The sequence below is a fragment of the Armigeres subalbatus genome, chromosome 1 (assembly GCF_024139115.2).
Source record: "Armigeres subalbatus isolate Guangzhou_Male chromosome 1, GZ_Asu_2, whole genome shotgun sequence".
In the NCBI taxonomy this organism is placed as follows: Eukaryota; Metazoa; Arthropoda; class Insecta; order Diptera; family Culicidae; genus Armigeres; species Armigeres subalbatus.
In genome coordinates, this window is record NC_085139.1 from 317,678,695 (window position 1) to 318,640,189 (window position 961,495).

Consider the following 961,495-nt stretch of genomic DNA (forward strand, 5'->3'; position numbering starts at 1 on the left):
AATTATAACACTCATTTGGGTGCTATCATGAAAAACCAACACCAGAACAGTCGTTACGTGCGCCCCATAATAAATTAAATAGTTTGGTGTTCATGACATACAAAATTTCCAAAGGCAAGTACATCTATCGCTTCACGGCTCATTGAACTTTGCAATGTGGCACGGTAACAAGGAATCTGATTCTTCTCCGCAACAACAACGTACAACTCGTGCTGAAAAAATCATCTTTTTGCAACTTGTTGCACAAACTACTATTTGCTTTGAAATATAAAAATACACAGGATTTTCTTTTTACACGATTTTTTTTCGCTCGTATTTTTGATCGTGTGACTTCAACTTACCACCAAAATCTTTGCAACATGTTTAAAAAAAACCCAGATTGATCCACCTAGCAGTGATTGTGCCTTTCTCGTCCATATTTAACAACTCAATTAACCCTTATCCTCCCTTGATACTTTTTAGGCACTAAAAAATGACTTAAAAAAATCATAACTCCGTTGATTCTCAACCGATTTTGACGATTCACCTACCAAACGAACCGGTTAGGTCTCTAGTTTTCAAACCTGAGAAGAGAATCGGCATTGGCCACCTGGTTCCGGAATAATTCCGGGGTCGAGTGGGGTACCTTTTTTTTTCCAAATCAAATGACCATGCTAAAAGTCTTAAATCTAATTTTTTGATGTGTCCCACTTCATGAAATCACGAGACATGTTCAATAGTGCTTGTTCCAAGGTTCCCTGGTGGGTTTGGACAGGTTCTGCGGCATTCCGGGGACCTGGTTCCCCCGGGACGTGGCCACTTTTCGATTTGATTCGAAACCCTCTTGCGATGTCTCAAACTTCATGATTTTGCGCAACAAGCTCAATAGAGTCTAATTTGAGGTACCTAAGTGGTTCTGGTCAGGTTCCGTGGCATTCCGGGGACCTGGTTCCCCCGGGGAAGTGGCCACTTTTTGATTTGATCCGAAACCCTGCTTGCGACGTCTCAAACTTCATGATTTCGCGAAACGAGCTCGATAGAATCTAATTTGAGGTAGCTGAGTGGTTCGGGTCAGGTTCCGTGGCATTCCGGGGACCTGGTTCCCCCGGGGAAGTGGCCACTTTTCGATTTGATGCGAAACCCTTCTTGCGACTTCTCAATCTTCATGATTTCGCGAAACGAGCTCAATAGAGTCTAATTTGAGGTACCTGAGTGGTTCTGGTCAGGTTCCGTGGCATTCCGGGGACCTGGTTCCCCCTGGGAAGTGGCCACTTTTTGATTTGATCTGAAACCCATCTTGTGACGTCTCAAACTTCATAATTTCGCGAAACGAGCCGATAGAATCTAATTTGAGGTAGCTGAGTGGTTCTGGGCAGATTCCGTGGCATTCCGGGAACCTGCTTCCTCCGGGCAAGTGGCCACTATTCGATTTGATTCGAAATCCATTTTGCGACGCTTCAAACTTCATGATTTCGCGAAACAGGCTCAATAGAGTCTAATTTGAGGTATCTGAGTGGTTCTGGTCAGGTTCCGTGGCATTCCGGGGACCTGGTTCCCCCGGGGAAGTGGCCACTTTTTGATTTGATCCGAAACCCTGCTTGCGACATCTCAAACTTCATGATTTCGCGAAACAGGCTCAATAGAGTCTAATTTGAGGTACCTGAGTGGTTCTGGTCAGGTTCCGTGGCATTCCGGGGTCCTGGTTCCCTGGGAAATGGCCACTTTTCGATTTGATCCGACATCCATCTTGCGATGTCTCAAACTTCATGATTTCGCTAAACGAGCTCAATAGAGTCTAATTTGAGGTACCTGAATGGTGCTGGTCATGTTCAGTGGCATTCTGGGGACCTGGTTTCCCGGGAAATGGCCACTTTTGATTTGATCCGAAACCCATTGTGCGACGCCTCAAACCTCATGATTTCATGAAACGAGCTCGATAGAGTGTAATTTGAGGTACCTGTGTGGTGCCGGTCGGGTTCCGTGGCATTCTGGGAACCTGGTTCCCCTGGGAAATGGCCACTTTTGATTTGATCCGAAACCCATTGTGCGACGCCTCAAACTTCATGATTTCGCGAAACGAGCTCAATAGAGTCTAATTTGAGGTACCTGAGTGGTTCTGGTCAGGTTCCGTGGCATTCCGGGGTCCTGGTTACTCCGGGGAAATGGCCACTTTTTGATTTGATCCGAAACCCTTCTTGCGACCTCTCAAACTTCATGAGTTTGTGTAACGAGCTCAATAAAGTCTAATTTGAGGTACTGGAGTGGTGCTGATAAGATTCAGTGGCATTCTGGAAACCTGGTTCCCTTGGGGAAGCGGCTACTTTTCGATTTGATTCAAAACCCATCTTGCGATGCCTCAAACTTCATGTTTTCGCGAAACGCAGTCAATAGAGTCTAATTTGAGGTATCTGAGTAGTGCTGGTCAGGTTATGTTACATCCTTGGAATCTGGTTCTACCAGGTCCCTTTTTGATGTGATCTGAAACCCATTTTCCGTCGTCTCAAATTTCAAGATTTCACGAAACGAACTCAATAGATTCTATTTCGAGGTATCTGAATGGTGTTCATCAGGTTTCGTGACATTCCGAGAACCTGGTTCTCTTGGAGATGTGGGCTTTTTTGTAGTGATCGGAAACCCATCTCTAGACAAACTTCATGGTTTCACAAGACATTTTCAATAGAGATTTTTTCAAGGTACTCGAGTGGTGCATGTTATGTTCCGTGGCGTTCAGGGAATGTGGTTTACCAGGCAGGTTCTTGATGCATTTTTAAACCCTTCCTGAATCGTATCACTTGTGTCAGGTGGAAACTATCCAGAAGTACAAAATTTCTCAGAATACTCGAGAGCATGTACAACATTTTAGAATTTCATGTTTCGTTGTTCATGTTACAGATTACATGATTCAGGATTCAGAATACATAGAGCAATTTGATCATCCCCGAGGACACCAGGTTACTGACATAATGAGAAACGTCTTCTTGTTTCGCGAGATCATGAAGTTTGAGACGTCAAAATATTGTTCAGTCCAGTTCACATTCAAAAAAGACCAAATCCCCCGGAGAACCAGGTATCGAGAAGTCATGAAGTTTGAGACGTCGCAAGAAGTCGTAACCGCAAAAAGTTGCCGTTTCTCGGGGGAACTAGAATCCCGGGATGCAACGGAACCTGACTAGCACCACTCAAGTACCTTTAAATTGAGCTCGTTCCGTGAAATCATGAAGTTTGAGTCGTCGCAAAATGGATTTTAGATCACATCAAAAAGGACCACTTCCTTGATGGACCCACGATGCCACGTTACCTAACCTGCACCACTCAGGTACCTCAAATTAGACTGTTGAGCTCGTTTCGCAAAATCATGAAGTTTGAAACGTCGCAAGATGGGTTTCGGATCAAATCCAAAAATCAGCGACTTCCCCGAGGGAACCAGGTCCCCGAAATACCACGGAACCTGACCAGAACCACTCAGGTACCTCAAATTAGACACTATTGAGATCGTTTCGCGAAATTATGAAGTTTGAGACGTCGCAAGATGGGTTTCGAATCAGAACGAAAAGTGGTCACTTCCCCGGGAGAACCAGGCCCCCGGAATGCCACGGAATCTGACTAGAACCACTCAGTTACCTCAAATTAGACTCTTTAGAGCTTGTTTCGCGAAATCATGAAGTTTGAGACGTCGCAAGAAGGGTTTCAGATCTAATCAAAAAGTGGCCACTTCCCCGGGGGAAGCAGGTCCCCAGAATGCCACGGAACCTGACCAGTACCACTCAGCTACCTCAAATTAGACTCTATTGAGCTCGTTTCGCAAAATCATGAAGTTTGAGACGTCGCAAGTAGGGTTTTGGATCAAATCAAAAAGTGGCCACTTGCCCGGGGGAACCAGGTCCCCGGAATGCCACGGAACCTGACCAGAACCACTTAGGTACCTCAAATTAGACTCTATTGAGCATGTTTTGCAAAATCATGAAGTTTGAGACATCGCAAGATGGGTTTCGGATCAAATCGAAAAGTGGCCATGTCCCGGGGGAACCAGGTCCCCGGAATGCCGCAGAACCTGTCCAAACCCACCAGGGAACCTTGGAACAGGCACTAATGAACATGTCTCGTGATTTCATGAAGTGGGACACATCAAAAAATTAGTTTTCAGAGTTTTAGCATGGTCATTTGATTTGAGAAAAAAAAGGTACCCCACTCGACCCCGGAATTATTCCGGAACCATGAGGCCAATGCCGATTCTCTTCTCAGGTTTGAAAACTAGAGACCTAACCGGTTCGTTTGGTAGGTGAATCATCAAAATCGGTTGAGAATCAACAAAGTTATGATTTTTGAAGTCATTTTTTAGTGCCAAAATAGTATCAAGGAGGATAAGGGTTAAACAATCAAATGCATTATCGGGAAATTCGTTGAAATTTAGCATTTTTTGTCTAGCTTGCATGGGTTGATACTTCAAGGCATTTTATGGCATGCTATAACTTATTACTATGTTTCATAACTATTTTAATATTTAGAATTTTTTGGAATGCGCAATCGTCATGAAATTCAATAGTGATCAACTACACTTTATTCTCTGTCGAATGTAATCTCTGTCGAGAGAATCGATTTAGAATTACTATGTAAAAAAATGGCTAATGTTTTTTTATGGCACATGTGCACGTACACACACATACACACGGACAGACAGACATTTACTCAGTTCGTCGAGCTGAATCGTTTGGTATATAACACTATGGGGCTCTGAGCCTTCTATAAAAAGTTCGATATTGGAGTGAAATGATAGCCTTCCGGTACAACTTTAATGCACGAGAAAGGCAAAAATCCTGAATAAATCAAAGAAGAATCACTTGATAATTTATATGCGTTAAACATTCAGGATAAGTGCAAAATTGAGAAAATGTAAATGGTGTAAAAACAGAATCCAGTGTATTCCAATTCCTCAACTTTTATATGAAACTAATTCTAATAAGATTAGAAATTGAATTTCAATATGAAAAATGTACGAGAAATCTTCAGAGGTGTAGAGTAGAGTGGGGCAAGAGTACGCACTTAGTTTTCAATCGATCATGTGGCCCTTATGAAGCAAGCTTCTGCATATCAAATCAGTGTCGATGATTCATATACTCTTCCTTTATGTTACCGAGTGGAAAAAATATTGAAATTATTGAGATTCGTTTAAGTAGAACCCTTATTGCAAGACAAGTGAAAAACGCACTCTTACCCCACCGGTGGGGTAAAAGTGCGCATCGGGTGGGGTAAGAGTACGCATTTATCCAATCATGTGCTTTAAGTATATATTAACACAAATAAGAGTTAATAACATTTAATTGATGTTTAATGAGCATATATTAGGGAATGTTTAAAGATTACGTAACTCATAAAGGCGGAGGGGGTGCACTTTCATTCGAAAAACCATTGTTTTTAATATATACAAAAAACTACAGAGGTAAAAATATATATCAGGTTTCACGTGGCGTATACAAAGGCATTTTCCTAAAAGAAAGTCCACCAATCACGTAACGTAAAATTTGGCTATTTCATCACCCCTCCCCCCCTATCTTACACTAGTTGTATGAATCCTCTAAAAATTATATGGATCGTCACACATCTCACAACCCCTCCCAGCTAAACGTTGCGTAATTTATGAATGTTTCTTTTGATTAAATGAAATTATCATTTAGATGAAATTGTGTTTTCGTACTATGTTTAGATGTACAACAAGTCCTAATACAATTTCATTATTTCGCTTCAGTGCTTTGTTCGCTAAGTCCTTTCTAACACCGAATTACTTCAACATATCCTAAAAACTTGTGATAATTTCTAGTCCTGTCCCTTTTTTCTTAGTTGTGGATCTTTACGCTTTGGAAGAAGTCTTATTTCGGCCGGAGATACGGGTTTGACATCATAACTTGAAGATTCATATGCGTACTCTTGCCCCACCGGTTCCTGCGTACTTTTACCCCACAGTCCCAAAAATTATTCAAGTAATGGATTTGACTTCTTGGAAAACTAACCGGATTGGTGTTCTGTACCATAAAGTACTCTATACAATAGGTTATCGAAATGGTATAATGTTCACCTGATTGAACGTATATATGGTAATGAAATACTAGTTGCGGAAATCCAATTATTTTTAGTAAAATGACCAAAAAGTTATCTAACTCCATATCTCCCTTGTTGTTTATTCAAATCGTTTACAATTACACATGATAATAGTTGGCCAGAATACCTGTCAAACTGATGCAGTGCTGCTAATTTATCTTTTTTTATTACTTCAAAAAATCGAAAACGTACTCTTACCCCACGCGCACTCTTGCCCCACTCTACTCTAGTATGATAAGACAGAATGTATTGACACAAAACATGTCTCCAGTCCTGGCCAAGTTCCTGAGCGATTCTCAATATTTTTAGGATCGATTGGTTCTGTCTTTCGACCTCTCCGTTCTGCTGAGGACAATATGGAATAGTATTGACTAACCTTATTCCGAACTCATCGCAAAAATGTTTGAACTGCTCGCACCCTGCGTTGAACTGTGGACCGTTGTCAGCTCGGATGGTAACTGGTACGCCATAGCGACAGAAGATCGTTCTAGTTCATCAATTGTATGTCTTGTAGTGGTTTTTGTGCATCTCGCAGACATCGACATATCGACTGTAGTAATCTACAGCAACAAATAGAGTTTCTACGTTTGGAAGCGGCCGAAGAAAATCTATCGCGATGTCCTCCCAAGGACCAAGTGGCAGCTCCTTTTGGATCACTGGCTGTGGAGGATCTGAGGTTGAAACTAGGAGACATCCTCGACACATCCTTACGAATGCCTCTACGGCGGCATCCATTTTTGGCTACCACACAGCACCCCGCAGATGAGATTTCATTGTACGCATCCCCAAATGACCTTCATGGGCAATCTTGATTACTCTATCACGCAGCGAAGTGGGTCTAACTATTCTATCAGCTCGTAGCAGATCATCTTCATATCGACACAATTCACTGACCATTACTCGAAAACATAGTAGTAATTTTTCTGTTACTCCTTTCTCAATCGCTTCTAGCACTTCCTGAATCTCTGAATCCTTCAGCGATCCCTTAACGATTTCATCCCAACGAAGAGCAACGGAGGTTGCGGATTATAAAGCAACTTGTTTCACAAACATTTCTTCTCTCGGGTCGAATGGACCTGGAGTAAGCATACTCAATCGAGAAAAAACATCTGTCAAATTTCTCTCACCCGACATATGGCTCACTAAATAATCAAACGCTTGTAGCCGAAGAACCCATCGTTCCATTCTTGTACATGGCCGCGATCGTTCAGTGAACAGGTAAACCAATGTCTTACAGTCTGTTAAGATATCGAATTGGCGACCATACAAATATATTTGAAATCTTTCAACGCTCCAAGCAATTATTGCTAGGGCCTCTTTCTCTGTATGGCAATAGCGCAATCAATAGCGTTTCTCGGTATCGGTGAGTGATTTTGACGCACAAGTAACAACTCTACTGTTACCTGCTGGGTCAGTCTGTATCAGTATTGCTCCTAATCCTGTAGGACTTGCATCGGCCATAACTGTAGTTTGATGCTGTTTATTGAAAAACCCCAATCGCAAAACCTCAGTGATCACAGCCTTAATACTTTCAAAAGACATTTGGTGTCGCGTAGACCATTCGAACACTGACTCTTTCTTTGACAGCATACGAAAGGTTCATCAAGAGTTGCCAAATTTTGTAAGAATTTGTTTAGGTAATTTGCAAGGCTCAAAAAACTGCGTACTTCAGCCTAATTTTCCGGTTGTCGGAACGATTGGATAGCAACTACCTTATCATCCGCAGGAGCAATTCCCTCTGGTGATATTTTGGGTTCCAAAAACTTAATATTTGTTACCCCGAATACGCATTTATCCCAGTTCAGTTCGACTCTACGTTCTTCAAAACGTTCCAACACCTGAAAACATAACATAATAAACAAGAAATTTGATTATCATGAAAACCGATATTATAACATACATTTTCACTGAAATCATGAAACAAATCGTTAATATGAGTAACGTACCTCTTTCAGCCGCTCATCGTGCTCCTGTAGTGTGGCACCTTCGATCATCACATCATCTAGATACCATGAAGTTCCTTCACATTCCGCTAATATTTTGGTTCATTACATTGGAACATCTCGGGTGCAGTAACGAGACCAAAAGGAAGTCTTTGAACCTGAACAGTCCCTTGTTCGTGATGAATATGGTAACGTCCCGTGACTCCGGCGCCAGTTCAACTTGCAGGAAAGCATCTTTGATGCCCAGCTTACTCCAGTATCTCCCCTTGCCCAGCCTGGCTAAGTATTCATCCACAACAGACAATGGATGCCTCTCACGTAGGACCGCCACATTGACACGATGAAGATCCAAGCAGATTCTTGGCTCGCCGTTGCTCTTCCCAACGACGACCAGCGGAGAAACCCAAGAAGCAGGTCCTTCCTTTATCTCGATGATATCCTTGAGCAGTAAATGCTCCAATTTGCAATTCACCATCTACGACATAGAACTCTGCAGAAACCGATCTATTTCCAACCTTAACGTCCGTAATAAACGTACCAACGATGGGCAATGGTGAATCACTTGCGTAGCCTTTTAGGATTCGGGAGCTACCCTTGTTGCATTGACGAACGACGACTTTAGCCCGCTTCAAGCTATCCCAAACTATGACCAGAATCAGGTTGGCATCGGATTCCGAATCAACCAGTAGTTCTAAACTTACTCCCCCCACTTCGCATTAGAGCACATTGGTATCATTACCAGAATAGAACGCATATGCAATCTGCTGAACATACGGCTCAGAAGTTTTCTCCTCTTCTACTGCTCGTATGTGACCCTGATCATTCGAAGGCTCCGCAGATGGCAACAAATGTCGAAATGTCCGTTTACTTTGCATCCATGACACACGACGTTATGTACCGGGCACCTTCTGTCAGCAGAGATATGATCACGATGACCGCAATTATAGTACCGATAGATTTTCGGCCTGAACGAACTGACTTGCTGCTATTTGGGCCTCTTAAAATCGCGACGAGTAGCCGGCTGCATACGATGATGGATGTAGTGATCAGATGTGGTGATTTTGGGTGTCAGGCCATTAGGCCGAAGGCCGTTAGGCCGAAGGCCATTTGGCCGAAGGTCATTAGGCCGAACGGTCATTAGGCCGAACGGTCATTAGGCCGAATGGTCATTAGGCCGAATTAGCAAAAAGAAGCAAAAATTTAAAAATGAGAAGTGCTTTCTTCACCTTACCCCTTCTTTCTTCTTGCTTCTTCCTTCTTTTATCTCTCTTCTTCTTCCTTTTTTTTCTTTTTCACTCTTCCTTCTTTCTCCTTACTATTTCCTTCTTCTGTACTATTTTTGTCTTCTCCCTTCTTTCTTCTTATTTCTGCATTCCTCTTCCTTCTTTCTTCCTTCATTCTTCTTCTTCCTTCTTTTTTCTTCTTTTCCCCACCCTTCTTCTTTCTACTTTCTTCTTCTTGGTTCCTTCTTCTTTCTCCTTTCTTCCATCTTCTTTCTTTCTTCCCTCCTTCTTTTTTTATTCTCCTTTCTTTTTCTTTTTTCCTGTTTGCTTCTTTTTTTCTTCTTCCTTCTTCCTTCTCAATTATTCCTGCTTTCTTCTTCATTTTTCCTTCTTCGTTTTTTTCTCCCTTCCTTCTTCCGTCTTCCTTCTTCCTTCTTCCTTCTTCCTTCTTCGTTCTTCGTTCTTCGTTCTTCCTTCTTCCTTCTTTTTTCTTCCTTCTTCCTTCTCCCTTCCTCTTTCTTTCTCCTTCCTTCTTCATTCTTTCTTCTTCCTTCTTCCATTTTTCTTCCTTCTTTTTTCTTCCTTCTTCCTCCTTCCTTCTTTCTTCTTCATTCTTCCTTCTTCCTTCTTCATTCTTTCTTCTTCCTTCTTCCATTTTTCTTCTTCCTTCTTCCTTCTTTCTTCCTTCTTTTTTCTTCCTTCTTCCTCCTTCCTCCTTCTTCCTTCTTCATTCTTCCTTCTTCCTTCTTCCTTCTTCCTTCTTCTTCCTTCGTTCTTCCTTCTTTCTTCTTCCTTCTTTCTTCTTCCTTCTTCCTTCTTCCTTCTTCCTTCCTCCTTCTTCCTTCTTCCCTTCTCCCTTCTTCCTTCTTCCTTCTTCCTTTTTTTCTTTTTTCTTCCTTCCTCCTTCTTTCTTCCTTCTTTCTTCTTTCTTCCATTTTTTTCTTTCTTTCTCCCGTCTGCTCTCTTTCTTATTCTTCTTTCTTCTTCCATCTTCCTTCTTCCTTCTTCCTTTTTCCTTCTTCCTTCTTCCTTCTTCTTTCTTTCTTTATTTTCTCTTCTTCCTTCTTCCTTCTTTATTCTTCCTTCTTCCTTCTTTATTCTTCCTTCTTCCTTCTTTATTCTTCCTTCTTTCTTTTTTCTTCTTCCCTCTTCTTTCCACCTTCTTTCACCTCTCTTCTTCTTTCTTCTTCCTTAATCTTCCTTCTTCTTTCTTCTTTCTTTCGTTTTCTTCCACCTTTCTCCCGTTTTCTTGCTTTTCTATTCTTTTTTCTTCCTTCTTCCACCTTCCTATCTTCTTGCTTCTCCCTTCTTCCTTCTTGCTTCTTTATTCTTCCTTCTTCCTTCTTTCTTTTTTCTTCTTCCCTCTTCTTTCCACCTTCTTTCACCTCTCTTCTTCTTTCTTCTTCCTTCTTCTTCCTTCTTCTTTCTTCTTTCTTCCGTTTTCTTCCTTCTTTCCCTGTCTTCTTTCTTTCTTATTATTTTTTTCTTCCTTCTTCCTTCTTTATTCTTCCTTCTTCTTTCTTCCTTCTTCCTTCTTCCTCACTTCGCACAACTCATTTCTCACTCCCAAGTTCTCATTCGGCCTAATGACCGTTCGGCCTATTGACCATTCGGCCTAATGGCCTTCGGCCTAATGACCTTCGGCCTAACGGCCTTCGGCCTAATGACCCAGCATCGTGATTTTGAAAGCCTGTTGACTACTGGAAAACTCCTTCGGCTTCACGTTTTTCACTTGACTTTCGATACTCCCCAAAGCTACCCCTAGAGACTCAATTTCAGTAAGAGAACGATCCTGTTGCAAAATCCGACGTTGTAACTTCATTGGTGCACAACCTTCGCTTACTGCATCCGTCAAAAAGATTTCCGTTAGAACATCCTTGATCTCTTTCGAGTATTTGTCAAATTCACAATCTGATGCCTGCTGGCGCAAGCGAAGCATAAAATCGACAAATCGCTCTCTATCTTTTTGCTTTATCTGCTTGAGCTTATGTCGTTCAAAGCAATCATACCGACATGGTTGGAAAAAAACATCTAATGGCCACATCACACCATTGTCGTTCCAGAGATACAAACGGGAAATTTTCACGGTCCGGAACATTCGCTGATGTTGTGGGCCATCCAAATGCAACAGGTTTGCACGCTTCTTTCGTTGCTCCACAATATCGTACGCTTCAAAATAGCATTCGAGTGCTCCTTTTCAAAGCCTCCACTCGTTATACAAACGGTGTTTTTCGATTTCATCACATCCTAGATCACATCGAAACTGTGGGACGACTTTCATCCATCTGTAATAAATTCATTTGAACAAGAGCTTCAATAATCCCCATAACAATAGAGTTGTTGTTTTATTTCTAAAAATCAAAACAATGTGTCATAATAAAACAACAGATTCAATAATTGGGTTTCAAATTTCAATTTATTTTGCTCCGTCCCCATACCCTTATTTCTGTGAAAATTACTAATCACCTTATTATATGCTGTATGTACTGACATATTGTTTGCCCGTGGTCACTTCATTTAACCACCACCTACAGAAACTACTATAGGTACAATCACCAACCTGTGATCATATTTGATTACCTCCTATAACAACTGCTATAGGCACACATCTTAAGCTCATTTGGTCATCTCTCATAGCAACTGCTATAGGCATATCTTACCCATGATCATGTTTTGATCACCTCTTTTAGCAACTACTAAAAGTACGCATATAATTTGTTAACGTGAGCATTTCTTCTATTATTATTTATTTATTCAGACTAAGGCCGAGGTGGCCTGTGCGGTATATAAGAGTCTTCTCCATTCGGCTCGGTCCATGGCTATACGTCGCCAACCACGCAGTCTACGGAGGGCCCGCAAGTCATCTTCCACCTGATCGATCCGCAGCTGCGCACCTCGCCTTCTTGTGCCCGTCGGATCGATGTCGAGAACCATTTTCACCGGGTTACTGTCCGTTACTGTAGATTGTCTGTTTCGTACGGCGGCGTACTCTATTCGATCGGAGCGTCTTGCGGAGTCCAAAATACGTACGATTTCCAGCCACTATGTGTCTCCGAATTTCTCTGCTGGTATCATTTTCGGCAGTCACCAGTGAGCTCAAGTACACAAATTCTTCTACCACCTCGATTTCGTCACCACCGATGCAAACTCGCGGTGGGTGGCTTACATTGTCTTCTCTTGAACCTCTTCCTATCATGTACTTTGTCTTCGACGTGTTGATGACCAGTCCGATCCGCTTGGCTTCCCTCTTCAGTCTGATGTAGGCTTCCTCCATCTTCTCTAAGTTACGTGCCACAATATCTATGTCGTCGGCGAACCCAAATAGCTGGACGGACTTATTGAAAACTATACCATTCGTGTTAATCCCTGCTCTTCGTATTACCCCTTCCAAAGCGATGTTGAATAGCAGACACGAAAGACCATCACCTTGCAGTAACCCTCTGCGCGTTTTGAAGGGACTCGAGAATGCCCCTGAAACTCGATCTACGCACATCACCCGATCCATCGTCGCTTTGATCAACCGTGTCAGTTTATCCGGAAATCCGTGTTCATGCATTAGCTGCCATAGCTGGTCCCGATCGATTGTATCATATGCGGCTTTGAAGTCGATGAATAGATGATGTGTGGGCACGTTGTATTCGCAGCATTTCTGCAGTACTTGGCGAATGGCGAACACCTGGTCCGTGGTGGAGCGTTCGCCCATAAAACCCGCCTGGTACTGCCCGACAAACTCCCTTGCAATTGGTGCTAGTCGACAGCATAAAATTTGTAGGCGGCGCTCAGCAATGTGATTGCGCGGTAGTTGCTACAATCCAGCTTATCACCCTTTTTGTAGATGGGACACACGACACCTTCCATCCACTCCTGCGGCAGAGCCTCATCCTCCCAAACCTTGGTAATCACCCAGTGCAGCGCTCTAGCCAGTGCCTCACCACCGTGTTTAAATAGCTCTCCTGGTAGTTGGTCAACCCCAGGGCCTTTGTTGTTCTTCAGCCGGCCAATCTCCTCTTGGAGGTCCGGAGCCGGTAAAATTATGTCCTGCGCGCGTTCTCCCAGGTCCATCACCATACCGCCATCTTCGTCTGCCACATCGCCATTCAGGTGCTCTTCGTAATGCTGCCGCCACCTTTGGATCACCTCACGCTCGATTGTAAGAAGGTTCCCGTTTATGTCCTTACACATATCAGGCTGTGGCACGTGGCTCTCACGTGAACGGTTCAACTTCTTATAGAACTTTCGTGTGTTATTAGCGTGGTACAGTTGCTCCGTCTCTTCACGGTCTCGATCTTTCTGCTGGCGCTTTTTCGTCCGGAAAATCGAGTTTTGTCTGTTCCGCGCCCGTTTATATCGTGCCTCGTTCGCCCTCGTGCGGTGTTGCAGCAATCTTGCCCATGCTGCATTCCACTCTTCGCCGTCATACCAGTCGTTTCTCTGATCCGGGGGCACCTTGCCTAGAGCAGCGGTTGCGGTGCTACAATGACGGATCGAATATCTCTCCAGCCATCTTCAAGAGACGCCTAGCTGCTCTTCCGTTGGGAGTGCCACTTCCAGCTGCTGTGCGTATTCTTGGGCGTATGCTTGGGCGCCCGACTTCGACGCGTGTTGTACACCGTCGAGAGTTTTGAGCGCAGGCATACTGCAACGAAGTAGTGGTCCGATTCAGTTTTTGCACTGCGGTAAGTGCAGACGTTCGTGATGTCGGAGAAGAATTTACCGTCGATTAGAACGTGGTCGATTTGGTTTTCCGTTACTTGATTAGGTGATTTCCATGTGGCCTTGTGGATATTTTTGCGGGGAAAGAAGGTGCTTCGGACTACCATTCCGCGGGAGGCTGCGAAGTTTATGCATCGTTGGCCGTTGTCATTCGATACGGTGTGCAGACATCCGGTCCGATAACCGGTCTATACATTCTCTTCCTACCTGTGCGTTCATGTCGCCGATGGCGATTTTGACGTTTCGCAGTGGGCATCCATCGTATGACTACTCCAGCTGTGCGTAGAACGCTTCCTTTTCGTCTTCGGGTCTCCCTTCGTGTGGGCAGTGCACGTTGATGATGCTATAGTTGAAGAAACGGCCTTTAATCCTCAGCTTGCACATCCTTGCGTTGATACCCAGCACTATGAAGCCGGTTTCCAGTTCGTTGGTGGTGCAGCTTTGGTAGAAGGTAGCCGCTCGATGCGACTAGCGACTTGCAGTTCCATATTCCAAGCTTCCAATCGTGATCCTTTATTCGTCACCTAGGTCTTTGCCGATTATATCGAGTCGTATTATCTCTTATATTGCTCGTAATTATTGGTTTTCCAGGCGGCTTATTGGACCTGCGCAAACCTCCTGTCTCGTCGGAGGGCCGTCGTGTCAGGTCTGTTTTGTGTTCCACCTGACACCAGGACTTGGGCTTGTGCGCTTTGAGCGGCACACTTGCGGATACATGCAACTTTCTATTGACTTCTGTAAAGCCAGAATCACCAACACTAATGTCACTGTGTAGGGTGTGTAAAATAAAAGTGGGTGGTAATCCAGTTGCAGCAAAACTATCACAAACACTTTGAGAGGAATACTGCGGAATCACGCACACTTCTATTCATTTGGAAAAGTCAATAGGAAATTAACAGGGCTAACTGTCAAACCCCACCACATCCTAGGCAAGCCCCACAACTCGCAGATGGCCTGGGGAGAGATCGTCAAGCCCTTGAACTGCTGCCCGAGCATTACTTCAGTTCACCTCCAGTAGCAACAACCCCTACTGACTGGCATCGCCTCTAACATGTTTACACAATATAAACACAGGACCTCGTGATCACATTGCTTAGCATAAATACATAGTTTTCCAACTTTCATGTATATATTAACCAAAGCTCAAATAAAACAAATATGATTTTCGAACAGCATAGCACTACATATTACCACTGTTTAGAAAAGGATTTTGTTATAGAACACCACCCTTGCTTAAATACTGTCATCATATTTCTTATTAGAATTCCGTTATACACTACTCCTCCGTGTATCATTTACTCTCCTTTTCGTTCATTTTCATTTCCTTTTTTTTGTTGGTTGCTCAATTTACAACTACCGATATACAAAATAACACACTTATTATTATTATTACTGTCTTCACTCTACCCTAGACTGTTTCATCTCTAAATAGCACACTACGCATTCGTATCAGATAGCCCCACTTGATTTTCGCCATTTTGAAAAAAAAATCGTTCCGCAACGCTACAATTTCATGACTATTTCTTTTCTCCTCTTGCTACTCACCATGGTTCGATTACCTTGTGGCTAAATTTTTTTTTAACCTTTATTAAAGTGTTTTTTTAATCTACAGATTAAGTTCAACACCGTTGTCGCCAAATTGTGAGGGGCACTTCGGTTGAAATGAAATCGAGAACACACTTTGGTCGGTTTCATAATATATTAAACAGAACGCTTTTTATTTGTCATATCCACGACCGGTACACTCCTGATCTTGCAACCCATACACACTAACTAACTCACCTTCTTTTTCCGTCCCTATTACCTTCTCCCTTCGTCTCTATCTCCATCTCTTTCTCCCACTGTCAAAGACATGTGTCACGTATTACCAGGGGATAAAGGGTCATGGCACTAAACCCTACAATGGCGTAGCTAGATTGAGGCCCAATATATAACCGGAAGATAGAGAACCGTAACACCTTTTCTTCGTCCCTTTACGTTTATAGATATTGACTACTTTGGATCATACCTAGTCAAACGATGGGTAAGCATCTTCACGTGTCTAACGGTTTGGGCAGGCAATACACATAGAGGTGGTGAACTCTTCAACAATCGACGATTCATCGCTCACAGAAGAGCGCCCCAAGAAGTCTACACTGACAATGGTACAAATTTCATAGGCGCTAGCGGGGAGCTTGTAAACGAACAGCGAGACATCAACCTTACCTTGAGTAGCACTATCACGGACGCTCAGACAACATTGCGGTTCAATCCACCGCCAGCTCAAGATATGGGTAGACGTTGGGAGCGGATAGTCCGCTCCGTCAAGACAGATCTCGGCACATTGCCTGAGTCACGCAAGATGGACGATGAATCATTTCTGATAATTCTAGCCGAGGCACTGTGGTGGAAAGCCGGACAAAACCTCAAAATTTTTTTCGTGATTTTCGTGAAGCCCATATTTTTAATTTAACATAAGTATATATTGAATGAGCTAGTTCCAAATGTGTTTGATTGTAGCATGTAAGTTAAATGTCTGGTGTCTTGTTGAAGTTATACAAATATGTATGGGAAAATGAAATTTGGCTAAAATTTTGGGAAAGATTCGAAAAGATCTGGTATTATGTATTAAAATCTATATTTTTTTGTCTACTTTCCGATGGTTAGCGGGAAATTGACTGGTGCAATGTTAGAATAAGGACGCTGTCTTTGTTCTAGATCCTAGGGCCTGGGCTTGCGGAAGCCCTTGGATAACATAAAGTATGTCGGATAACCATTTTAACCTCAAAATGAATTCAACGTTTCAAAATTACTCCGTGGTGAAGTTTTGAACGCAATCTCAGGTTTTGTCCGGGATTTATATGAGGGCCCGCCACTGTTCGAGATAGAGCATATGCAACCTTTTTGCTACTGGACAACGAAGGCCGCGATTTTTTTAACAGACAGAATCACCGTCTTCGACCAAAGGTCGCACAGACTGAACATTTAATATCTAGCATGAGACAACGGACAGGACATTTACACAACACCCAGTGGACCAGTGGAGAACTTTTCGCTTTACGAACTTCGCTCATGATAATACTAAATTACAGGCTAAATTCTAAATCTAAAATCTATAAACTGAATTTGTTATTCTAAAATAATAATTTTCTGAGTAGGAGACCGATTATGAGTAGATTTTCCCTTATATTATCCACCAATAATATCCAACTAATAAATTATAGCTTTGAGCTAATCACATCGGGAACAAAGGTGTAGATTTGCTTCAACGAAAAGTTCAGCCACGTAACACTCATTATGCCATCACATATTGTCATTTATCATACCTCATATTCAGATATAAAATAAAATCGAGGGATTTCAAGTATGAGGTGTGAAGTGATACAAAAATGGTCCAAATAATACAACGCATAATGGCATAATGCAACGGATCTATTCTCCTCAAGCCCATATTGCCGGAAACGGATGCTTCATTATCTACTTCAATGGAATGACAATAGTTGCTGGAAGATCGATTGATGCCATCGCGGCTGCTCAGGTGATATCAGTGGCAAGCCGATCGAGTGGAGTGTGACAAATTCAACGACAGGCATGTAATTACGGCAGTATCGGTTTCATTAACCATGCCATGAACTGCTGCATACCTGGGCAAAGAAAGCAAATAAGAAAAAGGGTAAACACAGAATAAAAAGACACAAACCCATTCATTATACACTAAAATGTGTGCACAATATGCTACATTGTTGGCTGTGAGTGAATGAAAAGGTACTGAGATAGCATTGCCTCATGCACTCTCTGATGTGAGCAATGCAATGCGGTTTGAAAAAGGTCGAAGCTATTAAAAACGATGATGGCTGTCGTGCGAGGTGATATAAATAATGCATGGGAAATATGCTTACTTTTATGATTAGTTGTTATTGTTTTTGCTTTCTGCCTTGTCCGCTATCGGTTGATATTTTGTTGGGGACACAGCTTTGACTTGTCCGATTGACAACTGGAATACGCCCATCTGTGATATATGCTTTGTGGTTTCTGTGATATTGTCACTCATCGTCGGACGGTTATCAAACGGGTACAATTGCTGAATTACTTTTATGTGATTGGAAAAATGCTCTATTGGACCCTTTTTTTATGGAAAATTTCTTCGTGGAACAGTGTTGAATCATTCCTAAGATTTTTATCATTTGACGGCGTTATTTCGTATCCAAAGATTAAATCATCCGTCACGTACAGTGTGCCAGTGCCATGTCAAATGCGCCAAAAGTAGAACTATAAAATTCTAATTTTATTCCAAGTAACGGCGGCAGACCACATTTACAAACGCCGAAAAGGGTTTTAAAAGTCCCATAAGCTGATGCAACTTTTACGACCACTGCATCGTCAACGCAGCGTATGATGTTTGTTTTAACGACCTGGATAACCTAACAAGACGCATCATCGTCCTCTTTGAAACCTGAATAAATACGTTCTCAGTTCGGTTCAGGGTTATTCTAATGCTAATTTCAATAAAATTACTGTTGAGGTGCTTACCCGAAATACCAATAAGTTTGAAATGCAACAACTTGACGAACGAAGGCAAACAAAAATTTAAATTTTTACTGAAAATATCCAAGTCGGCGGGATCAAAGGCAAAACAAGCGAACGCAATAAACAAACGGATTGCAACACGCCAACTAGATATAATGGGGTTCTGGGAGCTGGTGAGCACTTTCCTATCAAATCAAACTGAATTAAAAACCTTTGAAATTCTGATCTGTTGCGTATCGAAAGTGTGAGAAAGGGGACCTCCTTCATTGCATTCATGAATGAAGTGCGCAATGTGATATCTAATGAGTGCTTCCGCTCGTTCCCGATGCTGCGACAAACATGTTTGCTTCCCATTCATACAAAGCGACAAGAAAAAACACGTTAGCTCATGCAAAATTGTGTCTGGTGGAATTCCTCGGCATTCTCCCTTCGGTTCGGTTCTTTGTTCGCTCATTGATCGAAAAGGATCCGTTCCGTCCCATTTACCGCTTGGTTCTCGGAAGAAAGAGCTCTGAATGTTGGCATTGTGCGACGACGGTTATTTCCAGAAACTGAGGAAGGTATCAGAGAACATGGCGCAAAAAATAAACAAAACAAACTAAAAGCATTCCCTGAAGACACCGTGAAGGAAGGCAAAACAATCGCACCAACACATGCGAAAGTGGAAAGTCCATTACGCAGAAAAGGGTCCTTAAATTGCGATGCATGTTGCTGGGTGGTGTTCTGTTGGATGCATTTAGTTGGCTCAGGTGCTACGAGGTGCATCGTCTGTGGTTCAATAACCAGTTACTTTATTATAATGTTCATAGTATAGATATTTTCGATATTTTCAGTCATTTGATTCTTTCTCTATTTACAATTCAATACCAAAATTTTCAAAACTACTTATCTGCTTTTGTCAACAATGATTCAAACGTCGATTTGACGAATCTGATAGCACTTTGCGTTTGCGTGGGAACCAACACCATCAATACGCAGGTGAAGCCTTCTGCTACCTGTTGAAGGTGTTGGAATAGGGTACCCGTTGATCCAAAACCATTCCCATTCGTTGACGCATTATTCCAGGATTAGGTCTGCTAAGCCTGGTCGGAACAAATCTTTCCAGACGAATGGCGGATCAGCCACGTCATCCCAATACCGAAAGATTACCTCTTCTCTCGGGATCCCTCAAAATACCGCAAAATTTCGCTAACTTCCTGCGTCTCTAAGGTTGTCGAGAGGCTAGGTATCCGTCGTCTACGCGAGAACCTCAAGGCCGATGGAAGATTCGCCTTCCGTCCTATATACGAGCCTACTTCACCGGCCTAGCTAATGCCCTTCACATTACCTTCGAGGAGAGTAAACACGCTGATTTGGTATCCCTTGACATCTCGAAGGTATTCAATCGGACCTGGACACTACTAGTTTTTTCAGCAACTCAGCGAATGGTGATTCTCGGGCAACACACTGGCATTTTTTCTCGGTATTTCCTCAAAGGGCGATCATTTCAAGTCGACATCGGAAATCTCCTAACTCCACAGTCTCCTAAAGTCTCCTAAACTCACTCCACATCTGCCTGCGCCGAGGCAGGCATCTTGCCACTCCGTCCTGGCTCAAAATTGCTTACTTGGGCGCTTCTACTGCTGGGAATCACAGGATCCCTCTTTTTATTGAAAGGGACCAGATCCTGCGCGTGGTGGCCGACGTTCGTCTCCCTCCTGTGGCTAGGATCCACTGAAATGGAGCGAAGAGCTGGCACTCCTCAACAGCCTATCTATCTATCTATCTATCTATCTATCTATCTATCTATCTATCTATCTGTCTATCTATCTATCTATCTATCTATCTATCTATCTATCTATCTATCTATCTATCTATCTATCTATCTATCGATCGATCTGTGCTCATGCACTTCTTCTAAAATTCCGGCCCCTAGCTTAGGCTAGTTCGCCGACTGGCTTGCTGAGATCCACTGCTACGTTGTCTCGATCCCTCGGCGGTCGTACCGCAAACTTCCTCACTCGAATCCTCCTGACTTCCCCCGGCGTCGAGGGTGGTCCACCAGTTCCGGTGAAGGAAACTTCCGCACTGATGGTGCCCCGACTACCGGCGGCTATCGCAGGGGACGCTTTCGCGCATTGCGCCGTCTTCGTCTTCGGGTTGCAGAGGTGGTCCGACAGTTCCGGTGGTGGATAACGTCCGCACTGGCGGTGCCCTACATACCCGAAGCACTTCCTTCTTCTTTCTTCTTTCTTCAGCAGGTTGGCAATTCAAGTGCCGTGGTCGGTCCAACGATTCCGGTTGGCACTGTGCTGGATTTTCCTCCAAACCGACGCTTATGTGCTGGTCCCTTCTTCATCGACGCTGCAGCTCTGACAGTATTTGCGTCACGACTCTGTTTACCGCATTTCACGTACCTGCATCGCGACACATTCGCTCTGCGATTTAGGGCAGGCATTCCTCTACGTACTTCCTCAAACCTTGGGCAATCGAATACCACGTGTTCTGGAGTCTCCTCTATGTTGATACACGCCGGGCAGAATGCCGATGACGCATGGCCACACCGATGCAAATAGTGGCGGAAACAGCCATGTCCGGACAGGAACTGTGTGAGGTAAAAGTTCACCTCTCCATGCTCCCTATACACCCACGTCGACACATTGGGGATGAGCCGGTGGGTCCACCTTCCATTATCCGCATTGTCCCACTCCTGCTGCCACTTCACCATAGAGTCCAGTCTCACCGTCTTCCTCACATTTCTGGTATCTCTCCGTTGGTAACACTCGATATCCTCTGCTAGGGTTATGCAGATTGGAATCATCCCTGCGATAACGCAAACTGCCTCCGAGGAAATGGTTCGGTACGCACTCGCGACTCGAACGGCCATTAAGCGAAACATGCTGTTCAACTTTCCGTGGTTACGTTTCGTCTTGAGCGCAGCTCCCCAAACTGGAACTCCGTACCTCAGTATCGAGGATGATACTGCTGCCAGAAGAAGTCAACTGCTGCTTTTAGGACCACCCACGTTCGGTATGATCCTTGCAAACGCACTGACGATTTTAGCCGCTTTTTCGCAGGAATAGTCCACATGGGTGTTGAAATTCAACCGGTCGTCGATCATCACTCCTAGATGCCTCAAAGCCCGCACGGACGGTATGTTGTGCCCTCCTATGGTAAGCTGTATCCGCTGGATCTCGCGGCAGTTGCTAACCAGCATCACTTCTGTTTTGTGGTGAGCAAGCTGCAGTTTGACTCCATTCATCCAGTTTTCAACTGCGTCGGTCGTCTCCGCCACCAGCATTTCTACCTCTTCCAGCGACTCTCCGGTTATCGTTAGAACGACATCATCCGCGAATCCGAAAATCTTCACGCCTTTGGGCAACTTCAGTTTTAGAACTCCGTTATACATAATGTTCCACAGCGTCGGGCCTAGAATGGAACCTTGCGGAACACCTGCGGTAACCCTAATCGACTTCTGCCCCGAATTCGTTTCGTAAACCAGGATCCGGTTCTGGAAGTAACTTTCAATGATTCTACACAAGTAGTCAGGAACCCGCATACCGTGCAGCACTGCGGCGATAGCCTCCCAGCTGGCACTGTTAAGAGCGTTTTTGGCGTCAATCGTTACTACAGCGCAGAATCGATTGCCGCGCCTCTTCTTCTTGGCATCTCTCTATGAAACTTCAATGACCGTCCTGATTGCATCCACCGTCGATCTGCCTTTTCGGAATCCGACCTACTTTTCCGATAAGCCGGTCTCGACCTCCGTGAACTGCGTCAGCCGATCAGAAGCATCCCAGTGTATCCAGCAGGCATATGGCCCTATACGATTATGGATTCCCTGGCGGTTTCCCTGGTTTCGGTAGTAGCACTAGTTTCTGGATCTTGCACCTATCCTGAAAGTTACCATCTGCTAGGTATTTCTGCAGAACCATACTGAACAAATCTGGAAACGCCAGTATCGCAGTTTTCAGAGCCACGTTTGAAATTCCATCCGGACCCTCTTCATTTTCAGACCTTTCGCCACTGATGACAGCTCATCGTTGGAGGCTTGCATACCTGCAATGAATACTCCGTCTTCAGCTACGTACGGTGTAGGTGGCCACATCGTAGAATCATGCTGCGGGAAGAGACCGTCAACGATGATCTTCAGCTTGTCCGGACACATTTCCGCTGGCCCTGATCCTCGCTGTTACGACCCGATAAGCGTTGCCCCAAGGATCAGCGTCAGCTTCTCGGCACAACTCCTTGAAGCAGTTGGATTGGCTGACTTTAATCTCCCGTTTGAAGGCCGACCTAGCTTCACGGAAGATTATCTTACGCTCCTCTCTGACTGTTTCAGACCTTGCTCTCTGAAAGTGTCTTCTGGCTCTGAGACACGCAGCACGAAGGCTAGCAAGAGTATCGTTCCACCAGTAATTTAGCCGCCGGCTTTTCCTTGGCTCCAGTCTCCTTGGCATCGTCGCATCGCATGCCCTCGCAAGAGTTTCTGTCAGCTCGTCTGCATCGAGATTTGTAGCGCCGCTGTCCGCTCGGAGTGCTTCGATAAAAAGATCTTTGTCGAAGTCCTTCGCCTTCCATTTCGCCCGCTATTCCTAATCTCTCGCCGTACCGTCGGCATTCGTGTTCCAACACAATACCGGATCGCCTGATGATCACTATGTGTATAGTCCTCACTAACTCTCCAGTTCATGTTTCTCACCAGCGACGGACTGCAGAACGTGACGTCGATGATGGACTATCTGCCGCCTCTGCGTAATGTACTAACGGTACCTTCGTTGCACAATCTTACTTCCAGCTTTGCCAGCGCCTCCAGCAAACTATAACCTCTGGCGTTAGTCAGTCTGCTTCCCCAATCCACTGCCCAAGCATTGAAATCGCCTCCGATGATCACTGGTTTTCGGCCGATCAGCTTCTCCGTGAGTGAGTCCAGCATCCGGTTATACTGCTCCAAAGTCCACCTTGGGGGTGCGTAACAGCTATACACAAAGATCTCGTTAATTTTGGCGACAACAAAACCTTCGTTAGAGCTGTCTACCACCTCTTGGATAGGGTATCTGCCCATCACTTGGATAGCCGCAATCCCCGTAGCATCCGCCACCCAGTTGCCGTTGTCAGAAGGAATCCGGTACGGCTCAGCAATAATTGCCACGTCGCACATTGCTTCTGTTGACGACTGCCACAACAGTTGCTGTGCGGTGTCGCAATGATTGAGATTCAACTGGATGATCTCCATTAATCCCGGCCCGCCATAACCTTCTTGTAGACAGGGCATTGGAAGCCACCCGTCGTACGGTCGTTTCCGTCCTCCGGTTTACAGAGCAGGCATCTTAGTGTCTTCGTGCAGTTCATAGCAACGTGTCCTTCTTCATCACATTTCCTACATAGACCGGATCTATCCGGGCCTTTGCAGTTTCGCGCATGGTGGCCAAGCGCCATGCATTTAAAGCATCGCTCCGATCTGCTTGGTGACTCGTGGAGCGAATCTCAACGGGCACACCGACCATCCTACTTTCACATTGCCCGCCTCCACCATTTTGTTGGCAGGCTCTGCTGGTAGTCGTATCGCTGTTACTTGTGTACCATCGTACGCTCTCCTTAGTCGAATCGTCATCTGCACTTTCCCATCTTGCATTGTGAGGCCAGCGCATCCCTCAGTTTGTCTTTCGTCGTGATCTCGTGCAGGTCTTTGCAGTCGACCACTTCTTCCTGCGTTAGAGCTCTTACGTTACCGTCACTGCCCAATGAGTTCGCAACGAGCTCCCGGAAGGCCAAAGCTCTTGATCGTGGGATTCTTCTTCAGCTCGAACAGAAACTCCCCCTTCTGGGTACGCCTAGTTCTCACCACTTTCTCACTCAAGTCTTTTAGCTCCGGGTCCTCTCTCACCTTCTTCAGGATCGGTGCGTACGACGTTTTATCGCTCGCTTCCACGATCAGAACATCACCTTTAACTCTGTCCCGAGGAGAACGACGTTTTTCTTTTTTTCTTCTGTTCCTTCCTCTTTTCTATATTCTCCTTCTGCTTCTTCCTCTTCTCCCGCTGACTTTCCACGGTCTGCCACTCACCACCTTTGACGCGTTCCTTCAGCACGCTGGTAAAGTCCTGCACATTCCGTTGCTTTTTCGTGACTTCCTGCTCTCCAGGCGAATCCCTTCCTCGCTTTTCCGTGCGAGTGATTCGGGGACTTTTAGGTGCCTGCTGTGTCTCAACTGCTGTATGCTCCGCCGCTTCTTTCAGCACCTTTTCAGCTGCTTCGGCTCTCTTTTTTAGCGCGATCTGTTCGTGTTCGGCTGCTTTTACGGCGGACTTGATGCTCGTCACTAGAAGCTTGATCTTCGTGTGAACATTGTGCTTGTCCTTCACGAAGTCATAAAGCTCGTTGACTCGCTTCCGCACCTCCATCAGGTTGGTCCTCCCAAGTTGTAGTTCCTCATGAATAACACTACTTGCCGATTTTGGTGTGGACACCCTATTCTCGGATCTTAGCTCCTGTTGGCCTGCCTGAAGTCTTGGGCAAACTGCGGGTGCGTGCTACTGCTGCCTTCGCCATCACTGGAGATCATAAACATTCGCTCCGCCTGCTCCTTCTTTGTTTTTTGTATTCGTTTCCATGTTAAAAGGGTCCCTCCTCGGGCCGTCATCTCTACCTGCTGTAGATAGTCGTCTTTTGCGATACCATGGGTGCCTTTGTAAACAGTGAGGTCCATGCAAGGGTTGACTCCGGTGCCTTATAGCACCGTGTTCAGAGCCGGATCGACGTAGATCAGGAATGTTACATCTGAACCTACTACCCACCAGTGTAGGTGACAGGTGTTGAGCGTTACCGGAGGCCTGCCAGGTTATTTACCGGGACGGAGGCAGTCGAACCATTAGCCTGCCTGCCGTTTCAAAAAAATGTCACTCTTTTTTACTCAGGAAACAGAATAGCTCGACTGTCAGCCCATATACGCCTAATCCTATCCAAAACCGAGAATCGTCCGATGTCGTTTGCCGTGACCAGTATACCATAATCAGGATCTTACTGGTATGAATCCTGATGTGCCGGTTGGCACTCCTGTTGGGCTATCTATCTATCTATCTATCTATCTATCTATCTATCTATCTTTTTTTTTTTACAAGGGTTAAAGCCATCAAAAATCTGCGCGACAGACACCTCGAGCATCCACACTATGCTCGAAGGCGAACAGGGATGGGCTCCTGACCTGCTAAAATGTGCCTCCCGGATAAACCGGGTCCCTTATACTCCTTGCCTCGATCCCCGGGACCACTGGATGCTGCGACTACTTCGGGGGCTGTGCTCATGCACTTCTTCTAAAATTCCGGCCCCTAAGCTTAGGCTAGTTCGCCGACTGGCTTGCTGACATCCACTGCTACGTTGTCTCAATCCTCGGCGGTCGTGCCGCAAACTTCCTCACTCGAATCCTCCTGACTTCCCCCGGCGTCGAGGGTGGTCCACCAGTTCCGGTGAAGGAAACTTCCGCACTGATGGTGCCCCGACTACCGGCGGCTATCGCAGGGGACGCTTTCGCGCATTGCGCCGACTTCGTCTTCGGGTTGCAGAGGTGGTCCGACAGTTCCGGTGGTGGATAACGTCCGCACTGGCGGTGCCCTACATACCCGAAGCACTTCCTTATTCTTTCTCCTTTCTTCAGCAGGTTGACTGATCGAGTGCCGAAGTCGGTCCGCCGATTCCGGTTGGCAGAAAACTGTCCCGACGACCCGAGGCCAAACACTGCTCACTATGCTGGATTTTCCTCCGAGCCGACGCTTGTTTGCTGGTCCCTTCTCCATCTACGCTGCAGCTCTGACAATATTTGCCTCACGACTCTGCTTACCGCATTCCACGTATCTTCATCGTGACACATTCGCTCAGCGATGTTGTCCACGCTTAGGGCAGGCATTCCTCTACGTGCTTCCGCAAACCTCGGACAATCGAATGACACGTGCTCTGGAGTCTCCTCTACGTTGATACACGCCGGGCAGCATGGCGATGACGCATGGCCACATCGGTGCAGATATTGGCGGAATCAACCGTGTCCGGATAAGAACTGAGTGAGGTGAAAGTTCACCTCTCCATGCTCCCTGTTCACCCACGTCGACACATTGGGGATGAGCCGGTGGGTCCACCTTCCACTGTCTGCATTGTCCCACTCCTGCTGCCACTTCACCATTGAGTCCAGTCTCATCGTCTCCCTCACATTTCTGGTACCTCTCCGTTGGTAGCACTCGATATCCTCTGCTAAGGTTATGCAGATTGGAATCATCCCTGCGATAACGCAAGCTGCATCTGACGAAATGGTTCGGTACGCACTCGCCACTCGAATGGCCATTAGACGAAACACGCTATTCAACTTCCTGCGATTACGTTTCGTCTTGAGCGCAGCTCCCCAGGCTGGAACGCCGTACCTAAGTATTGAGGATGATACGGTCGCCAGAAGACGCCTATAGCTGCCTCTCGGTCCGCCAACGTTCGGCATGATCCTAGCAAGCGCACTGACCATCTTTGCCGCCTTCTCGCAGGAATAGTCGACATGGGTGTTGAAATTCAAACGGTCGTCGATCATCACTCCTAGATGTCTCAAAGCCCGCACGGACGGTTTGTCGTGCTCTCCGACGATAATCTGCATTCGCTATATGATTCGGCAGTTGCTGACCAGCATCACTTCTGTTTTGTGGTGAGCAAGCTGCAGCTTGACCCCATTCATCCAGTTTTCAACTGCGTCGGTCGTCTCCGCCACCAGCATATCTACCTCTTCCAGCGACTCTCCGGTTATCGTTAGAACGACATCATCCGCGAATCCGAAGATCTGCACGCCTTTGGGCAACTTCAGCTTTAGCACTCCGTTGTACATAACGTTCCACAGCATTGGGCCAAGTATGGAGCCTTGCGGAACACCCGCCGTAACCCTAATCGACTTCTGCCCCGAGTTCGTATCGTAGACCAGAATCCGGTTTTCGAAGTAGCTCTTAAGGATTCTACACAAATAGCCAGGAACCCGCATTCCATGCAGCGCTACGGCGATGGCCTCCCAGCTGGCACTGTTGAACGCGTTTTGACGTCAATTGCTACTACGGCGCAGAACCGATTGCCGCACCTCTTTTTCTTGGATGCTTTCTCTGCAACTTCAACGACCGCCTTAATTGCATCCACCGTTGATCTGCCTTTTCGGAATCCAAACTGCTTCTCCGACATCGATCTCGCCCTCCGTGAACTGCGTCAGCTTATTAAGGATAATCCTTTCCAGAACCCGGTGTATCCAGCAGGCATATGGGCCTATACGACTCCCCAGCGGTTTTCATGGCTTCAGCAGTAACACCAGTTTCTGAATCTTCCACTTATTCGGAAAGTAGCCATCTGCTAGGCATTTCTACAACACCATCCTGAACAAATTTGAAAACGCCAGTATCGCAGTTTTAGAGCCTCGTTCCTAATTCCATCCGGACCCGGAGCTTTCTTCATCTTCAGACCTTTCGCCACTGATGACAGATCATGGTTGGAGACTTGCATACCTGCAATGGTGACTCCGTCTTCATCTTCGTACGGTGCAGGCGGCCACATCGTAGAATCATGCTGCGGGAAAAGACCGTCCACGATGATCTTCAGCTTGTCCAGACACATCTCCGCTGGCGTCGCTGGACCCTTGATTTTCGTTATTGCCACCCGATAAGCATTGCCCCAAGGATCAGCGTCAGCTTCTTGGCACAACTGCTTGAAGCAGTTGGACTTGCTGACTTTGATCTCCCGTTTGAAAGCCGCTCTAGCTTCCCGGAAAACTATCTTACGTTCTTCTCTTACCGTTTCAGACCTTGCCCTCTGAAAACGTCTCCTGGCCCTGAGACAGGCAGCACGAAGATTGGCAAGAGATTCGTTCCACCAGTAATTTGGGCGTCGGCTGTCCAATGGCTCCAATTTCCTTGGCATCGACGCATCGCAAGCCCTCGCTAACGTTTCCGTCAGTTCATCTGCTTCCAGATTTGTTGCGCCGCTGTCAACTCGAAGTGCTTCGATGAAAAGCTGCTTGTCAAAGTCCTTCGTTTTCCATCTTCGCCCGGTAGTCCTTATCCCTCTCCGCGTCGTCGGTAGCCGTGTTCCAACACTATACCGGATAGCTTGGTGATCACTATGAGTGTAGTCCTCACAAACTCTCCAGTTCATGTTTCTCACCAGCGACGGGCTGCAAAACGTCACGTCAATGATGGACTCCCTGCCATCTCTGCGGAATGTACTAACGGTACCTTCGTTGCACAATCTTACTTCCAGCTTAGCCAGCGCCTCCAGCAAACTGTAACCTCTGGCGTTAGTCAGCCTGCTCCCCCAATCCACTGCCCAAGCATTGAAGTCGCCTCCGATGATTGCGGGTTTAAGGCCGATCAGCTTCTCCGTGAGTGCATCCAGCATCCGGTTATACTGCTCTAAAGTCCACCGTGGGGGTGCGTAGCAGCTACACACGAAGATCCCGTTGATTTTGGCGACAACAAAACCTTCGTTAGAGCTGTCTACCACCTCTTGGATAGGAAATCTGCTTGGATAGCCGCAATCCCCGTAGCATCCGCCACCCAGTTGCCGTTGTCAGAAGGAATCCGGTACGGCTCAGCAATAATTGCCACGTCGCACATTGCTTCTGTTGTCGACTGCCACAACAGTTGCTGTGCGGTGTCGCAACGATTGAGATTCAACTGGATGATCTCCATTAATCCCGGCCCGCCATCGCCTTCTTGTATGCAGGGCATTGAAAGCCATCCGTCGTATGCTCGTTTCCGTCCTCCGGTTTACAGAGCAGGCATCTTGGTTGCTTCGTGCAGTCCCTAGCAACGTGTCCTTCTTCACCACATTTCCTACATAGACCGGATCTATCCGGGCCTTTGCAGTTTCGCGCCTGGTGGCCAACCGCCATGCATTTAAAGCATCGCTCCATCTGCTTGGTGACTCGTGGAGCGAATCTCAACGGGCACACCGACCATCCTACTTTCACCTTGCCCGCCTCCACCATTTTGTTGGCTGCCTCTGCTGGTAGTCTTATCGCTGCTACTTGTGTGCCACCGTACGCTCTCCTCAGCCGAATCGTCATTTGCACTTCCCCCCGCTTGCATTGTGAGACCAGTGCATCCCTCAGTCCGTCTTCCGTCGTGACCTCGTCCATGTCTCTGCACTCGACCACTGCTTCCTGCGTTAGAGCTCTTACGTTACCGTCACTGCCCAATGAGTTGGCAATGAGCTCCCGGAAGGCCGAGCTCTTGATCGTGGGATCCTTCTTCAGCTCGAACAGCATCTCCCCCTTCTGGGTACGCCTAGTTCTCACCACTTTCTCACCCAAGTCTTTTAGCTCCGGGTCCTCTCTCACCTTCTTCAGGATCGCTGCGTACGACGTTTTATCGCTCGCTTCCACGATCAGAGCATCACCTTTAACTCTCTCCCGAGGAGAACGACGTTTTTCTTTTTTCTTCTGTTCCTTCCTCTTTTCCATATTCTCCTTCTGCTTCTTCCTCTTCTCCCGCTGACTTTCCACGGTCTGCCACTCACCACCTTTGACGCGTTCCTTCAGCACGCTGGCAAAGTCCTGCACATTCCGTTGCTTTTTCGTGACTTCCTGCTCTCCAGGCGAATCCCTTCCTCGCTTTTCCGTGCGAGTGATTCGGGGACTTTTAGGTGCCTGCTGTGTCTCAACTGCTGTATGCTCCGCCGCTTCTTTCAGCACCTTTTCAGCTGCTTCGGCTCTCTTTCAGCGCGCTCTGTTCGTGCTCGGCTGCTTTAACGGCGGATTTGATATTCGTAACTAGAAGCTTGATCTTAATGTGGACATTGTGCTTGTCCTTCACGAAGTCATAAAGCTCGTTGACTCGCTTCCGCACCTCCATCAGGTTGGACCTCCCAAGTTGTAGTTCCTCCTGAATAACACTACTTGCCGATTTTGGTGTGGACACCCTATTCTCGGATCCTAGCTCCTGTTGGCCTGCCTGGTTCTCAGAAGTCTTGGCCAAACTGCTGGTACTTGCTACTGCTGCCTGCGCCATCACTGGAGATCGCTGCAGCTTCCCACTTTTTGCGAAAACAATCGCTCCGCCTGCTCCTTCGTTGATTTTTGTATTCGTTTCCATGTTAAAAGGGTCCCCCCTCCGGGCCGTTATCTCTACCTGTTGTAGATAGTCGCCTTTTGTGATCTCATGGGTGCCTTTGTAAACAGTGAGGTCCATGCAAGGGTTGACTCCGGTGCCTTATAGCACCGTGTTCAGAGCCGGATCGACGTAGATCAGGAATGTTACATCTGAACCTACTACCCACCAGTGTAGGTGACAGGTGTTGAGCGTTACCGGAGGCCTGCCAGGTTGTTTACCGGGACGGAGGCAGTCGAACTATTAGCCTGCCTGCCGTTTCAAAAAAATGTCACTCTTTTTTACTCAGGAAACAGAATAGCTCGACTGTCAGCCCATATACGCCTAATCCTATCCAAAAACCGAGAATCGTCCGATGTCGTTTGCCGTGACCAGTATACCATAATCAGGATCTTACTGGTATGAATCCTGATGTGCCGGTTGGCACTCCTGTTGGGCCATTCTATCTATCTATCTATCTATCTATCTATCTATCTATCTATCTATCTATCTATCTATCTAGCTAGCTAGTTAGCTCTCTAGCTCTCTAGCTCTCTAGCTCTCTAACTCTCTAGATCTCTAACTCTCAAGCTCCCTAACTCTTAAGCTCTCTAGCTCTCTAGCTTTCTAGCTCTCTAGCTCTCTAGCTCTCTAGCTTTCTAGCTCTCTAGCTCTCTAGCTCTCTAGCCCCCAGCTCTCAGCCTCTCTCCCCAGCTCTCTAGCTCTGTAGCCTCAGCCTCTCTCTCTCTGGCTCTGTAGCTCTTTGGCTCTCTCCAGCTCTCCAGCTCTCTGGCTCTCAGCTCCCCAGCCTCTGGCTCTCCAGCTCTCTGGCCTCCAGCTCTCAGCTCTCAGCTCTCAGCTCTCAGCTCCTCTAGCTCTCTAGCCCCCAGCCTCTCTAGCCTCTAGCTCTCTGGCTCTCTAGCTCTCTAGCTCTCAGCTCTCTCAGCTCTCTAGCTCTCTAGCTCTGTAGCTCTCTAGCCTCAGCCTCCCTAGCTCTCTAGCCTCTCTCTCCAGCTCTCTAGCTCTGCAGCCTCTTTAGCCTCTCTCTGGTTCTGTAGCTCTCTCTCTCTAGCTCTCTAGCTCTCTAGCTCTCTAGCTCTCTAGCTCTCTAGCTCTCTAGCTCTCTAGCTCTCTAGCTCTCTAGCTCTCTAGCTCTCTAGCTCTCTAGCTCTCTAGCTCTCTAGCTCTCTAGCTCTCTAGCTCTCTAGCTCTCTAACTCTTAAGCTCTCTAACTCTTAAGCTCTCTAACTCTTAAGCTCTCTAACTCTTAAGCTCTCTAACTCTTAAGCTCTCTAACTATTAAGCTCTCTAACTATTAAGCTCTCTAACTATTAAGCTCTCTAACTATTAAGCTCTCTAACTATTAAGCTCTCTAACTATTAAGCTCTCTAACTATTAAGCTCTCTAACTATTAAGCTCTCTAGCTCTTCCTGGGGAACAGGGGGAATAGTCGTTTAGCTGAAACCCGTTCGGCCGAATGCCACTAGGCCGAAAGTCATTTGGCCGAAAGAGTCATTTGGACGAAAGGGTCATTTGGCCGAAAGGATCGTTTTTCCGAAAGGGTCATTTGGCCGAAAGGGTCGTTTGGCCGAAAGGGTCTTTTGGTCGAATAGGACATTTGGCCCCGAATAGGTTATTTGAAAAGTGAGAAATTGTGAATGAGAAGAGAGACGCCTCACTTCTCACTGTAAAAACAGAGGATCGTGAAGTGAGTAGTGAGACGTCTCACTACTCACTTTGTGCGTCTCACTTTTTACAGCGAGAAGCGATAAATGAAGAGTGAAACGTCTCAGTTCTCACTGTAAAATTGAGAAGCGCAAAGTAAGTAGTGAGACGTATCAAATGAGCTATTCGTCCAAATGACCTATTTGGCAAAATGCCTTATTCGGCCAAATGTCCTATTCGGGCAAATGACCCTTTCGGCCAAATAACCATTTCGGCCAAACGACCCTTTCGGTCAAACGACCCTTTCAGTCAAACGACCCTTTCGGCCTACTGGCCCTTTCGGCCAAATGACCCTTTCAGCCAAACGACCCTTTCGGCCTAATGGCACTTTTGTCCTAATGACCCTTTCGGCAAAATTACCATTTCGGCCATACGACCCTTTCGACCAAATTAGCCTTTTCGCCAAACGACCCTTTTCGGCTTAATGGTCCTTTCGGCCTAATGACCCTTTCGGCCAAACGACCCTTTCGGCCAAACGATCCTTTCGGCAAATATAGTATATTAACAATATAGTTCACTTCGTGAATCCCCATATATTAGGCAAGAGACAGACCAATCATACCACCTTTCGTCACAAAAGGTAACTAGCGCCTAAAACCGATAACCAAGCGGTGCGATGATTGCACAAATTACACTGATTTTGCAATTTTTGAAAATTTGAATAACATTTTTTTTTAATTTTATTTTAGTCTGAATAAATAAATAATAATAAATTTTATTTTTTTTGGTCTTCATTAAAGTGATTTTTTATATGACAATAAGTTCATCACTAAATAATAATAAATTTTATTTTTAACCTCAGATATCAAAATTTCTAGAATATTTTTTCGACATTTTATATTGCATATTGAATCATATGTTTAAGCACCCCTCGGAATTTTTCTTTACAACATTGCTTGCCGTTTGTGACACCGCGGCGCTACTGCGTTGTCTCTTCAAATTAGCCAGAGTAGACTATATTGGTAATAGAGTATATTTTCTTTCGGCCAAACGACCCTTTCGCCAAATGACCCTTTCGGCCTAAGGTTGTAGGACAAAAGGTCGAAGGTCAAATGGTCGAAAGACAAAAGGTCGAAGGTCGAAAGGACAAAAGGTCGTCTTTCCACCTTCTTTCCACCTTTTTTCTTTCTTATTTCTTCCCTCTTTTTTTTCATTTTTTCTTCCTATTTGATTTCTTTTTTTCTTTTTTTTCTTTTTTCCTCCTTACTTCTTCTTTCTTTCTCCCCCTTTTTGCCTTTCTCGTACAACAAAGTTGTACCGAAAGGCTATCATTTCACTTCAAAATCAAACCTTATACAGAAATCTCGGAGACCCATGATGTTATATACCAATCGACTCAGCTCGTCGACCTGAACAAATGTCTGTCTGTCCGTGTGTGTGTGTGTGTGTGTGTGTGTGTGTGTGTGTGTGTGTGTGTGTGTGTGTGTGTGTGTGTGTGTGTGTGCACGAAAACCGAAAAACATTAGCCACTTTTTCATATAGTAATTCTTAACCGATTTTCTCGCAACAAGCTGCATTCGACAGCCTTGTTGATCACTATTGAATAGCCTTGTTGATCATTACTGAATTTGATAACGATCTACCATTGCGACTGAAAGTTATTAAGAAAATGGAATCGAACTATATAAGCGCCATATAAGGTTGGTGTCTTGGCTAAATGCGAGAAAGGCAGTATCACCACTCGGTGAATTAGATTGGGTTTTTTTTCCTTTTCGTTTCCTGTTTTTCTTTTCTTTTAACTCTCTTCCTTTTTTCCTTCTTTACTGTTTTTTTTGCTTCTCTCTTCCTTTTTTCTTCTTTCTTCTTTCTCTCATCTTTCTTTTTTCCTTCCTTCCGTTTTTCTTCTTTCTTCCTCCTTTTTTTTCCATCTTTCTTCCTAATTTCTTTCTTCTTTTTTCCTCCTTTCTTCCTTCTTTCTTCTCTATTCCTTCTTTTCTTCCTTCTTCCCCCCTCCTTTTTTCTTCTTTCTTCTTGTTTCCTGTTTTTCTTCCTACTTTCTTTTTTCTTTCTTCTCTTCTTTCTTCCTTCTTTCATCCTTCCTTTTTCCTTCTTTCTTCCTTTCTTCCTTCTTTCATCTTTCTTCCTTCTTTCTTCATTATTTATCTCTTCTTTGTTCCTTATTTCTTCTTTATTTCTTCTTTCTTCCTTCTTTCTCTCTTCTTTGTTCCTCATTTTTTCCTTTTTTCTTCTCTTCTTCTGATACTTGCTTCCTCCTTCTTTTGTTTGTGTTGCTTCATTGTTTCTTCTCTCCTTCTTCTTCCTTCCTTCTTTCTTCCTTCTTCTATTTTCCTTTTTCTCCTTCTTTCTTTCTTTTCTTTGTTCTTTTTTCCTCTTCTATTCCTTTTCTTATTTACTATATATGTTTCCTCCTTTCTTCTTTCTTCGTTTTCACTTCTTATTTACATTTCACTTCTTACTTCTCACTTTTCACTTCTCATTTATCTATGCTCACTACTTCCATCTTGGATCTCACTTGTCATTACTCACAACTCCCATCTCATTTCTTATCTTTTTGTTCTTTCGACCTTTTGTTCTTCGACCTTTTGACCTTCAACGTTATTACACATATTCGACCTTTTGACCCTTCGACCTTTGGTCCATTCGACCTTTTGACCCTTCGACCTTTTGTCCTTTCGACCTTTTGTCCTTCGACCTTTTGACCTTCAACCTTTTGACACAGATTCCGGCCTAATGACCCTTTCGGCCAAACGACCCTTTCTGCCAAACGACTCTTTCGGCCAAACGACGCTTTCGGCTAAATGACCCATTTGGCCAAATGACCCATTCGGCCTAATGGTATATTCGGCCAAACATCTTTCGGCCTAGTGACATTCGGCCAAATGAGTTTCGGCCAAACGACCCTTCCCCTCACATATGTTGTTGATAAAGTATCCATGGATGTAGGTCTTTTGAATTTGTGATCAAAGAGACGAAGAATTTGGAATACTGCTCTGCGGTCTGGAGTCCGAACTACAACAGCGGTGATGATCGCATCGAATCCGTTCAACGTTCATTTATTCGGTACGCAATCCGCAACCTTCCCTGGAGGGACTCGCTACGACCTCCTAACTACGAGAGCCGCTGTCAGCTTTGAAACTCTGCGTATCCGAAGGGATGTATGCAACAGCAGCAACTGTCGCCAATACTTTACAAGGTAGAATCGATTATGACACTCTTCTGCGACAAATCAACGTCAACGCACAACCCCGACAACTACGGCATAACTTAATGCTAAGACTACCTTTTCGTCCCACAAACTATTGTTTACGTAGTCAATAGAGTGGCTTTGACATCTTTTTTCACTGCCCAGAACAATTGACGCACCTGATTATAGTTATGTATACTTGTAATTGTATTGTATTTAAAACTTTTGACAATGTTTTTATTGTAGGTAGTGATGAAATATTGTATTTATGTCTTTATTTATATTTTTTTATCATCATTAGGACTGTGTCTAGTCTGTTGGTGTAATTTAGTAAAAAAAAATCGCATAAAAATAGAAACAAATCAGAAAAAAAATTAGAAACCAATTCATTCCTGTGAATCGTGCGCCAAATGGGAAGCGACAGCAAAGCATCAACATCAATATTCTCCACATAGGCCGATGAGGTACTGCTATTGGCTTCTGGAATATCATGCCATTTGTGTGGCTCCAAATGGCTGGAGCGAAATGCGATGACAGCAGCTCTCCGTCGGTGCGTGTGCACGCCACGGAGATCTAACAAGAAGAGGACAAGTCATGGCTTGCTGCTTACCGCTGAGGCGGTAATATATAATCACACGCTGATGGTAACTTACTCAAACCCCACATTCCCCTTCTTCTCTCACAAAAAAAGGAACAAATACTCCCAGGACTTATCCTGGAAATTTCTAGATTAGCAACACTTTTTTTTCGGCAGTCTCCCAGCCGCGCTTTATGATTTACCAAATCATAAACTATTTTACAGCGGTTTTTAAGACGCATCTTGTGGATTTCCAAACCACAACCAATTTACCATCGGTCTTCCAGAAACGCTTTGTGATTCTCCAAACCATTATCCATTTTCCAGCGGACTTCGAGACGCGCTTTGTGATTTTTCAAAACAACAAACCGTTTTTCAGCGGACGTTTCGACGCGCTTTGTGATTTTCCAAACCACGATCCGTTTTCCAACGGTCTTCCAGACGCGCTTTGTGATTTTCCAAACCACAATCTATTTCCAGCGGTCATCCTGACGCGCTTTATGATTTTCCAAACCACAATTCATTTTCCAGCGGTCGTTTCGACGCGCTTCGTGATTTTCCAAACCACAATCCATTTTCCCGCGGTCATCCAGACGCGCTTTGTGATTTTCCAAACTACAATTCATTTTCCAGCAGTCGTCCCGACGCGCTTTGTGATATTCCAAACCACAATCCATTTTCCAGCGATCATCTTGACGCGCTTTGTGATTTTCCAAACCACAATCCATTTTCCAGCGGTCGTTCCAACTCGCTTTGTGATTTTCCAAACCACAATCCATTTTCCAGCGGTCATCCTGACGCGCTTTGTGGTTTTCCAAACCACAATCCATTTCCAGCGGTCGTCCCGACGCGCTTTATTGCGATACGAACCACTTTGGTTATAATTTCTTTCAAATCATTAAATACTGTATTTTTTGAATATTAAACACTTGAATTCAACTCACCTTTTGAAATCAGCGTCAGGATACGAAAACAACCTGGCAGGATCGCCAAAATGTGTGGCTCCGAATGGCTGGAGCGAAATGCGATGACAGCAGCTCTCCGTCGGTGCGTGTGCACGCCACGGAGATCTAACAAGAAGAGGACAAGTCATGGCTTGCTGCTTACCGCTGAGGCGGCAATATATAATCACACGCTGATGGTAACTTGCTCAAACCCCACACCATTATAGTGAGTCTTCTTCGATCATTTGCTTCGAAAGTGAGAATGCGTTTATTATTTATGATTAGAATACCGTCACAGTGTTAAGCCTGAAATAAATCATTGTTTAATTGAAATGTATTCTAACCAAGTTGAATGTGAAAAACTATACTCGATTAGATTTCCATGTTACTTTACAAACTTTAAGTTGTCGTTGAAGACGAGAAACATCAATGTATGCTTTGATGAAAATTGCAGTTCACTGTTTGGAAGCAGTTAATATCAATTTTTATAGCGTCCGCCATTATGGCTAGCATGGAAAGCTGAATACTTCGTTCTATTCTCTATAGTTCTTCTTTGAAAACACGAAACGCACCGTTGAGTACTTGCGAGTCCTACACGATGGACCTTGTCGAAAAGTCGCAAGAAGGAGATGATGGAGGACTATCAACTCGAAAAATAAAACGGATCTACGTTCAAGATTCCCCTAAAAAGATTATTCGACTGGAGGCGACCTGCTATTATGTACTCTTTTTAAAAATTGTGAATCATTCATGTGGTTTCTAAATTTAATGTTTTTTATAAACAAAATATTTTCATTGAAACTTTAAGTAATGACTAATTAGGAGTAATTTCGGACTAATTGTTTTATGGCTCATTCGGGGTAGTTTGCTTCGGGTGATAGAATTATGAGTAGTGGAATTTTGGGTATAGTGTCGAAGAGACGTTGAAACTAACATCACTTTCAAAATCATTAGTATATGCAGAAATCGGATTGCTAATATCACACAACTCTAAGGAATGGTATTTACAGCACAATAAATATGTTCTGATAGAGATAACATCAATCCCGCCGGAGCTGACTGATTGTAAAAGTAATATGATTAAAAGCTCATAAATTGAAATAGTAGACGCTAAATCGGATAAGGCCTACTTGCTCAAGTACCTACGTGGATCAAGCCCGAGCCTCGGAACTTTTAACGATTCAACATTCATTCCACAATCCCTCCCCGACATGTTATTGAACGGGCGTTGAGAAGCATTTCAAACTGCCAGTCAACGGCGCAACATCACACCGGCCCGAGCAAGCTCGTCGAATTCCAAGTAGTTGAAGAATTGTTTTATGGCGACAACTTTTTCCTTCCACATCCAGAGTGCTTAATCCTGCTCCTGCTGCTCGAAAGCACTCCGAAGCGTCTCGGGTGTAGCCGAAGCCGACGATGGTTGAATGACGCCATCAAAGTGGAGCAAATTCTTTACGACCGCAGCTACGTGGTACCAAGAACTTGGGCCGATTTGAATTTCTTCCGTCTCGCTTACTCGCCCAAAATATATCACTTTGGGCGGTTTCTGCGTGAGCTGGCGGCTAAAAGTTTTGTGTTCATAAAAATATGTTTTCGTGCTATATTTAAGCTGAAAAGTAATAATAAATCATGAGGTGGTGGATTTTATTGCTATTGCGTATTGAGGAGAAAGCTCACATTTTATAATACATTTTCTGATGTTTTCTGAAAAATTGCTTTACTTCTGACCGACCGATCTGCCATAGTTACGCGGAGTCCCATTAAACGAAGCGAAGTAGCTGGTAGCAGGGGGCTCATTAAAAACACCGGCAAACCAGAGAATCAAAACGGCCAAACTTTTCCTTATTCCCGGACTTTAATACAACCCGAACGACGACGCCAATGAATGGCGCGGGGACGGGATCAGCAGCACCGAGCAGTCCGTGAGCGAGCAGAATGCAGAAAGAGAGTTTGGCCGTGGTCGCGGTCGGTCGGTGGGTGGTGCCGCGCTTACCTGCCGGGCGTGCGGCGATAGTGCGCTGCTAAAGGTTCCACCGGTCCGGGGGGGTTTGAAATCGCACTCGAGTAAGAAACTGCAGATACGAAGAGGTGTACGAACTGTTTCAAGGTTATGTGTGCCGAAAATTTTTCGCATTGTTTTGCCCTGGTTGTTCGTAAGTACGAACTTGAGGGAGGTTGGGTGAATCAGTTGATGGAAACTGATTCGATTTTTTCGAATTAGGTCTATATTGATGAACATCTTGCGACAATAGTTGGGTTCCATTTATGATTAAACTCATTTATTTGTTATGCTCAGAATATAATATGAGTTTACCCTACGAAAATTTTTTATCCAATCAGAATTGTTAAGGCACCAAAATTTGGATATTTAACTCTAACATTGAATCTGCTTAATGCCAGCCAGACGTAGGTGTTTCAGCGGAAATCACACAAAAGTTAGGTTTTATCAAACGACTATCCGTATGTACCCGGCCTTGCTCGGAGTTGCCAGTTTGATTCGCAGGTTTTTTTTTTTACAATAGAAAAATGATAAAACCAATTGATCAACAGGCACTTTGGTATTGATACTTCATCATTTGACTTAACAGACATACTTCACTTTTGAAATCATTGACTGGTTTTTACAAAAGGGATCATATCCATCATCGCCTTTTTCCGGGCAAACGCCTATGTTTAAAACCCACTGTTTAATACTTACTTGTTATATTGTTTGTAAATGAAATTTGATAAACTATAAATATTTGTAAATAGGTACACTACAAGTACTACACAAAACACATTACATAGAAAACAAATAGTACTTGCCATTTTACACTGTGTGCAGATTTGTATGATAAACATGAATGTTGCATAATGTAAGTAAAGATTTTGTATGTTTTTGTAGGTGTTAGTATGTAAAACTGTAAGTAAAGTTAGTTCCGTTAGTCCGAAACAGTTCCTGATTAATTACACACGCGGGAGTGATGTTTCCGTGAGGAAACCAGATATTGTCAGTTTCGCTGGTAACAAATCGCGCCGATCACTTTTAAGCACCTTAAAAATCGTCGCCAATATCTTTAATTTAAATCTGTGTTAATTCAAAGCCAAATCATGAAAATATGCATGAAAAATAGTACTAAATTTCTGGAAATAATGTGATTATTGAAATCAAACAATTTTGTTCACAGTTGATCTGACAGATCTTATGGCCATTTTTGCTGGCGACGATTTCGGCGACGATTTGCTTTGCGACGATTTCAAATCGTCGCGGCCGATAAGGTGGGAAATTGATAATATCAAGTATAAAAGTGACAAAATAGCCTAATTAATGTCACTGGGTAAAGTAAGGAAAAGTGGCCGTGCAAATACGGCAAGTGCGTGTACACCCGCCATTGCCTTATTCCGGGAAAACGGCTTTGTTTAGAAAGGGGGCAATCCCACCATCGCTTTAATCCAAGCAATGGCTTTATTCCAATGGCCCGATCCCCCTTTTCCAAGAAAATGTCATATTCGGCGAAATTTCATTTTCATTAGAAAGCCATCAACCACTTATCCCTTATCCTCTGGCGTTACCGATCAACAATTGGAGGCCCAGTGTTCCTGCTTTGTTTATGTGGATTGGTGAAGCATTTCACTGTGCCAGGTAAACATACACATTATAGGTCTGCCGAAGCTTTTTTAACACGTGTATCATTACACTATTCGTCTGTCTTTCCGTTACCTGTGCGAGTAACTCAAATCATCATTAGGTTCTGCAGCATGACGTCACGAATGAATTCGGTCCTCGTCAAATGAACTTTTTTGACAGTTCAGTAGTACTATCCACTGACTCCGACAAGGTACGACTTCCTGATTGGTTGGCTGCCCCCGAGTCCAACGTGAAGTACTACTAATCTGTCATCAGATTGAGGTTACGTACAGACACTGCAGAACCTAATGGCGCCCCGTAAGCTGTCATCGTTGAAGGCTTTGGTAGTGAAGCTGGCGGAAATTCAAGCCGACCTAGACGATATTTGGAAGTTCTTTCAACGCTACGATGAAGCAACCACCGCGACTGATGTCAACATGCGCTTAAAGAGGATTGACGAACTTTGGGAGAAGTACGGTGACACATTGGTGGAAATCAAATGCCACGATGACTACGACGAGGACGACGGGACCTTCAACAGGGATCGTCTTATCTACAGCGATCAATACTGTGTGGCGTTGGACAGGCCTATAAACACGAACAAGTCTAATATACTGTTCTTCAGTCACATGACAGATCGTAGCAGCCATCGCATGCAAGAGACATATTCGCGGTCAGTCAATTCTTCCTTCATCACGAGGTCAGTCGCGAGTGCAAGCAATGTAAACATGATGGGTGATTCGTATGTGCGATGTTGAATTGCACATTTGGCGATCCTGCCAGGAGTGTGTGCTGGCGTTGCTTATGGAATCACCCATCATGTTGTGTAAAGATGTGTGCTAAGCAGTTTCGAACGAACTTCACGGGAAGCCGAAAAGAGGTTGGAGCGGCAAAGCACTTTTGCATCGGTAAGAAGTAATGGTTTCGTAATATTTGTGTGGATGCCGCTCTCGGGCTGGGAGCCGCGGACTCGAGAGATTATAATTTTCAAAATGTTTTGCTACAGACCCGCAAGTCTCCTCTCAGTGCACACATTGCGATTTTTTTCACGTGGGATTGTCATTGTGTTGTTTTTTTTAATTAGTTACAACTATTTCTTCGATTTGCCGCATTGCATAAGTGATTGCGCCGAATGTAAAATAATTCATACCGTTCACTTATTGAGTTTTGTTGGTAGTTAGCTATAAGATATTTTATGAGACGTATAGCGGCAGCCCGATTAGTTACATTTAAGGTTTTGTTTTGATATGATTCTGCTTGAACATTCTGGTAGATCCGAACACAAAATGATGTTTAAAACGTTTTACTTTTTATTAATGTTTTCTTCAGCATTTTATACCTAGAATGTAATGACAAGAATAATCTAGCAGCAAACAGGCAAGACTGACATTTCTAACAGAAAACAAAGAAATGCTTTGTAAACAATGATAATGATAAAAACCTCAATAGTATGAGTTTATTTTCACGTATACTGTCTCAACTGCGCTCAGAATGCGATTTAGATGTGTATCTATGCGAAGAACACTTTTTTACAGCTTATAACGGAGATTTTCTGACAATGATTTTTGATGTTTTGATTTTATCCATCGACCCAGCCGTTGGGTGCTGTTCTTGGACATTTGAAAAACATCGGATGTTTGGGACGTTTATGTGCTGGCATTTTATGGTTTTATGGTATGTAAAACAGAGTAACTTTCGTAAGGCTTTCTTTAGATTAGTTAAATAGAGTAGTAGAAGAGTAGAGTAGGATTTGTTTGTTGATGGATTATTCCAAGTGTGCGATGGGTGAAAGATGATTAACTTCGGAGCAAGGCGATATGAACCGGTTTTAGTAAGGCTTTTAAATTAAAGTATGATTATCAATACACAGACAATAAAATTATTGATAAAAATGAAAGTACCGTTGAAAAGTATAGGAGTGATTTTCAGTAAGACGAATGAAAATTTGAAATTTACTTTTGAGAAAGAGTTGTTCCATAAATTACTAATTTACAAGTTCCATTTTCAAAACTATGTGTTATGTTCAATGTTGTTGTTTTCAGAATTTTCTTCTTGATTGCAATATTTGAATTTATCGAAAATATGCAATCGCAATGGTCCTTGTATCTGAGTGTAGTGAAATCGAATGATAAAGTGACATAAAATATCCGCAATGTTGAGTGGATAGGATGTATTGTGCTTAGAAAGCAATATTTCCATTAGGTGATTTTTTTTGGTGGCATGTGGTGCCAAAAAATCGTTAAATTACTTTTTGAATGTTGTTGATCTTTCTGTTGAAAAATTTAAGCATGTTAGTTCAGCAAGGAGTTCAATAAAGAGAGTTTTACTGTTTTAGTTAAGCGTGGAAAGACGTCCGCATTCAGTAGATTCTTCCTCTGCGTTGGTGGGACGCCCACAAGAAGAATGGTGTTATTGTGGATCGGAATGATCGCAATTCAGCGTGGTGGGACGCCCGCATTCAGTAGATTCTTCCTCTGCGTTGGTGGGACGCCCGCAAGAAGAATGGTGTTATTGTGGATTGGAATGATCACAATTCAGCGTGGTGGGACGCCCGCATTCAGCAGATTATTCCTCTGCGTTGGTGGGACGCCCACAAGAAGAATGGTGTTATTGTGAATCGGAATGATCACAATTCAGCGTGGTGAGACGCACGCATTCAGCAGATTCTTCCTCTGCGTTGGTGGGACGCCCGCAAGAAGAATGGTGTTATTGTGGATCGGAATGATCACAATTCAACGTGATGGGACGCCCGCCTTCAGTAGATTCTTCCTCTGCGTTGGTGGGACGCCCGCAAGAAGAATGGTGTTATTGTGGATCGGAATGATCACAATTCAGCGTTGTGGGACGCCCGCATTCAGTAGATTCTTCCTCTGCGTTGGTGGGACGCCCGCAAGAAGAATAGTATTACTACAGACCGAAATGGTGAGAGCTCTGTAGTAGAACGTCCGCATGCAAGATTTTAATTTCTCCACAATGGTAGAACGCCCATAAGAATTAAGATTTTATCGTGGATTCGTAAGGTGCTCTTGGAGATTGATTGCATTGGGAAAAGATATCCTCCTATAGTTAAGAACAGTTTATCGATACTATTCCGGATCGGTTTCTTGTTTTTGTTGCTGGTTGTTTGACATATTATACATATTGAAATAGACGTGTGCTCAAAGAAAGTAAAGGTGGTATTAGTACTGATGATTTTTACTAGAAGCAAAAAAGGGTTATTAAAAATTGTGTTTCCATTGCGAGTTACCACTGCACGGGAAAGTCTTGAGAATTATTTTCCATATTTAGTTGGGCAACTATAATGATGGTTTATCCATAGTGTTTTTCGATTACGAAATTAGACGCTCGCTGTACAATAATGCGCCGGAAGTGACAGTTTGGTTCAAGATGCCTTTTTATCATTGTGAAAGACTATTCCTATCATTAATAATATGTTGGTAAAGTTTTTTTCTTTAAACATAGATGCCAGTCGTTATTTTTTTAGAGAAGAGGGGAGATGTGTGGCGTTGGACAGGCCTATAAACACGAACAAGTCTAATATACTGTTCTTCAGTCACATGACAGATCGTAGCAGCCATCGCATGCAAGAGACATATTCGCGGTCAGTCAATTCTTCCTTCATCACGAGGTCAGTCGCGAGTGCAAGCAATGTAAACATGATGGGTGATTCGTATGTGCGATGTTGAATTGCACAAATACTACCGATCGAAGTCATCCCTCACGGACAAGGCAAAGAAGCTACAGGGTCTACCGGAGCAGGATCAGTCAACGCGTGCTCGATGGTGCATGGTGTACTCGATTATGTGCGACTACCGCAGATCAAACTGCAGTCATTCATCGGCGACATCGACGAGTGGATTAGTCTCGGTGACTTGTTCCCTAATTCACTGGCGGACTGATCTTTTTCTTCTTCTTATTGGCGTTACATCCCCACACTGGGACAGAGCCGCCTCGCAGCTTAGTGTTCATTAAGCACTTCCACAGTTATTAACTGCGAGGTTTCTAAGCCAGGTTACCATTTTTGCATTTGTATATCATGAGGCTAACACGACGATACTTTTATGCCCAGGGAAGTCGAGACAATTTCCAATCCGAAAATTGCCTAGATCGGCACCGGGAATCGAACCCAGCCACCCTCAGCATGATCTTGCTTTGTAGCCGCGCGTCTTACCGCACGGCTAAGGAGGGCCCCCGGCGGACTGATCTACCGGAGGTGGACAAATTTCATTATTTAAAGGGGTGTCTTCAGGGGGAACCAAAGGCTCTAATCGATCCACTAAAAATAACGCAGGCTAACTATAAGGTCGCGTGGGATGCGCTTACTAAGCGCTATAACAATAGAAAGCAGCTTAACCCGTTAACGCCCAGTGATCTATTTATAGATCAGTTACATTTTTTAAATCTGTTGGGAAGTTTTGGCTCTGAAGTTATACATGTCTTCGTCAATATAGTTCTATGAACTAATATCTTTCATATGGTGAACAATTTAAATCGGAACTAGGTGGCGTAAGCGTCCATAGAAAACTGAACTTTTTCATACAAAAATCAAGTAATGAGTAGTGAACGTCCAAACAGCATCACTCTATACCTCAAGAACCTGACTAGTTAGCTACATGAAGTCTTCAGCAAAGTTGTTCAGAGTATCTTGGCGGTTCAACAACTGATCCAAATAATTCTGAACTTTTGCATGAGGTGGAGCTAGTGAGCATCCAAACTTCTTCTGCATAAAACATCAATCTGCATCTCAAGAACCTGATTAGTTAGCTATATGGAGTCTTCAGCAAAGTTGTTCAGAGTATCTTGGCGGCTCAACAACTGATCGAAATAATTCTGAATTTTTGCATGAGGTGGCGCTAGTGAGCATCCAAATTTCTTTTGCATAGAACATCAATCTGTATCACCGGCCGGATGAAGAAAAATAATCAAATTATACTCCACTGCACAGTTCTAAAGATCCTTCCACAAACAAACTCGTTGTGAAACACCGGAAGTGGCGAAAGACACATAAAAACCAGTTCGCTAATACGCGTACCAATTCGTATTGACCGATTTCGTAAACATGCTTAAGGAGGGATACACGAAATCATTTTGTTGACGTTATGGAGGTACCGATTGAATTCCATATGTTGTTCCTAGTTTGCAGTCATATGTTATATTGGTTTCAAAGCAGCCATATTGAGTAAGTCATGAACGCCATTGCCGTTATAAAACCAAACAGTGCAGTATGGATCGTTATGTGTAGAAGAAATCTTTTTCAAAGCGTCAAAACAGTGAGAGAGATAGTGAGAGAGTGAAAGAGAAAGAGTTAGAGAGTGAAAGAGAAGGAGTGAGAGAGTGAGAGAGAAAGAGTGAGAGAAGAGCGAGAGAGAGTGGAAGAGAAAGAGTGAGAGAGAAGAGCGAGAGAGAATGAGAGAGAGTGAGAGAGAAAGAGTGAGAGAGAGTGAGAGAGAAAGAGTGAGAGAGAGAGTGAGAGAGAGTGAGAGAGAGTGAGAGAGAGTGAGAGAGAGTGAGAGAGAAAGAGTGAGGGAGAGAGAAAGCGTGAGGGAGAGAGAAAGAGTGAGAGAGTGAAAGAGTGAGAGAGAAAGAGTGAGAGAGTGAGATAGAAAGAATGAGAGAGTGGGAGAGAAAGAGTGAGAGAGAAAGAGCTAGAGAGTGGGAGAGAAATAGTGAAAAAGTGAGAGAGAAGAGCGAGATAGAGTGGAAGCGAAAGAGTGAGAGAGAAGAGCGAAAGAGAGAGTGAGAGAGAAAGAGCGAGAGAGAGTGAGAGAGAGTGAGAGAGAAAGAGCGAGAGAGAGAGTGAGAGAGAAAGAGTGAGAGGGAGAAAGAGAAAGAGTGATAGAGAGAGAAAGAGTGAGAAAGAGAGAAGGAGTGAGAGAGAAAGAGAAAGAGTGAGATAGAGAGAAAGAGTGAGATGGAGAGGGGAAGAGTGAAAGGGAGAGAGAGAAAGAGTGAAAGGGAGAGAGAGAAAGAGTGAAAGGGAGAGAGAGAAAGAATGAAAGGGAGAGAGAGAAAGAATGAAAGGGAGAGAGAGAAAGAATGAAAGGGAGAGAGACAAAGGGTGAGAAGGAGAGAGAGAAAGAGTGCGAGGGAGAGAGAGAAAGAGTCAGAGGGATAGTAAGAAAGAGTGAGAGGGAGAGAGAGAAATAATTAGAGGGAGAGAGAGAAAGAGTGAGAGGGAGAGAGAGAAAGAATGAGAGGGAGAGAGAAAGAGTGAGAGGGAGAGAGAAAGAGTGTGAGAACTTATGAATTCTATACACCTCCGGTGGTGCAAAGGGCCGACTTGAAAGATCCCCATCCTAAGCGGTGCCCGGCTATCGCTTTAACCTGTTGCCAGGTTAGATTTCGGTCGACTTCTTTTTTTTCTTTCTTAAGACCGGTAGTTCTCTACGGACACGAGACCTGGACGATGCTCGTGGAGGACCAACGCGTTGCGTACCATCTATGGTGGGGTGCAGATGGCGGACGGTACGTGGAGGAGGCGAATGAACCACGAGTTGCATCAGCTGTTGGGAGAACCATCCATCGTTCACACCGCGAAAATCGGAAGACTGCGGTGGGCCGGGCATCGTAGCCAGAATGTCGGACAGTAATCCGGTGAAAATGGTTCTCGACAACGATCCGACGGGAACAAGAAGGCGAGGTGCACAGCGGGCAAGGTGGATCGATCAGGTGGAGGACGACTTGCGGACCCTCCGCAGACTGCGTGGTTGGCGAAGTGCAGCCATGGACCGAGCTGAATGGAGAAGTCTTTTATGTGCAGCACAGGCCACTCCGGCCTTAGTCTGATGATAAATAAATAATGGTGGAGAACTTCATAAAGCTGCTCGGTACCATTTTTGAGATCTTGAGCCGGGAGCTGGTCTTTCCCCGCAGCCTTATTGTTTTTCAGCTCTTTAACAGCTTTTCCTGGCAGCCACTTCAGTTTTATCTGTCAGTAAATTCTCTTGTTGGTCGTTGCACATGACGGGAGATGGCGCCGTCTTTCTCCGCACGCCATTTACAGACTCATAAAACCTCGCATATCATTCTGCTCCATTTTTTCCTGCGCCTCACTAATAACTTGTTCTTCGTACTCTTTTTCTTCCTGCGGTGGGTTCGTTTTTCGGCTGCTCTTGCTTCCTTGTACCGATCTCTATTCGATCGGGTACCTGACACCAACATCCGGCTTCTGGCAACGTTCTTCTCGTCTGTCACTCTCTGACACTCCACATCGAACCAACCCGTCCTGGGTCGCCTCTGTGCAGTGCCTACCACTTCTCGTGCTGTTGTGCTCACCGCTCCATGGATCGACTCCCATAGATCGTTGATGTTGTCGCTAACGTTGATTGCACTTATCCGTTCGTCGAGCTTCTGGCGGTACTCAGCCGATACTCCTTCCGCCGACAATCGCTGGATATTGTAACGCATCGTTCGCTGTGATCTTTCGTTCGATACAATTGACAACCGTGATTGAATTTTACTGACAACGAGGTAGTGAACAGAGTCAATGTTCGGACCTCTGAATGTTCGCACATCGATAACATCCGAGAAAGGGTGCCCATCCACCAGAACATGGTCTATCTGGTTGAAAGATTCACCATTTGGGTGTCTCCAAGTGTGCTTTCGGATGTTCTTTCGTGCAAAGTAGGTGCTACTGATGGCCATCCTTTGGCAGCAGCAAAATTTAAAGGCCGTAGGCCGTTGTCATTAATAGCGGAGTGAAGGCTCTCCCTACCGATTATGGGACGGAAAAAGTCCTCTCTACTGATCTGAGCGTTAGCGTCTCCGATACCAATTTTCACGTCATGCCCGTCATGTCCTTCACGTCGTCGGATTTATCGTTTGTCGGTGCGTAAACGTTGATTGGGCTGTAATTGAAGAATTTGCCCCGTATCCTCAACACACAGATTCGTTCGCTAATGGGTTTCCACCGCATCACTCGCTTCATCTGCTTGCCCATCACTACGAAACCAACTCCATGCTCTGCTTTTCCGCCGCCGCTGTGATAGATGTTATACTTGAACGCAGTGTTGGTCGTGGGCTCCACGGCTCGGGAATTCACGTTCTCCGGATCTAGGCCATCGGACTTTTTGAATAGCGGCCACGTTCACTCCAACCTTCTGCAGTTCACTAGCCAGAAGGTTCACTCGTCCAGGTTCATTTAGGGTCCTGACATTCCAGGTACCGATTTTCCAATCATAGTCCTTATTTTGTTGCCGGGACAATTGCCAAAAATAACGTTCTCTTTTTCTTCTATCTCCGTTTTTCGTGGTATTTGAGAGGCTTCAGTAAGCTACCTAACCGGGTCGCGTTACCTACATCGCGCCTGGTGGGGCTGCCACCTGAGTTATAGCTGACGCGATACAGCATTTCGTTGATCAGCCGCTGGGTACCAGGCAGACGATGTTTGAGCCGCACCTCCTGGTGAACAGACGCTCGAGGCGTACCTTCTCACTCTAGCTGATGTCAGAAGGACAACAGTGCCCAGCCTGCACTACCAGCTAAGAACACAACCCTTAGCTGGCGGTCTTTTTTAATCATCGCACGACCCGTGGAAGCGTGAGATAGGGACTTGATGTCAACCCACCATTTTGCAGCCCGGCTGTGATACATCGGAAATAAGAGAAGGGATCAAGTCTCCCCAGTCTCCCTATCCAGTTATAGAACATCAGTAAGTGAGAATACACTCACAGAAATATCTGAAACTTTTCAGTGATTGACCAGACCGGCCTTCCTCTCCCACAAAAATAAACCAAAAAATAAATGCAGCAATGAGGGTGTTGAATTATTTTAAGTAAACACGTTATCTACTGAAAACGAAGGGAACCTTCGTTTGACAGAAAAAAAAGAAGCCCTAACCATTCAGGCACTGAGTAACTGAAGTAGAAATTTCGTGTGATTTTTTCATACTTTAGCTATGAAAAATCAAATAAAAGAAAATAACTGGAACTTGCCAATGTCATTTCATTTGTTGTCCATGCTAGCATTCAGCAATACCTTAGAATGCCACATTTCCGACCACCATTAGCAGCTTGGAGAAACCACAATAAGTCGTCATCAGCCTCATCCACAGGGAAATGCTCCTCGATACTATTTCATGTGTACACGGTTCCCTCACACGTTTTCCTCCGGTATATCGCTTTTAGTCACTCATCACTCCGTTCGGCGTGTACAGTTCACTGGATACTTTTTTTTATACTTTCACAGCCAATAGCCAGCCGAAATAATGAATAGAATAATTCATCGCTACAAAATGGTCTCGCAAACCTAATGTCCTCAAATATCCGCTCAACTCTAAATGGCGCATATTTGCGCTTTTACAAAAACGCTGCAATCAAATTGAAAGCTGCTTTGCGGTCCTCGTACCCGCTCCCCGTGAAGTCTGGATTGAGCTGCGGATTTGAACCCAGCCCGAAGTTGCATGATTCTTATATCTGTGCTTGCGATGCACATACGGGATTAGTTGGTTTACCGATTTTTAACAGTGCTTGGTAAAATTTAATTTGCCAATAGTTAAGTGCCTTTATTCCATTGTTTTTAATAGTTGAGCAAAATCCTAGAGAGTTTATCGATCGATTGGTACCAAAATTTCCTAAATCGGTTTGGAAGACGGTTCAGTTATTGGCCCCTACTTCCTGATCACTTTTCGTGAAGAATGACCACCCAATCTCAAAATATTGCGGTAAAAGATTTTTTTTTTATATTTTGAGTTCCATAAGTTTTAGAACTACAGAGTTGACCGTTTTGTATGAAAAACGGCAGCGGGCACTTTATTATGGCAGCCAGCGTAATTCTGCGATTTTCGCTGAGACGCTTGATCAGTTTTCATTAATATTGAATTATTCATTAGCAAAGTATTTTGCGAATTTAAACTTAACTGTTTAGCATCATTGTTATATAAGTACATAAGTCACGAAATGGAATATTTCAATGCTTAAAAGTTCACAAGACAATAACTACTAGTGAACAACTCTCAATAAAACTACCATTAAATGAACACTTCGAAACTTATGAATGATCGTGCGTGTGTTCTCAACTAATATAAATAACAAAAGCATAGATGCCCTATGCCAATCCATAAAAATTAACATCTGAAGGAAAAAAGACACCCATTGAAGCTGTCATCACCCCGAGCAGCAACCCTAACACTTGTCCAAATGCATCTTGATGTGGTTTGCTGCCGCCGCCGCCGGTGAACCTTAGTCAATGAATGGAACATCACATAAAAATGTAAAACCAACCGAACCGTCTTTAGATCAATCTACTGATCAGATGGTAACAATAATATGACTCTGCAGCCGCATCGATTATGTTTTCCGGAAGACAACCACGCTCCAATCTAACGGGGGCATATGCTTTCCAAAATGCGACATAATCCCGATTCTTAACAGCACTGTTACAGCATTGTGCGATGACTTACATGTTTATGGTAGGGACAATCGCCCTGTTGTTACGGAAGGGTGATAAATTCGGTTGACTTCCCAAGAATTCAAAAGATACATATGCTTCCCCAAACAGCATGATAGGACGATTTACCCTACATCAAACAAACATCGGAGAAAAGAGCGATTCAGTTAGCAGCGAGCGAGCGAACGTTCCAAGCGTGCGTTCTTGATGTTTACTCAGAGGTTTATGATCCATCCATTCAAATCTAGTTTTTTTTCCTTCGCATTCGGAAGAGTGGTTTGTTTATTTATTATCATAATGACTCTTATTTGTTGGGATAATAGAAGATAGGGCCCTTCAAATGCCAGAAAGGGCTTCAGTTCAGTTCTTTGGCTGATGATTGATGGTTGTCCATAACTGAGATGTTGTGATATGATATACCATAGCATATTTATGGATAGTAATATCCGGTTAACAATTTTATAGCTCAACTACACAAACTAGAATTGACTGAAATAATCAGTAGGGGAATAATTCGCCAACGATTTTTGGAGATAAAAATCGACCGTACTTGGAAACATAACGAAATGCGCGTACATATAGCGGCAGAAACTACGATGCTTATCAAGAAGGTAATAAAAAAGGATTTATTCTGGCGAGAAACCAACGAATTGGATACGGATTGTAACAAGCAAGCATAAGATGGATTACACACTTCTTCGAACCCATCCATCGTCGTAGCAACCGTCACATGGCATATGTGATAATATGATTATTCGATACGACTCCTTCCTTTGGTAGATTTTTTTAGTCTATTTGTGGTAAGGGCACAAAAGATTTGTCTTGAAGACATTTTCATTTTCATTTGGTCGCTTTATATTTTGCTCTTCACTTTGACAATATTTTTAAAAAATATTTGGGCAAAGAATAAAGAGTAAAAACAGAAAAACTTATCATCCAAGTCAGCGAAGAACCGCATTATGCACTCACTCTCCACTTTTCAACGCTTGCTAAGATTTATTAGTGCAAAGTTGTCGAGAAGCGCAAACAGGCTGCCAACCAGCTCACGTTGCAGTTGATGATGTGTCGCCGAAAAAATTGACTTGCCACCGTCCACTGTGGCAACCGATGAATACCGGGAACGTGAAACATCCCAGTGACCAACATCCAGGGTTCGCGGAATCGTAACGAGAAAAGAGCAAAAATCTCATTAACGAAGCCGGTGGGCCAAACTCTTGGAATTCCTAACAACTTTGGAACAAGCGAAAAAGGAAAAAATGCAGCTTCTCGAATGAAACAGGAGAAGTAGGATTTTCGTCGTTTTTTTATGCGCTGGACCTAACGATCCACCAATTTTCGGGTCTTTTAATAAAACATAAATAATGTCCCAAGTAACCCCTTCCGCAACACTACTGCTCCTGCTGCTGATGCAGCAGCAAGGATAATAGCAGCGTCCGATAAAGTTGGGTCGAAACGGTGGTAGCGAGATGGATCGCTGTGTAGAAATCAACCCGCGCCAGTTTGACCGCCTACTTCGTCTGACTGCTCTGCGTTGGACATCTTTGGTTCTCGTTTGACCATTCAGAACGATCGGCATCTCGTTGACTGCCAAAAAGTTGCATAGCAACCGGACCAAATTTATGGCGCGAACAATGCCGACTCCGTTTCGCACGGCCTACTCATCTCTACCCGACGCGGAACACACGTATAGAAGACCTGTAACACGAACTAACTGCCGTGAGCAGATTTTGGGCGAAATTTGAGCAGTGCAACAGGTTTCCTCGGCATTGAAAATGGAACACAACTTTTCCTTTTAAAAGCCGAGAGATTTATGGGGCTGTGATAATGTTTTTCGCATTGCACTTGCAGCGAATCTTTGCGTTCGATAGCCGAAACATTGTGATCACCGAACCGAACCGGTTCAACTGTCTCCCGCCGAGGACGACTCTGCACACAGATCTAAGACGGGGTGGAATTTTAATTGATTTTGACTGGACTTTATGGAGCTGGGGACGAAGAAGCGATGCGACGCATCGCGTCGTCGTCAACGAGTTGAAAAAGTCCAAAAATGGGAAATAATTTAGCGGAGCATCCTCTGCGGTGGACCCGGGTACTGTTGAGTACGGAAACGTTGTTGTTGTTGCCAAGTGGAGACGATCGTGCTCGATAGTGATCAGCTTCGTAGCATGTCTGGCCGGCTTGCGGGTGATTCCCTGCCTGGTGAGTTGGCGTGCATAATTAAAACAGCTGTATTGACCAATTAAGAAAAAATATGGTTCATATCAATTAGACACGATAGACATCTTTTCAGAGTGTGGGGGGGAGAATGGAGCTAGCGTGTGAAAAGTGAAGCTCAAGAGAGGTTATGAATATTTTGTTTGACTGGTTTCTTCAATAAGCTGAGTTGGCTTGGTTGTTGAGGATTGCAAATTTTGGGCGTGAATTCGATCATGCAACTCTCTTCACAGTATGCAAATTTAGTTTATGACCGTGAGTATAAAATTAGCAAGATACCAAAAATTGTTCGTGAAAATATTTGCTTCAGATTTTCAGTGGAATGACTTCATTTGAGGAGCATACTTAACACCATCACTTGACTGTATCTTCCTACGAACGAGCGTGAGGTGATCCAAAGGTGGCGGCAGCACTACGAAGAGCAACTGAATGGCGATGTGGCATGGTGGCAAACTTGGGAGCACGTGCGCAGGACATACGTTTTCTGGCTCCGAATCTCCAAGAAATCCAGAAGGAGATTGTCCGGCTGAAAAACAACAACCAGGAGAGCTATTTAGTGAGGCACTGGCTAGAGCGCTGCACTGGGTAGATACCAAGGTTTGGGAGGATGAGGTCCTGCCGCAGGAGTGGATGGAAGGTGTCGTGTGTCCCATCTACAAAAAGGGCGAAAAGCAACTACCGCGCAATCACATTGCTGAACGCCACATACGACGTACTCTCCCAGATATGGCAGCTTATGTACGAAAACGGATTTCCAAAAACGGTTGTTCAAGACGACGATGGTTCGGGTGTTGTGCGTAGTTCGTGATTCAGGGGCATTCTCGAATAACTTCGAAATGCGCATCGTTTCTGATATTCAACATAGCTATGGAAGGGATGATGCGAAAGTCAAAGATCGGCACGACTGGAACGATTGTCACTGAATCCGTCCAGTTATTTGGAAAGGAGGCTTCCGAGCCTCTTGAAAGGAGACTTCCAAGCCTCTTAAAAACAGGATTCCGAGCCTCTTGGAAACGTGCTTCCGAGCCATTTGAAAACAGTCTCCGAACCTCTTGAAAACAGGATTCCGAGCCTCTTGAAAGGAAGCTTCCGGGCCTCTTGAAAGGAGGCTTCCGGGCCTCTTGAAAGGAGGCTTCCGAGCCTCTTGAAAGGAGGCTTCCGAGCCTCTTGAAAGGAGGCTTCCGAGCCTCTTGAAAGGAGGCTTCCAAGCCTCTTGAAGGAGGCTTCCAGGCCTCTTGAAGGTGGCTTCAGGCCTCTTGAAAGGAGGCTTCCAGGCCTCTTGAAGGAGGCTTCCAGGCCTCTTGAAGGGAGGCTGAGCCTCTTGAAAGGAGGCTTCCAGGCCTCTTGAAGGAGGCTTCCAGGCCTCTTGAAGGAGGCTTCCAGGCCTCTTGAAGGAGGCTGGGCCTCTTGAAGGAGGCTTGAGCCTCTTGAAGGAGGCTGGGCCTCTTGAAGGAGGCTTCAGGCCTCTTGAAGGGAGGGGCCTCTTGAAGGAGGCTTGAGGCCTCTTGAAAGGGCTCCAGGGCCTCTTTAAAGAATGCTTCCCGGCCTCTTGGAAAGAGGCTTCCGGGCTTCTTGAAAGAAGGCTTCCAGGCCTCTTTAAGGAGGCTTCCGGGCCTCTTGAAGGAGCTTTCCCTTCCTTCAGGCCCTCTTGAAAGGAGGCTTCCAGGCCTCTTGAAAGGAAGCTTCCAGGCCTCTTGAAAGGGAGGGCTTCCGGGCCCCTCTTGAAAAGAGGCTCCCGGGCCTCTTGAATGGAGGCTTCCGAGCCTCGTGAAAGAAGGCTTCCGGGCCTCGTGAAAGCAGGCTTCCGGCCCTCTTGAAAGGAGGCTTCCGGGTCTCTTGAAAGGAGGCTTCCGGCCCACTTGAAAGGAGGCTTCCGAGTCTCTTGAAAGGAGGCTTCCAGGCCTCTTGAGAAGAAGTTTCCGAGATTTTTGAAAGAAGGCTTCCGGGCCTCTTGAAAGGAGGCTTCCGGGCCTCTTGAAAGGAGGCTTCCAGGCCTCTTGAAAGGAGGCTTCCAGGCCTCTTGAAAGGAGGCTTCCAGGCCTCTTGAAAGGAGGCTTCCAGGCCTCTTGGAAGGAGGCTTCCGGGCCTCTTGAAAGGAGGCTTCCAGGCCTCTTGAAAGGAGGCTTCCGGGCCTCTTGAAAGGAGGCTTCCGGGCCTCTTGAAAGGAGGCTTCAGGCCTCTTGAAAGGAGGGCTTCGGGCCTCTTGAAAGGGCTTCCAGGGCCTCTTGAAAGGAGGCTTCCAGGCCTCTTGAAAGGAGGGCTTCAGGCCTCTTGAAGGAGGCTTCCAGGCCTCTTGAAGGAGGCTTCCAGGCCTCTTGAGGAGGCTGGCAGGCCTCTTGAAGGAGGCTTCCAGGCCTCTTGAAGGAGGCTGGGCCTCTTGAAGGAGGCTTCCAGGCCTCTTGAAGGAGGCTTCCAGGCCTCTTGAAGGGGCTTCCAGGCCTCTTGAAGGAGGCTTCCAGGCCTCTTGAAGGAGGCTGGGCCTCTTGAAGGGAGGCTTCCAGGCCTCTTGAAGGAGGCTTCCAGGCCTCTTGAAGGAGGCTGAGGCCTCTTGAAGGGCTTCCAGGCCTCTTGAAGGAGGCTGGGCCTCTTGAAGGAGGCTTCCAGGCCTCTTGAAGGAGGCTGGGCCTCTTGAAGGAGGCTTCCAGGCCTCTTGAAGGGGCTTCCAGGCCTCTTGAAGGAGGCTTGGGCCTCTTGAAGGAGGCTTCCAGGCCTCTTGAAGGAGGCTTCCAGGCCTCTTGAAAGGGCTTCCAGGCCTCTTGAAGAGCCGGGCCTCTTGAAGGAGGCTTCCAGGCCTCTTGAAGGAGGCTTCCAGGCCTCTTGAAGGAGGCTTCCAGGCCTCTTGAAGGAGGCTTCCGGGCCTCTTGAAAGGAGGCTTCCAGGCCTCTTGAAAGGCTGGGCCTCTTGAAGGAGGCTTCCGGGCCTCTTGAAAGGAGGCTGAGCCTCTTGAAGGAGGCTTCCAGGCCTCTTGAAGGAGGCTTGGGCCTCTTGAAGGAGGCTTCCAGGCCTCTTGAAGGAGGCTTCCGGGCCTCTTGAAGGAGGCTGGGCCTCTTGAAGGAGGCTTCCAGGCCTCTTGAAGGAGGCTGAGGCCTCTTGAAGGAGGCTTCCGGGCCTCTTGAAAGGAGGCTTCCAGGCCTCTTGAAAGGAGGCTTCCAGGCCTCTTGAAGGAGGCTTCCGGGCCTCTTGAAAGGAGGCTTCGGGCCTCTTGAAAGGAGGCTTCCGGGCCTCTTGAAAGGAGGCTTCAGGGCCTCTTGAAAGGAGGCTTCCAGGCCCTCTTGAAAGAGGCTTCCAGGCCTCTTGAAAGGAGGCTTCCGGGCCTCTTGAAGGAGGCTTCCGGGCCTCTTGAAAGGAGGCTTCCGGGCCTCTTGAAAGGAGGCTTCTGGGCCTCTTGAAAGGAGGGCTTCCGGGCCTCTTGAAAGGAGGCTTCCAGGGCCTCTTGAAAGGAGGCTTCGGGCCCTCTTGAAAGGAGGCTTCCAGGGCCTCTTGAAAGGAGGCTTCCAGGCCTCTTGAAGGAGGGCTTCCGGGCCTCTTGAAGGAGGCTTCCGGGCCTCTTGAAAGAGGAGGGCTTCGGGCCCTCTTGAAAGGAGGCTTCGGGCCTCTTGAAAGGCTTCCGGGCCTCTTGAAGGAGGCTTCCAGGGCCTCTTGAAAGGAGGCTTCCGGGCCTCTTGAAGGAGGCTTCCAGGCCTCTTGAAGGAGGCTTCCGGGCCTCTTGAAAGGAGGCTTCCGGGCCTCTTGAAAGGAGGCTTCCGGGCCTCTTGAAAGGAGGCTTCGGGAGCCTCTTGAAAGGAGGCTTCCGGGCCTCTTGAAAGGAGGGCTTCCAGGCCTCTTGAAAGGAGGCTTCCAGGCCTCTTGAAAGGAGGCTTCCAGGCCTCTTGAAAGGAGGCTTCCGGGCCTCTTGAAAGGAGGCTTGTCTTGAAAGGGCTGGGCCTCTTGAAGGAGGCTTCCGGAGTCTCGTGAAAGGGGCTTCTTGAAAGGAGGCTTCCGGGCCTCTTGAAGGATGTTTCAGGCCTCTTGAAGGGGCCTCTTCCTGGGAGTCTCGTGAGGCGTCTTGAAAGGAGGCTTCGGGCCTCTTGAAAGGAGGCTTCAGGTCTCTTGAAGGGGCCTCAGGGCCTCTTGAAGGAGGCTGGGCCTCTTGAAGGAGGCTTCCGGGCCTCTTGAAAGGAGGGCTTCCAGGCCTCTTGAAGGAGGCTTCCAGGCCTCTTGAAAGGAGGCTTCCAGGCCTTTTGAAAATACGGCAGCTGGCCTCTTGAAAGGAGGCTTCCAGGCCTCTTGAAAGGAGGCTTCCAGGCCTCTTGAAAGGAGGCTTCCGGGCCTCTTGAAGGAGGGCTTCAGGCCTCTTGAAGGAGGCTTCCAGGCCTCTTGAGAGGAGGCTTCCAGGCCTCTTGAAGGAGGCTTCCAGGCCTCTTGAAGGAGGCTGGGCCTCTTGAAGGAGGCTTCCGGGCCTCTTGAAGGAGGCTTCCAGGCCTCTTGAAGGAGGCTGGGCCTCTTGAAGGAGGCTTGAGCCTCTTGAAGGGGCTGGGGCCTCTTGAAGGAGGCTTCCAGGCCTCTTGAAAGGAGGCTGCCAGGCCTCTTGAAGGAGGCTGCCGGGCCTCTTGAAAGGGCTGGGGCCTCTTGAAGGGGCTGCCGGGCCTCTTGAAGGGGCTGGGCCTCTTGAAAGGAGGCTTCCAGGCCTCTTGAAAGGAGGCTTCCGGGCCTCTTGAAGGAGGCTTCCAGGCCTCTTGAAGGAGGCTGCCGGGCCTCTTGAAAGGAGGCTTCCAGGCCTCTTGAAAGGAGGCTTCCAGGCCTCTTGAAGGGCTGAGGCCTCTTGAAGGAGGCTGGGCCTCTTGAAGGAGGCTTCCGGGCCTCTTGAAAGGGAGGCTGGGCCTCTTGAAAGGAGGCCTCTTGAAGGGCTGCCAGGCCTCTTGAAGGAGGCTGGGGCCTCTTGAAGGCTGGGCCTCTTGAAGGAGGCTGGGCCTCTTGAAGGAGGCTTCCGGGCCTCTTGAAGGAGGCTGAGGCCTCTTGAAGGAGGCTTCCAGGCCTCTTGAAGGAGGCTGGGCCTCTTGAAAGGAGGCTGGGCCTCTTGAAAGGAGGCTTCCAGGCCTCTTGAAGGCTTCCAGGCCTCTTGAAAGGAGGCTTCCAGGCCTCTTGAAGGAGGCTGGCCTCTTGAAGGAGGCTTCCGGGCCTCTTGAAGGAGGCTTCCAGGCCTCTTGAAAGGGAGGCTTCCGGGCCTCTTGAAGGAGGCTTCCAGGCCTCTTGAAAGGAGCTGGGCTTGAAGGAGGCTGGGGCCTCTTGAAGGGGCCGGGCCTCTTGAAAGGAGGCTGGAGCCTCTTGAAAGGAGGCTGAGCCTCTTGAAGGAGGGCTTGAGCCTCTTGAAGGAGGCTTCAGGAGCCTCTTGAAGGAGGCTTCCAGGCCTCTTGAAAGGAGGCTCAGGCCTCTTGAAAGGGCTGAGCCTCTTGAAAGGAGGCTTGGGCCTCTTGAAGGAGGCTGAGCCTCTTGAAGGAGGCTTCGGGCCTCTTGAAGGAGGCTGGGCCTCTTGAAGGAGGCTTGAGCCTCTTGAAAGGGAGGCTGGGCCTCTTGAAGGAGGCTTCCGGGCCTCTTGAAGGGCTGGGCCTCTTGAAGGAGGCTTCGGGCCTCTGCTTGAAGGAGGCTTCCGAGCCTCTTGAAAGGAGGCTTCCGAGCGTCTTGGTAAGAGAGTTTTCAGCCACTTCAAAGGAGGCTTCTGAGCTTCTTGAAAGGAGGCTTCCAGGCCTCTTGAAAGGAGGCTTCGAGCCTCTTGAAAGGAGGCTTCCTGAGCCTCTTGAAAGGAGGCTTCCAGAGCCTCTTGAAGGCTGGAGGCCTCTTGAAGGAGGCTTGAGCCTTGAGGAGGCTTCCGAGCCTTGAAAGGAGGCTGGGCTCTTGAAGGAGGCTGGGCCTCTGAAGGAGGCTTCAGGCCTCTTGAAAGGAGGCTTCAGGCCTCTTGAGGAGGCTTCCAGGCCTCTTGAAGGAAGGCTTCAGGCCTCTTGAAGGAGGCTCGGCCTCTTGAAGGAGGCTTCCAGGCCTCTTGAAGGAGGCCTCGGGCCTCTTGAAAGAGAGCCTAGGCCTCTTTAAAGGAGGCTTCCAGGCCTCTTGAAAGAAGGCTTCAGGCCTCTTGAAAGGCTTCCGGGCCTCTTGAAAGGAGGCTTCCAGGCCTCTTGAAAGGAGGCTGGGCCTCTTGAAAGGAGGGCTTCTGGGCCTCTTGAAAGGAGGCTTCCGGGCCTCTTGAAGGAGGCTCAGGGCCTCTTGAAAGGAGGCCTGGGCTCTTGAAAGGAGGCCCAGGGGCCTCTTGAAAGGAGGCTTCCGGGCCTCTTGAAGGGAGGCTTGGGCCTCTTGAAAGGAGGCCTGAGGCCTCTTGAAAGGAGGCTCAGAGCCTCTGAAAGGAGGCTTCCAGGCCTCTTGAAGGAGGCTTCTGAGCCTCTTGAAAGGAGGCTCGGAGCCTCTTGAAGGAGGCTGAGCCTCTTGAAAGGAGGCTTGAGCCTCTTGAAGGAGGCTCTGAGCCTCTTGAAGGAGGCTTCCAGGCCTCTTGAAAGGAGGCTTCCAGGCCTCTTGAAGGAGGCTTCCAGGCCTCTTGAAAGGAGGGCTTGAGGCCTCTTGAAGGAGGCTTCCAGGCCTCTTGAAAGGAGGCTTTGAGCCTCTTGAAGGAGGCTTCCAGGCCTCTTGAAGGGGCTGAAGGAGGCTGGGCCTCTTGAAGGAGGCTTGAGCCTCTTGAAAGGAGGCTGGAGCCTCTTGAAAGGAGGCTTCCAGGCCTCTTGAAAGGAGGCTGAGGCCTCTTGAAGGAGGCCAGGCCTCTTGAAGGAGGCTTCCAGGCCTTGAAGGAGGCCCGGGCCTCTTGAAGGCCAGGCCTCTTGAAGGAGGCTGGGCCTCTTGAAAGGAGGCTGAGGCCTCTTGAAAGGAGGCCTGAGCCTCTTGAAGGAGGCTGAGCCTCTTGAAGGAGCTGAGGCTCTTGAAGGGCTGAGCCTCTTGAAAGGAGGCTGAGCCTCTTGAAGGAGGCTGAGCCTCTGAAGGAGGCCTGGGCCTCTTGAAGAGGCTTCCGGGCCTCTTGAAGGAGGCTGAGCCTCTTGAAGGGGCCAGGCCTCTTGAAGGAGGCTCAGGCCTCTTGAAGGCCGGGCCTCTTGAAGGAGGCTCGGGCCTCTTGAAAGGAGGCTTCCAGGCCTCTTGAAGGAGGCTTCGGGCCTCTTGAAAGGAGGCTTCCAGGCCTCTTGAAAGGAGGCCTGGGCCTCTTGAAGGAGGCTTCCGGGCCTCTTGAAAGGAGGCCTGAGCCTCTTGAAAGGAGGCCTGGGCCTCTTGAAAGGAGGCTTCAGGCCTCTTGAAATAAAGGCTTCTGGGCCTCTTGAAGGAGGCTTCCGGGCCTCTTGAAAGGAGGCCTGGGCCTCTTGAAGGAGGCTTCCAGGGCCTCTTGAAGGAGGCTTCCAGGCCTCTTGAAAGGAGGCTTCTGGCCTCTTGAAAGGAGGCTTCGGGCCTCTTGAAAGGAGGCTTCCGGGCCTCTTGAAGGAGGCTTCTGGGCCTCTTGAAAGGAAGGCTTCCAGGCCTCTTGAAGGAAGGCTTCCGGGCCTCTTGAAAGAAGGCTTCCGGGCCTCTTGAAAGGAGGCTTCAGGGCGTCTTGAAAGGAGGCTTCCAGGGCGTTCTGAAAGGAGGCCTGGCCTCTTGAAAGGGGCTCTGGCCTCTTGAAAGGAGGCCTGGGCCTTGAAAGGAGGCTCTGAGCCTTGAAAGGAGGCTTCCAGGCCTCTTGAAGGAGGCCTGAGCCCTCTTGAAAGGAGGCTCTGAGCCTCTTGAAAGGAGGCTGAGCCTCTTGAAAGGAGGCTTCCAGGCCTCTTGAAGGAGGCTCTGAGCCTCTTGAAGGAGGCAGGCTCTCTTGAAAGGAGGCTTGGGGCCTGAAAGGAGGCTTGAGCCTCTTGAAAGGAGGCCTCTTGAAGGAGGCTTCCAGGCCTCTTGAAAGGAGGCTCTGAGTCTTGAAAGGAGGCTGAGCCTCTTGAAAGGAGGCTTCCGAGCCTCTTGAAGGAGGCTGGGGCCTCTTGAAAGGGGGCCTCCGAACCGCTTGAAAGGAGGCTTCCGGGCCTCTTGAAAGGAGGCTTCCGGGCCTCTTGAAAGGAGGCTTCCGAGCCTCTTGAAAGAAGGCTTCCAAGCCTTTAGAAAGGAGGCTTCCGAGCCTCTTGAAAGGATCCTTCCGAGTCTCGTGAAAGGAGGCTTCTTAACCCCTTGAAAGTAGGCTCTCGAGCGTATTTAAATGAACCTACCGAGTCCTATTTTTGTCCCAAAAGGTCCTTCTACCTATTTGGAATTGACGGAGTTTATGTTTGTTTAAATCCCCCGTCCCATTATGCAAATTATACTTTGTGTTACCTATGAATAGAACTTTTTATGATCATCAAAATAGTTTCGTTGTCAAACGCAGTTTTTCTTCCGTAAAATAATTTAGGTGATTTTTCCAAACACTGAATCAATCTTAATGCACTCAAAGATGTAAATTTTATTAAAAATCTAGTACGAACAACGCAAACTGAACGACCTGGTGCTTCTCGTTCGACTCTAAATGTGTGAATAAATCAACCACAGTTCGCTTCATTATGGCTATAACCTTCTCCGACCAGACATCTAAATTGGAAAATTATTTAAACTATTTTGGCACATTCGCCACCGCCGCCGCCATGCGATTTAGATATCGCAAAGCCAAGTGAACCAAAGCAAGGGTACGTCGTTCGCCTGCAAATGGCAATAAGGTATGGAGCAGGTACCGATCTAAAAAGGAGCCATACTTTACGGAAAAGTGGAAGCCAGCCAGCTTCCAGACAACGACCACGTTGATGACGGCGATTTAGATTAAAAAGTCGTAAAGGTAATAGCGTGGAAATAAAATTAAAAATGTGTAATAGCCATATGTCTTTTTGTGCAATGTTCCAACCTCAATATTCCTTTCCGTTGCATTGTGCAAATGAGGCATTTAGTGGAGTGTGCACTTTCTCCTCCGAGGAGCAGCAAAATTCCTGAAAGCGTGCGCCATACTTCAGTACACATTAATATGTAATTCAAACAATCAGTCATCGCGATTTCCTCGCGCAGTTTTTCTTGACACCTTCCAGTATGACGGGAAAATGTCACTACCTCCTGTTGCAAATTTATGCACACCACATTAAAGGGTTTATCAATCTCGCGTTGCCCAGTTACATGACAGGTTGCCCTTAGACTCCGCAAAGTAGCCGCAGCCGGGACGATCAATGCAGCATTTAATGCAATTCAGTCCGGTTTCAGTGGAAGAGCCTGCGCTACGCTCTCGCGCGGTTACATGATTCGAAAACATGCATTTTAAAAAGCCTCGGCAAATCGCGATTCCACTCGCGGACGCGTGCACCCCCGGCTTGCAGGCAACATTGATCATAGGTTAGGTCTTACATGATATACACCTTAACCTAACAAGAAAAGTGGGAAAAAATGAGCCGACGAATGGGAAAACCTGGGGAAGCGTGATTGCATTCGCGGAAAAACATAGCACGCGACGAAGAAATTCGCGTTTCCTGCGCGAGCCGCACGTGGCCTACTGTGCACCGAAGCACTGTCCCGTGTCATGCTGCTGCTGCTGGTGTGATGCAAAGGAAATAAAAACGCTTGTTGCGATATCCCACCGTCGAGCATCAAGCCGACCGACCATCCGCCGAAGTGGACCGGGAGATCTGAAGAGGAAAAATAAACGAACGCAGGTGCAATTAATTTGCACTCGAATGTTGATCGTTTTATTAGTGCACCCGCGTGCATCGCTCGCGCGTACCTACCAGTGGGGCAGTGCGTATTGCGGTTTCAAAAGTGCCTAAGTCAAAAAACGATGAAGTTGACATTTTTTTATAATTTTATACCAATCATATGGTTTCCAAAGAATAAAAGTGGCGAGAATAATCTTCGATTTTTTTTCAGAAAACAGTCAAAAAGTCATTGATAACGTTTTTGACTTCGGTCCTTCTGAAATGACAGTTTCGAAGTTTCCATAGAATCGAATTCGAGGCAGCGGATGCAGGGCTGAGACGAAAGAGTCGCGCGGCGATTGAGTAATTCTACGCGTAGTTTCGCATCGCTTTTCATACATTTTTATGAGCTTGTTTTTTGTCCGTACACGCTTGATTGTTGCTTGAGACAGTGACACGATTTCTTGTGGTCAATAAAAAAAACTGACCAACTGACCGAGGAAGAATCAATGATTAGGTAGAGTGGATTTATCAGATGTAGGGTAGTGGACTGTTCTACTACTAGAATTAGACTGGTTTCCCTTGGGCTTCAAACCTTTTTGGCGACTCTGAGGAATTCCACTTTAGGGTGGAATTGCATTCTGTCTCATTTGGAGAATTAAACTTAAAAGTGACAGTTCGAAAATGAGCAAATCACCCGGTCATAAGAATGGTTTGTGCTACCCAGCAACTCCAATAAGACATCGATGCAAAATGATTCGATGTATGTCAAAAATAATCTTTCTCTGTGAGCAGGGTTATTCGATAATTATTGAAATGTCACTTTTAAGATTAATTTCAGTTTAATTCTCGCTTAACTTTTCAAAAGGACAAGTAACATTTTTTCATGAATTATTTTAAGTACTGCAATCAAAAGCTTTCATGTTTTTCTGTTGATTGCGCTATTCAAATTAATTCATGAAAAAATGTTACTTAGGTCCTTTTTAAAAGTTAAGCGAGAATTCTCCAAATGAGACAGACCTTAATGACCTTTACATTACGGACAGGTCATATCAATTCCAAACTTCAGATGTCGAGAATTTAACGTGAAACTATCTCAAGATCTGCAAAAGTCAGACCCCTGACGAAGTTTCTAGACACTGGTCTAGTCACGGGACTCATCTGGGGTGGACAATGCTAGAACCTCTTTTGGGTGACGTGATGGTTAGATCACATTACCGGGTCGTTCATTAATGTCGATGGACTTTCATTCCACTTACTTTTGATTGCTGATTCCCTCCCTCCCCCTCAAGCGTTACGTAATTTGTGCAATTACAGTCGAGTCAAGTCGAATCAAGTCGAGTCATCGAGTCAAATCAAGTCAAGTCAAGAGTCCAGTCGAGTCAAGTCAAGTCGAGTCAAGTCAAGTCGAGGCAAGTCGAGGTCAAGTCAAAGATCAAAGTCAGAGTCGAGGCAAGTCGAATCAAGTCGTGTCAAATCGATTCAAGTCGAGTCAAGTAGAGTCAAGCCGAGTCAAGTCGAGTCAAGTCGAGTCAAGCCGAGTCATGTCGAGTCAGGTCGAGTCAAGCCGAGTCATCGAGTCAAATCAAGTCAAGTCAAGAGTCCAGTCGAGTCAAGTCGAGTCAAGTCAAGTCGAGGCAAGTCGAGTCAAGTCGAATCAAGTCGTCAAGTCGAGGGCAAGTCGAGGTCAAGTCGTGCCAAATCGATTCAAGTTGAGTCAAGTCGAGGTCAAGTGAAGTCAAATCGAATCAAGTCGCGTCAAGTCGAGTCAAGTCAAAAGCAAGTCGAGTCAAAGTCGAGTCAAGTCGAGTCAAGTCGAGGTCAAGTTGAGTCAAGTCGAGTCAAGCCGAGTCAAGTCGAGTCAAGTCAAGTCGAGTCCAGTCGAGTCAAGTCGAGTCAAGTCTAGTCAAGTCGAGTCAAGTCGAGTCAAGTCGAGTCAAGTCGAGCCAAGTCGAGCCAGAAGTCGAGTCAAGTCAAGTCAAGTCGAGTCAAGTTGAGTCAAGGTCAAGTCAAGTCGAGTCAAGTCGAGTCAAGTCCGAGTCAAGTCGAGCTCAAGTCGAGTCAAATCGAGTCAAGTCAAGTCGAGTCAAGTCAAGTCAAGTCAAGTCGAGTCAAGTCGTGTCAAGTCGAGTCAAGTCGAGTCAAGTCGAGTCAAAGTCGAGCTCAAGTCGAGCTGCCGAGTCAAGTCGAGTCAAGTCGAGTCAAGTCGAGTCGAGTGAAGTCAAATCGAGTCAAGTCAGGTCAAGTCGAGTTAAGTCGAGTCAAGTCGAGAGTCAAGTCGAGTCAAGTCAGGTCAGAATCAAGTCGAGTCGAGTCAAGTCGAGAGTCAAGGTCAAGTCAAGTCGAGTCAAGTCGAGTCAAGTCGAGTCAAGTCGAGTCAAGTCGAGTCAGAAGTCGAGTCAGAAGTCGAGGTCAAGGATTGAGTCAGAATCGAGTCAAGTCGAGTCAAGTCGAGTCGAGTCAAGTCGAGTCAAGTCGAGTCAAGTCCAGTCAAGTCGAGTCAAGTCGAGTCAAAGTCAGGTCAAGTCAAGGTCAAGTCGAGTCAAGTCGAGTCAAGTCGGAGGTCAAGTGAATCAAAGTCTCGTCAAGTCAAGTCGAGTCAGAAGTCGAGTCAATCCGAGTCAAGTGGAGTCATGGAGTCGAGTCAAGTCAATTCGAGTCGAGTCAAGTCGAGTCAAGTCGAGTCTCGTATGAGGTGAGGCGTTTCGAATGAAGCGACAATTATCGATACCTCCCATTTAAATTACACGGTCGTCTCACGTGAGACGTGTCGAATTTGACTACTCTCGAGTCATTCGAGACGCAGAATAAACACAAATAACGAAGTAGATGTGCTTGTTCTGCGATTCGAGTGATCCGCGAATGGTCGATTTCGATATGTCTCACGTGGAACGACTCTGTATAATGTATTTTAGATGAGAGGTAACGACAATTGTCACTTCTTTCGAAACACTTTACCTCATACGAGACACAGAATAAGCACAATTGCGGAACACGTTTTTCAAAAACAAAAACAAACCATTTTTATCTCGTTAATTACTTAAGTAATTCTCTAGGAAATGCCTCGCAGAATTTCATCGCAAGCTTATTCAAAAATTGCTCCAGCCATTAAATTAAAAATACCTTCAGGGATTCTTCCGGAGAATCCTCCGGAAATAAATTCACAAATTCCTTCGGAGAGAGAATTCGAGTAATTGCTTCCTAATTTCCCTCAGGAATTCCTTTGGATCTTTCTCCAAGATTTCAATCAGAAATGTCTTTAGGGACTCCTTCGATAATTTCTTAGAAAATTTCCCCGGAAATACCTTTGGACATTTCTTTAGATATTCTATTCTTTTGAAATTTCTTCGAAAATCCCTTAAGATTTTTTTTTAATCTCGAACGTTTCTTCTTCTTTCTTTAAAGGAATTATTACGGAAATTTGTTTGGGAATTTCTTCGGGAATACTCGGTGAAGAGGTTCGTAACATACCCATGAAGTCCGTATAGTGAGAGCTCTACACAATGAGGCAACCTTCCAATGTAAACAGGATGAGGACAAAACAGTGAAAGTCCTCATCTCGATCACCAAGGAGCAGAGTAGAGTGGTAGTAGCACAGGCGTCCAACAGCCTGCAAAGCGCAAAAGTAAGCATGGTCGTTGCTGGATCCGTACTGTAAGGATGCAGGATAAGGAGAACTGGGTAGCGGAAATACTCAGATCAGCGAAAATGGTAAACTGCTAGTGAGTTGATAATTCATGATCAATCGGCTAACATCAGACCTGGTTGTTCGTAAGCCAGTAGTCATTGCAGGAGACTTCAATGCGTGGGTGACAGAGTGGAGTATCATCTTTACTAACCGAAGTTGACAAACGCTTCTATGGAGACCCTTATTAAGCTGGATATCGTGTTGATCAGCGACGTCTCCCAATGTATCTTCCAGCAATACGGGAGGAATCAATAATCGACGTAATGTTCTGTAGTCTAAGTCGGTGACCTGTAGTGAAAAGTGGACGATGGTTACACCCACAACGGCTGCAAACAGGGAAAGCCGGGGAACTACCTCTACAACCCTATTTCAATAGTGGAACCTTCAGTGAGGCTCTTAGATTGGTTCTGTCACGACTCACGAACGTCCGACGCTACCATGCCGAGGAAAACGGGGCGTGGAATTGCGTGGACGCCATCAAAGGAAGCAAGAAAGCCCGCTTCTCATATCTGGCGGCAAATCAAGTGGAACACCGGCACCGGACAACTGACGGTATAACCCGACCCGAATTAAAGGCCGCCAAAATGACAAATCCGTTCATGTTTAGGTCAGCCTTGCAGAGGTGCCTGTACATTCCTGGATATATGAAAGAGACAGCGTTTGACCTGGCATGACCAGGAGACCCTTCGGCGAACAAACCAATCAGTCTGATAGTGCGGGATAATTGTTTAGCAAGCAATTTGGCTTCGAAGAAGGTCTAAATTGTGCGCCATGCAATCTGTGGGTTGCACTACCGAGATCGACCTTGACGTGTGCCACGCCTTCAAAAGTGCCTGCTGGGCGGAGATAGGAACTCGTTACATTGGCTGGGAGTACCGGTAGGACTGTACACGATTCTGGCAAGCTATTCCGATGTGCGATGGCTTGCTGAAGTTGTAGCTTCCTGCAAGACTCAAGCTAGTAGGATTCGCCGATGACGTGAAGATGATCGTGCACGAAGAAGTCATCGAGAAGATCAAATTGCCTGCAGCCTATTAGATTAGTCTCATCGAGATATGGTTGCGTAGCAAGAAGCTACAACTGACGCATCATAAAACGAAGATGATAGTCGACAACAAACGGAGATCGGTGCAGGAGGCGTCAATTAAAGTCGGCTTCTGCGACATAATCTCCAATAGAACATCTAAACAGTTCGGGGTGATGCTCAACGACAAGCTGAGATTCAGCCATCGTTTTGACTACGCCCGCTAGTGCACGTCTACAGCGATAGTAGCAAAATCGAGGATGATGGCAAACTGCTCTAAGGTGTGTTTCAGCAAGCGCGGACTGGTGGCATGCGTGACTGTTTCAATACTGCAGTACGGATGTCCAGTCTATGTGCCGGAGGTGAGCGCAAACGGCAACGTCCGAAAGAGAGTCATCAGCGCGCATACCGCACCGTATCTCGCGTGGCAGCATGCGTACTCGTGTGCATGATGCCCATGAAACTGTTGGTCAAGGAAAACGAGAATTTTCTACGCCCTCAGGGGCATCAGTAATGTCCGAAATAATATCAAGAGAGCATTGGTGTCCAAATGGCAGATGGAGTCGGAACACCTCGACCAAGGGCGTGTAGACTCATCACCTAGTCGCAAGTGTATCGGCCTAGATTAACAGACGTCATGGGGAGCTGAACTTTCGCTTGACCAAGTTCTTAAAATGCCAGATGAGCTGATTCTGTTCTCATGTTCCCGGTAAGCCGAGAGGAGACATAAATACTACCACCACCGATAACATCGTCGAAAGAATGAATGTACCAGAACACATACCAGTGGAGTGTTGTCGCAAGAGTGACGACCAGGATAGCCGACATCCTACACTGATGTTGGAGTAGGCAGCAGACTGCCATAGAGGAAGACGGAACATGAGCGTCTGTGTGAAACGAAGGTAAGATAGATGCTGATAATGAACGACAGCGCAAACGCTGCTGTCGGGGACTATTCAAGTCATTAACGATCGCAGTCTCGGGTACTTAAAGAACCATTGAATCCGTTGAGGCAGGTCATCGGATACGGGGGAGCTTCCAGCGCCGGTAGGCTCATCGTCGGGGTAGTATAGATATGCCCCGGGGACTATACGAGTAGTCTACGATCAAGGCAGGAGATAGCGGCCAAATTGAGAGCATGGGAAACTGGTTACTTGGAGTAGGCTAGATCCCCCATCGAGGAGTCCTCAAGTAGCTTATGGTGTGCGAACGTACCGGCTTCGGGCATCATTGAACCGGCAGCTATCTCCACCCGAACTTATTAGATCGACCTCAGCCATCGTTTGATCATCCGGGTCGTCGATTGCTAGGGGAACTACTCGTCGGATTAGGATTGATCAACTTAGGAGTAGGATTCGCCAACTTAGGAAAGATGCTGAATGCACGAAGATTGAAGAGCCTCTTTGGAAGTAGTGCCGAAAGGTAGTTCCGGAAGGACCTAGGCTGAAGTCCAAGGTGTTCACTGAGCTTCCTGCCAGAACAAATCCCACACTCAGCGTCCAAATTGATGGGAGGAGGGGCAACCTCATAAACACGGGTGCTGATCATTCCTTCTTGTGAAAAAAAGCTGCAAAAGCAGCAGCACTTTAAGAAGTATCTGGAGAAACAGGCGGTATATGGCCATTTGGCCGAATACCGTTTGGCCAAGCCAAAACTGTGTGGTAAGTTGCAAAAAGTCAAAAAATGGGAAAATAATAATACGGAGTGAGGTGTGATTGGTGAGAAGTCCGAAGGACGAACTGAGTATTTAGAAAAACAGAAGCAAGTGGTGAGAAGTGTGACATAGTTATTGGGAATTTAAAACAAGATGTTGAGAAATGAGAAGTGAGTGGGAAGATATAAGACAGATGGAAAAAAGAAAGAAGGAAAAAAGTAGAATGAACAAGAAAGAGTAAAGACGGAAGGAGGAAAAAGGTAGAAGGAAAAAGGAAGAATGAAAAAAGAAGAAGAATGAAGGATTTAAGAAGAAGGAAAATGACAGAAGGACGAAGCAAAAAGAAAGAATAAACAAGGAAAAATTGAGAATAAACAAGGAAGAAGGAAAAACAAACTAGGACGAAGAATGAAGAAGGCAAGAAAAAATGTAGATCTTATTTCTCATTTGGAGGAGGAGGCTTCCGAGCCTCTTGAAAGGAAGCTTCCGAGCCTCTTGAAAGGAGGCTTCCGGAGCCTCTTGAAAGGAGGCTTCTGAGTCTCTTGAAAGGAGGCTTTGAGCTCTTGAAAGGAGGCTTCTGAGCCTCTTGAAAGGAGGCTTCGAGTTTTCTTGAAAGGAGGCTTTGAGCCTCTTGAAAGGAGGCTTGAGCCTCTTGAAAGGAGGCTTCTGAGCCTCTTGAAAAGAGGCTTCGAGCCTCTTGAAAGGAGGCTCTGAGCCTCTTGAAAGGAGGCTTCTGAGCCTCTTGAAAGGAGGCTTCTGAGCTCTTGAAAGGAGGCTTCTGAGCCTCTTGAAAGGAGGCTTCTGAGTTTCTTGAAAGGAGGCCTGAGCCTCTTGAAAGGAGGCTTCTGAGCCTCTTGAAAGGAGGCTTCTGAGCCTCTTGAAAGGAGGCCTGAGCCTCTTGAAAGGAGGCTTCTGAGCCTCTTGAAAGGAGGCTTCCGAGCGCCTTGAAAGGAGGCTTCCGAGCCTCTTGAAAGGAGGCTTCCGAGCCTCTTGAAAGGAGGCTTCCGAGCCTCTTGAAAGGAGGCTTCCGAGCCTCTTGAAAGGAGGCTTCCGAGCCTCTTGAAAGGAGGCTTCCGAGCCTCTTGAAAGGAGGCTTCCGAGCCTTATAAAAGGTTTTTAGATCAGGAGGCTGTCGAGTGTCTTGCGGGTACTTTTAAATTTGGATGCCGCGAGAATTGCCCTTAAGCCCCTTGAATGGGTGCCTCCGAACCTTCAGATTCTAGATTTTAGTTCAGAAGCTTATTTTTAACATATCATTCAACTTTTTTTTTGTCTCAATCAGATCGCCATTACGCATTTTTGTCCGAGGTACCCCATGGGGCCAGCGAAGGTACCCCCAGGAGTATGTACCCCAGGTTGAGAACCGCTGCAGCGCGCTGTGTTATAGGATGGCCCCTTTCCATTAGGTGGAGCCCCGCTGACTCTCGACTGTCCCGGCGAGTGAAGAACTAGTCAAAAATATCAAAATCCAAAATAGAATAAATGAAAAAATCAACTTGCCGAATGAGATAATGTATTATTTTGCTTCCTTCTGGATTTTTTCTTTGACAAACATACATTTTTGCGGTTATGTGAAAACAAATTCAATTTTCCACAATGATTGATGCACAAAAAAATCAAATATCTATTGCAAAACCATCAGAAGAATGCATCGACGAGAGTTGACGTATTTCACCAGAAAATATGTATTCGCCTATTGTAACTTTGTGTGCGGAAGTAACGAAATAATGGAAATTGGCAAACCATTGCCCTTCACGGACCTAAATTGCGACTATAGCAGTTTGCATCGCACATTTTGCATGCGATCCTTATGACCGGTAGAAAAGGTTTTGCCAATCTTCCGGATGGTGTTAAGCAGGATGCACTGACCGATTGTATTCCTCTTTTTCCCATCAATGAGTTGAGGACCGTCACGATGAGACGGGCGGCGGTAACAGAACAGTGGGAAGTCCATTGGACATTAGTTTTAAACTTTTATTAGCACAAATGTAGCTCACATCCGTTAGGTGCGAGCGAAAGAGACTTACAATGCAAGAGAAAAAAAACAAATCGCCTCAAAAAAGGAAACCATAAATTGGGAACGATCTGTCCCGTTTTTCTTTTGAAGCAACTAGTGGTTCCAGTTCACACGCCGATGTGACGCGATGTAAATGCTTGGCAGAGTGGTGGCAGGGTTCAGAACGAATATGATACTCTACGAAATGAAACTTTCTTCGGTTTTATCACTTTTTCCTCGTCCTTGTAATTTGATATCTTGCAGTGCGAGAACTGGAAAACAAATGCAACCCACTTGACACGTTTCGATCGTGTGTTTTGTGCATAGGAACCTACTTTGAGGGTGTTAGGCATTGATGAGCGAGAAAATGAGTGTGATTTACTGTCTGCAGCGATTTTGGGTCGGAATGTGACATAAACAAACATAAGTTGCACCACTTTGTCGGGTTGGATGGAACTGGTTTGTAATTGGAAGACGATGATAATTTCCCAGCGCCCCTTAATCTTGGTAATTCTTAGATAAATTTCCCACAAAAGCGATATACATAATATGAAAAACGCTGAAAAAAGATTTACAGAACGGTGCCGTCCTACCAGATTTCTCCTCATTCACTAACTTCAGATGCCTAGAATCTAGTTAGTTAATCATATTTTGACAAAATATCAAAAAAGAGACTACAAACGGTGAATATATTTGTGATAAATTTTGAAATGGCTATAACAATAGAATGGTCAGCCGCTTATCAATTTACTGAAATTGACAACAATTTCTGAAAAGTTGATAAACTTTCTTCTGATTTGATTCTAAACTTGAACTAATGAAAAAGTAGTCTACGAAAACGAAGTAGATTAACATCGCATTCAATTTGTTCGCATTTGATTCTTGTATTCTCAATTATTCTTAAACTGATCTCACAAATGAGCCAAAAGTAATTAAAATTCTCAAAAGACGAACATCGCATTACTTTCAAGAGAGTAAACGCGAAAAATCGTTAACTAAAATCAGTTTTCTGCGGTCCTCTTGTGTTGCGCTCTGGTGGGGCAGAATCGACACTTCTTGTCCAATTAGTAGACCGGTGTGTTTGTGTGGCCGTTGCCATGGTAACGACGACGCCAGCATGCAGCCCTGAAAACGCAACGCTACGGGATGGCGAGGAAATGATTGAAAGGAATCTTGATAAAGTCCGAGAAAAAAAACCTTTGAGTGATGAGGCGGTGCGGAGATCGGCCACTTCATCGCAGTCTAACAAGGTTTTCTCATTTCTCATTTCTTCATCAGACTAACCAGGCTAGTCGAGCTAGTCAGTCAGTCATTATTGACTGAGATTGTTCTTCCGAGTAGGACGATAACTGCCGACGATGATGGGATGGGAATTATGATAGGGTTGTGTGTCGGCGACTTTTCAACACGCTTTTGAATGCATTTTGGGTATTGGTCAGGCACGTGAAAAAAAGCCGTTGATCGTCTGCGTCGTTATCCTTCCATCATATTTGCTAAATGGGTTGCGTGCAGCGGAATAAATTTCCAATCGTTTTGGAATGTCCTCAGGGTAGACTGGCACTTGAAAATGAGAAAATTGGGGCGCTTTTGAGCGAAGAATAAACGGTGGCTAACCTGTCTGTGAAACTAGTGCCGAAGTTCATTCTTCTGTGACGATGCGGAGCAGGCGTCTAGTAGGCGAAATAACGCACATCATGACTACACAAGCGGAAGCAGAAGGCCAGAAAAGCATGACCGGAATCAGTTATTGACCTATAGTGCCATTCTTCCTCTACTCCATCCTAATATGCTTTTTCATCATTATCATTTTCAACGGTTATTTGTCCGTTTCGGTTCAAACATTCTTCAGCTTTCCAAAAGCGATACCTACGTGCAAAATTATCTAAAATTCAATTCAATTGAATTTTATGATCCGTCAAAGTTGCCACCCGCCCGGGTTGATATCCTACGAGTGGATAAAACAAAATCAGACCATCCAACATTAGGTCGAGCCGAAACTGAGCTCCTAGGATCACGGAAAAGAGAAGCCCAAAAAAGTGGACAGTCTTATCATATCTTTCAGTAACAACCGTCGCCGGGAGCTGGCGCAGTAGGCCGCGGAGCAATTCAACCAGTGTGTATGAAGTTTCGTGTTTCAAAACTGTCTGTCAATAAGACGACAACAAAACGGTCCGCAGCGGAGTTACGGTAGACTTTGCTTTGGCTGCAGCAAGCTGGCCAAAGGAGGTGACGATGATGGGAACGGTTTGGAGCGAGTTCAATGTTCTTATTGGATTTTGGCTTTACGTTTCCTGCATGGAATGGTATAAAATTTGATATCTTTGCAAAAGTTTTCAATAATAAATAAGTATACCTAGGAATAGATGAACCGTAATCGGGGGACTAAAAAAATTAAGCAAGTCTCGCTCATAGCAAATACTAAATGCCTCTGATGAGTTTTTATTTTATTCCTTATGGCTACCATAATACCAGCATAAAACCAAAATGTTACTGGGGAATGTATTAAAAATTTCAAAGACAAAAAAATAGTTTCTCATAGTTCTTTTAATTCATTTCAGTCATTTTTGTCATCCTATTATCAATACGGGTATAACAAGTTCGAAAATGTCTATGCCAAGTTACCCTAGGCCGGAATAAGGAAAAGATCGATGTGGCTCGCCGGCGGCAGTGAGCTGGATTCGGCCTCATCGAACGAGCCACAGTACGAGACCTTCTCGTGTAAAGTGCTGCACGATGGGATCTTGTCCGACCTTATCCTCCAGGTCGTAGCTGGTGTAGGGCAAGAATGTATTCTATCACAGCTTCCGAGGGGCTTCCGAGCCCCTTGAAAGAGGGGCATCCGAGCCCCTTGAAAGAGGGGCATCCGAGCCCCTTGAAAGAGGGGCTTCCGAGCCCCTTGAAAGAGGGGCTTCCGAGCCCCTTGAAAGAGGGGCTTCCGAGCCCCTTTGTAAGGGGGGCTTCTAAGCCTTTGTAAGGGGCTCTGAGCCTTTGTAAGGGGGGTTTGAGCCTTTGTAAGGGGGCTTCTGAGCTCCCTTTGTAAGGGGGCTTCTGAGCCCTTTGTGGGGCCTTTGAGCCTTTGTAAGGGGGGCCTGAGCCCCTTTGTAAGGGGGCTTCTGAGCCTTTTGTAAGGGGCCTGAGCCCTGTAAGGGGCCTGAGCCCTTGTAAGGGGGGGCCTGAGCCTTTGTAAGGGGGCTTCTGAGCCTCTTTGTAGGGGCCTGAGCCTTTTGTGCGGGGCTTCTGAGCCTTTTGTAAGGGGGGGCTTGAGCCTTTGTAAGGGGGGGCTTCTGAGCCCTTTGTAAGGGGGGCCTGAGCCTTTGTAAGGGGCCTGAGCCCTTTGTAAGGGGGCTTCCGAGCCCCTTTGTAAGGGGCCTGAGCCTTTGTAAGGGGCTTCTGAGCCCTTTGTAAGGGGGGCCTGAGCCCTTTGTAAGGGGGGCTTCTGAGCCCTTTGTAAGGGGCCTGAGCCCCTTTGTAAGGGGGCCTGAGCCCCTTTTGTAAGGGGCTTCTGAGCCCTTTGTAAGGGGGGCTTCTGAGCCCTTTGTAAGGGGGGCTTCTGAGCCCTTTGTAAGGGGCTTGAGCCCCTTTGTAAGGGGGCTTCCGAGCCCCTTTGTAAGGGGGCTTCCGAGCCCCTTTGTAAGGGGGCTTCCGAGCCCCTTTGTAAGGGGGCTTCCAGGCCACTTTGTAAAGGAGCTCCCGGGCCCCTTTGTAATGGGGCTCCCGAGCCCCATTGTAAGGGCTCTGAGCCCCTTGTAAGGGGGCTCTGAGCTCTTTGTAAGGGGGGCCTGAGCCCCTTTGTAAGGGGGCTTCCGAGCCCCTTTGTAAGGGGGCTTCCGAGCCCCTTTGTAAGGGGGCTTCCGAGCCCCTTTGTAAGGGGCTCTGAGCCTTTGTAAGGGGCTCTGAGCCCTTGTAAGGGGCCTGACCCTTTGTAAGGGGGCTTCCGAGCCCCTTTGTAAGGGGGCTTCCGAGCCCCTTTGTAAGGGGGCTTCCGAGCCCCTTTGTAAGGGGGCTTCCGAGCCCCTTTGTAAGGGGGCTTCCGAGCCCCTTTGTAAGGGGGCTTCCGAGCCCCTTTGTAAGGGGGCTTCCGAGCCCCTTTGTAAGGGGGCCTGAGCCCTTGAAGGGGCTCTGAGCCCTTGGAAGGGGGCCTGAGCCCTTGGAAGGGGGCTCTGAGCCCCTTGAAGGGGCCTGAGCCCCTTGAAGGGGGCTCTGAGCCCTTGGAAGGGGGGCTCTGAGCCCTTGAAGGGGCTCTGAGCCCCTTGGAAGGGGCCTGAGCCCTTGGAAGGGGCCTGAGCCCCTGGAAGGGGCCTGAGCCCCTGAAGGGGGGCCTGAGCCCTTGGAAGGGGGGCCTGAGCCCCTGGAAGGGGGGCCTGAGCCCCCTTTGAAGGGGCCTGAGCCCTTGAAGGGGCTCTGAGCCCCTTGGAAGGGGCCTGAGCCCTGGAAGGCTTCTGAGCCTTGAAGGGGCCTGGAGCCCCTTGGAAGGGGCCTGAGCCCCTTGAAGGGGCCTGAGCCCTTGGAAGGGGGCCTGAGCCCCTTGGAAGGGGCCTGAGCCCTTGAAGGGGGCTTCCTGAGCCCTTGAAGGGGGCCTGAGCCCCTTGGAAGGGGCTCTGAGCCCTCTTGGAAGGGGCTCTGAGCCCTTGGAAGGGGCCTGAGCCCTTGAAGGGGGCTCTGAGCCCTTGGAAGGGGCCTGAGCCCCTTGAAGGGGCCTGAGCCCCTTGGAAGGGGCTTCCGAGCCCTTGGAAGGGGGGCCTGAGCCCCTTGGAAGGGGCCTGAGCCCTTGAAGGGGGCTCTGAGCTCCCTGGAAGGGGCCTTCCCTTGGAAGGGGCCTGAGCCCCTGGAAGGGGGCCTGAGCCCCTTGAAGGGGCCTGAGCCCCTTGGAAGGGGCCTGAGCCCTTGAAGGGGCTTCCTGAGCCCCTTGGAAGGGGCTCTGAGCCCCTTGAAGGGCCTGAGCCCCTTGGAAGGGGCTCTGAGCCCTTGGAAGGGGCCTGAGCCCCTTGGAAGGGGCCTGAGCCCTTGAAGGCCTGAGCCCCTTGGAAGGGGCCTGAGCCCCTTGGAAGGGGGCCTGAGCCCCTTGGAAGGGGGGCCTGAGCCCCTTGGAAGGGGCCTGAGCCTCTGGAAGGGGGCTCTGAGCCCTTGGAAGGGGGGCCTGAGCCCCTTGGAAGGGGGCCTGAGCCCTTTTGAAGGGGGCTTCCTGAGCCCTTGAAGGGGCCTGAGCCCTTGGAAGGGGCCTGAGCCCTTGAAGGGGCTCTGAGCCCCTGGAAGGGGCTCTGAGCCCCTTGAAGGGGCCTGAGCCCCTTGAAGGGGGCCTGAGCCCTTGAAGGGGCCTGAGCCCTTGAAGGGGCCCTGAGCCCTTGGAAGGGGGGCTTCCACTGAGCTCCCTTGGAAGGGGGGCCTGAGCCCTTGAAGGGGCTTCTGAGCCCCTTGGAAGGGGGCCTGAGCCCCTTGGAAGGGGCTTCCTGAGCCCCTTGAAGGGGGCCTGAGCCCTTGGAAGGGGCCTGAGCCCCTTGAAGGGGCTTCCTGAGCCCCCTTGGAAGGGGCTTCTGAGCCCCTTGAAGGGGGCCTGAGCCCTTGGAAGGGGCCTGAGCCCTTGAAGGGGCCTGAGCCCCTTGAAGGGGGGCTCTGAGCCCTTGAAGGGGCTCTGAGCCCCTTGAAAGAGGAGCTTCCGAGCCCCTTGGAAGGGGAAGAGGTATTTGTAATAAACTTTGGTGTTAAGATGGAGCGCAAACTTCGTCTATGATACGAAGTTCGACATTTCATATTTCTCCGGTCTTTGCAAGTACACTGTACAGTATCCCCCCGCTTATCCGGACCTCACTAATCCGGCGACTCGTTAGTTCGGATCTCGTAATTCGGAATTTTCTGGATTAAAAAGTATCAACACCCATTTAAACACATTATGCTGTAAGTTTTCAAATTTGTGCAGTTATTTTGTTTTGGTTCATTTGCATGGATTTGACAGTCGGATTGACGAGATAAACCTCGATAGTCCGGCCATACAATTCTCGCTTAACTTTTCAAAAGGTCCTAAGTAACATTTTTTTCATGAATTAATTTGAGTACTGCAATCATAAGCTTTCATGTTGTTTTATTGATTGCGCTATTCAAATTAATTCATGAAAAATCTGAAGGGTTATGTACAAGACACGACCGCCCAACGTAAACTAAGTAGAACAATGATATGGAAATGCTAATATCATCTTCCAAACTTGGACGTACATGTTCATGATAGAATTAGAGGCGAAAGTATAGAATTGATAGTTCCGTTAGGATACGGCAGGCATGAAGAATGTTTTTATAGAAGTCGATTTGAAAGCGAGCGGAGGGCAATATTTGTGATGGCACATATCACACGACCTTCCTTCTGCCAAGCTCCTGTATGAAGGGAGAGGAAGAATATCAGTGTGAAGCTGATATATCTTCACTGTTAAAAGGAAGTTAGTTTGACTTGCTCATATGCCATCGCGTGCAGAAGGATTTTCTATCGACGAGTACTGTCTCCGAATTTCTAATATGACATCAGCATTTAGTCGAATAGGATTTTTATTGCACAGTTCTGTTTTCTCATTTTTTATACTTTCGCCGTACCGTTTATACTTTCGCCTCTAATTCTATCATGAACATGTACGTCCAAGTTTGGAAGATGATATTAGCATTCCCATATCATTGTAAATCGTTTAACTTCACGTAGAAGTAACACACACGAAATCATTAATTTACGTAGAACAGTTTGGTGCATTGAGGAATGTAGTCATATGGTGGCATCGGACAGACTCGGTGCAATGTGTACAAACCATACACGACCATCGATGATTCTCCAAATGATGAACATCGATCGCTAGAACTAATTAAGTATTAGCCGAATAAATAAATATGCGTATCGTTGCTCCGTTTTTGCCAGTCCGGTAATGCTACGTACACACCAGTCAAGCAGTTCGACGAACATTGACTCCACCCCAAGAAAACGCTTCGGTTGCTGCTTTGTTGAACGTGTGAAGTTGTTCGAACAACCATTTGACAGTTGGCGGCTGGTTGGAAAAATTAAAACGGTTTGATTTTGGTTTGAGTTGTCGGGGTGGAGTCAAGGTTCGCCGAACATGTTTGAGCATTTGTAGTGAAGTTGCACAAACCCCATATATTTTTGATGGTTGGTGCTCGAGTTGGTGCTTCGGTCGTTCGTGTGTGATATTGTTGGTCGAATAAATTGATTGTTCGTTCTGCTGTTGGTAAAACTTGATGGATGTTTGAATAAACGAGAGGTGGAGTCAATGTTGGTCAAACTGCTTGACCGTGTGTACGTTCCATAAGCCATTTTACGAGACAGATTCGATCAGCTGAAGGAAATTTTGAGTGGACGACTCGGTCTTTGTTTTGGTAAATTTGCATGCAAACCATTCCAATTCGTCATCATCATCATCATCATCATTTCATTCCATTTTTGCAAATGTTCCTTGTAACATTAGTGTTAGGTCTCCTGTCATTTGATCTGAGCATGATGAGCATGATGAGCATGATGACCGCATTTCAGTTGTTACTCCGTGATCGACCAGAACAATCGCAATTGCACAGGGAACCAAAGGATGGAAGTGATGGGATTTGCTCTCCAACCTCAATGTGCACAGTCCGAGAGATCTAGTATTTAGAATAGTCGATAACGGCGCTGGCCACGTCCTCACGGTCATCAGGGGATGGGAAGGAATTGATGATGCAGTCACTGCCCACTGCAAGCCGAGAACACCTCTGGACTCGCCACGAGTTCCTGCGGAATTTTTATTGGAATCTTGGGGAAGGTTTTATGGCAGAGGTTCGTCTTGGTTAACGGCTGTTGCCACAATGGATAGTTATGAAAGGGTGGTGGTGTAGTATTCTAATTGGATGCCGAAACGAACCTTTTCGCTCATTTCGAATTCTAACAGTAACCTGCTAGAACTAATCAAGTTGTAGGTATAAGGATAGAAGATGGAAACGGTATGAAAGCTCATTTCCAGTTCTAGCGATTGCTAGAACATGTGAAATATATGAAAAGATACAAAGTAGGAGAAATGGAACGGGCATGATGTTGAACCCACGACCTCCTGCGTATTAGGCAGAAGTGGTAGCCATATGACCACCAAGCCTGCTTTTAGTGTTAGGTCTCCTGTCATTTGAGCTTTCTATAAAATGGCTTATTGAAACGGAACAAAAGATATTTTAGTTACAAGATAAACATTGTCGGTTCGGTTCCCTTTGTTCTGCTGTCCGAAACATGTGTGGTACCAAACTGTCAAATCGTATGTATTTTTCTTTCATTGACATTTAGCAACTATCCTATCGCCAGCAGAAGATGTTCCGGACAGCGACGACAGCGACAACCTTTATCTAGTAACTAAAATATCTTTAAACGGAAAGGATGGAAATGGTGGATGAATGTTTTGTTTGTCAAAACATTGTGAGCGATGGCACTCTCATTGAATGCTGTCAGTTTGGATGAATAGGGTGGGAAAAAATAGGAAATCTTGCGGTGGAGACGCAAGTCATTCATATGAAACCGAACGGTTACAAATTGCAACAAAAATGTCTTTCGTATTTCAGTAAGAATTTATTTCATAACTTTATTTGAAATTTGTTTGCAAATTCAAAAATGTTTTTCTCTGAAAATTCTTTATGAACTTCTTATTTTAGAATTTCTCCTAGATTTGTTTCAGATACTCTTCTAGGAGTCCCTCTGCGAATTTCTCCAGGAAATCCATCGAAAAATCAATCAAGAATTCATTCAAAAAATACTCCTGGAACTCAAACCAGGAACTCCATCGTGATTTTATTCAGGAATTAAGTACTTAAGGAAATTCTCTATGAAATCCTTTGGGAACTCTTTCGGATACTTCCAAATTTTTTTCTGAAAAATGAACTTCCCGGAGTAAATCTTGGATAAATTTTAAGCAGAATATCTTGAGAGATTATTGTGAGATTTTCGAAACCAATTCCCTGAAAATTTTGAAGAAATTTTCGGGGAACTTTTAAAGAAATTTCTGTAGAGTTTTGAATAATTCCTGGGACGCTTCTAGAAGAATGTCCAGGGTTATTGTTTTAAGATATTTCTACAAAAAATCCTAAAGGGCTATTTAGATGATTTTTTGTAGAAATTTTAGACGAAGTACCCGCAGAAAGCTTAAGAATTCCGGCTGGATTTTCCGGGAGAATTCCTTCAAAAATTTCCATAGGAATTTCAAGGGGATTTTTTGGAGGTAACTTCGAAAGAGTTTTGACGAGATTTTAGGAAGAATATCTGGATAAATAGGCAGATGAACTTGCAGACGAATTTCTCAAGAAATCTCCCGGAGAATTCCCGAAGAAAAATCTCTGAACAATTTTCCGGGAGAGTTCTTGAAGGAGTTTTTGGAAGAGTTCCCGGAGCGTGAGTAGGAAGTGGCTATCGAGGGCTTCCACGTTAGCTACTGGAGAAGTTCAAAGGGAACTTCTGGAAAGACCACAAAGTAAATAATGAAGTAAGCTTGATGTTATTTCTGGAGTAACTCCAGAGAGAATATCATAGGAATTTCTGAATGATTTTGTGCTGAAGGTTCTGGGAAAGAAGACGTAGATATTTCTAAGGAAATTCCTAAGTGAATTACTGAAGAAATCGCCAAGTATCACTGGAGGATTTTTTAAAGAACTCACCGATAAAAAATCTGGAAAATTTTGGCGCACTCTTATGAGTCCTTGTAAAAATTCAATTATGCCCCAATTCCAACTTTATCACCACAGCAACATAATTTTATGAGAACTAATCTTCGATTGATGATCAGATAGTGTAATATTGAACGAACTTTTTGAGATTCTATTGTTTGATGGGTATAAAGCAAATTAAAAATTTCAGTTGCTTCTTTGTACTTTTAGTACAGACAAGTACGATGGCCAGCCCATCACAAACACGAGGATAATGCGAAATGCACGAGTTGTACTTTGACATGTGACGAGATGTGACAATAAACAGAATTCTAAATGGCATATCCTGTCCCATGCACGGAAGAAAAAAAGTACCCAAAATTGAGTACTTTAAACTTACTTTGAGTTATTTTTCTCTGCTTTTATCCACTCTTCTTTTGTTGTCAAAACAAAAGAGCCAAACAATCCAACGACGCCAGTTCAATACGGGAAGACAATGTTGAGTTTTATTACCTGAGGTCGAAATTGAGTGTATTAAACTTACATTTGGGTTAATTAATTTTCCGTTGGTACTTTTTCAACATGGGAGTAAAGGAAAACTACTTCGACCCTACTTACTCAATTTTAGCTTCCCGTACGGATGTTTGAGGTTGGGTGAATTAAACTCACTATTGGGTAGTTTATTTCTTCCGTGTGGAATTTTGACTTGAAAACAAACATAAACCATTTCAGTGATGCAAGACACAGTGAAAGTTACATATTTGTACTCCACACAATCCACTTCACACATAATCAAGACCAATTGTGTTTTCTTTAAACACAGTGACCATTCTCAGTATAGACCCCATTCGATTTTGGCAACATTCGGTTTTGGCAAACAATTTTTTTAATTTTTATAGGTAACGTAAATATCGTCGTAATCCTCGTAAAACAAATTGTTAAACAATCGCGTAAATATGTTTTCAAGATAAACGCCTAAATATCGAAATTTTCGAAATAGAAATTGGTTAGACCCGGAAGCCGACGAAGAAACCGACGTTTAAAAAAACCGATTTTGGCAACATAAATGTTCCGAACGTGTTGCCAAAACCGAGTGGAGTCTGTACCAATGAAATGAATGAATATGTGAAGAAGAAAACTGAGTAAGTCATTCTATCTCTATGTTTTGAATAGTCATGCGATGTTTGTCAATATTCGACCAGAAGTTGCTTCGTGAAGGTGAGTAGGGTTACTGCTCCTGGACTTCATCTCATAGCTCCGATATTGGTCCTACGAAAAACATGATAGCGTCAACGTATTAGACAGTTTTCCTATTAACAATGAAGGATCATTTTCATACTCCTGGCCTTTTGGCAGCACGGTGCGGCAAGAAGTTCTTGGGCCGAGGTGATTTTTTGTTCGGTTTGAGGATACATTTTAAAATGTATTCGAATGTGTTTAAATAAGTTCTAGTGAAACGAAAAATTAGGAAGAATTGAAGCGCGAATGTTTAGAATTATGGTGTGGTGATTAACAGCTTCAAGCAATGGTTGTATCGAGCCCTGTGACGATTTTCAGGTAGGTGTTTATTTGATGATACCGTTTTGTAAAAGTGGAAAGAAACACTGGCTCAGTGGTGTGGCAACGGAGAGCGAAATTTTGGAATCTACATTTTTATTTTCTACAATTGGATCAATTAGGAGTAAAACAAGTGGTTGAAAAATATTGATTATTGTGAAAGATAAATGGGAGACTTTTGAAAAATTATCAATCATGAACCTACGGCTTTCAAACAGTATAAACCATTAGTTTTCTGTGCAGTGAGCCGGGAACCGGGTCCATATTCCCAAGTAGTGATTTACCCTATTGCCCTCCGCTCGCTTTCAAATCGACTTCTATAAAAAACATTCTTCATGCATGCCGTATCCTAACGGAACTATCAATTCTATACTTTCGCCTCTTATTCTATCATGAACATGCACGTCTAAAGTTTGGAAGATGATATTAGCATTTTCATATCAAAGCAATGAAAATTTTTTGTTTATTATTTTTGTGATTTTTGACGTAGTATTACGTCTTTCCGGAACATAGGGCTGTCATTCTGCAGTTTCAAATCTGAGACCGTCACGAAAAGTGGTCAGGAAGTATGGGCTAATAACTCAGCCGTCTTTCAACCGATATTAAAGATTTTGGTGTTAATCGATCGACGAACTATCGAAAAAATGCATTCAAGGTGCTAAACTATTGAAAAATTGAATTTTACTAGGCACTGAAAAATAGGTAAACCAACCAATCGCGTATGTGCATCGCAAGCACAGACATCAAAACCGTACAACTTACGGGCTCGACTCCAATCCTCAGTTCAATTAAATTTTCTTGGAGAGCGGGCACAACGGTGACGCCCGTAGCAGTAGTCTCAGCAGAAAGCGGAACATCGAGAGGCCATCGCCAAAAGCAACAATCTTCGGACTATCGTTTAGTTACTGTTAGTGGCGCATTGTGGAAAGAAAATCGGTTCTTCTCAGGGCCAAAATTGTATGAGAAGAAAGAGTTGATTGCAAAAATGGCATCGATTACGGTCCCCGGATACCAGTGGCTCAGCTGAAAATGTTTTCTTAATAGTGGCTATTTTTTTGCTATGAATGATTAGAAAGGCGCATTGTGGATCAAAATCGATTCTGGTCAAATCTACCATTGTACGCAAGAGAAGGTAGAGCCGAAATATTTTCTTCAAAGTGCACATCATAACCGCTTGGCGACGGTAAAAAGTTGGAAGTAAACAATGATGACGTTTCACATCATTGAGTTGCGTTAGCAGTCAAATGAGATTTTCCCAAGATTCTGATTTCAGTATACTTGCTGTTCATTATTGGAAAGGCACGTCATTGGAAACAAAACCATTTTTTTACACGAGAGAAGGTTAACCCGAGACAAAAATCTGCAAAAAATGCAAATCATAATCACTTGGTGACGGGCAAAATTCTTTGTCGGTAGCAGCCCATGCGCTCCTTGCATGGAGACGTTACAAAACAATGTATTAGAATGGATGACGTCTATCGTGTTCCAGCGGCAAATCATAAATTGGCTTACAGTGGCATCAGTAGTGGAAATTCATTTCAAAATTTTGATTTCCGGCGTGCACGGTACGAAAATTCCTCTCCTCTTTGAGTGGGACTGTGGCCCTGAAAAGGGCCGTTTTAAGTGAAGCTACTTCCTCGTTCATTCCCTAGGAGCTGACTTACGACTGACTCCGAAATGGCAGGATTGGCCAGCTCGACACGCACGAAGATGTCGTTTACGAGGTTGTTTATAATGCTCGACGCCTTCGATGAGACGCCCTTGAAGATGTTTCTCTGAGCCTTGCTGCCCGCCGCTCGTAGCAATTATGATTGCTGCCACCGCCCGTATCAACCATCATTGCTGTTTCCTTCTCCGCAGCCTTTCCACCGCCGGTGATGTCTGGTTGGCGCTGCGATGCAATTGTCCTGCCGATTTTCCGAGAAAACCAGACTTTGGCTGGTCAGAATGGAGTTAGCATGGAGTCCGAGGCCCCGCCCCTTTGGGAGCCGTATCATTGGCATTGGCTTGCTTGCTCCGCCTTTCTTTCATTCGATGCCAGTGCTTTCGTACATAACCAGGGCATCTTCTTCTCGTTCTTCTTCTTTTACTTCTTCAAAGTGCAAATTATTATCGCTTGGCGTCGGCAGCAGCGCAAGCGCACTTCGGAGGGGGATGCTGCGAAAATTGATTCGCATGGATGGTGTCTATCGCGTTTTAGCGGTAACTTATCGAGCGGCTGACATTGGGGTCAGTAGCAATGAAATGAAATTTTCTCTGGATTCTGCTTCAGTTTTGTCGCTCGTTTTGTCGAAGTTTGAGCGATAGTGTGTTTTGTATAAATATACCCTATACACATGCTACTTGAATTTTATACTATTATGCTATTGTTGTTTATAGTACACTTGGCCATAATTTTTCATTTAATCTTTTATGTTTTTACATGTCTTATTGTAGTTGGTACAGTTCTTTTTTTAATGCGAATGCATCTGTCAATTATGTATGTCTGTCTGTCAGTAAGGAATAATGTTCCCGTGTTACAATTTCTTCGAGTAGAATTCAACTTAATCCGTGCTGATACAGTTGTTAACTCTAATCATGAAGATTCCGACGCCGGTGAAAATGTTGTGATGCAGTCCACAAGAGCAGATGTCGATGATGAGCGTGGTGACGTTGAAGAAAACGTGTCTGCTGTCGCTGATGATGACGAACATATCTCGCTTAACTTTTCAAAAGGACCTAAGTAACATTTTTTCATTATTTAATTTTAATATTGCAACCAACAGACTAATATAAAAGCTTTTGATTGCAGTACTCAAATTAAATCACGATAAAAATGTTACTTAGGTCCTTTTGAAAAGTTCAGCGAGATATTTTCTTCGCTTTTAGCACAAGACAAATCCAATTTCGATCAGGCTGATCGGCAGTTCCAGAAACGATTCGTGGAAAACGATTTCGGTTGCGCATGTGATGTGTGTGCTAGAATCTGGTTCAGAAATGGTTTGACACCAATCTCCAACTCAAATGCTGCCGTGTTACTGGCGACAAATTATTTCGAAACGGTGGAAGGATTTTCGGCGTGTGGTACGTGTCGAACAAGCCTGAACCGCGGATCAATTCCCTCATTGTCGCATTGTTGTTTAACGCATTTTTGGGCGAATCCAGCGTACGCCGTAGCGTGGGTTTCCGGCGCCCTTGGCGAAGTCTGTGTTAGACGCCCACTCTTACACTAAGAAAAAATGCGCAATATTTTACATTTTAGTGAATTGAAGTGGATTGAAGATGCTTCAAATACCAAGAAGAATTCGGCGATATGACCCTGAAAAGTTTTGAAATTTAGTGAAATTTTTACTGGGGAAAATCTGGGTGAGATGCCACACCATTTTAAAAATCGTAATTTCTCCAAAATAAAACGTTTGATTGGAACTCTTCTTATTGTTTTTCATAATTTGGGGATCCTACTACATTGTGTAGAAAGCATTTGCAAAACAAATAAAATCGGACTGTACTATTTACATTTGAATAAAAAAGTCAAATCCGGGTGAGACGCCCCACGTAGAAAATGTCGTAGAAATGAGATTATAATTTGTCTTAGACGTTGAACGTACTTTTTCAGAAAAGCATTATCATTAATATTGGTATTTCAACTCAAAAACAAACAAGTTTCTTCGCGTAAACAATTTCTTATGCCTACTTAATTACAATACACAGTCGAGGATATTATTTATTAATAGACTTTTACTTTGTTTTTCTTCTTCCACAATCAATTGCATAAGTCGTCAAAAAATGCACATATAGCGTTCTTCCATATTCACGATTCTTTCTTGAATTGTCTGACATTCTAAGCTGGCCTAATATTCTTCATTGCAATGCTCTTTCATGCCCGCTTTTCCGCTTCCATGCCCGATAACAATAAATGGCACTGATTGAGTTGTGCAAAATTCATTAATTTCGGAGCATGTTTGATTTGTTTGGGCAGGATTCTCTTCCTAATCGCTTGCAATATCTTGGTCTTCGTATTTTACATGATTTTTCCACTTAATATAAATATTTCATTGAAGTTTTGATAGTAGGTAGATACGGAGATTTTTTTTTGCGGTATCTATACCGATTCAAGGGATAGATGCCACATCACAATAATATTTACTCAAAACATATATTGCTTCCAAACATGACCTACAAGGTTTTAAGAGGATTCAATTAATGAAATAAACATATGGATTCGTAAGAATTTTCCCAAAACCGTACAAAAAGTCTTTATTAAAAATAGCGTTAGAAATTTTACGGTCTCCGCTCTCCGTCAGTAAAAGTGTCCGTCATATTACTTTTTTAGCTGATACTATAGATAGTAGAATCTATAGATGAGCGAAAGCATGGCTGAGTCGATTTTTTTGACCGTGCACACGCGCATATGACGTCACAGCCCTAAACATTTCCATTGAAATCGTGACGTCATGCTCGTTTGGAGACACGTTTGATAGTTCGTTTGGAGACAGAGGATTTATCTTCGCTCATCTATATATTTCACTATCTATAGCTGATACTACTTACGTTTTTGTTTTCGATACAAAAGACACCCTCGCACATACATTTGCGCCAATAAATCAAGTCTGTTCTACCAGATCTCTGAAGTGCGGCATCTATATTGACGCGGCATTTCACCGGGATTTACCCTATTTGCAAAATATGCAACGACCTTGCAGAGTCGTGGGCATTTCTGGACCATAAGTAAAACCATCTAGAACTGGCTGAAATATCATTAAAATTGCTGAAATTTCTTTACTCATGGTTCCGAAATCGGTATCGGATGCTTTAGAATGAGTCTGTCAGTACAGTGGTTTGGAGGCACTGCTGTACTTCGTTGGGTCAATAAAACACAGATAGAAAAAGTTGTTGAAATTTACATGAAAGTAATGCACATAAAGGGAATGCCAAAAAGAGCGTAAATTTAAACGATATTATCTCTGAATGTATGCAATTTTCATTGCATTATGTCACTTTATATGATGTATGCTATAGAAACTGACATAATGCTATAGAAATTGCATACATTTAGGGTGTACTTGTTGAAAATATCCACACACTTAAAATAATCGCCGAATTCGGTAAATTTTGCAGAAATCTCAACAGAACTGTTCGGTAAATAATTTTACTGATTTTCGGTGATTTTGACAGTTGAGCAATGGAAAAATTACAAAAATCTGTAAAATAATTACCGAACAGTTCTGTTGTTGAGATTTCGGTAAAATTTACCGAATACTGTGAAATGAGTTAAGTGTGCATGTACGCTCAAAATAGTGTAATTTTCCATGTCTTTATTTTTACGCGCTTTTAATTTTCACTTTTTTTCTGTGAATCCAACTTTGAAGTGGTGGGAATCGCCATCAAAAGCAAGAGGGCCACGTGGTGAATCGAGGCAGTGAGTGCTTCGATAGTGGATTTTGTAGATACATTTTGCTAATCTACGAAAGCCTTGATGACCAAAGTAGTCATTTTATTTAACATCGTAACCTAGGATAGGATATGCCAAGTAGTCAGTAAAAATCGTATTTGCTGTCACAATCGTACCGGTTGCTGATTGGTTGAAAATGACAATCGATTACTTCGATTGGTGGCGGCGCGTTTTTCGTAGAGCAGCATGTTGTTAGTTCGGCCGTGTTGCAGGTTTGTAAAGTTGACATTAAGCAAAATACGTAAATGTTTGAGTTCCCGTTTTTCGATTAAAAATAAATTTATATTGAACTGCAAACACCATATAAATTATTCTCATGGGGTGGAAAGGTTTGAAACTGTTGATTTTAAGTATTTTGATTCACCTTTCTGTCATTTTTGATTAGTCATATTTTTTTAGCTAAAACTTCTCTCTGTTAGTCTTTCGCTTCTCTTACATAAATAATGGATGGAACGGAAAGAAAAAGTAAAGTAAAGTAAAATTTTGTAACAAATTACTTTGGCTGCACTGGCGACCACCTCGTCAGAGCAACCGACTAAAAACAACAAGGCAGTCTCAATTGAGTTGTCATATCCTATCCTAGGTCGTAACCAGCAATGCCACGTTGCACGTTCTATTCTCATCAGTGGTAACTTCAATCAAAGTGACATTAAGTGTCCAAGAATGAAAATAATTCGATCCACTTCGGCTCTGATTAAAAGCGGTCGGGAGAAAGTTTTCTGTCGACTTTTTTTTAAAAACTCCCTTCATCTTCAATTTAAATTCAACTTCAAAAAATAAATAGAAATCTATTTTTATCATAAAGTTGTGGTTTTAGCAATTGTGTGTTGTGATTAAGATCTCAAGCCATTATATGACGAGAACACTATCCGTTCTGAACAAGTTGGTGAAGAATGGAATGATCTTCAAATAATGTTGGTTGAAATCAGCGTTCAGAATAAGGATCAATATTTATCGAGATGATATCGGAATATAATTTAGAGCACTTTTAAAGTTACCTAAATCCGAGTTTCCTAAGTTTCCGAGAAAATGATTCTGATGTCCCGAGGGCAAAGAAAAAGAAGGCATTCTAACAGAATCACTTCCTGCCAATATTCAACGGAAGTATTTTCAAAACTCTAAAATGCATTCAGTCTTTCGGACGATAAGCAGAATTCTGGTGACGATGCAGACATTTATCAATATATGCATATGTGAAAGAGTGGGATTATCAACTTCCTATCGTTAATATTTTGTGGATAGAGGGCGGACTCTTCTCCCTATCTATTGGGTCAATCTGGAAAATGAGGGCTTCTCTATTTATCTCGTGGATTTCGCATAAATGTCACTGCTTATGGAACCACCCCTTCCATTTTGGCCCTTTATACAGAAGTTTGATGAAATACAAACAATAATATGAATATCGTCAAATCGTTTGTCAGACATGATCAGTGCTACAGGTATGTGACTTATTACAATAAATGGTCGTATCGTCATTATCATCATGAGATCTTTAGACTTATTCCTGGCCCTTTGTAACCGGTTCTGGAAGCCTCAAAGAAATAGAAATAGCGGTCCAAACTAAAATCAAACTATTCGACAACTCAAATAGTTGAAAGGAATAGTTTTTGTTTGCTCTACATTTCTTAAAATATCTTCATCATATTTGAACTCTGTAGTTGGTTTGATATTAAATTGCCCTGTAGCTAATAATTCAGTAACAAAACAAACAACACATTTAGTAACTAACTAAAACTAACTAACTTATCATACCGTAATTCTTGCTTTTGGCGCCCTTGGCGGGGGCCAACCGCACGCTACGGCGCTGTGCGCACTACTTCCGAAGTTGGGAAAGTTGCCTGTATCTGGAGAAAAATCCAACTTTGGTATAAAAAGCGTTCTTTGTTCCAGATAGACAATATATATCTTGGACATCTGAGATGCTTCAACCGTGAAGTCCATGTGACAGCGTTCATGATGGCTACTAACGAGGGTGTGGGATCGACGGGGCGCGAGACCGGAGCATATTTTGTATATGCCCATTCAAATCATGCGGCTGCGGGTATCGGAAGGATTAAACAATACCTTTAAATGCATGGGCACTGTCAACATAACAAAGGCGCAGTCCGCAATACCCCAATATCAACGCCAGGAAACATATTCAGAATTTCAAAATAAAATCTTTTACACTTCACGTAATCCTACGTCCAATTGGCGGTCGTGTCGCGGATATAACCTTCTACTTTTTTCAGCAGTGAGCATGCATGTTAGCAAAAAGAAGCGACGAAATTGGTGCCGTATTTTTTTGTTTCGCGATTAGATGAATATAATATATTATGTACAGTGAGATTGAAAACGGAACAGTTCCCCTATTTCATGCTCTGCAAGCAACAATTATTTTATTTTCATCTATCGTTTTCTCGATTTGCTGTTCTGTCATATGGAACATATATGCGACAAAATCAATATTATCAAACACATTGAAATTCTATAGTTTTTCATCTACAGTAAAGTTGACCCTTTCCAGAAGATAGTTGAATTGATCTGATTTTATTTTGTGTTATTTGTACACCCTCTCTGGTCCCTTCCGTACTGCTGCTGGGCGCGCCCAGGAGGTGCCTATCACACCACATAAGTACGCATAGTAGGCCATTTTTTATGTTTACCCTCTCGTCGTCGTCGTCGTCGTCGTCGGGGGCCAAATTTTTGGGGCGGCACACGGGTGACACAATCCGGGATTAACGGACTTGTGTGGTGTCCGTTCGAAGCACGGAGAAGAGATTCGTCAAGTCACGCATTCGGTTCCCAAAAGCGAAATATTAAAAGCCAAGCAACAGCCCGCCACTGGCACTGCAAGGCAAGCCTCGGTCCGCGGGATGCCGCGGCTCGACGCGTTCTCGGCAGGACACTAAAACCGATGGCAACAAACCTCAAACCTTAAAGTTCCCTAACATCTTAAAAAGTCCAATATATTATAAAGTTTTCTAATGGGTGTTTTTTTATCTACCAACATGCTAAAGTAAAGCTAAAGGAGTTTGACCTGCGTCGACCAAAATCGACACACATACCCTAGTTTGTAATATTTGCTAGTGGAAAATGACTCGCGTGAGGACAGAGCAATCGTTTGACACTCGTAAGCAACATCATTGCATCGATGTATTGGCAGCGTGGAAGTGCCAAGAAGAGAGGGCGGCAGCACCGAAAAAAGAATGTACTTAATTTGAATATCAAATCAAACTGATATCGAGCAAATTCCCCAAAGTAGCTCATAAAACCGTCTTTATGTATTTCTGAGGGTTCGAAGTTGGAGCGATTTAACGCAAAGCGCGTTGCTGTCCCGATATTCAGAGCAATGACTTACATGCCGTAGGGCACAATGCGGATTTAGAAGAGTGTTTTTGAAGCATGATTAAAATTGAACTGTTTTTCTCCATATGGTTGAAGTTCGTGCTTTTCGGGAATGGAGTTCAATAATAATTCATTAAGAACATTATGTTCGGAACTTAGGCATGATGTAAATATCCATTTAGATTTAAGTGTTGATCTTTTTGGATTTATTATAACAGAATTAAATACCTGATGCAATAAAGATTTCAACAAAATCTAAACAGTAAAAATATCATTTGAAAAACATTCAACAAATAATTTTAAACATGTCGGCGATCAGAATTAATCAATCATGAATACCGAATGTTGCAAAATGTTCTTTAAAAGTATGAAGATGTTATCGAACACTTTTAGAAGTTTAAGAAGGAACACTCAAAAATTCACTGTTTTTGTAGTAATAATTTATATAGCATCACCATTACAACACCTTGAGACCACCTCCTTGGCAACGATCCCTGATGCGTCGTTGAAGGTCGTCCCTATTGTGGATCTGGAGAGCATGCTCGTAAAACCGAATTTTTCCATCGCATTTAAAGAGATGTTTCGGAGCATAAAACAATCAAAGCAGGCCTCACTTTGCAGATGTTGCTTTATTGGTAGTAACGGTGTAAAGTAGGCCATAAAGTAGAGCAGCACTTAAAAAAACACAGCCACCTTAGGACAGAAGTGAGGGAATCTTTAAATCTTTTTCCCTGTTCTCGGTCGGTAAAGTTCTGACAGGAAGCACGAAGCGCCTCGCTGGATGCATTGATCTGCAGGCCCGGCCATAAAACTACCCGAAAACAGTTGTTTTATTGTCTATTATTGCCATTTGCCTGCTTTGAGCAGTTTCGAAGGAATGGCTTTCAGTGGTGAACACTATTTTCGAACGACATGATGTGAGTGGTGTGCAGTTATATTGTATCCGAAAGGAATCACCCCAAATAGTGTGCGGTCAACCTACCTAAGCTGCAGTCCGTTTACGAGTGAGCCAGAGCAATCATGCTGTGCTCTAACGTCTGCTCAAGGCCGGGATGCCAACATTCAATGTCGACTTCACAGATTCCTTCACAGTATATTCTTCATGTGGTCACAATGCCATCTGTATCTCACATCTTCCCTCTTCTCACACAAAAAATACCCTTAAAAAAATAATGACAGGATTTTATCATTTTCATTTAGTCTTTAATTTCAGTGTTTATTTTTTTCAATTTCGTGTATGCCATAAATGACTTTTGGGTAAGAGCACTTCACCGTGTATATATAAAAAGAGATTTTCGTACTTGTCGCTAGGAGGCGTCTGATGGAACTTTAACTTTGACACTTTATTGTGTTGTTTTCTTTTCCGTATGAGCTGTATGAGCGAGTAGGGTTACTGCTCCTGGACTTCATCTCATAGCTCCGATATTGGTCCTACGAAAAACAAAGCAATGGAAAGGAACTTGATTTGTTTCTTATTTTTGTGATTTTTTCAGCAGTGAGCATGCATGTTTACAAAAAACAAGCAACGAAATTGGTGCCGTATTTTTTTTTGTTTCACGATCACGATTAGATAAATATATGTTCAGTGAGATTGAAAACGGAACAGTTCCCTATATAGTTTTCTGTGGAAGTTCGTGGGCTGGTTTTCAAAAGCAGATAAATACTAGTAAGAATCCGCAGATACCGTCCTCATCACTACGGAATGCTACATAGCAGCTGATGTTTTGGATTGGCGTCATCACTTGATTTTATTGGGCCCAGCGTGCATCGTATATTGCAGGAAGTGCGCCGGAGTTTCACCGTGAATAGTGTTCCTGCCGTGCAAAACATAAACAATTTCAATGTTGCAATACGGCTATTGTTTGAAGAGGAAACATCAACGACATGGATCCGTCTAACTCGGTCAACCAAAGGAGGAAAAACAACGGAGTGGCTAACTGTTTATGTATTCAGCCAAAATGTAAGTTAGTGGAAGTTTTGCATAATTACACCTTTGTATAAAATAAATGAAAATGTCATCTTTTGAGTAACTTTATTTGGCGTTCAAAACTGCAAGTAAGACAAATCAAAAGGTAGCATTACTGTTCTACCATACGAACATAGTCACCGAGATACGACGGCTTCTTCGTCTCTCTCTTTGGTCTCTCACTTGAACTTGATGTCATTGCGTAGTCAGTATTACCTCCTTCCAGCGATCTCTTTCGATTTTTGGTCCACTCGTGTACTTTTTGGTTTGCGTCACGTGGCGTTTTAACGTACTTCCGTCTTCGTCAACCAGCAATAAACTACCATTTGTTTCCTCGATTACTGTATAGCGTTTCGAATCGAATCTTGAGTCCCCTTTGCGCGCATTTGACGTTCAACAATTACAACATCGCCTGGCCCACCCGACATTTGTTTTCAGGCTGATCGTCGACTGTCTTCTGTTTTCTTACCTCTAAGCTTGGCTTCCCGGTCGCGTTTGTTCAGCAATTCTTCGTCGTGGTGAACATTGACTCGTTTTAAAAGTGGCAGTCCTTCTGACTTTTCTTCCTAGCATCACCTCCTCCGGTGGAACCTTCGTTACCGAATTTGCGGCGCGTTATGAGCTCTAACAGCTGCTTGCAGTTCTTCATTATAGTTGTTTCCAGTACTCACTGCTGTAGCCATCGCTTTATTTATAAGTTTCATCTATGGCCGTTTCGGCTAAGCCGTTTTGTTGAGGAACAAGGGTGTGGAATACTTGTTCACAATTCCCCGTTTGGAGCAGTATACCCTATATTCCTCCCCGTTGAAGGGCGGCCCGTTGTCGCTCTTAATTGTCTGCGGAAACCCTTCCCTGTCAAAAACTTCGTCAAAAATCAACTTCGTGTATTCGAAACTTGTCGATTTCACTGGGCGAGCAATAATATACCTCGACCTGTAATCCACTAGAACAAAAATATAGATGCCACCGAATTTGGAATATGGACCGTTGAAGTCTACCGCGATAGCCTCCCAGACCGTCTTAGGAGCTAGAGTGCGTTGCATAGAGTAGGCTTCTCCGGTTTTCCGTTTGTGGCGCAGACGCTGCATGCTTTGACCCAATTTTCTGCATCGCTTGGCATGCCAGGCCACCACACGCGTTCTCTCAGGATGCTTTTAAATTTTGCAGACAAAGGGTGTCCGCTGTGAGCCACTTCCAGTGTTTTTTCCGTAGTCCTTTTGGAATGACGATGCAACCGTTTTTAACGATCAACCCGTTGGAGACGTAGAGGTCCGAAGCTACCAGCCGATACCTATTTAATTGATTAGACCACTCTCCTGAATTTACTGCCGTCATCACTTGGGAGAGTATGTCGTCTTGAGCAGTGGCTTCGCGAATTTCGTCCTCAGTCAGGAACCCTACCGGATTTGCTTCTAACCTAGCGATCTCCCACGGGCTGCAATCTTCGTCGAATGGCCCATCACTTCCGGTATATAGGCGAGACGGCGGATCCGCAATGTTATCACTACCCTTCACATGCTCGACCTCGTAATTGTAGGGCTTAATCGTAACGCCCAACCGTCAGCTCTGGTGAGCACTCTTTTGAGTCTTCCGTGAGCGACTGAGTATAAACGATATGCCCTTTGAATCGACACGCAACGTAAAGTGCCTCCCCAACAAGAAGTAGGCAAAGTGCTCAACACCCCATACCGCGCCTAGCGCCTCCCGCTGGTTCTGAGCATATCGTCTCTCTCTGTGGGGTTAAGGCCTTCGAGGCAGAAACTGATGATGCGATGAGTACCCTTACTATCGACCTACAAAAGCACAAGAGTAATATAAAAAGGTCGAATTGATTATAATTTGACCCATCACCTGTACCAGAACCGCACCAAGTGCGATCGGTGACGCGTCCGTGTAGAGAATAGTTCTGTCCATTTCACAGAAGTATCCTAGAGTTACAGTGCATTTCGCGATTGCTTCCTTCACTGCTTCGAAAGCTGTTGTTTGAGGTGCGCCCCATTCCCAACTATTTTTAGCTGCAACCGTCCACAAAGGTCTTGTCAGGTCAGCAAAATTCCTGATATGAGGGCTTAAGAACGAGGCCAAGCCTAAGAAACTGCGTAATTCCTATGCCGTTGCTGGTCGTCGGAATTCGAGTATGAGCTTTGTCTTCGCCTCGTCGATATGAAATCCTGCTCATCAAGTTTATGTCCAAGCGAATGTTACCGAGCTTTGGTCGAATTCACACTTTTCTGGATTTATCGTCAAATTGTTCGCTCTTAAAACTTGCATCACATCCGCTACGGTTTTCCTAAGTTCAGGCAGAGTTTCAGCGAAAATCAAGATATCATCTATGTAGATGATGACGTTTGGGAAATCCTTGAGGATTCTGGTCATCTCGCGCTGAAAAATCTCCGGTGCGCAGTTGACACCGAACATTAGTCTTTTAAAGCGGTACATACCGTACTCCGACAAAAAGGTCGTTAGATCTCTGGATCCTTTTTCTAACTCCAGGTGGTAGTACGCGTTCGACAGGTCGAGCTTAGAAAAATACCTAGCACCGTGCAGCTTAGTTTTCATTTCGTTGATCGGAGGAGCCGGAAATACTCTCGTTTAATAGCTTTATTAGCAGCCCGCATATTGACTACTAATCGAAAATCTCCTTTACCCTTCGCCACGGCGGACATCCCGCTGATCCATTCAGGGGCGGTTGACACTTTTTCGATAATGTCCTTCGCTTCCATGTCCTGTAACCGTTTCCTTGCAGCTTCTCTGAACGCTGCTGGAACGTTGTAATAAGCGTTCCTTACAGGGGGAATCGTCTTATCGATACAAAATCGAACCTTCACTCCCGGCATCTTCGGAAATGGTGACTGTGGTTCTGATTCTTCACATGCGTTTACGCTTGTTCCAATTTTCAATAATTTCATTTCGCCTGCAGTTCTCCGGCCTAGCAACGATCGACGTCCTTCGGGTACTACTACAAAATTGGCCCACACGGAAGGTTTAGAGAATCCCACCGTTTCAATCTTCGCACTGAAGCGCTGCTGAATTACCATTGGCTCGGCAGTAGCATAAGCATGAACTGTAAAAGCAGGGCAATTGTCTAAGGGTGTGATGTATTCATGGGCTTTTTTCATGTCGCTCTTCAGTTGTTCCCAATCGCGGCCACCAATAACATTGACGTCGGATCCCGAGTCAATCGAGAACTCTATCGTCGCGGTACCTATGCGACAGTTTACCAAAGCATCCTTATGGAAATAACGTTATAGGGCTGCAAGGGTGAAAAAATGATTGTATCAGTTTAAAAGGACGCTTTATTCCACTTTACATTTTATGCTTAAATGCTTAAAATTACTGAATTATACCTCTGTTTTCTGATCGCTGGGTTCGACCGATGTAGCTTCCTGTGATGCTTGATGGACTTCGTCGATGTAGTTAATGCGCGTTTTGGGGCACATAACTACAAAATGGCCTCGCCTTTTGCAGACGTTACACGAACGACTTGTGGCGGGACACATGGCTAGTTCCTTATGAACCGGGCGCCCGCATTGCTTACACAACTCTTGTGTGTTCGGCCTGAAACGTTTCCTGGCGAAACCATCTCGGCTGAATGTCGGTTTCCTTTCTTTTTTGAATGCAGCGCTTGAGTTGCTTGAACGTCCGATTTTTGTATGTTCTCTCCATAGCCATGGCAGCCGGCGGTGCAGATGACGGGCCCGGCAGCAATCCAGCCTCATATGCCTCATTACGGGTGGCGGCTTGCACTACTTGAAGTGTGTCGTGTCCGTACATTCTGGCATATTTGGCCAGTTCCTGGTTGCGCATGCCCTTGAGAAGCTGGAGCTGTACAAAACGCATTTGATCCCCAGAGCTATACTCGCACAGTCTAACTTTCTCTACCAATCGTGTATGGAACCGGACGATAGACTCGCCCTCCAACTGCCGCATATTGAGAAATGTTTCGTGCTCGACGGCTGGGTCTGACATCGATTTGAAATATCTGTCAATCCTTTGTATAAACTTGACGTAGCAATCGGCTTCATCAAGAGGCGGACGAAGTTCTGCAGCTCTGACGATTGCCTGCATTTCCTCACCCAATGCCAGATACAACAATCTGCATTTGTCCGCCGGTGTATTAGCGTTACTAAACTCTGCTCCAATCTCGAAGGTTTCCAAATATCGACTCCAAGTTTCCCATAATTTCGACGACGGCACGTCCTGTGGAAACAGTTTAAGATGCTCCCAGCGAATGTTCACAACATCGCTCCGGAGTTCAGAATTGCCTCTAGCCCATTGATCTGTTGAAGATTTGGAGGCTTCCTCCTTTCCACTCTGTTGAGAAGCTTCTGCCATTTTCAGCACGATTTGCTCTAGCCTTGAAAACCTCTCCATAAATTCTCCTGATTCTCTACACTTTCGTATCAGGAAAACTCGGTCAGTTCGCTCGTAATCTCTACCTCAGCTCCCACATCTGGAGCCTGCCCTTGCTCCTCCCGAGGCGCACGCACATATTTGCCGATTTCCATTTTCTATAATCAAAATTGGAAAATGGATGGTCCGTTATTTTTTTTAACTTTGTTGTCAAGTAGTTATTGATACAAATAGATCTATTTTAGTCTAGCTACTTGATCTGGACCTTCAAACCGATTGAAAACTACGAAATCGATTAACTTTGTCAGCAGATATTGCTAGGGATTCACCTTTTGGCAAACAACATACTGTGAGCTTTATAGTTGCATGGCATATCAACTAAACCGAGAACAGTCCTTTCTCATGGATGGCTGAAAAATGTATTCTGAGTGCTTGATTTGACATTTGCGGCAAAACAACAGAATCGATTAGCTGTATCATCAGCAGACATTGCCAATTTATTGGCAAACGACACGCTGTAAGCTTTCGATACGACATTTGCATAGCAAAACAACGAAATCGTGAGCATCATTCCGGAAAAAAGTTGCTAGCCTTTGATTTGACATTTACAGCAAAACAACAGAATCGTTAGCTTTTCATCAGCAGACATTGCCTAATGGCAAACAACACGCTGTAAGCTTTTGATCTGATATTTGCATTGTAAAACAACAAAATCGAAACCTCGCCATGCGATTACTTGATTTTTTCTGACAAAACAACAGGACCGATAAGCTTCTCCATCAGCGGACATTGCCAGAACTCGGCAAACAACACACTGTCAGCTTCAGGTCCGACATTTGCCCGACAAAATCAAATTTAGATTTTTTGTTTCCAGTTGCACCAATTATACAATTCTATGTACAAGAGTCAGAATTGCCGCCATTTTTTCTTGACGAGCATTGCCTTCTTGGTAAACAACACGTCATTTATTTCTCTTTCGCAAATAGTTTAAAGAAGAATTTTATGGGGTGATTCCTTCCATTAAACAAGGAGGTTGATATTTCACTTCGCAAATTAGCGAAGGCCTGACACATTCGCCAAATGTGCAGTTATATTGTATCCGAAAGGAATCACCCCAAATAGTGTGCGGTCAACCTACCTAAGCTGCAGTCCGTTTACGAGTGAGCCAGAGCAATCATGCTGTGCTCTAACGTCTGCTCAAGGCCGGGATGCCAACATTCAATGTCGACTTCACAGATTCCTTCACAGTATATTCTTCATGTGGTCACAATGCCATCTGTATCTCACAAGTGGAACCTTTTCAATTAGGAATGCATTTGCTTTTCAATCAAAATGTTATGGCAAAGTACGTTCAATTCCATTTGAAAGGAAAAACTATGAAATAAGCAGAAGCACGGCACAGTTTCTAGTCTCAGGTTTCTAGTAAGCTGCATATGCATTCACATTCTCGATAAATTTTGAATTTCAGTTCAAACAACTGTTTTTCTTTGGACAGTTCTAAGCAAATCGCCAAGACTGTTCTTCAATCTTTATGTAAGCTAATTAAAACATTTGTCGGATCAATAAAAAATGGAAGTGTTATCTTTAGACAACCTCAAAGCCAAAGCAAACGACGAAACCGCTCAATCCAATGCAGCCACACACACACACCACATAGTGAAACCACTAAATCTTCCGTAATGAATCGATTTCGCGTCGTTTTCTTCGGGCTGTAAAAGTTCACTAGCTCAAAAAATTAGTTCAACGAACGGATTTTCACTTCGATTTTTCGGCAATCGAACGAGAGTAGTTTTTTTTTATTATGTTGCATTTTATACAGCATTCAGACTGAGTAGCAAAAATTAATTTCGCGTAAAAATTTCATTGGTTTAAAATCAAGGGCAATTCGTTCGTTCATGGTAGCTAGTTGCTGGCTGCGGATGTTGTATTTGAACAAAACCAGTAGCGGAACAAATCTGTCTTATCTAAATGGGGTAGAAGTCAACCATTGTAACTAACTAGGAAATGGTTCTACCTTTCTTGTTACAAGATAATCTAAGTTATAAGTTATAAGATAATCTAAGATAGACTATATATTAAAGATCTTTCCAAAAGTAGTTTTGTTTTAGCTTTAGTTTTATGTTCGGAAAGAACAAGAGCTTGCATAGATTTAAAACTGCGTATTAGTCCTTCCGCTCTTATCCTCATTCTGACTACTTTCCAACACTATGCAATCTCTGTGCGTCTGCTTAATGCTAAAGTGAATTTTAATAGCCCCAAACCAGGTGCTTTGACGCAGGATATTTTTTTTATTTATTTCCTCAGATAGTTCTGTTCCCAAGGAGCAACGCAACCCATACTTGCCTTATTATTTATGCAGACGTTCTAGACCCGAAAATGTCGAATAAAAGAACTCGAAAGATGCGGAACTAAGGCCTCGGTATCTTTTTTGCATAAGAGAGAAGGAAAAAATAACAACCACGACCACCTATTCAAATTCAAATTTCATGTTTTGTTTTGTCCTTGATACTCGCGTGTATGATTTTTTTTTGTGATGTTAGCTCTCCCAGGTTGGACTGGAATCATTCATCATGGAAAGTGTTCCTGTGAAGAAGAATCGAGTTGTTTCGTCCCCTTCTTCAGGATTTAAAAAGGATTAGTGTCAGTGTTATAATATATGTGGTCCATTTTCTGCACAACTCACGTCTTTCTGGCGATAGTAACGTGGTGAAGTGCGAGATTCTAATCCAATTTTCCTCGAAAACACGGTTGTCGTGATCGTGGGAGGTTTAAATTGTTTATACACCTAGTTCTTTTTTTACACGGGTGGGTTTTAGTCGATTATGACCATTAGCGTCAATGAAACTATGAGTTGACCCCATGAAAAAAATCACAAAAAATCAAAAAAAAAATCAGGTGGTATTTCAAAAGCTGTGAAAAATCAGGTTAACCGGGATATTAAAGAATACCAACCGTGTAAAAAAAATATTGGGTGTATTGCATTTCAAACATAATAAACTCCTTCTTTCTTTGTTGTCATTACTTCTCCCATAGGAACATTACCACCTCGTAGCTTTAGCGTCCACTGTGACTCAATTATTAACTGCGAGGTGACCAGACGTCCCCGATTATGCGGGACAGATCCGGATTCAGCCTACTATTCCCGAATTGCCATGTGTCCCGGAAAAGGTATCGCCTTCCATTATGAATCTATAAAGTCGGAAGAATCTATGGAGTCCATAGGAAATGGGATGCCTAGAAAATCTGCAACAGATTCGTATGATCAGAAATAAAGAAATTTGGGCAGTAGTATGATTAAAGTATGAGTATCTGAGCTGAGACACATTTTGACAGATGTTGCAGATTGTGGAATATTCACGTAACAATTGGGTTGATCTTTATCTTCCTTCAGAAATTCCTTTTCTTTGGTGAAATTTGTTTCCATTGTTGCAGGGGGAAAGACGGCTTTGGCAGGTTTTGTTCTATTATTGGCAGGGGTTTTTTTTATGACTGATTATGCTCAAATTTGGCATAAACATTCTTTGCATATCAAAGAACATTGTGGCCAAATTTCATAAAATTCGGTCGACAAAACCCCCCCTGCCAATAATAGAACAAAACCTCAGCTCAAATCTTCTCTACTGCAAATCCATTCCGTACTGAAAAGCCTTACCTTGAGTGGAAGGCACTTCCTCGATATCGCATTAGGATAACTGCTCCGACGTTGTTGCACAATAATACAATAACTACCGTAACACTGAAACCAGAAAGCTCCACGTGAAATGACTTTCGCCGACAGCAATAATGAATATCGCAAACGAAACTGAAAGTGATTTTCGCGATCAGATCAGACGCGTTTTCTTCTTGCGGAATGGCTGGTCGTAAACAGGAAAAGGGGAAGAAGCTAGCATCAATTGTAGAGAACAGCAAGCGGAAGCGGAAGCGTTGACGGAGGAAATCAAAGTACATTTACCTAGACGGATTTTCTTACATGCCAACAGCATCCAAGTTACATTAAGCTTGGTGTCGCTGAGGAAATGAAGCGGATAGAACTGATCTGTTAATCACTGGAAGAGAGATTTGATTTTTATTAATTGTTCGAATTGATAGAAAAAAAAACCTATTCAAGTAAAAAGAATTATTGTCGATCATCATCACTCGAATCACAATCAGTTCTTTAGGTCTGTTTGGAAGTTGGCTTTCTCAGTATTAAGTATCAAAACGATGGTTTGATTATTTGCCCGACGTTTCGGCCGATGGGTTGTGGCCTTTTTCAAGGGTCGTATAGTCTATCGTCTATCGTAAATTATTGTAAACCACGTTCAATCAGTAACGTGTAATTTGATTTTTTATTCCAAAACTTTGGATTGTACATGATATGTATGGCGATTAGCAAACGAAAACCTTTTAGGGAGGATCCTCCTGCGCGGACATCTTTCAATGCCAATACCCATTCATCAATGATCATGTTATGTGTAAATGGTATACAAGTAAACATATTCCTGCCACTACCACCAGAATTTAAGATGCCTTTTGTAGGTATTGATTGTTGGTTTTTAATCTGAGAGGCATGACGACTTTTTTCAAAAAGCTAAATAGCTTCGTTGCAAGCAGTGTTGGTAAACTCATTTACAAATTTCAATTATCGAGCCCTTCCGTACGAGCAAACTCTTTTTTCACGACTTAGTTTTTTAAGCAAGTACGCATCGTTTCACTAATTTGCCAAAAAAAAACAGTTCGCTGCATACACGCTAACTTTCACCTACTCAGTGACTGAGTACAATTGTATTGCCTTTTCTTTTCTTCCCACGAAAATTTTACTCAATTTCCGTCAGAAGCTGGACTACTCAAAACTATGAGTTGTCCTTCTTTTGAAGGAAATTGAGTAAAATTTCCGTGGAAGAAAAGAGACGGAAATACAATTTTACTCAGTCATTGAGTAGATGAAAGTTAGAGTGTAAAGCATTTAAAATCAATTTGAGGCAATTTTCTGTTTACACACGCAAGAGTATCCATTTTTTTTTGCGAAAAAATGAAAATCCACTGTTAAAAAAAAAAAAACATAAGTGCGTTTCAACTCACGGTTAATTTGAATCGTTCATGAGTTTTTAGATTTTAAGTTTTTACCAACACTGATTGCAAGAGATTTGGAAGCCTCCTTCTAAGCAGCCCGTGAGCTTTTTTCGAGAGATTCCGAAGCTTCCTTTCAAGAGGCTCAGAAGCCATTTTAAAGAGACTCGGAAGTCTCCTGTCAAGTGGATCAGAAGCCAAATGTTAAACGAGAGTCGCAAGCCTCTTTTCAAGAAACGCGGAAGCTTCCTTTCAAGAGGCTCGGAAACCTCCTTTCAAGAAATTCGAAGACCCCCTTTCAAAAACCTTGGATGTCTCCTTACAAGATGCTCGGAAGCCCCCTTTCAAGAGGCTCGGAAGCATCCTTCCAAGAGGCTCGGAAGCATCCTTCCAAGAGGCTCGGAAGCATCCTTCCAAGAGGCTCGGAAGACTCTTGTCAAGAAAATTGGAAGCCTCCTTTCAAGAGACTTGAAGCCTCCTTTCAAGAGACTTGGAAGCCTCCTTCCAAGAGGCTCAGAAGCCTCCTTCCAAGAGGCTCAGAGCCTCCTTCAAGAGGCTCAGAGCCTACTTCCAAGAGGCTCAGAAGCCTCCTTCCAAGAGGCTCAGGAAGCCTCCTTCCAAGAGGCTCAGGAAGCCTCCTTCCAAGAGGCTCAGAAGCCTCTTTCCAAGAGGCTCAGAGCCTCCTTCCAAGAGGCTCAGAGCCTTCTTCCAAGAGGCTCAGAAGCCTTCTTTCAAGCAGCTCAGAAGCCTCCTGTCATGAAGATTAGAATCCTTCTTTAAAGAGGCTTGAAACCACCTTTCAAGAGACTTGGAAACCTCCTTTCAAGAGATTCAGATAACTCCGTTCAAAAGACTTGGAAGCCTCCTTTCAAGAAGCTCAAAGCCTCTTTTCAAGAACCGCGGAAGCTTCCTTTCAAGAGGCTCGGAAACCTCATTTAAAGAAACTCGAAGACCTCCTTTCAAAAACCTTGGATGTCTCCTTCTAAGAGGCTCGGAAGCCTCCTTCCAAAAGGTTCGGAAGCCTCCTTCCAAGAGGCTCGGAAGCATCCTTCCAAGAGGCTCGAAAGCATCCTTCCAAGAGGCTAGGAAGCATCCTTCCAAGAAGCTCGGAAATATCCTTCCAAGAGGCTCGGAAGCATCCTTCCAAGAAGCTCGGAAGCCTTCTTCTCAAGAAGATTGGAAGCCTCCTTTCAAGAGACTCGGAAGCCTCCTTAAAAGAGGCTCGGAAGCCTCCTTAAAAAAAGCTCAGAGCCTCCTTCCAAGAGGCTCAGAAGCATCCTTCAAGAGGCTCAGAAGCCTCCTTCCAGGAGGCTCAGACTCCTCCTTCCAAGAGGCTCAGACGCCTCCTTCCAAGAGGCTCAGAGCCTCCTTCCAAGAAGGCTCAGAAGCCTCCTTCCAAATAGTTAAGCCTCCTTCCAAGAGGCTCAGAGCCTTCTTCCAAGAGACTCGGAAACCTTCTTCCAAGAGGCTCGGAAGCCTCCTTCCAAGAGGCTCGGAAGCCTCCTTCCAAGAGGCTCGCAAGCCTTCTTTCAAGCGGCTCGGAAGCCTCCTGTCATGAAGATAAGAATCCTTCTTCAGAGAGGCTTGGAAGCCACCTTTCAAGAGACTTGGAAACCTCCTTTCAAGAGATTCGGAAGGCTCCGTTCAAAAGACTTGGAAGCCTCCTTTCAAGAAGCTCGGAAGCCTCTTTTCAAGAAACGCGGAAGCTTCCTTTCAAGAGGCTCGGAAACCTCATTTAAAGAAACTCGAAGACCTCCTTTCAAAAACCTTGGATGTCTCCTTCTAAGAGGCTCGGAAGCATCCTTCCAAGAGGCTCAAAAGCATCCTTCCAAGAGGCTAGGAAGCATCCTTCCAAGAAGCTCGGAAGTATCCTTCCTAGAGGCTCGGAAGCATCCTTCCAAGAAGCTCGGAAGCCTACTCTCAAGAAGATTGGAAATCTTCTTTAAAGTGGCTTGGAAGCCTCCTTTCAAGAGACTCGGAAGCCTCCTTCCAAGAGGCTCGGAAGCCTCCTTCCAAGAGGCTCGGAAGCCTCCTTCCAAGAGGCTCGGAAGCCTCCTTCCAAGAGGCTAGGAAGCCTCCTTCCAAGATGCTCGGAAGCATCCTTCCAAGAGGCTAGGAAGCATCCTTCCAAATAGCTCGGAAGTATCCTTCCAAGAGGCTCGCAAGCCTTCTTTCAAGCGGCTCGAAAGCATCCTTCCAGGAGGCTACCCAAGCAGCACATTTCAGACTAAATGGTTGCAGCAACTTTAATGTGACTAAACCTGGTCACATAAGAGTTGCAGTAACCTATGTGAAACTTATGTGCTGCTAGGGTAGGAAGCATCCTTCCAAGAAGCTCGGAAGTATCCTTCCAAGAGGCTCGGAAGCATCCTTCCAAGAAGCTCGGAAGCCTCCTCTCAAGAAGATTGGAAGCCTCCTTTCAAGAGACTCGGAAGCCTCCTTAAAAGGGGCTCGGAAGCCTCCTTAAAAGAGGCTCGGAGCATCCTTCCAAGAGGCTCAGAGTCTCCTTCCAAGAGGCTCGGAAGCCTCCTTCCAAGAGGCTAGGAAGCCTTCTTCCAAGAGGATAGGAAGCCTCCTTCCAAGAGGTTAGAAAGCCTCCTTCCAAGAGGCTCGCAAGCCTTCTTTCAAGCAGCTCCAGAAGCCTCCTGTCATGAAGATTAGAATCCTTCTTTAGAGGCTTGGAAGCCACCTTTCAAGAGACTTGGAAACCTCCTTTCAAGAGATTTGGAAGGCTCCGTTCAAAAAGACTTTGAAGCCTCCTTTCAAGAAACGCAGAAGCCTCCTTCCAAGAGGCTCGGAAGCATCCTTCCAAGATGCTCAAAAGCCTCCTTCCAAGAGGCTCGGAAGCATCCTTCCAAGAAGCTCGGAAGTATCCTTCCAAGAGGCACGGAAGCATCCTTTCAAGAAGCTCGGAAGCCCCCTCTCAAGAAGATTGGAAGCCTCTTTTCAAGAGACTCGGAAGCCTCCTTCCAAGAGAATCGGAAGCCTCCTTCCAAGAGGCTCGGAAGCATCCTTCCAAGAGGCTCGGAAGACTCCTTCCAAGAGGCTCGGAAGCCTCCTTCCAAGAGGATAGGAAGCCTCCTTCCAAGAGGTTAGAAAGCCTCCTTCCAAGAGGTTAGAAAGCCTCCTTCCAAGAGGTTAGAAAGCTTCCTTCCAAGAAGCTCAGGCCTCCTTCCAAGAGGCTCAGAAGCCTTCTTCCAAGAGGCTCAAAACCTCCTTCCAAGAGGCTCGGAAGCCTCCTTCCAAGAGGCTCGGGCCTCCTTCCAAGAGGATAGGAAGCCTCCTTCCAAGAGGTTAGAAAGCCTCCTTCTAAGAGGCTCGGAAGCCTTATTCCAAGAAACTCGGAAGCCTCCTTCCAAGAGGCTCGCACCTCCTTCCAAGAGGCTCGGAAGCCTCCTGTCATGAAGATTAGAATCCTTCTTCAAAGAGGCTTTGAAGCCACCTTTCAAGAGACTTGAAAACCTCCTTTCAAGAGATTCGGAAGGCTCCGTTCAAGAGACTTGGAAGCCTCCTTTCAAGAAGCTCGGAAGTCTCTTTTCATTAGGTTCGGAAGTCTGCTTTCATGAGGTTCGGAAGTATCTTTTCAAGAGACTTGGAGGCCTCCTTTCAAGAGTCTCAAGTCAAGAGTCACAAAGAAGCTTCCTTTCAAGAGGCTTGGAAACCTCATTTCAGTAAACTCGAAGACCTCCTTTCAAAAACCCTGGATGTCTCCTTCTAAGAGGCTCGGAAGCCTCCTTCCAAACGGTTCGGACGCCTCCTTCCAAGAGGCTTGGAAGCATCCTTCCAAGAGGCTTAGAAGATTCCTTCCAAGAGGCTTAGAGCCTTCTTTCAAGGGGCTCAGGCCTCCTTCCAAGAGGCTCAGAAGCCTCCTTCCAAGAGGCTCAGAAGCCTCCTTCCAAGAGGCTCAGAGCCTCCTTCCAAGAGGATCGGAAGCCTCCTTCCAAGAGGCTCGGAAGCCTCCTTCCAAGAGGCTCGGAAGCCTCCTTCCAAGAGGATAGGAAGCCTCCTTCCAAGAGGTTAGAAAGCCTCCTTCCAAGAGGTTAGAAAGCCTCCTTCCAAGAGGTTAGAAAGCCTCCTTCCAAGATGCTCGAAAGCCTCCTTCCAAGAGGCTCGGAAACCTTCTTCCAAGAGGCTCGGAAACCTCCTTCCAAGAGGCTCGGAAGCCTTCTCGGAAGCCTCCTATAATGAAGATTAGAATCCTTCTTTAAAGAGGCTTGGAAGCCACCTTTCAAGAGGATTGGAAACCTCCTTTCAAGAGATTCAGAAGGCTTCGTTCAAGAGACTTGGAAGCCTCCTTTCAAGAAGCTCGGAAGTATCTTTTTATTAGGTTCGGAAGTCTCCTTTCAAGAGTCTCAAGGCAAGAGTCACAAATCTCCTTTCCAGGGACAAGCGTCAGGACTCTTTTTTCAAGAAACTCAAACTTTTAAGAAGCCTCCTTCCAAGTGGCTCCGAACCTTCTTTTGAAAGGCTCGCAAGCCTTCTTTCAATTGGCTTGAAAGCCTTCTTTTAAGAGCCTGAGAAGCGTTCTTGCAAAATAGTCAGAAGCCTCCTTCTAAATGCCGCTGGAACCTTCTTTTAAAAGACTCAGAAGCCTCCCTTTAAGAGAAGCATTATTTCAAAAGCCTCCGAAGCCTACTTTCAAAAGACTCGGAGGCCTACTTTTAAGCGCCTCGGAAGCTTCCAAAAGTCCTCAAAGTATGTATAAACCTAATTTGAATAGGAAAGCTGCATGGAACAGCAAAAATTTCAGACAACTGTTTGGAGTGCAATATATCCCGTAGGATGGGGGGGGTACCTCAATGAATGTAAAAGCTCGAAGGGGTACCTCTCCAGAAAAAGGTTGAGAACCGCTGCATTAGACAATAATGGCTCTAAGGATCGCTTGATAACTCCTGCAGAGAAGGGCGCCGAAATAGATCGTCACTTTGGTAGCTCACACAATCTTGGACAGAACATGGTCAGTCCTTCCATCTTCTTCCCAACGAATTCTTGGAGGAGTTGTCCTCAGACGAAGCAAGTCTTCATTAAAACATCCACCATGGCCTTACTGCCGCTAACCGCAAGTCGAGCGCATTTGTATATGGAGGCCCATATACAGATGTGCTCGACTTGCGGTTAGCGACAGCTTACTCGATGTCAAGATGGCATGATGGCTTGGTGTACAAACTACGACGCTACTATCTTCCTATCAATTACCTGTTGGCAAGGACATTCCGAATCTCAATCAGCGGAGCGAGCTCCAATCCTCACAACATCGTGGCAGGCGTAGTAGTATCCTCTTACTTACTTATGGATCCTGTACACCTGCGGTGGTGCAAAGGGCCGACTTGAAAGATCTCCATCCTGAGCGTTGCCCGGCTATCGCTTTAACCTGTTGCCAGGTTAGATTTCGGTCGACTTCTTTTATTTCTTTATTGAGGCTTCGCCGCCATAAGCCTCTGGGTCTGCCTCTGCTGCGATGTCCCGCTGGGTTCCAGTCCAGTAGTATCCTCGGGCCCTTGCCAGAACATCCAGAAGGCGGCATTCTGTCTCTGTTTGCAGATGACACCTCCATCGTCTACCACGGTAGAGTGATCAGAGCGCTAGTGGCAACACTCCAACGAGTCTTGGATGCCCTGACAGAGTACCTCACCAGCTGGAAGATTTGTATCAACGCGGCGAAGACCCAGATCATTATTTTCCCGCACTCTGTAAAATCAGGGCAGGGCTGTAAAATCATCCTTAATGGCACGACTGTGGAATGGGCCAATACCTTGATTTGACTCTCGACAGCAAGCTTATTTTTCGGCAAAAGGTTGACAAGACGGTGATAAAGTGTATCGTTTTGTTGAAACTACTGTACCCTTTGATCAACCGCCGGTCGTTATTGTCCCTGAAGAATAAACTTGCTGTCTAGAAGCAAACCATCCTCCCTGGGATCGATTACGGCAGCCGATCTGGGAGAGTTATGCAAAAACTCTCAAACTACAATGGGTACAAAATAAATTCCTGCGGATGCTCATGAACACCCCACTCATGACAAGAACATCTGAGATACAGCGTCTGGCCGGGATCAAAACACTGCACGAGCACTTTGGTTAATGTAAAGAGAAGTTTAGGGTCAGTTGCCTGCACTCGGACCAGGAAGCGAATAGAGCGCTTGTTCCTATCTAGGTTATCAAATTTTCAATGTAAATATAAGTGTACATAGTAATTAGGTTATTAGGACAAAAGGTTAAATATCTGCAGAAGTTTCAAAATAAAATATTTCGAGTGTATCGTTCGTCGTTTGTTTTGATGTATGAAGGGCTCCTTTTTACCGGACTTAATAAATTAAAATGAACTTATCTAGGCGTCTTTTGACCATATTTGGTATGAAGAAATCTGAAATCCGTATAATCAGTTCAGTAGTTTAAAGAACCGTTATATGAATTATAATCCTTTGAACAAATTTTAATCATTACTGAAAAATAAGTGAATGGTACTTCAGTCGAATGACGGTTTTGTTTAATTTTGTTGTTATTTCAATATTCGATTTTTGACGTCATTTCAGTTCCACACGGTACACTTATCCTTCTGACAGTCTCACTTTGAAGTGCGCCGGTGGCAATTAGTAGGCTTTTGAAAAGTAGTTTAATGACTTTCATACTTTTACCGCTTTGCGCGTTTTCTACTCCGAGCAAGTTCCGAATCCTGGAACCGTCGTTGTCAGATGTTGGTTTTGGAAAGGTTACTCAACTCCTTTCACCCGGGGATCAGGTCCGTATGCACATAAGTGTACCTGCCTCAAGCCGTTGCGTCGATTGTCCGCGATCGATATTTGTGGCGTTCGACCCGCCTGTGCCACGGGAACAAGTGCAATTAGGTACTGGCGGTGCTCATGCGACCGAGCGGGCTCAGAATATGCGTGTTTGAGGTGGCGGCGTTGATCATCGTGGCGAAAATTGCTCCCCAAACAGGTTATTCCTACTGTTTCGCGAAAAAAAAAAATACAGAGATAATATGTTGCAAGTTGGTCCATTCATTTCGGCAAAAGGAGCGGTATGAGCACGCATGCCATGCATGCATGCTTGAAGGATCGTTAACCCGATCAGGCGGTGGCCCACCGGACTAAACTGGACCACTATCGGAGATTTTGGGCAGAAATGTGGCCCAACCTCCGATGCCGCGCATGCAAAGTTGAGCACGTTGGTAATGGAAGCCGATAGGTGTTTTACTTTTGCATTGCCTCAAATGAGTCCTAGCTTAGGCGAAAGGGCTCGTTGTCACATATTCTTGTCTTTGAAAATATTCGAAATAAAATTTAGCTCATCCAAAGTTAATTTTAGGAAGTTACTATTTTTATTTTTGTTGTAAATAAATTGAACGAACTATGTGGAACATGGCAAAAAAGGATATTGACAAGCTATTTGCATGTTCAGACTACACACTTTCTTTTTCGGCGCTACAATTGCACAGTTGGCCATGCTTTAGATCACTTTTCTGTTCGATCATGTGAGGCCCTCGAACCTGATTGACCGATTTTTTTTTCATTGCGAATGCCACCTCATCTACTCATTTTTGCCCAAGGTGAAGGGAACTCATTTTTCATCGCTGATCAAGGTACCATTCGTCGGAATCATTAAACGATCTTCCGACATCATATGGGCCTTTTGGTTGGTGGGTACATATTTGGCCTTCCCTTTTGAATCGATTTTTCAGGGCACGAAAAACGGTTGCAATTAATTTTGGAAAGGGCCAGTAATTGTGGGATTTTTATTCGTTTTCTTAGTTATTGGAATATTTATCCTGATAAATTTTGAGAGTAATAATCGAATTATACTTAAAGTTAATACCAATACAGTTACTTTTACCATATCATAGTGTTCTCTGCATTTCTCTTAGACGGGATTCCAGGCAACCAACCTCCTTTCTTTGGATTCGTATGAATGCAGCCAGAACCAATCTAGGCTACTAGAGAATAAATTGATTGCTTGAGCTTGAGCTTGAGCTTGATTGACTGCTAGTAGTTGCTACTCCATTATGACCAGATCAGCTGTTCTTGCACAGGGAACCAACAGATGTTTGCTTGGGACTAGCACACATCTTCAATGTACAAGTACTGGTGATCACATTTGTTAGAGTCATACTGGCGCCTGCCACGTCAGAATGCAAGTCAATGTAGGGAAGGGAGGAAATGATGATGCAATCACTCGCCCACTGCAAGCCGAATATACCTCTGCACTTGCCACGAGTTCATGCGGAATTTGTTGGAATTTCTGGGTTAGGTTGGAGAGGCAGGGGTCCGTCTTGGTTAACGAGCTGCCAATGTGATAGATAGGAGAAGGTAACTGATGGAATTTCTAATTGGATGAAGGAAACGAGCTCTATAGTTCATTTCCAATTCTAGCAGATTACTGTTAGAATACTCAAGTTGAAAGTATAGGAATAGTAATGGAAACGGTATGGAAGTCCATTTCCAGTTCTAGCGATTGCTAGAACATAAGAAATAAAGAGAAAGATAAAAAGTAGGAGAATGGAACGGACCTGGGATTGAAACCATGACCTCCTGCGTATGAGGCAGAAGCAGTAGCCATATGACTACCAAGCCCGCCTCGAAACAAGAGAGATCACGCACTGAACTGATTAATTTGATCGCCGGCCGCACAACGCAGAACACAATAATTCGGCCGACCGCGGGATCGTTCTGCTGTTCGAAACAAGAGAGATCACGCACTGAACTGATTAATTTTATTACCGGCCGCGCAATGCAGAACACAATAAATCGGCCGACCGCGGGATCGTTCTGCTGTCCGAAACAAGAGAGATCACGCACAGAACTGATTAATTTTATTATCGGCCGCGCAATGCAGAACACTATAACTCGGCCGATCGCGCGATCGTTCTGCTGTCCGAAACAAGAGATATCACGCACTGAACTGATTAATTTTATTACCGGCCGCGCAATGCAGAACACAATAATTCGGCCGACCGCGCGATCGTTCTGCTGTCCGAAACAAGAGAGATCACGCACTGAACTGATTAATTTTATTACCGGCCGCGCAATGCAGAACACAATAATTCGGCCGACCGCGCGATCGTTCTGCTGTCCGAAACAAGAGACGCCACGCACAGAACTGATGAATTTTATTACCGGCCGCGCAATGCAGAACACAATAATTCGGCCGACCGCGCGATCGTTCTGCTGTCCGAACAAGAGAGATCACGCACTGAACTGATTAATTTTATTACCGGCCGCGCAATGCAGAACACAATAATTCGGCCGACCGCGCGATCGTTCTGCTGTCCGAAACAAGAGAGATCACGCACAGAACTGATTAATTTTATTATCGGCCGCGCAATGCAGAACACTATAACTCGGCAGATCGCGCGATCGTTCTGCTGTCCGAAACAAGAGATATCACGCACTGAACTGATTAATTTTATTATCGGCCGCGCAATGCAGAACACAATAATTCGGCCGACCGCGGGATCGTTCTGCTGTCCGAACAAGAGAGATCACGCACTGAACTGATTAATTTTATTACCGGCCGCGCAATGCAGAACACAATAATTCGGCCGACCGCGCGATCGTTCTGCTGTCCGAAACAAGAGAGATCACGCACAGAACTGATTAATTTTATTATCGGCCGCGCGATGCAGAACACGATAACTCGGCCGAGAGCGCGATCGTTCTGCTGTCCGAAACAAGAGAGATCACGCACAGAACTGATTAATTTTATTATCGGCCGCGCAATGCAGAACACAATAATTCGGCCGACCGCGGATCGTTCTGCTGTCCGAACAAGAGAGATCACGCACAGAACTGATTAATTTTATTACCGGCCGCGCAATGCAGAACACAATAATTCGGCCGACCACGCGATCGTTCTGCTGTCCGAAACAAGAGAGATCACGCACAGAACTGATTAATTTTATTACCGGCCGCGCAATGCAGAACACAATAATTCGGCCGACCACGCGATCGTTCTGCTGTCCGAAACAAGAGATAGCACGCGCGGCACTGATTAATTTTATTACCGGCCGCGCAATGCAGAACACAATAATTCGGCCGACCGCGCGATCGTTCTGCTGTCCGAAACAAGAGAGATCATGCACTGAACTGATTAATTTTATTACCGGCCGCGCAATGCAGAACACAATAATTCGGCCGACCACGCGATCGTTCTGCTGTCCGAAACAAGAGAGATCACGCACAGAACTGATTAATTTTATTACCGGCCGCGCAATGCAGAACACAATAATTCGGCCGACCACGCGATCGTTCTGCTGTCCGAAACAAGAGAGATCACGTACTGAACTGATTAATTTTATTACCGGCCGCGCAATGCAGAACACAATAATTCGGCCGACCACGCGATCGTTCTGCTGTCCGAAACAAGAGAGATCACGCACAGAACTGATTAATTTTATTACCGGCCGCGCAATGCAGAACACAATAATTCGGCCGACCACGCGATCGTTCTGCTGTCCGAAACAAGAGAGATCACGCACTGAACTGATTAATTTTATTACCGGCCGCGCAATGCAGAACACAATAATTCGGCCGACCGCGCGATCGTTCTGCTGTCCGAAACAAGAGAGATCACGCACAGAACTCGCTACTAGAGAATAAATTTATTGCGTCCTAGAAGTGGTAGTAGAGTTAAGAGTGTCCGCCGCCGTTGCTGACCTGTCCGTGTTTCCCCTGAATTTGCTAAAGAATTCAAGAAACCTCATATAACAAGAATACAAGGTTATTCCTTCCCAGAAATTCTGAAGATTAATCCCTTCAGATATTATGGAGAATTCTTCAGTCAAGGATTTTGAGGAACTTTCGACCCCTGAAGACTGTTATTTTTTTATTCTGAACAAGTTATTTCTCAGGAATTCAAAAAAAATCCTACTCCATTAATTCTAGGAAACTGATTTTCCATTCTATCAGGGTTCTTCCATCGCCAGACATTCTGGGAAATTCCTTCCTCAGGACACCTAATATTTAGAAATAGCATCTTCTCAAAGACAACGTGAACAGGATTATTAACGAATCAAGTTTCCATCGGTTTTTGCTGTTATGGAATTTTCTGCTCGCGACTTCCTGCCATCTGCAACACTTGTACAAACCAAACGCTTCGAATAGGAAAAACACAGGTCGCCTATTTAATTCCACCATATGCACACAGACCTTCCTCCACTGTTACAAGCTGAGTACACCGATTGGTCGATTGGATATTATTCAAATGAGGCCCTGTGCTGTTACCAACCGCACTTACATGTTGCCCTTACACTTACCCATTACATCAGCGTAAAGACGACGACGACGACGACCAACGTCACCACATGGCGCTAGGGCTCCTCTCGCATTTGGAAGTATGCCGCCGTGGCGCCAACCAGCTTTTCGCGGTGCCGTTCCACTCCACTTTTCCACTTTTTCTCGCCAAATTCAGCCGCCGCGACAGCAGCGGAACAATCGTGGCCGGGGTCGAGGAAGCCCAAAAAAGGCTTCGCACAGTTCGCGGCCACAACGGCAGAAGACGGACAATCCTTCCACGGCGCGGGTGCCTACTTCGTCTCGCTTCGGACGCCGCCAGCTCCCGGCTCCGTGTGTTACAACAAATGGCAGTAGGCGGGAAAATTGGTTTATATAATAAAATAATGCTCCCTTTTTTTTATTGTTGAGCCTTTTTTGAATAGTTTTCTTAAGGAATATAATCCGGTCCTTTTGCGGCAGCCAGCAGCGGTGGCCGACAGTAAGTGGAAGGTCTTAGTTGTAACAACGCAGCGTGGAATATGCTGCAACGCTCCGTATGATTCATATTGATGGATGGCTGCCATGCTATGCAGCACACACATTTGATGGAAAGGGTTCAAAACGTATTTCCAGCAACATAATGAGGATACATTTTGCCAAAATGCTTCGCCGTAATTAGTAGTTGTTTTCCCTTGCTTCGAACACCCCTTTTTAACCCTGTTTCTATTGCTAATGTTGTTTTTGAAAGGATTTTTTATATCTGCGGCGCCAGATGTCTGCACCCAAATGAATAGAGCTTACAATGGCAGCAAATCGACTAATTCTCGATGAATGAATGAAGTGATAATGGTAACAAAATTGACGAAACTTGAACGAAGGCATTTTTTAAATAAAGGTTTGAATACATGTCATAAAATTATTTAAAATGAGGTCGGGAGGTCGGAGAGAAGTTATTTGCAAAATCAAAAATCCGATTTGACATCAGCAAAAGTATTAATATATATCTAAGTCATGGGAGTAAAAATGCTTTTGAGAAATTTAGAACAGTAACTAATTACAGAAGAAGTAGGATAAGGGAGGTATTTTGGACCACCGGTTCGACGGCTCATATTTTAGACTACTGAGTGCAAATTCCTATTGGTGTTCCAAAATGGGAGCTCCTCTAAGGGAGGTTCAAAATACATCCTTTACCCTAAAGTTGATCATGGGAAGCGTTTTCATCCAGCAAAATTCTCAAATTTCTCCGTAGGAATTCCTGGAAGATCTTCTGAAGGAATTCCTGGAGGAACTTCCGAAGAAATTTCTGGAGGAACTTCCGAAGAAATTTTTGGAGCAACTTCCGGAGGAATTCCTGGAGGAACTTCCGGAGGAATTCCTGGAGGAACTTCCGGAGGAACTTCCAAAGGAATTCCTGGAGGAACTTCTAAAGGAATTCCTGGAGGAACTTCCGGAGAAATTCCTGGAAGAACTTCTAGTGTAATTCCTGGATGAACTTCCAAAGGAATTCCTGGAAGAACTTCCAAAGGAATTCCTGAAGGAACTTCCAAAGGAATTCCTGGAGGAACTTCCGGAGGAATTCCTGGAGGATCTTCCGAAGAAATTCCTGGAGGAACTTCCAAAGGAATTACTGGAGGAACTTCCGAAGGAATTACTAGAGGAACTTATTTTATCTGACTTCTTTGTCTTATTTGTCTTATTTGTCTTATTTGTCTCATTTGTCTTATTTGTCTTATTTACACCAGCACAACTGTTATTACCCAAATCCTTTTGAAAGCTTGCGCGGAAACCTTTTACAAAAATCCTCAATTATCACGATATTTTCTAATGTTGTTCTAAGAACGGCTCATGTTTTCATTTTCCAAAACCAGCTGGAGTTTGTTTATTTTGATCTCCTCATTGCGTGATTGGTCGGCGCTGCTGCTGTTCTCTCGCCGAACCACTACATGAGTGATAAATTTCTTTCCCATTGTTGCCAACTCCTTTTGTTCACCGTTTACGGCAAATTCTAAAGCAATTGTAAACTGCATAATGATGAAATAATTTTGGCGACACTGACAGCGTCATTCTGGCGGGCTGAATTGGGCAATTTTCTCTCTCAGAGAGTGCTACCACGTGCTTTTTTAACGGAAAACCCTTCTCTCAGACCTTAATCTGTGGATTGTAAAAACGCATGAAGGAAAAAGGTGGTGAGAAATGAGAAGTGTTTAGTGAGACTTCTTATGTCTCACTGCTCACAGTGAGAAGTGAAAAATGAGACGTGAGATATCTCACTAATCGCTTCGTGCTTCTCAGTTTTTACAGCGAGAAGTGAGAAACGAGGCGTCATTACTCACTTCTTATTTCTCACTGCTCACTGTGAATAGTAATAAGTGAGTAGTGAGATGTCTCATCTCTCACTTCTCACTGTGAAAAGTGAGTAGTGCGAAGTGCGAAGTGGATCACGTTTTACAGTGAGAAGTTATAAATAAGGAGTGAAAATTGAGACATCTCACTTCTCCCTCCTCATTTCTCACTAGTCACTGTGAAAAATTAAAAGTGAAAAGTGAGTTAGTGAGACGTTTCATTTCTTCCTTTGCACTACTAACTTCTAACAGTGAGAAGTAGGAAATAAGTACTGAGAAGTGAGACATCTCACTTTTCACACCTCATGTATAACTTTTCAAATGACCTATTCGGCCAAATTTTCTATTCGTCCAAATGACCTATTCGGCTCTATGACCCTTTCGGCCAAATGACTTTCAGGCTTTCGGCCTAATGGTCTGTTCGGCCAAATGGTATATTCGGCCAAACAACTTTCGGCGTAGTGGCTTTCGGCTAAATGGCATTCGGCCAAACGGTCCTTCCCAATGGAAACAGATCGATTATGGTTGTATACTATTTCGCCGAAAAACATTTCGCGGAGTTTTTTTTTCGCGGTGCGACATTCCGCGGAATGTATCAACTCTCCGAAACACATTTCGCGGAATGCATCTTTTTTCTGGAAGACATTTCGCGGAATGCACCTTTTCACCAAAAATCATTCCGCGGAATGCCATTTGGCGGAATGCAGTTAGAATAATTATCATTCAGATATTTACCGATTTCTGCTTAATTACATGAAATCTGGGCTATTTTTATTTTGGATTTAATGCAAACCCGAACCCGACCCGTTCCCGAGAATTTTTGCATTCGTAAACCCGTACTCAACCCGAACCCGACATAATTTAATTATTTACATCTGCACAAAAGTTTTCCCTGAAAAAATCAAACTAGATATTTCCTGATTCTCTTTAAATTGAAAAACATGTAACCCCAAACAACGAACTAGCCTCAAAATTAACAAAACTGAATAAAATAATTTCCAGTATTTTATTTCTTAATCCCGTACCCGACGCGATTTTTTGTCTCACAAACCCGTACCCGACCCGAACCCGATATTGTACTTATTTTTCAAACCCGAACCCATCGGGTGCCTTCTTTAAATGGATGCATCTGCCCGGTATAAGACGAATGCAGGGGTAACGCCTTCTTTGAATGGATGCATCTCCCTGGTATAAGGCGAAAGGAGTTGATAATGCCTTCTTTAAAAGAATGCGTCTGCCCGGTATAAGGCGAAGACAGGGGTAACGCCTTATTTAAATAGATGCATCTGCTCGGTATAACGCGAAAGGAGTTGATAATGCCTTCTCGAAAAGAACGCGTCTGTCCGGTATAATGCGAAAGGAAGGGGTAACGCCTTATTTAAATGAATGCATCTGCTCGGTATAAGGCGAAAGGAGTTGATAATGCTTTCTTGAAAAGAACGCGTCTGTCTGGTATAATGCAAAAAGATGGGTAACGCGTTCTTTAAATGGATGCATCTGCCTGGTATAAGGCGAAAGGAGTTGATAATGCCTTCTCTAAAAGAACGCGTCTGCCTGGTATAAGTCTAAAGGAGGGGTAACGCCTTTTTTAAATGGATGCATCTGCCCGGTAAAAGGCGAAAGGAGTTGATAATGCCTTCTCTAAAAGAACGCGTCTGCCCGGTATAAGGCGAAAGGAGGGGTAACGTTCTTTAAATGAATGTATCTGCCCGGTTTAAGGGGCAATTACAACTACTTCTAAATATTCTGGGTGGCGTTCCTTAGCCGTGCGGGAAGATGCATGACTGCCAAGCAAGACTATGCTGAAGGAGGCTGGGTTCAACTTCTGGTCCGGTCTAGGAAATTTATCGAAACTTTTTTTGGCTTTTATAAAAGTTTCAACGTGTTAATCTCGTGTTAAACGAATGCAAAAAAAATGGTAACTTGGCTTAGAAACCTCGCAGGTAATAATTGTGGGAATGCTGAATGAACAAAGGCTAATATTATTAATATTCCGCGAAATGGTGTATTCCGCGAAATAGTACATTCCGCCAAAAGTAATTCGGCGAAATGGTACAAACCGCCAAATGACGTACCGCGAAAAGTTACAAACCGCCAAATGTCATTCCGCGAAATGTTCAACCGCGAAACTGAATTCCGCGAAACAGTTTTCGGTGAAATGTTATACAATCATCGATTATTTTTGAAAAAAAAAAACAGATTAATCCAGCCAGAGGCGATGGTGCCTTCTCGCGATAAAAGGTAATAAATGTAGTCACCTCGATGATGTACGAGAAAGGCAAAACAGTTACACCGTCTGATGTTATGATAGAAAATTTACACTAGTAGACGACAGATGGCGCTGCCAATAGATTCTCGAATTTCCTATGTTCGAATTTTGACTTTCGGACAATTCATAGTACTATGAAACTTGACGAAGAGCATACTTACGCCTAAATGCGCGCAACTCGGGCATCTTCATAGTACGATGAAACTCTTGTTAGGAGCAAGCCTCGGATAAACTTTAAAAATATTCATAGATGCAAGGCATGTTTTATAACACATTATTGTTCTATGTGACTATTGCTTATCGCTATTTTAATATTATCTATTTTTTGCAATTAGCAATTATTATGAAATTCCATAGTGATCAACAGCGTTTCAGTCTCTGTCGGATGCAAATTGTTGCAAAAAAATTAGAGCTACCATGTGAAAAAATGCCTAATGTTTTTATGGAATTTTGTGCATACACACATACGCACACACGGACAGACAGACATTTGTTCAGTTTAGTGCTATATACCAGCTTAATCGATTGGTATACAACACTATGAGTCTCTTATCAAAAGTTCGTTTTCGGAGTGAAATGATAGCCTTCCGGTACAACTTTGTCATTTTCTTACACACCATATAAAAAAAATCATTTGTATGAAAAAAATCTTACATGGGGGAGAGGGGGTCAAAAAACCTAGAAAAAATGTTTACGTAATATGTGTACGACCCCTTATGTATATTACACCAATTTGAATATGTCTCGCCGGGGCAAGAATAATAAGTAATAACAGATTACCACATCAATGAATTTCTCTCGCTGCCGTGGACGTCTGATTCAATGTTTTTTTCGAGGAGCATAATCGAGGGGTTCATCAATACGACTAAATCGATCAATGTTTCCACTATTGCGGATAGATAGTTTGTGAACCGTGATATTCCGGCACACTGTTTTTTGGACGTTTGGACGCAGATACTATCCTTTCGGGTGAGTTTGAGCAGTATATGCCTTGCCGAAGTTGGACACCGCGGAATATTATATCATTGTATTCCCTTTATTGCGCTCGGTTTTGGCATTTCATTTGAAAACCATTTTACGAGTGCCTATTGTGAAGATGCCACCGACGACATCGATCAACAGGAAGACTCCAGCGATGAAGACACTGAAGACAACACTGCGGTCACTCTTTAACATGTTCCAGGACATGTGTGCGTTTGCTGACAAGTTGAGCGGAGTGAAAAGTGCAAGTCAGGTAACGGTTCGGCTGGAGAAGCTGGATGAGATGTGGGAAAATGTAAACGATGTGATCCTGAACATCGAAACCCACGATGACTACGACGAGGAGGAGGACAACTGTTCCAAGCAGCGGTCAGAGTTCAGTAGCAAGTACTATGACTTGAAGTCTTTGCTATTGGACAAGGTCAAGGAGTTCACTTGTGGATCCTCTGACAATTACGCGGGAGAACTACCAGGTTGTGTGGGACTCTTTAATGCAACGCTATAACGATAGCAAGCAACTTAAGCGCCATCAAGCTCAGGCGCTGTTCAAGTTACCGAAGCTGGCTAAGGAGTCGGATACCGAGTTGCGGTCTCAGACGTTAGATCAGCTAGTTCAACTTGTTGAATATAAAGATCTGTTGCTATTGGACGTCCTATGCGCGCGACTGGATCCGATAACTAGGGAAGAATTATCGTCTACTAAGGAGCAGTATACAATCAAGGATCTAACTGATTCCCTCCAACGTAGAGCGAAATTCCCTGCTGCTCTACCATCTAAGTCCTCGGGTTACGAGGTAGAACCTCCTCAACAAAAAAAGGCACCGTTTCGGCACTTGAGCTACACCACTGTTCAGAGGGAACGTTGGCGCTGTGTAGCATGCCAAGAAGATCACCCACTATATCAATGCCCAAAAAAAAATAGAAACGGATCACCGACGCTCCGAGCCCCTGCAGGGACCATTCCGAAAGGTCGATTACACAAGGAGGAACACCAGCGCAGATGTCAACCAATGTATCCAGAACAAAGGTATCGTCGATACTCCTTGCAACGGCCGTCATCCTAGTGGAAGGGAATAATGGAGTCCGTGTTCCGGCCAGAGCACTTCTAGATTCCGGCTCCGAGTGCAACCTCATGACTGAGAAGCTGGCTCAAGAACTGAAGGTCCAAAGGCAACGGCAACGTGACATCCACCATATGGTCGCGAGTTACAGGATTCTCGAGAAGGTTGGAATTCCTGTTGCTGCCGAAGGTGACAGCGAATCTCCCTACTACTAACGTAGATGTGACGGGATGGGAGTTCCCTGGAGGTTTGAAGTTAGCGGATCCGACGTTTTCGAGGAGATCCGAGGCGGTTGACCTCGTGCTGGGCATCAGAAACTTTTTTGAATTCCTCCGGAAATGAAGTACCACTTGGTGAAGGTCTCCCAATTCTCACTTAGTCAGTGTTTGGATGGGTAGTGTCCGAAAGCGTGGACAGGCCGCACAATAACTACCGCATCACAAGCAATGTGGCTGTTTGCCTGAAGGAGAAGCTAATTCGTTGTCCGAAGAGTATATCGGGTCCTCTGACAAGTAATCGAAGAAAGAGGCAACCGTTAAGGAGTAATTTGTTCAATCGATCAGGATGGCAAATACATTAACATGAAGCTTGCATGGATTACAAGTATCGCCGAGCAACAGGTCCAAACCTGGAACGTGTGGTACTGAAGGAAACCAGAGAGCTTTAGCACTTATCCAAGCAAGTACGCTACCCGGCACTGGCATAGAGATCAAGCCAAAGAAACCAACCAAGATGATTTCCATCCAACCAACCCAACCTGTCCAAATGCGCCCGAGAGGTATTTTTTTTCTTCTTTCTTTTCAGAAATTTCTGAGTTTTAGGGCGGGCGGGAATGTTTCAGCATCAAATAGGCAGGTTCATCGATGCACCCCTCGGCGAAACATGCGGCTGGTGGTTGTGGGTAACCACCCATCTCCCAAGAGAAGGTTTTTTCAGTAACGGTGCCATTCCAAAATTGATTAGTCTACTACTAGCCATTGAATGGTTCGGGCAGGGTCCGAATTTCCGAGGAATTGAATTCAAAATATATGTGTAGTGTTTAAGTAAAATAAATGTAGTTTCTGTTAAATAAAGTGTTGTTTAATAAGCCAATGTAGTGTGATGTGTAATGCGCTATGGACCTTAAGCAAATAAATATGTAAATGTGTAAAAGACGTGTTGATTTTGGACCAAAAGCCCGAGGAAACCAGCCCAAAACCCACGAATAAAATCCCAATCGGCCCCCCAAGATCGCCTTTGGAAAACCATCAAATTATACAGTCCACTTCGGAGGTAGCGGACCAGGTCCCAAACAAAATTTGTTTTCCAAGGGGAGACCTCTTGAGAAAAACAATGATTTTTCAATAATTCTGAAATTCAATGTCCGAATAATCATTTGCAATTAACAGCAATTAACGCACATGATGGGATACTGAACCAATATAAATTAGCGAGAACGATCGGTATGAAACAGTAAAAAAATCATTGATCGATTACTACCCCATAAAACATCCTACCGACTTTTCCCCCGACTTAGTCGGTTTTCGTCGGTTGGATCGGCCTACTTTGTATCCGACGAATCGGTTGTTTGTTGCACAGACGCTTATGGGAGCTTTACAGGGGCGTTTAGCGATTAAACAATAGATTAAATCGGCCAACCAAATCAACAGATTTGAAGCTACTTAGTTGGCAGATTAATCGGCTAACGTAGTCTAGCGCAAAAAAGCTATTAAACCGACGAAATCGACCGATGAAAATCTAGAGAATCGCATGATTAATCAACTAATTTAAATAAATAATAAAATATAGCCGACGAAATCGGTTGATTAATCAACTGATTCAATTCAATAATAAAATATAGCCGACGAAATCGACTGATGAAAAGCAAGTTAATTGCTCGATTAGTAATTATATTCTGATGAACAATAGACGATTCCCGATGAAATCAGTTGTTTTTGATCTAATAAAATAAGTAATAAATCGGATGATTTAAACAGAAAACAAACACAATCCGATGAAATAGGGTGATTTATTTTCATTTAATAGCGAGTTCAATAGATTGACTTTAAACGACAGCGCCGGTAGTTGAGTTTTACTGGATAGTGCAGGGACTGTTTCACTTCCCAGTATGCCTGGATTCTACTCCGCGCCGTTGGCATTAGTCCCGGTCCTTGTATTGAAAGATACGATTCGTAGGATCCATCAGAGATGATAGTCATTTTCCTGACGTCGATGATTGCCTTTCGCATGGCCGACGGAAAATAAACGAAAAGTTGATTTATTAATATAAACATTAAAGACGAATACACACAACTATTTTACACAACACTATATTTGAAAAAAAATTGAACTTACAGATTGATTCTTGTCTGAAATTCGAATGGCTTCAAAAATTGTTCCATTCAGCCCCCATAATCTGGCAGAGACTTTTCTATGAGTTTATAGAATCGAAAATCATATTATAGCCATGTGGTAGTAGCGGATTGTTTACCCTACCAGGGATACCCTCTCGGGAGATCGAGCAGCAGCTGGAGATGGCTGATTCGCATGCAGCCGTCTCCTCCGGACATGACAAGCTATAGCTCCAGAGCCCATAGTCTGATGTGGCCAATTTACCGTAGGAAACAATGGGATAAGATTACTGATCGAATGCAATTTGCAGCGAGCCTTAGCATTAGCATTAGAATTTAGCAGTTCGCACAAATTCGTAGGTGGTACAATCCAAGACTATTGTATGAGAGTAGCATCACTCTCCTCCGTTCCGGCACATATTGATTTGGGACTAATCACTAACTCTTAGATGGAATCAATGTACTCTCCAATAGTCGAGATATGTCCTGGCCACGTCCTTGCGAATGCTGAGGAAGGGGAAGGATGGTTTGTTGGACACCTACTTAAGAAATATGCAGAGAACTCTACGACCTCTCATAGGTGCCACGGGAGGTTTTGGGATTGTGTGGAAGGTTATAACAAGTAGGAATCGTTTTGGTATAACGTGAAACACAGAAAGAACTAAAATAGAAATACAAAGTAGGAAAGGGACGAGCCTGGAATTGAACCCACGACCTCCTGCTTATAAGGCAGAAGCGGTAGCCACTAGACCACCGAGCTCGTCCGAATGCAATTTTCAGCGAGCAAATCAGTTAAAGATAAGTAACCAAAAATTGACGAGAATTTGAGCGCGTTTTTTGTATATGGTAATTGGTATACCTACCAAATTTCACACTAAAATAATATAACAGGATGTATTTTGGCCATGTCCCCTAAGTCCATTGTCCGCTCCGGCTAATTTTAGGAAACAAGATTTCCCGTCGAAACTTGTGAATTAAATAAGTGCCGAAAAAATGGACGATACTTTTTGCGCACACATATGTATACATACACCAACTCATACTTGCCATCGTACTGCACTAAATTTTGTAACTTACGTGAAAGATATTCACACTTTACCTATTTTTAAAATTCTACTTGGTACAATAATAACAACTGCTTCATAATTAAACTAAACACTAAGCAATTGTTATCTATCAACCAATATCCCGATTAAATCGTCTATAAAAACATTACTTGATCCATCGTTTGACACGTCGATCTAAATAATGTCTAAGAGCCACCCGACTAAATATATACCAATGATTTTGTCGACACCAGATTTAGTTGGCATTCGTGAAGGTTGATTTTCACAATACCCGATTATGTCGGTGATAAAAACAGTTGGTTTCGTCGACACCTTGGCTAACCCCCTTTTTCTTCGATGATAAAAACAGTTGTTTTCATCGACACCCGATTTCGTCGGTGATAAAATCGGTTGGTTTCGTCGGCACCCGACTTCGTCGGTGTATCAGGAAATTTCCCATCTGTCAAATGTTTTATGGGGTACTTCTTGCGGAAAAACCCGACAAGACAAGGCTCTGTTTATCGGACGTCAGAAATTTGGCAGCCAAAAATGCAGAAGTCAATGGCGATTCCTCTTCGTTTGTAGGCCGATAGGGAGGAATGCTGTGTTGCACAATGAAAACAAAAAAATCCTAAACGATTTCCCTTCTAAGGTACGTTTTGGCAAGTTTTCGGTTTCCGAAATCGATCGGCCTACAAGAATTTGGCGGAACGCGCAAAACAAAGGGCCTAAGAATGTCTGCATTCATTAGTTGGAAATGATTGAGGCTGTTCGATTTGCCGAACCAAGGGTCCCATAGCAAATAATCGGCAACATATTTGAGAAGTTGTAAACTGAAATTCAACTGGTCAAAGATTTTACATCTACCCTTGATGAAGAGTGCCTGCGGGAATTGCATTTCGGTTCCAAGAGATGGTGCAACAATGTACATAAATCGAATTATTATGGAAATTGCCTTTGATTTGATAAATTCTTCTACTTTTCTTTCATGGTAGAATGTTCATTGCAAGAGTGTTGCAGTCTTGAACAAAGCAAAATGGAATATTCTTTAATCAAAGGCTGATACCTAATAATTTATATAATAAACCACTATATCAAGACTAGATCTCAGTTATTGCAACAAGAAGACAACCTGTTAGCATTCTATAATCAAGATCATAATCACAGCCTAAAACTGAACATAATTCTCACACTTCTTTCAGTTTCAGTTACGATCACCTTCCAAGGAATTAGCCCAAATTACATAGAAATTGATAGCATGCAACTTTTTTTTTTTTAATCTGATCTTCCTAATCACATATGTGGGCAGGTTCAGGTAGGACCGGTACAAAACTGAATGACTATTGTGTAGGCACAATTCTAATTCTGCACACCACACCACCAGCTCCGCTTTGAAGCACACCGAAAGAATCGGCGTCTCTTCCTTGACGATCGTAAAAGGATCCCCCTTCCGAGAATTTGCCTCGTCTTGCCACATCCCAGGGCTATATGATGGCCCGAATCTGCCCTTGCCCTTCCCTTTTTCGCATCAGGTATCTGATCCTATCAGCGAACGAAACACACAAAGAAGGCGGTGAAAATTTCTAAAACCCAAAAGACAGCAATGCGAAGGTTGCTTAGTTCGCGGAGTGGCGAATTTTCGAATTGGCAGCGCGAGGATATTTGAATAAAAGGGAAAAAAAGCTCCTCATTGATCGACGATGTGATAAATGCGTACCTACCTTCCAAGCACGAAAGATAAAAGCATTCTTCCGCGATTTCTACACGGAAATTTGAGTTGCGAAAAACAACAACAATGGGCGCATTTTTGGTTCCTCTCATTTCGGTGGGTCGATCTTCCTTGCTGTGTGTGAAAGATGCCAAATACCTAGGAGAGAAAGACAGAATCCAGTTTCGAAGTCTTCCGCGTCGCTTTTAGCAAAGTTTTTTTTTTTTGGCCTTTGTTTCTCCGTTTCTCTGATGAATTATCTTGACTATCTTTTGCATGCATTCTTATGGAGCGGTGAGCGGTGTATTATTGTTTTTAGTTCCCAGAGCCAGTGGAGTTAGCATACGGTTGATCCCTAATTATATGGAAAGGAATATGCAAGATTTGGGCTTTGTGCCGTTGGGTAAGGAGCAAAAAAAAACTTTTCAATTTCGTTTGTTTGCCAGACTGATGCCGATCTTTCTGTAAATCTGTGGAAGTACATATATACAATGCTGATTGATGGATAGACGTTTTTGTTCACGATTTGAGATTAGAAATGTGAGATTATGTAAGCAAATGTAAGTATTGATATCAAATTCGGTCTAATCAGTCATTGGTCATTGTTGAAAAGCTTGCACACCTTACTTTTAAGTCTTAAGTTACATAGATCTTGAAAACATCTCAACACACAAAAGAGACAAAAACGCCAATAAATCATAACAAAAAGCTCGTTGCATTGCAGTTTTTTTTGTGGAACATTCAGGTGGGGGAGATGCGGTCAATATGCGCCCCTAAGCTAATCATTTAATTTAATTGTGATTTCCTCCGAAAACATGTATTTTCGAAGTGTTTATCAATAATCCAACATATCAGTCATCATATGGTCCAAAAATTTCCATGTAAAGCCAGCAATATTGCAACAAAACTATTTTACGAGACGAGCCAGCCTTGGGCTGAAAGTCTCGATAATAAAGACATAAAAAAAACTATTTTACTCCAAAATTGAGAATTTCAATCCAAATAAACGATGCTGGGCAATATGCGCCACCCAAAAATGATAATCAAAATATTCCAATATTTTTCATCAAAATTTTCAAACTCTTTTGCACAAGAATTGTGTCAACTCTATACTTTCAGTTAGTTAATGTCCCAGACTGATAGTAATAAGGAGAAAATATTTTTTGTGTCTAAAGAAAAAGCATTGAGGACGTAAACGTCTAAATAACGTTGGAAGAAAAGAAATATTTTATTTTTAAAATTTGTAATACAGAGTTTTTGACTGAGTTTTATCGTTTGACGGCTTACAAATGTTTTTTGGCTTCAGCTGATTACGATTTTGAGACAAAATTTGGATTATAGACCAAGAAAAGGTGGTAGCGCATTTTACCCAACCGGCGCATTTTATGCATATCTCCCTCTCAAAGAAATTGATGGCCTTCTTCAAACAAAGTAGGCGGTCATAACTAACTCGGAGACCCATCACAGCAGGCATGATAGGTCATTTTTATTTTTCCTTCGAATGTCGCCGTCACAGATTGATATACCATGGATAGTTTTCTAATTTGTAATGGTCATGCAAGTATGTACAGGCATACCTCGATAGAACGTACTGTTTGAGGATCCACGATCAAACAAATTAATGTTCCCCTCCCTCGGTAAGGATATGAGTTCGGTACATGGTCAGGAAAATGCATCCAATGTGCATCACTTCGTATGCAAGCCGCAGACGAAGACCGTTGCGCCGCCGCCGACAGTTTTTGGCTTTACCATGCCGTCGACATTTCACTACTGTTCGAAATCTGTCACACCAGTTTCAAATTTGTAGGAGTCTACATTCTGAAGAAATTCAGAAAATATTCCGACGAAGTTCCGAAGAATTTTCCAAAGATTTGTTTAAAAAAATCCAAAAGAAGTGAAAGAGACTTCGAAAAAAAAATCAAAGGATTTTCGAAACAAACTTCTGTACTTTACGAGGAAGTTCTAAAAGATTTCCGATAAAATTTCGAAGAAATATTTTAAAAAAATCCTAAAAATATGACAAAGAATTTCTTTAAAAGTCCAAATAATTTAACTTAAGACTGCAAGACCTGCAAAAAGAGGAATAAGAAATTTGATGATCTGTGCATCTGATAATATTCTGGTCACTGGGGAAACGAAGCGGCGCAAGTGCGCTGGCCAGGCTGAAACTGCAATCTGAGCTGATAAATAATGACAAGTAATGACAATATATCAAATTTTAGAATTTAGGATTCAGGGTTTATTTAGGATGCCCAGGGAAGTCGAGACCATTTCCAATCCGAAAATTGCCTAGACCGGCACCGGGAATCGAACCCAGCCACCCTCAGCATGGTCTTGCTTTGTAGCCGCACGTCTTACCAAACGGCTAAGGAGGGCCCCTTGGTTAGTGGTATGGAAACCACCATGCCAAGACAGGCCTGCCGTAGCCGATAAACAAATCAATCATCATAATCACGATCGTGAAATCTGTTTCAAATTAAGAATTTAGGAATTTATACATGGATTTCAGAGTTTGGAAATTCAGCAGTGTAGAGATACAGGAACTTATGAACTTGCTAATTTAGGAATTGGGAAAAACCTGAATTTAGAAATTTAAGAATTTGAAAATTTAGGAACATAGGGATCTAAGAATTTAGGAATTCAGGAATTTAAGAACTAGGGAATTTACGATTTTTGAGATTTAGAAATTAGGGAATTTAGCAATTTATGAAATCAGGGATTTAGGAATTTGGAAATTTAGGAATTTAAGAATTAATGAATTTATGAATTCACGAACATATGAATTTGGGAATTTATGGATTTAAGAATTTAGGAATTTGGGAATTTAGAAATTTATGAATTTGGGATTTCATTTTTTCTTTTTTTTTCTTTTTCGCTCGACTGTAGTATTGAGCTTGCTTGGGAAATATTTGGCTTCGCAATGCAATGGTGGAAACTAGCAAGTCCAGACACCGAATTCCGGATAGCAAAAATTGTCCCAATTGTCCGATGAAGAATTCATTCGGACCAAATTTAAACCATTTGTTTCACATGACATTGTACGTTACACAGAAACATATTTGACGAAGAAACTTTAACAAATCGACCCCTTGAAAAAGGCCCTAAATGGACCGAAACGTCGGAAAAGATTAAAAACATAGTTTTCAATTCCCTCCAAGACTGCGAAGCCAAATATTTGGGATTTCATAAATTTGGGAATTTAGAAACCCATCGTGGATTCCTCAAGGATTGCTTTCTGTAGAATCCCACAGGAAATGCTTCTGCAGTTCTTTCGTGAGTTTCTCTGGGATTTCAACAAAGAATTACTCCTGGATTTCCTCAAGAAACTATACCAAGAGTTTTTTAACAGTTTATCTAACTTCAGCCAAAAATTTCAGCAATTTGTTCCAAAATGTTTCCCCTGGAGAACAGTGGAGTACATAGCAATTCCGCCTAGAGTTCCTACACAATTCCATTCCTACATTTCTTCCACAAATGTGTTATGAAATTCTTCCAAGAATTCCTTCTCGAATTCCACCAGAAATTCCTCCTGGAGTTCCTACAGTAACTCCACCTAGATATTTTTTCGAGTTGCCTTCAGAAAATCTTCCTGGAACTCCTCCAGTGATATCTCTATGGTTCCATCAGAAATTTCTCTTCGAAACCCTTTGGGAATGTCTCTTAAAGCTCTTCTAGGAATCCATCCTGAAGTCCCACAAAAAAATTCTTTTTGATTTCCTCCTGAAGTTGCTCCAGGAATTCTTTCTGTGGTTGCTTCACAATGCTACTCCACGAATTTCTTCTGGAGTTCCCTTCGTGTATCTACAGGAATTCCACCTGGAGTTAGGGGTGTGCGCTGATGTAGAAATCGTTTGGCAGAAATTTCCGCAGAATTCTTTTTGGATTCCTGGCCAGAATAAAACAAACCGATTTGTAACAGGTCGTGTTGATGTAATTTAGTTATGTACCTTTTTCTAACAGATTCCTAACAACTTATGTTCAATTGATAGTTAAAATAACAAAATAACAGTTTCATCAACAATGTATTCAGGAATTTATCCAGGGACGGATAATATTCTTGGCGTCTCTTCGGCAGTTCTTCTTAGAGTTGCTTCGGAAATTCATCACATAGTTCATCAAGGAACTCTTCCTGACGTGCATGCAAAGCCTTCTTGGAAAAATGAACTCCTGGTGAAAGTCAGATGGAATTCGTGGTGGAATTCAGAATGAACTCGCCCTGGAATTCATCCTGAATTCCCTCTGAAATTCATTCTAAATTCACTGTGGAAATCATTCTGAATTCGCCTTGGAATTCATTCCGAATTCCCCATGGAATTAATTCTGAATTCCCCCTGGAATTCATTCTGAATTCCATCAGAAACTCATTCTGAATTCCCCCACGAATTCATTCTGAATTCCCCCACGAATTCATTCTGAATTCCCCCAGAAATTCATTCTGAATTCCCCCAGGAATTCATTCTGAATTCCTCCACAAATTCATTCTGAATTCCCCCAGGAATTCATTCTGAATTCCCCCAGGAATTCATTCTGAATTCCCCCCAGAATTCATTCAGAATTCCCCCAAGAATTCATTCTGAATTCCCTAATTCCTGGGGGAATTCAGAATGAATTCCTGGGGGAATTCAGAATGAATTCCTGGGGGAATTCAGAATGAATTCCTGGGGGAATTCAGAATGAATTCCTGGGGGAATTCAGAACGAATTCCTGGGGGAATTCAGAATGAATTCTGGGAATTCAGAAAGAATTCGTGGGGAATTCAGAAAGAATTCGTGGGGAATTCAGAATGAATTCCTATGGGAATTCAGAACGAACTCCTGGGGGAATTCAGAATGAATTACTGGGGGAATTCAGAATGAATTCATGAAGGAATTCAGAATGAATTCCTGGTGGGATTCAGAATGAATTCCTGGTGGAATTCAGATTGAATTCCTGGTGGAATTCAGAATAAATTCTGGTGGAATTCAGAATGAATTCCTGGTGGAATTCAAGATGAATTCCTGGTGGAATTCAAGATGAATTCCTGGTGGAATTCAAGATGAATTCCTGGTGGAATTCAAGATGAATTCCTGGTGGAATTCAGAATGAATTCTTGGAGGAAATTAGAATCAATTCCTGGGTAAATTCAGAATGAATTTCTGGGGGAATTCAGGATGAATTCTCGGTGGAATTCGGAATGCATTCCTGTTGGAATTCAGAATGAATTAATGGGGAATTCAGAATGAATTCTGGGGAATTCAGAATGAATTCCTGGGGAATTCAGAATGAATTCCTGGGGAATTCAGAATGAATTCTGGGAATTCAGAATGAATTCCTGGGGAATTCGGAATGAATTCTGGGGAATTCAGAATGAATTCCTGGTGGAATTCGGAATGAATTCCTGGTGGAATTCGGAATGAATTCCTGGTGGAATCCGGAATGAATTCCTGGTTGAATAAGGAATGAATTCCTGGTGGAATTCGGAATAAATTCCTGGTGGAATTCGGAATAAATTCCTGGTGGAATTCGGAATGAATTCCTGGTGGAATTCGGAATGAATTCCTGGTGGAATTCGGAATGAATTCCTGGTGGAATTCGGAATGAATTCCTGGTGGAATTCGGAATGAATTCCTGGTGGAATTCAGAATGAATTCTTGGTGGAATGCAGAATGAATTCCTGGTGGAATTCAGAATGAATTCCTGGAAGAATTCAGAATGAATTACTGGGGGAATTCAGAACGAATTCCTGGGGGAATTCAGAACGAACTCCTGGGGGAATTCAGAACGAATTCCTGAGGGAATTCAGAACGAGCTCCTGGGGGCATTTAGAACGAACTCCTGGGGGAATTCAGAACGAGCTCCTGGGGGAATTCAGAATGAATTCATGGGGCAATTCAGAATGAATTCATGGGGCAATTCAGAATGAATTCCTGGGGGAATTCAGAAGGAATTCATGCGGGAATTTAAAATGAATTCCTGAGGGAATTCAGAATGAATTCCTGGGGGAATTCAGAATGAATTTCTTGGGGAATTCAGAATGAATTCCTGAGGAAATTCAGAATGAATTCCTGAGGAAATTCAGAATGAATTCCTGGTGGAATCGGAATGAATTCCTGGTGGAATTCGAATGAATTCTGGTGGAATTCGGAATGAATTCCTGGTGGAATCCGGAATGAATTCCTGGTTGAATTAGGAATGAATTCCTTGTGTAATTCGGAATGAATTCCTGGTGGAATTCGGAATAAATTCCTGGTGGAATTCGGAATGAATTCCTGGTGGAATTCGGAATGAATTCCTGGTGGAATTCGGAATAAATTCCTGGTGGAATTCGGAATGAATTCCTGGTGGAATTCGGAATGAATTCCTGGTGGAATTCGGAATGAATTCTTGGGTGAATTCAGAATGAATTCCTGTTGGAATACAGAATGAATTCCTGGAGGAATTCAGAATGAATTCCTGGGGGAATTCATAATGAATTCCTGGGGGAATTCAGAACGAATTCCTGGGGGAATTCAGAAAGAATTCCTGGAGGAATTCAGAATGAATTCCCGGGGGAATTCAGAACGAATTCCTGGGGGAATTCAGAACGAGCTCCTGGGGGAATTCAGAACGAACTCCTGGGGGAATTCAAATCGAATTCCTGGTGGAATTAAGAATGTATTCTTGGGGGAATTCAGAACGAATTCCTGGTGGAATTAAGAACGAGTTCCTGGGGGAAATTGGAAATTGAAGGAAGTTCCAAGATAAATTTCAGGAGGGGCTTTAAGAGGAATTCCTGGAGAAGAACTTCAGAAGTAATTTCTGAAGGAGCTTCAAGATTTATTTTTGGAGAAACATCAGAAAGGATTCCTGCAGGAACTCCTAAAAGAATTCACGGATGAACCCCAGGTAGAATTATTTAATTGAATCTAAGAAGAATTACCGAAGAAACTTCAGGAAGTATTACTGATGGAGCTCTAAGAGGAATTCCATGATGGAGCATCTACACGAGAAATTCCAAAGTGAATTCCTGGAAGAACAGCAAAAAGGATTCCTGGATGAACCCCAGCAGAAATATCTGGGGAAACTCTTGGAGCAATTCCTGTAGGAAGTAAGGATATATTCTTAGTTTCCAGGAGGAACTCCTAAATAAATTCATAGAGGAACTCCAGAGGGTTCCAGATGGCGCGTTTTACCACAGCTGAAAAACCATTGTTTATTCTACATGTTATAACTTTTTCATTTTTTTGGCAAAATCACTCGCAGTTTTCGGGATCCTCTTCGAAATAACGTAAAGATCGTAAATGACTTATGAGCGAGATTGAATGACTACATTTTCCCTAACATTTTGTCAATTTACAATATACAAACTTCTGCTTGTTGAGCATCCACTCAGACTTGACGGATCTGGCTGACATTTTTACAGTAGCTTCTGGGAGCAAAAAACTTTATTTTCAGGGGGTATACGTTTCCATATACATCTCGAAGGCGCTAAATCGCATCAGGGCGCTTCCTAGAACTACATCAGCTCAACAAATGGGACTTAACGGTTAATATCTTCGCCTTCATTCGAAGTTCCACACACGATACATACTCATGCAATGACGGGCATAGAAAAACTTTCAATTAATAACTGAGGAAATGCTAGTGGAACTGTTGAAAAGCAAGCCAAATTCAAGTTGGCATGTAGAACCATTGAAACAAAAAGAACCTTTGGGAAAGACGCTGTTGAACACCAAAAAATCCTCTCAAATTTTCTACAATTGCGTGCAGTACTTTAGGCAGTTTTTCACTACAGTGTTTCAGTAGCTCTTCTAGTAGTTAATCAACCCCTTAGAATGCGTTGTTCAGCGACAAAGTTGACGAATCTCCTTCAAGGTTTCTTGGACACCGTGAGCTGAAAAACTCATGTCTTGTGCACATCCTCCCAGGATCGCAGATAGATAGGAATACAGTGCATTCTTTACTGTCTCTTTGTTTCGCCTCGGGTATGATATGGAAGGGACATTGTTCGTTATCCATTTTTCAAAATGCAAACCAATTTTAAATTTCACAATACGAAGAACATAGCATTTCTAGTAGGAATATTAACAGTCTATGCGAAATAAACGAATAACACCATAAAACACCACTAAAAAGCAAGCAGCAAGGTCACAATTCTGTCCGCGGCGTCCGTTCTTACCTTTTTTCTCGACAACCCTCTGCGCTTGAAGCCAACAAGAGGGAGTAAAACGGAAATAAGCCATCATAAAATATGAAACGTGAAGAATCGTGGTGTTATTGTTGTTATAATACGATGCTCCTGTTTTCGGCCGCCGTCATTGCGCACCCGTTCAGAGAATACGAGAAAGAGGATCCATTCCGGCGAAAAAAGTGATTCGTCACATTCCTTTCTTGTGGTGAGTAAGCACTGAACAGCAGCAGAAATACGCTTCCCAGGAAAACAAGATGAGTGACCTATCTTTTATGGGAGTTTGATCCGCGGCGGCCAGAACAAGATTGCTTCGGAATTTTACGACCCCCCGTGGCAAATGAGTCTTTTTGGGCCTCGGGTAGACCAACAGATGAAATCCAGATCTTAGGGGAGGGTTCTTGTTTGCGCGTACTCTGTAAGCAAATCATTCGCTTGACGGCTTCGAGCTATGGTTTTATTGGCGAAACGTGATTGTCGCCACATCGTTTATTCGGCGGCTTTTGAAAATCATCTATTTGACGCGTTTGCGGAAGTGCCGAGATTCTGATGGAGCATATTTACATCTGCGAACTAAGATACGATTTTGTGATGAAGCTAGGGTTTCGGAAAAATATAAAAAATATTCTTTCTGATCTAAATATATTGTAAAAAAAATATGAAACCTTGCGGAATATCATTTTTTAACGGTAATTCCAATCATAGCATGTGTTATGTGTACAGCGGCTAAGTTGCACCCATCTATGAAAATATTCGAATACGAATTTGTCCTTTTATTGTTAAGAAAAATATGTCCGAAAAATGGTGAAATCGTTTGTTTTGTTTTTTACATATTTGCTAATGTAAAATTGACAAAAACAAAACCAATTGGTACGGCAATCAAAGTATGCTATGTTTTTCATTTTCTCGATCGTAAACGAAGAAAACAAACACCAGAAACGTCGCCGCTTGCCGGCTTGGGATGAATATATGTTCCTATCTCTAACTGTTACAGCACCACGAACCGGAAGAATCGACCCTGGCCCGATTTTCCACTGACGCCAGCCCGCGTTCGCCGGCTACGTGCGTTTATTGATTCAATTGCAGACAGTAGAAAATTCAAAATCCCCGAATCGACGGTGGTTGAAAGTATGATTCAGATTGAAACAAATAGTACTACACAAATATTATCAAAATTTCAAATGAAACATAGGAGCTGTAAGAAATTCGAATGTTTTCATAAATGTTTTCAATATTGATACTAATATGGATATTTTCCTTGCCTTAGAGTGAAGGGCTGAATAGTTGGTTTTGTTCTCAACTCTATATATACCAAATAGTAAAATATAAAAAACATGCTAATGTCAAATTTGAATAAAAGTTAATGCTCCATTTTGGGATGTAAGTCAATCAAATATGAAGAAAACTGATGATAAAAAGCATTTGACAACAACATGTGATGTTAATCGCGAGACAAATCTCATAAACCAGATAAGGCATGCTCAGCTGCAGCAACAGGAGAATGTGGAACATCGTCAGAAGATATAAAGCTGAAGTGAAGAAGCAATTGCAACAATCCAGTAGTTGTGATAGCTGTTAGGCAATTTTCTATGGAGATGTATCGACAACACTAATAACAAGAAAGGGATTCTGAGATTAATCGACTACGAGAAATGAAATAACTGATTTATGACGCATCAAATATGCACAACGACTTGACTGATCACAAGAATGCGGAACACAATTCAGAGAAGCTTCGAGATACCCTCCTCGTCCGGCAAATCCAAACCTGTTGCTACCACCCGAGGGGTGCGACACATCTAGATTTTGCAAAATTTTAACGTTATCCGAACACATTTTTATATGTAAACGCACTATCTTTTTTATTTCATCAATCTTCTCCTATCTTCTGAAATCCTCTTGCATCTTTGCACACCGCTGGACATCAACATAAATCGCTAGAGTTCTTTTGTATCAGTGTCGTCACAGCTATCGAAAAAGAAAAATACTTATATAAATTGTATAGAGTACTTTTTGGTGAAGAACACCAATCCGATTGCTTTTTCAAGAAGTTTTCAAGAAGAACCATTACTTGAATACATTTTGGGGCTGTGGGGTAAAAGTACGCAGGGACGGGTGGGGCAAGAGTACGCATGTGAATCTTCAAGTTCTGATGTCAAACCCGTATCTCCGGCCGAAATAAGACTACTTCCAAAGCGTAAAGATCAACAACTGAGAAAAAGGGAAAGAAATCGAAAATTTGCATAAGTTTTAAGGATCAGTTGAAGTAATTTGGTGATAGGAAGGACTTAGCGAACAAAGCACTGAAACGAAATAATGAAATTGTATTAGGACTTGTTGTACACCCAAACATAGTACGAAAAAAAAAACAATTTCATCCAAATGATAATTTAATTAAAAGAAAAATACATAAATTACGCAACGCTTAGCTTGGAAGGGTTGCGAGATGTATGACTATGGATCGTCATGCATCGTATTTTTAGAGGATTCAACCAAAAAGTGTAAGATAGGCGGGAGGGGTGATGAAATAGCCTAATTTTACGTTACGTGATTGGTGGACTTTCTTTAAGGAAAATTCCTTTGTTTACGCCAGGCGAAACTTGTTTAAAATATATTTGAAGCTCATGGTTGGATAAATGCTCAGGTGTCCCCTTTCAAGGGGCTCGGGTGCCCCCTTTCAAGGGGCTCGGGTGCCCCCTTTCAAGGGGCTCGGGTGCCCCCTTTCAAGGGGCTCGGGTGCCCCCTTTCAAGGGGCTAGGGCGCCCCCTTTCAAGTGGCATGGGGCCCCTTTCAAGTGGCATGGTGCCCCCTTTCAAGGAGCATGGTGCACCCTTTCAAGGAGCATGGTGCACCCTTTTAAAGGGCTCGAGTGCCCCCCCTTTGAAGGGGCATGGTGCCCCCCCTTTGAAGGGGAATGGAGCCCCCCCTTTGAAGGGGCATGGTGCCCCCCCTTTGAAGGGGCATGGTGCCCCCTTTCAAGGGGCATGGTGCCCCCTTTCAAGGGGCATGGTGCCCCCTTTCAAGGGGCATGGTGCCCCTTCATGGGCATGGTGCCCCTTCAAGGGCATGGTGCCCCTCTCATAGCATGGTGCCCCTTCATGGCATGGTGCCCTTTCATGGGCATGGTGCCCCTCATAAGCATGGTGCCCCTTTCAAGCATGGTGCCCCCTTTTCAAGGGGCATGGAGCTCCCACTGAAGGGGATGGGAGCCTCTCAAGGATGGAGTCCCTCAAGGGATGAGCTCAAGTTTCACTGAAGATGCCTGTATTATAAACTATCTTTCATTTTTGTCTTTGATGAACCGCTTTCCTGAAGCATCAGAAAGACTGACACATTCTTAGCACCCAGTGAAATCTTCGCGCAAGCTTCTGAATTTGGCTATGAGCTGTTAGTGGTTCAAAATGCATATTGTTGAGAAGAGTAACAAAGAAAATTCGACCCAAGACGAACTCCACATTTTTAAAAATTTAAGAATTTAAAGATTTGCAATTTTAAAAATTTAAAAATTTGAAATTTAAAAATTTAAAAATTTAAAAATTTAAAAATTTATAATTTTAAAAATTTAAAAATTGAAAAATTTAAAGATTTAAAGATTTAAAAATTTGAAGATTTAAAAATTTAAGAATTTAAAAATTTCAAAACTTCAAAATATAAAAATTTAAAATTTTCAAAATTAAAAAATTAAAATTTTCTAAAATTTAAAGATTAATTTTAAATTTAAAAATTTAAAAATTAATTTTTTTCTGAAAATTTGAAAATTTAACCTTCTTTTGTATGAAATGGTGGAAAATATCGATCTTATTTACAATAGCTAACAGAAACAATAGAAAAGATTGTTGCCAGAAAAAGTTACTTCCCGTTGACGAATTTCTACAGCAACTACCCATCGGCGACCTTTGCTCGGACCGACAGACGCCAAGCGATTATGCTTTGTGCTATGGAGTTCGTCTTGGGTCAAATTTCTTTTGTTACTCTTCTCAACAATACGCATTTTGAATCACTAACAGCTCATAGCCAAATTCAGAAGCTTGCGCGAAGATTTCACTGGGTGCTAAGAATGTGTCAGTCTTTCTGATGCTTCGGGAAAGCGGTTCGCTCTTTGCGGAATCCCGATCAAAATGGCTTTCGCGCGCCGGAAAGCAGCTTTCTTGTTTATAAAGGAATCCCATTAGCCCCGCATCTTCGTTAACCGTTATGAATGCACATCATATTTACACCCATTACAAATCACAAAGGGGCGGGGCCACCGGGCTTACTCAATAGAATACAGGAAAGCTGCTTTCTGGCGCGTGTGAGTTATTTTGATCGGGATTGCTTCACAAATTGCGTGTATCCCAAACATTTACCTGAAATTAATTCCAATTGAAAGAAGGCATCCGATCACCTCATTCTCATTGAGCCCCTTGAAGAGGTTTCCATCTTCCTTGGCCTCCCTTGGAAGAAGGCATCCGAGCCCCTTGAAGGGGGCACCCAAGCCTCCATTCCCCTTGGAAAAGGGTTTCCATCCCCCTTGGCTTTTAGGCACCCCTTGAGAGAGGGCACCCGAACTTCTTGAAGTGGGCATCCCAGCCCAGTGCAAAGGGCACCCAAGCCCTTTGAAGAGGATCCATCCGTCTTTGAGCCCCTTTGAAATGGTTTCCATCCCCCTTGGCTTTTAACCCCCCTCCCCTTGGAAGAAGATACCCGAGCCTAAGCCCCTTGGGGCGCCCAAACCCCTTGAAAGGGGACACCCGACCCCTTGAAGGGAGCTCCCAAGGACCTTGAAGGGGTTCCATCTTTCCATCCCTTGAAGGGCTCCCATGACTCTTAGAAAGGGAGATACACGAGCCCCTTAAAATGAGGGATACCTTTAAAAGGGGGCACCTGAGCCTCTTAAGAGGGAGCTCCCATGCTCCTTGAAAGGGAGTTTTCATGTCCCTTGAAAGGGGCTACTAGCCCCTTGAGAGGGAGCTCGCATCCCCTTGAGCAGTGTTGTAAAATGTCATTTGCATTCGTTTGTATAATTTTCCCAGAACTTGTTTCAGAAGGTAGCTATCAATTCATGTTGTATGACGAACTTATAGCGGTTAAATGGGCCTACAACTTTGTCTAACGAGACTTTGCTGTAAATATGTAATCTGGGGCGTGTGAGGCAAAATGTCATTCAAATGACATTATGTCAAATGACACGTGACATTTTGGAGAGTTTTCACCTCCAGCCTTTGATGTTATACTTAGAGCAATGTACCCTTGGACAAAATATAACCCTACTCAAGCGTTATGAGTACATTCAAAATTATGGAAGAAATTTTGCTTCTAAAGAAAGTTATGAGCAAATTAGTCAAATGACATGCAGATGACATTTTACAAGCCTGCCCTTGAGAGGGAGCTCCCATCCCCTTGAGTGGGAGCTCCCATGCCCCTTGAAAGGGAATTCCCCTTGGAAAAGGGTTTCCATCCGCCTTGGCTTTTAGGCACCCCTTGAGAGGGGGCACCCGAACTTCTTGAAGTGGGCATCCCAGCCTAGTGAAAGGGGCACCGACCCCTTGAAGGGGGCTCCCAAGGACCTTGAAGGGGTTCCATCTTTCCATCCTTTAAATTTTTCTATTTTTAAATTTTTAAAATTATAAATTTTTAAATTTTTAAATTTTTAATTTTTAAATTTTGAAATTTTTAAATTTTAAATTTTTAAATTTTTAAAATTGCAAATCTTTAAATTCTTAAATTTTTAAAAATTTTAATAGGGGAACAGACGGTTTTGGCAGCTTTTGTTCTATTATTGGCAGGGGGTTTTTGTCGACCGAATTTTATGAAATTTTAATGGCAAAGGGCAACGAATGTTTAGGCCAAATTTGAGCAAAATCAGTCATAAAAAACCCCCCTGACAATAAAAGAACAAAACCTGCCAAAGCCGTCATTCCTCCTGTTTTTAAATTTTTAAATTTTTAAATTTTTAAATTGTTAAATTTTTAAATTTTTAAATTTTCAAATTCATAAATCTACAAATTTTTGAATTTTTGGATTTTTAAATCTATAAATTTTTGAATTTTTAAATTTTTAAATTTTAAAAAATTTTAATTTTCAATTTTTAAAATTTATATATCTTAAAATTTTAAATTTTTGAAATTCCAAAATTTCAAACTTTTAAATTTTTAAATTTTTAAATCTTTAAAAATTTTAAAATTTTTAAATTTTTAAATTTTTAAATTTCAAAAATTTTATAATTTTTAAATTTTAAAATTTTTAAATTTGAAATTTAAACTTTTTTTAATTTAAAAATTTTAAAATTTTTGTGTTTTTTAATTTTTAAGTTTGAAAATCTTTAAATTTTTAAATATTTAAATTTAAAATTTTAAAATTTTTAATATCTTAAATTTTTAAATTTTTAAATGTTCATTTTATTTTTAAATTCTTAAATTTTTAAATTTTGAATTTTTTAAATTTTTAAATTTTTAAATTTTTAAATTTTTAAATTTTTAAATTTTTAAATTTTTAAATTTTTAAATTTTAAAGTTTTTGAATTTTTAAATTTTTAATTTTTAATTTTAAATTTTAAATTTTTAAATTTTTGAATGTTTAAATTTTTAAAATTTCTAATATTTTAAATTTTTCAATTTTCAAACTTTTATATTTTTATTTTGTTTTTAAATTTTTAAATTTTTAAATTTTTAATTTTTGAATTTTTTAATTTTTTAATTTTTTATTTCTTTTTTAATTTTTCAAATTTTTAGATTTTTAAATCTTTAAATTTTCAAATTTTTAAATTTTTAAATTTTTAAGTTTTTAAATTTTTAAATTTTTAAATTTTTAAATTTTTAAATTTTTAAATTTTAAAATTTTAAAATTTTAAAATTTTTAAATTTTTGAATTTTTAAATTTTAAAATTTTAAAATGTTTAAATTTTTAGATTTTTAAACTTTTAATTTTTTAATCTTAAATTTTTAAATTTTTAAATTTTTAAATTTTTAAATTTTTAAATTTTTAAATTTTTAAATTTTTAAATTTTTAAATTTTTAAATTTTTAAATTTTTAAATTTTTAAATTTTTAAATTTAAAAAAAAATTATTTTTTTTTAAATTTTTTAACTTTCAAATTTTTAAATTTGAAATTTTTACTTTTTTTAATTTAAAAATTTTAAAATTTTTGTGTTTTTTAATTTTTAAATTTTTAAATCTTTACATTTTTAAATATTTAAATTTCAAATTTTTAAAATTTTTAATATCTTAAATTTTTAAATTTTTAAATGGTCCTTTTTTTTTTAAATTCTTAAATTTTTAAATTTTGAATTTTTTAAATTTTTAAATTTTTAAATCTTTAAATTTTTAAATTTTTAAATTTTTCAAGTCTTTATATTTTTAAATTTTTAAGTTTTTGGTTTTTGATTTTGCTCAATTTACTAGAATTTGTCCAATTGTGACTTGGTCATCCATCCAAAAATTATAACTTCGAACAATTCGACGAAAGTCCAAAACAAGCAGTTATCGTCAAGTGTTTGTATTTGGGTTCGGTTTCGTAAGCACGGAGATTAATATGCGATACGCAGTGCTGCAGATGTTCTACCCTCGACGAACGATTGATTGATGTCAGTAACATTGAAGCGGAAAAAACACACACACGCGATAAGAGAGGGAACCCAACAAAAAAAGATTCATACCGGAGCAGACGACAGCTCAGTCGGTGCAGTTGCAGTGCTGCACTGTGAAATGCAGACGAGCGATAAAGGGCTTGCGATCGGTCCGGTTCGGTTCGGTTAGGTGTTCCTTCAGTCAGCGACCGAAACGAGGATCGGAAATTTGAAACCGCCGATGATTATCGGTGGATCATCACCGCCGGCCGTCGTCGTCAGCCTCGTAGAGGCTGAGAATGAGGAATAGGAGAGTGAAAGCCTTATCGGCTTATCTCGGATTCTCGGTCCAAACATTTCTTTCGAATGCTTTTCTTTACTCACCATGTTTGTTCTGTTTTTTTTTTCTTTCCTTTCGCAGGGAATTTCATGGATACATTCTAGATGAGAAATAATCAGCTAATGAGGTTTTGGGTTGCTCTTCGAGCGTATCTTTACTTCAAAATATCGATCCCCTTTCAGTTACAATTTGCATACTTTAGAACTTCGACTTTCGTTTTGCTTGGTTTAAATAACAAAAACAACAGCGATGGTGTAACCTAGAATACAAAATAGAAATAGGACAAACTAAGAATGACGGATAGAGATACGAATTCTGTTTTTATAACATGCTGATTCATTTCAGTGGTTAAATCTGCCTCTCCAAACAAATAAATTGGTAGTCACGATACCCGAATTATTATATAAGCCTGTTGGTTTCCTATGAAATCTATGTGCGTTTGTTTATTCCAGTTTATTTGTTTTGTTTCTTTTTATTAGTTATGTAAATAAATTAATTGGCAGGTACGTTACCAAAGAATGGCTTTTTTCTTATGCTTATTTATGCTTATGCTTTGTTTAAGGAATATTTTCAGTTTGACGAGCAAGACATGCTTTCATTAGGACAGCATAGATAACTTGTTTCAGGATTCAAATTTGTATCTGAGGGTATTTATAGCTTACGAGGCAGACGCTAGGAAACCTATTTCGCTCTAATGTTTTAGTGCGAATTTTGATGCTCATGTATCTGGTATTATTTTTCAAACTAATAGAAACCATGACAATAACTTTACATTTTAAGCAATCCAATTTATCAAGCAAATTTGTTCTGATTTGATTCTAAACATTCGTCTTCCAAAAATTGCAGTGACCAATTATTTCTACATTTCTAAATATTCGAATTCTTAGACAACTGGGCTTACACACTATAGAAAATAAGCGAGGCTTCGCCTTCATTCACTCTTGTCGGCTAATCACGATACGTTGCTATATGTATTTCTTTACAATAAATGCTTGTTCATAAACTTTATAGTTTTTTTTCCTATCTGCTAAAGCTACTCTAACTGGAGTTTCTTAGTTTTGTCTCAAATTTTGACTGAAGAATGTTTTTTTTTTACTTTTGATTGAGGATACAAAATGATGAAAACTTAGTAAATGAATTAAATACATGTTTCTGTGAAGGTGCTATAAAGTGATGGAATCTAAATGGAATCCAGTTTCAAGATTTCGCTCAACTTCCATAAATATGAGAATATTGGGCTTTCAAATTTCTAAGTAAAATATTTCTGAATTTCTTTCAAATTTTTAGTATAAATATTCCGAATTTCCAGAAATAAATTCCGAGGGAACTTTTGCGTACTTCCGGGTTTTTTTAATTCTCAGGAAATTTCCAAGAAAAAATCTTCTTCAGAACTTTCAAAGGATTTTTTCCCAATGTTATTCATTCGATATTTCAGCAGTATTTTTTCAAACTTCCCGAGAAAAATTCTTCCAAACTGGAATTCCAGGACAAATTGTCAGAACTTCCAAAATGAATTTCTCAATATATTCGAAGGAAATTCTTCCGAATTTCCTAAGGAGATTGTTTTGCATTTCTATAGCAAAATTCTTTAGAATTTGAAACAGAAATTTTTCCGAACTTCAGTAGAAAGTATAATGAGGTATCAAATAAATTATTATTCGAAACTTAAAAATGTGTGATGTGAATGTGATTGTAGACGCTGATCGTCTAAATTTTTTTCGAATCTCAGTAATCGATTATTTGCCTTCTTGTTGCCAGTAGCAATCGTGGCAAACGAAAATCGGGAACCATCAAAACAAAGATCTAGAACAGGGCTGCCCAACGTACGGCCCGCGGGCCGGATACGGCCCTCGGCTCTGTTTTTTGTGGCCCGCGGCGTGTAAGAAAAATAAACTCAGATTCGGCCTGCCAACTTTTCTAGCTGGCTCGAGAAGCTCTTCATTATTAAATACGTAAGTTTTAAATCAAAGCTCGTATTCGAGCTATATTTCACTTAATATGATATGATTGCATTGAGGATCCCAAGACATAAAAGGTTGATGTGGAACATCGCGTTTTCAATAAAGATTGGAACGAGTAGTTCACATTAAAGTTAAAAAAAGGAAGGCCGGTTTGCTTAATTTATTCAGAACGTTTTGCTATAATGAAGGAATAAAATCTGAATCCAAGCATTCTATGAAATATGATATTTGAAAAGGCTCAGGTAGGAAACAAAAGCTAGTAGAACTTCAAAAGTAGGGTGCTCAAGTGATGCTCAATAAATTTAAATCTCCATCCATTGATTCAAATTACTGATACAGTGGATTATAGAAATAACAAACTTTCTTCACTCGAGCAAATACGAAGGAAATGCAGTACGGGCCAGTTTTGCGGTTTTGATTTTGGTAAAACGGATGAAACCTTTTAAGGACGGAGAACTTGTTGAGGAAAGCATTTCTGGTGTTATTTACATCGTGTGTCCTGAGGAAATAGCATCCTTCGGTAGCATCAGGTTGTATGGAACGCGGTGAAGAGTACAAGCTCTCGCAGAAGATTAGAAAGCTACGTTACGTGAAAAGCCGTTTGCTTAATATTCTACTCTCTCGTAAACGCAGCCCCCATCAATTATAAATGATGGTGATGGAAATGTCGAATACGGGGACTTGCTTTATTATTGCGAAGTTCATTGACTAAGCCTTGGTACCATGCCGAAGGATTTTTTTTAAAGAAAATAGCACTATTTTTACAAGATACTGCTCGAGATGGATAATCCTGAATAGATGAGTGACTTGGCTTTTCTAGCAGATAAATATCGCCAAACATCTCAATAACTTGACCATAAAGCACTTTGGCACAGTGGGTTGCTGAAATCTGGTACATTTCTTTCATCCTGCTGAAAACAGTTCATGCAAATCTGTTCAAAATGCTGGTAAAGTTACGAAATTTCCATTTTTTCAACACCGTTTACCGATGTGAATAATTTACTTGAAATGTTTAAAATAGATCCCTAATGCAACGACGATAACAAAATAAACAAAAAATGTTGTTTGAAAGTTATAAAATCGTGTTTAGTTTTTTTTAATTAAAAAAACTGATAATTTTGAAAATATTCAAAAAGTCCAAATATTTTCTGGCCCGCCAACAAGTTTAAAATCTAAAATTTGGCCCGTGGCTTTAAAAGGTTGGGCAGGCCTGATCTAGAAGTATAGGCCACAAGGGCAGAGGCCACGCAGAGTTTATTCAATAAACTGAAGTACGAACGAGAAGACCCCGAAGAAGCAACTCCAGAACCATTATTTTTTCATTTTCGTTAATTTTTGTTGCAGGGAAGTTCAACACTTACAGGACAGGCCTGGTAGCGGGTCACTTTTTTTCGGGTCAGTCACTAAAAAGTCTCTTTTTTCGACCTCAAGTTACGAAAGTCACTTTTTCTCAGAAAAAGTCACTATTTCCAACTATTTTGAAACTATTGACTAGGTTTCGTTTTTGGAGCATCGTCGCGGAATGAAAAAACAAAATGTTGAAAAATGTTAAGCTTTATCCATCGGAGGATGCTTTATTCATGACGGACATAAAATGACGGATTAAGTAAAATCTGTCCACTTAGTAATTTTTGGCCCGAAAGCTTAGTGACTTCAAATTCACTCTGAATCTTGGTATTGTTATTAGATTTTTAACAACGATTAATTGAAGGGGCTTAATGTCACAGTGATGCAATTGTGTATAAAGCGATGCAAGCAGGATGGGCACAGGGGATTGAAAATCTCAATATTTTCCCAAGGCTAATAGCAGACCCTGCTAATTTCAAAACCTCTTTTAAAACTCTACAATACCTGTTGAGTATTCAGATTCACCTTTTCAATAAAAGTTTGATATTTTCATCTCAATCCTACACAATTTTAGATACATATCCTGTTGTTTCGGGGAAAGATTGTAAAACAGTGAAACTCTTTCGAATTATGTTGATTTGTCCATGAAACACCTTTATGAGAATTAAAGTAGGCTTCGGCTAAGCAAGACGGTTTATTTTTTTTTGCCTCTGTCATTTTTTTCGTTCTTTTCGAATTTTCGAAGTTTGTGAAAATTTTAATTTTCTGCGAACTTGATATTGAGTCAACCACCTCATATGATGATGTCAACTATCTGCAGCAGAAATTTCACCTGATCCAGCTCGACTCCCACCCCAGCGGTAACCCTGGACGTCTTCATCAACGATACTAGCACTGGACACAGTACAGTGAACCAACTATAGGCATGCCGTCTGTAGCGGAGAAGAGGATACTATTTCTGCCACCATCAATTTTTCAAGCTTTAGTTAGCAACGGTGGCTCTTCTCGACCTTCTACTCCCTGAGTAGTTAGTACGAATAAGGGCGTCCTTGTGAAGTCTTGCTGTACCTGTTATGATCAACTAGTACATCCCATTTCCTACACTTCTGAAGAAACCTTCCTTGCTGCAGAAGTGATTCCTTTTGTAGTACTAGTCTTCGTAACAAAAAGGGCACCATAACGGAGCATGCGATCTGATCAAATTATTCGTAGTACTACTTGTTCAACACCCCCGGCTGGGTGAGGGATAGAGGATGAAGCACACACACACATTTGTCCATGAAACACCTTTATGATGCCTTGCCTTCGACATAAGTATCATTACCACTGATTAATAAAGTTTCAATATCTTTAAACTGTTTTTAAAAGGGTGTTTTTATGATGCCTATATGTAATTACTATATGGGGCGATATGCACACCGCTCGGGGCAAAACGAGCAAATACCAGAAATTATAGAAAAAATGTGCTGAATTTATTTAGAAAGTGTGAGACATTTCTTGCACTTCTAGGGATTATGTCCCGAGCAGCACAAGTCAAGTGAATCTGATAGCAGCATCGTAATTGTGACTGTGAATTGTCTGGTTATATATAAGTTTCTGTGATCTATTATTATGTTTTACTTAAAAATGTCGTATTCCATGTTGATTTTTGGCCTCCGGCTCTACTACAATATATGTATTTGCATAAAGCTAATTTTCATGATTAAAATCCTCACCTTTGTTTTAAGTCATCCCTGATTCAGGTAGAAACTATTTCGATGATTTAAGGTTGTCCCTAATATAGTTGACAATACCGCCCCAAGCTGACATGTCTCCAAAGTTTTGTATCCCATCGATTATTATACTAAAAATCTTCTCGGACAATATCAATTAGTGCTGAAAAACGAGAAATTTTGGCTTCAAACCTCAAATTATGAAATCACGAAATAATAAGAAAATTCAAAATTCAACTAAACAATCTTAAAATCAATATTTCAAGGACACATTGACAGGATACATTATATAGAAGAAAAGAGAATATCAAGTAACATTGAAGGCATTCCTTTTAGCACTGGTTACTCTCAAACCGTTTCAAAATGAGGGGTATCCCTATCTTAATAGTGGTGGCCAACTTGTGCTTTTCTTATGGTGAGTTGGCATGTTTCATGTGTAGGCATAAGATCAGTTCATCCGATTTAGAATGGTCAAAGACAGGAGTGCTAGTTTCATCGGATGATTATCACCACAACCTAACCTGGAAAATGCTGTTCCTATTACTCATCTGCAGGCCAATGCCAGTCTCAAGTTGCTTGACCCCCATCTCCACCTCTCTTGTGGATGGGACCATTGAGTACACTTTCACTCCAGAGCAGGGTCCTGTCGCAGGGGGAATTAGGTAAAGACAAACCTTTACATTTTGCATCCAGAACCCTATCAAAATCGAAAGAAGGATGTTCAGTACCGGAAAAAGAAATGCTGGCTATATATTGGGCACTTCAAACTTTCAGAAACTATCTCTACGGAGCAAAATTCAAGGTAATTACCGATCATCAACCCCTCACCTTTGCGTTATCACCTAAAAACACGAATGCTAAATTAAAAAAAAATGGAAATCGTATCTTGAGGAACATGATTATGAGATCATGTATAAACCAGGTAAAACCAATGTAGTTGCCGACGCTCTAAGCAGAATGGTTTGTTCCATGACGGCAACTCAACACTCTGCTGAGAATAGCGATGATTTTTACATTGAGTCTACCGAGGCTCCTATTAACGGCTTTAAACATCAAGTTATTCTGAGGGAGGGCCCAACCAACACAAAGGTATCAAATCCATTTGCTAACTACACTAGAATCGAAATTACATTACCTGATATTAACGATGATTCTATTTCACAGGTACTAAAAACACATTTTGATCTTTCGAAAGTAAATGGATTGTCAACAACCGAGACACTGATGGGCAAAATTCAGGAAATTTATAAGAAGCATTTTGGTTCTAAGAGGTTGTTAAAAATCCGTTTCAGCCAAAAGATCCTCCAAGATGTGCAAGAGGAAGATGAACAATGGAACATCATCCGACAGGAGCACTACAGAGCACACCGTGGTGCCGAGGAAAACAAACAACAAATTTTGAGGAAGTTTTATTTTCCAAAACTTGCTCAAAAATTGAAGGATTTCGTGATGAATTGCAAAATTTGTCACGAGAATAAATATAATCGTAACCCTATTGACTTCCCTCTTCAGGCCACACCTATTCCAAATGCCCCTTTCAAAATCGCTCATATAGACATCCTATTCCTTGAAAGTGACCACTTCCTTACCTATATCGACAAGTTTTCTAAATTTGCGCAAATTAAACACATTGAGTCAAGAGCAGCAGTCGATATAGTCCCTGCCGTAAAGGAACTCCTTTTAAAATACAATCCCCCAGAAATAGTAGTCATGGATGGTGAAAAATCTTTCATGACCGGAGATTTGGTAAACTTTTACAACACACATCATATTGAACCATATGTTACCGCTACAGGACGGAGCGAAATGAATGGTGTTGTAGAACGTTTCCACTCTACAATCTTAGAAATCTACAGAATTACAAAACATGAAAATCCCGGAAAACCTGTCAATGACCTACTCCTTTTGTCACTCAATAAGTATAACTCCTCCATCCATAGTGCAACAAAATACACCCTCTTGAAATAATTCTTCCGTCCCTCGAACCCCAGAAATCATAGAAAACGTTTTAAGAACTTAACAGAAAAGCAGAAAAAGGATTTGAAATTCCATAACAAATCTAAGAAAGCTACGGAACTTGAATGTAACCAGGAAGTATACGAAAATGCAAGACAAAGAATAAAACACAAGCCACGGTTCAAGAAAAACAAAATTAAGCAAGTTAACAAAAGTACTGTAACTATGGATGATGGAAGAAAAGTTCATAAGAATGACATTAAGGTTAGGAAAATTTAATTTGTGTCTTTTCTTCTCTTCTTTTTGCAGAATGTTAATATTTTTGTGTCTAATGACAGAAGCAAGAGTGGATGTTAGAAGAATAGATCATTTACCGATTGTTATCTTTCATTCAGGATTAGCAAGAATTCAAATTACGTCCCATTACTATGTTCATCATTTCAATGTTACCTCTCTGAAAGCTCATGTCGACAGTCTTAGGAATCAATTTGATCAATTGAAAATCAACCAATTCACACCACTCACTTTACAAAAATTTGATGAAATTCATCAAACACTAAAAAACTTGGCCCCTTCTAGGAGACATAAGCGCTGGGATAGTCTAGGAACAGGTTGGAAGTTCATTGCAGGAAGTCCGGACGCAAACGACTTAAAAATAATAAACTCTTCCATTAACGAACTTGTTAGCAACAATAATCAACAGATTAGAATAAATAGGGCACTTAATTTGCAAATGAAGGAACTTGTTTACAAAACCATGGATGCAATAGAACTTTCGAATGCTAAATCATTAGAGATTTATTCACTAAATATTTTCTTAACTTAAAATATCTAGCGGAAAACTTAGAACAGATTGTTGATAGTATATCTTTAGCTAAAGCCGATTTTGAACGAAAAATACTAAGCCAGGATGAAATTGAAATATTGTACCAAGATTTATCCAAGCAAAATATTACACTTCACAATGTCTTGGAAGCACTAAACCTTGCAGATACAACGATCGCCACCAACAGCAAGGAGCTGACTTTACTGATAAAAACCCCCATCTTGGATACGAGGATTTCCAACAAGATTCACGTCTTCCCTGTCACTGCTAGTCACCAGCAAATCCATTTGACTAGAAGAAACTATTTGCATCATGAAACTGGTAGCTACATCGTGAATTCGTTAGAGGCAACTATATACAAAGTCCACCAAATAGAAGCGGACAAATCCAAATGTGTACCAAACCTTCTCTCGGGACAGCAAGCAAGCTGCAACTACACCATGAACCCACCTAAGGAGGAAGTCACATTTATAAATGACGAAAACATCATTTTGAACTCAAACAAAAACATATCCTTCGCAACAAATTGTGGAATCGGTAACCGTACGTTATCTGGCACATTTTTGATATCATTTCACGATTGCGAAGTAATCATCAACAACATCAGCTATTCTAATACCATACAGAATATAGCCGGAAGTCCAGCTGCCATTGGACGGTCTTGCAATACAAAAGCAATTTACAATAGCAAACCTCAGTCTGGAACATCTACATAGTTTGCATCTAGAGATGAGAAAGGAAATGGAGTACATTCGATTGAACAACACCAGCATCCAGTGGCCTTCGTGGCCCATTTTTGGAGGAATCCTCTCCTCCCTGCATGATAATCGGTATCGCAATTCTTTTGAAAATGTTCTCCAACAGATCAGCTACCTTGAAGATACAAGCATCTAACGCCACAATCAAACAGGAACCGATAGTGGATATTCAACCCAGGATCAAACCTACAACATTGATGGATGTGATTCAGACGGAGCCTCATCTCTCAGGAAGGGACGAGTTAGCAACGAAGCTACCCCAGCGGGGGTAGAAAAGCTGACGACCCTCATCGCAACGAGTTGGCGACGGGCCGCCAGAACGAGGGCATTACAGAATGCTGACGACGGCATCAGAACGGATGGTAACATCGAGCAACCTGGCAGTTTCGGCGTGCGACGACGATGACGACGGAAAGTGCAAGTGTAAGCATTTGAGGTGTAATAAGTTTCAATATTGAATAAAGCAATCAGTTCGATTTAGACTCGCGAATGATGAAGTAACCTTTTTTTAAAAAGAGAAATCCGTTCGTATAAACTTAACTCGCACCATGTGGCAACGACGACGAAGACGACGCAGCACCGATGGAATTCAGTCCAACTGACACTTGCTAGGAGCTAGGTCAGCATTTTGTATGCTGTAGGGACTTTGATTCATTTCAATTTAGCAACAATAAATCATTCCGTTCCGATCGTTCGAGGTAGTTAGTTCTTTCGTTGAAATTCCCTTGTCTTTTTTTTTAAAAACCCTTTTTGAAAGGTAAAAGTAATAATTCAAGTACTGGTGATTGCATTTGTTGGGTCATACTGGCGCCTGCCACGTCAGAATGCAAGTCAATGAAGAATCAAGAATGCATGTCAATGGGGAAGGAAATGATGATGCAATCACTCGACCACTGCAAGCCGAATATACATCTGCACTTGCCACGAGTTCAAGCGGAATTTTTTGGTATTTTTGGGTGAGGTAGACGACGAACAGAGGTTCGTCTTGGTTAACGGGTTTGCGCAGTTAATGTGATAGGAGAGATAGCAATTGATGGAATTCTAATTGGATATAGGAAACGAGCTTTTCCGTTCATTTCCAATTCTAGCAGTTACTACTAGAATAGTCAATTTCAAGGTATAGGATAGAAATGGAAACGGTATGGAAGTCCATTTTCTGTTCTAGCGCTTGCCGGAACATGAGAAATATAGAGAAAGATACAAAGTAGGAGAAATGGGACGAGCCTAGGATTGAACCCATGACCTCCTGCGTATGAGGCAGAAGCGATAGCCAAATGACTAACAAGCTCTGTTCGAAGATATCAGAATATATGTATCCCAAAAACTCCTCCAGAAATTACTGTTTTTTTTTTCAGAAATAGCTTTTGAGAATCATCTTTTAATTTTTGAACGAATTTCTACGGGAGCAATTATTAAATTGAGGCGTCTGCATCAAATCAACGAACATTTTTACGTTTTCAATTGGTCGGGTTTCAGCCAAATTGCACCAAGCAAGCCCCATGCCAAACAATAATTTCCCATTTTTCTGCTCAAGTTTTCGTTTAGCAGATTTAATTGATTACAAATCATATCAAATACCGTTGGGGATCGAAAACCGTCCACCTCATGATATATCCAAATATTGAACGGAGTTTAAGGGAATTATTTTATAAATTATGTATCTCATTCTGTTCTTGACAGTAAGCTTTTTGGCCATTCAAATGGGTAGTAGTAGGCTTTGAAATCAAATACACAACCATAAAAAACAAATCACAAGCCAGCAAACGCGGACTTTCGAGTGCCATTAGTTCGCGTGTTGATCATAATTGTTGGTACTAAAAGTGACTGTGTTTAAATTGCAAATAGCAATAAATAAAGTAAGATCAGTGAAATATGAACCGAAGAAATTGCTTCTCAAAGTGCGTATGGAACCATTTACAGTGGCAGACTAGTCAGTTGGTCATCTTTAATCTAAATAGTTGGTCCAAAAGTAGCTATACGGACTTTGATCCTTTGGTGGTTCGATTCAGGAGGTGTTGATTTTGTTCATTTTTTTTATGTGTTTCGTGGTTTTTAAATTCGTGAAAGTGGTTGCATTTAATTCGTATTTTCAAGAGACCGCTTGGTGCGGTTTGGCAGAAACCCGACCAATGGTTGTATAAGCCCCTCAATTCGTTCTAGATTGGTGCTATGGAATCAATATAAATAAAAATATACACATCGCGGCGTCTTTTTTATTACCGAACAATGGCATCACAGGAAAACACGGATTCAAATACCAACGTACTCTGGCACGTTAAGATTGATCCGTCAAGAAAACAGATTCAAGTTTTACTACGAATGGAAGGAAGCGAACAAATTTGATGATGTCGTAATTGAAATCAGACAAAACAGAATAATAGAAATTTCAGCATGTTTAAGCACCTTAATTGTTATCTCGTTTTGCAATAAAATAATCCAACTCGAATCTCACAATACACTCAGGCACGTTTATACACTCAGACATATTCCGTACGTATTATGTATTAAGATTGATTCGTCAAGAATACAATTTTATTTTTTACTACAAATGGAACGACACGAATAAATTTGATGACGTCGTAATTGAAATCAGACAAAGCAGAATAATAGAAATGTCAGCACGTTAAAGCACCTTAATTGTTTTCTCGTTTTGCGACAAAATAATCAAACTCGTATAACGATCTACAGAACTTTTAGCAAAACCTGAAGGGTCTTCCAGTCCGCAGTTATACCGACGCAATCCCTGGGATCATCATTGGAATAGAGCATGTCCGAGTCCTGATTTCATTGCGCGTACGAGAGAGCAAAGACAACAAACCGGTTACTGCCAAAACGCGTCTTGGATGGTGGATCCTCGGAGCAGCAGTTCTGAACAGTTAAATCTACATCTCGATGGCTTAACAGTAGAGGAGTCCTGTGTTACGAAAGAAAAAGGCAACTCAGCGGACGAACTCACCCGTACAACCCGCTTTCATAACTTGGTTAGCGCGTCACCACAACAGCAGATGCAAAAGTGTTCCGTTGAGATAAAAAGATTATTTTTGTCCCTGATTGGCAATTGAAACGATTGTTTTTCAATGCTCGAGATAATAGGATCTAATTCTAAAAAAGTTAATTTCCTTGTTCAGTTTTTTTTTTCAGATACACAATGGCCATTAAAAATGCGAAAAATAAGAACATCTACAAAAGCCGAGACGTCACAGGAGGACATGGACATAAATATCAACGTTTATCAACGCATATTCCGTATCATTGAGGTTGATTCTACAAGAACGTAGCTTCAATTTTCACTAAGATTGGAAAGAAGAGAATACATTTGATGGTATCGCGATTGAAATCAACGTAGAGCTGAATTTCAATATACAGTTGAACCATACGAGTACTAAAACATCAACAATCACCCAGTCAACACAAAGTAGTATATGATGCCACATAAGATGCTAAAGTGGATGCCATATACGTACAAGTTGTATGGGGAAGTGTGTATATCGCCTCCACTTGAGCATCTTATATGACATTATATACGATCTTGTGTTGACTGGGCAATCATAACCGATTGTTTCCCAAGAATGATGAAGATTTCACATCGCGGCGTTTTTTTCTTATTACCGAACAAAGGCATCACAGGAAAACACGGATTCAAATACCAACGTAGAGAAGCACGTTAAGATTGATCCGTCAAGAACTCAGTTTCAGTTTTTTCTACGAATGGAAGGAAGCGAACAAATTCGATGACGTCGTAATTGAAATCAGACAAAGCAGAATAATAGAAATTTCAGCACGTTGCGACAAAATAATCCAACTCGAATCTCACAATCCGGAACGAGGTCTTCACAATTCTCTAGCGTATTCTCCTTTCCGATACCTGGATATGATAATCCGAGAAAGATGTGAAGATGTCAGATGTGGCAGGGTGAAAGCGGGTTCAGCACCTGATTGGAAGTGTGGACTTGTTCAAACCAACTGCATCGACAGTAGGTTCAAAGGGTTATGACAATCCTCAAGTGTTTGTGTCAACGCGCGAACACAGCCAATGAAGATACTTTGTCACTGATTGCCGATATAAAAGATTGTTTTTTGATGGTCAAGATTACAAAATCTAACCGATAAAAGTGATTTCCATTGGTCAGTTTTTTTTATTTCAGATACAGATAACTGCATTTAGTTAAAAATGCAAAAGTTAAGACCACGTACAAGAGTAAAGTCATCACAGGAGAGCACGGATTCAAATATCAACGTACTGTTGCGTATTCCGTATTATTAAGGTTGATTCGTCAAGAATGTAGTTTCAACTTTTACTACGAATAGATTGAAGCAGGTAAATTTGATGACGTTGGAATTGAAGTCAGACAAAACAGGATAATAAGTGTATCTTAAGTGTTTTCTCGTTTTGCACTTTTTGGAAAGGCTCACATTAAGCTTTCAACTATAACACATTGTATGAATTAATCCAAATTTAAAATAAAAAAAACAATCGAAACATTATTAAAATTAAAACCGCATTTTTTGTAAGAACAGGATTCCGACTTTTGATTCCAAGTTGATTCGGTGTATTATCCCGCTATCGATTTCCAAAGTCGCCATCAAAATGGCTCAGAACAACGACGCTGCTGCTCGGCTATTGGCCGCCTGCCAACTGGGACGAGATTTTTGGGTCACGTACCTGAACGCAAGAAGACAATTGTAAACTAGTATTTAAGAAAGATACAATAAAGAAACGACGTTCATTTCTTACTCAAGTCAAATCCAGACGGACATGCTGTCCGATGTGTTGTGAATCTGTTCAAGTTATCACCACCCGTGCAGGAGCACACCTAATGGCGAACCGTGACTCTAATCGGCGATCTAGCCTTTGCTGTTTGTACAAAGTGTCTAAGTAGCTCAGTGCGATCCGGACTTATAATCGGCAACCTATAGTTATCAGCGGAAAATTAGTGAAATCAAAGCCTGAAAATGTGGTTCGGTGACACGATAATCAACCATAATGAGAACACCATCGAAGTGCGAGTGATAGCGGGCACGTTTGTTATTATGCTAGGCGTACTGGTCGCTTACATGTGTATACGCGCCCACAATAAGTTCACAAGTGCGAAAATCCGACAAGCCGCCCAGGCGGAGATCCAATTAAATAACATACGCACACAGTGAGAACAAAAGTGCACACGCAGAAAAACGAACTAATGATAAAACTCGCGTGCGGCGTAAGGGGCTGTTGGCCCATAATAGTGACGACGACAACAGAGGGCAGTACGTCCACTCATTTAGTGGAAACTACCGAAAGTGAGGAATACTTACAAGTGCCAATGGAACAATTTAACATCAATGAAAACGTTATGTACTTAGCAATAATCGCCACGTTAGCGATAGCGGTGATAGTGCTTACAATCATCATTGCGCTATACAAACACAAACAACAAAAGAAGAAAAGTGAACAAGCAAAACTGATCAAAATAATCATAGCGACAGCACAAGCCAGCGCGGTGAAGGATAGTGAAATGCAATAAATCAGCCGTAGTTAGCAACATCCAATCATCACAACAAGGGGCGAACGGTCGAAGCCAGACCACCCTACGAGACGCTACAACGAGTGCGGAGACATCACACATTGTCAGGGGCGAACGGTCAAACCTGACCACCCTGAAGACTGCCGGTGCCAGCAACCGTGGTAGCAGTAATACCGTTATACGAAGTAGTGAAAAACATACAGGTATGAAAAAAAAAAGTGCTAGAATATATTTATAATTCATATGATAAGCAATGATGGACTAGTGTGATGTGGAAAACAATACTAAAATTCTTTCAACGACAATTAAAAATTTGTTATAAATGTAAAATCCTTTTATTTGAAACTAAATGAATAGACTGAGAACGATCGATGAGTACGTTAGAAGGAACATACAAATTTGTTGAAGAATATAAAACGTCCTCGGTCTCTACAGGGAATACTAGAAAAGGGCGAAATACTCAAAGATTTTTAAATGAATATAAATCGGTCTTAAACAAAAACAGGCGTTGTCTTTCGGATACACAGTGGAACGACGAAGTGAAAATTTACCAAGCGTTAAAGGCTCGATACATGGAATGTACTAAAATCTTAGAAAATACACAAATTTTGAAAATACGCAAATTTCCACTCCGTCCAAAACCTACTCTAAAGTCTGTAGCAAACTCGATAATTTTTTGTAAAAGGTTATGGAAACTTCAGAACGTGGGAAAATTCCCCCACCGTTTCCATCACGTCTAATCCAACCCCAATTAGCAAGCAGAACCCTACCACCATTTCAATCATGCCTTCCGAGACACCTAACGAAACTTTGACATCAAAACTGCTACAGCACTCGTGCAGCCGTACGACGGCTCTGCCGAGGGCTGGACGCATTTTTGGATGCCACTAGCTTGTTAGAGGAGATAACAGCAAACAATATGGTACCCAGGGCCATAAAATTCTTGAAAACACGTCTTACTGGCAAAGCCAGGCTGGGATTACCAGAAAACCTCAACACAATTGACGAACTAGCGCAAAACGTCAAACAACGATGCGCTAGCAAAATCACACCAGACAATGTGGTGGCAAAACTGAGAGCGGTTAAGCAGAAAGGATCTGTAGAAAATTTTTGCGACGAAGTAGACACGCTTACAAACAAACTGAAGGCGGTCTACATCGAGCAGGGTATTCCCGTGCAATTAGCAAACAGCATGGCAACAAAACGGGCGTTGAAACCCTAATTAATGGTACCAACTCCCAGGAGAATAAAATTATATTGAAAGCAGGGACTTTCAATGACATAAAAGATGCGACACAAAAATGTTGGAAAATTCAAACAATAACAACCAACATGCTCAGGTACTCTCGTTCAACACACGCGATGCCAATACACATAGTAATCAAGGACAACACTCTAGGAACTACCGCGGAAACTACAGAAACCAAAGTTCCAGCAATAGAGATTCAAATTACTACCCTAGAAATTATTCGAACAACCGTTTCAGAGGCGGTCGGCTGCAACAACACCGCTCACAATTTAATCAATCACAATTCAATCAACCGCCACAACGACGGTATTACGGGTATAATAATAACCGTTTCCAGCGCGGAAGATCAAATTTCAATACGAGAAACATTTTCACAGCGAGCGCGCAGGAGCAAGCAATGCAAGTGCCAATGCCATTCAATACTCCGATGGCAGTGGTAGGAAACCAACAACAAGGAATGTTGACGATGCCACTGGAGGCCCGGTTATGCAAACCAGGTGGCTCGATGCAAAATAACGCTTTTTAGGGCACCTGGTCAGTTCATGACCCCACAAAATTAGTATACACAATCAACACCAGTGCAGCCAATTTTGTGACACTGTATGTCCAATCGTCCAAATGTACATTTATAGTAGACTCAGGGGCAGAAATTTCCATCATTAAACAAAGAAAATTAAGCCCCACGCAACCATTTGATTTTTGCAAAATATTTAAAGTGACAGGCATTACAGAAGGTTTTACCAATACAGTGGGCGAGGCTCAAACCTGTATAACCTTCGCTAATGGTTTAACGTTAGAACATACACTTCAGATAGTCGGGAACGACTTTCCGATATTAACCGACGGTATATTAGGTCGGGATTTTTCGTTAAATATAGATGCACCCTAGACTACGAGAACTGGTTGCTCAACTTTAGTTTCAATAATTGTTTGGTATCAGTACCAATCGAAGATAAATTTAACAACAGCATCATCATTCCAGCGAGATGCGAAGTGGTCAGAAAATTTCCAAATCTTAATGTTACAGCTGAATCAGTAGTATTATCACAGGAAATCCTCCTGAGTGTTCTGTGCAAACACTATTGTTTCACAAAGTGCTCCATATGTAAAAATTGTAAATACCACCTTCAAACAAGTGGCTATTACACACTTTGAACCAAAAAATCGACTTGTTAGATGATTACATTAAACCTAAAAACGGGAGCAATGTTCCTCAGAAGGACCGGGACACACGATTGAGTAAAATCTTTTCAGAAATTAACATGGACCAAGTCTTACCCAGCGTAAAACCAAAACTTAAAAACTTAATTAATGAATTCTCTGATGTATTTTGCTTACCTGGAGAAAAGTTGACGACCAACAATTTTATTCACAGCATATCCCATTACAGGATACTTCACCCGTGTACATACCAAATTATAAATCCATACATTCGCAACAAGAAGAAATTCAAAGTCAGGTGAAAAACTTCTGGATGAAGACATTATTGAACCTTCAGTGTCTTCTTACAATTCCCCAATTCTCCTAGTACCGAAAAAGTCTGATGATAGTTCAAAAAATGGAGACTTGTAGTGGACTTCAGGCAATTAAACAAAAGGTATTAGCAGATAAATTTCCACTACCACGCATAGACACAATTTTGGACCAATTGGGAAGAGCAAGTACTTCAGTACTCTTGATCTTATGTCAGGATTCCATCAAATCCCACTAGACCAAGAATCCAGGAAGTACACCGCATTCTCTACTTCCTCGGGTCATTTCCAGTTTAAACGATTACCTTTTGGTTTAAATATCAGTCCCAACAGTTTTCAGAGAATGATGAACATAGCAATGGCTGGACTTACTCCAGAATGTGCGTTCATCTACATTGATGATATTGTAGTTACAGGATGTTCTGCTGATCATCACCTTGATAACTTACGAAAAACATTTGAGCGTTTAAGGCATTACAATTTAAAACTTAATGCCAGCAAATGTAAATTTTTCGGACTGAGGTTACCTATCTCGGTCATAAAATTTCCGATAAAGGAATACTTCCAGATGACTCCAAATTCGATGTATTGAAAAATTTTCCTAGACCCACGAATGCCGAAGAGGCACGCAGATTTGTAGCGTTCTGCAATTACTACAGGAAGTTTGTGCCAAACTTCGCGCACATTGCCAAACCATTAAACGAATTACAAAAGAAAGGTTCAACATTTCAATGGACCAAGGCCCATGAAGAAGGTTTCCAGAAACTCAAACAATATCTAATGTCACCCCAAATTTTACGCTACCCAGATTTTTCAAAGAAATTTATTGTCACTACAGACGCGTCAGATATAGCATGTGGTGCAGTACTCTCCCAAATGTACGAAGATGGAGATTTCCAGTTGCTTTTGCAAGCAAAAGTTTCACACCCGGTGAACGTAATAAACCAATAATCGAAAAAGAGTTAACAGCAATCCATTGGGCAGTTAACTATTTCACACCATATTTGTACGGAAGAAGGTTCTTGGTTAGAACAGACCATAGGCCTCTGGTATACCTATTCAATATGAAAATCCTACGTCAAAACTCACTAGGATGAGAGTTGATTTAGAAGATTTTAATTTCGATATCGAGTTCGTAGCGGGAAAAGCAAACGTTTGTGCGGACGCGCTCTCACGTATTGTAATTCCTACTACTTCAGAACAACTTAAAGTCTAAGTGTTCTTGTGGTTAACACAAGAGCCATGACAAAGAAGAAAGAAACATTAAAATACCCACGGATTCACAGGAAGCTAGCAGTGAGACTGATCACCTCACAGCTTGGCAAACTGAGAACCCTTCTCAGACCAATAAACTCCTTAAACTCGATGGTAGCGTGCACAACAATCGGTTAAGGATGTCCATTTTAATCATAATTATAGAAAGATGCTAGGAACAGTTAACGTAACATTCACGCGCGAAAATGGAAGTCAAGCTTTAGAGTTTGCTCTTCTAGAAATATCGAAATATATGAAGCATTACAAGAGAGATAAGCTAGCACTCTCAACGGAAAACGAAATATTTAATTTTATCTCGCTCCATACACTCAAGGAAATCGCAAACAATGCCATTTCCACGTACGAGATAATACTTTATAAACCCCAGACGTTTATAGAAAATGAAGAGGATATCAATGAAATACTAACACATTATCACATGACACCTACGGGAGGTCATATAGGCCAACATCGGCTATATTTAAAATTGAGAGAAATATATAAGTTCAAAACATGAAAAATTTAATATCAAACTTTGTCAGAAATTGTGAAAAATGTAAGGTGAATAAAGTAACCAGACATACTAAGCAGCCAGAAGTAGTCACTACGACTCCTTCTAGACCATTTGAAGTCCTTTCAGTAGACACTGCAGGTCCACTGACAAGAACTGATAAAGGGAACAGGTATATTTTGACAATACAATGTAATTTAACTAAATATGTGGTACTTGTACCAGTACCTACAAAGGAAGCTGCAATATTAGCCAGAGCACTAGTATACAATTTTATCCTGATCTATGGATCATTCTTGGAAATTAGAACTGACCAAGGATCAGAGTATAATAATGAGGTTATGGAACGAATTTGTAAACTATTGGAAATAAAACAAAATTTTTCGACAGCATACCACCCACAGTCAATTGGAGCACTGGAGAGAAATCACAGATGTTTAAACGAATATCTGAGATGTTTCACCAATGCTCATCAAACAGATTGGGATGATTGGGTAAAATTTTATGAATTCACATTCAATACTACACCACACACCGAACATGGCTACACTCCTTATGAGTTAGTATTCGGCAAGAAAGCTAGGCTACCGCAAGATTCTAAAATTTAAACTCAACAATTGAACCAATTTATAATCTTGATCAGTATGATGCCGAACTAAAATTTAGACTCCAAAACTCCAACCAAATAGCTAGAGATAGCTTGATTCAGAGTAAACAAAACCGACAAATTGCAGCAAATACAAATACAAACCCTATTTTATTAAGCGTAGGAGATAAAGTTTATATCACAAACGAAAATAGGAAGAAATTAGACCCTTTTTACATCGGCCCATACGTAATAATTAAATCAGAAGAACCAAATTGTATAATCAAACATACGGTCACAAATAAACAGTCCAAAGTTCACAAAATAGATTGATGAAAGCGTAAAAAGTTAGGAGCGTACATCACTTCATATTGAAATTATATATATTTTTTATTCTTTTCGAATGGTTACACCATTCTCCTAAAGGGGAGGTGTAGCATACTAGCATATCATGTCAGGAAAATCCAACAATCAGCAATAAGGATAAACCCATTAGCATAAATTATCGAATACCTAATTAGCTACCATTATCTTGTCATTGTCATTTGTCTACGAAAAGTACTCTTTACGGTTTTACCTAAAACAAACCCACTAACGGGTTTTGCCCAAAACATCACATTATAAACATCAACAATAAACGCCTTAACCTTAAGCACACTTCCAATGTCAGACACCACACCGTTATATTATTATTTTACCTACTCACGTGTTTGGGTCACGTACCTGAACGCAAGAAGACAATTGTAAACTAGTATTTAAGAAAGATACAATAAAGAAACGACGTTCATTTCTTACTCAAGTCAAATCCAGACGGACATGCTGTCCGATGTGTTGTGAATCTGTTCAAGTTATCACCACCCGTGCAGGAGCACACCTAACTACCACCACATTAGAAGTGCCATCAGAAGAGATCCACCATCAATCGGATCAGTCCTGGCATTTTTGGAGCTTCTATTTTCAACCATCAAGGATACCCTACGTTTCGACTGGGTCAGTCTTGGTGTCTCTATCGGAGAAGCAAACCAGGTCATCAACCCACTCAATCTCCTGACAGTGACAAGGACAACTACAGCTCCGCAGGTGGGACAACCATCAGGAAACGTAACACAGGAAGAACTGACAGATCTAGGCATGCTCATCCTTGGCGGCTTCCGGGTTCATCATGCCACGAATCCGACATATAGTTACAGTCGGGATTCCCCTGACGCATGCATCTACACACTCAGCTGACCCAGTTCCTAACGTGTGACCGGATGCAAGGTCAGCATTTCCACCCGCCCGACAACAGTGACATCAACAGCAGCGTATCGGTTGATCAGCATTTTTAGGCTATTTGCTCGATCAGCAAATATCATTATTAAATAGGACCAGACAGGGCCTCAGGCGGTCAGTTATTGATTATCGGTCGGTGAACGTAGTTAGTTCTTAATTAATGTAATTATCGAGTGTTTATCAAGTGTAATTATCGAATGTACTTAGTGAATAAATGTTTTTAATGAACTGAAGGACGAGAGTGATTATTGGCGCAGCCGTCCGGAAACGGTTGAAGTGAAGTGTAAGTGATAACAGTGGCAGATTACGAACTAAAAAACGTAATTATAAGTGGTTCCGCGAGAGCATCCACGACTGAAGGATTAGACAGATCCGTCGCACGGAGTTGAGGACACCTGGATTACCAGCAACGTTCAACCTGGACCTACGGACACGAATGCAAAACCGTAAGTAATTTTTTTTTCTCTTTATTCTCCCCTGAAAATTACTTGCGAGGAGATTATCGTACTACCAGATAGGCGCATAATCTCTCAAAAGAATTGCACTACCAGATAGACATTTTTTTTTGCCGCAACTTGGTTTACTATCAGATAGGAACCAAGCCAAGCTAATTTCCCCCCTCTACTGCGTACTATCAGATAGCGCACACACTTCACTATACAAGTCGCACTACCAGATAGACGACTCGTTGGTTCCAACTCAGTTTACTATCAGATATGAATTGAGTCAAGTCTTTCCCCCAACGGCATCTAATGCCAAAAGTAAAAACTGCTTTGAAGAAAGCACGAGGGCTCCTTCGGCCAGAGTTATATAGCAGCTCCGATTCGGAAAGTAGTGGCATTTCGGAAGAATACGCTCACGTACCGATTAACAATTTGTCCATTCCGATCGATTTAATTACGATGGCTGAGCAACAAAACCCCTTAGAGGCGATCGCCCAGCAAATGGCTCAAATGATGCAGGCCATAAATAATCTCACTGCGAAGCAAGCGCAATATGAGAATCAAATTCATAACAGGGCATCCACTAGCCAAGCTACCGACAACGGAGGTAGTAGAACAGTGACGGTCGATCCATTTAGGATACCCGACCCAATCAAACTTTTGCCAAGTTTTAATGGCAACAAAAAACAATTGAATTGGTGGCTAGAAACAGCGGAAAAAACATTAAATAATTTTGAATCGCTGGTGTCTCCGGACACTTTTCAAATCTATTTAACCGCTGTAACAAATAAAATTGAGGGACACGCCAAAGATGTGCTCTGCACTAACGGCAATCCTACCACTTTCGCGGAAGTAAAACGGATCTTGCAATCAGCTCTCGGAGACAAGCAAGATCTATCTACTTATAACTGCCAGCTATGGCATAATAAGATGGACGGCAGAGTCAGCAGACAAAATATTTGAAGAAGGATACAAAAGTTGATATAAACGATAAGGAATTCAAGGGAAGTTTTGAAAAATGTAAGAACATTCTTATTTCTGAAACTATACTGGCACATCCAGACTTTACGAAGCCATTTGTGTTAACCACAGATGCATCGAAATACGCGCTGGGAGCAGTTCTATCGCAAATCAATGATAACAAAGATCATCCAGTAGCATTTGCCTCAAGAACGCTTTATAAACATGAAATCAACTACTCAACCACCGAGAAGAAAGCATTGGCCATCATATGGGCCATAGACAAATTTAACACTTACCTCCACGGTAATAAATTTACACTGGTCACAGACCACAAACCTCTGGTTTTCATTAAAAATGCAAATAAAAATGGTAAATTGATTAGATGGAGATTAGAACTCGAGAATTACGATTACACGGTGGTATACAAAACAGGAAAGACAAATGTAGTCGCCGATGCATTAAGCAGAAAGGTAGAAGCAAATGTCAACGAAATTTCTGAGTCTTCAGATGCAGAAACGGTTCATTCCGCTTCAAGTTCTGAAGAGTTGTTTATCCATTTCACAGAAAGGCCGGTAAACAACTACAGAAATCAAAAAATCCTTCGCGTTACCAGATTCAATTCTGAAATAACGGGAAACGTATTCCCCGGATACAAGCGAACTATTATCTGTTGTAATGATTGCGCTACAGATAAAATAACCGATATCTTTAAAAGATATTGGAACGGAAGGCAAACAGCAGTTTATGCACCAGAGAACCTTCTTAACTTAATACAGGAAGCCTATAGGAATCACTTTTCACATGCCCATTTAGTGGTCACCCAAAATATGGTTGAAGACGTAACATCTGTAGAACGTCAAGACAATATCATCAGGAAAGAGCACGACAGAGCACCCAGGGGCTTCAAGAGGTGGAGCAACAAATTAAAAGATCTTTCTTCTTCCCAGAGATGGTGAAAAAAATAAGAACATTTAATAACGCATGTCAAATTTGTTGCGGACATAAATACGACAGGAAGCCTTATAATATAAAAATTTCATCAAGACCTATAGAAAATGCACCATTCCACAGAATACACATCGACATATTTGGAATCGACAAAGAAAACTATTTAACAATAATTTGTGCATTTTCAAAACATTTACAAGCAATAAAAATCGATACAAGGAACATAATAGACATCCAAAATGCCCTCAGCCAATATTTTTCAACTTTTTCCATACCACGATTAATTGTATGCGACCACGAAGCATCCTTCACTAGCATAAGGATGGCAGATTACCTTTCAAACTTGGGTACAAGAATGGAATTTGCTTCTTCATCAGAATCGAACGGGCAAATCGAAAAAACACACAGTACCCTAATCGAACTGTTCAACACTAACAGGCATAAATTTCCAGGAAGTAGTTCGAATCAAATAATGGGAACGATGGTGGCCCTGTATAACGACACCGTTCACTCAGCGACAGGACTTACCCCAAATGAATGAATCTTCAACAGAATAAACACATCGAATCCTAATGAAATAAGCAGGACTTCACATAATATATTTGAGAAAGTTTCACAAAATTTGAAAAAAGCCCAACACAAAATGAAACGATATAATGACAAAAAAGAAGATCCTCCAGTAATATAAACAGAAAAAACAGTTTACATAAAGAAAGGAACAAGGAAGAAACTAGACCCTAGATTTACTACGTCAAAGTGCGTAGCAGAAAACGAAAGGACTATCAAAATTACTAGACATGTCAAACGAAATAAAAACAAAATCAAAACAATTAAAAACTAACCTATCTCATCTTTCATTTCAGGAACGCAAACCAAATAGAATCCATTCACCCCAGATGAACACCTTTGCAGCCAAAACCAAACCCCACATTTCAACGTTACACCAAAACAAAAATCTACTTCTCTTTTTAGGAAACACAAAAAGACGGAAACAAACAAAAAATTGATAATCTCACCCCAACAAACAGTTTAAATTAACTGAAAAGCATCAGTAATCAGAACCATGATCATAATACAATTAACACTCCTAGCATTTCTTTTTTCGCTAATTCAAAGCAACAAAATAGTCACCAGAAACACATACACAAAATACATAACATTCTACAATCTGCGGGATGCTCTGAAGAGTCAACTTACAACGCCAGTTCTTCGGGATGCCATAGAAGTCGCTATTGTAAACTTGGCCGCTGTTTATATAGATGCTGAATTCATAAAACTTCTGTGTGCCGTGGATATGTTTTTTGCCATGTTCCCGAAACACAAGCTTACTAAATTGAGGTTCGGAACGCTCATATTGTCGTACAAAGATTGTACAGGTGTTGCAGCAATCGGACATGGTTGCGAGCTAATGAGCCATAACACACGTATATTCACCCGATGGCTAATGACCCCGACCCTGCGTCAGGATTTTAATCGCATGAACATCCCGGGTCAAGAGATCACGTTGCCTTACTCTTATGGCCCTTATTTATCCGGTTTGGGATTAGTAGACAAGAGTCCATATTCGGCTGCACTCGACTGTGGGTTACACATGTTCTCACACTTAATCGGATGTGCATTATTATCTACCAGGTCCATTAACGCTATATTCTTCCAGCCCAGCGGATTGAGCTCAGTAATAGACAACGCAATCTTATTCATTTATGCGCATTCATGCACCAGCTCTCTCCAATTGCAGTTCTTCAAGAAGAGTGAGATTGATACTGTGAAAGGAATTGAGAATGAAGCAAGGCGTCAGATTGAGTCTCTACGTAAGCAGTTACGATCCCTGGAAGATGCAGAAGTTGCCTCCGCTGATGGAGAGGCTGGAGGTGTGGACCCAGAGGCAGAACCCATTCAGGATAACACTGGTCTTGGCGGGGCCGGTGATCTGGATAATGTAGAAGACGCCGGAGATTTCGACGATCTCTATCCGGAAGAACCCCGCAGTCGAGATGCACTGGATTGGTACGCGTATATTGCCAAGTATTGTCGGGGAGCCATACCGGAAAGGATGAGGGCTGTGGCTTACGACAGATGGTCACAAATCAAGGATGTGAGGCCGGGAACTGTAGGAGAGTTTGCGAAGAGGATGGGAAGAGCGCAAACGCATTAGAGGACGAGAGGAGATTGACAACTATTAAGTCAAGTACGCCATTTGTATTTTCTTAGTTTTTAAGATATTATAACCCCATAAAAAAAAAAAGAAAAGAAGACAATGTTTCGTCCTGGGTGGGACGACCCTACGTTGTGTGATTTTAATGGTGATTCTCCGGGCGACGAATAAAGAAAACTACTGCTTGATCGAGACTTCTGATTTATTGCCTCCGAGAGGCAGCGTGCCAACTCGGAGGTTACTTTCGAGACACTGTCCATAAGATGGATTGGGGAGTCGCCTTTTATAGGCGACTCTTAGTACGGAAAGACAATTATAACATATTATATAATTAATAGGAACGTGTGCACAAACATTCAAATTTAAAATCTAATTGGACTTACAGCGCGCCAACTGCTACGCATATAACGCTAGCAGTTGGCGCGAGAACAGAAAACAAAAGTGACACAATATAAAAGAATGATACACGCTGCACTGGCTTCAACAGCAGCTACGACGGTGAGCGCAGTTCGTGATCGAACAACTACTTTGTCACTAATTGGCGATTTAAAAGATTGTTTTTTGATGCACAAGATTACAAAATCTAACCGATAAAAGCGATTTCCATTGTTCATTTTATTTTTATCATTTCAAATACGGATAACTGCATTTAGTTAAAAATGCAAAAGTTAAGACCACGTACAAGAGTAAAGTCATCACAGGAGAGCACGTGTAGCGATCCTAAACGCCATGCAATAATCATCATTTTTCTTCTATATTTAAAGTATGTCATATAAACGAACGAAAAGAAAGATTGGACAGGTTGGAACCTGTCCATTTATGTTTATCAAATAGCAAACGCTGTTGAAAAAAACAACGGATATTTAAGTATAAGCAAAACTTGGCGAATAAGCTGGCCTAGGAATAGTAGCTGACTAAATTATTAAATAATTGTTTATTTAGAGAGTACGAATGCTCTCGGAGCAGAATGTCACATGAGAGTAAATGTAGGTAGCATGCAACATTATTGAAAATGAGAGAAAAATTGTAAACAATAGCCAGTAGTTTTTGTAAATAAAGAAGAGAGTCGGACTTTGGACTTGGAGTTAGCAAGTCACATCAGAATTGTTCAAGTGTTTTATTTTTCAAATTGTGATGACTGTTTTCCAGAAAACTAACCGCTCGAGCTCGCGCACACGGATTCAAACATCAACGTACTGTTGCGTATTCCGTATTATTAAGGTTAATTCGTCAAGAATGTAGTTTTTAATTGAAGTCAGACAAAACAGGATAATAAAAATTTCAGTGTGTTAAAGTATCTTATAAATATTTTCTCGTTTTGAACTTTTTGGAAAGGCTCGCAATTCGCATTATGAGGTCTGGTTCCCCCACAGTGTGAAAGAGGGTCCAGCACCTGTTGAAACCAACTGCATCGTCAGTAGGTTCAACGGTTATGACAATCCTCAAGCGTTTGTGTCGGCGCATCAACAGAGGCATCAACATCAACGGCGATGAAGATACTTTGTCTCTGATTGGCGATTTAAAAGTTTCTTTTTCGATGCACAAGATTACAAAATTCAACCGAGAAAAGTGATTACCATTGTTCATTTTATTTTTATCATTTCAGATACAGATAACTGCATTTAGTTAAAAATGCAAAAGTTAAGACCACGTACAAGAGTAAAGTCATCACAGGAGAGCACGGATTCAAATATCAACGTACTGTTGCGTATTCCGTATTATTAAGGTTAATTCGTCAAGAATGTAGTTTTATCTTTTACTACGAATAGAAGAAGCAGGTAAATTTGATGATATTATAATAACAATCAGACAAAACCTAATGCTAAGAAGAAGACCTATCTGCCTTTGGGGAGGTGGCTGGTATTGAGAAAGCTTCAAACAAAGAAGGAATCACCCGCGCGGTAAAACATTCGAAGAGCATTTGGAAAAGATTAAAACAATTTTCGAAACTTTAAGAAAAGCAATTTTTTTAGATAAACCAGACTAATAATAATGTGCGTTAGGTACCACTGCTCCCGACCGCTAAATATTCATACAGGTGCAGGAATGCTTGGTTAGCAGTTTTGTTTAATAAAAGGGCTCGCACTTCGCGAGGTTGTCCTCTTTCATCATCTACGTGTCGGGTTAAGTAGTTAAATGATTTATTGTTAGCTTTTGAGAATAAATACCAGAGTAGAAAATTTTAACTTTTTTAAAAACTCATTTCGGATCTCGAAAGTCCTTTCTCTGAAGTAGAATTCCTCGGATTTATTATTACTGAAAATGGCTTAATTAAAAAGTTATCCAGAACCAATTAACTTAAAGGCATTTAGAATGTTCTAACTACGCTTCGAATGAAAATGAAATGCTCTCTTTTGTTTGGGCATTACATACACTGGTCATGAAATTATTATTTATACTAGTTACCGCCAATCTAAAACACAGTTACCGCCAATTCAAAACAATTGCAAAACCAAAACACGTCGACCCGACATACGATCAAGTCAACGATATCACCGAGCCACACGGAGACCAAACATCAACAATCGATAATTATCATTATCGAATCAAAATAAGGAGTCAGAAGAAAACACTTTTCACCATCTATAAATAACAGCAACCATCGGAATGGGAATAGTCAGTTTGTGATTAGCTTAGGATTAAGACAGTAGGACTAATAAGTGAATAAAGTTATTTTTTAAAAATAGATTTAGGATAGTAATTCGTTTAACTTACTGACCATCAACCCTTGACATTTGCCATCTCTCCAAAACAACGAATGAAAGCTAAAAAGATGGTAAGCATCTATAGAAGAAGCCTGGTAAAGCAGATGTTGTAGCACATGCTTTATCAAAGGTTCAAATAAATTCTATGACCGCAACCCAAAACTCCGCTGAAGATGATGGCAGCTCTTTTATACCATCCACTGAAGCTCCAGTAAATGTTTTTAAGAATCAAATAATTTTCAAAATTGGTAATCATCAGTATTTCCCATTGAAAATTATAAAAGGTTAGATTTTCTCAAAAGAAGGTTCACGATATTCACGACAGAGAAAGACAGCTTGAAGAAATTAAAAATATACACAAATTCGCACTCAAATGTTTAATTTGAATGTTTTTAAAACCGCAATTCATAGATCTGAGACTAATGACCAGAGAGTTTAATAGAAAATCAGGTGGAGGAGTTCTTGTAGCTATTTCGACTATTTTTTATTCAGAAATCATTCCTTCATCTAAATCTAATAAATTTGAGCATGCTTGGGTAAAATCATACATAACAGGTGAAGTACACCTGTTTGCCTCAGTGTATCATCCACCTGACCATGCTCATAAAACCACATATGAAGGTTAAAGGTTAAAGTTCACATCTACGGCGACATAATGGCGATTTCATTCTGGACTCGAAGCATACTTTCAAGGGCCTGGAAGCCTCCTTTCAAGAGGCCTGGAAGCCTCCTTTCAAGAGGCCTGGAAGCCTCCTTTCAAGAGGCCTGGAAGCCTCCTTTCAAGAGGCCTGGAAGCCTCCTTTCAAGAGGCCTGGAAGCCACCTTTCAAGAGGCCTGGAAGCCTCCTTTCAAGAGGCCTGGAAGCCTCCTTTCAAGAGGCCTGGAAGCCTTCTTTCAAGAGGCCTGGAAGCCTTCTTTCAAGAGGCCCGGAAGCCTCCTTTCAAGAGGCCTGGAAGCCTCCTTTCAAGAGGCCTGGAAGCCTTCTTTCAAAAGGCCTTAAAGCCTCCTTTCAAGAGGCCTGGAAGCCTCCTTTCAAGAGGCCTGGAAGCCTCCTTTCAAGAGGCCTGGAAGCCTCCTTTCAAGAGGCCTGGAAGCCTCCTTTCAAGAGGCCTGGAAGCCTCCTTTCAAGAGGCCTGGAAGCCTCCTTTCAAAAGGGCTGGAAGCCTCCTTTCAAGTGGCCTGGAAGCCTCCTTTCAAGAAGCCTTGAAGTCTCCTTTCAAGAAGCCTTGAAGTCTCCTTTCAAGAGACCCGGACGCTAACTTTCAAGAAGCTCGGAAGCCTCCTTTCAAGAATCCTTGAAGTCTCCTTTCAAGAAGCCTTGAAGTCTCCTTTCAAGAGACCCGGACGCTAACTTTCAAGAAGCTCGGAAGCCTCCTTCCAAGAGGCTCGGAAGATTCCTTTCAAGAGGCCTGAAAGATTTCTTCCAAGCAGCTCGAAGGCCTCCTTACAAGAGGCTCGGAGGACTCCTTTTAAGTTGTTCAGAAGCCTTTTTTCAAAAGGTTTGGAAGCTTGGAAACCTCCATTCAAGAGGCCTGGAAGCCTCCTTTCAAGAGGCCTGGAAGCCTCCTTTCAAGAGGCCTGGAAGCCTCCTTTCAAGAGGCCTGGAAGCCTCCTTTCAAGAGGCCTGGAAGCCTCCTTTCAAGAGGCCTGGAAGCTTCCTTTCAAGAGGCCTGGAAGCCTCCTTTCAAGAAGCCTGGAAGCCTCCTTTCAAGAGGCCTGGAAGCCTCCTTTCAAGAGGCCTGGAAGCCTCCTTTCAAGAGGCCTGGAAGCCTCCTTTCAAGAGGCCTGGAAGCCTTCTTTCAAGAGGCCTGGAAGCCTCCTTTCATGAGGCCTGGAAGCCTCCTTTCATGAGACCTGGAAGCCTCCATTCAAGAGTCCTTGAAGTCTCCTTTCAAGAGGCCTGGAAGCTTCCTTGCAAGAGGCCTGGAAGCCTCCTTTCAAGAGGCCTGGAAGCCTCCTTGCAAGAGTCCTGGAAGCCTCCTTGCAAGAGGCCTGGAAGCCTCCTTGCAAGAGGCCTGGAAGCCTCCTTGCAACAGGCCTGGAAGCCTCCTTGCAAGAGGCCTGGAAGCCTCCTTGCAAGAGGCCTGAAAGCCTCCTCTCAAGAGGCCTGGAAGCCTCCTTTCAAGAGGCCTGAAAGCCTTCTTTCAAGAGGCCTGAAAGCCTCCTTTCAAGAGGCCTGGAATCCTCCTTTCAAGAGGCCTGGAAGCCTCCTCTCAAGAGGCCTGGAAGCCTCCATTCAAGAGGCCTGCTGGAAGCCTCCTTTCAAGAGGCCTGGAAGCCTCCTTTCAAGAGGTCTGGGAGCCTCCTTTCAAGAGGTCTGGGAGCCTCCTTTCAAGAGGCCTGGAAGCCTCCTTTCAAAAGGCCTGGAAGCCTCCTTTCAAGAGGCCTGAAGCTTCCTTTCAAGCGGGCTGGACGCCTCCTTTCAAGAGGCCTGGAAGCCTTCATTCAAGAGGCCTGAAAGTCTTTTTTTAAGAGCCCTGAAAGTCTTTTTTCAAGAGGCCTGGAAGCCTCCTTTCAAGAGGCCTGGAAGCCTCCTTTCAAGAGACCTGGAAGCCTCCTTTTAAGAGACCCGGACGCCAACTTTCAAGAGGCTTGGAGGCCTTCTTTTAAGAGGGTCGGAAGCCTCCTTCCAGTCTAGGAAGCCTCTCTACAAGAGGTTCAAAAGTCTTTTATCAAGACGCTCGGAAGTCTGCTTTCAAGAGGCCCAGAAGCCTCGTGTTAAGAGGTCTGAAAGCTTTGGAAGCCTTCATTCAAAAAGCTCAAAAGGCTCCTTTCAAGAGAAGGTTCTTTTCAAAAGGCTCAGAAAGCTCTTTACAAAAGGCTAGGAAGCCTCCCTTTAAGATGCCCGGAAGCCTGCTTTTGAGAGGGTTCTGAAGCCTCCATTCAAAAATTCGGATGACTCCTTTCAAGCGGCTCGATAGGTTTCTTTCAAAAGACTCGGAAAGCTCTTTTCAAGAGGATCGAAACCCACTTTTCAAAAAGCTCGGAATTCAACCTTCAAGAGGCTCGGAAGCGTACTTTAAAGAGGCTTCGATGCGTCCATTCAATATGCAAAGCCTCTCAACAAAAGGCGCGGAAGCCTGCTTTCAAGATATTCAGAAGGTCCGTACAAGAGGCTCGGAAGTCTCCCTTCAAAGGGCTCGGAATTAATCTTTGAGGCAATTCAAATATGACGTCCACTACTTTTTGGGATTTCTAGACTCCCTTCTACCCCCACTGTCACGCTTTTTTGTATACCTAGTACATGTACTGTCACAAAATCTTAGACCCCCCCCCCCCTCAGCAGGGACAGCAGGGACAGCGTGGACCATGTCCAAGGGCTTGACGACCCCTCCCCAGCTGTCTGCGAGTCAGGGAGAACTGCCTAGGGCGTGGTGGAATTTAGCAGTGGGCTCTGCTAAAATCCCTCCCAAAAAACCACAAGTGCCCGTAATCAGACTCTATCAAAGCGACTGTGTGCCGCTTCAAAAGCACAAGCCCAGGGAGTGCCAATTGGCATGGGGAGTGTCCCTACTTCGGTAGGGTAGCGCGTGAGCTGCTTCGGCAGGGAGTGAGTGATCTGGTTGTGCTGAGGCAGGAGTGTCATAGCGTGTCACCGCTATTGTCACCTCGAAGCGCAGCAGAAGTCTGAGTATGGACTGCACATGCTGAGATAGGAGTCGAGGTACCCATCGACACCTCGAGGCATTGCAGCGGAGTGTTAGAGTGAGCGCCCGCAAAAGGGTCACATGGAGCGAATGGTCTTTGGAGAAGCTGCTTCGGCGGCAGGGTAGCAGTGGGTTGCACCCACACACCTACAGTTGTGCACATGTGGTGCATGGGGAGTGTCCCTGCTTCGGCAGGGTAGCGTGTGGTCTGCTTCGGCAGTGGTGTGATTGATCTGCTCGTGCTGAGGCAGGAGTGTCGTAGCGTAATATCTGTAGGCCCAGGCAGTTACCGCTATTGACACCTCGAGGCATGGCAGCGGAGCGCCCGGGAGAGCATCCAAGTAAGACTCAAATGGAGTGAATGGTGTGCGAGCACCCAAGTCAGTCTCGCGTGGGACGAGTGCCTGTGTGAGCGATAATGAGCGAGTACGCTTAGTACTGCCATCCCCCCAGAAGTAGTACTGCGAGGTAGTTCCTGGGGGAAACGATGGTGGAGCCCAAGGGAGTTTAGTCGGTATTACCGGTATGGTCGAGTCCGACACTCCAGTACACTTCCGTGTGGTAGTTTGGCAACTACAATGCACGTGTACTGGGTTAGTGTGTAAATGCATTCTCCCTTGTAAAAAAAAAAGACCCCCCCCCCCCTAAAACCTGTGACATCATTTTTGAACGACCCCTTCAATATGCTTGGAAGCCTACTTTCAAGAGAGGGTACCTTAATTATTGTTCGAATGGGTAGTACCTCTCAAGAAAAAGGTTGAGAACCGCTGGCCTAGGACGTAAATAGTAGAGTTCTTGGTTGGTAAAGTTTTTTTTTTAAATAACTTCTAGATAGTAATTCGTTTAACTTGAGTGGGTCATAGTATGCATGTTTGGATTTTTTTTGCAATTAATTTTTCTGAGTATAGGAATTTGTGCAAATAACATTATTCGCAAAGTTTAAAGTGTATTTTAAGTAAATGCGATTTGAATAACATCAGATCGTAGTGTACACTTTTCAGTATCTCGCCAGATGACTAGTTGGTTTATTCAAATCAATATTCGCAAATAATTAGTGAATTAGAATTCAATATGACGGGAAATAGTGCCATGGACGAATTATCTATGCGCAATTATTTATTTTTTATTTGGACTTATTCTACGAATAGAGGGGGCTACCCCAAATGGCATAATTCCGTTTGGCATAAGTCCGTTTGGCATAATGCCATTTGGCATAGCGAGTTGAATAGCCAGGGGCCATTTGGCATAACGACCGTTTGGCATATTTAGAAAAATAGTCATAATGATTTTTGGGCCATTTGGCATAACGAACATTTGGCATAAAAATTAAAAGAATTATAAAAAACTTTAGGCAGAAGCTCGTTTTGCACGAGTCAACTGTATTTTTGCCTTATTCTGGGCATATGCGTGTTTAAAATGTTTTAAAGAGTGATTTACTTTTTGGAGGAATAATCTACTCATTAGAATTCTTCCAACCAAATGAATGCATGTTTTCTCGTTATAAGGACAAAGCGTGTGATTTAGAAGATAGAATCATCTGCTCATTTGTCTTATTCCGATCGTATGCGTGGAAAAGAAATATACGCTTTGACTTTTCCGGACGAATACGTTCTTTTGAAAAATAGGTCATCTACAGGGTGCGGCAAAAATAATGCGAAAATTGATTCTATTTCTTTTAAATCCCATTTGAACTGCTCCAAGCACATGTTCGAGCTCAGTTATCATTATAAGGTTTGGAAGGACAAATTTACTGAATGTGTGCTTTATTATTGCATATAATATACTCCTCAAGACGACACCGGAGCTAGAACACGCCTTTCGAACCTAGTCCCCTGACATCGACTGCCATATGCATATTATGACTGACGTAAGGATCTTCACACAAGGGTGCGGTGGTTTGCAGACTCGTGCTTCAACATACGCCCCAATCGTATAACCAAACGGATCAAGATCCGGACTGCTAGGGGGCCACACAGCTTCCGGACAAAATATCATGTTGTTCAGTCATTGTAGGGTCGATTGGGCGTGTGATATAGCGCTTCACCATGCTGTAGGACAACGTTTTGATCCTCGGAGAATTTGGCCTTCCCCTAGGAAAGCACTTGGTGCTTTAGAATACCGATAAACAATTCGGTATTGATTTTAACCTCAACATCAATGAAAACAGACCGCAGTTTTAAACCGTTGGACGCTCCCAAGTCAAACATCATGACACCAGCTGGATTGTTTTGGAATTTGAACTTCACTTTCTTCAGAACATCCGTTGGCGTCAGCATCGATGCTGAAAAGCTTTCGCATCGGAAAACAGGATTATAATGTTTTCCTTCTTCATAAAAGAAAGCGCTCCTAGCTCCGCTCCGGTACCCGGTCCGTAGTCAAGTGATGTTGAACTCAAGCTTTGGAAGGTTCATGCAAGTCTTCTTCGTTGGTTTTCGCATGGATTTCTCAGAAATTTTGACTTCCTTGGCAAATTTGGTGTTAACATTTTCACATTATTTTCTGCCGCACCCTGTAGTCTAGTCGTACTTTTGAAGAAGAGGTCATTTGCTCTTTTGCCTTTTTCCGGGAAAATGCGTACTTTTGAAGGAGTTATCTTTTCTATGGCATTATGTCATGAGATTAGTTTAAAAATGTACAATTGTGTTGTTTATATAATCATGTAGCCCTTAAAAGGCCGTCTAACTTTTTCTAATTGGTCATTTCTCTAAATCTGATATTGACAGCTTGAGAGACGAATAAGTGTCGAATGACATTAATGTCATGACATTTCGTGACATTTTTTAAATTTCGCTCTCATGGCTCACATGGTTGTAATTAGAACAATGATCTATTTGACAAAGTTCTAGAACCCTTTAGGCATTACATGTTAATAAAAAAAATCCGACGTGTAAATTACTTCTAGAAAAAGTTATAAGCAAATTAATAATAGCAATCCCATGACGTTTTTATGACATTTCCCATCGCTGATTCGGAGCACTTTCTCGTTGAAATTCGACTCCAATTCTCTCCATTAAATTGGAAACAATATCTGGTAGAAAAACAATCTCCCGTTTAAATTCGGAACAATTTGTCGTTGATCTTCGGTTCTAATTCTCCCCCGGAATTCGGAACAATATCTGGTGGAATTCAAAACAATTTTCCATGACAATTCGGAATAGTTTCCCTTTGGAAATTCGGAACCATTTCTGCTGGCAATTCTTATTATTATTATAATTCTTTTCGGTGATAATTCGGAACATTTCCTTTCGGAACTTGGGATAAGTCGTAACTTTTTTTAATAAATCAATCAAAAAATTTATTATTGTTATTTTCGATGGAAATACTTAACTACTAAATTATTTTTGTTATAAAAAAAATCATCTGTAGTAAACAAAACTTACCAAACAGAACAACAATTTCTCAACTGCAACAGAAACCGTATTATTGCTTCTTCATTTTGGACTTATGCTACGAGCAGAGAAAGGTGAGATTTCTCGAACGGGACGAACTTGCCCTCGTCTCGTTCCGCTCTACTCGTAGCCATAAGCCCAATCAGGCGACCAACAAAACCAAGAACAAAGAAGACAAACCGAGGGACTTTTGGATAACAAGACGATAACAGGCGGTCCGATTTTCGTTCTTCAATTTGTATTTTATTTTTCCAATAAAAAAAAAAACTTCAAAAAAAGTGGTGAACTACGGATTTAACAGCATCATTTATATGTACTCTATTAAGACCTATATGTACACGGTTACAACCCTTCCTTAGAGATCTATTAAAATGCATTTTTTTGCGAGTTTGGTCGTCCGACCATCCGGTGCATCTTCTTTACTTTTACTCTAAAACGAAATAAGAATCTACACTTCCTAGACGTAGTTTTTATTGTTCAATGATAAAGAGGGAAAACAAACTGACTATGTTACGAAAGGGGGGAGGGGGACCTTAACTATCGCGTAACATTAAAAAAGTAAAGTAGTTGTCACCTAAACGCTATGCTAAAACAAAGGTTAACCTGCAGAAAACATTGGTTTTTTCCTCTCTGGAAACAGATATTTAATTGTTATTTATCATTGTAGGTGTAGCTTTTCAAAATGAGAAAAAAATAAACGATACTATTGTTCGATAAATTCACTCCTACTCTAAATATATATATAATATAGTTCATAGTTTTTCTTCTTTGTTTTGTTTTTGTTATTATTTTATAATAGCGTGTTTCTATTATAGTTTTAATTTACATGCGTGCCTTTTGTCGCAATCAAATATAGTAACATTTCTTAATTATCGCTGTATTTATTATTGTAAAGCGCTTTTTAAAGTTTTATAAAATAGCAGCGCTCCGCCCCCTTTTTCCGCCCTTCTCTACTGACGGTGGGCGGCGGTAGCCCTCTTCTATATAATATGATTTTGAATTTCAGTATCTTAAAAATGACTCATTTCGTTTTTCCTCTTTGAAGAATATCGTGTAATGAATAACAAAACAAAAAATAATATAATCAAAGATAGGATATTTTTTCGACTTTGGCAAACCCAGCGCCGGTCAAATGGTGGTGTGGCTGTGTCTGTGTGTGTGTGCGCGCGCGAGCGTTTCGGATTTTTGTGGATATTAATGGGAGTGATGAAACAATAGATGGCGAAATGTACTTACGCGTGAATCGCTGTGTTGTTGGTTAGGGAAGTAAACGAAGCACTGGGAAGGAGAGGGGTTTCCGCAAGGTTAACAAACACGCGTTTCGACGTTTCGGTTGGATTTTTTCAAGGGTTCTTGATGTATCTTCTGGCGCACGCACGCACGCACACACACACATGTCCACGCTCGGGCGAATCTCACCGCACACTGCGTCGCACACTACGATTCACAAAACTTTTTTCTGTGATCATATTTAATAATTTTTGGATAGCTTTTTTTTGTCAAAAACAAATAATAATGATTTGTTAAATTTTCTCAACGCATCTAACTAGATTTACTGCAATATGTTCTCGTACGTTCACTTGCCCTCACCAAACCAGAGCACTGTCGCGCCTAACTCAGTCCGTCATTCTCTCTCTCTCTAACTAACTCTCTCGCTCTTGCTGTTCGTTCAACATATTACCTACCTCCTATTCGCATATTGGCACCATTGTCGCGCTTAGACGCGCGTTTTGAAATCACATTGGTTCCCGCCTCCGGACGCACGGCCCACCGCACGCACCTAATCCATACGCCGCTGTGAGTGCAGTGACGTCCGCAGTTGCCTGACGCGGGCGTACAGCCGCTGCTGGTGCTTCTGGAGTGCGTTGCGCTGTTCCTGTTCGCGGTTGAGCCGCGTGCAGAGGAGGGCCGCTTCGCGGAGAATGTTCACCTTCGGTGCGCGTTCCTTGTCCCGGAGGCTCGGGATCTGTCGCTTCAGCTCCTCGAAGAGATTCTTCAACCCGATCCGCCGCTGTCGCTCCATATCGTTGTGCAGGTTGCGTTTCTCGAGGGTTTCCTGCTCTTCGGAGGACTCGGGGGAGCGCGCGACCGTCTTCCCGGGAATGCGTTGCTTCTTGCTGCGGTGCTGGTGGTGCCGGTTCTTGCCGTTGCTGCGGTCGTCTTTGCTGGGCCGCTTGCGAGGATTCGATATACTGCTGCTGCCGCCGGGCGGGAGCGGAGTGTTCGCCCCGGAGATGGTGGTGGAGGACGCGGGGGTGAGATAGTTGGGCGAGAAACCATAGGACTTACTCGGGCTGAGATGGCTGGCTCCGCTGGTGCTCCCGTGATGATGCGCCGCATACTCGTCGTCGGAGTGCCGGCGCCGGTGGTGGTGGTGGTGGTGCGACGAGTTGACGGGGTGCTTGCGGATTTTTAGGGCCACCCGACTTTCGACGTGGCGCTTCTCGCGCGGGGTCGGATTCGTCGGGAGATTCTTCTCGCCTATCGAAACGACGTCGATTTCTTCCTCTTCTGTAAAAAGGGAAAAGAGAGGGGAGAAGGGGGATGGTTAAAAATCGATTCAATGAATGATGAACTATGGAGATAAGGAAAACAATTTGCGCTCACACAATCATACAGACTTCCGGACTCGTCCGATTTCGCAATTCCGCACCCGGAAACATCATCTTAGCAAACCAACAAAATTCCCACAGCAGCAGAAGCGATTTTTTTTTTGACCTTGAACTGTTGCCACTTCAGCATCATCGTAATCAGAGCAAGCGTTGAAAGCATGACGACGCTTACTCTTATCAAACGAACGGTCTCGTGGCTTGCTGAGATTGCACCAAATTTCGGTCGTTTGTTTCCAAGCAAAGGCTCAACAATGGTAACGGAGATCACGGCCTACTCGATGGATTTTTGAAGGTGAGTGGAGAATATTTTTTCTCACTTTTTACCCCGATGCATTGTGCCGCGCCAAATGACAACAGCGCTGAGTGTTGCCGATACTGGGGCTTCGGGCGGAGAGTGTGAGGTGAAAGGAAAAAGTTCGAGTCATTGACCTACATCCGTTCCTACAGCGAGTGCGAAGGAAGGAGAGTGCATTGCGATATACAGCAAGTGACTGATGGTGGACCGGTTGCGGTTTTGTGGGCATGGGCGGTGGCACCGAACCGAACCAACCGACCAGCGCGCGCGGTGCATTCACATCGAGAGCAAGCGGACTGACTTCGCGCGCTTGTGTGCTCGAGTCTCGGGGTTTGAGTTCTCAGTCGCCGACTCTGGTCCACCCGTCCCCCCTTATTATTGGCCGTGTGAAGTGAAAGGTACTGAACCGGATTCCACAGCGTCAGCCCCATGAAAGCACCCAACAAGCGCGCAAGGCATGTGTGCCCGCATTGGTCCCCGCCCCAGTGCCTGCGTCCGTTCGTTTGGGGTAAGAGTCCTCTCGAGTTCAGAATCTGCCCTAGCGCGGAGAACGTTCCATCAAAGCTGAGGCGAGATAAAATAAGAAGGAATTCCGTACTCGGCCGGAGGTAGGCTGGGGACGAAGACGTCGAGTGCGAATAAAGAAACCAAAACACAATTCGAAAAAAGTGCCAACCAAACAGGCAGGTGAAAACGAACGATCCGACCAGTATCAACGATGTGAACCGAAAAGTAGGGTGATTGCACCGATTTTCGGACCACTAACGCAAAATTAATCATTTTACATGTCCCTCGCCCTGCCTGCCTTCACACGGTTTTCAACGCCTCCTCCGCAGTTTCTATTTTGGTTCTCCCATTCCATCACACCGAACGGACAACGCAGCAGCAGTCGGTGTCGCCTACTGTGATGGATCGCAGCAAACCTAAAAAAAACTGTGCCAAAATTGTGCTCCAATTGTTTCGCGAAATCGCGAATTCGAAACAGTTTGGAAGGAATTGGCGAAAGGCAGTACCACCCATCATGATCATGATCGTGGCACCGCTGCGAAAGTTGTAACGGCGTGGGATTTACCCACCGAAGCAGCCCATCAAAAGCATCTCAACGGTTGCACTACTCGTGACAAATCACATGACTTTCCCGTTTGGTGGTTTGTTGCAGACGAAAATGAGTAATTTTCTATTTTCAAAAAGATATTCATTGAGAAACTGCACTGCGGCAAAACATGATGCAGGCTGACGAATCTATTCTACAATGATTCTGTTTCAGTTCACTGGAATCAATTTTGTTTACTCACCCTCTTAAAAGTTGGGTGAATCACGTCCTGGGGGAATTGACTCACCCTCTACCCTACACTAGGTTGAATTTGCCCTTTTTAGGAATAATTATCATTCCATTAATTAAAAGTTACCTCAGGGCAGGACAGTTCGACCCATCTTCTAATTAACGTAGGGATGTTCGAAACCTAACAAATGTGTATTGGGCTGAAATTTGCATTTAGAATAAATTTAAAACATTATCATTGTGTCTGTTAACATCGCGCCACCCCTGTCCAATCAATTCCCTTGCGAATTTCTCCTCACGGCCTTTTTTTTTCGTTGCTATAAATTGTTGGCTCTTTAAACCGTGACATCGCGAAACACGTCTGCTTAAGCAGATCCAACGGTTCGGTCCAGTCAGCAACAGCAGCAGCAGCAGCAGCCGCCGCCGGCTGCCATGAGAGGTCATGCCGGCATCTCTAATACGCACTCGGCGCTCACGCACCACTCTCGTAGCAGTCGCCGTCGTCGTCTTGCCCTCTTTTTTTTTTCGCAATTCGCAAAACCCCCCAACCCGCCATCCCATTCATATGCCGGTGGTTCGTTGCCAACGCTATTACCAAAAACTACTTGGAATCCATAAAAGGGGGACGCACCGTGGGGCGGGGGAGACCAGCGACGTAACGAAACCGGCAACGAGCGCGGCCTTTAAATATTCATTTTCCGCCTAGCAACAGCGCTGAAAAATTCTGCTTGGATTTTGTTGCCTGCACCAACACAAACAACACCAACGAATTCCCCCCTTTTTGCCCCGCGGACGGATCGGTGCGGACAGAGCCGGCACTGCGGAGGTACTGTGTGGTGAGCGAGAGAAAGAGAGTCAGCGCCACCGACCGTCGTCGTCAGTAAGTACGGCTTCAAACACTGCCAAAAAAGTCGCACGATAGAAGCGAATTTTTGGCAACCGTCCGCCCGTCCCGTCGCCAGATTACACAAGATTTGATCCCCGGCGGTTGGGTGCATGCAAACCGAGAGGGGGACGATTATTTACGCGACTTGGATATTCCTTCTACTTGGAAACGGGAGGATGCTGTGTGTGGGATTGTGAGAATGGATTTTCACTGTGCTCCCGCCGCACGCGGTGGGACACGAGAGAAAGAGAGTCCTCGGAGCAAGAGGACGCAGCCAATATCTCGAAGTGCATGATGATTAATGGGAAGCGAAAACTTGTTTCTGGCCGAGTGGTGGTTGTTGCTGTAGAGTGGCCACTCCGAACCGGTCCTCTCCCGCCATTGATTCCCACAGTTCCAGGAACCGTTCGCCACGAACGATGGCTCATTGCAGGAAAATCCCACCGTGCCGGCGCGCTCGGTAGGGTGGACTTGACAAATATGTTAAGAATGTATACCGTTGTTGGATCGCTCTCCCTCTCGTGGCGGGGTCTCTCAATCGCTGATTACGTATTGCGGCATCGCCCACAAAGTTAAGATAAAATTCGAGCCGAGCCGAGAGAATTTGTCGCGTTGCTGCTCACGTGACAGGTCGGTGACTAATTTTTCGTTTCGCTAGGCGAGACGTGAACTGCTGGTAGTTCCACGTGAGGAAACGGTTCGACTGGCAGATTTCGCAACCTTCTTTTGCGTTTGCGAACTGCTGATAGAAGACCGTCGTCGCTTCTGATTGATTGCGGCGCAATTCTTCGTAGACAGCAGAAGAAGCCGTGCGGGGTTCAGGTTTTCGTAAGTTGTTCGGTGGTCGGAGGAGGGTAGGTTAGTTAGGTTAGGCCACACACACACACCTCCGCGGGAGGTGAAATATGGGGTGCGAAGGGGGGAATATGTAAATTTTCGGTTGGTCTAGCAGCTGCTGTCACGCAATGACCGAAGTCAAGGCCGCCCCGTGGCGGCTGTTTTTTCTATTCTCTCAATTTAAAATTTTAATCGGCTTCCATTCGTAGTCGTCATCATCGCGTCGTAGCAGCCTACTACGATGAAGGGGGCCCCGGCCCGGCTGACTGACGGAGTGAATTTGCGTAGTAGGCTTGGTGCTGGTCGTTAGTAAACCGAACCAAAGAAGTGTGAGCGCCGAAGCGAGCTGATCCGCAGCTCTACTCAGACATCTCAGACGGTTCCGGTGGTTGTATGGGGTCTTAGCTTACGCAGTTTTTTATGCGTTTGAAGCGCAGCAAAGATCGGTAATTATTTTTTTCTTTCGCATTCGCTTTGACGATGCTTCTTCGGTCAGGTGAGGGCGGCGGCAAGTGGAGCTGTCTGTGTCTATTGTGCGTACGCCGGGCCTTAATTGCCCGAACGAGGGCTTTTAAATCGGTTACAAGCCTCAAGGTCTTCGAATAGATTTTCGCCCCGTCGCGTGGCATTTGGCGAGCTAATTTGCGAGAAGAAATTAAGAGTTCGAAAAGAAGTTGACTACGTCACGAGCGATCGGCAACGGAGGGCGGACGGAGGAGGGCATGGCACAGCAAGTGCGATAGTGTGGTACGACCCAGTTTCCAATCTCAAACCGCTCCAATCTGCAATGATCGAGCGAGTTCCAACGCAGGGCAAAGAGATAGGGTGTGGAAAAAAGGGCGGCGTCGGCTGCTGCCAATCGCCCCGAGATCGTTCAATAGCGATTATAAAACCACGATCACACCGCACCAAATGGTCCGGCTTTCGACAGCGCGCGCACAAAGTGAAAGCTGTCTGGAGGTTAAATTATATCGCCATGATGGACACCACATCGACATCGGAGCAGCTGCTTGGCCTGGCCGTGCAAAATGCTATAATAAAGTAGCCATAAACTGCGTTTCGGGGGCACACGGAAGGAGGGGGGAAGGGGGTTAGTAGCATTTTCACTGCTGTCCACTTCACTTTGTTGCGGCGTGTGTGTGTGAAAGACGAACGGTTGTTTGGAACGACTTCCGTCAGGTTCGAGAGCGACCTTGGGCTTCAAATATCAGTCCCAGCAACGATCAGTTGCGCTTAGTAACAAGATCGATCTTTGGGTTACTTAGTTGATCCGATTGTATCCGATCTAATCATATGGAACTTCAAATAGTTGTGAGGATTTTATTCCGAATGGTAATAAAATTTTGGTTTCTATTTTGAAAACATTTTTTGGCAGAAAATCAATTGCCCGAAAATGCAATTCGGTCAAACAGGTTTACGGCCAAATATGTCGTTTGGTCCAACAAGTCATTTGGCCGAAGATGCCGTTTGGTAAAAATGGTCATTTTGCAGAAAGAGCTTTTTGGACAAACGGGTCATATAGCCGGAAATGTCGTTAGGCCGAACAAGTTATATGGCCGAAAAAGTTGTTTAGCCGAATAGGTCATTTGGTTGAAAATGCCGTTTGGTCAAAATGGTCGTTTAGCAGAAAGGGCCCTTTGGCCGACTGGCTGAAAATGTCGTTAGACCGAACAAATAAATTGTCCGAAAAAGTCATTTGTCCGATAGGTCATTTAGCCGAAAATGCCGTTTGACAGAAAGGATTATTCGGCCCTATGGGTCTTATGGCCTAAAATGTCATTTGACCGAACAGGTCATATGGCGGAAAATGTCGTTTGGCAGAACAAGTCGTATAGGTCATTTGACCGAAAATGCCGTTTGGCCAAAATGCGACCATTTTTGGCAGAAAAAGCCACTTGGCCCAATGGATCATATGGCCAAAAATGTTTTTTCTAATACAATCCAAATTCGATTAAAATTAAATTATTGTTTTTTTTATATTTAATATTTCCGCGACTTACCCTCTCTCCCTTTCTTCTAAAAAAAAAGTCAGTAACGGCCATAAAGCACGGCAGAACAATAAAGGATATTGCTGCAAATTCTGCGAATCTTCGCAGCCTGACGCAAACCGATAACAGGTTTTCCCTAGAGAACGCGCGCAAAAACTTTATAGAAGTGCCCCTCTACAGTCGCCCGAAAACACTTTTCTGAGGAAGATCTCCCCGGCTAATAATAAATGCAACACAGGGAACTGATGACGCCGTTGCGACGACGGTCGAACCGGTCATGCAACAACCCCGACGACCGAGACTCGCGCAAACAATCCGAAACGAAACCGGAGTTAAATTATGTGCGAAATTCGTGCATTCTCACAGATTTCTTCGGCGGATTAATTACCGCAGCCGCGCCGAGGTGGAAGAACAGGAATAATGATCTAACAGACACGGCCAATCAACCCCTTTTTTTTGCTTTTTATCACAAAGAAGACGATTCCCAGACTCAGACCCAGACGCGACTGCGAATTCCCAGCGGCGAAGTGGCATCGAACTTTCCCGTTCCCGAAAATTTCGGAACCAAGTGGGAAAGACACTTCCGCTGGCAAGTGTCAAGATTCATCATCGTCCTCGGGGGTTCGTTTTTATTGCTTCTTAGTATGCAAAAACCGCTCCTAGAACGGATTCTGCAGTGACGCCGCAGCTTTAACCGAGAGTGTGGAATGAGTCAGCCAGTCGAGACGTGTTCCCCAGGCTCTCGCTGCTCTTCCCGAACCATTTACCGAATGCAGATGTATTATTATTGCGCCGTTTTGTGAAATCATCGTACTCATGTCTGTTGACATGGCAGATACTACCACTAGCAGAGAACCTGCTGCCGCACTACGGGAGTCTCCCCCCACATCGGCATCAGCTCCGGGATAGCTCACCGTTCCCTAAGCAAAACGAGGAAGTGAAAGCACTGCGTCAAAAAACTCCCGCCGAAGGTCGACCGAATCCTTGAGAGTACATAACTCCCTCATTCCGTGTTTTTCTCCCAGGGAAGTAAATAGACTCCAAGAAAACGACCACCACCCAAACGCGCCCGCCGGGGTAATGAACTTTACACCCGGCGTGTGACCTTGAGCAGCTACCCACCCTCTATCCCGGCGCATAAAATCACCAACGTGTAATGCGTGTAGTACGCATTTTTCGGTTACCGATCGATACCGTCCCATGGCCAACGCCGAAAATCACTCCGTCGGATGATTTTGTCAGAAAATCCGGCGGACTTGGGCCGCCCAAAAGCCGCGGCAATTCGGTGATTTTCCACAAACTTTTCCCGCCAACGAAAAAGGCGCCAGCTCCACGCCCGACCACCACCCATTCATCCCGTGTCTGGATTCCCACCCATCCCCTATGCTCCACATCGTTCGTTCGTTCGTTCAGGAGATGAAACCCCCCACAGCCCGCGTGATGCGTGCGCATCGGTTTTTCACTCATCCGCTCTTCCCAAACCCAAGAGCGGAGATGCTCTCCGTGCTAACATCCCATCCGAGTAGGCGACGGCGACAACGCCGGGGCCGGCATCACACAATCGGAAACGACCGACCTGTGTCAATGTGGTGGTGCCGATGGAACCGCGCCTAGTGACGTCATGCTCTCTTTTTTCCGATCCCCCCCTCGAACGAAAATTGGAATGTACGGCAGCAGGCGGAGGAAATCGCCGGCACTGACTGCAGCAGCAGAAGAAAATATTGATTTTTCCGAAACCCCCCCGTGCGCCACCGCCTCGACGCGCGTTACCTTCCCCAAATGTGGAGACCTGTGCGCGATGAAACATGTTCGGACACGTTAAAGCCTGATGGGTGGAAGCACACAGTGGGGCCAAAAGCGCTTTAATTTCCGGATCTGGGAAAATTGTTATCTTTGGGGGCACTTCTGACAAATTGGAAGAAGGGCATACTACTGAGCGACTGTCAGCAATTTAATTGAAGATTTCGATCAATTTATTAGGAATTTTGATTCAACACGGCACCACTGCCGCATAACCCCCGTCCGTTCCACACGAAAAAAGGGAGAAAGATTCGCGTCAGCAGCAACGTCTCGAATCGAAGAGGGACAACAACCCTTGGGTGAAGGCAGTCGCGAATCGACTGCGCTGCGGTGGCAAACGAACCGGAAGAAACGGCGAGCTGTAATTGGAATAAATCAGCGTACCGGGAAAGGGAGACCTTGAAGTGAAAATCCTTCCCCACCATACCATTGGGAATAAAAGAAAAATGCGCATTCATACTCATTCATAGACTGATTGACGTAGGGAAAACATGAAGATTTTACTCACCGGAATCTGATGGGGTCAGCACGCCGAGTCCGTTCAGGTGGTACACGTCTTTGGGGCGGGTGTAGCTGTGATCGCCGACGTGCGTTCCCTGGTACTCGTAAGAGGAGGAGGAGGACGACGACGAGGAAGGGCTCAGCTCTTGATGATGAACTTTTGTGTAACCTTCCGATATTCCGCCACCTTTACTACTCCGACAATCGCTCTCCGGGTTGGAATCGGTATCGGAATCGATCTCCTCGCCATAGCCCTCTGTCTAGTCAAGATCGTTCAGCAAATCGATCAATTAAACGATCTCGCCGGACGAGCTGGTCATACACGTCCGGGAGTTGCTCGACTCGGGGTCCTCCAGCTCCTCCTTGAGCATGTTGATGATCCGATGGGAGGACGGGTCGTCGTGGTGGTTCTGGTGGTTTCTGTAGTGCCGCGAATTGTTGGTCAAACTCATCCGGTTCGATCCGATGGTGCAGGTGGCCAGGTCGATGTTATGCTTGAACTCCGGCGGATCTTCGTCTAAGCTGAGTGGCGTGTCCGGTCTGTGCAGAAGTACGGATGTTTCCCGATCCCGCAGGAAATCCGACGTCGAAACCGGTGGTATCCGGCTCATCTGCTGTTGCTGCTGCTTGATCCGGGGGTTGATCAGTAGGGACCGTCCGGCGGGGATCTGGGCCGCCTGCGGTTTGACTGTGATTATTTTCGATGCTGTGTTGTTGTTGATGTTCATAGCCGATGTGTTTGCCGGGGTTAGGATCGGTTTTTGAATGGCGGCGACGTTGTTGTTTAAGCTGGCTGCTGCCACTGCTGTTACGGTGCTGAATTTGTTGATCACTTCCGTTTGTTCTTGGGTGTTGTTGTTGTCGTTTGTGGTGCCGTGATTGGTTGCGCAGCCCGTTTTGCTGGGATGTGACTGATCGAAGCACCTGCCGGACCACATGCAGTCGTGGCGGATCTGTGGCTCCGAGGAGGCTTGCTGGTCCCAGCCGTTGACGGTGGGATTCCCGCTGCCGTACGCTTGCTCGGATTCTGAATCAGCCGACGTGAAGAGCGACGGCGGAAAATCCATAAACTCGCATTCCCAGTCAATGTCAATGTTGTTAGGATCGTCCCAGCTGGACGTCCCACTCTCCTGCTTTATAGAAATCATTTTGATATCGTCTAAGTAGGACGGTTCCTGCTTTATTGAAACCATTTTGGCTACGTTCCTTTCTAACTTAACCTGATAAGCGTGTTTGAACTTCTAGTTCCTAATTTTCTTTCTTTTAGGTTTTCTTTTATCACAATCCGTTGAATGCGCTACCTCTTTGACGTAAATAGCTGCCACCAAATGTAGGTCTGTAACAGAGGAAAGAACAGAGAAGGAAAAAGATTACAATCAGGTCAACCGAAAATAGCCGCGGATATTGATTTCTTTCCGGACGTCTAGATCTTATTTAAAATTCGTAAAAGAGCCACCACAAACGGAATATGCAACAGAAGCCGTGTTCGCCGGCTTCCAACCGGCGATCGGTCTTCGCATCGCAACGAGACATAAGTGACTCCTTCCGGTGTCGTTGTTACCGACACTCGAAATTGAATCAACCCGATCCTCCCGGCCGTGGCGGCGTGATTCCCGTCTTGTCGTCCGTGCAAGGAACACGCAAGAATTTAATCTTATCACCGCCGACGACCAAACGACGATGATGATGGCAATGAGTGCCGCAATGGCTCGGTCAAAATTTTGAAACCCCGTAGTGGAAATATTGATAAAAGTGATTGTAGATGTCGAATCGACCTCATTTTTTTTGTTCGTCAACCTGGTCCAGCGCCGTTATCGCCCAATAAGACGCAACCGACCGACCGAAAATCGTTGGCAACTGGTCCGACACATGTGCTCACGCCACGGTTTCGCTTTATCTATTAATAAAAATCTTCAATTAGGAAATGGGACAGGACGAGAGGGCAGCGAGAAACAGCGGGAAGGTGGTCGCATTTATGGTTCGAACAGGCCCGAGAAGAGCGGAAAATGTTGGTAGATATGTAATTTAAAAGACTTCCCAATCGCATTCGAGGCACGAGAAAAGCAGTGGAACCATTGGCGCGCGAAGACTTGGGGGAGGAAATATGAATGTTTATACCGGCTTCTTGCTGCTTCTCTTTCTGCATTGATTTTCTACTCTAGCGAGCGCTCGAATTCAGAGCTCATCGTCGACGCTGTGCACTGCCTGACTAAGCCAGCTCTCGGCTCTGAATGGAATTAAAGCTTGTGGGCTCTGCTGCCTCAACATCCACCTATCTGGCCGCCACTATATGCGACTCGCTCCATACCATCATCATTATTTTATTGGAGCGAGTAGCAATGTGGGGACCACAATAAAAAGATTATGCCATTATCATTACGGAGCCGCAGAGGGCAGCTGTTGCGGACCATTTCTGATCAATAAGCGCTCCGGCTCGCTGGCCTAATCGCTGAGGTTGATAAGCTGCCAACTCGCATCGTACACTAAGCAGCCGGCTTTGCCAGCGGTGGAAATAGTAGCAACCATAGTAGCCCATTCATGTACAACGATTGCCACCATCGGAGCCTGCTTTGATTACCTCCGAGCAATTAGCCTAGTATGTAGGTACGAAAGTAGGCCATGTCAAACGCGGCTGGAAAGCGATTTTTCCTATCTGCAGCCAATTACATAACCATTGATAATTTTAAGTACACGGCCGTATAGTATCGGATTCACAATCCACCGGTAATCAGGCAGAAAGGGAGGAGGATGACGGCGACGACAACGACGGTCCCGGAGCGGAGAACTCTCTTTCCGTACTCTCTAGGCATGCGTTGCAATATCTCTTGGAATGAGAAAAAAGCGGTCACGGAACGCCTCCGCCCCAAACAACGGGGTGCGGCGGAGAAAACGCCAACACCGGCACATTCCGTCGCCGCATCGGGCCCGGCTTCCGAGGTACTCTGACCTAACCTCTTTTCCCGAGTGCCATATGGAACCCGAAAAGAAGTAATTTACGGTCATTCAATGCAGGAAGAGAACTAAGAACCGATATCCAAGTTGTACTTCGACAATCAATTGCGAAATGCATCAAAATCTCTTTGGTTTGTTGGAAGAATTCAATCATTATGCTACGTTTAAATTAGACAAGGCTTGTGATTCAATTGACTTGTCGAAAGTTGAACTCAAATCAAGTGACGCTCAATTCGCTTGCCCAATCTGAACGTAGAATAATAGAAACTGAATCCTTCCGAATCAATACACTTTTTTTTGAACCCAAACTTACCTTTCAAGCCAAGCTGTCTTCAGCACTGCTTATCCTTCTGCCTGCTGAATTGGACTCGCTCTGCTTTTGTTCAGAGAGAAACCGGTGGTTCCGTTTTGTCTACGGAGCAACCACGGAATAGGGCGGTTCCGCAACGGACAACTTCACCGAGCAAACGAACTTTCACACTGAGTTGCGTCCGGGTCACAAGTTCTTCGAGTTCAAAAATCACTTGATACGACTCCCACCGAAGCAACAACAGGACGCTCGTATCAAAGTACAGTTACTACCGCAGCAACAACAAAAACTGTTATTGCCGTTTCCACTGTTGGCCGATATTCGTGCTATTGTTCGAACACTGTTACTACTACTACTACTACTATGGCTACTGCTGCCACCGCAAACCGTCAACCGGCAACGTCGCAATCGTCGTAGGAGGCTACTATTGTTCTCTGTCGGTATGACGGCGGTGGAGGTTGGAAAGTTTTTACTGGCGGGGAACCGTAAACTTTTCGTCGTCGTCGTCGTCGTCGTGGTATTACTATTTTCCGACCGTTCACTGTGTGGGAGACATTTGGGCAGTTAGGATCGTGTTCCGTTCGTCGATCGTCAACAATTGATATATTGATTGCGCGAGCAATCCCGATCTGCAGGTAGGGATGTTGTAGGTAGGGTTGCCGCAGCATATTAGGAAAGTTTGACTTGTTTCAAACTGAACATCTGGCAAATTAAATTGTGTTTACTAAAAACTGCAACCTTATTCATTGGATCATATTATTTACAGTTTTACTGGGTTATTCCGGAACCATCTGAGAACACCAACAGATCTTTATATTATTGTTACAAGTTTTGAAATTCCGTTTGATAATTCTTTCGTAAAAAATGGAAAAGCAAATAAAAACAATAACAAAAAAGTTTCTGACAAAGAACAAAACAGAACAAAATAGTTTTAGGAATTTAGGTCAAGCAAAAGAACAAAACAGTTTTCAAATGGTTTAAGAATAGTTTCGAGATTGTGGGTTGAGGTGACGACAAAAGAATTTTGCGGACATTAAATGACTGATTTTCCTTTAACAGAAAAAAAATCAAACAAAAATTATTGACGGCGAAACAAAACTGTCCTACTGTCAAACTATCATAAGAGAAATTTTACTTTTGCTGTTGGATGCAAATCTTAAATAATTGCGATATTAGTAATATCAAATTTCACATCAATTAAGGAAAAAAAATAAACCGATTTACTATTGACAGGATTTTGATTTTCAGCAGATCCTTTCGATAAAATGTTAGAAAATTTAAAAAAAAAATCAAGATTAGTTTTATTTTTCTGATTTATGTTCTGAAACCTGGCAAGCCACGACTCGTCCCATCGAAGGAAATTTATCTCCAATACATTTTTTGAATTAAATCTTTCTCATACTGTACATATGAACATCAAATTTTCAAACGATGTAGATAAATGTCGATCCGCAGATCCTAACAAATTAAAAAAATACTTCGTACAATTTTGCTCGATGACTTTTATGCAGTCCGGTAACGAAAATTAAGAAAGTACTGATGTTGGACTGAAAGTCCAACAGAGACGACTTTAAAAATGGAATTTACAACAAAATAATTTAGCTTTTTCAAAGAGAACTAACATCGCCCGATTCTACCCTTTTAGGTAAAAATCAAACTTCCACTTACGATTTTTTCTGCCTTCAAGATGAGTTCACCGCAAAGGATAACTTTTGAATATTTTTCCCACTGCCCCAAAAATGTCCTGTTTTCAATACCCCACCTGCAAATCACGTAATCATGATTGCTCGCGCATTCAATTTAAAAATGTCTTAAAACTCTTTACCAAAACGATAACCCCCCTTTGGGGTGATCGATTGGTGTTCGCTTTTTTTTCCTTACCGGCACAACATTCTCGCCGAAGCCAGCTTCCAAATTAAATCTTCCTGTGTGCACCGCTGCTGCTGCTGCTGCTACTGATCCTGAAGACTACGGGTGCTGTACTCCGCGACTTAACTGTTTCCAAATCTTCTCTCAGTTCACACTTCACTGTTCACTTTATTTTCTGTTTCTGGCAAATCCGAGGTTTGGACACTTTTGTTTTATTCTCACACTCCTATTGATCGCTGATCAATAGCCTCTTTTCACTGGACAAGGTCACAGTAGGCGTTCACTGGAATCTTCCAATGTTTATTTTTTTATTAATGGAAGATCAAACACTGTCTTCACTGTATTTGTTCTGCAAAATGGAGGAAATTTTGCAAACCGTTCACCACCCGCAGTACAGAGGTTTTGGTACGCGCACTGAGCAACACTGTTCCGAAATCGTAGTCGGCCCAAAAAACGCGGGAGGTCAAATCCATGTATTTTTTTATTCACGCCGGAGGCTTCGCTGCTGACTTTTCTTCATGAAAACCGACTTTGGATCACTTGGATTTACTTCCCTCTATTTAAAGCAAGGGTAGAGTCTGGCGCGCTGAGGATCCCGGCTCTGCTCTGCAGAAACGCGTGCGGTTTTGATGCGGTCTAAAAAGCCACTGTGTATCAGCACCAGAAACTGTGCGACTGGTCGTGTCGGCCCGGAGACGGAAAACTAGCCACGCTAACAATTTTGTACACAGAGAGATGCACAAAAACCGGTCTCCTCGCGCTCACTGTGTGGAACTGTTTCGCTTGTTAACTTTTTTAGCGTGGAACTAGCGTACACAGCTTGGTTGGAATGGAATGAGCGAACCAGACAAAAATCTCACCACATTCGCCTTTTTCCCATCTTTTTCCATCAGCAAACCAAACGACGACTGTTGGACGCCACTGACTACACATTCGTATCCATAACCAACACAGTCAACGCGTTCGAATCATCTCTCCCAAGTTTTTACTTCTTCTCGCTCGATCTCAACATCAAACACACGCGCGTACTTATTTACAATCAGCAGTATATACGCGAACACACACTTTGAAACACTACCATACAGAAATCTTTATTCCACATGCAGAGGTATTTGCGCTTCAATCCACGCGTTCGTTTGTTGCCTACACCTTCAAAATATAGTCAGTCACTTTGCTGCAGTCCAGCGGATACAGTGCGACGGAGTTCCACAATAATTATTAGACACTGCTTTAATTATGTTCTAGTTTTCAAATTTAACTCAAATTAAACTGAAAAGTAAAATTTTCAAAAAATAAATAATGTCCTTCGATCGATCGATGGCGCATCCGCCAGACTATAATCAAATGACTTCACCTCAAGGCGATGATAGCATTTTACTATACGTGGCGACACATACAGAAACGACTTCGTCGCACTCCGATAGTATGACTACTAATAATGTTGCTCTTCCTCGACAGAATACTGAGCACCAGGGTTAATTGGAATTCATTGATCAAATAAATTTTATGATATAAACTGCTTTCGCGGTTCATTTTCGATAACACTCAACCATCCCCGCACCACCCGGATCGTTTCTGCGTAGGCAAAACTTAGCGTGCACCCGGTCCCAATAAGAAGAGCGAGAGATGCAAAGAGAGAAAACAATCATCATATACACATGTTTGTTTTATATACAAACAAGCCGACACACGTGCACCGTCAACGAACACTACTAACCGCGCGCACGACCGGTCCGGTCCAGGCCGGCCCGGCCCCCCCAAACCGAAGCTGTGCGAATGCGAAGAGGCCGCTGTCTACAATCGCCTACCTATGCCCTATCTAATAAATTTATGGCGCTCCACCACCCCACCCGGCCGATCGAGTCCGACGTCGTCGTAGGAGGCCTTGCTTGCGTATGCCGGCGTGCGCGCTTGCACCTTGCTTTTGCCGCTTTTGCATCCGTGTCATCAATATTCACCTTCTGTTCTGTCTCGGTGCAGTAAAGTGAAGGAAAACACCAACTCGCTATTAAATTTTATCTAATACAAGATAGGTAAATAAAGCTTGAATTCGCGGCTAGTTTCAGTTTTTGTATTATCAATGGAGGTGTTTTCTACATACCGACATAGTATAGGAAGACGATGATCTATTATTTTGAGCAACTCTTTTGGGTTCTTTCACAAATTACGTAACGCTGAAGGGGGAAGGAGGGGATCAAGCCGAGCGTTACGGTCCATACAAAAAAATAAACCTTCCATACAAAAAGTGTTACGTGGGGGAGGGTGGGGGTCCAAAATCACCAAATTTAGCGTTACGTAATTTTAGAAAGAACCCTTTGAACCCACTGTTAAAAGTATCGTGAATTTCCAAGGAAATATTCTTGAACAGTTCTTCTATAATTATAATCATAATTCATAATTTTTGGGGAAACTGGGAAAAATAGAAATTCGAATCCTTTGATAATCGGAACAGTTTCTAGTAATTTTTGTTAGCAGGGGAGCACTGTCGGAGTTAAGCAGGGGCACGTGACCCACCAAATCGAATTTTTCTCTAAAATTAAAATTTAATTATAATGCGCCATTTTTTTTGCAATATCCAACCGGTATTTTTCCGGAAATTCTATTAAAAACTTCATCGTGAACTCCTGTAACAATTCCTTGGCCAAATCTATTTTTTTTTTTCGATTTTTTTCAGGCTTTCCTCTGGGAAATCACGTGAAAATTGAAAAAAGTTGTTTTTTTTTATCGATTTTTGCAAAAGTCGTTTTTTACGCGGATTTCGGATTTTTCAAAAAAATATTCTAAGTCTTTTCCAAGCGAAAACACTTAGAATATTTTATGGAGGTACGATGCTGGGTCATTAGAGCGAAAGCCGTCAGTCCCGAAGGTCATTTGGCCAGTGAGAACCGAGAAGTAAATAATGAAAAGTGAGAGCCGACGAGTGAATAGTGAGAAGTGAGTAATGAGATAAACATGTGAGATGTGGGAAGAGAAAACTGAGAAGCGAGAAACGGTAAGTAAAAAGAGGAAAGTGAGAAGTGAGAGCCGAGAAATGAGAAGCTACAAGTGAGAAGTGAGATTTATAAGTGAGAAGTGAGACATTTGATACGAGAAGTGAGATGTAAGATGTGAGAAGTGAGAAACGAGCAGTGATAAGTGGAAGCCGAGAAGCGAATGGAGAGAAGTGACTTGTATGAAGTGAGTTATGAGAAGTGAAGAGTGAGAAATAAAAAGCAATTTGTAAGATGGAAGAAGTGAGAAGGGACAAGAGAGAAGTTAGAAGAGAGAAGTGAGGTGTGTGGTGTGTGATGTGAGAGGTGAGAAGCAAAAAGTTGAGAAGTGAGAAGTGAGAGGCGAGAAATGAAAAGTGAGAAGTGAGATGTAAAATGTGAAAAAATGAGATAAAGATGGGAGATGTGAGAAGTGAGAAGTCAGAAGTGTACCACGCGAATTTAACGTCACACGTTTCATTGCTTGGATTGCAATCGTGGCGTCATGCTCGTTTAGCTACACTAGTTGAGAGTTCGTTTGGCTACCCTCGTCTTCGCCTCAGCTCGTCTATAGAACCTACAGTGCCTATAATCTAGACTATTCCGATTTGTGTACAATATTTAGACCACTACCCGGGATGTGGGTGGTCGTCGAGTAACTCGACAATATTATTGAGTTCGCAAGTGAAAGGTAGAACATCATTAATGAACTGAAACAGAACCTGCTGGTGTTCGAGTCGTAAGACAAGAACAGGGCGCTTTTATCAGTCACCCGGGAGAAGCGATAAGGCCGACAAAGGTGCCACAACTGAGGCCTTCTCCTGCCTTGCAACATCTACTATGGCAGAAGAGGCGATTGATTTCGCCCTGACGGCCAACGAGGAAAATATTGTGCCTAACCGAAAACGGCTCAGGCAGCAAACCGGCGAAGGTGCTCAGAGCAAAGCCATGTAGTAGGCGACTGTAGGCCAAACGTTGTGTTGACGGAGCAGATCGGGATGTAGTGATGCCCGAAGGGCGTTGACCCGAGAAGGCGACTTCTCGGCCAAAAGAAGTGAAAGGCATAAACCAAACGCAAGTCGCCGGGCCGCAAGAGGGTACCTGCCGGCCAGCGCCATCGGCACAAGGGACCGAAAATCCCTGGCAGCTGGTCAGTAGCTCAAAGCGGAAGTCGAGCGCATCTCGACCCGCAAAGAAATTTACGGACAGAGTAGAGGCCCTTGCTGCTCAAAACCGATAAGCATACGACCGAAACGCTTTCGGCGCTGGAACAGGACGCACGAAGCGTCAGACGCACCAAGACTGGTGAAATGATCTTGGTGCTGAAACGTGGAGCTAGCGGGACGACTGGCCCAAGAGATTTTGGGTGACGGCGCCGAGGTGAGGTCGTTGGGGACGGAAGTGACCTTCCAGTGCAAACAACTGGACGAGGTCACGAACGCGGACGACGTCGTCTCTGCCGTCAGAGAGCAGTGCGGTACAAAGGTCGTCTATTTGGCACGCAGCTAGCCTACCCTAGTTAATGGAGCGAGGGATGTTGAAATCGGCTGATCAGTAAGCCCAATCAGCAAACTGGACTGGTACTATTGGTGCTTAGAGTCGGGACATAAGTCCTACGACTTTAAGGGCCCAGACCGTAGCAACCTGCGTCGTCATTGTGGTTGGGAAGGGCACAAGGCGCAGGAATGCGATAAGTTACCAAAGTGTCCATCTGCGCCAGCAAAAAGCAAGCATGTTATCAGGTTATGGGCGGACCTCCGTGTCTCATCGAAGAGGAAAACAAGAAGAAGCCACGCAAGCAACACAGTTGAATCTTAACCACTGTGCATCTGTTTATTAGCTGCTGTGACAGTCGGTCTCGGAGTCGAGGACCGATGTCGCTCTTCTGTCCAACCCGTACAACGTCCCTGGCTTGGGTCGTTTTTTCCGTGACTATTTTCACTTGGAATTTATTCCATATATAACACGGAGCAAGCAATTTATTTGAAACAGGTCGACTGACCTTTGTTTACGCGTGTAGATCGAAAGGCCTTGCTGCAGGAATTTCTTGGAGAGACAAGCAACCATGCTGTGTACACATAAGTGACGTAGCCACGGGGGTGGTTTTGGACATAAAACCCCCCCCAGAGACAACATTTTTAGAAGAAATTTTTTTATCGATAAAAAAAATGTTCAGAAAACCCCCCCCCCCCCCCAGACCAATTTTCTGGCTACGCCACTGGTACACATTATATTCTATCTACAATGTACCATATACGATATACGAAACAGGATTTTTTTTGATAGCCAAGAAGTCATTCTTCATACACATTCTATACTATGGACCACAAAGAGCATGCACCGTATTTGAAACAGGTCGACAGACCTTTTTTTTAATCTTTATTAAAGTGATTTTTTTATGGTTTTACAAGTTCATCACTGACGACAGACCTTTGGTTACGCGTGTAGATCAAAAGGCCCTCCTGCAGGAATTTCTTGGATGGCCAAGAAGTTATTCTTCATACACATTCTATACTGTGTGTGTGTGTGTGTATCTTCAATCCAACCCCCACTGTCCGGCAGTGGTATTATGGAAGAAAGCTGACTGTAATAAAGTCAGCTTTAGCCCGGGAGTTAGAAGGTGATAGCTCTACCGCAGATCCAGTGACCCATTTCAGACTGCCTGGTAACTCACGTCCAGTCCGAGGCCACTTTCACTTACAATAAGCCCCGCCTGTTTATGCTACCATTATCAATTGGATAATGGATCCATAAACAAACTTCCGGATTTTTAAATCCAGCGCGTATTTAGTTTTGGAATCATGTAAAATACATATTGAAACAATCTCACCAAATTGATCCAATTCCGGTTCAATGAACTGAGGAAACAATCACATCTAGTGTCCACAAACAATTCACTTCACTCTTCCAGATCTATTCTGATCAATTCGTTATTGGTCCATGTATTTCTGATATTATCACACAGCCACACATATTGCACCAAGGACATCCCCGTATACAAACTCCTCAAACAATTTCACGCACTCAATTAAGAAACACACTTCATTAAAGGTCACCAAACGCGTAAATTTTAAACTTCTGATCATATAAACTTTTTTCTTCTAGTACATGTGTAAAATATAGACATCAGCCGAATCTAATTCTTGCGGGAACGAACAAAAACGTGACAGCAAATTTAAAAGCAACCATCCGTGCGCATGGCTTGCTGCGATCCATACACATTCTATACTATGTACCACAAAAAGCACCATATTTGAAACAGGTCGACAGACCTTTGATTACGCGTGTAGATCCAAAAGGCCTTACTCCAGGAATGAATTTCTCGGATGCCCAGGAAGGTATTCTTCATTCACATTGTATTCTATGTACCGCAGACCTTTGGTTACGCGTGTAGATCAAAAGGAATCTATGACAAAAGGTCGAAAGGACAAAAGGTCGAAAGACAAAAGGTCGAAAAGACAAAAGGTCGAAAGGACAAAACGTCGAAAGGGACAGAAGGTCGAAAGGACAAAAGGTCGAAAGGACAAAAGGTCGAAAGGGACAAAAGGTCGAAAGGGACAAAAGGTCGAAAAAGACAAAAAGGTCGAAAGGGACAAAAGGTCGATCATGAACAAGTTAAGATTTTGTGTATTCCAAAGGAATTTTTGGAATGCATTTAACTTCAAGCAGAAATAACACTCATCTCATTAATCAAAGTTGAAGAATGAGCAATTTTCAAAGAAGGAGAAATGACTATGAAACAATATTATGAATATCTAGATAGTTCTGTAAAAGTTAAAAAAGACGCCTGCATTAAAAATTCACCTGCGTGTAATACACATCAAAATGTGCGGTGTGCGCCATTTTGACAAATGACATTTAGAAAACTCAAATATTCATCTATTAGTTGTACTCACTGAATGATTTTTATTCAATTGTTAAAATTGTGAAAAATAAAAGCGCAGATTTTTTTGACAACTATGTAACTCTGGTGCGAGATTGATTCTCTCCGTTTCAGTTTTTCTTTCGCCTTTTTGATCTTATTGATATTTTTTTCGTTCGACCTTTTGTCCCATTCGACCTTTTGTCTCTTTCGACGTTTTGTCCCTTTCAGGGATGGGAACGGTTGACATTTCTTTTTATCATTCATTCTGCCACGCAGTAAAATAAAAACAAAACCACGGCAGCCGCAGCAGCAGCCACGACCAAGCAGACGACAGTCAGCACATGATTTTATTATTTTCTCTCCCCACAATTAACGTTTCTGTACGCTCATTTCAAGATGTATGACCGTTTTTGGTAGTAAATGATTATTTCATTACTCCTTGCTCATTTTAGAGACTAGAACTAATTAATTAGTACCAACGGCTAGCATTCTTTCTAAGCTTTGCGCCACAGGCAATAAAACCCGATTTTGTTCTGTTTGCGCTGCGCACGAACCGAAACAAGAAATCTCATGCAAATGCTGACTGCACCGACGGCTAGACTCTCACGCAGCAGCAAACAAACAGTTTGCCTTATCGGCAAAAAAATGTCACAATGAGGCGTACATTGGAAAACTGTTTCGGTTTGTGCGGTGGGTGAAATTTGACCGGATAAAATGTAAACATTCGCATAACAGTGTTTTACTGTACATTTCCCAACACTGGTCCCTTTCGACTTTTTGTCCTTTCGACCTTTTGTCCCTTTCGACCTTTTGTCCTTTTCGACCTTTTGTCCCTTCGACCTTTTGTCTTTCGACCTTTTGTCCCTAACCCGATCAAAAGGCCTTACTCCAGGAATTTCTTGGATGCCCAAGAAGTTACTGTTCATTCACATTTTATTCTATGTAGAACTACGTCTGTCTTTACTATATTGGGGTACAATTTACGATTTTCAAATTTCTTGGACCATTCAATCAAGGAAGAGTCAACGTTTCATATCAGATGTAAGATGAAGTCTTTTTTTTCGCGGTTTTTCTTACACGTGTTGGTTTTTATGCGATTTTTTCAACTCGAATTTCGTGATTTCCGCGGTTCATTCAGACATATTTTGGGATTTACGCGTTTTTTACGTTGTCCCAGTTTACGTGACCCATGTCCTCCGCGTAAAAACCGACTCCGGTGGGTCACAATATTTACGTATGACGATATTTTCTATTTAAAGTGTTTAACAGTTTATCAAACGGTTTCGGTGAATCAGTCAATCTCGTAAGTGCATCACAAGCTGCTTCTTCCATAGCACTACATTCTTACTGGAAGTTGGCAAGCTTTTCAACTTAGTAATCTATTAGCATTTCTTTAATTATTACTGTCGCCTCTCCACATCTCGATATTGAAAGGACCATCGAGATAGAGAGAGATCGAGGAATGGAAGGAAAATTGAAATGGGTACTAGATCCAAAAAATCTCGTTGCTTAGCTTAGCTTGATTGACTGTACCCATCGTAGTTGCTAGTCAAGATTGGCCCGGAAACAACAAATAATGCACAGCTCACCAATTGAATAGTTTTTTCGGGACTAGAAAGGACTCACTGTACATGCTTCAGAGTTTCTTTAATTCAAGAACAATAACGATGCCGGCAACGTCCTCACAGTCAATTAGGATAAGGGGAGGAAAATTAATTCGACACTCATTGCTACAAGAGACTGAGGAATCCTCTGCACCTCCATGAGCGCACTGGAAAGGAATAGTATGTTCATTGGCAAGGAAATATATTGGAAATCGCCTTGGTAAGCGACTAATTATTTCATTTGAACGACGCCATATTTATGATGATACAAAAACGGAAAAGCAACGCGTGTCTTACGTATTTTCCCGAAGACTGATTCGATATCTTAACTACTTCGCGACGACTAAAACACGCACTGCACAACGCTTGCTCGATAGCTACTCCGAAAAAAACACGCACTGAACTGATTAACTTTATTACCGGCCGCACAATGCAGAACACAATATTTCGGCAGATCGCGCGATCGTTCTGCTGTCCGGAACAAGAGAAAACACACACTGAACTCTAGATCCAAAAAAGCTCGTTGCTATGAAAAACGACAACAAAACAAATGTCATTTCCTCTTGTTTTTTTTTTGTCCACAGATGGTCTAGTAGCCTAAAATTTGTAACATTTCGACATAAGGAGATAAATCCAGAACAAAACATGGTCAGATCACATCGAGATACAAAGATATCGGAATAGGGAGGTTATCGAGATTTATTATGCCCAAATATATGTAGATTGAAGGGACCGAGGAAACCATCGACATAGGGAGAGATATCGCGATGCAGAACATCGAGATGTAGAGAGTCGACTGTTATTGAAAGCTTTCTATGCCCGCCTTTTCATTAGTATGTATCTTGTGTGGCAAATCCAATGGAAACACTATGGCCAGGTCTTCGAAAATGTTTCCTAGGGGAACAATGGGTAAAAGCGTCAGCCTGGGTAAGACGGCCCACCCCCGTTTTTAGGCGAAATGCTCAAGCTTCTTGAAATATTTTTTTACAGGAGGAATTAAAAGCTAATTTTAACCATTTTAAACCACTTTGCAACACATGAATGCATGAAATGTCAAAACAATAAACAAAACAAACTAGTTGATGGTAACGACGCTGCGCGATCTAATTTTAGTGGCAACGAATTTAAGGTTTTTTCCTGCGAAAAGCACGATACTTGAGTGATTCTTTCAATCAGTGATCTTCATTTGTCCATTCTACTTCTACATTCTACTTTGGGGCTGTCCATAAACCACGTAGACTCGTGAGAGGGGGGGAGGGGTTTCGAAAAAGTCTACGTAAGTCTACGAAGGGGGACGGGGGTATACCAAAAGTCCACGTAGACTTTTTTTGATAACAATTTGTGCAACAGCTTTGTGAGAAGTTCACTAGTTTGATTTTTAAGTTTTTTTTTTGCTGAACTACGGCTTAAACTACCATTGGATGGTTCTTCACATGGAAATTCTTCTATGTTAATAAGGAAAATTCTCTGAAGTGTTCTATAAAAAATTTCCTCTTCGATTTTATTGCAGATTCTACTAGAACACCTTTGATTTTCGTCAGGAACTTCTATGGAAACGACAAGTGATTCTTAAGAATTTTCACGGGAAATAATGTACTTCAACGGAAAATTCTTTGTAATTTACAAAGGAAGCATTTTAGAATATCAAAGAAAAAGTCATTTGAATTTCCAAAAGATAAGAAAATTATTTTGAGCTTTTTAGTGGAATGTTTTCACCTGTCATAAGACGAGTTTGAACAATCCCATTGAATTCCACCACTTAATTGTATCCTGACAGATACGTATTTCGACCTCAACAGTAAGGCCGTCTTCAGTGTCTTGTACTTGACTCGACTTGTAAGTCGAGTCAAGTACAAGACACTGAAGACGGCCTTACTGTTGAGGTCGAAATACGTATCTGTCAGGATACAATTAAGTGGTGGAATTCAATGGGATTGTTCAAACTCGTCTTATGACAGGTTTCCAAAAGACATTTTTTAAAACTTGTTAGAGGAATTCTCCGAAATTTCCGCGAGAAACCCTTCAGAATTTCCATTGGAGATTTTCTAGTAATTCCCGGGATTTCCCTGAATCCCAACAGAAATGTATTCAAAATTATTATTATTATCAAAAATAAATTTTGCTCAATGTTGAAATACCTACATTACAAAAGTAAGAAATTTGCCAATTTATTTTTCAACAGGGGTAAGACAAAAAGGTTGATTCATGTTTTCCCAAAACGATGAATATATGATCTTCTGGTCAATTTGAGGCAGGTTCCGCGAAAGTAACTTTTTTCAGGGTATATGGCATACGGAACTTTTCCGTTGGCCAGGGGCCAATCTGAGGTTTTGCAAGGGGACAGTATACTAGAAGAGTTTCCACGACGGTGGTTCCGGTTTCATCAAAATCGGATCATTCTACGCAAAGTTGAATGAATGACAAAATTATTCAAGTTTGCCGTATACTTTATATCCATGTTGTAGCATAAAATGTAAGAAATTCCTATCTTTTGATACATTCTTTTAGAAGTCTGAGAAGTCAACAACCAATCTATTTTAGTCACCTCAAAATTTTATCCAATTTAGCTAAAAAAAATATGAAAAGCATATCTCATCATGCGAAAACGATTATGAGCAGACGCATAGAATCGCAAATATTTTTCGAAATCATGAATACGTCTAATAAAAATGAGAGCATAGAAATAAATAAAAAACCAAAGAATTAACCATATGGCTAAAGAAAAATACGAAACAAAGACTTGAACGACTTTCACAGCATATAATTACTAAGAATGAAAATAAGGGCTCAATTTCAGTGGATTCTTGACGATTCTGAATAAGTTTACCGTCCATATCCAAAAGCATTATCTCCTTTGCACCAGAGAATTTGGAGATTTCATCTTTTTTTGCAGATTATAGCTCTTGCTCAAGCATAAGGTATGCGGTGTCCTCACGCTAAAAATCAATAACACAGAGATATGTTTGCTTCACACAAAACGGACCTAATGCAGAACATCCCCTAGATGAGCGACAGTTACACAGCCACAGAAATAGCTCGTGTGGTTTTATTGAAGCTTGGATTTCAATATTTTCAACAGTATTTGGTTCCTCATGAAACAAGGAATCTGTACAAACGTTTACATGTTAAAAAGGGCCGTTATCACGACCGTACGAGGCATCAATAAGTGGGGAAATGAAAAGGATTTTGATTTGTTTATTGGAAGAAGACATTTCCTCCATCAATTTTTAAGACGAAGTTTTATTAAGAGTCTTCGTTCGCAAATATTAGTAAAAATATGATAGATCAGTTCCTTAGATTGAGTTAATAAAACTAATATTTGTATCAAATTTAAAACCCGTAAAAACATTTCCTGGGAAATTCGGGAAAATAATGTTCATATCCCGGGAAATCCTTCCCGAGAATGCAAGCCCTATTTTCTAGGAAGTCCCTGGGTATCTTTTCTTAATTTCGGTAATTCTTCGGAATTTTCGAGAGAAATTCTTTAGACAGATAAGCAAAACTTTTCGGAATGTCCATAAGAAATTATTAGAAAATTTACCTCAATTTATTCAAGAGTTCTATGGCAAATTCTTTGGAATTATTGTAAATATATAAATATTCGGAATTGCTATAGAAATTGTTGAAAATTTCCACGAGAAATTATTTTAATTTCCCACCAAAAACTCTATGAGTTTCCACAAATAAAATATTTGCAATTTTTGTAAGAAAGCCTTTATCATTTTCACGAAAATTTATTCGAAATTTTTACGAGAAATTCACCAAAATTTCAACAGAAAATTCTTCATAATTTCCATCGAAAATTATTCGGAAAATTCTTTGAAATGTGGAAATTGCTCCAAATTTGAAACAGAAATTTTAAAATATCGTAGGAAACCATTCTAAAATTCCACGGGAAATATTTCTAAATGTTCGTTTAAACTTAAAATTACCTCGGGAAATAAATTTAAATTTTCACTGAAAATTACTAATGACGGGAAAACTTTTGGATTCTAGAAGGAAATTCTTGGGACTCAACTCGAAATTTTTCGAAGTTCTGAAAATTGTTCGGTTTTCTACAAATTTGAAACGTTCCGATGCGTTACAGATTTGAGGCAATGGCGTGCCTATGCAAAAGTGCCGGCGGCGGAGGCGCACACCTCTGTGAGGAATCGAGTTCAACAGAAATTAAATTGGCTTTGAGATTTGGTTTCGGGAGCAATGGACAAAGGATTAAATTTTATTACGTTTTAAATTGATTTTTGTTTTGTTAGATTCTGTTCAGTTTAATTTTGTTTCTGAAATTCTAATTTTATGGTAATATTTACATACTGAAATTGATTTGAATAGCTGAATTGCTTAAAACGTGGTTGATCTCCATATTTTTTAAACCGCATATGATATTTTGTAAAATTTAGAAAAGTCTACGTAGACTTCAAAGGAGGGGGGAGGGGTTTCGGAAAAGTCTACGAAAGTCTACTAGGGGGGACGGGGGGGTTTGAAAATGTGAAATTTCGGTCTACGTAGTTTGTGGACAGCCCCTTTGTGTATCGAATAAGGTATGTAAACGGCTGTAAAATTAGAGTTAAACGTAAAAAAGTATAAATTGTGCGCTGGGGGTAAAACGAACCATTTTTGGTGGGGAAAAACGGCCCGGCATGTAGTGATTTATTCGTGATAGTTCTTTCTGGGTGAATGTTAAGTAGTGCTTGCTGTTTTTGCAGAGATGCCACGAAAATACACGAGAAAGACATCACGGATGCAGTGGACAGTGGAGCAGCTGAACAACGCAAAAGCAGCAATCCTTGGCGGTATGTCCATTAGAGCTGCTTTCACCGCATACCTGATTCCTAGGACAAGCCTCCGCCAGCATATGAAGACACGCCATGCTACACAAACGGTTAAGCTCGAATCCAAAGTTCCTGTTTTTAACCCAGCCCAAGAAGAAGAACTTGTTCAACATTTGCTTGATCTGGAGAACCAGTTCTATGGATTTACCATGCGCGATGTTCAAGAATTGGCATTTGAATTGGCAGAGAAAAATAATTTGCCTCACACATTCAATAAGGACAAGCGAATGGCTGGTAAGGACTGGCTCGTGGGGTTTTTGGAGCGCAATCCTAAAATTTCTTTTCGGAAGCCGGAAGCAACTTCCACGGCTAGAGCACGAGGCTTTAATAAGCCAGCCGTCAATAAGTACTTCGGTCTTCTGGGTTCAATCATGCAGCAGAAACTATTCGATCCGTCGAGAATTTACAACGCTGACGAAACGGCTGTGTGCACGGTAAGTAATGTTTCTTGTTACGGTCAAACTGTTTATTATAATTATTTCATTTTTTAGGTTCCACCGAAGAAAAAAAATCACCGCCCTCAAGGGGAAGAAGCAGGTCGGTGCCATACCCTCTGCTGAAAGAGGAGAAACAATCACAACGACTATGTGTATGTCAGCAACTGGGCACTACATCCCACCCTTCCTGATTTATCCACGAGTACGGATGCAAGAAGCGTTGAAGAGGGGAGCCCCCGCGGGAACTGCGTTTTCGTGTAATCCAAGCGGATACATGACAATTGATCAGTTCAATATCTTTTTCGATCATTTTTTGAAGCATGCTCGCCCGTCAGCAGACTCGCCGGTTTTACTTATTCTCGATGGGCACGCGTCTCACACGAAAAACTTGGCATTTTCTGAAAAGGCTCGGGCAAACCATGTGGATGTTCTTATTTTGCCTCCACACTGCAGTAGCCATTGGACGTATCCTTCATGGCACCGTTCAAAACCTTTTATGCCGACGTGGTTGAAAAATTCATGCGGAACAATCCAGGTCGTACGGTTGGGCAATACGACATTGCGGACCTTATGGGCCAAGCATTCACAAAGGCTGCAACTTCAGAAACAGCTAAAAGTGGATTCCGTAAAACGGGCATTGTTCCACTCGATCCAGATGTTTATGGCAACGAAGCATTTGAACCATCGGAAGTGACGGATCAAGCGGCTGCTGTAGAAGACGTGGCAGATCCTCAGACACCTCTGAATCGTAACCCAGATGGTATCTCCGAAGCAGAAGTGGTTCTACACGATCCACAACCATCGACGTCGAGCGGAATCTTGAACAATACCGACTGTGATCTGGTCAAACTCCAGCTCGATAGCTCCAGTTCATTGAACGGTTCGTTCACGGTGCCTCCCTCATGCATACTGCCACTGCCCAAAATGCAAGGCTCTCGTACAACAAAAAGAAAGCGTGCGCCGGAGAAAACAACGGTAATAATTTTTACTTATTCTCGTACAGCCCCCCCACAACTTGACGTCTCCAGTACATTGTCAGTGTACCCCGAAAAATTGGTTCAGGTGGTTCTGTCAAACTTAACTATTTTGGGAGCATTTCTCGATTATGGCGTAAAAGGTTAAAGATAAACCTAATTTTTTTATTATTTATTATAACGCAATTGCATTACTCATTAGTTATTTTGGTATAGGCTCGTATATACTCGAGCACTACGGGGCTGCGTGCTTAAAAATATAGATATCACTACAACGTGGATTGTTGCTGGATTATTCGAAACAATTATTTATAGGGGTACCGTCCCGGGAACAACTTGACATCTATATCACTGTACATACCCCGAAATTTTGGTTTAAGTTTAATTGGTTTTGTCCAACTTGTGATTTCATTTTATGAAAAAAAAACAAAAAAAGAAGGTAATGTCCAGTACTAAATACCGTGACAAAAATCATCCAAAAAATCCAAACTAGAATTAATATTAGGAAAGAGGTGGTAGCTGATGACTCTAAGATGACCGACTGAATGTTGAAGGAGCGATTGTCAAAACAAATCAAATGGCGGAAATTTTACCCATGGCTAATTTTCATCGATAGCGCTTAAGGTCACTCCTGACGGAATCCAAGATTCAAAGTGCTCGCGTTTTCGGGGGCACACCACTCGATTCAGAGGTGGCGTACAACTGTCATTTTTGTTGATTTAGCTTTGCTGCGTCGCAGCATGCGTGGAATAAGAAAAATGACAGTTGTGCGTTGCTTCCGTAACGAGTGGTGTGCCCCCGAAAACGCGAGCACTTTTAATCTTGGATTCCGTCAGGAGTGACCTTAAATGTCGCATAACTTGGAAATATATAAGAAATTCGCAGATAAAATATGTTTTGTGAAATATTAATGGGTGAACTGGGTTGGAAATACACAGGAGGAAAGTAAAGTTATTGGATAAATGGGCACAGGAGATGTCGCTTTTTAAAATAGCTTATAAAAATCTAACGCAAAATGGGTCATTCATCCTTTTTATTTTTAATTCATAGTAAACCCCCCGAAATATTTCTCTAGTTTATCCGATTGTCAAATCCATACAAAGGAACCAATATAAACCCACAGCCATTTGAAAACAGACAAGATAATATATTTGAATGAATGTTTGTATTTTTCGTTATGGACAAATCTGAATTATCCGGACTAAGAGCAAGATTACCGGTGGTGAGTTTAAGGCTCAAATTACCGTCATCCAGTCATTGACTAGAAAGACAGCCACGTGCTCGTACCAACCCCCAGTAATAAAACCACCCACCGAGGAGAAAATGCAGTCTCCAGCTGGATGGGGGAAGTATTTTTGTTTCGCTATTGGATGATGCAGTTTTGAAACAAAAATACATCCCCCATTCAGCTGGAGACTGCTTTTACTAAACGCGCTGCTATAACAGTAGCGCGACTGACAGGTGACCAAATTTGGTAGCGCGATAAGAGCGCTGTTATTTGATGAACTGTCAACTGTCAAACATCACCGGTACGGAATACAGCAACCAAATTGAGAGCCGAAAATAGTGACCGATACGGAAACGAGTGACGAAACTAAAATGAAAGCCCTGCGCGGGTGATCAAAATGTTCGCGACCGATAATGATGCTCTAACGAAAGGCTTTCTTTGAGATAAAAATAACCTTACACCTTGGAAAAACCTTTCCACCTGATTTTGGTCCCCGTGTCCCGTGTATTTTAAATTGGGCAGGGATTGTGATTATCCGTGCTCAATTTCGAATAATTAGTGTCCAACATCGCATAATATGTAAAACACGCGGGAAAAAATTGCGAACCACATTCCCGAGGTGTGATGCTACACTAAGGAAAATGGACGTATGATTTTCAATCAAAAATTTGCCACAAGGAATCGGTATGAATTTCAATATGTTGCCTTATGAATGATGATTTTCATTTAAAAAAAAGTGAAGTGCGGCAGACTGGATTCGAACCATGGACGTCGGGGTTGGGAGGCCGGTATGTAGACCACTCGCCCATCGACGCTTGAATAGTTGGGAAGGTAACTGCGTATAAGAAGCACTGCTGGTGAAATAATCGGTCGAAGATTCATAAGGCGCCAGTTATGAATTTCGATAGTCCAGTTCGCTGAGTGTACCTTAATATGAAATTTTGGGTTGGAAAGTTTCTCGACTTCCCTCACGCAAAAAGATGTTGCAGTTGAAATTATCGTACCGAGGGTTAATTCAAAATATGCATCGACAATTTACTGCAGTTAACAAACCCGTTAAACCCGTACATCATTACGCGCAGTGAAAATAAACTGTGGTGGTTATTTATTCAATTAAAATGGAACATCGATTTAAATACTCTATAAAACTATCCATCGTTACGAAAACACCACGTTTTATTCTGATCCAAATGTGAAGCATTACGTATGTTTTAAAAAGAAACTACCTAGTCATGATGATAGCATTAAATCAACCGCAAGTTCCTTTGTTCTCACATCTTATCATTTTATGATAATCTAGTTATAAAGCTGTATGATAAAGAATAATCATTTATACAGCTAATAAATTTAACTTCTCAGATTCAACTATTAAAACTGCATAGAACAGTGAAAACTCGTTGTCTACAATTAAATGGGTAATATATAAAACAAATTTCGTGTTCCAAAGCGACAAATTCCATCTTTTAAAGCATTGGAAGTTTCGTTCAGAATCTTTTTATTAATTGCAATTACCAATTCACTCTATCCATATGACGCTCCTGTCCGTTATTTGTTGACAACAAATGACGAAACAAAATAACATGGTTTCTACGGAGGAAAAGTGTGGCGGCAGTGTAGGATGACCCATTGTTTATGTTTCGAAGCGCCATCTGCGATTTGCAAGTGGGTACGCGAAACTAAGGCCAAATGTCAAGTTGTGGGGGGGTTGTTCTCGTAATAGACCAATGCAAGATCTTGACTTAACCTCACTTATTTGACAGTTCACAGAGCTTGTTTACAGGGTGTTAGAATTAAAATCGATTAGCTGAAAATAAAAATCTGTAATTTTCGTTCAAAATCATTTTGGTCCAAATATTCTAGTTATATGCTTTGATTCCTGCCAAAAATCAGTCACAGAAGACATCAATATTCTGAATTAATCACAAAACAGTTTTTCCGGAAGCAGCTCCAGAGACTAAGTCCTTGTAAACAAGCTCTGTGAACTGTCAACCTACGTCATCATGCACTGGTCAATAATAATCGGACGAATACACTGAAACACTGAAGAAAGCCAAAAGGAATAAATAATCAAAGGAATAAAAAAGGCAAGGAAACCGAGGTCCAAGAAATCGATGGCTTTGCTTACCGAGGAAGACACACTATGCGATAAGTGTGGTAATGTTTTCTCGGATTCAAATGATGGAACTGACTGGACATCTTGCTTCAACTGTGGAAAGTGGTTCCATAGTGCCTGTTTGAAATCAGCTGGAAACAAGTGTTATGAGTGTTCGTAGATAATTTCAGAGGCTTCGAATCTTTATGAGTTCATTTTAAATATTGAATTGATCATTTATGTTTTTTTGCGTTCATGCTTTTCCATCTAAATTGGATTTAACTTGGGTTTGTCAGCTCTGCTTAAAAGCAGTAAACGAGTGTTATGAATTATAAACATTATTGTTTTTATCATTATTTATTTTTATATATTATATATTTATTTGTTCTTTCTCTGGTAATGTAGTCTGAGGAAAATACAACTACAAATAAATAAAAATGCATTTGATTTTCTTTTAATTCTGTCCTTAAGTTAAAGCGAAAAAATTATATTACAAATTGTATATGAATAATTACATAATTTATGGATGGTCCTTGAAAAAAGTTATATGTCTAAACTATTTTCGTACATTATCTTGTCTATTCTTTTCGTCTATCTCATTTCGCCTTAAAGGCTCCCCCAGACCTAAGCGATTTCATCGCCGCGACGGTTTATTGATACTGAATCATTCTCATACGATAATTATTGGAATTATCATTTTGATAACTTCTCAGGTGTGAAAAGTAGGCGAGTTGTCATTAGCGATAATTTTTCAAATTTTGGAATTGATTAATAATAAACACAAAATTTTCATTTTAATGTAAACTTAACTAATACCAATTTAATGTCAACAATAAAGTTCAATCGGATGTTTGGTATTGTGTTTTGGTGTTGTGTAGGAAAATAAGTTGGAAAGTAGCATTTATCAATGCTTCAAATCGAGATACAATTATCGAACGATTCTTACTCTCTAGCGAGTTGGGAGTGTTGTTCATCCTCGATGATTTGAAAATTTTGTTTTTATCGTCCTTTTCAAATGTTGGTCTAAAAATCACCAGGGTTCGTAATGCTAGCTCAATCCCAATACATTACATACAGCTACGTATTTCAACGTCACCTTTGCGGACAACCTGATTGAGCTGCGGCTTTGCGTTTTTCTGCAGCTATAGATCTCAAATCTTGATCTCAAAGGATTGTCCAGAATATCTCATAACTATCTCACCATATCCGTTGACCTCCCGGGTGATATAATGGATATAACTGAACGGATATTGAAACTTTGAGTACCGAAAAGAGCTTCTAAGCAGCTGTAGATCTCAAGTCCCGAACTCAAGGATAGTTTGGATTGCCCAGAATATCTCAAAACTATCCTATGATATCCTTTGTCCTCCCGGGAGATGTAATGGATATAATAGAATGCATATTGAAGCTTTCAGTACTGAAAAACGATTTTCTTGCAGCTGTAGATTTCAAGTCCTAAACTCAAAGAATGTTTGGATGACCTAGGACGTCCAAGGAATTTAAAAAAATATTTTTTTTATACATCACAGTAACTCTACGAATTCGTTTGAATAAAAACCTTATTTTGAAACAATACAATCCACTGCCAATACACCTAAAAGTTTCTCTTTCGCAACTTCATGACGATCTAGGATTTTTTTTTGTCTTTATTAAGGAGACTTTCAGCCCTAGGCTGGCTCGTCTCCGGACACGATCTAGGTTGTCGTAAAGCCTTGATCGCTCATGTCTGATATTTTTCACTGATTGGGGAGTCAATTTCAAGCATTTTTGCTGAAGAGTGTTTACTTTTATCCATCGTGCGATTTTATACATTCATATTTCGGTTGGGGTCATTTATGAGCCCGTGGGCCTGAAAGGGTTAAGGGAAATTGTTATGAACGTGAACGTGAAGAAATCCAAGTATAACTTTTTTAAACTTTTAAAAATCCTAATTCCCAATATTTGAACAAATTTTTCGTGAAAGTACAGAAACTCAGATTGTTTGGAGGAACTGGAAAAAATAGAAATTCGGAATAATTCTCAGGGGATATTCTTTACAGTTTCTGTTGGAATTTTATTTTCCATGTAAAATTTTTCAAAATGTGCAAAGGGCCGGATAGGAGTACCCTATGTAGGCGATGCTGCGAAAAGGGTCACAAGGCGCATACGTGCGAGAAAGCGCCATCGTGCACGCTATGTGCAAGCAGGAACCCGATACACAACCACGTCATGGCTGGGCCTGCTTGCCCGTTGAGTGTTAGTACGAGGAAGCCGTGCAAGTAACGCAGCTCAACCTCAACCATTGTGCGGCCGTCAAGCAGTCGGTAGCAGAAGCGAGAACAGACGTAGCTATTCTGTCGGACCCGTACCGCATCCCCGCAGATAACGGGAACTGGGTAGCAGACGGATCCAGAGCAGCGGTGATTTGTACGACGGGAAGATTTTCGATCCAGGAAGTGGTAATCACAAGAGCGGAGAGTGCAGTTATAGCTAAGATAAATGGAGTGTACTACTACAGCTGCTATGCGCCGCCAAAGTGACCGAGCAATTCACCCAGATGGTCGATCGGCTGATATCAGACCAGTTTGCAAGACAGTGGTCATTGCAGGGGACTTAAATGCGTGGGCGACGGAGTGGGGTACTGCAGTGGAGGAGGGTCGACGACGGCTATACCCATAGCGACCATCTGGCTATCCAGTACAGGATAAGCAGAGAGCCAAAAAGAGGAAGTCGGATAACCGCTCCTCCTACAACCAGAGCGTGGAAGGTCGCCCACTTCGACAGTAGAACCTTCAGTGAAGCTTTGCACCTGGAGGAAAATACGGAAAGTTTGAGCAGGGATGAACTGGCTGCGGTTCTGTCACGAGCGTGCGGCGCTACCATGCCCGACCACGGAATTGTCGACCACAGGTATACTGGTAGAGCGAGCATATTGCAGCCCTTCGAGCAGCCTGCCTCCTGGCTAGAAGAAAAACGCAAAGGACACACTCGGCGGAAGTGAGGGAGGAACGCATCGAGCAATTCAAAGCAGCGAGACTGGCTCTAAACAAGGCCATCAAAGAAAGGAAGAAAGTATGCTTCGACAGATTGTGCCAGAGCGCCAATTCGAACCCATGGGTAGACGTCTTTAAGGTGGTGATGGCCAAAACAAGAGGAGCACTGGCACCTCTCGAGCGATGTCCAACGAGGCTGAAGACGATAATCGAAGCACTATTCCCGCACCACGGCGCAACCCATTGGCCGCCAGCAGCGAGGGTAGGAGCAAATGACGAAGCAGTGGCGAGGGTGACGGTAGAGGAGCTAATGACGGTGGCAAAGTCTCTCGACCCGAGTAAAGCACCTGGTCCGGACGGGATCCGGAACATGGTGTTGAAGACAGCCATAATGACTAATCCGAACATGTTCAAGTTAGCCATGCAGAGGTGTCTGTACGAGCGGACATTCCCGGATATATGGAAGAGACAGCGTTTGGTCCTGTTACCGAAACCTGGTAAGCCACCAGCGTACAGACCAATCTGTCTAATAGACACGGTAGGGAAGCTACTGGAGAAGTTGATCTTGAACAGGCTGTCGCCGTACGTGGAGGAGGTAGGAGGATTATCGAACGAGCAATTCGGCTTTCGGAGAGGAAGGTCTACTCTGGGTGCCATTAAATCGGTGGTTGACACTGCAAAGGTCGCCATCGAATGTAAGCGGCGTGGTAACCGTTACTGCGGAGTAATAACACTCGATGTGCGGAATGCATTCAACAGTGCGTGCTGGATGGAGATCGCGAACACGTCGCTCGGTAGGGCTGTACAAGATTCTGGGAAGTTACTTTCAGAATCGAGTATTGATCTACGAGACAGACGAAGGCTTGGTTAGCGCGCCCATCACGGCAGGTGTCCCACAGGGATCAATTTTGGGTCCATTGCTGTTTTTTTTTTTTTTTTTTTATAGAGGGATGAAGGCAAATCTGCATACAGACACCTGAAATTATCACTCAGGGAGTGGGGTTGGCGCGGTTGGCAGAAGGCCAGACCGCCGGACCCACTAAATCCACCCAAGCAACAGAAGGTTACTTGAGTTACCCTCTCTTCTAATGCACAATTCCCCCCGGGACTACCTTTCAGTATTACTTCTGTGGGGAAAAGCAGTACTAAAAGTACTCCTCCCAAAACAACACCTTTCACAGTGCCTCTCTTCGATGTTTTGTCGTACGTCTGAGCCCTTTGGCTCCCTTATTGGTGCCAGCAAGCACACAAAAAGCGTGGGCCCTTAAGCCCTTTACTTTTTTTCCTTGTGCCATTCAGCAACGCATCTACTTTCCTTTTTATTTTTAGAGCCATTTAGCTCTCAACGTGCTCGCAAGCTACTCAGATAGTCCCCGGCGGCGGATCTACCCTACTCCGACGGGGAGTCCCCGGCGGCGGAAGCTCCCCGATACCGACGACCCGCATTCGTGGATGGCTGTTACATTACCAACACTACACATTCACCTGGTATGCATGTTCATAGATCCGCGCAATTCCTACACACATTCGCACTTCAACGTGTGACCGGACGAGTGCCGAGGTCAGGCCAACGATCCCGGGTGGAGATAGCCTCCGGTTCAGTGGCGCCCAGACGACCCGAAGCAGGTGCATTCACGCGGCACGATCTACTCAACTGGTCCCCGGCGGTGGCCCTAGCCTACTCCGATTAACCGATTTCCCATGAACTGCGCCTTTCAGCTTCTTGCTTAACCGATGAGCCATTCAGCTCTCACCTTGGTCGCGGACTACTCGGATAGTCCCCGGCGGTGGATCAATCCTACTCCGACAGGGAGTTCCCCGACGTCGGAAGCTCCCCGTAACCGACGACCCGTCTCAACGGGTGACCGGGCGAGTGCCGAGGTCAATCCAAAGATTCCGGGTGGAGATAACTTCCAGTTCAATGGTGCCCCGACGACCCGAAGCCGGTACATTCGCACGCCACGGTCTACTCAGCTGATCCCCGGCGGTGGACCTAGCCTACTCCGATAACCGAGTTTCATTTGCCTTGAGCCATTCAGCTCTCACCTTATTCATTGAGCCATTTAGCTCCCGCCTCGGTCGCGATCGCGAACGACTCGGATAGTCCCCGACGGCGGATCTAACCTACTCCGACGAGAAGTTCCCCGAAAGCGGGAGCTCCTCCGAACCCGGCCGTTTCGCCACGTTCTGCGGCTACGCGCTTGCCGCAAGCTGAATACAGTTGCGACGCTGTCGTTCCCATCCATTATCGACATATATATTCACGACTTCCACGACTCATGGTCCGCTATCCGTAACGGCTGCCTGCTGCTGCTCTATGCGCCAACTTCGTTGCAGGATGTCGGCTATCCTGGACGTCGCTCTTGCAACCGCTCTCCACTGTTCTGGGTTCTGGCACATTTTATGACGATGTTATCGGTGTTGGTGTCCGTTCCGCATGCCCCCAACATCGCACTCCTCTCCGTTTCGAACCGAGGACATGTGAACAGGATGTGTTCAGCCGTTTCTGTCACGTCTGGGCATTGCGGACAGGTGGGAGAAGCCGCGTGACCAAACCTGTGTAGGTACCACTTGAAGCATCCATGGCCTGTTAAGAACTGGGTCAAGCCAAAGTTTAGCTCCCCATGAGGTCTGCTAATCCATACCGACACACTTGGGACAAGGCGATGGGTCCACCTTCTCTTAACCGAGTTGTCCCACTCTCTCTGCCATTTGGCTACCGTTGCTGCCTTGATATTCCTTCGAGCGTTATCGGTGCCCCTGAGGGCGCAGCACTCCTCATCTTCCTCTACCACCAGTTTGAAAGGCATCATGCCCGCGAGTACACATGCCGCTTCGCGAGATACGGTGCGATATGCGCTGATGACTCTTAGGCACATTAGCCTATGACTCTCCAGCTTTCGCACGTTGCAGTTTACGCTCAACGCTGATTCCCAGGCTGGACCTCCGTAAAGTAGTATTGAAATCGCCACGCTTGCCAGCAGCCTGCGCTTGCTGGGGGGGGGTCCATTGCTGTGGAACGTGAGGTACGATGGCGTGCTGAGGTTAAAGCTCTCACCAGGAGTCAAGTTAGTGGGATTCGCTGATGACGTAACCATGACCGTGTACGGAGAATCCATTGAGTTGGTCGAACTGACTGCAGCCTATTCGATCAGTCTAGTGGAGGAATTGTTGCGCAGCAAGAAGCTCCAGCTGGCGCATCATAAAACGGAGATGACAGTCGTTAACAACCGGAAATCGGTTCAAAAGGCGACAATTAGAGTTGGCGGCTGCGACATCACCTCCAAGAGATCTCTGAAACAATTGGGGGTGATGCTCGACGATAAGTTGAGTTTTGAAAGTCACGTCGACTACGCCTGCAAGCGCGCGTCGACGGCGATAGCGGCACTATCGAGGATGATGGCGAACAACTCTAGGGTGTGCTCCAGCAAGCGCAGGTTGCTGGCAAGCGTGGCGGTTTCAATACTACGATACGGAGTGGACCTCCGCCTGGGGATCGGCGTTGAGTGTAAACTGCAACGTGCGAAAGCTGGAGAGTACTCATAGGCTAATGTGCCTGAGAGTCATAAGCGCGTATCGCACCGTATCTCGCGAAGCGGCATGTGTACTCGCGGGCATGATGCCTATCAAACTGGTCGTGGAGGAAGACGAGGAGTGCTAACCCGAGTAGCACACATGTTGCACGTTAGTTGCCGCAACTTATATGTGACCAAATACGGTCGCATTTAAGTTGCTGCAACCAAATCTGTACAGAATGTGCTACTTGGGAAGCCCTCAGGGGCACCGATAACGCTCGAAGGAATATCAAGGCAGCAACGGTAGCCAACTGGCAGAGGGAGTGGGACAACTCGGCTAAAGGAAGGTGGACCCATCGCCTAGTCCCTAGTGTGTCGGCATGAATTAGCAGACCTCATGGAGAGCTAAACTTTGGCTTGACTCAGTTCTTAACAGGCCACGGATGCTTCAAGTGGTACCTACAAAGGTTCGGACACGCAGCCCGCCTGTCTGTTATGTACAGACGTGACAGAAACGGCTGAACACATCCTGTTTACGTATCCCCGGTTCGAAACGGCGTGCGATGTTGGAAGCATGTGGAACGGACACTACCACCGATAACATCGTCAGAAAAATGTGCCAGAACCCAGAACAATGGAGAGCGGTCACAAGAGCAATGTCCAGGATAGCCGACATTGTTGTAACAAAGTTGGCGAATAGCGAATAGAGCGGCAGCAGGCAGCCTTTACGAATAGCGGACCATGAGTACTCCGCCGCGGAAGTCGTGAATATATATGTCGATAATAAATGGGAACGCCAGCGCCAGCTACCACGCGTATCCTCTGAACGCGATGAAACGGCCGGTTCCGGAGGAGCTCCCGCTTTCGGGGAACTTCTCGTCGGAGTAGGTTAGATCCGCAGTCGGGGACTATCCGAGTCGTCCGCGATCACGACCGAGGTGGAAGCTAAATGGCTCAACGAATAAGGGGCATTAGAAAAAGAAGGCCTTCTGCCTTCTGCGCCAACCCCACTCGCTGAGTGATAATTTCATGTGTCAGTATGCAGATTTGCCTTCATCCCTCAATTAAAAAAAAACATCCGAGAGATATTCAATTTTCAAAAAAGAGCTAACCGCGGTGGAGGTTGGTACTCGGATTCTGATGGCTTTTCCGCAAACGTTACCTTTAAATAGTCTTGTTGTTGAGGGTTCGAGTCCCTCCAAGACACGTGGATTCTTTTTCGCAAATTTCATATCAATTTGCCCATTTCGAAACATGTGCTGTGCCAAGATATCTAAAAAAAAATAAAGTTACATTTTGACCATAACTCAGCCCATAGTCCGATTTTTAACAGGAAACAATGGTGCGAGATTCTCCGTCGAATGCATTCAGTTTCGTGCAATCCGATCAAAGAATGCCAAATAAGTGAGCTGGACTTATAATAATCCTTCAAAAAATAAACAGATTATTATAATTGAAAAAATTCAGTTAGACTTCGATATTTGACCATTTGTGTAAAATGGTGATGGTCACACAAGCACCAGATGGGAAGCTTAGAAAGACCAATTTTCAGCGTATTTGACCCTCAAGTCCGTTGAAGATTATGATGGAAAATTCAAAGCTCTCTTTGGAAAACCACATTAGTTAGATAATCCATTTCGAGCGGCGATGGAAGATTTAGATGAATATTATTCACCCAGGATGTCTCTACGGTACGAAACATTTCGATCCAATCTCCACGAGAAAAAGGACCATTTTGTAATTCGTCTACGATCGCAAGCTGCATAATGCAAGTTTGAAGATCAGCTGGATGAGATGATAATAGATCAAATCTTTTTTTGCCACAGAAAGTGATGATAAATAACGTGCAAAATACTGGAAGTATGATAGATCTTTGGATGATACGTTGATAATCTGATCGTCGAGTTGGAATGCCAAAGGTTTCCCAAACATCAGAGATCATGTCTTGCGTGCCGCGTATTTTCTTCCATCTTTGTTATAATAAAAGAAAAGCTGCAATGCCTCTCTATTGCTTGGAAGCTTCGATTCCCCAACTGCAGAAATTGGACGTTCGACAAGCCACACCGAATCTTTCCTTGAGTCCATTGTGTGAATTTGAATTTGTCGCTCAACTTCATTACACGCGATGGTAGCTATCCAACCCAAAACAAATCCAGAAAACAGTTACTAAGTAACAGTAATCACAACATAATTGGCCGGGGTTTAGCCAAATCGCACTGAGCGCCAACAAAAAAATACCCATTTTTCTACTAAAATTTTTTGTTAGCAGATTCAGTTGATCACAAATCGTATCGAATATCCCTCAACCTCATAAATGTGGATATCCTACAACTAATGTAGGGGGAATGACGGCTTTGGTAGGTTTTGTTCTATTATTGGCAGGGGTTTTTTTTATGACTGATTAGGCTCAAATTTGGCCTAAGCATTCATTGCATATCAAAGAATATTGTAGCCAAATTTCATAAAATTTGGTCGACAAAAACCCCCCTGCCAATAATAGAACAAAACCTGCCAAAGCCGTCTTTCCCCCTACATATAAATTGATACGGAATGATGTCCGTTTCATTTTTGCGAACAAAATACCACAAGTCAGTCAAAAAGCCGCTTGGTGCGATTTGGTTGAACCCCGACCAATTGATGCTCTATAGGCGAAACTTGCCGTTTAAAAAGTGTTCTAACAACAGCAAGGTTTTATATGTTCTATTAATTTCGTAATTAAAGCTGGTTTTTAATGCTTATATGTCTTCTAGAAAAATGGTCAGGATAGAATTTAGTTCAGGATGATCAGGATAGAATTAAGTATTAACTTCAAGCGAGACTACTAGAATTGGATCTAATCAAGCAAAATTACAGCATATCGAATGTAGATAACCGATTCTCTATCTATAATAATTTGCATGTAAAACTTAATCGTCTTCACGCCACCATTAAACATTATCCAAATGAGCTGAAACTTTGTCAGAGTACTCTATACAATAATATCTTTCGATCCAAGGTATGGGAGCTTGATTTTGAACACATTAACACACATTGTTCAATTTGAACTGTTCTAGCGTCCACCCACAGAACTGAGATTAAGAAAAAATGGCATAAAAAGACATAAAAAGTCCATTTCGAACAATTATTGTTGTTTTGACTATACTTGGCGAAATATCCAACAGCAAGCAAGTCGTCTGCTGGCATAATTTTGATTAGAGCTGCAATATGTGAAGATTTCCAACAATGAATGTAGTCACCCACAGCATAGTAGGCTAAGGTTTGAGCCATATACCCTATCGCATCGCTTGAGTCATCAACATCCAACTAGCAGCAAGTTTGGATCTACTTTTCGTTGCACACGAACACGCTACCTTCCCCCCTTAAACATTTTCAATGGGCACGACCCCACCAAAATATAGCTCCCCATTCCTCCCCACACCCTGCCGACAGGCGCGGGGGGGAATGCTCTACGGTCGTTCCTTTAACCAACACCAGCCAAAGACTATGCCGGGTAGAATATTTTCGGAATGTGCGCGGCTGTATTCGCCTCCTGCTGCTGCTGCTTTGTTGGTTGTGTGCGCCGGAGAGAGAAAAGTGTTTGGGCCAACGATATGGGGCAAAGAGCAAAACGGCAATGCATTGGCCCCGGCCGGCAGCAGAAGTAGGTACCTCCAAGATTCTTTTATGTATACAGGTTATCTGACTTGTCAATATCCCCAACTCAGCCATCTTGGATTTTTGTATAGAATTTAGGCGCGTTTGTTTACGTTTTGCACTGAAAATGTATGTTTCCCCCCCGCGCTGGTTATTCCCATCTACTGACGAAGTTGGATAACCTGTATACATAAAAGAATCTTGGGTACCTCTACGACGCACGCACATCAAGCTTTGGTTCAGAGTCAGCCAGTGGAAAGGTGGGCAGAGGAAAGATCATTTTACTATACTCTGTGGCGTTGCGTCGGACTAACAACTAACAAGCAGTGTGGAACCATAGTGAAGCGCGGCTTGCTTCGACTTGGGATGTTTGGTGATCGTTGAAAATCGTTTGATAGGGACCTGCGATCAAACTGACGGTTGGTTGATCGATGGTGCTGTGTGCAGTTGAAAAAAATATCAACTTTTGATGGAGCTCCGCGAAGGGAGGCGGCGATCTAGACATATTTCGAATTAGAACTATGCAGGTATTGTTCAATTTCAACTAGCTGCACTACAAAATTCTCGGGTGAGCAAACACGATTACGGGATTGAATTCTGCCGGGGATATCATCCGTAACCCTACTTGAATTAATTTGCTGACCTGAGCATTGAAAAATTTGAATAGAACGAAACACTGAAAAAGACATATTTAGACTTCGGCAATAATTGTAACGGTAAGGGTTTGTAAATCTGAACGTGATGCTGCCCATTTTCCAAAGGCTGAAATTGTTTAAAGAATTCAGGTTCGAAAGTTGCGACGCCATATTCAAAACAAAATCAAACTTTTTTTTTTGATCAAAAGTATTCCCAAATGCTCTTTAAAATTCATTAAGAATACTGATACTCAATTACTAAAACTTCTACGAATATTTCGAAACATAAAAAAACACGGTCTACACGGCGAACGTCAGTTGAACGCTATCACAGCACTAACAAATTGGATACTGCTATCATCCATTGTCGTGTAGTTCTGTGTTTCAACCCATATTGTGTTTTGACTACGAGAGAATTTATTTTTGTAGTAGGAGATAACAGCAAAACGTGTTTTAACTTGAATTGTGAAATTTAACTGATAGGTATCCTTAGTGATCATGGCCTTGGCTACTAAGCATACTACTAAGGTTTGATCATATTGTGGGTTGGTTAGGTTTGGTTAAATCATATTGTGGAAAAATTATTATGAATAATACCGTCTGGCATCACGTTGTCGTGGAACGTGCATATTTTTGTTTACGTCGCATTTTCTACCGTCCCGAGAGAGAATAAGAGATTAAGATGTTGAGAGATTGAGAGAAAATCGCTTATGCCGGAAATTAAATTGGAATTTGCCGGAAAAGCAATCGCTGTGACTGAAATACGTGCTACATCTCGTTAATTTAAATCAAATAAGAGCTTTTTTTCAAACGATGTTTAGCAAAAATAGCTATTTTTTAAGCAGAAGTGAAGCCCATTGCAGGATTACACGGCCCAGAAAACACGATGACGTTGGGCCATTTGGCCCAATGCCGTTTGACCGAACGGGTTATTTAGCCGAATTACGTTTGGCCGAATAGTTGAAAAACTTAGATTGTGAGTAGTTAAAAGTGAATAATTTGAAGTGAGTAGTGATAAGAGAAGTGAGAAAGGCGAAGTCAGTATTGAGAAGTGAAATGTGAAAAGTGAGAAGTGAGAAATAAGTAGTGAGAAATGAGAAGTGAAAAGTAAGAAATTAAAAGTAAGAAATAAAAAGCACCAAGTGAAAAGTGAAAAGTAAAAAGTGAGAAGTGAAAAGTGAGAAGTGAGAAATAAGAAGTGAAAAATGCGAAATGATAAGTAAGAAACGAAAAGGGAGAAATAAAAACACCAAGTGGAAAGTAAAAAGTGAAAAGTGAAAAGTGAGAAATGAAAAGTGAAACTTGAGAAGTGAGAAATGCGAAGTGAAAAGTAAGAAATGAAAAGCACCAAGTGATTAGTGAGCAGTGAAAAGTGAAAAGTTGCTTAGAAAAACACGTCTCGCTACTCAGTACTCACTTCCATCTCTCAGTACAGTCACATCTCACTTCTCACTCGACTTAGCACAGACTAAATTCAACTATTCGGCCAAATGTGCCGATGTCCAAAGTTCGACGTTCCTCGCTCCAGCTCCGGAATACCGACAAATATACAAGATAGCGGAAGTCCGGGTAGCACGCCCATAGGGGTCTAAACGCCCACCCTTAAATAAGGCTAAATATCCTCATTGTAATTATTTTCAATAGTCTATACGATGAACCAATGGAAAATATTGCAATTGGATACATACAGGGACTATGTCCAAGGGCTTAACGACCCCTCCCCATGACCTCTGCGAATTGGGGAGCCTGTCTAGGACGTGGTGAGGCTTGGCAGCGGGCTCTGTTAAACCTCTATAAAAAGCTGCATGTGTCCGCAAGCAGGCCCTATCAAAGCGACCATGTGCCGCTCAAAGCGCACAGGAGCCCAAGGAGTGCCAATTGGCACATCAGGATGAATGCCAGCGACATCCTGATTATGGCATTCTGGCCGCGTGTTAACGGACCGAGTCTTGGATATAGTAATATTATGAAAGCGAGGGCTGGTAGCTGACATTCTACTCTCTTAGTAGAGCCGGATTAGACTGACTCCAAACGGCGGGTGGGCTAATGGCTAGGCTGTCTTCCGTTCCCTAAAACCGTGGCGAGCCTTGTAGCACGCTGTCCAATCCTGCCACCAAGCTTTGCCTGCTGGGTGGTAGTAGGCTCAGATGCCCTTTCTTGACTTGCGCTGGTCTGGCTCTGAACACGAAAGTGTCAACCCTTGCATGGCCTCCCTGCATGCCGTAAGGCATGTAAAGATAACCATGGGATCATAAAAGGCGACTACTCCAGTAGGATTCGACGGCAGCCACAAGGGGGACCCAGTTACAATGAGTGAAGCAAAACCTTTTGAGCAAACTCTTTTGATGATGCGTTAAGCGTGGAGGTGGTAGACCTTGGGGATTGTCAAGGGGGTTTGGTGAGGTCTCCTCCCAGGGAGGCGGAGAGCGGAGTGACGGAGGCTGCAACTAGCAGCACCGGAGTCTCCCTAGCTGTGACAGGGTATAGCCCTATCAGCACGCTCGGCGGGCCACTACCCGGTATGCGGATGGTCGCCAAGCAACTCGATGATATCATCGAGTTTGCGAACTGAAACAGAACCTTCGGATGCTTCGCCAGGCTGTTAGAGTCGCAAGACAAGAACAGGATGCGTTTATCAGGCGGGTGGTGGGAAGAGAGAAGTCCGACAAAGGTGCTCAAACCTATGCCTTCTTCTTCCTTGGAGGAGCAACCATGGCCCAAGAGGCGATTGATTTCGCCTTGACGGCCAATGAAGAAAAGACTGCACCTAACCCGAAACGGCTCAGGCAGCAATCCGGCGAAGGCGCTCAGAGCAAATTCAAGCGACGTGCAATCATAAAGGCCAAACGTCGCCTGGGCGGAGCAGATCGGGGTGCAGAGGATCCCGAAGGGCGTGGACCCGAGAAGGTGACTTCTCGGTCCAAAAATGCGAAAGGTATCAACCAGGCGCAAGTCGCCGGGCCGCAAGAGGGTACCAGCCAGCCTGTGCTATTGGCACAAAGGACCAAAAATCCCTGGCAGCTGCTCAGTAGGGCAAAGCGGAAGTCGAAAGCATCTCGACCCGCAAAGAAAGCTAAGGACAGAGGCGAGGCCTTGTTGGTGAAAACTGATAAGGCAAAGTACGCTGCCCAAGTAGCACACGCAACGTCTTCCTAAAATCACCTTGTTTCTATTCAGTTTCACTAAAGGCATTGGAAAAACATCAAAGCACGAAAAAGTTGCATCAAGATGTCCAAAACGTTCGAACTGTGATCAATGTTTCATTAAAATTGCAATGCAGTACGTGTTTGACATTTGACGAAAGCACGAAACCACGGCATACAAAAAACAAGGCAGGCTCACCACGTATGTAAACATTCAGTTTGAATGTAAATATGTGACGTCACTGCTATCTTCGCACATGCTGGACCGAGACGATGCTCTACGGTCGCAGCATGCTTACTTTTGTACTCCAACATGTGGCGATAAAACATGCGTCACATTCGAAGTGTCATTTTTCTAACGAGCCTACCTTGTTTTCTGTATACCGTGACACGAAACAAAATCATTAAGTTGCATATTGTTTACCATGTACCTTTAATGCGTCTTTCAAAATTTAATTGTTTGTTTAAATTAAGTTGCAGATAAGTTGAATGTGTCTTCATGTTTAATTTAGCATTTTTCAACGTTTTGACAACTCACATTTTTTTCCTGCGATGGTGCAATCAAGTAACAGGAAACCCGAGTACAAAACTTCATAATCGTATGCGTTATATGGTAAGTCAGCATAGTCCCTTCGAAGTGTTGAATGGTGCTGTGGTAGAGTGAAGGACTATCAATCACAAGATCCATAAATCGAATCCAGTTTTATATTTTTATCTTATTTTTTTCCGCTGTAGTATTTTCCTACATTATTGCAATTTTACTGCAATCGAAAGATGTTTCAGTAGGCTCCACCTCTTGCGCTTTTTAGATTGCAAGAGAGTTATATTTGATGGCACATATGCAAAGATTGTTTCTTTCCAAATAGTTGCAACACAGTGAAATGTTCAGTAGTGAAACAATTTGTGCTGCTTGGGTGAAGTCCTTAAATCGATGCGGGCGGCCGAAAAGCTTTCGGCGCTGGATCAGGACGTGCGAAGCGTCAGACGCACCAAGACCTGTGAAATGATCTTGGTTATGAAACGCGGAGTGCAGGCTAGTGGGACTGACTACAGCAAGCTGGCCCAAGAGGTCTTGGGTGATGACGCCGAGGTGAGATCGTTGGGGGCGGAAGTGACCCTGCAATGCAAGCAACTGGACGAGGTCACGAACGCGGACGACGTCTTCTCTGCCGTCAGATACCAGCGCGGTACAGAGGTCGATAAGTTACCGGTTAATGCAGCGAGGGAAGTTGAAGATCGGCTGTTCAGTATGCCCAGTGAGCAAACTCCAGCCGCCTTCAGTGGATAGTGCTATCGTTGCTTACACACTTAATTTTTTATACCGGGATCTCAGCAAAATGTTGAATTTTCACGAGAATCGCACAACCGTGCCCCGGCAAACATGTTTTTGTCGAGATTTCTGTCAAAATTGCTAATAATCAGCAAATAATTTGCCGAAAATCAACTAACAAACGCTATTTTTGCCGGAATATCAGTTATTTATTTTGCTGGCGCACGGCTGTGCGGAATTTGCCGAGCTGCAGAAATAAAAACTGAGTGTGTAGAGTTGGGACACAAGTCCTACAACTGTAAGGGCCCAGACCGTATCCACCTGTGTGGTGAGGAAGGGCACAAGGCACATGAATGTGATAAGGCACCAAACTGCCTTATCTGCGCCAGCAAAAATCAATCCTGCAACCACGTTAAAGGTGGGTAACACAGCTGAATCTTAACCACTGTGAAACTGCCCAGCAGCTTTTGTGGCAGTCGGTCTCGGAGTCGAGGACTGATGTCGCCCTCCTGTCCGACCTGCACCAAGGTGGCCATTAGAACAGTTCAATCAGATGATAGATAGGCTATCGTCTGACCTAGTGGATCGTAAGCCGGTCGTCATAGCAAGATATTTTAACGCTTGGGCAGTGGAGTGTGGCAGCCGCTGCACCAATCGAAGGGGTCAAGGGTTACTAGAGGCGCTAGCGAAGCTCAACGCAGTGCTAGTCGGGGTCGAGTCATGGATTGACGTAACGTTTGTCAGTCCTGGTCTGGCACCAGACTTGGACTGGAAGGTGGACGAGGGTTACACCCATAGTGATCATCTAGCAATTCGCTTTAAGATCAACTATGGCGTGCAACATCAGAAGTCCAAGTCCGGGGATCCCTGTCAGGTCCGGGGATGGAGAACCAATCACTTCGACAGCGAAGTTTTCACCGCGGCCCTGGGACTGGAAGCCAACACTGAATGTCTAAGCGGGGATGCGTTGGCAGCTGTCCTATCACGCGCGTGTGACGCCACCATGCCGAGGAAAGCCCTGCCGAGAAATGGCAGACGGCCGGTATACTGGTGGAGTCCCTTCGACCAACCCGTCTCAAGACTAAACGAAGGATGCAACGTGCCCGCACCGAGGATGAAAGAACGGACCGCCGTGATGTGTTTCGAGCTGCGAAACTGGTCTTTAACAAGGCCATCAAGAGCAATAAGAGAGCATGTTTCGACAATCTATGCGAAGGAGCAAACGCGAATCCGTGGGGTGACGCCTACCAAAGACCTACCCCAAGACCAAAGGGAGATCTTCACCCCCCGAACGGTCTCCGGATAGGTTGGTGTGGATTATCGAGGTATTATTCCCGTCCCGAGCCACAAGTCCCTGGCCTCCTGCACCACAAGGCATTATGCGTGCGCCAGAAATGGTGGCTCCGGTGACGAACGAAGAGTTACTCGCGGTGGTCAAATCCCTGGTGAAGAACAAAGCTCCAGAGGCTGATGGAGTTCCGAACAGCGCTCTCAAGGCAGTAATTATAGCGAACCCGAACATGTTCAGGCTAGCTATGCAAAGATGCCTAGATGAGTGTATATTCCCCGAAATATGTAAAGGACAAAAACTGGTGTTGTTGCCTAAGGCCGGGAAGCCGCCGGGTGACCCATCGGCGCATAGACCAATCTAGGGTACGAACGGCCTGTCTAGCAACTAGTTCGGTTTCGGCCAGGGTAAGTCCACGTTGGACGCTATTAACTCGGTGGTAAATACCGCCGGGATAGCGATCCAACGGAAAATGCGAGGTATTCGATACTGTGCGTTATTGACACTCGATGTGAAGAACACATTCAACAGCGCGAGCTGGGATGCCATTGCGCTCTCGTTACACCGGCTTAGCCAGCCGGTGAGCCTGTACCGGATTTTGGAAAGTTATTTCCAGAACCGTGTACTATTATACGAGACCGATGCCGGTCAGAGAAGCGTACCTATTATCGCAGGAGTTCCGCAAGGTTCAATACTGGGTCCAGAACAATGGAACCTTATGTATGACGGGGTTTAGAAGCTGAAGTTCCCTCCTGGTGTTAATATCGTTGGTTTCGTAGATAACGTAACCTAGGAGGTCTACGGGGAGTCAATTTCCGAGATAGAACTGACCGCAGCAGACGAGATCAGCACGGTGGAGGATTGGATGAGCGATAGAGGCCTGCAGCTCGCTCAACATAAGACGGAGGTGGTTGCCGTATCTATTCTTAGGTATCGCGGCCCGTCCTGGGCGAGAGCTCTGGGGGTAACCAGTTACCTGCGGAAGCTGGAGAGCACGTACCGCTTAATGTGTCTCAGAGTGATATCTGCCTACCGCACGATATCACACGATGCAGCCTGCGTGATTGCGAGCATGATGACAGTCGGGCTGGTCATCCGGGAAGACGAGGAGTGTTTCGAGCTACGTGGCACCAGAGGTGCCCGCGAACGCATCATGGCGACTTCGGTTGCCAGATGGCAGCGCGATTGGGATAACTCTTCTAAAAGTAGATGGACCCACCGGCTGATACCTAACATATCGAGCTGGGTGGAGAGACCCCATGAGGAAGTTCACTTCCATCTGACGCAATTCCTTTCAGGCCATGGCTGCAGTACCTCCACAGGTTTGGGCACGCGGAGAGCCCCGTCTGCCCTGACTGCCCAGGTGTTGACGAAACTGCAGAGCACATACTGTTCGTATGTCCTCGTTTCGACGTCAAAAGAAGAGCTATGCTAGACGTTTGCGGTCGGGACACAACCCCGGATTCCCTTATCCAGAGGATGTGCCAAGCGGTGGAGAAGTGGAACGCAGTTTCTGTTCGGTGTAACGAACGTGCTTCCGGGTTGCCGAACTCCATCATCATCAAAAAATCATCATCAGTGCACCAATATGAGCCGACAATCCGCCGACCAATGAGAAGACGACTTGTATCGTCATTGCACACGAAGCCGTGTTTCCATAGAGCAGTTCATCGCAGTTCTTCTTCTTTTTTTATTTTCTTTCCTCTTTATACCATACATTTTTTCTATATAAGAAAATTGTCAACATGTACAGTTGATCAGTTCAAATAAATATTCCAAAGTGAAAGGATCAAACCGTCCCAAACATCGATGGAGATTCCACTGAGAATTTGACTCTTCCGACGCTGCAACAAGGTTCCTGTTGGCGAGATCACTTGTTCGTTGCGGTGTTCACTGGCATTCCGGCCATTCGCTTGCTTCCAAGAGTTAATTAAGAGTTAATTAAAATATCCAGGTTCTTATCAGAACCTATGACAAAGCATAGCGAATGTGTGACGGACAGTGAGACACGCAGTGATCGCTTGTGGCGACGAAGGCTTGCCATTTGCTGCACTCAATCCGCCATCTTGCTGCGTCATCGTCGGAACTATTTGCTACCAAGCCGGTGGCGTTCTGTTTGTGAAAGTTGCAAGCGTTCTACCTGGATGCTCATTCAATCTCGGTTGGGTCCTTCATCTGCTGCCACCTCGGTTGCCCTCCGCATAGAGAAGCTGATTCTCCCTCCGACCTCTCTGGTTGAGATGGTGGCTGTGGCCAGCAGTTTCGATTGCAACCACTTAGATTGCCTACAGCTTGCAGAGAATCTGGCGCGCCGAGCAGCAGTCGACAAGCATGACCAACTTGTGATTGGTTAGTTAGAGCGAAAACAGGCTGAGCGCGAGGAAGTGAATGAGAGATTTGCACATGTCGAGGTAAGAGTGTCGCAGCGGGTGGCAGCCGCAGTAGCCATCACGAGGCATGACAGAAGAGTGAGCGCATAGGTGGTGAGTGAGCGCATATGCCGAGGTAGGAAGGTCGTAGCATAGAACTGTTGTTGGTACCTATCGCTATCGACACCTCGAGACATGGCAGAGGTGAGTAGGGTGAGCATCCAAGTCAACCTCGCGTGGCATGTTAGAGGTGAGCACCCAAGTCAGACTCACATGGCATGTCAGAAGTGAGAACCTAAGTAAGTCCCATATGGTGTGTCAGAGCGTGCGTCATAAAGAGTGTCAGGGTGTGTTAAAGAGAGCACCCAAGTAAGACTCATACGGGATGAGTGCCTGTGTGAGCGTGAATGAGCGAGTACATTAAGTACTGCCTATCCCCCAGGAGTAATGGTGGGGGAACCAGGGTATGAGTAGAGAGGGTAACTCAAGTAACCTTCTGTTGCTTGGGTGGGTTTAGTGGGCCCGGCGGGCTGGCCTTCTGCCTTCCACGCCAACCCCACTCCCTGAGTGATAATTTCAGGTGTCTGTATGCAGATTTGCCATCATCCCTCTATTAAAATAAAAAGGCAATTCAAACGACAATCAGTACGATGAGCACATGCGCGTTTTAACCCATCCACTGGCGCATCTCACCCTGCATGGTTTCAAAATCATTTTTTTGCGGGTGCTGTTATAAAATCAGATTTCTGTACAATAAAATGTTCAATTAGATAACTGTGAACGGTAGTCAGTAGCAGATAAGCTGTTCTTTAGTTTGTGCTGATGAAAACAGGCTAAACTGGTGGTTTTCATTGATAAAAACGGCATTTTCCTTAACGTGTGCGTCCTACCCCCAGTTCCCTTACCTTTTGTTTCATGTAGTTCTTGTTGTTGTCGTGAGTAGTTAAAGTTATATAGTACGGACCTCACATTGTCAGCTACAGGCAAATCCTGACCCAACGAATACATTCCCCAATATCCAACTCCGTGGTACTTATGAGGGTGTCGCTGAGTCGGGGGCCTCTCGTTAAGTAAGCACTATATCAACACTTCCATCCCCTCCGTTACGGTGAAGAAAAAAGAAAAACATGAGTATCACTAGTGTCCAATCTACGAAGTACACCGTAACTATGCTATGCTATGCTATGCTGCTATGGAAAGGCAAAATGCGTAAAGAGAACCCGTAATTCCTTGTTGAAAAGACTTACAAAATTCTTGACTGGTACTCAGAAATGATTCATAATAAACCACAGGCGGTAAAAGTTATTTCATGAAAATCATTGTTGTTTGCAGTCTTAATAAAAAAATCAACAAAAAATTTTTGGGATGATAAAATCGGGTCGAAAACGTGATGAAATCTGTGGTAGACAAAACCTGGGGTAGACGACAAAATCGGGTCAATACTGTATATATTCGCATTCCATGTAGTTCTTGTTATTGTCATGGGTTCGAAGTAGTCTATGAGCTACGTGAAGTCAAGGTCTGCAGATCAACATCCGTAATGGAGGCAGTTGTTGAGGAATAGACAAGTTGTGTGACCGCTTCTTGCTATATGATTGCATTCCGAGTAGTTCTTATTGTTGTCATTGGTTCCATGTAGCCAACGAACTTCATAGAGTCAAGACCTGTCTCATCTTAATATATTTGCATTCTATGTAGTTCTTGTTGTCATGGGTTCCAGGTAGTATACAAACTACATGCATATCACTAAGCTTCTTCTTATTGGCATTACATCCCTACACTGGGACAGAGCCGCCTCGCAGCTTAGTGTTCATTAAGCACTTCCACAGTTATTAACTGCGAGGTTTCGAAGCCAAGTTACCATTTTTGCATTCGTATACCATGAGGCTAACACGATGATACTTTTATGCCCAAGGAAGTCGAGACAATTTCCAATCCGAAAATTGCCTAGACCGGCACCGGGAATCGGACCCAGCCACCCTCAGCATGGTCTTGCTTTGTAGCCGCGCGTCTTACCGCACGGCTAAGGAGGGCCCTTGTATATCACTAATACAAAACTGTTTATTCCTTGGAAATGCAAAATATAAATAAATTGGAACGAGACAACTTCACGCCGAGAACGTAAGGGAAAAAACGAGATAATATCGCAAACCTGATGTACCATAGTCCATATTTAAATCAGGTTAAAGACCTTTTAATTATTCGTGGAAGCCTAGAAGTCTTACTCCAACAATTTCCAGGATGGGCATTAGCATATGCCATGAACGCATTTTATTCTATGGACCATAAAGGACAAGTACCAAATTTAAAACAGGCTTACATATCTCTGGATAGGCATGTAGATCCGAATGCCTTACTTCATGATTTTCTTGGATGACTATGAACATTCATAATGGATGCATTCTATTCTACTTACCATTAGGGCATGTATAACTTTTCAAAGACGCCAAAAGCTTGGACTTTCCGGGCACCCCAACCCAGGTATAAGTCCCACCCATGAAGGAGTGCGACCCTCCCTGGTCTTTCCAAGGCTGTGAATTCCCAACTTTGGTAACATCGTCCTCTCATCTTGACACCAACCGACCAAGTCTTGTATAGCAGGAATACAAAAGCTGTCGCTCTCAGAGTGAGCCACGCTTTCTGCGTTTTTTTCTCTTTTGTTTTTAAATGCGATCTGAATATTGCCATCGTTTAACTGACGTTCTGATCAGTTTATTGCGAAAATCCTTCGCTCCGAATAGTTTTTGCGGAAGTCCTTCGCTCTGAAAAGTTTCCCCTTTCGGTCGGTTTTATGGATCGATGTGCGCTAAGGTTGGGTTTTCTATCTGGCTGTAGCGAAGGAACTCCGGAGAATAGCGCGCCTCAACAATTGTATTCTTGGACATCCGTACAGCCACACTTGGCCACCCGGCCAAAGTTTATTGACCCGCGGAAGACCGTGATTGATGTCCTGTTATGTCGTCCACCTTAATTTTATGAACCAACCAATTTTTTAACGTTTCATTAAGTGTGTAGTTATGATTTTCTTTGTTATTTATTATGTATTGAAATCTCTGCTTGCGGAAGGTCCCTAGGTTGAGCCCAAGAGTCATTGTTTTCAACGCCCACCCATGACAAATGAAGAACTGATGTCAATTGAAAATTCATAGAAATAAAGATAAAAAATCATCATCAAAAAATGAAAAAATGTGTCAAAACTGAAAATTGAAAAAATGCTACGTAAAATAAAAATGATTTCATCGAAAACATAAAAAAACTTCCACAAAAGTTTAAAAGAAATCGAAAAAAAAAATCTCGACTAGCATTCAATCTGTTCAAAAAATTCAACGGAATTGTAAACAAAAATCGCCAAAATTTTCCTAAAATCCGAGAATTTCCCGTGGAAATTCCAAAGAATCATAGCGTATCAAATCGCCCATATCCCACAACCTCAACCACATTACTCCCCATTAAGTTCGATATCAACAAATCCCCTGTGACCGAGTGGGCCCTATCATATCGATCTCGTCCTTATCAACTTCCACAACGTCAAAACCCGAGGCAACTGGGGCGTGCAATGAGGCATCAGGTGGCCCTCGCCGTCGCACTCGTGGCACTCGTGGATTCAATGAAACATACTTGCCGCTGTTGCCGTTTATGAAAAAATCCACCCACTATAATCCGGCATATATGATGCAAACGCTTCTACGACCACTCGATTTATGAAGTGGGAAACCCAATATGCTACCGCGCAGGAGAGCGAAACAGACGACAAGGGTTCTGGTAAAAGACCAACAAACAGAAACAGTATGCAAAAATAAGTTGAGCGATCCGTCAAGTGCCATTCATCGCCATTTAAAATTTCATGGCTTTAAATTATTCAGCCCAAAGGCTCGATATTTGATGTGCGAGTATAAACAATCATCCCGCTAAGAACGGAAGTACGGTTGGAACTATTTCGAAGTGGCTGCTCGTTTTTCGAGTTGCCAACGATCCAAGTGAGCGGTGCGCGTAAACCTCTTACAATTATTCATGGCTTGCTCTTGTTTTAAGCGCTGCTGGCTGTACGAACGCGCTCGTATTCGTTAAATTTATGACCCTTGGAGCTAATTTTGCGCAGCGGAACTAACTCCCATATATAGTGAGGGCAAAGGTAGGTATCTAAGAGAAAGAGAGAACTACATTGGAGGAAAAATATACGACAACGAAACATGGAAAAGTCATCACGGCGAACGGTCCGATGTTGTCCTGGTCCTGTATTCTGACATTTTGTGTATTTATGGAAACCGGTGGCGTGAAGGGAAAAAGGCACTTTTCGGAGCGATATAAATCATGGACTGACTATACTCGAGAGCATGCGTCTATGTTGTGAACTTTTGCTGGTGCAATCTACACGAATCGTAGCAGTGCAATCTGTGTAATACCTTCGAAAATCATATTGAATAATGCGATAAACTTACATTTTAGCACTTGACATCTTAAGAATAAACTTGCACTCCTTTAATTACATAGAGGTACTGGAAACAGATGCATTAGCCATGACGAGCCGGGACACGAGATCGTGGGAAAGATGTCAACGTTGGGAAAGGTCCAGTAAGCTATCTAAGAGAGCAATTCATCCACTATAAGCTTGAGCTTGATACAGCTTAATGTCGCCGCATCGGCGCATTAATGCATGGACATAAACCTGTAAAGGGACAATATTCGAAGAGGGGTCAACGTTCGTACGCAAATATTTTCGTAAAAAAACAGGACAATCCTCGATTTAACCGTCTGCGCCGCCTGATAAGAGTGTTTGCGTACAAAGTCAAACATTAAAAACCAAAATAATTCACCCAGTAGTGATGACGAAAAATATAATAAAGTGTGTTACCCATAAATCCGCAACAAAACAACCAAGCCCTACGGATAGTTTAAGTTCTATCGAGACACTCCGGTAGATTAAACCTGTGAGTCCCATCCCACTGATCAATCTACGGCAATGAGAAGGCGCACAGGAAGGTGAGGTTAATGATAGACGAAACTCGAACAACTTCCCTTCCGAAGCCCGTGAGGATTTCCTTCGGACGCCCCAATGAATTCCCATCGGAAGCCCGTGAAGATTCCCGTAGGAAGTACGTAAGGAATCTCCTTCGAAAACCCGCGAGGATTCCTTTTGGAAGCCCGTGAGGATTCCCTTCGGAAGCCCGTGGAAATTCCCTTCAAAAGCCCGTAAAAATTCTCTTCGAAAGCCCGTAAGAATTCCCTCCGAAAGGCCGTGAGGATTCCCTTCCAAAGCCCGTAAGGATTTCCTTTGAAAGTCTGTTAGGATTTCCTTCCGAAGCCCGTGACGATTTCCTTCGGACGCCCTAATGAATTCCCATCGGAAGCCCGTGAAGATTCCCGTAGGAAGTACGTAAGGAATCCCCTTCGAAAAACCGCGATGACTCCTTTTGGAAGCCCGTGAGGATTCCCTTCGGAAGCCCGTGAAACTTCCCTTCGAAAGCCCGTAGGAATTCCCTCCGGAAGGCCGTGAGAATTCCCTTCGAAAACCCGTGAGGATTTCCTTCGATCGCCATAATGATTTTTCCTTCGAAATCCCGCGAGGATTCCTTTCAGAAGCCCCTGAGGATTCCCGTCGGAAGCCCGTAAAATTCTCTTCGAAGGACCGTAAGAATTCCCTCCGAAAGGCCGTGAGGATTCTCTTCGAAAGCCCGTAAGGATTTCTTTCGAAAGTCCGTTAGGATTCTCTTCCAGAGCCCGTGAGGATTTCCTTCGGACACCCTAATGAATTCCCTTCGGAAGCCCGTGAAGATTCCCGTAGCAAGTACGTCAGGAATCCCTCCGGAAGCTCGTGAGGAATCCCCTTCGAAAGCTCGAGAGGATTCCCCTCAAAAGCCCGTAAGGTTTTCCTTCGAAAGTCCGTTAGGATTCCCTTTCGGAAGCCCGTGAGGATTTTCTTCGGACGCCCTGATGAGTTCCCTTCGGAAGCTCGTAAGGTTTTCCTTCGAAAGTTTTTTTTTTTTTTTGTGTCTTTATTAAGGAGACTTTCAGCCCGAGGCTGGCTCGTCTCCGACCTTCGAAAGTTCGTAAGGATTCCCTCCGAAAGCCCGTAAGGATTCCTCTCAGAAGTCCGTGAGGATGCCCTCAGAAGTCCGAAGGATTCCCTACGGAAGTCTGTGAAGATTCTCTTCTCCCCCTGACGGAACTTCCGGAGGAATTCCTGACGGAACTTCCGGAGGAATTCCTGACGGAACTTTCGGAGGAATTCCGGACGGAACTTTCGGAGGAATTCCTGACGGAGCTTCCGGAGGAATTCCTGACGGAGCTTCCGGAGGAATTCCTGACGGAGCTTCCGGAGGAATTCCTGACGGAGCTTCCGGAGGAATTCCTGACGGAACTTCCGGAGGAATTCCTGACGGAACTTCCGGAGGACTTCCTGACGGAACTTCCGGAGGAATTCCTGACGGAACTTCCGGAGGAATTCCTGACGGAACTTCCGGAGGAATTCCTGACGGAACTTCCGGAGGAATTCCTGACGGAACTTCCGGAGGAATTCCTGACGGAACTTCCGGAGGAATTCCTGACGGAACTTCCGGAGGAATTCCTGACGGAAGTTCCGGAGGAATTCCTAACGGAACTTCCGGAGGAACTCCTAACGGAACTTCCGGAGGAATTTCTGTAGGAGCTTCCGAAAGAATTTCCAAAATATTTTCGGAGAAATTCCTGAAATATCTTCCACGTGGAAAGTTTCCGGAGCAATTCTTGTGAGGAACTTCCGGAGGATTTTTTTAAGGATCTTCTGGAAAAACTGTTTTGAAGAACTTGTTACCAAAACACGGTTACAATAACTTCGTTGAGTATCAACGTACTTTCATCCAAAAATAACAACTACAAAAACTAACAAAAATTTGTGAAACTCCGCATGTAGTGCCAACAAGGGGGGAATAAACATCTATTTTATTAGCAAAAATGACTATTCCTCCTTTAATAGTGTATTTACTAACGCTACTGTGGAACTCCGAATCCGAGCGAAATTTTATCGGGTAACCCAACCCCGAGGGCGAAGTCAAAAGAAAAAGAAGGGTGAGAGGGTGAAAAGTTAGTCGGGAATAGACTATTAACGTGTTCAGAAGTGTCTCTCAAGTCGCCAACAACGCCGACAAGCAATTGTAGAAAGTCGCCATCTTTACCGCTAGGTTTGGCCGAAGTCCACGCTCCTAGAAGGTTGTGCCTAGGTTGCGACCGGCTGAAAAATACGAAGCAATCGCCCTCTGAAGATTTCCATTGAACAGAAAAAAAACGACATAGGACCAAGCGCTTGGTGTGGCCTCCGACCTCCGCGAAAAGCCGTTCGCCTTCCACCATTGTGGGGATTTGTTCTGCGTGGACACGTGGCCGATTTCCACTTTTCCAAGAAACCGTAGTGCTTCCGCCATCGTTGGCTTCTCGTCGGTACAAGCCCGTAGCCGACACCGGGTCGAGCCCGCTTCTCGTCCGACGGCCAATTCAAGAACCCTAAACCGTCTAAGACGAATTAAGTACTGTCCATTTAATTCCACCAGTTAATTTTCGTTATCTGTTATCGTGAAGATAACGAAAATTAACTGGTGGAATTAAATGGACAGTACTTAATTCGTCTTAGACGGTTTAATACATTCCACTAAACGAGCTTAATATATTTTTCTCAAGAACCCTGCTAACCTCTATCATCGCTGGCTTCGCGTCAGTACCTACCGGTGCCCGATATCAGGTCGATCCCGAACCCCACTCGGCCTCGCCACCCTGCAGGCCTCTGCTATCGCTGGCGTCCCGCCGATACCAGCCCGTAATCGACTTCAGGTTAAGCCCGAATCCCGTTCGACGACCACCTCAAGAACCTGACCGACTTCGGCCCGATACGGTGGCCAGAACCTTCCAGAACAACATCGTGGCAAGTACCAAGGCGAAACTAGGTTTCAAAGATCCTGGGTGTTGATGACTGACCTGCTGGGGAATGGTTTCGGCATACTTTAGAACTCCTTTACCAACCATTTGGCTATGTTTTGGGTAGCCCACTGATGAAAATATCTCTCGCATCTCCTTGCCGGGTTTATGGATTTTTGGTAATCCTTTAATCCTAGGTAGAACCGGGTTTACTGTCTTTACTCAGGCTTCTCCGATGATCGCCTTACACTCCTTTATTGTTTTGTCCGTGATATACATCGAACTATTCGTACCAACATAAAATGGCAGCATTTCATCACATGATCCACAGGATGCAGACGATACCCCTGAGCGAAAAAGGAAAAACGAAGGAACTACAATACATCTTGGAAACAGCGAAGATCAACGGATACCAGGAGAGGACTATACGAGCGATCATCAACAAGAAGGAAAGGACCCTACGACGAAATGGACATACAACGCTGACACCGATAGAGGAGCCGCTGAAAAGAGTTTCGGTCCCATATGATAAACACATCACCAACCAGCTACGCCCTCGACTAAGGAAATTTGACATCGATCTAGTATTCTCCAGTAGAAGCAACCAACCCAAGTCTCTATTGGGTTCAACGAAGGATAAAGTAGAAATGTTGAATAAGGCAGGCGTTTATAAGATAAGTTGTTCCCAATGTGAAAAAATCTATGTAGGCCAAACAAAAAGATCATTAGATATAAGGTTCAAGGAACATATGGCGGAAGTGAGTAAGGCGAAAAGAGAAAACGATAAGGGATTACATTACGACTTTAGATCTAAGGTAGCAGAGCATGTGTATAAGGAAAATCACCCAATTACGGCATCAAATATTAAAATATTAAGAAATGTCTCTTCCCCATGGAAACTCGATGTAGCTGAGAGTTTGGAAATCCACCGACAGGTACAAACAGCGCTGTTGAATAAGGAACAGGGAAATGGCAGCTCTTGGCTCTTCAAGTTTCTACCTAAACAATAAAGTAATTTACTGTATAGGTAAATAAAGTAGGCAAATAAGATTAGATTAGGTACCTAGCGTAGTATAAATAGTGTAAGTTGCGATTGTTTTCTTCAAGTCGAGTCAAGTACAAGACACTGAAGACGACCACACAGTTGTGGTTGAAATACGTATCTGCAAAGATAACGAAAATTAACTGGTGGAATTAAATGGACAGTACTTAATTCGTCTTAGACGGTTTAATACATTCCACTAAAAGAGCTTAATATATTTTTCTACCAATGTTTGTTGTGTTGCATCGAAGAACTTTCGGAGAAATTCTTTTGTATAACTTCCGGAGGAATCAATTTCAGGAACTTCCGGAGGAATTCGTTTGAGGAACTTATGGAGGAAATCCTTCGAGGAACTTATGGAAGAAATCCTTTGAGGAACTCCCGAAAGAATTCTTGGAATGGTTTCCGGCCGATGGTATTGAACGGATTTCTGGTCATTTTATCGAACCTGAAGTCGGTTATTTTGAATTACGGAATGGCGCCAAACAACGATTTTTGTCTTCTATTCATCGAGCTCATTCTGGCAATATCCATATTGCATGGGTTTTCGGTTGTTTTAACAAACCGGAAGTCGGCCATCTTGAATTCCAAAATGACGCCAAACATCGATTTCAGTTCAATTAAAGTAATTGCCTATTTTCCGGGTATTTGATCACCCGACTAGGACATTAATTTACAATGTTCTGAAAACTCAGATGTGAATATGTGCTACCTGTGGTAACCACTTTTTCTTCGATGGGATTCGAACCCACGACCCTCAGTACGCTAGACTGGTGCTACAACTAAGCTACAAAGGACCTCCGTCGGCATTCGCAACTTGGCAGCTACCGAATGAGCTCAAGATTCCCAAATTGGACGCGTAGTCGAATCACTAACAATCCATTTTTCAAGCCAACCCTTCCACTTAACTTAAGGAGTTGTGTGCGCAGAAGAAGCTGGAACTTTTTTGTTGCCCGACTGAGTACATGCTGGCGCACATGGTTACGAAGCCCCTGGGTGCAACGGAGTTTCAATAACTTTCCGAAATGTTGAGACTTCCGTATATGACGTTTCGAGTCAGTGGGGCAACTGTTGCGGAGGAGTAATATTAGTTGGCAACAATTGCTACACCATAATTTTACACTGGAGTCGGTTTTTACGCGGGGGATACAAACCGCGTAGAAAAAACCTTGTAAATCCCAAAAACCGCGTAAAAAACGACTTCACTAGGGTGTACGGAATCAAATTGCACCACTTTGAACTACTCGCCAAAAATTAGTCTATCAACCGATTGTCATGAAATTTTCAGGGACTGAAATACAATATAGAAGCTTTGACTATGTATCACTGTTTCACTGTAATTCTTAAATACATCCAAATGCTGAAACTTTTTTCTTAAATGAACTCATAAGATTTTGTACATGTCCCTGACTAACATTTTTCATCCTGCAATCTATCCCAACAAAAAAATTTACTAATTTTATTGTCGCAGTCGATTATTTAACTTAATTAAAGTCAACTTTCCCAAAGAAACCATATTTTTTGACGCTTATAACTATTACAAAAATCGAAAACAAAAAATCAAAAAAGTGCTGCAGTGTGAACCGGCCTGAACAATGAGATTGATGCTCTCTCAAAATCTGACAAATATCAGTCCAAAATTAGATTTCAGCGCTTTTCTTATTTTTTGATTTTGGTTGTTTACTATAGAAGCGACAAAACAGAAAGTTTTTTGAAAAGTTTACCTGTATTAGTCGGATAAACGAAAATGTTGACGTTGGAGTTAGAAACCAATACGAAATGTTGACGCGAAAGGCCAAATTAACATTTTATGTTCCGTAATAATCAATTTTGGAGGCTTCCGAAGCTCGTGTTTTCATTCCAGACCAGTATCTTTCAATCTGCCGCAATTCTGGTGATATCGGGGACAAAGGCAAAAAATTGGATTACTAACATCTTTTTATAAGATGCGGAATATGGAGGTGAATGCGCAAGATTTATTTTCACACGTCATGTTCCTTCGGCTGTATTTTCGAAACTACTGGAAGTTTCTCAATGAAATTCACGCAGTATGAATATTTAAAAAAAAAAAATCGTTGTAATCAGCCCAGTAGGTGAAATGTTATCGACTTCTGAAAGTGGTGCTATTTGATTCCGTACACCCTTTAGAAATCGTTTTTTTTATAGTTTTCACGTTTTTCCGAACCTTTTTAAAAAACCACGTAAAAAAAAACTTTTTTGCAATTCCTGATCATAAAACCTGGTTTACAGTTGTCATTTGAGTGATAAAACGGCCTACTTTTCCATACCAACAGAATAGGTGCTTTAATGACCATTATGCAACTCAAATGGGTTGCATAATATTCATTATAGCACTCATTTGGGTGCTATAATGAAAAACCTACATTGGGACAGTAGTTACTTGACTACATTTAGCTGAATTAGTTTGGGTTAGTGTTTAAATAGTGTACTCTAAGCCTCTCGTAATAAATTAAATGGTTTGCTGGACATAACATCACAATTCTCCAAAGGCAATTGCATGCATCGCTTCATAGCTTTTCAAGCTATGCAATTTGGCACGATAAGATGGAATCTTATTGTTCTCTGCCGCAACATAATTTATTGGCATGAATGATCATGTGGAGTAAATTAGATTGTACAATTTTGGTATAGATTTATCATATTAAAGCTTATTTTTCGTCATTGCAAAAAATAGCGTGTGCAACTCGTTGCAAAACTCGATTTTTTCAGCACTCGTAGTATTTATCTAACTCGGCAAGCCTCGTTGGATAAACGTACAACTCGTGCTGAAAAAATCATCTTTTTGCAACTAGTTGCACAAACTACTATTGAAAAAATCGCGTAAATCCCGTAAATTGCGTAAAAAACGCCGTTTTTCGCTATTTTCACGCGTAACCAAAGGTCTATTGACCTATTTCAAATATGGTTCATGCTCTTTGTGGTACATAGTATAGAATGTGTATGAAGAATAACTTCTTGGCTATCAAAACAAAATCCTTAAGTTAGGCTTTAAGATCTACATGCGTAACCAAAGGTCTGTCGACCTGTTTCATATATGGTACATGTTCCTTATTGTAGATAGAATATAATGTGTACACAGCATAGTTTCTTGTCTCTCCAAGAAATTCCTGCAGCAAGGCCTTTCGATCTACACGCGTAAACAAAAATCTGTCGACCTGTTTCAAATAAATTGCTTGGTCCTTTTTTCTCATTTCTCCCTTGTCACTAACGGCCTAACGGCTGTGGCCAAATGACCTTCGGGACTGACGGCCTTCGCTCTAATGACCCAGCATCGTACCTCCATTAAATATGTTTTCCCTTGAAAAGGACTTAGATTATTTTTTTGAAAACCGCGTAAAATCCGGAATCCGCGTAAAAAAAAACGCGTAGAAAGAGACCCCAGTGTAATATGGAGTATCATGGAAAAACAACCATTAAATTGGCAAAACATAAGTTACGAACGTGCTGCCAAAATATTATGGGATAAGTGTATTGAAACTAGAGGCCTTCACGCTTAAAATCAATAACACAGAGATATGTTTGCTTCACACAAAACGGACCTAATGCAGAACAACACCTAGATCATTCCAGTTCGAGACAGCAACACGTACGGACGTGTTTTTTGCTCGCGCATTTTTTCGAAGTGTTTTTTTTTTCTCGTTTGTTCGCTGTTTACGTTTTCGCTTGTCGCGTTGGCGTTATTTTCTCCCGGACCCGTTATGGGAGACTCGGTGGCCGGTTCGGTCGCTGGAAAAGTGCCTAAGCGCACTGCTCTTGGAGGCGCGGGTAACCCCTCCAAGCAGCTTTTGCAGAGCAACGTGTTCTCTCCGTTGCCACTTGATGACGCCGGCAATCCGCCGAAAAAGAGGAAGAAGCAGCAATCGCAGCTGCCGCAGGTGCAACCGGAGCGGAAGAAGAAGTGCCCGCCCGTGTTTGTCAAGGGCGATCCACCGGATTTGCGCCCAAAAATTCGCCAGTTGATCGCTAAAGGGCTGAAATGTACTTTTCGGTTCTGCAGCGAGGGCGTGAAAGTGATGCCGGCAAACAAGGACCATCATCAATCCGTCTTGGAGTTCCTCGAGGTCCACAAGTATGAGTACTACACTCATGACCACCCCGGCACGAAGCCGCTAAAGGCTTTGCTGCGAGGACTCCACGACATGAAAGAAGAGGAGTTAAAGCTGAGCTTGAAGGTTGCGGATTGAAACCGGTGGCCGTGCACAAGATCGCTCGTCACGACAAGACGAGAAGATATCGCGACCAGCTTTACCTGGTCCACCTGGAGCACGGCTCCACTACGTGGAAGGACCTGAAGCTGGTCGGCGTTATAAATTACACCGTCGTTGACTGGGAGCGATATCGGCCAGTGCACCGCGACGTCACGCAGTGCACCAACTGCTTAACTGCTTCAATTTCGGGCACGGCACCAGGAACTGCCGCATGAAGCCGCGCTGCAACAAGTGTGGCGAACCCCATCTGACTGATGAGTGCGACAAAATGGAGGTGGCCGATCCCAAGTGCGCCAACTGTGGCGACAAACATCGGGCCACCACAAAGGGCTGCCCAAAGCGAGCCGAGTTCCTGGAAATCCGGAAGAAGGCTTCCACCAGGACCATGCCGAAGAACCGTGTTCCTGTAATCAACGAGGTGAACTTTCCAGCCATCCCGGCTTCCCGTCGTGTGATTCCAATACTCCCACCGCTACAGCCGCACAAGCGACTGGCAGCGGCAGCTGCATCGGTCCAAGCTCCAGCATCGTCAGCACCATCCACCAGCGAATGGTCCCCGCTCCCTCCTCCTGGGTTCCGTCGGCAGTCGGAGAACGAACCCGTCCCACTGGAAGAATCTGCTCCGCTGTACACTCCGGAGCAACTAATGCCGATCTCGCGCAGCTCGCCACTCGGCTGCGTGGCTGCAAAACCCGCTTCGACCAGGTCTTCACTCTTGGCATGTTCATCATTGAAAATGGCTGCTAGGGTGGGCCTGGTCAACTGGAACGCTTGCTCGCTCAAGAGCAAAATAATTGAGCTGAAGGATTTCCTTGAGGAGAAGGAAATAGACGTGGCGTTCATCACCGAAACGCACCTAAAACCGGAGGTGAACGTCAACATCCCGGACTTCCGCATCGTGCGACTCGACCGGCCGACCAGGGGAGGCGGTGTGGCCATCGCTCTTCGCTACAACATCAACTGTCGTCTGCTTCCAAGCTTCCAGCTCAGTGTCATCGAGGCCATCGGTGTCGAAATCACCACTTCGGTCGGCACAATCGCGCTCATCGCGGCATACTGTCCAACGCAAGCCAAAGCCGGAGATGGATCATCGGCTGCCCTTCGGAGGGACATCGTCAAGCTGACGCGGAGGCAAGGCCAGTATATCATTGCCGGCGACTTGAATGCCAAACATCAAGCCTGGGGCAACAGTCGCGGCAATCGAAACGGCACCATCTGGAGCAACGACATGGAGGAAGGCCACTACACGATCTTGAGCCCGGATTCCCCCACTCGGCTGAGTCGGTCCGGTGTTCACGCAACCCTCGACCTCTACATAACAAACCTGAGTGACCACGTCTCGCAGCCGGTTGTCTACCAGGAGCTCAGTTCGGATCACTATCCGGTGGTGGCGGAACTGGGCTCCTCGGTCAATCGGCACCAGCAGTTACGGCGGAACTACCACCGAGTAAACTGGCAGCGGTTCCAGCAGTGCGTCGACAACTCCGTCGATTACGAGGTGCGTCCGGAGACGCCGGAAAGTATCGACCGCCAGCTGTGCGCCATCGAAGAGGCAATCTCGGTGGCCAGAGAGCAGCATGTCCCGACGGCTCGGCAGGTAAGCAACTCCTTAAACATCGATACACTCACCAAAGATTTGATTCGATTGCGGAATGTCACTCGCAGGCAGTTTCAGCGTACTGGACTGCCTGAGCTTAAGGCACGCTGCAATCGAATCTCAAAAATTATCAAGGCCAGAATGGTGGACCTCAAAAATAACGACTTCTCGAATAAGATCCGCACTCTCCCAGATTATGCTAAGCCGTTCTGGAAAATGACCAAAATTCTAAAATCCAAGCCTCGGCCCATTCCACCTTTGATCCCGCTAGACAATAATGGCTCTAAGGATCGCTTGATAACTCCTGCAGAGAAGGTCGCTGAAATAGGTCGTCACTTTGTCGGCTCACACAATCTTGGGCAGAACATCGTCAGTCCACACGAAGCAGCCGTCAACGAGCATGCCAACAACATCCATTTGATTCCCAACGACTTCTCGGAGGAGTTGGAGATCTCAGCTGACGAATTGACGGCCTATATCAAATCGTCGAAGAACATGAAGGCCCCAGGCTTCGACAGCATCCTGAATCTCGAGCTCAAACACATGAGTGCTCCGTTCTTTGAGCACCTCTCGCTGATCTTTAATCAGTGTCTCCGGCTCAGCTACTTCCCATCGTCCTGGAAGTCAGCGAAAGTCATCCCCATCCGGAAGCCTGGGAAGGATCCTTCCTCTTCCAAAAGTTATCGACCCATCAGCCTTCTCTCAGGGGTATCCACGCTACTCGACAAAGCTATTCATCATCGGTTACTTGAGTCTGCCGAAAATCTCAACATCTTGCTCGAGGAACAGTTTGGTTTCCGACGCGGTCGGTCAACTGTACACCAACTGACCCGAGTTACCAACGTCCTCAGACGGAACAAGTTTGTCTCGAAAACATCCGCCATGGCCTTACTCGATGTCGAGAAGGCATTTGACAATGTATGGCATAATGGCCTGGTGTACAAACTACAACGCTACAATCTTCCCAGCTACCTGGTGAAAATCATCAACAATTACCTGTCGGCAAGGACATTCCGGGTCTCAATCAGCGGAGCTAGTTCCAATGCGCACAACATCGTCGTAGGCGTCCCCCAGGGCAGTATCCTCGGGCCCCTGCTTTTCAATCTGTTCACCTCCGACATGCCAGAACCTCCAGAAGGCGGCATTCTGTCTCTGTTCGCAGATGACACCTCCATCGTCTACAAGGGTAGAGTGATCAGAGCGCTGGTGGCAAAACTCCAACGAGGCCTGGATGCCCTGACAGAGTACCTCACCAGCTGGAAGATCTGTATCAACGCGGCGAAGACCCAGGTCATCATTTTCCCCACCCAAATCCCCTAAACTTGTTCCGCCTGGGGACTGTAAAATCATCCTCAATGGCACGACTGTGGAATGGGCCAATGAGGCCGACTACCTTGGCTTGACCCTCAACGGCAAGCTTATTTTCAGGCAACAGGTTGACAGAACGGTGACAAAGTGTAACGTCTTGTTGAAACTACTGTACCCTTTGATCAACCGCCGGTCGTCATTGTCCCTGAAAAATAAGCTTGCTGTCTACAAGCAAATCATCCTCCCTGTGATCGAATATGGCATGCCGGTCTGGGAGAGCTGCGCTAAAACCCACCACCTCAAACTTCAACGGGTCCAAAACAAATTCCTGAGGATGATCCTCAACACCCTCCCAGGACACGAACATCTGAGGTCCATCGTATGGCCGGTATTAAAACATTGCATGAGCGCTTTGGTGAATGTAAAGAAAGTTTAGGGTCCGTTGCTTGCACTCGGACCAACAAGCGATTAGGGCGCTAGTTCCAATTTAGGTTATCAAATTTTATTGTAAATATTAGTGTACATAGTAGTTAGGTTATCAAATTTTAAAAACACACTAGCGCCTCCTGAAGGCCGTCATGATACATTATATTTTAAAAATTAAGTAAAAATATAAAAATAAAAATAATAATAACAAGAATTAAAATTGAAGTTGGAGGGCCAAGCTGGCCGATCACTGTACATGTTAAAAATAATTGTAGATCAAAAGATGTGTAAATAAAGAAGAATTTTACTACTAACAACACCTAGATGAGCGACAGTTACACAGCCACAAAAATAGCTCGTGTGGTTTTATTGAGGCTTGGATTTCAATATTTTCAACAGTATTTGGTTCCTCATGAAACAAGGAACATGTACAGACGTTTACATGTTAAAAAGGACCGTTATCACGACCGTACGAGGCATTTCTGTGACTGTGTAACTGTCGCTCATCTAGGTGTTGTTCTGCATTAGGTCCGTTTTGTGTGAAGCAAACATATCTCTGTGTTATTGATTTTAAGCGTGTTGATACGTTTTCGGAGTAATCTCAAAGCTTTTTGATGTACGAGAAATAAAAAAAGCATCTTGTATAGAATATGACTAACCAACATATCGTCGAATATTTTAAAACGCAGCCCGCTCGGCTCCATCAACTTATGTGAGTGCGCATCGTCGTAATAGGTTGCAGCAATGCAACGAATACAACTTTGCCTAAATGAATTTGTCGATCCGACGGAGTGCGCAACTCTGGGAGGGCGAGGGATGTGGACAGCGACGGCAAGAACGCACCGGGTTGTTTATATTTACACTCGTACACAGCGTGTACGCGACGAGTGCATATGCATTATTTCTTGCAATTTATTTATCGTTGTTCTACCTCTCTTTCTCTCCGCGGACGCGCAGACCGGCTTGCATCGACACCGGCCGGTGTACGATATTGAGCGTTGGTTGGAGGGCGAGGGAGTGCAGCGTGGAAATGAAAACAATTTACAGCACAATTGCACTGCAGCACAGCGCACACAGCGCGAAGAAGTCATGTTTGACAACAAAATGTCCTAACCTCAATAAGCGCACCGGGTCGTCACCGAGACAACGCGCGTCGACGGGGGTTTTATCAGCCATTAGCCTACTCCGACGACGAGTACCTACGCCGTTCGTTCCACAGAACAGTAACAGACTGGATTATAAATTATTCAAAATCGAAGCACAAGCTGTCTGCGACGCGACTCAACTTTTAACTCGCGATGACCCAATTTCCTTTCGTGCGGGCAAGGACTGCGATCATGGGCCTGATGGGGTCAGTGATGATGGTCGAAAGGCAGCGGATGCATCGCAAACGCTATGGCCATGATGACCCGTCAACTGCTCCATTGGCCAATGTGTGATTCAGTGCGTAGTGGAGAACGGATGTCACCGATTTCGCGCTATTTTGCACTCATGGTTGCCTTGCACAGTGGGATGTTTCGTCAATCAGGCTGGAATAAATTACATTTAAATGTCTGTGTTACATAATTGTCCAGCTTTAAGCCTTATATTCACCTGAAACTAACGTATTACTTGGCCTAACATTTATTAAAAATCATTATAAACTTGCTCTATATAGAATCGACTAATTTTGGCAGATTAACTCCAACGAATACCAAACGGTGCGATGCAATCTTGCAAACGCTTTCATTTTTGCATCAATCAACGCAGTTAATAAATGAGTTGCCATTCGGTTCTATTTGAGCTGCAACCCGAGTGCCGCGGCATCATATCGTCACCATGCGTTCATTGGTAATGAACAATGCATAAAAAGTTGAGTATATCAATTTTCACCTACCCCGAAAAAAAAAGTCATTCAGTCAGTCCGGGCGGTCAATCAACTCTTCAACGCTGTGCAATCCTGAACCGAACCGGTAAAACTACATTCACTTCAATTTGGAACACGCGAACCCGTATTGAAGCACGACATGGTTCAAACTTTTTTTTTTTGGGTGCTACATATACAAAATGTTCAACATCATGCCTTATTATTTATCACAGGGTTCGCGAATGACCGTGTGTTGGCTCAGATTCCTATAAATTACTTATCATTTTACCGCACGCAGGATCCTTCTTCGTCATGGAACGGCTCACCAAATTGATGCATTTTTCGATACCGTTGTCACCTACCTACTCGGAGGCCCGCAGGCCTATGGCGGACCGCTTTGTTGCAGTCATGGCTTGGCTTTTGGATCGGTTTCTTTCCACTTAGTTTTTATTTTTCGTTTTGTTTAGCAAAAGATTGACCAGGCCAGGGAACCGGACTAGGCGATCGATCGATTACTTGAAGGGAACGGCGCGCCGCGATTGCGTGGGTAAATGTCAACAGGTTTCTGCGGGAGAGTGTTTAATGAGAAAGTTGTCGCTTGTTGCTTACAGATGCAGTGTATGATAGAGTAAAAGGAGTGAGTACATTTTTACCTTCTATGGAAAGTAGTGGAATTGTGTTAACAATTCTTCCTGATGAACATTGTTGCGGTGCCGCTGCCTACAATGTTGTCGGATAGCTGCTAGGCTGAACCGAAACAATTAATGTCCAGTAAAAAAAAGTTAATCTGTTTAGCAATCATCCTTAAAGAGCAGTTCAGTTACCGTCCTCAATATGATCTGAACTATCTTTCGCCCGCATTGATCAAACAACAGGAAAATCCGCTTTCGCGTGATCAAACCAACGAGAGCCGTCTCATGTGTAAACCGTTCGGAGACTCACGCTACATATCCGGCTAGTTGACCTTTACATAAGATGAAGCAGCCAGTCCTACCTCTCGGGTATCGTATTAATGAAAACATTTGGTTCAAAGCCGCTGTTTTCAATCAAAGACCGGTTGATATAGATTCTAATTGAAGAAACAAAGTTGACGTTATTTCTCAGCTATATGTATTTTGTAGAATGTCCTTTCTTATTAAGTATCATCTTCATACACTTGTTTTGAAACCCATTGAAAAATGATGGTTATGTACGTTCAGATAATGTGTTTTAGCGCGGCTCTCTCAGACAAACATGCCGTATTCGTTCACGGGGAGTATGACTTTCCTATAGACAGCAAGCTTATTGTCACTGTATTGTCAATCTTGAAAATTTGCTTTCTGTCTGAGGGCGAAAGCCAAAACAGCAGCGTTGATACAGATCTTATTAAATTGAGTTGACTGGCAGCAAAAAATGCTTTGATTGAGGAACTTTGCGGCAATATCTTCATTTAATTTGTATGGTACAGTTGCTCCGTCTCTTCACGGTCTCAATCCTCCGAAAAATCGAGTTTTGTCTGTTCCCCGCCCTTTTGTATCGTGCCTTGTTCGCCCTCGTGCGGTGTTGCAGCAATCTCGCCCATGCTGCATTCTTCACCTCAACTAACTGCTCACATTCGCCGTCATACCAGTCGTTTCTCTGATCCGGGAGCACCGTGCCAAGTGCAGCGGTTGCGGTGCTACCAATGGCGGATCGAATATCTCTCCAGTCATCTTCAAGAGACGCTGCGCCTTGCTGCTCTTCCATTGGGAGTGCCACTTCCAGCTGCTGCGCGTAGTCTTGGGCTACTAGTCTACCATCTTGTAGCCGCCCAATGTTTGGCCGCGGCGGAGGTTGTACACCGTCGAGAGTTTTGGGCGCAGACATACTGCAACGAGGTAGTGGTCGGATTCAATATTCGTACTGCGGTAAGTGCGAACGTTCGTGATGTGGGAGAAGAATTTACCGTCGATAAGTACGTGGTAGATTTGGTTTTCCGTTTCTTGATTGGGTGATTTCCGTATGGCCTTGTGGGATATTCTTGCGGGGGAAGAAAGTGCTTCGGACCATTCCGCGGGAGGCTGCAAAGTTTATGCATCGTTGGCCGTTGTCGTTCGATGCGGTATGCAGACTATCCGGTCCGATGACCGGTCTATACATTTCCTCCCTTCCTACCTCAGCGTTCATGTCACCGAATACGATTTGACCGTCCCGCAGTGGGCATCCATCGTATGTCTGATTCAGCTGTGCATATAACGCTTCTTTCTCGTCGTCGGGTCTCGCTTCATGTGGGCAGTGCACTTTGATGATGCTGTAGTTGAAGAAACGGCCTTTTATCCTCAGCTTACACATCCTTGCGTTAATTGGCTGCCGCCCAATCACGCGTTGGCGCATCTTGCCCAAAACTATGAAGCCGGTTCCCAGCTCGTTGGTGGTGCTGGTGTGTTTGGTAGAAAATAGCCGCTAGATGCCCGCTTTTCCACACTTTCTGTCCTGTTCAGCAGATTTCCTGCAGTGCTACGACGTCGAAGTTGCGAGGATGTAATTCATCGTAGATTATCCTGTCGCAACCTGTGAAGCCTAGCGACTTGCAGTTCCATGTTCCAAGCTTCCAATCATGATCCTTTCCTAGATCGTTGCCGATTGTATCGAGTCGTATTATCTTCTATGTCGTTCGTAATGGGTGTTTTTGAAGGCGGCTTATTGGGCCTGCGCAAACTTCCTGTCTAGTCGGAGGGCCGTCGTGTCTGGTCTGTTTAGCGTCCCACCTAACACCAGAACTTGTGCGCTTTGAGCGGCACACGGTCGCTTTGGCGGAGCCTACTTGCGGATACATGCAGCTTTTTATAGAATCTTTATAGAAGTTTAACAGAGCCCACTTGTCCCGGGGTACCTTACTTAACTTAATCAATTTTATATTTTTAATTTATAGATTTTTTTTTCTATTTTTAAGTTTTTTATCAATTAAAATAAATCCTTAAAGCTATTATCAAAAAGCTTGACAAAGTTTTGGAACTTATTCCTTATTTGCCGTGTAACTAGTTAGTAAATTATCTTAGAGAATATCATAATCTGTTATTATATTAGGTTAGTTGTGGAAAAATACTGAACTAAAGATATTTTACTCTTTAAAAAATGTTATGACAAATGTTACAGACAAAACCACGTACATATCACAAAATACGCACAGAATAAACAAGTATCGAGAACTTACCTGTTTTTAATGATTTGTAGATTTTTTAAATATAATTCCAAATAACTCTTGGACATATCATCATACAGGTAATCTTCGAGATAACGTATAACGTATAAATTGTTATGATCATTCATGTAGGGATGACATTATTGTATGGAGTCTAATTTTATCAGCTGGAGGCATTAATTACTGTTTTCCCCAGTTTGCACTATCCTCAGAATTCTCTCGAAGTATTGGATAATATTGAGTTAATGAGGTTTTCGGCATATTCTCTTCTACAAATGTCTAGTTGATTTTAGTCAAAGTCAGAATTGATGACGGGTTGTTTTCAGGTCTAAGTCAGCCAATGTCGAGTAAAGTATTGGTATTGTAGATTCAGGCTTGGAATGTGTACCAGATTATTTTTAAATTAATTCTAATGGAAATTCCTGGAGGAACTCCCAGAATAGTTTCTGGCGAATTTTGTGGAGGAATTCCCGTAGGAAATTCTAAAAGAGTTTCAAAACGAATTTCCGAATCAATTCTTGAAAAAAAAATCTGATTGAATTTATGATGAATTTAAAAAAAAAACTGAAGAAGTTTTTGAAACGAATTCGTAGAGTAATTTCTGAAAGAATATTTCAAAGAATTTCTAGTGGAATCTTTTAAGGAATTCCTGAAATAGTTTTCGAATTAGCTTCTTGAATGCATTTTTAAGCAATTCCTAAAAGAATCAAGGAAGGAACTCCAAATAGAATTTGCGAAGAAATTTCAGGAACTCCTTCTGGAATTGTTCCACCTAGAATTTCTCCTGAATTTACTTCGAAAATAGCCCCAGGTAGTTGTTCTTTAGGAAAATGCACCAGTAATTTATTCTAAAATTCCTCCAAAAAATCCTTTGGAGATTACTCCAGGAATTTCTTTCGCGATTTCCGGAGGGATTTCTTCGAAACATCTTTCAGCAATGAATTTAGTAATTCCTTCGAAAAATTTTCCAGGAATGTCTTCGGAATTTCCCTTCGACATTAGTTCCATACTTCCACATCTAAATCTTTCTTTAATTTCTTTCAAGAAAATCCTAAGACCCGCGGGAATTTCTGCAAGAATTCATTCGGAAACTCAAAAAATTCTAGAATAAAATTCAGAGGTACTCCTGGGAAATTGTAGTCTGAAAATGTAGTCTAATGCGTGAATTGTTTGCGAATGGCAGGTAAAACTCGTCTTTATGTGTAGGTTCCCAGTACTTTGGCAGTAGAGTAGGGCATGATTAGCCTCCATCACCCTATAAGACCACATCTAACCACTCACCATAGCCCTCCAACCCAACACCAGAGGGCCAGAAATACCTGCGTTAAGTAGCCATTAAGGGGTTGCGTAATTGGCTCGATACTATGAGACGAGTTGACTGACTTGGAGAAGGAGGTCATGACCCTGGGATGCGGTCACTATTCCGAACGGATTTTACAAAGTTACCAAAGTTGGAGTTGAAGAGTAGAGAAGAAAGTGTGTGGAACAAGAGAAGGCGTTGAGGACAACCCTACTGTTTTTTGGTTGAAAACCCCAGCAAGAACCGCCGTCATTCCCTGGTTTTGTAATCGGCATAATCCGACATCGTTTCCGCCGATAGTCTATCGGCCTTCTTATTGGTCGAGTTGAAACGAAGCAAGGAGCGAGTAAGATCCTCAAGCCAGCCCGGCGATACCACCGGTAAGCCCGCAGCGAACAGATTTGCTCGTTGCCGGGTCGTCGGCCACAGAAGGAAAGAAGGAAGAACAGGAAGGAAAGAAATAGAGTGGTGCAGTGCTGCCAGGAAGAGGGGTTCTAAAGACAGGTTAACTAGCTTTAAGAGAGAGTGAAGATAGAAGTGAGGTAAGCGTGCCGACCCTGAGGCCATTGCTTCAGGGAGTCTCGGCATAGCGCTGGGCATTAATTACATATTCCTGAAGGATTTTTAAATTGAATTCCTAAAGGAACTTCCGACATTCTTGGATTTCTCCAAGAATTTCTTTGGGCATTGCTTCAAGATTTCCTTCAGAAACTCCCCCAGGGGTTTCTTTGAAAAATCCTCCGAAAACAACTTCGGAAATAAATCTAATTTTTGTTTTCAAATTTCTCCTGAATGTTTCTTCGAAAATGAATTTTAAGAATACTTCAGAATCTACCTCAGGAGTTCCTTCGGAATTCAAAACTTTCTCCTGGAATTCTTTCGGAAATTCTTGGAATCATTCATTTTGAAATATATTACGAATTCCTTTTAAACATTCTCCGGAAATACCTTCCAAAACTCCCCTTCAGAAATAACGACGGAAAATATTTTGATAATTCTTTCTGATATTCCTTCGAAAATTCCTTTGGAAATTCGTTCTGGAATTCCTTTGCAAATTCCTTCGGAAAATTATTAAGGTTTTGAAAATTCACGTAGGAATTTCTTTGGAAGTTGCTTTAGAATATTTTTTTAGGAATTCGTTTAAGAGTTCCTTCAGTAATTTCACCGGAAATCCCTATGGATCCCAAATACCTTAAGAAATTCTTTCAGAAATTTCTGCTAGCATGAACTTAATTTCTAAATTCGGGTTGGAAATTGTCTCGACTTCCCTGGGCATAAAAGTATCATCGTGCTAGCCTCATGATATACTAATGCAAAAATGGAAAAATGGCTTAGAAACCTCGCATTTAATAACTGTGGAAGTGCTTAATGAACACTAAGCTGCGAGGCGGCTCTGTCCCAGTGTGGGGATGTAAGAAGAAGAAGATATAGATAGAAAAAAAAAGAATTCTAGTCTTCGGGTCATTTTTCCTAGTGACGAACGAGTTTAAAGGAATTGTTCACAAGAAAAGCTGTTTCACACTGCTAGCTGAGCCTTATATAAAAAAATAATATTGGCTCATAAAGTACATGACAGTACAACATATAAGTAGTGTAAAATAAGGATGATTACTCATGCTTCGATATAACGTACAATTCGATATAACGTACAATTCGATATAACGTACAACTTTGAAATCGATATGTACGTTATACTCCATACCAAATTTTGTTCTGTTTGCTTTATTAGTACTGGAGCTATGCAGAAATTTGCGTTTTATTTGTATGGGAGCAACCCTTCTAGAGCGGGGAGAGGTCTCGAACCATCTTAAGAACCTTTCCCGGCCCCGAAAACCCCTGCATATAAATTTTTACGCCGATCGGTCCGGTAGTTTCTGAGTCTAAAAGGGTCAGACAGACAGAAATTCATTTTTATGTATATGGAAGAAGAAGAAGATGTCACTCGATATTGAAATCAAAATTGTCTAATATCCCGGTTCGGTGGCCACCCTGCATAGTGTTATATACCAATCGACTCAGCTCGACTAATTGAGGTGATGTCTGTTATGTGTACATTATTGAAAAGTTTTGGAAAAGCCGGGTTCTTCTGAACCGAGTTTTGAACATTTCTTAGAAAGGACCTCCGGTGGCCACTCAAGTACATTTAAATGGGTCACGACAATCATTTGTTACTCAGAGTAACAGCAAACAGTACTATGATGGGTTTCATTAATTGACCACTTTTACGGACGTTCCGGATCTTTCGGAAGACCTCCGGTAACAACCCAGGTTCCAAAAGTTGAGTAAGCGAAGGTTGAGTAACCAAAATATGTCTTCCACTCAGCGTTCGATAATGAAAAGCTTTGAAAAACTGAGCTCATTTTTACCACTTTTACGTACGTTCCGGATCTCCTGAAGGACTTCAGGTGACCACTCAGGTCCATCAAAATGGATCACCACAATCATTTGTTATTCACCGTTCGGATAGCTTAAAAAAACGCACTCTTCTATGATAATTTTTATGAACTGACAACTTTTACGGACGTTCCGCATCTTCCGGAGGAACATAATCTGGGAATAACCTGGAATTGTGTTGATCTATGGAAATAGACAATGGCTACATTCTATTGGAATTATTTCTACGCAAAGTTGTGAGAATTTCTAAAATTACCCTTAGAAAGCCAAGAAATCACACCAAAAATAGTAATCGTAAGAATCAATGTTCCATCAAAACCGATTCCTAAGAACCATAATGGCCAAATTACAAAAATGTGTCCATAACGACATCCGGAGTCCATACCTTCAATTTGGTTCTAAATGATTTAAATTCGGGTCGAAAATAAACTTTTGAGAGCGCTATCCAATCGCTAAATTGAGCGGAATAGAAACCATAAAGATTAGAAATTGGTGCGTGATTTGGTCTAAAAAAGCTTAGTTAACCTTTTGTCTGTGCTCTGGGGTCAATATGACCCAGGCTACTTTGGAAGGCTGTCATATTTTTATTTTTCAACCGATTTTCGTAATTTTTGGTAATTTGGTAAAACTTGCCGAGATCTTTTCGTTTGGTAAAAATTTGCTTAAAAAATATTGAAAATGAACGCTACAGTATTTTTTTTTTGAACTTACGTAGTCTGTGCTCTGGGGTCATATTGACCCCAAATTGAAATTGTTATAACTTTTTGGTTGTTTGGTCAATTCCGGATTTTTTGGGCTGTTTCGAAAGATAATTTAATCATCTTTTAGAACGTTACCTAAGATCGACCATAGGTGGGCGGGTACCTCGCGGGGAGGGGTTTTCGTAAAAAAGGGTACGAAAACAGTGATTTTTTATGCTTATTTTGCTTATATCTGAAAATCCTACCCATTTTGAACTGCACCTTTTCAAAAAGGTTATGCAGGAAGGCGTGTGCTTTGATATGAGATGAAGAAGTTTCCAAGTAGGAAACGAAATACGTATCTGCTTGTTGATACCTAAAAAAGTTAATAGTGGAAGTAAATGGAAGAATAATAGTCTTTTAACCTTGTAGCATTTCCCCTAAGACGCTCAAAAATAATTAATCAAACAGACAGAAGGTTAAGCCAAGATATAGAAATCCGAAGACAGACCATTAATTTTCGTTGTGGTTTTTTTTGGTATTCGGAAACCTTCAGGTGGCAGATTTGGAAAAATCGACACGGATATTCGTCATCTCTGTGCTCAACTCTTTCCGGTGAATTCGCGTGAGAGCCAAAGATCTCAAAGTTTCATAATGTGTTGTATGGTGGACTTCTAGTCCGAAAATTTTTCTATAACTCTGTTTGAATTCCACTAGTAACGGAGTAAGAGCTATAGCTTCAGTAGCTTACACTAAATGATAACAAAATTCCAATCATTTAGTTTAAGTTACTGCAACTAGCACTATAACTCCGTTATACAACAAATCATTAGGCAGCGTTGTAGAAAAACCTTCGCACTAGAAGTCCACCATACAACTCATTGTGAAACTCAGCTTCTGGAATGAGTTATTGACAAACTACTAAATGATTAAACGCAAATAACTAAATGATCGATAACATCCTTGGCGGGCCATTATACAAATCCCGTACAAACCCTGAGATTGCGTTCAAAACTAGTAATTTTGAAACGTTGAATTCATTTTGTGGTTAAAATGGTTATCCGACATACTTTATGTTATACACGGGCTTCCGCATGCCCAGGCCCTAGGATCTAGAACAAAGACAGCGTTCTCATTCTAGCATTGCACCAGTCAATTTCCCGCTTTGGCGCAGCTATGCGCAATTCACCACACTAACCACATAAATGGATGACGTCTTTCAGATCTTCTTAAAAATGTTCAAAGCTCCGAAATTCCGATCGCCCCTTACATACCTATTGACCCTCAGAAGTCGAACCCAGGCGGCTTTACATTAATTCAGTTGTACTGTTTCGGGAGTTCTGACTCAGGTACACATTCCGTAGATAACCGCAGCTCTTTTCGCCGGGGTTAGAATGCACGCGCCCAAAGCTAACGTAATTGAATGTTTGTCCCAAGTTACCAATCCTAAAAGCAATCACCCGAAATCCCACACCCCATTCTACTAACGCCAAGTCGACCGCGGGTGGTTCGGTCGTCTTTCTACTAACAACAATATTTTGAAAATAAACACGCACTCATCATTCAAACGGCAATTGATAGCTTGCATGCTTGGCCTACGAAGTCTCGTTAGTGGAAGGTTCCGTTATGAATTGGACGCCAGCAGCGACAAAAGAAGCCTATCAAGAACGTATCGATTATGACGATATAATAACGGGAATACAAGACGCGCGCTGATTGGTAGGCCAATCAGGAAACAGAGATGATCTAAAATTTGCTTTTTAAGAAATGTACATTCGGTTATAGAGCATTAAGTTTTGTAAACCATCAAGCGAAATACATCGTATTCAAATTATAACCCGCAGTTTTTTCATGGACAAGCCAAAATAACCAGTTGTTTTCAAGGTCTACAAGTCGTAAGAAATAATGTTGGTCGCTATCGTACAGATTCGAAGGCCTTTCTGCTGAAGAGCATAGAATACAGCCCAGATCCCTTACCAAGCCAACTGGTGGCTTAATCCAGGCATCTTTCAGTGGGAAGGTTGCCGCTAATATTCCGACAGTTCCACCGCTACCCGTCCGTGACCGGACACTACCCGACGAACAGACCGTGATGGGCTGGACACGTTGTTCTTACGTCGCCCTTTCCCGTTGAACTTCTGGGAAAAATTCTTGTGGAAATTTCGAAAATTAATTCCTATGAAAACTCCGAAGAAGTTCTGAAAATTCCAAAGAATGTCTTGTACACGGAAACAAATGCATACCCACAATCATGAATATAAAAACATGAAATCATGATTCATGGTAGTTCATGAAATCATGATTCCAGGAACACTATACATGGTGCTATGCAATCCTCATCAGTCGACAAAATGCATAACCGTTTATAACAAAAAGTAAGAACAGCTTAGAGGTAGCACGCCAGACTCTCACTCAGTGTACTGCTGAACTTTTCTTTTATTTTTTTCAATCTTATTAATCAAATCGTAAATCGCATAAATCATGAATTATATTCATGGTGTATTTTCATTAAATGAAAACGAAGCCGAAGAATTTCTGTAGTAATTGTGAAGAATTTAGTGAACTTACCTTTAAGATAAAATAATAATAAAGTATTTAAAAAAAATGAAGAATTTAGTTTGCTGTTATTAAGGGAAAATACAAAATGTTTCACGACTCTCTATTCCCATAGAGGATAGAGTAATAGATTTTTTCCGCCTTTTGGAATTGTCGCCTCTTTGGTTGAACAAAGGTCGATAACTTGTTTACATTGGCGATATATCGCGAAAAATACAACCGTCCTGACTGGTTTTGCGATGTATGATAGGATGGATTTTTCCGTTGGCTAAAAATTTCGTTACCCACATTTTTTTGCGACTCTGCTGAGGCATTCTGTGATAACAAAAAACAAGAAGAAAACTAATATAAACAGTGTGCATCGCAAAACAACAAACGTTGCGTCTATGGCCATACCATCAACTGTGTAACAATGTTGGAGTGCAGTACATATGGCGGTATTGACTGACGCCGCGTCAATGGATGCACCGACACTGAGGACAGCTCACCACCTACAAACGAAAATGCACCACAGACAGACTACCGACCGGCATCAGCATTCAGCAGTGTTGTTATTATTTCTGCAGTGTTTACGGTGTTTACCCATAGCAAGTTCTTGCGCTCATCGTAGTAGGCGCTTCCCTTCACTACATACTACATACGTAGAACGCCTACTACGTTGTAAAATAATTGTGATTTGTTGATATAATTGAATCTAGTTTTTTTCGGTTTACTCAATTGTTATTCCACCGGTAGTTTTTTTTTCCTGCCCTAGAAGTAATAGATAATGAATGAAATTATAAGGCAATGTAGGAATTTGTACCATTTTGTACAACCTAGTGCGCAGTACCCAAGCTTGAGCACATTTCACCATCGAACGAAATTGCATGGACAATATCGAACGTCATTGCACTGAGTTTGACTGACGATACCTACATCGGTATAGTTATATTAAACCAAAAGATATATTTCACGAATAACACCCAACGTTGTGAAATTGAAATTGTTGGTTTGCAGGTGGGATACACCCAACAATTTGGACGATGGTGACATCAACAAATTTAATAGTCTGACCAAAAGTTTTTTTCGTTCTTCTGTAATTTACTTATTGTGTATCCAGTGGTTAGGTAGAACGTGATGGAAATAAATTAGATTTCACTTCTAAGAATTGTGAATACCTATGGTATGAATAATATCATGATGGTATTATTGATAGTTTTATTCACTACTATTATTATCAAGTATGTAGTTGATGTTCAGTAAAAAAATTATCCTTCATACACCCCAGAATATAAGTAACAAAGTATTGATTTGCATACAAAATTATCATGATTAAGTATGACAATACGGATTGATTAGATCGAATTGATACTTTGTCTAAGTTATTGATTTCGGCGGTTGCAAAAACTAGGCTATGGATAAAGGGAACTCGAAAGTGAAGAATGATTCTGCTACATCAGCGATTTCGCTCACTAGAAACTGATGAGAGGTCATGAAGTGTGGATGTTCAGAATGCGAACTTGACGAGAAGCTTAAAACAATTTACGAACATTCTGAGATGAATGCGCTTCTGTAGAACAGTGGACCAAATTTTGTCAACAAGCCAGGAGCTGCTGAAGACCGGACTCCTGGTCAACGACGAGTACATGGCGTTCGCCTCATGACTGTAAGAAGAATTTAGTTTCAAGAAAAAAAAAACAAACTACTGATTTTCTAAAGAACTTTCCTCTAAATTTTCGACGAAAATTCGTCTAAATTCCCAAGAAAAATTGCTCAGAATTTTCGATTTTCAATCATACTGGAATTTCGGAAACCAATTAAAAGAATCATTTGCTTTTTATTAACCACTTTCCTTCGGATTGAATCCACGACCGCCAGCACGGTCAAACCCCAACGAAGTAAAATGGTTACTTCCAATACATTTTTCGAATTGAATCCTTTACATGCTGTAAATATGCACATCGGATTTTCAAACATTGTAAGTAATTGTCATTGCACTCAAATTTTGTTAGCCGATCATCGAAACTTCCAAGCGAATTCTATATGATTTGCATTGCAAGTGCATTTAAAACCCAAACAAAAATACGGTTAAAGATTTCCATTTCTTAGCGCTCTGTCCCAGTGTACACCTCCTTATTTATCGCACGTACGTGCTGGTGAGAACGGAATGCAAACAGAAATGAGAATGCAAAAATGCTGAAAAAATGCAAATGTCCATGATCAGATAATTCACCGTTTCGATGGTTGTGTGACAGAATGCGACAACTGCGGCGACGACGACGGTGAGGTCAATGAATGCATCGTCATCATCTGTAGCTTGGTTGGCTTGCTCGACCGATTATTGCCGGCCGGCACCGTGTTCGAGCGCGAGGAGGTGTCTGAGTTCGGAGAATTTTTGTTTGGGTGGAGCGCGACACCGACGACGTCGACCCACGTACCTAACACGGTTAGATGACTTTACCCATTAATGGGTACTATGTTATTGTTGATATTATTCCCACCGTGAAAAATTCACCCATTTTCTTTAAAGCGCCACTACCCATTAAAATGAGTAGTGGTACTTTTCAAGAAAATGGGTGAATTTTTCACGGTGGGAATAACATCAACAATAACAAAGTACCCATTCATGGGTAAAGTCATCTAACCGTGAATAGTATTAAAACGGTAGTAGGCGTCGTTATGATACGGCTGTGAGCGTGGGTGGCTGAATCGGAAGCAAAAATGAGGTCACTGGAATGCTCGAGATTTTCGCGCCCCATCAGGTGCATTTGAATATGTACGCGAAAGAGCGGGGGGGTTTTCTGAATGAATCATCGAGACTAGATCACAGAACGGAAATTAGTTACTATAATAAGAAAATGAATTGGGTTTCGTATATGAGCTGGCCGGCAGAATTGTTTACTATAAGGCTATACCGAAGTACTATTGTTTACGTTCTGATGCACTGTCGAACGAAAAGATTGGCGGCAATGATTGGAATTAAATGAGACAATGATTCGGGAATGTTTCATTCCTCATTCAGGATGTACAATGGACGTAACGGAATTCTCTGTCGGAATCGACAGTTGGAGCTGCAAACGATTCTTTTGAACATTATTATTATTTATTTACTCAGACTAAGCACTCGTGAAGCAGAATATCAGCAAGATGAATTCTTTTGTCTTGGACGCGTTCGCGCACGCACACGCGTCAGTATGTCATCGGCCTAAGGCCGGAGTGGCCTGTGGGGTACATAAAAAACACCCTCATTCAACTTGGTCCATGGCTGCGTCGGCAGCCACTAAGTCTGCGGAGGGTCCGCAAATCGTCTTCCACCTCATCGATCCACCTTGCTCGCTGCACAGCTTGTCTGTCGCAGCTTGAACATATTCGGTGATAATTATCTAATGAGAATCATATCTAGACCAACATTTGAAAAGGGCGTAACAAAATTATTTTTTATTCCTTCTGTAATTTTATTTTTTCCTTCTTTATTTTTCCTTCTGATTCTTTGTCCACAAAATTTATTCCTTTTGATTCTTTTTATAGATATATATGTAGACTAAGAATCAGAAGGAATAAATACCTATTACGCCCTTTTCAAATGTAGGTCTAGATACAGCATTCCGATCCATAGGTATACAAACGGATCATTTGGGCTTCAGGGATTTTTTTCTAAACCTCCGAACCTAATTCTTTTAAGCTTCTGAAAAAAAATGCATCTCGGGTTTCCGAAATAAATTTATTTGAGCTTATTTGAACTTCCAAAAGAATTCCGGAAGAAGACCAAAAATATTCCATTCAGAAGGCCAAATTATTCCGTTCGGAAAACCCAAAAGAATGAAAAGAACTTTTTTCGGCATACGAACGAAGATCTTTTGGGATTCCGAACGGAGTGCTATTTGGGCGTCTGAATGGAAATATTTTGGTGTTCGGCAAGGCATATATTTAGGCCTTTGAAAGAAATCCGTTCAGAAGCCCAAAAGAATTCCGTTTGGAAAATCAGAAGATTTCTGTTCGGAAGACCAAAAGCATTCCATTAGAATCCCAAATCGTTTCGTTCCGTTTTGGGCCTCCAAACGATTTTTTGGGGTCATCCAAATTTTGGGATTTTGTACGTACCGTTTTAGGCTACTCAGCGGAATCTTAAGGTCACTCCTGACGGAGTCCAAGTTTCAAAGTGCTCGCGTTTTCGGGGGCACACCACTCGATACGGCAGCAACGCACAACTGTCATTTTTATTTTTCCACGCATGCTGCGACGCAGCAAAACTAAATCAACAAAAATGACAGTTGTGCGTTACTTCCGTATCGAGTGGTGTGCCCCCGAAAACACGAGCACTTTGAAACTTGGATTCCGTCAGGAGTGACCTTAAAAGGATTCTGTTTGAAAGCCGCCTTCGAAGAAAGGAATCATTCTGTTCGTAAACGCAAAAAGAACGGAACGAACGATTCATAGGCGTATAAACCGAGATATTTGGGCTTCCGAACGGAGCTCTTCAAGACTTACGAACGGAATTCTATTTGGCTCTCGAACAGAATTCTCTCAGGCTTCCGAACGGAATTCTTTTTGGTTTTTGAACGGAACCCTTTTGACCCTACGAATGGTAGGTTTGGATATGGACTTTCGAAAGGAATCCGTTCAGAAGCACAAAGAATTCTTCTCCGAAACCCAAAAGCATTCCGTTCGGAAGACATGAAGGATTCTATTCGGAAGCCAGAATCACTCCGTTCGGAAACAGTACTAACGGATTTTTTTGTACTTAAAAAAGAAAAAAGTAAGGACAATAAAACGGGTTTTGAACAGAAATATTTTGGACTTCCGAATAGTATTTTGGGCTTCCGCTTGCAATCTTTTTAAGCTTCCGAATAGAATTTCAAAAGCGTTCGGTTCAAAAGCACGTGAGCATGGAATCCTTTCGAAAGCCCAAAAGAACGAAACGTACTTTTTTAGGCGTACAAACGAAGATATGTTCGGCTCTTGAACGGAATTCTTTTTGGCTTTTGAACAGTATACTTTTGGGCCTCTCAATGGAATTGTTTTGTGTTTCGAACAGAGATTTTTGTGAATTCTATTTGGCTATCGAACAAAATACTTTTAGGCTTCCGAACGGAATTCTTTGGAAAGGAAATCCGTTCATGTACACAAAAGATTCCCGTCCGGAAGACCTAAAGGAACCCATTCGAAAGTCCAAATTGTTCCGTTCGGAAACTTAAAAAAAAGAACGGACAATCTTTTGGATTTCCCAATCTATTCCGAAGCCCAGAAAAATTCCGGGCGAAAACCCAAAAGATTTCCTTTCGGGCGACTAAAAATATTCCGTTCGTTTTGGGCATCCGGTTGAAAACCCAAAAGAACGGAATGTTTTTTTTTTACGTACGATAGGGGATGTGTTGGGCTTCCGAAGGGCATTTCTTCGGACTTACGAACGGAATTATTTTTGACTTTCAAAGTGAGATCTTTTGGACTTCCGAACGGAATTCTTTTTGGTTGTTGAGCCTCTGAATGCAATTATTTTGAGCTTATGCACGGAATATGTTTCGAAATCCGAAAGGAATCCCTTCAGAAACACTAAAGAATTCCGTTCGAAAGACCAACAGGATTCAATTCCGAAGCCCAAATCGATACTTTCGGAAACTTTTCGGGTTTTCGATAGAAGATCTTTTCCTCCTCCAAACAGAATTATTTTGCGCTTATGAACGGAGATGGTTAGGGCCTCCAAACGGAATTCATATTAGCTCCCGAAAAGAAACCATTTGGGCTTCCGAGAAGAATCCCAAAATGATCCCGTTTGGAAGCCCCAAAAAGAGTTCCATTCGGAAGACCAAAGCGAATCCATTCGGAAGTCCAAATCGTTTCGTTCGGGAACACAAAAAAACGAATTGGAATCTCAAAAATAGAATCCCAAATGGTTCCCGTTCGGAAAAAAAGAATACCAAATTGTTCCCGTACGGAAACCTACAATAACTAAATTTGTTTTTTTTTTGCGTATGTTTTGGGCTTCCGAATGGAATTCTTCAGGACACAAGGACGGAGTTATTTTAGACTCTCGTACGGAATTCGTTTTGGATTTCTAACGAAATCCTCTTCGGCATCCCAATGAAATTATTTAGGGTTTCTGCACGAAATCTGATTGGGCTTCCAAAAGTAATTTCAAAAGAAAGGAAATCCGCTCAGAAGACCAAAAGGACTCCATTCGAAAGTCCAAATCGTTTCGTTCGGAAACCTAAAAGAACGGATTATTTTTTTGTTCGAGCCCACGAACGACGAACGGAATTCTATTTGTTTTTCGAATGAACTTATTTAGGGTATCTGCAAGGATTTTTTTGGGATTCCGAAAAGAATCCCAAAAAGATCCCGTTCGGAAGCCGAGAAGGAAGGAGTTCATTCAGAAGCTCAAAAAAATTCCAAAAAAAAAGAAACGTACTTTTTTGGGCGTACTTCGAAAGAAAATATGTTGTGCTTCTGCAAGAAATGCTCTTGGGCTTCCTAAGGGAGTTCCACAGAGCGGAATCCATCAAGAAGACCAAAACGATTCCGTTCAGAAGCCCAAACCACTCCATTCGGAAAATCAAAAGAACGGATCGACTTTTTGGACGTACGAACGGAGAGGTCTTTTCGGCTTCCGAGCGGAATTCTTTTACGCTTACGAACGGAACGATTTGGGCTTCTGTAAGGAATTTTTTGGGCTACCAAAAAGAATCCCAGAAGGATCCCGTTCGGAAGCCCAAAAGGATTCTAGAAGGGGTTATTTTCTTTTGGAATACCTTTCGGTAATCCAAATAGTTTCCGGGCAAAAGATCAAAATAATGTCATGCGGAAGCCCAAAAGGATTCTTAGTTAAAATTTAAAAAAAAAATTCAGACGTCCAAAATGTAAATCCTTTGGGCTTCAGAATGGAATTATTTTAGGCTTACGAATGGAGAATTCTTTCTGGCTATTAAACAGAATCCGTCGGGGATTCCGAATAAAATTTTTTTGGACTTCCGAAAAGAATCCCAACAGGATTCAGAATGGAAGGTCAGAAGGAATCCGTTCAGAAGCCCAGAAGATTTTTGTTGCAAAAAAACAACAAAGATTTCCGTTCGGAAAACGAAAAGAATTTCATTCAGAAGCCTAAATCGTTCCGTTCGGAAGCCCGAAAGGATTCGGAACCCTAGAAGTACGGAATCCGTTTAGAGTCTCAAAAGAATTTCGTTCGGATACCCAAAAGACTAAAAGCATTCCGTTCGATAACTCAAAGGAGCGGAATGTACTTTTTTTCATCGGTAAAACGGAACGATGTTTCTTAGGACTTACTCATAGAGATCTTTTAGGCTGCCGAACGGAGTTCATGTTGACTTTTGAACAGATTTTTTTTGTAAATAGAATTATTTTGGCCTTCTGCAAGGAATCTTTTTGGTTGAAAGGAATGAATCCCAAAAGAAAAGAAATCTGCTTGAAAGCCATAAGCCGTTTGGAAGACCATCTTTTTAACCGAACAATTTATTTAAGCTTTCGAAGGGACATGTTTGCTTTTGATTTCAAACAGGATTCTATTTGGCTTCCGAAAAGAATCCTTTTGGTATTGTAAAAAGAAGCCCGAAAGTATTCCGGGCGTAGGCCCGAAGAAAGCCCAATTTGTTCTTTTGGGTTTCAGAACGGAGCGTTTTGGGTTTCCGAACGGAATTCTTCTGGGCTTTGGAGTGGGTTCCTATTGGGTTTCTTGATCGTATCCTTTTGACTTACAAAAGGAATCATTTTGGGATTAATTTCGGAAGCTTAGAACTGTTTTATTCGGAAGCCCAAACGGAATCGGTTCAAAAGCCCAAAATTTATTTATTTATTTATTTATTTCGTCAACCGACGTAGACTAGTACATATACAATATACATGTTTTTCTTTATTTTCTTAATGCTATAAATACGGTATTATAGTGTATAAAACGTGTAGTATAGAACGAAAGAATTCCGTTCTCCCAAAAGATCTCCGCTCGTACGCCCGAAGAAAGTCCAATTTGTTCTTTTGGATTTCCGATCGAAGCGATTTGGGCTTCCGAACGGAATACTTTTGGGCTTTTGAACGGATTCCTTCTGGGCTTCCGAATCGAATCCTTTGGGGTTTCTGAATGGAAGGATTCCATTGGTCTTCCGAACGGAAAAAAAATATTAGTTTCCGAAGGAAATTGTTTTGGGCTTCTGAGCGGGTTATTTTCTTTTGAGATTCCTTTCGGTAATCCAAATAGTTTCCGGGCAAAAGATCAAAATAATGTCATGCGAAAGCCCAAAACGATTCCAAGTAAAGATAAAAACATAAACGCCCAAAACGGAAATCTTTCGGGCTTCAGAAAAGAATGATTTTGGGCTTATGAATGAAGATGTTTGGGCTTTCAAAACGGACTTCTTTCTGGCTATTGAACAGAATCCTTGGAGGCTTCCGAATGGAATTATTTTGGGCTTCCGAAAAGAATCCCAACAGGATTCAGTATGGAAGGTCAGAAGGAATCAGTTCAGACGCCCAAAATAATTCCGTTGGAAAACCATCAAAGATTTCCGTCCGGAAGACCAAAAGGATTTCATTCAGAAGCCTAAATCGTTCCGTTCGGAAACCCAAAAAAAAAAACGGTCGGACTTTTTTTGAGCGGAGATGCTTCGGGCTTCCGAACGGAATGAATAAAATAAGGTTGGGCTTCCGAAAAAAAAATCCAAAAGGATTCTGTTCGGAAGCCTAAAAGAATTCCATTCGGAAGCCCAAAATGATTCTATCCAGAAGCCCAAAAAAATTCAGGAACTCGGACTTACGGAACTTGGGCCTACGAACGGAGATCTTTTGGACTTCAGAACAGATTTTTTTGGGCTTACGAATGGAAATGTTTGGGGCTTCCGACAGAATCCATCAAGAAGACCAAAACGATTCCATTCAGAAGCCCAAATCACTCCGTTCGGAAAATCAAAAGAACGGATCGACTTTTTTGGGCGTACGAACGGAGCGGTCTTATGGGCTTCCGAGCGGAATTCTTTTACGCTTACGAACGGAACGATTTGGGAATCCCAGAAGGATCCCGTTCGGAAGCCCAAAAGGATTTGGAGCCCTAGAATTAAGGTTTGGGTTTCTGAATAGAACGATTCCATCGGTCTTCCGAACGGAAAAATTAACGAGTTTCCGAACAAAATTCTGTTGGGCTTCTCAGGGGGTTATTTTCTTTTAGGATACCTTTCGGTAATCCAAATAGTTTCCGGACAAAAGATCAAAATAATGACACGCGGAAGCCCAAAAGGATTCTTAGTTAAAATTTAAAAAAAAATTCAAACGTCCAAAATGGAAATCTTTCGGGCTTCAGAATTATAAATTATTAATTATTTTGAGCTTACGAATGGAGATGTTTGGGCCTTTAAAAAGGAATTCTTTCTGTCTATTAAACAGAATCCGTCGGGGATTACGTTGGACTTCCGAAAAGAATCCCAACAGGATTCAGAATGGAAGATCAGAAGTTCAGAAGCCCAAAAGAATTCCGTTGGAAAACCATAAAAGATTTCCGTTCAGAAGACCAAAAGGATTTCATTCAGAAGTTCAAATCGTTCCGTTCGGAAATCAAACAACTATTCAGCTTTGAATCCAAATCTTTCTGGGCTTCTGAAAAGAGTTCCAAAAGGATTCTGTTCGGAAGCCCAAAAGGATTCCATTCGGAATTCTATCCAAAGGGATTCTATCCAGAAGCCCTAAAAGATTCGGCTCAGAAGCTCAGAAGGAACTCGGACTTACTATGGGCCTACGAACGGAGATGCTTACGAATAGAAATGTTTGGGGCTTCCAACAGGAATTCTTTCGGCCTTTGAACAGAATCCTTTTGGCTTCCAAATGGAATTATTTTTGGCTGCACGGAATTATTTTGGGTTTCCGAGAAGATTCCATTTGCAAGGCCAGAAGGAATGCGTTCAGACATTCCGTTCGAAACCCCAAAAGATTTCCGTTAGGAAGACCAAAAGGATTCCATTCAGAAGCCCAAACCGTTCCGTTCGGAAACCCAAAAGAATGGATCAGACTTTTTTCGAGCCTACAAACGGAGATCTTTTGGGTTGTCGTACGGAAATTTTTGAGTTCGAATGGAGATGTTTTGGGCTTCCGAAAGCAATTCTATTTAGAACCGAATCCTTTTGGGCTTCCGAAAAGAATCCGGTTCAGAAGGCCAGAAGGCTACGTTCAATAGCCCAAAAAATTCCGTTCAGAAATCCCAAAGGTTTTCGGCTTGGAAGACCAAAAGAATTCCGTTCTGAAGCCCAAAAGAACGGATCAGATTTGTTGAGCTTCTAAACAGATTTTTTTGGGGTTACGAAAGGATTTGCTTTGGTTTTGGACTTTCGATCAGCATCGTTTTGAGCTCCAGAATAAAATTATTTTGAGCTTCCAAAAAGAATTCCAAAAGGAGTCCGTTCGAAAGCCCAGAATGATTTGGTTCGAAAGCCTAGAAGGAATCTATTCAAAAGCCCTAAAGGGTTGTAGGACAAAAGGTCGAAGGTCAAAAGGTCGAAAGGACAAAAGGTCGAAACAAAAAAACTGCGTCAAAAGGTCGAAAGGACGAAAGGTCTTTCTTTTTTCTTCCTTCTTTCTTATTTCTTCTTCTCTTTCCCTTCTATTCTCTTCCTTCTTCCTTTTTCCTTCTTACTTCATATGTTTCCTTCCTTCAATTCTTTTCCTCCTTTCTTCTTTCTTACTTCTTTCTTCCTTCTTCCTTCCATATTTCATCTTCTTTATTTCTAACTTCTTTCTTTTTCCTTTTTTCTTCCTTCTTTCCTTCATCTTTCTTCCTTCTTTCCACCTTTTTTCTTCCTTATTTCTTCCTTCTTTTTTCCTTCTTTCTTCCTACTTGCTTTCTTCTTTCTTTCTTCTTTTTTCCTTCTTTCTTCTTTCTTCCTTCTTTCTTCTTTCTTGTTTTTTTCTTCTTTCTTCCTTCTTTCTTCCTTATTTCTTCTCTCTTTCGTCTTTCTCTCTCTCTCTCTCCTTTTTTTCATTCTTTTTGTTTCCTGTTTTACTTCCTTCTTTCTTTTTTTGCTTTCTTCCTTTTTTGTTCCTTCTTTAATCCTTCTTTTTTACTTCTCTCTTCCTTTGTTTTTCTTCCTTCTTTCATCCTTCTTTTTTTTTTCGTTTTTCTTCTTTCTTTTTTCCTATTTTCTTTTTTTCTTCTTTCTTTTTTCTTCCTTTTTTTCTTCTTTCCACCTTCTTCCTTCTTTCCACCGCCTTCCTTCTTTCCACCTTCTTCCTTCCTTTTTCCTTCTTTCTTTCTTCTTTTTCCTCCCTTCTTCCTTCTTTCTTCTCTCTTCCTTCTTTTTTCCTTCTTTCTTCTTACTTTCTTTCTTCTTTTTTCCTCCTTTCTACCTTCTTTCTTCCTTCTCTCTTTCTCCCTTCTTTCTTTCTTCTTCCTTCTTGTTTCCTGTTTTTCTTCCTACTTTCTTTTTTCTTTCTTCCTTCTTTTCTTCTTTCTTCCTTCTTTCACCCTTCTTTCTTCCTTCTTCTTTTCTTTCTTCTTTCATCCTTCTTTCTTTTTTCCCCGTTATTTCTCTCTACTTCGTTCCTTATTTCTTCTAACCTTCTTCTTTATTTCTTCTTTCTTCCTTATTTTTCTCCTCTTTGTTCCTAATTTCTTCCATCTTTCTTCTATTTTTCTGTTACTTGCTTCCTCCTCCTTTCTTTTGTTTTGCTTCATTGTGCCTTCTCTCCTTCTTCTTCCTTCCTTCTCTCTCCCTTTTTCTATTTTCCTATTTTTTCCTTCTTCCATCTTCCTTCTTCTTTCTTTCTATATTATTCTGTTTTTTTTTTCTTTCTTCCTTTCTCTTTCTTACTATATATGTTTAATCCTTTCTTCTTTCTTCCTTTATACTTCTTATTTACATCCCACTTCTTACCTCTCCGTTCGTTACTAATCACATCACATTTCACACTTGTCTTGTCACTTCTTACTTCTTATTTCTTCCTTTCCACTTCTCGCTTTTCAATTTTCGCTTCTCATTTATCTATGCTCACTACTTCCATCTTGCATCTCACTTGTCACTATTCACAACTCCCATCTCATTTCTTGTCTTTTTGTTCTTTCGACCTTTTGTCCTTCGACCTTTTGTCCTTTCGACCTTTTGACCTTCGACCTTTTGGCACAGATTCCCCTAAAGAATTCAGTTCAGAAATCTAAAAGAAGGATTCTGTTCAGAAACATAAAGGAGCGAGTCGGACTTTCTGCGAGCCTACGAACGGAGATCTTTTGGACTGAGCTTCTGCACGAAATCTGTTTGGGCTTTGAAAAGTATCCTAAATTAAGGAAACCTTTTCAGAAGCCCTAAAGATTTTCGTTCGTAAAATCAAAAGGATTCCATTCGGATGTTCAAATCGTTCCGTTCGGGAACTTAAAAGAACGAATCGGAGTTTTTTCGGGCGTATGAACAACGACGTCTTAGGTTTCCGAACGAAATTTTCTTTGGATTCCGGACAAAAAATGTTGGGCTTCCGAAGATAATCCAAAAGGGTTTCTTTTGTATGTCCAGATGGATTCCGTTAGGAAGCCCAGAAGGAAATAATCGATCAAGAAGCCCAAAAGAATTCCGATCGAAAACCCAAAAGCTTTCCGTTTCTGTTTGTTTCTATTCTAGCAATTCTATTAGCTTTTGGAACAAAATTCTTTTGGACTTCCGAATAAAATTATTTTGAGTTACCAAAAAGAATCCCAACAAGAGTCCGTTTAGAAGCCCAAAAGGATTTGGTTCGGACACCCAGAAGGAATCCGTTCAGTAACCCAAAAGAATTTCGTTCAGAAATCCCAAAGGATTTTAGCTTCGAAGACCAAAAGGATTCCTTTCGTAAGCCCTAAAGAATTCCGTTCTGAAGCCCAAAAGAACGGATCAGATTTTTTTCAGGCATGCGAACGAAGATTTTTTGGGCTTCCAAACAGAATTTTTCTGGGATTACGAAAGGTTTTGGTTTTGGGCTTTCGAACTGCATCCTTTCAAGCTTCCTTGAGAATTATTTTGGGCTTCCGAAAAGAATCCCAAAAGGAGTCCGTTCGGAAGCCCAAAATGAGTCGGTTTGAAAATCTAAAAGAAGGATTCTATTCGGAAGCCCAAATCGTTTTTAACGGAGCCCTTTTGGGCTTACGAATAGAATTGTTATGAGCTTCTGACGCGAAATCGGTTTGGGCTTTGACAAGTATTTCAAATAAAGAAAACCTTTTCAGAAGCCCTAAAGATTTTCATTCGGAAAATCAATAGGATTCCAATGGGATATTCAAATCGTTCCGTTCAGAAACTTAAAAGAACGAATCGGTCTTTTTTTGGGCGCATAAACGGCGATGTCTTGTGTTTCCAAACGGAATTTTGTTTGGATTCCGAACAAAAAAATGGACGAAGAGAATCCCAAAAGGATGAGCTTCTGAATCTTATGAGCTTTATATTCTTTTGGACTTACAGAATTTTTGAAAACCTGCAGAAAGAATACTTGCAGAAACCCAAAGAAATTCCGTTCGAAAGCCCACAAGATTTCCATTCAGAAGCCCAAACCATTCGGTTCGGAAACCTCAGACTTCTTTCGAGCGTACAAACGGAGATATTTTGGGTTTCTGCACGAAAAAACTTGGGTTATCGAAAGTAGATGTTTTGGGCTTCCGAAAGCAATTCTACTTAGCTTTCGAACCGAATCCTTTGGACTCCGTTTGGAACCCCAAAAGGATTCGGTTCAGAAGCCCAGAAGAAACCCGTTCAGTAGCTTAAAAGAATTTCTTTCAGAAATCCCAAAAGATTTTAGCTTACAAGCCTTTTTCAGGCATGCGAACGAAGATTTTTTGTGCTTCCAAACAGATTTTTTCTGAGCTTACGAAAGGATGTGTTTTGGTTTGGGCTTTCAAAATTAACTTCCAAATAAAATTATTTTGAGCTTCCGAAAATAGTCTCAAAAGGAATCCATTCGGAAGCCCAAAATGATTCGGTTCGAAATCCCAGAAGGAACCCGTATAAAAGCCCAAAAGAATTCCGTTCGAAAACCTAAAATGGGCGGTCTTAAGCGAGCATAGAACTAGGAATCCTGACAGTTGCTTCAATAGCTTCTTTCATCTTAATTATCGCGAAATAATAATCATGTCACATAGTGTTCTGTAAGTTGGATCTTAATCCGCAACCCACCACCGCAAATGGTACGGTTACAGCCATGAAATGAGCTACATGTTCAACCCTTGACCTGCTGTTTAGGAGTCAACTGCGATAGCCAGCCGATAACCAATCTCGAAACCTTGTGCAGTCGAAGGACGTGAGCCATTGATATGGGCTTCCAAACGTGCGTCAGGAAATATGGTTCCACGTCAATTATGACAGCACTGATATGACCCCGCTCTTTCTGGCTGCGAAACACAGAGGAAAAATATACACAGAATGCATGTTTCTATTGCCATTGCATTTGGCCCCGATGATCCCGCGAGTCCGAGCGATAACACTCTTCCCATCCGTATTGACCTATTTAGAATGTCGGAATTCCGACGGTTTCTGTACATCGAAGTTCTTGTTAAAACTGTGAATTTTCATTAGAAATTTGAAGAAGTTGACTTTTTTAATGACTTTTATATTACCAAGCCAAGTATCTGGTAGATCCAGATTTAGAACCGATTCTGTTAAATGATGACAACATGTTTTCTCATTGTCATCGAACAGATAATCTCTGGCAGTTTAAGATGGGGATCTGACTAACCTCATGACAAATAGGTCTTGAAATTTCAGCAACCGATTAAGTTGCATTCAGTGTCTCATATAAACACTTGATGCCAATCCTCTCGAGTTGTACGGAAAATGACGAATCGCAAAATCACAATTGCGGTAGGCATCTGTACCCATTAGTCTTGTTTACCAGCTAGTCATCTAGGATAGTTCGATTAAGTCATCAAACCGAGCCACACTGTTTACCACTGACTGGTTGTAACTTGCATTCATGACTGTGTTGTATCGCCAGCCATGTAAGCGGAAATGCTACATTCCGGGAAGCGTAACTTGCGTCATACGTCCCGCGTTCCCCATCCGTGCCATTTGTAAATAAATGTGTAATGCAGTGGCCGTTAATCTTCTGAGATGGCGCCAAAAGTTTACATTGTTTTCCGGCTTGCAATTATTTTTCGCACTGGTTGGTTGTGCCGTTGTTCTACTCACACTCACATTTTTTTTTGCTGTTGTCTTGCTCCAGAAGTACGAAACAACTCCGACTATGTGCGTTGATAGTTACTCTATCTTATCCCATAAATCACTAATCTACGCGCGCGCGCCCCTAGTAACAGTATCTGTTGTAAGCTGAGAGTAAGGAAAGAGGGGTAAAAAATCTGCGACTGCCGCATTGCACTGGATTTGCTCGCAGTCCCATCGCATACGCATTTAATTACACATGATGATTATAACAGACAGCGCCGGGTAATTATATTTGCCAAGACTCAGGTGGCGGCATTCTGAGACTAATTGTTCCACAATTGCTTGGAATGAAGTGTGCTTGCAGCAATAATGAATACATTATTCGTACTTGATTGTTTATATCGTCTTTGGAAATCCGTTTATTACGGTGAAATTTGTTTTTAATGGGAGTCCGGCTAAATTCGATTTTTATGCTTTTTATTACGAATAATTTCCTGATTTCTTATCGAGATTGTGATGATGATTGAATACAAATGCATATCTAATTGTAGATTGAAGGTTTCGTTCGAAATAATTTGTTGATACATCTACTGTGCAATATAAAATTATTTTCAGAACTGGTTGTTGCGTATCGTAAAAAACTTTATATTGTTCATTCAATTCAAACACTTGATCGTAACATGGCAGATGTGATTTGGTACTATCCAAGAAGTCTTTGATGCTGTAAAGAACGTCTATTCGGCTTAGAGCACCTCAAACAAAGGCAAACTATCACTCAGGCGATGTTCGTTACGAAAATTTTGATCGAAGAGATCGATTGACCCGTACCTTTGAACCAACTATTTTTTGACGTAGGATTACTCCCTTTGCGAAGATAGGGGGGTTATTCTGCAGATGCCGTCACGAAAAGTGGTCAGGAAGTATGGGCCGTCTTTCAACCGATTTTGGAGATTTTGAAATCAATCGATCGACGAACTCTTAAACATATTGCCCAACTAATGAAAACATTGGGTTGAAGGCGCCAAAATATTGAAAAAAAAATGAATTTCGGCAAACACTATTGAAATTCGGTGAACCCACCAATCCCATGTGTGCATCTCAAGCACATCAGACATCAAAATCGTGCAACTGACTGGCTGGACTTTAATCCGTAGTTCAATCAAAACATCAAGGACAGCGGACACAAGGGCCGCACAGCAGCTGCCACCGAAGAGAGCGATTTATTCATCGATTGACCATCGCCAACAACAACAGCACTCATGTCGGATTGTATTTCGCCAAAAACTATTTCGCGGTTGAAAATTTCGCGGAAGAACATTTGGCGTTTTGTAACTTTTTGCGGTACGACATTTGGCGGTTTGAACCTTTCCCCGAATGACTTTTGGCGGAATGCACCATTTCGCGAAGGCATTATTAACTGCTTTCGCCTTATACCGGACAGATGCATCCAATCAAAGAAGGTGTTATTCCTCGCTTCGCCTTATACCGGGCAGATGCGTTCTTCAAAAAACGACATCATCAATTCCTGTCGCCTTATACCGTGCAGACTAGATATGGGTTCAGGTCAGGTACGAGTTTGTAAGATAAAAAAACGGGTCCGGACTTAAGAAATGAAACATTGATTGTGAGGCTAGTTCGTTGTTTGGCCTCACATTTTTTTCGATTTAAAAAAACAGAAAATATTTAGTTTGAATTTTTGGGCAAAACTTTAGTGCGGGCTTAAATAAATAAATTATGTCGGGTTTGGGTCGAGTACGGGTTTACAAATGTAAAAATTCTCGGGTACGGGTCGGGATCAAGTTTGATAAAAAAAATTATTACTAATCGGGTCGGTTTGGGTTTTCAAAATGTGAAACCCGACCATCTCTAGGGTAAACGCATCCGATTCAAAGTATGCATTATATTTTCCCTTTACCGGGCAGATGCGTTAATTCATAGAAGGGAGTAGTACCTTTTTTTTTCTTTATACCGAGCAAACGTGTCCATTTGTTTACTCACTTTGCGTAATATTGACTGGATGCAGTCATTCAAAGAAAGCATTACCTTCGTTCATTATTTAAATCGCAATCCAAAAGAATCATCCCGGATTGTATGTAATTAGGCAGAAATCGGTAAATATTTCAATGATAATTATTCTAACTGAATTCCGCCAAATGGCGGGATGATTTTCGGGGGGAAGGGTCGTTTGGCCGAAACCCATTCGGCCGAAAGCCATTTGGCCGAACGCTACTAGGCCGAACAAACCATTAGGCCGAAACCCATCTGGCCGAAAGGTTCATTTGGCAGAAAGGGTCATTTGGCAGAGAGGGTCGTTTGGCCGAAAGGGTCGTTTGACCGACAGGGTCATTTGGCCGAAAGGATCATTAGGCCAAAAGGGTCATTTGGCCGAAAGGGTCGTTTGGAAGGAAGGGTCATTTGGTCGAAAAGGTCATTTGGACGAAAGGGTCATTTGACCGAAAGGGTCATTTGGCCGAATAGTTCATTTGAAAAGTGAGAAATGAGGAATGAGAAGAGAGACGTCTCACTTCTCACTCTTCATTTTTCTCTTCTCACTGTTAAAAGTGAGAAGCGCGAAATGAGTAGTGAGACGCGAAATGAGTAGTGGGAACTTCTAAATTCCTCCGGGAACCACAAATTCCTCTGAAAACCGTTTGAAAATCCTTCTCCTGTAATTGTAATTTCTCCTTATCTAGAAACCCCCACCTAATTTTTTTTTTAGGAAATTCTTGAGGAAGTTTCTTGAAGATTTCTTTTCTTCCCTTCAAGTTTTTTTTCTAGACATTTCTTCGGCTATTCTTCCAGGAAAATCTCCGGCATTTCCTTCAGGAATGCATTCTAGAGTTCCTCCAAAAATACATACGGAATTTCCTCCCAAAATTCCACTAGAAGTTGAAAAAGAAAAAAAAAAAAAGACAGGGTCACCGTCTTCGACCAGAGGTCGCACAGACTGAACACTTAACATCTAGCATTAGACAACGGACAGGACATTCACACAACACCCAGTGGACCAGTGAAGAATTTTTCACTTAAAGAAAAGTTTCCTCCTTGCCAGGGCGGGAATCAAACCCACACTCCACAGAACATGCGTCTAGACGATTGATTCTTCTAGAAACTGCTTCGGGCATTCCTCCAGGAACTCTTCCTTAAATTCCTCCGGGATAACTTCCAGGATTTTTTTCGGGAATACCTCTATAAATTCAATAGCGAAATCCCCTAGAATTACTATCTGGAATTCTTTCCGCAATTATTTCAGAACATTCTTCACGAATTCCTCTAGAAATTTCTTTAGGAATTTCTCCAGGAATTCGTCCAAGTATTTCCCCGGAATTCTTTCCTTCTTTCAGGAATTTCTCCGGGATTTTTTCAGCGAAATTGTCCGGACTTCACTCGGAATTTACTCCAGAATTTTATTCGGAAATTAGTTTGGGAGTTCCTCCAGGATATCTTCCAAGAATTCTTCCAGGAATTTTTTCAGAACAAACAAAGAACAGTAATTCATCTGGGAATACTTTAAGGATTTCATCTGGGAATTTCTGCATTAATTCCTCCTGGTATTTTTTCGGGAATTCCTTCAGATATTTCTCCAGAAATTCCTTCATGAACTTCTCCAATAATTATTTCAGTACTACCTTGTGAGAATCCCTCTGAAAGTGCTTGTGGGAGTTCCTCCGGGAGCTCCCCAAGGAGTTTTTCCAAAAGTTCCTCTAGTAATCCCTCCAGGAGCTTCACAGGGGATTCTTTGAGGATATTTGGCAGGAATTTCAAGGTACATGGGATTTCGTAAGTACCTCTAGAAATTCAACTCCGGGTATTCCATCGGCTGTTCCTCAAATTTCTCCGGGAGCTCCAAACTTTCTTTCAGGAATTTATTTAGGCTTTCTTTGGGAATTTAGCTACAAATTCCTTTAGAAGTTTCTCGAAAAATTTCTCTGGGAGCTCCTCCGGGAGGTCATTTAAGAATTCTTCCAGGAGTTTCTCCTGGAATTCTTACGGAAGTTCATCCAGAAGTTCTTACGAGAGTTCCTCCAGGATTTCCTCCGGAAATTCTTCCTGTAGTTCTTCAATAAATTCATCTAGAAGTTCCTTCGGCAGTTCTTCCGAAAATTCCTCTGATAATTTCTCCGGGAATTCTTACAGAAATTCCTCTGGGAGTTCCTCCGGAAATTACTCCGGGAGTTCCTTCTCAAAGGAACACCCGGAGGAACTGCTGGTGAAACTCCCGAAGAAATGCTCATAAAAACTGCTTGTGGATCTCCCGAAAGACTTCACGTAGAAACTGACGGAGGAGCTCCTATAAGAACTTCCGGAAGAATTTCAGGAGAAACTCCTAGAAAAATTCCTAGAGGACCTCCCGGAGGAACTCCCAGAAAAACTATCGAAAGAACTTCGGGAGGAATTTCCAGCTAATTTTCTGAAGAAAGCCTAAATGATTTCCTGAAAAAAGCCTGAATGATCTCCTGGAAGAGCTACTGGTGGAACACCCGGAGGAATTTCTGAAGAAACTCCCGGGAGAATTTTTAAATGAACCCCCGGAGGAACTGCCAGTGAATCTACCAGAAGACTTCTCGGAAAAAAATCTTGGAGAATTCATCTTATAGACAAATCTCGTCTAGCTGAAACCTTTGTAGGGGTATGTAGCAGGACCATCATCATCATCAGAGGACCTCCCGGAGAATTCCTTGAGGAGCTTTTGGAGGAATTTCTGTATAATTCCCGGAGGAAATTCTGGAGAAATTCCCGGCAGAATTTTCAGAGAGCCCCCGTAGGAACTGCCGATAGAACTACCGGAATAATTCTCGAAGGTAATCCTGGAGGAATTCTTGGAGGATCTGCCGGTTGAACTCCTGGAAGAATTCCCGGAGGAACTCCCGGAGGAATTTTCGAAGAAACTTCTGGGGGATGTCCAGTGGAAATCTTGAAGTTTCCACCGGAATTCTTTCCGGATTTCTTTAGGAATTAATCTAGCAATTCCTCCAAAAATTCCATTGTTGATTTTATTTTCGATATAATTTCTGTATAAATTTTCGGTGGAATTCCTGGAGAGATTCTTTGAAATTTTTCGAAGAAATTATTCGAAACCTTCACGGAAAAAAAATATGGAATTTACACAGGAAGTTTGAAGATTTTTCGCGAAATTCTCAGGAATGTTTATTGGCAATTCTGCGGAATTTCCACGGAATATTTTTAGGAATTCCAAGGTACAATTTTTCAGATTTTTTTATGAGAAACAGCACGAAAGAATTATCTGAAGGATTCCCTGCAGAACTTATAAAGGAATTCGTGGAGGATTTCTTGGAGTAAAAATGGTGGAATTTTTGGTCAATTCCCGGCGAAATTGATGGTGGAATTCCTGAAGACATTGCCGAAGAAATTGCTGGAGGCATTCCTGAAGAATCCGGGCGTGAATACATCACGTTTATTAGCATTACGTTTTAGTACAGAACGCTGACTTCAACGCTGACACGCAACGCGCTCTTGTGATTCAGCCTTTACTGTTGGTTGTGGATTTGGTTTCAAAGTGTTTGGAGCTTCGAAGGAAAAAGTACCAAGCACTAATATTCATGTGTTTTTATAAAACTACTATAAAAACCCTAATCGAAATCCTGGCTACGCCCATGACTGATAGAATTTCTTAACCGATGTAAGAATACGAGTTTTTTCGTTTATTGAGCCAGAAGCAGTAGCCATATGACTACCAAGCTCGCCAAGTTCGGTTATGAGTACTCTCATTTTATTGACAAATCGTTCGATATCGCTGTAGTTGCCACATAACTTATGTTAATATCGTTTTCTATGCAGTTTTTATTTAGACATATATTGATTAAAATAATGAAGTTATGATTTTTTAATATTTCGGGCATGTCTATTCCATTAAATATACATTTTTTTAACTAAGCATTTATTGATTAGCGCGCAACAAGTTGCATTCGACGGGGAATGCGATCCTATTGTTTGCCAATCAAAATGGGACCGATCGGACATTCACTTCTGAAGTAATTGAAAAATCATCGTTCAGTTGCCTTGAGTCACTTTTCGAAAAAAAACACGCGAATTTCTTTGAATATTTTTTTTTACTGTGGTGTATATAAACGAATGCAATAAATGTAAACCAATGAAAAAATGAAACTCAACTACCTAAAGTGCCTTTTTTTACCTTTCCTATGTGATTGTTCTCATTATTTCCCTAATGTACGAGAAAGGGTTGATTTAGTGAGAATTAATAAATTATTCCTTTTCTTTAAATCTGGGTACTCCTTTTTAAGCCTGATTTTGTATTTTTTTGCGTGGAACATTTTGAATTCTCTATGGAAAATTATGCTAATTTATTTTTGTTTTGTGGAAAATTTCCAATTGGTTATGGAAATTTTATATTCATTTATTGCTCATACCCTGAATTCTTTACTGGCAAATTCCTATTTTTCAATGGAAAATTTCCCATTCTTAATGGAAATTTTATTTAGTTGCCGAATATTTTTACTTGTTTTTAATTGTACGAGTTCGTACAATTCCATTTAATTCCACCATTTGAAAGCGTCTTATTCTCTTAGAAATACTAGGATAAGTTTTTTTTCCGCAAATTTTTAAAATCAGAACAATAGAAAATAAAACCAACTATAGTATGTTGCTAATATTCCTTAGGAACTTAGGAACTACTGGAATAATTCTCGGAGGTAATCTTGGAGGAATTCTTGGAGGATCTGCCGGTTGAACTCCTGGAAGAACTCCCGGAGGAATTTTCGAAGAACCTTCTGGAGGATGTCCAGTGGAAATATTGAAGTTCCCACCGGAATTATTTAGGAATTAATCTAGCAATTCCTCCAAAAATTCCATTGTTGATTTTATTTTCGATATAATTTCTGTATAAATTTTCGGTGGAATTCCTGGAGAAATTCTTTGAAATTTTCACAAGAAATTGTTCGAAACTTTCACGGAAAAAAATATGGAATTTACACAGGAAGTTTGAAGATTTTTCGCGAAATTTTCAGGAATGTTTATTGGCAATTCTGCGGAATTTCCACGGAATATTTTTAGGAATTCCAAGGTACAATTTTTCAGATTTTTTTTATGAGAAACAGCACGAAAGAATTATCTGAAGGATTCCCTGCAGAACTTATAAAGGAATTCGTGGAGGATTTCTTGGAGTAAAAAATGGTGGAATTTTTGGTCAATTCCCGGCGAAATTGATGGTGGAATTCCTGAAGACATTGCCGAAGAAATTGCTGGAGGCATTCCTGAAGAATCCGGGCGTGAATGCATCACGTTTATTAGCATTACGTTTTAGTACAGAACGCTGACTTCAACGCTGACACGCAACGCGCTCTTGTGATTCAGCCTTTACAGTTGGTTGTGGATTTGGTTTCAAAGTGTTTGGAGCTTCGAAGGAAAAAATACCAAGCACTAATATTCGTGTATTTTTATAAAACTACTATGAAACCCCTAATCGAAATCCTGGCTACGCCCATGACTGATAGAATTTCATAACCGATGTAAGAATACGAGTTTTTTTCGTTTACTTAACTTTTGTTTACTTAACTTTTCGTTTCGTTAACTTATGTTAATAGCGTTTTCTATGCAGTTTTCATTTAGACATATATTGATTGCAATAATGAAGTTATGGTTTTTTAATATTTCGGGCATGTCTATTCCATTAAATTTACATCTTTTTAACTAAGCATTTATTGATTAGCGCGCAACAAGTTGCATTCGACGGGGAATGCGATCCTATTGTTTGCTAATCAAAATGGGACCGATCGGACATTCACTTCTGAAGTAATTGAAAAATCATCGTTCTGTTGCCTTGAGTCACTTTTCGAAAAAAAACACGCGAATTTCTTTGAATATTTTTTTTCACTGTGGTGTATATAAACGAATGCAATAAATGTAAACCAATTAAAAAATTGAAACCCAGCTACCTAAAGTGCCGTTTTTTATCTTTCCTATGTGATTGTTTTCATTATTTCCCTAATGCACGAGAAAGGATTGATTTAGTGAGAATTCATAAATTATTCCTTTTCTTTAAATCTGGGTACTCCATTTTTAGCCTGATTTTGTATTTTTTTGCGTGGAACATTTTGAATTCTCTATGGAAAATTATGCTAATTATGCTAATTTATTTTTGTTTTGTGGAAAATTTCCAATTGGTTATGGAAATTTTGCAATACTTTTGGAAATTTTATATTTATTTATTGTTCATACCCTGACTTCTTTACTGGCAATTTCCTATTTTTTAATGGAAAATTTCTCATTCTTAATGGAAATTTTATTTTGTTGCCGAATATTTTTACTTGTTTTTAATTGTACGAGTTCGTACAATTCCATTTAATTCCACCATTTGAAAGCGTCTTATTACAAGTACTAGGATAAGTTTCTTTTTTAAAATCAGAACAATAGAAAATAAAACCAACTATAGTATGTTGATAATATTCCTTCGATGCATAAAAATATTCCTTCTACATAACCTATCTTGGTTCATCTTTTGGAACTAGAATAGTGAGCTTACATTTAATAATACGCAAGCTTTAGTTTTTACTTTTCATATTTTTTTTTGACAGTTGTAATTCTTATTTATCTTTTCTTAAATATACCAACAAAAGTATAAACCTGGAACTAGAGACAAAAACATTTATTGTCTCTAATTAAAACTATTGTTGAATAATTGATAATACGCTGAATTAATTTCTAATGTACGGAACTTCCCGAATCTGAACAGTGCGAAAAAACTTTGAAGAGAGCGTTGTTCCGGGCGAAGAGTTTTTACCAAAGAGTGACTTGATGTGAATGCATTGGAAATATTGCTTAGGTGGATCAATTTGACTGCGGCAGCGACAGCAGCAGTCATGACACTAACACTCTACCGAAGCATACACAGCTACGAATCCTACACAAATTTTAACAGTCGCCAAATTCTCCGCAGTTGGGCGTTGCGATTACCGTTCCACTGGAAGCAAAGAAGGATGCAAATTTAAAAACTTCAGGAAATTGTGTGGTCTTTTTTGGATATCCATGATCCTCCCAGTTCAAAATTTGAGCTCTTTTAATAGCAGACGAACTATATTGGTGGGCACGTTTCAGTTCTTTGTCACTTCATCTTTCATAGCTTAAACAATTGACAATTTGTCGAGTAAACAACATAAGACGCGTCTTATCTCAGTCCGGCAAAATTTAATTAATACAACCCACTACCTTTCCAGGAACCGGGCCAATATTTTTCAAATAATATCTATTCGGACAGTGTCCGGTTATAAGGCTAGTAAAGGTGCAAAAAGATCCATTGAGCTCCAAGAGCTTTTCGGTTACTGAAACATTGGGAATTATAAATTTCTTTGATTGATCACACTTTTTGGTAACAAATCAGTTAGTCATCAAACTTTGTTCTTCCCAAGATTTAAATTCCATTTCTATGATAAAGTATATACCGCAGAAAGGTTCTGAGCCAATAAACTGTGTGTTTGAACCTTATTTCGCAGCTCGTCTGCCTTTTCATTACCTTCAATGTCATAATGTCCCGGAACACAGTACAGAATTAGGGAGTTTTCTTGGCACCCCTTTCGCAATGAAAGATTGCATTCACGGACAAGTTTTGATGTACATTTACTACTCAATGCTTTGAGTGCCGTTTAACTATCTGTAAGAATACAAATATTTGCATATCTATATTCACTCTCTGCACAGACATTATTAGCACATTTCATCACAGCAAAAATCTTGGCTTGGAACACCATTGAATAGTTTCCCATTGCCACTGGGATCCCTATCTCAGGACTGGAGATTCCTGCTTTTGTTCCAATTTTTGAGCCATCTGTATAGAATTTTATAGAATCGTCACGAACAGTGGGACCTCCGACTTCCCAATCCATACGTGATAGCTGACATATGTTTCAAGGAATATCATGGTTCTCCACAGGTTTCATCCAGCCTCCATTCATATTCATCACTAACCCATATTGAAAATTTTGTGAAATACTCAAGTGATTCGTTGACCTCCTGACTTGAACAACTTCAAATTGTTTGAGTTTTTGTTTTGAGTTTGAGGGACCCCCAAATCCTAGTAAGCAAAATTGCGCTTAATCAGTGAGCTTAAGAGCTACAGAAAAATTTTATATAGCAAAATGGTTTGAAATAAGCTGCGCTACAATTTTGTAAAACGTTTTATGTCAATATTCCCAAAAATAAAAAAAAACACGTTTTTATAAAATAGACCACCCTATTTTTCGATAACTCTATAACAAGAGCCCAAGTATCCAGAACAAATTTGTAGGGTAACTGTTCCTATCTCCATACCACTGAACATATATTCATTTCATCGCGGAACAAATAAATACGGCACCAACAAAACAGATACATTTCCATTCCTTTGTTTTTGATGGAATGAACATCGGAGCCATGAGCTGAAATCCAGGATAAAGACGCGATAAAGACGAAACGAATAAAAAGTTTAAAGCTATAGATTTATTTTTTTTAAATTTTTCTCGAATGTCGCCTACTGAAGAGTTTTGGGGCTTTTCAAGACGCATGTTTTGCTATAAGAACATCATCTGCATATTTTTTCGTTGACATAATAAAGAATATGAAACTGAAACGTAGAAGGTGGGTGTAATGTAGTTTGAGTTGATAAAACCACTCAACATATTTTCCATAGTTTTCAACAGAACTGATGAAAGACTAAATGGGCCTGAATGATATGATTAAGGATGCGTCTCATCTCGCTCTCCCATTTTTGATATAAAGATAGCATTTACTTGTCTCTATGAAGATGAAATATGGTTAAGTCTTAAACTTCCCTTAAAAATCTCAATTAACAGCGGAATCAGCACTGCTTCGCCGTTTTGAAGTATCACTGGAATTATTCCGTGCGTTCCTACCCTGGCTCCATTCCCTACCCTGGCTGTGGACGTTAGAAACATGTGTCCCATAATAAAACAGTATAGAATTCAAATTTCAAGAAACTAAATCTAAGTGAAAGAAATGCACCTTAAAAGGTTTCACTTGTCCAGTGCGATAAAGATGCTGATTTTTTTCATTCGGCTGAAGAAAAGTTATTTGCACTTATCCAAATGTATTTATGGCCGTTTCTTTTAGCTTTCTTCACCTTTTCTCTACCTTAAACAGGTAAAGAAACAGATTAAGAATAACCATAATAAGGGCGAACTGCCTCTTCTATTATCCTTTGCTAAATAATTCACACTAATCATAAGAACCAGTATTTGACAACAGTAGGGTGTTTCTAAAATAACGGTTCTGATATGCGAGGTAGTCAGTTGATGATTTCTGGTCATTTTTAGATGACACTGTAACTAATTAAATAGATATAAAATTTGACATGTGAATAAGCAATCAAAACATTAGAATGTATATCGTGTCAACAGAAGAAAGACCTTTTATTCCCAGGCAAAGAAACATCACAACAATGTTGACTTTTTTCTCCTACTTACAAAATAAGTGTTGACATAAATATCCAATAAATTCCGTAGCACCCTATTCTCCAAAACGCCGTGACTAAATTGCTTACCAGTAATAAACACATTTCTATAATAGGAGTTGTGAAAACGACTCTGACGAAGAAAACAGCCAACTCCGAAGAGAATGGAGAAAGTGACAACTGCAACTAATTTCCGAATACACCCCCTGAAAAGCGTCGTTGGAGGTGTTGTTTGATGCTTGCTATTATAGGAACTCGAACGAGCAAAACGAGCCGCAACTGTCATAAACGGATCATCACAGGTAGAACTATAAAACCGACGACAGGAACACCAACGCCAACGGTCTCGAGGCACAAGTGGGAAATGTTTGCGGGTTATGAAAGCAACTAAGAACGAACGGATGGTGGGATATTGCGAGATTTTGAAAAATATGAAAAGCCCGATTCTGCGATAATGGAAGATGTTTTTTTTTATTTGATGAGTTCAATGATACCTTCGTCTACAGGGTTCGCCACAATTAAAATTAAGTTCACTGAGTGACAAGTTTAACTATACTTTTACAAAGTAAATAAATGCTCTATGGTCTGAGAATTTGGTCAATACGTGACGGACACAACTATCTTATAATTTGCCAAAGATGTGGTGTCTCACCTCGGCAGTCGAATCGGAAGCCCTTCGCTGCCTTCGTCATTCTGAATCCTTTCCGGTATCGAATCATCTGTAACGAAGAGAGATAAAAAACACTATTAGGGAAATCGAAATAACTATTTAGGGTCTGTTTCATTTGGAGAATTAAACTCAAATTAAATTTAATTTTGACAGTTCAATAATTATCGAATAACTATGATCGCAGAGCAAGCATACTTTTGACAGATATCGAATATTTTTTGATCGATGTCTTATTGTCTTTTCTCCAAATGAGTTTCTCAAAATGAGTTAAGCCCTTAGAATTCAAAGAATTAGCCAAGAATTAGAAATGCGATAGAAGATTTCGCCAAACTTTTAATTACATTACTGTAATTCTTACGAATCGTCTATTCGTGGAATAATAAAAGCAATAAAAATGTACAACCGACATCTTTAACACCAGTTGTAGGTCTAACAAATCTTTACAGACAAATAAATTACTTCAAATGCTTTATTTTTTCATTAATGAGAACCGCTCCAGGTTAATGTTATTTAGGATATAACTGGGTTTTTCTTTATGCGTTTTTGTCTTATAATGTTTATGTTAAAATAGAATACTCTTCCACAATCTTAATTCATTCGATAGTCAATACTCAGCGATAGCGCGTAGTTGAAATCAAGATGAATACACTATTAGGTGCTCCAATCTGCCAAGTTTATGGAAGAGAAGAAGGCGGGGGTGAAAAATTCATTTTCAGTGCTAAACGACAACAAGCCCGCTGGCTCTCCCATACCAAAATCCAAGATGGCTAAATAGTGAATTTGACAGATTGGAACACCTAGTGATGTATTCATCTTGGTTGAAATCCTTTGATTGCTGCTCAGCTTTACGTCACGAACGGTGTTCATGGCAACGGTTGCTACGATTCGCTGGAAAGGCGATTAAAACCCCAACCTCTGGTCAATTTTCTTTTTGCCGACCTTTAAAAGCTGCATCACGTCATAGCCCTTATCGCTTGTTTATATAGTAAGGTTCGATACAACGAATGTAACAAATTCCATTAGTTTTTGCTTCGTAATACATTCAGAACTTTAAAGGCGCGATGTATCACATGAGTCAACCGTTGTTTTTACTAGATAGAGCTAAGCCAGAATGTTTATCAAAGGAAATCTGTACTTACTTACATACACGTTTGGAAAGTCGAACTTTAGGACAAACACGGCGTTGGTAACATAAAGAGGAAGGGTCATTTGTCATACATATCAATGGATCCCCATAGATAAGATTTTTATGTTCAAATATAAGAATTGACATTGCAGTTGTTGTATTTAAGCATCACTACTAAATTAGTATCCAATTGCTCAAATGCTAATCCCAAATGCGATTCAATCCTAATTAGGAATATGATTAAACGTGATTCCATTCGAATTCTACATGTATTCGACTTAAAAATATGATTTCATTCGAATCGAAATGGGAATGTATTCGAATCCCAAACGGGATTCCATTCGAATCTCAAATATGATCCCATTCGAATTCTGAAAGTGATTTCATTCGAATCCTGAATGCTGGAGACGAGCCAGCCTAGGGCTGAAAGTCTTCTTAATAAAGAAAGAATCCTGAATGTTATTTTATTCTACTTTCATTCGACTCTCAAATGGTGGGGATTCTGCCAAACCGCACCACGTGTCTTTTTAACCGACCTGTGATATTTTGTTCGTAAAAGGAAAACGGAAATTATTTCATATTAATTTTTGCGTACATGTGATCAATTATTTTTGGCTAAACAAAAATTTGGGCTGAAAAATTAATCATTTTTTGATAGTGCTTGGTGAAATTTGGCAGAACCCCGACCAAATGTGATTCTATTCGAATCCCAAATATGATTCCATTCGAATTCCAAATCCGATTCAATTCTAATCCCAAATGTGATTCCATTCCAATCCCGATTGGTCCCTGTGGTTTCTCGATAGAAAGTTGGTCTTGTTTTTCGCTGGAATCTGGAAGGTTCTTTCATTCGTTGGTCAATTTTCCCGAGAAAAGCGCATGCGGAACAGTTTAGACTCAGTGGCTTCGTTTGTGCGCGAATATGATGAACAACGCGACAAAGATGAGGTGGGAGTTCGTTTGCAGCTGTTAGAAAGTTCATTCAAAGAATTTAATCAAGTGCACGAAAAAATTGAGGTAGTTCTGGATGAAGTCGACGAGGAGTAGGACGCTGTTCTCCAGTCAGTTGAACCGAACAAAGCCACCTCCGTCGAACCGAAGATAACCGTCAGCCATCCTACGATCGCTACCGGTCGGTGTTGCTTCTGTTCATCGGTTCATCCTGTATTCTTATGAAAGCGATTCCAGAAGCTGAAGATACCAGAACGATACGATGCAGTGAGGAAGAACGGTCTGTGCATGAATTGTTTGTCTTCTGGTCACTTAGCCAGGGATTATAGCAAGCGAGTTTGCCGTCAATGTGGAAGAAAACACCATACTCTGCTTCACACGGAAGCAAACAGTGCTAAACACAAATCCTCCGATCCACAGACGACAACAAGACCCCAAGTGAACGCCAACCACAGCACAGCCGGAAACACCAACTAACCAGACAGCACACACCACAAACCCCAACAAACACTCCACTTTACTATCAGTAGTCCAAACACTTTCGCAAAACACAAACCCACAGTCAGCCACAGACACAACAAGACCTACACAAGTTCTTCTTTCTACCGCCATCGTGCGGATTTGTGATGATAACGGGCTGTCGATGCTGGCCAGAGCACTGCTAGATTCTTGCTCGCAGTATTGCTTCGTTACATCTGAGTTTTGTCGTTACATACGGCACCGTATCGGCTCCTTTTCTCGCCACTCGTTGTCTAGTTCAACTAGCAGGAGATGGAGAATCCACATATCCAGTAGCAGCACAGTTTCTGATCACGGGCGTCGACAGTCCAGAGGAAGGCAAGAAGCTAGTCACAGAAATGGTTAGCCTGACAGACTCAGCTGGATTCTCGTTACGTAAATGGAACTCAAACTGTGAAGAAGTCCTAACCGAACTGCAGTCGCATCTTCGCGACAATCGAGAAGTATTCGAGATGGATTCTCCACCGCCAACCGCTACCGCCAAAAAACTAAGCCTAGTCTGGTGTCCTTCCGCCGATGATTTCAGTTTCACTGTTCCAAAATGGAGTACGATAACAGGGGTGACGAAGAAGAATGTTGTTTCCAATGTATCCAGATTATTTGGGTTTGATTTGGGTTTGATTGGATCCGTAATCGTCGAAGCCAAGATTTTCATCCAAACGTTGTGGAAACTAAACGTCAGTTGGGACGATTTCCTTCCTGAAAACCTTCAAGCATTTTGGTTGGAGTATCGCAGGAACCTTGGTGCTTTGGAACCCATCAGCATTCCGCGATGGGTCAACTACAATAAGGCCTGTTTCTCAGTCGAGGCTTCTGCGACGCTTCAGATAACGCATACGGTGCTTGTTTGTACCTACGATGTACCACTTCTGATGGTTCTGTCCGTGTTCAGTTAATGATGTCGGAGTCCAGAGTGGCGCCACTGGAGGACTTGAAGAAGAAAAAACGCAAGCTATCAACGCCCCGTCTCGAACTTTCGTCCGCACTGCACCTCAGTCATCTTTCTCTAAGCTACCGAATTGAAAATTCCGTCGTTTTTCTGGACTGATTCCAAAATTGTTAAATTTTGGATTGCGACTCCATCGCGATGGCAAACCTTTGTCGCGAACAGGGTGTCCGAGATCCAGCACCTGACAAAAGGTGGTTTATGCAATCATGTCGCAGGAATCGAAAACCCAGATGTTCTTTAGCGTAGCATATCAGCCGCTCAATTGGAGTATCAATCACTTTGGTTTAACGGACCCGTTTGGTTGCGTCTAGAACGAAACTTCTGGATCCCGAACAAACGTAAACTTGTACGGAAGGACTTGCATGAATGCGTCACCTGCTCCCGTATCAAACCCAGATGCCATGTGCAATTAATGACTCCCGTCGGTAAGGGTGAACCCCGCTCCGCCATTCCAGAAGCTTGGTGTGGACTATTTTGGACCTTTCTTGGTGTCCTACCCGAAGCTTCGTAGTCCTCCCGTGAAATGCTTCGTTGCTGTATTTGTGTGCCTCATTGTGAAGGCAATCCACGTCGAGCTTGTCGCAGATCTCACCACGGAGGTATTCCTGGCGGCACTTAAACGTTTCTCTGCTCGTCGAGGCCGTCCGGCCTTGATAATGTGCGACAATGCTAAGAACTTCGTCGGGGCCAAGCATGAACTTCGACGACTGTTAAATCTTTTCGAGCAGGAGCAATTTCAGAACGCTGTGGCATGCAATGCCGCAGCTGAGGGTATTGAATTCAAATTCAGCCCAACAAGGTCTCCAAACCACCGAAGTCTCTGGGAAGCGCCGTGAAGAGCTTCATGACCACTTTCAAAAAGGTTATCGGAACGTAAACGTTGCAGTACGACGAGATACAGACAGTTCTCACTCAGATCGAGGCAATGTTGAACTCTAGACCGCTTACTCCAATCAGTAATGATCCTGGAGACTTCGAAGCCTTTACTCCAGAACACTTTCTGGTACAACGTCCGTTGACAGCTATCGTTGAATCTTGTTGGGAAAATATTCCAACAAACCGTCTTTCCGTCTGGCAGCGAACCCAAGCGTATAGTCAGAAAATCTGGAAGAAGTGGACCACACTGTACCTTTCCGATCTGCACAATCGGACGAAGTGGACAAGGCGACGAGACAACATAACTGTTGGAACAATGGCTTCCGCCGCTGAAATGGAACCTAGGTCGAGTAACCGAACCCCTCACTGGTTTAGCATTATCCAGCGTCAATCGGAGTTTGGCCAACTCGACGATCGTCCCTGGTTTCATCTGGATCAGCCCATTGAAGCGGTATGAGCTCACCACAACCGCCAGAATCTATCCCCGAAAACTTTGGTCAGTATGCAGCAGTTCTTCAGCCGTTGGAACATCGAACCGCCCCTGGTGGCAGCCGCGGAGGCCATGAGGCCTCAGCTTCCAGCTTTTGTGGCTGTTCGGCCTCATTGAGGGGGGTCTAATAAGAACCTAACCGCAAACGGAGCCTGTGAAGCACCAGGGCCCCCTTCACAGTATTTTAGCCCTCGCTGCGCTAACCGGAGCTATGGCGTAGTTGACTTTTTACTTCTCCGAGATAATCGGCTACTCTTATTCAACTTCATCGTGAGGTTAAATAAGAGTGGGGTTATGGATATGTGTTTTACTTAGTTTTCAACAAATTGTCACCTATATGGATTCGCATTATGCGTTTTTCACAATGTACTTAGTGTATGTTACCTATATGGATTCGCATTATGCGTTTTTCACAGTGTATTCTGTGTCTCGTCCTTGACGTTCGGCTTCGGTTACTCTTGTTCAATCTCAACGTGAGGTTAAATAAGAGTGGGGTTATGAATATGTGTTTTACTTAGTTTTCAACAAATTGTCACCTATATGGATTCGCATTCTGCGTTTTTTTTTACAATGTACTTTGTGTATGTTACCTATATGGATTCACATTATGCGTGTTCCACAGTATACTCTGTGTTTCGTTCTTGACGTTCGTCCATTGTTACATCCTCTGTGTTTTTGTTACCTCTCTTTAGTCCCTAGATGAATGCGTGTGAGTTTATATAATTGGCTTTCCTATAAATGGTTCCATTCTCCTTTCCAACTTCACTTCCTCTTCCTCTCCCCTTTTACTTCCTTTTCCGTCAGGTAAATGATGAGAAAGGCCAGTGAAGGCGATGGCACAAATCTCCCAAATTGAGGGGAACGTGCCTCCTGAGCCGACGTTCTGATACCTGATACCTGATACGCTGGACGATGAAATGGAACCTAGGTCGAGTAACCGAACCCCTCACTGGTTTAGCATTCTCCAGCGTCATTCGGAGTTTGGCCAACTCAACGATCGTCCCTGGTGTCATCTGGATCAGCCCATTGAAGCGGTATGAGGTCACTGCAACCGCCAGAATCTATCCCCGAAAACTTTGGTTAGTATTCAGCAGTTTTTCATGCGTTGGAACATCGAACCGCCCCTGGTGGTGGCCGCGGGGGCCATGGGGCTCCCGCTTACAGGGAAGTCATTTTTGTTCTCGTTAATCCAATTAAAAAAATCAGAAGGGTTATATACAAGATAATTCATTTGATTGCCTATGTCACTGGTTTGAGCATGAGCTTAGAGTAATTCAAATTTTGACTTTTTCGCTCCCCCATGCTTGAACGATAACATTTGCTAACGGGCTTGGTGGTCATATGGCTACCGCTTCTGCTCCATACGCAGGAGGTCGTGGGTTTAATCCCAAACTCGTTCCATTTCTCCTACTTTGTATCTTTCATATATTTTTCATGTTCTAGCAATCGCTAGAACTTAACATGGGTTTTCATACCGTTTCCATCTTCTATCCCTATCTACAACTTGATCAGTTATAGTTGGCAACTGTTAGAATACAAAATGAGCGAAAAAGCTCGTTTCGACATCCAATAAGAATATACCATCCTTTCATTACTATTATCAAATTGGCAACCCGTTAACCAAGACGACCCTCTGCCATAAAACCCAACCCCCAGATTCCAATAAAAATCCGCAGGAACTCGTGGCGAGTGCAGAGGTGTTCTCGGCTTGCAGTGGGCGAGTGACTGCATCATCAATTCCTTCCCATCCCCGATGACCGTGAGGACGTGGCCAGCGCCGTTATCGACCATCCAAAAATACTAGAGCTCTCGGACTGTGCACATTGAGGTTGGAGAGCAAATCCCATGCTTTCATCCATCCAGCAACTACAAAATACACGGTCATCATGTTCATGCTCAATGCCTATGTGCCTTCACGTTTCTCTCGGAGAACTATAAATGCAGACCTCTCATAAATTGCATGTAGTCCTACCTCAAAATCTTTCTTTTTTAAAACAATTATACGATACCGATCAATCCTGACTTTGTAGGCACATTTTTACACCGAGCCTATTCCTCGCTCGAAGACGAGCAAAACAAGTACTGAACGACCCATATCGGACCAGTCATTCTGGACTCCGGAAATCTCCAAATTTTACTTTCCGTTACAGATCATCACCTAAGGGGTCAATCATGAACCCGATTACAGGCTGGACTCGATTATCCGGAGTGTTGAAACATATTTCACGGCGGCGTTCGTTATAATTTTGGTCGGCGAAGGCTTGGCGATTTATTTATTACGTTCGTAACGATAAGTTTTTTTAAGGATATTTTTAAGACATTAACGGGAGAAACTTTTTATTTCGCCGGAAAAATCTAATGAAGTGTACTAGGAGATTCTTCCAAGATTTCCGAATTTTCAACAGGAAATGCTCTAAAGTTTTCACCGGAATTTCTTTGAAATTTTCACGGGAAATTGTTTAGATGTTTGCCTATGCCACTGGGCATGCACGCTTCGATTTCTATTCTCGTCGAGAATTTTCCGGAGTTTCCACTAAACAGAATTTCCTTGGGATTTGTTTTAAGTTTCACAAAAACTGTTTCCAACGGAATTTCAATTGGATTTTGTCGGAAATTCTACGAGAAAATTTTCAACAGACGTAGGGTTGTTCGGTTGTATTTGTTCGATACGGTTATTATGGGGAAAACGGTTTGACGGTACGACCAAATTAGTCATTTGGCTGAAAAAGCCATATGCTCTAATAGGTCATTTGGTCGAATAGGCCTTGTCGTCGAAAATTCCATTTGACCGAAACAGTAGTTTAGCAGAAAAGGCAATTCGACCGAAAATGTTATTCGGCTGATCGAATTATATGGCGAAAAACGTCGACCCGTTCGGCCAAACGCCATTTTTGAACAAATGAGCTGTCGGAGTAAACGTCTTTTTCGGTCAAATTATCAGTTCGGCCGAATGGTCTTCACCCGTATGTCGCTTTCAGCCAAATGACATTTTTGGCACAACCGTTTTCGACCTTATGTCACCTTGTCCGACCAAGCAGCATTTTCGGTCAAACGATTTTTTTCGGCAACTCGGGCAAACACTTTCGGCCATATGTTCATTTCGGCCAAATGGCCCTTTTATGCTAAACGACCATCTAGGCCTTTTTGGCTAAATGATCTATTCGATTAGTGACTTTTCAGCCAAATGTATGGAATTTTCAAGAAAAATTGCTTTTTTCATGAGAAATACTCTGGGATAAACCGTCGGCGGCGACGGCGCACACCTCTAACCACCGTGTGGTCTCCCGGGAAATCTGGAGGATCCTAAAAAATGAAAACTTCTAAATTTTATCGTTAAGCACCAAGATTTTTCAGATGCACTTGATGTTGTAGCTTATACATGTCGTGGCCTTCCGAAAATCCCAGAACATCCATGAAATAAAACAAAAAATAATAAATTTCATCGCATAGCACCATTTGACGTTCTAACATCGAAATTTATTTCATTTGATTTATTCAAACTAAGGCCTCTGCAATACATAAAATTCATCTACATTCAGCTCGGTCTGTAATTGCACGTCGCCAACTTTGTAGTCCACGGAGGGACCTCTAATCGATCCACCTTGCTCTCTGCGCACCTCGCCTTCTTGTCACCTGTGGATCCCTATCAGGAACCATTTTCACCGGTTTATTGCCCGACATTCTGAGCATGACATTATGTATGGATCACCTTGGCCACCGAGTGATTCTTTTGAAAATGAGAATATTCATTTCATCATTAGGTAAGATCCACTAATTACGTAATGCAAAATTGGCCATTTTCAATCCCCTCTCCTTCCTATGTCATTTTTTTTATAAGGAATCTAAAAAAATGTATGGATTATCACACTTCAGGAAACCTCCCTCCCCCTGTAAACGTTACGTAATTTACGGATGTTCCCAAAACACAAGGATTTTTCAGCGCCATTTGTTGTTACTATGAATATAGATTTGGTGTTTTAATCCATACATAGACCACCGTTGGTAAAATAATTATTTTTTTCATATAAATATTGAAGCTATTCACAAATTACGTAACGCTGGAAGGAGAGGGAGGGGGTCAGGCCGTGCGTTACGATTCATACAAACCAATTAAACATTCCATATAAAAAGCGTTACGAGGGGGAAGATAGAGGTCTAAAATCTTCAAATTTAGCGTTACGTTATTTGTGAATGAATCCATTCCGGATATTCCGAAGGACCATTTGGTGGCATGAATCACAATGTCAATGCTGTACTCAGAATGTACATACGAATGCTTAAAAAAATATCGGTGCTTTGAATTGAAATTCATAAAATGGTCAATTATAAATGTTCTTGATTTCCATTCCCTTAGGGTTCTTTCACAAAATCCGTAACGCTGAATTTGATAATGTCGATACCCCACCCTGCCTCTCGTAACTTATGGAAGGTTTATTTTTTTGTACTGATCGTAACGCTTGGTCTGACTTCCTTATTTCCCCTAAAGCGTTACGTAATTTGTGAACAGTATCTTAGGGAAGATCCATTAAATTGGCCATTTTCAACCCCCCCTCCTCCCTATGTCACACTTGTTGAATGAATCACTGCAAATTTTTGTATGGATTGTCACACTTCGGGCATCCACGCCCTCCCCCTTTTGAGCGTTACGTAATTTATGGATGCTCCCTTAGGAAAGCGAGAAAGTTACTATCATTACTAGGTGTCTTGCACATATTGGATACGTTACGGATACAAAAAGATAATATTTCTATTTTTGTAAAAATATTACTCCGGATAATCGAGCCATTTTCTCCGGTTAATCGAGCCCCGGATAATCGAGCCTCCGGTTAATCGAGCCTCCGGATAATCGAGTCCGGCCTTTTATATTTTTTTTTTCCAAGGGGAGGCCCTTGATAAAAAACAATTATTTTTCAATAATACCGAAATGCAATGTCCGATCGGGCCAATTTTCAATAGCAAACAATAGGACCGCATTCTCCGTCGAATGCAACTTGTTGCGAGAAAATCGGATGATGCTAAGTTCCAAAAAGTGTGTCTACAAAATGTGTACACACATACACACACATACATACGCACATACAGACATCACCTCGATTCGTCGAACTGAGTCGATTGGTATATAACACTATGGGCCTCCGGGCCTTCTATCAAAAGCTGTTTTTTGGAGTAGTCCTATAGCCTTTCGGTACAACTTTGTTGTACGAGAAAGGCAAAAATAATCAGCCTCTTGTAAGCTGACTTAAAGGAAATGTAAAATCATTTTCATATATAGAGACTAGTTGACTATATAGAGACTAGAGACTAGTTCGGGTTTGTATTTGTGCGTTCAAACTGGCAATAATTGGATTCATTGTAGCGCCGCGGCGATATCAGTGCAATTATGACTCTTTTCCCAATAACACACCTGACCTGACGCTGTATTTTTAGAATTATCCGACTTTTCCAGTAATATTTTCCGCTATATATAGAGTTTATAGACACTGCGGATCCCAAGGCAAATCGATTAGTGAGAAAACCGTACAAATTGGTCTACCCGTTCGGGAGTTATATTGCCTTAAAAGAACGCAAACTCATTTTTATATATAAAGATAGAAGTAGAAGATTAAGAAAAGAAGAAGATAAACAACAATATTATACGAAAGTTGTATACGAATGATCAATGGGGAATTTTGTGGTTATTTAGTTCATATTCGTAGCAAGAAACATTACGATAAAAACATTTGTTTTAGCCATTCTAATGGTCCATGACAATCAACATAAACATTATGTTCTTGTACGATGCCATTATAAACCTATTGAAGACTACTAGGTTTTATTTAAGTTATACATAAGACAAGTCACAGTTATACATAAGACAAGATATATTCGTCTTTATGATAGTTTTAAAAACTGGATTTATTGGTGTCCTCAAAATAATCATTAGACTACTAATAAGCTCATGAGGCATTTGACATATGTGGATTTATTGAGCGTTTTATTACGGTTTTGAAGATAGCTGAAAGTCTTCAAATAAAGCTTATCTTGCAGCATTGAAAAAGGTAGCGATAAAACCGTTAAACTACTTTAACAAATCCGTTAAGCCTCGAAATTGTTACTTGGGATGCACTGGGCACCCGAGAAGAGTAAGTGCATTGGAAAACTACAAATAAAAACTTCATGAAGCCAAAAGGAAGCAGAGGTATCCATATCTATCGGCACGACGGTACTATTTTTGATCCGCCGAATGTGGTATCGGTAAGTGGCTACCCGACCGATTTTCAAAGGCTTATAGCCACTAGGGCCCTAACTTTCGCGTCTTATCGAACTTGCTAGGCCCCCCTACAGCAAAAAATAATATTCCACAATCTAGTAAATCAAGTCCGGACCAGTCAAGCTTTACCGGACGAATGGCAAATCAGTCACGTCATTCGGAGCTTTAAAATCAGCATCTCCTCCCGCGGGTATCAAAGGTCACCCAGAAATTCTTTAACCGAGAGCTGCGTGTAAAATATGAGGCTTACGAAAGATTGGGATTCCACCAACATGCCTTCCGCCGGGGTATGGAACCAGTTCCTACTTTGCTGGAGACGTACTCCAAAGCGCCTTAGAACAAGATAAGTACGTCGATCTAGTTCTCTGGATATTTCCAAGGCGTTTAACCGCACTTTAACCCCAGTAGTGCAGCAGCAGGTATATTGGGGTTTAACTAGTAACATCCTAACATTTGTTCAGGACTTCCTTTGCTGTCGGTCCTGTTGCATTTTTATTGGAAATTTCACCTTCAAGACAAACCCAGAGGCGATTGGACCGAACGCGTATCACACCCCAAGCAGCGGTTAGTGCAGTTAATCGGTGGGACTCGTCGATCGGCTTCATCAAGTTGGTCGGAAGAAGTGTCCACGTGTGCAACGAGCGGAACCGTCTCTTCGGCCCTAGTCCCAACAAATAATGAGCAGCCGATCCCAAAGCAGAAACTCCTCAAGGTGCTCGGAGTCTCCATCATCTGTCGTTCATCCCTAAGCCGTCAAAATTGACTGCAGATCGAGGATAATCTTTGTCGAAACAGATAGTTAACAGGCTGGCTCGGTATCGTATCGTTGAATGACAGCAGATTGCTGTACGGACTGAAGCTGACCTGTGTAGCACGGTTTTGGATATAACCAGTCGAGGTTTTTGCAATGTAAATTTACAATTTCTGAAACAGCCAGCAGAGGTCATTGATGTTTCCCTAATGTAGTAACTTCGTTCTCCAGCTCCCATGCTGGCTAGACGGAGTTCAGACTGCCTTGGTATCCGTTTTGACGTAAGCCTTTCTCCCAGATACGAAGTCGAGTCAAGTACGAGACACTGAAGACGACCTTACTGTTGAGATCGAAATTCATATCTGTCAAATGTACAATAAAGTAGTGGAATTAAATGGAATTGTACAAACTCGTCTTATGATAAGTAAAGACATTCCAATAAAAGCTTAAATTAATTTTCGTATCAGAATGTAACCATTTGTCCCGTCTTAGTTCCCTGTACAACTTAGAATATTTTTTTAAATTATTCTTAAGTAAGACGTGGTTGGGCTCTAAGGTGGGGCCCTCTTTCTCTCAAGCACAGTTTTCACTAGTACAGCTCTAACATTTATAATTTCGTCAGATGATTGCTTTTGAAGTTGTGAACAAAAACCATTAGACGGCTGCTTGTTTTATAAGATTCTTTAAAATATTTCCCAAAGGCATTCCATTTTTCGGTTTTCATTGCCATTAATGTTTAATTTGCTTATTACTTGTAAGCTATATCGACTAGGCTTTTTGAGGTCTTAAGTTTTCCATCAGTTGTATATACATACAACCATCAACCATTTAAAATATTCTATTCCAGCAATCGTTCATCTTTTCATCTACAGATTTTAATATTCAAGTTCAACGATTTGAAATGAAACCCTTCCACTGGTCTACCGCTGCCTGCCTTTATTAAACATTTAATACTATTTGAAACCCCCTCCGGAAAGCATGACAACTTACCCGATTGTCTGTCTGCTCAAAACTCCTTCCGCGTTGTGCTGCCTTGAACGTTGCATTCCCGCATTCATTCGACGAAGGATCCTTCTAAATTCATTTTAATTAAGATGAGTACTCTCCAGCAGCCGCACAACAGCCTCATCCCGGTCTGCCTGAACTCTGCCGCCTGGGGGGAGGAAGGCGCAGTGGTCCCTGTGTTCTGTTCTTCCATCCATGAGGGTAACTTTCGGACGCATTGTCATTTCCGTTTTCGACGACGATTGGCAGTCAGTCAGTCGGCCGGAGTATGCCGTCTTTTTTTTTTAATTATTGTCCCTCGTCGGTAAACGGGAGTCAAATTGTGTTCCGTCATCATCAGAGGGCAGGATTAATGAGAAAATTCTTTCCAATCCGTTGGATTTTTTCTAATGAGGAACACATCATACTCGGATGATCCACCGCAAATATCATCACAATTGAACCCCGGGCGAGTTGACACTTGGATGCTACTTTCAAGGCTCTTGCGGCGACATTCCATTAAAGCTGCAACATCAGCATCCATTGCACACGGCGACCCGCGTTTGGATATATTTGCTCAAAGCTTTGACAACAGTTAAAACCCTTTCGCAGCATATTGAAAGGGAGTTATTATCATCATTATTTGAAGTGCCCATTCAACTCTAGATGCGGAATATGAGCAAAAAAAAAAATGCGGAATTCAACCCTTCCAGGCCATTCCTCAGGTTCATTGTCATTGTCATTGTGGCTCTCATTTTTCACATTTTTGTTTGCGCACAGAATGTGGAGGAGGGAAAAATTGCTCATTTCACCGTATTGCAGCTCGTACCACATTGTTTTCTTTTTCTGAACGTTGGCTTGAGAATATTTATTCAGCTTTTGTTCGGAAAGTTATAAATTATTCCGCTTGAAAAACGGAAGCTCAAATAGACACTAGGCTATCTTGACTTTAAATGAGCATGAATTGAAGTTGTTTGAAGCGCCCTTTGGATTTCGCACAAGAATTATCTTCATTTTAATGAACATTAAGGGTCTGTAATTTGAAATTATTTTGCGGTGTAATGGGGACTATTTATCAACGAATATCATAAACACCACAAGTATACGTTGAAATGCAATGATACTGACCACAAAATATCCAGACAGACTCATTTTCTTGTTCACTAATAGCTTTTCCAACCAACTAATTTTGTCCAGTCTTGTCAAACACAGAATGGCGAAAATACCTTCGAGGATTGCATATCTACACGTACTATAGATGACACCATATCCTGATGCCCGCTGACTGTCTGGACGATACATGAAAAAGTATGGAGTCTGTCCCACAGTTTGACAAGTGTTTTCCATTTTTCTACCCTTTGGACCTGCATTTCTTCCCCCAGACTACAACGCGCGTGATTCGATTAACAAGATAACCATCTTAGATTGAGCTGGCACAACCAGCTAAAAAGAAGGGACGAAGACACGGTCTAGAAACTTGCCAGACTACACAATCGTTACACTACTAGGTGCTATGCTACCTTCGCCCATTGTCAGTCTCGGAGAGGTAAAGCAATTTTGGACCGCATCCCAGACCGGACAGCGACAGCAGCTCCCTCAAAGGCTCCATCTCAGTTTTCAATTAAGTCTTATCAACAACTCCTCCGCCTCTCAAGTCAAAGCTGAACCAATTTGATATCTTCTTTGTTAGCTTTGTTGCTTCTTATCAGTCCTATGTCTAGCAGACCGGAAAGTAATCTTCTGAATTGCAATATTCGTCGAAAATCAATGTGGTAAAATAATGTTTACCCCGATCATAAATATTAGGATAATTCAAAGCACTGGAAAACACCTCTTCTATCGAGTTACTCCAGACGCTTTGTTTTGTGAAGTTCAACACTCAAGTTCAAGGACATCACGATTTTGTCTCCCCGACCACCGACCGCAATTCAACTCCGACCCCTTTTATGCTATCGCAATTTTTCCATCTTCCAGTGCGCACTTTACTTTCCCTCGCATCGTTTATTTTTTTTTCCTTATCCCGCGGCGGATGCGAACGTTGCGGACTGTTGTGGAGTACATCCCTTATTTCCAGGCACAGCAAGCTATGCTTCTTGAGGAGGCACCACCGACCGCCGCCATCTCTAGGTTCAGAGCAATGGTTACTGCGATGCGATATGGTTTTTGGTAACCACTCTCGCCGTACCACACAGTTGGCTGTCTGCGGTGGCGTTGCGAGACGATTCCATCGTTTGGCTTTCGTTCTTCAAATCATGAGCTGTCACAGACACCGAGCCCACCACAGCCGCTCTGACTGACGAACGGGGTCGCATTTCCTGAGACTCTGTCACCGAACCATTGCCATTCTCGTCGAGCGAGCGCTATCGGGCGTCGTAGACGCGCGCGAACATCGAATTTTATTGTTTTCACTTACGTTCGCCGCGGGTTCCGGCCACTCCCTACAGTGATCCAGAAGCTTCTTCCATGGTTTTTAGTCCTTTGCACGCAACAAATCCTGGCACCGCTTCTAGACATCTTGCATGTGTATTTACGCTGGAGAATCCTGGGGCGAAATACGACGAACGCGACTGGTGGATTTCTTTTATTATACATACTTCTGCGTGCAGATTGCCGATGGCTTTATTAAGTTTTATTGTAAATGCGAATCCATCCGGCTCGATTACGTTTGTATTTTCCATTTTAACCGATTTGAACCTATCATGGAATTCATGCACTTAAAAAATGCTTGGCATAGCTATTATCCAGTGGTTCCCAGCTTGCGTAGAATCTGGGACCGCACAACAATTTTGTTTTTAGTTAATATTGCATATTACAGAATATTGTATATTCTATTCCTGTAAATCTAGACACGAGAAGTAGTTTTTTTTCGCCATATCAGTTGACAGGAAATATTCTAAACTGTTTTCCCGATTGATCATATGTCGACCGATTCTGTAATTTCGATCTTATCACTGGCGGAGTTAAGCTGGGGCACGTGACGAAGCTGGGTCATTAGGCCGAAGGTCGTTATGCCGAAGGCCATTAGGCCGAATGAAACTGAGGAGTGAGAAGTGAGTAGTGCGAAGTGAGGAAAAAGTAGAACGGAAGAAGAAAAAGGAAAAATGAGGAAGAAGTAAGAAGGAAGAAAGAAAAAGGAAGAAGGGAAGAAAGAAAACGGAAGAAAGAAGAAGGAAGAAGGGAAGAAAGAAAACGGAAGAAAGAAGAAGGAAGAAGGAAGAAAGAAGAAGGGAGAAGGAAAAAGGAAGAAAAATAAAAAAGGAAAAAGGAAGAAAAAAGAAGGAAGAAGGAAAAAGGGAAAATAAAGAAGGAAGAAGAAAGAAGAAAGGGAGACGGGAGAGAGAAAGAAGAAAACGGAAGAAAGAAGAATGAAGAAGAAAGAAGGAAGAAGAAAAAAGGTAGAAGGAAGAGGGAAAAAGGAAGAAGGAAGAAGGAAAAAGAAGAAAGAAGGAAAAAAAAAACAAGAAAGAAGGAAGAAACAAGAGGAAGACGGAAGAAAGAAAAAGGAAGAATTAAGAAGGAAGAAGGAAGAAGAAAGAAGGAAGAAGGAAGATGGAAGAAGGAAGAGGGAAGAAGAAAGAAGGCAGAAGGAATAGGTACAGAGGAAGAAGGAAGAAAGAAGAAGCAAAAAGAAAGTAGAAAAAGAAGAAGAAAGAAGAAGGAAGAAGGTGGAATTCTTTTTTTTTTCTATTTCTACGACAGGAAACGAATGAAGGAAAAAAGACGAAGGAAAAAGGAAGAAGGAAAAAAGAAGAAGAAAAAAGGAAAAAAGAAGGAGAAAGAAGGAAGAAGGCTGATGGAAGAAGCAAGAAAGAAGAAATAAGAGAGAAGAAAGAAGAAGGAAGAAAGAAGAAAGGAGGAAGAAATAAAGGAGAAGGAAGAAGGCAGAATAAAAAAGGAAGAAGGTGGAAAAAAGAAGGCTGAGAGAAGGAGGAAGAAAGAATAAGGAAGAAGGGAGAAAGAAGAAGGACGAAATAAGAAGGAAGAAAGAAGAAGGGAGGAGAAAGAAGGGTGAAGAAATTAAAAATAAGGAAGAAGGTAGAAGGTATAAAAAAAGCAAAAAAAGAAAAATGAAGAATAATGGAAGCCTCGGAAGCCTCCTTCCAAGAGGCTCGGAAGCCTCCTTCCAAGAGGCTCGGAAGCCTCCTTCCAAGAGGCTCGGAAGCCTCCTTCCAAGAGGCTCGGAAGCCTCCTTCCAAGAGGCTCGGAAGCCTCCTTCCAAGAGGCTCGGAAGCCTCTTTCCAAGAGGCTCGGAAGCCTCTTTCCAAGAGGCTCGGAAGCCTCCTTCCAAGAAACTTGGAAGCCTCCTTCCAAGAAACTTGGAAGCCTCCTTCCAAGAGATTTGGAAGCCTCCTTCCAAGAGATTTGGAAGCCTCTTTTCGAGAGGCTCGAAAGCCTCCTATGGAGAGGCACGAAAGCCTCCTTTCGAGAGGCTCGAAAAGCTTCCTTTCGAGAGGTTCGAAAGCTTTATTTCGAGAGGCGCAAAGGCCACCTTTCGAAAGGCTCGAAAACCTTCTTTCAAGATGCCCGAGAGCTTGGCAGTCTACTTTCCTGAGGTTCGGGAGCCCTCTTTCAAGAGGTTCGGGAACCTCGCTCAGAAGCCTCCTTCTATACGGTTCAGACCTTCCAATCGGCTCAAATGCATCCCTTCAAGATGCTTGGATTGGAAGCAGTCTTGTAAAATGTCATCTTAGCATAGCATAGCATATGTGATTGTACAAATCGTGGGTGGCTATACAATGCTCAATTCAAGCTCCATCCGGAATAAGGGCGAATGTCGCAAGAGAAGATTCTCCCCGTCGACCCCCCTCCCTTAAACAAAAGTGACAAGCAGCAGATCTCTCTGTGGTTTATGACTTCAGAACGAAAGAAAACAATGCGAACTTGCATTCTGAGGTGATAAACTGCAAAGAAACTCCCTGCCTGTCACTTTCATTCAAATGAGGGGAAGTCGACGAAGAGAACCCTCTCCCGCGACAAAACAGACAGAGCTTGAATTGAGCAATCTACTGTATATTGTCGCAAATTGGTACTTGGGATTAGTACCTTTTCCTATACAGTAGCAGTTGTATACCTGGCCACGTCCTTACAATCACGGAAGGAAGGGAAGGAATGTTAGTTCAACATCTACTAGTGAAGATGCAGGAACCCATACTACCTTCATAGATGTCTCAGGAAGGAAAATTTGTGCTAGTGGGAAAGGTGAATAATAAGGAGCTCTATTCGACAATATAGAGCGTTTGTCAATAACAGTATATGCTGTAAAAGTAATAAAATATATTCATCAATTTACTTACGAACCGTCCTAAGGGAAAAACAAAACAAAACACAAAATTTCGGCAAATCGCGCGATCGTTCTGCCGTCCGAAACAAGAGCCAACACGCACTGAACTAATTAACTTTATTACCGGCCGTGCAATGCAAAACACAAAATTTCGGCAAATCGCGCGATCGTTCTGCCGTCCGAAACAAGAGCCAACACGCACTGAACTAATTAACTTTATTACCGGCCGTGCAATGCAAAACACAAAATTTCGGCAAATCCCAGTCTTGTAAAATGTCATCTTCTGTATAAATTTCGTAAGAAGTTTTATATTATTTTACTAAAATAATTTATGAAGTATTTCTGGATGAAGTTTCTAAATTTAAAAGGAATTCCTGAAGGAATTTCTAAAAGAATCTCTGGAAAAAATTCTAAAAGGGAATTTCCGAAGAAATTTTAGAAATTTTCTCCGAAGTAATTTCCAGAGGATTTTCTGGAAAAATCCATAAAGCAAATTCCGAAAAAATACTTGCAGGAATGTCCAAAGAAATTCTTGGACAAATTTTATGTTAAGAAAATTATTTTGAGCTTTTTAGTGGAATGTCTTCACTTGTCATAAGACGAGTTTATACAATCCCATTGAAGTCCACCACTTAATTGTATCTTGACAGATACGTATTTCGACCTCAACAGTAAGGCCGTCTTCAGTGTCTCCTACTTGACTCGACTCGACGAGGCTTCCAAGTCGGATTATGTTCAGGTCGAAATACATATCTGTCAAGATACAATTAAGTGGTGGAATTCAATGGGATTGTATAAACTCGTCTTATGACAAGCAAATTTTATGTCGAAAATGACTTCAGAAGTTCCATTGTCACTTCCGTTAGCAATTCTAAAACTTCGTCCTAGATTTGGGCAAAGGATTTTTGCTGGAAATTCCGGACTACTTACTGGAGAAATTTCTGAGGCTATGGGATTTCCGAAGGAATACGTGTAATAATTTTTGAATTAAAGTTTTTGGAAAAGAAAAACATTCCAATGAATTATACGATTGCATTGCATTTTATAATCGTCTATATGCAATAAAAAATTTCATAATATTCGAAATTGCCTGACCTTTTTTTTTAATTGATTTATCGCTTGACTGATAAACGCCTCCTTATAACTGACGCCAAATTATAAATGTATCAATTATACCAAAAACGCTGGTGCCCCACCATTACCAGAGCTCTGGCGCCGCCAGTGGCCCCGGTCGGGGTTCTGCCAAATCGCACCAAGCGCCAACAATTTTTCTGCCCAGACTTTCGTGTAGCAGTTTTAGTTGATCGTATCGGATATCCCTCAACTCCATTACTGAGGATATCATACAACAAGTGTACGTATGACATAATTTCCGTTTGCCTTGTACGAACAAAGTATCACAAGTCAGTCAAAAAGCCGTTTGGTGCGGTTTAGCAGAACCCCGACCAGCTATAACTTGTTGTAGCAAATAACGAAAGAAGTATCCACTCAGGATCCTGAGTAGAATTCGTTTGAGATTCTATTCAGAATCCGTCTGGAATTCTAAACAAAATCCGTTTGGGATTCTTAACGGATCTGTCTGGGATTTTAAACAGAATTCTTTTGGAATTCTAAAGAGAATCCGTTCGTGATTCTGAACAGAATCTCGGTTAGGATTCGAAGCAGAATCCTTCCGAAATTCGTTTAGATTTCTTAATAGAGTCTGTTTAGAATTCTGTACAGAATCTGTATGAGATTCTGAACATAATCCGTTTGGAACCCAATCCATAAGGGATTCTGCACAGACTCCGTTTGAAGGTTCTGGACAGAATCTATTTGCAATTCTGAAAAAGAATTCGAATGGTATTCTGAACAGAATTCATTTCGAATTCTGAGCAGAATACGTTCGCGATTATGAACAAAATCTATTCGAGATTCTAAGCAAACTGTCAAATCTAAGCATTCGTAAAGTAAGTTGACAGGCGGTAATAATCCAACAATGTTACAGTTAGATTTCGCCAAAACTCAACTTGTTTTGGAAAATAAAAGCATTCTTATTACGGAGTAGTGTATGATCTATTATTTTTAACAGTAATTCAACCTTTTGCTGCTTAAAATCTGCGATTAAATACAAATTTGCCTTTATCATAACCCTGAGTAATAACATCATGCTCATAACGATGTGAACCTGTCATATAATGCTTATCTATCAATGGGCCACATGTAGTGTATTCTCAGAAATCCTTCGCGTGCCGCAGGAAAAGGCTTAGAGGGCCGCATGCGGCCCGTGGGCCGCACTTTGGGGATCACTGCTATAATCGAGTAGAATTACCCTCTGATTTTTTACCAACATATAAATTAAAGAACGAAAATTATCCTTCCATTGCAATGGATCAGCCTTTATATATTTTTTATTAAATAACTAACGGCAGGTGGAACTTGCTATTGCGATTTCTTCCTGGGCATTACATCGTTTAATCGAAAAAAATACAATTATCCAAAATCGTTTGCAACAGTTCGAGAAGTTCAGAATGCCAGACTACATTAATGTGGTCCAATTTCGCTTGGAAGCATATCGCATCAGTTGTTGAGGGATAGAACCGGCAACCCGCTTTTTGGCGGGCTGGATCCATTCGAAACAAGAGCAACAGTTTCATATTCCGTCCGTTCTTGGTCGTCCTGTCTGATGATAATCCCAGCAGCTCTCAGCCTCGCAGTGGATGTTGTAACAAAGAAAAGCGAGACTCACACACCGAAAAAGGGAAGCCGGCGACCGAGTGCGTTCAACTCGGCATTCGGCCGACGACGACGACGCCATCACCGACCGCCACCGCCGCAGCGCAATCCAGTCCAGACCGTTTCAGTTCCCCTGGCAACAGGGATTGCGTCAAGTCAAGGGTTGCCCATTTCTCCGAATCGTTCGATCGCAGCACGCCGACGACGGCGCGCGGGGCGGTAAAAGCTATCCTTCAGAGCAGACGCGACTAAACAACTTGTCCTAATGCTTCTCTCGCCACCACTCGAGGGATCCCGGAGCAAGCCAGACGCTCGTAAGCTATCAGAAGTAAAAATGTAAACGACGCGGTCGATGATAAAATTACAAACGAGAGCGACCTTCGTTCGGCACAGGCTGGGGAAAGCTCTCAGATTCTGACAAAATAGTTTCGTTTCGTGATAGGTAGGATGGGACTATGGGAGCCGGATTTGGTTGTTTTTCATGCAGTGCCGCTCGGGGAATCGAAAGAAACACCAACTACGGGTTCGATATTGGCTGATAGCACGCAAATTTGGAACGACCCAGACTCGATAATGACTCGCCGCCGCCGGGAGGTAAATTATACCCAAAATGGCAGTAATGATAGTTTGGAGGAGTCGGTTATTAGGAATATTTTTGACATGTTATCGCCATAATGTGAAACACAAGTAGATCTTCTCATATATTAAATCCTATAAAAACTGGTATCGATTCCCATCGAATTGGATCAGTAATGAGCGATGAAACCTAATATTCAAATAGGGGGGATGACGGCGTTGGCAGGTTTTGTTCTATTATTGTCAGGGGGTTTTTTTATGACTGATTATGCTCAAATTTGCTCTAAACATTCTTTGCATATCAAAGAATATTTTGGCCAAATTTCATCAAATTCGGTCGACAAAAACCCCCCTGACAATAATAGAACAAAACCTGCCAAAGCCGTCTTTTCCCCTATGTAGAATTGAATTTACTTAACAGTTATAAAGATGAGCATAGTCAGATCGATGTGTTTAATCTGTTGTGGTAAAAAATTTTTAATCAGTCACATTATAAGATTCGTTTTATTGGGCTTCACCTGAGAAAAGTTGAAATAGCGCTTGATGGAGATCTAATTATTTCTATTGATTTGTATACATAACCGCCCATTCTGAACTATTTTTGATTTCATTATGACGGTAAGTAAATTCATAAGGTATGAATATGTTAGTAATTTGAATATATTAAACTTTTGCTCGACGCTATTCTCAGTACTATTCAAATGTTGAAGGGAGCGGATTAGGGAAGGGTTGGGAGAGACCCGTTAGCAGACGTGTGCCATACACGGTTTTCGTATGGAAGGTTCAATTTTTTGGTTTTGGTATGACCAAACTCCCTCCCTCTTCTACAGCGTTACGTAATTTGTGAAAGGCCCCAAAGAAAAACTATCGTGGAAATTCCAGATCACTGCTGGCCCAATCAATATTCGAGCAACGCCTAACAATATACCTACTCTTTGTCATCAACAGAGTTTGTTACTGACAAACGCACCTAGCGACAAACCTTTATCAGAACCCGAACACAATATGACCGAAAATACGCTGCTAATTTTGTAATCATTGTTCGATTGTCGAATATTTCCAGAAAAGCAGAAACTATGATAACATAAAACCGAAATTTTCACTAGAAATAATGCAAAATAACGGGATTGTCTTCTTTTTTGTTGCTGACAAAAATTTTCGGATCTTTGTCATTATTATCTCCGACAAAAACAAAGCTTTGTCGTCTTTGGTTTTTTTTGTTGCTTGTTTCGCAGGCGCATTCGAAAAAAAATGATTCACTGCTGCTGCTGCCCCATCTACTGTCCATTTCAACATCCCGCAGCAGCTTTTTGGTGGAGGCAACTACCAGCAGGTTAGGGATAAAAAGTCGAAAGACAAAAGGTCGAAAAGGACGAAATGCCGAAAGACAAACGGTTGAAGGACGATGGGTCGAAAATGACAAAGGGACGAAAGGTCGAAACTCCCAAACCGGAACATTTGAAAAGCCTGACCAGCTTTCGCCTGACATGCAAATCTCGAAGCCACCTCGAAGTTGCTAGCCTTCACGATCATCTTTCTAATCCTTAACTACTTCAGTGTACGCTAGCTTCTATCAACTCTCAACCTCAATCGGTCACAAGATGCGTATTTTTCAGTAAGTATATCGTCTGTATCTTTTTCCGTTGCCGAGTTGTATCAATTTATTTTAAAAAATATGACATAAACCAAATTGGTAAAACTGGTAATTTATCTACATTTTTCAGTTTTTTGACATAATAAAGAATATGAGTTGCTCTTTCAAATGCCGTGTAAACATATTTTGTTTTGGTTTGCCCCAATCGGAGAAATCAACTTTTGAATAAAAAGGAATTTTGACAGAAAAACAGTTATAACTTTCGATCGACAAAAGATATTGAGCATATTTATATATCAAAAGTTGCATTTTTTAAGCTCTAAAAATCACCCGAAGACGACTTTTCCGGAAAATTGAAAACAAATAAAGTTCATCAAAAATATTGTTTTTTGAGGGACATTCAAAAATTGATTTAAATCAGCCAATATAAGAGAGTTACAGAAAAAGTTTTTTTTAGCGAAATTTATTTTAATAATCTGCGCTACAACTTAGTAAAACATTGCATGTCAGTATTTCGCAAAGTAAAAAAATCTTTTTTATATGATGGACCACCCTATTCTTTAATAGCACCATGATAATGGCCTTACTATTCCGATCAACTTTGTAGAACAACATTTTTTTCTAAAAAATATAATTTTGGCTTGTCATAAGACGAGTTTGTACAATCCCATTTAACTCCACCACTTAATTGTATCTTGACAGATACGTATTTCGACCTCAACGGTAATGTCGTCTTCAGTGTCTCGTACTTGACTCGACTTCGACTACGATTACGAGACACTGAAGAAGACCTTACCGTTGAGATCGAAATACGTATCTGTCAAGATACAATTAAAGGTGGAATTAAATGGGATTGTACAAACCAGGCCTGGGAATTGTCGCGTTTGTCAGTGACACCTGACAAGATACATAAAAACATGGTCAGTCAAAAAAAACTTGTCAACTTCCAGTTTTCCGTCGCACGACTGGACCCCCACGACCAGATGACAACTTTTTCCAACCGCGACAATTTGCTTTTGTTGTATGTCTTGTTAGAGCACACATCTGCGACAAAAGTGTGACAACGCATACACTTTCGACTCTGTGCACGACACAACATTGGTCCCGAAAGTAAGTTATGTCGCATCTTCTGGTTGTCCATCTGCGTGGAGGAGCAATAGCAGCGGACAAATTTGAAACATATCATACCGAAAAGGGCACTTTATGATTAATTATTTCTTTTTTCTTTGACAGGTTTTCTGTTTAGAAGTAAGAAATTTTATTCAATTTTTGCGTTGTTACGTACATAATAATACATAAACAAAAAAAACAAGTGTCTCTTGCATAGAGAAAGTGTCGAAAAACTGAGCCATTTAATGCAACGCAAGTTTGCTCGCTTTTCACGCGGTTTATTGAGTTTTCGTGCTTATCAAGCGGGTTTTGGATTAATGCGATTTTGTTCACGTGGTTTTGAAAAAAAAATCGGAGCATAGGAAACAGCGATTTTTGATAAAGTCGTTTTTACGCGGTTTTTGTGATTTACGCGGTTTTGACTTACGCAGTACAATCGTCCGCGTAAATATTCACTTCAGTGGATTCTGACCGGTACACCGTTTGTAGCAATTGCCTGATAGACGTTTATTTGACTGCAATATTTTATGTATAAGAGAAATACGGAATTTTATTTAAGCGAATATCCTACATTAAGGGCAATTAAGGAACATTCGATACATTTACTGTTGTGGGGCCGTACACTTATTACGCTGCATTTTTCTGTGTTTTTTTCGAAACCCCCTCCCCATGTAATTTTTTTTTCTTACACATTATTTTTTATTTATATGGAGAGTAAGAAAATGATAGTACTCTCCCCATAAGTGCTTACGTAATAAGTGTACTGTCATGAAACGCTCATGCGGGCTTGTTCATGCTATGTACAGCGTGGTATGTTTTTTGGTTTATGTTGTTCAAAATACAACAGCTTGTGTGTTCGAGTGTTAATTCATTTCATTTCATTTCATTTATTTAGTTAACATCTAAACAGATAACACTGAATCAACAATTTGACGCCACAATGCACGGTTCGAGGCCGCATCTCTCCATCCTCGGATACGCCCCACGCTCGCCAAGTCGTTCTGCACCTGGTCTGCCCATCTCGCTCGCTGCGCTCCACGCCGTCTCGTACCTGCCGGATCGGAAGCGAACACCATCTTTGCAGGGTTGTTGTCCGGCATTCTTGCAACATGTCCTGCCCATCGTACCCTTCCGGCTTTAGCTACCTTCTGGATACTGGGTTCGCCGTAGAGTTGGGCGAGCTCATGGTTCATTCTTCGCCGCCACACACCGTCTTCTTGCACACCGCCAAAGATGGTCCTAAGCACCCGTCTCTCGAATACTCCGAGTGCTTGCAAGTCCTCCTCGAGCATTGTCCATGTTTCATGTCCGTAGAGGACTACCGGTCTTATTAACGTCTTGTACATGACACATTTGGTGCGGTGGCGAATCTTTTTCGACCGCAGTTTCTTCTGGAGCCCGTAGTAGGCCCGACTTCCACAGATGATGCGCCTTCGTATTTCACGACTAACGTTGTTGTCAGCCGTTAGCAAGGATCCGAGGTAAACGAATTCCTCGACCACCTCGAAGGTATCCCCGTCTATCGTAACACTGCTTCCCAGGCGGGCCTTGTCGCGCTCGGTTCCGCCCACAAGCATGTACTTTGTCTTTGACGCATTCACCACCAGTCCAACTTTTGTTGCTTCACGTTTCAGGCGGGTGTACAGTTCTGCCACCTTTGCAAATGTTCGGCCGACAATGTCCATGTCATCCGCGAAGCAAATAAATTGACTGGATCTGTTGAAAATCGTACCCCGGCTGTTACACCCGGCTCTCCGCATGACACCTTCTAGCGCAATGTTGAACAACAGGCACGAAAGTCCATCACCTTGTCTTAGTCCCCGGCGCGATTCGAACGAACTGGAGTGTTCGCCCGAAATCTTCACACAGTTTTGCACACCATCCACCGTTGCTTTGATCAGTCTGGTAAGCTTCGCAGGGAAGCTGTTCTCGTCCATAATTTTCCATAGCTCTACGCGGTCTATACTGTCGTATGCCGCCTTGAAATCAACGAACAGATGGTGCGTTGGGACCTGGTATTCACGGCATTTTTGAAGGATTTGCCGTACAGTAAAGATCTGGTCCGTTGTCGAGCGGCCGTCAACGAAGCCGGCTTGATAACTTCCCACGAACTCGTTCACTAATGGTGACAGACGACGGAAGATGATCTGGGATATCACTTTGTAGGCGGCATTAAGGATGGTGATCGCTCGAAAGTTCTCACACTCCAGTTTGTCACCTTTCTTGTAGATGGGGCATATAACCCCTTCCTTCCATTCCTCCGGTAGCTGTTCGTTTTCCCAGATTCTGACTATCAGTTTGTGCAGGCAAGTGGCCAGCTTTTCCGGGCCCATCTTGATGAGCTCAGCTCCGATACCATCCTTACCAGCTGCTTTATTGGTCTTTAGCTGTTGAATGGCATCCTTAACTTCCCTCAAGGTGGGGGCTGGTTGGCTTCCATCGTCCGCTGAACTGACGTAGTCATCTCCTCCGCTGCCTTGACTTTCACTGCCTGTACTCTCAGCGCCATTCAGATGTTCCTCGTAGTGCTGCTTCCACCTTTCGATCACCACACGTTCGTCCGTCAAGATGCTCCCATCCTTATCCCGGCACATTTCGGCTCGCGGCACGAAGCCTTTGCGGGATGCGTTGAGCTTCTGATAGAACTTGCGTGTATCTTGAGAACGGCACAGCTGTTCCATCTCCTCGCACTCCGCTTCTTCCAGGCGGCGTTTCTTCTCCTGAAAAAGGCGGGTCTGCTGTCTCCGCTTCCGTCTATAACGTTCCACGTTCTGCCGGGTACCTTGCTGCAGCGCGACCGCCCGCGCTGCGTCCTTCTCCTCCAGAATCTGTCTGCACTCTTCGTCGAACCAATCGTTCCGTCGACTTCGACCCATATACCCGACGTTGTTCTCCGCTGCGTCGTTAATGGCTGCTTTAACTGTACTCCAGCAGTCCTCAAGAGGGGCCCCATCGAGCTCACCCTCTTCCGGCAACGCTGCCTCGAGATGCTGCGCGTATGCAGTGGCGACATCAGGTTGCTTCAGTCGCTCTAGGTCGTACCGCGGCGGTCGTCGGTACCGAACATTGTTGATGACGGATAGTTTTGGGCGCAGTTTAACCATCACCAGATAGTGGTCCGAGTCGATGTTAGCGCCACGATATGTCCTGACGTCGATAATGTCGGAGAAGTGCGGTCCATCAATCAGAACGTGGTCGATTTGTGATTCTGTCTGCAGTGGTGATCTCCAGGTGTACCGATACGGGAGGCTGTGTTGGAAGTAGGTGCTACGAATGGCCATATTCTTGGAGGCGGCGAAATCAATTAGTCGTAGGCCGTTTTCGTTCGTCAGCCGGTGAACGCTGAACTTTCCAATAGTCGGTCTAAACTCCTCCTCTTGGCCAACCTGAGCGTTCAAATCTCCTATGATGATTTTGACGTCGTGGCTTGGGCAGCTATCGTACTCACGTTCCAGCTGCGCGTAGAATGCGTCCTTATCATCATCAGTGCTTCCGGAGTGTGGGCTATGGACGTTGATTATGCTGAAGTTGAAGAACCGGCCTTTGATCCTCAACCTGCACATTCTTTCATTGATCGGCCACCACCCGATCACGCGCCTTTGCATATCGCCCATCACTATGAAAGCTGTTCCCAGCTCGTGTGTGTTGCCGCAGCTCTGGTAGATGGTATGATTACCTCTAAACGTTCGCACCATTGATCCCTTCCAACAAACCTCCTGCAGCGCTACGATGCCGAATCCACGGTCCTTGAGCACATCGCCGAGTATGCGTGTGCTCCCGATGAAGTTGAGAGATTTGCAGTTCCACGAACCGAGTTTCCAATCGCTAGTCCCTTTTCGTCGCAGTGGTCTTCGCCGATGGTTCCGGTCCGTACACTCTTGTTGATTGTTCGTTGCTTATGATTTTTTAAAGGCTGGCTTGCAGGGCCTGACACCAAACCCCCTAAATTTCCGGTGGACCATAGTGCACAGTTTCACTTAGAGTCCCTCGCTGGCACTCGGACGATGATCAGCCGCCCCTAACATGGAGAACAGACGCTGTTGTGAGCCGATCCTGACATGGAGAACAGACGCTCAATAAGATTTGCACCTCCGAAGAGGAGCAAACCCCCCCTTCCCTGTCAGCATACGACCATAGTTCCCACCGGGGTTGGTTACCCGATCTTCCCTAAGGTTGCTCGTATCCCGGCCAGCACCGCGGGGAGGTAGGGATAGGAGTTGCTGGGTAAGAGGCTAAGGACCGCGAGATGGGGTCTATTTTATTCCTTCAGGTACGCGAAGTACCAATGGTACGCTTTACCCAGCATTTGCCGTGCCGTTCGAGTGTTAATGGCCCGCTTAAAAGATTTCCGGATATAGATATAGATATAGACAAACGGATATAGATATAGACAAACCATTCGTGATTTTTAAACATACATTTTAGATATGTAATTAAATGACGCATTTTGGTTAAACAGGAGGAGCTGGACTAAAATCACCAAAATTCGACACATTATTATTATGCCGTACATATCAGCCGGCTTCAACTGCTGTAAAACCCAGAAACCACACCATTTCAGTGGTTTCCCCACATTTTGTCATCAATTCATAATGACAACATTTTGCTGACAACGACAACAATTTTTGTCGCGACAAAATTCGAAGGTGACATGACGAACTTTTTTGTCAATAACCAGACAACTATTCTAATCCGTCTGGTTGTGCAAAACCTTAGTCGTGATGGAGAGCGTCACACGACAAATATATCGTAACAAAATATGTATGTGACAAGATTCAAAATGTCTTGTCGGAGCGAGAGACCAGTAGTACGCTGTATCGAGCTACGTTGGTTAGGTTTTGTTGTCCAGTTTGAGGTGACTGTTTTCTCTTTGGTTTTGTCGCATGGTTTTTCTGTATGAAGGTGACAAATCCCAGGCCTGGTACAAACTCGTCTTATGACAAGTGAAGACATTCCACTAAAAAGCTCAAAATAATTTTCATAACAATAATTTTGGCGTAAAATACATCTTTACTCAATCCGAGGTGAGCCAGCCTAGGGCTGAAAGCCTCGCAAATGAAGATAATAATAATAAAAATCTTTACGCTTATGTATCCTACACGGTTAGAAAAAAGTACCTAATTTTAGGTACATTTTTTTTTCTAACATCTCCCTCCCTCTTCCATTTGTTGTCATAAAATGAAGAGCAAAATCACTCAACAAAGGCAGTAAAGTATGGGAACCCAATTTTAAGTAACCTCATTTTTACAAAAGTTAAGTATAATTTACCTAATTTTTGGTTAGTTTTTATTCAAAATTAAGTATATTTGACTTCATATCAAGTCAATTTAAAAAAAAATGTTGCTTCCCACACTGAACCCCCGATTTGAGTGAAAAGTAGCTCCCGAGCAGCGCACATGTTGCACAAAAGTTTCTGCGACCCATATGCAACCAAATTTAGTCACATTTGAGTTGCTGCAACCAAATCGGTCTGGATTGTGCTGCTAGGTTAATATTGGGTACTTTCTTTCTAACCGTGTGGACCATCGTGAGACGAATCTATTGCATGTGTCTATAGTTAGTCAAGTGTCCCATATCAAGCGAACAGTTGTGGAGAAAATGAATACGATAACCGTCATTCCAAACTACTTCATCCTAGGAATCCACAATCAACAAACAACAATTGTTATCTTGTTGTTGTTGGTTCCAGGTAGTATACAAACTTCATTCATATCACTAATATGAAGTTGTCTATTCTTTGGATATGCAAAATGTAACGATACAACTTCACGCCGAGAACGTGAGGGAAAAAACGGGCTAATATCGCAAAGATCATGTACGATATTCAAATTAGATTAAGGACACTCCTCACGGAATCCAAGTTTCAAAGTGCTCGCATTTTCGGGGCACATCAATCGATACGGAGGCGGCGCACAACTGTCATTTTTTGTTAACCCTTTTGATACCGACAAATAAAAAACACCCTTACGTTACCGACAGGGTACCCGGGTACCCACGGACTTAAAATGATCATAGCATTTCAGTTTTACACCGATTTTGACGATTTTGGTTGCTACGGATGCAGGAACTTACCTGCTATTCGATACATGTTACAGAGAACCGATTGCCTGGTAAACGGAATTCCGGATTAACTGGGCCAAGTCCCAAAGTATGTGTAAATTGAAGATATATATTCAACCAAATGAAGATTTCTTGCGTCATGACTAATAAACTTCGTTGGAAATTTAAAGAATATAACTTAACCACGTTACAGGACCATCTTATGAATTAATCCCGGAACGGTTAATCCGGAAACAGGTTCCCGTCGGACCTAAAGTGGCCACAAACTTATTCTAAAGAAACCCTGGCAATGTGGGTATTAAAATTCATGAAATTGTTTCGGAAGCATGATCTGATAATTAATTGGACCATTGGATGGTTTGACAACGGACCGGTCATCCTGGAACAGGTTCCCGTGGGGCCTAAAGTGGCCACAAACTCATTTTAAAGAAACCCTGGCAATACGGGTATCAAAATTCATGAAATTGTTTCGGAAGCATGATCTGATAGTTAATTGGACCATTGGATGGTTTGACAACGGACCGGTCATCCTGGAACAGGTTCCCGTGGAGCCTAAAGTGGCCACAAACTCATTCTGAAGAAACCCTGGCAATATGGGTATCAAAATTCATGAAATTATCTCGGAAGCATGATCTTTTGGGTTATTATTTGATGGAGTTTATTTGTATTTATTACATTCAACTGATCACTGTTGATCTTATTGAACTACTTAAATCTATTTCGACAGCAATAAACAATGCACAATATTTACACGGAATTCATGATGAGAATAAAACAACCATAAACAACAATTGGCAATAAAACAAGACATTCATCATCACATCTTAATACATACAACGATAAATAAAAAAAGAATCATCACATTACACATTGACTAAGCACTTATTTCACAATTAAGGTTTCCATGTTTCATTTAAATGGCTTTTAAATTCCCGAAACTTAATCCCTTTAGGCCAAGTAGAAGCATTAAGTGCTGCTGTTTTCAGATTCGAACTCAACTGAATCGATATCTTTCCATTTCGGAAGTAGCCTAATTACGTTTCTACAAGAAGACAGCGGAGTACCTAGCGTACGTGATAACATCAATCTAACATCATTTTCCGTAGCGCTTTTATCTATATTGGACAAATATAACGAGAATTTTTCACTCTCACTTTCCGCTTGTGGTGAACTGCAAGAGGTCTCGTCAATGCATTGGATGTTGAGCGGCGAAACAGGAGTTGAATGACGATGCGTTGGTACTGGATTTCGACTCTTAACGAACTCAGCAAGTGTCTGCGCAATGTTGGCCACTGTGTGCTTTAAATCCTTCAGCTCATCTTCCATCGACGGTTCGGTGCAAGTAGCGACATCGGCAGTTGATCGTTCTCTCATTCTGCAGAATGACGCCATACACGGATCACACATCCAAATGATATTCTTCGATAAGGCAAAGGCACACAGAGCAGCCTCTGTTACATCAACACAGCCGGCGTGAAACCATTTCGCACACTTTCCTTCGAACACTGTACTGAGATCATTATCGTGGATGACTGAAGAGCATTTCTCGCAAACCTTTGACATTATTGTACAAAATGAATGGCGGACACAGCAATAAGACAGTTACAGTTTTTCACGAATTACTGTTTACAACTTTCACTGGCAGTCAGTTCCGTATATCGCAGAGATGAAACAAATATTGATGCTTGAATGAAAATCCGTGTTTATATTTTCGGTTAGTTTTACGCATAAAACTCAATGTTTTAAAACGCAGCGATAAGCAACGCGACGGCAAAGTGCAACACAAACACAAATTAGGCCATAAGATGGTTTGACAATGGACTGGTCATTCTCAAACAGGTTTCCGAGGGGACCCTCATTTAGAAGAAACACTTGCTATCTTCTTTTTCCGTTATTTCTTGTCAAAAAGACTTTAAAATTCTTGACAGGTACTCAGAAATGATTTATAATGAATCTCAGGCGCTGTAAGTATCATTGGTGTTTGCTGAATAATTTACAAAAATAAAAAGAAAGACTTAAATTTTCAAATTTTTTTGTGGTGACAAAATGGGTCAAAAACGTGACAAAAGCGGGACGTGATAAAATCGGGTCGAAAATGTGATAAAATCGGAGGTAGACAAAATCGGGGAGTGACAAAATTGGGTCAACACTGTGTAAATTTTTACTTCTCTCTTCTCTCTTCTCATTTCTCTCATTTCACTTTTTACTTTCCACTTCTCACTGCTCACCGCTCACTTTTCACTCCTCACTTCTCATTCGACCCAATAACCATTCGGCCAAACAGCCATTCAGCCTGATGACATGTTTCCGAAAATATTCCAAGAATTTTGATGCCAGGGTGTCTTCTAAATGAGTTTGTGGCCACTAAAGGCTTTTCGGGAACTTGTTCTAGGATGACTGTTTTGGTTGATATCCATCCTATGGTTTCAATTTTATGGGTAACATATTTCCGAAACAATTCTAAGAGTTTTGATACCCATATTGCCAGGGTTTATTTTAAATGAGTTTTTGGCCTCTACGAGCCCTCCGGGAACCTGTTCCAGAATGACCTTTCCTTTTCATATCCATCCTATAGTCTCAACTACATGGAAACGTGTTTCCGAAACAATTACAAGAATTTTGATACTCATATTGCCAGGGTTTATTCTAAATGAATTTATGATCACTTTAGTCCTCCGAGAAACTGTTCAAGAATGACCATTCCGGTTGATATTCATCCTATGGTCTCAACTACATGAATAACATGTTTCCGGAACAATTCCAAGAATTTTGATACCCATATTGCCAGGGATTCTTCCAAATGAATTTATGGTCACTTTAGGCCCTTCGGGAACCTGTTCCACAATGACAATTCCGGTTGATATCCATTCTATGGTCTCAACTACATGGAAAACATGTTTCTCGAACAATTCCAAGAATTTTGATACCCATATTGCCAGGAATGAATTTGCGGCCACTATAGGGCCCACGGGAACCCTATTCCGGGATGTCCGTTCCGAGTCCATATGATCACGTGGTCCTAATACGTTGGGAAGTTTAATCGAATTTTCTGCGAAACTGGTATCTCAGGATACAAGAAATCATCATTTGGATTCTATAAGATCAACTTCTCCATTTTTGAGACATGGTCTAGCAAATCCGAAACTCCGGTAACCAGGTAATCCGAATCGGTCCTATGTGACATGGATTGGATAGAGGATGAATTTCTTAATCCATAGTAAACGAAATCGTCCAAATCGGTTGAAAACTGACGAAGTTATGGTCATACCAAAACGTGGGTACCCGAGTACCCTGTCGGTACGTTACGGGGTAAAATATTCAAAAGCCCCTCCCCAAGTCACCTTATATTGGTTTTCATTACCACCCAAACCTAAATTTTGCCGAGTTTGAAGATGTCACGGAGTTTCAATTTCCTGCGATGTTTAGAACCCTAACAAAAGTTCACTTGAAAACGAAAAAGGTACCCGGGTACCCTGTCGGTAATAAAAGGGTTAATGACATGAATCATAATAAAAATCACAGTTGTGCGTTGCTTCCGTATCGAATGGTGTGCCCCCGAAAACGCGAGCACTTTGAAACTTGGATTCCGTAAGGAGTGACCTTAAAGAGCCTCTAGATATTCGTGTAAGCCTAGAAGTCTTACTCCATAAATTTTTAGGATTACCATTAGCATATGCCATGAACGCATTTTATTCATAGACCACAAAGGCATGTACCAAATTTGCCTTACTTCAGGGTTTTCTTGGATGACCATGAACATTTGGAATGGGTACGTTCTATTCTTCTTACCAGAAAGGGCATGTATAAATATTCAAATAGGCCGAAAGAACTCTGGTTACGCGTGAAGTTCTTGAAGATTCTTCAAGTGTTCTCTTGGATACCCATGAACATATGCAATGAAAGCGGTATATTCTATGTACCACAAAGGGCATATGCCACTTTTGAAACAATCCGAAAGGTATCTGGTTACGGGTGAAGATCCTGAGGCCTATTCTAGCATTTTCTTGGAAGACCATAAACATATGCAATGGACGTATTCTATTCTATGTACCACAAAGGGCATGTACCACTTTTGAAACAAGCCAAAAGATCTCTGGGTACCCATGCAGATTTAAAGGCCTACTCCAGGGATTTCTTGGATGACCATGAACATATGCAATGAAGGCGCTCTGTTCTATGTATCACAAAACGCATAGGTCCAAGCTCCAGGAGGTTCTCCAAAAAATTTAAATTCTTGAAAATGATGATGAACGTCTTACTGTGCGCCATCAAGGATCTGCACCCCTTATGACTTCTTGATTTCTCAGCGTACCAAGAACATCTTAATGCCTCAGCACTCAAAAAATTGGACGACCATAATGACGAAAACAATTGAAATTTGTAAAAGACACATCTTAAGACTAAAAGTAAGTTAAATATCAATCTTCGCTTACCTAAAAGATGGCAAACTTTTTTTACGCTCCAAATTCCAAATAGCGCTCCCTCTTTTTACGCTCAAAATTCCAAATAACGGTCCCTCTTTTTACGTCCTAAATTTGAAATAACTCTCCCTCTTTTTACGCTCTGATTCCATTTACGCTCCCCCGTTTTGGGCGCAAAAAGAGGTTTTGCAGTACATATGTTGTGACCGTATTATTTTCCAAGGACATGTACCAGCATGTACCACTTTTGAAACCAATTTACAGACCTTCGGTTACGCGTGTAGACCCTATAGCCTTTCTCCAGGGATTTCTTGTATGACTGAGGACTTATCCTAGAGATTTCTTCGATAGCGCAGAACATATGTAGTGATCACATTTGATTTCAAGAAGCACAAAGAGCATGTACCACTTTTGAGACAAGTACATAGACCCATGGTTACGAGTGTAGACCTTAAGGCCTTACTCCGGAGATTTCTTGGATGACTCGGAACATATACTGTGAACGCATCTATGCTAAGTACCACAAAGAGCATGTACCGTATTTGAATTTGCATAATAGGCCATTGGTTTCGCGAGTAGATCTTTAGGCTTTACTCCAGAGATTTCTCGGATGACTAAGACCTCATTTCAGGGATTTTTGCATTACCGGAAGCATATACTGTGAACACTTTCAATTCTATGAAGCGCAAAGAGCTTGTAGCATATTTGGAACTGGCTGAATGGCCTTTGGTTACGCGTGTAGACTCTTAAGCCTCACTTAAAAGATTTCTTGTATAACCATGGGCATAAGCTGTAAACCTTGACAATTGGCAAAAAGAATATGAGTTTCTGTTTCCAAAACTGTCAAAATTATCCAAATCGGTTGAAAATTATTGAAGTTATGAGAATATCAATTTATTAGAACACGGGTACCCTGTCGGCCATCCACGTGTTTTTTGTTGGCCGCATAAGGGTTAAGGTATTAATCTGGGTTTTCCCCTTATTCCGCCTTTCTTTTTTTTTATTTCTTTTTCATTCTCCGTTCTTTTTTCCTTCTGCTATCTCCCGTCTTCCTTACTTCCTTACTTTTTCCTTCTTTCTTTTTCCATCTTCCTTTTTCCTTATTCCATCTTCTTTCTTTCTTATTCGTGCTTCCTACTTCTTTCTTGTTTCTTCATTCTTCCTTTTTTTCCTTTTTTATTCTTTCATCTCCCTTCTTTATTCTGAGTAGCCATCGAGCAAGCGAGTACAGTGCGTGTTTTAGTCGTCGCGAAAATTATAAATTATCTATCTGGTGTTCGGTGGCTCATGCGCATGTTTTGTATCATCATGAATATGGCGTCGTTTAAAAGAAATGATAAATCGCTTACCAAGGCGATTTCCAATAGTTTTCCTTCCCAACTAACATAATATTCCTTTGCAGTGCGATCATGGAGATGCAGAGGATGAGTGTCGAACTAATTTTCCTCCCCTCTCCTGATTGACTGTGAGGACGTGACCGTTATTGGTCTTGAATTAAAGAAACTCCGAAGCCTGTACAGTGAGAATAGCTTTCTAGTCCCAAAAAAACTATTCAGTTAGTGAGCTGTGGATTATTTGTTGTTTCTCGGCCAATCACGACTAGTAACTACGATGTGTCTAGTCAAACAAGCTAAGCTAAGCTTCCATCTTTCTTCTTCCGTCTTCCTTCTTTTTTCTTTCATCCTCCATCATCCTTCATTATCTTTCCTCCCTTCTTTCCTTCTCTTTTTTCCTTTATCTTTCTTCCTTTTTGCTTGATTCTTTTTGTTGTCTTTATTTGGGAGGTTTTCAGCCCTAGGCTGGCTCACCTCTTAGATTCTTCTTCCTTATTTCTTCTTCTTTCTTCCTTCTTCTTAGTTATTCCTTATTCCTTCTTTCTTCATCCTTCTTAGTTTTTTCCCTTTTCCTTCCTCCTTCTGCCTCTTCCTTCTTCCTTCTTCACTTCCCACTCCCCACTGCTGATTCGGCCTAATGACCCAGCATCTGGTGGAATATGGATATCAGTGCTGATATTTATGGAATTAGATTTTTATCCGACCAGAAGACAGTTCCGCTCTATAGAGTAGAGTGGGGCAAGAGTACGCACTTAGTTTTCAATCGATCATGTGACCCTTATGAAGCAAGCTTCTGCATATCAAATCAGTGTCGATGATTCATATACTCTTCCTTTATGTTACCCAGTGGAAAAATATTGAAATTATTGAGATTCGTTTTAGTAGAACCCTTATTGCAAGACAAGTGAAAAACGCACTCTTACCCCACCGGTGGGGTAAAAGTGCGCATCGGGTGGGGTAAGAGTACGCATTTATCCAATCATGTGCTTTAAGTATATATTAACACAAATAAGAGTTAATAACATTTAATTGATGTTTAATGAGCATATATCAGGTAATATTTAAAGATTACGTAACTCTTAAAGGGGGAGGGGGTCCTAAAAATGTACACTTTCATACGAAAAACCATTGTTTTTTTTTATATATACAAAGGCATTTTCCTTAAGGAAAGTCCATCAATCACATAACGTAAAATTTGGCTATTTCATCACCCCTCCCCCCCTATCTTACACTATTTGTATGAATCCTCTAAAAATTATATGGATCGTCGCACATCTCGCAACCCCTCCTAGCTAAACGTTGCGTAATTTATTAATGTTTCTTTTGATTGAATGAAATTATCATTTAGATGAAATTCTGTTTTCGTACTATGTTTAGGTGTACAACAAGTCCTAATACAATTTCATTATTTCACTTCAAAGCTTTGTTCGCTAAGTCCTTTCTAACACCGAATTACTTCAACTTATCCTAAAAACTTGTGATAATTTCGAATTCTGTCCCATTTTTCTTAGTTGTGGATCTTTACGCTTTATTTCGGCCGGAGATACGGGTTTGACATCATAACTTGAAGATCCATATGCGTACTCTTGCCCCACTGGTTCCGTACTTTTACCACAGAGTTCCAAAAATTATTCAAGTAATGGTTTTGACTTCTTGGAAAACAAACCGGATTGGTGCTCTGTACCATAAAGTACTCTATACAAAAGGTTATCGAAATGGTATAATGTTCACCTGATTAAACGTATATATGGTAATGAAATACTAGTTGCGGAAATCCAATTATTTTTAGCAAAATGACCAAAAAGTTATCTAACTCCATATCTCCCTTGTTGTTTATTCAAATTGTTTACAATTACACATGATAATAGTTGGCCAGAATACCTGTCAAACTGATGCAGTGCTGCTAGTTTATCTTTTTTTATTACTTAAAAGAATCAAAAACGTACTCTTCCCCACGCGCACTCTTGCCCCACTCTACTCTAAATGGTGCAGCTTTTGGTTGCACCTACTTGCCTTTTGCTCCACAAAAGGGGCTAGCTCGTAAAAATCGGTACGCCGAAGAATCTACGAACAATTAAGCAAATAATAACCGCTTAAGATTTAATACCGTGCATTACGAAAATGAATGTGTAGCTGCAACTTCCCGACAAATTCAATAAACAAAAATTTGGATGTGGATTTCATAGGCCTTCTGTTGAAACGCATAGAAGATCTGTTCCGATTATAACACAATGTTCTACAAAGTTTTCGAGGATAGGTATGGCTTTCATTTAGTTGTTGTTGCAATGAATTTCGTTTATCCCACTCAGAGTTACGATTTTTTTAGGAGCAAAATTATGCCAAAAACACTAAATCGATTTGAAGCACACCTAAATTTCAACCAATTAAGCTGAAATTTTCGACAGCATAAGAATTGTGAATACCAGTTGACCGGTCGATTTTAAGAAAATTTTTGAAATTTGAACAGATCTAACGAACAGTTACCACGAGGAGCTGCAGAAGCGATCAAAAAAGATCACTAGGAAAATGATTTCGCAGATGATATTGTGCAGCGTACCGAGAAGAGGCTAATGCAGTGATCACCAAAGTGCGGCCCGCATGTGGCCCTCGAAGCTTCTTCCTGCGGCCCGCGAAGGATTTCTGAATCTACACTACATGTGGCCCATTGATAAGCTTTAGATGACACGAAAAGCTTCTCATCATGCTCAGTTTTTGTTATATTCAGGAATCTGTCAAGTTCACATAATTACGATGTTTTAGCACCACCAGGATTAAATCACAAGATGGATTTAAAGAAAGCGATCAATACAGTTACGCTCCTTTAATCCTAAGCGTGATAATTCATCACTTCATAAATGATACGTAGGCCAACTTCAATTGTATTGCCCCGGGCTATGAAAATAGCAACTTCGTCCATTATTTCGCAGATTCAAACGAACTAAATGTTGAACTTCTGGTCAAACTAATGTTGTCCTATACTGCTCTGAAATGAGGAAACTTTCAATACAAGTTAGGGTTTGCCAAAATTTAAATTTGCTTTATTTTTACCTCCAGAAAATAATCTGAATATCATCGTACTTTACACTACCGTAGTGCAAGGCTTCTGTTGACTCTGGGGCTACTTTGGATTTTGATTTTCAAAAAAAAAATAAACGAAAAAATATCAAATTTTAAACAGAAAGTTGACATCCAACTATCAACACGACACCCAAATGGTGATAATAGCAATTTGCTAGTAACTTACGTTATAATTTTTGTTTCAAAATGTCCAAAATAGCCCTGGTTTGTCGACGGAATCCTCGAACGATGGTGCTTAAAATATTTAACAAAGTCAAGAAATTTCCCATGCTTCAATTAGATGGTGAATAAAAAGTTTCTGTAAAATTCAATTGATCGGAAATCTGGAAACACGGCAAATAGTACGGAATTCAGATTTATTCGATTTCTATTCAAAACTACTGGCAAGTTCACCTGGCTTTGGAAATATGTTTGTTGTTATTTGACACGACAAGTTATGATCAATGGTGTCTTGAAATTTTGATTTTTATCTGTTCATTGTCATAGAATTGGGAGATTTCAATATTTTGAGTGCTCAAATAGGAAAATAAACTTATCAGTTTTTATTCCATGCATTTAGGCGCATATTTAAAGTCTTTTAACAGGTAGAAAAAGTTAAGAAATCCTTTACTGTTGTGTGTAGTGAACAATAATCCTTCAACAATTCAAAATATTAGAATCGGAAGACATATGATCATTTGGGAAAATAGAGAACATATACTGCAAACTATGCTAAAACATTTTATTGCGAAAAGATTTTTCTCGTGTCATGTCCGCTGCCACAAAAGAATTTGTTAATGTCAGTCAACAAAAAGTCAGCTACGGTGATAAAACCCGTGGAATATAATGTTTTTACAAGTCTCGCGTGATTTTTGAAAACGTCGTAAGTCCAAAAGAGGCTCTCTTTGAATACTTTCTCTTTCGATTATTACAAAGCCATACTAACATTTACATTGGATTTTCCAGCACCGATCTGAAGAAAATAGCTTTGTCTAGTGTGCTGAGGTGAAAATATTGCAACAAATTTTAAACTAGCTTAGATATTAGCAAAAGAGAGCGTAATGAAAGAGAGTCTCTCATTTGGACTCACGACGTTTTCAAAAATCACGCGAGAAGTATGTAATTTAAAAAAAATCATCACAACACATGTTACTGAAATGTGGAACACATAATAAAAATCGTTTTGATTAAGCTGTAAAATTCTACATGGAATGAAAAACAAATCATGCAAATGTACTGCGGCCCGCTCCAACAGTTCAAAATTGCTATGCGGCCCTAGATAGTAAGCATGCTGGGGACCACTGGGCTAATGTATGTTGGAATATGATATTGAACATCCCTAAAATAACATTAACAGCTCTCACTGTTATACAAGGCACCAGCTTGCTATTCAACCGTAAAGGAGGAAAGGCAGTTGAGACCAGTTTTTAACAGTGAGAGCTATCGTTCGGTTGTGTGCTATTTTTTGCTATTTTTCGAGATCAGAATATAGTTGCTAAAGTTATCTACTGTGTTTAAATAGTTGCGATATCCGAAGTTCTCGTCCACGACGCGTATCCAGTTTATATTTTTGAAGTGTGGTCAAGATTATTCTTACATGTATAGCAGTGTTTGTTGAACTGTAGAGGGAGGACATAACGGGGGGATCGTCTTCATTCATCAATGATTTTTTGGTGTTGGTAATGAACATTGATTCCCAAGGGTTGAGGTGTTTCCTGATGGATTTGATGAGTTTCGCGCTGTTCCAATCAATTTTATGATTGAGTTCGTCCATGTGTGTGCAGCCACGTTTGACTCGTTCGGTTTTTTGTGTTCTACGGCGTTTTTGTGTTTTTTAAGGCGGGTCTTCACTTTTCGGCGTGCTTGACCGATGTAAACGGCTGGGCAATCCTTACAAGGAATTTGATATATTCCTGATAGGTCATCTGGGGGTATTTTATCTTTCAGGTTACAGAGCAAGTCTCGTATAGTGTTATCACTTTTATGGACTACGTGTAACCCTACGTGGATTTTTTTAAAACTTGTTGCAAATATCTTGGTGGCAAATTCCCAAAATCAAAAATACGAGCTAATAAAAAAATCGAAAACAGAATTCTGTGTATAGGTGATTTTTTCTGATTGAATAACACGTCTCCACAAAAACCATAGGGAGGAGTATTAGATGGTACGCATTGTTGGATTAGATTTTAAAAATATGTAAAGATTCTACATAAGACAGTAAAAAAATCATAAAACTCTAGACGATTTTTTTACTAGTCAGTGTGCTTCAACAATCAACAAGCCAACGCTAAGCTTTTTTATTCGCAATAAACCACCTCAAATAAAAATCTATAAATCACAGATCTTGGGAACGATATTCCTATACTTAGATACAGCAGTTGATTCCAAATGTACAAAGGAGGCAATCGGAGAGCAAACTTTTCGCCCCAAGGCAACAAAAAAAAAACATCGCGGAACCTATCCCGTGCCGGTTAAAAATAAACCTTACACGATCAAGATTAGCGGGTGGAACACTATTTTTATCATTCGCGCGCTCTGCCGTGGCATTTAAATCGTTATCGCTTGAACGTCCTTGACGGAAAGCTGCTGCCAAAATGAGCGGAAGAAACCCACCGGTCGCCAGGAATACGATACATAATTCGACTACATTGTCGCCATTATTTTAGCGCGCAAAATTTCCCGACGATTGTTATGACTGTGCTGACTTTTTCCCCCCAGTCGACTGTCGTACGCCCACGATGTCGCTCTGGCGCCCACAACCACTGCACTACGAATCACAAGCGCGCCTACAGCTACGGTGACGACCGACCAGATGAATTAATTCGAATTTATGCTTCGGAGTGTCGGAAATTCAGGGGGAAATTTATGAACGTTAATTTCTTCTGAGGCATGGTGAATTACATTATCGCCGTGCAGCGCATACAAAAAGTTCACAGAACGCAGTTCTTTGCGGTCTGTAGCTGGTTCAAACTGATTCGACGAGCGAGCAGAAATGCAGTGCAGCGATGATGGACACTTTTGTGGCAGTGTCTAAAACATTTTCGCGAACCATGAAACATTGAAACCGTGCATAATTGGGCAAATTTGTAATGATTCAAGACGGCTTAATCTAGTGGGGAATATTCCCGACTCATTCTGGCAATCATCAGTTGCGGACAGTTAGCAGTGGTGCATTCGGAGAAAGCAATTTTCAAGGATTGTTCGGGCTGGTGACAAATTTCACGCGAAGATGACGGAAACTTTTCACATTTTTGGATATACAGCATTTCATAGAGAACGAAAAAAATCCAAATGTGCAAAACAAATATATCCAATTTTCCTTCGTGACTGCGTAGAGTGATTGATGACGGCTGAAAAGGATGCGTCAGAGACCAGTCGTATGCAAGAAGAAAAATGTCATATCATGTAAGGGTGAAACTTCTTTTGCTTGCAGATAAAAAAAATGTGTATTCACTGTTTTGGTCACAATGTTTAAATTGCCAACTCCTAAATGGTTTACCGATGGTTTCATAGACTCCTGATTAGCTCCCATTTTCATAACGTCCCCTTACTTTTTAAATTGTGTAAACGTCTATGCTGCAGATACACATTTGCAACTGATTGGATAAGTAACGAATCAATTGAAATACAAATCAAGAAAGTACTCGCCTTATGAATCGTCTGGGTCGTTGGTTATCACAAGGTTATTAGATTAAATACGAGTTCATTACTGCGTCAAGCTTTTACCCCCATAAAAGACATTTTTATTTATTCCTACACGAACAGAACAGTCTTCATGATTCAGCAGTCAGAACCATTTTTTTGGGAATATCGCTTTCATTCGTAAATTTAGCACTCAACGGCACTGACTGCATACATTCGTCTTAAATTATTCTGTCGCTTGTGCAGACGGCTATTGGCCGGAACGTTCTCGAAAATACCCATACAGACGGCATAAATGACCAAGTCATCGTCTGTCACTTAGCTCCACTGGCTCCCCGAAACTGCTCCTATTCTACCTATCATCATCGTCATCACGAGACTGGGCCCAGCTTTCAAAGATTGGTTGACAACAGTGGACCACGGCGGTCCCATGGCGTCCCATCCACCAAGAACCAGTCGCCCAAATAGCAGTCGCAACCAAATACATTCGGCGTAATTAATTACCAAAGCACAACATTGTTAAACTGCACGAGCGCGATCACTGGCAGCAACTTTCCGCCTTCTGGCGCTGCTGCAATCTGAAATCCGTTGAAATTTGAATTAGCCGTCGCTACAATGACGCACGCATAGCGCCGCACAGTGCTCCTTCGTTTGGCCATAATTGGAACAATCGATATTCAGTTAGAATCAAGAAGGCTATGGCATCTATACATGTTCCATTGACTCTAGAAAGGATGTTTCCAAGCTTCCCTTGAAAGGGGGCTTGCGAGCCTCTGATGGGCCCCAGGTTAGCTCTACGTAATCGTGTTGCAACTTCCTCAGATGCTCTTCAAATGATCGGGAAGAAATAATAATGTAGTGTAGATGATGGAATATGTGCGTTTCGAGATCTGCAAACAGGTTTGTCATCAGGCGAGATAAGGCTTCCAGGCAGATCCTGTATTGTGCGGTTTTCTTTTTAACAGAAACGAGCGGATTGCTGTCTAGCAATTTCATATGATCCACCTGTTTGTTGAATTCGTCCATGACGTATTTTGACATATGATAAACTCTTTACTTCTTCGGTTTCGCTTCACTAACGTTTGTGCGTTCTGTATACATGTTGGTTCTGTCATTTTATCATCTCCACTAATTGAACCGATACTATCACTAGATCTAACTTCTGTTGTTCGGCAGTTAGCTGCCGCATCGACTTCTCGTCTTGCGGTTCTTCTTCGGTTATCATTTCTATAGCTTCACAATTTTCGTGTATCCCAAACTTTTGCCAGAAGATCATTGCAAGGATTATACACAACTCGACATCGTTGGTACTAACAGCACTGGCAAAAGTTTTATTCCAGCCATGGTATGCAATGGGTAAGTTGGCGAATTCTGTGATGATGTGTTTTGTTCCATCTGCAGTTTGTACTCCTTCTTGAACAGAATTTTTATGCAGATGTAATTCTTCGACTATTTTTAGGTGATGGCCTCCTAGTTACGAACAAGTCCCTTGAAAGGGGTTTTCATTCCCATTGACTTTTAAGGCCTTCTTGAAGGCGCCCTCCATGCCTCTTGAAAGAAGGTGCCCGAACCCTTTGACCGTATGCTTCCAAGCCCCTTGAAAGGGGGCTTCCGAGATCTTTGAAAATTTTTAACCAGTTGTAGGACAAAAGGTCGAAGGACAAAAGGTTAAAGGTCAAAAGGCCGAAAGAACAAAAGGTCGAATGGTCAAAAGGTCGAAGGGGCAAAAGGTCGAAACAAAAAAACTGCGTCAAAAGGTCGAAGGACAAAAGGTCGGAATGAAGAAAGACCCTTCTTTTTTCTTCCTTCTTCATTATTTTGTCTCCCTTTTAACCTTTATTTTCTTTCTTCTTTCTTTTTCCTTCTTCCTTCATACTTCATATGTTTCTTTCCTTCCATTCTTCTTCCTTACTTCTTTTTTCCTTCCATATTTCATCTTCCTTATTTCTAACTTCTTTCTTCTCTCTTCTTTCCTTCTTCCTCCCTTCTTTCTTTCTTTTTTCAGTTTTTCAGGAAACAGTTTTTCTTCAATCTTTCTTTCTTCACTTGTTTTGGCTTCTTTCTTTCTTTTGTCTTTCTTTCTTCTTTCTTCACTCTTTTTGCTTTCTTTCTTTCTTCCTTTTTTTCTCCCTTCTTTTTTCCTTCTTTCTTCCTTATTTCTTTCTTCTTTTTTCCTTCTTTCTTCCTTCTTTCTTCCTTTTAACTTCCTTATTTCTCCCTTTTTTGTTTTTCATTTCCCCCAACTTTCTTTCGTTCTTGCCTGTTACTTGCTTCTTGTCTACCTTACTTTTTGTTTCCTTGTGTTTTTCTTCCTTCTTCTTTTCTTCTTCTACTTTCCTTTCAACTTCTCTCTTCATTCTAACTTCTTTCTTCATTCTAACTTCTTACTTCCTTCTTTTTTCTTCTTCCTTTCTTCCGCCTTTTTTATTTTTGTTTCTTTTTTCTTTCTTCCGTCTTTCTTCATTCTTCTTTCCTCCGTTTTTTGCTTCTTACTTCTTTTTTTCTTATTTTTTCATCTTTTCTTCCTTCTTTCTTTTTTCTTTCTTCTTTCTTTCTCTCTCTTTCTTCATTCTTCCTCTCTTCTTTCTTTCTTTCTCTCATCTTTCTTTCTTTCTTCTTGTTTCCTTTCTTTCTGCTTGTTTTTTATTTCTTCCTTCTTTTTTCCTTCTTCATTCATTTATTCTTTTTTGCTTCTCTCTTCCTTTTTTCTTCTTTCATCCTTCTTCATCCCTTCTTCTTTTCTTCCTTCTTTCTTCTTTCTTTCTTCATTCTTTCCTTCTCCTTTTTTCCTTTTTTCTTCCTTCTTTTTTACTTATTTCTTTCTTCTTTGTTCCTTATTTCTTTTCAACTTTCCATTCCCTGTTACTAACTTCTTTCATTTTTTTGCATCCTTGTGTCTTCTCTCCTTCCTCATTTTTCCTTCGTCCTTCTTTTTTCCATTCCTCTGTTCTTCTTCATTCTTCTTTTTCCTTTCTTACCGCATATTTGTCCTCTCTCCTTCTTTCTATCTTTTCACTTCTCATTTTTATCACTCCTTATATCACATTTCTCACTAGTCACTTTCTTCTTCTCATTTCTTCCGTTTTACTTTTCACTTTTCACTACGCACTTCTCATTTCTCACTCACTACTCACTGTTCACTTTTCACTTCTCACTACTCACTTCTCACTTTTCACTACTCACTATTCACTATTCACTTTTCACTTCTCACTACTTACTTCTCACTTCTCACTTATCAATTCTCACTTTTCACTTCTCATTTACCTCTTTTCACTACTCCTTCCTTGTCTTTTTGTCCTTTCGATCTTTTGACCTTCGACGTTATGATACAAATTCGATCTTTTGACCCTTCGACCTTTTGGCCTTTCGACCTTTTGACCCTTCGATCTGTTGTCCTTTCGACCTTTTGTCCTTCGACATTTTAATCTTCGGAATCTGTGTCAAATAGTCAAAAGGTCGAAGGACAAAAGGTCGAAGGACAAAAGGTCGAATATGTGCCGTAACGCCGAAGGTCAAGAGGTCGAAGGATAAAAGGTCGAAAGAATAAAAAGACATGAAATGAGATGGAAGTTTTGAGTGAGATGCAAGATGGAAGTAGTGAGAAGTGAGAAGTGGAAAGGAAAAAAAGAAGTACAAAGTAACAAGTGAAAAATGTGATGTGATAAGTGAGGAACGGAGAAGTAATAAGTGAGTGGTAAATAAGAAATGAAAAGGAAAAAAGAAGAAAGGAGGAAACATTTACATATCAGGTATCAGAATGTCGGCTCCAAGGGCACGTTCACCTAAATTTGAGAGATTTTTGCCATAACATAAAGAACAGAAGAGGAAAAAAGAACAAAGAAAGAAAGAAGTAGGAAGATGGAAGAAGGAAAAAAGAAGGAACAAGGAAGAAAGAAGAAGGAGAAAAGATACAATGAAGCAAAACAAAAGAAAAAAGGAGGAAAAAGTAACAGGAAAAGAAAAGAAAGATGGAAGAAATGGAGAAGAAAGAAAAGAGAAATAAGGAAGGAAAAAGAAAGAAAGAAGAAATAAAAAAGAAAGATGGAAGAAATAAGGAATAAACAAGAGAGAAATAAGTAAGAAAGAACAAAGAAAGAAGGAAGAAAGAAGGATGAAAAAAAGGAAGAGAGGAAGAAGGAAGAAAAAAGGAGAAAAAAAAGAAGAAAGCAAGTAGGAAGAAAGAAGGGAGAAAGGAGGAAGAAATAAGGAAGAAAACAGGTAGAAAGAAGGAAGCAAGATGAAGGAAAGAAGGAAGAAAAAAGGAAAAAAAGAAAGAAGTTAGAAATAAAGAAGGAAGAAGGAAGAAAGAAGAAAGGAAGAAAAATAATTGAAGGAAGGAAACATATGAAGTAAGGAGGCAGTTTTTATGTTTCGACCTTTTGTCCCTTCGACTCATTGACCCTTCGACCTTTTGTCCTTTCGACCTTATGACTTTCGTCCTTCGACCTTTTGACCTTCGACCTTTTGTCCTACTACCCTTGAAAGGGGGCACCCAGGAACCCAGGAAGGATGGCACTCGAGCTTCTTGAAAGGGGGCCCCACAGCCCCTTGAAAGGAAGCACTCGAGCCCCTTGAAAGGGGGCACCAGAGCCCCTTGAAAGGGGGCACCAGAGCCCCTTGAAAGGGGGCACCAGAGCCCCTTGAAAGGGGGCACCAGAGCCCCTTGAAACGGGGACACGCGATCCCCTTGAAACGGGGACGCCAGAGCCCCTTGAAACAGGGACACCAGAGCCCTTGAAACGGGGACACTAGAGCCCTTGAAACGGGGACACCAGAGCCCCTTGAAACGGGGACACCAGAGCCCCTTGAAACGGGGACACCAGAGCCCCTTGAAACGGGGACACCAGAGCCCCTTGAAACGGGGACACCAGAGCCCCTTGAAACGGGGACACCAGAGCCCCTTGAAACGGGGACACCAGAGCCCCTTGAAACGGGGGACACCAGAGCCCCTTGAAATGGGGACACCAGAGCCCTTGAAACGGGGACACCAGAGCCCCTTGAAACGGGGACACCAGAGCCCCTTGAAACGGGGACACCAGAGCCCCTTGAAACGGGGACACCAGAGCCCCTTGAAACGGGGACACCAGAGCCCCTTGAAACGGGGACACCAGAGCCCCTTGAAACGGGGACACCAGAGCCCCTTGAAACGGGGACACCAGAGCCCCTTGAAACGGGGACACCAGAGCCCCTTGAAACAGGGACACCAGAGCCCCTTGAAACGGGGACACCAGAGCCCCTTTGGAAACGGGGGACACCAGACCCCCTTCAAACGGGGACACCAGAGCCCCTTGAAACGGGGACACCAGAGCCCCTTGAAACGGGGACACCAGAGCCCCTTGAAACGGGGACACCAGAGCCCCTTGAAACGGGGACACCAGAGCCCCGTGAAACGGGAACACCAGAGCCCTTGAAACGGGGGACACCAGAGCCCCTTGAAACGGGGACACTAGAGCCCTTGAAACGGGGGACACCAGAGCCCCTTGAAACGGGGACACCAGAGCCCCTTGAAACGGGGACACCAGAGCCCTTGAAACGGGGACACTAGAGCCCCTTTGAAACGGGGACACCAGAGCCCTTGAAACGGGGGACACCAGAGCCCTTGAAACAGGGACACCAGAGCCCCTTGAAACGGGGACACTAGAGCCTTGAAACGGGGGACACCAGAGCCCCTTGAAACAGGGACACTAGAGCCCTTGAAAGGGGGCACCAGAGCCCCTTGAAAGGGGGCACCAGAGCCCCTTGAAAGGGGGCACCAGAGCCCCTTGAAAGGGGGCACCAGAGCCCCTTGAAAGGGGGCACCAGAGCCCCTTGAAAGGGGGCACCAGAGCCCCTTGAAAGGGGCACTGAGCCCCTTTGAAAGGGGGCACTGAGCCCTTGAAAGGGGCACTGAGCCCCTTGAAAGGGGGCACTGAGCCCTTGAAAGGGGCACTGAGCCCCTTGAAAGGGGGCACTGAGCCCCTTGAAAGGGCACTCTGAGCCCTTGAAAGGGGGCACTCGAGCTCTTGAAAGGGGGCACTCGAGCCCCTAGAAAGGGAGGGCACTAGAGCCCCTTGAAAGGGAGGGCACTCGAGCCCCTTGAAAGGGGGCACTGAGCCCTTGAAAGGTGGCACTCGAGCCCTTCGAAAGAGGGCACTCGAGCCCCTTGAAAGGGGGCACCAGAATCCCTTGAAAGGGGGCACTCGAGCCCCTTGAAAGGGGGCACTCGAGCCCCTTGAAAGGGGGCACTCGAGCCCCTTGAAAGGGGGCACTCGAGCCCCTTGAAAGGGGGCACTCGAGCCCCTTGAAAGGGGGCACCTGAGTCCCTTGAAAGCGGGCACCTGAGCCTGAGCCCCTGAAATGGAGTCAAGGGACACTTGAGCCATTGAAGAAGATGAAGAAGTATTTCGTCGAAGGACATTTAGTCGAATAACATTTGGTAGAAAGGACATTTGGTCAAAGGACATTTGGTCAGAAGGTGATTTTCGATGTTTCTAAAAGTTACATAATTATTGTTCCAATATTGTCCAAAGAATGATTGGTTCATAAAAAGAATGAATAATACGAAAACGGTGAATATTTTGAGATTTGACGAGCCCTTCTAACCGACTACGTTGAATCATAAATTAATGAATTATAGATGGAAGACTAATGAACTAATTGTACAAATATTGAGTGAAAGAAAGAGAATCAATAAAAATAATACGAAAACCATTTCCATTCGACCAAATGTCCCTTCGACTAAACGTCCTTTTGACGAAATGACATTTGACCAAATGTCAATCAACGAAATGTTCCAAAGCCAACTACGATGAAGTTTTGGCAGAATAACATTGATACCATTGGTTTTTGACCATGTGCCGAAAAAAAGAATAGAGGGTATATTACCATCAGTATCTAATATTTTGATATTTCTGTAGGGACTTTCCAATATAATTTTTGTCATACCGTACCATACGTCTGAAGCACTATGCACAATCGACGACGACGTCGTCGATGCCAACTTTTCTTTTCATTTGACATTCGTGGAATGCAAGCCAAAGCCAACTGCGAAATGCAAACTCATGAGACAAGATCGCTGGGATCTACCGCAGACAAAAATCGCAGTGTATGCGAGACAACCAATCAAGTAGTTTGACCAATATAATTCCGGAGTATTTTGCGATTAGGTCGTATATAATTTTGGGAGCTTGGGAGAGTGTAAACGAAAAACGTTGTTGAGATTTTTTTCCCACCCGTTAACATTTAGGATCAGAACATAAATCGAATGTCCTTGTAACGACTAATATAATGCAATGTTAAGCATTAGCAAAGTCTTTTGAGAAAGCAGATCATTTGCCATTGGGAAGCTGAAGCTAAAAGGGAAAAATGAGGAGCATCATGTAACGATAACTCTTATCGTCCATTTCATTATGACTCCAACTTATTCCAATCTGCTACTGATATTACTGACCACCGTCTATTTCGATGTGTTACACTGAGCATTCGGCAACAACGTGCAAACGCCTCCAAATCTCCGTATTCTGTCTGATATCAGTGCGAATAATTCATTGAGTCGCATTGTAACAGAATTGTGGCGTCCAGACTGATAGCGAACTGGGAGCCGTAGCTTCAGTATCATATGTAGTAAAACGCCTCTTAGTGCGTTATTTAGCAATTTCCGATGATTCAGTTGATAACCCAAGTTGGAAGCCGGTTGTGATGAGTCATTGGCCCGTCTCATTCGTCGCCAAGCGTTGATACTGTGTTACTGTGAATCATATGCAAAAAGTAGAAAAGTAAGGATTTTATCAACAAACATAAACAAATAAATTTGAAGAACTTAGTGAACAGTAAATTTGTTGAACAAACACCAGGTTACCGGCGAAACAGCAAATCAGTCAACTAATGTTACCGAACTTGTCTAGCCTCTGTGAACCAAAGATGAAATATCGTATATACGCAAATTCAAATGGATTGTGCCGCGTCAGAAAACATTAGAACCGTATTTGATGCGTTCGTTTGATATAAATGTAGGTACCGCTTCTTGTGCTGTGCGATAAAAGTCTCGTTTAGTCTTGCCGCATGGCAACAGAGAATGGCATTCGACTTGGATAGACATCCTTGACCGTACATGGGAGCTGGTTCGGAAATGGTACTTTCCTACAAACCACACTTGAACAAGTTAGAGTATCGTAAAACCAAATTCCAAATTGCCTCTCTCATACGGCACGGAGTACGCAAGTCTTGCCATAAGAAATGATGATAACGACGTTGCTGCAGACGCCAGTGAGTGTAATCACGGTTTTTCATCCTTTGGATCACGTCTCTTCATTCGAGTCGGGTGATCATCATTGTTGCGAAACGAGAGAACTCAATAAATGCACGAAGTAGAAAGGATACTTGGCTTAGAGCATCTTTGTAATTAGGGTGTCCTAATAATAAATATTGAAAGAGAGATAAATGCTGGTTTACAATCAAAATGTGTGCTTTTTTATTAGACTGAAGTAACCCTACCTTTAGTGTTTATTTTCTATTTAATTTTGTCTCGAAAACATTTATTATCATGTGTGAGTATTGATTTCAGGCAAGTTCTCGAGTCTTTGAAACTGCAGAAAATTAATCCACCCACTTGTCTGCAATTTTGCCCAATCGAGAAGTATTGGTCAATTGCCAACTCAGGACATTGCTCAAATGTAATTCAAAATATCCGCTGAAGTTGATGAATCCAATGTGCGAGTTCTCCCGATCGCAATAAAATACCTTTTGAAAAATCTTTATTTTGAAAAACAAAAATTACTGTTTTTAAGTCCTAAGAAACACATGATTTTTTTACGTGTCCGGATACTTAAGGATAGATAATTTATTCTAATTCAATTGGTAAGTAACTAATTTAAATTTAGTTACATGTAGGAATAAATTAACAACTTATAAAATCAAGAAAGAGGAACAACAAATTATTCGAAAAGGAATGATGAGCTGTGAAAAAATGAGAAGTAGGAAGATAGAAGCGAGAAGTTGGATTTGAAAAGGAAGAAGTTGGATTTGAAAACGAGAAGTTGGATTTGAAAACGAGGGAAGTAGAATAAAAACGAAAGATGAAATAGATGAGAGAAAAAATGAAAAAGAAAAAGGAATGAAGAGAGGCGAAAAACGAGGTAATGATAAAGATGAAAACATGAAGAAAAAAGCTAAAAGAAGAGAAAAGAGAATAGCAAAAAGGCGTATAAATTAAGAGAAAAAAAAGAAAAGAAAGAAAAAGTTAAGATTAGTAATGAATAAAAAAAATGCTTCAAATTATAAAAAAACTAAAAAAGATAAATTTTTAGTGGATGGTAATTTTTTTTTCTCTTATTACTTTTGATCCCAGCCAATTTTCAATACGAAACAATGGAATGGTGTGCGCCGGTCCTGAAATCGTCGTCGGCGAAGATTGTTATAATTTTGCTCGAAAACAACGGCGACTTTTCAAGGTTAATCGATAGATTAGCCTCATTTAGTCTTTTTGCGACTTCTTCTAGGAGACGGCTATCTTCCTCGAAGTTGTCACTGGTCACGATGATGTCGTCCAAATAGAAAAACACCCATGGCTCCAGCTCCCCAGTTCCAAGGATCTTATCCATCAGTCTGGATAAAGTAGTCGGGGCTTAGATTCTTCGCTCAAAGGTATCCGAAGAAAAGCATCCTTTAAATCGATAGTGCCCAGATATCTAGTCTTGCCCAATCGTCCCAATATACGGCCGATGTGCGCTAACGGATAACTGCCACGTTTAGTACGGGCGTTGAGCTTTCGCGCTTTTTGATAGGAACCGCATTCACAGCCCATTCCGAAGATGTCTCTTCAATGATTCCCTGACGAAGAAGGCCTTACTTATAGCAGGCGAAAGTGGGAACGGGGATACCCGTATTGGTGAGGAATTTTTGAATTCCTCCGTCAGTTGTATAGACCAGCGGTTCTCAAACTTTTTCTTGAGAGGTACCCCTTGGAGCTTTTGCATTAATTGAGGTATCCCCTTTTTTCTGTGAATGAAAATAAACGTAACTTATAAAGACATGAAAAATAGACCTTAAAACAAACGGGATATATGGCTCTCCATGAAGTTGGCTCAAATTTTCATTATTCCGTGAAACTTCCCAATACAAATTTAGTTTTGTACATCAAGCATTCTAAAGGATGATTCCCAACCACCTGATAAGAGGCCTCCTAAAAGGAGACTTTCGAGCTGCTTGGAAGGGAGGCTAACAGCTTCCTACAGGATTTTTATGGCTATTGATAGCTCTTGAAAGGAAGCTTCCGGGCCTCTTGAAAAGAGGCTTCCGGGCTTCTTGAAAAAAGGCTTCCAGGCCTTTTGAAAGGAGGCTTCCAGGCCTCTTGAAAGGAGGCTCCCAAGACATTTGAAAGGAGGCTTCCAGGCCTTTTGAAGGGAGGCTTTCAGGCCTCTTGAAAGGAGGCTTCAGAGCCTCTTAAAATGAGGCTTCCGAGCCTCTTGAAAGGAAGCTTCCGAGCCTTTTGAAAGGAGCTTCCGAGTCTTCTGGCCCCTTGGAAGGATGTTTGCGAGCCTCTTGAAATGAGGCTTCTGAGCTTCTTGAAAGCAGGTTTCCGAGCTTTTGAAAGGAGGCTTCCCAGCCTTTTGAAAGGAGGCTTCCAGGCCTCTTGAAAGGAGGCTTCCAGGCCTCTTGAAAGGAGGCTTCCAGGCCTCTTGAAAGGAGGCTTCCAGGCCTCTTGAAAGGAGGCTTCCAGGCCTCTTGAAAGGAGGTTTCCAGGCCTCTTGAAAGGAGGCTTCCAGGCCTCTTGAAAGGAGGCTTCCAGGCCTCTTGAAAGGAGGCTTCCAGGCCTCTTGAAAGGAGGCTTCCAGGCTCTTGAAAGGAGGCTTCCAGGCCTCTTGAAAGGAGGCTTCCAGGCCTCTTGAAAGGAGGCTTCCAGGCCTCTTGAAAGGAGGCTTCCAGGCCTCTTGAAAGGAGGCTTCCAGGCCTCTTGAAAGGAGGCTTCCAGGCCTTCTGAAAGGAGGCTTCCAGGCCTCTTGAAAGGAGGCTTCCAGGCCTCTTGAAAGGAGGCTTCCAGGCCTCTTGAAAGGAGGCTTCCAGGCCTCTTGAAAGGAGGCTTCCAGGCCTCTTGAAAGGAGGCTTCCAGGCCTCTTGAAAGGAGGCTTCCAGGCCTCTTGAAAGGAGGCTTCCAGGCCTCTTGAAAGGAGGCTTCCAGGCCTCTTGAAAGGAGGCTTCCAGGCCTCTTGAAAGGAGGCTTCCAGGCCTCTTGAAAGGAGGCTTCCAGGCCTCTTGAAAGGAGGCTTCCAGGCCTCTTGAAAGGAGGCTTCCAGGCCTCTTGAAAGGAGGCTCTTGAAAGGAGGCTTCCAGGCCTCTTGAAAGGAGGCTTCCAGGCCTCTTGAAAGGAGGCTTCCAGGCCTCTTGAAAGGAGGCTTCCAGGCCTCTTGAAAGGAGGCTTCCAGGCCTCTTGAAAGGATGCTTCCAGGCCTCTTGAAAGGAGGCTTCCAGGCCTCTTGAAAGGAGGCTTCCAGGCCTCTTGGAAGGAGGCTTCGAGGTCTCTTGGAAGGAGGCTTCCAGGCCTCTTGAAAGGAGGCTTCCAGGCCTCTTGAAAGGAGGCTTCCAGGCCTCTTGAAAGGAGGCTTCCAGGCCTCTTGAAAGGAGGCTTCCAGGCCTCTTGAAAGGAGGCTTCCAGGCCTCTTGAAAGGAGGCTTCCAGGCCTCTTGAAAGGAGGCTTCCAGGCCTCTTGAAAGGAGGCTTCCAGGCCTCTTGAAAGGAGGCTTCCAGGCCTCTTGAAAGGAGGCTTCCAGGCCTCTTGAAAGGAGGCTTCCAGGCCTCTTGAAAGGAGGCTTCCAGGCCTCTTGAAAGGAGGCTTCCAGGCCTCTTGAAAGGAGGCTTCCAGGCCTCTTGAAAGGAGGCTTCCAGGCCTCTTGAAAGGAGGCTTCCAGGCCTCTTGAAAGGAGGCTTCCAGGCCTCTTGAAAGGAGGCTTCCAGGCCTCTTGAAAGGAGGCTTCCAGGCCTCTTGAAAGGAGGCTTCCAGGCCTCTTGAAAGGAGGCTTCCAGGCCTCTTGAAAGGAGGCTTCCAGGCCTCTTGAAAGGAGGCTTCCAGGCCTCTTGAAAGGAGGCTTCCAGGCCGCTTAAAAGAAGGCTTCCCGGCCCTTGAAAGGAGGCTTCCAGGCCTCTTGAAAGGAGGCTTCCAGGCCTCTTGAAAAGAGGCTTCCAGGCCTCTTGAAAGGAGGCTTCCAGGCCTCTTGAAAGGAGGCTTCCAGGCCTCTTGAAAGGAGGCTTCAGGCCTCTTGAAAGGAGGCTTCCAGGCCTCTTGAAAGGAGGCTTCCAGGCCTCTTGAAAGGAGGCTTCCAGGCCTCTTGAAAGGAGGCTTCCAGGCCTCTTGAAAGGAGGCTTCCAGGCCTCTTGAAAGGAGGCTTCCAGGCCTCTTGAAAGGAGGCTTCCAGGCCTCTTGAAAGGAGGCTTCCAGGCCTCTTGAAAGGAGGCTTCCAGGCCTCTTGAAAGGAGGCTTCCAGGCCTCTTGAAAGGAGGCTTCCAGGCCTCTTGAAAGGAGGCTTCCAGGCCTCTTGAAAGGAGGCTTCCAGGCCTCTTGAAAGGAGGCTTCCAGGCCTCTTGAAAGGAGGCTTCCAGGCCTCTTGAAAGGAGGCTTCCAGGCCTCTTGAAAGGAGGCTTCCAGGCCTCTTGAAAGGAGGCTTCCAGGCCTCTTGAAAGGAGGCTTCCAGGCCTCTTGAAAGGAGGCTTCCAGGCCTCTTGAAAGGAGGCTTCCAGGCTCTTGAAAGGAGGCTTCCAGGCCTCTTGAAAGGAGGCTTCCAGGCCTCTTGAAAGGAGGCTTCCAGGCCTCTTGAAAGGAGGCTTCCAGGCCTCTTGAAAGGAGGCTTCCAGGCCTCTTGAAAGGAGGCTTCCAGGCCTCTTGAAAGGAGGCTTCCAGGCTCTCTTGAAAGGAGGCTTCCAGGCCTCTTGAAAGGAGGCTTCCAGGCCTCTTGAAAGGAGGCTTCCAGGCCTCTTGAAAGGAGGCTTCCAGGCCTCTTGAAAGGAGGCTTCCAGGCCTCTTGAAAGGAGGCTTCCAGGCTCTTGAAAGGAGGCTTCCAGGCCTCTTGAAAGGAGGCTTCCAGGCCTCTTGAAAGGAGGCTTCCAGGCTCTTGAAAGGAGGCTTCCAGGCCTCTTGAAAGGAGGCTTCCAGGCCTCTTGAAAGGAGGCTTCCAGGCCTCTTGAAAGGAGGCTTCCAGGCCTCTTGAAAGGAGGCTTCCAGGCTCTTGAAAGGAGGCTTCCAGGCCTCTTGAAAGGAGGCTTCCAGGCCTCTTGAAAGGAGGCTTCCAGGCCTCTTGAAAGGAGGCTTCCAGGCCTCTTGAAAGGAGGCTTCCAGGCCTCTTGAAAGGAGGCTTCCAGGCCTCTTGAAAGGAGGCTTCCAGGCCTCTTGAAAGGAGGCTTCCAGGCCTCTTGAAAGGAGGCTTCCAGGCCTCTTGAAAGGAGGCTTCCAGGCCTCTTGAAAGGAGGCTTCCAGGCCTCTTGAAAGGAGGCTTCCAGGCCTCTTGAAAGGAGGCTTCCAGGCCTCTTGAAAGGAGGCTTCCAGGCCTCTTGAAAGGAGGCTTCCAGGCCTCTTGAAAGGAGGCTTCCAGGCCTCTTGAAAGGAGGCTTCCAGGCCTCTTGAAAGGAGGCTTCCAGGCCTCTTGGAAAGGAGGCTTCCAGGCCTCTTGAAAGGAGGCTTCCAGGCCTCTTGAAAGGAGGCTTCCAGGCTCTTGAAAGGAGGCTTCCAGGCCTCTTGAAAGGAGGCTTCCAGGCCTCTTGAAAGGAGGCTTCCAGGCCTCTTGAAAGGAGGCTTCCAGGCTCTTGAAAGGAGGCTTCCAGGCCTCTTGAAAGGAGGCTTCCAGGCCTCTTGAAAGGAGGCTTCCAGGCTTTGAAAGGAGGCTTCCAGGCCTCTTGAAAGGAGGCTTCCAGGCCTCTTGAAAGGAGGCTTCCAGGCCTCTTGAAAGGAGGCTTCCAGGCCTCTTGAAAGGAGGCTTCCAGGCCTCTTGAAAGGAGGCTTCCAGGCCTCTTGAAAGGAGGCTTCCAGGCCTCTTGAAAGGAGGCTTCCAGGCCTCTTGAAAGGAGGCTTCCAGGCCTCTTGAAAGGAGGCTTCCAGGCCTCTTGAAAGGAGGCTTCCAGGCCTCTTGAAAGGAGGCTTCCAGGCCTCTTGAAAGGAGGCTTCCAGGCCTCTTGAAAGGAGGCTTCCAGGCCTCTTGAAAGGAGGCTTCCAGGCCTCTTGAAAGGAGGCTTCCAGGCCTCTTGAAAGGAGGCTTCTGAGCCTCTAGAAAGGAGGCTTCTGAGCCTCTTGAAAGCAGGCCTCTGAGCCTCTAGAAAGGAGGCTTTTGCGCTTCTTGAAAGGAGGCTTCCAAGCCTCTTGAAAGGAGGCTTCTGAGCCTCTTGAAAGGAGGCTCTGAGCCTCTTGAAAGGAAGCCTGAGCCTCTTGAAAGGAGGCTTCTGAGCCTCTTGAAAGGAGGCCTGAGCCTCTTGAAAGGAGGCTCTGAGCCTCTTGAAAGGAGGCTTCCTGAGCCTCTTGAAAGGAGGCTCTGAGCCTCTTGAAAGGAGGCTTCCTGAGCCTCTTGAGAGGAGGCTTCCAGGACTCTTGAAAGGACGCTTCTAGGCCTCTTGAAAGGAGGCTCTGAGCCTCTTGAAAGGAGGCTTCCAGCCTCTTGAAAGGAGGCTTGAGCCTCTTGAAAGGAGGCTTCCTGAGCCTCTTGGAAAGGAGGCTTCCAGGACTTTTGAAAGGAGGCTTCCAGGCCTCTTGAAAGGAGGCTCTGAGCCTCTTGCAAGGAGGCTTCCAGGCCTCTTGAAAGGAGGCTTCCAGGCCTCTTGAAAGGTGGCTTTCAGGCCTCTTAAAAGGAGGCTTCGAGCTCTCTTGAAAGGAGGCTTCCAGGCCTCTTGAAAGGAGGCTTCCAGGCCTCTTGAAAGGAGGCTTCCAGGCCTCTTGAAAGGAGGCTTCCAGGCCTCTTGAAAGGAGGCTTCCCGGCCTCTTGAAAGGAGGCTTCCAGGCCTCTTGAAAGGAGGCTTCCAGGTCTCTTGAAAGGAGGCTTCCAGGCCTCTTGAAAGGAGGCTTCCAGGCCTCTTGAAAGGAGGCTTCCAGGCCTCTTGAAAGGAGGCTTCCAGGCCTCTTGAAAGGAGGCTTCCAGGCCTCTTGAAAGGAGGCTTCCAGGCCTCTTGAAAGGAGGCTTCCAGGCCTCTTGAAAGGAGGCTTCCAGGCCTCTTGAAAGGAGGCTTCCAGGCCTCTTGAAAGGAGGCTTCAGCAGCCTCTTGAAAGGAGGCTTCAGCAGCCTCTTGAAAGGAGGCTTCAGCAGCCTCTTGAAAGGAGGCTTCTGAGCCTCTTGAAAGGAGGCTCTGAGCCTCTTGAAAGGAGGCTCTGAGCCTCTTGAAAGGAGGCTTCCAGGCCTCTTGAAAGGAGGCTTCCAAGCCTCTTGAAAGGAGGCTTCTGGAGCCTCTTGAAAGGAGGCTTCTGAGCCTCTTGAAAGGAGGCTTCCTGAGCCTCTTGAAAGGAGGCTCTGAGCCTCTTGAAAGGAGGCTTCTGAGCCTCTTGAAAGGAGGCTTCTGAGCCTCTTGAAAGGAGGCTCTGAGCCTCTTGAAAGGAGGCTCTGAGCCTCTTGAAAGGAGGCTTCCTGAGCCTCTTGAAAGGAGGCCTGAGCCTCTTGAAAGGAGGCTTCCTGAGCCTCTTGAAAGGAGGCTCTGAGCCTCTTGAAAGGAGGCTTCGAGCCTCTTGAAAGGAGGCTTCTGAGCCTCTTTGAAAGGAGGCTTCCAGGACTTTTGAAAGGAGGCTTCCAGGCCTCTTGAAAGGAGGCTCTGAGCCTCTTGAAAGGAGGCTCTGAGCCTCTTGAAAGGAGGCTTCCAGGAGCTCTTGAAAGGAGGCTTCTGAGCCTCTTGAAAGGAGGCTTCTGAGCCTCTTGAAAGGAGGCTCTGAGCTCTTGAAAGGAGGCTTCTGAGCCTCTTGAAAGGAGGCTTGAGCCTCTTGAAAGGAGGCTCTGAGCCTCTTGAAAGGAGGCTTGAGCCTCTTGAAAGGAGGCTTCTGAGCCTCTTGAAAGGAGGCTTCTGAGCCTCTTGAAAGGAGGCTTCTGAGCCTCTTGAAAGGAGGCTTCTGAGCCTCTTGAAAGGAGGCTTCTGAGCCTCTTGAAAGGAGGCTTCTGAGCCTCTTGAAAGGAGGCTCTGAGCCTCTTGAAAGGAGGCTTCTGAGCCTCTTGAAAGGAGGCTTCCTGAGCCTCTTGAAAGGAGGCTCTGAGCCTCTTGAAAGGAGGCTTCTGAGCCTCTTGAAAGGAGGCTTCTGAGCCTCTTGAAAGGAGGCCTGAGCCTCTTGAAAGGAGGCTTCTGGAGCCTCTTGAAAGGAGGCTTCCAGGACTCTTGAAAAGAGGCTTCCAGGGCTCTTGAAAAGAGGCATCCAGGCCTCTTGGGAGGAGGCTCTGAGCCTCTTGAAAGGAGGCTTCCGAGCCTCTTGAAAGGAGGCTTCCAGGCCTCTTGAAAGGAGGCTTCCAGGCCTCTTGAAAGGAGGCTTCTGAGCCTCTTGAAAGGAGGCTTCCTGAGCTCTTGAAAGGAGGCTTCTGAGCCTCTTGAAAGGAGGCTTCCAGGCCTCTTGAAAGGAGGCTTCCTGAGCCTCTTGAAAGGAGGCTTGAGCTCTTGAAGGAGGCTTCCAGGCCTCTTGAAAGGAGGCTTCTGAGCCTCTTGAAAGGAGGCTTCTGAGCCTCTTGAAAGGAGGCTTGAGCCTCTTGAAAGGAGGCCTGGAGCTCTTGAAAGGAGGCTTCTGAGCCTCTTGAAAGGAGGCTCTGAGCCTCTTGAAAGGAGGCTCTGAGCCTCTTGAAAGGAGGCTTCTGAGCCTCTTGAAAGGAGGCTTCTGAGCTCTTGAAAGGAGGCTTCCTGAGCCTCTTGAAAGGAGGCTTCCTGAGCCTCTTGAAAGGAGGCTTCTGAGCCTCTTGAAAGGAGGCTCTGAGCCTCTTGAAAGGAGGCTTGAGCTCTTGAAAGGAGGCTTCTGAGCCTCTTGAAAGGAGGCTTCCAGAGCCTCTTGAAAGGAGGCTCTGAGCCTCTTGAAAGGAGGCTTCCTGAGCCTCTTGAAAGGAGGCTCTGAGCCTCTTGAAAGGAGGCTCTGAGCCTCTTGAAAGGAGGCTTCTGAGCCTCTTGAAAGGAGGCTCTGAGCTCTTGAAAGGAGGCTTCTGAGCTCTTGAAAGGAGGCTTCTGAGCCTCTTGAAAGGAGGCTCTGAGCCTCTTGAAAGGAGGCCTGAGCCTCTTGAAAGGAGGCTTCTGAGCCTCTTGAAAGGAGGCTTCTGAGCTCTTGAAAGGAGGCTCTGAGCCTCTTGAAAGGAGGCTTCTGAGCTCTTGAAAGGAGGCTTGAGCCTCTTGAAAGGAGGCTTCTGAGCCTCTTGAAAGGAGGCTTGAGCTCTCTTGAAAGGAGGCTTCTGAGCTCTTGAAAGGAGGCTTCTGAGCCTCTTGAAAGGAGGCTTCTGAGCCTCTTGAAAGGAGGCTTCTGAGCCTCTTGAAAGGAGGCTTGAGCCTCTTGAAAGGAGGCTCTGAGCTCTTGAAAGGAGGCTTCTGAGCCTCTTGAAAGGAGGCTTCTGAGCCTCTTGAAAGGAGGCTTCTGAGCCTCTTGAAAGGAGGCTTCCTGAGCCTCTTGAAAGGAGGCTTCTGAGCCTCTTGAAAGGAGGCTTCTGAGCCTCTTGAAAGGAGGCCTGAGCCTCTTGAAAGGAGGCTCTGAGCCTCTTGAAAGGAGGCTTCTGAGCCTCTTGAAAGGAGGCTTGAGCCTCTTGAAAGGAGGCTCTGAGCTCTTGAAAGGAGGCTTCCTGAGCCTCTTGAAAGGAGGCTTCTGAGCCTCTTGAAAGGAGGCTTCCGAGCCTCTTGAAAGGAGGCTTCTGAGCCTCTTGAAAGGAGGCTTCTGAGCTTCTTGAAAGGAGGCTTCTGAGCCTCTTGAAAGGAGGCTTCCGAGCCTCTTGAAAGGAGGCTTCCGAGCCTCTTGAAAGGAGGCTTCCGAGCCTCTTGAAAGGAGACTTCCGATCAGGCATTGCAAACTATCCCATCATTCGATCTTTTGAGCAAAGATACTGATGAAATCATGGGATATGGATCTCAGTTATCTGTCCGCTCAGTAAACCAAGTCATAAGTTCGTCATGAAGGAACTTTTTTTCATAGCTTTTGTTGTAGCAACACCTTCGCAACGTGTACATACCCAGAACTGCGTTGGCTATCCGGAACATCATCAAACGCTCAAATGATAATATCTTTCCAGAGTGCTCTTTGATTAGAGTTAATATCTTTGCAGAAGCAAAAATAATATTCTTTGCTCAGATGATATTGTAATGCCTGCTTCCGATCCTCTTGAAAGGAGGCTTCCGATTCTCTTGAAAGGAGGCTTCCGAGCCTCTTGAAAGGAGGCTTCCGAGCCTCTTGAAAGGAGGATTCCGAGCCTCTTGAAAGGAGGCTTCCAAGCCTCTTGAAAGGAGGCTTCTGAGCCTCTTGAAAGGAGGTTTCCGAGCCTCTTGAAAGGAGGCTTCCGAGCCTCTTGAAAGGAGGCTTCTGAGCCTCTTGAAAGCAGGCTTCTGAGCCTCTTGAAAGGAGGCTTGAGCCTCTTGAAAGGAGGCTTCCAAGCCTCTTGAAAGGAGGCTTCCAAGCCTCTTGAAAGGAGGCTTCCAAGCCTCTTGAAAGGAGGCTTCCAAGCCTCTTGAAAGGAGGCTTCAAAGCCTCTTGAAAGGAGGCTTCTAAGCCTCTTGAAAGGAGGCTTCCAAGCCTCTTGAAAGGAGGCTTCCGAGCAGGCATTGCAAACCATCCCATCATTTGATCTTTTGAGCAAAAATACTGATGAAATGATGGGATATCGATCTTAGTTATCTATCCGCTCAGTAAACAAAGTGCAATGTTCGTCATGGAGAAACATTTTTTCACAGCTTTTGTTGTAGCAACACCTTCGCAACGCGAACAAACCCCGAACTGCGTTGGCTATCCGGATCATCATCAAACGCTCAAATGATAATATCTTTCCAGAGTGCTCTTTGATTAGAGATAATATCTTTGCAGAAGCAAAGATAATATCCTTTGCTCAGATGATATTGTAATGCCTGCTTCCGATCCTCTTGAAAGGAGACTTCCTGATTCTCTTGAAAGGAGGCTTCTGAGCCTCTTGAAAGGAGGCTTCCTGAGCCTCTTGAAAGGAGGCTTTGAGCCTCTTGAAAGGAGGCTTCTGAGCCTCTTGAAAGGAGGCTTCTGAGCCTCTTGAAAGGAGGCTTCTGAGCCTCTTGAAAGGAGGCTTCTGAGCCTCTTGAAAGGAGGCTTCTGAGCCTCTTGAAAGGAGGCTTCCTGAGCCTCTTGAAAGGAGGCTTCTGAGCCTCTTGAAAGGAGGCTTCTGAGCCTCTTGAAAGGAGGCTCTGAGCCTCTTGAAAGGAGGCTCTGAGCCTCTTGAAAGGAGGCTTCCAGGCCTCTTGAAAGGAGGCTTCCAGGCCTCTTGAAAGGAGGCTTCTGAGCCTCTTGAAAGGAGGCTTCTGAGCCTCTTGAAAGGAGGCTTCTTGAAGGAGGCTGAGCTCTTGAAAGGAGGCTTGAGCCTCTTGAAAGGAGGCTCTTGAGGCCTGAGCCTCTTGAAAGGAGGCTTGAGCCTCTTGAAAGGAGGCTTCCAGGCCTCTTGAAAGGAGGCTTGAGCCTCTTGAAAGGAGGCTTCTGAGCCTTGAAAGGAGGCTCTGAGCTCTTGAAAGGAGGCTTCTGAGCCTCTTGAAAGGAGGCTTCTGAGCCTCTTGAAAGGAGGCCTGAGCCTCTTGAAAGGAGGCTTCTGAGCCTCTTGAAAGGAGGCTTCTGAGCCTCTTGAAAGGAGGCTTCTGAGCCTCTTGAAAGGAGGCTTGAGCCTCTTGAAAGGAGGCTTGAGCCTCTTGGAAGGAGGCTTCTGAGCCTCTTGAAAGGAGGCTTCTGAGCCTCTTGAAAGGAGGCTTCTGAGCCTCTTGAAAGGAGGCCTGAGCCTCTTGAAAGGAGGCTTCCTGAGCCTCTTGAAAGGAGGCTTCCTGAGCCTCTTGAAAGGAGGCTTGAGCCTCTTGAAAGGAGGCTTCTGAGCCTCTTGAAAGGAGGCTTCCTGAGCCTCTTGGAAGGAGGCTTCTGAGCCTCTTGAAAGGAGGCTTCTGAGCCTCTTGAAAGGAGGCTTCCGAGCCTCTTGAAGGAGGCTTCTGAGCCTCTTGAAAGGAGGCTTCTGAGCCTCTTGAAAGGAGGCTTCCTGAGCCTCTTGGAAGGAGGCTTCGAGCCTCTTGAAAGGAGGCTTCCGAGCCTCTTGAAAGGAGGCTTCCGAGCCTCTTGAAAGGAGGCTTCCGAGCCTCTTGAAAGGAGGCTTCCGAGCCTCTTGGAAGGAGGCTTCTGAGCCTCTTGGAAGGAGGCTTCTGAGCCTCTTGGAAGGAGGCTTCTGAGCCTCTTGAAAGGAGGCTTCCGAGCCTCTTGAAAGGAGGCTTCCGAGCCTCTTGAAAGGAGGCTTCCGAGCCTCTGGTGATATTGTTCAGCAGCTCCTTCAACTGACAAGCGTTGGATATTGAATCGCATCGTTCTGTTATTTCGTGAATTCGCGACGCTGGAAAGCCCGAATTTTCGCAACTACAAGGTAGTGATCCGAGTCGATGTTCGCACCCTTGAAGGATCTTACATCTATAACATCCGAGAAATGTCGTCCGTCGACCAGCACGTGGTCTATCTGTGAGCAAGTGTCTTCTCTCGGATGTTGCCAGGTGTGTTTGTGGATATTCTTACGTGCGAAGTAGGTACTGCTTATTGCCATCCCTCTAGCAGCAGCAAAGGTTACAAGTCGCAAACCATTATTGTTGGTAGTCTTAAGGGATTATCATTCATTTAAAGGACTGATTTCCGTACATTATTTGCTTCCGAAATATCGCAATACCATTTTTAACGATTACCGCGCAATATCGAACACGCTATTTGTAACCAAGTTAAGAAAATGAGGCGTGACTAAGACCACAAAAAGATAGATATTTTTTACAATAAATGCTTAGAAGACCGGTCCACAAAGTAGAAAAGTTTTATAGACGAAGCTTTATCAATCCTTATACCGTCGTCGGGGGTGACAATGAGTCTGGGGGTGAGAATGGGTCAGCACCGGATACCAAAATCGTTGAAAAAGGTCTCTTATAATTCAGTTTTCTTGTCCTCGGATACATTAAATTTATTCTACAAACATTCCATTTAGTTGAAACAGTGACCCATTCTCACCCCCATTTGACCCATTGTCAATACATGAACCAGTCTACTGCTCCGAAAATCTTATCTGCCTCGACAGTTATTAGAGAGGCGAAATCAGTAATCAGCAACGTTAGGGAGCTGCCGAAACGTGGCGCCAGTCATCACACACTTCTAATATTCGTGACTCTGGCGATTTCTAGCCGGCCGATACAGTTATCACAGACGGGTGTGATGGAAAATTCCACGAATAGCTCGAAAATCCACCGATACGAATTGGCCTATCTAAAGTCGGCCCGATTATCTGCTCAAGTGTAACCACTCTCAAGGCTACTTTGTTGGCAGTTGCGGACGGTGCTTAGAAATTTAGCACAAAGCTGCCCATTATTGAAGGGTGGAGCAACTCAAGACGACAAAGTAGTCTGTCCAAATACAGAAAACCTTATTCATCACTTCCACAGCCTACTCGATATTGGGAAATACACGTGCATTTAGAAGTAAAGAAGATTCCTACGGGCAGAGAAACAAAACTTCTTTCATTGCTATACCCGCGCTAAAAGTCGCCCAGTGTTAGAAAGTGTTGCCTTGCCGCTCCAGAACGCGACGCATGTTTCTTGTCACAACTGTTCAAACAGACTGGTTTATCGAACGCATCATCTTCAAACGAAAATCCGATTCGGTGTCGCCGTTGTCGGACATGTGCGACTGTTACCAAGCAGCAGCAGCCAACGGTTGCTGCGATCACACCCGCTTGACGCAATCAATCATTCTTGTTGGCATTCCCGCCGCCGCCAGTGGGGTGCAACCTCAGGTGAGCAGACTGGACACCTTCGTCCGCGGATCGCAAATTTAACGGAAAGTTTGAAATATGTTTTCCGCGGACGCCAGCGCAAGAGGCACGCGTAATAAATCTTTGCAACTAACCCATCAGATGATGTTCCAACGGAAAAGGTCTGTTGATCTGTGACTCAACCTAAACATCCAGAGAATGTCGCTATTGCGAATACTTGCAATAAGTGACGCGTTGTTTGTAAATTTTCAAGGTTGATAATGACATAACGCAAACAGACCCGTACTTTGTTGATAACAGACGACATAATTAATTGACGCACAGAGTGAAGAAAAAAGTGAATGCTGCTTGCTAGATTTGCGCAAACCGCATAAAATACAAGCAGCAGTGGGACGTTGATAAAAATGTTGTCAAAATAATTACTTGAAGAATTCTCCAAGGAAATTCAGGATAATTTATGGGCTTTTTACTTTTTGGGTCCATTTAAATTATTTTCATGGCAATTGTTATTTGTAAGATGCATCTGGTCAGCTTCGATCGGTTGTTGTTCATCACTTCCGCGTTTTTAAAGAAATTTTTTTCAACATCTGGGCTAACACGAAGAACTCTCTTGTACTACAAGAGAAATTCGATATGTCCACAAAGAGTAAGAAACCCCTATATGAAAAATCATAATTTTAAATAACATAAACTTACCTAAAATGATAGATGTGAAAGTTCTAAAGAACATCGAATCAAGAAAAAACGCACAGCATACCGGACAAATTCGGCGGCAATCCACGGCGGGGTACAAGAGTTGACGATACAGCCGTGACGAGTGATTGAATTAGTAAAATTCGTGCTAATATTTATATTTAGCAACGCGTGTGCTCGTGACACGCCAAACTGCAACCGGGCGGCGTCATCATTCATACAAACAGTGACATAACCCTTTGCTCGCATATGAAATCCGCACTCCATGCGAACCAAATTAAGACCATTACAGAAGTTGAGAATTTTCCGGCAGCTTGCCAGTCTCGTTGCCAGACAGACGTGAGATTTACCCACGGGACCATGGTGAAGTCCCCTTACCGACAACCCGTTCCTTGTCGTCATCATCATAAGCATGCAAGTCGGTTAGCAAGCAATGCATTCTGCGCTGCTTCAAGTGATTTAAGTCACTCATAAAGTGACGTTTATGTTCAGCAAGGCAATTGCTACAATTTTTATTGCCAACCACCGCAGGGTTGAAATTGTGCCTTCAAGCTCAAACTAACATTCAATTTTCCGAGAAACGCTAGCCTGTATTTTTTCCATTTGCCCGGGAAACCTTTCCCCACCCACCCACAAGACGGAGGAACCATTGTACCTAAATATTTGTTTGGCTGTAAAACCGCACCTTTTGCGTGAGCGAAAACTTCCGTGAAAAAGGGTATCCTCCTGCACGGACTGTGGTATGCCCGAGTTTCAGGCCGGGAATTAAATTGGACGGAAATGTACATTCCCACCCTCTCGGTTAGCGTGCGCCAATGTCAGGAAGACTGTCAAAATTAATTTAAAATTGAATGTCCTAATGCTCGGGTACGGGTTCGAGCAAAGTGTCAGCACGGTCGGTCCCGCAATGCAATCCGATCGAACGCAAAGTTACGTGGAAATGGTTGTTTATCGTTGATTGAATCAATTTGTAGCGACCGCATGTCTTCTAAGTGGACAGGGGATTGGTAATTACTCTTTCAACCCCTTATTGGTATTACGGTTGGGTGAGCAACTACCACTTGGTGCAACAAAGAAGAGGGTGACGAATTGTTTATTTCGATCGCAGTGTTTGCATGTAAACTGTTCCTAAGTGCTGGCATAATAAAATAATCATCGAAAGGGACAATATTGATATCACACATCAGGTGCTATGTCCAGTAGATTGCGAATGTCCTCAAATCGTGAACCTACACATATCCTGCGGGGTTCAACTATAGGAATTGTTATTTTTTAAGCTTGCGTACCTGCAGGAACAATATTCATGCCCCATAGAACGATAAGTCTGTTGACGTGAAGGATGCTTTCTATGAGAGCCTTGAAAAGGCCTACGGAGAGTGCCCATAACACGATGTAAATATTGTCATCAAGAATGCGAACGCGCAGATAGGAAGAGACGCCCTGACCAACGATACCAACAATAAAGCTCTGTCCAGTTAGAATCCGGAATCATTTATTGTATTGCAGCGGCACGGAAAGTGACCGCTGTAAGAATTATTTTACAGCGGTATGACTACCTAGGCGCCCACTTTCTGTGGTATAAATTTCATGGTGTTTCGTGCAGCGAGTCAAAAATTATTCCAGATGGAAGCCGAGAGGAGATGAACAATTCTGCACAGCACCGTGCGTGATCATCCTCCTCGTCGACGGCGGAACCTACATCAAAATGGATTTAGGACAGCTTCCTGGCCAAAAAATCTGAATGGCAACGGCACGAGGAGTTGTTCCTGCGAGATTAAGTTTGCTTTTATGGACAAATTTGCCAAAAAAAAAACTAATGATTTGGCGAGAGATATGCAGCTGCAGAGCAAATACCTAAGTTTTCGTGACGAATACGACGAAGGACTCTAAGCTGTACAAGGAAGAATGTCTCAAAAACCGTGTACTAAGTTTCATGAAAGCCCACGAAGGTATCGTGAAGTTTTGGCCAGATTTGACGAGTTGCCACTACAGCCGGGAAGTCATCCAGTTGTACCGCGATAATAACGTAGATTCCAACAATAAAAACATAATCCACCCAACTGCCCGCAGTTCCGGCCCATCGAGACATTTTGGGCAATAATGAAGCGGAAGCTTAATAAAAGTGGATAAACAGCTCGGGACGCGACTCAGATGACAAAAATGTGGAACAAATGTGCCAAGGAAGTTGCCTCCGGAGGTGTGCAGCGTTTGATGAGAGGAATAAAGAAGTAAGTGCGAATTGTCACTAGAAAACTAGAAATGATTTGCATTTATATTTTTTCCTTAAAGTACAGCAACTCACCTTTGTTTTGATGTATTAACCTTACTTGTATGTCAATCCGTTACCTAGATACAGATGTTTTATTATTCCGGATTCTAAATGGACATAGTTTCAATGGTCTGCGACTTGTGACCTTTGCTAGAGGGATTGCAATCTGTCTACTTCGCATGCAAGAATATCCACAAACACACCTGACAACATCCGAGTGGCGACACTTGCTAGACCACGTGCTGATCGACGGACGACATTTCTCGGATGTTATAAAATGTAAGATCCTTCAGAGCCCCGAACATTGACTCAGATCACTACCTTGAAGTTGCCATGAAATCCACGAAACAACAGAACGATGCGTTTCAATATCCAACGCTTGTCAGTTGAACTAGTTTCTGAACCGTACCGCTAAAAGCTGGACGAGCGGATAGGAGATGCCAGAGGATCTGGCGACGTCAACAGATTGTGGGAAAATATCCACAAAGCAGTGACTTCAACAGCGCAGGAAGTGTTGGGCACTGTACATCAACGCCAACGAAATGGTTGGTTAGATGAGGAGTGCCAGTGAGTGACGGACGAGAAAAATGCTGCTATCAGTCGAATGCTAGTGGCTCGTACCCGTTGCAATAGAGAGCGGTACAGTAGTGTAGCAAGGACAGAAGAGAAACAAATCCACCGAAGAAAAAAAGGCAACACAAAGAGACTGTGATAGCTGAAGCGCAGGAGAACATGGATAGTAATGTGGTAAACGCGGCCGGACTAACACCCAAAAAGGATGCCAGTCCGCGGTGGCTGTGATATAAATTAAACTGAACTCGTCTATGGTTCTTCTAAGACTGCTGTTTATTATTATAAAAATGACTTAACCTAAACTCAAGAGTACGATTGCTTACCCTCAAGTAGATAGCAATCATTCTCTTTGCTTTTTCATTTCCATGTTTCTTCGCACGCAGGACCAACTGCCTGCCGTTGGCGCGACAATGCTTAAGATGTAATAAAAATGTATTACATCCTCGAGAAGAAACATGGAAATAATCTATTTAGGCAGACAGACATGTGGTGATGCTCAAACAAGTCCTTCCAGCTCACCACAATAACGATATGCGGAGATTTTACGCAACTGTTTATGACACGCGGCATAAGACTACACCAGTGCCCGCCATGTGCAATGACCGAGAGGAGAATTTGCTAACAGACAAGACTATGGTGGCAGGCATATGGAAGGAGCACTTCGAAGATTTGTTGAACTACTCGTCAACACCATTTTAGGAAAATGGCTTATACGTTACTTTTTCACATTACGGCAGTAAGGCCTAGGGGTTCATAGGGCCAACGTAAAAGATCTCCATCCAGGGCGGCTACTCGCTTTAGCCTTGACCTGGGCCCAGGTCAGATTCCTGTCGACTTCCTTTTTTTTTCCTTGTTCCTCTTTCGTAATGTGTGACCTAAAACCGATATCGACAGAAATTCGTGAGTGTAAATGGAGGTTTACACTCACGAATTCTGTCGATTTCGGTTTTTGATGGCATCGTCGGTGGAGTTCTGCATTCGAGATCCAATTTTGAGGCATCCAGGTCCGAATTATAAAACGTAGACATCGGTTGATAAATACATGCAGTTTATGCGTAATCTCTGCTGATACGCACTGGCTTATAACAACACAGATTTTACGTTTGAGTTGAATATTCAAAATTTGGTGCGTTGACTAATCTGATTGGATCTCTACACAATTCGTAAACTCGCGAAAGCAGGGGCGGCATTGCGCACCTCGACTCGAAACGAGCAAACCATGCAAACTGTCATACGAAAGAGCTGCCGAAAGGAGATGCACAATGAGGTCCCAGCAGTAGCCTTCTTAATCCATGCTCCTATGCCGATCTTGGTTCCACCGTCGGACGCTAACTGGCTGCCAAGATATTGAAAGTTTTCGACCTTCTCCACTGCTCGTCCAGCTACCGTAAAGTTGGAGGGGTTGTTTGTGTTAACAAACAACGATTTAGTCTTGTTGGCGTTGATGGTGAGACCCGCCGTTGAAGAGCGTTCGGCCAGGTCGTTCAGCTTACTTGGCATATCAGAGCGCCGTTGTGCTAGTAGAGCAATATCATCAGCCAAATCGAAGTCATTTAGGTGCTCCATAGTAATAGGCTGCCAGAGCAGCCCACGGTTTGATACACGGTCGATCGCACCCACAATGAACTCGTCGATTACGATGAGAAACAGTAGCGGAGATAGAATACATCCTTGCCTCACTCCAGCGACTACCCAGATGGGGTCAGACTAAGCTCCGTTATGCAGGATCCCAAGCAGCACAAATTGTTTCACTACTGAACATTTCACTGTGTTGCAACTATTCGGAAAGAAACAATCTTTGCGTATGTGCCATCAAATTTAACTCTCTTGCAATCTAAAAAGCGCAAGAGGTGGAGCCTACGGAAACATCCTTCGATTGCAGTAAAATTGCAATATTGTTGCAAAATACTACAGCGGAAAAAAATAAAATAAAAATATAAAACTGGATTTGATTTATGGATCTTGTGATTGATAGTCCTTCACTCTACCACAGCACCATTCAACACTTCGAAGGGACTGCATGTTGACTCACCATAAAAACCATACGGTTATGAAGTTTTGCATTCGGGTTTTCTGTTACTTGATTGCACCATCAAAGGGAAAATTGTAAGTTTTCAAAACGTTGAACGATGCTAAATTAAACATGAAGACACATTCAACTTATCTGCAACTTAATTTAAACAAACAATAAAATTTTGAAAGAAGCATTGAAGTTACATGGTAAAAAATATGCAACTTGATGATTTTGTTTCGTGTTTGCAACATGAAGTGCAGTATTCTTTGTTTGTTTGTTTCCAAATGTCAAACACGTACTGCAATGCAATTTTAATGAAACATTGATCACAATTCGAACGTTTTTGACATCTTGATGCAACTTTTTCGTGCTTTGATGTTTTTCCAATGTCTTTAATGAAACTTAATAGAAACAAGGTGCTTTTAGGAGGATGTTGCGTGTGCTACTTGGGATGCTTCGATAAGGATGAGGATTTTATCCGGGACTCTAAGGGCACATCACAGATTTTCGTGGTTTAGACTATCGAATGCTTTTTTGTAATCAATAAATACCAATTATGGGTACTCTTGGAATTCGTTGACTTGTTCCAGGATGATTCGGAGCGTGACAATATGGTCCACATATGATCTTCCTGGGTGGAATCCTGCCTGCTGCCGTCGGAGAGTCGAATCTATTTTCTCCTGTATCCGGTTTAGGATAACTTTGCACAGAACTTTCAGAACAATACACAGTAACATGATGCCTCGCCAATTGTCGCGCACAGCCAGATCCCCCTTTTTTTGGGACCTTCACTAAGACGCCCTGCATCCACTTGCCGGAAAAATTGCGGTTTCCCAGATATTGCAGAAAAGTTGATGCAACATTTGCACAGATAGCGCGGGGTCAGGTTTGAGCATATCTGCTGAAATGCGATCGACTACTAAAGCTTTGTTGGATTTTATGCTTCGGATGGCTGCTTCAATCTCCCACAATGATGGAGCTGCGGAGTTGACGTGGTAATGCGTCGCACCCTTGGCCGCTCATTCCGAGATGTTGATAGTTGGTTGGACGCGAGGAAGTTGTTCGAACCAACGTTCAGCTGATTAGTTGGGTTGGTGAGTAACTGACCTGTCGCGTCTTTCACCGGCATCCTCGGATTCATCCTTGCTCCACTCAGGCGTCATGAGATATCGTAGAGGAGGCAAATATCGCCAGTTGTTGCATCCGTAATCCACTCCTTCCGCTGAGTGCGCAGCTCACCCAGGTTCAGTTCGATCAAAGTTAATTGCCTATTTCCGGGGATTAAACCACCCGACTTGGACATTAATTCACAATGTTGTGAAAACTCATATGTGAATATGTACGTTATGTGGAAGATATTGATTTGGAAAATGTATTGGAGGTAACCACTTTCCCTTCGATGGGACTCGAACCCATGACCCTACAGTACGCTAGACTGGTGCTTTAACCAACTAAGCTACGAAGGACTCATACGCCCTGAAGCCGCCGTGTAGGAAGAAATCTGTTAAGCTATCGCAAGCCGACTAACGCGGCCATCTTTGCTGCTACCGTCGCTTTCATCTGTGCCCTGTCGCCTTCGTGTAGGAGAAGTCCGCCAAGCTACTGCCGACTGCCTAACGCGGTCAACCAATACGCTTCACCCGTCAAGCAACCGCAGTTCACCTTCCGGAGTCCTCCTTGCTGTTACGATAGAATTCGTCTAGATTTCGCTAAATGTCGACCAAGACAGCAAGTTGTTGATGCCGCTGATTCCCAAGGAGAATAGTTGTTCTGCCACCAGGAACGTTCCCAAGGTAATCGATCCAGAACGGCTCCCGCCTGTTGTTAATAATAAACCAACGTAAGTCTATTTTCCCATTGTATACAGTTTAGGATAGCCACATCCTGCGGGCAGCAGGGACCATGTCCAAGGGCTTGACGACCCCTCCCCAGCCGTCTGTGAGTCAGGGGGTTCTGCCTAGGAGGTGGTGGGGTTAACAGGGGGCGCTGCTAATTCCCTCCCAAAAACCACATATCCGCAAGCAAACCTTATCAAGCGACCGTGTGCCGCTTAAAGCATACAAGCCCCTAACCCCGAATCCCAAGGTGTCAGGCGACCCGTGCCGAGGGAATGAATGACCTGGGGGGTGAACAATTAGCTAGGTCGTTAACGGAGCCTGTGGAGGTTCCCCAGAGTGAGGGCTGCTTCGGCGGCAAGCGAGCAAGTGGTACCCACACATCCCCAAGTGGTGCACATGTGGTGCAAGCGAATGGGAGTTGGGGGAATTACTCGTAATACCCCCACAGAGTGAGGGACCGAGTCTATGGGTGAGCACACAAGTAAAACCCGCATGGTACGCATGGTCGATAGTGTTAGAATGACTGAAGTCTGCTGAGGTGAGGCCTGGCAGGAGTGGCGGCACCTCAGAAGTAGGGGACACGAAAGTCTCGCAATGACTGGCAGGAGTGTCGGGGGGTTGATGCTTCTGCTGCACCTCAGAAATTGGAGACATGTAAGATAAGTGGTGCCACCCCGTTGGGGGTGGGGAGACCACCACACTGGCTGAGGACTATCTGGGCTTCGAAATGTCAATAGGTGGGTGCTGCCTGCAAAGTACCTAACGGTAACCTGTTGGCAGTATCAAAGCCTGGGTAGGTGAGTGTTAGGCACGCCTGACGTGCCGGGTGTTCCACGCCCAAACGATGCACAGGAGGTGCACAGAGTGGATAAAAATGGGAGATGGGGGTATTACAACCCCCATCGAGTGAGTGACTGAATGTCAAAGAGAGTGGTGCACAAGTGGTGCAAGCGATTGGGACTGAATGTATGAGCGAGCACACAAGTTAGACTCGCATGGTACGTATGGTCAGAGTGGCTGCTTAGGCAGTAGTGTGATCCGGCTGTCAGGGACGGAATGAGTGAAGTCTCGCTAGGCCTGGCAGGAGTGTCGGGGGGTAGATACCTCTGCGGCACCTCAGAAGTAGGGGACACGAAAGTCTCGCTATGACTGGCAGGAGTGTCGGGGGGTTGATGCCTCTGCGGCACCTCAGAAATAGGAGACATGAAAGGGTCTGCCTCGTAGCTGAGGTAGGAGCGGCATAGGAGCCACCAACCTAGGGTCGCCTCCGGCTTGGTGGTGCCACCCTGTTGCAGGACGGGGTGAACACCACACTGAGTGAGGACTGTCTATGTTGTGAGATGGCGGCATGGGGTACCCCCTGCAGGGTACCTGTTAGTCCCTTGCAGTCATTCAAGCGGCATAGGCAGGTGAGTGTTGGGGCACATGTGGTGCCAGTATGTCTTGTGCAAATGTGTTGCATGGGGAGTGTCGAAGAGTTGAGGCGCATACGTGCACTTGTGTACGTCATGGAGGGGGCGCAATGCCCAATAGTCATCCCCCCGAAGTATTGCTTAATTGCGGGCCGGGGGAATGACTGGAGAGGAAGGAGTTGGTTTTAGTGGGTCGGGAGTGGTGATCCCATCCCCACACTACCTGGGTTCGCCTCCCCAGGTGTCTGTTTGCAGATTTCCATTACCTCCGTTAAAAAAAAAAAAAAAAAAAACATCCGAAACTCTTCCCTACTAATACGCCCTGGGACCAGGGCCTTTGGTGCCCACCCCGGAAACGGCCATTGGATCAAGACCAGCGACTTGGGATTTAGACAGGTTTTCTTCTAGTACCGAGCAATCTCTCCGAGCAATCTTGTTACAATCGTAAGATATGTTGATTAGTTTGACTTCACTATTTTTCTAACTTTTTTTTCAACAATTTTTCTTTAACAATTCATAATACTTCAACGTTTCGTATATTTATTTGTCGCATTTATATTTTCAGATATTGTTTACTAAATTAATTAATTCATTCATCATCGTCTTCTTCTTCAAGAGCTTTACATTCCCACTGGAAATTGGCCGACTTTTCAAATTGAAAAGTCAAATTTTGAATTTTAAGTGTGTATGTTTAATGTAATAATTAATTTATATATATTTATTTAATAATATTAATTTATACGGGATTTCCATTTACCCTTGCGAGCAAAGGCTTGAAATTTCCAGTCTGAAGAGGGCGTGTTCGATTCTCGGTCCGGCATAGGATGTATTTAGGTTAGAAACATTATCGGATCTTTGAGCATAGTGTGTCCATTGCACTAGCCACACACGATACAAACTCGTGCAATTACAGTGACCGGCATAATAAAAAGCCCACTCGCCGTTTTTCATACAAAATGGTCAACTTTGGATATCTAGATCTCAATTGCGTGTGAACCAATTTTGCTGAAAATTTGACCAGAGCTCAAATATAACTTGAATTTTACCACACCTGAGTTTCGACCATATTGATTCATAGGGTAAAAAATTATTGCGGTAATACCAAAATGATTTTTTCGGCAAAAATTTATTTTTTAAATATCTTGAATTTTATAGGTTGTAAACTGATGACTTATTCAGCAAAAACGCGTATTTTGGCAATACAAAAAAGTTTGCGGAATATGCTTGTACACTAAGAGTTGTAGTTTTCAAGATATTATAAAATCAATTTTTTGCCAAAAAAATCGTTTTGGTATTACCGCGATAATTTTTTACCCTGTATGGTCGAAACTCAGGTGTGGTAAAATTCAAGTTATATTTGAGCACTGGTCAAATTTTCAGCAAAATTGGTTCACACGCAATCGAGATCTAGATCTCCAAAGTTGACCATTTTGTATGAAAAAAGGCAATTGGGCTTTTTATTATGCAGGTCACTGTAGCAGGCACGAAATAAAAGCTTCCAAATAATAACTCTGGAAATGCTAATCCTAGTATTTAGACTAAGCCGAAGGAAAGGCCAATTCAGAATTTTTTTTAATCTTTATTTATGTGTTTTTAATTCTTTTTCAGTTTCAGTTTCAGAATCATTTTAGAAGAAGACATGAGTTTATATTTTTGTAGAACTATTTACTATTTTTTAAATTTATACGTTTACTTTTTTCTTGATTAACTGATTAATCCATATATTAATTTAATAATTTATTTATTTATTTTTGTATTAACTCATCAATTCATTCAATGAAAACGACCTGAGACTAGTCAATTTCGCCGCAGCCAGAGAAATTTCTATCTGTAGCACCTATTTGGCAGGCAAGACTATTGGAAAGCACACCTGGAGACACCCAAATGGCTATACGTTTTCTCAAATCGGTCTTGTTTTGGTAGACGGTCGGCATTTCTCAGATGTCATAGATGTGAGGACCTGCCGATGCCCAAGGTGGAAATGGATGAAAAATGGTGAAAGTGTGCAAAAATACAGACATCGGCAGGCTGATAAAATACGGAAGATTACAGTGGGCTGGACATATCTCTAGCAGAGAACCTGGAAGAGGACGTCCGCTCCGGACGGACGACTTATTCAAATTTGTAAATTTCCCTAATCTGTCATAAATTTAGGGCTACGAAATGATGAGACGACATCTGGAAAGGAACGTCAAACATAGCTCTGGTCATAACTCACAAGTTTCAATATTTACACTTCCACGGGTCTGCCGATGACAATAATCCGCTAGTTAAGGGCAGTGTTATCTGGTCACTATTGTCCTTCTGACATGAGCTAGAGTTCTAAAAGCGGCACATGCCAAAACGGCCATGTGCCGCTTTTAGAGCTCTAGCCCACGACCGATTAAGCGTGTGCTTACAAAGGAGTTGCAGCTCAATCAGCATCTGTACTGGCATCCAGCGGCTGAATAGAAATGCTGTTCCTCGGAAGCTATAACTAACATGACAGTTGACCTTAAAGCAACAACTACTATTCCCGTTCTCGAACTGAGAAAGATTTCAAACTGATTTAACGGCAATGACATTTGATGTGTGATTATCCTGGTACTGAGTGAAGCCCGTTGGCCAAACTTTGGCCTTGAGAGCGTTCCTCTTCGGCAGGTTTAGTCACCAACGTCAACAAAACCAAATCGTTGGATGTAAACACATTCCAGTGGAAAATGTTGAAAGCTTTTAATATCTTGGTTGCCAAAGGCGTTGACATAGGCGCACGGATCAAGAAAGCAAAGGCTGCCTTTGCGATTTTAAGAAATATCTGAAAAACAGGCAGATAAGTGAATGCACCAAAATACGAATTTTCAACTCTAACGTGAAATCTGTGCTGTTATACGCTAGCGAAACATGGTGTGTATCAGTAGAGAACAGTCAACGTCTGCAGGTGTTCATCAACAGATGTCTGCGGTCTATAATTCGGGCCTGGTGGCCTCACAACTGGATCTCAAACAACGAGCTCCATCGTCGTTATCACCAGCGGCGGATAGCAACAGAAATTGGGGATCGGAATAGAAATCTATAAGCAAGCATTAGACTGGAACCCAGCGGGACATCGCAGCAGAGGCAGACCTAGAGGCTCATGGCGGCGAAGCATCAATAAAGAAATAAAAGAAAAGAAGTCAATTGAAATCTAACCTGGCGACAGGTTAAAGCGATAGCCGCACATGCTCAGGATGGAGATCTTTCTTCAATGCAAAGATCATTCGCTTAGCGTAGTAGGGAAAGCACCGGTCTAGCGTACTATTTTCGTGAGATCATATCCCACCGAAGGAAGTGGTTGCCCTACAACACATTTTTCGAACTAAATCTTTCACATGTTGTGCAATTGCACAAACAGAGTTTCAGACATAGTAATTAATTTCCACTCCGAGTGGCTAATACCCGGGATATAGACAATTAACTTTGATTGTATGAACTAAGCTCGAACTCATGGTCATCTAAAACCGTTATTAACAGAAATTCGAGAACGCGAATAGAAGCGGGTCGGCCACACATTACGGAAAAGCGGATATTGAAACTGCAAGCGCAGGTCTGATATCTGGTGGAACATCGGTCAAGGTCGAAGTCAAGACTAAAGCGAGCAGCTATTAAGGATAAAGATGTTTTACGTTGGCTATATGTACACCTATGGGGTGCTCAGGGTCCATGATGCAAGTTTTCAGAAATTACATAAATTATTAAAAAAATAGGCATTTTGTCAAGATGAAATTTCATTTGAATAAATCGTAACAAAAATGTTACAAGATTTAGATGAAAGATTATGTCTCTCGCCCTTCGATGTTGTTTGTAAAAAATAAATGAGGCTGTTACAAATATTTAATTAAAATTCTGCGCTACTGGTCTCCGAAAGATCATGGTGGATAATGAAAAAAAAATCAAAAAATTCTTCGGATTTCTTGAAGAATATTTTAAAAATCCTCAAAATAATCCGAATTTTATTTCGTTGCCCCCTCAACATATTATTTTTGGGCAAAAAAAAATCCGACGGGTGTGACATAATTGTTTTTAAATATTTGTATCGGCCTAAGTATTATAAAAATAAATTATATTATTAAATAATATTATTATCATTATTATTATTGTCTTTATCTGAGAGGCATTCAGCCCTTGGCTGGCTCACCTCTGGGAGACAAATCATAAATTCTAAAAGCAATTCCGCGAATTTAAAAAAATAGTTATCAACGAAATCATTAGGGAATTTTGGAAGCATTTTAAACGGCATGTTATGAATTCGTGTTTCCCATTCTAAACCGTTCTGTTTTCAATTACGTCTTAGACTTTTTGCAAAAAAAAAGTGTTCGCTTCTAAAACATCATTTCACTTATTTCGTTTGCTAATACGCATTTTGCTTGGTAATCAGCTTATCGTTTTCTGAAATTCTAACAAACAACATCTGGTAATGCGCCATTTAGTGCAAGACTACCTTGAAAATTGATTTTATTGTCAGATGACCGATACCACTACCTACCCCACTTCAAATTAATTGCGCACCGAAAATTGATTTCCAACAATCAGAAACAGTCCATTTCCTAAGCCTGGGGCAATTGTTTACTGTTTTTCGACCACCTTCCCTGGCATTATGGATTCGTGTTTTTGCTCTGGTGTAAACAAGTTTTGTTTGTGTTTATTATTTTCAGAAATCGGTTCGATTACCGTCCGTGTGTCGTTTTGTTGTGGTTGGTTAATTTCAAGAGAGAGTAAATCATTCGACGCCTATTGCGCAATAAGAAAATATACGCAGCGGAAGAAAAATACGACACAATTCGAATCGATAGCTTCCTGACCTTGGATAACGCTGGTCTACGCTGACTTCGCCTAAGCTTGCGTACTGCCGGCGCCGCCAGGCCCCAGGCCTATGCCTACCAACAAAAACTGCGTTGCTATCGTTGTATATGCGTAGGTACGTATTGTGCGTATATTCGGCGACCGTTTCGTTTTTATCACGCAAATTGGTGTCCCACACACCCTCCTCTCTCGCTCAACGTGTCCCGGCGGTGCGTGGCGGCGCCCGGGTATAGGATTACTGAGTCGCAGTAAAAGTGCGGCGGATTGTTCGGGTGGGTCGTTGAGCTGTCGTCAAATTGTGTGAGTTTTGGGATGATGCACGCCTAGTAACAAACAACCCCAGCTCTGCTGGTCGCGCCAAGTTGTGTGGGTGAGCGAACGCGGCAGGAAGAGAGGTCCCCCCGGAGAGTGGAACCTGGAAGGCGCGCTGAAGTAGTGGAATGGGTGCGAAGTGGGTATAATTAGAGATAGAGAGATGGGAGAGGAGGGCGTTGAGCTTTGCTGGAATGCGAATGACGACCTTGGTTTCTGTGAGAGTTTTAGTACATTTTGATAAAGACTTATGGGTGTGGGCAATAATGGTCTTACGATGATAACAATGTGTAGAGTGGAGCTGGACATGATACGTCGAGTTCGCAAGATCTTGATGGTTTGGCAAATTGCGATGTTCGCAAAATGTTTATCTCTGAAAATTGGTTCTTTCTTATATCAGGTAATTAATCAAGCCTAGTCAGACAACCGGTAGAACTAGTCATAAATTGCTTGAAACGTAAATACCGAATATGAAAGCGGAGCAATTCAAATGGTAAAATATTTAATAATATATTCGCAGAAAGTTCTACCAAGTTAATCTGTAATTATAAAAAATACAACTATGAAAATATATTTTTTGAAATAGTGAGGCTGCCTTGAGAAAAAAATAGATAAATGTCCAATCAGGGAAATCGAAAGGTACCTTGGGACGTCACGAGTCTTAACATGTTTTAATAAAATGCATGATTCAAGAATACAAGGAATACAAACAATTTGACAGGACAAAGACAAATTGAAAAATATTCAATGCCTTAAATGGCACGTTCGCCTCCGATGGTGAAATGGACGTCAGGATTTGATTCATTTTTAACACTACGAATAATACCGTGATCAGAAAATCATGCGAACTGAATTTTCAAACACCAATTTCCATAATTCTTTCCCAGATGTCTTACCCATCTCATCTTGTGCCGGTGAGTTATGTTTCTAGGGTTGCCCATTTTTTCATAGACGAGCGTGTGTAAGGATTGTTTTTCTAATTTACATGACATACTTCAGTACTGAGCATCATTTACAGGTTCAAAAAAGTCTTATACAACTAGTTTAGTATTGACAATACTATGTGTGAACAATATGTTTCTTCTGAGCATGCCTAGCGACTCTCAGTTGGCCTCTAGGTTCTCCAAACTGTTCTGGAGTTTGGATCCAATGGTTTACCAGGTCAACTGCACTCGATACAAATCTGACACAGATCCGGCGGACCCTACTGATACTTTACGTTTCAGTTATACCCAAACCAGAAGTTCTAGATTCTCCAAATTGTTCTGGAGTTTGGATCAATTAGTCTACAAGGTCAACTGAGCTCGATATAAACCTGATAGCCACTAGTCCTGTGGATACAGCTCTCTTGGGCCTCCGCGTATATTCAGCAGCTCAGTTGTTCCCAGCTTAGATGTTCTAGGGTCTCCAAACTGATCTGGAGTTTGGATCAATTGGTCTACTAGGACAACTGAGCTCGATACAATTGTGACAGCAACTAGTCCTGTCCACCCAGCTTCCTTGGGCCTCCGCACATACTTTACATTGCAGTTAGGTTCTCCAAATTGTTCTGGAGATCAACTGAACTCGACAGTAATCAGACATGTCCATACAACTCCCTAAAGCCTTCACGTATATTTTTCAACTCAGTTTTACTCAAACCAGATGTTCTACGTTCTTCAAACTGTTCTAGAGTTCGGATCAATTGGTCTACCAGGTCAACTACGCCTGAACACAAAGCCGACAACAACCAGTCATGTCCATACAAATCCCTAGAGCCCACGCGTATGATGTTCTACTCAGTTATACCCAAACCAGACATTCTAGGTTTTCCAAACTGTTATGGAGCTCAGGTCCAATGGTTTACCAAGTCAACTGGACTCGGTACAAATTGACAAGAACCAGTCATGTCCATACATCTATTGGCCCCCCGCGTATACTTTACATTCCAGTTATAACCATAATTTTGGATTCTATAAATTGTTCTGAAGTATGGGTCAATTGGTCTACTAGGTCAATTGAGCTCGATATAAGCCTGATAGCAACTAGTTCTGTGCAAACAGTTCTCTTGGGCCTTCGCATATATTTTGCACATAAGTTATACCCGAATCAGATGTTATAGGTTCTCCAAACTGTTCTGGAGTTTGAATCAATTGGTCGGGGTTCAGCGAAATCGCACCAAGCTCCTTTTTGACTGATTTGTAATGCATTGCTCGTAGAACAAAAACGGAAATCATTTCATATCAATTCATTCGTACATATGTTGTTGGATATCTTCAGTTATAGGGAACAAATGTTTTTTTTTTGTATAAAGTTAAATCTCCAATCCTAGACATTGGAAGGGAAAACCGCATCAAAAACAACGGACTGTACCGAACGAAAATGGCACAATAGAACTTTGGATACAGCGGAAGCATCAGCGACATGAAACAATTCTGACTCGCATGGACAGTACAAACAATATCAGCGAACGGCATTCGGCAGATTTTTTGCCTTTCGCGTATACTAAGTATACGTAAAGGCTATAGGATCTCTCCGAACCGAACTTTTTATGGAATCGACTCAGCTCGACAAATTGAGGTGATGTCTGTATGTGTGTATGTATGTATGTGTGTGTACAAAAAAAATGTGAGACACACTTTTTTGTACTTAGCCTTATCCGATCCTTGCTTGCAACAGGTTGCATTCGACGCGGAATCCTTCCAATTTTTTGCTATTGAAAATTGGCCCAATCGGCCATTGCGTTCCGGAGTTATTAGAAAAACATTGTTTGTTTCCCCATTTTTCCCAAAGGGCCCCCATTGGAAAAAAAATTTCACAAACAAATAATTTTTTTTCAAAAACTGCTGCAATGCATTCAAATGAACGCAAATGAATGTGAATTGATGAAAATAACTGAATCTATCTCCCTAAAGTGCAGTTTTGACCTCTCTTATGTGCTTTTCTTGTTATATTTTATAATACACGAGAAAGGCACCATCACCGCTAGGTGGATTATTCTGGTTTATTTTCGGACAGACAATTCGCTTGCAAAAGATATTTCATTTTAAATATAGTATGGGAAAAGCGTCTTTTTTTAACTCGGAAAGTTCCAACACGTGAGAGTTTTGAGAGGATTCACAATTGATCGATATAGAAAGGAGTTGAATCAGACGCACTTACTAAACTAAAAACATCAGCGTAGCTGCGTTGACAATAAGCATCTTATTGTCAGTGCAATTTGACAGCCTGTTGATAATGATTGTTATTCTTTTACGTGAGTCGCGTCGCGTCGCATCGCTCGTCGCGTTTACTCTGGCTTGCCCCTAAGGTTTAAGCAGGTAGTTGATGCAATACATTTGTTTGAATGGATGGAATCACTCCTTGCGTTGAAATTTCACTTCGTGCTGTTATTGTCCGACGGGCATTCGATGACTTTTCGCTAAGACGCCACCATTGCACTATGGGGCGGCTCCATACAAGTAGGTGGCCGAAAATATTTTCATTTCATTTCTGCAATATTTCACACTTATATCGTAGATTATTGTCTAAAAGATGTGAAATACTTGTTTTGCAGGTCGTTATTACTTCTAAGGTCTCCAAACTCCCTGGAATACAGACCTTTGATCTCTATGGAATATATCCCTTTTATCTACGAATGTCTCATGTACACAGCAGTCTATAGATGTGTATTTTATTGCAGCGCAGACCTGTAGAGTTCAAACTAGAAAATTGTATACTGTTTTTATGTGAATTGAGTTGTACAGATGTTCTAAGTTGCACAAGGACTCCGTCAAATACAGGCAATTGCATCTACATACGTAACAGGTTGTCTTTGTAGGATTTTTCAGATTGGTTCAGGCTCTTAACCCGTAAAACAAGTAAAGGGAATACAATATAAAGCTCTATTAAAGCTAAACGAACTCCATGCAATAAAAGCTTCAAGATATATAAGTATACTGCAACAACATTTATTTATTCATTATGTACATGAACATCCTCAACAAAATCATCATTTATTTCTTCAAGATCGATTAAAATATCTGCTATGGTATATTTTTCTGTACTTGAATCTGTTGTATTACAAGAAGTTTCAGTCACTAAAAAACATTCTGGAAGCGTGATCTCGGTTTTTTAAAATATGGCCTATCACTTTCACCATACACCCAGGTTTTTTTTACACGGTTTGGTTTTGGTCGTTTAAGACCTTCAGGGTCGATGAAGCAATGAGTTAACCCCACCAAAAAATTCACAAAAAATCAAAGAAAATTCAGGTGGTATTTGAAAAGCTGTAAAAGTTCAGGTTAACCGAGAAATTAATGAATTCCAAACGCGTAAAAAAAACCTGGGTGTACTCGTATCACTTCTGTTGTAGGCAGTTCTTCTTGCTCCCAGTAGCGCTTTTTCTATGGTATCCTCTCTTGGATCCATTAGCTCGTCATTAATTCTTCTGCGCTTCGTACGCTCACTTAAATCCTCAAAATTTTTGGATGGCCTTCCACGAGATGTTGAAGCCACTGGCTCTGGCTCAGCATGATAAAATTCTTCTAATTCAAATTCTGTGTCAAGCCATTCCTCATTATATGAGTCAAAGTAAGTTTTGGACCGGGATGCGGCCTGCCATTTTTTTTCAAATTTCAAATGCAGATTTTTCAATGTTGTATGGAGTTGACTCTTTTTTTGTTTATCCACAGCGAAGTTTATCCATTCCAAAGCTTTTTCAACGCGATCTACCTGACGTCCCTCGTCAGCTCTAAATACTTCAATGAGTTGCCTATAATTCATGATTCACCAAATAATAAGTACAAACACTTCACACGATTTACCTTCGCAATCACAGCTCACTATGCACTCAGATAGACATTCATAAATGTTCTGTTTATTTATTTCACCTAGGTACATACCAATAATTATCGAAAGATGTCCTTAGGTACAGACATTTTGCTTCTTGTATTCACACATTGGATTTTAATTAATATCAAAATTTTACTTTTTATGAAATAATTTCAAATGAAGCCGAGAGTATTTTCGTAACCCTCAAGAATATATTGTTTTTTTTTCATATTTATTTGCTTGATACTTGATAGATAATGAGTTGCCTCCTCTTGGTGAGCCTACGCCAAATGGAGTATCATATAGCTGCATAAGCTATCGTGTACACGGCCTACCACGAAGCCTATGACACTTTTCGTCTTATCTACTATCTCTATTTTAACTGTTCTTGATGCTCTTTTGTCATACGCATGGGATTTGTATCCAGCCCATCACAGTCTGCCGTGTATTATGAGAATAATTGCATTTAATGTTTAAAAATTAATGACTTTTTTTCGAAAAAGTGATCGGAATCGCAGATTTGCAGCCATAAGCAGCTGGAATTTGTTTTAATGCCTTCTGGGAGGTCCAAAGAAAGTCGTAGTGGTAGTCGCTAAGCGAAACTTTGAGAATTTTTTTTTGTATGGAACTTTTTGTATGAAAAAAAAAATTTTTTCTTCGGGTCATTTTCGGATGTTTCACTACCTATTTTCCCATAACTAACCCGTTCTTCGCAAGTCCATGAAACAAGCTTTCAGAAACTTTTTAAAGAGTTGGAAAAGAGCTACTGTAGCCGAAGATATTGACAGTTGAATAATGCATTGATTTTTCAAGAACTAAAAAGTGTCTGGCTCTAATGCCTATATCTTGATAACCATATGGCTTAGAGTGCTGATATGCTGGGGTTTAATGCTCCAAAGCATAAGCATTTAGTAGGTCAACTTGAATTACGAATCAGAGAAAGTCGATTTTTTTATTTTCGGCCACCTGATTCCCCATAGTGCATTGAGAACACATTTTCAGCATCGCCACTGGTGGCGCGAGATCACTACGGACGCCACCCCCATTGCGATGTCTTCCGTTGAAACATCTATCAGAGCCTTCGTGCTCCTGAGTCCGCTCTGAGTAAAATCTCGTTCGACCGCTCTCTGCGGAATCCCGATCAAAATGGATCGCGCACACCGGAAAGCAGATTTCTCGTATTCAAAAAAGGAAGCCCGTTAGCCCCGCCCACTTTGATCTGATATGGGTGTAAATATGATGTGCACTCATAATGATTAACGAGGGGGCGGAGCTAATGGGATTGATTCATTAGATACAAGAAAGCTTCTTTCCTGCTCTCGCGAGCTATTTTGATCGGGATTCTACAACGAGCGGTCCCGAAGCATGAGAGACTGGAATTTCAAAGCATCCTGTGAAATTTTCTTGCAAGATGCTGAATTTGGTTATGAACTGTTAATTGTTGAAAAAAGTAACAAAATAAATTTGACCCAAGACGAAATTTTCTTCATAGTACACAACATAATCCTTTGGCGTCTGTCGGTCTGAGCGACGGTCGCCGGTGGGTGGATGCTGTAGAAATTTTCCTCTTAAGGGGCCGTACACATATTACGTAAGCACTTAGGGGGGCAGGGGGTGTCGGTCAATATCTTACGCTCCATATAAATAAAAAAATCATTTGTATGAAAAAAATCTTACAGTCGAAAAATACAGAAAAATTGCTTACGTAATATGTGTACGACCCTAAGTAGCGTATTTATCGATTTGGCTGTTGTCGACAAGTGAACTTTCTGGCAAGATTATTTGGTTTTGTTGTTGTTAGTATGTATTTGTTTATTTCTGTTAGTCATTGGAAATGAAAACGATTTTTTGCGGTTCGTCATTTGATACAAAAGAAGGTTGATCCAAGATTAATTTTCTTCAAAGCGCAAAACCTAATCGTTTGACAGAAAGTAGTCCTTTGGTAGCAGGATCAGAAGCGCTAGTCGAAGGCAATAAATTTGTTCGAATGGAAGGAATCACTAACAGCAACCAAGCTACCACGGCGATACCACCGAAACAGGCCATTTTTGCAATCTATTCAGAAAATGCTGGTCCTGTCTAATTTTCTATTCCAATAACTAACTGCAACCAAACTCGATGACTTTTCGGTAAGACGCCACCATTTGGAATAAATTTTCAGCATCGCCACTGCATCACGCGAAATCACAACAATCGAAATTTTGTAAGTAATAGACATCCTGTGGTTGAATGATGACCATCGACGCCACCATAAATGCGACGGTTTCCGTTATGTCCGCTCTACATGAAATCTTGTTCGAACTGAGGTAGGATTAGATCCAAACCCGCAAGTTGCTTTATATTGATGTCTATGCTTACGATGCATGCACGAGATTGGTTGTTTTACTATTTCTAAATTATTTGCCATTTTTTCAATAATAAATAGCTGAAAATCTGAATTTTTAGAACAATACAATGAAGAGTTGACACATCCTCAGGGCTGGTAGCGATGAATGCCGTTCAAAATAGTGACTTTAGTGACCAACGATGACAAAAAAGTGACCAAATAGTGACTTTCAATTGCAGAAAAAGTGACCGAATAGTGACTTTTGTATGGAGTTTTTGAACTTGTATAGAGCTACAAGTTACATTATAATTCGAAGATTGCTAACAAGTGTTTTATTTTTAAATTCCTTATCTAGAATGCTATCAGAAATCGAGAAAAGGCAAAAATAACAAAAGGCAAAAATAACAAAAGGGTTGGGATCTGACGACCAAACTGGCACAACCTCACACAACCCTACTTCATTGAGCGCCGTTGCTGATTAAGCAAGTGTGTAGGAGCCGGACAATACTAGATACTCATCCTACTTGGTTGACATGTGTACAAAAATACATTTGAGAGAGTTAGTTCTAAAAATGTATTGCGAGAGATCGGCTGGTACCTGGTGCTGGGAATTTGGTTTCATCAGTACCCGTTAAGCTGCGGTGGACGACGGAGGTCCTTCGTAGCTTAGTAGGGAAAGCACCTTCATGCGAACTGGGGTCGTGGGATCAAACCCCACCGAAGGGGCGGTTACCCTCCACTACCTTTTGCGAACTAAATCTATCACATGTTGTACATATGCATAATCAAGTTTCAGACATAGTAATTAATTTCCACACCGCGTGGCTTAATACCCGGCATATAGGCAATTAACTTTGAATGTACTGAACAAAAGCATGAAAATTACTGCTACAGGTCACGCCCATCTTAACCGTAAGGATGGAGAGGATAGAAGCAAGAGGCCAGCGACTGCGAAACTCTCATAAGTACCACGGAGTTGGGTATTGAGGATGGTATTCGTTGGATTAGCCAGAAGCTAGCCATGTGGCCATGGTATCTCATATTTGGTAACACATCACGAGAATGTATCTATCCGGCGTAACGAGAAACGGGTAGTGTGTTACAAGTTGTTACCCAAAATTATGTTGATAATTACAACATTTGTTGTTTAATATGAGCTCGAAGTTTTCTGTATGTAACAGTAAAAGGATAATGATCTAATTGGTTCGCAGGCGGGAACTATTCGGATTCACAAAGGTTATAAATATTTGGTAGGACCGTTTGTTTGAAAAATATAAAGTAATTAAAATAAGGAACAAATTTTAAAAAAATACGATTTTTCCTGTTATTTAAGTACGGTTTAATAACAAATTAAAATGAAGTTTTTGAAATTTCGAACACGACGTGGCATTCTGAGGAACATTCTAAAAATTCATTAAAACATAGTCTCTTAATAGATATCCAGAAATTCTAATAAGCTGTAATTTCTAAATGGCAGATTTTAGTATTAAAGATTTTAAGTTAATAAAAAATGGGTGGCCAAATAATCTCGAGTTGAAAAAAATCATTTAAATCTAATTATATTTTTGTTATATTTTAGATTTTAAAAAATCCGACAAATTCATTTACCTCCACAGTAGTTTTTTGGTTATCTATTCTTAAATGTTAATAACAAGAATCTTTTTATATATTTTTTTACAAATCTCACCGGAATAAAGAGCGCTAAGTAAAGTAAAATTAACACCCACGTTAGCAAAAATGAGCACAGCCTCGTGTCGTTTGTTTTTCTTTGCGAAGAAGCCATTAATCAAGCATTTTTTCCTTTACGACTTCCTGCATATGATCCGCAACTCATTTTTGCAAATCCTGTTTTTTCGCACGAGGACCGAGGTCAAAACGCCATCTAACCTGCCTTGTGCCAGAATTACTTCTGACTTAAACTTGCTCTAGAATTTCTTTCAACCTACCACCCCCCCCCCCCTATCTTATTCCGAAGGGTCGCAAGACATTGAGAAATAACAAACATCATTCCCATGTGATGAAACTGAAGCTGCTCACAATCTTTGTCACCAGAGGGTACGCCCACCAACAGACGAGGTATTGGTTCCAAAACTCCTCAATTCTGTACTCTATACACGCTAACTTTCACTTACTCAGTGACTGAGTAAAATTGTATTGCCCTCTCTTTTCTTCCCACGAAAATTTTACCAAATTTCCGTGGAAAGAAAAGAGATAGCAATATTATTTTACTCAGTCATTGAGTAGATGAAAGTTAGAGTGTACTCGAAGTCAGCCTTTCGCATTTTAACCTTAGTAAGATGTTGGGGTCAATATGACCCAAAACGAAACTTCAAAGTAGAATAACTTTTTACCTGATAATCCGATCGTTCTGAAATTTCTTGACTTTAAATATTTTGTGGAAATGAAGCATCTGACATGAAAAAAGTATTTTAAGGTGCAACAGGAACGACCCCACAAAAAAAGTTACGAATAAAATGTTAGGGTCATATTGACCCAGAAATGTAAATGCTTATAAAACAGTCAAATTATAACCGAATTACAAAGTTTATATACCGTTCTAAAGATAAACTCATCAATTTTGTGGCTTTGTGGTGATATGCTGGTTCTGGAGACAATAGCCACCGGGAAACGACTTCCACGGGGACCTTGTCGGTCATATAAGGGGAGCATAAAAATCGCTCCATATATGCCATTCGATCGTTAATTCTTCATCGTTAATTCTCTTAAAACGGTAATTAATGGTCCATGAAAGGGCTTCCTACGAAAGTGGCCACTCCTGGTACATGCAAGGTGCCCCCGGGGAACCCGCAGGAGGGGACATTTCCGTTTTAGCACCAAAGTATACCGTGCGGCGGCTCTGTCGTCATGATTTTCCACAAAATAGATGATAATGCGCTTGAAATCGATAAAAGACCACATTGGCCACTCCTGGTATATAATTATGTTGCACACCCAAGAATAACCGAACGATCAGCAGAATTCCCTTAGCAACAACCACACCGACCCACATCAGGAATAAGCACATCAGCACCTTTGCACCGGACGTCGACCATCGTGCCATGCAGAGACCATTGGCCCCCAAATTGCAGTATCATCAAGTTTTAGCTATTAAGTAGGGCCCAATCAATCGAGTTCAGTCAGTTAGTATTCAGTTCCCATTCTAGATAGTTAATCAGTGACTTAGTTCGTGAATTAATTGTATCTTAATTTAAGTAATGAGTAAATAAATTGTTTTTTTTACTCACACCCGGTCCTCCGACTGTTTTTGGCGCAGCCGTACGGCGTTAAGTAAAGTGAAGTTGTAATAACAGTGCTGGTGGTTATACTAACAAATTCCCACCAAGTGTGATCCGGAGAAGCAGCCACTACAAGATAGAGCAGCCGCATCCATCTCTTTGTGATTGTTAAAGCGAAGACGACTCGAGGTCACCGCCGCCAACTTTACCAACACTCAACGACCGAACCATCAGGTAAGTGAATCTTTTTCCTTTTTATTAAAAGTGTAAAAGTGATACTTCCATTCTGGAGAGGCACTACAAGATAGACCTCCCAGACAGTGCTTTATTTGAACAGAGTCATACTACAAGATAGGTGTTTCTTGAAGAATTTAGTGCTAAATTTGAATAGTGCATACTACAAGATAGGTGTATATTCTACCTTTTCGTGTGGAAAACTACAAGATAGAGCCCACGATCCCATATTGAATGCCTAAAGTTAATAAGAATAAGTCTGCCCTACACAGAGCTAGGCAACTTTTCATTCATTCTAATTCAAACGATTCGGAATCAGAGGATACCCAATCGGATCATTCAGAGGAATACTCACACGTACCGATATTCCATTATTGTGCTCTTTGTCGATAGACGAATCTAATATGGAAAACTTAGTTAAAGATATCGCTACCGAGCTTAGCACCCTAGCTCAAACACTGCATATCATTCAACAAACTCAGAACGAACAACAACAAACCCTGAATGCGCTAACTCAGCAGAACGGTACTTCAGGAAACATTAGTCCGACGGAGAATAGTGCAATGCAACCTGATTCCCGTCAAACGTTTAACGACTTATTTAGAATTCCCGATCCCATCAAAGCGATTCAGTCTTTCGATGGCAATAAAAACAACTCTCTAATTGGATACAAACTACAGAAAAACTCTTAACGCATTTAAACCGCTAGTATCCGACCAACAATTTGAAATGTACACCATGGCTATAATAAACAAAATTGAGGGCCGAGCAAAAGACATAGTATGTCTTGCAGGCAATCCTCAGTCTTTTCAGAAATTAAAGACATTCTCGTTGCCACCCTTGGTGACAGACAAGAATTGTCCACATACAAATGCCAACTTTGGCAAAATAAAATGATAGAAGGGTTAGTATCCAGCGATACTACCAAAAGACAAAGGAAATAGTACAAAATATTAAAATTATTGCTAAACAAAATCAAAAGTATCGAGATAATTGGGATGCAATATGCGACTTTATAGACGCTGACGCATTAGCCGCTTTTATAGCTGGATTAAAAGAACCGTATTTTGGATATGCCCAGGCAGCACGTCCAAGCGACTTGGAAGACGCTTACGCCTTCTTATGTAAATTTAGATCCCAGGAAATCACCGCTCAAAACATGACCGATAAGCATAATCCGAAATTTTATAAGAATAATAATCTACAGTTGAAACATGAAAAACCAAATTCGTTCAAGCCAGTAAATCCAACACTTCCCTCTAGCCAGAGTACTGATAGCAATACGCATAAACATACTTTCCAAAAAGTTCATCCTATGGATACACAATCTTCAAATAGTAAACTAACCCTCAATAGGAGACAGATAAATAATAATGAATTAGAGGAACCCCCAATAGATGAAGATAACGTTAGTGCTTCAGAAGATGAAACGGAGCTCTCCATAAATTTTTGGCAAACAGCTTCGAGAACCCCGATAACATGAATTTTTTACCTTATATAAGCTGCAAAAATTCAAAAACTAATGCAGAATTGAAATTACTCTTAGACACCGGAGCGAACAAAATGTTTTGAGACCAGGCATAATTCCAAAGACACAAAACACACTTAAAACTACTATAAAAAATATTTCAGGCACATACTCAATTAATCGAAAAGGGAAAATTAATTTGTTAGGACATAATCTTCCAAAACAAACATACTACGAAATGAAATTTCATAATTTTTTTGACGGAATTATTGGTTCCGAATTCCTAGCCAAAACTAAATCAACCATCGATTTTAACAATTGTACCGTCACAATAAACGGGATTAAAATTGGTTTTCAGAAATTTTATCCCACGGCTAAACTTTTTCACCACACCATCACCATCGATACAACAACTGATGGAGACTGGTTTGTCCCAACACCTCAAAAGTTAAGCAAACAAATTATAATTAAACCAGGCCTATATAATTCATGCAATAGTAAATCTACTATTCATGTTATGACTACATGTAAAGAATTCAAGGAAAATCCACCAAAAATTGGATTAAGAGTAAACAATTTCGAAACCATTACTCCTATTCCAATTAGTTCGGAGAACAATCTCGAGTTAGATGCAATCAATGAGCTTATCCGTACTCAGCATCTTTCGAAATTAGAGAAACATGAACTTTTATCAGTAATACTACAACACCAGCAAGTTTTATTGAAAAAAGATGAGAAATTGACAGCCACTATGGCTATCAAACACAAAATTATTACTAAGGATGATGAACCGGTATACACTAAATCTTATCGCTACCTCATCATTTTAAGGCAGATGTTGAAGAACAAGTTAGAGACATGTTGGAAAATGGAATTATCCGCCATTCTACTAGTCCTTACTCTTCACCAATTTGGGTTGTACCCAAGAAAACTGACGCTTCGGGAAAACGAAAAGTCAGAGTTGTGATCGATTACCGTAAATTGAATGAAAAACGGTAAATGATAAATTTCCCATTCCTCAGATCGAGGATATTTTAGATAGTCTAGGGAAATCGGAATATTTTACCACCCTTGACCTGAAATCTGGTTTCCACCAGATTCAAATGGATCCGAATCATCAAGCAAAGACAGCCTTTTCTACGGCGCAGGGTCATTTCGAATTTGTTCGGATGCCTTTTGGCCTCAAAATGCACCTGCTACATTTCAGCGTGCAATGAATTACATTTTAGCCGACTATATTGGAACGATTTGTTATGTTTATTTGGATGACATAATAATCATCGGATTCAATCTGAAGAACCATTTGGAAAATATCGCAAAAGTTTTGAAAAGACTTTCAGATTTCAATCTCAAGATTCAATTAGACAAATGTGAGTTCTTGAAGAAAGAGACTGAATTTCTAGGACATGTTATTACCCCAGAAGGAGTAAAACCAGATCCCTCGAAAATTATTAAAATTCTCGACTGGAAATTACCCGCTTCGCAGAAAGAAATTAAGCAATTTCTTGGTTTAACAGGCTATTATAGACGGTTTATAAAAGATTACGCGAAACTTGCTAAACCGCTTACCAAATATTTGAAAAGGACATCGTTGTGGATACAAACGATAAAGAATATAAAAAAGGATTTGAAAAATTGAAACTTATTTTGACTTCTGATCAGATATTATCATACCCTGATTATGATTTACCATTCATACTTACTACTGATGCTAGTAATTATGCATTAGGAGCGGTCCTTTCACAAATTCAAGATAACAAAGAAAGACCAATAGCCTTTGGAAGCAGGACACTAAATGGAGCAGAGGAAAATTACTCCACAACGGAGAAAGAAGCTCTGGCAATCATCAATATATATCTGGCAATCAAAAATATCGTTCTTATTTATATGGAAACAAATTCACTTTGATTACGGATCATAAGCCATTAACCTTCATCAAAACTTCAGTTAAAAATCAGAAAATTTTAAGATGGAGACTCGAGTTAGAAAGTTTTGATTATGATGTACAATATAAGGAGGGCAAAGCAAATGTCGTTGCAGATGCCTTGAGCCGAAAAACTGAAACTGAGACTAGTCCAATAATAAATAATTCTGAAACTTCTGAGAGCATTGATAATTTTTCCCACCAAGCCAGTCCACCTTCGGAAACGAACGATGAAAACGAAACGACAGACGCAGACACAATACACTCAGCAAACTCTTCTGATGACGATTACATTCACTGCACGGAACGACCGATAAATTACTTTAGAAATCAAATAATTTTAAAATTTCTCGTATCGAAACAGAAATTAAAGAATCACCCTTTCCCCACTACCATAGAGTAACAATTTGCATGAAACAGTTTGACGAACAGTCCATTTTAGATGTTCTAAAAAGATTCCACAATAATAGACAATCTGCTATTATGGCTCCCGAGAGCATAATGGGCCTTATACAAGAGGTATACAAGAAACATTTTAATAAATCAGGTCATTTTGTATTAACACAATTCAGAGTCGAAGACGTAGGTAACGAACATAGACAAAACGCATTAATATCAAAAGAACATGAACGTGCACATAGAGGAATCAATGAAAATGAAAATCAACTCAAACGTAGTTACTTTTTCCCCGGAATGCATGCGAAAATAAAAAGTTTAGTGAACACTTGCACTATTTGCAATACCCATAAATATGACAGGAAACCTTACAATATCAAAATTTCTCCCAGACCCACAACCGATAAACCTATGGACAGAGTCCATATGGACATATTTTCGATAGACAGACACAACTTCTTATCATTTGTGGATGTATTTTCTAAACACGCCAAACTGTTGCCAATGGATACTAAAAATCTTATAGATGTTAAAAACGCTTTAGCGCAATATTTTGCTACATTTGGTACACCCAGAGAAATAATCACCGATCATGAGACTACTTTCAGGTCCGTTCAACTAAGGAGCTATCTGGACAGCATTGGAACCTGCCTTAAATACGCATCATCGTCTGAAAGCAACGGCCAGGTTGAGAAAACCCACTCAACGATAATAGAGACGCTAAACGCAAATAAACACAAATTCCCGAATTTAAATACAGTTGCCCTTATCCACTTAACAGTTTCTTTCTATAATTCCAGTGTCCACTCTTCGACGGGATTTACTCCAAACGAGGTTTTGTTCAATCAGGAGAACGTTGTCATCCGACAAGAAATTGACGAATCGGCACGAGAACTTTTCATTAAGGTAAAATCAAATTTAGACAGGGCGGCAGATAGACAAGGCAAACAGAATAAATATAAAGAAGAGCCCCCTATTTTTAATGATCAACAAGAGGTTTTCATCAAACCTAATATCAGAAAAAAACTAGAACCTAGAGCTAGACGAACTATTGCACAAGAAGTCACTGATAGAACTTTTAAAAACAGTAGAAACATTAAACGACACAAGAATAAAATTAAAAGAATTAAATCAACTCAAGTTTAAACATGTTATTGACTCTCATATTTTTCAACCTAATTTCAACATTGATTAATTCACAACATTTAGAAATGCGAAATCTTTATTCAGACCCTGTACTTTTATTTAAACTTAGAGAATGTAAAATCCAAACAGGCGTAACAAAAATCATTCATCCAATTAATTTGACTAATATAGAGATTAACGTACTTCTTTTTAGCAAAATAGCCAAACGAACAGATAATAAACTACCAATGTCAAAATTATTATTTCAAAAAAGTAGGGCATTGATCAACAACTTTTACCAATTGAGACCTATTAGTAATAGACGACACAAACGCTGAGACAAAATTGGTCAAACATGGAAATGGATGGCAGGCAGCCCTGACGCGGACGATTTGAGGCTTATTAACAGAACTTTGAATGAGCTTATAAACGAAAACAATCATCAAATTAGGGTGAACGACGTTATTAACAACAGGATTCAAGAGATGTCATACACCATCAATAATTTAATCAAACAACAGTCAATTACCAACAAACTCATATTAGAGGAAATTGACGCTTTAACTCTAATACTGTACATTGACACCATCAACGATGTACTTGAGGAAATCCAAGATACAGTAATAAGGGCGAAAATTTCTTTAGCAAGCAGTAAGCTTCTTACACTGAAAGAGATAGTTTTCATGGATTCACTATTGCAGGATCAAGGAGTCAAACTAGAATTTCCACAAGAAGCGCTCAATTTCGCCATACCAAAGATAGTCACAAAACATGATCTATTATTATACATACTAGAAATTCCTGAGATAGAGAAAAGATCTTCTGAAATTATCGAGATTTTCCCTCTCACAGTAAACGGAAAAATAATAATCGACTTACCGAGATTCATTGTCAAGTCGAAGGATCAAATCTTCACAACTGTTAATCCAGACAAATTCGTTCAGCGATACTCAGACTTAAAGTCATTGAAAGACAATTGCACCTACCCAATAGTCATGGGTCTAGCAAGTCATTGTAATGCACAACAATCATTGGAAATGCAAATCACTCTAATTTCGGAGAATAAACTTTTAGTCCAAAATGCAGATCAAACCAAATTATCATCAAGCTGTGGACCAGACGATAGGAACCTATCGGGCAATATTCTCATCACATTCAGCAACTGCAGCATCAATGTAGCCAACAAAACCTTTATGGCTACAGAGATAATCAGCCCCACCAAGGAATTGCAAGGAGCATTTCCAAGCTTAAAAATTCACTGGAACGTCAATCTCCAACCAAATATCTCAACTTTAACAAATCATACTATCATCAACAGAAAGCACATCGAGAATATCAAACTAGAGCAGTTTTCCCATCAAACCTGGATATTCAGCCTAATAGGAGGATTGTCAACCACAACGGTAATTATTTTCGGAATAACGATCTTTGTCTGTCTCCACAGGAAGAAAATAGTAGTCAAAATTAAAGCCCACGTCTTAGACAAAATGCAACAGGACAAACTGGTATCTCCAAGAATCTTGAACACCCTACAAAGGATCAAAACAAGGACGAGGACGTCCTTTCTTTACCCCCGGAGGAATTATGTTGCACACCCAAGAATAACCGAACGATCAGCAGAATTCCTTAGCAACAACCACACCGACCCACATCAGGAATAAGCACATCAGCACCTTTGCACCGGACGTCGACCATCGTGCCATGCAGAGACCATTGGCCCCCAAATTGCAGTATCATCAAGTTTTAGCTATTAAGTAGGGCCCAATCAATCGAGTTCAGTCAGTTAGTATTCAGTTCCCATTCTAGATAGTTAATCAGTGACTTAGTTCGTGAATTAATTGTATCTTAATTTAAGTAATGAGTAAATAAATTGTTTTTTTACTCACACCCGGTCCTCCGACTGTTTTTATATGCAAGGTGCCCCCGGGGAACGCGTAGGAGGGGACATTTCCGTTTTAGCACCAAAATATGCAGTGCGGCGGCTCTTTTGTCATGATTTTCCACCAATCAGATGGTTATGCGCTTGAAATCGATAAGTGACCACATTGGCCACTCCTGGTACATGCAAGGTGCCCCCGGGGAATCCGCAGGAGAGGACATTTCCGTTGTAGCACCAAAATATGCCGTGCGGCTACTCTTTTGTCATGATTCTCCACCAAATAGATGATAATGCGCTTGAAATCGATAAAAGACCACATTGGCCACTCCTGGTACATGCAAGGTGCCCCCGGGGAGCCCGCAGGAGGGGACATTTCCGTTTTAGCACCAAAATATGCCGTGCGGCGGCTCTTTTGTCATGATTTTCCACCAAACAGATGGTTATGCGCTTGAAATCGATAAAAGACCACATTGGCCACTCCTGGTGCATGCAAGGTGCCCCCGGGGAACCCGCAGGAGGGGACATTCCCGTTTTAGCACCAAAATATACCGTGCGGCAGCTCTGTCGTCATGATTTTCCACAAAATAGATGATAATGCGCTTGAAATCGATAAAAGACCACATTGGCCACTCCTGGTACATGCAAGGTGCCCCCGGGGAATTCGCAGAAGGGGACATTTCCGTTTTAGCACCAAAATATGCCGTGCGGCGGCTCTTTTGTCATGATTTTCCACCAAACAGATGGTTTGGTTATGCGCTTGAAATCGATAAATGACCACATTGGCCACTCCTGGTACATGCAAGGCGCCCCGGGGAACCCGCAGGAGGGGACATTTCCGCTTTAGCACCAAAATATGCCGAGCGGCGGCTCTTTTGTCATGATTTTCCACCAAACAGATGGTTATGCGTTTGAAATAGATAAATGACCACATTGGCCACTCCTGGTACAAGCAAGGTGCCTCCGGGTATTCCGTATGAGAGGACATTTCCGCTTTAGCACCAAAATATGCCGTGCGGCGTCACTTTCGTCATGATTTTCCACAAAATAGATGATTATGCGCTTGAAATCGATAAGTGACCACATTGGCAACGCCTGCAACCTATGAGAAGGCCCCAGGGAACCCGTAGAAGGGGACATTTCCATTTTTACACCAATATAAGCCGTGCGGCGGCTCTTTTGGTGTTTTCCCATCGAACAGATGGACGTACGCTCGAAATCGATAAGTGACCACATTGGCTACATTTGAAACCTATGAGGCTCCCTCGGAGAACACGTAGAAGATGGCATTTCCATTTTTACACCAACATATGTCATGCGGCGGCTCTTTCGTCGTGATTTTCCTCCAAATATGTGCCCTCGAAATCGATTATTGACATATTGTCCACCCTTAGAACCTATGAGGTGCCCCCGGGAGCCCGTAGAAGAGTACATTTCCATTTTAACACCAAAATATGCCATGCGGTGGCTCTTTCTTTGTTATTTTCTACCAAACAGATGGTCATGTGCTTGGAGTTGATTAGTGATATTGTCTACTCTCGGAACCTTTGAGATGCCCTGCGAACCCGTAGGAGAGGACATTTTCATGGTTATATCAAATGTACTGTGTCGCTTGCGGCAGATCTATCTTCGTCTATCATTGTCTACCCTGGCCACAAGTCTTCAAAAAGTTGGTTATGCGCTTGAAATTGTTCTTCATTTGAAATTGAGTATACTGAGTCAAATTAAAAAATAGTTTCTGGGCTATAGTGATGATTCCTTCGAACAGCTCTCCAAGGATTTTCTATTCCGCATCTCGATATTACCATTAGTCGATGGTCCCTTCAATATCGACTCATAGAAGTTTGAGGTTTTCACCGATCGCCGTGGACAATGATATGAAAACGCAACATTTTGATATAAAAAAAATCTCTCTTTCTGTTAGACTCCTGCGTGTACCTTGTAGGTTGTAGATATTAAGTTCAGAATGAATAACCTATTTGATAGAAAAAAAACAAGATTAATCTACCTAGTGGTGATGGTGCCTTTATCGTTCGTTCAAAAGGGTTGAGAAATATATAAGAAAAGTCTAATATAACACTAATAGGTAGATAGCTCCTATTTTTCATATTTGTTTATTTGCATTCTAAAACTTTCTGCTGAACGCAACTTATTGCAAGCCAATCGGATGAGCATAAGTGCCAGAAAAGTGATTTTCCCATGTAGCTGCTGAAATTAGTATTTTGGCCATAACTTCGGAGCCCATAGTCCGATCTGGCCAATTTTCAATAGGAAACAATAGGGCAGGATTTTCGTCGAATGCTATTTACTGCGAGCAATTCGGTTAAGGAAAAGTCCCTCAAAAGTGAGTTAGATTTTGTGTGCACAGACACTTTCAATGAATTCTTCAAGGCACTCCACAATTACCGAAATTGGGCCTGGGGTTCCCCCGGGTTGATATTAGATTTCAAGAGCATTACCAACTATTTGATGGAAAATTATAGTGAAAGAGTCGCTGCACGGCATGTCTTTAAGGGCCGATGTCCACGTAAAGTTTTTTCGCACGCCGCGTTCACGCAAGGTACCCAGCATCAAATGGAGTAATGCACACGTAAACGTGTGCACGACTACATTTGATGCCGGATACCTTGCGTGGACGCGGCGTGCACGCAGCTTGAAAACACGCTACGTGGGCATCGGTCCTAAGTAAGAGTAAGAGTAAGAACGGAAATGTCCTCTCCTATGAGCTCCACGGCGACTTCATAGGTTCCAAAATGGAAAATGTGGTCACTTATTCATTTCGGTATAAAAACGGAAATGTCACCATCTACGGGTTCCCCGTGGGCATCTCATTGGTTCCAAGAGTGGCCAATGTGGTCACTTATCGATTTCAAGCGCATAATCATCTATTTTGTGGAAAATCATGACGAAAGAGCCGCCGCACGACATATTTTGGTGTTAAACGGAAATGTCATCTTCTACGTGTTCTCCGAGGGAGCCTCTTAGGTTTCAAATGTAGTCAATGTGGTTCAAGAGTGGCCAATGTGATCACTAATTGATTTCGAGCGAATAACCATCTCTTTGGTGGGAAAACACACCGAAAGAGTCGCCGCTCGGCATATTTCGGTGTTAAAACGGAAATATCCCATTCTACGGGTTCCCTGGGGGCCCCTGGTAGACTCCAAGAACGGCCAATGTGGTCAATTATCGATTTCAAGCGCATAATCATCTATTTTGTGGAAAATCATGACGAAAGAGCTGCCGCACGGCATATTTTAGTGTTGAAATGGAAATGTCCTCTTTTACGGATTCCCCGAGGGCACCTCATAGGCTCCAAGAGTGGCCAATGTGGTCACTTATCGATTTCAAGCGCATAATCATCTATTTTGTGGAAAATCATGATGAAAGAGCCGCAGCACCGCACATTTTGGTGCCAGAACGGACATGTCCTCTCCTACGGGTTCCCCGGGGCACCTTGCATATACAAGGAGTGGCCAATGTGATCATTTATCGATTTCAAGCGCATGACCATCTGTTTGGTGGAAAATCATGATAAAAGAGCCGCCACACGACATATTTTGGTGTTAAAACGGAAATGTCCCCTTTTACGGGTTTCCCGAGGGCACCTCATAGGCTCCAAGAGTGGCCAATGTGGTCAATTATCGATTTCGAGCACATAATCATCTATTTTGTGGAAAATCATGACGAAAGAGCTATCGCACGACATATTTTGGTGTTAAAACGGAAATGTCCCCTTTTACGGGTTCCACGGGGGCACCTCATAGGCTCCAAGAGTGGCCAATGTGGTCACTTAGCGATTTCAAGCGCATTATCATATATTTTGTGGAAAATCGTGACGACAGAGCCGCCGCACGGTATATTTTGGTGCTAAAACGGAAATTTCACCTCCTGCGGGTTCCCCTGGGGAACCCTGCATGTACCAGGAGTGGCCACTTTCATCGGAAGCCCTCTCATGGACCATACATTATCGTTTTAAGAGAATCTATGAAGAATTAGCGATCGAATGGCATATATGGAGCGATTTTTTTATGTTCCCCTTATATGACCGACAAGGTCCCCGAGGAAGTCGTTTCCCGGTGGCCATTGTCTCCAGAACCAGCATATGACCACATAGCCACAAAATTGATGAGTTTATCTTTCGAACGGTATATAAACTTTGCAATTTGGTTAAAATTTGACTGTTTTATAAGCATTTACATTTCTGGGTCAATATGACCCCTACATCTTATTCGTAAGTTTTTTCTAATATCCGAAGAAGGTTAATAAATTCCACTCTTGGAGAAAGAGATCGATTTGGTTTGGTTAATAATAATAGTAGGTACAAATGATTTTTATTTTGATTTTTTTACAATAGGCAATGCAAAAATAGTGACTTTAGTGGCCATTTTCCGAAAAATAGTGACTTTTGGATGCAAATAATGACTTTTTAGCCCTATGCCTTTCCGTTGACATGATATTTCATCACATGACATTTAGTCGAATCGAAAGGACATTACGTCGAATGGACATTTAGTCGAATTTTAGTTCACTAAAGACGTGCGACATCTGGTCAAATGACGTTTGGTCGAGAGGACGCTACGTCGAAAGGACATTTGGTAGAATTAATATTTAGTCGAAAGCAGATTTTAGAATGAAGAAACTTCGTACATTTGGTCGAATGGATATTAAAAAAAAAAAAGAATCGTTAGTCAATAATAATCAAAAACAAAATGATTTTCAAAAAATCACAAAATCAATGCGCTTGTATTGAATCGAATGATGGGTTCATGTATAGAATAAAAAATAGAAAGGCCGTAAATATTCCCGTCAGGATATTGCCTGTGGCGTACATCTTTGAATATATATCACCTGGTCAAAAGATATTCAGTCGAATAACAGTTCGATGAGGCACGGCAAATGCTGGGTAAAGCGTACCATTGGTACTTCGCGTACCTGAAGGAATAAAATAGACCCCATCTCGCGGTCCTTAGCCTCTTACCCAGCAACTCCTATCCCTACCTCCCCGCGGTGCTGGCCGGGATACGAGCAACCTTAGGGAAGATCGGTTAACCAACCCCGGTGGGAACTATGGTCGTATGCTGACAGGGAATGGGGGGTTTGCTCCTCTCCGGAGGTGCAAATCTTATTGAGCGTCTGTTCTCCACGTCAGGATCGGCTCTCAACAGCGTCTGTTCTCCATGTTAGGGGCGGCTGATCATCGTCCGAGTGCCAGCGAGGGACTCTAAGTGAAACTGTGCACCATGGTCCACCGGAAATAAGGAGGAATGGTCCTCCGGAAATATAGGAGGGTTTGGTGTCAGGCCCTGCAAGCCAGCCTTTAAAAAATCATAAGCAACGAACAATCAACAAGAGAGTACGGACCGGAACCATCGGCGAAGACCACTGCGACGAAAAGGGACTAGCGATTGGAAACTCGGTTCGTGGAACTGCAAATCTCTCAACTTCATCGGGAGCACACGCATACTCGCCGATGTGCTCAAGGACCGTGGATTCGGCATCGTAGCGCTGCAGGAGGTTTGTTGGAAGGAATCAATGGTGCGAATGTTTAGAGGTAATCATACCATCTACCAGAGCTGCGGCAACACACACGAGCTGGGAACAGCTTTCATAGTGATGGGCGACATGCAAAGGCGCGTGATCGGGTGGTGGCCGATCAACGAGAGAATGTGCAGGTTGAGGATCAAAGTCCGGTTCTTCAACTTCAGCATAATCAACGTCCATAGCCCACACTCCGGAAGCACTGATGATGATAAGGACGCATTCTACGTGCAGCTGGAACGTGAGTACGACAGCTGCCCAAGCCACGACGTCAAAATCATCATAGGAGATTTGAACGCTCAGGTTGGCCAAGAGGAGGAGTTTAGACCGACTATTGGAAAGTTCAGCGCTCACCGGCTGACGAACGAAAACGGCCTACGACTAATTGATTTCGCCGCCTCCAAGAATATGGCCATTCGCAGCACCTACTTCCAACACAGGCTCCCGTATCGGTACACCTGGAGATCGCCACTGCAGACAGAATCACAAATCGACCACGTTCTGATTGATGGACGGCACTTCTCCGACATTATCGACGTCAGGACATATCGTGGCGCTAACATCGACTCTGACCACTATCTGGTGATGGTTAAACTGTGCTTAAAACTATCCGTCATCAACAATGTTCGGTACCGACGACCGCCGCGGTACGACCTAGAGCGACTGAAGCAACCTGATGTCGCCACTGCATACGCGCAGCATCTCGAGGCAGCGTTGCCGGAAGAGGGTGATCTCGATGGGGCCCCTCTTGAGGACTGCTGGAATACAGTCAAAGCAGCCATTAACGACGCAGCGGAGAACAACGTCGGGTATATGGGTCGAAGTCGACGGAACGATTGGTTCGACGAAGAGTGCAGACAGATTCTGGAGGAGAAGGACGCAGCGCGAGCGGTCGCGCTGCAGCAAGGTACCCGGCAGAACGTGGAACGTTATAGACGGAAGCGGAGACAGCAGACCCGCCTTTTTCAGGAGAAGAAACGCCGCCTGGAAGAAGCGGAGTGCGAGGAGATGGAACAGCTGTGCCGTTCTCAAGATACACGCAAGTTCTATCAGAAGCTCAACGCATCCCGCAAAGGCTTCGTGTCGCGAGCCGAAATGTGCCGGGATAAGGATGGGAGCATCTTGACGGACGAACGTGTGGTGATCGAAAGGTGGAAGCAGCACTACGAGGAACATCTGAATGGCGCTGAGAGTACAGGCAATGAAAGTCAAGGCAGCGGAGGAGATGACTACGTCAGTTCAGCGGACGATGGAAGCCAACCAGCCCCCACCTTGAGGGAAGTTAAGGATGCCATTCAACAGCTAAAGACCAATAAAGCAGCTGGTAAGGATGGTATCGGAGCTGAGCTCATCAAGATGGGCCCGGAAAAGCTGGCCACTTGCCTGCACAAACTGATAGTCAGAATCTGGGAAAACGAACAGCTACCGGAGGAGTGGAAGGAAGGGGTTATATGCCCCATCTACAAGAAAGGCGACAAACTGGAGTGTGAGAACTTTCGAGCGATCACCATCCTTAATGCCGCCTACAAAGTGATATCCCAGATCATCTTCCGTCGTCTGTCACCATTAGTGAACGAGTTCGTGGGAAGTTATCAAGCCGGCTTCGTTGACGGCCGCTCGACAACGGACCAGATCTTTACTGTACGGCAAATCCTTCAAAAATGCCGTGAATACCAGGTCCCAACGCACCATCTGTTCGTTGATTTCAAGGCGGCATACGACAGTATAGACCGCTTAGAGCTATGGAAAATTATGGACGAGAACAGCTTCCCTGGAAAGCTTACCAGACTGATCAAAGCAACGGTGGATGGTGTGCAAAACTGTGTGAAGATCTCGGGCGAACACTCCAGTTCGTTCGAATCGCGCCGGGGACTAAGACAAGGTGATGGACTTTCGTGCCTGTTGTTCAACATTGCGCTAGAAGGTGTCATGCGGAGAGCCGGGTGTAACAGCCGGGGTACGATTTTCAACAGATCCAGTCAATTTATTTGCTTCGCGGATGACATGGACATTGTCGGCCGAACATTTGCAAAGGTGGCAGAACTGTACACCCGCCTGAAACGTGAAGCAACAAAAGTTGGACTGGTGGTGAATGCGTCAAAGACAAAGTACATGCTTGTGGGTGGAACCGAGCGCGACAGGGTCCGCCTGGGAAGCAGTGTTACGATAGACGGGGATACCTTCGAGGTGGTCGAGGAATTCGTCTACCTCGGATCCTTGCTAACGGCTGACAACAACGTTAGTCGTGAAATACGAAGGCGCATCATCTGTGGAAGTCGGGCCTACTACGGGCTCCAGAAGAAACTGCGGTCGAAAAAGATTCGCCTCCGCACCAAATGTGTCATGTACAAGACGTTAATAAGACCGGTAGTCCTCTACGGACATGAAACATGGACAATGCTCGAGGAGGACTTGCAAGCACTCGGAGTATTCGAGAGACGAGTGCTTAGGACCATCTTTGGCGGTGTACAAGAAGACGGTGTGTGGCGGCGAAGAATGAACCATGAGCTCGCCCAGCTCTACGGCGAACCCAATATCCAGAAGGTAGCTAAAGCCGGAAGGGTACGATGGGCAGGGCATGTTGCAAGAATGCCGGACAGCAACCCTGCAAAGATGGTGTTCGCTTCCGATCCGGCAGGTACGAGACGACGTGGAGCGCAGCGAGCGAGATGGGCAGACCAGGTGCAGAACGACTTGGCGAGCGTGGGGCGTATTCGAGGATGGAGAGATGCGGCCTCGAACCGTGCATTGTGGCGTCAAATTGTTGATTCAGTGTTATCTGTATAGATGTAGACTAAATAAATGAATGACAGTTCGATGAATGCCACTTGGCCAAAAAGACATTACGTCGAAAAGGTCGTATGTACATTTGATCGAAATTAAGTTCTCGGTCAACCATTAACGAATTATGGGTGGAAGTAAATTATATACTGAACCTATTATTGTATGAATATTAGGTGGAAGAAAGTGTAAGATTCCGGAAGAAAGAATTAAAATCCGTATTCCGTTTCTTCCGCTGCTGATTAATTCTTCACGTCCACTGAATTCCTCCAATCATTTCATCCACGTGGTTGGCGAAGTGGTTGAATGGAGAAGACTTTTATGTATTGTACAGGCCACTCCGGCCTTAGTCTGGTAATAAATAAAAACCTTTTGCTTTTGGAAATTCCTTGTGTGCAACGGTTGAAAACGTTCACCAGAAGAGTGAGCACTGAACGCTTTCAGTCATACCTTCTTCAGGACGATGATGAAAATGTCGTCGCATTCCGGGGCTGTAATGTTTGTATGGTGAACTCGATTGAGTGCACCAGTTCGTGCAGCGTGAGAGCTGGGACACTGACACTGATACTGCTTTCAGACACTGATGCTCTTCCATCGGGCTGATAATATCACGACCCAAAATATGCGAAAACACAAAGTATGAGAAAATAATATTTGCTTTTTCAATTGGAGAAATATGAAGTTCATTTGTTTCTAGTTTGGCTACACGAATGACAATCATTTTGTTGGGTTTTTATAAAAGATCGTGACCTCAGTTATCAGTATTGAAGACGGTAATCATCGGATATTTGTATTCTATTCTGCCAGAGTTATCCATCTTCAAGTTTTCCATCATTACTACTTATACACTTTTCCATTTGTTATGAGTTGTTCGTGTCGGCACTAATCATAACTACCTCAGCAAGAGATAATGAAGTAAATATAATGGGCCATATTTCATTCGTATTTGTCGTTAAAAGAAGCGCTAGTTCCATCTCAGACGAAAGTGAGCTCTCAATTAACGTGAAAATCCTAATGACACTTTCTTCACACTTGCCATCGGAACGACTTATAGTGAGGTCTACTCCTTCGGAGCGGCTTCACTTTTTTGTCCTAACTACCGTCTTATTTATTGTTATTGCAACGCATTTCCGTATGATCGCTCCTGTGTGTCACACACCGCAGTAGCAATAAATTTCGAACGAAATAAAAAAAAAATCCATCCCAATATGTTTACCAGCTTGACAACCAAATGCATACACTTTCGACCCACGGACGGATTTCGAGCCCAAGAGAAAGTCTAAGTGGTCACAGTGTCATGCCAACAAGCACCGCAGCCCACCGAACACTGGCAACGTCGTTCTATTTTCTGCTCCTAAAGTGTTGGTTTTTGCTCACGCATCTGTTCCGTTGGTCGTTTCCTTAATGTTGTCTTCAAACAACAACAAAAAAACTTCATACATACATATTACTGCCTACAGCTGTCCCCAAACTATTCGTCTGGGTGCCAACTCAACACAACAGATTCGCGCTCTCACTAACAGTATGGAAAGGAACTTATCTGGGCACGAATGCATTGCAAAACGTGCCAACCAATTATTCTCTAATTATGGCAATTTATGTGAAATTGATATCGATCCGTTCGAGCGGGCTGCATTCGTTGAAGGGATCGGATTTACGTACACAGACCGGTGCGCGGTGGTGGAGGTTCGCTTCTATCTTGGATCTCCGGGGCGGTGCCCACTCTCTGTATGTGGCCCAGCCTAATTGATTTATAGAGTTATTCTGTAGCATGTGTACATGGATATATCGGTTTCATTCACATAGGGTTACTGTTCCATTGGCTTATGTTTATGCATGCATATTAATCATAGTTGAAACTCTTGCTTCACCAATTGATTCATTTGTTTGAGAAAATACTATTCCTAAAAAAACAACAAAAATCTTTTTCAAAATTTATTCGAGGATTAATTGTTACTCCTGTGTTACTCCTTCTACATGGGCACGGTTATTGTTTCGTTACTGCCAGTTACTAATTCATAACGAACCAGCAGCTGATGTTTGCGACTGACATTATACTCAAAGTGTAAAAACTTGTGACCCAAATAAGCAATACCGGCGCCGTCCGTGTCGTAATACAGGTAAAATTAAGGGCTTCGGGACAATTCGTCATTTAGTCGAAGGGATTTTTCTCATCAAAACGAAACGTGATTCTTTTAATTGAAAAGGAGCTTTTTTTGTTTGTCTCCTAAACAAATTAAGGTGATTTTTACTAGAAAAAATAACAAATAAACAAAAAGATACACCAGATACAGTAAATACATGAAAAAGCATGCATAAAAGTAGTTGAATTTTATTTCATTTCAGTAACACGAAAAGATCATCTAAACATTCATATCTATTATATTTACATCTTACATAATGAGCAGTTGTTCTTCAAAATTTCTTCTTACAGGTAGTACTTAAGAAATGTCCCTTGTTTTGATTCGTATCGGCAAATGGTCTTTTGGTCGGTATTACAAACATCAGCCAGGCATGGAGATTCCGATATCCATTAATACACAATACAAGAAACATGGATGAAATGATTGGAGGAATTCAGCGGACGAGAGGAAGTTTAATCAGTAGCGGAAGAAACGAATACGGAATCTAATGAGAATGTTTCTCTTTCTTTCACTTAACATTCATACAATAATTAGTTCAGTAAAAAAAATACAATTAATTGCATATTATTCGGCAACTCGGCCGTACGAAAACCATTTTTTGTTAAATATCTTGGCTGTGCATATGCACAGCATATGTTTCGAAATGGACAAATTGATATGAAATTTGCGAAAAAGAATCCACGTGTCTTGGAGGGACTCGAACCCTCAACCTCCTACTCTCTAGATAGGCGTGATAACCCCTACACAACAAGACCACTTAAAGGTCACGTTTGCGGAAAAGCCATCAGAATCCGAGTACCAACCTCCACCGCGGTTAGCTCTCTTTTTTGCAAATTGAATATCTTTCGGATGCTTGATTTGCCCAATCTCCACATTTGCTTTACTGTTGTATATCCACAGCCAAGCGAGTGCACATTGTTTATTAAACGAGAGGATCGCACTCCATGCCCCCCAGCAACGGACTGGGCGGGACGGTATAGAATGTGTAGGGGTTATCACGCCTATCTAGAGAGTAGGAGGTTGAGGGTTCGAGTCCCTCCAAGACACGTGGATTCTTTTTCGCAAATTTCATATCAATTTGTCCATTTCGAAACATATGCTGTGCATATGCACAGCCAAGATATTTAACAAAAAAAATACTTACAATCATAATTCGTTAATGGTTGGCCGAGAACTTAATTTCGATCAAATGACCATTCGACCTAGTGACTTTTCGACGTATTTCTTTTTGGCCAAGCGTCATTCATCCCGAACTGTCATTCATTTTATTTATTCAGACTAAGGCCGAAGTGGCCTGTGCGGTATATAAGAGTCTTCTCCATTCTGCTCGGTCCATGGCTACACGTCTAAAACCATGCAGTCTACTATGGGTCCGCAAATCATCTTCCATCTGATCGATCCACCTTGCCCGCTGCGCACCTCGCCTTCTTGTGCCCGTCGGATCGTTGTCAAGAACCATTTTCACCGGGTTATTGTCCGACATTCTGGCTACGTGCCCGGCCCACTACAGTCTTCCGATTTTCGCGGTGTGAATCATGGATGGTTTTCCCAACAGCTGATGTAACTCGTGCTTTAATCGCCTCCAGCACGAACCGTCCGCCATCTGCAGCCCACCATAGATGGTACGCAGCACTTTCCTTTCGAAAAATCCCAGTGCGCGTTGGTCCTCCACGAGCATCGTCCAGGTCTCATGTCCGTAGAGGACTACCGGTCTAATGAGCGTTTTGTAGATTGTCAGTTTAGTCAGGAGCGTCTTGCGAATCCCAAGTACGTACGATTTCCAGCCACTATTCGTCTCCGAATTTCTCTGCTGGAATCATTTTCGGCAGTCACCAGTGAGCCACAAACTATTCTACTACCTCGATTTCGTCACCACTGATGCAAACTCGCGGTGGGTGGCGAACTGTCATTCGACTGAATGTCTTTTGACCAGGTGATATAGATTCAGAGAGGTACATCAAATAAAACTTCTTTTTTTAAATATCCATTCGACCAAACGTACAAAGATTCTTCATTCTAAAATCTGCGTTCGACTAAATATCAATTCGATCAAATGTCCATTCGACTTAGCGTCCCTTCGACCAAACGTCATTCAACTAGGTGTCGCACGTCTCTAATAAACTAAATTTTATTTTCAACTAAATGTCTATTCGACGTAATGTCCTTTCGTCCTTTCGATTCGAATTAATGTCACTTGACGAAATGTTTTTCGACAAAATGGAATGGATTCAATATTAAGAAATGGGTACAAAAATGTTGACGTGTTACTCGCTTTGATGGAAGCCGACGAGTCATCTGTACTTCCACGAGAAATCACTTGAATGTTGGTTGGGAGTAGGGTTGTGGTATCGTTAGTACCGGTACCAAATAACAATGAGAACCGGTATTTACGGTACCAGTATTGTGAATTAAATGTAAATATGAAGGTGAAAGTGACAAAATAATTCCTGAAAGACACAATTTTGAATTATGTTTTCATTTTTTACTTAGCATCAACATACATAAAAACGCTGAACTGGGTATCGCAATTTAATGGAAAATTGAGCAGTTCTATTATAATTTCCCCAAATAAGATCGCAATCAAATTTGAGCTATGAGTACAGTAGCCCTGCAGCAGTTGACCAAAAGTAAAGTTTTAGGTGAGATACGTTTATGAGATTTGATTGAGAGACGTTTCTCGTAGATGACCAAGAGTGAACTCTGATTTTTTTTACTTTTTTCTGTATTTCAGCTCATGAATAGTAATTGTGCCTCAGTATTAGAACATATCAAAATCTTATTTTGGTCAAAAATGCCACATACAGAACTTTTTGCTACTGGTTTCCTAAGATATGCCATTTACTATGAAACTATAACTTCCTTCAAAATGAATTTTAAATTTTAAATTATAATTATAATTTTAAATTTTTGATTTTATTTAAAGAAATTTAAAATCTGGGAATCTAAAAATATAAAAATCAAAAACTGATCGCGATCATCAAGGTCCCCGGAGTTTCGATTGACTTGATTAAAGTAAGTAAGGCCGATGTTTTGGCCTTTATTTTCGAGTTGGCATAACTCTATGCAAACTACTTCGCTATTTTAAATATGTCATAACAACCTTAAACATCAACGTTTTATCAAACTATTGTTAAGTAAAGATCTTCATCGATAAAAAATAAAAGAATAAAAAATTGGAGGTTAATAGCAGAAAATTGAAGAAAAAAATTAGAAATAAAATTGAAAATAAAAAATAATTTAAAACTAAAATTAAACATTTAAAATTAAAAATTTTAAATTAAAAACTAAAAATTAAGAATTAAAAACTAAAAATTTAATTTAAATTTTCAAAATTTAAAATTAAAATTGAAAACTCAAATTCAAAATTTAAAATAAAAAATAGAAATAAAACCCAGACTAATCCACCTAGCAGTGATGATGACTTTCTCATAAAAAATAGTATTTTGGGCATTACTTCTGAGCCCATTGTCCGATCGGGCCAATTTTCAATAGGAAATAATGAGACTAGATTCTGCGTCGAATGCAACCTGTTGCGAGGTCGGTTCAGGGTAAGTGCATTAAAAGTGAGCTACATTTTTTTACGCGCTTTTTTCTGATAAAAAATATATTTTGGCCATAACTACCAAGCCCATTGTCCGATCCGTTCAATTTTCAATAGGAAACAATGGGGCAGAATACTACGTCGAATGCAGCCTGTTGTGAGGAAATCCGTTTAGGGTAAGTGTATTAAAAGTAAGCTAGACTTTTTTACGCACTTTTTTATGAGAAAAAGTATTTTGGCCATAACTTCCAAGCCCATAGTCCGATCCGGCCAATTTTCAATAGAAAACAATGGGGCAGTATACTGCATCGAATGCATGCGAGTAAATTGGTTGAGGGCAAGTGCAAAAAAAGTGAGCTAAACTTTTTGCTCTTTTGGTGCACACACACACACATACACATACACACACAGACATCACCTCAATTCGTCTAGCTAAGTTGATTGGTATATAACAATATGGGTCTCCGGGCCTCCTATAAAAAGTTCATTTTTGGAGCGAACATATAGCCTTTACGTATACTTAGTATACAAGAAAGGCAAAAATAAAAAATAAAAAATGAAAATTTGAAAAATTAAAAATTAAAATTAAAATGAAAAAAGATAATTTTCAAATTTGAAAATTTAAAATTTATTATGCATTAAAAAATAAAGTTTGAAAATTGGAAAATTAAAATTTAAAATTTGGAAATTGAAATAAAAGATAATAAATAAAAATATTTTAATTTTTTCATTTATTATTTTTATTTTTTATTTATTTTTTATTTCCAAATTATAAATTTAAAATTTCCAATTTTTAAATTTGAATTTTGAATACTAAATTAAAAATTCAAAATTTAAAAACAAGAAAGAAGTAAAAATTAAAAATCAGAAATTCAACATTTAAAATTTGAAAATTGGAAAATAAAAATTTGAAATTTAAAACTTAGAATTAAAAAATGAAATTTGAAAACTGAAAATCAAAAATTAAAATAAAAAATTGAAAATGTGAAAATGTAGAAACTAAAAAACAAAAATCAAAGGTTCTAAAATTAGAAATTAAAAATTAAAAAAATAAAAATTAAAAATTAGGAATAAAAATTAAAAAATTAAAATTAAAACTTTAAAATTTTGAATCAAAAATAAAAAAAAAATCAATTTTTTAAACTTTAATTTTAAATATTCATTCAAAAACTTAAAATTTAAAAATTTAAAAATAAAATGAAAAAAAACAAAAAAAATATTTAAAAATAAAAATTGAAATTTGAAACAGAAAATTTAAAACTTAGAATTAAACATTAAAACTTGAAAACTGCAAATCAAAAATAAAATAAAAAATTTAAAATGTGAAAATTAAAAGTAAAAATAAAAATAAAAATTTAAAATTAAAAACTAAGAATTAAAAATAAAAATTAAAAATTAAAAATTAAAAATTAAAAATTTAAAATTAAACATTAAACAATTTTAAACTAAAAAATAAAAAATTAAAAATAAAAAATAAAAAATTAAAAATTAAAAATTAAAAATTAAAAATTAAAAATTAAAAATTGAAAAATAAAAATTAAAAATTAAAAATTAAAAAATTAAAATTAAAAATTAAGAAATAAAATTAAAAATTAAAAATTGAAAATAATAAAAATTAGCAAAAAATAATTTTTAAAATAAAAACACAAAATTTAAAACATAGAATCAAAAATAAAAATTTAAACTCCAAATCAAGAATAAAATAAAAAATTGAAAATGTAAAAATTAAAAATTAAGAATAAAAAATAAAAAAAAAATTAAAAATAAAAAAAAAAATTAAAAAAAAAAAAAATAAAAAATGAAAAAAAAAATTAAAAATTAAAAATTAAAAAATTCAAGAATTAAGATTAAAAATTGAAAATTAAAAATTAAAAATTAAGAATTAAAAATTAAAAGTTCAAAATTAAAACTAAAATTAAAAATTAAAAATTAAAATTTAAAATTAAAAATTAAAAATCAAAAATTAAAAATTAAAAATAAATAAAAATTAGAAAAAATAATTTAAAAATAAAAACAGAAAATTTAAAACTTAGAATAAAAAATAAAAATTTAAAAACTGCAAATCAAAAATAAAATAAAAAATTGAAAATGTGAAAATTAAAAATTAAGAATTAAAAATAAAAAAAATAAAAAATAAAAAAAAAATAAAAAAATTAAAATAAAATTAAAAAATTAAAATTAAGAATTAAGAATTAAAAATTAAAAATAAAAAATAAAAAATTAAACATTAAAAATTGAAAATTAAAAAATTAAAAATTTAAGGTTAAATATTTAAAGTGAAAATTAAAAATTAAAAATTAAAAATTAAAAACTGAAAATTGAAAATTGAAAATCAAAAATTGAAAATCAAAAATTAAAAAAAAATTGCATTTAAAATTAAAAATTAATGTTTAAAAATTAAATTTTAAAATTAAAATTTAAAAATTTAAAATTTAAATAATGTACAGTGCCCATAACAGTGTGATATATCAAGAAGCGAATCGAACTCATGAGAATGCTGCGGTCCTCGCTTATCGTCTTGTTGGTTATTTAGCGAAACAAAATTTGATGTTGGGGACAGTTTCAAATGTGTTATACAGCTCAAAAATAGTTTGGGGCATTTTAGTTGTAGATATTATAATAAAACAGCAAGGCCTTCGTTTTCCTCATAACTAGACCTGAACAGCAAATTTTGAGAAAACTGAAGAAAGCTCCACTGTGTCAGTATAGAATTCATACAAAATATAATTCGGCAATAGTTCGAGATTTCACCATGGAATTGATTAAAAAAATGTTTTCTTGGGAATTCATATACGATTTTTTTTCGCAATATTTCAGAAATTTTCAAAAATCCTTCAGGAGATCATCGAAAAAGTTTTAGGGAATTCACTCCTGAGGTTCTTTTGGAAGAGTTCATCTAGACATTCCACCAGGAGTTCTTCTACGAATTCTTTCAGGAATTCAACCTAGAGATCTTCCAGGAATTCCTCCTGAAGTTTCTGTAAGGGATTTTCTAGGAGAGATCGACTATGATGGTGATATTTGAGGTTATGGGTTTCAGTCTTGTAATGCTCAAAAACGGGTTTTAGGTTTTTTTTCCGGACGTTTTGGTTACATATATTGTACCTTTTTCAAGGAGGTAACTAAGTCCCGTACAATATGCAAAATTTCTCGGAGAAATTTCCGTATCGAATTCATAATAAATTTCTGGATAAATTTTCGAAGCATTTTCCAAGAAATTTTTGACCTGGATGAAAATAAGAAATATTTTCACACGCTCCCAAAGGAATCGATGAATAAATTCGTTTGAGAAAATCCTGAGTAAATCGTGAAATAAGTTTTTGGAGGAATTCCTAAAAGGATTTCCAAAGAAATGCCTATAGAAAGATCCGGGTTGGCACTTTTAAAGGTTCAAAGAGAAAAAAGACGTAAGTTTTTTTTTTTACATTTTCGCATCATCTGACACGAATAAACTCTGTGCCCGAGACAATAATTCACATACATTTTCTTGGGCGGGATTCTAACCTAGGCATTTTTTGCATGATTTGCCCTAAGGCCGGGCAACTGCTGAGCACCGAATGATCCAATCCAAATATTTATGAAGAACTGGATACAGAACTGTAGGACACTTTATACAATAAATAGATATCTTCGTAATTTTTAAAAATATGAAAACGTTCAGCTATTTGCCCACTCTTAGCCGTGTAGCAATTTTTATATATGTAATTAAAAACTTTCAGTTCCTCAAATAGGAAGTTTGTCTCACAGCTTTGTCTGCATAATGATGATTCAAACCCAATTCTCGTCGTTAGCAAATATTTGATTTACAATAATGCAACATGTGCCAAATTTAATTTAATTAAAATCTAATTAAGTAGAACACGATTTCGGGGTTTTTGAACTCATTCCGGGTTCTCGATTCCCAGAATAACACGTTTAGAAACTACGCATCATTGTTTATCAAATAATCAATGATATAGTGTTAATTCCTCGGATAAATGATCGAGCGAATGAATTCTATGAAGCAAACTATTAAATATGTAGATAGACATGAAGCCAGAATCTCCTACCGGCGCCTATAGCGATCCGGACTGAACCGGTTCCATTCCGTCAGTACCGATTCCCTGTACTTCGGTATCCACATATTTGCATACTGGACACAAAACTCCCAGTTCCGATCGGATGCTGCGAGAAGCCAAGAATCAAACAATTACAAACTAACAGTCTGGAATTCCCCCTCTTGCCGGTACCGGTGCTGCATTACATCACATTTGTGGAATGCACTCCGAGATAAATGAAACGAATTCTAGCCTCAAAAGGTGGGAAATACCTATTCTACGAGCAAGTGTTGTACGATAACTGGGCGAAAACGAATTGTGGACTTGCCTCTGATAAGGAACGTGTGTAGCGGAATTGTATGCCGTTTATCATCGGTGTCATATAGACGATTGCAGTTGCGGTGGGGGACTAAGATTAGGTCCATAAGAACGGGTCATGTGTCTTCTTTTTTATTAGAGGGTGACAATGTAATTAATGAACTGTTGTAAAACTTTAAACACAACGGCAAGATTCGGAGAAGATTCGTTTGGGCAGCATCTCTATTTTTTGCTGGAGTAAATAACATTTATCATGGGAAATCGAGACATGTGAAAATATCCAAGATGGGTTAAAACAAACCATCTTTTACACATTCCTCATAAATTAGAATCATAACCGATTTATCTTAAAAGGAAACCCTCAAACTAATAGAACAAATCCTATTTGAGCCACAATTACCCCGTTGCATATTGTGTCTGCCAAACGCCTGTAATTATTATTATAGAATAATGTCGTGATCTTGAACTTCTCAAGTGAAGTTCAACTGTATTGCAATCTATCTTTTAGTAATATGTGGCTCCATCGCGGATGATACGATAAATAGCCATGTATTACTCAGTATTATTTATGACATTTTTCGTGACTAGAATAGTCAATGAATAACTGGATTCAGTTGTTTTAAAAGCAAACACAATATTTAACGACGGGTATTTCTGGGGATAAATAACACAATGATACCAACAACTCATCGTCAAAAATGCATCGTAATCCTTTGCCATAATTTGACGATTTATGATACAGTAATCCAAACAGAACCTGGCAGTAAATGACCATTTTAGAAATGTATTGAAGTGCAGTTTTCAAATAAGGAATTGACATGTTGACTTTCTCCAGTAATCTTTCTTACGACTTATCCCAAGTGACAACGTTGACCAAAAAAATTTCCGAAGATCCAACTTTTGCGATTCTCCATTGGTCCAGTAGGTCAAAAGCGTGACATGCCGCTGCGCTATCTGCCGAAAAGCGAACGGAGATTAAATCGATGCCGTAAAATTAGGCAAACGCCAGCTCTAGGAGAAAATTAGGTCCCAAATTGATTCCGATGCGCAATGAGTCATTTCGCTGAATCTTGCATCACGCTGACCGAGCGAGAACGACAGCGCGGCGTGATTCCCACGCTTTCAGAAATGGCGCGCATTTCGATCCACTCGGCCCCACTCAGTGTCCAGGGCCAGAGTCAGATGATCCGCGGGCAAGTGGTGATAAGATTTGCAACTAAGCAACCTGTGTGCGCGGTAGGTATTTGACGCGATTAGCACTTTTCGAAAAGAATAAAAAAAAACGGGCGGCTCGTGTTTCGCGCATCACGTTGCCTGCCAGCGCGCAGCAACGGTTACTTCGATTGAATATTCGATCAAACGTAGAAGAACACTGTGCTGCAAATGGATGTGGATTTTTCTATAGCTAGAGGATTTTTGCGTTGGAAACGATATCACAACGCCGTATTCCTACAATTTTTACGTGAAATTCTTTTGTGTTTCCAGGACAAATTCATCAAATTTCCGAAAGAATATCGGAGCGGATTTTTTACAAGACATTCTTCGGAACTTTCAAAGTAAATTTTTTGGAATGACCAGGGGAAAGTTTTCGGAATTTCCATGGGAATGCTTATCAATACCTAAGAATAGCATCTCCTATCGCGACTAAATACCGCTTTATCTCGTTAACCTCCTGTCCCGATCAAGAATGCATAACAAAATTATAACAAGAAGTTATTTATTTCAGAACAATATTTGTTATAAATTTGGCTGGTTGGTTGTTAAAATGATAAAAATTATATCATAAATACCTCCAGCCGTAACATAATTAAAACAGATGTTGATACCTTCATATCATTATTATAACACTGGTTGATATAATATTTCCGTACAAAAATCTACTTTCAAGGTAATTGCCCACATCACGGATAGAAATCTGGTACGCTACCACGACGGATTTTCTTCCATAATGTAGTCAATTAACTTTGTCCTAGCTATGTTTTAATATCGAGCAGGTTCAAGTTATACTGAAGGTGATACCGATTTTTTTTCCAATGTCTACAACAAATGTAGACAATTATATTGTGAAAATATTCATAACTAATGTTATAATTTTGATATGAAATAAAACTGACCGAAGACAAATTTTTATCGAATTATCTTTTTGCCTTTCTCGTACAACAAAGTTGTACCAGAAAGGCTTTCATTTCACTCCCAAAACGTACTTTTTATAGAGCGCTTGTAGACCCATAGTATTATATACCATTCGATTCAGCTCGACAAACTGAGCAAATGTCTGTCTGTCCGTGTGTGTGTGTGTGCACATTGAAACATTAGCCAATTTTTCTAGTACTAAACCTGAATCGATTTTGCTACAACAAGTTGCATTCGATGGGGAATGTTTTCTTCTTGTTCACTATTGAGTTTCATAATGATGGCACTTCTCAAAAAATAGTAAATATTCAAAGAGTTATGAGACATCATTATTTCGTAACAAATAAGCTATCGATTTTCTAGGTTATGTTCTCCCAAGACACAATTTATTCGAAGCCGGCACACTGACAGCATAGAATACACAGCTTACTCGGAAGAAAAAAATTCACAAAGAAACATAGAAACCCATTAATGAGTTAAAAAGTACCTATTTTAAGATTTCATGTATACACTGAAAATTCTCGTTTGTTTTTTCAAAATGACCTAAGAAACATATTTTCATGAATGAATTTTAATATTGCGATCAACAGACCAATATGATAGCTTTTGATTGCAGTACACAAATTAATCCATGAATAAAAGGTGACATATGTTCTTTTTAAAAGTTAAGCGTCATTTCTGCCATTTCTTTCCCCTATGGGCCGATGTGAGCAGTGAGAAGTGAAAAGTGAGACGTGAGAAGTGCGAAGTGAGGAGTGAAAAGTAAGAAGTAAGAAATGAAAAATGAGAAATGAAAAATCACCAGATGATCCGAAATGAAAACAAAAATATTTTTCCAAATTTAATCTAGACTATCCTTTGAAAAGAGCTGAAATTTTTTTGCTAATATTTTCAAATAAATATAATAGAAAAACGACGCATCCCACAAAAAGTGTTGTATGGGTGACCATCGCAAAATCAGTCAAACTTTCTAGTGAAAATATCGGAAACAATCCAAATTGAGCCCTACACTGAAAAATCAGTTTAAAAATTTTAAAGTCGATTTGCGAAAAAACGCCCTTTTATTTAAATGAAATTTTGTCTCAAGATAGGTGATTATGTTCCCTACCAACCGTCCATACATCGCAAGCTGGGCACTCTTAAGGAAAAAAGTTTTTCTAACAAAACTTTTTCTTGTCGGAATTATTTTCAGTGTATTTTCATCTGAAATTAAACCAATGAAAGCCATCGTTATAGAACCCCAAGCAAATCTATTTTTATGATACATTGTCTAATTTAGCCACTAAATATAGTTTGTTTTTAAATTAAGAGTAATATTAAGTAGGGGTTTATATCTTCAAAAAAAATATTATATTCCATTATTAGCTTCTTTAGTTGCGACCAGTTACGACAAAACATTGTACTCTGCCTGACTGTACAGGAATACTTAATATGAGTATATTACCCAAGTAACCATGAAGCTATATATGCTTGTAAAAAATACAACCCTAAAAGTTGACTTAAAGTGTAAAAGGGCACTTATAAGACCGAACTCGTGGTTCATAATTTGATATGTTTTAATAAATCGTAAGTAATGCATCGCTGTTTTCGTGGTGCTAATTCAAAGTATCGTTGTCTGACAGCTGATAAATAAATGCAACTTCACATCGTTAAAACTGATTTAATGCAATTAGCATTTAGAATGCCGGTTTATGATTGATATATGTGCAATATTGTAATGCTTGGTGTTACTTGGGTATGTATACATATGTTAAATCCACCCCTTAAAGACACTGAAAAAATCAATTCCGTCAAGTAAAAGTTTTTGTTAGAAAAATTTTTTCCCTTCAACGTGCCTAGCTTGCGATGTATTGACGGTTAATAAGGAACATAGTTACCTATCTCGAGACAAAATTTCTTCCTAATCAAAAGGGATGTCTTTTTTTGCAAATCGACTTTTAATTTTTTAAATCGATTTTTTAGTGTAGGGTTCAATTTTGAGTTTTCAAAAAGTTTTATTAGAAAGTTTGACTGATTTTGCGATGGTCACCCATACAACACTTTTTTGTAGGGAGGTCGTTTTTCGATTATATCCATTTGAAAAAATCAGTAAAAACAAGTTTGACCCTTTTCAAAAGATAGTCTGAATCAAATTTGAATAAACTAAGTATGCACTTTTCTTTTAACTGCACTTCTTAAATATTGACCAATAAATTTACAAAAAGTCAACTTAAACAATCAGAACACTTGCAAGTTCCCAAAAAGATCTATTTTGGCTTTACGCATTTTATTACATTTCCCGCATAACTTTTCAAAAGGACCTAAGTAAAATTTTTTCATGAATTCTCGCTTAACTTTTCAAAAGGACGTAAGTAACATTTTTTTGAATTAATTTGAATACTGCAATCAATATTGTGATTCTCGAGATATTATAGCATTTTGCTCATTCACCTCTGCCTCGCTTAGTTGTGCGCCGCTAAGGTATTGTGTCATATTATGGTACTTTACTCAATTTAAGTGTAGAATATTACATCACAAATTAAACATAATTGCACTACTAATATCCACTTAAACAATATCCCGAACGCAACACAGGCGAAAGAAAAGCAAAAAACTACTAAACCTCGAACAATTTCACTTAAAAATATCTTTTCGTAAAGGGACGACAATATGCTACATACCTTACAAGCGAATGTGGAAAAGCTTACCGAAAGCTCACATCTATTTGACATTGGTTTATTTACTTTTTGCATGGCGCACAACTCGGCGCATGGGACCCGGGACTGGTGAGCCAGTATGCTAATTTTAGAAAAGAATCGCAATAGCTTTCATGTTGTTCTGTTGATTGCAGTACTCAAATTAATTCATGAAAAAAAATGTTACTTAGGTCCTTTTGATAAATTATGCGAGATCTATAGTACAGCAGAAAGTCCATTGCTGATAAACGTTCATTTCGAACAATACACCGCAGATTGCTGGTTAATTTTTTTTGACATATACTCTGTCTCGCTCAAACCAACAGCGAATAATCTAGCGACTACTTTAACGAACTATTTAAGGAACAGCTACTTTAACCGACCGTGTCCATTTAGCAAGTACGGTGTTGAACATAATCTGGAGATTAAAATAACACTTAATAAAGTTTAAAAAAACTTAGCAAGTAACCGCACAATATTGAGTAAAACAAATTAAGGGTGTAGCATTTCTGCATGCGGTGAATAAATTTCGCACCGTGTATATAACTGACAGCATGAATGTTTGTGTTGCTTCTTTCGTGCTTTATTGATGATGCTAACCTCTCAAGCAAAGTTTTCCAAAGCTTCAAATGTGGAACACGAAAACTAATGGACGAACACACACGCGCTAGAGACCCGAAGCCGATGACTTCATCCGCTCGCCTCAACACAGCTGTAAAAGTTTCGTCGTTGGAAATAAAAATCGCATACCTACGTACATGCTTTCTCGTGAGCTCGTTACGTTTGCTGCCATTTTGTTTCATGCTTTGGAAGGAAAGAAGAGGCGTGTCATTAAGGCTAACTGCTTTTTGGTTTGGGTGGTTTGGTTGGTTTGGGTGAAATGATGGTGTAGTTTGGGCATATGGGTGATTTGAACATAACGTTCATTTTCATACACCTCCTTATTTCCATATTATGCGGCTTTTTTTTTCATTTATATTTATGTGAATTGTTGGTTTCATTTTCACAAATGTACTTGTACAATTATTACACAAAGGGATGCAAAATCAATGTATGACATACAACTATGTAGTATGATTGAACTTTAATATTACATTGGTGAAAAAACACTACGTGGGAATCAGGAAAGTTGGAAACATATCGAATTTTAATCCATATGTATTTTTCAAAACGCGCCGTTACGCTAATCATTGTATTTACTATAGCTAATCATTGTACTACCGCACGATCGCATATTTGTAACATATGCATTTTTTCCTTTCTCGTACAACAAATTTGTACCGAAAGGCTATATGATTGCTAAAAAAGACTTGATAGAAGGCCCGGAGACCCATAGTGTTATATACCGATCGACTCAGCTCGACAAACTGAGGTGACGTCTGTTTTTTTGTGTATGTGTGTGTATGTGTACAAATTTTGTAGGCACACTTTTTAGAACTTAGAATTATCCGATTCACTCGCAACAAGTTGCATTCGACGGGAATTGTTTGCTATTGGAAATGGGCCCGATCATTGCTTTTCGGAATTATTGAAAAAACATTGTTTTTCCCCAAAGGTCCCCTTGAAAATTCAAAGAACAATTTTTTTTGAATGGTGGCAAGGCAAAATATTAAAAATAATCGAAAAATTTGATCTATTCCCCAAAGAGCTTTTTTGACCTTTCTAATGTGATTTTTTCAATATATTTTATAATGCACGAGAAAGGCATCATCACCGCTAGGTGGATTAATCTGGGGTTTTTTTTTGGTCTTTATTAAAGTGATTTTTTATATAACAATAAGTTCATCACTATCGAATTATCTAATTATAACACACGTTGTTTTAAATAATGATAGAATTGAGTTATAATTTTGTTATGCATTCCTGATCGGGCGTGCTTCCTAAATTGTCGAACGGAAGATTAGGCTTCCAACAGCATACTTTCCGTCCTGGGTACGGAACAGGGTCCTACTTCGCTGGTGTAGGAGACAGAAGCCTTCGAGGAGAGTAAACACACTAGCTTCGTATCGTTTAACATTTAGAAAAGCGTTCAATCGCAACTCAGCGTATGGGGATTTTCGGGACACATTCGACCCTTTGTCCGGAACATTCTCAGGGGACGTTCTCAAGGTACACCAACCGTCAAGCATCTACCAAACGGAAACAGTTGTATCCTAAGGGACATTCCTGATGGTTGCTTTTTTCTGGTGGCCATGGGCGCGATATTTCGATTAATATTGATCTTCAATTTCTCTACATTCCACCTGGAACTTGAACTGCTTTTCAGCTTTTGAAGCTTTTCTATGCGGTTGAAAGCTTTTCTTTGCCCGCTATTGCATGAGTATTGCCCATGGAACTGGTAAAGTTCCTTTCAGCTGATGTTAAATTATCCATAAAAATGCAAAACAAAATGAATTCTAGAATATGAGAAGTTCAATTTATAAAACTATATACTACACGAACCATCTACCAACTTTAAATAAGATAATCTCCTTAGTAAAGACGTTAGACGTAGAACTACATTCGTGATTTTTTTCCTGATGAAGGCAACAACAATTTGCCGAAACGTTGGGACAAATCTTAAACGGTTGTTCTAAAAAAAACCCACAGACTGAAAAGCCAAAACCTCAAAAATACTCAAACATTAGCAGTCGAACTCTCAATCTACTAGTTCTGCGTGACGTCACTGCGAAATGGAGTATTGTCGGCATGGTGTGCCCTAAGGAAAAAGTCTCCTTAGCAAGTAGCATTAGTTTGCCTCGGAACACGGTGAGTTAAACTTCTTACAGAAGATTTGAAAACTTCGTTACGTGGAAAAGCCGCCTACTTCGAATTCTACTCTCTCGCAATCGATGACAATACTAATATTGAAAACATGGTGCAAGTAGCTGTCTTTATAACCCGAGCAGGAGTGACGACCTCGTTAACAGATATAAAAGAGGTAAAATACCAAAACATAATACCAAAAACTTATATGCAGAATACTTGAGGTATAACATGCTTAGGTATTTCAATACCAAACGAATAATAATTGCTTGTGCATTTGGTATTGAAATTCAATTTAATAACTGACTGAGTAATAACTGAGTAATAACTGACTGAGGCACGGCAAATGCTGGGTAAAGCGTACCATTGGTACTTCGCGTACCTGAAGGAATAAAATAGACCCCATCTCGCGGTCCTTAGCCTCTTACCCAGCAACTCCTATCCCTACCTCCCCGCGGTGCTGGCCGGGATACGAGCAACCTTAGGGAAGATCGGGTAACCAACCCCGGTGGGAACTATGGTCGTATGCTGACAGGGAAGGGGGTTTGCTCCTCTCCGGAGGTGCAAATCTTATTGAGCGTCTGTTCTCCATGTCAGGATCGGCTCACAACAGCGTCTGTTCTCCATGTTAAGGGCGGCTGATCATCGTCCGAGTGCCAGCGAGGGACTCTAAGTGAAACTGTGCACCATGGTCCACCGGAAATAAGGAGGAACAGCACTCCGGAAATTTAGGGCGTCTGGTGTCAGGCCCTCCAAGCCAGCCTTTAAAAATCATAAGCCACGAACAATAAACAAGAGAGTACGGACCGGAACCTTCGGCGAAGACCACTGCGACGAAAAGGGGCTAGCGATTGGAAACTCGGTTCGTGGGATTACACGCATACTCGCCGATGTGCTCAAGGACCGTGGATTCGGCATCGTAGCGCTGCAGGAGGTTTGTTGGAAGGGATCAATGGTGCGAACGTTTAGAGGTAATCATACCATCTACCAGAGCTGCGGCAACACACACGAGCTGGGAACAGCTTTCATAGTAATGGGCGATATGCAAAGGCGCGTGATCGGGTGGTGGCCGATCAATGAAAGAATGTGCAGGTTGAGGATCAAAGGCCGGTTCTTCAACTTCAGCATAATCAACGTCCATAGCCCACACTCCGGAAGCACTGATGATGATAAGGACGCATTCTACGCGCAGCTGGAACGTGAGTACGACAGCTGCCCAAGACACGACGTCAAAATCATCATAGGAGATTTGAACGCTCAGGTTGGCCAAGAGGAGGAGTTTAGACCGACTATTGGAAAGTTCAGCGCTCACCGGCTGACGAACGAAAACGGCCTACGACTAATTGATTTCGCCGCCTCCAAGAATATGGCCATTCGCAGCACCTACTTCCAACACAGGCTCCCGTATCGGTACACCTGGAGATCGCCACTGCAGACAGAATCACAAATCGACCACGTTCTGATTGATGGACGGCACTTCTCCGACATTATCGACGTCAGGACATATCGTGGCGCTAACATCGACTCTGACCACTATCTGGTGATGGTTAAACTGCGCCCAAAACTATCCGTCATCAACAATGTTCGGTACCGACGACCGCCGCGGTACGACCTAGAGCGACTGAAGCAACCTGATGTCGCCACTGCATACGCGCAGCATCTCGAGGCAGCGTTGCCGGAAGAGGGTGAGCTCGATGGGCCCCTCTTGAGGACTGCTGGAATACAGTCAAAGTAGCCATTAACGACGCAGCGGAGAACAACGTCGGGTATATGGGTCGAAGTCGACGGAACGATTGGTTCGACGAAGAGTGCAGGCTTATTCTGGAGGAGAAGGACGCAGCGCGGGCGGTTGCGCTGCAGCAAGGTACCCGGCAGAACGTGGAACGTTATAGACGGAAGCGGAGACAGCAGACCCGCCTTTTCAGGAGAAGAAACGCCGCCTGGAAGAAGCGGAGTGCGAGGAGATGGAACAGCTGTGCCGTTCTCAAAATACACGCAAGTTCTATCAGAAGCTCAACGCATCCCGCAAAGGCTTCGTGCCGCGAGCCGAAATGTGCCGGGATAAGGATGGGAGCATCTTGACGGACGAACGTGTGGTGATCGAAAGGTGGAAGCAGCACTACGAGGAACATCTGAATGGCGCTGAGAGTACAGGCAGTGAAAGTCAAGGCAGCGGAGGAGATGACTACGTCAGTTCAGCGGACGATGGAAGCCAACCAGCCCCCACCTTGAGGGAAGTTAAGGATGCCATTCAACAGCTAAAGACCAATAAAGCAGCTGGTAAGGATGGTATCGGAGCTGAGCTCATCAAGATGGGCCCGGAAAAGCTGGCCACTTGCCTGCACAAACTGATAGTCAGAATCTGGGAAACCGAACAGCTACCGGAGGAGTGGAAGGAAGGGGTTATATGCCCCATCTACAAGAAAGGCGACAAACTGGAGTGTGAGAACTTTCGAGCGATCACCATCCTTAATGCCGCCTACAAAGTGATATCCCAGATCATCTTCCGTCGTCTGTCACCATTAGTGAACGAGTTCGTGGGAAGTTATCAAGCCGGCTTCGTTGACGGCCGCTCGACAACGGACCAGATCTTTACTGTACGGCAAATCCTTCAAAAATGCCGTGAATACCAGGTCCCAACGCACCATCTGTTCGTTGATTTCAAGGCGGCATACGACAGTATAGACCGCGTAGAGCTATGGAAAATTATGGACGAGAACAGCTTCCCTGGGAAGCTTACCAGACTGATCAAAGCAACGGTGGATGGTGTGCAAAACTGTGTGAAGATTTCGGGCGAACACTCCAGTTCGTTCGAATCGCGCCGGGGACTAAGACAAGGTGATGGACTTTCGTGCCTGTTGTTCAACATTGCGCTAGAAGGTGTCATACGGATAGCCGGGTGTAACAGCCGGGGTACGATTTTCAACAGATCCAGTCAATTTATTTGCTTCGCGGATGACATGGACATTGTCGGCCGAACATTTGCAAAGGTGGCAGAACTGTACACCCGCCTGAAACGTGAAGCAACAAAAGTTGGACTGGTGGTGAATGCGTCAAAGACAAAGTACATGCTTGTGGGCGGAACCGAGCGCGACAGGGCCCGCCTGGGAAGCAGTGTTACGATAGACGGGGATACCTTCGAGGTGGTCGAGGAATTCGTCTACCTCGGATCCTTGCTAACGGCTGACAACAACGTTAGTCGTGAAATACGAAGGCGCATCATCTGTGGAAGTCGGGCCTACTACGGGCTCCAGAAGAAACTGCGGTCGAAAAAGATTCGCCACCGCACCAAATGTGTCATGTACAAGACGTTAATAAGACCGGTAGTCCTCTACGGACATGAAACATGGACAATGCTCGAGGAGGACTTGCAAGCACTCGGAGTATTCGAGAGACGGGTGCTTAGGACCATCTTTGGCGGTGTGCAAGAAGACGGTGTGTGGCGGCGAAGAATGAACCATGAGCTCGCCCAACTCTACGGCGAACCCAGTATACAGAAGGTAGCTAAAGCCGGAAGGGTACGATGGGCAGGACATGTTGCAAGAATGCCGGACAGCAACCCTGCAAAGATGGTGTTCGCTTCCGATCCGGCAGGTACGAGACGGCGTGGAGCGCAGCGAGCGAGATGGGCAGACCAGGTGCAGAACGACTTGGCGAGCGTGGGGCGTATCCGAGGATGGAGAGATGCGGCCTCGAACCGTGCATTGTGGCGTCAAATTGTTGATTCAGTGTTATCTGTTTAGATGTTAACTAAATAAATGAAATGAACTGACTGAGTATGTTATGGCTCAAGTATTGTGCAAATTATTTTTGGTATTATTCCTTTGGTATTTACCTCTTATGCAGGGCTAGTTCATAACAGAGTATAGTATCAATAACAGAATTAGGTATCATTGAGCCAATTTCTCCTGCTCGGGAAGGGGAGTTGATGATCATCTTCAAATCACATTCTTCCACAAATAAAAAAAAAATAAAAAAAATGCATAAACAATCAAGAATTTTCCACAAAACAAAAATAAATTAACACTTTTAAAAGTAAACATTGCAATTATAAAAAAAAAATTTTCCATAAAGAAATCAAAATTTTCCACGGAAAAAATACTAAATTACCAAATAAAATACCATTGCAAAATTTTCCACAAAATAAATATTTTTTCCATAAAAGATTGAGAATTTTCCATAAAATAATCCATAAAGAGCAATAAAAAAAAGAAAACTTCCATAAAAAATACAAAAAGCAATAAAATTGATAAAATTTTTCATGAATTTTAAACGCTTTTAAAGGAAAATGGCTCAGTTTTATTTCTTTTTGTATTTCTTTATGGAAAAAATTAATATAGAGCAATAACTTTATTAACACCCAAAAGGCCAAGCTCTTCCAGAAGGCAAATTTTGAAATTGAAAAAATCATAACTCCCAACCGATCAATGTGAAATTTTTAGACAAGGTCCAGTGGTGTTCAGATTCCATATGGTTCCGGAATTATTCCAGATTCCGTTGGGGTACCCCCGATATGGCATTTGGGGTATTTCGATGAAAACCTAATCCTTTTATATGGAACTCTTCTTAAACTGTTACCAAAAACAAAGCTAAACTAAACACAGTTATATTAGGGATTTTTCAGATTTGTTTAAGTGCTTATAAGCGTCTCCAGGATGTCCCCAAATGTCCCCCGGGAAGCCATAGAAGAGGACATTTTAGTTTTTAGCTCAAAACACAGCTCTCTCTTCTCCCACAAATAATTCCCTGGCACGTGTGGAAAGTCTGTAAGACCCCATTGGCCACTTCCAGAACCTCATGAAGTGCCCTGGGGGGACCTGCAGCAATGGACACCTTCATTTGTTGTCCCAAACACGTCATGCGACTGCTCTATCTTCATAATTTCTCATGAATAATCTTCTGGTGATTTCATAAAGGACGATTGATCTCACTGGCCACTTGCAGAGACAATTTACCTCACTGGTCACTTCCGGATTATCACAGAGTGTCCCGGGGTACCTGTAGAACAGGACATTTCCAAATTTAGGCCAAACAATTTCATACGACGGCTCGTTTCTTCATTTTTTTTACAAATGAACTTCTGATCAAGGATGTTAACGATCATTCAGTAGTTTGTCAATAACACATTCCAGAAGCTGAATTTCAAATTATGTTGTATGGTGGACTTCTAGTGCGAAGGTTTTTCTACAACTTTGCCCAATGGTTCGTTATTAGAATTCAAGCTCTATCTTTTTGCTTACTTACGAATAATCATTCGATGATCTTATAAAGGAAAATCGACGTCATTGTTCACTTACGGAACATACGCAGTGCCCCTGGTATGTACCTGTAGAAGGAGGCATTTCTGTTTGTAAACAAAAACGTGTTATTCGACAGCCTCATTTCCATGGTTTGAATCGAATAATCTCTTCTGATGTGACTGATGTAAAAGACAATGGACCATTTCAGAAACATTACGGAATGTTCCAGAATATCCTGCGGAAGAGGACATTGAGCTTGAGCTTAAATTAGATTGAACGCCCATAGTCGCTACTCGAATATGATCAGATCAGCCATTCTTGTTCAGAGAACCAGCTGATGTTGTTTTGGGACTAGCGCTTATCTTCAATTTAGAAGTACTTTAGGTCACACAAACGCCTTACGAAACAGCATGCAAGTCAATGTAGTAGAGGGAAAAGGAATGATGATGCAACCACGAGCCCAAGCTTACTATTCCCGCAAATTCCATGAGTATGTATTTTGTGAAGCAAGTACAATTATACACTTTGCCCGGAAGGAGTACAATTATACACTATGCCCCACCCGAAAACATTTTAGGCCTGACCGAGAATCGAAATCGCCTTCTCCGGATTGGCAATCCTACGCCTTTGCTCAGGCCTTTGTACAGGTTTCCCGGGGCACTCCATAAACTTCCGGAAGTGGTCAATAAGGTTTGTCCGGTATAAGGTCGAAAATGGTTTGACCGAAAATGACATTTGGCCGAAAACGACAAGTAGCCGAAAGGCACATTCGGCCAAACTGTTAATTTGACCGAGAACCAAGTACGAGACACTGAGGACGACCACACAGTTGTGGTCGAAATACGTATCTGCAAAGATATCAAAAATAATTGGTGGAATTAAATGGAGAGTACTTAACTCGTCTTAGACGTTTGAATACATTCCACTAAAAGAGCTTTATATATTTTTTTGACCGAGAAGTTGTTTGCCCAACAGTTCGTTTGGGCGAAAAAGTCATTCGACCGAATAGATCATTTGACCGAAAATGCTGTTTGGCAGAAAAAGCCATTTGGCCCGAAAATGTCCTCTCTGCAAAACAACCATATCGGCCTAACGGCATTTTCTGCAAAATAACCTATTCGGCTGAAGGGATTTTTTGGCAAAATGACCAAATCAAAAGAACGACACTTTCGACAAAATTACAATCTTGTCCAAATGACCCTTTCTGTCTCTGGAGTTCTAACGTGATGTTCTAGGGATCAATTGGAAAAATCTACGGAAATTCCACGGAAAACTCTGTGGACTTCTTCAAATTTGAATCAGTTTGGAAAATTATAGACCACCGGCGTGACAAATTTTAAACGGTGGCGCGCCGATGCAAATATGTCGGAGGCGGCGGCAGCGTGCCAAAAACTGTCAGCGGCGGCGGCGCACACCTTCGCACAGGGGATCCTTCTCCCCAATGAAGGGAACCGAATTCTGCGCGTGGTGGACGGCGCCAGTCTCACCCCAGTGGCCAGGATCCACTGGTACGGAACGAGGAGCTGGCACTCCTCCATAGCTACACGCTAAAAGTCAATTACAAATCGCAAAAATAATTTTCACACATCACGGCGACGCCACGTCAGAATTAAGTTCTGCCTCGTGCGGTCGGAAGGTAAATAAATCGTTTATTTACATTCAAAGCGCGATTAATTGTATTTTGTATAAGTCGTAGAATTTCCGCGCGATTGGGTGATTAGTTCTGTTTCGTGCGGTCGGAAAGTAAATCAATAAGTGCGCAATCGAACGTGTTTCGTATCGGATGCAGATATTGTTCTGCTTTGTGCAGTTCTAAAAGTAAATCAAGTAGCTCTCGTTTTCAATTCGTTCCCATAGAACGCATTACTTACCAAAGCAAATCACAATAATGTATCTCTCAAAACTAATAAAATACCCTATCCCAAGACAATCACGGAGATGCAGAGGTGTCTGTCTCTAGTAGCAAGTCGGACCTACAATCCTTCCTTCCTTATATGACCATAAGGACATGGCCGGCGCTCTTATTGACTGAAAATACGTGAGCGTTAGGAACGTGTACATTAAGGAATGGCCAGCTAATCACAAGCCCAATTCACATGATTCTCTCTACAATTGTGCAGGCTCTAGTCAATAAGGAAGTATTAACTACGGATTATACGGTAGTATTCCTCATGCTCATGCTCATCAATGCGATGCCACGACAGAACTTCAATCTGTTATACGATCTAATCTAATTTAATCTAATCGAACACAAACGCAGCCAGTAATCTGTTAAAAGATCTGTAAATAAACTGTGTAATTGTGTAAGACTTTGGTTCGCCTCGGTGCAGATCGCCAAAATGTCGAACGCGTCCAGCATGCATCACAACAAAAACTACTTTTCCAGAAAATTTCCTCGCGTTTCAATGGCGGAACAGTAAAGATATCGCGCTTTTTTCCGTTCATCAAAACAATTAGAAAACCCGTTGAATAAGTACGGAAACATTTCCAAATTTTCGCTTTAATGTGAAAAAATATAATTGAGGTTAGGTCCAATTTCCAACAGCTCTCTCACTGTGTGAAATGAATTTATAAAAAATCGTCCACCGTCGGTTACACAAAAATGAGTAGTACTCTTGGATTTGAACCATTCTCGCCAATGTTTAAAAATCAGCGACCTTCACTTGGATCTCGGGGCACTGTAAGTTTTTTACCACTCCTTTTCGCATGGTTGACGCCAGAGTTTGGACTAAGAGAATCGACAGTCAGGATCGGGGGAACTTGGCGTGGTTTCCAACTCCACTCAGCCACGGAAGCTTAAGGGAACAACAGCAATAGTTTGCCGTCCATTCTGGATTTTGTTTGCGAAATCTGATTTGCCGATGACCGAAGCGTAACGTTTTCCGATCTATCAACGGAATCTCCTCTGATATCCGAGACGCCTTGGTAGATGATATCGCCAGCTTTCTGTGTCCACAAAGACGGAAGGCTATACCGTTCGAATAAAACCTGTAATTTCCGTTCAAGAAGATTTAACAAATTAACCACCATGTTAAATAACATAAAGTTATAGGTTGTTTTAAAATTGCACGTGCAATAATTTCTCAGAAATTCTTTGGAATTTCCACGGAAAGTTCTTAAAAATTTCCTTAAAAACAAGGAAATTCATGGGAATTTTCAAAGGAAACGCTTTGGAATAAAATAATACTGTTCAAAACTTCAAAGGGAAATTGTACAAAATTTGCAAAATTCGTCAAAGAAAAACAATATTTTTTTTTACAAATTGAAAACCCTTTGACGTGTGCGAAAGTTCAGAATACGTGCCACACGGTGCAGCAAAGCAACTAAAAACGTCAGTTTTCCATGACAATGATCATTAAATACCGGGTAGCCGTTAAACCCGAACTCCGGACTCGTGCAGGAGCAACAATGTACGGGCGGATTCAAGTGGCGTCATATTTGTGGACAAGTGTGCATGATGGTATGTAGCGTCGTTCTGTTTATTTGCAGATTAGTGCAGTTTTGTATAGTGGCAAGACGCAATCTGGTGTAATCGAGTTTCGTGAAAGGGTTTGTTTCCGGCTCGTGCAGGCCATAAAGACCGCGTAAAGGCAACAAAGAAGAAGCTACGCGGGTGGATGATTGAAAACTACGGATTACAGGGTGCTTAATCAATGAGGACAAGATGCTTAGCTGAAGCTAGGATTAAGATGAGATTAGAACATATTTATCGTGACATTATTTACTTGAGCACTAGAGACAATGATAATCAGGGTTCAAACTTACCGTTTCAATGAAATCAAACGATATTCAGAAGAGCATATTATTTAGTAACTCGATTGCCTTTTCGTCATCACAGGTTCGTGCAAAAAATTGCGGCCGTTAAATATCGAAATAATGTCCCCAAAATAATTAAATTTCAACTTTGGTTGGTGGATGGGCTAAAACATGAGTTCAAATGAGTCAAAAATGAGTAAAAATGTATTTAAACGAGCATCTTCTGTTCCTAATATTGAGCGTGAAGTTGAAACCCTGATGATAATAACAATGCATCAGTATAAGCACCGAAAAAGGAAGAACCCTGCATCAAATGATGACACTATTGAATTTGATGAGTGCCTACTTGTACGGATGATAAGATAAGAAAGGAACATGTACTACTCACGACAATGAACACAACGGAAAAGTGGAATCACCTCAAGTGGCATCTTTAATTGTATCCATGTGTGGTCAACTTTGTAGCTACAGAGGAGACATTTGAAAGTTTAAAAGCTAGAAAGTTTATGGGTTTAATTTCTCCTGAATTGCTGTAAAAACGTGTTTCTTCATCTCAATCATTGTTAAAACTTTTCTTGGTTAATTACGTGTAAGGAGCATGTTGAATAAAGGTTCCTACAAACAAACGCGACGCGATTCTGGAATGGAAGCGTAAATGGAACATTGCCTACAGCGACCCAACGAGAGCCGCCACGGCGACAATTGTTTTAGAAATTGAAAATCTTTAGCAATAGTTTGTTACAGTTTACTTCATAGACTGTATATTTCATATTTTATATGTATGTCATCTCATTCATTAGAGGATTTGTAATTAGACCGTTACAAATATTTAATTAACATTCTGTCCTACTGGTCTCCGAAAGGTCAAGGGTGGGGGATAATAAAAAATAAATATTAAAATGAAAAACAAAAATATCCGAGTTTTATTTTGTTGCGCCCCAAAAAATTATAATTTGACAAAAAAACCTGAGGGGGGGGGGAGACAAAATTGTATTTAAATATTTGTATCGGCCATATTTTATTCTAATAATAATTTGTCATTATTCTATTCTAATAATAATTACAGTAATTACATTACCGTTTTCTCATGAGGCCATGGTGCGTTAGGTGTCAAGTAAAGAAATTTATAATTTGAAACAGTGATAATAATTATATTTGATAGTTGGAGGGAGACTAAGAGCAGTCCGATATCTGTCTGAATACACCTAATTTAATTCGAAACAGAGTTACAAACCTCGAAAAAATAAATATATCAGTTCAGTAGATTACCTGCAAAGAAGAAAAAAAGATAATTAGTTATTGCATTTATGTATAAAAATGAAATATAGATGAAAAAATAATAGGCTAAAAGCAAGACTTTCGATATTTCCCCATATATGTTTTCATATATGCTTCCAATGAGTTTAGCACTGCCCAAACTGGGGGACCATATCGACTGGAGGACCATAGCACTGCCCATACTGAAGGGACCATATCGACTCATGGAGATATCGAAATGAGAAATGGCAAATCTTTGGAAAGCTGTTTGAAGGGATCATCACATTAACTCAGGAAACTATTTTTTTCAATATGGCATAATTTGCTTCCATGCGTCGATATCGAGTCATGGAACATCTACTCATGGAGGTTTGACTGTAGAACGGAATAAGCAGGTGACCCATCAGAAAATTTGAAATATTTTTTTTCCACATTAATTTAAGCCACCCTACTAAACAGCCATTCGCTCGAACAGCCGTTAGGCCCAATAATAAAAAGTGAGAAGTAGAAAGGGCGTAGTGAGAAATGAAGTGTGAGATGAGATACGAAAAGCGTGAAGTATAAGAAAGGATAAGGGCCAAGGCAGGGATAAGGAAGAAGAAGACGGTAGAATGGAAGGAGTAACAAGGATAAAGGAAGATGAAAGAAGGAAGAAAGAAAAAAAGAAGAAGCAAGAAGGAAGCAAGGGCAAAGGGTAAAGAAAGAATGAAGGAAGTAAGGAAGAAGTAGGAAAAAAGGAAAAGGAAAGCAGGTAAGAAGGAAGAGGGAAAATAAGTAAGAAAGAAGAAGGAAGAAGATGGGCGGAAGAAGAGAGAAGAAATAAGAAAGACGAAGGAAGAATGAAGATGGAAGAAGGGAAAAGGTAGAAGGATAAAAGAAAGAGGAAGAAATGAGAAAGAACAAGAAAACAGGAAGAGGGAGGGAGGAAGAAGAAAGAAGAAAGAGGGAAAAAAGAAGAAAGACGAAAAAAGAAAGAAGGAAATAAGAAAAAATAAGAAAGGAAGAAAAAAAGTGAAAAAAGAAAGAACCAAGAAAGAGTAAAGAAAAGGGATGAAGAAAAATTAAACATGAAATGGAAGAAAGAAATTGTTAAAAAGTAAATTAGTGGGTTTTGATCCCACGAAACCAGTACGCTAGATAGACCCGGAACATAGGCAGAGAGAGTTAATTCTGAAAATGTATTGCGAGAGTTCGGCTACGTGCCCGGTGCTGGGAATTTGGTTTTATCAGTACCCGCTAAGCTGCGGAGGACGACGGAGGTCCTTCTTAGCTTAGCAGGGAAAGCACCTGTCTAGCGTACTGGTTTCGTGGGATCAAACCCCACCGAAGGGAGCGGAACAAAATCTATCACATGTTGTGCAAATGCATAATCGAGTTTCAGACATAATAATACAAAAATCGTTAGAAGTTGTTAGAAGTTCTTTTATTTGACCTTTCCCGTCAAAAAATGTATCTCTTTTTATTATCTCAGTATATTCTTTGAGATATTTAACACATTTCCCGAACAACTCATATTTTTTGAAGCCTCTAACTATTTGAAAAATCGAAAGTACACGTTTCGGGAGCTCAAATATTTAAAGTCAATAACGGCGCCGGCCATGTTCTTACGATCATATAAGAAGGGAAGGATTATTATTTCGACTCTCGTTGCTACTAGAGACCGAGACCACCTCTACATCTTCACGATTGTCTCTATATGTGGTATTGTGTTAGTTGTATTTTATCTGGATATTTTATCTAGATTCACTTTGGACAGTGATGCGATCGATGGGATGGGAAATAACACTAATTCGCTATCTCGCCACGAGAAAAAGGTAAACCGGTGGCAGATGAAAACTGGGGAATCGCGTTTTGAACGACCGAACGAACGCGCAGCACTCTGTACTTATTAGCCAGACAGTTGCAGCAAACTTTGGAAGATCGCGCTTGTTTCGACTGGAGCAAAGCGCAATACATGCGCATGAGCCACCGACACCAGATAGGCTAGGTGTACCAGTTGTGGCTATAGCACCAGTTGTCGCACTAGTGCTTTATATGTCAAATGGCCAATCAAATCATCGTAAACCAAGTTCATATCGATGAAGCATATTCATATGATACGATAACACCTTTGATTTCCTCCAAAACAAGCAAAGCATAATTGTAAAAATTGATTTTGCTTAATTTTTGACGTCCTTTGCACCAGTTGTCGCACTAGTGGTCCCTATTTGGCCAGTCCCATAAGAAAACAATGGGATTTGCCAAATAAGGAACCAAAATTAAGAATAGTGCCACAACTGGTACATGCGTTCCTATTATGGATTAATCAATTTTGAGGATAATAAAAAAAATTATTGTGGTTTTCACAGCTGTTCTAAGGAGCAGGAAATAAAACCTTTTGTTTGATATATAAAGTCCACCCACATGCCTTTTACTTATTTTTAAAAAAATAGTTGTTCTTATGTATGGCGACAATTGGTACACCCACCCTATTTGATTATTTTCCCGGCGAATAAAACACGCACTGCACTTACTTCACTGCACCATCGAGCATTCAATTTTGAAATATGAAATTAAAAATATGGAAATACAAAATAATAAAAAACGTAAAAATATGAAAAATAAGTATAATGAAATATGAAAAATAAATATAATATGAATTTGTGAAAACACGAAAATTTCGTGGACTGCAAACTAGTGATACTCATGTACACTAAATAAGTAGCAATGTGTAGTGGCGAATGTCTTCTTACCGATACAGAAGAAGACAGGGAGAGATGTGACAAACGTTGTCGACAAGTTATGTGATGACTTGTGCTGCATTAAATATATGTATAAATTTTTCGAGGGCGCTGATTAAGTTAATAGATCTGTTACAAATTTATATACTTTTCAGGGACATTTAATATTTTTTTAAATTGTCCATAGGCAAATAGATGGCGCTACAACTCTTTTGGGAAAATAATATCAATAGCATTGATTGTTAAACCGGTTCCTATAATGGGATTTCCTCTGGCAAAACTATTTCGCACCCTATTAGGTGGCATCTTAAAATTGGTAATTATTATTTTAAATAATTTCAGTTATTTAATAGACTTTCCTAGATATTGAGCGTTGGTTGAATTGATGACTTATTCTTTTCTACTGGTTTCACTATTTCTTAGTTTGAAATTTCTTTCTATATGCATAAGAAAAAAAAGTCTATTTGTCTATTTCTAAAGTCTAAAGTCTTTTTGTCTTAATTTGAGTACTGAGCATTTTGATTCGGCTTGCAACTTTCGTTCAACTTCCGAAAATATGCATTATGCTCCCTCTCAGGTACTGTCGAAGGCAAGACACTGTTAATACGACCCTAGTTGTTTATGTGTGAATTGGCACTCACCAAACCATCACACCAACTATAGAGCTTGAGCTTGAGCTTGATTGACTGCTCGTAGTTACTCCATTATGACCAGATCAGCTGTTCTTGCACAGGGAACCAACAGATGTTTGCTTGGGACTAGCACACATCTTCAATGTGTACAAGTACTGGTGATCTCATTTGTTAGGTCATACTGGCGCCTGCCACGTCATTCACGGAGGAAATGATGATGCAATTACTAGCCCACTACAAGCCGAATTACCTCTGTACTTGCCACGAGTTCATGCGGAATTTGTTGGAATTGCTGGGTTAGGTTGGAGAGGCAGAGGTCCGTCTTGGTTAACGAGCTGCCAATGTGATAGATAGGAGAAGGTAACTGATGGAATTTCTAATTGGATGTAGGAAACGAGCTCTGTAGTTTATTTCCAATTCTAGCAGATTACTGTTAGAATACTCAAGTTGAAGGTATAGGAATAGTAATGGAAACGGTATGGAAGTCCATTTCCAGTTCTAGCGATTGCTAGAACATGAGAAATAAAAAGAAAGATACAAAGTAGGAGAATGGAACGGACCTGGGATTGAACCCACGACCTCCTGCGTATGAGGCAGAAGCAGTAGCCATATGACTACCAAGCCCGCTTCACCATCACACCTTTAAACTATAAAATAAAAACTTTCTAAAATGTGCTTGACATTGTGTCACGGTGTTGCCACCCTCTCCTATTTACGCATCTTATTGGAAAAATAGTGTTTTTTTTTCTAAGGAAAATTTCAAAGAATTGGCGTAACTCACGAAACCTTCACTACTTCATAGTATGAAGTCTGAATTTTCAGAAGCGTACACTGAATTCTGTTTCTACACGATTGAATTTTTTTCAACTTTGAACCTATCCTAAATGTTTACCATATTTTAATTAGCATGTGATTTTTCTTTGAATTATTTTGGAATTTTTTGAAACATATTGCGAAGAGCTTGGTGGCAAAACGAAGTTACACGATTAAAACTACGAGCGATCGTGTAAAAAAGGTAAAAACAGAATCCTGTGTACTTAACATTGTGATTCGGTTTTCCACCTTCTCCCCTATATGCAATAAAAATCAGTGTAAAATTGAAAAGTTCCATAACATTCGATATAATTGTCGTAGCACAGTTTTATATTAGTCAAAAAGCGTAGTTTTTTAGTGCTCCCATTCTTGTGGAACATTCCGAATATGAGTTATGTTTGGAAAAAAAGTTATATCTAAAATACTGATTCAAAGGAGTTTTCATAAAAAAACGCTCATATCTCCGAAAGTATTATTCGTAGGAAAAAAAGTTTCTATAGCAAAATGTCATATTTTTGCTTGATCTACAACTGATTACAGTTCGACTGGGGTGTTTATTGAAATATTTTGGCTTTTTCAGTCTGATATATTCAAACGGGTTTATATTTGCATTGCCCGACGTTTCGGCCCGTTTATTGGGTCTTTTGGTCAATAAACGGGCCGAAACGTCGGGCAATGCAAATATAAACCCGTTTGAATATATCAGACTGAAAAAGCCAAAATATTTAATCTACCACTTTGCCAAAGAAACTTTTTTAACACGTTTGTGAAAAAAGTTAGATTTTCAACTTTTTCAATAGTAATAGTACCTCCTATAAAAAATAACTGCGGGCAGCAGGGACTATGTCAAAAGGCTTGACGATCCCTTTCCAAACCAACTGCGAGTTGTGGTGCATGGCTAGGATGTGGTGGGGTTTGACAGTGGGCTCCGTTGAACTTCTATAAAAAGCGGCAAGTATCCGCAAGCAGACTCCGCCAAAGCGACCGTGTGCCGCTCAAAGCGCGCAAGACCTAGGCGACGAATACAGGATCACGATTGGAAGCTTGGAACATGGAATTGCAAGTCGCTAGGTTTCGCAGGTTGCGACAGGATGATCTACGGTGAATTACATCCCCGCAACTTCGACGTCATGCCGCTGCAGGAGATTTGCTGGTCAGGACAGAAAGTGTGGAAAAGCGGGGATCGAACGGCTACCTTCTACCAAAACTGTGGCACCACCAACGAGCTGGGAACCGACTTCATAGTGCTGAGTAAGATGCGCCAACGCGTGATTGGGTGGCAGCCAATCAACGCAATGATGTGCAAGCTGAGGATTAAAGGCCGTTTCTTCAACTATAGCATCATCAACGTGCACTGCCCACACGAAGGGAGACCCGACGACGAGAAAGAAGCTTTCTACGCACAGCTGGAGCAGACATACGCTGGATGCCCACTGCGGGACGTCAAAATCGTCATCGGTGACATGAACGCACAGGTAGGAAGGAGGAATGTATAGACCGGTCATGGGACCGGATAGTCTGCACACCGTATCGAATGACAACGGCCAACGATGCATAAACTTCGCAGCCTCCCGCGGAATGGTAGTCCGAAGCACCTTCTTTCCCCGCAAAAATATCCACAAGGCCACATGGAGATCACCTAACCAAGAAACGGAAAACCAAATCGACCACGTTCTAGTCGACGCTAAATTTTTCTCCGACATCACGAACGTCCGCACTTACCGCAGTGCGAATATTGAATCCGACCACTACCTCGTTGCAGTATGTCTGCGCTCAAAACCCTCGACGGTGTACAACACGCGTCGAAGCCGGACGCCGCGGCTTAACATTGGGCTAGCCTAAGAATACGCGCAGCAGCTGGAAGTGGCACTCCCAACGGAAGAGCAGCTTGGCGCAGCGTCTCTTGAAGATGACTGGAGAGATATTCGATCCCCATTGGTAGCACCGCAACCACTGCACTTGGCACGGTGCCCCCGGATCAGAGAAACGACTGGTATGACAGCGAATGTGTGCAGTAAGTTGAGGAGAAGAATGCAGCATGGGCGAGATTGCTGCAACACCGCACAAACGGGCGCGGAACAAACAAGGAAAACTCGATTTTTAGGAGGAAAAAGCGCCAGCAGGAAGATCGAGACCGTGACGAGACGAAAGTTCTATGAGAATTTGAACCGTTCACGTAAGGGCCACGTGCCACAGCCTGATATGTGTGAGGACATAAACGGGAACATTCTTACGAACGAGCGTGAGGTGATCCAAAGGTGGCGGCAGTACTACGAAGAACAGCTGAATAGCGATGTGGCAGACGAAGATGGCGGTATGGTGATGGACCTGGGAGAACGCGCGCAGGACATAATTCTACCGGCTCCGGATCTCCAGGAAATCCAGGAGGAGATTGGCCGGCTGAAGAACAACAAAGCCCCTGGGGTTGACCAACTACCAGGAGAGCTATTTAAACACGGTGGTGAGGCACTGGCTAGAGCGCTGCACTGGGTCATTACCAAGATTTGGGAGGAGGAAGTTTTGCCGCAGGAGTGGATGGAAGGTGTCGTGTGTCCCATTTACAAAAGGGCGATAAGCTGGATTGTAGCAACTACCGCGCAATCACATTGCTGAACGCCGCCTACAAGGTACTCTCCCAAATTTTATGCCGTCGACTAGCACCAACTGCAAGGGAGTTCGTGGGGCAGTACCAGGCGGGTTTTATGGGCGAACGCTCCACCACGGACCAGGTGTTCGCCATTCGCCAAGTACTGCAGAAATGCCGCGAATACAACGTGCCCACACATCATCTATTCATCGACTTCAAAGCCGCATATGATACAATCGATCGGGACCAGCTATGGCAGCTAATGCACGAACACGGTTTTCCGGATAAACTGACACGGTTGATCAAAGCGACGATGGATCGGGTGATGTGCGTAGTTCGAGTTTCGGGGGCATTCTCGAGTCCCTTCGAAACCCGCAGAGGGTTACGGCAAGGTGATGGTCTTTCGTGTTTGCTATTCAACATCGCTTTGGAAGGGGTAATACGAAGAGCAGGGATTAACACGAGTGGTACAATTTTCAATAAGTCCGTCCAGCTATTTGGTTTCGCCGACGACATTGATATCATGGCACGTAACTTTGAGAGGATGGAGGAAGCCTACATCAGACTGAAGAGGGAAGCTAAGCGGATCGGACTAGTCATCAACACGTCGAAGACGAAGTACATGATAGGAAGAGGTTCAAGAGAAGACAATGTGAGCCACCCACCGCGAGTTTGTATCGGTGGTGACGAAATCGAGGTGGTAGAAGAATTTGTGTACTTGGGCTCACTGGTGACTGCCGAAAATGACACCAGCAGAGAAATTCGGAGACGCATAGTGGCTGGAAATCGTATGTACTTGTATGACTCCGCAAGACGCTCCGATCGAATAGAGTTCGCCGCCGTACCAAACTGACAATCTACAAAACGCTAATTAGACCGGTAGTCCTCTACGGACACGAGACCTGGACGATGCTCGTGGAGGACCAACGCGCACTTGGAGTTTTCGAAAGGAAAGTGCTGCGTACCATCTATGGTGGGGTGCAGATGGCGGACGGTACGTGGAGGAGGCGAATGAACCACGAATTGCATCAGCTGTTGGGAGAACCATCCATCGTTCACACCGCGAAAATCGGAAGACTGCGGTGGGCCGGGCACGTAGCCAGAATGTCGGACAGTAATCCGGTGAAAATGGTTCTCGACAACGATCCGACGGAAACAAGAAGGCGAGGTGCACAGCGGGCAAGGTGGATCGATCAGGTGGAAGATGACTTGCGGACCCTCCGTAGACTGCGTGGTTGGCGACGTGCAGCCATGGACCGAGCCGAATGGAGAAGACTCTTATATACCGCACAGGCCACTTCGGCCTTAGTCTGATTAAATAATAATAATAAGTAGAAAGGGCGAAGTGAGAAATGAAGTGTGAGATGAGAAACGAAAAGTGTGAAGTATAAGAAAGGATAAGGGCCAAGGCAGGGAAAAGGAAGAAGAAGACGATAAAATGGAAGAAAGAACAAGGATGAAGGAAGATGGAAAAAGGAAGAAAGAAGATGCAAGAAGGAAGGAAGGGCGAAGGAAAAAGAAAGAAGAATGAAGGAAGTAAGGAAGAAGTAGGAAAAAAAGGAAAAGGAAAGCAGGTAAGAAGGAAGAGGGAAAAAATAAGTAAAAAAGAAGAAGGAAGAAGATGGGCGGAAGAAGAGAGAAGAAATAAGAAAGACGAAGGAAGAATGGAAGATGGAAGAAGAAAGAAGGGAAAAGGTAGAAGGATAAAAGAAAGAGGAAAAAATGAGAAAGAACAAGAAGGGAGGAAGGAAGAAGTAAGAAGGAAGATGGAAAAAGAAGAAGAAAGACGAAACAAGAAAGAAGGAAATACGAAGAAAAAATAAGAAAGGAAGGAAAAAAATGAAAAAAGAAAGAAACAAGAAAGAGTAAAGAAAAAGGAAGAAGAAAAATTAAACATGAAATGGAAGAAAGAAATAAAAAAGTAAATGAGTGGGGCTTGATCCCACGAAACCAGTACGCTAGACAGACCCGGCACATAGGCAGAGAGAGTTAATTCTGAAAATGTATTGCGAGAGTTCGGCTACGTGCTCGGTGCTGGGAATTTGGTTTCATCTGTACCTGCTAAGCTGCGGAGGACGACGGAGGTCCTTCGTAGCTTAGCAGGGGAAGCTGGTTTCGTGGGATCAAACCCCACCGAAGGATGCGGTTACCCTCCAATACCTTTTCCGAACTAAATCTATCACATGTTGTGCATATGCATAATCGAATTTCAGACAAAGTAATATAAAAATCGTTTATGATTATATTTTATGTTAGAAGTTCTTTCAATTGACCTTTCCCGTCAAAAGAATATTTCTTTTTATTATCTCTATTTTATTATATCTATTTGGAAAATCGAAAGCTGACCTTAAGTAAACATCTTAATATTTTTATGGGATCATACTTCATTTATTACCAATATCAATCTTTCCTTAATCTGTATGCTGATTTAGGACTAAACACTTTTCATTAATCTAAAAAAGTTCTCCAATATAGCGTGAGAACCAAAAACAAAAGAGAACCAAAGTCAAAGCTTTGTTTTTGTCTGAGAAAATAATGACAAAGATGCAAATTTTTTTGTCAGCAACAAAAAAGGAGACAATATTGTTGTTGACTTTTCTTTCCGTTATTTTGCATTATCTCTACAGCAATTTTCGTAACTGCTTTTATGAAAATATTCGTATTCTCGGAAATATTAGAACATGCAAGGCAAATGATTCTTGTCATATTGTGTTCGGGTTCTGATTTCAGAATGTTATGAGCATCAGGGTGTCAGTTCATTAGGCCGAACGGTCATTAGGCCGAATGGCCATTAGGCCGAATTATCCAAAAGAAGCAAAAAGTGAAAAATGAAAAGTTCTTTCTTCAGCTTACCCCTTCTTCCTTCTTCCTTCTTGCATCTTCCTCTTTTCATCTGTCTTCTTTTTCTTTCTTATTCTTTTTTTTTTCTTTCCGCTCTTCCTTCTTCTTTGTTACTTATTTCTTCTTCCCTCTTCCTTTTTCTTTCTGTATTCTTCTTCCTTTATTCTTCTTCTTTCTTTATTCTTCTTCTTTCTTTGTTCTTTCTTCTTCCTTCTTAATCTTCCTTCTTACTTCTTCCTTCTTTATTTTTTCTTCTTTTCCACACCCTGTTTATTTATACTTTCTTCTTCTTTTTTCCTTTTTCTTTTTAAGTTCTCCCTTCTTCTTTCTTCCGTCTTCTTTTATCTTTTTTTCTTTTTCTTTCTTGTTGCTTTTTTCTTCCCTCTTGTTTCTTCCTTTTTTCTTCTTCCTTCTTTCTTCCGCCTTCTTTCTTCTTCATTTTTCCTTTCAATTTTTTCTCCCTTCCACCTTCTTCCTTATTTCTTATTGTTAATTCCTTCTTCCTTCTTCTTTCTCATTCCATCTCTTTCTTCTTCCTTCTTCCTCCTTCCCTGATCCTTCTTCCTTTTTCCTTTTCCCTTCTTCCTACTTTTTTCTTCCTTCTTCTTTCTTCCTTCTTCTTTCTTTCCTCTTTCTTCTACCGTTTTTCTTCTACCTTCGTTCTTCTTCTTTTTTCCGTTTTCTTCCTTCTTTCTTCTCCCGTATTCCTTCTTTCTTATTTTTTCTTTAATTTTAGTTCTGCCTTCTTCTTTCTTCCTTGTTCCTTCTTCTTTCTTCCTTCTCCTTTCTTTCTTCTTCTTTTTTTCCTTATTAATTCTTCTTTCTTCCATCTTCCTTTTTACTTCTTCTTTCTTTCTTCTTCCCTCTTCCTCCTCCTTTCTTTTTCATTTTCCCTTCTTCACTTTTTTCTCCCTTCTACCTTCTTCCTTATTCCTTATTCTTCATTCCTCCTTCCTCCTTTCTTCTTTCTTCTTTCTTCTTTCTTCTTCCATCTTCCTCCTTCCCTCATCTTTCTTCCTTCTTCCCTTTTCCTTCTTCCTTCTACCTTCTTCGTTTTCCCTTATTCCTTCTTTCTTCTTACCTCTTTCTTCTACCTTCTTTCTTCTGTCTTCTTCCTTCTTCTTTCTTCCGTTTTCTTCCTGTTTTCTTCTTCTTTCTCCCGTATTCCATCTTTCTTATTCTTTCTTTCTTTTTACTAGATCGGCACCGGGAATCAAACCCAGCCACGCTTAGCATGATCTTGCTTTGTAGCAGCGCATCTTACCGCACGGCTAAGGAGGGTCCCAATGATATAAAAATATCATAATATGAAAGTGTAATAACATGAAATTATATAAATATGAAAATACAAAAATATGAAATATAATAGTTTGAAACTATTAAAACATAAAATATCAAATATGAAATGTAATGTTAATTTTAATTTAAACATTTGAGGATACGAAAATAATACATAGGACATTAACGTGTAAAATTATGAAAGTATAAAATACGTAATTAAAAAAATATGAGAAATTAAAAATATGAAATTAAAAATATGGAATTAAAAATAAAAATGTAAAAATATGAAAAATAAACATAATACGAATATATGAAAACACTAAAATTTCGTGGACTGGAAATAAGTGATACTCATGTACACTAAATAAGTAGCAATGTGCTGTGGCGGATGTCTTCTTACCGACACAGAAGAAGACAGGGAGAGAGATGACAAACGTTGTCGAATGATAGCTTGTGCTGCATTGAATATATGTATGTAGTGATAAATTAAGGCGCTAATTAAGTGAATAATTCTGTTACAAATTTATATATTTTTATTTATTTTTTTTAAATTGTCCATAGGGAAACAGGGGGCGCTACAACGCTTTTGGAAAAATAATGTTATTATCATTGATTTTCAAGCCGATGCCTGGAATGGGATTTCTTCCGGCAGAACCACCTCGTACCCTATTGGATGGCTTTCTAAAATGGGTTAATATTATTTTAAATAATTTCAGTTACTTAATAAACTTTACTAAGATATTAAGCGTTGGTTGAATTGAGGAATCATTCTTTTCTACTGGTTTCACTATTTCTTCATTTGAAGTTTCATCCTATGCGTAAGAGAAAAAAAAACAAGTCTATTTGTCATAACGATTGCCTCCTGACAAAATAAGATGAAGCTTACTGGAGAGTACTGAGCATTTTGATTCGGCTGCAACTATCGTACAACTTCCGAAAATATGCAGTATGGAAAAAAAAAGTTTTAATAGCCAAATGTCATATTTTTGCTAGGTCCACAATTTTTACTAGATCCACACCATCTTGCCGAAAGATTGCTAAGAATGGCTCCCTCTCAGGCACTGTCGAAGGCAAGACACTGTTAATACGACCCTAGTTGTAAATGTGTGAATTGGCACTCACCAAACCACCACATCTTCAAACTATAAAGTAAAACCATTCTCAAATGTGCTTGACATTGTGTCACGGTGTTACCACCCTCTCCTATATACGCATCTTATCTTCATCATCACATTTGTGAATTACGCCAATTCTTCGATTATGAATTGGCACTCACGAAACCTTCACTACTTCATAGTATGAAGTCTTAACTTTCAGAAGCGTACACTGAATTCTGTTTGAACACGATTGACATTTTTTTAATTTTGAACCTATCCTAAATGTTTACCAAAGAAAAATCACATGGTAATTTTTCTTTGAATTATTTTGGAATTTTTTGAAACACATTGCGAAGAGCTTGGTGGCAAAACGAAGTCACACGATTAAAAATACGAGCGAAAAAAAGTGTAAAAACAGAATACTGTGTACTTAACATTGTGATTCGGTTTTCCACCTTCTCCCCTATATGCAATAAAAATCAGTGTAAAATTGAAAAGTTCCATAACTTTCGATATAATTGTCGTAGCACAGTTTGGTTGGACGGCCTCATTTGCCCTATCTTTAGGAAAGGGCACAGACTGGAGTGCGCCAATTACCGAGAAATAACCCTCCTTAATTCGGTGTACAAAATTATGTCCCGTATTCTGTTCAACAGATTGAGACCGCTTGAAGAGTCCTTCGTCGGCGAATACCAAGCAGGTTTTTGTGAGGGCCGATCAACGACGGATCAAATGTTTATCCTGAGACAAATCCTTGATAAATTCCGGGAGTACAACTTGCAGACACATCATCTGTTTATTGATTTCAAGGCGGCGTACGATTCAGTGAAACGGAATGAATTATAGCAAATTATGCTTGAACATGGTTTTCCGGCGAAACTGATACGGCTGATTGGTATAACGTTGGATGGATCGAAATCAAGTGTAAGGGTTGCGGATGAAATATCGACGTCATTTGTTACCTTAGATGGATTAAAGCAGGGTGATGCACTCTCGAATCTACTGTTCAATATAGCGCTCGAGGGAGCGATTAGGAGAGCTGGTGTGCAAAGAAGCGGTACCATTATCACAAAATCGCATATGCTCCTGGGAAGAGGCTTTTGTGCCTTTTAAGAGGGAGACAGCGAGGATTGGACTCACGATCAATACCAGCAAAACGAAGTACATGGTCGCTGGCAATCAACGTGGGTTCATCAGTCGTGCTGGTAGCGAAATGGTGCTGGATGGTGAAAAGTTTGATGTGGTAGAAGAATTTGTGCATCTTGGAACATTAGTGACGTGCGATAATGATGTTACCCGCGAGGTGAAAAGGCGTATTGCAGCTGCAAATAGGGCTTATTACGGACTTCGTAACCAGCTTAAGTCTTAAGCGTTCGGAGTGTTTGAGCGTAAGGTGCTGCGGACAATACTTGGCGGTAAACAGGAGAACGGTATCTGGCGGCGCCGCATGAATCACGAATTGTACCAGTACATTTAGTAGAGAACCCGGAAGAGGCCGCAGGCTTCGTGGAAGGCCGCGTACACGATGGCTTTTTGCAGTTGAATAGGACCTGAGGGCGCTCAATGTTCAGGGCGACTGGAAGCGATTGGCCCAGGATCGAGTCCAGTGGAGAAGGATACTCCATTCGGCGTAGGTTTATCGAAGACCTGTAGCCCATCAAGTATCAAGTATCAAGCACAATTTTATATTTATCAAAACGCGTAGTTTTTTAGTGCTCCCATTCTTGTAGAACATTCCAAATATGAGTTTTGTTTAGAAAAAAAGTTATATCTAAAATACTGATTTAAAGGAGTTTCCGTAAAAAACGCTCATATCTTCGAAAGTATTATCCGTAGGAAAAAATTCTACAGCAAAATGTCATATTTTTGCTAGAACTACAACTATGCCGAAGAAACTTTTTTAACACGTTTGTGAAAAAAGTTAGATTTTGAACTTTTTCAATAGTAATAGTACCTACTATAAAAAATAAAAACTACTCAAATATGATCAATATTTTTGTGATTTTTTTCTCTGAAGACACTATTTAAATCATATCAGCCGTTTGGGCACAAAACAATTAAGTTCATCAAATCACGAGTTCCGACCATTGTGCGTAGACACGTTATCCAAAATTTAAATGAACAATCGCTCACTTTGAGCGATTGATTGTTTATCATCGCGATGGATGAACAATAGAACAATTTTAAAAGTTGTACTCAAAGATGTACTTTTTCAAATCGTTCACTAAAACAACACCAACAACAAACCTATCCCAATTCCAAACTCCCAATGATTACTCGTGAAAGTGCAGAGGATTCCTCGGCTTTCATCCCATCAAGTTTCATTACATCAACTTCCTTTCCAATCCCCAATTGACCAGCAATCGGACGCGGCTGGCGCCATCTGCTGGTTCTTTGAGTACTTTTAGCTAATCCGGCAATAATGGATTAGCAACTGCGAGCGGTCAATCATGCTTATGCTCATTGCTCATGCTCATATCCCATTTCTTATTTTCTCATTTCCTGACTCATTGGCCACCATGTGAATAAGGAAAAAAATAAAAAAAGATAATGGAAGAAGAAGCAAAGCAGAAAGAAGATAAAAAAATAGTTAGAAGGAGAAAGGAAGAAAGATAAAAGAAGTAAGAAAGAAAAGAAAAAGGAAGGCACCTTTTAACTCTCTTTCGGCCAAATGACCATTTGGCCTAATGACCCTTCGGCCTAATAGCCATTAGGGCTAGTGACCTTATGCATAATGGCCTGATGCCGTTTGCTCCTACTATAGAAATCTCTTTCCTATTATTTATCTAGTCTGTCTTCGTGTGGACAACTCACGTTAACGATGTAATTAAAAAAACGGCTTATGATCGTTTGCAAATCCTTACGTCAATTGACTCTATTACGCGAAGGCGCATCTATGAAGCTTTTTACCAGCACATTGATCGTTGCTGCTTGTATCGAGTATCTCTTATGTTGTTCGTAATGATTGTTTATACAGGCAGCATATTGGGCCTGTCCAATACTCCCGTCCCCTCAATGAAGGGCCGTTACGTCAGTTCTGTTTAGAGCCCCACCGGCACACGGTCGGGTCGGTTTGATAGCACCTGCATTAATAGAAGTCCACAACTCGCTTTTGACAGGTGAGGGGTGGTCAAACCCTTGAACACATTCCCTGGTCCCTGGTACTTTCTTCAATCATCGAGCATAAACTGAATATTTAATATTTTCAATTCTTTTGTTTCGAACTAAGGTGAATGTGGCATCTTGAAATAAATCCCCTGAATATGCCAGATGAATAAGTTCTGAATAAATTTCAAAAGTATGGAAAGGAAAATCTACAGGTTGTTGGTGATCAAAATAATATGCCATTAATAGGTTATTACTTCGCGAAGCGAAACATATAAAATATAATCAAGAATTTCTAATAACTCTGTTATTATTCTTCTTTAGTTCTATATGGCAGGTATTTCCACCAATTAGGTCTCACCCGCGGCAAATTTATGGCTAGTTTTTCCACATATCAGCTACTAATAGGGAATCGTTCACCTTGCCGCCATTTGTTATAATAGACGAACACTTATCAAACCATCATATTGAAAGGTTGGAACAACGGACCTTCCATACGCGCACTAATGACGACCCGAGAACTCCAAACTCGACGGCGTATAATGAATGGCTACCGGATTTTTTTTTTCGGATGGTCTTACTCACCGGGCGCCGCCATCAGCGGAACGATCTGGCCGGGGCGTTACCGGGTGCAATATACGATCTATCAGGATACAACTTCCCGGAGCGAACGGAAAAAACGGGCAGCCCGAACTGGTGAAATTTATGATCACTTAATTTGAAGTCGATTCGGTTTCGTGGCCTGTCATGCGGAGAGGACTTGTTTCGTTTTGGTTCCGAAATATGCGGAGAGATACACCCACTGGAACGGATCGGACCCATCGAAACCAAAAGTCAACCGGCGGCAAGTGGTGGAACAACAAGTGCATATGATGTTGCTATTTCATTAAGTTTCCGCACTTGACTCATTCGTTGCTAATAAGGTTCATAGTTTGGAAATATGAAAATAGATATATAATTGGGGGAAATAAAACAGACCATTAACGAGCCTGGATCGGAATAAATTGAACAGTTTTTCGCTCATTTCTTCTTCCTGTCGATGAATCACATTACCGACGGTTTCGAATTCAACTACCTGATCGCAAAAGGAAACGGTAAAGAAAAACTAGTAGGCTTTTGGGTATTGCGATAGCGATCTCTATGACTACGCGCGGTCCCACACATCACTCGAATCCGGGTTGCCGAGCTCGTCTAGTGCGGGAGATGCAATCTGCCACGGCTATTAGGCTGAATCCAATAGCAAGTAGGCGGGTTCGACGGTTTCTTCTCTATGATGGGCAATATCCCGTAATATAATGATATTTTATTCAATTTGAGTTATGGCACTGCGCAGCCCTACCCAGTATTGGATCGGTTTCTGTGGAAGAGGCATAAGGCGATACCCTAATGGGGGTATGTTATGAAATAATGATAGTCTAAAATATAACTAGATTAGCACTGGCTTCCGGCTGAGGCGTTGCTACATGATGAAGATATTTTTTCATATCCATTTCTTCGAACCATTATCGTGACAAGTGGCTTATCAAGGTGTGTCAATGCTTTGTTTATGACAGGCATTGGAGACCAAAATTACATCGTCAAAAGGTTTATAATTGCCATCTATGACTACTTGTAATTTAAGGATCACGCCGAATGGAAGGTAGGTTCATATGCTATTCCCTTCTGTCTAATAAAAATAAAAATATTTTGATTCGCTTCCACCCACTGTGCGCATTGGCTCACTAACAAATGGCGCACCTCTGATCTTCGCGTGGAACCAACCGCGCAATGTTGCTTAGTTACTGTCAGCCGGAGCCGCATGTATCGGCCCTCGAACAAAGGGGATAGTTCCAGTTGACGCCTCGGCCCAGCTCCAGATCAGTGCGGCGCTGTGCTGATAAGAAGGGTCCGCTCTCTGCTACAAAGTTGTTGGACCGCGCTCGCTTATCGTTAGCTCGGTTCAGGTTTCGTACTCTGGCCTCAGCGTCCGTGGAGTCCATATCAGTGCAGCTCGCCTTGCTCGATGATTTGTTTTTGTTTTGGATTTAGCTGGTTTTTATATTGCCCCCCGATCAACCACAGGCTGCAGATTGTTTAGCGAAATGTAGAACTCATACGACACGTGTGTTTACTTGATTGTGGCGAAAGTGCATACACGTTCCAAATACATCCTCGCGGTCACTGCTCGCCAGCCAATGACTACTTGGCGTAGGCAACAGCACCCAATCAGTTCAAGTACGTTGGCTGATGTTCGTCATAAACTGATTGACCGGGGTTCTCGAGCAACTGTAAACAAACTGCGATTGCTACTCTAGGTGACTGATTCTAATCTCATTAGCAGCGTCAGCTCAGCACTCAGCAGCATAGCGAAAGCGTGTGGCAAAAGTTGTTACAAAATGCTGCACGAGTTTATGACTGAAAAGTATACACATATGGTTCTTTCACCACTTCCGCGAGATTATTTAGTGTTGAGTAATTTAGTTGATAAGGGGAAAATGTTATACAGGAATAATGCTTTTTATGTTTATACAAACTATGAAAACCGCAAACGAAAGTTTTTGTTAAATCGACTTATTATATGAACCAGTACATTATGCCTTGTGAGAATTTCAAAATTGTCTATACAGTAATCAAAGTTTAGGCGAGGTGAATAGATTTGAATTACAGTGCGGTTTGGGGAATTTACATGAAACCACATTCTGACTATCATTCCCGGGAGATTGTGGCTCCTAAAGAGAATTCATGCCCTAGTTTACTTTTCACCTTTTGCCAAATCCAAACCAACTTTTTGGCGTGCCAATGAAAAAGGTCTCCAAATATTCTTTGGAAGAGTGTTTTCATCAAATTTTCACGGTAGCTAATCATTCAATGCTAAATAATCATAAAGATTATGAAAATCCGATGAAAGACCCGTTTTTACTTTTTCGATTTCGTTCGATTCCACTTGCTACGCATTTCCAACCCATTGAGGCGAATAGAAATGCCTACTACGGGGCAAATTGAAACAACAATTCGGGACTGCTTTGCGATTTGGGCGTAACTTATTTTGTAAACAAACATTGCTTCATGGATTCCGGAGAATGCAAGCGTTTTCATCCCAAACTAATTCCCTTATCTGGTAGAGGAAAGCTTAATCTGTCGGATCCATACCGTGGTTTCCTCATGAAATGCTTGTTTTAGCAGGAATTCGCCTTCCAATGTTTGTTTACAAAATAAGTTACCCCCAAATCGCAAAGCGGTCCCGAATTCACAGCGCATGGTTCGTAAATAATCCGGAAAACAAATTCGTTATGAAAATAAATTTAAGAGCCAGTTCACGAGAAGCGCGACCCCCTCTTGTATCGATATTCTCCGATTTGGATGAAATTTTCAGGGTTTGTTCATATATGTAAGAGAAGACATTTTGCAAATTTTCAGATTTTTTCATTGAGGGGAAGTGGGGTAAAACGGCCCTTCAAAAATTATTTTTCAAAAATCGCCAAAACCAAAAAATGCAATAACTTTGGCAATGACTGACCGATTTTGTTTAAATTTTGCAAGTTTTTTGTACTCAATTAGTACTTTGTACCAAGTGGTTAATAGGGTTATAAAGTTGTTTACTTTAGGAGAAAATTGACTTTTTCGATAAAAAATTGTCGTTTTTCCAAAGGGAATATTTTTTACCAACAGATCTAGGATAAAAAACTAAACCCGTAAGGCAATTAAGGAACTAAAGAGCTTTCATCTCATATATAATGTAGAAGCGCCAACTCAAGAATTTCTAAGAAAATCGCAATTTTCTGCAACACTGTTTATTCAAAAGAAAGTTCGCTCAAATTTTGACCCTACTTAAGTTGATGTTTTCCGATCTGGTGAAAACTGTCCAAACTTTTTGTCCAAGTTGAAATTAAAAATCAGAATTTACTATTAGGGAGTGTAGGGTAAAATAGTCCTTTAAAATAAATGTCAAAACATTCATCATTTTTTTATGTGAGTTCTAGCAGAAAATACATAAGTTTTAAAAAACTGTTTCTTCTTACGTTCAATTTATCTATATTTTTTGTCTCAAAAGATACGTATATCCTTCGCTGATCTATATTAGATAGCAAACTATTTGCAGAACAATTTTCAACAGAAGTAATATAGGACCAAAATAAGTTCCTTAAACATTAGCACGTTCTTCGCAAACTGAAACAAAAATGAACGGATTCAACGAAAGTGCTTGTTGATATTTTTTTTTGAATCAGCTACAATTACTCTGGGTACCGGTACTGATGTTGCTTTTACAGCTATGCGAAAAAAAAAACAATTATTCTTAACGGCAAATGAGCAAGTTCGTAACGTTTAGCTTGTTGGTGGAGCTGCTTCTCAGATTATATTTTTCTTTTGTACCTACTTGCATCAGGTTACCATAGGCTTGTTTTTGTAGCTTGTAACGATTGTGTGGTATTCATAACTCGCTTTCATGCTCCATCATTATCAATTTAAACCAAATTCTGCAAGTTTATTGTGCAAAAACGTCAAACCGTGTACCATTCATACATTTTGAATTACTAACCTTCAAACTGCTAGTCAATATTACAGAGATACAATCTGAACAAAATGTTTTACTGAATGGACTATACCAGTTCTAATCGGGTGTATATATTTTCAAGAGTTGGACAATTTTATCTCATAGGTAATGGAATACCCTCGATTCTATGTTTACACAACTGTGTAAAAACACTCCAAAGTTTAACAAAGTTGCATTCGTTTTGCACAATACGGGAGAAACCTTTTTTTCTACAACGAGCTGATTTTTTACAAGGAGAGCGTAACAATGTAATGTGTATACTATTGAATAGGATAGTGTATCAATTGTCTGACGATTTGAAAACACACCCCTCATGAAAATACTTCAAATTTTAGGATACACGTTTCTACACTCATAGATGAAGTATGTAAATTGTAGATCGCTTAATCAATTAATTTAAAGATTACCAAGCAAAACTGTTTTATTCTCGGCTTAATTTACACCACCTGAAAGTGCTTGAGTACCTCAACAAAACTGTGTAGTTGATTGTAAAAAGGATGCCTTAAATATCAGCCTTTTTCTCTTGAAATCTTTGCTAACCTTATATGAACATATTTCCAACCAACCATAAGGTGTGGTTTGCTAAGAAGTAGTACTTGGGTAGTAACAGCTTGCAATACTTTTTGAGAAATCTATCTATTGCTTTTCCACCGAGGAATAGACTACCGTGTTGGAGTACCAATGTAACAATCAAAGTACCAAAACAAATGTTCTCACTTCCGAATGGATGGAAACTAGCTAAAGCATTGGATTTTGCTTTACGTCGTTCTTGAACCATGCATCGTTCTTGCAATTAAGACGTCACCATGGAGGAACTGGTGGGAATATATTTTGGTGGAACAATATTTTTGAACGGGAGTTTAAGACGGCGCAAAGTTTACAATACCTCCGCCGGAATATTATAGAAATGACATGACTAGTTGACTAGTTCACGTTATTTTTTGAGATTGAGAGATTGTGAAGGATTTAATTGTTGACAGATAGAAAACCATAAAAATACTAAGCTTGGAAGAATTTCGAAGCAAACTAGTAAAATCACTAGATTAGTTGCCAGTTGGGTCGGAATAATCATATATAAGAAGTGTTTTTAAACTTACGTATTTTCTGCTAGAACTCACATAAAAAAATGATGTATTTTTTGACATTTATTTTTAAAGGACTATTTTACCCTACACTCCCCTAATAGAAAATTCTGATTTTTAATTTCAACTGAGACAAGAAAGTTTGGACAGTTTTCACCAGATCGGAAAACATCAGCATAAGTAGGGTCCCTAGTAACATTTTGGTTTTATGTTGGTTTTATAACACTCTTGTAGAGTAAATTATGGTCTTCAAGAGCGTTATAAAACCTAAAATGTTACTTGGGGTCGAAATTTAATGCGAATTTTCTTAAGAATAAACAGTTTTGCAGAAAATTGCGATTTTCTTAGAAATTCTTGAGTTGGCGCTTCTGAATTATATATGAGATGAAAGCTCTTTAGTTCCTTAATTGCCTTGCGGGTTTAGTTTTTATCCTAGATCTTTTGGTGACAAATATTCTCTTTGGAAAAACGACAATTTTTTATCGAAAAAGTCCATTTTCTCCTAAAGTAAACAACTTTATAACCCTATTAACTACTTGGTATAGAGTACTAATTGAGTAGAAAAACGTGCTAAATTTAAACAAAATCGGTCACTCAATGCCAAAGTTATTGAATTTTTTGTTTTTGCCGATTTTGAACAATAATTTTTGAAGGGCCGTTTTACCCCACTTCCCTCAATGAAAAAATCTGAAAATTTGCAAAATGCCTTCTCTTACATATATGGACAAACCCTGAAAATTTCATCCAAATCGGAGCACATCGTTGCAACGTCCCTTGGAAAGGGGTCGCGCTTCTCGCGAACTGGCTCTTAATATTTTTTTAAAATTTTATTATTGTGTTTTTTAACATAGTATTAAGTTCAACACATAATAAATTCAATAAATTTCCGTCCCTTCTAAATTTATTCATGAATGCAACTCCTACAATCTCAACTAAGTATCTGTCTCATTTCCTGACTAAAACTCAAATTAGACTAAAAAGTGACAGTTAAAAAATTATCAAATTTTTCCTGCTCGCCAAGCAAGCTTACTTTTGACAGATATCGAATAGTTTTTTTGTCGATTGATGCCTTATGTTAACAACAATACTACAGTCATTCGTATAATCGGATGATTTTTTAATTTTCGAACTGTTACTTTTAAGTTAAATTAAATTTTATTCGGATAATGAGACAGAGCCTAAAGAATCGAATGAGAAGGGGCTATATTTGAACTGCAAGGCCTACACGTACAAATAAATCATCCCAAAATTTAGTGATGAACTTAATTTCAAATTAAAAAATCACTTTAATAAAGATAAAAAAAAAATCATCCCAAAATTTTAGTTTCGTACCCAAAAAAAATCACACAAAATATTTTACCCCAATTTGGGCTATTTTACCTTTCTTTCCCATTATTGTTGTCAAAGATATAATAAAATGCATCGACAAACCACGTTTGGCTCTAAAAAATAACTCAAATTTGAGTAAATTCTTGTATCTTGCGTTAAATAAATAAATCTTTGAGTAAGCTAATCTTGTATCAGGCCATTTGGCCGAATTCCGTTTGGCCGAATAGTTAAAAAATTTGACCTCAGATTACGAGCAGTAAAGAGTGAGAAATGAGAAGTAGGAAGTGAGAAGCGAGAAGCGAGAAGAAAAAAGTGGGACGAAAAAAGTGAACTGAGACCTTCTTTCTTTTTCCTTCTCCATTCTTCCTTCTCCCTTTTTCCTTCATTCTTCTCCCTTCATCCTTCTTCCATCTTCTTTTTTCCTTCTTCTTCTTTCTTTCTCCATCTTCTTTTTTTTCCTTTATCCTTCATCCTTCTTCCATCTTCCTTCTTTCTTCTTCCTTACTTCATCTTCCTATTTACTTCTTACTGCTTACTTCTTCCTTTTTCCTTCTTTCATCTTCCATCTTCCGTATTCCATTTTCCTTCTTCTTTCTGCCTTCGTTCTTCCTGTTTTCCTTTTTTATTTCTTTCTTCTATCTTTTTCCTTTCTCTTTATTTCTTTTTTCAAACTTCTTGCTTCTTCCTTCCTCTTTCTTCCTTTTTTCCTTCATTCTTCTTTTTTCTTTCTTTTTCCTTCTCATTGCTTGATTCTTTCTTCCTCCTTCTTCTTTGTTTATTCTTCATTTAGAGATGATCTTGCTTCGTATTGCTTGATAATCGCTATCTCACTTTTCACTTCTCACTTCTAGCTTCTCACTACTAATTTCTCATTTCTCACTTCTCACTTCTAGCCAGTGCTGCAAAGTGTCACCGTACAAGTCACGCAAAGCGTGACAATAACAAAATCCAGGTCATGTGTCAAGTACTCAATTGTGATGCTCAATGTGGATCTCACATGCTTGGTGTAACGATCACCATGAAAGTGACATTTTAGCAACTAGCGCTTGGTCACTCACCATGTCTTCACTTCTTCTGCCTGTGATCACCAGCATGAATGATAGGAAAACTTTCCTGATGTTGTGGTTGTCATATCCATGTCATCTTGACTATCGTGATGATCACTTGACCTATATGCGGTGTTTGGTTCGAAATCAACGCTCGACAGCAATGGAATAATCCACTTAGCGGAATTAATGGATTTTTGCTGTGATAAAAATGCATGAAGCCAAAATAGAATTTTTGGGAACATTTAAGTGTTCTTATTGTTTATATTGACTTTTTGTGCAATATTTTAAGAGGTGCTATTAAAAGAAAAGTACATACATAGTTTTTCCAAATTTGATCCAGACTATCTTTTGAAAAAGGCCAAATTTTTTTTATTGATTTTTTCAAATGGATACAATTAAAAACGACGCATCCTACAAAAAATGTTGTATGGGTGACTATCGCAAAATCAGTCAAAGTTTCTAGTAAAGATATTGGAAACAATTCAAATTGAGCCCTACACTGAAAAAAAATCAATTTCAACAGTTTCAAAAATTAAAACTCGATTTGCGAAAAAACGCTTTTTTTGATTTGTATGAAATTGTGTCTCAAGATAGGTGATTATGTTCCCTACCAACCGTCCATACATCGCAAGCTTGACACTTTTAAGGGAAAAAAGTTTTTCTAACAAAAAAATTTTCTTGTCGGAATTGATTTTTTTTCTCAGTGTCAAGGAGTGCCAGTGGATTTAACATATACATACATATATTTAAATATTCCTGTACAGTCAAGCAGAGTACAATATTTAGGTCGTAACTAATCGCAACGGATAAAAATACACTGAAAATAATTTCGACAAGAAAAAGTTTTTGTTAGAAAAACTTTTTTCCCTTAAAAGTGTCAAGCTTGCGATGTATGGACGGTTGGTAGGGAACATAATCACCTATCTTGAGACACAATTTCATACAAATCAAAAAAAGCGTTTTTTCGCAAATCGAGTTTTAATTTTGAAACTGTTGAAACTGATTTTTTTCAGTGTAGGGCTCAATTTGAATTGTTTCCGATATCTTTATTAGAAACTTTGACTGATTTTGCGATAGTCACCCATACAACATTTTTTGTAGGATGCGTCGTTTTTAATTGTATCCATTTGAAAAATCAATAAAAAAATTTGGCCTTTTTCAAAAGATAGTCTGGATCAAATTGGTAAAACTTAGTTAGAGCCATTCTCAAATACGGCCCATACAAATTTCAGAACGCTCCCATACAAAATACGCTACGAGAGGGTGGGTGGGGCTTTCAGCCCCAGGTCCATTTTAGCGTTATGTAATTTGTGAATGAACCCTTAATTTAACTATTGATTTATCCAATTTATCAATTAAAACGACGTCAGTCCAATCAAACGACAACAAAATCAATCAATAACGGTGCTCACCTGCACTTTTGACAGCTGACCGACCTGATGCTCTTTATGGCTCTCAGCTTGTGGTTGTCAATCTGGGTGTCACGCTTACCGAAGGTACTCACGTGTCAGCTTCTACATGTCACGATGCGCTTGCAGTGATTGTCAGTAAAGAACATCGTTTAAAAGCGTGGTGGTTTTTGTTTTCATATCTGATCATCTGGTGATGGTCACGACATTTTGCAAGACTGCTTCTAGCTTCCCACTACAAACACTTCTTAGTTCTCACTACTCACTTCACACACTTAATAAGGAAATGTATTTCAACTATAAATAATTCGGCCAAATGCCATTCGGCCAACCGCTAATCTATACTTTGGGTATTCTTTGCCCGTGGCTGAGGCAAAGTACCTAGCGCAAGGTGTGCGCCGGTCCGAAAATCAACGGCGGCGGCGTTACGCCGAAAGCCATGTTAGCCGGCAGCGGCGCGGCAGTGGCCTGAATAGACGTGGAGATTTTTTTTCGGAATTTTTTCAGAAAGTTTCCAAAATTTCAAAATGGAAGAAACTTTTGAATTTCCTCAGAGAAATCTGATGAACTTCTCCCGAAAATTCTCTGAGCTTCTCTAAAATAACCGTTTGCAAATTATTTTTTGGTTTTCCATGGCAACTAATTTAAAGTTTTGAGAATTTTTATGAATTTCCAAGGAAGAACTTTGGAATTTCCAGGAAAATTGTTTGGTATTTCCATGGGAAATGTTTTGGAATTTATAATTCTCACAAGAAATTGTTTAAAAATATACGAAAAGTTTCTGTTGAGTATTCTTCGAAATTTACAAATAGGAATCATCAGATTTTCCGCGAGAAATCGTTCAAAATGTGGACATAAAAAAATTGAATTTCAACGGCAAATTGTTTGAAATTTTCATAGGAAATTTTTTAAAGTTTCTTTGGAAAATTCTTAGGAATTTTTACGAATTTTACAAAATTTTACAATTTTTCTATTCTCAGCTGCCTCGCCAAAGTTTTCGAAAGTATGATGCTGGATTTTATTTAGGTACCCAACAGTTCAACACATCATAGTTACCGAACAACATGGATTTATTAAGAAACGGTCGACTACTACGAATCTTATGAGTTATGTGTCTATGCTAATCGATAGTATAGAAAAGCGACAACAAATCGATTCCGTGTATGTGGACTTTTCGAAGGCTTTCGATCGAGTTCCTCATCAACTTGCGGTGGAGAAACTCAGAAGAATCGCCTTCCTGACTGGTTAGCCACTTGGATCGCTTCATACCTCGACAACCGTTATGCATCTGTGAAACTCGGGACAGACAGATCGGTTCCTTTCCGTATTACGTCCGGAGTGCCGCAAGGAAGCCACCTTGGGCCCCTACTTTTCGTGCTTTTTGTGAACGATTTATGCAGCGAATCAAAATTAATGTATGCCGACGACTTGAAAATGTTTCGAGCCGTAACGTCGCTGGTAGATTGTTGCGCGTTACAAGCCGATGTTGATAAGCTTTTGGATTGGTGTGACAGAAATGGAATGACGGCGAATGTAAACAAATGTAACATTATCACGTTCACACGTCTGCGCTCTCCAATAATTTTCGAATACACTATGCACGACATAACTTTGAATCGAGTCTCGCTCGTCAAAGATCTAGGTGTTTCACTGGACAGTAAACTTCGTTTTAGTGAGCACATCTCAACCACAATAGCTAAAGCTTTTGCCATATTGGGACTTATGAAGCGCAGCACCCGAGATTTCAGTGATATTTACTGCCTCATGACGTTGTATACATCGTTGGTTCGCAGTATTCTGGAGTATGGCATAGTCGGCACCGTATCACGCAACGCAAATAGCTAGAATCAAACATGTTCAGAAAGCTTTCATCAGATTTGCGCTACGAAGGCTTCCCTGGCGTAATAGACGTGAGCTGCCTCCATATGAGCACCGCTGTGAACTCGTGAGTCTTCCTAAATTTGTGAGTAGGAGAATGCTTCTTCAGAGGCTCTTCGTATTCGACCTTCTGCAGAACAACATCGACTGTCCTTATCTCTTGGCGAAACTCCGTTTTAATGCCCCCAAAAGAACAGTAAGGAGAGCAGACTTTTTCCGACGCCCTGCACACCGTACATTGTATGGGCAAAAAAATCCGTTTGACGTTTGTTGTGAATGTTTTAATGTTATCAGTCATTTGTATGATTTTAATTAAAGTAAACGGATGTTCAAGTTGCGTATTAGTTCTTAAGTTTCTTAGTCTGTACGATGAATAACATAGTCGAAGACTGTAAATAAATAAATTAAAAAAAAAATAGATAAAATTGTTCAGAATTTCTATGTTATTTTTTTTTTTTTTTTTTCAGTGAAGAAAAAATCGGAATTTTGAAGAAAGATCTTTGAATTTGTTGATTACTGAAAGGGTTACATGGTCAAAACATCCACCTATTTGGCCGAATAACATTTTCGGCCAAATGGCCTTTCTGAAAAACGACCATCTCGGTAAAAAAAAAACCACATGCGGGGAGGGGTTTTCCATATATGATTCTTCTCTTCTCGTTTCAGAGAGCGAGCAATGGCGCTTAAACCTAGGCTTATTAGCACTTGGCCCATCCCAGGAAGTTAAACATCTAGGAAAACGGAGTGACATAAATTTCTTAGCATGGTCACTCCCAACGTTTGAATAAACTTATCATATCATTTGCTTATGATGATATTCCAAAACTAAATTCCCTACCAACCATCCAACTCCTTGACATCTATGAGGGCGTCGGTGAGTCGCTGGCCTCTCACTAAGTAGATGTCATATCATCATTTCCTTCCCTTCCCTTGTAACGGAGAAGATGGGCGTGGCCGGCAATGGTAGCTTTCATGCTTTATCATTTTGGACCTCCAATTGGGTTGCTATTAAATCCCAAATAGTAATCCATAAGCAGTTGGGGTAAGAAAGTTGAAGAATATACATGACAGCTATCAGTATGCAATCTACGAAATACTCCGTTACAACGCAACGCAACGCAAATAGCCAGTCGGACGAACGATATATTCGGCTAGATAGGTTTTTGCCCAAAGGTTTGTTCGGCCCAATGACATATTTGACCAAACGCCTTTAGGCTAAATGACCTTACCTATTGTCTGACCGAAAGTCATTCGACGAAAAACCATTTATTCGAATGCCACTTGGTTGAATAACACGTTAGGCCGCAAGTCATCTAGCCAAATTCCATTATGCCGAATCAAACGTTTGTCCGAAACGTAATTAGGTCGAAAATGGTTTGACTTGAAATGATATTTCGCCGCAACCGACAAGCAGCTGAATGGCACATTTGGCCGAACTGGTAATTTGACCGAGAAGTTGTTTGCCCCAATAGTTCATTTGGCCAAAATGGTCGAAAAAGTCATTTGACCAAATAGACCAATTTACCGAAAATGCCGTTTGGCTGAAATCGTCGTTTGGCAGAAAGAGCCATTTGGCCCGAAATTGTCCTTTCTGCAAAACAACCATTTCGGCCAAACTGCATTTTCTGCCAAATGACCTATTCGGCTGAACGGCTTTTTTTGCAAAATAACCAATTCAACAGGACGACACTTTCGACCGAATGCGCACATTGTCCAAACGATCCTTTCTGCCACACAATTTCAGTCAATTAAGCTATTCGGTCAACTTTTTTTTCTTTATCTATGTGGTTTTTTTTTTCATTTCTTGCCGGGTTTGCAGAAATCGCTCTCAATAGATAACGAACAACGGTAAAAGAGAGGTAAAAACTGTTTCGAATCATAACAAGCCATGATAACAAATTTATAAAAATTGTATACAAGTGCGAAAAAACAGACGGTGATTATCGCTTTGTTTTCGCTCCTTTCGTGTTGGTTACTGCACAGCTGTGTAGAACAAGTTGAAATGCATCATCAGAGCCAGTGCTTCCCGCATTTGGAGCTTTCTAAATGAAATTCATCATGGGGTATAGCCTCCCGAATCAGTTTTCTATCACGACAGCTTGCGAAAAAAGTCTCTCGCGCTATGATACATATCGTATATGTACACAGAGATGATAAGTGAGAGACTTGTTCTTTCTCTTTAGGATTCAATCCCTGATTTCTAGATTAAGTTCAACATAGGATTCGGACAACTGTTTTTTTTTTTCAGCCAAACGAACTGTTCGACCAAATGACGCTTCGTCAAAATAATTTAAAACTAGATGGGCTTCAGCCAAATGGTTTGTTTGGTCAAACGACATTTTAGGCCAACCAACTTTCAGCCTTACAAAGAAACAATTTTAGAGGAATATTTTTGGAATAGTACGACGAAAGGTCGAAGGTCTAAAGGTGGAAGGTTAAAAGGTCAAAAGAACAAAAGGTCGAAGGGACAAAATGTCGGAACAAAAAATCTGAGCCAGCAGGTCGAAGGACAAAAGGTCAAAAGGATGGAACGTCAAAAGAACAAAAGATAGAACTAATGTTTATTTATGTTTTACCTGATAAAATTTAATTGTAGAATTTTTCCTTCTTCTAATCATAGACTTTTTATTCGAGTTTCGCACATTTATTTGTATTTAACCTGATTTTCATTGTTGAATTCTTCCTTATTTTAGTCATCTTTCGAGTTTCACATATTTATATTAATTTGTGTCTCAACTGATAATATTTTATTCTAAAATTTTCACTTTGTTCAAACATAGAGGTATATTGTCAACTCAACATTTTCATCAAAGTGTTGCTAGGCTTTATTTACTTAAATTTTAATTCCTGAAACTAGTTTTTTGCACATTTTTATCCAAATGAAATACCATCGAAATATATGATTTTTAGCTTTACATACTATCTTGTAATGATATTTTTTTTATGTACTCAAAAGACGTTGCGTAATTTGTGAACGGACTTTTATGATTGTTTTATTTAATGAAGTCAACGAGTTAACGCCCAAAATCGCCTTTAGACGGGGTACTTCGATATATTTTTGTAATTGTTATGATTTCAAAAAGTTTATGATGTCGATATTATAAATATTGACACAGATTCATTTTTGGTCATATTGGCGCTTTATTCACTTTATTCACCTCCAATGTTTGTTGGATTATGACTTTCGGTAAAATGGCTTTCTACCAAAAGACTCTTGACGAATTTCGCGCCAACTCGACCAGCGGTTGGCAGCACCATCTCAGAATTGAATGAAACTTGGTGGGCATAAAGATATGGTATTTCTAAGCCACTCTGCATACTTAGTTTTTCAAGAGTAACATTTGATGAGGGCCTAATTTTTTTCATGGATTTTTTATAAATCGATGTAACTCTAAAATGACAAGACCTACAAAAAAGTGTTGTATGGCGGACTGTTGTGAAATTCCCTGAAGTTTTTGGAAAAATATCCAAAAATAAAATACCGATTTCTACACTGAGAAAAATTAGTTTTAAAAATTAAAATCGATATTACAAAAAACTCATCTCAGAAATCGATGAAATTTTTTCTGCAGATAGGTATTTTAATTATCTAACTTTTCTGGGAATAATGTTCCTGTGACATATCTAAGGAAAAAAAGTTTATCAGCGTGTTTAATGCCTACAGCGCGAATTATAGGTTCAGCAGCCTATCATCAACCAACGACACATTTTGGACGTATAAAAATGTGTTTAGGAAGCAATTCAGCATAATCTAACATTAATGTTGACCAAAATTTGAAAAGGGCGTTGTTCGCACAACTCATCGTCACCGTTTCTGCTGCTTGCTTGCAGTGAGAGGACAGCGCAAAGAAGAGCAGCGTGCGTAGCTTCTATTCATTCGTTTGATTAGTTTTGTGTTTCGCGCCAATAGCCCGAACGCGTTGCAGCGTTCGGTTGGCAATTTGGCGCGTTGTAAATCTTATTAGATTTAAATTTGAATGTTTGTGCGCACGTCCCCAATAATGTGTATATTATTTTCGTACTAAGAGTCGCCTATAAAAGGCGACTCTGAATTGAATGTCTTGTACAGTGTTCATAACGTAACCTCCGAGCTGGCACGCTGCCTCTCGGAGGCAATAAATCAGAAGTTCAGTTGAAGAAGTAGTTTCCTTCATTCGTCGCCCGGAATAACACAGCCAAAAAATCACACAACGTAGGGTCGTCCCACCCTGGACGAAACAGGCGTATATTTTCCTAGATTGCTTATATCAATGTTACACACAAATGACCTGATTTACAAAATTGTGATGTTTGATGGACTATTGTAAATTTGTCTAAACTATGAAGTCTGAAACATAAAAGAGCGTTTCGTTCACCGAGGAAATAAATTAATGAATGTAAAGATTAAAATTGGTTTAGCAAAAAAAAAAAATTGGAGGTCGATTTTTTTAATCAGATAAACATTTTTCTTCAATTTTATTTGTTACTACATTTAATTATTATTTCTACTTGAATACTCATTAATTTGTAAACTTAGTCGAACAATTCAAAGACTTTTGGGTCTTCATCTGAGTTGGAATATTTTTAGCCAGGATTTTATCATGAGCGTTTGGTATAAAAGAATGAAGCTTTTGTGCCAATTATAGTTTTTGCTTTTTTGAAAAGTTCATCAAACTCTTGTTGAGTACTGTCGTCGGGGGTGACAATGGGTCAAATGGGGGTGAGAATGGGTCACTGTTTCAACTACTTAGAATGCTTGTAGAATGTATGTATCTGAGGACAAGAAGACAAAAATATAAGAGACCTTTTTGAACGATTTTTCTCTACGCCCTCCATGCTCGCGGTGAGAGTGATGACCCATTCTCACCCCCGATGACGGTATTGCTCATTCGTAATATAACAGAAATGTAATATAGTGATATTTTTGTTTGATTGAAAACGTGCCCATTCGCCCATTCGTACAACTCCCGAGGAGTCTTGATAGTATTTCCATAATCTTTGGCAAGAGTTGCTCGTTTTGCCATTCGTTTGAGAGTGCCACCAATAGCTTCGCAAGGTCCTTTTCCGTGCGATGTTGTAAAAAAGTGCCATTCTGCTTCTAAGCCATGTTTTGAATTTAAATTACACAGACTTGCAAAGTTCCTTTTATTTTTATAATGTGCTGCAGCTCACCCAGACACAAAAGTAATTTTTGTAAAATCGATCGACTGTTTCAAAAAGTCCATTAATTTTGAAATGAATAAGTGAACAGCTCTTGTGTCATGGGTCATTACTTCTGATTAATAAAGCTAACGTTTTCTAATTAACCGTTTCTTTTAAAGTAAACTTCGAATGGATGTATTGTTGCCTGGGAATTATTCCAACCTTGAGCAGCATTTTGGATAATATATGAATAATTTTCAGAGAAATCTAACAGTACAAGTGTATTGCTGTTTGCAAATAATGTCATAAGTTATAAGTTTATCAATTTTTCAATAAAATACGATACAAAATCATCTACAGGCTTTATAACGGTTTCTAAATTACACCGTTCAGTGGTTAGCCTTTGCTGAAAAACAACATCTTCTTTTCCACTATTACAATTAAATATCACTTCAGTTTCGTTTCGGCAACATTGCCCGTTTTCAAAGTAATTATTTTTTTGTAATTGTTTTTAAGTTACTTCGTTGCGTTGCGTTGCGTTGTAACGGAGTATTTCGTAGATTGCATACTGATAGCTGTCATGTATATTCTTTATCTTTCTTACCCCAATTGCTTATGGATTTCCATTTGGGATTCAATGGAAATCAATTGAAGTCCAAAATGATAAAACATGAAAGCTATCATTGCCGGCCACGCCCATCTTCTCCGTTACTAGGAAAGGGAAGGAAATGATGATATGACATCTACTTAACGAGAGGCCAGCGACTCACCGTCGCCCTCATAGATGTCAAGGAATTGGATGGTGGGTAGGGTATGTGGTTTAGGAGTATCATTATAAGCAAATGATAGAAAATTTGTGGAAATACGTTGGGAGTGACTTTGCTAAGAAATTTATGTCACTCCATTATCCTTGCCGATGATTTTCCTCGGATGGGGCGAAGGTATTAGCCTTGCCCTGGCTAATAGCCTAGGTTTAAGCGCCTTTGCTCGCTCTCTGAAACGAAAAAAGAGCAAAAAGAAATTAAATTCCCCTTCCCCCCTGATATGATAATGATTTTGATCAACAAATGAATTCTAAGTGGATGAATAAATGATCAAACGGCTGCAAACAAGCCTCTATTATCGTAGCAGAAGCAAACCCGTATATTTTCCTTTTTTTCAACATCATTCAAAATGTAGGAATTCAATTAAAATATGAAGCGAAGAAATTTGAATAAATTATAAGCAAACGTTTGCAGTACATGAGTAATGATAATGCTTTTTCCTGATACTACACGCTTAAATCATTTGACAGATTTTAGTGAATTTCGGTGAATTTCACCGAAATCTCAACAGCACCCTGTTATTGACTTTCCTTGATTTTTCCTTTGTTCAACTGCTAAAACTGCCGAAAATGTGTGAAACCATCTATTGAACAGCTCCGCTGCTGAGAGTTCGGTGAAATCTAACAGAAATTTGTGATTTACTTTAAATGACTATGTATGGAAATCGTTGATGTAATTTGAAACTGTTATATTTAAATTAGATATTGTCATACAATTTTGCTTCAAATCGCCAATCATCAACTTGTGGATTATCTGTACAGAGATCTGATAAAATTGAAATTAGATGATGATGAAAACAGAATATGATGTGTTATAATATGAACTAAAATCATTTTTATGAGAATACAATTACTAAATTCATTAATTATACAGCTTTATTATTACACGCACCATTATGTTAGTTATTTTCGTTATTGATCTTCGATGAGTAACGTTAGGTGATTTCGTAGGCAAAATAATACGGTGTGTGTATCGGTCTCGATCGAATATATTGAACTATGAAAGGAAATTTAATGTTATCAGGATGAGGCTTATGATATAGAAGCCACCTAAGCACATTCATGAGTGTAAAAGTGTTACTAAAATTAAAAATTTACGGATTGAACTAAATCAAAGATGCAATGCAAATATCCATTATTCATAATTATTTTACACAATATTAGGCAGCCTATAATCCTAGATTTCTAAAGTGCTTTCAAAGTTCAATATCGAAGTAAAAGGACTAATGTTATGGAATCTTCTTGAATTATTTTTCTAGCTAAATAGGTGATATAGTTATAGAAGTAGAATAGAGAATACAATTGGAAAGAGCTCACCGAATATATCTTTAGATGCAAGCACCAGATATATGTCCGTAAAATTCGTCAGGATTAGTATCAACCGTCAATTATTAGTATGCTTCATCTATTACATCTCGTTCAACTTCAGTTCCACGTTTCTCTTCATGTTCCGCTACCCAAGAGTGCAGGACCAATTCACTTCGTGCAGGAACGATCAATTTTCGCCCATTATCGTTGAGAGAATGATGATTCTGTACTGCTTCATAAGTACATTTAATCAACTAATGTTGAGTTCTAAAGATTTTGATTTTATGAAGTATAATATTTTTCTTAAATTTTGACAATGGAGCAGCAGACAAATTTTCGCTACTTGTTCGTTCCACCGCACACTTTGATCTGTATAAAGCCTATTTTTTTGTAATTGTTTTTAAGTTTCTTCGATACAAAAAGTTAAATAAAACATAAACCCTTTTCAAATGTTGGTCCACAATTATGTTGGATTATGCCAAATTACTTCCCAAACAAATTTTTATACGTTCAAAATGTGTCGTTGGTTGATGATAGGCTGCTGAACCTATAATTGGCGCTGTAGGCATAAAACACGCTGATAAATTTTCACTCAATATGGACATGAAAAAATTTCCTTAAATATGTCACAGGAACATTATTTCCAGAAAAGTTAGACAATTAAAATGTCTATCTGCAGAAAAATTTCATTGATTTCTGAGATGAGGTTTTTTGTAATATCGATTTTAATTTTCAAAACTAATTTTTCGCAGTGTAGAAATCGGTATTTTATTTTTGGATATTTTCCCAAAAAACTTCTGGGAATTTCACGCCATACAACACTTTTTTGTAGGTCTTGTCATGAAAAAAAATTAGGCCCTCATCAAATGTTACTCTTGACAATTTTTGAAAAACTAAGTATGCAGAGTGGCTTAGAAATACCATATCTTCATGCCCACCAAGTTTCATTCGATTCTGAGATGGTGCTGCCAGCCCCATAGAAGGGTTGGCGCGAAATTCGTCTCTTCTTCGTTCAAAAATTTCATTTCCACAAGTATTTTTTTGAATTTCAACGGGAAATGCTTTGATATTTACACTCGAAGTTTTCTAACGAGAAATTGTATTGAATTTTTAAGGAAATCATTCGTACTTCTACGAAAAAATCTCTGGAATTCTAACGTGATGCTCTAGGTATCAATTGGAAAAATCCACGGAAATTCCACTGAATCTTCGCAATTTCCACGGAAGATTATGCGGACTTCTTCAAATTTGAATCAGCGTGGAAAATTATAGACCACCAGCGTGACAAATTTCGAACGGCGGCGTGGCGCGGCGGCGCACAGCCCTTATAACAGGGTTGTTAGGCCAAATTACGTTTTGAGTTTAGTTTTGAGATCCTTAATCTACTTTTCCTCGAGCACATGCTCTTTGGAAAATTCGAACATGTAGCATGAAGTCTTCTAAATAAATTAAAATGAATTTCTGTCTTTTTGACCCTTATAGACTCGGAAACTACTGAACCGATCGGAACCGTGAATCGTGAAAATTTGTATTCAGAGGTTTTCGGGGCCGGAAAGGTTCTTAAGATGGTTTGAGGCCCCTCCCCTCTTTGAAAAGGAGGGCTTAGAAACTCCTCTACTAAACGGTTAACGTTTTATTCTGCCATTGGATGTGGCCTTTTTTAAGGGAAAAATTGCTTAAAAAAAAACAGTCGTTGTAATGTCGTAATGTCCAGAAGTTCCTCCTGAAATTTCTTCTGCAATTCTTCCAGGACTTCTTTCAGGACTCGTCCTGCAAATTCCTCCAGGAATAATGTAGAAAATTAAGCTAATGATTCCTATGGACACTTATTTTTCCTTTCCTACCAATCCTTGGTAATGTTAAATTTCTCATAGATTCGTGAAAAATTTCCGAAGGAATTCTCAAAAGAATTTACAAAGCAATTCCTAATTGATTTTCCACCTAAAAAATCGTTTATTTCTAAAGGAATTGCTCAGGTATTTTTTCCAGGTATTCCTTTGAAGATGACAAACCGCAGCAGAGGCAGACCCAGAGGTTCATGGCGGTGTTGCCTCAATAAAGAAATAAAAATAGTCGACCTAAATCTAACTCGAAAATAGGTAAAGGCGATAGCTGGACATCGCTTAGGATGGAAATCTATCAAGTCAGCCCTTTGCATTACTCGGGGTGTACAGGACCCATAAATAAAAAGTAAGTTAGCAAGTATGGAAATAAGATTATCAATACGTTTTTTTGCTAGACCCTTGCCTGAGATGATCAGACGTTGCTACTCATGTCTTAGATGCAGGTGTATTTTTGGGGATACTGGACCAGTTAGGCCCAACAAAATTATATCAATATGTGGTACAAATCTGTGTTACAATATCTGCAATAATTTTGTTATGAATTTTCTCTCCTGGATGAAGAAAAGAGTATTCAATGATCGCCATAACATGATTATAGCCAGGAATTGTAATGCCCACTCATTCTCACGAACAAACGATGCTCACTCGAGCAGATTTTCGCCGATAAATTGTTTTACGGGAAAGAATAAAAAATGCGTGATGAGAGATTACTATTTTCACCTCACTGTCAGTGCCGTGAAAAGTTGATTTGCTCGTTTTCTCACTTGTTTCATCCTTTTCGTGCCTTCATCAATGCTAACAAGTGTAGCCTCTATGGAACAAATAACCTAACCCGCATAAGCAGTCGATGTGGTTGTGTGGCTAGAGTGAGCGCAACGAAGTGCCATTTTTGTTGGTATTCTGGGTTTGAATCCCATCGTGGTCATATGTTTTTTTTAAATGAATGCACACCGAAAATTTTCATGAAAAATTAGTGGGGCGTATCTGTGACATTCAAAAGAATTTTCCGTGGAAATTTAGTATTCAGTGAAAATTTAGAGGAATTATAAAAAAAAAAGTAAATTCAGAACAATAACCGTTGGAATCCAGAAAGAAATTCAGCAGATTTTCTCTTGAAAACCCAGATGACTTTTATGCAAAAACGACATTGTTAGATAGTTATTTATTAAGCATTAAGTTCGAATATGCTAAACAACGTCAAACTGTCTAAAGTAAAATTAATTTCTGTACAAGTATCTTGTTTCAAAACCTGTTAACCCGTCTTATGTGTTCTAGCCATCTTATTCATTCGCTAGACGAAATCCAGAAAATGTAAACATGCTACATTTTCCGATGCACAACTTCATACTCATTACCGTTCCCTCTCATCCCTGTTGCAGCTCATTACGCAGGCGTGCTCACGCCACTAGCGTCTGGCTAGAAAGTGATTTGGTTCATTTCTTGGTGCATTTTCTGCAATATTCCGCGCCAAATCGTGCCTACCCCAACCATGCATCGCATATCGGTGCGGTTGTATACAAACAATGCAAACTCCACCGAAGTGTGCGAGCGCTCTAAACGCAAAAGGTTGTGACTACTCGCGCGAGCGTAAACCCAACTTCGATCATCATCATTAAAACGTAAGTAGCAGCACACCACACACTCATCCGGACACTTGTTCCTCGCTTGTGCCAATGTTACAAACGCCCCGCCCGTCCCGCAGGAACACGGATGTGACACGGACGAAGCGCCGAGCCTGAGACCAAACAACCGAGCCCCCCCAGAACGGCAGTAGGTGGAAGGAGAAAACGAGAGAGAGAAAAGCCGCGCGTCGATATAAATAATAATTGCGATAATTAATTAATTTCTCCCTAGGAGCTGTTTATTGAAAGAGAAAACCGACGCGCAACCGAATAAACAGGGACTGGTTTCACAGTGGCCTGTAGGTGTTTCAATCCTAAATTACCTGGGGGGCTCGGAAAGAAATATTTGTCGAACAATGTTGTCGATGTCATTCGATTCAATTCAACAGAGCTAGTTATAACTTTTTATGTCGCTTTTTTATAAAGATTTTTCCCTGCTTTCGTTCGTAGGTCCGGCACTGTGCAGCTTATCACTATGGATGTGGTGCTGTACTCGCGTGAGCGAGGAATTCCTAACAAGATCATTCCGGAGGCCTAATTAAGGGTTCCCGTAGTGTGTCTTTAAATGGGTAGATTGCGCGCAGGTGCGCACCACGCCGTTCGACTTGGCTGAAGACGAAAGAGAACTCGTTCGGTGGCGGCAGATAGCACCGTCCTCCGTCAATATCCCGAAGGAGCGCACGCTATCATCAACCCATACGACGCAAGCCCCAAAGCACAGAACCGCAGGATTAGGTCGCTTCCTTCTGGGGTGGAGTGGAGGAGCTCGTGTGCCACAAAACGCCAGACAGAATCTAATTGTTGCCGGCGCGGTAAACATTTTATGCAATTGCTGTTTTTTTTTGCTCGAAGTGCAAATTGTTTTAGGTGAAGAATCCATCGTATCACATAGGGAGAATTTGTATGCACTACTGATGGTTAGTTTATCGTCTTTCGACCCAAGCTGCACTACTTTCAGGCTAGGAAAAATGAGCTGGAGCACATCCAAAATTTTAATCGGAATAGGAAGATTTATCCGTTGAATATTAGTACCAAAAAATATCAGTACCAAAATCAGAGCGAAAGCCGTCCAAATGTCCATCGACGATGTCATCAAAAATCGATATCAATAGAAATTCGAAGGCGTAAAATGAAGGGCTAAACATTACGAAAGAGCTGTGACGAATTCCGGCAAGATATTGCAGCCTCAATAAAGAAATTAAGGAATTCGTCCGGTATCTGACCTGGGCCCCCGTCTAGGCTAACTCGTGCAGCCACCTATGTATTGTTCACGATCCATGGATGAGTGAGTGAGTCGTTCGGCCGAAAGTCATTTGGAAGAATGTCACTTGGCCGAAAACAACAAGTTTTCGTCGAATATTTCGATAAGCCGAATAAGACGTTTAGCCAAAGCCATTAAGCCGAACAAGCCATTTGAAAATGATATTTGGTCAATGCTATTTGATTGAACGGGTCATATAACCAAACATATTATTTAGCCAAACGGGTCCTACAGTCGAAAAAGTGGTTCGCCTGAATAGGTCACTTGGCCGATCCGATTATTTGGCGAACCGGGTTCATACGCAGTTGTTGGTAGAATCATACTCAAATCTCAATCATCAATTCCTTATGCGCGATTCTGCAGGGAGAGCATGGCACTTGAAATATGATTTCGCTCAAAAAGGTGTCAAAATTCAACCGTAGCGTTTTTTTGTCTTCATATGGATTTATTATCCATTGCTTTAAACAAAAAAATCATAAGGGTATTGTGCAAGACACGACCGCCCGGCGTAAACTACGTAGAACAATTTGGTGAATTGAAGAATCTAGTGCCATCATGCATGAATATTACAAAATTACTCTTTTGATTTCTTATGACACTGAACTGGTTTCGAGCAATATTCAAAATACGGAATTTGTTGAATACGGCAATTTGAAAGTGACTGATATATTTATGCAATTAAGCCATCGGCAAACGATTGTGTTTTGTACTTTGAATAAAATTAATTTCGGATAAATATTCTTTTCTATAAAATTGTGGTTCTAAAAAGAACCGATTAACCTTTTATAATGCGCGATTCCAATCCCCAAAAGTAAATATTTTAGTTGACTGCTAATGCTACATGCAAATAAATTTTCTGACTAATCGAAGTTCTGCCTAACTAATCGAAGTTTCGGGTCAATTTTATATTGTTATTCTTCTCAATGGTACGTATTTCAAAATCACTAACAGCAAATAACGAAATTCATAATCTTGCTAGAAGATTTCACTGGACGTCAAGAGTTTGCCAAACACTAGTGGTTGCACTTTGGAAAAATCCTCTCTCAGCTTAGAAACATTTTTCCTAAGATAATGATGGTCCTCAAAAGAACCGATTTACTTTGAATGACTTCATTCACTATCAGCAACCACCGCAGCTCCACCATTGATGACGCCACCAACGTCAACGCTACGGCAGCGGTTGTCGCTAGGACCGCAACCGGACGAAAATTTCACTCCAGTGATTCTGCCGTCCCGACCGTCGTCAAAATTACAGTACCAATTTACCATTCATATGAATATATTTACTCCAGCTACTCTCTCCGACGCACGCTTGTGGTTCCGCTTACGATATCAAACTTCTGCCATCGCAATGCGATTATATTTTGTACTATTGAGAATCTATTTGGATGATTGAGATGCTACAGACGCCATCTTTATGGCTGATCTTTCGATTCCCGAGTAGACGAAAATAGCTCAATAATATCAAATATTGATTAGATAGCAAAATGCGATATGGACATGATTGATATAAGAGATAAAAGAACAGACGACAATATAAATATTTGGCTCTACAATATCATGAGGACATCAAGTAATGCTCTTTGCAAGAAGTGCTCCATATCATGTGCCATTAGTTTGCTCTTATGCATAGCATATCTTAATATTTAAATGATATTTCGGTGCAATTTTTTGATATTGTTGATTCACGTTAATAAAGTAAAAAAAAAATTGATATTGTTGCCTGTTCTTTTATCTCTTATATCAATCAAGTCCATATCATACTTTGTTATTTTGCTCATGGCTTCTGCCCGGGTTGTGTTTCGAACTTTGTACAAAATTACGAATAACAGCAGCCAAACGATTACCCGAAGCTTGCGAGCAAATTTTTACTTGTTGCTGACAACGACAACTGAATGATTTCCTACAAAAGAACAGACGACCCATCGATGATTTTGATTTTTCAAACGAATTTACTCTTAGTGTTATGTAAAGTTTCTTGTTTTTAAAAGGACCGCTTGATCTTCGATCATGCGGCTTTCCCTAACTCAACAGCAGCCAACCGATAGACCGAGTATTGTGAGAAAATTGCACTCGAGTGCTGATGATGCCGATGACCACAAGATGAATTGCATCATGTTGAATTCTCTGCCGCAACGTTTCCGTTGAGGTCGCTACCAACGCTATCAGAGGGAACGAATTTCCTGCAGAAAGAACGCCGACGACCACCACCGATGATGATGGCTAAACGCCGCTCTTCACGAAATCTCGACCAAATGACGCGCACCGATGCCAATGCTGAGTCCACTCCACTCTAAAATTCTTCTTTATTTAAACATTTTTGTTCTACAATTTTTTTACGTATAAAGTGATCGGCCAGCTTGGCCCTCCAACTTTGATTTTAAATAATTTTAATGTAAATGAACATTTTTTTAATTCTTAATTGTAATTTATCATGACGGCCTTTAAGAGGCGCTAGTGTGTTTTTAAATTTGATAACCTATTTACTATGTACACTAATATTTACATTAAAAATTTGATAACCTAGATTGGAACTAGCGCCCTAATTGGAGCCTGATCCGAATGCAAGCAACGGACCCTAAACTTTTCTTTACACTCACCAAAGCGTTCATGTAAGGTTTTTATCCCGACCAGACGGAGGACCTTGGATCTTCTTGCCCTAGGAGGGGTGTTGAGGATCATCCTCAGGAATTTGTTTGCTTGTTGACAGCAAGCTTATTTTTCAGGGACAATGACGACCGACGGTTGATTAAAGGATACAGTAGTTTTAACAAAACGTTACACTTCGTAACTGTGTTGTCAACCTGTCGCCTGAAAATAAGCTTGCTGTCGAGGGTCAAGCCAAAGTAGTCGACCTCATTGGCTCATTCCACAGTCGTGCCATTGAGGATGATTTTACAGTCCCCAGGCGGAACATGTTTAGGAGATTCAGAGTGGGGGAAAATGATGACCTGGGTCTTCGCCGCGTTGATACAGATCTTCCAGCTGGTGAAGTATTCTGTCAGCACATCCAGACCTCGTTGGAATTTTCCACTAGCGCTCTGATCACTCTACCGTTGTAGACGAGGGAGGTGTCATCTGCGAACAGAGACAGAATGCCGCCTTCTGGAGGTTCTGGCATGTCGGAGGTGAACAGATTGAAAAGCAGGGGCCCGAGGATACTGCCTTGGGGGACGCCTGCGACGATGTTGTGTGCATCGTAACTCACTCCACTGATTGAGACATGGAATGTCCTGGCCAACAGATAGTTGTTGATGATTTTCACCAGGGAGCTGAAAAGATCGTAGCGTTGTAGAGTTTGTACACCAGGCCATCATGCCATACATTGTCAAATGCCTTCTTGACATCGAGTAAGGCCATGGCGGAGGTTTTAAAGACAAACAAAACGTTGGTAACTCGAGTCAGTTGGTGTACGACTGACCGACCGCGACGGAAACCAAACGGTTTCTCGAGCAAGATGTTGAGATTTTCGGCAGACTCAAGTAACCTGTCATGAATAGCTTTCTCGAATAGCTTGGATAACCCTGAGAGAAGGCAGATGGTACGATAACTTTTGGGGAAGGCAATAACTTTTGCAGGCTTCCGGATGTGGATGACTTTTGCTGACTTCCAGGTCGATGGGAAGTAGTTGAGCCGGAGACACTGATTAAAGATCAGCGAGAGGTTCTCAAAGAACGGAGCACTCATGTGTTTGAGTTGAGCTCGAGATTCAAGCTAAGAAAGACTGGGGTCTTCATGTTCTTAGATGTGTTGATATAGGCCGTCTATTCGCCAGCTGAGATCGCCAACTCCTCCGAGAAGTCATTGGGAATCAAATGGATGTTGTTAGCATGCTCGTTGACGGCAGCTTTGTGAGGACTGACGATGTTCTGCCCAAGATTATGTGAACTGACGAAATTATGACCTATTTCAGCGAACTTCTCTGCAGGAGTTATCAAGCGATCCTTAGAGCCATTATTGTCTAGCTAGTGGGATCAAAGGTGGAATGGGCCGAGGCTTGGATTTTAGTATTTTGGGCATTTTCCAGAACGGCTTTGCATAATCTGGGAGAGTGCGGATCTTATTCGATAATTTGATAATTTTTGTGATTCGATTGCAGCGTGCCTTAAGCTCAGGCAGTCCAGTACGCTGAAACTGCCTGCGAGTGACATTCTGCAATCGAATCAAATCATTGGTGAGTGTATTGATGTTTAGGGAGTTGGTTACCTGTCGAACCGTCGGTACATGTCGCTATCGGGCCACCAAGATTGCCTCTTCGATTGCGCACAGCTGGCGGTCGATACTTTCCGGCGTCACCGGACAAACCTCGTAATCGATGGTGCTGTCAACGCACTGCTGGAACCGCTGCCAGTTCACTCGAAGATAGTTTCGCCGGGTTAGCTCGCGCCGATTCACTGAAGTTCCAACTTCCGCCACCACCGGATAGTGGTCCGAGCTGACCCGATCAGGAATGCATAACAAAATTATAACTCAATTCTATCAATTGTTGTTATTTAAAACAACATGTGTTATAATTAGATAATTCGATAAAAATGTGTCTTCGGCCAGTTTTATTTCATATCTTAATTATAACAACATTAGTTATATACAGGGGTTAGGCAAAATGATTGAGATAGGCAAAATTTGGCCCAAATTCAAATCCTTATAACTTTTTGAAAAATTGATGAAATTGGACAAAACCGGAAGCATTCGACGGCAAATTTAGTCAAGATTTAGGAACATGTGCGGTCACGAATACTGGCCACCGGACACCGGAGATGTTCCGGATTTTCGGAGGCCATGTCAAAAACACATTTTTTCTGCCGCTCGTATTTTTGTGTGGTTTGAAGTTACATCGATAAACATTATTTTCCTAGAAACTAGATCTTATTGAAAATTGAATGCGGGCTGTTGCGCTAAGATCCGTTGAAAAACATCCGAGATATGGCCATTGCAGTAAACCTGGTTCCGGATACTATGGTCAATTATGTGTCTCCTTCCAGTCACATATATATTATCCGGTACCATATCAATATTGGTATCAAACTTCAAGATTTTTCATGGAGATGCTTCAGGAAGCATATGCAGGACGATCAGTTGCCCTGACCACTCTGTAGTAGGTTCCAGGTGCCCTGGGGGAAGTGGCCAATTTGAAAAACGTTCAGAACCCTATGAATATGGGTATCAAAATTCAAGATTTTTCATGGAGATGCTTCAGGAAGCATATTCAGGACGATCAGTTGCCCTGACCACTCTGTAGTAGGTTCCAGGTGCCCCGGGGGAAGTGGCCAATTTGAAAAACGTTCAGAACCCTATCAATATGGATATCAAACTTCAAGATTTTTCGTGAAGATGCTTCAGGAAGCATATTCAGGATGGTCAGTTCCTCTGACCACTCTGTAGTAGTTTCCAGGTGCCCCGGGGGAAGTGGCCAATTTGAAAAACGTTCAGAACCCTATCAATATGGGTATCAAACTTCAAGATTTTTCATGGAGATGCTTCAGAAAGCATATTCAGGACGATCAATTGCCCTGACCACTCTGTAGTAGGTTCCAGGTGCCCCGGGGGAAGTGGCCAATTTGAAAAACGTTCAGAACCCTATCAATATGGGTATCAAACTTCAAGATTTTCATGGAGATGCTTCAGGAAGCATATTCAGGACGATCAGTTTCCCTGGCCACTTTGTAGTAGATTCCAGGTGCCCCGGGGGAACGCCAATTTGAAAAACGTTCAGAACCCTATCAATATGGGTACCAAACTTCAAGATTTTTCGAGGTGATACCTTTAAATGCATTTTAGAACCGTGACCGCTGCACGCTTCTTCTTCTTCTTGTACCGGTCGGATTATTATCGAAGCATCATCTCAATCGGGTTATCGTCTGACATTCTGGCTACATGCCCGGCCCATCGTAACGCGTGGTTCATTGACCTCCACCACCACCTCCATTGTCTTCCATCTGCACCCCACCATTGATGGTCCGCAACACCTTCCATTCGGAAACTCCAAGGGCGCGTTGGTCCTTCGCCAGCAACATCCAACTTTCGTGGCCATAGAGGCAGACCAGTCTAATGAGCGTTTTGTAGATGGTCAACTTCGTGCTGCGGCGAACTCTATTCGACAGGAGAGTCCAAAAGCATCTCCATGAAAAACCTTGAACTTTGATGCTCATTTTGATATGGTTTCGAACATTTTGCAAATTGGCCACTTCCCCAGGACACCTGGAACCTACTACAGAGTGGTCATGACAGCTGCTGGTTCTAAAATGCATTTAAAGGTATCACCTCGAAAAATCTTGAAGTTTGGTACCCATATTGATAGGGTTCTGAACGTTTTTCAAATTGGCCACTTCCCCCGGGGCACCTGGAACCTACTACAGAAAGGCCAGGGAAACTGATCGTCCTGAATATGCTTTCTGAAGCATCTTCATGAAAAATCTTGAAGTTTGATCCCCATATTGATAGGGTTCTGAACGTTTTTCAAATTGGCCACTTCCCCCGGGGCACCTTGAACCTACTACAGAGTGGTCAGGGCAACTGATCGTCCTGAATATGCTTCCTGAAGCATCTTCATGAAAAATCTTGAAGTTTGATACCCATATTGATAGGGTTCTGAACGTTTTTCAAATTGGCCACTTCCCCCGGGGCACCTGGAACCTACTACAGAGTGGCCAGGGAAAATGATCGTCCTGAATATGCTTTCTGAAGCAACTCCATGAAAAATCTTGAAGTTTGATCCCCATATTGATAGGGTTCTGAACGTTTCTCAAATTGGCCACTTCCCCCGGGGTACCTTGAACCTACTACAGAGTGGTCAGGGCAACTGATCATCCTGAATATGCTTCCTGAAGCATCTTCATGAAAAATCTTGAAGTTTGATACCCATGTTGATAGGGTTCTGAACGTTTTTCAAATTGGCCACTTCCCCCGGGGCACCTGGAACCTACTACTGAGTGGTCAGGGCAACTGATCGTATTGAATATGCTTCCTGAAGCATCTCCATGAAAAAACTTGAACTTTGATACTCATTTTGATATGGTTTCGAACATTTTGCAAATTGGCCACTTCCCAAGGACACCTGGAACCTACTACAGAGTGGTCATGACAGCTGCTGGTTCTAAAATGCATTTAAAAGTATCACCTCGAAAAATCTTGAAGTTTGATACCCATATTGATTGGGTTCTGAACGTTTTTCAAATTGGCCACTTCCCCCGGGGCACCTGGAACCTACTACAGAGTGGTCAGGGCAACTGATCGTCCTGAATATGCTTCCTGAAGCATCTCCATGAAAAATCTTGAAGTTTGATACCCATATTGATAGGGTTCTGAACGTTTATCAAATTGGCCACTTCCCCCAGGGCACCTGGAACCTACTACAGAGTGGTCAGAGGAACTGACCATCCTGAATATGCTTCCTGAAGCATCTCCATGAAAAATCTTGAAGTTTGATACCCATATTGATAGGGTTCTGAACGTTTTTCAAATTGGCCACTTCCCCCGGGGCACCTGGAACCTACTACAGAGTGGTCAGGGCAACTGATCGTCCTGAATATGCTTCCTGAAGCATCTCCATGAAAAATCTTGAAGTTTGATACCCATATTGATAGGGTTCTGAACGTTTATCAAATTGGCCACTTCCCCCAGGGCACCTGGAACCTACTACAGAGTGGTCAGAGGAACTGACCATCCTGAATATGCTTCCTGAAGCATCTCCATGAAAAATCTTGAAGTTTGATACCCATATTGATAGGGTTCTGAACGTTTTTCAAATTGGCCACTTCCCCCGGGGCACCTGGAACCTACTACAGAGTGGTCAGGGCAACTGATCGTATTGAATATGCTTCCTGAAGCATCTCCATGAAAAAACTTGAACTTTGATACTCATTTTGATATGGTTTCGAACATTTTGCAAATTGGCCACTTCCCAAGGACACCTGGAACCTACTACAGAGTGGTCATGACAGCTGCTGGTTCTAAAATGCATTTAAAAGTATCACCTCGAAAAATCTTGAAGTTTGATACCCATATTGATTGGGTTCTGAACGTTTTTCAAATTGGCCACTTCCCCCGGGGCACCTAGAACCTACTACAGAGTGGTCAGGGCAACTGATCGTCCTGAATATGCTTCCTGAAGCATCTCCATGAAAAATCTTGAAGTTTGATACCCATATTGATAGGGTTTTGAACGTTTTTCAAATTGGCCACTTCCCCCGGGGCACCTGGAACCTACTACAGAGTGGTCAGGGCAACTGATCGTCCTGAATATGCTTCCTGAAGCATCTCCATGAAAAATCTTGAAGTTTGATACCCATAGTGATAAGCTTCTGAACGTTTATCAAATTGGCCACTTCCCCGAGGGCACCTGGAACCTACTACAGAGTGGTCAGAGGAACTGACCATCCTGAATATGCTTCCTGAAGCATCTCCATGAAAAATCTTGAAGTTTGATACCCATATTGATAGGGTTCTGAACGTTTTTCAAATTGGCCACTTCCCCCGGGGCACCTAGAACCTACTACAGAGTGGTCAGGGCAACTGATCGTCCTGAATATGCTTCCTGAAGCATCTCCATGAAAAATCTTGAAGTTTGATACCCATATTGATAGGGTTTTGAACGTTTTCAAATTGGCCACTTCCCCAGGGCACCTGGAACCTACTACAGAGTGGTCAGGGCAACTGATCATCCTGAATATGCTTTCTGAAGCAACTCCATAAAAAAATCTTGAAGTTTGATACCCATATTGATAGGGTTCTGAACGTTTTTCAAATTGGCCACTTCCCCCGGGGCACCTGGAACCTACTACAGAGTGGTCAGAGGAACTGACCATCCTGAATATGCTTCCTGAAGCATCTCCATGAAAAATCTTGAAGTTTGATACCCATATTGATAGGGTTCTGAACGTTTTTCAAATTGGCCACTTCCCCCGGGGCACCTAGAACCTACTACAGAGTGGTCAGGGCAACTGATCGTCCTGAATATGCTTCCTGAAGCATCTCCATGAAAAATCTTGAAGTTTGATACCCATATTGATAGGGTTTTGAACGTTTTTCAAATTGGCCACTTCCCCCGGGGCACCTGGAACCTACTACAGAGTGGTCAGGGCAACTGATCGTCCTGAATATGCTTCCTGAAGCATCTCCATGAAAAATCTTGAAGTTTGATACCCATATTGATAGGGTTCTGAACGTTTATCAAATTGGCCACTTCCCCCAGGGCACCTGGAACCTACTACAGAGTGGTCAGAGGAACTGACCATCCTGAATATGCTTCCTGAAGCATCTCCATGAAAAATCTTGAAGTTTGATACCCATATTGATAGGGTTCTGAACGTTTTTCAAATTGGCCACTTCCCCCGGGGCACCTGGAACCTACTACAGAGTGGTCAGGGCAACTGATCGTCCTGCATATGCTTCCTGAAGCATCTCCATGAAAAATCTTGAAATTTGATACCAATATTGATGTGGTATCGGATAATATATACGTGATTGGGAGGATACACATAATTGACCATAGTATCCGGAACCAGGTTTACTGAAATGGCCATATCTCGGATGTTTTTCAACGGATCTTAGCGCAACAGCCCGCATTCAATTTTCAATAAGATCTAGTTTCTGAGAAAATAATGTTCATCGATGTTACTTCAAACCACACAAAACTACGAGCGACAGAAAAAATGTGTTTTTGACATGGCCTCCGAAAATCCGGAACATCTCCGGTGTCCGGTGGCCAGTATTCGTGACCGCTCATGTTCCTAAATCTTGACTAAATTTGCCGTCGAATGCTTCCGGTTTTGTCCAATTTCATCAATTTTTCAAAAAGTTATAAGGATTTGAATTCGGGGCAAATTTTGCCTATCTCAATCATTTTGCCTAACCCCTGTATATTTTTACAAAACAATTGCCTTCATTTTTTGTAGACATTGGAAAAAAAATCGGAGGTAATCACCTTCAGTATAACTTGAACCCGCTCGACATAATTACACAGCTGGAACGAAGTTAATTGCCTACATTATGAATGGAAATCCGTCGTAGTAGCGTATCAGACTTCTATCCTTGATGTAGGCAATTACCTTGAAAGTAGTTTTTGTACAGAGGTATTTTTGATATAATTTTTGTTATTTTAACAAGTAACCAGCAAAATTTATAACACACTAGTTGACCCGGCAGACGTTGTCCTGCATAGTAGGCGAGAATGTGCATTCCGAACTGCCCATGCATAGGAATCACAATTTTAGTTTTTCACGGTTTGCTCAACTTTACTCGTAATTTTTACATTAGGAAATATCATATAAACCCGTAGGAAACTATAACGAATGTTTCTGCTAAAGAAATGAAAAAATCCATCCAGCCGTTTTTGAGTTATGCGGATACGAACACAGACCATTTCATTTTTATATATAAGACTAGTCGACCCGGCAGACGTTGTCCTGCATAGTAGGCGAAAATGCGCGTTGCGAAATGCCCATGCGAAATTCCCATACGAATCTTTATTTTAGTTTTTCACTGTTTGCTCAACTTTACTAATAATTTTCGACTAAGGAAATATCATATAAACCCGTCGGAAACTGTAACGAATATAACTGCTGAAGGAATGAATAAAAATTATCCAGTCGTTTTTGAGTTATGCGGATACGAACACAGACCATTTCATTTTTATATATAAGATTTTGTTACAATATTTTTTTGAAATAAATAACTCCCTTTGTTATAATTTTGTTATGCATTATTGATCGGGGAGCTCCTGAACGACGACCGGCTGGGAGACGTGATCGTGCATATTTGTGATGAAAATGTCGAGCGTTACATAGGCCCCGGACCGAGTCAACCGGGTAGGACTGTCAGGGCTCAGGATGGTGTAGTGGCCATCTTGTTCGTCGTTGGACCAGACGACTTCGTTCCGGTTTGAGACGGTATTTCCCCACGATTGGTTCTTTCCGGCGATGATGAACTGCCCCTGCCGCCGAGTACGCTTGACTATATCCTTTCGTAGCTTGGCCGACGTGCCATCGTCGACTTTGGCTTGTGTGGGACAGTAAGCCACGATGAAAGAAACGACTCCGACGGAGGTGGTGACTTCCACTCCAACGGCTTCGATGGATTTGACCTTGAAGTCCGGCAGCAGGCGACAGGCGATGTTGCTTCGCAATCGATTGCCACTCCTCCTCCTCTGAAGCTTGTTCGATCGAACAAGCCCGGCCTAAAACCCGGAATTGTTGCACTTACCTCGGGCTTCAGGTGGGTTTCGGTGATGAAAGCCGCGTCAATCTCCTTCTCCTGAAGGAAATCGCTGAGCTCGACGATTTTGCTTGAACCGGGATTTGCAGCTTCGAAGCTGAGTCGCAAGTTGGCTGAATATTGGAGCCAGCTGGTCCGGGGTGTAGAGCGGAGCGGAATCCTCCGGGGGTAGAGGATGCTCATCTTGATGTCGGCGGAATCCAGGAGGAGGTAGCCGGGGCCATTCGCTGGAGGTGGGAGGACTGGAATCGCTCGACGAGGAGCTGCGATGGCCGGATAGTTCTCCTCGTTGGCTACAGGAGCACGGCTCTTCTTCCGAAGGTTTCTGGTGGAAGCCTTCTTCCGGATTTCCAGGAACTCGGCTCGCTTTGGGCAGCCCGATGTTTATCGCCACAGTTGGCGCACTTGGGATCGGCCACCTCCATTTTGTCGCACTCGGTGGGGATCGCCACACTTATTGCAGCGCGGCTTGGTATGGTTGACTATCTCAAACAGCTTCAGGTCCTTGAAGGTGGTGGAGCCATGGACCAGATAATGCTGGTCGCGATACCTTCTCGTCTTGTCGTGACGAGCAATTTTGTGCACCGAGGCTGGCTTGAGTCCGCTGCCTTCCAACTCCTGGATTAGCTCATTTTCCTCCATGTCATTGAGCCCTCACAGCAAAGCCTTGAGGAAAGGTCATGAGTTGCTTCTTACTTCTTGCGCTTCTTCGGCGGATTGCCGGCGTCATCAAGCGGCAGCGACGAGAACACGTTGCTCTGCGAAAGCTGGTTGAAGGGGTTACCCGCGCCTCCAAGAGCAGTGCGTTTTTTGGGCGACCGAATCGGCCACCGAGTCTTCAATGACGGATCCAGAAGAAAATAACGCCAACCCGACGAAGCAAGAACGTAAACAGCGAACGAACGAGAAAAAACACTTGGAAAAATGAGCGGGCAAAAAACACGTCCGTACGTGCTGCTGTTTTGTCTAAAATCAATAGTCGAGTACGAGGCAAAGAAGACGGTCTAAATATGTGTCTGTAAAGCTACCAATACCATCAAGTGGTGGAATTAAATGATATAGTACTAACTCTTCTTATGACAAGTAAAATCAATGTTTTATAACAATTGAAAAATAGTGAGGTGACTTTGTTACTTATTGATGTACGGAGAGGGGGATGGTTAAAGAGATTCAAAATCCCGTTTGTTGCATTACGTATTTTGTGAACAAATCCTAATCTACTCTCTCATACTACGGGCTTGGTGGTCATATGGCTACCCGAGTAGACGAAAATAGCTCAATAATATCAAATGTTGATAAGATAGCAAAATGAGATATAGACATGATTGATATAAGAGATAAAAGATCAGACGACAATATAAATATTTTGCACTAAAATATCATGAGGAGATCAAGATGTGTTATTTGTAATAAGTGATCGATATCAAGTGCCATTAGTTTGTTCTTATCCATAGCATATCTTGATATTTAAATGATATTTCGGTGCAAATTTTTGTTATTGTTGCCTGTTCTTTTATCTCTTATATCAATCAAGTCCATATCATGTTCTGTTATTCTGTTCATGGCTTCTGGCCGGGTACCACTTCTACCTCATACGCAGAAGGTCGTGGGTTCAATCCCAGTCCCGTTCCATCCCTCCTACTTTGTATCTTTTCATATGTTTCTCATGTTCTAGCAATCGCTAGAACTGGAAATGGACTTCATACTGTTTCCATCTTCTATCCTATACATAGCTTGACTTAGTTCTGGCAGGTAAATCTTAGAATTCGAAATGAGCGAAAAATCATTAACTTTCTCACTTAGGCAACCCGTTAACCAAGACGAACCGCTGCCATGGAAACCTAACCCCCAAATTCCAATAAAAATTCCGCACGAACTCGTGGCGAGTGCAGAGGTGTTCTCGGCTTGCAGTGGTCGAGTGATTGCATCATCAAATCCTTCCCATCCCCGATAGACCGTGAGGACGTGGCCCGCGCCGTTATCGACCATTTAAAAACACTTGGACTCTCAGACTGTGCACATTGAGGTTGGAGAGCAAATCCCATGCTTCCATCCATTGGTTCCCTGTGCAATTGCGATTGTTCTAATCAATCACGGAGTAGCAACTACGAAATGCACGGTCATCATGCTCATGCTCAAATCCTAATCTACTCTCTGATACTTTGGCGTCATTTGTTTTGTAATGTGTTCGTTTTCATCTGATCTGGGCCTAATCGACAAATTGATTTTTTCGACCTATCACCATTAAGCCAAATCAATCTGAAATGGCCTTCAGATATCATTTGATATTCTTTCAATTATATAATAAAAAAAATAATAAAATAAAGGACGAACACGAAATTATTGCAACACAGTTTTACACAGTTTATCTTTGAAGTGTATTGTTTACAGCCTGTGAAAGGCTTAGTTGTGTGGTTTGTTGTGCTCAAGATGGAAGTGAGTCAAGTGGAGAAGAGTGAAAAAAATGTGTACGCTGACTTGGAAAATTCGAAGCTGTCCCATCTTGCTTTAGGAAAAATGCTGAAAATCTGTAACTCAACCGTTTCAAGAGTGCCAAAAGGGTTCAATGACCCATTGACTTTGGATGACAAGCGTGAAGCTGCATGTAGGAATACAGAGGGAAAGGTTAGAAGTAATTTTACCAGGAATCCCTACATATCAACATATTTGTTGACAAAAAGCCGATCGTTTTCGTAAGTTACGTCCCGAAGGTGTAGGCAAGAGCTGGATTAAAAGCCTTAAAGGTTCAAAACTTCCCAAACCGTGATGAACGGCAGCAAACTGTTGCCAAGACCCGTGCTAGGAAGCTCTACACGGAGCTGTTGACCAAATACAAAACATACGTGAAAGCTGACCTCCAACAAACGCCAGGGCAGGAATTTTACACCGGGAAAGATAAATTCCAAGTAGATGATCGTTTCAAAAGAAGAAAATGTCAAAATTTGCATCGAAATTCCTAATTCGGCAGGCCATTTGCACCTGTGGAAAGCGAAGCGAAATTTTCGTCACAACAAGTACCATCAATGGTGAAATTTATGAGACAAAAAAAACGTCAACAAAAACGTCTTTTGCCATTTTTGTAGTAGCACAATGAAAAACCTTTATTTTGGCCGGATTTAGCTTCATGTCATTATTCTAAAAGCGAGCTGGAATGGTATGAGACTTATTCTGTGCATTTCGTGCCCAAGGACATGAATCCACCGAACTGCCCTGAACTACGTCCGATCGAAACTTATTGGCCCATGATAAAGCGGGAACTCAGGCAGGAATACCAATAAGGAAGGAAATGATTGAAGTGATTGAAAAATGAGTAAAAGATAGCAGATATGACTGTACAAGCTCTTTTGGATGTGGTGGAGCAAAAGTGTCGAGAATTAAACCTAATAACATGCAATAATTGATTCAATGTATGTAAACTGAAAGTTAACCTTCTTCTTATATAAATAAAAAATAATTTCTGTCTGTCTGAACCTTATAGACTCGGAAACTACTGAACCGATCGGCCTATGCAGAGGTTTTTGGGGCCGGGGAAGGTTCAAAGCCCCTCCCTCCTTTAGAAAAGGGGGCTCCCATACAAATCATACACCAATTTCTTCTTAACTCGAGAATTAATCAAGCAAATAGAATCAAATCTGGTATGTGGAGGTTTTGAAAGGGAGTATATGTGTCTGTGATGGTTCGAAACCCCTCCCTTTTCTGGAAAGGGGGATCCCATAAAAATGAAATAGAAATTCGACATAACTCGAGAATTAATCTCACTGAAATACGAACATGAATTGCGGTGAAACAAATTTCTTGCTGAATTTAGTTTCTTTTCCTACCCTAGTCCAGCGGAACGTCTTCAAAGGGGAATGCATTCCTAGCGTCTAGAGATAGCACTGTCGTTGTCGGCAACCAGCGAAACAAAAATCGAGTACGACTGCTTTTAATTAGAGGTTCCTAAATTACGGTCTATGGACCACAATTCTTATATGAATTGTATCCTTCCGCGATTGAGTAATTTAATTGTAGTAAACAATTTTTTTTTATTGTCTTTATTATACAGACTTTCAGCCCGAGGCTGGCTCGTCTCCGAGTAAGCAATTTGAATGTCTTATCTACAATCGAATTGATTCACACCGTTGTTATATAATCGACTTTGTGATTGGCCAACACGTATTATTTGGCTCAACACACCATTTTGTCATAAAACTGTAACCGTCACACAAATGAGAAATCTTCTTCAACAAATAAATTTACTAAAATCATCTGTCCGTAAAAAGATATACCTAATTTCCACTTTACAGACACGCATTTTGAACTCTAGAAAAAGATCCGTCTTCAAAGTCTTTTACTTAACTGGACTTCAGTCGAGTTATTTGTGACGTCCCTCAGACAGTGCGCTCTTTCCCAACACCGTGCTTGAGTCGACATCGACAAAATAGATCTGCACGTGTACCGAAAAGTCTTTGACGTTGACATTAGATGGACAATAGGTATAAAAATGTGATCGAATTGTGCGAATGTTGATGCTTTGATATACAGTTTAATTAAATTAATTTACTCGTTAAATATATTACAATTTGAATTGATATTGTTCCGAGTGAGCAAACGCAGCAAGTGATCATTGTTTGAAAGTTGTGGCTCGTTGTAGAAAATAATAATACTAGAATTGGTTATATAAGACTAAAAGCGTTAAAACCCATTGGAACAAAATTAGTTAGGAGACATTTGTGAATGGCAAGACAGTGGAGGCACTAAATAAAATTCCAATTTGTTGGAACGCATACTGGAGGGAACATCTTCCGAAAAAAAAACAATCATAAAACTTGTGGTAGTTTATTTCTTCGGAAGACGTTACCTTCATTTGGCGTTCCAACAGTAATAATTTTTCAGCTTATTACAATAATTTGACGTTTGATAGTTGAATAAAGAAAGAGTCCTCGTAGAAAATTCTACAAATCTATATCAGAGGTGAGCCAGCCAAGGGCTGAAAACCTCTTAAATAAAGACAATAATAATAATACAAATTTACAAGAACATACACATTTTTTTCGATAATCACATTATATTTTCATCAGTTTTTACAAAACATTTGAGAACCACATGTGCGGTCTCTGCTGCTTTTAAAATAGACCTGCTAAAAGCCTCGGGACATTACAGGAATGCGATTTTAAAGTAGTGCTAATTTGTTCTGGAATATTACCGTCGCTGATCGATGTCGAGTAGCGCATCTCAATGCGTTCGGCCTGCACTAGCCGCCACGCCGCACCGTTGAAAGGCACCAACTGTGCAATGCACCAGCCTGGCTACCCGCCGTAAATTGGTTCCTGGGGTAGAAGTCAATAATGCGTAACTCGCGTTGCTGGAAAAACTGACTGAACAAGCACCGAGAAAAAGCGCACTTCCACGAAGCTCATATGTCAGAAGGAACTAAGCTAATGGGGTTGTGCGGTAAAAATTTATCTTGTATGAAGTTGTAACTCTGGACGATTTTTTATACGTTGCAAAAACGTTCCGTGAAATAATGGTTTTTTATGGATCCTTTTTACATTGTAGTCAGCGGAAACAGACACTTAAGATTAGCGAACAAAAGAACCTGATGATCCTGTTCGAGTTGCAACACGTGCGGCCTGGGTGGTCAATTTGCCATCCTGGGAACGTTGGACGTGACATTTGCTAAATCTTGCAGATTGTGGTTTCTTACAGTGGCCGCCACCGCGCTAGGTTCAAATAGGTGAGGAAACGGAGACGAACCTGTGCCCCAATGTTAACCGATCGCCCGGCAGCGAATGTGAATTTCCATTTTTATGACGGTCAGCTAATAAAATCGACAAAAGTTAATATATACGATCTGTCAAAACTCACAGCTGCCGGGGTGATAACCGAGGTGCGGCCTTGAACCGTTATATAAATTCGTATTGATTACCCAGAATGGTAAATTATACCACATTTGACAGGGCGTTTTCCTTTTCCTACAAACGGACTTAAGGCAGAAAAATATTCCGAGCACTACTCATTCATTCATTCATTCACTCATTTGCATACGGTGACGACCAAGACAACGATGGCGATAACGATAATGATGGGCCGAAAGACCGAGTCGATTTCCTACTGTTATGAATGGAAACCGAATTTGACTTTTGCTCATCTCTGTGTAGCACAATAACGATGAGCGATGATGGGAAATAGTTTTTGATAGTGGACGGCCGAACGGCTAGTTTGGAAGCGAGAAACGCAATCTCGTGACTTGTTTGACCCACCCAGTAGGACTAGCGTGATCAAGTTTTTTTTTTAAATTATTTGATTGCTATGAATTTAATCACATGCAAAGAAGAACGTTTTTGTTTTTCATGTTTAGAAATTAGCTTGATTTGATAGCGGAGTATGCTGGTGTGTCTTTTCCTATTCAATATATTTTGAGAGAAGAACCAACTTGACATGTTGTTCAAATAATCACATAATGTGTTGTAAAATATGTTGGTGGAAATACAACCTCAATGGAATGGATTATAATTACAAGCAGTTGGTTGGTTCATAACCAGCAGCCACTTTTTAAAACGATCTAACGTTCCTGCTAAGGGACGATTTCCCGACGAAATGCGAAACGATTTTCCGACGAAATTCGGAACGATTTCCCGACGAAATTTGGAACGATTTCCCGACGAAATTCGGAACGATTTCCAGAGGAATTTTGGAACGATTTCCCGAGGAAATTCGAAACGATTTCCCGACGAAATTCGGAACGATTTCCCGACAAAATTCGGAACGATTTCCAGAGGAATTTTGGAACGATTTCCCGAGGAAATTCGAAACAATTTCCCGAAGAAATTCGAAACGATTTACCGAGGAATTTTGGAACGATTTCCCGACGAAAGTCGGAACGATTTCCCGACGTAATTCTGAACAACTTCCCGAGGAAATCCGAAACGATTGCCCGCAGAAATTCGAAACGATTTCTCGACGAAATTCGGAAGAGCTCCCGACGTCTTCTTCTTCTTATTGGCATTACATCCCCACACTGGGACAGAGCCGCCTCGCAGCTTAGTGTTCATTAAGCACTTCCACAGTTAGGGGCCGTACACTAATTACGTAAGCATTTTTTCTGGGTTTTCCATCCCCCCCGCCCCCCATGTAAGATTTTTACCATACAAATCATTTTTTATTTATATGGAACGTAAGAAAATGGGAGACCCCCCCGCCCCCCATAAGTGCTTACGTAATTAGTGTACGCCCCCTTATAAACTGCGAGGTTTCTAAGCCAGGTTACCATTTTTGCATTCGTATATCATGAGGCTAACACGATGATACTAGTCGAGACAATTTCCAATCCGAAAATTGCCTAGACCGGCACCGGGAATCGAACCCAGCCACCCTCAGCATGGTCTTGCTTTGTAGCCGTGCGTCTTACCGCACGGCTAAGGAGGGTCCAGGGATTTCCCGACGTAATGGGGATTGATTTCCCGAGGAAATCCGAAACGATTTCCCGAAAAAATTCGAAACGATTTCACGAGAAAATTCGAAACGATTTCCCGAGGAAATTCGAAACGATTTCCCGAAGAGTTTCGGAACGATTTCCTGGGGAACTTCGGAACGATTTCCAGAGGAATTTGGGAACGATTTCCCGAGGAATTTTGGAACGATTTCCCGAGGAAATTCGAAACGATTTCCCGATTTCCCGAGGAAATTCAAAGCGATATTCCGAGGAATTTCGGAACGATTTCCCGACGAAATTCGGAACGATTTCCAGACGAAATCCGAAACGATTGCCCGAAGAAATTCGGAACGATTTCCCGAGGAAATTCGAAACGATTTCCCGAGGAAATTCGAAACGATTTCCCGAGGAAATTCAAAACGATTTCCCGAGGAAATTCGAAACGATTTCCCGAGGAAATTCGAAACGATTTCCCGAGGAAATTCGAAACGATTTCCCGAAGAAATTCGAAACGATTTCCCGAGGAGCTTCGGGACGGTTTCCCGAAGAATTTCGGAGCGATTTCCTGAGGAGCTTCGGAATGGTTTCCAGAGGAATTTTGGAACGATGTCCCGAGGAATTTTGGAACGATTTCCAGAAGACTTTCGCTACAATTTCCTGAGGAGCTTTGGAACGGGTTCCCGAGGAGATTCGAAACGATTTCCCGAGGAAATTCGAAACGATCTCCAGAAGAAATTCGAAAAGATTTCCGAGAAAATTCGAAACGATTATCCGAGGAAATTCGAAACTATTTCCCAAAACATTTTGGAATGATTTCCCGAGAAAATTTGAAACGATTTTCCGACGAAATTCGAAACGACTTCTCGGGGAAAATCGGAATGATTCCCGAGGAAATTCAGAACAATTTCCGAGGAATTCGAACGATTTCGAGGAAATTCTGAATGACTTCGAGGAAATTCCGAACGATTCCCGAAGAAATTCGAAACTATTTCCCGAGCTAATTCGAAACGATTTCCAGAGGAAATTCGAAACGACTTCCCGAGGAAACTCGAAACGACTTCCCGAGGAAATTCGAAACGACTTCCCGAGGAAATTCGAAACGACTTCCCGAGGAAATTCGAAACGACTTCCCGAGGAAATTCGAAACGACTTCCCGAGGAAATTCGAAACGATTTCCCGAGGAAATTCTAAACGATTTCCCGAGGAAATTCGAAACGATTTCCCGGGAAAAATTGAAACGATTTCCCGACGAAATTCGGAACGATTTCCCGACGAAATTCGGAACGATTTCCCGAAGAAATTCGAAACGATTTTCCGAGGAAATTCGAAACGATTTTCCGAGGAAATTTGAAACAATTTTCCGAGGAAATTCGAAACGATTTCCCGACAAAATTCGAAACGATTTCCCAAAGAAATTCGAATCGATTTCCCGAGGAAATTCGAAACAATTTCCCCAAGAAATTCGAAACGATTTTCCGACGAAATTCGAAACGACTTCAGAAAAAATTTGAAATTTGATTTCCCGAAAAATTTGGAATGATTTCCCGATAAATTTCGGAAAAATTTCCCGAGGAAATTCGGAACGATTTCGAGCATATTCGAAAGATTTCCTGACGAAATTCGAATTGGTTTCTCGAGGAAATTCGAAACGATTTCTCGATGAAATTCGAAATGATTTCTCAAGGAAATTCGAAACGATTTCCCGAGGAATTTTAAAATGATTTCCCGAGGAAATTCGAAACAATGTCGAAATTCGATACGGTTTTTCGACGAAATTCGAAACGGTTTCTCGATGAAATTCGAAACGATTTCCCGAGGAAATTCGATACTATTTCCCGAGGAAATTCGAAAAAAATTCCCGCGAATTTCGAAACGATTTCCTGACGAAATTCGGAACGATTTCCCGAAGAAGAAACGATTTCCCGAGGTCATTCAAAACGATTTCCCGACGAAATTCGAAACGATTTCCCGACGAAATTCGAAATGATTTCCCGACGAAATTCGGAACCATTTCAAGATAAAAATCGGAAAGATCTCCCGACGAAATTTGGAACGATCTTTCGATAAAATTGGAAACGATTTCTCGAGGAATTTTGAAACGATTTCTTGAGGAAATTCGAAACGATTTCCCGACGAAATTCGAAACGATTTCCCGACGGAATGTGGAACGATATCCCGACGAAATTCAGAACGATATCACGAGAAATTTCGGGACGGTTTCCCGAGAAATTTCCGAACGATTGCCCGAGGAATTTCGGAATGATTTTTCGACGAAATTCGGAATGATTTTTCGACAAAATTCGGAACGATTTTTCGACAAAATTCGGAACGATTTTTCAACGAAACTCGGAACTATTTCCCGAGGAATTTGGGAACGATTTCAGAGGAATTTTGGAACAATTTTCCGAGGAAATTCGGAACGATGGAATGTTGAAGGAATTTGGAAGAATTTCGCAAGAAAATGCGCATATCTCTCAAAGAATTTGGAAATATTTCCCGAGGTGATTGGGAAACATATTTCAGAGGAAATTTTCGAAAATTTCTCAAAATATTTTTAAAAGAATGATATTGGGAACGACTGGAAATAGTTTTTGTTTAGAGTTTTCCTTTATCTCTTAACTATTTTCCGAGGAAATTCGAAACGATTTTCCGAGGAAATTCAACACAATTTTCCGGGGAAATTCGAAACGATTTCCCGACAAAATCTGAAACGATTTCCCAAGGAAATTCGAAACAATTTCCCGAGGAAATTCGGAACGATTTCCCGAAGAATTTCGGAACAATTTCCTGAGCTTCGGTTTCGGTTTCGGTTTCGAACGATTTCCCGAGGAATTTTGGAACGATTTCCCGAGGAATTTTGGAACGATTTCCCGACGAAATTCGGAACGATTTCCCGACGAAATTCGAAACGATTTCCCGAAGAATTTCGTTACAATTTCCTGAGGAGCTTTGGAACGGTTTTCAGAGGAATTTTGGAACGATTTCCCGAAGAGATTCGAAAAAATTTTCAGAGGAAATTCGAAACGATTTCCCGAGGAAATTCGAAACGATTTCCCGAGGAAATTCGAAACGATTTCCCAGGAAAATTTGAAACGATTTCCCGAGGAAATTCGAAACGATTTTCCGAGGAAATTCGAAACGATTTCCCGAGGAAATTCGAAACGATTTTCCGAGGAAATTCGAAACGATTTCCCAAAAAGATTTTGGAATGATTTCCCGAGGAAATTCGAAACGATTTTCCGACGAAATTCGAAACGACTTCTCGGGGAAAATCGAAACGATTTCCCAAGGAAATTCAGAACAATTTCCCGTGGGAATTCTGAACGATTTCCCGAAGAAATTCCGAATGTTTTCTCGAGGAAATTCCGAATGATTTCCCGACGAAACTCGAAACGATTTCCCGAGGAAATTCGAAACAATTTCCAGAGGAATTTCGAAACGATTTCCCGAGGAAATTCGAAACGAATTCTCGATGAAATTCGAAACGATTTCTCAAGAAAATTCCAAAAGATTTCTCGAGGAAATTCGAAACGATTTCCCGAGGAAATTTGAAACGATTTCCCGAGGAAATTTGGAATGATTTCCCTATGAAATTCGGAACGATTTCCCGACGAAATTCGAAACGATTTCCCGAGGAAATTCGAAACGATTTCCCGAGGAAATTCGAAACGATTTCCCGAGGAAATTCGAAACGATTTCCCGAGGAAATTCGAAACGATTTCCCGAGGAAATTCGAAACGATTTCCCGACGAAATTCGAAACGATTTCCCAAACGATTTCGAATTGATTCCCCGAGGAAATTTGAAACAATTTCCCGACGTAATTCGAAACGTTTTCCCGAGGAAATTCGAAACGATTTCCCGAAAAAAATTTGAAATTTGATTTCCCGACCAAATTTGGAATGGTTTCCCGAGAAATTTCGGAACGATTTCCCGAGGAAATTCGGAACGATTTCCCGAGCAAATTCGAAACGATTTCCCGACAAAATTCGAAACGGTTTCCCGAGGAAATTCGAAACGATTTCCCGAGGAAATTCGAAACGATTTCTCAAGGAAATTCGAAACGATTTCCCGAGGAAATTCGAAACGATTTCCCGAGGAAATTCGAAACAATTTCCCGACGAAATTCGGAACGATTTCCTGACGAAATTCGAAACGGTTTCTCGACGAAATTCGAAACGGTTTCTCGACGAAATTCGAAACGATTTCCCGAGGAAATTCGAAACTATTTCCCGAGAAAATTCGAAAAAAAATCCCGACGAATTTCGAAACGATTTCCCGACGAAATTCGAAACGATTTCCCGAAGAAGAAACGATTTCCCGAGGAAATTCGAAACGATTTCCCGACGAAATTCGAAACGATTTCCCGACGAAATTCGAAACGATTTCCCGGCGAAATTCGAAACGATTTCCCGGCGAAATTCGGAACGATTTCCCGACGAAATTTGAAACGATTTCCCGAGGAAATTTGGAATGATTTCCCTATGAAATTCGGAACGATTTCAAGATAAAAATCGGAAAGATTTCCCGACGAAATTTGGAAAGATCTTTCGACAAAATTCGAAAGATTTCTCGGGGAAATTCGGAACGATTTCTCGTGGAAATTCGGAACGATTTCCCGACGAAATTCCGAACGATTTCCCAACGGAATGTGGAACGATATCCCGACGAAATTCAGAACGATATCACGAGAAATTTCGGGACGGTTTCCCGAGAAATTTCGGAATGATCGCCCGAGGAATTTCGGAACGATCTTTCGACGAAATTCGAAATGATTTTTCGACAAAATTCGGAACGATTTTTCGACAAAATTCGGAACGATTTTTCAACGAAACTCGAAACTATTTTCCGAGGAATTTGGGAACGATTTCCCGAGAAAATATGAAACGATTTCGAAATTCGAAACGATTTTCCAGGAAAATTCGAAACGATTTCCCGAGGAAATTCAGAACGATTTCCCGACGAAATTTGGAATGATTTCCCGACGAAATTCGGAACGATTTCAAGATAAAAATCGGAAAGATTTCCCGACGAAATTTGGAACGATCTTTCGACAAAATTCGAAACGATTTCTCGGGGAAATTCGGAACGATTTCTCGTGGAAATTCGGAACGATTTCCCGACGGAATGTGGAACGATATCCCGACGAAATTCAGAACGATATCACGAGAAATTTCGGGACGGTTTCCCGAGAAATTTCGGAACGATCGCCCGAGGAATTTCGGAACGATTTTTTGACGAAATTCGGAACGATTTTTCGACGAAATTCGGAACGATTTTTCGACGAAATTCGGAACGATTTTTCGACGAAACTTGGAACAATTTCCCGAGGAATTTGGTAACGATTTCAGAGGAATTTCCGAACAATTTTCCGAGGAAATTCGGAACGACGGAATTTTGAAAAAATTGGAAAGAATTTCGCAAGAAAATACACATTTCTCCCAAAGAATTTGGAAATATTTCCCGAGATGATTTGGAAACATATTTCAGAGGGAATTCCAAAAAGTTCTCAAAAAGTTTTAAAAGAATAATATTGGGAACGACTGGAAATAGTTTCCTTTATCTCAATCTTAAAAAACAATTAAACGATTAGAGTTTTGCTCTGCCCGACGATTCGACCATTGGTCAATCGTTTTCGTCCTAATTTACATGTCGTTATAGGTGTCGGTTAGTCATAGTATTGGATTTTTTGCGCCTAGACACCTAGAACGACATGTAAATTAGGACGAAAACGATTGACCATTTTTTTCCATTGAAAAATACCATCCAATGGTCGAAACGTCGAGCAGAGTAAAATGCTAATCGTTTGTTGGTTTTTTAAGACAAAAAAAGCCGAAAAAGAATTTCCCATGAGAATTCGGAAGAAATTTGGAAAATATTTCACAAAGAAATTCGGAAAACTTCCCGAGGAAATTTAGAAGATATCCCAGAGGAAAGTCCAAAAAACTCGTGGTAAGTGTGCACGTAGCGGTTGGAAATCAAATCCCATGCCCTGTGCATTTGCGTTTCTTCTGGTCAATCACGGGGCAGCAACCTCGAAGTGTGTTATCATCATGCTCAGGCTCATGCTCGTTTGGTTGGAACATAGAACACTTAGTGTAAAACTCAAAGGTGCCAATTGGGTTGTACGCAAAGGTGACGTAGGACTACGTAGCTATACGAAATGGAGGGTATTTTTCATCATTATTTGTGAAAATTTATTAGCATTGTGCAAACAGCTCGGAGGTCAACCGAATCAAGAAACTGAAAGTAGCTCCCAGTTGGATGAACCAGCCATGGAAAAGGAACGACTCATCGGCCGCATCGCCACTGAAGCCACTCGCCTATCTTTCAGTGGATATCATCAGAATCCTAGAAGCCATTATGCTCAAAAATGTCCGGAATAAAGGAAAAATAAGCAGAATCGGAGGTGGCGCGAAACCAAACACAAATATATTAATTCGCAAAGTTCGACTTCCGCACGCGATGGAAGCGTGCATGCATCGTTTTCTATAGCGCTGGTGGCAAAGTGAGCGGGACTTCAAGAATAAATTACACACAGTTCTTTTCTGGACTTACCAAGAAGACGTTTTGACCGTTGGGAAAATTGTTTACCCAGACAAACAGACTGTTCGACAATGACGACAATGACGATTTCGGAAAGATTTATTGTTTTTACTAAGGTGGCGTCTTCATCGATTTGGCCGTCGTCGACGGAAAGTGAAATTTTCTGGCAAGATTCTTTGGTTTTGTTTCGTTAGTCATTAGAAATGATATCGATTTTTCCGGGTTACCATCGTTTGGCGACGACAGAAAGTTGCCCTTTGGTAGCACAACCACAAGCGCGCGTCGGAGGGAGATGATGCAATGAGTTTGTTCAAATGGATGGCGTCAGTAGCAGTCAAATGGAATTTCCTTACAAAATTTTTATTTGTTTTTGAGGTTGAATGACGACCACCAACGCAGATTTCCACCACCAATTCGATGATTTTCCTTTGAAAATGCTACCAGAGCGTCTTCGTGCTGCTGTGTTCGCTCCGCTGCGTCCGCTCTGCGTAAAATCTTGTTCAACCGCTCTCTGCAAAATCCCGATCAAAATGGCTCGCGCGCGCTGGAAAGCAGCTTCCTTGTATTCAATAAATTAAGCCCGTTAGCTCCGCCCCTTTGTGATCTGATATAGGTGTAAATATAATGTGCACTCATAACGATTAACGAAGGGGCGGGGCTAATGGAATTACTTCATTAGATATAAGAAAGCTGCTTTTCGACGCGCGCGAGCCATTTTGATCGGGATTCCGCAGACAACGGACCGTTCGGAGGATGACAAATTCTAAGAATCCTATGAAATTTTCTCGCAAGATTCTGAATTTGGTTATGAGATGTTGTTTATCAAAGATGCGTATTGTTGCGAGGAATGACAACAGAAATTTGACTCAAGACGAAGTTTCTTCATATTACAAAACATTATCTTTCGGCATCTGTATGTCCGAGTGACGTTCACCGATGGGTGGTTGCTGTAGATAGTTTCCACTGAGGTGGCGTCTTCATTGATTTTATACAAAAGAAACCATTTTATACAAAAGAAGGTTGATCCGACTATCCGAAATAAACTTTCTTCAAAGTGCAAAACTCAATCGTAAATAGCAAATTTGATAGCGCGTCGAAGGGAGATGATGCAGTAAATTTGAATGGATGAAATCACTAACAGCAACCAAACTACCACGCCGAACCCGATGCCACCGAAATAGTCCATTTTCGCAATTAACTCTTTCTTTTCATAAAATGTTGGTCCTGAGAAGAACCAATTTTCTTTTCCCAATGCGCCTTTCCAACTAATTGAAACCACAATTTGTAATAAATTTTCAGCATCGCCACTGGCGCGGCGGTGCGGGATCGCGACAGTGCTATTTTTATAGTCAACCCTTTTTATCATATGAAATGCTGGTTCGTTGAGGTTGAATGATCTGCAGCAACACATCGAGCACCACCACCAATGAGATGGATTTCCTTTGAAAATGTTATTAGCGTCTCCGTGATGCGTCTGCTCTGCGTTTAACCTTGTTCAAACTGAGGATTATATCCAAACCAGCAAGTGATTGATTTTTGATGTCTGTGCTAGTGATGCATGTTGTTGGACTTTCGTGCCTGTTGTTCAACATTGCGCTAGAAGGTGTCATGCGGAGAGCCGGGTGTAACAGCCGGGGTACGATTTTCAACAGATCCAGTCAATTTATTTGCTTCGCGGATGACATGGACATTGTCGGCCGAACATTTGCAAAGGTGGCAGAACTGTACACCCGCCTGAAACGTGAAGCAACAAAAGTTGGACTGGTGGTGAATGCGTCAAAGACAAAGTACATGCTTGTGGGCGGAACCGAGCGCGACAGGGCCCGCCTGGGAAGCAGTGTTACGATAGACGGGGATACCTTCGAGGTGGTCGAGGAATTCGTCTACCTCGGATCCTTGCTAACGGCTGACAACAACGTTAGTCGTGAAATACGAAGTCGTGGAAGTCGGGCCTACTACGGGCTCCAGAAGAAACTGCGGTCGAAAAAGATTCGCCACCGCACCAAATGTGTCATGTACAAGACGCTTGTAAGACCGGTTGTCCTCTACGGACATGAAACATGGACAATGCTCGAGGAGGACTTGCAAGCACTCGGAGTATTCGAGAGACGGGTGCTTATGACCATCTTTGGCGGTGTGCAAGAAGACGGTGTGTGGCGGCGAAGAATGAACCATGAGCTCGCCCAACTTTACGGCGAACCCAGTATCCAGAAGGTAGCTAAATTTTCGCTTATTACTAAGGGCATATATTAATATGAGTACATAGTTTCAATTGGGATCGCATAAGGGGAAGGGAAACTTAATATATTTTATATTCTTTCTCGTTTCAGAGAGCGAACAATGGCGCTTAAACCTAGGCTAATTACCCGAGCGGTACAAGTCAGACTAAAATGGTTGCAGCAACTTGATAGTGACCAAATCTAGTCGCATATCCGTTGCAGTAATCTATGTGGGATATGTGTGCTACTTGGGTAGCCAGGGCAAGTTTAATAGCTTCGCCCCATCCCAGGACAATTAACAATGGAGTGACAAAACATTCTTAGCATGGTCACTCCCAAAGTCTGTTTAAACGCATTATATCATTTGCTTATGATGATATTCCTAAACTATATTCCTACCAACCATCCAGCTCCTTGACATCTATGAGGGTGTCGGTGAGTCGCTGGCCTCTCGTTAAGTAGATGTCATATCATCATTTCCTTCCCTTCCTTAGTAACAGAAGATGGGCGTGGCCGGCAATGGTAGCTTTCATGCTTTATCATACTTTCACCCCCAATTGGGTTGCTATTAAATCCCAAATAGTAACCCATAAGCAGTTGGGGTAAGAAAGTTAAAGAAAATACATGACAGCTATCAGTATGCAATCTACGAAATACTCTGTTACAACGCAACGCAACGCAACGCAACGCAACGCAACCCAGTATCCAGAAGGTAGCTAAAGCCTGAAGGGTACGATGGGCAGGACATGTTGCAAGAATGCCGGACAGCAACCCTGCAAAGATGGTGTTCGCTTCCGATCCGGCAGGTACGAGACGGCGTGGAGCGCAGCGAGCGAGATGGGCAGACCAGGTGCAAAACGACTTGGCGAGCGTGGGGCGTATCCGAGGCTGGAGAGATGCGGCCTCGAACCATGCATTGTGGCGTCAAATTGTTGATTCAGTGTTATCTGTTTAGATGTTAACTAAATAAATGAAATGAATGCTAGTGATGCATGTACGTGATTGGTTGGTCAATTATCGATAATAAATAGTTAAAAATCAGTCTTTTCAAATAAATACGAAGAAGCGTTGACTCATCCTTGATCGAATGGTAAAAAAATGAAATCCATCGAGAAACGGCTTAGATATTAAAGTTTAAAGTCTATCATATTTTCGTGACGGTCCCCGATTTTCGCAATCGTAAAGTGTACCCCAATATAGAAAACACAGACGTAGTCCTACGTCAATAAATGCTATCAAAAAGGAAATTTGAGACCCATAAACTCGTGAGTATGAGTGTGTCTACATATTCCAAAGACAAGCTCCATTAAACGGAGAATTCTACCAAATTACGTTGTTTTATAGTTAACCCATAATAAAAACAATAAACTACATTTCCAATTTGATTAAATGTAAAATGTGTGAAAATAATAAGAGAAAACGTTTTGGAGGAATTTTTATCTATTGATCTTTTTTCATCGTTCTATCAAGCATGCAGAAGGTATCATCACTACAAGATGGATAACTTTTGTTAACACTTGCTCCATCATTACGTATCTACTTGTCTGGAGCTTGAACTTGAAATCCAAAGTTGAAAATTATCTTCACATCCGTCGCTCGCGCTTCACCAACCAAACTGACCGCGTCGCGTCTGTTTGCCTTAGGTTCGTTCGCGGTACCCTGCTGGAACTGTGCGCGATAACCGCTCCGCTCCATGAAGTGAGTAATTAATAAAACAGCCCAAATGCTAAGTGGTCCAGCAATTATTCGCCTGTTAATGATTGGCCTCTGGGTTGGTTTTACTCCGGTTGTTTCTCGTGCGCTCCAGATCGCTGTGGCTGGATTTTTTCCCTCTATTCGTCGTAGCTCATTTTGAGGCAAATTTCCTACGAAATTGAACCACATTGTAGTGGATCTGTAAAACACACCGGTCCGAACAAGCCGACGACAGACTATCTCTTAATTTGATCGCCCGTTTGACGCAGATCGTTTTTCTCATTTTGACGCGATAATGTCAAGTTTTTGATGAATTTTAGTGTTTTATTTTTTTTCAGCTAAGGGTCGCTCATATGTGGCTCATAAAGTGACGGCCTCTATTGAAACAGCTGTTATTGGTTCGGGATATGAGTATTAGGAATTCCACGAACGATGTGCGGTCTAAGTCCATAGAATCGAATGATGAACGAAATCGTTCGGTGTCTGTTATAGAGCAAATAGAAGAGGCGACGACAAGTTGTGCAAATGTCACATTTGAACGCATGAATGAATGGTTTTGTTGAGGATATGAGAAAAAAAGGGTGCTAAAAAATCAATGAACGTTTTTATCATTTAAAACATATCGTTACTAAGGCGGGTTTGCGAATCAGGTTTGACGCAATTAACAAATATTTGAAAGTTTTGCGAAATTCGCACATACAGTTCACTCTTCCCAATCACGATTGCTACAATGCTACGTAGCCGCGATGTGCTGACGACATTTTATTTTTTCTAAAATTGCACAATCCGCGTTTTGTAAGACCTGGCTGTACTTGCTGTCGTCATCAACTTCTCCTTTGATTTCTGAAGAAAAAAAAACCTTGTTTGGAATGCAAATACCGTCAACATAAACAAATTGAATTTTTCATTTTTCCGGTCAACGTCGTGTTGTTGTGGATCGCTTTCTTTGCTTAGTATTATCAATGTGCAATACAAATCCTCACAGACAGTGTTGTAAACATTCATTCCCATGCAGGTATCGAATCCGTCGTTTATTGGCCTGTTTGAAAAGTGAATTCTGTGGAAAATAGGGCACTATTTCCAAAACTTTTTTGGAAGAAGAAAGCAAATATTGGCACTGCTCAGTACATTATGTATTGGGATAAAAGCGGTGCTTTAAGATAACAAATTTATGAATAATATGTTTTGTGTAAGTGATTGAAACATTTTTGGATGTAGAACTACCGAGCCAGAATGCCGGATTGCCGGATTTGTATATGATTCCAACATTATTATTTTATTTATGAGGTTTTCTACATTTGATTTGTGTTAATGATATGCATTGCTGCTTATTATTACAAATGCAAACAAGATTATTAATCTGAGAAAAAATGTTATATAAAAATTGTTAGTGTTATGGAGCCTTTTTTTTTCCAATTTCGTTTATTTGGTAGGCTCAGGCGTGTATAACACTTTACGGAGCCATTGTTCTTTGTGATATATACAATCAATATCATTTTATTATACGGTTAGTAAGAGGAGGGTAGAAGCCAGCGTACTCGTGGTGACTCGAGGTTAGTTTACAATGTTTAAGGATGGACGGGGCTTAGGATTTGGGATCAGGAAATTTCAGCTTCTCATCCGGGCATTTGGCGTCAGTGACGATGTGGCGTGTCATCGTGCTCGAGGAATGGTTCGACTGGGAGCATCTTCCGGATGGCAAGAGCTATGGAGCTCTATGGAACAAAAAGGCAGAGACAGAACAAAAAAAAAACTTTAAAGAAAGAAAAAAAAAAAATGTTAGATTTTTATGTCAGAAGCACAAAGAAAACTATAAATGGCCTGCATATAGACAACATCACGATCCCCCAAAACACCGCGAACTTCCCTGAAGGGTTGTTTACCTCGGGCCACAAGGGTATCCAATAATTGCTCTCTGGAGGCGTCATTTTCCGAGCAGGACCAAACTACGTGATCGATGTCATCATAATCGGCTCCGCACCTACATAAGTTGCTATCGACAAGGTTTATTCTGTACAGATGTGCGTTTAGTGAATAGTGATTAGACATAAGTCTCGACATCACGCGAATGAAGCCTCGACTTAAGTCCTCACCTCTGAACCACGCTCGCCCAGAAACTTTTGGAACTATAGAAAATAGCCACCGTCCAAGTTCGTTGTGTGTCCAATTTATTTGCCAACTTTGAAGAGTACTCTGACGGACTAATGGGAAAAACTCGTTGCTCGAGTATTGTCTATCATAAACCTCACCTTCCTGTGCGCCCACCTTTGCCAGCGAGTCTGCCTTCTCATTGCCGTAGATTGAGCAGTGAGATGGGACCCAAACAAAGGTAATCTTGAATGATCTTTCGACCAAAACACGCATCTGCTCTCTTATGTTTGTAAGAAAGTAAGATGCGTGCTTAACAGGTTTCATCGACCGGAGTGCCTCGATAGAACTAAGACTATCCGAGAAGATGAAATAATGGTCTACGGGCTGATTGGAAATTATCCCCAAAGCGAAGTTAATTGCTGCCAGCTCAGCAACATAAACCGAACACGGTTCCTGAAGTTTTCGAAAGGTGGTTGAATTTACGTTGAAAACACCGAAGCCAGTGGATCCGTTAATGCGAGAACCATCAGTGAAATATCTGCTGTTGCAATTGACATGTTCATATTTTTCAGAAAAAATGGAGGGAATAGAAATATTTCGAAGATGATCTGGTATTCCTTGAATAGCATGTTTCATGGACAGATCGTATTCAATTGAGGAACTGTCGTTGGTGAAGTGAACTCGAGGTGGATTATAACACGGAAGACAAAGATCTGAAGAAATGTAGTTGAGATAGACTCTAAGGAATCTTGAACGACAAGTTAGTTCAAGCATATTATCGAAGTTATCTAGAACAAGTGTGTTACTTGTTCCACATTTGACGAGTATTCTAAGTGAGAGCTCCCAGTAACGGTGCTTTAAAGGAGTGACTCCAGCAAGCACCTCCAGGCTCATGTTATGCGTTGAATGCATGCAGCCAAGGGCAATACGCAAACAACGATACTGAATTCGTTCCAATTTGATCAGGTGGCAATCAGCTGCTGAGAGGAAGCAGAAAGAGCCATACTCTAAAACAGAGAGAATAGTCGTTCTATAGAGTTTGATGAGGTCTTCCGGGTGAGCACCCCACCATGTTCCGGAGATAGAACGTAGAAAATGAACCCTTTTTCGGCATTTCTCTCTCAAATACTCAATGTGGAGTTTCCAGGTACATTTGGAATCAAACACGACCCCAAGGTATTTAGAAGATAAAGATTGATTGAATTCATCATTCAACAGCTTGAGTTTCAGTTGAGCTGGGTACCGCTTCCTAGTGAACACAACCAACTGAGTTTTTGCGGTGAAAACTCGATCCCTAAATGTCTGGCCCAAACAGTCAGATTATCCAGGGTACTTTGCAATGGTCCTTGCAAGACAGCTGCACATGGACCTCTTAGAGAGACCACGGCATCATCTGCAAGTTGTCTGAGCGTGCATTGTCCTTCCAAACAATTGTCAATATCTTTTACATAGAAATTATAAAGCAAGGGACTTAAACATGATCCTTGGGGAAGGCCCATGTAGCTATTTCTGGAAGTTGTCAGAGTGCCGAGTGTGAAGTTCATTTGTTTTTCTGACAACAAATTATACAAGAAATTGTTCAAAATAACGGGTAATCCACTACTGTGCAGATTGTCTGACAGTACTTCTATGGAAACTGAATCAAAAGCGCCTTTAATATCCAAGAATACTGAAGCCAATTGCTCCTTGTGCGCAAAGGCCAGCTGAATATCTGAAGAGAGCAACGCTAGACAATCGTTTGTTCCTTTACCTTTTCGAAAACCAAACTGAGTATTTGAGAGTAATGCATTTTGTTCGACCCAATGGTCGACTCTTGAAAGGATCATTTTCTCTAATAACTTTCTCATGCATGATAGCATGGCAATCGGTCGGTATGAATTGTGATTAGACGCTGGTTTCCCAGGCTTTTGAATAGCTATTACTTTGACCTGTCGCCATTCAGGTGGCACAATGTTGTACTTTATGAAACAGTTGTACAGGTCAAGTAATCGTCTTTTTGCGATATCTGGGAGGTTTTTAAGAAGATTGAATTTGATGTTATCGCATCCCGGAGCAGAGTTATTCGATGAAAGAAGAGACATAGAAAGTTCCAGCATTGTGAATGGTCCACCCAAAGAACCGGGATCAGTGACTGATTCTCGAAATAGCGGTTCTGCTGGTACGGAATCTGGGCAAACCTTTTTTGCGAAGTTGAATATCCATCGATTGGAGTATTCTTCACTCTCATTGGTGGAAATGCGGTTCCGCATGTTGCGAGCCGTTTTCCAAAGTGTTGTCATTGAGGTTTCTCGTGATAGTCCCTCGACAAATCGTCGCCAGTAGCTACGTTTTTTTGCCTTGAGAAGATTTTTGAGTTTTCTTTCGAGCCTCAAATACTCTTCAAAAAGCTCTGACCTTCCGTGTTTACGGAAGGCCTTGAAGGCATCAGATTTCTCAGAATACAACTTAGTACATTCATCATCCCATCCAGGAGTGGCTGGTCTTCTTATGACAGATGTACTTGGAACGCGTCGTTTCTGAGCTTCTAGTGCGCTTTTTTGAATCAACTCAATAAGGAATCGATATTCATCCAAAGGTGGAAGAGTATCAGTTGATTCAATACCAATTTCTACCGCCGATGCAAATTTTTGCCAGTCAATGTTCTTCGTGAGATCGAAAGGAACATTAACTGGCTCAGATTGTTGATAGCCACTCTTAATTGTGGTGACTATCGGCATATGGTCACTACCATGGGGATCTTGAATTACCTTCCACGTGCAATCTAATGATAGTGAATTTGAACATAAAGACAGATCAATACGGCTTTGTTGACCATTTGGTCCTATTCGAGTTACTTCACCAGTGTTCAAAATATTCAAATTGAAATCGTCACACAAATCATAGAAAATAGGCGCTCTATAATCGTCATACGTTTCGCCCCATCCAATACCATGTGCGTTCATATCACCCAATATCAATACTGGAGATGATAGGAGGGAGACTGCGCTCCAAAAATGTCGACGATTAATAGAGACATTTGGAGGAATGTACACTGAAGCTATGCAAAGATCTTTATTCTTCACATTTACTTGGCATGCGACGATTTCTAAGCCAGGAACAGTCGGAATGGGAATTCTGTAGAAGGAGTAGCATTTTTTTATCCCCAAAAGAACGCCACCATAATGATCATTCCGATCTTGGCGAATAATATTAAAATCGTGGAAGTTGATTTCATCTTCAGAAGAAAGCCATGTTTCACAGAGTGCAAATACATCGCAATCGGAATTGCGAATCAAAAACTTGAACACGTCTAATTTATTTTTCAGACTATGACAGTTCCACTGCAGCACAGTGATTGTATCTTGGGTATTGGCCGTATTATCCATCGAAAGATACAATTCCTGCAAGAAGGGCCATGAAACAGTCAATTGCTTCAGATAACTTTCCACTGTTGGTATAAAAAGGTCAATGATAGGCCTCAATGAATTCGGAATATTAAATAAATTCAAAAACGGTCCACAAGGTCCTTAAAGGAGATCAATCCTCGCTTGGACGGAATACTTTTACTAGAAGTGCGAATTACTTTTTTCTTTCGTTGATTCTCCTAGCCGGATGTTTCTTCGAAACATCGGATTTTAACAATGGCAGGAATGTCTTACTGCAACTAGGATCAAAAGAAGCAGTAGGGACAGGTTGCTTCGGGATTTTAAATAAACCCCATTACCTTCAGATTTTGCCAAGCTTTTATGGATGATTTTTGTTCTCTTGCGGCGCGATCCCGGGAAGACGGTTGCTTCCTCTTTTCGGGCACGTGTACCTCCGCAGGATCATCCATATCGGCTGCGTCAGAGTCCAATTCATCAATGGATATGGAATCATAATAATCACTTACACGAACGGTGGCTGAAATAGCAGTCGATGCAGTGGCTGAGGCGGATGTGTCTTGCGACTTAACCATTTCCGCATACGACTGCTTTGAGCGCTGTATCAACGAGCGTTTCACTTTTTGAGTGCGCTTTTTGTACACCGGGCATTCCTGCAAACCATGGGGAGGATTCAAACCACAATAAGCACATTTTGTTGCCTGTTGCTGGCAGGACTCCTCCCGATGCCTTTCAGAACATTTGCCACAACGTGGTTTGTTGTCACAAAACTCGGCAGTGTGACCAAGTTGTTTGCAATTGGTACAATTAAATACCCTTGGCACAAAAAGACGCACCGGAAATAGCATGTTCTCAATATCAACATATTTTGGGAGCATCGAACCGGCGAACGTCACCCGAAGCGAACCTGACTTGGAATATACCTTCTTTCCATCTACCGTGGCTGCTGAATGCAATTCCTTGCAGTCCAGAATATCCACGGTAGACTCCATTGCATTCTTTAGGCGGCCTTTTCCCGCAAGTACATCCTTGCAAGTCAGGCTCGCTGCGTTGATCACACCTTCAATTTCGACCTCCCGCGAGGGGACATAAACCATGTATTCAACATTGTACGCCCTGTCGCCAGCAATTTCATTCGCCACCTGGTATGTAGGTGCGGTGATGCGTAGTTTGTTCCTGTTGATCTGGCTAAAATCAAGCTTCGGAAAACGACGCGTCAAATCTCGTTTAATGCCGAGAAAATCTAGACTTTTTACTTTCTGCCGAAAGTAAACAACCCAAGGCCCAGGCGAAGCCGCATGGTACAATCGAGTGCGCCCTCCATCTTTAGCAGGCACACTGCCTTCTCCAGTCTCCGCCTCCATTCTCACCCCGCAAGGTGGAAGGATAATTTTGCTTATACTAACTTAAAACTAATAGCAAATTAGAAAAAAAACTTAAAAAAACTAATTTGATTAATTCTAAGACGTCCCACTCAGTATCAAACAGAAGGAGAACAATAAAAGTTTTGCCACTTATCTGCCCCTGCTGCTGTAGGTAGCAGCAGTAACAATAGCCTGCTTCACTGGCGTCGCCAGAAGCAGCTACTTCACTCGCCGACAGCGATCGCCTTGGATCCGTAGGTAGGAGCACAACACAATAGCCTTTTCACTACCGAACACAATCCGCGATGAGACACAGCACACACGTCTGGCTCGTTCGAACTATCGGCACGGAATGTTATGGAGCTTTTATGTGTATTACAAAAAGAACATGTAAAAGTTTAAACTATAACTTTTGAGGGATTAGCAACACAACGACAGAAGACAGAAGTTTTTTTTTATCTAGACTTTTTTCTTTTCCCCCTTCTATCTACAACAGGTTGAGATAACGGCTCGTATGAAAGACCCTTTTATCATGGATACAAACACAAAAACAACAAAAGAGCACTTGAGGCGATTCTTTTCGCAAGAAGTGGGAAGATTCAGCAACAGTGGGGAGATTCGGCTGATGTAACAGCCAGCAGACTGTTGATAATCAGAGAGGTCAACAGGAGTTACGATCCGAGAACAAGGTGTGTACACCAAAATCGCAGATTAGTACTACTTTGGGCAGTCCAACCTGATGGAGGTGCTAGAAGCGAGGCAACGAGCGTTATGACTTCGCGAAGGACAAGTACAATGTTTACACTAAAGGGTCTGGGGCAAGTCAATTGGCATAACGCCATTTGGCATAATGGACATTTGGCATAATTTGGAGCTGTGAAAGAGAAAGGGTTAATCGATGTATTTTTTCACATAGATAAAGTAGATCGAGGATACGTTTCGATAAATTTAGACTGATGGAAGACATACTACTTCCGAGGAAGAGATCGCATTCATCATTGACTTCTTCCAGGCAAACGGCCACTTCCAAAAAAAGAATCGCGATTCCCGTTGCTTGATGCCGGACAAATACCATCTTTTCAAAAAGGGATCAAATCCACCATTGCCTCAATCCAAAGAATGAATCACATCCAACATTGCCTTTTTCTGAACAAACTCCTATTTTCAAAGAAGGCACATCACCATTACCTTAATTGCCATTATCTTAATCCAGGCAAGCGATCACATCCACTAGTTCCTAATTCAGGGAAAACGCTCACCATCAAGTAAGTTGATCCCTTATTCCACCATTGCTTTATTCTGAGCAAACGCTGAATTTCAAAGAAGGAATCACATCCATCATTTCTGTTCGGGCTGCGTCCTGACAGCTCGAAGAATTTTTCACTTTTGACTGTTGTTGTTTGAGCTATGTATGACCCGCTTACTTCGATTTGTTTGGCAGCACGGATGTGGGAGCTTTGCAGAAAGGAGAATTTTTAGCGCGCATGAAGCTGGGAGAAAAGGCTTTGTGTGCGATCAGTTAGCATTCAGCGTCCGTCGCGATCGGGAGCAATTTATAATCGTTATTAATGTTACCAAATCTTTGTTAAAAAATGGAGCAGTAAATCTAGTGTTAAAATTAAGCTAAGTGTTTTATTTAAGAAGGATCTCCGTATTCCACTTCGTACCTACCCCGATACAGTCCGCTACTCGACAATTTCCTTAATCCGGGCAAGCGCCTTTTTTTGAAGAAGAGATCACATCCACCAATGTCTTAACCCTGCCAAACGCCTACTTTAAAGAAAGAATCCATCCAACATTGCCTTGTCACGTTCTACGTTTTGTCGATCCATTTTAAATTAAGTCAAAGCCAAATAAATTATATGACGTTTTTCTCTTTTTAAGTAAAATCACAAATTTAAATTATTTGGGATTAATTGAATGGTAACGCCATTTCAAATTTATTTGGCGCAAATTAAAAATAATTGACGACTTTTCAAAGGATAAGTTTGGTTATGAAATTCAGACAAGAACTCGATCATTTCGCTAAGTGAACGGCTGGTGAGTAGAAGTGTTTGCGAGTAGACTACGAAGTTTTTAAGTATTTTAAATTGAGTTTGGCTAGTTTTGAATAATAGGTAAAATGTGATTGGAGTGAATGTGTCTGTTTAAATAAAGTTTTTTAAATTAGCAGTGAACGTAGCAGACGTCATTAGGACGTATTTTTTGAATTCCGCGAATATATCGTTAATAAGTGAAACGTACAAAAAGGTACCGCCTGTAAAGAGAGTCAAAAAGCGAATCTCGCCGGTCGTCAATCAACCGTCGAAGGTAAGATCCTTAAGCCAATTCCCGTGGATCATTTCCGAGAGTGCGGCCCCGTACGTCGTCATTAATCGAAATCGGAAGCCTTTCGTCCAGCCGCCACCACGGGTTTGACACTTGTATACCTCCACCACAGCTCGTTCCGTAGCCAACATTGAAAATTCCGCACTGACAGCCACAAGGAGAATCATGAGAAAGAAAGAGATAGGTGCGACCCAGACTGACAGTTTCATAAACGACAAGCAGAAGAAACGAGACGAGACGAAAACAGAACCAACAACAAACCTTTAGGATAAAACCCATCTAGCCGAAATGGACATACGATCAAAAATGTCGTTCGTCCGACTGGCCATTTGGCCGAAAAAGTCGATTGGCCAAAACAGGTTTTTTGGCTTAAATGGTCGTTTGGCAGAAAGATCATTTTACCGAAAATGTTGTTTGGTTAAACAGGTGGATGTGTGTAACCTTGATTAAAAACATTGCTTTTCAGTGAGCAAACCATGAATCCAACAATTTTCATTGCTCAAATCCCGAACATGACTCATATTCCTAATACTGGCGTTTTAGCGTATAGCATGAGCATGATGACCGTGCATTTCGTAGTTGCTACTTCGTGATCGACCAGAACAATCGCAATTGCACAGGGAACCAATGGATGGAAGAATGGGATTTGCTCTCCAACCTCAAAGTGCACAGTCCGAGAGCTCTAATATTTTGGATGGTCGATAACGGCGCTGGCCACGTTCTCACGGTCATCGGGGATGGGAAGGAATTGATGATGCAGGCACTCGCCCACTGCAAGCCGAGAACACCTCTGCACTCGCCACGAGATCCAGCGGAATGTTATTGGAATCTGGGGTTAGGTTTTTACGGCAGAGGTTCGTCTTGGTTAACGGGTTGCCAATGTGATAGTAATGAAAGGGGGTGGAGTATATTCTAATTGGATGCCGAAACGAGCTTTTTGGCTCATTTCGAATTCTAACAGTTACCTGCTAGAACTAATCACGTTTTAGGTATAGGGATAGAAGATGGAAACGGTATGAAAGCCCATTTCCAGTTCTAGCGATTGCTAGAACATGAGAAATATATGAAAAGATACAAAGTAGGAGGAATGGAACGGGCCTGGGATTGAACCCACGACCTCCTGCGTATGAGGCAGAGGCGGTAGCCATATGACCACCAAGCCCGTTAATACTGGCGTTTTAGCGTATAATAAACTATTTTTTCAAAATAATGTCTCCTGTTGCGATGGTATTTTGCGATATTTGGCTTTACCAAATTTACCCTACCTTAGAGTAGGAACTATTTTTTTTTAGTTTTATCATAGTTTTCGTCTAGATCGAATTACCTCAGAGATGCTTCAGGTCCATATTAAGCTGTTGAGTTGTATCAATTATTCAACTAGTACGCTTTCTTCCAACGGAAACCACATAGTTTTGAGAAATTTTTATAGTGCTCTCCATTAAGTACGATAGATTTTCAAAATTCCAGCATAAAACTTCTGTTACGTGAGAAAAGAATTGTAAACCCCTGAGCATGAGTAGGATTAGAAATTGTGTGTGTATGCATCACACAATCTAGATTTAAGTATTTATTTAATATTTAGGCTATGAAATTTATCTTCGCATGTAGATTTAGGATGTAAACAAATTGTAGGTTATTATTAGTTCACTAGATTGTAGAGAATACTGCAAATTTTCTGTTATTAGAATAGCATAGTTTTATAGATATTTTAGCACAATTTACCAATTAGGTTCACAGTAATAATTGGGTTGAGTTCACTCTAGAAACGCTTTAATATAATTCAATATTTAGGAACTGATTTAATTCAGCAAATGAACGTGGGAATGGTAGTTGTTGTTCTTTTCTCTTCTGGGAACAATCGGTCTGCTCTTCAACGTACGTGGGGAGCAGGTTGTGTACCTTACCTGTGTATAGAAGAGTTGGATTGGAAGGTGCGCAGGTACGGCAGGGCTGTACTCGACACTTCCCCCGGGTACGACGATCCTCTGATCGGCTTACAGTTCTTCGCGCCGTACATCCAGTACAGCCAGCTTGGCTACCGGACGTTCGAGTACCCCATTGGCGGTTCGTACGGTTGCTGCCCTAATCTGGTTATCCTTCTGTTTGACGCTGATTCCGTTGACCTTACCCTTGGGCAAGCCTTGATAGTGGGCCCTGTTAAACCTCTATAAAAAGCTGCATGTATCCGCAAGAAGGCTCCGCCAAAGCGACCGTGTGCCGCTCAAAGCGCACAAGCCCAAGTCCTGGTGTTAGGTGGGATGCTAAACAGCCCTGACACGACGGCCCTCCGGCGAGATAGGAGGTTTGCGCAGGCCCAATAAGCCGCCTGAAAAACCAATAATTAAGAACAATATAAGAGATAATGCGACTCGATATAATCGGCATAGACCTAGGCGACGAATAAAGGATCACGATTGGAAGCTTGGAACATGGAACTGCAAGTCGCTAGGCTTCGCAGGTTGCGACAGGATAATCTACGATGAATTACATCCCCGCAACTTCGATGTCGTAGCGCTGCAGGAAATCTGCTGGACAGGACAGAAAGTGTGGAAAAGCGGGCATCGAGCGACTACCTTCTACCAAAGCTGTGGCACCACCAACGAGCTGGGAACCGGCTTCATAGTGCTGGGAAAGATGCGCCAACGCGTGATTGGGTGGCAGCCAATCAACGCAAGGATGTGCAAGCTGAGGATTAAAGGCCGTTTCTTCATAGCATTACCAACGTGCACTGCCCACACGAAAGGAGACCCGACGACGAGAAAGAAGCGTTCTACGCACAGCTGGAGCAGACATACGATGGATGCCCACTGCGGGACGTCAAAATCGTCATCGGTGACATGAACGCGCAGGTAGGAAGGGAGGAAATGTATAGACCGGTCATCGTACCGGATAGTCTGTTCACCGTATCGAATGACAACGGCCAACGATGCATAAACTTCGCAGCCTCCCGCGGAATGGTAGTCCGAAGCACCTTCTTTCCCCGCAAAAATATCCACAAGGCCACATGGAGATCACCTAACCAAGAAACGGAAAACCAAATCGACCACGTTCTAATCGACGGTAAATTCTTCTCCGACATCACGAACGTCCGCACTTACCGCAGTGCGAATATTGAATCCGACCACTACCTCGTTGCAGTATGCCTGCGCTCAAAACTCTCGACGGTGTACAACACGAGTCGCAGTCGGACGCCGCGGCTTAATATTGGGCGGCTACAAGACGGTAGACTAGCCCAAGAATACGAGCAGCAGCTGGAAGTGGCACTCCCAACAGAAGAGCAGCTAGGCGCAGCTTCTCTTGAATATGGCTGGAGAGATATTCGATCCGCCATTGGTAGCACCGCAACCGCTGCACTTGGCACGGTGCCCCCGGATCAGAGAAACGACTGGTAGGACCGCGAATGTGAGCAGTTAGTGGAAGAGAAGAATGCAGCATGGGCAAGATTGCTGCAACACCGCACGAGGGCGAACGAGGCACGATATAAACAGGCGCGGAACAGACAAAACTCGATTTTCCGGAGGAAAAAGCGTCAGCAGGAAGATCGAGACCGTGAAGAGACGGAACAACTGTACCGCACTAATAACACACGACAGTTCTATGAGAAGTTGAACCGTTCACGCAAGGGCCACGTGTCGCAGCCTGATATGTGTAAGGACATAAACGGGAACCTTCTTACAAACGAGCGTGAGGTGATCCAAAGGTGGCGACAGCACTACGAAGAGCACCTGAATGGCGATGTGGCAGACGAAGATGGCGGTATGGTGATGGACCTGGGGGAACGCGCGCAGGACATGCGACTTCCGGCTCCGAATCTCCAGGAAATCCAGGAGGAGATCGGCCGGCTGAAAAACAACAAAGCCCCTGAAGTTGACCAACTACCAGGAGAGCTGTTTAAACACGGTGGTGAGGGACTGGCTAGAGCGTTGCACTGGGTGATTACCAAGGTTTGGGAGGATGAGGTTCTGCCGCAGGAGTGGATGGAAGGTGTCGTGTGTCCCATCTACAAAAAGGGCGATAAGCTGGATTGTAACAACTACCGCGCAATCACATTGCTGAACGCCGCCTACAAGGTACTCTCCCAAATTTTATGCCGCCGACTAACACCAATTTCAAGAGAGTTCGTGGGGCAGTACCAGGCGGGATTTATGGGTGAACGCTCTACCACTGACCATGTGTTCGCCATACGTCAGGTATTGCAGAAATGCCGCGAATACAACGTGCCCACACATCATCTATTTATCGACTTCAAAGCCGCATATGATAATATCGATCGGGACCAGCTATGGCAGCTAATGCACGAAAACGGATTTCCGGATAAACTGATACGGTTGATCAAAGCGACGATGGATCGGGTGATGTGCGTAGTTCGAGTTTCAGGGGCATTCTCGAGTCCCTTCGAAACGCGTAGAGGGTTACGGCAAGGTGATGGTCTCTCGTGTCTGCTATTCAACATCGCTTTGGAGGGAGTAATACGAAGGGCAGGGATTGTCACGAGTGGTACGATTTTCACGAAGTCCGTCCAGTTATTTGGTTTCGCCGACGACAGTGATATCATGGCACGTAACTTTGAGAGGATGGAGGAAACCTACATCAGACTGAAAAGCGAAGCTAAACGGATTGGACTAGTCATCAACACGTCGAAGACGAAGTACATGATAGGAAGAGGCTCAAGAGAGGTCAATGTGAGCCACCCACCACGAGTTTCTATCGGTGGTGACGAAATCGGAGGCGCATAGTGGCTGGAAATCGTACGTACTTTGGACTCCGCAAGACGCTCCGATCGAATAGAGTTCGCCGCCGTACCAAACTGACAATCTACAAAACGCTCATAAGACCGGTAGTTCTCTACGGACAAGAGACCTGGACGATGCTCGTGGATGACCAACGCGCACTGGGAGTTTATGAAAGGAAAGTGTTGCGTACCATCTATGGTGGGGTGCAGATGGCGGACGGTACGTGGAGGAGGCGAATGAACCACGAGTTGCATCAGCTGTTGGGAGAACCATCCATCGTTCACACCGCGAAAATCGGACGACTGCGGTGGGCCGGGCACGTAGCCAGAATGTCGGACAGTAATCCGGTGAAAATGGTTCTCGACAACGATCCGACGGGAACAAGAAGGCGAGGTGCACAGCGGGCAAGGTGGATCGATCAGGTGGAGGACGATTTACGGACCCTCCGCAGACTGCGTGGTTGGCGAAGTGCAGCCATGGATCGAGCTGAATGGAGAAGACTTTTATGTGCAGCACAGGCCACTCCGGCCTTAGTCTGATAATAAATAAATAAGAGTGGCGAAGTAGGCCTTGACCAGGATGGGCGGATTTTTCTCTTGTGCTGTCATTTTTTTTTTCTTTCCAATTTCAGCTACGAAGATTATAAAAAAAATTCCGGCTTGATAGCTTACTCGATAACTACTCATAATTCAATATGGCGAAGATGGCGTTCTCAAGATCAATTCGGAGGAGTACATCGCTATAGAGTGAAAATCATCGGAATAACGAGTTTGTTAAGTATCTTCATTATCTTCCCTATATTTTTTTCTTTCTCAAATTCCTGCTTTTTCACTCATGTAGAATGATTCTGGAAACAGGAAACGGTGATTTATTTTGTGCATCGTCTTCTGGAACCAATTTGCCAGAGTTCCAGTTGCTCCTATTCATCTCTACAGTTCTTCTATAACATTCTTCTATAACATTTAATTCTTCTCTTCTCAGCCAAAATAGAGCCAACGGTGTAGTGGCCATTCACATAGTTCGTTCGAAATTTATTAGTCTGCATCTAATGCAGAATGTGTTGCAGCTATTGCTCTCCATTTATTAAGCCTTATGCTCCACACGGTAGCTATATGAAGCACAATCAAATTGAGCACTTTCCAACTTTCATCAAAATTGTTTGAAATGTTTTTATGATCAATTTTGTGTCGAAGTGAAAAAAAGAAGAATGGAAAAAGTTGGATGAAATTTTATTTATTTGTTTTGCGTTTTTATGCGTTTTTAGAATTTTTTTAAAAACCACTGGGACGATCCATTTCCATGACAGCTCCATCTCTTTGCTATACACCTTCAACAGGTTTTAGCTCTCGTCCAAATTGATGAAATGGCGATAGATCAATTGAACATTATCTAAGAGTCCGAAATTTAACGTGGACAGGCTTTAAACTGCATTTCAGCCAAAAATTACATTAAATCATTAATAAACAGAGAATTTTCATTATTTGAATATAGTAAAACATGTCGTACTCATTATTTGAAACAAGTAATAAGATGCTCTTTAAAGAGTGCCAAATTTGTAACCATTTATAGCTAGTAATGTTTTCCTAATTACACAGGTCGGTAAAAAGTCACGTTGCAATGCATCTTTGCTAATGACCTGAGATTGGCGTTTTAGTACAAATTCAAATGAATAATCACTCACTTTGAGCGATTGATTGTTTATTTTCGCGATGGATAAACAATTGAACACCTATTCTAAGACATCAGATAAGAAATGCAAATACTATATTCCATATAAAAATATCCTTATTAATTAGTAAAATAGAAGTTGCATAGGTCACATCACTTTCCATGGTGAATCCCGATCTATGTTTCTGATTACCCCACCCAACTAACACAACTTCCTTCCCGTGGTTATTGTGGAGATGCAGAGGTATTCTCGGTCTCTAGTAGCAACAATAATCACACACTAACATTCCCTCACTTTCCCAACTGACTGTAAGGACTTGGCCGGCGCCGTTATTGATCAATTTTTGAGAGCTGCTGGAACGTGCACTTCGAGAATAGATGGTCAATCCTAACCGCTATTCACTTGGATCGAAGTGCAATTCGCACCAGCTCTGATCAATCACGGAGTAGCAACCATTGATATGTACAGTCAGTCTAAGCTAAGCTAATTCCTTTTTTACATCAGTGATATTATGACTCATATTTTATAAGGCAGTTTTTTATACCATTTCTGAGCACTGCTAAAAAATCACAATAATGAAAAACAAATCAAATTCCTTTTATCTTGTTTTTTCATGGGATGGATATAGGAGCTACGAGGAGATGAGGTCCAGGATCAGTAACCCCTCGTAAATTTTTTATATGAAGGTTCAGTTGTCCATCGAAAAAATCGATGACGTAAGTATTAACTTCGCTCCGGAAAATTAAGGAATAGGAAAAATGAAAACGCATGTTCACGGTAGCCTTGCCCGCACAGAGAAATACAAATAGAACTGCCGTTCCTCCAACAGATGGTTTGTTCCACAAAATTGTATAATCACAACCTTTCGAACGAAATTGGATAATCATATCCTTTCATGCTTCTTAAGGACCGTTCACGGCTTCCGAGAATTGACCTCGTTGCGGCAGGGGGTAACTGTTTTCAACTCATTGCCCGCGCAGTTGGTGGTGGTTGTTGGTCGGTAGGCTCGGCGGTGGTGTCAAAACATCATTTAGCGCCACCACCACCACGCCAATAGCCGGCCGTTTGAAGTTGGTTCTCGCGGTGTGACCGGCCAACTTGGCTTTGCAGGAGAGCGATGTAGTGTGAAGTGAATGACATTAGATTTTTTTTTTCATCAATCGCATTAGACATTCTAAAAGAGGACGGTTTTTCTACTGATCGGGGATAACGGCTGAAGCCGTTGAGAAAAATATCATCTGTGGCTTTTGTCACTCATGTCTTCATTCCAACATCATTATCATCATCCGCATCGTCGGAAAACTTCGACTACAGAAGGAAATAAGCGAACGGGAAATGCCGACATTCATTCGTGTGTTTGAAAACTCATTTTCAAATCGTTAGTCATCATTAACTTCTTGTTTTTTTGTTTGGCACGGGACGAAACTCGATCTTTTGACCGACCGTCGCCTGCGCTGTCAAATTGTTTCTTCTTTCAAGTGGCCAAGTTGGCCTGAATCATGCTTCCTCGAAGAGCACCGATGAGAACAAACAGAGGAGAAAAAAAGCTGAACCCTGTTGAGTTCTTCCAGTGTGGAAGTCAGCGGAGCGAAAGGAAACTTCAGAAATGCACGCACAAATGATAAATGACATTTGACAATAATAGAACGGCTGTTGTACTACGCTGCAAGCCAAAAATACACATTCACCTTAGCTCTTTCCAACATATGTTAATTCGGGGCTTATCTCGGAATGGGAAGGGTGTGCTCCCTGTGTGTGTGTTCTGTTCATACTAACCCTTCACTTTCTTTAATTTCTCCTAATTACGCGCCGCCACCCGAAGGAGGAAAGCCTATATCCCCCGGTGGTGGTAAAGGGCACAGATAATCTTTGTGACGACAGATGCAATAAGGACTAACATCTTCGAAGGGAAATCCGATGGGCGCAATTTGCAGCACGTTCGTCGAACAAAAAAAAATAACCACATAATCTTCTCTGTTGTGAACACTAGAGAGGGGTCACACAGGCCATCTTTTGTTGTTGTTACGGGTTTTCAATATCACAATTGCCTCTACTCAGCTAGATCGTTTGACCACCGTTTCTACGAAGATTTGGTAATTTTTTAAATGTGATGTAAATAAGTGTTTTGTGTATTCAGATACTTCGTAAACTGACATTCGTTCTTTAATTGGTATATCATTTAGTAAAAGTGACCAGTAGTTTGCTATCTGTTCGGTAAACGGCAACTCATTTTAGATGTCAAAGCTTACTTTAAACGTTGAATGGGCAACGCAATGTTGCTGTCATTGAGTTTCATATCATTTTGAAGTTTGGCGATCCGATGAATACAAAATTGTTGCAACTATCGTATTGCAGTTGAAAGGCATTGCAGTTGAAAGGCATTGCAGTTAAATTACTTTCAGTCTAGTGTATAGAATTTCGTTTAAATATTATTTTCAGTAGCGATATAAACAATGGTATCGAATCTCAAAAACTATTTTCTGAATAACCTGAATAACCTTTTCTAAATTAGCTAACAAAAGTACTGCCCATGATCGCATATTTCTAACACTTGCCTGTGAATCGTTCAGAAAGCTCAATTTACTTCATCTAATCCCACAATAGTAATATAAGCTTTACTATTTTGCTTATCTGTGATGAGCTGGAAATGATTGAGTTTGTGGGGATGATTGACAAACGATTTACAAAATCAACCAAAATGCAAATGTTGAGCAGAGTAGATACGGTGATTAACCTTCCTGCAGTGCTAAAAAAATCACACTTAAGGTTTTCGGGTTCCGGATTTGATTTAGCAATATCTCCGGCATTTTTCAGCCAAATCACGAAAAGGACCCAAAAATTATTTCTAATATTTAAAAGACAAACCAGTCTTCGGAAAAACCTTTTTAATAAAGCTATAATAATAATATTTCAAATATGGGAAAAGTTAAAGTTAATGCGGTTGGATACGTATGATTTTTATCACCAGCTTGTGCGAGACTTTATTTTGCTGTAAGTTGTCACACTAATTCGTGTCAATTTGAACAGATTTAGCGGTCCTTGTCATTCTAGGTCTTTGTCAGCTTCAGGAAACAGAATGGATTGTTTTGTTTCTTTAAAGTTATTCACAGTATGTCCTTCTCCTATACCACTTCTTTGCGGTGAGAACTTTTGTAAACATGATTTTCAATCCTTGACTGAAACGGAAAACTCTGTTGACACTGATTAAACGTTTATATTGTCTTGGAACAAGAGTCCGCTTGTGCTTTGATAACAAGGGTTTGACAAAAAGGTTGAGATTGGCAAAACTTTGTTGTAATTCAAATAAGCATAACGTTGCTGTTTTATGTTTGTTGTTTTATGTTTTATGCTTTTCCCAGAAACTAGATATCATTTGCTGGACAATGCTGGCTGCAGATCTGCTGTAAAAATGACAGTGGATACTATAATCCTGAAAATGTTTCTATAATCATCATCTTGCATTGCAGAAATTCATTTTTAACATACCCTCGAAAATCCCGGAATATCCCCGGTGCCTGTGAACTGGTCTACGATTTAAAATGACAGCAGAAAGTTGTTAGAGTTTCTGCGTCCGCCGATGGTCCCGGTTTTATCAAAATCGGATTATTGCAAGCAGACTCATGCTGATTTGTCTATCTCAATCTTATTGTCTAATCCCTGCAGAATTATTTATTCACTCAGGCTAAGGCCGGATTATATGTACAGAAAGCAATTTTTATTATTCTGAACTATTATAAGGGATGTCTTACTACACGTAGAACGCTAATATTATTGTGTCGCTTGTATCGCTTATTGTGAATATTTGTATCGCTTCCATCAAAGTATGAGTGATTTTCGATTATAGATCGATTTTCCATCACTTATTCGGTGTGTTTTTAAACAATTCCTTTTTTACATCAGTGATATTATGACTCATAGAGTGGCGAAGTGGGGGCAGCAGGGACTATGTCCAAGGGCTTGACGATCCCTCCCCAGGCCATCTGCGAGTTGTGGCGCCTGCCTAGGATGTGGTGGGGTTTGACAGTGGGCCCCGTTAAACCTCTATAAAAAGCTGCATGTATCCGCAAGTAGGCTCCGCCAAAGCGACCGTGCGCCGCTCAAAGCGCACAAGCCCAAGTCCTGGTGTTAGGTGGGACGCTAAACAGCCCTGACACGACGGCCCTCCGACGAGACAGGAGGTTTGCGCAGGCCCAATAAGCCGCCTTTAAAAACAACTATTACGAACGACATAGAAGATAATACGACTCGATACAATCGGCAACGACCTAGGCATAATAAAGGATCACGATTGGAAGCTTGGAACATGGAACTGCAAGTCGCTAGGCTTCGCAGGTTGCGACAGGATAATCTACGATGAATTACATCCCCGCAACTTCGATGTCGTTGCGCTGCAGGAAATCTGCTGGACAGGACAGAAAGTGTGGAAAAGCGGGCATCGAGCGACTACCTTCTACCAAAGCTGTGGCACCACCAACGAGCTGGGAACCGGCTTCATAGTGCTGGGAAAGATGCGCCAACGCGTGATTGGGTGGCAGCCAATCAACGCAAGGATGTGCAAGCTGAGGATAAAAGGCCGTTTCTTCAACTATAGCATCATCAACGTGCACTGCCCACACGAAGGGAGATCCGACGACGAGAAAGAAGCGTTCTATGCGCAGCTGGAGCAGACATACGATGGATGCCCACTGCGGGACGTCAAAATCGTCATCAGTGACATGAACGCTCAGGTAGGAAGGGAGGAAATGTATAGACCGGTCATCGGACCGGATAGTCTGCATACCGTATCGAACGACAACGGCCAACGATGCATAAACTTTGCAGCCTCCCGTGGAATGGTAGTCCGAAGCACTTTCTTCCCCCGCAAGAATATCCACAAGGCCACATGGAAATCACCTAATCAAGTAACGGAAAACCAAATCGACCACGTTCTAATCGACGGTAAATTCTTCTCCGACATCACGAACGTACGCACTTACCGCAGTGCGAATATTGAATCCGACCACTACCTCGTTGCAGTATGCTTGCACTCAAAACTCTCGACGGTGATCAACACGCGTCGGAGTCGTCCGCCGCGGCTAAACATTGGGCGGCTACAAGACGGTAGGCTATTCCAAGACTACGCGCAGCAGCTGGAAGTGGCACTCCCAACGGAAGAGCAGCTAGGCGCAGCATCTCTTGAAGATGGCTGGAGAGATATTCGATCCGCCATTGGAAGCACCGCAACCGCTGCACTAGGCACGGTGGCTCCGGATCAGAGAAACGACTGGTATGACGGCGAATGTGAGCAGTTAGTTGAGGAGAAGAATGCAGCATGAGCGAGATTGCTGCAACACCGCACGAGGGTGAACGAGGCACGATACAAACGGGCACGGAACAGACAAAACTCGATTTTCCGGAGGAAAAAGCGCCAGCAGGAAGATCGAGACCGTGAAGACACGGAGGAACTGTACCGCGCTAATAACGCACGAAAGTTCTATGAGAAGTTGAACCGTTCACGTAAGGGCCACGTGCCACAGCCCGATATGTGTAAGGACACTAACGGGAACCTTCTTACAAACGAGCGCGAGGTGATCCAAAGGTGGCGGCAGCACTACGAAGAGCACCTGAATGGCGATATGGCAGACAACGGTGGCGGTATGGTAATGAACCTAGGAGCACGCGCGCAGGACATGCGACTTCCGGCTCCGAATCTCTACTGTAAAAACCCATAAAGAACTGTCATTGTTTGTGTGGAGAATTTGGCTTGTACCTCCTACGAATTTGTGCGAATTGCTCAATGCTAATGCTAGTTGCGAAAAAAATACTAGACTAAAGATATTTTACTCTTTAAAATATTACAGACATATTCACGAAGATTTAAAAATCTACCATTTTCAATGATTTGTAGAATTTTTAAATATAATTCCAAACAACTCTGTTAAAATATATATTATTTACCATACTCATTTTTTTTCGAATTCTGTGCAATTGGAAATTTCATACAAATAACAGAAGTACATACATAGGATATCCTACAACAAATGTACGCATACGTATAAAATATCTCAAGTCAGTCAAAAAGCCGATTACTCGAAATTGGAATCAAAATGATCTATTTTTTTACCTCACACATTATGTACTAAAACCAGATAACTCAGTTAGAATGCGATTGAATAATGAAAATTAAAGAGTAAATATTTCCCTTTTTATCAACTTCATTAAAAACTTTGAAGAATTTTGAATGTAAGTTGTCCAAAATTTATTTTTTCCCGGTTCATGTTCTGAATTCCCGGTTTTTCCCGCTTTTTTTCCCGGTGACATCAATTTCCCGTCTTTTTCCCGCTTTTCCCGTTTTTCCCGGTTCGGTGGCCACCCTGCGGTTTCCGCTTGGGTTCGTATGTTTTTAATCTAAAAGAAAATCAAACAATTGACTCTGCTATTATCCATTCATGGAAGTGAGCCTACTAAGGCATTCGTTTTGGTTGATCATTAAAGTTGATCATCGTTCAGACTTGATTCCTTCCCAGTCTATGCTGATTTGTGAAATTCATTTGGAAGTCCGTGCTTCAATAGTTGGAGGAACACGCTGAAGATAAGAAAGAGCCAAGCATCTGTCTTAGGCATCCTTTCCATACCCAAACTGAGCATTTGGAGATAAGGATTGAAAAGGAATGGACCATGGGATACAAATTTCTCTACTCAAACTTTATCATCCCTACTGGGAGTATGATCCACCACGGGAAGCGAACAGGCACCGGAAGTGATTTGAGTTTCCACTAAATTTTGTAGCTTTATTTATTTTATAATAAATAATAATTTCAATTAGATTTCTTCCTACAGTTAATAAATAATTTTGTTATAAAATTCTACGTCTCGGAAGATCCCAAGGTTGGTCTTTTGTGGAGCACTTCTGGACCGCTCCCTTCCATTCACTTTTGGGAGCCCGCGCGGTTCCTTTTCCTTCTGGAATTTCTTTATGGGAGTCCTACTGACTCCTCCTTAGTCTTGACGAGTGTAGACTGTAGAACTGATCTTGTATCAACATTCACGGCAATAAAAAAAGGGATCAAAATTTCCTCTGGAGTTACAGAAGACTATTCACGCGGATGGAAAAAAATGACACGCTGATCACGCAGCCACCGAACAAATTTGTACCGCATTTGAAACATTTCGGCAGCGATGCAAACTTCTAGAGCTGACGACAAGGATGTTAACGATCATTCAGTAATTTGCGTTCTATCATTTAGTAGTTTGTCAACAACACATTCCAGAAGCTGAATTTCAAAATATGTTGTATGGTGGACTTCTAGTGAAAAGGTTTTTCTACAACTCTACATCATGGTTCGTTGTTTGAATTCCACTAGTAACGGATAGCTATAGTTTCAGTAACTTAGACTAAATGATAACAAAATTCCAATCATTTAGTTTAAGTTACAGCAACTAGCGCTCTAACTCCGTTATTAGTTGAATTCTAATAACGAACCATTAGGCAAAGTTGTAGAAAAACCTTCGTACTAGAAGTCCACCATACAACATATTTTGAAATTCAGCTTCTGGAATGTGTTATTGACAAACTACTAAATGATCGAACGCAAATTACTGAATGATCGTTAACATCCTTGGCTGACGATATTGAGTAATTTTTGACTTACCTTGTCTGGTAACTTTAAAAGTCAGATATAGAAGTTTGGGGTTTATCTGCAAAAAACGAAAGTAAAATGTTTATTAGAAATGGGTATACTGAAATATCACAAAAAGGTTCTATATAAAGTTAAGTAGATAAAAATTATGAATAAATGTGGATCCATTTCCCGACTTCCACGAAAATAATATAGGGTATCTGTTCCATTATTAATAACATGCTCCTATATCAATAACATTCGCAAAACAGGCGATTTAGGCTTAATTTGTGTCGTGTTTTGTTGTTTTCCGACGTGCTCACTGCTGAAAAAAATCACAAAAATGAGAAACAAAACAAATAGCGCACCAATTCTTTGTTTTCGAATGGTATTGATTTGGGTACATGGTATGAATTCAAGGAGCAGTTCCCCTATATGGGAAACTCTGCGGTTTTATTTATTTATTTATTTATTATTTATTTTAACAAAAAATTAGGAAGAGGGAAAAGCCCCTTTGAGTGAATTCCTTTCGAATTCTTTCTCAAAAAGGCACAAAACCTCTTCATCTTTTCAAAAAACGTTATAAATAATCATTACAATGAATAAAAATATATATATATAATGAACGGCTCATCCGGAAGAAATCCATATCGGAGCCAAATCACACCAGGACGAGAAACGAAGGGGGTTCCTTTAGATCAAAAATCTGAAATAAAATAAGAACAAGGGAAACAAAAGAGTATCAAATATTATAAAAAATATCACTGAAAAAACTAATATATGTTTCATTATCATTATATTTCTATGAGCAAGGACGTCGCGAATGGAAGTTGGAACAGAATAGCCTAAGTTAGTAATGTTATCAATGAATTTTTTCCTAGGTAAAACATATCGGGAACAAACAAGAACTATGTGATCAATGTCTTCATATGCTATTCCACAATCACAAAGATTAGTGTCATTCATATTGATACGATATAAATGACTATTGCATATATAATGGTTAGACATAAGTCGTGAAAATATGCAAATGAAATTTCGTCCAACAGGCAAATTTTTAAACCAAGGAAAATGATTTACCTTAAGACAAATGGAATGGCAATAACGTCCTTTATCACTAAAATTCCATGAAATTTGCCAGTTATTTATCGATTTTTTCTTTAGTTTGGAAAAATATTCATCCGGAAATATATCCCGATTGAAAATAATTCCACGAAAAACGCCTAAATTTGCCAACGCATCAGCTTGTTCGTTGCCATAAATATTGCAATGAGCGGGAATCCACACAAATTTAATAACAAAACCTTTGGAATATAAATTTAATAGTAATTCTTTGAGCTTCAAAATAGTACGATTAATTTTGAAGCTGAAATTCATTGAATCTAAAGCATGTAAGCAACTTAAGCTATCAGAAAAAATAAAAAATATGTTCGGCTCGAGATTTTTAATCAAACAACATGCAAAATACAAAGCATTCAACTCAGCTATGAACACAGAACAAGGTGATTTTAACTTATAAAAATGAGCTAAATGATTATTATATACACCAAATCCAGCAGTATTTCTAATTAAAGAACCATCTGTAAAATAAAATTGGTCAGAATTGACCCCAATGAATCTCCGTTCGAATAATGAATTAGCAAATTTTGAATAAAGATGATTAGGAATATACTTCAGTTCTTCAAATAAAGATAAATCTACATATGGACGATATGAATGAACATTTATACTTAATTTATAAAAATCATCACAAGAAATTGGAACAATGTTTTCAGCGGAACAATAAATAAATGAACACAGAATTTTACTAGTGGGATTTATTTCAAGTAAAGACTTCAATGTACAAATTATTGGATGATTATTGGCCATACAATTTAGCAAAAATTTACAATTCAACTCATCAAAACGAATTTTAAGAGGAATAACACCAGCTAAAACCTCTATTGATTTGGTATGAGTGGAATTCATTAGTTTTAAACAAATTCTTAAACTTCGGAATTGTATTTTCTCAAGTTTGGAAAAAAAAATGTTTGAACAACATTTCCAAAAGCAAAACTACCACATTCCATAACTGAGCAAGTAATAGTTTTATAAAGTGTTATTAAATCAGAGGGATGAGCACCCCACCAAGTACCAGTAATTGTACGAAGGAAATTAATTCGTTTCAAACAAATTGTCTGAATATATTTAATATGAGTATTCCACGTCAATTTTTTATCAAACCAGATGCCAAGATATTTATAAGTCAAAACTTGTTCTATTTCATGACCATTTAAATATAGTTGGATATTAATTAAAGAATGTTTACGAGAAAATAAAATGAATTTCGTTTTCTCAATAGAAAATTTAAAACCATTGTTATGTGCCCAAATATCAATATTATCCAAACAACATTGCATGAAATGACGAATGATTTCTCTACTGCTTCCGCTTATAAATAAAGCATTATCATCAGCAAATTGAATTAAATAACAACCATTAGGAATAATGGAAGCAATATCACTAGTAAATAAATTATAAAAATGGACTTAAACAAGATCCTTGTGGAAGACCAAAATAACTATAACTAATCAATTTGGAAGAACCATTATGATAGAAATGCATTATTTTGAACGAAAATAAATTGTACAAAAAATTGGAAATAATAAAAGGTAAATGAAGATCATGCAATTTATTAAATAGCAGATCAATTATAACAGAGTCATACGCACCAGAAACATCAAGGAACGTAGCAACAACATCTTGTTTTTTTATTAAAAGACAATTGTATTTGCGAAGATAAAAGCGCAATACAATCACGAGTACCGCGACCTTTCCGGAAGCCATATTGAGTAGGCGAATAAATTTGATTTATTTCAGCCAACAGTTCTAAACGGTTCAAAATCATTCTTTCCATAAGTTTACGTATACATGATAACAAACTAATAGGTCTACGACTATCAACTAACGATGGATCTTTACCAGGCTTAAGAATATTAACTACTTTAATGAAGCGCCATTCTAGAGGAATAATATTTTGGAATAAGAAAGAATTATATAAAGAAAGTAGATGCAATTTCCCGTCAAAAGGTAATTTTTGTAATATAATGAATTTTATATTATCTAATCCAGCAGCAGTATTCTTGGTGACTGATAATGCCAAGTCCATTTCTTCAACAGAAAATTCTGCATTGAGTTCTGGAAAATAATTGAATTTTTGATTATTTCTAAAGCCTAAACAAGAAGGAACAAAATCAGGACAAATTTTAGAAGCAAATTGGTCAACCCAATCCTCTGTATATTCCAAGATAGGTTGAGATGAAGAATTATAGTTTCTTAAATTACGTGCAACAGACCACAATGTGGATAAAGAGGTATCATTGTCGAGATTTTGTATGAAATTTTTCCAATAATTTTTTTTTTGAATTTCGTTATTCTAGTGAATTGTGCTTCTGCTTTGCAATATAGAAAATAGAACTCTCTAGATCCTAGTTGACGAAATTTTTTAAAAGCAAACGACTGATTTTCCAGAGCGGCGAAGCAATCGTCATCCCACCAAAACGTAGGATTTTTTTTCTTTGGGGAAGTCGAAAGATTTTTTTTAGTTTGACTCTTTTGTAAACATTGGATCAATATTTTTAAAAACATATTATAATTTTGAAGGGGTGAAATTGAATTGTCAAAGTTAGTTAATGAATGAGATATTAAATCAGAAAATTTATTCCAATCAACATTTACAGTTAAATCAGGAACAATAATCTCTTCAGATACCACTTTATGAGTTTTATTAAAATTGATATTATTATTGGTAAATGATCACTACCATTTGGGTCATCAATGATTTTCCAAAAGAGTTCATGGATAATGAAGTAGAACAAAGCGATAGATCTATACATGAATGACGATCAGGGGGAACAGCAATTCTAGTAAATGAGCCGTCATTAAGAATATTCAAATTTAGTTCATCGATTAAATCCATAATCAATGAACCTCTACCATCAGTTTTGTCACTACCCCAAGCAGGATTGTGAGCATTAAAATCACCAAGTATATAAAAAGGAGGAGGAATTTCAGCCAATAAATATTTTAAATGAGAAATAGAAAAGTTTGCTCTAGGAGGAATATACAAACAAATAATTGAAAACGTCAAACCATAATGATTAATTGAAATTGCAATGTATTCAATTTGTGAATTTAATGAAATATCTAAATATTTAAACTCAATATTATTACGAATGCCAAATAAAACTCCTCCATATGGAACATCACGATCTTTTCGAATAATATTGAATGAAGGAATACAAAAAGATTTCTCCTGAACTAGCCATGTTTCATTAATACAAATTATATCTATATTATTATTATGTATTAAAGCTTTTAATCTATCGTTTTTATGAATAATACTATGACAATTCCATTGTAAAATGTTCAATTTATTATTGTTAGTAGCCATTAAGATGAAAAGAAAGAACTAATGAGGGGCCAAAATGAATTTATTTTTTCAAGAAGACATTTCTTAATGATATTTTTCCAAAAATCACTAAGTCCTAAAAGCTCTATTAAATCTTCCAAAATACTCAAAACAGAATTATCGTTACATTCATTACTATGAAGATTAGCATTAGAATTAGTTCGATCGTAATTACTTTTAAAAGAATTGTGAATATTATTTTGAGAATTAGGAATAGAATTAGAAGGAGGAACAAGATGAGGGAAATTATTATCATAAGATGTTCAGGGTTGAGGATCGCAACTGTAATCTTGTCTTTTGGGTGAACTATGATTTCTTTTTCTTTGCTAGGAGGTTTATAAACAAAATTATTATTGATTTCATTTACATTCTCACCTTCAAATTTTAATAATGGCTCAAATGTATTCAAAGAGATAAAATTGTCAGAAGATTTAATTACTTCTGAATAGGACAATCGATTTTTATTTTTTAATTGTTGATTAAATTTTTGTTGGTTGGAAATGAAAACTGAACAATCTTTGAATGAATGATGAATTTTTCTACAATAAATGCAAACATCAGATTGTTTCTCGCAATCAGACGAATTATGAACATCACCGCATTTAGAACATTTCGGTTTGTTGGAGCAAAAATGTGATGTATGCCCAAAAAGAAGACAACGATTACAATGCATAAGTTTTGGGAAATAAAGTCTAACATTAAAAATAACATTATCAATAAGAACAAAATCGGGAAGAATAGATCCAGCAAATGTTACTTTTATACAATTAGAGTGCTCATATTTAGTTTCTTTGTCAGAGTATCTTAATTTTGACAAACGAGTGCAATCTAATATCTTAACCGCTTTAATAGATTTATTTTTAAAAATACCTGAGCCGTGATTGATAGCATCTGAACAATCTAAAAATTCATCATAAATAATTCCGTTGATTTCACATGAGTCGCATGGAGCGTATACTCGGTATAAATTAAAAAATAATTTTGAATTCAATAAATCATTGGCATCATTGCGAGAACCAAACACAACTCTCAATTTGTCAAGGGAAATTTTTTTGATTTCTTTAACTGATTTATATAATTTATACACTTCAGAAGAAATCAATAAAACATTTATAGGTTTTTCCTTTTTCGGAAATAAACAACAAATGGGCCAGAAAAAGTCGAGGGATACATTTTGATTCGAAATGGTTTATGAGATTGAGCAGTAGATGGATCATTATCATTCCCAGAGTTTGTATCACCCCCATCAGTCTTCATCACGGAGAATTGAAGGGGAGGCTCAAAACCAACAAAATAATGAACAATAAAAATATAAAATATAAAAAAAAAAAAGAAATAATAAGAAAAGTGATACTTAAAATCTCCAAACTTCGAAACTTCAGCCACCAGACACCAACTCCTGCCGCATCCACACAGTAATTCAAATCTTCAAAATCCTCAATAGCAGGACTGCAAAAGCTGCTACCGTATCTACACAGCGATTCTAAGCTTAAAGTAGAGAGAAAAAAATGACAAGCGCAGAAAAATCGTCTAACCTGGTCAAGGCCTACTTACCAAGATGAACTCTTCGGTTTTGTATCTCACAATTCTCATCTATAAGAACAGAATATAGCAGCTATTTCATCAATTGTTTCCATTAGAAACTTAAAAACTATAGAAAATTAGACGCAATCGCATTTGATTTTTATTTCTTCAATTTTAATAGACATGAACAATTATATAAAAAATACGATCTATTCCCTTAAAGTGCTTTTTTGACCTTTCTAATGTGATTTTCTCAATACATTTTATGATGGACGTTAAGGCATAATCGCCGTTAGGAGGATTAATCAGGGTTTTTTAGCAATAGAAATAACATAAATCCGAAATTGTCTATTTGGTGTATGTTATTGATGATTCACACTCGATAGGAAATATGCCGTGGGAGACGTTTTTCGCAAGCTGTTACGATAATGAACTGATTCGGGGGGCTATACCCCATGATAAATTTCTTGAAATAAAAGCTCCTATCACGGTGGGCACCAGTTCTGATGATGCATTACAGTTTGTTTTACACAGCTGAGCAAAAAAATATGCTCCCCAACGGGTAAAGAGGGAGAACGAAGCGTTTTATCATAGCCTCTTGGTGGAAGCTGCCTATCCGAATCTGTTTTTATTGATCAAGTGTGATAAACTTTTTTTCATGGCTTGTTATTATTCAAAGAGGTTTTCGTTTCTCTTTTAGGGTTGTTCTAAAATGACGTCACAAGTTTTAGGGGGAGGGGGTCTAAGATTTTGTGACAGTACATATACTAGGTATACAAAAAAATGAATGTCGGACGAATAACATATAGGGTCTACTTCCGTAGAAGTGTCATTCAAACTATGCAAGTTTGTATGTTTCGATACCCTTTTTAGAAAGCATGATCACAATGTTTCGAAGTTCTTTATATTTAGGTGCCTCGCATTCATTACCAGAACGGTCTGCGCAAGCTGCCGGCAAGCAAGCGCTCCGCGAATGCGTGCTCCGTGCTTGTACCAACAGGACCGAACATGTTTGGCTTAACATCGAAACGCAACATCAACAACAAGATACAATGCTCCTGAGGCTTGACTTTCCTTCATTTCGTTCAAACGAAAGTGAAAACTATCACGAGGAAAAGCTAAATATATCGCCCTGACCATTGTGTCACACGACGAATCCGTCTGTTGGCTTCCACATCACATTGCAGAGCGTCAAAATGTTGCTACGGAACAACGCCAGAAGCGAAACGGCGGCAATCGAAAATAGTAGTTCTAATGTCGCCATAACAAAAGCAGCATAAAATTAGATCGAAAACAAAAAACAATAACAGTAACGGCGTGCTGCAGTGGCATTCTTTTTAATGGCATCTGCTGGGATTTGGATGATGTAAATAGCATTAGTTGAATAATGTTACATCTTTCGTTTGATAGCACAGTAAACTCATTCATCGCTAACAATGTGCAACCCGTCTCAGTTGTTGAGAATAATCTAAATTTGTTGGAAGAATGAGAAACTAAAAGACTGTAGGGTACAAACAACTGAACGAATTCAATAAATCAGTGGATAAAGTATTTTTTTTTGTGCACTCGCTTGGCTGTGGGTATACAATAGTAAAGCACATGTGGAGATTGGACAAATCAAGCATCCGAAAGATATTCAATTTGCAAAAAAGAGAGCTAACCGCGGTGGAGGTTGGTACTCGGATTCTGATGGCTTTTCCGCAAACGTGACCTTTAAGTGGTCTTGTTGTGTAGGGGTTATCACGCCTATCTAGAGAGTAGGAGGTTGAGGGTTCGAGTCCCTCCAAGACACGTGGATTCTTTTTCGCAAATTTCATATCAATTTGTCCATTTCGAAACATATGCTGTGCATATGCACAGCCAAGATATTTAACAAAAAATGGTTTTCGTACGGCTGAGTTGCCGAATAATATGCAATTAATTGTAATCAAGTGTCGGTCTTTCACCGTCATTAGTCGTCTGAGTACACGCGACCGCTTACGTTAAGGCAATCAAACTCATCAAATGCTTTAGCCAAGCAAGCCTTTGGCACAGCAGAGTGCGATTGAATTCGCATTCTATACCGTCCCGCCCAGACAGTTACTGGGGGGGCATGGAGTGCGATCCTCTCGTTTAATAAACAAGGTGCACTCGCTTGGCTGTGGATATACAACAGTAAAGCACATGTGAAGATTGGACAAATGAAGCATCCGAAAGATATTCAATTTGCAAAAAAGAGCTAACCGCGGTGGAGGTTGGTACTCAGATTCTGATGGCTTTTCCGCAAACGTGACCTTTAAGTGGTCTTGTTGTGTAGGGGTTATCACGCCTATCTAGAGAGTAGGAGGTTGAGGGTTCGAGTCCCTCCAAGACACGTGGATTCTTTTTCGCAAATTTCATATCAATTTGTCCATTTCGAAACATATGCTGTGCATATGCACAGCCAAGATATTTAACAAAAAAATGGTTTTCGTACGGCTGAGTTGCCGAATAATATGCAATTAATTGTATTTTTTTTTTGTTATATTCACATTTATTTCCGCAATATTTATGTTTCAATTAAATCTGGTGATCACATATATTACAATCATACATAATTTTACCGTCATCAAAGTTCTGAAAAGTGTTGAGGACTTTTGAGTTTTGGATAATAAATTAGTAAATGACTTAAAATAGCGCTTGATTAAAAAAAAATATTTCTGTTATATTTGGCATAGTTAGACCTTCACAGTTGGAAGATATTCTTGTTTCAATATATTCTGTATATAGGACCAACGACAAAAACTGTCCAATTAGAAGACATAAATGATAACGCAAGAAAGCAACAATTGTCTGCCACGCCCATTAGTGTTGTTACTGGGAAAAAGTGATTTAGATCTCCTCAAAGGAAACCAACGGATCACCGATGCGAATCCTTCCCAGGACTTTGAAGGTTGCGTGAGAATTTCGTCTTCTCTGAGACCGACTGATAACAATGAGCCTAAATTTATGGCGATTAATTATGCCATGGGAAGCATTCCAAACTTTCGAATCTATTGTTGACACAAACACCGAGACGAATTTGACAAGGACTTCATTTAATAAAGACAATAGGAAAGACTATCTCGGACCTTTGATCTACGGGGAAGCGAAAACTGTAACAAGAAATAGATCATTATTATCTATTTTAAGTCATAAATAATCGTTTTTGAGTTATTGCGCAAGCGCCACCGTCACCGTCCATCATTCCCATTCTTTGAAGTGCTTTTCGAAGAAAAGAAAAAACAGCCTACTGTTCCGTATATGACGAACAGGTCCACCGCAGCAGGCGGCACTATTCTCAGGGCTAGGGACATATGCCGGAGGTTGCACCAATTGTGTCGGCGACGACAATGCGTTGCCTGCTTGGATGATCGGCAGAGGCGCTGCTGGGCGCTGCAACTCAGATATGCGATGACCACCACGAAAAATGGTTGGTCCCCAGGTCGGAATGGACCTGGCGCATGCGATGGAGAACGGCGAAGACGACAACGGGAAAGGAAAGGGGCCGTTTCCTGCATTTAGACATTTCCTCTTACGTCAGTCCTTTTGGTGGGCGCTGCTGCTGCTGCTGGTGCCGGTTACTGAGTTTTTGCAGTTCATAATTTCCACTGTTCTTCAGATTTTATCGAATGGAAAAGGACGTGCCTTAATACACTGCAGCGCCATACAAGGGATTCAATTAAGGATAATTAATTCACTGATGATGTGCGGTAGGTTGTAATGAACACACCTAGCGGAAGTAGCTAAAGGGCCTGCCACGATATATACCGTGAACACCGTGAAAGGTAGTTTTCTGAAGCTGAGCGGAAAACAGTGTGCATCAACTTTTTTAAATCATCTCTTTAGTTTAATTGAGATATCTATCGGTGAATTAGACATCAGGATACAATCTTAAATAGTCAATAAACATAATACAATTAATACAAAATTTCAAATCCTTCAAATTTCTTATTCAGGCAAAAAAAGCGTTCCCGAATTCGTGAACTAGCAAAAATACACCGTGATTTAATTCATGGATTCGGGAATACCAGTCACGTTTCCAGAACGTTCCAGAAAACGTGACTGTGTTCCCGAATCCGTGGCTGTTGTTCACGAAAAAATACACCATGAACTTGTTAGTTCACGAAATCATGAACGCTTTTTTTGCGTGTTGAATTTTTGTAACCAATTGATTTGTAACAAATTTCGAATGTTCGAATATAAAATTAAAGGCCAAGAAAGTAAAATTTAAATAAGTTTCTATTGGGTTTAGATCAAGTTGGGGTTTGGAATCAAATTTGACCTGGATTTGCCATGAACTTAGATAGAAATATGGATAAGTTTGGGGTAGGATTTGTGTTGAATTGGATATAGGATAAGTAGTATCGGATTAAATTTGAATTGGATTTGGATTGAATTTGGATTGGAAATGGATAAGATTTAGATTTGATTCGGATTGAATTTGTAAATGGATTGCATTTAGACTGGATAAGGATTTGTATTGAATTTGGATTAGATTTGGATTTGGATTGGATTTGAATTGGATTTGGATTGGATTTGGATTGGATTTGAATTGGATTTGGATTGGATTTGGATTGGAATTCTGTACGAATTCTGAACAGAATTCTGTTCAAATCCTGAACAGGATTCTATTCGAATCCTGAACAGAATTCTGTTCGAATCCTGAACAGTATTCTGTTCGAATCCTGATGGATTTGGATTGGATTTGGATTGAATTTGGATTGGATTTGGATTGGATTCTGATTAAATTTGGATTTGAATTGGATTTGGATTGGATTTGGATTTGGATTGAATTTGGATTGGATTTGGATTGGAATTGAATTGGATTTAAATTGGATTCGGATTGGATTTGGATTGGATTTGGATTGGATTTAGATTGGATTTGGATTGGATTTGGATTGAATTCAGATTGGATTTGGATTGGATTTGAATTTGGATTGGATTTGGATTGCATTTGGATTGGATTTGGATTGAGTTTGAATTAGATTTGGATTGGATTTAGATTAGATTCGGATTGGTTTTCAATTGGATTGGATTGGATTGGATTTGGATTGGATTTGGATTTGGATTGGATTTGGATTGGATTTGGATTGGATTTGGATTGGATTGGATTTGGATTGGATTGGATTTGGAATAGGTTTGTATTGGATTGGGATTGAATTGGATTTGTATTGGATTTGATATGGATTAGATTTGGATTGGATTTGGATTGGTATGGATTGCATTTGGAATGGATTGGATTTGGATTGGATTGGATTGGATTTGGATTGGATTTGGATTGGATTTGGATTAGGATTGAATTTGGATTGGATTTGGATTAGATTTGGATTTGGATTGGATTTTGATTTGGATTGGATTTGGATTGGATTTGGATTGGATTTGGATTGGATTTCGATTGGATTTGGATTTGATTTGGATAGAATTTGGATTGGATTTGGATACGATTTGGGTTTGGATTGGATTTGGATTAGGATTGGATTTGGATTGGATTTGGATTTGGATTGGATTTAAATTGGATTTGGATTGGAATTGGATTGGATTTGGATTGGATTTGGATTGGACTTGGATTTGGATTGTTTTTGGTTTGAATTTGGATTTGGATTGGATTTGAATTGGATTTCGATTGGATTTGGATTGGATTCGGATTGGGTTTGGATTGGATTTGGATTGGATTTGAATTGGATTTGGATTGGATTTGAATTGGATTTGTATTGGATTTGGATTGGATTTGGATTGTATTTGGATTGAATTTGGATTGAATTTGAATTGGATTTGGATTAGATTTCAAATGGAAATGAATTGGATTTGTATTTGATGTGAATTGGGTTTAGATTGGATTTGGACTGGATTAGGACTGGATTTGGATAAGATTTGAATTGGATTTGGATTGGATTCGGATTGGATTTGGATTGGATTTAGATGCGATTTGATGTGGATTTGAATGGGATTTTGGTTGGATTTGGATTGAGTTTAGATTGGATTGAGATTAGATTTGGAATGGAATTGGATTGGATTTGGATTGGATTTGAATTGGATTTGGATTGGATTTGGATTGGATTTGGATTGGATTTGGATTGAATTTTGATTGAATTTGGATTGAATATGAATTTGATTTGGATTGGTTTGGATTGGATTTGGATTGGATTTTGTTTGGATTTGGATTGTATTTTGATTGAATTTGGATTGAATATGAATTTGATTTGGATTGAGTTTAAATTGGATTGGATTGCATTTGGATTGGATATGAATTGGGTTTAGATTGGATTTGAATGACTGGATTTGGATTGGATTAGGACTGTATTTGGATAAGATTTGAATTGAATTTGGATTGGATTTGGATTCGGATTGGATTTGGATTGGATTTGGATTTGGATGGGATTTTGGTTGGATTTGGATTGGATTTGGATTTGAATTGGATTTGGATTGGATTTTGATTGGATTTGGATTGGATTTGGATTGGATTTGGATTTGGATGGAATTTGGATTTGATTTGATGTGGATTTGGATGGGATTTTGATTGGATTTGGATTGAGTTTAGATTGGATTTGGATTAGATTTGGAACGGATTTGGATTAGATTTGGATTGGATTTGGATTGGATTTGGATGGGATTTGGATTGGATTTGATTTGGATTGGATTTGGATTGGATTTGGATTTGGATTGGATTTGGATTGGATTTGGATTGGATTTGGATTGGATTTGGATTGGATTTGGATTGGATTTGGATGAGATTTGAATTGGATTTGGATGAGATTTGAATTGGATTTGGATTTGATTATGGTTGGATTTGGATTTGATTGGATTCTGATTGGATTTGTATTGGTTTTGGATTGTTTTGGATTGAATTTGGATTGGATTGGATTTGGATTGGATTTGGATTGGATTTGGATTGGATTTGGATTGGATTTGGATTGGATTTGGATTGGATTTGGATTGTATTTGGATTGAATTTGGATTGAATATGAATTTGATTTGGATTGAGTTTAAATTGGATTTGGATTAGATTTCAAATGGAATTGGATTGGATTTGGATTGGATATGAATTGGGTTTAGATTGGATTTGGATTGGACTGGATTTGGACTGGATTAGGACTGGATTTGGATAAGATTTGAATTGGATTTGATTGGATTTATATTCGGATTGGATTCGAATTGGATTTGGATTGGATTTGGATTTGAATGGGATTTTGGTTGGATTTGGATTGGAATTAAATTGGATTTGAATTGGATTTGGATTGTATTTGGATTGGATTTGGATTGAATTTGGATTTGGATTGAATTTGGATTTGATTTGATTAGGATTTGGGTGGGATTTTGATTGAATTTGGAATGGGTTTAGATTGGATTTGGATTAGATTTGGAACGGATTTGGATTGGATTTGGATTGGATTTGGATTGGATTTGGGTTTGGATGGGATTTGGATTCGATTTGATGTGGATTTGGATGGGATTTTGATTGGATTTGGATTGAGTTTAGATTGGATTTGGATTAGATTTGGAACGGAATTGGATTTGGATTAGATTTGGATTGGATTTGGATTGGATTTGGATTGGATTTGGATTGGATTTGGATTGGATTTGGATTGGATTTGGATTGAATTTGGATTGGATTTGGATTGGATTTGGATTGGATTTGGGTTTGGATTGGATTTGGATTGGATTTGATGTAGATTTGGATGGGATTTTTATTGGATTTGGATTGAGTTTAGATTGGATTTGGATTAGATTTGGAATGGAACTGGATTGGATTAGATTTGGATTGGTTTGGATTGGTTTGGATTGGTTTGGATTGGTTTGGATTGGTTTGGATTGGTTTGCATTGAATTTGGATTGGTTTGGATTGGACTTGGATTGGATTTGAATTGGTTTGGATTGGAATTGGATTGGTTTGGTTTGGATTGTATTTGGATTGGTTTGGATTGGTTTGGATTGGTTTGGGTTGGTTTGGATTGGTTTGGATTGGTTTGGATTGGTTTGGATTGGTTTGGATCGGTTTGGATTGGTTTGGATTGGTTTGGATTGGTTTGGTTTGGATTGGTTGGATTGGTTTGGATTGGTTTGGATTGGTTTGGATTGGTTGGATTGGTTTGGATTGGTTTGGATTGGTTTGGATTGGTTTGGATTGGTTTGGATTGGTTTGGATTGGTTTGGATTGGTTTGGATTGGTTTGGATTGGTTTGGATTGGTTTGGATTGGTTTGGATTGGTTTGGATTGGTTTGGATTGGTTTGGATTGGTTTGGATTGGTTTGGATTGGTTTGGATTGGTTTGGATTGGTTTGGATTGGTTTGGATTGGTTTGGATTGGTTTGGATTGGTTTGGATTGGTTTGGATTGGTTTGGATTGGTTTGGATTGGTTTGGATTGGTTTGGTTTCGATTTAGATTGGTTTGGATTGGATTTGGATTTAGATTGGTTTGGATTGAGTTTAGATTGGATTTTTGGATTTGTCATGGATGTGGAATAGATTTTTTATGTATGTGGATTTTGAATGGAGTTGGATTGGGTTTAAATTGGTTTGGATATGGATTGGATTTGTATTGAATTTGGAATGGATTTGGATTGGTTCTAGATTGGATTGGATTTGGATTGAATTTAGGTTGGATTTGGATTGAATTCGAAGATTGGATTGGATTTGGATTGGATTTGAAATAGATTTGGAATTGAATTGGAATGAGTTTGAAATGGATTTGAATTAGGTTTCAATTGGATTTGGATTTGGATTGGATTTGGATTGGATTTGGATTGGAATCGGATCGGAATGGATTCAGATTTGATTTTAATTGAATTTGGAGATCGGACCGGATTTGCATTGGACTTTGATTGGCTTTGGATTTGATTTGAATTGGAATTTAATTGATGTGGAATAGATTTGTAATGGATGTGGATTTGGATTGGATTTGTATTGCAATTGGATTGATTAAGGTTTTGATTTGGATTTCATTTGGATTGCATTGGACTTGGAATTGATTAAATTTTAATAAAATTTGGATTGGATTTAAGTTGTATTTTGATTGATTTTGGATATGATTTGGGGTGGATTTAGATTGGGTTCAATGGGATTGGTTTTTTAATTAGATTCGTACTGGATTTGATTCTTTTGTACTCGAATTGAATTTGGATTGGATATAAATTAAATTTCAAATAGATTTGGATATGATTTTGATTTAATTTCTATATTGGTTTGATTTAGGTTCGGATTGAATTTCGACTTAGATTACATTTCGTTCGAATTTGATTTGCATTTTTTATTAGATTTGGTTTGGATTTGGGTTTTACTTGCAAAAGGATTTCAATCCAAAAGGACTAGGAATTAGTTTTGTTTTCCAATGCAATCAATTTCTTCTATATATTCGAAAATAAATCATATTTTAGTGAACTACCATATTAATTATTTCTGTTAGGGTCTGCGACATATTTCAACCTCTTTGCCGGTTAAAAATATATTTTTAAAACGCAACCTGAACCAAATTCTGGAATTATTAACGTTCAGAGTAATTATACCAAATTGGAAAAATTACATCTTCAAAACCTGTTTCCTTTCGCAATCTATTCTGGAAACCCACGCAACAGCAGATGCTCTGTCTGTCGAAACCATCCTGATCAATCAGGACGAGAACGCTACGAAATACAAAACGTAACGAAACCCTAATTCATTGTCCTACAATAAAGATGGTGACAGGTGCTGGAGTGCCTTGAGAAAACTAAGAAAAGAAAAAAAAAATGCTGTGCGGCATCCTACGGAGAAGGAGAGAGAACTAAAACGAAGAAAATGTTCTACGGCTACTTTTTTTCGATCCGAAAACAGAACCCCCGGTGGGTGCCAAAGTGAAGTCATAAAATGACGGCTTTTCGTTACTTCTGGCGGAACAGGTGACTTCGATTGCAGCAATCAAAATCCTATCAAGGCAGCAGCTACATATTGGATTTATAGTGCGGCGACACGATGGAGTTTTTGGGAGAAATCTTTTGATGTTTCAGTGGTTTCTCAGCACGTACAAACGAAAGTGACTCGCAGGGAGGGAGGGAAGTTGAGCAAACAAGTTAAGTAGGAATTATAGCCATGAACTCGGGGTGTTAAACTTCGTGGTCAAATTAATTCGTTTCGAGGGAACACGGGCTGCAAGTGAGCAATTGGTAGTCAACATTCGATAGGTAATTAACATTCGAAAAAAGGTCGGCCGTGCTCGAAAAATTGTCACTAAATCTAAGGTTACCTAATTTCCACGCATCGATGGATGGAAGAACTCTAAAACCTCAATAATACTCCATGTAGTTCACACCGCACAGATTGTAACTCTTACGTCACGCCTAAGTGACATACCATTCGGAACGTAATGTCCCTTCGCATAGATATATATGTCGGACGACTGTGAAGCACAAGAAGCCATAATAACCGAAGAAGCCGGCCCCATTTATGGTTTACGTGAGCTCATAACGTGTAGTAGGCGATGACAGCAATTCATCAACGGCCTACTTCGGTATCGGCGAGTGTCACCCAACTCTGAGGCGCATGCACCAATTTTACGAAACAACATTGTAGCAAAACCCTAGCAGACTTCTAATTATACAAATGGAGATAGGTCCACCATTTTGCATGGGTGTCAATCCTCCTCTGACATGAACACGCAAAATGCATCAATCATGTTCATTTCACATTGCAAATGCGACAATTAAAGAGTATAATTATTGAATGCAACCATAGACATTGTTTTTTGCTAAGTTCTCTCACGGAAATTTTCCCACTTTTTCGGGAATCGAACTACCCAGAACCTTATCATTCGCTTGCAATCTTTGTTCAACCCGGAAAAATCGTCGCCTGCTGCGACAGTCCGATTCTAATCGTTAATTAGAGGTTCAGGCCTTCAGGATTGCACCAAAGAGTCAACAATGAACTGAATATGGAATGAAAGGAACAAACAACGGATCCAGCTGGAATGGGTTGCATTTGCACTTCGGTCGATTGATTTTGCAGGGGAAGCAATAAACGGTGATGGAATATAGCCTTCGTAAATTATAATTTATGATTTGGGTCTGTTTTATTGCAATTGCACACAACGGTGTTGTATTCCGTGCACCTGTCATTAGGGGTTTACGTTTTGCTTCAAAGATGTTGCTGGCGAATATAAAGGAGAGTTGTGCATCAACACAGTTTTTATTGTTTTATTGTTATTTGTTTTCAAGGAAGAAGGTGCATTTAATGGAAAACAAATATTTTTTATAGCACCAACAATAAGTTGACATCGCAAACTAAAGAAAAGTAAATAGGCTTTCATTTCAAACTCCTACCTTTATTTAATAAAAAAAATAGATCAAAGATAGAAAATATGTAGATATGTATGATTGTAAGTGCAGTGAAAATTGCATTTTTTATAGTGGCCATCAACATGTGACCTTACTACATCGAACCAAACACGGCATAAAAATCGATCCGTTGGTCATGAGCCTTAGCAGCACAGCTCGACAAACCATCTGCCGAACTTGAATTCAGAAGAAAAGTGCGATTCCGCACTTACCCCTACAAGGAACGATTGTCTCAACCGCCCAACGATTGCTCCACAATTCGAACGGAATCAAAACAAGCTTTTCTCCATTCAGATCAGTTTCTCGACTCCCATGCACTCGCATCCTTCGAACCTTAAAAAAAATGTGTAGGATTCCGTTTATTGGTTTTGTTTTTCACCTTGGTCTTTTGTTTACAATCCCACCAAGCTGATGTTCGATGCTTTCCAGATACTTTTTCGCAACAACCGGTACATACGGGCGAGTGCTTTTAAATTTAATGACGCGTTTCCTCCACGATGCCAAGAGCTGCGATCCTCGCTGGAAGGACTCGCCGTGGAACAGGTTTTATTTTTCGGCATCGATAGTGGTGGTGATGGTGGTTTTGCGGGATTTAAATGTTGGCAGTCATTTGCGCGGCAGGTGCTCCCTACTTACTACTATCACGACAACCCAGCGCCCGACAGCTGGCGAATAAGAAAGTTCCTCCATTGGGGAGGTATCATGTCGGGGCAAAATGCAGCTGCCATCTTCGCGCGCTTCGGCACCAAACCAACACGCGATGGGTTTTGTACGGCTCACATGACGAATCGTTTCCAAGGAAGCAGACTCTCAAATGTCAAACAGCCAACGGCTTTTGTTTTTCGCGCCTCGAATCGATCGCCGAAAGTGAAGAGGTTGCAAATTGATGGGTATTTTGTTTTCGGGAACGTTCGAGTGATTTAAATTTCAATGTCACATTTCGCCTCTGTCATCGGATTCTTTGCTTGAAAAAAATAAACCTGAATGTGCTTTTTAACTAGCCCATTCCCACTGCAATAAATGAACGACGTTCAACCGAAATCGAGCCGTTCGATGGAAGTGCAATTTGAGAATCCACACCGTCGGCAAATGTGAAAATTAAAATTTGTTTGCGAAACCGAGTTGAAGCAAACTTGAACTGTTAATGTTCTCGGGAAAATAGTTGCGTACTTTTTTCCTTTTGTCGTTAATCTTGTTATAAAAAAAATTGTCGTTGAAAAGGTTGTAGAATCATCGTTAATAGTTGGTATGCTCCTGGATGCATCGAAATTTTGACCATTCTCATTGACCTCCTAAGCTCCTACTTCTCTGTTCTGCATGGCCCTAGTTGGTAAGGGGTTATTTTCTAAGTCGATATAGAGTGGTGCACACATGGTCTGCAAAGGTTTTTCTTTGCCTGAGTTGCTTATTTTTGTTAACAGCGAAAAAATCTGACGCTCAATAATGGCGTAATTAGATCCACACGTGCCTACTTTTTGTATTCATATATCTATATGTCAATAAATCTATGGTCTCTACTAAGAAATTTTCGCGATGTTTAGAAATCTAATCTGGTTTGAGCGAATTTTACTGTACCGTCATTACTGGTGATAATAGGTTTTGGGGGTGAGAATGGTCATTGCTCATAGCGGCAGTCTGAACGTCGGTTGACAAAATTGTTCAGAAAGGTCTTTTCTAATATTGTTTTCATGGCCTACAAGCGTTCAAAATAGCGACCCATTCTCACCCCCATTTGATCCATTATACCCCCGATGACGGTATTCCTGAATTAATTCATTTCAAGATCAGCTTTGTAGTTTTTGGAACTTTTTAGATGTGGAATAAATGTCCTAAGGTTTCGTCATATTTATTACAAGAAGGGGAACTGTTCCATTTTCCATCTCACTGAACATAATATATTCATCTCATCGCAAAACAGAGAAATACAGCACCAATATTGTCGCTTATTTTTGCTAACATGGGTGCCCACTGCTGAAAAAATCACAAAAATAAAAAAAAACAACTCAAATTCCTTTTCATTGCTTTGTTTTTGATGGGATGGAAATAGGAGCAAGACCACTTTTTATGGAGATTTAACGTACAAATTTGGCTGACATAAGACGAATTTAGAACAATTCCATTTAATTCTACCACCTCGTATTACTTTTACATGTACGTATTTCGACCTCAACTGTAAGGTCGTCTTTAGTGACTCGTACTTGACTCGACTTTCAACTTTGCCCGCTGCGCACCTTGCCTTCTTGTGCCCGTCGGATCGTTGTCGAGAACCATTTTCACCGTGTTACTGTCCGACATTCTGGCTACGTTCCCGGTCCACCTCAATCGTCCGATTTTCGCGTTGTGAACGATGGATGGTTCTCCCAGCAGCTCATGCAACTCGTGGTTCATTCCCCGAGCAAAGTCTGAAATCATAATGAGAGCATATAGAAAACATATTTTGTTTTTGACATCAAATTGAAATCAAAATATGTTTTCAAATATGAATCATCATAATTGATTACATATTTTGATCTCATTTTGCTGTAGATTTCTAAATTGTATGATCTGACATCAAACTGTGTACTTATTTTGTTGTCGGAACCTATATCAAATTTAGTTTTCGATTTGCTCTCATCGATAGCAAGAATAGTTTTCGATTTGATGTCACAGTAAGATTTTTCTGCTATAAATTTTGTTATTTTAACCGTTAAAAAGACTAAAAAGATATCATATTGATGTCAAACTAGTTTTTAAACCTGGGTGAGTGCCAACCCGAACCCGGAATAAAAAAACGTTTTCAGTTCCAACTGTCATTGGTGCGTGCCATCGTATTTGTTTTGATTTGAAACATATGATCACTTGTCATAAGACGAGTTTGTCCAATCCCGACTAGTAGATAGTAACAGATTTATATCAGGCCTTGTTATTCTGTTACAGCAGTTTTATATAACAGCGGTTGTTATAAAACATGTACCATTAGTAGGGTGGCTCAAAAAACACTTTTTCAAATTTTTTGATGGGCCGCCCTCTTATTCAATTCTATTTGATGCCCTGATGCTCTGGAAAAAAATTCAGCCAAATCAGTCAACGTTTGGGCGGTGCTAAACTCGTTGGAAGTTTATATGGAAAAATGTATGCAGAAACATCCTAAAACAGTTATTTGCAGTTGGACGGCACAATTTACGATCAAGAACCATGATACTCATTCAGTTCTTGTAGAATTAAATACAGAATGTTATGCTGAAAACCGCGAGAAGATTAGAGTTTATTACGCAAAAATATTAGCATTCTACTGGAGTGTTGTAGGGGTGAATTTATTTCTTTTCAAAGGTAAAAGAAACGAAATTTGCTCAAACCCCACTTCAGAGAAATGCTAATAGCTTAGCCAGGCAACCTCTAATCTTCTCGCGGTTTTCTGCATAACCTTCTGTATTTAATTCTACAAGAACTGAATGAGTATCATGGTTCTTGATTGTAAATTGTGCCGTCCAACTGCAAATCACTGTTTTTGGATGTTTCTGCATACATTTTTCCATATAAACTTCCAACGAGTTTAGCACCGCCCAAACGTTGACCTATTTGGATGAAATTTTGTCCAGAGCATCAGGGCATCAAATAGAACCGAATAAGAGAGCGGCCCATCAAAAAAATCGAAAAAAGTTTTTCCCATACTAATTTGAGCCACCCTAACCATTAGTAGTTAAAATAACAAAAATTGTAACAAAATCTCCTCTAGTTTTAACAAAAATATTACTGAATATGTTATTCTTTGAACAAAATTATAACTCGTTGTGTTACATAAAACCCAGATTAATCCACCTAGCGTTGGTGGTGCCTTTCTCGCATTTAGTTAAGACACCAACCTTATATGGGGTTTATATGGTCCGATGTACCATTTTCTTCATAACTTTTAAACGCAATGACCGATCGTTAAAAAATTCAATAGTGATCAACAAGGCTTTGTCCCCTGTCGAATGAAACTTGTTGCGAGAAAATCGGTTAAGGATTACTATACGAAAAGTTGTCTAATGTTTTTTATAGCTTTTGTGCACACACATACACACACACATACACACACACATACACACGGACAGACAGACATGTGCTCAGCTCATCGAGCTGAGTCAATTGATATATAATACTATGGGTCTTAGAGGCTTCTATAAAAAGTTCGTTTGCGGAGTGAAATGATAGCCTTTCGATACAACTTACTTGTCAAGTTGTACGAGAAAGGCAAAAAGGGGTGAAATTATCTTATACTATAACAAATTATGTTCTTGAAAAGATTATGATTATCCATAATGTAGGCAATTAACTTTGTCCAACTGTTTCTACTTTGAATATAGGTTCAAGATACACTGTAGGTTAGGGCAGTTCAATGCAATATAAACATAAATTGAATTCGTGCCACCCCTAAATGGCCACCGAATTGCCTGAAATTTTGCCAGGACTCCTATATTATCAAAATGATGCTAATAAACATATGGGAGTTGAAATTTTCGAACATTTTTTAAATTTGAACTGCCCTACTGTAGGTGGTACTTTCGTTTTTTTCCAATTAGCATCTACCAAAAATGTAGGCAATTTTTTTTCGGTAGAAATAAACATAACACATTATGTTATAATCATGTTATGACGATCAGGGTTGTGTTGAATCATTCTCACACGATAATGATTGGAGTTATCATTTGATAACATCTCAGGTGTGAAAAGTAGGCGAGTTTTCCTTGGCGATAACTTTTCTAATTTTGGAATCAATTGATAATAAACACAAAATTATCAATTAAATTTAAACCTTTCCAATACAAATTTAATGTCAACAATGAAGGTCATTCTGATGCTTGGCATTGTGTTTTATTGTTATGTAGAGAAATAAGTTCAAAAAGTAACGGTAAGTGCTTAAATCGAGATACAATTGTTGAACGATTCTTACTCGCTAGCGAGTTTTATCAATTGATAATTTGGATGTGTGATCGCATGTGCGTGTTCATCACCCCCGATTATTTGAAAATTTGATTTTTCCCATGCCTGATGACGATCATGAATTTTTCTTTCCTCCATCTTTGGCAGAGAATTTATAACAAAATTATTGCATGTTTTGTTATTTGACGAATTTCGCGCCAACCCTTCTATGGGGCTGGCAGCACCATCTCAGAATCGAATGAAACTTGGTGGGCATAAAGATATGGTATTTCTAAGCCACTCTGCATACTTAGTTTTTCAAAAATTGTCAAGAGTAACATTTGATGAGGGCCTAATTTTTTTCATTGTTTTTTTATCGATGTAACTCTAAAATGACAAGACCTACAAAAAAGTGTTGTATGGTGGACTGTCGTGAAATTCCCAGAAGTTTTTTGGAAAAATATCCAAAAAATAAAAAACCGATTTCTACACTGAAAAAAAAAAGTTTTTTAAAATTAAAATCGATATTACAAAAAAACCTCATCTTAGAAATCGATGAAATTTTTTCTGCAGATAGGTATTTTAATTATCTAACTTTTCTGGGAATAATGTTCCTGTGACATATTTAAGTTTTTCTAACAAAAAATTTTTTCAAGTCCATATTGAGTGAAAATTTATCAGCGTGCTTTATGCCTACAGCGCCAATTATAGGTTCAGCAGCCTATCATCAACCAACGACACATTTTGGAAGTATACAAATTTGTTTGGGAAGCAATTAAGCATAATCTAACATAATTGTGGACCAACATTTGAAAAGGGTTTATGTTTTATTTGACTTTTTTTTATCGAAGTAACTTAAAAACAATTACAAAAAAATAATTACTTTGAAAACGGGCAATGTTGCTGAAACGAAACTGAAGTGATATTTAATTCTAATAGTGGAAAAGAAGATGTTGTTTTTCAGCAAAGGCTAACCACTGAACGGTGTAATTTAGAAACCGTTATAAAGCCTGTAGAGTAGATGATTTTGTATCGTATTTTATTGAAAAAATTATAAACTTATAACTTATGACATTATTTGCAAACAACAATACACTTGTACTGTTAGATTTTTCTGAAAATTATTTATACATTATCCAAAATGCTGCTCAAGGTTGGAATAATTCCCAGGCAACAATACATCCATTCGAAGTTTACTTCTAAAGATACGGTTAATTAGAAAACGTTAGCTTTATTATATCACGTTATATCACGAATGAGCAATACCGCCATCGGGGATGGCAATGGGTCTGGGGGTGAGAATGGCTCATCGCTCTCACCGCGAGCATGGAGGGCGTAGAGCAAAATCGTTCAAAAAGGTCTCTTATATTTTTGTTTTCTTGTCCTCAGATACATCCATTCTACAAGCATTCTAAGTAGTTGAAACAGTGACCCATTCTCACCCCCATTTGACCCATTGTCACCCCCGACGACGATACTCAACAAGAGTTTGATGAACTTTTCAAAAAAGCAAAAACTATAGTTGGCACACAAAAGCTTCATTCTTTTATACCAATCGCTCATAATAAAATCCTGGCTAAAAATATTCCAACTCAGATGAAGACCCAAAAGTCTTTGAATTGTTCGACTAAGTTTACAAACTAATGAGTATTCAAGTAGAAATAAGAATTAAATGTAGTAACAAATAAAATGGAAGAAAAAATTTAAAAAATGCGGAAAATTTATTATTCTTCAAATGTGCGTTTACCGGAGATCCCCCCAATTTGTTTTTGCTAAACCAATTTTAATCTTTACATTCATTAATTTATTTTCTCGGTGAACGAAACGCTCTTTTATGTTTCAGACTTCATAGTTCAGACAAATTTACAATAGTCCATCAAACATCACAATTTTGTAAATCTGGTCATTTGTGTGTAACATTGATATAAGCAATCTAGGAAAATATACGCCCTTTTCAAATGTTGGTCCACATTAATGTTAGATTATGCTAAATTGCTTCCTAAACAAATTTTTATACTTCCAAAATGTGTCGTTGGTTGATGATAGGCTGCTGAACCTATATTTGGCGCTGTAGGCATAAAACACGCTGATAAATTTTCACTCAATATGGACTTGAAAAAAGTTTTTGTTAGAAAAACTTTTTTTCCTTAAATATGTCACAGGAACATTATTCCCAGAAAAGTTAAATAATTAAAATACCTATCTGCAGAAAAAATTTCATCGATTTCTGAGATGAGGTTTTTTTGTAATATCGATTTTAATTTTTAAAACTAATTTTTTTTCAGTGTAGAAATCGGTATTTTATTTTTTGGATATTTTTCCAAAAAACTTCTGGGAATTTCACGAAAGTCCGCCATACAACACTTTTTTGTAGCTCTTGTCATTTTAGAGTTACATCGATTTATAAAAAATCCATGAAAAAAAATAGGCCCTCATCAAATGTTACTCTTGACAATTTTTGAAAAACTAAGTATGCAGAGTGGCTTAGAAATACCATATCTTTATGCCCACCAAGTTTCATTCGATTCTGAGATGGTGCTGCCAACCGCTGGTCGAGTTGGCGCGAAATTCGTCATTTGTAACACATATTGATATAATTGTGATAAAATTTTGTTATGACTAACTGGTCGGGATCCCATTTAATTCCACCACTTAATTGTACCTTGACAGATACGTATATCGACCTCAACAGTAAGGCGTCTTCAGTGTCTCGTACTTGACTCGACTTCCGAATCGAGTCAAGTACGAGACACTGAAGACGACCTTACTGTTGAGGTCGAAATACGTATCTGTCAAGGTACAATTAAGTGGTGGAATTAAATGGGATTGTACAAACTCGTCTTATGACAAGTGAAGACATTCCACTTAAAAGCTCAAAATAATTTTCTTAACAACATATGATCACCATACCGGACTTCAACAGTGCATTGGCAGTTCGTGGAATATCCAGCAGCTCCCTGCACAAAAGTGAGCACCAGAACGAATAAAAAGAAGAAGAAGAAGTTCGTGGAATCAGATCGTGATAAAAACACTCAAGTACGCGCACTGATTTTCGCGAACTGCGAAATTTACTTTTGAATGGATTAAGAAACTAATGTAAGTTTTGTAAAACACATCACGGATTTTCTATTTAACTCCTACAGACAAGCCTCCAAATATTTTTAATTATTTACAACAGATTACAACCAACATTTTTTTTTATCGAAGTTTCTTCAGTTTTTTTGATTTTCCTAGAAGTTTCTCCTCCAAAATCCCTGAGTTGTTTTGGTTTTTCTCCGGGAATTCTTAAAAGATCTAATCCGGAATTTTTAGCAGAAGTTTTTATGAAAGTTCTTGCTGTTTTTCTCCTCTTCTTTCTGCACCCAGTTACTCCATCGGGAATTATTTCAGGAATTCCTACGGAAACTTTCAGTAATATTTCTGGACTTCCCCGGGAAGTTTTTTCGGAAGTTCCTTCATGTATTCCTTCGGCAATTTCCTCAGGAATTACTCCGGAAGTTCTTTCAGGAATCCATTCCGAAGTTCCTCCTTTTTGCTGAAGTTGCTTCAGGAATTTCTCCGAGAAAGTGCTGAAGTTCCTTCAAAACATCCTTCAGAAAATCCTTCATAAAATCCTTGGAAAAGACTTCCAGGAATTTCTTTGGAAATTTCTTCATTCCTCCGAAAATTTCCTAAAATTTTTTTCCGGAAAATCCTTCAGTAAATCGCATTTAAGAAATCAATCACAAAATCCTCCGCAAAATCCTTCAGGAATTCCTCCGAAAGTCCTTCCATGAATACCTCGTATAGCACAAGGAAAGACATGGATTGCTCCAGAGTTCCTCTAGGAATTCCTCTGGAAGTTCCTCCCGGCATTACTCTGGAAGTTCATCCCGGAATTCCTCTGGAAGTTCCTCCAGGAATTTCTATGGAAGTTCCTCCAGGAATTCCTATGGAAGTTCCTCCAGGAATTCCTCTGGAAGTTCCTCCAGGAATTCCTCTGGAAGTTCCTCCAGGAATTCCTCTGGAAGTTCCTCCAGGAATTCCGCTGGAAGTTCCTCCAGGAATTCCACTCGAAGTTCCTCCAGGAATTCCGCTGGAAGTTCCTCCAGGAATTCCTCTGGAAGTTCCTCCAGGAAATCCTCCGGAAGTTCCTCCAGGAATTCCTCTCGCAGTTCCTCCAGGAAATCCTCTGGAACTTCCTCCAGGATTTCCTCTGGAAGTTCCTCCAGGAATTTCTCCGAAAGTTTCTCCAGGCAATCCTCTGGAAATTTCTCCAGGAAGTCCTCCAGAAGTTTCTCCAGGAATTCCTCTAGACATTCCTCCAAGAATTCCTTTCGAATGTTCCTCCAGGAATGCCTCTGGAAGTTTCTCCAGGAATTCCTCTAGAAGTTCTTCCAGGAATTTCTCTAGAAGTTCCTCAAAAAACTCCTCCGGAAGTTCCTCCTGGAATTTTTCTGGACGTTTCTCCAGGAATTCCTCAGAAAGTTCCTCCAGGAATGCCTTCGGAAGTTCCTACAGGAATTTCTCTGGAAGTTCCTCCGGGAATTCCTCTGGAAGTTCCTCCTGGAATTCCTGTAGAAGTTCCTGCCGGTGGAATTCCTGGAAGAACTGCTGGAGGTCCTGGAAGAACTGCTGGAGGAATTCCTGGAAGAAATTCCAGATGAATTCCAGGAAGAACTTCCAGAGGAATTTCTGGAGGAACTTCCGGAGGAATTCCTGGAGGAACTTCCCTGGAGGAACCTCCGGAGGAAACCCTGGAGGAATTTCCAGAGGATTTCCTGGAGGAACTTCCAGAGGAAATCCTGGAGGAACTTCCAGAGGATTTCCTGGAGGAACTGCCAGAGAAATTTCTGGAGGAACTTCCGGAGGAAATCCGAAATATTTGAAGGAATTTTCAGATGTTTCCTTAAAAAAATATAAAGAAATGCCTAGAATATTTCTTTTATGCATACCTGGAAGAAATTGCAATGGATTGCAAACTAGAATTCAAGGAGAAAAACCTGTGAGAACTAGAATTCAAGGAGAAAAACCTGTAAGAAAACCGAGCAAATTGCAAATGATTTATCGAAAGCCCATTACATTTCTGTTTATAACGAATTCTCCTGCGATGAGGGCCGTTTTTCACCTGCACTGAACTCTTTAGTGGTGCTTACCCATAGGTTTGAACTTATCTCAAATATATCGTAAATGTTCGTTATCTGAATATGCTATAAAAGGGAATTTAAAAATAATGCAAATGTAGACAAATATCATTGGGAATAAATAATTCCCGTAAAACGGATTTCAATTATTAAATGCACAGACAGTTTTGTTTTACTCTGGTTTGCATTTTCCTGCTGCTTGTTTACCACCCACATGGTTTTGACAGTTGAAGTGCAGTTGTATTGGTGAACCTGGTGTGAAACAACACAGTGCGAACCCGACAGCTTTGGGGTTGGAACTAGTGCGAACCTAGTTCCAACCTGAGCGAATAAAAAACGTTTTGACAGCAGTTAGGTTGGAACTGGTTCCAACCTAGGTTGGAACTTTTTAAAAATTCATGGTAATCATACTCAGCGATTTCACAACATCAAAACAAGTTATCGATTTGCTCTCAAACTTTGCTCAGGTCGCCTCCTCCATGTACCGTCCGCCATCTGCACCCCACAATAGATGGTCTGTCTTCAGTCTGATGTAGGCTTCATCCATCTTCTCAAAGTTACGTGCCTTCATATTTATGTCGTCGGCGAAGCCAAATAGCTGGACGGACTTGTTGAAAATTGTACCACTCATGTTAACCCCTGCCCTTCCTATTACCCCTTCCAAAACGATGTTTAATAGCAGACACAAAAGACCATCACCCTGCCGTAACCATCGCGTTTCGAAGCGACTCGAGAATGCCCCTGAAACTCGAACTACGCACCGGGTGATCCATCGTCGATTTGATCAACCGTGTCAGTTTATCCGGAAATCCGTGCATTAGCTGCCATAGCTGGTCCCGATCGATTGTGTCATATGCGGCTTTGAGGTCGATGAATAGATGATGTATGGGCACGTTGTATTCGCGGCATTTCTGCAACACCGCCATCTTCGTCTGCCACATCGCCATTCAGGTGTTCTTCGTAGTGCTGCCGATACCGTTGGATCACCTCACGCTCGTTCGTAAGAAGGCTCCCGTTTATGTCCTTGCACATATCAAGCTGTGGCACCTGGCCCTTACGTGAACGATTCAACTTCTCATAGTATTTTCGTGTGTTATTAGCGCGATACAGTTGCTCCGCCTCTTCGCGGTCTCGATCTTCCTACTGGCGCTTTTTCCTCCGGAAAATCCAGTTTTGTCTGTTCCGCGCCCGTTTATATCGTGCCTCGTTCGCCCTCGTGTGGTGTTTCAGCAGTCTAGCCCATGCTGCATTCTTCTCTTACACTAATTGCTCACATTCACCGTCCTACCAGTCGTTTCTCTGATCCGGGGGCACCGTGCCAAGTGCAGCGGTTGCGGTGCTTCCAATGGCGGATCGAATATCTCTTGAGCCATCTAGCTGATTTTCCGTTGGGAGTGCCACTTCCAGCTGCTGCGCGTACTCTTGGGCTAGTCTATCGTCTAGTAGCTGCCCAATGTTAAGCCGCGGCGTCCGGCTTCGACGCGTGGTGTACGCCGTCGAGAGTTTTAAGCGCAGGCATATTGCAACGAGGTAGTGGTCGGATTCTATATTCCCACTGCGGTAAGTGCGGACGTTCGTGATGTCGGAGAAGAATTTACCGTCGATAAGAACGTGGTCGATTTGGTTTTCCGTTTCTTGGCTAGGTGATCTCCATGTGGCCTTGTGGATATTTTTGCGGGGAAAGAAGGTGCTTCGGTCTACCATTCCGCGGGAGGCTGCGAAGTTTATGCACCGTTGGCCGTTATCATTCGAGACGGTGTGCAGACTATCCGGTTTAATGACCGGTCTAAACATTTCCTCCCTTCCTACCTGTGCGTTCATGTCGCCGAATGACGATTTTAACGTCCCGCAGTGGGCATTCACCGTATGTCTGCTCCAGCTGTGCGTAGAACGCTTCGTTCTCGTCGTCAGGTCTCCTTTCGTGTGGGCAGTGCACGTTTATGATATGCTATAGTTGAAGAAACGGCCTTTTATCCTCAGCTTGCACATCCTTGCGTCGGGTCAGGTCTGTTTTGTGTCCCACCTATCCTATCCTAATCCTCAATGTAATAGTGAAGTTTATTGAAACGGTAATACCAGATTGGGGTTCTTCGCATCAGCAGACATTGTCGGCAGCCCCAAATGGTAACTCGCTGTTCTGAGTAGATGCAACACTAATAAGAGGTAGAGTCTAAATAATGTAACAATCAGAGTGTGAAATAACCGAAATTTCTGGAGAAATCCACTTTTCTTCACTTGTCAGCTCACTTCCATATATATATTCGTAGCCGGCTCTGGACTGGCTCGGATGAATATTGGTAATTGAATATTTACTTCAAATTTATAAATTATTTCAAATCTAAACAAGTTTTAGATAAGTAAAGTAATGTATCACACAGAACTGAGTCCGATCTTCAACCGTGAGCCGCTTTTACAGTAAACGTCAATATAAACAAAGCTAATTATGTTTTTTTTTCTCTGTACAAAGTAAGCACTCTCAGTGACAGTCGAATGAATGAGTCGATGGAGTAGTAGACTGACTATGTCATTCTATGTTTTAAAATATCATGCGATGTTTATCGAAAACCGGACCGAAGATGGCTCATGAAGTTGAATATTTTACGCTCTGGCTTTGGGCATGACAAGCTATTTCACGAGGAAGAATAATTGTCTACCATTTTTCCATTGAAATTCATTATTTTGTTTTTTTTTTGCCATTGAAGACTTCTAAAATAAATCAACGTCCTTTTTCATCAATTCATAAGTAGGGGTAATGACGGCTTTGGCAAGTTTTGTTCTATTATTGGCAGGGGGGTTTTTTATGACTGATTATGCTCAAATTTGGCCCAAACATTCTTTGCATATCAAAGAATATTGTGGCCAAATTTCACAAAATTCGGTCGACAAAAACCCCCCTGCCAATAATAGAACTAAACCTGCCAAAGCCGTCTGTTCCCCTATTTTACTTCATATCTGTTTTCCATTTTTCCAAGATACACCTGGATACATTTTTTTTGCCAAAAATCAACACTTTATATAAGTAGCTGCATTTTTTCCGTTTGGGTAAAACAGTATAGTTACTTCGGAGAAAAGTTAGCTAAGATCTGTAGCTTTCCATTTGTGTTCATATTACTGCATAAAGTTGATTTGAAAAAAGTTATGAGCGAAATACGCAACTAGGCCCACAATCGAAGATACTCCCTTACTATTAGTTGTTGTTTTTTTAAGAAGGTTATAATATATAAGTTACGAATATTCTACGTGAGACTATCAGATATTACGAAATTTTAATAAACCCAATATTCTTAAGCGTTAGATGCTATCAATCCTAGGCACATCATAAGTTACTCAACAAGCACTCGGTTCGAAGTTTATCGCTAATCAATAATTTATGATTCCCTATGCTGTATGCTGGCTTACGGCAAAGAAAAACTGAACATATGTTTACAGTTCTACATGGTATGATGGCATCTAAAAACGCCCGGGCCATAAATTCGGCGCCCTATCTGTTTGAACGTTGATTTAGTCAAAATTCTCTTGGTAATATCTACCGATTAGTCCCGGAAACAAGACGGGCTTCTTTCGGTCATTTTCCTGATAAGCTTTTTTTTTCGGTTGGGTCGTCTAGTTTGTTCGCTCCTTGAGAAAATAACCAACGCATCGAACGATGGATTATTGACTTTTCGGCACCGAAAAAAATGGTAACTAATCTTGTTTGACTTGTGATAAGCTTTCACACTTTTTCGAAGTGGGAAACTAAATCGTCACGTAGTCAGTCCGCGTCAGATAAGTTTTCTCGGTAATACTTCGCCCTACCTTGCTTGCTTTAAACGCGCGGCTAATCGTTCCAAAGTAAGGTGCAACAATCAATCACATTGAACCGATGTACTTTGCCGTTATCTTCGTCTGTCTACCACTATCCGATACCTTCCAACAGTCCCAACTATTATCGGACAGAGAAAAACGAGCCGGAACTAATTCGCACGGCATTGGGTACCACCCGCATGCATAGAATTAGCAATGGCCAGGCTACATGCAGGGCCTCTACATACGTGTATGCAAAATCCTTGTGTCGATCCGTCCACCGCCCAGCCAGCGTCGGCTTCTGACTAGTGCAAGGCTACCTCTATACCAGTCAAGAAGCAACCCACGGATCATCGCAGTAGTGGCCGTGTAATTAATTATCCATACAACAGATTGGGAAGACACACACCGAGGCCGACCGAGTTGCTGTACTCCCGTAGTTTTCGCTCGAACTGAATGCGGAAGAACCCCTGCCTGGTCAGCTGAGGCTGGGCTCAGTGCGGTGCGGACTGGCAGATTCATAGATCGAAACGTAAAGGTTTCCATTCAGCGAAATCTTTAAGCGGGGATCAGCAAGAGTTTGATAAATGGATATTTGCAGGAGCGATTTCTGCTCAGCTTTCTTCCCGGAACGAGGCCACCGATTTGACAATGTATCGTCGGGTTTTGTGCTTGTTTTGGGTCATTTGTCACCGCTAGCCCCCGAGTGCATTGCTTCAGGTTCAGCTGGTTGTTGTTTTCGGCACAGGAAGATTCATTGATCCAGCACCATTATTGGTTGGCGCGGTAGACCTCTTTATGGCAATTGTTTTCCCTGGTCTGATTGAATTTGATAAATGTTTCCAAGGAGGTACAGGTCGACCTTCCCAGTTTTGATTGAATTCCGTCAGCTATTTTCGATTGCGCTCTTTTGAATGGAAGCAAGCTGTTCCATTATGGAGGCTTGAATTGCGTAGCAAGGCGGGTTAGAAGATGCCCGAACCGAAAACGGAACCCGCTTCTAATTTTTGTTTTCATTGTTAACATGGCGTTGTTCAACTGTTTAAATAGATTTTGACCGACTCTAATCGGTAGATCGATGTTTTCCTATTGAATACCAAACCGAAGATTTATCGTGACGAATCGATAATCAAACAAAACAAAAGCGAATTGCATCAAAGATGATATTTTTATAAAATAACTGTCAAAACTAAGGAATTTGCAGCAATAATTTTTTGAGAAGTTCTTAGTTGGATTTTGTGAGTTAGTGTACGCATTGTCACTATCCCCTTTTTTTTTGTTCGGGATGAACCACTGCGTCCATTTCATTGAACTTTTGTAGTATACCCGTGTCATTTGTTTAGTGCATGTCTTTCTGCTCCATTTCTATTGAGAAGAAATGAAGCAGTCGTTTTTTTTACGTATATTTCTCAAGCTCTTTAGGCCTCTTTAGATTAAGGTACCGCTATTTACATCCTTCGAGAAATGGCTTATACCAACACTCAAAGGCGCGCCCCTCAATCAGTTTCGGCTCAACAATAAGTGGGATAATACTGATTTTGACCATGCATCGGTACTGAAGTTCAAACATATTTTTGCTTCTTCTTATGAGATCCGAATTCGTTTTTGTACAGAGATCTGATTTCATTGCGTTTGAGCATTTCTGAATCTCACCTTTACACAGAGCTCTAATCAGTCAGAGGGTTCAGCAGATCCACCAAATTCGTATCCGCTTCTTTCCTAATTAATCAGCGCTCTGGAGCTTGAAGATTCATGTCGTCGGCTTCGAAACCAGCCTAAGATTGAGTTACGTTTTATAATTTACTCCATTGACTCCATCCAAAAGGAAAAGATGGGTCATCTAAAAGCAAATTATAGTCGTTCCATACTCTTCCGACCATCACTGATAAGTATTAACAAGAATAGTAAGAACTAGAGCACAGTGTGGTAAATCTTACTCCGTAATGTACCTCGAAAAAGTGTCTACCCAGCATTACAGGCTCCGTTAACTGCCTGGCTAATTGTTTCACCCCCAGGCCATTCATCCCCTCGGCACGGGTCGCCTGACACCTTGGGATTCGGGGTAAGGGACGTCATATTATCAGCTTCAGTGTTTTACCGAGCCTGTCGATATGACCGGATTTACACCGTTACGCACTACTTCAGAGTATCCATATCCCAGCGTAACGGGTACACTATCCCTTACTTACAAAGTTAGTAACCTTTGTGAACACACTTAGACTAGAAGGATCTGGCTGAAATTTTTACAGTACACTCAACCCTCTTTTTACGTCACTTATTGGGGAAACATAAAAAAAATACGTAAAAAAATCGCTTACATTACTATTTTTTCACTTAATTTATTGATCTTTGGACAATTTTCAACATATTTGGACTAACGGGCAGCAGGGACTATGTCCAAGGGCTTGACGATCCCTTCCTAGGCCATCTGCGAGTTGTGGGGCTTGCCTATGATGTGTTGGGGTTTGACAGTGGACCCTGTTAAATTCCTATAAAAAGCTGCATGTATCAGCAAGTAGGCCCACCAAAGCGACCGTGTGCCGCTCAAAGCGCACTAGCCCAAGTGCTGGTGTCAGGTGGGACACAAAACAGACCTGACACGACGGCCCTCCGACGAGACAGGAGGTTTGCGCAGGCCCAATAAGCCGCCTTGAAAACCAATAATTACGAGCAATATAAGAGATAATACGACTCGATATAATCGGCAAAGACCTAGGCGACGAATAAAGGATCACGATTGGAAGCTTGGAACATGGAACTACAAGTCGCTAGGTTTCGCAAGTTGCGACAAGAGTTGAAAACTGCACAGCTGGAGCAGACATAAGATGGTATCGTCATCAGCGACATGAACGCACAGGTAGGAAGGGAGGAAATGTATAGACTGGTCATCGGACCGGATAGTCTGCACACCGTATCTAATGATAACGGCCAACGATGCATAAACTTCGCAGCCTCCCGCGGAATGATAGTCCGAAGCACCTTCTTTCCCCACAAAAATATCCACAAGGCCACATGGAGATCAACTAACCAAGAAAAGGAAAACCAAATCGACCACGTTCTAATCGACGGTAAACTCTTCTCCGACATCACGAACGTCCGCACTTATCGCAGTGCGAATATTGAATCCGACCACTACCTCGTTGCAGTATGCCTGCGCCCAAAACTCTCGACGGTGTACTACACGCGTCGAAGTCGGACGCCGCGGCTTAACATTGGGCAGCTACAAGACGGTAGACTAGCCCAAGGATACGCGCAGCAGAGACGGAGACGGAGACGCACGGAGACGCATAATGGCTGGAAATCGTACGTACTTTGGACTCCGCAAGAATCGAATGGAGTTCGTCGCCGTACCAAACTGACAATCTACAAAACGCTCATTAGTCTCTGCGGACACGAGACCTGGACGATGCTCGTGGAGGACCAACGCGCACTTGGAGTTTTCGAAAGGAAAGTGCTGCGTACCATATATGGTGGGGTGCAGATGACGGGTATGTGGAGGACGCGAATGAACCACGAGTTTCAAGAGCTGCTAGGAGAACCATCCATCGTTCACACTGTGAAAATCGGACGACTGCGGTGGGCCGGGCACGTAGCCAGAATGACGGATAGTAACCCGGTGAAAATGGTTCTCGACAACGATCCGACGGGCACAAGAAGGCGAGGTGCGCAGCGGGCAAGGTGGATCGATCAGATGGAAGATTACTTGCGGATCCTCCGTACACTGCGTGGTTGGCGACGTGTAGCCATGGACCGAGCCGAATGGAGAAGACTCTTATATACCGCACAGGTCACTTCGGCCTTAGTCGGAATAAATAATAATAATAATGTCCTGGGCGCGTGCTCCCAATCCACATCCTTGGCAGGCACTACAACTTGCAGTTGGCCTGGGGAGGTATCGTCAAGTCCTTTGGCATAGTCCCTGCTACTCTCCAGGGTGGCAGGGTTGTCGATACTGACGGGAAGTATTAACCACATTTTCTAGGATCCGGTCAGCCTCCTAGAGGAGAGGAATCATGTGCTCCCTTGAGGTCACAGTGTCAAAAGAATCGGCTTTGCGAGTTGATGGCGACCACAGCAGACGTGTCCCCGAATACACTTACCAGCGTTCATAACGCCTAAATGGCACTGACCGCCGCCTGCGCTTTTATTCTGGTTCGCCCGGGAGTCCTTCCTACAACGACCAGTAGGATGTCGTCAGCGTACACAAAAAGATGGACGTTCTCCGGTAAGACGCCATCAGGAAGAGAGTGACTGCAAGAATCGACCCCTTGGGGGACGCCGGTTTCTTCGGCGAATTCTCCGGACGCAGTGCCGCCGATTAGGACCGTGTTGCCGGTGATGCTCCATTCCTGAAGTTTATTAAGAACCAGGGATGTCCAGGTCCTGCAAAAAGCTTTGGCGATGTCTAAAGGGACCAGGTCAACATGCTTGCCTTCGTTGTATGCACTCTGGAGCACGGTGCCCAGGTTGGCGAAGTAGGTGCTAGGTCATACCCTGGGCGAAAAGCGTGCTGTTGGTCAAACCTTCCTTTGGCTTTCAACTTCTCACGGAGCCGGCAGTTGACCATTCTCTCCATGATCTTCAAGGCACAAGAGGTGAGGGAAATTGGCCTATATTTGGTGGGGTCCCGACCCGCTACGTTATTTATAGGAATGGCGACTACAAGACTTTTCCTCCACTCATCGGGGAACGTGTGGTTTTCCCAGAGATTGTTGACGAGCTTGAGCTTTTACAGTCAGGACACGAGTGGCAATGGTCCTTAGGAATTCGGCCGGGTACTGGGAAATGTCCATCAGGGAGGCAAAGTATTCCCCGAGAGTGTTGGCAACCTGTGCGGGTTCGGAAATTATTTGGTTGCACTGATCAAGGTTGATGAAAGCGATCGACATGGCGCGCTCATACACTTCCCAATCCTCTTCACCATATTTCCAACAACGTTTCTTGATCTCGACAGGAAAGGGAGAGCGTTGACGGAAATCTCCACGGGGTAGTGGTTGCTACCGTTTAGGTCGATACCAGTTTTTCAGCAAAAACGTGACAGGACAGATCTACTTACCACAGAGACGCCAATGGCTGTGGCAGAGTGCCCGTTGAAAAATGTGGTGCACCAGCAGCTCGAGGTTTGAAAGGTTGGAGATAAAACATGAACTCCAGCGGGAGGGCCGTGGTTGAGAAAATGGATGGTAAAAGAATGGGAGGGTTTCTTACCGTAGCTGATGTTGATCCTGGATCTTGGGCAGGTCAGAGCCAGTGGAAGAAGAGGATCCACTGGCTGGCCCGGAGCTCGATGCGTCGAAGGGTGACGATGAGGAGGAACTAGCTCCACTAGGCGTTACGTTACCGGCCGGAAGAGGCCTGCTCTACTCGTACCGCCGGAAGTGGCAGAGGAACGGAATATGGGACTTATTACCCGGGTTGGAGTGCCCGGGAAGCTCAGGACGCTGAATAAGTTAGGACTTATGGCCCAGGTGGAGATCCCCGGGTTACCTGGAACGCGGCCTTGATGAGAAGAAAATTTTTGTTTCTAGGTAACTCCTGCTTTGCACTTGATCTTGACCTTGCAGCTTGTATCCCACGTCGTCCGTCGGGGGATCAAATCAAGATCCGAGAAAACCGACTGGTTTTCGCTTGCATCCCACGAGGTACACCGGAGAAACAGCGACTTGGAACATTGTGCTTGACATGATTGCAGGGGGATATTGTGTTCCTCTTCAGTCTATCCAATGATCCGATAGTTGTTTCTTAGTTCCGGTGTGGGAATGACATCCGCAACGTAGGGCGACTACCAAAGGATCTGGACAGGCTCTTCTTAGTTTTTTCGTCTGCTGGCACTGGATGCCAAGGCCGACCCAGTCGTTCCGGTTGGGTACAGACTTTCGGTCTACCGGCGGCGCCCAGACGATCCTGTGCTCCACATTGTCGTTCTTCGTCTTTGGCTTTTACCAGGCGCCGGGTGTTTGGATACACTATTTATTTCGCAGCAACTATTCGGAGTAGCTCAAAAAACTAGAAGTAGTAATTACATTTTTTACATAGTTTTCACAGTTACATCAGGGTATTGCAGCACATAATCGGCCACGTTTTGGTTCTTCACGAACTGTGCTGATGAGGGCGAACATGTCGAGCGAAATGTAGCGACGTCCATTACATAAATCCTTGGCTCATCACTAAGATTGTTCCGGAACAGGAATCGTTGGGGCTGCTTATCACGAGAAATGATCTTCAGCTGATGATACATTTCCCTGATATCCCCGCCGAATGGGACCTTTTTCTCACGGAAACCGGTTATCACCGATCTAGTGGCACTAGTAGGTCGGGCCCCTTTAACCACATCGAGTTGAGCGAAACTTCATAAACCGTTGCCGCTGCGTCCCATATTAGTCGGACTTTCCCAGGCCTTTTCGCATTTACGACGACATTTAGTGGCAGATACCACACTTTGTGTGGCGCAGTATGAGCCAGCTCTTCTTTGGTCGCAAGATGAGCGTACCCTTTCTCCTGATACTCTACTATTTGTCCCCGGACATTTTGAAATAACTCCGGCGATTTATACAATCTGTTCTCCAACTGCTTCATTCGTTTCATCACCATGAATTCATCCATTTTCCAAAGAAGCCCCGATTCAAATCGATTTCCAACTCACTTCGTGGTATGTTCCATAATCTTCCGAGCCCGTCGATCATCAACCGACTCATTTCGAACTTTTATCATCGACTCTTCCAAAGCGTAGTGATTCTTAAGAATGCCATGAAGGTCTTCGTTGGATATTCTATGGTAGTAACCCAGGAAACCGCCTCCTGAAGCCGAGGTTGTCTGCCGCGGACCGTACACAATCCGCCCAAGCTTGCAACGAACCACTATCGACTCTTTGTTCGTTCCGATCCTTGCTTCCCTTGGAGGAAACGTGTGGGTGTTGTTTATCCCAATCAGTAAACCTGGTCGACCATCGTATGATGCGATCGGAAGATCGCGTATGTGTTTGTATTGTGCCGTTAGCTCCACGCGATAGATATAGGGAAGTCCAGTTGTTCAATTTCTCTCTTACTCCGGTGAGTTGCAGTCGCTCCGCCACATCGTTCTCGATCAGCGTTACGGTAGCGCCCTCCAAAAAGGCAAGTACCGTTATCGATCTTTCCTCACAATGCAGCTGTATCGGAATCATCCGAAACACCATAGAGTTTGCGGTTCTTATTTGTGCGCTCATACCAACTACGTCTACGATTGGGTGGATTAACGGGTTGTGCGGTTCCCTACAATCGCCTACAGTACAACGAATCTTGAAGCGGCACTGGCCACTGTGATTGTTAAGACATCTGTGATCGAAGCTAAAATTTGCCTCACAGGCGTCCGATGCAATTGCGGAGGTGAAGTCCGTAAACGTTCGCAGTGTCACAACCTTCTTCTTCTTGTATTGCATCCATTGTCGCTTTTCTCCGTCTGGTAGTTCGCTAACCAGATCCTGGATCAGAACTGGATCACCAGATAAAGTGTGAGATCTGCTGCCTCTAGTTGCTCACAAAGCTGTTCTACTGCGTTTCCGAAAGGTATAAACGTGGCTAATTTATCCGATCTTGGTGAGTCATGCCTTCGTACTTTGTCCAAATGGCTTTGTAGCAACTGCTCGGGAAGGCCGTAGAGTTGCCGGAGCTACGCAATTACCCTAGGCACTGATTTTGGAAGAAGAAACTGCCCACGAATCGACTCAAGTGCTGCACATCGCAGGCTTTCTAGGAGTCTCACCAGGTTCTGGACGTCGGAGTAACCACAAGCTTCGTTGGACGCTTGATATGCCCCGAAGAATAATGGCCATTCTTCTGGCTTACCGGATAAATAGGGAAGTTTCTTCGTGAGTCCACTTCTAGCAGCTAATTGAGCCCGACTCGGTCCGTGACATTGACGTCCTACTCCTCCATTATCCTTGCCACTTCTTTTGCTGGTGGTCGTTTCGCTGCCACTGTTCGAACTATCTTCTTCTTCGTCTTCCTCTTCGCTGCTTTCTTCCTTGTATCCTACGAAACGCTTTACGTTTGCCTCTTTCAGCTTCCCGAGCACTGGCGTCATTGATGCACCCGACGGGCTCGCTCCAGCACAGCACTTTATTTCGCAGTGCCTCCTTCTCCTGTAACTCTCTTTGGAGATCTCCTTTTTTCTATCTCCTTCTCTCGTAGCAGCCTTTGCTTCTCCAGCTCCTTCTCACGTAACTCTTTCTCCATCCTCATCCTTCTCTCCTTCAGTGCATTCTTCATCTCCATCTCTTTCTGGCACAGCAACAGCTCCACATCCATTTTTTTCTCCAGCCGCTTATTTTTCGCTACCATTTCTCGTAGTTTCTTCCACGCCTGGCGGCAGAGACGGCGGCACACGATCGGACGACATCGTTGACAACAAGATTCTTTTATGTACAGGTTATCCAACTTCGTCAGTAGATGGGAATAACCAGCGCGGGGGGGAAACATACATTTTCAGTGCAAAACGTAAACAAACGAGCCTAAATTCCATACAAAAATCCAAGATGGCTGAGTTGGGGATATTGACAAGTCAGATAACCTGTATACATAAAAGAATCTTGGTTGACAACTTATCATACTCTTCTGCAATTTTCTTCGTGTGCGATGCATCCTTCTTCTGCTTTTGGTACTCCTGATTAACTGCCTGACACACACTCAGTTTTAATTTCTGCAGCTCGGCAAAATCCTAAAGCCGCTCAAAATAGTGACTTTAGTGACCAAAGCTGACGAAAAAAGGGATCAAATAGTGACTTTCAGTTGCAGAAAAAGTGACCAAATAGTGGCTTTCAGTTTCAGTTGCAATTTCGATGAGACGAAATTAAGCGTTTCTGGGTCGAGGGAGAATTTTTTTTTGTAATTTGTGGCAGAAACCATCTTTCACTCACCACTCTCTCATAACGAACTCAGAAAAGAAACGAAAATCGTGCACGCTAACTTTTGCCCTCTATTTTTATCCCAAGGATATTTTACTAAATATCAGTCAAAAGAAGGACTACTAAAAACTATGAGTAGACCGGCGAGCAAATCAAACGTTTGCGCCACTGGAAGTGTGCGAAACATGGTTATTTATCACTCAGAAGACCTGTTTTTCTTCCCCGAAAAAAATATTTCTAGGCAAAAATCTGCGTGAATGAACATTCTCTTCTCGTGAGAATGAGTGAAAATTACAATCACTGGATTAGCTGAACACCTACTTAAGAAAGATGCAGATTTGTTATAGGTTTAAGAATTTTTTGGATTTTTTAGTGCGAAAGGACCATCAGTACGGATCGTTTTGGTAGAAAACGAAACAAAAATTATGAAAATTCAGTTACAACGAACCTGGGATTGAACGAATTGAAGAATCTTTCACATTTATGCTATTTCAAATGTATAAATTATCATTACAATATATTTTAAAAATTCCAAAATATTGATCGAAGTGGGTGTTAGGAGGGAAAAACGGCTTTTATTTTCTCATGTTATTACAGCAAAATTACTTTGGGGATCCCTTACGTATTTAAAGTATCGCCTTTCAATTCGAATGCAGTACAATCATAGATGCAACTATCATTATTTCGATTTGAAAATAAATATTTTTATTTTACCAAAATATCACGCGCTGAGAATCATAACTTCGTTAATAACTCAACAGTTACAACCGTGATTGTTGCGTCTGGTGCAAGATACAATCATCCTTTATCACACCAAACCATTAAATCTTCGGCAAACTACCGCAATTCGCTACAATGATAAAAAGAAAACATCGACGAAGAGCAATGGATTAATGCAGTTACGCCCCTATGATTCTAAGCACGAGGTTTGTGATAAAACAATTTTCTGTTATAAAAAAAACAGATAAGCATGTTTGTTTTAGGTATGCACTAAGTAACAAGCCTTTCATCAACTATTGGGTTTCCTGAAGCACCAGGATGAATATCTAAAATTGAAAAGATTAATCTGAATCGCCAATAGTGTAATTGATAGGGGAGACTGGGTAGACTTGATCCACTTTTCTCATTTTCGATGTATCTCAGCGCATGCAATCTTCAAAATTGGGGAAACTTTATCCCCTTTATATAATATCTATATCCTTTCCCGTCAAAAATTGCATCTCATTTTATTGTCTCAATCGATTCTTTGGCTTATTTAAAGGAAACTTCCTCTCTCTTTCAACTCTAACTTTTAAAAAAATCCAAAACAAAAGTTGAAAAAATGCTGCACATGTGAACCGGTCTGAAAAATTCACTCGCTGTTTGTTCAAAATCGGGCGATTGTTGGCCCAATCTTGAAAAATAACACCTTTTAAATATTTTGTTTTAAATTTTAAAAATACTTGGAGGCGTCAAAAATATGGGTTCTTTGGGAAAGTTGACTTTAAATAAAATAAAGAATCGATTGAGCAAATTAAAAATTTTGACGGGAAAGGTCAATTAGCTACTGGTGAAATGCCAATAAGAGCAGCGAGTAATATGGCTGCCGAAGTTTCAAAGCGCTCATTTTTCCAAGATCCGTAATTTCATTTCCGTCATGAACAAGCATCATCCGACTTATACATAACGCTTCATTTAAAAATAGTCAATAGTTTCAAAATAGTTGAAAATAGTGACTTTTTGCGAAAAAAAGTGACTTGCGTGACTTGAGGTCGAAAAAAGAGACTTTTTAGTGACTTGCCCGAAAAAAGTGACCAAGTCACTAAAAAGTGACCCGCTACCAGGCCTGCAACTATGTCGTATAAACTACCGTCAGTATACGGTTGAGTGGACGGTTATGGTCTGCCTTCGCGTTGAGTGTGGTACAAACTAGATAATCTAGGTCATTCATCATCTTAATTTATATATATTTTTAACTTACAGGTAATTCAACTTGATTTGAAAGTTAAGTTCACTGAACTACAACTTTTGCTTTGCTAACACTACTAAATTTCACGGAAGATTGATAATAAATTTTAGCGCAATGTTCAACAGTATCGAGATTTGTTTTTGTTTCTTTTTCTTTCATACATGTTCCTCGGGATTTGCTTTGACCTCTTTCTGAGATATTTTTTAAATAGAAAGGGTTTGGTCATTATGCCGACACCGACTACTGTCGCCTAGCGGTGCATAATGGTCCAAAGGTTTCGGTTGGGGTATAACTTGTTTCACGTTGGAGACTGTTGTGTTAAAGTTGAAAGTCCCAATTACTTGTCGGTGGAACCTCTGTTCTTAAAATATACTTTTGTTTTCTATTATTCAGCATTTCCATAATCCAGACTTGGGGTCTCCAGTTGGCCTTGCGAGCAAAGCGCGTACAGCCGTAGAAGAAGGAGAATCCTTACAGTCTGGATTAACTTGACACTCTTTTTTCATCGACTTTTTCATAGATTGATAGATTTATAAAAATCATCGAGGAAGGCTACAAGGGTAATCTCCTAGTTGTTAGATATTTTATTCTATTTTTTTCCATTATTTCCAGCATGACCGATACAAGGCATGGGCCTGTATGATTTTGCATTTGTTTTGTCTCTTTTTCCTGCTTCTGGAATAAAGACAATTCGAACTTGGGACCATATTTTTGGTATACGGCCAAGTGCTAGACTAGCTTCAAATACATAAATAAGTATAATAGTAGTACTTCTTCACACTTCTGAAAAGTGCTGGAAAATATCATCTCTGCCAGGAGACTTGAAGGTTCGGAGGAATTCGGACCATGTGAAGAAAGTTTTAAGTACACAGCTAAATACTTACTTACTGTCCCATTTGGCCTGAAGTTTTTCCCAGCTTCTTCACTTATTCTATCGTCACTACGAATTAAATTTGAACCAGGGAAATTAGTTTCCATTATAATTTCGAGAGTATCTTCCGAGTTACGAGTAAAACTATAGTTCGCTTTTTATTCAGTATCCATCGAGGAACGAACGTCTAAAAATCTCTCCTGCAATAGTGGCCTTTGATTGCGGATTACAATATTCCCGAGAGTCACATGTGTGATAAATTCCGCACGTTAACGGTGCTGCAATTACTGCATAAAAGTGACAGTTAGCAAATTGCCTACCGCATTGATGGCGGAAATCGTTACCCTCCCATTTATGCGACACCACCGTTAAACTGCTGCCCATCGTTTAGCTGCTGTTTCCAATAATTATTCTGCCGGCCCGAACTGGTCACTCACTCATTGATGCTTTGAACCGCGGCGCCGGGCTTTGATTGTCTAGCCCAGCCATTCGATTAGAGGCGGACGAGGATAGCTCTCGCCCTTCGGCTCGGCTGGCGAAAGATTAGTTGTGAAAAGAGATGATTAATGATCGAAACGTAATTACATCGGCATAATGCCACCGGAACGAGTATCGTCGCCGCTCCTGGGGAGGTATTGAAAAACGGACGATGATAGATGGAAAGTGAAAAAAGTGGGTAATAGCCCTAGTGGTGAAATACCTCCTTCGTGGAGAGAAATAACGACCAACCACAATTGCTTTGGATTCTGGACCATTTGACGTGGATTCCAAAAATTGATTATTAGTAATAAGTCCACATTAAACTAATATTGCATTAGGCTCTACATGGAGCCATGAAAAAAATATCATGGTCAGCAATAGTTCACAGAAACGGCCTCCCACAGAAGAAAAGCAACGACTTCAATCTTGGGGACCATCCAAGTTGCATAACAACGAAAAGACGATACAGAAAACTCTTCGATTAACCTCACGCATCACACGCATGACAAAAAAAACGAACCACATAGAATCGGATTCGTTACCAAAGTAGTGCTGATAATAAGATTAAATAGAAACTTTGGCTCCAACCGAGGCTTCTTTCGAGTTAGTTACGAGCGTCTGTATTTGCTAACGGCTTTATTTTTGGATGGCAAAAGAAGCATTGCAACGCGCCAGCCACGGCTTCTAGCGATGATCCCCACCACCGGTGATCCAACCGGAGAGCAGCGACAGAGCGTAACCAGACAGCTGAAAATAGAAGACTTCTCCTCGATGGGTGACCCTCCCCAGAGTGCAGGAGGCTGTGAACTCGGTCCGTTGATAGATAAAATAATTAACAGACTAGTGCGAGAAAATAGAGCAAACTTGCTCGGTTGCACCACATGAGAACGACTCAACCGAAAAGAACACTGTCTGTATGTTCTGTAGCAGCCTTCCCCCTATTGCGCAACCCCATCGCCCGTTCGTTAGTCCACCTCGATCTGGGTGTACTTCGGGAAGCCTCACAAGTGCCGCAGAACGCCCAAGTCTTTGGCCTGTAAACTCATTTCGTGAACGTTGGAAAGTAGCTTCTCGCCCTTTGTTGCCCAGTTTGGATCCTTTCGCTTTTCCACCGCACTTTGCGTGGCGACGCGATTGCATTTGCTTGCTATATGTGCGATTTTTTTTCCCTTCATATTATTGTTACTGCTGCAGTTAAACGCATCAATAATTCCCGACCTGCACTACACAAACAGAAGTTGAGACGCGCACACAGCTGCACAGACACGGACCGCGAACCCGACGTGTATCCACCCTTCCGCGAACTCACCACCGCGCACCGCATGACATCGTTCTCCACCCGGGAAGGCGGGCGGACGAAGCATGATGATGAGAGTGTAGACTCGCCGCCGTTAAAGGATCGCTGGCTGGTAAGCAAACGGACGACCCAAAAGCACCGACAGACGGAGTCACATCATGCAAAAATCATCGGATTTCGTGGAGTTGACGGCTTGCTTGAATTCGCTGATTGCTTTCTGTAATCTTCTTTGCGAGGCGAATGGAGTGGTGTCTGTGTTTGTTCGTGCATGACTTTCTCATTTGAGTCGAATTAGCATAAACCATTTAAACCGCTCAGCGACAACTCAATCTTGCTGAACACCAATTTCAACACAGTATTTAATCAATATTCATATTCAAAACGATGAGTGGAAGTTTTAGATTTATTTATTATATACTTGACAAATATGCAATTTTGAATGAAAAAATCTAACAAGTAAGTCGGAAGCAGACAGCTTCGCTAGCAATCAAATCTGATGGGCAAGTATAAGAAAACTTGATTTTTGACCCTTTGGACGAAACATACTTACTAATTAATTTGATGAAATGTGTAATAAATCCGGGGGGGCTTCCACATAAGACTGAAAACTCATAAAGCTAAACAAAGGCTGAAAAAGTATTCTTGCATAAGTCTGAAATAACCGCGAGAACCAATTTTTAATGGAAGAATTCACATTTGACGTAAATGTGGACGCAAACGGAAATAAACCGAACTCTTCTTGCGACTCCTTGTTTTCTTTTAATTTTGATTCAGATTTTTTTGTCCGTACTACACAACAAATTTGGAGGTAGCATAGAAAGGAACAAGACTTTTTTTCCTTCTCTTGGTTCTTGGTTAGATTCTTGCTATATTTTTTATTCTCTATTCTTCTTTCTTTCTCTTTTCTTTTCTCTCTTCCATTCGACTTTATTTTTACTTCTTTCTTCTTCCCTCTTCTTTTCTTCCTGTATACTTCTTTGCTCTTTTTTCTATCTCCTTCCAACTTTCTTCTTCTTCCTTCTACCTTCTCCCACATAACTTTTTCCATCATTCTTTTCCCTTCTTTCTACTTCTTTCATTCTTCTTCTTCTTTATTTCTCTTTCTTCCTACTTCCGTCTTGTATCTTCCTTCTTTTATCTACAGGTAAAACAAACGTGCCATGTATAAACTTTTGCTGCAAAATAATCAATTCAAACAAGTAAATTTGCAAAAAACGTTTTTCAGAGAAATTATTGCTGGCAACATTTTTTCTTGTATATTGCTTAAGAAATTCCTCTAGGAATTCCTTCTCAAATTCATCCAGAAATTGCTTCTGCAATTCAATCAAAAATTCCTTGAGGTATTTCTTCGAAAGTTCTTCCAGAAATTCCTTCGAAACAAAAAGGTTGAATTCAGTATTTTCTTTAAAAAGGGAATTCTGAGAATTGCTTCGGAATTTTCTTCAGGAATTCCTTTGGAACTACCTTCAGAAATATCTCTACAAAAACTTTAGGAAACACCTCCGGAAATTCCTTAGAAAATTCTTTTCGATATGCCATTGGTAATTTCTTTACGAATTTCTTTGTAAATACCTTTTGGGAATCCTTGAAAAATGTTCTGAGAAAATCCCTCGGAAATACATCCGTAAAATACTTTGGCTGATTTCTTCAGATATTCTTCTAAAATTTCTTCAAGAATTCCTTTATAGACATTTCGTCAAAAAATTATTTTAGACTACTTTCGATTTTTTTTTATGAATTCCTTTGGATTTAAATTCGGTAATTTCTTTAGAAAAACTTCAGAAAATTTCTCAAGGAATTGTTCCGATAATTTGTTTGGGAATTTCTTCGAAAATTCCTCCAGAAAATCATTTGGGAATTCCTTTGTAAATTCCTTCACGAGTTCCTTATTTTCTCTTCAGCAATTTCCTCGGAAATGTTTTAAGGAATTCCTTCGGAAATACCTTCAGGAGTTCCTTTTAAAATTCCTTCAGAAATTCGTTCGGTTGTTGATGCAAAAGTATGAGATAGCTAAGTCGTTCCCATTCGCATGGCTAATACTTAGTTTGCTTGGATCAAAGTACCGCTACCGGTAGTGTCAAACCAATGGTGGTGATGAAACCCAAACATGAACTACAACATGAGGGACTATAAACGGCCAAGCTAAGCTTTTAGAAGCCTATTTTGGCAAACCACTAGCGTATAAGTACTAGACGCCTATACTGGAACCTTCGAGAAATGTTTCCGAATTTTTATTTTCATTTTTTTTTGGATTTTTTTAAGATCTCATTTAGAAATTTGCTTTAGAGATTCCTTGAAAAATACCTATAAAAATGTTGCAAAAACTTTCTTAAGGCCTCCAATACATCTGGTAGATTGCGGTGAAGTCAATCTGAATAAATTAAAATTTTATGTGTCTGAAGAATGAAGCTATAGTGATCTAATAAGTCCATATAAGTCCCTAGAGCCCAAGCGAATGCTCCACCATTCAAGTAAGTCCAACGCAGATGTTCTAGATACTCCAAATTGTCCGGGAGTTGAGCTCAATCGGTCTACCAGGTCAACTACGCCTGATATCCAACCGACAGCAACCCAACGTGTCCATATTAATTCCAAAGACCTCATGCAATTCACCATTCAAATAAGTACAACTCAGATGTTCTAGGTTCTCCCAATTGTCTGGGAGATGAGTTCAATTGGTCTACCATGTCAACTAGGCCTGACATCAAACCAACAGCAACCAAGCGTGTCCATATAAGTCCCAAGAGCCCATACGAATGATTAACCATTCAAATAAGTACAACGCCGATGTTCTAGGTTCTCCAAATTGTCCGGGAGTTGAGTTCAGTTGGTCTACCAGATCAACTACACCTGTTATCAATTCGACAGCAACCCAGCGTGTCCATATAAGTCCTTGAAGATAATGCAAATGCATCACCAGTCATATAAGTCCAACGTAGATGTTCTAGGTTCGCCTCATTGTGTGGGAGTTGAGTTCAATTGGTCTACCATGTTGACTACGCCTGATATCAAACTGACAGCAACCTAGTGTGTTCATATAGGTCCCAAGAGCCCATGCAAATGCTTCACTATTCAAATAAGTACAATGCAGATGTTCTAGGTTCTCCAAATTGTCCGGGAATTGAGTTCAATTGGTCTACCAGTTCAGCTACGCCTGGTATCAGACCAACGGTAACCCAGCGTGTCCATATAAGTCCTTAAGGCTCGTGAAAATGCTTCACCAGTTAAATAAGTTCAACTCAGATGTTTCAGGTTCTACAAATTATCTGGGAATTGACTTCCATTGGTCTACCGGTTCAGTTACACCTGGTATCAGACATATAGCAACCCAGCCTGTCCATATAAGTCCTTCGAGCTCATGCGAATGGTTCACCATTTAAATAAGTACAACGCAGATGTTCTAGGTTCTCCAATTTATTTGGGAGTTGAATTAAATTGGTCTACCAAATCAACTACGCCTTGTATCGAAGCAACCCAGCGAGTCCATATATATTCAAGAATCCCAGCATGTCTTAGTCTGGTACCAGGCGTGAATCATTTGCCAGGGCTCTGAGGGCTTACGTAGACATGCTGGGTTGTTTTCGAATTAGAACCAGTTCTATGACTCGATATCGACTCATGGAAGCAAATTATGCCACATTAAAAAATACTATCCGGGGTACTGTGATGGTCCCTTCAAACGGCTTCCTAAAGAATTTCTATTCCACATCTCGATATTTCTATGAGTCGACGGTCCCTTCAATATCGGCTCATGAAGGTTTGACTGTATTGATATGACCTTAACAAACCCTCGAAAGTCAAGCGGGCAGGTAGTAGGCTGGTCATTGGAAATCCAATACATTCTGGAGATAATGTCTTCAATAATCATGTTGTTTTTTCTGCAATATTTGAATTTTGTATTTGATTTTTATTAACTCGAATTTGTGTGATGTGCTTCGAATTTCAAGTGGAAGTATTGATTTTTCTTTTGACTACATAAGGCATGCGCAAAATGTTGAAGATCAGGCTTACAAGGTCTAACGAATGTTCAATTCACTCCACATATATGATATTTTCCCTACGCTATCCCACATAATCTAGACAACGGCACGGCACATGCTGGGTAAAGCGTACCATTGGTACTTCGCGTACCTGAAGGAATAAAATAGACCCCATCTCGCGGTCCTTAGCCTCTTACCCAGCAACTCCTATCCCTACCTCCCCGCGGTGCTGGCCGGGATACGAGCAACCTTAGGGAAGATCGGGTAACCAACCCCGGTGGGAACTATGGTCGTATGCTGACAGGGAAAGGGGGGTTTGCTCCTCTCCGGAGGTGCAAATCTTATTGAGCGTCTGTTCTCCATATCAGGATCGGCGCAGAACAGCGTCTGTTCTCCATGTTAGGGGCGGCTGATCATCGTCCGAGTGCCAGCGAGGGACTCTAAGTGAAACTGTGCACCATGGTCCACCGGAAATAAGGAGGAATGGTCCTCCGGAAATTTAAGGGGGTTTGGTGTCAGGCCCTGCAAGCCAGCCTAAAAGGCCGGTTCTTCAACTTCAGCATAATCAACGTCCATAGCCCACACTCCGGAAGTACTGAAGTTGATAAGGACGCATTCTACGCGCAGCTGGAACGTGAGTACGACAGCTGCCCAAGCCTCGACGTCAAAATTATCATAGGAGATTTGAAAGCTCAAGTTGCCCAAGAGGAGGAGTTTAGACCGACTATTGGGAAGTTTAGCGCCCACCGGCTGACGATTTCGATTTCTAATTGATTTCGCCGCCTCCAAGAATATGGCCATTCGTAGCACCTACTTCCAACACAGCCTCCCCAACCTGGAGTACAGTAGCGGAGCCAAAAAATTGGTCTAAGGGGGGGGGGGTTGTGTTTCCGAACATTTTTTTCCGAAAAAAAAATCTTCTGAATATTTTGTCTCGGGGGGGGGGGGTTTTATGTTCAAAATCACCCCCGTGGCTAAGCCACTGCGTGGAGATCACCACTGCAGACAGAATCACAAATCGACCACGTTCTGATTGATGGACGGCACTTCTCCGACATTATCGACGTCAGGACATACCGTGGCGCTAACATCGACTCTGACCATTATCTGGTGATGGTTAAACTGCGCCCAAAACTATCCGTCATCAACAATGTTTTGTACCGACGACCGCCGCGGTACGACCTAGAGCGACTGAAGCAACCTGATGTCGCCACTGCATATGCGCAGCATCTCGAGGCAGCGTTGCCGGAAGAGGGTGAGCTCGATGGGGCCCCTCTTGAGGACTGCTGGAATACAGTCAAAGCAGCCATTAACGACGCAGCGGAGAACAACGTCGGGTATATGGGTCGAAGTCGACGGAACGATTGGTTCGATGAAGAGTGCAGACAGATTCTGGACGAGAAGGACGCAGCGCGGGCGGTCGCGCTGCAGCAAGGTACCCGGCAGAACGTGGAACGTTATAGACGGAAGCGGAGACAGCAGACCCTCCTTTTTCAGGAGAAGAAACGCCGCCTGGAAGAAGTGGAGTGCGAGGAGATGGAACAGCTGTGCCGTTCTCAAGATACACGCAAGTTCTATCAGAAGCTCAACGCATCCCGCAAAGGCTTCGTGCCGCGAGCCGAAATGTGCCGGGATAAGGATGGGAGCATCTTAACGGACAAACGTGTGGTGATCGAAAGGTGGAAGCAGCACTACGAGGCACATTTGAATGGCGCTGAGAGTACAGGCAGTGAAAGTCAAGGCAGCGGAGGAGATGACTACGTCAGTTCAGCGGACGATGGAAGCCAACCAGCCCCCACTTTGAGGGAAGTTAAGGATGCCAACAGCTAAAGACCAATAAAGCAGCTGGTAAGGATGGTATCGAAGCTGAGCTCATCAAGATGGGCCCGGAAAAGCTAGTGAAAAAAATGATCCTCAGAATCTGGGAAACTGGACAGCTACCGGAGGAGTGGAAGGAAGGGGTTATATGCCCCATCTACAAGAAAGGCGACAAGCTGGAGTGTGAGAACTTTCGTGCGATCACCATCCTTAATGCCGCCTACAAAGTAATATCCAAGATCATCTTCCGTCGTCTGTCACCATTAGTGAATGAGTTCGTGGGAAGTTATCAAGCCGGCTTCGTTGACGGCCGCTCGACAACGGACCAGATCTTTACTGTACGGCAAATCCAAAAATGCCGTGAATACCAGGTCCCAACGCATCATCTGTTCGTTAAATTCAAGGCGGCATACGACAGTATAGACCGCGTAGAGCTATGGAAAATTATGGACGAGAACAGCTTTCCTGGGAAGCTTACCAGACTGATCAAAGCAACGGTGGATGGTGTGCAAAACTGTGTGAAGATTTCGGGCGAACACTCCAATTCGTTCGAATCGCGCCGGGGACTAAGACAAGGAGATGGACTTTCGTGCCTGTTGTTCAACATTGCGCTAGAAGGTGTCATGCGGAGAGCCGGGTGTAACAGCCGGGGTACGATTTTCAACAGATCCAGTCAATTTATTTGCTTTGCGGATGACATGGACATTGTCGGCCGAACATTTGCAAAGGTGGCAGAACTGTAAACCCGCCTGAAACGTGAAGCAACAAAAGTTGGACTGGTGGTGAATGCGTCAAAGACAAAGTACATGCTTGTGGGCGGAACCGAGCGCGACAGGGCCCGCCTGGGAAGCAGTGTTGCGATAGACGGGGATACCTTCGAGGTGGTCGAGGAATTCGTCTACCTCGGATCCTTGCTAACGGCTGACAACAACGTTAGTCTTGAAATACGAAGGCGCATCATCTGTGGAAGTCGGGCCTACTACGGGCTCCAGAAGAAACTGCGGTCGAAAAAGATTCGCCACCGCACCAAATGTGTCATGTACCAGACGTTAATAAGACCGGTTGTCCTCTACGGACATGAAACATGGACAATGCTCGAGGAGGACTTGCAAGCACTCGGAGTATTCGAGAGACGGGTGCTTAGGACCATCTTTGGCGGTGCGCAAGAAGACGGTGTGTGGCGGCGAAGAATGAACCATGAGCTCGCCCAACTCTACGGCGAACCCAGTATCCAGAAGGTAGCTAAAGCCGGAAGGGTACGATGGGCAGGGCATGTTGCAAGAATGCCGGACAGCAACCCTGCAAAGATGATGTTCGCTTCCGATCCGGCAGGTACGAGACGACGTGGAGCGCAGCGAGCGAGATGGGCAGACCAGGTGCAGAACGACTTGGCGAGCGTGGGGCGTATCCGAGGATGGAGAGATGCGGCATCGAACCGTGCATTGTGGCGTCAAATTGTTGATTCAGTGTTATCTGTTTAGATGTTAACTAAATAAATGAAAATGAGGAGTCATGTTAGTGGGATTCGCTGATGGCGTAACCATGACCGTGTACAAAGAATCTGCAGCCTATTCGATCAGTCTAGTGGAGGAATGGTTGCGCAGCAAGAAGCTCCAGCTGGCGCATCATAAAACGGAGATGGTAGTCGTTAACAACCGGAAATCGGTTCAAGAGGCGACAATTGATAATTTCCAATCAGCCCGTAGACCATTATTTCATCTTCTCGGATAGTCTTAGTTCTATCGAGGCACTCCGATCGATGAAACCTGTTAAGCACGCATCTTACTTTCTTACAAACATAAGAGAGCAGATGCGTGTTTTGGTCGAAAGATCATTCAAGATTACCTTTGTTTGGGTCCCTTCTCACTGCTCAATCTATGGCAATGAGAAGGCAGACTCGCTGGCAAAGGTGGGCGCACAGGAAGGTGAGGCTTATGATAGACAATTCTCGAGCAACGAGTTTTTCCCATTAGTCCGTCAGAGTACTCTTCAAAGCTGGCAAAGAAATTGGACACACAACGAACTTGGACGGTGGCTATTTTCTATAGTTCCAAAAGTTTCTGGGCGAGCGTGGTTCAGAGGTGAGGACTTAAGTCGAAGCTTCATTCGCGTGATGTCGCGACTTATGTCTAATCACTATTCACTAAACACACATCTGTACAGAATAAACCTTGTCGATAGCAACTTATGTAGGTGCGGAGCCGGTTATGATGACATCGATCACGTAGTTTGGTCCTGCTCGGAAAATGACGCCTCCAGAGAGCAATTATTGGATACCCTTGTGGCCCGAGGTAAACAACCCTTCAGGGAAGTTCGAGGTGTTTTGGGAGATCGTGATGTGGTCTATATGCAGGCCATTTATAGTTTTCTTTGTGCTTCTGATATCAAAATCTAATAGTTTGTTTTTTTTTCTTTCTCCAAAGTTTTTTTTTGTGATTAGTCTCTGCTTTCTGTTCCGTAGAGCACCATAGCTTTTGCCATCCGGAAGATGCTCCCAGTCAAACCATTCCTCGAGCACGACGACACGCCACATCGTCCTTGACGCCAAATACCCGGATGAGAAGCTGAAATTCCCTGATCCCAAATCCTTGGCCCAGTCCATTCTTAAACATTGTAAACTAACCTCGAGTCACCACGAGTACGCTGGCTTCTACCCCTCTCTTACTAACTGAAAAATTAAATGATATTGATTGTATATATCATAAAGAACCATGGCTCCGTAAAGTGTTATACACGCCTGAGCCTACCAAATAAACGAACTTGAAAAAAAAAGAATTGCAAATCATTCCTAAGAACGTTAGGGACTTGAATCAACATGTTGGGTAGGTATTGATTTGGTATCATGCGTAGATGACCTGGTATACCAATTGACGTCAAATCCAGAACAATTTGCAGAACCTAGAGCATCTGTTATGAACTCCTTCAAAAGTGAAGGATTTTAGAAATGTTTATGGACATGGTTGTTTACTATAAGTTCGGTTAAGTATTGAAAACTGAAGATACATGCTATAAAGTCCCATTGTTCTTGAGAACAGCAATTTCAGAAAGTTTTGGATGGCCTTGAATTTCCAATAACAGTCCCACTATTTGTCAATCTAACTTTCAAGGATCTGTACAGATCAGCCCTCCTTAGCCGTGCGGTAAGACGCGCGGCTACAAAGCAAGACCATGCTGAGGGTGGCTGGGTTCGATTCCCGGTCCCGGTCTAGACAATTTTCGGATTGGAAATTGTCTCGACTTCCCTGGGCATAAAAGTATCATCGTGCTAGCCTCATGATATACGAATGCAAAAATGGTAACCTGGCTTAGAAACCTCGCAGTTAATAACTGTGGAAGTGCTTAATGAACACTAAGGTGCGAGGCGGCTCTGTCCCAGTGTGGGGATGTAATGCCAATAAGAAGAAGAAGAAGAAGAAGAAGACAGATCATATAATATAGTTTGGAGCACTTCATACAAATCGCCAAATATGACCAGTTTTATATATCACCGCCTAAAATATAAGCATTCACATGGGCTCTAAGTATTTATATGGACATGCTGGGTTGCTATCGGTTTGATACCAGTCGTACTTAACCTGGTAAAGCAATTGAACTCAACTCCCGGACAATATGGAGAACCTAGAACATCTGCGTTGTACTTATTTGAATGATGAAGCATTCGCATGGGCTCTTAGGTCTTATATGGACACGCTGGGTTGCTATCGGTTTGATACCAGTCGTAGTTGACCTGGTAGACCAATTGAACTCAACCCCCGGATAATTTGGAGAACCTAGAACATCTGAGTTGGACTTATTTGAATCATGAAGCATTCGCATGGGCTCTAGAGACTTATATGGACTTGTTGGATCACTATAGGTTCATGCTTCAGGCACATAAAATTTTTATTTATTCAGAGCAACTTCACCAAAATCAACCAGACGTATTGGAGTCCTCAAGAAAGGTTTTGTTACATAATTTGCTCAGATCTCATAGAAATGAAAGCTCTGTTGAACAGACTATTAAAACGCCAAATAAGTATGACCAGTTTCATATATCACTGCCTAAAATTACGCTTTTGGGCCACCTAGTTTTCTTAACCATAAAAAGAGGGGATGGTGCGGAAGGGAGGTTTTGTATGCGCCTAAAAGTGCAACTATTCCCCTTGGTTTTAGTGAAAGTTCCGAGTAAAACCTTTAAAAACTTCAGAGATATGGGCATTTACGGGTTAACTAAATCCAGTACTTCAGATGCAGATGTTTTACCACCGGAGAACAGCGCACCTAGGAACCAGGAAAGCAGCGAAAGACATCACCTTCAGCGGAGCAGTAAGGAGTAAAGTTACTGGAGCAATACCTTCTGGATTGCCTACTGGCCTACGCACGGAGCTACAACGCACCAATTTTAATCCAGAACACCATTATCGTCCCACGTCCAATGTTTTTTGTGTTTGTGTAGCTTTTTTAAGTTTTAACTTTTAAGTATTAATTTTAAGTTTCAAATTAATGGACGAAGCCCTTGGTGAGCTCGCAAGGCGGCCAGCCTTCCTTTTATTAGCCATTGTTGCACTGCTCCTGGCGGGACCCAAGGCTGGTGTGCAAAGGGAATCCTTCTGATTCCCTTCCTTATGGTGTTGAACTTAATTTCGAAATAAAAAAAACCCTGATTAATCCACCTAGCGGTGTTGGTGCCTTTCTGTTGGTGCCTGCTTTAAAGATAAAAAATAGTATTTTTACCATAACTTCTAATCTTATAGTCCAATCTGGCCTATTTTCAAATGCAAACAATGGGTAGGGATCCCCGTCGATTAATTGCGAGTTTGTTTGTTTCGCGGAAGATATGGATGTTGTCGGTAGAAAATTTGTAACAGTGGCACAGTAATATACCTCCACGGATCACCACAAGTACGTTGGTCTATGTCGGTCTCCTTTTACTAACTTTTACTAACTAATAATAACGATTTGAATATCATAAAGAATCCCGGCTTCGTTAAATGTCCTGTCAAGTAAATGTAATCCTGTCAAGTAAATGTAATAGCAACCCACATTAATCCACCTAGCGGTGATGGAGCGAACATATAGCCTTTACGTATACTTTGTATACGAGAAAGCCAAAACAAAGAAAATTGAACTGGTAGTAAATGCTTCTAAAAAACTACTGAAAAAAGGTACTAAACGTGACCCGGAGGATGCAATTTATGAATCTTAGATCCTTGATGACAACAGTCAAGAAATTAGGAAACGCATCATAAAATTCTACAACACTACTAAGCACATGATTGAATAAAGTTGAGCTCATATTCAAATCCAGCGGAACAAAACCTCGGTGACAAGAAATTTTTCTTCTATAATTGTTGCGCGGCGTTATAACCGGTAGAAATTTTGCGAAGTCATCATCACGAAATACGATTCACAAACTTATCAATGCCAGTCATGATAAGACGTGTTGGTCTGACTTCCGCTCTACGGTAACGGAATGATTAGGCCAAATCTTCCCTAACTATTTCACAATGTTGTTTTAACGAAATTAGCCTTCTCATTCTCTCCGAAACAAATTTTCAGGTTCGATTTGTTTCACTTTCCATCCGAACCAAATGAATCCAACATGAATTATGTGCAACAGGTGCACGATCATCATGATACTGCTGCTGCTGCTAGGCGGCTCGTGAGATTTACGAGATGTGCGCATAACTCCGAGACCCAAATCCCCATCGCTTGCGCCTATATTACGGACTTCGATACCCGAACGAAGAACGATGAGAACGGCGTGTGCGTTGGCGGCGGCGAGGGCGGTAGGGAAAACGATTGCAGCCGCCGGGTGTTTTGGTTTTCCCTATTGTAGCGACGGTTTTGTTTACAAACGAAAGTCGATCGTGTGGCTTGCTATGGGTGGGCGCGGAGCGACCGGATGGCTTCTAAATCACTTCGGCCTTAGCGGGAGGGATAGGTATTGGGAACCGTCAGGAGGGACCGATTAAGTGGTTCACTTTTGTTCTGGTTTTGCTTCTTGCCTTTGCAGTGACGCTGAAAGGCTACAAGTTGACTCAAAAAATATTTGAGTACAGAAGCTACTTATAATTTAACTGGAGGTTTTATGAGTTATTTTGCATATGTAGCAGTCCGCGAGTATTGATTATAATTAAATAATGTCTGTCCGAAGCCATTCGTAAAATTTATTAACGAGGACGGCATCACATCCGATAGGTGGATTATTTATTTTTTGTCTTACGGAAAAAAATATTCCGGCATGATGAAAGTTAAACGCAGCTCACAGAAGGAGTCAAGAAGATTAGATTTCATTATTTTTGTTTTTAACTACGAACCTCCCGTTCCGAGAGGTTTTTGGTTCAGCGCAGTTCACGGGAGAACTGTGACCGGTTTGAATTGAATATTTTGACAATCGGTTTAACCGTGTGTCACCGCGGTCAAACCGAACGCGCAGTATATTATCATACTTCAATGGAACAGCTGTCGAGAATGAATTCAAATATATTTCTACACGAGCGGCGGATACAATGTTGCACGGCTGGCAGAACTCCAATTTGGAATAGACTTATGCGAGTTTCTCCTAGCGACTAGAGACCAGTTGCCAAGCAACCCACTTTCCCTATCAACGGTTGAGCGGAAGATTATTTACTTAGCGATTTGCTCAGGCGGAAAAGCAAAAAAAAACGTGCGGCATGATGTGCTTCAACAGCGGCGGCGGCGGCGACGACGACGCGACGGTAGTGGCGTTCGCACGTCAGCACATTTGGTGAGGTTCAGTGTCATGACCCGTGAGGCGCAATCACGGCGAGGTAGCAACGACCGGTACGCAGCCGTGAATCGTTCGTTATCAAAATTTGCGATTTTCGGAAATCCACTGAGGCGCACCAGAAATGCGCCAAATATCTATGTAGCTTTTTAAATATACAATGTAACAAGCATTATGGTTTAATTAATATGTTTTGCGGCAGTTCTGTTGTGCAGCAGGGCATTTAAGAACAATTTGGATTCAATATTGCACATGCATGTCGACATGCACCTTTAGTCGAAAGCAGATTTTAGAATTACGAATCTTTGTTCATCGAACGGATATTACATCGAATAGACACATTTAGTCGAAAGCAAATTTTCAAAAGAATTATTTTTGTACATTTCGTCGAATTACGTTTCATCGAGTGGATATTTGAAAGAAAAAATTAAGAAACTTTTGTCAATACACCAAGGTTTTTTTTACGCAGTTGGAAATCATTAATTTCTCGGTTAACCTGAAGTTGCACAGCTTTTTAAATACCCCCTGATTTTTTGTGAATTTTTTCATGGGGTTAACTCATTGGTTCATTGGCGCTGAAGGTCTTAAACGACCAAAATCAAACTGTGTAAAAAAACCTGGGTGTATAATAATCAGAAACTAAATGATCTGATACTGCCGTTATACGCATAATTGTCCCATGTACATAGGAATAACAGCAAACATGGGACAAATATGCGTATGACGGCAGTTTAGCGGTGTATCAAAAAGTCACATAATTAATGCTCCAATATTAATCAAAGAATAATGGATCCATAGAAAGATTACATAAATAATAAGAACACAATTAATATTCCCGACAGGTTATTAACTTTGGCGAACCTCACTAACCAACTACGATAAATCTTTATCACCTGGCCAAAATACAATTGGTAAAATTATGTGTTGTCGGATGATACTTTTAGTTTTCGGCCAACCATTTCCGTATTATGGTTGGAATTGAATTTTATCGTGGACTAGGCTTCGGAATTATTACTCATATGAATAAAAACCCAGGATTAATCCAAACAGCGAAGTGCATTTTTTCCACAGGAGAACTGTGATCAAGTCTAGACCAACATTTTAAAAGGGCGTAACAACCAAAATTTATTCCTTCTGATTCTTCGTGTACATATATAGCTGTCGATGAAGAATCAGAAGGAATCAATTTTGGCTGTTACGCCCTTTTCAAATGTTGGAAGTGTTCTCACACAATATATTAACAATTTAACTTTGCAGTTCTAAATTCACCACATTTCCAGATAAGTTTTACATGCATATTCACAAAAATGTAAGTCCGCGACGGGATCCGAACTAAACACAATTTTAAAATGTTAAGAGCGCCCAATATAACCACACCACCACACAAACTGATTGAAAGCAAATAGAAAAACTGCTGTATTGAACTTACTTATCGTGGCGCAACTGAGTGGCATATGGTTTTCGCACCATCGCTTATGTCGGAGTGTATCGCACTGTAGTTCATCCGGATAAAGTGGATGGTGCAGAAATCTGTTGACAGATGTGAGAGTGAGAAATCCGAACCCTGTCCTGGACTAATTATTGTTTGAATATAAAGTGAAAGAAAGAGCCCTTTTTAAATGTTAGTCTAGACCAGCGGTTCTCAACCTGGGGTACATGTACCCCTGGGGGTACCTTCGCCGAACCCAGGGGGTACCTCGAACGAAATGCTTAATGGCGGATGAATTACAATTTTAATCAAAACTTATTGATAAAGTTTTGACAATTTTGTATTTTATTTTTATTTTTAAACTTTGTCTTGTACATAATATCCATGGCGATCAGTAGATCATGGCCTATTGAATCCTGACCTCCACAACCAGTACAATGGATGAAGGGTTGTGAGACAAAAACATCAAAAGGGCAAAACCTCGAATGAACAAATTTTAAAAATCTTCTATGAAATCTACCAGGCTAAAACAGAATGTAATCTAGAGTCTACAAATTTGAAAGCCTCCATTTGGGAGACATGAAAACTTTTTCCCGAAAAGCTCAGTTGCTTCGTTGCAAGAGAATTGGAAGAATCCTTCTACGCTTCTCGGAAGCCTCCTTCCAAGCAGCTCGGAAGCCTCCTTTTAAGTGACCCGGAAGCCTCATTTTAAGAGGTTCGAAAACTTTCTTTTAAGAGGCCCGGAAGCCAAGCTTTTTACTATAATTTTTGTTTCTGCTTTTTCTTTCAAAAGGCTCGATGCCTTCTTTGAAAAGGCTCGAAGCCTTCCGGAATCCTTCCATAAAATGGCTCGAAGGGTCTTTCAATAAGCTCGGAAGCCTCCTTTCAAGAGGCCCGGAAGCCTTCTTTCAAGAGGCTCGGAAGCCTCCTTTCAAGAGGCTCAAAAGCCTCCTTTTAAGAGGCGCGGAAGCCACCTTTCAAGAGGCTCGGAAGCCTTTTTTAAGAGGCTCGGAAACCTCCTTTCAAGAGGCTCGGAAGCCACTTTTCAAGGGGCTCGGAAGCCTCCTTTCAAGAGGCTCAAAAGCCTTCTTTCAAGAGGCTCGGAAGCCTCCTTTCAAGAGGCTCGGAAGCCTCCTTTCAAGAGGCTCGGAAGCCTCCTTTCAAGAGGCTCGGAAGCCTCCTTTCAAGAGGCTCGGAAGCCATTTTTCAAGAGGCCTGGAAGCCTTCTTTCAAGAGGCTCAGAAGCCTCCTTTCAAGAGGCTCGAAAGCCTCCTTTCAAGAGGCTTGAAAGCCTTCTTTCAAGAGGCTCGAATGCCTCCTTTCAAGAGGCTCGGAAGCCTCCTTCTAAGAGGCTCGGAAGCCTCCTTTCAAGAGACTCGGAGGCCATCTTTCAAGAGGCTCGGAAGCTTTCTTTCGGAAGCCTCCTTTTTCGAGAGGCTCGGAAGAGGCTTGAAAGCCTTCTTTCAAGAGGCTCGAAAGCCTTCTTTCAAGAGGCTCGGAAGCCTTCTTTCAAGAGGCTCGGAAGCCTTCTTTCAAGAGGCTCGGAAGCCTCCTTCTAAGAGGCTCGGAAGCCTCCTTTCAAGAGGCTCGGAAGCCTCCTTTCAAGAAGCTTGGAAGCCTCCTTTCAAGAGGCCCGGAAGCCTCCTTTTAAGAGGCTCGGAAGACTTTTTTCAAGAGGCTCGGAAGCCTCTTTTCAAGAGGCTCGGAAGCCTCCTTTTAAGAGGGTCGGAAGCCTCCTTTCAAGAAGCTTGGAAGCCTCCTTTCAAGAAGCTTGGAAGCCATCTTTCAAGAGGCCTGGAAGCCTTCTTTCAATAGGCTCAGAAGCCTCCTTTCAAGAGGCTCGGAAGCCTCCTTTTAAGAGGCTCGAAAGCCTCCTTTCAAGAGGCTCGAAAGCCTCCTTTCAAGAGACTCGGAGGTTATCTTTCAAGAGGCTCGGAAGCCACTTTCAAGAGGCTCGGAAGCCTTTTTCAAGAGGCTCGGAAGCCTCCTTTTAAGAAGCTCGGAAGCCTCCTTCTAAGAGGCTCGAAAGCCTCCTTTCAAGAGGCTCGGAAGCCTCCTTTTAAGAAGCTCGGAAACCTCCTTTCAAGAAGCTTGGAAGCCTCCTTTCAAGTGGCTCGGAAGCCTCCTTTTAAGGGGCTCGGAAGACTCCTTTCAAGAGGCTCGGAAGCCTCCTTTCAATAGGCCCGGAAGCCTCCTTTTAAGAGGTTCGGAAGACTTTTTTCAAGAGGCTCGGAAGCCTCCTTTTAAGAGGGTCGGAAGCCTTCTTTCAAGAAGCTTGGAAGCCTCCTTTCAAGAAGCTTGGAAGCCTCCTTTCAAGAGGCTCGGAAGCCTCCTTTCAGGAGACTCGGGACCCTCCTTTCATGAGGCTCGGAAGCCTCCTTTCAAGAGGCTCGGAAGCCTTTTTAAAGAGGCTCAGAAGTCTTTTTAAGAGGCTCGGAAGCCTCCTTTCAAGAGGCTCAAAAGCCTCCTTTTAAGAGGCGCGGAAGCCACATTTCAAGAGGCTCGGAAGCCTTTTTTCAAGAGGCTCGGAAACCTCCTTTCAAGAGACTCGGAAGCCTCTTTTCAAGAGGTTCGGAAGCCTCCTTTCAAGAGGCTCGAAAACCTCCTTTCAAGAGGCTCGAAAGCCTCATTCCAAGCGGCTCGGAAGCCTACTTTCAAAACGCTCGGAAGCCTCCCTTGATGGGGTAGAAGCATTATTTCGAGAAGCTCGGAACCCTCTCTTCAAGGGGCTCGGAATTCTTTTTTCAAGAGGCTTGGAAGCATACCTTAAAGCAGCTCAGAGGCTTCTTTTCAAGATGAGCATCTTGAGCATCCGAGTGGACGCCTCCTTTTAAGTGGCTCGAAAGCCGCCTTTCAAGAGACTCGGAAGCCTATCTTCAAGAGGCTTGGAAGGTTCTCTCGGAAGAGGCACGGAATCCTACTTTCATAAGGCTCGGAAGCTTCCTTTCAATATGCTCGGAAGCCTTCAACAGTCAAAACAGTCCCTACAGTCAGTCCCTCGATGTAAAAACTTAATTTTAATTGGGAAGATTAAAAAAATGAAAATTTCAGAAAAGTTTATGATATATATATTCCGTTAGTTTTCAGGTCTATTTCTCATATACTTGAAGAGTAACGATTATTTTTATTTACAGCAAAAAATCATAGGGGGTACCTAAATTAATGCAAAAGTTTGAAGGGGTACCTCTCAAGAAAAAGGTTGAGAACCGCTGGTCTAGACCTAATATTTTGCTATTTCTGCAGATTTTCAATTTTTCTTTAGTCCAATAGTTCTCATTTTCTATGTTGTATATAGATATGAATATTTCTTTTCATGATATTGAACTGAAATAAAATTTAAGAAGTTCTTTGGCGCTTTTTCATGTATTGACATTTGCCTTAACATTAGATCTAATCATCATCGTTCCGACACACCGTCAGGTACGGTTACCATTTTGCGCGGTCTCGACAAAAAAAGCGATTTTCCGTGTGTTTCGCGATTGCCGCGGCCGAACCCTTGCCGGACTAGTGCGGGAAATAATATAGAAAAGTCCAACAGTGAAATTCCGGTGATAATTGGTGAAAAAACGGAGGAAAAAAGTGATTTCGATTGTGCTCCATATGCTGTGCAAAACAAAACAAATCGTATTCACTCGGCTGCACGACTGGTTTCATTGATTTTTTTGGTGGTGTGGTGGACGGTGCGTCCAAAGGGAAACCTTTTGGGAAAGAAAAAAGTGGCGAAAAGTTTCTGAGAATTCGCAAATTATCTGTAGAAGGAAAGTAAACGATCGATATCTGAAGGGTATTACAGTGCATTTCGTAAGTGTGTATTGACAGTGCGGCACACAATTTTGTGAACACCTACGGAAAACTAACGTCGAAGGGATAAAACAGGTAGTTTATCTTTATGTAAAGACCTTTTATGTTGATTTTGGGGTAGGCAACGGGTGACCGCTGCCGACTGAGTGAACCCGACGTAGAACGTGATGCCGGCCGCTAGTAGCGGCGACCCGGGAGGGTCAGTCAGACGAAGAATTCCAACGTATATGGACCCGACCAACAAGTTTGGTGAACTGACATTCTTACTGCTGACCGGGAAAGATGGTGTATCGCTATCGTCAAACTTGTATACTGTTGGAAAGTCCGTTGAAGCCTGTGCTGGTGGACTGATTGAAAGCGCTAGATCCGAAGCACAAGGATCAAAATACACACTCCGCGTTCGAGATCCAGCCCAAGTCGCAAGACTCCTCAAGTTAACGAAACTCATTGACGGAACAGAGGTAGAGATAGTTCCCCATCCGAGTCTAAATACTAGCAGATGCGTTATTTCCTGCTACGAACTGATTCACATGGCCGAAGAAGACATCCTAGAGGAGATGGCCGCCGATAACGTCATCCGTGTACAGCGGATTACAAGGAATGAAGGTGGAACACGTGTCAACACGTCTGCGTTGATTCTTACCTTCTGTAAGACCACGTATCCGGAACATATTTTGGTCGGCCGGCTAATCAATGTTCCTACTCGTCCATACTTTCCGAATCCCATGCTGTGCTATGGCTGTTTCAACTATGGTCATACACGCGCTCGTTGCCCTGGACCGAAACGCTGCTATAACTGCTCAGGGGAGCTCGGTGGGTCCCACGAAGAAAATGAATGCGATCAATCCCCTATGTGTCGTAACTGCAAGGGGAATCACCGACCAACGCAACGAGTCGTCAGTGCCCGGTGTACAAACAGGAGGTCGAAGTCATACAAATAAAAGTTCGCGACAATGTGTCTTTTCCGGAAGCTAGAAAGCGTGCTGAGTTGCAAGCCAGAGGTAGCTACGCTCAGGCAGCATCACAAGAATCGAAGGTAGAAGCGATAGAGAAAAAGTTGAACGAAGTAATAGCAGCCTTGAAAGCAAAAAGTGATGAGCTAATCAAAATGCGCGAGGAAAGTAGACAAAAGGACGAAAATATGCAACAGATGCAGAACCGCATTACGCAGCTGAAGTTGCACATCACCAGCCAACAGCGTAACGTCAACAACCAAAGTAGTAGCCAACAAGATGTCATCAGCAACCAAAAACTCGCTAATCAGTCGCAATGCAGCCAAGAAAAATCGCACCATAATCGAGAACAAAAAGCAGCTCATACGCTAATAGGCCCAACAACCCGATCTAGGAATAACTCCCCTGTAGTTCAGGAAACGAAGCGCGGACGCCATCTGAAGCACAACAACGGAAAACCTGTCACGTCACCAGAAACTAGCCCACCTCCTAAGAGATCAGCAACAACGTCGCGCCCCATCGAGGTAGAGTACTGCAGCGAAGAGACTGAGGAGTCGACATCCAAGAATCAACACATTCGATAACTTCACTATTCAACACCGTGGATAATAATGACAACCCATGCACGAACACGGATAACGAGAACAATCGGTTCGGAAGAGGGGAATGTGCAGTACCCCTTCCGACGCAAGTGCAGCAGGTCGAAGGAACTATCCGGGACGTCTTACCCCAACCCGTTGATAGTGAATTCACCTCTGTAGCCGATGGAAACAACAATGTAATCATAGCTCAGCAAACTCGAGAAAGACAACAGGGAGAAGGAATAGCCCTTCTGTGCCCTGGCCGCTACTCTACACAAACAGATGGAATCGAACTCACACCAACAAAAAACCATTCAGCACCAATTTCTTACACCACATCGAGCAACGAAGGAGTCGACTATACTACACAAAGTCTTTCCCCAGTGCCGGCTGTTGCCGGTAGTTCTGGAAACAACAGTCTAGTAGTTTCGGCAATGGCTGGCACTGTGGGGCAAGACGTCCCACAGGTCAGTCTTATATATTCCCATCCGTTGACAGATTCTGCTGCGCCCGATATATTTACAGGTTACCGCAAAACGTTGCTTCCATCCCCTGGAGAAGGACCATCCAACATACGACGAGCGAATATTACACAAAGCATTTCCCCAGTGCCGGCTGTTGTCGGTATTGGTAGAACTAGTGTAATGGTTTCGACAGCGGCTGGCACTGTGGGGCAAAACGTCCCACAGGCAAGTTCTAGTTTTCCTCACTCTCTAGCAGAAACTACGGCCCCTTCTCCTTTTACAGCCGACCCTTCGCACCGAAGAGCGCCGATGCGAAGAGAATCTGCTTCTTCTTTATCGTCTACAACAATATCTACAATGAACGGTCGCTCTGGGGCGGCTGCTTTGCCCTGGAGTTGAACCTGCGTGGACTCCGAGCGAACATTAATGAACTGAAACTTCTCATCGCCGACCTTGAACCTTCAGTCATCGCGCTCCAGGAGACTAAGGTCAACCAGACGGTCGTATCGCCGAATCTAATCGGCAGGAATTATACGTTGCTCCTACAATCGAACAACCTCCATTATTGGCAACACGGAGTTGGCCTTGCTATCCGGGAAGGCATTCCCTTCGAGCGTTTGCAAATCAATACCATCTTAAATCTTATTGCAGCACGTGTTCACGCACCAATTCAGATAACTGTTGTGTCAATATATATTCCGCCGATCTCTGTTCAGTGTCAGACAGTATTGAGTGAACTGTTTGAGCAGCTGGAGGGTCCGGTAATATTCCTGGGTGATTTCAATGCCCACCATCTCGCGTGGGGTTCGCAGTCGTGTAGCACACTTGGCCGTTTCATCGCTGAAACTTCGTTGGAAAAACATCTGGTTATCCTGAATGATGGCTCCCCAACTCGAATCGACCCGGCAACGGGTAGAACTTCGGCAATCGACGTCAGAAAGAGTAGCTCACCGATTCACCTGGCGAACTCTGACGGACACGCATAACAGTGATCACTTCCCTATAGTGGTATCTATCCCGGGATGGACACACTCACAAAAGACGCGACGTAAATGGCTCTACGACCAAGCAGACTGGTCGTTGTACGAACGTATCACCGCCGAAACTATTCACTCAGATGTCGATTGGGATGTCGACAACTTCTCAGAGCACATAATAGCAGCAGCGACTAAATCCATACCACGAACTAGCGACCGTATTGGACCAAAATCGGTACCATGGTGGTGCCCTGAAGCAAAGGAAGCAATTCGGTGGCGAAGGAAGTGTCTAAGATCCCTTCGACGCCTACAAAAAAAAACGCTCCTGATCAACCCGAAGCGCTGGCAATGTTCCAGGAAGCCAGGTCGGCAGCACGAAAGGCGATTAGGCAAGCAAAGCAGCAGTCGTGGGAGAATTTTGTGTCGACAATATCACCGAGTAGTACGACGACGGAGCTATAGAGAACAGTGAATACCTTGCGTGGCAGTAGGCAACAGCGAACTGTAGTACTCAAGCAAGTGGACGGTTTTACGAATAACCGTGATGAAGTAGCGGAAGAACTAGCGACTTTCTACATCCAGAGATCAGCAACCTCCAGCTACCCTTCATCTTTCCAGAAGACAAAGGCAGTAGCAGAACGAAGGTCTATAGAAACTTCGCCCAATACCGATGATGAGTACAATATAGACATCACCCTGAATGAACTATTGTGGGCCCTCGACAAAGGGTGAAGTGTTTCTACAGGTTCCGATTCGATAGGGTATCCCTTGCTTCAACGTCTACCCCTATCCGTGAAGATAACACTCCTTAAATTGCTCAATAAAATCTGACACAACGGTGAGTTTCCTGACAGCTGGCGAAACGCCATTGTCATTCCCATTCCAAAACCACACTGCCACGAGCCCGGACCCGATTCATTCCGACCAATATCGCTCACTAGCTGCATGGCGAAGCTGCTGGAGCGGATAATCAACCGCCGACTGATAACTGAGCTGGAATCGGCTGGACGGCTTGATAAGCGCCAACACGCTTTCCGCTCAGGCCTTGGCACCGATACCTACTTTGCCGAACAGGAGAGATCACTACCAACCGTTGACGAGCACTGCCTGATAGCCTCGCTGGACCTGTCAAAGACATATGATACCACCTGGCGGCATGGCATACTGCGTACTCTTAAGTCATGGCGGATACGTTGTCGGATGATGAACATGCTGCGAAGCTTTCTTGCGGAGCGAACGTTCCAAGTGTCCGTGGGAGGACATCTGTCTCGTGAGCACCAACTGGAAAACGGAGTGCCGCAGGGATCAGTTCTCTCCGTAACGCTATTTCTTGTTGCGATGTAACCCATCTACCGAATACTGCCGAGCGGAGTTGACATTCTCCTGTATGCGGACGACATTCTTCTCGTTGTACGTAGACAAAAAACCGAAGGACTGCAACGTAAACTGCAAGGCTGCCGTCAAGGCCGTCGACAAACGGGCCAAGAGTGTCGGATACGCGGTGTCAGCAACGAAGTCTCAAATATTCTACTGCAGCCCGAATGCGCGTCGTGAACCAGCGCAGAATATCACCATTGACCGGAAAGCCATACCAAGGACAAACAGACTGAGGATCCTGGGCGTAACCTTGGATCGAACGCTGACCTTCAAGCCACACTGCCAGCTGATGAAGAAATCATGCGAGTCTCGACTACGGATTCTGCAAATAATCGGCGCCAAGCTTCCGCGTGGCAATTGAACGACCTTGCTGCAGGTCGGCACCGCCTCAGTGACCTCGAAACTTACCTACGGGATCGGCCTGGTGAGCTTAGGAGGTCCAGGAACATTACAAACACTTGCTCCCACTTACAACAAAATGGTTCGGCTTGCTTCCGGAGCCTTCGTGACTAGCCCGGTAAACTCGATCATGGCTGAAGCGGGAACTCTGCCCTTCGAATTACTGGCGGCGCAGTTTATAGCGCGTACTGCTATCCGAATACAAGCGTAAAACCGAAATAACGATACCCTTCCTATAGTTCGACGAATATTCGATCGTTTGACTGAATTGACGGATACAACGCTCCCCGTAATCGGTCGCCTTACTAGGCATGGTGATCGTGAGTGTAATTCCCGAAAACCAACGATTGTTCAACAGCTACTAGCTTCCAGGTTCCACCACTCGACAATTATATACACCGACGGTTCCAAGGGTGAAGATGCCGTAGGAGCCGCATTATATAACACTGGGTTCACAAGGACGTATAGCCTCCCGAAAAGGTGCAGCGTTTTCTCTGCGGAAGCATACGCCATTAAAATGGCTGTTTCGATCCCAAATACTGAAGATGTAGTGATCCTTACGGATTCGGCTAGTTGCTTGCTGGCTTTAGAAGCAGGTAGATCCCGACGCCCGTGGATCCAAGATATTGAAAACGTCATAAAATATAAAGCTGTACGATTTTGCTGGATTCCAGGGCATGCTGGCATCACTGGAAACATGCAAGCCGATCGCCTAGCTAGCGAGGCCAACATCCTATGAATATACCCATTCCAAGCGAGGACTCTGAAAGTTGTGAAACATGCGTCGTCACTGGGACAACGAATGGTACGAATCCAGAGATGCAAAATTAAGAGAAGTGGAAAACGACACCTATAGATGGACAGACCACAATATCACGATGGATCAGCGCGTTTTAACGCGGTTGAGAATCGGCCATACCCGGTACATTCACTCGTTTCTTCTGAAAAAGGAACCCCCGCCAATCTGCGAATGCTGCGGAACCGTACTGGATGTTCGGCACCTTACTTTAGAATGCAAGAAGCACGAAAAGGAAAGACGTAAAAATAACATCGGCGATAGTTTAGGTGAGGCCCTGGGTAATGCAGAAACTTCAACTGAAAGCCTATTGAATTATTTGCACCAAACACAATTGTACGAAAAACTTTAGAATTGTAACAGAACTTATTTTTTGACACAAATGCACTCCTCTGGTGTAACGTGTCAGTAATAAACAAACAAACAAACATTAAATCTAATCACAGAACTTTATTTTCAAATTCGGTTTATCTTTTTGTTTATGTGTTATTTTCTCTTAAAACATCATCTAAATCTCATTTCGACTAGGAGACAAACTAACAAAATTTCTTTTCTTTTAATAAGAAAAATTCTGTTTAGTTTTAATAAGCAAAATTTATTCAAAAATCCATCGACCAATTTATATTAAAAAATTACCTATTACCGATATATTATGCTGAAATTCACTTTTAACATGCGACTAAATGTCTTTTGGACTAAATGTCCATTCGACTAAAAGTCCCGTCGACCGAATGTCATTCGGCTAAACGTCATTTGACGAACTGTCTCAAACACAGTTATATCCTGCTGAGTGTTTTTTTTTATAAAATGGATTTTTCGTGTACAATTATTGTGTGTGCCGATGTTTTTTATCATGACAGACGTCACGACACCAATTTATAATTTTTAATGCCGATTTAAGTTTACAGAATTATATATCCATCACATTCACAATAAATATATTGAAAATTGCAGAAACTTCACTAAAAAATTAAAATTCACAAATGATTGTAATTGCGTATGAAGATTGATTTTAAAATTCAAACAGGAATTCCTTTACGGTAAAATTTCAATTTTTTTTATTGCCAAAAGTCTTAGAAGTGCATAAAACATAGAGATGCGGTTTTATCTTAGAAAAAAAATATTTCAAAAAATTTGACTCGAATCTGAATTGATTTTTGATACCAAATGTCATAGAAATGCACGAAACATCGAGATCTGGTGTCATCCCGAAAAAAAGAATATTGGAAAATTTTTGATTTTTTGGGACTTAGACCAGGGAAATAGAGGGGGATGGACCCTGGTCAAGAACAAGAGGAAGCCGAAAACGTCAAGGGCCGAAAGGAAGGCCCAGGCGAATGAGGGTAGCAAGAATTCTAGGGTAGGCACCAATCGCTCCAGGGTCATCAAAACGGACGAGGCTAAGTACTTGGACGTCTTGAAGGCGATGAGGAGTGACGTCAAGCTCGGTGAATTCGGCGCCGACGTACGTCGAATAAGACGTACCTGGACGGGCGAGATGATCCTCGAGCTGAAGCGGGGCGTCTCGCAAAAGGGTGCCACCTACAAGAAGTTGGCGGAAGAAGTCCTAGGCGAGACGGTCAAGGTGAGGGCACTCACGACGGAGGACGAGATCACCGAAGTCGAAGAGCTCGTCACGGCACTGCGGCGACAGTGTGAAGTGGAGACGCCCACCGCAGCCATTCGGCTACGGAAAGGTCCGACAGGGACGCAGGTAGCATTGGTTCGGCTATCTGCAGCGGACGCCTTCAACGTGTGCGCAGGTTTAGAGGAAACGGCGGAACACGTGTTGTTCGTGTGCCCACGTTTTCGCGCAATGCGTGACCACATGCTTGCCACATGTGGTCTGGACACTACCCCGGACAACCTAGTTCGGAGGATGTGTAAAGATGAAGTTGGCTGGAACGCCGTTTTATCGGCTATCGTCCAAATCGTCTCGGAGCTATACAGAAGGTAGCGGTGGACTCAAGAATGGCTAGTTCAGGCGCAAATAAGAGGTGGTCCAAGGGATCGGAGTCGGCTTCATGGGTCATACCGGTGGTCATGCTCTCTGGTCGAACTCGATCCTTTTATCGAACAAGTGGCCACGCGAAAAACAACATGGTATCGTCGCTTTCGCGGCGTCGGTCAACCGGGCGGGTTCCGAGCCCGAAGACGGAAAGGGGTCCTAGTCAGGCGTAGGTACCGCGTCGGCAAGACGTAGGTACCGCGTCGGCAAGTCCCTCTGTGTGTTGGCGAATAGGCCCTGTCGCAGAGAGGTCAATTTGGGGTGCACGCGGCATCATCATTCTTGATACCAGTCGTGCAGAGGGAAGCAGGCGCGAAGTCGACCCTTCCCACCTTCCCAGGACAGGGTATGGTAAGGCCACCTGGAGAGCCGGCAATGCGCTGGCATGATACCATGGTGTTCTTCTAAAAAAGCGACACGCAGCTAACCGCGAGGGTGCGTTGTGCACTGGCCCCCCTTTGAAGCATTACTTTCTGGTTTTACCGAAGGGACTATGGGCTTGGCGGCAATGGAAACGGTTTAGCGGGTCGGGGATGTAGTCCTGCCTCCCTCATTTGCTGTTGGAGGTGGTCCTTAACCCCGCACTTCCTGGACAACCCAGGATGTCTGTTGGGCAGATCCCCCCCCTCCATTGCTTAGGAAGAAAAAAACACACACACATACTTTTTTCGGTTTTGAAATTTGTTTCAAGGATGGACCCTTTCGGGATGAATAAAATGGCCGATAGGGTCTTTCCGCGTCTTGTTTTGCGGGCTACGTGGCTCGAATCCCGCCATAGTAAGAAGCAAATTTTTCGTACCAGCGGAAACTTCCCCAGTGGTCCACTTGGTGTTGTGTAAATGTACTGTCTGTTGCCTAATGCATAGGTGTTAATTATTCAGTCTGTGTTTGCGAGGCTTCATGACCGCGAGAGACTTGGTGGTCAATTTTTCATTGGCTTTTATCGGTGAGACGAACTACCTAAGCTCAAGGTGGAAGGAAGCATTCTTATAAAACACGATAAACCAAAGTAACAAAAGTAAAGGTTCTCGTTTTCGATTTGGAACACATCTGCTTTGTGCGGTCAAAAAGTTTAACAATTAGTGCGCGCGCTCGATACGCAACTGTTTCCCGCGAACCTGTATCGTTTTGCTTTGTGCGGCGAAAAACAAATCGATTAGGAAACGTTTGGTCGTGTTCCTGTTCGGTATGCAGTTGGTTCGCGTGATCCAGTGTATTTTTGTTGTACTCTGTTCAGTATTTTGCACAACCGGTATCATTTTGCTTTGTGTGCCGAAAAATGAAGCACGTGTTTGATCGTGTTTCTGCTCGGTACGCAGATAATTCGTGCGATCCGGTATCGTTCTATTTTGTGCGGTCTAAAAGTAAATCGGTCGAAAAATGGCATTCGTTTTATTGTGTTTCTCGTATACTAAGAATACGTAGATGCTAAACAGGAGACCCATAGTGTTATATACCAATGGACTCAGCTTGACAACTTGAGGTGATGTCTGGCCACCATTCTATGAAAGGAAAAATTGAGCCGAGACGAATTTTGTTCAAATTGCAAATCATTATCGCTTAGCTACATAACAAAGTTGCCTTCGGCAGCAGAATCACGCGTCGAAGGGAGATGCTGTATAAATTTATTCGCATGGATGGCGTCAGTACCAGCCAAGTGAAATTATCTCTCAAGATTCTGATTTTGGTTTTGCTGCTGTTATTGATTGGAAAAGCGCATTATGGAAAATAAATTGGTTCTTTTCATAACCACAATTTTATAGAGACCAATTTTATGAGACCAGTTTTCATCAAAGGGCAAATCATAATCGCTTGGCAACACCAGAAAGTTTCCTTCGACAGCAGAATCATAATCGCGCATCGGAGAAGCGGCAAAAATGTATTCGCATAGACAGTAGGTGTCAGTAGCACTCAAGTGAAATATTTTCTCAAGATTCTAATTTAAATGTTAAGCCCCAAACGCAATTCAGTGGAAACGGCAAGATTGTTAAACTGTTAAATTCTGCCGTTTTAATCGTCATTCCTCTGCATTGTTCAGTAATTGTAAACGCACATAATTGAAACTAAATCGATCCAAGACCATCATTTTATACGCATGCACTGTTTTTTTGTCGCCATTTTGAAAAGCTGATGAAATCAACTCACGGAGTGTAAAGAATCCACAATTGACTATGTCCACGCAAAATTTTAATAATTTTAACCAACGGATCAGAAGTTAGAGCAATTTGAGTGTGTGTGCATTTTAAACGGTACACCCTTTACTTTTATAAAATAGTCTTGGCTTGTACCACCTATGAATTCGTACGAATTCGCTCAATACTAATGTTTATTTTCTAATTTTTAAGGACTCTTAAGAGATTTTTTTTAGGAAAGTTTTTTTTTGTCTTCATTATCGAGACTTTCAGTCCGAGGCTGACTCATCTCGTAGGGGAAGTTTTAAATTGTTTCTGTGAAATAAAATATTTAGTTTGTGGAAAATTTTGTATTTTTTTTTTCAATGGAAAATCCTCTATGGAAAATGGGTTGGTGGTTTACAAAACTTCTCTTTTGTTTATGTAAATTTTGCATTATTTGAGCAAATCTCATATTCATTTACTGCTACTACATAATCTGATTTCTTTTTGCCAAATTCCTAACTTTTCATGACAAATTTCTAATCTCTATGGAAATTGTAATTTGCTGTCAAAATTTTTATTTGTGTATCGTAAACATTGGACATTGTAAAATATGTTTTATATCGCCATATATTTTCTCTCACTTGTTCTTCGTATACAGCGTTGTTTCAAAACAGCAAGGCCCATTTATGGAACTCTTAATTTTCAACGGGCAACAAGTTAATTATTTATGATCTAATCTCCTTACGGTGAAATTTCCGAAAACGTGAGTGTGTGGTATTCAAATCATGTCCGGAATTCGAACCGCCACGGTATATGCGCAGCACCTAATCAAACGCTTATCAGTGCCCAATCCCCGGAAAAAATCCGCACGAAATTGCACACCGTCGTATCACGATCATGGCCGTAATAAATCAATTGGTCTCCGTGTATGAGATGCGAGCAATGGAGTGAATGAAATTTCTCAGGGTCATCGCAATCGCATCCCCATAGTAGCAGAGGTTTTGCCACCGCCGGACCTACCGCGATTGTTGCATAACGAAACGACGACGCCACTAATGTGTACGGTCGTAGGTACATATGGAATGGACCGATCATGATAAGCGCTCCACGGCAGCTCTGTATTCTATGACCAATGGGAGATTGGCACGTAATCGCGAAATAGTCTTATCCGTGAATTGGGAATTGAAATTCTAGCGACCGCTCCCCGATAAAGCAAATTGCCGATCACAAACTACAAGATACCGTTGCGAATCGGCAGCATCAAAAGAGAATGATTCCCGCCATTTGGAAAAAATGGCGGGAAATGTGTGGCGCCACATGCCCTTGTTACCGACCAGAATGCGAGCAATTGTGCAATCGGTGAGCTGATACAAAGTGTACGAATTCGCGGGAAAAGATCGCCATCGAGCCCATGTAAAGGACGCGAATGCTGTTTAAACATTGATAGGCTTGTATTAGGATTGACACTTTACGATCGCTTAGCGGTTTGTTTGTAATTTACACGCGGATGTGATTGTTGCTCAGCGTGTAACAAACGACTGCTAGGGAGAAAGGCTTGCCTATCGCAACCGATGACGCGTCCTTTGTTGTCAAGAATGAACAACAAACGAGTACTGCTATTCTATGCCAATAATTGCTGTTTACGAGCGCAAGGTTAAACAATACTCAACCGCTCGGAATTATTCAATGATCAGCGTTCAAGTAGGTACTTAACATTGGAAAATTAATTAGATTGAAACGACTGGTGACGAGACTACCGGTATGAATGCCTGCCAGTGGATTTGCACGTCCTACTTAATAGTAGTAAGGCGCCAACTTTCGGTGGGAAGGCGCCAGGTGCCAACTCTCAAAAAAGGAAAAAAAAGAACGCGTAGTGATGAGGAAACGAATCGGACACGGGCACAACATTACTACCCAGCAGAATTAATTCATAAATTACAGGCGATCAGCCCTCAGAATCCATTCCCAACGAACGATTGTATCCGGGCTGGCCGTAAACGAATTTGGCCAACCCCGGCTGCCTTCCAGTCAGTTTTAGGGTAACCGCACCGGTACGGAACGTGTACGGCAGTGTTTTGAACATCTTTTGTCGAAATACAATAATTCAATAATTGAGCATCCATGGACTTTAAGGATGTTAGGAGTTATAAGCGCGACTCTTGAAGGGATAAGTTCGATAGAATTAGAGCACACAGGAAATTCTTTTGAGTTTGTTGGAAATATTTCAAATTTTCAACAGAAAAAAACAGTTCTCTTTTTTATGGGAAATTGTGGAGAATTTCTATAAGACATTCTTCAAAATTGTCACGGGGAATGTTTTAAAATTCCAAATGAATTTGTTACAAATTTCCACCCAAAATTCTTCGGGATTGCCCGGAAGAAATTTATAATTTTGGATTTTGCATGGAAAATACGTGATTTCTACTATGAAAATATTTATCACTGGAAAATTCAGGAGAAAGCTTACTCCACATAGTAATGGAGAGTTTTCAAGTTGTACCTATAAAGGTGGTCAAGACACATTAGTATTGAACTCCACAGCATCGACTAATAATATTTTTATTGAATTTATAATATTAGAAAATGATTGGATTTGAGTCCGTCTAAGATACAATTGCGAGCTCATGTAATCGGGGGTCAGAATTCCGCCAAGAATTCCTCCGGAAGTCCCGCCAGGAGTTCCTCCGCAAGTTCCGCCAGGAATTCCTCCGGAAGTTCCGCCAGGAATTATTCCGGAATTTCCGCCAGGAATTCCTCCGGAAGTTCCGCCAGGAATTCCTCCGGAAGTTCGGCCAGGAATTCCTCCGGAAGTTCCGCCTGGAATTCCTCCGGAAGTTTCGCCAGGAATTCCTCCGGAAGTTCCCCCAGGAATTCCTCCGGAAGTTCCGCCAGGAATTCCTCCGGAAGTTCCGCCAGGAATTCCTCCGGAAGTTTCGCCAGGAATTCCTCTGGAAGTTCCGCAAGGAATTCCTCCGGAAGTTCGGCCAGGAATTCCTCCGAAAGTTCCGCAAGGAATTCCTCCGGGAGTTCCGCCAGGAATTCCTCCGGAAGCTCCGCCAGAAATTCCTCCGGAAGTTCCGCCAGGAATTCCTCCGGAAGTTCCGCCAGGAATTCCTCCGGAAGTTCCGCCAGGAATTCCTCCGGAAGTTCCGCCAGGAATTCCTCCGGACGTTCCGCCAGGATTTCCTACGAAAGTTCCGTCAGGAATTCCTCCGGAAGTTCCGCCACGAATTCCTCCGGAAGTTCCGCCAGGAATTCCTCCGGAAGTTCCGCCAGGAAATCCTCCGGAAGTTCCGCCAGGCATTCCTCCGGAAGTTCCGCCAGAAATTCCTCTGGAAGTTCCGCCAGGAATTCCTCCGCAAGTTCCCCCAGGAATTCCTCCGGAAGTTCCGCCAGGAATTCCTCCGGAAGTTCCGCCAGGGATTTCTCAGGAAATTTCGTCAGGAATTCCTCCGGAAGTTTCGCCAGGAATTTCTCCGGAAGTTCCGACAGGAATTCCTCCGGAAGTTCCGACAGGAATTCCTCCGGAAGTTCCGCCATTCCAGATTCCAGATTTTCCTCCAGGCATTTTTTTGGAAGTTCCTCCAGTAATTCTTGCGGCAGCTCCTCCAGGAATTCCTGTGGAAGTTCCTCCAGCAATTCCTCCAGAAATTCTTCCGGAAGTTCCTCCAGTAATTCTTCCGGAAGTTACTCCAGTAATTCTTCCGGAAGCTCCTCCAGGAATTTGTGTGGAAGATCCTCCAGGAATTCACCTCCGAAAGTTCTCTCCTTCAAAAATTCCTTCGGAATTTCTCCAAGGAATTAGTTGGGAAGTTCTTCCAGGAATTTCTCCAAGAGTTTCTTTAGGAATTCCTTCGGAAGATCTTCCAAGAAATTTATCCGGAAGCTCCTCCGAAAGTTTCTGCAGGAAATCCTTCGGAAGTTCCTTCAGGAATTCCTTCGAAAGTTCCTCCAGGAATTCCTTCGGAAGTTGCTCCTGGAATTCCTTCGGATGTTCCCCGAGGAATTCCTCTGGAAGTTCCCTCAGGAATTCCTTCGGAAGTTCCTCCAGCAATTCCTCCAGGAATTACTCCGAAAGTTCCTCCAGGAATTCCTCCGGAAGTTCCTCCAGGAATTCCTAAGTAAGTTCCCCCAGGAGTTTCTCCAAGGAATTTCTCCGGAAGTTTTGTAAGATTTTCCAGGAATTCCTCCGGAAGTTTCTCCAGGATTTTTTTCAGAAGTTCCTCCAAGAATTTCTTCGGCTCCGGAAATTCGCCTCGGTATCCCTCTAGAAGCTCCTCCAAAAATTACTTCGGAAGTTCCTCAAAAATGTTACGCAGGAATTTCCTCCGTTCCTTCAGGAATTCCTCTAGATTTTCCTCCAGGCATTTTTCCAGTAATTCTTCCGGAAGTTCTTCCAGTAATTCTTCCGGAAGCTCCTCCAGGAATTCCTATGGAATTCATCTGGAATTTCATTCAAAAATTCCTCCGGAAGTTTACTCGAAAATTCCTTCGGAAGTTCCTCATGGAATTACTAGGGAATTTCTTCCAGGAATCTCCCCAGAGGTTTCTTTAGAAATTCCTTCGGAAGTTCTTCCAAGAAATTTCTCAGGATGCTCCTCCGGAAGTTCCTCCAGGAAATCCTTCCTAAGTTACTCTAGAAAATCCTTCGTAAGTTTCTCCAGGAAATCCTTCGGAAGTTCCTCCAGGAAAACCTTCAGAAGTTCCTCCAGGTCTTCCTTCGGAAGTTCCTCCAGGAATTCCAGGAGTAGCTTCCGAAGGAAGACCTGGAGGAACTTCCGAATTCCTGGCGTAACTTCCGGAGGAATTCCTGGCGGAACTTCTAGAGAAATTCCTGGCGGAACTTCCGGAGGAATTCCTGGCGGAACTTCCGGAGGAATTCCTGGCGGAACTTCCGGAGGAATTTCTGGAGGAACTTCCGGAGGAATTTCTGGAGGAACTTCCGGAGGAATTCCTGGCGGATCTTTCAAAGGAATTCCTGGCGGAACTTCCGGAGGAATTCCTGGCGGAACTTCCGGAGGAATTCCTGGCGGAACTTCCGGAGGAATTCCTGGTGGAACTTCCGGAGGAATTCCTGGGGGTACTTCCGGAGGAATTCATGGCGGAACTTCCGGGGGAATTCCTGGTGGAACTTCCGGAGGAATTCCTGGCGGAACTTCCGGAGGAATTTCTGGAGGAACTTCCGGAGGAATTCCTGGCGGATCTTTCAAAGGAATTCCTGGCGGAACTTCCGGAGGAAGTCCTGGCGGAACTTCCGGAGGAAGTCCTGGCGGAACTTCCGGAGGAAGTCCTGGCGGAACTTCCGGAGGAAGTCCTGGCGGAACTTCCGGAGGAAGTCCTGGCGGAACTTCCGGAGGAAGTCCTGGCGGAACTTCTGAAGAAATTCATGGCGGAGCTTCCAGAGGAATTTCTGGCGGAGCTTCCGGAGGAATTCCTGGCGGAACTTCCGGAGGAATTCCTGGGGGTACTTCCGGAGGAATTCATGGCGGAACTTCCGGAGGAATTCATGGCGGAACTTCCGGAGGAATTCATGGCGGAACTTCCGGAGGAATTCCTGGTGGAACTTCCGGAGGAATTCCTGGCGGAACTTCCGGAGGAATTCCTGGAGGAACTTCCGGAGGAATTCCTGGCGGAACTTCCGGAAGAATTCTTGGCGGAACTTCCGGAGGAATTCTTGGTGGAACTTCCGGAGGAATTTTGGCGGAACTTACGGATGAATTCTGGCGGAACTTCCGGAGGAATTCCTGGCGGAACTTCCGGAGGAATTCCTGGCGGAACTTCCGGAGGAATTCCTGGCGGAACTTCCGGAGGAATTCCTGGCGGAACTTCCGGAGGAATTCCTGGAGGAACTTCCGGAGGAATTCCTGGCAGAACTTCCGGAGGAATTCCTGGCGGAACTACCGGAGGAATTCCTGGCGGAACTTCCGGAGGAATTCCTGGCGGAACTTCCGGAGGAATTCCTGGCGGAACTTCCGGAGGAATTCCTGGGGGTACTTCCGGAGGAATTCATGGCGGAACTTCCGGAGGAATTTCTGGTGGAACTTCCGGAGGAATTCCAGGGAACTTCCGAGGAATTCCGGCGGAACTTCCGGAAGGATTCTTGGCGGAACTTCCGGAGGAATTCCGGGCGGAACTTCCGGAGGAATTCCTGGCGGAACTTCCGGAGGAATTCATGGCGGAACTTCCGGAGAATTCTGGCGGAACTTCCGGAGGAATTCCTGGCGGAACTTCCGGAGGAATTCCTGGCGGAACTTCCGGAGGAATTCCTGGCGGAACTTCCGGAGGAATTCCTGGCGGAACTTCCGGAGGAATTCCTGGCGGAACTTCCGGAGGAATTCCTGGCGGAACTTCCGGAGGAATTCCTGGCGGGACTTCCGGAGGAATTCCTGGCGGGACTTCCGGAGGAATTCCTGGCGGAACTTCCGGAGGAATTTCTGGCGGGACTTCCGGAGGAATTCCTGGCGGGACTTCCGGAGGAATTCCTGGCGGGACTTCCGGAGGAATTCCTGGCAAAACTTCCGGAGGAATTCCTGGAGGAACTTCCGGAGGAATTCCTGGCGGAACTTCCGGAGGAATTCCTGGCGGAACTTCCGGAGGAATTCTTGGCGGAACTCCCGGAGGAATTCCTGGCGGAACTTCCGGAGGAATTTCTTATTCCTCCACGTTATTCCTCGGTAATTGGCACACTCCAGTCTGTGCCCTTTCTTAAAGAGAGGGCAAATGAGGCCGTACGACCAGCTAGCAGCCATTTCCTCGTCTTCTCATATTTTCGACATAATATGGTGCAAAACTTTATAAAGCTGCCATGTTTGAGAAGTTCACCCGGGAGCTGGTCCTTCTCCGCAGCCTTATTGTTTTTCAGCTCTTTAACAACTTTTTTAACCTCATCTAGTGTAGGCGACTCCACAGCTTGTTCATCGTCGCTAATATTTATTCTATTCACCGATGCACCGTCACTTCCACTATTCAACAAAGTCTCGAAGTGTTGCTTCCACCTGGCAGCCACTTCGGTTTTATCTGTTAGCAGATTCCCTTGTTGGTCGTTGCACGTGACGGGAGACGGCGCTATCTTTCTTCGCACGCCATTGACAGACTCATAAAACCTCCGCATATCGTTCTGCTCCATTTTTTTCCTGCGCCTCGCTAATCACTTGTTCTTCATATTCTTTCTTCTTTCTGCGGTGGGTTCCTTTTTCGGCTGCTCTTGTTTCCTTGTACCGATTTATATTTGCCCAACATCCGGCTTCTGGCAACGTTCTTCTCGTCTGTCACTCTCTGACACTCCACAACGAACCAACACATCCTGGATCGCCTCTGTGCCGTGCCTACAACTTCTCGTGCTGCTGTCACCGCTCCATGGATCGACTCCCATAGATCGTTGATATTGTCGCTAACGTTGATTGCTCAGCCGATAATCCTTCCACCGACAATCGCTGGATATTGTAACGCATCGTTCGCTGTGATCTCTCGTTCGATACAGAATAAAATTGACAGTTGTGCGTTGCTTCCGTATCGAATGGTGTGCCCTTGAAAACGCGAGTACTTTGAAAATTGGATTCTGTCAGGAGTGACCTTAACAACCGTGATCGAATTTTACTGACAACGAGATAGTGATCAGAGTCAATGTTCGGACCTCTGAATGTCCGCACATCGATAACATCCGAGAAATGGCGCCCATCCACCAGAACATGGTCTATCTGGTTGCAAGTTTCACCATTTGGGTGTCTCCAGGTGTGCTTTCGGATATTCTTTCGTGCAAAGTAGGTGCTACTGATGGCCATCCCTCTGGCAGCAGCGAAATTTACTAGTTGTAGGCCGTTGTCATTGGTAGCGGAAAGAAGGCTCTCCCTACTAATTATGGGACGGAAAAAGTCCTCTCTACCGACCTGAGCGTTAGCGTCTCCGATAACAATTTTCACGTCATGCTTTGGGCACTCTCCATAGGCTTTATCAAGACATTCATAAAACGTGTCCTTCACGTCGTCGGATTTATCGTTTGTCGGTGCGTAAACGTTGATTTGGCTGCAATTGAAGAATTTGCCCCGTATCCTCAACACACATCCCAAGCAGCACGCGCAACATCTTTCAAATAGGTGTTTGTTCCTAATAAATTGCATTGAAGATACTGGCATTACATCGAGTCACATTGAAGCCACTTCCCAGTTTCAGAAAAACACAATGTTTCATTTCCGTTTAAGTGGCGTCGCAATATTCTACCCATCTTGGGTGGTTTAAAATTCGATGTGTTTCATATCAGAAACAATACAGATAAGTTGCAGAATTAATAACACTTCGGTTCATTGCTGTTACGACAATGTTTCTGATATGTTGCAAAACACTTTGAGCTCAGCTGAGCAGTATTTTATTTTTGACAGTCCCCTGCATGTTCCGTATAAGGTACAATGCAGTTACAAATGACTTTGTTGTTCATGTAGTGCATTTGTAGCAGAATCTCCAAATAGAATTGTTGGTGTGATGGTAATAGCAGAAGGTTGTAAATCTCAAGGTCCATGGTTCGATTCCCGGTTGGTTTTCGTGTTTTTATTTTCATTGTAGCCGCAAGATGTTGCAAATAGGCTCCACCTCTTGCGCTTTTTGTGTCACAAAGGAGTTCCAAATACGACGCGTTGTGTATAAGTCAGACCTTTAGTAAGTCACACCACAGTTGTTGTTACTCACTGAGAAACAAGAGGTGTTGCTTGGGATATTCGTTCGCTAATAGGTTTCCACCGCATCACTCGCTTCATCTGTTTGCCCATCACTACGAAACCAACTCCATGCTCTGCTTTTCCGCCGTCATTGTGATAGATGTTATATTTGAATACAGTATTGGTCGTGGGGTCCGCGGCTCGGAATTCACGTTCTCCGGATCTAGGCCATCGGACTTCTTGAATAGCGGCCACGTTCACTCCAACCTTCTGCAGTTCACGAGCCAGAAGGCTCACTCGTCCAGCTTTAAGTACCGAAAAAAAGCTTCTAAGTAGCTGTACATCTCAAGCCTCGAACTCAAGAATTGTTTGGAAAACCGATAATATCCCAGAACTACCTTGCGGTGCATTTATTACCTTCTATATGATATATTGAACACGGTTAAATACCTGTCATAAGACGAGTTTATACAATCCCATTGAATTCCACCACTTAATTGTATCTTGACAGATACGTATTTCGACCTCAACGGTAAGGCCGTCTTCAGTGTCTCGTACTTGACTCGACTTGTCGACTAAGTCGAGTCAAGTACGAGACACTGAAGACGGCCTTACCGTTGAGGTCGAAATACGTATCAGTCAAGATACAATTAAGTGGTGGAATTCAATGGGATTGTATAAACTCGTCTTATGACAGGTGAAAACATTCCACTAAAAAGCTCAAAATAATTTTCTTACGGTTAAATACTCAAATAAACTTTGAGTAATGAAAAAAGATTTTTCGCAGCTGTAGATTTCAAGTCCTGGACTCAAGGATAATTTGGATGAACTACCACGTCCAAGGAAGTTGAAAAATAGTTTATTGTTCATCACAGTAACTCAACGGATACGTTTGATTAAAACAAAAATATTTTGAAACAGTACAAACCGCTGCCAATATACCTGATATTATCTCTTTCGTATCCTCTCCATCTTCGTGGCGTCCTAGGTTGTCGTAGGGCCTTGATCGCCCATGTCTGATATTTTATCCTCATATGGGAGCTGAATTCAAACAATTTTTGTGAAGTAGAAAAGAAAAAACTTTTATCCATCGTGCGATTTTCTACATCCATTTTTCTGTTGGGGACATATTTGACTCGTGGGCTTGAAAGGGTTGATGAATTATCAGAAGTGTACTGCATGTAGAGAGACATTAAACCTAATAGAAATTCAATCTTAGATTCGGCATTTTATTTATTGAATTTTCTTTCAAAATTGAATTTTCGTCTAATTCACGCGAAGCCTTCAAATAATTTATATAAGTTGCATGGTCCTAACAACTCTGCATTTTCCCACGTGGGATGTGTTAATCCAGGAGATGTCAGTGTCAGGCAATGATAATTTAGAAATATGCGGACATTCTCAACCATTTTTGGGGTTTCGCAAAGGGTTTTCTGAGAGATTGATACATCTCAGATCTCACTTTTTTTGTTTTTCAGGGGCAAATAAATTCATAGAATTGACTCCGATTTCTGAAAATCATAAAAAAAAGTTCAGCAATGATCCACCTACCCTACCGTCAGACATTATTTAAAAATATTTAACTACAGCTTCTCGCCATTTTCTTCCGTTTCTCCCGTTCGCTGATAAATTGCTTCAATGCCGAAAAAACAAAGCGATGACCAGGAGTAACAACACAATGCAATCCACCAGAGTGAGAAAACCACGAAGAAAACTGTCCAAAAACTCCGACTGAGTGTGTGTACAGTTCGGGTACCTGATTATGCCAATCATCCATCGACCGACCAAGCACATCACGCAAACTCGGTACGTGAATGTACGTAAAAGTAAGTACGGTTCGATCCATGTCGTCCGGAGTTCAGAGGATTTGCAAACAAGTTCTTTTCTGGCTTGCTTTTTTTTTCTTTCTTGCATTTTGCGAAACCAGTAGAACGCATAAAAAATTAAACATCTGCTCTTCTTAAGACGCATCACACACATACCCACAGCCTCGGCTTTATTTTGGCTTGTTTCTTCGCCTTGAGGCTGTTTACCATATTTTGGCTGCTTGGGACCTCGCCCTGCAAGGCCCCTCTCGGTACCCTTGTTCTAATGGGTAATGAGTACACGGTGAGAATGGCTTGTTTGAAAATGTTGTTTCTTTTCTGCATTATTGTTTTCCAAATTGAACAACTCACAATCAGAGTAACACCTCTGATTCCACTATAAAACTGCAAACATAATGGAGCAAATAATGCTTCTTGAAAAGAGACAAATTATTTTTATCAACGAAGATTGTAGACTTTCCGGAAAATTGTTCAATATGTTGAACAACTCAAACTCGATGGATTTGTTTTTTTTCGTGTATGCATTTGGCCATGTCCTTTGTCGAGGAGACGCTCTTCTCGATCAAGGTAGGCTAGACGAATCGCAAAGGTAAAGAGGACGTGCAGACAAACAACAACAAAGGAAAAAAAACTGGTAGAAATTGGAGAAAGAAGTTCCTGCTTCTTTGTGCAAAATGCTGCATTACACAAACGGCTTAGCGTAGCGTTGAGGATAAACGTTCCCTAAGAAGATGAGGAGACGCGGCAGGTAAGATGGGATCACCATATAGAGGTGTGTTCTTTGGGTTGTAAAAGATGAGAGGGTTTAAGGCTAAGCCAGTTTTTCCTGGTTGTTGCTTGATTTGGTGGATTTACTTAGGACCGGATTAGTGTGGCTTAAAATTTACTCGAAATCACGATCCATTTGAAACTTTGGCCACAGTTCCTTCTTTAGTGTCGTATTTAAAGAGCATTTTCGTAATCATGGATTGAGATCTTGGTAAGCAAACGATTTTAGCAAACATTGAGATACTACCTTGCAGAAGTTGACAAATGCTTTACATAAACAGTTGACCCTCCATGGTTGGATGTTGTTCAACTTGAACACTTTGACGCAATAAAGCCTCAACCCATATGCAAACATGAAGTTTCGTTGTAATCGAAAGACGTCACTACAATCTTTGTTCAAGTTGACTAGAGACAATGCTCTATTTATGGATAGTGTGATTTTCCACCATTCCACATTACAATTCCGGGTTGAAGCAAAGGACATTGTTAAGAGGAATTAATATGTCTTGACTGGAATAAACATCACACCATACACAAATATAAAGGACATTTTTTTTTAAATAATATGAAACAGAGAATGACGTCTTTACCCTTTGCATGTCTTGTAGATGCAGTGCAATTACAGTTTGCGATTATTGAATTAGCCAAATGAGCCTGAAACGAAGGTCCAAGTTCATCGTTCCAACATTTATTTTCGCAAAAATAAGGAACAACATATTTTCTGAGGCACTTTTGCTAAGCGTTGCAAACTAATAGCCATCGTCCATTAGTGTCATCATCCCGTCAGCGGAAAAGGGCGATGTTCTCGAAATTGTTCTTCCCGAAAACCCAACTCAACGAGCCAGCAGATAATCACCGCCGACCTCCAGTTTGTATCGAGTTTGCTTTTGCAGCTTTCAACTACTGATACACAAAAACGAAAAACAAAAACACACTGCCTTATTGGCGGCAGGTGTTGTTTACAATTTTTTTACTCTCCAGTTTGTACTCGACTCCCGAGCCTACGGCGCTCTCGTGTTCGTGTGTGTGTCACCCGTCGTGGTTTGGCCGCCAGGACGCGGACAACGCGATAAAGGCTTAAAAAGCGAAGGGTCACTAATTCATCATGGCCTGCTGAGCTGCGGGGTTTGGGACGATTGGTTCGTTAGAAGCGAAGGACCACACCGCCTCGTCGATAGGGGCACGTGCTTTCGCTCTGATGATCCGAATTAGTGAAGGAGAATTATTAGCACAAACCAGCCATCCCAATTATCATTAAGAGCACCGGAATGCAACACATTTTAATGAAAATAATGAACCTCATCCTCGGGGATACGACGGTGCGGTCGGTGTTTGATTACGATGCGAACGTCCAGGGTCACACCGTTTCTTCTGATCGACCGCAATAATGGATCCCAACAAAGAGTCATCATCCTTCCCCTTTTACTGATGTAAATGTGAAGCAAAAGCCGGCAGCAGCTGTACACTGGGCGCTGTGGGGTTTGCGAGAGATCAACCCACTTGCTCAGGAGTACGAATTCAAGATGTCGTGCGAAGAATGGCAATCAACATTTTCGACTTTAAAGTAATTTCGAGGGTGTCGTAAACATAAATTTTCGAGAACAAGAGAGTACATCGAATGGCTTCAATAAGTGATAATAACAATGCAATGATATTAAATCACTTTTGATCCCGTTTGTTCTAATTTGGAACAATATGACATTTGTATTGAAATGCAGCCACTCAAATGGTGGCTCTTTCTAACCAGTGATTCCCAACTGATCGATTTTCATTTTCTTCAACAACTTTGATTTGGTTTACGAGATTTAACCTTTGTGTTTTCTGTGTAAGCACGTACTTAAGCAGTTAAGGGTGTAGTAATTTAAAATCCATGTGAGTTTTTCCTTTGCTTAGGCACATTTAATAATTAATTTTAATGATCATTAATCAAATATTTCTAATCTAATCCAAACCTATTTCTATTAGAGCGTCAGAATCAGAACAAGCCATTTTGGAGGTACCTGCAAAAAAAGAAGAAATTAGATAAATTAGTACTAAACTTTAGGAAATAAAATATGAGACGAACATCGATGATCAGGCAATTTTTCATTTAAGTAGTTGGACGTTTTCTGAATTAGAGGTCATCCACAAAGTGCGTCACGCTTCAATAGGGAGGTGTGTTCTGAGCAACGTGACGGTTTAGCATTAGCATTAGCATTGAGTAGTTCGCACAAATTCGTAGGTGGTACAAGCCTGGACTATTGTATGAGAGCAGCTTCATCCGTTACCACAGATATTGATTTGGGACTAATCACTATCTCTTAGATGGAAGCAATGCACTCTCCAATAGTCGAGATCTGTCCTGGTCACGTCCTTGCGAATGCTGAGAAAGGGGAAGGATAGTTAAATTGACACCTAAGCACTTAAGAAAGATGCAGAGAACTGGAATTGTTAATGTAGAAGGTTATGACAGTAGGAATCCTTTTAGTAGAACGTGAAACACAGAAAGAACTATGATATAAAAATTCAAAATAGAAAAGGGACGAACCTGGAATTGAATCCACGACCTCCTGCTTATAAGGCAGAAGCGGTAGCCACTAGACCACCGAGCTTCAAAGAGTTTTAAGGCAAGGGGACATATGATCCCTTATTTCAATTGATGCATTTGCCCGGCAGAAGGCAAGAGTCGATAGCAAGTTTCTTCTTTTGATTTAGACATTTGGTCGTATAAAAGAGATATGATCCCTTCGTTCAAAAGATGCATTTGTCCGGCAGAAGGCTACTGTCAATTCAGGAATTTACTCAATTTAAGGTGCAGCAGCTTGTTCCTTCAATATTGATAGTGGAGCACATGAAAACGCGAGGTGAAACAAAAGCCTCTTGAAAGGAGGCTTCCGAGCCTCTTGAAAGAAGGCTTCCGACCTTTTGAAATGGAGACCCTCGAGCATCTTGAAAGGAGACTTCCGAGCCTCTTGAAAGAAGGCTTCCGAGCCTCTTGAAATGGAGACTCCCGAGCCTCTTGAAAGGAGGCTTCCGACCCTCTTGAAAGGAGGCTTCCGAGCCTCTTGAAAAGGAGGCTTCAGGCCTCTTGAAAGAAGGCTTCGAGCCTCTTGAAAGGAGGCTTCGAGCCTCTTGAAAGGAGGCTTCAGGCCTCTTGAAAGGAGGCTTCGAGCCTCTTGAAAGGAGGCTTGAGGCCTCTTGAAAGGAGGCTTCCAGCAGGCCTCTTGAAAGGAGGCTTCCAGGCCTCTTGAAAGGAGGCTTCCAGGCCTCTTGAAAAGGAGGCTTCCAGGCCTCTTGAAAAGGAGGCTTCCAGGCCTCTTGAAAAGGAGGCTTCCAGGCCTCTTGAAAGGAGGCTTCCAGGCCTCTTGAAAGAAGGCTTCCAGGCCTCTTGAAAGAAGGCTTCCAGGCCTCTTGAAAGAAGGCTTCCAGGCCTCTTGAAAGAGGCTTCCAGGCCTCTTGAAAGGAGGCTTCCAGACCTCTTGAAAGGGAGGCTTCCAGGCCTCTTGGAAGGAGGCTTCCGAGCCTCTTGGAAGCAGGCTTCAGGCCTCTTAAAATAGGCTTCCAGGCCTCTTGAAAGGAGGCTTCTGAGCCTCTTGAAAGGAGGCTTCTGAGCCTCTTGAAATGGGGCTTCCAGGCCTCTTGAAAGGAGGCTTCAGGCCTCTTGAAAGGAGGCTTCCGAGGCCTCTTGAAAGGAGGCTTCCAGGCCTCTTGAAAGGAGGCTGAGCCTCTTGAAAGGAGGCTTCCAGGCCTCTTGAAAGGAGGCTTGAGCCTCTTGAAAGGAGGCTTCCAGGCCTCTTGAAGGAGGCTTCCAGGCCTCTTGAAAGGAGGCTTCCAGGCCTCTTGAAAGAGGCTTCCGGGCCTCTTGAAAGGAGGCTGGGCCTCTTGAAAGGAGCTTGAGCCTCTTGAAGGGCTGAGCCTCTTGAAGGAGGCTGAGCCTCTTGAAGGAGGCTTCCAGGCCTCTTGAAGGAGGCTTCCAGGCCTCTTGAAAGGAGGCTTCCAGGCCTCTTGAAAAGGAGGCTTCCAGGCCTCTTGAAAGGAGGCTTCCAGGCCTCTTGAAAGGAGGCTTGAGGCCTCTTGAAGGAGGCTAGACCTCTTGAAAGGAGGCTTCTGGCCTCTTGAAGGAAGCCTCAGGACTCTTGAAAGGAGGCTTCCAGGCCTTTTGAAAGGAGGCTTCCGAGGCCTCTTGAAAGGAGGCTTCCAGGCCTCTTGAAAGGAGGCTTCCAGGCCTCTTGAAAGGAGGCTTCCAGGCCTCTTGAAAGGAGGCTCTGAGCCTCTTGAAAGGAGGCTTCCGACCCTCTTGAAAGGAGGCTTCCAGGCCTCTTGAAAGGAGGCTTCAGGCCTCTTGAAGGAGGCTTCCAGGCCTCTTGAAAGGAGGCTTCCAGCCTCTTGAAAGGAGGCTTCCAGGCCTCTTTGAAAGGAGGCTTCTTCTGAGCCTCTTGAAGGAGGCTTCCAGGCCTCTTGAAAGGAGGCTTCCAGGCCTCTTGAAGGAGGCTTCCAGGCCTCTTGAAAGCAGGCTTCTGAGCCTCTTGAAAATGGGCTTCCAGGCCTCTTGAAGGAGGCTTCCGAGCCTCTTGAAATGAGGCTTCCAGGCCTCTTGAAAGGAGGCTTCCAGGCCTCTTGAAGGAGGCTTCCAGGCCTCTTGAAAGGAGGCTTCTGAGCCTCTTGAAAGGAGGCTTCAGGCCTCTTGAAGGAGGCTTCCAGGCCTCTTGAAAGGAGGCTTCCGGGCCTCTTGAAAGGAGGCTTCCGAGCCTCTTGAAAGGAGGCTTCCAGGCCTCTTGAAAGGAGGCTTCCAGGCCTCTTGAAAGGAGGCTTCAGGCCTCTTGAAGGAGGCTGAGCCTCTTGAAAGGAGGCTTCCAGGCCTGAGCTCTTGAAGGAGGCTTCCGGAGCCTCTTGAAAGGAGGCTCTGAGCCTCTTGAAAGGAGGCTTCCAGGCCTCTTGAAGGAGGCTTCCAGGCCTCTTGAAAGGAGGCTTGAGCCTCTTGAAAGGAGGCTTCCAGGCCTCTTGAAAGGAGGCTTCCAGGCCTCTTGAAAGGAGGCCTGAGCCTCTTGAAAGGAGGCTTCTGGAGCTCTTGAAGGAGGCTCTGGGCCTCTTGGAAAGGAGGCTTCCTGAGCCTCTTGAAGGAGGCTTGAGCCTCTTGAAAGGAGGCTCTGAGCCTCTTGAAAGGAGGCTTGAGCCTCTTGAAGGAGGCTTCCAGGCCTCTTGAAAGGAGGCTTCCAGGCCTCTTGAAGGAGGCTTGAGCCTCTTGAAAGGAGGCTTCCAGGCCTCTTGAAAGGAGGCTTCCAGGCCTCTTGAAAGGAGGCTTCCTGAGCCTCTTGAAAGGAGGCTTCCTGAGCCTCTTGAAGGAGGCCTGAGGCCTCTTGAAGGAGGCTTCCAGGCCTCTTGAAAGGAGGCTCAGGCCTCTTGAAAGGAGGCTTCCTGAGCCTCTTGAAAGGAGGCCTGAGCCTCTTGAAAGGAGGCTCCCTGAGCCTCTTGAAAGGAGGCTTCTGAGCCTCTTGAAAGGAGGCTCCTGAGCCTCTTGAAAGGAGGCCCTGAGCCTTGAAAGGAGGCTCTGAGCCTCTTGAAAGGAGGCTCCTGAGCCTCTTGAAAGGAGGCCCTGAGCCTCTTGAAGGAGGCTTCCGAGCCTCTTGAAAGGAGGCTTCCAGGCCTCTTGAAAGGAGGCTCTGAGCCTCTTGAAGGAGGCTTCCGAGCCTCTTGAGGAGGCCCTGAGCCTCTTGAAAGGAGGCTTGAGGCCTCTTGAAAGGAGGCTTCTGAGCCTCTTGAAAGGAGGCTTCTGGAGCCTCTTGAAAGGAGGCTTCTGAGCCTCTTGAAAGGAGGCTTCTGAGCCTCTTGAAAGGAGGCTTCCGAGCCTCTTGAAAGGAGGCTTCTGAGCCTCTTGAAAGGAGGCTCTGAGCCTCTTGAAAGGAGGCTTCAGGCCTCTTGAAAGGAGGCTTCTGAGGCCTCTTGAAAGGAGGCTTCCAGGCCTCTTGAAGGAGGCTTCCAGGCCTCTTGAAAGGAGGCTTCTGAGCCTCTTGAAAGGAGGCTTCCAGCCTCTTGAAAGGAGGCTTCCAGGCCTCTTGAAAGGAGGCTTCCAGGCCTCTTGAAAGGAGGCTTGAGCCTCTTGAAAGGAGGCTTCGAGCCTCTTGAAAGGAGGCTTCCAGAGCCTCTTGAAGGAGGCTTCTGAGGCCTCTTGAAAGGAGGCTTCCAGGCCTCTTGAAGGAGGCTTCCAGGCCTCTTGAAAGGAGGCTCTGAGCCTCTTGAAAGGAGGCTTCTGAGCCTCTTGAAAGGAGGCTTCCAGAGCCTCTTGAAGGAGGCTTCCGAGCTCTTGAAAGGAGGCTCTGAGCCTCTTGAAAGGAGGCTGAGCCTCTTGAAAGGAGGCTCTGAGCCTCTTGAAGGAGGCTTCCGAGCCTCTTGAAAGGAGGCTCTGAGCCTCTTGAAAGGAGGCTTCCTGAGCCTCTTGAAAGGAGGCTTCAGAGCCTCTTGAAAGGAGGCCTGAGCCTCTTGAAAGGAGGCCTGGAGCCTCTTGAAAGGAGGCTTCCAGGCCTCTTGAAAGGAGGCTTCCAGGCCTCTTGAAAGGAGGCTTGAGCCTCTTGAAAGGAGGCTTCCGAGCCTCTTGAAAGGAGGCTCTGAGCCTCTTGAAAGGAGGCTTCCTGAGCCTCTTGAAAGGAGGCTTCCAGGCCTCTTGAAAGGAGGCTTCCTGAGCCTCTTGAAAGGAGGCTTCCTGAGCCTCTTGAAAGGAGGCTTCCAGAGCCTCTTGAAAGGAGGCTGAGCCTCTTGAAGGGCTGAGGCCTCTTGAAAGGAGGCTGGAGCCTCTTGAAGGAGGCTTCCAGAGCCTCTTGAAAGGAGGCTGAGGCCTCTTGAAGGAGGCTCTGAGGCCTCTTGAAAGGAGGCTTCCGAGCCTCTTGAAGGAGGCTGAGGCCTCTTGAGCCTCTTGAAAGGAGGCCTGAGCCTCTTGAAAGGAGGCTTGAGCCTCTTGAAAGGAGGCTTCTGAGCCTCTTGAAAGGAGGCTCTGGAGCCTCTTGAAAGGAGGCTGGAGCCTCTTGAAAGGAGGCTGGCCTCTTGAAGGAGGCCTCTTGAAGGCTGGAGGCTGAGCCTCTTGAGGAGGCTTCTGAGCCTCTTGAAAGGAGGCCTGAGCCTCTTGAAAGGAGGCTTCTGAGCCTCTTGAAAGGAGGCTTCCAGGCCTCTTGAAGGAGGCTTCCGAGCCTCTTGAAAGGAGGCTTCCTGAGCCTCTTGAAAGGAGGCTTCCAGGCCTCTTGAAAGGAGGCTTCTGAGCCTCTTGAAAGGAGGCTCTGAGCCTCTTGAAAGGAGGCTCTGAGCCTCTTGAAAGGAGGCTTCCAGGCCTCTTGAAAGGAGGCTTCCGAGCCTCTTGAAAGGAGGCTCTGAGCCTCTTGAAGGAGGCTTCTGAGCCTCTTGAAAGGAGGCTTCCGAGCCTCTTGAAAGGAGGCTTCCTGAGGCCTCTTGAAAGGAGGCTCTGAGCCTCTTGAAAGGAGGCTTCCAGGCCTCTTGAAAGGAGGCCTGAGCCTCTTGAAAGGAGGCTTCCTGAGCCTCTTGAAAGGAGGCTTCTGGGCCTCTTGAAAGGAGGCTTCTGAGCCTCTTGAAAGGAGGCTTCCTGAGCCTCTTGAAAGGAGGCTCTGAGCCTCTTGAAAGGAGGCTCCTGAGCCTCTTGAAAGGAGGCTTCCTGAGCCTCTTGAAAGGAGGCTTCCAGGCCTCTTGAAAGGAGGCTTCCGGGCCTCTTGAAAGGAGGCTTCTGAGCCTCTTGAAAGGAGGCTTCCTGAGCCTCTTGAAAGGAGGCCTGAGCCTCTTGAAAGGAGGCTTCCGAGGCCTCTTGAAAGGAGGCTTCCAGGCCTCTTGAAAGGAGGCTTCTGAGCCTCTTGAAAGGAGGCTTCCGAGCCTCTTGAAAGGAGGCTTCCAGCCTCTTGAAAGGAGGCTTCCTGAGCCTCTTGAAAGGAGGCTTCCAGGCCTCTTGAAAGGAGGCTCTCGAGCCTCTTGAAAGGAGGCTTCCAGAGCCTCTTGAAAGGAGGCTTCCGAGCCTTCTTGAAAGGAGGCTTCTGAGCTCTCTTGAAAGGAGGCTTCTGAGCCTCTTGAAAGGAGGCTCTGAGCCTCTTGAAAGGAGGCTTCCAGGCCTCTTGAAGGAGGCTCTGAGCCTCTTGAAAGGAGGCTTCTGAGCCTCTTGAAAGGAGGCTTCCAGGCCTCTTGAAAGGAGGCTTCCAGGCCTCTTGAAAGGAGGCTTCCAGGCCTCTTGAAAGGAGGCTCTGAGCCTCTTGAAGGAGGCTTCCTGAGCCTCTTGAAAGGAGGCTTCTGAGCCTCTTGAAAGGAGGCTTCTGAGCCTCTTGAAAGGAGGCTTCCTGAGCCTCTTGAAAGGAGGCTTCTGAGCCTCTTGAAAGGAGGCTTCCAGCCTCTTGAAAGGAGGCTTCTGAGCCTCTTGAAAGGAGGCCTGAGCCTCTTGAAAGGAGGCTTCCAGAGCCTCTTGAAAGGAGGCTTCCAGGCCTCTTGAAAGGAGGCTTCCGAGCCTCTTGAAAGGAGGCTGAGCCTCTTGAAAGGAGGCTTGAGCCTCTTGAAAGGAGGCTTCCAGGCCTCTTGAAAGGAGGCTTCTGAGCCTCTTGAAAGGAGGCTTCTGAGCCTCTTGAAAGGAGGCTTCCTGAGCCCTCTTGAAAGGAGGCTTCCTGAGCCTCTTGAAAGGAGGCTTCTGAGCCTCTTGAAAGGAGGCTTCCGAGCCTCTTGAAAGGAGGCTTCTGAGCCTCTTGAAAGGAGGCTTCTGAGCCTCTTGAAAGGAGGCTCTGAGCCTCTTGAAAGGAGGCTTCCAGGCCTCTTGAAAGGAGGCCTGAGCCTCTTGAAAGGAGGCTTCCTGAGCCTCTTGAAAGGAGGCTTCCGAGCCTCTTGAAAGGGCTTCCAGGCCTCTTGAAGGAGGCTTCTGAGCCTCTTGAAAGGAGGCTTCCTGAGCCTCTTGAAAGGAGGCTGAGCCTCTTGAAAGGAGGCTTGAGCCTCTTGAAGGAGGCTTCGAGCCTCTTGAAAGGAGGCTTCTGAGCCTCTTGAAAGGAGGCTCTGAGCCTCTTGAAAGGAGGCTTCCTGAGCCTCTTGAAGGAGGCTTCCAGCCTCTTGAAGGAGGCTTCCGGGCCTCTTGAAAGGGAGGCTCTGAGCCTCTTGAAGAAAGGCTTCCGAGCCTCTTGAAAGGAGGCTTGAGCTCTTGAAAGGAGGCTTCCAGGCCTCTTGAAAGGAGGCTGGGGCCTCTTGAAAGGAGGCTTCCAAGCCTCTTGAAAGGAGGCTTCAAGGCCTCTTGAAAGGAGGCTTCCAAGCCTCTTTAAAGGAGGCTCTGAGCCTCTTGAAAGGAGGCTTCCTGAGCCTCTTGAAAGGAGGCTTCCAGCCTCTTGAAAGGAGGCTTCTGAGCCTCTTGAAAGGAGGCTTGAGCCTCTTGAAAGGAGGCTTCTGAGCCTCTTGAAAGGAGGCTTCTGAGCTCTTGAAAGGAGGCTTCCAGGCCTCTTGAAAGGAGGCTTCCTGAGCCTCTTGAAAGGAGGCTTGAGCCTCTTGAAAGGAGGCTTCTGAGCCTCTTGAAAGGAGGCTTCCAGGCCTCTTGAAAGGAGGCTCTGAGCCTCTTGAAAGGAAGGCTGGAGCCTCTTGAAAGAAGGCTTCGAGGCCTCTTGAAAGAAGGCTCTGAGCCTCTTGAAAGAGGCTTGAGCCTCTTGAAAGAGGGCTCCGAGCCTCTTGAAAGGAGGCCCTGAGCCTCTTGAAAGGAGGCTCCCGAGCCTCTTGAAAGGAGGCTCCCGAGCCTCTTGAAAGGAGGCTCCCGAGCCTCTTGAAAGGAGGCTCCCGAACCTCTTGAAAGGAGGCTCCCGAGCCTCTTGAAAGGAGGCTCCCGAGCGTCTTGAAAGGAGGCTTCCGAGCGTCTTGAAAGGAGGCTTCCGAGCGTCTTGAAAGGAGGCTTCCGAGCGTCTTGAAAGGAGGCTTCCGAGCGTTTTGAAAGGAGGCTTCCGAGCCTCTTGAAAGGAGGCTTTCGAGCCTCTTGAAAGGAGGCTTTCGAGCCTCTTGAAAGGAGGCTTTCGAGCCTCTTGAAAGGAGGCTTTCGAGCCTCTTGAAAGGAGGCTTTCAGGCTCTTGAAAGGAGGCTTGAGCCTCTTGAAAGGAGGCTTTCGAGGCCTCTTGAAAGGAGGCTTTGAGCCTCTTGAAAGGAGGCTTGCGAGGCTCTTGAAGGGAGGCTGTCGAGGCCTCTTGAAAGGAGGCTTTCTGAGCCTCTTGAAAGGAGACTTTCAGGCCTCTTGAAAGGAGACTTTCAGGCCTCTTGAAAGGAGGCTTCTGAGCCTCTTGAAGGAGGCTTCTGAGCCTCTTGAAAGGAGGCTTCTGGCCTCTTGAAAGGAGGCTCTGAGCCTCTTGAAAGGAGGCTCTGAGCCTCTTGAAGGAGGCTTCCGAGCCTCTTGAAAGGAGGCTTCCGAGCCTCTTGAAAGGAGGCTTGAGCCTCTTGAAGGAGGCTCTGAGCCTCTTGAAAGGATGCTTCCAGGCCTCTTGAAAGGAGGCTTCTGAGCCTCTTGAAAGGAGGCTTCCGAGCTCTTGAAAGGAGGCTTCTGAGCCTCTTGAAAGGAGGCTTCTGAGCCTCTTGAAGGAGGCTTCCAGGCCTCTTGAAAGGAGGCTTCCAGCCTCTTGAATGGAGGCTTCTGAGCCTCTTGAAAGGAGGCTTCCGAGCCTCTTGAAAGGAGGCTTACGAGCCTCTTGAAAGGAGGCTTCCAAGCCTCTTGAAAGGAGGCTTCCAAGCCTCTTGAAAGGAGGCTTCCGAGCCTCTTGAAAGGAGGCTTCCAAGCCTCTTGAAAGGGGGCTTCCGAGCCTCCTTGAAAGAAGGGTTACGAGCCTCTTGAAAGCAGGCTTTCTAGCCACTTGGAATGAGGCTTCCGAGCCTCTTGAAAGGAAGCTTTCGAGCCTCTTGAAAGGAAGCTTTCGAAGCTCCCGAGCCTCTTGAAAGAAGGCTTACGAGCCTCTTGAAAGGAGGCTTCTAGCCACTTGAAATGAGGCTTCCGAGCCACTTGAAATGAGGCTTCCGAGCCTCTTCCAGAAGGTTTTTGAGTTTCTTGAAAGAAGGCTTCCGAGCCTCTTGAAGAAAGCTTTCAAGGCTATAAAGCAAGACCATGCTAAGGGTGACTGGGTACGATTCCCGTTGCCGGTCTAGACAATTTTCGGTTTGGAAAATATCCCGACTCCCCTGGGCATAAAAGTATCATTGTGTTAGCCTCATGATACATATACGAATTCAAAAATGGTAATTTGGCTACGAAACCTCGCAGTAAATAACTATGCAAGTGCTAAATGAACACTAAGCAGTGAGGCGGCAATGTCTCAGAAGGGGGTGTAATGCCAATAAGGAGAATACATAAGAAGGTGAAGATTTCGTCTAGCATGTGTCACGGGATAATATTTCTTTAAGCAAAGGGACTCTTTTTTAAGAGTGTTTTATTTTCAGAGAATTCAACCTTTTTCTTAAAATTCTATTATAATATAAAAAACCCTGATTGATCCACCTAGCGGTGTTTGTGCCTTTCTCGTACATTAGATATACTAAAAAAATTGAGTGAGAATTTCTTAGCGTGTTTTTTGTATAGAAATCGTATTTTGGCCATAACTTTTGATCCCATAGTCCGATCTGACCAATTTTCAATAGGAAACAATGGGACAGGATTCCCCGTCGAATGCAACTTGTTGCAAACAAATCGGATCAAGATAAGTGCCTAAAAGATGAGTGAGTTTGAGTGAAATATAAGATTAATGAAAGTGAACATATAACCTTTTCGTTACTCCTTGGTGTACGAGAAAGGCAAAACCAGGATTTTCTTCTAATCATGTACCAGAAATTCTTCAAGAGCTCCTGGATTTTTTTTTAAGTTTAAGAGAATGTTAAAATTTCACCACAATCTTCTATTAAATAAAGTAAACTGGATAAACATCAAGGGTAGGACAAAAAATTAGAGTTCATTGAAAGTATTTCAGAAATGCTTTTAAAGTCAAACTTTCATGTTTTAGCTTAACTTTTTCGTTTTTGTTAATTAATTTATTTTGCTTACTTTAAAAAAGAACTTATGTTTCATTTCGTTTTTCTCCGAATAAGGGTAAAAACCCGTCTGAATTGAGGCAGCCTCTTTAACTTGAAGTTTCTTTATTTAAGAGATTTTTGTCAATAAAAAAACTTCAGTAGTTTTTTCTAATAATTTTTTTGTCTAATCAATTAGGAAATTGTGGCCTGTGGGTTGAAAATTGAGATCTTATATATTTTTCAATTGCTTTTATTTTCCTTCAGCTTATTTCTTCCCGAAGACAACCACTGACACCAGAAGAAAGACGACTCCACCCGGACCACACAAATCGTACTCAGCAACGCATTAGCAGGGACATACGCTGTCCATGATCTCATAGTTGACGTAACAACCATTCCAAATTTCACTGTAATATCAATACGTGACATGCTTCAAGCCTCATTCAAGTGTCTACGGGTTGGAATGTTTCAGATTTGCGATATTTGTCTCTCATATACCAAATACATAAAAAGTGCAATGGCTTTAATTCCTATCCAATGGAAGGCGTGATTAGATATGGTCTTAAATTTTGAGAACTTATCTGTGCACTGAAAACTATGATTCTACTTTTTAATCTACAAAGAAACGCGAACAACGTGTTGGGAACCTTTCTTTTTTCAAATGACTGCTGACGCCCGCAGTGTTTGTCAAGTCAAGTCACGTTGAAAGCATTTAGAATATTTCCTCTTGCCATGCGAAATTTCAAATATTTATTTATTACTTTTCAATAAATGACACTATTTATGCGTGTGTCACTCGAATTCTGTGTTTTATTTCTTGTTCTTCGAAACGAGGGGCGCCGCCGTTGTATGTGCGTTCGGGCAGTGGAAAAAAATGAGGAGTAAAACGAACAGTTCGTTAGTGCTGTTAAAATCAGAATTCTATTACTTGCTAGGACGTACTTTTGCTAGGGAAGCAAAAAAAAGGGAGCGAAAGGCAATAAAAATACGCAACAGTCCAAACGAACGACAGAGGATATGATGAATGAAGACTCGATGGTGTAATAAAATAAACTATGTACTATAACACATAACCACCAGCTACGCACCCTTTTTCAATGGCTCTCTTGGGGACAAGCCATTTTTCTAAAAGCAAATAAACATGAGTACTACTTCTGCGGCAAAGCGATGTTACTATGGCAGTTATGTCTGACATTTTTTCAATAAATAGATTTTGATTCCTAGAAATCTACAACATACCGACAATTTGAATATGTAGCTGATTAATATGCGTTTAAGGTGATTATACCCGTATCTGGGCAACAATACCGTTTGTTTATGCACCTAATAATGGTGTAAAATATCGGGATTCCGGAAGTAATCGTTACGCTTAATTATGTTTCACAACATTTGCTCCTAAGAAGAGATTATCACCCTTATGATGCTTTCTTGGCACATTTTACGTTTCACCATAATCCCTCATCAAGCAGCAGTAAAAGTTCCGTTCCACCGCAAATCCCAGGGATTTATGTTTGATGATTTCCTTTCCCACTGCGGCGACAACGACTCACTCTTCTGCTGCAGAGTGTTCCATCGATTAAAATTCCCAGAAAATCCTTTTATGATTGGCATGCTTCGACGGTTTGTCGAACGGCAACGCCACCACCGGAGACGACGAGGTTGACATTTTTCTTGACTGCCCTCCCCAGGGACGGACGACGCGACGACGATGACGACGGAGCACAAGAACAGGCATAGCAACGCGCAAGCACAAGAACATCACAGCCAAGCCATGGGGCCAGTCAACTAGTCGACATCCATTGCGACAGAGACTGCGGAAAATGTCGCGAAACGTGACACATGACGATGGCGCAACACTATCATTGCCACTGCTGCTCGATTCTCACCGGCTGGCTACTCGGCATTCGCTCGTTTTTCATTGCATTTTCATGACCCTCCGCCGTTTGCTGTTTGCTGCCCTCACCACTTCTGTCGATGGGGACGGTTACCACTGCCGCAAGAAAAATCCTAATAACCATCTCTATCGCCTTCGTTCGTGTCCGATTCCGTGCAGCAGACACGTGATTCTTGGAGTTTTTCTTCTATCAGTAAGATTCGTTGCTTGCACCGACGTCATGACCGACCTGATTGATACCCAGCAAGGACGGACGAAACGGAAAATTCAGCTACAGCACCACACCGGAAGTGCACTAATAATGCAAACCGATGGGAGTGTGCCGTGCTGAAAATGGATCCATCGTCACGGGTCCGCGGGCAAATTGTAGGCTGTGTGATTTCGCAAAAGAAGCAGGAAAGCTCTCGAACAATAGTCGCGACAGCGACGACTACGAATAAGAAGGAAACCTTTCGCTTTTCATCATTACCGGTTCGGATTGTTCTTCCTGTTTTCTTAAAAAAAAAGAACCGATAGGATAACAATGCCATTTCTGAGTCTGGTTGGTTCGCGGAGTAGGAATTTCCATAAATCCGGGATGCTTGATTTGCGCTGGAAACTGGATTTGAGGATAACGACGCCGACTGGTCTGCGCAATTGGTTTATAATTGTTGCGCTTCTGTCGCCAATCAGTGGGCCCTTGTCTACGGTGCCGGAAGGGCACGACGAACGCGAACGAAGCCAACAAAACACGTTTAGACCGATGTAATCCCCCGTTATTGTAGCAGCAGCAGCAGGGATTCCTGGCAGGGGGTCGTGGAATAGCACAAAGGAAACCTGCTTTCCCCGATGACACCTTTTGTTGTGATCATCTTCCTAACTGGCGGCGTTGTTTGCAGACACAGGAAGCGCAGGCCAGATATAGACCATTGTCTGCCGATTTCCCCTTCGGGGGAATCGTAAATCTTGAAAATTGGAAAACGAAACGAAGATCCTGTTAGACCCCGTCTGTTCCAGTTGCGGAATTGCCAATTGAATGGGTTTTCAATTGAAACAGGCAAATAGGAAAGGGGACGAATGTAGACTCTCCAAGGTCGCACTGTTTCTTATTTAGATTTTGAACTTGATAAAGAGGCCTAACATAATTGAAAACTTAGATGCTTGCGATAAGGATAATTCAATTTGTAATATTTGTAATGGACAGTAGGATGGCACCCTTCTATAAAACTATTATAGAAGACGTTTTGAAATGACTAGCGTTAACAAATATTCAAGACTCATTTTTAGGACCATCCGTATCAAAGATCTGCTGAAGATGAATGTGTTCGAATACTGATTCTGAATCAGGACATTTTGGATCAAAAGGTTAAAAAAATTGTTTACGTAGTCAATAGTCGATATATACATAGGAACAATTCACTTTAACAAACTTTATTCAGAACACTATTGATGACACTAACATGGATTTCGCAAGGCCGAGTTAAAATATGGCCAATAATTAATCTCGTTTTAAAAGTTGCTATGTTTCATCCCCATGCCAACGATGTCGAGCATTGGAGCAAACTGTAAAACTGCAGGGAAGGACGAAATCCTGGTCGAGCTTTTATAAGTTGAAAGTGAGCAGCTGCATCAATCGATCCAACACATTGTTCAAATAATATGGGAGAATGAAGAACTGTCTACCGGCTGGTTGGACGGCCCAACCTATAAAGGGCACAGACTATAGTGGGCCAATCTTAGAGGGATGATCCTTTTGAGCTTGGCGTACAAGATTATGTCGCGTATTCTGTTTAACAGACTGAGATTGCTTGAGAAGTAATTCGTTGGCAAATACCAGGCAGATTTTCCTGAGAACCGATCAACGACGGATCAGATGTTTAGACTGCGAAACTAATAACGAACTAATAAAGAATAAAAAAAAAAGACTTCTAGTGCGAAGGTTTTTCTACAACTTTGCCTAATGGTTCGTTATTAGAATTCAACTAATAACGGAGTTAGAGCACTAGTTGCAGTAACTTAAACTAAATGATTGGAATTTTGTTATCATTTAGTCTAAGTTACTGAAACTATAGTTATAACTCCGTTACTAGTGGAATTCAAACAACGAACCATTTGGCAGAGTTGTAGAAAAACCTTCGCACTAGAAGTCCACCATACAACACATTTTGAAATTCAGATTCTGGAATGGGTTATTGTTAAACTACTAAATGATCGAACGCAAATTACTGAATGATCATTAACATCCTTGGTTCCGGGAGTACAACTTGCAGACTCACCATCTGTTCATTGATTTAAAAGCAGCGTATGGCTGAGAGCAAAGAACTTTGTTGTGGCAGACAATGTCTGAACATGAGCATGAAGAAACTAATTAGGCTGATTCGAGCAACGCTTGATGGCCCGAAATCAAGTATTCGGATTGCAGCCGAAGTGACAACTTCGTTCGTGACCTTCGATGACTGATGCACGGTGATGCCCTTTCGAATGTATTGGTTCGCGGAAACTACCAGTGACCTTTTATGGATATGAAGTGTAGACATTGAAAGAAACGGACCAGAAAGCTTTCGGGTTTTTTTTACCGTAAAGGGCTGCGTACAACACTTGGTGGAAAACTAGAAAATTGTGTGGGCTGGTCGTTTAGTGGAATGTCGGAGGAAAGAATAACGAAAACAATATTCACTAGAGAACTGGACAGAGGCCGGTGACTTTGTGGAAGGCCACGAACACGATAGCTGCACGCGGTGCAATAGGACCTGTAGATCCTAAATATTTTTGGAAACTGGAGGAACATGAGCATGATTGACCGTCCGCGGTTGCTACTCAATTATTGCCGGATTAAATACACAAGGAACCAGTAGATGATACATGATATATTCTGTTTAGCGCAGAATGTTCAACTTAATCTAGAATAAAAAATCCCAAAAAAATGTATATAGCAATACTGGCTACGGCCATGTCTGAGTGCAGGCCAGTCTGGGATTGGGAAGGAATATGATGTAATGAAACTTAAAAGCCGAGGAATCCTAGGCACTTTTATGTGTATACATTAGATGTTTGGATTAGGGCAGGATTGTGGAGGAATCGTCTTGGTAAACAATTCAGAGGCGTCGCGTCCGCATGTGCAACCTGTGCACTGCACATGTGGCAATTCTATCCCCAACATTTAAACTCTCGATAGATTTCTTGTTTTTCTAATCCAAACATATATTTGAATTATGTGCATTTGATAGATGTTTCATGCAAATTTGACTATTAGATACATAAACGGAAAATATGCATGCTTTTTATAGGCAACCAAATGCTGCGATGGGGGCGCGTTATATTTTTCTTTACGATACCGAACCGACCCACCGACACCACATGTTGATTCAACACGGAACTTCCAGCCGAAAACGCTTTGTCATGCATCATACACGCATTATTTTGTATGTGTGGATCATCTGCTGTAACCGCAATCGGCGATGTATAGGTAGTCAAAGCGTTCTTCGCTGGCAGTGCACGGTTTGGTGCCTATCGAGAACCGGTAAACAGCGCATGCGCGACTCGGTGAAGAGAGCGCGATCGGAACAAAATCGAAAGAGAAGGGTAAAGCGCGCGCAATTCTGCTCCTTCAAAGCGTTCCATGACGAAAGTTCCGCGTTTAATAAGCACCGCGAAGCAAAAGCGCTTTTGATATTTGATATTGAATGCGATGGCCAGTTTACATATCCACTAATCCTGGCGACAATGCACTGTCCGGTAATACTAGCGCGACATTAGCTCAATTGAAGCAGAAATTTTCATCTCTAACAAGCGTTTGCAGTAAAGCCTGTTTACAAATACGCTTATTATATTCGACATTGAAGTATCCAACAATATTAACATAATGTAAGACATTTCATCTTCTGATGAAAATCAAAATTACCGAAAATGAAACGGGTCAACATTTTCAAAGGAAATTATTTCTGAAGGTTTTTTTTTCGAGAAATCCAATATATTTAGTTAGGGAGGGGGGTACGTCAGATGTCAATGGTCCACACAAATTTAAGAAAAAATTTATGAGGAAATGTCCATGCTGATGGACGGAAAATTATTCGACATCTATCCAGTCCAGAATATTGATCAAAGAAATAAATTGTAAATAGAATAATTATTAATTGAGAAGAATTAAGGCTATGAACTTTATTGTTTATTGTATAGACTTTATTTTTCTGATGTGACATGCTAATTCAAGTTATTATTAGTAACTTCACATGATTGATGTAGTCCAACTTCCTTTTCTCTATTTAAAACTTCGTCTTATTTTATGAAATAACTCAAATTAGATTTGAGAGTGCCAGCTCAATAATTTCCGAATAGATGTATGTCTTATTTGTCACATTGAAAACGATTCTGGTGATAGTAATTTTTAATTTTACGAACTATCACTTTTAAGCTTAGTTTAGTTTGAGTGAATTCAGAAAATAAGAAGTATTTAAGAACCAGTTAGATGCAACAAAATTAGCAAAACTTATTGAGAAATGCGCTGGAAAATAACTCGTTTATCATTTCAGGTACCTTTTATGTGTTTTTCTCGAAATATTAAAATAGTGCACAGGTTGAAGAATTGATCACGCGACGCCTCTGAAAAAATTTGCAAAAAAACCCAGATTAAGCCTTCTCGTGCATCATAAAATGTATTGCAAATTCACATTAGAAAAGTAAAAAAACACTTTGGGGCCTAGATCCCATTTTTCATATTTTTGTATTAAATAATATGCATGGGCACTATTTTTGGATTTTTTTTTCGATTTTGATTTTTTTTTCCAAGGGAAAAAACAATGATTTTTCAATAATTCCGAAATGCAATGTCCGATCGGGCAATTTGCGAGTAAATCGGACAATGCTAAGTTCCAAAAAGCGTGTCTACAAATTTTGTACACATACACACACACACAGATGTATACACACATACAGACATCACCTCCGTTCGTCGAGCTGAGTTGATCGGTATATAACACTATGGGTCTCCGGAACTTCTATCAAAAGTTCTTTTTTGGAGTGATCCTGTAGCCTTTCGGTACAACTTTGTTGTACGAGAAAGGCAAAAAACGTTTGTATATAGTCTGAAGGATGCCGGAAGACTTTGCTGAAGAAGGTACGTTGCTCCAACTTCAAAGATGGATTGTTCAAACCGTGCGCAAGAAAACATTATTTCTGCCACCGGGCAACCTATGGTTGTTAGAGAGCAAAATCCTTCTTCCTTCTTGTCCGGATTTTTACATTGAGAAATTACTCCGAATAACTCCAATTAACTCCCCAGCCCTATAAGATTGATAATTTAAAGATAACATGCTAAAAATCGAGTCATCACTGTATTTTGTACATATTCGTTCATGGAATGATGCTATGGCAGTTTCATTGTAAAGAATTGAAAATATTTTTTTAAGTCGAATTGCAAACAAATAATCAATGAAAAGCCTGAATACGTTAATTTTTTGAAGAATTAAAACCAAAAATAGTGAACTATTCAAATTGCACATGTTTCAAAATCTGAATTAAAACACGATATCATCGAAATATTGAGAATGTAGATAAACTTTTTTGAGAGCCTATTCCGACTACAAGCTTTATTAGGATAAAGCTATAATAAGGAGGCTATTGCTGTCAAAGTTGTCGTGTAACATCTCGTAATCTAAACACAGGGCTGGTAGCGACCGATGCCGCTCAAAAAGTGACTTTAGTGACCAAAGCTGGCGAAAAAAGGGACCAAATAGTGACTTTCAGTTGCAGAAAAAGTGACCAAATAGTGACTTTCAGTTTCAGTTCAGTTTTCGTCTATGAGACGAAATTAAGCGTTTTTGGGTCGAATGAGATTTTTTTTTCGTGATTTGTGGCGAAAGCCGAGCCTGTGACAAGCGCTGCGTCATCATCATCAATAGACATAGACCGATGTCATCATTAAAAAGCAATATGAAAAAATAGTTCCCGGGACATCCTGGCTACGATCTGGCAATGGGCTAAACAATAGGATGTCAGTAGCCTGCGGAAAAAATCTTTCACTCACCATTCTTTTCTCTTACAACTCTCTTAGAACGAACTCACGAACGAAAATCGTATCCAGTTTTCCGCGAGCGGTAATGGCCGCCAGCATGCCTGCGGGTTAGTCTCTGGTTTGACGTTTCTGGAGGTCAACTGCACCCACCATTCGAGCATTTTGATCAATGTTGTATATAAGAAGGCTTGAATTCACTGAATCAGCACCTTCTTATATGCCACATTGGTCAGAATGCTCGGAGCGGTGGGTGCAGTTGACCTCCACAGATGTCAAATCAGAGACTAACCCGCAGGGAAGCTGGCGGCCATTACCGCTCGCGGAAAACTGGATACGCTAACTTTTATCACTCAGTGACTAAGTAAAATTGTTTTCCCCTCTCTTTTAATCTCACGGAGATTTAACTCAATATCAGTCAAAAGCAGGACTACTCAAAACTATGAGTAGTATTGCCAGCAAATCAAATTCTTACGCCACTGGAAGTGAGCGAAACATGGTTATCACTCCTAAGACCTGTCCTTCTTTACCGAAAATGGTTTCTCGGCGAAAATCTGCGTAAATGAGTATTCTCTTCTCGTGAGAATAAGTGAAAATTGCGATCACTGGTTTAGCTAAACATCTACTTAAGAAAGATGCAGAGAACTCTACGATTTGTGACATGGAAGTTTTTGGAATTTTTAGTGTAAAAGGAACAACAGTACGTGTGGGATACCGAAAGTGTCCCTGGTGATATAAAGTAACTTCAGTCAAAGGTTGTGCTATAAGTGTTGAGTGAGCACTCTGTAAATGCTACTGGGAGCACTGCAAGCACCACTTAACATACTACAAGCGTGCAGAGGCTGACGTCTCGGCCTCATTCATTCACGGGGTTTCGAGTAGCAAGGTTGTGGCAGTGGAGCGGTTCTTCCCAGCTGGAAATAGGTTTCACAAATGGCGATCCTGCCAGCCTTTTCTTGAAAAAAAAAATCCAAAGAAAAGTTGAATTACCTGGCTAGTTTATAAGATAAGAACCGCTCCTCGCACAACATAAAACGTCGCGGTGCGTTTCCGTGCAATCGAGTTGTTTGTGCTTTTTTTTTCATCGAAGTACATCGAGGTGAGTGTAAACAACAGCCTTTTCCGGGAATGGTTTCCAATAATTAGTCCAGGAGCGTGGCGATTAAGCGGAATAGAAGCGGAGTTTCGTAACCTGTTAGTTAGAGTTTGGATCATTTTATCAAGTGAATTCAACGGTTTCTTTGCGATGTTGTTGTTTTGCAGACGAGCCGTTTTAGGTCGTTGCGCAAATGTCACATCGCGAAGGAAAGGGAAACAGTGCTGGTTGTTTTGCTAAGGCAAATGTCGCACTGACGGCTTCCCTGTTCGATGTTGTTGTTTTGCAGACGAGCCGCTTCAGGTCGTTGTGCAAATGTCACATCGCGAAGGAAGGGGAAACAGTGCTGGTTGTTTTGCTAAGGCAAATGTCGCACTGACGGCTTCCCTGTTCGATGTTGTTGTTTTGCAGCCGAGCCGTTTTAGGTCGTTGCGCAAATGTCGCATCGTGAAGAAAAGAGAAACAGTATAGGTTGTTTTGCTAAGGCAAATGGCGCTCTTACGGATTCCCTGTTTAATGTTGTTTTGTACACGAGCCGCTTAAAGTCGTTACGCAAATGTTACATTACAGGCTATTGAACAACAAGCAATGTATAAAAAAATTTCTGTACTATTTTTCGTGAAAGATTTTGCTCAGCTGCACAAATGTTTCATCGCAATTAAAAAGAACTGCAGTAAGTATTTGAAGTGAGGGTCACATGATCTTTCCCAGAATATTGTTCTTGTTAGTTTTATACTAAAAAAATAGCTTTGATGAAGAAGCACTAAGTAGTAAGCACTAGTCAGAACTACTACAAATTAGTCCAAGCTGCCTTATTGAACATGACAAATATCCATATTATTACATTATATTGAAATGTATTGCCATTCATCGGGCTCGGTATCTCGATGGAAAATGTTTTTACTTTGTATTATGTATGTGTGAGTATTCTGAACAATTGAATGGTATACATCATACTTAAGTTATTTAAGCTATCAATATTTATTGATTTTATTTTGCCGAATATTGTCTTAAATGCCGAAAGCGCTTACACTACATTAAATGCACTAAACTGCAAAATTTCAACGTTAACTCGTTGTTGGACAATTATGATGTCCTTGATTTGTACGCCTGCCGATAAAATTCTCTTAGTTATGCAATAATTACGAATTATTTCAGATAAATCTCCATGTGCCGAGTGTTCGGAATGAGTCTGTTCGGGATTTGAGTCCAAACGGTATATGTGTAGTGATAAAAAACCCTTCGATCTTTTTTTCTTCTCGGAGTAGAGGAAGGATGTGGGATACCGAAAGTGTCCCTGGTGATATAAAGTAACTTCAGTCAAAGGTTGTGCTATAAGTATTGAGTGAGCACTCTGTAAATGCTACTGGGAGCACTGCAAGCACCACTTAACATACTACAAGCGTGCAGAGGCTGACGTCTCGGCCTCATTCATTCACGGGGTTTCGAGTAGCAAGGTTGTGGCAGTGGAGCGGTTCTTCCCAGCTGGAAATAGGTTTCACAGTACGGATCGTTTTTCTAGAAAACAAAACAAAAATTTAAAAGATTCAGGTACAACGACCCTGGGATTGGACGCTAGACCTCCTGTTTATAATGCAGGATAATCTCTGGAGTTTTAAATATTTTTCCCAGATTTTCCAAGTTGCTGTGCGTATTCATGAACGATTTTTGCTATGGAATGCGATAGAGCATGCAATATTCAAAATATATCTACTCAATTTTTTTTTTGCATCTGTCAAATCTTGCAAATCCACCTGAGAACAATTTAGATTTTCTTGATTGTTTTCGCCAAATTTGTCAAGTCTCAAGCTGATGCTCATCTCAGTATCCTCATATTATGGCAACAACTCAAAATCCAATTATCCTGAAATTGTGGTGGAATGTTGGCCACTTAAAACATATTTAGGAGCGACAAAACACAGTAAATAATAGAGTAAATAAGGTTGTCAATCAAAAAAACAACTCGCCACAAAACGATCATTTGTATAGAGGATCTATAATAAAAATACGCTATAACAACACTATTTTAGTTCTCGAGAACTAAATCAATCAGTCTCTCAAGGAATCAAGTCTACCCACCTTCCCCTATTGTATAATGTTTGACCTTTGAAAACAAAATTTGAACCGGCAGGTCTCTTGCACGACTGTATACCAATTTATAAATTGTCGCGTAAAACACCTTCCATTAGCTACTGGTGAAATGCCAATAAGAGCAGCGAGTTAACAGGCTGGCGAAGTGTCAGAGCGATCATTTTTCCAAGAAGAAGCTTTATTAAGAAAAATCTTAGTCAATAGTTTCAAAATAGTTGAAAATAGTGACTTTTTGCGACAAAAAGTGACTTTAGTGACTTGAGGTCGAAAAAAGAGACTTTTTAGTGACTTGCCCGAAAAAAGTGACCAAGTCACTAAAAAGTTACTCGCTACCAGGCCTGTAAACAAACTATCGTCACCTTTTAGAAAACCAAGAGTGTTCAAACGTAAGCATTCACCTAAATAAAGAACTAAAAAAAAACGTTAGCATTTTTGACAAACTACATCCTATTTAAATTATTATTAGGACGTACTTCATCATTATCGGATAATAGTAAAAGAGTAAAAAATGGATTACCTGATAACTTTCCCTCAAAACCACAAACGCTCATTAATAATGAAATTTATTTGTTTAACGATAATTCAAACTACGGACAAAATTAGCTCAAATCCTATTCTCGGTTGCGTATGAAAAGCTTGTGGTAGATAGAAGTGGGTTACGCCGGAAACTAACTGGAAGACTTGATACTTTGAATTTCCCTGATTAAAGCAGAACTCGTCATCTCCTAACTCACAAACCAATTGAGTAGCTTACTCCGATATATGTGTAATTAGTCCTACAAAGGGTTTCAAAATTCCATCAACCGAGCTAGCGATTTTTGGATTTCAAGGTTTTAATTATATCCACGGAAATCAAATTGAACATGAGTTATGAATAGTATTAATCGAATGATTTAAGATAAACGCAATTGAAAAACGCTCATTTCTATGAACATTGAAGTTACTCCGCCTCTTCTTTATGGAATATTTCTGTTAGACAATTTTCAATCTGTATTTGTCGATGACACTTGACTTCAATAGTTACGAATTCACATACATTTTTTAAAATTCATGTAAAAAAACCTGACAGCAGAATAGAACTGCTATTGACTACGCGGATTTTTCTACTCAGATCTCTCTTTGAACGTGCTCGAAAAGTGAGTAAGTTACCTACCTTATATTCTGGCTAAAATTTTTATGGTAAATTTAATACAAAACAATGGGCAGAAAAAAAACACACACAAACACACAGATACACACACACACACACACACACACACAGCTGTACCCCGGCCAGGTACCTCCAAAACCGGGGGAGGAAGGACCTGGAAAGGCAGGCCTTCCCACCTTCCAAGGACATAGGGCGTGGTAAGGCCACCTGTAAAGCCGGCAACGCGCTGGCACGAATCTATGACAAAAGGTCGAAAGACAAGAGGTCGAAAGGACAAAAGGTGGAAAGACAAAAGGTCGAAAAGACAAAAGGTCGAAAGGACAAAAGGTCGAAAAGACAAAACGTCGAAAGGACAAAAGGTCGAACGGGACAAAAGGTCGAAAAGAGCAAAAGGTCGAAAGGGACAAAAGGTCGAAAAGAACAAAAGGTCGAAAGGGACAAAAGGTCTATCAAGAACAAGTGAATAACAATTTGGGTGTATTCCAAAAGAATTTATGAAATGCATTTAAATTTAAGCAGAAATAACGCACTCATATAATCAATCAAAGTTGAAGAATGAGCAATTTTCTAAGAAGGAGTAATTACTATAAGACAATATTATGAATATCTAGATAGTTCTGAAATAGATAAAAAAAAGATTGTTAATAACAAATGAATAAAGCTTGTATTTCGCGAGACAGTGTTGTCCTATACCACGCAGGCGCACGCATTGAAAATACACCGGAGTGTAGTACACGCCGGTGTTTTTGATCGAAGTGACATTTAGAAAACTCAAACATCCGTCTATTAGTGATACTTATTGAATGAATTTCATTTAATTGTTAAAAATTGTAAAAACAAGAGAGCAGAGTATTTGCAGACTGTGTAGGGCAACTCTGGTGCTAGATTGATTCAATCCGTTTCAGTTTCTTGTCAATTTCCAACTTATGTCCCTTTCGACCTTTTGTCCCGTTCGACGTTTTGTCCTTTCGACCTTTTGTCCTGTTCGACGTTTTGTCCTTTCGACCTTTTGTCCTGTTCGACGTTTTGTCCATTCGACCTTTTGTCCTTTTCGACCTTTTGTCCTTTTCGACTATTTGTCCCTTCGACCTTTTGTCTTTTGACCTTTTGTCCTTTCGACGTTGTCTTTCGACCTTTTGTCCCTAACCCCGCTGGCACGATACCATGGTGTTCTTCTAAAAAAGCGAGTCACGATGTTCGATGCTGCAAGGACACGCAGCTAACCTCGAGGGTGCGTTGTGCTCTACCTCCCCCTTTGAAGCATTACTTTCTGGTTGTACCGAAGGGACGATGGGCTTGGCGGCAATGGAAACGGTTTAGCGGGTCGGGGATGCAGTCCTGCCTCCCTTGTTTGCTGTTGGAGGTGGCCCCTAACCCCGCACTTCCTGGACAACCCAGGATGTCTGTTGAGCAGATTCCGCCTCCATTGCTTAGGAAGAAAAAAAAACTCTTATTTACTCACTCAAACACTTTTACTCACTCTCACTCACTCATTAACTCTAAATAGAACAAAATAAAAACAAATGCAACATTTTCACTCGTGAGCCAAACACTTCTGTAGAAGTAGAAGAAATCTCAATTCTCGGAAAAGTATACAAAACTACAGAGAACCATTACGTTATCTCGGAGTAACTTTATTGGCCAGACTAAAGCGGCCTATGACGATTCGTGCACGATGTCGTGATGCTGTTCAACTATTCAAGATCATAATGGACTTTTAAGGAAGTATCTACCGCCACGGCAGGTAGAGCGCGTCACTTCTGATTCCGTCATCGGTCCTACAGGCATACAACTAACAAGTTCACGGTGTATTTTGAGTCACGGTTTCGGGAACAACAGTCACGTTTCCTGGGACGTTCTGGAATACGTAACTGATGTTACCGTCAAACCTTCTAAAATAAGGCGAAACATCAAAAGTTTGATCAATTTTATACAAAGTTTACAACATGAGGATCTGATATTCCATGCAAATGTAGGATATTTCAGTTGTGTAAAGAACCTAATTTTGAGAAGTGTCCGGTATTGGGAGGTCGGCGCTGGTGGATCTCCCCCCAATAAAAAAGCGTCTGACCTGGTCTAAGCCTACTACGAAAGCCCCCATTTGAGGAAACTGGATGAGCACCGCCCAAGACCAACGATTATGGAGCTCTACAATACAGGCATATGAAGGTACTATATCGACGCCTTTTCCTCCCACGGGGAAAAGGGACCGGTCAAAGATGGTCACGTATGCCGTCTCGAAAGCTTCAAGTAAGGCAACACCACGTAGATTCGTCCTTATACCGTTCCTGGCCGGATCTTCTTCTTCTTCTTATTGGCATCACATCCCCACACTGGAACAGAGCCGCCTCGCAGCTTAGTGTTCATTAAGCACTTCCACAGTTATTAACTGCGAGCTTTCTAAGCCAGGTTACCATTTTTGCATTTGTATATCATGAGGCTAACACGATGATACTTTTATGCCCAGGGAAGTCGAGACAATGTCCAATCCGAAAATTGCCTAAACCGGCACCGGGAATCGAACCCAGCCACCCTCAGCATGGTCTTGCTTTGTAGCCGCGCGTCTTACCGCACGGCTAAGGAGGGCCCCAAGGTTCCTGGCCGGATGGTGGGCTTTTATATTTCCCAATAGACGGAGGGGAGAAGGGGTCGCACGAATGACTCACCTTTTGTTTGTTATAAGTTATCTTTATTATCATTTTGATATTTAGTTATCATTCATGTGATTCACTGATAACTGACCGATCTTGTTTGAAATTTAACTATTTCTACAAACAACTGAATTATTAGTAAGCTCTATTAATCTAATATAACTATGTAATATATATGATATAATGCATAATTATTTTTATACTAGCTTTATGTACCCGGCCTTGCTCGGAGTTGCCAGTTTAATTCGCAGTTTTTTTCACCATCGGAATTGGAATAGGTCAAAAGGATAATTGTGTTTTCTTATTGATATTTCATCATTTGATTAAAAGAAGGTAGATTACATTTGAAAACATTGACTGATTTTGAAAATGGGATCAAACCCAAAATCGCTTTATTCCGGGCAAACGTCTATTTCTAAAGAAGGAAAAACATACACCGATGCCTTATTCCGGAAAAACGTCTATTTTTAAAGAAATGATCACATTTACTGTCCTGAAGGAAACACTTTAATCATTGCTTTTCTCTGGGCAAACCATGATTTCGATGAAGTGTTGAGTTGATCGATCCCTGTCATCTTCGCCTTCTTAAGAAAAAGAATGTTTGTTCCAAATTTGGTTGAAATCGGGCAAGGGTACAGAAGTTATGCTGGAACATTGGATCATTGCATACCTTGCTTTTATTTATTAATCTTGAATCATTATCATATAATTATCATACCTTTTAAAATTTGGAATAAAGGTTACTCGATTATGGATCACTATGCAATTTGATCATTCATAATCATCAATCATTAATCATATCGATCGTTAATCATTAACCATACACATAGTGTGTCAACATTTAATCACGATCGGTAATCGTTAATCATAATCCAACGGTTTTTTTCATCTATTATTCATAATCGTTAATTATTGTCAAAATGAATTTAATCATTAATCATTATCAGTCATCATTTTCAAAAAATTATAATTCATTAATCATAATCTTTAATCATAGAGTTGAATGATTTAATCATTTAATCTGCTTAGAATTGGTCCTGGGGTCAGGAGTTACACTGAATTGCCCGTTTTCTAAAGACAACCGCTTTCCTTTACCCTTCCTCTTTTCTCAACGGCCATTTCACCCCTTTGTTATCTTCTCCTAGGGATAGAAAATGTGTGTACCAAATTTGGTTGAAATCGGTACAGGGGTTCAGAAGTTACACTAAATTGCCCGTTTTCTGAACAATACCCTCCCTTCAGACCCCTACCCCCTTATCCAAATTTCCCTCCCGTACGATCGGCTCCTCATAGTGAATATGTGTACAAAATTTGATTGGAATCGGTCCTGGGGGTTGGGAGTAACACTGAATTGCTCGTTTTATAAAGACAACCCCTCCCCCCCATACCCTCCCTTTTTTCCAATGACCATCCCATCCCCTTTGTTATCTTTTCCTTATGATGTAGAATGTGTGTACCAAATTTGGTTGAAATCGGTACAGGGGTTCATGATTTACTTTGAATTGCCCGTTTTCTAAACAAAACCCCTCCTCCAGACCCTCCCCTTTCCCAAATCCCTCCCATATGATTACCTCCTCGTAGTGAATATGTGTACAAAATTTGGTTGAAATCGGTCCTGGGAGTTGAAAGTTACACAGAATTGTTCGTTTTCTGAACAAAACCCTCCCACCACCCTCCCCTTTTCTACATGACCATCCCACCCCTTTGTTAACTTCCTCTGAGGATAGAGAATGTCTGTACCAAATTTGGTTGAAATCGGTCCTGGGAGTTGAAAGTTACACAGAATTGTTCGTTTTCTGAACAAAACCCCTCCCACCACCCCTCCCCCTTTTCTACATGACCATCCCACCCCTTTGTTAACTTCCTCTGAGGATAGAGAATGTCTGTACCAAATTTGGTTGAAATCGGTCCTGGGAGTTGAAAGTTACACAGAATTGTTCGTTTTCTGAACAAAACCCTCCCACCACCCCTCCCCTTTTCTACATGACCATCCCACCCTTTGTTAACTTCCTCTGAGGATAGAGAATGTCTGTACCAAATTTGGTTGAAATCGGCCAAGTGGTTCAGAAGTAGTTAGCGAACATACATACATAGATTGGTTTTTATATATATAGATAAAAACAGAGTCACCGAAATAGGCGTAGTAGTAGTAGTTGTTAGAGGAATCAATTTATTAATTTCGAAAAGCAATTTTAAAAGCATGAATGTTTATTTAGTTAATTCTTTGGAAATTTTTTATTTTTTCCTCTTAAGTGAAAATTATCATTTTCTGCCTTTTCGAAATTAAGTTTTTTTTTAATTTAAATTGTACTTTGTTCTTGCACTATATTATTAGGAAAAGGGTAATTTTATGTCTGGTTGTTGGGATCATGGACCTTCTTATCTCTCTCATTTCAAGCATTGGTGTTGAAAATAAGCAACCTTTAATTAATAACTATGGGGCCGCTTTTAGAAAATTGATATACATACAAAATCCAAAATGTTATAACCCGAGCAGGAGAAATTACCTCAATAGTACCTCATTCGGTTATTGAATACTCTATAAACTAGCCTTGCATAAGAGGTAAAATACCAAAAAATAATACCGAAAATTAATATGCACAATACTTCAGGCATAACATACTATGTTATTACAATACCAAACGCATCACAAATTATTATTCGTTTGGTATTGAAATACCTAAGTATGTTATGCCTAAAGTATTATGCATATAAAATTTTGGTATTATTTTTTGGTATTTTACCTCTTATGCAAGGCTAGTTCATACCAATTTCTGTTATCGAGGTCGTCGCTCCTGCTCGGGAAGCATTAAGATTATAAATGCCCAGAAGACTACCAAAGTAGTTGTTGAACAAATATTTGCGCAACTTTTCTCCCAGAGTAATTCAATTTATACTTTTTCATTATCTTGTGCATTATACTAGAGCTAGAGAAACGGCAAGTATTGCCTGATTTGCACGAAATTGTAGCATGCCGCTAAAGAAATATTTTAAAGTCATCTAGGTATCTGCGAACAAATGCGTACTATGCCAATGAAAAATTTAAACTAAAAAGCATATGATGAAAATCTAGAATTGTTTTAGGTAGATAGGTCTATTACTGACTGATAGTGAGAATCATCATATAGCCATTTCGTAAAACTTTAGTGTTCACGTTTTTCTCTATAAGGAAACGAGCTGCGTTGATGAATATATAAAACTTTGGTCTAAACTCTAAATACAGTTGCTTGCTACTTTATGTACATAATTTTAAATATATACATATTTGTAATTCACCGTTGATATTTCCGGGTAATCAGTAATCAGAAAATATATGGTTGAACATGTAAAAGTCTAACTTTTCATTAAACGAGTTATTTCTATTTTATTTAATTTCTCTGCTTGGTAGTAACTTTACGTGTACGTATTTCTAAATAAACAGTAAGGTTGTTATTCGGTGACTTAGATTGATTTGGTATGAGTACGAAGCCCGTTTTGTCTAGTTGGAAATACTTTCACTAAGACCGCTCTTCATGAAACATTGAATCGACAATTTTATTCAAAAGTTGTGGAAAATGATATACACAGAGAAACCGATCGAATTTATTCGCAAAAATGACACCAGCTTATAAGTATCTGTAAAGTTACAATCAAAGTATATTTTGTCAAAGGTGGCTACTTATTTGTATGCAATTCTGGCTGCTAGTAATATGAGCATAGTAACATTATTTATGAAGATAAAACCGACATAAAATTATATTTTTTTAATTACGGTACAATTTTTCAAGGAAGGTAACTGTTACACTTTACACTGTCTTGGGTAGTTTTATGATAAATAGCATCATTACGTGTTACTCTTTTTAGTAAGTGCAAAATGAAATATTTATTTATTAATCGTAAAATTCCTCTGCGACAACAATATTTAAAAAAAAAATAAATAGAAGAATACATACATATAACAATCAATTCGGTAGTTGGAAGTGCTGTGTCGAGTTTGAGAAGTCCTGACTACTGAAGTCATCCTGATATTGCTTGTCTTAGTGGACTACTGTTTCTTGAACTACTCAAAGCAATCAGCTACCGTTCGCTGCGTCAATGGCCGTTTTTCGGTGTAGACGGAAGGTAAAATCAAATGGGTTGCGAGGTACCCTTGTGTCTTAATAGTTGATAAGGGGATGTTATTCGGAAATTTCCAGGTTATCCTTATCAGGTTGTAATCCGTAAGCACAGCCTGTCACCCTTCCGTCCTTTTTCGATGCATTTTCTTTGCCTTGTAGAATAATTCGTTTATTGCATTGTTGGCTTCCGCTCATATTTAAGCTACCGGGGAGCTGTAAGTATTTGACAATGCACATTAAACATCTTCCCCTGGGGGGCAAAGATAGCTCCATACTTACGTCATCGATCAAATGTAAACCTGTTAGATGATATTTTTCCTTCCACATTCTTAAGCACTAGAAGTTTATCAAATATTTGGTTCGAACTTGTACCCTGAGGGTAAAATATAGCGCACGGTGCAGAACTGTCGGAGTCAATATGTAATCCTTTATGCCAACAACTTCCAGTGACCGCTGGTGATATAAACGACGTATCTTCCGGATTTCCGCGGCAGCCAAGATGCTGCCTTGATTTCTGACCTAACCGTTTGTTTTCTACAAAAATCACACAATCCAAACGATTCACGTTTACTACTATGCACTTCGAGCTGGCTGTTGTTTACATGCGATGAGCTTTGCTTCACGATCTGAATATAAACACTTTCCGCAAATGCAAAAGTGTAGAAAGCGTAGCACTCTTTATTCCTGCTTCTCAAGCAAGCTTAAGTGGATTGGTGCCTAGCAACGACGCCTTACACACGCTCGATTCGAGTTCGAGTCCCAGTGGCGGAGAGCATTTTTTTCAATGTGTTGGGAAGTCGGTAAAGCAGATTTTATTATTTTGGTCGGTAAAGCAGTGATGACTGATAACTAAATGATAACTAAATTTGTTATTTGGTCAAATAACATGTATAACAAAATATGTTATTCACTTGGTATCAGTGATAACTTAATTAGTTCTCATATAGTTATTTCAGGAACAAAATTCTGTTATCATTTTTGTTATGTTGGCTGTTAAATCAAACCAAAACGATAACAAGTTTAGTTATCAAAATGCTAGATAACCGGATAACAGAATTTGTTATCAATAAGTTATTTGACTTTGCTCGGGTACTCATTCACCACGCTAATACTAATGCTATCGGTGACGGACTCCAACTACTGGGAGGTCTTTGCTGCACTGAAGAATGTCAAAGGGGATCTCCCGAAGGATTCCAATCGCCACGGAAAGCCATATGTTGGTACCTACCTTGCTTATTCACTCGTACTTGCCTTCAAGTGAACGCTCCATGAAGGCTAGTAAGATACGGTTGTTCCAAAAAGCGTTAACGTTCCACTGAAGACAGAATTCGACCTCCAGTGGAAGCCTAGGGATCGAAAAAAAAGTTGCCTTGATCGGTCCCCGACTCAGGTAGGAGTAATGCTAATGACGTATTAGTACGCTGGTCAGAAGGGCAGAATGCTTTGGGCGTTATAGTGGGTACCCTCGGAAGTGTCCGAAGAAGTACTAATGTTGACAAGAGTGTCTTGGATGGTCAAGCCTGGATAACCTTTTGACCTATAAACAAATCGATGGACTAGATTAGAAGAAAATTCTCGCAGTAGTAGGATTTAATACCCGGGGAGCCTGGGACGCTTGGTCCGTTGGGATTTATAACACAGTTCTTACCTCTTGTTGGTCATGGTTGACCAGCTTGCTGCTAATCAATGACTTACATCCATCATCGGTCGTCGTACAACAACAAGGCGTTCATATAACGCCAGAAAGAAACAACTCTTTTGAATCTGACGCTTGTTATATTGCTTGATAACGCGTCCTACCTTGGGTCGACTACAGGTTCTTCAAATCTGGCAAATTTGCGCCCACCGGATGCCGAGGCTGGCCCGGTTGTTCTAGCACCTCAATTATCCATAGCACCACAAAATCTTTGTTCGTCCGAGGCCATCTTCTGAGACCTTGCTCGATCCATAGGTTCCGGTTGAAGTACATCTTCCGGTTCTAAGGCTCCCCAACTGTCCGAGCGACTGCTCGGGAGTTGCAGTAGTGTAGCAGATTTTTGGCTCGTTGGAGGCGATAGCAAGAGAGATGAGTTGCGAGTAAATGTGAGTTGAATAGCTGACCTGAGCTTGAACTTGAGCTTGATTGACTCATGACTGCCCGTAGTTGCTACTCCATTATGACCACATCAGCTGTTCTTGAACAGAGAATCAACAAACGGCACTAGTACTCATCTTCAATGTACAAGTACTGGTGATCTCATTTGTTAGGTCATAATGGCACCTGCCATGTCAGAATGCAAGTCTATGTAGGGAAGGTGGAGGAAATGATGATGCAATCACTTGCCCACTGCAAGCCGAATATACCTCAACACGTGCCACGAGTTCATACGTAATATATTGGAAATCTTGGTTTAGGTTCGAGATTCAGAGATTCTGCTTGGTTAACGAGCTGCCAATGTGATAGATAGGAGAAAGCAACTGATGGAGTTTCTAATTGGATGTAGGAAACGAGCTTTTTAGCTCATATCCAATTCTAGCAGCTACTGCTAGAATAGTCAAGTTGGAGGTATAGGATAGAAATGGAAACAGTATGGAAGTCCATTTCCAGTTCTAGCGATTGCTAGAGCATGAGAAAAATAGAGAAAGATACGGAGTAGGAGAATAGACCGGATCTGGGATTGAACCCACGACCTCCTGCGTATGAGGCAGAAGCAGTCAGTAGCCGTATGACTGAGTGAGTGTGAGTTGAAAATGCTATTACCTAATTCGCTGGGTTATTGGGGTCTTTGGGATCATGAGAGGTGTTGCTTAAACTCCTTTTGGGAGCTTGTGAGAGTCGTAAACCAACCCCAATATTGGAGACAACAATTTTGGTAGTTATACACGAGTCTTAGTTGTATGTATTTAAATTCTTATATTTCATAGGCTCAGGCGTGTATAACAGTTAACGGAGACATGAAGCTTTGTACTATGCACAATTAATATCATCTTATTAATAAGTTAGTCAGAGAGGAGTAGAAGCCAACGTACTCGTGGTGACTCGAAGTTAGATTCAATATATGTTTTTAAATGGATGGGGTTATTGGATGCTTCTGGTAGTGGAGAGTAAAAGTCTTTCTGTCTAGAAGAAATCTTAGGTGAGTTGGTGTTGCCAGTATACGAGGTCTGGAGAGCGGGGAATTAGTGGCGGGATGCTCCAGGGGGAGCCGTGTTAAGTAGTCGTTCTCGATCCTTAACTTCTGCACTTCAAGCCGGAGGGATTCCAGTTGGAAGTAGCTCTCGTCTCCGGATAATGAGCAGCAACTTAATCTGCCGCGGGTGAGTAGGCAGACTTGTGCGGACCAGATTCCTTTCCGTGACTTCGGCGTATGATCCATCAACCCTCATCTCCTGTAGGAGGATTCTTGTCGTTTCCGAGTACGCGCTATTGTAGTAGGCGCTGATCGTTGCACTCGGAAGCTGGGACAGCCTCGGGTAGAGGATGTGGCATTTGCTTTAAAATTTTGAAAGGTAGCACCTCCCAATTTAAGCTTTTGGTGAAAATTGAAAAGGGAAGAAAAGTGGCAGTTCCAAACGGCAAGTGCTTATACAAAAACTTTATAAATGTCTCGTTACTTAATTTGACTTCTTTTTCGGAAATTCTGAAATTACAAAATAACCCAGCACTGGGATGCTCAAGACAGTTTTTTAGTACAATAATCGCTTCATAGTTTCGGATATCATTTTCCGACATTTGTGTAGGAGTATTTTGGAATTCCATTTCATTATCCCAGATGTTGGAGTTTGAAATTAATTAACCATTTAAATTTATCTAAATCACATATACGATTTTTCGAGCATTCTGAAGAATCAGAAAATCATTTGTCTCAGAATCCAAATAGAAAGATCAACGCAAAACAGTTACATATAGAGCACAAGCACGATTTAGTAATAAACCTAGAAAAAAGAGCACCGTAGGTTATGAGAAAATTCAATGATAGAATTAATCTGAAGCGAGAAAGTCTCGACTGAACAAAAAGCTAATTAAGAGTGAAAGCAATAAAATACATCGTAAAAGTCTCCATATTTCATCTCTCTGCATTTTAGTTACTTCTTTTCGTTATAGTGATGCATTCTACAACGTATCTTTCATTCATCGGTATTTTTGGCTAATGGATTTTCGTGATTTTCAATGGTATAATATCTTGAGAGAATCCATCGCACTTTGTTATAATTTCATTGGTAGCTCATCATGCAAAGTTAATTGCATTTGACATGACAGCAAAAACACATCCCTAATCGAACCCTCTAACAAATCTTTTCCTCAATATTTTATTCATCAACATTTGTTGTCAGTGCTAGATATTAAGCTGCAATTTGTTTGAAATTTAATCCGAAATAATTCGATTTCCTCGTTCAAATTCTACTTAATCTGCAATTGCTAACCAAACAAATCGAGACAATGGTACCCGTCACCTGAACGAACGTTATCCTTCGAAATTGCGACAAAAAAAACGAAACAGTCAGAATATCGCACAGAACCAGACGTTCGGTCGGGGTTCGAAGAAGCGATGTTAACGATCCCGGTAACATCCCTTTCTCTCGCCATTTCCTGTTCGGTTCGGTTCGGTGGTCGTGCTGTTATATGGAGATTCACCCCAAGACATTCTTTTTTCATCAACCATCGCATATTCCGGGGAGAGGGCATCTTAACTCATCCCGAGCGCTGCCAGCCCGTCACCAGCAGACGACCGACCGACGGAGGAGATGAATCCTGCCATGTGCCATTGTCGTAATGACGTTTGCATTGTTTGGCCGGAGGAAGGCTGCACTTTCTCCCTGCCTGTCTCCCCGTGCGAGAGACGGATGGCGAAAAATTGTACCCTGTAGGACAGAGACAGGGCAGGGAACAAATGTCTGGAGGAATATCCCTTTTCTGCATTGTGATTGCTGTTTGGAAGGCGAATGCAACTTACCGGAATCAGATCCGACCGAGCCGATATGGAAATATAATTATCATTATACAAAACATCTTGATTTCCATATGTCCCCAACTAGTCAAGTAGCTGTTGAATGCTGAAGTAGTGACGGGAGAAATGAAGAAACGGTCGGGACTTTCGCTCGACGGGCCCATCCTTCAATCAGTCCTTTGTTGGTCCGGATAATTGCTAATTTGTAATCATAGTAATGATGTGGGTAAATCAAACGTCGGTCGAAAGGGGTGAGTGATTGAAGGGTATTATCATAACCAAGGGCTGTACGGATCGAGCGATGTAAACATATTGCGGATATTTTTCAGCGGCGTTGTGGACTTCCCATGAATGGGTATTGGTTGTCTGTCACTTTGGGAGACGACGACGATGACGACGACTGCATTAGAAAACAAAAGGTCATAAATTTTCCCGCATGACGAAACTAGGATGCTCCTAATTTAGTGCTAAGTGGAAAGGTGTGTAATTAGTTTTATGTGTTTTCCGTCGGCTTTCTCTTTGGATGTCCGTCAGCAAGAGAAAGTATGTAATAGGGATAACAACAACGAGATACAAAGCAAGGGGTTGGTACACCCCATGCCGTTTGTAGAGCTGTGTGACGACCAAAAGGAAGATCACACAATTTGGGTTTGACAACGACGGTTTTCTTTTCCTTGAACGGCAAGATGGGCATGTAACTATTGGAAATTGATTGCTGGGTTTTCTTAATTGGGCGCAGCCGTTTAAAGGAGACACGCCTCAATGATTATAAAATTACTTAGGAAATTTATGATCTATCCGAAAATTTTAAATTAGGTTCTAGGAAAATTGGAATTTGTAAGAAGAATCATTTTATAACCACATTGTGGACTCCACATGCGTGAAAACATTTTGGATGTAATCAGGGTTGTTCAGTGTGGGAATTTCGGTATCATGCTTTTTTTATTCATATATTTACTTTGCAATGTGCTACTCTGAACTGATTAACAAGAATAAAATGCGCAACTGAAAATTGCATAAGCGTCGTACCTTAGTAGTGCAATGCTCCTAATTCAAACAATTTCCCGAAGGATATTCAAAGGATTTCCCGAAGGAAATTCAAAGAATTTCGCAGAAGGAAATTCAAAGAATTTTGCGAAAGAAAATTCAAAGAATTTTGCAAAAGGAAATTCAAAGAATTTTGCAAAAGTAAATTCAAAGACTTTCCCGAAGGAAATTAAAAGAATTTTCTGAAGAAAATTGAAGGAAATTCTCAAAGGAAATTCAAAGAATTTCCCGTTGAAAGTTCAAACAATTTCTCGAAGGAAATTCGAATAATTTTCCGAAGGAAGTTCAAATAATTTCCCGGAGGAAATTCAAATCATTTCCCGAAGGAAATTCAAAAAAAAATTCTAGGAGGAAATTCAAATAATTTCCCGGAGGAAATTCAAATCATTTCCCGAAGGAAATTAAAAAAAAAATTCTAGTAGGAAATTCAAATAATTTCCCGGAGGAAATTCAAATAATTTCCCGGAGGAAATTCAAATAATTTCCTGGAGGAAAATCAAAACATTTCCCGGAGGAAAATTAAAACATTTCCCGGAGGAAATTCAAAGAATTTCGCAGAAGGTAATTCAAAGGGTAATTCCTTCGTGAAATTCTTTGAATTTCCTTCGGAAAATTCTTTGAATTTCCTTCGGGAAATTCTTTGAATTTCCTTCGGGAAATTCTTTGAATTTCCTTCGGGAAATTCTTTGAATTTCCTTCGGGAAATTCTTTGAATTTCCTTCGGGAAATTCTTTGAATTTCCTTCGGAAAATTCTTTGAATTTCCTTCGGAAATTCTTTGAATTTCCTTCGAAATTCTTTGAATTTCCTTCGGGAAATTCTTTGAAATTTCCTTCCGAAATTCTTTGAATTTCCTTGGAAATTCTTTGAATTTCCTTCGAATTTCTTTGAATTTCCTTCGGGAAATTCTTTGAATTTCCTTCGGGAAATTCTTTGAATTTCCTTCGGGAAATTCTTTGAATTTCCTTCGGGAAATTCTTTGAATTTCCTTCGGGAAATTCTTTGAATTTCCTTCGGGAAATTCTTTGAATTTCCTTCGGGAAATTCTTTGAATTTCCTTCGGGAAATTCTTTGAATTTCCTTCGGGAAATTCTTTGAATTTCCTTCGGGAAATTCTTTGAATTTCCTTCGGGAAATTCTTTGAATTTCCTTCGGGAAATTCTTTGAATTTCCTTCGGGAAATTCTTTGAATTTCCTTCGGGAAATTCTTTGAATTTCCTTCGGGAAATTCTTTGAATTTCCTTCGGGAAATTCTTTGAATTTCCTTCGGGAAATTCTTTGAATTTCCTTCGGGAAATTCTTTGAATTTCCTTCGGGAAATTCTTTGAATTTCCTTCGCTAAATTCTTTGAATTTCCTTCGAAAAATTCTTTGAATTTCCTTCGAAATTCTTTGAATTTCCTTCAGGAAATTCTTTGAATTTCCTTCGAAATTCTTTGAATTTCCTTCGAAATTCTTTGAATTTCCTTCGAAATTCTTTGAATTTCCTTCGAAATTCTTTGAATTTCCTTCGAAATTCTTTGAATTTCCTTCAAATTCTTTGAATTTCCTTCGGAAATTCTTTGAATTTCCTTCGAAATTCTTTGAATTTCCTTCGAAATTCTTTGAATTTCCTTCGAAATTCTTTGAATTTCCTTCGAAATCTTTGAATTTCCTTCGAAATCTTTGAATTTCCTTCGAAATTCTTTGAATTTCCTTCGAAATTATTGAATTTCCTTCGAAATTATTTGAATTTCCTTCGAAATTATTTGAATTTCCTTCGAAATTATTTGAATTTCCTTCGGGAAATTATTTGAATTTCCTTCGGGAAATTATTTGAATTTCCTTCGGGAAATTATTTGAATTTCCTTCGGGAAATTCTTTGAATTTCCTTCGGGAAATTCTTTGAATTTCCTTCGGGAAATTCTTTGAATTTCCTTCGGGAAATTCTTTGCATTTCCTTCGGGAAATTCTTTGAATTTCCTTCGGGAAATTCTTTGATTTTCGTTCGGGAAATTCTTTGAATTTCCTTCGGGAAAAGGAAGTTCGAATAATTTACCGAAGGTAGTTCAAAGATTTTCCGGAGGAAATTCAAAGAATCTCCCGGAGGAAACTCAAAGAATTTCCCGAGGACATCAAAAGAAATTCAAAGAATTTCCTGAAAGAAAATTCAAAGAATTTCCCGAAAGAAAATTCAAAGAATTTCCCGAAAGAAAATTCAATTTCTTTGAATTTCCTTCGGGAAATTCTTTGAATTTCCTTCGGGAAATTCTTTGAATTTCCTTCGGGAAATTCTTTGAATTTCCTTCGGGAAATTCTTTGAATTTCCTTCGGGAAATTCTTTGAATTTCCTTCGAAATTCTTTGAATTTCCTTCGAAATCTTTGAATTTCCTTCGAAATTCTTTGAATTTCCTTCGAAATTCTTTGAATTTCCTTCGAAATTCTTTGAATTTCCTTCGAAATTCTTTGAATTTCCTTCGAAATTCTTTGAATTTCCTTCGGGAAATTCTTTGAATTTCCTTCGGGAAATTCTTTGAATTTCCTTCGGGAAATTCTTTGAATTTCCTTCGGGAAATTCTTTGAATTTCCTTCGGGAAATTCTTTGAATTTCCTTCGGGAAATTCTTTGAATTTCCTTCGGGAAATTCTTTCCTTCGGGAAATTCTTTGAATTTTCTTCGGGAAATTCTTTGAATTTCCCAATGGAAATCAAAAGAATTTTCCAAAGGAAATCAAAAGAATTTCTTGAAGGAAATTAAAAGAATTTCTCAAGGGAAGTTGAAACAATTTCTCAAGGGAAGTTGAAAGAATTTCCCAAAGGAAACTCTAAGAACTTTCCAAAAGAAATTTAAAGAATTTCCCAAAAGAAATTCAAAGAATTTCCCGAAGGAAATTCAAAGAATTTCCCGAAGGAAATTCAAAGAATTTCCCGAAGGAAATTCAAAGAATTTCCCAAAGGAAATTCAAAGAATTTCCCAAAGGAAATTCAAAGAATTTCTCGAAGGAAATTCAAAGAATTTCCCGAAGGAAATTCAAAGAATTTCCCGAAGGAAATTCAAAGAATTTCCCGAAAGAAAATTCAAAGAATTTCCCGAAGGAAATTCAAAGAATTTCCCGAAGGAAATTCAAAGAATTTCCCGAAGGAAATTCAAAGAATTTCCCGAAGGAAATTCAAAGAATTTCCCGAAGGAAATTCAAAGAATTTCCCGAAGGAAATTCAAAGAATTTCCGAAGGAAATTCAAAGAATTTCGAAGGAAATTCAAAGAATTTCGAAGGAAATTCAAAGAATTTCGAAATTCAAAGATTCAAAGAATTTCGAAGGAAATTCAAAGAATTTCGAAGGAAATTCAAAGAATTTCGAAGGAAATTCAAAGAATTTCGAAGGAAATTCAAAGAATTTCCGAAGGAAATTCAAAGAATTTCGAAGGAAATTCAAAGAATTTCGAAGGAAATTCAAAGAATTTCCGAAGGAAATTCAAAGAATTTCCCGAAGGAAATTCAAAGAATTTCCCGAAGGAAATTCAAAGAATTTCCCGAAGGAAATTCAAAGAATTTCCCGAAGCAAACTCAAAGAATTTCCCGAAGGAAATTCAAAGAATATCCCAAAGAAAATTTAAATAATTTCCCAAAGGAAATTTAAATAATTTTCCAAAGGAAATTCAAATAATTTCCCAAAGGAAATTCAAATAATTTTCCAAAGGAAATTCAAAGGATTTTCCAAAGGAAATTCGAAGAATTTCCCAAAGGAAATCAAAGAATTTCCCGAAGGAAATTCAAAAAAATTTCCAAAGGAAATTCAAAGGATTTTCCAAAGGAAATTCAAAGAATTTCCCAAAGGAAGTTCAAAGAATTTCTCAAAAGAAAATCAAAGAATTTCCCAAAGGAAATTCAAAGAATTTCCCAAAGGAAATTCAAAGAATTTCCCAAAAGAAATTCAAAGAATTTTCCAAAGGAAATTCAAAGAATTTCCCAAAGGAAATTCAAAGAATTTCCCAAAGGAAATTGAAAGAATTTCCCAAAGGAAATTCAAAGAATTTTTTAAAGGAAATTCAAAGAATTTCCCAAAGGAAATTCAAAGAATTTCCCAAAGGAAATTCAAAGAATTTCCCAAAGGAAATTCAAAGAATTTCCCAAAGGAAATTCAAAGAATTTCCCAAAGGAAATTCAAAGAATTTCCCAAAGGAAATTCAAAGAATTTCCCAAAGGAAATTCAAAGAATTTCCCAAAGGAAATTCAAAGAATTTCCCAAAGGAAATTCAAAGAATTTCCCAAAGGAAATTCAAAGAATTTCCCAAAGGAAATTCAAAGAATTTCCCAAAGGAAATTCAAAGAATTTCCCAAAGGAAATTCAAAGAATTTCCCAAAGGAAATTCAAAGAATTTCCCAGAGGAAATTCAAAGATTTTATCAAAGGAAATTCAAAGAATTTTTCAAAGGAAATTCAAAGAATTTCCCAAAGAAAATTCAAAGAATTTCCCAAAGGAAATTAAAAAAAAATCTCAAAAGAAATTAAAATAAAATTATCAAAGGAAATTCAAAGAATTTCCCACAGGAAATTAAAAAAACATTCTCAAAGGAAATTCAAAGCATTCCCCAAAGGAAACTCAAAGAATTTCCCACAGGGAATGCAAACGATTTCCTGAAGGGAATGCAAAGAATTTCCCGAAGATAATTCAAAGATTTTTTTGAGTAAACAGAATTTCTTGGAGGAACAGACGTTCCCGGTAATAGCCAAAAGTATTTTTTATAGTTGTGAAACATGTTAACCTTCAAGTTTGTTCAAGGGAATTTGCGAACAGTTGTTTTAAATGTGAACGGTTGCAATCGAAATCTTTTAATGTCCTCCAGATAAAACCTAGTTTCGTGAGTGTGGTTGGCTATTGCGGGATTTTAAGGCAAAAGGCAATTCGAGTATATAAATTTTAATTACTGTTGCTCGTGTGTCCGTCTTTCGAGGTAGCTAAACGGAGGGGAGCGAAACTCACTCGACAGTAGCCCAGTAGCACGCTAAAACCCCCTATGTGGTCAGGTTCGGGGAGCACAAGCTCCGTACGTCGCAGGTTATCGTACGTTGGACCGAACCTGAACCGGGAGTTAGTAATTTTCTTGTAGTCCTCGTTTGGTGAATCGGAAAGGTACGTAAAGCGGGGTCGTAAGGGAAAGTGGGCTCCAGTGGGTAGACAACGACGGATTAGAGATAAAAGGCCGAAAGACAAAAGGTCGAATGGACAAAAGGATGAAGGGACAAATGGTCGAAAGGACAAAACGTCGAACGGGACAAAACAAAGGTCGAAAGGACAAAACGGAGAGAATCAATCTCGCACAAAACAAGTTTTATTCATTTCTAAAACCAACAATCTTTTTGATCTCCAACAGAACTAATCTAATATTCAGAATATTGTTTCATGGTAATTGCTCCTTCTTTGGAAATTGCTCATTCTTCAACTTTGATTGATGAGTTGATTATTATTAATTATCTTTACTAACGAGACGAGTGTATTACTTCTACTCTTTTTTTTTCAAATTCCTCTGGAATACACACAACTTGTTCTTTTCGACCTTTTGTCCTTTCGACCTACTGTCCCTTTCGACGTTTCATCTTTTCGAGTTTTGTCTTTTCGACCTTTTGTCCTTCAATCTTTTGTCATTTCGACTTTTTGTCCTTCCGGCCGTTTGTCTTTTGACCTTTTGTCATAGATTTGACAAAGACGTCACCAGCACGGTCGGACGAATCATCGTCGGCAAGATGGATACACTACTAGGTGTTCCAATCTGCCAAATTTATGGAAGAGAAGAATTCATTTTCAGTGCAAAACGTGAACAAACTCGCTGGCTCTCCCATACTAAAATCCAAGATAAATCGTGAATTAGACAGATTGGAACACCTAGTGGTGTATTCATCTTGATCGTCGGCAGTGCATCGGAAACCATCCGTCTTCGTCACCCACCCGGAATTTCGTTATCGCTACCAAAAATTCTGCGCAGGTATGTGTACCTTGTAATGTAATGTACCATGGCCATGAAAGTATCCTAGGTTTAGCCCAAGCCCATTTTAGTATGTCGTCCAACTCGAATGAACTCGTTTAGATATTAAAAGTTGAATTCGAAGAGGCTTCTACTTCTCTTCGGTAAGTGAGTATTGAGATTAAGCGAGTACACGTTGCTACAAGGAATAAGGAGAGATAGTTTGGTTTTCCGTTGATTTTGCAGGTGGTTTGAAACATTTATCCAAAAACTAACTAAATTGGTTCGAGGATTTCTTCTGAGGTATTTTCTTCAGAGAGTCGGGCAAATCATCAGACTGGTGATCTCTCGCATGCAAGAATGGCGCCAAAGCCACCAAAGTTATATAAAACCTTAAACTGTTTTCGAACGGTTATAAATTCAACAGAACTTCCTAAAGGAAATTTAAAAGAATTTCTCAACGGAGATTCCAAGAATCTCGAAGGATTTTTTTTTAAATCTCTAAGGAAATTCAAAAGTTTCCGGATAGAAACGCAAACTAATTTCCCGCAGATATGGAACTCTTTGGAGAAACAGAATTTCCCGATAGGAATTCAAAAGAATTTTCCAGGGAAAATTCAATAAGATTTTTTCTGGCGAATTTGGCAGATTTTCCAGGAGGAATTTTTAACAAAATTTCCTCGGGCGTAAAATTCAACCAAATTTTCCTGGGAGAAAATTAAATTGGGGAAATGGAATAGATTTTTCTGTTAAAAATTGAATTGAATATATCGTAGAAAATTCAAAATTGTTGTTTTAAATACCACAACGCATTAACTTTCTACCTTTATCCATCACTCTATCGTACTGATAGATGCATTATATAACAGTCTGTTGCTCAATGCATTTGCAACTGCTTTGGAACATCTATGGCTCATTTCCTACTTCGAAAAATTTCCTGACTTTCTTCCAATCCTTGTCCAATATCTGAAACGATTATATGCCCACTGCACAGTGCATTGTTGCTTTAATATACTCTTTAGATGCACATTCGAGCTCAATTTACTTAAATCGATGCCCAAATCACAAATCCTACAAAAGCGTATCCATTCGGCTAGGACTGGGAGGAACAATGCACCACAAAAGATATACATTTATCATGAGATGAAGCTGAAAAAAAAACTCGTTTCAGCTACTCATAACTGTCACATAAAAATGGAATCCAGAGGAGAAAGAGGATACGCTTCGATTAAAACACCTACGGTGCAAAACAGTTCCCTTACAATTCGCAGAATCCCGCCACCTTCGCCTAGCCAAACGAATTCCAAACATTTCTCCGTTTTAACGGCAGCATTGCATTGGGTGCGACTCCCTCCCTCTGTCAATCTCGGTTGGCGTCCGGTCCCGGAGTTGATTTGTTCGCAATGCATAACTTTTTTTTTCCTGCCAACCGCCGCAACACGACACTCACCGGGCGGCGGGGACCGGGTCTGTATGACACTTTAATTTCCAGTGCTCACACATTCATTGATTTGTGTATCAAAAAGTTTGCCTTTTCTCTGCTCAAATGGCACTCCGCGGGGAATTCGCTTTCTGTGCGTTGGTTCGACGTGACAAGGTGTGCTGCGGTGAAATACCTTTTCTTCGGCTGTATTCAACTTTCGAGAACTACTTGGCTGTCATCAAAGTAACCCAATGCATCTTTCACTTCCAGCTGCGTCGGGCAAAATTGCAACGCGCGCAGTTGAGCCGAGCCTTACCTATGCTCGATGACTCGTCAGATTGTCATTCATGAGCCACTTTGTTAGGGACGGAGCTGTTGCACAACTCGATTTGACAGCAGGATGTCTTACTCTGAAGTGTCCCCGGTGTCTACCGCCTTGGACGCGTGGATTCTGACTGTCGTTTTATTTGACTTGATGGCGTTCTTGGAAAAGCAATTTTTGGAACTGGAATGACGCGTTTTTTTCGCTTATTGGAAACTTCATGTCAAAGAAATCAAGCAACAACATGTACATATTGAAATTGATGCACTGCAGTTATGTCGTGTCTTCTAAAAATATTCCCTCCGAAAAATTGAGACCTTTGCCTTGCCGCACGGATTCCCGTCGCAGCAGACGTTTGTGTTCACCGACAATGCGGACAGCCAACTCATTAAAATTTCATTAATCTTCGCATGGGAACCCAACCTGAATAAACAATCTCGAAGTAGCAACCCGAACGAAAAGAAAGCTGGGACGAAACACTTCGATTTACTTGAAGTAAGATTCAATTAACCATAATCTGTCCAGGGATATAGCTGCCGGAAAGGTGGCTGCATTCATCAAAGGGGAAACCTTTCTCCTCAAGTGGAACCTTTGACTGATTACTTTGTGTGAGCTCTGACGTAGAAAACTGAGAAAGGAGAACAAAAATGAAGAAATAGAAACTTCTCATAGTGAGATTGCATTTTGCTCCGCAAATCTATTCGCAACGGAATGGAAAAAATGAAAAATATATTTCCATTGAACGCCCGTAGAGGCGGCCAAGGATAATGAGCGTTGGCTGTTCATTCTTGTCCCAAAGAAAACATCTGTTCTGGAAAGGAATTACGCATGTAGCATTTTTTCGCAATTATTCTTCGTTAGACTACCTGCAAAGAGGCCTACACTTTGATGGTTGCGATTTTTTTCATTTTTTTTCTCATATTGCAAAATAGTGCAGGGTGGTCGACTCCGGATTTGCTTTGATGATTTTTTCCCGGAATGTTCTGCTATTCTTGTGAAGATACATTTTTTTAGATGTTTGCTCGATATAGATTTCAATGGGAAAGATCTAACAGGAAATAATGCGAATTAACTCAGTGCAAAAAAAAATCACATGGTATATCCAACCTGAATAATCTAGAAAATTCCATAACATTCCCAGTTAAACAGATTTAAGGCGGGAGTAAGTGAGAATTTGAATATCACCTTCACTTGAAATGTATTTTAACATACCTCCGACTGTGGTTCACTTACTTATACGAACGACCAAGTCTAGAAATCGGAACGCTATATTCAAATCTCTATTTCTTAAGCTTCATTTGAAACATTCAGACCTCCGATCGGACCAAAGTTTCCGATAAACTTTATGGACCACAGAAGGTTGGAGTGACAACCTTCTCCGGTATCTTTCGCCTGCTGACGAAACGCTGTAATGCTTCTATGAAAGCATCAGTAGACAAATTGGATACTGCTTCCAAGTAAAGTGCTCGAGCCGCCATGCATACGAAAACGCATACATATCCCTTGGTCATCGTTGGCTTTTTGATCGACGCAGACGACGTCCAGCAAAATTGACACCAATGACAGCAAACGGAAAAAATCTCTGAACACGGTACTATGGCAGATCACCCATCAATTGTGGTCGTTTAGGACGCATACGGTAGCAGATTGTAACTGTTGATGCACTATTCCACAAAAGCCACGTTCACCGAGATGCAAATTTCTTTTGTGCAGAATTATTGCAGTCATTGGATGTTCGGATGGCATTAGTTTTTAATACTGTTACTATAAAGGATACAAGCCTTCCTAATACTTCCTCCAACTCGTAGTGTCATTCTCGTCCACAAACAGGTTCAAACATTTCAATTGCAGTTAAAACAGTAGAAGCATAATTATTAGAACGCCAGTGGCGCTGTAGCCATTAAAATTATTTTGCCAAATTATGCTTCAACAAGCTTCAATTGGCCATAATTTATGCATCATGTTGTAGACTACAACACTCAGGCTACTCAGGCTGAGTACATGTTTGGTTTCATCACCAACATCGGTTTGACACTTGTAGTTCCGGTACTTTGGCTGTCAGGTCGAAGTAACCTAGATGTTACTCACGCGAACAGTAACGGCATTAGCAATCTTATACTTTTGAATCAACTGTTTAAACCCTCTTTCCTTCTTCAGCGCTATAGGATTTCGGTAGAGAAGCACTCTTGTTGTACCAGTCTAACAATAAGTGATAAAGCTCTCTTCATTTCATAAGCTGTCAAATCGAATCGAATCATCCATGGATCTTTGGATAATATTCTAAAACGACTGACGTTGTCGAAAAGCTTCAATCGTTCTTTGGTTGTGCAGACAATAATGGGCCAAACACAATGGATACAATTAATTGCATTTTATTCGGCAACTCGGCCATACGAAAACCATTTTTTTGTTAAATATCTTGGATGTGCATATGCACAGCACATGCTTCAAATGGACAAATTGATATGAAATTTGCGAAAAAGAATCCACGTGTCTTGGAGGGACTCGAACCCTCAACCTCCTACTCTCTAGATAGGCGTGATAACCCCTACACAACAAGACCACTTAAAGGTCACGTTTGCGGAAAAGCCATCAAAATCCGAGTACCAACCTCCACCGCGGTTAGCCCACTTTTTTGCAAATTGAATATCTTTCGGATGCTTGATTTGTCCAATCTCCATATGTGCTTTACTGTTGTATATCCATAGTCAAGCGAGTGCACATTGTTTATTAAATACAATGTATACGTTTGCGTACGTTTTGACAATTTTTTCAAAAAATAAATATAGCTAAATCCTAGTTGAGCTATCACGAAGAAGCTATTTGAATACTACTAGTTGAGCTATCGTTGGCAGCAGGGACTATGTCCAAGGGCTTGACGATCCCTCCCCAGGCCATCTGCGAGTTGTGGGGCTTGCCTAGGATGTGGTGGGGTTTGACAGTGAGCCCTGTTAAACCTCTATAAAAAGCTGCATGTATCCGCATGTAGGCCCCACCAAAGCGACCGTGTGCCGCTCAAAGCGCACAAGTCCAAGTACTGGTGTCAGGTTGGACACAAAACAGACCTGACACGACGAGACAGGAGGTTTGCGCAGGCCCAATAAGCCGCCTGAAAACCAATAATTACGAACAATATAAGAGATAATGCGACTCGATATAATCGGCAAAGACCTAGGCGACGAATAAAGGAACACGTTTGGAAGCTTGGAACATTGAACTGCAAGTCGCTAGGTTTCGCAGGTTGCGACAGGATGATCTACGATGACTTACATCCCCGCAACTTCGACGTCGTGGCGCTGCAGGAGATTTTACCAAAGCTGTGGCACCACCAACGAGCTGGGAACCGGCTTCATAGTGCTGGGTAAGTTGCGCCAACGCGTGATTGGGTGGAAGCCAATCTACGCAAGGATGTGTAAGCTGAGGCCGTATCTTCAACTATAGCATCATCAACGTGCACTGTCCACACGAAGGGAGACCCGACGACGAGAAAGAAGCGTTCTACGCACAGCTGGAGCAGACATACGATGGATGCCCACTGCGGGACGTCAAAATCGTCATCGGTGACATGAACGCTCAGGTAGGAAGGGAAAAAATGTATAGACCGGTCATCGGACCGGATAGTCTGAATACCGTATCGAACGACAACGGCCAACGATGCATAAACTTTGCAGCCTCCCGCGGAATGGTAGTCCGAAGCACTTTCTTCCCCCGCAAGAATATCCACAAGGCCACATGGAAATCACCTAATCAAGTAACGGAAAACCAAATCGACCACGTTCTAATCGACGGTAAATTCTTCTCCGACATGACGAACGTACGCACTTACCGCAGTGCGAATATTGAATCCGACCACTACTTCGTTGCAGTATGTCTGCGCTCGAAACTCTCGACGGTGATCAACACGCGTCGGAGTCGTCCGCCGCGGCTAAACATTGGACGGCTACAAGACGGTAGACTAGCCCAAGACTACGCCAACCAACTGGAAGTGGCACTATCAACGGAAGAGCAGCTAGGCGAAGCATCTCTTGAAGATGGCTGGAGAGATATTCGATCCGCCATTGGAAGCACCGCAACCGCTGCACTAGGCACGGTGGCTCCGGATCAGAAAAACGATTGGTATGACGGCGAATGTGAGCAGTTAGTTGAGGAGAAGAATGCAGCATGGGCGAGATTGCTGCAACACCGCACGAGGGCGAACGAGGCACGATACAAACGGGCGCGGAACAGACAAAACTCGATTTTCCGGAGGAAAAAGCACCAGCGGGAAGATCGAGACCGTGAGGAGACGGAGGAACTGTACCGCGCTAATAACGCACGAAAGTTCTATGAGAAGTTGAACCGTTCACGTAAAGGCCACAACCCGATATGTGTAAGGACATAAACGGGAATCTTCTTACAAACGAGCGTGAGGTGATCCAAAGGTTGTGGCAGCACTACAAAGAGCACCACAAGTTCAATATTATTTAAATTTTTCAATAATTTTCTGTACCACCAGACGTGGTTCGATCATTTAGTCCAAGCTTTCAAGTTTTACTCATTTTTTCAGAAGCCAAGTTTTAAAATGTGATTGTATAGCCAATTGTTTTTACTCTAAAATGTTGTATATCAAGTTTTTTTTTTTAAATAAATATTCATTATAAATGAGTTAAATTCGAGCTAAATGATCGTATCATGCCGTAAGCATATTATTATTTTATTATATACCTGTTCGTGCAGTGCAGCATGAGAACTAAAGGTGCCGGCTTTTACTGTTTAGCACTTTTAAAAACAAGACCAAAATCATTTTCGAAGCTGGCTAAATTTAACAGTAGGGAGCGTCCACACATTACGTAACGCTTAAGGGGGGGGGGGTGGTTTGGTCGAAATTTGACGATTTATACAAAATTTTCAGATGTTTCATACAAAAAGTGTGACATGGGGGGAGGGGGGGTTGAAAATGCCCAATGTTTGCGTTACGTAATTAATGGATCTTCCCTTTAACGTGTTAATTCTAAAAAAATGAGTTCTGTATATTTTCTAGTTTTGTCAATGTATTTTCGTATAAAGATATGTATATGTATTTCGACTCTTAATTGAGGGGGTCAAGCGCAAAGGGGTGTAAGTGACCAAAAGTTGGTTTTGAGAAAAATGGGTGTAAAGTTTTTCAATTTTTTTTTTTTTGCTTCGTACAAACTGTATGGAAGTTCAAAGAATTTCAAATTTTCTGTGAATTTTCACATTTTTTATAAACATCGTACAAACTATATCAACATATTGCCGCTAAGCTTGAGAACTCAATTTTAACCAAAATATCATTTGCACCCCTCTGCTTCTAACCCTCTATGTAGAAATGATCAATTTTACAGTGTTTTTCGAATAGTAGAAAATCGTTAATTTATTATTTTTTACGGTATAGGGGTTTAAAAATATGGCTAAAAGAAAATATAATAAATAAAGATAATACTTCAAACCACCTTATTTAATGAATAAAGTTGTTGTAAACAATAAATAAATGCCTTTATTTAGTAATCGTTTCATTCTTAATACCATGCTCCTATATCAATAACATTCGCATCAATTTATGAATCCATGGAGCGGTAACCCTGTATAATATTTTTTATGTATTCATTCAGGATTATTACGGGGACCTTGAAATATTTTCCACGCCGGCCAAAACCAGATCCGCGTCATTTACGCGGCCTGAACTTGAATCCGCACGACCCAGAACTAAATAAGTGTCAAATACACGTGAGATGTCATTTTTTATCACTAAAATTGTGACTATTTTCACTTGAAGTGCGTTATTTATTATTTATTATACACATTTATTCTCAATTATTTTAGATTCATAATTTTATTTATTTAATTTTCACCCGAAACTTAAGCCGCGCCATAATCGCAAAATCCGCGCAGTCGTAACAATCCTGCACTACATACTTTCGAAATTTATTATTATGCAATTAATTAACATGTTGATATTAATTCCCATTTTTTTTTGCAATTTCTTATTCGTATAATTTGACAAATTCTTCAGTTTTTTTTTCATAAATTCATGCCACAAATTTTTACGTACTTCTTGACAACTACCAGAATTTGCCAAAACTTGACATCTACATTGTGGAAGAAACAAAAACTAATCTTATTGGATTACTCATATGAGCAAAAATTCCTCACTCGTGAGTGAGCAAAACCACGTTTGCTCACTTGTGAGTACTCACAGGTCGTGAGTAACTCACGCGTGAGTACTCACGGAAAAAATGAGAAATGAGTGAGGAATTTTTACTCATATGAGTGAGTTTCTCAACACTGGCAGTACCAGGCCGGATTTATGGGTGAACGCTCTACCACAGACCAGGTTTTCGCCATACGTCAGGTATTGCAGAAATGCCGCGAATACAACGTGCCCACACATCATCTATTTATCGACTTCAAAGCCGCATATGATACAATCGATCGGGACCAGCTATGGCAGCTAATGCACGAAAACGGATTTCCGGATAAACTGATACGGTTGATCAAGGCGACGATGGATCGGGTGATGTGCGTAGTTCGAGTTTCAGGGGCATTCTCGAGTCCCTTCGAAACGCGTAGAACGCGAAACGCGGCAAGGTGATGGTCTTTCCTGTCTGCTATTCAACATCGCTTTGGAGGGAGTAATACGAAGGGCAGGGATTGACACGAGTGGTACGATTTTCACGAAGTCCGTCCAGTTATTTGAATTCGCCGACGACAGTGATAACATGGCACGTAACTTTGAGAGGATGGAGGAAGCCTACATCAGACTGAAAAGCGAAGCTAAGCGGATTTGACTACTCATCAACACGTCGAAGACGAAGTACATGATAGGAAGAGGTTCAAGAGAGGTCAATGTACGCCACCCACCACGAGTTTCTATCGGTGGTGACAAAATCGAGGTGGTTTAAGAATTCGTGTACTTGGGCTCACTGGTGACTGCCGAAAATGATACCAGCAGAGAAATCCGGAGACGCATAGTGGCTGGAAATCGAACGTACTTTGGACTCCGCAAGACGCTCCGATCGAATAGAGATCGCCGCCGTACTAAACTGACAATCTACAAAACGCTCATTAGTCCTCTACGGACACGAGACCTGGACGATGCTCGTGGAGGACCAACGCGCAATTGGAGTTTTTGAAAGGAAAGGGCTGCGTACTGTAACCTGCGAGTTACAATTAACCCGTTTTGTTTAGTCTTGTCGCCGAGTGTATTTTGGGTAGTTTGTGTGTCGCTTTATCTGGCTACCCACTATGCTTTTGTTTTTGTTTTAATGGCAACTTGCACCACCACTGTGGATTTGTAAATATTTTAATTCGTTTGTTTTTCAATTAAAGTTTGTTCAGATTTTGTTGTTTAGCGTTTTGTTTTGTTGCTTATAAATTATAGAGTCCGTTAAGTTAGATTTTAAAATAAAGTTAGCGCCAGAGCTCCTCCCGTAGGCTAAAAAGGGACATCAACAAAAGCAGCATAACAGTCGAGCACGGTGGCAGGAGCGATGGCGATTATTTGTTTTGGTCTGGTCGATGACGTGAAAAGAAAAAAAAGTGACGAACCGTGAACTAGATCGGACGTTGTTTTTTAATCCGCTGCGATTCCGGAGAAGTTAGTGCCGTTTTTGGGTGTGCGATCTTCCCATCGACGTGTGTTCCGCTGGATGACAAATTCCCAGCTTCGTCGGGTGGACAGTTCCGTGATTCCCGGGGAAAAGTGCCGGTTCGTGTACTTGTGCAGTGTAGTGCAAGGGTGTTAGATCGCCGCCATAGTGGGAAGCTAATCGCCTATGAGTATCCATAAACACTCGCCGTTCTCGCTACGGACGTTCAGCCGAATGAGTATATCTCACGTCCGTAGCTAATTGCCAAGGAGAACGAAGACAGACGCGTAAAAAGGGGCTTACCGTCTGTAGTAGTGTACCGTGGTCACTACTGGGACTGCTTACGGGGAGTAGGTTGGTCCGGTGTATTTACACACCAGTGTCGCTAGGGGGGATCCGACAAAGGAGCTTGCTCTTCCCCCTAGCTAATAGTTAAGGACGGCTGCCGTGGCAGTCTGTAAAGCCCGAGAGTGAGAAAGTGAAGAAGGAGAAGAAGAAGAAGAAGAAGAAGGAGCGGGGGAGAAGAAGAAGAAGAACCGAAGAAGAAAGGACGGAAGAAGAAAACGAGAGACCAGTTAGCCAGCCACTGCCGTGCTACAGGCGACGAAGGGGCCCCAACGAGAGCAGTGAGTCGACCAGTGCCGTAGTAAGGGAGGAGACAGAAGGTCAGATAGAATATAAGGGTTTTTAATTTTGAAATATTTCTTCTTTTTGCTCATTTTGTCCATCCGAAATCCGAAGGTAAGTGGGAGTACCCTGCTCTAGGCCGCCCTGCCGGGGTGAATTGTATGAGGGGAAGCTCAGGGCTTTCAGTACCATCTATGCTGGGGTGCAGATGGCGGACGGTACGTGGAGGAGGCGAATGAACCACGAGTTGCATGAGCTGCTGGAAGAACCATCCATCGTTCACACCGCGAAAATCGGACGACTGCGGTGGGCCGTGCACGTAGCCAGAATGTAGGACAGTAATCTGATGAAAATGGTTCTCGACAACGATCCGACGGGCACAAGAAGGGTAGGTGCGCAGCGGGCAAGGTGGATCGATCAGGTGGAAGATGTCTTGCGGACCCTCCGTAGACTGCGTGGTTGGCGACGTGTAGCCATGGACCGAGCCGAATGGAGAAGACTCTTATATACCGCACAGGCCACTTCGGCCTTAGTCTGAATAAATAAATAAATCAATTTTGTTAAGAAAATTATTTTGAGCTTTTTAGTGGAATGTGTTCCCTTGTCATAAAACTAGTTTGTACAATCCCATTGAATTCCACCACTTAATTGTATCTTGACAGGGCATAACAAAATGCAGCGCAAATACTGTGTGTCATGTCTTCGTATCATCTATCGACGCGTCCGTAACTATTGCCAACTATGCAGGATTAGGAATACGAAACCGTAGCCATTGATTATGGGAGAATTGCCACCAAAGCGTCGAAAGCGCTTACCATCGCATTTTTTACATCGGTTAATTCACATATGGGTTGCCCATTCACTGTTAACCAGTGCTGCAAAGTGTCACCGTACAAGTCACGCAAAGCGTGACAATAACAAAATCCAGGTCATGTGTCAAGTACTCAATTGTGATGCTCAATGTGGATCTCACATGCTTGGTGTAACGATCACCATGAAAGTGACATTTTAGCAACTAGCGCTTGGTCACTCACCATGTCTTCACTTCTTCTGCCTGTGATCACCAGCATGAATGATAGGAAAACTTTCCTGATGTTGTGGTTGTCATATCCATGTCATCTTGACTATCGTGATGATCACTTGACCTATGCGGTGTTTGGTTCGAAATCAACGCTCGACAGCAATGGAATAATCCACTTAGCGGAATTAATGGATTTTTGCTGTGATAAAAATGCATGAAGCCAAAATAGAATTTTTGGGAACATTTAAGTGTTCTTATTGTTTATATTGACTTTTTGTGCAATATTTTAAGAGGTGCTATTAAAAGTAAAGTACATACATAGTTTTTCCAAATTCGATCCAGACTATCTTTTGAAAAGGCCAAATTTTTTATTGATTTTTCAAATGGATACAATTAAAAAACGACGCATCCTACAAAAAATGTTGTATGGGTGACTATCGCAAAATCAGTCAAAGTTTCTAATAAAGTTATCGGAAACAATTCAAATTGATCCCTACACTGAAAAAAATCAGTTTCAACAGTTTCAAAATTAAAACTCGATTTGCGAAAAAACGCTTTTTGATTTGTATGAAATTGTGTCTCAAGATAGGTGATTATGTTCCCTACCAACCGTCCATACATCGCAAGCTTGACACTTTTAAGGGAAAAAAGTTTTTCTAACAAAAAATTTTTCTTGTCGGAATTGATTTTTTTTCTCAGTGTCAAGGAGTGCCATTTGATTTACCATATACATACATATTTTAAAATATTCCTGTACAGTCAAGCAGAGTACAATATTTAGGTCGTAACTAATCGCAACGGATAAAAATACACTGAAAATAATTTCGACAAGAAAAAGTTTTTGTTAGAAAAACTTTTTTTCCTTCAAAGTGCCCAGCTTGCGATGTATGGACGGTTGGTAGGGAACATAATCACCTATCTTGAGACACAATTTCATACAAATCAAAAAAAGCGTTTTTTCGCAAATCGAGTTTTAATTTTTGAAACTGTTGAAACTGATTTTTTTTCAGTGTAGGGCTCAATTTGAATTGTTTCCGATATCTTTATTAGAAACTTTGACTGATTTTGCGATAGTCACCCATATAACATTTTTTGTAGGATGCGTCGTTTTTTGATTGTATCCATTTGAAAAAATCAATAAAAAAAATTTGGCCTTTTTCAAAAGATAGTCTGGATCAAATTGGTAAAAACTTAGTTAGAGCCATTCACAAATACGGTTCATACAAATTTCAGAACCCTCCCATACAAAATACGTCACGAGAGGGTGGGTGGGGGCTTTCAGCCCCCAGGTCCATTTTAGCGTTATGTAATTTGTGAATGAACCCTTAATTTAACTATTGATTTATCCAATTTATCAATTAAAAACGACGTCAGTCCAATCAAACGACAACAAAATCAATCAATAACGGTGCTCACCTGCACTTTTGACAGCTGACCGACCTGATGCTCTTTATGGCTCTCAGCTTGTGGTTGTCAATCTGGGTGTCACGCTTACCGAAGGTACTCACGTGTCAGCTTCTACATGTCACGATGCGCTTGCAGTGATTGTCAGTAAAGAACATCGTTAAGAAGCGTGGTGGTTTTTGTTTTCATATCTGATCATCTGGTGATGGTCACGACATTTTGCAAGACTGCTGTTAACCAACTCCTGCATTATTGCTATCAGAAACTTCATTTTGCAAAGAGGTGTGTTTGTGGTGGGACCAATTCCATTAAAAAACACATGAGTTAAAACTTTGAGAGAGAAAATCGCACGATTCGCCAGAATGAAGGCTGTCAGTGTCACCAAAATTATTTCATCATTTGTCAGTTTACAATTCCTTGAAAATTTGCAGTAAACGGAGAGTAAAAGGGACTTGCAACGAAGGAAAAGATATTTATCACTCGTGCAGGATCGGCGGTGCTAAACTCATTGGAAGTTTGTATGCAAAAATGTATGCAGAAACATCCAAAAACAGTGAATTGCAGTTGGACGGCACAACTTACGATGAAGAACTATGATACTCATTCAGATCTTGAAGAATTTAATACAGAATGTTATGTAGGAAACCACGAGAAGATTAGAGTTTGCCCGGCTAAGTTATTAGCATTTCTCTGAAGTGGGGTTTGAGCAAATTTCGTTTCTTTTACCTTTGAAAAGAAATAAATTCACCCCTACAACACTCCAGTAAAATACTAATATCTGTGTCTAATAAACTCTAATCTTCTCGCGGTTTTCAGCATAACATTCTGTATTTAATTCTACAAGAACTGAATGAGTATCATGCTTCTTGATCGTAAATTGTGCCGTCCAACTGCAAATCACTGTTTTTGGATATTTCTGCATACATTTTTCCATATAAACTTCCAACGAGTTTAGCACCGCCCAAACGTTGACCGATTTGGCTGAAATTTTGTCCAGAGCATCAGGGCATCAAATAGAATTGAATAAGAGGACGGCTCATCAAACAAATTGAAAAAGTGTTTTTTGAGCCACCCTAATGTGCTTTTTCTGGAACAATAATGGAAAACATCATAATCATAAGGGGGCCCTCCTTAGCCGTGCAGTAAGATGCGCGGCTACAAAGCAAGACCATGCTGAGGGTGGCTGAGTTCGATTTCCGGTGCCGGTCTAGATAATTTTCGGATTGGAAATTGTCTCGACTTCCCTGGACATAAAAGTATCATTGTGCTAGCCTCATGATATACGAATGCAGAAATGGTAACTTGGCTTAGAAACCTCGCAGTTAATAACTGTGGAAGTGCTCAATGAGCACTAAGCTGCGAGGCGGCTCTGTCACAGTGTGGGGATGTAATGACAACAAAGAAGAAGAAGAAGAATATCATAAGAGATTAATTATACAAAGGGTATAAAAATAGGCAGGATTCGAGTCATGATCGTGGTGCTAGTGAAGCAAGGATGTTAACTACAAAAGATAACTAAGACAAATAGACAAATATGACAAAAAAGACAAATAAAACAAATAGGATTCAGTTCGATGGGACTCGAATCCATGACCCTACAGTACGCTAGACTGGTGCTATAACCAACTAAGCTACGAAGGACCTTCGTCGGCCTTCGCAACCTAGCGGCAAATAAACGAGCTCGAGATTCCCAAATTGGACGCGTAGTCAAATCACTCGCAATCCATTTCTCAAGCCAACACTTCCACATGTGTATAGTACACTTTCACATTAGAGGAGCGGGAGTATTTAGAATGTCTGGCGACTACACACATTCTTCATCAGCAACTGTACTGATCAAGTGAGGTTGTGTGAGCTATTTGCCAGTCGGTCGTCAAGCTCAGACCCGACCGCATTGCGTAGGCAAGAGCACGCAACTCAGGTTCAGTTCAATCAGTGGCGTCGCGTAACCTCATATTTTACCTGAGCACTGACCCAAAAAGCAGAAATGCATCTGAACACGAGAACGCGTGTTCGTGTTCAAAAAGTTCTGAACACTGCACACTGTTCAAGAGCACTGACCTAACTTAGCAACTTGTATCCTAGGAAAACTAACTCAAGCAACGGCATGCTACTCGTTTTTCGGCTAGTAATGGAACACGTGGGCATCTAACGGATAGAAATCAAGCATGCTCGTATGTTTTTGCATAGATCCAAATCTAAGGAATCTTAGTTACCATGATCGTTTTGCTTGCGTACCAATCCAGTGCACACTGAACTGTGTTCAGAGTTCAAAATTTAGAACACCAAGGCGCGATCTTGGCTCATGTTCTGTTCAGGATGCATCTCTGCCAAAAAGTGAAAATTTTGATATTTTGACAGCCCAAATGGAAAAGAAAATTATCAGAGTAGTTTATACTAATCAAAATCTAGTTATTCTAGGCATTTCCGCACACCAATTCCTTAAATTTAAACTCAGTGCACAAGTGTATTGAGGATAGGGAAACGCCACTGAGTTCAATCAAAGTTAATTGCCTATTTTCGGGGATTAAGGAAAGTTGTTACGTCCAATACATATTCCAAATCAATATCTCCCACATAACGTACATATTCACATATGAGTTTTCACAACATTGTAAATTAATGTCCAAGTCGGGTGGTTCCTCAGGAATAGTTCCGGATACTTCTCTAGCAATTCATCCGGATAATCCTCCAGGAATTTATCACAATATTACTTCAGGAATTGCTCCGGATATTCTTCAATATATTCCTTTGGGTATTCCTCCAGGAAATGTTCCGAATATTTCATCAGGAATTCGTCCGGATATTCATTCAGAAATTCCTGCAGATATTGCTTCTGGAATTCCTCCGGATATTTGTTCAGGGATTCCTTCGGATATTCCTCCAAGAATTCGTCCTGATATTCTTCCCGGAATTCTTCCGGATCGAGAAGCAAAAATTTCAGTTGTACAGTAACGTCGTCGGGCGTGAGAATGGGTCACTGTTTCAGCCACATAGAATGCTTGTACAGGGCTGGTAGCGATGAATGCCGTTTGAAATAGTGACTTTGATGACCAACGATGACGAAAAAGTGACCACATAGTGCCTTTCAATTGCAGAAAAAGTGGCCAAATAGTGACTTTTGTATTAGCATTGTTATGATATAATTCGTAGATTGCAAACTAGTGCTTTATATTTGAAATCTTTATCTAGAATGCTATCAGAAATCAAGAAAATGCAAGAACATGCAGATTACTTTTTTTGCTCATTTTGAATTCTAACAGTTACCTGCTAGAACTAATTTGCCGTAATCTGAAAAAGTGACGTATACGCCATTTTCCAAAAATGGTTAAGTCACTTTTCTTGTTTTCGCTGTTACGTCACTTTTCCAGATTGCGGCAGTAATCAAGTTGTAGGTATAGGGATAGGAGATGGAAACGGTATGAAAGCCCATTTCCAGTTCTAGCAATTGCTAGAACATGAGAAATATATGAAAAGATACAAAGTAGGAGGAATGGAACGGGCCTGGGATTGAACCCACGAACTTCTGCGTATGAAGCAGAAGCGGTTGCCATATGACCACCAAGCCCGTATTGGGTATCTATTCTTAATTGATTGTTTCTATATAAACATGTGATATTTCTCAAAATAATTTCAATCAAAAAGTTGCGAATTACACCACGATCCTTTTTAAGGCGAATTTATTCGCGAGCTTTTTCATAAGTACATGTTCTTTACAAATCCTACCGGAGTTAGGAGCATTAAATTAAAGTAAAAATGATACAGGGTGACCACTTAAGTTACATTTTAAAATTCCCGCATATTTCCCGACTTTTTTCCGATATTTTTTTAAAAATTCTGGATGTATTTTTGAAGATTCCAAATAAAAATTTATATTTAAGGTTGGGAAAGTATGTCAATGATCATATTGTATTCTAAAAGAGCTTTTAATTGACGTTGCTGTCTCAGTCAATTTTTTGACTAATTTAAGGTCAATTTTCAAGGCTTCTAAGGGTAAAACCAGCAATGATTCAGTTTCATTGCATTCTAGTTTGAATTTTGGGTAAAATAGAACAAACTCGCTGGTTTCCCCAGCAGTGTTCTATTCATGTTTGACAAATTCTTTATTACATGAAATAATTATGTTGCTGCTAAATAAGCGCCAAAACTGCAAAGTGGATTGATCCGTCAATCAAATGACGCACCCATCCAAACATTTGAGTTCTTTGTCTATGTATGTCAACGAAGAATCAAGAAAAATAAACTTTGACTGTTACGCCCTTTTCAATTGTTGGTCTAGAGTTAACCTATAAATAATGAATTGAATAATCTATTGAGTGAATAAATATTTTTGCCAATATTTTGGCATCCATCTTTTTCAGAGATGAGCCAGCCTAGGGCTGCAATAGTTTTTCCTTCATTCTTATGCTGGTTTACGACCAAATAATGTTTATTAATCTAAAGCACTTTTCATGTGCGTTACCATATGATAAAATCAAGATGTTAACAACGAATGACCAGAGCTTGTTGAGATGTGTGTCTGAAATCGAAGTCTCCAGACAAAACTCGAGTCGCTTTCAAGAAAATATGGACCAAGCATCTTCTTCAGGAATCCACAAGCTGCAACGAAATGCTAATTAGCTTCTTCTAGGACTCTCGGAGATATTCTAGGTTTCAGAAACCTTCCAAAACGTAGGTGGGATCTTGCTTTCCATTATCACTACCGAATAGAGCTCTAGACTGGACATTAAAGAAATCTGGTTTCATTATCATTTTTATTGTACTTCTGACAAAGCCGGATAGTTCCTCAAATAGTTTCAAATGGTACGTGGAAAAGCCTTTGCATTTAAAATAGTAAACGATGTTCTTCATGTTTTAGACTAAAATAATTATACATGAATCAATGAAATGAACACCTAATGATTTTATTCTCGATTTTTTGTATAATTTTGAGAAATTCCCAACTTTTTCCCGCATTTCCCGCATGATCTTTCAATTCCCGCATATTTCCCGATTTCCCGACTCACTGGCAAACACATGAATTCAGCTAAAATTGTGACAGTGAGTGATGTGTCACTGGTGTCAAACATCAAACCAGCTTTTAAGCTTGAAGATTATTAATCAGGATTGATCTATTAAAAATAACAGATTCAGATATTTGGTTAAGTAACCTCTGTCATTAATTTCTCCTAAACCAAAACTTATAATTTTTGGCGATCAACAATGGCCGTCCGATACGGCTTCCTTTAGTCGCACCACAATGCAGAACCGGAAACGCACTCACCTTTTTCCGATTCTTTACGACAGAGGTAGCATTTAACAATCGGTTAATCAAAACTTTGACAGCCCGTCAAGAAAATATGACGCCCAAGGAACAAAACGCACAAATGAAACAAAAGCACAAAATCTTACACATTTACTTCCGTGGTCGCAAAGCGGTGCGCCAACAAAAGATTCCAGGTAGGGCGATGCACGTGCTCCTTCCCGGGCCCGATCCTCGTCAAAATCAGTCCAAAATTCGTCGAGTATGCGAGTATGTGAGTGCGCGCGGTGCCAAATTACCCAACAGCCAATTTTCTAAATTTCGAACCTTAGATCCTGTGTTCTGATGCAACCGACGGTTCCAGAGCGAAAGGTGTTCCGTGGAACAATATTCCGTTAATTAGCGTCACTGGCTCGAGACCCTTTGTTGCAGCGGCTGGAAGCTTCCTAAATCATGGCTAACTACCACTTCCTTCTTACGGTCGGCCATTGTGCAGGGCCAGTTTCTTGCTAAAATATGTAGAATCGAACCCAATCGGATCGCAGTAAGCCATAAATCGCGCGGGTCTTTCTTCCTTTCTATTCAGGGCCAGCTTGTCCTTTCTTCCACTTTCCTTCGCCCCGGAAAAAGTGACCTCAAGGTGTTTCCTATTTTCGCTACAGCCCTCGGTTTCTAATAAGCAAGAAATACCGGGAAGATGCTCTGCTTTGGCAATTCGTTTCAAAATGAGGAACGTTCCCCTTCCAAGGGTTGTCTGCGTTGAATGGCGCAAATTCGACCAGGCGTAATTTATGGGGTCCGTCCGTAGGGATTCCATTCTTCTCGCCTTGGTTGGTTGGGATGCTGTTGGCCTTGACAGAATTGTAGCATGAAAGTGAGCAAAATCCAAACGAGAAAAACAAGGGATTTTACCCGACGTTGATCGTTACGTCCCGAGGCAGACCCCTTCAAGTTAAGTCTCGTGCCATTATCTAATTTCTAGCAGCGAATCTTATAGGAGCTTGGGACACCAGGTAGGCATCTTCCATTTGATTGCCTTTCTTCGAAACACCTTTCCCCGGATAAATCCTTGCGATTGCCGCTTGCCGTTCCCCAGATCTTTTGTTATTCAAAGCGAAAGAAAAAAAAATGAACCCGAAAATGAAACGCAACGAAACGATCGTCTTTGGTTCGAATCAGAATCTGCACCGGGTAGGGATTACTTATTTGCCCTGTCCTTTGTTCCATATTTGCGAGTGAATGAGGAAACATCTAGAAGGCATGAAAAAATCGATCACTGTCGTCGAATTGAACTTTTTTGTTTGCGCAAGAAATTAGAGCTGCATTTGTTGTGATACGCTAACGGATTCGGTGATCGATGCCTACACTCACTTTCATGGGACCGTTGACGGAAAGACACGTGGGATGGGTGCTTTCTATCCGGGAAGGAAAACATCTGCGCCTTCTTGTCTCGAACGAGACGAGATGGCAGTTACAGCGGTGTCATGATCCTACGTTTGGACCATCATCGAAGGGTCCCTTTGAAGATGGTACCGACTGTGACTGTCTGTGGAAAGTGATAGCTATCTCTTCGGTTGAGCTGTCATCAATCGATGGATTAAAATTACGAAGGTGCGCGCTTTGATTTCTTCGTCCGAGGGGAGTTTGTGAATACAACCAAATTTATCTTTCACTTGCAAATTTCAATTTTATGTCAAATTTAGGAGCAAGGAAGATTATGTAGAAACTCATGGATTTTTAAATTGTATTCCAATAAGCTGTTTCTTCAATAGAATATTAATTATTTTCTCGTCGAAATTAAAAATCTTTTTGCAGCAGTGTATTGCACAGCTCATAACCGCAATAGTTTATTAAATTCATTAGTTCAAACAGCTTATTTCACTTCAGAAGTATCGTCATCGGGAGTGACAATGGGTCTACGGGGTGAGAATGGATCAGCGCCCTCATCGACAGTATGGAGGTCGGATAGCAAAATCGTTCAAAAAGATCTCTTATAATTTAGATTTCATGCACTCAGATACATTAAATCTATTCTACCAGCATTCTGTGTATTTGAAACAGTGACCCATTTTCACCCCCTTTGACCCGTTGTCACCCACGACGACGGTACTTACATTATTGATTTTCTAATAAATTAATACAATACCAGCGCTGTTATAAGCTTCCAAAACAGAACAAAAAATCCATCCGTGAAATCCGCGACTGGCAAAATGAAAATCGCGACTGTAAAAACAAAAACACGACAAACAAAAATCTTGGGTACTTTTTCAAATCGGCGTATGTAACATTTTGATTAGGCTGAAAAAGTGGGCTTGAAAGTTTTCAGATTTTATTTTTATTGCTATTTAAATTTATTGCAATTGAACTCACTTAACGATACATTATGAAAAGGTTCATCGTCACTGACTCTGAAATCTGCACTGCGTGTGAATATTTCAGTTATTTTAATGAAAATACATGTTACAACGTTCTGCAACAGATAAATCAACAACGTAAAATGCTATTCTTAACGAAAATCAGAATATACAAGCAACAAGTTTCAGGGAGGTCCCGTAGCGTAGTTGACGACTGACAACTTGTTTTTCTCGGAGGCATTCCTGCAACGTTACCACCCGGATTAAATGGCAACCGAACAATACAACGATCATTGGATACACACGACATGGACAAACGGACACAATGGACTCACGATGAAATGGACTGGCAACGATAACAATAATGAATAATAGAAAATCTAAAAATAGATTTTGTACAGCAGAATACCACAGTAGATCTCGGCACAGTAGCGGTTAAGAAACACATAGTGCCTACCAAATAAAGAAAGAAATAAAAAACAAGCAACAAGCTTAATTTTGAAATCAGTGATGAATAAGTACAAGCAAACGCACGTTCCAATCTATTTAGTTGTTCGAAAAAACTTTTTAAAGTACATTTCTTGCGTGAAAAGAGAGGCTCTCATTTTTTACTTTCTCTTTTGATTATTACAAAGCAATATTAACATTATCATCGGATTTTTCCACAGAGATCTGATGAAAATGGCTTAGCGTACTGAGGTGGAAATATTGCAATAAATGCAAAACTAGCTTTGATATTAGTGAAAGAAACCGTAATGAAAGAGAGTCTCTCATTTGGACATACGATGTTTTCAAAAATCATGCTAGATTTTTTCCTAATATGTGCAATATTTTCAACAATGATGTTACACCGTTTTGAAGAAAAATTAATTTACATTTTTGATAACACATTTTCATGTAGCTTTGAAGATATTTTTTTTTTTAAAGAATTTGATGCCATATGTTGTTGAAAACGGGTTTGTTTACAGTTTGCGACACACGCCGTTTTCAAAAAGAACCCGGGAAATATAGATTCTTTATTTCAAGACAAACTTTTCAAAACGGCTTATCTGCTTTTGTAAACAAAGATTCAAACGTCGATTTGACGAATCTGATAGCACTCCCAAGCAAACCAATACTATCAATAGGTAGGTGAAGGTTTCGACTACCTGTTGATGGCGTTGGTTTGCGTCGAAGTGCTATCAGATTCGTCAAATCGGCGTTTGAATCTTTGTTTACAAAAGCAGATAAGTCGTTTTGAAAATTTTGTCTTGAGTTGTGAAATAAGTTTCATCAATACAATATTTCAATGCTTTTGCTTTTAATCTGGGGTAAGTCGTGCACCATAGCACCAGTTATAACTATAGTTGGAAGAAAAAATCAATTAATTTCCTTTCCACTTCTGTTGCTTTGGATTTTCTTGTGCATTATTGGGAGTTCTGTCATTTTCTCGATGATACAGAGGGTATCATTCCTAAATTGGTTCAATATTTCTGAAATTAGACAAGCCAATTTAGCCAATTGTGAAGCAAGATCTTTATTTTTATAAAAAAGGCAAAGAATGTCTGATGTTCCTTAGTTGGCATTTTTTGGCAAGTTATTTTATCAAATTTAAACAATTCGGTGGATATCTTCCACGATTAAATAGTGGGATAAGTGTTTATCTTTGTGCTCAGTGCTTGTTAGCTATATACATTAGGGTGGCTCAAAAAACACTTTTTCATTTTTTTGATGGGCCTCTTATTCGGTTCTATTTGATGCCCTGATGCTCTGGACAAAATTTCAGCCAAATCGGTCAACGTTTGGGCGGTGCTAAACTCGTTGGAAGTTTATATGGAAAAATGTATACAGAAACATCCAAAAACAGTGATTTGCAGTTGGACGGTACAATTCCGCTAGAAGATTAGAGTTTATTAGACAAAGATATTAGTATTTTACCGGAGTGTTGTATGGGTGAATTTATTTACTTTCAAAGGTAAAAGAAACGAAATTTGCTCAAACCCCACTTCAGAGAAATGCTAATAACTTAGCCGGACAAACTCTAATCTTCTAGCGGTTTTCTGCATAACATTCTGTATTAAATTCTTCAAGATCTGAATGAGTATCATAGTTCTTCATCGTAAGTTGTGCCGTCCAACTGCAATTAACTGTTTTTGGATGTTTCTGCATACATTTTTCCATATAAACTTCCAACGAGTTTAGCACCGCCCAAACGTTGACCGATTTGGCTGAAATTTTGTCCAGAGCATCAGGGCATCAAATAGAGCCGAATAAGAGGGCGGCCCAGAAAAAAAATGAAAAAAGTTTTTCTCATACTAATTTGAGCCACCCAAAAATTACCCATATTTGATCCCATGTTTTTGTTTAGAAGATTTAATTGATCATGAATCGTACCAGACATTCCTAAACCCTTCGACTGAAGATATCCTTCAATAATTGGACGTATGAATTGATATGAAATGCCACATTCATATTAAATACATAAAAAAGCAAGAGGCTCGGTATGTTTTCTATGTACAAGTGTGCCATAAGCGCGAACGCGAGTGTATTATCAGTGCTGATTTATAGTGCCATCAGGGAATCAATATTCGAGCAACGCCTAACAACATACCCTTTGTCGTTAACAGAGCAACAAGCCTTTATCAGAACCCAAACACAATATGACAAGAATCATTTGCCTTGCATGCTCTGATATTTCCGAGAAAACGATGCTATTTTTGTAATCAGAGTTAGATTCTCGAATATTTCAATAAAAGCAGAAACAGAGTAACAAGAAAAGCACATAAGAAAGGTCAAAATTGAACTTTAGGGTGATAGTTTCTGTTATTTTCACCAATTCACATTTATTTGTGTTCATTCAAATGCATTGACGCAGTTTAAAAAAAATCTTTGTTGAAATTGTTGAAAATTTGTGGAAAAACAATGTGTTTTAATAACTCTGGAACGCAATGGCTTATTGGGCCAATTTTCAATAGCAAAAAATAGGAAGGATTCCACGGCTTGTGTGCAATGCAACTTGTTGCGAGTAAATCAAATAATGCTAAGTGCCAAAAAGTGTATCTCACATTTTTTGTACACATACACACATACATACAGACAGACATCACCTCAATTCGTCGAGCTGAGTTGATTGGTATATAACACTATGTTAGATGGAAAGGATAAGCAAATCTTTGTTCACCTTTCGAATGAATCTCTTTTTAGAACACAAATTATTGCATAAATTAGAACTTCAAAAGGAACATTTTTATTCAGGCGACGCGCAGTGTTTTAAATTTATAATAGAACGAAATGGCCAATCTATGTCTCAAGCACTTTATTTATCTGAAAATCTGTAAATCTTTTTTTTTTTATTTCTTTATTAAAGAGGCTTGCAGCCCTAGGCTGGCTCCGATCTGTAAATCTGATGCGAAGTTTAAAAATAACATAACACAAGACAAAACCTGTTGATCTATTGTAAAATAAATTGATTATTTGCACTGTAAACGGAAAATTTCGCATAGTTATAACCATTGCTCTTTTCCATGAGGGAGATAATTTTCAGAAAGTAAAATACACTGTACACTACTTATAAACAACGAAACTTAAGATATCAACTGCATTTGATTCAAATTCATATGATATATGAGTGTCGAAGTTATTTTTCACTAGACAACAATCCAAAAACAGTTAACATGGCTCTATCGAAAATGTTCAAATATGTCCCACTTGCCCCATGTATGTATATTAAAACTCAAGGGTAAGTGAAAATGGCAGATTTTGGCAGAATCAAAACTTTTAAAACGTATTCGATGTCACACAAAATATTCACGTTCCACATCAATGATGAATTTAGAAACGACTATTTTGTTGGAAATCCTTTGAATTAAAATAAAAGTAATAGATTTTGCCAGTAGTTTAAAGTCATGATTAAACAATAACATAAATATAGTGCCGCAAATGATTTTAATTCCAATTTATTTTGTGTCAGGCGAATTCGTTGATAATTCTGCTTCATCTTTCTAGAACATTCATTTTCATTTATTTAGTTAACATCTAAACAGATAACACTGAATCAACAATTTGACGCCACAATGCACGGTTCGAGGCCGCATCTCTCCATCCTCGGATACGCCCCACGCTCGCCAAGTCGTTCTGCACCTGGTCTGCCCATCTCGCTCGCTGCGCTCCACGCCGTCTCGTACCTGCCGGATCGGAAGCGAACACCATCTTTGCAGGGTTGCTGTCCGGCATTCTTGCAACATGTCCTGCCCATCGTACCCTTCCGGCTTTAGCTACCTTCTGGATACTGGGTTCGCCGTAGAGTTGGGCGAGCTCATGGTTCATTCTTCGCCGCCACACACCGTCTTCTTGCACACCGCCAAAGATGGTCCTAAGCACCCGTCTCTCGAATACTCCGAGTGCTTGCAAGTCCTCCTCGAGCATTGTCCATGTTTCATGTCCGTAGAGGACTACCGGTCTTATTAACGTCTTGTACATGACACATTTGGTGCGGTGGCGAATCTTTTTCGACCGCAGTTTCTTCTGGAGCCCGTAGTAGGCCCGACTTCCACAGATGATGCGCCTTCGTATTTCACGACTAACGTTGTTGTCAGCCGTTAGCAAGGATCCGAGGTAGACGAATTCCTCGACCACCTCGAAGGTATCCTCGTCTATCGTAACACTGCTTCCCAGGCGGGCCCTGTCGCGCTCGGTTCCGCCCACAAGCATGTACTTTGTCTTTGACGCATTCACCACCAGTCCAACTTTTGTTGCTTCACGTTTCAGGCGGGTGTACAGTTCTGCCACCTTTGCAAATGTTCGGCCGACAATGTCCATGTCATCCGCGAAGCAAATAAATTGACTGGATCTGTTGAAAATCGTACCCCGGCTGTTACACCCGGCTCTCCGCATGACACCTTCTAGCGCAATGTTGAACAACAGGCACGAAAGTCCATCACCTTGTCTTAGTCCCCGGCGCGATTCGAACGAACTGGAGTGTTCGCCCGAAATCTTCACACAGTTTTGCACACCATCCACCGTTGCTTTGATCAGTCTGGTAAGCTTCCCAGGGAAGCTGTTCTCGTCCATAATTTTCCATAGCTCTACGCGGTCTATACTGTCGTATACCGCCTTGAAATCAACGAACAGATGGTGCGTTGGGACCTGGTATTCACGGCATTTTTGAAGGATTTGCCGTACAGTAAAGATCTGGTCCGTTGTCGAGCGGCCGTCAACGAAGCCGGCTTGATAACTTCCTACGAACTCGTTCACTAATGGTGACAGACGACGGAAGATGATCTGGGATATCACTTTGTAGGCGGCATTAAGGATGGTGATCGCTCGAAAGTTCTCACACTCCAGTTTGTCGCCTTTCTTGTAGATGGGGCATATAACCCCTTCTTTCCACTCCTCCGGTAGCTGTTCGGTTTCCCAGATTCTGACTATCAGTTTGTGCAGGCAAGTGGCCAGCTTTTCCGGGCCCATCTTGATGAGCTCAGCTCCGATACCATCCTTACCAGCTGCTTTATTGGTCTTTAGCTGTTGAATGGCATCCTTAACTTCCCTCAAGGTGGAGGCTGGTTGGCTTCCATCGTCCGCTGAACTGACGTAGTCATCTCCTCCGCTGCCTTGACTTTCACTGCCTGTACTCTCAGCGCCATTCAGATGTTCCTCGTAGTGCTGCTTCCACCTTTCGATTACCACACGTTCGTCCGTCAAGATGCTCCCATCCTTATCCCGGCACATTTCGGCTCGCGGCACGAAGCCTTTGCGGGATGCGTTGAGCTTCTGATAGAACTTGCATGTATCTTGAGAACGGCTAGAACATTGTTACCATTAAAACGTTCAAATTTATCGGCAGCCATAGTACCCACTTACCCCGTATTTTCACTTGCCCCGGGGTTTCTTACATTCATTGAAAAGAATGAATATGGTGATATTCGATTCTATGCTTCCCTCATAAAACAATATTTATGATATATGGTCTGGGTCCTGCAAAACCGCACCTTAAACGGCTTCTTGACTGACTTGTGATATTTGGTTCATAAAAAGAAAACGGAAATCATTTCATATCAATTCATACGTCCAATTATTGAAGGATATCTTCAGTTAAAGGGTTTAGAAATGTCTGGTACGATTCGTGATAAATTAAATCTTCTAAACAAAAACTTGGGATCAAATATGGGTAATTTTTGGTAGACGCTTGGTTCTATTTGGCAGGGAATCTTGTTGTGGCCGTCGTTCAGTGCGGTTGGCTTTTGGGCTCTGCTTTTGTGCGATGTTTCGCAAAAAAGTAGAACAATAGAGAAGCAATGACCGCGGTCAAAATAAAATGTATCGAAAACCTGCATGTTTGTGCAAGCACAGATTGATCGATTGTTAGCACGGGCAATGCCCTTGCTAATAATGAATAGAGATTAAGGTGGCTCAAATTAGTATGGAAAAAAAACTTTTTTCAATTTTTTTGACGAGCCGCTCTCTTATTCGGTTCTATTTGATGGGGTCCTCACAAGTTCCAATCTCACGCTTCCACGGATCTTCCGATGACAATCGACCGCCAGCTAAGGGTTTTGTAACTTGACGGCCCATGGCTTGTGGAGGCGATGAACCGCAAACGCGATGGGCTTTCGGCCTTCGAGGTGGCGACGGAACAGCTGGACGCCATCATCGACTTCGCGTCATCGAAGCATAATATCAGTAAGGGCATGACCACCGGTAGGACCTGGAATGTTCACCCAGGAAAGACGGTGGTAAGGGATTACGGCAGGCTGAGAGTTCACAGCCGCACCAGACCAGGGAAATAGAGGGGGATGACGCCTCTTGGACCCTGGTCAAGAATAAGAGGAAACCGAAGACGTCAAGGGCCGAAAAGAAGGCCCAGGCGAATGAGGGTAGCAAGAAGTCTAGGGTAGGCGCCAATCGCTCCAGGGGCGATGCCCTAGTCATCACGGCGGACGAGGCTAAGCACTCGGATGTTTTGAAGGCGATGAGGAGTGACGTCAAGCTCGGTGAACTCGGCGCCGACGTACGTCGAATAAGACGTACCCGGATGGGCGAGATGATACTCGAGCTGAAGCGGGGCGTCTCGCAAAAGGGCGCCGCCTACAAGAAGTTGGCGGAGGAGGTCCTAGGCGAAACGGTCAAGGTGAGGGCGCTCACGACGGAGGTGAATCTAAGGGTTAAAGACCTGGACGAGATCACTGAAGTCGAAGAGCTCGTCACGGCACTGCGGCGACAGTGTGAAGTGGAGACGCCCACCGCAGCCGTTCGGCTACGGAAAGGTCCGGCAGGGACGCAGGTAGCATTGGTTCGGCTATCTGCAGCGGACGCCTCAAGGTAGTCAAGTTAGGGAGCGTCAAGGTGGGATGGTCGGTATGCCCTGTGCGCATATACGAGCAACCCGAAGTTTGCTTCAAGTGCCTGGAACCGGGGCACAAGCAATGGGACTGCAAAGGCCCTGACAGAAGCAATCTCTGCCGACGCTGCGGATTGGAGGGACATAAGGCACAATGCTGCACGAACCCTCCCAATTGTTTGATTTGTTCCAGCAAAGCTGTGAACAGCAAGCACCCCATGGGGGCTCGATGTGCCCGGCGTTTAAGCGTGCTGCAAAATCAAAGTGCAGGTAAAGCAGCTGGCTTGCTCGGCTTCGCCCGAGTGTTTGGTGTGCGCAGGTTTAGAGGAAACGGCGGAACACGTGTTGTTCGTGTGCTCACGTTTTCGCGCAATGCGTGACCACATGCTTGCCACATGTGGTCTGGACACTACCCCGGACAACCTAGTTCGGAGGATGTGTAAAGTTGGCTGGAACGCCGTTTTATCGGCTATCGCCCAAATCGTCTCGGAGCTACACAGAAGGTGGCGCGTGGACTCAAGGATGGCTAGTTCAGGCGCAAATAAGAGGTGGTCCAAGGGATCGGAGTCGGCTTCATGGGTCATACCGGTGGTCATGCTCTGTGGTCGAACTCGATCCTTTTATCGAACAAGTGGCCGCGCGAAGAATAACATGGTATCGTCGCTTTCGCGGCGCCGCACTAAGGAGTATCTCACCCCAAATCCTGGCCAAAAGTCAAAAACAATATTTTTAGATATCTCCATATTATTTTTCGTTTTTGTACTCTCAAATAGTAATACTAACTTGCCCTGGGATTTTTAGATCATTATTGATTACTTGTGAGCAATGCTGGCTGCCAAAACTTCACCATAATTTACATTCTTGTTTTATCGCAATTGTCAATGAAAAAATGTTCATGTTTTATCGTGTTTTTCTGGGTTTTTATTGATTTTTAAGATGAAAATCAATATAGGTATCAATAATGAGGGTATGTAAAATCGTTTCAAAGCATGATTCGATCTGAAATTGTTTTTAGGTGATCCATAATGATGATATTAATTGCTAGCTTTTTTTACCTTTTTATTATTAAATTAAACTTTTGATTAGGTTCCAAACCCGATCAAGCAACACAATTGTCAGCGTTGGAAAGATTGAAGTTTCCTCAATAAGCTCCACGAAAAACATTTCACGCATCCTCACGCAATCGTGAGTTGTTTTTAATTGAATATAGTAAAGTTTTCTAAGAGAAGCTACCTAGGCGAAAAAAAATAAATATTAATGATTTTAAGCGACAAAGCTCATAAAATGGTTTGATTTCAAAGAAGAGCTGGACTTTGATGAAAAGCATACGAATTTTTCGGATGTAAAAGGTTGTTAAGAAATAAAGCGGTTGAAATGCAACGAATTTATCTGATCTGCTCCATTGATTGTAATATCAATACATTATCCAGGGACTTTAACATTATCCTATGACAAATTGATATAGTTGAAGTGAACAAACGAAGCACATTTTCAGCAATCTTAGCAAGTAATAATTAAAGAATGAAAATTAACATAAAAACCATACTCATTGACAGAGTCAGAGGAGGACACCACTCGTCGCAAGCACGCTGTAGTTCCCAAAGGCAGCGTTCTTACGCCAAGTGGTGCTTTACCTAATAATAACAACTGACAACAACAACTGACCGCCGGTGGTCATACTTCACTACTAGTGTAATACAAAGAGCACAAAAGCAATAAAATACGCTTTACTGTTAATTTGATGCATTTACAGCCGACAAAATGATTGGCATAGTTTTGGCCACGCTTTTATACTGCGTACTCCTATGTGCGCCGGCGGGTTCCGAGCCCGAGGACGGAAAGGGGTCCTCGTCAAGGCTGGGGCAGGCGTAGGCCTCGCGTCGGCAAGTCCCTCTGTGTGCTGGCAAATAGGCCCTATCGCAGAAAGGTCAATTTGGGGTGCACGCGGCATCATCATTCTTGATACCAGTCGTGCAGAGGGAAGCAGGCGCGAAGTCGACCCTGCCCACCTTCCGAGGACATAGGGCGTGGTAAGGCCACCTGGAAAGCCGGCAATGCGCTGGCACGATACCATGGTGTTCTTCTAAAAAAGCGAGTCACGATGTTCGATGCTGCAAGGACACGCAGCTAACCTCGAGGGTGCGTCATGCACTGGCCCCCTTTGAAGCATTACTTTCTGGTTGTACCGAAGGGACGATGGGCTTGGCGGCAATGGAAACGGTTTAGCTGGTCGGGGATGCAGCCCTGCCTCCCTCATTGGAGGTGGCCCCTAACCCAGCACTTCCTGGTCAACCCAGGATGTCTGTTGAGCAGATTCCCCCTCCATTGCTTAGGAAGAAAAAAAAAAACACACATACACACACACACACACAGACATCACCTCAATTCGTCGAACTGAGTCGATTGGTATATAACACTATGGGTCTCCGGGCCTCCTATAAAAAGTTCATTTTTGGAGCGAACATATAGCCTTTACGTATACTTTGTATACGAGAAAGGCAAAAAAACAATTTAAATAGAAAGGATTTACAAAACAATAAACATCATATTAATCTCTTTTGTTCAAAAAATGTTTTAAATTAAAATACACTTGAAATTTAAAAATCTCGTAAGTCGTCCGAAATCTAACTTGGTAATAGTTGACGATTACTGGATTTTGCTCAAAATAGAGATGTTTCAAATCGGCTCTTTCCACAATTCGGGTGAACAGGACTCATCGCTTCTAGCATTTAAAAACTTTCACATATTTTGTTGTTTATAAAAGAAATGTAATTAACCATTATTAGTACCATCATTTGATGCGACCCCAGATTGTGACAACCATTGAGTCACATTTAGAAGCTGAAATGTTTTCCAGTTATTTCCAAATTTAGAGAAAACTATACATTTTTCTCTATGTTGATTGACTTTGATTAAAAAAAACATTTTATGTTTCTTTTGAAATTTCAAACATTAATTTAATATATAGACACTATAGGTTCCATAGACGAGCTGAGGGGAAGGCTAGTGTAGCCAAAATAACTGTCAGTTAGTGTAGCCAAATAAGCATGACGTCACGATTGCAATCCAAGCAACGGAGCGTGTGACGTCAAATTCACGTGGTACACTGTGAAAAAGTGGAAAAACACACTTAATCGAAGTGACCCAACCGTTCATGCGGTCGTCTATGGAATAGTGTCTATAATTTAATATTGTTCTTGTTGCTGAATTGTTTATGATGCATATTCATCATGAAAAAAAAGAAAAACAAACCGTTCCCAATCATCGAAGTATGAACGAAAGCGTGCGCGGTGCGCCTTTCGGCAAAGCACAGCCCGACACTCCGACTAAACGAGCGAAGGTACGTCGGGTCGTTAATTTGTTCTCACAGCGCGTCGAACGGGTTTGACTCCTGCGCAACATAACAGCGAAAGAGGATGGTGTGATGACACGAAGAAAGCTGGCAACGCAACGCTCACGCTGGTACTTCGCGCGCGGAGAACGAGTGAGGGCGATGACATACTGACGCGTCGAGCGATGCGACGCGCGTCCAAGCACTCCTTTAGCAGAATATCAACAAGAGAAACTCTTTTGTCTTTGACGCGTGAATATGTCATCGGCCTGAGCATACCAAGGAGGAAATTATTTTGAAACTTTTTCAATGGCGCTAGATTCTAAATTTGACTTCTGGTAGCGCTGCTGTTGGTTCTTTATTATGAATCGTACGACTGGCAAAAGCTTTCTATGTGATGTGGTGTGCTGTTTTCCGTCGCACAGAAAAAAATAATGAAAACTAATCGGCGCGTAAAAAATACAGGCGCGGAAAATTACACTATTCTGAGCATACATGAATCTTTTCCATAAATTTCGCCCTAAATATATGCAATTTGTATAGCATTATGCCAGTTAGTCGAATAAATAGTGACATAATGCAATACAAATTGCATACATTCAAGCGAAAATATCGTTTAAGATTACGCTCTTTTTGGCATTCCCTTTATGTGCATTACTTTCGTGTAAATTTCAACAACTTTTTCTATCTGTGCGGAGAAACTCATATTTTGCTGAAATTAGACTGTACGCCAAGTATGTGGCCCTGAGTTGATCTGTCTACGCAATATGTTGTTTAGTTAAATAAGAAACCATCGTTCGAAATATTACGTGAAACTTTGTTTAAAATTTCACTAAGTAATTATTTGCCCTAATAATTAATTGTAAGTACATTAAGTTTCCTACTTCTGAACTAAAAATGGTTACCTGTTCCATGAACAGGTAGAACGTATGGACGAGGCGCTTTCGCTGCGATATTAGGGCTCACTACCTTCTCCGATCGACTTTGTATGCGAATTTATTGAATGGAGCGTTTCACCTCGGGGGAGTCACTTATTTTGTTCAACTTTTTTCATCTAGGTATATTTTTTTTTGTTTTTTGTCAAAATCACTCGCGGTTTTCGGGAGCAGCTTCGTAATAATGTAAAGATACTAAATATAACCGAGCCTGAATTAAAAATTATTAATCGAGGCTCGTAAGTAAATGTCACTAATGAGCGGGATAGAATGATCACAGCACCACCTAGAGGTAAAAAGTGGAAAGTATGCATTTTCCATATATTTAGTCGAAATTTTTACAGTACCTTCTGGGAGCAAAAAACTTTATTTTCGAGGGGTCTTTATTTTCGAGGGAGGTCTAGAAAAAATGGGTTTGAATTTTTTCATATAAATGTGGTCCACAATTAAGACATTTTATAGTATTATAGGTTGTTACTAGGAATTTGATACTTGTAATACTATTTAATTCCACCACTTGATTGTAACATCACAGAAGTTTTAAGGTTAACAAACACTGAAGAAGTTTCCAAGTAGGAAACGAAATACGTATCTGCTTGTTGATACATAAAAAGTGAATAGTGGAAGTAAATGGAAGAATAATAGCCTTTTAACCTTGTAGCATTTCCCCTAAGAAGCTCTTAAATAATTAATCATCACAGAAGTGTAAGGCCGTCCTTCAGTGTCTCGTACTTGATACTTGATACTCGTCATCAGTAAGGGGTTAATCTTTTCTTATACTTCTTCTTCTTCTTATTGGCATTACATCCCCCCCTGGGACTAACCGAAAATTGCCTAGATCGGCACCGGGATTCGAACCCAGCCACCCTCAGCATGGTCTTACTTTGTAGCCGCGCATCTTACCACTAGGCTAAGTAGGGCCCTCTATATAATAAACAAATCATTACGATTTTATGTTCTATTTTGTGATATAGACAGTTTAAGGAAAGTTGAACCCCGAACTTCTAATATCGTTTTTAATTAAATTGCTTACAGACTATTTGAGAAGAAATTCAAAACATTCTTCTTCGTATCCTTTCCCGGGATAAATTATTGAAATGTTCTCATCCTGTTTCATCTGCTGCATGCAACGCCAAGACGCCAATGCATGCCACGATTATAACGACACTGGTTTTCGAATGTTTGAACTGAACGAAACGCATAATGTAACAGTAACACTGAACACTGGGTGGTATAATCTGCCTATGATAACAATACAGCAAATAGCGAACCTGCCATCTGTTTGAAACTTTGGGAAACACTATATTCACCAAAACGAACTTTTTCCCCTCAACAAAGCAATACACTATAAACTGAATCTGTACAGCTATTGAGTAGAGCTTCTTGGTCGTATCTGAGCGTATCTTTTACCTGCACGCTAAAGTTGATTACAACAGTCCATAAAAAACAGATCAACATCAAGCGATTCAATTAAAATCTTCCTAGATTTTAATAAATTTTCTAAAGGTTTTCCACTTTCCATACAAACAAAACCGTGATATATTTTTCGTCTCACCATCAAAATAAGAACAAATCCATTGAGTAAAAAAATCGATGGGATCTTTTCTGAGAGCGTTTGTCATCATGACTAAAGACAAAACAATTATCGGAGCACTCCACAATGCGCCACAATCCTGATATTGCATACTTTTCAAATTGATCTAAAAGATTTTTGTAAACCAAAAATGTTAGATCAGTATTACCCACGCAAATTATACTGCATGAACAAACATTTATTGAAGTTTATTAGTCTTGATCCAAAAATATCAACACAATAATTTAAAACATTTTAATTTGTGAAAATTAAAATATGCCGGCCAAATGTTACGGGTGATTTCGAATGAAAATGACAGAGAATTGAAAATTCCAATTGGAACATTTCCTGTCTTTGTTTATAGTGTGTTTAGTCATGACACCAACCTAACCAGAAACCGCACATGCCTCACACATGAGTTCAATTGAACACACACCACGAGATCACTATTATATTCACCATGAAAAGGGAAGAAAGTATCAACGGTTTACTAGTTGTGGTTGAGCGTGCTACATCGATATTAACCATATTCACCATCTTCGTTCGTTTCGAGAGAAGATAACTAAAAGGCAATCCACGTTAAGAGTTTTCCACACATATTTTTTTCGTACACGGTTAGAAAAAAAGTCCCTAATATTAGGTACTTTTTTTCTCTTGCATCTCCCTCCCTCTTTGTTGTCATAAAATGAAGACAGGGTGGCCACTGAAATTCGATTTTCGAATTCCCGGTTTTTTCCCGCTTTTCCCGGTATTTTTTGTCAAATTTTCCCGATTTAAATTAATAATACTAAACTCAGAAATAGATCAAACCTGTAATAACATGTAAACAAATCATTTTTCATATTTTCAAAGTTTATACTAAGCTAGAGTAAAAAAGTAATCTATGCAAGAATAAATCGTTACACAGGGAGGATACGAAGGTAATACTAATCGACTATAAACTGCACGTAAACGAACGTGGGGTCAACCAAGAGAAACGCAATTAGCATAGATTTTCCTCAGAGTGTACATTATTGGCATCCAATTACAATGATTTGATTCTTTTATTAGTTGCAAATCATTCGTTTTTTTTTCTTGGATGCACAACTTTCGTTAGTTTCTGACAGTGGCAATGGAAATTGCATGTCTGTCTAGTGTGGTTCTTTCTTTTTAGAGGATAATGTTTACAAAAAGCACTAAAACGTATAGTATCTTATACTATAGCTGACATCTTTTAAATTGCTCTCGGTTTGATCTTATTCAGACTATTTCAAAGAATACCTTCCTGAGTAACTGAAGGTCGCAAAATTATGTTAGGAAAGACACAATTCTTTCTTATAACGTAAATTAAATTCAATCACAGTTTTAAACTTAGCAATGAAGTAAGTAAATCACTGTATAACCTCATTATAGTAATTGGCATTACTTTTCTAAAAATCTACAGAATTTTTAAACAACTAATTTGAACACAGATTTAACCCGAAGACAATCTTCGTTTCCGATCAAAATAATTATTCAGTTTTCTAAAAAAAAATATTTAAACACATTTTATACAATCAAAACATTAAATTTTACTTTTTGAATTCCTAGAATTAATGTCTAGAAAGTAAATCTTGGATTTGGAATCTTTGAACGTCCTAATTCAATATTAGTAAATCGAAATGTTCTAAGCTTTGGAACTTATTCATTAATCGCCGTGTAACAAATTAGGAAACTACCTTAGGGTATTTCTATCACCATCGTAACCTTCTATTATATTAGATTAGTTGTGAAAAAATACTAAACTAAAGATATTTTTCTCTTTAGAATATTACAGACATATTTGCAAAGTATTAAAAAATTACCATTTTCAATTATTTGTAGAATTCTAAAAAAATATAATTCCAAACAACTCTTGAACATGCGTTAAAATATATATTTTACCTTATACATATTTTTCGAATTCTGTGCAATTGGAAATTACATACAAATAACAGAAGTACAAAAGCAAGCTTGGACATTAGAAGAATAACTTAAGTTGAAAACATGCATTCGAAAGAATGAATATTTCGATATTCGATTCTATGCTTTTATGCCTTTTATAACATAATATTTATGACATCACCCGATTGAAGCGATTTCGATAGGAAGAGTGGGATTGCCAACACCAATTATTAACATTTCGTGGATGAAGGTCGGGCTCTTCTCCCCATCTATCGGGTTTATCTGGGAAATGAGGGCTAGATTATATTATTGTATGTACAAACATTCTTCTGGAAGGAAATCCTCTATTCATCCCGTGGATTCGCATAAGTGTCTCTGCTTATGGAACCACCCCACTCATTTTTGGCCCTTTATGCAGGAGTTTGATGAAATACTTACAATAATATACACATGATCAAATGGCAGGTGCCTTGACCAGTGGCGTGGCGTAACCTCACTTTTTACCTGTGCACTGACACTAAAAATTTTGATATTTTTACAGTCCAAACGGAAAATTAGTTAGAATACGATTGAATAATGAATGTTGAAGAGTAAATCCTTCCCATTTATATTAACTTTTGAATGTAAGTTGACAAAAATTATTTTTTCCCGGTTCATGTCCTGAATTCCCGGTTTTCCCGCTTTTTTTCCCGGTGACTTCAATTTCCCGTCTTTTTCCCGCTTTTCCCGTTTTCCCGGTTCGGTGGCCACCCTGTGAAGAGCAAAACTACTCAACAAGGGCAGTAAAGTGTGGGAACCAAACGTTAAGTAATCTCTTTACAAAAGTGAAGTAAAATTCACCTAACTTTTGGTTTCTTTCTATTTAAAAATATATATATTTTACTTACCCACAAGCAAAGTTTACCTAATTTTGGGTTCCCTCACTGAAGCCCCGATTTGAATGAAAAGTACCCAATATTAGGCACTTTTTTCTAACCTTGTAGAGATTTCAGTTACTTTACGTGAAAATTGCATTTCAGAACCTTTGTCTTCCGACCTTTTGTCCTTTCAAACTTTTGTCTTTCGACCTTTTGTCCCTAACCCATAATAATTATATGAGTACATAAGTACTTATCGTTTTCCTTTGAGCGAGCGCTTTCATCGTTTGAAAATTGATCCCTGTGAGAACTAAATAAAAGCATTTTTTTTCCTTTTGAAGAATAAAAGCAAATAATATACTCTAGAAAAATAGAAAATGGAAGAGTTTTTGGAAGTAAATTCTGATGAAATTAGACAAATGTTCTATTTCTATCAGGCCTTCGACCTATTGGCAAATTTCACGCCAACCCTTCTCTGGGCCATTTCTAAGCCACTCTGCATCAGTGATGGGAAATGTCAAAAAAATGTCATGGCATTGCTATTACTAATTTTCTAATAACTTTTTACACAAGTCATTTACAGTTCGGATTTTTTGATTGACATGAAGTATTTAAAGGGTCCTAGAACTTTGCCGAACAGATCATTGTTCTAAATACAAAGTTTGAGTCATGAGAGCTAGATTTAAAAAATGTCACGGAATGTCATGACATTAATGTCATTTGACACTAATTCGGCTCTCACGTCGCCAATATCATGTTTCGATAAATTACCTGTTAGAAAAAGTTTTCAGGTCCTTTGAGGGCTACATGTTTTCATGTAAAACATAATTGTAAATGACTTGTGAAAAAAGTTATTAGCAAATTAGTCTCATGACATCGAAATGACATTTCCCGTCACTGCTCTGCATACTTGGTTTTTCAAAAATTTTCAAGAGTAACATTTGATAAGGGCCTAAATTTTTTCATTGATTTTTTTTTTAAATCGATTTAACTCTAAAATGACAAGACCTACAAAAAAGTGTTGTATGGTGGACTATTGGTTTTGAAAATTAAAATCGATATTACAAGAAAACCTCATCTCAGAAATCGATGAAATTTTTTCTGCAGATAGGTATTTCGATTATCTAACTTTTCTGGGAATAATGTTCCTGTGACATATTTGAGGAAAAAAAGTTTTTTTAACAAAAACTTGTTTCATGTCCCTATTGAGTGAAAATATAGCAGCGTGTTATATGTCTACAGCGCCAAATATAGGTTCAGCAGCCTACATCATCAACCAACGACACATTTTGGACGTATGAAAATTTGTTTAGGAAGCAATTTAGCATAATCTAACATTAATGTGGACCAACATTTGAAAAAGGTTTATATTTTCTTTGACTTTTTGTATCGAAGTAACTTAAAAACAATTGGGTTCACAAAAAAAAAACAAATAATTGCTTTGAAAACGGGCAATGTTGCCGAAATGAAACTGAAGTGATATTTAATTGTAATAGTGGAAAAAAGATGTTGGGTTCAATCAAAGTTAATTGCCTATTTCCGGGGATTAAACCACCCGACTTGGACATTAATTTACAATGTTGTGAAAACTCATATGTGAATATGTACGTTATGTGGTCATTGCCTACGCAATGCGGTCAGGTCTGAGCTTGACGACCGACTGGCAAATAGCTTACACAACCTCACTTGATCAGTACAGTTGCTGATGAAGAATGTGTATAGCCGCCAGACATTCTGAATACTCACTAATGTGAAAGTATACTATACACATGTGGAAGTGTTACACACTTAAAATAAATCGCCGAATTCGGTAAAATTTTACCGAAATCTCAACAGCAGAACTGTTCGGTAAATAATTTAACTGATTTTCGGTGATTTTGACAGTTGAGCAATGGAAAAAATTACAAAAAATCTGTAAAATAAATTACCGAACAGTTCTGCTGTTGAGATTTCGGTAAAATTTACCGAATACGGTGAAATGAGTTAAGTGTGTTGATATGAGAAATGGATTGCGAGTGATTTGACTATGCGTCCAATTTGGGAATTTCGAGCTCGTTCAGTAGCCGCTAGGTTGCGAAGGCCGATGGAGGTCCTTCGTAGCTTAGTTGGTTAAACCACCAGTCTAGCGTACTGTAGGGTCATGGGATCGAGTCCCATCGAAGGAAAAGTGGTTACCTCCAATACATTTTCCATATCAATATCTTCCACATAACGTACATATTCACATATGAGTTTTCACAACATTGTAAAGAAGATGTTGTTTTTCAGCAATGACTAACCACTGATCGGTGTAATTTAGAAACCGTTATAAAGCCTGTAGATGAATTTGTATCGTATTTTATTGAAAAAATTGATAAGAGGTCGTTCAAAAATGATGTCACAAGTTTTAGGGGGGGAGGGGGTCTAAGATTTTGTGACAGTGCATGTACTAGGTTTACAAAAAAGCGTGACAGAGGGGGGGAGGGGTCTAGAAATCCCAAAAAGTAGTGGACGTCATATTTGAATCGCCCCAAAACTTATATCTCATGACATGTGAAATAGTTGTACTGCTGGATTTCTCTGAAAATTATTCATTCATTATCCAAAATGCTGCGCAGGGTTATCATTGGAATAATTCCCAGGTAACAATACATCCATTTGAAGTTTACTTTAAAAGAAACGGTAAATTAGAAAACGTTAGCTTTATTATAATATCAGAAGTAATGACCCATGACACAAAAGCTGTTCAATTATTCACTTCAAATTAATTGACTTTTTGAAACAGTCGATCGATTTTACAAAAATTACTTTTGTGTCTGGTGGAGCTGTAGCGCATTATAAAAATAAAAAGAACTTTGCAAGTCTGTGTAATTTTAATTTAAAACATGGCTTAGAAACAGAAACGAATGGTAAAACGAGCAAGTCTTTCCAAAGATTATGGAAATACAGTAATATCCCGATTTTATCACCCCCCTGGTGAATTTTGGGGCGATAAAATAGGATATGTGAAAAAAAATTTAAAAAAATATTCATTCCACAAATATGAATCATTTTATACCTTGGAAAGGCCAAATGCGGGAATGGTACCCGTTATTTCTTGTTGAAATTGCTTACAGAATATTTCCGAGGTACTCAGAAGTGGTTCATAATAAACAACAGGCGGTGAGTTATTCCATGAAAATCAATGTTGTTTATGGTAATGACGAAATTTTTTGGGGTGACAAAATCGGGTCGAAAACGTGGTAATTCGGGACGTGATAAAATCGGGGAGGGACAAAATCGGGTGAACACTGTACTATTAAGACTCCTCGGGAGTTGTACGAATGGGCAGTTACACAAACAGACAAAAATATCACTAAATTACATTTCTGTTATATTTCGAATGAGCAATACTCAACAATGACAGATAAGTTTGATGAACTCTATAACTGGCACACAAAAGTTTCATTCTCCATTCCAATCGCTCATAATAAAATCCTGACTAAAAATATTCCAACTCAGATGAAGACCCAAAAGTTTTCAAATTGTTCTAGTAAATTACCAAATTAATGAGTACGCAAGAATAAGAATTAAATGTAGTAACAAATAAAATTGAAGAAAAAAAATCCGAAAAAGTTATTATTTTTTGAATGTGCGTTTATCTGAAATCCCCCTTAAAGAGAGTTATAGAAAAACCTTCGCACTAAAAGTCCACCATACAACACATTTTGAAATTAGGCCTCTGGAATGAGTTATTGACAAACTACTAAATGATCGAAGGCAGATTACTAAATGATCGATAACATCCTTGCTTAGAAATACCATATCTTTATACCCACCAAGTTTCATTCGATTCTGAGATGGTGCTGCCAACCGCTGGCGCGAAATTCGTCTATTTGCAAAATATGTGCAAAACAATACACAAGTTGACCCGATTGTGTGCCTCCCCCTCTCCCTCGGATTTAATCACGTTTTCGACCAGATTTGCATTTCAGAATGTGTAAACTACGATGTCAAATTACTCTATATTAAGGACGTCCCGATTTGATTCAATACGATAGTCATATCAAAGTATCGATATCACCGATGTATCGAGCGGTCATTCCACATTGTTATTTTTTGTTATCACTTTGAATCAGTTTATGCCTTGGAAAGGCAAATGCGTTAGCAATACCTATTATTTCTTGTAGAAAACGCTTACAAAATCCATCACAGGTACTTAGAAGTCATTCATAATAAACTACGGGCCTTAAAAGTTATTTAATGAAAATCGTTGTTGTTAGCGGTATTATTTACGAAAACAAAAAAAGCGACTTAAATTTTCAAAAAAAAAATCGGATGGCAAAATCTGGTCGAATACGTGATTAAATCCGAGGAAGGGAGGGGGGGGGCGTACACAATCGGGTAAACTTGTGTATTATTTTGGACATATTTTGCACATAGGCCTTCGAATTCATAGAAATAGAGCACTTGTCTAATTTCATCAGAATTTACTTCCAAAAACACTTCCATTTTCCATTTTTCTAGAATATATTACATGCTTTTATTTAGTTCTTACAGGGATCAATTTTCAAACGATGAAAGTGCTCGCTCGAAGGAAAACGTATGATTATTATGGGTTAGGGACAAAAGGTCGAAAGACAAAAGTTTGAAAGAACAAAAGGTCGAAGGGACAAATGGTCGAAAAGGACAAACGGTCGAAAAGGGCAAACGATCAAAAGGGACAAAAGGTCGAAAGAACAAAACGTCGAACGGAACAAAAGGTCGAAAGAAACAAAAAAAGATCAAAAGGTCGAAATAGACAATAAACTGAAACGGGGAGAATCAATCTCGCACCAGAGTTGCCCTACACAGTTGGCAAAAACTTTGCTCTTTAATTTTTCACAATTTTTAACAATTAAATAAAATTCATTCAGTGAGTACAACTAATAGATGGATGTTTGAGTATTCTAAATGTTACTTTGATCTGTTAAAATGGCGCACGCTGCACATCAAATACACCGGCGTGTATTACATAAGCCACTTTTTCATATAGTAATTTTTAACCGATTTTCTCGCAACAAGTGGCATTCGACAGGGGACAAAGCCTTGTTGATCACTATTGAATTTTATAACGATCGACTATTGCATTTGAAAGTTATTAAGAAAATAGAATCGAACTATATAAGCGCCATATAAGGTTGGTGTCTTGGTTAGAGAAAGGCAGTATCACCACTCGGTGATTTAAGTTAGGTTTTTTGCCAATTGTATAGGACAACTCTGTCTCGCGCAATTCAAGTTTTATTCATTACCTAAACTGCTATCCAAAACATAGTTGTTCCATGAAGATGACCAAGAAATGCCTTTTTTACTACGCTGGCGGTCACCAAATGCAACCATCAGTGGATATTCAAGAGCAAGAATGGATTACTAGCACGTCTAGATAAAATGTCTGTTGAAAAAATAACTTGTTTAGGCAAATGCGCCACCGCCAACACAATGGGAATGGCACCGCTTAAAAGCAACATGCGACAACTATGCTTAGCACGGCAGTAAATCAACAATCTTTTTTATCGCTAACAGAACTATCTAGATATTCATAATATTTTTTCATAGTAATTACTCCTTCTTTGGAAATTGCTCACTCTTTAACTTTGATTGATGAGATGAGTGTGCTATTTCTGCTTGAAGTTAAATGCATTTCACAAATTCCTCTGGAATACACCCAACTTGTTTTTAATCGTCCTTTTCGAGCATTTGTCCCTTTTGACCTTATGTCCTTTCGACCTTATGTCCCTCTCAACGTTTTGTCCTTTCGTCCTGTTGTCATAGATTCGATTATTATGTCACGAACATGTTTCGTATTTGGAAAGAATCGACTTTTCCCGTTGAAAAGACTATTTCGTTTTATTGTCTCAGTTGATTCTTGGAATTATTTAATCCCTACTTTTCAACGCACTTTTTTTTTTTGAAGTCTTTTAATAATAAGAAAAAGTGTTGACCCTTTTGATTTTTTTTTTCATTAAAAAAATGTTTTAAGCATTAAAAAATATGGTGAAGTTGAACATAAATAAGTTAAAGAATCGATTGAGCAAATCATTTTTTTTTTCGTTTTTGAGCAAATCAATTATGTTGAGATTGTAATTTCTTTTTTGCCTTTTTCGTACAACTAAGTTGTACCGAAAAACTATCATTTCACTCCAAAAAAGAACTTTTTATAAAAGCCTCTGAGACCTATAGTATTGTATACTAATCGACTCAGCTCGACGAGCTGAGCACATGTCTGTCTGTCCGTGTGTATGTATGTGTGTATGTGTGTGCACAAAAGCTATAAAAAACATTAGACAACTTTTCGTATAGTAATCTTCAACTGATTTTCTCGCAACAAGTTTCATTCGACAGGGGACAAAGCCTTGTTGATCACTATTGAATTTTATAACGATCGGTCACTGCGTTTCAAAGTTATGAAGAAAATGGTACATCGGACCATATAAACCCCATATAAGGTTGGTGTCTTAACTAAATACGAGAAAGGCACTACCAACGCTAGGTGGATTAATCTGGGTTTTTTGCCTTTCTCGTACAACTAAGTTGTACCGAAAGGCTATCATTTCACTCCGAAAACGAACTTTTTATAGAAGCCTCTGAGACCCATAGTATTATATACCAATCGACTCAGCTCGACGAGCTAAGCACATGTCTGTCTGTCCGTGTGTATGTGTGTGTGTATGTGTGTGCACAAAAGCTATAAAAAACATTAGACAACTTTTCGTATAGTAATCCTTAACCGATTTTCTCGCAACAAGTTTCATTCGACAGGGGACAAAGCCTTGTTGATCACTATTGAATTTTATAACGATCGGTTATTGCGTTTAAAAGTTATGAAGAAAATGGTACATCGGACCATATAAACCCCATGTAAGGTTGGTGTCTTAACTAAATGCGAGAAAGGCACCACCAACGCTAGGTGGATTAATCTGGGTTCAATTATTTGAAGAAAATATGTACTCGTTATTTTGTTACTACTCCCCTATATTTGAACGAATGTCTTTTGATGTTTGTTACTTCATATCATTTAGAATATTTTATATGAAGCCATTGCCTTAGTATTTACCGCCCGAATTCCTGCTAAAGTTGTTTTGGGTATAAGTTTAGTATTTCTATAAATACACTTTTTATACAGGATAACAATACTTTTCAATCATTCATTATACTACTATGTCTGTGTATTGGTAGCAAGTTCATTTCTTGTGATGTTCATCCAACAAATTTTGAATTTGCGGTTGGTCCGCAGATGCTCGACTGACTTGGGCCTTAAGCAATCGTTTGCTGGGTAAAAAGAAACGGAGAATGCTCTTTCTTTTTCCCAAAAACTATTGCATTTACTCGGAACAACGTAATGATAGATGTTAACCGTATTTTAGATGTCCGCATTCGCCTGGAATAGGGCAATGGGGAAAGTGAAAGTGAAAGGGAAAGAAAATTTCTGTAAGGTACACTGGGGGAAGTGGAAAAGGAAAAATCGATAGTGCATGTTTGAATTAGTGTAAAACCAGTTTAAATGATCTAAATGCGTTCAATCAAAATGGGCTATCAAAAACAGTCCATTTTGCACCAACTGTGCGGTAATTCATACCATTTTGGTCACTTGAAATTTATAGAAATAGATTTTAAAATTAGGAGTTGTTTTTCCACTTACCCTAGTGGGATGGGGTAAGTGGAAAACCCATGTTACCTTGACCTTCAATAGTGATGAGTAGTTACATATAACTAAAATCAATACGATAATTGCTCTGAGTATCTTTTGTGGAATAATTTCATTACCTTAACTCAAGGAATTCTCGTAATAGCTGGTTTTACCTTCTCGAACACCAAGTGTACGTAAAATCTATATGTTCGCCCCAAAGATGAACTTTTTAAAGGAAAAATGGGACTTACAGGGTTATAAACTAATTAACTTAGTTTAACGAATTGAGATGATGTTTGTATGTGCGTATTTGTATGTATGTGTGTGCGCAAAGCACGTACAAAATTATCAGCTATTCTTAAGCACTTGTCCTTAACCAATTTGTTCGCAAAAAAATTGCATTCAACGGCGAAACTTGTTATGAATAAAAATTAATGTGAATTATACAATATATTTACCTATCAGTGCTATTTTTAACTTTCTTATACATTTTTTTTCATATGTAAAACATGTGAAAGGCATCAATACCGATAGGGGGATTAATCAGGCATTTTCTCATTTATATTAGTCCAATCACCACTGGAATCACAATGATAACAAAGAAGGAACATATTAAGATTTAGAGCTATCGGAATAAACCCTAGATGGGAGAAAAAAATTGCTTAATTAGAACATTATCCACATTATTCATTAAGGTGTTTTTTTAATCCACAGACTAAGTTCAACACCGATTCACCTTTTGGTATTTTTGTGCCTTTGTGTGGGAAATAGAAAATAATGAATAAAATGATAAAATCGCAAAAGTAATGTTTTTTTTAATTAGCAAATTTCTTTAAAATTGATTTAAAAAAAACAAGCAACATAGTGAATGACAAAATTTTATTGCGAGATTCTAAGACAAAAAAGTGATCGAGCAATCATTAGCGTGTCTTAGTTATATCGACTCACACGCTTAACATTGCATACTCAGATATGTGTTTGTTCCAGAAATGATTCGTTTTCATTGAAGTTCATTTGTGTATCCAATTTTTGGCGTGCACGTGGCTTGTCAACCACACTCTAAAAATCATTTGCACAATTTTGAGTTTCATTCTCACAAAACGGACCTCTCCTGAGACAACACATAGTATGTGCAACTGCCACGGTACACATTTTAGTTTCACGACGACTTACGAATTTTTGATAAGATAAATTCCTACAATGATCGGAAATCTGTCAGAACTTCCTAGTTTTTCCAAGTAGAAAAAAGTAAAAAATAATAAACATACACGCTAACTTTCACCTACTCAGTGACTGAGTAAAATTATATTGCTCTCTCTTTCTATTCCATGAAAATTTTACTCAAGTTCCGTCAAAAGCAGGACAATTCAAAACTATGAGTAATCCTGCTTTTGACGGAAATTGAGTAAAATTTCCGTGGGAAGTAGAGAGACGGCAATACAATTTTACTCAGTCACTGAGTAGGTGAGAGTTAGAGTGTATAATTTTCTCCGCCATATGTGATTTGGAAGGGTTTCTAAAACTCGTCTGATTTAAAGAATTATTTTGTATCGTCGAGTGATATTCGGACCCTACGTTGTGCTATTTTTGTTACCAAATTTCACTTTAAACGCACGCCTTTAATTTGCCAATTTGAATTTATTTGTCGCGAGAAAACTACAAACTTTGTTCCGAGCTCAACAGCCTATTTAAAATTTATTTACGTAATAGATTTATTGCACGGACGACCAAACTATACTGACTACATAAAGATTAACCTATGCTCCCGAACCCCTATGCTGGCTGGTGCTGGCTGTACTGGAGAGCACGCTTGTATTGGTGCAAACACTCTATTCAAAATGTCAGTGAGGGGGTTCGGTTCACTATCTCTAGCAAAATTTACACCGCATTCTATATAAACGCATCGGATGCAACATACCCGCCGCCTTGAATTAATTGATTCAACACACTACTACTATGAAAACATTAATCTAGGAACAATTTGGCTGCTATTGACATTTGTTTACAACTTGAACTTCAAAACTACTCCTAACACATAACAATAATTTTATAGGTATTCTTCTAGATGTGGATCACAATTTAGTCGCTGCTGTTGGATCTGGCCTTGATTCGTTGCTTATTGGGCATTCCTCTACGTCATTGGTGGCATCGGAAAACGGCAGCAAACAAATTTTGGCAGTCGGACGTTTGATTATTCCTCTCGCTGTTCGAAGTGAAACGACGCGGACGATGTTATCTTTTCCTGGATGAACAGCTGTTATTCGTGCAAGAGGCCAACGGAGAGGAGGCTGCAGTTCGTCCACTACGATGACCATTCGTCCAGGAGAAATTTCGTCGTTTCGGCTGCGAAGAAGTTTGGAATCGCGCTGTAGCTCTTGCAGATATTCATTTCGCCATCGAATCCAGAATTGCTGCACGTGCATTTGAAGCTGCTGGTAGTGGCTGAGGCGATTTTCCGGAATACTGGTGACGTTTGGGTCGGGCAAGGCTGAAGCTGAAGTCCCTATTAAGAAGTGCGCTGGAGTCAGGATGTCAAAATCCTCTGGATCGTCGGTAACAGGAAGTAGCGGACGCGAGTTCATTATCGACTCTATTTGTGTAAGCACCGTGGACATATCTTCAAAGGACAACCTGCTGGACCCAAGCGGACGGAACAAATGTTTTTTGGCGACTTTGACAGCCGCCTCCCATAACCCACCGAAATGAGGGGCCTTCAGGGGAGTGAGATGCTACTGAATTCCTTGTTCGGCACAAACGTTTTGGATCTTGTCCTGTTCACCGCTGTTCCGTAGCATTCAGTACAATTCTATGAGTTCGTTTTTGGCACCCTCAAAAATTCTCCCGTTATCAGAATGCAGGTGGGAAGGGATTCCACGACGTGCGATGAAACGACGCAAAGCCTTCAGAAACCAGTTAGTAGAGAAGTCGCTAGCAAGTTCTATATGCACATTCTTCGTGGTGAAGCATACGAAAATACAGATGTAAGCTTTCATCGGTGGTGCACGGTGATGGGTCGGCTTAAGACAGACAGGACCACCGTAGTCTACCCCAGTGATTTCGAAAGGTCTTCCTGGAATTACTCTTTGCGCTGGACAAGGAATTGCTCGACGAATTGTGGATTTAGCCGTGTACAACGAAAGAAATTACGAGTAATGCTTCTGACCAGCCGGCGGCCATTCAGAGGCCAGAACATTCGACGAATTGTGGCCAGCAGATGACGCCCGGCACCGCGAAGGAGTCTAATGTTGGGGTATTCTGCTATTAGACGAGTTAGTGGGTGATTGGCAGCAAGTAGGGCAGGGTGTTTCGCGTGGTAGGGCAATTGGAACAATTTTAGTCTACCTCCAACTCTCAACACTCTCTCGGAATCTAGGAACGGGTTTAATAAGCGAAGTGCTGATTTTTTGGATACGGATTTTCCACTTTCCAGTTCCAGAATTTCATCATGAAAGGCGTCTTCTTGAGCTAAGCGAGTGAGGCGTATTTTTGCTTCCCCTAGATGACCAACAGTTAATGACATGCTGGATGTAACGTCGAATGGAGTTGAAGAGTTGGTTCTTGCTTGAAATTTCGTTCTGATGTTAGCAATGAATCGCAAACAGTAGCCGATGACGTATAGCATACGAGTGTAAGAATTGTAGCGCAAGAAGAAAGGATTGATTGTGTCTCGCATTTGTGTTGTTGCAGCAACTTGGCGAATTTCGAGCCTCTCCTCGGGAACACCTGGCAGCACAAGCACAGGCCAGTTTTTGTTCGTAAGCGATAACCAACTGGGCCCATCGATCCAACAGTCGGAGCCCAAAAGTCCTTCAACCGTTACTCCACGGGATACTAAATCAGCCGGATTAGAGTTTCCAGGAACGTGGCGCCATTGACAACCGTGTGTATAGTGTTGTACTTCGGCCACCCTATTGGCCACGAACGTCTTCCAAACATTTGGAGGGGATTTGAGCCAATGAAGAGTAACCGTAGAGTCCGTCCAGAAGTATGATGATTCGATTTCAAGATTTAAGGATCGCTTTACGTGGTCGTGGAGATGGGCACCAAGGACAGCAGCACATAATTCCAACCTTGCGATGCTTAAACGTTTCAGGGGAGCGACCCTAGATTTGGAAACTAATAATTGTACCCTGATGCTTCCATTGGTTTCTTCGCTTCGTGCGTAAACGCATGCTCCATAGGCGTCCTCAGAGGCATCGGAGAAAGTGTGGAGCTGCACCTGCGATCTAGGTAGAAACGCGTATCGTTGTACACGGAAAGCGGCTATTTTAGGTAGGTCTTGCCAGTAAGTGTTCCATTTTGTCTGTATGATTTCAGGCACTGGATCGTCCCATCCGCACGAAAGCACCCAAAGTTGTTGCATTAGTATTTTTGCTGATACTACCACCGGTGAAATAAGTCCCATCGGATCGAAAAGTTTGGCTATGGTTGATAGTATTAACCGCTTAGTCCATGGGCCATTGATGGGCTCAATTTGTGAGTCAAAACGAAGGAAATCATTCTTGGGTTCCCAGCTAATTCCCAGCGTTTTGACTGTTTCATCCGGACCGAATTGCAGAGGAGATTGCGTCCCTATTTGATCAGCATTCAAACCGTGAAGTACCTCAAGATGATTCGATGTCCATTTCCGCAACTCGAAGCCACCTTTTTTTAGTAGCTCAGATAACTCGTTCCTTAAACGTATGTCCTCTTCGACCGATGAAGCTCCGCCGATGAAGTCATCCACATAAAAGTTTCTTTCGAGAGCCGGTCCTCCAAGCGAATAAGTTAAGCCTTCGTCCTTTGCTAGCTGCTTCAGTGTACGGGTGGCCAGGAAGGCAGAGGGTGCTAGTCCGTATGTTACAGTGAGCAGCTCGTATGACTGAACTGGATTGCTTGGCGAGAACCGATAAAGGATTCTTTGCAATGGTGTATGTTCGGGTTGGACCAAAACCTGCCTGTACATTTTAGCGATGTCAGCTACGAGAGCTACCGGATACGTCCGAAAACGAAGAATGAGTGTGAGCAGATTATCCTGCACTATCGGACCAACACAAAGAGCTTCATTAAGAGAGCTGCCAGACGATGTCATGGAAGAGCCATCAAAGACGACTCTGACTTTGGTTGTCGTGCTGGAGTCCTTAATCACGGGATGGTGAGGCAGGTAGTATACCGATGAAGCTTGTTTGTCGTACTCACTAATCAGTTTCATGTGACCAAGGGAGAGATATTCTTCCATGAATCTGCCATACTCTACTTTGAGTTCTGGTTTTCTAGCGAGGCGCCGTTCTAGTAGCTGGTACCGATGGAAGGCTGGTCCTTTTGAATCCCCTAGCTTGGTGATGAGCTCTTCTTTGAGAGGTAAGCGAACCACATAGCGTCCTTGTTGATTACGTGTGGTGGTGGATTGGTAGAGATTTTCGCAGAATCTTTCCTCTACTGAAAGGGTATCATTTGTTGACAAGCTTTCAGTCATCCAGAATCTCTCAATGCTCTGTTCTAGGGAAACCATAGAAACTACGTTCGATTGAAGTATTTCATCCACATCTGACTCGTCAGCTGCTCTGATAGAGGAAGCGGACCCAGCAACAACCCATCCAAAGACACTGTCGACGAGCAAAGGAAGCCGATCTTCGATTTGTAACCGAGCAGCAGTTGGGAAAAGAGAGTGGAAGTGCTTGGCGCCTAGCACTAAGTCTATCGGTTGGCTTCGATTGAAGGTTGGATCCGCGAGTGTAATATCCTTGGGGAGTTTCCAACCCATCCGAGAGACGTCTTGGGCAGGAAGGTTGGCAGTCACTTTACTCATAACGAGGAAACTAACGTCACAGCAGAAATCAGTCGTACGGGATCTTACTTGTGTTCTTACTGATTCGCGAACAGGTTTTGACAGTTGTCCTGCACCCATGATTGTGATATTAACACGATTGCGTCTAATGCGTAGCAGCTGGGCCATGCGCTCGGTGATTAGATTGGGCTGGGATGCACTATCTAACAAAGCACGAGCAGGGTGCTCCTGTCCAAAGGCGTCCACCAGATTAACGATGACGGTCATCAAGAAAACATTTTCCGTAGGCTGGTTGACAGGCATAACGCTCTCGACACGAGGAATGATCTCAGCCGTTGCTGCTGCGGTTTGTTCAACCGAATCGTTTTGTGGAATGGTCGATGTACGATTGACAACCACTGGTGTTGTGGAATTGTTGGATGAATGCTCTTCCGATGGACTTGTGTGCAAGAGCGAGTGATGACGTCTGTTGCAGTGTTTACAATTGAAATTTGACGAGCAGTCACGTGCAATATGGTTTGCGCATAAGCAGTTAATACATAGCCTGTACGCGTTGACTACATTCAATCGTTCAGAGACAGATGACCGATAGAACTTCTGACATCTTAGCAGCGGATGCTGCTGACCACAAGCTGGACACCTTCCATTGGCGGTTGCGGTGGACGAATACGAAGAGAGTCTTTGATGATTGTGGAATCGTTTGACGTTCGGCGGCTGCACGGTTGTGTTAGAATTTGAATGGTGATGGTTGACCGATATTGATTCCAGCACACGAATCCTCCGTTGAAGAAACTCGATGAGACACGTATAATTCGGGTTGTCAACTGTCGATGCATGATCCTCCCATGCCTTGAGAGAGTCATCGATGTAGACGTGTACATAGTAGATGCTCTAGTATCGCACCCCAGCTATCAGTAGGTTCTCCCAATTGGTGCAAAATTTTCGTATGCCGTTCAAAGTCGTCGACCAAACTGTGTAAAGTAGCGGCTGTTTCCCTTTTGACGGGGGGAATATCGAATAACGCCTGAAGATGCCTCTTCTTTAGAAGGTACTCGTTAGCATAACGGCCAGTTAGTGTATTCCACGCCAGATTGTAGTTAGCCGACGAGATTGGAATCGACTCAACTAACTGCGCAGCTTCTCCCCTCAAAGCTGCCCTCAAGTAATGGAATTTTTGTATTTCAGGAAGGTCGGGATTGTTGTGGATTAGAGCGACGTATGTATCGTGGAATGGTAACCATTGCTCATAGTCCCCATTAAATTCCGGAAGCGAAATTGTAGGCAAACGTATTCCAGAGAGAGCCGAGGTAGAGAGAGAGGGTTGAGGGACTTGCGCGTTAGTGATTGGAGAGACGGGTAGTTTAGAGATTAAGTCACTTTTAATTCTAAATAACCGTGGCTCGAACTCCGCACGCATTGCAGCATGCTGTGCCCTACCTTCGCTTGTCGTTTCGGTGTCTTCAAGTTGACCCTGCACCTGTTCTAGAGACTTCCACATCGAGTCGAAATACTCCAACCGTAATCCAACCTGTGACTGGTCTCGTTGTTCGTCGTAACCTTCAATAAATGCCTCGGCCCGACCCAAAGCAGCGATCATAGTGTCTCTTCTCGACAGCAACTGGGGCTTCTGAAGCGCGTTCTCCATCGTGTCACCAACGGTAGAATCTGATGACGTCAAGGGATCAGCGATTCTGATCCAAGGCAATTCGTGCCTTGTACAATTTAAAGAGCTGGAACTATTTGACCGGGATGGCGTAGAATGAATAATGCAATAGCTCGTCGGTGGATGCGTAGCGTGGCTACTGATTATGCCAGTCTTGGCAAACCTTGGAAACGGTCGTCCGATGAGTTCAGCGGTTGCTGAGCGCTTCGCGTGCAAATCAGTTTCGATGCAACGGCTGGATCGCAGGAACAATTCTCGGGCAAAGAATAAAACGAATCTAAAGCGTACCCGTGGGTTATCGATTCAGTTTGGACAGGGACTAACCTTCGGCCAGAAGGAATCAGGCCTTGTATAATTAAATATCCTCCGTCCGTAAAGATGGCTGGCAGAAAACGCGGTTTAATCTACTAAGAATAGTAGACAATAGCGATCGCAATGGCGGATTCCAGAAGCAATCCTGGTCACGGCACCATATGTTTCGTCGAGTGATATTCGGACCCTACGTTGTGCTATTTTTGTCACCAAATTTCACTTTAAACGCACGCCTTTAATTTGCCAATTTGAATTTATTTGTCGCGAGAAAACTACAAACTTTGTTCCGAGCTCAACAGCCTATTTAAAATTTATTTACGTAATAGATTTATTGCACGGACGACCAAACTATACTGACTACATAAAGATTAACCTATGCTCCCGAACCCCTATGCTGGCTGGTGCTGGCTGTACTGGAGAGCACGCTTGTATTGGTGCAAACACTCTATTCAAAATGTCAGTGAGGGGGTTCGGTTCACTATCTCTAGCAAAATTTACACCGCATTCTATATAAACGCATCGGATGCAACAGGATGCAACATATTTCAAGACAAAATTTTCAAAACGACTTATCTGTTTTTGTTAAAAAATGAAGATTCAAACGACTTGACGAATCTGATAGCTCTCCTATGCAAACCAACACCACCAATTGGTAGGTGAAGCTTTCCGCTACTTGTTGATGGTGTTGGTTTGCGTGGGAGAGCTATCATTTTTGTCAAATCGTCGTTTGAATCTTTGTTTACAAAAGCAGATAAGTCGTTTTGAAAATTTTGTCTTGATTTATTTTATAAAACTAGATCAAACAAACATTACATAAAGGATGGTAAATACAAATACAAATAATTAAAAATTAAATATTATGGAAATAAAATGTTTGTGCAGATCATGTTGAAAACCAGGAATTAAGTTAATCTATTCACATTTTTTTACAAACTTTTTTTTAATTTTTTTCTGAACTTCATAACAAGAAAAAAATTTTGTTACAAACTGAATATGTCAGTACATAATTGAGTAATCATTAGCGTGTCTTAGTTTTGTCGACCCACACGCTAAACATTCCATACACAGAGATGTGTTTTTAGAGAAGAAATTAGTTTTCACCAAAGCAAACTCTTTTGTGTGTACAATGTTTGGCGTGCTCGTGTTTTGTCGACCAGAGAATAATAAAAATTATTTCTCTCGCTCTCTTGCGTACGCTCAGAAAACAGCTGAGGCATCAGCTGTTCTCGCGTACTGCGTGCATGCGCATCACTTTTCGTCCCTGGCCGAGAAAAGAAAAAAATAAACAAACCTCTCTCTCTTCTCTCCGCGTTCCGCTCACTGCTTAACGACAACACCGCCACCCGTGACCTGAGCCCACGGGCTGATCAACAGTGGATGGTTGGCGAAGTCCCGCCACAAGCGCTGAAACTCCAACTGGAACGGTGTGGTCAGCTCCGGCATCGACGTCATCACCATGTTATCCCAGTTGCCGGACATGGCCTGCATGGTCCAGTTGGTGGACCCGGTGATGAGCAACCCCCCGATCGGCAACGGCTCGGTGGCTTCCACCTTGAGCTTGCGCTTTTCCACTTGTTTCTTCTGCTGCGAATCGCAGCGCACACACCGCGACCCATCATCGACGCACTGCACTTTCCGGGAGCCGCTGCCACCCCCCGCAGGGCTTCCCAAATCATCACCCCCCGCGCCGGAATCGGCCACTGAACCGACGGCACTGGCACTTTTGCCTCGCTTTCCGAACACGGTATCACAGCAGAAGCCCTTTCTGCGTAACTTTTCTTCGTGATAGCACCGGGAACAGAACCAATCGGTGTCGACCAGACAGAACTTGTGGTGCATCAGATAGGCACTTTCCTTCCGATCGAAACGCACTGGGATTCCTGTGAAAGGGAAAGGAGAAGAGGAAAGATTTGAAATTAGAAGTATAGAATTGTTGATGGTACTATAACTGCTGATTGTCGATTGCATACGCTCGGAGAACTAATGGGTAGCAAAATAAAATTTCAATGAACAATTAAGAATTTTCCATAAAAATTAGGAAATTTATAATAAAGAAATCAGGGTATGGCCCGAATACCTGTCAAACAGATGCAGTGCTGCTAGTTTATCTTTTTTTATTACTTCAAAAAATTGAAAACGTACTCTTACCCCACGCGCACTCTTGCCCCACTCTACTCTACCTTTAGCAGATTTTTTTTGCTTCTATCTCTGTCACTTTTACCCGCATTGGCGTGTTAAATGCTAGGTCATCCAATAACTTTTTGGCCACAGACCTACAAATCAACGAGCGCTATGATGAACTTCTAATCTCATATGTAATTACATGTGAAATAACCTCATTCTGGTTGCATCTTTTTAAAGGTTTGCATGTTACTTGGTCTGGTACTTATATTCGTGGCTACAAGTCAACACTATGAATGTTGGATTTGGATTCCCAGTCTGGTAGGATTTTTTTAACTTCCCTGAGCATGGAGTATCATTGTGATAGCCTCGTGATATACGATTGGAAAAATAACTTGGCTTCTGGAGCTGGAGCACGGTGGGACACGTGACCCATCAAATTGAACATTTCCTTCACTCCTCCTTGTACTTAAATTGCCAGAATTGTTCGGAGAAAAAAACTGGTTTCGATTTATTTTGATAAAAAATTCCCAAACAATTCCGAAGGAAATTTTGGAGGAAGTTCTGAAGGAATACCTGAAGAAAATTCTTAGAGTCTTGAGGAATTTTTGGATTTATCCCCGTAGCAGGGTTCGTAATGCTCACTCAATCTAAGGAGTACAGGATGCTCCCTCACGAAAATTTTCGGGAAAGAAACACAGCCTGGAGAGTGATAACCATTTTTCGCTCACTTCGATTGCCGCCAAACGTTGGTTTGCTCTTTTTCTTTCATATTCGACTCTTCTCGTGGCATCATACATGCAAATTATAGTAGGTAGCTTATGTGGAACAAATAACTTAACGCTTCCATACAGAGAACGTGGTGGTGATGGCTAAAGTAAGCGCATCCCCACAGCTATTTGTTACTATTTTGGGTTCGAATCCCGGCGCGGCCATACAATTTTATAGTTAAATTAATGATTTCGTGTGTGTTACTTCTACGTGAAGTTAAACGATTTACAATGATGATGTCATATTAGAAATTTGGAGACAGTACTCGTCGATAGCAAATCCTTCCGCACGCGATGGCATATGAGCAAGTCAAACCACCTTCCTTTTGCCAGTGGAGATATATCAGCTTCCACACTGATATTCTTCCCTCCCCCTTCATACGGGAGCTTGGCAGAAGGAAGGTCGTGCGATATGTGCCATCACAAATATTGCCCTCCGCTCGCTTTCAAATCGACTTATATAAAAACATTCTTCATGCCTGCCGTATCCTAACGGAACTATCAATTCTATACTTTCGCCTCTAATGCTATCATGAACATGTACGTCCAAGTTTGGAAGATGATATTAGCATTTCCATATCATTGCAATTTTATAGTTGTTCTGCGATAATTCTCGCGAAAAGTGAGTGAGAGGTAAAAGGGACGAAACGGATTTTCATCTAATAAGCAAGATTTTCATTTATCTTCCAAGGCTGATTCTAGAGAAAGCTCGCTTAACTTTTCAAAAGGACCTAAGTAAAATTTTTTTATAAATTAATTTTAATAGCGCAATCAACAGAACAACATGAAAGCTATTGATGGCAGTGTTCAAATTAATTCATGAACAAAATGTTACTTAGGTACTTTTGAAAAGTTAAGCGAAAAATGTTTGATGGGTGAAAGATGATCCTCATCATAAACAACGAAAAAGATTCTCACTTGGCCCGAAAAACACTTGCTTTGGTCTCATTGAAACGAAAAGTCGAAACCCTGCCCCGTAGTAATTTCTGGAGGATTTTCTGAAAGAATCCTTGGAGAAAATTCCGAAGGAATTCTTGGAGGAATGTCCATTGAAATTCTTTAAGAAATTTAAGATTGTTGGCTATTCGTACGGAGATATCCGAAAATTCGTCCTAGAATTTTGAAAGCAAATGGCGGAGAATTGAAATAGATGAATATCCGAGGGAGAGCAGAGACACTTACGCGAAGCCCGAGGGATAGAGAGAATCTCTTTTCAACAGTGTAATCAAACAGACTAATAAATAGATACGCAATACTTTATTTTGATAAACAATTCCCAAATAAATTTCTTGGTTTTCTTGATATAATTTCCGAAGAAGATCCTGGAGGAAGTTCTGAATGAATTCTTGGTGGAACGTCCAAAAAACAAAACACTGAAGAAGTTTTCAAGTAGAAAATGAAATACGTATCTGTTGATACAAAAGTGAATATAAAATTCCTTAGTAAATTTTTTTTCCTAATTCCTTCAGAAACTCATTGAAAAATTCTGTTCGAAAATCTTTGCAGGTTCTCTTTTGGTTATTCTTCAAGAATTGAGTCGGAAGTTCCTCCAGGAATTTCTTCGAAATCTGCTTAGAAAAGCCATCAGGAATTAATTTGGACATTCATCCAGGAATTCCTTCAGAAAACCTTCCGGAGAGGTCTTTTTTTTGTTTTCAGAAACCCCTTTGGATCTTCCTCTAGGAAGTCCTTAAGGAATTTCTTCAGTAAATTTCTGCACGAATAATTCCGGAACGAATTCTAATTTGGAGGAATTAGTTAACTTATTTTCAATTAACCTTTTGTCTGTGCTCTGGGGTCAATATGACCCCAGGCCACTTTGAGTGGCTGCCATTTTTTAGTTTTTAATCGATTCTCCTAATTTTTGGTAGTTTGGTAAAACTCACCGAGATCTGTCTCCTAAGTGCAAATTCGCTTGAAAAATCTTGAAAATATGTGCTACAGTGTACTTTTTAAAAAAAACTCACGTTGTCTGTGCTCTGGGATCAGATTGACTCCAAATTGAAATTGCTTTAACTTTTTTTATTGTTTGGCCAAATTTTTGATTTTTGCGGCTGTTTCGAAAGATAATTTAATCATCTTTCAGGTCGTTACCAAAGTTTGACAATAGGTGGGCGGGTACATCGCGGGGAGGAGTTTTCATATGATACGATAACACCTATAATTTCCTCAAAAACAAGCAAAGCATAATTGTAAAAATTGATTTTGCTTAATTTTTGACGTCCTTTGCACCAGTTGTCGCACTAGTGGTCCCAATTTGGACAGTCCCATAAGAAAACAATGGGATTTGCCAAATAAGGAACCAAAATTAAGAATAGTGCCATAACTGGTGCATGCGTTCCTATTATGGATTAATCAATTTTGAGGATAATAACAAATTTTATAGTGGTTTTCACAGCTGTTCTAAGGAGCAGGAAGTAAAACCTTTCGCTTGATATATAAAGTTCACCCACATGCCTTTTACTTATTTTTTAAAAATAGTTGTTCTTAGGTATGGCGACAATTGGTACACCCACCCTATATGGAATTTTCCAGATTGTGAATATTCTTATCGCACAAATTTAAAACTTGTAAAGATGACGTCTTTTACAAAGTTCGTCTGGTGGGAATGGACTGGCATGTGACGGAAAACGTATTTAGGAAATTTACAAATAGGCGGCGCTAGTGTACTTGCAATATTCTTGCATGTTTGAAATATTGCTGTAGCTTGAGATCCCTCATACCTACACTCAAGTTGTGTTCGGCTACATTGTTCATTGATGTCCAGGACTACAAAGTGGTGCTCAATATAATGAGCACTTCTTCCAAGATGCGGCGCTAGTAACAGCTCACTTTTGAGTATATTGTTCCATGTGAGATCTGATGTATTTTGGTTTGTAGCATTTTTTGCAAACATGAATGTTGTGGTAGAGTCCATGAAAAGTTTTCTTTGCATCCAACCTGCTCCAGCGATGCTGCAAATAATATAATGCGTTTACAAAATATGTTTTAGGTCATCCAAGAAAACCCTGGAATTAAGGAATGTAGACCCAAACTACATGCGTAACCAAAGATCAGCTAATTTACCGCCTAATTGTAAAATTCCGTCACAAGACAGTCCATTCCCACTAGACGACCTTTGCTCAAGACGCCATTTTAACAAATTTTAAATTTGTGCGATAAGAATATTTACAAGGAAGAGAATTCTATATATCGGAATTTCTTGAGTAGTCTAAAATAATGAATTCAATTATACCACCACCTAGCGACCAAGTTCCAAACTAATCAATGCCTCATGCCAAAGCACACGCCTGCCTGCATAACCTTTTTGAAAAAGTGTAGTTCAAAATGGGTAGGATTTTTAGATTTTTTTTTTATTCCTTTCTTTATTTGTTAGGCACTCTGTGTTACTTAACCGCTACTGTGCCGAGGATCTTATGTGGTATTCTGCTGTACAGAATCCACACAGAATCTATTTTTAGATTTCCATTACCATTATTGTTGTCGGTGCCAGTCCATCTCGTCGTGAGTCCATTGTGTCCGTTGTCCATGTCGTGTATCCATTAGATCAATGCATTGTTCTGTTGCCATTTATCCGGGTAACGTTGGAGGAATGCCTCCGAGAAGAACAAGTTGTCAGTCGTCATCAAGCAGCCGTGACGGTAAGGCGCGTACTTCAAACGCCACCGTATGGGCTGCGGATCCGGCGACTGACGAGGGTTTGGTGGAGGGGCTGGGAATCGAACCCATGACCATTCGCTTGAAAGGCGAACGTGTAGCCAACTACGCTACGGGACCCCCCATGGATTTTTAGATATAAGTAGAAAAATCATGAAAAATTACTGTTTTTGTACCCTTGTTAACTAAAACCCCTCCTCGCGATGTACCCGCCCACCAATAATCAATTTTTGGTTACGACCTGAAAGATGATTAAATTATCTTTCGAAACAGCCCCAAAAATCGGCCAAACAATAAAAAAGTTATAGCAATTTCACTTTGGGGTCAATTTGACCCCAGAGCACAGACAATGTAAGTTTTTTTGAGCACAGACAGAAGGTTAAAAAAACACTCAAACAATGCAATTGTTTGAAAAAAATGAAGAAATGTGCAAACAAAATTTCCGAAGATTTCTTAAAAATTTCAGAAGAGATTTTAGAAAGAGTTGTTAGAGGAATTTTAATCGAAGATCTACATGAATTTCTGGAAGAGTTGGTAAAAGAATTTTCGTAGGAATGTCCGAAGGAAGAATTTCTGGAGAAAGTTCTAAATAAATTTCAGAGGGAAATTTCAAAAGAATACCAAAAATATATTCCAGAAGAAATAAAATAAAATATATTCAGAAGAAATTCTTTAAGAAATTACTGGAAGATTTTTTATTAGAAATTCCTGAAGTAACTTCTAAACAAGAATCCTAAATCAAATTCCGAAGGTTTTCTCTTAAAGGGATTTTCGAATGTGCCCGTAGGTATTCCTATAGAAGTTCTTGAAAGATTTTCCATGGCCATTTTCTAAGGAATTCTTACAGGAATTTTCAAAGGAGTTCCTAAAAAAGTTTTCGAATGAATTTCTAAAGAAAAATCCCAAAAGACTCCGTGAAGGAATTTCCAAGCAATCCCTAAAGTAATTTCAAAGGAAATTCCTGAATGGACTTTTGGAAAAATTTCGGAACGAATTTCCGAAGAAAAACCCAAATAAATTTTCAAGGGAATTCTTAGAGGAAGCTGTTGGTGCAACCGCCAAAGTAAGTGTCTCCACTTTCTGTCTCTCCCGCAATTCGTAAGTAAAGTCGAAATTGGCACCGCCTTCTAGAGAGTAATGTCGTTTTCGATTTTAAACCTGGGTCAGGTCCGACCCCGACTCTGAATAACCGAACGAAAAACGAATCGGGATCGAGTCAGTATGATGGTATTAGTGAGAACTTAATCCCTATCATCTGTTTTGTTTTCAATTCGCACTTTTATCAGCTGGCAGAAACAGACATATTTTAAATACTGAATTTTGTTATTAGTGTTCTTTTTTTCTTGTTTTATGAATTATGGGGGAAATCAGAAGTTTCTTCTGTTAATTGTTCAATGACTAAAATGACTATTGATCCATCAATAAATTAATGTGATTAGGAGCTTGTGACGAATGACGACGGCAATGTGGATTGCCGTGAAAGAATGTATGCCAATCAGTGTTTCCCGATAAACTATTATGCTGATTCTATATGGCTTTTTGGGTAACAGTGATTGTGTTACAGTAGATTTGAATTATAAATTATGTCATTGAAATGGAACAGAACAAGAAAATATGAAAGCAATTGAGATTTGGGGTCTTTTATTTTAAAACAAATAATCAAATCGCACAAGAATTGAACAGTATTCTTTTTTGCTTTTTTTTCTTTTTTTTTTTGCTATTTTTCCCCCAAGAGGGGACCCTTCGGGATAAGAAGCGATTTCTTCAGAACTGCAAAAACCAAATATACAAGAGAGGCAAATCATTTTTCACTACATAATCTAAACAGGAGATTCAACATAATAAATATCAATGGGATAAAATATGTCTTTGTCGGTTTTTTAATGAATTCCAAGTAAAAACCCTTCTTCCACTCAAAAATTATGCTCAATTCGTATAAAAACTGTTCCTAAATAAACATTTGAATATATTTGTGAATAATCATTTATAAATAAATACAATAAATTTGTTGATGTCAATATAGTTGCCAAAGCCTTATAAATGGTTAATGCCAGGGTTAATACATTATGTTTATATTCTTCAAATCCGTAACCTTGAACAAATTATGCACAGAACTGCAAAAATGAATAAAATAATAGTATGAACATTTTAGTATAAATAACTTCATAGCGGCAGATACTCTGATACGCTATTTTCCCATTGATAGAGCAATTATACCTAAAGTATATGTTCGAATACACAACGTAATAGTGAATAAATAGCAGCTACCTTCTCGTCACTGCATTTTATAAATCACATTTTCAACAAAATTTTCAACCCTCATTTTGTTTATAATGGAGCTACCATCTGAGGTAATCAGCGAAAAATGTGTCGATATCTGAATGCGATTCACCATCAGAGAAGCTTGAAGACAGCACAAAATTAAAATAATCCATTTTTGCGTGGAAAACAGCAACAAAATTGATAAATTTAACAAATGAAACGAGCAAAATCAAATACCCATCCGTGTCTTTTACGTTTTCATTTTCCTTTAGCGTAAACATAAACACCAGTTTGACAGTTTGTGTTCGAATGTATTGGTGAACCAGGGATGCCAGATACAATTTTTATAAATCTGTATCAATCTCAGCAAAATGTCTGTATTTATCTGTATGAAGTTTAGAAGGTACAGGAATTAGAAAAGGTCTCAATAATCAAAAGTCGGTGTAAGACTTAGTCGAGTCAAGAACGAGATTTTGAAGACAGGTAAGGTTGCTGTTGAGGTCGAAATAAGTCTTTTGGAAGTTACTGTAAGTTACAATCCAGTGGGCGCGGTCGGTAATAAAGTTAATTAGTTCAGTGCGTGTTGGCTCTTGTTTCGGACGGCAGAACGATCGCGCGATTTGCCGAAATTTTGTGTTTTGTTTTGTTTCCCTTAGGACGGTTCGTAAGTAAATTAATGAATGTATTTTATAACTTTTCCAGCATATACTGTTATTGACAAACGCTCTATATTGTCGAATAGAGCTCCTTATTATTTACCTTTCCCACTAACACAAATTTTCCTTCCCGAGACATCTATGAAGGTAGTATGGGTTCCCTGCATCTTCACTAGTAGATGTTGAACTAACATTCCTTCCCTTCCTTCCGTGATTGTAAGGACGTGGCCAGGTATACAACTGCTACTGTATAGGAAAAGGTACTAATCCCAAGTACCAATTTGCGACAATATACAGTAGATTGCTCAATTCAAGCTCTGTCTGGTAAGGGGGCGGGTGTCGCGGGAGAGGGTTCTCTTCGTCGACTTCCCCTCATTTGAATGAAAGTGACAGGCAGGGAGTTTCTTTGCAGTTTATCACCTCAGAATGCAAGTTCGCATTGTTTTCTTTCGTTCTGAAGTGATAAACCAGAGAGAGATCTGCTGCTTGTCACTTTTGTTTAAGGGAGAGGGGGTCGACGGGGAGAGTCTTCTCTTGCGACATTCGCCCTTATTCCGGATGGAGCTTGAATTGAGCATTGTATAGCCACCCACGATTTGTACAATCACATATGCTATGCTATGCTATGCTACTGTAAGATACAATCCAGTGGTGGAGTTAAATGGGATAATACTATCTCGTCTTATGACAAATGAAGATATTCCACTACAAAGCTCTGAATAATGTTCTTATCTATGCGAGGTGAACCGGCCCAGGGCCGAAAACCTCACTAATAAAGATAATAATAATAATAATGTTCTTATCAATATGTATGTTGTTACATTAGCATAAATTGATAATACTTACGTAATTTTCTAACTGAAAATCCGTTGGGAAGTCCAAAAGAGTTCGGTTCGTAGGAGAGGCACAGAAGGAATGAATCCGTTTATGACCTGAAGAACGGAACGAACATCTTTTGGGCTTACAAAGTTACAAACGGAGAACCTTTGGTCTTTCGAACTTTTTTGGGCTTCTGAACGGAACCCTTTTGGTGCTTTTGAACAAAATCCTTCTCGCTCTCGAATGGAATCTTTTTAAGCTTCGGAATCCCTAAAAGGATATCCCTTGTTCTGAAACAAAACAAATCTATTCAGAAGTCCAGGTGGCCCAACTCGGAATTCCAAAAGTATTCCTTTCGAAAGTCTTAAAGGAATCCGTTTGAAAGTAAAGTCCAAAATAATTTCGTACAAAAGCCTATGTTCCATTCGGAAATTCATAAAGCATTGGTTTTGGAAGCCCAAAAGAATTTCGTTCAGAAATATAATAGAATACCTTCCAGAATTCCCATTGATTTCGTTCGGAAACCCAGAGAAAGACCTCGTTTTTGGTTTACTCAACGAAGCTCTTTTTGGCGTTCGGAAGGAACTCTTATTGGTTTTCTAAACGATTCCTTTTGCGGTTCATAACAAAATCCTTTTACGGCTTCGGCAAAAAAAAATCCATAAGTATTCTAATCGGAATCCCTTGTCCAGAAACTAAAAAAGATTCCGATCAGAATGGATTAATTTTGGATTTCTGAATGGAATCTTGTTAGGTTTCCGAAAGGAATCAAATAATATTTCCGTTTGAAATTCTAAAATAATCGTGTTTGGAACCCAAAAGGGATCCCGTTCTGAAGCCAAAAAGCATAGTCAAACAGACGTAACAGCTAGAAAAATTTTAGTAAAAATAAATCGCCAAGTTACTTTATCACCATACCGTGTGTATGTTGCACAAAATGTTGTTTAGTAAAACAATGTCAACAGACGGCGCTAGTGTGAGATGTCAAATCTAAAGATATACCACAGACAAACAGACATAACACTCGTCAAATTTCCATCGTTTACTGATTTACTGGTCAATTCAAATAATCATTAGTTGGCCAATCGATCACTCGTGGCGCGCGCATCGATATTGCTCGAGTTTGACGTTTGCTCACTACCGCCATCTGGTTCGCGATTTGCCCAACTAACTGAAATCAACAGATGTCGTTAGTGTTTGAACGACGATGAATTTGATGAGTAAATGTTCAATGTGTTATGTCTGTTTGTCTGTTTGCGTGCGCCTCTAGGTGTGAAACATGTTCAGAGCATGGACGGTAGAAATTCCATCAGTGTTACGTCTGCTTGTCTGTGCTAAAAGGCTCCGCTAGGGATTCCATAATGATATCGTTTGGAAACTTTATAGAATTCCGTACGAAATCCCCATAATGGTTTTGTTTGAAAACCCAAAATGGTTTAATTGAAAAGGGCAACAGGATTCTGCTTGGCAGCCTAAAGTTTTCAAAAAACTGAATGTCTGTAAAAGTCTGTAACTTCAATCAAAAGTCTGTAATCTGTATGATGTCTGTATGCAAGACAAAATGTCTGTATAAATACAGACATGTCTGTATGTCTGGCATCCCTGAACCTAGGTTGGATCTCGATAAATCGGCAGAGCGAACCTCATTCATTTTGGGTCGGATCTGGTGCGGATCGCGATCAAACCTGAACGAATAACCGAACACGGAAGAAATAAACTACCCAATAGTGAGTTTGATTCACTCAACCTCTTTCACACCGAAGCACTGGATCGAGTTGAGCGACTGATGGAATCTTTCGCTAAGGCTGCAGTTGCACGCTACCCAAACCAAGTGTATGCTGGTACCTCAGCACCTCAAGTGATAGTGCAACAACAGCCTCTGAGAGCATCATACCAACGAGATACCAACGTTCGACGGTAAGAGGATTTGGTAGGTCGCAGCCGCGACCCCGACGCTGTCAAGTTGCAACATCTAGACAAAGCTTTAGCACCAAGTGTCTAGTTTGAGTGGGATTTAACCGTCCCACAAGATAGCTACCATCCGCTCTGGAAGGAGCACTGAGTTTATGCGACGTAGTGCAAGGATTGGAAACCAGCGAATTCCCGAGCCGGACTAGCGCTCCTACAGCCTCAATAAAGAAATAAAAGAAGTCGACCGAAATCTAACCTGGCAACAGGTTAAAGCGATAGCCGGCCAACGCTCAGGATGGAGATCTTTCAAGTCGGTCCTTTGCACCACCGGAGGTGTACAGGATCCATAAACAAGATAATACGTACACTAAAATTACGCAGGTGTACGTACTATCGAGGTATGCCTGTATTCACTCTTTTGCCTCATTCCGGACAAGCAGGTTCTTTAAAAAAATGTGTCATTTACCCTTTCGCATTATTTTGGGTAATTGCATGCTTTAAAAACCCAGATTGATCCACCTAGCAGTGATGATGCCTTTCTCGTGCATTATAAAATATATTGAAAGAATCACATTAGAAAGGTCAAAAAGCTCTTTAGGAGAATAGATCACATGTTTTCGATCATTTTGCATGCTTTTGCATTAGTTAAAATGTATCGCCACCATTTTCGGAAAAAAAATTGTTTTGGCTTTTGGATTTTTTTTCCAAGTGGGGACCCTTGGGGAAAAAAATTCTCAATAATGCCGAAATGCAATGTCCGATCGAGCCAATATTCAATAGCAAACAATGGGACCGCATTCCCCGTCGAATGCAACTTGTTGCGAGTAAATCGGATAATGCTAAGTTACAAAAAGTGTGTCTACAAAATTTGTACACATACACACATACACACACACACATACATACATACACACATACAGACATCACCTCAATTCGTCGAGCTGAGACGATCGGTATATAAGAATCGGCCCTCCGGGCCTCCTATCAAAATTTTGTTGTTGAAGCAATATTATAGCCTTTACGTACACTTAGTGTACGAGAAAGGCAAAAAGGAGACATTCACTCTCTCGCATTATTCTGAGCAATCGGCGATGAGCCAGCCTCGGGCTGAAAGTCTCCTAAATAAAGACAAAAAAAAAATATTCTGAGCAAGCACGCTTCACAAGAAGTTGACATTTACTCTCCCATCTTATTTCCGGCAAGTGCATAATTTGAAAGAAAAAAATAATTTCTCGGGTACTTATTCAAAAGGACGTATGTGATTTTGTAAACATAGATTCAAACGTTGGTTTCTCAAATCTGATAGCACTCCCACGCAAACCATCTCCTCAGACAGGTAGGGGAGGCTTTGGCTACCTGCTGTTGATGTTGGTTTGCGTGGAAGTGCCATCAGGTTGGACAAATCGACGTATGAATCTTTGTTTACAAAATCACATACGTCCTTTTGTACCCGAGTACCTGAGATTTATTCTCTCGCGTTGTCCCGGGTAAGTGCGTGTATTGTATTTAGCGCATTAACATTATTTGTCGAGAAGATATTTATTTCAGTTTCATAGACAGGGCATGTATTAAAGCTATGGGCTTCGTGGCCGTGCGGTTAGCGACGTCAATCGTCTAGAAACGCATGTGCTATGAAGTGTGGGTTCGATTCCCGCCCCGGTAACGAGGAAAGATTTCGTGATCGAAAAATTCTCCACTGGTCCTCTGGGTGTTATGTATCCGTTGTCTAATGCTAGGTGTTAAGTGTTCAGTCTGTACGACCTCTGGTCGAAGACGGTGTTCCTGTCTATTAAAGAAAAAGAAATAATTGCTTATACTGAAAGTCACACTACGTTTCGACAAATTTCTCGTGAAGGTCGTAAAGCCAGATTTGCTTTCATTCTCTCCGCTGGTCTCTATATTAACACCGTTTCTGGCATTCGCTCTTTCGCATTATCCCGAGCGCTCCCGACTCAAATATTAGGATAATGAATCGCCTGCTTTGACGATGCTTACAGCGGCACACTAGGACTTAACTTTTGGGAATCAGTATGGCGAAAGGCATCTAATGTTTAATATCTCGAAAATAAGCACCTTAATCGAAAAAATATTTGGTAGGCGTAGTGGCGGACCTTCCTACATAACTCGTACCAAATAGTTTTTCAAGGAAAGTTCTTGTTGTTGATAAAATCCGCGTTAGATGTCTTTCGCCATACAAACTTCAGGTGGTTTACTCACGCTGGCTGTTTTTACATATACGATAGCGCCTGGATGCTAGCAGGTTTTGAAACCAACCACTGTATGTGATTCATTGTTAGCATATGCAAAAGTAATAATTAAAATGTCCGGAGACGAGCCAGCCTCGGGCTGAAAGTCTCCTTAAGACAAAAAAAAATAATAATAATTAAAATTATTGCGTAATACATTTATATGATTTTCGGGGTAATTGCCTTTCTGGGTAGTGACCTTTCGGGGTACTGGGGTTTGGGATAGTGACATTCGGGGTAGTGACCTTCGAGTTAGTGTCATAGAACCGAATTAGATATGAGAAGCTTATCAATCTTGTTACTGAGCACACGTCTTTCTCTATAGATTAAGTTGTTCTAAAACATGTTATGATTGAATTCGAAAAAGTGTTGCAAATCACCCCGTTTGACGGTATCATGCATTGGACGCAAACCGGACATGGGAGTCAACGGGTGGGGTACGTTGAGGAACAAGTGGGTCCATGATGTCAAGACCAAGTCAAGTCAAAATAATCGAATCCATATGCCTCCTAAAATTAATGGAAAATAATTAGTTCGATATCAACATGTGTTAAGAAAACAAACCCTCGTATTAGGCTTTTCAATACGTAAATGAATGAAATTTCGTCAAACTCGGCCAAGTAATGATGTAGGAAAGCCGAGCCTACTACTACTGTGCCCTGCAATCGATTAAAATCTTATTTATACGGCGAGAAGAAGTCAGCTGATAAGAAATGGGTTTGGCTCGCTTCGCTCCGCTAATTCGTAATCATCTTCATATACGACGTCGACGACGAACAGGTTGTTTGCCCGCATTCAGCTTCACTCGCTCTTCGCTAATGTGTGAATTCCACCTACCGACGCGACGCGAGCGAGAGGCTATTATTGATTTGATAACAACAACAACAGCTGTGCGCAGGAAGTAGGCAAAAGAAGAAATCGTCATCCATTTTTTGTCGCTTTTTGTGGTGAGCCATTTATCAGAGCGCTCGCGAGAAAAACAACGCGAAAATGCAACGCGTGGTGCATTGCATTTTGACGTTTTGACTTTCGTTCGGTGTTTCACGGCAACCCGTTTTGCAACCACAGGCACAGCCAGTCGAATTTTAGAACAATGTCACTCAACTTTGACAATAAGTCGACTTATCATCAATTGATTCAAAACCAAATGATTAGGGGTTCAGCGTAAGGGGCTGTCCCTCCTTAGCCCCACCTTTCGTCTACCCTTACACGATTGTATCTTTTTCTTGCTCGATTGTTGTTTGTGTAGTTTTGCTGCGCTGCTCTGTTCATCGTCGCACGGCCTTCGGTCAAGTTGTTGTTGCTGCTGCATTATAAATCTATTCGACGTGAGAATCGAGTGCAGCAGCGAATTATTTTTCCTCGCGCCCCGAAAATATGTCACCTGATACGTACGTAGCAATGATATGAGCTGCGAAACAAAGAACTTTGGGATGTGCAGTTGCTAATCTGTCGATGGGCAGGATATAACGTCACCGAAGCAATGTCTCAGTGACATTAAGCAAATCGATGTATGGCTCGCAGAAACACGTGCATTCCTTTTGTGCGCTGCTGCTGCCATGGCTGGATATAAAAATAAGAAATGATGCAACTCGTGTCCTTCCTCTCGCGTTCGACTTCTGATTTCTTGACGAGGTTAGAACGATCTCGTGGCATTCATAGGCAAATTTTTGATAATATGCAAAACCTGCCATTCTTTGATTAATTAGCAATCAATGAATAACAAGTACTTTGCCACTAGTTCTGTTTTTTCTCTTATTTGATGTTGAACAAAAAAAAACATTTTTCACCTCATTTCTCTTTGTTATTGGACTTCAACATAAATCTGATTCCTGTATGAAAGTCTGGGGTTTGCTCCAGTATCGGATACAAAGTGAAAAATGGAGTAAAAGGTTATCTTTTTTTCCAAGGGCACCGTGAATGTCAATGTCGCGACTTCCAAAGAAATTCCAGAAGACAAAGAAATTCCTTTCCGAGTAACACCAGAACATTGTTTTCTTCTCCGTACCTGCATTAGCCAATCTGGTCATCTGCGAACCGGAACTGTAGGCCATCGTTGAACAGCCGACGACCCGCACTCGGACCCCCCGATTCGCGGCCTGGATCAGCGCGTCCCCAATGCTGGACACGGTAATGATGTACATTCCCAGATTCACGGAGACACGCGCCCGGTCCAGCAGAGCCACAATCCGACCGACGTGTTCCGTCGTAAAGCTGGCCATCGTCGTTCCGGGCGCGTTCGCCAGGGTGCAACGCTCGTTCGTAAAATACACCTCGTTCATGTGACTGGAGGCGCGTTGGCGAGCCCGACGTTGCTCGCAGTACGATTTCCAGCCGAGGAAAACCTCGTACAGCACTTCCGACCCGACTGCGACCCCGAGAATGACGGCCGAAACACGGACCCATCGTGGCACAGATTCGAACATCATTTTTTCGTCACTCACTATACCGACCGATTTGCGTAAGAATGGTTCCAAAACACTCCCGTTCCGATTCACGGCGAAAACCCGGACTGCTGGCCAACTCACGCGGTGTTCCAAAATCGCGAAACGCAATAAATTCGCACGATAAAATGCAACCACGATAAGCACACGGTCAAAGGGAACTTTTTTTCAGTGGCCAGGGCAGAATGCACTTCACTTCACTTTTCACGCGACCGCAACGACGGGGAAAAAGAAAACAAAACTCGGCTGCTTCTCGCGAGATCTGTCACTGTCAGATGAAAAACGCATCGCAGCGCTGCAAGTGGGGTGTTTTTTCCAAAAGGGTCTCCCGCGGCCAATCAAGATTTTTAAAAATGCGGCGCCCACCTCTTCAAGGGTAATAGAATTTTGGGGAAAATTTTATACTATGTTCACACTAAAGAGGCTGCACAAAAGATATTTTAGTACTACACTGGGTGGTGCGGATAGAATCGATTTGGTTGTCAAACTGAAGCCAAAATTTTCTATTGTGTCGGAGCCAAACATTGAAGATTGTGGTTATGTTCGTTTTAGCTCTTATATTGAGAAGTATTGTTATTATTTGTGGAAAAAATAAAAATAAACATAGTTTGAGTTTTGCATTCTTTGTAACAAATATATTCACATTATATTTCGAGTGGATTATTAGTAGGACTGCAACTAAAAAGCACTCGTTACGAGATTTCACGAGATTCAGCATCTGATTGGAGCAGGAATGTATGTAAACCATCGTAAAGTCATGTAGAGTCTCGCGCATTCGTGCGCCTTCATGCCGGATGGAAAGAGAAATTCGAAGAGCGGGAAATGTTTGACAGCCGGAGAACTGCAAAATAATTCTGCTTATAGGATTAATTTCAAAATATCCCGCTACTCGCTTGAGAGCAGAAAAGCGGCTCTATCCGCAGCACCCAGGTACTACACAGCAAAAAAAGTTGTTGAATATTACATCGAAATCGCTGCAACCCGTTGAATCCCTCGATTTTTGAATATTACACTGCTCGACGTACTCGTGAGCTTGCTGTGTTTGTGTAATAAACAAGAGCGATGTAATTTCTGCCGATGTAATAAATAAGATGATGTAATCGAAGCGATGTAAATGAATGTTATGTAAAATCGTCCTTAATGTTAATTTTCAAAGGGGGGGAAATTTTCGGTTTAATTTTTATTGAATTTGAATCTAAATAATAATTTATTGTTTTCATTTTATATTTTCTATGACATGCAATTTGAACAAAGAAAATTGATGTTATGCTCACAGATTGCGTTTTTTTTTTCTAACGCTGAAGCGGTAGTGCGATTCAGCAGATTATGTATTGCTATTCATTTCACGGTGGGTGAGCATTATCCACACACCGATAGAATTATGTACTATAGTACTAGTACTAGTAGACGTTCGATAACTGCAAGTCATTTAACTGCAATGCTTTTCAACTGCAATTCGATAGTTGCAACAGTTTTGCAGTTATCGGATCGCTAAACGTCAAACTCAATGACAGCTGCATTGCGCTGCTCATTTATATGCACTTTTATTTCAGATGCAATAATCGATTGACAACCATTTGACGTCTAGAATGCGTTGCAGTTATCGAACGGCATTCGTTAACTGAAAAGTAAACATTTTGCAGTTATCGAACGGCCACTGTACTAGATAAAGATTGTCGCTTCAGTTCCCTTTGTTCTGCTGTCCGAAACATGTGTGGTACACCTGTCAAATCGTATGGATTTTCCTTCTTTGACATTTTGCTCCCCTATCCTCGCCAGCAAAGATGTTTCGGACAGCGATGACAGCGACAATCTTTATCTAGTAACTAAAATATCTTTTGGCTGCACTCATAACAAAGAGATGTAGTGTCAAAGTTGGAACAGCGCATTTTCTGTCAAATCGGTTGTTCCAATCGAGCACAAGGTTGTTAAAGGTAGGAGTATTGCGTCTCTTTGTTTTCAATCCAGGCTCGTTAGTTCACACTAGGAGCCAGTAATAGAGTAGAGTGGGGCAAGAGTACGCACTTAGTTTTCAATCGATCATGTGGCCCTTATGAAGCAAGCTTCTGCATATCAAATCAGTGTCGATCAGAGGCGCGGTCACCTTCCGAGACGTGGGTAGGACAAATAAAAAGATTTATCAAACAGGAGAAAAACGAATTTGAAAGGAATAACTTGGGTATAAATTTTGATTCTATTAAAAAGCTATACTCTCCTTTATAGTCGAATCATGATTGGCCGAGAATCAACTATTCTCGAGACTTATGTCCAATTACTATTCACTAAACGCACATCTGTACAGAATAAACCTTGTCGATAGCAACTTATGTAGGTGCGGAGCCGATTATGATGACCAGTGGCGCCGGGAGTGGGTGGGACACGTAGGACATGTCCTACGCATGAAAATACTTGGATGGGACACTCGAAGCATTGTCCTACCCATGATTATGACAAGAACTTTAATACTAAATATCAAGTTAAATATTGATACAGTTATTAGATAACAAGAATCTGTAAATTAGTTAAGGAATCTTTCCTTTCACAGTTATTTAGAGGATTTACCTAATATCCAAAATATTTCTGGGTTTTGAAAAGATTTTTTCCTAAACAGTCTCTCGAGATTTTATTATGATTCCAGGACATCCAAAATTGATTCAAGGAGGCCTGAAGGTTTTCACCGCAAGAAGTCTAATTTTTTTTACCGTTTTCTGGTATTTCGTAAATTTGTTGAAAACTGTAATGGTCCTTGATGAGTCAGAAATATTCTTGAAAGTACATTTTTGAATTTTTGAAAGAAACCACACAATATAAAATGTACATTTGTTCTCTCTGCATTCACTACGCAAAAGTCCAAAATCCTGAGTGCCACAAATAATGGCATAAATACTCTTTGAGATTCATGAAGATTTCTGAAAATCCTTTACGAGATATGATAATCCTTTAAGGTTTTTGGTCGATTTGAAGTTACTAGTGTGGTCTCTAGCCTTAAGAAATTCCAATGGTTTCCTGAATAGTTAGAAAGATAGTGATATCCGCTTGACACCATTAAAAATCTGCATAAAATGTCTTGAATAATTTGAGTATTATACCAGGACATATCTCTTAAAGTGCAAAGGGATTTCTTTAAACCTTAAGATATTTCTTGAAAGTAGCTTGGATTACAGAGTGTTACAGTGAAAACATTTATGAAGTTTCCGTATGCGCCACGGGAAAGGAATAATTGGTTAGTTTGGAAGATAATCTTGGTAAGCGTTCAAAAAATCATTATTTCGGACTTAATTGTTGTGTTTCGGTTCATGAGCGATAGCACGATCCGAAATCTACTCAGCGCAATGCACGGCCGACGGCCTATGCGTCATGAGAAGAATCGTTCTTCTTTCGATCAAATCATGCGCACTACAGAATAATGATCTATCAAACATTAAATTATTTATCTTCTTTGTTTCTCGACGAGAAAATAACCACGCACGCACATTGCCTTCTGTATTCTGAGGAGGATCGCGCTTTTTTTTTCGATCGAAACGACGGGTACCACAGAAGCACGGTCCATCAAGCTTCTGCATTCTCTCTCTTGGTAGGCGATAGCATAGCTGAGAAAACTTCATAAATGTTTTCACTGTAACACTCTGTAATCCAAGCTACTTTCAAGAAATATCTTAAGGTTTAAAGAAATCCCTTTGCACTTTAAGAGATATGTCCTGGTATAATACTCAAATTATTCAAGACATTATATGCAGATTTTTAATGGTGTCAAGCGGATATCACTATCTTTCTAACTATTCAGGAAACCATTGGAATTTCGGAAGGCTAGAGACCACACTAGTAACTTCAAATCGACCAAAAACCTTAAAGGATTATCATATCTCGTAAAGGATTTTCAGAAATCTTCATGAATCTCAAAGAGTATTTATGCCATTATTTGTGGCACTCAGGATTTTGGACTTTTGCGTAGTGAATGCAGAGAGAACAAATGTACATTTTATATTGTGTGGTTTCCCAAGAAACTTTAAGGAATTCAAAAAATGTACTTTCAAGAATATTTCTGACTCATCAAGGACCATTACAGTTTTCAACAAATTTACGAAATACCAGAAAACGGTAAAAAAAAATTAGACTTCTTGCGGTGAAAACCTTCAGGCCTCCTTGAATCAATGTTGGATGTCCTGGAATCATAATAAAATCTCGAGAGACTGTTTAAGAAAAATCTTTCAAAGCCAGAAATATTTTGGATATTAGGTAAATCCTCTAAATAACTGTGAAAGGAAAGATTCCTTAACTAATTTACAGATTCTTGTTATCTAATAACTGTATCAATATTTAACTTGATATTTAGTATTAAAGTTCTTGTCATAATCATGGGTAGGACAATGCTTCGAGTGTCCCACCCAAGTATTTTCATGCGTAGGACATGTCCTACGTGTCCCACCCACTCCCGGCGCCACTGGTGTCGATGATTCATGTACTCTTCCTTTATGTTACCCAGTGGAAAAAATATTGAAATTATTGAGATTCGTTTTAGTAGAACCCTTATTGCAAGACAAGTGAAAAACGCACTCTTACCCCACCGGTGGGGTAAAAGTGCGCATCGGGTGGGGTAAGAGTACGCATTTATCCAATCATGTGTTTTAAGTATATATTAACACAAATAAGAGTTAATAACATTTAATTGATGTTTAGTGAGCATATATAAGGGAATGTTTAAACATCACTCTTAAAGGGGGAGGGGGTCCTAAAAATGTGCACTTTCATTCGAAAAACCATTGTTTTTTATATATACAAAAAACTACAGAGGTGAAAATATATATCAGGTTTCGCGTGGCGTATACAAAGGCATTTTCCTTAAAGAACGTCCACCAATCACGTATCGTAAAATTTAGCTATTTCATCACCCCTCCCCCCCTATCTTACACTATTTGTATGAATCCTCTAAAAATTATATGGATCGTCACACATCTCACAATCCTTCCCAGCTAAACGTTGCGTAATTTATGAATGTTTCTTTTGATTAAATGATTTCATTTAGATGAAATTGTGTTTTCGTACTATGTTTAGGTGTACAACAAGTCCTAATACAATTTCATTATTTCGCTTCAGTGCTTTGTTCGCTAAGTCCTTTCCAACACCGAATTACTTCAACTTATCCTAAAAAAATGGGGTTATTTCAAATTTTGTCCCTTTTTTCTTAGTTGTGGATTTTTACGCTTTGGAAGAAGTCTTATTTCGGCCGGAGATACGGGTTTGACATCATAACTTGAAAATTCATATGCGTACTCTTGCCCCACCCGTTCCTGCGTACTTTTACCCCACAGTCCCAAAAATTATTCAAGTAATGGTTTTGACTTCTTGGAAAACCAACCGGATTGGTGTTCTGTACCATAAAGTACTCTATTCAGTAGGTTATCGAAATGGTATAATGTTCACCTGATTGAACGTATATATGGTAATGAAATACTAGTTGCGGAGATCCAATTGTTTTTAGCAAAATGACCAAAAAGTTATCTAACTCCATATCTCCCTTGTTGTTTATTCAAATCGTTTACAATTACACATGATAATAGTTGTCCAGAATACCTGTCAAACTGGTACAGTGCTGCTAGTTTATCTTTTTTTATTACTTCAAAAAATCGAAAACGTACTCTTACCCCACGCGCACTCTTGCCCCACTCTACTCTACTAATGACACACTGGTGGTAAGTACCACACAGCAAAAATTATTGATTTTCAAATGCACATTTCTATATACAGTATACCCCCGCTTATCCGGACCTCGCTAATCCGACGACTCGTTAGTCCGGATCTCGCTAATTCGGAATTTTCCGGATTAAAAAATATCAACACCCATTAGAAACCCCGATAGTCCGGCGCGGTCCGGCCATACATTTGCGGGGGTATACTGTATTCGGATGTAATAATACACTGCCAGCAACTCTACCTAGTATCCCTACCTCCCCGTGGTGCTGGCCGGGATACGAGCAACCTTAGGGAACATCGGGTAACCAACCCCGGTGGGAACTATGGTCGTATGCTGACAGGGAAGGATGGGGGGTTTGCTCCTCTCCGGAGGTTCCAATCTTATTGAGCGTCTGTTCTCCATGTCAGGATCGGCTCACAACAGCGTCTGTTCTCCATGTTAGGGGCGGCTGAGCATCCAGCGTTAGTGCCAGCGAGGGACTCTAAGTGAAACTGTGCACCATGGTCCACCGGAAATGAAGAGAAATGGTCCTCCAGGGGTTAAGTGACAGGCCCTGCAAGCCAGCCAAAAAAAACTCACGCAACGAACAATCAACAAGGGAGTACGGACCGGAACCAACTTTTTTTTTTTTAATCTTTATTAAGGTGAAAAAAAAAATTGGTACATGAGATCCCATCTTAATCTTATGGCTGACGGGTGTCAGCTTCTCTTTTAGGCACTTCTTAAGGAAGGCCACGTCCTTATTAATACTAGCGATTGTTCTCATGTACCAAAAAGTATTAATAAGAAAGCAGAGTCCGAGTTCATGAAGACATCGATAAAGAGGCTGTTCTGGACCTATACTACGAGTGGACTGTATGCTTGAGTTTTTAAGGTCCAGAGCTACACTTCAAGGTCATCGACCTGACCTGTTCACTTGACATGCACTATCGGATACCGAATAGAAAATCACTTGTTTAGGTGAGACTAACAAACAGTTTATTCGACCGGGTTTCAAAGAATACTGATTTTTATTTTGATTTGTTCGAGCTACCGACCCTGTATGACCAGCGATCTTCCTACGGTACCTACACATATTGCTCTAGCGTCGAAACGATCATCCACGATGCATTGATTGAGTTTAAAATTAAAGAGAGAGTTAACTGTGATACTGATAAAGGGGCAGCGGGGCTAACTTGGTTTGGAGATTACAGATCATACCGCCCCCCTTGAAAGCAGCTGGTTTCAATCAGAACTTATTTCTAATTGCTTAGATTGAATTTAAATTTTATCGTAGGTAACATGTTTAACTTCACAAGATGCTACTGTTGCACATGGACTTGGTTGCTGTAGTGCTTGCTTCTGAGTTCCGTCGTCGTTCATTGATGAAATGGTCTTGTCTCGTTGCTTTGGGTGATATGCGTACTTCGATAGAATAGTCTTCCTTCTTTGGCGACGTTGCAGTGCTTGTCGCCACCGTGGTGTGATGTTGTCGCAAACGGTGATATCCTCGAAAAAGTATGGATGTAGTATACTGTGTGTAGTTTTTCCGAAACTGGAACAACTTACCTCACACAGGCAGTTAGGGTGCCTGATGCTCCTTCTTTAACTAGCGCCTGGTGGGTAGAAGTTCGTCGGATGTCTTCAGGATGTGACTTGTCCTCGATCGAAGCGATTAGCAGAGCTGGCCGGGCCCATTGCCAACCGACTGGGAAACGAGGAGATTGGAGAACCATGGTTGTCTCCAGACGATGGGGTGATAGCGGTTGTAGTGCTACCGAATACACAGGAGGGATTAATGATGAGCTTAACTGAGCAATGACCAAGTGGCCAAAGCGGGTGCCGTATGCACCGAGATTAGGAGTAGATGCGTTCTCCTAAGCTGAACTGAAGAGCTTCAGCCTTACCGTTACCAAGACAAGGGACTTGGACAGACACATACAGACGATACTTGACGAGACTTGACCTTTTACCAATTGCAGACTGACGGGTTCATCAAAATCACGAGGTTGGTGATACGTGGATCAAAATGAGTTGCACCTGGAGAGTGCCTTTTAATTGGAATTTTGCGGCAAATTTTCGTTGTCCCCAATAGGTAGAGGACAGACCTTCGTTATGCCTCTGTCGAAGCATCCATTTTGGGTGCGGACTGTAACGACTCGGATGTTGCCGTCGGTCCCGGGAAAAACCTTCACCACTCTTCCCAGTGGCCACCTCAGTGGAGGTACGTTTTCTTCTTTGAGAAGAACCATCGTCCCTATAGCGATATTGTTCTTCAATTTCGTCCACTTCACGCGATTCTGTAGATCGGACAGGTACTGCGTCCGGTACTTTTTCCAAAAGTGCTGGACGAGGCTTTGTGCTTGATCCCACATTTTCAGTTGATTGATCGACACATCGTCGAAATTCTGCTCTGCTACAGCTGTTAACGGACGTTGAACTAAAAAATGCCCCGGTGTTAGGGCCTCGTAGTCGGATGGATCACTGCTGATTGCTGTCATTGGTCTTGAGTTCAAAACCGCCTCAATTTGTGCTAAAGCTGTCAGCATTTCGTCGTTCTTTAGCGTTCGGAGCCCAACTGATTTCTTGAGATGGGCTTTAAAAGACTTTACCTGGGCCTCCCACAGCCCGCCAAAGTTGGGCGTACGCGGGGGGATGAATTTAAAAGTAATGCCATCGTTTGCAGCTTCTTTGATTACTGGATCTTGGAATTCTCTTTCGTTAAGCTGCTTGTAGAGCTGCCTCAGCTCCCGGTTTGCACCAACAAATGTTGTGGCATTATCGCACATGATGAGTTGCGGTCTGCCACGTCGCGAAACGAAGCGCCTGAGTGCTGCAATGAATGCTTGTGTTGTTAGATCCGCCACAAGTTCCAGATGTATTGCCTTCACTGATAGGCAGACGAATACTGCGACATAACATTTCACCGGCTTGGCTCTCCGGTTCGGGTAACTAACAAAAAAGGGACCGCAATAGTCCACGCCGACCTTAAGGAATGGAGCTGACGGCGTGACCCGCTCTGCTGGGAGATCTGCCATTAGTTGATCTAAGACTTTCGGCTTGCTTTTAAAGCATGGAATGCATCCATGGATGACCTTTCTTACCAAACTGCTGGCATTAGTTGGCCAGAATCTTTCACGCAGAATGGAGATGAGTAGCTGTTGTCCAGCATGGTAGAACTTGTGGTGATAGTGCCTTGCCAAAGCTAGCGCCAACGGGTGGCGGTGGTCCAGGATAAACGGATGTTTTCTATGTTCGGAAACAGGTGCATTGGCAAGCCGACCGCCCACACACATTACACCAGATAGCAGTACTGGACGGAGTGACTTGATTCTAGACGAGGATTTGACCTCTCCGTTTTTGTTGAGATTGGCAAGTTCTTCAAAAAAACTGTCTTGCTGCGATTGGCGCACTAAGGTCATCATGGCTTCTTCTAGTTCTTCCGGAGACAGCGGACCTGTGTTCCTCGAATTCCGATTTGAAGGTTGAGTGTTGTACCTGAAGCGTAACAAGAGTGCTACCATGCGCAGAAGCTCCTGGTACGACCATCGTAGCCCGAAAACTTCACTCGACTTGGTTCCGTGGGTAGATAGAGCTTGTGTGGACCGTTCTTCAAGTAGTGTCGAGTCAACTGACTCCGCAGAAGATTGATTTGATTGAGGCCAGTACCCCTGGTCCTGAGATAACCACTGAGGACCTTCGAACCAGCGCCTCTCGTATTGGAGTTGGGCTGGCGACATCCCACGAGAGATCAAGTCGGCCGGATTTTCAATTCCAGCCACGTGATTCCAAATTCCACCTTGTGTGAGATGCTGTATCTCGGATACACGATTGGCATCAAATATTTGCCAACGAGAAGGAGCTGATCCTAGCCAGTGCTTCACAATTGTGGAATCTGTCCAAAAGAATGCAGCAGGTACAGGTTTCACTTGACTGAATTTTTCGTAGAGGTGACTCAGTAGCAACGCACCTGACAGCTCGAGACGAGGGATAGTCAGTTTCTTCTTTTTCTGTTCCGAAGACTCTAAAGGAGCTACCCGGGACTTGGATGTGATTAGCCGCACAGTGACAGTACCGTCTGAAGCAAGGCATCGAAGATAGAGACAGGCTCCGTATGCGACAGACGACGCATCACTGAATCCGTGCAGTTGGACAAAAGCGCAATCGTTGCTGAATCCTATCCAACGAGGAACTGTTAGAGTTTCGAGCGCCATGAGGTTCTGCCGGTATTCTTTCCACATTTGTTGCATCGATTCGTCCAAAGGGTCGTCCCAGCCGCATTTCAGCCGCCAAAGCTGCTGGATGAAGAGTTTTGCTTGCACGACGACTGGGCCAACTAATCCCAAAGGGTCAAAAAGGCAAGCTGCATCGGAATGAATGCTTCGCTTGGTGATACTCGCAGCATCCGACTTCCATTGGGGAAAGCTGAATTGAAATTCGTCGGCCGTCACATTCCATTGCAATCCTAAAGTCTTCACCGTCGTACTTGATGATTGGAGGTCTAGCACTGAACGATCGTCCCGCATTTTCTTCGGAATACTGCGGAGCAGCTACGGAGAGTTTGAGTTCCATTTTCGGAGAATGAATCCTGCCGAATTGGTCACTTCTTCCACTTGCTTCACTAATAGCTTGGCTTCCTTGATGTTATCTGCTCCCGACAACATATCATCAACGTAAAAATCGTGCAGGATGACGTCAGATGCTACTGGATGCGTTGTTGCACAATCTTCACCAAGCTTCTTCAGGCATCTCGTTGCCAAGTATGGCGCGCTGGCGGTCCCGTATGTGACTGTGGTGAGTTCGAAGATTTTGATAGGCTCCTCCTTCGAATCCCTCCACACGATTTTGTGGAGAGGGTGGTCTCCCGGCTGAGTAAGTACCATTCGGTACATTTTTGCGACGTCGGCAACTGCTGCAATTCGATGGAGGCGGAATCTGACCAGCATAGCCAGAAGAGGGTCCTGAACAACCGGCCCCACCATTAATGCATCGTTCAGAGATAGCCCTGTCGATGTGCGACATGACGCATCGAAGACTACACGAAGTTTGGTAGTCGTGCTGTCCGGGCGAAGAACTGCGTGGTGTGGCATATAATACACTGGTTTCTCGGAACATTCCTCCGGAACTTGTTTCATGTGCCCCATCAACAAATATTCATGGATGAATTCAGTGTACATTGCCTTAAGCGGTGGGTTGCAATCCAGCCGTCGCTCCAGACTCAAGAACCGTTTGATGGCAATGTTTTTGGAATCTACCAGTTTCTCCATGATGTGTTCCTTCCTAGGCAATGCTACCACAAATCTACCGTCTTTATTTCTAGACGTCGTTTTGTTGAAGAATTCTTCACACGCTGTTTCCTCAATGGACAATGTGCTGTTGACGTGACATGTCTCTAGTTCCCAGAATCTCGCTAGAAGTTCTTGTAGATCTACCATTGTACTAACGAATGTTGATGTTTCTGGGATATTCTCAGGAATTGGAGATGTACGGCCGGACACGATCCAGCCAAAGACTGTTTCTTGTAGGGTTGGACCATCGTCAGAGAGCTTCATACTTCCCGCAGCAAGAAGGTCCAGATAGAACTCGGCTCCGATAATCATATCGATGGGGCCAGGTTCGCCGAAACTAGGGTCTGCTAGCACAATGTCGGTTGGGATCTTCAATCGGCTCACTTTCACTGGACTAATCGGCAACGCACGGGTGATCTTCGGCAAAACGTAGAACTGCATATCTTCATCGAACGCTGAGATTGCTGGAACTCTTGGCTGGATTCTTGCTGCCACCAACCTTGTCGATGTGACACTACCGCACCCGATTCCTTGTACCTTCAGGTACACTGGCGTTTCAAGCTTGAGCTTCTTCGAGAAGGTTGACGTAACGTAGCAGAATTCCGAACAGGAGTCCAAGAGTGTACGAGCAAAGGAAATATTGCCGAATCGGTCTTGTACTCGAACTATTGCGGTTGACATTAGCACTTGTCGAGGGGAAGATTGCATGGCTTCTGATTGCTTTACAGCTTTTAGTGTAACAGTGGCGTGTAAATTTGTGGTGGGGTGTGGGGGAATGTGCTGAGAGCTTGCTTGGATCACGGGATAGGAGTTTGTGGTTTGTGTGGCTGGTTGAATGGGTGTTTGTGTTTGACTTTTTGATGTAGCTTGGCTTAAGTGTGGCTGTGACTGTCCTGCTACCCGAGTTTGATCTTGCGTTTGTGGAACGGATGTTTTAGACGCACGGAAACTCGATGGTGCGTTCTCAAAATGCAGCATAGTGTGATGCTTTCTGCTGCACTTTGTACAGGAACCTCTGGAGCATCCTTCAGCATAATGTCCCGCAGACAAGCAATTGCGACACAAGCGCTTCCGGTTGGTCTCTTCCACACGCTGAGCGACTGACAGGCCTTTGAATTTGTAACACTTGAACGGAAGATGATACGGTTCCGCACAAAACAAACACTTTCTTGACGACTCCGAGGATGTGTGTACAACTGTGGACCTTTCTCGTCTCTGAGTGGAATCAGTCGATTTACTTGGCGCTATAGACTGCAGCACAAGGCAATGGTCTCTAAGGAACTCAATTAGCTCGTCATATCTAGGCACGTCCTTGGAATTGTGGTGCGATTCCCACAGTCGAAGAGTGGTCACATCCAGACGAGAGCATAGCGAATGAGCGAGAATCGTTGACCAATTCGCTGTGTTTTCTCCGATCTTATTCAACATTTGTAGATTCCTGTCGAATTCATTGATCAGATGATTCAATGCTTCGAAATGTTTGATGTTCTTCGAAGATGTTCTGGACCTATACTACGAGTGGACTGTATGCTTGAGTTTTTAAGGTCCAGAGCTACACTTCAAGGTCATCGACCTGACCTGTTCACTTGACATGCACTATCGGATACCGAATAGAAAATCACTTGTTTAGGTGAGACTAACAAACAGTTTATTCGACCGGGTTTCAAAGAATACTGATTTTTATTTTGATTTGTTCGAGCTACCGACCCTGTATGACCAGCGATCTTCCTACGGTACCTACACATATTGCTCTAGCGTCGAAACGATCATCCACGATGCATTGATTGAGTTTAAAATTAAAGAGAGAGTTAACTGTGATACTGATAAAGGAGCAGCGGGGCTAACTTGGTTTGGAGATTACAGATCAGAGGCATTACGCTAAATTAGAACGAGTGACTTTGGAGTGCTACAATATGCATTTGAAGTTAGCTAAGGATAACCCGGAATCATTCGACCTGTTTTTGAAGAAGGTAAAGAGGGCAGAAGAATGTGAATCAGACCGGAAGCGGAGACTGCACAGGAAAAAACTGAACAAATTGCGAGTGAAATCAGCAGAGGAAATCCGTACTGACAAACCCACCGTACAGATCATCGAAGGATTCGTCGTGAACCGTTCGACACAGCAGTTTACGGAGGAACAACTAGCTCACCTCAACAAGGGACTGGGGTATGCGATCACACAGAAATCAGACGTGGAACAGATCATCGTGGATATGGAGACAGCGATTTCCCGAAACATCGAGCAACAGGATCAAAATACAGCGAGGAACATCGTGGCAGACGCCATCAAAGAAGGACGGCACGGGTCAACAAACCATGACGAAAGGAGGATTCTAAAGGAGCTTAAGGAAAAACCAGTATATTACGTAAAAGCCGATAAGGGAAACGCAGTAGTGGTAATGGATAAAGAGGACTACGACGAATAGATGACGACGAAAATCAACGGAGGACCTTATCAGCCCTGCCGTCCTGTTTAGTCACGCTTAGTCGACAACTAAGAAGCTTTCCCCTAAAGCAAAAATTTGTTTTGGTCTATTTTAGCTCATTAAAACTCAGAGTCGCCTATATAGGTCTCAGTATGATAGTTACTATCAACTGTGTGTACAAAAAATAGTAAACCAATCGGTTTTAAATCCGCGATGTTGTGCATCCGCGAGTACGGCTTCGCACTGCCGGCGCCCCCATGAGTCGCAGTTGAGCGCTGATAGTTGCTATCAACTCCCCCAAAGCTAACATGTTGTGCATCCGCGAGTACGGCTTCGCACTGCCGGCGCCCCCATGAGTCGCAGTTGAGCGCTGATAGTTGCTATCAACTCCCCCAAAGCTAACATGTTGTGCATCCTCGAGTACGGCTTCGCACTGCCGGCGCCCCCATGAGTCGCAGTTGAGCGCCGATAGTTACTATCAACTCCCCCAAAGCTAACATGTTGTGCATCCGCGAGTACGGCTTCGCACTGTCGGCGCCCCCATGAGTCGCAGTTGAGCGCCGATAGTTACTATCAACTCCCCCAAAGCTAACATGTTGTGCATCCGCGAGTACGGCTTCGCACTGCCGGCGCCCCCATGAGTCGCAGTTGAGCGCTGATAGTTGCTATCTACTCCCCCAAAGCTAACATGTTGTGCATCCGCGAGTACGGCTTCGCACTGCCGGCGCCCCCATGAGTCGCAGTTGAGCGCTGATAGTTGCTATCAACTCCCCCAAAGCTAACATGTTGTGCATCCGCGAGTACGGCTTCGCACTGCCGGCGCCCCCATGAGTTTGCAGTTGAGCGCCGATAGTTACTATCAACTCCCCCAAAGCTAACATGTTGTGCATCCGCGAGTACGGCTTCGCACTGCCGGCGCCCCCATGAGTCGCAGTTGAGCGCTGATAGTTGCTATCAACTCCTTAAAGCTAACATGTTGTGCATCCGCGAGTACGGCTTCGCACTGCCGGCGCCCCATGAGTCGCAGTTGAGCGCCGATAGTTACTATCAACTCCCCAAAGCTAACATGTTGTGCGTCCGCGAGTACGGCTTCGCACTGCCGGCGCCCCCATGAGTCGCAGTTGAGCGCTGATAGTTGCTATCAACTCCCCCAAAGCTAACATGTTGTGCATCCTCGAGTACGGCTTCGCATTGCCGGCGCCCATATGGGTCTTGATTCTGCATTGAAAGTATTCTATTGTTCACCTAAAATCGCATTCCAACATCCCCTGAAAACATATTTTATTTTGGGATACTTGAGTCATTACAGCCCTGCCGTCCTGTTTAGTCACGCTTAGTCGACAACTAAGAAGCTTTCCCCTAAAGCAAAAATTTGTTTTGGTCTATTTTAGCTCATTAAAACTCAGAGTCGCCTATATAGGTCTCAGTATGATAGTTACTATCAACTGTGTGTACAAAAAATAGTAAACCAATCGGTTTTAAATATATAGGAGTATACTAAATATTAAATATTAAATATTAAATATTAAATATTAAATATTAAATATTGAATATTAAATATTAAATATTAAATCAAGACAAAATTTTCAAAACGACTTATCTGCTTTTGTAAACAAAGATTTAAACGACGATTTGACGAATCTGATAGCTCTCCCACGCAAACCAACACCATCAACAGGTAGCGGAATCCTTCACCAACATATTGATGGTGTTCATTTGCATGGGAGAGCTATCAGATTCGTCAAATCGTCGTTTGAATCTTTGTTTACAAAAGCAGATAAGTCGTTTTGAAAATTTTGTCTTGAAATATTAAATAATCCGCAGCACCCAGGTTTTAATCTGGGTACTGCGGATAGAGCCGCTTTTCTGTTCTCAAGCGAGTAGAGGGATATTTTGAAATCAATCCCATAAGCAAAATTATTTTGCAGTTACTTAGCTGTCAAACATTTCCCGCTCTTCGAATTTCTCTTTCCATGCTGCATGAGGGCGCACAAATGCGCAAGACTCTACATGACTTTTTGATGATTTACATACATTTCTGCTCCAATCAGCTGTTGAATCTCGTGAAATTTCATGATGAGTGCTTTTTAATTGCATTCCTACTAATTTTCTACTCGAAATGTATATAATGTGAAAATATTTGTTACAAATAATACAAAACTCAAACTAAGTTAGTTTTTATTTGTTTTCCCAAATAATAACAATACTTCTCAATATAGAATCTGAAATGAACATAACCACAATCTTCAATGTTTGGCTCCGGCACAATAGAAAATTTTGGCTTCAGTTTGACAACCAAATTGATTCTATCCGCACCACCCAGGTTTTAATGAGGATATTATCAATTTCCCACCTTAAGGCTACCTTACACCTCGGGAAAATTTTCCGCCGGAATTTGGTCCCCGTGTATTTTAAAGGGGGCCGGGATTTTTATTTTCCGTGCCTAAATTCCGAAAACATCGCATATGCAAAAATACATGGGGAAAAAATCCGCGGATCAAATTCCCGAGGTGTGTGGCTACCTTTATCGGCCGCGACGATTTGAAATCGTCGCAAAACAAATTGACGCCAAAATCGTCGCCTGCTGAAATGGCCATATATGGTCTTATAAGACCTGTCAAATCAACTGTGAACAAAATTTATATACTCAATAATCACATTATTTCCCAAAATTGAGCCCTGTTTTTAATGCAGATTGACATTATTTTCTAATAAAACTAACATAATTTTAGAATAAAGATGTTGGCGACGATTTTGATAGTGCCTAAAAAATGGTCGGCGCGTTTTGTTACCAACACTCACAAAAAACTCCGCATTATATTCATGAGTTCACACATGGATTTTTGCAATGGGGGTAGCGAAATGGATATCATATTTTCGACACATATATTTCATGCGCCCACATGCATTGCATGAGTGTGCACATACTATCCATCTGGGTCATAGTATTCATGTGTGAATTTGTATGCAAATAAGTAAGTGCCGACGCATGATATCCATATTTCAAAATACATGGATTTTTGCCATAAAGGGGCTGTCCATAAACCACGTAGACTCTTGAGGGGGAGGGAGGGGTTTCAAAAAGTTTACGTTTTTCTACGAAGGGGGACGGGGGGGGTATACCGAAAGTCTACGTAGACTTTTTTATTTATTATTTATTCTTTTGGAGAACAACTTATACAGCAGCTATGTGCAAAGTTCACTATTGTTTGATTTTTTTAGGATTTTCCAAGATTTTTTTACAAGACTTTATTGGAATAATCTCTTGAATTTCTGTAGAAAAAACTAATGAATTTCACGGATGTAATAGTCTGAACTATGGCTTAAAACTATATGGATTTCCCCAGGAAATTTTTCTTTGTTGAGCAGGAAAATTCTCCGAAGTATTCTATAAACACTTTCGTAAAAATTTCAAAATTTCCGCTTGTATTTTATTGCAGATTTTACTAGAATATCTTTTGATTTTCGTAAGGAACTACTTTAGAAACTACAAGTGATTCTTTAGAATTCTCACGAAAAATTATGTCGCACTCCACCGAAATTTCCGCGAGAAACCCTTCACTGGAGATTTTCTGGGAAGTCCCCGGGATCTTTTTTTCAATTTCGGAAATTCTTCGGAATTTTCGCGAGCAATTCTTTGGATAGATAAGCCAAATTCTTCGAAATGTTGATGGGAAATTCTTTGTATGTTTCACGGCAATTTCTTTGGAAGTACTACTGCGAATTCTTTGGAATAATCGATGGAAAATCTTTTGAATTTCTAAAAAGACTATTGAAAATTTCCACGAGAAATTATTTAAATTTCCCACCAAAACTCTTTGAGTTTCCGCATAAAAAAATTAGTAATTTTTGTAAGAAATCCTTTGTATTTTCAGGAAAAATCATTTGAAATTTTTATGAGAAAGTCACTAAAATTACAACTGAAAATTTTCTATTATTTCCACCGCAAACTATTCGGAAAATTTTTGGAATGTCTACAAATTGTTTTTTTAAATTTCCTCAGGAAATTTTTCCAAATCTGCAAGAACGTAGGAATCCATTCTAAAATTCCACGGGAAATATTTCGGAATATTCATTTAAACTTAAAATTACCTCGGAAAATAATTCTAAATTTTCACGGAAATTTACTCGGAATAGTTTTGGAATTTAGAAGAAAGTTCTTGGGATTTAAACGGATTTCAATTTGATATTGCATGAAATTTTCAAGAAAAGCATCGGAATTTTCACGGAGAATTCTTTGAAATATAACCGGGAAGCCATTCCACGAAAAACTTATTGGAATGTAGACATGACATTCTCGAAATTTCACCTTGAAATTCTGGAAATTCTTCGGCTTTCTACAAATTTGAACCGGCGTGGTGAATTATAGGTCAGATGCGTGACAGATTTTAAGCAGTGGGGTGCCGATGCAAAAGTGTCGGCAGCGGTGGTGCACACCTCTAGGAGGAGTCGAATCCAACAGAAATTAAATTAATTGACTTTGGGATTTGGTTTCAGGAGCTGAGAATTAAATTTGAATCCGATTTTGATTGTCCAATCACATATGATATTTTTTAAAAATTGGAAAAGTCTACGTAGACTTCAAGGGGGTGGGGGAGGGGTTTCGGAAAAGTCTATGAAAGTCTACTAGGGGGGAGGGAGGGGTTTGAAAATGTGAAATTTCGGTCTACGTGGTTTGTGGACAGCCCCTTGGTTGTTCAGTACTGCAATAATCCTTTTGTTTGTACGTTTGGCGTTGTTGTGGACGCAGGTGTGCACCGGGAAAAAGCGGTAACGCAGCGTCACCACGCCGATGCACACCAGCGTTATTTTAACGATGCGTGCACGTGGCGTTGAAAAACCGCTACGTGGGCATCGGCCCTAAATGTGCAAAGCCTAAAGCGACTTCGTGGGATGGTCCTTGGAGTTCAATTTGATGACAGGGAACTTGCACCATGTGTACCATGTTTGCAAGGAAAACATCATCGGCAACCGTTTCGATACAAAGGAACTCGAGGGAGTGAAGTGTTGGACCTGATACATTCGGATCTGTGTGGTCCAATGGAGAATACTTCGTTGACTGGCAGCAAATATTTTCTTACGTTTATAGCACTGCAGCAGGAAATGCTTTGTATAGTTTTTGCGCACGAAACTAGAAGTTGGATTGTTTCAAAGATTTTCAAGCTTTTGTGGAAACACAGACTGGTCATCGTGAGAAGCGATTGAGGACTGATAATGGTACAGAATACGTCAACCGGAAAATGCAAGAGTATCTCCGGAAGTGTGGCATTCATCATGAAACAAGCGTAGCTTACAATCCCGAGCAAAATGGATTAGCAGAACGTATGAATCGCTCTATTGTTGAAAGGGCACGATGTCTATTATTTGACGCTGGTCTGGATAAAACTTTTTGGGCTGAAGCAGTAGGAACGGCAACCTTCCTTATCAACAGATCGCCAACTAAAGGGCTTACAGTTACACCAGAAGAAAAATTTACCAAGAAGATACCGGATTGATTAGAGCTGCATGTGTTTGGGACTAAAGTCATGGTACATGTTCCAAAACAACGAAGGAAGAAATGGGATTCCAAATCAGAGGCTGGAATATTCGTTGGTTATGCAGCAGGAACGAAGGGTTTTCGAATCTATAATACACGAACAAAGAAAGTTTTCTTCAGTAGAGATGTATAATGAAAGCTTTGTTGAGTCAGAAGAAATTCAGGTAGACAACGGTTGTACGTCCGAAATAGCATCATCATCACCTGCGCTCCCTCCACAACAAGAATACCTGCAAGAGTCGGTAAGGCGCAGTGGACGGGAGCGCCGAATTCCAGGCAAGTACCTTGATTTTGCAATGAATTTCAATACCGCTTCTCAAAATGTTCCTGTATCCAATGTACCGATTAAAGCCCCAAACGCAATATAACGGAACGGCGACGGAAACGGCAAATTTGACAGAAAATATATGGGCTAACTGTCAAATTTTCCGTTTCCGTCGCCGTTCCGTTGTATTGCGTTTGGGGCTTAAGGGTGACCCTACAACTTAGGGGCTGTCCATAAACCACGTAGACTCTTGAGGGGGAGGGAGGGGTTTCAAAAAAGTCTACGTTAGTCTACGAAGGGGGACGGGGGGGTATACCAAAAGTCTACGTAGACTTTTTTATTTATTATTTATTCTTTTGGAGAACAACTTATACAGCAGCCATGTGCAAAGTTTACTATTGTTTGATTTTTTTAGGATTTTCCAAGATTTTTTACAAGACTTTATTGGAATAATCTCTTGAATTTCTGTAGAAAAAAATAATGAATTTCACTGATGTAATAGTCTGAACTAAGGCTTAAAACTATATGGATTTCCTAGGAAATTTTTCTGTGTTGAGCAGGATAATTCTCCGAAGTATTCTATAAAACTTTCTTAAAATTTCAAAATTTCCACTTGGATTTTATTGCAGATTCTACTAGAATATCTTTTGATTTTCGTAAGGAACTTCTTCAGAAACTACAAGTGATTCTTTAGAATTCTCACGAAAAATTATGTCGCACTCCACCGAAATTTCCGCGAGAAACCCTTCACTGGAGATTTTCTGGGAAGTCCCCGGGATCTTTTTTTCAATTTCGGAAATTCTTCGGAATTTTCGCGAGCAATTCTTTGGATAGATAAGCCAAATTCTTCGAAATGTTGATGGGAAATTCTTTGTATGTTTCACGGCAATTTCTTTGGAAGTACTACTGCGAATTCTTTGGAATAATCGATGGAAAATCTTTTGAATTTCTAAAAAGACTATTGAAAATTTCCACGAGAAATTATTTAAATTTCCCACCAAAACTCTTTGAGTTTCCGCATAAAAAAATTAGTAATTTTTGTAAGAAATCCTTTGTATTTTCAGGAAAAATCATTTGAAATTTTTATGAGAAATTCACTAAAATTACAACTGAAAATTTTCTATAATTTCCACCGCAAACTATTCGGAAAATTTTTTGGAATGTCTACAAATTGTTTTTTTTTTAATTTCCTCAGGAAATTTTTCCAAATCTGCAAGAACGTAGGAATCCATTCTAAAATTCCACGGGAAATATTTCGGAATATTCATTTAAACTTAAAATTACCTCGGAAAATAATTCTAAATTTTCACGGAAATTTACTCGGAATAGTTTTGGAATTTAGAAGAAAGTTCTTGGGATTTAAACGGATTTCAATTTGATATTGCATGAAATTTTCAAGAAAAGCATCGGAATTTTCACGGAGAATTCTTTGAAATATAACCGGGAAGCCATTCCACGAAAAACTTATTGGAATGTAGACTTGACATTATCGAAATTTTAACTCGATATTTTTCAAAATTCTGGAAATTCTTCGGCTTTCTACAAATTTCAACCGGCGTGGTGAATTATAGGTCAGATGCGTGACAGATTATAAGCAGTGGGGTGCCGATGCGAAAGTGTCGGCAGCGGTGGTGCACACCTATATGAGGAGTCGAATCCAACAGAAATTAAATAAATTGGCTTTGAGATATGGTTTCAGGAGCTGAGAATTGGGTTGTTGAGCAGAGAAAAATATGAGGTTTTTCATAGTTTAACATAAAGAGAATGCTTTTCTGATCTCCAACATATTTTTATTTTGTTTGTAAACCTTTTATTTACATTTTTGTATAGCAAACAAAAAGCCATTTCAATCGATAGAATGACACTAACATTCATAGAATGACATTTGGCCCATGCAGCATAAGAACAAATTTTTAGTCCCATATAAATTTAAAATGGAAATTAAAAATAGTTCCATGGCTCCAAAAATTCTGAAAAATTGGGGTTAGGCTTAGTTTTTTATGCAGATTCAGAATATGTAAAAACATTTATACCCCTAAACAACCCAATTAAATTTGAATCCGATTTTGATTGTCCAATTACATATGACATGTTGTAAAATTTGAAAAAGTCTACGTAGACTTCATGGGGGTGGGGTAGGGGTTTCGGAAAAGTCTATGAAAGTCTACTAGGGAAGAGAGGGGTGGTTGAAAATGTGAAATTTCGGTCTACGTGGTTTGTGGACAGCCCCAAAGTATGTGTCGATTTTCCTGAGTGAAGGAAACAGACAATATTTTAGTTCAGTGTATAAAATACATGCACTTCAGTTCCCACCTTCAGAAGACTGTGTAAACCTTGTTTCCTGCGCGTTTAAGCGGTTTAAGCCCTTTTGATTTGAAAATGGTTTTGAAGGTTTCGAAAGTTTTTATTTATGTTTTGTTTACATTTTGCGGGTTTTGTTGAATAGTTTGTGTTGGATCAAGACAAGGCACTTAGTGCTTTGGTAAATCCGTAAATCATAATAAATACAAGAACTACTATCCAAATAAATTTAAATTATCAATAAACTTCAAGTAAGTAAATACATCTTGCATCGCAGTTCGTGTTATGTTGAAATATGGTTGCGTAACATTACCGAAATTTTTACCCCAAGACAGCGCCCAGTGATACGGCAACGAAATGCAACGTATTTGCGTCCGGAGTCTACACATTGGCTCCTGCAATCGAGTCCAGCGGTGTTCCGATACCATTGACCGGATCATCCGAGTTGATCATGCCGGCGAGCTGGGCGCGAACCAGATCTACAAGGGCCAGTTGGCGGTGCTGGGTGAGTACGCGTTTTTCGCTTTCGTTTCGATTCATGTTTACTTTGATGATTCAGCGCGAAGTGCGAACCGAATAATGCTGCGTTTAGACTACGGAGTTCGTCCATGTCGTTTAAATCATCTATCAAAAATATGTCATCAAGATAGTCCGCAGTGTAAACGAAGATTAAATTCATCTTCTAAAATTGTGCTATCCCGAGCAAAATGTAATACTTTGATAAATTGGAATCTATTCTAAATATTAAATTAATATTTTAAGCCTCTTTCATTCCCTTTAATGTTTCAATTGCATTTAACTTTGTTCATATTCATTAATAATTCCTTCATATTTTTATATATCGGATGAACGCATATGAACAAATAACATAATTATCAGGAGTTTATGCAGTATTTTTTCGATTTACGAATGGTCGGGGTATAGCAAAAGCGCACCAAGCGTCTTTTTGACTGACTTGTAATATTTTGTTTGTAGAATGAAAACGAGAATGCATTCACATCAATTCAATAGTACAAATGGTGTTGAATATCATCAGTTAAAGGGTGGAAGGATATGTGATTAATTGAATCTCCTAAACGAAAACGTATGCAAGAAAATGGGCAATTGGCGCTTCATGCGGTTTGGCAGAATCCCGGCCAAATTCTAATATAAATACAACTCAAAGTTATAACGACCTTTTTGGTTAAAAAAAAACAAATCTTTTTGTTCTATTCAAGACTTAGGAAAAAAAATGAACAAAACATCATAACAAGACAAAATTATCAAAACGACTCATCTGCTTTTGTAAACAAGGATTCAAACGACGATTTGACGAGCTGATAGCAGATAAGTCGTTTTGAAATTTTTGTCTTATTAAGTACCATATTGAAAATTAGCGTTACTATTCAAAGTGTGTCATTGTCGTCAAATAATCCATCATCCTAAGCGTAGTTGTTCATATCATTTTTCAGCTAAAATTGTATATATCATTGGGTTGAACAACTGGAATTAATTGCTGGAAATTTGAGCAATGTCCATTCCATATTTTTGTTTTGATGAACACTGTTTTAAAATATTAATAAAATCTTGTAAATGGTTGGCTTTTGCAGCCAAAGGAACAACTGTATTTAGCTCACTGCTTAAAAAAATCATAAAAATAAAAAAAAACAAATCAAATCGCTTTTTATTGCTTTGTTTTTGATGGGATGGAAATGGGAGCTATGAGATGAAGTGCCGAACCGTTTCCCTATTATGTCTGAAACTCGATTTATGCATATGCACAACATGTTTGTTTATTTGAAGATGTACGATGATCAAAGCTATGGAAGCAACGGTCTATGATTCCAAAGACGTTGTTTAAACCGTTTACCTGATTCAAGTCTAAATCCATTCCCCTACACACGTTGCTCCGCCGCAGGCCACACCAAAGCGGGTAAGATGATCGAACACATGTGGGAGGAGGAGAAAGTGCACAAAGCAGAGTTCGACCGACTGATGAACAAGTACCGTGCCCGCCCGACGGCATTGCTTCCCCTATGGAACATCGCTGGGTTTGCCCTTGGCGCGGGAAGTGCTCTGCTCGGCGAGAAAGCGGCCATGGCGTGCACCGTGGCCGTCGAGTCCGTAATCGTCGACCACTACAACGATCAGCTGCGGGAGCTGATGGACAATCCCGACTTCAAAGACCACGAGCTGCTACAGACGATTCAGCGTTTTCGGGACGACGAACAGGAGCACCACGACATTGGACTGCAGGAAGGGGCCGAGCAGGCGCCGTTCTACAAGGCTATGACGGACGTGATCAAGTTCGGTTGTCGCGTGGCGATAAAAGTAGCCGAACGGGTGTGAAACACGTGTGTTCGTTTGGTTAATACTGAGAAACTATAAATTTTCGTTTATTTATCACAACAAAATACACATATGCAGGCTGCTTTTATCTCTCTCGCGAGAGGCTGGAAAGAAACTCCAGAACAATTATATTGAGAACATAGATAAGCTAGACAGGGTTGGGCCGTGGTTTTGGTGATTTCCAGAAATCAAATCTGTCTCCTATAGGCGAGATGTGGGCGGAGCCCGCGAATACCCTTCAATTATCGTTTGGGTAATTTTGAGCCATTGCGTTTTTCCTTTTCGCCTGCAATTGAACGGTGATGATTAATACTAGAAGAGCAATTCCTAATCGAGACACTTACGTCTATTACAAAGCTTCCCGAACCATCCGTGGTTACAGCTGCAGGTGTGATCCGGCTTACAGGTCCCATGTTTGCACGGTCTCTTGCAGGTAGATCGCTGGCGACGACCAATTTGGCAGTGATCTCCACTCAGTCCTGGTTTGCAGCGGCACTTGTTGACTCCTTTGCACTTTCCATCGTGCAGGCAGGGGATAACACACTTGGCTGGAATGGCATACGCGTTGCTGTTAATATAAATGTAGGCGAGAAATATTAGGAACAGTTTTTTTTTGAAAATGAAATCCGAATCTACTTGCGTAGGAGGCAAAAATCCAACTTTCCGCTCAAAGAAACGAATACTGAATGATGTGAAAACTGAATGATGTAAAAAGAAACGAATGTTTCTAGACCAACATTTGAAAAGGGCGTAACAGCCAAAATTTATTCCTTCGGATTCTTTGTCCACATATAAAGCTATATATGTAGACGAAGAATCAGAAGGAATAAATTTTGGCTGTTACGCCCTTTTCAAATGTTGGTCTAGGTTTTTCGACGTGAGATGCAATGCTGGTATCCCATCTCAGCCCACTGCGATTGAATTTCAAATTTGTGCACGTGTTGAAACTTCACTTGCATGCTGCAATTGAAATTAAATTATTTTAACATTGTTTTCTTATTTTCACTTGAAATTCTATAACTTTAGTTATTTTATGAGCAAAACAATCAAGTTGAAGGATTTTTTTCTAGAAGAAGAAAATTGACGTGGGGTTAATCACCGAAACGCATCTGAAACCGTATAGGTGAACGTCAACATTCAGGACTTTTGCACCGTGACCCTCGACCGGCCGACCACGGAAGGAAGTTTGGCAATCGCCCTGCGCCTCAAAACCAATTGTTGCCTGATCCCAATCTTCCAGCTGAGTGTCATCGAGGTCATCGGTGTTGAAGTTATCAATTATGTCGGCACAATTACGCTCATCGCGACGTCATGCCTAACTCAAGCCAAAGCCGGCGATGGATTATTAGTCGCACTTCGGAGGGACATCGCAAAGCTAATGCGGGGGCAAGGTCTGTACATCATTGGCGTTGACCTGAATGCCAAACATCAAGAGTAACAATCGTAGTAATCGAAACGGAACAACAATATGGAGGAAGGCCACTACATGATCATGGGATCGGATCCTCTCACTCGGCTGAGTCGGTAAATTGGTAGTTTGTCTGCGAAATGTCACTCGCAGCCAGTTCCAACGTATTGGAACACTTCGTCAGCTTCTAGGAAGAATATCGTCAGTCAAAACGAAAAACCCGTCACGAGCATGTTTGCAACATCCAACTGACTCCCAGCGACTTCTCGAAGGGGTTGGAAATCTCAACTGGTGAATTGACGCCGTATATCAAATCATGAAAACATGACGGTCCCATGCTTCGACTTCATCCTGAATCTCGAAATCGAACACACGAGTGCTCCGTGTTTTGAGTACCTCACGCTGATCTCTAATTAGTGTCTCCGTGTCAGCTACTTCCCGTCGTCCTGGAAGTCAGCCAAAGTCAACCCCATCCGGAAGCCTGGGAAGGATTCTTCCAAAAGTATCGTCCCATCAGCCTTCTCTCAAGGTCATCAAAGCTTTTTGAAATCAGACCGCATCGTACTTTCGTGCTGTGCAGTTCTTTTCTCTCTTTGCTAAAGGAAGTTTTTTATACTACCCGAAGCTATTTTAATTTCATCAATGCTTCTCAGCGCTATTTGTACCCTTCTGATCCCGTTATGATCTTTGATTGGACCCGTGCTTTCGTTTAACGTTGGCCCCGTTTGCGGAAGTAAAATTCCGACAAGCGGTGGTAATCCTGCAGGGACACTGTTCTGGGAAAAACCTCTTAGAAGGTCACGTCTCCACGCTCAGCGATGAGCAATTGCTTGGAGACTTCAATCAACCTTTCTTGGCTGCCATCTGGCCATATATGTGCTTTTCCTGATCCGGTTAACTCGACAACTACCCCTGCCAGCCGTCTTACTCGTTTCGTCGCGTTGGCGTTATTTTCTCCCGGGCCCATCATGGGAGACTCGGTCACGGAAAAAGTGCCTAAGCGCACTGCTCTTGGAGGCCAGAGTAACCCCTCCAAGCAGCTTTTGCCGAGCAACGTGTTCTCGCCAGGGACGGGAACGGTTGACATTTCTTTTTATCATTCAATCTGCCACGAAGTAAAAGAAAAACAAAAACACGGCAGCCGCAGCAGCAGCCACGACCAAGCAGACGACAGTCAGCACATGATTTTATTATTTTCTCTCCCCACAATTAATGTTTCTGTACGCTCATTTCACGACGTATGACCGTTTTTGGTGGTAAATGATTATTTCTTTACTACTTGCTCATTTTAGAGACTAGAACTAATGAATTAGTACCAACGGCTAGCATTCTTTCTAGGCTTTGCGCCACAGGCAATTAAACTCGATTCTGTTCTGTTTTCTTCTCGCTGTTGCCGCTTGATGACGCCGGCAATCCGCCGAAATAAAAAGAAGCAGCAGCAACAGCTGCCGCAGATACAACAGGAGCGGAAGGAGAAGTGCCCGCCTGTTTTCGTTGAGGGTGATCCACCGGATTTGCGGCCGAAAATCCGCCAGCTTATTGCGAAGGGCCTCAAGTGCACGTTTTGGCTTTGCAGCGATGGAGTCAAGGTGATGTCTGCTAATCAAGATCACCACAAATCTATCGTGGAGTTCCTACAGGTCCACAAGTATGAGTTTTACACTCATGACCTCCCCAGCACGAAGCCGCTCAAGGCTTTGCTGCGAGGACTCCACGATATGAAGGAGGAAGAGCTTATCACCGAGCTAGAAAGTAGTGGCCTCAAACCTGTCGCCGTCCACAAAATCGCTCGCCACGACAGGGTGAGAAAATACCGAGACCAGCTTTACTTGGTCCATCAGGAGCATGGCTCCATCACCTTCAAGAATCTGAAGCTGGTCGGAATGATTAATTACACCGATGTCGGCTGGGAGCGATGCCGGCCCGTGCATCGTGACGTGACACAGTGCATCAAATGTTACAACTTCGGACATGGCACCCGGAATTGTCACGTGGCCGCGCGCTGCAACAAGTGTGGTGAACTGCACCCGATGGAGGTGGCCGATCCAAAGTGCACCAACTGTGACGAAAAACATCGGGTCACAACGAAAGGCTGTCCGAAACGCGCGGAGTTCCTGGAAATCCGAAGAACAACATCAACCAAAGCCCATCCGAAGAGGAACCGTGTTCCAGTGATCGACGAGGGAAACCTTCCTGCTATCACGGCACCCCGACGAGCGGTACCAGTACTTCCACCGTTACAGCCGCACAAGCAACTGGTCGCAGCAATAGCATCGATTCAAGCCCCACCACTAGCTCCATCCTCCAGCGAATGGCCCCCGCTTCCTCCTCCTGGATTTCGTCGGCAGCCGTAGAATCAAACTGTCCCACCAGAAGAATCTGCTCCGCTCTACACCCCGGAGCAGCTGATGCCAATCTTCTCCCAGCTCGCCACTCGGCTGCGTGGTTGCAAAACCCGATTCGACCAGGTCTTCACTCTTGGCATGTTCATCATTGAAAATGGCTGCTAGGGTGGGCCTGGTCAACTGGAACGCTTGCTCGCTAAAGAGCAAAACAATTGAGCTGAAGGATTTCCTTGAGGAGAATGAAATAGACGTGGCGTTCACCGTTCACCGAAACGCACCTAAAACTGGAGGTGAACGTCAACATCCCGGACTTCCGCATCGTGCAACTCAACCGGCCGACCAGGGGAGGCGGTGTGGCCATCGCTCTTCGCTACAACATCAACTGTCGTCTGCTTCCAAGCTTCCAGCTCAGTGTTGTGTGGCATTGGACAGGCCTATAAACATGAACAAGCCTAATATACCTCTGCTCCTCAGTAAGATGACAGATGACAGCAGCCATCGTACGAGATACACTTTTACGGGCGGTCAATCCTAGTGAGTCGCGAGTGTAAGCATTGTACGCCATATTTAATAAATGATGGGTAGATGAATTAGCCACCTCTTCAATCCCCTGTGTCAAATACAGTGGTTTTTGTGAGACTTTCTTCCGATTAGTTAAACGGAGCAGTTTATTGGATCCGATCACGTCGATTTGATTTAGTTGATGGTTTACATCAAGTGTATGACGTGCGCAAGATATTGTCGGCGTAGCACCAACTTAGAATTCGGAAGTCGGGACTTCCAACCGAACTTTCTTCCGAAGTTTTATCTGTCAAACTAATTGATGCGTTGTTTCGCGCAGCTTTAGACAAATCTAGCGCACTACTTCCGAAGTTGGGAAAGTCCAATTTCGGTATAAAAAGCGTTCTAACTTTGTTCCGAAAAGACGATAATTAAGTCGAATGATTAAGCTCCGAACAAGTTGCCCTGTTTTCCTTCGTTGTCAGCTAAGCCAACACGATCCAGTATAAGTATAGATTTTCTCTAAATAGAAGTGTGATTATCGATACACACGGAAAAAATGTTTGGTAAAACCGAAAAAAGTAATAACGAATATAGGAGTGATTTTCTGTAAGTAGTCTAATACACCAATGAGAAATGGTTATTCCATAATTAACAGTTTTCAAGTTTCTATTTCTTTAACTAGGGTAACTGTGCCAGTTTTTTACAGCCAAATGTTCATCCAATCAAAACCATAGAAATAAAAAGAAATTGGTTGGTTTATTATTATTTTTGTGATTCTTTTAGCAGTGTACACTGTCGATAGTAAAAAGATCCGATGAATTTGGTGCTTTATTTCATTGTTCCAAGATGAGATGAATTCACACACAGTACGATGCAACATTTGTTCTATGTGTTATAATTTCAGTGTTGTCATTTTCAAACAAAATGTTTCAAAGTTTTCTTCTTGATTACAATAGCTTTATTTATCAAGGACACGCAATAACAATCGCACTTGTATCTAATTATATTCAAATGGAATAATGCTGTGATAAGAAAATTCCTATAACATCGCGTGACTTAAGTTCATTGCAATTGATTAGCAATATTTCGATTAGGTGAATATTGTTGATGGCTAATATTGTTATGACTCACAAATAAATTGGAGTTCTGTTTGAATGTTTTTGATCTATCATTAGAAAAATATGTGGACGCGATGTAAAAGTTCATCAAAAAGAGTTTGATTGGTGTAGCTGTAGATGTATTACAGTTCTGCGTGAAAAGACGCCCACATTTAAGTGTTTCTTCCTCTGCGTTGGTGGGACGCCCGCAAGAAGAATGGTGTTATTGTGGATCGTAATGATCACAATTCTGCGTGGTGGGACGCCCGCTTTCAGTAGATTCTTCCTCTGCGTTGGTGGGACGCCCGCAAGAAGAATGGTGTTATTGTGGATCGTAATGATCACAATTCTGCGTGGTGGGACGCCCGCATTCAGTAGATTCTTCCTCTGCGTTGGTGGGACGCCCGCAAGAAGAATGGTGTTATTGTGGATCGTAATGATCACAATTCTGCGTGGTGGGACGCCCGCATTCAGTAGATTCTTCCTCTGCATTGGTGGGACGCCCGCAAGAAGAATGGTGTTATTGTGGATCGTAATGATCACAATTCTGCGTGGTGAGACGCCCGCATTCAGTAGATTCTTCCACTGCGCTGGTGGGACGCCCGCAAGAAAAATGATTTTATTGTGAATCCGAAAGGTCTAAAGTACTCGAAAAGTTTGCTTTGATTAAAAGCTGTTTATCGATACCGGTCCAGTTGCGTTTTTTTTGGTTTCATGTCGCTGGTTGTTTGACATATACAGATACACAGTTCAATAGACGTGTGCTCAAAGTACAGGTAGAAGTAGTAGTAGTGATGGTTTGTATTAATAGGGTACAGTCGATACGTCATTACTCGGGAATGTCTTGAGAGTGATTCTCCATATTTAGATTTGGCACCCATAATGGTGTATCCAATGTGTTTTTCGATTACGAAATGAGACGTTTACAGTACAATAATGTGACGAAAGTGATTGTTTGCTGCAAGATGGCCTTATATCATAGTGGAAGAGTCATCGCATTGTACATTTTATGTCGGAATTGTTGTTTTTTTCCTTAAAGTATAAGATGCCAGTATTTTTTTTAGAGAAAGGGGGAGATGTGTGGCATTGGACAGGCCTATAAACATGAGCAAGCCTAATATACCTCTGCTCCTCAGTCAGATGACAGATGACAGCAGCCATCGTACGAGATACACTTTTACGGGCGGTCAATCCTAGTGAGTCGCGAGTGTAAGCAATGTAAAATATGATGGGTGATTGTTATGAGCGATGTTGAATTGCACAAGTGTCATCGAGGCCATCGCGGTATACTGTTCAACGCATGCCAAAGCCGGTGATGGATCATCGGCTGCTCTTCGGAGAGACATCGTCAAGCTTACGCGAAGGCAAGGCCAGTATATCATTGCCGGCGACCTGAATGCCAAACGTCAAGCCTGGGGCAACAGTCGCTGCAATCGAAACGGCACCATCTGGAGCAACGATATGGGGCCACGCAGCCACGTCTCGCAGCCGGTCGTCTACCAGGAGCTCAGTTCGGATCACTATCCGGTGGTGGCGGAAGTGGGCTCCTCGGTCAATCGGCACCAGCAGTTACGGCTAAATTACCATCGAGTGAACTGGCAGCGGTTCCAGCAGTGCGTCGACAACACCGTCGATCACGAGGTGCGTTCAGGGACGCCAGAAAGTATCGACCGCCAGCTGTGCGCCATCGAAGAGGCAATCTCAGTGGCCAGAGAGCAGCATGTCCCGACGGCTCGGCAGGTAAGCAACTCCTTAAACATCGATACACTCACCAAAGATTTGATTTGATTGCGGAATGTCACTCGCAGGCAGTTTCAGCGTACTGGACTGCCTGAGCTTAAGGCACGCTGCAATTGAATCACAAAAATTATCAAGGCCAGAATCGTGGACCTCAAAAATAACGACTTCTTGAATAGGATCCGCACTCTCCCAGATTATGCTAAGCCGTTCTGGAAAATGACCAAAATACTAAAATCCCACTAAACAATAATGGCGCAAGAATGAGCGAGTACGGTAAGTACTGCCATCCCCCAGAAGTAGTACTGGGAGGTAGTTCCTGGGGGAAACGATGGCGGAGCCCAAGGGATTTTAGTCGGTATTACCGGTACGGTCGAGTCCGACACTCCAGTACACTACCGTGTGGTAGTTTGGCAACTACAATGCACGTGTGCTGGGTTAAAGTGTAAATGCATTCTATGACAATAATGACTCTAAGGATCGCTTGAAACTCCTGCAGAGAAGGTCGCTGAAATAGGTCAGGTCAGCTCACACAATCTTGGGCAGAACATCGTCAGTCCACATAAAGCAGCTGTCAACGAGCATGCTAACAACATCCATTTGATTCCCAACGACTTCTCGGAGGAGTTGGAGATCTCAGCTGGTGAATTGACGAAAAATCATCGTAGAACATGAAGGCCCCAGGCTTTTACAGCATCCTGAATCTCGAGCTCAAACACATTAGTGCTCCGTTCTTTGAGCACCTTTCGCTGATCTTTAATCAGTGTCTCCGGCTCAGCTACTTCCCATTGTCCTGGAAGTCAGCGAAAGTCATCCCCATCCGGAAGCCTGGGAAGGATCATTCCTCCCCCAAAAGTTATCGTCCCATAAGCCTTCTCTTGGGATTATCCAAGCCATTCGAAAAAGCAATGCTTCACCTATTATTTAAGTCTCCCGAAAATCTCAACATTTTGCTCGAGGAACAGTTTGGTTTCCGATGCGGTCGGTCAACTGTACACCAACTGACTTGAGTTACCAACGTCCTCAGACGGAACAAGTTTGTCTCAAAAACATCCGCCATGGTCTTACTCGATGTCGAGAAGGCATTTGACAATGTATGGCATGATGGCCTGGTGTACAAACTACATCGCTACAATCTTCCCAGCTAAATACCTGGTGAAAACCATCAACAATTACCTGTCGACAAGGACATTCCGGGTCCCCTAGGGCAGTATCCTTGGGCTCCTGCTTTTCAATCTGTTCACCTCCGATATGCCAGAACCTCCAGAAGGCGGCATTCTATCTCTGTTCGCAGATAACACCTCCATCCTCTACTACGGTAGAGTGACCAGAGCGCTAGTGACAAAACTCCAACGAGGTCTGGATGCGCTGACAGAGTGGATGCCCTGACCAGCTGGAAAATCTGTATCAACGCGGCGAAGACCCAGGTCATCATTTCCCCCCACTCTAAATCCCCTAAACTTGTTCCGCTTGGGGACTGTAAACTCATCCTCAATAACATCCTCAATAGCACGACGACTGTGGAATGGGCCAATGAGGCCGCCTACCTTGGCTTGACTCTCGACAGCAAGCTTATTTTCAGGCAACAGGTTGACAAGACGGTGACAAAGTGTAACGTTTTGTTGAAACTACTTTACCCTTTGATCAACCGCCGGTCATCTTTGTCCCTGAAAAAAAGGCTTGCTGTCTACAAGCAAATCATCCTCCCTGAGATCGAATACGGCATACCGGTCCGGGAGAGCTGCGCTAAAACTCACCACCTCAAACTTCAACGGGTCCAAAACAAATTCCTGAGGATGATCCTTAACACCCCTCCCAGGACAAGAACATCCGAGGTCCACCGTCTGGCCGGGATAAAAACCTTACATGAACGCTTTGGTGAGTGTAAAGAAAAGTTTGGGGATAGTTGCTTGCATTCGGATCAGGTTTTAATTAGGGCGCTAATTCCAATCTAGGTTATCAATTTTTTCTCGTAGTGTAAATAGTGTAGCTAGGTTATCAAATTGTTAATTTTAAGTCACTCCTGACGGAATCCAAGTTAAAAAGTGCTCGCGTTTTCAGGGGCACACCACTCGATACGGAAACAACGCACAACTGTCATTTTTTTTTTTTTTTTTTTTTTTTACTAATTTTATTTGCTAATTATCTAATACATGCATTCATCTCTTAGACTAGGTGTTCCGTGTTTTCTTAACACTATCATCCTTATTTGCTATGTTATATTTTTAGTTATTATTAATACATTTCAATTGCCTCTGGCAGTTAGAATTTTTCCTCTGGTTGAATTGAACCATGTAGGAATTACAATGTTTTCAACTTAAACTAATCTTAACCTATTTTATACTAAGGGTACAAGGAGTTAATCGTTGCAATAGAAGATTGCAACGATTTTTGACTAAAATTGGAAATTATTTTGTTGGACATTTGTTGCAATGTCTCACAATCTTCCAACAATCTTCCTGCGTATTCTGAAAGGTGCCAACTGATCGGCTTAGAACCACTATCTACCAGACGAATAAAAATGCAATGCTTATTTATCTTCGACGTCATCGAAGGCAACATCGACTGTTCTGAGATCCTTGGGCAGATACCGTTTTACGTTCCCTCCAGACGATTCCGGAACTCTAACTTACTGGCCGTTCCGTATCACCGTACGCATTATGGTTATAACAATCCGCTAGACTCCTGCATTCGCTCATTTAACTCTGCTTCAGATGTTTACGATTTTAATATCTCCAAACATGTTTTTAAAAGTCTGATGAACGGAATTTTTTAGTTATAAGATAGGTTATATTAGGAGATAAGTACAGTCTGTACGATGTAGTGTCGAATACGGTGATGAATAAATAAATATTAGAAATTCTATAAAGTTCATTGGTACTATACCAAGAAGGCAACTTCAGAATCATTTTCAAAATTTTATTTTGAATCCTCTGGAGTGCCTTCTTTCTGGTATTGCAGCAACTAGTCCATATTGGCACAGCATACGACATGGCAGGTCTAAAAATTTGTTTGTAAATCAAAAGTTTGTTCTTAAGACAAAGTTTTGATTTTCTGTTTATAAGTGGATATAGACACTTAATATATTTGTTACATTTGGCTTGAAGGCCTTCAATGTGATTTTTAAAAGTTAATTTTTGATCTAGCAGAAGTCCTAAATATTTAGCTTCGCTAGACCAATTAATTGGAACCCCATTCATAGTGACAATATGTCTGCTAGAAGGTTTCAAATAAGAAGCTCTCGGCTTATGTGGGAAAATTATAAGCTGAGTTTTGGAAGCATTCGGGGAAATTTTCCATTTTTGCAAGTAAGTGGAGAAAATATCCAAACTTTTTTGCAATCTACTACAAATGACACGAAGGCTTCGCCCTTTGGCTGAGAGACCTGTGTCATCTGCAAACAAAGATTTTTGACACCCTGGTTGTTGAGAATAGTTGATAAGTTTCGTGAAACTGGCAACACTGGCAATTAAATGTGTGGTAATGCCATATACTTCCACACGAAAGCAATAAATTTAGCTTGGATAAGTTTAGAGTTGTGATGGAATCGGTTGCTGGAATATTGAATTCAAACTAGATTGTAAGTTAATTATATAAATATCGTTAGTTTAATAATAAATAACGGAAAATATATTCTAGCTTTGAAGCTGTGCAAAATGATCACTGCTTTCAAAACAGTTTATTTCGAGCCAGAGAAAACCGTCACAACACTGGTGGTAAATCAGGTAAGTCAGAAGTAAAAATGTTATACAAAATGGGCCCCAGTATGCTGCCTTGGGGAACACCAGCTCTTACAGGTAATCTATCAGATTTAGAATTCTGATAGTTTACCTGCAGTGAGCGATCTGATAAATAATTTTGGATCAGTTTAATAATTGTGGAGAATACGATGATATGTTGTGCAGATGTAAAAACATATTTGAAACATTTACATATCATGTACAGTATGCTTCCATGATGTACAGTATGCTTCCATGAACACGTTCTTAAGAGCTACAAATATTGATTTTTTGACTAGTGAAAAATCGCAGTACGCTGTGATTTGCCGAGAGTACATAAAATCAGTTTTATGAACATTGTTATGACGTACCGACGCAAAAAAAAATGGTTGCAATACGAACAGCAACCAAACATATCAAGAATTAGCTCTTGGTCACTACATGGCGCAGTAGAAGTTCCCTGAATTGTGAGTATATTGAACGACATGAGAATCATTTGGAATTCAATGAAATGAAATTCAAACTGATGCATTTGTCGATTGGTTTACAAAAGAACATGGCAACGAATATTCAGAGCGAACTAGGACTCTGAAACTTAAAATTGCTGGAGCGAGAGGTCTCCGATCCAAACAAATTAACCTGAGGACTCTTTGCAATATATGATTGCTGGAGCGAGATGCATACGACTTAAAAAACCAGAGTGAGAGGTCTCTGTGGAATAAATTCGGAGTGAGAGGTCTCCAGAATTGAGAAATAGCTTTGCGAAGGCTACAAAGTTTTTAAATTATCCTAAGAAAAAAAACTGAGACAGAGAAAGATGTTGTAACAAAAGAAATTCAATGAGAAAATATTGATAAGCAGGAGTACAAAAGGACATTCATATGAACTTCGACAAACATAATTTGTGTGGTTTTTATAATGGATAAATGACACGGAGGATTTCCAATTTTAAGATTAAAATAAATGATTAGATTTTGATGTCTTCTCACTTACGCAACAGATGCTTGACACGTCTGTTTTAAGTGAAAGAAACATGGTCTAATTGATTCAAATCTAAATTAAAAAAAAAGTTAATTGGCAAAAAAAAAGTTAATTGGAATTAGATCGGATTCAGACTAGATAAGTATTGAATTTTGATTGGATTTAGCATGAATTGGACTTTGATTGGATTTGAATTGGATTTTTATTTGGATATGATATAATTATCATTTGGATTTCAACTGGAATTGGAATAGATTTGGATTGGATTTGTGTTGGATTAGATTTAGATTGGATTTGGATTGGATTTGGATTGGATTTGGATTGGATTTGGATTGGATTTTAATTGGATTTGGATTGGATTTGGATTGAATGTACATTGGACTTGGGTTGGATTTGAATAGGATTAGGATTGGATTTGGATTTGAATTTGATTCAGGTTGTATTTGGATTGGATTAGATTTGGATTGGATTTGGATTGAATTGGGATTGTATATAGATTGCATTTGAATTGAATTGGTTCAGATTTGAATTTGATTTGGATTGAATTTTATTAGGATTGAATTTTTATTAGGATTGGATTTGGATTGGATTAGATTTGGACTGAAATTGGATTGGATTTAGAATGAATTTTGATTGGATTTGGTTTGGATTAGAATTAGATTTCGGTTGCATTTGAATTGGATTTGGTTCAAAATGGGATTGGATTTGAATTAGTATTTGATTGGATTGGATTAGATTAGATCAGGATTGAATTTTCCGATTTGGATTGGATTTAGATTGAATTTCGATTTGGATTGGATTTAGATTGGGTAGAATCAGATTCTAATTGTATTTGGATTGGATTGGGAATGGATTCCGATTAGATTTGGATTGTATGTGTGTTGGTTTTGCATTGCTTTTGGAATCGACTATTTTTGGGATTTGAATAAAATATTTATCAAATTTAATATATCATAGGTATTACGTATGGAACGATGATCATTAAATATCAATACGCATTTATTAAGTGAAGCGGGTGCATTTAATTCTGGAAATACTCAAAAAGTTTTACACTTCAAGATAAATTGCTTTTGGTTACAGTTTGGGCACAAATGTAACTGAATTTTATTTTAGCAAAATATTTGAAGAGTACAGGAGGGAAAAGATGTGGAGAATACGATGATATGTTGTGCAGATGTAAAAACATATTTGAAACATTTACATATCATGTACAGTATGCTTCCATGAACACGTTCTTAAGAGCTACAAATATTGATTTTTTGACTAGTGAAAAATCGCAGTACGCTGTGATTTGCCGAGAGTACATAAAATCAGTTTTATGAACATTGTTATGACGTACCGACGCAAAAAAAAATGGTTGCAATACGAACAGCAACCAAACATATCAAGAATTAGCTCTTGGTCACTACACGCTGTGATTTGCCGAGAGTACATAAAATCAGTTTTATGAACATTGTTATGACGTACCGACGCAAAAAAAAATGGTTGCAATACGAACAGCAACCAAACATATCAAGAATTAACTCTTGGTCACTACAATAATGTACAGAGGAAAATTAAAATTCATCAATTTTACAATCAAACCTTCATGCCAAACACTGTCAAATGCTTTCTCTATATCAAGAAGAGCAACTCCAGTCGAATATCCTTCAGATTTGTTGAGCCGAATTAAGTTCGTAACTCTTAATAACTGATGAGTGGTTGAATGCCCATGGCGAAAACCAAATTGCTCATCAGCAAAAATAGAATTGTCATTAATATGAACCATCATTCTATTTAAAATAATCTTTTCAAACAGTTTGCTTATTGAAGAAAGCAAACTGATTGGGCGATAACTAGAAGCCTCAAGAAGAAGAAGAAGAAGAAGAAGAAGAAGAAGAAGAAGAAGAAGAAACAGAAGAAGAAGAAGAAGAAGAAGTAGAAGCCTCAGCTGGATTTTTGTCCGGCTTCAAAATTGGAACAACTTTGGCGTTTTTCCATTTATCTGGGAAGTATGCCAATTGAAAACATTTGTTAAATAAATTAACCAAAAAGGATATAGAGTTACACATGAGCCAACCTGCAGTACCGCACCATCAGCACTTTGGGTGGCATCGACCCAATCATGCCACCGCCAACGTCAGCAGAACTGATCCATTGGACTTCGACCCATAGCGATGCGCCGAGTCAGCAGTTAACATTATTAAATATCACCGATCGACCAGCGATACGGTTCAATTAGTCAGTGCAAGTAGTAGAGAGTGGTTCGTTCTAGGATAATAATCATTTAGTATATTTATGTTAAAATAATAATTAGTGAATAAAAGTTTTTTTTAAGAGACCCCGAGGTCTAAACACTTTATTGGCGCAGCCGTCCGGAGTCGGCTGAGTGATTGTGCGTATTAACAGTGGAAATACGATTTTGATCGTTAAAGTGATTCCGCGTAAGCATCGACGGACTGAAAGTGAAAACTACCGTTTGAGTTGAGGATCCCCCGGCGCACAACATCTGGAGCACCAGCAACGTCAGCCCGAACTACAAGGACACGACAGCATAAAACCGTAAGTAACTTTTGTTTCTATAGTGGGTCAGCTTACAGTCATTGGAGTAGATTTTGCGCACTACCAGATAGACGCAAAACCTCCCAGTAAAAACGCACTACCAGATAGACGATTTTCTGTCCGGTTTGATGCACTGATAGTCGACAAACCGTGGTGACTCTACGCCTACCGTCGCTCATATTAACTTAAAGCTACTTGCGAGGAGATTTTGCGCACTACCAGATAGACGCAAAAACTCTGCGGAAAATCGCACTACCAGATAGACGATTCTTCCGTCCCAACTTGACGCACTACCAGATAGACGACAAGTCGGAAATCTTTTTTATTGAAAACTCACAAAAACTTATGAGCAATTTGCACAATATCCTGTTCGCGATACGCCCCCCTAAAAGCGACGACGAACAAAGTGATAGCAATAGTGAAAGCTCAAACGATTCTGGGGATTTAGCTCACATACCGCTAGCAAATCTCGACATTAACCTAGACAAGTTGTCGCTCGACGAAATGCAAGAGCAGGGGCAACAAACAGCGACACCGAGCAGGTGCTCGCACAGTTAGTATCTCAAATAGCAAATCTAAATTCAACCGTGATGCAGATGTCATCAAAACAACAATCACACGAAACCATGTTGCAGAATATGGCAAACCCTGCTAGCACTTCAAATTATTCTCTTCAGCCAAACCATACGCCGGTAGATATCTTTAGAATACCTGACCCAATTAAATCAATCCCATCATACGACGGCAACCGCAAACAACTGCAATCTTGGATAACCGCTGCCGAAAATACGTTAAAAATTTTCGAAGGTATAGTTAACGCCCAAACTTTTGAAATTTACGTACAAGCAGTACTTAACAAAATAACGGGCAATGCAAAGACGTGGTGTGCCTTGCAGGTAACCCACTGAATTTCGAAGAGGTAAAAGTTATTCTTTTAGAAGCTTTTGGCGATCGCCAAGAGTTAGTTACTTACAAAGCCCAACTCTGGGCTAATAAGCAAAATGATGACATGAGTATACATAGGTATTATAAACGGACAAGGGAAATAATGCAAAACATTAAAACAATAGCTAGACAGAACCAAGATTATAACGATAACTGGGCGATAATTTGCAAATTTATTGACGAAGATGTTCTGGCCGCTTTCATATCGGGCTTGAAACATCCATATTTCGGCTACGCTCAAGCAGCGAAACCGGAAAATATCGAAAGCGCTTACGCTTTCCTTTGCAAATTTGTCTCTGCGGAAAAAATCTCCACACAACTCTCTTTACACAATCATAGACAATCAAACCCTAAGCCAAATAAACCTGATTACAAAAATATCCCATTCGAAGATAGAAATAAAAAACCTTCCAAAGAGTATCAAACCCCTTATAAAAACCATTCCAACTCTCCCAATACTAACCAGAACAGATCGGAAAATATAGAATACAAATGGCAGAACGAAATGGAAATTGATCCGTCACTAAAAAGCAGACTGACGCTCAACCGGAAATTATTGAATAACCAGGAAATTGATTCAGATGAAGAAACAAGCGACGTAGAATCAAATTTTTGCTCAACCGAAACACAAAACACGAACACGTAATAGAAAATGAACATAATTTCCTACCCTATATAAAAATTCACGATAAACGACAAAACAACACACTGAATATTCTGATTGATTCAGGCGCAAACAAGAATATTCTGAGACCAGGAATACTAAAGAAAACTAAAATAATCAAACCTACACTTACAAAAAATTTCTGTGGTAGTAAAGTTATCTCATCCAAAGGCAGTGCTACTCTACTCGGGTCAGATCTACCAGCCGTTCCAGTTTACGAATTAGACTTCCACATTTTTTTCCACGGGCTTATAGGATCCGAAACACTTTCCAAATTCAAAGCAACTCTAGACTACATCAATTCTACCTTGAACATATTAGATAAAACGATAAAGTTTCACAAATATTATATACAACGCAAACCAAGTCAATTTAACCATTTTATCACTATGCAAAGTAATATGGATGGCGAATGGATAGTAACCAAACCATGCGAACTTACTAAGCACGTTTTAATTGAACCAGGCTTGTATAAATCTAAAAATAATTCGACTACATTTATCGTCAGAACCAACAAACCACAACCTCCCAAAATACCTTTCAAAAAAGTGTTTCTAAAAGTAAATAATTTTGAAGTCCATAATTTTTACACAGAAAATAAAGAACCTAAAGGAATAACACTGGAACGAATCGAATCATTAATTAGAACAAACCATCTATCTGAACTAGAAAAACAAATGACGATGGAAACCCTTGCAAAACACGACAAAGTAATTCCAAGAGACAACGAAAAACTCACTGCGACTACCAAAATAAAACACAAAATCAACACGACTGACGATAACCCAGTATACACCAAAAGATACAGATACCCACATGCACATAAAAGCACAGTAAAAGAACAAATCGAAGACATGTTAGAAAACGGTATAATTACTCATTCTGAATCCCCTTGGAATGCACCAATTTGGGTTGTCCCAAAAAATCAGACGCTTCTGGAAAACGTAAATTTCGCGTAGTCATAGATTACAGAAAGCTAAATGATAAGACAATTGACGACAGACACCCGATACCACAGATCGAAGACATTCTGGATAACTTAGGCCGATCATGCTATTTTACAACATTGGATTTAAAATCAGGGTTTCACCAAATCGAACTAGACGAAAAATCAAGACAAAAAACAGCATTCAGTACTGATCTAGGACACTACGAATTCTTACGAATGCCTTTCGGACTTAAGAATGCACCCGCTACATTCCAAAGGGCCATGAATTCTATCCTAGGAAATCTCATCGGAAAAGTGTGCTACGTTTACTTAGACGATATCATAATTTTTGGAAGAAATTTAACAGAACACTTGGAAAACTTAGGAAAAGTACTCGATAAACTCGCATTATCAAATCTCAAAATTCAATTAGACAAATGCGAATTTTTGAAACGCGACTGCGAATTTTTAGGCCATATTGTCACTTCAGAAGGAGTCAAAACCAACCCAGAAAAAATGAAAGAAATTTTGGACTGGAAATCTCCGAAATCACAGAAAGAAATCAAACAATTTCTAGGACTTCTAGGATATTACAGGAAATTTATTAAAGACTATTCAAAATTAGCATATCCAATGACCAAATACTTGAAAAAGGACAAAGAACTTAACATGAACGACCCACAATATATTCAAGCTTTCGAAAAATGTAAGATAATATTGACAACAGACCCCATATTAGCTCACCCAGATTTTGATAAACCATTCGTACTAACTACAGACGCTTCAAATTACGCTCTCGGTGCAGTTTTATCCCAAATAAACGATGGTAAAGATTACCCGGTAGCTTTCGCATCTAGAACTCTAAACAAACACGAAGTTAATTACTCTACGACAGAAAAAGAAGCCTTGGCAATAATATGGGCCGTCGGAAAATTCCACTCTTATTTACACGGAAATAAATTCACCTTAGTAACGGACCACCAACCGCTTACGTTCATTAAAAACTCAAGTAAAAATACCAAAATACTTCGCTGGAGACTAGAACTAGAAAACTACGACTATACAATTGAATATAGAACAGGGAAAACAAACGTCGTCGCCGACGCGCTGAGTAGAAAAGTGGAGGCCAACGTAAACGAAAACGATGACGATAGTACAGACAGGGACTCAATACAGAATAACCCAACAGAATCAGACGCAAACACTGTCCACTCCGCGGATACCTCTGACGACTATTTTTTGCACTTTACAGAACGACCAATCAACGCCTATAGAAACCAAATAATTTTCAGACATGCCCGAATAAATACGACTATCCAAGAAACAATATTTCCAAATCACAAAAGAACAATTATCTGCAGAGATAACCTGAACAAAGAAATAATTACAGAATCCCTGAAAGAATTTCATAATGGAAAACAGACAGCTATACTTGCTCCCGAGAACACACTACAACTAATCCAAGAAGTCTATCGTGAACACTTTTCGAACGCCTCCTCACACTTTGTCATTACCCAAAATATGGTAGAAGACGTAACCTCCGAACCAAGACAAGATACACTCGTAAGAACAGAACACGAAAGAGCCCATCGTGGTATCCAGGAAGTGGAAAAACAACTCAAGCGATCTTACTACTTTCCCAATATGACAAAGAGAATCCGAAAATTCAACAATGCCTGTCGTATCTGTTTTCAACACAAATACGAAAGAAAACCTTACAACATCAAAATTACATCCAGACCAATAGAAAAAGCACCATTCCAAAGAATTCACATGGATATTTTTGGAATGGATAAAAACCATTACCTGTCCATCATTTGCGCCTTCTCCAAACACTTACAACTCATTCCAATAGAAACTAGAAATACCCTAGACGTTCAAAATGCACTAACTCAATATTTTGCGAATTTTCGAACACCAAGAATAATAGTTTGTGATCACGAGGCATCCTTTACCAGTATTCAGCTAAAAGCATTCCTAGGAGACTTAGGGGTGCAAGTAGAATTCGCATCGTCTTCAGAATCAAACGGCCAAATAGAAAAACACATAGTACAGTGATCGAACTGTTTAACACCAATAAGCATAAATACCCAGAATTACGTTCCCGGAAATCATTAACATGGTTACCGCCCTGTACAACGAAACAGTTCACTCCTCCACCTCTTTTACCCCAAATGAGATAATATTCAACCAAGGAAATTTAACGAATCCAGACGAAATAAATCCAGCCTCACAAAAAATATTTGATAACGCAATAATTCATCTCAACAAAGCAAGAAGAAACATGGAGAAATACAACGATGAAAAGGAGGATGCCCCAACCATAGAAGTCGACCAAGAAGTGTTCATAAAGAAAGCCACAAGGAAAAAACTGGACCCGCGTTTCACAACAGCTAAATGCACTGAGAACATGATCAAAACTTTCAAAATTCCTAGAAACGTGAAACGAAATAAAAACAAAATTAAAAGACTTAGAAAACATATTTTATAAAATACTGATAGTATACTTTCTATTTCCAGGCCCTCGTACCATGGATCCGAGTATTACCCTTAACCAAGCGGAAAAACTCTCACACTTCCTCAAAACTCTTTCAGAAAGTAACCCAGTCATTTGCAACATAAATTACCATAGATCTTATTTCTCTTTTTAGGACGACGAATACAACCAAAAGACAGACACACTGACGAACGCAGGTCATCAAATTTCTTTTCAGGTGTTAACAATAACAAAAAAAAAACAACCAGATATAAAATCAACTCAAATAGATATCTAAACATAGTCGCAAGAAAAGACGAACCCTCTCAAACCATTCAAATCATGTTATCTTCATTATCATTAACATTTTTTATGGTCATGTATGTCAAGACACAGGATTTACAGATTTTACATTTGAATGACCAACCGATTTTAACACTAAACACAAACCCTTGTAGAATTCAAGTAGGAAATTTCAGAATAATTCATGAAATAGACCTAAAAGATTTAGAGAAAACAGTTCATTTATTGACAGATGTTGTTTACAACAAAATTAATAATCCCTTTCTAACATAGTTAAAAATAAAATAAAATCATTACATTCTAACTACAATCAGATTAGGCCAGTCAATCATCGTTACGCTAGGAGCATCGACATCATAGGATCTGTATGGAAATGGATTGGCGGAAGTCCAGATGCGCAAGACCTCCACATTATAAATAACACTATGAACACGCTAATAGAGAACAACAACATCCAATACCGAGTAAATCAACAGCTAGGACAAAGAATCAAAACCCTTACAAACGAGGTGAGAAAACTTATAGAAGACAAGCAAACCAATGAACTCATAATAGATGAAATCGATACTCTCACGACAATTATCAATATTGAAACTATCAATAAAATTCTGGAAGAGATTCAAGAGGCAATAACATTATCCAAAGTTTCGGTTACCAGCAATAAAATGCTCTCCACTAGAGAAATCTACATGATCAAGAGAATACTAGAATATCAAGGAGTAGTCATCAACCTGCCGGACGAAGCTATTACATACGTCACACCTAAAATAGCAGCCAACGACGAAACACTGTTATACATTCTTCTTGTGCCAGAACTACAAAAAGAAGAGGCAAAGGTTATTCAACTCTTCTCCCTGAATAACAACAATTCAACTATAAACAATTATCCAAAATACCTCGTGAAAAACAAGGACGTACTATACACAACAACACAGCCAAATGAATACGTACAAAAGGACTCGTTTATAACCAGGTTTACCGATGAATGCATCCTTCCGATCATAATGGGGACATCTAGCCACTGTACAACCCGGCCGGAATACTCAACCGCAGCTGATTTCATAGCAGACAATTTACTGCTCATAAACAACGCAAGAGGACAAGAAATGACATCGAGTTGCGGCCCAGACAACAGATCGTTGCATGGCAACTTCCTCGTAACTTTTTCAAACTGCAGCGTAACGTTCATCAACGAAACATTCACTGCAAACGAAACCACAACGAAAGCATCCCTTATGTACGGTGCTACATACAACATAAAAACAAATCGATCACTACTGGAAAACGACCTCGAATCTCTAGACACGAGGACTCTGATCAACAGGAAACATATTCAACATGTTTACTTACAACAAGCACAGCACGATATCTGGAATTGGAGCCTTCTGGGTGGAATAACAATCTCCACCCTAATAACCATAACCCTAGTTCTGTTTGCTCTTCTGTATTTTCAAGGACTTGCTTCTAAATTTTCACGGAGAAAGAAGCTCAAGAATCCCACTAAGGAAACGGAATCACCAGTTCCGAAGGTTTTGGACGCGTGAGGACACGCTTTTTACCCCCGGAGGAGTTACACATGAGCCAACCTGCAGTACCGCACCATCAGCACTTTGGGTGGCATCGACCCAATCATGCCACCGCCAACGTCAGCAGAACTGATCCATTGGACTTCGACCCATAGCGATGCGCCGAGTCAGCAGTTAACATTATTAAATATCACCGATCGACCAGCGATACGGTTCAATTAGTCAGTGCAAGTAGTAGAGAGTGGTTCGTTCTAGGATAATAATCATTTAGTATATTTATGTTAAAATAATAATTAGTGAATAAAAGTTTTTTTTAAGAGACCCCGAGGTCTAAACACTTTATTATAGAGCTCTCAGGAAGTTTTTTGATAAGTATGAAGAAAATACCATCATCACCAGGGGCTTTCATTTTTTTTTAAATTTTCTAGTAATAGATCTCACTTCATCCAAATCAGTTCTCAACGAAGGGTCAAAAACATTCTCTTGATTGAGAATGTCTTCGAAGCTCCGTGTAACCTGATCCTCAATTGGACTAGTGAGACCTAGACTAAAATTATGGGCACTCTCGAACTGCTGAGCAAGTTTTTGAGCTTTTTCGCCATTTGTTAATAAAATTTTATTTCCCTCTTTAAGCGCTGGAATTGGCTTTTGAGGTTTTTTAAGAATTTTCGTTAATTTCCAAAAGGGTTTCGAACTGGGCTCCAACTTCGAGACATTATTCTCAAAGTTGGTATTTCTCAGAATAGCGAAACGTTTTTTAATTTCATTTTGCAAATCTCGCCAAATAACTTTCAACGCGGGATCGCGAGTTCTTTGGTATTGCCTTCGCCTCACATTTTTAAGACGGATCAGTAGCTGAAGATCGTCGTCAATAATAATGGAGTTGGATTTAATTTCACATTTAGGAATTGCAATGCCTCTGGCTTCGACAATTAAATTTGTCAAAGATACGAGCGCATTGTCAATATCACTTTTGGTATCCAAAGGAATATTAACATCAAAATTCCTATCGATATATGTTTTATATATCCCAATCAGCTCTATGATAATTAAAAGTAGAGCTGATTGGATTATAAATGGCTTCTTGTGAGATTTCAAATGTCACAGGAAGGTGATCAGAGTCAAAGTCAGGATGAGTTACTAATTGGCCACACAGCTGACTTGAATCCGTTAAAACTAAATCAATTGTAGAAGGATTTCGACTGGAAGAAAAACAAGTAGGGCCATTGGGATATTGAATAGTATAATATCCCGCAGAACAATCTTCAAATAAAATTTTGCCGTTGGAATTGCTTTGAGCATTATTCCATGAACGGTGTTTGGCATTGAAGTCACCAATTACGAAGAATTTTGATTTGTTGCGAGTCAGAATTTGAAGATCAGCTTTCAACAAATTCTTTTGCTGCCCATTGCATTGAAAAGGCAAGTAGGCTGCAATGAAGGAAAATTGACCAAAATTTGTTTCAACAGAAACTCCCAAGGTTTCAAAACTTTGGTTTCAAACGAAGAAAATAATTTATGTTTGATACGTCTATTAATGACAATGGCGACCCCACCACAGGCGCTGTCAAGACGATCATTTCTGTAGATAAAATAATTTGGATCTCTTTTAATGGAGAGTCCGGGCTTTAAATAAGTTTCTGTTATAATGGCAATATGCACATTATGAACTGTTAGGAAGTTGAATAATTCATCTTCCTTACCCTTTAGAGAGCGGGCATTCCAATTTAGAACTTTCACACAATTATTTGGATCCATTGAAACGGAGTCCGATAACAATTTTGTGTGTGTACTTTATACCAACCTGAACAGCTTCAGGAATGGTATTTCCTTTGAACATTGCATCAATCATGTGATGCAATTGTTCAGTTAAAAAATCAAAATCGGAAGCAGTCATGCTACCTGAATCGGCAACATGACCGTTATTTTCCGTTGGGACATGGGTATAAACCTCATTTTGAGAAGAGAAATTTTGTCTACCAACAGCGATGTTAGCATACGTAGGTACAGCTTGAGCTTGAGCTTGATTGACTGCTCGTAGTTGCTACTCCATTATGACCATATCAGCTGTTCTTGCACAGGGAACCAACAGATGTTTGCTTGGGACTAGCACACATCTTCAATGTTCAAGTACTGGTGATCTCATTTGTTAGGTCATACTGGCGCCTGCCACGTCAGAATGCAAGTCAATATAGGGAAGGGGTAGGAAATGATGATGCAATCACTCGCCCACTGCAAGCCGAATATAAAAAGATATTTTAGTTACTAGATAAATATTGTCGCTGTCGTCGCTGTCCGGAACATCTTTTGCTGGCGAGGATAGGGGAGCTAAATGTCAAAGAAGGAAAATCCATACGATTTGACAGGTATGTACCACACATGTTTCGGACAGCAGAACAAAGGGAACCGAAGCGACAATCTTTACTAGTAACTAAAATATCTTTTCGAATATACCTCTGCACTTGCCACGAGTTCATGCGGAATTTGTTGGAATTTCTGGGTTAGGTTGGAGAGGCAGAGGTCCGTCTTGGTTAACGAGCCAATGTGATAGATAGGAGAAGGTAACTGATGGAATTTCTAATTGGATGTAGGAAACGAGCTCTATAGTTTATTTCCAATTCTATCAGATTACTGATAGAATACTCAAGTTGAAGGTATAGGAGTAATAATGGAAACGGTATGGAAGTCCATTTCCAGTTCTAGCGATTGCTAGAACATGAGAAATAAAGAGAAAGATACAAAGTAGGAGAATGGAACGGACCTGGGATTGAACCCACGACCTCCTGCGTATGAGGCAGAAGCAGTAGCCATATGACTACCAAGCCAGCTTGCGATGTTAGCATACGTAGGTACATTGGAAAAATTGGAATTTACTGAAGTGCTTGCTATCCGTTGACGAGCGGCAAAATTTGTTTGTGAATTGTGGTGGGTATGAATTGCTCGACCGGTAACTGGTTTCGAAATTTGAGCGTTTGAAAAATTTCTACCCGTCGAATCTGGGATCCGATTGAAATTTCCCGTCATCAATTTTGCACGGGAAGTCAAAACTTTTTTGCGTGAAGGGCATTCCCAGAAATTGGATTTATGATTGCCCCCACAATTAGCACATTTAAATTTATTGGAATCTTCTCTCACAGGACATGCGTCCTTGGCGTGAGAGGTTCCACCACAAATCATGCATTTAGCATCCATGTGACAATGTTTGGTTTCATGACCCCACTTTTGGCACTTACGGCACTGGCCTGCGGAAATGTTCCCATGTAACACGGACATGGGACATAATACAGGCCTTTTCCAAACTTTTCATATTATTTAGTTCACTTTTGTTAAAATGAACTAAATAAAATTCTTGAGAAATGCCCCTCTGGGAAGTACCAGAGTGGGATTTCTTTTTCATCTTAATTACTTGGACTGGTGAAAATCCAAGTAATTGAGAAATTTCAATTTTAATCTCATCCACTGATTTGTCATCACTGGGGAGACCTTTCAAGACGACTTTGAACAATCGCTCAGTTTTGTCGTCGTATGTGAAGAATTTATGGCGCTTCTCAGTTAAATACTGAAGAAGACGTTTGCGATCGTCAAAGGATCCCGGCAAAATGCGGCAGTCACCCTTCCTAGCAATCTGAAATGAAACCTTGATCCCCTGAAGGTTACTCAAAATCTCATTCCGGAAGCCAGAAAACTCGGCAACAGATACCACAATTGGCGGAATCCTTTGCTTTTTCGCATGAATCGAATCACCTGGGCTAGAGGTATATTCGATTTGCTCAATTTCATCATTGATCAAATCGAACTGATTGCTCAGTTCGATTGGAGAAGAATTATTTCCGATATTAGAGTTAGAAGGAATATCTGAATTCTCCAGCTTCCTTCTATTTTTTCCGCGCTTTGGCAGGACGGTCTTGAAACCTTGTTTCTTTGAAGGAAGTGGAGAATTCAGAGACTCCCCCTTCCTCTTGTTTTTATTAATGCTCATGGCTGAGTGTGGAGACGTGACCTTCTAAGAGGTTTTTTCCCCAGAACGGTGTCCCTGCAGGATTACCACCGCTTGTCGGAATTTTACTTCCGCAAACGGGTCCAACGTAAACGATTCACGATCCCGACCTAGAGACCACGATCCAGACCAATAAAACTAACCTTACATCAGGAAGCAAATTCAGTTACCCATACAACGCCAATTGGATAAGGCGAATAAATCTGCGGAAAGTTAGTTCGCGATCAGTGGGTTGGGCAAATACAGGAAAAGGCAGTACAAAACGGTGCAACGATGGGATTTACGAAGCTAACGAGATTTTATTGTTATCCCAGTAGAGTGTGCCAGATGGATGGACTCCTCCTGATGAAGATTGCTAGACGTTAGTAAATTTAATTATGTGAGATTGGTAAGAATATTCGAGCCAGAAATTCTGAAATTGATCCCAATAGGTGCAGTGATTGCTAATGATGGATATTGGCTTCAGGCCTTTTTTTAACTAGAACCGCTCGCGGTGGTGCATGATCCCGATGTTGTGGGGCGTGTTCGCTAAGGGCGTGCGAAGCAGCGGGGAGGCCAGCATGGTGCTGGTAGTTTCTGGCCTCAGACTGTCCGGACAGCACAACGTAAGTACACTTTGTTAATCACTCCATTTTTTTTGTGGAACTGAAAGTTCCTTTTTCGAGTTGGGATGGCTTACTGAAACATAGTTGTGGTTCTGCCTCAGATATCGAACCAGATTCCTGCTACAGGTCTTGTTATAGGGTCGGGGGATCAACACCTGTAGTACCTTTTTTGACCTAACTGTTTCTTTGTCTCTGTGTCTCATGCGCCCCCTTTGGCTGGGAGTCTGAGTCTGAAACCATCTTCATTGCCAAACTCTTATTGTCCGAGTACAACGTGCCTGATTTGTTGGCAAAAAATCCACTGTATGCACCATCACGATCGCTTCGACCTAGAGGTTTGGTTCACGCAGAAAGGCAAAACACCAATTACGCTGCTAACAGCTGCTTTGTTGCCATGATCCGCCATTTCATTCAACATCAGTTCATCTGCATTTCGTCAGCGGCTAAACAGATGTTTTAACAACTGACCATTAGTTTTCATGTAAACGACACAGTCAGATGAAATATAAAAATAAACAAAGCATGAAAAAGAATTCCTCCGGAAATTCCCCTAGGAATTCCTCCGGAAGTTCCGTCGGGAATCCCTCATGAATTCCGGCAGTTCCCCCAGGAATTTCTCCGGAAGTTCTCACAGAAATTCCTTCGGAATTTCCCTCAGGAATTCCTCCGAAAGTTCCCTCAGGAAGTCCTCGAAAAGTTCTCTCAGGAATTCCCTCGGAAGTTCCCCCAGGAATTCCTGCGGTAGTTATCTCAGTATTCCTTCGGAAGTTTTCACAGGAATTCCTCCAGAAGTTTCTTCACGAATACCTCCGGAAATTCCCTCAGGGATTCCTCCGGATGAATGAACGAAGATGAAGCGCCAATATCATCTTTTTTCTTCCATTTGATGAAACAAAAAATAATATAAAGCTATCTCTCTTCGACGTGTTCTGTGCCAAGTACAAAAATATAATCGTCCCTCTTTGTCACCAGTTGGACCACGACCTATAGATGGGCAGCATCGAGCCCGGAAAAAAGGTAATTTAAAAAAATCCTTTTTTCGTTTGTAAGAACCATAAATGTTGTGTCTCGCGTCGCGTTTTATGTATGTTTTATCTCCGGAAGTTCGCCGAGGAATTCCTCCGAAAGTTCTCCTAGGAATTCCTGCGGAATTTCGTTTATGAATTCCTGCGGAAGTTAAGGGAAGTTAAGTGATGAACTTCTCGTCGTTGAAAAAATCACATTAATAAAGAATTAAAAAAAAATCCTGCGGAAGTTCCTTCAGGAACTCTTCGGGAAGTTCCCCTAGGAATTCCTGCGGAAGTTCCATTTGGAATTCCTGCGGAAATTCCCTCAGGAATTCCTGCGGAAGTTCCCTCAGGTTCCTCCGGAAGTTCCCTCAGGAATTCCTGCGGAAGTTCCCTTAGGAATTCCTGCGGAAGTTCCCTCATGAATTCGAGCGGAAGTTTCCTCAAAAATTCCTGCGGAAGCTCCCCCAGGAATTCTTTCAAAAGTTCTCCCAGAAATTCCTTCAGAAGTTACTTCAAGAATTCCTCCGGAGGTCATTTCAGTAATTTCTCCGGAAGTTCCCACAGGAATTCCTCCGGGCGACCGACCGAGCCACCGTGAAGGTGATTCGGGTTTTCCTTTTCTAGGGAGATCAACCAATTGATAAACTCGGTTCTTGCCGCCGTTTTTAATAGCCATAGAGTAAATCAGATTCTGCATCAACGTTTTGCACATTAAAATAAACTTCCGGGGTCGTGCGCTGTTTTCATTTGATGAATCGTACTAGGTATATCATTCCACTTCCTAAACTATTTTTCACGAACATAACGGGAGGCAAATCCGACAAGTCAACCATACTTTAAAATTTTAGTCCACCTTCAACACTTCATTTACTTACAAAATTCACACCGCAATCCGTAGTATCCCTTCGTGCATTCGCATTTATCTTTCTGGATACACTTTCCTCCATTCAGGCACTTTTCCGCGCAGATTCCTGTAAAAATAGTCACAGCTCAGAAAATAATGACCACCATCGATCAAAAACATGTTACCTACCTCCTTCGCAGTGTCGTCCCTGGTAACCTGGTGGACAGGAGCAGTTCCCCGGTGCGGTGCAGTTGCCTCCGTTCATGCACTGCGGATAGCACAGGGCCGTCTGGCAGTACTGGCCCATGTATCCCTCCGGGCAGAGGCAGATCTTGTCCTCATTGCAGACGCCCTTGTTGGCGCACTTTTTGTCACACTCTGGATCGGGTCCTTCAAGTTTTTGTTTGTGCAATTCGTGTCATTAAGGTTGGTTCGATTCGAGCAAGATGTAAACCATATTTTGTGTGTGTTTGTGTGATTGGATGGTGTTGGTTGTGATGGAGTCGGAATCCACGGCGATCAGATCACGTGGCCCCGATTAAGGTTGTGAAGATTGGGAAAGGTGTTCGATTTACGAGAGATTTGAGAATAATTTTCAACCCTTTGGTTTCGATTCATGATTAAGTTGTCAATCGTATTACCAGTTACCATGCGCTTAGGATTTGTAAAGTGCGTTTTATTGAATGGAATTGCAGCATTTCTACAACGTTTACCATATTGGCGCCGAAATATGGGCTCTGTGTGAGCAGAAACAGAACAGTTTTGGAAATTTTGATATTTAGAAATGCTGATCAGCCAAGGTAGAAGCATATCATTAACGTAAAACTAGCCTTAAAAGCGATCTACTTATAGGGAAGGGAAAGCATCTATGGTTTTGAAGCGTTCAAAAATTCTAACAAGCGAAGAAGTCGAAATTGGCATCGTAAACGAATCCAGACGCCTTGAATCACATCGGCGCAAACAACCGATTCTAATTGATTGTAAATACGATACGAAAGCATTGAGTGATATGCGCACGTTCGTTTTTTTAGATTGAGCACCCGAAGCAAACACTCTCACAATTCATAGAAAAGTGCATACAGAGAAGAAACACACGCCTTAAATGCGATAAATTTGGATTATTTTCTTTTGGGAAGTTTATCTTTAAACTGTTTAACTGAGAAACCTCAAACCATTGCAATACATGCGAAATAATCATAGAGAGCGCGTACCATAATCGAATAATAAAAATTTTACGCCAATAAAAAACAGACGTGCGTCGTCTGCTCATCGGATGCGCAAAACCGAAAGAGAACAAACTTTCATTGCGAGAGAGGGAGAGAGCCGTACAAAGAGCGCAATGAAAGGAGAGCATAAGAAGTTGCATATCTCAGTCTCAGAAGGAAAATAAGGAGAGGATTAGAGGATCAGTGCAAGAGGAGAGTAAGTGATTATAAATAAAAAAGGCATACACTACCTTGCGAAGGTGCTAGGGAAGAAGTTCTATCATACACACCTCTATGTGCACATTCCTTACGGAGTTTTATTCGGAGTGGCGTGCCGGGCACCGGTTTGCCTTTGCGGCTTTGTATTAGGAGTCCAATGCTGAACACCGCGATGCCTGACACATTTCCAGAGCAGGGCAGTGTCACACTGAACTCTGTAATTGGACGTTGGTGTTAGAAAAATCCTCCCACCGAAAGACTATCCCAAAACACTTACCCTTGGCGTTCTTCGGAACACGACCGCTGGTTTTGATCGAGATGGATGGTGGCTTCAAAATCGTTTCATCCTCGGAGACGAGCCGGTCAAAGTTGTAGTGATATTTTTTCGATCCTGACTTCCAGGTGAAGTTGACGAGGCTCACCTCGGACGGTATGATCGGCAGATACTGGCTGAACATCGGGTCACGAATGTGCGGCGACACTCGTCCGTTATCGATTGCGTAGATCTTCATCGCCACCCCGCTGAAGATCTTCACCTGCTGCTCGTTGATCCAAAGCGATAGATCATCGTCGTACGGTTCTTGGTAGCTGTAGTAGTGATCCTGGCGGGGGCACACTTGGGTCACGATCGTCACCACTAGTATCAAACTGTACTTGATCACATTCTGAAGCAAGTCACGTTTCGCCATCGAGTTGGCCAGCGTATCGTGTCGAAATCGGACGGTTAAACCTGTTGGTGAAAATGGGAAACAAGAAATGCCGAATCGAAATCAATCTTGCAACTTTGTTGCAAATGAAGGAGTGGTTGGCTCAGCGAAACGGTGCTCTGGGTTAAACACTTCGTATTGATTATTGCAGAAGATTTACGGGTCGGGTGAAAAAAACCTCCTCGTTAATCGTCACTTTATCGTCGATTCTCACCATTATTGTTGATAGAGTACCGAACGGGAATGGGATAAAATACGCTTATAAAATCACTCGTTAGTATGGGGAACTAGTCTTATTTGATTTTGAACGAACAAATATTAATTTCATTATAGTAGACGAATCCAACTAAAATAAGAAGAAGGCAAGACGGAAAAAGTTCTGGAAGATTATTATTTTAATAATTTTTTGTATGTTTTCCAAAAATGTATCTGACACATTCTTCGGACAGGTCCAAAAGAGCACCAATTTTTCAAACTCATTTTTTGACATTATCCCATGTTTTTCAATACATAACTAAGTTTTTGACTGACGATTAGTTTAATTGATAATAATAAATAATGGCAATTGTTTAGACATATCTCCTCAAATTGACTGTAATTTGGATTCTAATGCATAATTTTTCACTCTGTTCTAACTTATTCAAAGTTGAAAAGTATAGAAACAGTGCGCTAGCCAGTGTTGGTAGAATCACGCCCGAATCTCACTCATCGAAGCCTTGCGATTCTGCATGGAGAGCATCGCGCATGAGTTTTTCACGCAGAATCGCATCGTTTCGCTCATTCACGGAAAAATGATTTCGCTCCAAAAAGTGTCAATACCCAATCGAAGCGTATTTTATGTTTAGGTATGGATTTGTTATCCATTGTTTTAAGCAAAAAAAGATATTCCGATGAAAACGAGGAAGAACACGCCAAAATCACGCAATGATGCAATTCGCTGGTCGAATCATGGACGATTCTCTGGGCGCGTGAGGTTTGCTTCGCGCTGGATTTGAATCGTGGATGAGATTTGAGAATTCGGGTTTTTATCAACACTGGCCCTAGCAAAGTGGACCGATCAGGTGGAGGACGATTTGTGAACCCTCGGTAGATTGCGTGGTTGGCGACGTGCAGTCATGGGCCGAACTGGAGAAGACTTTTATGTACTGTACAGGCCCCTCCGGCCTTAGCCTGGGAAAATAAATAAAATTATAACAAATAGTCTTCAGGACAAATTCTCTGTGCGATAGCTCCCGTGATTGACCAAATTTGCTGGGCAATCGGGGGAGGCCATTTTGGTCAAATTCCACATTAGCGATCTTGCCAGGAGTAGTTACTTTACAGTAACTAACCAGTAATGCTTCAAGCATCCATTTGCCCGACAAAAAAGGAGCGATTAAATTGGTGAAGCCATTTTGTTCCCATTTGTTTAAAGCGTGTGTAAAAAAAAATACGTCCGCGTTAATATTTTATATAAAATGTTGAAGTGACTCGCGTTTTAGTTTTAAAGTAAAATGCATTTTTTTTCTGTTTCGCCCCGGAAACTTTATATCGCCTTACTCCTGGCCTTAAATTATAATAAATTTTAATAATTGGTTTTAAGTGGTTTAAATATGGGAGTGAGTGCGGGACAACTTCGGGAAAGTCTGCTATGAGACGGGACATCTCTAAAATACAAGAGGTTCGGGACGACTAATAGAGTGATCTTCAAAACAAGTGGGGAGACTGGATGATCCTTGATTAAAAGGAGTGGAAACCTCTTTTGGGATTAATCGATTAACTAGTCTGCACGGTGGGACGCCGTTCGGAATTTAAAACAATTGCCAGGGACATCCATCCATATTGATTTTTGCCATGAAGTAGGACTCTCCAGTAGGAAAAATGAATACTTTATACTTAAATCATTCTGTGCTTAACACATGAAATGAGAGAGGGGACCTCCGCAAGGGATCTTTGCCATTATGTGGGACTCATAACAGAACTACAGACGAATTTTCGACCGATGTTAGCGTTGAGCATGACAAGCTCAATGTCATGAAGCAAAATCAAGGAGAATTCGCAATAGCTTTTTGTGCCCGATTGGTATCGCAAGTTCGGTTGTGTAAGTACAGTCAGGAGGGTTCAATTCGTTTCGTCAGATCACAGATTCTGAAAGGAATATCTAACACAGAACTGGCGAGAACAGCACGCATGTTCAACTATGACACCGAGTTTGTGGTTCAGTCAGCTACGCGTTGTGAAGCCTTAGAAGAAGAGACAAACGAGTCTGGCAGCAAAGTGCTCACCGTTGGAGCTTCATCGTTCAAATATCGACAGACCGGAAAACATATGCATCAAACAAGCGAAAAGCAGCTAAATGAACCTCGTATCGAACAGCGACAGAACGACTCTCGACCCAACCACACCAAGACAAGGAAAATGTAAGTTACATTATATTATATTCTACATTTTGACAACCCGCAGATACATCAGCCGGTGTACCCTGAATAATTTCTTAATATTGAACCCGGCCTATAGAGCTCTGGACCTCACGGAGTTAACTTTGCCGGTTCTTACGTTTATCCTCGCTAGCTCTCCATGGTACTTATGCACCACAACAACCTCAGTCTTGTGATGTGCTAACGCCATCCTCCTTGAGTTGAGCCATTCTTCGACTCTGCTAATCGCGTATGAAGCTTTCAATTCAACTTCGTCGAGAGTGTCGCCTGTGACCTCTGACATCATCCGCAAAGCCTTCTATTTTCACACCAGGCCACAATAGGAAAAAAGGAGGTATTTTTGGCCAAAATTATGAATCCTGCAATAAATGGTGGTATTAATCATAAAAACATAGATAGAAACGAAAAATATTTTTTTCGAGCCTTTAATGGGGTATGGGACCAATTTTTGGCATAGTATCGATTTTAGTCATATTCTACAAAACCAACGGAATTTTGTCACTTTTTTTGGCTTGCAATAAGCCCGCTTGATGCTGGATAAAATATTAACAATTTCCCACATTATCGGCCGCGACGATTTGAAATCGTCGCAAAACAAATTGACGCCAAAATCGTCGCCAGCAGAAATGGCCATAAGATCTGTCAAATCAACTGTGAACAAAATTTTATATACTCAATAATCACATTATTTCCCAAAATTGAGCCCTGTTTTTAATGCAGATTGACATTATTTTCTAATAAAACTAACATAATTTAAGAATAAAGATGTTGGCGACGATTTTGATAGTGCCTAAAAAATGGTCGGCGCGTTTTGTTACCAAGGAAACAGACAATACTAATGGGTTTTACTGTATATTCGTGTCACAGAAAATGGACGCAACACAGTTGATCCTAAAATGATCAAAAAAGCACTATTAGCTTCTGGTGTTGAAAATTCACTGAATAAAACTTAGGAGAGTAGAACAAATTCAATTAGCGTCATATTGTGATATCAACGAAATGGAATTTTATTTATTTGATATTTCCATAAGATTTCTTTCATAAATATAAAAACGTATTGTGACAAGGAGTTATACACATGCACACTACTCATCCACCACTTTATGACACGTTATGATTAAATCTATAATTCGCTTCTATTATGTAGTAATGTCAAAATTGTAAATTTTGAACCCCTTCCCTTCTACTGCGTGACGCTTTTTATGTGTTAGTTGATTTTTTCTTGAATTAGGCGCAACGTTAAGACATAACCCTCCCCCTTCAAATGTTATGTAAATTGTGTTCGTCACCGTTTTCAATTGAAGTGGCATTATTGAGTAACTCAGATGAAAATTGAAAAAGAAGAAGTTTACCAAAACACCTGATTAATCCCCCTAGCGGTAATGTTATCTTTATCGTATATTATAAGAAAATGTTATTTGGCCATAACTTTTGAGCTCATAGTCCGATCCAGCCTATTTCTAATAGGGAGCAATGGAACAACGTTCTCTGGCGAATGAAACTCGTTGCGAGTAAATCGGTTGAGTGTAAGTGCCTAAAAAAAAGTTAAGATAATTTTTGCTCACATACATACAGACATTAACATACACGTACACACAGACATCACCTCAATTCCAGGCCTGGTAGCGGGTCACTTTTTAGTGACTTGGTCACTTTTTTCGGGCTAGTCACTAAAAAGTCTCTTTTTTCGACCTCAAGTCACTAAAGTCACTTTTTCTCGCAAAAAGTCACTATTTTCAACTATTTTGAAACTATTGACTAAGATTTTTTCATAAAGCTTTATGTATCCATCGGAAGATGCTTTGTTCTTGATGGAAATAAAATTACGGATCTTGGCAAAAATTATCACTCTGAAATCGCCAGCCATTTAACTCGCTGCATTGGCATTTCACCAGTAGCTAATTGAAGGTGTTTTACGTCACAATTTATAAATTGATATACAGTAGTGGCGTTTCCCTAACCTCAATCTACCTGTGCACTGGACCTAAATTTAAGGAATTGGTCTGCGGAAATGCAGAGAATAACTAGATGTTAATTAGTTTAAACGACTCTGATAATTTTATTTTCCATTTGGGCTGTCAAAATGTCAAAATTTTCATTTTTTTGGTTCACAGGTAAAAAGTGAGGTTACGCGACGCCACTGGTATAAAGTTATGCAAGCAAGAGACCTGTCGGTTTCGAGTTTTTTTAAACTCAAACTTTATGTAGTAGGGGAAGGTGGAGAGACTTGATTCCTTGGGAGAGTTGATTCTCCCCTGTTTAACCAAGAACTAAACTGCCCTTGCCCATGATCGCATGTTTGTAACACTCGCATTTTTGTTCATTTTGTAAAAAGCCTGTGATTCGTTCACAAAGCTCAATTTCATGAATCTAATCCCACAACAGTAAAAAAGGATTTACTATCTTGCTTATCTGTGGTAAGCTGGAAATGATTGAGTTTGTGGGTAGGATTGACAAACGATTTACAAAATCAACCAAAATACATATGTCACAAAGAGGCGATCATGGACAGTAAAGTAGTATTGTTATAGCATATTTTTATAATAGATCCTCTAGATAAATGATCGTTTTGTGGCAAGTTATTTTTTAATTGACAACCTTATTTACTCTATTATTTACTGTGTTTTGTTCCTCCTGAAGATGTTTTTTAGTGGTTACGCAAAATTAGAACAACTTCTTCCAATAATGATCAAATGCTATCATTTTTTCACAGCACAAATCCATATGCTGAATGATCTTCACTGAAAAAAATGCCATCATTCCACCACAATTTCAGGATATTTGGATTTTGAGTTGTTGCTTCAATTTGAGGAGACTTTATCTCTTATTAGGCATCCATATAAAAATTTGTCTAAAAAATACAAGAAAATATATATTTATTAAGTAGATATCATAGAAAGGCGATCAAGTCTCTCCAATTTTGAAGACAGAATGCGCTATCAAATTCCATAGCAAAAATCGTTCATGAATACGGAAGTCGGAAAATCTGCATATTTTGAAGTAAAAATATTTAAAAGATAAAGAGAGCATGGTCCTTATTGCAAGCAGGAGGTCTAGCGTTCATTGTACATGAATCTGTTTTCTACCAAAACGATCCTACTGTTGTTCCTGTCTTACTAAAAATTCCAAAAACATCCGTGGAACCTATGACAAATCGTAGAGTTCTCTGCATCTTTCTTAAGTAGGTGTTCAGCTAATCCAATGATCGTAATTTTCACTCATTCTTACGAGAAGAGAATGCTCATTCACGCAGATTTTCGCCGAGAAATAATTTTCAGAAAAGAAAATCACTCATCACGGAATCCAAATTTCGAAGTACTGTCATTCTTATAATTTTACGCATGCTGCGACGCAGCCAATCTGAAATTATAAAAATGACAGTTGTGCGTTGCTTCCGTATCGAGTGGTGTGCCCTTGAAAACGCGAGTATTTTCAAATTTTGATTCCGTGAGGAGTGTCCTTAAGAGTGATAACCATATTTCGCTCAGTTCCACTGGCGTAAAAATTTGATTTGCTTGAAGACTACTCATAGTTTTGAGTTGTCTTGCTTTTTATATTGATTAATATTATTAAATTTTGATATTGATTAAATTTTCCGTGGGGTTAAAAGAGAGGGCAATAATTTTACTTAGTCACTAAGTAGATAAAAGTTGGGGAGTACGATTTTCGTTTCTCTTCCGAGTTTTTTCTAAGAGAAAAGAGTGGTGGGTGAAAGGTGTTTTTATTAAAAGACAGGGACACCGTCTTCGACCATAGATAGGTCGTACAGACTGAACACTTAACACCTAGACAACGGACAGCACAAATAACACCCAGTGGACCAGTGGAGAATTTTTCGATCACGAAAAGTTTCCTCCTTACAGGGGCGGGAATCGAACCCACGCTCCATAGCCCATGCGTCTAGACGATTGACGTCGCTAACCGCACGGCCACGAAGCCCGCCACAAATTACGAAAAAAATATAATCCTTCGACCCAAAAACGCTTGATTTCGTCTCATCGAACTTGCAATTGAAATTGGAAGTCACTATTTGGTCACTTTTTCTGCAACTGAAAGTCACTATTTGGTCCCTTTTTTCGTCAGCTTCGGTCACTAAAGTCACTATTTTGAGTGGCTTCGGTCGCTACCAGCCCTGCAATTCGTCGAACTGAGTCGATCGGTATACAACACGAGTGTTTGGGCGTTCTTTTTAATGCTTTTGGAGCAATCATATAGCTTCTACGTATACTTAGTACACGAGAAAGGCAAAAATAGGCATTTTTAAAAATCATATATCTTACAAAGTTGTGAATTTGGGCAGAATTTTATTCATGGTCCTCAAAGCTTAAGCGTTCAATAGTATAGTGCATGATATTTTACTGCGGGGTATTGCGGGGTACCAAACTGTTTTGTTCGTTAAAAACTGCGTGAAATATGCTTTTACAAAACTACTTAAAACTAAATTCTGGACGAAGCTATTATTACATTATCAAGCCTATTGCATAGATCTGTTTAAGAGCTTTGTAACGATATATAAATATATTACTTTTGAGACGAAAATATGGCAAAGCTGGCCGTTTTCCCAAAAAACGTAAAAATATCATTTCTAGGAGGGGCTAGTTTGAACGCCCCCCACCCCTCCCAAAAAAAACTAAAAAATAAAAACCGTCCAGATTATAAAAATATAGGGTCTAAGCTGTGTATTCATCACATTTTACTCGCTCAAATCGAAAATTGGCCTTTTGGTAGTTTTGGCCACTCCTTTATATGGGGCTGTCCTATTGTTAAGCGTAATACTTCGTCATACATGATATTCCACAGAACCGGTCCAAGGATCGATCTCTGTGGGACACCTGCTGACACTTCAATCCACTGCTGACCAGCGTCGGTGTCGACTAACAATATCCTATTCTGAAAATAGCTTTTCAGAATCCTGCACAGATAATCCGGGACTCTCAAGCGATGCAGGGAATCAGCTATAGCTGCCCGGCTACCGTTACTAAATGGATTCTTTTTACATCTCAATCAATACCTCTCCTATTTAAACCACGCGCTATCTTAGCCGTTTCCGTTACCAATCGGATTGCTTCGATGGTAGAACGGCCACCAGCACACTCCGTATAGTCCGTCAATCTATTCAGGATCACTCATTCTAACAACTTACCAGTTGTGTCGAGTAGGAAAATTGGTCTGTATTCCGAAGGCTATCCCGGGGATTTACCAGGATTAGGCAATAGCACCAATTTCTGCCGTTTCCAACGATCTGGGAAGTTTCCTACGTCCAGGCAACATTGGATGCAGCTCCTGAACATATCTGGAGCGGCAAGAATCGCGTGCTTAAAGACCAGGTTAGGAATACTATCCAGACCTGGTGCCTTATTTAGCTTAAGTTTTCTTGTAGCGGTGATAAGGTCATCGTTAGTTACTAGCGGTACCACGTTCACTGACTCGTTCGGTGTGGCGGGCCAGTCCGAGGAGTCAAACCTTCAACGATCCTGGCTAACATCTCCGGGGATTTCATCACTATCCTGTATGCATCCCCCCATGGAGTATTATTGGCCATCCTATACAGCTCTTCAAAGCAGGCTCTCTTACTACATTTGATTTCGTAGTTCAGCGCTCTGCTCGCTGTTTGGAACACCCGGTGTCTTTCTAGCCTGTCCGCTCTGATTCTAGCACGTAGCCACCCTTTTTTAGCTCTTAGACAGGTTATGCGAAGATCAGCTATCGTGCTCGTCCACCAGTGCACCGGTCCTCCTGGGCATTGTTACGTCACATGCTCGTGCTAGGACATCGGATAACTCATCACCACTAAGGCCTAGAGTCCGATTTTCCCACCGTAGTGATTCTTCCAGCAGTTTTGGGTCCGCCATCCTAGATTTACTAGCTTTACTGACCCACCTTGTGGTTCTGTTGGGGGTATAGCTGACCATAAAACGTATTTACTGATGGTCACTAGCAGTATACCCTTCGTGAACCCTCCATTCAGGCTCCACCGTCCATCCCGCGCTGCAGAAGGTCACATCGATGCATGACTCGCAATTCGATTCCCTGAACGTTGACGCTTGGTCCTCGTTCAGCAGGACTACGTTCAGTATTGCTAGAGACTCTAGCAGGATATGACCTCTAGCGTTAGTGAACCGAGAAGCCCAATCCACTGCCCACGCGTTGAAGTCACCTGCTACAGCCAATGGTGTGACCAGACAGGTGTAAGCTTTGTGACTTTCTGTTCCACCCCTCCGGCAAAGCCGACTCCGATCAGGACCTTTGCAGTCATATGATTTATGTCCGTAATCGAAGCACTTGAAGCAGGCCTAAGGTTGTTGGTTTGCGCTCACCGAGCATACCGACCAACCCACCTTCAGCTTGGCCCTATCCAGCACCTTCTTGGCGTCAGCCAGAGGTGCCTGGAATGAGGCAACCAACTTTCCAGCATAACCTTTCCGCAACTGAATCGCGGTATTCTGGAATTCAACGATACACTGATCTCTCACTGCAGCTACCAGTTCAACGGCTTCGGTAATTTGGTCTAGGCTTCGGCATTGGATTATCTCCACTAGACATAGTGCTCTCACCTGAACCGCATCACCCAGTACCTCTTCTGCTATTTTTTTATATGCGGAACTCTTCCGCGCAGCATCCCATTGCATCGCATTGCTTCACCTATGCCCTTCCTGCCATGATCATTGGAAGGTGTGCCCTTTCCTCTACAGGCACTCTCCTTCTTGGCCAGTGGCGCCTTCTTCTCTACCGATTTTCGCTACTTCTACGCCTTTTTGGAGTTCACAACTTACGTCCAGGGCAGGTTTTTCTCCCGGCGAAATTCCGTAGTCCTCGTAGAAAGTGAAACTGGTTTCCGTCGTTCCTTAGGGTCGGCAACCTGCTCAACCTTCTCCCGACGGATCTTAGTAGCCCTCCTTTTGTGCAATACCGGCTTGGCGCTAGCTCCCTTCAGGTCGGTTCCCAAGTAACCAAAAGTTCCTTTAAGAGTACGTTTTCACTTAATCAGCTTCACTGAGCTGCTTAAGCGAAAAACGTACTCTTAAATTAACTTTTGGTTACTTGGGTTGCCATACTGACCTTACTTAGCTGTGGAGTTGCTCCAGTGACAGTCATGCGTCTGCGGAGTTCTGCAGTCTGGCTTTCTACCAGCTGCTTTTGGCAGTCATGTTGCAGAGGGTCAGCGCGGACTTCTTAAGGTCCTTACTGTACTTCTCGGCGTTGTCCAGGAAGGACATGATTACGTCCGTTAGGTCTTTCTGGTCTTTCTTTTCTGGCCTCCGCTCTCCTTGTGACTGTTCAAGTAACATTTCAACCGTCTAAGACGAGTTTAGTACTTTCCATTTAATTCCAAAACGCTTTGTTATCTTTGCAGATACGCATTTCGACCTCAAATGTGAGGTCGTCTTCAGTGTCTCGTCAAGCAAAGATAACAGAACGTAGTGGAACGTAGAAACAGGTTCCTGGCCAAAATATCTACGTAAGTTTGAAGTACTGGTTGGCAATCTACATTCAGAAAACGGCATAATCATAAAAGAGGGAGAGCAGTTATTCCAGAAAACCTTCAACGAAAAGCTTTCCAGATAGCCCATGGAGGGCATCCCGTGACTGCAAAGCTTAAAAGCATACCCCAAAGTTCCCCAATGGAACGTATACTTGCCCCTAAGAATAACTGAGAAACAGTTGCTATCGGTTTTAATGGGTCATATTCGAGGTTTGGTATAGTCTACATTCTTGTTTTAGTTGAATACAGATCAAGATTGCTCGCACTTGCTTATTAACTGTTCCTAGAAGTAATTCAAATTATATGAAAAATTCATTTCGTCATCGTGCAATCCAAAACTGGAATAACATGCCGCCTAGTTGCAGAAAAGATAAAAGCCTAACTACGTTTAAAAACGCTCTCAAACAGCTTTTTGCCAGGGAATAATTAGGATCATTGGTGTTAAAATAAGATAGAGCAAAGGTAGCAACATATACTTTGAAAATCATTAGTAGATTACTTATGTTGTTATGAAGTAGTATTAAATAAAATAAATTTATTTTTGCTCACCCGGTGAAATCTACGAGCTTTGAGCACACCAAAAGTGTTCTGGAAAACATATTTGTTAGGAAAGGTTTTTCTAAAAATATCAAAACAGAGCGGTCCACGTTTTAATGGTTAGGAGTTCTCAAAATATTGTTGATCGGGGAATCCAGACCGTCTACTCAACTGCGCTATTCCCGCAACAAAACGGTCTTGCGGAAAAATATATGAAATTGATCAACAAGGCAATGGCAACCGCTGTTTCAAATGGTACTAACGATATGGCTGTCACTAAGATTGCACCAGAAGAAATGCTTTTGTCGTGGGGAATGGTGAGTTCATGTTCTGAATATGTCCCCGAATAAGTTTTATTTCTATGCATCACTGAAATTTACTTTTATTAAGTACATACGGAAGAAATACAGCGATAAGATAACTGTTTTGTTAAAACTTGAAAACTTGAATTCGAAAATTGAAAGCCGAGAGAGAGGCGGGCGCCATCATATCTAGAAGATTGTGTCAGATTGGTGGAATAAAAGAAAGCAGCAAAGCTTATATCTACTGTAACAAATCATCAAAGCTGAGTACTGAATAAACAAGGTATCGTATGGAATTTAATATGAATAATGGTCAGTAGGGTGCCAATGAAAATCGACTTTTAGAATTTCAAAAACGGGTAGATCAAAAAGGGTAGTTTCTCCTCGAAAAAAGTCCCTATGCTAAATTTCAGCTCAATCGGACTTTGTTAAGGGTTTGACCAAAGCGGTCAAACTTTGATTGTTTTGAAACACGAAAATTTCCAAATGCCAAATGTCTTAAAAATGCATGAAACGTCGATATCTGGTGTTGTCTCGACGTTTCATGCATTTTTAAGAAAAGGTGGAAAAAATAATTGATTTCGAAAAATGTTCAAGTTCCAAAAAGTCAATTAAATTTTTTTTTTCGAGATAACACCAGATCTCGACGTTTCATGGATTTTTAAGATATACGGCATCGAAAAAAAAATTGATGAGCATGAGCATGAGCATTATGACCGCACAATTCGTAGTTGCTACTCCGTGATTGACTGAACTTGCGAAATTGTACAGGGAACACAATGAATGGGGCTTGGGATTAGCTACCCATTCTCAATGTACACGTTTCGGGAGCTCAAATATTTAAAGTCAATAACGGCGCCGGCCACGTCCTTACGGTCATATAGGAATGGAAGGCTTGTTAGTCCGACTCTCGTTGCTACTAGAGACCGAGTATACCTCTGCATCTCCACGGTTATCTTGGGATAGGATATCGTCTTAGTTACAAAGGATAATTTATCTGAATTCACTTCGGTAAGCGATGCGATCTATGGGATGGGAAATAACACTAATACGAGTTAAAAGTTAAAAAACATGCACGCCCGGTGGCATATGAGAGCTAAAGAGATTCGCGTTTTGAACGACCGCGCGGAAGCGCAGCACTCTGTACTCATTTGCTCGATGGCTACAGCAAACTATAGAAGAACTCGCTTTTTTCGACCGCGCGCGACATGCGCATGAGCCACCGAACACAAGACAGATATTTTATGTCTTTCCCGACGACTAAAACACGCACTACACTTACTTGCTCGATAGCTACCCGACTAGAAGAGCATATCAAAATTTTATCAGGTTGTGTTATGATGTTATACTAAATTCTTCTAACAAAATTTGATATAAATTTGATGCAGGATGTTGTTAAAATAACTCAATTCATATCAAAACTCTCTCATGACCTAACAGAAAAATAACATATTTTGTTACAATTATTTATAAAAATAACACATCATGTTATGTATCTCAGCTCCAAAATAACTAGATTTTAACACAATCTGTTATAAAACATAACACAAATATAACTCAATAAGATATTAATAATGACATACTTTGTAACATAATTATAACAGGATGTGATATTAAACGCAATACCTTTTGGGTATATTTTCGATTGTAAAAATAACACTAATAATATTCGTTTTTATGAAGTTTATTTGTTAAAAAACAATTAAAACAGGTTCAAATGCCAGAAAAACATTAAAATGTTAGATTTGAATGGAAGTAAATCAGCTCATCACGTCTCAGACTAAAATATCGCGATTGACAAATTAAAACAAATTAAAATTTCTTTGAAATTCAGAATCAATTAAAATATGACATGACGCGATCAAATTACTTGTTGCCGTAATATGAAATAACTCGAGCCATTAGAGAACGACAATCCTTCATTTTTATTCCCGCCACACCAGACGAATCTCCTTGATAACGACGATGTTCGGCAAAACGCACTAGAAGAGAATATGCTTTAGTTCTAAAAATTATGTTTTTTTTATGGACTCACTTTCAATATATTCCACTTTTTCCGGTTCAAGACGAATTTTCTCTGCAGCTCCAATTTCTCGGCATGATTGTTCGCCTACCTTACGATCATTTGGGTTATTCGACATATGATCACTGACAGACATGTTCTGAAGTCCTTCGCGGCAGATTTCCAGTAGCAGCAATATAATGAATATGTAATCCCTACCTCCAGCAGTTTCCGAAAATCTCTTCAATTTGGCTTATGGGGAAATTCTGCCTCTTCTGACACAAGCACTTTGACATTCAACGGATCAGTTAACGAAATGCAACGGTTGTTGCTTTCTTCGTTCAAACGTTTGAGTTTCAAAATTTGGGATGAAAGAATATTGTTTTGCTGGATCAAGTGATCTATTTTTGGCTGCTGTCCACAATCCGCATACAGAAACTGTCAATGGAAGTCATAATGATTTGTATGAATTATCAAATATCTATTAAGTTTTGTAAAAGGATCGAAGTAAAAATTTTAAAAATCTTTTTCAATAAAGGCGCTTTAGCTATTTTTATAGCTGCTCACCGATACAGATTGATAGTATTGAGTGGACTTGTCTTGCAAAAAATCCTTCCATCCTTTTGAAATCGTTAGCTAGGATTAGGAAATACTTACCACCGGCTGATTGCTCTGTCATAGAAGCTGGTAAAGGTGCTCTCATCTCAAAAGGGCACTCGCTGATCAAATCATGATCCGTATCGGACATATCGATGTCTGAACGTACAACCGTCGAAATTGCTGCGCTGCTGCTAATATAAGTTTTCTTGTATTTAGGGAATGACTTTTGACTGGGCTCTGTGGTTCGCGTTGGTTCGCCTTTCGAAACCGGTCTTGGTGTGTAACTTTTTGTGATAGGAGCTTCTTTGTCAACACGAACAATGATTTACCTTTAGCTCTTTCTACTACTTTCACAGATTTGGGTAGTTAAGTGTTCACGCTACAGTCATCTTCATCGCTTCCCGTGTTCTAATTCCAATCCCGTAGTATTAGATCGGATGTCCAGAAGATGCTTGTTGTGATCGTTGTCCATATCGATCAACCGGACACTGACTGTGGATTTTTCTGCATGTTGTGATCTTGCTTTCGATGTCGGCTGTATCGTTACTGGAACTGACGGTGCAGATGGTTCTTTCTCATGTGCCCTCTCTTGGATTGGCACGGCCCAGATTTGCAATGGTCTCGGCTATAAAGAAAGAGTTTGTTTTATTTGAGGTTAGGCTAAAACAACAAAAACATTACCTGTTCAGGATCCAACAAAAACTCCAAGTTTTTAGTTTTCGCTTCATTCCGGACGTTTTTGTTCGTGGATTTTTTGGCTGCTCGTTTCTGTGTAGGTTTTCTCGCCGTTTTTCCCATTTTATTATTTAACCGCAGCACGAAAAATCCCGACACACGCTGAAACTGATAGGAAGGTAAAATGGTTTGACGTTTGACAACAGGGCAAGAACATGGTTGCCATTTATTTGAATTCAATTTTGGTTATTATTTTTCGGAAAGTTTTTTTGTTTTTTTAACATGAAGAAAAAATTACTGTTTTTCATTTGATTGTTTGCTTTTTTATCTTTTTGTAAAGAATGTTCTAATGAACGGGCACCTCGACCAGGAAGGTACTGCCACAAAATATATAAGTAAATTAGGGAAACGAAAAATAAATTTCTCCGGTCTTAGCTCACTTACTCTATTCTTCAACAATTGATCATACAAACTTTGTCAGGAATCCTTGTTTTTGACAACTTTAATATTTTTTCAAATTAAAAATATAAAATAGAGTAAGTGCTGCAATTGGATATTTGTCCAATATTCGCCTCGACACAATATCACCCCGATTCTACTGGCCGGTTTATACTGCAGCCCTATTTATATTTTTTCTTTTCAATTTTCAAAATGGGTTAAGCTCCAAAAATAATGTGCTCTTCTGAAAAGTTGTCAAATAATGGACTGAAACAATAAAAGGAGATAGCTATTTTGACGTGAAAGGTTAATTACACTTAATACTCGGATATTCTGATTTCTCTTTCCCTTCGTCACGAAACACGAGGGAAACGGAATGTCAAAAATGCTGATTTGTTTTGATTCTGCGTTCCGTTTTTATTTTCTCAATCCCTTGTGCTGAATGACATCTGAACCATTTATAATTTGAGCGTTTTTCAAGCAAACGGGGTTTCAATTAAAAACGATCATATTACTGGGGGTCCACGGTATGTAGCATCAGAGTCTTTACTAAGGGTTAATTCTCAAATATTACAAAAATTACATAACGCCAATGTTGATCATTTTTAACTCCTACCCACCCTCTCGAAACGTTGCTTGCAAGAATGATTTCTGAAATTTGAATCTGCCGTAACGCACTAACTGATTCCCTTCCACCCTCTAAAGCGTTATATAATTTGTGAATGGGCTCTACTACATTCAGTGAAGTTTGCAATGTCATTTTATTTGACAAAAGACAAAATAATAAAAGATTTTAAACTATTTGATATGGGAACAATGTTTTAGGGTTGAGATATGGTTCAAGACAGGTGTGATCTAAACTATTCTGAGCGTGTATTGGTCTTCAAAATAATGTAAACATTAAGTGACGTCACATTCGTTCTGTCAGACAAGGTAAAATCATATACTTATAGTTAAGTACCCTAGTTCACCCTCTATATTAAATTTGTAAACATTGACCTCATGATAAACCACGTATTTAAAGTCAAGTAAAAAACTGTTAACATTGCAACTTATATGATTTGAACAAAGACATATGACGTCACGCTTACTCATACAAGGGTAGTGTTTACATGTTTTAACTGTTTTTAGATGCGAGGGAATTTTGATATGGGGAATGTCATATGAAGCTTGTAATGTTATGTCATTTATGATATAGTTTATCTAGTGATTATTATCAATCTACTGGACAGCTGCTAAAATGAGTGGGAAACGACGACCAAATCACTATTGGCTAATGGAACCATGGTATAATCAAAAATATATGAAAAAGGTGAGGTACAATAAAAAAATTTAATTTAAATGAATTACTATTTTTATTTTATAGCGTATAACAGATTCGACCCGTTGTGATTCTTCTGAAAATCCAAATGCTGCAGTAGGTGACGAAATTCCATTTAACATTGGAAATGTTCAATCAGGTAATTTACTAAAACGAGTAGCAAAACAATTACCGGTTCAATATTTTTTCTATGTTATCAAACAATGTAGCATTAATACTGTTTTTATTTTATATATTTTAGAATTTAATCTAATGACTCCTACAATGGATAACCATACAGTAAACAAATCTTCCGATACTGAAAGTTTTACTCTGACACGACGGAAAATAGCTTTTTAAATGAAAGCTACAATCATTCAAATTTATCAGCAGCAAGTTCTTCAGAAATAGGCGATACACAAGACACACGCCAAAATTACGATGATGTTGTTGATGATGCTACAGATAATATTTTATCGGTAAAAATTATATAAATATATTAAACTCGATTTATTGGTTGACTCGATAAGGGAACATCCACAACTTACGTAACGCTCAGATGGGGAAGGGGGGTTGACCGAAGTGTGACAATCTATACAAATATTTTCAATTATTCATACAAAAAGTGTGACATAGTGGGGAGGGGGTTGAAAATGGCCAATTTTTGCGTTACGTAATTAAAGGATCTTCCTTAATTCCAAGAATCACACACAATTACCTAATTTCAGCTGTATCAATTCTTGTTATAATTGAAAATTTGAATACCATTATTGCTCTTTTTTGGATCCCTTAGTTAAAGATAGAAGATAATATAAATTCCATAAACCTCATTATATTTAAATCTAATTCTGTCTAAAACATTTCAGCAGTATATCACAGCTTGTGATGAATATATAAACTTCAGAGAAGATATTCGAATCAGTGAAATCTTGTTCATGATACTGAATGTTTATATCAAGTATAAGCTACCACAACAGAGCGTAGAACATTTATTACGGATGTTCAATACAATATCAACAAATAACTGTTTTCCGGAGACATTTGACTCGTTCAAGCAGATGTTCCCAAAGGACTATGGAATGGACCGCATTTATTTCTGCAAGAACTGTCAATATGGGTAAGACAATTAAATACTATTCGATACTGATAAATATTACATTGAACGTAATGTATTCTAGGTATTGCGGCACACCTAATGCGGAAACTGTTTGTCCTGTAAAGGATTGCAAATCTTCGGAAAAAGATTTTTTTGTGGTGTTTTCGTTGGAGCATCAAATTCGAGAAACTGTTTTGAAGTATTCCAAGCAGATAAAAGATTATGAGAAGTACGTTGTTGAGAACGATGTGTGTGATATCAACAGAGGAGTCCTAGCACAGACAGTAATGTCACGTGAAGATGGGAAATTCATAACTCTCTCTGCGAATGAGGATAGCGCTGCACCGTATAAAAGTACTACGAAAAAGCCGATGTATCCACTTTTCCTCACAATTAATAATTTGCCTCCTCAATTAAGATTTGATAAAAACAATCTTATACTTGCTGCTTTGTGGTTCAACACGGGAAAACCTGACATGGCCCTTTTCCACAGGAATTTCATTCAACAAACTAGACAGCTTCGTGGAGGAATTCAAATAGGTTCCGACCTCTACAAAATACTGGTGCTCCAGGATTGTATGGATTCAGTAGGTAGATGCGAAGTTATGTGCTCAAAGCAGTTCAACGGAAAATTTGGTTGCACCATCTGTCTCCACCCTGGTCAAGTGATAAATAAGCAGGTCCGCTATCCTTACCAACAAACGAAATCAAATCTTCGAGAGAACTGGTCCACAAGGAAACTTATGATGCAAGTTCACAACTCTGAGGAAAAGAATCAGCTTATGGAATAAAAGGCATAAGTGTTCTCACTGGCATTCCAGACTTTGACATTATCAGAGGGCTGCCACCAGATTACATGCATATGGTTAATTTGGGTCTCATGAAGTTAATATGGGAAATTCTTCTAGAAGGAGACGCTGATAATAAATCCCAACCATATCACTTGGGTAACTACAAAGATCTGATAGAACGAAGGCTACAGGCAATTCGACTACCTAGCAGTTTTCCTAGACGGATAAGAAAAATAAACGAATATGCCAAATTCAAAGCTAGTGAATGGGAAACAATACTTTTTCACTGTATCTATCCATGCTTTAACGACTTGCTCCCAGTCGAATACATGAATCATTTAATGTTGTTGAGTACCAGTATTTTTCAGCTCCTGGGATTACAAGTATCGAGAATCACACTTTCATCTTGTGAGAAACAGTTAGATCTATTCGCCAAAGATTTCGAGAAACATTATGGACAAAAGAATATGGTTTACAACGTTCATTTAACCTCTCATCTAACGCAAACCGTTAAAAACCTTGGAGCACTTTGGAACTCGTCATTATATCCGTATGAAAACGGAAATGGAATGTTAATAGGATTTCAAACCTCGAAAAATCATCCTGTTCTTCAGGTAGCGCAAAAGTTTTTATTGAATAGAGTTTGCCATTTCTCTGAAGATGACAGTTCATCATCGGTGAAAAATTGGGTCTCTAAATTTTGGAGTGCTCCACATCATAACACAGAATTTAGTAACAGCAATCGCTTTATATTGCCTGAGAATATTGACAGAGATATCGACGTGAGAAATGTGCAGTTTTGTGAGATCGGAAAATACTATTGCAAAGGGGTTAAAATTTGCACAAAAGAATTATGTGAGAACTTTGAGTATGACGATTCATTCATTTTTCTTAACGGGGATTTCTTAAATATTTGTCGTTTGTTAATTGATTCTAATAGTAATGTTTATGTGTTGGGTACAGTTTTACTTACTACAAAAATATTTGAAAACATGTGCATATATGATATTTCTGATAATCTGAAATTAACTCTCGTCAATGATACACTCCGATTATGTGTGAATATTGAAATACCAGATCAAAAAGACCAAGGACGAACTAAAAACTATATTTCGATTTGTAAACCGAAAACGCAAATAGATTAGATTGATATTGTAGCAAAATATGTTTACGGCAAAATGTTAATTATAAGGCTGATATTATAGAAGAATTTATATATGTATATATATATTTTTTTAAATTGGAAATTGCTGAAAAGCATAAAAGAAAAACCATGATATCAATAGGGGAAAACTTACTGCCCACAACTCAAACAGTGTTTGGCCATTGCTCGGAACGCAAAAATCAATATGATCTATTCTGAATATGGGGATGTCAAACCGTATAGCCACCAAACAGCAACTTGTCGTAGGTTAACCGGAACAATCAGTGCTTAGTTCATAAAATCAGTAAGTTTTAGAATCTGATCCATGTGCATATTATACTTTGTCATAAATTATACATGAAACACGATGGAAGGAAAAATATCAAATTTTGTTATATTTAGGTTATAAATATACACAAACGTGAGGACGCTCCTTTCTAACAAAATTTGATATATTTTTATTACAACTTTTTTAGAGTGAAAAAACTTGAAACAAAATTTTAACAAAATAAGTTATAAATATCTTAATTTGTTAGTTTTCTGTTACGTTTTTGATATGCTCTCCTAGTCGGGTACTCTTATTACCGGCCGCGCAATGCAGAACAAATATTTCGGCCGATCGCGCGATCGTTCTGCAATCCGAAACAAGAGAAATCACGCACTGAACTCTTTAAGATATACGGCATCGAAAAAAATTGATTCCGAACAAGTTTTTAAGTTCCAAAAATTTTTAAAGCCCCACAAAGTCCATTTTTTCAAAAAAATTCTTTTTCAAGGTAACAAAAAATCTCGACGTTTCATGCATTTCTTAGACATTTGGCATCAAAAATAATATTGAATACCGCCATCGGGGGTGACAATGGGTCTGGGGGGTGAGAATGGGTCATCGCTCTCACCGGCACCCTGGAGGTCGGATAGCAAAATCGTTCAAAAAGGTCCCTTATATTTTAGCCTTCTCGCCCTCAGATACATTCAATGTAATCTACAAATCCTCTAAGTAGTTGAAACAGTGACCCATTCTTACCCCCATTTGACCCATTGTCACCCCCGACGGTATCAAAAAAAAAACATTCAAGTCCCAAAAAGTCAATTAAAATACATTTTTTTTTCGAGATAACACCAGATCTCGACGTTTCATGCATTTTTAAGACATACGGCATCGAAAAAAAAATTGTTCCGAAAAAAAAATTAATTTAATTTTACAGGATGATACCAGATCTTGACGTTTCATGCATTTTTAAGGCATTTGGCATTAAAAAATCGATTTCGAAATTTTACCGTGCCCCCCACCCCTTTATTGGCAAATTTTCGTATTTCAAGACAGTCAAACTTTGACCGCTTTGGTCAAACCCTTAACGAAGTCCGATTGAGCTAAAATTTTGAATAGGAACTTTTTTCGAGGACATGAAACTTTTGAGCACAAATTTTTCCCATGCACTCTATTGGCAGTAACGAAAATTTCATCTCACATACATTTTTCGAAACAGTTCCTAGAAAAATCTATAGCGGGAGTAGTGAGAATTTTTGTACATACTTTTTTTCCTCCTTTCATCAGCTGCTGTACTGGTCTCAGCGAATTGACGAAATTTGCTGGGCAATAGGCGGAGGCCATTTCGGCTAAATTCCACACGAAATATTGTGGAATTTGGCGATGAGTTGCGCGCTATACAAAAATAGACCGTTCTAAGTCGGAGATGAATCGTTGTGTATGAACGGTCGTATAGACGTCTGTGAAGTGTAGTTGAGCGTACCAAACATCCCAAGCGCCACACAGTAACGGACTTGATCAGAGCCATGGCCAGTGTTCATCAATAGTACTGTCATATGAATCACAACCAGACAGTACTCGACGAAATTCAACGGCGTATTCAACTCCACTCAACGTATAATCGTGTGAGAAATTGAAGTCAGCTCAGTACGGACCGCCATGCAACGCCAACTGCACAGGAAATAGCCGCACTTCAACCTGCTGCCTTTTTTTCCTACACATGCATACATGGGTCGATGTACGTGGTAGCCAGAGAACCGATAAACGTTGGAGTGTATTGATCGCCATTTGGTGAACCTGATCATTCAAAAAGTTACCTCCGGGTCATTTAACCGGTTCCGGATCTCTCCTCCGCGATCAAAGAGGGAGCAGTACAGCTTAAGGACTTCGACTTCGGTAACTTCTCGGCGGTGTAGGCTAGATTAACCATCGACGACTAGGTCCGATCGTTGCGCATTAAATGAAGCATGTACGGAAGACTACTACACCCGATTCTTTTTTTACACGGGGGATGCGTTCCGTGTAAAAAAAGTTTTCAGTTCAAAATTTGAAAATCCGTGTAAATTTTTTTTTATGATTTCTCGACGAATCATGCAAAATGGAGCAACTTTGCAAAAATTTTGTTTGGGATTTTTTTTACATGGCCGTGTAAAAAAAAATCCATGTAAAAACAGAATCGGGTGTATATAGAATTCAGAAGATAAATTCGAGCACATTCCTAGGAGGTACAAGCCTAGACAACATCATAACATCCTTTTGTTAGTATGTCTGAAACTCGATTTTTGTAATTATGCAACTTTTGTGAAAATTGTGAAACAATTGTGTTGCAACAACATGTGAAAGATTTAGTTCGAAAAATGTATTGGAGGGTAATCACTTCCTTCGGTGGGGTTTGATCCAAGAAACCAGTACGCTAGACAGGTGCTTTCCCTACTCCTCAATCGTCCTCCGCAGCTCAGAAGACTAGTGATGAGATCAAATTTCCAACACCAGGGACATAGCCGAACTCTCGCAATTTATTTTTAAAACCAACTTTTTTCACACGCATTGTTTTTGTGCAATGCCAACCGAGTTCGAGTAAGATGAGTATTCAGTCATGTCTGGCATCCAAACACAGCTTCATCAGCAATTGCGCATCCTTTTGTTACCACATAATGATTTGGGACTTATCAGTATCTGTTATATGGAAGATACGTTCGAAAATCTGAGAATGTTTGGTAAAACGTGAAGCATAAATCGTGCTAAACTAAGTAGGAAAATGACCAATCTTGACTTGAACCCACGATATCCTACTTTCAAGGCAGAAGCGGTAACGCTCTACCACACTACCAGTGATGTCGTCAGAGTGTGCCTTGATTTACGAATTCGATAGAAATATTGTTGGTGCAGCCAATTTCCGTTTGTTCCAAATAACTATCAATATGTTGAGATTAACAAACAATTGGTTCAATTCCTAAAGTCGCTTTTCCTTCGGTTGTGTGAAATCGAATATTGTTTTCTAACGATCGCAGCATTTCTCAGGCAGAAGAAAAATAATCCCATTCAATTCCGTGGCTAAAGCCTATCGATCGCTTGTGAACCGAATGAAGTTTTTATAGCTTTTAATAAGCGATTTAATCTCGTGCCATTAAATCACAATTGCTGCGATGCTCCTGTGGATGAAAGCCAGTACCCCAGCCGCCACTAGTTAGTGGCTCGTTCAGCACGAAGAACGTGGAAACAATCAACGAGGTAAACGTATGAATGGTTCTCTCTTAACCCAGCAAGGCGCAAAGCAAGCAAACCCACAAACGACGAAAACCCTAATAAGCCGGCACCCTGCATGTAAACGGTGCAGTCAGCCGTACGGTGCCAATGTCCGTACAGCTTTATGAGATAAACAAATAATGTTGTTGCTTCAGGAGATAAGCCAATGCTGTTGGAATTGTTTATTCATGTTAACAATGTCGAACTATGTTTCTTGCCTATTTGGGTTTTTGTGTGATGCCAATTATGCATAATGAATGGCATTTGATGCTGGAAAATATATCACAGAATATTTTTGAACATGGTTGTATTGAGAGTTAATTCTGCACACATTTCGGCCCCGTACGGTACCGATTGTGGCGAATAATCAAACAAAAAAAAACACAAATGCAAACGTGCGCTTAAGAACCTCAAGCAAAACAATCTACTGCTGCACGATCATGGTTGCCTGGTGCGAAGGTTCTTAATATGGAAATATGAGTAGGCGATGTGCGATCACGTTAGCGCTAGAGGCGAAAAGGAGCAATCAATCCTTTTCTCGAATGCGTCGGAAGAAGATGCGCCCGATCGTCGTTGAAACGTGGAACGGCCTAATTTGACGATCAACTGTCAGCTCACGCCGGAGAGGCTCGTTCAGTGCCAACAATGCCTCCAGGGATTGCACCAATTTGCGCCTTCCTCGAGAATACGATCATCAATCTTAATTATTCACTTCCTTTTTAATTTCATTTAACTAATTATATCGGTCTGGTCGCGTTCGCTCTCACGCGCACGCCCCCGGGTCTCAACGCCCAAACCTATATACGGTTCGTCGCCTTTTGCTCTCTATCCTTGCACTCCGCTCTCTTTGGTTGCGCTTCAACGTATCCACTGTTGCTGTGACCGGTGCGGCGTACGAGCATTTCAAGTGCAGGCAGCGTGAGAGAGTTCATAAGGCTCGAAATTGAAGTTAATCCATTTAAGTATTTAATTGTTGGTGTCTCTCACGTCCCGCTTTTGTTTATCAAAGGGCCAAATCAAGGGATCCTTTATATTTTCAACTGATTTCGTCACCTACACTTCAAGTCACATCTATCTCACGTGCGTTACTTCTTCTATTCCATTCACAAAGATAGTAAGACCCTTGTCCAACACTGCAACATTCTCGTTAGCTTGTTTCAAGTCCGCCCCTGGTAGTATTTATCCCTTGTTTAATTTTTTCACATCTTCGCGGCTTCCTCTTTCATCCTCCACCGAACCGATATCCTCCCATATTTCTTCGGTCTTTTCCTTTTCTCCAGTTCCTTTCCTCGACACTTCCCGACCGACTGACTGACTGCAGCCGCACAATCGACCGATGCTGTGCGACTTTTGCGGTGTCTTTCCCAGACGTAGAGGCGAAGTTATTTTTTTTTTGCACGTTTCTTGACCCAAGATCTTCTGCTCCCGCATAGCTTCACGATAGTGAAATGAATTTGTTTAAATATAAAACGCATATAATGAATGATTCCCAAGCAAGAGCAACGTTTGCCTAGCACTAGACGGAGGAGGAACAGACGTTGATCTCTCCAGACGACGCACGGAATAACATTCAACAGATGTTTCAGTTTAGTTTATCCGCAATAAATTTACCCCAGCGCACAATCCTGAGCTAGCTGAATGGTTTCCAACGAAATTTTCGATACACACTTCTGGTAGTATATTTCCGGCTCTACCAACGTCAACGCGATCAAGATCGGTGTGGTGCACTTTTCTAGTTCACGGAGCGCACCATATTACCGCACAGCTGGACACGATTTTTCAAATTTATATGACTTTGAAGATGAGCAAAAAATCTGAACGCGCTAACTTGTGGAGTCTGGTTGCTCCTTGAACCGTATTCGGAGACGTTAGTCGCTGGACTGGTTTAGATTCGAGTGGAGAATGTGCATTAACTCTGCGGGGATCATGCGATCGGTGAGAGAAAACGGCATGGAGAGAATGCAAACAGAGATTCATATGAGAGTGTGAAACTGAGAGTAATATATTTTGGAAACACGTTGTGGAAATATTGTTAACCCAAGGACAGTAGTGACGGTAGTGACCGATCAGGATTAAGTTGAGTCCCCCGTGCCGAATATTGTTGGGTTTCTGCAATTTGTACCATGCGCCAATAAAAAAATAGCCGTTGCTCAAGTTTTCGTGTAACAGTTAAAATATCATAAATCAATAATCAGGATCATATTCTACAGCATCATATGTATACATAAAATGATAAAATGAACAAAATACCACAGGTTTGGTCAGGTCAGGTCAGGTTTTGCAGCATCCGAAGAGATCCGTTCGAACTGTTTGAAACCTTTACAGTAATAAACTATATTGGACTGGACTTGCAATGAAAAAGAATGTGTTTCTTTTTTTGTGTTTTTTTTTTCAGCAGTGAGCACGCTTATTAGCCAAATGAAGTGACATGGACTGTCTGGGACGCCACAGAGTTGAATGTGGCCGATGCCGGCACCAAATGGCAATGATAACAGGACCTGATTTCAGTAGGAGTTTGAAGGTCCGTATTTTCTATGACAAAGATCTAATAAGCGAAAACGGAGAGCTGTTCGCAGAACTCTGTGGTAATAACAACATGGTGATCGGAGGATCGATCCTCCCTCATCAACCGGTTCACAAGGTCACGTGGGTCTCCCGTGAAGGCTTTACAGAAAATCAAATCGACCAGATCTGCATCAGCCGAAAATGGAAACGGAGCCTTCTTGATGTACGAAATAAACGTAGTGCCGATATTGCGTCTGATCATCACCTCTTCATCGGTGAAATACGCCTGCGCATTGCGCGGATTCTTCGGCAGGAGGAGAGATTTGGACGACGGTTCAACACACGACTGAAAGATGCCACGGTGAAACGTTCTTTCGTTGAAGAACTGAAGAAGCGTGCTTCAGATATTCCGGAAGGCAGCGTGGAAGATCAATGGACCCCCATCAAGAATGCCTTTATCGCCACCAGCGAGAATAATCTGGGTGAACTGCGCACCCAGAGAAAACAATGGATCACCGATGAGACCTGGAGGAAGATAGAGATGCGAAGAGAAGCCATAGCCGCGATAGAGCGATTAAAAACCAGATGAGCCAAAGTCAACGATTTTCTGCTCTGGAGAAGGAAGTGAATCGCTCATGTCGATGGGACAAGCGAGCGTAGGCGGACTCTCTGGCCGACGAAGGAGAAAGAGCCGCAGCAACCGGGGACATTTGCCTCCTCTACGATATCCCACGACGCTTAAGCGGGGCGAAGATGAATGCAACGATGCAACGACAACTTTTTCAAGTGCCAGCCAGGCCACCACCACCTCGCCATGATCTGCCTAGGATCTGACGACACGCGTCAATACCGAAGCTCCATCAATCGCAGCCATCCAAAGCATGAAATCGAATAAAGCCCCAGGGGTCGATTGCATATCAGCCGAGATGCTCAAAGCTGACCCCATGTCATCCGCTCAACTACTGCATCGTTTATTTCATAATATCTGGGACATAGCACCTTTCCCGGTCGACTGGATGCAAGGTTTCTTAGTGACGGTACCCAAAAAGGGTGACCTGAATGTATGCGATAACTGGCGAGGCAGTATGTTACCGTTCTCAAAGTTCTATGTAAAGTTATCCTAGCCCGGATCAGGGTCACGCTCCGTATAATTCTGGAGCAGATCAACGAATTTCACGAGTCCCTTTACTTGGTATTCATTGACTGCGAAAAAGCTTTCAACCATCTCAATCACGAGAATATGTGGGGCGCCCTGAGACGCAAGGGAGTCCCTTAGAAAATCATCGACCTCATCGAGGCACAGTATGAGGCCTTCTCGTGTAGAGTACGGCACAATGGGGTCTTGTCCGACCCTATCTGGTTCGTAGCTGGTGTGAGGCAAGTATGTGTTCAATCATCGTTACTGTTCCTCATTGTACTTGACGAGATTCTGGTAGAGGTGCGATTGACCGTGAACCAAACCGCGGGCTGCTGTGGCAGCCTATAACCATGGAGTTCCTAGACGACTTCGAATTGGCTGATTACGTTGCACTCCTCGCTCATATATGCAGAGTAAGCTCAACGACCTTAGTCATCAACGTCAACAAAACCAAATCGTTGGATGTAAACACGTTGACCCCTTCCAGTTTCACAGTAGTCGGGCAATCAGTGGAGAGTGCTGAAAGCTTCCAATATCTTGGTAGCCAAATGGCGTCGAACGGCGGTACCGAGATCGACATAGGCGCATGGATTAAGAAAGCAAGGGATTCATTTCATTTATTTAGTTAACAACTAAACAGATAACACTGAATCAACAATTTGACGCCACAATGCACGGTTCGAGGCCGCATCTCTCCATCCTCGGATACGCCCCACGCTCGCCAAGTCGTTCTGCACCTGGTCTGCCCATCTCGCTCGCTGCGCTCCACGCCGTCTCGTACCTGCCGGATCGGAAGCGAACACCATCTTTGCAGGGTTGCTGTCCGGCATTCTTGCAACATGTCCTGCCCATCGTACCCTTCCGGCTTTAGCTACCTTCTGGATACTGGGTTCGCCGTAGAGTTGGGCGAGCTCATGGTTCATTCTTCGCCGCCACACACCGTCTTCTTGCACACCGCCAAAGATGGTCCTAAGCACCCGTCTCTCGAATACTCCGAGTGCTTGCAAGTCCTCCTCGAGCATTGTCCATGTTTCATGTCCGTAGAGGACAACCGGTCTTATAAGCGTCTTGTACATGACACATTTGGTGCGGTGGCGAATCTTTTTCGACCGCAGTTTCTTCTGGAGCCCGTAGTAGGCCCGACTTCCGCAGATGATGCGCCTTCGTATTTCACGACTAACGTTGTTGTCAGCCGTTAGCAAGGATCCGAGGTAGACGAATTCCTCGACCACCTCGAAGGTATCCCCGTCTATCGTAACACTGCTTCCCAGGCGGGCCCTGTCGCGCTCGTCTCCGCCCACAAGCATGTACTTTGTCTTTGACGCATTCACCACCAGTCCAACTTTTGTTGCTTCACGTTTCAGGCGGGTGTACAGTTCTGCCACCTTTGCAAATGTTCGGCCGACAATGTCCATGTCATCCGCGAAGCAAATAAATTGACTGGATCTGTTGAAAATCGTACCCCGGCTGTTACACCCGGCTCTCCGCATGACACCTTCTAGCACAATGTTGAACAACAGGCACGAAAGTCCATCACCTTGTCTTAGTCCCCGGCGCGATTCGAACGAACTGGAGTGTTCGCCCGAAATCTTCACACAGTTTTGCACACCATCCACCGTTGCTTTGATCAGTCTGGTAAGCTTCCCAGGGAAGCTGTTCTTGTCCATAATTTTCCATAGCTCTACGCGGTCTATACTGTCGTATGCCGCCTTGAAATCAACGAACAGATGGTGCGTTGGGACCTGGTATTCACGGCATTTGTGAAGGATTTGCCGTACAGTAAAGATCTGGTCCGTTGTCGAGCGGCCGTCAACGAAGCCGGCTTGATAACTTCCCACGAACTCGTTCACTAATGGTGACAGACGACGGAAGATGATCTGGGATATCACTTTGTAGGCGGCATTAAGGATGGTGATCGCTCGAAAGTTCTCACACTCCAGTTTGTCGCCTTTCTTGTAGATGGGGCATATAACCCTTCCTTCCACTCCTCCGGTAGCTGTTCGGTTTCCCAGATTCTGACTATCAGTTTGTGCAGGCAAGTGGCCAGCTTTTCCGGGCCCATCTTGATGAGCTCAGCTCCGATACCATCCTTACCAGCTGCTTTATTGGTCTTTAGCTGTTGAATGGCACCCTCAACTTCCCCCAGGTAGGGGCTGGTTGGCTTCCATCGTCCGCTGAACTGACGTAGTCATCTCCTCCGCTGCCTTGACTTTCACTGCCTGTACTCTCAGCGCCATTCAGATGTTTCTCGTAGTGCTGCTTCCACCTTTCGATCACCACACGTTCGTCCGTCAAGATGCTCCCATCCTTATCCCGGCACATTTCGGCTCGCGGCACGAAGCCTTTGCGGGATGCGTTGAGCTTCTGATAGAACTTGCGTGTATCTTGAGAACGGCACAGCTGTTCCATCTCCTCGCACTCCGCTTCTTCCAGGCGGCGTTTCTTCTCCTGAAAAAGGCGGGTCTGCTGCCTCCGCTTCCGTCTATAACGTTCCACATTCTGCCGGGTACCTTGCTGCAGCGCGACCGACCGCGCTGCATCCTTCTCCTCCAGAATCTGTCTGCACTCTTCGTCGAACCAATCGTTCCGTCGACTCCGACCCATATACCCGACGTTATTCTCCGCTGCGTCGTTAATGGCTGCTTTAACTTTACTCCAGCAGTCCTCAAGAGGGGCCCCATCGAGCTCACCCTCTTCCGGCAACGCTGCCTCGAGATGCTGCGCGTATGCAGTGGCGACATCAGGTTGCTTCAATCGCTCTAGGTCGTACCGCGGCGGTCGTCGGTACGGAACATTGTTGATGACGGATAGTTTTGGGCGCAGTTTAACCATCACCAGATAGTGGTCAGAGTCGATGTTAGCGCCACGATATGTCCTGACGTCGATAATGTCGGAGAAGTGCCGTCCATCAATCAGAACGTGGTCGATTTGAGATTCTGTCTGCAGTGGTGATCTCCAGGTGTAGCGATACGGGAGGCTGTGTTGGAAGTAGGTGCTACGAATGGCCATATTCTTGGAGGCGGCGAAATCAATTAGTCGTAGGCCGTTTTCGTTCGTCAGCCGGTGAGCGCTGAACTTTCCAATAGTCGGTCTAAACTCCTCCTCTTGGCCAACCTGAGCGTTCAAATCTCCTATGATGATTTTGACGTCGTGGCTTGGGCAGCTGTCGTACTCACGTTCCAGCTGCGCGTAGAATGCGTCCTTATCATCATCAGTGCTTCCGGAGTGTGGGCTATGGACGTTGATTATGCTGAAGTTGAAGAACCGGCCTTTGATCCTCAATCTGCACATTCTTTCATTGATCGGCCACCACCCGATCACGCGCCTTTGCATATCGCCCATCACTATGAAAGCTGTTCCCAGCTCATGTGTGTTGCCGCAGCTCTGGTAGATGGTATGATTACCTCTAAACGTTCGCACCATTGATCCCTTCCAACAAACCTCCTGCAGCGCTACGATGCCGAATCCACGGTCCTTGAGCACATCGGCGAGTATGCGTGTTCTCCCGATGAAGTTGAGAGATTTGCAGTTCCACGAACCGAGTTTCCAATCGCTAGTCCCTTTTCGTCGCAGTGGTCTTCGCCGATGGTTCCGGTCCGTACTCTCTTGTTGATTGTTCGTTGCTTATGATTTTTAAAGGCTGGCTTGCGGGGCCTGACACCAAACCCCCTAAATTTCCGGAGGACCATTCCTCCTTATTTCCGGTGGACCATGGTGCACAGTTTCATTTTAGAGTCCCTCGCTGGCACTCGGACGATGATCAGCCGCCCCTAACATGGAGAACAGACGCTGTTTTGAGCCGATCCTGACATGGAGAACAGACGCTCAATAATATTTGCACCTCCGGAGAGGAGAAAACCCCCTTCCCTGTCAGCATACGACCACAGTTCCCACCGGGGTTGGTTACCCGATCTTCCCTAAGGTTGCTCGTATCCCGGCCAGCACCGCGGGGAGGTAGGGAGTTGCTGGGTAAGAGGCTAAGGACCGCGAGATGGGGTCTATTTTATTCCTTCAGGTACGCGAAGTACCAATGGTACGCTTTACCCAGCATTTGCCGTGCCAGAAAGCAAGGGAATAATATCTGAAAAAACAGGCAGATAAGGGAGCGTCCACAAATTACGTAACGCTTAGGGGGGGAGGGGGGTTGAGCAAAGTGTGACGATCCATACAAAATTTTCAGATGTTTCATACAAAAAGTGTGACATAGAGAGAAGGGGGGTTGAAAATGCCCAATTTTTTGCGTTACGTAATTAATGGATCTTCCCTAAGTGAACGCACCAAAATGCGAATTTTCAACTCTAACGTGAAATCTGTGCTGATATATGCTAGCGAAACATGGTGTGTATCAGTGGAGAACACAACGGTAACAGGTGTTCATCAACCGATGCCTGCGGTATACAATTCGGGCGTGGTGGCTTTACAACTGGAACTAAAACAACGAGCTCCATCATCGTTGTCACCAGAGGCCGATAGCAACAGAAATTCGGGATCGGAAATGGAGCTGCGTCGGCCACACTCTACGTAGGGGCGTCCACACTCTACGTAAGCATTAGACTGGAACCCAGCGGAACATCGCAGCAGATGCAGACCCAGAGGCTCAAGGCGGCGAAGCCTCAATGAAGAAATAAAAAAAGTCGACCGAAATCTACCCTGGCAACAGGTTAAAGCGATAGCTGGACATCGCTCAGGATGGAGATCATAGATCTAAATCTAGATTGTCAAAAAGAAGCTAATATAGATATTAGATATGGAGATTATCGCTCATTTTTTGGAATTTGAACTGCCTCAGTGGTCACTTTCTCCAGAGCCTGGAGCTTAGCAAGATGGATAAAAACGGTAAGTATTGTACGGAATTCTAACTATGAATTGGACCTAAAAAATTAAGTTGGATACGTTCTATGGCCCATAAGTGACCACTTTCCCCAAGACTTCCAGTCCTGGCCACAACCAGATGCACCCAGATATTTCTAACAATGAACTGGTATTGTTAAATCATGAAATTTGATTCGTAGCATGCCATTGTTAGATTCGGCGACTTCTCCCAGGGTACCTATGTCCACATTGACACAGACAGAAAACATTATGTGAAATTGCCAGCATTGAACTGATATTGAAAAAAAAATATGAAGTTTGATACGTCGCATGAGTTTGATTCGGATCGACAAGTGGCCACTTCCCCCAGGGTACCATATTCATATCTCACCAGCTGCTTTCAAAGTGGCCTGATAATCATAGGGAATCTATTAGGTCGTTCTGCAGTACGTAGTATAACATCTGTTATGGAATTTGTGTTTTACAATCATTAAATTGCTGAGAAAATATTTTTTCCAAACAAAAACAAATTTATTACCCCAACGGAATCCGAAATATCTCCGGAAACATGTTATGGATCGTTGTAACCGTTCGCAAATCGTCTGAGGGATTTAATAACTTTGGTGGCTTTAGCGCCACTCTCGCGTACGAGAGACCACCAGTCTGTTGACTTGCCCGACTATTTTTGAGACAATTCCTCAGGGGAAATCCTCGAACGGTTGCTGGCTTAATGTTTAAAATCACCCGCTTAATCCTGGGAGAACCAAACAACAACCCTTTTCCTAGTAACCCTTGCAATCACTTAAGCTCGTCCAACCGAATAGCAAAGCCAATAGAGGAACAGAAGTCTAAAGTGCAATCTACCAACGGAATAACGGAAACGTAAAGAGAACAGCAGGTTCCCTCGGAACTGCCGAAACAACAACAATTGACTCTCAGAGCTTCAAATTCAACAAATTTATTAATTTATCACTTCATTCGGGCTGGACGGAATTTCTGTACTTGCTAAAGGGAAACTAATTCATGGCCATGATTATACAAATTTCCACGTACCTGCGCAGAATTTTTCGGTGACTTTGGATTCCGGCGGGGTGCCAAAGATGATGTTCTTTCCGGCGGAGCGCCGAAGACGAAGGGTTTTTCCGGCGGTGTGCCGAAGACGAACGTTCTTCCGGCGGTGTGCTGAAGACGAAGGTTCTTCCGACCGTGCTGCGACGCAGTTGTCGTGATGGCATCGTGGTACCGGCGGCTTGCCAGTGGGCGTTCGATGGCAGCATGAGCTTGTGTCAAAATGGCCGAACTAAAGGTGCTGAGGGAGTGGCGGCTGGGCGGAATGCTTCCGATTTTAACTTCTCAAGAGCGTCCGGAATGACCGTTCCCTCGAACTAGTAGCCCACATTCCCTTACGACTCGGCTTCACGTACCTTTCCGATTCACATGGCGAAAGTCTTGCGCAAGATTAAAATCATAAATTTAAATTACCTTTTTTTGTCTCTATATCTATTCCGGCAAATGGAGATAATCGCGAAAGCGTCAGACGCTTTGACCGAAATAAGCAGTTATCTGGAAGACACCAAAAGATTATGTTCCAAGCACTTCACTTTACCACTGTTCTCAATTATTACCTTCAGTAAGCTTTAAAGAAACGTTTCACTTTTGTAGAAATACTTAAATTGTTCGGAACTTGGAAACCGCGATACTTCTTTTCCTCTAGTGCGAGCGAAAATGAACGAGCTTAAGGATTTTTACCTTCAAGAAACCTTGAAGGACAATTGCTGGTTATGTACACAGATTCAAATGGCGATATCAATTTGGCGCGAAATTCCGAAAAATCCACACAACGTTACATCGTCTCCTGTATCCGGGAACAAAAACTATATGAATTTCTGGATCAACGATAGCTGCATCCTGCATGCTGCGACGCAGCAAAGCAGAAATAATAGAAATGACTGTTGTGCGTTGCTTCCGTATTGAGTGGTGTGACCTTGAAAACGCGAGCACTTCTAAATATGGATTCCGTAAGGAGTGTCCTTAAAGAGAGATACTACGTGCTTTTTTAACGGAAATAACGGAGGGATTGTTCGGATTTTCGAGCAAGCAATTTCGAAGGGGAGGGTCTACACTGGGCGCCATTTTTCCGCGTAGTATCCGTTAGTGCGCAGTGATAACACTCGACGTGCAGAATGCGTTCAACCTCAGTTTAACAACCTTTAAATAATCGATATTTTTTTTGAAAATTTTCAGGAAAACTCTACAATGATGATACCTCTTAAGTGTTGAGATAAATTTATCATTATTGGTTTAGCGTGTAATTTGATTAACCTTTCCATCAAAAGGTAAATATCTGAGCCCACTTGACGTTTGTAAGCAAGAACAAGAGAAATAAAATCATTCTGTTTTGTATTCTACCGCAAGCACACGCGTTATTTGACTTGCTCTGCTATACCGAAAGTCTTTTTAGGTTATGGTCCAGTCTACGCCCTAACCTGAAAAAAATGTGTTTTTTTCGCGTTTCGGTCGAGTGAGTGAAAAAGGTGGTTCCGGCCATGGAGGATGATCGAAAAGTGTACCTTTTTTGATATTACCAATTTTGCCAACTGGAGCTTCCGGATGGAGGTGCACTTGGAGGAGCTGGGGCTCCTGCCATGCATCCAGCAGTTGCCTTGCCGGAAGATGTGCCGGTATACAAAGTGCTCACTGGCGACAGTGCAGACGTAAAACGCGATACGGAGAAGACTCTGCATGAGCGAAGAAAGTAGGACGTTCGCTGCAAATCCGTGCTGATCCGCAACATCGCCGATTCACAGTTGGAATATGTGAAGCAAAAGTGGAATCCGGTCGAAATTTGGACGGCCCTCCAGAAAGCGTTCGCGCGAAAAGATTTCCGGGCAGTTTTTTCTGCTGAAAAAGTTGGCCTCGCTGAAATTCGATAAAAGTGGTTCGATGGAGGAACATCTGTTGATTTTCGAAAAAACAGTTCGCGATTTGGATTCGGCGGGAATAAAGCTGGACGAGCGGCTTGTTGTGTTTTATTGTCGGCGTAGCACCAACTTAAAATTTGGATGTCGGGACTTCTGAACCGAACTTTTTTCCGAAGTTTTATCTGTCAAACTAATTGATGCGTTGTTTTGCGCATCTTTATGCGAATCAAGCGCACTACTTCCAAAGTTGGGAAAGTGGCCTGTACCTGTAGAAAAATCCAACTTCGTTATAAAAAGCGTTCTAAATTTGTTCCGGATAGACAATACTTACTACAGTCAATGCCGTGTTCGTATAACCAGCTTATAACAATGCTCGAAACATTATCGGCCAACTAGTGTACGTTGGATTTCGCGCGCGCGCGGCTTCTCAACGAGAGCATGAAGCGGGCGAACAGTGACGACATCGACGCAAATGTTGAATCGAATGCTTTCGCCGGGAAAGGCAAGAAGAATGTGATGACCATATGATCGGGACACTTGATTGGTTATGTGACGTGAAGATACTTGACAAGCCGGTGCTGATAAAAGTGGCTACCGGGCAAGCACTCGAGAGTAACTATTTCGGTGCAGTGAACATTACGACGAAGATCGGAAATCAAAGGAGCAAGGCTGTTGTGGAAGAAGTTTTGTATACGTACCCGGGTTGCGGTACAATCTGTTTTCGATTCAACGCGTCAATCTGTTGGGAATAGCGGTAGTGTTTCGGAAGAACAGTGTTGAGATTCTGCAAAACGAACTATTCGAACTTAACGCTGACGTGATGCGAGTGAAAGAGCCGGCCGCTCTGGTGGCCGACAATGCCATAAGCAACGAAGAGCACCGGCGCTTCGGCAACATCGGCAAAAGTGGGCTTTTGAAGATGGTGAACAGTGAAATGGTAAGTGGCCTGAATCTGAAGAAAAGCGAGTTTGTGGATCGAGCCGTCTGTGAGCCCTGTGTCAAGGGAAAGCAGACAAGGAAGCCCTTCACGCAGATGCCTCTACCTCGGAGTTCCCGTCCCCTCGAACTGGTCCACAGCGATGTGTGCGGAGCCATGACACTTACGGTGTACAACGGTAAGCGATTTTTTTGTTTTCTTTACGGACGATTTTTCTTATTTCACTGCTGTGTACATGTTGAGCACCAAGGACGAGTTGCTCGAAGCATTCCAAATCTACGCTGAGTCGCACTTCGACAGCCGCATTTCCCGTCTATCTTGTGGCAACGGGGGGAATATATTGGAGAGAAGTTTCGGAGCTTTTGTCGGGGAAAAGGAATACAGATTGAATACACCGCCTAGTAGCACAGTTCGGATCGATTTAGTTGCAGCAACTCCAATGTGACTAAACAGTGACTGGTATGTGACAAGTGTGCTACTCGGGCCGCAGCAAAACGGTGTGCGCGAGCGGCTCAACCGCACGATAATGGATAAAGCGAGGGCGATGATCGAGGACACGGGAATGTTGAAGACGCTATTGTGTGAGGCAGTTTTGGCGGCAGTCTGTATCATCTACCGAAGTCCAACGGCGGCACTGACGGTCAACAAGACACCGTATGAGCTCTGGTACGATTATCGACCGGACGTCTCGAAGCTCCGTACTTTTGGTGCGAAAGTTTTCAGTTTCGTGCCGAAGGAAAAGCGGAACAAGCTGGAGTCCAGGAGCAAGAACTGTTACTTAGTCGGATATGGTGCCAACGGATACCGATTGTGAGATTCGCGGAAGGTCAGAAGGCAGATGGTTTGGCTTGTCCATTCACACCGTCGTCGGCAACAGCAGAAGAGCCGAATGTATCGGACACCGTTCAAATGGAGCAGCTGGAACCTGTTGAAGTCCACGAAGAAGATGAGTTCGATGATTGCCTGCATGAACCGGAGCCGAACAGGAGCGAATCAGATCCCTTGGAAATTCGCCGAAGTCAGCGTGTTCGGACCACTAGGATGGACGATTACTCGTGTATAGTCTATGCGCTCAACGCAGAAAATTACGTTAGGAATCTACCTGAGACCATCGAGGAGCTGAAGTTGCAGTCTGATTGGCCGGAGTGGAAGTTAGCGATAGATGATGAGTTGAAGTCGTTGGCCGAGAACAAAACATGGCAGCTGGTTGACCTACAGCCGGGTAGAAAACCTGTGGACTGTAAATGGGTATCCCGACTCAAGACAAACCTCGACGGATCCATCAATAAAAGGAAGGCAAGGCTCGTTGCAACGTTACAGGTATGACTATGGTAAAACATACTCCCCTGTCATTCGCATGTCCACTGTGCGCATGATGCTCGCTATGGCTAACCAAGAAAATCTCGTCGTCCACCAAATGGACGTAAAAGCTGCGTTCCTGCATGGTAAGCCAACCGAGGATATCTTTATGCGGCAACCGAAAGGATTTGAGGAAGGGGGCCAGGTCTGTAAACTGAGCAAATCGACGTACGGACTGAAACAGGCCTCGAAGGCCTGGAACGACAGGTTCAACGAATTTGTGGCAAGAATTGGATTTCGTCGTTGCTCGGAGGACAGCTGCCTGTACGTTCGGCGGAGCAAGACCGGTCCGGTATATTTGCTCCTATATGTAGACGACGTTCTCTACATCTGCAAGGATATATCTCAAGTGGAAATCGTAAAGAAAATGCTGCAGCGTGAATTCCGTATGGACCGTGGACCTAGGATAGGCGCAAATGTTCCTGGGAATCAGAATCGAACGGAATATCACCAAAGGAACTATGAAGCTGAGTTAGCCGGGGTATGCCGAAGCAGTACTCCGTCAATTCGGTATGGATTCGTGCAAGCCGGCGCCTACTCCGATAAGCGCCAACCTACAGCTGCAGAGACCAGAGACCAATGCAACCCATCTCAAGAACATTGGGCACATCTGAAGAAACTGCTGCGCTATATCAGAGGAACCATGCAGTATGGTCTAATCTACCAGCCACAGGAATTAGCCGAACAGATAGTGGGTCTCGTGGACGCCAACTGGGCGACCGATCAAGGTGATCGCCACTCCGTTTCGGGTTACGTGTTCCAGATTTACGGTGCGACAACTTCGTGGAGCACCAAAAAGCAACGAACAACCGCACTGTCCTCGACGGAATCCGAATGCTGTGCTCTGGCGGATTGTATCTGCGAAGCTCTCTGGATAACCAAGTTGTTTCAAGAACTGGGAGTTCGTGACAAGCAGCCCGTCGTCATATTTGAGGACAACCAGTCAGCAATAGCAATTGCTGAGTCGGCATCACGCCACAACGGAAGCTGAAGCGATGTAAAGAGCCCCGCACATAGGATACGTTTGCGTTGCGTTGACACATTTCCCATGGGAAAACTGTCAAACGCAACGCAAACGTATGCTATGTGCGGGGCTCTTAAAGCTTCAGTTCATCAAGGAATGCGTTGCCATCGGAAAGATTACTGTGAGATACATAGCTAGTGGGGATTAACCAGCAGATCTAATGACCAAGGGTTTACCGTTAGCTTCTTTTGAAAAACATGGCCTAACTTTGGGAGTTAAATAGTAATGAGTTTCAGGAGGGATGTTGAGATAAACTTATCACTATTGGTTTAGCGTGTAATTTGATTAACCTTTCCATCAAAACGTTTGTAGGCAAGAATAAGAGAAATAAAATCATTCTGTTTTGTATTCTACTTTTGCGACAGTTTTTGGTGACTGTCGTGTGAGTTTCGCTTGATTATCAGATGAACTTCACTTCCTTCCGTTTGACTAGCTCGAACAGTGAGCCACACTATGAACTTACATTTTTGCCTTTCTCGTACACCAAGGTGTAACGAAAAGGCTATATATTCACTTCCAAGACGATTTTGTGATAGAAGGTCCGGAGACCATAATGTTATATACCAATCGACTCAGCTCGACGAATTGAGATGATGTCTGTCTGTGTGTATGTGTGTGCGTGTCTATATGTATGTGCGCAAAATAAAACACACTCATCTTTCAGGCACTTATCTTGATCCGATTTGTTCGCAGGAAGTGGGGACGGGGAATCTGTTCCATTGTTTCCTATTGAAAATTGGCCAGATCCAAATATACTCTATTACCAATATAGTCCACTCTGGCTGATTTGAAGAGACAATGCAGTAGCGCCGCGGTGTCACAAAAGGCAAGCAATGTAGTGAAGAGACATTCCGAGGGGAATTAAACGTATAATTCAATATGCAACATAACATTTCAAAATGATATGCTAGAAATCATCCCATGACCCCATTTTGATATCTGAGTTTAAAAATAAAATTTAAAAAAATGTAATTCAAATTTTCAAAAATTGTAAAATTAGTGTAATTTTCGCAGGCGTTAGTTGCCTTTTGTGACGCAAGATGGTGTTAATGTGCTGTCTCTTGCCTAATATATGGGGATTTACGAAGTGGACTATATTGTTAATATACTATATTTGCCAGATCGGACTGTTGGATCAAAAGTTATGGCCAAAATACTATTTATATACAAAAAAAAAACACGCTAAGAAATTCTCACTCTCTTTTTTTAGTGTATCTAATGTACGCGAAAGGCACAAACACCGATAGGTGGATTAATCAGGTTTTTTTTTAGGAAAATGTATAATTTTGTTGTTAAAAATATTTGTAAAGATCTAAATAGCTGCACTGTGTTTGTTCTTCGTCCCGTGTATGTTTACATTTTTACCGTTCACCAATACGCTCACGTTTAGTAATTGGTTTCACCTTATTTTTTATTCTTGTTGGGATTTGACATTGTATACGAAATTGTCTTCTTATGGAATATCATCACAAATTCCGGAAAAGGAATCAAAAGTGCGCTTATTTGCAAAACGTTTCAGTGAACATTTTCCTTTTGCTCTGTTATTAGAATTGAATTCCTTAGGAAGATTTATCCACTCAAAATTAAATTATTTTTGTTCAATCTGACCATATGATGGACTGAGTCATTCCACGGAACCTTTGTGAGCAGAAGCAGCTCTCTTTGTTTTTATTGTCATTCTTGTAGGAGAGTGACGAATCCACCTCCTAGTGGGTTAAGGTGAAACTGTTCAGAATCCAAACTAATAACTGTAGTGCATTCCACATTATTAGAAGCACCTATCTCAATAAGGAAACATCGGACAACTGCATTTGTTTATTTTGGTTTTGCTTTTGGTGTCCTAAACAAGCGTGTAGATTAAAAATATTAACTAATTAAAAATCGTTCTGAAGATTAATCGAGTGTACTCGAATAAGTGAGGTGGAGCAAGTTAGGCCATTTTTGGATTCTGAAAGTTTGTCCTTAAAAGTTTTTTTTTAGTTTTGCTGTGTAGGTGGGTAAAATAAAACGCATATCATATATCTCTGTTGATGGTACATTTTGACAAAAAATGGATTTTCAAAATGCCTTGAACTCTCCGCAAATACGTGTTAAGGTAGGACAATCTGTTATGTATTGTATACGTAATAAATCCCATTGCTTTCAGGTTGTAGCTATTATTCACACATTTCTAATAGCTGCTGCGCTCAATAGTTATTGGTTACCCTCGGCATACATTTTTTACAATCTGCTTTTTATATTATCACTATTTTGGGCAATACATTGGAAACAATCAACCGATGCCGTTCAAATCGTAAGTGACCAATGAATATTATTTAAGGTCCATTTAGATAAGAGCATATTTTTAATTGTTTCAGGCGTGTTGGATCAATGGACTGGGATTCCTATTGGATTTGACGGGAATCATCTTGTACTTTCCCAGCAAAGGAGCTATTCTCTCAGCTATTTTTGTAATTTTCAATCTTGCACTGCGACCGTTCTCCTGTCTTCTGTTGCATCGCGAACTGACGGACCGTGGAGGGCGGCTTGCTCTAACAGCTGAGTCCAATGGGAATAATCCATCGAGTTACGAAGACATCGATCAACCTCGTCAGGTTTTCACACCAACTGTTTTGTCATGAGAATCTCAATAGAAGTAATTGGTTTGTAAAGAGCTTATAATTGTTATAGACGAAGTAAAAACACGTATTTTTTGCGAAACTACACTAAACCATAATAATTTATTATTATAATTATTGTTTGCTAAAGTTGCGCCAAACAGGTCAGGGCACCAACATTTTTGCGATCCGGGTCGATTCGGTATTCCGTGCACAAGACAAGGCGAATGACGCTGACAGTTAGATTCTATGCTGCGGGCTAATGTGACAATAATGCGGAACTGGCCGGTATTCTGCCAAACAGCACCAAGCGGAATTTTTTCGCCTTAGTTTTCGTGTGGGAGATCCGATTGATCAAAAATCGGACCGGATATCCCCTAACCGCGTAATTATCCGATAATAAATAATAATAATTGAGATAATTTATCCTAATATATTTTCAGTTTTTTAGTTCTTATTAACGTATTTTTTTGTTGATAATTAAATAATAAGATAATAAGTTCATCATCTGTTTCTTCTAATATAAATTTCCGTTTTCCTAAAAAAAATATCACAAGTCATAAGTCAGTCAAGAAGGCTCTTTTTGCCGTTTTTGCAGATTCTTGACCATGTATTCGGAACTTCGATTGAAAACATGCTTTATGAAGTTCTGCACCATATTATGTCGAAAATATGAGAAGACGAGGAATTGCGCGCTAGCTGGTTGGACGGCCTCATTTGCCCTCTCTCTAGGAAAGGGCACATACTGGAGTGCGCCAATTACCGAGGAATAACCCTTCTTAATTCGGTATACAAAATTATGTCCCGTATCCTGTTCAACAGAGTGAGACTGCTTGAAGAGTCCTTCCTCACGTTCAATACCAGCAAAACGAAGTACATGGACGTTGGTAAGGAGGCTGATCGGAGAGCTTTCGGAGTGTTTGAGCGTCAGGTGCTGCAGACAATTCTCGGCGGTAAACAGGAGAACGGTATCTGGCGGCGTCGCATGAATCACGAGTTGTACCAGGTGTATAAAGGGCTGGATATTATTAAGCTTATACAGCACGGCAGAACACGGTGGGCTGGACTCGTTGTTCGTATGCCGGAAGAACGCCAAGCTAAGATAATATTTAGTAGAGAACCCGAAAGAGGCCGCAGGCTTCGTGGAAGGCCGCGTGCACGATGGCTTTCTGCAGTTGAAGACCTGAGTGAGTGTGCTCAACGTTCAGGGCGACTGGAAGCGATTGGCCCAGGATCGAGTCCAGTGGAGAAGGATACTCCATTCGGCGTAGGTTCGTCGAAGAGCTGTAGATCATCAAGTATCAAGTAAGTAAGTACATTACAGTGTATGTGGAGGATAATGTAAAAACTCCGAAACTTCTTACATAGTTTGTGAAAAACTTTAGATTTAAGCTCCAACATTCATGTTCGGTCGGTCAACATATTTCAGAAACTGTGTTTTGGGATTTCTTCGTAGGTCTAGGTCGTTGGTCGATTCATAACAGCGATCCACAGGGTGCTGCTGAAGAAGACAAACGGTGCCTTTCCATCTATTTCTAAGAGGGCGGCTCCGTCATGTGGCTACGTGTCGCAGCCCTGGTATGACGGCATGCCAAAAAACAAACAATTCGGGATTAAACACTTAGCAACGGATACGCCATGTTTAACGGAAACATTATTGGACACCCGTGCTGAGAATATCAGCCAGGACCCTTTTGGAACCTGCACAATTCACCCCCTTACTCGGGAGCTGCAATCAGAATCTCAGAGTCAAAATCTCAGAATAAGAGTCTCAGACTCAGAATCTCAAAGTTAGAATCTCAAAATCAGAATCTCAGACTGAGGATAAAAATCTCAGAATTTCAGAATCTTAAAAACTCAGAATCTCAGAATCATCATCTCAGATTTTCAGAATCAAATTTTCATCATCAACCATTTTCATCGGATTACTGTCCGACATTCTGGCTACGTGCCCGGCACACCGCAGTCTTCCGATTTTGGCGGTGTGAACGATGGATGGTTCTCTCAACAGCTGATGCAACTCGTGGTTCATTCGCCTCCTCCGCGTACCGTCCGCCATCTGCAACGCATCATAGATGGTACGCAGCACTTTCTGTTCGAAAACATCCAGTGCGCGTTGGTCCTCCACGAGCATCGTCCAGGTCTCGTTTCCGTAGAGAACTACCGGTCTAATAAGCGTTTTATAGATAGTCAGTTTGGTACGGCGGCGAACTCTATTCGATCGGAGCGTTTTACGGAGTCCAAAGTACGTACGATTTCCTACCATGATGCGTCTCCGAATTTCTCTACTGTTATCGCTATCGGAGGTCACCAGTGAGCCCAAGAACACGAATTCTTCAACCACCTCGATTTCGTCACCACCAATACGAGCTCGTGGTGGGTTGCTTACGTTGTCCCTCTCTTGAGCCTCTTCCTATCATCCTATTCGCTTTTCAGTCTGATGTAGGCTTCTTACATCCTCTCAAAGTTACGTGTCGGCGAAACCAAATAACTGGACGGACTTCGTGAAAAACGTACCACTCGTGTCAATCCCTGCCCTTCGTATCACCCCCCAAAGCGATGTTGAATAGCAGACACGAGATACCATCACCTTGCCGTAACCCTCTGCGCGTTTTGAAGGGACTCAAGAATGACCCTGAAACTCGAACTACGCACATCACCCGATCCATCGTCGCCTTGATCAACCGTATCAGTTTATCCGGCAATCCGTTTTCGTGCATTTAGCTGCCATAGCTGGTCCCGATCGATTGTATCATATGCGGCTTCGAGGTCGATAAGTAGATGATGTGTAGGCACGTTGTGTTCGCGACATTTACGCAATACCTGACGTATGGCGAACACCTGGTCCGTGGTAGAGCGTTCACCCATAAATCCCGCCTGGTACCCGCTCGATGCCCGCTTTTCAACACTTTCTGTCCTGTCCAGCAAATCTCCTGCAGCGCCACGACGTCGAAGTTGCGGGGATGTAATTCATCGTAGATTATCCTGTCGCAACCTGCGAAGCCTAGCGACTTACAGTTCCATGTTCCAAGTTTCCAATCGTGATCCTTTATTCGCGCCTAGGTCGTTGCCGATTGTATCGAGTCGTATTATATTCTATGCCGTTCGTAATGGTTGTTTTTAAAGGCGGCTTATTGGGCCTGCGCAAAAGTTTCTCAAACAAACGGTTCATTTATTCTTTCCTCGTCTACACACATAGCTTCATATATACAGACATAGAACTGAAAAGAATAAATTTTGGCTGGTCTGCCCATTTTAAATGTTGGTGTAGATTCCATGAGCTTAATGATGGTAATGCGAAATATCTTTTACAGACTCTACAGGTTCCTCGAGGCATTCCGTGAGGTTCCGGGATAGGTCAATGCGGCCTTTTGCACTAGCTAGCGAACTCATCATATAAGTTTATTCGTGAGAAACCATGGAGAAAGGCCAAAAACGGAAATGTTCTCCCCTACATGGCCCTTTTGCCGTAACAAATAAAACAAAGAAAACCCCGCTTTCAAATAATTCTTTTATTGGAAAAAGCATACAAATTATCAGACATTTTCATTAAAAGTTAAAACGATTGCATGCCAAATTACGGTTATTTAGCAAAATTCCATTTCGCAGAAACCCCGACATTTCGTGAAATGATGTACTTCGCGGAAATTACATAAGACGCGGAATGATATCTCCCAGTACTACCCATTTTGTAGAATTTATGTTTTCTTTGTATATATTTTTCCATTGGGAGTCTTACTACAGTTTTCAGCATGCTCTACGAGTGGCTGATGTCAAAAATTGTTAAAAGCTCCAAACCTAAAAATGATCAACATCAACTGCCATTTAATGTAAAGAAATATTGAAAAATTCGATTTTTTTCAAAAGAATACGCTATTTGCAATGAACCAATTTGGAATAGAAGGCAAATACGGATTCCTTGTGGGGCCTTCCTTAGCCGTGCGATAAGATGCACGGCTACAAAGATGTTGAAGGTGGCTGGGTTCGATTTCCGGTGCCGGTCTAAGAAATTTTCTCGACTTCCCTGGGCATAAAAGTATCATCGTGCTAGCCTCATCTCATAATATACGAATGCAAAAATGGTAACTTGGCTCAGAAACCTCGCAGTTAATAACTTGGAAGTGCTAAGCTGCGAGGCGGCAATGTACCGGTGGTGGATGTAATGTCAACAAGAAGAAGAAGAAGGATTCCTTCTTTTAATGCAAATTTAAAATATTTGCCGAAAATAGGAAATAATTTTCAAATATGTTGTGTAACTAAAAACGCAGGAGTTTTGCGTTTACATTCAGTAACCTATCAGCGAAATAGAAAACATAATTTCCACAAAATGGGGATATTTTCGCAATTGATCCATTCCGCCTTATGATTTTTCGCATATCAGGTCGTTTCGCGAAAGGAGAATCCACGAAATGGAATTCCACCGAAGGGCATTCCGCATTTTGTCATACAACCGTCGAAACGATTCGGCTTAGTTAGACATATTTTTCAGCTCCTCCTTCTTGCAGTGATTTACACATAATTTCTTGAAATTGTTTAAAAGCTGTTGGCGAAGGGCTTCTCTTTGCTTTTTGATTACATTACTGCGAGATTTAAACTCCAGTATGCATTCATTAGGGATGACATCGTTTTCCGCATCGTCGTCTTCGGTTGATGATTTATCCTACAATAAAAACCATGGACCAATATCCTTAAATTTGATTTGCTCCAAAACAACTTACCAGCATTTCCTGCAATGTCATTGGCACCCCTGGCGTAGAGCTCTGCATGAAGCTGTTTGACCGTAATGCATCGCCACCAAAGCTCGGCGATCGCACAAATTTATTTAGTGAGTTTATTATTCCACCATGGTTACATAACCCATCGGAACATGCTACCTCAGAGCCTTCCGGAGTGCTTACCAAACTCGATGTTGTTGAATCTATGTTTGAGGAAATGTTTGATGATTCAGTGTGAAGTGGCTCTGAAGAGTAGCCACCGTCGTAGGATGTTCTTGTGCACGCATCGGTCGTTGAAAACTTATCGATGCTGGATTCTTGGCACGACGAACATTCTTGCAATATTACATCCTCTTTCGTTACACCAGCTTGATTTTTCTTCATTCCGATAATAGATTCAAGACCAGCATCGACTATAGTTCCATCGCAGAGAATCACACGACTGTCGTCTTCCTCATCATCGTCTTCTATATCATCCGGTGAACACGAGTAGATTTTGGAATCCCGTTCAACCATTTTATTGGAAGCATCCGTGGGCTTCTTTTCGCTGCGCTTCTTTCGCTTCTTCAACTTCTTCTGCTCCTTCTTGTGTTCTTTAGATCGTTCTTCGCGACTGATTTCTTCATACAGGAGCTCTAAATTGCTGATTCCTTGTTTCTTCTCAACTGCCATATCGAAACTACGACTCAGAGCATGAACTGCCACGGCAGCTAGCACTTGGCATGCATTTTCCTCTTCTCTCAGACATACACTAATTCGTCGAAGTCTTTCGTAGATGCACATCCCGATGCAAGTGAGTACTTCTTCTTGAGCAATTTCCAACGTTTTTGCATGTCGCTCCCGGTGCCTTGAGTTCCTGAAAATTTATTAGAATGTCTATCAATGTTCTTTAGAGTGAAAAAGAAAAATTTACCTTCCGTTAAGTTCCGGTTCTGCACGTTTAATTAGACTATCAATATAATCTAGTTTAGTTTGTAAATGGATGTGCTTGTCTGATAAGCATCGTTTGATTCCGGAATATAAATGAGCAGCGTATCCCTTTTCTTTTGCAGGATTACTTTCATCTACTAACAAAGAATATGCCTTTTCAACCTATAAAAAAGTTCTGGTTATGCTTCCAAACCAACAAATCATTAAATGGTTTTATACCTTTGTTCGACATTCCTGACAGAATTTATGCTTCTTCAAATATGCATCAAGCGTCGCATGCAGTTCGGATGATTCAATCACGGCCAGCTCATCTTTGCATTGCTGTTTCATGCAGTTCCATACATCCCTCCATGTCTCCGAAAATGGACGGGATCGAAACGAATCCAACGAATGTAAATTGCACCGTGAACTTTTCCTATTCCGGAACTGGTTATCTAGCAGCTCGTCCAGCACCAACTTGTGCTTGTGAAGCAAAGTGCAGACTGCCTGTGGAGACTTCATTTTTTCTTCACTAATGGTTAGAACACCTTTTCCTGTGATAACGATTGGATCAAGGGTTGGATGACCGGAAAGCATCAATTGGTAGAATAGCCTTTCAACGCTTCGGCGACATCCAACGCAAGGCACATTTTGGCTGAGAACTGACGTAAATTCTATGGTTGGTACGTTCAGAGATAGTCGCAACTCGGCAGGAGTTAAGACTCTATATTTCCTAGTAAATTCATCTAGCTCTTGCCCTCTAACTAGTGGCTGATCGAATACTAATCCTTTGGAGTTTAAATCCATCAGCATCTAATGGATTACACAATGGAAATAAGGAATTAAACAGAAAAATCAAAGGATTCATGAGCACAAATAAATTACCATCAAATTTTCTCCTCCAATCAAAGGCAGCTGCCGTTTTGATACTTTAACGCAATTCATCTCATCCGATCGGTAAACGTACGTCAATTTGGCCATACTTTAGTTTACTGCGATGTTGCTGACACGAGAATCACTTTTAAAAGAAAATTCAACTTTCCTGTATGATAAATTCAGAAATTATTAAAGAAAACTCTTCAAAAATGTACACACACACGTCGTTCCGATGGTGATTTTAATGAATGTCAAAATCTACGATGGAGAGACATCTACAATGAATGAAAGAGACACAATGAATGGAAAGTAGAGGTGGACAGCAATGCTGCATAGGACTGTTTAGTACAAAACGCTAACCTGCACGCTAATCTGAAATAACTATACACGGAAGAAAAAAAGTACCCAGCGTTGAGTTTTTTAAAACTTATTTTTAAATTATTTTTTCTCTTCTCTTTCATCCACTCTTTCTTCTGTTGTCAAAAAGAAAAGAGCCAAACAATCCAAAGACGCCAGTTCAATACGGGAAGCCAATTTTGAGTTTTATTACCTGAGGTCGAAATTGAGTGAATTAAACTTACATTTGGGTAAATAAATTTTCTATTGGGTATTTTTTTTTTAACATGGGAGTAAAGGCAAACTACTTCGACCCTACTTGCTTTGTTTAGTTGTTGAGCAAAAATATGAGATTTTCTTCAGTTCAACGTAAAGAGCATGCTTTTATTATCCCCAACATATTTTTATTTTGTTTGTAAACCTTTTATTTACATTTTTGTACTGCAAACAATAAGTCATTTCAATCGATAGAATGACACTAACATTATATTTATAGAATGACAGTTGGCCCATGCAGCATAAGAACAAATTTTTAGTCCCATGAAAATTTAAAATGCAAATTAAAAATAGTTCCGGGGCTCCAAAAATTCTGAAAAATTGGGGTTAGGCTCAGTTTTTTATGCTAATTCAGAATATGTAAAAACATATATACCCCTAAACAACCCAATTTTGGCTTCCCGTACGGATGATCGAGGTTGGGTGAATTAAACTCAGATTTTCGTTTACCCATTAATGGGTACTTTTATTTGCTACCTCTTTCTCTCTGCAGAAAAATTTAACCATTTTTTGAAGTTCGGCGGCATAACCCATTAATGAACCCGCTGAACTTCAAAAAATGGGTAAATTTTTCTGCAGACAGAAAGAGATAGCAAATAAAAGTACCCATTAATGGGTAAATCGAGATTCTCCGTGTATAATGAGAGATATATGCAAATACTTTTCCCGATGATTTAGCAACGCTTTTACTTTTGTTAGCAAACGCTTCCAGCACTTGCCTCAGCGCAAAATGTTGAAGCTTGTATATGACTTTGCATTTGATAACAATTTGGAATATGTTTGTCTGTCCACTAACAGTGTTTAAGGTCACTCCTGACGGAATCCAAGTTTCAAAGTGCTCGCGTTTTCGGGGGCACACGACATAAACCAGATTACTTCTACTCGCGAACGTAAAACAAATGGTTTATTCGATGGAATTTTTCTTAAAATCTATCTCAATACCTCTCAACCTCGTCTCAATCTGCAACAATAACAACGTTCATTTGACTCACGTTTTGACAGTTCTCAATGCTCGATTGGCTTACAATATTGCCTGATTTTCTCAAAATTGCACGCGGCGAACCCTTAATGAAAGGTACCGCCGCACTTTCTGCACCCCGTTTACTTGATTCTTATGGGTAAATAGCATTGCGGTGTATCGTTTGGCGCGGCCGTACCTTTCGACAGTCATTCGCCGCGTGAAGTTTTGTGCAAGTACCCATTTGGGAACACTAGAAACGCCGCGCAGTATATCATATTCGCTTGTACTGTTACCCAGATTTGAGTTTAGGTACCCGAACTCAAATTAGAGTAACCACGGTTTTGCTGAATTTGGGTCACTTTGACATAATTCTGGGTAGGTCCAGGTTAGCGTTTAGAGATATGTGAAAGCGCATATCTCTACACGCTAACCTGGACCTACCCAGAATTATGTCAAAGTGACCCAAATTCAGCACGCACCGACGATTTAGTTTGTTTAGTCGTTTGTCGGTGCGTTTGACAGAGGAAGGGAAACGGTCGCATTAACGAATTACGTCTGATGATGGCTGAAGAATAGTAGGCCGAAACGCGTAATGTGAAAAATGCCTTTTTGATTTCATCGTCACCGAAAAAAGCCAATCAATTTCGATTAATAATTGGGTAAGTATGGCCTGAGCTATGCTGAGACTCCCTGAATCAATGGCCTCAGGGTCGGCACGCTCACATCAAGCTACCCGCGGGCAGGGAACTCTCGCAATCAAAATGTAGGGAAAACCACAGAGCTTCACAATGCGACACTTTATTTTCTCCACTCTTTCACTTTCTTAAGTCTAGCTAACCTGTCTTCCTCGGGGCCCCTCTTCCTGGCAGCACTCCACCACTTCACTTCTTCCTTTTTCAACTCCTGTCCTTCCTCGCCCTCTGCCTAGCTCTCCTTCCGTCCTTCCTTGTCTTCAACCTTCGATGCAGGGCATTCACGCTGGCGACGGCGGCTTTCTTCCTCCTCGGTACGGAATCTTTACTTCCTTCGCCCTTCAACGGCCTACGTAGCGTCGGTGGCTGACACTTTCCTCCGTTTGTTGCCGACGACTCGGCTCGATGCGGCTTACCGGTGGTAACGCCGGGGTGGCTTGGGGATCTCCCTCGCTCCTTGCCGCGGTCCAAAACGACCAATAAGATGGCCGAACGGCTATCGTCGGAACAATGCCGAATCAGGCCGACAATGGAACCTGGGTAGGAAGGCGGTTCTCGATGGGGTTTAACCAAGGGTTTTACCATAAAAACGGCGGGGTTCTGGGAAGGAGAAAATGCTGGGATCAGCTTCTGTCTCCGGAAACAGCCACTTTAAGTTACCTGACGTCCTCTACGCCTGGTCTTCTTCCACAAACACTCTCACTTCAACTTCTTCTAATTCGCTAGCTTTAAAACTGTATTCCGTTCACTTCGAGTTCCGTTGGAACGTGAGTACGACAGCTGCCCCAGCCACGACGTCAAAATCATCATAGTAGATTTGAACGCTCAGGTTGGCCAAGAAGAGGAGTTTAGACCGACTATTGGGAAGTTCAGCGCTCACCGGCTGACGAACGAAAACGACTAATTGATTTCACCGCCTCCAAGAATATGGCCATTCGCAGCACCTACTTCCAACACAGCGTCCCATATCGGTACACCTGGAGATCACCACTGCAGACAGAATCGACCACGTTCTGATTGATGGACGGCACTTCTCCGACATTATCGACGTCAGGACATATCGTGGCGCTAACATCGACTCTGACCACTATCTGGTGATGGTGAAACTGCGCCCAAAACTATCCGTCATCAACAATGTTCGGTACCGACGACCGCCGCGGTACGACCTAGAGCGACTGAAGCGACCTGATGTCGCCACTGCATACGCGCAATATCTCGAGGCAGCGTTGCCGGAAGAGAACTCGATAGGGCCCATCTTGAGGACTGCTGGAATATAGTTAAAGCAGCCATTAACGACGCAGCGCAGAAAAACGTCGGGTATGTGGGACGAAGTCGACGGAACGATTGGTTCGACGAATAGTGCAGACAGATTCTGGAGGACGCAACGCGGGTGGTCACGCTGCAGCAAGGTACCCGGCAGAACGTGGAACGTTATAGACGGGAGCGGGGACAGCAGACCCGCCTTTTTCAGGAGAAGAAACGCCGCCTGGAAGAAGCGGAGTGCGAGGAGATGGAACAGCTGTACCGATCTCAAGAAACTCGCAAGTTCTATCAGAAGCTTAACGCATCTCGTAAAGGCTTCGTGCAGCGAGCCGAAATGTGCATGGAAAAGGATGGGAGCATCTTGACTGACGAATGTGTGGTGATCGAAAGGTGGAAGCAGCATTACGAGGAACATTTGAATGGCGCTAAGAGTACGGGCAGTTAAAGTCAAGGAAGCGGAGGAGTTGACTTCGTCAGTTCAGCGGACGATGGAAGCCAACCAGCCTTGAGGGAAGTTAAGGATGCCATCCAACAGCTAAAAGCTACCTTACACCTCGGGAAAAATTTCCGCTGGATTTTGGTCCCCGTGTATTTTAAATGGGGGCGGGATTTTGATTTTCCGTGCCCAAATCCCGAAAACATCGCATATGTAAAAATACAAGGGGAAAAAATCCGCGGACCAAATTCCCGAGGTGTGAGGCTGCCTTAAAGACCAATAAAGCAGCTGGTAAGGATGGTATCGGAGTTGAGCTCATCAAGATGGGCCTGGAAAAGCTGGCCACTTGCCTGCACAAACTGAACAGCTACCGGAGGAGTGGAAGGAAGGGGTTATATGCCCCATCTACAAGAAAGGCGACAAGCTGGAGTGTGAGAACTTTCGAGCGATCACCACACCATTCTTAATGCCGCCTACAAAGTGATATCCGAGATCATCTTCCGTCGTCTATCACCATTAGTGAATGAGTTCGTGGGAAGTTATCAAGCCGGCTTCGTTGACGGCCGCTCGCTGTCGTCGCTGTCCGGAACATCTTTTGCTGGCGAGGATAGGGGAGCTTAATGTCAAAGAAGGAAAATCCATACGATTTGACAGGTATGTACCACACATGTTTCGGACAGCAAAACAAAGGGAACCGAAGCGACAATCTTTATCTAGTAACTAAAATATCTTTTTTATTGCCCATATCGCAGTCCTCGGGATGTCCGAAAAGTGGCTTTACGGGATGGACTTATCATACCGGTTTAGAAAACCCGGGTTACAAAAGAGGCTTTTAGTACTTATAATGCCCGTCGTTTCTTCAACATTTTGTTATGGGCTGCTCTGCTAATTTGTTTCATCAGTTCCGCACTGGGGACCCCGACTACCAAGGGACTTTCTTTCGCATCTTTGTCCTTTAGGTGTTGTTGGTGCACACTCACCAGAGCAGACCAGTCTCTAAATACTAAATTACCAGTTCGACACGTCATCTCCACTAGAAATACTAGAATAAGAGATCGGCGAAGACGCCATTGGAAATTTCCAATCGATCCGTCAAAAGCGGTTCCAATTCGACTTGTTTACTTTTCGCATCCATAAGAAGCAAGCAAAAAGTTTAAGTGGTGTCAGTATTATTTCCGCGTTTTCATGCATTTTCATATGTTGCCAATTCGACAGTTTTTCACTCCGCCGGTCTCTGGTTATAGGGTTGCTAGTCTCCACCATTCTTCATTGGGCTGTCGCGTATAGAGATGTCGTAAAATTCCGATTAATCGATTAGTTACTAATCGATTACTCTTGATTCTTGTCGATTATTGAATCGATTAATCATTGTATAGTAATCGATTCAAAATTAATCGATTATCACAACGATGAATCGATTAATCGAAATAATCAATTAATTTTCGACATCCTTATGATGTCGTAAAATTCTGATTAATCGATTAGTAACTAATCGATTACTCACGATTCATCTCGATTATTGAATCGATTAATCGTTGGGTAATAATCGATTCAAAATTAATCGATTATCACAACGATGAATCGATTAATCGAAGTAATCGATTAATTTGCGGCATCTCTAGTCGCGTACCCTGCCAACTAGTGGCAGTCTTCGGCATTGAAGTAAGCCATTATCAATCTTTTTGGGAGCTTGAAGAACCACAAGCTTCCGTTTTATCGTTCCTTGTTTTCTGGAAAAAGGGATCATCATCGCTTTTATTTACAAGAACTAGGGAGCGGGATCATTTGGGCAGCACCCCCTATTCCCGTCCGCAACGTTAATAACTCGACCGCGTTCCAGCCAAATGGCTTGATTGTTTGTACGTCACTAGATATCGGCAGAAACTAATGTCGTTTTCGTTTATTCGCACCGCTTGCACCGGTGTAGGCAAACTTGCACTGGAATCGTTCGTTTTTAAAAACGGTGCAGTTCCATTATTGCACCTTTTTGCCACCGTTGCAGAAAAATCTACACCCTGCCCGAAGCGAGTGTAGTGGGTAGGCACCGCGTGGCACCAATACTTGTGCGATGCGGAGCTGTCATAAGTTTCCCATTCTGTTTCTTATTAGGTCTTTCGGGTAGCTTTGTTTTTATTTTATTATCTGCTGATATCTATGCCTCATTGAAATTATATTTAATAATTGGTATCGATGTTGTTTAAGTAGAATCAAAAGCTGCACAAAATCTTTATCCAAGAACTTTCTATAAATGTACAATTTGTTATAATGGTCATGAATTATTCCAAGTATCAGTGATTAAAATAAACCAATAAATATATCAAAATCAACAAAAGTATGTAGACATTAAAAAAGGAGATCAAATTTCACAGAACGTGTTAAATTTTCATAGAAAAATCTTTCTGTATTTAATTTTACCTGGCAAATTTATATAGTTATAAAAAAGCCTATTATTTCTACTCAATGTTTAATTTCAATAATGTAGTAAATCGATTAGTCAGTCTATTTTAACTTTTTCAAACGAATATTGACATGATCTAATAGATTTTAACTGTGAAATTTTGAAATAGATCTCAAATTAATAGTCGATTTACATAACTATGCTAAAATCAAAAAATAATTTAAATTTGCACATATGCGGTCAAGAACAGTGTTTTTATTGGTTTTAACTTCAATCAGTTTTACGCATCATATCATTTTTTAGCAATGATAAATAGTGTCTTTTGTCTTTATTAAGGTGGACTTCAATTTAAAACTTGCATCATACCATATCTGAATTTTTCTACTATTAATATAAATGTATTGTGTAATATGTTCTCTCATATTTTCTCTCGATTTCGTTTATTGACCTCTTGGTTGTCAGTAACAGCAATCCTAAATCCTAACCCATCGTTACCCCCGATGGCGGTATTTCAATAAATCGTCGATTTTACTAGCTTTCAAATAAATATAACCAAATAATATGATTGGAATTCAGTAGCTTTCTCACGGTTAGATTTTATAAATTTCTACCATTCAAAATTTATCAAATCCTACAAGGGCCCTTTGTTTTTTTGAAGATTTTTCTACATTCAAATATGTTATTAACGCATAAGAAACTATTTTTTACGTTTTCAATTTGCCAAATTAAATTACAAAATTTGTGCAATATGAAGTATATATTAAAAAACATTGAAAACAAAACAAAAATATAATCATTGCATAAATCTTAATAATATTTACTTGCTATTTGATACTCGATAAATTTGATTGACGACATCACTAACACCACCGAAAACATGTGTTGGCAGTCAAAAAGTTGCACCCAAACCGTTCGTATTTGCGGTGGCAAATATTGCACCGCCGGTGTACACCGTTCGGAATAAACGAAAACGACATAACCATGTACTAAAAAACAAGTAATTCGGTTGTAATACGCTCGAGTAATGATCGTTGCTGACGGGAATAGGGTGTGCTGCCCAAATGGTTCTCTACCCTATTTACACATGTTGTCTTTCGGACAGTAAAAACTCCTTTCGTTTGGAAATGCTGTTTATTCAACAAACTTAGCTTAACAATCAACACCGATGTTCTTGTTATGTGTTTTGCTACTTTCTTTCGAAAAGTATGATGTGTTATTTTATTTGATTTAGCAGTAATTTGTTTTTACTTGGCTTTTATAAATATTCCTAATTTTTTTTCTCTATTATGTGTTCCTACAATCTATGTTAACGTTTTCATGTTTGATGTCACACTGACTATTCCCGTAAAGCCATATGCTTTTATTCGTGTCGTAGAATAGAACTTAATCAGAGACGAACATATGTACTTGTTTTTCATAGAATATGAGAAAATGATCAATGAGTTTGGTTTATAGTCCAGAATTAAATACATTGTTAGAAAAAATAGTGGTTGTTATAAAATTATTTCATCTTGAACATACCAATTAATAGTTTGTCTGTTCTTTAATATTTTGATTTCGTTAAAACAATGAGTTAGGAAATATCTACTGGCAGTTATTGCATTTATTAATTACATAAATGTTCCTTCTTCTTCAAATCATATGAGTAGACTATCCCTACCTATATTTTTTGTTCTAATATCACTCATACACACTACTGAAATTAAAGTGCAATGGACTATCGGCAAGGTTTATCGGTTGTGAGGTCAACGTAATTTTATAAAAGACCACTTTGGAAATTTGGAGTAAAGGTAATGAAGTAAAAAATTCTATACATGAAGGATAAAATTTGAGATAGTGGTACTTCGCAGTCTCACACTGATGGATAATTGAGCATTTTGTCATCAGATCTTTTTCTTTCTTTTTTCATTGAATTCAAAATACAAGAAAAACGATTGGTAATCCTTCCATAATCCTAGTGGACCAGCCAAAACTTCAAGTAAGATAAATGTACATAATTGTTAACTGTTTCTGAGATGAAAAACTGTTTTACAATACTCAACGAACTAAAAAAAACGGTTGTGGGAAGTGTTTCCATAAAATATGAAAAGAAAACTTATAGTATTCAAACTTATGCGCGTTATTAAGCGATCTACAGAACAACAAGTATAATTGAGCATAATTTGCTTTTACAAGTAAGTTATATTGATTTACATTATGGCACGCTTATGCATGCTATAATGATCATTTAACATGTAATTTCTGTGCTATAATGTCAATAATAACAATCTTCTGTAAAGTTGCTGGAACAGTAGGCCATTTTATCACTTATTTGGAATTGTTATAACCGTGAATTTTGTTAACGTTTTTCATTTTTTTTCTAAAACATGAGTTGTAGATGCACAAATTGTTAAAATAATTTTCAAGAAATGTAACGCATACGAAAAAGTGTAGAGAATAAGATGGGTTCAATAAAGAGAACCTTTGATGTAATGAACTTATTTTGTCCGGTTGAGTTTGGAAATTAAAGATTCCTATTTTTATTTTAATATTGCACTACTATTATATTTGTCAATGCCGTTCTTCAGAAACGCAAATGATGTTTATTTCCATAATGGCCGTATTCGTTGTTTCTATGAAGTTTTAATACTACAAAAACCTACCATTAAATACCCTTTCATACATCAAAACGCAAACACTCATTCCTACAGCACATCCTAATAAGATCAACAGTGTTTCCAAGCTGCTCCCTGTTTGCTATTGTGGTGGACAGCGCACAACTGTTGATGTGGCCAGTTCGTCGAATGTTTTATCGATTGGAATCCGATCGTCGTAAAGCGTTGGTGCTTGCAGAATTATACCGGCGGTTCCGGCCAGTACCGCTAACGTGAAGATCCACAAAAACAATCGATCCAGTACCATCGCCACATATTTCCAGTCCTCTTTCACCTGTTTGAGGAATTAAAGTGATGAATAAATGGCACTGTGAGTATAAATCAGAGACACGACCACACGGGCAGGTTCTTCAACAACTAGTGATGATCAACTTTCTTTTTTTTTGTTCTCTTTATTGATGTGAAAGTCAGTTATTCACTTAATCCGCTTTTTGATCAACAATTGTTATTCCTTATCTCAGGGCTGCCCGACGTACGGCCCACGGGCCGGACCCGGGTGCTCCCCATGGCTCCAATTCTTATTGCCCCCGGAGAGTTCGAAAAATAACTTTACCATCGGCCCGACAGATTTTCTATCTCGATGGAGGAAGAGATTATCCATTGGAATTGCTGGGCGAGGATTTGCATGGAAAATAAAGGATTTGTAACGAGGAATGGAATCGATCTCGGTTATATGCCGATTAATTGATTAACTTTTAGCTTTGAGCGCCGGGACTTGCAAGCCTAAGCCACCGTGCCCCTTTTTTCGGGCCAGTTGCATTATGGGAACGCGGGCGACTATTCCTCTCCAACAATGATATAATTGATGTTAACGTTCCCATCGACGACGTGATTTTGGCCGTATGTAAGCCGAAAGGAGGCAGCATCGAAGAAAGGTACCACAATTTTCGGGTTCAGCGTGATAACCTTCTGATGCAGTATGAGTTTACGTAAAGATTGCAGCCACATTTGCCGTGCAAACATTCCCACCATCGCATTCCAGTTCAGCGTTGTCATCAGCCGTATATAGTTTGCGAAGGAAATTTAATTGCGCGCCGGCGGCAACACCAAAACGAGGAATGACTTCCGTTATCGCCTCGATCTGCCACAGTGACGTCAAGATTACGCTGAAGTCGTCGGCGTAGACAACAAGCAAATTCTCCCCACACACTTGCTCGAGCCGGCACACCAGAGGATGAAGGTAGATGACGAAAAGGTGCATGGACAACGCACAGAACGAGCAATCTCGAACGGACGAATGAGGCGCCCATTGATGAGTATCCGGGATGTAGACCTACTGGTAATGCGCGCGAGAAGAGCGATGAGCTCCTCGTTGTAGCCGAGCGACCGCATGCTGTCGAAAAGGAATGAATGGCGCACTCGATCGAAGGCGTTCTCCAGATCGAAGCTGATGAGCTTACCGGCGCGACGGTGATGACAGAGATAGGTGATCCGATCTTTCAGAGCGAGGTTTGGAATATGTTGCACTCTGAGTTCGAACATTTTCTGTCCGTCACTCAAAACGCGGTGAGCTTGCATTATGCAACGTCAAGCAGTTTGACGAACATTGACTCCGCCCCCAAGAAAACGCTTCGGTTACTGCTTTGTTTGAACGCGTGTGAAGTTGTTCGAACAACCATTTGACAGTTGGCGGCTCGGTTGGAAAAAATTAAAACGGTTTTATTTTGGTTTCAGTTGTCGGGGGCGGAGTCAAGTTTCCTCGAATATGTTTGAGCATTTGTAGTGTAGTTGCACAAACCCCCATATATTTTTTGGTGGTTGGTGCTCAAGTTGGAGCTTCGGTCGTTCGTGTGTGATAGTGTTGGTCGAATAAATTGATTGTTCGTGTCGCTGTTAGTAAAACTTGATGGATGTTTGATTAAACGAGAGGTGGAGTCAATGTTGGTCAAACTGCTTGACCGTGTGTACGTTCCATTACGCACTCTAGTCGGATTTTCAATATGCGGGAGAGAAGTTTAGCAGCGAAATGGGCGGTACGAGCAGCGAAATGGGCCGGTACGCTCGGGCAGTCTTATCTCCACCTTTCTTTTTCACCAGTACGATGAAACCTTCCACGAAAGCATGGGGAAGATTACCGGCGAGTGCTTCATTGAGAAGCAAGTTCAACTCTCGTGGGTTCCGTACATTCCACTAAAAGAGCTTAATATATTTCTCGTGGGTTACCGTCGGCTCCTGGTGATCGTTTTGCTGCGCTTGTTTTGATAGCAGATAATATTTCTGGCATCGTGATCTCTTCTGTGCATCTCCCGTTCAGTGGGTCGTCCGGTGGGATAACGCGTTCGCAAACAAACCCGTCCTCGTTGTTATCTGCTGCTTCTTCCGAGTAGAGGCCGGGGAAAAAGCAAACAGATTTGCTTCTATTGCTTGTCGCCCATTTGCAATCTCGTTCTCAGCAGTTTGCAGCTGCGTGATGGTTGTTTTTTTCCGTCGTCTTTCCCCCAGCTGGAAAATTGACATGGGCTCTCCGGCCAGGTGCGTTTCATTTAACGCGTGGGAAAAGTTCCGTTGTAGTGCCAGCATTTCACTTTTTAAGCGATTTATGGTGGTCAACATTTCGGGGTGTTGGTAATATCCGTCGTACGCTAGCCGTAGTTGCGCATAGAGACGCTGGTGCGCATCGTGAAATTCCTCGAAAGCGGCTCGAAATTTCCACTTGAAAAACGATTTGATTTTTGGCTTAGCGTACAACAGCCACCATTCCATCCACGACCCTTAGTTCCTGCACTGCCGGGTCCAATATTGCCACTTATAATGGAACTCGGCTCGTGTCCCAGTGGGGGGAGACAGAGTCGTACTGTCAGCGTCTGTGAAGCAACAAACGTGCGTGTAGGTGGACTGCAGCTTGTTTCGTAGGCCGGCGCTCACGTACATACGGTCAAGTCGAGACTGCGCGTTCCGATTGACGTACGTGAACCCAGGGTCAAGCGGACACAGCTTTTCCCACGCGTCATGCAGCTGCTGGACGGTTGCTTTGAGAGACTTGTATTCGGGCTGGACGAGTCGCAAGCTCGCAGCACACAGATGAAATCACCAGCGAGGATGATGTTCTCAGTGGGGTGGCGAAGGTAGTAGGTCAGGGTGCCATTGAAGAACTCTTCTCTAGCAGTGTGCTGTGCAGTGCCGGAAGGAGCGTAAATGTTGCAAATTGTCGTGTCGTGCACTCTCAACGCGATCAGCCGGCTATCGAGGCTTTTCTCGACGTGGTTGACTTGGATGTGCTCCTTCACTGCAACAGCGGTGCCTCTTTTCGTGTGATCTGCAGCAAAAACGACACAGCCAGGCAAGGAAAGCTGTTCGTTCTCGACTTCTTGCAGACACACGATATCGAGGCCTTGGCTACTGCGCAGGTTCGGAGAGCGTGGAGTTTCGTGGGGTTCGTGATAGTTCCGATGTTGATGGATCCAAGGTTGTACGACATGAAAGCCATTTATGGAAGAGATTCTACGCTCTGCTCGTCGTCACCGTCGTCGCATCGTTGCTTTTTGCCGGGTGGACGTCCTCGGCTTCGCCCGCTTCTTGTGGATGTTGACGAGTCATTCGTTTCGTTACCAGTGGTTCGGCTCTGCGATCGAGTCACAGGCTTTTTAAACAAGTTGGCTAAGACTGCTTCGGTGCTGTACGTTTGTGTGCGCGACGATGATGAACGATAATGAACTGCAAGCGCTTTGCATGTTCAACAACGGGCTTGGGGACGTCGTTCTAACGATGCTCGGTGGCTGGCTGACTGATATAATTAATGAGCCAGACGGTTCGGTCTGACTCGCTGGCTTCGGCAGCTCGGGAAAGGCCTCCAGCGATGCTGGTGGTGGAGCGACAGTACGCACTCCGACCGGTGTCTGGCCGATTGTCTTCTTCGGTTGTGATCGTGGCACAGTTTGTTTCGTCACGTTGGCGTAGCTCTTCTAGACCAGCAGTTTCTTGTTCTGCACACATGATGTGCCAGTGTTGGCTTGTTCTTTGCAGTGTTTGCATGAAGAAATCTGCCCCTTGTAGACGATGTACGCCTGCTGACCATCGATCGTGCCCCACGAATCAATGGTTCGCTGAATTGTACCATATGCCGAGGGGAATCCCACCAATCTCAAAACATCACTCCACGTCAGCTCGCGTAGCGAGATCATTTCGCCGAACGCACTGAGGAAACCGACGATCTTCTCTTCGGGAACGTTTTCCGGCAAGTCGTGCACCTTCACTTCCACACTTCCATCTTCATGCTTTTCGTCGTGTTCGTCCACGATTTTTGTGCGAACATGATGCAACGTACACACCAGTCAAGCAGTTTGACGAACATTGACTCCGCCCCCAAGAAAACACTTCGGTTGCTGCTTTGTTTGAACGTGTGTGAAGTTGTTCGACCAACCATTTGACAGTTGGCGGCTCGGTTGGAAATAATTAAAACGGTTTGATTTTGGTTTGAGTTGTCGGGGGTGGAGTCAAGGTTTGCCGAACATGCTTGAGCATTTGTAGTGAAGTTGCACAAACCCACATATATTTTTTGATGGTTGGTGCTCAAGTTGGCGCTTCGGTCGTTCGTTTGTGATATTGTTGGTCGAATAAATTGATTGTTCGTGCCGCTGCTGGCAAAACTTGATGGATGTTTGAACAAACGAGAGGTGGAGTCAATGTTGGTCAAACTGCTTGACCGTGTGTACGTTCCATCAGGTCTTTAACCTTGGCGAACGCACATTGTTCACCGCGGTAGCTGGAACAATGCTGGAACTGGAATCTCACAACATCTTCTTTCTTCAGCCCTAAAACAGTGTGGCAGAAGCCATGCACCATCTCGAAAGACGGCTTCACTGGGAAGCGAAAAGTATTTTCTCGCCTTATCGCAAATCACTAAAGCGCAACGCGACGACTTTATGCCAAAAATATAAACCCAAAAATATCGGGATTACAGTTGATCCAACATCATACTTCTTCGGATATTCTTAAGAATTCCTTAGGAATTTACTTCAGGAGTTGCATCGGAAATTTCTCCACAAATGTTTTTAAGAGTATTCATTCATTCATAAATTTATCCAAAAGTTCGTTCGAAATAAAATCCAAATATTTTTTCGTAAAAAGATACCCCTAGGAATTAATTCGATCCAGAAGATCTTTCTTGCATACCTTCAAAAATTCCTACAGGAATTCCATCGTAAATTACTCTTAGTAACTTCTCCTTCTTCTTCATTGGCATTACATCCCCCACTGGGACATTGCCGCCTCGCAGCTTAGTGTTCATTAAGCACTTCCACAGTTATTAACTGCAAGGTTTCTAATCCAAGTTACAGTTACCATTTCCGCATTCGTAAACACAATGATACTTTTATGCCCAGGGAAGTCGAGACTATTTCCAATCCGAAAATTGTCTAGACCGGCACCGGGAATCCAACCCAGCCACCCTCAGCATGGTCTTGCTTTGTAGCCCGCGCATCTTACCGCACGGCTTAAGGAGGGCCCCTAAGTAACCACTCTACTAAATTCCTCAAAGAATGACTTCAAAAATCTTCAGTAAATAAATCTAGAAATACCTTCTGAAATTCCTTCAGGAATTCTTTCGAAAAAAGTTTCCAAAGTTTGTCTAAGAATTCTTTTGGAAAATTCTCCGGAATTTCCTTAAGGAATTCCTTTAGCAATCCGCCGGAATTACTTTTAATTGAATTTCTTGAATTTATCTGTAGATTCCATCAGGAATTCCTTCGGAATTTTTTTTTTCAATTGTTTTCAGAGATAGATACAGAAATTATTTTGGAAAGAATCAAGACATTCTTTCGAAAATTCAAAGAAGGAATTCTAGGAATTCCTTCAGATTTTCCCAAAAGAATTCCTTCAAAAATTCCCATAGGAAAATCTTTTTAAAAATCCTTCAAGAACACTTGCATCTTGAAAATTTCTTCGGAAATTCCTCAAAAGATTCCTTCAAAATTTTCTTAACGATTTTTTTAAAAGAATTTCTTCGGAAGCTCCTTTAGAAATTTGGTTGGAATTCCTGCGGAAATTAATCAGGGAAACCTCCCGAAATTTCCTTAGGAGAATTCCTTCGGATTTTCTTTGGAAATTACTTTACAAAATGGTTTAGGAGTTCCTTTGAACTTAAAAAAAAATGTTTTAGCAATTATTTCAGGAACTTCTTAATGAAATTCTTTCAGTAATTCTTTAAGAGATCCCTCTTGGAAGATGGTAGAATTCTCGGAAATTCTTCAGAATTCCTTCAAATCTTCATCCAGGAATCCCTTCGGACTTTCCTCTGTAAATTTAATTAGATATTCCTTGAGACCCTCGGATATTCCTCCAAGATTTTTTTTTCAGAAATCACTTCAGAAATTCTTTTCGAAATCATTTGGAAATTACTTTAAGAAATCTTTCCGAAATTTCATATGGAAATTCCTTTCAAATTTCCGTTAGAAACTCTTCGGGAAATTCTTTTGGTATTTCCTATTTCATTCTTCAATAAATTTTCGGAAAAATTCTTCCAACTAAATTTCTGGAATAGGGTAAATCACTACTGCACAGAAAGCTAATGATTTATACTGTTTGGAAGCAGCCGTAGGTATTTGATTAATAATTTTTAAAAAGTCTCCCGTTTATCTCGCACAATACTCAATATTTGTCAACCATTTGTTTTACTCCTAATTGATTCAACTATAGAAAATAAAAATATAGATACAAAATTTCGCTCTTTCGTTGCCACACCACTGAGACGGAGTGATTCTTTCTACTTTTTCCACTCTTTCTACTTTTACAAAACGGTCAAATAAACAGCTAGGTACCTGAAAAATCGTCACACTAGTCGATACAATCATTGCTTGAAGCTGTTAATCACCACACAATAATGCAAAACTCACGCACTTGAATCTTTTCTGTTCGTTCGTATAACTAGAACTTATATAAATATATTAGAATACATTTTAATATGTATCCTCAAATCGAACAAAAAATCCCCTCGGCCCAAGATGGTGTTGAACTTAATTTTAAGATTAAATAAACACCTAAATAAAGGATAAAAAAAACCTCGTTCCAAAAACTTTTAGTCGTACCGTGCCAAGAGGCCAGGAGTATGGAAATAATCCTTCATCGTTGATAGGAAAACCGTCTAATACGTTGACGCTATCACGTTATTTATAATTTTCTTGATTTTAAAAAGAGAAAAAAATATTTTTCAAGTGTTTGGAAGGAATTTGGATGAGTGCAAGACAAAATTTTCAAAACGACTTATCTGCTTTTGTAAACAAAGATTCAAACGACGATTTGACGAATCTGATAGCTCTCCCACGCAAACCAACACCACCAATAGGTAGGTGAAGGTTTCCGCTGCCTGTTGATGGTGTTAGTTTGCGTGGGAGAGCTATCAGATTCGTCAAATCGTCGTTTGAATCTTTGTTTACAAAAGCAGATAAGTCATTTTGAAAATTTTGTCTTGAGTGAATATATCTTCTCAACCAAAATAAAATTATTATGAATAATAATATCTGGCATCAGGTTGTCGTAGAATGTGCATATTTTTGTTTACGTCGCATTTCGTATATCACCTTCTTTGAATTTTCATAGGAATTTCTAGATTTATCAGCGAAGCAAACCACAAGAGGAAAATTTTGAATTCTAAAAATTGGCCCGCGGCTTGAAAAGGTTAGCAGGCCTGCCTTATTTGGTCCTACCTTATTAAGTCCTGAAGCCTAATATCCTAATATGCTCTTGACAAAGAATTTTAGGAATCATTCAATTTTTTTGAAAGAATGATGAGCCTTAAAAAACAAAAATCATCCCGAGGAAACTTGTTAGTCGTAAACTAACCACGATACCCCACGACCGCAGGTTTGTTCATCTTTTGAATTTACATAAAATAAATGATGATGATCGGTGAAACACAAAAACATTATCTCCAAAAAATAATGGCGTGTGGCTGTTAATGTGGTACACAGTGTACTGTTGTCGGGTTATTTAAAGGGCTACTCACTTCGGAAGTTACATATTTCGAAAGTACTTGGACACAACAAAATAAACAATGTTCCCTTACCTTTGTAGAATCTTCCAACATTTTTGTGTGCTCTGCGATGAACCTCACGCAGAAGCAACTCCTGTGGACTTCAATGGGACAACTGGTGTGCGAGAACGAAGGTTGTTTGAACACCGGGCTCTTGATCCCGGAGGGAACGGCCGTATCCGCCGCCGTCGATAAAGACAACTCCTCCGACTCTGAATGTGGAACTGGCAGGGGACCGTGAATCTGGCAGCTTCCTCCGAATGGGCCGGTTCCTGATAGACTGTGCAATTGAAAATTACTTCTAACAGTTGCAACATTTTTGATCGATGAATGTTCATGGCCATGAGGACAATCATATTAAATGGATGTGTTTATTATTACCGCAAAAAGATTAATCAAAAGAGAGAAAAATGAATCAAATATTAATCGATCTTATAAATACCTTAGTGGAGATTGATCGTCTTTTACTGATGTCCTAATGTGAAAACGAGCTTTAACGCGATTTAATGTGGTGGTCGAATAATAAGGATAAAAGCAAGCATGTGGATGTTTTGGCAATAATTTTCTACAAATCGAGGTAAAAATAGAAAATGCAATTAACATACGAATGAATACATTGATGTATTAAAGTATTCAAGTTAAGCATTAATAAACGCGATATAATATTAGTAATTAAAATACAATGGATAAAATTATATATGTTTAGTATTTACCTGTGGTTTTCTATATAGGCAGGCCTTTTCATGAATAAAAATCGCGGAAGAAAATCTAAAAAACAAATAGGATATATTACACATATATTCACAATGTATTTTTTTTATTTACCGATAAAGAAAGTTTTGACCCAAGGTGCCATCCTATGAGTCTGCGGTGATCTAAAATGAACATTCAGTACAACGACCGTAACGCATATACTGGAAGGGAAACAACAGTTAACTGAAATTCAACAATCCCTCCCTTCATAAGAAATAAAAAATCATATTTGCATGATATAAAAAAAATTGTTCCATTCAGTCAGATTTAATTAAAAAATTAGTTTTTTTTAAATATTTTTATTGTTTATATAATATGAAACATTCCAGCTAAATAAATCTAATTTACTCATATGTAGAACTCTAGGCAGCTAGAACACTAGGAGACATTTGTGAAGACTATTTAAATTTTAAATATTTCTTTTTAAATAACGATATTGCTTCTACCTTGAATTTGGTAAAAGTCCACGGGAAAAATCCGTTGCTAGGTCCATGACTAAAAAGTCATGTTTTCATAAAACTTGTTACATCATCATTATATTATGACTACAATTCATGATATCACGACCGAAACGACGATAACCATGAATAATAATAGCATATTTTCTTGAACGCCAGAGGCGTTTTTGCATTTTCATAAATAATATATCATGACTCGGAGTCATGTTTTCATGACTTTGAGCCATGAAAAATGACGCTAATCCATCCAGATTATGCCATTTATTATATTATTTATCAAATTTAATATTGGAAAGAAAATTGAATGTATGGGGATTGGCATCAAGTTACTCTTTATTATTATATTTATTACCATAAACGGCGCAATCTGATAAGAACTCCAAAATATATTCAGATCTCCAAAATACATCATTTGTAGAATCAATCACATACACATTCGTTTATGTTAGTGATCAACATCATTATATGAAGAGCGTTAATGAATAAAGCTTCCAGTGAATGATTAAATTTGTTATGATTAAATCATTCATTTCTATGATTAAAGATTATGATTAATGATTAATTCATTTTCGACAATGATTAATGATTATGATTAACGATTAAATTAATTTTTGACAATGATTAACGATTATGATTGATGAATAAAACGTTTGGAATATGATTAACGATTACCGATCGTGATTAAATGTTGACACAATATGTGTATGATTAATGATTAACGATCGATATGATTAATGAATAATGATTATGAATAATCAAATTAAATGATTTGCAAAGTGATCAATGATCAAGTAACCTATCTACCAAATTGTGTCATTAAAAGGTATAACAAATGTATGATTATGATTAAAGATTAATGAATAAAAGCGATGTATGCAATGATTGAAATTGATGATTAATGAATAAACTGAAAACAATCATGAATATGATTAGTGATTAATGATTAAATGTAAAAATCTATGATTAACGATTAGTGATTAATGATTGAATCGTATTTTTTGTATGATTATGATTAATGAATAATGATTAAATAACCCATTATTCATTAATCATGATTAAATCTATGAATAATCACTAATGCTCTGATTATATGTATGTGCCACATTCCGGGTACTGATCAAATTCGGAACGACATTCTGGCTTGCAAAACATCGAATTTTAATTGGCCCTGACGAAAGCGAGAAAACAAAATGGGGGCTGGGTGATGCTTTTTTATTTCACCCAGCAAGGGATGTAAGACGTCAATTTTAAAATGCTTATTAAAGCGTTAAAACACATTTTAGCCGAAAATTGTTCATTTTTTTGGGTTAGAAATTTAATTTACTTTTATATAGGTAACACGAAAGTTGAATTATTTTGATTAAAAATTCTAACCCTATGTATTAAAAAGTTTTCAACATATCACTGTTAATAACATTTTAAAAGCATTTTAAAATATACTTCCTATACTTCACCATGTTGAAAAACACCAGATCGCCGCTAGATGGCAACAGCGCGGCTGCGTCAAAGCGAATTATTATAAATATTAATATATGAAACTGTATCTTGTGAGGGTGAGATATATTAGCAATTGGGCAATCGACTTTTAGAGTGCATTGATGACAGATATGCAAATATCGTATAACGGTTTGGTTGCCAACACCGACTAGTAAATAGCAGGCCATGACTTTGCCTCTTTTCTCGTTGGACAACGATCGGAGTAGCACGTGCGACAAGACAGCACACCTCGTGACGGATAGCTCGTTCGGCAGAATTGGGCCGCACATATCTGAAACGATACAACCATTCCATCTGCTCAAATAAATAATAAGAAAAAAATGATGTTCCCTTTGTCCGAAAATCTCATACTTCGGTTTTATTGAAACACTGCACTATGGTCCAGGATACAGATTTACGCGGAAAGATGAATTTTACGCCAAAACTATATTTTTTAGAAAAAACTGTTGTTCTACAAAATTGTTCGAAATAGTAAGGCCATCATTATGGTTCTACCAAAAAATAGGGTGGCCCATCATATAAAAAAATAGAAAATATTTTTTTTATTTCTCGGAATATTGACATGTTATGTTCTACAAAGTTGTAGCGCAGCTAATTCCAATCAATTTTGCTAAAAAACTTTTTCTGTAGCTCTTAAGTTGGCTGATTTAGAGCAATTTTACCTAATTGGATTAGGGTGTACCTCAAAAAACAGTATTTTTGATCTATTTTTTTGTTTCAGATTTCTCGAAAAAGTCGTCTTCAGGTGACTTTTAGAGCTCAAAAAAATGCAACTTTTGATGGGTAAATATGCACAATATCTTTTTCCGATCAAAAGTTATAATCATTTTTCTGTCAAAATTACATTTTTTTCATAAGTTGATATCTCCGGTTAGGGCAGACCAAAAAAATATGTTTACACGGCATCTAAAAGAGAAATTAATATTCTTCATTATGTCAAAAAATTGGGGATATGTTATTTTTTTATCTCAAGTTTCACCAATTTTACTAAAATCATGTTTTTTCAAATAAATTGATATAACTCGACAACGGAAGAAGATACAGACGATATTCTTATAGCAAAACACGCGTTTTGAAAAGCCCTAATAGTCTTCAGAAGGTGACATCCGTGAAAAATAAAAAATGAAATGAGCAGATCATAAATCTTGTTTTTTGAGGGACACCCTAATCCTGGTAAGTAAAATTACTCTAAACAAGTGAGCTTAAGAGCTACATAAAAAGTTTATATAGCAAAGTTGATTGGAAAAAGCTGCACTACAACTTTGTAGAACATTTTACGTCAATATTCCGCAAAATAAAAAAATGAAGATTTTACATTTTTATAAAATGGCACACTTTATTTTTCGGTAACTCTATAATAAGGGCCCAAGTATCCAGAAAAACTTTGTAGAACAAATTTTGTTTCTTAAAAGTATGCTTCAGACCGAAAATGCATCTTTTCTCGTAAATCTTGCAATACGATCCCGACTAGAAGAGCATAACAGAAAAGGACACAATACAGTAATATCCCGATTTTATCACCCCCCTGGTGAATTTTGGGGTGATAAAACAGGGTATGTGACAAAATTGGAAAAAAAAAAATTTCATTTTTTTTAATTCATTCCACAAATATGAATCATTTTATGCCTTGGAAAGGCCAAATGCGTGAACGGTACCCATTATTTCTTGTTGAAATAGTTTACAGAATATTTCCCAGGTACTCAGAAGTCGTTCGTGATAAACTACAGGCGGTGAAAGTTATTTCATGAAAATCAATGTTGTTTGTGGTATTATTTACGAAAATAAAAAGAATGACAATGTTTTTTGGGTCACAAAATCGGGTCGAAAACGTGACAAAATAGGGACGTGATAAAATCGGGTCGAAAACGTGACAAAATGGGGGGATAGAAAAAATCGGGAATAGACAAAATCTGGGAGTGACAAAATCGGGTCAACACTGTATTAACATATTGTGATATTTATAACTTATTTTGATACAATTTTGTTCTTAGTAGCCATTATCTTTCAAATGTTGTAACAGGATTTTATCATAATATGATTTAAAAAATGCTTAACACCGAATTGCCCAACAGTAGGCAATTAAAATAGATGTAGCAAAGTCTTCCAGCCATATAGCCATATAGATATCACAACGCTGATATAATTTGCAAAGGTTGCCTTATTTATTATGTTGTTAGTTTCATGTTCTCGAAAAATATTATTGTTCAGACAAAATAAAAGTTTCGTATTGTTGATCACAATCTGGAGACCTATCACGAACTGTAAAAATTTGCATCTGCACAGAAACAATATATTTTGTATCTGATTCTGTTATAAATTTCTAACAAAATATGTTATTTTTATGATAAAATTGTAACAAAATTTGATAGTTTTTTGTTTCCAGTAGTGTGATTTTTGATAGAAATTTAGATATTTTAACAACATCCTGCACCACGTTTCTAACAAATTTTGTTATAAATATTTAGTATAACATAATAACATAGGTTGATATAATTTTGATATGACCTTCTAGTCGGAATGATAATGATAAAACTTATAAAAAGTGTTAGAGCTGTAGATTTTTTATTTTCATTTTTCACGAATGTCAACTTCTGAATACTTTTGGGGCGCTTTTTTTGCTATAAGAATATCGTCTGTATCTTTTTCCGTTGCCGAGTTTTTTTGTTTTTATTTGAAAAAAAATGATTTTAGTAAAATTGGTAAAACTTCAGATAAAAAATAACATATCCCCAATTTTTGACATAATAAAGAATATCAATTTATCTTCCAAATGCCGTATGAACATATTTTTTTGGTCTGCCCTAACTGCAGATATCAACTTATGAAAAAATGTAATTTTGACAGAAAACGATTATAAGTTTTGATCGGAAAAAGATATTGAGAATATTTACCCATCAAAAGTTGCATTTTTTGAGCTCTAAAAGTCACCTAAAGACGACTTTTTCGAGAAATCTAAAGCAAAAAAATAGATCAAAAATACTGTTTAGGTACACCCTAATCCAAATAGGTAAAATTGCTCTAAAACAGCCAAATTCAGAGCTACAGAAAAGCTTTTTAGTAAAATTGATTGGAATAAGCTACGCTACAAGTTTGTAGAACATAACATGTCAATATTCCAAGAAATAAAAAAATATTTTCTATTTTTTTTATATGATGGGCCACCCTATTTTTGGTAAAACCATAATGATGGCCTTACTATTTCGAACAATTTTGTAGAACAACAGTTTTTTCTAAAAAATATAGTTTTGGCATAAAATTCATCTTTCCGCGTAAATCTGTATCCTGGACCATAGTGCACTGCCCAGTCAACACAAAATCGTATATGATGCAACGTAAGATGCTATTAAGCGAAGGCGATTTACGTACATATTGTATGGGGAAGCACATATATGGCCCCCCTATGGTATCTTATGTGACATCATGTACGATCTTGTGTTAACCGGGTGATCACCATCGATGTGAAGTCGTGGTGTAGCTGCTACAAAGTATTCTTTTAAGTATTTTTTGTCATATTACAACCGTAGTAGGCTTCCTCAATCTTGTCAAAGTTACGTGTCAAAGCATCAATATCGTCGGCGAAGCGAAACCAAGTTGCTGAACTGAAATTCACACTCAAAGAATCAATCCATGCCAAAACGATGCTAAGTAGCAGACACGAAATCACCTTGCCGTAACCTAGGATAACATGTGACAACTAGATTTTGACTGCCTTGTTGTTTCCTCAGTCGGTTGAGATGCTAAATCCGGCAAATAATTTGTTATTAAATTTGATGTTTCCTCGTCCATTTCTTCCATCATTCATCGTGAAAGATGTTACGTACTAACAGAAACAAGTTTTTACGAAGAATTAGATGAATTTCAGAGTAAAAATGGTTAAAATATGGTCAATGATGTTTCAAATCGTGTATTTTAAATAAGCATAACCTTTGAGAATCATGTTTATATGCATTTTTTCACGAATATCAATTTTATGCACCAGCAACACGCCCATATTAACAATAAGCTACCCTTCTAAAAATGTGCCACCGCCGTTCGAAGTAATCGATTGTCATTTTTACCCAATCAACAACCGGTATGACAGAAAATAGGTACGATTTTTTATGACTTATTGACTCTTATCCAAGGTCGTAACGCTCTGCAGTCTTTAAAACGCGCAAGCATTCTCATTTAAATGTTATTTGACGGTCCCCCCAAGTCCAACATGCTATCATGATCCTCAGAGTTCGCAAATAATTTCACCTTTAGTTTGCGGTCTTCCATCACACCATCGCGGTTCTCAAAACTCGCAAATCCATTTTAACTTCACGGCGGTTCTCCAAACACGCCATTCTGGAACTCAAAATAAGTTAAATCATTTTACCATTACTTGCCGGTGTGCCAAACACGCAAAATCATTTTATCTTTATATGACGGTCCTCCAAACACGCCATTGCGGAACTCAAAGCACGCAAATCGGCCTAAATGTTACTTGGCGGTTCTCCAAACACGCTATTGCGGTCTTCAAAACACGCCATTGCGGTACTCAAAAACGCAAATAATTACAATTTTACTTGGCGGTCCTCTAAACACGCCATTGCGGTCCTAAAAAAACCAAAATCATTTCATCTTTACTTGGCGGTCCTCCAAACATGCCATTGCGGAACTCAAAACACGCAAATTATTTCGAACTACTCTGTGATACTCACCAATTATGTGATTCTTCCAACTCGCAATATCTTTTCGTGCGCAAACACAGAAGAAAAATGTAAACAACTTTTAAACTTACATTTTATTTTAACGAAGGCCACTAGGCCATAAGTCGTTTGGCTGGATAGATTAATTAGCCGAAAATGCCGTTTGCAAAAGAACCATTTGACCGAAAATTTCAGTTGGCAGAAAATGCCATTCGGTTGAAAATTTCACTTCCCTTTCGGCCGTATGATCTCTTTGGCAAAATTACATTTTCAGCCAAACCGTTTTCGGCCTATTAATCGTTTCGGTCAAATGGAATTCGGCTATATGACTTTCAGTCAAACGTGATATTCAACCAAGTGGCATTCGGACAAATGGCTTTTGGTTAAATGACTTTCGAACAAACAACCCTTTCCACTCATAAGATCACTCCTATGAATGTCGTAGTAGCCAGTGTAATGTGTATTTTCGTTTTCTTTTGTTTATGTGCAAAGTAAGAAGATGGAAGACCTCCTGACCCTTTATGTAAGTCAGCGGATCTCAACCTGGGGTACATGTACCCCTGGGGGTACCTTCGCTGGCCCAAGGGGGTACCTCGGACAAAGAAGCATAATGGCGGATGTATTACAATTCCATAATTGCTTAACTTTTGATTCTTAAACTTTGTGTTGCATGGCGGTCAGTAAATCAAATTCTCGTTAATCTTGCCTATCACAACCAGCACAGTGTATGAAGGACTGTAGGACAAAAGATAAAAAAAAAACAAAACAACTAAGGCACGAGAGATGCTTCCGAACTAAGATCTAGAATCGAAAGGCCCAAAGGTCAATTGCAAGAGGCTTGGAAGCCCCCTTTGAAGCGGCTCGTAAGTTTTTTCTCAAGAGCCCTCCTTTCAAAAAGGCTATCAAAAGTTTGATACCTCTTTTCAAGAGGCTCGGAAGTCTCGTTTCAAGAAGCTCGATAGCCTGCTTTAAAAATCCTCCAGAGTCTCATTTCAAGAGGCTCGGAAGTTTCCTTTTCATACGCTCGGAATCATATCAAGAAACTCGGAAGCCTCCTTTCAAGAGGTTCGGAAGCCTCCTTTCAAGAAGCTTGGAAGCCTCCTTTCAAGAGGCTCGGAAGCCTCCTTTCAAGAGGCTCGGAAGCCTCCTTTCAAGAGGCTCGGAAGCCTCCTTTCAAGAGGCTCGGAAGCCTCCTTTCAAGAGGCTCGGAAGCCTCCTTTCAAGAGGCTCGGAAGCCTCCTTTCAAGAGGCCTGGAAGCCTACTTTCAAGAGGCCTGGAAGCCTTCTTTCAAGAGGCCTGGAAGCCTCCTTTCAAGAGGCTCGGAAGCCTCCTTTCAAGAGGCTCGCCTCCTTTCAAGAGGCTCAGAGCCTCGTTTCAAGAGGCCTCAAGCCTCGTTTTAAGAGGCCTGGAAGCCTCCTTTCAAGAGGCTCAGCCTCCTTTCAAGAGGCCTGAAGCCTCCTTTCAAGAGGCTCAGCCTCCTTTCAAGAGGCTCAGAAGCCTCCTTTCAAGAGGCTCAGAAGCCTCCTTTCAAGAGGCTCGGAAGCCTCCTTCAAGAGGCTGGGGAGCCTCCTCTCAAGAAGCCTGGGAGCATCCTTTCAAGAGGCTCTGGAGCCTCCTTCAAGAGGCTCAGGGAGCCTCCTTTCAAGAGGCCTGGGAGCCTCCTTCAAGAGGCTCGGGAGCCTTCTTTCAAGAGGCCTGGAGCCTCCTTTCAAGAGGCTCAGGAGCCTCCTTTCAAGAGGCCTGGAGCCTCCTTTCAAGAGGCTCAGAGCCTCCTTTCAAGAGGCTCGGAAGCCTCCTTTCAAGAGGCTCGGAAGCCTCCTTTCAAGAGGCTCGGAAGCCTCCTTTCAAGAGGCTCGGAAGCCTCCTTTCAAGAGGCTCGGAAGCCTCCTTTCAAGAGGCTCAGAGCCTCCTTTCAAGAGGCTCAGAAGCCTCCTTTCAAGAGGCTCGGAAGCCTCCTTTCAAGAGGCTCGGAAGCATCCTTTAAGAGGCTCGAAGCCTCCTTTTAAGAGGCTCGGAAGCCTTTTTTCAAGAGGCTCGGAAGCCTCCCTTCAAGAGTCTCGGAAGCCTCCTTTCAAGAGGCTCGTCATTTCAACTTTTTGGATAGAAACTTTGTGAATAATGGAGAGCCATATATCCCTTTAGTTTTCAGGTCTGTTTTTCATATATCTAATCAGTTACGCCTATTATCATTACGACGATAAAAATAGGGGGTACCTCAATTACTGCAAAAGTCTGAAGGGGTACCTCTCAAGAAAAAGTTGAGAACCGCTGATGTAAGCAATTAGTGTAGGCACCGGGGAGAAAGTTCTAATGCCGCTCCAGTCGTGAAAACTCTACGATAGACGAAATATTCTACACTAGTTTACTAGGTACTGTCCGTTTGTTTAAACAGTTTTCCTGCTTTTTCTGAGATCTTCGCAGATTTATGGATGCTCTAGATGTTATACATTTTCTGACATTATTTTTTTCCAGTTTCTAGAGCTAACAAAGTCCTTGCAATTTTGATCATTGACTTAAACTTTTCCTACAGAAGTCTCTAGCATTCTCTAGACAATCCAGGTTATTCATATGCTTCAGATTCCTAATATTTCTGCGTAATCTGAGTCTGAGAAATCAACTTAACTTTTGTTGATCCTTCAGAATCCCTAGATTTTTTTATACGTTTACGGAAGCTGTCTAGATTCTTTAAAATAATCAAAACCATTTTTTCCAGGTTCCTAAGATTTTTTCCTTAGATTTTCAGATTTTTTAGATTCATTATAGAATCCGGGACGTTTTTCGGGACAGCTGGCAATGCGGGACAGGTAGGCTGAATCCGGGACTGTCCCACATAATCCGGGTCGTCTGGTCACTTTACCCATTACGCAGCACTGCACTCGGCGGAGGGTTCACTGTTGAACACTGACTGAGGGAGAGCGATGCTTGGCTGCTTGTTCATCATCAATATCAAAACAGTATGGATTGGACTTCTCCATGTTTTAAAAAAGTATCAAAAATCTAACTGGTTAGCCCAGAATGCGTATGCTAAAATAAGCCTCCTGATCAATTTTCTGCTTCATTCGGATAAAATTTCAAGGTGGCTTAAGTCGATTTAGTCGTTTTACTGGTGATATTGTAGGAGGAAGACAAGCATGTGGCTAGGGCTTCGATGCATAGCTAAATAACAGTTTTACTGTTGAGGCATTCCACGGGGGCATGTCAGTCGATCCTGAGCGACCATTTCGAAAATATTTGAAACTCTGCACAGTTTTTCAATTTCATCTAAATCGTCATTTTTCGATATCAAATCTCCAAATTGAGTCACGTTTAACTTCTCAAAAGAGTGTATGTGCAAATGGTTCAAAAATATTTAAAAAGCTCCACAGCAAAAACGGAATGTTCGATTGTTATGATTTTTTCAGCAAAGTTAGACAACTAAATGGTGATTCTTAAGAAAATGTGCACAGTAAAAATATCATTTCTGTCACAAAAACTCAAATATCTCAAAACGCTATCTTTTTTCGAACGTATTTTTTTTAGGGAAAACGGTCCATTATATTAGCTATCTACCATAAAAATTTGGTGATGGTAAACTAATAAACAAAAAGTTATGACATTTCAAACATTTCACAATTTTCACATTTAGTAAAAAAAATTTTTTTCTGTGTAAGTTATTTCGAGAATTGCAGTTTGATGCAGATTTTATTGTTAAGGGACGTGATTTAAACAAGTTGTTTTCATGATATTTTGATTTAATTATTCATAGCATCTATAAGAAACTTAGACACGATCCAGTGTTGTGATCAAAAGTATTGATAGTGTCATAATTTTCATTGCACGTGACTGGCGAAAAATTCTTTTAATAGTGTTGAAACCTGTTGATAATAACGTTGATAGAAACATATCAGAAATGTTATTTTTAAGACAAAAGCTGCAAAATCAAAGATTTATATACACGTGTACGTCTATAGTTTACCTGCAAAAAATATACCTCTTAGAGAATAGACTTTATGATCGGGAGGAAACGGGTATCTTCAACAACAACAAATGCATGATAGGTACATACCATGACAATGGTCACGAAAAAGCAAAAAAATTACTACTACTAAGGTTGTTAAAAATCTTATAGTAATTTTTTTCTTCAGTCAAGCAAATGACACCAAACTAGTCAGTAAAAACTTAAAAGTGATTTTGTTTATTGAAATATTACGAACAACATGAGTAGCCGCTTTCTCAACTGTTGGAAGGCCGTTTGATGGAAAAAAGTGTTCAAAAGAGTTACGAAATCTCACCGAAAGCACCATAGATAAACTGAAAGCGACTGGTTATGCTCCAATGTCCACATTGAATACAAATTTACGCATTTGCACGTCCTGCCGTCTAAACGTTGACAAAAGAGCAATCTGTATATCATCGGTTGAGCAGAGCGCAGGAAGTTCGAAAACGACAGCAACTGAGGAATTGCCAGATGTATCGACAACAACTGAGGAATTACCAGAAGTATTAAGTGCTGAGAGCCTTGCCACCGTACCATCAGCGAAATCTGTTTCAACAAATCAATCGGAAGATGAGTGTATCCAAAAGGTCAACATCGAACGCTTTAACGAGGGCATAGCTGGGATAAAAGTGACTCCGATTAAATGGAGTAAGATGGACTACGTTTATTACCCGGAAAAAAATAACGTGAAATAAACGAAGCTGTACGAAGAAACCTCTTCAAATTAGGACCTGATGATGTGGAAAATACAGACTACGATGAGGTAATTATAAATATGAAGGAAAGGTTCTCGAATGCAGCCACGACAAGGAAAGAAAAATTATTGATTTTGTCGATGCTGCCAAGTTCGTGGTCTATTCAGGATGTCATTGATGAGTTCAAAACCAATAGAAATACAGTAAAAGAGGCAAAACAATTGAAGAATAACTGTCTTTCAACCAAAAATACTAGGTCTAGTACTGCAATAACAGATGAGACAAAAGAAATAGTAGTTCAATATTTTGAAGATGATGAAGTAAGTCGAGCTATGCCTGGTCAAAAGATTATGTATCAGTAAAAAAGATGGAAAGCGTCAAGCAATCCAAAAACGATCAATGATGACGACTTTGAAAGAAGCGTACACACGCTTCAAGGAAATTCACGATAATATTAAAATAGGTTTTTCCTCATTTGCAAGCCTTCGGCCAAGGCAATGTAAGCTTCTTTCCAATTCAGGAACACATAATGTGTGTGTGCACAACCCATGAGAATATTAATCTTATTTTACATAGTTTGAAAAGAATCAATTTAACAAAGGATATTAAAATGTTAATTGGTAGTCTTTTGTGTGAAAATACAACATCAAATTGCTATCTACGATCTTGTTCGGATTGTCCAGATTCTTCATCATTGGAAAATACTTTATTCGCTGAGTTTGAAGAAAAATATATTGATCAGTTGTCATTTGAGCAATGGGTGACCACGGATAGGTGTGACATAGAAACTATTGTAAAACCTGTAGATGAGTTTGTGTCATATTTTTGCTTGAAATTAGAAAGTTTAATCCCTCACGATTTCATTAAAACAGAACAATCCAGCTTTTTAAAAATACGAAAAATACATTACAAAATGGTGAATTTTTAGTCATTTGTGATTTTTCTGAAAATTACAGCTTTGTATTGCAAGATGAAGTGCAGTCCCATCACTGGAACGTACAACAAGCTACAATTCATCCATTCGTTATTTATTTTAATGGAAGTACGCAAATTGAACACTTAAGTTTTATTATAATTTCCGAAGATTTAAGACACGATTCAGTATCCGTAAACTTGTTCATTGAAAAATGATTAACTTTTACGCGTTGATAAGCATAAAGAAGTCAAAAAGATATATTTCATGTCTGATGGAGCAGCGTCGCAGTACAAAAATCGTAAGAATTTTTCGAGCCTATGTCAATTTAAATCAATGTACGGAATTGATGCAGAATGGCATTTTTTGCTACATCACATGGCAAAGGTCCTTGTGATGCTATTGGAGGAACAATAAAGCGCATGGCCACAAGAGCAAGTTTAGCCAAAGAACGTGAGCATCCAATTAAAACTGCGAAAGAACTTTTTGATTGGGCAAATCGTAGAAAAGAAAAAGATTTAACCAAATTATCATTTTGTTTTACTACTACTGAAGAGTACGAAATAAAGGCTTCAGAGCTCAGCGAGCAATTTAATAACGCGAAAACGATCCAAGGAACCCAAAAATTTCACTGTTTCATTCCATTGTCGGAAAATAAAATTAAAGCAAAACTATACTCAAACTGTGCTGATAATAATTCAAAAGTGTTCGATATTTTAAAAAAATTGAATAAAAATAAATAAAAAATAAGTATTAACAACCTGTTTTCATGATATCATAACCCATACCAAAATTCAAACCCAAAACTCTTAGAGTTTCTATAACAACATTGTGTAACTGCCACATTTAATTTAATACTTAGGATAATATTAATTCATGTTTATTTATTTATACATATAATATTTATACATATAATATACATAATATCGATGAATACATAAATATGGAATATCATACAAACAAGTTGTTTAACTCACGCAAGGCCCTTAACAATAAAATCAGCATCAAACTGCGATTCTTGAAAAAAAAATACACGGAAATTTTTTTTTGTTTACTATATGTGAAAATTGTGAAATGTTTGAAATGTCATAACTTTTTTGTTTATTAGTTTACCATCACCAAATTTTTATGGTAGATAGCTAATATTTCCGTTTTCCCTAAAAAAATTACGTTCGAAAAAAGATAGGGTTTTGAGATATTTGAGTTTTTGTGACAAAAATGATATTTTTAAAGGCAAAAAAATTTTTTTTAAAGAATCACCATTTAGTTGTCTAACTTTGCTGAAAAAATCATAACAATCGAACATTCCGTTTTTGCTGTGCAGCTTTTTAAATATTTTTGAACCATTTTCACATACACCCTTTTGAAAAGTTAGTCGTGACTCAATATGAAGATTTGATATCGAAAAATGACGATTTAGATGAAATTGAAAAACTGGGCAAAGTTTCAACTCAATAGAAAATCATGAATTAAAAATTTTCTTAAATTTTGATGCTGTTGCTTGGAATCGCTCATTTTGTTTTCTTGAGAAAGAATTGATTTTCCATTGATAAGCAGCGCGCATTTGAATGAGATTGTTCTCTGTGAAGAGTATGGACCTTTACGTAAAAAGCTTTTCTTATAACTTTATTATCGAAACAGATTGTTTAGTCAGTTATACATGATGTTAACTGATGTTGCTACAAAAAATATTCTAATAAATATGTCTAAGGTCTCTCAGTGTGCAAAAAATGGACTGGACAGTTAGGGATTTTTATTCTGAGATTTGAATCGAAACGCTGGACTTATAAAAAACAGATACCAGATTCATGAATTATTTGTCTACTTTCATGACCTTAGATCATGGTTCCAGTGTATATGCGTCATGATGTCATGACCCAGATGACAATGTATTGATGCCATATTCATGATTTATGATTCTGTTTTCATAACTTTAGCTCATGGTTCCAGAGAGTGCATGCTTCATGATATCTTGACTCAGTTTGTCACTTTTCGTTGCCATGGTTGCGTTACAGAAAAATCAGTCATGATGTCATGACGTTTATTCATGGTGTAGGCCTAATTTCATAAAATAAAAACACACATTTTTCTCAAAATCATGACTCATTTTGAAACTTTAGTTCCGGATTTTTTCCCGTTTCGTTATTACCAAGTAATAGGTATTGGATTGTATTGTATCTGCCAGTTGACGAATATCAATATCGCTCATTTGTAAATTCTCAATACCAGTAAAATATACTTTCGCCATTATGGTATACATACCTAATTGAAACTAATATCATAGCAAATATCAAATATTTTCCCAATAACGGTACAACCAATGACGTTGGTGGAATTATTTCAACGACTAGTAGGAAGAACACATGGAGACTAATTAAAATCGAAATCGACAGGGTAACCTGAAATAATTGGAGAAATGATTATTTACTAATCTTACGTTTGGTAATTTCATTTTTAAGATTATTATTAGTAGGAGTAGCTTGTTTTCCTTTGTGTTACTTTTTCTTACAAGCAGTATGCAGAGCTCGCGATTTCGTGATAACTCTACAATTTTACCTATTTTCCACTTACCTTTTCACCACTGTCTGATGGCAGATAAAATGTCAAGACAGTCAAAAACGAGATTCCCATGCATGGAATAATGATATTAACAGTGTAGAAAAGTGTCTTTCGCCTCATTGTAATATTGAACGTAATGTCGAGGTAAGGCTCATCACAGCATGTATAAAATTTTTCATTGCTGAAAAGTGATATTGTCTTACTCAATTATGCGCGTCAGATAACACATCAATATTATATTCACCGAACTGCTGGAACCTCCAAGATGTCCCATTCGACAGACATGTAAAACTCGGATAGATCAACCCCAACATCTACGATGTTACTCCCAGACTGTTCATCCATGTGACGCAAGTCGACCTGACGAAGAAGCAAAGGTTAGGTGATTCCAAAAGCTATTGATGAAATAAATATCATGCAAGAATAAAAAAAAATATTTTAACTTATCATATGAACTATTTGAAATCATTGAGCTTGTATCCAAAAACGAATATAACCAATAAAGAAACATTTCCGATCATCATAACCAATTAGTGTAACAAACTGCATACATTCTTGAATTATAAAAAGTAGCGTAATAGTCTGAAATGAATATTTTAATCTTAATGAAATAATTTGTATACATAATATGAGAGAGCAAACTATAATTCATCAAACGTGATTTCTACACTTGTTTTCAGAATAATGGCAGCAGTACATTTGCTCTCAACAATTTTCGCAGTAGAGCGTTTTGTATGAAAATCGACCGTTGCTTATTATTATTCTGAGCACAAGTGTATGCATATATATTACGGATGAATGAGATGGATGGATTGTTGATAAAAGAGAAAACTCGTTATCATCGATGCGAATCATGGCGTAGTTTTAACACGTGAATATGTCATGCAAATATTTCATACTGTCACAGCTCAGGACACAAGTTACAGTTAGTTGGTTTTGATTTATTTTTGTGCTAAAACGATTAAAGCGTGAACAACATATATGTGCAAATACTAATGAACCTCTATGTATTATACAAAATATTTGTAAATTAACGGCTACACAGTCCTCTCATTTCATTCAGAAGGGTTTTTGTAATCAATGTTTTAACATTAGTTTAACATAAAATGTTTGAATGGGGCTTCTTTCGTAGCTGGGCGGCCGTAGAACTCGTCTGGCGTACTGGGCTGTGTGTTCGAGTTCTATCGAAAGATAGTGGCTGCCTTCAATACATTTTGCAAAATAAAATGTTCCACATGCTGTGCATTTGCTCTTAAAGATTTTAAAATATGTAAATGGTGTCCATGCAATGATTTATGATTGATGGGAATAATGTTTTTGGAAGTTTAAATCTAACTTGTATCATTAAGTTCTACATCATTGATGTTTTAGTGTGGAATTGTCTCGTTGTTAGAGTGTAGTTCAGGACTAAGGGATCATAATCATAGAATTGACAAGCTGCTAATTGATGATTACCGTGTGGGGCCGAGATCTATAAAGCACCATAATAAGTCTACTTTGGAATTCTTAGGAGTGAAATATTTTGAATTTAAAAATTGAATATTTAAAAAATGAATTTTAATATTCTGCTATAATATTTTCGTGTGTGTCGGTTAAACTGTAATAAAAATTGATCACTACTGCGATAGCGACCATTTTTATTGAACCTTGCACATTCATTTGAGTTATTGTCCATCAACAAGTGGCTACATTAAAACCTTAAAACTCTCATTCACATTGATGAAAAGTGATAAATGGAATACAAACTGGCAAGACGGCTTCTTAAGATGTGTAGAAAAAGTCTATTAAAGTGTGATTTTAGCCAAAAATGAAGTCGTTTAATTAAGAAGAGGTATAGTTATACACTGATCTGTGGCCTCAAATGGCCGGAGCGAAATGCTATAACCGTAGCTCTCCATCAGCATGTGCACGCCACGGAAATCTGACAAGAAGAGCCATGGCTTGCTGCTCACCTAGAAATATTAGAATAAGAGATCGACGAAGACGCCATCTTGTTTCCAATCGAACCGACAAAAGCTGTTCCAATTCGACTTGATTACATTTTGCATCCATAAGAAGCAAGCAAAAAGTTTCCAGTATTATTTTCACGATTTCATGCACTTTCATACGTTGCCATTTCGATATTTTTTCACTCCGCCGGTCTCTGGTTATAGGGTTGCTATGCTCACCGATTGACTCTAACGTCTCAGGGGCAAGCCAGAGTAAACGCGACGAGCGATGCGACGCGACGCGACTCACGTAAAAGAATAACAATCATTATCAACAGGCTGTCAAATTGCACTGTCGCGTCGCGTCGCATCGCACGTCGCGTTTACTCTGGCGGGCACCTCAGACTCTAACCATTTATCCGCGGTCTTCCAGACGCGTTTTGTGATTTCCCAAACCACAATCCATCAAATATTTTATTCTTCGCACATTAATCACTTGAATTCAACTCACCTTTTGAAATCAGCATCAGGATCCAAAAAATATCCAGGCAGGATCGCCAATGCACACCACGGAGATCTGACAAGAAGTCAAGAAGAGCCCGAGTCATGGCTTGCTGCTTACCGATTGACACACTGATGGTAACTTATTCAAACCCTTGTGCAAACCCCACAACAGAGGATGGATTTCGATTCAAAAGGAGTACATTCAATCCATATTTCAATACCTGCTGATGTAAGGTTTTGAAAATGCCACACCACGGAACTATAAACCTTTATCTACAAGGAAGTGGAAGTGGAAGATAGTGGTTCTAGTGACCATAGAATTGTTGAAATCGCTGTTATTTTGCTTAATTATTTTAGAGTGTCTTAGGCTTGAGTTTGCAGTAGATGTCGAATAAGTCAGTACAGCGCGTGTGATACCGAAACAGTTTTTGGTGAAATACGTTAGATACACATTGCGTTTTCGTCTATGTATCATCATGAATATGGTGTCGTACAGAAAAAATAGTCGCTTATCAAGGCGATATCCAATAGATTTCCTTTCCAACTAACATACTATATTCCTTTCCAGTGCGCTCATGGAGATGCAGAGAATTCCTCGGTCTTATATAACAATGAATGTCGATCTAATTTTCCACTCCCTTATCCCAATTGATTGTGAGGACGTAGCCGGCATCGTTATTGGTCTTGAATTAAAGAAACTGTAAAGAAGGCTATTCAATTGGAGAACTGTGCATATTTGTTGTTCCTCGGCCAATCTCGAGTCCGATGCGATTTGTGATTAAATTAATCTTTTACACGAAAATTAATCTTTTCTACGTCTTTTTCCAAGCTTTCTTTTCTTTATGTAATCGACCACATTCGGGTTCTTGATTGACCCCTTAGGTGATGATTTTTCTACCACCGTAATCCGGGAAAAAGTGTAGAAATACTAGTTCGATCAGGGTCGTTCAGCACTTGTTTTGCTCGTTTCCGACTCAAGGATAAGCTTGGTATAAAAATGCGGAACTTGATTGGTCGGGATTGGCCGGTTTCGTATCGATGTTCGCTTTCTTCCGTGCAACAACCCTTCCAAACATTTGCCAGCTTACGGGGAATGCTGTCAACAGCTCGGATTAGGAACTCTCGAACGAAAACGTTCAATCGCGTAAGCTGGATTCGTTGCAAAAAATACTGAAAGGAAAAATTGATGTCCCGACTATTCTCGCCGAAGTCAATATCTACGCTCCGCACAGCACACTATGACGTCGGGATTTCCTTCATCTTGGAGCACGAAGTGTAGAATATGGACAACATGATCCTATTAGATATATGAGCAATACTTTTAACGTAGTCTTTTACCTGTTTGATTTCAATAGTCCGACTCTGCCCTTTAGACAACGACTCTGTGCAAGACGATGATGTTTGGTCTTTTTGCTTTTCTCGTACAACAAAGTTGCATGAGAAGGCTATAACTTCACTCCAAAAGTGTGTATGTGTATAGCCCATAAATATTTTTTTATTAAACGCGTTTCATATAGAAGGACTTGACAGATTCGAGTGCAACTGGTTTCATTCGACGGATCAAATTTCCTAGTTGGACACTATTGGTTTTGTTTTTCAATAAATCAAGCAGTTTGGATTATATTTTTATTTTTTAATCAATTTTGCATTCACACATTGAATCATTAATCATGTTAGCCGTGGCGCAACCCATTTCTCTCATAATTGAGTAAGCAGCGTACTAGAATTGCACTAAATCTTTTAACCGCCGAAATGTAGGCAATAAGCAATTCAACATATTAAATCGAATTAATGTTGTAAATCCAGTTGGGCTTCCAAACCCCTATTGAGTTCAGAACTTGATGATCTACTTAAACAACAAAACGTTTTACGGGGCCTCAACTCTAATATGAAGTTGGCAATGGTACTTGAGACATAATTAAACTATTTTTATCAAATCGCAGTGTTACCAGAACATCAACGGTACTCCAAACTATTCTTGACTTCAGATCTTGCAGGTCTTCAAGACCAACAGAGTGATTGATAGCTTGTGTGTTAGTTGTTGAAACCCCATGGGACACATTACATCAGTATTTGAAAAATCAACACTGCCAGAATAGCTATGGTCCTCCAAACCATTCTTGAATTCAGATATTGAAGGTCTACAACACCAATAGAGTGATTCACAACATTGCATCAGTATGTACAAATCACAACATTGATTAGTGCCCCAACTATTCTCGCCGAAGTCAATATCTACGCTCCGCACAGGACACTATGACGTCGGGATTTTCTTCATCTTGGACCACGAAGTGTAGAATATGGACAACATGATTCTATTAGATATCTATGTAATACTTTTAACGTAGTCTTTCACCTGTTTGATTTTAATAGTCCGACTCTGCCTTTTAGACAACGACTCTGTTCAAGACAATGATGTTTGTTCTTTTAGCCTTTCTCGTACAACAAAGTTGGACCAGAAGGCTATAAAAAAAAGTAAGCCCATATTTTTTTTTGTTAAACGCGTTTCATATAGAAGGACTTGACAGATTCGAGTGCAACTGGTTTCATTCGACGGAGCAAATTTCCTAGTTGGACACTATTGGTTTTGTTTTTTAATAAATCAAGCAGTTCGGATTATATTTTTATTTTTAATAGATATTGAAGGTCTACAACACCAATAGAGTGATTCATACGGTCCTGATCGAAGATTTTCATGTTGATCATTTTGAATATTAGGATTAGCACTCATGGACAATTTGGAGTTTCATAGATATTGAATGAATTCTGTAGTGTGTCTGTAATGGTGTATTGAAGTCCCGTGGAGCTATTCCAACTCATAAAACTAGTGAGGACATCAAAGATCTTCATGTTGATCGATTTGAATATTAAGATCTGTACTCAAGGATAGTTTGGAGTGTCGTAGATATTGATCGAATTCTGTGGTGTGTCTGTAATAGTGTTACGAGGTGGCTTGGAGCTATTCCAACTCATAAAACTAATGAGGACATCAAAGATCTTCTTGTTGATCGATTTGAATATTAGGATCTGAGCTCAAAGACAGTTTGGAGTGTCATAGAAGTTCAACGAATGTAATGTGTCCATAATGGTGTAACGAAGTCCCGTGGAGCTATTCCAACTCATAAAAATAGTTAAGACATTGAAGATCTTTTTGGTCGTTTAATATATCGTTTTGAATATTAAGATCTGTATTCAAGGAAAGCTTGGAGTGTCGTAGATATTGATCGAATTCTGTGGTGTGTCTGTAATGGTGTTACGAGGTACCTTGGAGCTATTCTAACTCATAAAACTAGTGAGGACATCGAAGATCTTCATGTTGATCGATTTGAATATTAAGATCTGTACTCAAGGATAGTTTGGAGTGTCGTAGATATTGATCGAATTCTGTGGTGTGTCTGTAATGGTGTTACGAGGTACCTTGGAGCTATTCCAACTCATAAAACTAGTGAGGACATCGAAGATCTTCATGTTGATCGATTTGAATATTAAGATCTGTACTCAAGGATAGTTTGGAGTGTCGTAGATGTCGAACGAATTCTGTAGTTTGTCTATAATGGTGCAATGAAGTCCCGTGGAGCTATTGCAGCTCTTAAAAAAAGTTGAGACATCGAATACCTCAATGTTCAACCGTCTAAAACGAGTTTAGTAGTCTCCATTTAATTCCACTACGCGCTTAAAGAGCTTAAAATATTTTTTTCTGACCTTAATGTTGATCGATTTGAATATTAAGATCTATACTCAAGGACAGTTTAGAGAGTCGTAGATGTCGAGTGAAGTCTGTAATGTATCTGTAATGGTGTTATGAGGTACTGTGGAGTTTTCAGCATAATATTCTGTATTTAATTCTACAAGAACTGAATGAGTATCATTGTTCTTGATCGTAAATTGTGCCGTCCAACTGCAAATCACTGTTTTTGGATGTTTCTGCATACATTTTTCCATATAAACTTCCGACGAGTTTAGCACCGCCCAAACGTTGACCGATTTGGCTGAAATTTTGTCCAGAGCATCAGAGCATCAAATAGAACCGAATAAGAGGGCGGCGTATCAAAAAAATTTAAAAAGTGTTTTTTGAGCCACCCTGCTACTCCACATGCTTCAAAAAAGAAAAAAATCTGCCTTGAAAATTTCCACAGTTACGCGTTAGAGTAGAGTGGGGCAAGAGTACGCACTTAGTTTTCAATCGATCATGTGGCCCTTATGAAGCAAGCTTCTGCATATCAAATCAGTGTCGATGATTCATATACTCTTCCTTTATGTTACCCAGTGGAAAAAATATTGAAATTATTGAGATTCGATTTAGTAGAACCCTTATTGCAAGACAAGTGAAAAACGCACTCTTACCCCACCGGTGGGGTAAAAGTGCGCATCGGGTGGGGTAAGAGTGCGCATTTTTCCAATCATGTGCTTTAAGTATATAATAACACAAATAAGAGTTAATAACATTTAATTGATGTTTAATTAGCATATATTAAGGAATGTTTGAAGATTACGTAACTCTTAAAGGGGGAGGGGGTCCTAAAAATGTGCACTTTCCTACGAAAAACCATTGTTTTTTATATATACAAAAAACTACAGAGGTAAAAATATATATCAGGTTTCGTGTGGCGTATTCAAAGGCATTTTCCTTAAAGAAAGTCCACCAATCACGTAACGTAAATGTAAAATGGATCTTGACGCTTTGGAAGAAGTCTTATTTCGGCCATAGACACGGGTTTGACATCATAACTTGAAGATTCATATGCGTACTCTTGCCCCACCGGTTCCTGCGTACTTTTACGCCACAGTCCCAAAAAATATTCAAGTAATGGTTTTGACTTCTTGGAAAACCATCCGGATTGGTGTTCTGTACCGTAAAGTACTCTATACAATAGGTTATCGAAATGGTATAATGTTCACCTGATTGAACGTATATATGGTAATGAAATACTAGTTGCGGAAATTCAATTATTTTTAGCAAAATGACCAAAAAGTTATCTAATTCCATATCTCCCTTGTTGATTATTCAAATCGTTTACAATTACACATGATAATAGTTGGCCAGAATACCTGTCAAACTGATGCAGTGCTGCTAGTTTATCTTTTTTTATTACTTCAAAAATCGAAAACGTACTCTTACCCCACGCGCACTCTTGCCCCACTCTACTCTATATGTTTCTTTTTGTTACTTGGGGGAAGGAGGGGGTCAAAAACCCTGGTTTTTGCGTTACGTAATTTGTGAACAAGCCCTTATTGTTGATCGGAATGAACACAATTTTGCATGGTACTCAATAGATTCTTCCTCTGCGTTGGAGGGACGCCCGCAAGAGGAATGGTGCTATTGTAGATCGCAACGATCACAATTTTGCGTGATGAAACGCCCGCACTCAATAGATTCTTCCTCTGCGTTGGTGAGACGTCCGAAAGAAGAACGGTGTTATCGTGGATCGGAATCATCACAGTTTTGCGTGGTGGGACGCCCACATTCATGTGTTGCTTCTTCTGCGTTGGTGGGACAACCGCAAGAAAAATTGTATTGTTACAGACCAGAATGATCACAATTCTGCGTAGTAGAACGCTGGCATGCAAGATTTTTATTATCCCACAAAAGTAGAAATGTGGCGCTATCGTGGCCAAAAGCCGAAGACGACAAGTGCTCGGAACATTTTACTTCATTGACAATAGGTTTCCACCTATGATTAAAATCTGTTTATCGATACTATTGTGGCAATGGTTTCCAGTTTTTGTTGCTGTTTGTTTGACATTTACAGTAACACAGCGAAGTAGACGAGTGCTTAAAGAAAGTAGTAATGATTTGTATTAGAAGCGAAATAGGGTTATTGGGAATGATGTTTTCATTGTTAGTCGAGACGCCACTGCACGAGAATGTTTTGAGATTGGTTATCCATATTTAGGTTTTGGTCAGGGTCTCCAGTTAGCCTTGCGTGCAAGAGCGTAGGATTGTCAATCCGGAGATGGCGAGTTCGATCCAGTCCAGGATGTTTTCGGGTGGGAAACGTTCTTGACTCCCTGGGGATAGTGTATCCATTCTACTTGCCACACAGAGGTACGTACTCATGCATTGGCGGGCATTGAAAGCATTCAATTAATAACTGAGGAAATGCTAATACAATATACAATAATACAATAGTTGAAAGCAGGCCAAGTTCCAGTTGGAATGTAGAGCCATGGACGAAGACAAAGGTTTGGCTTCCATAATGGTATATCCAAAATGTTCTTCAATTACAAAATGAGACGTTCGTAGTACAATAATGTGCATAAAGTGATCGTTGCTGCAATATGCCTTTGTAAAACAGTAATACCATAATAGATACTATGAAGGAAGTGTTATTTTTTCTCGTCAAGTATAAGGTGTCAGCATTTTTTTTAGAGAAGAGGGGAGATGTGTGGTATTGAACACGCCTATAAACATGAACAAGCCTCTGTTCCTCAGTCACTTGACAGATCATAGCAGCCATCGTACGAGATACACATTCGAAGTCGGTCAACGCTATCTTCCTCACGATGTGAGTAGCGGGTGTAAGCAATGCAAACATGATGGGTGCTTAATATGTGCGATATTGAGGTGCACAAGGGCCTGGACGTCCTTTATGGCAGACTCGTTTGAACTCTGTTGTATATTGTGTGTCATCTAATGTCCAATCACTAATCTTCAAATGCATATCTTTGCGGAGTAAGGCTCTCGGAAGGCAATCTCAGTGTTTGCGGCACAGATAATAAGGTTATTGGTCATGTCATGTGGAAATGCGAGGAACATTATGGCCCCATTAAGTTTGGAAAGTCGATAATGTCAGTGTTTAGTAGGGTGACTCAAATTAGTATGGGAAAAACTTTTTTCAATTTTTTTGATGGGCCGCCTTCTTATTCGGTTCTATTTGATGCCCTGATGCTCTGGACAAAATTTCAGCCAAATCGGTCAACGGTGCTTAACTCGTTGGAAGTTTATATGTAAGAATGAATGCAGAAACATCCAAAAACAGTGAATTGCAGTTGGACGGCACAACTTACGATAAAGAACTTTGATACTCAGTCAGATCTTGGGGAATTTAATACAGAATTTTATGCAGAATTTTATGCAGAAAGTTTGCCCGGCTAAGTTATTAGCATTTCTCTGAAGTGGGGTTTGAGTAAATTTCGTTTCTTTTACCTTTGAAAAGAAATAAATTCACCCCTACTACACTCCAGTAAAATGCTAATATCTTTGCCTAATAAACTCTAATCTTCTCGCGGTTTTCAGCATATCATTCTGTATTTAATTCTACAAGAACTGAAAGAGTATCATGGTTCTTGATCGTAAATTGTGCCGTCCAACTGCAAATCACTGTTTTGGGATATTTTTGCATACATTTTTCCATATAAACTTCCAATGAGTTTAGCACCGCCCAAACGTTGACCGATTTGGCTGAAATTTTGTCCAGAGCATCAGGGCACCAAACAGAACCCAATAAGAGGGCGGCCCATCAAAAATTTGAAAAAGTGTTTTTTGAGCCACCCTAGTGTTTAGTCATTGCTCATCAATGATTGTTGTTCCCGTTACAGAAATAAAGCATAGTCCAAGCATTTGATCAATGAATCGTACAAAATGTAGAACATCCCTTGTAACATTTTGCTTTTATATTGGTTTTATAACACTCTTGTAGAGTAAATTATGATCTTCAAGAACGTCATAAAACTTAAAATGTTACTTGGGATGTTAGAAAAAATATCGATTTCCGTAAATCCGGCATTTGAGTGTATCAAACAGAAAAATGTTTGAATACAAAATTATCATATGTGCTTTGTAATGTCGATTAAGCAGTAACAAGTAAATGTAATAGCGACAAAGAACGAATGAAAATTGTTGGTTGTGTTGTTCACATTTTATAACATAATCAAGAAACTATTTAATATTACCGATTCGAAACTACACTCACGTAAAGAAAATATGTGCAAAACATATGAGGAAACATTTGCTGTCTGAGAGCTATGTGAATAAATTATTAATTTTAAATTTATAAGATATCATGCCAGAATCATGTTTCCATCTATATTCATTACAATGATTTTTTTTCATAACATGCACATATTCGGGTATTTAACAATGTATGTCTTATAAATTACATAAAAATGCGAATTAAATTGAACATTGGAAAAACTTTTATACTATACAGGTTATACAAATGATCACAATCTGTTAAATGAAATGTCAAACCGAATATAAAAAGAGCATTCCACATCAAACATATGTTTACTACTTTTAAATACAATTAAACATTTCAATAAATATAGAACATTTTAGTACCTTTCCCCATAACTCTATTGATCAAAACAAATAAAAAAAGAAAACAAATAAATATTCCAATCACTGTCAATCTGTGGTTGTATGTAGAAATAAAAAAGATGCAATGAATATATTTGAAGCCACTTGTTCAAAAACGTAGTCAGTCAGAATCAGAAGGTATTTATGTACCATATATTCATCCACATAAAGAAAAAGCCACCGAATAAATTTATGAAAAGATTTTGTTTCGATTCAAACTTGTAAAAGACAAAAAAAGAACAGAAAATTACAACAAAAATTTACAAAATTCAATCATATTCGAGGGATGCGAAGGATTTTATCGGTGTTCAAAAATGAGAAACCGTATTTTTAGCAATGTTTTTAAAATTTATTATCGCTAGTTATCCACGAAATTCAAGCTTATGAAATGTCGATACGTGTTTGCAATAAATTCTTGTTAAAAACCGTATAGATTTTTTAATTACTGGCCAGGTGCTACGCCCTAATAAAAAGGAAAACCAAACAACAGAATTAACTGTTCTTATTTTCTTTTCTTTTTTTTTAATATGATTGTTCGTTTCCTTAATTAGCTATAGTCTGTCCCTCGAAATATCACAGTAAAAAGTTCCATCGAAATCAAATTCCTCGTTTGGAAGTACTTGAAGGACATACATAGATTAAAAAAAACTCAAGAAAGAAACAAAGTCAACGGGGCATAAATAATACCTTCGTTATCAATCCAGGCCGCAAAATAACGTTATGCCGAGTTTCATCAAAATTGGGCTTGTTGTTAGAAGTAGTTACCGATAGATGGATATAAAAAATGGATAACTTTAAATTTGTCAATTAATTTCATATTTTCTTTTAACTTTTCAATACTTCAACATTTTTGGTTCATCAGAAATTTTGTTTTTTTTTAAATTTATCTTTTAATACTTTTACTGGTTTACTCCTTATATCTTTTTAAAAAGCACTGAATTGCAATCATAGGAAGTATTTCCTTTTTATCTACATATGTAATTAAATTTCACTTTTCAGATGGAAGCCTAATTGTATGTATGTATGTTATTTGTACCGTTGATCACACGCATGTATGAATTTATATACTGCCGGAACAAATTTCAGTCTTTTCCTTGGTCACCTCTTAATTAAATTACAATCGGTGTTATCAATGGGAAAATTAGTACAAGAAGATAGAAGAATGGAAAGTGTCAGGCCATTTGGCCGAATGCTGTTTGGCACAATGCCGTTTAGCTGAATAGTTAAAAACAAATTGACCTCAGGTTACGAGTAGTGAAGAGTAAGAAAAGAGAAGTGAGAAATGAGAAGTACTCCCTTTTTCTTTTTCCTTCTTCTTAATTCCTTCTTGCTTTTTCCTTATTCCATCTTCCCTCTACCTTTTTCCTTCTTCTTGCTTCCTTCTTCCGTCTTCTTTCTTCCTTTTTCCTTCTTCTCCCTTCCTTCTTTCAACCTGCTTCACTCTTCCTTATTCTTTCTTCTTTTTTCCTTCCCTTCTTCCTGCTTCCCTTTTTCCTTCTTCCTTTTTTCCCTTTTTCTTTCTTCCTTTTTTTTCTTCTTCTTTCTTCTTTCATGCTTTTTCTTTCTTCCTTCTTCTTTACTTTTTCCTTTTACTTCTTCATTTCTTTATTCCTTCTTTCTTCTTCATTCTTCTTCTTCCTTTTTGCCTTTCGTGTATGCTAAGTATACGTAAAGGTCATAGGATCACTCCAAAACCGAACTTTTTATAGAAGGCTCGGAGACCCATAGTGTTATATATCAATCGACTCAGCTCGACGAATTGAGGTGATGTCTGTATGTGTGTATGTATGTATGCGTGTGTGTACAAAAAAATGTGAGACACACTTTTTTGTACTTGGCCTTATCCGATTTGCAGGTTGCAGGCGGAATCCTTGCTAATTTTTTGCTATTGAAAATTGACCCAATCGGCCATTGCGTTCCGGAGTTATTGAAAAAACATTTTTTTTGAAAAACTGCTGCAATGCATTCAAATGAACCCAAATAAATGTGAATTGATGGGAATAACTGATTCTATCTCCCTAAAGTCTAATTTTGCCTCTCTTATGTGCTTTTTTTGTTATTCTTATGTGTTATGTTTTTTCTGTCTTGTTTTATAATACACGCGAAAGGCACCATCACCGCTAGGTGGATTATTCTGGGTTTTTCTTTTTATTTCTTCCTTTTTCTTTCTTCCTTATTCTTTCTTCCTTCTTCCTTCTTCTTTTTTATTTCTTTCTTCTTCCTTTCTTCTTCCTTCTTCCTCCTTCCTCCTTCCTCCTTCCTTCTTCCTTTTTAATTCTTCCTTTTTCATTCTTTCTTCTTTCTTCTTCCTCCTTCCTTCTTCTTTTTCCTTTTTCCTATTTCCTTCTTCTTTCTTCCTTCTTCCTTCTTCCTTCTTCCTTCTTCCTCCTTCCTTCTTCCTCTTGCTTCTTACTTCTTCCGTCTTCCTTCTTCTTTCTTCTTCTTTTCCTTAATACTTATTCATTTTCCTTATTCTTTTTTCCTTCATCCATTCACCCTTCTTTCTTCTCCTTTATTTCATTTTCCTCCTTCCTTCTTCCTTCTTCCTTCTTTCTTCTTCCACTTTCCTTCTTCTTTCTTCTTTCTTCCTTCATTCCTTCTCCCTTCTTCCTTCTTTATTCTTCCTCCTTCCTTTTTTCTTCTTTCTCCTTCCTTATTCCTTCTCTCTTTTTCCTTCTTCTTTCTTCCTTCATGCCTTCTTCATTTTTCTTTCTTCCTTATTCCTTCCTTCTTCTTCCTTCAGAAACGTATTTCAACTATTTGGCCAAACGGCATTTGGTCAAATGACCCTTTCTCTGTGTACAGTTTCCAATGTTCAACAGTCACAAATTGTTCACCGAATGAAAAAAACATCCTAAGAATGATCTGTATTATTGTCAAGCTTCTTGCTGCTGAACTATATTACTGGAGGACCTGATTGAAATTATTTTCCAAACCAGATGAACCCATTGAACAATCTAAAAGTTAATAGGTAAAGCACGTTAGAAGGGTCAAAACAGTACTCCAGGTCACTTGCTAGATTTATTTCAAAGAATCGAGGTGATAGGACTATGTCCAAGAGCTCAATCGAAGGCTTTATGGCCGAACAAGTCAACATGTTTTACCAAAAAAATCATTTAGTCGATTAGATCCAGACCAGATAAAAATAAATTTTAAAAATTAGTTCAAAGGGTTGCATACTTCGTATTAGTTACTTTGAAGTCAGACCGCATCGTGCTTTCGTGCTGTGCGGTTCTTTCTCTCTTTGCGGAAGGAAGTTTTTAATACTACCCGAAGCTATTTTAATTTCAACGGTGCTTCTTAGCGCTATTTGTACCCACTGATCCTGTTACGATCTTTGCAAGGACCCGTGCCTTCGTTTTACGTTGGATCCGTTTGCGGAAGTAAAATTCCGACAAGCGGTGGTAATCCTGCAGGGACACCGTTCTGGGAAAAACCTCTAAGAAGGTCACGTCTCCACGCTCAGCAATGAGTATTAACAAAAACAAGAGGAAGGGGAGTCTCTGAATTCTCCACTTCCTTCAAAGAAACAAGGTTTCAAGACCGTCCTGCCCAAGCGCGGAAAAAATAGAAGGAAGCTGGAGAATTCAGATATTCCTTCTAACTCTAATATCGGAAATAATTCTTCTCCAATCGAACTGAGCAATCAGTTCGAATTGATTAATGATGAAATTGAGCAAATCGAATCTACCTCTAGCCCAGGTGATTCGATTCATGCGAAAAAGCAAAGGATTCCGCCAATTGTGGTATCGGTTGCCGAGTTTTCTGGCTTCCGGAATGAGATTTTGAGTAACCTTCAGGGGATCAAGGTTTCATTTCAGATTGCTAGGAAGGGTGACTGCGTCTTCTTCACTATTTAACTGAGAAGCGCCATAAATTCTTCACATACGACGACAAAACTGAGCGATTGTTCAAAGTCGTCGTGAAAGGCCTCCCCAGTGATGACAAATCACTGGATGAGATAAAATTGAAATTTCTCAATTACTTGGATTTTCACCAGTCCAAGTAATTAAGATGAAAAAGAAATCCCATTCTGGTACTTCCCAGAGGGGCATTTCTCAAGAATTTTATTTAGTTCATTTTAACAAAAGTGAACTAAATAACATGAAAAGTTTGGAAAAGGCCTGTATTATGTCTCATGTCCGTGTTACATGGGAACATTTCCGCAGGCCTGGGGAAATTTCCAAACCCTACCCAGTGCCGTAAGTGCCAAAAGTGGGGTCATGGAACCAAACATTGTCACATGGATGCTAAATGCATGATTTGTGGTGGAACCTCTCACGCCAAGGACGCATGTCCTGTGAGAGAAGATTCCAATAAATTTAAGTGCGCAAACTGTGGGGGCAATCATAAATCCAATTTCTGGGAATGCCCTTCACGCAAAAAGTTTTGAATTCCGTGCAAAATTGATGACGGAAATTCCAATCGGATCCCAGATTCGCCGGGTAGAAATTTTTCAAACGCTCAAATTTCGAAACCGGTTACCGGTCGAGCAATTCATACCCACCACAATTCACAAACAAATTTTGCCGCTCGTCAACGGGTAGCAAGCACTTCACTAAATTCCAATTTTTCCAATGTACCTACGTATGCAAACATCGCTGCTGGTAGACCAAATTCCTCTTCTCAAAATGAGGTTTATACCCATGTCCCAACGGAAAATAACGGTCATGTAGCCGATTCTGGTAGCATGACTGCTTCCGATTTTGATTTTTAACTGAACAATTGCATCACATGATTGATGCAATGTTCAAAGCAAATACCATTCCTGAAGCTGTTCAGGTTGGTATAAAGTACACACAAAAATTGTTATCGGACTCCGTTTCAATGGATCCAAATAATTGTGTGAAAGTTCTAAATTGGAATGCCCGCTCTCTAAAGGGTAAGGAAGATGAATTATTCAACTTCCTTTCAGTTCATAATGTGCATATTGCCATTATAACTGAAACGTATTTAAAACCAGGACTCTCCATTAAAAGAGATCCAAACTATTTTATCTACAGAAATGATCGTCTTGACAGCGCCTGTGGTGGGGTCGCCATTGTCATTAATAGACGTATCAAACATAAATTATTTTCTTCGTTTGAAACCAAAGTTTTGAAACCTTGGGAGTTTCTGTTGAAACAAATTTTGGACAATTTTCCTTCATTGCAGCCTACTTGCCTTTTCAATGCAATGGGCAGCAAAAGAATTTGTTGAAAGCTGATCTTCAAATTCTGACTCGCAACAAATCAAAATTCTTCGTAATTGGTGACTTCAATGCCAAACACCGTTCATGGAATAATGCTCAAAGCAATTCCAATGGTAAAATTTTATTTGAAGATTGTTCTGCGGGATATTATACTATTCAATATCCCAATGGACCAACTTGTTTTTCTTCCAGTCGAAATCCTTCTACAATTGATTTAGTTTTAACGGATTCAAGTCAGCTGTGTGGCCAATTGGTAACTCATACTGACTTTGACTCTGATCACCTTCCTGTGACATTTGAAATCTCACAAGAAGCCATTTATAATCCAATCAGCTCTACTTTTAATTATCATAGAGCTGATTGGGATTTATATAAAACGTATATCGATAGGAATTTTGATGTTGATATTCCTCTCGATACCAAAAGTGATATTGATAATGCTCTCGTATCTTTGACAAATTTAATTGTCGAAGCCAGAGGCATTGCAATTCCGAAATGTGAAGTTAAATTCAACTCCATTATTATTGACGACGATCTTCAGCTACTGATCCGTCTTAAAAATGTGAGAAGAAGGCAATACTAAAGAACTCGCGATCCTGCGTTGAAAGTTATTTGGCGAGATTTGCAAAATTAAATTAAAATACGAGAAAGGCAAAACGTTTCGCTATTCTGAGAAATACCAACTTTGAGAATAATGTCTCGAAGTTGGATCTCAGTTCGAAACCTTTTTAGAAATTAACGAAAATTCTTAAAAATCCTCAAAATCCAATTCCAGCGCTTAAAGATGGAAATAAAATTTTATTAACAAATGGCGAAAAGGCTCAAAAACTTGCTCAGCAGTTCGAGAGTGCCCATAATTTTAGTCTAGGTCTCACCAGTCCAATTGAGGATCAGGTTACACGGAGCTTCGAAGACATTCTCAATCAAGATAATGTTTTTGACCCTTCGTTGGGAACTAATTTGGATGAAGTGAGATCTATTACTAGAAAATTTAAAAATATGAAAGCCCTGGGTGATGATGGTATTTTCTACATACTTATCAAAAAACTTCCTGAGAGCTCTTTATCCTTTTTGGTTAATTTATTTAACAAATGTTTTCAATTGGCATACTTTCCAGATAAATGGAAAAACGCCAAAGTTGTTCCAATTTTGAAGCCGGACAAAAATCCAGCTGAGGCTTCTAGTTATCGCCCAATCAGTTTGCTTTCTTCAATAAGCAAACTGTTTGAAAAGATTATTTTAAATAGAATGATGGTTCATATTAATGACAATTCTATTTTTGCTGATGAGCAATTTGGTTTTCGTCATGGGCATTCAACCACTCATCAGTTATTAAGAGTTACGAACTTAATTCGGCTCAACAAATCTGAAGGATATTCGACTGGAGTTGCTCTTCTTGATATAGAGAAAGCATTTGACAGTGTTTGGCATGAAGGTTTGATTGTAAAATTGATGAATTTTAATTTTCCTCTGTACATCATTAAACTGATCCAAAATTATTTATCAGATCGCTCACTGCAGGTAAACTATCAGAATACTACCTCTGATCGATTACCTGTAAGGGCTGGTGTCCCCCAAGGCAGCCTACTGGGGCCCATATTGTAGAACACTTTTACTTCTGAATTACCTGGTTTACCGAAAGGGTGTAAAAAATCTTTGTTTGCAGATGACACGGGCCTTTCAGCCAAAGGGCGAAGAGTTCGTGTCATTTGTAGTAGATTGCAAAAAGTTTGGATATTTTCTCCACTTACTTGCAAAATGGAAAATTTCCCCGAATGCTTCCAAAACTCAGCTTATAATGTTTCCACATAAGCCGAGAGCTTCTTATTTGAAACCTTCTAGCAGACATATTGTCACTATGAATGGGGTTCCAATTAATTGGTCTAGCGAAGCTAAATATTTAGGACTTCTGCTAGATCACAAATTAACTTTTAAAAATCACATTGAAGGCCTTCAAGCCAAATGTAACAAATATATTAAGTGCCTATATCCACTTATAAACAGAAAATCAAAACTTTGTCTTAAGAACAAACTTTTGATTTACAAACAAATTTTTAGACCTGCCATGTTGTATGCTGTGCCAATATGGACTAGTTGCTGAATAAAATTTTGAAAATGATTCTGAAGTTGCCTCCGTGGTATAGTACCAATGAACTTCATAGAATTTCTAATATTGAGACATTGCAACAAATGTCCAACAAAATAATTTCCAATTTTAGACAAAAATCGTTGCAATCTTCTATTGCAACGATTAACTCCTTGTACCCTTAGTATAAAATAGGTTAAGAATAGTTTAAGTTGAAAACATTGTAATTCCTACATGGTTCAATTCAACCAGAGGAAAAAATTCTAACTGCCAGAGGCAATTGAAATGTATTATTAATAACTAAAAGCGTAACATAGCAAATAAGGATGATAGTGTTAAGAAAACACGGAACACCTAGTCTAAGAGATGAATGCATGTATTAGATAATTAGCAAATAAAATTAGTTAAAAAAAAAAAAAAAAAAAAAAAAAAAAAAGTTACTTTGAAGTACATTTCGTTATATTTCCGTAGTGCGGCTTTATAGTGCTCAAAATGATTATTTAAAATTGCTATCTACTGCTTTTGGTAAAATCATTTATTATTTCTCACTGTTTCACTTTTCACTTCTTACTGCCCAATCCTCTGTTTCCACTTCTTATTTCTCATTCCCCACTTCTCGCTCCTCAATTCTCACTTTTCAATGTTAGAATCTAGAATGATAAGTGAGAATTGAGAATAGAAATATGCGAAATACAACATCTACCCAAGCAACACGTCTGTTATAAATGAATTACTGTAACCTATTTATGGTCAAATCCAGTCATTTATGAGTTGCTGTAACCGAATCGGTCTAGTGCTACTTGGATAACATCTCACTTCTTACTTATCGAAGTGAGTAATGTGAATTAGAAGTGAGAAGTATGGCATCTCACTTCTTATTTGTGATTTTTCAAATTTTATTTTACACTTCTCATAGTAAGAAATGAGTTATTAGAAGTAGGAAGTGAAAAACAAGACGTTTCAGACGTAAGAATCGAGAGAGAGATGAGATGTGAACGTCATTCCTCACCTCTTACTTCTTGTTTACCACTACCACCACGATGTGTGGAATTTTTCAACTATTCGAAAAAACGGTATTCGGACATGTCTGGACATAAAATTCGTTCCGCTAAACGAGTTTTTTAACCAAATCACTCGTTCGGGAAAACTACACTTTTCGGCTATTTACCCCGTTTGTCCAAACGATATTTCTGCCGTATGACATGTTTGGCCATCTGACAACTTCGACCAAATGAGCAGTTCGGCCAAGGGACCTGTTCGGCTAAACGACCTTTTCATCTGTAAGACCCGTTCGACCAAATGACATTATATTTTACGCCCAAATAACGTTCCCAGCCGTATGACCCGTTCAGATAAATAACAGTTTCGGCCAAGTGACTTGTTCGACTAATCGCCATTTTCGGCGAAATGACCTGTACGGCGAAACGATATTTTCGATTGTATGATTCGTTCGACCGAAATTCATTTTTGACCAAACGACATTTTCGGCCAAATGTCTGTTCCGTCAATCTTCTATTTCGGCCAATGACTTGCTCGGGCGGTTGAAATATTTGGTCGAACGACCCTCCCCATTGATGGAGTTCAGATGTAAATGATTAACGATCTGACTCTGAAAACGGTGCTAAAAAGTTAACGTGCCAACTCTTGCATAAGCGCCCATGGGTTCATTAAAGACGACCACATACAACGGATGGAGATAACGGTATATGAAGGGGAGACTCTCGAACCATGAAGAATAATCAGCAGCTGGTCATCAATCAACGATGGATGGATTGTGCCTTATAAGCTATGGCGAAAACTGAAGGTACTAATCGCGAAGAACTGGGTAGGAGAACTCTTCGCGTTCTTCATACATAAACATAAGTACACTGGATTTTATTTTTACACGATTTACATTTTCTCAATTTTCCACTCATCCTAAATGTTTAACGTATATTGATTGTCATGTGATTTTTCTTTGATTTATTCTGGATTTTTTGAAACATGTTGCGAAGAGATTGGTGGCAAATTGAAGTCACACGATCAAAAATACGAGCGAAAAAAAATCGTGTAAAAAAAAAAATCCTGTGTACATCAAGAGGTTAGTGTTTAAGATCAGAAAGGCGCTCTAGTTATTAGTTATGAGGAAGTGCAACAGCCGACACAGAAAGTAGAAAGCCGAAACCGTATTGGCAGCGGTCTAATTCGTCCTTACGTCAACGACGCCGCAAATAGAAATACCTGGATTGGTACCGGGGTACTTGGGTAGGGTCAAAATCCAGCAGTTTGTGTTCCATAAAAAAATATTGGAGGAAGAAAGTCTACGAAAGACTACGAGGAACAACTGCTGCTTGCAGAACTGGAAGAGCCGATCCAATGAGAAAGTGGTAGCTAAATTGAGACGGTAGTTCGAAAGGACCGATCGGTTTATTTCGAACCTGTTGTCGTGAGTGGACAGAAAGTAAGGAGAAATCAACTTCTACCTGAGTCAGACCGCTATGGCTGCTTCATGAAGTATGAGCAGTCTGCACAGACTCGGAAACGCTAAGTCCTCATTTTGTCCGACATGCCCGAACAGGGAGGATACGCCAGACATTCGACTGCCCGTGATTCACGGCAGAACGAAATGGGATCTTAGCGGGCACCTGATAACATAGTATAAGAAATGTGCAGTTAGACCAGAGGGCATCAAATCGCGAGCATAGGAAATGTAGCAACGCAACGAGTAACGTGGAAAGACTGTTTCGTTTCGAAAGTGGTTCTATCGTCGCAGAAACTTACGCCGGTGGAGGCAAACTGCACTCCGATACGGGGGCCCCTAAATGTACAATAAGGATGGATTTGGTATCCAGTTTTCTGCTAGCGGTAATGGCCGTCAGCTTGCCTGTGGGTTAGTCTCTGATTTGGCGTTTGGGGACGCCAACTGCACTCACCCTTTCGAGCATTCTGACAAATGTGGTAAATAAGAAGGTGCTGATGAAGTGGATTCACGCCTTCACATTGATTCAAAATGCTCGGAACGGTGGGTGCAGTTGACCTCCACAAACGTCAAATCAGAGATCAACCCACATGCAAGCTGGCGACCATTACCGCTAGCGGAAAACTGGATTTGCTTTTGTGTGGGCTCGGGGCTATGCACCCCCCCCCAAACCCCCCCAAAAAAAACAACATCGGCCGCTGAATTTGAACTGGGGAAAATGTTCGATCAATTATACGATACGAGTTCTTAGTTAATCTGTTTCAAAATGTATGTTGCAAATGGATTTCTAATTGTGATTTTTTCAGATGTCTCGCTTTTGAGGTGGCCTTTATTAATCATAAACTCTCAGATGCCCGAAGAACATTCATTTACTAATAGATGCAGTTGTTGCACAACCACATGTTATCAAATCATAGTTAATGCTTCGGAATATCCCTTTGAACGAAACAGAAAATAAATTAAGGTTATTATCATTCATCTAAAGTAAAAACGACGTACAATAGCATATTCAATTTCAATAACAGTAAAGATGCACTTGTCGAGTAGCAGTAACCGATAAATGGTCATATTCACACAAACAGCAATGCCATTACTATTTCAAAAATATCTTTCAATAACTAATGAACTAAAGAAATAACAACTGCTGAGTAGTACTGTCAGTAGGTATAAGTCGACTAATAAATTTTCTAACATATCACAAACCAGAACGATAAGATGAAATCAATATCGTTTGTTAACATGGTCATTATGCATGGCATTCTAAAAACAATTCTCATTACGTTTCATCTAGGTTGCAGGTTTATTAAATCATAACAAAATGTTTGAGGCTTATGATAATAAATCTTGCACCTTAAAACCATCATAGGTCCAGCTTCCTAGTTTTAAGACACATGTTTGTACATCATATGGAAAATATTCAACATCTATTGAGCACGACGATTTGTACACTGCGGGCGGTTGCCAAATAACCAGACCAGTATTATATACTGTGGCTTTGGTCATTAAGGTTACTTCATAATGACCGTCAGCACTGTGAAAAGAGAGAAACGTAAAAATGTAGAAAATTCACAAAAGAAAAAATGCATACAAATTTAAGACCGGTTTGGGATTAACTTTCTATCCTGTAAAAATGTTAGTGCGGGAGTTATCATAAAAAATAAAGGTGAACTGAAACAGTGGAGAGTGAAAATTTGATATTTATTTGTCATAAGTGGCATTTCGATATAAAATGAATATATGTGAGTAATAAAATAATGACAAACTTACAGATATATCATTTTAATTTGGTATGCCCAATCGAAGTTTACGTGAATTGGCTAATTAGGCAGTGTCCGATAAAATATTTTTGAGTGTCACTACTGTTTGTCTGTGTTATATATATTGTTCTTAACATTTTTTGCGTAATCCACAATCAACTCAAACTTGTAATGTAAGATAAAAAATCATATAATATCTTTAAGTTTGTTCCCCCAAAAAAATATGAGCCAAATCGTGCAACATTTATTCCTTCCAATATAGCTCCTGACCTGGTCCTAACATGTCTGTGCTCCGTGCTTTCGCGAAACTCCGAACACCGATTGACGACTAGAAGATGTATGCTTAGCAGGCTGTGCAACCTTAGAAATTTTATCTTCATGTCAACACCATAATAAGCAAGGTGTGAGCCGAGCGTCTGTTCGCCAAAAAAGTGTGACTAAAAAGAGTTTATTCAGGCAATCGTTAGCTAAAAAAATGCTTTCCTCCAGAAGCTTGTTCTCACAATGTACAGTTTCCGAAGCCTCAAAATGTCTAACTAAGCGGCAACTATTGGAATGTGAAACGTTCCAATCCTAACCCTGCATAGTGAATTGGCACAACTTCATAATAAGCTAACTTGAATGTTCTCCATCCTGGGCGATAGCCCGCTATCGCCTTAACCTGCTGCCAGGATAGATTTTGGTCGATTTCTTTTGTTTATTTGCTACACCACTGCTTTGCTACGATGTCCTGCTGAGTTCCAATCTAACCCTTGTTTACAGATTTCGTTTCTGCCTCTTCTGTGCCAGCATTTCAGATTGCTATCGGACTCTGGTGGCACCAACGATGGAGCTTGGTGTTTAGTATCTGCAGCCACCTGCAGCCGATGAGTGTACTCTACTGATACCTACCATGTATCACTAGCGTATTCTTCCGAATTTCCGAAGGGAAATTTTGCCGGATTTTCGAAGGGAAATTCTTCCGAATTTCCGACTGAGGTTCTTTCTTCCGAATCTCCGAAGGAAATTTTTCCAAATTTCCGAAGGGAAATTCTCCTGAATTTCCGATGGATTTTTTTTTCCAAATTCTTCTAAATTTCCGAAGGGATTTTTTTTTCGAAATTCCGAAGGGATATTCTTCCGACTTTCCGAACACAAATTCTTTTGAAATTCCGAAGGCAAATTCTTCTGAATTTCCGAGGGGAAGTTCTTCCGAATTTACGAAGGGAATTTTTTCGAAAAATTCCGGAGGGAAATTCTTCCGAATTTCCGAAGAGAGATTTTTCCGGTTTTCCGAAGGGAAATTTTTTCGAATTTAAGGAGGTAAATTATTTTAAATTACCGAAGGGAAACTCCTCGAATTTCCGAAGTGATATTCTCCCGAATTTCCAAGAAAAAAATCTTTGGATGTATCGAAGGGAAATTCTTTCCATTTTTCGAAGGTAAATTCGTCCGACTTCCGAAGGGAAATTCTTTCGAATTCCGAAGGCAATTATTCCGGATTCCGAAGAGAAAATCTTCTAAATTTTCGAATGGAAATTCTTCTGAAGGTGAATTTTTTTTCGAATTTCCGAACACAAATTCTTTTGAAATTCCGAAGGAAGATTCTTCTGAATTTCTGAAGGGAAATTCTTTCGAATTTCCGAAGGAAAATTCTTCCGATCTTTTGAAAGGCAATTCTTCCGAATTTCCGAGGGAAAATTCTTTCGAATTTCCGAGGGAAAATTCTTCCGAATTTCCGAGAGAAAATTAATTCCGAATTTCCGAAGGGAAATTTTTCTGAAGGGAATTTCTTCCGAATTTCCGAAGGGAAATTCTTCTGAATTTCTGAAGGGAAATTCTTTCGAATTTCCGAAGGGAAATTTTTCCGAATTTCCGAAGGGAAATTTTTCTGAAGGGAATTTCTTCCGAATTTTCGAAGCGAAATTCTTCCGAATTTCCGAAAGAAGATTCTTCCGAATTTTCGAAGGAAAATTCTTCCGAATTTTCGAAGGAAAATTCTTCCAAATTATCTTCCGAATTTCCCTATGGAAAATCTTCCAAATATCCGGAAGGAAATACTTCCAAATTTCCGAAGGGAAATTCTTCCAAATTTCCGACTGAGATTTTTTTTCCGAATCTCCGAAGGAAATTCTTCCAAATTTCCGAAGGGAAATTCTCCTGATTTTCCGATGGAGAATTTTTCTGAATTTCTTCCGAATTTTCGAAGCGAATGCTTCCGAATCTCCAAATGAATATTCTTCTAAATTTCCGAAGGGATTTTTTTTCGAAACTCCGGAGGGATATTCTTCAGACTTTCCGAAGAGAAATTCTTCTGAAATTCCGAGGGGAAAATTTTCTGAATTTCCGAAGGGAAATTCTTCTGAATTTCCGAAGGGAAATTCTTCTGAATTTCCGAAGGGAAATTCTTCTGAATTTCCGAAGGGAAATTCTTCTGAATTTCCGAAGGGAAATTCTTCTGACTTCCGAAGGGAAATTCTTTTGAAATTCCGAAGGGAAAATCTTTTGAACCTCCGAAGGGAAATTCTTTCGAATTTCCGAAAGGAAATTCTATCGAATTTCCGAAGGGAAATTCTATCGAATTTCCGAAGGGAAATTTTTTCGAATTTCCGAAATGAATTTCTTTCGAATTTCCGAAGGGAAATTCTTTCGAATTTCCGAATGGAAATTCTTTCGAGTTTCCGGAGGGAAACTCTTCTGAATTTCCGAAGGGAAATTCTTCTGACTTCCGAAGGGAAATTCTTTCGAATTTCCGAAGGGAAATTCTTTCGAATTTCGGAAGGAAAATTTTGAATTTCGAAGGAAATTCTTTCGAATTTCGAAGGAAATTCTTTCGAATTTCCGAAGGAAATTCTTTCGAATTTCGAAGGAAATTCTTCGAATTTCGAAGGAAATTCTTTCGAATTTCCGAAGGAAATTCTTTCGAATTTCCGAAGGAAATTCTTTCGAATTTCGAAGGAAATTCTTCGAATTTCGAAGGAAATTCTTTCGAATTTCGAAGCAAATTCTTCCGAATTTCCAAGGGCAAATTCTTTCGAATTTCCGAGGGCAAATTCTTCTGAAATTTCAAGGGGAAAATTTTCTGAATTTCCGAAGGGAAATTCTTCTGAATTTCCGAAGGAAAATTCTTCTGAATTTCCGAAGGGAAATTCTTCTGAATATCCGAAGGGAAATTCTTTTTAACCTCCGAAGGGAAATTCTTTCGAATTTCCGAAGGGAAATTCTATCGAATTTCCGAAGGGAAATTTTTTTTTGAATTTCCGAAGGGAATTTCTTTCGAATTTCCGAAAGGAAATTCTTTCGAGTTTCCGAAGGGAAACTCTTCTGATTTTCCGAAGGTAAATTCTTTCGAATTTCGGAATGATAATTCTTTCGAATTTCCGAAGGGAAATTCATTCGAATTTCCGAAAGGGAAATTCATTCGAATTTCCGAAAGGGAAATTCATTCGAATTTCCGAAAGGGAAATTCATTCGAATTTCCGAAAGGGAAATTCATTCGAATTTCCGAAAGGGAAATTCATTCGAATTTCCGAAAGGGAAATTCATTCGAATTTCCGAAGGGAAATTCATTCGAATTTCGAAGGAAATTCTTCGAATTTCGAAGGAAATTCTTCGATTTCCGAGGGAAATTCTTCCGAATTTCCGATGGAAATTCTTTCGAATTTCCGAGGGAAATTCTTTCGAATTTCGAAGGAAATTCTTTCGATTTCCGAAGGAAATTCTTCGAATTTCGAAGGAAATTCTTTCGAATTTCGAAGGAAATTCTTCGATTTCCGAAGGAAATTCTTTCGATTTCCGAAGGAAATTCTTTCGAATTTTCCGAAGGAAATTCTTCGATTTCGAAGGAAATTCTTTCGAATTTCGAAGGAAATTCTTCGATTCCGAAGGAAATTCTTCGAATTTCGAAAGAAATTCTTCGAATTTCCGAAGGAAATTCTTTCGAATTCGAAGGAAATTTTCGAATTTGAAAGGAAATTTTTTTCAATTTCCGAAAGGAAATTTTTCGAATTTCGAAGGATTTTTCGAATTTCCGAAGGAAGTTTTTCGAATTTCCGGAAGATTTTTTTCGAATTTCTGAAGGAAATTTATTTCGAATTTGAAGGGAATTTTTTCGAATTTCGAAGGAATTTTTTCAATTTCCGAAGGAAATTTCGAATTTCGAAGGAAATTCTTTCGATTTCGAAGGAAATTCTTTCGATTTCGAAGGAAATTCTTTCGAATTTCGAAGGAAATTCTTCGATTTTCCGAAGGAAATTCTTTCGAATTTCGAAGGAAATTCTTTCGATTTCGAAGGAAATTCTTTCGATTTCGAAGGAAATTCTTTCGAATTTCGAAGGAAATTCTTTCGAATTTCGAAGGAAATTCTTTCGAATTCGAAGGAAATTCTTTCGAATTTTCCGAAGGAAATTCTTTCGAATTTCGAAGGAAATTCTTTCGAATTTCGAAGGAAATTCTTTCGAATTTCGAAGGAAATTCTTTCGATTTCGAAGGAAATTCTTTCGAATTCCGAAGGAAATTCTTCTCGATTTCGAAGGAAATTCTTTCGAATTTCCGAAGGAAATCTTTTCGATTTCCGAAGGAAATTCTTTCGAATTTCGAAAGGAAATTCTTTCGATTTCGAAGGAAATTCTTTCGAATTTCGAAGGAAATTCTTTCGAATTTCCGAAGGAAATTCTTCTGATTTCCGAAGGAAATTCTTTCGATTTCCGAAGGAAATTCTTTCGATTTCCGAAGGAAATTCTTTCGATTTCCGAAGGAAATTCTTTCGAATTTCCGAAGGGAAATTCTTCGAATTTCGAAGGAAATTCTTTCGATTTCCGAAGGAAATTCTTCGAATTTCGAAGGAAATTCTTTCGAATTTCCGAAGGAAAATTCTTTCGAATTTCCGGAGGAAAATTCTTTCGAATTTCCGGAGGAAAATTCTTTCGAATTTCCGGAGGAAAATTCTTTCGAATTTCCGGAGGAAAATTCTTTCGAATTTCCGGAGGGAAATTCTTTCGAATTTCCGGAGGGAAATTCTTTCGAATTTCCGGAGGGAAATTCTTTCGAATTTCCGAAGGGAAATTCTTTCGAATTTCCGAAGGGAATTCTTTCGAATTTCGAAGGAAATTCTTTCGAATTCCGAACAGAAATTCTTTGAATTTCGAAGGAAATTCTTTGAATTCCGAAGGGAAATTCTTTCGAATTTCCGAAGGGAATTTTTTTCGAATTTTCGAAGGGAAATTCTTTCGAATTTCCGAGTGGAATTTCTTCCGAATTTTCGAAGGAAAATTCTTTCAAATTTCCGAAGGGAAATTCTTTCGTACTTCCGAAGGGAAATTCTTTCGAGTTTCCGAAGGGAAATGTTTTAGAATTTCCGAAGGGAAATTCTTTCGAATTTCTGAAGGGAAATTCTTTCGAATTTCCGAATGGAAATTCTTTCGAATTTCCAAATGGAAATTCTTTCGAATTTCCGAAAGGAAATTCTTTCGAATTTCCGAAAGGAAATTCTTTCGAATTTCCGAAGGGAAATTCATTCGAATTTCCGAAGGGAAATTCTTTCGAATTTCCGAAGGGAAATTCTTTTGAATTTCCGAAGTGAAATTCTTTCGAATTTCCGAAGTGAAATTCTTTCGAATTTCCGAAGGGAAATTCTTTCGAATTTTAGATGAGAAAGTCGTTCGAATTTCCGAAGGGAAATTTTGTCGAACTCCGAAGGGAAATTCTTTCGAATTTTCGAAGGGAAATTCTTTCGAATTTCCGATGGAAATTCTACTGAATTTTCGAAGGGAAATTCTTCCGAATTTCCGAAGGTAAATTCTACTGAATTTTCGAAGGGAAATTCTTTCGAATTTCCGAAGGTAAATTCTTCCGAATTTTCGAAGGTGAATTCTTCCGAATTTCCGAAGGAAAATTCTTCCGAATTTCCGAAGGGAAATTCTTTAGAATTTCCGAAGGGACTTTCTTTCGAATTTCCGAAGGGAAATTCTTCCGAATTTCGGAACGGAAATTTTTCCAATTTTCGAAAGGGAAATTCTTTCAAATTTCCGACGTGGAATTCTTCCAAATTTCCGACGGGGAATTCTTCCGAATTTCCGAAGGGAAATTCTTCCGAATTTCCGAAGGGAAATATTTCGGAATTTCCGAAGCGAATTTATTCCAAATTCTTCGGAATAATTCTTCCGAATTTCCGAAGGAAAATTTTTCAGAATTTCCGAATGGAAATTTTTCCGAATTTCCGAAGAAATTTATTTCTGAATTTCCGAAAGAAAATTTCTCCAAGTTTTCTTTGGGAAACTCTTCTGAGCTTCCGACGAGAAATTCTTCTTTATTTTCGAGGGAAATTCATCCAAATATTTGAATTTTCATCGAAAAGTTCTTTGCAATTTTATCTGAATTCCAGCCGAAAATTTGTTTTTAATTTTAACCACAAATCCTTATCGTTGAATGAGTGTATGGCGACCTGTTCCAGATTGGCAGAAGGTGCTTGGTTGAGGATTTTGAAAGCATCCAAAGCAGTGAAAAGGTGGTAAAATGTGGTACAATATTCAATGAAGATATATGGATCAACGTACTAAAATTAGAATACTTATTTCTTACATGAAATCGGTACTGCTATTTTTTTAATAAGTGATGCTTTGTAGCAAATGTTCAGCAACGGATGCCTGGCATCTTCAATGCTGAGTCCCTTCGTCGATGTCACCAGAAACCGATATCAACTGAAATTTGGATACGGTAGGACCCACTTATACGTGGGCCGGCGGAATAAAAATCTTTATTTAAGGGATGATCCATAAAGTACGTCACGCGAAAATTGACGATTTTAACCCCCACCCCCTGCTCCCTTCGTCCCACTTTTTGTATAAAACCTTTAGAATTTTTGTATGAGTTGTCACGCTGCTCTGAACCCAACCCTCCTTAAAGCGTGACGTACTTAATGGCTGACCGCTAAGTATAAGATTGGGACCTAGCAGGACATCCTGAACGTAGCTCTACGATGATTAATTTACATCTTTCCGCAAATCTATTTTTGAATCGTTTCAAATCAGTGGTGTCTAAAGAAACTTTCACCAACGAATAAATAACTGTTCTGAATCAAAACGTTGTTGTATGATTTCTGCTACATAAACGCACCAAAATAAAAAATCTACCATATTTTAACCAAAACAGACTTTTAAATTTTGCGATATTAAACTAATTTAGAGACAAATATAATACCATTTAATCACATATTTTGAACATGAACCGATTAATTCGATGTTCATTCGTAATCGAAGCTAATCCATTCCTGTTCAACTTAAATCGCCAAGAAATTTTTACATGAACCCATTATAAAAGAATACAAGTGACTTGAAATATCATTAATGGGCATCCTAATACCCCGCTCTTTAAACAAGTTTTTTTTTATATATATACAATCTTTACAAAGAAATGTGTAATAAATGATATATGAACTGGTTATTATAACGTGAATCAATTTACAAAATGAGAGATGAGTGAATAATGAGAAATTAAAATGATGGACTATTTACATTTATACGAACTGTTTTTTAAAAAAAGTTACGTGCATATTTTATGGGTAATGTAAATTATTTGTTTCCGTTTTAGGAAAGTTTACAAAAATCTCCCCAAGCTATACATAAAAATCGTTGAAATTGTCATTTATTTTAGAATGATAATCTAAACCATCTAGGAAATGGATATTGGTTCGATTAGGCTCAATCGACGTTTTGTCGGCAAATGATAAAATAACAATAATTAGTTCGCAAGATCATTTCAGATGATTTGCTACCTCCCACGAATAATTGTGGGGATCAACTTCCAGGGAAATGTTTATTTAGTTGGCCAAATAATTTCTTCTGATGCTTTAACTAATAATATTAGGCCGCAAGAAAATAAATTTTAATTTATACTAAAAAAAAACGTTAATAAAAAGTGCGTGAGCTAAAGCTTCGAAGTTGTAAATAACTCTTGCTAAGTTGTCGATAAATACAGGCTACTATTTACAGGGGAATACCACAATGTGGCATGGCATGTTTCCTTAAATGAAAAAAATACATACCAAATCAAAATACATGAAAAAATAAAGAACAAAAATCAAAAAAAAAAATCAAAAACGATCGCTAAAAAATATCCAGTAAAACTATTTCATTTGAAATTAATATAGATCCAAGTGTCGAAAAGTTGGATATTACTAATAACCTACCTTAAAACCATCATATGTCCAACTTCCAAATTTTAACACGCATGTTTGTTCATCAAATGGAAAATACTCTACGTCTATTTCACATGATGATTTGTATATGGCAGGAGGTTTCCATTCAACTAAGCCTTCGGAATATATCGTGGCTTTTGTCGCTAATGTTACTTCGAAATTACCGTCAGCACTGAGTCATTCGACATTTAATTTTAGATGCAGAAAGGGGAGATTTAGCATATGAATTTAAGCATGGAATTAAAAAGTTGTTTTTAAATTGTGTTTATTTTTATGTTGTATTTATGTGATCATTAATGAGCATGGTTTTTTAACGGAAAGAATTAAACGTGAATAATAAATAAACATCTTTGAATAAAATAAATTGTTCACAAATTATTACATATAAACAAATGTAAAAAAAATGTTAAAATGGTTGCTTTCAAGTTATGTTATATTAATACTATAACGTGTTTTTGGATAAAATTGATTACTCATATGCACAGAACGTATTTTCTGATAGTCAAATTGCCATGCCAAAAAATCCAAGTGTCTCGTTCTCGTAACACGAAGATTCTTATTTTCACAAATCCAAAATCAATTTGTTTATCCAGAAACACGTGATGCGCATATGGGCAGTCAATTCATAACTTCATAAGCCAAATAGCCGAAAACTGGGCCATTGACGTTGTTACAATTCAATTGAAAATTTCGTGTCGATGACCACTGTTGAACTTTAGTTAAGTATATCAACTAATATGACTGTACTGTGCGCTACTCAGATATCAATCCCATTAATCAACAAAAGCCATCCAAAATATCCGGTAAAGTTTTGAAAATGGAAAGTACGGTAAACATCCACGAAGAATCGGAAGACATTTTATTCATGAAATTAATAAACATGTAGATCAAAACGTTTTGCAAGTTGTATAACACAAATTTTCAGTCAATTACTTTGTCAATTGTGTAAAATATAATGAAAGGGTTTTTTTATGGGGAATAACACTTCAAATGGATCTGATATTATGAGTATCGCTGGAGATTGTAGCTCATATTACGGTAATTGAATTTCCTTTTCTATGTTCCTAAAGCTTCGCTGCAGCACAACGGGCCAACATCATTCCATTTGAAAGAGCAATACTTACTTGTTATACAGTACAATGTCCGGGCGCCAAATGTGATCTGATGGCACGTGCAACATTTGGACGCCCCCATATTCCTTCGGTTCCCAGCGCAATTTGTAATCGTACCAGGACTGTGGGGTAAACCAAACCAAACATTTAATGAATTACTATTATTTATGTTTATTCAACACACGATGGAAGCTTCGAAATGAAGACCATATTAAAAAAAACTGGTTCTCATTAAATGTCATAAATGTGATTGCAGTTGATAAAAGTCATATTCGACTGATGGTTGCATTTAAATTAGGGTTGGAATGCATTTGGAATGGATTTTAATTGAATATCGAACAGATTCAATTTTGATTTCAATTTTAATTGTATTTGGATTGATTCGGATTAAATTTGGATTGGATCTGCATTAGATTTGAATTTGATTTGGATTGTATTTGGGTTGGAATTGTATGGGACTTGGATTGGATTCGGAATAGATTTGGATTGGAATTGTATTGGAATCGGATTGGATTTTGATTGAATATGGATTGGATGTGGATTGGAAATCAATTTCGAATGGTTTTGGATTGGTTTTGATTTGGATTTAAATTGGATTTGGATTGGTATTGGATTGGAATCGGAACGGATTTGGATTGGATTTGGATTGTATTTGAATCAGATTTTTATTGGATTCGGATTTGATTTGAACTTGAATCAATTGATTCAGATTGGATGGGATTTAGTTTGAGCTTTGACTGGATTTGGATTGGATTTTGGCAAAATTTAGATTAGATTTGGAACAAAATTTGGTTTTGAATTAGGATTTGGATTGGCCAAAATCCAAATCTAATCCAATCCAATCCAAATCCAAGGATTGGTTTGGATTTCGATTGGATTTTAGTTTGAATTGGGTTTAGATTGGAATCGGATTGGATTTGGATTGTATTAAAATTGGTTTTGTATTGAATGAAATTAGATTTGGATTAAGATTTGTTTTGAATTGAACTTAAATTTGATTTGAATTGGATTTGGGTTATATTTGGATTGGACATGGATTTTGATTTGGAATAGATCGATTGGATTTGAATTAGATTTAGATTGGATTTGAATTTGATTTAAATTATATTTAGATTGGATATGGATTTGGATTGAATTCGGATTGGATTTGTATTGGATATGGATTGGAATGGACTTGGGATGGATTCAGATTGTATTTAAATTATATATTAGTATATTGGATTTGTCATTACAATTGGATTAGGATTGGAAATTTATTTGAATCTGGATGTAGTTTGGATTGGATGTGTTTTATCATTGAATTAGGGTTGGATTGGATTTGGATTTTGTTTGGATTACATTTGGAATGAATTTTGCTTGTATTTGGATTGGATTTGGAATTGAATTTGGATCGGATTTGGAATGGATTTTGATTGTATTTGTATTAGAATTGAATTAGGCTTGAATTGGATTGGGACTGGGTTTGGATTGAATTTGGATTTTGATTGTGTTTCGATTAGATTTGGATTGGATTTGAAACTCAGTTTGGATTTGAGTTGAATTGGATTTGGATTTGTTTTGGATTGAATGTGGATTTGGCTTGAATTTGTATTTGATTATGATTCGCACACACGCTGCTCCCTTCCTCTATACGAGCAGCATCGAAACCGATATGGCAATAACATTGAATTTGAACTGACTACGGTCGTACAGCTTTTGTCTTTGTTAAGGTGTTTATTTACTTTTTAATTAAGTTTAACACCGGAGATTGAATTTGGATGGGATTGGATTAGAAATGGATTTGGATTGGATTTTGATTGGTTTGGATTTGGATTTCAAATGGATTTTGATTGGAATTCGATTGGGTTTGGATTTGATTTGGATTGAACTTGGTTTAGATTGGAAAAGGATTTGTTACGATAAACGGTGATACATCAAAATCGACCATTTTCAAAATATCACAAACTTTGGCAATATGGGTATCATTGGATATGGCAAGGTTGGTATAGATATCGGTGGGTATGGCAGAATCTATACTGTTTCGTCGAAAGGCATTTAGTCGAATGACATTTGTTCGAAAGGACATTACATCGAATGGACATTTGGTCGAAGGGACATTTAGTCGAAAATGTTTTTTACTCCACTAGAGACGCAGGACATTTGGACGAATGACGTTTGGTCGAAATGACACTACGTCTAATGGGCATTTGGTCGAAAGGACATTTAGTCGAAATCAGATTTTAGAATGCAGAATCTTCGTACATTTGGTCGAAAGCGGATTTTCGAATTAAAATCTTGGTACATTAGGCTAATGAAGTTCCGTCGAATGGCCATTTAAAAGAAAAGAACTTTAGTCAATAACAATTAAAAAATAAATGGTTCATTGCGGTGTTTCTAAAAGTCGCATAATTAGGATTAAGTCATATGACAATTTTTAATTATTATTTAATTAAATTTTCGGCCAATAAGTAACGAAATATGGTTAGAAGACAATTTTATACTGAACTAATTATTGTGAGTGAAAGAAAGAGTATCAATGAAAATAATAAGAAAACCATTTCCATTTGACCAAATGTCCCTTCGACTAAGCGTCTTCTCGACGAAATGTCATTTGACCAAAACGACTTATCTGCTTTTGTAAACAAAGATTCAAACGTCGATTTGACGAATCTGATAGCACTCCCACGCAAACCAACACCACCAACAGGTAGCAGAAACCTTCACCAAACCTTCGTCAAATCGACGTTTGAATCTTTGTTCACAAAAGCAGATAAGTCGTTTTGAAACTTTGATATTGAAATGTCAATCAACGAAATGTTCCAAAGCCGACTGCGATGAAGTATTGGCAAAATAACATTTATTTCATTGGTTTTTGACCACGTGTCGAAAAATAGAATAGAGGATGTTTCACCATCTGTAGGCAACAGTATCAGTATCTAAGAAGTATGTATCATCGGCCACTACGATCGCTGCATAGATGACAGATAACGAAAACATGGCAGACAACGATAACGAAAAATGTTCATTCGATCAAATGTCCATTCGACTAAATGTTCCTTCTGCCCCAAAGTCGGTATGGCCATAAGTGTATCTAACTTCTGCATTCTCAACCGTCTAAGACGAATTAAGTACTGTCCATTTAATTCCACCAGTTAATTTTCGTTATCTTTGCAGATACGTATTTCGACCACAACTGTGTGGTCGTCTTCAGTGTCTCGTACTTGACTCGACTAGACGGTTGAATACATTCTGCATTCTGAAAGACATGTGAAGTGGTGACATCCAATCCAAATATGACAGCGGTTCTCAACCTTTTTGTTGAGAGGTACCCCTTCGAACTTTTACATTCATTGAGGTACTCCCTATTTTTATCCACTGTGAATGAAAATAATCATAACTTATGAGATGTATAAAAAACGAAACTGAAAACTAACGAAATATATGCTGCCTTTAATCGCATATCAGTCCCATCTTTGCTGGATTTCCTATTCATATGGGATAAATATGCGATTTTGGGTAGTATTGCTTTCCATAAAGCCTCTTGAAAGGAGACTTTCAAGCTCCTTGAAAGAAGAATTCTAAGCTTCTTGAAATCAGGCTTCCGAGCTTCTTAAAAGGGACTTCTGAGCCTCTTGACGGAAAGATTTCGAGCCTCTTGATAGGACGCTTTCGAGCCTCTTGAAAGGAAGCTTCTTAAAAGGAGGCTTCCGAGCCTATTAAAAGCAGGCTTCCTAGCCTTTTGAAAAAAGGCTTCCTAGCACCTTGAAAGGAAAATTCCAAACCTTTTGAAAGGAGGCTTCTGAGCTTCTTGAAAGGAGGCTTCCGAGCCTCTTAAATCAAGGCTTCCGAGTCTCTTGAAATGAGGCTTCCGAGCCTCTTGAAAGGAGGCTTCCGAGCCTCTTGAAATGAGGCTTCCGAGCCTCTTGAAAGGAGGCTTCCGAGCCTCTTGAAAGGAGGCTTCCGAGCCTCTTGAAATGAGGCTTCCGAGCCTCTTGAAGGGAGGCTTCCGAGCCTCTTGAAAGGAGGCTTCCGAGCGATTGAAAGCAGGCTTCCGAGCCTCTTGAAAGCAGGCTTCCGAGCCTCTTGAAAGCAGGCTACCAAGCCTCTTGAAAGCAGGCTTCCGAGCCTCTTGAAAGCAGGCTACCGAGCCTCTTGAAAGCAGGCTTCCGAACCTCTTGAAAGCAGGCTTCCGAGCCTCTGAAAGGAGGCTTCCGAGTCTCTTGAAAGGAGGCTTCTGAGCCTCTTGAAAGGAGGCTTCCGAGCCTCTTGAAAGGAGGCTTCCAAGCCGCTTGAAAGGAGGCTTCCAAGCCGCTTGAAAGGAGGCTTCCGAGCCTCTTGAAAGGAGGCTTCCGAGCCTCTTGAAATGAGGCTTCCGAGCCTCTTGAATGGAGGCTTCCGAGCCTCTTGAAAGGAGGCTTCTGAGCCTCTTGAAAGGAGGCTTCTGAGCCTCTTGAAAGGAAGCTTCTGAGCCTCTTGAAAGGAGGCTTCCGAGCCTCTTGAAAGCAGGCTTCCGAGCCTCTTGAAAGGAGGCTTCCGAGCCTCTTGAAAGCAGGCTTCCGAGCCTTTTGAAAGCAGGCTTCCGAGCCTCTTGAAAGCAGGCTTCCGAGCCTCTTGAAAGCAGGCTTCCGAGCCTCTTGAAAGCAGGCTTCCGAGCCTCTTGAAAGGAGGCTTCCGAGCCTCTTGAAAGGAGGCTTCCGAGCCTCTTGAAAGCAGGCTTCCGAGCCTCTTGAAAGCAGGCTACCGAGCCTCTTGAAAACAGGCTTCCGAGCCTCTTGAAAGCAGGCTTCCGAGCCTCTGAAAGGGGGCTTCCTAGCCTTTTAAATGAAGGCTTCCGAGTCTCTTGAAAGGAGGCTTCTGAGCCTCTTGAAAGGAGGCTTCTGAGCCTCTTGAAAGGAGGCTTCCGAGCCTCTTGAAAGGAGGCTTCCGAGCCTCTTGAAAGGAGGCTCCCGAGCCTCTTGAAAGGAGGCTTCCGAGCCTCTTGAAAGGAGGCTTCCGAGCCTCTTGAAAGGAGGCTTCTGAGCCTCTTGAAAGAAGGCTTCTGAGCTTCTTGAAAGGAGGCTTCTGAGCCTCTTGAAAGGAGGCAACTGAGCCACTTGGAAGGAGGCTTTTGGGCCTCTTTAAAGGAGGCTGCGGAGCCTCTTGAAAGGAGGCTTCTGAGCTCTTGAAAGGAGGCTTCTGAGCCTCTTGAAAGGAGGCCTGAGCCTCTTGAAAGGAGGCTTCTGAGCCTCTTGAAAGGAGGCTTCTGAGCCTCTTGAAAGGAGGCTTCTGAGCCTCTTGAAAGGAGGCTTCTGAGCCTCTTGAAAGGAGGCCTGAGCCTCTTGAAAGGAGGCTTCCGAGCCTCTTGAAAGGGAGGCTTCCTGAGCTCTTGAAAGGAGGCTTCTGAGCCTCTTGAAAGGAGGCCTGAGCCTCTTGAAAGGAGGCTTCCTGAGCCTCTTGAAAGGAGGCTTCCGAGCCTCTTGAAAGGAGGCTTCCGAGCCTCTTGAAAGGAGGCTTCCGAGCCTCTTGAAAGGAGGCTTCTGAGCCTCTTGAAAGGAGGCTCCTGAGCCTCTTGAAAGGAGGCTTCCGAGCCTCTTGAAAGGAGGCTTCCGAGCCTCTTGAAAGGAGGCTTCCGAGCCTCTTGAAAGGAGGCTTCCGTTCCGACAATACTCAGGTTGTTGAGATCTTGTATTAGTATTACTAACCAGTCTTATAACATGTGGTCATTAAAACATATTATCTTCTTCTCAGAAATGTTTAAAAATAATTTTGGGGGAGTTTCTAACGGAAATTTAAAAGATTTTCCTATAATTATTCCAATGATTTTTATTTTAAAGTTTCGATGAATTTTGATTTGAATCTATAAATATTTCTAAAAACTTCTGGACGGATTTTCCTTTGATATTCCGACAAAAATTTGTATTCGCCCAATTGATTCTTTATTTTATTTAAGGTCAAATTTCCCAAAGAACCCTTATTTTTTTAAGTCAGTATTTTTTGAAATCTAAAACAAAAAATGAAAAAAGTGCTGTTTTTCAAGATTGGCTTAACATTTACTGGATTTTGTACGAACATCGGGTGAATTTTTCAGGCCGGTTCACACGTGCAGCACTTTGTCGGTTTTTGTTTTCGATTTTTAAAATAGTCAGACGCTTTAAAAATATGGGTTCTTCGGGAAAGTTGACCTTAAATGAGCCAAAGAATCAACTGAGACAATAAAACCAGATAGAATATTTGACGGGAAAGTTCAATTCTTAACAATTTCCTCTGGAAATCCTGAATATTTTTTTAGAAAAAAATGTGTCAAACGCAGCTTGACCGCGTCACGTGGTCTCGGTACAATCAGATACAGTTTTACACTGAATGAAAAGAGAACACGTAAATAAATTGTTTACCTCTGAAAACAATCAACCAACAAATGATTCAAACCAAAAATTTCGAAATCTCTGATTGTTTATAAAGATACTTACCTGTTCAACCCAAAGATTGGTAGTCATTATTTGATTTTTTAGATTCTGTATTAAAAAAAGTATATTATAGTACAGTATAGATAGAATAGAATATTTGAATTCGCGAAAAAACTCACCACATCAATTAGCTGCGAAAGTTTCAGTTTGATGCATACTCGAAGCACATCGGAGGTATTGACTACGGGTCGAACCAATTTATTGTAATTGCTGAGTAGATCGTCATAGAGCCGTTTTGCGTCGGGATTTCCGGCAACTGCCCCATGCACCACCAGTGCCGATAGTAGCCAGGCTCGCAATGTTTCTCCTGCAGATGGTGCCATTGTTCTCATCCTTTGTTTGGTGTTATTTTATAATTCGTTATAAATAATGCTATGGTACTCATAAAGCAATTTGCGGTTAGTGTTGTTTCTTAAACCATTGATTCAGTTTATCTGAAATAGAAACAAAAAGTAAATTGTTAACTGGAACCTGGGACAAGTTAATACGTAAAACATGAATATTATAAAAGCCATTTAGACATAATTTACACAGCCTCATGCATATCAGTGTAGTACTTTCTAATTTCTTTTAAACTGATCCCGCATCTATGCTTCAGACGATTTTTTATTCAAATCGGTTATTATTACGGCAGTTTAGATTAAAATAGATTAAAAAAGCATGGAGCAATATCGTATTCAATTCAAAGTTGAAAAGGAAGAAGTGAAAAAATAGGAAGAAAAGTGAAGAAATACGAAAATAGGAGAACGAGAAAAAATAAAGAAAAAAGAGGAAAACAGAAAAACAAAAACAGAATAATAGAAAAAAAAGAGAATGAAAAAAGTAGGAAAAGTAGAAAGAGAAAATAGATAGAAATAGATATGATATGAAAATTATTTTAAGCTTTTAGTGGAATGTTTTTATTTGTCATAAGACGAATTTGCACTATTCCATTTAATTCCGTTTTTTGTAACCTTGAAAAATACGTATTTCTTCATTGTCTCGTACTTGTCGAAATTAAAAAAAGTACAAAAAAGTAGTGGAATTAATTGGAATAGTACAAACTCGTCTTATGAAAAGTGATGTGTAAAGAAACAAAACGGTAGAAAAAAGATGAAGAAAGAAATAATATCAAATATCTAAGCAGGAAGAAAATAGAAGAAAAATAAACAAAAAAAAATTGAAAAGAGGAATTAGAATTCTGAAAAGAAGAAATAAAAGTAGAAGGAAAAAATTGAAACAAAAAAGTTTAAGAAAAGAAGGAAAATAGGAGAAATGATTAAAGATAAGAAGAAAAAGGATTGTCAAAATAGTGTAGAAAAAGAAGAAAAAAAAACCCTAATTAATCCACCTAGCGGTGTTGGTGCCTTTCTCGTGCAAAAAAATACAAAAAATATGATTGATTGTTTTTTAGCGTGTTTTGCGCAAAGAAAATAGTATTTTGGCCAATTTTCTGGCCATTTTTGGCCAAATCTGGCCAATTTTCAATAGCAAACAATGGGACAGGATTCTCAGTCGAATGGAACTTGCTGCGAGTAAATCGGTCAATGCTAAGTTCCAAAAAGTGTGTCTACAAAATTTTGTACACATACACACATACACACACACACATATACATACATACACGGGCGGACAAGGCGGACAAGTTGAAGGAGATCGTAGAGGGTCTTTTCCCGCAACACGACCCGACCACGTGGCCACCAATACCGTACGGTGAAGAAGAAGAAACAAACGCTGAGTACCAACAAGTGTCCAATGAGGAGCTTGCAGAAGCGGCGAAGCGCCTGCAGGCGAAGAAAGCCCCCGGTCCGGATGGAATACCGAACGTGGCGCTGAAAGCTGCGCTCGTGGCATGTCCGGATATGTTCAGAACAGGGCTGCAAAAGTGCCTGGACGAAGGCAACTTCCCAGAAATGTGGAAGATTCAGAAGCTGGTGTTGCTGCCGAAGCCAGGAAAGCCTCCGGGTAATCCGGCTTCGTACAGACCTATATGTCTGTTGGACACACTCGGGAAGCTCCTGGAGAGAATTATCCTGAATAGGCTTGCGAAATGTACGGAGGGCGAGCGCGGACTGTCAAAGATGCAGTTTGGGTTCCGCAAAGGAGTATCGACGGTGGATGCTATTCGGACAGTACTCGAGAGCGCTGAGAAGGCGTCCAAACAGAAGCGAAGAGGAGATCGATATTGTGCAGTGGTAACAATAGACGTAAAAATGCGTTCAATAGTGCCAGCTTCGAAGCCATCGCATCAGCGCTGCATAGAATGCGGGTCCCTGGTTACCTTTGTCATATCCTGAAGAGTTACTTTCAGTGCAGACACTAACGAAGGGCGTAAGTCGATGCGGGTTACAGCGGGCGTTCCTCAAGGCTCCATTCTCGGTCCAACTCTTTGGAACGGGATCTACGATGGTGTCCTGAGTCTGCGGTTGCCTAGAAAAGTTAAAATCGTGGGTTTTGCGGACGACGTGTCACTAACGGTGATGGGCGAGACACTTGAAGAAGTAGAGGTGTTGGCGACGGAGGCGATAGCAATGATCGAGAGCTGGATGAACGGAGTGAAGCTGCAAATAGCTCACCATAAGACGGAGGTGCTACTAGCCAGCAACTGTAAGGCGATTCAGCGGATGGAGATCGTCGTTGGTGATCATACGATTGCATCGAAGCGATCACTGAAGCATCTGGGAGTGATGATCGATGACCGGCTAAACTTCAATAGCCAAGTCGGCTTAGGCTATGAGCGCAATAGCAAGTATCATGCCAAACGTTGGCGGTCCAAGAAGTAGCACCAGGCGTCTACTAGCTAGTGTCTCGTCATCGATACTGCGGTATGGAGTCCCCGCTTGGGGTAATGCGCTGGAAACCAAGCGGAACCGTAGAAGGCTACAAAGTGCGTTCAGGCTGATGGCCATACGAGTCGCGAGCGCCTACAGAACGATCTCGTCGGAGGCAGTATGCGTTATCGCCGGGATGGTCCCTATCTGCATCAGCCTAGCGGAAGATATTGAGTGCTATCATCGGAAAGACACGAGAAATGTGAGAAAGATGGAGAGAATCTGTTCAATGGAGAGGTGGTAGAATGAATGGGACAGTACAGACAATGGGAGGTGGACCCACCGACTCATTCCAAACCTGTCAACGTGGATGAACAGGAAGCATGGCGAAGTAAACTTTCACCTGACACAGTTCCTGTCAGGCCACGGCTGCTTCAGAAAGTATTTACATCGGTTTGGGCATGCTGCTTCGCCATTTTGCCCGGAGTGTGAGAACATCGAGGAGACGGTGGAGCACGTGATCTTTGAATGCCCCAGGTTTGAGACAGTTCGAAGGGAAATACACGGTTTAAACCAAGAGAACGTGATAGAAAAAATGTGCCGAGAGGAAAGCACGTGGAATGCAGTCGACAGGGTAGCTACACGGATTTTATCCGAGTTGCAGAAGAAATGGCGTAACGACCAAAGAGCATCGGTATCGGGAGAACTTCCTTCGTCGAAGAACTCTCCGTCGGCGTAGGCTAGATCCGCCGCCGGGGACTAGACCGAGTAGTTCGCGATGAAATACAACCAGTTACGGGTCGTCAGGGCACCAGTGAACCGGACGCCCTGCTCCCCCGGAATCGCTGGACTGACCTTGGCACTCGGCTGGTTGGCGTCGGTATCGGAAGAACCTCCTTCGCCGGGGCTCTGTTAGATTCCCCGTTGGCACGAGACCGAGTAGATTGTGAAGAATGAGCTGCTAAAGTCGCCGAGACACCAGTCACTTCAAGGTGAAGGCTGGGTACACCGGCGATAGTATTAAGGAGTGGTGCTGAACAGCACAACAGGCCGACTTTTCCGAAGTAAAGCATATTGGTAGTACCGGAGAAGTTTAGGCAAAGACACGAATAGGATGGAAAGATGGAAAGTTCGAATGGTAGAATCCATGAAGTAGACAGTTTATCTTGCGGTCCGAGGGGAAGCAAGGTAACAAAACAAGTAAAGGAGGTTTTTTCCCTCAGTCGAGGGTTTTTCCTCCCACCACGTTGGAAGCAAATTTCCATAGAAGCAAGATTACCTAATTGTGGAAGGTAACTTAGCAGGCGTGATCCCCAGAGCCCAATCCCCCTAGCAGGCCGGGAGATGGTGAATGTTTCCAAGCAGTTTTGCGAGGAAGTGCAGACGAAAGAGTCATAACTCAATAAAAAAAAACACGGGCGAACAACATCGCAGAGCGAATGTGTCACGAAGAAGGCACGTGGAATGTGGTCAGCAGAGTCGTGACGCAAATACTGTCAGAGCTGCAGCGTAGATGGAGAAGTGACCAGCGAATAAGCTTAGTCTCGGGGGAAAATTCAGTGTGAGTCCAGTGAGCAGTGTTTGGCCTCGGGTAGTCGAGGCGCCGGCGAACCGGAAGTCTTCTGCCAACCGGAATCGCCGGACCGACCTTGGCACTCGAACAGCCAACCTGCTGAAGAAAGAAGAAGAAAGCGCTTCGGGCATGTAGGGCACCGCCAGTGCGGACGTCATCCACCACCGGAACTGTCGGACTACCTCTGCAACCCGAAGACGAAGTAGGCGCAATGCGCGAAAGCGTCCCCTGTGATAGCCGTCGGAAGTCGGGGCACCATCAGTGCGGAAGTTTCCTTCACCGGAACTGGTGGACCACCCTCGACGCCGGGGGAAGTCAGGAGGATTCGAGATAGGAAGTTTGTGGCACGACCGCCGAGGGATCGAGTAGCAGTGGATTAGCCAGCCAGTCGGCGAACTAGCTTAAGCTAGGGGCCGGAATTTTAGAAGAAGTGCATGAGCACAGCACACAAGTTAAAAGAAAGAACAAGAAAAGAATAGAATAGAGAATAGATAATATAGAAGACATAATAACCAATAAAAACCCTTATTGATCCACCTAATTCTCATTACAAGTTTCCTTGTCGTATGCAACTTGTTTAAATTAAATCGGTTAGAAGCAAGGGCCCCGATATTTTTTGCCACGCATATTTATATGAAAAAAATGTTTGGCCGTAATTTCTAAAACCATGGCCCGATTCTAGCGCTAAACCGCTGGGTGGTTTAATCTGGTTATCTTCGAAGATATGAAACTTATACGGATCGATGAAGTGACTAGGTCTATTTCAGCATGACTCTTTGCTACCTAGCAAAGAAAGAGCGCGTTGATCAATGGGAAAATGCCACTCGTCTATTAATCACCCATTCATTTTTCTATCCCTAGCACAAAAGCGTCACTTTGTCCTGAATATTCAGTGCTGTTTAATAATGAATCATCCTAAACCATCTTTTTAGGGTTGTCGTTGTCATGATTGTAGTGAATTTTGTGTCCTTTTTTCTAATTTTCTTGTAAACCATTTAAAAAGTTTTATTATCCTATGATCATATATTAAATTAAATCAGAACCACAAAGATAGCTTCTGATCTACACAATGTGATACAATCTCATACCTTCTCTTAATTTTCCTGAAATTACATCTGTTTGAAGCATTTTTCCTATGCATAATAATGTTGTACGCCCCTCATTGAAGTATTAACTGTGTCATCGTTGTATATGTATTTGCTATTTCCGCATAGATTTGGGCTTGGCTCATCTTAAAAAAAATGAATAATGCACAAAGCCCTACTGAAAGCATTACATAAAAATGGCTCATTATCGATTAACAATCCCTTTCATATAAATTGGAATGGTAAAGCAACTGCATATTGAGAAATATTACTTTACCTCAAGGGATCTGTTCTTATCAATAAAGGTATTTCCTTCCTTTAATGTTTCGATTAATATTGCATAACATGGCATCTCCCATAGCCGTATCCAAAATTCTATTGCATGCTATACTATCGATTACAGAACACACTACCTAGCTGGCGGCTGGCTGCCAGTAATGCTTTGTACTTTTCTCTTCTCTATCGAATTAACTTGAGCAGTAACAATCAATCTTTGAACATCATTATTTCATCACCATCACTACAAATCGAATTCACTTGGCGATAGAAAAGTTTTTTTCCTTCGACTAACCGTTTCGACACTCCGATGCTCACTGAAAAAAAAATTTAGCTTTTATCCGATGCTATCATTCATAGCAGATACTCTTCATAGAAATCCAGTGAGTGAGAAAGCCTAGATCTTCATCTCACCAATAGATTACATTGCTATGTGATACCAGACTCCAGCATCCTTTGCCCATTTATATTCCGGTTGTTTTGCTGGCAACGCGCAGGCCTCGTGAGCATCGTTGCGAGAAAACGTGGACAACAAATCAAAACAGAGCGACATGTCAGTGCCCACATATTTTCCTAGCTTTGGGTGAATTTTCATCCAACAACACAAGAGCAACTTATAATTGAGTAGGTAGGTACATTATGTATTATCAATTTACACCGTGCAATAAAAATTAATCATACGACATAGCGGGAGATTTCCCAGCGTCGAACACTCGACGACCGTCGACAGCTTTGCTAAAAATTTCACATTAAAAAATTATCACTATTTTGGAATTGAATCAACAACATTTAAAATAGATAACACATACCTATATGACATAAAAAAAACCAATCTTTGAATGTGGGACTTCAGAACGAGTTCGCTCGGAGGAACCTCAGTGCGTTGCTGGTACCAATAAATTAACCGCTAGGCAGCTCCGGATTGGCAGATGTGTGATGCCTTCAAGGCCTTGCAGTTCCCACAATGCCCGGAGGGGCCCCACAAACGCTCCGACATGCTGCACTCAGGAAAATCGACACATACTTTATGGCAAAAATCCATGTATTTTGAAATATGCATATCATGTGTCGGCACATACCAAATTGCATACAAATTCACACATGGATACGATGACCCACATAGATAGTATGTATGAACGCTCATGTAATGCATGCGGGCGCATGAAATATATGTGTCAAAAATATGGAATGCATTTGGCAACCCCCATTGCAAAAATCCATGTGTAAACTCATGAATATAATGCGGAGTTTTTTGTGAGTGTGTACAACTTTGACTCCGCCCCCCGCAAATTTGGTTCGGTCGGAGTAAACCGTCTGTGGGCAAGTTGTACGACTGATGGACAGATGGTTTCAAAGTTCTTCTTCTTCCTCTTATTGACATTTCTTCTCCCACTGGGACATTGCCGCCTCGCTGCGTAGTGTTCATTCAGCACTTCCACAGTTATTAACCGCGAGGCTACGCCACTGGGCTAATATGATGATACTTTTATGCCCAGGGAAGTCGAGACAATTTCCAATTCGAAAATTGCCTAGACCGGCACCGGGAATCGAGCCCAGCTACCCACAGCATGGTCTTACTTTATAGCCGCGCATCTTACCGCTAGGCTAAGGAGGTCGCCAAGTAGTCAAGTTAGTCGAATGGAATCAAAACCGTTTGATTTTGCTCAGACTTCTGGTGGGCGGAGTCAAATGTTGTACAACTAAGTTGCATTGTGTGTAGTGTTGTTGTACCTGCAACTCTTCTGGTTTCCACTTTCAATATCCAGGAGCGCCGGGATTTTTTAAATCCAATAGTTGTCTAACACTGAGTATGGAATTGATGTTTTATTAGGGGCCCCATACACGCTCCAACATGTTGCACAACTTTGACTCCTCCCCCAATAAATTTGGTTCTGACCATTGTGACCACCGGGTGGTCCCCTGGAAGATCCGAGACATCCGTAAGAAGGTCAATTCGCAAATTGTATCGTAGAGCGGCGGGATTTTTCTAGAATCATTTATTGTCGAACCTTGAGTATGGAATTGATGTCGTGTCCCACACACGGACCATTTTGGCATACGCCTGATCCTTTGGAAGATCCGAAACAAACAATGAGCAATTCGTAAATTTCATCGGGGAATGCCGGGATTTTTTAGAACCATATCTTGTTGAACCCTGAGTGTGGAATTGATGTTATGACCCTTATCATGCCTCTTCTTAATTTGGCAGGTTCGTGGCACGATTTTTATGATATGCAATCCCTTGCACTTGACCCTAAAGGGAGTTTCTTTTAAAAAACAGTGTCCTAACCCATAATCCGGGCAGGAGAGGATCACTAATCAGAAAACGATGTGCTTCCGAAGAACGCTAACTACGAACAGAGAGTTTATTTCAGAGTCCAAATGTGTTTTTATATTACAAGTTATGTGTTGCTACATTTTCGCGTCATTGCGCGTATACAAGGTGGTTTAATTTTGCTTACACTGGTTAAACGTGAGGGTATTGATCCGTGTGACAAATATAATTTATTGAGCATGGGAGAGCCGATGTGCTTGCTCTGCACAAGCATTGAAATAAGTAACTTGATCCGAACGCTTTGGGTGAAATTGCTGAGTTATGAGTTTTGTCAATCGTTAATACAATGTATATGACACCCTCACACGAGTGGGCTGCATGAAGATTCGGTGCATGCGTAAAAATTGTACATTCTTTAATTTCATCGTAGAGCTCCGAGATTTTTTGGAACCGTTTGTTCTCAAACCCTTCGTATGGAATTGATGTTGTGACCCACATACCAACAATTGTTGGGCTGTTTCAAAAAAATCTCCTCAAGGATGTCATGGAGAAGGACCGTCTTCACATCGTATCCCAAGCAGCACAACTTGTTTCACTACTGAACATTTCACTGTGTTGCAACTATTAGGAAAGAAACAATCTTTCCGTATGTGCCATCAAATATAACTCTCTTGCAATCTAAAAAGCGCAAGAGGTGGAGCCTACGGAAACATCCTTCGATTGCAGTAAAATTGCAATAATGTTGCAAGATACTACAGAGGAAAAATATAAATAAAATAAAAATATAAAACTGGACTCGATTTATGGATCTTGTGGACTCTACCACAGCACCATTCAACACTGCATGTTGACTCACCATAGAAACCATACGATTATGAAGTTTTGTACTCGGGTTTTCTGTTACTTGATTGCACCATCACCGGAATAAATGTGAGCTGTCAAAACGTTGAACAATGCTAAATTAAACATGAAGACACACTCAACTTATCTGCAACTTAATTTAAACAAACAAATAAATTTTGAAAAACGCATTTAAGTTTCATGGTAAAAATATGCAACATGATGATTTTGTTTCGTGTTTGCAACATAAAGTGCAGTATTTTTTGGTTGTTTGTTTTCAAATGTCAAACACGTACTGAATTGCAATGTTAATGAAACATTGATCACAACTCGAACGTTTTTGATATCTTGATGCAACTTTTTCGTGCTTTGATGTTTTTCTAATGCCTTTAATGAAACTGAATAGAAACAAGGTGCTTTTTGGAAGATGTTGCGTGTGCTACTTGGGATTGCTTGACAATCATTTTTCGTTTCGCCGCAACATGCCTCAGGAGAGTTCGTAGTATGACTAGCGCCGGTGGTTCCATAGCGTTGGCTAAAATCTTGAGCTACCAACCGCGCCTTGTACCGGATTACTTCGCCGTTCTGGTTCCGTTTCATCTTGAAAACCCATTTACAGCCAACAGCACGCTTTCCTTCGGGAAGGTCAACCGGGTTTCAAGTATCGTTGGAATTGATTGAGTCTACTTGATTGCACCATCACCGGAATAAATGTGAGTTGTCAAAACGTTGAACAATGCTAAATTAAACATGAAGACACACTCAACTTATCTGCAACTTAATTTAAACAAACAAATAAATTTTGAAAGACGCATTTAAGTTTCATGGTAAAAAATATGCAACTTGATGATTTTGTTTCGTGTTTGCAACATAAAGTGCAGTATTCTTTGGTTGTTTGTTTTCAAATGTCAAACACGTACTGAATTGCAATGTTAATGAAACATTGATCACAACTCGAACGTTTTTGATATCTTGATGCAACTTTTTCGTGCTTTGATGTTTTTCTAATGCCTTTAATGAAACTGAATAGAAACAAGGTGCTTTTTGGAAGATGTTGCGTGTGCTACTTGGGATTGCTTGACAATCATTTTTCGTTTCGCCGCAACATGCCTCAGGAGAGTTCGTAGTTTGACTAGCGCCGGTGGTTCTATAGCGTTGGCTAAAAACTTGAGCTACCAACCGCGCCTTGTACCGGATTACTTCGCCGTTCTGATTCCGTTTCGTCTTGAAACCCTATCTTCATGAAGGTCAATCAGGTTTCAAGTATCGTTGGAATTGATTGAGTCTACTTGATTGCACCATCACCGGAATAAATGTGAGCTGTCAAAACGTTGAACAATGCTAAATTAAACATGAAGACACACTCAACTTATCTGCAACTTAATTTAAATAAACAAATAAATTTTGAAAGACGCATTTAAGTTTGCGTGCATATTTTTCCCGTGTCACACACACAAATGAATTGACACTGTAGTTGGACACTATTGTTTTTGTTTGCTAATAACTCATTCGGTTTGAATAATATTTCTATTTTTCTTTTAACAAATACGCTGTTTACATGCCCACTTGAAGTCATTAATCAATTTAGCCATGACTCTCATAATAATTTTGTCCAAGGGCTTGACGACCCCTCCCCATGGCCACTGCGAGTTAGACCGGGACCATCGTCCCTAACCCCTAATCCCAAAGCGTCAAGCGACCCGTGCCGAGGGGATGCATGGCCAGGGGGGTGAAGTAATAAGCTAGGCCTTTAACGGAGCCTGTGGGGTACCTGGGCACCCTCCACAGTAATTGTCCCTTACCGCGTCATGCTGGGCTCTGGCGTGGTGGACCTCTTTTCCCGAGCAACTCGTGGGACAAAAAGGAAAACTAAGTCAATTCTTCAATTAGTGGTAGTCGTGTAGGCGACAACCCCTTCGCAAGAGGTGGGTTGTTCAGGTCTCCGCCTAGGAGGCCAGAGGCAATACTCGGCAGCTCAGTGCGCAGCGCCAGCGTGGGTCACTCAACCTTCCTCTCGGCTAGAAAAACACCGGTAGGGGTTATTGACGGCCCATGGCTTGTGGAGGCGATGAACCGCAAACGAGATGGGCTTTCGGCCTTCGAGGTGGCGACGGAACAGCTGGACGCCATCATCGACTTTGCGTCATCGAAGCATAATATCAGTAAGGATCTCAAGAGGAGCTTGCAGAAACTTCGAAAGTCGATGCTGGACGCCAAGCTGGAGAGGGCGGTCGGGACGGACAAGTGTAAACCCGTGAAATCGGTGGAGTCAAGGTCTACCCAGACTGAGCCCCAAGGATTCGCGGACTCGGGCAAGGTCGAATCGACCGAAGGCGTGCCAGCGAAGACTGTGGTGCCAAAGTCTATCCAGACTGAGGCTCAAGTATTTGCGGGTACGTCGGGGGTGACTGCTCCAACGGAGCAGACACAAAAACAGGGAGACAGTCTCCAGGGATGCGCTCCCTGAGGGCCGCTTCAAAACGCGGAGGGTTACTACCCCGAACAAGGGTAGTGGGGCTGGGAAGCTGAACCCCGGTCAGGTACCTCCAAAACCGGGGGAGGAAGGACTAGAAAGGTCCGTCCACTCAGGAAAGACGGTGGTAAGGGGTTACCGGCAGGCTGAAAGTTCTCAGCCGCACCAGACCAAGAAATAAGAGGGGATGACGCCTCCTGGACCCTGGTCAAGAACAAGAGGAAACGGAAGACGTCAAGGGCCGAAAAGAAGGCCCAGGCGAATGAGGGTAGCAAGAAGTCTAGGGTAGGCGCCAATCGCTCCAGGGGCGATGCCCTAGTCATCACGACGGACGAGGCTAAGTACTCGGACGTCTTGAAGGCGATGAGGAGTGACGTCAAGCTCGGTGAACTCGGCGCCGACGTACGTCGAATAAGACGTACCCGGACGGGAGAGATGATCCACGAGCTGAAACGGGGCATCTCGCAAAGGGCGCCGCCTACAAGAAGTTGGCGGAGGAAGTCCTAGGCGGTACGGTCAAGGTGAGGGCACTTACGACGGAGGTGAATCTAAGGGTTAAAGACCTGGACGAGATCACTGAAGTCGAAGAGCTCGTCACGGCACTGCGGCGACAGTGTGAAGTGGAGACGCCCACCGCAGCCGTTCGGCTACGGAAAGGTTCGGCAGGGACGCAGGTAGCATTGGTTCGGCTATCTGCAGCGGACGCCTCCAAGGTAGTCAAGTTAGGGAGCGTCAAGGTGGGATGGTCGGTATGCCCTGTGCGCATATACGAGCAACCCGAAGTTTGCTTCAAGTGCCTGGAACCGGGGCACAAGCAATGGGACTGCAAAGGCCCTGACAGAAGCAATCTCTGCCGACGCTGCGGATTGGATGGACATAAGGCACAATGCTGCACGAACCCTCCCAATTGTTTGATTTGTTCCAGCAAAGCTGTGAACAGCAAGCTGGGGGGGTTCGATGTGCCCGGCGTTTAAGCGTGCTGCAAAATCACAGTGCAGGTAACGCAGCTGGCTTGCTCGACATCGCCCGAGTGTTTGGTGTGCGCAAGTTTAGAGGAAACGGTGGAACACGTGTTGTTCGTGTGCTCACGTTTTCGCGCAATGCGTGACCACATGCTTGCCACATGTGATCTGGACACTACCCCGGACAACCTAGTTCAGAGGATGTGTAAAGATGAAGTTGGCTGGAACGCCGTTTTATCGGCTATTGCCCAAATCGTCTCGGAGCTACACAGAAGGTGGCGCGTGGACTCAAGGATGGCTAGTTCAGGCGCAAATAAGAGGTGGTCCAAGGGATCGGAGTCGGCTTCATGGGCCATACCGGTGGTCATGCTCTGTGGTCGAACTCGATCCTTTTATCGAACAAGTGGCCGCGCGAAGAACAACATGGTATCGTCGCTTTCGCAGCGTCGGTCAACCGGGCGGGTTCCGAGCCCGAGGACGGAAAGGGGTCCTCGTCAAGGCTGGGGCAGGCGTAGGCCTCGCGTCGGCAAGTCCCTCTGTGTGCTGGCGAATAGGCCCTATCGCAGAAAGGTCAATTTGGGGTGCACGCGGCATCATCATTCTTGATACCAGTCGTGCAGAGGGAAGCAGGCGCGAAGTCGACCCTTCCCACCTTCCGAGGACATAGGGCGTGGTAAGGCCACCTGGAAAGCCGGCAACGCGCTGGCACGATACCATGGTGTTCTTCTAAAAAAGCGAGTCACGATGTTCGGTGCTGCAAGGACACGCAGCTAACCTCGAGAGTGCGTTGTGCACTGGCCCCCTTTGAAGCATTACTTTCTGGCTGTACCGAAGGGACTGTGGGCTTGCCGGCAATGGAAACGGTTTAGCGGGTCGGGGATGTACTCCTGCCTCCCTCGGCGATCCCTAACCCCGCACGACCTGGTCAACCCAGGATGTCTGTTGAGCAGATTCCCCCTTCATTGTTAAGGAAAAAAAAGAGATATCAGCTCTTCGCAGCATTCGATCGGAAAGCCGATCGATATCAATCTTTGTCCCCATCATTCCATTTGATTATATAAATTACCTGCTGTAGAATTAAAGGGTCAGTTGCAAATCAAAATTCGAACGCGTCGTACTGTAATATCGTCGCGTATATTCAGTAGAGCAATAAATCTCGTCGTCTATCGTTTCCAACAAAATCGCAGCACAATCAATCCAAATTCGAAATTGCTACAATGTCATTTACATCCAGCTTTTATTGACAATAATGCATATGACGTTTTGTACCAAATTTCTTCACATCGAGTGATATGGCTTGTGGTAAGAATGTGGTATTACCTTCAATAGAGAATTGCTACTTGTCGCAAGTTTTACTTCTGAACGAATACAGTTTCCATTAGTCTTTTTGGCTTCTTGTCATCCAACTTGTTATAGGAACTTCTTCCGAATTCTAAGTAACATTTCAATCAAACAATAACAGTATACCTTTATAGTCTTTGCCTAATCTTTATTCATTGTTCGAAATTTTGCCTTATCGATGTAGTCATGATTGCCGTTCCGCTCTGAATTTATATAATTCAAATTACTACCACCTTTCCATAATATTGAATATTAAACGGTTTCCTTGAATCTAAATAACCGCATATTCTACTAATCTAAATATAATATGTAATGAAATATAACACACAATTCAATCCAAATCATCGTTATCAACCAGAGTTACTTTAGTGTTTGTATTATTAGAAATATATTGATACATATCAAAATTAAACCTATCTCCTTTCTTACGTAATAACTCTCCAGTTAGTTCCATGTAAAGTGCTTCACATTTTGCCAGATATGACTGTATTTTAACGCGCTTTGTAAGCAGTGCTTCATCGAAAATATTCATCATATCTCTACCCCTGAACAGTAATATTTTTTTCATTTCTAGTAGAGAATCATGCTTCATATTTGTATCAACCTGACTACCTACCAGATGCCCAAGAACGATTTCAAAAGCATTCACATTATCTCCCAGCAGAGCCAAATGTAAGGCACTGCTGCTGTCTTCTGAAACATTATTCATAACGTCAATCCCATTCAGTGCAGCGTGGTCCAGAATTGTTTCTAATGCTGTATTACTGCTCATTAGGATGGCGATCGCCACGACATTATTGCCCTGACAATCTCTCAAACTTATGTCGGCATTGGCGTTTAAGAGCAACCTAACTATTTCGTCGTTGTTCATCCTAACTGCGATCAGCAGAGGCGTTTCTTTGTCATGCAATCCCTGCGTGTTTACTATGTCGGGTTGGTTTTTTATCAGAGCTTTGACGATTGAAACATTTCGAGCCACGACTGCATAGTGAATGCTGAATCGTCCGGATTTGTTCGGCACATTCTGATCGACTCCAAATGCAAGAAGACGATGCACTACCCGCGAATAACCGTGTGCTATTGCGTGGCTTAGTAGGGTGTAGCCGTCCGAGTCCGGCACGTTGAAGATGTGAGTTCCTTCACTGTTCCGGACATTATTTTCATAGCAATACTGAAGCATGAACTCCAGCACTTGCCAGGAGCAGCCAGCATTGAACATCAGAAGCAATGCATGGCAACCTTTGCTATCGAGCAGTGTGGGGTCCACTCCCGTGGACAGTAGGATGCGCAAGAGTTCCACGTCGACGTCGGTTGGCAGGTAGTGAAGAACGGTTTCGCCGTCGGCGCTAGTGAAGTTGAAAAGCGATTTGACGAATGTTGGGATTTTTGTATTTTCAATTTCTGCGATGTAGCAACAATTGCCAAGTCGCAGAAAGCGAAAACGATTTAGATTGAGCTCGAATTGACCTGCTATCGCAGATGACTTCGTCTGTTTATCTATGAGATGTATCGTATCGAGGCAGATACGACTGGGCGTTGGAATCGAACGACTCTCATTAACTGTTTGCAGGAAATGGGGAAGTTCTGTCTCAGCGTTGTATATACCAAGTTCGATTTGAAGAGTAAGATCTTGGTATTCAAGCTGCAGCTGCAATTGGCTTGGCGTTCCAGTTGGTGATTGTTGTTCAATATTCCGATCAATACTGGTGAATGCTTCAAGGGATTCAATGTAATTAGTGTTCGAGATGCATGTATCGATATTGCGTATTGACATCCCATCGTTTGTTTTCCCTAATTCGATAAAATTTCTGAAAATTTTCTTAGCCCATTCAGCATTGGTTAGAAATTTTGGTAAATGTCCTTTATAGTTTTCGATTAAATTAAACTCATGCACAAATCGCATCCATTCAATTAATGTATCGTCATAGTTTCCAAGGGGTTTGAAATCAAATACGGCATTTTCGATAAATTCTGCCATCAAACTGTCTCTCTTGTTGTCTTTCACATTCAATAAGACTCTGTTGTTGTACCACAGGTCGCAGCCCTTTCTGAGTAGAAGTTTAAACATGCGGACCGTCCCGTACTCAGCCACTCCTGAAAGTAAAAAATGAGATCGAATTGGCGTTGATAAAGTTTTGAAAAAGGTGTTCGTGGCTTTCACGTTACATTCCACAATAGCCATTTCTCCTGCATTAAATTCGCCAGGAAAAATACGAGCCCACGGATTCGCATTATTCTCCATCAAAAGAAAAGCAATTCTCCAGTGTTGATGCTTGCAGGAAACATTCATGGCAAGGTTAAGTTCGTTAACAGGAATTTCAAGGTGCACTAGAAGACACTTCATCATTCTCAAGCGTCCTAATCGGGCACAATGTTCAAGTAGTCTCGAAGAGATAGCCTCATCTTTTTTGAGTTTCAGCTTATCTAAAAAGAAATGAAACAATATCCAATTGACACTCATAATGGCAGTTTCCAAATGAATGCATTTGATCGATTTTTCAGGAATCAGTTCAGAAACGAAATCCTCAGGAGCACCAGTTAAAATTGTATGCATCTGTGCATCTGCCAGTTTTGATGGCATCACTTTCAAAATATGTCTTATAGCATCCGGCGATCTCGTACTCATTGCAGCACTAATGTATTTGGAATCGATACTGGAGAATATATTCAAAATATCTTCGTATTTGCGTTCTTCATCAAGAAACGACAGTAGCTTGCCCAAGCAGGGATAATCACTTTGCGGTAGTAATTGAGACTTGACCAATTGCCCCCACGTTTGTTCAGCTTTGAAATCGGTAGCTGATCGGAATCTCGAAGAACGTAAAGCCATGGATAATTTTAGCTCTCGGTGTGCGATAGATTCCAATTTGTCGTGCCACAATGGATCCACGAGAGCTAACGCATTTCTTTTTCTTGATCCTAAAACTTCCAAAATGTCGGGTCTCATCAAAAAGGCTGCTTCAACAATGTCAAGCCTGCTACCGCTGATGGAAAATCGGAACTTCCCTGTAGTTAGTGATCCTTGATTTGTGAGACGACGCAGTTCGTCGACATCTGTTTGGAGTGTTGCAATGAATAACGCTTTCTGCTCTGCCAACCAGCGTCCGGCTTCAGTTCTTGAATCGACCGCTTCGCCCAATATCCCGGGCGCGGTTTCTCTGTAGAGCTTCCAATCCTTTTCCGCCATGACCAACGCATTGACGAGCAGCTTCGTGGACGGACTACACGTCAGCAGGTTGTACGAGAGACTATCGTGTGCCAAATAATTACGAAAGTTTCTCCCGCAAATCATCTGCAAATCCTGCTTGATCGAATAGAAGTTGTCCTGGAACTGCTTGGCAGTGATGAGAATTTCGCACAGTTCCAGAAGCCAATACTCTATGGCTAGTAAAGCATTCCGAGGCAGACAGTTGGCATTCTCGCATAGCTGTTCGATGCTTGAACAGTTGTACGAAGAAAGCGCCGTTCTTATCGATCGTTGTTTATCGCAAACAATATTTTGCAACACTTGTAGATCTTGATTTCTAATTGTTTTACATTTATCGTTAAAGTTGTTTATGCGGAACTTTCGAAACCCTTGTTTTATACCCTGCGTTTTAGAATCGATCAAAAATATGTTATTGAAATATTTCTTCAAAGAACCTTCTAAATTGGTTCTCAGCTCATCGTTATCGTCAGCAAAACCGAAAAATTGGATGATTCGTAGGATCTCTTCATGGCAGTAATTCTCGTGAAAAATATTCTGATTAATCTCCATTCTGTCTATTGTGGTGATCAAAAATCCAACTCCGATTTCCGGTGATTTCAGGACACTGCTCAATGCGTACGTATCTTCCGCTAATACTTTCCAATTATTCTCTATGTATTCCAATATTTTTTCATCACTTTTTGGAATTAAGTTCATCATTATTAATTTATTAAGCTGTTCGCTCGATGATGCAGAGAACGCCATTATTTGAATCTCATTGAAATCGTAGGAAAAGCTGTGATTAATAAACTCTCTCAGCTTGTCCACAACTTTGGACCTTTTATCATAATTGGTCCTAAGGCGATGAATAATTCTCTGTTGTTCCGGTTCAAGGGACTCACAGGGCACAGCATCCAACGATTGTAGAACTTCGTTTTGATATTCAAAAATTATACCGAAACACTCATCTTGTAGATTTTTGATGGCACTTTGGTTTCCGCAAAACTCCATATAAGATCGTTTTTCGTACAAAAAGCCACATTGCAAAAGTGTTCCATAAAGGCATCGCAGGTATTCATTGCAGGTGCAAATCACCAACATGGCCACGGTTACTTTCACCATTTTTAGATATTCCGCTGTTGACGAGTAGTATAAGAATTGATCATCCAGCGAAAAATGCTTTCTCCCCAAAGGATAATCGTGGCAGGTCACATCTCGCGTTTTTTGTATGAGCCGAATGAAGTAACACAATTGGTTATTCAATATCTGGTTGAGCTTACTTGGTAGGTTTGGTGATTTTTTCGTACTTTTAATACATTCTCCGAATATTTGATTGAACCTTTTAATGGACGCAACGGCTATCTCTTTAGAATCCCCATCGGAATCGAATTGCTTCAAAGTTAAATATATTTTCCGCAGTGAATACATTTGCTTCACTCTGTGGTACAGCTTTAAAAGTCGCGTCCGTTTCCTCTTTTGCTGTTTACTGCTGGTTGGAATAAAAACAGCAGATTCGTCACTATTTGATTGCGAGTTTTTAATTAGGAACTCCTCCAATTGGTCAGCAACAGACTCAAGGAGACTCATCAACATAAGCTTATTCAGTACTGCTCGATACATCGTATTATCCTCTTTCCACTCTTGCTTCTCATTGAATGTTGAAAGGAAAACAGCCAAGAGGAATGTGAGTTCTGTCAAGGGAAGATTCATGAGATCCTTTTTGTCTTTCACGAGAAATAGATGTTTGTGTATCATTCTAAAGTGGAACAATACTTCATTATCAATCCCAAAAATACGTCCCCGATCATAACGATACTGGAGTTTACGGACGTCTTCTATTATAAAGTATATAAGTGGTATCCAACGCTGACGCTCTTCGGAATTCTTAAGATCTTTTTTGGTTTTAGGATTTTTATAAACTTTTTCTGTTTTTGAAACAGGTTCAGGGGATGGCAGGTCCGTGCACATGTTACTGAAACCATACTCTGACAATATGAACCAAAGATATGTCTGTAGACTACTACATATGGGAACCTGTTTGACGTATAACTCTTGCAGTGCATTGGATATTAATGTGAACAATCTATCAGGGGAAATTTTATGCTTCGACACGTAGAGTTTGAAAACGTCTATTGAACCTTGCTGTATGACCATTAGCAATTGTTGCGATATTGTCAAACCCTCACAGCTCCAATCTATCATTTTATCTGCCAGTTTGCCAAATTCCTTCGACAATGCGTAAGCCGTGGCCGATGCGTTCCAATCCGGGTGCCTGATACTGAACTTCATTCCACGAGTGAAAAATTGCTTCAACAGTGCTGCCTTTTGGCAAATTGTCATTCCGCTGCTCGCTATGACCGTATATGCCAAGGAAGGATCCAACCAAACATCTTCATGCTCAACTTTTCCGACTTGATTCAAAAGCCACTGCACTGATGCCATATCGCATGACTCGATTGCTAACTGCAGACGTTTCTTGGTGGTAATCTCTGTCCAAGTCGGTCCTCGGTCTATCGGTTGAAGTTCAACTAAACATTTCTTAGGTCCAAGCTGGATCAGTTCAAACCGCTCAATATTCGCCTCATTGTGAAAGATTCTAATACTGCAACTAAATGATTCGTTTTCATCCAAGCAATTGAACATTTTTTGTTCAATCATCGAAAGTGTTATGGATTGTTCCGTAGTGATAGTTTTGTGTATATTTCCCTCCTTTTTGTTGTACTGAACCAACTCCAAAAAGGCAAAACTATTTTGAACGGTGTTAAAAATGTGAATTTCTTGGGTGAAACAATTACCCTCGGTTAGATTTTTGCAAATCAGTTCCAGGTCAGTGATGTACTGAGAATACTCGTAATAAACTTCATCGTCCAAACTTTGCATTTTCAACTGATGCTTGTTATCTAGAAATATCTGAATATCCTTAACGCACCATTTAGCATCAATTGTTTCATAAAGTTTCATTCGTCTTAGAACAAACTGCATAAGCTGTTTATATGATTCATCAGATTGTTTAAAATGAGGATCCCTTTTCAGGTACCTCAAATATGGGAGCAGTTTCCATTTTTGGAGAGAATAGCACCAGTTGGTAATGGTATCTGTCGATCCAATAAAATGTGTTGGATTCAAACAATCGAGCAACAGTTTTTCTAACTTTTGGTTCCGCAATCTCCATACCACGTGGAACAATTTTTTCTCGTGCAGAACACTGAAACCCATCTTCAAAAGAACCTTCATCAATTTAGAAGATCCAGTTGAAGCAGCAAGAGTAAGCAAATCATCATCTCTAAATTTATCGGCGACATTGTTGATTGGTTTAATGCGTTTGACAACTTTCATACTTCCAGCGGATATTGCAATTTGAAACGTAGTGGAAGACCTATCCGAAGAAGCTGAACGAGCATGCAAGTCAGCCCCACGGTTTGTCAAAAATTCAACCATCTTCCATCTTCTTCCCGTGGCTGCTGTGAACTGCAACCAGGCTTGACAAAACTCCTCACCCTCGCTAGAGTCAAATAAAATCACCATCAGCAAAATGCTGCCTTCGCATCCTCACAATTGAGTGGAAGCGTAAAAAGCAGAGGTACAAAAACGCAGAGTGAGGAAAAGCAAAATAAAAACACATGTGAGTGAGGCGTCAGGCGAAAGAGCATTCATTGAGCCTCCGGAGCGACGCTTTGTATGTGAAAAAACCTTGGAGGCTGTTTTGAGTGTGAGTGTAAGTGAGTGACGCACCACAAGAAAAAGATGAACAGATAGACTCGCTCTTGTTTTGCGACGCACATGCTCGGGTTTAATGATGCACAAAGTTGTGAGTTTTGATGCTTACTTCTGTTCCTCAAAAAAACTCTTGCTCTTGCTCATTTTCTACTCGGCGAGGAGTTTTTGGCAAGCCTGACTGCAACAAATCGAGATCCACCCCTCGGCAGCTGTCGAGGATTACTTCAACGATTTTTCTTCTGCCCATAAGAATCGCAGTAGGCAGAATGTTTTCGAATGGTATTCTTATTTTAGGATGGGTCGATATCGATTTGAATAGTTCCAAATTGTTCACTTTGACAGCAACCAAAAGGGCCCTTTCGATAGATTCTGGCTGCATCCGTAGAATGAACGGTTCTAAGGCACGGTGCATGTGAGCCGCAATACCTGGAAGAATAATGGCATCTCCAACTTCTTGCCTAGCACCAATCAGCAATTGGAACAAATCGGCGCACCCGGAGAGCGAGGCTCTCACCAGATCTTCATCAGACGGAATGTACTGTGGGTGAAACTCCAGTAGAGATTTTGTCGATTGCAAATTACCACGCTCAACTAGTTTTCGCATAACTTCTAACAATGTGCATTGATTCCAAAGCGAAACGTCCTTTCCAGCGTTGTTCAACGCAGGTATCAACGATTCCCAACTGAAAAAATCCATTTCAAGCGACTCGATTTGCTTTTTCGAGTAATCGAAAGCCTTATCGTAGTGTCCCGCTCTAAGAGCTGCCTTTATTTTATAATCAGTTTTGTCTAAATTGTTCATTAGGTTTGCCACGAAAGATATCTCCTCACGATTTTCAATTAAGCAATACAGTTCACATGCTACGATATGGACGAGGGAATGTTTTCCAAATGTCTCGAAATCTCCCAAGAAATAATAGAATTCACTCTCAGTATACGCTCCAAGATCAACTAAACTTTGGACTTGTGTCTCATCATTGTTCAAAATTGCTTGTATCAATCGTTTCTGAATTTTCACCCACGAAAGACCATCAATTCGAACGTCTGCCAACTGCCCAACGAGTAACTTTCTATTAAAGAATGCTTCGTGTGGCACCTCGGTAAACAGTAAAGCCGCTAACACCACCATTAAATTACCATCCGACACCATGGCTCTATAGTTCGGGTCATCCGCGTTCAGGAAATTAAAAAACATTCTCCCAAACACCATTTCGTGGCCACCTTTCAAAAACGCCGAGTCATCCGAAAGTAGATTAACACTCCGAAAATAGTTAAAACATCTTTGCAGCCAGCAGCAAAGCTCTATGATGGTACTCGCGGAAAGTTTTTGATAGGTTTTCACAATTTCCTCCACCGATGAGCATCCGCACTGTGCCAGCAAGGATTTAATTTCTGCGATCGAATCATCATAATAAATAAATTTTCTCTCTGAGTTTGCTTCTGCCCTGCACTGGTTGAACCAGGGTAACAACCCCAACGAGTTGGATAGATCCTGCGCAAAATCGTTCAGCATATCCGAGACCTCGAGCTGATATACTTTAGGGGAAACTAGCTTCATCGATTCGAAAAATTCCATTTCGAGATCTACATCACCCCAAAGATCATAAATGGAAGAAACGGTTGTTTTGTCCACATTCGATGTAAGATCCAATTGAATTGAATAATGAATAGATCTAAAATCGACGGTTGATTGTGCCAAAACAGCATATTGGGATAATTTGTTGACAATTCCAGAGACATATGTATTACCAAGTTCACGAATTATAATCATCTTCCTAATTATAGCTCCTCGGTTTTCCTTGCTTACATATTGTTCTAATCGCGTGTAAAAATCAACTACGTTGTGATAAAGCATCTCATAGTACTCTGATACATTTTTCATGGTTCCGACGTATCTACAAAGCAGTTTTATTTGACGAAATGATTGGCATTTTCTCAAGCTGATCAACAAATTTTTAAACGATGATCTAATTTTTAGAAATAACGCAAACTCAGATAATATTCTCAATAGCGGAACTTGTTTGGAAATTTCATTGTACAAATGTTCTTGGTTCTCGCAAGATTGATAGCTGCCAACAATTTTTTGGTGTCTTTCAACAATTTCTACCAACATTCCTGTCAGGGCAGGTAATAAACTATTCGGGGTTTTCAATCCCCTTTCCAGTCTAGATATGATTTGTGGTAATATGCCTTTCACACAAATCGAACTGTAATCACAACTGCAAACTGCCATCACATCCATCCGTATCCCAACAAGACCGTACAGCTCTTCCACTTGACTGTGACAATATCTCAGCTTACGAAATTGTTTCCCATACTTCACAACAACGCTAGCCTTCCCATCGCTGCCATTCGATTTGAGTTCCTCCAAACACGAAATTATCGCACGCAGAAATTTCACCACGTCTACCGGAAGCAACAACAATCTGAACATCCCATAGTTGGTTTCGTCTTCAAACGACAGCAGGAATACAGCCAAACAGAACACCATCTCTTCGACAGGAACCATCTGCAGCTCTTGCACTTCCCTCAATTCCAACAATCCAACGTGAATCATCCGCAGACGCATAAAAAACTCATCATCCAAATGTTCCTCCATGGCATCGATCGTCACCATTCGAACATTATCAATCAACTCTTTGACTCGACGCACCACCACCACCCAATCGGATCCCGTTGCCGGTTGGTTTCCTGCACCGGAAACGTTCTGCATTCCATATTGGGCGAGCTTGTACTGCATCAGCACTTCGAACTTCTTGGCAAGTGAAACTCTTTTGACCTTCATTTCCAGCAACGCATTGGACCATCTTAGAAACGTTTGCTCGTCAACGCAATCTTGAGTCTGCAGTTCCAGCCATAGATGATGTGCGGGAAGGTTTTCGTTCATTACCGATTCAAACTTGTTGCTTGGAGCACGCACGATATTGCTAGAAGAAACTCTTCTATATAAACTGATATATTGTGTCCATACTGTATCAGTTTAAATATCAACGATGTGCGCAGCAATCAGCGTGTTAGTATGGCGTATGAGGAGAATATATTTCCATTCCTGTTGTAGTATTCTCTGAAGCATAGTGAGAGTGGAGTTAATATTTGTGCCGGACCAAGCATAACTATCCCATATTTGCTTGATTTCCTATCTGTGTAGGACAGTTACGCTTCCAATCGCAACGATCTAATAAGTGTCTGCAAACAAGTATTAGGTTACGGTTGTGAGATTATGTGTAGGAGTAGTGTTTTACTTTCAATCTCACGCACCCATATTTCTCTTATCTATAGAATCATGAAAATAAAGCACTAATATCGTCGGTACTTTTTCGCAAACATTACGCTGCGCGCGCACTCACTGCTGAAAGCATGAACAAGAACGACTTGTCCTGAACGAGTAAATTGCTTGTTTTTGAAATGGAAATTTTTGTTTTGTAAGTATTCTTTGGGCGTGATTGGGACATTTTTGTTCGGTTTCGTTGTGATGTCGAGTGTGAGGGAAAAGCGCAAAAAAAAATGATTTGTGGATTGAATGGTTTTTTCATCGGTTTTGACTTGTGATGTCGAAGACGCTCTGGAAGAGCGTCGGATCAAATGTTTTGGTCATCGGTTTCGACTTGTGATGTCGAAGACGCTCTGGAAGAGCGTCGGATCAAATGTTTTGGTCATCGGTTTCGACTTGTGATGTCGAAGGCACTCTGGAAGAGCGTCGGATTTAATAATATGGTTATCGGTTTCGACTTGTGATGTCGAAGACGCTCTGGAAGAGCGTCGGATTAAATGATTTGGTCATCGGTTTCGACTTGAGATCTCGAAGAAGTTCTGGAAGAGCGTCGGATTAAATGATTTTTCCATCAGTTTCGATTCGTAATGTCTAATACGCTCTGAAGGGCGTCGGATTGAATGATTTGGTCATCGGTTTCGACTTGTGATGTCGAAGACGTTCTGGAAGGGCGTTGGAATAAATGATTTTTCCATCGGTTTCGATTTGTGATGTCGATAACTCTCTGAAGGGCGTCGGATTGAATGATTTGCTCATCGGTTTTGACTTGGGATGTCAAAGACGCTCTGGAAAAGCGTCGGATTGAATAATTTGCTCATCGATGTAGAGATGTGCGCCGCCGTGCCACGCCGTCGCCGCCGACAGTTTTGGCACGACGCCGCCGCCGGCATTTTTGCATCGGCGCGCCGCCGTTTCAAATTTGTCACGCCGCTGATCTATAATTTTCCACGCCGATTCAAATTTTCAGTGGAAACTCCAAAGATGCAGTGCAATTTCCATATAATTTCCTGATAGATCTCTACAACATCACATTGAAACTCCAGAGAATTTTTCGTGAAGATACCAATTATATCCATGAGAATTCCATACTTGTTGAAATTTTGAAAAGCTCTCCGTAAAAACTAAGCGTTAAAATTGCGAAGGAGTTCCCGTTGAAATTTAAAAAAATCTAACTGTAATTGAATTTTTTAATAGAAAAGAGTCATTCGGCAGAAAGCAACAAGGCTGAAAGTTGTTAGATCGTTTTGTTTTGTCGTCGTTTAACCGAAAAGACTATTTGGTAGAAGCCTTCCCGAGCAAACCGATAACTTTTTTTTAAATGTTGTGAAATCTTCGATTATGTTTACTTAATTTGATATCTTTTTGGTCGTTTTACGGGTAAAATAACAAAACGTAATAGCAGAAATATCTTACTGTGACATTCAATCATTAAATATTCCTACTGTCGATGAGAGAAAATCGAAAACTAATTTTGATATTGGTTTCCGATAACAAAATAAGTACGCAGTACACTACACAGTCAATTTAGTAATCTAAAGCCTGTCCACGTTAAATTTCGGACACTTAGGTAATGTCCAATTGATTTGTAGTCATTTTATCAATTTCAGCGTGTTTAAAACATGCTGAAAGCAACACATAAAGCAGAAAGATTCATCTGTCATGTAAATTCTTCGTCTCAGTGGTTTGTGGAAATTTTCAAAAATCGCTTTAAAAGATGGGTGTCCAAAAATTAACTTGCACAGGCTTTACAGCAAAATGAGATCAAAATATGTAATCAATCATAATGATTTATACATATTTGAAAATGAATTATGACTCAATTTGATGTTAAAATCAAAATATGTTTTCTATATGACCTCATTATGTTTTCAGACATCGCTAGGATCTAGCCTAAAGTTATTTGGCCGAGAATGTCATTTGGTCGAACAGTTCCTTTGGCTAAAAAAATCGTGAATATGTCCTTCAGCCGAAATAGTCGTTTGGTGTGTGGTTCGGCTGAATTGGTCATTTTGAATATTTTCAAGACAATAACGGGATTTTTTTTGATTTTCTCCTCAAAATTTTAACGATAGATTTCTAGTTTTTCCAGAATAGTTATTCGAAAATTATTTTAAGATTTTCCACGGAAACTACTTTCAAGTATCGAGAAATCTTTGGAATTACCAAGAGGAGCTCTTTAGATTTACAATGGAAAGTTGTTTGGGATTCACGTGATAATCTCTTCAGATTTTTCAAGAGAAGTTGTTCCAAATTTCTATAGGAAAATGTTTGGAATATCCATCAATGTTCCTATTGAGTTTCTGTTGAGTATTCTTTAAAATTCACACAGAAAATTGTGACTGGTAAAAGAGATGCTTTACGTTGACTTCCCCAATCTAGATCATATAAGACGGTTAGTTTTTTATCCTTTATTAGAGTGATTTTTTCGCAGGGAGAAGTTCATCACTAAACGGCTAGTTTGGCATAGCCAACTTTAAAACATCGAAAAAATGCTCGGAATTTTTGAGGATTTTTTTGGATTTTTTCAGAAACTTCTTTCTATTTTCGATTAGAAATTCTTGGTAAGTTCCATTGACCGAAAGCGACAGACGGCCGAACTGGAAATTTGGCCAATAAGCCGTTTGCCCTACCAGGTGTCCGGCCGAAACGATCGTTGGCCAAAAATGCCATTTTGCAGAAATAGTCTTATGACAGAATGGGCTATTTGGCCAAAAAAGTCATCTGGTCCAACAGCCAAATTTCAATTACTGATCCTCGTACTGAACGGGTAATATGGTCAGAAATGGCCATTTGTTTGGTGAAATGGTCTTTTTGTCTATTGACCATTGAACAAAATTCCGTGGCCTCTTTATTTTTAAGTCGACACCTTTAGGCCAAAAGACATCCAACCAGGTACCATTTAGAAAAACTAAACGTTTCACGGAAACTGTTATCAGGTCAAAACTGGTTCGACCGAAAATGTAGTTTGGCCGAAAGGAAAATTTTGGCAGACTTGTTGTTGTTTACCCTAACTATTTGGCTGAATTTGCCGTTTGGATGAAAAAGTCGTTCGACCGAATATAGATCATTTGACCCAAAATGCCGTTTGGTAAAAAATGTCATTCTGTAGAAAGAGCCATTTGGCCCAAAAATGTACTTTCTGCAACCTTCTGCAACCAACCAAGTGTTGTTCGGCTGAATTGATCATTTTGCCAAAAAGACGTTTATCTGAATATCAATTCGGCTTAATGGGATTTGTTTAGATGGCTTTTGTCTTAAAGGCCAGTATCAACTTAAAAAGTAGAGAGGTTTCGAAATTTCGTTCAAGGGTCGTTTGACAATTAGCCTTTTCAACGTAAATGTTGCCAAATGGATGGATATTTTGGATTAAATTACCCATTCAGTTATTGACATTTGGCCGTATAACCTGTTGGCCTAAACTTTATTTTCGGACAAATATTCCATTCTGCTAAACGACCATTTCGGCCAAATAGCATTTTTGGGTTGATGACCTATTCGGCCAAACGACCTGTTACGGCAAACGACTATTTGGGCCAAATTACCAGTTCGGCAGTGTGTCACTTACGGCCAATGGGATTTTCCAACAATTTCTTATGGACAATACATTTTTTTTCCTTGTTGGGTATTTCAATCACTGCGACCATTTGTTAGATCTATTGTGATATATGCCCCATTTGATCTAGCTTTGTCAAGTTGACGCATCATAACTGCGACGCATTCAAGACGGCAAATAATTGTCAGACGGCGTCAGAATAGAAGTGCACCTGATTGATCAGCGCTATCAGTGTGTAAAAATCAATTGGTCACTGTACTGTTTGACACTAGCTGGAGGAAAGCCTACTGGCATTCCTGGGTGAGGGGAAGGGAAAAAGCTTAGAAAGCTGGATGCAGCTATCATCGACATTGACATCGTTTTGAAGCTCACCCGCATAAATCCAAACGATAGCCGAACCATTATTGGAACGGTATACGTTCTAGGTTGAACCATAATGATAACGGTACTTAACCATAACCGTACTGTAGTCTGATAACGTTTTGACCATAGTGACTTTGGTTTTCGTAGACCGGACTGTATGAGCAACGGGTTGTTAAGAATGTTAACCGTAAGAGAAAACGATTTTCTTCATACATTTTTGGATGAAAGATTGTATCAGTACTATATTGATTATGGTTCGTAAACCGTAAACTTCATTTATTAAGGTTGATTTAATTGTTTTACCATAAATATGGGTCATTCCATACCAAGTGACCGAACCACCTGTAATCGACTTTCACCGATTTTAATCAAATTTCGTGGATTTGTTTATCTATCGATTATATGTAAAAATCCAAATTTATTTGATGATTGGACAACCCCTCGGCAAATGGGAGCACCCCCCGTTATTGACGATTTATAAAAACCATATTTTTGAACAACTCATATCTCGGACAGTTTTTAAGCTACAAATAACTTCTTTTTATGCATTTTGAAGATAATTCTTCAAACTTTTTGGGAAAAATATCGATTTTGAGTAGAAGTGTTGCCAACTCTATTGTATTTGCGTTTTAAGTATTAAAATCGTATTTTTCTGTCAATGAGTATATTTTATTTGGAAAATAACACCAGCAGCGTGTTCTCCAGAAAATTTTGTATAAGAAACACTCGAAACCCCAAGGTACTATGAGCCGTTCTCGAGTTATGGAGTTCTGAATATTATATGATTCCTATGGAACTTATCAATCACGGAGACGAGCCAGCCTCGGGCTGAAAGTCTCCTTAATAAAGACACAAAAAAAAAAAAAAACTTATTAATCACATAAGATTTTGTTATGCATAATGAACCTTTACCTTTTATGGAATTGCCAATAATTCGAAGATATTGTTTTCTTCAAATAAATTGTAAAACATGTAACTTGAGCCCTTGAATAGAAAATAATGTACTTGGCAACGTAGTCACTTTGGAAGGAATAGCTTTTCTGTATTGTTGTAGAGCGTAATATTAAACTATTACTCACATAGATACCATATTATTTCACCTGCTAAGGAAAGATTTTTTTTTAATTTCGAAAGCTCTCGGCTCATATGCCGTTGAGCGTTGCGGAGCCGAAATCATTGTACTATTTTATTCTTACAAAATAGCGTTAGATTAAGTGAACCGAAAGACTCGTGTTTCAATCTGGATTAGGGAATACAGTATCATAGTAGGGAAGGAGGAAACGAATAATACTAAATTTATGACGATGATGAAAACTTTGATGATGTTCTTGTTTCATTACTGTTACGGGACATAAAAATGAATCAAGAATTTCATCACCGTTAAACAAACATTGTCTTAAAAACAACAAAGGACAGACATACGAGAGGCAATTACGATAAAAAAACGATATGATTGTCTTAAAACCCTGATTAATTTACCTAGCGGTAATGGTGCCCATAATCCCAACCAGTAAAATTTTAATAGGAAACAATGGGCCAGGATTTCCAGTAAAATGCAACATGGTGCGAACAAATCGGTTAAGGGCAAGCCCCTAAATAGTGGATGAGACTTTTTTACGCACACACACATACATACACAGACATCACCTCAATTCGTTTAGCTGAGTCGATTGGTATACAACACTATGGGTCTACCGCCTTCTATAAAAAGATTGTTTTTGGATCGAACATAAAGCCTTTCGGTACACTTAGTGTACGAGAAAGGTAAAAATAAATTAGCTAATAAGGAAGTAGACTTTCACTATGTTATTGTGGAAAAATAATGTATGAAAAGGCAAATCATTATGTAAATGGTATTTGTACGTACAGAAGGAGAGGGTTAGTGATTTGTGACAGGTGGGCGGTAAGAGGGTTGAAAATGACGAAAAACGTTGGATGCAATTTTTAAACGTATTTTGTAGCTATATAAAAGGGAGAAGAAGACCTTAATGTCAATACTAGTCCACTAGAGCAGAATTATCCACGAAAAGTTTTTATCTTACTACTACTTTATCAAACTCACCCTTCACAGCACGCAAATGTGATTTGACGATAGCCATGAGCTCTCTCTCACTCTGTAATCAACAATTGTCAACCGTGTGTGTATATTATCAAAGTATGAAAATAGTAGACCAATAACAAACATCATGAAAATGGTCTTCTTTAAGATAATGATTTTATTTGCTGTATTTTGAAAATAAATGGATAATATTTGCTGTTTAACGGCTAATATACTTTCGCTATATTTTTTACATTTTTTACTCCTAGAGAATTCAGATTTTCGTGAACCATGTGGAATATTGTTTTAATTTTCAATAGTTGACCCTAAGGATGTCGAAAATCTTTGCAGAAGAAGAAGCCTTGCTGGAACGACGACCAAAATTGTTTATTCTACCAGAACTGCCAAACTACGTGTACCAATAATTCAACTGAGAGTTATTTCAAAAAATTTAATCTTTTAGTGCTAAGGAACAAATTGAAGTTATTCAGATTAATTTTTAATGGAAAATTCCGGAAAGGGAAATGGTTTTTCCGTCTAACAAGGACAGTGGGATCAAAGCCCACCGAAGCGGCGGTTACCCTCCAATACCTTTTCCGAACTAAATCTATCACATGTTGTACATATGCATAATCGAGTTTCAGACATAGTAAGGACAGTTGACCAGATAGTGCTGACAGAAACATTGATTTCTTGCATATGATTTCAACAATCAATCTTCAAAGCGTTGTAATATTTCCAGCAATGCTTATTCTTCAGCTAACTCTTTCAGCATCTCTCAGTATTAAGTCAGATGAATGAATTAACGATAAAATAAAGCCGCTAGGAGCAAAAATGCAAAAAATACATTTTTCCATACTAATCTCCATATAAATTTCAAACGTGATGCTGTAAATGGGGAAGCAACCAATCGAGCTGTGTATGTGTGTTATGTATGTGTCAATGCGTATATGTGTGTATGTTCGGATATCAGTAAAAAAATCTACAATGTTCACAGTGAAAAAAGTGACTTTTCATTTTTAAAATCCTGTATCTCAAAATCGGAACATAGTACCTCGGGGTTTTAAGCGTTTCCAATGTAAAAATGGTCAAAGAACACGTTGGTGAGGTTATTTCCTGAATAAAAATATACTCATTGGGTAAAAAATGCATTTTTCACACAAAAACTTAAAAATTGTTCATTTGGCAACACTGCACATCAACAAATTATTTTTTTTATAAATTCCTTGAAAAATCTTCTTTTGAATGGTTACCTTAGATTCATTATAGACCTCACAGTTCCAGAGATATGTACAAAACAATATGATGAGTTTCATACATTTGTCCGAAAAGGGGGATGGTCTTATTAATCGTGGGGAGGTCCAATCACCACGAAATTTTGGTTTTTTTTGGGTATAACCCATACATAAACAATTGGTCAAAATTTCATTCAATTCTAAGAAAGTCGATTGCACGTTTGCATTTTTTCTCGGTCACTTCATATGGAATGACCCATATGTATTGTTCGAAGAACTTAATGGTAATGGGTAACGATATCAACTATGTCTATGATATATTTGTAACTGTACGAAGAACGGTAAATTTGTATGCGGGCAACTGCAAAACTGATGTAACTATCGAAATGCTCTTAAAAGCATTGCAGTTAAATTACTTTCAGTTATCGAACGTCTAATGTACAAAGAATTTCCCATAGAAACCCAATAATTTTAGCACAATTTTTCGTGGAGACATTTTGAACAATCCTCCGCGGAAATTCTAGAAAAGTTTCCGTTAAACTTACGGACAATTTCTCGTGAACATTCCAGATATTTTTTCTTGAAAGTCTCCCGCGGAAATTTTCAGGAATTTACTGTTTTATTGTTGGCCATGCCAAGCCAGCCGTCTTTATTATTCTAGACTGAGAAAGCCAACGGTTAAACACCCATTCTACCAACCGCACTCTCCTACAATTATCAAGAATTTTCAGTGAAAATTTCGAAGAATACTTAACAGAAATTCAACAGGAACTTTTCGTAAATTTCTGAAGTTTTCCCTGTAGAAGTTAAGATTTTTTTTGCGTGAGAATTCTGAAGTTTCTCATGCAAATTGCGACGATTTTTCTGCTGAAATTTCAATCAATTTTATTTGGGAATTACAAAGACCTTCTTATGGTAATTCCAAAGATTGCTCGAAAATATTTTCCAAATTATGGAAAAACTTATAGATTTTTCTGGAAAAGATCATTAGATTTCTCATGCGGAATTCAAAAGATTTTTCCTTTAATGTCTTGAAAATATCCCGGAAAAAAAAATCTTAGAAAAACGTAATGGAAAAATCGCCACGCCGATTCACGCCGCCGCCGCCGCCGGCTAAAATGGCTTTCGGCGTGACGCCGAAAACGCCGCCGCCGCCGACCAAAATTTTGACAAACGCCGCCGCCGACGAATATCGGACCGGCGCACACCTCTACATCGGTGTCGACTGGGGATGTCGAAGACGCTCTGGAAAAGCGTCGGATTGAATGATTCGCTCATCGGTTTTGGTTTGTGATGTCGAAGGCGCTCTGGGAATGTGGTGGATTGAAAGATGTGTTGTTTCTCAACTGTTTTGACTTAAAAAGTCAAGCGCCAGCATAAATGATTTGATTTCTCAACGGTTTCGATATGTGATGTCAAGGCTGCTGTTGTAGAGCGCCGGATTGAATGACTTGCCCATCAGTTTTGGATTGTGAAGTGATTTGTTTTCTCATCGGTTTGACTTAATCGAGCTAAGATGTCGAAAGAACTCTGGAGTAGTGCCGAAGCAAATGATTCGTATTCTTATCGGTTTTCACTTGTTATATCGAAGGTACCCGATTGAACGATTTGTTGTTCTTATCGGTTTCGGTTTTAGGGCTGCAAAATGGTGGGTTGACATCAAGGAAGGAGCGCCCATCAGAGCTCTGGTCCCCACAAGTCCCTATCTCATGCTTCCACTGGTCGTCCGATGACAAAAGACCGCCAGCTAAGGGTTGTGTACTTAGCTGGTAGTGCAGCCTGGGCACTGTTGTCCTTCTGACATCAGCTAGAGTGAGAAGGTACGCCTCGAGCGTCAGTTCACCAGGAGGTGCGGCTCAAACAGCGTCTGCCTGGTACCCAGCGGCTGATTAACGAAATGCTGTATCGCGTCAGCTATACTTAAGGTGGCAGCCCCATCATCGCGATGTAGGTAACGCGACCCCGGTAAGGTAGCTTACTGAAGCCTCTCATATACCACGAAAAATGGAGATAGAAGAAAAAGAGAACGTTATTTTTGGCAACCGACCCGGCAACGAAATAAGGACTATGATTGGAAACTCGGTACCTGGAATGTCAGGACCCTAAATGAACCTGGACGAGTGATCCTTCTGGCTCGTGAACTGCAGAAGGTTGGAGTGAACGTGACTGCTATTCAAGAAGTTCGATGGCCTAGATCCGGAGAACATGAATTCCGAGCCGTGGACCCCACGACCAATACTGCATTCAAGTATAACATCTATCACAGCGGCGGTGAAAAAGCAGAGCATGGAGTTGGTTTCGTAGTGATGGGCAAGCAGATGAAGCGAGTGATGCGGTGGAAACCCATTAGCGAACGAATCTGTGTGTTGAGGATACGGGGCAAATTGTTCGATTACAGCCTAATCAACGTTTACGCACCGACAAACGATAAATCCGACGACGTGAAGGATACGTTTTATGAATGTCTTGATAAAGCCTATGGAGAGTGCCCAAAGCATGACGTGAAAATTGTTATCGGAGACGCTAACGCTCAGGTTGGTAGAGAGGACTTTTTCCGTCCCATAATCGGTAGGGAGAGCCTTCACTCGCTACCAATGACAACGGCCTACGGCTAGGAAATTTTGCTGCTGCCAGAGGGATGGCCATCAGTAGCACCTACTTTGCACGAAAGAACATCCGAAAGCACACCTGGAGACACCCAAATGGCGAAACTTGCAACCAAATAGACCATGTTCTGGTGGATGGGCGCCATTTCTCGGATGTTATCGATGTGCGGACATTCAGAGGTCCGAACATTGACTCTGATAACTACCTTGTTGTCAGTAAAATTCGATCACGGTTGTCAATTGTATCGAACGAAAGATCACAGCGAACGATGCGTTACAATATCCAGCGATTGTCGGCGGAAGGAGTATCGGCTGATTACCGCCAGAAGCTCGACGAACGGATAAGTGCAATCAACGTTAGCGACAACATCAACGATCTATGGGAGTCGATCCATGGAGCGGTGAGCACAACAGCACGAGAAGTGGTAGGCACTGCACAGAGGCGACCCAGGACGGGTTGGTTCGATGTGAAGTGTCAGAGAGTGACAGACGAGAAGAACGTTGCCAGAAGCCGGATGTTGGTGTCAGGTACCCGATCGAATAGAGATCGGTACAAGGAAGCAAGAGCAGCCGAAAAACGAACCCACCGCAGGAAGAAAAAAGAGTACGAAGAACAAGTTATTAGTGAGGCGCAGGAAAAAATGGAGCAGAACGATATGCGGAGGTTTTATGAGTCTGTCAATGTCGTGCGGAGAAAGACAGCGCCATCTCCCGTCATGTGCAACGACCAACAAGGGAATTTGCTGACAGATAAAACTGAAGTGGCTGCCAGGTGGAAGCAACACTTCGAGACTTTGTTGAATGGAGAAAGTGACGGTGCCATTATCATTCTGCATCGGTGAACAGAATAAATATTAGCGACGATGGACAAGCTGTGGAGTCACCTACACTAGATGAGGTTAAAAAAGCTGTCAAAGAGCAGAAAAACAATAAGGCTGCGGACCAGCTCCCGGCTGAACTTCTCAACCATGGCAGGGAGCAGGTTTATGAAGTTCTGCACCATATTATGTCGAAAATATGGGAAGACGAGGAAATGCCTGCTAGCTGGTTGGACGGCCTCATTTGCCCTCTCTTTAAGAAAGGGCACAGACTGGAGTGCGCCAATTACCGAAGAATAACCCTCCTTAATTCGGCGTACAAAATTATGTCCCGTATTTTGTTCAACAGATTGAAACCGCTTGAAGAGTCCTTCGTCGGCGAATACCAAGCAGGTTTTCGTGAGGGCCGATCAACGACGGATCAAATGTTTACCCTGAGACAAATCCTTGATAAATTCCGGGAGTACAACTTGCAGACACATCATCTGTTTATTGATTTCAAGGCGGCGTACGATTCAGTGAAACGGAATGAATTATGGCAAATTATGCTTGAACATGGTTTTCCGGCGAAACTGATACGGCTGATTCGTATAACGTTGCGGATGAAATATCGACGTCATTTGTTACCTTAGATGGATTAAAGCAGGGTGATGCACTCTCGAACCTACTGTTCAATATAGCGCTCGAGGGAGCGATTAGGAGAGCTGGTGTGCAAAGAAGCGGTACCATTATCACAAAATCGCATATGCTCCTGGGATTTGCGGACGATATTGATATTATCGGAATTGATCGCCGTGCCGTGGAAGAGGCTTTTGCGCCTTTTAAGAGGGAGACAGCGAGGATTGGACTCACGATCAATACCAGCAAAACGAAGTACATGATCGCTGGCAATCAACGTGGGTTCATTAGTGGTGGTGGTAGCGAAATAGTGCTGGATGGTGAAAAATTTGAAGTGGTAGAAGAATTTGTGTATCTTGGAACATTAGTGACGTGCGATAATGATGTTACCCGCGAGGTGAAAAGGCGTATTGCAGCTGCAAATAGGGCTTATTACGGACTTCGTAACCAGCTTAAGTCCCGTAGTCTGCAAACGAAAACAAAACTCGCGCTGTATACTACTCTGATTCTTCCGGTGGTTTTATACGGCCATGAGACATGGACGTTAAAGGAGGCTGATCGGAGAGCTCTCAGGTGTTTGAGCGTAAGGTGCTGCGGACAATACTCGGCGGTAAACAGGAGAACGGTATCTGGCGGCGTCGCATGAATCACGAATTGTACCAGGTGTATAAAGGGCTGGATATTATTAATCTTATACAACACGGCAGACTACGGTGGGCTGGTCACGTTGTTCGTATGCCGGAAGAACGTCAAGCGAAGATAATATTTAGTAGAGAACCCGGAAGAGGCCGCAGGCTTCGTGGAAGGCCGCGTACGCGATGGCTTTGGCAGTTGAAGAGGACCTGAGGGCGCTCAATGTTCAGGGCGACTGGAAGCGATTGACCCAGGATCGAGTCCAGTGGAGAAGGATACTCCATTCGGAGTAGGTTCATCGAAGAGCTGTAGCCCATCAAGTATCAAGTAAGTACCCGGTCATGAGAAAATAAGAATTGGTTATGTGTTGTGTGTATTTATTTTATTTATTACCAGACTAAGGCCGGAGTGGCCTGTGCAATACATAAAAGTCTTCTCCATTCAACTCGGTCCATGACTGCACTTCGCCAACCACGCAGTCTGCGGAGGGTCCGCAAATCGTCCTCCACCTGATCGATCCACCTTGCCCGCTGTGCACCTCGCCTTCTTGTTCCCGTCGGATCGTTGTCGAGAACCATTTTCACCGGATTACTGTCCGACACCGCAGTCGTCCGATTTTCGCGGTGTGAACGATGGATGTATCTCCCAACAGCTGATGCAACTCGTGGTTCATTCGCCTCCTCCACGTACCGTCCGCCATCTGCACCCCACCATGCATTGTACGCAGCACTTTCCTTTCGAAAACTCCCAGTGCGCGTTGATCCTCCACGAGCATCGTCCAGGTCTCGTGTCCGTAGAGAACTACCGGTCTAATAAGCGTTTTGTAGATCGTCAGTTTGGTACGGCAGCGAACTCTATTCGATCGGAGCGTTTTGTGGAGTCCAAAGTACGTACGATTTCCTGCCATGATGCGTCTCCGAATTTCTGTGCTGATATCGTTATCGGCGGTCTCCAGTGAGCCCAAGTACACGAATTCTTCAACCACCTCGATTTCGTCACCACCGATAGAAACTCGTGGTGGGTGGTTTACATTGACCTCTCTTGAGCCTCTTCCTATCATGTACTTCGTCTTCGACGTGTTGATGACTAGTCCAATCCGTTTAGCTTCGCTTTTCAGTCTGATGTAGGCTTCCTCCATCCTCTCAAAGTTACGTGCCATGCCAATGTCGTCGGCGAAACCAAATAACTAGACGGACTTCGTGAAAATCATACCACTCGTGTCAATCCCTGCGCTTCGTATTACTCCCTCCAAAGCGATGTTGAATAGCAGACACGAAAGACCATCACCTTGCCGGAACCCTCTGCGCGTTTCGAAGGGACTCGAGAATGCCCCTGAAACTCGAACTACGCACATCACCCGATCCATCGTCGCCTTGATCAACCGTATAAGTTTATCCGGAAATCCGTTTTCGTGCATTAGCTGCCATAGCTGGTCAAGATCGATTGTATCATATGCGGCTTTGAAATCGATAAATGGATGATGTATGGGCACGTTGTATTCGCGGCATTTCTGCAATACCTGACGTACGGCGAACACCTGGTCTGAACCACTTAGTACTGCCCCAAAAATTTTCTTTCGATTCGTGTTAATCGGCGACATAAAATTGGGGAGAGTACTCCTTCAGCAAAGTGATTGCGCGGTAGTTGCCACAATCCAGCTTATCGCCCTTTTTGTAGATGGGACACACGACACCTTCCATCCACTCCTGCGGCAGAACCTCATCCTCCCAAACCTTGGTAATCACCCAGTGCAGCGCTCTAGCCAGTGCCTCACCACCGTGTTTAAACAGCTCTCCTGGTAGTTGGTCAACTCCTAGGTTCTAGGTTCATTCCCATACCGTCACCGTTGTCTGCCATATCGTCATTCAGGTGCTCTTCGTAGTGCTGCTGCCACCTTTGGATCACCTCATGCTCGTTTGTAGGACGGTTCCCGTTTATATCCTTACACATATCGGGCTGTGGCACGTGGCCCTTACGTGAACGGTTTAACTTCTCGTAGAACTTTCGTGCGTTATTAGCGCGGTAAAGCGCGGTACAGCGCGGTTCCTTCGTCTCTTCACGGTCTCGATCTTCCTGCTGGCGCTTTTTCCTCCGAAGTTTTGTCTGTTCCGCGCCCGTTTGTATCGCGCCTCGTTCGCCCTCGTGCGGTGTTGCAGCAACCTCGCCCATGCTGCAACTGTTCACATCCGCCGTCATAGTAGTCGGTTCTCTGATCCGGGGCCACCGTGCCTAGTGCAGCGATTGCAGTGCTACCAATGGCGGGTCGAATATCTCTCCAGCCATCTTCAAGAGATGCTGCGCCTAGCTGCTCTTCCGTTGGGAGTGCCACTTCCAGCTGCTGCGCGTAGTCTTGGGCTAGTCTACCGTATTGTAGCCTGTTAGATAATCTTTTTCTGGGGGACTCTTCTTTTGGTCTCACCCTATACTCAGGGTCATTAAAATTGCTCTAGGGAGAAATTGGATGGAATGGTGGAAAGGAGGTGATGGTGTGAAAGAAACGTTCACGCTAGATGTAATTTATGGTAACATTATGGTATATTCAACATTTTCGTTATTTATATCATTTTGTATGGGAAAATGGAACAGTTGGGAAAATTAGGAATCAATAACTGACATACCGCGATACATTTCCATTCCGTCGTTCGACTCTTCGGAGCTGGTGGTTTGACACTTGTAACAGCATTGCACTAAAAGTCAGTAAAAATTATCACTGAGTTTTCGGTATACACAATGGTTTACTGAGTTTTATTCAAATAAGAATGACAACTTGAATCAAATAACTTTTAGCGCGGTGTCATGTCTAGACGGCATCGAGACTCATATTCTATCCCACGCTACTGGAGCCGACTGGAGCAAATTGGCCCTGACGAAAGTGTAACAAGTGGTGTGTCTGTCGTTTCGAGGTGTGAGATTTTCGCGTTTTTATTCCGTGTAATAAATATATGTATTGACAAACCAAGAACATGTTTGAATATGCGCCAAGCATCACAACCACCCATCGCCCACCGGAAAGGATGCAGCCACACCACACACAGTTCCGCTATTCACCACCAGTTGTAGGATCACGGAAAAATGGGCGGCCATTGGGGGGTGGCGTAGAAGACGCCATGATGAGCGAAAAGCTTGGAGGGGAAATGAGCTAGGTCGAGGGTATGAAAAGGAGATGCGCCATTGCTAGGGATCATTATCCAATCGATAGCCTGGTTCGACAGACGTGAGCGATAAAGCAATAAAGTAAAAAAAACCCAAATTGAAAATTAGAAGCAAAGTTTGTGAGACAGTGGAAGCGACAAAGTGGAAAAACCATCCAGGTAAAAAAACCCTCGACCAGAACTCAAACCCCTCCCTAATTGAAACGGTGCTTATTACCATCTTTCCCCAATGTGCTCGCAGGACCCCTCTTTTACTTGGTGGTAATTCTTACCGTGGGCAATACCTGTGATCTCCTTCCGACCGGGTCAGAACTGACAGTGATCACGTTTCCGGCCAGAAGTGCGAGGATTCGGAAGCGACGCTCGAGGCAGCATTTCCGATCGAGTAGATCCACAGAAGCCTTGTTCGTGGGCGCCGCCATTTTGGCCATCAGTTTCGGGACGCTGTAAAACCTGTCCGCGATCAGCTCGAGCGTGAAAGAACCGTGACGGCACGGGGAGGAGTCGAGAACTCCACAGGAGTGTCCCTGAAAGTGGTAGCGGCGATAACGGGAAGAAAGCAGGCGGAGAAGCGGAACGGTGAAGGGGCCCCGCCGACAGTTGGTGCAACGCGAACAGTGTGGAGGTAGGAGATAGACGGTTAAGGAAGTGAAGGTACCTGTGTGCTTAATAAAGTGGGAAGGTTGCTAAACAGTATTCAGGTGTTTTCTTGGTCGCGAGAGAATCAAGCGCGTATGCCGACCCTGAGGTTTTGAGGAGGGAGTCTCATGTGTGCCGAAGTGAGGGCTGCCCCATTAGTTACAAAAGCGAGAAAACAAAATGGGGGTCGGCTGATGTTTTTTTATTTCACCCAGCAAGGGGTATAGGACGTCAATTTTAAAATGCTTATTAAAGCGTTAAAACACATTTTAGCCGAAAATTGTTCATTTTTTGGGTTAGAAATTTAATTTACTTTTATGTAGGTACCACGAAAGCTGAATCATTTTGATTAAAGAAACATGTGTAGATAAGGAGCCTAACATGTAGTTTTTCAAAATTCTAATCCTATCTATTTAAAAGTATTCAACATATCACTGTTAATAACATTTTAAAATATACTTTCTATACTTCACCATGTTGAAAAACAGTGATTTCACGCACGCGTCCGTCGCCGCTAGATGGCAACAGCGCGGCTGCGTCAAAGCGAATTGAGGCGCTTTTGGCTTTTCATCCGCTCTTCATTGTTTGCCACGTTTGCCAAAAAAGTCGGAATAATGATGTACACCCGATTCTTTTTTTACACGGTGTCGTATCCGACGGTGAAACTACCGTCCGCAGATTCAGCCATTTTGTTGCCCGCAAAATCAAATCACGACCATCCGCTTTGAAAATCGACACAAGAATCGATGAGAAGATCACGCCACTGTTCAAAGGTATGACGATCGATTTCACCATCCTCGCTTGCCGGCTTACATTCGGGAACACTGATCGATGACACGGATAATTGGTTGATGGAGCTCATAAATTTCGACTCTTCAACAACGGTGATATCTCTTGGGCGTTGAGTGCTTGAAGGTCCGATTCCCTCAAAGTCGATCGTACTCTGTTCCACTATTGCGCCGGCGTCCGAAGGGGGGCCCTCAACACTAGATTCGAAAATCGGCTCCAATGCCCTTCGCATTTTGTTCATTTCTTCTACCAGTAGAGCATTCCGAGTTCTTTCTTCTGCCAAGTCCTTCTCCAATTTAGCAAACCGATTTCGTTTGAATAGACCTGTATGCAACGTTTGCTTTTTGGCTTTATTACCTTTCGGTTTAGTGTCACGTACGAGTATCTTCTTTTTCGGGTTTCCACTTCGGGAACATTGGCTTTCGGTTATTCTCTTTCTCTTCGCTGTGGGAGTATCTCTGTAAATTCAAATTTGGATAAGCGAATTCCAATTAAAATATTGTCTGTGCTTCGAGATAAGTCATAGTTTTAAATATATTAGTTATAGAACAAATATATTAGAATATTCAAGCTCAACAAGACTTTTGATTATTAGGCCTAGAGCACTCGGTGCATCTGATTTTTTTTTTGTATATTTTCATGTTACAATAAACAGAAAGTTTTTTTTTCACCTCCTGTTGACAGTAAACCTATCGCTGGTTACCCATTGTTTTTTTTTGTCCTATAGCTCTATCTATCCATTACTACTCGTATATTAAGCCAATTTACTTTTCTTGTTGGCATTAACACTCATCTAAAAGAACTTCATATTTCAGCCTACTCGTACCACTATATCATTGGTTGAGCCTACTGATTTATTTATTTATTTTTTCCTCAGCCTACTCGCTACCCTCATTGGTCGAGCCTACTTAAGGTTTCTGGAACTTCAGCCTACTCATACCATTTATTGGTTGAGCCTACTGAGCCTGTAGTATGGATTATTTTCTCAGCCTACTCGTTAACATTTCAGCAACGAGCCTACTGCTTTTCCCAAAGGGATACTTTTGTATTACAGCCTACTCACCCCTGTAAAAAATGAGCCTACTGAAACAAGACAGCCATTTTGTTTTCCTGCTCTTCTCATTTTATTTCATCAGCCTACTCACCATTAATGGCTGAGCCTAATAACATTCAAATCCTCTTAGCCTACTTTCCATGCATTTGATGAAAAGCCTACTAATGAATTTCCAGCTCATAAGCCATACTTACCCTTTAGGAGCGTGATCCGCGCCAATGTCGTATACGACGGTGAAACTACCGTCCGCAGATTCAGCCATTTTGTTGCCCGCAAAATCAAATCACGACCATCATTTTCAAAGCGGATGGTCGTGATTTGATTTTGCGGGCAACAGAATGGCTGAATCTGCGGACGGTAGTTTCACCGTCGGATACGACACACGGGAGATGCGTTCCGTGTAAAAAAAAGTTTTCAGTTCAAAATTCGAAAATCCGTGTAAAAAAAGTTTTATGATTTTGTAGGGATCAGTCTAATAATATGAAATTTAAGATAAATCCATTTGTTATCAAAAGCAGTGTTAATGGAAAATTGTTTGAATTCATATACTTAATAATACTCTGTTTATCAAAAGTGCTTGACAAATTATTAGCGTGTTAAGCTACGAGAGACATTCCGTGAGAAAAGAGATAGTTTTGAAGAGAGAGGAGAGATAGACGAATCCAAGTAAAAATAAGAAGAAGACACACGACGGTGTTAACTTTGACAGATCCTACAGCTCAGCATAGGGAGATCATTTTAAAATGCTTATAATAAATTCTAGAAAAAATGTAATTAAAATCTGATTGATGTATGATACGGAAAAAGTTCCGAACTGTATGATAGATACGTTTTTGGAAAAAAATCAAAAAATTGAGATAAGCTTCCAGATATGTAATTCGGAACTTTTTCCGTACCATACATCAATCAGATTTTAATTACAATTTGTCTAGAATTTATTATAAGCATTTTAAAATGATCTCTCTATGCTGAGCTGTAGGATCTGTCAAAGTTAACACCGTCGTGTGTCTTCTTCTTATTTTTACTTGGATTCGTCTATAGGTGGACAGTCAGCAGAAGGTAGTCAGTTTTGTGACGAAAGTGATTGACATCTGTTCGCCGCAACAGCCCCTCGTATCAGTTACCACATATGGTAGCGAACGTGCGACACTACACACAACGGACAATCCGGGAAACGCTAACCGTAAAACTGAATGATGGTCAAAAAACATCAACAGACGGTGATAGTTGTGATCTTAGTAATTTGAGTAATATAAAATTTAATTATTACATTGAATTCTATGGTAAAGATTAGGAAATCTTACTAGTTAGTTTGTTGTGAGTTAGGCAGTTATTATTGTATGGATACCGTCAACTGGGGGGAAGATGATCATTGAGGTGAAGATGATCATTTGATGTGTCAGTCAAAAGTGCCAATTTTTTTATGAAACGGTAGTTGACAATAATCTCCGTTCAAGTAATGTTATCGCTAGGTAGAAATCCAAGTTTTTCGATTATAATCATGAAAATGTATTTTGTGGATGAAACACAGAGATAGTCATAAATGACGCAATTTTCATTTCAAAGATTGACTTCGTAGACTTCTTTACGTAGTAAATTCAACATTCATACAAATAACCTAGTGTATTTTGACTACTAGGTCATAATAATTTTAGTAGAGCTGTCTTGATCAACTTCACCCCAAACCAGATTACTCAAAAAATGTGTGATAATTTAATTTATTTTAATAAATGCGAATGCATTTCAGAAAACTAAAGTTGTTGATTATTGCAACGTATAGCAGTACATGTTTTGAAAATATTTGTTTCGATTTAAAATGTAAACACACATTGTTATTGCATGTTTTGTCTTAAAATGATCACCTTCCCCAGTTGACGATACTAAAATGTAAGTGGACTAGTTGAATTGGAAACGAAACTGATAATAAAACAAATGAATCTCTTTTAGCTTTAAGCTGATTATACTAAAGTACGTTTGGTGAATTTGCTGGAAGAAATCCTACTAAACCTAACGCAACAATCTTAAAGATTTTATCCGGACCAGGATGAGTTCACAGGCGAATGTGAGACAAACCCGGTCGCAGACGAGGGCTCAGCAGGTGAATGCTAACCTCGAATCGGTCGATGCTGATGAGGTGACGGGTCAATCGTCGGAAGAGTCGTTCATCCCATCCATGATAGACAGTGGAAGTGGTGAGTTGCGTGATTGTGCCGGTTGTGACAAACCGAACAATGCTGAGCGGTATATGGTACAGTGCCAGAAATGTAGCCTCTCGTACCACTTTTCCTGCGCGAACGTAAACACGGCTACGGTACGTTCAACATGTTTCTTGTGCGTAGTATGTAAGCCAAGTGAAGTTTCTGGTGTACTTGAACCGACACCGAGTCAGATTAGCGGTATTTCAAGCACATCCAGTGTCCGTAGAGCAAGAGTTTTACGGGAAATGCAGCAGCTTGATGAGGAGAAGAAGCTTTTGGAAGAAGTGAGTCGTGAACGGATCGAGAAGGAACGGGCGCTAAATGAACGAGAGCTACAGGAAAAACTGGATCGTGAAAGGCAGTTTATCGCTCGGAAGCATGAGTTATTAAAACGGCAAGACGATGAAGAAGGGCGCAGTGTGCGCAGTATGCGGAGCAGTCAAATGAGTGCAAGACGGACGGAAGATTGGGTAAGGCAGGCCGATGCAGTTGCAAGTGACGGTGAGGTAGTCACTGAGCAGACACCGGCATCGGCATTTGCGAGTATTGATCAACCAGAAGATCCAAGTTTGGGAAATCCGCAGGGAGTACATCCTTCTTCAACGCCACTGAAGAATGAAGCATCCGGGGAGCCTTCTAAACCCGTCGTAGGATGTAGGAGTACCGGATCAGAAGTTATGTCTACTCCAGGAATATTGGGAAGCATTACAATTGGAGAGGATTTTGATGATTCGTTAGAAGGTGCTGTTGGAGGTGATGCAAGCAAGGATAATCCGAATAAACCACTGTCCATGCTGCCTATCGTGGATATTCAACCTTATGTGGACATGTTGAATTGGAAACGAAACTGATAATAAAACAAATGAATCTCTTTTAGCTTTAAGCTGATTATACTAAAGTACGTTTGGTAAATTTGCTGGAAGAAATCCTACTAAACCTAACGCAACAACATTGGTTGTGAAAAATGTGAAAAAAAGAAGAGAAAAAGATTAATATATAGAAGTATTGAAAAGAAAATAATTCGTGTTTTAGTGTTTTTATGAATTGAAGAAAAACCCGACAATGGCAAAGTCGGTAATTAGAATAGAATTTACGCTCCCTAATTGTGATGTGTTTATTTTGAAGGAAATGTGTCTGTGTCTGGTGGCCATTTTTTCTTCGACTGACGCTGCGGAAAATTTGAATTTTCTGTGGTTTTGTTGTGGCTGCATCATTCAAGTAAGTTCTTTTCATATTCTGTTGGTTGATAAGCAGATATATTTGTTTTAGGCTCTTGCCGGAAATGGATGATTGTATAACACGCCACAGGGCTGTTAAAGATTTTGTTCAAATTGTGACTTCAAAACAGGGCTGTTGAAGAATAAATTGTCATGATTTATTATGAAAATGTTTTTTTTATTCATCTAACATTATTAATAAAGAGATTGATTATAACGACAGTTGAGGCAAATCATGAAGTTTATGCTTTTGCTGTATCAGTGATTGATTTACTTAAGGGCGATGCGAAGTTTGAATGTTTGGTATGCGAACACGTAAAAAAAAAGGTTGATAAATTGTTTATTTTAATTGCAATCTCAAGACAGGGCTGTTGAAAACGTATATGTCATTTTTTTTTATTTAATATGACAATGTTCCACGGAATCAATGACACAGCAGATAGAGAAAAGGAAGAAGACATTTCAATAAACAATAATTATATAACATGTAATGTAATGTAAGCAGCTGTCATGCTGAGGATATCAAACTCGATACGATGGGGTTGTTTAAAGGTCCATTTAGCATGCTGGTACGTCCAGGCGAGTGAAAGTTGCACTCGAGTTAAATGTAAAAATTCAGCTGACATGTTGATGCGTTCAGGCAATTGGGCTTCAGAGAACAGACGTTGAAGCTGAACTCGCTAGGTAGTGATACATTTTTACTGTTCTTTTTAAAATAACTTTGGAATCTCGCCGTTATCCAGTGCAGAATCAGCGCTAGTATCGTTTTGTCAAAATGATATTATGAGTTGCAATGTCGACGTTGATGGCGTTGATTGTTTTCACATGTTTTGTTCACTGAGTTGACTGAAAAATCCAGCTTGGATGCTGGTACGTCCAGGCGAGTGGGCGTTAAACTCGCAAGGAACGAGTTGTTGAAAATTCAAGCTGAAATGTTGGTAAGTCCAGGCGAGGAGGCGTCCAACTCGTGAGGATAGAATTGAATGTGACAAAATTTGAAGAGTTAGAACATGTAATCGACGAAATATGAAGAGTATTGTTGATATTTTTCTGATTTTGATGCCTGATCGATGTTCTAGAGTCTGATAAGCTCTAACCATGATTGCATGACCAAAATCAGTGGTTCCCAAGTGTGAAGAGTTAGAACATGTAATCGACGAAACATGAAGAGGATTGTTGATATTTTTCTGATTTTGATGCAGGATTGATGTTCACGGATACAAATTTCATCCATTTGCTTCAAAAATATACATGTTTATTTCCAAAATGGTAATATGTTTGAATCAAACATATTTATTTTTAAAACCAAATTAAATCCCTGTTTGTTTTATACATTCACTAGTGGGCAGCCCCTCGCTCGCTCATGCAAAAGTAAACAAACACTCGAGTTCGGATCGGATCCGATCGGAAGCAGCAGAGGAGTAGAAGCAAGAGTAGAAGCAGGTGTTTTCTTGCTTCCAAATTAATGATAAGGATGTTTTTCAGGTACAGAAAGGTAAGTAAATTAAATATGAACGTTTGGAATTGTGAAATCTGGTAGTAAAAACTACCAGAATATGAAAATTGGTAGAATTGATATCAAAATATTATGAGTGGTCGAACCAAATCAATAATATCCATGTTTGCTTCAAACATTTAGCTGGTTGAAACAACTTGAAACGCACATTTGATTCAAAAAAAGTTTTCGTTCGCTTCAAATGCAACAATATGTTTGATCCAAACATATTTATTTTTGATGCCAGAACAAACTGAATTTATGTTTGGATTTACCTAGAATACGTTTGTTCTTAACGTAGTTTTTTCTGCGTGTTCTAGAGCCTGATAAGCTCTCACCATAATTGAATGACCAAGATCAGTGGTTCGCAAGAGTAAAGAGTTAGAAGATGCAATCGATGAAACATGAATAGGATTGTTGATATTTTTCTGATTTTGATGCAGGTTTGATTTTCTAGAGGCTGATAAGCTCTCACCATCATCGCATGACCAAGATCAGTGATTCTCAAGTGTGAAAAGTTAGAACATGTAATCAACGTAATTTGAAGAGAATTATTTATATTTTTCTTATTTTGATGCAGGATGGATTTCTGAAAATCTGATATAAATGATTGTTATTAATACGTCCAATCCCTGATAATGATGCCAGATTGATATTCAAATTGGTTGGTAAGTTTCGTTCCGAATTGTTATTGTGATTATTGAAATATTAATCATTTTTATCCTTACAGACCTTCAAATTATGCCTGTCATATTCTGGACTACAATAATAAAATATTAGATGTTGTATATTTATTATATGATGTTTCTAGCGATTAAGAGTAGAGGAGGACAAGGATGTAGGGATCAGTCTAATAATATGAAATTTAAGATAAATCCATTTGTTATCAAAAGAAGTGTTAATGGAAAATTGTTTGAATTCATATACTTAATAATACTCTGTTTATCAAAAGTGCTTGACAAATTATTAGCGTGTTAAGCTTCGAGAGACATTCCGTGAGAAAAGAGATAGTTTTGAAGAGAGAGGAGAGATAGGTGGACAGTCAGCAGAAGGTAGTCAGTTTTGTGACGAAAGTGATTGACATCGGTTGTGAAAAATGTGAAAAAAAGAAGAGAAAAAGATTAATATATATAGAAGTATTGAAAAGAAAATAATTCGTGTTTTAGTGTTTTTATGAATTGAAGAAAAACCCGACAGATTTCTCGGCGAATCATGCAAAATGGAGAAACTTTGCAAAAATTTAGTATGTGATTTTTTTTTACACGGCCGTGTAAAAAAAATCCGTGTAAAAACAGAATCGGGTGTACTTGTGGAACTTACTAGAAAAGCACACTGTGAAATTGTCTCGAAGAACTTTTTAGAAGAAGTTTTTCGTTATCCCAGGACTCCAGACTGGCTCCCAGAACCTAATACCAATTTGATACAACATCAATTGGGTTTTTTAGTTTTGAAAAACATGTTGATTTTTTCATTCATTCGAAAGAACACCTTTTCCTGAGCTAAAATTAATTTTAATTTGTTTTGGAAACTTGACATATTGGTGTAGTATACATGATTGTGATCAGCAGGCTTTTTTTATTTGGGGCGTAGAACCACTGCGTCCATTGAGTTTAACTCTTGTGGTATACCCCTGATTATTCTTAACTATGTATTCGCATCTTGTAGGTTGATCACTATTTGTCAAGTAAACAACCCAAGACGCGTCTTTTCCCAGTCTGGTATAATTGAGTTAATAAAACCCACTACCTTTCCAGGATTTGCAGTCCAAATATCTCCAGTTTGCATAAAGCCAGAAGAAGCAGAGAGCATTGGAATGTCCCGTGTAAGTAAATAATTTTCATGAAACAATAATTCCTAGTAGTTGAAAATATCTGTGTGGTTTTTCTAAGGATTCATTCTACAACAAGATTCTATAGTTGGTTGAAGATCAGAACGGTCCATCCGTTTGATTCTCTGATGAGACTCCGGTCTATCAGCTATCAGAACGATCCGTTCGTTTGATTTTTTATAGTCGACGCGATTTGTTCGCTTGACTTTCCTAGATGGGACTCCGGTCCATTTATAATCAGAACGATCCGTTCGTTTGATTCAGAAAGATGGAGCTTAAAAGTTCATCGATTTCCAGAGCGATCCGTTCGTATGGAAAAGAGAATATTGTGAATCAACCGTTTCTATGGGAATCTAGTTGTTTGATAAATAGTAATGATTCGAAGAAAAATGATTACTGATATGTTCAGTTAATAAACAGATTCGCATTCGACTTATGTTAAGAACTATGGTTATATAATTGAACATTTCAGTTGGACTTCAATATTTCACTATTTGTGGAAAATGGCGATGGTGGGCGGAGCTCGGTGGTCTTGTGGCTACCGCTTCTGCCTTATAAGCAGGAGGTCGTGGGTTCAATTCCAGGCTTCCCCTTCCCCTCCCCTTCCCCTTCCTCAGCATTCACAAGGACGTGGTCAGGACAGATCTCGACTATTGGAGAGTGCATTGCTTCCATCTAAGGGTCTGTCTCATTTGGAGAATTAAACTGAAATTAAACTTAAAAGTGACATTTCAATAATAATCAAATAACCCTGCTCGCAGAGCAAGATTACTTTTGACAGATATCGAATCATTTTCCATCGATGTCCTATTGGAATTGCTGGGTAGCACCAGCCATTCTTATAACGGGGTGATTTTTTAATTTTCGAACTGTCACTTTTAAGTTTAATTCTCCAAATGAGACAGACCCTAAGAGATAGTGATTAGTCCCAAATCAATATCTGTGGTAACGGATGAAAGTGCTGCTACTCTCATAAGGGTATCTGACGTTTGATCATCTTTCTCCTGCACGCGCACGGAAGAGATAGGATTTGTTTTCATACGGAAACGCTTCCGAAGCGAAAATAAACCCTATCCCGCCTGTGCGCGTGCAAGAGAAAGGTGATAAACGTCAGATAGCCTTATACATTAGTCTTGGCTTGTACCACCTACGTCATTTCGATTCCGTCAAATGATATTCAATCCTTACGAGAAGTTGGATCATATGAAAACAAATCCTATGCTTTCCGTGCGCGTGCAAGAGAAAGATGATTAAACGTCAGATAGCCTTATAATATTGAAAATAGTTTTCACTGGAAAACTCAGCTGTTCGGCCACATTGAGAGTTGACGTAAAGTCAATGTCAACTTCTCTCCCCGAAAAGCCAAGATAGCTGTGTGGTGTCGGCAGCCAGTTATCTGGCTAAGAATAACGCTACGTATTGCCTGTTCCGGTGGTAGAAGTCCACCATACAGGTGACCCCAAATTCTTGGTGTGATGCGGCTTTATGCTTACCGTGCCTACGAATGAATGGTTAGGGGTGTCTAAAAAGAACCTAACCGCTAACGGAGCCTGTGAAGCACCAGGGCACCCTTCACAGTATCTAGCCCTTACTGCGCTAACCGGAGCTATGGCGTAGTTGACTTTTTGCTTCTCCGAAATAATCGGCTACTCTTATTCAATCTCAACTTGAGATTAAATAAGGGTGGGATTATGAGCATGTTTTTATTTAGTTTTTCAACAAATTGTCACCTATATGGATTCGCTTTATGCGTTATACACATTGTACTCTGTGTTTCGTCTTTGACTTTCTTGATAAGATACCAATTTGGTTTCATCGTTGCTGTTCATATTAATGCTGAAGTTGTGGAGTGCATTATCTTAATTTGCAATGGCTTCAGTTAAGATAGCTCAAATCAATCTTTAGCATAAAAGAACAGCATCGATTAATCTTTGTAGACTTATGCAAAATGGCAAATGCCAAGTGGCTTTGGTGCAGGAACCCTATTTTCGCAAGGGTAGCTTCTACCTAGGTAACCTAGTGAACCCGGTTTTTGCTGCTTTCAGTAAAGAAATGGCAAACTCTCGATCAATGCCGCGTGCATGTGTGCTTGTTAACAATGCTATTGTTGCTACACTTATCTCTGAACTAACAACCAGAGATGTATGTGCTGTAGACTGGCCCAGGATACAAAAGGTCGTCCGATTCTACGGGGCACCCCCCAGGATTTTACCTTTGGGTAAGAAAATCATTCTCTGAAAATTTCAGCCTGATCGGTTATTGCATAAGCTGGCGCAAATGATTTGAAGTTAATATGGGGGTTTCAACCGAAATATATGGGAAAATACACCTCTGTTACTATTTCGTACAAGAAATTGGATGGAAAAGCCCGTTTGAGCCCAGATTTGCAGGAAATTAAGGTAACATGCCAATGAACAATTCCACATAAAATTCTACTCTGATTAAATAAACTTTAAATTAGTTTTTGGCTGATTTATTTGGAGTTGGGTTGAGCACTTTGAAATTCATTAATTGCCTTGAAAACAAGCGCATGTAATCGAAGGTAGCTGCGATATGTGTTGTGGCGCGCATGCAGTTACTTATGTTTCAGTGCGCGCGAAATCACGCATCGCAGGCACCTTTGATTGCATGCGTATGTTTTCATGGCAATTAATGAATTTCAAAGTGCTCAACCCAACTCCAAATAAATCAGCCAAAAACTGTCGATTTTTTTTATGTCGAATTGTTCATGGGCATGTGAACTTCATTTCCTGCAAATCTTGGCTCAATCGGGCTCTTCCATCCAATTTCCTGTACGAAATAGTAACAGAGGTGTATTTTCCCATATATTTCGGCTGGAGCCCCCATTATTTATTATTTATTCAGACTAAGGCCGAAGTGGCCTGTGCGGTATATAAGAGTCTTCTCCATTCGGCTCGGTCCATGGCTACACGTCGCCAACCACGCAGTCTACGGAGGGTCCGCAAGTCATCTTCCACCTGATCGATCCACCTTGCCCGCTGCGCACCTCGCCTCCTTGTGCCCGTCGGATCGTTGTCGAGAACCATTTTCACCGGGTTACTGTCCGACATTCTGGCTACGTGCCCGGACCATCGCAGTCGTCCGATTTTCGCGGTGTGAACGATGGATGGTTCTCCCAATAGCTGATGCAATTCGTGGTTCATTCGCCTCCTCCACGTACCGTCCGCCATCTGCACCCCACCATAGATGGTACGCAGCACTTTCCTTTCGAAAACTCCAAGTGCGCGTTGGTCCTCCACGAGCATCGTCCAGGTCTCGTGTCCGTAGAGGACTACCGGTCTAATTAGCGTTTTGTAGATTGTCAGTTTGGTACGGCGGCGAACTCTATTCGATCGGAGCGTCTTGCGGAGTCCAAAGTACGTACGATTTCCAGCCACTATGCGTCTCCGAATTTCTCTGCTGGTGTCATTTTCGGCAGTCACCAGTGAGCCCAAGTACACAAATTCTTCTACCACCTCGATTTCGTCACCACCAATGCAAACTCGCGGTGGGTGGCTCACATTGTCTTCTCTTGAACCTCTGCCTATCATGTACTTCGTCTTCGACGTGTTGATGACAAGTCCGATCCGCTTGGCTTCCCTCTTCAGTCTGATGTAGGCTTCCTCCATCTTCTCAAAGTTACGTGCCATAATATCTATGTCGTCGGCGAAACCAAATAGCTGGACGGACTTATTGAAAATTGTACCACTCGTGTTAATCCCTGCTCTTCGTATTACCCTTCCAAAGCGATGTTGAATAGCAAACACGAAAGACCATCACCTTGCCGTAACCCTCTGCGGGTTTCGAAGGGACTCGAGAATGCCCCTGAAACTCGAACTACGCACATCACCCGATCCATCGTCGCTTTGATCAACCGTGTCAGTTTATCCGGAAAACCGTGTTCGTGCATTAGCTGCCATAGCTGGTCCCGATCGATTGTATCATATGCGGCTTTGAAGTCGATGAATAGATGATGTGTGGGCACGTTGTATTCGCGGCATTTCTGCAGTACTTGGCGAATGGCGAACACCTGGTCCGTGGTGGAGCGTTCGCCCATAAAACCCGCCTGGTACTGCCCCACGAACTCCCTTGCAGTTGGTGCTAGTCGACGGCATAAAATTTGGGAGAGTACCTTGTAGGCGGCGTTCAGCAATGTGATTGCGCGGTAGTTGCTACAATCCAGCTTATCGCCCTTTTTGTAGATGGGACACACGACACCTTCCATCCACTCCTGCGGCAAAACTTCCTCCTCCCAAATCTTGGTAATGACCCAGTGCAGCGCTCTAGCCAGTGCCTCACCACCGTGTTTAAATAGCTCTCCTGGTAGTTGGTCAACCCCAGGGGCTTTGTTGTTCTTCAGCCGGCCAATCTCCGGATCCGGAGCCGGTAGAATTATGTCCTGCGCGCGTTCTCCCAGGTCCATCACCACAGTGATGAACTCTTTAGATATTAAGAAAAATCACTTAAATAAAGATTAAAAAAAAAAAAAAAAAAAAATGGTCCATCACCATACCGCCATCTTCGTCTGCCACATCGCCATTCAGGTGCTCTTCGTAGTGCTGCCGCCACCTTTGGATCACCTCACGCTCGTTCGTAAGAAGGTTCCCGTTTATGTCCTTACACATATCAGGCTGTGGCACGTGGCCCTTACGTGAACGGTTCAACTTCTCATAGAACTTTCGTGTGTTATTAGCGCGGTACAGTTGCTCCGTTTCTTCACGGTCTCCACGGTCTCCAGCAGGAAGCGCTTTTTCCTCCGGAAAGTCGAGTTTTGTCTGTTCCGCGCCTGTTTATATCGTGCCTCGTTCGCCCTCGTGCGGTGTTGCAGCAATCTCGCCCATGCTGCATTCTTCTCTTCCACTAACTGCTCACATTCGCCGTCATACCAGTCGTTTCTCTGATCCGGGGGCACCGTCCCTAGTGCAGCGGTTGCGGTGCTTCCAATGGCGGATCGAATATCTCTCCAGCCATCTTCAAGAGACGCTGCGCCTAGCTGCTCTTCCGTTGGAAGTGCCACTTCCAGCTGCTGCGCGTATTCTTGGGCTAGTCTACCGTCTTGTAGTCGCCCAATGTTAAGCCGCGGCGTCCGACTTCGACGCGTGTTGTACACCGTCGAGAGTTTTGAGCGCAGGCATACTGCAACGAGGTAGTGGTCGGATTCAATATTCGCACTGCGGTAAGTGCGGACATTCGTGATGTCGGAGAAGAATTTACCGTCGATTAGAACGTGATCGATTTGGTTTTCCGTTTCTTGGTTAGGTGATCTCCATGTGGCCTTGTGGATATTTTTGCGGGGAAAGAAGGTGCTTCGGACTACCATTCCGCGGGAGGCTGCGAAGTTTATGCATCGTTGGCCGTTGTCATTCGATACGGTGTGCAGACTATCCGGTCCGATGACCGGTCTATACATTTCCTCCCTTCCTACCTGTGCGTTCATGTCACCGATGACGATTTTAACGTCCCGCAGTGGGCATCCATCGTATGTCTGCTCCAGCTGTGCGTAGAACGCTTCTTTCTGGAACCCCCATATTAACTTCAAATCATTTGCGCCAGCTTATGCAATAACCGATCAGGCTGAAATTTTCAGAGAATGATTTTCTTACCTAAAGGCAAAATCCTGGAGGGTGCCCCGTAGAATCCGACGACTTTTTTTCTCCCCATACTAGGCTGGGCCACTCTAATGTGCTGTCACAATTGATGCAACTGGCGGAACCCCCGTCAGGAAATACGTCTATTGTTCGGTTTATTTACCACATGATGAACCATCCCCTACGGATGCTTTCAAACGAGTTGTCATATATTGCACTTCAAAAGGCCTTCCGCTAATTGTCGGCAGTGATGCTAATGCTCATCACATCATCTGGGGTAGCTCGGATATCAATCTGAGAGGCTCCAGCTTGATGGAATACTTAAGTAGTACCGAACTTAGTTTACTTTACATAGGCAATCGCCCAACCTTTATGGTATCTAATAGAGCAGAAGTGTTAGACATAACCCTTTGCTCCAATAGAATCAGTCACGAATTGACTAATTGGCATGTGTCAGATGAGGAATCGATATCTGACCATCGCTACATCTACTTTGATCATTTGAATGTTACTTCGCAGACCTTGCGTTTTAGAAATCCCCGTTCAACAAACTGGGATCTTTACACAGAGTTGCTCTCTACCAAATTTCATGGATATCTACCTTCTATAGAAACTCCTACCGACTTGGATGATGCAGTTGATACTACAACGTTGCACATCGTGGAAGCTTTCGAAGAAGCTTGCCCTTTACGTTCTGTAAAAACCTCAAGAGGAACCCCTTGGTGGAATTCCGATTTGGCTAAGCTAAGGAAGCAGTGCAGAAGGAGTTGGAACAGACGCCATTCAGCAGGGACGGATTCTTTCAAGTTGGCTCGCAAAGCTTACAAGAAGGCTCTACGATCTGCTGAACGATCCGGCTGGAAAAACCTTTGTGCAAATGTTTCCAATTTGAGTGAAGCCAGTCGATTGAATAAAATTCTTGCGAGATCCAAGGATTTCCAAGTTGGCGAAATTCGCAAGCCAAATGGTGACTACACTTCTTCTGATGAAGAATCGTTAGAGCACTTATTTGATACGCACTTCCCTAGATGTGTCGATATAACATCTTCGGATGATCCTGATGTCTTTTCAAGTAGCTATGGGTCTTGGGCTCAAGCACGTAGAATCATAACTACTGAATCAATTCAATGGGCACTTAACAGTTTTGCTCCCTACAAATCTCCAGGGGAGGATGGGATTTATCCCGTTCTACTTCAGAGAAGTTTTGAATACATCAAACATGTTTTGAAAAAGCTTTTAGTATGCAGTTTTGCTACTGGGTATATTCCCATATCCTGGCGGGATGTCACTGTAAAGTTTATCCCAAAAGGAGGACGTGCTTCGTATGAAGAAGCAAAGAGTTTTAGACCCATCAGTCTGACCTCATTTCTTCTGAAATGCTTAGAACGTATTATCGATCATCACATTCGTGATGACTGTTTGGCAAACATACCTCTCCATGTTAATCAACATGCTTACCAATCTGGAAAGTCCACCGTGACTCTTCTACACAAGGTTGTGTAAGATATCGAGAAAGCATTCGCTCAAAAGCAATCGTGCTTGGGTGCTTTCTTAGATATTGAAGGTGCTTTCGACAACGTGTCTTTCGATGCAATATTGGAAGCCGCACGTTGTCATGGGCTACCTAATATTATTACCAAATGGATTCACCAGATGCTTAAAAACCGACATCTCTACTCGACATTACGCCAAGCAGCGATTAGGAAATTAAGTGTCTGCGGATACCCTCAAGGGGGAGTATTACAGGGGTTAGGCAAAATGATTGAGATAGGCAAAATTTGGCCCAAATTCAAATCCTTATAAATTTTTGAAAAATTGATGAAATTGGACAAAACCGGAAGCATTCGACGGCAAATTTAGTCAAGATTTAGGAACATGTACGGTCACGAATACTGGCCACCGGACACCGGAGATGTTCCGGATTTTTGGAGGCCATGTCAAAAACACATTTTTTTTGCCGCTCGTATTTTTGTGTGGTTTGAAGTTACATCGATGAACATTATTTTCCTAGAAACTAGATCTTATTGAAAATTGAATGCGGGCTGTTGCGCTAAGATCCGTTGAAAAACATCCGAGATATGGCCATTTCAGTAAACCTGGTTCCGGATACTATGGTCAATTATGTGTATCCTTCCAATCACGTATATATTATCCGGTACCATATCAATATTGGTATCAAACTTCAAGATTTTTCATGGAGATGCTTCAGGAAGCATATGCAGGACGATCAGTTGCCCTGACCACTCTGTAGTAGGTTCCAGGTGCCCCGGGGGAAGTGGCCAATTTGAAAAACGTTCAGAACCCTATCAATATGGGTATCAAACTTCAAGATTTTGACGTAGGACTTACGTCTCTCTTTACTATACCGGGTGTCATTTCAAAATTTCTAAATCGGCCGCGTTACGCTGTGTTGAAAGATTTCAAACGTTAATAGCTTTTACCCTAGTGAACAGATTTCTGCAGTATACCCCTCAATCGACAGCTTTCAAGTATGCCTTTCATATTAATGCTTGATAATATCCGAAAACTTGTTTCAATAGGCCTAAAACTGTTTTCAAAGCAAAACATTGAATTCACGAAATCCTATAAATATGGGTACCGCATCATTCTTGCATCATTCCATTACCACGTTCTGATTGGTGCAGACGTTAACGAATGAGCTCACGCTAGGTCTGCTAAGAAGGCATAAAATAGCGCAGCGCGAATTTTTCCTCTCAATCTGACCGAAACAGGCAAAGCAATAACACAGCGCATCGTCGGAATTTTTGAACGGTTGCATCATCGTCTCAGCCACGCATTCGCAAACCTAAGCCTTTTTATGAGCAAGGCAGAATCGTCAGCATTCTCAGGTCAGCATCATCGGCATTTTCAGCCCGGCATTGTCGAGAAGCCAACAGTAAGCGCGGCACGGCGGTGTGTGACGATAGAGTGTCGACGACAACACTACTGATCAAGTTTTCTCGGCCGATGGCAGCAGCGGTTAAGCGTTTGGTATTCCTGCAGACATCGATTCATAATGTTTTAAACAATCATAAACTCCCAGTTGAACCGCTCAAGAGGAAATTTACATCTAACATTGTGAATGGATCTTTTCAGAACCACTAATATACTTACTAAAGAGTTTTTCGCAATAGAATCATTTTGAAAATGTAGTACAATCAACTAATTAGAGAGCGTTTGCGTGACAATTTTATTAATTCGCGTTCATGGCGATGAATTGTTACAAAATTCTGTCTTCCTCGCTCACGACAAACGAAAATGCGTTTCTTATTCTAAGATTTCAACGAAAATTCTTGAAATTTCTCCATTAGAATTCTAAAAATTGTCACTGTTTTGAGTCTAAATATTTCAATTTAAAATTTGATTTATTTGTTGATGTGAATAGGTAAATAGCTACTGAATTTTGTGTAACTTTCAAACGTTGGTATAAAGCTTTTGAATATTCTTGGTTAACGTGATTTTGTGTTTCAGCAAATATACTCTAATACCACTATTACCACTCTAGCTAATTTGAAGAGTTAACGCGGTGTCAGTAAAGACAAGCAATGTAGTGAAGAGACATTGCGAGGGGTGCTTAAACGTATAATTCAATGGGCAACATAACATGTCGAAATAATGTGCTAGAAATCATCACATGATCCCATTTTGGAATCTTAGTTTAAAAATGAAATGTTGAAAAATGTAATTAACATTTCCAAAAATTGTAAAATTAGTGTAATATTTGCAATTATCGCACCCCTGGCAATCATTTTTAGGCGTTAGTAATCTTTGGTAACTCAAGATGGTGTGAATGTGCTGTCTGTTGCCCAATATATGGGGATTCTTGCTTGGTTGGTCAACGTAAAGGTAGAACCAACAAATGTTCTGCGATCTATTCATCAAAGAGGTGGAACATCGGCTTAAGTTGCAATGCTATAATGAAGAAATCATTAGCTTTATTGATCAATGTAAAGGAGCCATCAGCTGATTTACAATGGTATTATTCATCGAAAAGGCGGAGCTTCGGCGGATTTCCTATGCTATAGTTCATCTTTTTTTGGCAATTATGGCATTGAAAATACTTCGAATGTCCGATATATAATTATTTTGATGATGATGATGATGATGGTCCCGCCACATACCCCTACAAAGGTTTGAGCTGGACGAGTTATCTTTAAGATAATTAAATAAGATCAATGTAATCGGTTTTGATATAAAATCCAAAATAAAATTCCATACTGTACAGCAAAAATAAATTGGTAAAATGAACTAAAGAACTACACCTAGAATTTTTGTAATCAACAGTAGTGATACATGGAGCTCATCAAAAGCTAAACTTGTGAAACCTCTCGCACAGATTTCAAAAGCTCCGCCAAACATCGCGTTCTTTTCACAAACCAATATCACAATCTAAAACTCACATGTATCTGAACATGGATCATTAGGTTCGACAACCAAACATCAAAACTTGTGTAACCGCTCCGTCGATAACAAAAGTTTCGGAACAACCGCGAGTACAAAATAATCTACCAGAAGGCTTACTACTAATTCAAGAGCATGATTCAACAGTTCGAAATATGCAAGTTTTTAAATAAATTCAAAATCATTCATATCTGTAATCCGCGCGCGATGCTCAAACTTTTGTAGACTACACAAAGAAAGGTTCAAAAATAAACTACGTCAATAAATTAAAATCCATCATCATCATCGAGGCGAACGTTAGCTTATTAATGCCTCAATAAATAATAAAAATAAAAAGGGTCCATAAAATCATCCGTTGTTAAAAAATTCGGCAAGATATATGTGTTAACGGGTAAAATAATGTTGGGTAGCTGTACAAAAGGCAGCTTTGACGTGTGAAATACATTGTCTCTTAAACTGTGTTAGCGTGACTGCACGTTTGATGTGTGAAGGCATCGAATTGAAAACATTTATACCTTTAAAAAACAAAGAGTTTTGTGAAGCGCCATACAGAAAATAGGGTGTTCTCACATTATCCGCGTGTCTAGTATTATAACTATGAATATAACTTCCTCTTTCAATTCGATCACACAAATATCGAGGCAGCAGCAAGTATGTAAAAAGATAATTCTCGCTTAACTTTTCAAAAGGACCTAAGTAACATTTTTTCATGAATTAATTTGAGTACTGCAATCAAGAGCTTTCATGTTGTTCTGTTGATTGCGCTATTAAAATTAATTCATGAAAAAAATGTTACTTAGGTCCTTTTGAAAAGTTAAGCGAGAATTATCTTTTTACATACTTTCATCAATGACAAAAAAATCAACATTAGATGAAAAATCGATTGATAGCTTTCCATTTTGATATTTTTTCTCTAGATTGGTAACGAAACGTGTAATAATGCTGAGCAAAATATGTATTTTTACATGCATGGTCAAACCAAGTCCTACGTCCACTTTCGGTTATGTCACAGACATTACCCACTGTTAGTTTTTCATGGAGATACTTCAGGAAGCACATTCAGGACGATCAGTTGCTCTGACCACTCTGTAGTAGATTCCAGGTGCCCCGGGGGAAGTGGCCAATTTGAAAAACGTTCAGAACCCTATCAATATGGGTATCAAACTTCAAGATTTTTCATGGAGATACTTCAGGAAGCACATTCAGGACGATCAGTTGCCCTGACCACTCTATAGTAGATTCCAGGTGCCCCGGGGGAAATGACCAATTTGAAAACCGTTCAGAACCCTATCAATATGGGTATCGAACTTCAAGATTTTTCATGGAGATGCTTCAGAAAGCATATTCAGGACGATCAGTTTCCCTGACCACTCTGTAGTAGGTTCCAGGTGCCCCGGGGGAAGTGGCCAATTTGAAAAACGTTCAGAACCCTATCAATATGGGTACTAAACTTCAAGATTTTTCTAGGTGATACCTTTAAATGCATTTTAGAACCAGCAGCAGTCATGACCACTCTGTAGTAGGTTCCAGGTGTCCTGGGGAAGTGGCCAATTTGCAAAATGTTCGAAATCATATCAAAATGAGCATCAAAGTTCAAGGTTTTTCATGGAGATGCTTTTGGATTCTCCTGTCGAATAGATTTCGCCGCAGCAAGAAGTTGACCATCTACAAAACGCTCATTAGACTGGTCTGCCTCTATGGCCACGAAAGTTGGATGTTGCTGGCGAAGGACCAACACGCCCTTGGAGTTTCCGAATGGAAGGTGTTGCTGACCATCTATGGTGGGGTGCAGATGGAAGACAATGGAGGTGGTGGTGGAGGTCAATGAACCACGAGTTGTAACTGTTAGGAGAACTACCACATGGTACAATTTTGGCGGTTACGATGGGCCGGGCATGTAGCCAGAATGTCAGACGATAACCCGATTGAGATGGTCGATCCCCCGTGACCGCATCGCGCTTATTCTTGTACCGGTCGGATCATAATCGAGCACCATCTCAATCGGGTTGTCGTCTGACATTCTCGCTACATGCCCGGCCCACCGTAACCGCCAAAATTGTACCATGTGGTAGTTCTCCTAACAGTTACAACTCGTGGTTCATTGGCCTCCACCACCACCTCCATTGGCTTCCATCTGCACCCCACCATAAATAGTCCGCAATACCTTCCATTCGGAAACTCCAAGGGCGCGTTGGTCCTTCGCCAGCAACATCCAACTTTCGTGGCCATAGAGGCAGACCAGTCTAATGAGCGTTTTGTAGATGGTCAACTTCGTGCTGCGGCGAACTCTATTCGACAGGAGAGTCCAAAAGCATCTCCATGAAAAACCTTGAACTTTGATGCTCATTTTGATATGGTTTCGAACATTTTGCAAATTGGCCACTTCCCCAGGACACCTGGAACCTACTACAGAGTGGTCATGACAGCTGCTGGTTCTAAAATGCATTTAAAAGTATCACCTCGAAAAATCTTGAAGTTTGATACCCATATTGATTGGGTTCTGAACGTTTTTCAAATTGGCCACTTCCCCCGGGGCACCTGGAACCTACCACAGAGTGGTCAGGGCAACTGATCGTCCTGAATATGCTTCCTGAAGCATCTCCATGAAAAATCTTGAAGTTTGATACCCATATTGATAGGGTTCTGAACGTTTTTCAAATTGGCCACTTCCCCCGGGGCACCTGGAACCTACTACAGAGTGGTCAGAGGAACTGACTATCCTGAATATGCTTCCTGAAGCATCTCCATGAAAAATCTTGAAGTTTGATACCCATATTGATAGGGTTCTGAACGTTTTTCAAATTGGCCACTTCCCCCGGGGCACCTGGAACCTACTACAGAGTGGTCAGGGCAACTGATCGTCCTGCATATGCTTCCTGAAGCATCTCCATGAAAAATCTTGAAGTTTGATACCAATATTGATATGGTACCGGATAATATATACGTGATTGGAAGGATACACATAATTGACCATAGTATCCGGAACCAGGTTTACTGAAATGGCCATATCTCGGATGTTTTTCAACGGATCTTAGCGCAACAGCCCGCATTCAATTTTCAATAAGATCTAGTTTCTAGGAAAATAATGTTTATCGATGTAACTTCAAACCACACAAAAATACGAGCGGCAGAAAAAATGTGTTTTTGACATGGCCTCCGAAAATCCGGAACATCTCCGGTGTCCGGTGGCCAGTATTCGTGACCGCACATGTTCCTAAATCTTGATTAAATTTGCCGTCGAATGCTTCCGGTTTTGTCCAATTTCATCAATTTTTCAATAAGTTAGAAGGATTTGAATTTGGGCCAAATTTTGCCTATCTCAATCATTTTGCCTAACCCCTGTATCTCCACTTTTGTGGAATCTCGTTGCAGATACGCTATTGAGGTTACTCAATAATGGCGGTTTTCCTACCTATGGATTTGCCGACGACTATCTTACATTGATAGTGGGTTTGTGCATTACTACCTTATTCGACCTGATGCAAAATGCTCTTCTGGTAGTTGAAAGTTGGTGTCGCCAATATGGCCTTTCAGTCAATCCGAATAAAACATCTATTGTTCTTTTCACAGAAAACGTAATCGTAATGGTATTCGTCCATTACATCTTTTTGGTTCTGAAATCAATGTAACTGATCAAGTAAAGTATGTGGGTCTAATTTTGGATTCAAAGCTTTCCTGGACTCCTAACATTCCTAACATTGAGTTCAGAATCAAAAAGGCGTGTATGGCTTTCGGCCAATGCCGACGAACCTTTGGTAAAACTTGGGGTCTTAAGCCCAAATATATCAAATGGATTTACACAACAGTTGTACGACCAATTTTGGCTTATGGATGTCTTGTGTGGTGGCAAAAGAGTGAAGTGAGGACAATTCAGTCTCAATTAGGCCACCTTCAAAGGGTGAGCCTGATGGCAATAACTGGTGCGTTCTCTTCAACTCCCACGGCTGCTCTCGAAGTTCTCTTCGACGTGGCCCCACTACACATACATCTCAAACAAGAAGCATTTTCTTGTACTTACCGACTATGGGTACTCGGTTTTATGGAAGAGAATCCTGTAAACCGCAGTTCTACACACACTTCGTTGTTACCGCTTATGGTTAATTGGGACAAAATTTTCCTTGCTCCAAGTGATCTCACACAAGTTAGTAGTTTTCCTTATAGGACATTTTCGACACAATTCCCCTCGCGGGTGTAAATATTCAATAAGACTAAGGAATCACTTGACACGGGAAAGCACAACAACTTTCCTGCAAGAGAATCAGCACTGTACTGGCGGGGACGGGAGTGCCAATGCACATGACGTACTGGCGCTTCTGGCACAGTAGTGCCATCATTCTGTCATTATCGTCATCATTACCAATCATACGCGAGGGATAAGAAGGTATCAGAGTAAACACCGAATAGGAACCTCACATCCCCCTTCCACTCAAAAAAAAAAAAAATCCATGCGTCAAATTGTTTTTCATAAACTATATACAATATAGATGCATAGCACCCCAGTTTTACCTTATTCTATCTTCCACTTGAATTTGATGTGCTTATCGCTTGTCTCACTTGTCGCATGCATAAAGATTATACGATTTTTATTATGGACGCCACGGTTTTTAGTGGAATTGGGCTTCACCTCAACTTCCAAGCGCTTTCTAAAGCAGATAAAGGACAATAATATAATAAAAACACTTGTAAGAATGTGGCCAGGTATGTGGAGAGAATCAGGCCCGCATAATTATGGATTTTGGCAGAATCTACAATTACCGTGGATATGTTTATCTCTTGTTTTAACTCCATCCACGATTTCTGCAAGAATTCATGAAATGATGTGCTAAAATTAGGCTTTAGCTTAAAGAAGTATGCAGTACAATTATCATCGAACAAATCAAACATATCTAACATATTTCGTGACATTCATAATGTTAAATATTAGCAATCTACTTCTTCCTCTCTTTCTTCCTATTCTCCTTCTTTTTCTTCTTCTTTTTCTTTTTCTTCGATAACTTTAAGTTCCAACTGGAACCTGGAAGGCCTTTCAGCTTTGTGTTTTACCATTTCCACATTTATTAATTGAAAGCCTTTCTCTGCCTGTCAATTTTACGAAGTTAGCCGAAAATGTTTCCAACCTGAAGGCTTCCTAGGCCAGACCGAGAATCGAGCTTCGGATAGGTAATTCGACACATCTGCTCGCAAGACTAATAGGAGACCCATGCCAAGAAATAAATTTGATAAACTTAGTTGGTGCAAACGATCACCGTTTTGTACATCTTTTTATGAATTCCTATAATAAAACACGATTTCAATATGTTAAACTTAAGTGTTTACATGATTGTTCATTTGGGTGGTACGTATACTGTCGGTTCCGTATTGTTTTCAACGCAACGTAAAATGTAACACTTACACATTTTAGATCGTAAGAATGATTATGATTATGACTCTATTATATGCCGTTTTTCATTATATGATATAAGTGTTAGTAGCCTTCTACTACTGCTAGGCTTCCTGCAAGCATATAACTTATGACATTTAGCTTATAACCCGAATATCAAATAACTTTTTTAGATTCACTTCTGGAAATCGAATTCACCACCTACAACTTGATCATACCGTGCCTCTACTGGTTAGGCTACCAAATATGTCTTTTCAGTATATAGTAACATCCTCTGAAATTGTGACTTTATTATTTTTCCCATTATAAATCACGGTTTCGACTTTTGGTTTTAATGAGATGAACTTACGCAACGTTCGGGTCAAGGGATAATTATTTATCATATGTTCTGTTAGTACTTTGTTCCCCTAAACGATTCTTTTCTGTAGAATATGAATGTTAAAGATCTTGGCTACAACTCAAATTAAATTGTTCCTTGTATGTCCAACTTTTTCGTCTGATACATTTCCAAGAAAAATTTAACGAAATTAACAGAACTTTAATATTGTTTCTTTTTATAACGAATACAGATGATCTGAAGAATACACAATAAGGTTGGATTATTCATATTTAGCATGTTATTATGACGAAGCTAGTTTTATGCAGTTTTCGTTTCGCTTTCGACGAAGATTAACTCATTTGAATTTAAATGAATTTCCGACAGTACCTTCAACTTTCTTTTTGCTCTAGTGAATTCAATAGTGTGAGTGTTCAGAGGTTCAATTTGCTTTTAAGCTAACGAAATTCTCAATTCACTTGTATAATCTAAACTTAATAAAAACGTGTTGGTATTGATGCATTCAATTCAATCCAATTTTCACTTTTTAGAAACCGATGTGACATTTTAAGTGTCTTTAATTTGACTCGATTTGTCTTATTACCAAGAGACTGTAGTGGTTTAACAAATTCGGAAGTGTTTGCTTTATGCGCTTATTAAACGGGTCTTTTTTATTCCTTTATTTATTTATTCAGGCACTCTGTGTTACTTAACCGCTACTGTGCCGAGATCTACTGTGGTATTCTGCTGTGCAGAATTCACACAGAATCTATTTTTAGATTTCCATTACCATTATTGTTGTCGTTGCCAGTTCATCTCATCGTCAGTTTATTGTGTCCATTTGTCCATGTCGTGCATCCAATGATGTTGCATTGTTCGGTTGCCATTTTATCCGGGTACGATGGAGGAAAGCCTCCAAGAAGAACAAGTTGTCAGTCGTCATCAGGCAGCCATGACAAGAGGCGCGTCTCCCAATACACTACCGCCTGGGCTGCGCATCCGGCGACTGACGAGGGTTTGGTGGAGGGGCTGGGAATCGAACCCATCACGATTCGCTTATAAGGCGAACGTGTAGCCAACTACGCTACGGGACCCCCCAATTAAACGGGTCTATCACTTTATATTTCACTTTATATTTCCAAAATAATGTAAACATGTCGGATTGAAACCGCTTTTGATGAACCCATCTGAATCAAGATAGCGTCTCTGCCTATCTGTTATTCTACTCATTTTAGAAAATTACAAACTTTCCTCCGTCTTTTTTAAGCGCATCTCTCAGCATTGGCTGGCTGAATCTTCTCTGATTAATGATAGACAAATCGTTATTGCTTTGAATACTTATTTCACTTTTGTTGTGCTTGCCGTATACCCAACTCTCCATCGGATTTTAACACATGCCGTTTTACACTTTTTTAACATTTTTTTGTCTTTTTTATTTGATAAATACCGTTATCTTTGTCTCTGTGGTTTTCATTAGTAGCCACCTTTCTACCCCGGCAGTTTTAATTAACCACCATCTTCAAAATAAAAAAAGTTTAAATTGTTGTCAGCCAATCAATTTCTCTTTGCTTCAATTTCCATTGATCGTTTCCAATTGATGCCTTCTTCTTTCAGGCGGTGTCCATTACACGCCGTAATCCCCTATGTGCTTAACAATATTCAAAACCTTCTCCAGGAATTTTTCATCTACTTGGTTCACCAAGCGCTTTCCATTATACGATTTTTCGACTCCTAATTGTCACCACATTTTTACTTCGGTGTTGCTCGTGCTCGTCGTCTGTTTCTTTACGATTAAGAATTTTTTTGGTGTTATTTTCATAATAGGCAGTTTACTTTACATGCCATATTTTCATCTCAGCGGTTTTCTTTACACGCTCTCTTTATCGATAATTTCTATCTTTTTACTCTGGCAGTGTCCATGACACGCCGTCTTTTTCTTCCCGGTCAAAAATCATTTTTACTCTGGCGGTATTCATTACACGCCATCCTTTTCTCTCAGCGGTTTCCAATACACGCATTTTTCACCGAGGTGGTTTTCATTACACACCATTTTTTTCCTCGGCAGTATTCTTTACACGCCGCAACAGGTGGTTTCCATTACACACCTTTTTATGAGGCGGTTTTCAATACTCGCCATTTTCAATTTGCCTTACCACAACAGCAGTTTTCATTACATACTGCTTCATTCCTCTCTCACGTCAAATGAACTGTTCTGAAACTTTTCACTGCACACCTACTACGATACATATTTCCAAAGTATCCCATGACAAGTGATTCCTTTTGTGTTCGGTAACTACTGATACTGTGTTTTTTATCTGACCTGACATGGTCGCCAATGTAAATATTCAATAAGACTAAGGAATCACTTGACACGGGAAAGCACAACAACTTTCCTGCAAGAGAATCAGCACTGTACTGGCGGGGACGGGAGTGCCAATGCACATGACGTACTGGCGCTTCTGGCACAGTAGTGCCATCATTCTGTCATTATCGTCATCATTACCAATCATACGCGAGGGATAAGAAGGTATCAGAGTAAACACCGAATAGGAACCTCACAGCGGGATGAGTGGACATCTGGCTATTTGGAGAGAAGTATGTCGGACAGCATTGTTTGTTACACTGACGGCTCCCTTCTCGAAGGTAGAGCAGATGCAGGCGTCTATTCGCGTGAGCTGAGATTGGAACAGTCACACTCACTGGGTACACACTGCACTGTCTTTCAAGCGGAAATATTTGCCATCATGTGTGGAGTGCAATCTGCACTGCAGCAACGCATTATGGGCAAAGTAATATACTTCCACAGACATTGAACATTCACTCATCAAATTCATCGTCGTTCAAACACTAACGACATCTGTTGATTTTAGTTAGTTGGGCAAACCACGAACCAGATGGCGGTAGTGTGCAAACGTCAAACACGAGCAAATCCGATGCGCGCGCCACGAGTGGTCGATTGGCCAACTAATGATTATTTGAATTGATCAGTAAATTAGTGAACGATGGATATTTGTCGAGTGTTATGTCTGTTTGTCTGTGATACTTCTGTTCAGATAGCCAAGCAGCTATTAAAGCTCTCGCCTCGGCCAACTCAAGGTCGAAGTTAGTAATCGCATGTCGAACTCAAATTGAGGAACTGAATTCAGTAAATACTTTACACCTTATATGGGTACCTGGCCATTCTTCCATAGCTGGAAACGAATTGGCTGATGAGTTAGCTCGTAATGGAGTATCGCATGACTTTATTGGTCCTGAGCCAGCTATTCCAATATCCAAGTGTTGGGTGAAGCTTTTGATCAACTCTTGGGCTGTCACTCAGCACAAATGGCATTGGAGTAGTCTGGATTCATGTTATCAAACAAAAGTGTACATTCGGGAGCCATCTCCGGTAGTAGCAAGCTATTTAGCTAATCTGTCTAAACAGAATTGCAGTGTCTTAGTCAAGGCCTCGACAGGTCACCGCCGACTGAATTATCACATGGCAAATATTCAACGCGTTGAATCATCTATTTATGATAGTTGTGAATCCAATTATGGAACTTCTTATCATCTAATATGTAACTGCCCAGTCTATGCACAATTGCGCTTCCAAATATTTGGTAAACACTTACTTAGTGAAATTGACTTCAGAAACCTGAACCTTCAGAGTATTTTGTTGTTCATAACCCGTTGTGGTAAGGAGTTATAAGCTCTTGTACGCTTATGTGTTGTATGCCCTCTTCAAGGGCCCTTTTCCAAACATTCCCTTTGTTCTCCCATCCACATTCCTTTCCTTTTTGTTCACTTCCTTTTCCGTCAGGTGTGTGATGAAAAAGGCTGTGAAGGCGATGGCACAAATCTCCCAAATTGAGGTGAACGTGCCCCTGGAGCCGACGTTTTGATACCTGGATCATATGAAAACAAATCCTATGCTTCCCGTGCGCGTGCAAGAGAAAGATGATTAAACGTCAGATAGCCTTATAATATTGGAAATAGTTTTCACTGGAAAACTCAGCATACAAAAAGTGAACAAACAGTTTACCGAAGAACTCAGTAATAACGATTACTGGCTTGATGGGTATTTTTTTGACAGGAGCATTTAGTATTAGGGTAAGGGAGTTATTTTGGACCACCAGTTCGACGGCTCATATTTTGGACCACTGAGTGCAAATTCCTCTTGGTGGTCCAAAATAAGAGCTCCCGTAAGGGTGGTCCAAAATACATCCTTTACCCTACCGAGTTTTCAGTAGTTGAACTCAAGGTTGAACCTGGGTGGTGCGGATAGAATCGATTTGGTTGTCAAACTGAAGCCAAAATTTTCTATTGTGCCGGAGCCAAACATTGAAGATTGTGGTTATGTTCGTTTTAGGTCTTATAGAGAAGAAGTATTGTTATTATTTGGGAAAAAAATAAAAATAAACTTAGTTTGAGTTTTGCATTCTATGTAACAAATATATTCACATTATATTTCGAGTGGATAATTAGTAGGAATGCAACTATAAAGCACTTGTTACGAGATTTCACGAGATTCAGCAGCTGATTGAAGCAAGAATGTATGTAAACCATCGTAAAGTCATGTAGAGTCTCGTGCATTCGTGCGCCTTCATGCAGCATGGAAAGAGAAATTCAAAGAGCGGGAAATGTTTGACAGCCGGAGAACTGCAACATAATTTTGCTTATAGGATTGATTTCGAGATATCCCGCTACTCGCTTGAAAGCAGAAAAGCGGCTCAATCCGCAGCACCCAGGGTTGAACTAATTACCGACTTTAGCACGGGGATGACAAGCTACGCCATCTTTGTCACATCTTTTCTGAATCACCAATACGAGTGCACTGCGAATGCAACATAAACAATTGCGAGGGTGAAAATGATATAAAACGAACAAAGGCATAGACAGTACCTTGTGCAACTAGCATTCTAAATAATTGAGCAAATAAGTTGAACATTCTTAAGTATGAAGCATGGAATCGAGTGTAAAATTGTTTTAATTGATAATTCGTTAAATTTTTCTCTATTTTCTCATTATTGTATAATGTTGCATTATTGAGTGGTATGGGCGTTTTGCATCATATTCTCCTGTAAAAACGAAAACATTCAAAATTCACGCACATACTATTGCAAAATAAATTAGTATTGGGGTTATTTGACACTGGGGGATAAATTTATCCCCCGAAAAAGAGCGAACAGACAAACCTGTCAAAATCCATAGTAAAAAGATTGGATGTCGCTCCTCTGGACTTTAGTCAGCTGTTCAAAAGCCCAGTAAAATTTTACCGAGTTCGGTAATCGAAATTCACTGTGTATGCTTCCATTGGTATGAAAATATCACCACATTGTGCAAATGTAGGAAAGTTATGAACTAAAAACAAAAGGGTGCCGACAACCGACCAACTTCCCTTACTGATTCACACTGTTGAAAAAAATTATTAAACAATCCAGTTAACTATTCAGATGCATCATCGGAAAATAATCAAAATTTAATTTAATTGATAAAATATACGGGTGTTTCTTCACATATGCTGTGAAAAAATCTTAGCGTGCGTGTTTTATTTGTGCTTTTTCAATGAACGATTAAGCTTTTAAAGCGTTATATCACATAAGCTACAGCACGCCGCTTATCCGTTTGCTTATAACGTAGACGTCAACGCAAATGGTTGGCGTCCTGCTTTTTGTGGTATGATCGGCAAAAGGCTCCCTGGCGTCATCTGTTGGCGATTTTTGTATGAACGAAAAAAGCCGAGACAACAATTATTTTGATGGAAATAATTTCCATACTAGGCTAACATTTTTATTATTTTTTGAATACCGCATAATTTATACATGCGATTTGGACAAAACTTGTCAAGTCTAACTATAACAAAATTTGGTTATTGTTTGGGCATGTCTCGTGTGCAGACACATACATAATACATACGTGCTGACATACACGTGCTCAGCTCGTCGAGCTGAGTCGGTTGCTGTATAACACTATGGGTGTCCGGGCCTTCTATGAAAAGTTCGTTCTTGGTGTGAAATGATAGCCTTTCGGTACTTTGTTAAGGCAAAAATGAAAAAAATTAAAATTCCGATTTTGTCACATGCCCCATTTTATCACCTCAAAATTCATAATAAAATCGCGATATTACTGTATTAGGCAGAGTTGAAAACCCATCGCAGTATAAGTCCACCACACAGCACATTTTGAAATTCAGCCAATGAGATGAGTTATTTACAAACTACTAAAAGATCGACAACATCCTCGGTTGAAATAGAAGCTCATTTCAATATGAGTATGAATGTCCACCTAGGGAGTACTGCAAGCCATGCCAATGCCTTAAGGGGTACTACTGAACACAAAGTTTGAGTCGAGAAGGGAAGTCAAGTACGAGACACTAAATTCTATTGAGGCTGAAATACGCATCTATAAAATAGCAATCAGGTAGGTTAATTCAACGGAATAGAATTAACTCGTCTTATGACAGATAAAGATATTCCCTCACACAAAGTTAATTTTAGTTTTTGAATGGTTTTTTGCAAAAGGCGAATTTTATGATTATTTTTCCTTGGCGGGAAATTGTCTCGATAACAAGTTAAGCGTTAAGGAAAACATAAACCTTGTAAACTGATTTGTAATTACTATATTTTGCATTCGGATCCTAATCTGACACTGCTCCCAATGGTCTTTCTTCAGCATTATCCCCGGTAATTGGAAATATAGAATCATAAGCTTATTAATTTATTGTTTTACCATTGTATTAATATTATACTTCAGCATTTATTGTAATTATTTGATGTGGTTACAATTATTGATTGCTTCCCTTCGTAGAGGATGACGGCGGAGGCATCTGGCCATTAACGATGATCGCAAAATAAGGATGATCCATAGCTTCCCTCGCTGTAAGACGTTCGTAGTGATCGTAACGAAGTAGTTTATCCAGAAAGTCCAAGGCCTCCGGAGATACGAGATGCTGGTTCTCGGAGTGTACAAAACGTTCCCATCGCTTTCGAGAGTGTCTTGAGAGGATGTCATTGAAACGTGGATCTAACTCGATGTTGTATTTGTCCAGATACGCAAAGAGGTCTTCCGTACCGAGAACCTTGGCGATACGCACCAACTGATCATAGTTGTCGTGACCGTGGAAGAATGGTTCCTTCCGGAAGATCATAGAGGCAAGCATACACCCAAGTGACCACATGTCCAGTGAGTAGTCATACATTTGATAATCGACTAGTAGTTCGGGGCCTTTGAAATAGCGGCTAGCAACTCGAACGTTATATTCCTGTCCGGGATGGTAAAATTCGGCCAAACCCCAGTCAATAAGCCGCAATTTTCGATTTTCATGATCGATCATAACATTATGGGGTTTAACATCGCGATGCATAATTCCCATACTATGACAATAATCCAATGCCTTCAGCAGTTCGTACAAATAGTACCGGATGTCATAATCCGTCAAGGTCTGGTAAAGTTGTTTGAAATCCGTATTGTTCACATGCTCAAATATAAGAGCCGGTGTACGCGAAACCGGATCTTTCACTACGGCCAACAACGTAATAATATTCGTGCCACCACGAAGATTTTCCAAAATCTTAATTTCACGTTTGATCTTCTTCTTTTTAACTGGTTTTAAAATTTTCACCACGCACTTTTCATTGTTGGTAATTTTTATAGCTTCAAACACTTCACTGTATTTTCCTCGTCCAAGTTTCCGGACTAGCTGATAATCATCCTGATTAGCCCAATCTACGACATAATTCTCGTAATCCCAGTATTCGCGGGGCTTGTGCGAATTAACGTCCCCATAAACTCGGGCAGTGCTGGGCAATGTCATTCCGTGGTGGTCACTCCCTGCTCCAGTCCTGAAGTGCCTCTGCTGCCGAAATTCGTCTTCGTTGCTCTTCTTCTTCTTCGCTGCAGTCGTAAGCAGACCCCCAGAATGAAGGGAAGAAAGAGCGAACTTCAAATGCGGAAATCGATGAAGGGCATATGCCTGCAATGGTGCCGAACGGAGAAAAATGTTTCGTAACTTGTACACTATCTTTTATCACTACTTAATACCGTACCGGAATTGTAATAACTTCTCCAATCGTCCTCGAGCGAGACGAGTCCGATACACACTTTCCGAAGAAGCCCAAGTTGATTCAAGATGGTGGCAATGAGAAAAAGTCTGTAGAACGAGGACAGCGCAAAAATGACACGAGAATATCGATAAAGTGCCTCCACAAGAGAGTGGCGAATCACTGCGCCTAAGCTGTCAAATATTGACAGCCGACAAACTGATGAAAAAGTCAACGCAGCTTTCGTGCGCATTTCGTGCACTCTGCACGGTGAACAGCAAATCAGCCTAAACTGTGTAAAAATATACACGCTAACCTGAAACTTCCCGCAAAATGAGAAACAGAATCGTTATTAAATGGCCCTGACGGCAGCACAAAAACAAATGGGGGCCGGGTGATGCTTTTTCATTTCAAAAACTTTTAAAATGCTAATGTTTTAATTAAAACATCTTTTAGCCGAAAATTGTTACACTACTAAAAATCCACACATATTTATTGGCAAAAATCCATAGATTTAACTTATGATGTACATATATCAGCGCACACATAACCATTCTCCACGCGAACTACTAATAAAATATATATCCAAATAAATTTTATGTGTGGTTCCGAATTAGCAATTATTTAATTTATGTGTGGTTCTATATCGGTTATATTAGGGTGGAGCTATTGCAAAATTTATAACGGCGACACATATATCTTATATAGATATTTTTGGCAGTGCAGGTTTTTCAAGTTAGAAATTTAATTTTACTTTTAGATTATCAACACAAAAATGGAATTATTTTGATTGAAAAAACATGTGTTATTTAGTCGCTTAACATATACCTCTCCAAAATTCTAACCCTACACTGCAAAAATTCCACACATTTTTATTGGCAAAAATCCATTAATTTGATTCATGATTCTAATTAGTGCACACATAACCCCTCTCCACGCGAAGTATATTATTATGTGTGGGTACAAATTGCATATATATGGGTCGCATAATTGCAAAAATTTATGTGTGCGACAAATATATTTAATATAAAGAATACGTATTTAGAAGTTTTTAGTATTGCTATTCCAGAGAAAGCTTTCTTTTTTTCGGTTCAACTTATAAACTACCGCAGCTGTCACTTCATACTTTTCTCTGTCGTTTTTGCATGGCATACTATGATGACAACACCAAATTTCAGATTTTTGTTTCAGTGTTTCAAAGATTTTCAGGCCTGCGGAAGAACTTTGACAGCTGCGGAAGAACTTTACGGAATCCGCAAAAAGGAAAAATTTCAAAAGATCCACAATATAAGACTGCTAATAACATTTTGAAAGCATTTTGAAATATTCTTCTTACCAACACAAAACCCCCAATTTTATTTTTTTTTTTTTTTAATTTTTTATTTAGGTGTTTTTTTAATTCTAGATTAAGTTCAACACCGGAAACCCCCAATTTGAGTGAAAAGGACCTGATATTATGTACTTTTTCCTAACCATGTATAGATTCTACACGGTTAGAAAAAAGTACCTAATATTAGGTACTTTTCACTCAAATCGGGGGTTTAGCGTAGAAACCCAAAATTCAAGACAAAATTTTCAAAAACGACTTATCTGCTTTTGTAAACAAAGATTCAAACGGCGATTTGACGAATCTGATAGCTCTCCACGCAAATCAACACCATCAATAGGTAGATGAAGAATTCCGCTACCTGTTGATGATGTTGGTTTGCGTGGAAAGCTATCAGATCGTCAAATCGTCGTTGAATCTTTGTTCTACAAAAGCAGATAAGTCGTTTTGAAAATTTTGTCTTGAATTAATTAAATTCTTCTTGAAATTAAGTAAAATTAACTAAATATAAGTAATGGGTTATGCCGCCAAGCTTAAAAAATGGGTGATTTTTTTTCTGCAGGGAGTAATTTAATTTTAATTTAATTTTAATTTAATTTTAATTTAATTTTAATTTAATTTTAATTTAATTTTAATTTAATTTTAATTTAATTTTAATTTAATTTTAATTTAATTTTAATTTAATTTTAATTTAATTTTAATTTAATTTTAATTTAATTTTTTTGTAATTTAATTTTATTTTGATATTATTTTAATTTTAATTTAATTTTAATTTAATTTTTAATTTAATTTTAATTTAATTTTAATTTAATTTTAATTTAATTTTAATTTAATTTTAATTTAATTTTAATTTAATTTTAATTTAATTTTAATTTAATTTTAATTTAATTTTAATTTAATTTTAATTTAATTTTAATTTAATTTTAATTTAATTTTAATTTAATTTTAATTTAATTTTAATTTAATTTTAATTTAATTTTAATTTAATTTTTAATTTAATTTTAATTTAATTTTAATTTAATTTTAATTTAATTTTAATTTAATTTTAATTTAATTTTAATTTAATTTTAATTTAATTTTAATTTAATTTTAATTTAATTTTTAATTTAATTTTAATTTAATTTTAATTTAATTTTAATTTAATTTTAATTTAATTTTAATTTAATTTTAATTTAATTTTAATTTAATTTTAATTTAATTTTAATTTAATTTTAATTTAATTTTAATTTAATTTTAATTTAATTTTAATTTAATTTTAATTTAATTTTAATTTAATTTTTAATTTAATTTTAATTTAATTTTAATTTAATTTTAATTTAATTTTAATTTAATTTTAATTTAATTTTAATTTAATTTTAATTTAATTTTAATTTTAATTTTAATTTAATTTTAATTTAATTTAATTTAATTTAATTTTAATTTAATTTTAATTTAATTTTAATTTAATTTTAATTTAATTTTTAATTTAATTTTAATTTAATTTTAATTTAATTTTAATTTAATTTTAATTTAATTTTAATTTAATTTTAATTTAATTTTAATTTAATTTTAATTTAATTTTAATTTAATTTTAATTTTAATTTAATTTAAATTTAATTTAAATTTAATTTTAATTTAATTTTAATTTAATTTTAATTTAATTTTAATTTAATTTTAATTTAATTTTAATTTAATTTTAATTTAATTTTAATTTAATTTTAATTTAATTTTAATTTAATTTTAATTTAATTTTAATTTAATTTTAATTTAATTTTAATTTAATTTTAATTTAATTTTAATTTAATTTTAATTTAATTTTAATTTAATTTTAATTTAATTTTAATTTAATTTTAATTTAATTTTAATTTAATTTTTAATTTAATTTTAATTTAATTTTAATTTAATTTTAATTTAATTTTAATTTAATTTTAATTTAATTTTAATTTAATTTTAATTTAATTTTAATTTAATTTTAATTTAATTTTAATTTAATTTTAATTTAATTTTAATTTAATTTTAATTTAATTTTAATTTAATTTTAATTTAATTTTAATTTAATTTTAATTTAATTTTAATTTAATTTTAATTTAATTTTAATTTAATTTTAATTTAATTTTAATTTAATTTTAATTTAATTTTAATTTAATTTTAATTTAATTTTAATTTAATTTTAATTTAATTTTAATTTTAATTTTAATTTAATTTTAATTTAATTTTAATTTAATTTTAATTTAATTTTAATTTAATTTTAATTTAATTTTAATTTAATTTTAATTTAATTTTAATTTAATTTTAATTTAATTTTAATTTAATTTTAATTTAATTTTAATTTAATTTTAATTGAATTTTAATTTAATTTTAATTTAATTTTAATTTAATTTTAATTTAATTTTAATTTAATTTTAATTTAATTTTAATTTAATTTTAATTTAATTTAATTTTAATTTAGCTTTAATTTAATTTTAATTTAATTTTAATTTAATTTTAATTTAATTTTAATTTAATTTTAATTTAATTTGATTTTAATTTTAATTTAATTTTAATTTAATTTTAATTTAATTTTAATTTAATTTTAATTTAATTTTAATTTAATTTTAATTTAATTTTAATTTAATTTTAATTTAATTTTAATTTAATTTTAATTTAATTTTAATTTAATTTTAATTTAATTTTAATTTAATTTTAATTTAATTTTAATTTAATTTTAATTTAATTTTAATTTAATTTTAATTTAATTTTTAATTTAATTTTAATTTAATTTTAATTTAATTTTAATTTAATTTTAATTTAATTTTAATTTAATTTTAATTTAATTTTAATTTAATTTTAATTTAATTTTAATTTAATTTTAATTTAATTTTAATTTAATTTTAATTTAATTTTAATTTAATTTTAATTTAATTTTAATTTAATTTTAATTTAATTTTAATTTAATTTTAATTTAATTTTAATTTAATTTTTAATTTAATTTTAATTTAATTTTAATTTAATTTTAATTTAATTTTAATTTAATTTAATTTAATTTTAATTTAATTTTAATTTAATTTTAATTTAATTTTAATTTAATTTTAATTTAATTTTAATTTAATTTTAATTTAATTTAATTTAATTTAATTTTAATTTAATTTTAATTTAATTTTAATTTAATTTTAATTTAATTTTAATTTAATTTTAATTTAATTTTAATTTAATTTTAATTTAATTTAATTTTAATTTAATTTTTAATTTAATTTTAATTTAATTTTAATTTAATTTTAATTTTAATTTAATTTAATTTTAATTTAATTTTAATTTAATTTTAATTTAATTTTAATTTAATTTTAATTTAATTTTAATTTAATTTTAATTTAATTTTAATTTAATTTTAATTTAATTTTAATTTAATTTTAATTTAATTTTAATTTAATTTTAATTTAATTTAATTTTAATTTAATTTAATTTTAATTTAATTTTAATTTAATTTTAATTTAATTTTAATTTAATTTTAATTTAATTTTAATTTAATTTTAATTTAATTTTAATTTAATTTTAATTTAATTTTAATTTAATTTTAATTTAATTTTAATTTAATTTTAATTTAATTTTAATTTAATTTTAATTTAATTTTAATTTAATTTAATTTAATTTAATTTTAATTTAATTTTAATTTAATTTTAATTTAATTTTAATTTAATTTTAATTTAATTTTAATTTAATTTTAATTTAATTTTAATTTAATTTTAATTTAATTTTAATTTAATTTTAATTTAATTTTAATTTAATTTTAATTTAATTTTAATTTAATTTTAATTTAATTTTAATTTAATTTTAATTTAATTTTAATTTAATTTTAATTTAATTTTAATTTAATTTTAATTTAATTTTAATTTAATTTTTAATTTAATTTTAATTTAATTTTAATTTAATTTTAATTTAATTTTAATTTAATTTTAATTTAATTTTAATTTAATTTTAATTTAATTTTAATTTAATTTTAATTTAATTTTAATTTAATTTTAATTTAATTTTAATTTAATTTTAATTTAATTTTAATTTAATTTTAATTTAATTTTAATTTAATTTTAATTTAATTTTAATTTAATTTTAATTTAATTTTAATTTAATTTTAATTTAATTTTAATTTAATTTTAATTTAATTTTAATTTAATTTTAATTTAATTTTAATTTAATTTTAATTTAATTTTAATTTAATTTTAATTTAATTTTAATTTAATTTTAATTTAATTTTAATTTAATTTTAATTTAATTTTAATTTAATTTTAATTTAATTTTAATTTAATTTTAATTTAATTTTAATTTAATTTTAATTTAATTTTAATTTAATTTTAATTTAATTTTAATTTAATTTTAATTTAATTTTAATTTAATTTTAATTTAATTTTAATTTAATTTTAATTTAATTTTAATTTAATTTTAATTTAATTTTAATTTAATTTTAATTCAATTTGAAGACAAATTTAATGTAATTTTAAGTTAATTTTAATTTAATTTTAATTTAATTTTAATTTAATTTTAATTTAATTTTAATTTAATTTTAATTTAATTTTAATTTAATTTTAATTTAATTTTAATTTAATTTTAATTTAATTTTAATTTAATTTTAATTTAATTTTAATTTAATTTTAATTTAATTTTAATTTAATTTTAATTTAATTTTGATTTAATTTTAATTTAATTTTAATTTAATTTTAATTTAATTTTAATTTAATTTTAATTTAATTTTAATTTAATTTTAATTTAATTTTAATTTAATTTTAATTTAATTTTAATTTAATTTTAATTTAATTTTAATTTAATTTTAATTTAATTTTAATTTAATTTTAATTTAATTTTAATTTAATTTTAATTTAATTTTAATTTAATTTTAATTTAATTTTAATTTAATTTTAATTTAATTTTAATTTAATTTTAATTTAATTTTAATTTAATTTTAATTTAATTTTAATTTAATTTTAATTTAATTTTAATTTAATTTTAATTTAATTTAATTTAATTTTAATTTAATTTTAATTTAATTTTAATTTAATTTTAATTTAATTTTAATTTAATTTTAATTTAATTTTAATTTAATTTTAATTTAATTTTAATTTAATTTTAATTTAATTTTAATTTAATTTTAATTTAATTTTAATTTAATTTTAATTTAATTTTAATTTAATTTTAATTTAATTTTAATTTAATTTTAATTTAATTTTAATTTAATTTTAATTTAATTTTAATTTAATTTTAATTTAATTTTAATTTAATTTTAATTTAATTTTAATTTAATTTTAATTTAATAATTTTAATTTAATTTTAATTTAATTTTAATTTAATTTTAATTTAATTTTAATTTAATTTTAATTTAATTTTAATTTAATTTTAATTTAATTTTAATTTAATTTTAATTTAATTTTAATTTAATTTTAATTTAATTTTAATTTAATTTTAATTTAATTTTAATTTAATTTTAATTTAATTTTAATTTAATTTTAATTTAATTTTAATTTAATTTTAATTTAATTTTAATTTAATTTTAATTTAATTTTAATTTAATTTTAATTTAATTTTAAATTTAATTTTAATTTAATTTTAATTTAATTTTAATTTAATTTTAATTTAATTTTAATTTAATTTTAATTTAATTTTAATTTTATTTTAATTTAATTTTAATTTAATTTTAATTTTAATTTTAATTTAATTTTAATTTAATTTTAATTTAATTTTAATTTAATTTTTATTTAATTTTAAATTAATTTTTAATTTAATTTTAATTTAATTTTAATTTTATTTTAATTTAATTTTAATTTAATTTTAATTTAATTTTAATTTAATTTCAATTTAATTTTAATTTAATTTTAATTTAATTTTATTTAATTTAATTTTAATTTAATTTTAATTTAATTTTAATTTAATTTTAATTTAATTTTAATTTAATTTTAATTTAATTTTAATTTAATTTTAATTTAATTTTAATTTAATTTTAATTTAATTTTAATTTAATTTTAATTTAATTTTAATTTAATTTTAATTTAATTTTAATTTAATTTTAATTTAATTTTAATTTAATTTTAATTTAATTTTAATTTAATTTTAATTTAATTTTAATTTAATTTTAATTTAATTTTAATTTAATTTTAATTTAATTTTAATTTAATTTTAATTTAATTTTAATTTAATTTTAATTTAATTTTAATTTAATTTTAATTTAATTTTAATTTAATTTTAATTTAATTTTAATTTAATTTTAATTTAATTTTAATTTAATTTTAATTTAATTTTAATTTAATTTTAATTTAATTTTAATTTAATTTTAATTTAATTTTAATTTAATTTTAATTTAATTTTAATTTAATTTTAATTTAATTTTAATTTAATTTTAATTTAATTTTAATTTAACTTTAATTTAATTTTAATTTAATTTTAATTTAATTTAATTTAATTTTAATTTAATTTTAATTTAATTTTAATTTAATTTTAATTTAATTTTAATTTAATTTTAATTTAATTTTAATTTAATTTTAATTTAATTTTAATTTAATTTTAATTTAATTTTAATTTAATTTTAATTTAATTTTAATTTAATTTTAATTTAATTTTAATTTAATTTTAATTTAATTTTAATTTAATTTTAATTTAATTTTAATTTAATTTTAATTTAATTTTAATTTAATTTTAATTTAATTTTAATTTTAATTTTAATTTAATTTTAATTTAATTTTAATTTAATTTTAATTTAATTTTAATTTAATTTTAATTTAATTTTAATTTAATTTTAATTTAATTTTAATTTAATTTTAATTTAATTTTAATTTAATTTTAATTTAATTTTAATTTAATTTTAATTTAATTTTAATTTAATTTTAATTTAATTTTAATTTAATTTTAATTTAATTTTTAATTTAATTTTAATTTAATTTAATTTTAATTTAATTTTAATTTAATTTTAATTTAATTTTTAATTTAATTTTAATTTAATTTTAATTTAATTTTAATTTAATTTTAATTTAATTTTAATTTAATTTTAATTTAATTTTAATTTAATTTTAATTTAATTTTAATTTAATTTTAATTTAATTTTAATTTAATTTTAATTTAATTTTAATTTAATTTTAATTTAATTTTAATTTAATTTTAATTTAATTTTTAATTTAATTTTAATTTAATTTTAATTTAATTTTAATTTAATTTTTAATTTAATTTTAATTTAATTTTAATTTAATTTTAATTTAATTTTAATTTAATTTTAATTTAATTTTTAATTTAATTTTAATTTAATTTTAATTTAATTTTAATTTAATTTTAATTTAATTTTAATTTAATTTTAATTTAATTTTAATTTAATTTTAATTTAATTTTAATTTAATTTTAATTTAATTTTAATTTAATTTTAATTTAATTTTAATTTAATTTTAATTTAATTTTAATTTAATTTTAATTTAATTTTAATTTAATTTTAATTTAATTTTAATTTAATTTTAATTTAATTTTAATTTAATTTTAATTTAATTTTAATTTAATTTTAATTTAATTTTAATTTAATTTTAATTTAATTTTAATTTAATTTTAATTTAATTTTAATTTAATTTTAATTTAATTTTAATTTAATTTTAATTTAATTTTAATTTAATTTTAATTTAATTTTAATTTAATTTTAATTTAATTTTAATTTAATTTTTAATTTAATTTTAATTTAATTTTAATTTAATTTTAATTTAATTTTAATTTAATTTTAATTTAATTTTTAATTTAATTTTAATTTAATTTTAATTTAATTTTAATTTAATTTTAATTTAATTTTAATTTAATTTTAATTTAATTTTAATTTAATTTTAATTTAATTTTAATTTAATTTTAATTTAATTTTAATTTAATTTTAATTTAATTTTAATTTAATTTTAATTTAATTTTAATTTAATTTTAATTTAATTTTAATTTAATTTTAATTTAATTTTAATTTAATTTTAATTTAATTTTAATTTAATTTTAATTTAATTTTAATTTAATTTTAATTTAATTTTAATTTAATTTTAATTTAATTTTAATTTAATTTTAATTTAATTTTAATTTAATTTTAATTTAATTTTAATTTAATTTTAATTTAATTTTAATTTAATTTTAATTTAATTTTAATTTAATTTTAATTTAATTTTAATTTAATTTTAATTTAATTTTAATTTAATTTTAATTTAATTTTAATTTAATTTTAATTTAATTTTTAATTTAATTTTAATTTAATTTTAATTTAATTTTAATTTAATTTTAATTTAATTTTAATTTAATTTTAATTTAATTTTAATTTAATTTTAATTTAATTTTAATTTAATTTTAATTTAATTTTAATTTAATTTTAATTTAATTTTAATTTAATTTTAATTTAATTTTAATTTAATTTTAATTTAATTTTAATTTAATTTTAATTTAATTTTAATTTAATTTTAATTTAATTTTTAATTTAATTTTAATTTAATTTTAATTTAATTTTAATTTAATTTTAATTTAATTTTAATTTAATTTTAATTTAATTTTAATTTAATTTTAATTTAATTTTAATTTAATTTTAATTTAATTTTAATTTAATTTTAATTTAATTTTAATTTAATTTTAATTTAATTTTAATTTAATTTTAATTTAATTTTAATTTAATTTTAATTTAATTTTAATTTAATTTTAATTTAATTTTAATTTAATTTTAATTTAATTTTAATTTAATTTTAATTTAATTTTAATTTAATTTTAATTTAATTTTAATTTAATTTTAATTTAATTTTAATTTAATTTTAATTTAATTTTAATTTAATTTTTAATTTAATTTTAATTTAATTTTAATTTAATTTTAATTTAATTTTAATTTAATTTTAATTTAATTTTAATTTAATTTTAATTTAATTTTAATTTAATTTTAATTTAATTTTAATTTAATTTTAATTTAATTTTAATTTAATTTTAATTTAATTTTAATTTAATTTTAATTTAATTTTAATTTAATTTTAATTTAATTTTAATTAAATTTTAATTTAATTTAATTTTAATTTAATTTTTAATTTAAGTTTAATTTAATTTTAATTTAATTTTAATTTAATTTTAATTTAATTTTAATTTAATTTTAATTTAATTTTAATTTAATTTTAATTTAATTTTAATTTAATTTTAATTTAATTTTAATTTAATTTTAATTTAATTTTAATTTAATTTTAATTTAATTTTAATTTAATTTTAATTTAATTTTAATTTAATTTTAATTTAATTTTAATTTAATTTTAATTTAATTTTAATTTAATTTTAATTTCATTTTAATTTAATTTTAATTTAATTTTAATTTAATTTTAATTTAATTTTTAATTTAATTTTAATTTAATTTTAATTTAATTTTAATTTAATTTTAATTTAATTTTAATTTAATTTTAATTTAATTTTAATTTAATTTTAATTTAATTTTAATTTAATTTTAATTTAATTTTAATTTAATTTTAATTTAATTTTAATTTAATTTTAATTTAATTTTAATTTAATTTTAATTTAATTTTAATTTAATTTTAATTTAATTTTAATTTAATTTTATTTAATTTTATTTAATTTTATTTAATTTTAATTTAATTTTAATTTAATTTTAATTTAATTTTAATTTAATTTTTATTTAAATTAAAATTAATTTAATTTTAATTTAATTTTAATTTAATTTTAATTTAATTTTAATTTAATTTTAATTTAATTTTAATTTAATTTTAATTTAATTTTAATTTAATTTTAATTTAATTTTAATTTAATTTTAATTTAATTTTAATTTAATTTTAATTTCATTTTAATTTAATTTTAATTTAATTTTAATTTAATTTTAATTTAATTTTAATTTAATTTTAATTTAATTTTTTTTGTAATTTTAATTTCAATTTAATTTTAATTTAATTTTAATTTAATTTTAATTTAATTTTAATTTAATTTTAATTTAATTTTAATTTAATTTTAATTTAATTTTAATTTAATTTTAATTTAATTTTAATTTAATTTTAATTTAATTTAATTTAATTTAATTTTAATTTAATTTTAATTTAATTTTAATTTAATTTTAATTTAATTTTAATTTAATTTTAATTTAATTTTAATTTAATTTTAATTTAATTTTAATTTAATTTTAATTTAATTTTAATTTAATTTTAATTTAATTTTAATTTAATTTTAATTTAATTTTAATTTAATTTTAATTTAATTTTAATTTAATTTTAATTTAATTTTAATTTAATTTTAATTTAATTTTAATTTAATTTTAATTTAATTTTAATTTAATTTTAATTTAATTTTAATTTAATTTTAATTTAATTTTTAATTTAATTTTAATTTAATTTTAATTTAATTTTAATTTAATTTTAATTTAATTTTAATTTAATTTTAATTTAATTTTAATTTAATTTTAATTTAATTTTAATTTAATTTTAATTTAATTTTAATTTAATTTTAATTTAATTTTAATTTAATTTTAATTTAATTTTAATTTAATTTTAATTTAATTTTAATTTAATTTTAATTTAATTTTAATTTAATTTTAATTTAATTTTAATTTAATTTTAATTTAATTTTAATTTAATTTTAATTTAATTTTTAATTTAATTTTAATTTAATTTTAATTTAATTTTAATTTAATTTTAATTTAATTTTAATTTAATTTTAATTTAATTTTAATTTAATTTTTAATTTAATTTTAATTTAATTTTAATTTAATTTTAATTTAATTTTAATTTAATTTTAATTTAATTTTAATTTAATTTTAATTTAATTTTAATTTAATTTTAATTTAATTTTAATTTAATTTTAATTTAATTTTAATTTTAATTTTAATTTAATTTTAATTTAATTTTTAATTTAATTTTAATTTAATTTTAATTTAATTTTAATTTAATTTTAATTTAATTTTAATTTAATTTTAATTTAATTTTAATTTAATTTTAATTTAATTTTAATTTAATTTTAATTTAATTTTAATTTAATTTTAATTTAATTTTAATTTAATTTTAATTTAATTTTAATTTAATTTTAATTTAATTTTAATTTAATTTTAATTTAATTTTAATTTAATTTTAATTTAATTTTAATTTAATTTTAATTTAATTTTAATTTAATTTTAATTTAATTTTAATTTAATTTTAATTTAATTTTAATTTAATTTTAATTTAATTTTAATTTAATTTTAATTTAATTTTAATTTAATTTTAATTTAATTTTAATTTAATTTTAATTTAATTTTAATTTAATTTTTAATTTAATTTTAATTTAATTTTAATTTAATTTTAATTTAATTTTAATTTAATTTTAATTTAATTTTTAATTTAATTTTAATTTAATTTTAATTTAATTTTAATTTAATTTTAATTTAATTTTAATTTAATTTTAATTTAATTTTAATTTAATTTTAATTTAATTTTAATTTAATTTTAATTTAATTTTAATTTAATTTTAATTTAATTTTAATTTAATTTTAATTTAATTTTAATTTAATTTTAATTTAATTTTAATTTAATTTTAATTTAATTTTAATTTAATTTTAATTTAATTTTTAATTTAATTTTAATTTAATTTTAATTTAATTTTAATTTAATTTTAATTTAATTTTAATTTAATTTTAATTTAATTTTAATTTAATTTTAATTTAATTTTAATTTAATTTTAATTTAATTTTAATTTAATTTTAATTTAATTTTAATTTAATTTTAATTTAATTTTAATTTAATTTTAATTTAATTTTAATTTAATTTTAATTTAATTTTAATTTAATTTTAATTTAATTTTAATTTAATTTTAATTTAATTTTAATTTAATTTTAATTTAATTTTAATTTAATTTTAATTTAATTTTAATTTAATTTTAATTTAATTTTAATTTAATTTTAATTTAATTTTAATTTAATTTTAATTTAATTTTAATTTAATTTAATTTAATTTTAATTTAATTTTAATTTAATTTTAATTTAATTTTAATTTAATTTTAATTTAATTTTAATTTAATTTTAATTTAATTTTAATTTAATTTTAATTTAATTTTAATTTAATTTTAATTTAATTTTAATTTAATTTTAATTTAATTTTAATTTAATTTTAATTTAATTTTAATTTAATTTTAATTTAATTTTTAATTTAATTTTAATTTAATTTTAATTTAATTTTAATTTAATTTTAATTTAATTTTAATTTAATTTTAATTTAATTTTAATTTAATTTTAATTTAATTTTAATTTAATTTTAATTTAATTTTAATTTAATTTTTAATTTAATTTTAATTTAATTTTAATTTAATTTTAATTTAATTTTAATTTAATTTTAATTTAATTTTAATTTAATTTTAATTTAATTTTAATTTAATTTTAATTTAATTTTAATTTAATTTTAATTTAATTTTAATTTAATTTTAATTTAATTTTAATTTAATTTTAATTTAATTTTAATTTAATTTTAATTTAATTTTAATTTAATTTTAATTTAATTTTAATTTAATTTTAATTTAATTTTAATTTAATTTTAATTTAATTTTAATTTAATTTTAATTTAATTTTAATTTAATTTTAATTTAATTTTAATTTAATTTTAATTTAATTTTAATTTAATTTTAATTTAATTTTAATTTAATTTTAATTTAATTTTAATTTAATTTTAATTTAATTTTAATTTAATTTTAATTTAATTTTAATTTAATTTTAATTTAATTTTAATTTAATTTTAATTTAATTTTAATTTAATTTTTAATTTAATTTTAATTTAATTTTAATTTAATTTTAATTTAATTTTAATTTAATTTTAATTTAATTTTAATTTAATTTTAATTTAATTTTAATTTAATTTTTAATTTAATTTTAATTTAATTTTAATTTAATTTTTAATTTAATTTTAATTTAATTTTAATTTAATTTTAATTTAATTTTAATTTAATTTTAATTTAATTTTAATTTAATTTTAATTTAATTTTTAATTTAATTTTAATTTAATTTTAATTTAATTTTAATTTAATTTTAATTTAATTTTAATTTAATTTTAATTTAATTTTTAATTTAATTTTAATTTAATTTTAATTTAATTTTAATTTAATTTTAATTTAATTTTAATTTAATTTTAATTTAATTTTAATTTAATTTTAATTTAATTTTAATTTAATTTTAATTTAATTTTAATTTAATTTTAATTTAATTTTAATTTAATTTTAATTTAATTTTAATTTAATTTTAATTTAATTTTAATTTAATTTTAATTTAATTTTAATTTAATTTTAATTTAATTTTAATTTAATTTTAATTTAATTTTAATTTAATTTTAATTTAATTTTAATTTAATTTTAATTTAATTTTAATTTAATTTTTAATTTAATTTTAATTTAATTTTAATTTAATTTTAATTTAATTTTAATTTAATTTTAATTTAATTTTAATTTAATTTTAATTTAATTTTAATTTAATTTTAATTTAATTTTAATTTAATTTTAATTTAATTTTAATTTAATTTTAATTTAATTTTAATTTAATTTTAATTTAATTTTTAATTTAATTTTAATTTAATTTTAATTTAATTTTAATTTAATTTTAATTTAATTTTAATTTAATTTTAATTTAATTTTAATTTAATTTTAATTTAATTTAATTTATTTAATTTAATTTTAATTTAATTTTAATTTAATTTTAATTTAATTTTAATTTAATTTTAATTTAATTTTAATTTAATTTTAATTTAATTTTAATTTAATTTTAATTTAATTTTAATTTAATTTTAATTTAATTTTAATTTAATTTTAATTTAATTTTAATTTAATTTTAATTTAATTTTAATTTAATTTTAATTTAATTTTAATTTAATTTTAATTTAATTTTAATTTAATTTTAATTTAATTTTAATTTAATTTTAATTTAATTTTAATTTAATTTTAATTTAATTTTAATTTAATTTTAATTTAATTTTAATTTAATTTTAATTTAATTTTAATTTAATTTTAATTTAATTTTAATTTAATTTTAATTTAATTTTAATTTAATTTTAATTTAATTTTAATTTAATTTTAATTTAATTTTAATTTAATTTTAATTTAATTTTAATTTAATTTTAATTTAATTTTAATTTAATTTTAATTTAATTTTAATTTAATTTTAATTTAATTTTAATTTAATTTTAATTTAATTTTAATTTAATTTTAATTTAATTTTAATTTAATTTTAATTTAATTTTAATTTAATTTTAATTTAATTTTTAATTTAATTTTAATTTAATTTTAATTTAATTTTAATTTAATTTTAATTTAATTTTAATTTAATTTTAATTTAATTTTAATTTAATTTTAATTTAATTTTAATTTAATTTTAATTTAATTTTAATTTAATTTTAATTTAATTTTAATTTAATTTTAATTTAATTTTAATTTAATTTTAATTTAATTTTAATTTAATTTTAATTTAATTTTAATTTAATTTTAATTTAATTTTAATTTAATTTTAATTTAATTTTAATTTAATTTTAATTTAATTTTAATTTAATTTTAATTTAATTTTAATTTAATTTTAATTTAATTTTAATTTAATTTTAATTTAATTTTAATTTAATTTTAATTTAATTTTAATTTAATTTTAATTTAATTTTAATTTAATTTTAATTTAATTTTAATTTAATTTTAATTTAATTTTAATTTAATTTTAATTTAATTTTAATTTAATTTTAATTTAATTTTAATTTAATTTTAATTTAATTTTAATTTAATTTTAATTTAATTTTAATTTAATTTTAATTTAATTTTAATTTAATTTTAATTTAATTTTAATTTAATTTTTAATTTAATTTTAATTTAATTTTAATTTAATTTTAATTTAATTTTTAATTTAATTTTAATTTAATTTTAATTTAATTTTAATTTAATTTTAATTTAATTTTAATTTAATTTTAATTTAATTTTAATTTAATTTTAATTTAATTTTAATTTAATTTTAATTTAATTTTAATTTAATTTTAATTTAATTTTAATTTAATTTTAATTTAATTTTAATTTAATTTTAATTTAATTTTAATTTAATTTTTAATTTAATTTTAATTTAATTTTAATTTAATTTTAATTTAATTTTAATTTAATTTTAATTTAATTTTAATTTAATTTTAATTTAATTTTAATTTAATTTTAATTTAATTTTAATTTAATTTAATTTAATTTTAATTTAATTTTAATTTAATTTTAATTTAATTTTAATTTAATTTTAATTTAATTTTTAATTTAATTTTAATTTAATTTAATTTAATTTTAATTTAATTTTAATTTAATTTTAATTTAATTTTAATTTAATTTTTAATTTAATTTTAATTTAATTTTAATTTAATTTTAATTTAATTTTAATTTAATTTTAATTTAATTTTAATTTAATTTTAATTTAATTTTAATTTAATTTTAATTTAATTTTAATTTAATTTTAATTTAATTTTAATTTAATTTTAATTTAATTTTAATTTAATTTTAATTTAATTTTAATTTAATTTTTAATTTAATTTTTAATTTAATTTTAATTTAATTTTAATTTAATTTTAATTTAATTTTAATTTAATTTTAATTTAATTTTAATTTAATTTTAATTTAATTTTAATTTAATTTTAATTTAATTTTAATTTTAATTTTAATTTAATTTTAATTTAATTTTAATTTAATTTTAATTTAATTTTAATTTTAATTTTAATTTAATTTTAATTTAATTTTAATTTAATTTTTAATTTAAGTTTAATTTAATTTTAATTTAATTTTAATTTAATTTTAATTTAATTTTAATTTAATTTTAATTTAATTTTAATTTAATTTTAATTTAATTTTAATTTAATTTTAATTTAATTTTTAATTTAATTTTAATTTAATTTTAATTTAATTTTAATTTAATTTTAATTTAATTTTAATTTAATTTTAATTTAATTTTAATTTAATTTTAATTTAATTTTAATTTAATTTTAATTTAATTTTAATTTAATTTTAATTTAATTTTAATTTAATTTTAATTTTAATTTTAATTTAATTTTAATTTAATTTTAATTTAATTTTAATTTAATTTTAATTTAATTTTAATTTAATTTTAATTTAATTTTAATTTAATTTTAATTTAATTTTAATTTAATTTTAATTTAATTTTAATTTAATTTTAATTTAATTTTAATTTAATTTTTAATTTAATTTTAATTTAATTTTAATTTAATTTTAATTTAATTTTAATTTAATTTTAATTTAATTTTAATTTAATTTTAATTTAATTTTAATTTAATTTTAATTTAATTTTAATTTAATTTTAATTTAATTTTAATTTAATTTTAATTTAATTTTAATTTAATTTTAATTTAATTTTAATTTAATTTTAATTTAATTTTAATTTAATTTTAATTTAATTTTAATTTAATTTTAATTTAATTTTAATTTAATTTTAATTTAATTTTAATTTAATTTTAATTTAATTTTAATTTAATTTTAATTTAATTTTAATTTAATTTTAATTTAATTTTAATTTAATTTTTAATTTAATTTTAATTTAATTTTAATTTAATTTTAATTTAATTTTAATTTAATTTTAATTTAATTTTAATTTAATTTTTAATTTAATTTTAATTTAATTTTAATTTAATTTTAATTTAATTTTAATTTAATTTTAATTTAATTTTAATTTAATTTTAATTTAATTTTAATTTAATTTTAATTTAATTTTAATTTAATTTTAATTTAATTTTAATTTAATTTTAATTTAATTTTAATTTAATTTTAATTTAATTTTAATTTAATTTTAATTTAATTTTAATTTAATTTTAATTTAATTTTAATTTAATTTTAATTTAATTTTAATTTAATTTTAATTTAATTTTAATTTAATTTTAATTTAATTTTAATTTAATTTTAATTTAATTTTAATTTAATTTTAATTTAATTTTAATTTAATTTTAATTTAATTTTAATTTAATTTTAATTTAATTTTAATTTAATTTTAATTTAATTTTAATTTAATTTTAATTTAATTTTAATTTAATTTTAATTTAATTTTAATTTAATTTTAATTTAATTTTAATTTAATTTTAATTTAATTTTAATTTAATTTTAATTTAATTTTAATTTAATTTTAATTTAATTTTAATTTAATTTTAATTTAATTTTAATTTAATTTTAATTTAATTTTAATTTAATTTTAATTTAATTTTAATTTAATTTTAATTTAATTTTAATTTAATTTTAATTTAATTTTAATTTAATTTTAATTTAATTTTAATTTAATTTTTAATTTAATTTTAATTTAATTTTAATTTAATTTTAATTTAATTTTTAATTTAATTTTAATTTAATTTTAATTTAATTTTAATTTAATTTTAATTTAATTTTAATTTAATTTTAATTTAATTTTAATTTAATTTTAATTTTAATTTTAATTTAATTTTAATTTAATTTTAATTTAATTTTAATTTAATTTTAATTTAATTTTAATTTAATTTTAATTTTAATTTTAATTTAATTTTAATTTAATTTTAATTTAATTTTAATTTAATTTTAATTTAATTTTAATTTAATTTTAATTTAATTTTAATTTAATTTTAATTTAATTTTAATTTAATTTTAATTTAATTTTAATTTAATTTTAATTTAATTTTAATTTAATTTTAATTTAATTTTAATTTAATTTTTAATTTAATTTTAATTTAATTTTTAATTTAATTTTAATTTAATTTTAATTTAATTTTAATTTAATTTTAATTTAATTTTAATTTAATTTTAATTTAATTTTTAATTTAATTTTAATTTAATTTTAAT

The 961,495-nt window shown here is 40.7% G+C and overlaps 13 protein-coding genes, 1 long non-coding RNA gene and 1 pseudogene across 22 annotated transcripts; 4 read left to right on the forward strand and 11 right to left on the reverse strand.

Annotated features, from left to right (window-relative positions):
- The first annotated feature begins 148,474 nt into the window (after positions 1–148,474).
- Positions 148,475–150,273, forward strand: LOC134207591 (uncharacterized; annotated as a pseudogene).
- A 12,478-nt stretch (positions 150,274–162,751) lies between these two features.
- Positions 162,752–166,528, forward strand: LOC134207592 (uncharacterized). The gene is made up of 3 exons (XM_062683298.1): positions 162,752–162,899; positions 163,385–163,558; positions 165,295–166,528. The coding sequence occupies exons 1-3, from the start codon at positions 162,752–162,754 to the stop codon at positions 166,356–166,358; spliced, it is 1,386 nt and encodes a 461-aa protein (XP_062539282.1). The 3' UTR covers positions 166,359–166,528.
- Positions 166,529–176,320: 9,792 nt separating this feature from the next.
- LOC134207976 (myc protein) lies at positions 176,321–283,871 on the reverse strand. The gene is given in 3 exon segments (XM_062684078.1): positions 176,321–178,610; positions 186,308–187,636; positions 283,825–283,871. Coding segments are annotated over 2 exon segments (1,917 nt in total). The 5' UTR covers positions 187,494–187,636; positions 283,825–283,871; the 3' UTR covers positions 176,321–177,879.
- On the reverse strand, positions 283,617–700,924 carry LOC134207978 (mitochondrial cardiolipin hydrolase). Its single transcript, XM_062684082.1, has 4 exons — positions 700,209–700,924; positions 685,050–685,638; positions 506,478–506,523; positions 283,617–283,891 (listed from the first exon to the last, which is right to left on the reverse strand). Exons 1-2 carry the CDS (start codon positions 700,627–700,629, stop codon positions 685,076–685,078), a joined length of 984 nt encoding a protein of 327 aa, XP_062540066.1. The 5' UTR covers positions 700,630–700,924; the 3' UTR covers positions 283,617–283,891; positions 506,478–506,523; positions 685,050–685,075.
- On the reverse strand, positions 678,089–678,598 carry LOC134207593 (uncharacterized). Its single transcript, XM_062683299.1, has one exon. It carries the CDS (start codon positions 678,596–678,598, stop codon positions 678,089–678,091), a length of 510 nt encoding a protein of 169 aa, XP_062539283.1.
- LOC134207594 (uncharacterized) lies at positions 679,160–683,428 on the reverse strand. Its single transcript, XM_062683300.1, has 3 exons — positions 683,221–683,428; positions 680,146–682,607; positions 679,160–679,255 (listed from the first exon to the last, which is right to left on the reverse strand). Exons 1-3 carry the CDS (start codon positions 683,426–683,428, stop codon positions 679,160–679,162), a joined length of 2,766 nt encoding a protein of 921 aa, XP_062539284.1.
- A 7,681-nt stretch (positions 700,925–708,605) lies between the features above and the next one.
- Positions 708,606–710,841, reverse strand: LOC134207595 (uncharacterized). The gene is made up of 2 exons (XM_062683301.1): positions 708,689–710,841; positions 708,606–708,615 (listed from the first exon to the last, which is right to left on the reverse strand). Exons 1-2 carry the CDS (start codon positions 710,839–710,841, stop codon positions 708,606–708,608), a joined length of 2,163 nt encoding a protein of 720 aa, XP_062539285.1.
- Positions 710,842–710,865: 24 nt separating this feature from the next.
- Positions 710,866–713,031, reverse strand: LOC134207596 (uncharacterized). The gene has a single exon (XM_062683302.1). The coding sequence runs from the start codon at positions 713,029–713,031 to the stop codon at positions 710,866–710,868; it is 2,166 nt and encodes a 721-aa protein (XP_062539286.1).
- A 9,267-nt stretch (positions 713,032–722,298) lies between these two features.
- On the forward strand, positions 722,299–724,532 carry LOC134207979 (5-demethoxyubiquinone hydroxylase, mitochondrial). 2 transcript variants are annotated; one of them, XM_062684083.1, is made up of 3 exons: positions 722,299–722,382; positions 722,463–722,636; positions 724,029–724,532. In XM_062684083.1, exons 2-3 carry the CDS (start codon positions 722,489–722,491, stop codon positions 724,457–724,459), a joined length of 579 nt encoding a protein of 192 aa, XP_062540067.1. In that variant the 5' UTR covers positions 722,299–722,382; positions 722,463–722,488; the 3' UTR covers positions 724,460–724,532. The 2 variants fall into 2 exon arrangements, with proteins under 2 accessions (XP_062540067.1, XP_062540068.1); XM_062684084.1 differs by having other exon boundaries at positions 722,304–722,382; positions 722,467–722,636.
- LOC134207977 (protein shifted) lies at positions 724,470–778,395 on the reverse strand. 3 transcript variants are annotated; one of them, XM_062684080.1, is made up of 7 exons: positions 778,188–778,395; positions 753,791–754,243; positions 753,546–753,728; positions 752,279–752,479; positions 752,121–752,216; positions 724,804–725,007; positions 724,470–724,745 (listed from the first exon to the last, which is right to left on the reverse strand). In XM_062684080.1, the coding sequence occupies exons 2-7, from the start codon at positions 754,200–754,202 to the stop codon at positions 724,702–724,704; spliced, it is 1,140 nt and encodes a 379-aa protein (XP_062540064.1). In that variant the 5' UTR covers positions 754,203–754,243; positions 778,188–778,395; the 3' UTR covers positions 724,470–724,701. The 3 variants fall into 3 exon arrangements, with proteins under 3 accessions (XP_062540064.1, XP_062540065.1, XP_062540063.1); XM_062684081.1 differs by having other exon boundaries at positions 753,585–753,728; positions 778,131–778,395; XM_062684079.1 differs by having other exon boundaries at positions 778,131–778,395.
- LOC134218121 (uncharacterized) lies at positions 766,628–767,122 on the reverse strand. Its single transcript, XR_009981262.1, has 2 exons — positions 766,995–767,122; positions 766,628–766,941 (listed from the first exon to the last, which is right to left on the reverse strand). It is a non-coding gene; the product is annotated as an uncharacterized LOC134218121 (long non-coding RNA).
- Positions 778,396–792,642: 14,247 nt separating the features above from the next.
- Positions 792,643–794,316, forward strand: LOC134207981 (type-1 angiotensin II receptor-associated protein). Its single transcript, XM_062684085.1, has 3 exons — positions 792,643–793,310; positions 793,362–793,508; positions 793,573–794,316. Exons 1-3 carry the CDS (start codon positions 793,266–793,268, stop codon positions 793,834–793,836), a joined length of 456 nt encoding a protein of 151 aa, XP_062540069.1. The 5' UTR covers positions 792,643–793,265; the 3' UTR covers positions 793,837–794,316.
- A 2,988-nt stretch (positions 794,317–797,304) lies between these two features.
- Positions 797,305–800,631, reverse strand: LOC134218126 (gametogenetin-binding protein 2-like). The gene is made up of 6 exons (XM_062696998.1): positions 800,536–800,631; positions 800,322–800,478; positions 799,677–800,249; positions 799,441–799,619; positions 798,531–799,383; positions 797,305–798,472 (listed from the first exon to the last, which is right to left on the reverse strand). The coding sequence occupies exons 2-6, from the start codon at positions 800,415–800,417 to the stop codon at positions 798,281–798,283; spliced, it is 1,893 nt and encodes a 630-aa protein (XP_062552982.1). The 5' UTR covers positions 800,418–800,478; positions 800,536–800,631; the 3' UTR covers positions 797,305–798,280.
- A 7,161-nt stretch (positions 800,632–807,792) lies between these two features.
- LOC134207982 (acetylcholine receptor subunit alpha-like) lies at positions 807,793–876,768 on the reverse strand. 6 transcript variants are annotated; one of them, XM_062684088.1, is made up of 13 exons: positions 876,435–876,768; positions 870,869–871,183; positions 870,753–870,797; positions 864,340–864,449; positions 854,636–854,816; positions 833,064–833,179; positions 832,832–833,000; positions 832,523–832,659; positions 818,120–818,208; positions 818,008–818,062; positions 817,737–817,859; positions 817,328–817,574; positions 807,793–809,602 (listed from the first exon to the last, which is right to left on the reverse strand). In XM_062684088.1, exons 2-13 carry the CDS (start codon positions 871,079–871,081, stop codon positions 809,411–809,413), a joined length of 1,677 nt encoding a protein of 558 aa, XP_062540072.1. In that variant the 5' UTR covers positions 871,082–871,183; positions 876,435–876,768; the 3' UTR covers positions 807,793–809,410. The 6 variants fall into 6 exon arrangements, with proteins under 6 accessions (XP_062540072.1, XP_062540070.1, XP_062540075.1 ...); XM_062684086.1 differs by lacking the exon at positions 854,636–854,816 and adding an exon at positions 863,207–863,387 and having other exon boundaries at positions 876,435–876,767; XM_062684091.1 differs by lacking the exon at positions 854,636–854,816 and adding an exon at positions 843,533–843,546 and having other exon boundaries at positions 876,435–876,766.
- Positions 876,769–941,103: 64,335 nt separating this feature from the next.
- LOC134207983 (casein kinase II subunit alpha) lies at positions 941,104–942,622 on the reverse strand. The gene is made up of 2 exons (XM_062684093.1): positions 942,445–942,622; positions 941,104–942,371 (listed from the first exon to the last, which is right to left on the reverse strand). Exon 2 carries the CDS (start codon positions 942,210–942,212, stop codon positions 941,184–941,186), a length of 1,029 nt encoding a protein of 342 aa, XP_062540077.1. The 5' UTR covers positions 942,213–942,371; positions 942,445–942,622; the 3' UTR covers positions 941,104–941,183.
- Positions 942,623–961,495: the final 18,873 nt, after the last annotated feature.

Coding starts and splice junctions, on each gene's coding strand:
- LOC134207592 (XM_062683298.1), top strand. CDS start 162,752: ATGGCTGAGCAACAAAACCCCTTAGAGGCGATCGCCCAGCAAATGGCT. Junction 162,900..163,384: donor CCAAGCTACCGACAACGGAG/GTAGTAGAACAG, acceptor TGTTAACCACAG/ATGCATCGAAATACGCGCTG. Junction 163,559..165,294: donor ATTTAACACTTACCTCCACG/GTAATAAATTTA, acceptor TAACACTCCTAG/CATTTCTTTTTTCGCTAATT.
- LOC134207593 (XM_062683299.1), bottom strand. CDS start 678,598: ATGAACTCGCGTCCGCTACTTCCTGTTACCGACGATCCAGAGGATTTT.
- LOC134207594 (XM_062683300.1), bottom strand. CDS start 683,428: ATGGAGAACGCGCTTCAGAAGCCCCAGTTGCTGTCGAGAAGAGACACT. Junction 682,608..683,220: donor CACCGAAACGACAAGCGAAG/GTAGGGCACAGC, acceptor ATGCATCGACAG/TTGACAACCCGAATTATACG. Junction 679,256..680,145: donor AAACCAATGGAAGCATCAGG/GTACAATTATTA, acceptor CCCCAACATTAG/ACTCCTTCGCGGTGCCGGGC.
- LOC134207978 (XM_062684082.1), bottom strand. CDS start 700,629: ATGATGTTCGAATCTGTGCCACGATGGGTCCGTGTTTCGGCCGTCATT. Junction 685,639..700,208: donor GACCAGATTGGCTAATGCAG/GTACGGAGAAGA, acceptor TCCCTTTCACAG/GAATCCCAGTGCGTTTCGAT.
- LOC134207595 (XM_062683301.1), bottom strand. CDS start 710,841: ATGCGGGACGATCGTTCAGTGCTAGACCTCCAATCATCAAGTACGACG.
- LOC134207596 (XM_062683302.1), bottom strand. CDS start 713,031: ATGTTGAATAAGATCGGAGAAAACACAGCGAATTGGTCAACGATTCTC.
- LOC134207979 (XM_062684083.1), top strand. CDS start 722,489: ATGCAACGTATTTGCGTCCGGAGTCTACACATTGGCTCCTGCAATCGA. Junction 722,637..724,028: donor GGGCCAGTTGGCGGTGCTGG/GTGAGTACGCGT, acceptor GCTCCGCCGCAG/GCCACACCAAAGCGGGTAAG.
- LOC134207977 (XM_062684080.1), bottom strand. CDS start 754,202: ATGGCGAAACGTGACTTGCTTCAGAATGTGATCAAGTACAGTTTGATA. Junction 725,008..752,120: donor CGGATTGCGGTGTGAATTTT/GTAAGTAAATGA, acceptor ATGCCATTCCAG/CCAAGTGTGTTATCCCCTGC. Junction 724,746..724,803: donor CGGGAAGCTTTGTAATAGAC/GTAAGTGTCTCG, acceptor GTTCAATTGCAG/GCGAAAAGGAAAAACGCAAT.
- LOC134207981 (XM_062684085.1), top strand. CDS start 793,266: ATGGATTTTCAAAATGCCTTGAACTCTCCGCAAATACGTGTTAAG. Junction 793,311..793,361: donor CTCCGCAAATACGTGTTAAG/GTAGGACAATCT, acceptor CATTGCTTTCAG/GTTGTAGCTATTATTCACAC. Junction 793,509..793,572: donor CAACCGATGCCGTTCAAATC/GTAAGTGACCAA, acceptor TAATTGTTTCAG/GCGTGTTGGATCAATGGACT.
- LOC134218126 (XM_062696998.1), bottom strand. CDS start 800,417: ATGGCCAAATTGACGTACGTTTACCGATCGGATGAGATGAATTGCGTT. Junction 800,250..800,321: donor TTGGAGGAGAAAATTTGATG/GTAATTTATTTG, acceptor GTAATCCATTAG/ATGCTGATGGATTTAAACTC. Junction 798,473..798,530: donor TGACATTGCAGGAAATGCTG/GTAAGTTGTTTT, acceptor TTTTTATTGTAG/GATAAATCATCAACCGAAGA.
- LOC134207982 (XM_062684088.1), bottom strand. CDS start 871,081: ATGAGAACAATGGCACCATCTGCAGGAGAAACATTGCGAGCCTGGCTA. Junction 854,817..864,339: donor GACATTGTACTGTATAACAA/GTAAGTATTGCT, acceptor CTCTTTTCACAG/TGCTGACGGTCATTATGAAG. Junction 818,063..818,119: donor GGTCAAAACTTTCTTTATCG/GTAAATAAAAAA, acceptor TTTGTTTTTTAG/ATTTTCTTCCGCGATTTTTA.
- LOC134207983 (XM_062684093.1), bottom strand. CDS start 942,212: ATGACATTGCCCAGCACTGCCCGAGTTTATGGGGACGTTAATTCGCAC.